This window comes from Geotrypetes seraphini, chromosome 3 (genome assembly GCF_902459505.1).
Source record: "Geotrypetes seraphini chromosome 3, aGeoSer1.1, whole genome shotgun sequence".
NCBI lineage: Eukaryota > Metazoa > Chordata > Amphibia > Gymnophiona > Dermophiidae > Geotrypetes > Geotrypetes seraphini.
In genome coordinates this window covers 341,549,009-342,680,048 of record NC_047086.1, presented here as the reverse complement: position 1 = coordinate 342,680,048, position 1,131,040 = coordinate 341,549,009, and the positions used below count along the sequence as shown (strand labels likewise).

The following is a 1,131,040-nucleotide window of genomic DNA, read 5'->3' as shown; positions in this document are numbered from 1 at the left end:
AGGATGTTTTCAAAGGTAGGTGACGTTATTGGAGCTCTGGCGCAGGCGCTTGAAAGTGTGCTACAATTTTAAGAGTACTGGATGTACCCGCGGTGCCTGTGCGTGAGTTCCCATATCCTTGTCCTGCGGTAGCTGTCATTTCTTTTGTTTCCAACGGAGTAAAAAAGCCCTGCACAGACACATACATTCTTTTTTTTTTCCCCTCAAAAAACAGGAAAAAGGAAGATTCGTGTGTCAGTCCGATTCTGGGCCTAATCCATTCTGGGAGGCCCGGGTCACTAGTCTCCCCAAACCTGATGGAGGGAGAAGTTCCAGCAGCAGTGCCTGCTATCTGGCACCTCAAAGTGCTCCAGCCTACCTTACGGTAGTTACTCCTGGTACCTACCAGAAGCAGAAGAAGAATGCAGGGCTTGTGAGACCCTGTCTGATGACTGAACTGTGTTACTTGAGTGCCTTCTCACTGCTTCTAGCAGAGCTTACTGGCACAGGAAAGACAGTGAACAGTGCAACTCAAGGAGCTTAATCAGGGACTGCCGGGTGATCAAACCTGCACAGAGCAAGAAGTGCACAGCACGGCTCAAGGGGCTAAATCAGTCACTACCAGGTAATCATACCTGCACAGAGAAAGAAGTGCACAGAACTGTTCAAGCAGCTTAATCAAACACGGGCAGGAGATCATGCCTGGGAACTCCCATGCTGCCTCATCATACACACGTCCCTCATCGGTAAAGCCACCTTTTGGAGAGCCACAGAAGAGAATTGAAAAGTGAAACTACACCTCTCCCTCCAGGCCTGCATCAGTGTCCTCTCAGTTTTCTTCTTCATCCATGCGCTATAAGCATTGCTATGCTGGAACCAGATCACCATCCCTTCAGTTGATGTCCTTCCTGAGGCACACCTCCACAATGGGGTCACTAGTGCCTCGATACTTGACACAGCTGTACCGATGGTACCTATGCAAGTGTATGTGCTGGCACCATCTCTTCATGAACAGCATCTTCAGCTGTTGCTATCTGAATTCTTGCAGGCATGCAGAGTTCTAGCCCCTACCTCAAAAACCTCAGCTGCAGAACTTCCGAGCACCGCATGGAATCTCCAGTAAAATGCTAATCTCAGACCTCCAGACATCAAGGAGCATCGCCCTGCCCCGATGCATATCTCTGGTGCACTTCATGGGCATTCAGCATAGACGCTGATGGGCAATGACCATCAATGGCATCTGCTGTTGGCCCACATGACCAGTGTCCAGCATCATGTTCATGGCATGGTGCTTCATCGAGGAGCGCACCTCTCAACATTCTTCTTATCAACGATCGCCTTGGCGATCTCAACGCTCTCCTTGATGTCCCTCTCAAAGGCATGCTTCACCGAGGCCTATATTCAAGGGATATGACTCAGTTTGTCTCCGCTTCTCCTGCATTTACCCTTGCCTCTCAATTGCTGAGATTTCGGACCTTCCTTCAGGCTGACGGTCACCCCTAGAAAGCCTGTCCTTCACTCCCAATTACCATGGATTCTGCAGCCAAGCGTCAAACACCACCTTATAAAGGAGACTTTGTTTTTAAAAGCTGGGCTTCCACATTTGATGCCCCAGTGGCACCTCGTAAGTAGGATGCTCTTTATCACATCCAGTGCTGCCCAGGGTTCGATAGACCACAGTTACAACATCAGTCTTTGGTCATGGAGTCTGCTCTAAAGAGAACTCACACCAATGCCCACCCACCTCCCTCGGAAGGCAGAACTCCCAAGCACCAAGAAGGAGTGGTCTTAGGTGCCTGGGCCAATCAGAGCCTTAGGCCTCTCTCAGTGCATCTCAGGATGTACTAAGAAGGGGAAGGCCCGACATTTTGAAGAGGTGGACGTGCTGGCAGGAAGGAGTGGGCATCTTCCAATCTTCTGAACAAGATACAGGGGGGTCAGGGCGTGAAGGGTAAGGGTATGGGGGTGGGTCAGGGTGTGGGGGAGCACGGGTGGCTGAGGCAGTCTTCATGGGAGGGGGGTCTGGGTGTTCACTGAGGCAGGAGGAAGTGAACATCTCCTGCTGATATTCATGGGGTGGGGGGAAGGGTTGGTTTCGGGGGGGTCCAGGTGGCCTGCCAATATTTTTGTTTTGTTTTTTGTTTGTGGGCCATCAGGAGGAGGGCTGGCATGACTTTACCTTTTGCAATGATACTACCTTGAATTCCAACATTGATAACCTTCTATCAGTATGGAATGACTCTACTCTTACACTTTTAAATAAATTTGCTCCTTTACAAACTCAGCATATCTCCCATCATACCATATGGATCCATTGTTTTCCCCGGAGTTACTACTAATTAAAAAACAACTCCACTCATTGGAGCAGAAATGGAGGCATAGTAAATCTGTCCTTGACTTAAATAATTATAAGGAACATGCATCCTATTATAAATCGAAAATAGTTAAGGCAAAATCTCTCTACTATTCTAAAAAGATTTCTACGGCAAAAAACACATCGACACTATACAAGATTGTAAGTTCGCTGACCACAGATCACCAAAACCATTCTGATTCCTTACAACTCCCTTCAGCACTATCTTTGGCAGATAATTTCACAAATAAAATCCAAAAAATCTGTGCCTCACATCAACCATTTACTCAAACAATCTCTTCTACCTATACTAAATCAGATTCTCAACCCTCTTACTTATCACTTTCAAAGTGTTCTAATTTCAGAATTCCTACACGTCCCGAGATCCAGGGAATCATTAACTCGATGAATATAAAAGGTTCCAGTACAGATGTCATCCCTCCATTTATTCTCAAATGATACTTTGCAATCTTTGGACCATCCTAGTTTCCACTGCTGTAATCACAAGTTCTGTACCAAAACTTTGGAAAGAAGCCATTATTCACCCAATCATCAAAAACTTTAAAGTTAGTGCTGCTGATAACGCAAACTATCGCCCAATTTCCAATATTCCCTTCCTAGCCAAAATTACGGTCTTTAATCAAATTTCTGACTTTGTGGAATCCACCAACGCTTTGCACCCTAACCAAACCGTATTCAGAAAACATCATTCCACTGAACTTTCCCTCATTGGTCTTCTTACTAATATCACTTGGATCATTATAACTCAGTCATTTTCATGTCTTTAGATTTGTCCTTGGCTTTTGACACAATCGATCACCACTTACTCATTCATCGATTACAGGAAATAGGAATATCAGACCAAATATTAAACTGGTTTAGCTCATATTTTAAAGATCGTTCTTCAAAAGTAGCATTTAATGGCTCCTTTTCTGAATCTTACTCCCTCAGGGATCAATTCTTTCTCACCTCCTTTTTAATATTTTCCTTGCCCCACTGATTACCCTTAGACAGTCAATTGGCTTCACTATCTATGCCTATGCTGATGATATCCAACTAATTCATCCCATTAACTTGGATAACCTCGAAAACATCTCCAATATCAATCAAAAGCTGGAAAAAATAGATGAATGGCTTAACACTAATATGTTATCACTTAACATCAATAAAACCAAAGCTATGGTTTTTCCAATTAAGAAAGGGTCTTCTTTGATCTTCCCATTTAAATTTAATTCTGTTCCAGTACAATTAGTCAAATCAATCAAACTTTTAGGAATTACTCTAGATGAGAACCTCAACTTTCACGACCATATAAACACAGTAGTTCGAAAATGTTTTTATCACCTCCGGATGATTCGTTCTCTAGCTAACCTCCTTGATGATTTTATAGCAACAAGGTTAGAGGCCAATCTATGTCTGCCAGTGGGTCTCTAGAGTATACCCCCCTAGACCAGACTGGACACAAATTGGACAATAGGCCACTATGAACACTAGGCACATCTTGTCTGGATTTTCTCTAACCTTCATTACAAATCAATAGGATTTGTCAGTTCTAATGCCCTAAAATGGATTTCTAATCTTTTCTGATTCTCTTCAGCGACCACAGCACATGTATTCTCATATCAATATTTTATATTTTATCCCATATTTGTATATCTGGTTTTGTATACAATTTTATCCAAATTTATTTATCACAAACTTTTCTTACTTGCTCAGGAAAATGTGGCCTTATCTTCTCAATCAATCCCTGACTAGTGAATCCTTTGAACAAGAGTAAGAAAGTTTAGTGATTGTTTATTTATTTATTTCATGTTTACCCATATTAACAAATACCTGTCCATTTTTAATAGACTGCCACACCCCAGCTCACTTGAGCCAAAGGGCCATGTCCTTACTGAGAGCCTGGCGCGGCCACAATTTACATAACAATTAGAGGCTGCTACAAACCATGGAAAAGACTGCAATTTATCGTTTTGAGCATCGATAGATGCAATACTTTGTCGTTAAACCTGTTAAACTGGTTTAGTGACTATCATTAAATGCATGGTGAGTTTTTTGTGCATCTGGCCGTATCCTGACAAGATTAAGAGTCATTGTCTGTGAATTTCAAGTGGAAGATATTTATATTGTTATACCCCAGCCTCTTTGATTGCTGTCAATATATAAATACTGTTCTTGGAGATTAGAGGTACGAGTCAGTAGTTAACTCTGCTGCACCAATCCAGCCTCTTTTGTTAGCCTCTGATTGGGCACTTACTGTAACTTCCTTTGTTTCAGGCTTTCAATGGTCTGAAAACAGAGGGGGCCAGGTTCTTTCTTAGTGGAGTTTAAATAATACTTGTTATAGTTCTTAAGTTCAGCAAAATTAATCATATCATGCTATACAATAGTTGAAGAATAAGACCAGCGCTAAGCAGATTTTTATTATCTAAATCTTGAAAATGGCAAGGACAGATCAAGATCAAGTATGCATATGTTATCATTTATTTATTTATTTGAATTTTATATCCCATCCTCCCAGAAGCACTCAGAATGGGTTACATAATAAATAAAACATCACAGGTATAGTAATGTAGAGCATGACAGTACATTTTAGATCATGATATGATAGGACAATACATAATAGTGCTCAAAAGTAGGAATGAGGGAGTGGGAGTGTGTGGTGCACTGCAGTGGTTAGAACTACAGCCTTGTGGGTTCAAATCCCGCACTGCTCCTTTTGACCCTGGGCAAGACACTAAATCCCTATTGCCCCAGGTACATTAGATAGAGTGGGAGTCCGCTGGGACAGTTAGGGAATAATGCTTGAGTACTTGAATAATTTGTAATTCGCAAAAAATTGTAGGATATGTGGAATATAAATTATTTTTAAAAAAGCATGGCATTAATAGGATATTGCATTACATTGATGTTTTCTATCCTACCAATACCTTTCAATTCTAGGCGGTTTACAACAAAAAATTAGCATGGGCATTCCCAGGGAGATTACAAGGTTGATAGCTATAGTATGTGTCGGGATCTGGGAATGGTTGATACTGTTTGGTTAGATCAGTGGTTCCCAAACCTGTCCTGGGGGACCCCCAGCCAGTCAGGTTTTCAAGATATCCCTAATGAATATACATGAGAGAGATTTGCATGCCTGTCACTTCCATTATATGCAAATCTCTCTCATGCATATTCATTAGGGATATCTTGAAAACCTGACAGGTTTGGGAACCACTGGGTTAGATCATTTGACAAATTTCTTGAATAGTATGGTTTTCAGTTCTTTCCTGAATGTTTTGTAGTTGGGCGTCGTGGTCAGCAGATTTGAGAGATGGTGGTCTATTTTTCCTGCTCTGGTGGCTAGTAGACAGTCATATATTTTTTTGCTTTGCATGCTTTTGATTGAGGGGGGGGTTAAAGTGTGCTTGAGTTCTCCTTGGTCTGGATGTGTTTTTCCAGATTAGACGGTTGTTCAGATAGCTGGATATGACAGGATGAGACCCCCATACAGCATGGGATGGTGATGTTATGAGTCTGGTATGAATTACGGTAACTAATAGAGCTTGATAGTATATTATAGTGCCTGACAGTATGAAGCGTGATAAGGTAGTACATAACAGAGCATAGCAGTGCATTATGATGCATGACAGTGCATGGTATGGCAACAGAACATATAAGAGCATTATACATATGCCCTGAGTTTATCTTGTTGAGCAGACTGGATGGACCATGCAGGTCTTTATCTGCCATCATCTACTATGTTACAGTTGTCCAATTGAACAGAGATCTAGTTCTAATGTCCAAACTAATTATGCTGACAACAGTTTTGGGTGATTGCTGGATTGGAGTTTTGTGAGTTCTGAGCCTGTTTGCTTGTGCTTTTACAACTTGCACAGAATGTACCTACCTGCATTGTCACAGGCAAGAATTACTATGAATACTCCTGCCATGTCTAAGCAGTACTCATGTCCTGTCTCTTAGGGGTCCTTTTCCTAAGCTGTGTTAGACACTAATGAAAGCTGAACATACAAATAGTATAAAAATAAGTTGACTGCTTCAGCAGCGAAGAAATTATGTTTTGAATACCATTTAATATATGCAATAACTGGGTGGTAAGGCGATATTCTTGGGGTTCACCCCTTGTTTTTGCCTTCATGTCTCTGAGCATATATATTTTTTGACACATTTTTTGACTTTGTGTGAAGAAAGTACTATTATTATGAGAACAATTGAATATCTTAAAGGAGAGTGATTTTGCTTGCTTTTGAGGGGCAGGCATTTTTGAATGAGTTACCCCAGATACAGCAATCCCTGGAAGTTTACCGGGGAAAAATTAAACAGGGTAAAATCAAAAAATTCCACTGGGACTCAAACGATTATGCTGTGGGCAGGGTATAGCTAGATGCACAAACAGGATACTTCAGCACAAGGGGGGAAACCAGAGGCCACCTTATTGATTGGGGTGCCTACCTCTAGTGACTCTGGGAGTGCATCCAAATGATCCAGCTCACCACATTTTTTCAGGGGAGCTCAGGGGGGCTGACGCTGTGGACGAGGCAACCAGCGTCCCCCATCATACAACAGCATGCAGAACTTGTCCAGACCCAACACCAGGCAGTGGAATCAGGAGACTTATTCGTGATTAACATCTCAGGTCAGGAATTGTCCCATGCTCAAACTGAAGTTCTCCAAAAAGGACTATCTTTTGTCCCCACAACTAAATTGGACAGATTTACCATCCACCGAGATATTGCTACAATGGTTCACAATCTGCAGGTTAAGCTATATTTTGCCTCCAACCCTGTCCCCAGATGATATTCTGTTTAGAGGTCCATCGCGTTGGGTTCCCCCTGGTGCAATGTTTAGTCATATTAAAATCTTTAGAGACATAGTTCTCGGGGAAATAGATCAGTTAAGTAAAGTTCAGGGTTCTCCCCTCTGTCCCAACTGAACTTGGGAGCAATTTCAAGCTATTCAAACTCTTAGAAATGATTCCCATTTGGTCATAAAACCTGCGGATAAGGGTGGGGCGGTGGTGGTATAGACTAGGGACCAGTATCTCTCTCAGGTTCATAGTCATATATTTAACATCAACCATTATGATAAACTTGCAGATGATCCTGGTAATCAGATTCAAGGGGAAATTAAATCCATGATGCAACTGGTTCTGGACACTCAACAAATCACTAAATATGAGGCTAGGTTCCTCACCCAGAATCACAGTCGTACCCCCAGGTTCTATACTGTCCCCAAAATTCACAAATCTGTGGTCAATCCTCCGGGATGTCCTATTGTCTCTCTTAGAGGTACTGTGCTAGAACCTCTGTCTAAATTTATTGATTATATTTTGGAACCTGAGGTGATGAAGGCTAAATCCTATGTTAAGGATACCACTCACTTTTTGCGGATTATCCAACAAATCACGGTGTAATCTACAGATTTGCTGGTAACTATGGACTTGGAAGCTCTTTACAGTAATATTCCTCAATGTGAAACCCTGGACATAATTGACAGTACTCTTCAAACAACATGCATCTCTCATAGAGCATCTAAACAATTTCTCCTTCAACTAGCTCAGCTGGTACTGCAAAAGAATTATTTTGAATTTGAGGGTGAATTTTTTTATTTTTTCTCCAGAAACACGGAGTGGCTATGGGGACGGCTATGGACCCTAGTGTGACCAACCTTTATGTCGCTCATTTTGAGGACTGTCATTTATATATCTCTCCCTGGATGACCCATATTCGTTTATGGGTCAGATACATCGACTATGTATTCCTAATATGGAGTTCCACAGAGCAAGTTTTATTTGAGTTTCAGGATTGGCTGAATTCTCTGAACCCTCATCTCAAGTTTACCATGTCTTTTCATATGCAGTCTATCACTTATCTTGACACCCGTGTCACTAAACAAGACACGGGGCTAGCAACTATGGTATTCCGTAAGGACACCGATCGGAACACATATCTTCATTTTTCCAGCTGTCATCCTACTAAATTGAAGCAGGCTCTTTCCATCAGTCAGTTTTTGAGGCTCACTAGGATTTGCATGTCCACTACTGAATTTAAGAGACAGGCCAGTGCTATCTGGCACTATTTTGCACAAAGGGGGTACCCTGAATGGGTTATTAAACAAGCCTACACTCGTGCAAAATATGCTAACCCTAGTCTGTTGTTAAAACCGACCATCAGGCCTCCTATGGACATACAGGTTTGTGTCCTTACTTATTCAGACCATGCTGTGGAGGTGGCCAATGTCATCAAAAAATTTTGGGGCATTTTGGCCATGCATGATGTTTTTAAGGAAGGTCCATGCATTGATTTTTCTAGACCTAAGAACTTGTCTAACATGCTTACTTTTTCTGCAGCTCCTCAAACCCATAACCAACTTGTGGGCCACGGTCCATGTGGCGCGTGCCAGATGTGCGCTATGTCTCTACAATTAGACTGCTGGACTCACCCTCTCGTCTGAGAGCTCATGCTACTTGTGTGTCAGCCTGGGTGATATATATTATTATCTGTCCCTACCAAAAAATCTATGTAGGGCATACAAGCAGACAGATTAGGACTCGGCTAGTGGAGCATAGAAATACACTGAACACTGTTACCCTGACTGCCCTGATGGCGAGTCACTGCTTAGAGATTCAACATGTGTTCACCCAGTTACGCTGGTGTGTGATTGAACAAATTCCTTTACATTTTCAGGGTGATAGAGGTGCCAGGATCCAATTGAGCAACAGCCACACACTGCATGGGAGAAGGCAATGGCAAACCACTCCTGTATCCTGCTGTGAAACATCACAGGGTGGGCTCCTCACTGTGTTTGCTACCATGAGTCAGTGGTATGATTCATTCATCTAGGGTTACCAGATTTTCCAAAGAGAAAATCCAGATCCATGGGCCTACCCCATTCTAGTCAGGCACACCTTGTTCTGCCCCCAGGCCCACCCACCCCACACAAGCAACATCAGACACAATGACATCACACACAGGCACAAATGCTGTCCCAACATCACTCATTGCCAGAAGCTTTTTGGATATTTGAGTTGCAGGCTGTGAAGCCTCTGGGGCTCAATGATATGATAGAATGGAACTATCATTTGACCTCAGTTTCTTTCTGCTGTGATTTTGCATGGGGGGCGGTGCTTTGCTTGTGCTTTTTCTCCAGGTTTTTTCCTCCCTGTTAGGGTATGCACCTGTGAATGCTGTGGTAAGTTTTAACATGATAGCTGTGTCTCCTGTTCCTCCCCTTTTTGCCTTGCCTGCCCGGAATCACTCTGATCTACAGTTGTGTTGGCCTGTTCGCTTCCTGAGGAAGGGGCTATTGCCCTGAAACCCCGCTGGGTTGAGCCATGTTGAAAGAGGACTGCACCTTAACTATGGTCTTTGACTGAGAAAAAGTTGGACTCTCCGTGTTACTATTTGACCACAGCACCTTCATTCAGCTAAGTAATTGGAGGGACAAGTGACTAACTTTTTATCTTCTGTTCAGGTCTGTGGGTTTGGCATTCCGGCCATTGCAGGACAGTGAACTTTTTGTCTTCCACCTATATATATATATTTATTTATTTATTTATTTATTTATTGCACATTGTTTGCACTTAACTTACACTTTAAAGCTCCCAGGAACACCCAGATGATGGTGTGCGGCTGGCGGGAGTAGTAATTTCTGCTCTGTGTTTGCTGGCTTTGCTATTCTAAGCACCAGAGCTGCTCTTTCAAGCTTTCAAACTCACTCTGAGGGTGCTCCTCATTTAAAAATTTAGATTTGAGGTTTATATATATATATCAATGTAGGATCAATGTGCCTTTCTTGTACTATTATATGTATGTATATATAATAGTACAAGAAAGGCACATTGATCCTACAAACATAAATAAGCAACTATTTTAACCCTCTCACCCAATAATCAAGAAAAACAAACACATAGAATCAGTCAATAACTTTCCCATTTTAAGATTGCAATGCAAATCCCCCTCCCCCCCTGGATGTGTATATTAAAAGGGCCATAAAATAAAATCAGTTGTCAGTCCTTACAGAGGTTTATATTTTTTTTTCTGGTGTGGAGTCTAGGGAGTCAACTTTCCTGCAATGCCCTAGGGCACGCCCAACTTATATTTGATGTCTTTCAAGGATTTTTGTCTTGGGATTTTTGCTGTATGCATGGTATGGAAGACACCAGTTTGGTGTAAGTGGGAGGGGAGGTGCTAGAGGATGAAAGAGGACTATTGGAGAGCACTTCCTTTGCATGTCTTCCTTAACAAGGTAAATCTAGTTGCAGACAGATTGCTATTCTTAACTTGGGCATAAGATGTCACTGTTGTCTCATTAAAAAAAAAATTTAACATGAGCCTGAGTGTGTAAATTATAACACTTGCCTTGGGTAGTATCTGATGATTTTATTCCATAACTCCTAACTAAAACCCAGCATAGAACAGGGGCTGGTAGAAAATGTTTGTCTTTAGTCATAGCTTAGTTTGCTGTAGGCAAGGAGCTGACTGTTTCTGTCTCTAAAAATAAAGCTTTAGCAAACAAGTTGTGGATGTTTTTATCTGGCTGATCTAAAGCATTTATTTATTTATTTTTAAAATGTTATAGCCCCTTACATCCACGGTTCTGAGTGGGTTAGCTTTTGAGTATCAAACTTCATCAGAATTGTGTCCAAAAGAACTGAAGGATTAATGCCCCTGCCTTCCCCCCTCCTCTCCTCCCTGCCCTCTTCGGCCACCAGCACTGGCTCCAAGTGTAGAGGAGGCTGTAGATGGGGTTGTGAACCCTCTGGTTTGTCCTTGGGCTTGTTCTCATCTTCAGGGCACTGCTGCTCCCCAGTTTTTGGAGGTCCTCTTCCTCTTGTACTTTTTTCTCTACTTCCTCCTCCACACTTTCTTCCTCGTCCTCTTCCTAATCCAGATCCATCAAGGCTGTAGGAGGAAGCAACTCTAATTATTCTCAGGGATAGGGTATATGGCACATTTTACCAGCATGTGGATTGGATATAACCCTTGTTCTGAGACCCTAGCCTTCTATCTTCTTGTGCCTCATTCCTTTCATTTCCACCACCTACCAGGGTCTCCCCTGTGTCTCTATAGTATTTGGAGTCCAGCCTTGGCTGTCATTCAAAGGTGCCTACATATACCAGCATAGCTTGTTGGGGGTCTATCTATTTAGTTTATGATTTGGGAGTATGGTATGCTTGATCTCTTTGAGGTTATGCCACATCAGTGTTGTATGACCTAGCCTGTTAGTTGATGTCATGAGGGTGGGGGCAGCCTTAAACTATGGCCATTGCAATGTGCTTCCTAATGCTGGAGATGGTGTGTCCCACACTGACGCCATATGAACTATGTGTGGGCAGTACGGCCGCACAGGGCACAAGAAAGGTAGGGGCTCTAAAACTGAGTCCTGTCCATTGCCTTTCCTGCTTGTGGGTAAGATGGGAGCTCAAGGGGATGTGTCACACGGGGCACATTTCCAGCTCGGGACAGTGCTGGAGCAAAGTATTACTTCACCGCACTAGTCTCCCGCCAACACCACTCTACTGGGAATACATTGAATAAAGACTGTGTGTTATTATATATGGCCTGTTTCTTTTCTATTTTCCATGAGTTCTTTTATCCTTTGTGTATATGCCATACAATGCTAATCTGTGATGATATAGCTGGCAGGATTCTCTCATGTTCTAATATGTAGGATTGTCATCAAGGGATTTCAGATTGCAGGTCAGAAGCGGGAGATGGGACCTAAGACAGTTTTAGGGAGCATAAAGTGGGCTTGAATACTCAGAAGGGGGCTTCAATTGTCACCAGACCCTAACCCCTGATTATCATGAGGCACTTTTATACTTCTACCAGCTTCCAGAAACCCTTGCACTGCTCTATACAATTATTTTCCTTTCTGGAAGTTTCTGGTGTCATGCTGGTGCCTTTCCTGACAGGTACAGGAAATACTAGGGTTCAGCAAGTGGCCACAGTTAGAATGGGCCTCAGGGATATTGTTGCTGACACAAGAATGAATTAGGAAACAGCAATAAGAATTCAGACAACCTTAAACTGCTGAATTTTTAATGATGTTACTTGTATATATTGTGTGAGGTGGCCCACATGCACATGGATTCCCTGGTCATTGTTCTATAGCTAAATAGCCTGAGCTGCTTCAGTAGGCACTCTGTCAGCAGACATGAGGTATATTCCCTTGTAAATCGCTTAGAACTGTTTATGGTATGGCGGTATCTATAATAATAAAATGCTAGCCGCGCATGCGCACTCTCGCCGCGTGTTCCCTGAGATCTGATCTGTCGCGCTGTGCTGGTGAGAGTGCGCATGTGCGTACTACGTCACCAGCCGACGATCGCCTCCACAAGCCCGCTCCCAGCCAGCTGACGATCGACTCCACAAGCCGGGACTGGGGCACAAAGAGTGCCTCCTGCCCCCACCCCCTCTCCGGGATGAACTGAGAAATGGAGCAGGGCCGCCCTCCGCGACAGACCAGAGGAGTCCGAGTCCTTTGCCCCCCCCCCCCCCCAATTCCCTTTCCACGGACCCGACTACGAACCTGGCGATTCAAGCAGCGTGTGCAGCAGTCTTCACACACTGCTTCGGGCCCTTCTACTGCCCTGATTTGCTCTGCAGCGTCTCTGATGATGTCATCAGGGACGTGCCAGAGTAAATCAGGGCAGTAGAAGAACCCAAAGCAGCGTGTTTAGATTGCTGCACACGTTGCTGGAATCACCAGGTTCGTAGTCGGGCCCGAGTAAAGAACAAATGGCAGAGACCGGGCCTGTACTGACTCCCGTGGACAGGGGGAGCAAGAAGAGGTGCTGATGGACAGGGGGGGGGAAATGAAAGGAGGCCTACTGCTGGACAGGGGGAGTAGGAAGAGGTGCTGATGGACAAGGGATGGGGAAAAATGAAAGGAGGCCTACTGCTGGACAGAGGGAGCAGGAAGAGGTGCTGATGGACGGGGTGGGGGGGAAGGAAGGGAGGCCTACTGCTGGACAGGGGGAGCAGGAAGAGGTGCTGATGGACAGGGGGAGGGGACAAGGAAGGGAGGCCTACTGCTGGACAGGGGGGAGCAGGAAGAGGTGCTGATGGAAGGGGGGGGAAAGGAAGGGAGACCTACTGCTGGACAGGGGGAGCAGGAAGAGGTGCTGATGGAAGGGGGGGAAAGGAAGGGAGGCCTACTGCTGGGGGAGCAAGAAGAGGTGCTGATGGACAGGGGGGAGGTAAAACAAAGGGAGAAGGGCTGCTGCTGGATAAGGGGAGCAGTGAAGGGGTGGTGGTGGACACAGGGGAGGTAAAAAGAAGGGAGAATGGACAGGGGGAACACTCAAGCCAAAAGAAAGAAAGACAGAAATACAGAAAGCGGCTAAGGAGACAGAGAGAGAAAGAAATAAAGACAGACACACACATATATTCTAGCACCCGTTAATGTAACGGGCTATAAAGCTAGTATAAAAATAAAGTTATTATTATTCAACAGAAAGTTAAACCTTAGCATACCCAATGCACACACAGGCAAGTCCTTATAATTTTCTGAAGTATATTTTATTGAGCAAATAAAGTTGATTTACTCACAATTGGTGAATCTTTGAGATGTTGTAGCTGGAGGAGAAGTAGATTTGAAGAAGGAAGGGAGGGCAAAGATGAAAAGGTTAGGCAGGAAGGTGCTCCAGGTTTCAGGATTGAAAGGCTGAATTCTTGCATATGGTTGGATAGCTTAAGATAAAAACCCTGGTGCTTTTTTGCTGGGGATGCAGCCATATGTTTAAGATGAAGCCATAAGTGTGACTGGGGTTGGGACAAAAGAATCTCAGGGAGAAACACCCAAGAAGTGCCCAGAGGTTGTGGGGGCAGAGAGGAGAGGCTAATAGAGACAGAGCTTGGCAACAGGTTAACATAGAGCAGACTAGGAAGTGCAGCAGTAAAACAAACTCAAGCTTAGATGAGAGGGAGAGGGTTGTAGGAGAAAGACCACTAGAAAAGAAGCATGTACAGTAAGCAGGAGTGGCTGCAGTAAGTATGAAACCACATTTCCCACAATGCTTTGCTCACTCACTAAGGCTGCATCATAAAGTCCCATGGAAAGAGAGAATACATTAAACATACTGTATCTTAGGGCTGTACTATAAACTAGTGCAAGGCTGCTGGGGGGCAGAACAGTAATCGCCAGGAGGAACCGTCTATGTGCTGCACATATCTAGATGTTTACTGCTGCAATTGGAGTCTGTATGGATAGTAGCATCATAGGCACTAAAAGGCTAAAGAACAGTACAAAAACCCTACATCAAGGAGCACTAGTTCACAAAAAGTAGGGATAGACCATGGGCACCAGCAAAAAAGAGGTGCTAGAGGTAAAACCAAAAACATTGTAAGTACAAAAAAACACACCCAATTCCAGCAAGGATTCAAATAGAGCAAAAGAGAGCCAACAGATCCATATTTTGGCACAAAGTTCTTGCCTCAGGGGTCACAATCTCTGTGTTCTATAGCATTAAAAATAATGTAATTCTGAACACCTTGGTAGTTGCTGTAATTGATTAACAAATCATTACTTGAGTCCAGTGCACAGGTTTCACTTCCAAAGGTAATATAACACATCATAGGCATACTTTCAGGACATTCTTGTTTTCTACAAATGCCATAGATGCATTTTGTGAGATCCAACATCAGGCTTTTAAGATGTCTTCTTGAGAGGCAGAGATACATCAAATTTGTTATACTGTATGCTTACACTTAACCCTGGTATTGTAAAATATGTCGCTGGTTCAGCAAGTTTTCATTAAAATGTCTGTTTTCCCACATTCATGACTTATCTAAAATGGCATTGAAAATGTTCAACTCCCCTGAACCAACACATAAACCTCTAAGTTTGGTGGGCAGGTTACAAAAAAATATGTGACCAAATATTCAGAATGATTTAATGAGGCAGGAGAAGCTTCTCCCAGTTAAATCATACTGAGTTGGCCGACTGCCATCATTCAGTGGTACTTAACCAGGCCGTGCTGTTGAATTTGGCTCTAACCACTCTGGCATAATCTGGGCAATGTTGGCACCAGTGATATTGAGCACGAGTGCCCCGATACCTAACCAGGCAGATAGGATGCTTGGCTGAATATTGATCTAAATATATATATTCAACAAGGCTAACTAAATAAGAGGTGGGTTTTTTTGTTTGTTTTTTTTAAAAAAAGGACTGTTCAGTTTACAAATAGGAAAATAGAGTTGGGGGTTCTAGAGACATTGAGACCGCGCACAAATGAGGTTTAATTAAGCCCATCAACCCCAAACGTAGCTGCATGCAAAGAATTGTCATTGCTTGGATGAATGAAGTCCTAGGAATGCAAAATCTTTTTTTTTTTATTATTAGTAATCAACATTTGCAAACATATCCTCTCAAACGGTTCAGCAGAATGACAGTTGGCCTGATTCATATTAAGATTTTTGCCTATGGGGTAAAAGTGTTTAAGAATATTACATGAAGAATAATTGGGATCGTCAGAATGGGAGATAAGTATTCAGATCACAAAGAGATTTTGCAACAAAGCAAATAGATTCAGGAAGTTACAAAAATTAAACCATAGTAACCAGTAGCAGTTGCATATCATTATTGCAGTGGCGTAACAAGGGGAGGGGGGGGGCGGTCTGCCCCAGGTGCACGCCCCAAGGGAGTGCACAGCTGGCCACTCTCCCTATTCTGCCGCTGCTCCGTCAAACCACCGCATCCCAGCACCGGCTCCCCCGCAGAGTCACTCCTTAACCCGGCCAGCAACTGTGTGGTAGGTGGAGGCAAAAGGTGAGGCGGGCTGGTGGGCAGGGAAAAAGTGCAGGGCCCACAAAACTTCACCTCCGGCGTCAATTCTAACGTCGAAGAGGAAGTTCTGGGCCAGCCAATCGCTGTCTGGCTGGCCTGGAACTTCCTCCCCATTAGAACTGACACCAGATGGTGAAGTCTTGTGGGCCCGTCGCTTGTAAGTGCCAGGCCTTGCTCGGGGAAGGAGCAGGGAGAAATTGGCTGCTGGCTTGGGGGTGGGGGTAGGGAAAGAATCGGGGAAGTGGAGAAATCGGCACAATGGCTTTGTGGGGGCTAGGGGGAGAGAGAAAGAAAGGCAGAAATAAAGAGGGGGACGAGGGGGGAGAGAGAAAGAAAGGCAGAAATAGGGGGGCCAGGGGGAGAGAGAAAGAAAGGCAGAAAGAAAGAGGGGGGCCAGGGGGAGAGAGAAAGAAAGGCAGAAAGAAAGAAATATTGACTTTACAGAAGAAGGACCAGAAACTCATGAAATCACCAGACAAAAAGGTAGGAAAATGATTTTATTTTCAATTTAGTGATCAGAATGTGTCCATTTTGAGACTTTATATCTGCTGTCTATATTTTGCACTATGGCCCCTTTAACTAAACTGCAATAGCGGTTTTTAGCACAGGGAGCCTATGGCGTGGAGAGCAGCGCGGGGCATTCAACACAGCTCCCTGCACTGAAAACCACTATCACGGTTTAGTAAAAAGGGCGGGGGTATTTGTCTATTTTTGTATAGTTGTTACTGAGGTGACATTGCATAGAGTCATCTGCCTTGACCTCTTTGAAACCCCCCCCCCCCCCGAATATAAATGGTAATTAACATTTTCTCTGCGTACAGTGTGGTTTGTGTTTTTTAAAAATTTTATTCTTGGTAGATCGTTTTGACTTAATCATTTTAAAAGTAGCTCCCAAGCCCAAAAAGTGTGGGCATCCCTGCTGTCCGTCCCAGCTTGTGCTCCCTCTGGCAGTTGTTTCACTTCTGGCCGGCTCCCCTGCTCAAAGCCGCAGGTGTCGGCTCCTCATGCAATCCATGGCTGCGTCGGAAGCGTTCATGACGTCAGAGAGAAGGCTTCCAACGCAGCCGCAGATCGTGTGAGGTGTAGACGCCCACTGCTTTGAGCAGGGGAACTGGCCAGACATGCTGGGCAGGGAAGAGATGTTGCTGCTGGGCTGGGACTCCGGTCCTCGTGTGCCGGAATCCAGTCGGGTTTTCAGGATTTCCTCAATGAATATACATTGAAAGCAGTGCATGCAAATAGATCTCATGCATATTCATTGGGGAAATCCTGAAAACCTGACTGGATTCCGGCACTCGAGGACCGGAGTTGCCCAGCCCTGCTCTATACCTTTATTGACTGCTACTCCCAAAGGGATTTTTAAGTCACAGTTCAACAGTGACAAGTATAACATAAGAACATAAGAACATAAGAAGTTGCCTCCGCTGAGGCAGACCAGAGGTCCATCTCGCCCAGCGGTTCGCTCCCGCGGCGGCCCATCAGGCCCATTGCCTGAGCAATGGTCCCAGACTATCCCTATAACCTACCGCTACTCCTATCTGTACCCCTCAATTCCTTTATCCTCTAGGAACCTATCCAAACCTTCTTTGAAGCCTTGTAACGTGCTCCGGCCTATCACAGCCTCCGGGAGCGCGTTCCATGTGTCCACCACCCTCTGGGTGAAAAAGAACTTTCTGGCATTTGTTTTAAACCTGTCTCCTTTTAATTTTTCCGAGTGCCCCCTTGTACTTGTGGTTCCCCGTAATCTGAAAAATCTGTCCCTGTCTACTTTTTCTATACCCTTCAGGATCTTGAAGGTTTCTATCATGTCTCCTCTAAGTCTCCGCTTTTCCAGGGAGAACAGCCCCAGCTTTTTCAGTCTGTCAGTATATGAGAGGTTTTCCATACCTCTTATCAGTTTAGTTGCTCTTCTCTGGACTCCCTCAAGTACCGCCATGTCCTTTTTGAGGTATGGCGACCAATATTGGACACAGTACTCCAGATGCGGTCGCACCATTGCACGATACAGTGGCAGGATGACCTCCTTTGTCCTGGTCGTGATACCCTTCTTAATGATACCCAACATTTTGTTTGCTTTTCTTGAGGCTGTGGCGCACTGTGCCGACGCCTTTAAAGACGTGTCCACCATCACTCCCAGGTCTCTTTCAAGGTTACTTACCCCTAGCAGTGATCCTCCCATTTTGTAGCTGAACATCGGGTTCTTTTTCCCTACATGCATGACCTTGCATTTCCCTACATTAAAGTTCATTTGCCATTTTTTGGCCCATTCTTCTAGCGTCGTTAGGTCCCTTTGCAGATCTTCGCAGTCTTCCATGGTTTCAACCCTGCGGTAGAGTTTGGTGTCATCCGCAAATTTAATAACTTCGCAATTTGTTCCCGCCTCCAGGTCATTAATAAATATATTGAACAGGAGCGGTCCCAGCACCGACCCCTGCGGAACTCCGCTCGTGACCCCATGCCAGTCTGAGTAATGGCCCTTCACTCCAACCCTCTGTTTCCTGTCTGCCAGCCAGTTTTTGATCCATCGGTGGACCTCCCCTTGCACCCCGTGTCTCCACAGTTTTTTAAGCAATCTTTCATGCGGTACCTTGTCAAAGGCTTTTTGAAAGTCAAGGTAAATGATGTCAATGGATTCCCCCCTATCCACCTGTCTATTTACTCCCTCAAAGAAGTACAATAAGTTTGTGAGGCATGACCTACCCTTGCAGAAGCCGTGCTGGCTCGACTTTAGCTGTCCATTGTTTTCTATGTGTTCACAGATTCTGTCCTTAATCAGTGCTTCCATCATTTTTCCCGGGACCGAGGTCAAGCTCACCGGCCTGTAGTTCCCTGGGTCCCCCCTTGAACCCTTCTTGAAGATGGGTGTGACATTTGCAATTTTCCAATCCTCCGGGATCTCTCCAGTCTTTAAGGATAGGTTACATATTTGGCGAAGTGGCTCTGCTATTACGTTCCTTAGTTCCTTGAGTACCCTTGGGTGAATGCCGTCCGGACCTGGCGATTTGTCGCTCTTTAGTCTGTCTATCTGCCTGAGGACATCCTCTTGGCTTACCTCTAGTTGGACCAGCTTTTCATCCCGATCCCCATTTACGATGTCCTCCGGTTCCGGAATATTGGATGTATCCTCCCTCGTGAAGACTGACGTGAAGAACTTATTTAACCTGTCTGCTATCTCTTTTTCCTCTTTTACCACTCCTTTTTTGTCTCCATCATCCAATGGCCCCACTTCTTCCCTTGCCGGTTGCTTCCCCTTCACATATCTGAAGAACGATTTGAAGTTTGTTGCTTCCCCCGCCAGTCTCTCCTCATATTCCCTTTTAGCTTTTTTAACCACACGGTGACACTTCCTTTGGTGTTCTTTGTGTTCCATTTGGTTGTCCTTTGTTTGGTCCTTTTTCCATTTTTTGAACGATGTTTTCTTGTCACTTATCGCCTTTTTTCACTGCAGTTGTTATCCACGCTGGGTTTTTTGTTCGGTTTTTTTTGCACCCCTTCCTGAATCTGGGGATGTACAGGTTCTGTGCCTCTTGCACCGTGCCCTTGAGTAGGGACCAGGCTTTTTCTACAGACTCCATCTTCCTTTCACTACCATTGAGTTTCTTTCCCACCAGTTTCCTCATGCCATCATAATTCCCTTTTTTGAAGTTGAGTGCTGTCGCTGTGGATCTTTTCACCTTTGATGGTCCAATTTCCAGCTTGCACTGGATCATGTTGTGATCGCTGTTTCCTAGGGGTTCTAGCACCGCCACCTCCTTTGCAGGTCCCCCTAGCCCATTGAGGATTAGGTCGAGAGTTGCATCCCCCCGTGTTGGTTCCGTGACCAGCTGTTCCATGAAACAGTCCCTCGTGGTTTCCAGGAATTTGGTCTCCCTTGTGCAGTTTGAGTGTCCAATACTCCAGTCTATCCCAGGGTAGTTGAAGTCTCCCATCACCATCACGCTTCCGCTTTTGCATATCTGCCTCAGCTCAGCCTCCAGGTCCTGGTCGAGTGCTTCCGTTTGTCCAGGTGGGCGATAGTACAGGCCCAATTTTATGTCTGCTCCAGCTCCTCCAGGTAGCTTAATCCATAGTGATTCCAAGTCGTCCGCCCTTACTGTTGTTTCTATCCTGGTTGAAGGTATGGAGTCCTTTATATAAAGCGCTATTCCTCCACCCTTCTTGTGTGTCCTGTCCCTCCTGTAGAGTTTGTACCCTGGTATGGCCACATCCCATTTGTTGTCGTCAGTCCACCACGTTTCTGTGACTCCTATTATGTCCAGGTCCTTTGTATTGGCTATGACTTCTAGTTCTCCCATTTTGGCTCTTAGGCTCCTAGCATTAGTGTATAGGCAATTTAAGTCCTGGTTGTTTGCCTTTTCCGCTGGTTTTCCTCGTGGTTTGTATCAGGCTTTAACTTGCTGACCTCTATGAGTAAATGTACTTCAAAGTGACTCCTAAGTACTTAGCATCACATGAGCCATGTTAGGTTTTAATTTCATCTACATCACCATGCTACATTTCTGTGATGTTTCCCGAGTGAAGCATAAGAAAAACTTCAAGGTGAAGCAAACCTGGAAAACAACATGCTCTAAGGAAGCAGCATTCAGATTCATTTATTTATTTATTTATTTATTTAATTAATTTGCATTTATTTACCACCTTTTTGAAGATATTCAACCACATTAACGACACTGGAAGAGTGGGCCAAAAAGTGGCAAATGAGCTTTAACATAGGGAAATGCAAGGTCATGCATGTAGGGAAAAAGAACCCGATGTTTAGCTACAAAATGGGGGGATCACTGCTAGGGGTAAGTAACCTTGAAAGAGACCTGGGAGTGATGGTAGACACAACATTGAAGGCGTCGGCACAGTGTGCCACAGCCTCAAGGAAAGCAAACAAAATGTTGGGTATCATTAAGAAGGGTATCACGGGTCGCTAGTGCTGTTTAGCACTGTTTCCATCGGGACAGGCAGTCCCGCTGCTGCCCGACTTTTCCCATCTGAGAGGGTCCTTGAGAGATCCTTTAAACAGCGGTCCAGCCGCCGAGGGAGCCTGTCGCTAGTGCTGTTTAGCACTGTTTCCATCGGGACAGGCAGTCCCGCTGCTGCCCGACTTTTCCCAGCTGAGAGGGTCCTTGAGAGATCCTTTAAACAGCGGTCCAGCCGCCGAGGGAGCCTGTCGCTAGTGCTGTTTAGCACTGTTTCCATCGGGACAGGCAGTCCCGCTGCTGCCCGACTTTTCCCAGCTGAGAGGGTCCTTGAGAGATCCTTTAAACAGCGGTCCAGCCGCGGTACGCGGCCCGCGGTTGCGAGTCCCGGGTCGTGAGCTGAAGGGGCGTGGCTAAAGGGGCTAGCCCCTTTTGAGCCCCTTCGGAGCCTAAGAGGAGCAGGGAGCAGGACTACCGATTCTTCAGCATGGGCAAGAGGAAAGCTAAAGCAATACCATCTGCTGCAACAACAGGCCCGATGGATCGCCATCTTGTGGTTCCTATCTTGCCTCCTGTTGAGGAACAGGTAACTTTTAATATTCAAGCTGTCTCCTTATCTTCTGGGGAACCAACACCACCTCCTCAACCATCATATTCCTCACGGTTAGAAGAATTTCCTTCCCCTTTCAAGGAAGGAATAATTTCTTCTTCCCCTCAATCATTGTCATTATCTGGTCTGGAGGTTTCAGGACAGTCCCTGGGGCAAACTAAAGAACTAACCCCAGTGCAGATGATTACTGGGCAAAGCTCGGATGTTCTCCCCAGGGATAAAGTGATCACTCTAAATGATGTAACTGTGAAAATTAAAGAACAAAATTGGAGAAACAGCTGTAAAGGTTGAAAAGTTAGATCAGGCAGTAGGTAATTTACAAGCTAGTGCTGTTTCTAATATAAAGGATAGTATGATGTTACATGCTAAATTAGAGAAAATGGAAAATGCTATTAGAGTTAAGAATCTCCGTTTGTTAAATTTTCCTACCACACATTACCTTTCTTCAATGGAACTCTTGAAAATGTATTTGAGGGAGATATTACATTATAATAAAGTGGAGACCTTTGAGGTCGATAATTTATATTACATTTCAAGAGATTCCAAAGAAAAGGTAGAGGAAGGTGGAATGGATAGAATAGTATCACCTGAGAGTTTGAATGTATCACAGTTTTTGGAGTCATCTAAGGACATAATTGAGAAACGAGCAACTCTTCTCGTGACCTTCAAGACAGAGCTTGAGAAACAAGATATTTTGAAATTATATTTCCTGAAAAAGCAAGAGATGTTTTGTGGTCAAAGGGTGATAATTTTTCCAGATGTCTCTAGACAAACCCAGTTTAAGAGGAAACAGTTCCTTCAGCTAAAGCCAAAGGTTTTGGCAGTCGGAGCTACTTTCTTTTTAAAATTTCCATGTAAATGCCTGATTTCATATGGAAATGATAAATATGTGTTTTTTGATCCAGCCCAGGTGGAAGATTTTATTAAAGATAAACCTTTGTTGAAAGTTTAATTCCTTATATTTAGTTCATTTTTGGAGGATGATGTATAATACATATAATAGCCATTTGCCTGTTCCTAGATGGTAGACAGAAAGATTTGCTTTGATGTTTTATTTGTACTGGCGATCAGCTTTAATGTGGACTAGGATACGGTTGAATTAGTTTCCTTATATATTATGTTTAATTCCTGCTTGGGAATTTACATTTTGTATTTTTTTTGTGTTCATTCATGTATGTTTGTTACAAAGATATTGTAATGAATAATCCAATAAATAAAGAATTCAAAAAAAAAAAGAAGGGTATCACGACCAGGACGAAGGAAATCATCCTGCCACTGTATCGTGCAATGGTGCGCCCGCATCTGGAATACTGTGTCCAGTACTGGTCGCCGTACCTCAAGAAGGACATGGCAGTACTTGAGGGAGTCCAGAGAAGAGCAACTAAACTGATAAAGGGTATGGAAAACCTCTCATATACTGACAGACTGAAAAAGCTGGGGCTGTTTTCCCTGGAAAAGCGGAGACTTAGAGGAGACATGATAGAAACCTTCAAGATCCTGAAGGGTATAGAAAAGATAGACAGGGACAGATTTTTCAGATTATGGGGAACCACAAGTACAAGGGGGCACTCAGAGAAATTAAAAGGGGACAGGTTTAGAACCAACGCTAGGAAGTTCTTTTTCACCCAGAGGGTGGTGGATACATGGAACGCGCTTCCGGAGGCTGTGATAGGCCGGAGCACTTTACAGGGCTTCAAAGAAGGTTTGGATAGGTTCCTAGAGGATAAAGGAATTGAGGGGTACAGATAGGAGGTGGGTCATAGGGATAGTCAGGGACCACTGCTCAGGCAATAGGCCTGATGGGCCACCGCAGGAGCGGACCGCTGGGCGAGATGGACCTCTGGTCTGCCTCAGCGGAGGCAACTTCTTATGTTCTTAATCTGAATGTAGGCAATAAAGGGGCAATTGTTTAAACTGGCGCCTCCGTCTGGTTGCCCCAAGGCTATGCATTTAGAGCCAAGATTCTGTTACAGAATGCCATATTGTCACACATATAAGCTGCACCCTAAATATAAGCTGTGGATGTTCTACCTTCATGTAAATGTACCTATGTATTAGCTGCTGCTCAGATCAAGTTCTCTGAGAGCCTTGGAGATCAGAAATGAGAGTTTAAAATTTAGTCCTGTATTGTACTAGGAGCCAGTGAAGATTTTCCATAAAAGGTGGGATGTGAGTATGTCAGATATAATCTATGAGTCCTCCTGTGGCATTCTTAGTTAAGTGAAGCTGGTGCAAACTCTTGGAAAAGAGACGGCTGAGGGGAGATATGATTGAAGTCTACAAAATCCTGAGTGGAGTAGAACGGGTACAAGTGGATCGATTTTTCACTCTGTCAAAAATTACAAAGACTAGGGGACACTCGATGAAGTTACAGGGAAATACTTTAAAAACAAATAGGAGGAAATTTTTTTTCACTCAGAGAATAGTTAACTCTGGAATGAATTGCCAGAGGATGTGGTAAGAGCGAATAGCGTAGCTGTTTTTAAGAAAGGTTTGGACAAGTTCCTGGAGGAAAAGTCCATAGTTTGTTATTGAGGGGGGAAGCCACTGCTTGCCTTGTATTGGTAGCATGGAATATTGCTACACCTTGGGTTTTGGCCAGGTACTAGTGATCTGGATTGGCCACTGTGAGAATGGGCTACTGGGCTTGATGGACCATTGGTCTGACCCACTAAGGCAGGGGTGTCAAAGTCCCTCCTCGAGGGCTGCAATCCAGTCGGGTTTTCAGGAGGATTTCCCCAATGAATATGCATGAGATCTATTTGCCTGCACTGCTTTCATTGTATGCTAATAGATATCATGCATATTCATTGGAAAAATCCTGAAAACCTGACTGGATTGCAGCCCTTGAGGAGGGACTTTGACGCCCCTGCACTAAGGCTATTCTTATGTTTTTTGTAGTCATAACAATGTGGAGTTCTTTACAGTAATCCAGGCTTGATGTTATCATAGCATGAACCACTATGAAAAGGCTTGTCTTCTCAATGTATGGTAAGATAATGCAGTTGTCACAGATAATGGAGGCAACTCCTGAAGGTTGCTTGGATTTGGGGGATCAGTGTTAAGTGCTGAGTTCAGCCGCACACCATGGTTCCTAATTTTTGAGTTAAGGGGGACATTATAGCTAGCTTTCAAAAGGGATTTTGATGTTGGGTATGTGACCTCTTATATTAGGGATCCACAGAGGTTCTGTTTAACTTTACTTCAGACAAAGTTTGTTGTTTTTAATCCATTCTTTAATTGCTGTTAATTTATTCAGTGCTGTAGATCAGTGGTTCCCAACCCTGTCCTGGAGGACCACCAGGCCAGTCGGGTTTTCAGGATAGCCCTAATGAATATGCATAAGAGAGATCTACGTATAATGGAGGTGCCAGGTATGCAAATCTGCTCCAAGCATATTCATTAGGGCTATCTTGAAAACCCGACTGGCCTGGTGGTCCTCCAGGACAGGGTTGGGAACCACTGCTGTAGATGGATATGAGTGGGACATGTCCTTGGTAGAACTAAGCATCCATTGACTGAATCAGGTTGGCTACTGCTAGTAGTTTGAGGTAGAGCTTGAACAAAATAGGCAATAGTATGGATCCTTGTGGTACCCTGAAAGTCAGTGCCCACGATGGGGATGAGATACTGCCAAACAGTATTGACTCTTGTCTAGCTATAGGACCTGAACCAGATAAGTACTGTGCTACTGATACTTGTATTTCCTAGTCTAGCAGTACTTACACCAAGGCAAATCCCCTGTCTATTTTTCTGTGAGGATTGTCTAACAGGAATACAAGGACATTTTCTGTCCTATAACCGGGTTTGAATCCAGATTGACACAGATCTAACCACTGAGCTGAATGTGGACTATTTGCTCTTTAAGTTTTCCTAGAAATGGGATGTTACATACTGGCTGGTAATTTTGAGCTTGTCATGTTAAGATTATTATTCTTTAGCTTAGCACACACCACTATCCTTTTCAATGATGGTAATTGCCCATTAGAGAGGCATTTACAATTTTTGTGACCCCCTTTATGAGGTTCTTGTTTGCCAGGTGTACCATCTTTGAGCAGGGAACAAGGGAGCAGGTAGTTGGTTGAAGACCTTTCAGTATTTTGTCTAGGCACTCCTCTGTTATTGGCTTAAGAGTCCCATATATATGTGTAGGGTTACCAGACATCTGGGAAAACCCAGACATGTCCTCTTTTTAGAGTACTGTCTGGGTGCCCGGATGGACTTTCCAAAACCCTGTAGTTTGTCCGGGTTTTGGAAAGCCCCGACCCCCTGGCCGTTTCTGGAGGGCCTCTAAGCCTGCGTGGATGACATCATGCTCAGACTCTCCAGATGCGGCCCAGAGGTCAGAAAACAAAGGCAAGGCTTTGCAGGGATGGGGATGGAGGCAGAATGGGGCAGGGGTATGTGTTTGGGTTTCTTCGGACAAAAATCTGGTAACCCTATATATGTGTAAAGAGAGGGCCAGATTGTGTGCTGCCAGTTAATTGACAGTGAACAGGGTAAAACTGCCTGTAGATTCTGGAGAAGATTTTCCATTTTTTGGGCAAAGTATGCAGCAAAATCACTCAAGTTCATTTCAGCCTGCTTTATAAGCATACACTCTGTCCATCTAGATGTGCAACAAAGGTGGTAATGAAAAGTGTACTACAATTAACCTAAAATCTGCTTAACCCTGAAAGGCAAATAACAAGAAATATTCAGGTTATCCTGATGGCAACCATTCTAAGAGGAAATATCCAGCAAAATAGAAAGATATTTGATATGGACTGAAAAATAATATTTGCAAACAGGAGTAGTAATCATGATTGAAGCATGATGACATCATGACGCAGCAGAGGGAAGCCCTGGCGGGCAGGCCAGGAGCAGCCTGTTCACCATTTGTTTCTGCCTGCTGGCCTATGCCATCACTGCTGCTGCTTTAGGAGGCCCAAAAGTTGAGGTCTCATGGTGGGGGTGTTGATCAGGAAGTGCTGCACAGAGGGAAGGGAGGGATGGAAAACTGTAAAAATTACAGGAGAAAAAAAAAAATCTGAAGTTCTGCATGAGTACCTATGTTGCTTTTCACTAGCTTTGTTCCAGTTATGTAGTTTAATTTAGGGTGCTAACAAACTGGGTAACACAATAATAATGGGGGATTTCAACTATCCCAATATTGACTGAGTGAATGTAACATCAGGGCATGCTAGGGAGATAAAATGCCTTGATGAAATCAAGAACTACTCTTATATCATTCTATGGTATGGCCGCACCTCAAATACTGTGGGCAGTTCTAGTTGCCATCTCTTAAAAAAGATATAGCAGAATTAGAAACGGTACAAAGAAGGGATACAAAAATGATAAATGGGATGGGACGACTTCCTTATGAGGAAAGGCTAAAGCAGCTAGGGCTCTTCAGCTTGGAGAAGAGGTGGCTCAGGGGTGATATGATAGAGCAGTGTTCTTCAACCTTCTGACACCTATAAAAGAATTATTTTGCGGAACAGCGGTTGAAGAACACTGCACAAAATTACACAAAGCACACTGTATGCTTATCAACATTCATTCCTACCAGAAAACAGATAACCCCTATGCAAATATGGGACCAAAAACTAAAAGTACTAATATATACAAACAAAATCCTAAGATTCAAGACTTTATATGCAGTACAAGCCCCAGAGAAAAAGATACAAATGCATTTCTTCCTGAACAGTGCAAAATACAGACAACAGATGTAAATCAATCACTAAATTCAAAACTAAAATCATTTCCTCTACCTTTGTTGTCTCCCTCCCTCCATAATGTGCCTTAACTTCTGGCCTGCTCCTGCCTGGCCGTTTTATGCCACCCCCTGGTGTTATCTTCAGGCCAGCTCCCTCTTCCTCACTGACACAGTGCACAAAGCTGCGGGCAGTGGCTCCTCGCATGCCTTGTGCCTCATCTGGAAGCCTTCCCTCTGACGTTCGATGATGACGTTTGATGAAGAGCACTGTCTCATGCCCTGATGCATGTGCTAGCCCTGAGGACCGGCAGGAAATTTCTGTGGACTGGCACCGGTCCACGCACCACTGAATAGAGGTCTGTAAAATAATGAATGGAGTGGAAAGGGTAGAAGTGAATCGCTTGTTCACTCTTTCTAAAAATACTAGGACTAGGGGGCATTTATTAGACTCTAGAATTTGTTGCCAGAGGATATGGTGAAATCAGTTTGCTTAGTGGGGTTTAAAAAATGTTTGGATAATTTCCTAAAAGAGAAGTCCATAGGCCATTATTGAGATGGCTGGGGGAAATTTGCTGCTTATTTCTAGGATAAGCAGCATAAAATCTGTTTACTACTTGGGATCTAGCTAGGTTGGCCACTGTTGGAAACAGGATACTGGGCTTGATGGACTTTCAGTCTGTCCCAGTATGGCAATTCTTATGTAGAAGTGAAAATATCACATCCTTTTATTGTTATTTCATATAATAGCCAGGAGATGGCACTACTGTACTTGACTAGACTGGATTATTTTAAATTAAACTACCTGTACTTGCCTTTCTGAACCTGAGCCCAAAACAAGTTCCAAACAATTTTTTAGCTCCTTGCTCCAAAGATATTACAATATAAGGGTTCCTTTTACAAAGCCACAGAAGTGATTCCAATGTGACAAATACGACACAGCCCATTCAATTCCTATGGACTTTGTCGCAGTTGCTGTGCTGGGAATCATTATTACGGCTTTGAAAAAGGGGCCCTAAGTTTGCACCTTAAGTAAACCTGTCCAAGGCCTCTCTAAGAGAGAGGTGAGATTTGAACCCCTACCTGCTAATTAGCCCTGCTCTCTCACTCTGGGCTGCTCCGTCCCTCATTACTACACTTTTAGAAATACATTCTGATATTCCTTTAGTAGAGCCCTGAAATTGTGCTAGGCTGTTAGGGCTCCCTTTGCTTTGCATTCCAGGTTACTTAGCTGGCGGCAGTTCGCCTATTATTCTTGACTTTTCTCCAAGATAATATTACGTTTGAGGAATGCTGAATCATCTTTGTCAGCACTCAGGACAATACCAGCTTTGATTTTAAAACAGATGGATAAAACATGACATATGCTTAGGCAGCTCACAAATATATTTCATACATTCACAAAAAGACACTCAAGCTTTAATTGCATATATTTCTAAGCGTACAGTACATTCTTGTTATCTGTGTGTTCCATATTCACAAATTTGTGTGGAGGGGCATTTTCGATAGTGCATCTAAGTCTGACTTTGGACATATCCCTCAAGATGTCCAAAAGTCGGAGCAGGGAAACATCCTTTTTTGAAACCGCTAGACGTCCAAATTTCTTTTTTGAAAAGGATCTATTTGGACACTTTGGCCCCTAAGGACATTAACTTTTTGGGCCATTTTCAAATACAAAAAACATCCATGTTCAAAATGTCCAAGTCAAGCCCATTTGGATGTGAGATAAGCCAGCATCTTAATGGGCTGGTCATGTAGACATCCCACCAGAGCAATGAGGCACCTTAGGGGACACTGCTGTGAACATCACATAAAGGGTGCCAGTTGTGCATCTCATCATAACCCCCTTATAATTTATGGAGAGTCCTCCAAAACTCCTCCCAAACCTACTACTTGAATACGCACCTGTCTACCACCCCAATAGCCCTAATGGCTGCAGGTGCCACCTATATGGCAGTATACTAGGGTTTGGTGGGCTCACCCTTTCCACCATAAATGTAGTGGTTAGAATGGCTTATGGGCCTAGGTCTGCCTCTCTATGGTTCACTAGCCCATTCAACAGGCTTCTTAAGACATCTATGTGATGCTCTACTAGGCTTTCCCATACCACCATGTACTGTTTCATTTACATCTTTGGGAGGTGGTAAGGGGGTCAGTGAACACTGGGGGAGTATGGGGGGCATAATTTCATTTCTCAAGTGGTCATCTGGTCAGTTTGGATACCTTATTGGCCCTTATTTGCTTTTAAAACAGGTCTAACTCTGAATATCTAAATGATGCCCTGGACATCATGAAAAAGGTTTGATTATCCCTACAAGACATCCAAGTGCTAAGCCCACCCAAATCCCACCCAAAACAGATCTCTTACTTGCCCCCTTAACATTTAGACATTGTGGAAGGTTAATGTCTGGGCAAGTCACCTAACACTCTATTGCCCCAGGTATGTTAGTCAGATTGTGAGCCCTCTGGGACAGATAGGGAGAAATATTTAAGTACCTGAAGGTAAACCATGTGAGGCTATAAGTGGTATATAAATACTAAAAAATAAAATAAATAAAATGTCTTAAAAAAGTAGTTTTCAAAATCGGCACTTGAATGTTGTGGCCATTAAAATGTCCAAATGCTGATTTATGTCATTTTTGGATGTTTTTCTCTATTGAAAATGAGCCCCTTCACGCTATTCACAGGGCATTTTCACTTATTCACACAAAACAGAGTAACGTATTTGCACTGTTCACGGGCATTTTTGCTTGTTCACAATCGTGCAGAATGTGTTCCCATGAGAATACAGATATTTGTAGAGCTATACATGAGTTTTGTTACACCAAAAAGTTGTTTTTTGTACAGTTGTCCTAACTCCCTTTTTCCATAGGATCAATGGTTCCATATTTGCGTTTTCAATATTCATATGGTTTTATAGGAATCTAACCCCAGCGAATTGCAAGCACATGCTGTGTACATTGCTTACATGTACTAGTACCCTTCTCCTTTCTCTCTCTCCTTCTCCCTTCCACCTGCCTTTTTTGTACTACTCTGGCACCAGTAATTAAGTCAGTAAACCTTGTATGGCATTGGGGTCTCTCATCATGTATGTCCCACCTACACAGAAAATAGGAACTTACATCAGAGTAGGTGGGACGCACCTGAAGAGAGAGACAGACACTGGCACTAGGTGACTGACTTAATTGCTGGTGCCACTGCCTACTTTTACCCAGCCAAAAGCATGCTCGTCATCAATCTCTATGCATAGTTTTAGTTAGGGAAGGACTGTACAATATTCCTAAACATACCCACAATAAAACAGGCAGCAGAGGGCACTGAAAAATTATCAGCAGACTTAACATATAATAATTTTAATTTGGCACCTTGCAATTTCTCATCAGTGGAATTATCAGTACTGCAATATAAGCTGTCATTTGTTCCTACTAATAAATATGATTTGTTCTAATGCATGTGTTCATTTGCACACATATTTTTTAGACAACTTAGACTTCACATCTTTGGTGAATTATCCAAAACTCCTGTTTTGAAATCAAAATCTACCAGGGTTCATCTCAGACCAACTGATCCAAGAATAGAGATTTCTGAACTTCTGATATTACAGGATTTGAATTAGTATGACGATATTAAAAAAATGACCCTTCAATCGTAACCAAACTTGCAGATAAGGGTGGAGGGGGGGTGGATCAATCAGCATATGCAAAGAAAGTATTATGTCAATTAACAGATACAGAATGTCATACTATTTTGAATACTGATCCTACTGTGGAAATGCAATGAATTCGTAATGACATTCTGTCACAAGCTTTGCATAATGGTGTCATCCCCCAGAGAGAACTTCATTCATTTCAGCAGCCAAATCCTGATATGCCTATTTACTTGATTCCTAAAATCCCCAAATCATTGCCTCCTGGTAGACCCATTGTATCTGCCTAGTACTGATTCAGTTTTTGAGCCGATATCTCAATACATTGATTCATTTCTTAAACCACAGGTCCCCCAAATTAAATCCTATATATGAGACATTATTTTCATATGGTTAAGCTTCTCTCTACATGTGCTGCACCTGATTACTTTAGATGTAAAAGTCCTGTATACTAATATACCTCAAATGTGGACTGTTAATGTGATCACTATGGTATTAATGCACAAGGGGCTTCCTGAATGCCAGATTATTTACCAATTGATGGATGTATCATCAGCAAAAATATTGCTCTGCTTCAGTACAAATAATCCACCCTATATTCAAAGCACTTTGAACTACCCGGAGAGGCTCCTGGCTGTTTAAATCGCTTGTCTGTGGCTAACCATGAATATTCAGTGGCATTTAAATGGTTAGTGCTGCTGAGAATTCAAGGTTAGCGCCTGAGCTGAAATCAACTAACTTGTGGGCGCTCCAGGGGCGGAATTGGCACTTATGTGTTAACTGCTTCAATTGAGATGCATAAATAGCAATTCTCTCATTAAACCATTGAAATTATGCAGTTAAGGGATGAATACTGCACATACGTTTTAGCAGCCAACATACAACTGTATATTCACTGATGGTGCTCGGACACGGATCAATATTGAATATATGGACATAAAAGTGCTGACTGTTAAAACATAGAAACATGATGGCAGATAAAGGCCAAATGGCCCATCTAGTCTGCCCATCTGCAGTAACCATTATCTCTTTCTCATAGATAACATAGAAACATGATGGCAGATAAAAGCCAAATGGTTAACCCAACCCTCCTCCCCTTTTTTACAAAACCACTGCACCCAACACTCATAGAGTTCCTATGAGCATCGGGAGCAGTGCAGATCATTCAGCGTGCCAGCCTGCACTAAAAAACGCTTTCACAGTTTTGTAAAAGGGGGGATAAATATCAACCCCAGTATTTACAAGCTACAGACAGCAATGGGCAATACTATGTATCTGTCTATAGCTTGCCTCTATATAGCGTGCATAGCACCTATTTTTTTGAAGGCCGCCTAAATTTTTAGAGGCGCCTTGTTACTGCATCCCGCTTTCTTGATAGGTGCCTAGGTTTCAATCAGTGCTGATTAAAAAACTTAATTAAGCTTGTTATTCAATTTAGATAGGCACCTATCTAGTTGGGCGCCCCCGAAATAGGTGCCTAACTTTAGGTGCTGGTTACAGAATTTGGGCCTACGTGTACAGCCCTCGATGGGGAATGCCCCAGCTTTGTTGGTTGGGCAGAGAATTTTTCAGCAATATTTGTAACCAGAGCAAGGTTGTCCTTTTGGTTTCACACTGGAAAATATTAAACTATTCCATCCCAGATCAATAGTTTGCTATTTTTTATACTGTTACACTTCCACAGGGAGGATATGTCTAATTTTTATTTTTTGCTGGAAGGAACAACGTTGGATATTCAAGTAGAATACTATTTCTCCCTTCAGCTTAAATAATAAGATTGAATGGAATGTTTTTTTTTATGAATCCTCTTGCTAGAATTCCATTACATGTTTATTCTCACCATTGGTATATGTGGTGATGCACATAGTTGTCGTGTGGTTAGATCTATTCAATCATCAGGAGATCAATCGCGTTTTACACAGTGACATTTTCTGGCAGTTGAATCGACAGTGTAAGCCTGTTTAGTAACTACCCCTTTGCCATTATATAAGCTTATTTTTGATTAATTTTTGTTTTTTTAAAAATAATTTTATGCAAATTTTAATCTATTTTTTAACCCGACATTTCTTATGTTACATTATACTGCAGTTTATTATGAAAGCGATTGCAAGGTAATATGGCATCGTACTGAATCTTCAAGTGTGTACTCCTTGAGGCAGCTCTCTTGGTAGGGTGAAGCATGGGCCATGTAGGAGTACTTTTACACTCAATATGCATACAGTATTTGACATCATATTATTTTAGCAAATTGAAATGGATGCTCTTGGACATAAAGATAAGTGCATACCAGTCCTTTTTTCTCTATTATTTTATGAATATTTAAAGAGTGCTATTTTTGGCTGCTATAATTACATTTTGGAGTTTTTCCATGCTGCTGGCATGGAAAAACATAGCTGGTCAGCCCATTATAGGGCGTTGCAATAAAGCCCATCTGAGTGCATAGTTTTCTCCATTTTTAAATCTTAAGTGTTATGCAAAGTTGTTGTTTCCTGGGTCTTGTTTCTACACTGCATTACGTAATAAGAGGGGATTGAATGTAGCACTGACCATAGCTGGAGCATGAAGGAGAGAAATGATTGATGGAGATATTTGGAAATAAAAGGATCTTTCGGATAGCAGAAGAACTTGAACGTTTTTTCTTTCTCTCCTCATACCTTAATGAAAGCAAACAAAGAAATAAATATTCAAAAATACTTATGAGGTTAACGGCTGTGCTGCTGTCCACATAAGTGTGTGTTTAATCAAAATCAAGTCATTTTCTATGTATAACTTTGGCCATTTTATCTCTCCCCCCAACCCCCCCTTAAAAAAAAAACAACAAACCCAGGCAAACATACGCATATAGAAAAGAGGAATATTTGAGGGTGTGCAAAAAACAAAACCAAACCTAGGGTAATTCTATAAAGGGGTGTGAACAGGTCCACTTTGGGGTATTTATATTTATTTATTTTCGTATTTATAGACCACTTATAGCCTAAGTGGTTTACATTAAGGTACTCAAGTATTTCTCCCTATCCGTTCCAGTGGACTCACAATCTGACTAATGTACCTGGGGCAATAAAGTGTTAAGTGACTTCCCCAGGATCACAAGGAGCAGTGCTGGGCTTGAACCTGCAACCTCAGGGTGCTGAGGCTGCAACCCTAACCACTAGGCCACTCCTCCATAGAAATAATTATATCATTTATGCACAGAAATGACCCTCACAAGATACCAACTAGTTGAAAAGTACACAGCATGACATGATAGCATATTTAATAACCTATCAGATTATTAATTATATTGCTTTGAATCCTTCCAGTTAGAGAATTTCTGTTAGAAAATAAGAAAGCATAACTGGATTTTAATCTTTGGTACAGGACTGTATAAATAGTGGTTAGCAATGGCTCCTTGTAATGTGACCTAACTTTTTTGTGAATGTGATTATATTTGTAATATTACTAACTTTATGTTTTTCCTCGCTTCAATTATATGACACAATAAAATTTATATGAAGGTCAAAAGCACTTATCCAGATTACAACACATAAGAATGGCCTTACTGGGTCAGACCAATGGTCCATTTAGCCCCAGTGTACTGTTTCTACAGTGGCCAATCCAGGTCACAAGTACCTGACAGAAGCCCAAATAGTATCAACATTCCACACCACTGATCCCAGGGCAAGCAGTGGCTTCTGCCATGTCTCCCTCAATAGCAGACTATGGACTTTTACTCCAGGAACATCTACATTAACCTTTGTTACCACATCCTCCGGCAATGAGTTCTAGAGTTTAACTAATCTTTGAGTGAAAAATATTTCCTCCTATTGGTTTTAAAAGTATTTCTCTGTAACTTCATTGAGTCATTGAGTGTCCCCAAGTCTTTGCAATCTTTGATAGAGTAAAACATTGATTCATTTGGACCTGTTCTAAACGTCTTAGGATTTTGTAGACTTCATTCATATCTCCCCTCAGTCATCTCTTCCAAGTTGAAGAGTCCTAACCTTTTGTCTTTCCTCATGCAAGAGGAGTTCCATCTCCTTTATCATATTGGTTGCTCTTCATTGAACCTTTTTTTATTTATCGGTGATAATGGGCAACAATTTGGATTTGTGTATGCATCTTGCTGAGCACTATCTAGTATAATTAAACCCTAAGCATGCATGCGCACTCCTACCTGCGTGTTCCGTGATCCGTGATCCGCATGTGCGCTTAGGGTTCTATTACCTTGGGAGAAAAAACGGCACCACACTCGCGGAACCCCAAGGATGTTCTGAGCGAAGTTATTTTTAAGTTCTAAGCCGCAGTGGCTGCTCCTCTCAAGAGCCCCACCTGAGTCAGAGAAGTCTTCCGACGCAGGCAGGGATCGCCGAGCCACCGCAACAGCTTTAAACTTAAAAATACCTCCGGCACAGAACTAAACGGTCGGCGAAAGAAGTTGGGAGTGTAAATATATAAGTTAAATCCCTAGTGCATGAGGCTGCCTGAAAAGATAATAGTCGTTCCTGAAATTTCTTGTATTTACATCCTTTCACAAAAGGGAAAGAAAATAATGAATGAGTTATGATGTTTAGAATTTGTGATAATAAAAGATTCCATAAGATACTCAGGAATTGCGCCTGTTAGTACCTTAAAACAAATACAGCCCAGCTTAAATTTAACCCGTGCCTCAACTGGAAGCCAAGGCCTATCAATATCTTTCCCATCTCAGCACTATGTCCCAGATTCTATAAATGGTGCCTAAGGTTAGGTGCCTTTTAGGTGCCTAACTTAATTAGCAAAATACCCTTAATAGTCTCAATATTGGGGGGGGGGGGAAATCAATTGGGCGATAGGCATCTATCTGATTCTATAAAACATATGCGCCTATCGCATGGTACTTAGAAGCACTTAATGCCTAAGTGGGCATTTATATGGGCAGAGTGCACCACTAAGCATGATTCTCCCAAAACTTAGATGCCTGAAAGATAGGCCTTTAAAACCCTTGCCTACCTTTCCGGCTCCTAAGTTTTTATATAAGCACCGCTAGGCATGATTCTGTAAAAAGTGCCTAAGCACGACTGACACATGGCCGTTGCTATTTTTCTAGGCACCAGCCAATTTAGGCGCCATTTACAGAATCCGGACATATGTGAATCACTAGTGTGATGCTGCTGCTACTACTACTATACTCTCAATGGGAAGACAGGTCCTCAGGGTTGTCCAGAGTGGATATTCACAGCTGCGGACACTTTATCAATTGAAACCAATGCTTCTTCCATACGACTTTCGTTCGGTGGCACAGGCATTGATTTTGACTCGTCTAGATTAATGTAATATGTTTTTTTGGGGGCTAGCTGAGATTAATGTAAGGCATTGCAGCAACTGATGAATTCCACTGCGAGGCTGATCTTGGGGATCTCACTTAGAGAATATATTACCCCTGTGCTGAAACAGCTGCACTGGCTTCCAGTGGCTCAAAGGGTTTGTTATAAAATATTATCAGAAATTGTATCCTCCACAAACAATTGTGTCTTCAGCATCTTAAACATGGTAAGGGAAGAGGCATGGAGGAACAGAGTTCTCTAGGAGGTGTATAAGGAGAGAGAAGAGAGGAGAGCTATTGAGGGGCAACAGAATGAACACTTGTAGGTCTGCAATAGCTGCTTGAACTGTATAGGGAGACAGGGAGAAAGATAGGGATAGGGAGACAAGGAGAAAGAAAGACACACAGAAAGACAAGGAGACAGAACAGGAACACAGGGAGACAGAAAGAAAGAAAAAAAAAAAAAAAAGAAAGAAAGACAGACAGGGAGACAGAAAAGCTAGGGACCTCCCTCCACTTCAAAATCACTGAGCTCTGGAACAACCTTACCTCCCCTCTTCGGAACTTGAGCTCTCTCCAAGTTTTCCGCAAACATCTGAAAACCTGGCTTTTCTCAAAAAATGTAAGTCTCCCTCCAACTTAGGAATCAAGGAAACTCTTATATCTTGGCATCCCAAGTCCTCTAAATTTTCTTCACACTTCTACCTCTAACCCTCTGTTGTAGTTCCTTCCTATTTCTCCTACTGTAAACCGTGTCGAGCTCTATGAATGTGGAGATGATGCGGTATACAAACCTAAGGATTAGATTAGATTAGATTAGACTTCCCTGTGGAAGGTGTACCAGCTGAGGAGGAATCTGGGGTCTGAGGGTACTATGAGATTGACTTCCATGAAAGAGAAAACTGTTCGGTATGCTAAATCTAGAACAACAATGCTGTCCGTGGTGGGGGTAAAATTATGGAATTCCCTCCCTGGAATTCTGAGGACTTGTTCCGACCTTTTACAGTTTAGAAAGATGTTGAAGACACAACTATGTGGAGGCTTTCTTTTGAAATTTTGCTAGTAAGTATATTTGAAAAGAAATCTGAATGCATTTATTGCACCTTATTAAGTGGTGATAGATAATATGTAAATTTGTTTTTGATGTAAGTTAAGTGATTAAATTATGTGATTATGATGTAACTGAACGCATTTTGTAATTATACTATCCTTGAATTATTTTGAATGTTTTAACTGTTAACCGCTTAGTTATAGGTGGTCTAGAAATTTTAGAAATAATAAATAAATAATTATTTCTATATCACTACTAGCCATATGCAGTGCTGTACAGAGTTACGAAGAAGACAGTTCTTGCTTGAATGAGCTTACAATGTAAACATACAAGACAAACAAATAGGATGCCATGGATACAATTAAGGGGAATGGTTAATTGCTGGCTAGGTTGGTGGGCAGTGGGGAGTAGGGTTATGAATTGAAGACTATATCAAAAAGGTGGGTTTTCAGTCTGCTTTTATTTATTTCTAAGATTTCTAGACTGCCTAAAACTAAGTGGTTAACAATTGAAAACCATTCATAATAATTCATGGACAATACATTTACAAAATGCATTCATGTTACATTGCAATTACATAGTAATATTATCCTCCTTAAATAATGACAAACTCAAAAAAGTTACACAGTAGCCACCTCATTAAATAAAATGCAACAATCACGGCTTAAAATTCTCAATAAATCTGGCTCCCAAATAGTTTTTTTAAAAAAATCCTCCACAAACAATTGTGTCTTTAGCATCTTAAACATGGTAAGGAAAGAGGCGTGGAGGAACAGAGTTCTCTAGGAGGTGTATAAGGAGAGAGAAGAGAGGAGAGCTATTGAAGGACAACAGAATGAACACTTGTAGGTCAGCAATAGCAGCTTGAACTGTATAGGGAGACAGGGAGAAAGATAGGGATAGGGAGACAGGGAGAAAGAAAGACACAGAAAGACAGGGAGACAGAAAGAAAGAAAGACAGACAGGGAGGCAGAAAGACAGGGAGACAGAAAAAAAGAAAGACAGACAGACAGAAAGAAAGGGGGCAGGGAGACAAAATGAAAGACAGACAGACAGAAAGAAAGAAAGGGGGCAGGGAGACAGAAGAAAGACATTCAGAAAGAAAGAAGGGGCAGGGAGAGAGAAAGAAAGGGGAGAGGGCAGGGAGAGAGGAAGAAAAAGGGGAGGGAATGGAATGTGGCAGGTGGCAGGGAGCAGGCAGGGAGAGAGAAAGAAAAAGTTGGACTTATGGAAGGATAGAGATGTTGGTTGGGGAATAGAATGAGGTCTGGAGAAAAGGAAGCATGCAGGAGGCAGAAAGAAGGGAAGAAGTATTGGATGCACAGTCAGAAGAAAGTGCAACTAGAGACTCATGAAATCTCCAGACAACAAAGGTAGTAAAAATGATTTTATTTTCAATTTAGTGATCAAAATATGTCCGTTTTGAGAATTTATACTTGCTGTTTATATTTTGTACTATGGCTCCCTTTTACTAAACCGCAGTAGCGTTTTTAGCGTAGGGGGCCTATGAGCATCGGGAGCAGCGTGGGGCATTTAGCGCAGCTCCCTGCACTAAAAATCGCTATAGCGGTTTAGTAAAAGGTGTTACTGAGGTGACATTGCATATTTTTAAAGTCATCTGCCTTGACCTCTTTGAACCCCCCCCCACCCAAATATAAATGATAATTAACATTTTCTCTGTGTACAGTGTGCTTTGTGTTTTTTTAAAATTTTATTGTTGGTAGATCATTTTGACTTGGTCATTTTAAAAGTATCTTGCAAGCCAAAAAAGTGTGGGCACCCCTGGTGTAGAGAGAGAAAAGGTCCTATGAGAGAACCCTGGAGTACGCCAACCACTAGCGGAATATCAGCAGAAGAGGACTCGCCAACACATATAGTAAAGGTGCGATGGGAGAGGTAGGAAGCAAACCAGGAGAGGATAGATTTGCAGAATCCAAACAAGGACAGCGTATCAAGGAGTAAGTTGTGATTGTGTTGAAGGGGCCCTATCCAGTCTGCTTGTCAGATAACTTATGCGTATTTGGATAACTTAGAACAGATGGACGTTATCCAGGTAAATTATCTGACTAGCAGAGTGAATATTGCCACTATCCGAAAAGTAACAGTGCTGACTGCATTATCCAGATATTCTGTGCTGGCCACTATCCGATAGGGGCTCTCAGTCTCTACAAATGTTTTGACTGTTGCAGCCAGCATGAAAAAAAATGTTTACAGTAGCTGAATATGAGTAGCAAAATCAGCATCTATATGTACATTGCTACTCTTTTTAAAAGCATGTTTCTCACTAAATGGTTATTGCTCTCCTGTATGTTCTTAGCCATATTTTACAAAAGGTTGCACATTCATAAGAACATAAGAATTGCCACTGCTGGGTCAAACCAGTGGTCCTTCATGCCCAGCAATCCGCTCACACGGCAGCCCCCAGGTCAAAGACCAGTGCTCTAAATGAGTCCAGCCACACCTGCATACATTCCAGTTTAGCAGGAACTTGTCCAACTTTGTCTTGAATCCCTGGAGGATGTTTCCCCCTATAACAGACTCCGGAAGAGCGTTCAAGTTTTCTACCACTCTCTGGGTGATGAACTTCCTTACGTTTGTACGGAATCTATCCCCTTTCAACTTTAGTGAACCTTCTGTAAAATATATGGGAAACTGTGAATGCTTGGGCTTTGACATCCCATTTTCTGCACAGAGGCCCCAAGCAAAACTGGGCGTCAGGTGTAGTGACTGTATGTATCAGACAGATCAAAGAGTTATGCTTGCGTAGCTGCAAAATCATAAAACACATTTGTGTCAAAAACAAAATCTACTGCTGCAACCTAAGACAAGAGAATAAAAGATGATTAACTGAAGGGAATTCTGCTTTTGGACAGTTTCCTCTTTTACCTGCTCCTTCTACCTTCTCTCTTTAAATTATTAAATCTAGGCTTCACAGCCCATCAATAAAACCTCTGGACTAAAAGTTTCTGAAATATGTCATAATTCATTGCTTTGCTCTGACAGATTTATAATTCCATTTTCTGACATGAAAGCAGTGAATTATTACTTTTCTACAAGTGCTGTTCGTGCTCACTGACAGAGCTTGGATTTTGGGGCCCCCACGTAAAGCTGAATGAATGATCAGAATAAGCAACACACACATTTTAGTCGGCATCTGGAAGTGTCTCTCCAGTGACATATCTCATTGTCTTGTTTTCATTGTTTCTCCTGACTCAGCCCATCTGACATGCCGGAATCCAGAGGAGACAGGGCAGAAACTGGGGAGGGTGCTAGTGTTTCCTTCAGCTTCAGGCAAGCTTAGGGCCTCTTGCAACATGGAAGCTTAGGGCAATTGCTCAGGTTTTGCCCCTTCAGTGTTAGCCCTGCTGAAAACCAATCATTACTTTTCACTCCCAGATTTGCCAAGTCTCCCATAGTAAGCAAAAGACTCCTACTTTGGCAGGTCTTCACCCTCGCTCCCACTGGGGAAGGCTAAATTCCCACTAGTAGGGATCCATTGGAGGACAGCTGTTCCGTTTACTGTTAGGGATGTGAGCAGGCAGAACATTTACAGATCCTTGTTTAATTTTTCCAAAATTGTCCTGATTTTTAGGTTGTTTTTTTTGTTGTTGTTGGTTTCACAAATTAATTTAAATAAAACAAAGTTTAAAGTATGATAGAGGTGTTTATTATTACCATGGTTAAAAAATGTAAATTTGTACTGGAGTGTGTGTGTGTGTGTGTGTGTGGGGGGGGGGGGGATGGGGTACTGGGAGCCTCCAGAGTGCACTGTGGGTGTTTGCTGCAATTTTTATGGTAGTCGCGCGTCCTCACAATCCATGGCCAGTGATCTCAGTTTGGCATACAGGAGCTTGGAGAAACTTTTTTTTTAGCTCTGGTGCACTAAATGGAGCAAATGTTTTTTGTGGTACATATAACTGAAATTATAAAACTGCCAAGCCAACAAAAAAATAAATGTGAGAGTTCTTTATTTAAAGTTCTTTAAGCTATGTATGGGTAATTGTAAAAACGGCAAAACTAAAGTAGATAGAATAGAATTGCTAATCAATGCAATGGATGTGCTTGTTTTGGAGTGCAAATTAACTCAAAAAGTGGCTTGATCATCGACAAGCAAACATGCATTTCATCATCCACCATCTGCAGTCGTTCTCTTTTTTTTTAATTGAATTTCTGTCAGAGCTGAAAATCCAAGTTCGTAACGATAAGAAGATCTAAACCAGGGGTGTCCAACCTGCGGCCCAAGGGCCTCATGTGGCCCCGTGAAGTATTTTGTGTGGCCCCAGTTGAGGGCGATGCAGTGTTTTCCTCTGCTGCCCTCGGGTGTTTAACGTCTTGCCGACTTCCTCCTCTGTCTTGCTGCAGCGTTTGCACAGCCCCAGAAAATTTTTTTTCGGCCAATGTGGCCCAGGAAAACCAAAAGGTTGGACACCCCTGTTCTAAACAGTATCAAAGCCTTGATTGCTCTGTTGCTCAAATTAGGATATTGACTGCATAAAAAATAAAACTAAAATTACTTGCTGTTAGTTTTCAAGGACCAATCACGTCAAAGAATGAAGCTTGTCTGGACAGTTGTATCCTTATGCAAACAGACGCTCATAACATTGACAGACTCTTGCAAACATGACATACTTGTCATCTATTCTAGTGTATACCTATGAAAGGAATTTTTTAAAACAAAATAAAAATTCTGGAATCTCTCATGGCACACCCAAAATCTCTTTGGGGCACACAGTTTGAGAGATACTGGCATGGAACAAAGTCCCAAGCAGTGCCAAAACCTGGACCAGCCAGAAAATGTTGCTAAGTTCATGCAAGGTGTCATGAGTGTGCAATGATGGCATAGAGTGTGCAGTGATGTCATAAGTGACATCATTTACCATGTGCAATAGTGGGAAGGCTGAGAATTAGCCAGGGTTTGGGAAGAGCAGCAAATCTGGGTTTTGGGTCCTGGGAGAGCCGATGTATGTATTATTGGTGCCACGGGGCAGAGTAAGGGGCCAGTAATAATGGCGTTAGGCAGCCGCGATTACATCTGAGATTGCTTAATCATGCATGTCTGATCTCGGAAGGTTGAGAAATTTGCTCAGAGGGATGCTGGGAGATTTACAAGGACTAATGAGAGCCCATGGGTGCAATTTTTCATGCATGAGCAGGAGGGTGTGTGGAGACCTGCACTGACACCTGCTAAGAATACTTACAGTATTTGGAGGGTGAGTAGACAAGTGCAGGATTTATTTTTGTATGTGCTCCTGATCACGTACCTTGTTATAAGAACATAAGAACATAAGAAGTTGCCTCCGCTGGGTCAGACCAGGGGTCCATCGCGCCCAGCAGTCCGCTCCTGCGGCGGCCCATCAGGTCCATGACCTGTAAGTGATCCTTTGACTAAAACCTTTCAATCCTCATTATTCTTCTACCCTTTTATGAACCTATCTCTACCTTTATCTATATCCCTCAATCCCCATATCCTTCAGGAACTTGTGCAATCCCTCTTTGAATCCCCTTAAGGTACTCTGTCCTATCACAGCCTCCGGAAGCGCATTCCAAGTGTCCACCACCCTCTGAGTGAAGAAAAATTTCCTAGCATTGGTTCTAAACCTGTCCCCTTTCAATTTCTCCGAGTGCCCCCTTGTTCTTGTAGTTCCCAATGAATGATGTTCTTTTCTATCAATTGAATAGAGTTCTTTTTCTTTTCTTTCATCATTTTAATTATTGTAAACCGCTTTGTCCCTTTGCTGGTGTAAACTTTATAGCAAGTCTAATAAATAATACTTATAACTTTTTAAAAATACAAAGTCATTTTTTTGAGGCATGATAAGGTATTCATTTGTGCTCTGACCCTGTTTGGGCTGTTTTGTATAAAAAATGCTGGACACTGTTAGTCTCCCGTTTTGGGGCTTGGGGGTCTAAGAAAGATAGGATTTTTATATAAACCAGGCTAGCACAGGATTTAAAGCATTTAGAAGCAAAAATAAGGGTTTAATGTATTTATTTTAATTAACAGGATGTAATGGAATGTAACTGGGTTTGAATACAGTTGTAAGCTGAGCTGTGATTGGCTGCACAAGTCCAAAAAGAAACCTCACAGAAATACAGTGGAGGAGAGCAATGGACTCAGCAGAAGTGTTGCTGAAGTACTACTGTGTGAATGAGAGCTTGACTGGTTTAAGAGAAAATATTTGCCTCTGAAGGAGAGTGTTTGAAGTGACATAATAAATTCTGAAGTGTTTGTATGAAATACTTTTGAGGAGAAATTTAAAGATTTTGCCTGAGGTAAGAAATTCTCTGAGGAAAATATCCGATTTAAGATAATTTTGAAATTCTTTTAAGAGGGAAAAATATAATTTAGGGCTCCCTTTTACAAAACTGTGGTAGAGGTTTCTACCACGGGCCAGTGAGGTAAATGCTCCGATGCTCATAGGAATTCTATGAGTGTCTGAGCATTTACCTCGCTGGCCCACTGTAGAAACCTCTATCGTTGCTTTATAAAAGTCAGCATTAATAAAAATCTGAACTTTTGTATTAATTTCAGTCCAGGAAACAATTCCTTTAACCCTTTCAGGACCAAGGGACATATTTGTCCCATAACTTTAAAATCCTATAAATTTTGATTGGGATAGTCTACAGTTCTAAATTTGATATGTACGGATTCCATATGATACTGCCTTTATGTAAACAAACTGGTTCCGACATTCATTCATTAGCGTCGTTGCCAGATTGATGAGAAGATTCACTTGCCACACTGTCCATAAGCCAGAAGTTTGATTTTTTTTTAAAAAAATAATGATATTTCACAAAAAAAATCAATTTTTTGGCATCTGCAAGCCCTTTTTACCATAAAAATGTCGTCAAAACCACAAAAATTAGCCTACGATCCTTATGGTCCTGAAAGGGTTAAGAGGAAAGCTGTCTGAGAGCTTCTGGTGATCTTAAGAGCTCAAAGAGAGGTCCAGGAGAATAAAATAATCTCACAGTCGTTCACTTCAGTGGCTTTTCTGTCAGATACCCTTAAGTAAGGGGTTTTAAGCTAATTTTTCTCAAAAAGAAGTGGAGTATGCGCAGGGCAGGATTAATTAGTCGAGGGCCTATAGGCACACAAGTACACTAGGCCCCCTGCCCCGCCCCACCCCACCATGTGCCCAGGTTGAAACAGGAAGCTGCGTCAGAGAGAAGCTTTGGGAAAGAAGCACCACTTGCACAATTACAGTTCCTGTTGCCTTTCTTACCCGCGTTGCTTGCTTGTCTTACTTTCCATCGATTGGGGGGGGGGGCACGTTGCCGATCGATGCTGGAGGGGCCCATCGCCGTTTGGAAAAAACAATGTTGATGCCCTCCTTCATCGGGCCCCCCAGACCATTTTGGGCCCTAGGCACATGCCTACTAGGCCTATTGGTTAATCCTGCCCTGAGTGTGCGATGAGAGTTTCTGAAGAATTCCTGTGTAACCAGAAGAATCCTGTGCTGCCAGAGACACCATACCTCTCCTTTAGTGAGATTAAGAACAGAAAAGTTTTAGTATATTAAGGAAACTAGACAGAATTTTGGAATCAGAATTTTATTTCATTAGTCAGTGTCTTTTTTTACAGTGCAGGTAGCCTGTGTCAGGCAGGCATACAAAATAGTTTGCATCAAAGAAAACACCCAGCAATTTCACAAAGACAAAGGAAAACTAAAACAAAAAAAAGAGGCATTGTGGAATTGATGATCTTTTTGTAAAAGGTGTATTGATAATTGAAGTCCAGCATGTCATGAACTTAACAAATTGAAAGCTCTCTGGCAATGCAGACAAAATGTGGATCCAATGATCAAAGTTCATCAAACAATGCAAGTAAAGTCGGTGAATAACCGGACCCAAAGTCCAGTATAAAATAAGTTCAGCAGGTGAAAAGTTCTTCAGGCAATACAAATAAATTCTATAAATGATGTAGACCCAACACGGTCCATGTTTCAGCTATGATAGCCTTCCTCGGGGGTCCAAATTTTAAACACCATTAACTTAATTAAAAGTCATGAGCTTAATTTGAAAACAGGGCCCAGATACTAAACATATGCCTGAATACGTTACTGCTCAGTGCTCTCCAAAGCTTGTACAGGAATAATGGTTGATAGCTAAAATAGCTCTCACTACCACTGGCTGAATATTGATCCTGACCTGCATGTTATATTTTTTCCTTTTATTGGCTCAGTTCTGCCCTCCTTTGAGATCAAATTAATTTTTGCAGATTCAGCTCCAACCCTATTCTTGTGTAGAATCAGTCTTCCTCTGAAGTTGTCTTCCCTTTCAAGGGAGTGCATTTGACTTAGTTGATATAGGCTATGTTCTCCCACAGAGTTTAAAGAATATTCCTAGGGAAGTTGGTTTTCAACATCCAGGGTTAAGCTTGTGTTTCCTTTAGGGAAAGTTTATTTGATACTCAGGATCCTGAAAGATGTTGGGATCTCTCCTTAAAAGTATCATCACTTCAAAGTTTCCACAGATCTTTCATTTCAAATGTTCATTGAATTGTGTACACAGTTGTATCTTTCTCTGGCTGTGAATTTTTTCTGAGTAATGTTCACCTGGTTTTCACTGACAGGGTGGGAAAGCCTCAAGTTGTCTGCCAGGTACTGCTTATAAGCAACAGGTCCACAAGCATTGCTCTGTTTATCTGATTTCTTCTAAGTATTATTCAATTGGTTCTTACTATCCTGACCTCTCACTCTAGATCTGAGGATTGTCAGCAGCTTATAATATTATCAGCCTGGACTCTGTATTCATTAAGTAAAACTTCTTTAATAGAAACTTTAAAAAACAAAAAACAAAAAATAAACTCACAGTTCAGTTGCTCTTAAGGATTCTTGCCTTTTACACTCTATGGTTAGGAGTGTATTATACATACTCTGTGGAGGATAATATTGTCCTTCAGAACTTTATTCGATACTCAGGATCCAGTGAGCTGGCTATTGTATGTTAAAATGTACAGCGCTGCATATGCCTTTTTAGCACCATAGAAATAATAAATAGTAGTAGTAGTAGCAGGCCACTAAGCTGAATTTAGACTAGCAGATTCAAAGGAAAAGCCAAATGGGGCACAATACAATATTTTCTCTTTAGCCATGTGCTAACTAACATGGAGTCTGAACAGAATACACAACAAAAGCAGGCAAGAAGGAGGGGAGTATCAACCCAGCAAGCATATAGCAATGCACACTGGGAGCTTGAGCTAAAGAAAGAAAAATTGGGAGACCCAATGATCCACAGTGAAAACAATCCACCAATGAAAACAAAAACTGTGGATACAGATGTTCTGGAGATAATTTATTAAACACTGAAATATAAAACCATGAAAATTCAATTTAAAAAGTACAATGATAAAAAAAACAGTGATAAAAATCCAACCGGACCCTACACGGTCCGTGTTTTGGCGAACACGCCTTCCTCAGGGGTCCAATGGTTTGCAAACTCACATATAAAGAATTGAACTGAAAACAGTCTATTGTCTTTAAACCTGTGAGGAAAGAACACCACAGACAAGCTGAAGTAGCAAAAAAAATGCTAACGCAAACCATTGGATCCCTAAGGAAGGCGTGTTCGCCGAAACACGGACCGTGTAGGGTCCGGTTAGATTTTTATCACTGTATTTTTTATCATTGTACTTTTTAAATTGAATTTTCATGGTTTTATATGTCAGTGTTTAATAAATTATCTCCAGAACATCTGTATCCACAGCTTGAGCTAAAGAAACATACACCGTTTACATACATTCATGGAAGCAATCTGCTTCCATGAATGTGGGGGGCAGGCAGAGCAGCTGGCTATGTCTGCCATATTAACTTTTACCCTGATATTCAATGATGGTGGCTGGATAAGGCCCTGGCATTCAATAACTGGGATTGCCACAGAGTGCAGGAGGTAGCTGTGCTGCCTCCCTTGGTCTCAATGCGGACCCTATGGGCTCCTTTTACTAAGCCGCGTTAGGGCATTAACGCGCGGAATAGCACGTGCTAAATTGCCGCGCACGCTAGACGCTAATGCCAGCATTGAGCAGGCATTAGTTCTAGCCACGTAGCGCGGGTTTAGCGCGCGTTAAAATGCTGCGTGCGCTAAAAACACTAACGCAGCTTAGTAAAAGGAGCCCTATGTGTTTTGTTTTCCAGCCTAAAATAAAAGAAGCCCTTATCTTAAACTTCTGTAAACTAAAGAGGGCTGTCTTCTAATCCCATCTATAAAATAAAGAGAGAATAGAAGATGAAAAATATTTGAGGGAGACCTTTTTGCCTATGATTAAAAGATAGGAAGCTAAGAACATGGAAGAGAGTATGAATTGCTACCCTTATTTTACTGAGGCTTTTCCTACCCATTGAAGTGACTGATTTGAATCAGGTTGGCTGAAGAAGACAGTGGTTTGTATATATTTATTCTGATGTGTTTGATGTGTTTTACCACTGGCCCCTTTGTTTATAAAATAACGAGAGCTGTCATCTTACCCCTTCTGTAAATTAAAGAAGAACCTCATATTTTCCCTTCTGTGATAGAACAAAGCTCCTTGGCCATTAGAACCCCAAATTTGTCTCTTTCCAGAGAGCTGTCACAGGGCTCAGTCTTTCCCAGATCTGCGTTGAAAGTTCACTCATTGTTATAAAACCCTACCTCCTTAAGAAGTCTATAGTAAGCATTCTTTCCAAATCAATTGTCACAATGCACCTATGGTTTCCTACCTTCCAAGGATGGCTTCTCAGACATAAAGGGGTTTGATGAATGAATGAAAGGACAGACATGCTCTTGGAGAATTAATCGCATTTCATTTGGGTTGCTTTTGAACAAGTCTCTTTAGTGCTGGAAGATTTAGAAAAAAGGAATAGAGAAAACAAAATTCACATTTTTGAATGTAGGCTTTTTCATGCACTACTTCCTGAATGAAAATCACTTCCATTCTCTCCACATGAACACTGACCATATTCTCTGCAAGGTGCCTAAAGTCATATAGTACAGCTGATAAAAGCCTTTCACCCTTGTTAATAAGGACTCAGAATAGCAAGTCATTCCTGATCAAGTTTAATTAATGTTTTAATGGAAAAGTGTGATTAGGTGTCCAGCGCAATTAAAACAGTTTGAAGCTTTTCTAAGAGTGCCCACAGATACATACACCAGAACAAATGAACAGATAACACAAGGTTCAAACACGAGAGTGTCTGTCACTGGACTGGCCTAGTTAGTGTCTGTTTCAGGCACAACTCATAGGAAAAGTGAAAAAACAAAGAAACCATGAAAAATCTGTTTATTCAACAAAAAGCCTGCTATCTTTTGAAGCTTTTAGTAAAGTTCCAGAAACTGACCTCACAAAGATCATGTCAAGCAATATTTCCGCTAAGCTGTGTGGGTTGTTCAGCTGTATTGCTTCCGGGTGGGGGGAAGGGAGGGGAGGGGAGGGTGTATGTGTATCAATATTGTAGTTTCAATTGCTAGCAATGTTGCCAGATACTTTTTTATAATCCTGCCCAATAACCTTGAAAAAGCAGCCCCAAAACAGCCCAATGTATGAGGAGGCGATGAAAAGTTCTCAGCCCAACTGACTTCAGTTGGGACAGTTTCCACAAAGTAGCGTCCGAACATACTCACAGAACATACAAAACAAAATTCACAGTCACAAAAAACAACCCTTTCTAATCAGATTCAAATTGCTTCACAGATATGGAAATTCCTTAATACTCAACTGAGGGGAACGGACTGTAGCATACCTACGGTATGTGACATACGGGGCCGATCATTTGTAAACCCCCCTTTCCCAATATAAAAAGGGATCGGAGAAGCACCCCCCTAGGAGCTGAACTGGGGGTGGGCTACCTGCCCTGCCCCTCCCTCCCCCTTTGAATGTCACTGCCTGTGGAAGGGGATTTTGATCTCCAAAAGTTAGTAAAAAATGTATCAAAATTAGTCCAATAAAAAGATCACCTTATTTCCATTTTCTATTTATAAATGTTTATCGATACAGCTACAATACTACTTTATTCTAAAGCAACAAAAAACCCCACCTTTTTTCTACCTTTTGTCATCTCTGGTTTCTGCTTTCCTCATCTCTTCACTATCAATTCCATCCAGCGTTTGCCCTCTTTCTCTGTCCCTTCCATTTTTCTCTTCCCATCTTCTTTCCTTCCCTCCTTTCCACCCCATGGTCTGACATCTGCTTCCCTTCCCCCTGGGAATCTCTCTCCTCTCTTCCTTCCATCTCTCCCTCTATGCTCTGGCATCTCCTTTTCTTCCTTTCCTTCCCTCCCTTCCTTCCTGATGGTCTGGCATCTGTATCTTTCCCTTCCCTCCCCCATGCCCTGGCATCTCTTTCTGCTATCCTTCCCTTCCATCTTCCCTCCCCATCCATGATCTGGTATCTCCTCTCTTTCTTTTCCCTCCCTTCCTCTTTTCTCCCTAGTCTGGCATCTCTGTCACCTTCCTTTCCCTCATGCCTTGGCATCTTTTCCTCCCCCTCCATCGTTTGGCATCTCCTTTTCTTCCTTTCCTATCTGTGTACCTGAGGGCTTATACTCACTCGGGAGCTTTAATCATCTGCTCCATCACTTCTAGTTTAAAGCCCTCTTCAGTAGATTAGCCAGCCTGCCAGCAAAGCCACTTTTTCCCTTCTTTGATAGATGCACACCATCCTTCCCTACCATCTACCCCCCCCCCACCCCACGCAACTAAACCCCCACTGACCCTCCCATCTTTCCCTCCCATCCAAACTCTGCCGACTGCAAGACCAACATAGTGGACATACTTCCCTCCAAATGGCAGCACTCTAAACAGGCTGCTTCAAGGCCTTCTCCCGCCAGGTCCTTCCATGTGCCGCATTGCTGATGACATCATCAGTGATGCAGCAGAGGGAATGCCCCTGCGGGAGAAGGCTACAAAGCAGCCTGTTTAGTGTGCTGCAGTTTGGAGGGAGTTATGTCCACTATGTCGGTCTCACGGTAGGAGAGAGAGATGAAAAGATGGGAGGGTCAGCAGGGGTTTGGCTGTTCAGCAGGGGCAGGGCGGGGCAAGCACTGCTGCTGGTGAATCCAGGGACGATATAGTTAGGGCTTATTTTGGGGTAGGGCTTACATTAAGACCTACTCCGAAAATTATGCTAGGGCTTATTTTCAGGGTAGGTCTTATTTTCGGGGAAACACGGTAGGTAGGTCTTATAAAGCAACAGCCACCCCAGTGATTGTTGCGGTTGTCCAGATCTTGCTGTATCTGAGTAAGTGGAATTAATATTTCAGCTTTCATGCTGTGGTTTTCTTCAGGGAATGCTGAAAGGTCTGCAGTTTTTCTGTTTGGCTGGGTTTTGAGGAGGGTGGTTTCCTCAAGGAAGCAGGAGATTTCAGTGGGAAATTGAGGCAGCAAAGTCTGTTGTTCTACTTACTCAGACACGGCACAACTTGGACAACCGCAATCCTCTATAATAAAATCCTAAGTGCGCAAGCGCACTTAGGATGGCGTGTTCCCTGACAGCATGCTGTGTCCCTCCATGCCGAATTCCATTTTCGATCACGGAGGCAGGGAACACACCGGCGACTCCCCCCTCCCGCCCTCACTCACTGTAAGGCCCGCTGGGAGAGCACGCGGGCCTCCCTGCACTCCAGCTCCTCCAGGCATCGCCTTCCACTGAAGCGCCAGACCTCTCCATATCAACCAGAGAGCACTGTAAGGCCCGCTACCACTACTCTTCTGTCTGCCCTCCTCTTCAAAGCAGCCTGCTAAGGATCGTGGCCGGCTGTAGCGAACCTCGCAGGCCGCTGTGCACCTCAGTAGCATGTTCCCTCTGAATACAGGATCACGTCAGAGGGAACATGTTACCCACGTGGAGAGTGGCCTGCAAGGTTCGCTATAGCTGGCCGCGATCCTCCACAGGCTGTTTTGGAGAGGAGGGCAGATGCGAACGAAAAGGAAGCTGGATGCTGGACAGGGGGAGCAGGGAAGAGGTGCTGCTGGACAGGGGGGGAAGGTAACAGGAAGGGAGGCCTACTGCTGGATAGGGGGAGCAGGGAAGAGGTACTGTTAGACGGGGAAGGTAAAACGAAGGGAGAAGGGCTGCTGCTGCACAGGGGGAGCAGGGAAGGGGTATTGCTGGACACGGGGGAGGTAAAAGTAAGGGATAAGGTCTACTGCTGGACAGGGGGAGCAGGGAAGGGGTGCTGCTGGACAGGGGGGAGACATAAAACGAAGGGAGAAGGGCTGCTGCTGCACAGGGGAAGCAGGGAAGGGGTGCTGCTGGACATGGGGGAGGTAACAGGAAGAGAGAATGGCTACTGCTGGACAGGGGGAGCAGACAAGGGGTGGTGGTAGACTGCCGAGGAAAGAGAGAGACAGAAAGAAAGAAAGAAAGAAAGAAAGAGGGACAGACAGAAAGCGGCCAAGGAGAGAGAAAGAGAAAGAAAGAAAGACAGACACACATATCTATTCTAGCACCCGTTTAAAGACTAGTAAATAAATAATTCCAGCCACAGAAGCTTAAGTGAACATTCACCCCCCCCTTGTGTTGAAAGTACTTCATTGGCATCTTCTCATTGCTAAAGCAAATTTAAAATAGTAACACCTATTTTCAAAAACATTGTGAGGCCACGGTACTCTTTATCTGAGGTATAAGTTAATTTGCACACATTCTTAGGTCAAGTCAACAAACTCATTTACATCTCCATTTAATTAGGCTTTGGAAACATTCTAATAGCAGGTGAAGAGCATTTTCAATTGCTGGCCTTACATTGTTGAATCGGAATCCTTTGCCCTTTGAGGGAGAAAGTTAATTACTGTATCAGAGATTCAGAAACCCCTGGTTTGAACCCCTGGTTATTTTCTCTGTCCTGATAATTTGCTTTTATGAAATGTTAGCTGCTGACCTATATCTGGAGCTGTTTTATGGGGGTTTTAATGTTTTATGTTTATTTTAACTGAACTATTTATATTTTAATAATTTCATAGCCTTTGGATTTGATTTTTGTGGCCATTTTCTAAGAACGCTGCTGTGCAGAAGTCTATGACCTTTGTTCCTTCTTCCTCTCCCTGTTCAAAATTTGTAAAGTTCAAAGTTTGTGAAATGGCTGTTCATGCTGGACCTTTCCAATACATGGACTTATATCTTATGTATTTTCAAACAGAAAATCTCAACATATTTCCTGTTTAAAAATTCATGTGAGATGGGCGTCCATTTGGGATGTTCTGATATGGATGTTCTTTTTAAAATGCCCCTCCACATGTACCTATGTGCTAGTAAACATCAATGCATGCAAAAGTGCTAATCTCACCTCCATTCCACCCCCCCATCTGCTATGTTTTCCTAATGGTTACTTCTATACATGTATACTGTTGAACGCCCCAGACTAGGCATGCTCCTAGCACACCCCTACAGCATCCTGCTGGGGTAGGCCAGCCATATCAGAGATTCTCTTAGCCTGCTGTTCTTAAAACAATACGTCATTATTTAATCCCAGGTGATCGAAAGCAACAAGGAGTTCTTATCTTCTCACCAAAAATACTTGCATTCAACCTCCCTCCCCCTCAATCCACAAAGCCACTGAAAGGGGCCACTGTAGAGAAGCGATCCCAGACACAGATGCAACAGACTAGACTTCCACAAAAGAATCAGAACCATCCACAAAACACACCACGTGGAGCCAGTCCTTGGACACAGGAGTTAAGAATGCAATAAACTTTATTTCAAAATATGAAAGCAGGCACTGAACCTCAGACCCAACACGTGTTTTGGCAATATGAGCCTTCCTCAAGGGTCCTGTCTCTCCTACAGCCGCTGAGAATCGTGCCTTGAATGTTTTTGTTTTGTATAACATCCGAGCCGTGTCAGTGGACAGATGAACAACTGGAAACAAACTCACTAACTGCATCAATGTTCTTTCATGATAAAGTGTCCATTCGTGATAAGATGACTTTCCAGTGATTAATTAAAATAACGTTGTCATGCTTGCAATGGATTCTCTGAAATCAGCTATATTTTTCAACAACAACAAGATAAGTACTTCTTGGGAAACATTTTAAATGTTTTAAGTTTGCATTAAGAACTGCAAAGATAATTCCAGAATTAGCAGGTTTTGAGTACTGTTTGAATCATTGTGTACATGATTTATGGAAGGACAGGAACAGTAAAGCGCAATGATGGCTCCTAAACTATTGTGGTCAGTGGAGGTACTGAGCACTTTACAGTTAATAGTATTTATTAAGTATTTATTTATTACTAAATTTATCACACAGTTACAGGCCAAATGTGGTAAATGTAGCAGAGTAGTGATATGGAAAAACAAAATTAATATATATGCAAGCAGCATTAGTATTAGGTGGAGAGTTAAATTTGAATGCCTATTATCATAAGTTATAGTTCCCAGTATATTTTCTTTATAGACTTATGTCATGGTATTAATTATTGTATTTCATCTCATGCAAAAATGATTCATAACCAAGGGCTTATATGACAGTTCCGATGAATGTGGAATCTCTGCAAAGTGGGGTTGCTTTGAGGGATGAGGGGATGGAGCAGTGCATGTTGGGATTGCTGATGGACATTTTCTATTCAGCACCATGACCACCATCCCTCTCATCAAAAGTAGGATGTTGGCTAGTCTAAATGTCATAAGAGTTATTCCCACAATTCACTAATATTGACTGAGATGGGAAGTGTATAAAATAAACTGATTATCAATCCAGTACACGAACATGTATATTTCTTCTGCGTGGCTTACATACGGTCTTGAAAAATAAAATCCCATTTCATTCGAATTTGCTGGGTCATTAGTTGTAATACAATTTCTCATGACTCGCTCACCAGCATCTGCAAGTCTTTTACCTTCTCTAATTAGGCTGAATAGCTCATCTGCGTGTTTTGGAGATTTTTCTTTCGGGAACGGTCCTCAAAATATCAGCACATGTTTCCATGAAATGAATGGCTTCTCTTTCTCACTTGTCATTGGAAATTATTTAAGAACTTTCTAATGAAATGCATCTGTCACTTTGAAAGATAAAACACCAGCCTGCCAGAATGGCTATTATAGGAAATAGCAGAATTAAATTAGATAATGACAACCCTCAGCATCTTCTACTGCAATTTTGATATAATAATGCATTACGAAAGATGCCCACATCTGCAGAACTATACTAGAACATTGGGGAATGGTGGGAAATTTGTTTATTATGCTTGCATTGATATATTTTAGGGAGAGATATTTTGTCTCAATTCCCCATCAACACCTTCAAGTATTTGTACTTATTTGGATATAATTGGATAAGTAGGCCTGTCTGATATCTCATTATTCACAATTTCTGTTGCTGGGGTGCTATAGGATGATCCAAAATGGCCACTCTCAGTCACCAGTTGTGATCTAGGTCTGAGTGTGTTCAATTTTATCTGTTTATGTTTGGTTAGGAGTCCTGGATATTTTCATATGTGAGAAAGGCAGAATGTAATATTAGTTTTCATTACACCCATGTGAGAGTTGATTGATTCCGTTGCTGTCCATATTCAAAGGAGTTGTCTGAATAATTTTGAAGTTAGCTGGACAAAACCAGACATTTAAATTTACTGTCTATTCACCGGCAACTTTTTCTACAGGCAAATTGTTATTCAGACAAAATTTATAGAGCCAAAAAAGTCAGGACTGTAGCCTTTGCTGGTGTGTGATTCAACTTTGAGCAGTCAGCACTGACCTGCCAGTTACCTGAGTATCTCAGGCCAGTGATGTATCTAGTTTTTGCACGGGAAGGGGTAAAACGCGGACCTAAACCCGTACGGCCTTAAAAATCTGAGGTCCGTGTCGGTCCGTGTCCGTGGCGCTTGTAGTTTCTGTCGCTGACAGACCTTGATTGAGATTTTAGCACTGACGGATCCGTCTCAGCATAGGGAGGGAAAAGTGTTAGGATCCGTCAGCGCTAAAAATCTCTTCGAGGTCTGTCAGAGCCAGAGACTAGTGCTGGAATTTGGAGACTTCTTTTCCATAACGCACATCCAAAACCTATGTCCCCGCTCTCTTGGCTTCTGCTCTGCAGCTCCAGCATTAGTCTCTGGCTCTGACAGACCTCGAAGAGATTTTTAGCGCTGACGGATCCTAACACTTTTCCCTCCCTATGCTGAGACGGATCCGTCAGTGCTAAAATCTCAATCAAGGTCTGTCAGCGACAGAAACTACAAGCGCCACGGACACGGACCGACATGGACCTCAAATTTTTAAGGCCGTACGGGTTTAGATCCGCCAGGTCCGTCAGGTCCGCGTTTTACCCCTTCCCTTTTTGCACATCCCTCTGACCAATCTCAACAATATTGCCAACCTGCACCCTTCACTTCATATCAAAGGACTTACCAGCAACAGTTTTTCCAATAGTATTATCCTAGGCAACGCTTTAATCCCTACAATAGATTTAACCCTCAGCATTCGCAATCCTCAACCTATACTCAAAAACAAAGCCTTCCAACACTCAGGAAATTTTTTTTCACTCAGAGAATAGTTAAGCTCTGGAACGCATTGCCAGAGGTTGTGGTAAGAGTCGATAGCGTAGCTGGTTTTAAGAAGGGTTCAGACAATTTCCTGGAGGAAAAGTCCATAGTCTGTTATTGAGAAAGACACAGGGGAAGCCACTGCTTGCACTGGATCGGTATATGGAATGTTGCTACTCTTTGGATTTTGGCCAGGTACTAGTGACCTGGATTGGCCACTGTGGCTTGATGGACCTTTGGTCTGACCCAGTATGGCTATTCTTATGTTCTTATTCTTTCTCTAATACCTTAAGAAGAGTCTCCATATTATCCAATTGTTTCTTTTTTTCCTTATTCCAAAATATAACAGTATAATCAGCAACCAAAACATTAGGTCAGCAAACCACAAAATTGCAGCACAGAAATTACACATCCCAAGACAATATGTTATCATTTGAGCATATCCTCGCCTTTTTATTTTCTCTTCTCCTCCTTTATTCACTCATATATCCATTCATACCGGTGCCAATTCCTCAACCTGGACCCATACTTAATTACTTCCACACACTCTCTTCCACCTAAAAAACCTGGCCCCCCATGCAAAAGTATGCCCCAGCATATGCTGTAACAGTACCCTTCTCTTTCCAAATACTATAAATTGCTGAAATTCTTCTTTGAATGTAGTATGTCAACCAATTAGCACCTTTTCTCTGATTTACAGTATAGCTGCCAATGAAGGCAATTTGTAGGACTTTTCAGTGGCTCCTCGTAAATAAATTACATACTCTACTTTAGCTATCTTTTTGCTCAGCAGGTCACATATAAATATCTTTGAATATTCATGACCCTCTTTTTAATGAACTCTGCGTGATAATTGCTTAACATAAGTTCTTGTATAATCTGTAGTTCACTGGGCACTATTAATCTATTGGCTCCCAAGATAATTGCTAAATCCCCATTCCCCAAAGAAAAAAAACCCCTAACCTTCTGATGAATTTGTACAGCTTCTGAAAAATAAAACAGATATTTTCATATCAGTGATACAATACAAACTCAGAAGCTCTTCATATCCCTGGCTATAAGCAATCATTTCACTGGCTACATGCAATCATTTCACATATGCTGTTTCCCATGGCAAATTAACAGCCATGCTTTTCCATGACTGAATGCCAGTAGACAGTCAAAATGCCAGTGGGCCCAGTGTGTACGAGTACATCAGCTAGCATCCTCACTTGCTTGCATTGACTTCAAAGATGATGCTAAACTGGATTGTTCTGTATTGTGAGCCCCTTATCCTAGGTTTTTCTTGCCAGAGGCTCAGGCATAGATTATTTGAGATAATTCACTTTGGGCTGATTAAGTTTGTACAACACATCTCTGAATTATGTATGAACAGGTGCCCTCTAAGGGCTCAGATTCAGAAGTTAATAATGTTTTACAGCTCATTTGTTGAGTTTGGCAAGGAACAGCCACCATATGCTGTATTTAAAAAGAAAGAGATTCAAAGGCCGTATGGGTCATGAGAAGGTCCTACAAGCTCTCTTTGTTAAAGTGTCTTTCTTGGAGCTAGAAACTGCAGCATCAGTTTCATTACAGTGTTTGATAGCCTTACCATTGCTTTCCAAATCTTAATTTTTTGGAGAACGGTCTGGAATGTAATTCTGCCACATCTTTTCAAACTCCAAGCAGCTTCAGTCCCTCCCTTTCAGGTAATCTATAGGCAGGTAGAGAAAATATTTCTTCACACAATGTGTAATTAAACTCTGGAATTCGTTGCCGGAGAATATGGTGAAATCAGTTAGCTTAGCAGGGTTTTAAAAAAAAACAAACAAACAAAAAAAAAACAGCCTTGGATAATTTCCTAAAAGATAAGTCCATAGGCCATTATTGAGATGGCTTGGGGAAAATCCACTGCTTATTCCGAGGATAAGCAGCATAAAATCTGTTTTACTACTTGGGATCTAACTAGGTACTTGGGACCTGGGTTGGTCACTGTTGGAGACAAGATACTGGGCTTGATGGGCATTCAGTCTGTCCCAGTATAGAAAATTAGAAGAAACACATGTAACTTACAATATTCTGTATATTATGCTCCTGAGAGAGCCTTTCCCATGTCCCACCCATGCATATGCATTTTATATCTTATGGGTGTACGTATATGCTCCATCAATGCTTCATCCAAATGTCTGCACATCACCAAAGAATGTAGCATTGATTTAACACTTGTATTTTGTACACCAGTCAGTAATTTATAAGATGCCATTAATATATATAGATTTAGTTAGTTAGTTAGTTATCAAATTCGTTTTCTATCCCGTTGTCCCCAAAGAGCTCAGAACGGGTTACAGGTTGAACATACATAATTTCAGTACAAGTTTGCAAAACAAAGTTTTTTTCTAACCTGACACATACTAGGGGTCTAATATTAATATACATAATATGCCGTTTACTGGTTCCGATTTGCCATAGTTATCCTCACACTGCAAGACTTTCAGTACAGGGTAACTAAATATTGCCAAATAGGCACATAGTTTACAAAATAAAGGGATCCTGTTACTAAACTTTGAAAAGTGTTTAGCAGTCGCTTACCACAGTTTAAAATGGTGTACCACTGAACTTGAACAAGTGTCCTACTGTAAGTTTGAAATCAGTGCTCACCGCACTTAAAAATTATTTAAATTTATGCATGGAGAGGGTGTGTCTGTGGGCAGAGAGTAGGCATTTCTGTGCTAATTCTGCACGAACTGATTAGCACAGGATCACCATGTGAACCCATGCTGCCTTCAAAATAGGTGCCGGTAAGCGCAAATGTGGTAATTTATTTTACTGCACACTATACAAGGGAGACTTCAATTAGCTAAGGTGGTATACAAAACAGCTCTCATTAATCACCTTCCAAATGACTAAATTGTAAATACAGAAAAAATAACAATCAAAATCAAAACACTTTAAACATGCTTTTTAGTGAATGCTCAGACCCACAACTATAACTGTAGTGAAAATTCACGGAGTCAGCTGTGTTGGAGACCATCATCGCGGTTTCACCGTCTCCACCACCAATTACCACAGAACAAACGTTCTATCAATTTCCAATTGGAAAGTAGCGGTATGTATGCTGGACGAAGGAGTCCTGTATCCCGTGTCCTTTCCTGAAGAAGCCAACTGGTGAAACCTAGGTTGGGGAGTCGGTGAAAATGTACCAGCTATTGTGATCTAAGAATGTACCTGGAGCAGCTGTGTGTCAGCAGTGTTACCACCATATATACCAGATAAGTTTCAAAATTTATTTCCAATTGATTGTTTATTGGAATTTGATAGAACGTTTGTTCTGTGGTAATTGGTGGTAGAGACAGTGAACACGCGATGATGGTCTCCAACACAGCTGACTCCGTGAATTTTCACTAGAATTATAGTTGTAGGTCTGAGTGTTCACTAAAAAGCATGTTTAAAGTTTTTTGATTTTGATTGTTATTATTTAAAATTTACTTTACCGACCATGTGTTAATGGCAATATCAGTTCATGGTCATGCTTGCAATAAGGGACTCATAATCAAAACTTAAATACGTCTAAAAACCCGCCCAAGTTGGCACTTGGACGATCTAAAAGACAGGTCGTCCAAGTGCTGATAATCGAAACAGCTTTTTAGACGTATCCAGGGACTTTTTAGGCCTCTGAATCCCACTGTGCCCCTAGAGATGAAAGGGGAGTTTTTTGAGGAGTGGTTAGGGAAGGATGTGGGTCGACCTAGATTTAGACGTCCTGAATGTTTGACGAGACTGCCTTGTGGAACTTAAACATTGTGAGTTAGAGTAGACGACGTAAAGACTGGTATAAATGCCCAAAAGGTATCCAAGTGACTAGATAACTACTGCAGGGACAAGGTAAAGACCCCTTTCCCCCCACCCTTGTTCACTGACCCTGTCACACCCCCATAAAGTTCAGAATAAAAGCCTCCAGAACATCAGCATCTGACATAGGAAAACCTGGTAGAGTTGCACAGAGGTGACTTAAGTAGTCTGGGGGGTGGGCTAGTGAAGCGTAGAGAGGAGGACCCAGGCCCATAAGCCACTCTAACCACTGCACTCATGGTGGAAAATGTGAGCTCACCAAAAAACCCCAAACCCTACTCTGTTGCCATATAGGTGCCACCTGCGGCCATAAGTGCTATTGGTGGCCAGTCCATCACAATGCTGGCCCCTCACACGTCCAAATGGTCTTGTTCTGGACATTTCAGTCTTGAATGAATTTTTGATCAAGAATGTGGTATGAAGATAGACGTAGTTGCTTTCTGGACAATCAAATGCCTGAAAGTATAGATAAGACGATTTACAGAAAAAAAAAATTTTAGACGTATTTTTTGAGAATGGACATTATGCCGCTGCCGACTTTGGGCAACTAGCACCCTACATCCAAATAGGACTTAGACGTTTCTTTTGATTATGCCCCTCCCCACATTTTAATTGCTGTGATAAAAATGCCTTAGTGCACAGGAAAAACCCAGATAAGGGTGCACTACTGTCAGTTTTAACCACAGCTTAGTAAAAAGGACTCCAAAGTGTGCACTCCCTTATTGAATTATCTCCAAAAGGCAGAAAAATCATATTTTTAAAAAATCAGGTTCCAAGCATAATTTACAAAAAACCAAAATCAATAATTTGAAAATTAAAAAAAAAAACCAGCAGCTGAGGAAAAATACTTATAATGACTATGTTTCAACTTCTTGTCTGTCTCTTAATACACAGTGGATATTTCTGAGTAGGAGGCTGCTAGCTTGGGGAAGCAATAGAAGAGGTTTGCACTCAATATGAACAGATCAAATAAGCACAGAAGCTGTTTTATAGAAATTTGTTTTATGTTCAGATAAGTAGTGAGTGATTTTCCTTGTATAACAAAAACAGAATTAAGAAAATTGCCCTGGAGACAGGCAGTATGTCGAGGTTGGCCACAATGGACATTTTTTCAAGATTGTTTTTTTAACTTTTGCATAGCCATTGATTTTTTTTAATTTTTTTTTTTAATTACTCTTGAGACTTTACTTTTGATGATTTTTTTTTGGTCTGGCTTTTGTATTCTACAGCATGGAATGAATAAAGCTAACATGAATGAAATTTAAATCAGTTCTTTTGAAAAGAAAATAAGGTATTTTAAAATTATTTTATGATGGGTGTAGGACGTGTATAAATGGAAAACCTGCTCGGTATTTTAAAGAATGCAATTCAAAAGCCTGGGCTGGTTCAGGCTGTTATGCAAACAATTACTGCGATGCCCCCTTGTGTGGTAATGGTGGTGGTGATGAAGCAGAGTGCCTAAGTGCTAGCCACAAGCTCAAAGGCTCCGCAATGGATTTCTTTTATAGAACAGTGCACAAGAAAGGGTCAAGGCAACTAAGGAGCCCATGAGCTTTGGCTGATAGGTAACATGTTACATTACGTTTTGCTACCCGTGTTTTCCCCGAAAATAAGACTGTGTCTTATATTAATTTGGGGTCCAAAAAATGCATTAGGGCTTATTTCCGGGGGATGTCATTTTTTTTTTTCATGTACAACAATCATTTCTTCCCTTCTTCTCCTCTACCCCAATTCATCTGACGGCAACCATTCAGGGAACGGCACGGGGTCAGGCTGGAACGTGAAAAGCTCACTCCTGCCATGTGCACCGCTGGCCGCAAGATATGAGGAGGCAGCTGTCCAGTGAGGGAGGGCAGGTGAACAGAAAGCTCGCTCCTGCCGATACACCGCTGGACCACCAGAATTGTTAAAAGGTACCGGGGATAGGGGGCTGTGCCTGTCTGCCTGCTTACCTTCCTACCCCTAGACCTGCCCTGTACCCTGTACTACTAGACCACCAGATGGAGGACAGGGTACAGAGCCTGGCAGGGAGAGGGGCTGCCTGCATAACCTGGTAGAGCAGTTAGGGAAAGTGGCTGGCTGCAGAGCTTGGTAGGAAAGGGGGCTTGGTTCAGAACCTGGCAGGGAAGGGGGGCTAGGTGCAGAGCCTGGTATATTTTATTAAATATATTAGTACCCAATTTGGATCAGGATGTTTTTTTTCTTGGTTTTCCTCCTCTAAACCTAGGTGTATGTTATGGTCAGGTGCATCTTATAGTGCAAAAAAATACGGTAATTCACAGATATCTTTTTCATATAGACTTGCCCAAGAAGCAGTACTGGAATTTGATCGTACAACCTCAGAGTGTTGAGGTAGCAGCTCTAATACTGAGCCACTGCTCACTATCTCTCTCTTCCTGATAAAGTAGACAAAACGTATACATATGTGTGCAGCTAGGTGCCAGTTCTGGAGGCTGTTTAGTGCCACCAATATGTTTTATTATCTCTCAACAATTGGTTTGTAATGAGAACATATTACAATGAACTCTCCCAACCCCAAAAAATAAAAATGTGCTCTGCTGCCTGCCCTCCCTCCCTGAACATTGGGCTGCTCATCCATCCCCCTCCCCCTTCCAGGTATTAAACCACATGTCAATTCAAAAGCTGCTCGTGCCAGCATCAGCTCTCCCTTTAACGTCATTTCTGGGTCCTGCACCTAGGAAGTGATGTCAGAGGGAGAGCCAACGAGGGCATAGGCAGCAAATCGGTGATGCTGCTTGTGCCGAGGAAGTTAGAGAGGTACAGGGAAAGGGAAGGGGGGCATGCACACAACCTGGGGTGCAAGGAAGAAGGGGGCAGAGAAGAGGATGGGAGAGGGGCCCCACCACCCTGGGCATCTCTCACCTTCGCCATGCCACATTTTTACTCAGATGTTAAGGGGCTTCTACTACCACCCTATCAGAAGCTAGTATCACTTTCACACTAGGAGGGCAGCATATGTTATACTCAAATTTTATGGGGAATGTCCTGTGCCATAGAGGTGAAGGCATGAGGAAGGTTGTTATGCTTTATGAAGAATATCATGCACCTGGCACTCATCCTGCCCCTTTTAATTATTTCCCCTTAATGTGGCCTATAGGGGAATCCTTTGTATGTACCTGGTTGTATTAACATTTAAGAAAAAAAAAAAAGAGCAACAAAGGACATGTCATGTTCAAAAATGTAGTTGACACTGCATGACCATATCTTATTTCCATGTTTCCCTCTTCTCTAGCTCAAGCAGCAGTAGAAGCATCCCCTGAACTGGGCACCGGGGCTAGTACCATCCAGCCTGAAGAGGCCGAGGAAGAGGATGCAAGGGAGAAAAAGGAAGATGAGGACCCCATCCAACCCCTGTCACCTTCCGCCCCTCCTGTCTCTGCCCCTGTCCCCATCCAACCCTTTTCTCCCCACTCTGCTGCCCCTCCAGTCGTTGCCCCTGCCCGACCCAGTTCACCTTCTGCTCTTCCCGTCATTGCCTTTGCCCCCATCCAACCCCCTTCCCCTCTGCCTCAGGAGCAGCATGACCTGCCTCAGGAGGGGCATTTATCACCTGGGCTACAGCAGGCTGGCCTCCTGCATCCTCCTGTTTATTTCCTACCTCTCCAACACACAAAGCTGAGGATCCGATGGATCCAGGGAGAGGTGCAACTGCTGGTGCAGGTGTACCTGTCCCTGAAATCCATGATGTATTGGAGAGCATGGGGGCCATCGAGGAGGCCATTTTGGGCCCACTACGGGTATTGGAAGGGTGTGTGGACAGGGTAGAGAATGCCCTAGGGAACTGTTCTGATGACCAGGGCATGCTCCATCAAAAGAGCCTGACCCCTCCCAATGCCCTTAGTCTGACCCCCTCCTGAGGCAGCTCCAGCTGCTCTTGGGAGCACCCTCCCCCTCCCAATTTTGGAAAAAAAAAAAGTTGCAATTTTATTTTTTTAAAATATTGTATGTTATTATAGAGATTTTTTTAAAAAGTTTTATTTTCTAAAGTTAAGAATTTTAAAATTAAAAAAAGGTTTTGAATTGGTTTATAGGTCTCCTGTGTGGTTTTCTCTGGCTGCCCATGTGTAACAACTTCAGTTTAGTTGACAGAGTGGAAGGGAGATAGGGGTCAGGATGTGCTGCTGAAGTATGTGTAACTGTCACTACATTACTGCATCACAAACAAAGCAACCCCAAGAAGCAAACATATCTCTTCCAACAAAGTAAAAAAACAAAAGATAAACAGAAATAGGTAAGACAAGTGTCACTCCACCAATCACAGAAAGGCTGTTTGAGGAAGCCAAATGTTAAAGAAAACATGAATGTGCATTGAAGATTTGGCCTTCCTCACAAATCCTTTCTGCCATTGAAGGGCTGCTGTCTCTGCTGTATGTTTTGACCAATTGTTTGTGTGACTGCATATCTACTGAGTTTGGTTGTCACCCTGCATGGCTTTGAACCACAGCAACAACGTCAGTGATGGTTGCAGTACAAATGCAGTAGCTGCAGACAAGGCAGGATTAATTCGTCGAGGGCCCCTAGGCACACAAGTCCACTGGGCCCCCTGCCACACCACGCCCCCTGTCACGCCCCCATTTATTTACCCATTTTCTTCTTTACTTCTTTATTTCCACTTTATTTCTTTTATTTTAAAATTCAAAACATGACCATACCAGTGCCAGTGTACAGTTTTTCTTCTATGCAACCTCCAAACATCTCTGACCAAATCCACCCTTCCTTCCTAGAGGAAGAGATCTTCAGCTAGCAGGGCTTTGGGAAACCCACCAATTTATATTTTGCATTTGGGTAGGAGGCATGTGGCATGGCAGAAAGAAAATTCAGTGCCCACCATTTTATTGGCCTAATGCATTTCTCAATTAGCTTTCTGAGATTAAAACATCTTTCTTCAGGTCAGTAAACTATACTGCTGTTACAGTATCCCTGTCCTGACCTGAGGAAAGGAGTTATGGTCTCTGAATTAGTAAAAAAAAAAAAATGTATTAAAATTAGTCCAATAAACAGGTTTACCTTATTTCCATTTATTTATTTATTAAAAATGTATATACCGCATATAACTATGCGGTTTCCATATCACATGCATAAAATATTGTTTCCCTACGATTATCACATATAACAGACATGTCTAAACAACATCATTAATCATCCCTGTTATAAACAGGGATAGCCCAAAAAATCTATGGCAATAATTTTAATGTCTGTCTCTTTCCAGTCCTAGCACTCGTATGTCATCCTTATCATATGGAACTGGATATTAAAAAGTCTTATTTTTTATGAGAAAGCCTCAGCCCCACCACTCCACCGCTATGTTACTTCATACCTGCGGGAAGAATTACATGGCACTTCATCATTGGCTGCCCATACACACTATTTTATTTCTTCCATAAGTTGATAGTCTTATATTTTATATATATTTTTTTATTCCTTTCTTTATATATACGTAAAATTATGTGTGTACTTAACTTTTATATCAGCCAAAACCTGGGAGTCTGACTAGAGTCAGATGACATGAGCGACCTAGGGAGACCCTTGATACAGCACATTTGGTGCGAAACATGTCATGTCGGGTCAGACTCCCAGGTTTTGGCTGATATAAAAGTTAAGTACACACATAATTTTACTTATATATAAAGAAAGGAATAAAAAAATATATATAAAATATAAGACTATCAACTTATGGAAGAAATAAAATGATGAATAAATAATGATGAAGTGTCATGTAATTCTTCCCGCAGGTATGAAGTAACATAGCGGTGGAGTGGTGGGGCTGAGGCTTTTTCATAAAAAATAAGACTTTTTAATATCCAGTTCCATATGATAAGGATGACATACGAGTGCTAGGACTGAAAATAAACAGGGATAGAGCACAAATTCAATCAATTCAGAAATACAATTAAACTTTAAATCATACATTGGTGTAAAAAAAAAATTCTAAAAGGCAATTATCAACTGAAATATACCTTAGCATAAGAAGGCATTGGCAAATAATTGAATTTTCAGCATTTTCTTAAAATTCATCCTCCCCACACAAAACCTCAGGATACCAGGCAAGGCATTCCATAGTTGTACGCCAGCCACAGATATCATTGATGCTCCGATTCTAGAATGTATAGTTGACATTCTACCCTCCAAACTCAATTTCATCCCTTTTACATATCTAAGCTCTCTATTAATAAATGATTATTAACACAGCTACAATGATACTTTATCCTAAAGCAAAAATAAATAAATAAAACAAATAGACATTTTTTTCTACCTTTCTTGTCTGGTTTCTGCTTTCCTCATCTTCTCATCATTCTCTTCCATCCATCATCAGCCCTCTCCATCCAGTGTCCGTCCTCTCCTTCTTCCATATGGCATCTTCCCTCTTTCTATTTCCCTTCAATAAACTGTCTATCCTGTGCCCCTTCTTTCCTTTGTACATGATTCATCTCAGCTCCACCCTTGTCTCCATTTTTCTGGTCTGGCATCTCTATCTCCTTCCCTTCCCTTCCCCCATGCCCTAGCATCTCTCTCCTCTCCTTCTCTTCTATCTCTGCCTGTCCCTCCATGGTCTGGTATCTCCTTTTCTTCATGTGCAATACATCTCCCCTCTTACTTGCTCCCTCTCTTTGCAGACTTTCTCCCTTCCATCCATGTGCATTTCCCCTCTCCCTGTCCTCCTATCCATATGCAGAATTTTCCCCTTCTCCCCATTTCTCTCTCTCTTTTTACCCCACCTAGCATCTTCCCCATCTCTCTTACACCCTCCCCCCGACACCCAATTTTGGGTAGCCAGAAATCCAAGTGGGTGAGCATAAGAACAAAACCAAATTGCAAGTACTAAGGAAGTATCAATTGAATTCTAGAGTACACAATTACTTCCTGAATTATTCCTTGGTAAACTTAGCCGTGCCTCAGAGACTGAATCATCTAGCAAATATTATTATATTGCATCTCATCAGTCAAGCTCTCATTCATTGGCAACTGGCAGGTGTTTACATTTTTGATAACTTATTTAAATATTCTTTTTTACTTTTTCAACAAGTTTTTTTAAGAAATAAATATGAAAATTATTAATAAGATAGTGCACAACTTTAAAGCACTTATCTTTAAGTAGTCAGCACTGGTTCCCAACGGGGCCACCGTTTCACCCGATGTGGCTTCCTCAAGGGAAAATAAGCAGTGCCTGAAATAAACAGTTAAATTTGTTACATTTATTCCTTCCTTACATTGTTGCAGAAATCTTTAAGCATACTTAAATGAAACATTTAGATGAAATTTAATGAAGCAACTTACGGAACCAGATTCTCTTATGTCCTCCGTGTAAAAGGGGTTTTGAAAATGGCGACCGGCTGAAAGAACGCTCAGGTTTTTAATTAGTGTAGCACCGCTCCCGGTGCTTACGTACATACGTATAAAAACGTAAAAAACGTCATGTTTTTTTCGGAACCATGTGACCCAAGGAGATCCAATCAGCCGGACCAATCAGCAAGCAAGGCTTTCATCTGTGTACGTGCTGAGCTCACTGCTCAGCATGGCTATTTCCCGCCGCGACGCCGGACTTGTAAGCTGCATGCCTGAAAAAGAAATCATCCTGGCCTGGGTCGGTGTCATACTCCGGAACTTCTACCTCTTCCAGCAGCCCTCTCCCTTCTACCTGCTTCCGGCCACACCCCCTGCTCCGCTGCTCTCTTCGGCAACTCAGCAGCAGCGATCGACACAAGCTTCTGATGTCGGGGCCTACCCTTTGCGAGTCCCGCTTGTTTCAACTTCCTTTTCCCACAAAGGCGGGACTCGTAGAGGGAAGGCCTCGATGTCGGCAGCTTGTCTTGATCACCGCTGCTGACGAGTTGCTGAAGAGAGCCGCGGAGCAGGGGGGTGTTGCCAGGTGCAGGTAGAAGGGAGAGGGCCAGATGCAGGACTCGTGGGTGAGGGAGGAGAAGAGAGAGAGAGAGAGGGGAGGGAAACAAAAGGAAATATTTCATACTGGGCTGGGCCGGAGTGGAGGGAGGGTGGAAAGATTCTGACTACAGGGTGCAGTAACAAAGGAAAAGGGGGAAAGCTGAAAATGGAGATAGTGACACAAAGAAGAGAAAGAGTAAGCAGGACCTACTGAATAAGGATACAGATACAGAGGGGACATGAAGAGGAGGTGAAATAGAGACATAGAAGTAATGCTGAAAAAGTGTGTGTGGGGGGGAGATAAAGACATTGAAAGGGCAAATGGTGAACATGGGGTAAAGACAAGGACAGAGACAAATGAAGATTCTGAAAAAGTGGTGAGATAGGGATATAGGTGAGATGAACACAAAGAAGGGTAATGCTGGACAATAGGTGGAATGGTAATTCTGACAGACACAGAAGGGAAATGCTGGATCAAGGAGAGATGGGGCTTAGGCTGGATGGAATGAGGAGAAATGCCTTGTTGGCCCGGAACTTCCTCTCCTACGTCAGAATTGACGTCAGGGAGCGGAATGCTGGTCAGTGCGACGCTTCTACAGGGAAAGCTTGGGACAGCGGTGGCTTGGGGGCTGTTCCCCGATGGCGGTGGCAGCAAACCGAGTGGCTTGGGGGAGGGCACGGAGAAAGAAAGAAAGGGGGCAGACAGGGAGACAGAAAGAAGGGGGAACAGGGAGACAGAAAGAAAAAGTTGGGGGAGAGAATGAGGTCTGGAGGAGAGGAAACATACAGGAGGCTGAAAGAAAGGAAGAAAGATTGGATGCACAGTCAGAAGAAAGTGCAACCAGAGACTCATGAAATCACCAAACAGCAAAGGTAGGAAAAATGATTTTATTTTCAATTTAGTGATCAAAATGTGTCTGTTTTGAGAATTTATATCTGCTGTCTATATTTTGCACTATGGCTCCCTTTTACTAAACCGCAATATCGTTTTTTAGCGCAGGGAGCCTATGAGCATTGAGAGCAGCGCGAGGCATTCAGCGTAACTCCCTGTGCTAAAACCTACTATTGTGGTTTAGTAAAAAGGGAGGGGGTTGTGACAGGGAAGCTCCTGTCACAGTGAAAACTACTGCCAAAACTCCCCAGAATGCAGCACAGGGCTCTGTAAAACCCGGCATGGAGCCAGGACAGCTGGCTCAGCCAAAAGAATGCAAGCCCAGGCAGGTTCCAGCACAGCTGAAGAGCCAATTAAGGAAGGCTATGAAAACCACTAATTTCCCCTATCACTCCTTTCCAGAGGTCAGGGAGAAACCTGAGACCAATATAGAGAGGGGTGGAGTCAGACCCAGGAGATTGCCTTATAGGCAGAGTCAGTTTACAGACGGGGGAAAGCAGGAGAGGAGGAAGCAAGAGAGAGAAGAGCAGGAAAGCTGGAGGAAGAGAGAGAATGAGGACACAGCTGTCTCTGATGAGAGCAGCCAAACTACTCCAGGAGTTTCCAGGTCACAGAGGGTGCCTGAATCCCAGCATGAGCGTATGGCAGGAAGCCAGCACCTAGGGAAAGGTGGCACAGCACTTGGGAGGTACAGTGACTGGCAACTTAAACCCCAGAGAGAAAGGCTGAGAAATTATCCCCAGGGAAAGGCTGCAGGTATTTTGGCAGACTTGCAGAGAGGGGGATGGGCAGCACAACCTGAGAAAAGTAAGGAAACTTTGAGCCAAGGTTCCCATGAGGGTGAATGGGAAATGTGCAGTGTCCTGAGTAGTGATATGAGTGAAGAGGACATGGACCTGGGGGAATACAATATGTGAGAGTCCTCAGCTAAGCTCCTGAAGAACGTTCCCTCATTGTATGTGTTTCACCCGACAGCCAGAGCAGTGCTGGCAAAGCTAATGAGGTGAGAACAACGTGTTAAGCAGATAAAGAGAGCTGAGAGGAGAAAAGGCTTGACGCAAGCCGTGCTCAGCTAGAGAAGCTAAAAGGTGTTAAAGGTCCAGAGAGATCAATAAATCCCAGTGGGGAATACAAGCCAAGGAAGGCAATGAATTGATAATATTTTGATGTAATAATAATTTTTGCTGTTGATAAGGAGGTGCAATCCAGCTCCTCAGTAAAACACCTGAACTGGAATATCATAGTGTGCAGGAGGCACCTAAAGGACTGTAACCAACCAAGGTGAATGTTTTTCTTTTTGCTTATGTTTTCTTTTCTGTATACTTTGGGACTGTAATAAACCTGGTACTATTTTCCAAGGAATCCGGTATCCGGGTTTTCCTTTCACTACCATATAAAAGGCATACTAAAAATCTTACTTGTGGTCCAGGCCGTAGTTTCCCACCTACTCGGGGACGGGCCCGGCCACAGGGTGTATTTGTCTATTTTTGTATTTTGTTACCGAGGTGACATTGCATAGAGTCATCTGCCGTGACCTCTTTGAAAAAACCCGGAATATGAATAATTAACATTTTCTCTGCCTTTCATTGTGCTTTGTGTTTTTTTTAAATTTTATTGTTGGTAGATCATTTTGACTTAGTCATTATAAAGTAGCTCGCAAGCCCATAAAGTGTGGGCACCCCTGCTATTACTCTGGGGCACCAGACCTCCCTCACGGCACACACATGGCAAATGGAAGAAAGAGGAGAATTTTTGGTCGTAGGGAGGAAGGTACAGAATGTGATAGGGAAGAAAAAGATGAGAGTGAGAAATGTGGCAAGGGAACAATGGGACAGATTGAAAGGGATGCAAGAGGGAGGAATATTGGACAGTGGTGAAGGGAATGGAGGGAGAGATGTGGCATAGTGTTGGAGAGGGGTGATAGAAGGAGAAATGTTGGGCATGGGGCTGGTGGGCAGGCACGAAAGATGAGAAAGAGATAAATGCTGGACCATGGTAGGGGGAACCAATGGACAGCAACAGAAGAATTTACAGAAGATGGGAAAGCGGAAACAAGAAACTGGGACCAACTTTATGGAAAAATAAGTCTCCAGACAACGAATGTAAAAAACGGAATTCATTGACTAAAATATGTTAGCTTTGGGAAATGTATATGGCAGATGTCTTTGTTTTGTGTTCAAAAGAAAAGGAAATGCATTTCTAGTTTTATTTCTACAGTGTTGAAGTACTTGTTGACCCTTGCTGTGACTGGTGGGGATCCCCAAGCACCGCCAGCAGAGGACCTCCTCTAGAGATGGCCAGAACTCCCCTCCACCAAGCGCAGCAGTCGCTGGCAGCATCCATGAGCCACTGAGGTGCCAGCATCTGTGACTCAGGGACGCTACTGCTGCCTGCCAAACTTGGCAAAAGGGACCCCCGGCCAACTACAAAGGAAGTCCTCAGCTGACAGTTTGTGGGTTCTCATCAGCTGAGTATTTATATTTTATATTTACATTAGAGGTTCTGGTAGAAACCCATTTACAAAGTATGTATTCTTCCCAATTAATATTTCCAAATTAATAAAGTCTCTTTGCTTATTTGTAAATGGGTCTCTACCAGAGCCTTTAATTCAGTAGCATAATTAAATAAAATAACTATTTCTGAAGTTTATAGGGAAGGATGGTGACGGAGGGGATTCCTCGCGGGGACGGGTGGGGACGGAGGGGATTCCTCACGGGGATGGGTGGGGACGGAGGGATTCCTCACGGGGACGGGTGGGGACGGAGGGATTCCTCACGGGTGGGGACGGGTGGGATTTTGGCAGGGACGGGTGGGGATGGGTGGGATTTCTGTCCCCGCGCAACTCTCTACCTCAGACTCCCCTTTCCTAACTTACAACAGAACAGCGCATGCTGTTCCATTCACTGGGTTGTCTTGTCAATCATTGGTCCACCTCCTCCTCCAATTACATATTAAATATGCATACAGTCCAATATAAAACATCAAAAAACACAAACAAACCAGGAACTTATCTTTGATTGATACTCCTGATCAAACTGCTTGTGCAGGGGCAGAAGGTGGCAGGGATTGGATGGGGGCAGCAGCCTCATCTTCCTCTACCTCCCCTGTCGGCTCAAGCAGTTTGATCAGGAGTAAGATAAGTTCCTGGTTTGTGTTTTTTGATGTTTTATATTTGACTGTATGCATATTTAATATGTAATTGGAGGAGGTGGTGGACCAATGATTGTTGTGAGTTGGGAAAGGGGAATCTGAGGCCTTTTTACCCTCCAAAAGAGGATATCACATAGTAGGTGTGAGATATATTCAGTCAGCACATTTTTTGAACATGAGTATTAAGCTGGTGAAAGGATGACTTTTTGAGATTTTATGGAAGGATTATACACCTGCTCCACTTTTTGGGTGTTTATCTTTTGATGACATTTTAGTGGAGTATTTTGCCCTTTTTTATGGAGCCATTTGGCAGAACCTAAACAAGTCTGCCATAAGCTGAGCAAGGTGCAGCCTTGGTAGTAGTGATCATCAGGGAGTTCCTCAAAATTTCTGGGCCAGCCATGTCTAATACCAGCTGTAGCAGGATACATATTTCACCTCAGACAAATTTTTTTACCAATCAGGCATGTACAACACATTATGTTAGTGAAATAAGAAGAGAAACACTACTCACAGTGGCTGTGGCTCAGAGCAAGTGGACTTGTTTGATGCAGTGGCGTACCTAGCATATATGACACCTGGGGCCCATCATTTTTTTTACACCCCCCCATCTGTAGGAAAAACATGATTTTTAGTAACAAGCCACACATCACACAAGAGTGTACCTAGGAAAAGGCAGCATCTTACATACTGTAGTGAGCAGTACATCAATACACCCATTGTAAAACTAAACAAGCCAGACTAGTACAGATCAATCCTGCAGTCAATCCTAACAGAAAACCATGTCTTTCGAACACACAGAACACAGAAAAAAACATTGCCTAGTATGGAATATGTAATCACAAACTAACCCCTCCCCCTTTTACAAAACTGTAGTGTGGTTTTTAGCCATGGTGGTAACAGCTCAGACTCTTATATAATTCTGAGCATCAGAGCTGTTACCACCATGGCTGGTGCTAAAAAATGCACTACAATTTTGTAAAAGGGGGGATAAAATAGAAATACATAGACAAAGGTTAAATTGAACCACCAAGAAGCTGGACTCTGCATACAATACAACACCACAGAAACAGTGATGCATCTCCCCTAAAGCAAAAAATTTAATAAATAGAATTTTTTTTCTATCTTGTCTTCTCTAGTTTCTGCTTTCCTCATCTTCTTATCACTCTCTTCCTTTCATCCACTGTCTACCCTCTCTCTGCCCCTTCTATATGGCATTTTCTCTCCTTCTATTCCCATTCCAGAAACTTTATGCCTCCCCCTTCCATCTCTCCTTCACCCCCATTAGTCTGGCATCCATCTTCTTCCCTTCCCTCCTCCAATGGTCTGGTATATCTCTTCTCTCCCCTTCTTCCCTTCCCTCTCCCACACCCCCCATGGTCTGGCATTTCACTCTCTCCTCTCCCTTCCCCCCACTTCCATCAGCATCTGCCCCATTTCTTTCCCTCCAACCCAATTCCATCTAGTATCATTCCCCCTTTCTCTCCTTCCACCACCCTTCCTTACCACCCTGAACCCCTTTCTCTCCCTCCACCACTATTTTTCTATGCTCCTCTCTCCCTTCAAACCAGCAAGGTCCCGCGATGACTGCTTCTGCTGCCTCTGCTCCGGAAGACGTAAGTGATGTCGGAGGGGATGTGCCAGCAGACGCAGGGAGTTGCGGCAAGGTCCTACAATGACTGTGAATGCTGGTCCACCCCCCTCTGACGTCACTTACATCTTCCAGAGCAAAGCCGGCAGACGCAATCATCGCGGGACCTTCCTGCACTTCAGCGCGGCTGCCGACTCTGCTTTGGAATAAGTAAGTTAGCTGCGCTGAGGTTAAGGTGCCGTTTAGAGCAGCACGGGAAGTTCCGGACCCGGCCAGCTGTGCACCCCCCTAGGGTTGGCACCCGGGATGGTCCGCACCCCCCGCCCCATTCTTGGTACGCCATTGGTTTGATGCACAATCTTGACATCATTGGAAAGTGACTGAACATAACCATCTATGGAACCTGCAGTAATTACCGTTGTCCATATAAAAGTTTAGCACCACTCACTATCTGGATAACTCGGACACTGAATTTACAGAAAAGATTAAATACTGCAGCCAGTAGTTAAAAAATGCTAGACAATGTATGAGCATTGACCTATTTGTTTTTAGTTCTCGTTAAGACCTATAAATACTTGAAATGAGAATTATTAAAAATTATACCTCTTTAGACAGAAGAGGTTTCCTAACAAATGGAATTTATCCCTACAAAATGTAACATATGACTGGTAAAAGCTTCATATTGTGTGTAAGTGTCCATTAACATCTAACATTTAAAATATAGCAAATAAGAATGCAACAGCATGGAGTAAGAATCCAGCCAAAATGCTCCTCTGGCGATAGGACGCTGTATACAAATGAGACCTTTATGTTGTTTGCATATAGCTGCTTTTTGCCCACAATCCCTCCAGAAGAACACTTTAAAGGCCATCCATTGCAGTCAGTATTTTTAACTGCAGAAGGAAATTTTCTGACAAAAAGTAAGCTTTTCAATGGAGCCAGCACTTTGCAGCAAACAGTTCTGCCTGGCACTTTTCCACTCGTTTATGTTCAGAGATGTGTAACAGTCTTGTTAAACCCACTTACCCTATGTTCAAGCACACTCCCAATTGGAAGACAAAAAATGTATAGTGCTACAAATGTGAGTAATTACACCACAACATGAAACACTAATTAGAATCAGATTGCTACTCATCAATTCCATTTAAACAGCAATATAACAGTGCATTTTCCTAGTGCCATTAACACACACACGTACAGTTATTTTTCTGTTTACATGCCTGAAACAGTCAGAAAGACTGAAATACAGCCTTGGATGCTGCTCTACAATTAATACACTTTTAAAAGAATAGAATTTGTGTTAACAGCTACAAAACCTTTTGTAATGGCTTTTAGTCTGTCTTTTTAGTAAGAAAGTTTTTGTAAACACTGTTAAAGTCAGGTATACAGGCAGTTCCCGAGTTACAGACGCCCAATTTAAGTACGACTAGTGCTTAAGAATGCAGTTGTAGCTTCATTTCACTGAGCAGTATTTCCAGTGGCATAGACTCCTACACTTCTCCTGTAGCAGATTCAGGAGTGACGTATAGCCACATCAAAGAACAATGTGTGGTTGTGCATGCTGTACCTTAGAGGGAACACTTGTACATAAGAACATAAGGATTGCCGCTGCTGGGTCAGACCAGTGGTCCATCGTGCCCAGCAGTCCGCTCCCGCGGCGGCCCCCAGGTCAAAGACCAGCGCCTTAACCGAGACTAGCCCTACCTGCGTATGTTTGCGTTCAGCAGGAACTTGTCTAACTTTGTCTTGAATCCCTGGAGGGTGTTTTCCCCTATAACAGCCTCTGGAAGAGCATTCCAGTTTTCCACCACTCTCTGGGTGAAAAAGAACTTCCTTATGTTTGTACGGAATCTATCCCCTTTCAACTTTAGAGAGTGCCCTCTCGTTCTCCCTACCTTCATTATCTTGAAGGTTTCAATCATGTCCCCTCTCAGTCTCCTCTTTTCAAGGGAGAAGAGGCCCAGTTTCTCTACTCTCTCACTGTATTGTAGGGACAGTTGACCCTTTTGTCAGCTGGGAGCAGAGGTAAGCAGCAAGAATCTTCAAATCTACAAGTTCTGAGTTACATCCAAATCCGACTTAAGAACAGCTTAAAAACATAACTCGTTATTAACGCAGGGACTGACTGTACTCAGAACTTAAATCTGGCATATTTTTTTTCATTCAGCTACCAATAACTATATGCAATAATTTCAGCATACCAAAAACCAAGAGCCCGATCTAAAATTGGTATTCCCCTGCAGAGTCAAAACAGAATTTTGTTGAAGGGTTTAATTATACTACACACAGTTTTTTATCAAAACAATTTGCTTTCCAATTCTTCAAAGCTTCAGCCAGTTTCAAACTGTTTTGATTCAGAAACAGGGATAGGGATAACATGAAGCCTATGAAACTTCACAAGGGGAAAGATCTTGCCAAATGATTGTGATTATGATTATTGAGAGCTTCTATAGCGCTACTAATGACTGGGGAATCAGTTCAGAGTGGTCTACATGAGCCTCCGCAAAGTCGCTACACTACGTGAGCTTCTGTAGAGATGTTACCATAAGGAGTTGTGAGGTGTTACAGTATATGGGCTCTATACTGAAATACACAGAGCTCGGTGGTGGTGTTACAGAGTTATTAATACTGTTATGGTTATGCCATAATCCATCATCCTACTTATATGCACATGTTTATAACAAATCAGTTGTCCTTTTTCTAAGGTGCACTAGCGTTTTTAGCGCGCGCTAACCACGCACTAAATGAAAAATACTAATGCAAGTTCTATGGAGACGTTAGCGTTTAGCGCATGCGGCATTGTAGCGCATGCTAAGTGCACGCTAAAACCGCTAGCGCACCTTAGTAAAAGGAGCCCTAAGTTTATTATTGCAGCTATATACACTATACGCTTTTTTTTTTTTTTTACATATTAAAAAAAAAATTATTCTCCTTAATCCAAAATGGATTACAACAAACACACATATCTTATATAAACAATTCTAAAAAAAAAAACAACAACATAGGCATTACAAACTACTGTAAGAACTGCCAATATACAAACAATATACAAACAATTTAGTTTAGGTTCAAGTGTTTTGATACTGCAATTGGACCTGAGTAGTGCATTTGATCTGGTTGATCATGAACTACGATTGACCTTTTTGGAGTCTATAGGAATTACTGGAAATGTTCAGAAATGGTTTAAAAGTTTATTGCAAAGTAGATATGTTAAGGGATCTCCACTCTCGCCTACAATCTTTAACATCTACATGATCTCCCTGGCCAACTTGTTACAAAAATGGAAACTTGGGGCTCCTTTTATGATGACGCGTTAGCGGCTTTAGCGAGCGTGACTTTTAATCGCACGCTAACCCTTGCACTAGCCAAAAAAACTACCGCCTGCTCAAGAGGAGGCGATGGGGCTAGCGCGGCCGGCAGTTTAGCGTGCACTATTACGCGCGTTAAACCGCTAATGCGTCTTCGTAAAAGGAGCCCTTAGGGTTTTTTATTTATGCAGACTGCATTACCATATTGTTACCCATGACATTGTTTAACGTGGACATAAAAGCTCAGATTACAGTCATTTTGACTGAGATAAAATGTTGGATGTGTAGATTTAACCTTGAACTTAATGCTGAAAAAACAAAGTTTTTTCTTGCTAGTCCAAATGACATTATTTCAGACAAACAAGTTTTAATTAATAACCAAATTTTTTATATCGGCCCCTCTATTAGGATTTTGGGGGTTACACTAGACCGTCGATTAGCAGTTGAAGAGCATACGGACATCATGATAAAGAAATGTTTTCAGACCCTTTGAAAATTACAAACTATTAAAAGATATTTTGATTTTGCTTCTTTTAGACTTTTGGTACAATCGTTAATTTTATCAATTCTTGACTATTATAATATTATCTATTTGGCATTTTATAAGAAAAATTTTAAACGTATTCGTTTAATACAAAATGCATAAATGCGTGTAATTTTTGGTCTGAAGAAGTATGATGATATCAGTCCTTTTTATCAGCAACTACATTAGTTGCCATTTGAAGCACATATTCTTTTTAAATTTAGTTGTCTCTGTTTTAAATCTCTATTCGGTCTGTCTCCAGGTTACTTAGGGCTCCTTTTACTAAGCTGCGGTAGCGTTTTTAGCGCACGCTGCAGATTTAGCGTGTGCTAACTCCCGCGCTATGCGGAAAAACTAACGCCAGCTCAATGGAGGTGTTAGCGTCTAGCGCGCGTGACATTGTAGCGCGCGCTAAGCATGCACTAAAACCACTAGCACAGCTTAGTAAAAGGAGCCCTTAGCCTCCCAATTTACCTGTTATAGATCATTAAAAAAATAATAATAATAATAATAATAACTTTATTCTTGTATACCGCATTACCATGGAAGTTCTATGCGGTTAACAGAAGAAGAGACTGTACATTTACAGCGATGTTACAATTTCGTTAAGGTTAGATTTACATTTTGGACGATACAAATTCGGTCAGGTTACCTTTACATTTTTTTGGCAATAAATATGCTGTGAAGTTATTTTGGCAGTTAGGTTATATGTTCAGAACGGTTACAATTGCTATAGTTAGATACAGCAGCGTTACAGATTGCAGTGTTGCATGAGGTAATGATTTTACCCGTAATGATTTTATGTTCATGTATCCCTCTATTAAGGCCTTTCGATTCAAGAGATTTTTAAATAAGACATTTGCTTTTCAATTAGGAAAACTGAATTCTTGGCTGAGTCCTTTGATCTTTCAAATGTTTTCGCATACTGTTTTTAGAAGGATTTAAAAAACATATTTGTTTGATAAATTTATTACATTATTTTTCTTAACTTTAATTTTACCATATTTAATATGTATATTTCACTGATTGTCCAGTTCTTCTTTGTGAACCACCTGGATCTTCTGTGGGTGGGTGGTACACAAGAATAAAGTTATTATTATTATTATTATTAATATATCACAGTTCACATCACCGTCTTCATAAACTGTTAGCTGCAAAAAATCCTTTACACAGTAAAGAACCAAATCCTCACCTTTTCCCATTGATCCGGGACATAGTCCTCAATGAGTCCTTAGTTCATATACTGTATCTTTATTAACCATTTCTTAATTGAACATTTTTGATAAGAAGGCCCTGGTAAGATGGGTGATGCAGTAGATATGGCTTATCTGTGTTTTAGTAAAGGCTTTGACCTATATCTGATAAAACTACATCTTGGGCACTGTGTCAAGTCTTGGAGACCACATCTACCTTGAGAAAATGGATAGAGTTCACAATAGGATCACCAAATGGTGCATGACCTATACCAGGGATCCCCACACTTGGTCCTTCTGGACCATAAACCAGATTGATTTCATGAGTTCCATAATGAGCAAACAGGAAAAAGAAGAACACCTCACCTTAAGGAAACAGCAGATCAAAAGGCAGAAAAGGCAAGAGGAGGAGTCCTTTCAGCCAAAGCAATCTTTATTCAAGAATGTCCCAAAAGGTTTCAGCAAGTTAAACAACGCCTTCCTTAGGGGCCACTGCTATAAGCACAACGAAGAGAATGCTTGCAGTGTTTGAATCTGACAAATGCCATAGTTTGTTGTTGAGTCATGAACAAGTTTAAGGTATGCACTGTATCTGCATAAAATGGAGGTGCTTGCAGGTACCCTAGCAGAAGTTTTTTGACTCTGAAAAAAAAAAGCTATGGATATATATATATTTTTCAAGGATGAAATGAAATACAGAACAAGCATGGGCAGTTTAAAGGCAAATTGAGGAACAGAGGGTGGAAAGGCATAACAGGGCTTCTTGGTATACCTCTGCCTTAAAGGACTTTACAGAGGCTTGAAATGAATACACATGAAACATGAAGGCAGATTAAGGCCAAATGGCCCATCCATTCTGCCTATCCATAGCATCCACTATCTTCTCCTCTCCCTATGAGACCCCATATGCCTGTCCCATGCTTTCTTGAACTCAGACACAGTCTGTACCCCACCACCTCTACCGTGAGACTATTCCATGCATCTACCACCCTTTTGTCAAAACGTATTTCCTTAGATTACTCCTGCGCCTATCACCTCTTAACTTCATCCTAAGCCCTCTCACTCTGGAGCTTTCTTTAAAGTGAAAGAGATTTGCCTCATGCACATTTAGTATTTAAACTTCTCTCACAAGAAAAATAATATAATGACAAAAAAATCCAATCTCAAAAAATATATCAATGTTATTAGCCTAATGGTGAAGATACCCATTGAAGTACATTTACTAAGAGTGGAGAAAAAGCCTCAACTGCATTAAAAAATGCTTTCAATATTAGATGGCAACCCAGCGGGTTATAAGCCAGTCAAATTCTGTCTCATAGGCAATGTGCTTCAGTGGGTATCTTCACCACTAGGCTAATAACATTGATATATTTTTTGAGATTTAAACTTCTCTATCATATCTCCCCTCTCCCCTCCAAAGTATATATTTTCAAATTTTTAAGGCTGTCCCCATACGTCTTATGATTAAGAGCACCATCTTGTTTATATCTTTTTGAAGGTGCGGTCTCCAGAATTTTATACAATATTCTAAATGAGGTCTCATCAGAGTCTTATACAGGGGCATCAATACCTCCTTTATTCCTACTGGTCATACCTCCTCTATGCACTTTATCATCCTTCTAGCTTTTGCCATTGCCTTTTCAACCTGTTTGACCACCTTTAAATCATCACATACAATCACACCCAAGTCCAGCTCTTCTTTCATGCACAGAGGTTCTTTACCCGCTAAACTGTACCATTTCATCAGGTTTTGGCAACCAAAATACATAACCTTGCATTTCTTGGCTACGTTCTAAGCTGAATATAGTTTTTCCATGAAGTTTTCAAGTTTCAAGTTTTATTTAAAAATTGATTAATCGCTTAATCATACTTCTAAGCGATGAACATAACTAAAACGTTTTACAACATTCAGGGAGTACAATATGTAAAGCATAGACTTGACGTACAGAACTAACTGTGCCAATGGGAAAGGTGTGTGTGGGGTGTGTGTATGAGAAATACAATTTAAGATAGGAAAGAAGACAAATAGAGGAAAGACAAAAGGAGGAGTATGGAGAAGCGGAAAAAGAAGAGGAGAGAATAGCGAATGGAATGTAAAAGCCATGCATTCATCAGTAACAACCAAGATAACACTGAGGTAATAAATCGTGATCTTCTGAAAGTGACCCCCAGTGTTTCAAAAAGACAGTTCAGTCACCAGAACTGCGGCCTGACAGGGACTAACTACTTCATCAGCCCCCTAGAGCAAAGTCCTATGCTTTCTAAACTCAAGTGCCAAATTGCATGTAGGTAGACCAGGAGGGCCAACAAATGGATTTCTTACTTACCTTACTCAAATTGATATTTGTTTTACTGAATTGTTGCTCATCCTGGAATGTATTAATTAGAAGAAACGTTTAGTAGGTTTTATTCCGCTTTCGCTTTTGGGTTATCAGTTTCAAACTATGATTTATTCTTAAACAATATCTCTAAGCACTGTGTCCCCCTCTCCCACCGGCGCAACTGAAGAACTTATATTTTGCATGGTTATATATACATCAGATTTTATTAGATTTTATTGTTTTAATTATTAAAGAAAGTAGTTTCTGATTCTCTATCTGAAAGTCAGTAGGAAGGGGTGATGAAAAGTCCTCAGCCCAACCAACCAACCAACTTCCTAAATTCTAAGCATTATTTTGCCACTGTAGCTGAAAAGTATGTTATCTTATTTCGTTAAGTGCCAAGTTGCAGAAATGAAATTCTAAGTTTTTTGGTTGGTTGTTTTTTGGGGTTTTTTTTTTTTTTGGGGGGGGGGAGGTTACATTGTTTCAGATCATTGATTGAAATATATTCATGTCATTCTCTTCTTGGTTGGGCTGAGAACTTTTCAGCACCCCCCCCCCTCCTCGTATGAAATCTTATTTCAATCCTAGGCAGTTTTAAGGCCGCGTTTTACCCCTTCGGCCCTTCCCCTCTCATTGTGCTTCTCTCCTCCAAGAAGTAATGAATTCGTATACATAGGGTTTCCTTAATATCTGTCTTCATTAATATCTCAGCATCACCCGGTTAGGAAAGGCGAGAGATGCAAATTCCAGTACAGGGGGGTCTGTCATTTATTTTTTTTTCATTTTTTCTGTTTATTACCTTGAAACCCCCAATCCTTGAGCTCTGGACTCGCTTGTACGTGAAATGGAGCAAACCCCATCGTAAAACAGATTCTTTTTCTGAATGAAGGTCTCGAATTCCTCCCTCTCCCGTTGGTAATTAAATGACAGCATCTGTCGGAAAACGCTCATTGGCTGGCAGTACCCAGCAGAGGACCGACCGCGGACTCCCGAAGGGGAAGGCGGGGGAGGCACGACTGATGCCCCACCCGGTTGAGCTATCCCTGCCGGCGGTGTTTCGGGAAAAGTCCCACCTCCCACTCCGCCTCCTCAGCAGCCTAGGAAATATCTTTAAAAGGGTGCAGAAACACGAGAGAGATCGAAATCTCAGCCGTAGCCCTGGCAGGGGTGGGGGGGAACCCTCGGCTCAAAGCCCGAGTCTTGTCGGCTTCCTGACCTGAAAGACCTACACACCACACCTAAAAGGCAACTCTGGCGCCCCAGGATCCACTTTGCCACGATTTGCGAGGCGCTTTTACACCTCGGTTTCTTTTTTTTTTTTTTGCTGTAGTTCTGGCGGCACCGCATCCACTTTGTACCCAAAGGTGGAGCCGGGATTTTTTTTTTTTTTTTTTTTGGCCTGACCTATTTTTTCCTTGGCGCGCTCCACATTTCATTCGCAGTCCTCAATTTTGGAGTTATTTCAGTACTCTCGCCCTTAGCGTGCAGCAGGAACTGGAGCAGCTCTAGTACTTCTTCCCCGGTGGTTCTCTCTCTCTTTCTCCCTTTTCATTTCAATGCGAGCAGTTTGGAAAAGTTGCTGAAACTGACAAAACAAAAGAGCGTTTGAAGGACGACTTTCCTCCAAACGCAGAAAAAACCAAAACTTCCGAACAGAAAGGAGAGTTATGTTTGATTTTCAGGTTACCCATCTCTAGAATCTGTAAAGGACAAAGACTTTGAAGTTGCAGACGGGTTCCTCTCTGCAATCACCTAGATTTGCTATTATTATTAAAGGAGTCTCCGGGTTTCCGACCATGAGGGCTCCCGGATCCTTGGCTCTCCAGCTCGCGACTCTGCTCCTCCTCTGCTCTCAGGCTCTGCAGGAGACTCTACTCTCCACCACAGACCCCAGGCCGAGGAAGCCCGCTGCATTCCGGCAGCAGGAGCCCTACTCCGCCCGGCTGAAGAGGAAGAATTTGGCCGTGGACTTCTCGGTGCCGTCCACTTTCCGCAGCTCCCTGCGGCACCTGCTGAGGGACCCGGAAAGCCGAAGCAGCTGTCACTTGGCCATGGACTGCCCGCCCCTGCTGGCGGCCGTGTCTCACCCTGAACCTCAGCCTTTGCCCCAAACGCTGAACGCCCGCACGGCGCTGTCCAAGGTGCTGAACTCCACGCCCGGGAGTTCTCCAGAGGGGGCTGAGCGGCTGGCGCCGTCCGAAAAGCTGACTAGCCGGCCGGTGCTGTCCGAGGTGCTGAACCACGGCTCGCCTAGCAATCCCCGCAGGTCCAGGCAGCTGGTGCTGGAGTTGGGCGAGGATACGGTCCTGCAGGGCTGCGGCGTGCAGCAGCCAGGGGAGTTGCTGGCCTTCAACCTGAGCGAGCTGTTTAGCGGGTGGCTGCGCTCCAGGGAAGGGAGGCTTCGGATCAGGCTCATGCCTCGCAGAACTCTCTCTTTCCCGGGAAAGGAGGAAAGTTTGGCAGCCGCCATTAGGGCGTCGGATCCTCGCCTGGTCTTTCTTCTGTCTGAAAAGGGTGAGCTAATTACTCGTTGCATAGTTTTCTATGGTTTGCGCTCTAATCCAGCCATATTTATAGTCTGTGTCCGAACTTCCTCTAATGCCTAATTTGCATTTCTTCTTTGTCATTGCAATTTTGTGCAGAGGTTTCCCCTTTTAATCTCAGCTCCAGAAAGTTGCACAGTTTAGCAAGACAAAGTGCAGCAGCCTGGTCAAAAGCAACTACTTTTTTAATAGCAACCATTAATACCAAGCGGTTTTAGTCAATGATATTCACTTTTTGTCACTAACATTATTTTTGAAAGGAACCCTTTTACAGTGTTCATTGACTTTTAAAACTGAAATCCGACTTCTAAAATAGCGAATTGACAAGTAAGAAAAACCAGAGATTAAAACCGGCTTTAAACAATAGATTTAGGGTCGCTTATGGTTTTCTCTGCTGTATCCCTCTGGCACTGATTCCTGCTCTCAGTATGTCCTACTGGTGGTTTGACACAATGGCATATAACATGCCACTAAATAAATCCATTAGAATGCTGCTTCAGAATGTAATTGACTCCCTCCCACTTTTTCTCTGACTCAAGGTGCTCATTGGCAAAGAAAAAAATGGCTCCACAGTTAAATCACAAATGAATCATTAAAGCATTGTTGTGATTCGCATCCTTGGGTTATGAATTGTTATGCCACTGGCTGATCAGTTACTGGTTACTATACTTCTTAAATAGTAAAGTAGTTAACTTTGGAAGACAAAAAAAATCCATTTCTTATATATGCTTTCTGTATGGCTGTAGAGGATATACTTTCCAAACGAACAGTCAAATGTGGTTCACATGGCATGTGGTAGGTAGGTTTACTACAGAAAGCAGCCTATCTGGGCATGAAATCATCAGAAAACTATATTTATTAAAATACTAGTACAGAACCTACAAAACAACCTAATCTGCTGTAAGAGGTGGAACTGTGCTGGGCAGTGATGACTGCTAGTGGTAGTCTTGCAGTACTACTGCTAGGGGGCATTCTTCCATGTAACTGGAGCGGTTCATAGTCATTTGCGCACAAGACAATTGCACGCAGACAAATGCACGCGGTCAGATATGCACAAGTCTTTATAGCGCAAGACAATAGCGTGCAGGACTTTATAGCACAAGACAATAGCATGCAAGTCATTATAGCATAAGACAATAGCATGCAGGACTGAATAGTGGAAGACAATAATGTGCAAGTCATTATAGTGCAAGACAATAGCGTGCATGACTTTATAGCGCAAGACAATAGCGTGCAAGTCATTATAATGCAAGATAATAACATGCAGAACTGTATAGCGCAAGACAATAGCGCACAAGTCATTATAGAGCAAGACAATAGCATGCAGGACTTTATAGCACAAGACAATAGCACGCAGGTCTGTATAGTGTAAGACAATAGTGTACAAGTCATTATAGTGCAAGACAATAGCGTGCATGACTTTATAGCGCAAGCCAATAGCGTGCAAGTCATTATAGTGCAAGATAATAGCATGCAGGATTGTATAGCACAAGACAATAGCGTGCAGGACTTTATAGCGCAAGACAATAGCATGCAAGTCATTATAGCATAAGACAATAGCATGCAGGACTGTATAGTGGAAGACAATAATGTGCAAGTCATTATAGCGCAAGACAATAGCGTGCATGACTTTATAGCGCAAGACAATAGCGCACAAGTCATTATAGTGCAAGATAATAGCATGCAGGATTGTATAGCACAAGACAATAGTGCGCAAGTCATTATAGAGCAAGACAATAGTGTGCAGGACTTTATAGCGCAAGACAATAGCACGCAGGACTGTATGGTGCAAGACAGTAGTGCACAGGACTTTATACTATATTGTCCGCGCGCTTTTGTCTTGCACGCATTTGACTTGCCACCAACTGGAGCACATTAGGCAGCGTTAGCAAGAGCACAGCAGAGTGCTGAAACACGAGAGCAGCAAAACTGTAGAAGTTTCTACAGTGACAAGGTCTAAAGTTATCCAAATGGGGGGGGGGGGGAGGAAAGAAGATTTTTTTTCTTGTTTTGTTTTTGTATTTGGTGACAAATACGCCACTGGAATCAAGAGAACATTTAGAGCAGCAAACAACAGCAGCTTGGAAATGATACAGCAGGGGGCTGCGAACACTGATGGTGTTCAGTCCTTCCACCACTACTCACCTGGAAAGTCAGGAAATCTCAGCAGGAGGAGGAGGTTTATGCTAATGAAGACAAACTCTGATGCCAGCTATGAATAATGTGCTTTCACAATGTTTCCTGCTTCTAGGCATGCTGGTCAAAGGACAGGAAAGGATGACCTTAACAAGCTCAGTGATAGTGTCAAAACCTGTAATCATTCCCATTCACCTCCCTCCATATTTCTGGAGAAAATAAACAGTGTTAAAAGCCCACAAAGGTACCTCACTTATGCACTGCACCCCACCGCCAACAGTTTGCAAAATTCAGAGGGAACTTATGCATGTAGTGGAAAAGCCTAATGAATTCCTAATTTCTGTTATTTTGTTGTACATACATTGAGATCTTGTGTGCTCTTTCCCAAATATGGGGCTGGGGGGGGGGGATGAAAAGTTCTCAGCCCAACCAACCAACTTCCTAAATTCTGAGTATTATTTGTAGTTGAAAAGTGTGTTATTTTATTAAGTGCCAATTTGCAGAAATGAGATTCTGTGTTTTGACATTGTTTCAAATCATCGATTGAACCGTGTCCTTGTCATTCTCTTCTTGGTTGGGTTGTGAACTTTTCAGCATCCCTTCATATGGTCTCTATTATCATATGGTCTCTATTAGTTGGTTTAAGCCCTACATCCTCATTTAATTTCTGTTAGACGCTTAGCAAAAACCTAAATAGAAGATTACCTACCACGTGACTTGAATGCTGTGGGTTCACTAGAATATCAGCCCTGATCTATAACTTGCTGTATTTTGGTTCCTATGCAAAGCAAAAATATTAAGTGGAACTAAGAATCTGGAATTGTGATCAAAGCTCAACAAGTAATTCCAAAATGTGACCTTTTCAAACCTGTCTCAAAACTCTGCCACAATTTTCTCTATTTCAGGAAAGCAGACATTGAATGAGGTACTATTCTTTAGCAGAACTATAGAAGATATACAGTTCAGGTCTCTATATTCCCAGGAATCTGTGTACACAGTGTCAGACCTTTCAAGTATGCGTCGTGTTCTCCACAAACAGTACTTCATAACATATTCATTTATAATTTTTACTTATTCATTGGTCTTCAGAAGTGCCAGTAAGAACATAAGAAGTTGCCTCCACTGGGTCAGACCAGAGGTCCATCTCGACCAGCGGCCCACTCCCACGGCGGCCCACCAGGTCCTTGACCTGTGAAGTGAATTCTTGACCTTTATAATCTACCTCTACTTCTCTAACCTACCTCTGCTGCTATCTGTACCCCTCAATCCCTTTATCCTTTAGGTACCTATCCAAACCTTCCTTAAGCCCCTTTACTGTGCTCTCGCCTATTACAACCTCCGGAAGAGCATTCCATGCGTCCACCACCCTCTGGGTAAAAAAGAACTTCCTAACATTGGTTCTAAACCTGTCCCCTTTCAATTTCTCCGAGTGACCCCTGGTGCTCGTGGCTCCTCGCAATTCGAAGAATCTGACCTTATCCACCTTCTCTATGCCCTTCAGGATCTTGCCCTTCAGTATTAGCCAATTGGTTTGAGTAGCCAAATACTATGTGGCACTAGCCTCCTCATCAGACCATTAGTGCTTCTATACTTCAGTGCTTGAGTAAATAAATAAATAATCTTTCAACTTATCTTTTTTTTCTGCATTTTCTGAGTTTTCCCTTTGTCATTAGTTATGTGACAAAATTTCCAATGATCGGGATGGTGTGGAGCTAAAGCAAAAGGGGGGGACTTTTTCTTGATACAGCCTTCGGGCGAAACATGTCGGAATGACAAGTCCCTTCCCAATAACTATTGACAAAGGGAAAACTCAGAAAATGCAGAAAAAAAAGATAAGTTGAAAAATTATTTATTTATTTACTCAAGCACTGAAGTATAGAAGCACTAAAGCACTTTATATAAAACATAACAGTCTGATGAAGAGGCTAATGCCACATAGTATTTGGCCACCCAAACCAATTGGCTAATACTGGCACTTCTGAAGATCAATGAATAAGTAAAAATTATAAATGAATATGTTATGAAGTACTGTTTGTGGAGAACACGAGTGACAGCATAACAGTACAAAGGACTGCTGTATACATTACTTATTCAGTAGACCTTTCAAGTATGCACAAGTTTTAGCTTCACCTGAAGTGGAGCCAGATCTAAAGATAACAAAGTAACCATGGGACCAATAACCCAAACTGCCCCCTTGTTGCAAACTCTGGGTATATATGTACTTGATAATCAAAAGCCAAATTGGTGTAGGCTTTTACTTAATTATTACCCTCAGAAACATTATATACACCTGCTTCTTCTGGGTATAATATTATCTTCAAAAAATGCCCATGTAGCTTTGATGTCCAAAACTATGCATCTGTCTTTGACGTCTCCCTGTTCTCCCTCCCTCCCCCCCACAATATCACCTCTTTGCTCAGAGGGTAAATGTGTTCATGTTGCTGAACAATGTTTACTCTGTGATATGCTGACAGGTTGGGTAATAATCAAAGCCCCAGCATCCATGAGTACAATATTGTTGTTGTTTTTCCTGTGGAAAGTGCTTTGATTATTGGCATTTGCATTTTTTCAGCATCTACCTATTACTCCTGTGTGAACCAAACAGATGCAGCGCTTGTACATCTCCATGCTCTCAAATACTGCAGGCTAGCAGCCCTGTAATCTATAATAATAAAATGCTAAGCGCGCATGCGCACTCTTACCGCGTGTTCCCTGATCCCTGATCTGTAGTTCAGAGGTCGGCAGGAGTGCACATACGCGACACAAGGACTCTTCCTCCTGAGCCCCAGACACGCTGACCGCCTTCGGTCCCGTGGGTCTCTCAAGCAGTGGCGGTGGCAGGGAGGGCGGAAACATTAATGCGGCTGTCGGCTTCAGGCACGTGCGGTGGCTGTCAGCGCCTGCAGGCCACGGCAGCTTGAGGCGGCTGTGGTGGAGGGCAGACGTGAACGGAGGTAAGGGGTGCTGCTGGACAGGGGAAGAGGTGCTGATGGACAGGGGGGCACAAAAAGGAAGGGAGGCCTACTGCTGGACAGGGGGAGCAGGAAAGAGGTGCTGATGGACAGGGGGGAGGTAAAACAAAGAGAGAAGGGCTGCTGCTGGATAAGGGGAGCAGTGAAGGGGTGATGGTGGACAATGGGGAGGTAAAAAGAAGGGAGAATGGACGGGGGAGCAGGCAAGGGGTGGTGGTGGACAGCCAAGGAAAAAGAAGGACAGAAAGAAAGAAAGCTGCTAAGGAGAGAGAGAGAAAGAAATAAAGACAGATAGACACACATATATTCTAGCATCCGTTAATATAACGGGCTATAAGACTAGAAAACCTATAAATGTCCACAGCGGCATGATTCCAGTTGAACTAGATGAGTACAAGAGACTTGATTTTAGAATTTTCAAGCTGTATCCTTAGCCCCTGTCTTCCAACTATGATGAAGTCCCTATGTTTTCCACACTAGAGAATTTGTCCCCATCCTTGCAGGAACTCAATTTTCCCGCCCCGCCCCCATGAGTTTTGTCGCTGTTCCTGTCCCTGCCCCATTCCTGTAAGCTCTGCCTTAACCACACAAGCCTCGAACACTTAGGGCTCCTTATGCGAAGGTGCGCTAGGGCTTTAATGTACGGAATAGCGCGCGCTACTTTGCCCCGCGCGCTAGACCTTAATGCCAGCATTGAGCTGGCATTAGTTCTAGAAGCATAGCACATGGTGTAGCGTGCGGTAATTTCTTTTTTTTATTTATTTGTTTATTATTTTAACAATTTAGACAAGAAAATAAACTTCTTGTACAGAAAATGAATAAGATATGGATTCCAATATCAGAACAACAAAATTTTTAAAGTAAAATGATCAACTTAATCAATCTTTAAAGTCCCGTAATAGAGTGATCCAAAATTCAAATGAGTGAATCAATATAAAAAGAAAGGAAATAACATATCCTGTTGAAGAAAAGCAGACAACTTTCAGTGAGTACAGGAAAAAATTATTTTCTCTTATTCAATTGCAGTTGTTATCGCATTTCCCCCCTCAAGACGTTTCATGGTTAGAAATCCCGACAGCTGAGAGGGTTCAAAGAATATATAGTTAGAAGATTTATATTTTACTAAACATTTACATGGATATCGTAAAAGAAAAGTTGCACCCATTGCAATTACTCCTGGTTTTAACAACAGAAATTGTTTTCTTCGCTTCTGAGTTTCTTTTGTCACGTCTGGAAATATTTGGATTTTTTGACCTAGAAATTCCTTGTGTCTGTTCTTGAAGAATAGTTTTAATATCCAGTTTTTATCTGGCAGCAATACTACATTGGCCAACAATGTAGCTGGTCTTACTAATTCTTTCAATGAAGTATCCAGCATAGTTGTTAAGTCCATCTGTTGCTCCTGATCCTGATCTTGTTGTTGCCTGGATTGCTGCCTTTCCTGATTTTCCATTGGAAGATAATAGATCTTTGAAAATGGAGGAAAAATTTCTTCTGAGACATCAAGTATATCCTGAAAATATTTTTTTAACATTTCTTTAGCTGAGATTGAGGATATTTTGGGAAAATTTAAAATTCTAAGATTATTAGCTCTGCTATTATTCTCCAAAATTTCCATCTTCCTTCTCAGATTCAGATTGTCTCTGATTATAGTGGACTGAATCTTATTAACTTCCAAGAAATCATTTTCAATTTTTTCAATTTTTGTATTAATTGCAATATTATCCTGTTTCAAAGTTTTTATATCCTCATTTTGTTCCTGGAATTTCTGTTCTAGGACTTTAATTTGGGGTGACAAAGTTTGACCCAGAGTCACAACTAAATCCCATAGCGAGTCCAGGGTAACATTAATGGGTTTAGTAATTGTAAAGATACTTGCAGCCTTTGAATCCTGTCCAGCTGTTCCGATTCCCTCCTGAACGCCTTGTTCCTCTTGCTCCACCGATGGATCCCCCGCAGACAAGCTCTCATCCAGTGCCAAACTCAAGATAGCCACCTCAGGCAGACTGTCCTTCCGTGGAGAGCTGGCACTCTGCGGTTGTGGAGGCGGGGTCCTAGCGTCTGGGCTCAGCGTGGATTCCAGCCCAGGGAGACACACGGCGGCTTCACTCAATGCCCGTGGCTCCAGCGGGCGACTCCCAGTCGCGAAAGATTCCTGTTGAAGGCGCCTCAGAAAATCATCAATCGTTGCCTGTGAGGGAGTCTCCAAGTGCCGCGAGGCTCCAGCAGCGCTTTTCCCTCTCCTTTTCGGCATTGCTGTGCTTCGGTATGCAAAACACGGTTCTCTGAGAGCGTCTCTCTCACTGACTGTTGTCCGCGGCCATCTTGGATCAGCCGCATGCGGTAATTTCTTACGTGTGCTAAAAATGCTAGCACACCTTAGTGAAAGGAGCCCTTAGGATTTTAAAGTGTTTGAGGCTTGTACAGATGAAGCCCGAGCTTGCAGGAATGGGGCAGGGACAGAAAAAGAACTCGCCGGGATGGGACGGGAAAATGAGTTCCCACGGAGACGGGGAAAAATTTGTCCCCATGTCATTCTCTATTCCACACATCTCTCTCTCTCTTTCTATATATAAATATATCTATATCTGTTCAAAACACCTTTCTTTCCATTACTTTTTCGCACATACACAGATTCATTCATATTAGCATTCATTCATTCATTGTAGGTGTCTATAAAACAGTTCAAAGCCCGTATTTCCTGTGAATATTCACAAGTGGTGCACTGTGCCTTTCACATACTTTTTTTTTTTTTAATGTGTGTTTGCTTTTGAATGGAAAGTTTTCTTTTAGCTTTTCTCCAGTACTTGCAGTGAAGATGCATTCTAGCTGGTCCCAAGATGCTCATTTATGTCGAAATAGTTTATGTTTATACATGGTGGTTAATGTATTTAAAACCCCAGAGGAGATGAGGTAAATACATTGTGAATTGCTAGCAGAACCTTGAATGGAAATACATTGTTTAAATATTTAAATATGGAAATTGGCTACAATAAATTTCTTATTAATGTATCAATAACATTGTCAAAGCTTCTTAAATGGAAACTAACGTCATTTTTATAAAACTTTACTGTAAATGACTCCTATAAATTCTTAAATCCAAATTTCTAAGGTTCTTCTATGCTGTTCATCTTTTCCACCTTCATACTTAAACACTACATACACTGTTTCGCCTTAAGACCTCAGAACCACCACTCCTCCGTCCCACTCTAGGTGTTGTTTCATGGGGAGATTCATGTGGTAACTCCTAGATTAGTTTTTCATGATTTTATTCAATTTGTATAACTTCTTATTTTTAAAATTTTTTTTGTATTTTTACTTATCTTTAGTAATGGCTTCTTTATCTCTTCACTAAATTAAGCAGTTGGACCCGACATGTTTCACCAAAATTTCATCAGGGATCCACTCTAAAAAAGATCATATCATGGTAATTAAAAAACTCGTCAATATACCCCATTACTCGAAAGCTTTAACTTCAACCCATCTTAACAATCTCCTCCTTACCATGACTGATATCATCCAACCTACTCATTCACTTCTATTTGTAAGATGGCGACAGCGTTTTAAGGCTCATTATTTATAGCGTTACTACTGAAAGACCAACCCCTTCTGGGTAAACCCATTTTCAGAAGAGCCTGTCTCCTGCCCCAAGGACGCAAGCTCTCAAATCTACGTGCTGACACAACTAAACAGCTGAGATTGCCCCGATCCTATTGGAGGAATCAGAACATGGAAGCCCACTCAATTTCGGCGTTTAATCCAGACGGCTCAACCGTGTCGAGTCTATGGATCCACCTCTGTTCTTTAATATTTAACTCTCTTTCCATATTACCTCCCACCCTCCCATCTTGCTGTAAATTATCTGTTACTCTCCATCTCAATTTAGATACCGTATGCTTCAAACGTATCATATGTTGAACTATCGGAGCTTGAATGTATGCATTATTAATTTGAGACTTATGCTCGTTCAAACGGATCTTAATCAGGCGGCTAGTCCTCCCTATATAGATGAGATTACAGGGGCATATAATCGCATAAATCACCCATTTACAATTACAGTCAGTATTGCATCTAGAAGCGATTACTGTATGTTTCCCCGGTACTTCCCATTGTCCACCCTCTATTGTTATATCACACCACTGGCATTCCCCACATTTTAAATGTTGGCCTCGGTCAGTCCTATTGATGTAATGGAATTTTTTAAAATTTTATATCTGCCCAATCGTTTTACCTTTAGTGAAGACTATCATCGGGAACTGACTAAGCCCTGCATGTAATTCTAATACATGCCAGTGGCTTCTCATTAACTGTACTAAGTTTTTAGTTGCCTCCGAGAATGGAAGTACACATATCAGTCTCTCCTGCTCACTTTGATCTTTTACTTTATCTCTAATCAATAACTCTCTTTGAGCATACCTAGCCCTCAGGTACGCTTGCTTGATCGCTCGTTTAGGATACCCCCTCACTAAAAATCTTTCATCTAATACGCGGGCCTGCTGTTTAAACTCTTCAAGTTCAGAACAATTTCTCCTAATCCTCAGGTATTGACTGATAGGCAATCCAAACTTTAATTTAAAAGGATGATGACTAGAAAAATGCAAGAGGGTGTTACGGGCCATTGGCTTCCTATATACTGTTGTAGAAAAACCCTCGGGAGTCTTTAATACAGTCAAGTCCAAAAATTAAATCCGCTGTTGATTATATGTGAGAGTTAATTTAATCTGGACATCCACAGAATTCAAGTAACCCACAAAAGTTTTCAATTCCTCTTGAGATCCTTTCCACAGAAAGAAAATATCATCAAGAAACCTAACCCACAAAGGCACTTTATCAAATTGCATTGTTGTATTTTTCAAGCAAACTCAGGGGGTAGCCATGGGAGCAACTTTAGCTCCCTCGGTAGCCTCTTTATATATGTCAAAATTTGAAGAGCAATATGTGTATACAACAACGCAATTTGATAAAGTGCCTTTGTGGGTTAGGTTTCTTGATGATATCTTCTTTCTGTGGAAAGGGGGATTAGAATCATCACTCAATCCCTCTGAGTCCGCCGACGAGCTATCGAAGGCTACCTTTTTCTTTTGTACAGTGTAATTTAGTCTCTTATTCCATGTATAGACTCTGTCTAATTGATAATCCTTTTCATCTCGCTTTAATTTTTTCACCTTAGTTTGTCTAATCCCCTCTCGAAAACTCTTGATGGCTTTTTGCAATTCCTCCCTTTGCTTCAAATATTCCTCTTGTACATACGATGATTGTAATTCTGCCTCCATTTCTCCCACCTTACCACAAAGTTCTTTTTCCGTGGTTTCAATTAATAGTATCATTAAGTCCCGGGAGCAACGATTGAGAATAGCTGTCCATTTATCCATGAATGTTCTATCTGATGTAATCATTCGTGGCTCTTTAATAATTCTCAATCCCCTCGGGATCATGACTTTTTTCAAATACTGCACTAGGGTACTGCTATGCAGTTCAGCACGAACTGCTCGTTTTAAAGTAGCTTCCAATTCTATCCAAGAGGACCGCACTGCAATCTGTTTGTCATCATCCATGTTTGGTTCCTATAAGTTCTTGCCATAGGACAGTGATCTTCACAAATTTTTAAGTCAGGGCCACTTTGTATCTAATAAGTTTCAAGTTTAATAAAAATTTGTATACTGCCTATTAGTCTTCTAAGCGGATTGTACATAAGCTGAAGGAGGGCTGCCATATACTGTACATTCCCATGTGAAGTCACGACACTACTGACCATGTGTCACAATGCTATCTACCCCACCAGCCCAGCTTCAGACTTATTGGACATAACCTGAAGACATTTCCAAATGTCAATTGCTTTTACACCTAAGCAGCAACGGGACCAACCCACCAAAAACCCACAGTCCCGGTCCTGCAAAAATATGAGCTCCACCCTCCCTGCAGTTCGCTAGGAAAATCAACTGCTTTTACACCTAAGCAGCAGCAGGACCAGCCACCACTACCAAGAGCCCTTTGCCCCGATCCAGCCAGGCATGTGAGCTCCTCCCTCTGCAGTCCATTGGAGAGATCAATCTACCTGCTTTTAAATATCAGCAACAGTGGGAAATCAACTGCTTTTACACCTCAGCAGCAGCGGAACTATCCGCAACTACCAAGAGCACACAGACCCGATCCAACCAAGAGTGTGAGCTCCACCTCCCCCTGCAGTCCACTAGGAAGATCAACTGTTTTTTACACCTAAGCAGCAACAGGACCAGCCACCACTACCGAGAGCCCTTTGCCCTGATCCAGCCAAACAAGTAAGCTCTTCCCCCAGCATTCCGTTGGAAAAATCAATATGCTTGCTTTTAAATATTATCAGAAGTAGGAGATCAACTGCTTTTACACCTAAGCAGCACCAAGACCAGCCGCCACTATCGAGAGCTTTTGTCCCAATCCAGCCAGACGTGTATGCTCTTCACCATACAATTTGTTGGAGAGATCAATCTGCCTGCTTTTAAATATCAGCAGCATTGGGAAAACAACTGCTTTTACACCTAAGCAGCAGCGGGTCCATCCGCAACCACCAAGAACCCACAGACCCGAACCTGCCAGGAATGTGAGATCCGCCCCCCCTACAATTCGATAAGAAGATCAACTGTTTTTACACCTAAGCAGCAATAGGACCAGCCGCCACTACCGGGAACCCTTTGCCACGATCCAGCCAGACATATAAGATCTTCCCCCAGCATTCCATTGGATAGATCAATCTACCTGCTTTTAAATATCAGCAGCAGTGGGAGAACAACTGCTTTTACACCTAAGCAGCATTGGGACTAACCGCAACTACCAAGAGCCCATAGACCAGATCATGACAGGAGTGTGAGCTCCACACCTCCTGCAGTCCGCTAGGAAGATCAACTGCTTTAACACCTAAGTAGCAGCAAGACCAGCTGCCTATAATAGGAGCCCTTGCCCCGATCCAACCAGGCATGTGAGCTCCTCCCCCTATATCCCGTTTAAGAGATCAATCTACCTGCTTTAAATATCAGCAGCAGTAGAAAAACAACTGCTTTTACATACAAGCAGCAGCGAGACCTACCGCAACCACCAAGAACCCACAGACCCGATCCTGCCAGGAGTGTGAACTCCTCCCCCTGCAGTCCATTGGAGAGATCAATCTGCCTGCTTTTAAATATCAGCAGCAGTGGAGATCAACTGCTTTTACACCTAAGCAGCAACGAGACCAGCCACAACCACCGAGAGCAAACAGACCCGATCCTACCAAGAGTGTGAACTCTTCCCCCCATGCAATCCGCTAAGAAGATCGACTGTCGGCTCCGGGCGGCTTTCCCGCAGAGGAGAGAATCCTGCATTCACCGTGGGCCTCATCTGGGGCAGCCTCCTTGGAGCGGCTGGGGCACGGGCAGTGTGTCTGGGAGGGAATGCATGGATGGGAGAACATCGCAGGGGAGGAGACATAGGCATCCTGGGACTGTCTGCCAAGTCTCTTCCCTGAAGAAGCCCTTTCTGGAAACGTCAATCGCTCCTCCTAAACTTACTTGCTCCACTTCATCACTGACGCTGAAACCGTGGATTGAAGACAAAGTTTTATTTTATTTTTCTTTCCAGCTTATGATTTATCTTTAATCTTATCTATTGTTTTGCCTTTTGTCATTGTTTTGTTCTATTTCTATCATTTAAATTTCTCCAGAATTCTACTGTTCAACGGCTCCCCCTTCTGCTTCTATTCCTTTCTCTCCTCTCTTCTACCTTCCAAAGTATTTAGATCAATGCTGTCTTGTTAAAATGTTTATTTTATTTTTATTTTTCTTCTAACTCTACTTTTCACTTCTCTATTACCCTCCAGGTACTTTAGTTAGATTGTGAGCCTTCGGGACAGTAAGGGAATTTTTCAAGTACCTTTCTTATTTCTAATCTTAATGTATATTTTCTGTAAACCGCTTAGAACCTAACGGATGTAGCGGTATATAAGAAATAAATTACATTACAAATTACATTACATTCTCTTCACCTATTGAGAAATGACACTTCCTCCCATCCACCTTCCTCTTTCTATCTTGAAGTGGGTTAGAGGCAGACAGAAGCATAGAAAAAAAAAGCCAGAATGATGAGGCCCCCCCCCCCCAGAAGTCTCCTTGGACTGCCACTGGCCACCAGGCCTTGCATTGAAGAACAGTGCCATAGGAGGTAGTCATATTGCAAACAACTGTTTTAAAATAAATTTTTTGCATTTATAGAATATAGGGGGGTCATTTAAAAAGATGCAGGAAAAAGTGGCTTTAGCGCAACCTTATGAGGGGCATTTCTCCATGCTAAAGCCATTTCTTCCTGCAGCTGGAAAATGGCCATCTGCCAATGTTGCCATTTAAAAGATTAGCATGTGAGCCCTTGTGTGTTAGGTGCCATTGACTCGTGTTTGAGTCCTAGCGACGTGATGAATTACAGATCTAAAGAGAAATTAGGGTTGTGCTAGTCTGGTAAGGTCCTCCAGCATCATCTCCAAGGTTGTTTTCAACATGTCCAGCCATCTGAATACAGGTCGCCCTTTTTGCCTTGTTCCTTCAGTCTTCCCAAACATGATGTCCTTCTCCCTTGATATCTCTCTTCTGACAGTGTGATCAAAACAAGACAGTCATAACTTCATCATTTGGGATATAGTCAGTTTGATCTGCTCCAGAATCGATTTGTTAGTTCTTCTGGCAGTCCACAACACATGTAAAATCCTTCTCCAGACCAAACCAAAGCGTGAGCCCTTGCTTCCATTTATTTTGTGAATGATAAGGATTCACACACTAATCTCATGCCAATATGCTGAAGCACTAACTGATTAGCGTAGAAACACACACTCTCCACCCCCCAGATGCACCTCCACTGCTAAAAAATTTAAGATTTTTCTTTAGCCCGTGGTGTGCACATGCATGGTGCAGGATTACTGTGGGACACCTCAGCATGTCACATGGTAAGACATTTTAAACTGTGATAAGCATGTGCTAGCACTTACTATGGCTTAATAAAAGGACCTCTTTATCTGCAGCAGGGCCCTTGTGAATAAAATGGGTCCTGTGGTAGATAACATGTGCTAATCTTTAGTAAAAGGCCCCTATATTTTGCAAAGTGGTGCTTAGAATAGTGTTATGACAATTGAAACTAGACATTATGATGTCACTTGTGATAATGAGGTATACGAGTGGAGCATAAGGATAGCTGATAGAAAAACGGTCAGGAAAAAATCTGTACATTACAAAGCAGCTACTCTTCCTTACCTGAAAGTAGATATCAAGAGATTTTGAGGAGGAGATGAAGGACTGCACTTGAAAGTTAAGAAAATCTCCACTGGATAAAGGAAATAGGAGTGGGTCTCAACTCTGTTTATGCAAGGTAGGTAGAGGCTGTTGCAGTAATCTAAGGTACTAAGTATGAGGGATTGTACAATGAGTTTGTAGTGTTCTTTGGTAAGGAAATAAGAAAAATTCCTTACCAAAGAACACTACAAACTCATTGTACAATCCCTCATACTTAGTACCTTAGATTACTGCAACAGCCTCTACCTACCTTGCCCAAACAACATGATAAAACAACTGCAGACCGTTCAAAACACAGCCATCAGACTCACCACAGTTGAAGTGGACTTAGCCCAGATATACTATCAGATCGACAAACTTAAAAGTGACAAATCACCTGGACCGGATGAAATTCACCCGAGAGTCTTGAAGGAATTGAAGATTGAAATTGGAGAGTTATTGCAAAAACTTGCAAACCTGTCAATCAGAACTGGTCAGATACCAGACGACTGGAGGAAAGCGAACGTCACGCCAATTTTCAAAAAAGGATCGAGAGGAGAACCGGGCAACTATAGACCTGTGAGTCTTACGTCTGTCCCCGGCAAGATGATTGAATCACTGATCAAGGATAGCATAGTTCAGCACTTGGACACACACGACTTGATGAAACCCAGTCAACATGGATTCAGGAAAGGGAAATCGTGTCTGACGAATTTACTCCAATTCTTTGAGACCGTGAACGAGCAAATTGATAGTGGAAAGCCGGTGGACATAATATACTTGGACTTCCAGAAAGCATTTGACAAAGTTCCACACGAAAGACTTCTCAGGAAGCTACAAAGCCATGGCATAGAGGGAGATATACAAAGATGGATAGGCAAATGGCTGGAAAACCGAAAGCAGAGAGTGGGCATAAATGGGAAGTTCTCCGACTGGGAGAGAGTGACTAGTGGTGTGCCCCAGGGCTCGGTACTTGGGCCGATCCTTTTTAATATTTATATCAATGACCTGGAAAACGGAACATCCAGTGAGATCATCAAGTTTGCAGACGACACAAAACTCTGCCGGGCAATCAGATCGCAGGAGGACAGTGAGGAACTCCAGAGCGATTTGTGTCGGTTAGAAAAATGGGCGGAGAAATGGCAGATGAAGTTCAACGTGGAGAAATGCAAGGTAATGCATTTAGGCAGTAAAAATAAGGAATACGAGTACAGAATGTCAGGTGCAACTCTGGGGAAAAGTGAACAAGAAAGAGATCTGGGTGTACTGATAGATAGGACCCTGAAGCCGTCGGCACAATGCGTGGCAGCGGCAAATAAGGCAAATAGAATGTTGGGCATGATAAAGAAAGGAATCTCGAGTAGATCGGAGAAAGTTATAATGCCGCTTTATAGGGCAATGGTCAGACCCCACTTGGAATACTGCATCCAACATTGGTCTCCCTACCTAAAGAAGGATATAAAACTGCTGGAGAGGGTGCAGAGACGAGCAACTAAACTAGTGAAGGGTATGGAGAAACTGGAATATGAGGATCGACTTAAAACACTGGGATTGTTCTCCCTTGAGAAAAGGAGACTGCGTGGGGATATGATCGAGACCTTCAAAATACTGAAAGGAATTGACAAAATAGAGCAGAGAAGATTATTTACAATGTCCAATTTGACACGGACAAGAGGACATGAAATGAAGCTAAGGGGGGGCAAGTTCAGGACCAATGTCAGGAAGTTCTGCTTCACACAGAGAGTGGTTGACATCTGGAATACTCTCCCAGGGGAGATTATTGCGGAATCGACAGTCCTAGGTTTCAAAAGCAAACTAGATGCATATCTCCTTGAGATAGGCATATAAAGATATGGTTGGCTATAAAATAAGCCAGGCGAATACCTAGCAGGGCCTCCGCGTGTGCGGATCGCCGGACTTGATGGACCGAAGGTCTGATCCGGAGATGGCGCTTCTTATGTTCTTATGTTCTTATGTACACTCTTAGAAAATTTGACCACATCACTCCCGCCTATGTAGACTCTCACTGGCTTCCAATAAAAGCAAGAACTCAATTCAAATTCTATTGTCTTCTATTTAAAGTAACCCATGGCACTGCCCCCAGCTACTTAAGCAACCGCCTTCACCGCTACGACTCACCCAGATCAAGGAGAACTCAGAACCTATTCACCTTCCCCCCCATAATGGTACCAGACGTAAGAAACTTTACGACAGCCTTCTGGCGACACAGGCAGCGAAAATTGACCCCACCATCACCAAACTGATGATGAAAACAACAGACATCAAAGTGTTTCGAAAAGAAATCAAAACAGTCCTATTCAAAAAACACGTCCTCACTCACTAATCTCCTCCCACTCGTACATGCTTTCTCCCCTGCGAATAGCACATCAGTCATTCCCTTGAACCTCACCTTCCAAAAAAAAAAAAAATAATAAATGCTAGGTAATCTTCTTCTATTACCTGAACATATTGTTTTTCTCCACTGTATTCTATAACTACTTGAATCTTTATATGTAACTTCTCAACCATATTATATAATGTACAAGAATCACTGTTATATAATTTTCTCGGTAATGTCCGATATCTTCTAATTTGTAATCCGCTTAGAACCGCAAGGCACAAGCGGAATAGAAATCACTAATGTAATGTAATGTAATTTCTGGGGGAGTGAGTGGGAAAAAAAGAGATTTGTTCATGTCCTAGAGGTTTTCATTATAGCAAAGTATTTGTAATGTTTATCTGAGGCAGGAGCAGAGGGTTAGGATCCAATGAAGGCAAGGAAAGTATTCCCATGACTAACCTAGATGCTGACAGTGTGTGTGACCTGGCAAACAGTTGGGATTGAGGGTGGTGGTGCTTTTGGTGGTGGTTGTGAAAAGTGCACTCCACAAATAAAGCTATTCACTTACCTTTACATGAAGTTTGTCTGAATCAATTGTTGCCTCGCACGGACCCCCTCCTGGAATGTACTCTGGTCATCTCTGTGGGGGGATTGCGGGGACTCATCCTCTGCATCCACTGGCTGCTGTATATGTGGCTGTAGGGGTTCTGGGAAGGGCTGCCTTTTCTGGAGGGCTACGTTGTGGAGCATGCAGCAGACCATAAATATCTGACCCACCTTCTCGGATCAATAGATGAGATCTCTCCCTCCCCCCAAATGGTCGAGACATAAGAACCTGCTCTTCAGCTGTGCGAAGATCATTTAATGATGGACCTGGTGCTCCTCTGTCACCTATTGTCCTCTTCTGTGGCATTTTGTGGGTGAATGATGGGGGGGGGGGTTCATTAGCCAGGCTCATTGTGGATAGCCTCTGTCACCTATGAGAGGGAAGCAAAGAGAGAGGGAGAGACAGGGGGGGGGGAGAATGTCAGCTCCAGTTGACCCATAGAAAGGCAAAATTGTTGGAATCTGGCAGGGAGGATTTGGGGGAATGGTAGAGTTGGTCTGCCCCTGTGTTGCTTACCTAGCAGCCAATCATGGTTGAACTCCCCTCAGTTGTTCTCCTGTAGATTCCAGAATGCTATAAGATGTAAGCATTTTGGGTAGAGCCAGAGTATCAGGCACACACATCCACTATTTCCCCCTGGGCATTGCACACAACTTGCATGTTCTTTGAACAGAATGTTTTCCTATTTCTGTAGGTGGCCTCGTCCACCCGGAGAGAGGGGGGTAGGTTTGAGTGCAATTTGTATAAGGTCCATGATGCTTATGACCGAGGGGAAGAGGGCAATGCTGTAGAACTCACCAATGCTGCTCTGTAGGAGATGAGGTGGGGAAGATGATGAAGTCATGGGTGTGGGTGAGGAAGGCTTGTAGGAACTGGGTGAGGCAGTTTGAGATGGCAGGCTGAGTGATTCCTATGTTAGCTGCTAGGACAGACTGGAATCTCCCGGTGCCTAGGAATGCGAGAGAAATGATGACCTTGAGGTTGATGGATATGAGGTTACTCCTCTGTGTGCGTGCCTGCAGGAGGGGTTTCAGCTGCTGACACAGATCTTGTATAATGGTCCTGTCGAAGCAGTATCTATCTATGCATTTCTGGTCTGTGAAGTCTAGGAAGCAGGAGTAAGCCCTGAGGACTCTCCTTTGGGGGCATCTGCTGCAGGGCCCTCCCTGATCTCTCTCTTCCTCTCCCAGAAGCACTTCAGCCACCACCAGTGCATTCATTCCATCCATGATCCACCACCATAGGTGCAGTCCACTATCCCCATTAACAACCACCACCTACCAAAGGTTGTGCTCCCCTCCCTGACAGACAACCCCCAGACACTCACACATAGCCTGCAACATATACTCCTGCCTCCAAAATTTTGATATTTAAACATCAGGGTCAGTGTTGACGTCAAACATTGACTTGAATATTCAGTAAACCCAGATTCTAGTGCCAAATATCTGGGTATAAAGTGGCTGCTGGAAGTGATCGATATATTGCTAATATTCAGCACAGGTACTCAGATAATTATCCAGATAACAGCAAGATAACTGTCATAATTTATCTGGGTACCGGTGCTGAATTTCAGTGGCACCCAAATAATTTCTGACTCCACATTTGCTCTGCGCCTGGACTGCCCTACCTGAATAGTGCCAAAGTGGACAGTAAAGGTTTTCAGTAGCTGTTGAAAATTAGTGGCTGGTCCTGGTGGAACAGGACTTATGAGGTAAGAGCTGCCCCTACTTGGATAAATCCCGCTAAATAATGGACCTGAAGTGGTTAAAGCAGTAGATTGTGAACTAGAGAACCCAAAGTTGAAATCCCACATCTCCCACTGCTACTTTGTTTGGACAAGTCACTTAATCATCTATTGTTTAACTTAGGATTAGATTTACTAACTTGGGTTCATGTGTTAATGGACGTTATTACACTTTTACATGCTTTAATGAGAGTTAAAGCATTCTACTTACTGTAATACCCTTTATTGTCAATGTGGCCTATTTACTGAACTCGCTTTAACTGTACTAATGCACATTAGATGAAAATTAATGCTCGTAAGTCTAACCCATAGGCTGTAAATCCTCTTGGATAGCTAACTAGATACCTGATTGTAACTTGCCTTGAGTACAGGCTCAGAAAGATGAATATTCAAACCCAAATTCAGCCCATGGCATATTTCAATTATTTGGTTCCAAGTATAATATTTTGCATTGTTTTATATTGTACTAATATGCCCTGATCAGTGTTGCAAAGAAATACTATATTTAGTTTTTTTTGTTTTAGGTATATCTCCCACTTATGCAATTTACAGAATACAGTAAGTTACCCATGTTCTTGCTGCTTTTATGCAATTGTAGTTATGCCAGAGCTATGGCTGATGCAGCTGTGGGTGATATTGTAAATTTTAGGCATTCCAAAGCTAAGTTCTGCAATATTCTATAACTAGTTTTTTAGCCCGTTTCTTTAATGGGTGCTAGAATAGATGTGTAGACTTAGGCATTTTTTTCTTTCTTTCTGTATGTCTGTCTTTCTTTCTCTCTTCCTGCCTCCTTTCTTTCTTTCTGACTCTCTCTCCATCTTTCTTTCTTTCTATCTCTCTCCCTGCCCGCTGTCTGTCTTTCTTTCTGTCTCTCCCCCTGTCCAGTAGTATCCCTTCCCTGCTCCCCCTGTCTAGCAGTAGCCCTTCTCCCTTCCTTTTACCTCCCCTCTGTCCAGCAGCACCCCTTCCCTGTTCCCCCTGTCCAGCAGTAGCCTTTCTCCCTTCCTTTTACCTCCCCCCTGTCCAGAAACACCATTTCCCTGCTCCCCCTGTCCAGTAGTAGCGCTTCTCCCTTACTTTTACCTCCCCCTGTCCAGCAGCACCCCTTCCCTGCTCCCCCTGTCCAGAAGTAGCCCTTCTCCTTTACTTTTACCTCCCCCCTGTCCAGTAGTACCCCTTCTCCCTTCCCTACTCCCCCTGTCCAGCATCCGCTAGCCCGGGCATTATCAAAGTGGGCCGGCCTAGCAAATGCCCCACAACTGCTGCCACTGCTGGTCCGGAGGTGAGAAGAAGAGGTGTCCCAGCAGCGGTAGCGTAGTCAGAAGGCAGAAAGTCAGGAGATTGGGAAAGGAAATCAGCTGAGGCATGCGCAGCACAGAAGCATGGAGCACGGCGCACGCAGGCACAGAAATTGAAGTGCGTACGCGCGCTAAGGGATTTAATATAGTGGATGGAATCCAGGCACCTAGATGCCATTATAGCGCAGACTCTCATTGCGTGACATCGAGATACCTGAATGGAGGCACCTGGTTATAGAATTGCCCCCTAAATGCATATCCCTGGGATGATATCAAAATCACCAGATTGCAGAATTAATATTTTGTTGTGATTTAGTGCCACTCTAGTATTTGGAGATATATTGTCAACAAAGCAAAACTCGTAATCCTTTTGACACTGCAAATAACCTTCATGCTGGAGATGTTTATGCTAAAGCTCAGAAAGATGAGATTTAATTAGTCTGAGAGAAAGTTCCTGCCTGGGTGAACAAAGAATGGAAACTGACAAAACAGGAAAGAGACTTAGGAACAATTGCCTCAGAGAACCTGAAAGCTGCCAGTCACATATTAAAATGGCAGGGAAAGTGTTTTATGTTTAGATATAGTATAGTTGTCAGCAGCAGGAAAAAGGAGGTAATATTGTCTTCTGTAGGTCCCTTGTGGCATATCTGGCAATGCATGATGATTTATTGTGGTAGTTGAATAAAAGAACATACGAGTTGCTTTACTGGGACAGACCGAAGGTCCATCAAGCCCAGTATCCTGTTTCCAACAGTGCCAATCCAGGTCCCAAGTACCTAGCTAGATCCCAAGTAGTGAAACAGATTTTATGATGCTTAACCTAGAAATAAGTAGTGGATTTTCTTAAGTTCATCTTAATAATGGCTTATGAGCTTCTCTTTTAGGAAGTTATCCAAACCTTTTTTAAACTCTGCTAAGCTAACTGCTTTCACTACATTCTCTGGCAATGAATTTCAGAGTTTAGTTACACATTAAGGCCCAAATTCTCTACATGGCACCAATAAAGTGGCCACCAATCGCATGTCAATCACGCAACAGCGCTGTATGCAGAATTGCCAGGGGTTTCCAGGCCTACATTTCTGGCACTTGGTCTATCATGAATCAAGCCTACGTAGGTGCTTTAGATTTCCCAATGCACTTCCAGCATTAGCCATGCCCACACTGACATTAGATGGCCTAAAGCACCTACAGAGGCATGATTCCGGCACTGACTTTTTAGGCACCGGCAGGTGCTTTAACTTTATCAGTTTTTGCTATTTTAAATGGCATTTCTTAATTAACATAGGCACCGGTAGGGCACCTGCCAGAGCCCAAGTATAGGTGCCATTTGTAGGATTTCCCCCAAGTGAAGAAATATTTTCTCCAGTTTGTTTTAAATTTATTACTTAGTAGCTTCAGTGCATGCCTTCTAGTCCTAGTATTTTTGGAAAAAGTAAGCAAGTGATTCACATCTACCCGTTCTACTCCACTTAGAATTTTATAGACCTCTATCCTGTCTCCCCCAAGCCATCTCTTCTCCAGGCTGAGGAGCCCTAGCCGCTTTAGCTTTTCCTCATATGGAAGGCGACCCATCCCTTTTATCATTTTTATCGCTACAAAGTACAAAATGGCCTGAACTGGGATTGTGTGAAGGGGCCCTGAAGTAAACAACAATCCTGGCTATCTGGCGTGTCAAAGCAGCTCCTGATTGGTGTAGCCTGACTTTAGTACCAGGAAGAGGTGGTCGGAAAATACTGAGAATGATTTTCAGCACCCGCCGGCACCCCAGCTGCCCTCTCCTGCCTCTCCTGCCTTCGATCAGCTCCTAAACTGCATTTGCAGTTTTTTTTTCATTCGCAGGGGTTCCTGGAACGGAGCCCCCACAAATTTCCCGGGAGTACTGTATACTATTACAAAAATGTATACTAAAACAGACCACCCATTTGGTACATGTTAAATGTAATCTAGACCAACATATGAATATGCATGAGCTAGATTTGCATGCACTGCCTCGGCTGCATGCAAATTACACTCATGAATATTGATTGTGAATATCATGAAAACTCGATGGGACTAGGTTGGGAATGGCTGCTCTAGAACCTAAGGAAGGGAGGAAATACAGCCCATGCAGGCCTTGGAGAGTTGCACTAAGAGATCATCTCAGAAGAGATAAAGATTCAATTAATAGTAAATCAGTATAGCAACGTACTCATAGTTAATTTTTGCCACCTTTTGGAATAATTCATCCAAGATAGCATGCAGCAAGCGCAACTGGACATAAGCAATGTATAATTATAATAATACTATACCCATAATAAAACATTTAAATAACAGCATGATACACATAACAGCAGGGTTAACACTTAGAAATAGGAAAGTGGTTTGATTTACAAATCAGCAGATCCTGGTTCAGTGGTGTCAAAGGTTGCACTATGCATTGAATAATGAGGTTTTTGCAAATGACCTCTTATGAAAACTGAGGCAATCAGAAGTTTCTTTCAAGAAACTATTACTTAAGTTGTTTCTTCTTCACATCTTCTATTTAAAGAGTGCATGGTAAATAGGAAAGGATCAGTTGCATTCTTTCTGCATCCCCTAATTCAGTTTCTGTGTGCATTTAAGGAGATTCATTTGGAAGATGTTGAGTTACTATGGAGATCTTTGAGCCTTATAATATCTATTTGACCTTTATTCTGCTTATACTGTGAAGCTGCTAGAAGATGGTTGGGTTCTTTCAGTACAATAAATATATGTGCTTCTCATAGGGAGGGACTCAAGCCAAATTATTTGGCAGTCAAACTTCTGTTAAAAAAGAAGCAAATCTCAATCCAAAACCAGCACCAGTTCTCAAACTGTGGGTTCTGGGCTGACAGGATCATGAACATGGGGTTGCTCTTCCTGTCTCTGAACCTACACTATGATCTATATACAGGGTGCCCATAAAAACACTCCTTAATTTTAAATGGTTACAAAACCAAAATTTACTGGAATATTCTTTCACCTCTGAGGCTACAGTTTCATCAACTCATAAAGTTTCATATGGTATCTATGGATTACATGAAAAATTTCAAAATTATGCTAAATGACCTAATGATGCTGGTGTGCTGCAGGGGTGCCATTATCCTTGGGAGCAGTGTGATGCAGCTTATAAGGGGGAAAGTGCAAGCGATTGTGTAAGATCTTGCTAACCGTGCTTTTTGGGACTTGTATTTGCTGTTATCTTATTTATAAACATATTCCAATAAGTTTTGATTTTGTAACCATTTAAAATCAAGGAGTGTTTTTGTGGGCACCCTGCATAATAGTGGAGGTCAATATAAGGCCTGTGACCCAGGAAGTGATGTCAGAAGGGAGCTGAGGCCGGCGTGAGCAGCAGGTAGAAGAGGCTGCTTTTACCAGCGAACATTTCAAGGAGGATGTGGAGAGGTGCCAGCACCCCTGCCAAGACAGTGCCCGGCGTGGTCTACACGCCCCGCCCCGCCCCCTCACTAAGCCACTGGCCATATTCACGGGAAAGCAAAAGTTAAAATGAAATGATCCACTATTTGCGTAGTGAGGTTTGCAATAGCAAAATCCTGTTCCCAGTTTTGCCGTTTCATTTGGTTTACAGAGGAATTATCATTTGCATTTCCCTTCCACTTTAACTTTTAACTCTAAGCATCAGATATAACTAGGTCAAAGTAGTAAACAGACAGACAGACAGATAGGGGGCCAGGGAGAGACACAGACAGAAAGAATGCCAGAGAGACAGACAGAAAGACAGCAGCCAAGGAGAGAGAGAAAGAAAGACAGACAGACAGACACAGACAGAAAGCGGCCAAGGAGAGAGAGAAAGAAAGAAAGACAGACAGACACATCTATTCTAGCACTCGTTAATGTAATGGGCTTAAAGACTAGTTTACATATAATAGAAGAAGAAAACAATATTAACACTCAGTAACAAATGTTATTCTGTACTTGACATGTAAAAATAACAAAACTTTTACTTTAGTACAGTAATTACTTTACATCTGCTTAGTTACTTTGCAACACTGGCCATCAGATGTGATCATCCCCAGGCCCCTTCCTTCTTTTGTGCACAGAAATACTTGAACCCCTATATTGTAGTGCTCCCTTGGTGTTTTGCGTCCAAATGCAAAACCATGTATTTGTTAGCATTAAATTGTAGCTGCCAAATTCTAAACCATTCCTTAAGCTTTGCTAGATCCATCCTAATGTTTCCTATACCTACCTGTCTAGATTTTGGTACTGTCTGCAAAGAGACCAACTCTTCCTGATAGCCTTTCTACAATATTGCTTACTAAAATTTGGAAAATAGCCCAACCAAAGACAAATGACTGTTATACACCACTGATAATGCCCTTTTTCTCATAGTGAATTCATGGATTTATTTATACTGCTTCAAGTATCTGAATATCCTTATCCTATTCCCTCGGCCATCTGTATTCTTTTCTCTTTCTGCTGCAGATGATTTTAATGATAGCTAATAGATTACCAATCATAAATCTGAAATTTCATTTTGGAATTACTTTATTCATATGAGGTGTATACTATCTATTCAAAATGATTTTTTTGCTCTTTTATTTGTCAATTTGACCTATTACATCTTCCAGGTTCTCTGAGATTTGTTGCAGTTCCTCTGGACAATCAGAATTTTAGGCCATTCTCAGTGCATACCAGTTGGCCCATGGGAGGTGCTTTAGGCTCCTGGGCCAGAATGCACCAGGAAAGGGGCCCACCATTTTGGAAGAGGTGGGTCTGTTGGCCGGGGGGGGGGGGGGTTGATCATCCCTCTTTTCCTGCCATCTCCTAAATGGCAGGGGGTTTAAGAGGTGTCAGGGGGGATATTGGGGTGTAACAGTGTCAGGGTCAGGGTGTGTTGGGAAATGTCGGGTGAGTGTCAGGTGGGTGTTGGGGAATGTCGGCTGAGTGTCGAGTGGTGCTGGGGTGTGTTGGGGAGTGTTGGGGAATGTCGGGGAGGTGTTGGGAAGTGTGGGTGGGTGTTGGGGAAAGTCAGGTGAGTGCAGAGGGGTGTTAGGTGTGCTGAGAAGTGTCAGGTGGGTGTTGGGGAGTATTGAAGAGTGTCAAGTGGGTGTTGGGGAATGTTGGGTGGGTGTTGGGAAATGTTGGAGAATGTCAGGTGGGTGTTGGGGAGTGTCCGGAATTCAGGGAATCAATGGGGGCCGGTGACAGGAAGGAGTGGTCATCCCTTCTGCCAATTGGAGAAGGGTCAGGTGTGTCAGTGGTTCAGGGGATTGACAAGGTTGACGGCAGAAGGTAGTGGGCATCCCTCTTGCCGCAGACAGTATTGGGAAGTTCGGGGTGGCGGCGGGAGGGAGTGAGCATCCCTCCTGCTATGGATAGTGTTGGGTGGGGATTCAGGGGTGGCGGTGGGAGGGAGTGGGCATCCCTCCTGCTGGCCGACTTCATGAGGACCAAGTTCCCTGCCACAGCTGCTCAGCTGATCACGGCAGTGAGATTTCTTTGCTGTGATCAGTATAACAGCCACATCTATTTGAAACGTAGACCAGCTTTTTGTTGGCCTACATTTCAGGTACCTATTGCAGCCCTAGGGAGACACGTAGGGTTGCTTAAGCTCGCATAAGGCCACTTCTGGGCAAAACTATGCCAATGCTCAGCCCTGGGTGAGCTTAAGCGCCCCTATGCGTCTCCATCAACCGTGACAGACACCTACAGTGTAGGCGGCCTGCCTCGGGGTGTTGTTTTTTGTTTTTTTTAACGTGCATCCCGATTGGCTAGTTAGCAGTGGATGCCTGCCACCACCTACAGTCGGGATGTCGTTTATAGAATTTGGCCCGTACTGTATAGAAACACATTGCTCATTTCACAGTTCTGTAATTTCTCATCAGTGGTGTGTTATCCATATCTAGGTCTGTTCCAGATCTTAGAACCTCAGGTTACCAAACAGTCAAATTTGTGACATCTAAGTACCTGTGTTTAATAGAAACATAGGAACATAGAAGATGACAGCAGAAAAGGGCTACAGCCCATCAAGTCTGCCCACTCTGCTTACCCACCCCCTGTCTATGCCCTAATGACCCAATTTCCTTATCTTGACCCTCGTAGGGATCCCACATGGGTATCCCATTTATTCTTAAAGTCTGGCACGCTGTCTGCCTCGATCACCTGCACTGGAAGCTTGTTCCAATGATCAACCACTCTCTCTGTGAAGAAATACTTTCTGGTGTCGCCATGAAATTTTCCGCCCCTGAGTTTGAGCGGGTGCCCTCTTGTGGCCGAGGGTCCCTTGAGAAAGAAAATATCATCTTCCACTTCGACACGTCCCGTGAGGTACTTAATTGTTTCGATCATGTCTCCCCTCTTCCTATGTTCCTCAAGAGTGTAGAGCTGCAATTTGTTCAGTCTCTCTTCGTACGAGAGACCCTTGAGCCCCGAGATCATCCTGGTGGCCGTCCAATTCTGCGCACATCTTTACTGTAATGTGGCCTCCAGAATTGCACACAGTACTCCAGATGAGGTCTCACCATGGCCCTGTACAATGGCATTATGACTTCAGGCTTTCGGCTGACGAAACTTCTATTGATACAACCCAATATCTGCCTTGCCTTAGATGAAGCCTTCTCCACTTGATTGGCAGTTTTCATGTCTGCACTGATGATTACTCCTAAATCTCGTTCTGCTGAAGTCCTAGTTAAAGTTTCTCCGTTCAAGAATTACGTCCTGCATGGATTTCCGCTTCCAAGGTGCATGACCTTACATTTCTTAGCATTGAAGCCTAGCTGCCAGGTTGAGGACCAACTTTCCAATGTAAGCAGGTCCTGCGCCATATAATTCTGTAAACTGCATTCACTTACTATATTACATAGTTTGGCGTCATCGGCGAATAGTGTTATTTTACCTTGAAGCCCTTGAGTCAGATCCCCTATGAATATGTTGAAAAGGAGTGGACCCAGGACCGAGCCCTGCGGCACTCCACTGGTCACCTCCGATGTTTTAGAGAGGGTACCATTAACCACCACCCTCTGAAGTCTGCCACTCAGCCAATCATTGACCCATGCAGTTAGTGTCTCTCCTAACCCCATCGATTCCATCTTGCTTAGCAGCCTGCGGTGTTGGACACTGTCAAAAGCTTTCCTGAAGTCCAGGTACACGACGTCCAAAGACTCTCCCAAGTCCAACTTTCTTGTTACCCAGTCAAAGAAGCTGATGAGATTGGATTGGCAGGACCTACCCTTGGTGAATCCATGCTGACTGGGATCCCGAAGATTCCCTTCATTCAAGATCGTGTCCAATTTGCTTTTAATTAGTGTTTCCATGAGTTTGCACACTATTGATGTGAGACTCACCGGTCTATAATTCGCAGCCTCTGCCCTGCAACCCTTTTTATGCAGAGGAACGACATTAGCTAATTTCCAGTCCAGGGGAACTTTCCCCTTACTTAGGGAGAGATTGAATAGCTCAGCCAACGGTTTCGCCAGGACATCGCTCAATTCTCTGAGCATTCTTGGGTGCAAATTGTCTGGTCCCATGGCTTTGTTCACCTTGAGTCTTGCCAGTTCACTGTAAACTTCACCTGGTGTGAACTCAAAATTCTGAAACGGGTCTTCTGTGCTTTGTGTTGCCTTCAACTGGGGACCGTGTCCCGGTGCCTCACAGGTGAAGACTGAGCAGAAGTATTCATTCAGTAGTTCGGCTTTATCGGAATCTGCTTCCACGTAACTTCTAAGGCGTACTATCCCGCCTGTGTTCCTTTTTCTGTCACTAATATACCTGAAGTAGGATTTGTCCCCCTTTTTAATGTTTTTTGCCAGAATTTCTTCCACTCGAAGTTTTGCCTCCCTAAATGCCATTTTGACCGCTGTAGACCTGGTCCTATATTCTACTTTTGCCTCTCTTTTCTCCGTGCGCTTGTAGGAGAGAAACGCTTTTTTCTTCTCCTTAATGAGGTGCGAGATCTCCGCGGTGAACCATTGGGGTTTATTGTTTCTTTGTCGTTTATTTACTGATTTTATGAAGCGGCTAGTTGCTTCATGTATGGTTGATTTCAGTGTTAACCACTTAGCTTCTACATCATCGGTCTCCGCTTGGTCCTGCAGCGTCTGATGGACGAAATCTCCCATGCGTGCGAAGTCTGTGCCCCGGAAATTGAGTACCTTTGTTTTCGTGTTTGATCTAGGGAAGCCTTTCCTAAGGTTGAACCATACTATATTGTGATCGCTGGAGGCTAGCGTATCTCCTACTGAGACCTCTGAAACGCTTTCCCCGTTGGTGAGTACCAGGTCGAGGATCGCCTGGGCCCTAGTGGGCTCCGTTACCATTTGTTTGAGACGTGCTCCCTTTATGGAGGTTAAGAGCCTCCTGCTACCGCTGGTTGTCGCTGAAAATGAGTTCCAGTCTGCATCAGGCATATTGAAGTCCCCTAGCAGTACAGCTTCTCCTCGTAGAGTGATATTCTCTATGTCTTCAATTAATTCTGCGTCCATGTCTTCCAGTTGTCTTGGGGGTCTGTAAACCACACCTAGATACAGGCATTTTTCTCTGCCTCTTGCCAGGTTTACCCAGAGGGACTCCCCGGTGTACTTGACATCTGTGATCCTGGTGGTTTTGATGTCCTCTTTAATGTATAGAGCTACCCCCCCTCCTAACCTGCCCTCTCTGTCCTGACGAAGTAGATTGTAGCCCGGTATAGCCATATCCCACCCATGTGAGTCCGTGAACCAAGTTTCAGATATTGCCACCACATCTAGGTCGGCATTCGTTATTTCAGCCTCCAATTCTAGAATTTTGTTACCTAAACTGTGTGCATTGACATACATGGCCCTCCATATCTTGTGTTTGCTAAGTCCCTGTGAGGCGTATCCTACCCGAGTCGGTGTGACTCCCAAAGAACTGTTTGCAATGTGGGTACTTACCTTGGACATGGAAGCGGAGTTTCGACTCACCTCATCAGGATAATTCCTTTCTGCACTAATATGTGAATGGGTACCCTCCCCCAACTTACCTAGTTTAAAGCCCTGTGAAGCAGGCGGGCTAGTCGGTGTCCAAAGACGTTCTTACCCCTACTGGTCAGATGGAGTCCGTCTGGTCCCTGAAGTCCTTGTAGCGCTTCCCCATGGTTTAGGAATCCGAAGTTCATATCCCGGCACCATCCCTGTAGCCACTCGTTCGTCCTCAGGATACGTTCATCTCTGGCTCTTCCCTTGCCTCTAACTGGGAGGATCGATGAGAAAACCACCTGCGCTCCTGTCTGCTTCAGCCTCTCACCCAGTGCTCCAAAGTCTCTGGTGATGGTCTCCGGTGTGTTCCTGGCAATGTCGTTGGTTCCTAGGTGGACAAGAAGTATAGGAAAGTGGTCTCGGGGCGTGAGTAGCCTATCCAGAGTGGCGGTGACATCTCGTATCCTGGCTCCAGGCAGACAGCAGACCTCCCTAGATTGCATATCTGGTCTGCAAATTGGTCCCTCGGTGCCCCTCAGCATGGAATCCCCGATGACTATTACTCTGCGCTTCTTTGGGGGGAGCCGGTCAGTTGTCCCTGGAGATGGAGCTGGGTGTTGGGCCTGCTCCTGTTCCTGCTCCTGTTCCTCATCGGCAGTTCCTTCCTGAAGAATCTGGAATCTGTTCCGCAGGACGAGTTGAGGGGTTGATGTATAGCTGCCCTGTTTGTAAGAAGAAGGAGAAGATGAAGAGATTGAAAAGGGGGGGGGGGACTCCTATGTTTGCCGTGGAGGAGGTGTAAGTTGCTGTAGGTCCTTTTTTGGAGGAGAACAGCATATGTGAATGAACAATGTATTTTATTCATGTCTTTGGATTTTGCTCACACTTTTTTAGTGTAGCTCAAATCAGCATGTCTACATTTAGGCAGTCCATGTACCTTGGTCCCCCGATATTCAAAACTACAGTATTTAACTGGCCAGGAACAGCTCCTGGCCAGTTAAATAGCATATTGGCATCTAGCCACTGATATTGAGCTGATGATACCTGGCTATTTCCTGCTAACCGGCTATATCGCAAGACATAGACAGCTAGGCGCAGATATTCAGTGTCAAACCAGCTGTGTTCAGTAGTCAAAATAGGTCACATAAATATCAGGCTTATCTTTGAATGCTAAGCACTTGGCCCAGTTAGCACCGAGTATTGACTTAACCGGCTAAGATACATGGACAAAAGTGAAACTGGATATTCAATGCCAGTTGCCGGAAATGACCTGGCACTTACGGTAATATCCTGGGTCAATGCCGACTCTGAGACTTATGCGGGCTGCTCCCTGTGTGCTGAATATCGACCTCCAGGTCAACGGCAGCCACAGATGTGTGCACTAGGCCATGATTCTATAAAAGGCACCTACAGTTAGGTGCTTAGATGAGGGAGCCTAACTTAATTTTTTCAAATTGGCACTAATAATTGAAGTGCCAGTAAAATAACCAATTAAAAAATTAATTAGCCAGTAGGCACCTACCACTGATATAGCCATCTACCGACACCTATTGACAAGTAGAAACGGTTAGGGGCAGATTCAGGGTACAGTTTGGGCATGGACTCTTAGGCACCGATATTCTAGGCCAAGAAAACCCTGGCTTAATATACTGGCACCTAAATTGTTCATACCTACCGGTGCCTAAGTTGATTTAGGCAATTCTACAAATGGTGCCTAACTTTGACATGTGGTATGTGCCGTTTTCCCTCGGCATCTACCGAGTTAGGCGTAGTTTATAGAATCTGGTCCCTAATATGTCACTTTAGTGCATAACTTACAGCAGTGTTTCCCAAGTCATTCCTGGAGAACCCCCTTGCCAGTCAGGTTTTCAGGATATCCACAATGAATATGCATGAAATTGATTTGCATGCATTGCCTCTATTATATCAAATCTCTTTCATGCATATTCATCATGGATATCCTGAAAACCTGACTGGCAAGGAGGTACTCCAGGACTGAATTGGGAAACATTGACCTACAGTATTTGTATTCTGTAAGTTGCATAACAATATGTTGGTCCTGCTTATGCCCCGCCCATGCTCTTCCCCTGAGAACACCCTCCTGTATTTATGTGCTAAGTTGCATGCGTCATTTATAGCAGGGGTCCTCAAATCCAGTCCTCAAGGTCTACAACCCAGCCTGGTTTTCAGGATTTCCACAATGAATAAGAATGAGATCTATTTGTATGGAATGCAGAGAATGCAAATAGATCTCATACATATTCATTGTGGAAATCCTGAAAATTAGGCTGGATTTGAGGACCCTTAATTTATAGAATAGTGCTGAGCATTCAGCTAGCGCTTTCACGCATAAGTATGCATTTACCCTGTAAGTGATACTAGTCTATAAATTTACATGCGGAATCAGCATTTACATTTAGATGCCATGTTATAGAATAAAGGGAGATGAGATTCTTGAATTATTGTATGGCACGGGGAAAAATCATAGCAGAGTGAGAATAAACATGCAAAATTACAACACAGTATTCAGACTTGGCTTGGATACAAGCTGGCAGCAACGAGCTTTAAAAATTAGGTGCCTGGCTCCAAGAGGGCTGAGGCAACCAGCTGCAGCAGAAAAGTGCTCTGTCCAATTGGTCTGCAGTTGAGGAAAAGCCTCAGTGCCAACTCAGCCCACACCATTATCATCCTCAATTTTATCTAGACCACTCAAAGAATGCCCAAGGCAGGTTAAGCAACGTCATAAAAGCATTTCAGCAATAAGAATGTGCTTTATTAAAAATATTAAATAAAAAATGCATAATAATCAGAATGATAATAAAATCCAGTCAGAATCAATATGAGCTTAAAGTGGCACAATGCTTAAAAGTAGTTTGCAAAAAACAACTGGAAGCAGTGCTTATCCAAAATACAATACAGAATGCATACAAATTATTTTTAAAAAGTCAAGATATCCATGGAGAGACTCATAGGTCCTTAAAATACAAATGGAATCCTTGGTTTGTAAGTAGGTTTTAATCCCTGCCTGCGATTCTTTTAATAGGATCGGTTCAACAGATGCTATGGTGGATCACTTGAAGGGAGAATAAAAACCAGACTACTTTTAAGTTTTGATGAAGCTTTAGAGACCCCACTATTTATTCTCCTTACTAATGGATCAGTTCTCAAAGAAATCATAAGAACATATGACTAACCTTACTGGGTCAGACCAATGGTCTATCTAGCTCAGCAGCCCGCCCTCATAGTGGCCAATCCAGGACACTAGTAGCTGGCAACCCCCCCCCAAAATAGCAACATTCAATGCTAACGAACCCAGTAGTCTGGCCAATCCAGGCCACTAGTACCTGGCAACCCCCCCCCCCCAAAAAAAAAAAATAGTAATATTTAATGCTACTGTCCCCAGTAGCCCGTTCTCATAGTGGACAATCCAGGTCCCTACTACCTGGCCAAAACCCAAAAAGTAGCAACATTCCATGCTACTGATCCAGGGCAAGCAGTTGTTTCTCCCATGTCTGTTTCAATAACAGACTATGGACTTTTCCTCCAGGGGATCTATTGGTATCAACCTCTCTTCCATTGTGAGGGACACACCTGCTCACATCTGTGTCACACTGAACGCTAGAAGCACTGGTAAAAATAGAATTGCAACTGAAGGTGTTCCTTTTGCTAGGGTTACAAGCCTCAGATGGTGGAGCTGTGTAATCACTTCGGATTCTCTTGTAGAGGTGATTTTTTGCCTGCTCCTTTTTTTAACATCACTGGCTTGAACCCGCCCTACCACTCACTAAGTTTATATATTTATATTGTTATCTTTATTGAATTACATTTTCATCCAACTTTTCGTCCAAGTCCAAAACACCTAGAACAAGCCCTGTTGGATGTGGGAGGGGTCTGCAAAGTGATGGACTGCACACCTAGACATGGCACCTAAATAGTGGGGTACCTTACAGGACACTGCTGTGAACTTCACAAAAAGGGTGCCATGTGTTCTCCTCCCTACAGCTCCCTTATAGGTTACGATGAGCCCCCCCCCAAACCACCTCCAGAATCCCCTAGACCCACTTATCTACCACCCCAATAGCCTTTATGGCTGCAGGAGCCACTTATATGCCAGTACAAAAGGGTTTTGGGGGTGTATAGGGGAGTGCACATGTTTAAGTGTCAATGCAGTGGCTTATGGGCATGGGTCCTCCTTTCTATGAGTCCCTAACCCACCCCAAGACGACTTAAGCTGCCTCTGTGCTGGACGACTAGGCTTTCCTATGCCAGGCGGCCAGGTGATGATGGTCTGGAGGCTGAATTTTAAAGATGTGATTAATATTTTTAAGGGGGGGGGTCAGTGATCACTGGGGTAACATAGAAAAGTGACAGCAGAAAAGGGCCAAGGCCCATCAAGTCTGCCCACTCTATTGACCCACCCACCCTCCTAACTACCCTGTGAGAGATCACACTCTGATGTCCCATTCCCTCTTAGAGATCCAACATGAGCATCCCATTTGTTCTTAAAATCTGGCACGCTACTGGCCTTGATAATCTGTGCTGGAAGCTCATTCCAATTGCCAACCACTCTTTCGGTGAAGAAGTACTTCCTGGTATCGCCATGAAACTTCCCGCCCTTTATTTTCAGCGGGTGCCCTCTTGTGGCCGAAGGTGTGTGGGGGTCTGTGTTATGTGTTATGTGTTTTCAGTGCTTATCTGGTGACTTTAGGTGGGTTTTTGTGTTTTACATGGTCTAAGTCACAACGTCCAAGTTCTGTCGATCGTGGGCTGTACGACTAAGTCTAAGCCGGCCCATGTCCCGCCCAACTCCCACCCTTGACACTCTTCCTGAAACGCCCCGTTTAGCTTTGGTCGTTCAGCGGCACTATGAAGACCTAGGTCGTTTAGAAATACGTCCAAAACCCGTTTTTATTATCGGCACTTGGACGTATTTGGGAAATGTTCGTCCAAGTGCCGACTTAGGCTGGTTTTTGGATGTTTTTCTATTTCGATTATGAGCCCCATAGTGTCAGCATTAGACAAGCCTAATACCTCCTTAAGATACTTCCAAAAAGTATCTCAGGAGATATCAGATGTGTCACCGGGAAATTAATCAAGCGCAAGTTCCTTGCCCTTGCAACATTTTCCATCTCTTCTATTTTTAAATGAATATTATATGAATATTTTGTTGACAATGCTGAAAAGGAATGCAAGTTAAGGAGCTGCTTTTCAGCTGACACCATCCTCTGATCTAAATTTCTAATATTAGAGTCCATGTTCCTCAATTTCTCAACTACTTCATTAGAGAAAGTTTGAACCTGACCTGTAACTGACTTCAACATACTCTCCATTTGTGAATTTAATAACCATAAGTCTCTCAAAGTAAATTCCTGTGGTATCTCCTGCTGATCCTCAGACATACCTACAAAGTTAATAGATTGTGGTATTTTAACAAAGGAAATATCTAAAGTAAGCTGGGAAGCAGGGACTTCCAAAGAAGTCAATTTAGGACTGCCTTCTGATCCTAAAACCCTAGAATTTTCTGGAAGAAGAGGTGGGGGAATAATCAGTTCTATTAATCTGTGGTCTCACTAAGTCAGAGGATTCATTGACCCAGATGCTACTAGGGTGGAAACAAGAGATTTCCCCTTATGTTTACCTATTGCACTATAAAAATAACCAAAATAATTTAAAGAGTAAACTTATCTCTTATTCCTAAAGAATCTCTAGCTCCTCGTGGCTCCCAAGGGGCATAACATGCCTCTTAGGAAATGCCCCTTTGGCCATGCCCTGTGGCTGCGTGCCACTGTAGCGTGCGCTTCTTCACTCAGTGAGTGAGGCCCCTGGTGTTGGGTAGGTAGCTATAACAGTGCCTGATGTCCCTTGGCACTTTGTAAAGAGGAGAAACCATTCAAAAGCTGTAGATTAGGAAATCAGACCACAGGACAACGGAACAGGAACCAACGTTCTCTGTTGTCAGTGCCACAGTATGAAATGCTTCCTCTATGTGGTGCATTTTAAAATTTATTTTGAGCTTAATAAAGCAAAAATAAAAGCACCATAAACCTATTTATTGGAAACGTCCAAAGCCCGCCTAAGTCCTGTCCACTTAACTCACACTTATCGATCGCCCAAACCATCTCAAAAGTAGACCTGCTTTTCAATCACTTACAATAAGCAATAGCTCAAAAATATGCTAGTTGCACTAGAGACATCCACATTGAAGCCTAATCCATGTCACACCTATGCCACGCCCACACCATACCCACATCTACTTTTTAGGTGCAGCATTTTCCGATGGACGTCCAGAAATTATGGACGTCTATTTGTAGAATCATGTCCAGCATTTGGACATCTAAGTATCAATTAATGCTTGTTAAACTCATTAATTGGCCTTATTATCCACTTTATTTGGACGCCTAAGCTGGTGGACGTCCACATCGTGGACACCTACAGTTAAGCGTCCTTTACAGAATCTGCCCCAAAGATTCCGTGGGACAGGCTAGTGGGATCTCTTAGGGAGAGGAGGAAATAGTGGATGCTATGGAAGGACGGACTGGACGAACCATTTGGCCTTTATCTGCCATCATATTTCTATGTTTCTATGTTTATGAGCATAGTTTCAACATATTCGATTGTAAAGACAGGTTGTATTTCTTATGGGCTATAAGAAATTAAAATGGATTATATCTGGAGTTTCTGTGAGATGGATTTTTGGGTGGGTCTTTATGTGTATGATGGCATTCCTTTCTCTATTTGAACTTATTGTAATGTTGCAAACTGCTTATATTCTCTGTAAAGTGATATGGCTGTATATTGAACAAATAAAACCTGTATGAGGGGCCACTAAAAAGTTCTTAGCCCAACCAACAAAGTTGGGGCAGTCTCCATCAAGGACTGTACACTTAGGGCTCCTTTTACTAAGCTGCGTTAGCGGCTTTAGCGCGCGCGACTTTTAATCTCACGCTAACCCCCGTGCTAGTCGATAAACTACCGCCTGCTCAAGAGGAGGCAGTAGCAGCTAGCGTGGCTGGCAGTTTAGCGCGTGCTATTACATACGTTAAACCACTACCGCAGCTTCGTAAAAGGAGCCCTTAGTCAAGTGATTTCCCACTTTTTCATTCCGTTGGAAAAATATGGAACTTTCCAGCAGCATCTCGTAAGAATGTGACTCGTTCAATTCAGGTCACATTAACATATTCAAATAATTGAATTATGGTTTGACAAGCCATGAATCTAAAAAGTAATTGTGAGAAGGACTTACATTGGAATATTAAATACTTGATTTCTCATAGGGATTCTTCATTTTGTGTTTCTGACCAATTTTTTTTTCTTCTAATTCTGTTCTTAAAATATACAGATGTCTCAGAACAGATGACCTTGCATGGATAAAATCATTTATGAGTGGACTAAATTGTAGTCAAACTGTGTATATATTTCCACTTTCTTCCTGTTCAGTTGGAACTGGCCTCTATTGCACTACAGTGCCATGGATATTCATGGTAGAGTAGAACGCATAACTCTTTGACGTTGTTAACTGATATAGCAGGATTTAAAAAGCAATTGAAAGTTCTGCTTTTCACAAAGGCTTTGGATCAATACCTTAAATTGTTATGGATATTTGGACTGTAGAAATGACTTGATTAGCAGGGTTTTCTTATATTCGTTTTCATTTTGTTTTTGTATATTTACAGTTTTATGTTTTAACATTTTGTGTTATTATGGTGTTAGCTGAGTATGATTGATTTGGTTTTGGGTTATGTATTGCTGTTACTCAGTTATCCAGGATATCTGGTCTGAATATCGATGGTACCTGGCCCATGGAGGGTGGGTAGAGTTGGCCTTTTTACCCTTGGGGGATGGGAGAGATGGAGGGGTTCAGAAGGGGGATCTTTGTACTTCTGGGGGGAGAAGAAGGGAGGAAGATGGCAGCACTTTAGACCAGGACCTGAAAATTAACTGGGCGCCAGTTGATATTACATTACATTTCATTATATTACATTAGGGATTTCTATTCCGCCATTATTTTGCAGTTCAAGGCGGATTACAAAAGAATTATCCAAGATGTATTACAAGAATTTACAAAAAAAAAATAAAAAATTGGTCATTTTCAAAAAGAGTGAGAAATGGGTAAGGTTATTTGTTTGGGGTAGTTGGCTTTAGTGAGAGGTGGAGTTTGAGACTTGCGGTATTATTTCTTTTTTCAGAGTTTTCTTGAAGAGTATGGTCTTTATTTCTTTTCTAAAAGTCTTGTAGTCGAGGGATGCCGTTAGTAGATTGGCGATTTGGTTGTCTAGTTTGGCTGCTTAAGTGGCTAGGAGGCCATCATATAGTTTTTTCTGTTTGACCTCCTTAATTGGGGGGTATGAGATTGGGGTGTGAGTTTTCCTATGTCTGGTTGTAGTGTTGTGGATGAGGCGGTTATTCAAGTAGTTTGGACTGTCTCCGTATAAAGTCTTAAATAGTAGGCAGTAGAATTTAAATTGTATTCTTGCTGGGATCGGAAGCCAGTGCGATTGGAGATTTGCTTCTGTAATGTGAACATGTTTCTTTAATGAGTAGATGAGTCTTAGTGCTGTATTTTGGATAGTTTGTAGTTGTTTTGTTATGGTTGTAGGGCATGGGAGGTAGAGGATATTACAGTAGTCAAGTAGGCCTAGTTATTGCATTACTAGCCTATGGTAATTTAAACTAAACTGCATTATGGCAACATAACACATATTATCTATGTTTAACATTTGTTAAGGGACAAATATTATGTGTTATTGTCTTAACATAAATGTAAGAGGGTATTAAAATGGATGGAGCATGAGAGGGACATGGGCAAGGCTATGGCTTACACATGTAAATTACAGAATACTGTAAGTTACACATGCCCTTGTTGCATTTCGATGCCTGCAAAATTGCCAGGTCTACTGATGGTGTAACTGGGAGCATGTAAATATAAGTTGCCAATGCTGGGTTATGCTAATATTCTACTACAGAATCCGGGCACTTAAGATTTGCCATACTGGGACAGACCGAAGGTCCAGCAAGTCCAGTATCCTGTTTCCAACAGTAGTCAACCCAGGTCCCAAGTACCTAGCTAGGTCCCAAGTAGCATAAGAACATAAGAATAGCCTTACTGGGTCAGTCCAATGGTCCATCAAGCTGCTTATCCTAGGAATAAGCAGTGGATGTCTCCATGCCATCTCAATAATTGCCTATGGACTTCTCTTTTAGGAAATTATCCAAACCTTTTTTAAACCCTGCTAAGCGAATTGATTTCATCACATTCTCTGGCAACGAATTTCAGAGTTTAATTACATGCTGTGTGAAGAAATATTTTCTCTGGTTTGTTTTAAATGTACTACTTAGTAGCTTCATTTATTTTCCTCTAGTCCTAATATTTCTCTCACTGTGTGGCAACAGGGCACTTAAAAGGAAGCACACACTTCCAAACTTGTCCCTCTTTGGGCCGGATTCAGTAAATGGTGTACAAAATTAGGCACTGGAAAGATCAGCGGTGTGCTAAGCTTGTGTTCTATGAAGGGCGCTCCACTAAGCACCCTTTATAGAACAGCACTTAGCGCAATTCCCACACTCAGTTTTGGATGCGAGGACTTATGCCTGCTCAAATCTGGTGTAAATCCTGGCATGCAAGTTGGGTGTGCCACCCAGGAATTCTATAACACTGTTCCTAAATTTATGGAATGCCACTGACCCCTCCATTCCCCTCCTATGACCACACAGCCTTTTGGTTTGCACATGAGATGCTTTGGGCACACACATTGGTGTAGCGAGGATGGGAAGTGCTCATGGCAGTGGTAACCCCCTGTACCGTCCTCTCCTTTCCCCTGATCCTTCTATAGCATCCCTCCCCCCCCCGCTCTTTCTGCACCCCCATGCCACACTCCCTTCCCACCCACATACATCTTTAAATCTTCACCAGCATGAGCATCTTCTCCGGCCTGCTGTTTGCGCTGGCATTGGCTTTCCCTCTGGCATCACTTCCTGGCCCCGTGACCCGGAAGTGATATCAAAGAGAGCCAGACCAGCACAAGCAGGGGCAAATAGGTGCCAGTGCCCCAGCAAGACAGCGCCTGGGGTTGTCTCCCCACAACCCCCCCACACTATGCCATTAGACACACAGAATTTTTATAGAATAACCAAATTAACCCCAATTAAAACTTATGATTAAAGCTCATTAATTAATTTGCATGTGCATCTGCCCTGTGTGTCCAAATATAGGCGACCTATATAGAATTCAGGGGTTGATATATACATGAGAAGATTAAAAAAGGACTAAATAAGCCTGAGCTGCAGAAACAGTTGCAGTTGGCTGCCATGATTTTCAGATGATACCACTTTGGAGGAAAAAAAAATCTATTCTGAACTTTGAAGGCAGTTTCAGAGGATGAGCCGTTAGCTTAGTTGCTTAACAGATTTTCTTTAACACCGTAATACCCATCAGTGTCTGCTCTGTTGCTTCTTTCCTTGAGCAATGAGTCTTTGCAGACATTAGGGCTTACATTTCAACTTCTTATCCATTCCCATCTGGCTTCTGGATTGGCAACTCGTTGGAGGTATTAGGAAAGAATTAAAGCAGAGTACAAGAAGCGCCAGCCATTCCCTCGCCTTCTTGAAGACTGATAAGAGGAGATCAGGATTAGCTGATCGGGGAAAGATGAATCAGAACTGACTGTGCTTTCTTCTCCTCCTGACTGCCCTCTGACTCTTCTTTTCAGTCAAAATGGCCACAGTACGGAATAGGATGCAATAAAGGGGACATGCTAATCTATTTTGCTAAAATGTTATGATTGCATTGGATGAGTTCCAAGAACTGTTATCTGCTATGTATGTCTGTTGCAGTTTTAATATTGCTCACAATCAAATCAAAGCAATCTACATGTTGCCTGAATGAGCTATCAACACCCACCTCCACCAACACCCGGTAACCAAAACGGGAGGGCTTTCATAGAGCTCCAGTCAGTGAATAGGGTCCATTACTTAGAACACCAATCAGGTACTTGCCTCAAGAAAAATAAAGCAACCTATTGCCAGGCTATATAATAATTTAAAAAAAAACCATTGCAATGCAGTTTATATGCAGCAACAATTGTAGTGGTTTAATTATGTAGCTTGGGTCTCTTATGTAAAGCATATGAACTCCTGACTGAATCCTGGATCAGCATGATGTTAAATATTGTGATATGCAAGGTATGCCTGCTAGGGCTGTTCCTAATAGAAATTCCACTGTTAGAGCAGAGGGTGCTCAAGCTGCTCTATGTAATCCACAAGATATCCTTTTGCCTACTATTACTCCTGTGTCCAGCAGAGGGAGTGCAAGTGCCAGAAGGCAGATTTCCCTTCCCCCATCTAGGAAGGGAAAGGAAGTCAGGATATCCGGCACACCTGAGCGTTTGGGGCGTGGTCCCCAGCTCCTAAACCTCAGGTCTGCATGGCTGGAGGGGGGGAGAAGGAAGCAGGCAGCGAAAGCAAGCAGTCGCAAAGCTCAGGGCTGAGAGCTCTGCAAAACTATGCTGTTCCTGAGCAGATGGAGCTGGTAGAGGCTGGGGCAGAGGCACCTGAAAATCCTTGCGAAGAGTTTCAAGATATGGAACTGGATTTTGAACCGGAGTCTTTCACTGAGGTACCTGCCAGCACACAGCCCATGGAAGTCTGCTAGCCAAAGGCAAGTGACTAATACTTTGACTATGGATTACAAATGTACAAGTTTTTGTTTTAAAGCCTATTTTTGAGCAAGTCTGCCTGTGTTTGTTTGAAGGTGACTAGGGGTTTGCCCACGTTAAATGTGGAGGGATAGAGGGCCATATCTTGGCAATATTCCAGCACGTGGAGCACACCACCTTCCCCAGCACTACTGCGGCTGGAAGAATCAGTGCTGTTGCACTGGTTGAAACAGAAGTCTTTTTGGTAAAGACTATGGACTTAGGCTGAGACTATATTTGAATGTACAGAGAACCTTTCTTGTTTGGAAGTCTTGCTACAAAGAAAAAGAACCCTTTTTGCTGAGATTTAAGGTTTCTAGTTTTGGAGTTTTGAAACCTCTTTTCTTTTTGAGGAATATTACACTGCACTAGAACTGTTAAGCTTATTTAATCCTGATATTCAAGGACTTACCTATTGGTGGCTATTACCTGACAAAGTTTAGTTTCCTTGATTACTTTATGTTGAAGACTGGTGGCAAGTTGATATGTAAAGCATCCATTTTTGTTTTGGAAATTGCACAATTAAATGCAGCCCAGTTTTTTTGGTTTTCTTATTTACCGACTTTGCAGTGTGGTTTTTTTTTCTTGCTGTTTGGCGAATCCCTGACTTATTTATCCCTGTGTTGCTAGCCGCAGCTCACAGGAGCCAAAACTTCTGTGTCCCAGCGGCTCGGGACCCATTGCCCTGACCCCGCTGGTGACAATATAAAAAGAGATTCTGAAAAAAAAACAACAAACCAAAACCAAAGAAGCTGCAAGGCGCTCAAACACCAAGGAACAAACAGAAAAAGCAAGAGCCACCACATTTATTTTGGTGCTATAAACTGCACTGTGGTAAGAAACCCCTCTCCCCATAGACCTGACCCTACAAAAGAAATTCTGATTCTGATGTTCTCTCAGTAACAGTCAAGGAATAAAAGGAACCAAACCTCTATGAGAATAGTCAAAAATTCACCAAAAGTGGAGTTTGAACTAGTGGCGTAATAAAGGGGGGAGGGATAGGGGGTGGCTCACCCTGGGCGCCGTCTTGGTGGGGGCACCAGCACCTCCCCACCCCCCATGCCATGCTTGCGCCCTCCCTTCCCATACCCCATACCTCTTTAAATTTTCACCAGCGCAAGCAACTTCTCAGGCCTGCTGCTCACGCCAGCCTGGCTCCCCTCTGAAATCACTTCTGGGTCGCGGGGCTGCTCACACTGGCAAAGATTTAACAAAGTACAGTGGGGGAGAAGGACATGAGAGTGGCATGAGGGGGGGCAGAGAGGAGGGCGCCGTTGCCCCAGGTGCCTCCTACTCTTGTTACGCCATTGTCTCAACAGTAGTTCAACCGGGAAGTGAAGGAAACCGAGTCATAACTTATTACATTACATTACAGATTTCTATTCCGCCATTACCTTTCGGTTCAAAGCGGATTACAAAAAGAGTTATGGAAGAAAGGGTTACAACGTTAGATCAGAGAAGGTTTCCAAGAGAGGGAAAAGTAGGATCTGGGGTTAGGGAGGGGATGGTAAGAGGGGGGTTAAGCTTTATCATGGTATTAAGCTTTATTAAGGGATTTCTTGTAGAGTATAGTTTTTATTTCCTTTCTGAACATCTTGCAGTCTGGGGTTGTTGTCAATAGGTTGGAGACTTGGTTGTCTATCTTCGCTGCCTGAGTGGCCAGTAGTCCGTTGTATAGTTTTTTCCGCTTTACTTCTTTGATTGGGGGGTAAGTGAATGGGGTGTGTGTTTTTCTATGCCTGGTAGAGGTGGTTTATTAATAGAAAAGAAGTCCCAGTAGGAGTGCCACCTCTTGCTTTTGGAGATCAGGGGAGCAGCTCACTTGCTTCTAGATTTAGGGAGAAGAGGAAGGGCCCAAACAGACAGTGTACTTCGAATGGCAGCAGAGGAGTGAATATGGGCAATAGCACTGGATACCTTTTCTGGTTAACTGAAGTACTCGTGTTGCAGTATTTAGTTTAGAGTGAGTTATCAACATGGGCTACTTTGAAGATGTGTTATTTTACCACAGATCCAATTTTATTCAATAAAACCTAGTCACCATAACTGAGTTAACAGTAAAATATTACGTCTTAATGGTAGCCCACCTTGATAACTTCCCCCCTTATCTGTTCCAGAAAGGTTTTTAAAATTATGTCCAAGAGTTTTGATTTCTGTACCTCAGCGTAGTTCTTGACTCCTCTACCAGAGCCCAGCAAAAGGGTATTTTGAAAAAGTACTGGGGATGGGAAGTAGTGTTTTTGTAGTTGTATCCGGATAAAAGGCTGGCAATGAATATTCAGCTGCACTACATGGATATCCTTACAGACAGTGTCAGGACTTTTGGTCATTGTTATTTTGGTAATGGCATTTCATCACCACTGTCAAAGCGTGGAACTTGTGGCAACAACAATTATGGCCATGCTGGAATCCAAAAATCCTTGCCACTGTCCTGCCCCACCCCAACACACTGACCTCTGCACTTGGGAAAAGGGTTCACAATTGCTCGCTGCTGTATTGGGTGTTCTTGAGCAGAAAGGAAATGTGGGCTGCCCCAAGTGGTGCCTGTGAGAAAAGATGGCTTTTCAGGAAGCCCAGGCCCACCCACTTTGAGCTCAGACCCACCCAATAGCAACACATCTATGAGGTTAGAGAGGGAGAGATGACATCTTCTGCCCACCCAACTGGGGTCCTGGCTTGCCCAAAATTGGGCATATGGCTACACCCCTGGGGAAACGGATCCAGGGACAGAAGGGAGTGAGGGAGAGATATTGGATAACTGAGGGAGGGAAGAGGGAGAAGGGACAGGAAGATATTGGGGGAAATGGAAGGGACAAGGAGATATCAGGCTACAAGGGTGCGGAGGAGAGCAGGTGTTTTGCTAGAAGGGTGGAGGGAGGAAGACACTAGAAATGGTGGAACTACATGAGATTGGCCAAGGAGAGGTGGCAAGGAAACAAATAAGAAGAGGATAGTGATGACAAGGGATAGAAATATGATATTGGGAGTTGATTAAAGATGAAAGAGAATGGAAGGCTGGGGGAAGGAGTGAGATGGGGAATTGGAGAGCTAGTGGGTGAGAGAAGGAGATGGAATTTGATAAGTAGCTGAAAAGTAAAAAAGGAGAAGGATGAGAAAGAGGGTGAAATTTTAGTGAACAGAGAGGCAGTAAAGAAAGAGGTACAGTAGGTGTTGTGAGGGAACAGAACGGGAGAGGAGAAAAGACAAATGGACAACAGGTGCTTGAAGGAGAATTAGCATATTCCCAGCACAAAGATCCCCTGGTCTTATTACTCCAGCCAAACTTCACTGCAATGCCCCTGACTGATAAATTCACTATAATTATGAAACAGTTTTCAGTCTCAGCTGTTGCCAAAATAAAATATTGGCAGCTCTTTTTTTCTTGAATTTAATTCTGTATTAAATGCTGTAGAAATGACTAACATGCCATGAATATCATTTTGACAATTATAGGTGAGGAAGTGAGAGTAAAGCTAAAGATCATGTAAGGTTTATGTTTTGTTGCTGGTGATGAAAATGAGATGATTAACTTGGTCTTGCAGGTTTTTTTTCTTGCCATCATAGTCTATCTTTGATTCTATGGGCTCCTTTTACAAAGGTGCGTTAGGACCTTAACGCGCGGAATAGCATGCGCTAAATTGCCGCATGCGCTAGACCTTAACACCAGCATTGAGCTGGTGTTATTCTAGAAGCGTACCGTGCAGTTTAGCGCGTGGTAATTTTCTGCGTGCGCTAAAAATGCTAGCGCACCTTAGGAAAAAGAGCCCTATGATTCTTCTTAAACAAAATGGTGATTAAATAGAAACATAGAAACATAGAAATAGACGGCAGATAAGGGCCACGGCCCATCCAGTCTGCCCACCTCAATGACCCTCCCCTACCTTTCTCTGTGAAGAGAACCCACATGTCGATCCCATTTTGTCTTAAAATCGGGCACGCTGCTGGCCTCAATCACCTGAAGTGGAAGGCCATTCCAGCGATCCACCACTCTCTCGGTGAAAAAGTACTTTCTGGTGTCACCATGCAGCTTACCTCCCCTGAGTTTCCATGGATGCCCTCTTGTAGCCGTGGGACCTTTGAAAAAGAAGATATCTTCTTCCACCTCGATACGGCCCGTGAGATATTTGAACGTCTCGATCATGTCTCCCCTCTCTCTGCGTTCCTCGAGAGAGTATAGCCGCAACCTATCCAGCCGTTCCTCGTACGGGAGGTCCTTGAGTCCTGAGACCATCCGGGTGGCCATTCGCTGGACCGACTCCAGTCTCAGCACATCTTTGCGGTAATGAGGCCTCCAGAATTGCACACAGTATTCCAGATGGGGTCTCACCATGGATCTATACAATGGCATAATGACTTCAGGCTTATGATTGACGAAACCCCTACGTATACACCCTATGATTTGTCTAGCCTTAGATGAAGCCTGTTCCACTTGATTGGCAGTCTTCATATCTTCACTGATGATCACCCCTAAGTGATCAATTTCTTGTGTAGATTGGAACAAGGCTTACGCAATGAGTAGAAGAACCTTAATTTTGCTGTTAGTGTGACATTGTGCTGTTCAGGACCTAATCTGAATGTTAGCCTAACTGATGATTCAGGGTCTACCCAGAGAGTTAGCCAAAGGCCCCTGGAAGATACTTAGGGGCAGCTCTGAATCCTGGTGATCTCAGTGTAGGTAGACAGGATATTTTCTTACCTGACTGGGGACCAGATGCACTAAAGTCTCCAATCATCTAATGATCGTCACTAAACCAGTTTGACTGGTTTAGCGACTGATTGAATTTGCTGACCCAATGCACAAAATGGCTCACCGCATGATTTTCAATGCGGTTGTACATTCTCCAATTCTGGTATGCAAATGAGATCATTAATATTAAAACCAGCCATCCGATCGATGGCCAACATTGCATGCCAGTATCGAATTGGTACTACCGCCCTGGAAAAAAATGACAGGTCTAGTAGACCTGTCGGTAACTGTGTCAACAGGTCTGCCTATTCACCAAGTAGACAGCTGAGGGATGCCCAGTTCCTCCTGCTCGCAGGCCCGCCACTCCAAAATGGTGGACCTTCCCCTTCCCAGTGCATCCTGGGATGTTCAGGGAGGGACCTAAGTCATTGATTGGCTCAGACATATAAGGCCCCTCCCAGGGGAATCTCCGCACAAATCATTTACACAAACTTGTTGGACCATCAATTGCTGTTCCAGAATCGGCCAAAATATTGGCCCACAGCGACCTGCATGGTCTTAGCGATCATGTTTTGTGCATCTAGCTCTGTATTAGTTGGCTTGCTGAAATTAGAAACCAGACAAGCTATCTCTGAAAAGTGGGCCATCAAAGGAATACATAGCTCCTTGTCAATCAGGAGACATCAGATCAAACAATCCAAATTATGATACAGGAAAGTGCTAGAAAAAAATAAATCAAGTATATAAACACACACAGACAGACTATCTCTTTGATTCTCTTTTGGACACACACACATACAGTATACACACAGCACATGCCCATTAAGATAGACAGACAGACAAACAGACACACGCATACACACTAGTCCAAGACAGCATAAACCAGCACTTAGACGTCTTACTAATCAAAACATCCAAGTGGGAATTTTCAAAACAGACTTTCTAGACATCTTTTTGGTTGTTTTGTCTCCAGTGCGTCCATATCTTAAGGGGGCGTGTTAAGAGGTGTGTTTTGGGTGGGCTTAGGACTTGGTGTACATGTGGGTACAGTAAGTTTTCAGTGGGTTCTGGAGAGATCACCATACAATATAAGCAAGTTATAGGGACATCTGTACCTGAGACTTTTAATATAGCATTCACTATAGTACTTTAGGATATTAATACAATCTACCATTTTATCCACCCTTGATTATTTTAACATCGATTACTTGGGGTCATGTAAGAAAATACCCACAGACTGCATCTAATACAGAATGCAGCAGTACAGTTGATTTTTGGTTTGAAAAAATATGACCACATGAGTCCATTTTACTTACAACTTCACTGGTTACCTTTTGAGGCCAGAGTCATTTTTAAGTTCGGTTGCATTTGCTTTAAAGTGTTGTTCGGCTTAACTCCAGCTTACCTATCCTCTCAATTTAAATTATACATGTCAAGTAAAAATACAAGAAATTCTTGCATGGTTACGTACCCCATGACAAAAGCTTGCCGTTTCAAGAGTTCATTGGAAAAGACTAGAAAAATGAATTCCTGGATGAGTCCTTTGATTATTCAAACACAGTCTTATTATCTATTTAGAAAGTTGATGAAAACCTACTTTTTGAAAGATTTGTACACTGATCTTGGTCTTGTATTTTTATCACTGAATTGTCACAGTCCTCTTGATGTTAATCGCCCAGAACTACTGGTTGGGCGGTATACAAAAAATAAATTATTATTATTATTATTACTTCGATACTCAACTGTCTGAACAGTTTGTTAAGAATGCAGGCTGCCTGGATGTTGGGAAAGTTTGCTTTTATGCGTTTTTCATGTGGATGTCTTTATATTTAGGAATGGCCAAAAAAGATAGACGTACTAAGGGCCAAAACGTCTAGATAGGTTATTCTAAAAAATAAAAAGATATACACCTTGCAGTTTGGAAAATGAACATTTTCTCTGCTGGATTTCTGGATGTCTTTCCCAAAACGTCCAAACACGGACTTAGACATCCTATTGAAAATGCCTATCCACTTCTATATAAAATACCTTTTTTTACACCACACCCACTTATTGTCTTATTGTGCTACAACCCCACTGTCTCTGAAAAGTGGACCCGGAACCAAGAAGATAAAGGAACCTCTTAGAGCAATACAAAAGACAAAGATCACAAGAGCCTTGCAGATAAATTAATGAATGCTTTTTTTTTTTTGGTTTAAAATGTATATGCATTGTGCAAGGATTTCTGATGAAGGGAGATCAATTAAGGCTCCAGGTATTGAATATACGAGTGGATACATTTTTAATGGCCCTCTAGGTTAATAAGCTGGAGTTAGTAAATAAATCAATGGACTCCAAGTTCTCAATTTAGAATGCATATGATATATGTCTAATGCACTGGGGCTAACAGCCTTACTTAAAGAAATGTATTTCTGTTTTCAAAACAAAAGTAAAATCATTCCACATATATTCCAGTGAGGGAAGAAATTTAAAAGGGAAACTCCATCAATTGCAATGAGTTTGGATGTTATGGCAAGTTTTATGGTTGAAGCCATTTAAAGAATATAAAAATGCAATGAAAGACGCAAAAAAGATATTTCTAGTATCACAAAACTTTAAAAAGCTATTTTTTTGTAGCATACAAATTGTTGCACTGTGCTCCCTTATTTCACGATTTGTCTGTGTTAAAATCCAACTGCCATATAAATTGGCCATTTTCTTTAAAAGAAAAATAGTGCATATTTAATTATTTACTAGATTTGTCTACACCCTCCTGCCACTGGATTTGGAACATTAATACCGGCAGGTGTCTAACTCCGCATGTCAGTTGCCACTGTGGCCACAATGCCCACTTGCTCATTAGAGGGCTGACTGGAATCTTTTCATATCCATTTAGGGATATGAAAAGATTCCAGGCAGCCCTCTAATGGGCAAGTGGGCAATGTGGCCACAGTGGCAACTGACATGCGGAGTTAGAACACCTTGTTCCAAATCTCAACAAGGTGACACAGCCAGTTTTGATGCCAGCCCAGCATGGCTGATTAAGCATTGGTTGGCATTTAATAAAGTGGTTGCAGACACTACAGGATGCAGAGATTTGGTTACTGGTGGGAATTTGTAAAGGAGATCATGTTATGCCTTTATTTATTAGATATCATTGGCTTCCAATTGAATTTAGGGTAACGTTTCAAATTCTAACATTTACTACTACTACTGCTATTTATTATTTCTAAAGTGCTGAAAGGTGTACGCCGCGCTGTACATTTTAACATACAATAGACGGTCCCTGCTCAGAAGAGCTTACAATCTAATTTAGACAGGATATTTAGGGGTTGGGGAGATTATGGTAGAGGAAATGATTCAGTGGGTATAGGTATCTGACAACAGTGAGTGGGAGTTAGTAGTTGATAACAGATTCAAAAAAGTGAGCTTTTAGCTTGGATTTGAACGCTGCTAGGGAGGGAGCACAATGTATTGATTCAGGTAGCCTGTTCCAGGCATACGGCGCCGCAAGAAAGAACGGAGTCTGGCATTGGCAGTGGAAGAGAAGGGTACAGACAAGAGGGGCTTGCCCGACGAATGGAGATCACAGGGAGGAGCATAGGGGGAGAAGAGTGAATAGAGATATGGGGGGGGGGGCTTCAAAGCGAACACACTTGTAAGTTAGCAAGAGGAGTTTAAACTGTATTTGGAGATGGACGGGGAGCCAATGAAGCGATTTGAGGATAGGGGTAACGTGAGAATAGCAGCTATGTCACAAGGCATTTTATGATAAGATTCCTCCTTTTATGGCAACCCAAGATCTGTTCTTATATTCTGGAGAAAGCCTTACACTCCTCGTAAACATACAGACTTGTAGTCCTTGCCTCCTCACCTAGTATCGACTCCAGAAAATGCTCTCTTTTGATATGATCCCAAGCTACTGAATCGACTTCCTTCTGATATCTGGGCAGAAGTGTCTTACAAGAATTGTAAGGTTAAATTAAAAACTATTTTTCCATGAAAACATTTGGGCAATAGATCTTGATTCTGGGTTATCTTGCAGGCTTCTTGATGAGATTTTTGTGTGAATGGGCTTTTGAGTGTCTGTTTGCTTTCCTATAATTTATGGACTTCTTTTCAACTTTATTTAATGTGTGTTGCAAACCACTTAGACCTTCCTGATAGCACAGTACAGTGCCCTTGGGATGGGTCCCAAAGTGACGGGCTGGGTCAGGAACTGATTAAGTGGAAGATGACAGAGGGTAGTGGTCAATGGCGATCGCTCCGAGGAAAGGGATGTTACCAGTGGTATGCCTTAAGGTTCTGTTCTTGGGCCTGTTCTTTTTAACATTTTTATAAGCGATATTGCTGAAGGGCTGTCAGGTAAGATGTGCCTCTTTGCAGATAATACCAAAATCTTCAATAGAGTGGGGGTAAATGGACAATACTTGGACTGGAAGAGCGTCACCATTGGGGTGCCGCAGGGCTCGGTGCTTGGACCCGTGCTCTTCAATATCTTTATAAATAATCTGGACATAGGTACAACGAGCGAGGTGATTAAATTTGCAGACGATACAAAGTTATTCAGATTAGTGAAGACGCAGGGGGATTGCGAAGATCTGCAACATGACATAATCAGGCTCGAGGAATGGGCATAGACATGTAAAGTGATGCATGTTGGTAACAAAAATCTCATTCACGAATACAGGATGTCCGGGGTGGTACTTGGAGAGGCCTCCCAGGAAAGAGACTTGGGAGTTCTGATCGACAAGTCAATGAAGCCATCCGCGCAATGTGTGGTGGCGGTGAAAAGAGTGAACAGAATGCTATGAATGATAAAGAAGGGGATCACGAACAGATTGGAGAAGGTTATCATGCCGCTGTACCGGGCCATGGTGCGCCCTCACCTGGAGTACTGCATCCAGTACTGGTCGCCGTACATGAAGAAGGACCCGGTACTACTCGAAAGGGTCCAGAGAAGAGCGACTAAAATGGTTAGGGGGCTGGAGGAGTTGCCGTACAGCGAAAAATTAGAGAAACTGGGCATCTTATCCCTCGAGCAGAGGAGATTGAGAGGGGACATGATAGAAACATTCAAAATACCGAAAGGAATAGACTTAGTAGATAAGGACAGGTTATTCACCCTCTCCAAGGTAGGGAGAATGAAAGGGCACTCTCTAAAGTTGAAAGGGGTAGATTCCGTACGAACGTAAGGAAGTTCTTCTTCACCCAGAGAGTGGTAGAAAACTGGAACGCTCTTCCGTAGTCTGTCATAGGGGAAAACACACTCCAGGGATTCAAGACAAAGTTAGACAAGTTCCTGGTGAACCAGAACGTATGCAGGTAGGGCTAGTCTCAGTTAGGGCACTGGTCTTTGACCAGAGGGCTGCCACGTGAGCAGACCGCTGGTCTGACTCAGCAGCGGCAATTCTTATGTTCTTATGTTCACCCCGGATGATATGACTAACATGAAGAAAGACCTAGTAAAGCTTGAACAATGGTCTAAAATTTGGCAGCTAAAATTTAATGCTAAGAAATGCAAGGTCATGCATTTGGGCTGCAAAAATCCAAAGGAACAGTAGTTTAGGGGTAAAGAACTTATATGCATGACAGAAAAGAGGGACTTGGGTGTGATTGTATGTTCTGATCTTAAGGTGGCCAAACAGGTTGAAAAGATGATAGCGAAAGCTAGAAGGATGCTAGGGTACATAGGAAGAGGTATTACCAGTAGGAAAAAGGAGGTATTGATGCCCCTGTATAAGACTCTGGTGAGACCTCATTTAGAATATTGTGTACAATTCTTGAGACCGCACCTTCAAAAAGATATTTAAAAAAAAAGGATGGAGTCAGTCCAGAGGAAGGCTACTAAAATGGTGTGTGGTCTTCGTCATAAGGCATATGGGGACAGACTTAGAGATCTCAATATGTATACTTTAGAGCAGAGGTCTCAAACTCGCGGCCCGCCAGGTACTATTTTGAGGCCCTCGGTATGTTTTTCATAATCACAAAAGTAAAATAAAACAGTTTCTTGATCAAATGTCTCTTTAGCTATAAATTACAATATTATTATTAAGACTTCGCCAAAAGGAAAGATTTATAAACTATAAAGAGTTTTACCTCATGCAAAATTGTCATTTCTTTAATAAGATATTAACTATTTTTTCTGAGGCCCTCCACCTACAAATCCAAAATGTGGCCCTGCAAAGGATTTGAGTTTGAGACCACTGCTTTAGAGGAAAGCAGAAGAGGGGAGATATGATAGAGATGTTTAAATACTTATGTGGCATAAATGTGCATGGGTCGAGTCTCTTTCATTTGAAAAGAAGGTCTGGAATAAGAGGGCATAGGATGAAGTTAAGAGGTGATAGGCTCAGGAGTAATCTAAGGAAATACTTTTTACCGAAAGGGTGGTAGATGCGAGCAACAGTCTCCTGGAAGAAGTGGTGAAGACAGAGACTGTGTCTGAATTCAAGAAGGCATGGGATAGGCAGAGGAAGAGATTAGAGAATGGCACAGGGACAAATTTTTACCTGTCCCCACTGGAACTCAGTTTCCCTGTCCTGTCCCCGTGAGTTCTGTCGCTGTCCATGTCCCTGCCCCATTTTGTGTAATCTCTGCCTTAAGTGCACAAGCCTTAAACACTTATGATTTTAAAGTGTCTGAGGCTTGTGTAGATGAGGACAGAGCTTGCAGGAATGGGGCAGGGACAGGAAAAGAATTCACGTGTCATTCTCTAGAGGAGATAATAGTTACTGCGGATGGGCAGACTAGATGGGCCATTTGGCCTTTATCTGCCATCATGTTTCTATGTTTCTAATATCTTTTAATGTTGTTCATGGCACCTACCATCTTTTAAATCTTTTTTTTATTTCTTATTTTTGAAAACAAATGTTATGTTTTAAATGAATATGCTTGTTTAGCTCTTAATTTTGTTATAATCCTATGGGATATTTTTAGATTTTTGTTTTTGTTGCATATTTTTACTTTGTGGTTTATATATATATTTTATATGTTTTTATGTTGTAGACTTCAGATTTATTGTCTCCTGATGAAGGCAATGTTTATTACCGAAACTTGAATCCTAGTCGGGTTTCACTTAATAAAAGTGTTTACTCTGAAGAAAAAAAGGTTTATTTTATTAAGGGCTCCTTTTACAAAGGTGCGCTACATGTTTTAGCGTGCACTAAATATTAGCGTGCGCTAACCATGCGCTAAATGCTAACGCGTGCATATTAGCCTGTGGACACGTTAGCAGTTAGCGCACATATATTTAGCGCACGCTAAACACGCGCTAAAACACATAGTGCACCTTAGTAAAACAAGGAGTAAGTCTTGAAGTAAAGGCTGCTTTGTTTACCTCATTAGAATGACTGAGACAGCATTGTATGTTCCAAAAACAGACAATATTTGTTTATTGTTAGTATAAAAACTTACAGCAGCAAAGGTAATGTAATGTAATGTAATTTATTTCTTATATACCGCTACATCCGTTAGGTTCTAAGCGGTTTGAAGAAAATATACATTAAGATTATAAATGAGAAGTAAGAAGGTACTTAAAAATTCCCTTACTGTCCCGAAGGCTCACAATCTAACTAAAGTACCTGGAAATTAATAAAGAAGAGAAAATAAAGATGGTTGAAAAAAGAAAAATTCTATGTGAATTTATAGGATGGAAATTAAACTGACAGTGAAGAACTGTATGAAAAATACATATGGAATGCAGTTAGAGAGGGTAGGTATACAAAGGTATAGCAGAAAAATATATTGTCAGTTCAGAATATGCAATGGAGAGAAGAACTTGCACCCATATGTTTAGCAGGGGGCTAGCAGTTTCCTGTAGCATAAGTAAGTGAATCTCTCTGGCCCTATCTGTGATGCACGTGTTTTTTTTATACAGAGAAAATCTTTCTTTGTTCCAAAAAGTACATCCCCGAATTCTGGTCATGTGACTCCCTATTGGTACAAAAAATGTATACCTAACTATTCCTCCTCAGTCCACGCCTCTCTCACTCCCCCCCCCCCCCCACCCCCACGAGAGGAGCCCGAGCAGTCCAGAAACAGAGAATTCTTCATGAACTTTCTTCCTCCAGCTCTGAAATCCTTATCACTTTGCAGATGCTAATTAGTGGTTTTACAATTCTCTGCATCTTCAGGATGGCATCCTTGTATGCTGAAAGTTGGCAAAGGTGACCTTTCAACAATCCAGCTGCTTGGTTCCCATAACTCGGTTCAGAGACATGGAGCAAATGTTTTGGTACCAAATTCTCTCATCTCGCTACACCCACATTGTCCTGAAGGGATCCTTGCTCATTATAAATGTTTTTATGGCTTTCCAGGGTGCCTGGCTTATGAAGTCATATAGCACTGATAACAGTTCAGCAGAACCTTGGAGAAATATCCTCCCAGCAGGGAATGGAGACAAAAACTTTGTAGCAGAGGTCAGCTGGGTTAGCATTGCAAAGGATACATGTGGTCACAGACAGCAAGGTACAGGCTGGGCCTGGCTAAGGGAAAATATAGGTCTGTAGTGTCCAGCATACACAAGTGCTTCATAAGCCAGGCACCCTGGAAAGCTTGCTCAGCTTTAAACTGAGAGGAAGGGGAAAGCCGACAGTCAACCAGGTGTTGATGATTCGGAAGACAGTATCCCAAAAGGATACTGAGTGGGGAAAGTGCAGGGAAGACACCAACAACGTCAAACAAGCAACGGAATACCGGCGGAGCCAGACAAATCAGGAAAGGGATAGGAGGAATCTACTACATGGGGAAGTCAATAAGGGGTGAGAAGAAGAAAATGAACGTAATGAAGAAAAACACCACGTCCCACAGGAGGAAGACAAGAGAGACAATAAACAAAAGTCTGCAGAACGAGAAGGGGACGGAAAGGATAATGAATCGCAAGGGAAACCAACAAGAAAACAATTCCATCGAGACTTAAACTGTATGTACACTAATGCAAGAAGCCTGATGAACAAAATGGGGGAACTAGAAACCAGGGCCAAAGATGAGAACCTAGACATCATAGCAATCACGGAAACATGGTGGAACGAGGACAACAAATGGGACACAGCACTACCAGGGTACAAGCTCTACCGAAGAGACAGGACACATCAGAAAGGAGGAGGTATAGCACTTTACGTAACGGATACAATTCAATCGATCGGAGTGGACACACCAACAATTAATGGCCAACTGGAATCAATATGGGTTAAAATACCAGGAAGAAAGGGAACCGAGATAAAGATGGGGCTGTACTACCGCCCGCCCGGCAAACAGAAGCAATAGATGAAGAACTGAGAGCTGAGTTGAGGCGAGAATGTAAAAACGCAAACACCATAGTTATGGGAAATTTCAACTACCCAGGGATAGACTGGAGCCATGGAGTTTCCAATTGTTCAAAGGAATTGAAGTTCCTAGAGGCTGTAGGGGACTGCTACAACGAGAGGGGCAGCTATTCTGGATTTAATCCTCAATGGGCTGAGAGGACCTGCCCAAGAAGTGGAAGTAGCGGGACCTTTAGGGAACAGTGACCACAACACGATCCAATTCAAAGTAGAACTAAGAAAGGGGAGGAGAACCACTGTAACAACGTTCAACTTCAGGAAAGGGAATTATGATGCCATGAGACACATGGTAAAGAGAAAACTCAAGAACAGCTCCAGAAAGGCACTGACGGTGGACCAAGCCTGGACCTTATTTAAGGACACGGTGAACGAGGCGCAAAGCCGGTATATACCCAGATTTAGAAAAGGGGGCAGAAAGAATCAAGCAAACGACCCAGCATGGTTAACAAAAGAAGTTAAGAAGGTGGTAGGAGATAAGAAAAAATCCTTCAGGACATGGAAAAAGGATAAAACTGAGGAAAATTGGAAAGAGCACAGGAAGCACTAAAAAGAATGTCACCGCGTAGTCAGAACAGCAAAGAGAGAATATGAAGAGAAACTTGCAAAGGAGGCAAGGAACTTTAAACCTTTCTTTCGATATGTGAAAGGGAAACAGCCAGCGAGGGAGGAGGTGGGACCCCTGGATGAGGGAGATAGGAAAGGAGTGGTAAAGGAGGAAAAGGAAGTGGCGGACAGATTAAACACATTCTTCTCGTCAGTCTTCACGAAAGAGGACACATCCAACGTTCCGGAACCGGAAAAATTCTTCAAGGGGGACCAAGAGGAAAAATTATCGTGCATGGAGGTAAGCCTCGAAGATGTACTCAAACAAATAGATAGGCTAAAAACTGACAAATCGCCGGGCCCGGACGGAATTCACCCAAGAATACTAAAAGAACTTAGAAACGAAATAGCGGAGTTACTGCAGCAGATTTGTAACCTATCCCTGAAAACAGGGGTAATACCGGAAGACTGGAGAATAGCAAATGTTACACCTATCTTCAAGAAGGGAACCAGAGGCGACCCGGGGAATTATAGACCAGTCAGCTTGACCTCAGTTCCGGGGAAGATGGCCGAATCATTGATCAAGAACAGTATCAGTGAGCACATAGAAAAAAATAAGCTGATGAGAACAAGCCAGCATGGTTTCTATACTGGAAGATCTTGCCAAACAAACCTGTTGCACTTCTTCGAGGGGATAAGCAGACATTTGGACAAAGGTGACCCCATAGATATAGTATACCTAGACTTCCAGAAAGCCTTCGACAAGGTACCTCATGAGCGCCTTCTAAGGAAACTGTGGAACCACGGGGTGGAAGGGGACATACACAGATGGATCAAAAACTGACTGGCAAACAGGAAACAGAGGGTAGGAGTAAAGGGACACTATTCTGACTGGAAAAGGGTCACAAGTGGCATCCCACAAGGGTCAGTGCTGGGACCGCTGCTATTCAATATATTTATTAATGACTTGGAAACAGGGACAAAGTGTGAAGTTATAAAATTTGCGGATGACACAAAACTCTCCGGTAAGGTTAGATCTGTAGAGGAATGTAAAAAACTCCAAAGGGACCTGGACAAACTGAGTGAGTGGGCAGATAAATGGCAGATGAGTTTTAATGTGGAGAAATGTAAAGTTATGCACATAGGGAAAAGAAACCTGATGTACAACTACACGATGGGGGGGATGACATTGGGAAAAGGCAACCTAGAAAAGGACTTGGGGATTTTGGTGGATAAAACAATGAAACTGGCAGCACAATGCGCAGCGGCCTCAAAAAAGGTGAACAGAATGTTGGGCATTATCAAAAAAGGTATCACTACCAGAACCAAGGAAGTTATCCTCCCGCTGTATAGGGCAATGGTGCGACCGCATCTGGAGTACTGCATCCAGTACTGGTCGCCGTACCTAAAGAAAGATTTGGCGATACTCGAGAGGGTCCAGAGAAGAGCTACAAAAATGATAAAGGGCATGGAAAACCTCTCGTATGCTGAGAGGCTGGAGAAGCTGGGGCTTTTTTCCCGGGAAAAGCGGAGACTTAGAGGGGATATGATAGAAACTTATAAGATCATGAAGGGTATAGTGAAGGTAGAGAGAGACAGATTCTTCAGACTGGCGGGGGCAACAAAAACTAGAGGACACACAAAAAAATTGAAGGGAAATAGGTTCAGAACAAATGCTAGGAAGTTCTTCTTCACCCAGAGGGTGGTGGACACCTGGAATGCGCTTCCAGAGGGGGTAGTTGAGCAGAGTACGGTTTTGGGTTTCAAAAAGGGATTGGACGAGTTCCTAAAGGCTAAGGGAATCCAGGGGTACAATTAGAGGGTTACTATACAAGACAAAATGCTCTTGAGTAATAGATCACTACAGGTCATTGACCTGGGGGGCCGCCGCGGGAGCGGACTGCTGGGCATGATGGACCTATGGTCTGACTCGGCAGAGGCAATGCTTATGTGCTTACATTCAAGAAAGATTGTCTGTTTCTTTGACCTTATTCTCTGACCTGAAGAAAGAAGCATTGGCTTTCAAAATTTATACAAAAGTGCATTAAGTTGGTCCAGTAGAAAAGCAGGTTATGTTTTTGGGGTTTTTTTAATATTTTTTTTTGGGGGGGTGATGTTTATTAATCTTTATTCCCTTGCAAAAGCACACAAAACCTATGCAGTTGTTGATCCACTGCGGAAGGAACACATGTTCTCGTGAATCACTGCAAGCTTCAGTTTTCAGAGAATGTATGGTAATAACTATTTTCTCTTTCTGAAAGTGGATGTAACTCTACATGCTTCTCTGCTAGACATCTGGGCAGTACTTCGACCTATTTTTTTTTAATTCAATTTTCTATACCATTCTCCCAGGGGAGCTCAGAATGGTTTACATGAATTTATTCAGGTACTCAAGCATTTTGCCTCTCTGTCCTGGTGGGCTCACAATTTACCTAATGGCAAGGAGGGGGGATTATGGTAAATGACTTGCCCAGGGTAACAAGGAGCAGCGTGGGTGCTGAGGCTGTAGCTTTAACCACTGCACCACGCTCTCCACCTAGCTGAATGTCCATTGAGTCAAGTAGGTTGAATGATATCTTTTGATGTTCACAATTGTCCCCACAGTAACATAATAAATGATGGCAGATAAAGACCTGAACGATCCATCCAGTCTGCCCATTAGTTATACTCATTAAAAATACTTGATTAAATTAACTTGTCTCTTTTCTTTGATATTTCTGGGCCATAGACTGCAAAGTCCACCCGGTACTGTCTAGGATCCAACTGCTGGAGTTTCTGTCCAAGCTCACTCCAGCTTATCCAACTATCCCGTTGTTTGCAGGATACCCACCGTAAAGTCTGGCCAGTAGCGTCCTCATGTTCCAAGTTAGTGGAGTTCCCAATGGTGCCCTCCCCAGCCCATGTTGTCATCACTAGAACATTTGAAACATTTCAGCTTTCAAGACAGATAGATAAAAACCACAATCATGTTTTATATTAATGCCCCCAACCTCCTACAGAATGAGCTGGTGCCAGAGTTTCAGTAGCGGAGAGGAGATAGTGAGCTGCGGAAAATACTACAGGCACTGGTGAGCTTCTACGCTATGATCTTACCTGCTAATTTTTTCATGACCTCAGGTAACAATCTTTCCATGTTTGATATGACTGTGACCCGGGGCAGGGCAGACCATTGGGACAATAGGGCAGCACTTGAGGGTCTACAGCAGTAGGGGATCCACTCTTCCCTAGCTTCATCTAGTTTAATTATTTTTGATAGATGGTTAGGGGCCCATACTACTACTACTATTTATCATTTTTATAGCGCTGGAAGACTATAACATGTAATAGATGATCCCTGCTCTGAAGAGCTTACAATTTAATATGGATAGACAGACAAGAAATGTAGGGATTGGAGAGTTTCTTGCAGAAAGAGTAATAAGATGGACATAGGTATCTTACAGTGAGTGGGAGTTAGGAGTTGAAAGCAGCCTCAAAAAAGTCTTCCTTGGGGGATGATGGAATGTTGCTGAACTCCAAAGTTTTATCATGCTCCTGCTGCGGACTTCCTCTCAGTACTTCCATCATCCCCCGAGGAAGGTTTGTTTAGTCTGAAACGCTTTTGACAAAGGAGAGCGTCGGGCGTATAATGAAATATTCGCCAATGTTGGAGTTGGCAAATGGCCATCTAAGATAAGCGTTGCTGTTTCTTCTTTGCAATTTAGGTGTTGTGTTTGGCACTAAAGATCAATATACAACTTAAACTAGACACTAAGTTTACAAGTAAGGGTGGGAAGGAGGTTTGACGTAAATGATTATATGGCACTCTACAAATCCAGGATAAGGACTTGAAATAACATAAATGTTATAAGAGGTTCTATGTACTGAATTCTTGCCTCTATATCAGTGGTTCCCAAACCTGTCCTGGGGGACCCCCCAGCCAGTCAGGTTTTCAAGATATCCCTAATGAATATGCATGAGAGAGATTTGCATACCTGAACTTCCATTATATGCAAATCTCTCTCATGCATATTCATTAGGGATATCTTGAAAACCTGACTGGCTGGGGGGTCCCCCAGGACAGGTTTGGGAACCACTGCTCTATATGAAACTTCAACCTCCTAGTTAATATACTATTCGGAAGAGTATTTTGAAGAGTTGGGCTGCTGTACGAACAGCTTGAGTAGGATGTTATTCATGTTGCATTGATATACATATTAGCTGATCACATTAGTTTGTGAAAACATTTTTCTTGAATAATTGATATTTTATTATCCATAGGAAGCCCCTTTTTTCCTATTAAAACCCCAAATAGTAGCAGCATTCCATGCCTGTCTCAACAGCAGACTATGGACTTTTCTTTCAGGAACTTGTCCTAATTTTTTTTTTTTTTTAAACCAGCTACATTAACTGTTCTTATCACATCCTCTGGCAATGCGTTCCAGAGCTTAACTAGTCTCTGAGTGAAAAAATATTTCCTCCTATTGGTTTTAAAAGTATTACTCTAACTTCACCGAGTGTTCAACTGCTGAAGTTGCCATCCAAGCTCACTCCAGCCTATCCAACCACCTCATGTTTTCAGGATATCTACTGTAAAGTCTGGCCAGTAACGTCCTCATGTTCCAAGTTAGTGGATGTAGATTTCATCCTATAAACAGAAGTATCAGGAATTGGGTTGGGGCAGTTTTGAGTCAAGGGCTGGCAGAACAATACCCGGTACTGAATCTCAGCCAGAAACTCTCTAAGACTGAGCAACAATATTGCACTACTGTGAAAGAGTGCCTGGGAGTAAAATGGGCAGTTGATGCCCTCCAATATTATCTCATGGGTAGACAATGTACACTAGTAACCGACCATGTGCCTTTAAAATGGCTCAGTCAAATGAAAAATAGTAACCCTAGGTTGATGTGCTGGTATCTAACACTCCAGGTTAGAGAATGACATGGTGACAAAATTCATCACCGTTCCTGTCCCCGCGGATAACCGCGGGAAATAATCCCTTGTCATTTTCTAGTGTCTATTTCAACCTCAGTCCTTTTACACCAGCATTCTTCAGAGCAAAGCTTGCGGGTCGGTGGTTGTGCCCAATTATACTCTGATTCTTCCCTCTCTCCTTAAAGAATGACATGAAGATGGTTTCCCGCGGTTATCCGCGGGAACGGTGATGAATTTTGTCACTGTGTCATTCTCTACTCCAGGTCTACAATTTTAGGATTATACATAGGGCAGGAAAAGCACATGCCAATGATGACCTTTTATCCCAGGAGGTGAACCGAATAAGGTTGAGCTGAGGGGGAGAGTGTATGACGGGGTATATGTTCCGTCACTGGAAATAAAGAAACCAGAAAGGAAGTCTCTTTGGGTGAACCAATATAAAAAGACAGCCTGAGTTTAGGTTTGACTGCGGGTTCCATGGTGGGACTGAGACTTATTTGTATATTTATTTGCCTACAATGGAAGTGACTATTCTGAAAGGAAAATCACAACACTGGAAAATTTTAAGTCTAGCCTTAAACCATTTCTTTTTAAAGATGCCTTTGCTGTATGATCGTCCTTCTAAGGATGGTTTAATTTAACATTAGTCCATACCTTCCTGCTCACTCAGCCATTGTGGCTGGACCTTTCAGTTCCATGCCATTCTGTTTTTCCCTTTAATTGTTCTTTCCTATAAAATCAATTGTAGTCCTTCCCCGATTCTCTTGTGTCATCATCTACCAATAGCATTCCAAACACTCAAGCATTCAATGTCCTCTTGAGATAGTCAGGATAAAGCCTGTGATGCTGTTCAGCTCCTTGCAGTGGCTTTGAGCGACTTTAGGATGGGCTTTAAACAATTTTCTAAAAATTATTTTCTGATCAAGAACAATCAAATTCATGGGAAAAATCTCAATTCACACAGTTTTCACATTTTTAGGTTTTTCTGGACAACCCTATTGCCTTATATAAAATAATTGTTTATATTCATAAAAACTAACCCCCTCCCCCCTTTTACCAAACCACAGCATGGTGATTAGTGTTGGCCGCAGTGGTAACAGTTCTGACACTCATAGAATTCTTATGAGCGTCAAAGCTGTTAGCGCCGCGGCCGGTGCTAAAGTCCGCGTTACGGTTTTGTAAAACGGGATAAATTTAGATCCATAAAAAATTTGAATGCGGAAATAAAATGACACACACGTACAAAAACAAAAACAAAAAACCCCAAACATGCAGCACGGCCCCGACGTGGTCACCAGCAGTGGATTGATGCCGGCGTCGGAGGATCTCCTGTGGCCTGCCCTCTCTCCCCCTCTCCTAGGCAGACTTGCACTCCTGCAGCTGCGTTGTTGGACACATCGAAGGGAAACTGAACTTCACTTCAGAGGTCTGCCATCGGTGGCACCTGGCCTTGCCCATCCGGTGACTGGTATCATGGTGGTCTTCAATGGCGTGGTTCCTGGTCCTGCTTCTTTTGTGGCGGCTGGTTGACCTGGTTCTGCAGACTGAACTTACTATCAAGCCGCCTCAGAGACTTTTCTATGTCTTAAATTCGTTTTATTTTATTTTTAATTATTTTTAATCTTCTTTCATTATTTCTATTTCTTTGATTTTTGATCTTGGAAATGTATTACATATTTTAATTTTAATCAGGTACTTTAACTAGATTGTGAGCTTTCGGGACAGATAGGGTAGTTTTTCTCAAGTAATTAATTTCATTTTTAGTTTGATACATTGTAAACTGCTTAAGTCAGTAAAATGCAGAGCGGTACAGTGTTCTCCCGGTCATTTGCGGTCCCAGTCATTCACAGTATTTTCCGACTGCAAATGACCGGGCAGGAGAGGGCAGCCAGAGCGCCGGTGAGTGAAGGAAATCACTCGCGGTATGCTCTGACTGCCTCTTCCTGCACTAAAGTCGGGCCTCACCAATCAGGAGCTGCCTGTCAAAGTAGCTCCTGATTGGTGAGGCCCGACTTTAGTGCAGGAAGAGGCGGTTGGAGCATACCGTGAGCGATTTCCTTCACTCGCCGGCGCTCCAGCTGTTTTCTCTTGCCTCTCCGGCTGCCCTCTCTTGTCTCCCCCACTGAAAACCATATTCGCGGTTTTTCAAGATTTGCGGGGGTTCCTAGAACGGAACCCCTGTGAATATCGGGGGAGTACTGTATATGAAATCTTAAATAAACATATACATAAATAAGTAAGCACCTCTCTATTAGGAAGTAGTTATTGCTGGGATCTCTGACTAATGTCAGCAGTTTGTGTGATGCTCCTTGGAAAGCATCAGGTCACTGACAAGAACCCACTGCCGTTTGATTTTCTGCACCTTAGGCTCTCTTCCTGACCTCCATGGGCACAGTGTATACTCAAAGATTCACCGTGACTGGTGTTTTTTTATGCTGAGACCCTGTCCTAGACAGACAGCTCAAATGCTTATATTCAGAAATAAATAGTATAACACCAACCGTGCCTTAACGCAGTGATGAAAGTTTATCTTTTTGTTGCTGCCGCTCTGCCTATCCTTGGCCTGCTGTAGCCGCCAATAGTAGTTGTTTTCTGTCTTTAACAAGCACGCAGTGGTGGCAGTCAGAGCCAGCCAAGAATAGGCGACCGCAAACAGACAAACTCCAGTGCAGGACAGCTTGAATGAGAGAGGAGAGATGTCGTTGCCCTTTGCATAACACCTCTTGGTTTTTACAGTCCCCGACACAGCTCTTGTAAGGGTGAAATATGTTCACGTCGGGCTTTTAACTATTTATGTATTTATAGTTTTATGTGGTGAATAAATTATTATATTGGAACTTTGGAGTTTTTACTCTGATCTACTGTCAGATACAAACCATATATGACATCGCTTGGAAAGCCTGTAGAGGCGGGAAAATAGAGGTGTGGAAACACTTTTTCTTAAAATTAACTTTCAAAATTTGTACTTCGTTACTAAATACTAAAGTACAACTTTAATGTAATGGGTTACAAGTAAAAGTACTTGAAATTCTATTTAAGAACTGTAACAAAGTAACTGTACTTAGGACTCCTTTTACAAAGCCGCACTAGCGGTTTTAACGCACGCACCGGATTAGCGCGCGCTAGCCGGAAATCTACCGCCTGCTCCAAAGGAGGCGGTAGTGGCTAGCGTGGGCGGCAATTTAGTGTGTGCTATTCCGCATGTTATGGCCCTAGCGCGGCTTTGTAAAAGGAGCCCTTAGTTACTACCCATCTTGGAGGAATCATTTGTTTCAGAAGGGAGGAGGGAGAGGGGGATGTTGGTATACTGAGAGATTCCTTTTTTTTTTTTATAGTTCTCTTGGTTAGAATACAGCAGCTTCAGCTCTCCTTTCAATCAAATTAAAAAATATTATAGTCGTCAAAGCATCTGTTAGTGCAGCGAGCTGATTCATTAGCTGCTGTGCTCGTTTCACTGTTCTACATTTTCAGCGGTTCCAGATAGAAAAGGTAATTTACAAGAGATTAGAAAAGGCCATCCAGAAATGATTGCTATCACTTCTTAGGTGATTTGGTACTCACTTTGCTCACCCGTTCCATAGATCTCTGTCTGTATCTATACATTTCTCCCTTTCTCAGCTTCACTTTTCCACTTAAGAAGTCATGTCCTTGGGGAATTACCTACTCGTACAGTGGAGAGCTAAAAAGAGAAAATTGGAGAAAAAGCTAGAACAATATGAAGCGTGTGATATAAATTGCACCTTATAAATACAAATAAGATGGTGTTTTAAACAACAATATGCTATTGATAATTTTGAAGGATAAAAATATAAAAGATAAACATTGAAATAATTAAAGAACCTGTGACGATGTCTGCTTGAGTATGTTAAGTTACTGCACGGCATTCGGAGGTTAGAAGAAACCGAGATTCTATAACTCCCAGGTGATATGCTTTGTCTCTTTTGATCTCAGCGTTCTGCAGAGTGTTGAAGTTATTGTAATAATCTTTAGTAGCCACAAAGGATTTGACTTGTTTGAATTGTGTGCAGCAGGGCACAACGAGAGCAGATTGATCTCGCAGAGTTATGGATATGTGTTAGACTTGAGTTCCGATATTTGCATTTATGATTTTACTAGGAAAGAACTGAAAACTATACTTTTCAAAAAATTTGGCAAATGAGATAACTAAAAACCTTATTACCCCTCCCCCCCCCCCCCCCCCCCCCCAAGATCCCATCGCTCATGCTAGTCTTCAATTCTGTAAGCTCCCTGGGAATGCCCAGGCCAACTCTTTTTGTAAACCGCCTAGAACTGAAAGGTATTGGCGGGATAGAAAACACTAATGCAATGTAACATTTATAACAAGGGATTTAGTAGGTGAGCTAAACCAAGGGTGACCAACCTTGGCCCTCGCCAAGTCAGGTTTTCAGAATTTCCACAATGAATATGCATGAGATCTATTTGCATATGATGCAGGTAATGCTTGCAAATAGTCTAATGCAGTGCCCAACCCTGTCCTGGAGGACCACCAGCCAGTCGGGTTTTCAGGATAACCCTAATGAATATGCATGGAGCAGATTTGCATGCCTGCCATCTCCATTATATGCAAATCTCTCTCATGCATAGTCATTAGGGTTATCCTGAAAACCCGACTGGCTGGTGGTCCTCCAGGACAGGGTTGGGAACCACTGGTCTAATGCATATTCATTGGAGAAATCCTGAAACCCTGACTAGGTTGAGGCTCTTAAAGACTGAGATTGGAAACTCCTGAGCTAAATATTAATGCAATATGTATCCTTAAACAAGGTTAATGTCCTCAGTGCTTGTAACTGAATAATGTCACATCTTTCCTAGAGTCACCAATAATATTTGCTACTTCTCCTTTTGATTTCTGTATTGATGTAAAGAAATTTAAGTTCTGTATCACTACCATCTTTCCGAAATCTATTCTTCAGAATTATACACAGAGAGAATCCTTCATAGAAACATAGAAACATGATGGCAGATAAAGGCCAAATGGTCCATTTAGTCTGCCCATCCGCAATAACCATTATCTCTTTCTCTCTCTGAGAGATCCCACATGCCTATTCCTGGCCCTTTTGAATTCAGACAAAGTCTCTGTTTCCACCACCTCTTCCGAGAGACTGTTCCACGTATCTACCACCCTTTCTGTAAAAAAGTATTTCCTCAGATTACTCCGGAGCCTATCACCTCTTAACTTCATCCTATGCCCTCTCATTGCAGAGTTTCCTTTCAAATGAAAGAGACTCGACTCATGCACATTTATATTACTTAGGTATTTAAACATCTCTATCATATCTCCCCTCAACCGCCTTTCCTCCAAAGTATACAGATTGAGATCTTTAAGTCTGTCCCCATACTTTGTAATATTTTGAGGTTGAAGCAGCAAGTTATTGTGAACCCACAAACAAGAGGTAAAAGCAGACAGCAGCAGTCACATGACCTCTAGGGTGCATGTACTAATTATTTGGGACTAATTCTGCCGACTGCTGTCAGTATTTTAAAAAATGCTGATTACCGTGAGCTGAATATTACCCCCAAATGTACCTAGTTCTGAAAAATGGAAATACGAGATATGTTATTTCCTCTCCGCTTATTTTCCCTGTGGGTATGCAGTGGTTATCTGCAGGCATTCTTTTTTTTAAACTTTCCATAAGTGCAATACAAGATTAAAAAAAGAAACATTTCATCACGCGCTAACCCCCGCGCTATCCCCCGCGCTCAATGCAGGCGTTAGCAGCTAGCATGGCAGGAGGTTTAACGCACGGTATAACACGCGTTAAACCCCTATAGCAGCTTGTTAAAAGGACCCCTTAATAGCTATCAAGAACTTATTCAAATCAAATACCCCACCCCCCAAAATCCCCATCAATTATCTTTGATTATAAGAAACAAAAATTATCCCCACCCCCCCCATCCCCATTCTGGATGTGTATGATTAATGGGAAAAAGTAATATTCATTCTTTATAATATTTTGTTAATGGCTCCCAAACATCCATAAATTTCTTAAAATGCCCCTGTTGAATAGCTATAGCACGCTCCATTTTAAAGATGTGGCATAAAGAATACCACCAGAAACTATAGCTCAGCCGATCCCAATGTTTCCAATTTTTTTGTAATATGCTGTATGGCAACCCCTGTCATAATAAGCAGTAATTTATTATTATTAGAAGATATTTGGCTCTTCGCTCTCATTGATGTACCGAATAAAACAGTATCATACGATAATGCCACCGGATTATCCACTAAATTATTTACTTGATTCCAAATGGATTTCCAAAAACTATGTATTAATGGACAATAGAATAGCAAATGATCTAATGTCCCAGCTTCCAAGATGACAATTCCTGCATCTATTAGACTTAGAGCTATCTAACTTTTATAAATGTACTGGGGTCTATAATGCTCTATGTAACAAGAAAAACCAAGTTTGTCTCATAGATGCTGACATCGTACACCTCATCCTCCAAGTCCAAATTTGTGGCCATTGAGATGCAGTAATCTGATGCTTTATCTCAACGCTCCAAATGTCACGAAGACCAGTTTTTGGTTTCTTATTCAAAAATCCAGATATTAATTTATACCACTGAGTGGCCTGGTGACCCTGGAAGTCCACTTGAAAGCACAGGAACGGCAAACTATATTGAGTTTTGAGATTTTTCCAGTCAGGGAACCCCTCCTGAATGGCCTGCTTCAACTGCAACCATCTAAAGCTTTGTGTTTTATTAAAACCAAATTTATGCTGCAATCGTGAAAAATCCAGCAGTTTACCATCCAATATGACATCTTCCAAAGTACGTATACTTGCCTGCATCCAATGCTTCCAGATGATCTTAAACCCGCCAATTTGAATCTTGGAGTTCAGCCAAAGTGATTGACAATTTGATTTATGAATTGGAATAGGTGTTAAATTATCAATAAATTTTAATGTCTTCCAAGTATCCATTAAAATTCTATTATCTTTATACAACCTAGGCATTTTGAGACTCAAAATATGACAAAGTCTCAAAGGAGACATGAGTTGCCATTCCAGCCACAACCAATCTGGAAGATTTTCCATGAGCTCCGGGAGGATCCAGTATATAACTTGACGCATAATATAGGATTGATGATACCTATAAAAATTAGAAAAATTTACCCCACCCTCCGCAATTGGTTTTTGTAAAGATTCTAAAGCAATTCTCACTGCTTTGCCCAGCCAAATAAATTTAGTTAAAACACTATTTAATTTCTTATAAAATGACCCTGAAAAATAAACTGGCAACATACCCATTTGGTAACAAACCACAGGCAAAATCATCATTTTGACTGTTTGGACTCTCCCCCACCAAGACCTTTATCAATAAAGATTTTTCATTTACCTTCATCGTCTCTTCCAATGTTTTATGAATCCAAATACCTAAATATTTAATACCTTCCATAGAAAGGGGAATGAATCAAATAAACCTTTTTGACAGTGAACATTTAACGGAAGAACTTCTGATTTGCTCCAGGCATTCTTTTAACCATAGAAAGGAATGGAGTGGGAGGGGGAGGAAGAAAGTGCTGGGAGCAATTTAAAACAGGATTTATATTGAGATTTTTGACATAGTTCCACATAGACAACTGAAATAAAATGAGTGCTCAAAGTAAGTGACTGAGTTAGAAACTAGTTACTGTAAGTGCGTGCAGACAGAGGGTAGTGATAAATGGAGTTCACGCTGAGGATAAAGATGTTATCAGTGGTGTGAGGCAGGCACTAGTCCTTGGACCGGCTCTTCTTAACATCTTTGTGAATGATATTGTGGAAGGGCTGTCTTGTATGATTTGCCTCTTTGTAGATAATACCAAACTCTGTAAAGGGTATGTTCTCCAGAGAGCGTAGAAAGCATGAGGAGGGTTCTAGCAATGCTTGAAGAATGGTCCAGAAATTGTCAACTAATATTCAATGCTAAAAAATGTAGGGCCATGAACTTGGGCTACAAAATCTCAAAGGAATGGCCAGTGGTGTAGCGAGGGTGAGAGGCGCCCCTCCCCCTCCCTCTTCTCTGCCCCACCCCCTCTTCTCCTTCCCCTCTCCCTCCTGCCAAGCGCATGCCTTCCTTTCTTTCCCCCATACCTATGTAACATTTCTGGCGCAAGCAGCAACCCCAACCTGCTGTTCGTGTGAGCATCAGCTCTTCCTCTGACATCACTTCCTAGGCACATGTCCAGGAAGTGACATCAGAGGAAGAGCCTACGCTCATGTGAGCAGCAGGTTGAGGGTTACTGCTCATGCTGTGAACATTAAAGGGTAAGAGGGAAGGAAAGGGGTCCATGTGTGGTAGTGGAGGGGCAGGGAAGGAGTGGGGGTACCCCCACCATGACAGCACCCAGGGTGGACCGTCCCCCCCCCTTACTATGCCACTGGGAGCGGTATAGTACAAAGGATGAAATACTTCTGTGCATGAAAGATCAGCAGGATTTGGGGACACTTACCTTTCCTGAAGGTACACTTCTCTAAACAGCGCCATCATGTGACTGACACACGATCAGCAGCTGCTGACAATGGCACTATTTATAAAATCCATTCCTCAGTGCCTTTTTAACCACATCAAATATAAATAGACCCTCACCAAATATAAAATAAGTAACCATAAACTAAAAATTGAAATATATAGGCAAAAATTAAACTGAACACCCAGGAATCCAGACAGCATACAGGTCAATAGCAGAGAAATAGAAACGGTCATGCATGTCTCACTGTACTGTGCAAAACACTCATTCAAAGATAGCAGATATAAATTTCAAAAACTGATATTTCCATTCACTAAAGGGGTCTTTTACAAAGCTGCGCTGCTGAGAAGCGCATATTACATGCCGAACCGCCTGCTCTATTCCTATGCGTGGCTTGGCATTTAGTAGGCGCTGCTCAACAGCGCAGCTTTGTAAAAGACCCCCCATATTAAAAATTAATAAAAACAAACAATAGAAAATAAGTAGATTTTTTTAATTGGACTAATTTACTACATTTTTGATTACCTATAATAGATAGAATCCTGATCTGAGGAACAAGATTTTGTCCTCTGAAAGCTAGTCAAAAAAATGTATTTAGCTGAATAAAAAGGTATCACCAAATTTTCCATTTTTTATTTTAATTTATTAAACTTTAAGTGGACTGGGGGCGCTAGAGAGCGCTGAACGTGATGGACGCGTGTTGAAAGAGCTCCAGCGTTCCAGATACTTTATCTCAAGATAAACATCTTTAAAATTGAAACAAATTGTTTAATTTCACGAATATTACCACCTTACTGAACATGGCTTCTAGTAAGCCTAACAAACGTAAGTCTGTCGATCCAGTTTCGCCGCTTAAAACCGCTGCCGCCAAAACGGACGAAGTGTCCACGGCCTCCTTGATGGAGGAGCTCCTCTCTATTAGAGAATTGATTCTCGACACCCGACACGATATCTCCGAAATGAGGGCGGATGTGTCCAACATAAAAGAAGAACTTATAACGATTAAGCAGCGCACTGAACTACTCGAGACCAAATCGGCTGCTGCCGACGACTCTATAAAATTTTTGAAAAAACAAACCTTGCGTATCACGCACCTGGAACAGGCCCTGGAAGACGCCGGAAATAAAGCAAGGAGGAACAATTTCCGTTTACTTGGTCTCCAGGAGGGCCGTGAAGCTTGTGATATAACCGATTTTCTGGCTGCCATGCTCCCTCGGGTACTTAAAATAAATGAAGATATAAAACTGGAATTCGACACTGCCTATCGAGTCCCACATCATGCGGCACGAAATACTCGCTACCCGAGGCCCATAATAATATCCATGCTGCGCCATCGCCACGTGCAACTGATCATGCAAAAGGCGAAACTACACTCACCTATAATGTTCGAGGGGAACAAACTCCTGATAGTACCTGATCTAACTAAGGAGACAGCAAAGAAGAGAAAATTACTTCTATCATACCGTGCGAAGTTGACAGCTATGGGGGCAAAATGCGGAATGCTGTACCCTGCTCGGCTGCGAGTGACTCACCTTAATGTTACTAAAGACTACACAAACCCTGCAGATCTGGCGGACTACATTGAAAATCTTCAGCCTACTCCTATAGATAAAACCTGAACTAGTTGCAGTGGAGATCCTCTACTTCTTACTGGTTAATAATACTGATAAGGTGGAATAGTCATAAATGAAAATTTTATTTCAACTGTTCACTTGTTCTTGTTAATATGTTTATCATATTGCTCTCAGATATTGCTGGTTTTTTTCGATACTGTGTTCTCCTTTCCGGCTCTCTAACCCGGAGACTGTTGTTTCCTATGTTTCTAATGTTCCTTTCACTTGCAGGTGCTCTGTTTAATATAAGACAGATGGTTTTCTATTCATTATATATGCTTTTCTTAATTCCATTTATTGCTTCTAATATCATTCCTCCTACCCATAAGTCTCTCTTCATCTCCATTATCCAATATTGGGTTAATAGTTTTCATGTATGCCTAGTACTATGCTTACTTAATTGTCTTTACTTGATTGAATATGCCTGCTTCCCTTACATTATAAAATGTAAAGTCAGCTATAACTGCTGTAGCCTAACAGTACTGAGCATTGATACCTTGTCTGACCAGATGTTTTATTGTGACATTTGCATAACTATGGTTTTACTTAATACATGATTAGTTCAATATATGTCTTTAACATGTTTATCCCTTAATGTTAAGGGATTGAATAATATCATCAAACGAAAAAAGATTATGACTTACGTAGACCAATATTGTCCTGATGTACTCATGCTCCAGGAAACCCACTTAAATAGTCTGGACTCTGATAAATGTAAAGCAAAATGGTCTTATCCACCTATTTCCTCCTCAGTCATGTCAGGGAAGAAAAATGGAGTATTGACATTACCGTATTTTCACGTAGATAACGCGCACCCGTGTAAAACGCGCACACGGGTATAGCGCGCGGAAAGCACAAATTTATGTACAGAAATTTTTATATACCGCGCACACCCGTATACCGCGCATGCTGGCCGACTCTCCTTTCGCCCACCCCGACTCTCTTCTGGCCACCCCGACTCCCCAACTCCCCGACAATATCGGGCCAGGAGGGAGCCCAAACCCTCCTGGCCACGGCGACCCCTACCCCCACCCCGCACTACATTAAGGCAGGAGGGAACCCAGGCCCTCCTGCCCTCGACGCAAACCCCCCTCCCCCCAACGACCCCCCCCCAAATAACCTCCGACCGCCCCCCCAGCCGACCCGCGACCCCCCTGGCTGACCCCCACGACACCCCCACCCCCTTCCCCGTACCTTTGTGTAGTTGGCCGGACAGACGGGAGCCAAACCCGCCTGTCCGACAGGCAGCCAACGACGGAATGAGGCCGGATTGGCCCATCCGTCCCAAAGCTCCGCCTATTGGTGGGGCCTAAGGCGCTTGGGCCAATCAGAATAGGCCCGGGAGCCTTAGGTCCCTCCTGGGGGCGAGGCCTGAGGCACATGGGCCCAACCTGACTATGTGCCCAAGGCCCCGCCCCCAGGAGGGACCTAAGGCTCCAGGGCCTATTCTGATTGGCCCAGGCGCCTTAGGCTCCACCAGTAGGCGGAGCTTTGGGACGGATGGGCCAATCCAGCCTCATTCCGTCGTTGGCTGCCTGCCGGACAGGCGGGTTTAGCTCCCGTCTGTCCGGCCAACTACACAAAGGTACGGGGAAGGGGGGTGGGGGTGTCATGGGGGTCTGCCAAGGGGGGTCGCGGGTCGGCTGGGGGTGCGGTCGGAGGTTCTTTGGGGGGGCGGTCGTTGGGGGAGGGGGGTTGCGTCGAGGGCAGGAGGGCCTGGGATCCCTCCTGCCCGTAATGTAGTGTGGGGTGGGGGTAGGGGGTCGCCGTGGCCAAGAGGGTTTGGGCTCCCTCCTGGCCCGATATTGTCGGGGAGTTGGGGAGTCGGCGGGGCAAGAGGGCTTGGGCTCCCTTTTACCCCGATCGTGTCGGGGGGCGCCGCCGTTGGCAGGGGCAAGAGGGCTTGAGCTCCCTCTTGCCCCGATCGTGTCGGGGGTGCCGCGGTTGACTGGGGCAAAAGAGCTTGAGCTCCCTCTTGCCCCGATCGTGTCAGGGAGTCGGCAGGGCAAGAGGACTTGACGTTAGAGAAAGGGCGAACCGCCGGAAGAGGAAGCAGCAGGACACCGGTAGGAGCTTCTACATGATGGGGGGGGTCGGGAGACTGTGGGGGTGCGAGCGGTCCTTCAGGGTGGGGGTGCGGGTGCGGGTGGGAGTGCGTGCAAGCGGTCCTTCCGGGTGGGGGTGCGTCGGGGGGGGGGGAACTATGTAAAAAAAATTTTATATAGCGCGCTCACGCGTATACCGCGCAAGGCTATGCACGGTTTGTAAAAACACGTATAACGCGCACGTTATATGCGTGAAAATACGGTAATCCGGAATCGTTCTGATATAAGAATATTATCTCACTCATCAGACACAAATGGAAGATGGACCGCTACCATTATATCTATTGGCACAATTTCACTGCTTCTCCTCAACATTTATGCACCTAATATAGACGACCCGGCATTTTTCGATATGATTGCAGACTTGATACTTTCCTATGGTAATGTTCCCTGTATTATAGCTGGAGATTTCAACATTCCCATGGATCCTTCAAAAGATAGAAAATCAAGAGTATCCTACAAGAAAACCAAAGCGTGGCATAATCTCCATAATCTTATGTTCTAACTAAAACTAATAGACCCTTGGAGACTAATGCACAGAGATGATGTACAATTCACTTTTTACTCTCCGCCACATTCAACTTATTCAAGAATCGATTATTTTTTGGTTAGTTTTGGTCTCACTGCTCAGCTGGATAAGACAGAAATACAACCCATCTCGGTTTCAGATCATGCTTCCATCCTACTTACTATCAAAGATATTGGCTTACCTGCTAGTCGTACCTTGTGGAGGTTTAACTCTATACTATTGACAGACTCGACTTTTATGGAATTGATTTCACAACGTATACAAGAATTTTTCAAGCTGAATCTGCCTTCAGACACATCATGGCATACTACGTGGGATGCTTTTAAAGCATACATCCGAGGAGAAATAATTGCTTTTCAATCAAGAAAAAAGAAAAAACATAAATTGGAACTGCTTTCTTTTGAAAATAAAATCTTAGAAGCTGAAAAAGAACATCTCACAGATCTTTCGGATATTACAAAACTGAATACATTACGACAACTGAGATATGCATATAATCTTTATCTCAGCTCATCTGCTGCAAAAGAAATTTTCCTATCAGCGGCTCATTATTACTCTGAAATGAATAAAAGTGGTCACCATCTAGCTACTTTTCTGAAAATCAAATCTGAAAAAACCACTATACCAGCTATTAATGATTTCAATGATGTTACCATAATTAACGATGTGGATATTTGCTCACACTTTCTTTCCTATTACAAGGAACTCTACTCTTCGGAACATCCTGACCAACATCTCTTCCAACCATTTCTTCAAGTTCTCCCTCATCCTACAATTAGTGATATGGATGAAAAATTACTGACGGCTCCCATATCACAAAGTCAACTAACAGAGGCCCTCCTCTCCATGGCTAAATGCAAATCTCCGGGCCCAGATGGGCTAACCGTGGAATTTTACATAGCGTTTCAAGTTGACATTTTACCCTTTCTATCTAGCTACTTACAACACATTGCACTACAAGGCATTGCCCATGGCTCAATCACAGAGGCTCTCATCATTGTGCTTTTGAAACCAGGGAAAAATCCTTTACTTGTCCAAAACTATAGGCCTCTTTCATTAATCAACGTTGATGCCAAATTATACGCCAAAATCCTTGCCTCCAGGCTCAATAGAGTGCTACCTAAACTCATACATAGAGATCAGAATGGATTTATGTGTGGACGACTATCTTCAGATAATACCAGACTTTTCACACATCTTGTTTTGCAAGCACAACAAACGCCATCTCCAATGATCGCCACAGCCTTGGATGCGGAAAAGGCTTTTGATCGCATAGAGTGGTCATTCCTCTTTCATGTAATGCGATGGTTTGGTTTCTCAGAACGCTTTATCACAATGGTTTCGACACTATACTCTAACCCGTCTACCAGAATGAGAGTAAATGGCATACTATCAGAACCCTTCTATCCGAAGAGAGGAACCAGACAAGGATGCCCACTCTCACCACTACTGTTTAATATAGCTCTTGAACCTTTACTAATTGCATTTCATCATAACAATGAAATAAAGGGTTTCCATATGGGTGATCTCTCTGTAAAAGCACTAGCGTATGCTGATGATGTCTTATTATATTCTACTCTAAATTCTTTGTCAGCTATTCTATCCACTATAAAATCTTATGCTGGTATCTCAGGATATAAACTCAATTTAAACAAGACTGAAGTGATGCCTCTTAATGGATTTCCATGCAGTGATGTTGTTGCCAAGCATCACCTCCAATACTCTCCAAATAACATCAAATACCTGGAAATAATCTTTAGCGCATCTTTAGAGGAAATAAGAGACTATAATTTCTATAGGGCATCCGTTGAAAATCAGGGGCGGGAAACTACGAGGTGACACCAGGAAATTCTTTTTCACTGAAAGAGTGGTTGATCGCTGGAATAGTCTTCCACTACAGGTGATTGAGGCCAGCAGCGTGCCTGATTTTAAGGCCAAATGGGATCGGCACATGGGATCTATTCACAGGGCAAAGGTAGGGGAGGGACATTAAGGTGGGCAGACTAGATGGGCCGTGGGCCCTTATCTGCCGTCTATTTCTATATTTCTATGTTTCTATGTTAATATTAACCGCATAATGGATATCATAAAATCTTTATCTGCTCAATGGTCTCCACTACGCCTCTCATGGTGGGGAAGACTGGACTCTATTAAGATGACGTTGGCTCCCAAAATCACTTACATATTATCAATGATACCTTTCCTTCTACCTCCAAAGACTTACCAGAAAATAGAGAGTTTGCTCTCTAAATACCTTTGGAATAACAAACCTCCTCACATATCTCTGAAAAAGCTCAAATGCACCAAAGAAAATGGAGGCATAAATTTCCCTAGCATGTATGACTATCATGTTGCTTTTCTGGCCAGACAGGGGTCCCAATGGTTACACTGTTCTCAGACTGACGATATTCCTACTTGGCTCAAGCTTGAACATACACTATATGATGAACAATTTCTACGCTTCTCAGCTCTCTCTTCTCTTAAAACCAACCATCCTACGGATCATATCTTTCGTTCAACAAAGGAAGCTCTATTATTGATTGTCTCATTTGTTCAGATCCCATGGCATACTACCACTAACATATCAATTTGGAATAATCCTCAGATCAAAATTCAAGGATTACATATAGAATGGAAATCATGGATTAAAGTGGGTATCTGGTCAATTATGCACTTATTATTCAATGACCAACTGATGGATTTTGCGACATTATCATCGGCATATCATATTCCTAATACTCAAGCATATAAATGGATGCAATTACGGCATTGTCTCTCTGCATACATGAAACACACCCAATTGACAGCTGACTTTCCCTCTTTGTTACAATACTCCACTGCCTTCCATATGCTGAGGGGAGAAGCTTCAGCATGGTATAAACTCATTAAAAAAATTAAATTTCCACCACCTGTCCACTTATATGATATCTGGTCGTCTGATTTACATATATCTCTTTCCCTAACTGATTGGGAACAACTATGGCTTACGTCTTTCAGAACATTGAAAGCCACCTCAATCAAACAAATGATTCTCTTTCTATATCACAAAGCTTTTTGGACCCCAAACAAACTATCAAAATTGCCGACTGTTAATACTAATGTTTGTTGGTCATGTAAAACCGCAATAGGCACTTTTGCCCATATGTTTTATGATTGTTCCCTTCTGCAACCTTTTTGGGCAGATGTATGGTCAACCATATGCTCTTTATTATACATCACCACTGATTTGTCTTTGCCGCTCATTTTATTTGGTACCAACCTACCTGTCTCTCTCGATAAGGGTGAAATCAGGCTCTTATTGATTGCATTGAAAACGATATTGTCACACTGGAAGGACTTCTCTCTCCTTCATGTTAATGAATGGTGGAATACTGTATGTCTTTATGCTAGATATGAAAAAGTAGCTGCTGAAAAGTTGAACTCCCTTTCTTCCTTCAACTCTATATGGTCTAGTGTTTTGGAGGATAATTAATTTATTTCATTTCACTGTTATCAATATGTTATACAATTTTGTGACTTGGTCTTATGGATCCTCTGTCTTAGTCTACATCATTTTGTACACCTGCAAGATGCATGTTCTTGTTATCTTTGTTCTTCTGTACTTTAATATGAAAACAATAAAAACTTATTGAACTAAACTTTAAGTGGACTAATCTCATCACCAGAATTTTTCACTTTAAATTAAAAATAAAATTCTTTTTTTTTTTTTACCTTTGTTATCTGACCATTTAATTTTTCAAATTGTGTAGCTCCCAATCTCTGGTTCTTCTTTTCCTGTTTTTTTTTTTAAATCTCTCCAGGGTCTCCAGTTTGTTCTTCTCTCTCTTACAGTATTCTTTACTTTCTCCACACATCCATCATCTCTGACACTGATCTTTTTTTTCCAGCTTTCTTCTTCTTTTTTTAAATATCTTTATTTATTTTTATATTAAAATCAGTGCATACAGATATTCATACAATTTACATGAAAAACAACACTATCATCTTTCAATAATATTCATGAAAACCATTTTCACCCCCCTCCCCCCCAATCTCAATGTAATAAGTAAACCATACAGTATTATGTCCATATATATGATCAATCCCAATATACAAAGCCCCCCCCCCCCCCCCCCGGATGTGCAACTGATAACCAAAAATAAGGGAATAATGAACTATTCAAGTAGAATCAATGAAATTAGTCAATGGGCCCCATGCCAGATTGAACCACTTATTATTGCTTTTTTGATCAGAAAATGTCTTCTCTTATTGGTAACATAAGTATAACAAATTCCACCAAAAGGTGAAATTCAGTCAGTCATAAGTTTTCCAATTTTTTGTAATCATTTGGATGGCTACCCCAGTCATTATGCCCAATAACCTGTTTTTATGTCTGTCCACTGGAGATTTTGGAAATAACAGCATCCCACATAACACCACTTCATATGATAACGGAACCATAGTCTCTAGAATCAGATTAATATGTCCCCAAATAGATCTCCAGAAGTTAAGTATCAAAGGACAATAGAATAATAAATGATCCAGTGTTCCTATATCCAGATGACAATGCCAGCATCTATTAGATTTTGAACAATCTAATTTCTGTAAATGAACAGGGGTCCAAAAACTTCTATGCAACAAAAAAACCCATGTTTGTCTCATAGATGCTGACACTGTACACCTCATTCTCCAAGACCAAATCCGTGGCCATTGAGACACAGAAATCTGCTGCTTAATCTCAATGCTCCAGATATCTCTCAAACTTGTTTTTGTTTCTTATTCATATAACCAGATATTAATTTGTACCACTGGGTGGCCTAATGCCCTAGGAAATCTGTCTGGAAGAATAGGACCGGCAAGCTATACTGATTTTTTAGATTTTGCCAATCAGGGAACCCCTTCTGAATGGCTTGCTTCAACTGCAACCATTTATAAATTTGAGATTTTGAAATACTGAATGATTGTTGCAGTCGTGAAAAATCAAGCATTTTCCCATTAGATATCACATCATCTGGCATACGTATACCTGCTTGCAACCAATGCTTCCAGAGGATCTTAGACTCGCCAATTTGAATCTTGGAGTTCAACCATAATGATTGACATGTGGACTTTTCTACTATTAAGTTGTTAATAAATTTTAAAGTGCGCCATGTGGCAAATAAGATACCATTATCCTTATAAATTCTGGGTAATTTGATACTCACCATATGACATAATCTTAATGCGGACATAAGTTGCCATTCTAGAAATAACCAATCGGGGAGATGTTCCATAAGCTCAGGAAGGATCCAATACATACCCTGACGCAGTATATAGGCCTGATGGTACCTATAAAAATTTGGGAAATTGAGGAGTGGCTTGACAAAGATGGCCGCTAATACCTGAAGCTAAGTTGCCATGGAGGTTCCTGAGCGCTGCCATTTACCTTTTCAATGGTTAAACGCAAATCCAAGCTCCGGGTGTTCCCAGACGAATCTTCGGCAACAGGGGGCCCGATGGACGCCTTTTTTCAGCACGGGATATGAACGAATGAGCCGGAGTCTTCCTTGGCTGTGAGAGGCACGCAAGCTGAAGCGTTAGCACTCTTCTTCGAGGCAACATCTCTATCTCTGAAGGAGCGGAGTCCTCCAAGTCATCCTGGGGCGTTAGAGCAGCAGTTGGAGGAAAGAGCATCCCAGGGTGTTCTCTCTCCTGACCAGCTGAGTGCGGGAGTCGACTCAGCAGGAGGAGTTATGAAGCAAATTCAGCCAGCAGAGCACTCAGAGGAATTGAAACAGCGGATCCCCCAGGATTTCCTTAAATTGAATCCATCTCCTGCTGAGGTTCCAGGTACTTTAATTCCATCAGAGGGTCTGGGTTTTGAACTTACACCGATGCAGAGGCCCAATGTCTTTAATATGGAAACACTTTGGGAAGCAATATCTAATATGTAGTTTTCTTTGAGGACTCAAATGCAGCAACTTACAGCGCGTTATACTACTGTTGTGTCAGAAAATTTGGAGTTGAAAAATAGACTGTCTAGCCTGGACATGAGACCAGGGTAAAAACTGTGGATCCCAGGCCTTGGTATGGATAAGGGATAGCGGAAACCTTAATTTTAAGGTGGAAATGTTGGAGAACATGACCAGAAGATGTCATCTTCGGATTACAAACTTTCCAAAACTACCACTTATTCCAGTGCAAGATACATTTAAGAAATACTTGAAAGAAGTTTTGAAAGTTCCTGAAACCTCTTATCCGCCTCTCACAAAAATGTACTATTTACCGACTAGATCTACAACTCAGAAACCAAACCAGCAGAACCTATCTGCTGATAGTTTGAATTTGACAAATTTCCTAGAGAGGTCTGATAATGAGGTGCCGGCAACTGCTACGCTGCTTATACGATTTACAATTGATTCAGACAGGGAATGGATGCTTAAGTTGTTCTTTAAGTTTAAGGATATACCATTTATGTCAAAATTAGTGAGAATGTATCCAGACGTGTCACGATTAACCCAAAAGAGAAGAAAACAGTTGCTCATTTTGAGACCTAGGGTATTGCAGTTGGGTGGGACATTCATGCTCAGATACCCCTGTAAATGTGTGATGGTCTATGAAGGGAATAGATATGGGTTTTTTGAGCCCCAGCAGTTGATAAAATTTATTTCCTCTAAAGAGCAAGTTTAGCTTAGTATTCTTGAGGGATTCTCTATTTCAAGTCAGCTTAATTAAGTAAGGTTCTTAAGCCCAATCAGTTACCATTTTTATTTTCCTTTATATTGTTTGAATAGGAATTTCAGTGAATGCATAGCCTTCTCCCCCTTTAATTAAGGTTTAACTATACAACCAGTATACTTGATTTCTGCATTTAATTTTGTACCCTTGAATTAATGGAAAAGTGTTTTCTTATATTATGTTTTTTTAAATGTAAATTTTCTTTTACATATCTCTCGTTATTCAAAGATGTTATAATTGGTATTGTATTATTCTATTGCTACTTGTTTTGACTTATATTTTGTCAAAAGGAGAAAATTAAAAAATAAAGATTAAAAAAAATATGGGAAATTTACCCCACCTGCTGCAATTGGTTTTTGTAGAGATACTAAAGCTATTCTAGCAGTTTTACCCAGCCTTGAGTGAACCCTCAAAGGCATTTTTTTTTTGTTTGTTTGTTTCATTTTATTGGTTGGGCAGGCTCAAAAGTTCTGCCAGCCTAGCCAATCAAATTAAAACAAAAGACCTTTGAGGATTCACTCCTGGCTCTGAATCCCTGATGCTTCTGTGCTGGAGAATGGCAGTACGCTAGAGAGGAGGTACCAAAATTATGTGCTGGCCTCTGATTGGTCAGCCATCAGCATGAGGTAATTCAGTGTCAGGAGGAAATACCTTAATGGCACGATGCCTAGGACTGCATTGACTGGCATGGAAGAGGAGCCAGGTGTGAGCAGCTGCACAGAAGTAAGGAGAGGAGCGAGCAGTGTGGAGTGAGCAGTCCAGTCAGAGATTGGAGAAAATCCCCCCGATGGTACAGAAGAACCAGGAGGTAAGAAGGAGCTGGAGCAGCAGCGTGGAGTCTTCATTAGTGGTCAGGGTCTTCACTGACTCCATCTATGTGTATGCCCATCTGTTAAATATGCACATAATGATAATTACAGAATAGTGTGTAGGTGAAAGTTTGGCATTTAGAAATACAATTTTCTCTGTTGTCGCGTCCTCCCTTTGGAATGCAATGCCATCGAACCTTCGTTCTGAAAATTCCTTAAACAAGTTAAAAACACTCCTTAAGACATTCCTCTTTAAAGACGCTTATCAAAATTCCAATTGAGTCCTCAAATAAAAAAGGGAAAATAAAAACGCTTCCAGGAAACGATACCCCATTTTTTCCTCTTGTTTTATTCTTCCCCTCCTCCCCTCATTTTATTTTCATTTATATAATGTAATTTAAAAACTTTCCCTTCCCTTTTCTTCCTTTTTGTCTCATACCCTTCGTAACAAGTCTTTGTTTCGACCTTATCACCCCTATTTTCATTTGGATTTTTTATTTTATCTCTTTTTTATATATAACTTTTTTATAATTTTTTATTTTTTATTATTGTAAACCAACCAGATACTTGGGATGGTCGGTATATCAAAATATTAATAAACTTGAACTTGAAACTTGAACACAAAAGCACATATTTATTTTAAACCATTTTTATTCTGCATAAACCCTATGCAGATTACAATAAAACATTCATTAAAGAATCCCAATATCAGTACAAAAATAAAACAAACATCGTCCCTTATCATCTAATTTCACACTCTGTACCACCATAAAGTACTTCCATAGCCACGACGCAGGCACCAGTAGGCGCCCACATTTTGTAAATACTTTCCTTTTTATTTTAAATTGCATTTTGCATTTAAGATATGTGCCGGTAGGGCATCTACTGGCACCTAACCTAAGGCGCCGTTTATACAATATGGGGCTCATAATAAAAAAAAAAGTCTAAAAAGTGGCCTAAATGGGTACTTGGATGATCAAAAAGCCTGATCGTCCAAGTACCCATAACCAAAGCTGGTTTTAGACGTATCTAAAACCAGCTTAGGCCTTTCCCCTACCTCTAAACGCATAAAGCGAAAAGAGGCATTTTTAGAGGCGGGGAAAATGTGGGTGGTGGGTGGGAGGTGGGCCGACCTACACCTAGGCATACTGCAGGTATAACCAAAAGTTTAGGCAGGTTGCCTAGTCGGCACTTATACATTTTGACTTAGACCAAGTCAAAACAAGTATAAGTGCTGAAAAAGGGGCCGCTGAGCTGATCGCTGCAGCTCAGCGGCCCCAGAAACCTGCCTACCACCTACTGCAACTATCGCTGCAGGAAAGAGGGCTCATCTCTCCTGCCGCGATAGTGATCGCCCACCCCCCCTCTGAACCACAGCACTTCGGGGTGAGCATCGCGGCAGGGCATCTCTCCTGCAGCGATCAGCCCTCCACCTCGACTACGATCGGGCAGGAGGTAACCCAAGCCCTCCTTCCCGACAACACCCCCTCCTCGACTACAATCAGGCAGGAGGGAGCCCAAGCCCTCCTGCCCAGTGGCACCACCCTTCAACTACAATGGGGCAGGAGGGTGCCCAACCCCTCCTGCCCAGGAGAACCCCCTACCCCCCACCCCCACTAATATATGGGCAGAAGGGATCTCAGGCCCTCCTGCCCTCGACGCACCCCCTTCCCACAATCGCTCCCCGAACCCCCAATAGGCCCCCCTGCCGATCCATGAGACACTCCTGCTGACCCCTCGACTCCTGTAAACGATGTCTAGATGGATGGGTGCCAAGCTCGTCCGTCCGGCAGGCCAGCCATCCCACGAATGGCTGGCTTTTTTAAGCATTCAAATCTAATTTAAGAAGAGATGTGACTGTTAGCCAGTCATCCAGTTCTGCTGTAGAGGAAGATAACTAAGAACTGATTGGTAATATTGGGCAAAACATGAAGCAATTTATCTAGGATGAGATAACAGATGATTTCTCATATTAGGGATAATAATAGTAATCTTAAATTGCCACAATAGAAGTCAAATTTATTAGCATGTTCATTAAAAACATACCCCCTCCTTTACAAAGCCGTGCTAGCATTTTTAGCGCCGGCTGCAGAGGTAACTACCTGGACGCTCATAAGAATTCTATGAGCGTCAGAGGTATTATCGCAGTGGTTGGCGCTAAAAACGTTAGCACGGCTTTGTAAAGGAAGGGGATGGCTTTATACACTGAAGCGTGCATGTTATGATGCTAATTTCCACAGAATTTAATTCTGCCTGAGTATTAGCAAGCACTTTCTCAATATCTGCTTAGTATGAGTAATATTATGCAAATTCTTTAAACATCTCAGATTGGTATTCAGAAGATCAGCTTTAGCTTGAGGCAATTATATGTCCCTGCAATGCTGCCTTAATGACATTCCATAATAAAAAGAGCAATATGGATGGTGTGGCACTGAATTTCCAGGCATTTTTCAATTGCTCTGAAAATTTGTGATCTTTTACTGGAGTTCTGTTCATAGGCCAAGATGAGCTCCAGAGTATAAAAACTATAGCCTTATGCCCCTGGATATAAAGACCGCCAATCAACTTTGTAATATTTTTGTTTGTCATGTATTATATGCCAATTTCTGAGATCTATCTGTAGAAATCAGTAAAAAATCATCTGCCAAGCATTCAATTTAAGTACACCAAAAATGTATGAAACAAAATTCCTTTTGTAATTATAAACATTAACAGAGGATTTGAAAGACTGAGATCACACCCTATATATCCTGGTTTAGCAGCGAGATTATTCCACAAACACTTTTGGAGGCATTGCCCCCCTAGCCCTTATCTAACCCCCCCCCCCCACTCCCAATATATCTCATGAAATAAATACGGTCTAAGTGCAATCAGTGAGAAAAGATTTAAAACCATGTTAATACTGCATGGGACAGCCCTATGTCATGATCAAGTAAGACAAACACAGCCAATAAGTCTAGTGAAATTGCCTTTGGCGTCTGTCAAGAATGAAAGTGAGAACTGTTTCTGTGCTACTTGAGGATCAAAACCCCAACTGTTATAATTTTTGGTGGAACTCTTTATGTCATATCTATAAAATGGAAAGATTTATTGCAACGCAGCGAGGATATTTCAGGAAATTTCAGGATGTGTGGAAACCATTTACAAAATATTGTATGGATTAGTAGGCATTGTTTCCCCTAATTTATTAGTTTAATTGTGAAGGAGGGGGATATTTTAATATTACATATTATATAAGATAATGGAATATATGGTAGGGAGGGATGGGGAGGGGGGAGGGATAAGAGTTTTTGTAAGATACCAATGATAGTTTTTAAGTGATGTATTTATTGTTAATGTGATTGAACATATATAACACTTATTGTAATTTTGAAAATGAATAAAGATTTATTAAAAAAAAAAAAAAAACCCAACTGAAGGGTGTGAAGAACAAGCTTCTTCTCAACAAATTAGTTAAGCTGTATAAAACATTGTTGACCATACTGGATATAAAACATAGACCGGAGGTGAGACAGTACCAAGCAGGTAAAAGAGGGTCTAAGGATGGCTTTTTTCAAAATTGGAAGCATGATCCCAGTTTTCTAGGCGTCAGCTAGATTACCCGGCTCAAGACTACAACTGACCATAGTTAGGAGAAAAAGGATTAAACCAAGGTTAGAAAGTTTCATTCATTGAGAGGGCAGGGGATCTAAAGCACAAAAAGTTGGACACATGAATGCGATAGTATTTGAGAGAAATGTGAGCATCTTCAGTTGAAAGGTAGTCTACAGGGAGGAAAAAATATCATTGGTAGCAAAGGTCAAAGACTGACCTCTCTTTGACATAGTCGACAGTTTTGGAGAGGCAAAAGGCCTGTGCAATGTGTTGTGGTGGAGAATCAGGAATTCCACTGTTTCTTCTGCAGGTGAAGCCAGGCGGGTGGAAAGAGATTCAGTGAAGACTGGAGGGAGTACATGGAAGAGATAATGAGAGAGACTAAGCTGAAGAGTATGGGAGAGAGAGAAAATGGATGAGGACTAGAGGAGAGAAAGCAAGACTGAGTGAAGGCTGTAGAGGGGACTACACAATCTCATATTTTTGCATTATTTGATGAAACATGCGGCAAAATATGATGATGTGTGTTTTCGCCCTCTGAATGATACAAAATATGTGATGTGACCCCCAATACAAAAAGGTTGGACAAACCTGTTTTATTCTTATCTATTGTTAATGAAGTTCAACTTAAATATGTTCCTTTAGCCCTGCTGTTTTAGACATCTTTTTGATGGCCCTGTAAGATCAGGAGTAAGTGGGGATCACTTTTGCTCCTGTTAGACCCAAAGGATGGGGATAAGGGAGTGGGGTCTACCCTGAGAGCATTCATCATTAGGGGAAGGAATTGGAAGGAGTTTTTTTTTGGGGGGGGCAGGATCAGATGTGTTGGGGGGTGTGTGTGAGGGTTCCAGATGGGATGGAGGGGTGTGCTGTCCGGGAGTTAAGGAAGAATCTGAATGCTTTGGGAGTTGGGGATCAGAAGGCAAGCAAGGGTGATTGGGGCATATCCATGCTGAAGGGGGGTAGGGGGAAGATTAAGGAAGGAGAAACTTCTGCAGCATCAGGGTCACCATAGTGAGTGGGAAGAGTGATTTTAGAAAGCTGATCTCATGCACATGTGATGGAGTTTTAAACTTTTTCCTCATATACAGTTTCTTTTCAAGACAGGCAAATGAAGAACACCTCGCCTTGGGAACAGACCAAACAACAGAAGGCAATGGAGACGTCCTTTTAACCAATGATAAAGGGCTCCTTTCACTAAGGTGCGCTAGCGTTTTTAGCGTACCCAGGAAATTACCGTGCGCTATACTTCTAGAACTAACGCCAGCTCAATGCTATTCTGCGCATTAAAGCCCTAGCGCACCTTAGAAAAAGGAGCCCAAAGAATTGATTCAAAAATATGATCACAACAAGGATCCTAGTTTCAGCGTGTGCACTTTCTTTTCAAATCACTGCTTCTTCTGGATGGGGGGGAGGGAGAGGGGGGAAGGAGCCATCAACATGCAGTCCTGTTCCTATTTTACAAGTGACTGCATTTAGCAGAGCCTTTTGTAAAACAATATGGGAGTTTCTCCCATCCTAACCTGTTCGTCGAAATTCCCTTGTCCACATCCCATGTAAAATCTGCCTCCATGTGTAGTTCCAGGGGTGAATGATGACTGTCATCACCACAACTCTGCGTTGGTGAAGAACAAAAAGATCCTAATGCATAGGCAATTAAATGAATTTAACAAATAAAACCTCAAATGGCGTTTGTTGTTAAACGCTTCATTTTATTGTCCCTCTCCTTTAAAAAGCCGTGCTAGCGTTTTTAGCGCTGGCCGCCGCAGTAACAGCTCCGACGCTCATAGAATTCCTATGGGCGTCGGAGCTGTTACTGCCACGGCCGGCGCTAAAAACGCTAGCACGGCTTTGTAAAGGAGGGAGGTTTATTTGTTGTTTTTTGAAAATCTACTATAGTTCTAGCTGTTTCACAGTCCTGTGAGTAAATGAAATATTCAGATCATGTGGGTCCCGCATACCCTGTCTTACAACTCCCTTGAGCACAGATGCATTGGCGAAAGGAACACAGGCTTTTCTTTGGTTTAGAGAAGGATGCCTCCAGGTCAGGAACAGAGTAGGTAAAATACTGCCACTTCACTGCAAAACAATATACGCTAGTGGCAGATGCCATGTTATTAAAGAATCACTTTGAGCGACATGGCTTTATTTATAACGGGGGGTTTTTGTACAGAGAGAATCGCTGTAACAATTACAGGAAACATTTCCTACTGAAAAATAAGATCCTAGCAATACTGATTCCTGATGCATTTCAACAAGTTGCCATTTCTATGGGATTGTAGTAAACAGAGCACAGAGCTTCCCAGCAATGTACTGGGTGTTTCCTCTGGACAGCAGGATTAATAAGGCACACAAGTGGGTGATATCTAGGTGTACCAGATTTTACTTTCATAAAATCCAGACCCCCCTAGACCCCAGGTCCGCCCAGTTCCACCCATACCCGCCCTGTTACACTCCAGTCCCACCCCTAATCCCACTGCCTGCTTTCGTTGAGCAGGAGGGCATCCGCGCAAGTGCAGAGGTGACATCATCGCATGGCATCCACGCATGCGTGGATGCCCTCCTGCCCGATGCAATTTCAAGGAAGCTTTTCAAAACCTGGATATAGTGCCGAGTTTTGAAAAGCCGTCCGGACCCCCTGACATGTCCAGGGAAATCCGGACGTCTGGTAGCCCTGGTGACATCAGCTGACAGAGCCTGGACAAAACTACTCCTGGAGGTCATAACTTTAGCGTAAAGTTCTGAGCATGTGTGACCCTTACTGCAGTTACAGTTACTTTATTTGATATACCGCAATTATTAATAAACCTGTTAAACCAAAGCGGTTTTGCAATGAAAAGGGTTAAAAATGATAAAATCAATAAGGGCAATCAGGATAAATCAACCATTACATTGTAGGCTATGTGGAACTTTGTGATGGTGGAACTGGGTATATGGTTCATACATTACTAACATAGAAACATAGAAATAGACGGCAGATAAGGGCCAGGCCCATCTAGTCTGCCCACCCCAATGACCCTCCCCTACCTTTCTCTGTGAATAGATCCCACGTGTCTATCCCATTTGGCCTTAAAATCAGGCACGCTGCTGGCCTCAATAACCTGAAGTGGAAGACTATTTCAGCGATCTAGCACCCTTTCAGTGAAAAAGAATTTCCTAGTGTCCCCGTGCAGTTTCCCGCCCCTGATTTTCCACTGATGCCCCCTTGTTGCCGCGGGACCCTTGAAAAAGAAGATATTTTCTTCCACCTTGATGCAGCCCGTGAGATACTTGAATGTCTCGATCATGTCACCCCTCTCTCTGCGTTCCTCGAGTGAGTACAGCTGCAACTTATCCAGCCATTCCTCGTACGGGAGATCCTTGAGTCCCGAGACCATCCGGGTGGCCATTCTCTGGACCGACTCCAGTTTCAGCACATCCTTACGGTAATACGGCCTCCAGAATTGCACACAGTATTCCAGGTGGGGCCTCACCATGGATCTATACAATGGCATAATGACTTCAGGCTTACGGCTGACGAAACTCCTGCGTATGCAACCTATGATTTACCTTGCCTTGGATGAAGCTTGCTCACTTGATTGGCAGTCTTCATGTTCTCACTGACGATCACCCCTAAGTCTCGTTCTGCTTCAGTTCTTGTTAGGATCTCGCCATTAAGAGTGTAAGTCTTGCATGGATTTTGGCTGCCCAGGTGCATAACTTTGCATTTTTTGGCATTGCAGCTGAGTTGCCAGGACCTAGACCAGCGCTCCAGTAGGAGTAGGTCATTCATCAAGTTATCGGACATTGAATTTATGTCTGTTGTGCTTTTGCCCACTACATTGCTTAGTTTGGCGTCATCAGCGAATAATGTTATTTTACCTCAAAGCCCTTCTGCCAAGTCTCTTATAAAGATGTTGAATAGGATCAGGCCCATGACCAAGCCCTGCGGCACTCCACTGATTACCTCCGTCATTTCGGAGGGGGTGCCGTTCACCACTACCCTCTGAAGCCTACCTCCAAGCCAGTTCCCAACCCATTTCGTCAATGTGTCGCCCAATCCTATAGAACTCATCTTGCTCAGCAACCTGCGGTGTGGTACGCTATCGAATGCTTTACTGAAGTCCAGGTATACGATGTCCAGGGACTCCCCAACATCCAGCTTCCTCGTCACCCAGTCAAAGAAGCTGATCAGGTTGGATTGGCAGGATCTCCCCTTAGTAAATCCATGTTGACGGGGATCCCGTAGATTCTCCTCGTTCAGGATCGTATCCAATTGGCGTTTGATTAGAGTTTCCATTAGTTTGCACAATATTGATGTGAGACTCACTGGTCTGTAGTTTGCTGTCTCCATCTTGGAGCCTTTCTTGTAGAGTGGAATGATGTTAGCCGTCTTCCAGTCCAACGGGACTTTACCCGTACTAAGGGAGAGATTGAAGAGCGCGGATAGCGGTTCCGCCAAGACATCACACAACTCCCTGAGCACCCTGGGGTGTAGGTTGTCAGGCCCCATTGCCTTGTTAACCTTAAGCTTTGACAGCTCGCAGTAGACACCGCTGGGCGTAAACTCGAAATTACTAAACGGGTCATCTGCATCAACCCTTGTCTGTAGCTGAGGGCCGAGTCCTGGCGCCTCGCGGGTGAAGACTGAGCAGAAGTATTCATTTAACAGTTGGGCTTTTTCCGAGTCCGCTTCTACATAGTCTCCGTCTGGTTTCCTAAGACGTACTATCCCGCATGAGTTCTTATTTCTGTCACTGATATACCTGAAGAAGGATTTATCTCCTTTCTGGATGTTCTTCGCTAAAGACTCCTCCATGCGGAATTTGGCCTCCCTAACTGCTGTTTTGACGGCTTTTGACTTGGCCAGATAGACTTCCCTAGAATCCTGTTTCCCTGATTGTTTGTAAGAGATGAATGCTTTTTTCTTCTCCTTGATGAGGTCCAAAATCTCCGCAGAGAACCACTGTGGCTTATTGTTCCTTCGCCGTTTACTTACTGATTTAACAGCGGTTTGTTGCTTCTTGTATGGTGGCTTTCAAAGTCGACCACATTTCTTCCACGTTATCGATTTCTGCTTGGCTTTGTAGTGTCTGGTGAACGAAGTCTCCCATTTCTTTGAAGTTTGTGTCCTTGAATTTGAGGACCTTGGTCAGTGTGGTAGATTTAGTGAAACCTTTCCTGAGATTGAACCATACTATGTTGTGGTCACTGGAGGCCAATGTGTCGCCCACCGAGACCTCTGTGACACCTTCTCCATTGGTAAGTATCAGGTCCAGTATTGCCTGATCCCTTGTTGGTTCCAACACCAGTTGCCTGAGTCTTGCTCCCTTCTTAGAGTTTAAAAGCTTCCTGCTGCTGCTGGAAGCAGAGGAAAGCGTGTCCCAATCCACATCAGGCATGTTGAAGTCACCTAACAATACTGTGCCCACGCAAAGTGATATTCTCTATATCTCCGATTAATTCCATATCTAGGTCATCCTGTTGTCTTGGGGGTCTGTATATTACGCCAAGATACAGGCATTTGTCCTTCCCTCTGGCCAAATTTACCCAAAGGGATTCCCCAGTGTAGTGGACATCTGTGATTCTGGTGACCTTAATGTCATCTTTAGTATATAATGCTACACCTCCTCCCATTTTGCACTCCCTGTCCCGATGAAGCAAGTTGTAACCCGGTATGACCATGTCCCACCCATGGGAATCCGTGAGCCAGGTCTCAGATATTGCCACCACATCCAGGTCGGCATTCCTCATTTCTGTTTCTAATTCCAGGATCTTGTTTCCCAGACTGTGAGCATTTACGTACATAGCCCTCCATGTTGTATGTTTGTTATGTCTCAGTGGGGATGTTCCCGCTTGAGCTACTTGGACACCTTTAGCATTATTCGCATGTTTTGTACTTTCCCTAGACCCAGAGTTACAACGTGCACCTATTCCGGACCCCCCAGACCCAGAACTACAGTGTGTTCCTATCCCAGACTCGGAAATGTGTGTACCCTGTGGGGGTATTCCCGCTTGGGCTACTTGAACTCCTTTAGTACAATTTTCAATGTGTGTTCTCTCGCTGGACCCAGAATTACAATGTGTACTCCCTCTAGACCCAGAATTATAATGTGTACTCCCCTTAGACCGGGGGTCGGCAACCTGCGGCTCCAGAGCCGCATGCGGCTCTTTTCCTCCTTTGCTGCGGCTCCGGTAGTGTGTCACGCAGGCATGTAGCTTACAAGTCCGGCGTCGCGGCGGGAAATAGCCATGCTGAGCAGTGAGCTCAGCACATACACAGATGAAAGCCTTGCTTGCTGATTGGTCCGGCGGCCCCGCCCCGCCGTGCCGCCGGACCAATCAGCAAGCAAGGCTTTCATCTGTGTAGTGCTGAGCTCACTGCTCAGCATGGCTATTTCCCGCCGCGACGCTGGACTTGTAAGGTGCCTGAAAAAGAAATCATCCTGGCCGGGGTCGGTGTCATGCTCCGGAGATCTACAGCCTTCCTATCTCCCTCTCCCTTCTACCTGCTTCTGGCCACATCCCCTGCTCCGTGGCTCTCTTCGGCAACTCAGCAGCAGCGATCGACACAAGCTTCTGACGTCGGGGCCTACCCTCTGCGAGTCCCGCTTGTTTCAACTTCCTTTTTCCACAAAGGCGGGACTCGTAGAGGGAAGGCCTCGATGTCGGTAGCTTGTCTTGATCACTGCTGCTGACGAGTTGCTGAAGAGAGCCGCGGAGCAGGGGGGTGTTGCCAGGTGCAGGTAGAAGGGAGAGGGCCAGATGCAGGACTCGTGGGTGAGGGAGGAGAAGAGAGAGGGGAGGGAAACAAAAGGAAATATTTCATACTGGGCTGGGCCGGAGTGGAGGGAGGGTGGAAAGATTCTGGCTACAGGGTGTAGTAACAAAGGAAAAGGGGGGAAAGCTGAAAATGGAGATAGTGACACAAAGAAGAGAAAGGGTAAGCAGGACCTACTGAATAAGGATAGAGATACAGAGGGGACATGAAGAGAAGGTGAAATAGAGACATAGAAGTAATGCTGAAAAAGTGTGTGGGGGGAGATAAAGACATTGAAAGGGCAAATGGTGAACATGGCGTAAAGATAAGGACAGAGACAAATGAAGATTCTGAAAAAGTGGTGAGATAGGGATATAGGTGAGATGGACACAAAGAAGGGTGATGCTGGAAAATAGGTGGAATGGTAATTCTGACAGACACAGAAGGGAAATGCTGGATCAAGGAGAGATGGGGCTCAGGCTGGATGGAATGAGGAGAAATGCCTTGTTGGCCTGGAACTTCCTCTCCTACGTCAGAATTGACGTCAGGGAGCGGAATGCTGGTCAGCGCAACACTTCTGCAGGGAAAGCTTGGGACGGCGGTGGCTTGGGGGCTGTTCCCCGATTGCGGTGGCAGCAAACCAAGTGGCTTGGGGGACGGCACGGAGACAGAAAGAAGGGGGAACAGGGAGACAGAAAGAAAAAGTTGGGGGAGAGAATGAGGTCTGGAGGAGAGGAAACATACAGGAGGCTGAAAGAAAGGAATAAAGATTGGATGCACAGTCAGAAGAAGAAAGTGCAACCAGAGACTCATGAAATCACCAAATAGCAAAGGTAGGAAAAATGATTTTATTTTCAATTTAGTGATCCTGTATATAGCATTAAGATAAGAAACAATATATGCAGTGTTAGATTTGTTTTATAATGGTTTTGCGGCTCCAAGTTTTTTTTTCTTTTCGAAAATGGGTCCAAGTGGCTCTTTATGTCTTAAAGGTTGCAGACCCCTGCCTTAGACCCAGAATTACAATGTGACCCAGAATTATAATGTGTGCCAACCCTAGACTCGAAAGTGTGTATACTCTCCCCTGACCCAGATCGGTGTTTACTTACCTTAGTCTCAAAAAAGTATTGGCAGCTTAGCTTGCCAGGTAGGTTGTTTGTGCCCGAACCCTCCCCCAACTTACCCAGTTTAAAGCCCTGTGTAGTAGGCGGGCTAGATGGTGTCCAAGGACATTCTTCCCTCTTCTGGTCAGGTGTAACCCGTCTGGTCCCTGTAGTCCATGCAATGCCTCTCCATGATGCAAGAACCCAAAGTTCATCTCCTTGCACCATCCCTGCAGCCAGTCGTTTGCCCTCTGGATGCGATCCTCTCTGGCACTGCCCTTGCCCCTTACTGGGAGGATCGAGGAGAAGACCACCTGCGCATCCATCCTCCTCAGCCCCAGCACTCTGGGGTTGTGGGTTCAAATCCCACTCTGCTCCTTGGGCAAATTTGTTTTTTTCTTGAACCAAACCTGTAGTGTGGTATTTGGTTTACAAGTCACTTAATCCCTCAGTGCCCCAGGTACATTAGATAGAGTATGAGGCTGCCGGGGCAGATAGGGAAAAATGCTTGAGTACATGAATAATTTGTAATCCGCATAGAAATGTAGGATATGTGGAATATAAATGAATGAATTTTACTAAATCTCCTTGCTGACGTGACAGCTACTAGGAAAAACAAACCATGACAAAACAAGCAATTTTTTTTTTAGTTTTTAGTTGATTTACAAATATAAAATCAAGGTTTTAGTAAAAGACACACATATTTTAAGACTAACGATATACGAAACAGGAGGAGAACAAGTTGAACTACAATGCTTTAAGAGAAAAGAGAACATAGAGTTAGAACAATAGGATAGGGAATTGTTGCCCACTTAATTTTCATTTAAAGGATATTAGCTCACTGAGGAATATTTGAGTTCTATAGAGTTCGAGCTGCTCAATTGAAAACGTCATTGAAGAGACAGCTTTTTAAAAGACCTTTAAACTTATTAAGCGATTTTTTCTTCCCTGACATGCATTGGAAGGGAGTTCCAAGTTTGTGGTGCTGTAACGGAAAAAATTTTGGCTATATAGAGAAGGAAAGATTTACAATATATTATGAGGAGGAACAAAATCAAGTTTCAAGTTTCTTTATTATTTATATACCGTCTATCAAAACAAGTGTCTAAACGGTGTACAATATAAAAAAGATTGCATAAACAATTAAAATAGGTAAATAAAAGCAATATTTTATCAGATATTAAAAATCCTAGACGAATTCAGATTAGCGTACATGGAACAAAAGGTAAGTAGGGGAGGGAAAGGTTGTTTAAAATACATCGAAGTAAAATTAATTTTTAAAAAAAGGATGGTAAATGGGGAGTGGCAAGACATTAGGATGGGAATCACTTCAGAAGAAGCATTTGATGTTTCAAAGCTTCACAAGAATTAAAGGTTTGAGAAGCGGAAGCTGATACTAAAGAATAAAGGCATCTTTAAAGAGGAAAGTTTTAAGTTTGGCTTTAAATTTTTCAAGTGAGTTCTCTAATCGAACATCTAATGGGAGGGCATTCCACAGAGAGAGGGCGGTGACTGAAAAAATGGATTTGCAAGTAGTATCGTAAAATAATTCCCGTATTGATGGTATGGAAAGTAGGTTTTGATTATTAGATCGGAGGGCCCTGGATGATGAGTATGGGATCAAAAGTTTATTTATGAATGCTGGTTGCATATGAAAAGAAATTGTTTTCTCGATCCTCTACAAACTTGACACGAAACAAATCACCTTGGTCATTCTTAGATTTATATGTTCGTTCTGCTCTATAGACACTTCTGCCTCTCTCTCTCTCTCTCTATTTCTCTTTCTCTCTCTCTTCCTTTATCTTTCTCTCTCTTTCTCTTATCCCTCCTGTTTCTCTGTCTTTTTCTGTTCCTTTTCTAAGCAGTTCCAGATACTCTGGATCCTTTTCATTAATCTAGTTTTATTCAAACGATTGTAGATACGAATATTTGATACATGATTTTTATTATGATTCTATGTGTTTGAGCTGCTTTCTGTTTATAATTCTTATAATATTCAATAAAATTATTGAACTAAAAAAAAAAAAAAAAAAAATGAATGCTGGTTGGTTAGAGTGTTTTGTCTTAAAAGTGAGGAGGAGTATTTTATAGGTAAGGCAATGAGTGATAGATAGCCAATGAAAGACAACAAAAGGTAAAAGGGAATAGAAAAAACATATTAGCAAGAAGGGGGGAGGGGTAGAGAAAGTAGGTCTCCTCAACTACTCATTGGTTCTAAGTGATCTTTTTACTAAACTGCTTACCACAGTTTAAAAGAGCTTACCATGCACATGCAAACTGCACCCTAATAAATATTTTATGTTTTCCCATTAAGGGGGCATGATTGGGGGGTGAAGAGTGGTGGTTTCTACACTAATCAGTTAATGCAGGATTAGCATGTGAGCCCATACCACTTACGAAATAGGTGTCGGTAAATGTTTTAATGGCCACATGCTAATGGCAACATTAGTGCATATCCACTTATAAACACAATCTTCCCAGTTATTACTTGGAATGTAATGGACCTCAGCAACTACCCTCAGAAGATGGCCAGAACTGAGATTTTAGTTTGTCAGAAGTCCATGTTTTATCTATGCCAGTACGCTTGATTTTTGATTTAGAAATCAGGTCATATTACATCTTACTGTAGAGCAGTGGTTCCCAACCCTGTCCTGGAGGAACACCAGGCCAATTGGGTTTTCAGGCTAGCCCTAATGAATATGCATGAAGCAAATTTGCATGCCTATCACTTCCATCATATGCAAATCTCTCTCATGCATATTCATTAGGGCTAGCCTGAAAACCTGATTGGCCTGGTGTTCCTCCAGGACAGGGTTGGGAATCACTGCTGTAGAGAACTCCCATTCGAGGCCTGTGTATTGTTTAAATTTGGGACCCTTTGTTACAAAGGGCTCCTTTTACTAAGGTGCACTAGTGGTTTTAAACGCTAACGCCTCCATAGAGCTTGCGTTAGTATTTTTCATTTAGCGTGTGGTTTGCGCATGCTAATCTTGAGCGCGTGCTAAAAACGCTAGCGCACCTTAGTAAAAGGAACCCAAAGTCTTATATGGGCAGGTACCTGAGTACTTACTAGAATAGTTCACCTTGTTCAAAGTGAATCGTCCATTATGTACTACATCTCTATTTGTTTTCCCTCCCGTTCAAAGTTGTACGCATAAGAAGATTTTCCAGTGCCTGTTTGCCTATCAGGCAGCTAGTTGGGATAAGGAGTTGCATACTTTGTTCACAAGGTCTTGCTCATTCATCCACTTCAGAAAATTATTAAAGTCGTCTCTATTTGTATGATTTTTAGAAAATTAAAAAGGGCTTTATGATTATGACTGGGATTTATGACTGGGTTGTCCAGTTTCTTACTCTTTGTGAACCGCATCGATCCATGAGGTTTTGCGGTCTAGAAATGAAATGTAATGCAATGACTTTTTTCTTCATGAGATCTTAAAAGTAGAATCAAATGCTCATCTTAAGTCTTGCATAAAATAGATTGGGACTCCTGACATGATACCACGTTTCGCCTGTTGGCTGTTTCAAGGCATACCCCCTTAAATACACTCGCCGTCTATCTCATAATGATCTCTCCCCCAACTGTTACAGGTCAGCAGGATTGAGTTAGGCACCGCAAGTGGGTGACTTCCAAGACTGGTCCTAGGAACAACAAACAAAGTCAAGATTGGCCGTCCTGTGCTTAGGCCTGCTCCAAACAATAATATGTAATGAAAGAATAATGAAAGGTCTAGATAGCTGCCTTGCGGATGGTATTTAGTGGGAGAGACTTCAGGAGAGCTACTGTGGTTGCAGTAGGTCTAATCTGATGAGATTGACTTTGGATCTGAGAAGAATAGCTGCTTATTTATAGCAGAATTGTATAATCTAGCTCAATGTTTTTCAACCTTTTTATACCTATGGACCAGCAGAAATAAAAAAAATGATTCTATGGACCTCATCTGGAAGCTTTCCCTCTGACGTTGCTTCTGGTTCAGGCGCAGGACGTGCGTAGAGTCACTGCCCATGGCTTTGTGCACTGAATCAGTTAGGAAGAGGGAGCTGGCTCGAAGATAACGCCACATCGATCACACCGTGGACCGGCGGTTGAAAACCACTGTTTTGGGCACTGGTCCATGCACCGGTGGTTGAAGAACATTGATATAGCTAGTTTGCTAGATTTCTTTTTACAACTAGCATACCAGTTCTGTTTTGGATCAAAGGAAACAAAACAGTTTTAATGGTACAGTTCTTTCTAAGAAGCGGGTGGGGGAGCCTACTGACAATCTAGTGCTTCCCACCTCCGGACAGAAGATGAGAAGCACTATTGCCTCATTTATGTAGAAAGGCAGAATAGCTTAGGTAAAAACTTGGGATGTGGCCAAAGGATGACGTTGTGATGGTGGACGAACCACTACTAATGGAAGTGTTTGGTGCAGTGGTTAGAACTACAGCCCCAGCACCCTGGGATTGTGGGTTCAAATCCTGCACTGCTCCTTGTGACCCTGGACAAGTCACTTAATCCCCCAGTGCCCCTGGTACATTAGATGGTGGGCGCCATTTTGAGAAAAAGTTTTGAGCCACGGTGAAAGTTCTGTTCCGCACTGTTTTCACATTTCCCCTGACGAAGCCGATAAGGTGAAACGGCGGCCCCGTGGGGTTTCAACGGCAGTGCTCTTGACCACAGTCAATAAGCTAAGTCCTGTTAAAAATTTATGCGCTATCGTTTTGAATTTTCTATTTATTTCTAAAATATTTAAAAATTAAAAATTTTAAAAAATTATAATTATGTATGAAGTCTGAGCCAATTTTGACCTGCTATCACATCTAGCAGCATACTGCCTGAACTTAAGGTCTCTGAGGCTTGCCTTCATGCTTACAAAGGTGCTAGTATAGAGTATGATCCCGCCGGGACAGATAGGGAAAAATGCTTGAGTACCTGAATAATTTGTAATCCACATAGAATTGTAACTTATGTGAATTATATATAATGAATGAATTTTACTAAACCTCGCTGACGTGACAGCTACTAGGAAAAAAGCACTTTCCAAATTAGGAATTTGAGAGATGCTATTTCTAGAGGTTCAAACGACGACCTCGTGAGTGAAGTGAGGTCTAAATTCAGTTCAGGAGCTTCTGTAACAGAGGCTTATATGAAATATGGCTTTCATAAAGCATGCAACCAGCTGAGATTATGATTCATACATTGGACATGCAACGAATGAGACGCCAACGCTCTGAGAAGTCCTTTGTTACCAGCTGAAAGGAGCAGACATTAACAACAATTTCAATCATAGACAGATTTACCATGCACGAAAAGCAGAGATGGCAGAGGCAAAAGTTAGTTTTCATATTTCTGATTTTATTAATGAAAAGGAATTTACATGCTTATTTACAGTCCCTCAAAGAGAGGGTTTAGCAAATACGCCGACCTGCAGCAGAAAACAGCATGTGATTTTATACCAGTGGTTCATAACTTGGGTTCGACCGAACCCCAGGGGTTCGGTGAGTCAGTCTCGCGGGTTCGGCGGAGGTCAAAACATACCTCCGACTCATATAGCGCTTCGGTCACGTTCAATCATCTATCAGTTATTCAGTGATTTTGATCAAGACTGATCATGTACTCGGTTTATTGATCTATCAATCTGTAACTAACGCCTTATATACATCAATCAATTCCTGATCAAAATTTGTGATTTAACTGATAGATGATTGAACGTGACCGAAGCACTTATGATTCGTGATGATACGCTTGTCCATAATTGGCTGCAGGTGATCACGCAACATCGCTGTGCTGCAGGGGATTTGATGCGCACAGTAGTCGAATTGTAACTGTTGTGATGGTACGTCATGTGATACCTATCTTAATATTTTAATCCCTTACTAACTATGTCGAGCAAAATACGAAAGTGGTCGGACGAATATGTACAATATGGATTCACATGTATAACGGAATGTGATGGGAGTCAGCGTCCTAATTGCATGATTTGCAATGCCAAGTTGAGTAATTCTAGTCTAGCTCCGGCAAAACTAAGGGAACACTTCCTTAAGCTGCATGGAGATGGAAAACACAAGAACACAACGCTCGCTGAATTCAAGGTGAAGAGAGCAAGATTCGATGAAAAGGCTACTCTGCCTGTTCTCGGCTTTGTACCCATCAACAAACCGATCCTCACAGCATCGTACGAAGTTACTTACCTGATCGCAAAGCAGGGCAAACCACACACCATTGGTGAACACTCATAAAACCAGCTGTGTTGAAGATGGCGAATATCATGCTGGGAAAAGCGGCTGAAGTTCAGTTATCTGAAATTCCTCTTTCAAATGACATCATCAGCAACAGAATAGAGGACATGAGCAAAGACATCTTGGCTCAAGAAGTTGCAGATCTGATTTCAAGCCCGGCAAAATTCAGCCTTCAACTCGATGAGACCACAGACGTTTCCAATCTAAGCCAGCTTGCAGTATTCGTGCGCTATGTGAAAGACGACGTGATAAAGGAAGATTTTTTATTTTGTAAGCCTCTTACAACAACAACTAAGGCAACTGATGTGAAGAAACTTGTGGATGACTTCTTCAAAGACAACAATCTTTCATGGGATATGGTTTCTGCAGTTTGTTCGGACGGAGCTCCAGCCATGCTCGGAAGAAAGTCCGGTTTTGGTGCGCTAGTGAATGCCGATGCACCACACATCATTGTTACACATTGCATTCTGCACAGGCATGCGTTGGCAACAAAAACCTTGCCTCCAAAACTGGCAGAAGTTTTAAAAATTGTTGTGGAATGCGTGAACTATGTGCGAAATAATGCTCTGAAGCATCGCATCTTCAAGGAGCTATGTAAAGAAATGGGATCTGAATTCAAGGTACTTCTGTACCATTCTAACGTTTGGTGGTTATCCCGGAGACAGGTGCTGAATCGTGTTTTTGCCATGCGTGTGGAATTAGCTCTGTTTTTGCAAGAGCAGTAACATTGTCATGCAGATTGCTTCAAAAATTCTGAGTTCATTCTCATTTTAGCGTACATGGCTGATATCTTTGCAGCTCTCAATCATCTCAATAAGCAGATGCAGGGTGGTGGAGTCAACATCATCGAAGCGGAAGAAAACCTGAAAGCTTTTCAAAAAAAGCTACCATTATGGAAACGACGAACAGAAAACGATAACTTCGCAAACTTTCCCCTGCTAGACAACTGTGTAAGTAAGATCGAAGATGTATCTGGAATCGGAGACATTTCTGTACCCGTGGAACTGAAGCAAACTATTGCCATGCACTTAGATGAGCTTGCAAAGTCTCTCGACGGATACTTCCCTACAAGAGAGTCATATCCAGTATGGGTGAGACAGCCGTTCACGTTTAGTGTTGAGACAACAGATGTCAATGATGAATACCTCGATGAAATCATTGAAATTCAGCAGAGCCAGGTTCAACAGCAACTCTTCAGAACAACAACGCTCTCAACGTTTTGGTGTCAACAATTGGTAACGTACCCTGTTATTGCTAAGAAAGCTCTGGAAATTTTCATACCATTTGTTATAACATATCTTTGCGATTAATCCTTTTCGAGGATGCTGGACATAAAAACGAAGAAAAGGAACAGACTTTGTTGCGAAAATGACATGAGAGTGGCACTTGCCAAGGTAAAGCCGCGCATTTCTGAACTGGTCTCTGAGAGGCAACAGCAGAAGTCACACTGATTTGCAGTAAATTTCATTATTATTCGAAATATAGGAGAACTTTTTTGTTTTCAAAATTGATATTATTTTTTCCCTCACTGTATACCTATGTTTTGAATTTGTAAAAATCATATTTTATTTTTCCAATAAAGAAGGGTTCGGTGAACACGCATATGAAACTGGTGGGGTTCAGTACCTCCAACAAGGTTAAGAACCACTGTTTTATACAGTGTCAGATTGACTGGTCTGTTAAATAAGAAGTCCTCAATACAAGCCATAACATTGAAATAAAAACACGTCCCATTTTGAAAGCAGCCACGGACTGAGCAAATGTAATGGTGGTCATTTCATTAAAGGCTGCTTTGTCCACCGCGTCATAAGAACATTCTGCACAGCTCTCGCTGGTTTCAGATGAACGCGCTGCAATTTCTGCAATGGACTCTTTCTGCTGTAACCAATTCATCACCAGCTAAACTTGCTGACATTTGTGACCTGAGGCGGAGCACGTGTTTAACAGTTACTATAGGTGTTGTCTGGAGATAAACAATTCTGTGATATTACGCTGCAGAAGAGGTGTGACAGTAAGCAGTTTTGACTGTATTTAATGCATGGGCATTTATTCTCAAGCACGTGCAAATGCATGCAAATTCGTTTCTGATGTGAATTTAGGAGAATTTCTGCTCATATGTCAGACACATAAGCGCCTCTTTCCTCTCTCAATGCAGGAGATCTGATATAAAAGCATCTTCATTGCAGCGGAATATAGTCACTATGGAGGTAATTCTATAACAGGATAGCTCCACTTAGCAGGATCCTATTCCGTAATGAAACCTAGGCGCTTATTATAGAGTACACATGAAATATGATATCTGCGACATGGTATACCAGCTCTGTGGCTGGTATAAGTGGAAGCATTTAAATGTGGAAGGGATGTACAGTACATAACGTATAATATTCCGTAAATTATGTTCCTAAATGGGAGCTCTGCCCATATCCCAACCATACACCCCTCCCTCTTATGTATGCACCATTTGCAAACATAGAAAATGATGTCAGATATAGGTCATAAGGGGTAAAGGGGTTGGAACTTGATATATACTGCTTTTTCTGCAGTTTACATATTTTAGGCAGGTACTTATTTTGTACCTGGGGCAGTGAAGTGTTAAGTGACTTGCCCAAAGTTATAAGGAACTGCAGCAGGAATCAAATTCGCAGCCTCAAGGGGCTAAGGCAACTGCAGTTTCCACGAGGCCCCTCTAGTCTGTCCATCCATATTATCTGCTATCTCCTCCTCTCCCTAAGAGATCCCACATGCCTGTCCCATGCTTTCTTGAATTCAGACACAGGTCTCACCTCCGCCAAGAGGTTGTTCTAGGCATTCATTTAGCCCAGTGGTCCCAAACTCAAACCCTTTGCAGGGCCACATTTTGGATTTGTAGGTGGAGGGCCTCAGAAAAAATAGTTAATGTCTTATTAAAGAAATGACAATTTTGCATGAGGTAAAACTTTATAGTTTAGAAATCTTTCTTTTTGGCTAAGTCTTAATAATAATATTGTAATTTATAGCCAAAGAGACATATGATCAAGAAACTGTTTTACTTTTGTGATTATGATAAACATACTGAGGGCCTCAAAATAGTACCTGGAGGACCGCTTGTGGCCCTCTGGGCTGTAAGTTTGAGACCACTGATTTAGCCTGTCCTCCCACAGCAGCCCAGAACAGGTTACAAAAGTATATTCACAGTATAGACAGGATGGACTTGAGTGAAAAGTACATACTTAGCAATCATAGCTTAGTTGATATTGCAGCTCTCACAGTATAGATATAACATAACATACAGGTAATACATCTTTTACGTTGCAGGAGAGTACATGGATGATGGTCAGCGTTTGGTTCTCCTGTGGGTCGCACAGATAAGTTTACTGGGAATAATATTTGAATTTTTGTATGTGGTGTGGTGAATTTTTGTTTGGTTATGCTTGGAGCATTTGATAGGATTGGAGACTATTTAAGTTATATTTTGGTGGCATTTTGAGTTACTGTGGGAGTCTATTTCCTTAGATTATTTTTGAGTCTATCCCCCTTCAGCTTCGCCTTAAGCCCTCTCATTCCAGAGCTTCCTTTCAGTCGCAAGAGACCTGCCTCCTATGCTGTACATTTATGTCACAGGGATATTTAAGTGTCTCAATCATATCTAACATGACTATTTATGTTTTGCCTCAAAACGGGACAGGACCCTCCCAACGGACCCTCCTCCAGATCCTCCCTCCCCCACCACAGACCTCGTTAAATAGAATGCAAAATATAGACAGCAGAATTATAAATTCTCAAAACTGACACATTTTGATTGCTAAATTGAAAATAAACCATTTTTCCTACCTTTGTTGTCTGGTGATTTCATGAATCTCTGGTTGCACTTCCTTCTGACTGTGCATCCTTTCTTTCTTTCCCTCTCCATGCCCCCTTTCTTTCTTTGTCTTTCTTTTTCTCTCCCTGTCCTTTCTTTCTTTCTGTCTTTCTCTCTCCCTGCTCCCTTTCTGTCTGTCTGTCTGTCTTTCTCTCTCCTTGCCCCCCCAACCACCACCGCCAATTTCTCCAAGCCGCCGCAGCAACAGATCAGATGCGTGCAGCGGTGACTGCATAAGCCTCCCCCCCCCCCCCCAAGACATCAATTCTGACATCGGAGCGGAAGTTCTGGGCCAGCCAGGCAGTGATTGGCTGGCCTGGAACTTCCTCTACGATGTCAGAATTGATGAGGGGAGGGGGGAAAGGCTTATTCAGTCACGGCTGCATGCACCTGATCTGTTGCTGTGTTGGAGAAATCCTGGACTCTGTGATCGCCTGTCCCATTGTCCCCACACACAGCTCTTTCTGAAAATGGGACATTTCAGCATCCCTAAGCTATGCGTGGGGACAACGGGAAAGGCGATTTACAAATGAGACGGTCCTGTTCAAAACAGGATGTATGGCCACATTAATCATATCTCTTCTCTTTCATCTTTCTTTCAAAGTATACATGCACATATTGAGGTCTATAAGTTTGTCTCTGTATGCTTAGTGATGAAGACCACTGGCCATTTTAGTAGCCACTTTTCCCTTGCAACCTCTTTCCTTGCATCCCTCCCTTCCCTACCTCACCTTCTTTGATGTATCTCCCCTCCCCCCCTTTTCTTTGTCTCTTCATTTTTTTTCTTAGCTGCATTATCTGTAGCCTCTGCTCTCTTCTTCTCGATATGCGTCTCAGAAAGGAAATTTCAACTGTGTAGTAATTCATCTGAGAGAGATTCTGGACATTTTGCCAAACCCCAAAACCACACATTTTAAAATGGGTTCTACTTTTCTCAGACTGAGTTCTGCAATCTTTAATTATTGTCATTTATCATTACACTAATGCTACAGTATCTCTGGTTCTGAGACGGCACATAAAAGCCTTCCACGGCATTTTATCTGTTTCATTATATTAGTACAGCCACCCAGCACTGACCTGCTCTTTCACAGGGATTTCTCTGTATATACCATTGAATATGTGTCTCTTAACCTGCTGTTTTCTTTAGTAGACGATGGCTTCTATTGATGTTTCAGTGACCTCACTTAAGACATCTGCTATCAACTAAAACATCCTGCTATTGCTTTTGAGGTTGTATCTGTTAGGAAGTCTCCACTGCATCTGACACTCATGTTACAGCTAGAGAGATCATATAAGGGAAGGGGTAAAACACGGACCTGACGGACCTCGTGGATCTAAATCCGCAATGCCTTAAAACTCTGAGGTCTGTGTCCGTGCCACTTGTAGTTTCTGTCTCTGACAGACCTCGATGAGATTTTAGCGCTGACGGATCCTTCTCAGCATAGGGAGGGAAAAGTATTAGGATCCGTCCGCGCTAAAATCTCATCGAGGTCTTGAGGCCCGCGTTTTACCCCTTCTCCAAGAAAGGCAGAGCAGAGGGGTACATCAAGCAATTCAGAGGAAGGAAAGCAGCCGAGGCTCTGCCTCATGCCTACGATCCTCGGACTGAACCCCGGCAGCACCCAGCAATATTTGGAGACTTCTTTTCCATAACGCACGTCTGAAACCTTTGTCCCCGCTCTCTTGGCTTCTGCTCTGCCGCTCCAGCACTAGTCTCTGGCTCTGACAGACCTCGATGAGATTTTAGCGCTGATGAATCCTAATACTTTTCCGTCAGCGCTAAAATCTCATCGAGGTCTGTCAGAGACAGAAACTACACGGACCTCAGATTTTTAAGGCCGTGCGGGTTTAGATCCGTGAGGTCCGCGTTTTACCCCTTCCCATCATATAATACTTTTGTTGACTCACTCCGCAGCTTTTGTTTTATTTGACACGTTTGCAGGTACTACGGACTTCTACAGTCTTAAGACAGATCAGGATAGGCTGGAAATAGCTTTGAACCTGACTGAAGCACAGGGCAATGTGGCCAATGCCTGACGGACTTCTGTGGTTTGTGTCCCAACTATTGCAAGACTGATCAGGAACAAGCATGCATATTTTATACCACATTCATATCATCCTAGTACAGGTCTTGCCTATCTCAAGAGGGGGTGGGGGTCATCTTACACATTCAAGATCCAAGTTATTTGAATTCATTAATTATACCATATATTCAGACTTTGGGGAACCACAAGTACAAGGGGGCACTCGGAGAAATTGAAAGGGGATAGATTTAGAACAAATGCTAGGAAGTTCTTCTTTACTCAGAGGGTGGTGGACACATGGAACGTGCTCCTGGAGGTTGTGATAGGGCAGAGCACGCTTCGGGGTTCAAGGAAGGTTTAGATAAATTCCTGAAGGATAAGGGGATTGAGGGGTACAGATAGAAGTTGAGATGGGTTATAGGAAAAGTCATGGACCACCTAACAGGTCATGGACCTGATGGGCCGCCGCGGGTGCGGACTGCTGGGCGCGATGGACCTCTGGTCTGACCCAGCGGAGGCAACTTCTTATGTTCTTATTCCTACTCGTGTATTGTGATTGTTACACCAATTATCTGCGACTGGAGTCTGATTTTACAGCTTTTAAAAGGCTACTTAAATGGTACTTTTTTTCGCAAGCTTTTGGAAAAGATATATTGAGTAATGATTATATTTAGTTGCTGATGCTTCAGCAGATGATGAATGTCACCTATAAATAAGGGTTTTGCACTGTTTTTTAGGTCACTTTGTATGAATGTTTTAGGTCTTTCCTTTTATGTTGTTCCTTTTTCTTTTAAAATTTCTTGTGTTTTTGTAAACCGCTTGGAACTGTTAGAATTGGGAGCGGCACGTAGTCTAATATCTTTTTGCGCTTTAAAGGATTATTGAAACCCTTGACATTTAAGGATACTATTTTCAACATCGTGAGTGCAAAAATCTGTAAAGTAGGTTATAAATGTACAATGTAAGCACCACCGCTAAAATAAGGGCTCCTTTTACAAAGCCGTGCTAGCGGTTTTATCGCACGCACCGGATTAGCGCGTGCTATAGCACGCTCTAGCCGGAAATCTACCGCCCGCTCAAAAGGAGGCGGTAGTGGCTAGCGCACGTGGAAATTTTAGCGCGCGCTATTCCGCGCGTTAAGGCCCTAGCGCGGCTTTGTAAAAGGAGACCTAAGTATTGAATGTACTGTGGGGGGCTTTCAAAATGTACACTAAGCATGTGTATTTGCTGCTTGCACCATAGGTTTTGCTATGTTTGTTGTGGCTTTTTGAAAATTTAATAAAACATGTTTGAATTTTAAAAAAGAAGCAGGAGCGGCATATCAAATTTCAGGTGTGCCGCGAGATGCTGGGAAGGAGGAGAGGCCTCTCCTTCTCTCCACGTGTCTTCCCTTCCAGCACCACCCCCCCCCTACTGGCGGCTCTGGGCCTGTCTGGAGGGCCTTTGCACGTACGCAGATGTCGATGTGATGATCGATGTCCGTGCGCTTCCGGATGCCTCGAGCCATGGCAACTACGTTTAGTGTGCCGCGGCTCAACAAAGCTTGCGTGACACTGTTATAGAGGAAGTTAGCAAGTAAAATGAATAATTACTAGATGGTTGGTTCAGCATTGCCTTGATGACGAGTGTGGCTGCTGGGCAGACTAGATGGTCCACGCAGGCCTTTATCTGCCATCATTTACTATGTTACTATGGAGCAGATGATGGATATATGTGTAGTCTTGCATAGTCCATGGACAGTTTGCCACAATAATGAAAACAAAACAATGCAGGTAATTTGGCTCCTGCCTTTTCTGTAGGAAACATTGCAGCCATTATTATCGTGGGGGCAGTAGGCATTTTTTAATACCAGCTGCCATGGCTGAATTAAATCTGGATCAGTGGTGGAGTAAGGGAGGGGGGCGGGTGGGGGGTGGGACAGTCCGTCCCGAGCGCTATGTTGGTGGGGGAGCTGGCAGGAGAGGGCAGCTGGAGAGGCAGGAGAGGGCAGCTGGAGTGCCGGTGGGTGAAGAAAATCACTCGCGATCTGCTCCGATCGCCTCTTCCTGTAGTAGACAGGCTACACCAATCAGGAGCTGCTTTGACACACAGCTCCTGATTGGTGTAGTCTGATTTTACTACAGGAAGAGGTAGTCGGAGCAGATTGCGAATGAGCGAGTCTGTGATTCGCGAACCACGAATTCTAGGGGGAACACTGTAGTATTATCTGGCCATAACCCCTGATTAACACTCCATACCCATAAATATGCCAAAATACCAGCATCTGATACCTGGATATGTAGCTTTGATTATATTGGCTGGAATGTGCAGATGAGGACAGAGCTTGCAGGGATGGGGCAGAAACAGAACTTATAGGAATGAGACAGAGATGGAGATAGATCCCGCGAGGACGGGGACCAATTTGTCCCCGTGTCATTTTCTACAGTGAAGCTGCAGAATCTTAGCAATTATTTCCTAAATTTTCTTTGAAAATGACTTGACAAAACATAGCATATGTGCTAAGGCAGGGCTGCCCAAGTCCGGTCCTCGAGATCTACTGGCAGGCCAGGTTTTCAGGATATCCACAGTGAACATGAATGGGAGAGATTTGCATACCAAGAAGGCAGTGCAGGCAAATCTCTCTCATGCATATTCATTGTGGATATCCTGAAAACCTGGCCTGCCAGTAGATCTCGAGGACCGGACTTGGGCAGCCCTGTGCTAAGGTATCTATGCCTGCAATAAATTCATAATGAATGCGACTGCCCGCAGCTAAGCACTGGCCAACACTCATTTTGGTGCCTCAAATATTAGACCTGTTTCTGGGTATATGTGACCTGCTGATTCCAAAAATGGCACCAGTTTTCTCCTATCATCGCTAGTTTTTGAGATACAGAACATATGCCATATACCACTCTTCACTTTGCTCGCCCATTTAAAAAAATCAGGATTTTTTTTGTGTATTTTATTTTTTATTATCAAAAATATAAAAATACAAAAGATCAATCAGGCAATACATATGCAACAAAAGAACATAAGTTCCCCCTTCCCCCTAATAATCAACCTCCGAAACATAATCCCTAAAACTCCTGTGGAGCCCTTACTGAGAATTATTCATTCAAAAAAAAAAAATCAGGATATTTTAATGTAGTGCTTAAATTAATATCTTTTAAGCATGAAGAAAACATATTAAAAATTAAAAGAAAAGTGTATAACATGAAAATCTACTTATTTCATACCAAAAGCACAAGTTTATGATACAAACTTTCCAGTCATTCGACACACAAGAAGCTCCTTTTGTACAACTTCCAAGAGTGGGATCTGCAGGACAATCCCACATAAGATCCCAACAGTAGTCTGCCATCATGTGTGCATCCCATCTTCCTTGGTATCTGGCTTCCATTGTTTTTATGTCCTGATGAAATCTTTCAGCTTGCTCTTCGTTTAAGTCACCAAGGTTGTCTGGAAAGTGATCCAAGGGCTAGATTCATAAAGGGCACGGATCGGATCCGATTCGTGAGGGATCCGATCCATGTCCGGGGGGCTGATTCATGTAGATGGTCTGTGCATTCTTAAGAGCAGCAACCTTTTTTTAAACTTTCAGTTGTTTTTATTTTTTCTTCGCGAGCCCGTGGTTTTAACCCGTTTTAAATCTACGGGTTAAAACCATGGGTTCGTAGTGCGGGGGGAAGGGCAGGAGAGAAGAGGAGATTCGTGGCAGCCAGGAGATCGGGGCTGAGAGCAGAGAAGTAGGGCAGAGAGCTGGACGGTAGAAGGCAGGGCAGTTGGAAAGGACCTCAGCAACTGGTCCTCAGCAGTCGCATATTTTTGGATCAGCCAGCCCAGTCGGTGTTGCTTTTTTATTTTAGTGAATCGCTTCCTGCCTGCATTTGAATGCCGTTCCCCCTCATTTGCATGCGCGGATCGGAGGATGATCGGGACAGAGGTTAGTGAATCGGGTCGGAGGGAAATCAGGTTGTAAAGGGGTCACTAAATGTGGTTGGAAGTTGATCGGTGGGCTTAGTGAATCTAGCCCCAAGTGACTGTGCAGATAATGGACTTTAACATTCATGTTACAGTCAAGCCTGTTGAAATGAAAGAGCATATCCTCTACTAATTGTGCGTAGTTGTCTGCCTTCTTGTTGCCAAGAAAGTTTTTCACAACAAGAACAAATGAAGACCAGGCACATGATTTGATTTCATTCATTGATGCTATGAAATGTGGGTAATTTATAAGTTGTCTGATCTGTGGACCATCGAAAAGTAATGTAGTCTGACTCTAAGGAAACCATGTTTACCATCCATAGGAACTGAACGGGCTTTGGTGCATTTACAATGGCTGCATGGCTACTGTGGCTTTGTCAAAAGGGGTCCAAACCTTCACAAGAGAGTGAATGTCCATTCATTAGTGCACATTCAGCTTGCTAACATGGCTTAAAAATTAGTATACATTCTTAGGTGCCATCGACTCATGCTCGAGACCTAGTGACGATTAATTACAGATTTAAAAAGAAATTGGTTTTATGCTAGTCCTGTAAGGTCATCTACCTATTAGAATGCATTACAAAATTTAATATGTAATAAAAACTGTTTATTAAAATGAACATACAAAACTAACCAAAAAATATACAGAAGTCCTAGAAAAGAGGCACACAAACTGAAGAGAAACCAGAATTTATTTTCCCTGTGCACATCTCTACTGCACACACTGAATGTTGTTCCAAACTAGAAACGAAGGGATCAATATATTCAAAAGGATTTATCAGGGTAGCATTTAGCCTTGGTTTTGGACAGACATATCACTAAAAATGTAACCCGTTCTGAGCTCTTTGTGGATGATAGAAAACAAAAATAAATAAATAAATAAAATCATATTACCACTTTGGGAAATTTTCTCATCTCTGGAAACTTTCCTGTTTGAACCAGAAGATAGTACAGTGCTCCCCTGCAAATTCGCGGTCGGCAGTTCGCGGTCCCAGTCGTTTGCGGTATTTTCCGACCGTGAATGACCGGGCAGGAGAGGGCAGCCATAGCGCCAGCGAGTGAAAGAAATCACTCGCTGTTTGCTCCGACCGCCTCTTCCTGTTCTAAAGTCGGGCCTTACCAATCAGGAGCTGCGTGCACTACATCAACCGTGCATGTGCACCTTTATCCACATGTTTATTCACATGTGTTTTGGCCTCTGTGTCAGGTCATCTACTGGATCCTTCCACTATAAAGACATTTTATTTATGGGACCTTTTATTTATGTGGTTTTATATGTATAGTATACTTTGCGTTCATAAGAAGAAAGATTGTTTGTCTCAAGTTGACATGGTCTATCCCACTCCCCACTTGTTTTTCTTTCGTTTGATTTTACGTGGGGTTTCTGTTCCCTCTCTTTTGTTCTACACCCACATTGCAAAGCAGGGTGTGAGGACTCAGAAGGAAAGAGTGAATTGAGCCTGTGACCAGTCAGGCTCCGTGCCTGCCTTGGTCCCTGTGATTTCCTTAGTGTCCACCGGGGGAGCCAGAGAGAAGCCCAGGTGAGAGCAGGCTCAGTCAGAGCAGGGTGTGGCTCCTCCCATGAAAAGCCAGTACATTGTAGTTTGCACTTGACAGGAGAGGTGAGAGGGAAGTCATGGGTCTCTTCCCTAGTAGAACATTGCTGGCAAGCTAGGGTAATGTTGTAGACCTGGGTGTGGAAGAGGCTGGATCCACACCACCATTTGCAACACAAACCAGTTTGTGTGTGGAAGAGCTGCAAGGAAAGCCAAGAGGATTGGCAACCATTTTCAAAGCCTGAGCTGCAAACTGTGAGTTTTTTAATTGTTATTTTGGGCTGAGGTTGTGTTTTTTGTCAGCCTGAGACATTGACTGTGGGAACTGTGAGGTTTTGTTTCTGAACTGTTTTGATTCTCTGCATCTTTGTTAAGAAGCTGGGAGTGCTTTTTTGGGGGGGAAGTTTGCCACCACCAGAGAGGGATATTGAAAGCTGTTTTGTGCTTTTTGTAAGGCAAACTTTAGACACTCCCCTAGACCCAGCAGTGCTAAAAGATAAACTGGAGGCTTTGCTGTGTAAGACTGTTTGAGTGTTTGGTGAAACATGGCAGGGAACTGAACTCTTGCAACTTGCTAAGGAGCAGGCTTTGGAAGCCTTGTTGCAAGAAGCTCTGTGGAGAATAAATCACAGAGCAGATTATTGACTTTGGTGAGGAGGAATCCTGAACTCTCCCAGAGTTTTTCCCTTTGGAGTTTTTCTTTTGTGTTTTGAAAGTTACATTTGATTTTTGTGGGATTTTGCCATTCTGACAATTAAATTTTCTTTTGGAACTGAACCTGGAAATGTGTGCATTGGTTCTGGTTTTTTCTTTGTTTTACTCATATTAATACAGTGTCTGCAGGGTGACTCCATACTGGGTCACACGCCGGTGCAGTTTTAGCTGTAACCATTAGGGGCACTGAGGAGTCCCGTTGCAAGGCTCGAGTGCCGGTTACAAGCCGCAGGTGTCGTGGGCACTGTCAATGCTTCTACTCCCAGCGTCAGACCCTGGAGGAAAAGTCATCACTGGGTCTGCTGCTTTTACTGAAATACACACATTACAGTTTGCTTGCTAATACTTGATTTCTTTTTCTTGTATTGTGGCCTGTGCAAGAACTCTGTTTTCATGTTGATGCTACTAATATACTCTGAAAGTAAATATTTGCCATACCCTCTTTGTCTCAGAGGTACTGGTGGTTAATAACTGGAAGTATTGACATGCTCTTTCATGTTTGGAATAGACTTCAGACTCGGGGCTCCTTTTACAAAAGTGCGCTAAGCGTTTTATCGCGTATTAAAAATTAGCGTGCGCTAAATGCTAACGTGTGCATGTTAGTCTATGGATGCATTAGTGGTTAGTGCGCATGCATATTTAATGCGCGCTAAAACATGTAGCGCATCTTAGTAAAACAAGGGGTCAGTTTTTGCAAGTTCACTCGGGTCCTAAAATGCTACTGCAAAAGAGAAGTGAAAATTGTTTTATGTTTCTTAGGTAAGCGCATCATGGTCAATATTCATCATTAATGGTTCATAATCTAAAGCGTGTGAGGACAAAGGCGCGCCGACAACTGAGGGCAGGACTTTATCGCGCCGAAGAAAAACCGTATTTTAAAGGGCTCCGACGGGGGTGTTGGTGGGGAACCCCCTCACTTTACTTAATAGAGATCGCGCTGGCGTTGTGGGGAGCTTGGGGGGTTGTAATCCCCCTCATTATACTGGAAACTTAACTTTTTCCGTTTTTTTAGGGAAAAAGTTAAGTTTTCAGTATAATGTGTCCCGCAAACTTTTTTTTTTTTTTTTAAACCCGCGGCACACTAAATTCAGGGCAGCGGCTGAAGGGCACCAGGAAGTGTGTGGATGTCGATTTGATGATGTCTCTCAAGTGTATTTAAAATTTCTTATACCGCTCAATCAGACTTCTGAGCGGTGTACAATAAAAATAGAGTTGCAATGTTAGAGCTTGAGAATAAATCAACAGGGGATGTTAGAAAAACGAAAAACTCTGACTAAAGACAAACGAGAAGAGAAGAAAAAAGGGAAAGAAATACAATACATTGAGAAAAGAGAACAAATAAGGGATAAACAATAGGAAGGGAGATTTCTTTAAAAAAAAAAAAAAAAAAGACAAAGTATTAGCCCTTATAAGGGCAGTTAAGTGGCATGTGTGATGTCGTCGCATCGATATGCGCGGAGGCCCTCCAGACGGGGCTCCGAGCCTACAATTACTACGCTGGTGGTGGGGGTGCTGGAGGAGGAGAGAAGGAGAGAGGAGAGGTGCCTATAACAGTCAGCCAGCACCAGTGCCTCTCCTCCTCGCTGGCATCTTGCAGCACACCCGGAATCTCACCACGGCACACTAGCGTGCCGCAGCACACATAGTTTACAATATACTGCCTTAATTGGTGACGGCAAAATTTGAAAGCCCGCCCCAGGAATACTTCCGATCTAGTAAAAGGTGCCAATTTTTTTTTTTTTTTTAAATCGATAAATTTACCAGTTTTATCTGAGCAAATCTGTTGAAAACCAAATCCTAGTTCGCTGTAGAGTTAAATGGATCGTATGCAAATAACTTTATCCACTGTAGCTTGCCTGCTGGACAGTGGTATCCATCAGATGCCTTTCCCCTACCCCGTAGCAGAAAATTTAGATACCATGTTAGACTTGCCTCCATATATTTTCATGGACAAGCTGGGAGAATAGGACAAATTCTGTCCGACCGATATTCAGCCAGTGGTGATCCATGTTTTTAAAATGTTGACCATGGCTGGCTAAACTAGCTCCAGATATTCAGTGCTAGGCTGTGCCCAGGGACATAGTTCTGAATATCTGCAGCTAATTTGCCTAATGCTGGCTGCCAAGATTTATGCGGGTCCCAGCCAAATATTTACTGGGACCCATATAACTTTTAAAAAGTTATTTGAGCCACTCTGATTTCCCTCCTTCCATCCCCCCTCCACCAGCCCATGATGATCGAAATCACCTCTCATTCCCCTGGAGCAACCATCCAACTCCCTGAACTCTTGTCTCAGTAGGCTCCCCAGGCCTACCTGATTTTCTTGGTACACAAGTACCACAAGCTGCCTCGGAAGGGTGCGACAGCCATTTTCTGAAGGTAGCAACAAGGGGCAGGAAAGAGTGGGCTTTGCTTCTGTCCCCACCACCTCCTGCTGGACCACTAGGGATGTCGGGTAGGCCTGGAGGAAGGCCTGCCAAAACAGGGAGATCCGGGGGGGGGGGGGCAGAAGTTCATTCTGGGGGAGGGTGGGGAGGTTGACTCTTGCAGGCTGGGGGAAGGGCATGGAAGGAGATGGCCAGAGGAGGTTCAGAGAGTCTCAAAGAGTTTCTATCTGTGGGGTTGGGGTGTTGCTTTTGATTGTGGAGGACATCAGAGTCCGTGGTTGTTGGTTGAAATTGTAAACCTTGTTTTCTACTATTGTTATATCTGCTGTTGTCACTGCTTAATAAAAAAGATATAAATATATAAAAAGTTATGCAGGTCTTGGTAGGTATTCATTTCCAATACCAGCATAACTACCTGTTCCTCCCCAGTGCAGCCCCTGACTTGTCCACTTTCAACATGGGTGGCCAGAGACAATATTTAGTGGTTCAGTGCTACTGAATACCAGTGGCTGGGTCTTTCACCGTGGGCTGGAGCCTCTCCTGCTTTCTCAAATTGCTCCTAATATTTGGTCCTCTGTTTTTATTGATTCGCCTTTCCATCGCTTACTAAACTCATCAACTGCAAATGTGCACCTTAAAGTTTAGAGAGAAAATCTGAAAGAGAAATAGTTCATCTTAGGGGAGGAAAACTAATAGTGCTATTTCTATAAAAAGTATCATCATTATGACTCAGCTTCACTTTCAGTGATTTGGGATCATATGTTCAGCTCTTATCTGCAATTCTGTTCACTGAAAACTCAGGGAACACAAAAGCAGGGGGAAAATAAGCTTCTGCAAAACTCCCTTCATGTTATCAATGAAATTGCTCCAATATTAAATGTAAAAAGGCAGGTGCAGCCATCTGGCCAACTTTGATATTCAGCATATTTTGTGTCGCTTTTCTTCTCTTGACGGTCTTTAATGGTGTTGATACTGGGAGGAGATTTCCCTTGGAGTTCACTCGTCCAGAGGGATTGCTCATAGTTATCACAGGCTAATGAATTTGAAGTAGAATAAAAATAAATACAGTTACTGGGTAGATGACGATTTAGATTGTTGATGATGGATTTTGCAATGTTAAACTTCAGTAATAGGATATACCATATATACTCGAATGTAAACCGAGCCAAATATAAACTAAGGTAACCTTCCCCCCACCCCAATAAAGGAGGAAATAAGTTTGACTTGAATATAAACCGGTGGAGGGGGGAGAGGGTCTAATATTCAAATGCAGTGCCCTGCCAGGCTCTGCACTCAGCCCCCTCATCCCTCCCCTGCCCTGCTAGGCTCTGCACACAGCCCTTCTCCCTCCTTGCCCTGCCAGACTCTGCCCCCTCCCTCATCCCCTCACGTGCCCTGCCGGTCTCTGTACCCATTCCCACTCCTTCCCGTCCTGCCAGGTTCTGTACTCTGTCTCCCCTCCCTCCTGATGCCTTACAGGCCTCTACCAGGTCTGCCATAAGACCTGGTAGTCCAGTGGTGGGCTGGGACAAGAGAGATCCCTCCCATCTCCTGCCCCAGCCAACTGTAACAATTTTTATCTTATGTTCTTATGACTAAAAGCTAAGATTTTTGGGACCAAAAATTGGAGTCTTGACTTATAGTCAGATTAGAAGAGTTTCTGCGTCTCACACCATTTCCTCTTCCCCTTTCCCTTCCCGTTCATCCCATCTCCCCCCCCCCCCCAGTGATTGGCACATTGTAGGCCTCCAGAGCACATCTACAGATGTGTAGAATGTCTATGTAGATGCATAGTAATGCTTAAGCACAACCAAGGCGGGGCATTGGCGTGGCCTTGGGCGGGCTTAAGTATCACTATGTGTCTACATAGACACAAGACAGACACCTTACATTGGTGTCTTGCAAACTTTCCAGCCAGCGGCACACTAAACCCAGTGTCCCAGCCGGAAGGCACCTGGAAGTGCGCTGTCGTCAATGTGATGACTTCACTTGCATGCATGAGGTCATCAGGTCGACGTCCACGCCTGCGCAGAGGTCCATCTGGCCATGACCCGCTTCAGTAGCGGGATCCGGGAGGAGGGGAGGTGCTGGTGTGAATGACTGTCCTCCTCACCAGTGTGTCGCGGCACGCCTGATATCTCAGGAGGCACACTGGTATGCTGCGGCACACAGTTTGCGATACACTGCCCTTACATTTAGGCCTGCAAAACGCTGGCCTACATTTTGTGCATCTGACCGGGACTGTAGACGCAATTCTCTTTTGGATGCCAACGTGTTATTGGCATGCGATCGGCAGCTGCCGATGTCAGTGTCCAAAAGAGAATCAGGCCCTATATATGTAATAACTCTGCGCCCTGCCCAGATTCTGCCTATGGGTCCCTTTTACAGAATCGCAATAGTGAATCCCATGTGGCAAATGCGACACAGCTGCCCAAATCTACTGGCAGGCCAGGTTTTCAGGATATCCACAATGAATATGTATGAGAGAGATTTGCCTGCACTGCCTTCTTGGTATGCAAATCTCTCTCATGCATGTTCATTGTGGATATCCTGAAAACCTGGCCTGGCAGTAGATCTCGAGAACTGGACTTGGGCAGCCCTGCTGTAAACTGTGTGTCAAGTTAGGATAAAGCTTCTACTGGAAAACTTGCACTGTAAGGATAACTATGGCAAATTGTAATCTGTAAACTGTATATTACGTACGTATATTAGTATTAGACTCTAGTATGTGTCAGGTTAGAATAAAAACGTATATTGTAAACTTGTACTGAAATCATGGCAAATCCAACGCAAATCGTAACCTGTTAACTGTATATTATGTTTGTTTAACCTGTAACCCATTCTGAGCTCTTTGGAGACAGCGGGATAGAAAATGAATTAAATAAATAAGATTAATGTTGAAAACTCTCTTGTGTTGGATATGTAAGAGCGAAAAATGAACGTTGGATCAAATGCTTTTTCATTGTCCATTAGTAGATGCTTTTTGGCAACAGATTTGGAGTCGTGCTCAAATTTTTGTTATTTGTGAATATACCCTTAACATATGCAGGAGCTATATTTAACCTATTTGACACTTCTATAGATATAAGTAAGAATAATATAAGATTAATAGCGATATTGACAGCTGTGGCCGTTCAGTCTATTTTAAGAACAAAAACAAAAAAAAACAAAACAAAACAAAACAAAAAAAACCCACACAATCTAAAATTAATTAATTAATTAAATAAATAAATAATAATAACTTTTTGTAAATGGCAGGTAGAACTAGAAGCAGCAAGACTTCAATCAAAACAGGCAGTGTAGTCACAGGAAGTACCCAGGGGATGGCTATGGTTCGAGTACAGATGGGGGAGGAACCAGAACGGAGGGCAGAGGTCTCTGTACAGACCGAGGCCATCCCCTCAAAGACGTCTACAGTCTCAACACAGACGGAAGTAATGGATCAGCCGGACAAAGACCTTCTGCTAGAGCTGAGGAGCCTGAGAGAGGAGGTTCAGCGCCTAAGGAGCATCCGAGACGACGAAACCTTCATCGATGGAGTCATCCAGGAGCTATCTCAGATCGCGGATCAGAACCAGGAACCTGACAGGACCACCCTGGGAACACCCAAAGCATCCAAACCCGCAAATTTGAGACCAACTGCTGGAATGCAAGAAGTAGCTGGTGACGCTGACTCCTGGCAGCTGGTGACTTCCTCCACAGGGAAACGCAGAGGACCTAATTCTGTCTCTCTCTCTCACATACAGGGCAGCTCTACATCGACACCACAAATCATCCTTAAGAACAGATACCAGCTGCTACAGGAGGGTCCTGACAACGAGGTACAGGAAGATGTTCAGCAGATGGTTCCAGAGTCAACAGTTCGACCCACCCCTAAGAAGCGTAGAGTGGTGGTCATCGGGGATTCGCTGCTAAGGGGCACCGAGGGACCAATTTGTAGGCCGGACCTGGAATCAAGAGAGGTCTGCTGTTTGCCAGGGGCCAGGATCCGGGATGTAACCGCTTGCCTTGACAGACTCATCAGGCCCCGAGATCACTTCCCCATGATCCTCATCCACGTCGGGACCAACGAAACCGCCAGGAGCACCGCGAACAGCTTACCTGAAGACTTCAGGGCCCTGGGTGAGAAGCTGAGGAGAATGGATGCGCAGGTGGTCTTCTTCTCGATCCTCCTGGTAAGGGGCAAGGGCAGTGCCAGGGAGGATCGCATCCAGAGGGCTAACGACTGGCTGCAAGGATGGTGCAGGGAGATGAATTTCGGATTCCTGCACCATGGAGATGCATTGCAGGGACTACCGGGACAAGACGGGTTACACCTGACCAGAAGAGGGAAGAACGTCCTTGGACACCGTCTAGCCCGCCTACTTCACAGGGCTTTAAACTAGGTAAGTTGGGGGCACAAATTACCTACCTGGTGTGCTAAACTGTCAATACTTTTTTGAGGCTGGGATAAGTAGTATACACACTTTCGAGTCTAGGGAAGGTTCACATTACAATTCGGGGTCACATTGTAATTCAGGATCTAGGAGGACTACACATTGCAATTCTGGGTCCAGGGAGTGTACACACTGTAATTCCGGGACTAAGGGCAGTACACATTGTAATCCTGGGTTCAGCAGGAGTATACACATTGCAAATTTTGTGAAAGGAGTTCAAGTAGCCCATGCAGGAACTCCCCCACAGGATACACACATTTCCGTTTTTGAGATAGGTACACACTGTAGCTCTGGGTCTGGGGAGTCCGGGTCAGGTACAAGATATAGCTCTGGGTCTAGAGAGAATACCAAATATGCGAATAATGCTAAAAGTGTCCAAGTAACTCAAACAGGAATATCCCCACTAAGACACAATAAAAACACAACATGGAAGGCTATGTACGTTAACACACACACAGTAAGGGAATTTTTCAAGTACCTTTCTTATTTCTAATCTTAATGTATATTTTCTGTAAACCGCTTAGAACCTAACGGATGTAGCGGTATATAAGAAATAAATTACATTACATTACATTACATTACATTACATTACATTACATTACTTGGGAAACAAGATACTGGAGCTGGAAACAGAAATAAGGAATGCCGACCTGGATGTGGTGGCAATATCTGAGACCTGGCTCACAGATTCACACTGGTGGGACATGGTCATACCAGGTTGCAACCTGCTTCGCCGGGACAGGGAGGGTAGATTGGGAGGTAGTGTTGCATTATATACAAAGGATGACATTAAGGTCACAAGGATCACAGATGTCCAATACACTGGGGAATCCCTTTGGGTTAATTTGGCCAGAGGGAAGGACAAATGCCTGTATCTTGGCGTTATTTACAGACCCCCAAGACAACAGGATGACCTGGATATGGAATTGATTGGAGATATAGAGAATATCACCTTGCGTGGGGACACGGTATTGTTAGGTGACTTCAACATGCCTGATGTGGATTGGGGCACACTTACCGCTGCTTCCGGCAGCAGCAGGAGGCTATTAAACTCTTTGAAGGGAGCACGTCTCAGGCAATTGGTGTTGGACCCAACAAGGGATCAGGCAATACTGGACCTGTTGCTTACCAATGGTGAAAGTGTCACAGAGGTCTCGGTGGGAGACACATTGGCCTCAAGCGACCATAACATGATATGGTTCAATCTTGGGAAAGGCTTCACTAAACCTGCCACACTGACCAAGGTCCTCAAATTCAAGGACACAAACTTCCAAGAGATGAGTGACTTGTTCACCAGATGCTACAAAGCCAAGCAGAAACCGATAGTGTGGATGAAATGTGGTCGACTCTGAAAGCCACCATACAGGAAGCGACAAACCGTTATGTTAAGCTAGTAAGTAAACGCCGTAGAAACAATAAACCACAGTGGTTCACTGCGGAGATCTCAGACCTCATCAAAGAAAAGAAAAAAGCATTCATCTCTTACAAACAATCAAGGGAACAGGACTCCAGGGCAGAATACCTGACCAAGTCAAAAGCCGTCAAAACAGCAGTCAGGGAGGCTAAATTCAACATGGAGGAATCTCTAGCAAAGAACATCCAGAAGGGAGATAAATCATTCTTCAGGTATATCAGTGACAGAAGTAAAAACTCAGGGGGAATAGTACGTCTAAGGAAACCAGACGGAGACTATGTGGAAAAGGACTCAGAAAAAGCCCAACTGTTAAATGAATACTTCTGCTCTGTCTTCACCCGAGAAGCTCCGGGGCATGGCCCTCAGTTACAGACAAGGGCTGACTCAGTTGACCCATTTAGCGATTTCAAATTTACGCCCAACAGTGTCCATGTTGAGCTGTCCAAGCTCAAGGTTTACAAGGCAATGGGACCGGACAACCTGCACCCCAGGGTACTCAGGGAGTTGAGTGATGTCTTGGCGGAGCCGCTGTCGGCGCTCTTTAACCTCTCCCTTAGTTCAGGTAGCGTCCCGTTGGACTGGAGCAAGGCTAACGTCATTCCACTCCACAAGAAAGGCTCCAAGACAGAAGCGGCAAACTACAGACCAGTGAGTCTCACATCAATAGTGAGCAAACTAATGGAAACTCTTATCAAACACCAATTAGATACGATCCTGAATGAAGAGAACCTACGGGATCCCCGTCAACATGGATTTACTAAGGGGAGATCCTGCCAATCCAACTTGATCAGCTTCTTTGACTGGGTGACGGGGAAGCTAGATGTTGGAGAGTCCCTGGACATCATATACCTGGACTTTAGCAAAGCATTCGATAGCGTGCCTCATCGCAGGTTACTAAGCAAGATGAGTTCCATAGGATTGGGCGACACATTGACAAAGTGGGTTGGGAACTGGCTTGGAGGTAGGGTTCAAAGGGTAATGGTGAATGGCACCCCCTCTGAAATGAAGGAGATGATCAGTGGAGTGCCCCAGGGCTCTGTCTTGGGCCCGATACTGTTCAATATCTTTATAAGAGACTTGGCAGAAGAGCTCCGAGGTAAGATAACATTATTTGCCGATGACGCCAAACTAAGCAATGTAGTGGGCAAAAGCACAATAGATAAAAATTCAATGTCCGACAATATGATGCATGACCTACTCTTACTAGAGAGCTGGTCTAAGACATGGCAGCTCAGCTTCAATGCCAAAAAATGCAAAGTTATGCACCTGGGTACCCAGAATCCATGCAGGACTTATACCCTTAATGGCGAGATCCTAACAAGAACGGTTGCAGAACGAGACTTAGGGGTGATCGTCAGTGAGGACATGAAGGCTGCCAATCAAGTGGAGCAAGCTTTTCCAAGGCAAGACAAATCATAGGTTGCATACGCAGGGGTTTCGTCAGCCGTAAGCCTGAAGTCATTATGCCTTTGTATAGATCCATGGTGAGACCGCACCTGGAATACTGTGTGCAATTCTGGAGGCCACATTACCGTAAGGATGTGCTGAGGCTGGAATCGGTCCAGAGAATGGCCACCCGGATGGTCTCGGGACTGAAGGATCTCCCGTACGAAGAACGGTTAGATAAATTACAGCTATACTCGCTCGAGGAGCGCAGAGAGAGGGGAGACATGATCGAGACGTTCAAGTATCTCACGGGCCGCATCGAGGTAGAAGAAGATATCTTCTTTTTCAGGGGTCCCACGGCAACAAGAGGACACCCGTGGAAAATCAGAGGCGGGAAACTGCACGGTGACACCAGGAAGTTCTTTTTCACCGAAAGGGTGGTCGATCGCTGGAATGGTCTTCCACTTCAGGTGATTGAGGCCAGCAGCGTGCCTGATTTTAAGGCCAAATGGGATCGACACGTGGGTTCTATTCGCAAAGTAAAGGCAGGGGAGGGTCATTAGGGTGGGCAGACTGGATGGGCCGTGGCCCTTATCTGCCGTCGATTTCTATGTTTCTATGACTCATCTTCATTGTCATTTCAATTCTGGTGGAATTCAGTTGGTTTAGTTGGAAAGTATGAATCTTCAGTAATGGAAAAAAAGGGGTAAAAAAGCAAAATTTGACAAAGTATAGTTGCCTATTAAAAAATATGTGGCAGGTAATAAGGTTTGTATGGCATGGATGATTGGGTATGAATGTGGATGTGTTGGTATGTAAGATGTGGGTGAAAGGGTGGGATGGTTATGTTTAGGATACAAGTGTATTCCTTGTTTATGTTCAGAATATTATATTATAAGAAATGTTTTGAGATATATATTCTTCTGTCTAGATCATGGGTGTCCAACCTTTTGGCTTCCCTGGGCCGCAGTGGCTGAAAAAAATGTTTCTGAGGCCTTACAAACGCGCAAACGCTGCAGCATGACAGAGGAGGCGCTGCAGCATGACAGAGGAGGGAGTTGGCAAGACGGTAAACAACCAGGGACAGCAGAGGAAAGCACTGCATTGTCCTCAACCGGGGCCGCACAAAATACTTCACGGGGCCGCAGGTTGGACACCCCTGGTCTAGATGTTATGTTGTGAAAAACTTTTCAATAAAAATCTTTGAACTAAAAAAATAAAATAAATAAATATAGATCAGCACTTAATTGCCAGTGCTTGCCCTGGGATTGGTAGCATGGACTATCGCTAGTATTTGTGTTTCTGCCAGGTACTTGAGACTTGGAACGGCCACTCTGGAAACAAGATACTGGGCCAGAAGGATCATTGATCTGACCCAGTATGACTATTCTTATGTTCTTATGTATTTGCACAATTTGAACATAAGAATAGCCTTACTGGATCGTACCAATGGTCCATCAAGCCCAGTAACCCGTTCTCACGGTGCCCAATCCAGGTTACTAGTACCTGGCCAAAACCCAAGGAGTAGCAACATTCCAGAATCCCAAAGAATAACAAAAGATTCTAGAATCCCAAACAGATATTCCATGCTACTGATCCAGGGCAAGCAGTGGCTTCCCCCATGTCCTTCTCAATAACAGGCTATGGACTTTTCCTCCAGGAACTTGTCTAAACCTTTCTTAAAATCAGCTATGCTATCTGCTCTTACCACATCCTCTGGCAACGTGTTCCAGAGTGAAAAAAAATTTCCTCCAATTGATTTTAAAAGTATTTCCCTGTAACTTCGAGTATCCCCTAGTCTTTGTAATTTTTGACAGAGTGAAAAATCGATCCACTTGTACCTGTTCTACTCCACTCAGGATTTTGTAGACTTAAGAGTATAAGAACATAAGAATTGCTACTGTTGGGTCAGACCAGTGGTCCATTGTGCCCAGCAGTCCGCTCCCGCGGTGGCCCTTTGGTAAAGGACCAGAGCCCTAACTGAGACTAGCCTTAACTGCGTACGTTCTGGTCTAGCAGGAACTTGTCTAACTTTGTCTTGAATCCCTGGAGGGTGTTTTCCCCTATGACAGCCTCCGCAAGAGCATTCCAGTTTTCCACTACTCTGGGTGAAGAACTTCCTTATGTTTGTACGGAATCTATCCCTTTTTAACTTTAGAGAGTGCCCTCTCGTTCTCCCTACCTTGGAGAGGGTGAACAACCTGTCTTTCTCTACTAAGTCTATTCCCTTCATTATCTTGAACGTTCAATCATGTCTCCTCTTTTCAAGGGAGAACAGACACAGTTTCTCTAATCTCTCGCTGTACGACAACTCCTCCAGCCCCTTAACCATTTTAGTCGCTCTTCTCTGAACCCTTTCGAGTAGTACCGTGTCCTTCTTCAAGTACGGCGACCAGTGCTGGATGCAGTATTCCAAATGGGGTCGCACAATGGCCCGGTACAGCGGCATGATAACCTTCTCCAATCTGTTTGCCCTTTTCGCCGCTGCCGCACATTGCATGGACGGCTTCATTGACTTGTTGACCAGTACTCCCAAGTCTCTTTCCTGGGGGGGGGGGTCTCTTTTCCAAGCTGAAAAGCTCTAACTGTTTTAGTATTTTCTCATATGACATCTTGGTAAATGTCAGCCCTGCCTATGTCCCACCCTTGCTCTTCTCCTGTGAACTCCCCTTCACCTGACAATTACACATAAGTCATTTTAGCATGTAATACCAGTTAGTCACATTACTGCCATTTACATTATTTCTAGCCAACTCTCTAACTACTTGGAGAAATTCTCCATGCTATTGTCATTCCAACATGGATTTAGACCAAACCTTAGCACAGAAACTCTCCAAAGATTCAAAACTTATAGGCGCTAAACAAATGTGCAGTATTGCTACAATTTGATTTGTCGGCTGCGTCCGATGTCGTCCATCATATCTTCATCTGTATGCTATCAGATATAGGTTTAAATCCAGCAGTTTTGAGTTGGTTTAGTAAATTCCTGTCACTGCGATCCTATGAGGTATATCTGGAGGGTGAGACGTCCGCTTCATGGAGACCTAGCTGTGGGGTGCCAGATGATACCCCTCTGTCACCGATCTTGTTCAACATCTATATGACCTCACTGAAAATTTTTTGTCTCACAGCTGCAGAGACTATATTCACTTAAGCAGACAATATTTTTATTGTATTGGAAGTCGACCACGATCTCGGCAATCTGGTTTCAAGTATAGACTGTTGCATTTCTAAACTTCAAATGTGGGTGCTGTCCATTCAAATGAAATCGAACGCTGCTAAAACTAAATTGCTTTGGGTTGGGCCAAGATTGGAAGAACTCCCTACCTCTGTTATACTGAAAACAGGTATCTCACTTCATATAGATTTCTCTTCCAGAGTTCTGGGTATTATCCTAGATTCATCACTTACATTTCATGAACAGATCGAGTTCAAGTTTATTAATATTTGATTAATCGCTTAATCAGTATGCTAAGCGATGTACAGAATCATAAATTAACAATAGAAGTACAAATATTTAACAAAAAAACAAATAGTACATATTTAACGACAAGACAAACTTAAAATGGGAGGGGGGGAAGTTACAAGCTTTTCATTAAGAAGAAAGAACAAAAAAGGAGAGGAACAAAAGGGGACGGGGGGATTTAAAATCTAAGTATAAAAAAGCAAATCTAAAATTTAGATATTAAAAGCGTCTTTAAAAAGATGGGTCTTTAGACTTTTTTTTAAAGGAGGTGGGGTCTTTTTCATTTTTAATATATTGTGGTAGAGAGTTCCACCATTGAGGGCCCATTACTGAAAACATATCAGATCTTCTTGTACCAATTATTTTCAGGGATGGTATATTTAAAAGATTCTGGGAGGAAGATCTAAGAGGTCGCGTGGAGTTATGGGGGTATTAACATACTGGCTATAAATTGAGGTTCTTTATAGATTAGAGTTTTAAATGTTAAAAATATGACCTTAAAGAAGATGCGATGACTAACGGGAAGCCAGTGTGATTCAATCAAGAGTGTTAGTCATCGCATCTTCTTTAAGGTCATGTTTTTAACATTTAAAACTCTAATCTATAAAGAACCTCAATTTATAGCCAGTATGTTAATACCCCCATAACTCCACGCAACCTCTTAGATCTTCCTCCCAGAATCTTTTAAATATACCATCCCTGAAAATAATTGGTACAAGAAGATCTGATATGTTTTCAGTAATGGGCCCTCAATGGTGGAGTTCTGTTACTGTGCCTCTCCCTTCACCCACCCCCCCACCCAATTGGTCTGGCACCCATCTTCTTCCCTCCGCTCCCCCATAGTCTGGCATCTGTCTTCTCCCCACTTTGTCTTCCACATTTCCCTTCAGGGTCTGTTCCTCTCCACCCTCCTTCAATGTCTGTTCTATTCCTTTCCACTACCAGCCTTCCCTCCCTCCTTCACCATCTGTTCCTTTCTACCACCCTTCAGCTCCTCTCATGTGGCCTATCTACCTCCCTCCTTCTTACTTTCGTGGCATGTTACAATGTAATTTGTGCAAGCCGCTGGAGCCTGCGAGCTTGGTCCCCAAACAATCTCGCTTCTGTGTTCCTATTTTCCCCATTTCTAATATCTCCCCTATGTATCTGGCATTGCCCACCCCCCGTGTCCATATACCATCCCCATGGCATGTATGTCCCCTTTATGTCTCTGTCCCTATGCCCCCATGCACATAATTTCCTCTCTGTTTCTGTTACCTTCCTGTGTCCAGATTTCCCCTGTCTTCCTCTTCCACACTAATGAGTCTCTTCTCTTCAACCCCATCTAGCTTCTTTCCCTCTTTCTTCCCCCCCTGCTTCCAGCATCTGGCTCACCTGCCTGTCCTCCCCTTTCTTTGCTGCTGTGGGTTTCTTTCTCTCCCTCTTCATCCCCTTGGCCCAGAATCTCTTTCCCGCCCACTCCCTCCTTCCTAGTGTGAGCTGGGAACACGCACGATTGCGCGGTCCAGCAGCCCCCTCCCGCCTGATTGCAGCGTTCAATCAACTCCCTCCCTCCACCTCACCTTAGATGCAGAGTTTGCCAGCTTTCTTTTTTGCCCAGCCGCATGCATTCAAAAAGCCGCGCACATGCGGCTGTTTTATTGTTCAATCTTCTCCTCTGACGCAACCGGAAACTGGAAGTTGCAGCAGAGGAGAAGATTGAATAACTTGAGCAGCTGCGCATGCGCGGCTATTTGAAAGCATGCAGCTGGGCGAAAAAGAAAGCTGGCGAACTCTGCATCTAAGGTGAGGTGGAGGGAGGGAGATGGCGGAACGCTACGATCGGGTGGGTGGGGGATGCTGGACCGCATGATCCTTGATTTGCCTCACTGCGGAGACAAGTCCATTCACCGCTCCACGGGGTGGTGAATGACCTTGTCCCCGCCCTACAGCGACCACTATTTTTTCTTTCCCCATTTCGGCGGGTTAGCCGCGGGTAACAATCTCTACTACGTATGCTAAGAAAAGTTAGATCATTATTCCATCAAGAACATTTCTCAGTGTTGTTACAGTCCACTGTGCTTGCCCAGTTGGACTATTGTAACTCTGTTTATTTAGGCGTCAAGCAGGGCAGTCTACAATGACTGCGGTTAATATAAAACATGGCAGCTAAACTTATTTTTGGGAAAAGAAAGTACGATCATGTTTCTCCTCTGCTGAGAAAGCTTCACTGGCTCCCTGTTCGTTTTAGGATCCAATTTAAATGTGCATGTGTTATATTCAAGCTTCTCTATGGAATATTTGATCCTTTGGTCCCCTTACATTGGAATACCTTTAGATCCTGCTACTCGAGGAATACACAGAGTTATAAGCTATTGTTCCCCTCTTTTAGGGGAATTAAATCTGCCGGGAAGCATAGCCAATCATTTGCTTTCAAGCTGATAGAGACTTGGAACAGGCTTCCTGACTCTATTAGACTGATCGGTCAGCTATAACAATTTCGTAAAGTTCTAAAAACCTTGCTGTTTGCACAATATCTAAATGGTTTACCTATAGAATCAACGAATTGATAGTACTACAACATTTCAATCTTCCATCTTTCTGTCCTTATGTACTTCTGGTCTTTAATTACTTGTGAACTGAATCGAGTTCCGATGGGAGATGACCCGGTATATAAATCGAAGACTAGATTAGATTAGATGTGTAAATGCACATTTATATGCTTGAATTATGGTATTCTTTTAATGTGGGTGAGAAAACTTTTATAGCTTTAAAGCAGTGGTTCCCAAACCTGTCCTGGAGGACCCCCAGGCCAGTCGGGTTTTCAGGATAGCCCTAATGAATATGCATGGAGCAGATTTGCATGCCTGGCACTTCCATTATATGCAGATCGCTCTCATGCATATTCATTAGGGTTATCCTGAAAACCCGACTGGCCTGGGGGTCCTCCAGGACAGGTTTGGGAACCACTGCTTTAAACAAACATTGCCAGTTATCTGCACATCCGGCTCATTCTATACAACTTTGTTATAATGAATCTATCACTTTACAGGGTTCAGAAGCCCTCAGAAGTGGCTTACTTACGGGAAATGTTTAACCAATAAGGATTTTCATATCGCCGCAAGCTTCCTCATCAGCTTCAGTTTTATACTTTTTATTTTCACTTTGGATTTTTTTTCAATATAATTTTAAAACCTGTATTAAATCTACTTGTTTTAAATTGCGATTTATACAGGCTCGTTGCCAAACTCTATGCCGACATGCATGTTTCGCTATCTGCATCAGGGTTTATCTGCAACGATAAAACCCATGTATATTTTGTCTCAAACAAAAACCTTAAGAGGCTCATTACTGTTTCAATACATATTAAACACTTACTTGACTATCACCATAGTTCCTTGCTTGCATATGTTTGGCAATATGGCACTGGTTTAACACCTCAACTGCCCTCCTTTTAAATATGACCTCACTACATATGAATACAGTGATCTAAGCTGACTGCTGTTATGTAAGGGCAGTGTTAACTCTATCCGGGCACTTAGAAGGTACCAGTATGAATATTAGTCAGTTCTAGATAAGTCTCGGCGGCCAGACATGCAAGTATAATCTTCAATACTGAATAAAGTATAATCTTCAATACTGAATATCATGGCATAAAAGGCTGGATATTTAAAAAAAAAGTCACCAAAAAATTAGTTGCCGACGGGTGTGATAATTGGTCACGCCATTAAAAAAGCAATTAAAAACTTGATTTTTTAATAAAATTAGGTGCCGCTAGGCAGTCTTCAGGACTGGTGCTTGGGTCATGATGTCTAGTGGCATCTAGTGATACCTAGCGATGTCAAAGCTTTGAAACTGTCCTAAATTTGGCCGATTAGCTAAGAGGGTACTAGCACTGAATTTTGGATAGCACCCACAATAAAAAAAAATATCCTGTGCTCCTCTTGATCCCTTCACAGGGCTAGAACCCCCCACCCACACACCCCTCCCTGCAAGGTAGGACCTCCCTCCCACTGCGATGCCAGTACTCCCTCCTACCTCCCCTCCCCCTCAGGATAAACTTCCCTCAGACCTATCAGAAGTCCTTGGCGGTCCATTGGTGTGATAGGTGACAGGAGCAAAGTCCAGTCACTCCTGCTCCTAGCAGCTGGTTCTCCAAAATGGCTAAACAAGTATATAAGGCGGTAGTATATATTTTTATAAGGCTAAATATCAAAGAAGCTTCAAACCATATAGCCTCAATTAGAATTAGTATATATTCTTTTATGACCTCAGCAGTACAAACTGTGAGAGAGTTTTCATTCACAGTATAATTTGCACTAAAGTCTTCATCGGTCAGAATTTTCTATCAAATCTTATTTATTTAATTTATTCATTTTTATTTATTTTTCAAAATAAGTTAGAAAAAATACTCATCTCTTTATCAGAGCATAGCAGGGGTTCTTCACCTACATAGGCTATGTTTCGCCACATAAGGCTTTATCAAGGTAATCCCCTGATAGAGAAGAGAGATATATCGTAGTTATTATCTTAAAGCATATACTCCACGGTTCTTATCAACAACTCCTAGGGGTATCATTTCTAGCCCATATAAAGTAGTTGAAAATAAAAAGTAAAGGTTATATCTTAGAATAATAGCTTGTTAAATACCTTTGTTATGCCGATTCCACATGTACTGCCATCGTTATAGTTTGGTTTAGGCAGAACAACATGGCCGCGGCGTTTTTTATACAAAATAGAAGCGTCATGATCTCATATTTACGTACCCTATCAGCATCCAGAATCAGCCCTGAGATTATTTAAACTAATGTCATCCATTCTACTTCCGCATTTAAACCATTAGGTTTGACAGTATTTAATGTATAAATCATTCTTTGTTCCTTGAAGTTCAGACGTTCAGTATAATTTCCTCCCTCCCACCCTATATCAATATGGTCAATAATTCTCCATTTTAAATCGGTGATTTTATGTTTCTGAGTTTGCCAGTGTTGTACAAGAGGTGCTTCAAGACTCCCGGTATTTATTTTAGATTTATGTTCGGTAAGTCTTATCATAATTTTCCGACTTGTTCTACCTGTACACCAAGTCGCACGGGCATTGAATCGCATAGATTACATGAGTACTAGTGCAAGAAGTGTCTACCTTAGATTTAAAAGTTTTATTAGTACCTGGGTGAGTCCATTCAGGGCCCACTAGCGCTTGAGCACACCATTGGCACTGCCCACAGGCTTCATGAGTAAACTGTTGGTCAGTATCAGTAGCTTTATTTTTATCCTCAAATTTGTATAGGGACAAAAATTCCCCTATAGTTTGTCCTCTTTTATACGATACAGTAGGGTGTTCATCAAAGCAAGAGTGGAGCTGAACTATTGGCCAATGCAGTTTTAAAGTTTGAAAAAATCTACTACTGAGATCATTAAAAGGAAGCACACATATCAGAGTTTCATTTACCTCGTTAGCTATTTTTTCTTTAATCAAAAGAGATCTTTGCGCATATTTAGCACGAAGGTATGCTTTCTTAATAGATTTTTTAGGGTAGTGTCTTTCATAAAACCTCTGAGACATTATGTTAGCCTGTTTATTAAATTCTTCATGATCTGAGCAGATCCGTCGTATCCTCAGAAACTGACTCGCAGGTATATTGAATTTCAAAAAATATGGATGATAACTTGCAAAATGCAAAAAATTATTCCGTTCAACATCTTTTCTGTATAAAGTAGTTCTAATGGATTGATCTTTCATTATCATCAGGTCCAGATACGCAATCCTATTAGGGTGGGCTGTCATAGTGAAAGTAAGATGTGGGTCCAAAGTATTAATCCATCCAAGGAAATTTTCTAAATCTTCATACGATCCGCCCCAAAAGAACAAAATGTCATCCAAGTATCGTTTCCACAGTTTAACATTATGGAAATATATTGATGAATAGATATAGTCCACTTCAAACTTGGAGACATATAAATTAGCTACAGAGGGGGCCATGGTCGCCCCCATCGCAACCCCTTGAGTTTGGTAATAGTAATCACCATGATACCAAAAATAATTAGATTTAACTACAAGAGTAGCAAGTTTCATAAGCCAGTCTTTTTTAAATCTACCCAGATCTCTATTATTTAGAGTTTCCTCTACTATCAGTAACGCAGCAGTTTGGGGAATTTGAGTATATAAAGAAGTAATGTCAAGCGTCAATAGATACGTAATTTCAGGAGCATTAGTTATTGTATCTAGAATTCTCAGCAGATGAGCTGAGTCTTTTAGGTAGGAGGAAGCTTTCTGTACCTCTGACCTCAAAAAATAATCTACAAATTTAGATAGCGGTTCTAAGATAGAGTGTCTTGTAGAAACAATTGGGCGTCCTGGAGGTTTAGATAGATCTTTATGGACTTTAGGGAGAAGATATAGCTTCGGAGTAGAGGGATAGGATTCAATAAGAAACTGAGCTTCTTTCTTCGTAATCATTTTTCTTTCCAAGCCTTCCTCCAAAATGGCTGCCACAACCTCTAGCGACAGCTTCATGGTACTAGGGCAATTATCCCAGATTTTCAGTGCTGGCGCCCGGTGCCCATGGCCCAGCACTGAATTGTCGACAAGTCAACATTTTAAAAAAGGCTGATCGCCGCCAGATGAATATTGGCCGGTTAGTTATTTGACAAATATTTACTGCAATTTGATGTTATCAGTTTAGTATATAGTTGGTTGTTGTAATATCTGGATTACACAATTCTATTTTAGTGATTCTCCATGTTTAATGTAAACCAATCTGAGCCGTGCTGTTAAAATGGTATTTAAAAACTATGGGCTCCTTTTACAAAGCCACGGTAAAGATTTCTACCACGGGCTGGCAAGGTAAATGCTACGATGCTCATAGGAATTCTATAAATATCAGAGTATTTACCTTGCTAGCCTGCGATAGAAATCTTTACCGTGGCTTTGTAAAAGCCAGCGTATGTTTATTATTATTATTATTAGCCCCCTTTTATCAAGTTTTTTTTTATTGCATGCCACTGCAATAAAATATCTTAAAGCTCAAAGAATTCCTACATGTGTCGGAACTTTTACCACAGCAGTCGGTGATTTAAAAAAACCCTAACACAGATTGATAAAAGGGGCCCTAGTGTTTTATGTGCATATCTTGAGCCAAAGTATAGGCACCATCTTTCTAGAATTATCATTCATGCATTATTTACTGTATTTGAAGTGATCCGTTTAAAGCAGGAACAGTGCTTAGTATATCTGGCCACATTGGCAAAAAAATGTCAGCATTCGTACTTTTTTCCAACAAAAGAAAAAAAAGTGTGTGAACTTTTTTTGTTTGTTTTTAAGTTTTATGGCAATTAATATGCTAGCATCCTTAAGGCTTAGGGAAAATGGGAATTTTCCAAAGCAAAGGGCAAGGCTGACATAGGCCGATGAAAACTGTCCAAGCTTATTACTTGGATTAATCATAGAACTGTTATGGGGTGCTTTTATGGGAGTTGCAATTACTCCCGAGACTTAAAACAGTATTTCTCCTCATTTCTTAGGTATTGCGAACATTTTCTGTTGCTTCCAGCACTGAGTGGTAAACATAAACATGTTAATATTGCATGAGGCTGAATGGCCATATGAGTTTCAGCTATGAAACGGACATTGCAAATACTCAAAAAAAATTTTTCTTGTTCTTATATAATCTTATCAAGTGAATGACCTACAGTCAGTGATATAGTAAGGAGGGGGGAGGGGAGTAGTCCGCCCCAGTCGCTGTCTGGTGAGGGCATAGGCACCCATTCTCCTTCCCCATCCTCCCCCCACTGCCCTGTGTGCATGCTGCTTTCCTTCCCCGTACCTCTGTAACATTCCTGGCACGAACAGCAATCCTCAAGCTGCTGCTGCTGAGCCAGCATCGGCTCTTCCTCTAACATCCCTTCCTGGACCTGCACCTAAGAAGTAACGTTAGAGGAAGCGCCGACGCTGGTGTGACAGCAGCTTGAGGGTTATTGCTCGGGCCAAGAACATTACAGAGGTGCGGGGGGAAAGGAAGCGGTGCACACGTGCAGTGGCGTACCTAGGGTATGTGTCACCCGGGGCCCATCATTTTTTGACACCCCCCCTATGTAAAAAAATATTTTTTGTAATGACCATGAAACAGAATAAATGGTCAGAATAGAAACAGGCAGTGAAAATTTTCTTATATTCCAAACATAACATAACATAAATTATGTCTGAATTGTCATGACATCAGAAGTACATATGGAGTAGTTGCAGGTGATGCTTGGGACAGTTCTGATTGTGTTAGTTCAGTTTTATGTGTTTTTTGAATAGAAGGGTTTTTATTTCTTTTTGAAGGTTTTGCAGTCTGTGGTCGATGTCAATTGGTTGTAGAGTTGGGGGTCGAGTGTTGCAGCTCGAATGGCTAGGAGGTTGTCGAACAGTTTTTTTCTTTTGACATTTTTGGTTGGAGGGTGTGTGAATGGTGCGTGAGTTCTCCTATGTCTGTTTGAAGTGGATTGAATTATTTAGCTGAAGAAATTAGTTACCCCCTCATCCCACACACATTAATTCTCTTCCATTTTTGTTCCCATTATAAAAAACACTGATAAGTTCCCAGAAAAAAAATACATTAAAATAAGAAGTGAAAACAAAGGCCCCTACAGATGAGAACATAACATAAGAATAGCCTAACTGGATCAGACCAATGGTCCATCATGCCCAGTAGCCCATTCTCATGGTAGCCAATCCAGGATACTAATACCTGGTCAAAACCCAAAGAGTAGCAACATTCCATGCTACCGATCCAGGGCAAGCAGACACTTCCCCCATGTCTTAATAACAGATTATGGACTTTTCCTCCAGGAATTTGTCCAAATCTTTCTTAAAACCAGTTACACTATCTGCTTTTACCATAACTTCTGGCCACTTCATTTTTAAGTTTAGATCTTTCCTTTCAAACAGAGACCTTGCTAGATGTCAAATACAGCACAAGGTAACTTCACATGGACTTAGCTGTGCAGGAAATGTGAATCTCCTCATACACCCACCATATAGTGCAAAAATGTGCAAAGATCTGTTTTTTTTTTTCTTTCGATCACTACATAGCCTAATGCCACACAAGCAGCGCTGTTACAAACATATTCTGTAGGTCAATGCTAAGGATAACAAAGTTTCCTTCCTTGGACCAGAAGGAGATACTGATAAACCACTGGAAGAGATCCCAACACAACACCCAAAGACCCACTCAGTGTGTGAACCAGTTGAGTGGAGTGGACTAACTGGGGGGTGGAAATGGGCCCGGAGTTTGCTCAGCAGAATTTCCCAGACCACCTCTTCCTCTCAACACATTGACACGCTGCCACCATCACCACAGGGAACACCTCACTGGGTAGGCCAGCTATGCTATAAACTTTATAAAACACATTATTATATTTTCTTATAAAGCACATATTTTAACTGAACTCTCTGACATCCTCAGCCTTTCCATTCACAAAAATAGAAGGAAGAAAAGTTCCCATTTCCTGCTGTCTCATGTCCCCGGCCTATACAATATTTTTTTTCTGCAGACCCTTCAAAAGTCTGACCAAATCCTCGTTTCACTTGCATTATAAAGTACTGAGGATGCCATCTTTCCCCAATCCCAGGTCCTAAAGTCTAAGTCAGTAGCGCAAACTAATGCTGCCAGATACAGGAAAAAAAATTTTGATTCGATTCAGCCCTATTGAATTGGTTTTTCAATTCGATTTTCCTGCCCAGTTGGGTGATTTTTTTCAAAACTCCTGGTGGGTTTTATAGCTTTTTCACCCCCTTTGGCTTCTCCTAACCACACTGGCGCTGTGGTGTAAATAAAATAAAGAAACAAAAAGGACTTTTCCTCTCTCTGTTAAATCCTAGCTCACGTTTGCAGTCCAACACCAGCTCTGACAGGATACACATTTCAAATCTGACATATTATAATCACAAAACAGAAAATAAAATTAATTTTTCTACCTTTTGTTGTCTGGTTATATTTCAAATCTTGTTGGTCCAAGGCTCTGGTTTTCTTCTGATAACTTGCTTGCCAGGGTCTCCTTCTTTCTGCATGCTAACCATCCATCTGCCAACTCTGTCCTCCCTTTCCATTTCCCTTCCCTTCCCAGGAAGTCTGGTATCTTTCCTTTTTTTCATCTCCCTCCACAGATCTACCTTTTCTTAAATACCCTTTCATCCGGCATCTCTCCCTCCTTCCCCACCACCCCAGAGTCTACCATCTCTCCCTTTCTTTTCCTAATTACCCTCCTATCCAGTATCTCTATCCCTCCTCCACACCATCCTTTGTGTCCAATTTCTCTCCCTTTCTGTTCCTTCCCTCCCTAAATCCCATGGTCCATCATCTCTCTCTCTCTCCTCTATTTTCAGACCCATTATTTCTTTCCCCCCCCCAAAGTTTGGCATATGCACGTCTCTTTGAACACCCCCTTCCCTCCGTGTACTTCTAAATCATGGTCCCCCCCCAAAGGCCTGTCCCCCCTTAAAGGTCTGCCTGTCCCCCCTTAAAGGTCTGCCTATCCCCCCTTGAAGGCCTGCACCCCCCTTGAAGGCCTGTCCCATCCCCTTGTAGGCCTGTCCCCCCCTTGAAGGCCTGCACCCCCCCGAAGGCCTGTCCCCCACTTGAAGGCCTGTCCCACCCCCTTGTAGCTTCTCCCCCCCCTTGTAGGCCTGTCCCCCCCTTGAAGGCCTGCCTGCCTGCCTTTCCCCCCCTTGAAGGCCTGTCCCCCCTTGAAGGCCTGCACCCCCTTGAAGGCCTGCACCCCCCCCCCCGAAGGCCTGCACTCCTTTGAAGGTCTGCACCCCCCCCGAAGGCCTGTCCCCCCCTTGAAGGCCTGTCCCCCCCCTTGAAGGCCTGCCTGCCTGCCTTTCCCCCCCTTGAAGGCCTGCACCCCCCCTTGAAGGCCTGCACCCCCCCTTGAAGGCCTGCACCCCCCCTTGAAGGCCTGCACTCCCTTGAAGGTCTGCACCCCCTTGAAGTCCTGTCCCACCCCCTTGTAGGCCTGCCTGCCTTTCCCCCCTTGAAGGCCTGCACCCCCTTGAAGGTCTGCACCCCCCCAAAGGCCTACACCCCCCCTGAAGGCCTGCCTGCCCCCCCCGAAGGCCTGTCCCCCCTTGTAGGCCTGCCTGCCTGTCACCCCCTCCCCCTTGAAAGCCTGCCTGCCTGCCCGCCCACCCCACCCTGAAGGCCTGATGCCCCGACCCACCCCGAAGGACCGCTCGCCCCCCTGGCCTCCTTGCACCACCTATGAAGCAACCGCAGCAGGATCGCGAAGTCAGCGTCAGCGATCCCTGCGCTGCTTCCTGCACCACGGTCCCGCCCCTCCTCTGACGTCAGAGGAGGGGTGGGATCGCGGCGCAGGAAGCAGCGCCTAAGCAGCGCAGGGATCGCTGACGCTGACTTCGCGATCCTGCTGCGGGCTGCTTCACAGGTGGTGCAGGAAGGTCAGTGGGGCGAGCGGTCCTTCAGGGGTGGGGGGGGACTGAACAGCAAGGCCGGGAGCACCCCCTTAGGGCTGGCACCCGGGGCACACCGCCCCCCGCCCCCCCCCTTGGTACGCCACTGCACACGTGGCAGGAGGAGATGGGGAAGGAGTGTGTGGAGGTGGGGGGGAACAGAGATGAGGGTGGGGGAAGTGGTGACACTGCCCCGATCGCCTCTCACCCTCGCTGCACCACTCCCTTTAGTGCAATTATCCACAAGATGTTTCTCCAAGAAAATATTACCTTAGGCCCCATTTTATGAAACCGCGTTAGGCTTTTTCGTTGTTGGCTGCGGCAGTATTAGCTCTGACTCTCATAGGAATTCTATAAGCAGAGCTTTTTCCACTGTGGCTGGTGTGTGTGTGTGGGGGGGAGGGGGGTTAGAAGGCCCTTTTTACAAAACCGCACTAAAATGTGGCCTGTGCTATTATTAGCACGTGGGTTTCCTGCCACTTTTAGCTTAGCTATAAAATGCCCACATTTTCCATTTCTGCATTATCGCCATGTGCTAATCTTTCCATTAGCATATTGCCATTAGCGAGTGAGCTCTTAACTACACCTATTTTCTAGGCGTTAAGGGTTTATGCACTAATCGGTTAGAACACAGTGATGTAGCTGCGCTATCTGACACTGGGCAACCAACTCTCTGCCCCCAAACATGCCCCCAGCACACCGATGCTAAAACTGCCGCAGGACGCCCGAGCATGCTTCACCAAAGTGGATTTTAACTGTGGTAAGCGAACATTAGTACTTAGCATAGCTTAGTAAAGAAAAAACAGAAACCTTACATTGAGATATATATATATATTTTTTTTTAATTGCAAAATTATTGCAAGTAATAACACTTGTTACAGAAAAACAGATAGGAATAATCTTCATCAAAGGAAAATATCTTTTCAAAATTAATTAAATCTTCCTTAGACTACAAATTTAGAAGAGAGGCCCAATAACTAGGAGAAGAATAAAGACAAAAATTATAAGCAAAGGCTTCTCACTTGACAATCTGTTCCAATTAAACATTTAACTATCTTTCATTTCCCTAGAGAGATTCTTAAGATCTAAAAAAGATCTCAAGTGATCTAGAAGAATACGTACTTATTACCAAGATAACGCACCATACATATTGTCACAAGCCCGACTCCCGTTTCAGCCTTGTGCCAGTTAGGAGTCCCAGAAATTGCCTGGTGAAACTGGTTAGAGCTGACCAGTATGTCCCTGCAGGGCAGGACCAGGACCAAAAAGCTCAGGCTGAATTCAGGCAGGACTTAGTGCATAGCCCTGAGAAAACCAGTTTGGTCCCTTTTTAAAACCCCTATCTTTGAAATTGCTGACCAAACAGGTTGGAAGGCAGCCTCAGCTGCAGAAAGCCCTTCCCCCACATAGGGCTGGGCATGGCACGGCAGCTCTCCAGCATTTAGAGAGCTGGCTGTCTCAGAGGAAGGAGCAGCCTAGGGAAGCTCTCATGTTGAAAGAGCCTCCACTTCTTCAAGAGCCAGCAGATGTGGAAATGCTGAACCCAGAGACAGAAGAAGAAGTCCAGATAAACCAGGAACCAGAGGAGATAGACTAGAGTGCTCTGCCAGAGTTTGTGCTTCCTGGGGAAATGGAAGTAAGCTAATTGGATTGTGTGCTTGTTTTTGAAAAGTTTTCTTTTTCTGGATTTTTGGGGGGTTTGGCTGTTTTGCTGCTGGGACAATTATTTAGCTGCTGTTATGTTTTGGAAAAAGTCACTGCTGAAGAAGTGAATTTTCTGTGTTTGCTAGAAGAAGGAAGTTTGCTAGTAATTTATTCTGGTTGTTTGGAAGTTTTTTGTTTTTTTTTTGAGCCAAGATGGCCGCTGCAAGCTGAGGCTTGGCTGCAGTGAGGCAGCACTAGCAGTGTCCTTCTTAGAGTTGAAAAACCCTGAAGGTTGGGGCAGGATCTTCCCAACATCTATGTGGTGGGATTTGAGGGTTAATTTTGCTCTTTTGTCTTGACAAGGAGCCGATTTGGCAAGTCCACCAACTTTCTGCTCCTGAACTCTGGGGAGAAGGGGAAGATCTGCAACATTGCAAAGTGATGATTTGTTTTTTTTGGGATTAAAGAATACTGGAAACTGAATTGAGTTTTATTCTATTGCTGCCACAATGAAGTAGGACTTATCTGGGACATAAGTTGAACACTTTGAGTATTAATCAGACCAAGCTGATGAGTACAACATTATTTTGCTTCCAGTTATTGTTGCTGTTATTTTTGGACTTTTGCTTTTTCTTGTATTCTGTTTGGCTCTGACTGGATGCCAAATAAATTTAAGTTCATTCTTTTTGATACTTATCTGTGTGGTGCCATTCTAGGGGGTGTATGGTATTAAATATTTTTCTAAGAATGCCGGGGCTTTATTTGTGAGTACAATATACATGGATATTTATTTGAGCTACAATATACATGGATATACTAACATGAAAGAGCCCCCACACCCCCAACCTCTTCACTTCTCTTACTGAAAGAAATTCTCTTCTTTTATCTTGTGTCACTTTCATAACATCTGGATATATCCAAACTTCTTGCCCACAAAACAACTTTTGAGAGTTACGAAAATATAATTTAATTGTTTCATTAGTTTCTGAGCAAGATTTAAACGCAATAATCAAAGTTGCTCTTTCCAGCTCATCTGTTAGTGAAATCTCCAACACATTAGAAATATCTTCCAATGGATTAATTTCTTTTTCAGCTTGAAAGGGATTTCTACTCAAATCCAGTCTTACATTGATTCTTGACTGTAGCATCGCATCAGACACCAGAAAGAAACCAAGGTCACACTCTGTGGATGAGCATTTTTCAGGATCAGAGCTCTGCATCAATGGCCTTATCAGATATTAAGAAGACATTTTGAAACAATCCAGGAATATAAGACTTTTGATAAAATACCTTGACACCAACAAGATAGGAAACCCATATCTTTTCTAAATCCTATCGCATTATAAATCACAAAATTGCACTGCTTTGTTACCTTCAGATCACCCATCTATCTTTCCTTTGCTGTCCTTCCCTACCCCCACCTTTTCCTTTGAGTTTGTCATTGAAATGCTTTTGTGTTTCACGTATATATTCTGATATTTGTCATCAAGTTTCAAGTTTAATAGTTTCTTTGATTTGTTTGCATAATCCAATTTCAATGCAATTTACATCAGTTAGAAATCCAATAAAATAATATAATCCACATACATGACATACACTGCTAATTGACAATAGAACATTAGGAGGGGAGGTAGCTTAATTACAATAAAAAAATAAAAATAAAACCAGAAATAAAATCGGGTATAGGTTTAGGACACATGGGTTGGGAAACAAATACCCACATATTTCTATGACCTCCTTATCCTAACCTAAAGTATAGTAAGACTAGTCTATTAAAAAGCGTCTTTAAATAGCCAACTCTTTAGGAGACTTTTAAATTTGTTCAATAGTTTTTTTTTCTCTTAGGTTAAGTGGGAGTAAGTTCCAGATTTGGGGAGCTGAAACAGAAAAAATCATGTCTCTCCTAGAGTATATAACTTTTAAAGAAGGGACTGTTAGTAGGGCTTTGTCTTCTGATCTTAAAGATTTTAAGGGGGTGTATGGTATTAAATATCTTTCTAAAGAATGCCGGGGCTTTATTTGTGAGTATTTTATGAGTAAGTAGTGCTATTTTATAAGTAATTCTATGATTTACTGGTAGCCAGTGTTTTTCCTTTAAAAGTGGTGTTATCGCTCTAACTGTTCTCGCCTAAGGAACCCGATTCTGGTTTTTCAAAACTAGTAAACAAATGTACTAAATTAGTCCAATAAAAATATATCTTATTTCTTTTTCTTTTTTTTTTCTTGTCTTTATATTTATTTGAAATTCAACACCTGGACCCATGGTCAGCGCTGATGTCGGATGGAAGGCTTTGCATCAGTCACATAACTGACGCAAAGCCCTCCGAAGTCAGCGCTGACATCGGGGAAGACTTCCGGTCGGCTACATGCTGCAGGGCAGGCAGGAAATATAAGACATCAGGGCAGGTAGGAAAAGAAGACGAGCTTCACGGCTTGAGTTGCATTGATCCCCGCGGGATCCCCAAGACCATGAGGGGGGTCCCCATGGGATCCCCGTGACCCGAGGCGGCGTCCCCACGGGATCCCTGCGACCCGAAGGGGGAACCCGCGGGATTCCCGTCATCCCCGTTCCCGTGCAGCTCTTTAGTTTATGGCTTTAAATAGTAGGCAGTAGAATTTGAAGAGTACTCTCGCTTGAACTGGGAGCTAGTGTGTTTCAAGGTAAGCCTCTGTGATATGGTCGTATTTCTTCAGCAAGTAGATAAGTCTTAGGGCTGTGTCTTGTATTGTTTGAAGTTGTTTTATCATGTTTGCTGGGCATGGGAGATATAGTATGTTGCAGTAGTCTATTAGTCCTAGGACTAGGGATTGTACCACGAGTTGAAATTGTTTTCTGTCGAATTTTCGAACTTGCCTTAGGTTTCTCATAACTGCAAATTATTATTTTTTTAATTGTTTTGTTGATTTGTGGCTGCATGGTACAGCGTCTGTCTATCAGCACTCCCAGGAGTTTTAAAGTGGGTTGAATGTGGTATGAGATAGTTTATGACTAGGTTTGTTATGGTTGTGGTTTTGCTGTTTTCTAGTAGAATGAAGTTTGTTTTGTCAGGATTTAGTTTTAGTTTGTGTAAATTGTAGTATTGAGCTAATAATCCACAGTTCATAGGGTAATGTATTTCAAAGTCATGCACCCTCTACCTATTGAGTCTTATCTGTGTACAAGTCGGAACATCCAACGGTAGTTTATTAGAAGTTCTCAAATTGTGATTTGGCCAATATACTGTTCCCCACCCTTTTATCAAACCGCACTGTTGAGCTGCCCATTCTATTCCTATTGGTGGCTTGGCATTTAGCTCATTCTGCTTGGCACGCAGCTTGACAAAAGGAGGGGTCTGAGAGCAGCTGCAAGTTCTTTTTTTAGTTCATTAATTTTATTGAATATTATAAGTAATATACAGAAAGCAGTTCAAATACATAAAAATTGAATAAGAAATAGTGATGTAGAAACAAAAGAAACCATAATTGCTGTTATTTGCATATAGTAGATTAGTAAGAAGAATTCAGAGTATTTGAAACTGCTAAGAAAAGAAATAGAAAGGATAGAAAAGCAGAGAAGATGAATTGAAATAAAAAAGAAAAAAGAGAGATAAAGAAAGAGAGAGAGGCAGAAGTGTCTACAAGGCAGAATGAACATATGAATCTAAGAATGACCAAGGTGATTTATTTCGCACCAAATTTGTAGATAAACGAGATATCGTGTTCTTTTCATATGCATATGATTCGAATTTGTGGTACATGCTTAAGGAGTTCCACCAAAAGGTGTAGTCTAGTAGTGTGGGTGACTTCCAATTTTTCAAAATGTGCATAAGAGCTGTCACAATCATGGTGTCAATAAGTTTAGGAGGACAGTTTGATAGTGCGAAACAAGGGTGTTGAGAACGAAGGATTATAATGTCTATGGAAATAGCTTCTGAACATTTGGTAATAGATTTTATGGTGTCCCAGATACGAGTCCAAAAGGAATGAACCATAGTGCAGTGAAGAAGCATGTGATCAAGAGTTCCAGGCTCTTTCAAACAGTTCCAACAGGTAGGGTCTTGTTTCAGTTTCGCTTTCCACATTCGAAATGGAGTCCATACTGCATTCCACATAACAAAGAACATTGATTGCGAAACTCTTGAGGATAATAGAGGGCGATTTGTAGATGACCAGAAGAGTTCCCAATCTATTTCAGAAAGCGTGGTCTTTAGGATAGAGCCCCAATGGTTCATGGATTGAGGTGTAAAGGTGAAGGTGTGATCTCTTAAGATGCTATAAAAAAGAGATATCGCCCTACCTTTCAGTAAAGCCAAAGTAGACCAGTGACGAATAGTTTGTTGAGAGGTCATAAAGTCAGGGCGCATTTGTACATTAGCTAGTATTTCAGTAAGCGTAAGCCATTGGGGATATATAGAGGATGGGAGTGAGTTTACAGAACAAAAAGTATCAAATGGGATAAATGAAGTGGAGGAGATCAATTGATGAACAAACCACACCCCTGCCCGTTGCCACCTCTTCCATGAAAGGGATCTACCCTTATTTTGAATTTTAGAATTATTCCAAAGGGACATAAGTGGGCCTTCAGCAACAGAGATCTCAGCCGCTGCATCTAATAGTTGAAAAGCATGTTGCGTTGCACTCAACAAAGAATATTTTCTCAAGTGTCTAGGTATCGACACTGTAAGGAAGCAAGAGATGTGTAGTGGTGCACATAAAAAGCATTCCATTTCAAACCATGCTGGTTTATCCTGTGGATATGAGTCAACAATCCAGTGAGCTCCGTATTTGGCTAAGGAGGCGATGTAGTAATAATAAAAATCAGGTAAATTTAAGCCACCATTAATCTTAGAGGCCTTCAGCTTGGCGAGAGCAATACGAGATTTTTTCTTGTTCCAAATAAATTCAGTAATTTTCATATTAAGCCAATGAAAGAATGATTTATGGCAGAGAAGGGGAAGCATAGATAGAGTATAATTAATTTGTGGGGCTAAGGTCATTTTAATAGAGGCTATTCTACCCCACCAGGACAAATAAAGCGGGGACCAACGAGATGTAGTACTTGAAACTAAGTTTTTGATTTTAGATATATTGAGATCCTGAGCAAGTAATGGGTCTTTATGTATTAAAATCCCTAAATATTTTACAGCTCCCTGTGACCATGGAAAAGGAAAATGAGCTAGATCTGAGGAGGAAATGTGATCATTTAGCGGAAAAATCTCTGATTTCTCCCAATTAACAGAATATCCAGATATTTGAGAGTATTGAGATACGATGTGGATAAAATGAGGTAAAGAGATAAGAGGATTTTTTAGAAAGAGAAGAATATCGTCAGCGTAAGCTGCTAGTTTAATCTCTCGATTGGACGACGGAATACCTTTAATTAAGGAACATTGTCTGATAGCTGTCAATAGAGGTTCCAATGCTAAATCAAATAATAATGGTGAAAGAGGACAGCCTTGACGGGTACCTCTATGGAGGGAAAATCTATTAGAGAGAGAGTTGTTAATCAAGATACGAGCCGTGGGTTGTCTGTATAATGTTTCTATCCAATCTGTAAAGAAAGAACCAAAGTTGTACCATTTCAGAACTCGGAATAAGAAAGGCCACTCCACTCGGTCAAAGGCCTTCTCGGCATCAATGGCTAGACCAATCACTGGATCCGACATTGATTTGGCGTGAGCATTGATATGATGAAATAAACGAAGATTATCCCCAATGTATCTATATTTGATGAATCCAGTTTGATCTCCATGTACGAGAGATGGGATCACTGTGGTGAGTCTTAGTGCAAGTAATTTAGCCATAATTTTGTAATCCAAATTAAGAAGAGAGATAGGACGAAAATTTTTAACCAGAGTAGCATCTTTGTCTGGCTTGGGAATAACTACAATCGTGGCCTCAGCGAAATTAAATTGTTTGTCCGGAGTGGAGTGAAGGAAATCATAATATGCAAGGAGTTGAGGAGTCAATAGGGTTCGAAAACATTTGAAAAACTCATTTGTAAAGCCATCCGGGCCCGGAGCTTTCCCGGTGGGTAGAGAGGTTATAGCATTTTCAATCTCAGATATAGTTATAGGAGCATCCAGTTTTGCTTTAATAGATTCCGATATAGTTGGATGAGCTAGTGAGGATAGAAATGAGTCTAAATCCATTTCAGAGGCTGGAAAATCAGATTGATATAAGGTAGTATAAAATTTTTCAAATTGGGAAGAAATCAGAGATCTGGTTCTGGCTAATTGTCCTGATGAATCTTGAACAGCTGAGATGTGCAAGCGTTTTGATTTAGTTTTGAGATATCTAGCCAAAGGGCGACCCATAAGATTATCTCCCATATAGTGACCAGAGTTGGAAATGAAAATGTCACGACGGGCCGTACATGAGATTAGAGTATTGTATTCATATTTTAAGTTTTGAATACGTTGGAGCATGGATTGATCTTGTAGATGGTTGGACATATGTTGTAGTTCTAAATTTTTAATAGAGGTTTCCAGTTCTTTTTCTTTTTGGATGGATTGTTTTTTTTTCCAGGAAGCAAGTTTGATCAATTCACCTCTGAGAGAAGCTTTGTAAGCTTCCCAAATAATAGAAGGACAAATTTCTGGATCTTTGGTGTTGATTTCAAAAAATTCCGTAGTAAAAGATTTGATTTTTTCTACTATTACCTCATCTAAAAGCAGAGTATTGTTAAGTCGCCAAGAGGGAGATTCTTTATGTGGGGCAGAAATAGATAAATGTAATGAAATAGCTGCATGATCTGTAAGAGTTATTGGGTGTATGAAAGTATTTGTCACGTCTTGAATGAGAGAGGAGGAGAGAAGGAAGAAATCAATTCTCGAGTAGGTATTATGTGGTGGTGAAAAGTGTGAATATTCTCTACCTTTGGGATACAGTAAACGCCATGGATCTACAAGAGAAAAGGCTTCTTTTAAAGCATGTAGAGCTGCAAAAGATTTAGATTTTGAGGGTTTGCAAGAGGATGATCGATCTATATAGATATCTTGAATTTGATTAAAATCTCCGCCCAATATTCGAGAACAAGAGTCATATTCAACTAACGCCAGCTGAAGGTCTTTGAAAAAATCCGGATGATCCAAAACAGGAGCGTAAATATTAAGGAACACAAAATCCACGGAGTGCAACGCAGCATGTACCAGACACCACCTTCCATCAGAGTCTGTTTTAACAGAGTGAATGATAGGGGATAGTTTATCACTGAAAAGTATTGATATTCCATTTTTCTTTCTCTGAGTCGCAGGGGAATACAAATGAGTGGAATATCCCTTCAAATCAAATTTAGAAGCGGCAGCAGGTGGGAGATGGGTTTCCTGTAAATAGATCACATCGGGATGTTTATTTAACATGTAATTAGTTATCTTCTTCCTTTTAATAGGATGATTCAAACCATTCACATTAAAAGAGATGATATGTAAATCAGCCATAGTCTATTGTATACGATGGTAAGACATAGTAATTATCACCTTTATAATGAAACAACAAATGGTAAAACCAGGATACCAGGTAGACACTACTGCCAGAAGGAATAAAAAGAAAGAAAGAAAGCATAAGAATAAGAGCAAGTATACTATTAGTGACAGCATATTGTAAGGTCAGAAAATAGAGAGACCTTACTATTATGTATAAGATAGTACAGTTTAAGGGTGCTCCTGTGAGCATGGAGAAACAACTCATATAGAACAACTTACTTAACTCCACACCCGTTCAATTTAAGGAAATTTAAAAGTGGTGTGCTTATTCACAAAAACAATGAATTATATATTCATACAGGTTATAACAAGAGAGAACACAAAGGCAAATCGTGATATCAAGAGTTCAGCGTATCAGTGCATTTTCAAAGAGTCTAGGAATGCAGCCAGCTCCTCAGGATCAGTGTATGATGTAGTGCGATTATTGTAGGTTACTTTCATCCTGGCTGGGTACATAAGACCAGCTGCAAGTTCTAAAGGCACCTCATTATTCAAAGCCTAGTAAATGAATGAAAGCACCTTTAAACTGAATTCAACAAGGTATTGAGAGCCAGTATAGCTCTTTTTAAGAAGAGTACCATATGACTTGAATGTGGAAGTCCAAAGTAGAGAGTTGAGCGGGGACAGAAATCCCGCCCATCCCCGTAAGAATCTCCTCTGTCCTCTTCCCATCCCTGTGAAGAATCTCTTCTGTCCCCGCCCGTCCCACCCCCCCCCCCATAAAAGTTACCTGTCCCCATAAAAAGCAGCAATTACTTCTGATAGTTTTGATTTTTTTAAAGTCTTACCCCCTCTTCTATAAAGCTGCGCTAATGGCTGCCACGCAGCAACAGCCCTGAAGCCCTTTAAATCTCTATGGGCTTCGGGCCGTTACCACACGGCAACTGCTAGCGTGGCTTTGTAGAAGAGGGGGTTAGTTTATTTAAACCAACAATAAAATACAATATAAACAAATAGTGAACAGAAATGAGAGATGCATACATCACCGGAAAGAATTAGAATAGACATTAGGTCATATGAATGTAGGTTCGACCATTTCTTGTTAAAAAGAAATAAGAGTTGGATTTTTTTGGCAATATAAAATTTATATCTGTAGAGCAAACAAATCTGGTTCCACCATCTGGTATAGGTAACTTTTGAGAGATCCTTCCAAGATCCACAAATGGTTTGTAATGCAGCAATGAGTAAAGAATCAAACAATACAGCATCAAAATAATTTAAAGCAGAATTGAGAGGAACACTTTTTAGGACAAGAAAAAATGTACCAAAACTTAACTGGAAACCCCAAAACAAGCTCAGCAAGTACTTCATTTGGTGTCGTAACATGAGAGGGGACTGGGCCTCCCACTTTGAGCTTAGCCCCCCTCAAAATGAACATGTCCCTTGCTGTAGCTGGTGGGACATTGTTTTTCTATCATCTTGGTTCCAGTTTCTGCTTTTGTCTATCTTCTACTACCGTAATTCTCTTTCAAGGCCTCGGGAACCCCGGTTCCATCCCCGAGGGGATCCCCGCGGGAGTCCCCTAAGCCTGGAGGGATCCCTTCAGGAGTCCCGCAATCCCCGTTCCCGTGCAGACCTCTAGTCCAAAGGCAGGGAGGCATTTATTCATTAGGTTAGTATTCGACTCAGTAATAATATTAGAAAATTTTTCTTCACTCTTAACACAAGACTTGTGGACCCTCTTTGGTAAGCCAAGTCTTCATAGCTTGGAAAGTTGAGGCAGAGTTTTAAGAAGACTGAAAACTCACCTCTTGACTGTAATTGCCATTAGTTCTAACATTACAGGTCTTGCGAGACTAGTATATTGCACATGAAGCCACTTTTAGTTTGCTTATATTTTTTTCCCTTCAGGACAACTGAATTACCTTCATGTCTCTCCAGACCCCTTGAAATAATTACCATTGACTTAACTGACACTTTAATTGTATTTTCATTGTTGCTAGAAACCAGCTGATTCAAATAGCACTAACATTGCTTTCCTATTCAGCTGCTGTGCTGAGGCTAAAAATTTCTCTATTTAAAGAGTTAGGTTTCTGGACTTTTATTTAACAGTGAAGGATACTATACACATAGATGTGTTTAAAGCTAATTCCAGACGATGTTCCTATAGTATAATGGCACTGTTATTATCACAAATGACTTTGCAAATAATTTAATGATTTTCTGTCCCTGGACCCATAACACGTATAAAACAATGCTCCATAGAATTGATTACTGTAATTCTTTATATCTGGTGCTCCCTCAGGTTAGCGCAAAGAGGCTTCGATTGATTTAAAATGTAGCAGGAAAGCAATGGGCTGGAAAATGCAAGTATGATCATGTGACCACTCTTTAAAGAAAGTATTAACTTCTGGGTGCAGCTAGAATTCTTTTTACTGAAAATTTTCACAAAATAGCAGTAACTTAGAACTCAAATGAATCAGGCTGCATTCACAATATACAAAGTACATAATCTAAATCATCTTCACTGATGCCCACAAAAACGCTCCTTGATTTTAAATGGTTACAAAGCCAAACTTTATTGGAATATTCTTGCACCTTTGAGGCTACAGTTTCATCAACTCAAAGTTTCATATGGTATTTGTAGATTACATACATTCGATGTGTGCCCCACCTGTTACTCGCCAAACATCGATGTGATAATTGAGCTCGGACCACTCTCCAAAGCATATCCGGCATGATTGCATTTATAGCTTCAGTGATGCGTTCCTGTAGATCAGGGGTGTCAAAGTCCCTCCTCGAGGGCCGCAATCCAGTCGGGTTTTCAGGATTTCCCCAATGAATATGCATGAGATCTATTTGCATACAATGAAAGCAGTGCATGCAAATAGATCTCATGCATATTCATTGGGGAAATCCTGAAAACCCGACTGGATTGCGGCCCTCGAGGAGGGACTTTGACACCTGTGCTGTAGATCATCCATAGTTGCGGGTAGTGGAAGTACGTACACTGTCTTTCACATACCCCCAAAGGAAAAAGTCATAGGCAATGTCTAATGATATCAGGGGCCACTTGATGAAACCTGCCACGTGAGGAACACACGGTCATTTTGTTGTGTTGCATTGTCTGAAGGTTGTAACTTCTGCACCAATTGCAGCTTATAAGGGTGATAGTGCAAGCGATTTAAAGTGATCAATAATATAATCAAGTATAAGGCCAAACAATGTCTTTTAACAGGTACAACCTAACGTGATGATAATCTTGCCTCAACTAGGAGCCAGTGCAGCTTCTGTTAGAATTTAGTTACATGATCAAATTTTTTCAAATTGAAAATCAACCGAACAGTCATTTGGAATTTTAAAATCTCAACAATATAGGTGGTTGCAGTTGAAGCAGGCTATTCAGAGTGGGTTCCCTGAATGGAAAAATTTAAAAAAACATATTTTAGCCTGCAAATCCTTTGCTACCAAACTGATTTAGCAGGTCATCAGGCTGCTCAGTGGTACAAATTGATTTCTGGATTTTTGAATCAAAAGCCAAAAAATAGACATCTGGAGCATCGAGATTTCTGTGTCTCGTTGGCCACGAATTTGGACTTGGAGATTGAAATGTACAGCGTCGGCATCTATGAGACAAACATGGTTATTTTTGTTACATAGGATTTTCTGGACCCCAGTTCAATTAAATAAAATAGATAGTTCTAAGTCTAATAAGATGCTGGCATTGTCATAGGGACTTTGGATCATCTGTTGTATTTTTGTCCGTTTATATTAATATATTGGAAGTCAATTTGGGGACAAATAAATTTAGTACTAGATTCAAATGGTCCAATGTCATATGAGGCTATAATTTGTGGAACAATTTTACATGTGAAACCCACTCTAGAAAATATAACATAAGAAGTTTCAAGTTAAGTTTCAAGTTTATTTATTCATTTGATGAATCGCCTATTAAAATTGCTAGGCGATGTACATAATCCTAGTAGAGAATAAAACATAGAAACTAACATTAACAATATAATTACATAAAATACAAACATGAGGTGGGAAGGAAATAATTAAAAGTTACAATCTTAAATTTGGTAGAAAAGGTAAAAAACAAAAGGTAAGGGGTTGTAAAACCAAAGCACAGTTTAAGAGGGATCTCTAAAATAAGTAAAAGTTTCAGATATTAAAAGCGTCATTAAATAAATACGTTTTTAAAAGTTTTTTAAATGTTACGATATCATTTTCAGTTCTAATATATTGAGGGAGGGCGTTCCACCATTGTGGTCCCATCACTGTGAACATGTCTGATCTCCTTGTTCCTATGATTTTCAAAGAGGGTACTGAAAGCAGATTTTGAGCAGATGATCGGAGTGGACGTTGCGTATTGTGTGGGATTAAAGATCTAGAAATAAATTGTGGTTCATTAGATGCTAATGTTTTGAAAATAAGTAACATAAGCAATGCCTCCACTGGGTCAGACCTGAGGTCCATCGTGCCCAGCAGTCCGCTCATGCGGCAGCCCAACAGGTCCAGGACCTGTGCAGTAATCCTCAATCTATACCCCTCTATCCCTTTTTCCAGCAGGAAATTATCCAATCCTTTCTTGAACCCCAGTACTGTACTCTGCCCTATTACACCCTCTGGAAGTGCATTCCAGGTGTCCACCACACGTTGGGTAAAGAAAAACTTCCTAGTATTCGTTTTGAATCTGTCCCCTTTCAACTTTTCTGAATGCCCTCTTGTTCTCTTATTTTTCGAAAGTTTGAAGAATCTGTCCCTCTTTACTCTCTCTATGCCCTTCATGATCTTATAAGTCTCTATCATATCCCCTCTAAGTCTCCTCTTCTCCAGGGAAAAGAATCCCAGTTTCTCCAATCTCCCAGCATATGAAAGGTTTTCCATACCGTTTATCAGACGTGTTGTTCTCCTCTGAACCCTCTCGAGTAACGCCATATCCTTCTTAAGGTACGTCGACCAATATTGGACGCACCATCGCCCAATACAACGGCAGGATAACTTCTTTCGTTCTGATAGTAATACCCTTCTTGATTATACCTAGCATTCTATTCACTCTCTTAGCAGCCGCTGCGCACTGTGTCGTCAGCTTCATTGTCATGTCCACCATTACCCCCAAGTCCTTTTCTTGGGTACTCTCCTTCAATAACATCCCTCCCATCGTATAGCTGTACCTCGGGTTTCTGCGTCCCACATGTTGAACTTCATCTGCCATCACGTCGCCCATTCCCCTAGTTTGTTCAAGTCCTTTGCAATTCTTCGGAGTCCTATTTAGTCCGAGCTCCACTAAATAGATTGATGTCGTCCGCAAATTTTATTATCTCACACTTCGTCCCTGTTTCTAGATCATTTATAAATATATTAAACCGCAGCTGCCCAACCACCGAGCCCTGCGGGACACCACCCAAGCACCATCTGCGGGACACCATCCTCCAGTAAGAGTAGTGGCCTTTCACTCCTACCCTTTGTTTCCTACCCGCCAACCAGTTTCTGATCTATCTATGTACGTCTCCTTCCACCCCTTGGTTCTTCAGTTTCCGAAGTAGGCATTCATGGGGTACCTTGTCAAAGGCTTTTTGGAAATCTAGATATATGATGTGTATGGGGTCTTCTCTGTCCATCCGTTTGTTAATTCCTTCGAAGAAGTGCAATAAGTTCGTTAGGCATGATCTCCCCTTGCAGAAACCATGTTGGCTGGTTATCAGAAGTTTGTTTCTTTCAAAATGTTCATCAATGTTGTCTTTTATCAGTGCTTCCGCCATTTTCCCCGGAGTCGTCTATTTATGATCCTAACAGGGATAGCCATTCAATTGATTACAAGTAATTGGAAAAACCATGATAGAATTAATTATACATTTTGGTGGGTAAATGTGTGTACTACATACAGATACGAACAAATTAATGCAGAATGTAGGGGTTTTAGTGAGGTATTTAATAAAATTTGGAGCCCATTAACTAAATTTGTAAAAACATAATAATGTATTTTCATCATATCTCTTCTTTTCTTTGGTGTATTTATCTTTACACATCCAGGGGGGATTGGAGGGAGGGGAATAAATATTGACAGTGATATTTGGGCAACTTTATTCTTTATTTGTATTGTATATTAGGATATATTATGATATTATTATATGCAGGAAAATGAAATTATTGAATGATATTTGTTACCTGTATAGATAATAGTGTATTATGTGGAATATCTCTTGTTATTTCATTTGTATGACACTGTTTTTGATTAAAAATCAATAAAGAATTAAAAAAAAAAAAAAAAAAAAAAGAAAATCAACCAAACAGCTGTGTTCTGAATGATCTGCAACCTTTTGATATTCTTTTTACTGGAGGCTAGATAAATGATGTTACAATAATCCAGGGAACTCAAAATCAATGATTGTACCAGTAATCTAAATGAGGAAGGATCAAAATATGCCCTAATCGATTGCAATTTCCATAGCATAAAATCAGTTTTCCTAACTAGTGCATTCATTTGAGCAGCGTGTGATAGATTTCAGTCTAAATAAACGCCTAAAGTTATTTCTAACTGGCATAATAGAGTATGTAATGCTGTCCAACTTAGTAACAAGCCACACGTCACACATGAGTACCTAGGAAAAGGCAGCATCTTACATATGCAGTGAGCAGTACAACATCATTGTGAAACTAAACAACCCAAACTAGTACCGATCAATCCTACACTGTCAATCCTAACAGAAAACCATGTCTTTCAAACATACAGAACACAGAAAATACCTTCGCCTAGTATGGAATATGTCATCACAAACTAACCCCTCCCCCTTTTACAAAACTGTAGTGTGGATTTTAGCCACGGTGGTAACAGCTCTGATGCTCATAGAATTCTGAGCATCAGAGCTGCTACCACCACGGCTGGTGCTAAAAAACACTCCACAATTTTGTAAAAGCTGGGATAAAATAGAAATACATAGACAAAGGTTAAATTGAACCAGCAAGAAGCTGGACTCTGCATACAATGCAACACCACAGAAACAGTGACACATGTCTCCTAAAGCAATAAATAAATGGAAAATTTTTGTTCTACCTTTGTCTTCTCTGGTTTCTGCTTTCCTCATCTTCTTGTTACTGTCTTCTTTCCATCCACTGTCTGCCATCTCTCTGCCCCTCCCTATATGGCATCTTCTCTCCTTCCAGAAACTGTATGCCTCCCCCTTCCATCTCCTTTCATCCCCATTGGTCTGGCATCTCTCTCCTCTCCTTCCCTCTCCCACACCTCTCTTCTGAAATCCCTTTCTTCCCTCATTTTTCTTTTCAATTTATTTTCTGCATCCATCTAGATTACGTTCTTACTACCCTCTCATCAATTTCCTTTTTTACTGTCTACCTACAGCTCGCCACCTCTTTCCCTCACCCCCTCCAGCATTTCCCTCTTTCCCTCACCCCCTCCAGTATTTCCCTAACTCGGTCCTTTTCCCCCTTCATCTGCTCTCTTCTCTCTCCCCTTTCTCCCCACTTCCATTATCTGACCCCTTCTCTCAATCTCTCCATCCATCACAGGCCCATCTTTCTCCCTTCCTCACCTTTCTGATTTTGGCAACAAGATATGCAACCCCCCCTGCAATGACACTTAAGATCGGCAACAGGCCTCCTTCTACCCCCCTGGCATCAACAGAACTTCAGATCGGCAACGTGGTGCTCAGTCAAAAGCGGAAACAGGAAGCTGAGTCAGAGGGAAGCTTTTGACGTGAGCACTAGAGAATGACACAGGGAAAAAAATCTGTCCCCGTCACTGCACCGTCCTCTTCACCGCCCCGTCACCGTCTCTGCAGCATCCATACAAGCCTCAATACTGCAATATTTAGCTTATTCCTTCCTTATAAATCAAAGTTCTGGCTGCTAAACTGGAGAAAGATGTTCAGCTGGCAGGGCTTTGTTTATAAATTTTTATCAACACAACTAATATACTACTTTATCCTGAAACAAAAAAAAAAAAAGAAATATAATTTTTTTTCTACCTTTTGTTGCCTGGCTTCTGCTTTCCTCATGTTCTCATTCAATTCCTTCCATCCACTATCTCTTTTCTCTCTGTGTCTTCCATTTGCTCTGTTACTGTGCCTCTCCCTTTCTCCCCCCTTCCAAATTGGTCTGACACCCATCTTCTTCCGTCCACTCCCCCCATAGTCTGGCATCTCTGTCTTCTTCCCTGCCAGCGTCCTTCTCCCCACTCTCTCTTCCCCATGTCCTGTCAGCGTGCTTATACCCCCTCTGTTTTATCCATTTCCCTTAAGCGTCTTTTCCTATCCACTTCACCTTTCCTCCCTTTCTCCCTCCCTGCACCTTACCTTCGTGGCGTTTCCCTCCCCCCTTGCCCGCCCATCCGACAACAGGCCCGGTCTGACAAACCTCCCTGCCCTGTGGCCGTGAGTCTAAATTACCTTCTTACAGCAGCCGGAGCATTGTAGTTGAATATGGCTGCCATAAAGGTCATCTCTGATGCAACTTCCGGTTGCGTCAGAGATGACCTTTACGGCAGCCACACGCAGCCTCAATGCTCCAGCTGTTGTAAGAAGGTAATTTAGACTCGCGGCCACAGGGCAGGGAGGTTTGTCGCACCGGGCCTGTTGTCGGTCGTTGGGCGGGCGGTGGGGGGGGGAAAGCGCCACGAAGGTAAGGGGACCTGGCCGGCTATGCACCCCCCTAAGGCTGCATCCGGGTGGACCGCCCCCGCCCCCCTGCCCCTCCCCCCTCCCCCCTTGGTACGCCACTGTGTGCTTTACAAGTGGGTTGGGTTAAGACTTAAACATAGCTTCAAAAAAAGTGGGCTTTCAACAAGGATTTGAACACTGCCAGAGACTGACCCTGACATATTGAGTCAGGCAGTTTGTTCTAGACATACGGTACAGCAAAATAAAAGTGATGGAGTCGGGAGTTGGCAGTAGAGGCGAAGGGTACAGACCCGACGAATGGAGTTCCCAGGATGGGGTAGAGAGAAAAATAAGGGAGGAGAGATACTGAGGAGCAGCAGAGTGAATACACTTATAGGTCATTAAGAGGAGTTTGAACTGAATGCGAAAATGGACAGGGGGGTCGGTGAGGTGATTGAGGAGAGGGGTAATGTGAGCATAACGACACTGGCAGAATACGAGGCATGCAGCAGAATTTTGAACAGATTAAAGGGGACAGAGATGGCTTAGCAGAAGACCTGTAAGAAGTAAGTTGTTCAGTCTTGGCCATGTTTAATTTTAAGTGATGACGAGACATCCAGGTAGCAATGCCAGACAGGCAGAGACTTGGGCCTAGATTCCTGTAGAAGTTTGAGGTGTAGAGAGGTAGATTTGCAGGTTGTCAGCATAGAGGTGACACTGGAAGCTATGGGAGGAGATTACATCACCAAGGGAAAAAGTATAAATGGAGAAAAGGAGAGGTTACAGGACAGAGCCCTGAGATACACCAGCTGATAACAGAATGGCAGCAGAGGAGGATCCTCCAGAGTTTGTGCTAAAAGTCTGATGGGAAAGATATAAAGAAAACCATGAGCTAAGAGAGCCCTGAAACCCAAGTGAGACAGTGTATTGATGAGTAGGCGGTGATCTACAGTGTCAAAAGCCTTAGATAGATCAAGGAGGATGACCATGACGTAGATGTCTTTGAATTGACTAAAACAGGTCATTGGAGACTCTAGCAAGGGTAGTATCTGGAGAATGAAGAGAGTCAAAGCCTAATTGAAGCAGATTGAGGATAGCTTGAGATGAAAGAAAGCACGTAGGTTGAATAAGAAGGGGAAGTGGGAGACGGAGTGATAGTTGGAAGGGCAGGTATAGACCAGTGAGGGGTTTTTGAGTAGCGGCATAACTATAGTATGTTTGAAGGCCTTGGGCACAGTCACAGTAGGTTGAGGATATGGAAGATGGAGAGGGATGCAGTACAAGAGATGGTAATCAGTAGATGGGTGGGGATGGGATCAGAGGAACAGGTAGTAAGTATGGAGGAGGAAAGAAAATGTACAGTTTCCTTCTCAGTGATTTCAGAGAATGAAAAAAAGGTGGCAGGGGTTGACAGAGGGTCAGTAGAGCAGGGAGAGGTGGAGACGATTTGATCAAGAACACAAGGTTAATCTTGTGAACCTTGTTGTGAATATTCAGCCATAGTCTGGGGAGAAAGAGAAGGAGGGGTTGGAGGAGAGGGCACTTTGAGTAGAGAGTTGAGTTTGGCAAAGAGATAGTGAGGGTTGAATCCAAGAGAATTTAAATGGGTATAGTAGTTTTGTTTCACAAGTAAAAGGGCAGATTGGAAAGAGGTCAACAAGAATTTGAAATCACAAAGTCTGCATGAGTGTGTGATTTCAGTCAGTGACATTCCATAGATCAAGCACAGGAGCGTAAATAGCCGATCATAGAGGTCAGTTTGGACTGGGGTTTGGCACACCTTACAGAACATGAAATTGGAGGAGTGAAGATATCAAGAGCAGAAAAGAGAACAGTGTTATACGAAGAGACTGCTTCAATGGCAGACTTACATAGTGTAGTGTTTAGAAGAGGGGGGGAGACATTGGTAGAGAAACTACACAGGTCAATAGACTGAAGATTCCTGAAAGTACTGGTGAGGTTTGGTCACATTGTGAAGGTTATGAGATGATAGTTCGAGAAGGGATGAATTGAGGTAGAGAAATTGGCAATTGAGCAGTTGGAGAAGAGGACAAGATCAAGGCAGTGGCCATTCTGGTGTGTGGGAGTAGTGGAACACAGCTGAAGATTGAATGAGGATATTAGAGCAAGAAACTTTGAGATATAGAAGTCGGAGGCAGTGGCGTAGTAAGGGGTGTGGGGGTGGTCCACTCTGGGCATCTTCTTGGTGAGGGTGCAGGCACCCATCCTTCTTTCCACCCCCGTTCCTTCCCTCCTTACCTCTGTAATGTTCCTGGCATGAACAGCAACCTTCAAGCTGCTGTCGCACCAGCTTTGGCTCTTTCTTTGCCATCACTTTCTGGACCCACACCTAGGAAGTGACATCAGAGGAAGAGCCAACGCTGGCACAACAGCAGCTTGGGGGTTGCTGCTCATGCCAGGAATGTTACAGAAGTACGGAGGAAAGGAAGTGGTGCGCTCATGGCTTGAGGGGGTGGGGAAGGAGCGTGTGGAGGTGGGAGGGCAGAGGAGAGGGCGGGGAGGGGTGCCACCACCCTGAGCTCCTCTCACCATCGCTACACCACTGGTCAGAGATGTAATTAGCATGAATGTTAAAATTGCTAAGAATGAAGGAAGGAGATGAAGGTTAGAGAAAGACAGAGCCAGGAGTCAAGGTCAGTGAGAAAGGAAGATAGGGATTTATCAGGGGTTTGATAAATGACCACTATTCAGAGAGACAGAAGCGAATAGAAGGATGGAGTAGACTTCAAAGGAGAAGCAATGAGACTGAGGTAGGAGAAAAGGTTGAAATCTACAGAATAGAAGCATGAGAAACAGCCCAGCCCCTCCTCTGCGACCAACTGGGTAAGGTATATGGGAGAAAAGGCAACCTACATGACATAGGGCAATGACTGAAACAGAATCTTCAGGGTAGAGCCAGATCACAGTTAGTGCAAGTGGGTGGAAAGAATGAGAGATAAAGAGGTTGTGGACATAAGCAAACTTGTTGGAGATAGAATGGGCATTGCATGTGGGGCATTGCATGAGTGGGCATTGCATGTGGTGCATTGCATGTAGAGAAGAAGGGGAGAGGAGGGGAACGGAAATAGGATTGCAGATGTAGTTGTGTGATCTGCATGAGTAGGTCGAGATTTAATCAGGAGGGTCAGTATTGGGGTTGATGTCCCCAGCAGTGAGCAAAAGGAGGAGCAGAAGAGTATGGAGAAGAGCAGGAGAGGTGTGATGATGGTGATGCAGGTGAGATGCAGTCCGATAGGATGGGGAAGGTCGAATGAGAGGGAGAAACTGTTGAAGCCTTAGAGTTGTGAAGAAGGTAGGGCGAAAAGGGTGGTTTTCAATAACCGCCCCAGAATTATGGAATTCAATGCCAAGCCATTTAAGGGAAGAATCCAACTTAAAAATTTTTTGTTTAGGGACGTGTTTGAATTATAACTTTTTTTTCCCTTTGCTAATTGGTCCAGCACAACCAGGACCCCCCTCTCCTATTGTACTTTACCTCCTCGTCTCCTTTTCCTATACACTATTGTATTTCTCCCCGGAAACCTTATGTTCCACCTTATAAGTTTGATGTTGCAATGTCATTGTTTATTGTCTTTGAATTTAAATGCATATTCCCCATTTTATAAAAATTTTTAGACCTGTACGCCGCTTAGAAGTGTGATAAATGGGATAATAAATTTTAATAGAAACTTGATGGTGAGGTGGTGAATTCAAAAAGTGTTCAATGTGGACTTGAGGAATGCGGTGTTTGGGGGGGTAGAGGTTTGCATCTATATCACTGTTTTGCCTTTTAAAAATAAGCATACCATAGATGCCCTTTTCAAGTTGTTTACAAGAGCTCTGTTATAAATATTCCCTCTAAGGCTATAAACAAAATTCAGCCTTAGAGGAAATTTTAGAGGGATATGACAGTTCAAGGTTGCAACAATAAACATTTATTCTTTCCCAGTGTGTCAGCCCTGCTAGTGTAGCATTCTCGAAGCAATTCCCATGATGGATAAGGTTAAATTTAATTTTTCTCTTTATCCTGCAGGTCACATAGGCAAACACGACTTTGTCAGAAATGAAGATTAGATTAATCATTTTGGTCTCCCATTGTTTCCGTGCAGATTTACAATGTTTGTTATATATTCTGTCTCTTCCAGTTGCATTTTGTTGTCCCTTTCCAGCATTTCAGGGACTCTGACACACTATGCACACTTATATACATTGTGATAGGAAAAAAGCTCCATTCAGCTATACTATTTATGGCCTCTGGAGGGTCAATATCATAAATATACCCAAACAGTTACTATTATTAAAGCTGATATTTATGAGACAACAAAAAAGAGAGATTCCGAACAAACCACAGAAAGAGCATGCAGGACTCATAACTGGTGGTCCATTAATGCTCTCAAGTCTGCCCACAAAACTCATTACCTAAATAGATATGCATCTTGTATTCACCTGCAAGAAATGTCAGACCAAAAATATATGTACTTCATCTTAAGATTAGTAAGAGTCTGGGCCAGAGTGCTTCTGTGCAGTTCCTATGACGTCCTATGGGAACTATTTTGATACTGTTAAATCGTTTTTATGTTTTGGGGAAAATATGAAATCTAGCTAGAACAAACCCTTTTCTTCAAGTCAAAAAGAACATTAAAGACAATTCAACTCTAGAAGTTTTCTTCTATCTTTAAATGGTAGCTACATTTCCCATGTAAAAGCCACTTTTAAAGAGCAGTGCTGGTGGTGGTGACGAAAAATGCTTTTGTCTTCTCCATACTTTTTCATATGAAGGGGCGCAAAGTGGACACGAGAAAGCTCTGATGGCCACCAAAAGATTTCAGGCTTAGACAGTACATGTAATTGTTAATACTAATTCTGATTCTACAGCATTTCAGACAATACATGCACTTTGCAGGGACACAAACTCTCCTCTCTGATGTTTATTCTGCAAAGAAGTTCACAGTGTTTCATTTCCTCAGGTTTCCATACTTTTGTGAACGTGACTGTTTCCCAGGTCTGTCTTACAGACAATACAGGCACTCTGCAAGGGGCATTAACCCTCCTCTCTGATATTTATTCTGCAAAGAAGCTCATAGTGGTTTCCATTTCCTTGGATCTCACATTTTACTGGATCCTTGGATCTCACATTTCACTGGGTTCCTTGACTCTGATCCCTCTAAGCTGAGAGGGAGTCCTCTACCTAGAGTCCTGCAAGTGGGGGGTGCTATTTCACTGTCACATTTTCAATGCTGAGGGACATACACACTTTTCAGGAATCCAGGTAACCTGTCTGTCCCTAGTGATTGAAAACATGCTATTGAAACAACACCCCCTACTGGCAGCAATGCAGTTGGGAGGACTCCCTTTCAGCTTAGAGGGAACATTATCTCTCGAGCTTTGTGATACCGCTGCACTGCAGTACATGTGTTAGTACATGATCAAGAAGCTTGGTACGGTGACCCAAGACCGGAAGCAGAGCATAGAAGGAAACCTGGCTGAGTAGCATAGCAGCGAGTGGCTGAAATGTTGAACATTTTGAGTGTGTATGTGAAAGATGGAATGGTCCCTGGAGCACACTGAATAATAATGGGGGTAGTAGTATAAGATGATCTACCACAGTAGGGCTACCAGATGTCCAGACGGCTTTTCAAAACCCAGCACTTTGGGTTTTGCAAAAGCTGCCAGCTCAGGATCGCATCAGAAGGACATCTGTGCATGCACAGATGCAATGCGGTGATGTCACACGCATGAGCGCATGTGTGTGACATCATAGTGTCTCATCTGCGCATGCACAGATGCCCTCCTGGCGCAGCTCTTGAGCACAAGAAGAGGTTGGGGGCAGGGCTGGGGCAGCATGGGGCCTGACTTAGGAGGAAGAGGGATGGGTGGAACTGGGTGGGGCTATGGGTCCGGATTTTACAAACGTAAAATCTGGTATCCCTGCACCACAGGCTACATGAACATTGTCATTTACATACCAATTATGTATGTAAGTTAAGTATACATGGGTGGAGCATTAGTGAAGTTCAAATTTAATTCTTTAACTTATAGAATACTATGAATTACTTGTGTATCTGCAGCACTTAGGCGCCTAATGCTTATAGCATGTTTATAAATGGTTAGGCGAGTTTTCTATTAAGGAAAATAGGTGGCTATGTTTCTACCAGGCACACTCTTCTACTTAATTTTGGTGCCCAATATTGAATTTTACTCCTCAAGTGTAATGGAAGAGATAAAGCAGGGCTTAATTTGTAGGCAAAAAAAGGAAGTGGAACTGTGGAGCCAGGGAAGGGGGCAGGTGGGCTAGAGGCAGCAGCAACAGGAAATGAGGGACTGAATTAGGAAGTAAAGTGACTGTTCTCTGCTCTGCTCCATGCTCACTCCATCCCCCTCCTGCTCCCTGCAGGACTGCAGAAAGGGAGGCAATGGAGCAAACATTCCTGCTCCTCTGGAGTCTTCTGAAAAAAAGTGCTGGAACTGGATTCCAGGCTGCTCCCTCAGAAATGAAGCCCTTGATAAAAGAGAACCAGGAATGGAAGAGACTGCTGCTATGCCCCTGCCTGGGTCTTCTCTCTTCTTCCTCATGACCTCTTCCTAGGTTACTACCTTCTTCTACCTCTTCTTCACCCAGAGAGTGGTGGAAAACTGGAACGCTCTTCCGGAGGCTGTTATAGGGGAAAACACCCTCCAGGGATTCAAGACAAATTTAGACAAGTTCCTGCTAAACCAGAACCGTATGCAGGTAAGGCTAGACTCGGGGCACTGGTCTTTGACCTAAGGGCCGCCGCGGGAGTGGACTGCTGGGCATGATGGACCACTGGTCTGACCCAGCAACGACAATTCTTATGTTCTTATCCAAATAAAGAGAGTCACTGGAGATGTCAAATACAACCAAGTGGTCAGAGATCCTTTATTAGCAGTTTGTATCAAGGATAAAAAAAACAAGTAAAATGCCCAAATGCGGAGTCCCAACTAGGATCCGAGTTTCGGCGATAACATTGCCTTCCTCAGGGACAATTGTAAACTGAAATGACATATTGGCATTAAAATTAAACAACATTTGAGCAATAAAGATACGGATAAAATACAAAATGATACACATTCAAATACAATATAAATAACATAAATTAAAAATTATTATAAGTAAAAAAACTTTTGAATGAAATGGAATACTGTTACCATTGGATCTTTACGAACATTGGATAAAACATGAGGATTAAATAAATCACATATGTACACTTGGGTTAATGTATTTCATTACTTCATGAAAATCATCGCCTACCTAAAAGGTAAGTTGTTAGCTGAAATGACATATTTACATAGGATTTGAATCTTTGCAGCAAAAACATAAAAAAAATCTCCTAGTAAGAACACATTTCATATACAAAACTAATAAATCAATACTCATGAATGAAAAATGAGAACTCAAAAATTAAAATAATGTGGAATGCTGTGACCATTGGGTCTTGGCAAACATGAAAAATTAATAAACAATGGGGCTAATAATCAAAAAAACAAAAACAAAAAACAAACGTCTAAAAAGTGGCCTAAATGGGTACTTGGACGATCAAAAAGCCTGATCGTCCAAGTACCCATAATCAAAGCTGGTTTTAGACGTATCTAAAACCAACTTAGGCCTTTCCCATGCCTCTAAACGCACATAGAGAAAAGAGGCGTTTTTAGAGGTGGGGAAAGGGCGGGGGGTGGGTGGGAGGTGGGCCGATCTAGACCTAGGCGTACAACAGGTATAACCAAAAATTTTGACAGATTGCTTAGTTGGCACTTATACATTTTGACTTAACCCCCCTCCCTTTACAAAACCATGGCAGCGGCTGCCATGTGACAAATAATATGATGCCCATTAAATCCCTATTGGCATTGGGGTGATTATTGCAGCAGCAGGTGCTACCATGGCTTTGTTAAAGGAGCCCTTAATTAGTAAATTGGCTTCAATTATGAGCTTTAATAAGCTCATAATTGCAAAAAATAAAAAGGAAGTCCATAGGCCATTATTGAGATAGCTTGAGGATATCCATTGCTTATTCTTCGGATAAGCAGCATAAAATCTGTTTTACTACTTTGGATCTAGCTAGGTATTTGGAACCTGGGTTGGCCACTTTTAGAAACAATCAAGCCATTGTGACATCGGTGAAGAAGCTGGCATGGCTTCTAGCGGCACCTAATGCCATAGTAGGCGTGTTTATGGGCAGAGAAGGACTTAGATGCCACAAGGCGCGATTCTCTAAAGCACAGTTAAGAGAAGTGGGAAAGGGGTGAGATGCTTTGCCAGGTGGGATCTTTATTCGAAATGCCGCCAATTATCACAAAACTCAACACTGACAGTGTTTCGACGCCAAGAGGTGCCTTCCTCAGGAGTCTTCAATAGCAGTGTAATAATGATTATATTCCTCGAAAGGACTTAAGCATCTATAATGTAGGCCTTTAAAACCCTGGCCTACATTACAGGCGCGATTCTGTAAAAGTCTCCCAACCATGATTGACATGCGATAGTGCCTACTTTATAGGCGCCTATCTTTGTAGACACCATCTACAGAATTTTCCCCTAAGTTTATAGAATAGCACTTAAGTGCAGTTATTCTCATAACTACAAACTGGTACCAATTAGCAACAATTAATGCCACTCAAGGGCTAATATGTGTCCTTAAGGCGAATTGGTGCCTAATCTAACAATTAAGTTGTGTGCAACTTTATAGAATTGTGGAGAGTGCTTTGTATCTGTTATAGTGTGTGGCAGATTGGAGAAGCATATTGTGAGGGAGATAAACATCTGTTCTCTTCCTGAGCTACTGACTTCGTGACTGACTCTTGCACAGTGCGCATCTTTTGTCCAGTTCGAGATTTTGGCAATATCACTGGACTTACTCTGGGTCCTGAGAAAGGGATAATAAAATGAGGTTGATTATTCATTACGCTGCCTGAAATGGGTTTACAGGACCTCTGAACCTCCTTTTAGCATAAGATTTGATTATTGTTAGCACTCTATCCATCGAATCTATGCAGGAAATTGTTTTAATTCCCCAAAGAGGTTGAAATGAGCCCATACAGTACAATGACTAAAACACAATATATTATTCCTGGAACAGATCAGACTAAACCCTTATTGTCGAGGGAGCTTTTAGACAGAAGGAACAGAAGATGCTGATCTAATGAAGAACAATTGTTTAACTAGGCTTCCCCAGACAGCTACCTGTTTTGTTTTAAATTTTGGTTTGGTTTTGTTTGCAGGAGATCAAACACTCAGTGGATCCATAGTGTAGGGGCATAGAGAAGTAACTGGATTTCTAGAAGAGTCGTGGATTTGATATACCACCTTTTCTGGTACAACCAAAGCAGTTTATGAGTATTATATGCAGATATTTTCTCTTTTTGTAGTAGGCACAACAATCTAAGTTTTGTATCTGGGGCCATGGAGGGTTAACTGATTTGCCCAGAGTTACAAGGAGCTTCAGTGGGAAATAACCCAGTTCTCAGGCCACTGCACTAACCATTAGGCTACTCTCACTCTGAGTGTGTCCCTGAAACCTATTTAACTTATTTATAAACGATATGAAAATTGGAACGACGAGTGTGGTGATTAAATTTGCAGATGACACTAAACTGTTCAAAGTTGTTAAAATGCATGCAGATTGTGAAAAATTGCAGGCAGACCTTAGGAAATTGGAAGATTGGGCATCCGCGTGACAGATGAAATTTATTGTGGACAAATGCAAAGTGATCCACATTGGGAAGAATAATCCAAATCGTAGCTACCGGATGCTAGGGTCCACCTTGGGGGGGTCAGTGCTCAAGAAAAAGATCTGGGTGTCATTGTAGACAATTTGATGAAACCATCCGCCCAATGTGTGGCATCGGCCAAAAAAGCAAACAAGATGCTAGAAATTATTAAGGGATGGTTAACAAGACTACGAATGTTTTAAGGCCCCTGTATCGCTCCATGGTACAACCTCACCTGGAGTACTGTTTTCAATTCTGGTCTCCTTATCTCAAGAAAGAAAAAGCAGCATTAGAAAAGATTCAAAGAAGAGCGACCAAGATGATAAAGGTGATGGAACTCCTCTCGTATGAGGAAAGACTAAAAAGTTTCAGCTTGGAAAAGAAACGGCTGAGGGGAAATATGATTGAAGTCTACAAAATCCTGAGTGGAGTAGAACGTGTACAAGTGGATTGTTTTTTTTTTTTGTTGTTTTTTTTCTTTTCACTCCATCAAAATTACCAAGACTAGGGGACACTCGATGAAGTTATAGGGAAATACTTTTAAAACCAATAGGAGGAAATATTTTTTCACTCAGAGAATAGTTAAGTTCTGGAATGTATTGCCAGAGGTTGTGGTAACAGCAGATAGCGTAGCTGGTTTTAAGAAAGGTTTGGCCAATTTCCCGGAGGAAAAGTCCATAGTCTGAGACTTGCTACTCCTTGGGTTTTGGCCAGGTACTAGGGATCTGGATTGGCCACCTTGAGAACGAGCTACTGGCTTGATGGACCGTTGGTCTGACCCAATAAGGCTATTCTTATGTTTTTAACATAAGAACATAAGAATTGCCGCTGCTGGGTCAGACCAGTGGTCCATCATGCCCAGCAGCCCGCTCACGTGGCAGCCCTTAGGTCAAAGACCAGTGCCCTAACTGAGACTAGCCTTGCCTGCGTATGTTCTGGTTCAGCAGGAACTTGTCTAACTTTGTCTTGAATCCCTAGAGGGTGATTTCCCCTATAACAGCCTCCGGAAGAGCGTTCCAGTTTTCTACCACTCTCTGGGTGAAGAACTTCCTTACGTTTGTACAGAATCTATCCCCTTTAACTTTAGAGAGTGCCCTTTCGTTCTCTCTACCTTGGAGAGGGTGAACAACCTGTGTTTATCTACTAAGTCTATTCCCTTCATTATCTTGAATTTTTGATCATGTCCCCTCTCAGTCTCCTCTTATCAAGGGAGAAGAGGCCCAGTTTCTCTAATCTCTCACTGTACGGCAACTCCTCCAGCCTCTTAACCATTTTAGTCGCTCTTCTCTGGACCCTTCAAGCATGCGTGGGTATGACGTGTTGACTTCACATGCATGCACGCATGTGTGTGGCATCACCCCATCACATCTGTGCATGCACAGATGCCCTCCAGACGCGGCCCCAAGATCAAAGCTTTTCAAAACTCTGCCAGGTTTTGAAAAGCCATTTGGACAACTGGACAGGCCTCTAAAAAGAGGGCATATCTGGGTAAATCTGGATGTCTGGTAACCCTAGGTGACACATGAGGTCCATAGAGTAGAGGAGCAGCCTAGTGGTTAGAGCAAGTGCCACTGCAGCTCCTTGTGACCTGGGTCAGTCACTTAACACTTTGTTACTCCAGGAGCAAAATAAGTTCCTGTTTAAGAAATATGTAAACTATTTTTTACTGTAACCACACAGAGAAAAAGCCAAATATAGTCCCAACCCCCTTTACTTTTGCATCAAGCATGCAAGTTGCAAAATGATCCTCGCATCCAGCAGCCAACCAGCTATCTGGTCTTTTTTTGTGGATTGGCCTATATATGTTCTTATTTAATTTATTTATTTAAAATATTTATACCCTGCCAAGATCCTAAGTGGCTTACAAAATCAATGATCTTTTATTATTTTGCAACTTTTTGAAGTGCATAATAATTTATCAGTGATAGGTTCTCAGATATTTCCATGTCCTTATTGTGATATAAATACATGCAGCAGTTTCTAAAAAAAAAAAAAAAAAAAAAATTTCAATCTTCGGCATCTCCGTAACATGTGATCTTTATTTGCTGAGAAGCATTTTTCTGCTTTGAGTCGGGCACTTATCCTGTCCCATTCAGATTACTGCTAAATTATAGTGTTCTATTTCTGTTCAGTTGATTACAAAACTTCAACTACTCCAAAATGTTGCTGCTAAAATGATTTTTTTTTGCCTTAAAAAATTTGATAAGGCAACACCCTCAAAGTCCCCCTTATGATGTTTTCCTTCCCCCATCCTATCAGAGATTTGTAGTTCTACCCCCACCCTATCAGAGATTTGTAGTTCTACCCCCACCCTATCAGAGATTTGTAGTTCTTCCCCCACCCTATCAGAGATTTGTAGTTCTTCCCCCACCCTATCAGAAATTTGTAGTTCTTCCCCCACCCTATCAGAGTTTGTAGTTCTTCCCCCACCCTATCAGAGATTTGTAGTTCTTCCCCCACCCTATCAGAGATTTGTAGTTCCTCCCCCACCCTATCAGAGATTTGTAGTTCTACCCCTACCCTATCAGAGATTTGTAGTTCTTACCTACCCTATCAGAGATTTGTAGTTCTTCCCCCACCCTATCAGAGATTTGTAGTTCTACCCCCACATCCTCACTTTCATATCAGTATTTTAGCTAGACAATCCCATTTCCCTCCAGTTAGATTGTAAGCTGATTAGAAGGCCAGTCCTCAAAGTGAGATAGTAAGACCATAATAAACTTGGAAACTTGACACTTGAGGCTCCTTTTACAAAGCCACGCTAGGGCCTTAACACGCGGAATAGCGCACGCTAAACTGCCACGCACGCTAGCCGCTACCGCCTCCTTTTGAGCGGGCAGTAGACTTTCAGCTAGTGCGCGCCATAGCACGCGCTAATCCGGTGCGTGCGCTAAAACGCTTAGCGCACCTTCGTAAAAGGAGCCCTTGGTATTTGTGATGGCCTCTAAGCAGGTACAAAAGTCAGCAGGAAAAATTTTGAAATGTATTCAGCCTTTGGTAACCAGAGCTTTGTAAAACGCAAGTTTTTATTTTTTTAAATGCCTAGTGCCTTGAGCATAATTAGCCTGGATATTCAATGCTGGGCCATGTCTGGGTACTGGTATTGAACATCTAGGGCAGTTAATAAATCCCAATAAATAAATCTCCACATTCTGTGGCAACATAAAAGTCACTAATAAAGTTGCTCTGTACGACTCATCAGCATTTGAGAGCTCTAATAAAGCTGTTGCATCCAAACTTTCTGGTTATAATCTTTCTCTAGGTCCATGGTCCATACCCCTGTCATTAATTTTCACAAGTAAATAATGAACTTTGCATATTGTGAGGTGGTGGGGGGGGCAGCTCTTCAGATATTTTATTTCAGTAATATTTCTTTAAAAGTTCCCACAGTGCCACACTCGGAACATGGGAAAAGTTCAGAAAGCATATATTTAAACTACGTCGATTATTCTCTACTTGATCTAGTTGAAATGCACCAAGTTCTTGCTTTTAATCGGTTCTATTTGAACTTTTTTTTTAACTACTTCTAAGTTTTGTTCAACCATTACACTGTGTAATAGAGGTTTGGGGCATGAATTGTAGTGGATGACCTTAATTTTTCAGTATAACCCTCTGATTTTTGGCAAAAGAGCGTTATAATGCAAAAATGAACATTTTTGCTATATTTTCTAATGCTTGGAGTAAATGTTATAACAATCTCTGATATATTAAAACAGTTTGCCTCAAATTAGATATTTAAGCTAAAATATTAATTTTAATGATGTAATAATGTGCTATATAATTAAATTATTATGGGTGAGGAGGCGGAGCTGGAATGTGTAGTTCTCCGTAGCCTATTGCATCATCAGCAATGTGCTGTATTGAATCATCAGCAATTTTCCAGCTTCATCAACATCAGAGCTGTTACCACTGCAGCTGGCGCTAAAAATCATGCTATACTCCACCCTCTGTATTCGCAGTTTCAGTGTTCGCGGTTTCAAATATTTGCAGTTTTTTTGAGCCCCCCCCCCCCTCCTAGTAAATTGCTCAGAGGCAGCCTGCATCAACCAGAACAGGCCCCGAGACTTGGATCGGGGCGATTGGAGGAGGAGGGGGTGATCGGAGGTGAGCAGCCTTCCCAGGAGCACAGCCCTCAGCCGTGGTCGCAGCTCTGATGGCAACTTTGTGCTTCGTGCTGCATGCCGACTGCCTGGCTGTGCACGGACCTTACCTGGTGGTCCAGCAGTGACGTGGGGCAGAAGCGATCTTCCTACATCCTGCCCCGTGCAGAGCCATCATCAAAAATGACTGCTGTGATTTCCCGTTGTCTCACGAGAAGACTACAGCGGGAACTCGCAGCAGCCATTTTCAATGACGGCTCTGCACAGGGCAGGAGTGTAGGAAGATCGCTCCTGCCATGCGTCACCGCTGGACTACCAGGTAAGGTCTGTGCATGGCCAGGGAGGGAGGCGGGGGTGGGTCAGTCGGCCCAAAAGTTATTCGCAAATTTTCCATATTCACGGGCCGGCTCTGCCCCTAACTCCCGTAAATACGAAGGGAGGAGTATACTTTTTTGTTAGGCAGTCCCATAAAATTTAAGCTGGCAGGACCCTTTCCTGCCCATTTAAATCCCTTTCAATATCAGGTGATAGGTGCCTAATTATGGCTAAAATTTTGTCAAACTTTGGGTACCTAGGTCAGGTCCTCAGCGACCTTTGAAAATTAACCTCCACATCACCAATTATCCATCTCTCAGCTCCTCTCACGAGTTAATTATTTCTATGTTCTTCCTTTACACCAGTATATTTCAGCCTGAGATAAAGGCATAGCACTTTTTTCCTCTAATTATTGTTTCAACAAGACCTTTCAATAGGTGCCATGTTTGTTCAAAGACCTCACAGATCTAAACTACTGAATAAGAATACATTTGATGAAGATTACAGACTCTCATTTGAAGCCAGAGTGATGTTGATATTTCCTTTGCTGCATTATTGAAGATGATCGGTTCTTACAGAAGGCTTAATCGACTGGGTAATTTCTTATGACAGTATCATCGATCGATATGTACGACCTTCGATATTTCTTGAAAGAATGAGCATGAAAAACCTTAAGTGATTGGTGTTGCAGGTAATTAGAATGTCTATGGCCTGAATATTACTGGAAGGATAAAGAGGCCTAGTAACCCTGAGAAAATGTTGAGAATATAATCGTCCTCAAAAGTGATGTTTAAAACTGATTGTGGGTGCTAAGCTCCTGCTTGCCAAGTTAAAAGGTCTTATATTTATGCAATCAAGGAGAATGTAATCCTTTGCAGAGCACTTCAGCTGCTAAATCAAAGATGTATGGTAATAATTACCACCTTTTGCTCCTAATAGTTATTAAACTTTAATACAAATATTATGTAAACCTTTTTTATACATAGCATTAAAAAGTACAGTAAAAAAAAAAAAAAAATCGGTTCAAGTTTTGTTTTAGTAATGCTTATGAAATGGTGAGTAATAGTAGAGTTTTACTTTTATTTAATGTGAGATGTGGGATGGTATGTTGTTCATGATCACCTTCCAGTCTGAAGCAAAAGATTACATGCTTGTCCACACACTGAGTTCTGTCCTTTCTCCATCTCTTTCTTTCTTGTTCACAGTAGCCACTTCACTCCCCTTGCTCAGACTTTCTCCATTCTCCCTCTTGCTCATTCATAAGAATTAGCAGACCAAAGGTCCAGCTAGCCCAGTAACCAGCCCCTCTCCCTCACCTCCTCCCTCTTTGATCACATCTCCCTCCTGTCTCTCCCCTCTTTCATCTAGGCTTCTGTCTTCCTCCATCTGTACAGTTCCCCCCCCCTCTCTTCCATCCATATCTTCCTCTTGTCTGTCTCCCCTTCCATCCATTGTCAGCCACATCTCTTGTCTTCCCCACACACACTTTCACTTCCCCCTTTATCATCTCCCATCTTTGTCTCTTCTTCACACCATCTGCCATCTTTATCTCCCCTCTCCCATCCAGGATCTGCCCTTTGTCACCCCATCCCCTTCTATAAAGCATTGCATTTGCCCCCTCTCTCCCTTTCCGTCAGTATCTCCTATTATCTCCCCCCCCTTTCTATACAGCATCAGCTCCCTCTCTCTTTCCATCCAGTGTCTTTCTCTCACTTCCTCCCTCTTTCATCCAGATCTCTTGTCTTCCTCCATCTATACAGCTTCTTTCTCCTCTCTCGCTCCCCTTCCATCCATATCTTCCTCTTGTCTGTCTCCCCTTCCATCCAGTGTCAGCCACCTCTCTTGTCTCCCTCCCCCCCGCTCTACTTTCACTTCCCCCCTTCATCATCTCCCATCTTTGTCTCTTCTTCACACCATCTGCCATCTTTATCTCCCCTCTTCCATCCAGGATCTGCCCTTTGTCACCCCATCCCCTTCCATAAAGCATTGCATTTACCTCCTCTCTCCCTTTCCATCAGTATCTCCTATTATCTCCCCCCCCCTTTTCATACAGCATCAGCTCCCTCTCGCTTTCCATCCAGTATCTTCCTCTCTCTCACCTCTTCCCCCTTTCATCAGATCTCCCTCCTGTCTCTTCCCCACCTGACACCCGGCTGCTGCTGCTGCTTCTTGTGCCATGCATCAAGAGCAGCACTTCTCCTCCTACCTCCCATGGCTCCCCCAACCACTGCTGTAGCTTCTCTAAATGAGCAGCAACAGTGACAAAACTGCCTACCTCACTCTCCTGCGGGGCCCCAATTGCAGCCTCAGTCCTTCATCATCCTCTTCCGGTTCTGGGTAAAAGCCAGCAGCTGATTTATTGAGGCTGTGAGTGTGGCCGGCATGAGAGCGAGGCAGCTGGTTTTGCCACTGCTGTTGCTAGAGTAGAGAAGCGGCAGGGAGGGAGGTGGGGAAGCACTGCTCCTGCTGCATGGCAGTTTTAAAATGCTGCTTGGGGGGTCTTCAAAAGAGGTGTGAGGGGAAGTTTGAGTCAGACAGTGAAAGTAAGGAAAAGAAATGAATGGTTCAGTAATGAAGAGGATGACAGGGGTGCTACAGAGTAATAGTGGGCATAAGTGATAGTGGCAGAAATTGCTACAGAGTGATAGTGGGCATAAGTGATATTGTCACAAACCATATATCATCTCTTTTTACAAAACCAATAATTAATTATAACAAATGTGTGTTTATTGAACTATGCCCTAAGATTCAAGCTGAAATTTGAAATGCAGGAAACGTCCAGATACTTGAACAGAACACTTGCCTTCCAAGCAGGCCAACTGAACGATTGGTTGGGTAACATTATCACGCACTCATGTTCCTACCTAAGTTTCAGAAAACTTATAAAAACAAACTTGTTTAACCAATTCGTAACCAAGTCCTCTTAAGCCTTACCTCTCCATCTCTAACTGAATTGTTCCCAGGATCTCTCATACCTCACCTCTGCATCATGCTCTCCTGTATTCTGATGATCTTATATTGTACCGATATTCGCTGATTGTCCAGCTCTTCTTTGTTGTAAACCACCTCAAACTACCAGGCTTTGGCAGTATATAAGAATAAAATTATTATTATTATTATCTTGTCGAAAATGCCCCTCTATGACTTAAACACTTCCAGTTGCTAAAACCAAAACTTTTTTTTTTTAATTCTTTATTCATTTTTATAACTTACATCAAGTGCATCAAAGAGTAACATCATTTTGACTTAAAAACATCACTTGAAATTCTACAATTCTTCATATTAATTAGAATTATGCCTTTCCCTCCCATCCCTTCAATATCACATAACACATATACCATATAATAAAGTCCCCCCTCCCCCATCCCATTCTTTCATTTGTATAAATCGGAGAAAATAATACCTATTCATTGCTATAATTGGTTAATGGCCCCCACACATCTTGAAATTTATTAAAAGTCCCTTTCTGAATAGCTAATGTTCTTTCCATTTTATAAATGACACACTGAGTTCCACCAGAAACTGTAGTTTAATCTATTCCAATTTTTCCAGTTACATGTTGTTTGTTGTATGGCGACTCCTATTAAAATAAGTAAGAGCTTATTATTTTTGAAAGATATTTTGCTCTTAACCCTCATAGACATGCCAAATAATACTGTATCATATGACAATGCCACATGATTTTCTAACAAACTATTAATTTGGCTCCAAATTGATTTCCAAAAAGCCAAAATAAATGGACAATAGAACAATAAATGATCTAAAGTCCCTTCTTCAAGATGACAATGCCAACACCTATCAGACTTAGAGCAATCTATTTATTAAAATAATAAATACAAATCAAAATAAGCAACAGAATAAAAAGAACAATCATATATACGAGGGGGTGCTGAAAGTTCTCAGTCCAGAACCAGTATGTGTCAGATAAGGATAACTTGTATCATACACTGTAACTTTCTGTGTGTCAAATTTAGGTATAACCCATGTGCCTAAAGCCACGCTCAACATTAAGGTAAGCAAGGGGGGTGTCCGGGGTTAGGGGGTATCCATTCTGGGGGTCAGGGGGGGCTTCGCAGGGGTTCACGGGGAGGGTGCGCCTTCGGCAGAAGAGCTTGGGATCCCTCCTGTTGGTTCGTGATTTTGTTGGGGGGGATCGTGATCATTGCAGTGGGGGGGTGGACCAGTTATAGGATTCTGTAACCGGTATTGTTTTTTGACAGATGCCGGTTTCAGAATCCTGCTTTTAGGTGAAGGACTGGCCCTTCTTCGCCTAAAAGGTCTGGGTTTGGGCATTTGGGACTTGGGTGATGTTTTGGTAGGGAATGTGGTGTAGGGATAGACACAGTGGCAGTCTGGGCCAGTAGATTGCTGAACATGCAAGTAGGCCATTCTCAAAAAAAACCCTCAATTTAGATTTTTTTTTTTTTTAGAATGGATATTTCTCTGCTGCCAACTTCAGCATCTACTGACTTAGGTCAAAAGGGACTTAGATGTTTTATAAAATTATTCTCCTCCACGCATAATTTTGCTACTATAGATGAAAAGAGTTATTTTATCTTACAAAGCGCAAATTTGCAGAATCGTAATGCTATATTTTGACATTGTTTCAGAACATTTATTGAACCACATTAACAAAAAGTATGGAGTTTTCAAAGGTGGAATTCCAAGCCATCATGAAGTTCCTATTCCTTCAGAAGAAAGCACCAAAGGAAATCCATGAATGTATGATGCAAACGTTGAGTGACAAATGCCCATCATACTCCACAGTGAAGGAGTGGTGTGCAAACTTTCAGCGTGGATATTTCCAGACCAAAGATACAACAATGTCTGGGAGGTCTCAAACTGTGTCAGCTCCTGAAATTGTTGACCATGTCAGTGACCTGATTTTGGCAGATCAGCGAATATCGGCTAAAACAATTGCTGAGACACTACAGATATTCAGGGAAAGTGCTGGGCATATAATCCATGAGCAGATGGGTATTCAGAAGCTGTCAGCCAAGTGGGTGCCCAAATATTTGAATGCTAACGAAAAACAATGTCGAGTGGACACTTCCAAGTTGATTTTGCAGCATTTTCAGCAAACTGATGCCAACCTTTTGAAATAACTTGATGAAACATGATTATACCACTATGATCCTGAGCCAAAACATAACATAACATAAAACTCACTTGTATACCACAAAGACCATTAAGTTCTATGCGGTTCACAAAGACTAGTAATACAAATGAATAGACGTCCGATTTCTAACTTCCAAAGTGTTCCCTGAAAAGATATGTTTTCAAGGCACGTCGAAATTGTTGATATGAAGTTGGGAGTGTAAATATATAAGTTAAATCCCTAGTTCATGAGGCTGCCTGAAAAGATAAGTCGTTCCTGAAATTTCTTATATTTACATCCTTTCACAAAAGGGAAAGAAAACAATGATATTTAGAATTTGTGATAATAAAAGATTCCATAAGATACTCAGGAATTGAGCCTGTTAGTGCCTTAAAACAAATACAGCTCATCTTAAATTTAACCTATGCCTCAACTGGAAGCCAATGCAGTCGACGATAAAAATCAGTTACATGGTCATACTTCTTTAAATTGAAAATCAGTCTAACTGCTGCATTCTGAATTATGCGTAGTCTATGAAGGTTTTTCTGAGTACCTACAAGATGAATAATATTACAATAGTCCAGCTGACTAAGGACAAGTGATTGAATCAACAAACAAAAGGAGTTAATATCAAAATATGCTCTGATTGTTCTTAATTTCCATAGAATATAAAAACCCTTTCGAACCAATGAATCGACCTGATTTTTCATTGTAACGATACGGTCTAGAACTACGCCAAGTATCTTAATAATTGAGTGAATGCTATAAATTGTATTATTTAAGACAATAGATATAACATCTTCATTTAAATTTGGTGATGCATAGAAAACAACAGTCCATGCAATGGTGGCACTCAGGTTCTCCATGGCCAAGGAAATTCAAGACCCGAAAATCAGCAGGAACGGTCACAGCCACAGTGTTTTGGGATTAGGAAGGTGCTGTAATAACTGACTATCTTCCAAGGCAGGGGTAGGGAACTCCGGTCCTCGAGAGCCGTATTCCAATCAGGTTTTCAGGATTTCCCCAATGAATATGCATTGAAAGCAGTGCATGCAAATAGATCTCATGCATATTCATTGGGGAAATCCTGAAAACCCAACTGGAATACGGCTCTCGAGGACCGAAGTTTCCTACCCCTGTTCCAAGGGGTCAAACAGTTAATACAGAATATTACTGTAACTTGCTGTGCTGATTAAAGGAGGTATTGAAAGAAAAAAGGAGAGGGAAGCTGAGGAAAGGAGCTCACAAGGCTGGCAAAACGATGGTTGTTTTGACACACTTAGGGTTTCAGTGCATAGACCATCCACCCTACTCACCAGATCTTGCTCCATTTGATTTTTTTTTTTCTGTTTCAGTGGCCAGACATCAGAGTATTTTTTGGAAAGGTTACATAAAATTCAGACGCGATGTGCCAAATGTGTTGAACTTGGGGGTGAATATGTGGAATAACTTTTAAGTTTCATGGCTCCACATCATTCCCTTCTTGGTTAGGCTGAGAACTTTTCAGCACCCCCTCATCGCAAAACTTTGCCACTTGCTTAAGCATGTCAGTATCTTGTCTGTGTATGTTACCCTGTGAATCAATAAGAGTTTGAATTTTTGAGCTATTCGACAGAGGAGCTAGAAGTCTGCCAGCTAAAAAGAGACTGGCTCCAGCCATGGCTAAGACGTGTAATGCTGAGTTGGTGTGCCACCTAGGCGTTCACCTAGTGCATGCCCTGAGCAGTGGGAACCTAATACATAAACCAATTTATTTATTGTCAGAGTTGCAATAATCCAGGAGGCTGAATAAGCAGAATTTTAAAATACTCCACTCAATAACCCAGTCAACTCCTTATAATTTGTTATGAACCAATGATTTACTTAAGCTTTTAAAGTCACTTATAATGGTAGCAGTGGCAGAGCCAATAATAGCAGGTGATATTTACAAAGTCTTTACAATGCATATTTTTCCCATAAGTGATGTACGTAACTCCATATCTCACAAGTCCTTTCACAGAGAGTGGTTGCTATTAAACACAGTTCTTCTCTTTACTCTTGCTGCGGGAGCAGACTGGATGATTAATGTCACTGATTGCATTCAACTTACCGTTCTCAAGACCTGTGACAAATGAGATGTTCCTGAACCATAAATGTTATGGTCAAAATGCCTTGATGGAATGTATAGTGTTTGCCCAGTCTCTTCTCCTTTGCGTAAGAGTGGAAGAGTAGCCTAATGGTTAGTGTGATGGCCTAAGACCCAAGGCAACCAGGTTTGATTCCCACTGCAGCTCTCGTGACTCTGGGCAAGTCACTTAGTCCTTCGTTTCCCCAGGTACAAAATAAATACCTGACTGTAATATGTAAACTGCTTTTATTGTAATCATAGAAAAGTGGTATGACAAATTCCATCCTCCTTTCTGTGGTTACAATCGAAGGAGAAGTAGACAGGCAGAGTGGTGTTGAACAGGGGCATCTTCTGATCTTTCCATAAAGGTGCAGAAACTGGAATAACATAGGAGGGTCTATGAGGGAGGAACTGGTGGCAGATGAAACCTCCTCTGAGAATAATGAAATACCGTGTTAAGTTCCAGATCCTCCTTGACCTTCCAGCCAATGTTTTAGCAATACAGGTCCCAGGAATTGGAGCCTGCATGCTATGTCACCCATACGGTCGATGTCTGCATATGGCCGTTTGGCTGAGGATGGGCTGGGGCTGGGATGGTGTAGATGGGCTGGAGCAGTGGTCTCAAACTCAAACCCTTTACAGGGCCACATTTTGGATTTGTAGGTACTTGGAGGGCCTCAGAAAAAAAAATAGTTAATGTCTTATTAAAGAAATGACAATTTTGCATGAGGTAAAACTCTTTATTTTATTTAATTCAATTTCTATCCCATCCTCCCAGTAGCTCAGAATGGGTTACAAGGTTTATAGTTTATAAATCTTTTCTTTTGGCTAAGTCCTAATAATAATATTGTAATTTATTTTTGCTTTTGTGATTATGATAAACATACTGAGGGCCTCAAAATAGTACCTGGCGGGCCGCATGTGGTCCCTGGGCCGCTGGTTTGAAACCACTGCGCTGGAGTGAGCTTTGACGGAGACTTCAGTAGTTGGAACCTAAGCACAATACCGGGCAGAGCTTTGGATTCTTGCCCAGAAATAGCTAAGAAGAAAATAATCTGGGCATAAGCAGTGAAACTGAAGCACACAGAAAGCAAAGCCTATAAAGTTTTTGGGTTGTTAGAAGGTGAGGGCCCCCTGCATCCCTTCTTTTAGATATTCAGTAACCTGTACTTTTAAGTGTGATCACTGCATGATCAGATATTAAGACTGGGCTTATATCAGCCTCTTAGGCATGTGGAATTAGATCTGTAGAAATTAAAAAATAATCAATATATGTATAGGTTCCACCTGTCCTGTAGGATGAGTTAATCACTGCTGCTTGTGATCTTGGGTAAGTCATTTAATCCTCTGTTGCCTCGGATACAAAATTACTACTACTACTATTTAATACTTCTATTGCGTTGAAAGGCGTACACAGCGCTGTACATTTTGACATTAAACAGACAGTCCTTGCTAAGAAGAGCTTACAATCTAACTTGGACAGACAGACATGACATAGAATGTAAGTCTTCTAGGGACAGGAAATTAACCACGGTATCTGAAGATAACTCACCTTCAACTACTACTGAAAAAGGTGTGAGCTAAATCCAAAATAAATAAACAAAATAACAAAAGGATCTACCAGACACCCCCCCCTCAGCATGCAAATATTGGATGGCATCCAATATTCTGGTCTTTTCACAGTGGCAATTTAAAAAATCAGTCCTAACTAGGTCTAAGGGCCTGTTCAGATCTCCTCCTGCAATCGTTAGAGCAGCTCCCTCATCCAAAAGCATTTGCAGAACATCCTGATTTGGCATGTATAAATTGAGGAGTATTTTCTGTTGAAAAGAGAATGAGACCCAAACCCAATGGCCCTTCATATCTGACACCTATGAGAACACTTGAATGTGAGGGTTTTTCTATCGTGCATCCAGCTGGATAATAATATTCAGCTGGCAGCAATTAGCATTTTTTTAAAATCCTGACCCCTGCGAGCAGAATTAGGCCCCAATATTCAATGCCAGGCCATGTCTGGGCACCAGCATTGAATATCTGGAGCCATCTTAGCATGTCTGACTGTCAGATCTTATGAGGATTCTACAGCTGGGACACTTAGGCAGGCTCTGGCTGAATATCAGCTGGGCCCCGCATAAAGGAAAGCAAGCCTCTAGGGTTATCAGACATATCTTCTTTTTAGAGAACTGTCCAGGCTCCTATATGAACTTTCCAAACCCAGTATTTGTCCTGGTTTTGGAAAACCCTGACGAGCTCCGGGTGCATTTAGAGAGCCTCCGAGCATGTGCAGATGACGTCGCATCCGTGCATGCGCCAGGCCCTCCAGACGCAGCTGGAGCTCGTCTGGAAGAAGAAAGGAGGCTTTGTGGGGGCTGGGCTGGAGGCAGAACTGGGTGGGGCTGGAGGCAGAATGGGGCAGGGTCAGGTGGCCAGGATTTCCCATAGAAAAATATGGTAACCCTACACGCCCTCCCCTTTAATTCTGATCCCTCCCTCTCGATTGTGATCCCTTTTTTACCTTCCCACAAAGAGAATTAGATTCTCTGAGAACTCACTCACAGCACCACCACCTAAAGGTCCCCCAGTCCTACCGTTAAGATCCATGGTGGTCTAAAGATCGAGTGGCCAGAAGTGATGCCCACTCCTCCCTGTCCATCTCAGCTCCAGTCTCAAAATGGCCACCATGACCTCCAGCAGCAGTTTTGTGGTACTAGCACTACTACTGTGAGACTGCTGCTAGTTCTCTTTAGAGGGGAAAGGGATTAGGGGGAACCATTCGGGAGGGGGAAGAAGGAGGGGTTTTTGGAATCAAGACATGTGGGGGATCAGAGATTGCTTCAAGCTGTACCAGTTTCTATTTAGTGCTGGTACCCAACTGAAGAAAGACATGTTTGCTTTATATGCGGTCCTATCTGCCCAGTTAGCTACCGACATCAGCACTGAATATTATCAGTGTCCGGATAATTGTAGGCTCTACTCAGACTCCGCCCCTGTAATGACCCTCTTCTGCCCACATTTAAGATAGCCAGTTAATGCTGATATTCAGTGACACTACCTGGTTATGTATTGCTGAATGGCAGCTGTCAACTGACCAGGAGCCTCTCCGACTCGGTTAAATCGCTTTGAATATTAACCCGAAATTATTTTTCTTTTGCTTAGACCAGTGAGAAAGCTGTATCAATAACTCTTATCTTTGACCCTCAAATTTTCATTGAAGGGCAAATGTATTTCCTGGAATATCACTCAGGATTTACTTGTGTTTAATGGGATGATTAAAACCTTTAACATTTCAGTTCCGCGGAACCATGGTTAATCTCTACATCGTGGAAAATTTTTTTTAGTGATCATTCTGATCGATGTGTTCGGTGAATGACTCAATCCCGATCTTTCTGCAATTCTTTCCTTCCTTGTTTCTGTCTTCAGTCCCTTCTCCCCAGAGGACATGCTTCAGTGGCTCTATGAATCTTCATTATTTCAAGGTATAACCTTAGCAATTCTCGAGGGCCAGCCATCTCTCTTACCTCTCCAGACCCGAGTGCATTGCTTGCAAGGCATAACCAGGTTCCATCAGCCCTAACAGACCTGGCTGCCAGTGCCATTGCATGCAGTACTATGGACCGAATCATAGGGTTGTCTTTATTTATTTAAACATTTGTAACCCGCATTTCCAACAATTCTAAGAGGGTAACAGTATCTCATACATAATAAAAAATAAAGCATACAATAAAATTCACAAAACAAAATACCCTCTTCAAGATAAAAGGTTCACAAACAAACCCACCATCCCCATTAAAGATCAGACACACAGGAAAGAGCCTCACAAATACTTCCATGTTAAAATGCAGTCGTAAACCTGTTCCCTATGAATGGTGTATTTAAACTGTTTTAGACTATAACAATTGGGAAGAAATAATTCACATGTCTGATAGATCTCTGTTTTCCTTGGTTTCTCAAGTCCGAGACTTATTTTGGAGGTATAAAGAATTATTTGTGCAGCTTTTCCATAATTCACTGTTAAAATTATATGCTTGGCTGTCATTTTATGCTTCAGACCATAGTGTAAAGCAGGGGTGTCAAAACTCAATCACATAAGGGGCCGAAATCTAAAACATAGGCTGAGTCGCGGGCCAAATTTTTTATTGAGATACTTAGGGGTCCTTTTATTAAGGTACGCTAACCGATTTAGCACGCGCTAAATGCGCACCTTAATAAAAGTACCCCTTAATCTTAGTAGACGTATAGGGTTACAACCTCTCCAACCCCACGCTGGCTCTGTGATATAACAAATAAAAAAGACTTTTCCTCTTTTCTGCACTAATTCATACCTATTTCAAATCATTCATATTTCTGTGCAGCTCTCCCAATAATGTATTTTCTACATAATTTTCTCCGAATTTTTTATTTATTTTTAAATCAAAGCTTAAATGTCACAAACAGTGAGTCTCGTAAATCAAGCCCTGCCGTCTTTTACGTTTAATATATGTATGGGGAAGGCCAAAATAAATTGGCAAAACTTCTTAAGAAAGGATGCATAGCAAGGAAAATTAGATTTATAATTATTCAGGCACAGTCAGCCAGGAGATACCCCCCTGTAAAGCACCCGTGCCCAGTTTGCTTCATTTTCCAACGAGGACCAACAGGGAGGTGTGAGACTGTCACAAGACACATTTATTCGCACAAACTAGCTGCTGCCACTGAAAGGAGATAAGGCAGTGCATCCTGATACGGGACAGCCTCAAGGTCCCTCATTGGCTGTGCTAAATTATTTTCTCTTTTAAATTGCCACTACTTTGGGAAGCCAATGGGCCGTGCAGAGTGCGCGGGGGACGGGCAGCTTACGCCAATGAGGGCAGTAGGTTGGGAGCTTTCCTTTCTCCTGGGCTCGTTGGCTTCAAGCGCCTCCGCCTCCCCCCATCTCTTTCACCAGCCCGCCGCCCGGGGAGATGGGCTGCGGCTGCTCCACGGCCGCCACCGGCACCTCCAGGGGAGGTAAGTCAAGGGATCACTCACTTCCTGGAGAGAACCTGCCCCTTGCCCTCTCCCAGCCCCGATCGGCAGCTCCCGGGTTTGCCTTTCCCGTTGCCTCCAGCTCTTTCGCTTGATTCCCGATCTGATCTTCCGGGCACAGTGGATCTGCAGCTGATGCGGCATTTGTACCGGTGGGCCAGCTTAAGTTCAAAGTTGGAATTGTCTGGTGGGCCAAATTTTATTACACCACGAGCCAGATTTAGCCCGCAGGCCAGAGTTTGACATGTCTGGTGTAAAGTAACTATGTTGGCATCTTCTACATTTAGAGTTATCAGCTGGATGAAAGTGTGATTATTTCCCAGTAGTGATCTGCCAGAATTACATTTCTTAATAAATAGGAAACACAAAACCAGAAATTCATAGCCTGTGCAAATACACTGAAATCATTATAATCAGATATGTGGTGTATATCAAAGAGGGCCCCTAAATTTCCAACAACATTGGAATAATCTATTCACATAGAACTCCTTTTATTAAACGGCAGTTTTTTCTGGAAATTTCAGGATGTGTGGGAGCCATTTACAAAGTATTGTACCGATTAGATGACATTTTATTTTATTTTTTTTCCCCATAAATTTACAAGTTTGATTGTGAGGGGGGGAGGGGAGGGTAAATTTATTGTTACATATTGTATAAGGTATTGATTATATGATGATTATTAAGTGTTATATTTATTGTTAATTTGTTTGGATATATTGTTACACTTATTGTAAATTTGAAAATGAATAAAGAATTAAAAAAAAAAAAAAAAGGCGCTAGAGATTTTTAGTGCGGGCCAGCGAGGTAAATGCTCATAGAAATCCTATGAGCGTTAGAGCATTTACCTCATTGGCCTGCACTAAAAAAACCTCGTGCGCCATTTAGGGCTCCTTTTACTAAGGTGTGCTAGCGTTTTTAGCGCACGCAGCAGATTATTGTGCGCTAACACCACGCTACGTGGCTAGAAATAATGCCAGCTCAATGCTGGCGTTGGCATCTAGCATGTGCTGCATTGTAGCATGCACTATTCTGCGCGTTAATGCCCTAACGCAGCTTAGTAAAAGGAGCCCTTAGTAAGTTATCAGATATCCCCAACTTTTGGGGTTTCATCCCAAATTTGAGGACTTGTCCCAGACTGCTCAGCCTTCCAAATTAAATCATCCCCAAATATTTAACTATGCTTAAAAAAAAAAGAAAGGTATCTGGTTTCTTGTTGCTGTGTCATTGTGTTGCTAGACAATAAATTAAACCCAATCAACACTGATAAGAGAAGACACACTGTCTTAATTTCCAATAATTTTATTTTGATAGAACAAACATGGAACTTGCTGTAGCTATTTGGAATTAAGGAAGCTGTACAGAGTCTGGGTCTAAACAGGAATACTGAAACTTTCTGAAGATATTTCAGATGAATATGCTGCTAATTAAAGGAGCGATTGATTTCAAAATCGATGTTCTGCACTCTTCATTGAACAGTTGATTCCCTTTATACTTAACTAGTTTTATAGCCTGTTACATTAACGGGTGCTAGAATATATGTGTGTGTGTCTGTCTTTATTTCTTTCTCTCTCTCTCCTTAGCCGCTTTCTTTCTTTCTGTCTTTCTTTTTCCTTGGCTGTCCATCACCACCCCTTGCCTGCTCCCCCTGTCCATTGTCCCTTCCTTTTACCTCCCCTGTGTCCACCACCACCCCTTCACTGCTCTCCTTATGCAGCAGCAGCCCTTCTCCCTTTGTTTTACCTCCCCCCAGCCCAGCAGCACCTCTTTCCTTCTCCCCCTGTCCAATATTAGACCTCCGTTCCTTTTTCTTCACCCCCCCGTCCATCAGCACCTCTTTCCTTCTCCCCCTGTCCAGCAGTAGGCATCCCTTCCTTTTTCTCCCCCCCCTCCTCCTTCTTATCCCTATGATACACTTACCTTGCTCTGCCCCTGATCAGAGTTTCCCGACAGCTGCCCAGTTGCATCCATTGGAAAAGTTCCCTCTGCCGCATCCCGCACCCCTCCTGACGCGACTCCCGCTGTCTTTCTTTCCGTCTGTCTCTGTCCCTGGCTCCCTTTGTCTGTCCGTCTTTCTGTGTATCTCGCTGCCCCTGTGTCTTTCTTCTTTTCTTTCTGTCTCCCTTCCTCCCTCTGTCTGTCTGTCTGAAGCAGCATTCCCTCCCCCTTGGGTCCCGGGCAGCGGAAAGTTGCTGGGCTCCTCGGTGGGAGCGCTGAGCGGTCTCCCAGACCCCCCCTCCCCCCCCGCTGGAGGAATGGAGATCGGCGCCTAGCTGCGGTCCCGGCTTGTGGAGGCGATCGGCGGCTGGTGACGTATAAGCGTGCATGCGAACTCCTGCGACCACAGACCAATTGATCACGGAAGCACGCAAATAGGAGTGCGCATGCGCGGCTAGCCTTTTATTATATAGGATAAACTTTAAATTTCTGTTTTATATTCAAATATTTTTCACATTTCAAAGTTCAAACTTTCAATAACTTCTCTAATCAATGCACTTATCTGAGTGCTGTTTATAGATGCTGGATGTGGACTGACTTCACCAGACATGTGTCGACTATCCAGTTGCCTCAAGGATGCCCCCTAAAGAGTATACATGATATTTTTACTTTTTTTCACCCTTTAAATACAAAAGTACATAATCCTCAATGATTTTCATAAATATTTATAATATCCTTTGTCTCTTACCTAGTAGCAATGCTGAATTAACATTTCTCAGCACTTCCTGTATGTCAAGATGGCTGCAGCACCTTTGAAACAACTTTATGTAGACTACATTGTTAATAACACCATAGATTCACGGTCTGCTTAAAGAAAGAATTTCAGGTTTCTCATAGAAGGATTGCTCACTCAATTTCTAAATCCAAACCATGTGGAACTACTGTATTTAATTTAAATATACAATATTGTTCTCTGTAATTTAGTATCCTTTCATGATTGCCTCCCTCTCACCCTATCACAACCTGGTCTGTTATTCTCCATTTAATATCACTGATTATGGTGTTTCTCCTGCCAATGATGTACTAGAGGTGTCTTTTGGGACCCAGCGTTAATTTTTGACTTGTGCTTATTCAACTGAATATTTATTGCCCTGTTACTAGGTCCAATATATATCAAATCACATGGGCTCAAAATTGCGTATACTATTTGTTTGCTTTTACATGTGGTATTATATTTTGATTGCATTTTTCTCTCTCTCCTTGGTCCTATCCATTCATAACTCTCTATTGTATTGTCACACCGTTGGCAAGCTCCTCATCGTGTGTGTGTATGTGGATATTCCTCCCCCTTACAGTTATATCTGTATTTTGTAATTATATCTCCTAAATTTTTATCCCTGGGGTGTTGTTATCAGTAAGTGCATTGATTTGAAAGTTATTGAAAGATTTGAAAGTTTGAATGCTGAAATGTGAAAAATATGTGAATACAAAACAGAAATTTAAAGTTTGTTAAGTAGAAAGGGGTTTGGCTGGTCAAAGAAGAGTGCAGATTTTGAAATCAATCGTTGGTACAATAACAATTTGGAAAGCACATCTGAAGACACAGCTTAAATGGCTTATAAATACACTAGTATTTTAGCCCGTTACATTAACGGGTGCTAGAATATGTCTGTCTGTCTGTCTTTATTTCCGTCTCTCTCTCTCTGTCCTGCTGTCTTTCTTTCTGTCTGTCTCTGTCCCTGGCCCCCTTTGTCTGTCTGTCTTTCTGTGTCTCTCCCTGTCCCTGTGTCTTTCTTCTTTTCTTTCTGTCTCCCTTCCTCCCACTGGTGTTAGAATATATGTCTGTGTTTCTTTCTGTTTCTCTCCATACTCTCATTCATCTTGTCATCTCCCTTTTGACCTCATACAAATGGCTCACCACTTTCCCTCTCTCCACTGGTCAGGCTATATCTCCCTGTCCCTTTCTCTTCATCCCCTAGCATCTTCTTATCCCAGCTCTCTGCCCTCCCATGGATTATTATTTCCTCCATTTTCTGTTGTTCTTCTTCCTTCCCCCCCTTGATGCTGAACAATAAGATGGAGGGAAAAAAGAGATGCTGCACTTCTCTCCCCTTTCCACCCCCAGACCTAACATTTCTCCCTCCCTTCCATCCCTAGGTCCAACTTCCCTCCCCCAGATCCACCATCTCTCCCCAATAGTCCTCCCTTCAAGTATCTCTTTCCCCAGATCCAGCTTATCTCCCTTCAGACCATTACCTACCATCTCTCTCTCTCCTCTGTTCCTGGCTCCATAAGCTGTCCCCCATGCCCAGTCTGGCACTTCTTTTAATACTCTCCCCCTTTGTACTTTTATAGAAATAAAAAAAAAGTTAGTTCAGGGAATTTCCTCGGCCCAGCATGTTCTCCCTCTTCTCTCCATTCCATTCTGATATTGCCTTCACCTTCTGTCTTGCTGAAAAATCCGCTGGCCTCAGCTGTGATTCAGGAAAATTGGCGTGGCTCCCCTTCCTGCTTTCAATCTGCCGTGGTTCTCCCCCCCTCCCCCCCGGTGGAATGTTTCTGAATCTCTGCCGAGGCTGATGTATTTTTCAGCAAAACAGAAGGCGAGGGCGACATCAGACCGGTCCCTTTCTTCCTATCTCCTTCCCTATTTCCCTGTGCAGCAGCCGCAGCATTCCCTCTCCCTCCATTAACCGCGGGAGGAGTCTGCACGGACCTAAAAGCCCGAGCCCCCAGCAGTGTAACTTCCCGGTGGCTCTTCTCACGATCGCCGCCTTCTCCGTCGCAGGAGCGGCTCGTGAGAGGAGCCGCTGCAGCGTCTTTGAAGTTGAAAAAAACTTCGATCCTTCTCCGTGCTCGGCCGCGGCGGGCTACAGCTGCCTCCCCTCCCCAGCTCCCCTCCCCAGCTTCCCTCCTCCCCTCCCAGCAGCATCTCTCCTTCTCCCTCCCTCCAGGTCCAGTAGCAGCTGTCCCTTTTTTCCCCTTGCCCAGCAGCATCTCCTTCTCCCTCTCCAGGTCCAGTAGCAGCTGTCCCTTTTTCCACTTGCCCAGCAGCTTCCCAGACTCCTTTCCCTCCTCCCCTCCCAGCAGCATCTCTCCTTCTCCCTCTCCCTCTTTAGGTCCAGTAGCAGCTGTCCCTTTTTTTTCACCATGCCCAGCAGCTTTCTCCCCTCCCAGCAACTCTCCTTAATTGCCAGCGCTGCGATTCAGTAAGGCAGCCTCGGGTCCTTTGTTGGGTCGCACCGCCTCTGAGGAAAGCGGAAGTTGCATCAGAGGCGGCCCGACTCAGCAAAAGCTCCAAGGCTTCCTTCCTGAATCGCTGCACTTGTAAGGAGAGCCGCTGGGAGGGAAGAAAGCACTGTCTGAGGCTCCCCACTATCTCTCCGGCCCTGCGCAACTACAGCTCCTCGATCTTGCCGGTCCTGTGCGGACAGGCAAGAAATTGAAGATGTTGATTTTGCCGGTCCTGCGCAGACCGGCAGGAATTTTCTGCGGACCGGCACCGGTCTGTGGACCGGCGGTTGAAGAACTGTGTCTTAAGATATCATCTCACATGGCAGGAACTCCTGACTATAAGAAAGTGCCTGTAGCTCAGTAGTTAAAAGCATTACTTTCATTTTCCAAAGGTCATGGATTCAAGTCCCAAGTATAGTCAGATACCACAGCACAGATGGGATGGGAAAAAATTTGTTTCAATATCATTCTCTAATGTGAAGTCAAATCTCAAGTTTCACCAGTATTTTAGAACAGAATCTGCCAAAATAGAACCTGTTCTAAAATACAGGGAAAATAGGCATTTATGCACTGGGTATTTGCAGCATAAACATCTATTTTAGAAAAATAAACATGCTGTATATATTTGAATATAATCTGAGATTTTGGGGCCAAAAAAATGGCCCCAAAATGGGGGGGGGGGTGCCTCAGTTTATATTTGCTAACCCCATCTCGCACCCACCATGGGCCTCCAGTAATGCACTGTTGGTCTAGTGGCGCGGGGAGACGGAGCTTACCAATGTGGAATAACATCAAGGGCTTTCCACATTTGTAAAGTTCACATTCCCAACTTCTTGGTAGGTTGTTTTTTTTACAATCTTTTAGGTCTGCACATTTTTGTCACCTCCACATTGCACTTTGGTCAGTTCTCTGCTACATAGTGGTTCATTCATGGTCTTTTTTTGTGTGTCTTTTTTTATATGGTATTGAATTTGTACAGATCTAACATTCTTCACGTAAGTTCTTCAATTGCACATTTTCATAATAGTCTACCTCGCCTCTCCACTTGCACAGTCACTGCGCTCTACTCACGCGCATTCCCCATGCACTGTCACTGCGTTAAATACACCAACAGACATCATTGTCTTCACTTGATCATCATATCAGTCCTCTATTTACACCATAGGATCCCTGAGGAAGGCATGTTTTGCTGAAACATAGCCCATGTTGGGAGGAGTGTGTGGCATAGTGGTTGGTACTATGGCCTCAGCACCCTGGGGTTGTGGGTTCAAACCCTGTCCTTCTCCTTGTGACCCTGGGCAAGTCACTCAGTCCTCCATAGCCCCAGGTACATTTGATAGATTGTGAGCCTACCGGGACAGATAGGGAAAATGCTTGAGTACCTGATTGTAAAAACTGCTTAGATAACCTTGATAGGTGGTATATAAAAACCTAATAATAAACTTCTATCACAAATGTGGATTTTGTATTTTAAAAGGATTTGTTGAATAAAATCAGTGCCAAGAACATTGTATTTCCACAGCTTTGTTTGTTTAGATCAGTGGTTCCCAAACCTGTCCTGGGGGACCCCCAGCCAGTCAGGTTTTCAAGATATCCCTAATGAATATGCATGAGATAGATTTGCATATAATGGAAGTGACAGGTATGCAAATCTCTCTCATGCATATTCATTAGGGATATCTTGAAAACCTGACTGGCTGGGGGTCCCCCCAGGACAGGTTTGGGAACCACTGGTTTAGACTGTCCTTTTTTCTCCTGTGGAAATCTGGGTCATCTTCTTTTGGTCTTAATCCTACAGTATATGTTATGTCTGTCTGTCCAAATTAGATTGTAAGCTCTTCTGAGAAGGGACCATCTATTAAATGTCAAAATTACAGTGCTGTATATGTCTTTCAGCGCTACATAAGTGATAAACAGTAATAGTAGTAATAATGTGCCATCACCTAAACATTTAACTCTGTGACCTTAGAAACTGGGTATTCTCTCAATGTTGTCACAGTGCCCATTTTGGCTTTTGGGGAGAAAAATAAAATCACAGGTGCCTTAAGGGGGCAACCTCCCTAATCCCTCCAGTGGATTGCTGCTCACTGTCAGCGAATCTTAAACATGGCTGGTACCAGGTGTAACTGCTGACTTTTGCTTTTGTCCCTTCTGAAATGGGGACTAGATGCCTATGAACTTCCCCCATCCGTGTCCCATCCAAAACATCCAGACCATGACCCCATTCCATTTTCACTTTCTTTTCATTCGTGCATATTCCAGCTTTGAAAAATGGGGACTTAGAAGTTTATGCAGTTAAATATTTAAGCGCTAGCATATGCACATATTAACTACAGGGTTAGTAAAATGAGGACCTTAAGTAATGGCAGCTGCTACTTAAACCCTTGAGGTTTTTACCATATGTGATATGATGCAGAATATGGTTGATATCATTCAGCAGGGTGGTGTTTTTTTTCTTTCTTCTTCTTTAAACAAACTAATAGAGAGCTTGGCTTATTCAAGTTCATCCTACATTAAATTTCTGAGGCACTGCTTCTGTAGGAATGAAATATAGCATCAAAGAAAAACTGCTCATGGCAAAACTATGATCGAACCAAGGCACCAGGAGAACCTGGTTCACAACTCTTGCATGCGTTAGCTCCTGGAATAAAAATATTAGATTTAGATGATTGCTTAATTTATATGTGAGAACCCGAACCATCTGCTGAAAGCTTAAATTATCCCTGAACTTAATAACCATCTTATATTCTCCTTCTAATGAGTAATTTTCTAGAATGTTGAAGTCACCTAAAATAATTGACCTTAGGTATTGAATTGAAAAAAGTAGAAATCAGATCAAGTAGTGCAGATAGGCTAATCATTGTATCATTTGTTCTGCTAGCACAATCATCAAATTGCATGTTCCATTAACGCCAACAGCAAACATTCCACTGGTGAATGCCTTTAATTTGCACCGAACCTATGTGCACGGAGGACTAAAAGATAAAAGCTGTCCTACTTCCCCCCCCCCCCCAGTACTGAACCTTTGTGCAGGTAAGACTGAAAGATAAGAGCTGTCTTACTGCTCACATTCCCCCCTCCCCTCCCCCTCAGTACTGAACCTATGTGCACGGAAGACTGAAAGATAAGAACTGTCCTGCGGCTAAATTCCCCCCCCCCCCCACACACACACACTTTAACAGTTTTGCCTTAGTTAAGCACTCATACCCTGGACTAATTTGCTGCAGCATGTCAGAATCTGTTTTCAGTGATAACAACACTTCATTCATGCTCTACAATCCTATCACTTAGTAAGAACTTTTCTTACTAACACCTCGCTCGCACATGGATAAACCCAATTGTGAGCAGAATAAGGCATCTTTGTCTAGGTTTGCGATATGACTTAACTGATACACAAAAATACTATGGAAGTATGAGAATGCACATCGCTTATGTCATAGGTGCCAGTAATTGGTTGTTACGAGCGAATGTGGGTGCTTTTTAATAAGATAATAATAATAACAGCTTATATACCGCAATAACGTGAAGTTCTATGCGGTTTACAAAGATTAAGCAAAGGTACAAATTGATTGACTTTAAGAGGGGAGGAAGAAAGAGGGTTAATAGGACAGGAAATCCTTTTTTGAGGAGAGAGTGATCAATAGAACAAGTTAATCGCTATAGAGGGGAGAGAGAGAAGAGAGGATCAGTTGTCTAGATACTTTAGGAACAGGTGTGTTTTCAGACGTTTCCTAAATTCCTCATAAGTAGTGGGCGAAAGCAATTGTTCTAGGTCTTTACCCCATGATGCTGCTTGGTGCGAGAGAAGATGCTCATGCGAGAGAAGATAGTGCCTCATACAACCAGGGGGTGCTGAAAAGTTCTTAGTCCAACTGAGAATGATGTGGATATGGTTCAATCAATGATCTGAAACAATGTCAAAACATGTAATTTTATTTCTGCAAATTGGCACTTAACGAAATTGGCACTCTTTTCAGCTACAGTGGCAAAATAATACTCAGAATTTAGGAAGTTGGTTGGTTGGGCTGAGAACTTTTCAGCACACCTTGTATGTAATACAAGTGAGCCAAGTATAAGAAATCAAGCCATTGTGACATCACTGATGAGGTTGGCTGTTATTGGTGGAGTGAGGCATTATGACATCACAATCTCAGCTCTGGTTACCAGATACTGAAATTCTTCACGCTATGAGAGGTTGCTGAAAATTTCTCAACCCAACCAAGAAGAGAATGACATGGATATGGTTCAGTCAATCGACCTGAGCACCCCTTTTGCTCCTTGATCATCCAAAGGTCCCATGGATTCACTCACACTTTTTCTGCTACTGATGTACCTAAATAGTTACTATGAGTTTTTGTCTCTTTGGCTAGTTTCTCTTCATATTCTTTTTTTAGCGTTCTTTATCAATGCTTTGAATCTAACTTGCCAATGCTTATGTCTCTTCTTATTTTCTTCATTTGGATCTTTTGTCCAATCTTTAAAGAATGTTTTTTTTGGCTCTAACAGCCTCTTTCACTTCACCTTTTAACCATACCGGCTCTCGCTTTCTCTTCTTTCCACCTTTGTTAATACATGGAATATATCTGGTCAGGGCTTCCACAGTGGTATTTTTAAACAGTTTACAGTCCTAACCTTTGCCACCAATCCTTTTAGCTTCATTTTAACCATTTTCCTCATTTTATCATAGTCACACTTTTAAAAATTAAATGCCGCTACAGTAGATTTCTTTAGTGACATCACTCCAGATATCAGCTCATATTTGATCACATTATGATCACTGGTTCCCAGTAGCCCCAACACTGTTACCAGGGGGATTACGAAGATCTGCAACGCGACATAATCAGGCTTGAGGAATGGGCATCGACATGACAGATGAGGTTCAATGTGGACAAGTGTAAAGTGATATATGTCAGTAACAAAAATCTCATGCATGAATACAGGATGTCCAGGGCGATACTTTGAGAAACTTCCCAGGAAAGAGACTTGGGAGTTCTGATCAACAAGTCGATGAAGCCGTCTGCGCAATGTGCGGTGGCAGTGAAAAGGGCAAACAGAATGCTAGGAATGATAAAGAAGGGGATCATGAACAGATCGGAGAAGGTTATCATGACGCTGTACCGGGCCATGGTGCGCCCTCTCCTGGAGTACTGCATCCAGCACTGGTCACTGTACATGAAGAAGGACACGGTACTACTCGAAAGGGTCCAGAGAAGAGCAATGAAGATGGTTAAGGGGTTGGAAGAGCTGCCGTACAGTGAAAGATTAGAGAAACTGGGCCTCTTCTCCCTCAAACAGAGGAGATTGAGAGGGGACATGATCGAAACATTCAAGGTACTAAAGGGGATAGACTTAGTAGATAAGAACAGATTGTTCACCCTCTACAAGGCTAAGAGAACGAGAGGGCACTCTTTAAAGTTGAAAGGGGATAGATTCCGTTCAAATGTAAGCAGGTTCTTCTTCACCCAGAAAGTGGTAGAAGACTGGAATGCTCTTCCGGAGTATATCATAGAGGAAAATACCCTCCAGGGATTCAAGGCAAAGTTAGACAAGTTCCCGCTAAATAAGGGCATACGCTGGTAAGGCTAGTCTCAGTAGGGCGCTGGTCTTTGACCGGAGGGCTGTTGTGTGAGCGGACTGCTGGGCATAATGGACCACTGGTCTGACCCAGCAGCAGCAACTCTTATGTTCTTATGTCCCGTACTGTGCCCTGCATTCCACTAAGGACCAAATCTAAAATAGCTCCCCCCTCTGGTCAGTTCCTGGTCCAGTTTGCTATTCCTTAAGGGCTCACCATACAATGTAAGGGTAGTGGTGTAGTAATGGGGGGGGAGCGGTCCTCCCAGATGCCGTCTTGCTCGGTTCGCTGGCACAGCTCCTCCTCTCTGCCCTCCTACCCGTGCTGCACGTGTGCCCCTTCCTCCTCTCTGCCCTCCTTCCCACTCCTCCCCCTGCTGCGCGTGTGCCCCTTCCCTTCCCTGTACCTTTTTAACTTCGGCACAAGCAGCCACCCACTTGCTGCCTGCATCAGCTTCTGACATCACTTCTGGGACCCGCACCTAGGAAGTGACGTCAGAGAGAGCGCCAAAGCGGGCGGCAAGTTGGTGGCTGCTCGTGCTGAAGTTACAAAGGTACGGGGAAAGGACATGCATGCGTGATGGGGGGCAGTCATATGAAAAATGCCCTTCCATGTTACTATAATTACTTGTGGAACAGAGGACATTCGCCACACTTTATTTATTTTAAATATTTAAATACCACTTATAGCCTAAGTGGTTTGCATTCAGGTTCTCAAGCATTTTTCCCTATCTGTCTCAGTGGGCTCACGTTCTATCTAATGTGCCTGGGACAATGAGGGATTAAGTGACTTTTCCTAGGGTCACAAGGAGCAGCATGGGATTTAAACTCACAACCTTCCTCAAAAGGAGGGAAATCCGGACGTCTGATCACCTTACATATGGTCTTTATCTACCTTCATTTTTCTCCATTTCTATATGCACATTTCTGGCTTTGCAGCACTTTTACAAGGCCAGTTGCTATACTGTCAGGAAATATGGATTTTTGGCACCTAATCTGTTCGACTCATCACTGACCCCATTGCCAAGAAAGGCTGAAACCAGGGAAAAAGCAACGATGATGATCTGTCACAATTGCATCTATATATTAAGCGCTGTGAGCAAGAATAGGATAAGGCTGAGGCTTATGACCTCTCTGTGAATTTCTCATGACTCCGGTTTTCCAGATAATGGGACTTTTCAGATAATAGGTCTTTAGATAAAAGGAGCTACTTTAGTAGGTGTGTGAAAGAGCTATTTAGTTAATGCTTTGTGGAGTAAGTAATACATAGCATAGTATTCAACTATCTCATTGTATTAAGATGTTAAAAGTATTAAAGACACTTATTTTCCCATCATCATTTCTTCAATCTTTTCATTTTAATTTAGCTTAAGTAACCATAGAATTCTGGGTACTTGTAGCACTATAAAAATGTATATCTAATAAATCAGATTGAGATATTTCCTACTAATGGATTCAATTATTCAAGTGATAATATCCATTGAAAGGAAATCATAAGAAAACTGACTGCTGAGTGTCATGGAGAATCATTGTGGAGTTTAGTCTTTCAAAAATGGGGCCATTTTAAAGGCACTTTCTGTTACACCATTTTTTTCTGAAGTTGCATCCAACTTCAGTCACTAAAAGTTAGGGATCAAAAAACTGGGTGTTAAACTAGTATTCTCTTACAGCAGAGTTGGAGATCAAATCTGTTACAAAATATTAGCAGAAGTCTGCAATTACATAATTGGTCTTTTGTATCCTTCAGTGAGATTATTAAAACAGAAATAAATATCATAATGCAATATTTGTATTCCACGCAACTAGGTGCTAGAATTATCTTCATTCATTAGAAATGAACAGTGCTATTTCAAATTTAGGAAACATTTGAAAGCATTTTTGTTTAATAAGGGCTCCTTTTTACTAAGCCGTGCCATTTACTGAATAGTTTTTAGTACAGATTTCTGTGCCCAGCTTTTGGCCTGCTAAAACCTGGCATAAATCCTGGTGTGCAATTCTATAACACTGTGTCCGAATCTTGTGAACACCCCTGACCCGCCCATGCTTAAGCCATGGCCACACCTCCTTTTCTATTGCTTGCATTCCAACTTAGGCACCCATTGTTATAGAATAGTATGCAGCCAGTTCTATCCTCTATAATAAAACCCTAAGCGCGCATGCGCACTTACAACAGCGTGATCCCTGCCTCTGTGATTTGTGCCTCCGTGGCTGTGTTTGATTTGTGGCGCACACGGCACTTTGCGGCGCAAGAGGCAGTTTGAGCGGCAGTTTGTCTCCTGCGGTGTGGCGGCGGTGATAGGTGGTGGCGAGGGCAACGGCAGGAGGGTGTCCTTCAGCCTGGACGAGGCAGACAGGGTGCGGGTAGTGTGAGGCGTCCGGCTGTCAGAAGACGTGTTTAGTCGAATGAATGAGTCCTCCCATGCTGGTAAGAATTACACAATGTAAAGGAAGCGGAAAAATGCTGCTACTGCTGCACAGGGAAGTGGAGGGGGAGAGGGAAAGGATGTGCTGGGGGCAGGCAGCAATATTGGTTGCTTTGGGGGGGAGACAGAAGGGGGCCACGGAGAGACAGGCAGGCATGGCGCAACAGAAAGAGACAGGCAGGCAGGGGGCCAGGGAGAGAGACAAACAGAAAGAATGACAAATAGACAGGGGGCCAGAGCGACAGACAGAGAACGACCATAGAGAGAGACAAAGAAAAAAAAAACAGAGAGACAGCAGCCAAAGAGAGAGAGAGAGAGAAAGAAAGAATGACAGACAGACAGGGGGCCAGAGAGACAGACAGAAAAACAGACAGCGGCCAAGGAAAGAGAGACAAAGAAAAAGGACAGACAGAAAGATAGCAGCCAAGGAGAGAGACAGAAGGAAGGACAGACAGACTGCAGTCAAGGAGAGAGAGAGAGAAAGAAAGAAAAAATGACAGACACAGCGGCCAAGGAGAGAGACAGAAAGAAAGAAAGAAACAAAGACAGACAGACAGCATCCAAGGAGAGAGAGAGACAGAAAGAAAACACTACTGCTGGTCAGGGGGAGCAGGCAAGGGGTGGTGGTGGACAGCCAAAGAGAGAGAGAGAGACAGAAATACAGACAGACAGAAAGTGGCAAAGAAGAGAGAGAGAAAGAAACACACACATCTATTCTAGCACCGTTAATGTAACGGGCTTAAAGACTAGCTAATTGGCAAAAACTGCAGTGGTGATGTACAAGATACCATGTCTTTAATGGACAATCGTAAAAAGATAAAGTCAGAAAGCAGTTTGCATCCAAAAGGATTGATGAACCCGGACCCGACACCGTCCGTGTTTCAAAGAAACACTCCTTCCTCAAGGGTCCTAAATGGTATCATATACAGGAAACCTGATGGATAACAACTAGAATCAGTGGTAAACAGCCGAACAAACTGTGAGAGCTCCTATGTGGTGCAGGACAACAGCATTTAGGACCCCTGAGGAAGGAGTGTTTCTTCAAAACACGGACCTTGTCGGGTCCGGGTTCATCAATCCTTTTGGATGCAAACTGTTGTATGACTATATTTATCTTTTTACGATTGTGATGTACAAGATACCAAGTCTTTAATGAACAATCGTAAAAAGATAAATATAGCCATACAACAGTTTGCATCCAAAAGGATTGATGAACCCGGACCCGACAAGGTCCATGTTTCAAAGAAACACTTTTTCCTCAGGGGTCCTAAATGCTGTTGTCCTGCACCACATAGGAGCTCTCACAGTTTGTTCGGCTGTTTACCGCTGATTCCAGTTGTTATCCATCAGGTTTCCTGTATATGATACCATTTAGGACCCTTGAGGAAGGAATGTTTCTTTGAAACACGGACCATGTCGGGTCTGGGTTCATCAATCCTTTTGGATGCAAACTGCTTTCTGACTATTTATCTTTTTACGATTGTTCATTAAAGACATGGTATCTTGTACATCACCACTGCAATTTTTGCCTTTGTCTTTCGACTTGATATTTTTTAGTTGAAATCTGTTTTTACTAACAAGAAAGAACCATAAACAGGCAAGGGCAAAATGTCAGGCAATAAAGTTTGAGTTTTATAAGAAAGATAAACCCCCCCCCCCCCCCCCGAGAGGATTAGACTCTGATGTCCTCCCCCCCCCCCCCCCACCTCCAGTCCAAGAGCAAAGAAGTGACCAAGGTCAGACAGGTGGGGTAGAATACAATTGCAATTTGTTCAAAATGCAACTATGACTCCTATTTGTCTTTACCAATATTTAAAAGGGATTAATAGTATATTGCATGTAGATACAGTATGTAACGGGAAAAACTATATGATGGCCTCCTAGCCACTCAAGCAGCTAAACTAAACAACCAAATCTCCAATCTACCGATAGCGTCCCCAGACTACAAAACATTTAGAAAAGAAATAAAGACCATACTTTTCAAGAAATCCCTGAAAAAGACTTAACACCACAAGTTTCATTCCTTCTTCTCACTAAATCCCCAACCCCAAAACAACCAGCTCTACTCTTTATTCTCCTTGAAAATGACCAGATATCTTTTTGTAATTCATCTTCGAGAACGCTTTTGTAATCCGCCTTGAACCGCAAGGTAATGGCGGAATAGAAATCTCTAATGTTTGCCTACTTAATCAGAGAGAGAAATGGGTTAGGAGATCATATTTGTGAGGGTGGGGGGGGGGGGTGCATTCGTTCCTATCATACCTCAAAATATGTGTGTGTGGTGTCAGATTTTTTTAAAAACTAGAATACAGCCTTTAACTCCCTACCTTTTCTCTTGTCTTTTAAAGCTCATACCACAAAGAAGGTTTCTGTGGTCAGACGTCAGTGCAGTGAGATCTTTATGTTTATTGAAAATTTCTATACCGCTTGCAATGACTGGGCTGTCACTTCAAAACGGTTTACAAAATAACATCCAAAATTAGGTACAGTTTCAGTTTAATACAATAAATGGCCATAGATCATAGGTCAGATACAATACCTTAGATCAGTGGTCTTCCACTAATTTTTAAGCAAGGGATGTTTTGGGTCCAAAAAGGCTGAAAAAGAGCTCACAAATATCTTCCTACTTGGGGCCATGACACCAATAATGCTTCACAACATTCATTCTACTAGAATACTTGGCCTTGGTCACATGTGCAGAACACGGATAAACCCTATGCAAATACAGGACCACAGACCAAAAGTCCTAATATACACAAACAAAACCCTAAAATGCCAGACTTTGCATGCAGTACAACACCAGAGAAATAGAAAGAAATGTATTTCTTTCTGAATAATGCAAAATATAGATAAGAGATGTAAATTCTCAAAACTGACAAATTTAAATCACTAAATTGAAAATAAAATAATTTTTTCTACCTTTATTGTCTGGTGATTTTATTTTTTGAATCATCTTTTCCCAGTCTCTGGTTGTACTTCCTTCTGTCTGTGCTCTTAACTCTATTTCAAGGGCCTTCTTAACCATTTGCTGGTTTTCTCTCCTTCGCTTTCTGTCCAACATTCATCTTTGGCATTAACTTTTAACATTCATCTTTCTTCTATTTTTCTGCTTCCTTCTCAAATCTATCTACTTTTCCATGTCATCCTTTCCCATCTATCCATGTGCACTATCTCCTCCCTCTTTCTGCCCTTCCCCTCCACGTATGTGTGCCATCTCCTCCCTCTTTCTTCTCCCCTATTCCCATCTATCTATAAACAGCATTTTTCCATCTCTCTTCCCTTCCCCACTCCTCCCATCCCTGTGCACCATGTCTCCTCTTCCTCTTCATCCTTGTGTACCATCTCCACCCTCTCTTTCCTTCTCCCATGGTCTGATATCTGCCTTCCTTCTTTCCTCTCCTATGGTCTAGGATCTTTCTCCTCTCCTTTCCACAGTCTGGCATCTCTCTCCCCTCCTTCCCTTCATTCCTCCCCTTTTTGTGGTCTGGTATCTCTCTGTGTTTCCCTTCCCTACCTTAGTCTGGAATCTCTCCCTCCTCCTTCCCTTCCCTGGTCTGGCATCTCTCTCTCCTTTCCTCCCCCATCCAGTGGTCTGACATCTCTCTACTTCCCCCCTTTCTGTGGTCTGGTATCTCTTTCTCCTTCTTTTCCCCCTCCCGTGGTCTGGCAGTGGACAAGGCAGTGACATAAGAGTGGTGCACAGAATACCCAAAGCTTAACTCACAGACATATAAAGCAAATGGGTCAACCAGCAGGGAATGCTTAACCAAAATAATAGGCTTTCAAGGCTGTTGTAAATTTTTAAATTAAGTTTGCAAATATATGTCAGGAGACAGACAGTTCCAATGTAATGGGGCCAAAATGCTATAAGCACGAATCCTTGTTTAATCAAGAAAAACGACAGAATAACAAGGGGATTATATTTGGAAGAAAAAAACAATCATAGAGGTGTATAAATGTTAAGAGAACTGTTACTTAACATTCACAAACCTGGAAACCCTAGCAAACTAATCATATCCTAGAGAAAATATCTGGACTTATAGAGGTGATTCTTAAACCCCTTGTATACAAGACAAAAAAAAACCTTTATACAAGACCCTACTGACATTTCGAACAAATTCAAAAATATCAGGCAGCTACCATCTGCCACTCTTGTGGTAACAATGGAGGCAGAATCATTGTACATTATATTTTTTTCCTTTGTTCATACATGTCCAGGGTGGAGAGGGGGGGGGGGGGGGAGGGAATATTTTATGATTTATTATGCTTAAGTACAATTGTTGGATATAAGGGGGAGGGATACTTGATGAGAGTTAACTTTGATGGTATATTAAGTGATGTTAAAGTATAAAATGATTGTATCTTATGTTACACTTGAAAGTTTTAAACAAGAGTAAAGATTTAATTAAAAAAAACAAAAAAGAATCATTGTACAGCAATATTCCTCATGCAGACAGCATGAGTGCATGGGACCACCAATACACATCAGAAACGATTGCAAATTAATCAAATTCATCCTAACCCACAACTACTTCCATAAGAACATAAGAAGTTGCCTCCGCTGAGGCAGACCAGAGGTCCATCCTGCCCAGTGGTCCACTCCCGCGGTGGCCCATCAGGCCCACTGCCTGAACAGTGGTCCCAGACTAATTAATTTTTTTTTTTTAACTTACCTCTAATCCTAACCCTAAACCTACCTCCACTTCATTAATGTTATCTTTCTGCAAATAATGGACAATGCTTTAAACACCAGGATGGCACTACAATATGGCAACCTTTTCATGACTGAACTGGAAGAGAGGTTTTTGAATACATGTCCGAATGAACCCTTTATTTCTGCAGTGCTTCTTTAATCTCATCCGGAAGATATAGGGCTCCTTTTTACAACGGTACGCTAGTGGTTTTAGCGCACGCTACCTGAAAAACTACCGCCTGCTCAAGAGGAGGCGATATCAGCTAGCATGCGTGGCATTTTAGCACGCACTATTCCACGTGTTAAGGCCCTAACACACCTTTGTAAAAGGAGCCCAAAGTCTGTACTTTATATATTACTGGGATATTGATGCCATTTTTCTGATTTAGACTGAGAAGAGACTCTCCAAATATTTCACAATTCTTTTTATCCACCCTGTCCCTCAATCAAATTCAAAATTGTGTACGCCACAGAAAAAAGTTAACTTTCTAAATACAATGGTTTCCATCAACAATGGATTTATGCAAACATCGATATACAAAAAATGCACCTATCTCCACAGATCACACTTCACATACAAAAAAGTCTGTTATAGAAAGCCAAGTCACACAATACCATTGTATATGCTGTGGCCCAAGAGAATGAAAAACACCTCAAAATCCTGAATGAATCCTTCAAACAGAAAGTCTATAACCCCAAAACGATATCTAGAAATATTAGCTCTTCACTTAAAAACCCAGGGAAAACCCATTGCAATATCATACAAAAAAAAAAAAGAGGCAACCTCAGAGGGAGTCCCCCTTGTAGTTACAGATGATCCAGAGCTGAAGAAACAGAAAAACCATAAAAAAAATACAGCCATTGGTCCAGGATGTTGAATTACTGAAAGAGATATTCCTAGCTCTACCAATGCAGGCCTTCCGACAACCACCAAATTTGAAGCAAAAAAGATAACGCCTAACAAAGATCTGGGATTCCTACCACATTATAAACCATAAAATTATACTGCTTTGTCACTTTCTAATCACTCATCCATCTCTTCCTGTTTCTTTCCCCCATGAGACTGTCATTGAAATGCTTTTGTGTTCCACTTATACTGTATTCTGATATGTGTCATCTTTTGCTCATACCATTGTGACATGAGGAAGAAAGCTAGTCGAAAATATATTAAGTTAGACCAATAGAAAGGAATCATTTTCTTTTTTATTTCGCTTTATTATATCACTTGAAGGGGAGGAAGGCATATGCCTGTCTATGGGCTTCTTTTACCAGGCTGTCATAGAAGTTTCTACTGCAGGACAATGAGGTAATTGCTCCAACGTTTATAGGAATTCTATGAGCAATGGAGAATTTACCTCACCGGCCCATGGTAGAAACCGCTACTGCAGCTTTGTAAATCAGATTATGTGAGGGAAAAATATCACTCTAACTTATTTGGAAATTGGTGTCCTGGATTGAAGCTGTATTGTTAGGTTTAGTTGTCTGGGGGGGGGGGGGGGGTTCCCTAAGAGATAAAAGCCAGACTGAGTGAGCACCAGAGCATAAGAGGAATCAAGCAGTTAACCAAATGTGATAGATCACTTCGTTCCTATTAAAATCATAGGCAATAAAAACCCCTTTATTGTCTTTTCTTAATATTCGTAATATTATTTTTCTCATCAGTGTTATTTTTCTTATTCTTCGGTATTATTTTTCTTCTTATTTATTATTATCAAACACCATAAACTTCTATCCTGTTAGTGGCTCCATGCAGTTAAATAAGTGTTAAGCAATCATGCAGTTTGTATAGATCATATATCGCACTAACTTCTGCTTCAAGACGTAGCACTGAATCTAAAACCAGCAGTTCAGCCGTGCCTGTAGACACTTTCCTCCTATCTTTACAAAAAAAAGACACTTCTCTTATTTTACAAGGTTATATGGCTCCAGTTCTGAGGCTTTTTTTTACCCCATTAAAGTAGTATGGAACAATAAATAAGAGTGCGCCTTAAGTCATTAACGGGTCATTCGCTAGGGGGTGTGTTTAATTGGTCACCATATAAAATCTTAAACACAATTATGCATACTTTAAATATTATTCATGCTTCCATTGGTAACCAATGAGTCTTTGATAAACGCTAATAGCCTTTCAAATTTCATGGCAGCGTACAGCAATCTCACCACTGTATTTTGCAAAGTCTGCTATTTTTTCAATAAAGTATATGAGCAACCCGCATTTAACACATTGCAATAATCCCAACTGACTAATATTAGCGCTTGTACAATTAGTTTAAACTGATCGTCCAAGTCACCTCATACATACAGTAGAAAGATTTTTCTTTTTTGACAGAGCAGCAAAATGATTTTCGAATGACATATTACAAGCCAATATAATGCCTAATACTTGTATTGAAATCGGGAGTGACAACAACAGACCAGAAAAAAATTATTTGATATATTAATAGCATTAACAATCTAAATGATTTTATCTAATTGGAAGTCAGCTAACTTACTCAACACCACGTTTTGGAGTGCCACTGTTATGTTTTTTAACCCATTAATATGAATATTTGGTGACTTCCAGCTTGCCTATCAGATCTAAAATTGAAAAGATTTGGTTACCCTTGGTTGATGGCTTTGTTTGACTCCAACTATACTTGTCATATATCTTGTCATAGTCTTGTCATAGAGAATCATCTTTTATTACACTTGTCATGTAATTGCTTCTTTTCTACAAAATATGTTCTGACATTGCTGCAGAGATGTGGTTTATGGATGCAATATTTTACCTTAATGTTGCTCTGTTCTAAGGTTTCTGTATAGTGCTCCCCCCGTGAATTTGCGGTCCGTGATTCACGGTCATTCACGATATTTTCTGACCGCGAATGACTGGGCAGGAAGAGGTGGTCGGAGCATACCGCGAGTGATTTTCTTCACTCGCCAGCACTCTGGCTACCCTCTCCTGCCTCTCCGGCTGCCCTCTCCTGTGTCCCCTGCTAAAAACCGTATTCGCGGTTTTTCAACATTCACGGGGGTTCCTGGAATGGAACCCCCACGAATATCGGGAAAATACTGTATATGTTGGAGATCATGATTTTTCGTGCTGGCTTATGCCTCTACATGACAGTTTTTCTTTGGTTACAAATACCAATGTATTCATTTATATATTTGATATCTGACCTGTTATTTCTTTTACTGTTTGTATGGTTTTATGAAAACTTCAATAAAAAAGTTTTAAAAATGAAAATCAGGAGTGACAAAAGAACCAGACATAAAGAACAAAAGGAAAAACTTGTTAAGATAGTTAAGAGAATCTGGGTAGCGGTAAGCACAGTGTAGACCAGGGGTGGGCAACTCCGGTCCTCGAGGGCCGGAATCCAGTCGGGTTTTCAGGATTTCCCCAATGAATATGCATGAGATCTATTTGCATGCACTGCTTTAATGCATATTCATTGGGGAAATCCTGAAAACCCGACTGGATTCTGGCCCTCGAGGACCAGAGTTGCCCACCCCTGGTGTAGACCCCCAAAGAACTGTTGTATTGGCTCTCCTTATGTATGATCGCTGATTAGGTGCACCTTTTACTCCCTTCTTCCTCTACCATGTTTTTCTACTGCTAAATTGTCTATTTCCTTGAACTGGGAATTCAGCAAATCCTCTAGCCTTTGGTATATAAGGTTTGGGTTTGAATCTTGGAATCCCATATAAGGTTATGGATTTGAATCACATTAGTAGCCTAAGTATTCCTTTGGTAAGAGGGAAAGGGACTTGGACTTGTATACCAACATTTTGTAGTTATACAACCACACAGGTCCTTCAAGCATTTCCCCTATCTGTCCTGGTGGGCTCACAAGCTATCTTAATTTACCTGAGGCAGAGGAGGATTAAGTGACTTGCTCAGGGTCACAAGGAACAATCCGGGGTGTGAGCCCACAACCTCGGGGTGCTGAGGCTGTAGCTCTAACCACTACACCACATTCTCCAATGATTTTTGGTTGTAGTTTACTCATTTCTATTTGCTGTAGCCAAGAAATCAATTTCTGACCAGGATGAAATAAGGCTTTAATTACATCTTCTGGCCTTTCCTTAAAAAAAAGAAAGATGCACTGCACTTAGCAAAAAAAAAATCTAAGTTATCTACTTGAATTACTCTGCCTAAGCACATTACAAAGTAGCTTACCTTTTTTTTTTTTCCCTGCAATGCAGAAGATACAGCAGAGGAATCAGCAACCCAAGAAATATTATTAAGAGCACAAAGCCATATTCTTTCATAGCTAAAACACAAAGAAAATAATAGAGAATATTACCTGACTGTCAGTTGTGCCTCTTAGAACACTCTCCCTTCTTTTACAAAACCGTAGCAGGGTTTTTAGCGCTGGTCACTGCGGTAACAGCTCTGATGTGGTTCATAGACATAATTGCGGAAGACAAAGGCGCGTGCCGACAACTGAGCGCAAGGACGGAGGCACGCGCCAAAGAAAATTACTGTTTTTAGGGGCTCCGACGGGGGTTTTTGTTGGGAGCCCCCCACTTTACTTAATACAGATCGCGGCGGCGTTGTGGGGGGGTTGGGGGGATTGTAACCCCCCACATTTTACTGGAAACTTTACTTTTTCCCTAAAAACAGGGAAAAAGTGAAGTTTTCAGTAAATTGTGGGGGGGTTACAACCCCCAAAACCCCCCACAATGCCCCCACAACGCGGCGCAATCTGTATTAAGTAAAGTGGGGGGGTTCCCCCACGCCCCCCGTCAGAGCCCCTAAAAAACAGTAATTTTCTTCGACGCGCGCCTCCGCGCTTGCGCTCAATTGTCTGCGCGCGCCTTTGTCCCGGCGCGCTTTTGACCTGACACCCTCCGATGCTCATAGAAATTCTGTGAATGTCGGAGCTGTTACTGCCGCTGCTGGCACTAAAAACTGCACTACAGTTTTGTAAAAAGGGAAGGGTATTATGTTAGTCAACATGTGTGCTTAAATGATCATTTTATCATTTAAATAGCAGCATTACAAGTGCATATTGCACAGATGTGCATTCAGACAGCTGAGATTTCAAGGGAGTGTGGTGATATGAATTGGACAAGGCAAAAATCAACACGTGTATTCCCCATTTTACAAAGGAAAGACATGCTTTTGAGAAAAAATGTCCTTGTTGGATTTGATACCAGTTCAAAGGCATGCGTAGAATTTTAAAATGTGCCCTTTTTCAGCCAAGCTTTACATGAGACATTGAGGTCCAGATTCTCTATATGGTGCCGATAATGATGACCACCTAAAAAGCGGCCGCCTTTTGTTTGTCAATCACGTGACGGCGCCATATAGAGAATCGCATCTCCGGGAAAAATAGGCACCGGAAATGTAGGCCAGGGCTTTCCAGGCCTACATTTCTGGCACCTGTCTTTGTTGTGAAATGCACCTACTTAAGCGCTTTAGACTGCCTAATGCGACTTCCAGCGTTAGCCACTCCCACAGTGGCGTTAGGCAGCCTAAAGTGCCTAAGGAGGCACGATTTGGTGCCAATTCTCAGTTAAAAACATTGTTTAAATGGCTTTTTTGTTGTTGTTGTTTTTTTTTTTTTTTACTGAGCTTGAGCACTTAAAAACTTGGCGCTGGTTAGAGAATCCGGGCCTAAGGGCGTACTTGTCTTTAATCCCCCGCTGAATATTTCCACCTATGAAATGAAGAAAAATAAAAATTGTGGTCTTACTACTTAACTGGCTGCACTTATCTGTTTAACAGTTGACAGCTAGATATGGAAGTGGCACCACTTCCACATGGAAGCTGATAGGTTTTTGTCACTTATTTTTTCCACATGTATATTTGTTGAAGTGACTGCTCCTGCTGGGTGTGCCAGCAATTACAGAGGCACACATGATCAGCAGAGTCTTTTTTAAATACCATCGAAGATGAGCATGTCCTGACCTGAATGCAAGAATTTCAGTCTCAATATTCTATGTAACATGACCCTTCGTGTATCAAAATTTCTGTCAGACAATAAAACATTATAGTATAGTTCTAAGGAATATAAATAATTAGGACACACTTAGGGAATCATTTTCTAAAGGTCACTTAAAGGTAGGAGCTAAAATGCTATATAAGAACATAAAGACTAGTCAAACTGGGTCAGGCCATAAGTCTATCTATCCCAGTGACCTGTTTCCACAGTGGCCAGTCCAGGTCACAAGTACCTGGTATCGATCCCAGGGCAAGAACTGGCTTCCCCCATGTCTGTCTCAATAGCAGACTATGAACTTTTATTCAAGGAAATTTTCCAAACATTTCATAAAATCATCTATGTTAACCACTGTTGCCACAACCTCTGGCAACGTGTTCCAGAGCTTAACTATTCTCTTGAGTGAATTTTTTTTTCCTCCTGTTGGTTTTAAAAGTGTTCCCTTGTGACTCCCATCGAGTGTCCCCTAATCTTGTAATTTTTGATGGAGTATAAAATCGATCTACATGTACCCGTTCTACACCACTCAGGATTTTGTAGACTTCAATCTTGTCTCCCCTCAGCTATCTGTTTCCCAATTTGAAGAGTCCCAACCTCTTTAGTCTTTCTTCATATGAAAGGAGTTTTATCCCCTTTATCATTTTGGGCACTAAGCACAAATTCTAGATTGACAATTATGTGCATAATTGCTGTTCAGTGCTTAGCTTACCGTATTTTCACGCAGATAACGCACACCCGTGTATAACGCGCACCCGTGTATAACGCGCACACGGGTATAGCGCGCAGAAAACACGATTTTATGTATAAAAACTTTTGTATACCGCGCTCACGGGTATAACGCGCATGCAGCCCGACTGTCCTTTCGCCCGCCCCGACTCTCCTCTGGCCACCCCGACTCTCCTTTCGCCCTCCCCGACTCCCCCGGAGTTTTCTCAGCAGAATTTCCCAGACCACCTCTTCCTCTCAACACATTGACACGCTAGTGGGTTTATTTTATAGCTTTTTCACTCCCTTCGGTCTGCCTGTCCCCCTTGAAGTCCTGTCCCCCCTTGAAGGTCTGCCTGTCCCCCTTGAAGGTCTGTCCCCCCTTGAAGGTCTGCCTGTCCCCCTTGAAGGTCTGTTCCCATCCTGAAAGCCTGATGCCCCCCCCCCCGACGTCCGATACATCCACCCCCCCCCCGGCAGGACCACTCGCACCCCCACCCCAAAGGACCGCCGACTCCCCGACAATATCGGGCCAGAAGGGAGCCCAAACCCTCCTGGCCACGGCGACCCCCTACCCCCACCCCGCACTACATTACGGGCAGGAGGGATCCCAGGCCCTCCTGCCCTCGACACAAACCCCCCTCCCTCCAACGACCGCCCCCCCCAAGAACCTCCGACCGCCCCCCAGCCGACCCGCGACCCCCCTGGCCGACCCCCACGACACCCCCACCCCCCTTCCCCGTACCTTTGGTAGTTGGCCGGACAGACGGGAGCCAAACCCGCCTGTCCGGCAGGCAGCCCACGACGGAATGAGGCCGGATTGGCCCATCCGTCCCAAAGCTCCGCCTACTGGTGGGGCCTAAGGCGCGTGGGCCAATCAGAATAGGCCCTGGAGCCTTAGGTCCCACCTGGGGGCGTGGCCTGAGGCACATGGGCCCAACCCGACCATGTGCCTCAGGCCGCGCCCCCAGTTGGGACCTAAGGCTCCAGGGCCTATTCTGATTGGCCCACGCGCCTTAGGCCCCACCAGTAGGCGGAGCTTTGGGACGGATGGGCCAATCCGGCCTCATTCCGTCGTTGGCTGCCTGCCGGACAGGCGGGTTGGCTCCCGTCTGTCCGGCCAACTACCAAAGGTACGGGGAAGGGGGGTGGGGGTGTCGTGGGGGTCGGCCAGGGGGTCGCGGGTCGGCTTGGGGGGGCGGTCGGAGGTTCTTGGGGGGGGCGGTCGTTGGAGGGAGGGGGGTTTGCGTCGAGGGCAGGAGGGCCTGGGATCCCTCCTGCCCGTAATGTAGTGCGGGGGGGGGGGTAGGGGGTCGCCGTGGCCAGGAGGGTTTGGGCTCCCTCCTGGCCCGATATTGTCGGGGAGTTGGGGAGTCGGCCGGGCAAGAGGGCTTGGGCTCCCTCTTGCTCCGATCGTGGATGCGGGTGCGGGTGGGAGCGCGTGCGAGCGGTCGTTCGGGGTGGGGGTGCGAGCGGTCCTGCTGGGGGGGGGTGAATCGGGCGTCGGGCGGGGTGGGAACTATGTAGAAAAACTTTTGTATACCGCGCTCACGCGTATAACGCGTGAGGGGTATGCGCGGTAGGTAAAAATGCGTATAACGCACGCGTTATATGCGTGAAAATACGGTAGTTGTGAGCACTTACGGCATCTCAGAAGCAGGTATAAATGCTTGTGTGTAACTGCCAGTATTCTATAATTTTAGCGCATAAAGGCTGGGTCTGTCCCTGACCTGCCTATGCTTCTCCCATGTCCACACCCCCTTTGCAGTTAGAAATTTGTATACAAAGATTATAGAATACTGACTAAGGGCTAGATGCACCAAAGCCTCAGTTCATCTAACGATCATCACTAAACTGGTTTGACTGGTTTAGCGACCATTCATATTTGCCAACCCGATGCTTTAAACAGGCTTACCACATGGTTTTCTGTGTGGTCCTACATTTTCCAATTCTGACATACAAATTAGGTCATTAATATTAAAACCAGGCATCCAATTGATGCCTTAAACTTGAATGCCAGAATTGGGTCAGTAGGACAAGCTGACAGGTTGGTCTGCAAGTTTGTTTTTTTTTCTATGGGCACAGATGCTATATATATGTAACACACACACACAATATCATGCACATAAAAAAATATGCCATGCTACCCCCCCCCCCCCCCATGATGGCCCTTCATGATGATTCTCCCCCCCGGAACTGTGAATCCCCCCATGCCAGCCAAAATAATCAGGAAGGATGTCCCCTCCCTCCTGCCACCACAGACCTCCCCCCCACCAGCCAAAATTGACAGGAGGGATGCCCATTTCCTCCTGCCTACTGTGAACCCCCCCTGCACTGACACACCCTGCAAGGCCTCCCTCAAATCAACCCCTCCCCTCCCCTACTCCCCTTGCTACAAAAAAATCAGCAGTAGGGAATGTGATACAATAAGCTTGTTGGGAGATAAAGAAATGCAGTGGGAGCCAGGGGACTAAAACATAAGGAATGGATGTGGTATTAGTTTGAATGTGTACTAGAGTGAGAAACACTGAAGAGCAGTTTCAGTTTCCATAAGATTTACTGTGGGGGAAGGGAATCTTTAACTCTGTCCCCTTCTACTTAACAAGCATGGCTGCAGCAGTAATAATGCCTAAAGATAAAGCCCTAATCTTCATTGAAGCTCAGCAAGGGGTTTTGTTTAATGTGAGGGATACAGCAAGGCAGGATTGCCTTCTCTCTGTGTCCAGGCAATTCCAGTAAAGGACTTGGTTTTCAGTTCTGTAGCAAGATTAGGATAGCTTTAGTGCAAAGGCAAAATGCTATAATCATGATTCAAGCTTGATTAGCAAAGCCTATAAGGAACTGTCTGAACAGCACCAGTCAAGTTTCAAGTTTATTAAAATATTTGATTTGATCGCAAAATCCAAATCCAATGCGATTTACATTTAGTTAAAAATTAAGTTAAAAAAAACAAACATAACAAGACAATTGGAACTATTTTAACAAAACAAAACATGTGAAAAAGGAAGTAAAAAAAAATTAAAGGATTAAATACAATTCAGAAACAAATAAAAAGGGGTAGGTAATAAAACAGGAGGTTGGAGAAGGTTACCCACTTAATTTTCGCTTACCAGTCCATAAAGTTTGGCAGAAAGCCACCATTTTTGATGGAACTAAGACTCATGGGAGTTGTAGTCATGTTGCTAAATTGAAAGTGGAATCAGGAGGAAAGTAATCCTGTGTCTGCATTACAGACTGTGATTGTAGCAACTTGCTTTTCATTTGTGACAAGAAAGTTTGTCTTCTGAGACTGCTTTAAATAAATCGGTGCATGGTGGAAGCACTGGATTGAAATTGGTTACACTTGCTCCAACATCCCAGAGTATGGGGAAATAAATGTCTTTAAATTTTGTGCATGCGTGCTTTGTTTTTTTTTCCTTTTGAGTTTGCAACAATAATAAACTTTATTTTTGTATACCGCCATACCAATGAGTTTACATCAAGAAAAGCTGGACAATCAGCGAATCTTATAAATGTACTACATGACATATCATACATTCAATACTAAAATAATTAAGATATGAATTTATTAAACAAGTAGGTTTTCAGTATTTTTCTAAAAGCATGGTAATATTGAGCTTGAGGAATTAAGGTACTCCACTAGGTGTTCATTTTACTAGCCTGGAATGCTAAAGTTTGATCAAAAAAATCTTGTATAACGACAAGCTTTAGGTGATGGAAATGCAAACCAGTATGATTTGTGTGTATTCACGTTTGTTCTATGAAATTCAAAATGAGAAACAAGATAAGCTGGAGCTAAACTGAATAATATTTCAAAGCAGATGCAACAAAATTTGAATAAAACTCTTGCATCAAATGGTAGCCAGTGAAGCTGTCTATAATAAGAGCTAACATGATCATGTTTTTTCAAACTGAAGATCAAATGAACCGCTGAGTTTTGTATTATTCTTAATCTGTTAAGAAGTTTTTTTATGAGATCCCAAATAAATTATCTTACAATAGTCCAAGACAGACAGGACTGAAGACTGAACCAATAGCTTAAATGACTCTAAATCAAAATATTTTTTAATCGTATGCAATTTCCAAAGGACAGAAAAACATTTCTTTATCATTAAATCTGTTTGAACTTCTAAGGTAAGATAATGATCTAACACAACACCCAATATTTTCATAATATTAGATATCCAGTAAACTACTCGGCTGGGGGCAGTGCTGAGGATTAGGGTCCAGCTACCTGCTGTCCCTACTGCCCGCCACATCATGGAAATAACCGGGCACTGGTCTGAATATTGTCCAGTGCCTGATTAAACTTCAGGAAGCAACAGAAGAGTTCATGCTGCCTCACCTTCTGATACTCTCTTCCTTCTCCAGCCCCCCCCCCCCAAAATAGCATACTCCCCATATAATTCTCTCATCTTCCACCCAGAACTACAGCACCCCATTTCCCATCCCAATTCCCCCTCCCATCTCCCCGAAGAAAGACCACAGCAGGACCAAGCCCTACCTCCAGCTCCATAGGCCCCCGCCATGCCTGTGTTGATGGTCCTTGGTGGTTTAGTATGGTAAATGGGTAGGAGCAATGTCCACTTGCTCCTACCCAGCATGGCAGCCTATTCAAAATGGCTGCTGTGGTCTCTACTGGCAGCCTCATGGTACTGCCCATTTCCCCACTAGACCACCAGGGACCATCAATGTAGGTCCAGGGGGATCTGTAGGGTTTGGGAAGTGGGGGAATTTGGGAAGGGTAGGTGCTGTATTTCAGTAGAGCGGGAGGGGGATCAGAAGGGGGATATAATGTTCTGGAGGGGTGGGAGGGAGGATTTAAACAGGGGTTCCAGACACCTTATGCACGTCCTAGTTGAATATTATCTAGGACCCATATAGGCACCTGCGGCCAGCACAGCTTAAATTAGCCCCGGATATTCAATGCCAGTGGGCATGGCCTGGCATTGAATATCTTGGGCTAATTATGCCTGCAATGGTCCGTTTAAAATGCTGACCATTGCAGGCTGAATATCGACTTGCTTGTTTTAAAATGCTGTGGACATCTTGCAACACTCTGGAAACAATAAGACTTAATGGTTGCATCATATAGATTCCTGGACTGCAAATTTGAAATTCTGCTTTCTGTTCAAGCCTTAGGTATCTTTTTTTTCTATCCCTAGTGTTTCAATTTAATGAACTGTTACTAATACTACCACTGTTCCAACAAGGCCTAGTTTTAGACATGCTGGGGTCCAGAACAAAAATTAAGAAGGGGGCTCCTGATCCCTTCTCCTCTCTGCATACTCTCCCCGATATCCCCACCTCCCATTACTACCACACGTAAAATAACTTTAAATGACTTCTTTACACACAAAACACAGACAGACCTTTATCAAATAAAGAACAAGGGATCAGAAATAGAAATTGAACTTAGAACCTCCCAAAATTAAATTCATGAAGTATTACAACCCTTCTCCCCGAAAAGTGTCAAGAAAAGTGTGGAATAACTTTTAAGTTTCATGGCTCTACATCATTCTCTTCTTAGTTGGGTTGAGAACTTTTCTGTGGCCCCTCGTACAGCTCACAATTTCTTCTTGGACCAACTAATTAAACTAATTAAATATTAACTTTAGCATATTGGGATTAACTATACCCATCAAATTCTCAATTAGGTAAACTAGCCAATATATTTCAAAGGAATTTTTGTAACATGTCTAGAGTCACCAAAATTCCCAGCTAATGAAATTGATCAATTAAGTCACCATCTGTATTTATTTTGCCTTGACTAAAAATAGCTGGTAAAAAAAGTATGGCTGAGAATGAATTTTAGGGGCTATAAGACTAGGCAGGCGACACATTGGAATATATAGATGTATTGGTGGGTTGAAGATACTGTACATTTGGTTTTAGATTTAGCTCATATCTTTTCAGAGGTACCCTAAGTTGAGTGTAGATTGCATCTTCATTCAGATCAAATTGAACAAGCTGATCCACCCTTGGTTTTGCCCTACTGCATGAGGTTACAGCTTTGGTCTCCTTAAGAAAAGTAGTACTCGTAACTCCATGTAGTCAGGGAAACAAAACTAGGACTGAATCAGTGGGTGGTGTTAGAAACCAGCTACCCCTATTGCTCCAGAGTATTCTGTTGCCCCATAATAAAGACTGAATGACCTTGCCATTGGACTTGAATAACTAATTTGCATCCTAATTTGCATAAGATTCAAGTGGTAGAGAAAAGTGGTGATTTGTAAAGAAAAGAGACTCCTAGAACCTTAAACTGGACTCCTGATAGGGAGAGGAGCTCTGGCTTGGATCTGGGGGACATTTTGAGGGGGGTCAAGAGGTACCTCACCCTGAACTGACAGGGGGGGGTTCTTTAATGGACTCCCAGCAGAAAGAAGCATAGCTAGAGTTCCTGGAAACAGGAGTGCCTGGGTGACTCTTGAGGGGAAGAAAGCAGGCCTAGTGCCTAACCTTCGGTAAACACTCGACCTATTCCCCAATAGGCAGTGAATGGACACTTGGCCTATGCCTGGTAGGTGGTGGGTGGAGACACGGCCTAGCCCTTTGGGTAGGCAGTGCCAGGATCGTAACAGTTACCAGGGCTATTTTGTCAAGAGCTATGTTGTCCAGGCTATTTTGTTGGGGTGCCCTCATAAATATACATGATCTTAACTTGTATGCACTGCTTAGTTTTGTTTTGTTTTGTGAATTATGTCATGCATATTCCTTATATGTAGGTGTCCTCAAAAGCAGTCCAATCTGCGGCCATCAATGACGGGAACTGGACAGCCCTGTTTTAGAAGTGCCCAACAACTGTTGCTACTTTATTATCCAATGTGCTCTGAACACACTGATCCAGACCTGGTTTTCATAAATCACATTCCACAGCAATTGATATTATTATTGCACAAATGGTTCTGTTAAGCACTGGGGCTAGTATAATCTGTCATAATAATGAATTGTCTGGCCATTCCTGGTACACAGTGTAACTTATTTTGTGTGGGTGAATCATCTTCTTTAACAGGAGTCATAAACTTTTGCAGCGTCTCTTGCAAAACTTACTTAAGCAGTCATCCATCGCCTTCAGTTGCACTGATTAATTTGTTCGCCATATTCCTTCCCCAGTATTTCATTATCTAACAGATGTTGTGATTTAAGTGCAGTGACGATCTCACTTTTGTTTCATGATGACCCCATCAAGAGCTTTCAATAATTCATTTTGCCAGCAGAAGCCTGGTTATTAACAAAGATAGATAGCATTTTTAAAAAATTCTGGAGAAAAGGGATAAAAACTGATAACTAATTATCTGAATTACCTCTCCAGATTGCCTGAGTGCAGCACTGAATATTATATTTTTTCTTGTATTTTTACAGTTCAAGAATAAGAAGAATACAATCTGCAAACATGGAGCCAGAATTAAAATTAGTGTAACTAGAGGACTCGGGTCATCTTAAAAGATAGCACAGGATTACCAATAATTGGGGGGGAGGGGGAGCAAAATATATCAAAATCCCTTGGTCTGGGTCAGACCAATGGCCCATCAAGCCCAGTAGCCTGTTCTCATGGTGACCAATTCAGGTCACTAGTACCTGGCAAAAACCCAATACAATAATACAAAATATAAAAAAGTGACCGTTAAAAACCTGCTATCTCACATAGGCACAGTCCAAAAGGAAGAGGACTTGGCCTAATCACAGATTTATCTGCTTAGCAGAGTTTTCCTGAATAAAACCAGAATGGTATTGTGGAACAAGAAATGTTCAGAGATGGAAATGGAATGGTTTCTCTATGAAGAAAAGCTATACATGTCATTTATGTATTTAGATGCTCTATTTTTACTTGGTATTTTTTAAAAAATGTATTATATTGATGCCACAAAGATTTTACTATATTGATTGGGAGGGATTGTAATTGTTTAGTTGAGTAATTGTCTAATTTATCACTTTCCTAATGAGCTTAGGTTTAAGGAAGGTCTATATTAGGGACTTTGTATTGTATTTATGTTACTATGCTATACAGTATATACATGTATTTTACATATAAACTGGGGACAGGCTTAGAGACTTTAATATGTATACTCTGGAGGAAAGATGGGAGAGAGGGGATATGTTAGAGACATTTAAATATTTCTGTGGCATTAATGTATGGGAAGTGAGTCTTTTTCAAATGAAGGAAAACTCCGGAAGGAGAGGGCATAGGATGAAGTTAAGAGGTGATAGGCTCAGGAGTAAAGGGTAGAACATGCATGGAATAGTCTCCTGGTAGAGGTGGTGGACATGAAGACAGTATCTGAATTCAAGATAATATGGGACAGGCATGTGGGATCTTTTAAGACGAAGGGAGATAGCGGATGTTGTGGATGGATAGACTGATCCACCCCAGGCACCATTTGGCCTTCTGTCATGTTTCTATGTTTCTCTGTTTCGTGTCCCCATTTTCTAGAATAAGGCAGTATATAGGCATAAAAATTAGATATGAGCTTTGGTAAATTGATTTCTACTTCTTATTTTAACTTCAGGAAACTGTTAAAAACCTATCTTTTTAAGAAAAACCTTTAGCAACTGAACTGTCATATCCCTGCGTATGGGCAATAATAATAATAATAATAACTTTATTCTTCTATACCGCCACAATCTTGCAACTTCTAGGCGGTTTACAATCAAGAGTGCTGGACATTCAGCGAAATACAATAAGTAGATATTCAGAGGAAATACAGAAATCGGAGACCTCAGGAGGCAATAGTATAGAAATACAATTTGCTGAGCGAAAATGTAATATGTACATTATAGTAGGTAATGTCTGACAGGACCTGTTGGGGATAAATAGCAACGTAAAGTTACGATAAGATGAAGATAACAGATTATATTTATAACAGTGCTGTAAGTTCAGGTGGAATCTTCTATATTTGTACTCTGCACAGAACTGCAAGGTTGTAGCAGTATACAAGATTCGTTCAACTACCACACAAAATGGAGTAACTAAGGGGGTGATTTACTAAGGTGTATTAAGCATTAATTTTTGGGATTCCATATAGGTCATCCAAAGATGGGTGCACAAATCTGGGCACAGATCCCAGATTTGCGCATAAACTAATTAGTTAATGAGCACTTAGCAATCAATATTTGCTGTTAATTGGAAGTTATTTGGGTGCACACATGGATCAGCCCTGTGCCCTATTCTATAAAATGTACCCCTAAAGAGGCCATGGCTCAGTGGTGATCCACAAAATTAGGTGCAATGTTATATACAGTAATAGGGTCATTTAAGCGCACAACTGTCATTAATTGTGTGCCAAATCCCTTATACTGGTCACATATCAAGTTTCAAGTTTATTAAAAATTTCTTATACCACCTAATGAGGCTTCTAGGTGGTGTACAATACTAATAATACATATAAAGATACAATAAAACCAAGTTAAAATTAACAAAACTTGACGATACTAGGGAAGTTGTTCAATGAACATCTTGACTAACAAGCCCTACACCAAATTTAAGGAGAAGGGCAAGAACTACGATATTTGCAAAAAAAGGACATAAAAGGGAAGAACGAAATCCAAGATGGTGTCAAGCTAGACGCACTGAGGAACCGCTCTGAAGAATTTCTCTTCTAATTAACTACGTTTGCAGTGAATTCCTTTTTTCTCCTTACCTGATGCCAAAGTGGAGAGGTTGGAGTGCCTCTGGCACCTTGCGGCACACCGATATCCCTGTCGTATGCAATATTGAAGAGCTCTTCAGGCGGATGCAAGGAGCTCTCTCGGCGTCGGAGAACAGCCCGCTGAGGATCCAAGGAATGAGCAAGACCGTGGCAGTTTCTCTTGGGCTAGAAACAACTCTAAGCCCCGACATAAGGGCGCCACCCCCACAGCCTCAGACTTCTAGTTCTCCAAGGGCATGGAAACCCCGGAGGTTGGGGTTTTTCACTCTCCTGAGGCATGCAGTACATCAGAGAATTAGGTATTAGGAGCTCATGTTAGTGTGAGCCCTATTGAAGTGTCTGGGACAATTTCAATGTCAGATGGTGGACTGAGCCAACAGGGACAACGACAAGAAGTACAACAGTCAGAGAGCACTATTTCACTACTCAACCTTTAATTTAATTGGAAAAACCTTCAGAGGTAACCCTGGATTCACTATGGGATCTTATGGCCGGCCTAGTGAAGACCATAAGCCCTAATTTTCAGCTAATTGAAGTGAAATTGCTTGAACATACTAAAGAGTGATATGAAAAGTGAAATGAATGCCTCTAATTCCTCTGTTCAGAAACTTGAACAGGAAATAAAGACTTCCAGACAATTACAGGAAAATTTAATGAAAGACAATATTAGTCTTAGGAGAAAGGTGGAAAATTTGGAAAATAAATCCAGATAGAACAACTTAAGACTGATCAATTTCCCTAGGTTAATGTTGGTAACAACCTAGGGAAATGTTTAAGAAGTACCTTCTTGAAGTTTTGGGGGTTTCAGAAGACTTGTTACCCCCCTTTTCAAGAGTGTATTATCTACCTGATAAAAATCAATCTCAAAAAAGGTCCTCAGACCCAGAATTATTGAATGTATTGGAGCTATTGGAGAAATCAGATAAAGAGGCAGCAGTGTCAACTACTTTGATTATATTTGCAGCTCTTTCTATTGATAAATTCTGCTTGCTAAAACTTTTCTTTAAAAAATAGACAGAAAGAATTTATGGGATTTAAAATACAGATGTTCCCTGATCTTTCACGGAAGATCCAAAAGCGTCGCCGTGAATTTCTCTTGATGAAATCTGGGGTTGTAGTTCTTTAGGTGCCACATTTTACTTACGGCATCCTTGTAAGTGTATAGTGCATCACTGCACTGTTAAATATGTTTTCTTTGAGCCTACCCAGTTGACTTCTTTTTTAGCATTATCCCGTTTGGAAGTAGAAAAATCTTAAGCCCTAAGGATTAAATAATTTAACTCCTATACTCAGCCTTATAGCCATTATCATGTATTAGAATGTACATTTAGTTCATTTTTTCTTCTTATTTCTCGCCAATTGTAACATCTTGGATCTTATAATTGAGGACTTGAGCATAATTAGCTAAGATTTATTCTTATGTTATTGTATGAATTTCTTGATGTATATATAGTAGCCAATCTTGCTTTCTGTACAAGTTATTCTTGGTTGTTTGATTTGAAAATCAATAAATTAAAAAAAAAAAAAAAAAAGGGAAGAATGATAGGGAGGGAAAAAACCAGAAGAGACCTAATTTGTCCTTAAAAGGGCAGTTGTTATCTGAGAGCATCCTGGAACAGAAAAGTTTTTAGATTGGAATTGAATTGATCTAAAGCAGATATTGCCCGCAGGTAATTAGGCATGGAATTCCATAGGGTGGGTGCTATAATGGCAAAATTGTTAGCTCTCATGGTGTTAATTAGCCTTAGAGATGATATAGTAAGAAGATTCTGTGACACAGAGCAAAGAGCTATTAATGTGCTGTAAGGAATAAGGAGTCTGTCAATAAATTCAGGCTGGTTACTATGACGGATTTTAAAGGTAAGAAGTAGGATCTTGTAGCTGATTCTATGTTTGGGTAACCAATGTGATTTGTACACTGGCCATTCCAAAAACACAAAAGTCACCACTAAACCAGATGAATATCTTGATGTCAAACTCTCTATTAATAACTGGACTGCATCAACAATTAGCTAATTCTGAAATCCTTAGTTTATCAATTTAAAAAAAAATATTTTAGAGCCTTCAGAAGCGGCATTCCAACATGAAAACTCTCTGAGTACATGCTTCTTCATCTGCTCAATTTTTACTCTTCTTCATAATTCCTTAATATCGTAATTCTTTTATTTAGTCTTTTATATTTAAATGATGACTTAAGTTGGCGTTTTCCCTTAGTTCAAACCGCCACCAACATGCATGTTTCACCTAATGTCTTCTGTATCGGGGCACGGTTTTAAACATTTGCTCTCTATTTACGTTTCGTCTCCAACATGGCTGCTCTGTATTAGTTGTGTGCCAGCATTTACACCAGGTTTCAGCAGGCGTAAGCGCTAGACCCAAAGTTAGGCATGAGATCCATGCTAAGGTCGTATTCTGTAAAATGCACTCTGTGCAGAGTGCCATTTGCAGAATACCAGTTTAGTGGATCTTCATGGCACCTGTGGCATACTAAAGGGGAACGGGGGAGGGGGCAGTCTGCCCCAGGCGCCATCTTGGTAAGGGTGCCAGCACTCATCCTCCTCTCTATCCCCCACTCCTTCCCGCTCCTCTCCCTGCCTTCATTCCCCCCCCAATACCTCTAGCTCTTCACTGCCGCGAACAGCAACTCTAACCTGCTGCTTGCGCCAGCATCAGCTCACCCTCTGACGCCACTTCTGGGTCCCACGCCTAGGACGTGATATCAGAGGGAGAGCCGACGCCAACACGGGCAGCAAGTTGGTGATGCTGCTTGCACCGGGAAAAGTTAAAGAGGAATGGAGGAAGGGAAGGGGCGTGTGCGCATGCGGCAGGGGGAGGGGGAGGAGAGGAGGTGGAGAAGAGGGTGGGGGGGGTAGGTGCCACCACCCAGGGTGCCTATCTCCCTCACTATGCCACTGCACGGCACCTATCTTTGGGCGCCTAACTCCCCCTCCCCCCCTTTTTATTACGCTGTGCTAGAGGTTTTTAGCACAGTTTTTAGCTCTGACGCTCCTAGGAATTCTATGAGCATTGGAGCATTTACCGCGTTGGCCTACGCTAAAAACCTCTAGCGCAGTTTGATAAAAGGGGCCCTTTGTTAAGCACTACCACACAAACGCACCAACTGTCACCATGGTGGTTTAGCTGTTAATGCGCGCTAATTTCTGTGTAAAGTGTTTTTCTTGATAGGAGGTGGAGAATGGGAATGGATGTAATGTAATGTAATGTAATTTATTTCTTATATACCGCTACATCCGTTAGGTTCTAAGCGGTTTACAGAAAATATACATTAAGATTAGAAATAAGAAAGGTACTTGAAAAATTCCCTTACTGTCCCGAAGGCTCACAATCTAACTAAAGTACCTGGAGGGTAATAGAGAAGTGAAAAGTAGAGTTAGAGGAAAAATAAAAATAAAATAAACATTTTAACAAGACAGCATTGATCTAAATACTTTGGAAGGTAGAAGAGAGGAGAGAAAGGAATAGAAGCAGAAGGGGGAGCCGTTGAACAGTAGAATTCTGGAGAAATTTAAATGATAGAAATAGAACAAAACAAAGACAAAAGTCAAAACAATAGATAAGATTAAAGATAAATCATAAGCTGGAAAGAAAAATAAAATAAAACTTTGTCTTCAATCCACGGTAGCATATTGCAGTTGGCACAGGAAACATACAGTGTGCTGTCAATTAAATATTAATGCATGGTAATAAACGTTTCAGCATGGAAATTACAGAGGACATGTTGGGCACACTTCCAACAATTAGCACACAGCCTCTGCTTTTAAGACACCTTAAGTTTTGGTGTTAAGGGGACCAGCTGTGAAGGTCAAAAGTGGATTTCCCCATCAAAAATGAGAGAACTCAGAATTTCACCAATAATAGTAAATTTACCCCTCCTCCACTTCCCCTTTTCTGACACCGCGCTAGCATTTTTTATCACCGGCCATTGTGATAAAAGCTCTGACGCTCATAGAATTCCTATGATCGTCGGAACTTTTAACGCTACAGCAGGCAATAAAAAAATGCTAACATGGTATCATAAAAGGGGGGGTAATTTTTCTCTCTCTTTTTGTTTGGGTATACATAAATACCTAATAAATCTGGGTAAATACAAGTTTAAGTATACTTGTATATAGATACTTAGCAAATCAAAATGAATACAAAGTGAATATTCCAAGGAAGCAAAACAAAAATGAATACAGCAGCTGTCTCTGTTCGGTCCCTGGCTTGCTTGGAAATTCTTTCGTTCTGTCTCTTTCTTATACCCTGTCTCTCTGCTTACTACGAAACAGTCTCTATTTTTTGCCCTTTAGCTGCAGTGGAGAGTTTACAATTTACAGCCCTTCACCCTGTCCACATTCTATCATTAACCTTTTTTATGATTCGTATGCTGTTGCCAACTTTACTGCAGTTATCTTACCTCTGAGCTAGATTACAAAGTCTGTGAGCTTTGACCTGCTGCAATGGTCAAACCCTCATTAACTTTTTCCAAGACTGTTTCTCACATGACATGAGACATTGGAGCAAGTTAGGGTTATCAGATGTTCTGGAACTAAAATCCAGACGCATGTCCCTGCTCCCCCAGTCCCACCCAGTTCTGCCCATCCTTGCCCAGTTCCACATGAGTCATGCTCCATTCTGCCTCCCAGCCCCCCTCAACCTGGTCACTTGTTGGGAGGGCAATGGTGTGATGCGATGATGTCACTATGCATGCACATTTGCACGTGATGTCACCGCATTGCATCCGTGCATGTGCAGATGTCGTCCCGACGTCGCTCCTAGCTGGAAGATTTTCAAAACCCGGACAAAGTGCCGGGTTTTGAAAAGCCGTCCGGACGTGTCCTCTAAAAGGAGGACATGTCCGGGGAAATCCGGACATCTGGTAACCCTAGAGCAAGGACCGTATATACTTGAATATAAGTCCATCCGAATATAAATTGAGAACCCCTTCCCCCCCCAAAATGAGGAAAAATTGTTGACTCGAATATGTCGGGCAGCTTAATATTAAAGTGCCCTGCCCTGTCAGGCTCTGCACCCAGCACCCTTCCCTTCTTCCCCTGTCAAGCTCTGCACCCGGCACCCTTCCTTCCCTCCCTCCTTCCCCTGTCAAGCTCTGCACCCTTCCTTCCCTCCCTCCCTCCCCTGTCAAGCTCTGCACCCGGCACCCTTCCTTCCTTCCCTCCCCTGTCAAGCTCTGCACCCGGCACCCTTCCTTCCCTCCCTCCCTCCCCCCCCTGTCAGGCACTACACCCAGCTCCCTTCCTGTCAGGCATTGCACCCAGCACCCTTCCTTCCTTTCCTACTGCCCTCCCTGCCTTAGGCTCATACCTCTACTGCCGATCCCCAGTGGAGGTGTAGTGGGCAGGAACGAACTTTCCAAGTTCATGCCCCGCTGTAAACAGGCTTCTGTGAATGTGTTCGGCCGCTGTCACTGAGTAGCACGAGCAGGCCTGAGATTTGGCGCTGCTGTTCAGTGCTGAGCGGCTTCCTTAATGGCTCCCGCGAATTCTCGTGAGAATTTGCGGGAGCTATTAAGGAAGCCGTTCAGCACTGAGCAGCAGCGCCAAATCATACGCCTGCTCGTGCTTCTCAGCAGCCGAAGACACTCATGGAAGCCTGTTAACAGGGGGACAGGAACTTGGAAAGTTCGCTCCTGCCCACCGAACCTCCAATGGGGATCGGCAATAGAGGTATGAGGTTAGGACAGGGAGGGCAGCAGGGTGCACAGCTTTGCGGCAGCCCGCAATAATTTTGGAAAGGGGTGTATTGGCTTGAATATAAACCAGGACCCCCATTTTCGGGCCAAATTTTTGGCCCCAAAATCCTGGTTTATATGGTATACATCCCGGTTTATATGGTATATATATGTGTAAATACATATGATACATATGTGTACAAGAATTAGTATACCAGGATATGTTAACAGAAATCTTGGTATCAGAGAACAGTTGCAGTGGCACCAGGATTTACCTTACTCCATTTAAAGAGTTGTTCTAGCTTTTCTGAATCAAAACCCTGCCTGCAATGGAATACAGCTAGGAATGGTTTTGTTTGTGCTGATGTCCTAGAGGCAGGGCTTTTATTGAGGAGGTACTCAGGTGTACTGGTTTTCCGTTGCATGGTCCCCATGTATTAATAAAAGAGCTCAGGGTTCTGCACACTCAGGGCCTGATTCTATAAATGATGCCTAACCGCGCCTAACTTGTAGGTGCCAGTGATCAAGGTTGTCAATCAACCACTAGGCTCTGCTTATAGAATCACATGTAGTGGTGCCTAGGCATGCTTAGGCATCGCCAGTTATCCTAGAGGTAGGCACCAGGCACCGGGGTTAAAAACGGGTTCTGTTCTTTAAACTGTTCATATGTTGAATTTGTATGTACCTGGTATCCTGTACGGTACAGTCTATAAAAACATTAAACATGTCCCAAATTCATGCTCCCTTCCCTCCATTCTGAGTCCCAAGTTCATGCCTCCTCCCTCCTTCCTTCCATCCTTTGTCTGAAATTTCCTCCCTTCCATCTGTGTCTCAGTGTGAACATAAGAATAGCCTTACTGGGTCAGACTAATGGTCCATCAAGCCCAGTAGCCCATTCTCTTGGTGGCCAATCCAAATCACTAGTACCTGGCCAAAACCCAAGGTGTAGCAATATTCCATGCTACCAATACAGGGCAAGCAGTGGCTTCCCCCATGACTTTCTCAATAACAGACTATGGACTTTTCCTCCAGGAACTTGTCCAAACCTTTCTTAAAACCAGCTACGCTATCCGCTCTTACCACATCCTCTGGCAACGCATTCCAGAGCTTAACTATTCTCTGAGTGAAAAAAAATTTCCTCCTATTGGTATTGAAAGTATTTCCCTGTAACTTCATCGAGTGTTCCTTAGTCTTTATAATTTTTGACGGAGTGAAAAATCAATCCACTTGTACCCATTCTACTCCACTCAGGATTTTGTAGACTTCAATCATATCTCCCCTCAGCTGTCTCTTTTCCAAGTTGAAGAGGCCTAACTGTTTTAGTCTTTCCTCATACGAGAGGAGTTCCATCCCCTTTACCATCTTGGTCATTCTTCTTTGAACCTTTTCTAGCGCCACTATATCTTTCTTTAGATAAGGAGACCAGAATTGAATGCAATACTCCAGATGAGGTCGCACCATAGAGTGATACAGGGGCATTATGACATTCTTAGTCTTGTTAACCATCCCTTTTTTAATAATTCCTAGCATCCTCTCTTCCTCCCTTCTGTGTCCCAATGCGTCCCTTGTTCTCCTTCTCACTTGCCTCCTTCCCACAGGTGTTACCTCCTCTGGCTGGCTCCCTCCACCCTGCCTTACTTCTCTTTAAGCTACAGCCCATAGCTGACCCAGCAGAGAGGGCACGTGGGCACAGTTTTGTGAAGAGAAGTAGGACAGGGAGAAGGGAGCTGGCCAGAGGAGGTAACACCCAAGGGAGGGACTCAAGTGAGGAGGACATGGCGCATTGGGGCAGGAAGGGAGGAAGAGGGTTGCGTTGGCACATGAAGGGAGAAGCAGGACCCCGGTTCTTAAGTATGAGTCCGATGTAAGTCGGGAGTTCTTAAACTGGAGACTGCCTAGCATTGATACCTAACAACGCCTAACTCTATCAAGTATATTCTCCTCCCCTTAACCACTCCTACTTTTCAGGTAGGTGTCATTAGGCATTGGAGGGCACCGCAACTTGGGCATCACTAGGCGTCATGCAGATATCTATACACAGCCTAAAATATTAATTTTAAAAATTGTTTTTAATGAGATTTTAATCGTGTGGTAAATTACCACACCCTTTAACCCATTAAAAAACAATTAAGCTGTGTGCAAATTTTAGTTAGGCATTGCTAGGTGTCCGTAATTACGGTGCCTAAGATAAGTACCGTGTATAGAATCAGGCCCTCAGTGCTGCCTCTTCATGGATTCAGTGGCAGGGCTTGGCTTCTGTGGGGTGGGTCCCTCCGTGATCACCCCACTTCTGAACAATGGTCTGGTATTAAAGCACCAACACCTTTTTTGCTAGAAAAAAAAACATACCGCCTAGAGGCATCATGTAAACTGCCTACATAAACAATTTTTTCTAAAGCATCTACACCTAAGCTAATAAGAATACTGTTTCTTATTGACGTATTTCTTGTTTAGAGCTCTGAGTCATTGTCATAGATATATAGTCTTGAAAAGCTAGCCAGTGCCATGTTACAAGCTGTTGTTTTGATAACCGTCAATGTTTTTCCTCTCAGTAAGACAATGTTTTCTCTCCAGGAATTAATATAAAAATAGTACATTTTTCTTTCCTTAAGGGCACAATAATTCCTGAATGAAGAAGAATGTTTGGTAGAATGCCTCTAATTTGCTTTCCCAAGCTGTTCCCTGTTGTTAGCTGACATGGTTGTGGGTATAAAAGCATCAGAGGAATCAGACAAAAATCAAAGAGAGTAGGTGGGCAATATCTTCCAGTTTTTCCACTGTAGAGCCTCCAACACTTGGGCCAAATGAATTGACAGATCAAATCCACATATCATGCATGCGTTGAAAGATCTGGGGTCAAGAGGCTTGGGTCATTTCCAGATTTCGTAAGCTAAAAATTCTACAGTAACTAAGGGCCTCTTCTATTAAACTGCGCTAGCAGGTTTTAGCGCGGGGAGCCACGCTGAATGGTCCACGCTGCTCCCGATGCTCAAAGAGTTCCTATGAGCGTCGGGAGCAGTGTGGGCCATTCAGCGCAGCTCTCTGCGCTAAAAACTGCTAGCGCAGTTTAATAGAAGAGGGGGTAAATGTGGAAAAGTTCTCTTTAACAGCAGGATATGTATTGGCCTGCTTATCCTCTGTCTCCCCACCCCCAAACCACCCCCTCACCAATAACCAAACCACACTCTGCTTGTGGATTAATAGCCGCAGCTCTGTTTATTAACAAACAATTAATTTAACACACTCATATAATAAAACAGTTTCCTGAGCTACACATTAAACCATTACCAATCATATTCGGCCCCTGACCCTGCCATGCCAGCAAGGGTCTGGGGGGTGGCATGTCCCAACATGCCCCTTTAACCAGAGACACCAGAACCCGGGCACGGCTTCCTGATGAGCCCCACCATAGAGTAGCTCGGGATAACCGCAAACCCAACCTCGGCAACCTACCGAACCATAAAAAAGAGGTGGGAGGGTGGGCAGGAAAAGTCACCTCGGAGGACCCAGGAAGACGCCGGGTCCTCCGAGGTCCCGGCTTTATAGTCTCTGCTGACCGTTGCACCGAGCCTCACCTATCAGGAGGCCGCCCCGTAGCGGGAAAAACTTTCCCACCGCTAAGCTGCCTCCTGTCCCTCCTACACCCGCCTACTTGCGAAGTGTACTCGTCTCCATAGGAGGCAACGCGGGCCCTCCATCCCCACATTACAGCCGCCCATCGAGACGATGGCTCTCGGGCTCTCCTTTCTTTTGAAACAAAAATAAGAATATCCTAATTATGTTCTAACAGGTAATAATAATGTGTTTTATTAAAATTTGATTTGATCACTTATTTGATCCTTTTCTAAGGGAAATACAAGATAAATTTAAAAAACCAAAAAGAGTCATACAACTTTAAAAATTATTCTCACTAAACTATTTTAGACAATACGAGTACGTATACTAACTGGTATATAAGGGCAGCGGGGTAGAACTACAATTTGTATAAAGAAAAGATTAAAGATAAAGATAACATATATGGGAAGCAAAATAAGGATAGGGGAGGGAAAATGTAAAGAAAGAAATAGAGATTTTTTTTTTTTTTGAGGATATCTTCAATAGATCGTCTAGAAATAAGAGATGCACAAGGCCATTGTGATAACAGCACCTGCTAATGCAGCTCTGCCTTTTCTCTGGTGATATGGATCATTTTTACAGGGGGGCACAGAGAGAGCCACTGCCTAGCGCTGGCGTTGGTAGCCTGAAGCTGAGTGCAAAATGAGTTTGATACTGCTGACACCCTCGTTGGTCTCAACAAAGATGCTAAGGACAGAAAGGGCACCGAATCTGAATTATCTGCAGGTCCCTGAGAAATGACCTGATGAGGGTTGGGCACAATAGCAGAACAGCTTTTGTAACTTTCACATTCTTCAGTGAATTAATTAAATCTGTTCTCTATGTGGTTAGGTTGTTATAATTTGGTCTTGCATATGGCCATCAGCGTAATATCCATTTTGGTTTATTATGAATCACTTACCATTAGCAGCAGTTACTGTCTAATCATGTTGAATTACATACGAACATAAATCGATTATTTTTTAACCGTTACCTGGTTATTTTTTTTCTTTTAATTTTCCTTTAATTTTTTTCTTTTTTTTTTAAAACAGCTATTATAAACCCCCCTTTTTGTTCTTCCCTTTTATGTTTTTTCTTCTCTTCTATCAAAAATTGTAACTATTCCCTTCTTAACCACACATGTCTTGTATGTCTTACCCACAAAATTATCTTATACTTATGCCTACACTCAGTTTGTTAAGTGTGTTAAATTTTAACTAACAACAAATTTGTTTTTATGTCACCATTAACATTGTACTTGTTTAATTTATTAATATATGTTATTATTATTGTACATCGCCTAGCAATTTAAATAGGCGATTCATCAAGAATAAATAAACTTGAACTTGAACTTGAACGCAATACTGGGTCAGACCAAACATCCCTGAAGTCCTGTATCCTAACTCTGACGATGGCCAATCCAAATCACAAATGCCTTGCGTAATCCCAATCAGCAGTGGCTTTTTCGAATCTACATAGCTAGTGGTTTGTGCAATTTTCTTCCAGAAACTTGTCCAAACTCTTCTAAAACCAAACCAGGATAAATGATTTCACCACATCCTATAGCAACAAATGCTATGGTTTAAGTGTGCATTGAGTTAAAAATTATTTCCTTTGGTTGTTTTAAAAGTGCCACCTATTAGCTGCAAGAAGTGTCTGCTGGTTCTAGTATTATTTTATTGGGTAAATAACTCCTCCCTATTTATTTAATTTGCGATACTGTTCTCCCAAGGGAGCTCAGAATGGTTTACATTAATTTATTCAGGTACTCAAGCATTTTTTCCTGTCTGTTCAAGTGGGCTCACAATCTATCTAATCTACCTGGGTCAATGGGGGGATTAAGTGATTTGCCCATGGTCACAAGGAGCAGTGTGGGCTTGAACCCACAACCTCAGGGTGCTGAGGCTGTAGCTTTAACCACTGCACCACACTCTTCCCCTATTAACCTTGTCCCCACCACCCATGGTTCTATGGGCATCCTTTATGCCTCCTCTCAGCAGTGTATTTTCCAAATTGAAGAAACCGCAACCTTTTTAGCCTTTCCTTGTAGGGAAGCTATTCCATCCTGTTTTTGATATAGCCTTCAATCCATAACCCTACTCCCTGCTGCCCACCAACCCAGCCATCAGATTAACCGTTCCCCTTAACTGTATCCATGGCATCCTGTTTTTCTGTTTTGTCTGTTTAGATTGTAAGCTCTTTTGAGCAGGGACTGTCTTCTTTGTGACTTTGTACAGCGCTGCGTGCATCTGGTAGTGATATAGAAATAATTCATAGTAGTAGTGTGAAGAGTTTCAGTCTGGGAAGCAGAGCTGAGATTGATGTCATAATGCCTCATTCCACCAATGCCTAAGAGCCAGCCTCATCAGTGATGTCACAATGGCTTGATTGTCCTGTATTCCGCTTTGCCCTCCAACCTATCCAGCAGATTAACAGTACCCCTTAACTATATCCATGACATCCTGTTTGTCTGTCTTGTTTGTCTAGGTTGTAAACTCTTTGTGCAGGGACTTTCTTCTTCTTTGTGACTCTGTGCAGCACTGCATACGTCTGGTAGCACTATAGAAATAATTAATAGTAGTAGCAGTAGTAGTATCAAGGTTTCAAGGTTTTATTAAAATTTGATTTAATCGCTTATCTAATTTCTAAGCGAGTTTACAATCTATATAAAAAAGAGCATGAACATAATAAAAATGCCATTAACAATACCATTAATACGTACAAAAAGAAAGCAATTACAAAGAAACATCAACTAATAATTGGCATATTAAAAAAGGGATAAATGAGACAGACAGATGGGAGACAAAAGGAAATAGGGTTAGAAATGCAATTTGGATAGGAATGAAAGGCAAATAAGGGGAAAAAAAAACAAAACCCAAAAGGAAAGGGCTCGTTGCTGCTTAATTCCTTAAGGGAATTAAGGATACTGTAAAATTTAAATCAAATGTTAAAAGCTTCTTTAAATAAATGACTCTTGAGTAGACTTTTGAAATGTTCAAGATTTAGCTTCTTCTCTAACAAGAGCTAGTAGGGTATTCCAAAGTTGAGGGGCTACGACTGAGAAAATGTTGTGCCTTTTGGTTCCTATTGTATGAAGGGAGGGGACCGTCAGCAATTGGTTTCCCTTCTTTTTGAAATAAGGGTACTCTCAAGGTAGAGTCATATAATGAATCTATGTTTAGTTTTCCTTTCTTCATGTAATTCCTTATATTTCTTATTTTTGACTACCACCGCACATCTCGTAAAGTGGGGTATAATGGAAGCAAGAAATATTGCAGTGTAAGTGTTGAGGGAGAATTGGAGGTCATTACTCGGATGGAGAAATTGACAGATATTCTGCATCAAAGATTTAGCAAAGGTGCCGAAGAGTGGACCAAATTAAAGACGTATTGGCCAGGGATGGAGGAGGGGAAAGAGGCAGGAAAGGGGAAGGAGGATGGGGTGGAAATTCTAATCAAGGGGATGGACTTGTGAATGGTTATTACATGTTATAGACAACCGCTATGTTGGAAATTAAAAATTATAAAGAAATAAAAATGTTAAAAAAATCACATAATTTAGATATCCTGTCCCCTAATCTTGAGAGGTTCCCCTGCAGTTCCTTCCAATTGGCTGGTGATTTATAGGATCATTTACTTAGAGTTAGCAGGCACTAATGCAATTCTAGTGTTTTATCTGCCTCAGGACAATAGATTCTGTAGCAGTTAACACACTATCGTGGTATTAGCTTATGCTAACCCTTAGTAAACAACCTCTTACTACTTTGTCTAATTCTGTGTCATCGGCATATTTGATCCCCTCACTAAATGATCTCTCTCCTGGTCATTTATAAAGATCTTAAAACCACCAATCTCAGGGCATATACCTGGGCTATTCCACTATACCGTTCTCCATTGAGACCTATTCTCTGTTTCCAATCTTTTTTGTCATTTGCTAATACACAATTGGAAACTGACTTATCCCATGAGTTTGTTGGGTTTTTTTTTTTTTAACGTTCTGATGAATCTCTCATGAGGGACTATGCCAAATGCCTTCTGAAAACCCATTAGTGGCTGAGCTCCAAGAATCACAGATCAGTGGTTAAGCACCTAACAAGGCTACAGATAAATGTTTTGTTATTTATTCATTCAAACTTTGGATTTAATAGATTGGATTTCAGATATATTTCAACCATATAATGGAAATCAGTGTTCTGCCACTGATCCTAATATATTATGCAAGATTTGTTAGCAGTATTCTATCATCATCATGTTCATTTTGAGTGTATGATTCTTCATGTAATATTTCTTGATTTCCCCATTGAATTCCCTAAGAAAAGCAATGCTATAAATTCTAGCATGCACTGGCGTAGATTCAAGACTGGATCAATCCAGTCTTGCAAGTCTAGTTCCAGTTCTTAACCTTACCCATTCAGAGCAACTTTTCTGCAAATTTATTTTAGAAGTCTTGGAGAGGGGAGGTTTTTTTTATCATTAAGGGGGCAATTTTCAGACTATTTGTACTTGTTATCCATAGACATTGCCACAGTTTTCAAAGCAAAAGCTGGTGCTTACTTCCACATGGAAACATGCATCAGGTACAACTTTCCTGCAGACAACTTTTCTTGTACTTTCTACAAGTATTTAATATTAAACATCTTAAACCCCACTATTTAGGTGCCATGTCTGGGTGCTCAGTCCATCACTTTGCAGACCCCTTCCACTAGGCGTTTTTGACTTGGACGAAAAGTTGGACGAAAATGTGGTATAACAATGGACAATTTAGCGACTTGGATGATCAGATCGGCAGGACGTATACTTAGATGATTTTCAAAACGAAAAAAAATTTGGACGTATTTTTCAAAAACGTGTCCTAAGCTGTTTTTTTACTTTGGATGACTTGTGACTTAGACGAAAACGGACTTAGAAGTTCCTTTCGATTATGCCCCTCCACAAGTGGTATATAAATGCTTAAATAAATAAATAAAATAAATAATGCAGGACACTGCTGTGAACTTCACAAAAAGGGTACCATGTCTTCATCTCACTACAGCTCCCTTATAAGTCATGGTGAGCCCCCAAACCACCGCCAGAATCCCCTAGACCCACTTATGTACCACCCTAATAGCCCTTGTGGTTGAAGGAGCCACTTATATGCCAGTACAAAAGGGTTTTGGGGGTATATACAAGAGTGCACATGTTTCAATATCAATGCAGTGATTACAGGGGCTTATGGGCAAGGGTCCTCCTCTCCATTGATCCCTAACCCACCCCCAAGATGGTTTAAGACGCCTCTGTGCAGCACGACTAGACTTTCCTATGCCAGGCTGCCAGGTGATGAAAATTGTACCTCTAGAACATCAAGTTGTGATTAATATTTTTAGGGGGGTGTTGGTGATCACTGGGGTATTGTGTGGGGGTCTGTAGTTTGTGTCTGCAGTGCTTATCTGGTGACTTTAGGTAGGTTTTTGTGACTTAGACCATGTTTTAAATGGTCTAAGTCACAACGTCCAACTTCCATCTATACTGTGCTATATAACTTTCGGTTATACATACAGTATGACTAAGTCTAAGCCTGCCCATGTCCCGCCCAAATCCCGCCCTCGACACTCCTCCTGAAACGCCCCGTTTAGCTATGGTCGTTCAGCGGCACTGTGAAGGCCTAGGTCATTTTAAAATATGTCCAAAACCCAGTTTTATTATCGGCACTTGGACGTTTTTAAGAACATAAGAACTGCCATCTCCGGATCAGACCCATGGTCCATCGAGTCCGGCGATCCGCACACGCGGAGGCCCAGTCAGGTATACACCTGATGTAGTTTTAGTCACCCATATCCCTCTATGCCTCTCGTAAGGAGATGTGCATCTAATTTGCCTTTGAATCCTAGCACGGTGGATTCCTTAATAACCTCCTTTGGGAGAGCATTCCAGGCATCTACCACTCGCTGCGTGATGCAGAACTTCATAATGATGATCATCCAAGTGCCGACTTAGGCCAGTTTTTGGACGTTTTTCTCTTTCGATTATGAGCCCCATAGTCTAAGTGGTTTACATTCAAGTACTCGAGCGTTTTTGCCTATCTGTCCTGGCAGGCTCACACTCTATCTAATGTACCTGGGGCAATGGGGGATTAAGTGACTTCTTTGAAAGGATCAACAACATCCTTTACTAGGTAGTTAAGGAACAGGGCAGTGGAGAAAGAAGAGAGATTATGGTACCAGCTATTTTCAGAAAAGTTTTGCTGGCTATAGCCCATTCTCATACCCTCACGGGACATCTGGCAGAAGCAGGAAGAATAATCCAAGTTGTAGTTACCTCATACTAGGGTTCACTTTAGGAGTCAGCAACCAAGAAAAAGATTTGGGTATTACTGTACTTAGACACTACACTAAAATCTTCTGCTCCAGTGTGTGGCTGTGACAAAAAACAAACAAACAGGGCGCTAGGAATTGTTAGGAAAGGGATGGTAAATAAGACTGAGAATATTATAATATCTCTATATCTCTCCATGGTGCACCCTCACCTTGAGTATTGCTAATGGTTCTGGTCACCATATCTCAAAAACAATATAGCAGAATTAGATTATCGCTGAAAAATAGCTGGAAAGCGATGACCACAAATGCTCGCAGTCTAAGCAACAAAGTTCATGATCTGCAAGCCCTGATATTAGAGGCAGATCTAGATATTGTTGCTATCACAGAGACATGGTTCAGTGAATCACATGGATGGGATGCAAACATACCGGGATATAATCTTTTTAGGAAGGACAGAGATGGTCATAAAGGTGGAGGAGTAGCTCTCTATGTAAAGATCAATATCCAAGCGACCGAAATGCAAGGGACCTGGGGAGAGGAAGAAGCGATATGGATTGCTCTGAAAAGAGAAGATGGAACTTCTATTTATGTGGGTGTAGTCTACAGACCTCCGACTCAATCGCAGCAAATTGATAAGGATCTGATTGTGGATATCCAAAAGTTTGGAAGGAAAGAGGAGGTTCTGCTGTTGGGAGATTTCAACCTGCCGGATGCGGACTGGAATGTTCCGTCTGCGGAATCGGAAAGAAGTAGGGAGATTGTGGATGCCTTTCAGAGGCTCTGCTCAGACAAATGGTGACGGAACCCACAAGGGAAAAAGCGATATTGGATATGGTCCTCACAAATGGAGAGAGTATCTCTAATGTTCGAGTGGGTGCTCACCTGGGTAGTAGCGATCATCAAACGGTTTGGTTTCATATAACGGCTAAAGTGGAGAGTGGCCGCACGATACTTAAAGTCCTAGATTTCAAACGTACGGACTTTAATGCAATGGGAAAGTACCTGAAGAAAGAGCTGTTAGGATGGGAGGACATAAGAGAAGTGGAAAGACAGTGGTCTAAGCTGAAAGGAGCGATAAAAATGGCTACGGACCTTTATGTGAAGAAAATCAATAAAAACAAGAGAAAAAGGAAGCCGATATGGTTCTCCAACCTAGTGGCTGAGAAAATAAAGGCGAAAGAGTTGGCGTTCATGAAATATAAAAAAAACCCAAGAAGAGGAGAGCAGAAAGGACTACAGGGTGAAACTGAAAGAAGCCAAGAGAGAGATACGTTTGGCGAAGGCACAGGCGGAAGAACAAATGGCTAAAAATGTAAAAAAGGGAGATAAAAATTTTTCAGATATATTAGTGAAAGGAGGAAGATAAAAAATGGAATTGCTAGGCTAAAAGATGCTGGGAACAAATATGTGGAGAGTGATGAGGAGAAAGCAAATGTGCTAAACAAATACTTCTGTTCTGTGTTCACAGAAGAAAATCCTGGAGAAGGACCGAGATTGTCTGGCAAAGTTACACGAGAAAATGGAGTAGATTCTGCGCCGTTCACAGAGGAGGGTGTTTATTAGCAAATTGAAAAACTGAAGGTGGACAAAGCGATGGGACCAGACGGGATCCATCCCAGGATAATAAGGGAGCTCAGAGAGGTTCTGGCAAGTCCTATTAAAGACTTGTTCAACAAATCTCTGGAGACGGGAGTGATTCCTGGGGATTGGAGGAGAGCGGATGTGGTCCCTATTCATAAAAGTGGTCACAGGGATGAAGCAGGAAACTACAGGCCGGTGAGCCTCACTTCAGTTGTTGGAAAAATAATGGAAGTGTTGCTGAAAGAAAGGATAGTGTATTTCCTTAAATCTAATGGGTTACAGGATCCGAGGCAACATGGCTTTACAAAAGGTAAATCGTGCCAAACGAACCTGATTGAATTTTGATTGGGTGACCAGAGAGCTGGATCGAGGACATATGCTAGATGTAATTTACTTAGATTTCAGCAAAGCCTTTGATACAGTTACTCATAGGAGGCTGTTGAACAAACTTGAAGGGCTGAAGTTAGGACCCAAAGTGTTGAACTGGGTCAGAAACTGGCTGTCGGACAGACGCCAGAGGGTGGTGGTTAATGGAAGTCGCTCGAAGGAAGGAAAGGTGACTAGTGGAGTCCCTCAGGGTTCGGTGCTGGGGCCAATCCTGTTCAATATGTATGTAAGTGACATTGCTGAAGGGTTAGAAGGAAAAGTGTGCCTTTTTGCAGATGATACCAAGATTTGTAACAGAGTAGACACCGAAGAGGGAGTGGAAAATATGAAAAAGGATCTGCAAAAGTTAGAGGAATGGTCTAATGCCTGGCAACTAAAATTCAATGCAAAGAAATGCAGAGTAATGCATTTGGGGATTAATAATAGGAAGGAACCGTATATGCTGGGAGGAGAGAAGCTGATATGCACGGACGGGGAGAGGGACCTTGGGGTGATAGTGTCCGAAGATCTAAAGGCAAAAAAACAGTGTGACAAGGCAGTGGCTGCTGCCAGAAGGATTCTGGGCTGTATAAAGAGAGGCGTAGTCAGTAGAAGGAAGAAGGTGTTGATGCCCCTGTACAGGTCATTGGTGAGGCCCCACTTGGAGTATTGTGTTCAGTTTTGGAGACCGTATCTGGTGAAAGACGTAAGAAGACTTGAGGCGGTCCAGAGGAGGGCGACGAAAATGATAGAAGGCTTGCGCCAGAAGATGTATGAGGAGAGACTGGAAGCCCTGAATATGTATACCCTAGAGGAAAGGAGAGACAGGGGAGATATGATTCAGACGTTCAAATACTTAAAGGGTATTAACGTAGAACAAAATCTTTTCCAGAGAAAGGAAAATGGTAAAACCAGAGGACATAATTTGAGGTTGAGGGGTGGTAGATTCAGGGGCAATGTTAGGAAATTCTACTTTACGGAGAGGGTGGTGGATGCCTGGAATGCGCTCCCGAGAGAGGTGGTGGAGAGTAAAACTGTGACTGAGTTCAAAGAAGCGTGGGATGAACACAGAAGATTTAGAATCAGAAAATAATATTAAATATTGAACTAGGCTAGTTACTGGGCAGACTTGTACGGTCTGTGTCTGTGTATGGCCGTTTGGTGGAGGATGGGCAGGGTAGGGCTTCATTGGCTGGGAGGGTGTAGATGGGCTGGAGTAAGTCTTAACAGAGATTTCGGCAGTTGGAACCCAAGCATAGTACCGGGTAAAGCTTTGGATTCTCGCCCAGAAATAGCTAAGAAGAAAAAAAAAAAAAAAAAATTTAAATTGAATCAGGTTGGGCAGACTGGATGGACCATTTGGGTCTTTATCTGCCGTCATCTACTATGTTACTATGTTAGAAAATATTCAAAGAGTGACCAGAATAATAAAGGGAATGGGACTCCTTTTGTATGAGGAAAGGCTAAAGAGGTTAGTGCTCTTCAGCTTGGAAAAGAGACGACTGTGGGGGAGGGGAATGAGGTCTACAAAATCCTGAGTGGTAGAACAGTTAAAGAACCAATTTTTCACCCTTTAAAAACTGTACAAAAAACAGGGGACACTCAATGAAATTACAGGGGAATACTTTTAAAACAAATAGGAGGAAATGTTTTTTAACTCGTAGCTAAGCTCTGGAACTCATTGCCAGATGTGGTTATACCAGTTAGTGTAGCTGAGTTTAAGAAAGGTTTAGACCAGGGGTCACCAAAATCCCTCCTTGAGGGCCGAATCCAGTCAGGTTTTCAGGTTTTCCCCAATGAATATGCATTGAAAGCAGTGCATGCACATAGATCTCATGCATATTCATTGGGGAAATCCTGAAAACCCTACTGGATTGCGGCCCTCAAGGAGGGACTTTGGGACCCCTGGTTTAGACAATCTCTTGAAGGAAAAGCCCATAGCGTGCTATTGAGACAGTTGTGGGGGAAGCCATTGGTTGCCCTGGGATCAATACTATTTGGGTTTCAGCCAGGTACTGTGACCTAGATTGGCCATTGTTGGAAACAGGAAACTGGACTAGATGGAACATTGGCCTGACCCATAATGGCCATTTTTTTGTTCTTAAGTTAGATTGTAAGCTCTTTAGAGCAGGGACCGTCTCTTGCATGTCCAATGTACAGCGCTGCATAGTCCTGGTAGCACTAGAGAAATAATAAATTGTTGTTCTTGTTTGAAAGCTGGCTGTGAAAGTTCTTTTGGCGATTCAAACAGGACTTGCATCGGACTTTTGTGATGCTTCAGCATTATCATGCAACATGAAACAACACAATAGTAACAGATGTGAGAAAAGTACTCATCAGGCTACAGGATTAATGAGTGACTATCAAGGAGTACCATGACGCCCAACTACAAAACATTCAGGAAAGAATTGAAAACTATGCTGTTCAAGAAATTTGTTAAATGATCTAACTAAACCTTATTGACCCTTCCCCAGATCCCGATGCATATTCTATCTATCAACCTTGTAATCTCCCTAGATATGCCCAGGTCAATTCTTTTTGTAAACTGCCTAGAACTGAAAGGTATTGGCGGGATAGAAGACACCAATGTAATATAATGTAATATAGTGCTGCCATGTCTATCTTAGTAATAATGATCACTATAGGGTAGCATTAGAGTAGATAGCAGTAGAATAACATAACAGTACACTTGTATACCGTAACTACCTTGAAGTTCTGTGCAGTTTACAGAATTTAGAGAGAAACTGTGCATTCATAGAGGAATTATAATTCAACTATTTAAACATTTTTCTTAAAGAGATACGTTTTTAACAATTTTCTAAAATTTAAATAGGAGTTAGGACTTGAGACCAACTTACTAAAACTCTTATACCAAAGGGATGCCTGATAGGCCAAAATTCTGTTAAAAAATTGCTTGTAAACCACCAGAGAAATGTTGAAACGTTACATGACGGAAGTCTTAGAAATTTCTGAGGAATTACTACCGCCTTTTACTCAGGTATACTATCTACCTATTAAAAGAGAAGAACAAGCGAAAGGAAAGTGATCAACAGCAGCTTAATATCTCAAGGACGTTGGAACTTTTGGACAGGGAAATAGCAACACCAGCAACATTACTTCTTATAGTAGCTTTGGCACCAGATAAAAATTGGTTATTAAGACTTTTTTTTCAAAAATAATTTCTTGGGTATAAAATTCAAATGTTTCCAGATCTGGCACGAGACACATGTTGACGTGATTTTTTTGATCTTAAAGCCAGGTGTTATTGCTCTTGGGGAAACTTTCTTTCTTCATCACCCAGCTGACGGCCTTCCTGTCAGTGGCCCCCCTGAAAAGAGGGGAGATATGAGTTCTCTTAAAGTATAAGATATCTTTACTCAGCTAATTGATGTACATCGCTTAGAACATGGAATAGGCGATTTTTCAAATCTTATAATAAACTTGGAAACTAATTGTATTATTTGCCCTTTCTTATTTAGTTTTTCTTATTAATAAATACTCGCCGATTCCACTTCTTGGATTCCATTTTGAGGACTTGAGTTGAAGTTATGCTAACATGGATTATATCTTTTTGATTTGTATTGTATTTTTATTTTTGGCTTAGCTTTATCTTTCTGTACAAGTGGATACTTGATTATATATTGAAATATTTGATACATAAAATAAAATAAAAAAATGAATAATAATCACTAGTAAAGACAACCCTTTACTGAGGGGAAAACAAAAAGTCTAGCTTCTCGAACAAAGCGCCTTCTATTTACAAAGTTAAAATGATCAAGAATATAGGTGGGTATTAATCCGTACAGTGTCTTACAGCAGATGCAACCACATTTGAATAATAATCTTGTTTCGATTTGCAACCAGCGTGGCTTCTGATAATAAACCGAGACATGATCAAATCACTTCAGCTAGGGAGAAAACAGATCTGTGGTACTGTATTAGAACTACAGTGATTGGGTAGATGCAAACTCATCATCATGGTACATGAGTTTAGAACACGAAAGAAGCACCAACCATTGCTGAAGCTCATGATCTATTATTGGAACTAAAATAACTTGGAATCGCTCTGCACTGCTAAAGGACAGTGGGATGGTGCAGAAACAATGTCCTTGCAAAGGTGTCTGAACAATTAGGCATTATGCCCTTGGCTTTCTGTGTTCTGCTTTCTAAGAAGCCTGCGGCAATGCTGGGTAAAGCTTTTATCTGCACGCACATTAGAGTCCTTTTACTAACGTGTCAAAACAGTCTGCGGCTTTGAAAATGACACATCACAATAACCGACAGCTTATGATCTTAATGTATCTCATCTGCTTAATAGCTAATCATTCGCACCAGCCTCGTATCAGATGATCTCCCTTTAATGGACGTCATTACATCAATAAATTATGCATTTCCTAGAAAAGAGCCTTCTAAATTATAATGCATTCAGTAAGTCTATATTTACTTGTGTAACTAGCCAAGCTGATTAGATTAAAAAGTATTGGAGTTCTTCAAAAGCAGTCACAGAGAGAAACTAGCTCTGTCTAAGAAACCAATTCTAAATTGTCCAGGACCCCTTTACCTAGGAAACTGTATTGTATTGCATTTATTATATTTGATATACCGCTTGTACATGAGTATTACGCGGGTTACAAAACTAAGGGCTCCTTTTACTAAGGAATAACGCGTGCTAAATTGCCACGCACGCTAGACCTTTACGCCAGCATTGAGCTGGCATTATTCTAGAAGCGTAGTGTGCGGCGTAGCGCACCTTCGTAAAAGGAGCCCTAAACGCGTTAGGCACTTTGGACTGCACGCTCTTTCCCCGAACGAGCTCACAATCTAAACTAAAGCACCTGAGAGAAAAAGAACATCGTTCATATATTCAAAGATAAGAATAGAAAGATGAGAGGGGTTTTGAAAAGCTTCCCCGAAATTGTGTCGGGCAGGAGGGCATCCACACATGCGCCGATGCCACGTGATGATGTCACGCACCTGCATGCGTGCGTGTGACATCATCGCATAGCATCTGCAGATGCCCTCCTGCCCGATGAGCAGCGGTGGGCGTGTCTGGGGCAGGGCAAGGGATTGGGGGGTGGGACTGGGGCGTAGGGATTGGGGCAAGGGATTGGGGGGGCAAGAGTGGGGCGAACTGAGTGGGCCTGGGGGCAGGTCTAGGGGATCCAGATTTTACTAAAGTAAAATCTGGTAACCCTAACTATATCGGAACAGGGGGCATCCAGATGTGGGAAGGCTGTGTTCATTTACATGGCCAGGAGGGTGAGGGGAGAGGGAGAAATTTAGGCATGACAACAATACAGACAAAACTCCTGATATTCAGTGCTCTTTAACAGGCCAGGAAAGGCTCCTGGCTAGTTAAATAGCATTTGACCAGCTAATCACTAATGTTCAGCAGGAGATAGCAAGATATCTCTGCTGAATATTAGCAGTTAGTTGGTAAAACTTGGTTGGCTATATTTTAAGCACTGACCGGTCAAGTTTAGCAACCAAATTGGGCTATGCAGAAAGTATGTCTGTCTTTGGTCGCTATCCTAGCCGGCCAGTGCTTAAAAAATTGACTTAACCACCTAAGATTAAGCCAGCCTTAAATAGACCAGATATTCAACACTGAGTCCTAGAAAGGGCCCAGCAATGTATATCAGGGTCAGCATCAACTGCAGGAGTTAACTAAGCTGCCTTCTCGTGGTCTGAATACCAGCCCCAATGATTCCAACTTTGTGAAAGCCTTCTCTATAATTGGACAGCTTGACAGTGATGATGAAGATGCAAGTGACGAATTAAACAGCACTACTTCTAATGCAGATGATACCGACAACACTGATAGTAATGCATTCTTGGCTGTAAGGAAGTCAAATGCTTCCGGCAGAGATCTTCTTGATCAATACTTGCAGATCCAGTCAAAAGGCAGTCTGGCCTGATTTGAAGGAACTTTTTTTTTTTTTTTTATCAGACTGAACAATCCATTTCCTGCTAGTGCACTTGAGCACCTTTTTAGCTGTGCTGGATTAATGTCTCACAAGCACACTCATGTGAATGACAGTCATTTTCAAAATATAGTTTTACTATAAGCAAAGTGGTTGGGCTAAAAATGTTAACAATAGTTGCATGCATTGTAGTTGCAGTACAGTCAAACCTCAGTTTGCGAGTGTTTTGCAAAATGAGCAAAACATTCTCGCAAATCTTGTCTCACAAACTGAGCTTTGACTCGATTTGCAAGCACCCCCCAGAACCGGCATCGCCCCCCCCCCCCCCCCCCCACTTGCGAATGCCACCCCACCCCCCGCGCGCAAACCGGCACCGCCTGCCTGAACAGCATTCAGCTTTACCCCATCTGGCATCGGCACGCAGCCCACAGGACGTGCCGGTGCGGGTGAAAGAAATTCCTGCCTCTTGCCTGGGCCTTGAGCATCTGCGCATGCTCAAGGCCTTCTGGTTCTCGCTCTCTCCGAGATTCTCGGGTGTGGGTGAAAATGTATCAAGCGAGTTTCCCTTACTTCCTATGGGGAAACTCGTTTGATATACGAGTAATTTGGTTTATGAGCATGCTTCTGGAACGAATTATGCTCGTAAACCAAGGTTCCACTGTATTTTTACTTTTTACTCAAAAAATATTAGGTGTTAACTTTTTTTTATTTTCACTTAAGTAAATTTTTTGTTGTGTTTCTTCATTATACTTTTAAGTTTACTGAAGTATTAAAATATACTTGTACGTTATTTTTACTTTTTCTTAAATACTTTGACCAGCACTGCTGTTGAGTAGGCTATTGAGCAGACAGTAAACTAGCCAACTCGTATTTATGTATCCCCTCCTTTACAAAGCCATTCTAGTGTTTTTAGTGCCGGCTGCGGAGGTGACAGCTCGGATGCTCATAGGAATTCTGTGAGCATCGGAGCTGTTACTGCAGTGACCGGCACTAGAAGGACATCATTACCCTTGTCCATCAGTTTCCAGCAGTCGTCAATGATGTCAAGAAGGACGGTTTCAGTACTGTGGAATTTCCTGTATCCTGACTGGAAGGTGGACAAGGTTACAAGCAGACATACATGATAGCGGTTAGCGACAATGTATTAGTCAGGTAATTTTTATATTGACAAGTAAAGAATAATAATCCAGGCAATGTCTCTGTTTCCTTCCTTAATAATTATGTATTTCTGTTTATGGGTTTGCATACATTAATTTTATGTTGGAAAACACAAACAAGCAGGGGACAGCATATTTATTTATTTATTTATTTGGTTTTATATCCTGCCCTCCCGGGGGAGCTCAGAATGGGTTACAAATTTACATAACATATTAAAGTGTTGGCAAACTAACCGCTAGCCAGATTTTACAAGATTTAGTGACTCTCGGCATGACAAATCATCGATTTGTTTCTACTGTACTTTTCAACATTTTTTTGTGACATATGTTCTTTCCCCTTTCTACCATGGACCCCTGATGAAGGTTGTCCGAAACACGGACCGTGTTGGGTCCCTTGTTTGGTAAAAAGGTTTTTAATATATTTGGTTGTCACAATAAATTTTGCCTACATCGTTGTACATTTCTGAAGTTTTGGTTTGTTTGTTCCTGGCAAACTAACCGCTATCATGTACTCGTATGTCTGCTTGTAACCTTGTTGCAAACCTCTTGTATGTATGTAAATTGTAACCCATTCTGGGCTCTTTTGGGAGGGTGGGCTAGAAATTTGAATGAATGAATGAATAAATATAAATGGGCTTAATTGCCTGATCCGGTCTATGATTCAGCGAGGAACTATAAAGAAAAAATTCTAACTCCAGAACCATCAATCCTTTAATCTCCTGTCTAGTACAGAGAGTATCTAAGAAAAAGATAGAGCCATTATCAGGGCTTGTGAATTATGATGTATTTTTCTATTGGTGATGAAAGTTTTACAAAGCTTTCTTTCAACCTAACTGTAAATAGTACCTCCATGCTGTAACATACTTGGTTACGTGAGAAAAATATTTTAAAGGAAGAAAGATGAGGGAGACAGTGTGCAGAGCAGTGAAATTGCAGAGAAGTGTGGATTTAAAAAAAAAAAGTGATGTGCTTTTTCCTTTGATTTTTAGCAGTAGTAAAGGAAGTAATATTAGCTAGCAAGGAAGGAGATGAAAGAACCCAAAGATTACAATGATTCCAACACAATTATAATTTCATTTTATTATTATTACAAGTTGTCAAAATTTTTCTCGGTATCCAAGATCCTTAAGCAAAAAGGTGAAATGACAAATGATATACCAGAATAGAGAACACATTGCAGAAAATGAAATTGAATGTTGAAGATCTATGAAACTTAAAAACGATTAATCCTAGAGTACAGATGGGAATTTGCACAGGGGGTGCTTATCATTCTGCATGCTCCACTTTTGCACTCTCAGGAGAAAAATTAAATGGTGGGAGATTTTTTTTATTTTTTTATCTTTATTCATTTTTAAAACTTTCAACAAGTGTGACATAAGTTACAATCATTTTATACTTTAACATCACTAACTCACATGAAATATCACCCTCCCTTATACCCAACAATTGTTCTTAAGCATAAGAAATCATAAAATATTCACTCCCCCCCTCCCCACCCTGGACGTGTAATGAACAAAGGGAGAAAAATAATATTCATTCTGTACAATATTTTGTTAATGGCTCCCAAACATCCCTAAATTTCTTAAAATGCCCCTGCTGTATAGCTATTACCAGTTCCATTTTAAAAGATTTGGCTTAACAAATTCCACCAAAAATTATAATTCAGCCGATCCCAATTTTTCCAATTTTTCATAATTTGCTGTATGGCAACCCCTGTCATGATAAGCAAAAGTTTATTATTATTATTAGAAGAGATTTGACTCTTGGCTCTCATGGAAATACCAAATAACACAGTGTAATATGATAATGCCGGGATAATGTTAAAGTATAAAATGATTGTATCTTATGTTACACCAGATTTTCTAGTAGATTATTCACTTGGCTCCAAATGGAATTTCCAAAAACTAAGGGGTCCTTTTATAAAGCTGTGGTGGGGGTTTAAAGCGCGCCTGCCGCACTAGCCGCTAACACCTGCATTGAGCAGGTGTTAGTTTTTTAGCCGCCCGCGGGGATTAGTGCTTGATGAAATGTCTGATGGGCTAACCCCGCTAGCGCGGCTTGATAAAAGTTGCCCTAAGTATCAATGGACAATAGAATAGTAAATGAGCTAATGTCCCAGCTTTGAGATGACAGTGCCAGCATCTATTAGACTTAGAGCCATCTAATTTCTGTAAACGAACTGGGGTCCAAACTGCTCTATGTAACAAACAAAAAAAAAAACAAGTTTGTCTCGTAGATGCCGACGCTGTACATCTCATCCTCCAAGCCCAAATTCGTGGCCATTGAGACACAGTAATTTGATGCTTTATCTCAATGTTCCAAATGTCACTAACACTAACAAAAAATTTTTTTAAAAACCCCAAAACTAATAAAAGGGTCCCTGTTATTAAACCTTAGTATGCGCTAACAGACATGAGTTACTGTATTTTCACGCATATAACACACGCTTTATACACGATTTTACAAACCGTGCATAACCATGAGCGTTATATGCGTGAGTGCGTTTTACAACTTTTTTTTTACATAGTTCCCCCCTCCTCACCCCGCAGGACCGCTCGCACCCCCACCCCAAAGGACCGCTCGCACTCGCACCCCCACCCCGAAAGACCGCTCGCACCCCCACAGCCTCCCCACCCCCCCCCATTATGGAGAAGCTCCTACCGTTGTCTTGCTGCTTCCTCTGCCAGCGGTCCCGGCCCTTCTGTGAGCCCTGCGTCTGCGCTGCTTCCTCTTCTGGTGGTCCCGCCCTTTCTCTGGGGGACCACCGGAAGAGGAAGCAGCGCAGACACAGGGCTCACAGAAGGGCTGGGACCGCCGGCAGAGGAAGCAGCAGGACAACGGTAGGAGCTTCTCCATGATGGGGGGGTGGGGAGGCTGTGGGGGTGCGAGGCGGTCCTTCGGGGTGGGGGTGCGGGTTTAGGTGCGAGTGCGAGCGGTCCTTCGGGGTAGGGGGTGCGAGTGGTCCTGCGGGGGGGGTGAATCGGACGTCGGGGGGGGGCATCAGGCTTTCAGGGTGGGGACAGGACTTCAAGGGGGAGAGGAGAGTCGGGGCGAGCGAAAGGAGAGTCGGGGTGGCCAGAAGAGAGTCGGGGCGGACGAAAGGAGAGTCGGGCGGCGACGGGAGAGTCGGGGCGGCATACACGGTATGCGGGTGTGCGCGGTATATAAAAATTTCTTTACATAAATTACAGTTTCACGTGCGCTATACCCGTGTGCGCGTTTTACACGGGTGCACGGTATATGAGTGAAAATACGGTAAGTGCCAAATGGCCCATAGGTATAAAATAAGACATGCAGTATTTAACACAGGTTAACATAAAAACATAAAAATTGCCATACTAGAACAAACTTAAAGGTCCATCAAGCCCAGGATCCTGTTTCCAACAGTGCCCAATCCAGGGCACAAGTACCTGGCAAGATCCCATGAAAAAAAACATATTTTATGCTGCTTATCCTAGGAATAAGCAATGGATTTCATAATGTCCACCTTAATAATGGCTTAAGGCAGAGGTGTCCAAAGTCCCTCCTCGAGGGCCGAATCCAGTCGGGTTTTTGGGATTTCCCCAATGAATATGCATTGAAAGCAGTACATGCACATAGATCTCATGCATATTCATTGGGGGAAATCCCGAAAACCCGACTGGATTCGGCCCTCGAGGAGGGATTTTGGACACCCCTGGCTTAAGGCTTTCTTTTTTAAGAAATTATCCAAACCTTTTTTTAAACCCTGCTAAGCTAACTACTTACATCATATTCTACAGCAAAGAATTCCAGAGATTAATTACATGTTGAGTAAAGAAATATTTTCTCTGGTTTGTTTTAAATCTATTACTTAGTAGTTTCATTGCATGCCCCCTAGTCCTAGTATTTTTGGAAAGAGTAAACAAGCAGTTCACATCTGCTCTTTCCACTCCACCCAGTATTTTATAGACCTCTATCATATCTCCCCTGAGCCATCTCTTCTCTAGACTAAAGAGCCCTAGCCATCTCTTTTATCATTTTCATTGCCCTTCTCTGTACCTTTTCTAATTCCACTATACTGTATATTTTTTTAGCTGCGGCGACCAGAACTGCACACAGTACTCAATGTGTGGCCATAGAGTGATAAAAATGCATGATATCCAATTTCATCTTTATTTTCCATTCCAGATTAAGCTTTTGTAAAAGGACCCATTGGTTACATACACATCTGTTCAAAAATGAGTTTAGTAGATGAAAGCAGATTATAATACATTTTAAAATTTTGCTAATGCATGTGAAAATCTTGTTGGCGTCTAACATGGAAATGTATACATATACAGCAAAGGGACAGGAAGTGGGTGAAGAGGAGAGGTTAGAACTGTGATTAGGCTCATCCAGTGTTAATATAACCAATGATGTCCATTAACATTATCACCTGATTTTATCACAGAAAAATAATTATACCTCCAGAATTATAATGAAGTGCTTCTATTTTAGGATATGTGCATTAGAATGCATTATTTTTTCACATGATTCTGATCATGTTCCCACTGAGGCTCCAACCACATTGAGCACAAGCTAAAATTCACAGTTAACCTAGGCCAGTGGTAGGCAATTCCAGTCCTCGAGAGCTGGAGCCAGGTCAGGTTTTCAGGATATCCACAATAAATATGCATGAAATAGATTTGCATCTCAAGGAGGCAGTGCATGCAAATCCATCTCATCCACATTCATGGTGGATATCCTGAAAACCTGACCTGGCTCCTGCTCTCGAGGACCGGAATTGCCTACCCCTGACCTAGGCGGTTCACAAGCAACATACATAATACAATAAACGTATCAACAGTGGCGTAGTAAGGTGGGGGGCTGGGGGCAGTCCGCCCCAGGCGCAGTCTTCCCTTATGCTGGCGTCTGCATCAGCACTCTCTCTGATGTCTCTTCTGAGATGCTGATGCCGATGCGGTCAGCGACTTTGTGCTGGAGAAGTTAAAAAAAGTATAAGGAAAGGAAAAGGGGCGCATGGGCATGGAGGGCAGGTAAGAGGGCAGGGAGGGGCCTTTTGGGTCAGTCTGTTAAACATGGATACAAGCATTTGTCAAATACATTAAGTATTGCGTTCTTTTCATTTGAAGGGTTCGGTGTCCCGGAATCCTCTGCCAGTCTCTATCCTGCTTATTCTGTGTTGTCCACCTGGAACATGACATGGATAATGAAAGAGTCCTCTTCATTCCTTGGACCCAGAGGGTCAAGCATTGGTAAGTGATTGCCATTTTATTATTATAAAGATCCATTTTTAACATATATTTACCATCAATTTTTAACATATATTTACCATTTGTCTTTTTGCTGCAATTTAACTAAACTGAGAAACAGGATTTTTTTTTGGTCTTGAAAGAACTCATGACAACCAGAGCAAAGAATGATTAAGAAAAATAATGAATGCTTGCTATACATTTTGCAAAGCATTCCCTTTTATGCAAATATGAGAATAGAAGCTCACATAATGAGTAAAGCCCCTAAGTAAAACCGTTACATGAGGTTACATAGGTTACATGAGGAACCTTGGTGTCCACTAGCAGGACTGGGTTACAACACTCCAAGAGGATAATTTTATAAGCGGGTCCCTAATTTAAGAAGGCAATGAATATTTATGAAATAAATGTGCATATCACAGAGACCCATTATGGGAACAATGAAGGGCGCCAAGATTCAGTGTGCTAAACACTAAGGCCCCGATTCTATAAACAGTGCTTAAGTCATAGATGCTGAGGAACATGGCGCCTAGTGCCTGTCAATCTTCAGCTAGGCGCTGTTTATACAATTACACCTAGTGACGCCACCAGTAGGCACCCATTTATGCCAGGGTTTTCTTGGACTAAATACTGGCACCTAAGTTAGGCGTCTACCAACGCCTAAGTCCACTTTAGGCACCTACATGCAAAACACACCCAAGATCTGTCCACGATCTGCCCCTAATCACACATACTTTCTGGTAGACATCTATGTAAACCAAAAAAGAAGTGTGGAAGGGGCACAGTCAATCAACTTCAGGGACAATCAATTTATTAAATCTATATAGATAACTGATACATATATAACATCTACATTTAGCAGCGAAGCCTTTCAGCTTAGGCGGAAGCCCACAGCGTTCTACAAATTTGCACTTTAAAGTATCGCGTCAGGCAGCAGCAGGCCCCTAACAGGATGTCAAGAGTGTTCCTTTTTGGTTTAATTATTTGTATTCTGGCGCCATCTACTGGACTTCATTTATACACCCCTGAAGAAGGCGTCTTTAGCCGAAACATGGACCCTGTTGGGGGTCCAGCACGAAAAAGGATTGAAAGATTCCTCGTTATGCCTGCATTGTTTTATCTAGATGTTATATATGTATCAGTTATCGATATAGTTTGAATAAATTGATTGTTACTGAAGTTGACTGTGTCCCTTCCCCACTTCTGTTATGGTTTACATCTTCACCCATGGGGTTGCGAGTTTCCTTTGTATTGTGGGATACAGACATCTATGTAAGACACTTGTGGATAACTATAGGAGATAAAAATGGCTAGCTTGAAACTGGGAGGTGTGTCTATGACAGGGGTGTCCAATGTCGGTCCTCGAGGGCCGCAGTCCAGTCGGATTTTCAGGATTTCCCCAATGAATATACATGAGGTCTATTTGCATGCACTGCTTTCATTGTATGCTAATAGATCTCATGCATATTCATTGGGGAAATCCTGAAAACCCGACTGGATTGCGGCCCTCGAGGACCGACATTGGACACCCCTGGTCTATGAGGACTAGAGTCGAGGTAAACATCTGAGTAGGAATTTATGGTTATCTGCTATTTTGCCCACTGCATTCTATAGAAACTGCCCTTGCTAAAATCTCCAATGACCTGCTCCTAGCCAGATCCAAAGGCCTCTATTCTATGCCCATCCTTCTCGATCTATCTGCTGCTTTTGACACTGTTGACCACAATCTACTTCTTGATACGCTATCCTCAATTGGATTTCAGGGCTCTGTTCTTTCTTGGTGTTCGTCTTATCTCGCCCGTTGCACTTTTAGTGGGTGCAGTGGTGGATCCTCCTCCTCTGCTATCCCACTATCAGTCAGTGTACCTCAAGGTTCTGTCTTGCCAAGTTTCCAAGTTTTATTTAAAATGTGATATACTGCTTAAAAAAGTTGTCTAAGTGGTGTACAGAATCATAATATAAAATTTTAAAATCATTGGGGAGACATAATTAAGACAAAACAGTCGTAAAACACATTGGAACAGGAGGGATAGGGGGGATAGGAAAGAAGAATGATAAAGGTCAACACAATCAGTGGGGAGAATGCTCTTTGGTATTGGATTACATATCATAAGCGTCCTTGAATAGGAATGTTTTTAAATTTGCTTTGAATTGATCAGTGTGTGTCTCTTCCTGAAGGTGCAGAGGTAGAGAGTTCCAAAGTGTAGGGGCAGTGACTGAGAAGAACCTCTTTTTGGTGGTATCATAGAAGAGATAGCGTAGAGAAGGAATATTTAGATGTTAGTTACTGGACTGGAGAGTTCTAGAAGGGTTACCAGATTTTTCTGAAAGAAAATCTGGACCCATGGCCATGCCCCAGGCCCGCCCTGTTCCGCCTCATTCTACCTGTGTCACATCCTGTTCTGCCCCCATCCCTGCCCCCAGATGTCATCTGTGCATGCACGGACTTGATGCAATGATGTCACGCATGCATGGATGCCCCTTCCCGACACGATTTTGGCAGGAAGCTTTTGAAAACCCGGACAAAGTGTCAAAAAGGAGGACATGTCTGGGGAAATCAGGACATTTGGTAACCCTAGTCTTGAGACCTCTTCTTTTTTACATCTATACTCATTCCCTCAGTCCTCTGATCTCTTCTCATGGTTTTCAGTATCACCTCTATGTTGACAACTCCCAGATCTACCTCTCTACACAAGAAAGTTCTGCAGGAATCCAGGCCCAAGTCTCAGCCTGCCTGTCTGACATTGCTGTCTAGATGTCTCACTACCATTTAAAACTGAATATGGCCAAGACTGAGCGTTTTATGTTTCCACCTAAACCCACATCTCCATACCACACCATACCATACCATATTGTTTCTTATACCCCGCAATTTTCTACTAGGAATCAATGCGGCTTACATAAGATTAATAAGGTTTACAGCAGAGCATCATGAGTCATATAGAATGGAATTTAGGTCCTGAGTTATGGTAAGAATACATACATTTTTAGTGCCTTCCTAAATTGGAGGTAGGAAGGAATCTGGCATAGATAGGTCGGGAGGCAGTGCCAAGTTCTGGGGCCTTGGAAATCGAAGAGTTATTTCCTCCAGACTTAGCATGGAGAGAGAAGTAGTAGCATACAGTGTTGTTCCAGTCAGGATTTTTTCCTAATTATTTTTTTATTTACAGCAGGAGAGAGTGGGCATCTCTCCTGTTGCCGGGGAGTGGGGGAGGGGGGGTTGTCGCAGCCAGGATGTTAGGGAAGGGGTGTTATGATGCAACGGAGAGAATGAGCATCTCCTCCGCTGCATCACAACACAGGGGCAGCAGGAGAGTGTGTTTTTGTTTTTTACAGGTCTTTTCTGTGCATGTGCCCATCAGTGATGGGCACATGCAAATGCAGGAAACTTTTGCTGCTGTCCGGTGATCTTATTTGCATATGCGATTATTTTTTTTATTTTTTTTTTTTTTAAAGAATGTCTCAGGTTTTTCGATTCGGTATCAAAACAGCAGCCTTAGCAGACCGTTGCTTTGAAAATCCTGGCCTTAGTTCTTTAATTTCTATCGATTATTATATTATCGACTTTCCTTTCTTTCCCCCTGATTTATTATTTTTACCCTGCACAGATGTTTTTCAATGGGTGGCATAACACGCTTTTATTAAACTTGAAAACCTCTTACTTGAGCTCTTAACAACATTCATTTAAAAATCTCACACAAGAAACCAAACATTTCCGAGTGCCCATCCAAACTGCCTCATCATTTTTCACTTCTCCTTCCAGTCTGATGAATAGTTAAAGCTACATAATAGGAAGTTATCAATACAGAAGACAGAATTTGAAACAAAGCCTTTTCTTGTAGAGAAAATCTGACACGTTTGCTATTCAAGTTGAAACTATAAAAGGTTTAAAGATAACGGGCAATAAATGAAACAGTGAAATACATACAATGCAGTGTGATGTTTTCTACCCAGAGCAAATTCTGATGCATCTCAGCAGTTCAATAACGAGGAATGAGGCCCTGGACAGTTTCTTGGTAATCTTGTAGGAGAATTTGCCTCAGGCCAATGCGCTCACCACGGGTGTTCATTTGCTCAGAATCAACTACAACAGAGTAGTCCACGTACTGAAAAAAGAAGACAAGGCTGTGCACCTCATTAACTGGGTTATATCTGAACTTGTGGAGATTTTTCTGTGATGGTTGTGCTTCAGCATTACGGATTTTTTTTTTTTTTTTTAGAGCATTAACGATAGTGCACCAATGCATTAGAACTAGGGTTACCAGACGTCCAGATTTACCCGGACATGTCGTCTTTTTAGGGGACAAGTCCGGGCGTCCGGGTGGCTTTTCAAAACCTGGCACTTTGTCCACGTTTGAAAAGCTTCCGCCTCGGGACCACGTCGGGAGGGCTGTCTGCGCATGCGTGGATGCAACGCGGTGATGTCATCACCTTGCATCTGCGCATGCATGGATGCCCTCCCGATGCGGTCCCGAGGACAAAACCAGACTGAGGGGGCGAGGCTGGGGCGTAACAGGGCGTGACTTGGGTGAGTGGGGGCTGGGCTGGGTGGAACTGGGAGGGTCTGGGAGCGGGGCTATGGGTCTGGATTTTACAACAGTAAAATCTGGTAACCCTAATGACGAGAACCCTAGGTAGCATACTGAGGTTTTTTGTATTTTTTTAAATATCTTTATTAGCAATTGCGAAGTGAACATACAACCAGTAGTGAAGAGAGCACTAAGATTGTTAAAATGCATGCGGATTGAAAAAATTGCAGGCGGACCTTAGGAAATTGGAAGACCAGGCGTCCAAGTAGCAGATGAAATTTAATGTGGACAAATGCAAAGTGAGGCACATTGGGAAGAATAACCTGAATCACAGTTACTGGATGCTAGGGTCCACCTTGGGGGTTAGCGCCCAAGAAAAGGATCTGGGTGCCATTGTAGACAATACAATGAAATCTTCTGCCCAATGTGCAGCGGCGGCGAAAAAAGCAAATAAGATTCTAGGAATTATTAAAAAAAAGGGATGGTTAACAAGACTAAGAATGTTATAATGCTCCTTGGTGGGACCTCATCTGCAGTATTGCGTTTAATTCTGGTCTCCTTATCTCAAGAAAGATATAGCGGCGCTAGAAAAGGTTCAAAGAAGAGCAACCAAGATGGTAAAGCAGATGGAACTCCTCTCGTATGTGGAAAGACAAAAAAGTTTAGGGCTCTTCAGCTTGGAAAAGAGACGGCTGAGGGGAGATATGATTGAAGTCTACAAAATCCTGATTGGAGTAAAATCGGTACAAGTGGATTGATTTTTCACTCCGTCAAAAATTATAAGAACTAGGGGACACGCAATGAAGTTACAGGGAAATGCAATACTCCCCCGATATTCGCGGGGGTTCCGTTCCATGAACTCCCGCGCGTCTTGAAAAACTGCGAATACGGTTTTTCATGGGGGAGACTGAAGAGGGCAGCGGGAGAGCAACCGGAGCACCGCGAGTGCAGGAAATCACTCGCGGTATGCTCCAACCGCCTCTTCCTGCACTAAGTTGGGCCTTATCCAATCAGGAGCTGCGTGTCAAAGCAGCTCCTGATTGGATAAGGCTCGACTTAGTGCAGGAAGAGGCAGTTGGAGCATACTGCGAGTGATTTCCTGCACTCGCGGCGCTCCGGCTGCTCTCTCCTGCCTCTCCCGCGGCCCTCTCCTTGTCGGCGGTTCGCGGTCGGAAAATACCGCGAAAGACCGGGACTGCAATCTGCCGAACGCAAACGACTGGGGAAACACTGTACTTTTAAAAACAATTGGAGGAATTTTTTTTTTTTTTTCACTCAGAGAATAGTTAAGCTCTGGAACATGTTGCCAGAGGACGCAGTAAGAGTGGATAGCATAGCTGGTTTTGAGAAAGGTTTGAATAAGTTCCTGGAGGAAAAGTTCATAGTCTGTTATTGAGAAAGACATGGGAAAGCCACTGCTTGCCCTGCATCGGTAGCATGGAATATGGCTACACCTTGGGTTTTGGCCAGGTACTGGTGACCTGAATTGACCACCGTGGGAACGGGCTACTGGGCTTGATGGACCATTAGTCTGATTCATTAAGGCTATTCTTATGTTCTTAACCTATTCTGCATCTAAAGCAGTGAATTGCAAACTGTGTGCCGCATGAAATTCCATGTGTGCCACCAGACGCCAGGGAGGAGGCGAGGTGCCAGTGCCAGCAAGAGGCGCATCCTGTAGGCAGTCAGCCAACACCGGCACCTCTTCTCCTCCCTGGCGTCTCTCCTCCTCCCCCACTGGCATCTCGGGGCCCTGTTTGGAGGCATCCACGCATGTACGGATGTCAACGTGATGATCTCACTTCCAGATGCCCTCGAGCCGCCGGCTCGCAAAGTTTGTGAGACACTGATCTAAAGGATGACAGGCAGGTGAATCAGGGCCTTAATGTACCATTGCGCCATACTTGAGCTATTTAAAAGACTATCAATACTGTGCAAAAGTACTAGTTAGCATGACTCAAGCTGTGACATGGAATGCCTCGTCCACAGACAGTCGTAGAAGATCTAGTTAATAACGTGTAAAATACAGTGAGTACGATATTAAAATATATCACTTCTTCATGTATGTATTGCTTTTGTTTCCAACTTAAAAGCTCAGTGTTCAGAGTGGAAGAGTGGCCTAATGGTTAATGCAGTGGACTGAGAACCTCAGAGCTTCCAAGGGGAGGGGGGGGGGGGGCAAAATTTTCATTGAGAAATTTAGGGCACGCCCCAACCCTGCCCTTAGCTCCCCACAGCTCCAGCCAGCCACTGACACACTGCTGATGGCAGCCTGTGCCATCCCCTTATGTCACCTGCCCCTAATTTGGCCCAGACCTGCTGACAGCTCCACCCAGTCCCGGCACATTCCAATGGCAACCTGTGGCAGAAGCAGTTGCTTCCCTTTCCAGCAGCACCAGCAGACCCCTGAATAAAATGTCATCTCCTGCTGCCCTGGGACCAGTCCCACAGCTCTTATCGCGAGACTGATCTTTGCAGTAGCAGGAGATGATGTTTCAATAAGGCATCTCCTGCTACCTCTGGAAGGAGAAGCTGCTCAGCAAGAGATCCTGGCTCCCCAGCGGGAATGCAGGAGATAGCCCACAAAAGTGAGAGATTTGGCAGGTCTAGAACCTGGGGAGCTAGCTTCAATTACCAAGGCAGCTCTTTGTGACTCTAGGAAAGTCACTTATCCCTCCATTGCCCCAGCTACAAAATCACAGGGGGTCCTTTACTAAGTTGCGCTAATGAATTAGTATGCATTAAGTGCCATGCAGTCCATTGATGTATAATGGTTGCGTGGCATCTAGCATGCTAATTCCTTAGTGAAAGAATTCCTTATATTCTCCATTCCTAGTAGGCTCACAAAACACTAGCCAGTGGTGTAGCGAGGGTAGGAGGCACTCGAGGCGGTGGTGCCCCCGCACCATCTTCTCACTCCTTCCGCACCAATCCCTCCCGCGCCCTCCTCCTTCTATGCCACACTTGTGCCCTCCCTCCCACCCCATACCTCTTTAAATCTTCGCCAGTGCGAGTAGCTTCTCCAGCCTGCTGCTCGTGCCGGCTTTCCCCCTGAGGTCACTTCCATGACCCGTAAGTGATTTCAGAGGGAGCCAGACCAGCAGGCTAGAGTAGTTACATATGCTGGCGAAGATTTTAAAGAGGTATGGGGCAGAGAGAGAAGGGCACGAGCATGGCATGAAGGAGCGGAGAGGTGCCGGTGCCCTCTCCAAGATGGCACCCAGGGCGGTCTGCCCCACTGCTCCTCCCTCCCTTTCTATACCACCGACACCAGCATATAATAAATGTAAACTGATTTGGCTGTACTACAGAAAGGTGATAACATCTAATAAAAGCAGAATAAAATACAAGGCAGAGAGGAATGCGACAAGTACCGAGTCTTCTAGGTGGCTCCTGAATAAGGCACATAGGGAGGTTACACAAGAGAGAGTACTAAACCAGAATACTGCAGCCAAACTGATCTTCTCAAAACGCAAGTCTGACCATGCCTCCCCACTCCTTGCCAAACTTCATTGGCTCCCAATAATCTCCAGAATCCATTTCAAATGTTCCTGCCTGGCTTTCAAGATCATTCACGGAATCCTGCCTCCTCTTATCCCACTGTCTTTCAACTCCTCCAGTCCCGACTCCTCCAGAACTGCCCAAAGGCTTAAACTAGCCTTCCCCTCTCCACGCGGCATCCACTATGCAGGCAAACTGGGAAAATCCCTTCTCTTCAAAATCACAGGTCTTTGGAACGACCTCACCACCCCGCTGCGGAACCTGAGCTCCCTTCAGTTATTCCGCAAACAACTGAAAACCTGGCTTTTCAGCAAATTGTAGCTCTATCCTTCCCCCCTTCTACACATAAGTTCATGTAATCCTTTTTCTTCTTCTCTACCCACTATTTTAAGTTCTTGTAAACCGTGTCGAGCTCCATTCTCATGGAGATGATGCGGTATATAAATTTAAGGTTTAGATTAGATTAGATTAGATTAGAGTGAAAGGATGTAGCAGTGGTAGCACCCAAGAGCGGTTCAGCTGTATATTGGTTAGGAGGGATGTGCCATTTGAAACTAAATGGGGCATTTTAATGAAATTTCCTCAATTTTGGTTTATTTCATTTAAATTAAGCAAAAACAAAAAAGCAAAATAATAATAGCATTTGTTTTTATTCTTTTTTTTTTGTTTGTTTCAAACTGGAGGAGTAAGAGCTGTCAGCTCAAAGACCCCTGTTCGCACCCCCACTCCCCCCCCCCACTACTTTTGCAACTGTGAAAAAAAAATACTAACAACATTTAAACAAGTGAACATAGCATGTAAAGCATGGTTCATGAATTAGGAACATAAGAATGCCATACTGGGTCAGACCAATGATCCATCTAGCCCAGTATCCTATTTCCACAGTGGACAATCCAGGTCACAAGTAACTGGCAGAAACCCAAATAGCAGCAACATTCCATGCTTCCGATCCCAGGGCAAGCATTGGCTACCCCCGTGTCTGTCTCAATTGCAGACTATGGACTTTTCCTCCAGGAACTTGTCCAACCCTTTTATATACCCATCTACGTTAACCACGGTTAGCACATCCTCTGGCAATGGATTTCCGAGCTGAACTACTCTTTGAGTGAAAAAATATTTCCTCCTATTGGTTTTAAAGGTATTTTCTTGTAACTTCATTGAGTGTCCCCTAGTTTTTACAGTTTTAGAAAGAGTGAAAAGTCTATTCACTTTTATCAGTTCTACATCACTTAGGATTTTGTAGACTTCAATCATAGTCAGTGATGTTGTGAGGGTAGGAGGTTCCTGGGGCAATGGCGCCTCCGACCCTCTTTGGTGCCCTTCCCCACCCCCGCTCCCTCCTGCCAAGCATATGCGTCTTCCCTCCCCCCCCCTCCCAGTATCTCTTTAACTCTTCACTCACACTGGCCTCGGCTCTCCCTCTGATATCACTTCATGGCTGTTTTTTTCTCACATCAAGCTGCTTAGGAAACCATGAGTTGCTTAGCATGAGAGAGAAATGCTGACAATGGTTTGGTCAGGCAGCAGTTTATGAGAGCTTCTGTCCCTGAGAGAAGCAGAGAGGGCTGCAGAAATCAAGCGGTCCTTGTCAGGGTCTCTGAACTGCTGGGAAGACAAAACACTTTCTCTCTGACATCAAGGCTACTTAATTTCTTTTTGGCGACATGGATAGAAACTGAAGCTGATGCTGCCACAATCTTCTTCCAATTTCCTGTTCCAAGGATGGGCAACCTATGATTTATCTCTGATATCCAGTAATTTATTAGCTGCTGAACAAAGACATATTGTCGTTTGTTTACTGCAAAGTAGTAGATTTATGTTGCTAATGTTCCATGTTACCAGTGGCTTAGTAAGGGGAGAGGGGGTGGTCCGCCCCAGGTGCTGTCTTGGTGGGGTCGCCGGCACCGGTCCTCCTTTCCGACACCCCCCCTTGCTGCACACGTATGCAGATGGCACCTATTTGGCAGTACAGTAGGGTTTTGGGGGGTGCACATTTTCCAGCATGAATGGTGTGGTTAGAGTGGCTTATGGGCCTGGGTCCTCCCCTCTATGGTTCATTAGTCCATCCCCAGACTACTTAAGCCACCTCTGTGCAGCTCTACTAGGCTTTCCTATGCCAGGTGCTGATATTCTGGAGACAGGAATGTACATTTTTATTCTGATTGTTATGGCAGTGTGAGGGGGGTCAGTGATCACTGGGGTAGTGTGTGGGGGTCTATACTTTGTCCCTGCAGTAGTTATCTGGTCACTTTGTATACCTTCTGGGCACTTAGACCTGTTTTTTCAATCGCCTAAGTCACAACGTATAAGTTCCGTCTAGGAAGTCTCGTTAAATTTTCAATTATCGCTGCAGGATAACTAAGTCTAGGTGAGCCCACATCCCGCCTTCCTCCTGCCTTAACCACTGTCACCACACTGCAGTCCCGGACCGGGACTCTATAGCACTCCATGTGGTTGGACAAAGAAATAACACCAGCGTGTGACCCGGCCTGGAGTCACCCTGCAGGATTGGACTGACACAGAAAATGGGAACTAAAAATCAAAATTACACAGATGTTGCTTAAGTAAAAGGTATTTCAATTTTACTTCTCAAAACATATAGGTCAGAATCAATTCAATAATGTTCAATGCAAAAAATTCATATAAAGTAAAATTCAAAAGAAAGAAAATCAAACAATTCAGTCAAAGTTCAGACTTTCTCTTTCTCTTATACTCAGACAGAAACTGCACCTGAGGCCTGGCTCTCATCAGAGCCTGCACTCCAAGCAGGGTGGTTTTTGGAAAACCTCAATTTAGTTCTCTGCACTGTTTCACCAATTCACAGACTCTCAAAGTCAAGCCTCCATCAGCATTTATGGCACTGCTGGGAAAAGGAGAGAGTCTAAGATTTGCCTTGCAACAGCCTTTCAAACGGCCTTCAAAATTCCCTCCCTGGGTGACTGCAAACCTCTCCCTCAAACAGACTCTCTCAGCTTTATAAAGCACAACAAAACAAAAATGCAGGGTTCAAAAAGAAAAACAGTTCAAACCAAAACTCACTGTTCTTAGCTTAATGCTTGCAGCTGGTGGTTAAGCCTACTTCCATGGCTTCAGGTAAGCTCTACACCTCCTCTGGCAAAGATTCCTGTACTTCCATCGGCGTCTCCTCCACAGGCGAGGAAACATGCAGAGCTTCACCAGCTTCTTCCAACTCCATAGGTGTACACCTATTACCTCTGCTTGGCCCAGGGAGGTCAACAGAGAAGAAAGGCCTTAACCTTCTCCCTATCCTGCCTGCCTGTCTGTTCTCAACTGCTGGCTTTTCTATCCTAGGGATACACCCTAATCTAGCTGAGTCAGCAGGGAACTGAGTAGCTCTTGGGCTCCTCTGGGGGTGACCTAAATACTGACGGCCTGTCTGTTTCTTAGGAATTTCCGGCTCCCCCTGGTGGTTAGCCGGGCAATCAACATGATCAGAGCTAGGGCAGACCTTGCAAACCCCCTTCCTGGATTTCTTATTCACTTTCGTGACTGCCTTTACTGGAACTTTGGCAGGCCCGATGCCTGGCTGGTCACACCACGCCTTCAAAAACACCCCCTTTTTTACTCTGGGCGTACAGCAGCAGGGAAAAGGCCTAAGCTGCTTTTAGATACATCTAAGACTTGTTTCAATTATTGGTACTTGGACAACCTTTCTTTTTGATTGGCCAAATGCCGATTTAGGCGGATTTTTAGACGTATTTCCGTTTCGATTATGAACCTCTTAGCATTATTATTATTGCTTAGTATAAGTATTATTGCTTTGATGTTTTCTGTATTTGGGTTGTAATATTCAATAAAAATTTAATTTAAAAATATTCTCTCCATGCTGTCAATTATGATGTATCATTTGTACCCTGCTGAGAATTATCATTTCTCTTCTATATGTGCCAAGCACCCTTTTTATATCGCCTTCTCTTCTGATTCCTTCAACCCTTCTTCTTTTATTCTTGTTCCTTTCTCTTTCCTGCATTTTCTTTCTGCTGCTTTCAGTTCTTGACTTGTAATCTCTTTATTTTTCTTCTTTCTCATCTTTTTCCTCTATTTTCTTCTTCTTTTCTTTCTTATTATCCCCCTATTTATCTCCATTTTCTATGTCCTTATTCCTCTTTCTTCACATCTTACATTAACTGCTTCTGTTCACTTTTCTTTGCATGGCTTTTTCTTATGTTCTTTGCCATTTTTCTCTTTCCACATACCACAAACTAAAAGAACATAAGTTGTCTCTTCTTTCACTGTTCCTATTCTCAGGTTACAAACTTAGAATATGAGCTTCATTCCCAACTTGTCAAGACATGTACCGTATTTTCACTCATATACCGCGCACCCGTGTAAAACACGCACACGGATATACCGCGCGGGGAACACAAATTTATGTAATAAAATGTTAATATAGCGCGCACACGCGTATACCGCGCATGCTAAAACCTCCTCCCGCCTACTCCGAACTGGCATCCTCCCCCCGCTCGCGTCACCCCCCCTCCCCCTCTGATCCGAGATAATCTGATCCGGCATTCCCCCTGAGAACCGGCATCCTCCCCCCCCCCGCTCGCGTCACCCCCCCTCCTCCGCAATCCTACATCCCCCCCAGTACTGCAAATACAATTCTTACCCGATTGGGCACCGGCACCAGCACCAATGCACAGCATGTGCCAGTGCCAGTGCCTGAAGATCCTCCCTTGTTGGGCTGGGCTGGGCTGGGCCGGGCGGTGCGAGAGAGATCCTCCTTCTTCCTCTGCCGGGCTGGACTAGGCTTTGAGCATGCAAGATTATCTCGGAGAGAGCGAAACCAGAAGGCTTTGAGCATGCGCAAATGCTCAAAGCCTAGTCCAGTCCGGCAGAGGAAGAAGGAGGATCTCTCTCGCACCGCCCGGCCCAGCCCAGCCCAGCCCAAACCAACGAGGGAGGATCTTCGGGCACTGGCACATGCTGTGCATTGATGCTGGTGCCGGTGCCGGTGCCCAATCGGGTAAGAGTTGTATTTGCGGTGTTGGGGGGGGATGTAGGATCGCGGGGGAGGGGGGTGACGTGAGGGGGGAGGATGCCAGTTCGCAGGGGGAATGCCGGATCAGAATGTAAAAAAAAAATTTTTAAACGCGCTCACACGTATAATGCGCATGGTTATGCACGGTTTGTAAAATCATGCATAACGCGCGCGTTATATGCGTGAAAATACGGTACATTCATATTTGTGCCTATTCTTCTGTGGCTTCTTTTATGTTTTTATTTTCTTGGGGGAGCAGGAAAAAAGGGAAGCATTTTCATGGCAAAATACTATTAATTTTCATGTACTTTTCTTCAAACTTAAAAATACCATCCCCTCCTTTTCTCTCCATACATGACAGACCTGGAGAGTATTTATTGGTTATATAGCTTCAAGAATAACACTGTGCTTTCGTATCGAATCAGTCATTTCCTGGAGTAGAGAAATATGGAAATTAGAATCATGGTTTATGTTTTTCAGGTGGTGGCTTGTGACAGTTGTTATAATTGATTGATAAGAAAGTACTGCGCCCCCCCCCCTTTTTGTTTTAGATTTTTTTTCTCTCATTTCACTAGACAAAGAAACAGCTGTCACAGATTTAATTGATTTAGTTCCCATTGTTAATATAGGAATATCTCAGGCAGTAATTACATACAATCAGACAGCTTATTCCTACTTATTAGAATAAATAAATAAGAATTTTATTACTACTTAGAATTTTATTATTATGAGGGGGTGCTGAAAGGGCCTACTTACATACCTGGAGGGACAGAGGGGCCTTAGGGGGCAGGAGCACAGCCCCCTCATTCCTGCCCCCTTATAGCAGCCTTTCAAAATGGCCACTGCAACCTCTTGTGGTACTTCCTTGCCCAGTGGTGATCAATGTGTAAAAACATGCTGACGACTGCCAGCTGAATATCAGGGGAACTCCCTCCATTCATCTGTATTAAATCCAGCAATGACCATTACCTGGTTGGTTCCCTCACCAGTAGTTTAAACCAGTGGTTCTCAATCCTGTCCTAGAGGACCATCATCCAATCAGGTTTTCAGGACAGCACTATTGAATATGCAAGGGGCAGGTCTGCATGCCTGTCACCTCCATTATATACAAATTTCTCTCATGAATATTCATTAGGGCTATCTCAAAAACCTGACTGGCTGGTGGTCCTCCAGGACAGGGCTGGGAACCACTGGTCCAAACAAAGCCCCTTGCAGGGAATCCACTATCTTTCTACTTCTTTCCAGATTTGCAGATGGGTCACTCCAATCCATAGCTGGTGGACTGAAGTCACGCCATTTACAGAATTTCCCCCATAGAGTATCTGATCACTATTCACTGCAAACTGCTTAGATATACAGGATGGGGCATGGAAAAGTAGCCTGACTCTAATACCGCAGCATCACTGTTGAAGAGATGCAAGCAGTATCATCCAACATGATCCAAGGTACCCAAAAGTGCATGGACACGAATGGGGACCGCTTTCACCATCTGTTGTAACTTATGGGTAAGTGAATAAAAACAACCCACTTGCTTGTTCATCTTGTCATACTATCTTCAGAGGTGGGCTACTTTATTGTGGCAACAAACCAAAGCCAAGGAAAAAACCAGGGTTCAACTGTCTGCAGTAAAAAACAATCCAGAACAAACAAACCAAAAACTACAGACTTTGTAAAGTCTGCCTGCATCGTGTACAAAGTCTGCAGTTTTTGGTTTGTTTGTTCTACTTTATTGTGGCCCACCCTGTATACCAGAGATCTCAAAGTCCCTCCTTGAGGGCCGCAATCCAGTTGAGTTTTCAGGATTTCCCCAATGAATATGCATTGAAAGCAGTGCATGCACATAGATCTCATGCATATTCATTGGGGAAATCCTGAAAACCCGACTGGATTGCGGCCCTCAAGGAGGGACTTTGAGACCCCTGCTGTATACCAATCGCATTCATATTTCACAAGCACCAATTTACAGAATTGTCTTTTTATAGGAAAGAATTCAAGAAACGGTGCCGAAAAATTGCAGCTGAAACAAAATTGAGCACTAAGATCTATTCTATAAAGGGAGCTTGCCCATTATAGAATAGCATTTGGCGAGGATTTGGCACCTAAACTTTGGATGCCGTATTTATGCCTGCTGAAAGCAGGTGTAAATTCTGGTGCTCAACTTAGGCACGCAAGAGATGAATTCCGTAAATCTGCACATGACTTTTTGGAACACCCCGACAAGCCCTTGGTCACACCCCTTTTTCAAATATGCACTTTTGAAGTTAGGCATTGTGCTTTATAGAATAGCGCACAGCAAGATGCATGCGTAGATATATAAGACTGACAATTAACAATAATTGATTGTTAGCACACTATTATTGATGTTTCTGATTTCATTAGTCAATCTATTTGCACACTTAAATTTGGATGCAGATATTTGAGCATGTAGGGTTACCAGACGTCTGGGAAAACCTGGACATGTCCTCTTTTTGGAGGACTGTATGGGTGCCCAGAGGGATTTCCAAAACCTTTTCCTCTCTTTATAATCAGAGGTCCCCAAAGTCCCTTCTTGAGGGCTGAATCCAGTTGGGTTTTCAGGATTTCCCCAATGAATATGCATGAGATCTATGTGCATGCACTGCTTTCAATGCATATTCATTGGGGAAATCCTGAAAACCCGACTGGATTCGGCCCTCAAGGAGGGACTTTGAGAACCCCTGCTTTATATAGTAATATAGTAAATTACGGCATAGATATGATTTGTAGGCGACTGTTCAAACAAACCCTTTGAAGCTTGCAGAAACTAATTCACATCTAATTCAGGTCAGCAGCACTGGTTTCTTTTTTTTTTCTTTTTTTTTCAAATTCTTTACTCGTTTTAAAAGCCAACACAAAGTGCAACAGATTAACCAACAATTGGTACAAAAAAACAGCACTCATTACAATCAAATAATAAGATAAGTACTTATCCCCCCTCCTCCCTCCTACCCACCCTTCCTGGATGTGCCTAACACTCATTTGGAAATCAAAGAGTAATATTGATGATCAATTCATGCAAAATTTTGTTAATGGATCCCAAACCTATAGTGTCTCAATTGTAATTAGTTCATATGTTCAAACTTATAAACTTGACATAAGGTTTCCCATCAAAAGTTATAATATATTTATTCTATCCCATTTTTTCCAGTTTTTCTTGATTAGCTGCATAGCAACTCCTGTCATGATAAGAAGTAATCTATTCTTATTTATATTTATTGAACTCTTGGGCATTAATAGTGTTCCAAACAACACTACGTCATATGACAATGACAGTGAGACTTCCAATATGATATTAATTTGACCCCAAATAGACCTCCAAAATTTAAGTATCAAGGGACAATAGAACAATAGATGATCCAGTGTCCCGATATCAAGATGACAATGCCAGCATCTATTAGAATTAGAACTATCTAACTTTTGCAATCGAACAGAGGTCCAGAAAATTCTATATAATAGAAAAAACCAAGTTTGTCTGATGGATGCTGATGCCGTACATTTCATCCTCCAAGTCCAAATCCATGGCCATTGAGTAGAAATTTGCACTTCAAGATTAGCAGCACTGGTTTATGACTTTCTGTGAGGGAATCTGTGGGACCGTTGGATGATCAAGGAGCAAAAGGGGCATTCAGGGAGGATAAGGCCATAGCAGAGAGACAATATGGTACTGAAGTAAACATGTTTGCAAAAATGACAGGTTGGAAGCATAAAAAACATTGCGACATATATTATGTACAATTTGAAAAGACCAATTTTGCTTATTTCAGAGTAGCATAAAAATACTATGGAACAATTTGCAGTGGCATTGTTACAATGTTTGTAGAACTTCTTAAGAAATTACCCAAGAACACAGTAATCAGTTGGCTAGCTTATGATTCATGCTACAATGCATAATATTTAAGGGATGAGGTTACAGAAAATCTCACATCACATGGTTTGTTCAAAGTTCTTTCTAAAAATAGGGACTTTAAATGAAGTCACAGCGAGTGTATTGTTCTAAGCAGTCTTTCTAAACACAAATTTTCTTGATACATAACAGTGTACAAAATGCAGCAATCAGACTTCTAAAGAACCTTCATGCCCACGACCCTGTCTCCCAGGCTCTATCATCAGCCCAGTGGCTACCCATAGCCAAACGCCGTGTCTTTAAGGTTGCGTACAAATCCCTGTACAACATAACGGCAGATTACATGTCCACTAAGCTTCTTCCATTACATGACCACTCCGCACTCAGGAGGAAACACGCCTGGTCCTGCCCTTCAACTACAGAATGCCATACAGATAAATATTCAAATAAATACAGACCTTCTATGCTGTTTAATGGGGTCTGGTGTCAAGGCAGCCATCTTGGAAATTCTCTTTGAGTTATGTTACTATTGTAGCTCAAAGACCACTTTGGGACTATCCCAGAAACCATGGATCTGATATTTATTTAAAGCATTTATAATCCGCTTGGTGCCAAAGTGGCTCACAATTCAATATACATAGCTTTAGACTCATTCAATTTACGACAACACATAAATTGCAGCGGACAAAGGCAGAGGCCAAAATGAATGGTACAATCATCTTAAGAATGTAACACAATCATTCTAGAAATACATAGAGTTAGATGATAAAGCTTGTGCAAAGGGATAAGTTTTGAACAGTTTTCTAAATTGTACCAAGTTTCAAGTTTATTAAAAATTTGATATACCACCTTATCATTTATTTCAAGGTGGTTATACATTTTAAAATAGGGTAAAAACAAATAATACAATTATACATAACTTTAACAAAATAAATATACAAGATTAGACAAAACAATGACATACACAATTAGACAAACGGGTACGAGTGGAAAAAAGGGGAGAACTACAATGATTAAAGAAAAGTAAGATATATAAAGGTATAAACAAAAGGGCGGGATTAAAAACAAGTAAGCCCAATACGAGTAATAATAATAATAACTTTATTCTTGTATACCGCCATACCCAGTGAGTTTTAGGCGGTTCACATTAGTTAAACATGGATTACATGCAGTTAAGAGTTGGTTGAACAGATTTACATTAATTAAATATAGTTACGTGCATCGTTACATGCGGTTCACATTAATTAAACATAGTTACATGCAGTTAAGTAATAGTTGAACAGAGTTGCGTGGAGTTAGGTGTTGAAATGAGCAGGGATGCAGGCAGGGGAGGAGATAAGATTGGGGAGAAGGAAAAGGTGGGTCGGGGGGAGGAGGAGGGGTGAGATAGAGGGGGGAGGGGGATCTATGAGGAGGGGGGCCATTAAGTGTCGTGGCTTTGGAAGAGGAGTGTTTTGAGTAGTTTTCTAAAGCTGAGGTAGGTTGGAGCCTCGAGGATTAATTGGGCTATCCATGGGTTTAGCTTGGCAGCCTGGAAGGCGAGGGTTTTGTCGAAGAATTTATTGGAGTGACAGAGTTTTAGGGAGGGGAAAGCAAATAACTGGATTCTGCGGGGGTTCTTGTTTCTGTTATTCAGGATGAAGTGTGGGTTGATGTAGTTTGGGGTTAGGCTGAATACTGTTTTGTAGCAGAAACAAGCGAATTTAAATAGGACTCTGGATTCCAATGGCAGCCAATGAAGTTTGTGGTAGAATCCTTAAAAGAACATTTACACTTGAAAGGCATCTTTGAAAAGGAATGTTTTTAGAAAAGATTTAAATTTTTCAAGATTGGTTATCTCTTTTAGAGCATTTGGTGCCAAATTCCAGAGGGTTGGGACAACTACTGAAAAGATAGTGTTTCTTCTAGTGTTACTATGGTTCAAGGTTGGGATTGCTAATAAATTTTGCTCTGAGGAACGAAGAAAACGTGATGTAGCATATGGTACCCACAAAACCTCAAGGTGCCAGTCATGGCATTCCATAGGGCTGGCCCAGCAGTAGAGAAATAGGATTTTTTAGTTCGCACATATCGGCCTTAAGCATTTTAAGGTAAGCACCCACAGTGGTGCTTGACACTATACATATTTTTAACATCATTATCCATTTAACTAGCACCATTTACAGTACTATCAACCACACTAGCCACTACCGATTTAAATTTATGGCTTCTCTCCAAAAGGTCTGATTTTAAATGAATAACCTATAGGCTGATGCTCAGAACTCCTGCGCTGTTCTCTACCGTGCCAGAGAATACCATGGGGAACAGCGCAGAAGAATAACTTCCCAATGTTCAACACTAATAGCGCGCAAAGCGGTGCTATTCAATACGAGGGGCCGCTGACAGTGATGGCCACCCCCGAGACAGCATTGCATCTAGAGAGACAGGAAGGATGCCCACTCCCTCCTGCTACAGCAACCATCTGGACTCTCCCCTTGGCACTCCCCCACAGTACCCCAACACTCTCCTCAGCTTACACAAAGATCCCCCTCTCATCACCCCACCAACAAGACCCCACCAAACAGCCCTGGTGGGCTGGGGGTATCAGCTCAGGGGCACACCCAGCTCAAACACCCCCAGCCCCTTCCCCATATCTCGATGTTGAAGCCGGCAAGAGAGATGCCCACTCCCTCTTGCCAGCAGGCCCACCTCTTCAGAATGGCTAGGAAAATGGAAAGTTTCGAAAACCAATTTAGGAAAAACAATCTGAGACTCCTTAATTTTCCTAAATATCCCTTAATTTCACCAATGGAGATGGCAAGGAAGTACTTTAAAGAAATTTTGCTTATTCCTACAGAAAGTTTTCCACCTATAGTCAGAGCTAATTATTTTCAAATAAAGAAACCTGTGGAAGTGTCTACTCCAAATGAGATTCAAGGGGCAAATAAAGAGGACATTAACTTAACAACTTTTCTGGAAAACTCTTTAGAGGCTATAATGGAAAGGAAAACCTTGTTAGTAACTCTTGCTTTGGAAAGTGATAGAGAATACGTATTACGTCTGTACTTTCGTCAAATAAATGATCAGTTTTTAGGTTCTAATGTGCAAATTTTTCCAGACATGTCTTTAAGATCTCTGATCCCCAGTATTATATGTGGTCTTGATATTACCTCAATCTTTGCAACACATATAGTATTTATCAAGACGCCTCAGCCCCACCTGGGGCTGAGGCGTCTTGATAAATACTATATGTGTTGCAAAGATTGAGGTAATATCCAGACCACATATAATATTGGGGATTTAAGGTTTATTGGTGTTGGCTGGATGAAGATAATTATTAAGGCCAATATTAATAGGTGCTTTAAGATCTCTGAGGCATAGGAAGGAGTTCTTGGCATTGAGGCCAAGAGTCCTAGCCCTGGGAGCAAATTTTTTGTTGAAATTCCCCGTAAAATGTTTTGTTTCCTTTCAGAATAAGAGTTATCTAGTTTTTGAACCTAAACAACTGTTGGGATTTATAGAATCAAAAGAGCAAGTAGTGTCCGTAGTTGATAATGTATAACTTGTCATGAATGGCTGTAGCGCTGCAGACAAGTGCCGCTTCACAAGAACACAAGAATTGCCGCTGCTGGGTCAGACCAGCTGGGTTCATCGTGCCCAGCAGTTTGCTCACGCGACGGCCCTCTGGTCAAAGACCAGTGCCCTAACTGAGACTAGCCTTACCTGCATATGTTCCGGTTCAGCAGGAACTTGTCTAACTTTGTCTTAAATCCCTGGAGAGTGTTTTCCCCTATAACAGCCTCCGGAAGAGCGTTCCAGCTTTCTACCACTCTCTGGGTGAAGAACTTCCTTACATTTGTACGGAATCTATCCCCTTTCAAATTTAGAGAGTGCCTTCTAGTTCTCCCTACCTTAGAGAGGGTGAACAACCTGTCCTTATCTATTGTCTATCCCCTTCAGTACCTTGAATGTTTCGATCATGTCCCCTCTCAATCTCCTCTGTTCGAGGGAGAAGAGGCCCAGTTTCTCTAATCTTTCGCTGTACGGCAGCTCCTCCAACCCCTTAACCATCTTAGTCGCTCTTCTCTGGACCCTTTCGAGTAGTACCGTGTCCTCCTTCATGTACGGCGACCAGTGCTGGACGCAGTACTCCAGGTGAGGGCGCTCCATGGCCCGGTACAGCGGCATGATAACCTTCTCTGGTCTATTCGTGATCCCCTTCTTTATCATTCCTAGCATTCTGTTGAATAAGATTTGTTTCATTTATTAATATTTTTTTATAATCTCTCTCTATATATATGGTGGACTAAATAGATTGAATTAAAGCAATAACCTAAATCACTGAGTTAAGTGGAATTGGATTTATACATTTTCTGTTAATAATGTTTGTAAATCTGTATACAAGTATTTGAATTGCTTGTTTCAATTGATAAATTGAATAAATAAAAAGTTTAAAAAAAGGAGGTGCCCTAGGCCAATCTGAGTCTTAGGCTCCTCCCCAGAAAGGGCCTAAGACTCCGAATGGCCTGGGTACCTAAGGCCCCTCCCATAAGAGGGACCTTAGTACCCAGGCCAATTTGCATTTTAGGCCCCTCCCCATGGGGTCAGAAGTAAAATCTGGTAATCCTATATATGACGGCTTAAAATAAACCTATAAGTGAGCTCTGCATTTGCATCCTGCTGTCAAAGGCAAAAATCTGATCCTTAGTATTTAGGTTTCTGCCCTGTGAGCACAGACTTTTACTTTGCAGGTTTGTCATAGAGAAGCTTTCTTTAAAATGCCTGCAATGGACTAGTACTGTTGGCAAACGGGGCTAAAGTAGTCAATGAGGGAGAAAGCATAAGCCCTCAGGGGCAGGGAAATATTATGGACATTCATTAAACTCACCTTCAGCTCAAGTCTAGAAACGGAAATAATGAAATATACAACATAAATCCAGAGTGGAGCAAAGCATGTCTGTAGAGATCAGGCAGGTCATAAGAGCAGCAGATTGCTAGAAACCAGATGTCTCTTCACATTCAATCAAAGAAGCACTGTTGCAGAGAAACTCCTCCACAGTTGTTAAGAGGCTCATTTGACAAGCCTCTCACTGTGTAATTGGTAGCCACTGCTTACACATGTTGAACTCTGGGATGCAGAGATAGTCAAGGGAGCATAGCAGGGGCATGGATGGAGTGTACCTGATTCCTTTTTTTAGGGGGTTGTACCTGCCTCACAGTGCAGGTTACTTTTTCTTTTCCTTTTAGATTTTGGGAATTGTGTCTTATGTTTTTGCAGTAGTATCTGACATATAGTGCAAGTAACTTTCCCCTGCCTTTATTTTGAGATTTATACCTGCCATAGAATGCAGGTTACTTTTTTTGTGACTTTGTTTTTGGGATTTATACCTACTGTGCAGGTATTTTTTTTGTGTGCATTTTTTAATGAAGTTATATCTGACACACAGTGCAGGTTACTTTCCCCTGATTTTATTTTGAGAATTATTCTTGCCTGTGAGGAAGTGGATGGTAAAGGAATGAGCACTTCCTCACTGAGGGCAAGGGGTTGCTAATCTGCCACAGCAAGTCCTGAGTCGGAGGGGTGGGGCTCGGAGGGAATTAAGCTTAAATGCTCTGAGAGAGCATAGTTGCCAAGTCCGCAGTTTTCTTATCCAATTGGGCTGCTTCGAGACAGTAGTTGTGGGGAATTTTCAGTAGCTGCGGGTTGCGTTTTTTTTAGGCTGGTTTTAGATTTTTGTGCTGTAATTTGGATTGCATCATGGCTCGGCATTCAGCAAATCAGCACATAGTGCTGCAGGCCATGTGATGAGTATCCTACCAATGACGGCCCTTGTCCGCCCTCTCCCCACAGCCAATCATAATCGGAGCCTAGCCTTCTCCTGGGCTGAGCCCTATCTCTAACGCTGTTGCGCAAGCAGTAAGTTCTCCCCTTCCCGTTTCCCCAGCCTGTTCTATAACCAGTGTGCTTAAATCTTCCTGTAAGATGAATGCTTCCTGGGTTCAAGTTTTGGGAACCGGATTCTATCTCCTAAAAAACAGCAAAAGTGAAGGAAGTGAAAAGATAGAACAACCAGCCTAAAAATGATTCCTTCCCCAAGGTTTCATTAAGGCTCACTGTTGGGCGGATTCTGCATCTGTCTGGTTTCAGTCTCTCTTTTTTGGGACTATGAGTGGTTCTTCTTGTCGGTCAAGGCGACTCCGGTTCCTTATGAGCAAAAGGCAATGTTAAGCAGCGGAGAAGAGACCCAAGTACTTCCTTGTCCACCAGGGGAAATAATGTCAGTGTTCTCAGCCCATCCAACAAAGTTGGGGGCCATCTTCATCGAGAGCTATACACTTGGGCTCTTTTTACTAAGGTGCGCTAGCATTTTAAATGGGCGCTACATTGCCTCGCGTGCTAACCCCCACGCTACGCGCCAAAAACTAACGCCAGCTCAATGGTGACGTTAGCGTCTAGCGCGTGTGGCAGTTTAGCGCGCGCTCAGCATGTGCTAAAACCGCTAGCGCAGCTTAGTAAAAAGAGCCCTTAGTCTGAGTTCAGGGGTGTAGTGAAGGTGGCGCCCCTCCCCCACTCCTTCAACATCCCTGCTGCCACGTCTGCACGCCCCCCTTTCCCTTCCTCTATACCTCTTTAACTTTCCTGGTGTGAACAGCATCACCAATTTGCTGCCTGCGTTGGCTCTCCCTCTGCCATCACTTCTTAGGCACAGGCCCCAGAAGTGACGTCAGAGGGAGAGCCAATGCGAGCAGCAGGTTGGAGTTGCTGCTTGTGCCGGCAAAGAGCTAGAGGTACAGTGGGGGGAGGGGAAGTGAGGGCATGCTGTGACAATTCCAGCACCGCAGCTGGCTTCTCACAGGCTCAAGGCAGGTAAAGTAGGAACTTAGTGGTTAAAAAGTCTCACCAGGGGTTTGGCCCTGGTTTGCAAAGAGGTGAGTCTGCCTATCCGAGTTCGGGCATGCCAGGATCTAGCCACTGGCAAAGTAAACCCTTGCACCCTTTGAAATAGCCTAGACACAAACACACATCTCCTTCTGGAGTGTTAGGGAAAGCTCAGGCATATTTTCCTTGGAATAAAACGAGTAGTAATTTTCGGACTGGCCTGAAGGGGAGCCAGAGAGAGACTTGGCCCATTCCAGCAGTACCTAGGTGTTGGCAGGGTTTCTCTCGAGATAAAAAGGAGCTCCTTACTGAGCAGAGGGAGAAGGGGAGGAGATAGCAAACAGACCAGTCTTTGAAGAGAGGTGCACAGGAACCTGAGAACTTGCCTGATGATGGAGCCCAGCTGAACCCTAGTGAGGGTTGGGAAATGCTCGAGCTGGAGGAGGATATCCACAGGCCGGAACTGGAGCTGGTTAATAGAACAGGGGTGCCCACACTTTTTGGGCTTGCGAGCTACTTTTAAAATGACCAAGTCAAAATGATCTACCAACAATAATAAAAAAACAAAAAAAACCCACAAAGCACACTGAAAGGCAGAGAAAATGTTAATTATCAATCATATTCCAGGGGTTTTTCAAAGAAATCAAAGCAGATGACTCTATGCAATGTCACCTCAGTAACAATCATACAAAACCAGGCAAAAATACCCCCTCCCTTTTTACTAAACCGCGATAGCAATTTTTAGCACAGGGAGCTGCGCTGAATGCCCCGCACTGCTCTCAACGCTCATAGGTTCCCTGCACTAAAAACTGCTATTGCAGTTTAGTAAAAGGAAGCCATAGTACAAAATATAGACAGCAGATATAAATTCTCAAAACGGACACATTTTGATCACTAAATTGAAAATAAAATCATTTTTCCTACCTTTGTTGTCTGATGATTTCATGAGTCTCTGGTTGCACTTTCTTCTTCTGACTGTGCATCCAATATTTCTTCCCTTCTTTCAGCCTCCTGTATGCTTCCTCTCCTCCAAACCTCATTCTCCCCCCAACTTTTTCTTTCTTTCTCCCTGCCCCCTTCTTTCTTTCTGTCTCCCTATTCCCCCTTTCTTTCTGTTTCCCTTCTTTCTGTCTCCCTGCCTGCTCCCTTTCTTTCTTTCTCCCTGCCCTCCCCCAAGCCACTAGGTTTACTACAGCTGCCATCGGGGAGCAGGCCCCTAAGCCACTAGGTTTGCTGCCGCCGCCATCAGGGAACAGGCCCCCAAGCCACCGCCGCCCCAAGCTCTCTCTGCAGAAGCGTCGCGCTGACCAGCATTCCGCTCCCTGATGTCAATTCTGATGTGGGAGAGGCGGTTCTGGACCAGCCCAGCAGCGATTGGCTGGCCCAGAACTTCCTCTCTGATATCAGAATTGATGTCGGGGAGAAGAATGCTGGTCGGTCCCATACTTCTGCAGGGAGAGCTTGGGGCAGCAGTGGGGGACGTCGGGGAGAAGAAGGCTGATTGGCCCAGTAGATCGGGACAGCAACACGAGTCTATCACGGAGCCCGGGAAGGGCTCTGCAATCGATTTGTGTTGCCTTCCCGATCTACCGGTTGATCGCAATCAATGTATTGGGCACCCCTGCTGTAGAAGGTATGGAAATAGCAGAGGATTTTATCTCTGAGAATGAGCTTCCAGAACAAATTAAGGTCTACACAATGCTCAGTCTAGTCCAGCTGTCTAAAGGTTGCTTTGTTGTTTTTTTTAGAAGTTTAAACCAGGAAGTGAACTGTGTTTTTTCCAGCAACCATAGGACTGTGGTGATTAAGGAATCAAGAACTGTTTGAACTGGGGTCATATTGGAACAAAAATTTAGCTACCACGATCAAATAAGTTCACTTGTGAGAACATGTTTTTATAGGTTAAGGTTGATCAGATCATTATCCGCATTTCTTGATGAATCATCGCTGAATATTCTAATACATTCGTTAGTCATATCAAAGATTGACTACTGCAATGCCCTGTACAAGGGATCTACCTTCAAAGAAATACGTAGACTGCAAATTCTTCAAAATACTGCAATAAAAATAATCACTAAAAAGAAAAAATTTGATCATGTAACTCCCCTTTTAAAAGAAAAGCATTGGTTACCTGTTGTAAACCACAGAATTACATATAAAATAGCATTACTCACACATAAAATACTAATTAATAAAGCTCCTGCATTCTTAGAAAGATTTCTAATTCCTTATACTCCCACAAAATCTTTAAGATCCGAAGAAAAATCTTTACTAGTAGTCCCTTTGCTAAAATTTGTTTATTCAAGGAGGGATGCGATTTTTTTCTGTTACAGCCCCTCAAATTTGGAACTAGCTCCCGATCAATATAAGAGAAGAAAAATTACTTAGTAAGTTTAAAAGTCTTCTAAAAAGCTGACTTTTTAAGGATGCTTTTAACTGAATCATTTAAATTCTATTATATTAGGATATTTTATAGTTGACTAGTAGTGCTGGTAAGCGAAAATTAAGTGGGTAACCTTCCCCAACCTCTTATTTTATTACCTATCCCTTTTTATTTGTTTACGAATTGTATTTAATCCTTCAATTTTCCCCCCTCCTTTTTTGCCATGTATTGTTTTGTTAAAATAGTTCTAATTGTCTTGTTTTGTTTGGTTTTTTTAAACCTAATTTTTAACTAAATGTAAATTGCATTGGATTTGGATTTTGCGATCAAATCAAATATTTTAAATAAACCTGAAACTGGGCAAGAAGCCTATTCTTTTTGCTGCAAAAGTTTCTTTTTGTTGTTTATTTTGTCTCTCCATTTTGAGAACTGGAAGGAACAATGAAATAAGCTTATGGGACATTATTGTGAACTAATTTTGGATTATTTGTTTTCTTTCCTCATCAGAAGCAACTGCAACTTAGTTTTCTTTATCTGCCTGAGAGTTTGGGGGAAAAGCCTTGAAACAGCTGTGGCTTTACCCAGCCAAGGCATGGCAACTCTCCTGCTGTGAAAAGTACTGCTGTGGTTGTATGCTTAAAGCATTTTGTTTTATTGAGAGTTTGTAGTTACCAGTTGCTTATTGTTTTGGTTTTTTTTGTGTTTTGTCTTTTTGTGCTTTATTTTTCTGGAAAATATTTTGCTTTGTCTTAAAAGACCTGGACAATAAATCATTATTTTTGCATTCAAGCCATTTTGACTCAAGTTAACATAAGAAGTGCCATCTCCGGAACAGACCCTAGGTCCATCAAGTCCGGCGATCCGCACACGCGGAGGCCCCGCCAGGTGTACCCTGGCATAGTTTTAGACCCCCATATCACTCTAAGCTTCTCGTAAGGAGATGTGTGTCTAGCTTACCCTTACCCATGTCACTTTATGCCACTCATAAGGAGATGCACATCTAACTTACCCTTAAATCCTAGAATGGGGGATTCCGCAATTATCTCTTCTGGGAGAGCATTCCAGGTGTCCACCACTTGTTGCGTGAAGCAGAACTTCCTGATATTTGTCCTGAACTTGTCCCCCCTTAGCTTCTGTCCATGTCCTCTTGTCCGTGTCACATTAGACATTGTAAATAAATTTTTTTTTCCTGCTCTATTTTGTCGATTCCTTTCAGTATTTTGAAAGTCTCGATCATATCCCCTCGCAGTCTCCTCTTCTCGAGGGAGAACAATCCCATTCTCTTGAGTCGTTCCTCGTATTCCAAGTTCTCCATGCCCTTTATTAGCTTCGTTGCTCTTCTCTGCACCCTCCTGTGTGCTGGGTGTCATCCCTGTCCAGTTCTGTGGGGTTTTTCTGAGCCAAGTACCCCCTGTAGGGCTATCCCATATTGAAAGCACACCTCAGCAAGATTTATGCTGCCTAGCCAGGTGGGCCGCAACTGTTCCGCAGACTCCAGCTAGCAACAATGCACACGGTTGGGTGAAGGATGAGTGCCAGTGCCCCCACCAAGACGGCACATGGGGCAAACCGTCCCTCCCCCCATTTACTTCACCACTGAGCGAGTTTCCACTTTTTCTGTTCTGTCAGAAAAGTACTGAACAAAAAAAGCGGATACTCACTGGACTAAGTGTTTAGCCTTCGATGGAGACTGCCCCCATTTTATCGGTTGAGCTGAGAACTTTTCAGCATCCCCTCATACATTGGGCTGTTTTGGGGCTGCTTTTTCAAGGTACTTGGGCGGGATTATAAAAAAAAAACTATCTGGCAACACTGTGAGAGAGTGTAGAACCAGTGAGATCCCAAAGCAAGAAGCTTCCCAGGGTGAGACCCCGAGGCAGGAAATCTCTGGAACAGGTGGTCCTGAGGGCAAAAAACCTCCCAGCTTGTCTTGTTGGCAAGACCTAGAGAAAAGTCTGAGGAAGTAGAGTAGCCTTCAGTAGATAAGAGGTTCCAGTAAGGTAGAATTTCTTTAGAACCTAAGACACTCTGAGAAGTGACTGGTTTAACCTGTGACAGCTGTGTCTGGGACATTCTACAGGGGCCATGATTAAGGAGGGAAAACAGTATATAATGAAGTGTGAAACCTGTTTGAGAGTGCAGAACCTGTGAAGAAACAAGCCTGTGTATTTTTAACTTTTTGTGCAGAATCTTAAATAATGTTTCCTTTTGACCTTCCATTATTTGCATTTTATGAGGAGTCCAGTCCTTCCGGCCACTCATGTGATCGCACTGCCATACAGTGGAGGTTACTTTCCTTTGCTGTGGAGGTTGTACACGTGACCCCCCTGAAAATTTTCAGTGGGTCACTGAAATAGAGATGAGTCCAAGGGGACAGAGAAGCCCTGTGGGAGGAAAGGGAAGTCCTTCCAGAGTAGTGGGAGGGGGACCATATTAAAGGAGAGTGAGGGAGATGTTCCTAGCTTTTGGTTGATCCTTTCTCCTGCCAAAGCCCAGTCACTGAGGGGAAACTCCTGGAGAGATTTGGGAGAGAACTGAAAAGAAAACTGAAGAATACAAATAAGGGTGAATTGGAAGTAATGGGGTGAGGGTGAGGGAGTCTTTTTTATATGAAACCTAAGAGGCTCATAAGCGAAACAAAAATATGTCTAAAACCCCACCTAAATCGGTACATGGATGACCTAAAAGACAGGTCATAAAAGTGCCGATAAACGAAACTGGTTTTAGACATATCTAAAAGCAGCTTAAGTCTTTTCACTGCTGCTGTGTGCCCAGAGTGAAATGGGGCATTTTTCAAGGAGTGGTTAGGGCGGGAGGTAGGCAGGATATGGGCCAACCTAAACTTAGTCATCCTGCAGCAATAGTCAAAAGTTTAACGAGACTGCTTAGACGGAACTTATACATTGTGACTTAGATGATATAAAACAGGTCTAAGTGCCCATAAGGTATCCAAAGTGACCAGATAACCAATAAAGACACAACAAACTACAACCCCTCCCCCCCACACCCCTCCAGTGATCACTGACTGCCACCCCCACCTCCATAAAAATCAGAATAAAAATGTACATACCTGCCTCCAGAACATCATCGCCTGGCATAGGAAAGCCTAGTAGAGCTGCACAAAGGTGGCTTAAGTAGTCTGGAGGGTGGGCTAGTGAACCATAGAGAGGAGGACTCTGGCCCATAAGACACTCTAACCACTGCATTCATGGTGAAAAATGTAAGTCCATCCAGAAAAAACCAAACCGTACTGTACTGCCATATATGTGCCACCTGTAGCCATAAGGGCTTTTGGGGTGGTAGACAGGTAGGTATAGTAGGTTTTGGGGGGGCTCACCATGACCTATAAGGGAGTTGTGGTGAGATGTTTATGTGACACCCTTTTTGTAAAGTTCACAGAAGTGCCCTGTAAGGTGCCCCACTACTCTGTTGCCATGTCTGGGTGGCCAATCCATCACTTTGCTAGTCCCTCCCACGTCCAAAAGGTCTTTTTCTAGGCGTTTGGGACTTGGACAATTTTTTGGATGAAAATGTGGTATAAAGATAGACGACTTAGAGGTCTGGACAATCAAACGGCTGGACGTAGGAGTAGACGATTCTCAAAAAAAAAAATTTTTGGACACATTTTTCGAGACGACTAACTTATTTTGGACGACTAACCTTAGGCCCAAAATGGCTGTTCTGCCATAAAGTTTAATAAACATTCCAGTTGTTTTCACTTACATGATGGACTGAGCTGTCTTTCATTTGAGATGGAGAGCAAGAGTTCGAGCATCGTGAGTGAGACCCCAGAATTTGCTGATATTATGATATGATTAATTTATAAAATATTTATAAAATATAGGATTGTTGCCTGAATCAAGATGTGATTAATTATTGCTGGATTTAGAAGTATAAAATGTGGCTTGAAACACTGAGAAACTCCAGTGAACACAAAAGGATGGCTGGGTGTAGCCCGGTGTCTATTCAGAACTTTTCTCTGTATAATGTCTACCATAAAAGAAAGTACAGCAGTGATAACTACCCCAGTCTGCATGGACGCTTAGTACAATTTAATCAAATAAGCTACAACAGCTATTTCCCCATCCACCCCAGCATTATGAATCAGATTCTATAAATGGTGCCTATATTAGGAGCTGCTAGGCGCCCTAATCACAGACACCTAGCGATGCCTAACTAAAATTTACGCACAACTTAATTTTTAATGGGTTAAATGGCATAGTAATTAACCAAGCTATTAAAAATCAATTTATGCAACTTACCGCTTTAAATTTAAATTTACCAATTTGCACCTGGATATCCCAAGCAGTGCCTAGCAACACCTAAGCTGAGGCACCCTCTGAGGCCTAACGATGCCTACCTGAAAAGCAGGCATGGTTAGGGGTGGAGAATAGGCGTGGTTGACTTAGGTGTCGCTAGGCCTACGAGTCAGGTAGCCAGTAAATTAAGCCTCTAGGATGCCTAACAATGCCTAAGTATGGCTAGGTGCCACTAAGCATGATTCTGTAAGTGGCACCTAGCGGTTGATTGACAACTGCCGACGAGGTTAGGAGCCGTTTATAGAATCAGGCCGAGATCCTGGTGAACTGAGCTTAGTTCCTGCCGCTGGTCCTTGTGACCTTGGGCAAGTCACCTACCCTCCATGGCTCCGGGTACAAAACTTAGATTGTGAGCCCCCCAGGGACAGAAGAAGTACCTGCAAAGAATGTGTACAGCACTGTGTATGTCTAGTAGCACTATAGAAATGATTAGTAGGAGTACTAGTAGTACTATGTGGATAGTGCTAATGGAAGATATTCAGTGGCATTACACTTCCCCCTCCCCATTCATGGTTCCTACACTCGCGGTTTCATATAATTGCGATTTTTTTCTGGGGAGGGGGAAAATTAAAAAAACAGTCTTCATGTACAAAAAATCCATCTTTTTTTCCTCCCTGCCGCATTCCCAGCCTTACCTGGTGGTCTAATGGGCTCTCGGGGCAGGAGCGATCTTCCTATACTCCTGCCCCGTGCAGATCGCCATGAGGAAATGGCTGCTGGGAGTTCCCATAGTCTCTCGAGACTACGTCAGGAACTCCCTACAGCCATTTCCTGATGGCGATCTGCACAGGGCAGGAGCGTAGGAAGATCGTTCCTGCCCCGAAAGCCCTCTAGACCATCAGGTAAGGCCGGGAAGGCGGCAGGGAGGTGGGGGTGGGTCAGAGCCGGATAATCACGTTTTTTTGGCATTCGCGGTCCGGCTCTGCCCGTATCTCCCACAAATGATGAGGGAGAAGTGTATCTCAGTAATGCTGTTGAAAATCAGCAGTTGGCCCCAGTGAGCAGCACTTATCCTAGTAGAATCCAGAACAGCAATTCCTAAAGGTTTACTAAATATGTAATAGGAGATATTCTAAACCACTTACGCGGTCAGCTGTGTCACTGTGTCATAAGTACTTTTTAAATAAAACTAAAATTTTTTATCATTTTTTATCATTTTTTAATCATTTTAATTACTAGTGTTTGGGCAATGAAAAAATATATGTTCAGAGGTACAATTCAGCAGCTGAATGCATAAGTTGTCCATCTAAGTGGCCATGTGTAAATAGCTGGTCTATCTTTAAATGCGATAACATAACATAACATAGGCAGAGGAATGCCCAAGTCCCTGCACAATTTCCGCCCCAGACCCAACCCCCATAATAGTACTAATTGTAATACCATTTTTTCCATTCATTTTTCATATATACACACAATATGGTTAACCACAAAATTAAACTAGACTAAGCACACTGTATGCTTTTCAACATTCATTCCTACCAGAACACAGATAACCCCTATGCAAATACGGGACCACAAACTAAAAGTACTAATATATACAAATGAAACCATAAGATGCAAGTCTCTGCATGCAATACAACCCCAGAGAAATAGAAACAAATGCATTTCTTCCAGAATAGTTCAAAATATAGACTGCAGATGTAAATTCTCAAAACTGACACAATTTCAATCCTTAAATTGAAAATAAAATAATTTCCCCTACCTTTGCTGTGTGGTGATTTTGTTTTTCAAACCATCTTTTCCCAGTCTCTGGCTGCACTTCCTTCTGTCTGTCCTCTTAACTGTGTATCCAGGGCCACCTTATCCATTTACTGTTTTTCTCTCCTTCACTTTCTGCCATACATCCATCTTTAACATTAACTTTTAACATTCAACTTTCTTCCATTTTTCTGCTTTCTTATCAAAATCTACATTTCTATGTCTTCCCATGTCTATCCATGTGTATCATCTCCTCCCTATTTCTTCTCCCCTATTCCCATCTATCCATAAGAAGCATTTTGTCTTATCTCTTCACTGCTGCACCCATTGCTGCTCACCATCTCCTCCCTCTGTCTCCCCTTCCCTTCCATCCTTGTGCACCATCTCATCACTCTCCCATGGTCAGATATCTCTGTCTTCCCCTTTCCCCTTTCATATGGTTTGGCATCTTACTTCTCTCCTTCCCATAGCCTGGAATCTCTATCTGGTCTGGCATCTTTCTCTCCTTCCTTCCCTCTTCCCAAAGTCTAACATCTCTCTCCTTCCCTCTTTTCCTTTCTGCTGTCTTGCATCTCTCTCTCCCCTCCTTCCCTTTCATTCCATGGTCTGGCATCTCTCTCTCTCTCTCCCCCATCCCAGTGGTCTGACAGCTCTCCCTTCTTTGAGTCATCTCTCCTCCCTCCCAGTGTAACATTTCTCCATCCCTCCTCTCCACCACTATCATGTCTAACAATTCTCCCTCTTTCTGCCTTTTCCCTTGTATGCCATCTCTCTTTCCCTCCTACTCCACACACCTATGTCCAAGAAATTTCTTTTTCTCTTCCCTCATCACCAGCATCTCTCTTTCCCTCCCTTCCTAACCCCCAGCCCATGCAGCCTCTGTCCTTCCCAAACCTCTCCCAGCCCTTGCAGCATCAGTCCTTGCTTTCCCAACCCCTCTCTCCCCGCAGCCCATGCAGCATGTCCTTCCCTCATTCCCAACCTCAGCCTTCTCCTCTCAGCTGGATCCTATGGTATAACCTGTCCCCAGTTCCCGACTCCCAGCCTACCACCTCCCTGCCGCTGAAATTTAAAATCTTCGGGCAGCCAATGGCATAACAAAGCCAGCCTCCTGCCATCGACCTGCCCCGGGAGTGTTCTTTCTGCAGCACTTCTTCTTCCTGTGTAGGTAGGACGTTGCAGAAAGAACACTTCCTGGGCAGGCCGACGGCAGGAGGCTGGCCTCGTTGCACCATTGGCTGCCCGAAGATTTTAAATTTCAGCAGAGAGTAGGTAGGGAAGTCAGGAGAGCCATACTTCGATTGGCAATGTTTAGGGAGGCCCCTTTGCCCCCCCCCCCTCCTGTTCTGAAGCCTATATGACATAACATAAATCTTTATATACCACAAAAGCCTTTTGGTTCAAGGTAGGTAACTGTCCATTTAAAGTTAATCATGTATTTTCAAAATGGCACTTACACCTTTTTCTACTGCTGAAAATACTTTAAAAACTTTAAATAGATGTCATATCTGTTTAATGCTAGACAGTGGCCTCATCACTGAATATTGACCTTATAGTCCTATATGTAGAAAAAATCAGAACTCTGTCAGTTATTGTGCTTTGAATTTCTTTTATTTCATGGTCTCTCAGCTCTGATGCAGTTGATTAGATGTGTCAATCTTTATTTGCTTTATACTATTGCAGCTGGGTTATTTGTCCTGTGGTCTCGCAGTCCTGGGAATCAGTTTGGACAGATGTAGACAACTTTCCCTATTTCCTTAGCAGGGGAACCAGCATTTGGCAAGATTTAAACAATTTATTACAATCTTTTTCTCTCTCTCTCTCTTACTTCATGTTTCTGACTAAAACAAAAATATCACAAGTTAGGTGTCTTTAGCATTTCATTGAGATTTTTACAATTCTACATACTATTGCCTATCTTCTCCATTTCCAATGTAACCACCCATTTCTCCCAGATGCTGGGAAGGGGCACACAAAGTATTTTATTTGTTAGGACCAGAGCTGGGACCATCTTATCAGCTGGCGTCCCACAGTAAGCATGCACCAGACTTCCTCTCTCTCTTGCTCTCTCTCTCTCTCTCTATGCATACCACACCACACCAGAATTCAAAGTCCAAACACAAAATCCAACTTTACTTCTCCTTTGTGACATAGGCAGAGGTACATCTCTTTAACGGTGAAGTTTCTTGGTGGACACAGTCCAAACTATATACACTCCTCTTCCACGGCACAATTATATTTTATTTCCCTGGGTCAGTTGGTGGGATTTCACCAGAGACCCATCTCTCCTAAAACAGTTTTCACTGGTCAGTTGGTGTGCTCTGACCAAAAGACAACTCTCCCGCCCAAATCCAGATCCTAAATCTCCTCTGGAGTGAGGTTACAATGACTAAGACCACCTTCCAGGAAATCCAAGAACTGGCTTGTCTTCTCAATATTTTTTCTTAGGATTCTGGAAGCTTCTGGAACTACTGCTCTGAGTCCCTAGCCGTTCCCAGAAGTGCCTGCCTGTCTGCACATAGTCTGTGGTAGAGAATGACATCCCTGTGGGATCTTTCTATCCCCCTTCCTTCGTGCTGTTGCTGTCACCTGGAAAATTATAAAGGTGTGGGGGAAGGGAGCACAGGCATGGCATGGCACTTACCCTTGCTACACCACTGCTCCAAATGCCAAACTGTACAGATCTAGCTGCTAAGGCTGCCCTTCATATACCAGTCCACAACCTACAGCACTGATACTTTTAAAACTACTAACCTTACAAGTCCTGGGAAATAGATGCACCCCCATACCTCCTTTCTTCAGTGCGTACTATTTGCTCAGGGCTACACCAGCTTCTGCCTCCTTCATTCCTCCGCTTAGCTCCCAGTCTCCCTTTTCTCTTGTGATATTTCACTTCTGCTCCAGGCAAAATGTGTGGATTATTTTTCTTTAGCTCCAGGCAAAACATTAGTCACACTCTATCTGTAATTGCCTTCCTAGTTGGAGAAAACTGCCGTCAATGGAGTCAGATCCCTGCCCAGCAGCTTTCCCGACCAGATCCCCTATCCTAACTTTGTTCATACTGCTTGTTATCATAATAAACCATTCCCAAGCATTATAGCCACTCTGTTTCTTCATACAGAAATTTGGAAGGGGGACCACATCATTCATAGTACAGCAAGAGATAAAGTTTTAGAGCAGTAGTCTTCACTAATTTTTAAGTCAGGGCCACTTGTCATTCAAATAAGCTGAAGGAGAGCCACCAAATATCTTCCCATGTGGAGCCACGACACTTCTAACCAGAGAGTATCAATGACATCCATCACTTCTAGCCTGCTTTAAAATTTTTCACTGGGTGTGGACATTTCCAAATGCATTTTCTTCTATTGAGAAATATCCTTCAAGCATGCAGTTTCTCCTTCCAACTATATTCCCTTTTCTGACCTAAGCTTGGATAGAGATGCAGAGAGTAGTGAGAAAAAAAGCCACAATGACAATGTGAGCAGCTCCAGAGATATCCAGGGCCTGTCATTGGCCCCCAGGCCTTGCATTGGAGAACATTGTTCTAAAGTGAGCTGCTTCCTGATCTCTCTACTGCAGAAAATTGTTGTAGTGCTAAACTGGCAAAACTTTTTCTTGATTTGTATAATAGATAAGCTTCACACTTAGAGGTCCCATTTGTCAATTCATTAACCCCCAGATTCTATATCTCTTATTTAAGTGCCACCAACTTCTGCTCAAGGCCTAGTGACTAAAATGAAATTGGTTTTATGCTAATCCGGTAAGGTCCTGCAACGTCGTGTCCAGGCATCTGATTGCAGACTGCCCTCTTCACCTGGTTCCTTCGATCTTCCCAAACATGATGTCCTTCTCCAATGATCTTTCTCTTCTGACAGTAGGACCAAAAAAAGACAGTCGTAACATCATCATTTGGGCTTCTAGTGACATAGCCAGTTTGATCTCTTCCAGAATTGATTTGTTCTTCTAGTGGTCCACAGCACACATACAATCCTTCTCTAACACCACAGCTCAAATGAGTCACCACAGCTCAAATGAGTCAATCTTCTTTCTGTCATGTTTCTGTAGTGTCCAGCTTTTGCATCCGTAATTGAGAAAATGAGTGCGTGCACAAGTTTGATCTTTGTTTGCAGTGTTATTTCCTTGCCTTTGAATACTTTGCCGAGAGCCTTCATTGAAGAATGACTAAGTGCTATTCTGCAGAGTATTTCTTCCCTGCTAGTTGTATCTTTGTTTACAAAAGAGCCCAGAAGACTGAAATCCTTTACAACTTCTATTCTATCGCCTTCAAGCTCAAAATCGTCATCATTTTCCATGTTCATGAACTTCATCTTGTTTATGTTCTGTTCTAATTCCAATTTATTACTTTCAGCTTTGACTTTTCTCAGTAGATACAGCATGTCTTTGAGTGTTGTATCATCTGCATAGTGCAGGCTGTTTATATTTTGGCCACCAACTTTGAAACCAACACTCTCTTCTTCCAAATTTGCTTTTCTGAAGATGGCTTCGCTGTAGAGGTTGAACAGGTAAGGTGACAAGATGCATCCTTGCCTGATGCAACATTTTATTGGAAACCAATCAGTGTTGCCATATTCTCCTCTCATTGCAGCTTCTTGATTTTTGTTGAGGCTCTTTATCAGCTGAGTTATGTGCTTTGGTATTCTATATAGGTCAACCAAATGTACGTGCCTAGGGCAGATGTGCACACAAATTAATGTTAATGAGGTGTCAGCAATCAGTTGATGTTAATTGTCACTAATTTAGATTTGCATGTGTCTCCTCTGCCTGCACGCTGTTCTATAACACTGTGCACCTAAATTGACTTCCTTACAGCCCAAAAGGGGGCATGGCCATAGGAGGGGCATGAGCAGGTCAGGGAATTCCAACAATTTTGGTACAGTCTTACAGAATACCAGGGTTACACGCCCAACTTGCATGTCAAAATTTCCTAAGATCTGGAGGACTTAACTAAGTGGCTCAAGGAAACTTCCCAGAAGAGTGATTTGTCTGCCACTGAGAATGAGAACCCAAGTGATTGGAGTCTTGCCCGGTCACAGGGTTTAATTGGCCAAGCTTGTTGCTAGGCTATTGCTTATGGAGTCAGGAACCTTGGCTGTCCCGAGTGAACTGGGACAGCCATTAGGGGGAACTCCAAGTGATTTTGATAGCGAAACAAGCCCTGTTGGGCATCAAAGGTTAGGGAGCAAATCTATTTTGACACTAGCTGGAGGCTGCAGAAAGGAGCTAGTGTCCTCTAGGGACACCCTTATACTGGAGGTGCACAGAGCTGCAGTGTGGAGACACAAACTACAGAGTGGAAAGTGAAGGCAGCCTGCCTGTCACCAACACACAGCTGAAATCAACTAACCTGTGAAGTGGAGTTTTCCTCTCAGCCACAACCTCACTGGCCAGCAGTTGGATTGGAAACACAAGCAGCTGGTTGGGGACATGATGACTCCACTGCACACTTCTCTGATGTGAAATTTGCATAAATGTCAGGAAAGTGTATAATTGAAAAGGGCAGCTTTGCAAAGCCACTTTGCAAAGTTTTATTTGTATGGGAAAGAGCACAAAGCACTCATTTTGGAAGGGGTTTTTTTTTCTAGAGAAAGCACAAATTTGTGAAATAAATTCACACTTTAGTGTGTCAGCCTCAAAGGTTGTATCATAAGGAGAACCTGGTTTATCATATTGCAGGCTTCTAGAAGTATAACTTTGATCACAGATGCAATATCTATGGTTAGAGCAAAGCTTAACCCAGTCCATCAGTCCAGACCAGGTGAAGTTTGGCAGTCCCACTTAAACACTATCACGTTGACTGAAGTTAACAGCAAGGAAAATAATTTTTTTAATATACTTTACTGATTTTCAGCTCTGAAACCAGTAACTGGGACAAGTTTATATGCTGAGCTTCATTGTCTGGTAGAATGTATGTGTTACCCATAAATATAGATCTTTTGTAGCTGTAAATTTTCAATTGCATTTTGTCCTGTTTATCAAAGGCTTTATCTCAAAATAAGCAATGTATATGAGCCAGCTGAACATTATGGGGTTCATTTTCAAAAAATACAGATATGATGGGCATTCTTGTTAGAGCAGCAAGCTGGTCACAGGAGTAGGCTAGCGGTCAGCATTGAACTGTAGAGAAGGGAACACAGGGCCATATTTTAGATTTGATCTTTAGTGGAATGCAAGGCATAGTACAGGAGTTAACTGTGTTGGGTCCACTGGGAAACAGTGATCATAATGTGATAAATTCAAACTGATACCGGGAGTGACGTTGAAAAAAAAACCTACTGTGGAGGCATTAATTTTCTTTTTTTTTTTAAATTCTTTATTCATTTTTAAAACTATTTTTAAAACTGTGCACAAGAGATGATGCATTTACATAAAATATTAACCTTACAGCACAATAAACTTAATAGAAATAATGACAAGACTTATTTCCCCCACCCCTTTTTCCAATTGAACAACAATTCATAAAAATACCTATAAATAACCTATCTATAGCTTTTAATCAGTGCCAAAACATATCCCCCTCCCCGGATGCGTTAATTTTTGAAAGGATGACTATGATAAAATAAGGAAAATTGTTAAAAAGAAGCTAAAAGGATCAGTTGCAAAGGTTAAGACTGTAAACCAGGTATGGATATTATTTAAAAATACCATTGTAGAAGTCCAGACCAGATGTATTCCATGTATCAACAAAGGTGGAAAAAAGAGGAAACGAGAGCCGGCATGGTTAAAAGGGAAACATATGTCAATCTTAAGGATGTGAAAAATTTGCAGCCATAACCATTCAGGGGATTCAATGAGAGAAAAAGGCATCAAGAACAAAACTTTCTGATAAGGAAACAACTGTAATTTAAAAACACTGAAGATATTGCTTCACTGTTAAAAAGCCATTAAAGATAAACAAGGGAGAGGGACTTATATACTGTCTTTTTGTAGCCACACAACCACATTCAAAGTGGTTTACATACAAGTACTCATGCTTTTCCCTATCTGTCCCAGTGGGCTCACAATCTATCTAATGTATCTGCATCTAAAAATTTGCTATCTGTTCCATCGCTGAAGTTTATCAATACAATGAGGTCTACCATTTTTTCTGTCAGCACGCCATCTCTTTGGAATAATATTCCTGTCCACTTACAGGAACAATCAAATCTTAACCATTTTAAAATGAAACTAAAACATTTCTTTTTCTTGATGTTTTCGAGACCTAAATGCCCTTTTTAGGGCTACGTAGTTTTAATCTATTTTTTGTTACCCTCCCTTTTGTCCTTTCCCTATATGTTCTCTTTCTTACTTGATAAATTGTAGTTCTATCCTTCTTCCCTTTTTTGTTCCTGTTTGTTTTTGTATTGTTTTAAAATGTTTTGAATTATGGCTATTGTTTTAAAGGATGTATAGTTACCCCATATATGTTTTTTAACATAATGTTCACCGCCTAGAAGGCCGATTGGGCGGTTTATAAAATTTTTGAAGAAACTTGATGTACCAGGGGCAGTGGAAGATTAAGTGACTTTCCCAGGGTCACAGGAAGTGGTGTGGGGTTTGAACCCACAATCTCAGTGTGCTGGGCTCTAACCACTGCGCCACACTCTCCTCCATCAATAGCCACCATAAGAAAATATCTGGATTGCTCAGTAATTTTGTTCTTTATAATAGTCTCTACTGTTTTGTTCTGAACTTCCTGATTCATTCCCCAGCCAACCACTTCAAACTAAATCCAATCAAATGAGTTTAAGAAGAAGGACGGGAAACTGCATTCTATTTTACTTTTTTTTTATATTGTGGAAGGCAAAGAGATTGTATAAACCTCCTACCCAGTTGGACTATAAAGCAAATTTAGATTCTCTGATCCAGACAGAAAAAAAAACCAGGGGAAAGGGAAAAGGTCAACATTGGTTTAAAAAGAAACACCAAAACAACATTGTACTTCTACAGAACTGCCCCCAAACAGGACATTTAATTATCCATAAAAACATTTAACATCTGAGCAACTTCTCCATAAATGCCGTAACTCCCACAACGAAGGCCAAGAAAAAATAGTTTCACATATTAAAATGGTCATGAGAAGGACTAATGATGTCCCAATATGGCTGAATGTGAGATGGATGAGGCAGTGAAAGCCAAAAGGGCATCTTGTGGAATGGAAAGAGGAATGAGCACATGCAACGGCAAGTCAGTTGTAAAAAATGTAATAAGGCAAGTTAAAGGAGACCTTGAAAAGAAACTTTCCGTAGAGCAGTGTATCACAAATTGCATGCTCTGAGTATGCTGTGAGATGCCAGCAAGGAGGAAAGGCGCCGGTGCCAGCTGACTACCTACAGAACATGCACGTGACTTTATCATGTCGTGCCCGTGCATGCCCAGAGGCCCTCCAGCCATGGCCCTGAGCTTAGTGTGCCGCAGCTTGAAAAAGTTTGTGACACACTGCTGTAAAGGCACAAACCAATATTAATAACCTCCTGCCCTAATATTTGGCCACTGGAAGTCACTGTTTTTATAAACACTGATCATTAAGGGGCTGATTTGTGATGTTTAGGCACTGGCACAGAATATCGCTGGCCCCCCAGATAACTTCAGTCTGGCCCATTCATATTTCGAGCCCCCAGATCTCAGATATCATCTTTGTTGCTGGGGTTCTTTTTGTTGCTGTTCCTTTTCTTTGGTCTCAGGTCAATTTCTCAGAGGCAGTAGGGATATAGTATAATAAGGCAACAGATGGATGTAGGTTGAAGAAAAGGTATTTTCTATAGAAATATACATTATAAATGTACAGCACTTAGAGCAGCTTATCACAGGGCTGCTTCTGTGTATATGTGTGTTACAATGTCTTCCTGTCCCTCTAATTCAGTGTGTGTGTAAGTGAATAGGCACCTTTCCTTCTGTAGGTGGCTGAGGTGGGGTATGGGTGGGTGGAATGGCAGTCCGAGCATGAATGTCTATAGGTATGAATATGAGTGTGTGCTGAATGTCCTGTGTTGTAACCCTCTTTGTGTTTATATATCTGAATTATTTCTTCCAGCACCTTCCTGTGTCATAATTTGGTTTGTTTGATCTGAAGTCTCCTGACTACCCAAGACATGTGAATTCTTTTGAAGGCCCAGGGAAATTCAATAATGTTAAATTACATGTGCAAGCAGAATTTTCTAAAGCTTCCATCTGTATATGTGCCAGCAAATTGTCCTTGGTAATAATAATAATAATAATAATTTATTTATATGCCACCTTACCGGGGAGGTTCTAAGTGGCTCGCAGCATAAGAAAAACAATACATACATACATTTTCAATAAAAATCACAATAAAATTCAATAAAAGGCAGTACATACATTTCAATAAAATTGATCAGAATAAAAGGTACAGAAACATTTCAGTAAAATGGATCAAGATGAAAAGGCAAACCATGCAAGTAAGAAACATGAAAATAAAATGCAAACATGGTTGAAATAGGAGAAAAGGTAAAACCATTACGATGTCAGCTGCATGTAGTGGCTGCATAGACTGTCTTAAGAATCAAAATTATTCACAAAGGCCCAGATTCTCTAAACTGTGCTTTTTTTTTTTATAGGCACCACTAGGCATCCAAGCTCAGTGGAAAACCCCTATTTAAATAGGATTTTCAAGGTGCCTAAGAAAATGGTGCCAGAATCATACCTCTACAGGTGTTTTATGGCGCCTAATTAGGGTTGCCAGATTTCCTCTTTGAAAAAAGAGGATGCCTAGCCCCGCCCCATTCCATCCCCAGTCCTGTCCCATTCTGCCTCTGGCTCTGCCCCATTCCTACCCCAGCCCCCCCCCCCCCCACATGAATCTCCCCGAGCTTGAAGGCCGCATTTGGAAGCCTTCGCACATGAGCAGATGTTGACGCAATGACATCACACGAATGTGTGTGTGTGTATGACATCATCACGGTAACAGCCGCACATGCACAAAGGCTTCCAGATGCAGCCTCCAAGCTCAGGACTTCCAAACCTGGGACAAACTGTCAGGTTTTGGAAGTCCTCTGGGCGCACAATCCTTTAAAAATAGGACATTTGCCCAGATGTCTAATAACCCTATGCCTAATGCCACTGTAGGCATGGCTAACACCAGAAGTTGCATTAGGTGCTGTAAATCGCCTACAGAGCTGCGATTCGTATTAAAGGTAAGCACCAGAAATGTACACATGGAAAACTCTGGCCTACATTTACAGTGCCTACCTTTACTGGAGTCATGATTCTTTAAACGGTGCTGTCACATGATTGACACACAATCCAGGTCAAAATGTTCAAGAAACCTAATAAGCCTGTCATGCAAACTGAAAAAAACACCATGAACACCTTCTTTCACATCAAGCAGCATTGTGGGGTAAAGACCTAGATCAACTGTTTTCGCCCACTACTTATGAGGAATTCAGAAAACGTCTAAAAACTCAACTGTTCCTAAAGTATCTAGACAACTGACCCACTCATCTTCTTTCTCCTCCATAGTGATTCCTCTGTCCTATTAATCTCTTTCTCCTCAACAACGCATTTCCGGTTCTATTAACTCTCCTCTTCCCCCCTCTTAAATTCAATCAATTTGTACCTCGCTTAATCTATTGTAAACCGCATAGAACTTAACGGTATTTCGGTATATAAACTGTTATTATTATTATTATTATCTTCAGAGAAATTAGTCAATTGAAGCAAATTATTTTGCAAAACTTTCTAAATTCTCGATACTGTCACCCAACCACCTTTCAAGGAAATATCATCTGAGGAACTAGAAGCAGATGGCTCAGAGACTAAATTCACTAGTTGAGGTGTCTAAGATAATCTTAATAGGATCAAGCACAGGTAAAATATATTTTGTCAATAAAACCCAGGAACTGGAAGACGTTTCCTTGGAAGACATTGTTCTGTCTGGACCTGCATTATTTCCATCTCCTAAATTACAGCAGGTCAGGTGTGGGGCTGGAGTTCACAAAGATAAGGAGATGGCAGAAAGAGATTATTCACTTAGGTATATTTTCTGTATAGAGTACCCACCTTTAGGGCTCCTTTTACGAAAGTGCGCTAGCGTTTTTAACGCACACACAAGATTAGCACGCGCTATAGCGCAAGCTAGCTGAAAAACTACCACCTGCTTAAAAGGAGGTAGTGGTGGCTAGCGCACGGCATTTTTAGCGCGTGCTAAAACCGTTAGTGCACCTTTGTAAAAGGAGCCCTTAAACACCAGAAAATTGCATGCTAAGAGGATATTCTATAACGAAAAGTACCGTATATACTCAAATATAAACCAAGATTTTTGGGGCCAAAAAAATGGCCCTAAAATGGGGGTCTCAGTTTATATTTGGGTCAGCCCTGACCCATCCACCTCCCAAACATATTTGCATGTCTTTGCCAGGCTTGCCATGAGACCTTTAGTATCCCTGGTGGTCCAGCAGTGAATCACGGCAGAAGCGACCTTCCTTCGCTCCTGCCTGTGCAGAGCCGCTAGCTAAATGTTCTCTTATCTCTCCTTATACTCTCCCTGGGAACTCTGTTCATCAGGTAAGTCTCTCTCTACTGCCAACTCCAGACTCCGTCCCTTCTACCTTGGTGCGCCAGATATCTGAAACAAACTGCCTGGCTATATACATCAGGCTCCATCTCTAGCAGTATTCAAATCGAGACTCAATGTCCACTTCTATGAAGATGCTTTCAATTCCAAACTCCAACTTCTAAGCACCAATATCTGTCTTATCATTTTTTCTGTAATTTTCCCACCTGAGCACAGTGTATTGATGTGCCTTCTTGTCCAGTTTGTTTGTCTTGACAAGATTGTAAGCTCTTTTGAGCAGGGACTGTCTCTTCTGTGTTTTGATATACAGAGCTGTGTATGTCTAGTAGCACTATAGAAATGATTATTATTAGTAGTAGTAATATTTATTTACTCCTCACAGTTTTTATTAGAAATTTAGTTATTACAAGAAGGAAAAACTTAAACATTCAATTAAAAAAGCAAAATGTTAGCACAAATATGAGAACGTGATCAAAAGTTCTCAGAACAGTCAAGAAGAGAATGGACATGGTAATGTCCAGATCTCTTATAATTTGTAATCCGCCTAGAACCGCAAGGCACAGGCGGAATAGAAATCACTAATGTAATGTAATGTAATGTACATGGATATGTTTCAATTAATGATCTGAAACAATGTCAAAAAACATAGAATTTTGGGCTCCTTTTACGAAGCCATGTTAGCGGTTTTAGCGCAGGCAGCTTTTTAGCGCGTGCTAAACCCGCGCTACGTGGCTAGAACTAACGCCAGCTCAATGCTGTTACGTGCGTTAAACCGCTAACGCGGCTTCGTAAAAGGAGCCCCTTGTTTCTGCAAATTGACGCCTAACGAAATAAGATAACACTCTTTTCAGCTACAGTGGCAAAATAATGCTCAGAATTTAAGGAAGACGGTTGGGCGGAGAACTTTTCAGCGCTCCCTCGTAATTTTATGTTTTTCTTTTTAGTAGAACCAAGCGCTCCTTTTACTAAGCTGCGATAGTGTTTTTAGCGCACGCGGGATTTTAGCATGCACGAAACCCATGCTGCACGGCTAGAACTAACGCCAGCTCAATGCTGGCGTTAAGCTCTAGTGCGCGTGGCACTCCGTGTGCTAAAACCGCTAACACAGCTTAGTAAAAGGAGCCCTAAGTCCTTGCATATTAGGAAAATACAGAAAAGTTATAAGGAAATCAGAGATAATGAAAGAGACTCTTACACTCCCACTTAATCCAATCAGAGAAGGAAAACAAATTGTTTAGCAAAAAAAAAAAATAGAATCCAGTACCTCACACTAATAGTCTCCTGGTGATTAGTCAAAAAACAGAGAAGCTGCTAAAGTTCAATGAAACAATTTTTTTCAGAAAAGCAGTTTTACATTAGCCCATCTAATTAAGAGGGAAAACGCATTCAGAACACCCTCCTGCAATTATCTATCCTGAAATGTCCTCCTACGAGCTTGCATTTCTCTTGTCATGTCACAGAATGTTGAGCCTATTGCCCCAGAAATATTCTATCCTGTCTGTCCATATTTATGTACTATGTTAATAAAACTTGTACTAAAAGATTTTCAACATGCACCTGGCTAAACATTCTGCATGCAAGCTAAAAATAACCTTCAGTAGCATAACTTCCATTCTGTTCTGGACGTTAATACAGAATACAGTGTAGCATCCACATTAACTACTTCAAAACCCCTCTTCAATCTCACCTTACGTGAAAAGCCAATTAGCATAGATCGAAACATTTAAGTACCTCACGGGACGTGTCGAAGTGGAAGATTATATTTTCTTTCTCAAGGGACCCTCGGCCACAAGAGGGCACCCGCTCAAACTCAGGGGCGGAAAATTTCATGGCGACACCAGAAAGTATTTCTTCACAGAGAGAGTGGTTGATCATTGGAACAAGCTTCCAGTGCAGGTGATCGAGGCAGACAGCGTGCCAGACTTTAAGAATAAATGGGATACCCATGTGGGATCCCTATGAGGGTCAAAATAAGGAAATTGGGTCATTAGGGCATAGACAGGGGGTGGGCAAGCAGAGTGGGCAGACTTGATGGGCTATAGCCCTTTTCTGCCATCATCTTCTATGTTTCTATGTTATTCCATCTTTTCTGGCCTTCCCTACCCAACACATAGAATGAAGGGGACATACGAGTGCTCTGAAGAAACTGTTCCTTCCCCAGAGCAAATATGAAGGGGGCCACATGCTTTGAATGTTGTGATATATCTTCCTAGTATCTTCCCTGTCTCTTGACATAGACAGGGGAAGAACCATATGCCCAGATACCCCTTATGCTGTCCTGATATAGTGGAGTATCCACGTTTGCCAACCCACTCTCCCACTCTTCCTGAAGGAGCAGTAAGCCTTGATTTCAAGCTCCCAGCTACCACATTAAAAAGTCTCGTTCCCATGGCAGCTTCATCTTATGAGGTCTTTTTTTTTTTTTAGTAAATCTTTGATTTTCAAAACTTATAAAAAGTGTAACAATTATAAACACAATAATAACAAATAACAACACTTAGGGCTCCTTTTACGAAGGCGCGTTAGGGCCTTAATGCGCAGAATAGCACGTACTAAAATGCTGCGCGCTAGCCGCTACCGCCTCCTCTTGAGCAAGTGGTAGTTTTTTGGCTAGTGCGCATTAATCCGGTGCATGCGCTAAAAACGCTAGCGCACCATTGTAAAAGGAGCCCTTAAATTCGTGCAAACGTCTGAAACAAATTACCCCCTCCCTACCTGGATGTGTATAAAAATCTAATAAATCCAGGAACTAAGGATTTAATATTTCTATTGCTTGACAAATACCTCCAATGGACTCCAAATCTCTCTGAACCTTTTATTATTTCCAGATTGTTCCGCTATCATCCTTTCATATCTATAGTATAAATACAATGTTTCCCACCAAAAAGAAAAATTCAACCTATCCCAATTTCTCTAATTTCTAGTTATTAATTGCATGGCCACCCCAGTCATAATAAGAAGTATGTTTTGATGTTTTTCAATTGGACTATTAAGTTTCAACAATGTCCCAAATAAAACCACGTCCTAAGACATTGGAATAGAGACACCTAATACCATATTAATTTTGGCCCAAATTGACTTCCAAAAATTAAGTATTAACGGACAATAAAATAGCAGATGGTCCAATGTCCCTACTTCAAGTTGACAATGCCAGCATCTAGTAGACTTTAAATTATCCAACTTTTGTAAACGAACAGGGGTCCAAAATATTCTATGTAACAAAAAGAACCAAGTTTGTCTCATAGATGCTGATGCTGTATATCTTATTCTCCAAATCCAAATCTGTGGCCATTGCGTAGCAGAAATATGCTGCTTTGCTTCTATACTCCAAATGTCTCTTAAGCTTGTTTTAGGTTTTTTCGCCAAAATTCAGATATTAATTTATATCACTTGGTGGCCTGATGCCCTTGAAAATCTGCTTGATGCCCTTGGAAATCTGTCAAGGATCCCCCTGTAAAATATTTTTTAAAACTTCAGTTTATCTTAACACTTTAGATGTGCTCAAACCAAACTCCTAACCCTCTCCTACTCCTAATACTAACACATATTCGTGCTTACCAGAGCCGTTGTGTCCTCTACCTTACTCCAAGCTTTTTTGCAAGATGGCGGAGGCTTGCTTAACTGACCTTTTTATAGTATTTCCTCAAACAGCTGACTCCCCGCACACTCCAAAGGAGGGGCTAAATCAACGTGGCCCATTCGACCTCAGAATTGAGGCCGTTTGGAGCCACCGTATCTAACCTGAAGATTTTTAAAATATTTTACAGGGGGATCCTTGATAAAGCAAATCTTTTGTGAAACATGTCGGATCATGAAGCCCAGTAGCGGGAGAATACAATGAATTTAAGTTAAGTACATAATTTAAGTACATAAGTTAAGTACATAAGTTAAGTACATAATAAGTGACTGCAATTGGCCCTAAAAGCAGGACATTATTGTGCTGAAGTGTATATGGGCATTTTCTCTGAGGTCTCTTTTTTTTTCTCCACAAATTTTTATGAGGTGTAGTCATCTTAACTTGAGGATCTTTACTATATTTTCCTTTGGGGGGGTCATCTATGTGCCATTAGGAACTACGAGGAAGCTGCTGCCTTTAAATACCACAGTATTTCTAGCTTTTGAAAAATTTTGGAACCACTGGATATACCATCACCACCCTTTTTTTTTACAAAACCGTAGCATGGTTTTTAGCACTGGCCATGGTGGTAACAGCACTAAAAAATGCATTACAGTTTTGTACAAGGGGCGGGGGTAGTTTACAGTAATGCTTGATTGGCTTTTAATTTAACTGCTCTCATTACTATGTATAGCGATTCATGGATGTTTCAACTTGCATCTCCGTTACTACGCATTTCTTCTTCATTCTTCTTGTGTTCTATCATTTGTTTCAAAATAAAATGTATTTGGGAAATAAATGTTCTGCTGTCAAACCGGGCTTTGCTTGTGAAAGCAATACAGAATAGAATTAAATTTTGCAATACTTAGAAGCTGAAATATTCATCTGCCCAATATATTTCATTTTATTTTAAAAAAAAAAAAAAAGAAAAACTTTCACATTGATGGTATCTGCAACCTTTTGGACTAGATTCTATATAGGACACCCGATCTCAGAAGCCGCCTAAGTGCCTTTTGAGAATCACACACGGGAGTTCTATATAGAATCACATCTGTCCTCACGGACAGGCACCTAAGCCTAACACCACGATTCTCTAACCAGCATCCATGTCACAGGCACAGGTTAGAGAATCAGGTTGCCGCTGAACTGATCACGGCAAGCGAATCTTCCTGCTATGATAAGTTTAACAGCTAGGAACCCATCCCCCCTCCCCCACAAAGACTACTGGCAGGTGGAATGTCCAGTCCTTCCTGCCGGAATCCCTGAAGCTGCCCCCACCCACAAATGTCCACAGCAGGAGGAGTGCCCAATTGCTCCTGCTGCCATCACCCCAAGACATCCCCTGGTAGGAGGGATGCCCAGTCCCTTCTGCTGGAACCTCCCCCCACCCCCTCGAGACATCCCCCAGCAGCAGTCCCACCTGCCAGAACCTCCCCTGAGACATCGAAGGCAGGAGGGATGCCCAATCCTTCCTGCTGGAAACCCCCACCCCCTCTGAGACACCGGCACCCTGACCCCCAAGTGCCTTATTGAGTTGGCCAGCTGAAGGGATGCTTCCTCCCTCCAGCCAGCAGGCCTGCCTCCACTGAATTGGAGTGGCCTAAGGGATCTGACCAATCGGAATGTTAGGCCACTCACAGTGCATCCCAGAATGCACTGTGAGAAAGGCCTAATATTCTGGTTGGCCCAGGTGCCTGAGGCCTAAGTTTTCTGAGATCAGGCATCCTATACAGAATCTGGCCCTTTGTGTCCAAGCCATAATTGCCTCATTAAGGCCCCCTTTTACAAATCTATGGTAGAGGTTTCTACCATGGGCCACCGAGGTAAATGCTCTGATGCCCATAGGAATTCTGTGAATATCAGAGCATTTATCTCACTAGCCTGCAGTAGAAATCTACCCTTGGCTTTGTAAAAGCCAGCATAAGTAAATTTGTCCTGCAGTGGATATTATGAAGGCTCACTTTACCCTATACTGTTTGTCTGTTCTTTGCTTTTATAGACTTCTACTGTAATTTTGAATCTCCCTGTGAACTGGAATATTCCCCTCTGCAAAAAGATAACAGACCTTGGCAGGTAGTGGGCACTGATGAACTTTTACAGAGGAATGTCTTGCATGGACCAAAGAAAGATTACTCTGAGAATTCAACTGCAGGTAAGAGGAAATGTTACATGACATATTCAGTTGCACTGTTTGGTAGTATTTTTTTTATTGTTCTAGCAGCAGCATTTTGTACTGTTGGTCTTTCAGTACAATTAGAACATGGCCTCAATAGTCAAAGGGACTATAAATCTATTTGCAGTACTATTATTCATCACCAGACCTGTCTTTGTAATAATAATCCTTTAATGTAGGGCATAGTTGATGGTTCCCTTTGGTATCTGAAATAACTGTGCTGTTGAGCTGACAATATTGGGAATGGATTAAGCTTCTCTGTCCTGGGAATTGCTGTGAGAACATCTAAACCTCAGATGACTTCAGCAGACATTAAGGGGCCCTTTTACTAAAGCTTAGTTCATGCTAATGGACGCTGGTGTGTACTAAATTCTGCATGTCCTATTTTATACCTTTGGTACATTATTGTGTTTTTATTAAAAGGTTCCCTAAATCCAGGTATTAAAACTGGATTATGTAAAACAGCACAAAGCTTGTAGTCAAGGAGAGTGCTAGGACCAGATGGTTTACCCTTTGTGTCCTTTAATAGCATGTGGTTGTTATGAGTGTTTGTACGCCTTGTACTTTATACATATTGCTATTATATTTTCAAATTTCTTTATTTGTGATGATTATAATGTTAAGGTATTAATTTTTTTTTTTTAATTTTAGAACAAATCCAAAATAGTAAACAGAAAGAGCATTATAGATAAATAGATATACATTACTGCAAGAAATACGCAAGTGAAATTTAACACCTGTCATAAAGTCCACATTAATAAGTTTAAGTTTAAGTTTATTAGGATTTTATATACCGCCTATCAAGGTTTTCTAAGCGGTTTTACAATCAGGTACTCAAGCATTTTCCCTATCTGTCCCGGTGGGCTCACAATCTATCTAACGTACCTGGGGCTATGGAGGATTAAGTGACTTGCCCAGGATCACAAGGAGCAGCGCTGGATTTGAACCCACAACCCCAGGGTGCTGAGGCTGTAGCTTCAACCACCGCACCACACACTCCTCAATGAGAATATAATGAAAATTATAAAGCAGAACGAAATAGTTCAGCAAAGTGTTCTAAACGAGTGACGCGCAACTAGAAGCAAACCATCAACAGAAGTGGTAAAAAAATGCCTCAAATACACAGAGCAGCTTTCACATTAATAGTGTATACATGCTGCAACTTAACATCATTGGCAAAAAAAAATCTCCACATGTTGACCAAACTTTGGGTTCCTTTTACTAATTGACGCTAGAGGTTTTTAGTGCAGGCTGGTGAGGTAAAATGCTCCAATGCTCACAGAATTCGTATGAGCGCTGGAGCATTTACGTTGCCGGCCTGCGCTAGAAACCTCTAGCACTGTTTAGTAAAACCCAGCGCTTGTCTCAAAGTAAAGCAAACTGTTGTTGTGCATGCAGTACTTATGTTTTCCCGTGTAGAGAATGACATGGGGATGAATTTTTCCCTGTCCTCGCAGGAATGCAATTTCCCCGTCCCATCACAGTGAGTTTTGTTGCTGTCCCTGTCCCATTCCTGTAGGCTCTGTCATAATTGCACAAGCCTCGAACATTTATGATTTTAAAATGTTTGCAGCTTGTGCAGATGAGGATAGACCTTACAGGAATGGGATAGGGACAGGAAAATAACTTGCGGGGACGGGACAGGAAAATGAGTTCCCGCAGGGATGGGGAAAAATTTGTCCCCGTGTCATTCTCTATTACCATGTAGGTCCTATTCAGATGTTCTTTTCATCCCAGATCACTTCTCTAACAACTTGCCAACACAACAAAGTCAGGCTCCTATAAAAGCACACCCAACAAGGTTCCTTGCTTTGCCGGCCATAGCCGACTGCTTCAAGGGTAATTGCAAAAACATGTCGGTATGTTTTTTGTAATTATCCCCTGTCACTAGAAAGAACCAACCTACACGTAGTACAAGTCTAGTATTTTGAAAAAAAAGACTTTACGTTTAACTTACAAATAATCCATCTTAAATAATAAAGGTGTTGTCGATCTCATTATGTTAAACTGTGATACTAAAGCCTTTAAAACATCACCTTAGTACCAGTGGTGTAGTAAGGGGGTGCAAACCACCCCAGGCACCAAGTTGGTGGGAGTGCTGGCACCTCTCCAACCCCACCATGCCACACCACCCCACTCACACCATCCCTCCCCCCACTCTGTACCTCCGTATTATTTTCACTAGCGTGAGCAACTTCTGCCTGTTGCTCATGCCAGCCTGGTTCCCCTCCAAATCTCTTCCGGGCCACGGGGCCAGGAAGTAACATCAGAGGGAAATCCAAGGCTGGCGCAATTTGCATGCTTGCAGAAGCCACTCGCACTGGCGAAGATTAAGAGGTAGGGGGGGAGGGAGAGCGCAAGTGTGAAATCGGGGGCAGGAAGGAGTGGGGCCACAGAGAGGAGGGCTGGGGGGGGCACTGCTTCGGGCACCTCCTACCCTTACTACGCCACTGCTTAGTACTAAGCAAAGTTAAAAATAAGAGCCTGGTTTATTCGGCAGTGGTAGGCGCCCAAGCTCAGTAAAAATGCCATTTAAACAATGTTTTAAATTGAGTTTCAAAGCACCTAAAAATTCATGCCTCCATTGATGCTTTAGGCCACCAAACACCACTGTAGGCATGGCTAATGCCAGAAGAGGTGTTAAGTGGCCTAAAGCACCTAAGAGGGTGCAATTCACACCAGTGGCGTAATAAAGAGGCTGCAGGGGGGCCGTCCGCCCCTGGCATGGTCTTCCTTGGGGCACTGACACCCCTCCTCCTCTCTGCCCCCCTTCCCACTCCTCCGCCTGCCACATGCACGCGCCCATGCCCCATCTCTGTACCTTTTTAACTGTGGCGTGAGCAGCGATAAATTTGCTGCTCACGTCGGCTTCGGCGCTTTCTCTGACATCACTTCCAGGAGGAAGTGACATCAGAGAGAGCACCAAAGCCGATGCGAACAGTAAGTTTGTCACTTGCAACAAAGTTTAAAAGGTACAGGGAATGGGGTGCACATGGCAGACGCCTCTCTAACCCCCCCCCCCCCCCTTTTACAAACCTGTTTTTAGCACCAGCCGCAGCACTAATGGCTCTGATGCTCATAGGAATTCTATGAGCATCGAAGCTGTTACCGCCATGGCTGGTGCTAAAAACAGGTTTGTAAAAGGGGGGTTAGAGAGGCGTCTGTTCGCTAGAGATCCCCTTACAAATGGTGGGAAAAAGAACACATGCTCAGTATACAAATTTATATTGCTTCTGTTATGTCAATCACACCACATCAACAGCATGGGCGAAAACAGAAACACATCATGCATATTCACTACGGTATGAAAGCAAGCACTATAATCATAAAAAGGGAACCAAATCGAATAAAATAAATCACAGATAATTAAAGTGCAAAAATATATATTTTTTTTTTTTAAAGGGAGAGTAGTTTAAAGAACATATGGAGAAAAAATATGTATAAATGAAAAATACTTGAATAGTCCTATGAGGAAAATAGAACAAATTTGAAGAAAAACATATTTTTATCTCTACATGAACTCCATAGTTCCACAGCACATTCAATAGCATTAATATGACCCTTCCCCCCCCCTTCATACTGTTAGCGCTGCCATTGGGGGGTTGTCCGTGGACTTATATTAAACAGTTGTGGAAAATGATAAGTATCCTTTTAATGAGTAAATTAAAAAAAATTAATCTGTTAGTTATGATAGGATAATATGAAGGTTACATTTTTATCTCTTGTATTTAGCCAATCATAAAAATCATTCAAAGTGATTTGATCATATCGCCACAAAATGCTTAAAAGGATGGTCTTTAAGGTAATTTTTTTCAAAATTGGCTATATATAAGTTGGCTACATTAGGAGCTATGGCTGCACCCATGGCTGTTCCCTTTATCTATTCTATATATATATAAAACCGGATGTATGTATGTATGTGCCAGCATAACTCCGAAACACATGGACAAATTTCAACCAAACTTGGTATACATATCAATTACTATCTGGGAAAAAATACTGTGGGGGTGGGAAGGGGGTGACTTGTAAAGAATCATCAAAAAAAGACAGATATTGCTTTGACCAATGGTGTGAAGCTTGCAGAATGATGTCACATAGTCAGAATGACAGTACAGTCAACAGTATATAAGGAAGTGCAGCTGTGGTGTGGTGAAGCCTAAACCGAAACTGAAAACTGAAAATTTGTGTGATGTTAATCCTCAAGTGAATGTAAACCAAAACCCAAGGGAAGTTAGATCCAGGCAACGCCGCAAACAACTTCAACTAGAGGCATGGGGAAGGGATGGGGGCACGCACGTGGATGGGAGGAATGGGAAGAGGCGGGGGGCAGAGAGGAAGTGCCAGCTTTGGGAATCATGTCACACAGTCATGTAACAGTATATAAAGAAGTGCAGCTGTGGTGTAGTGTGGTGAAGTCTAAACAGAAAGTGAAAACTGAAAATTTGTGTGATATTAATCCTCAAGTGAATGTTCCTCAAGGGAATTTATATCTGTGTAACGCTGGGTGATCGGCTAGTTTGTTGATTAAAAAAAATGCCTTCAAAATCATAATACTTATTGGTCAAAGCAATCGTACCAAAGGCTAAAATGAGGTAATTTGGTATCTTTCTATCACACTCTTTTCCAACCAAAGTATTTTCTACAATCATAAGTGCTTTTGCTTAGGGAATATTAGTATATAGAAAGTCTATATCAAGAGTGACCAGCAGGATCTCAAATAAGTCTCCATCAAATTCTTCCAGGACATTGATCATATGGGTAGAATCCCATATATAAGATTCAATTTTGGGAACATAGAGGCATAGAAAATAAACAACAAAGATTCAAAGAGGCTCTAAAACTGACCCATTCGCTAATACTATGGGGCTCATAATCGAAATGGAAATACATCTAAAAACCCGCTCAAGTCAGCATTTGAATGACCTAAAAGACAGGTCATCCAAGTGCCGATAATCGAAAAGGCTTTTTAGACATATCCAGGGATATTTTAGGCCTCTGAATTCTGCTGTACATCCAGAGATGAAAGGGGCGTTTTTGGAGGAGTGGTGAGAACGGGATTTGGGCGGGACGAGGGCCGACCTTAGTTGTTCTGCAGGGATAATCGAAAGTTTTACGAGGCTGCCTAGACAGAACTTATACGTTATGATTTAGGCGATCTAAAATCAGGTCTAAGTGCCCAAAAGGTATTCAAAGTGACTAGATAATTACCGCAGAGACAAAGTAAAGACCCCCATTCACATCCCCCATGTTTACTGACCCCGTTGCACCCCCACAAAGCTCAGAATAAAAATGTACATACCTGCTTCCGGAACATCAACACCTTTCCATAGGTAAGCCTAGTAGAGCTGCACAGAGATGGCTTAAGTAGTCTGTGTGTGTGTGTGGGGGGGGGGGGGGCTAGTGAAACAGAGAGGAGGGCCCAGGCCCATAAATTACTCTAACCATTACATCAATGGTAGAACATGAGAGCTTCCCAAAACCCTATTGTATTGCCATATAGGTGGCACTTGCAGCCATAAGGGCTATTGGGGTTGTAGACAAGTGTGTATAGTGAGTTTTGGGGACTCACCATGACCTATAAGGGAGTTATGGTGAGATGTTTATCTGGCACCCTTTTTGTGAAGTTCACATTGTGCCCTGTAAGGTGCCTCACTTCTCTGCTGTCATGTCTGGGTGGCCAGTCCATCATAATGCTGGCCCCTCCCATGCCCAAAAGGACTTGTTCTGGATATTTGGGACTTGGACAAAATTTTGGTCTTGCATGTGGTATAAAGACAGATGTAGTGACGGTCTGGATGATCAAATGCCTGGACATACAGATAGACGATATTTGAAAAAAGTATAATTTAGATGTACATTTCGAAAATTGACATTTTGCCGCTGCCAACTTTGGGCAACTAGTGTCCTATGTCCAAATCGGACTTAGACATATTTTTTGATTATGCCGCTCCACGGGTCTGCCTGGTGGATTATTTAGAGACTTGTGTATCAGGAAATATAGTGTAGGTGTTAGTAGATATTTTACAATTTAAAAATCCTTTTCTTTTGAGGTCAAAAAACCAGTCCCAAAGGCATCAACCAGTTCTGTTATCTCTTCCTGTAGAATGCATGTGGAATTTTTATCTAAGGGAATATACCGTATTTTTCGCTCCATAAGACACACTTTTTTCCCCATAAAAAGTGGGTGGAAAAAAGAGTGTGTCTTATGAAGTGAATGCAAACCCCCCCTACTTTCTACTTTCTGCCAGGCGATTTCTATCATCAATCCTCCGATGCTTACCAGGTTGAGGGCTGAGCATTATGGGGGTTGTGCGTCAATGGAGGAGACTCAGCTTAGTGGAGGAGATGAGCAGGTAGTGATGAGAGGGAGGTAAAGATGCTGCGCTCGCCACCACCAAGCGTGAGCTCCGCCCTTTCCACTCCGGGTGTCGTGTTCAGTGAGGGCCTGCCTCCAACCTCCATTCCAGGAAGGAGTAAAAGGATGAGCGCTAGGTGCCCAGACATAACACCTTGCAGTTTGTTCAGTGCGCTCCATCCCACCCCTTTTCCTATAGCAAGAGGTGGTGGAGGGGGAAGTAGCATCGGCAGCAGAGATGGCCACATGCGTGGGGGCGGAGCTGTACACCTCTAAATAATCACGGCCCCACCGGCCCTACAGCGTAAGGAGAGTCCTTTTGGCTCTGTTCTCCTGCTGTGTGGTTGCCTGCTTCAGCTCGTTGGCTTCTGCCCGATTGTAGCATTGTTTCCTCGCTGCTGGTATCGCCTCCTGCTCGGAGTCAACACAAAAGAACCGAAACCAGAGCTCCTGGCGAATTGGTTCCATTGGGAGCAGTTGACTGTTTCACCCTGCAGCTGTTTCTTTGCCAGCAATGGCAGTCTTGACTCTGCTCCCTCTCTTTAGGAGCCTGGAGTCTATGGGGCCCAACATTGGGAGATCTTCTGTGGCCAGCCTGCCCTCCTGTCTTCTAAGATTGAATGACTGTAACTCTCTATTATACCTCCCTCTCAGGTATTTTGCTTTTCTACCTGTTGTTTTTTTATTTTATCTTTCATTTAATATATAGTTTGTACTACTACTTCTTAGACACTCTAGCTATATTGTAATCCCAATTTACCTAAGTGCCTTCTACTTCATGCAAATTGTTTTTTACTTATTACCATTGTTAAAATTCTCTTTTTCTTCTTGTTGTACTTATATTTTTATAACCGCATCGAACCGAAAGGAATTTTGCGGTATATAAAGTTTTCTGTTAAAAGTGATGATTGATGGAGGGTGGCTGGGATGGAATTTAAAGGTGCTGGGTATATATTAGTATACAATTTGGGTTTTTTTCTTGATTTCCTCCTCTAAATCTAGGGTGCGTCTTATGGAGTGAAAAATATGTTAATATTCTCAATCATTCAACTTTTTCTTTTTTTGCTTATATAATCTATTTCACCACCCTTATCAGCAGATTTTATCACAATTCTATAATCTTATGATAAAGAACATATGGCTTAATATTCCTCCAGTGGTAAGATTAAAATCTCTGCCTCTTTTCTTTATTCAAGGGATTTAAGATCATGCGCTACACATTTATTAAATGTTTCAGCCAGTGCATCTCTATTGCAAGGTGGCATCCATCAAGAACAGTGGTCTCAAACTCGTGGCCCGGGGGCCACATGCAGCCCGCCAGGTACTATTTTGAGGCCCTCGGTATGTTTATCATAATCACAAAAGTAAAATAAAACAGTTTCTTGATCATATGTCTTTAGCTATAAATGACAATATTATTATTAAGACTTAGCCAAAAGGAAAGATTTATAAACTATAAAGAGTTTTACCTCATGCAAAGTTGTCATTTCTTTAATAAGACATTAACTATTTTTTTCTGAGGCCCTCCAAATACCTACTAATCCAAAATATGGCCCTGCAAAGGGTTTGAGTTTGAGACCACTGATCTAGAAGTATTCTTCACCACAGATCTGGAGCCTGGCTTGTTTTAGAAAAGAATTTCATAATTTGTAGTTTACTTGAAAAGTAAAATAAATCCACCCAGGTTTGAAAAGCATTGTATTTGCTAGTTGGGACAAAGCTAAGACCTTTTTGTAAAATTCTATTCTATGAGTTCATCAATATCAAATCAGTTAAATTAAAACTGGAATATCTACTTTCAGCTGTCCCTTCTCATTTGGAACCTTTCCCTGTTCTGGTTCCATAAGCAATTTGTACAGCCTCTTTCTCTGTTCCTTCCTCTCCAGGGCTTGTCCTCTTGGTGATAGATATTGTTGTATACTATTTTGTGGGGAATGTCCTTGTTCCAAAATTTCTCTATAAAAACAGGTGAAGTATTTATTATTTGGGGTTAGTACTCTATTATGCTCATCTTGTCTATCCATGGGACTACTCAAAAGGGAAGTATCTAAATCCTCTGATTTACTTCTAACTCTCTTCCGTCTGTATTATTCAGGGTCAAAGGCACTCTGTTGATTATGATTACTCTGCTGGTTATTTTCTGCTATATCTTTGCTTACATTTTTTTTTCTTCAATTTTCTTTTAGCCAAAACAATGACCAATCAGGAACTTCCTTAGACTTAGCCCTAAGCAAGCTCCTGATTGCCTCAGGCCCCTCCCAAGGGAGGAGCCCGAGGCGCCTAAGCCAATCAGGGCCTTAGGCCCCCTCCCCATTCATCACATGATGCACCAGGGCAGGGCCTAAGGCCCACCTCTGTTTGGAGGAGACTGGAGAAGCAGGAGGGACTAAGCATCCCTCCTGCTCCCAACTTTACAACTGGTTTTGCGATCGTCGTTACAGGATCAGTAGGTTTAGTAAATCTAGCCCTAAAACATTTGTTCCAAAGTGTGTGGCGCAGTGGTTAGAGTCACTGCCTCAGCACCTTGAGGTTGTGAGTTCAAATCCCATGCTGTTCCTTGTGTCCCTGGGCAAGTCACTCAATCCCCCATTGCCCCAGGTACATTAGATAGAGTGTGAGCCCACCAGAAGAGATAGGTAAAAATGCTTGAGTACTTGAATGTAAACCACTTAGGCTATAAGTAGTATATAAATAAAAATATAATTCAATATAATTGAAAAGAATAAATATGTCTCACTTTTGGATATATGGACTGTGATATCTAGAACAGAGACTTGGTTGAGAAATACTCTTTCTCAGCTGTGTGATTTCACTCAGCAAATTGTTGCTAAATTAACTTAAATAGACTCAGAAAATACAGGAGATTGGTACAAGATACCCACAGGTGGTTTCACAGGTGGCCACATTACAAAGTGCCATCACTTCAACAATTAAAGTCAGTTTATATATTCATAGACCTTTACATAAGTTGGAAAATATGTTGAAAGCCAGAAAATTAAGGTTTTGACTTTTCCTTATCATAGGTTACTGCAGGCCTGCACAACTTCGGCCCTCGCCAGGCCAGGTTTTCAGGATTTCCCCAATGAATATGCATACATGAACTGCTTTCAATGCATATTCATTGGGGAAATCCCGAAAACCCGACTGGATTCGTCCCTCGAGGACCGGAGTTGTGCAGACCTGGGTTACTGGCACCTCAGTTTCTCTTAAAGAAATATCTAAAGGAAATTCTAAGTACTGATGAGGTTGATAATACCAACACTGGGTTTTACTAAACTGCAGAAGAGCTTCTTACCGCCAGCCAGTGAGGTAAATGCTCTGATGCTCATAGGAATTGAATGTTGGAGCATTTATCTCACTGGCGTGCATTAAGGAGAGAGAAGAATCAGAGTGTGAATGGGAGCAACCACTGACGCTCAAGCCTTGCATTAAAGAATGCTGGTGTTGAAGAACAGAGGTTGAGATAGACACTAAAGAATGGCACAGGATGGTTAGAACATAAGACCATAAGCGTTGCCATACTGCGACAGACCGAAGGTCCATCAAGCCCAGTATCCTGTTTCCAGCCGTGGTTAACCCAGGTCGTAAGTACCTGGCAGAAACTCAAAGAGTAGCAACATTCCAGAGCTGATATTATGATGTCATAATGCCTTATTCTACCAATGCCTAAAAGCCAACCTCATCAGTGATGTCACAATGGCTTCATTACCCTATACATGGCTCACCTAAGAATCAGAGTATGAATGGGTACAGCCACTGACCCTAAAGCCTTGCACTGAAGCATGCTGGTGTAGAAGGACTGAGGTTGAGATAAAGAATGACATGGGGACAATGACAAAGTTTGTCACTGTGTCATTCTCTAATTAGATCTTCTGCAGTTTAGTAAAAAGAGCCCTAAGTTTCTAAATTTGTTACTAGGTTTATTTTCCAAAAGCTCTGATTGAGGCTGAGAAGGAGAAAGGCTTATTGAACTTAACTGATGTTTTTTTTGGAAACTTCTCAGAACCTTGATATAAGAGCCACTCTAATAGTTGCCCTTGAATCTGAAAAAGATTAAGATTATGAAAAGGTATTTCCTTAAGGAAGGTAAGAATTTTTTTGTGCTCAGACGATCCTTGTCTTTCTAGACATTTCAAGGAATTCTCAGATGATGAGGAAGCAATTTTTAGCTTTCAAATCTCGAATATTATCCTTAGAAGCAATATTTTTTCTTCATTTTCCTTGTTATTTTATGATTACTGGTACTTATAATGGGTAAAAATTTGTTTTTATATTAGAAATGTTTCTGTTGGATAAAGAAAAAGATTCTAGTGGTAGTTAGGTCTAGAATATATGGATTGATATCAATCTAAGTTGTTTTAGGATTTTACTTATTTCTTTAATAATCTCACTGCTGTTCAATAATGTGAAATGGTTATTTTCCTATATACGAGTGTATTAAACATCCAAAATAAAGATTACAATAAATAAAAAATTGTCTTTATCACCTATTGGCAGCTATGAAATCTCTCTCATATATTGAAATGTGTTTGACCACAGTGGTCCATGCCATGATAACATCACAACTAGGCTATTGCAGTGCCCTGTACACTGGTCAAACCAAAAGGTTTGCATTAGCTCCAACTAATTCAGAATGATACAGCATGACTGAGAGAAGGCTGCATGTTGCATGCAGCATGACCACATCACACCCTTCCTGCATAAATGGCATTGGTTTCCAGTACCTTACAGAGCTAAATTTAAAATAGAGAGTTGCGAGGGGACAGAAATTCCACCCGTCCCCGCGAGGAATCCCTCCGTCCCCACCCGTCCCCGTGAGAAATCCCCTCTGTCCCCACCTGTCCCCGTGAGGAATCCCCTCTGTCCCTATAAACTTCAGAAATAGTTATTTCATTTAATTATGCTACTGAATTAAAGGTTCTGGTAGAGACCCATTTACAAATATGCAAAGACACTTTATTAATTTGGAAATATTAATCGGAAAGAATACATACTTTGTAAACGGGTTTCTACCAGAGCCTCTAAATTAAATATACAATATAAATAAATACTCAGCTGATGAAAACCCCCAAGCTGTCAGCTGAGGACTTCCTTTGCAGTTGGCCAGGGGTCCCTTTTGCCAAGCTTGGCAGGCAGCAGTAGCGTCCCTGAGTCACAGATGCTGGCACCTCAGTGGCTCATGGATGTTGCCAGCGGCTGCTGTGCTTGGTGGAGGGGAGTTCTGGCCGTCTCTAGAGGAGGTCCTCTGCTGGCGGTGCTTGGGGTCCCCCACCAGTCACAGCAAGGGTCAGCAAGTACTTCAACACTGTAGAAATAAAACCTTTTGCATTTCCTTTTCTTTTGAACACAATACAAAGACATCTGCTATATACATTTCCCAAAGCTAACATATTGAATCCTCCCACCTTTGTTCCAGGTCTTTCTGTCTGTCTCACTCTCTTTGTCACTCTCCCCAGGGCCTGGCATCTCTCTCTCCTCAGTTCAGTGTGTTTCCCCTCTCTATCCCTTCTAGTCCAGCATCTGCTCTGTCTTCCCCCTCCCTTTTGGTTCAAGTCTGCATTCCAGCCCCTCCTCAAGGTCCTTTTCTGTCTCTCTCTCCTCTCTCCCCCCCTGTCCAGATCCAGTGTCTCTATGGGTTTACAGTCAGCTAAACTCTAGGTTAAGTGGGATATTCAGCATTTAACAGACTATGGTGAATGGCATAAAGGAAGGATTGAGTTTTAAGCACAGTTTCATTGACTTTGGCAAATTAAATCTTGAATATCAGTCCTTTACTAGCCAAATGCTCACTCCAGCCACAGAATGTCCCCAATATACCCGGTTTTCAGTGACCCGGAGCCATTTAGGGACAGTGAAATTGCTTTGAATATCCCCCCCTGAGACAATCACCTCTTTGGTGCTTACAACGAGCTTTGGAAATGCTTAAAATCACCAAACTTAGCCCTGAAACATAAACACCCTAGGATTTAAAAGCTTATTTTCCTCTTAAAGCGTGCAGTAAGGCAGCTCCTCCATGCCTAGGCCCAGTGAACCGTCTCTATCCCTGACCACCTTGCGACCTGGATTATATTGCTTCCAACCGCTGGAATGGAAACAGATCTGGGACTAGAGCTTTGGTATCCCTGAGAGGTAATAAGCCCCTCCCCAAGCCCACGCTCCTCCGCAGTGTTTCCATCCTCAGAGGAGGCGGGGCACGGCAGATGGAAGGCTGCGGGGCGGCCGCTGGTGGATTGTTTACAATTGCTGCCGGCGACCCACAACAAGTTTGGAGCACTGCAGGGGAGGTGAGAAGAGGAAGAGAGGGCTGGAAAAGTGAGAGGAGAGAGGGAAGTGATAAATGCAGGCTCCAAGGCGCCGGGAAGAGAGTGAAAGTGCAGAGCCTGTGCTTGAGAGGAGGGCTCTGCACCGGCTGAGCTGGCGGGGGGACAGCTGGGCGCTCACTTAAATTAGCTGGGCGGAGCGCCCAGCTAAAAGGCGCTAGGGAGAACACTGCCCTATGAAGCAATATGTAAGGACATTTTCAAATGGATAGAAATCAGACTAGGAAAAATCTAGACTTAAGTTTCATATTGGATATGCTGGGGGTCTCTTGTTTTCCCTACCTGAAAAACACAGCATTTCTCAAAGTAAAAGGCAAGAGATTTGGGTGCTAGTAAATCTTCACATTTGGTAGGCCACTTGGTTTGTGGGCTATACTCATGTATCTTTGTTGTGCTGACAAGATATTGGCATAAGATACATAAAATATAATTCTGTTTGAAAATGTTTTATAGGGATCAAGCTGCTTCACTGCTCATCTTCCATTTCCTGCCTGCCCTGCCATAGCAGACATAGCCGACCAGAAGTCTTCCGTAAGCCCTCCCTCCGATGTCAGCGCTGACATCGGGGAAGACTTCCGGTCGGCTATGTGTGCTGCGGCAGGGCAGGCAGGAAATGGAAGGCAAGCCTCTCGGCAGGGCAGGTAGGAAAATCAGACGAGCCTCGCGGTTTGAGTTGTATTGATCCCCATGGGATCCCCGCAACCCTAGGGGGCATCCCCACGGGATCCCCGTGACCCGAAGGGGGAACCCGTGGGATCCCCGTCATCCCCGTTCCCATGCAGCTCTCTAATTTAAAACTGATTTTCAAGCTCCTCAAACAAAATGAGCCAGAATGCTTCAAGAATAAGACATCTGAGGTCCTCCCAAAGAGCATCATTATCTGTACATAAGAACATAAGAACATAAGAAGTTGCCTCCGCTGAGGCAGACCAGAGGTCCATCTCGCCCAGCGGTCCGCTCCCGCGGCGGCCCATCAGGCCCATTGCCTGAGCAATGGTCCCAGACTATCCCTATAACCTACCGCTACTCTTATCTGTACCCCTCAATTCCTTTATCCTCTAGGAACCTATCCAAACCTTCTTTGAAGCCTTGTAACGTGCTCCGGCCTATCACAGCCTCCGGAAGCGCGTTCCATGTGTCCACCACTCTCTGGGTGAAAAAGAACTTTCTGGCATTTGTTTTAAACCTGTCTCCTTTTACATTCATCAAAAGAAATTGTATGATGTGATACCCGCCAATCAGTGGCGTAGCAAGGGTGAGAGGCACTCGGGGTGGTGGGGCCACTCCCCCACCCCATCCCCTCTCTCCCTGCCCCCTCCTACCACGTGTGCGTGCTCCTTCCCTTCCCCTATACCAATCTGCTGCTTGCGCCAACATTGGCTCTTCCTCTGACTTCACTTCCTAGTCACGGGTCCAGGAAGTGATGTCAGAGGAAGAGCCGATGCTGGCACTAGCAGCAGGTTGGGGTTGCTGCTCGTGCCGGGAACATTAAAGAGATATAAGGGAAGGGAATGGGTGTGCACATATGGGGGGGTGGAGTCAGGGAAGGAGCAGGTGGGGGCAAAGAGGAGGATGGATGCTGGCGCCCTCACCAAAACGGCAAACGTTAAATAGGTATGAGAGAAGGGGAGCACGCATGTGAGAGTGGTGGGAGGCATGGATGGGGAAGAGAGGACGACAGGTGCCCCCAGCAAGACGACACTCAAGGTGGACCGTTCTTCCCCTTACTACGCCACTGCCACAAATGAGCCTTCTCAGGAGTAGCTCCCACAATCTGGAATTTACTTCTAGAGGGGCTATGTTTAACTCAAGACTACAGGTGAAAGTATGGCTCTTTTCCCAAGCCTTTAATACATAGGGTGACTGACTCTACACTCATTCTGCACCTGGACTGGCTTGCTACACACACTGTAACTTAAATCAGTGCCTTATATCTTGTTGAGCTCTACAAAATAGCTTGCCTTGAGTTTAATCACCTATTTTGTTTCCAAACAGACTCTGTACCACCCATCTTGTCCCCATCTACATATCTGCACATGGTCCCCATCGTTATATGATAAGCTGTACTATAGAAAAGCATTAGCAACATATCTATGTTATTTGAATGTTCTAATGTGAGATTATTAGGTGTTTGATAAGTATTATGCTGACATTGTATTATATCTCAGCTATAAATTTCAGTGCTGTTAAATATGTATATTTTTTATACTGTTTCATGATGTCTTATTTTCAATTTGCTGATTTTGAGCTTACCTCATTTGTCGTATTTATGTTTGGTCATTTTACTTTTGTTATACTATTAACAAAATTGTAAGTTTTATATTGAACTGAACCTGCTGTACACCACCTTGAGTGAATCACTTCATAAAGGTGGTTACTATATCCCAATAAATAAATAAATATATTTTTCACTTGAATGTATATCTGGTCATTAGAGTTACATAATTAATTTAGACTGAAAACAAGAAATCATTTCAGACACAAAAGTAAGTGAAAATTTAAAAACATTTAGGGATCAATATTGAAAGTCATTTAAGCAGGCAGGAGAGGCTGCTTGCCTGCTTAAATCATGCTCAGTGCCAATATTCATCAGCACTTTACCAGGCAAAGTTGTTGAGAGTCCAGCAGGTGCCAGTGTGATATTCAGTGTGCAGTGGTGCTAAACAAGAAAACAGAATGGTAGGAAAGGGATGGTAAATAACACCAAGAATATTATAATACTTCTTTATTGCTTCATGCTGTGGCCTAACCTTGAGTACTGCATTCAGTTCTGGTTGCTGTATCTCAAGAAAGACACAGCAGAATTAGAAAAGGTTCAAAGTTATACTTTTTGGTGGGTGAACGTGTGCACCACATACAGATATGAAAGAATGAATGCAGTGTAGGGGATTTAGTGATGTATTTAATAAAGTTTGGATCCCATTGACTAAATTTGTAAAATTATAATAATTTATATTTATCTTATCTTTCCTTTGTTTATTTACCTTTACACATCCATGGGGGGTGGGGGATTGGAGGGAAGGGAATAAATATTGATGGGGACATCTTGGTAACTTTATTCTTCATTTATATTATATATTATGTAATTATTAGATGAAGGATTACTTAAAATCTTGAAAGATATATATGTTACTTGTACAGATATTAGTGTAATGTATGTAATACCTATTGTTTTGATCATTTGTATGACATTGTTTTAGATTAAAAATCAATAAAGATTTTTAAAAAAAGAAGAAAAGGTTCAAAGAAGAATGATCAAAATGATTAAGGAGTTGGAACTCCTCTCACACGTATGAGGACGGGTTTAAGAGGCTAGAACTCTTTGGCTTGGAAAAGTGAAAGCTGAAGGGGAATATGAGGTCTACAAAATCCTAAGTGGTGTGGAATGAGTAAAAGTGAATCTTTTTTTTTTTTTTTTTACTCTTTCAAAAACTATAAAAACTAGGAGACACTCAATGAAGCTACATGGAAATACCTTTAAAACAAATAGGAGGAAATATTGTTCCACTCAATGAATAGTTAAGTTCTGGAGTTCTTTGCCAGAGTATGTGGTAATGGTGGTTAGCACTGCTGGGTTTAAAAAAAAAAAAAAGTTTGGACAAATTCTTGAAAGAAAAATCTTAGTCTACTATTCAGACAGACATGGGAGAACCTTTACCTGCTCTGGGATCGATAGCATGCAATGTTGCTGCTGTTTAAGCGTCTGCCAGGTACTTGTGACCAGGATTGGCCACTGTTGGAAACAGAATACTGGGTTTGATGGGCCATTGGTCTGACCCAGTATGCTTATTCTTATGTTTTTATTCTTGCATAGCTAAATGGGCTGATAGCAATTCTGTTTTTGTCTGGTCAGCTATCCAGGTACCAGCCCTAAATACTGACCAGTGCCCAGGCAGCAGCCTGAAGGTTTCTGGTGCTAGTACTGCGAGGCTGCTGCTGGAGGTTACAACAGCCATTTTGAGACCAGAGCCTTTCAGGTAGGAGCAAGTGAGCAATTCTCCTACCCTTAGGACCTCTAGACAACTAGGACTATCAAAGGTAGGACTAGAGGGATCTTAGTTAGGAGCTCTTCAAGTGTTTGGTGGAGGGGAAGAGGAAGGAGGTAAATTTAGGGCAGTTTTAAAAATAATGGATGACACTAATGTGCTTTGATTTGCAGAGATTTTACTTGAATGAAACTCCAGATTCTAGAAACAGAAAGAACAACATTTCAACTCATGGCCTCTTCATAAAGATAAGCGAGTGACTTATTTGTTTATCTTTATTCTTGAAATTCAGTGGCCCTATCCATTTAGGTAGGATCCCTGAATATGAGTTCATGAACTTAAACGTACAATTTATCTATTACACAAGTTTGACGTGGTTTGCCTTTGGACGAATGTAGGCTAGTTATTTTGCTGCCCTAAATTTACCTGGAAAGTGGAGTGAATATCACTGCTTTCCATGCTCCAGCCATGCCCCCATCCACATACCATCCACACACCATTTGGATACTGTCAGGGTGGTTTGCACTGATTTTCAGTGACACTGGTCATATACAGGGATCCATCCTTTCTTCCAGCAGTGACTAATCCTTGTCACAGATACCTGACAAGATCCTAAAAGAGTAAATAGACTCCATGTGCTTATCACAGGATTTAGGAAGTGGATTTTTCCCTTGTACACCTAGTTTTGCTGTGATATAAATATGTGATAAGCTAGAATCCTTATGCAAAGCTTTCAGATAGGGTGTTTTTCACTGATGATTATGCATGTTTTATTTGTATCCACTTTGGTATAGTGCTGCTATCCAGATAAATGCTGAATATTGACCTTCAGAAGTGATTTGGAGGTATAAAAATATAGAGTACAGCAGATTTGTTTAGCAGTTTAAAGGAGGTTCCACAAAATGTCCCATGGGAGACCACTCAAAACTGGAAAAGTGCCCTAAAATTTCGGTATCATAGAAACAAAACCAGTACACCACTGCTTATATGCTCAAATCACACTTGTTCCTCAGAATGCCACACAAAGAAATAGTGTGGTAGCCGTCCTCACTGGAACTTTTTATGATGTGATATTTTGAACAAGTGTGCAGCTCTTTACATTTTAAGTTATAATAATTTATGGATAATAATTTATAAAGTATCAGTGCTAATATATAAAACATACTAAACGATTTCAAGTTATTCAATGTATGATAGTGACTTAGCTTTCAACTGGGTCTGCCTCATTTCCTACCGACGCGTTTCAAATTTTTCTTCAGGGTCGGGGATATAGAGAGCAGAACTATCCGGGGTTATAGCTAAACGCTACTCCTCAATAATACTCGCCGCCGCTGATACTTTATAAATGATTATCATAAATTATTATAACTTAAAATGTAAATAGCTGCACACTTGTTCAAAATATCACATCATAAAAAGTTCCAGTGAGGACGGCTACAACACTATTTCTTTGTGTGGCATTCTGAGGAACAAGTGTGATTTGAGCATATAAACAGTGGTGTACTGGTTTTGTTTCCATGGGAGACCAGACATTACTGAATTTCCAGCACTTCCCAGATTCATATTTGTATAGTAAATACAGTGAGTACCACCATATGTGGCCATTAAGATTTCCTTTCAAACAATCCTTAATAGTATAAACTTTTTTAAAAAAAATAAGTGCTTTGGAAAGGAATGGGGAATATCACAGCGCCTCTGTATCAGTCTTGTAAAAAAGATAGAACTGGACAAGAGGTAGAGAAGGGCGACAGAAATGATAAAGGGGACGGCACGGTTTTCTGAAGAAATGCTATAATTTCCATCTGCAAGGGAATTTTTTTTTGGGGGGGGTGTTTTGAAAGATGGTATTCCGCTGTAGGTAGGCTGGAATCACTTTTGGGAGGGTCATACATCTACACAAAGCTATCTTTCCAACCCCTGTATCGGCGTAAATAAGTACGTAAGCATTGCTGTACTGGGACAAACATAGAAACATAGAAATAGACGGCAGATAAGGGCCACGGCCCATCAAGTCTGCCCACTCCAATGACCCTCCCTATCTATCTTTGCGGATAGATCCCACATGTTTGTCCCATTTGGCCTTAAAATCTGGCACGCTTCTGGCCTCAATAACCTGAAGTGGAAGACTATTCCAGCGATCAACCACCCTTTCGGTGAAGAAGAACTTCCTAGTGTCACCGTGCAGTTTCCCGCCCCTGATTTTCCACTGATGCCCCCTTGTTGCCGCGGGACCCTTGAAAAAGAAGATATCCTCTTCCACCTTGATGCGACCTGTGAGGTACTTGAATGTCTCGATCATATCTCCCCTCTCTCTACGTTCCTTGAGTGAGTAGAGCTGCAACTTCCCTAACCGCTCCTCGTATGGGAGCTCCTTGAGTCCCGAGACCATCCTGGTGGCCATTCTCTGGACCGATTCCAGTCTCAGCACATCCTTGCGGTAATGTGGCTTCCAAAATTGCACACAGTACTCCAGGTGCGGTCTCACCATGGATCTATACAGTGGCATAATGACTTCAGGTTTACGGCTGACGAAACTCCTGCGTATGCAACCCATGATTTGCCTTGCTTTGGATGAAGCTTGCTCAACTTGATTTGCAGACTTCATGTCTTCCCTGACAATCACCCCTAAGTCTCTTTCTGCTTCAGTTTTTGTCAAGATCTCGCCATTTAGGGTGTAAATCTTGCATGGATTTCGGCTTCCCAGGTGCATGACTTTGCATTTTTTGGCATTGAAACTGAGTTGCCAGGACCTAGACCAGTGCTCCAGTAGAAGTAGGTCATGCATCATATCATCTGCCATTGAATTATTGTCTGTTGTGCTCTTGTTCACTACATTGCTTAGCTTGGCATCATCGGCGAATAATGTTATTCTTCCTCGGAGCCCTTCTGTCAAGTCTCTTATGTAGATGTTGAACAAGATCGGGCCCAGGACTGAGCCCTGTGGCACTCCACTTATCACCTCTGACATTTCGGAGGGGGTGCCATTCACCACTACCCTCTGAAGCCTACCTCCAAGCCAGTTCCCAACCCAATTTGTCAATATGTTGCCCAAACCTAAAGAACTCATCTTGCTTAGCAACCTGCGGTGTGGTACGCTATCAAATGCTTTGCTGAAATCCAGGTAGACGATGTCCAGGGACTTACCAGCATCCAGCTTCCTCGTCACCCAGTCAAAGAAGCTGATCAGGTTGGATTGGCAGGATCTCCCCTTAGTAAATCCATGTTGGCGGGGATCCCGTAGTTTCTCCTCGTCCATGATTCTATCCAATTGGTGTTTGATTAGGGTTTCCATTAGTTTGCTCACTATCGATGTGAGACTCACTGGTCTGTAATTTGCCATCTCCATCTTGGAGCCTTTCTTGTGGAGTGGGATGACGTTAGCTGTCTTCCAGTCCATCGGGACGTTACCTGTACTAAGGGAGAGATTGAAGAGCGCGGATAGCGGTTCCGCTAGGACATCACCCAACTCCCTGAGCAGTTAAGTCCTGTATCATAAGAACATAAGAATAGTCTTACTGGGGCAGACCAATGGTCCATCAAGCCCAGTAGCCCATTCTCACGATGGCCAATCTAGGTCACTAGTACCTGGCCAAAACCCAAGGAGTAGCAACATTTCATGCCACTGATCCAGGGCAAGCAGTTGCTTCCCCCATGTCTTTCTCAATAACAGACTATGGACTTTTCCTCCAGGAACTTGTCCAAACCTTTCTTAAAACCAGCTACGCTATCCGCTCTTACCATATCCTCTGGCAACGCATTCCAGAACTTAACTATTCTCCGAGTGAAAAATTGGTTTTCCTCCAATTGGTTTTAAAAGTATTTCCCTGTAACTTCATCGAGTGTCCCCTAGTCTTTGTAATTTTTGACTGAGTGAAAAATCAATCCACTTGTACCCGTTCTACTCCACTCAAGATTATGTATACTTAAATCATATCTCCCCTCAGCCGTCTCTTTTCCAAGCTGAAGAGCCCTAACCGTTTTAGTCTTTCCTCATATGAAAGGAGTTCCATCCCCTTTATCATCTTGGTCGCTCTTCTTTGAACCTTTTCTAGTGCCACTATTTCTTTCTTGAGATAAGGAGACCAGAACTGAACGCAATACTCCAGAGGAGGTCGCACCATGGAGCGATACAAGGGCATTATAACATTCTTAGTCTTGTTAACCATCCCTTTTTTAATAATTCCCAGCACCCTGTTTGTTTTTTTGGCCGCCGCTACACATTGGGCGGAAGGTTTCATCGTATTGTCTACAATGATACCCAAATCCTTTTCTTGGACGGATCCCTGCATATGCCTAATGTGCCCAGGCCCAGGGGTCCAAAGGTCTTGGGTGGGGGTGGGGGAGGGGTCTTTCTCATTGTCATGGCATGCTTTGTGTAGCACCGCAGAAAATAGGACAAAAGGCTTCAAGAAAGCATGGAGCAATTTTTTTTAAATAAACCCAACATTTAAGTAGAGCATACTGAATAAACTTTCAAAATGAGTATATATAAAAACTAAAGAATAGTCAAAAAAGACTAAAGAATGCCTAAAATCATTCATGCATGAATATACTTGAATCTAATAATAAAACAGGAAAACAATAGCAGGCAGTAATATTTTAATCATGGATCAACTTTATGCAGTTATACTATACATCATTATAAATATAGCAATCCAAAATGTGCAGAGCATCATTATTCATGTACTGTACTGATCTAAACTTAGACTAGTGTACAAAAATAACAATGGTGACAAGTGACAAATTGCATTTATACTGTGGCATTTTTAGTGTAGAACAGCACGTGAATAAAGTAATTTACCAATGAACACAGTGTTCCAACCAAAAAGTCAATCCAACGGGCTTTGCAGAGCAACCCACCTGTACAGTTCAATGGTTGTGGTTTTTTGGGGAATGTGATAAATCTATATATATATAAAATCGGATGTATCTCTGTGTGTGTGTGTTCCAGCATAACTCTTAAACGTATGGACAGATTTCAACCAAAGTTGGTATACATATGACTTACTATCTGGGAAAAAATACTGTGGGGGTGGGAAGGGGGTGACATGTAAAAATTATCAAAAACAACAGATATTAGTGTCTAACCCATAGTTTTCAGGCTTGCTGAGATGAATACTGACACTCCCAATGCTGTTTAAGTTCAAATTCAGCCCCATAGAGAGGGACATTCTTGCTGCTAAAAATGAAGATGTCCACGAAATAAACGATCAAATACTTACCGTTTTACCAAACGTAATCACTGAATACAAATCTATCGATACCGGAAGATTGGGATACATAAATATCCGGGCAACGCCGGGTGATCAGCGAGTCTATTTATAAACTCTGTTGAAACCCTGGTTTATCATTTATTAGTGCTTGTGTCAGTATCCTATAGCACTAACAGTAATTTGACCAAGCAACATACAGTGGTACCTTGGATTACGAGCATAATCCGTTCCAGGAGCATGCTCGTAATCCAAAATGCTCGTTCATCAAAGCGAGTTTCGCACATGCTCAAGGCCCAGCACCGGAGGCAGATTTTCGGGCACCGGCACAGCACAGCACAGGATATGCTGGTGCAGGTGCGGAGCCTACATCAAAGTAAGAAGAGGGGTTGGGGGGACCTCAGGTCACGGCGGGGGGGTGCCCGATGGCGGCGGGGGGGTGCCGGATTGCGGGGGGGAGGGTGCCGGTTCGCAGGGGGGGGGCGCTCGCAAATCGAGGTGCGCTCGGTTTACGAGGCACCAAGTTTGCAAATGTTTTGCTCGTCTTGCAAAACACTCGCAAACCGGTGCACTCGTAAACCGAGGTACCACTGTATTTTCTTTTCTTCTATCAACCAATGTCTAGGTAGACTACATTTATTCTTTGTGCAACCTACTTCCGCTTACGTCATTTACATCTTTTGTCATTAACATTTTATCAATTGTTGTCGATACTGTTATTTTTAAATGACTCGCAAACCTTTAAGTGGTGTGCAGATTCTGTCCCGTATATGATGAATAGTAAAACTACGTAGTTGGCAGTTGCAGCTGGAGAGGAGGAGGTGAAGTGCTATGTGTTGGGCCAGGGGCCTACAAACTTGTGATCCATCCTTGCTTCCAGCAGTGACTAATCCTTGTCACAGATACCTAGCAAGATCCTGTTTTACAAAGCTGCACTGACGGCTGCCATGCGACAATAGCCCTGAAGCCCATAGAGATTTAAAGGGCTTCGGGGCTGTCACAGGATTTAGGAAGTGGATTTTTCCCTTGTACACCTTAATGTCTGCAATTGATAGGTTTTGCTGTGATATAAATATGTGATAAGCTAGAATCCTCATGCAAAGCTTTCAGATAGGGTATTTTTCACTGATGATTATGTATGTTTTATTTGAATCCACTTTGGTATAAATGGGGTATAAATATTTTAAATACAAATAAATAACAGTACAGTATATGGATTTTTATTTAAGGAACTTGGCGAAGCCTTTTTTTAAATCCTGCTATGCAAACTGCTTGTACCACATTCACTAGCAATGAATTCCAGAGCTTAAAAATATATTGTTGCTTATTTTCAAAGCAGATGGAGACCTCAAAATGCCTAAAAAAAGTCCACCTGCTAAAACGTCCAAAACTGATTCTGTAAAGTCAGAATTTGGATCTTTCACACTGCAGTTCATCCAAATAGCAAGGTGACGTGTTGGTGTATTTTCAGCGAGAAGGGCCCAAAAGTAGGACATCCAATAGCAATTTTTGAATGCGAAGAGATATCTGTGTGTAAAAAGGACATTTTTATCTAGGTCTTTTTCAGTCATGTTCAAGTTACAAAAAGGTGCTCTGATTGAGCAACTGACCACTGGAGGTATTAAGGAATGGCTCCTCATTCATCCCCAGTAGTTGCTGGTCCCCTCTTCCCCTGAAAAAAACAGAAAGGAAAACTAGGCTCTCTGTCAGTTGCAGGTATTATGGCCATTCTGAATAAGTGCTCCAGCCAATCAGGGGTGTGGCCTAGTGGTTAGTGCAATGGACTATAACTCAGGGGATCCTATCAACTTTTTTTTCCTGGAACAAAAAAATACCTACTATATCCAAAGATATAAGACACTTGCAAGCCTGAAGGTTATTGAAGTCTGTTTCTGAAGGGATCACATTTGCAAAAAATAAATAAAAGCTACAGTGGGCTTGAGCCTGTGTCTCTTGGTTTGTAATCCACTGCACTAACTAGGCTACACCTCTGTTCTACAAAGACATGAGCAAGACCATTTTTATAAGAATGCTGCCAGACAGATAGTGTAGCCCTAGAGCTTGTCTCGATGGGTGCAGAGTAACACGGGGCTGGGAGGCCCGTGTGTTGCCCGTTGGGACAAGTTAGGATGAGAGGTAGTTAGGTAGGATAAGGCAGGAAAGTCTTCGCGCCAAGAGTCCGCAAGGGGATTGGCGCAGGACTGTAAGAGACGGCGTGGGGGCAAGGCTATAAAGCCAGGACTTTGGAGGACTCGTCTCCTTCCAGGTCCTCCAGGGCGGCTTTATCCCACCCGCCCGCCCGTGTTTTGGGGCTTGTGATGGTAGCTCAGGAGGGCAGATCTCCTGAGCTACTGCGTGCTGAGGCTCATCCGGCGATGAGCGGTGTGCCGGCTGGGCGCCGTGCCTTGGGGTCAGGTGACCCGGTTAAAGGGGCATGTGGTTATGCCACCCCTCAGACTCTTGCTGTATGTGGTGGGGTCGAGGGCAATATCCTGCAATGTACACCTAGCAGCTGGGAGGAGCTTGTCGATGTTGTTCCTTTATGAATAAGTTAATTGATATTAATATATTCAATGTTAAATAATTTGTTATGGATGTTCAATAATAGAGCTGCGGCTATTTTTCCATATTGGAGTGTGTGTTGAATTATTAGTTAGTGGGTAATGAGTAAAGGGAGGGTGTGGTTGAGGGCGGCAATAGGGCCTAACCAGATTCCGCTGTTAATTGCTGTACCTTGTTTGTTTGTTTATTTATTTAATTCATTTTCTATACCATCCTCCCTAAAGTGCCCAGGATGGGTATACAATTAACAGGTTACAATTTTCCATAGTTACAGGTACAAGTTTTTATCCTAACTCGACACATACCTAATACCAAGATCCATAACTAAACTAAACTAAACCTTGGGTTTATATACCGCACCATCTCCACGAATGCGGAGCTCGGCACGGTTTACAGGAAGAAGGATGAGAGAGGAACTACAGTGGAGAGATTAAAGAGTTAGGTGTAAAGGGGGAAGGTGAGAGGCCTAAGAGGGGGGAAGTGTTACAGTTTTGAGAATAGCCAGGTTTTTAGGTGTTTGCGGAAGAGTTGGAGGGAGCTTGAGGTTCGGAGTGGGGAGGTGAGGTTATTCCAGATCTCAGTGATTCTAAAGGGGAGGGATGACCCAAGTTTGCCTGCATGGAAAATACCTTTTATGGAAGGGAAGGATAGTTTAAAAATTTGGGAGGATCTGGAGGAAGTAGGGGTTGGGGAGTTCCAGGATAGAGGGATAACGGCAGGAAGGATGCCATGTAGGATCTTGTAGGCCAGACACGCACATTTGAAGTGGATCCTGGGGATTACTGGGAGCCAATGGAGCTTAGACAGGAGTGGTGAGACGTGATCAAATTTGCTTTTCGCGAAAACAAGCTTAGCTGCGGCGTTCTGAATCCGCTGAAGTCTGTGGAGGCTTTCTTGGTTAGGCTGAGGTAGATAGAATTGCAATAATCCAATCTGGAGAGGATGATGGATTGTACTAGGACTGCGAAGTGTTTTTGGTGAAAATAGGGTCTGACTTTCCTTAGCATGTGAAGGCTGAAGAAGCATTTCTTTACCAGGGATTGGAGATGTTCGTTGAAGGATAGAGAAGAGTCTAAGGTGACACCCAGAACTTTGCTTGAGAACTCGAGCTGTAATGGGGGGCCGGAGGACAATGGGATGGAGGAAGGTAGATGGTCTAATTTTGGGCCGAGCCAAAGGAGTTTTGTTTTGGATTCGTTTAGTTTCATATGCATTGTGAATGCCCAGGATTGGAGGTTCTTTATGCATGAGGATATGTTCATGGAGAGGTTAGTGAGGTTCGAGTCGGTCTCAAGGAGGACGAGGATGTCATCAGCGTAAGTGTAAAGAGTTTCAAGGGGGGATAGTTGGAGTAGTTTCAGGGAGGACATGTAAATGTTAAAGAGGATTGGGGAGAGGGGTGAGCCTTGTGGGACTCCTTCCCTTGCGGTGGCTGGAGCCGAAGAAGGGCTGAGCAGGAAAGATGGCAGTTTTTCAGATTTGAAGAATGGCTCAGCAAGGGCTGTTGGGGGCGGAGTTGGTCTCCCACGACGGCCAATTCCTTCCCTTGCGGTGGCTGGAGCCGAAGAAGGGCTGAGCAGGAAAGATGGTAGTTTTTCAGATTTGAAGAAACGGCTCAGCAAGGGTTGTTGGGGGCAGAGTTGGTCTCCCACGCTGGCCAACTCCTTCCCTTGCGGTGGCTGGAGCCAAAGAAGGGCTGAGCAGGAAAGATGGCAGTTTTTCAGATTTGAAGAAAGGCTCAGCAAGGGCTGTTGGGGGCGGAGTTGGTCTCCCACGCCGGCCAACTCCTTCCCTTGCGGTGGCTGGAGCCGAAGAAGGGTTGAGCAGGAAAGATGGCAGTTTTTCAGATTTGAAGAACGGTTCAGTAAGGGCTGTTGGGGGCAGAGTTGGTCTCCCACGCCGGCCAACTCCTTCCCTTGCGGTGGCTGGAGCCGAAGAAGGGCTGAGCATACAGTTTACAGGTTAAATTAGTCATAGTTAACAGTGCAAGATTTTTCAGTACAAGTTTTTATCCTAGCGCGACACATATCGAGGATTCTGTATCTATATACATTTCTTTAGAACATAAGAACATAAGAATTACTGCTGCTGGGTCAGACCAGTGGTCCATCATGCCCATGCGGCGGCCCTCTGATCAAAGAGACTAGCCCTACCGGTTCAGCAGGAACTTGTCTAACTTTGTCTTGAATCCCTAGAGGGTGTTTTCCCCTATGACAGACTCCGGAAGAGCGTTCCAGTTTTCTACCACTCTCTGGGTGAAGAAGAACTTCCTTACATTTGTACGGAATCTATCCCCTTTCAATTTTAGAGAATGCCCTCTCGTTCTCCCTACCTTTGTAATCTATCGGTCATGGGCAGATGAGTTAGGTGAACAGATATGCTTTTATTGCTTTCCTAAAGTTGAGGAGTCCTTCAAGGGATCTAATCTGCAGGGGTAGATTCCAGTGGCTTGGTATGAAGTGACAGTTGAAGGGCACGGCCAGGGGAGGTGTTTTGAGGTGTATTTCGGCCTGGGATCAAAGGGACCTGTTTGGCATGTACAGAGGAAGCTTGGTCATCACATAGCCCGGTGCCTTGTCATGCAAGGATTTCAACACTAGCATCAGGCCCTTGAAGACACAATGTTTGGCCACGGGCAGCCAGCGAGCCGAAGACAGAGCCTGGGAGGCAGGGTCACGGGGATGGAGGTTTTTTTCTGGAAGTCTGATTGCCGCGTTTTATACACGCTGGAGATGTCGTATTCCCTTTATCATTTAAAAGTTTCAATTTGTAAAATCATTGTTCAGGATGAGTAAGGACATCCTCACATATTTTCAAACAAAAAATCTGGTCGTCTTTCATGTTTTGAAAATCGCTGTGAGATGGGTGTTTTGGGAGTGGTTGGTTTTTTTTGTGTTTTTAATTTATTTATAGATTTTCAAATATACATAATCAATTTTTAACTTGTACAGAAAGCAAGATTCAAGAAATAAAGAAGAACCACCCATAAGAAAATTATACAAATTCAAAGAATAAATTAATCCTAACTTAAATCTAGCTCAAGTCCTCTTGCAGGGTCCAAAATTGAGTTAAATGTATTTAAAGCAATTTATTAGGAAAAAAATAGCAGTTATAGGTTAGTCTGTGTTAAGGGCTTTCATCTAACCTTCATTGAGTATTCTCCAGCCTCAACAGTGACAGGAATGTTGTCAGTTGTGAAGGCTCAAAGAAAACAAATTTATGTGATTTATAATGAATGATATATTTACAGGGGTATCGAAGAAAAAAGGTAGCACCCAAGGCTGTAATGCCAGGTCTTAACAAAAGAAATTCTTTCCTACGCCTCTGTGTGTCCCTGGCCAAATCGGGAAACATTTGAACTTTCAAACTTAAAAATTCTTTATGCTTATTTTAAAAGTATAATTTCAAAAGCCACGTTTTGTCTAGGGTAAGGGCGACTGAAAGAAGCAAAGTAGCCGGAGTGGCTACTTCCCTATCAGAAGTCTCTAATAAGGCTGATATGTCCAATGGAGCTTGGATCACTTCTTGTAAATTCTTTTGGTCCTTAACAGGAAGATAATAAACCTGTGTAAGTGGTGGAATAGAAGACTCAGGAATTTCCAATATTTCCGTTAAATAATGATTCAGCATTTCCCTAGGAGTTGTAGCAATCCTGGGAAAATTAATTAATCTAAGATTATTGCTTCTTGATAGGTTTTCAAGTGATTCAAGTTTTCTTCTTAAGTTCGTATTATCCTTAATTAGTGTCTCCTGGATTAATTTTGAAGATTTAATGTCTTGTTGTTGATTTTCTACTTGTGATTTAAAGTAACAAGTAATTTTTTTCAATTCAGAGATATCTTTATCATGCTCTTTAAGTCTCTCTTCTATCTGATGAAATTGAAAAGCTATAGTTTTAGGAATATTAGCTAGCAAGTCCCATAGGGCGTCCAAAGTTACTTCCTGGGGCTTGTGAAGTTGAGGAAATTGTAAATGTGTAATTTTATGCTCACCCACTGGCAAGTCTTCCCGTTGCTGTCCTGGCTGGGCTAAACCAGCCCCCATAGCTGTTGAAAAAAACTGGGAGCCCGAATCTCCATTCCCTGCGTTGATCTCCACTGCCTCCAGAGGAGGAAGCACTCTGGCTCCTGGAACCTCCCCCTCCCTCGGGGAACTGGTAGTCTGGGGATGCGGGGGCTGTGCTCACATATCAGGGCTAAAGGTCATCTCAAGCCCCAAGGAGGACTGCTGCGTGCCACTTCCTTGCAGCGTCTCCAGCAGGGGCTGCCTCTGACACTATTGGAGAGCCCTGCATGCACCGGATAAGCTCCTGGATGTTGCCGACCACGGGAATCCCAGAGCGCCGCGAGGCCACAGCGACGCTTCTCCATCTCCGCTTCGGCATTTTAAAGATAGGTAATTATATTAAAGTGCCGGTAAAGTAAATACTAAGAGGAGAGTCTCTGGAGCAAACGCATAGCAGGCCTATTCTGTCGCCATCTTGGATCCCATTGGATGTTTTTTTTTTAACGTTATAAGCAGGACATCCCAATTCTGACTCAGACGCTCTTTTGAAAATACCGTGGAATGGTACCTTACAAAATAGCCACAGAAAACAGCAAGAACTAATGGCAGTAACTTTTGAAAAAGGGTTCTGTGTCAAGCAAGAAAAGTTGCTCAGCCAATACAATTTTTCTTCATATCAATGAGATTAATTACAAAAACATTGGCTAATTCCTGACTTCTTGGCTTTTTGTATATTGTCTTCAGACACTTTCCTATGGCTTTAAACCCTTGCTGCATGTGCTGTGCAGCAGAGGCAGCTGACCTCTGTTGACATCAGCGCTTGATCCTCTTCGGTCCATTTACATTAACAGCTGCACAGCATGTGCATTCATTCATCCAAGCACAATATGCGGCTTGCCTCCTATCAAGGGACTCTTACTGGCTCTGGTCTGCTTAGTGAAGCACTTTTTATCTATATGTAGTACCATAATTGAATATTATGTTTCCTTGCACCCTCCTCTCCAGCCCATCACTGAGCATCACATTGAATTGGTAGATATAAATTTTGGGGCAGGGGAGGGGAGGTGAGATCACCAATATTTTTAAGAAAGAGATTTTCGCTCTTCTTAAAACTGTTTCCCATCATATTTTAGTTATTAAGGAGCTAGAGATGCAGGGACACTCCGCCCCCCCCCCCCACCCCCTTCCAGCATGAAATACAGAGGCTGTTGCTATCCATTATACATTGCAATCTGAAGGAATTTTCGGAACACTGTCAGTCCCACTGCAAAATACTGTCCCAAGTGCTTAGTCCATGCCCAGCATGTTAAAAGTATATGTGAAGGAGCAAGGAAAGGAACAAAAGAATAGCCTTACTGGGTCAGATCAATGGTCCATCAAGCCCAGTAACCCATTCTCAAGGTGGCCAATCCAGGTCGCTAATACCTGGCCAAGGGGTAGCAATATTCCATGCTACCGATCCAGGGGCAAGCAGTGGCTTCCCCCATGTCTGTCTCAATAACAGACTATGGACTTTTCCTCCAGGAACTTGTCCAAACTTATCTTAAAACCAGTTACGTTATCCGCTCTTACCACAACCTCTGTCTATGCGTTCCAGAGCTTAATTCTGTTATGCATCCATTCCTTGTCACAAGGTGAGGCAGTTCGCTTGTACTTTTCTTTAAATTTTACGCTTACAGGCAACCAGGAGAAACTTTGTGGGCCTCATTCTCTAAAGCAGTGTTTCTCAACTCGGTCCTGGAGTACCCCCTTGCCAGTCAGGTTTTCAGGATATCCACGCTGAATTTACATAAACTTGATTAGCATATACTGCCTCCATTATAGGCAAATGTCTTTCATGCACATTCATTGTGGATATCTTGAAAACCTGACTGGCAAGAGGGTACTCCAGGACCAAGTTGAGAAACACTGCTCTAAAAGACGCCGATCTCGGCAGCCGCCTAAGAAGTGGCTGCCGATCGCGTGTCAATCGCATATCGGCATCCTTTAGAGAATCGCATCTTTTTTTTTTCCCTAACAGACGCCTTAAATGTAAGTCAACATTTTACAGGCTTACATTTAAGGCGCCTGTCATGCACCTATAGAAACACATAGGGACACTTACGGATGCCCAAGGTGTAGAAACCATGCCCACACTGGACTTGGGCATCAGTAGGCATGCCTAAATGCCTCCGAATGGTTAAAAATAAACCCCCCAAAACATGCATCCTGATTGGCTAGTGAGATGGCAGTAGGATGTCTACCACTGCCTACAATCAGGATACCATTTGTAGAATCAGCCCCTGGGTGCATAAGTTAGATTGGCAGATAGGGAAAATACTTAAGAGCATCTGGTTACTATTCAATATATTGTAAAACCTCTTTGGGTGAATCTCTTCATGAAAAGGCATTAATAAAGCCAAATAAATAAATGACTAGTGCTGGTTTACAAACATATTTGCAGTGGTTTTCATGGCCCTAGGGAATGATGCTAACACTTCTTAAACTGATAAGTAAGGCATTTTCAAAAGGGATGAAACATAGCCCGTTCCCAGCAGAAGTCTGCTTTAAGGTTTTAATAGCACATATCACAGTTTAAAAAAAGTTCAGGAAGATACAACACAGAAAAAAAATTCCTCAAGTACAACTGTTAGCAAAATTCATCAATGTCAAATACAGTAGACTCTCTGTTAACTGGAACTCAAGCAATCAGAACTCTCAAGCAACTAGCAAAAAAAAAAAAAAAAAATCAAAAAAATACTGTAATACTTTAAATAAAAATGAAAATAAATTCAATTAGGAGAATAATCCAAATGTGGCTCACCGACATAACAGCATTCACAGCGGGTTTGGATTATTCTCCTAAGTGGGCGTCCCCTTCTGAAGAAGTCAAAATCAGCGAAACTCGAGTTGAGAGGAGTCCTTGAGTCTCTGTGTTGTATGCCCAATAGGATGTCAATGTCCAGGTGGCAAGGCAAGCCGTGAAATGGAAGAACCGCAAGTCACAGAGGCACAATGAGGGTGAGAGGTATCTAGGGGCGGTAGTACCCTTCCACCTCCCTTTTCTCTTTCCCCCCACCCCCACCCCACTGTCACACGCACGCACCGTTTCCCTTACCCCGTACCTCTGTAATGTTTCTGGCACGAGCAGCAACCTCCAACTTGCTGTCATACCTGCATGGGCTCTCCCTCTGATGTCACTTACTAGGCACGGGTCCAGGAAGTGATGTCAGAAGAAGAGTAACAGCAGGTTAGGGGGTTGCTGTTCGCTGCTAGGAACATTACAGAGGTACAGGGAAGGGAAGCGGAGCGCGTGGCAGTGGGAGGGGGCAAAGAGGAGGATTGGTGCCATGCCCCTATCAAGATGGCTCCTGGGGCGGACCGCACCCTTCTTACTATGCCACTGGCCAGTCACACTATGAAGATAAGTATGAGATGGTAATAAAAAGATTGTAGAAATGTGACAAGGCAAGGGCAGTTGGGACATTGATGAGGCTATGATGGTCCCATGGTAACCCTTGCCTATCCTATGGCATTTTGGTTATGGGTCTGAGCACATCACATTTTTTAAAAAATTATTTTTTCATAATATAATTTTGAATGAGGAGCTGACTTATCTCAAAGTGGACCTGCGTTTTTGGGTGAAAGTTTTTACATACAAGCCGCGATTTTCAAGTGTACTCCTAGTGTGAATGATAATGAATATGCATGAGGCAGTTTTGCATGCCTGCCGCCTTTATTATATACAAATCTGCCTCATGCATATTCATTAGGGTTATCTTGAAAACCCCACTGGCTGGGGGTCCCCCCAGGACAGGTTTAAGAACCACTGGTCTATACCTTTGCCACACTTCAGAGGTCTAAAGCTATATCTATAAATGCTGTACATATGTGTGTTGATGCCTATATGTATATAATTTGTTTCTATAGAAATCATAAAAGATTCTCCTGCTGTAGCTCCCTTCTTCCCTTCCACAGTTTAGATGAATAAATTGGCTCATAAAACTCACCAATCCAGCCTACCTGCTGTTTAAATAGCCACATTTGCAGATATAGATCAGTTACCCAGGTAAATTGTAATTTCAGGAAGCTGTTGTCTAAACATGTATTTGATCAGGGGCATGTTGTTGGTGGAGAGTGGATGGATCTAAAAAATTATGGCCCCCTTTTGCAAGGCCACAGTAACAATTCCCGTACAGCAAATACAACACAGCCCGTTCAGTTCCTATGAGCTGTGTCGCATTTGCTGCACCAGGACTCACTGCCATGACATTGTAAAAGGGGCCCTATATGTATATTTTCATATGAAATGGGAATTCACGATGTCTAAGGATTTCCCCATCAGCTTTTGCACCTTCTCCAAACCTGGTACAATTATAATAAAAATGCTCATTTTGGGAGGAGCTAACATGAGGGACTAAGAGGGTTACTATCCTGAATTCCTCATGTTTTATTTTTGCATTTCATTGCCTAATTGACACTAATTATATGCATAGTTTTCTAAAATGGGGCTTCTGTACATGGAACTTATATGTGGACATTAAGAAATTGCCACATCCATATATAAATGGCAGCACCTATATGAGGAAATGGCTGAGTGCTGTTATTCTGTGAGATTTCTGTTCCCATTTTGCATGCTAGCAAATTCACCTCTATTTCCTGGTGTCCAAGTATGCATTATACAGAACTCTAATTGATCAGGAGAGTCTTTTGTAAAATACTGGGGGATCTGTGAACATCCCAACCTGGATGTTCCAATTCCATCCGTGATGTGCTATGCAAAATGGGACTTCACGTGTCGTAGCAATTTTTTTTAATGTTTCTACTTAGAGGTACAATGCCTTAAAACAGTTGACAACAGAGAAATGACTCACTTTTTCTTCTGCACTTGGAGAAATCAGCAAATGGCAAGGGAATTAATTATCTATTACCAGCTTCAGAAAGGTTCTCTAAGATATCACACCTTAGAGTTGGTGAAGTACACACACCTGACCTCTCTTTGTTTACAAGGGTTGAGGTTTATCAGCTGCTCAGTAAAAGTCCAGATGGAGATTAAAATGCCTCACTGATGCCAAGGTCAGAATCTTAAATCCATCATCCTCTCCAGGGTCTTCCTGCTAACAAACAAATGCTGAGGAAAAAGTTCCAATCACAGTTCTTTTTGAGTTGGCCAGCTGGAATCCAATCTTTGGAATGAAAGACACAGTTTATCTCAGAGATGATGATCAAACCTGCCCCACTGCTTGATTCCAAGTTCCTTATCAAGAATCACATTTTGACTTTGTTTATGCTTTTTTAGAAAATTGATACTTCTTGTAAACAAAACTTGATAAAACAATTACTTGCATAGCAAGCCAAAATTTTGCCCTGTGTGGCACACCACCTAGTGTCCCTACCTCACCCACTGCACAGCTACCACTATAGGGAAAATGGGGAATGACTGGGTTTTTGGGGGGAGGAGGGGAGGTTTACCCCATATCTCATGCTCCCTGTATAGCTGGATTGCTCCCTCAGCTCTCGGGATGGCCCTGATTCAAATCGGCAAGATTAACATTGATCTACCTAGTTTCTTCATGCTGTGCACTGCTGGGTGGAGGAGCTGGGTTTGATTCCTGGGTCAAGGCTTTCCTTCTGTAGGTTGGTCTGAGCTAGACTTGATATGCAGGTATTGAGTTGTTTACAAGCCCTGGCACAGGAAGAGGAAAATGGAATCAATACCTAATGGTTCGTTAGGACCCAGGGTTTTGTGGCTTCTGGCTGAGGACTGCAGCTCAGGTACTCTGACTGGCCTAAGAGAACTAGGAACAGAGATAAATCATAGAATAATCCCTGGGTGGTTGTGAATTAAGGTTCATGACAGAGGCCACCTCAGACTGAACTAATAGCCCCCAAAAGCAGAATGAAACTGCTGAGACAAATTTTAAAAACAGTACATGATGTAAGCTAGTCACATTTCAAATTAATTGCACATCTGGATTTCCTATAATATTCTGTCTTGCCTTTGCATTTGAACGTGATCTGTTTTTCTCTGGATAAGTTCAGCATGCTAAGGCTTCCTTTGCAATAAGCACACAGTTATCCTGCATAACACTCGGAGGCATCTCTTGTCAAATTAGGTTTGCCGGAAACACTGGTCCTTTTCAAGTATTGTGAAAGATTCAGACTCGCATGTTTTCACAGCTATTTGCATGTCAGACTAAGTTTTGAATTTTCTGAGTTCAGCAGCTTGTTTTTGTATTGTGTCAGAGTTTACACCGAACGTCGTGACATCAGTCTGAGCTCATACTTAGCAATCTGTGATTGGGCAGGACATTCTAACGAAAGAAAACATGTAAGCTCTCGTTTTGCAAATTAGAGCCGAGGAGAAAATTTACTATCATTGATAAATCTGCTAAAGGTTTCTTTGTTTGTTTTACAGATGCAAACTTTTGACACATCTATTACAAAACAGTTCTGTAATCCTACCTAGCACTTAAGTCTGTGCGCGCAAATTTGGTACATGTCCAAATTGTACATGCAATTTAATTGCGTAATGAGCCAATTTGTGCTAATAATTGGATGCTGGTATTACATTACATTACATTACATTAGGGATTTCTATTCCGCCATTACCTTGCGGTTCAAGGCGGATTACAAAAGGTTAATTAAAAAAGTAGAGTTACAATGATTAGCTAGAGAGGTAAGTTGTAGATCTTATAAACATTTAACGTGTTGTTGTGGGTGAGGTGGTTTGTAAAAGAATTAATAGGTGGTCACAGTGGAGGTTCTTTTGTTATTATTAGTGCGGTAATGGGTAGATCTAATGTCAGTTTTAGAGTTACTAGGAGGTCGTGATGTTATTGCTGCTTCAGGAATTTCTTGAAAAGTATGGTTTTTATTTCTTTTCTGAACGTCCTATAGTCTGGGGTGGTCATCAGAAGGTTGGAGATCTGGTTGTCCAGTCTTGCGGCTCGAGTGGCTAGGAGGCCGTCGTGTAGTTTTGTTCTTTTGACTTCCTTGATTGGGGGGGGTATGAATGGGGAGTGCGTTTTTCTGTGTCTGGTAGTGGGTGCTTGGATGAGGCGATTGTTCAAGTATGATGGGCTGTCTCCGTGTAGGGTTTTAAATAATATGCAGTAGAATTTGAATTGGATTCTTTCTTGGATTGGAAGCCAATGTGAGTTGATGAAGGCTTCAGTGATGTGATCATGTTTTCTCAATGAATAGATGAGTCTCAAAGCTGTATTTTGGATTGTTTGGAGTTGTCTAATCGTTGTTGCAGGGCAAGGAAGGAAGAGGATGTTGCAGTAGTCCAATATACCTAGTATTAGGGATTGCACTATAAGTTGGAATTGTGTTCTTTCAAAGAATTTTCGGACTTGTCTCAGATTTCTCATGATTGCGAATGATTTCTGAATTGTTTTATTTATTTGCGGTTGCATAGTGCCGCGTCTGTCTATGGTCATGCCAAGTAGTTTTATGGTGGTTTGGATGGGGTATTTGATTGCGTTTATATCTAGGTTGATTGTGGTTTGGACCTTGTCATTTTCGAGAAGGATGAATTTGGTTTTGTCTTGGTTGAGTTTAAGTTTGTGGTTTTTCATCCAGGTTGTGACTGTTTCAAGTGTTTGGTGAAGTTTGTCTGTCATGGTAGGTTTAGAATGATCGTATGGGATGAGGATGGTGATGTCATCGGCATAACTATATTAGGTGCCATCAACACATGCTCGAGTCCTAGCGACTTGATGAATTGCAGATCTAAAAAGAAATCGATTTTCTGCTAGTCCAGAAAGGTCCTCAAGAGTTATCCCCATGGTTGTTTTCAACATGTCCAACCATCTTCGCCTGGTTCCTTCAATCTTCCCAAACATGATGTCCTTCTCCAGTGATATCTCTTCTGTTGGTGTGACCAAAATAAGACAGTCATAACTTCATTTGTGCTTCGAGTGACATAGCTGGTTTGACCTCTTCCAGAATTGATTTGTTAGTTCTTCTGGTGGTCCATGGCACACCTATAATTCTTCTCCAACACCAAAGCTCAAATGAGTCAATCTTCTTTCTGTCTTGTTTTTGTGGTGTCCAGCTTTCGCATCCGTAATTGACCACTGAAAAAATGAGTGCTTGGATAAGTCTGATCTTCGTTCGGAGTGTTACTTCTTTGTCTTTGAATACTTTGTCGAGAGCTTCATTGAAGAGCGACCAAGTGCTAGTCTGAGGAGTATTTCCTCCCTGCTAGTTGCTTCTTTGTTTACCAAAGAGCCCAGGAGATTGAAATCCTGAAAGGATTCGACAAAATGGAGCAGGAAAAGCAGTTATTTACAATGTCCAATGTGACACGGACAAGAGGACATAGACTGAAGCTGAGGGGGGACAGGTCCAGGACGAATATCAGGAAGTTCTGTTTCACGCAGCGAGTGGTGAACACCTGGAATGCTCTCCCAGAGGAAGTAATTTCAGAATCCACCGTTCTAGGATTTAAGGGTAAACTAGATGCACATCTCCTTAAGAGTAGCATAGAGTGATACGGGTAAGGGTAAATTAGATGCGCATCTCCCTTGAGAAGCATACAGTGATATGGGGACTAAAACTATGCCAGGGTACACCGGGCAGGGCCTCCGCGTGTGCGGATCACCGGACTTGATGGACCCAGGGTCTGATCCGGAGATGGCAATTCTTATGTTCTTATGTTCTTATGTACAACTTCTATTTTATTGCCTTCAAGCTCAAAATCTTCATCATTTTCCATGTTCATGATCTTCGTCTTGTTTATGTTCAGTTCTACCAATCAATTATCGGTGCTAATTGGCAATAATTGGAATTTATATGCACATCTTTTTATTGTAACTACTCTATAAAGATGCGCATATCAATTTCCCATATGGATCCAAAAAGGGGCATGGGCGGGCGATGGGCATTTCTAGGATTTGCACGCAGTGTTATAGAATTCAGATGAGCCAGCTTAATTTAGGCGTGGAGATTTATACCAGGGTTCAGTTGGTGAAAATACTTGCACCCAAGATTGGGTAGGGAGCCTGACACTAAGCGCTATTCTATGCGCAGCAGTCAACTTGGAGCACTGTTTATGTAATAGTCCTTAGAATGTTTTTTGTTTTTTTTACACCCAAATTGGGTACTATTTATAGAATTGAGTCCCACATATGAAATGCTAGGAATGCTCATTTGTATACCCTTTGTCATGTTAAACACTCTTAAGAACAGTGGTGTAGTAAGGGGGAGGGGCAGGGCATACCACTCCAGGTTCCATCTTGGAGGGAGTGCCAGCACCTCTTCTCCTCTTTGCCCCCTGTACCTCTTTAACTGTTCGCTGGCTCGAGCAACATCTCCGACCTATTGCTCGCGCCGGCTTTGACTCTTCCTCTAAAGTCACTTCCTGACCAGGAAGTGACATCAGAGGGAGAGTCGAGGCCTGCTTGGGCAGCAGGTTGGAGATGCTGTTTATGTCAGCGAAGAATTAGAAGTAAAGGGGAAGGTAAGGTGTATGTGTGTATCAGGGGGCGGGGAAGGAGCAGAGGCAGAAAACTTTGATTCAAATTGCTGTTCCTCTATCCATTTTTAAAGGTGACCCTAATACCATATGGAACAGGGGTAAGCCAGTCTGTATATAAGAGCAATGGAGAAACCTGTGTTTGTGCTATTAATAAAATTGGAAAAAAAAAAAGGTGGAAACAAAGCCAAGGGTCCTTGCTTCACCTTGTGAGGCATGAATCACACACTGTCAGTCAACGAGAAAGGCTGCTCTGACTGACTACAGCTCACGATGGTAACTAATATTCTATTTTTAAAATGCTGGTCCGTACAATCAGAATCTGTCATAACCAGCAAGACGCAGTGATTCAAGAGTCACATCTGGCCATGTTTAATGTTATTTCCACACTGCTGCTGATCCGACACGATCCACATGGAGGAACTTTGAAATAAAAAATTAACTAATGGGGAGGGGGGGGGGGAGAGGGCGAGGGGGAGGGCACAAAGTATAGCAACTATTCATAAACAGGAACGGAATTATCTGGATTCACCATTACGGAGAACTCAACAGCTGTTCACCGCACGGCTGCACTGAATTAATACATATTTTGTTAGGACAGTTTGACAGCTTTGCTATGGATGTAACATCTTTCCCTTCTGAATAATAACTCCCAGTGCTGTATTTAAGTAACAGCCTCAGACAGAAATTACAGATGAACAGAATTAATCTGAATTAGGAACGTTTGCATTCACTTCTATTTCTTCCTTTTTTTTTTGCACAGATATGAAGTCTACATTCTGTTCTAACAAATACCCTAATTATGGAGGAGTGGCCTAGTAGTTAGAGCAGCTGCCTCGAGACCCTGAGGTTGTGAGTTCAATTCCCACTGCAGTTCCTTGTGACTCCGAGCAGGTCACGCAACACTTCATTGTCCCATCTAAACTGCTTTGATTGTCTAAACCACATAGCAAAAGCAGTATATCAAGTCCCATCCCTCTTATAATTGCCCTTCACTAGCACTTAGAGCCAGAGGCTCACTGGAGCATAGAATCTTACACAACCACATTTGCAGAACGGATTAGCCCAGGTGGGTTCCTTTCTTGTCAAAGCCTGCCACTTTCAGTGTTAAATAAGACTAGTGTGGCTGGCCACTGGGGTATCCCCAGCTTCCGTCATTACCACAAAGGCTGCTTTAATCTCACCTCTGATTGGTAAGATATCTGAAAAATTGGGCACACAGGGACATGATTAAGTGCCGATCCTGGGTTTAATGTTGACTTAGTTTCACCTTCTGTCTCACTGGCTTGTGCCAGCTTGTTTAGCTACAGTTGCTTAATACCTGTGCTCCTGTTCACTGCTAAGGTCTACTTCATTTTAGAAAGACTTTAAAGCTGAAGGAAAAGGATCTCTGAAATTAATGCCAAAGATCATTCCAGTCTCAAAGGAAGGGGATTTTGTTCATCGATCCTGAAAAACCTTCAAAATAATTGAATTGTTGATTCACAAATTGCAATCTTTTTTAAATTTTAATACTCTTAATATTTTTATTCATATAATTTTTACGATACTAATATGTCCCCAAATAAAGTGCAAATGCTCTATTTTAAATTCATGTGCAATAAAGGTAAATAAAAGGGCACTTAGCTTCTGTGAAGCATACAGATTACTTTTGTTCTTTAATCTTTACAGTCACACGATTCCTCAATCGTGTGATTTATTATGCCTTAGACTTCAGCACTAACAGGATAATTTGTGTCTATCTCCCTGGATTTTCAGTAGCACTATCCAGTTACGTGCCACTGAAAATCCAAAGCATACCTGATCAGTGGGAGATAACCAAGAAAAAGCCTCTCTCCCACTGAATATCGGCCCATTAAATTATAAAATCTCCAGGAACAAGGTTAATCTCTGCAGTGTCTGAATACAACTCAGCTTGAGCTACTGCTGACAAGGCGTGAGCAAAATCCAAAATGGCTGTGATTAAAATCAAGATGACCTATGAAAATCAGCCTTTTGGAAGCATCTGAGAAGTAGGCTAGTAGGTTTCCACATTTAGAGGTAGTCAGCTAGCAGCAGTGAGCGTTTTACTAGCCACAGTGCCTTTATGCCACCAACATTCAATGCGGGGCAGTCTGATTTGGCTGTTTAACTTAAGCAGTTAAATGCTGAACATTGGAACTTAACCACATAAGCGCCAACTGTACCCCTGGACCAGTGGTGTAGCGAGGGTGGGAGGCACCTGGGGTGGTGGCACCCGGTATTATCATGCTGAACTCCCCCCCCACACACACACACACTCTCTTCCCCTCCACTTGAGTGCTCTCCTATGTACCTCTTGAAATGTTACACTGGTGCAAACAACATCTTCCACTTCCTACTCGTGCCAGCCTCAGCTCCATTCTGATATCACTTCCTGGTCCTGCAACCAGGAAGTGACATCATAAGGGAGCTGAGGCCATCGCGAGCAGCAGGTGGAAGATGCTGATCGCACCAGCAGAACATTTCAAGAGGTAAGCAGGGGGCAAAGAGGAGAAGATGTACTTCTGCCCCTGTCCCCTTTACTATGCCACTGTCCTGGACCACCTACAGCATACCTGGCTTTCACTGCGGACCTCACAGCATACCCTGAAGAAAGCCACAGCATGATGGCTGAAACATCGGTTCTACCTATTCAGATGCGGCGAGACCCAGACAACAGCAACAATCATGGTACCAGCCGCGGAAGCCTAAGAACATTTTACTTCTTCCCCCATTTCCATTTTCTCCTTTCTATGTTTGCTTTTAATTTAATTTAAACTGCCCAGATGATATTTCCAATGTGTGGTATATAAAGAAATTATAAACCTAAACTTGAAACGAAGGGTAGAGCCTATTGTGAAAGGATAGGAAAGAGCAACAGCATGAGTATTTGAAGGGGAAAACTACAATTGAGCCAGATCTGGTGCATGCCTGTTTTCACACTAATATGATTAATTTAGCTCCTGAAGCAGTTATTTGGTGAAATTTTTTCAAGTCAAGGCTCAGTGTTCAAAAACCTTCCACTCTTGTACAATAAAGGTAGGGGTTTTGTATTATTTTGGACTTCTGCAGTCTTTTTGAAATCTGTTCACCATTTCCTTTGGGCAGGAAAGAGATCAAGAGGTGATGGAGGATAATTCTATAAAGGAATGCCTATATTTAAGCACAAAGAACATGTTTATTTGGAGCTCATTCTAAAAAATAAAGTAGGCACCTACTTTCCCTTATATGAGGAGGTGCTGAAAAGTTCTCAGCCAGCCAAGAAGAAAATGTCATGCATATGGTTCAATCAATAATCTGAAATAATGTCAAAAACATAGAATTTTGTTTCTGCAAATTGGCACTTAAATGAAATAAGATGACACTCTTTTCAGCTACAATGGCAAAATAATGTTCAGAATTTAGGAAGTTGGTTGATTGAGCTGAGAACTTTAGGGCACTCCCTCATAGCATATTATCATGGAAAGGCAAATGCTTACATATATTCTAGGTGTGGTCCTTTACACCAGCCACCTAGATTGCTAAAAAAAAAAAAAAATGCACATAAATTATTTATTCAATTTTCTATACTGTTCTTACAGGGGAGCTCAGAATGGTTTACATGAATTTATTCAGGTACTTAAACATTTTACCCTGTCTGTCCCTACGGGCTCACAATCTATCTAATGTATTTGGGGCAATGGAGGGTTTAAGTGACTTGCCCAGGGTCACAAGGAGCATCATGGGCTTGAACCCACAACCTCAGGATGCTAACGCTGTAGCATTAACCACTGTGTCACACTTCATGCATTCTATAACTACTAAATGTGTAGCCTGGACTGGATCCATCTGAATACCACTCATGCAATAATTTACATGAGGTTTTTTTGTTTGTTTGTTCTTTTAGTAAGCTAGGCATGAGCATTTGCATCAGCTCTTTGGCTAGTGTAAGTGGCTGCACCCAATATACACACATTTGCCCTGTTAGACTAACATTCTATAAAGGAAAGTATGTGCCTACTTATCTTTGTAGAACAGGTTCTAAATAGGTGCTTCGCCATAAAATCACCCTCACAGGGGATAATACTATAACTGGGCACCTCCATTTAACCTCCTTTAGGCCAAGAGGTAGGATCCTATTCAGTAATAGAATCTAGGAGCATCCCTTCTGGGTTTTTTTGTGATTGCCAATACCTTTCAATAGCTTGTGTTTCTATGCTATTTAAGAGGATGTTATTTTGTCATGTGGCGAGTGTGTCTGGTTCTGTGGTTAGAGCTACAGCCTCAGCACCCTGAGGTTTAGGGTCCATGCTGCTCCTTGTGACCCTGAGCAAGTCACTTAATCCCCCTATTGCCCCAGGTACATTAGAGTGTAAGCCTACCAGGACAGATAGGGACAAATGCTTGAGTACCTGAATGTAAACCACGTGGAGGGGCATAATCGAAAGGGACATCTAAGTCCATTTATGTCCATCTCGCAAGTCGTCCAAAGTAAAAAAAACAGCTTAAGACACTCACCCAGATCAAGGAGAACTCAGTACCTATTCACTTTCCCCCCTCATAACGGAACCCGACGTAAGAAACTTTACGACAGCCTTCTAGCGACACAGGCAGCGAAAATTGACCCCACCATCACCAAACTAATGATCAAAACAACAGACATCAAAGTGTTTTGAAAAGAAATCAAAACAGTTCTATTCAAAAAACACATCCTTACTTACTAATCTCCTCCCACTCGTACATGCTTTCTCCCCCGTGAATAACATACTAGTCAATCCCTCGAACCATACCTACCAAAAAATATCCAGACCGCTAAATAAGCATCTACCACATGTATCCAATAAACTTATCCCTTCAATGTTAGGTAATCCCGAAAATATTGTTATTCTCCACTGTATCCTGTAAGTACTTGAATCTTTACTATGTAATTCCATCGGATAAATTCAGATATCCTCTAATTTGTAATTCTCAACTGTATCATGTAATGTACATGAATCTTTGTTATATAATTCTCTCGGTAATGTCCAGATATTTTCTAATTTGTAATCTGCTTAGAACCGCAAGGCACAAGCAGAATAGAAATCACTAATGTAATGTAATTTTCAAAAATACGTCCAACTTTTTTTTCGTTTCGAAAATCGTCCTGCCGATCTGATCATCCAAGCCACTAAATCGTCCATCTGTATACCACATTTTCGTCCAACTTTTCGTCCAAGTCCAAAATGCCTAGAACATTGAATGTTGTGAACTTCACAAAAAGGGTGCCATGTCTTCTCCTCACTACAGCTCCCTTATAGGTTACGGTGAGCCCCTCAAACCACCTCCTGAATCCCCTAAACCCACTTATCTACTACCCTAATAGCCCTTATGGCTGCAGGAGCCACTTATAATAATAATAATTTTATTCTTGTATACCTCCAAAGCTATAGTAGTTTAAGGCGGTTTACAACGAAGAAGAGCTGAACAATCAATGAATGTAGGTACAATGTAAAGTCATCAAAATACAGGTAAGCAGCATACAGAGGTAAGGCATAAGAGATCATGAGAAACAATTCGGTTAGAGTTGATGAGGCTTAAGAGGTCTTAGGTTACAAATTGGTTAAACAAGTTTGTTTTTACTAATTTTCTGAAACTTAGGTACATTGAGGAGTGCGAGATAATATTGCCCAGCCATTCATTCAGTTGATCTGCTTGGAAAGCAAGTGTTCTGTTCATGTATCTTTTGTAATGGCAGGCCTTTAGTATTGGATGGTTAAACAGATGTACTCTGCGTGTTGGTCTGGATGAGCATCTAAGTTAAAATAGGGAACCAAGTACATGGAGGCTGAACCAAGAATGGATTTGAAACAGAGACAGGCAAATTTGAACAGCACTCTTGCTTCAAGGGGCAGCCAGTGGAGTTTTTGGTAATAGGGCATGTGTTCCATTTTTTTAACCCGAAAATCAATCAGATTGCCACATTTTGAATGGGTTTTTTTTAAATACCCCAAATAAATGATGTTACAGTAGTCGAGTATGCTTAGAATGGAGGATTGCACCAGTAAGCGGAATGAGATTGCATCGAAGTACTTTTTGATGGTTCTTAGTTTCCATAATGTTGAGAAGCCTTTTCTGACCAGTGAATCAGTATGTGCTTCAAGGGTAAGGTAGCAGTCCAGGGTCACTCCCAGAATTTTTATGAAATCTGTAAAAGGAAAGACTTGACCATTCAAGGAAATTGATGAATCTTTGATTTTGTCGTTCGGACTAGCCAGGAAGAATTTGTTTTTTTCTGAATTGAGTTTCAATTTGAATTCGGCTATCCATAGTTTGATTTGCTTTAAGATAGATGCCAGGTGATTCTTCGTCTCGGGAGTTAGGTTTGTTAGGGGAAAGACTATGGTGATGTCGTCAGCATAGATGTAAAATTTGATTTTTAAACTTTGCAATAGATTCCCCACTGCGGCCAGGTAAATATTGAACAGTGTGAGGGATGGGGGGAGCCCTGCGGGACTCCACACGAGTTTACCCAGCTGAAGGAATGAGTATTGTCACTGTAAACTTGGTATGATCATTTACTCAAAAAACCCTGGAACCATTTTAACACATTACCAGAGAGACCAATTGACTCCAAACTGTCCAAAAGAATAGCATGATCAACTAAATCGAAGGCATTACTTAAATCAAATTGCAGGACTAGTGCACTTGAGCCCTGGCTAAATAAGCTGTGGAGGGAATCTAGCAGAGAGGCAATAACAGTTTCAGTGCTATGCCCGGGACGAAAGCCTTGACTGGCTGTCATTTAGTATGCTGAATTTATCAAGATAGATTACTAAATCCTGGTTGACCAGACCTTCCATCAGCTTTACAAAGAAGGGAATGCTCGCGAAGGGTCTGTAATTTGATGTCAGCTTGACAGATTCTTTGGGATCGGTGTGATCAGGATCTGGCCTAGGACTTCAAGAAATGTACCCAACAGAAGAAGGGAAGAGAGCCAAGTGTGTAACTTGGCTTTGAAGGAGACCGGGGCAACTTTCATAACATTTGGTGGGCAACAGTCTAATTTGCAGTAGGAATCAGCGTATTTTGAGTAAAACTTGCAGAATTGTTGCCAGGTAGGGGTGGTAAAATTGTTCCAGATCATATCTGCCCTGGGTTCGTCTTTGAGTTGAGCAACTGGGTAGTTCAAATGGTTGGTTGTGACGACCGATAGGATGGATATCAGGTTGGAGATTTTGTTGTTGAAAAACTCAGCCAGGGCATTGGCCGAGGGTGGGGAGTCTAAGGTGGGACGGGTTAAAGTCTGAATGTCATAAAGATTGTTGACTATTTTGAAAAGATTTTTGATGTTGGTGTTTGGAGAACCGATTTTTTTGTGTGTAAAAGTTAGTGCATTTAGATATTATAAGTTTTTTATACTCTTTTAATTTTGTTCTCCAATTCACTCTCTCTTTACTATCTCCAGATTTCAGCCATTGTCTTTCAAGTTTTTGTAACTTCTGTTTCACCGTTCCTAGTTCAGCGTCAAACCAGCCATCCGAATTTTTGTTTCTTATTTTCCTTGATTTTATGGGGGCCATTTTGTTTAGGATCTGTGTGCTTGAGTTGGTCCAGGAGTCTACCGTAAATGAGTCGGGGTCTGGGTTGGAAGAGATGTCATAGTGTGATCTGAATTCCACGGGATTTACCAACCCTCTAGTTGGTATTTTCTTATTCATTTTTGCCATCTTGGGATTGGATGGGGGACGTATTGTTTGCCATCTAAGTTGGAAATTGCATAGTCGGTGGTCTGACCATAAGGAATCAGTCCAAGTGGCTTGATCCCAGAGAATCTTGGGATAGACTAGTTCTTTGGAGGAGAAGGTTACTAGGTCTAGTTGATGACCTTTATGATGGGTCTTTTCTGGGTTTGGCACAAAGAAGTCTAGAGAAGTGATGAAGGATAGTAAATCTTTAGGGTCACTCTGTTTTATCTGTTCTAGGTGAATGTTCATATCACCAGTCAATAGGTTGTAGGGACCTGTAATTGAGTTTGTGAGGAGGAATTTGGAGAAGATGTCTTTAGCGGTGGTCCATTTCATAGGAAGGATGTAATATAGCATGATAATTAAGCCATCGTCTAACTGGTCTGACTGGAGTTTACAGGAAAAAATTTTGAGATCCGTTGAGTATTTCGAGGCTAAGATGGTGGACTCGAATAAATCTCTTGCTATGATGACTAGACCTCCCTCTCGTCCCCTGGTTCTGGGTTGAGACATATTTTTAAACCCAGGTGGAAGACACTCACAAATTATGATGTCATTATCGAAGATCAACCATATTTCAGTTAAAAGAACAAAGTCGGGGTTGGTCTCCTCTAGCCAATCTTTAACCAGCTGTGATTTGTTCCTGATAGATCGGATATTTAAGTAGAAACTTGAACCTTTTGGTGGAGGGGGGTGTCAGCAGGTACCGAGTAGGAAACTTTCCTCAACGATCGGTGTTTTTTACTGTAGGGTCTCTTTGGTTTACGTGAGGGGGGAACAACTGGGATTTGAAAAGGGCCCCATTCAGAGCAGTCATGAATGAAATGATGGGCGGACCTGTGGGGTTCTGGGTTGGTATATGCCAGTACAAAAGGGTTTTGGGGGTGTATAGGGGAGTGCACATGTTTAAGTATCAATGCAGTGATTACAGGGGCTTATGGGCATGGGTCCTCCTCTCTATGGGTCCATAACCCACCCCCAAGACGACTTAACCTGCCTCTGTGCTGGACGACTAGGCTTTCCTATGCCAGGCGGCCAGGTGATGATGGTCTGGAGGCGGAATTTTAAAGATGTGATTAATATTTTTATGGGGGTGGGGGGGGGTCGGTGATCACTGAGGTAGTGTGTGAGGGTCTGTGTTATGTGTTTTCAGTGCTTATATGATGAGTTTAGGTGGGTTTTTGTGACTTAGACCATGTTTTACAACGTCCAAGTTCTGTCTAGGCTCTGTTGTAAAACTTTCGGTTATATATGCTATACGATTAAGTCTAAGCCGGCTCACATCCCGCCCTCGACACTCCTCCCAAAATGCCCCGTTTAGCTTTGGTCGTTCAGCGGCACTAAAAAGACCTAGGTCGTTTAGAAATATGTCCAAATCCCGTTTTTAGTATCGACACTTGGACATTTTTGAGAAATGTTTGTCCAAGTGCTGACTTAGGCCAGTTTTTGGACGTATTTCTCTTTTGATTATGAGCCCCTTAGCTTATAAGTGGTTATATAAATAAAATATTTCTCTTCTATCCTCTATTTGGGGTTTTTTTTAGTGCTAATATTCTACATATTTAAGTGCCCTGTTATAGAATGAAGTGGTATATAGGAATCATTCCACTAAAATTTAAATCCAAATGTATAGATGCATCAGGAACATCCAGATTAAAGAATAGTCTCCCTCCTTTACTAATGCATAGCAGGTTTTAGTGGCGGCAGCGGCGGTAACTGTTCTGACGCTCATAGAATTCCTATGAGCGTCGGAGTAGTTGCCGCCACTGTCGACGCTAAAAAAACCCGCTCTACGCGTTAGCAAAGGAGGGGGAGTATTTGATGATGCAGCTTGAATTAAGAGTGAAAGGCAATCGGCATCAAGAGATACTGGGCAATTGGAATAGTATTTCATGGGGAAGGTGATTTTTCTCTGTTAGAGCCGAACAGTGCTCTGTGTTACGGTATAATCAGACATGTAATTAAGGTATTAATCAGTGGCGTACCAAGGGGGGGCGGGAGGGGCGGTCCGCCCCGGGTGCCAGCCCTGAGGGGGTGCTCCCAGCCTTGCCGTTCAGTCCCCCCCACCCCCGAAGGACCGCCCCCCCCACTGACCTTCCTATACCACCTGTGAAGCAGCCCGCAGCAGGATTGCGGTCCCGCCCCTCCTCTGACGTCAGAGGAGGGGCGGGACCGCGGCGCAGGAAGCAGCGCCTAAGCAGCGCAGGGATAGCTGACGTCGCGATCCTGCTGCGGCTACTTCATAGGTGGTGCAGGAAGGTCAGTGGGGCGAGCGGTCCTTCGGGGTGGTGGGGGGGGGACTGAACGGCAAGGCCGGGAGCATAGGTAGTGCTGCTTCATAGGTGGTGCGGGGAGGCCAGGGGGGCGAGCATTCCTTCGGGGTGGGGCGGGCAGGCAGGCAAGCAGGCTTTCAAGGGGGAGGGGGGGTGACAGGCAGGCAGGCAGGCCTTCAAGGGGGGACAGGCCTTCAAGGGGGGGCAGGCAAGCCTTCAAGGGGGGAGGCAGGCCTTCAAGGGGGGGACAGGCCTTTGGGGGGGTGCAGGCCTTCAAGGGGGTGCAGGCCTTTGGGGGGGTGCAGGCCTTCAGGGGGGGTGCAGGCCTTCGGGGGGTGCAGGACTTCGGGGGGTGCAGACCTTCAAGGGGGTGCAGGCCTTCAAGGGGGGGGACAGGCCATCAAGGGGGGGACAGCCCTTCAAGGGGGGGACAGGCAGGCAGCCCTTCAAGGGGGGGACAGGCCTACAAGGGGGGGGACAGGCCTACAAGGGGGGACAGGCCGGCAGCCCTTCAAGGGGGGGACAGGCCTACAAGGGGGGGACAGGCCTTCAAGGGGGGGAACAGGCCTTCAAGGGGGGGACAGGCAGGCAGGCCTACAAGGGGGTGGGACAGGCCTTCAAGGGGGGGACTTGCCTTCGGGGGGTGCAGACCTTCAAGGGGGGGGGACAGGCAGGCAGGCCTTCAAGGGGGGGACAGGCCTACAAGGGGGGGACAGGCAAGCAGGCCTTCAAGGGGGAGGACAGGCCTACAAGGGGGAGGGACAGGCCTTCAAGGGAGGGACAGGCCTACAAGGGGATGGGACAGGCCTTCAAGGGGGGTGCAGGCCTTCAAGGGGGGACAGGCAGACCTTTAAGGGGGGACAGGCCTTTGGGGGGGACCCTGGTTTAGAAGTACCACGGAGGGAAGGGGGTGTTCAAAGAGACGTGCATATGCCAAACTTTGGGGGGGGGGGAGGAAGAAATAATGGGTCTGAAAATAGAGGAGAGAGAGAGAGATGATGGACCATGGGATTTAGGGAGGGAAGGAACAGAAAGGGAGAGAAATTGGACACAAGGGATGGTGTGGAGGAGGGATAGAGATACTGGATAGGAGGGTAATTGGGAAAAGAAAGGGAGAGATGGTGGACTTTGGGGTGGTGGGGAAGGAGGGAGAGATGCCGGATGAAAAGGTAGTTAAGAAAAGGTGGATCTGTGGAGGGAGATGAAAAAAAGGAAAGATACCAGACTTCCTGGGGAGGGAAGGGAAATGGAAAGGGATGACAGAGTTGGCAGATGGATGGTTAGCACGCAGAAAGAAGGAGACCCTGGCAAGTAAGTTATCAGAAGAAAACCAGAGCCTTGGACCAACAAGATTTGAAATATAACCAGACAACAAAAGGTAGAAAAATTAATTTTATTTTCTGTTTTGTGATTATAATATGTCAGATTTGAAATGTGTATCCTGCCAGAGCTGGTGTTGGACTGCAAACGTGAGCTAGGATTTAACAGAGAGAGGAAAAGTCCTTTTTGTTTCTTTATTTTATTTACACCACAGCGCCAGTGTGGTTAGGAGAAGCCAAAGGGGGTGAAAAAGCTATAAAACCCACCAGGAGTTTTGAAAAAAAATCACCCAACTGGGCAGGAAAATCAAATTGAAAAACCAATTCAATAGGCTGAATCGAATCGAAATTTTTTTTCCTGAATCTGGCAGCATTAGTTTGCGCTACTGTCTTAGACTTTAGGACCTGGGATTGGGGAGAGATGGCATCCTCAGTACTTTATAATGCAAGTGAAACGAGGATTTGGTCAGACTTTTGAAGGGTCTGCAGAAAAAAAATATTGTATAGGCCGGGGACATGAGACAGCAGGAAATGGGAATTTTTCTTCCTTCTATTTTTGTGAATGGAAAGGCTGAGGATGTCAGAGAGTTCAGTTAAAATATGTGCTTTATAAGAAAATATAATAATGTGTTTTATAAAGTTTATAGCATAGCTGGCCTACCCAGTGAGGTGTTCCTAGTGGTGGTGGTGGCAGCGTGTCAATGTGTTGAGAGGAAGAGGTGATCTGGGAAATTCTGCTGAGCAAACTCCGGGCCCATTTCCACCCCCCAGTTAGGCCACTCCACTCAACTGGTTCACACACTGAGTGGGTCTTTGGGTGTTGTTTTGGGATCTCTTCCATTGGTTTATCAGTATCTCCTTCTGGTCCAAGGAAGGAAACTTTGTTATCTTTAGCATTGACCTACAGAATATGTTTGTAACAGCGCTGCTTGTGTGGCATTAGGCTATGTAGTGATCGAAAGAAAAAAACAGACCTTTGCACATTTTTGCACTATATGGTGGGTGTATGAGGAGATTCACATTTCCTGCACAGCTAAGTCCATGTGAAGTTACCTTGTGCTGTATTTGACATCTAGCAAGGTCTCTGTTTGAAATGAAAGATCTAAACTTAAAAATGAAGTGGCCAGAAGTTATGGTAAAAGCAGATAGTGTAGCTGGTTTTAAGAAAGATTTGGACAAATTCCTGGAGGAAAAGTCCATAATCTGTTATTAAGACATGGGGGAAGTGTCTGCTTGCCCTGGATCAGTAGCATGGAATGTTGCTACTCTTTGGGTTTTGACCAGGTATTAGTATCCTGGATTGGCTACCATGAGAATGGGCTACTGGGCATGATGGACCATTGGTCTGACCCAGTTAGGCTATTCTTATGTTATGTTCTCATCTGTAGGAGCCTTTGTTTTCACTTCTTATTTTAATGTATTTTTTTTCTGGGAACTTATCAGTGTTTTTTATAATGGGAACAAAAATGGAAGAGAATTAATGTGTGTGGGATGAGGGGGTAACTAATTTCTTCAGCTAAATAATTCAATCCACTTCAAACAGACATAGGAGAACTCACGCACCATTCACACACCCTCCAACCAAAAACGTCAAAAGGAAAAAAACTGTTCGACAACCTCCTAGCCATTCGAGCTGCAACACTCGACCCCCAACTCTACAACCAATTGACATCGACCACAGACTGCAAAACCTTCAAAAAGAAATAAAAACCCTTCTATTCAAAAAACACATAAAACCGAACTAACACAATCAGAACTGTCCCTAGCATCACCTGCAACTACTCCATATGTACTTCTGATGTCATGACAATTCAGACATAATTTATGTTATGTTATGTTTGGAATATAAGAAAATTTTCACTGCCTGTTTCTATTCTGACCATTTATTCCGTTTCATGGTCATTACAAAAAATATTTTTTTACATGGGGGGGGGGTGTCAAAAAATGATGGGCCCCGGGTGCCACATACCCTAGGTACGCCACTGGTATTAATATTTGAGATTAAAAGAAGCAATTATTTCTCTTGGTGACTGTGATCCACCAGTGCTTTCCTGGAGTTGTTTGTCAGCTAGAGGAGACAACCACTGTGATGTTCCATTTCTAGATGGGAGACTTCGACTCTGAGGTGAGGCATTAACATGACAGCTTGCTTATTATATATGTACGAGGTAATCCCTTCCTACCCTTGTGCTTCCATCCTTACTGTTTCTGTAACAAACGGATCTGACCGAGCATTCCTTTTTTCCATCCATTCTTCTCCCCAATACTGCCTTACCTAAATAAATTCAACAACAACAGAAAAAAGGGTGGTTGAGGTACTATGGCAGCCTCTTTGTCTTAATAGAAACCAACACATAAGAAAGCAGAAAAATACAATAATAACCAAACGCACTTCCGCTTGTCACCAAAAACAAAACAGGTACACAAACACTAATACAGGGGCACTGCAACAAGTGCTCAGAGGAAAAGAGAAACCAATAAAATGAAAACTAAGAGGAAAATGCCTCCGATCCCAGTGGCAGGTATAGCAAAGTAAACCTCATAGGCATAAAAAAACCTCCTCATATGCAAATTAAATTGGTGCTCTGTGCAATGCAAGTAAATCCACTGAAATTTCAAAGATTATCAAATAGCAAGCTAATCTGCGTGATATATTTAATGAAGAATAATACTCTCAGCAAGGCATTCACTTCTCACTAAAACTTAAAAAAAAATAGAAGTCAACAAATCAGTTATAGATGTTACCTTTATATCAAATTATTCATGTTTTGCTAGCTTTCTAGAGCTGCACTTATTTCATCAAGTTCAAAGCAAAAGGAAGATGTCTAGACGTGGGGGAGAATAGGAACGCAGAAGGGAGATGCTGGACATAGGGACATACAGGAGTGATACTGGACACGGAATAGGGATGAATGGTGGTGATGAAGGCAGGGAGATGGGCACAGAGGAAATATTAGAAAGGGAAATATAGGAGACACAGAGAAGGGAGATGCTGAACACAGGGGAAAATACATACACAGAGATGGATGGGGAGCATGGAGAAAGAAGAAATGTCAAATGGTCAGGAGACCCTAGCGAGTGAGTTAAGAGAAAACAGAAGAAATCAGAAACCTGAGCCTGAGACCAACATGATTTGAAGAATAAAATAATGAGACATCAAAGGGTAGAAAAATATTTTTTATTTTCTATTTTGTGATTAGAATATATCAAATTTGAAAGTGTATCCTGCGAGAGCTGGTGATAGACATAACACAACCACATAGCACACTATCAGGATGTACTTTCTCCAGCTTCCAGCAGACAGGGTTCTCTCTGTCCAGGGAGCCCTTGTTGCCCTAGTTGCATTCCCCTAACACCATTCTTGCCATGTGTAATCTTTGTTTTGCACAATATAGGAGGAAATGGATTCTTCTATTTCTTTGGTGTTTACTACATGCAAGGTGTGACTTCTTAGAATTTTGGTTTAAATTTCTGTATGTTATCACAAGCCCGACTCCCGTACCAGCCTTGTGCCAGTTAGGAGACGCAGAAACAACCCTTTTAAGCTGGTTAGGGCTGAGCAGGGTATCTCTGCAGGGCAGAATCAGGAATATAGAGATCAGGCTGAGCCCCAACCAAACTCAAGTCACAGAATACTGCCTGCACTACATTCCACAAAGCACAGACAGGGAAAACAGGGTTATGCCCCTTTAAGGGAATCCATTTTGAAATTGCTAGCAAAACAGGCTGAGAGGCAGTCAGAGCTGAGCAGTGACCATCCCCCACGCAGGGCTGGGTGTGGTTCTGCAGCATTTAGATGCTTGGAAACCACAGTCAGAGAGGCAGTCCAGGGAAGCTCCTATGCTAGAGGAGCCTCCGCAGTCCCAACAGCCAGAGGATGTGGAAATGCACATACCCGAGGAAGGAGTTGAACTTCTAGAGGATAATTTGCCAGAGGCCATGGAATGGAATGCCCTGCCTGAGCCTGAGGAGATGGAAGTGAGTTAAACTGCCCTCTGTGCTCCTACTTCTAATACTACTATTTAACACATCTATAGCACTGAAGGACATACACAGTGCTGTACATTTTGACAGTCCCTGCTTGAAAGAGTTTACAATCTAACTTGGTCAACTAGACATGACCTAGAGGGTTGGGGGTTGAGCATGGGGCATTGACGCCATTTGTGAAAGCTTCAGGTTTGAAAATAATTCTACATGCAAAATGACACCAGCGCAAGGTTTTAAAATTATAACCAGGATTTATTGAATTATTGGTTCTATTTTCCCATTATTAGATCAAAAGAATAGCATAATTGCTTATGTTGCGCTCATGGGAGATCATCATCGTGGCCAAAGACTGGCCTTCTCACAATGGTCTCGTTTTTCTATCTCATTACAGTCTATTATATAACTTTTGGTTTAGTGACATCATCAAGTTTGACGACCAATAACATTTCTCTGGGTGGTCTTAAAGTTTAAACAAAGAAACATTCTTCCATGTTTAAAAGTTATACAAAGTTTTCAGAAAATTACTTTTGATTTCTGAATTAACATTATAACATTCAAGAGAATCTATAATTATTAACATGGTGCTGATAAATTCTCAACCTCTCCCTAAATTGACAGTAACTTTAGTCTGGAAGAGGAAAGCTGACAGCTTCATGTTACACACAGTGATAAGCATGGGCTTCCAATGCCCCCCTTTTCCCTATTCTTGAGACTGACTCTAATCACTTCCAGATGTTGTGCTCAAGATTTTTTCTTAGTGTTTCTGCTTATAAACAATTTATATAAACCATTTATATTTCCACAATCATATCACCACATATTACATTCAGGGGCCCCAAACATTCATAATTTCATTCATATCTTGGCCATTCATACTTCATACATTTTATATCTCAGTTTGGAATATGGAATCTGATATGCTTTTCCTAACTAGCCTGAGCACATCTGTTTTCAATTAGAACCACGAGGCTAAAGGCGGGAAGCTGAACAAAGAACAGAAACTATTCACTGGCACAAGATGCTGGCCTAAGACAGGACAGTTATAGCACATACAAAGAACCTAAAATGGATTCCATGTAATCCTGATTTCCACCATGATTTGGCTCAACAGCAAAGTACATACACAGATATTATTATGCTTTCCCTTATATTAATCCTTAGTATATTTTTTCTTCTGGCCTTAGCTAAATTATATTTAAATGTTTTATTCACCTGTTTTTCCGTACGCTTCTATTTGGGCGCGGTCCTTAACTAACACAGATGTTTGTCTAACTAGAATTACCCAGAATCATACGAAAAACTGGCGCTACAAAAATACTGCACTATCATGCTTCTGACATCCATTGCATCGTACCATAAACAGCACGCTAGCCACGACTCATTCCCCTCTTGGATATTACTGAATTTATGAAGTAATATTCATAATTGAGCTCGTGGTCTTATCTGTGGCGCTGGGGTTTACTCTGGGTACGGTTTTTCTTATGGATCAGTGTGTGTCTGTGCAAGTATATTCTTTTAAATGCCAATTAGATAGCAAAAGCCAGAAAAATGTACTACCTAGGCCTGCAACGGCAGGTGCCTAGAAGATCTTACCCAAAGCTTACTTGAATTCTCTAGTGAGAATGCAAGCAAATCCCATCCACTATTCTAGATAAAACCCATTCAAGTGTACATTTATGTAAGTTGCTGTCTAAACCATATCATATAGGAAACTTACCATTCCAGTGATAGTTAGACAGTCTGTTCTAGGTGCAAGTACAGTCCTAGAGCAGAGACTAACCTAGTGTCTGTTGTTTTATTCATAGAGGTATTCATGAAACGCCAGTACTTTTGAAGTTTAAAAGTCAGAAAATTTAGAGAAAATATAGTTAAAGAAAAATAGAACCCTAGATTTCTCTAAGATAAAGTGAACCTCAGTATTACCTAATTTAATTAGTCCCTATGCTCAAAAGTGTTATGTTATAAAATCTTGGAATTATATCAATAAAGTGTAAAATAATGCACAGTGTTAAGAAAACCCAAATATATGCTTAATATGGAAATGTACTCATGTGCAGATAATGCATGCACATCAGATATAAGTTTTCTTTTTCTGTGTGTGTTGCAGGAACTCATTTCTCAAATTTAAATTAAAATCATTAAAAGGACTGATGATATCAGCTGTTAAACCCAATTAAACAATATTGCGGCACTGTGTTACAGCTTAGAAGCTGCCACTGTGTATAGAAATACAGTCATATGAAATAAAATTTAAAATACAGGATAAACAAAATATTTTCTGAGAACAATGATAAAGAAAATACAGTTATTAATACAATATCAGAATAAGTCTATGAAATTATGCAAAAGCATAATTAAAGTTCAGAAGCCTAATTCAAATGAAGTGATTTAAAGTAACATGGTTTAAGATAAAGTCTGTTTTTTCATTCAAAATTTTTTATATGAGTCCAGAAATGTCTTTTGCAAATAGTTTTAGCAACTTGTAAGGTCGGAGTCTCTAAATTAATTTCAGTGAAATTTAAATCATGGCTTTAAAAAGTTCATGCTGCAACGTTTTCATAATTCAAGCTTGGCTTTTCTGTAACTATGGAACTGCTTTTCTTTACACCCGTACTGGTACAACTAAAAGGTAAGCACAGCTCATTAGTTGAAGACAAAGGAACACTGAAATTCCCGCCGAAAATTCAGCATCGGAATTTTTTCTCTGTGTTCTCCACAGCTCTAGTGGTGGAATGTGGTACTGCTGATCAGTGTAAATCCTGGAAGGAAAGCACATGTTCATTAACAAAAGAACAAAGAAAAAAGAAACACATGGCGTTATCCCCTCTGCAAAATTCTTGTATTGCAGAGTCTTCTGTGTAGAATTGTTGAAAAGATTCAAAGAAGGTTCTTAACTGAAACACAAAACATACAGATTAAATAGACTTTTTCAGGGTCCTGTAGTACCAAAATATGGCCACAGGAAAATTTAAACATGCAGACACATTCTCTACATGTTAAAATTAGACTTTCTTTTTTTCTAACATCAGGGAATTATTCTCAATTTCATATTCTTTATTAGGTTCCTATCCTGAAGAGCTTACTTGTAAAAAGTAAGCAAAATTTCAATTCCGAATTCATCCACTTACATAAAAGTTTATTATAATTGTTCTTTTCCCGTTAACCAAGGTAGCAAGCCCTTTTTTTCACATTTATTTCAATTTTCAAAAAAATATAGGTACTTAACCTCTATTTTTCTTAATCTTTTTATTTTAAACTTCCCAGTTTAATTTTAAAATGCATTTAAATTTAATTACTCCCTAATCATACATTTTGGACAATGCACAAGTTTAAAAATACTTTATAAACCATGCAGGGGCACAAAAATTCATATTCAAAATTAATTTGAACCCTGAGATAAAAATATAAAGGCAGGGATTTTATTTTTCCCTTATGCACACTTGCCTGCTTTTAAGCATGGTATCTGTTTTTTGGAATAAATCTTTTTCTTTTCCACAAAATTATCCTTTCACTGTTGAATACAATTCCCAAGTCCAGCAGAATTCTTTTCTTTTCTCCCATCTTCCCTATCGAACTCCTCCATATCAGATCCCTTACAATCAGGTCATAATTCATAGCACATCCTTCCTTAACACGTCTCACAAAACTTTCTTCCACATTCTTGTACGTTCGTTCTACAGACTATCTCCCTGCTTTGAAATCGCCAGACATTTAACTTTCTTTTCCTTTTCACTTAACCATCTCGTTTAAAAATCATTAACAGTTCTGTTCTTCCAACATTCTGATAACCTTTTTTAAAATATAAAGGAACAAGGGAAAAATTCAAGCTACATAACGTCTTTTTTTTTTTTCTAGAATGCATCTTGTACAGAGCCCTTAGGCTACAAACAGCTTCTGAAACTCTCCCAAAGTACCTCCATTGTTCTTAACAGCACAGATCTACACTACAAAAACAACATACACAAACTTTCCGGAACTCTAAACAGCATGCTGGTAAAGTTTTATCAGAGAGAGACCACATTGAATCCTGATAATAAGCAAATACCTGTTGGAAAATCTGTAGCCCTGAGACAAAGGACTCCATTGCTGCTCTATTCCTCCCCCTCTTTCCTCACGTGATAGCTCTGTGGAAGGCATCGAGGAAAAAGGTGGGGGTGAAAATCCCCCATTTGCAGCCCGCTCTTTCAAACAAAAGAACAGCAAAGAACGATAGGACTTCTTGTAAGATACCATTAACTTTTCTTTTCTTTTTCCAGAGACAAGAGAAACAGTTAGGGCAGAGCAAAAGAGACAGAACTGGAGTTTAGAAAGACAAAGCTGAGAAACACAATTTCTTTTTTCTTTTCAAAGTAGTTACTTCAGATAGGCACTGAAAATGCAGAGGGAGACAAAGAAGAAGGGGGGGTGCCCTCAGCCCGTTTTTTCAAACAAAGAGACGGGTGAGGGAAACTTTTCAAAGTCAGATTAAAACAGACAGTTTTCTTTTTCACAGAGAGAAAGAGTTAGTTCAGAGACAAAGCTTAGACACAGTAACTTCTGTTATCAGACAAGCAAAAACTTACGTTCACAGAGGAGACCTGCTTAATTTTTTCTTTCAGACAGGCACTGCTCAGTTTAAAAGCCAGATGGAAAAATGCCAGCACTGCAAGGTTTTTTCTTTCTTTTCACAACATTCTTTCTGTGTTACTTTTATTTCTAATTTTTTTCTTTTTCTTTTTCCATTAATATTTAATTTCCACTAACTTTATACAATTATGTACAGATATATACAAGCAGCATGCTCAAATAATTTTTTTTATTATTATTTTTAATTAATTTTTTTTTTTTTTTTTTTAATTTTTTTCTTTAAACAGGCGTAATACTCACAATTTTTCAGTTTTCCGGTCCCGTTTTATCTCTAATTTCCGCCATATTCCTGCGCAGCCAGTCAACCTGTGACTACCTTTTGTTACACAACCATGCGAAATCTCTAAAGTTCCTAGAGCTTCTATGAATAACCTATAAGCTTTTTCAAGGCGTCAAATTAGTTAGTTAGTTCCCGGGTTTCGCCACCAATTGAGCATGGGGCATTGACGCCATTTGTGAAAGCTTCAGGTTTGAAAATAATTCTACATGCAAAATGACACCAGCGCAAGGTTTTAAAATTATAACCAGGATTTATTGAATTATTGGTTCTATTTTCCCATTATTAGATCAAAAGAATAGCATAATTGCTTACGTTGCGCTCATGGGAGATCATCATCGTGGCCAAAGACTGGCCTTCTCACAATGGTCTCGTTTTTCTATCTCATTACAGTCTATTATATAACTTTTGGTTTAGTGACATCATCAAGTTTGACGACCAATAACATTTCTCTGGGTGGTCTTAAAGTTTAAACAAAGAAACATTCTTCCATGTTTAAAAGTTATACAAAGTTTTCAGAAAATTACTTTTGATTTCTGAATTAACATTATAACATTCAAGAGAATCTATAATTATTAACATGGTGCTGATAAATTCTCAACCTCTCCCTAAATTGACAGTAACTTTAGTCTGGAAGAGGAAAGCTGACAGCTTCATGTTACACACAGTGATAAGCATGGGCTTCCAATGCCCCCCTTTTCCCTATTCTTGAGACTGACTCTAATCACTTCCAGATGTTGTGCTCAAGATTTTTTCTTAGTGTTTCTGCTTATAAACAATTTATATAAACCATTTATATTTCCACAATCATATCACCACATATTACATTCAGGGGCCCCAAACATTCATAATTTCATTCATATCTTGGCCATTCATACTTCATACATTTTATATCTCAGTTTGGAATATGGAATCTGATATGCTTTTCCTAACTAGCCTGAGCACATCTGTTTTCAATTAGAACCACGAGGCTAAAGGCGGGAAGCTGAACAAAGAACAGAAACTATTCACTGGCACAAGATGCTGGCCTAAGACAGGACAGTTATAGCACATACAAAGAACCTAAAATGGATTCCATGTAATCCTGATTTCCACCATGATTTGGCTCAACAGCAAAGTACATACACAGATATTATTATGCTTTCCCTTATATTAATCCTTAGTATATTTTTTCTTCTGGCCTTAGCTAAATTATATTTAAATGTTTTATTCACCTGTTTTTCCGTACGCTTCTATTTGGGCGCGGTCCTTAACTAACACAGATGTTTGTCTAACTAGAATTACCCAGAATCATACGAAAAACTGGCGCTACAAAAATACTGCACTATCATGCTTCTGACATCCATTGCATCGTACCATAAACAGCACGCTAGCCACGACTCAGGGTGCAGAGCCAAAGGTGAGAAGGGTTAGAAGTTGAAAGCAGTCTCAAAAAGGTGAGCTTTTAACTTGGGCTTGAACACTTCCTTAGAGATTTAGGCAGTTTTTTCCAGGCATAAGGCGCAGCAAGACAGAAAGAACGGAGTCTGTAGTTGGCAGAGGAAGAGAAGAGCACAGATAGGAGGGATTTACCCATTGAGTAGAGCTCGTGGAGGTAAATATAGGGAAAGAGAAGTAAAGAGATATAATGAGGGGCAGTTGAGTGAATGCATTTGTAGGATGAGTTTGAATTGTATTCAGAAACAGATGAGAAGCCAATTAAGTGACTTTAGGAGAGGGGTAATGTGAGTATAGTGGCTCTCATGAAATATGAGTTATGCTGCCAAATTCTGGATGGACTGAAGGGGAGAAAGATGGCAGAGTGGAAGACCTGAGAGCAGCGAGTTTAAGTAATGTAAGCATGAGATGATGAGGGTGTGGATAAGGGTTTTGGTATGTGCTCAGAGAGGAAAGGTCAGATTCTGTTAATATTATGGAGGAAGAAGTGGCATGTTTTAGCAATATGTTGTATCTGGGTGGAGAAGGAGAGAAAGGAGTCAAAGATGACCCTAAGATTGTGAGCAGACAAGACAGGGAAGATGAGAGTGTTGTCTAACATTCAGAAATTTACTGTTACTTTTTGCTTACATGTTTTACACATTTGCAGTGATTGTGAGATGAGTCCTTTTTCTAGGGTCAAGTCCCTAGAAGGGCTCATTGTTTCTGAGCATATGTTATATGATCATCATAAGATTGATATCACATTACATTTTATGAGTGAGTTTGTAACAAGAGATCAGTTATGTGGGTACTGCCAATATGCAGTGCTGGTATCCACATAGCTAAGTAGGCAAATTTAGGATTGTTTTTAATCAGTCAAAAATTCACCCATTTAGCTATGCCAGTGTCAGCACTGAATATCTGAAAAGTACCAGCATAACTTCCAGGTCCCAGTCTGAGAGTGCCAGTCCCCCTTCCTTCCTTCCAGCCCCACTCCTAAGCACATCAAGATCTCCTTTCCACTGCCCCCAAAGCACATCAAGACCCATTTCCCTCCCTCTCACCCTCTCTCCATTTGCCCTTGATGCACATCAAAATCACCTTTCTTTCCCAGCCCACTCGCCCTGAAACACATAAAAAACTTCCCTCCCCCCATCCAGGATCATACTCCCTCTACCCCCAGGATCTTGGTGGACTCACCTACCTGTTTCCTGATGGAAGCTGGAGCAATGTACACTTGACTAGTGGCAACCATAAGAATATAAGAAACGCCTTCACCGGATCAGACCCTAGGTCCATCTATTCCGGCGACCCGCACATGCGGAGACCAAGCCAGGTGCTCCCAGATGGAGACCCTGATTACCCGTATCCCTCAATGTGATTTGCAAAGAGGTGTGCATCCAAATTACACTTGAAACTCAGAATGGTAATCTCCGTCACCACCTCCTCTGGGAGAGCATTCCAAGCGTCCACCACTCGCTGTGTGAAACAGAACTTCCTGACATTTGTCCTGAGCCTGTTGCCCCTCAGCTTCAGTCCATGACCTCTTGTCCGTGTCACATTTGACAATGTGAATAACGATGTTTCTTGCTCTATTTTGTCGAATCCTTTTAGTATTTTAAAAGTCTCTATCATATCCCCTCGCAGTCTCCTCTTTTTGAGGGTGAACAGTCCCAGTTTTCCGAGGCGTTCTTTGTAGCTCAAATTTTCCATACCTTTTACTAGCTTTGTGGCTCACCTCTGCACCCTTTCCAGCAGGGTTATATCCTTTTTTAGGTATAGAGACCAGTGTTGGACATAGTACTCCAAGTGTGGTCTGACCATTGCTCTGTAAAGCGGCATTATAACGGCCGCCGATCTACTCGTGATCCCCTTCTTTATCATGCCCAACATTCTGTTTGCTTTCTTTGCCGCTGCTGCGCATTGAGTTCTATATCAAAACGGTTTACAAAATGATTACAAGGAGGCAGCCACACCAGGCAGGATTGGGTGTGCATTGCTACTGCCCATTTCCTTACTAGACCACCAGGTAACAGGCAGGTAAACCTGCCATGATCTGTTCCAGGGGAGTTGGAAGGGGGGGGGGAATCAATGGTGGGTGGTCTTGATGTGCTTCAGTGGGGTGAGAGAGAGAGGGGAGAAGAGATCAGGAGTGGGCAGGATCATAAGTTCTAGTAGCCTGTGCAGTTTGACTTAGCACCGTATATTCAGTGCATGGCCCTGCACTCAGTATCCGGGGCTAATTTATCTGGTGACAGACAGTGTTTTAAAAACCACTGACAGACTTATCATCCAACTTGGGTCTTATTTTCTCTGTGGACATGTTTACCTTCCTGGTATAATGATCTCTATTTTTATACTTTCTTCTTTTTTAAAATATAGTAGGTTTCTAAACAAATTTAAGATGTTATCTTACTTTTCCAACAGATCTAGTCTCACCTTTGAAACAAGGCTGTTACCCATATAGAGCTTTATCTGTTTATCACCACCCTCTTTGAAAGTTTTGCCGCTGTCTATGCATTCCACCATTCCATTGGCCCATCAAACTGCTTGGTGGCTTTCAGATGACCTTATATGATCACTTTCAAATCTCTCCCCTGTTTCCTGTCAATTAGTACTTCTCCCCCTGTTGTAAACTTCTTCTTTGGGTTTCAGCTCCCCAAATACAACCGCAATTTTGTTTCCTGTAAAAACCGCAATTTTGTTTGCTAAATCTTATCGTTTTCACAGGTGTTTTTATAACACCTCCTCATTCCAAAGGATTATTCAAGATAGTGTACAATTTAATAAAACTAGTCCAATGATTCATTTTGGAAAACCAGAGAGGCTTGCCAGAATCAGCCATTGCAACTAACATTGTACTGCAGGGCTGGTCTTAACCACCTCTCAAATCTCTTTAGCCCAAACCTCCCTTCTTCTGCTCCTTCAAGGGGCATTTAAGAAAAGAAAACCAGTTTGCTGACAACCTCTATAGCAAAGCCAACATGTTTTTTGGGTGTGGTTTTTTTTTTTTTTATATATAGTCCAGAATTAATTTTAGTGGAGCAGGTGGTAAAGGTAGTGTGTTCCTATTAATGGTGGTCAAAAATTAGATGGGAAGGTTTGGCTGTAGCTGAAACTCGTCATCTTTGTTCTGAAATATATCTTGTCCATGCAAAGCCAAGCATCTCTACGCACAGCAAAACACGTATCCCTTTCTGATGCTGGTGATAACAATGGGCATCCTCAGCTTTACCAGTGATCATGTTTGATTTTTCAATTTAATTAATCTCATGATTTAATTCAGTTCCCTTGCCCAGATCTGGTTAGCCTCACAAGCAGGCAGCATGCTGCAGCTTTCACAGTTAATTTTTGCTAAACACATTAAAACTAGTCTGTTCTAGTACACCTGGGACCTGGACTATTATCCCAGATCTCTTTCTTGTAAAAGTTCCCCTTTTTGTGTAAGGTCATTAAGGAAAATATGAACATATCTCTACTGTATGGCCCTGGTTAATTTACCTCGACGTTCTCAAAATCTACATTTTAGAGGGATGCACTGCAAGAAAGAAAATTTGATGCCTTAAATAAAATTGCAAACTTGCTTTATTTCTTGTCAGGTAAGAGTGATTCCAGTTCTTGTTTTACCTCAGCTGCATACATGAACTTGTAGTTGTGTTTTTCCAAAGAACACAATTTCATTTGTGTATGTGGTGGACTAAACCCATGATTGAATTAGCCAGACCATCGGGAACAGAACCAGTTAGAAGCCCGTGTTTTGAAGCTGCAATCTATAATAATAAAACGCTAAGCGCGCATGCGCACTCCTACCTGTGTGATCCGTGATCCATAGGTCCGTGGCCGGCAGGAGTGCAAATGCGCGCTTACAACGGCCCCACACTCACGGACCCCAAGGTAATTTTGTGCGGTCTGGCCAGCTCCCGTACACTCCACGCCCAAAGTTTAATTTTAAGTTCAAAGCCGTGGCGGCAGCTCCTCTCATGAGCCGCACCTGCGTCGTTGAAGGCTTCTGATGCAGGCGGGGATCGTGAGAGGAGCCGTGGCGGCACCTTTAAACTTAAAATAACTCCGGCAAGGGACTAAGGGAGCCGGCCAGACCAAGGGAAGGGAAGGGGGGAGGAGGAAATTCTGCTGCACAGGGATGTGGAAGGGGAGGGAAATACTGTTGTTGCTGCTGCTGCTGCACAGGAAAGTGTGGGGGGGAGGGAAATGCTGCTGCACGGGGAAATGGAGGGGGAGGGAATGCTGCTGTGGCTGCTGCACAGGGAAGTGGCGGGGAGGGGGGGAGGGAAATGCTGCTGCTGCATAGGGGGCAAGTAGAGAGACAGATAGAAAGAAAGAAAGACAGACAGATAGCGGGAGGGAGGGAGAAAGAGAGAAAGATAGACAGCGGGAGGGAGACAAAGAAAGGAAGAAAGGGACAAGGAGAGAGACAGACAGAAAGAAAGACAGCAGGAGGGAGACAGACAGAAAGAAAGAGACAGGGGTAGGGAGAGAGACAGAAAGAAAGACAGACATATATTCTAGCACCCGTTAATGTAACGTGCTTAAAGACTAGTATAATATAAGATTGCCTGTTTCTTGGCTTTTTAAATGGTTTTAATCTGATTCTTAGATTTCCTGCATTTTAAACACTAAGGCCCCCTTTTATCAAGCTGGGATTCGCCCCTTGTTTTTTGCCTTCAAGTCTCTGGGCATATACTTTAGCTTCATCTTTCAGTTTGAGTCAGCAAATACATGGTTACCTCTTTAAAGTTAATGTTTTAATAGAGGATTGACTTATATTACAGTATAAGATGAAAAAATTCAACATCCGAAGCAGTGCCAGCTCCAGAAAATGGGCCCCTACAAGATCCAAAGCACACATGCATCTTCACCAGACTTCAACAGCAAGGATCTTATTTGCTTACTTTGGAGTCCTTTTATTAGGCTGTGTTAGGCACTAATGCACGACTAATGCAACTTAAAATGGCATACGTCAAGATGCACTCAGGCATCCTGCAGCAATTGAACAACCTGTACGTGAGAATCTATCTGTCTGTACCATGTTTGTCCATTACTATGTATGTACAATTGTAATCCATTCTGGGCTCTTTTGGGAGGACGGGATAGAAAATCAAAAAAATAAATAAATAATTGACAAATTTGTGTGCACTGATTCATGCACTAAAATACACGTGTATATTTTTAAGGGGGGGGTGTGAAAGGGAGCAGAGAGTGGACATACCTGAACAGTTGAAAACGTATTTATTCGTTAAAGCTTTTTATTAGTTTTGATGATGAATGCATTTTTATAGTTTGTATTGTGCAAACCTTTTATTAGCGTTATGCTAGTTTTTATTGAATGTGTTTTTGAGATTCTGGAAGAACAGGGCAGGATGATGTTTAGTCTCATATTATGTCTGAGTATATTTTGTTGATGCATATTTTTATTGGGAAGACATTTTTAAAATAAATAAACAGTGCAAATAAAACTTGAAAACTTTCCGCTTAGACAATTTAAGCGGTATATCAAATCTCAAATAAAACTTGCATCCACTTTAGCATAGGAATACCATGTGAGCCCTTACTGCCTTCAAAATGGGAGGCAGTAACGGCTCATACAGTAACATTTTTTTTAATGGCTGTACACTAGTGGTATAAACCAAGTCAAAGGGTGAAACAAACCTTAGTCACCCCTTAGTGCCCTGGAATACTCATAAGTTTTACCCCGATCCTCAGCGACACCACTTGGAGCTCAAAACAATCTCATTGCTCCAAGCTTTACGTGTCAAATCGTCACTGGATCGTTTATATTGCGATATTTATATTTTTCAAATTTTTCAAATTTTTCTTAACTTTTGTATATTCTATATGTGTAAAACTTCAATATTCACATTTTAAGATAATTTTAAGCATATCACTTAGCTTAGTCATGTGGTCTTTGGCAGGGGCCCTGCCAAAGACCACATGACTAAGCTAAGTGATATGCTTAAAATTATCTTAAAATGTGAATATTGAAGTTTTACACATATAGAATATACAAAAGTTAAGAAAAATTTGAAAAATATAAATATCGCAATATAAACGATCCAGTGACGATTTGACACGTAAAGCTTGGAGCAATGAGATTGTTTTGAGCTCCAAGTGGTGTCGCTGAGGATCGGGGTAAAACTTATGAGTATTTCAGGGCACTAAGGGGTGACTAAGGTTTGTTTCACCCTTTGACTTGGTTTATATTGATTGTATACCCTTGGTGAAAAGTTAAGCTAGTGCTATTATAATGTACACTAGTGGTAACACGATTTACTATATATATATATATATATATATATATATATATATATATATGGATTAATCCCCATATGGATTAATCTCCATATGGATTAATCCCCTGCCAAAGACCACATGACTAAGCTAAGTGATATGCTTAAAATTATCTTAAAATGTGAATATTGAAGTTAAACACATAGAATATACAAAAGTTAAGAAAAATTTGAAAAATATAAATATCGCAATATAAACGATCCAGTGACGATTTGACACGTAAAGCTTGGAGCAATGAGATTGTTTTGAGCTCCAAGTGGTGTCGCTGAGGATCGGGGTAAAACTTATGAGTATTCCAGGGCACTAAGGGGTGACTAAGGTTTGTTTCACCCTTTGACTTGGTTTATATTGATTGTATACCCTTGGTGAAAAGTTAAGCTAGTGCTATTATAGTGTACACTAGTGGTAACACGATTTACTATATATATATATATATATATATATATATATATATATATACATACACACACATACAGTCTTGATTCAACCTTTAATTCCTTGTTAAAGAAAAACATATCTGCATTAGGATGGAAAGACTTTAAGGGCTCCATAAATAACCATGGGTTGCCTATTGTTTAGAGCAGGTGTAGGGAACTCCGGTCCTCGAGAGCCGTATTCCAGTCAGGTTTTCAGGATTTCCCCAATGAATATGCATTGAAAGCAGTGCATGCAAATAGATCTCATGCATATTCACTGGGGAAATCCTGAAAACCCGACTGGAATATGGCTCTCGAGGACTGGAGTTCCCTACCCCTGGTTTAGAGCAAACTATCACCAGTCATAAAAACCTCCTATTCACTTCTTTACCCTTCCATTTACAAATACCGCTGTGGCTGGCGATAAAAAATCCTGACAAGGCTTCGTAAAAGGGGGGGGGGGGTGTTATTTTAATATTTTTCTATTTTCTTAATCTCTGTTTTAATTGTTTATTAACTCTTTATTTCCATGCGGCAACTTAACTGAATCGGCTGATGCTTGACAGAGCTCGCCCGTTTCACCATGTGCTTCTTCGGGAGTTGCCTCTTCAATTGCCCCTGTGCTGAATGCAATAAATAAAAGAATATTAAACATTTATATTCAAAATCAGTTACTGACTCAGCCTAGCAGCCTGCCTGCAAGTAACTCTGCTGGTCAATTTACTTTTAACTTTTCAAAACGGTATCCCTCTTTATTGAAAAAAACTATCGTCTCTCTACCCATCAGAAAGCAGAGTCCAAAACCAACTCTACTGTTGGAGGATACCACTAACAGCCATCTTTACTGCAAGATTTACAAAAAGGCTTGCCCCTCTATATTTGCATTTAGACCCTTCAGATGCAAACTCTGTAGCTTTAAAATCGGGGACTGAATTTTTCCATTAACTAAGTAGTGGTTCTATCCAATCTCCACCTCCAGACTACCCCAAACCTAGCTGGTTTGCATATGGCCAGTTAGAGCTGACATTCAACTGCACAACCCAGTTAATAATAGCGGCTAGCTAGCTCGGAGGGTTTTAACCTCTATTGCCTATTGATTATTGACCCTTTTGAGTATAAAGTTATACACTAAACCCTAGAGTTACCAGATTTCCTCATTAATAAAAGAGGACAGGTGGCCCCACCCCATTCTGCCCCCCCCACCCCCCTCATGAACTTTGTCTCTTCTTTCCCGAGCTTGGACCCACATCTGGAGGGCCTCTGAGCATATGTGGAAATCCGTCCGGGCACCCGGACAGTCCTCTAAAAAAGAGAGCATGTCCCGGTTTTCCCGGACATCTGGTGACCCTACTCAACCCTAGTTAATTTTGAAAGAGGCCTGTTAGCTCTCAAAGTTAGGTGCTTAAATCCTTTGACTACTGGGTCCTAAGGCCCTAATTCTATAAATGGTGCCTCAGTCCTAGGTGCTGTTAGGCACAATTGCCAATCACTTGCTAGGCACCGTTTATAGAACCGTGCCTAGCGGTGCCTAAGCATTCTTAAGCACTGGTAGCTATTGAATCCTCGGACGTTCTGGCTTTTAGGCCAGGGTTTTCTTGGCCTAAATGAGTGTTCCCAAGGTCAATCCACGCCCAAACTTCCACTTTGAATCTGCCCCGAACCCTCCCCTAACTATGTCTACTTGCTGGTAGGCAGCTCAGTGAAGATGCCTACCTTGAAGTGGTAGGTGCCTACCGGCTAATTAATTTTTAAAAATCGTTAATTTGCTTTTAATGGAGCTTTGAATTGCCAGCGCTGATTAAGCTAATTAAAAAAATTTAAGTTAGGCACCTAGATTGGCTAAGCACGCAAATCTAGGTGCCTAATTTTAGGCATCTTTTATAGAATCAGGGCCTAAGTTTATATCACACTTTGGCCTGACCCAAATGCCTTCCCTTTTCCCAATGCATAACTTCGGTTGTTTTGCAAATAAAGAGGCAGAATCTCTTATCAGGAATTTAAAAAAAAACAAAACCCACTACGGACAACAACAGCATTAAGAAAAACCCATATGCAGCTGGTGTAGCTAAGAACTGCATACCGCTAAGTGGTTTTGAATATCAACCTCGCTGCTCCTGCTTTACATCTACCAGTAGGATGCCTGGTAAAGACCAAGAGAGCAGCATCCCTGATTGCTTAGATTCGTAATGTGCAGAAAATTAGGAAGAGCTTTCAAAAAGCTGTGTCATCAAACACTAATTAAAAACTAGAATGGATAAAAAAAAGTATGCAAATGATAGATAATGACTGTACTCGGTTCACCTCCAGTGTTTGGAATCTGTTCTCGGAAAACAGTAGCAGGGATTTGGGCTTTGCCAAAGAGCAATTGTCATAAAAGACTTTGTTCTGGGGTTATTCACGGCAAATGAACACCTGTTTGGCACAGTTTGGAAACAAGAAAGGTGCAAGTGTGAGAGCCACTGTGCATATACAGTACCATTAATACTCTCTACTCTGTCAAGTGTATGCCTCTTATTTTGCTGCAGCTCAAGCAAGAGTGACTTTTTTTGGATATTCCTTTATTTCCTTTAGAAGGAGATATATAAGTGACATAAACATCCATTTTAGACAAATAACTGAAATAGAAATGGGTAAAATAGGCACATAGGTCTCGATATTCAGACCATTGGAGGCAGCCCTGCTCCCTCTCACGGTCGGCAGTGATTCTGGGTATTCACTGGTAAAGCACACCGGTAACAGAGGAGTGCCAGGGGGGGCACCCCATGAGTATGGGAGTGTTTCCCTAGGGGCTGCTGAGGTGGCAGAGGCATGTTGGGACCCCGTCAGAGTCTGGGGAGAGTTTTGTGGCCTAGTAAGGTCTTAATTCATATAGGTACGTACACAGCCAGCATGCACGTGCAGGGAAACAGTGAGGGAGCCCGGGCTGAAAGAGAAAAATCTTGGATGTCAGGAGGCACGAATTTAGCATCTCCTAATTGGCTGAGCCCCAGCAACTGAGGGTGATGGGCTAGGAGTAAAAGTAGCTGCTCTCGAGCACAAGATGGCAGAGTAGGAGGGCAGACACAGCTCTAATGGATATTCAGTTGTTTTTTTCCTTATGGACTGTGCATTCACTAATCCAGTGATTCCCAACCCTGTCCTGGAGGAACACCAGGCCAATCGGGTTTTCAGGCTAGCCCTAATGAATATGCATGAGAGAGATTTGCATATGATGGAAGTGATAGGCATGTAAATTTGCTTCATGCATATTCATTAGGGCTAGCCTGAAAACCCAATTGGCCTGGTGTTCCTCCAGGACAGGGTTGGGAACCACTGCACTAATCCAACTGAGTCTCTACAGTACCCTTATATTGCTACAAAGAAAAAGTAATCAATATCCTCCTGCATATATTCCCATGACTAAAATTTAGGTGTGCCATTTACACAAATTAAAACCTGATGTAAATGCCTGTGCCTAACTTAGGCACAGATCAGGCATATTCAATAACAGTGCAGCATCTTATAGGCTCACCCATGACCTTCCCCTGGCTACACCCCCTTTTGAGATCCACACGGTAGAATTTACACACATAGGTGGGAAGCAGGCAGCGTGTTTACTTCACACATGCTCCAAAGAACAGTCCAACAGAGGACAAACCCACACATTCAGCAAAGCAAAAAAAGCCCACAAAGTAGTGATGGGACAATGCACTTTCCGCAATGTGACATGAGCCAAAGGAAACTATGTGACTCCTAATGGAGGCGTATTTTACACCAAAACAAAGTGCCGTGTCGAGTCAAGTTCTCTGTGAATGGCTATAATAAACTTTTTATACATATTTTCCTTTGGCTCATTTCACATTGTGGAAATTCCATTGTCCCATCCCCACTTTCTGTTTTTGGAGGGGGGTTTTAAACGTCACATATGTTGCCATTGCCCTGAAGAGTTACAGCAGCGCTGCTGGGAAGAACGGTAAAGCAAGCACCGGATCTCACTGCAGGGTGGAAGGGGAGGGAACTCCGGATAAGAACATAAGAACATAAGCAGTGCCTCCGCTGGGTCAGACCAGAGGTCCATCGTGCCCAGCAGTCCGCACACGCGGTGGCCCAACAGGTCCAGGACCTGGACTGTAATCCTCTATCTATACCCCTCTATCCCCTTTTCCAACAGGAAATTGTCCAATCCTTTCTTGAACCCCAGTACCGTACTCTGCCCTATTACATCCTCTGGAAGCGCATTCCAGGTGTCCACCACACGTTGGGTAAAGAAGAACTTCCTAGCATTCGTTCTGAATCTGTCCCCTTTCAACTTTTCCGAGTGCCCTCTTGTTCTTTTATTATTCGAAAGTTTGAAGAATCTGTCCCTCTCCACTCTCTCTATGCCCTTCATGATCTTGTAAGTCTCTATCATATCCCCTCTAAGTCTCCTCTTCTCCAGGGAAAAGAGTCCCAGTTTTTCTAATCTCTCAGCGTATGAAAGGCTTTCTATCCCTTTTATTAGACGTGTCGCTCTTCTCTGAACCCTCTCGAGTAACGCCATATCTTTCTTAAGGTACGGCGACCAATATTGGACGCAGTACTCCAGATGAGGACGCACCATCGCCCGATACAACGGCAGGATAACTTCTTTTGTTCTGGTTGTAATACCCTTCTTGATTATTCCTAGCATTCTATTCGCCTTCTTAGCGGCCGCTGCGCACTGTGCCGTCGGCTTCATTGTCATGTCCACCATTACCCCCAAGTCCCTTTCTTGGTACTCTCCTTCAATAATATCCCTCCCATCGTATAGCTGCACCTTGGGTTTCTGCTACCCACATGTAGTACTTTACATTTCTCAACGTTGAACTTCATCTGCCATCTCGTCGCCCATTCCCCTAGTTTGTTCAAGTCTCTTTGCAATTCTTCGCAGTCCTCTTTAGTCCGAGCTCCACTAAATAGTTTTGTGTCGTCCGCAAATTTTATTATCTCACACTTCGTCCCTGTTTCTAGATCATTTATGAATATATTAAATAGCAACGGCCCAAGCACCGAGCCCTGCGGGACACCACTCGTGACCCTCCTCCAGTCCGAGTAGTGGCCCTTCACTCCCACCCTCTGTTTCCTACCCGATAACCAGTTTCTGATCCATCTATGTACATCTCCTTCCACCCCATGGTTCTTCAGTTTTTGAAGTAGGCGTTCGTGGGGTACTTTGTCAAAGGCTTTTTGGAAGTCTAGATATATGATGTCTATGGGGTCACCTCTGTCCATCCGTTTGTTAATTCCTTCGAAGAAGTGCAATAAGTTAGTTAGGCACGATCTCCCCTTGCTGAAACCATGTTGACTGGTTGTCAGAAGTTTGTTTCTTTCAAAATGTTCATCAATGTTGTCTTTTATAAGTGCTTCCACCATTTTACCTGGAACTGAGGTCAGACTCACCGGTCTGTAGTTGCCCGGGTCACCTCTTGATCCCTTTTTAAAGATGGGCGTAACATTGGCTATCTTCCAGTCCTCTGGGATCACGCCTGTTTTCAGGGATAGATTGCAAATTTGCTGCAGTAGTTCCGCTATCTCCTCCTTTATTTCCTTCAGAACCCTAGGATGGATTCCGTCCGGACCCGGGGATTTGTCAGTTTTTAGTTTTTCTAGCTGCCTGCGTACGTCTTCCAGGCTCACTTCCATGTGCACAAGCTGCTGTAGGGTTACCAGATGCCCGGTTTTCCAAGACAAAAGTAGCAAAATAAAAAAGCTGCACGGATTCCCAACAGAGTCCTTAAATAGAGGACATGTCCAGGGATACCCTATTTTAACTCATCTTGGGATTTAGTTCATACCTTTTTCAGTTCTAGGTCAAGGTGCATTTCATTCAGATACATCAGATATTTTAGTGTTCCCGGAGAGCTTACAATCTAACTTTGTAACTGAGGCAATGGAGGGTTAAGTGACCTGTCTCATGGAGCTGCATCGGGATTTGAATTCTGCTTCACTGGTTTCTCAGTCTACTCCTCTATTCCTTTGGCAAGCCAAAAAATTAAATTTCAAATCCAAATTCATGGTTGGAGGAGAGACCGGGTGCATATAGAGGCTCATTTGTTACCTTCAAATTATGCTGTGGTTTCAGTTCAAATTACTGTATACTCTGCCATGGCCTGGTTGATTAATGCAAAATTGGATTGACTCAACGGTCAGCAAATTTTAGAGCCATTATCAGATTCCTTGTGGGAGACACCAGTCTTCATGCTGACGAAAGCAAATGAGGGTACAGGATTTGCAGTGAATATTAATGCTCCATTAACAAAACACTGAAACAGCATTTACCGGTAGATTCCTTTCCCAGTGATGTGTCATCTCTTGGCTTCATTGTTAAGAAGGAAATGTTTTTTCTAAATTGGACCTGGTTCAGATAAATGAACTCTGCAGCTGATATTCAAAGAGTACTGCACATAAGAGGGTTTCCCCACTAAAGTGATAGCACTTTAACATCAGTCTTTTTTCTAGAATTTTCCATAGTGTCCTGGAATGGCTTAAGTTGTCCATTATTTTAGGAGTGTTTCTCAACAAATTATACCATTCCTGAAGCACAGTACACTGAGCTGAGAATTTTGACACTGAGCCAAACTTTTAAGTTCTATGGTCATGAGTTACCATACTCCAATGAGCAGGTATTCAAAATGATTTCTGCCACCTAGGTGGGAATATTCAGCAGCATTTAGCCAGAGAGTGCCGCTCAATATCCTCAAAGACTGCCCAACTAAAAGGTCAGCCCTGAACAAAACAAACCCCACACTGTCCAAGGGCATAGACAACTGCACATGTATGTTAAAAAATTGGTGTGGGGAGGGGGTGTAATACACATGCGCTGTTTCTGTTTATCTTGCCTATTTGTGTGGCTTGGTTTCTCCTTCCTTGTGGAAAGGTGGTTTGTATTGGTCTTTGTGTATGCATTTTCCTTGCCATCCTCAATAAAAATTATTTGGAAAAAAAAGGTTAGTAGGTCAAGGGGTGCTGGGATTGGTACTGGGGACGAGGAGGACACCCATATAACTATTTTTCCTTGTAAAATCCATCCTGATTCCCTTCCTGGCCTCTATAATATGTCCTCCCCCTTTCACAGGCAGTGGTGCTCTGTTCCCCCCATAAGCCCCTCCCCTTGCTTTCCCACTTTCCCAATGTCTAGGTAGGCCCTCCCAGATCTATCTGTCTCCCTGGTGGTCCAGTTGAATGTTGTTAGGGGCAGGAGCATAGCCCACTCACTCCTGCCCCTTGCATCTTCATTTCAAAATGGCTGCTGAGTCCTCTTGCAGCAGCAAGTGGTATATCATGTAGTACCACGAGCTGTTGTGACTGGCTGTGGAAGCCATTTTGAAATGGAGTCACAAGGGGCAAGAGCAAGGGGGCTGCGCTTCTGTCCCTAGACATTGGTGGGTGGGGAATGAGAACAGAGCGTCATGGTCTGGAGGAACGGAATATTAAAGAGTCCAAGAAGGGGATTGGAAGGGTTATTTCAAGGAAAAAAATTATGTGAGTGCTAGCCTGATATTTAATCATGGCCCATATAATTCTTATGCAGCCATGGCTGAATATTGGCCAGGCCTAAGAGGCATCTACCACAACACTGCGACTCACTTATGACTGTCAAAATTTAACCTAAACAGACAATCACCACTCAGACCATACTCCACAATCCAAAGGAGATTCTGACTCCACTTCCTCAATATGAGTCAGTGGTATTGGAAATCTTCATTATTCCCCACATTTGGAAAGTGTCAAATTTATATTTTTTAAAATTATTTTTCTTATATAAATAGTTTTATCCAAAAGTTTTATAACTTAATTAGTTTTAAATGTAGATTTAAAGGTGATCACTTATCTTAAATCCTTATCGGTTCCCCTTCCCGACGCGTTTCAGACTCTTTTTCAAGGTCGGGGGAACGAGAGATAAGGGTTATCCTAAACCATAATTTTACTGCCACTGGCATCAAAGAAAAAAAAAAATAAATAAATAAATAAAAGACCTTGAAAAAGAGTCCGAAAAGCGTCGGGAAGGGGAACCGATAAGGATTTAAGATAAGTGATGCACCTTTAAATCTACATTTAAAACTAATTAAGTTATAAAACTTTTGGATAAAACTATTTATATAAGAAAAATAATTTTAAAAAATATAAATTTGACACTTTCCAAATGTGGGGAATAATGAAGATTTCCAATACCGCTGACTCATATTGAGGAAGTGGAGTCAGAATCCCCTTTGGATTGTGGAGTATGGTCTGAGTGGTGATTGTCTGTTCAGGCCTAAGAGGGGCATTCAATAATTTTTTTTTTATCTCAGAAGGAAAGAAAAGAGTTTTCAAAATATTTTTGTTTTATTTTTCAGTATAGTCCCCTGATATCTCCATACACTTTAACCTGAAAATAATTCTTCTGTTTGACCTTCAAACCAGGATGTCACAGCTTCCATGACATCTTTATCACTTGAAAACCGCCCTCCACAGAGAAATTTCTTCAAAACTCGGAACAGAAAATAATCCAAGGGAGCCAGGGTGGATGGTTCAGCTGTTGAAATCCACATTCTCAGATGGCAGCCTGTGACTGTCGTGACATATCGTACACTGGCTTATTGTCATGAAGAAGCTGCACACTTGCTGTGAGTTTTCCTCATCTTTTCTCCTTGATTGTTTCCCTCAAAACGATCATTGGGCTGGCGTAACTCTCCCCGGTTATGGTTGTCTTGTGTGGCATGAACTCCAGAAGCAAACATCCTTCGTCATTCCAGAAGATAGTTAACATGACTTTGCCTACAGATGTTTCTGTCTTGAATTTTTTGGGGTGGAGGATGACTTGTGTTTCCACTGTATTGACTCCATTTTGGACTCAGGATCTTTGTGATAAGACCCAAGTCTCTCATCTCCAGTCACTAAACAATGAAAAAAATTCACTTTGTCTTCACAGAGCATCTCCAAGTTCTCCTAAAAGCATGGGAGCCTCATGGTGTAAGCCAGGGGTGTCCAACCTGCGGCCCGAGGGCCGCATGCGGCCCTGTGAAGTATTTTGTGCGGCCCCGGTCAAGGGCGATGCAGTGTTTTCCTTTGCTGCCCCCGGGTGTTTACCATCTTACCGGCTCCCTCCTCTGTCTTGCTGCAGTGTTTGTGCGGCCCCAGAAACATTTTTTTTGGCCAGTGCGGCCCAGGGAAGCAAAAGGTTGGACACCCCTTGTGTAAGCATTCTTGGAACCCATCTTGCACTAACCATAGACATGCTCAACTTTTCATAAATTATTTTCCAAATTGTATCTGCCGAAATGCCCATTTCTTCAGCTATTCGGGAAACCTGTCTGTCTGACAAAATTAAATCCTTGACTTTCTTGCACATTTCTGTGACAGTTGCTTCCACAGGCTGTCCAGTGTAAGGGTCATCTTCAGTGGACTCTCTACCCCATACTAACTGCTTGTTCCGAAATTTTACTTTGTAAGATGATGGGGCAGTCATGCGTTCATGGATCTCCTTTGACCTTTTCCCTTCTTTTGTAAGAAATTTTATCACAGAATGGTGCTCTAAATCTAGCAGTTTCTTACTTGATTTGCACGAGGACTCTCCTGACATCCTGTCTCTTGGAATGTTAGACTTGCACTGCAAGTGTGCATGAGTAACCTTGAGACATGTCACAACATGAACAGACTTGTTTAAATACACTTGCTACTTTCTGTCATAATCAGGTAGATAAATTATTGAATACCCCCTCATACATACACCCTGACACCCAGCCCACCCACATTTAGCCTCCAATATTCAGTGCCAGTGCCTGGACATGGCCTGGAACTGAATATCAGGGGCTAATTTGGCTAGCAATCAAAAAAACACTGACAGTCACTTGGTGAATATCGGGGGGAGGTTAATTTTTGCTCCTGGGCAAGTTTTTCTTTATTTTCGCTTTTAGGCTTCTTTATCGATAGATTGCATCTAACTTGCCACTTTTTATGTTGCTTCTTATTTTCTTCATTCAGATTCTCTTTCCATTTCTTGAAGGATATTCTTTTTGGCTCTAATAGCCCCTTTCACTTCACTTTTATCTAGGGTTGCCCCTTTTTGAAAATCTGGACTCCCTAGCCCCGCCCCCATGCCCACCTAGTTACACCCACTCATGCACTAATCCCGCCTCCCAGCCCGCCCTAGCCACGTCCCCCGCTGTCTGCTCTTGTCAGGGAGGGATGAAGTCTGCACATGCGCGGACTTCCTCCCTGCCCGACACAGCTTTTCAAAACCCGGACAAAGTGCCGGGTTTTGAAAAGCCATCCGGACCCCCGGACATGTCCTCAATAGGATGACATGTCCGGGGAAATCCGGACGTCTGATAACCTACCTTTATCTATATGCTAGCTATCGTTTACTATTCTTTCCATGAAGGCATTGGTTTTTCAAGACCCCCCCCCCTCCCACTACTCAAAAAATCTACCCTTTGAGATCTAACACTGATTGCGGCTCTAGCAATGTGATCTCTTTGTTGATGTACCAATGTAATCTTATAAATGTGAGCCAAACCTCAAGATTTCTTAAAACTCAGCTGATTGAACATAGTAACATGATGGCAGATAAAGGCCAAAGGGCTCATCTAGTCTGCCCATCTGCAGTAACCATTATCTCTTCTACTCTCTAAGAGATCACACGTGCCTATCTCACACCTTCTTGAATTCAAACACAGTCTCTGTCTCCACCACTTTTTCCGGGAAACTGTTCCACGCATCTATCACCCTTTCTGTTAAAAAGTATTTCCCTAGGTTACTCATGAGCCTATCACCTCTTCATCCTATGCCCTCTCATTCCAGAGCTTCCTTTCAAATGAAAGAGACTCAACTCATATACATTTACGCCATGTAGGTATTTAAACGTCTCTATCATATCTCCCCTCTCCCGCCTTTCCTCTAAAGTATACATATTGAGATCTCTAAGTCTGTCCCCATACACCTTAGGACGAAGACCACACACCATTTTAGTAGCCTTCGTCTGGACCGACTCCATCCTTTTTATATCTTTTTGAAGGTGCGGCTTCCAGAATTGTACATAATATTCTAAAAGAGGTCTCATCAGAATCTTATACAGGGGCATCAATACCTCCTTTTTCCTTCTGGTCATACCTCTTCCTATGCACCCTAGCATCCTTCTAGCTTTCGCCATCACCCTTTCAACCCATTTAGCCACCTTAAGATCATTACATACAATCACACCCAAGTCCCACTCTTCTGTTGTGCACATAAATTTTTTTCCCGCACACAACGGTAACATTCCTTCGGGTTTTTGCAGCCCAAATGCATTTCTTAGCATTAAATTTTAGCTGCCAAATTTCAGACCATTCTTGCCATGACATGGCAAATGAGGTTCAACATGGATAAGTGTAATGTGATGCATGTCGGTAACAAAAATCTTATACACGAATACAGGATGTCCGGAGCGGTACTTGGAGAAACCCCCAAGTACTTGTACTGGTCGACAAGTTGATGAAACTGTCTGCGCAATGCGCAGTTGCAGCAAAAAGGGCGAACAGAATGCTAGGAATGATTAAGAAGGGGACCACGAACAGATCAGAGAAGGTTATCATGCCAATGTACTGGGCCTTGGTACGCCCACACCTGGAATACTGCGTCCAGCACTGGTCGCTGTACATGAAGATGGACACGGTACTACTCAAAAGGGTCCGATTAAAATGGTAAAGGGGCTAGAGGAGTTGCCTTACAGCCAGAGATTAGAGAAACTGGGCCTCTTCTCCCTTGAGAGGGAACATGATCGAAACATTCAAAATAATGAAGGAAATAGACTTAGTAGATAAAGACAGATTGTTCACTCTCTCCAAGGTAGGGAGAACGAGAGGGCACTCTCTAAAGTTAAAAGGGGATAGATTCCGTACAAACGTAAGGAAGTTCTTCTTCACCCAGAGAGTGGTGGAAAACTGGAATGCTCTTCCGGAGGCAGTTATAGGGGAAAACACCCTCCAGAAATTCAAGACAAAGTTAGACAATTTCCTGCTGAACCGGAGCATACACAGGTAGGGCTGCTCTCAGTTAGGGCACTGGTCTTTGACCTGGGGGCCGCCACGGGAGCGGACTGCTGGGCGCGATGGACCACTGGTCTGACCCAGCAGCGGCAATTCTTATGTTCACTGTTCACACCATCCAGGGTGTCTACTCTATTACAGATTTTAGTATCATCCCCAGAGAGGCAAATCTTACCTGACAGCCCTTCAGCAATATCGCTTATAAAATTGTTAAAAAGAACAGAACCTTGAGGCACACCACTAATAACATCCCTTTCCTCAGAGTGATCTCCATTGATCGTTACCCTCTATCATCTTCCACTCAACATCGGCACTGCATATCCACACACAAAGCATTAGAACCTTTTGTGGATCACTGTTGTGAAAAAGTCATCAGCTCTCTTCCTTTAAATGTGTGGTAATTAAAAAAACTTACTATGCAGGAACGCCAGAGAGATATACGGCAGTGATTGCAACAAGAACAGCGCTGGATTTTTGATTTGCAGACTGTGGCACTCATATGGTTTAAATTTCACAGTGGATTAGAGAGTGTTCTTCTGATGGATGTAGAGGCTGATATCAGATATCATTTGATGATTGGCTTGTTGTACTGATGTGATTGTTGGTGTCTTTTGCACAACCGCTAAATTGGAGGCAGCCATACTATATATGAACTCTGTTTATCCCCCCAAAGACACAGATAACGAAACAGGGTACTTCTGTTGGGATTGTAGTGCAAGCAAGAAGAGATGGCAGAAGAAGGTCTGCTATATTAGATAAGTCTCTTTTTTAAAATGTAATCTTGGACTGTATTGCTCTTGCTTATCTAATTATTTTTGGAAACTTTGCATAAGTTTCCCCCTGGTTGGAGAGGATTGAGTAGAAGTATTGATATAATATTTGGAGTATTTTTGACCTATGATTAAAGCATGCCTGCATTAATAACAGCTTTGTCTGTAAGTAGCAGTGCTTCTTTTTGATTGAGGTCTTTTTGCTCCACTCATATTTTGTGTGGCAGTGTTTTCAGCTTTTCTTTTTTTTCCTCTCAAATAGTGGAAGTGAATGGATTAGTTTGTTTGCTTGATTGATTCTGCTCTTCATTCTTACCTTCTACTTTCCACAGGCCAACTTTTCCAGCCCCAAGCAGCCATAATATCATATTATATTAATTAATTTATTTGATTATTTAGGATTTATTATTTGCATTTATAAAGAGATTCACACTAGAGAATGACACGGGGACAAATTTTTCCCCGTCCCGTCCCAGCCCCATTCTTATAAGCTCAGCCTTAACCATACAGACCTCGAGCACTTATGATTTTAATGTGTTTGAGGCTTGTGCAGATGAGGACAGAGCTTGCAGGAATGGGGCAGGAAAAGAACTCACCGGGACGGGAAAATGAGTTCCCGTGAAGACAGGGAAAATTTTGTCCCCGTGTCATTCTCTAATTCACATTTGGCAGTGGGCAGCAGGTACAGCTTGACAAAAGACTTACAATTTTGTTAACAGCATAGCAATAATAAGATTACCACATATAAGCACAACTACAATCAAAGTGGAGTTACATTGCTTACAATATAGCACCATGGCATTGGTAAATATGCTTTGATACGTGAAGCTTTTTCATTTTGGGGGCATACAATCATATAATCAAATTTATAGCAAGATATTCCAGCAGTCTAGCAGCATATATGCAGATTGATTTTTCATCTCCCTCTTGTTTTTATTTTCATTGTATTTTGAATTTTTATCCCGTTTTTATTTTCTCCGTAATATTCCTTTTTATTTGAACTTTGATTTCCACATGGATTTGCAAGCAAAGCTGGAAAGAAAGACATACTTTTTCCACTTATGTTTATGTTTCAAAAATTCTTCTAGGCCAAGTGCTTTCATTCAGCTCTACTTTACTCTATATTCAGTTTCTCCCTCATCGCATGCAAATACTCACAGACTTTCCCATTTCTTCAAGTGGGTGAGATCAGCAACATGCCCTTAATTGGGCCTGTTGGAGTTTAGACCTTTTTTTCTGCAGAGACTCATCTATCATTCATGCAAAGGGCCTAGTGAGATGTGTAACATGACCTATTGCATGAGTAATATGTTTAAAAATAGAGCACTTTCATTTATGTTTGCTGACAATTCCTTTCGACTGGAATAAATTGTTCACCTATGTGGGTGTAATACTATTAACATTAAAGTAAATGGGTTTAAAAGGAAAAATACTCCCAGACGAAGGTAGAGCACACGTTTTGTTGTTATGTTTTTTGTCTTTTTATTGCCTATTGGTATGAGTACCTCTATAGCAGGGGTCTCAAAGTCCCTTCTTGAGGGCCGCAATCCAGTCAGGTTTTCAGGATTTCCCCAATGAATATGCATGAGATCTATTTGCATGCACTGCTTTCAATGCATATTCATTGGGGAAATCCTAAAAACCCGACTGGAATATGGCTCTCGAGGACCGGAGTTCCCTACCCCTGATCTAAGGAGAGAGCTCCTAGCCGTAGCCCAGGGATCTCAAAGTCCCTCCTTGAGGGCCGCAATCCAGTCAGGTTTTCAGGATTTCCCCAATGAATATGCATGAGATCTATGTGCATGCACTGCTTTCAATGCATATTCATTGGGGAAATCCTGAAAACCCGACTGGATTGCGGCTCTCAAGGAGGGACTTTGAGATCCCTGCCTCTATAGTGAGCACTCCAGTATGAAACATGGAGGCTGATACTGAGAGCTATTTAAGCAGGCAAGAGAGGTTCTGGCCTGTTTAAATCACTCATCAATGCCCAACCAATGATATTCAGTGGCCCTAAGCCTGGTAGTTAGGATTATCAGATGTCTGGGAAAACCTGGAGGGACTTCCAAAACCCAGCAGTTTACCGCACATGCACGTGATGTCATCACATTGACCTCCTCACTTGCGCGGAGGTCCTCCATATGCTGCCCCGATGCTACGGAGGTTCATGTGGGGTGTGGCTAGGGGATAGAACAGGGCAGGGTTGAAGGCAGAATGGGGCACGGCCATGCATCCAGGATTTTAACTAACAAAATCTGGTAACCCTACGGGTAGTGCCTCTGAATATCATATCTGACCAGCCTCCCAAAATGTAGGATAGTCAGGGGCGAGCTAGGGGGCAGTGCTGAGGAGAAGTCAGCGCTTATACAGATTTCCTTGATATTCAGCAGAGACCCACATAAGCTAAGCAGGTGAAATTAGGACAGCCTCAGAACCTTAGCTTATGTATGCCCCTGGGCTGGGACCCCCCAACAATAACCCATCTCCCTCAGCCTGTGTCAAAACCTCCCTCCACCTCCACCCTCAGCCTAGGTAGGTCCCCCGGGCCTCTTGCTGGTGCCTCTATAAATTGTCTGCCATGACCTCTTGCATAAGCCCAGCCTACATAAGCTCCAAGTAGCTAGGATGCCTAGAATTATTCCCTGATATTCAGTGCCAGTGCTACCATGGGCAGTTCAGACTCCTCTTACTAACTCAAAAGTGTATTCACTCTGTAGCTCCTCGATATCTCTCCTCTCTCAGGCTCCGTCTCTGGTGGTATTCAAATCCAGGCTGAAAGCCTACTTTTTCAAAGCTGTGTTTAAGTCTTAATCCTGCCAACTTCTAAACAACCAGATTTGTTTGTCATTACCTCTGTAGTCATCTACCCTCTCTACCTCTTCATCCCTTTGTATTTCCCTAAATGAGCAGCAGCTACTGATTTACCATTTTTGTCCAGTGTGTCTGTCATAATTAGATTGTAAGCTCTTTTGAGCATGCACTATCTCTTGCGTGTTTAATGTACAGAGTTCTGTCCATCTGGTAGCGCTATAAAAAATAATAAATAGTAGCAGTATATTTCTATTTTTAATTTGTAGTTAATTATATATTGTGTGACATGGTTTTCAGTTAGCATTAACTGTGCAGGATGGATCTGTACTAATCTGGCTTCTTTAGTTTTCTAGTAGGCTTATTGATTTTCTAATATCCATTTCAGTGTTTGGTCCTTGCCTGACTCATGGATGTTACTGCTATTATAGTATGGTAACATTGTTCTTCCCGACTGACCCTCCCCACTCGCCCTCTAAAGCAGGAGCGGCAGGCCAGCAAAAGGCAGCGCTGCTGCTCCTGCTTTAGAGGGTGAGTAGGGAGGGTGAGTCAATGAATCGGGAGGCCGATTTTTTGGCGGGGTAAATCGATTCAAATCGGTTCACCCAAAATGAATCGGTGAATCGATTCGAATTGTGAATCGGTCAGCACTACTGCATACACCCTTTGTGGATTAAGATTATTGTTTTAAAGTTATTTGGACACTTATTAAACTACAAACTGGTACATCCGATCTTTTGTTCCACAATCTTTTTGTTGTTTTGCTGCTTCATTTCCTTTGTGGAAACTTTTGCTGCTATTTGGATTTGGTTGTTTTCTCTTCGGAAATCTATTGACACATATTTAACAGATCTTATTCAATTTTACAGTGAGTCCATGAAATATAACTATTGATATTTCTGTGACTAAAGTGCTGGACCAAAGATTAACAATGGTGCCAGAACATGATCTTATTTTCTATTGCCAAAAACAAATAGTGCAGTGTCTCAAGTGAGCAGCTCCCTTTCTTCTTTCAATCTTTTATTGCTCTTGATGTACTAATACTTAAATAGGCCAATGGGCTAACTGTTGGGGGACAGGGAAAGGAAGGGTAGCAAGGGGAGGTTATGAAATAAGGAAAAACTCCCACTCTTCTCTTGAAGACTAATAAATCACAATTTGTTGCTTGACAGTAAAGTTCTATTTTGTTGTAAACTGCAAACTCAATTGACAGTAAAATTAATAGCTTTGCACGTATACAAAGTAGTAACTATTTCTGCAGCACGGAAAGAAAAACGTTCCTTTGAAGATGCTTAAATATTTTTCTATGCTTCCATCAAATGGGTTATGTGCATACAGTGATGTCTACTTCGCTTTAAAGAGATTGTAGAATCTCTTTATCTAAATAAAGCTATAGCCTCGGCATCCTGAGATTGTGGATTCAAACCCATACTGCTCCTTGTGACCCTAGTCAAGTCAGTCTATCTCCTCCATTGCCCCAGGTACATTAGATCAGTGGTCTCAAACTCAAACCCTTTGCGGGGCCACATTTTGGATTTGTAGGTACTTGGAGGGCTGCAGAAAAAATAGTTAATGTCTTATTAAAGAAATGACAATTTTGCATGAGGTAAAACTCTTTATAGTTTATAAAACTTTCCTTTAACAGTTAAAAGGAAAGATATATAAACTATAAAGAGTTTTACCTTATGCAAAATTGTCATTTCTTTAATAAGACATTAACTATTTTTTCTGCGGCCCTCCAAGTACTCTATTTTTTTCTGCAGCACTCACATTTAAAGTTCAATATCTTTTCTTTCTCAAAACGGACACATTTCAATCACTAAATTGAAAATAAAATCATTTTCCTACCTTTGTTTGGTAATTTCATCATTCTCTGGTTGCACTTTTTTCTTCTGACTGTGCATCCAATACTTCTTCCCTTCTTTCAGCCTCCTGTATGCTTCCTCTCCTCCAGACCTCATTCCCTCCCCCAACTTTTTCTTTCTTTCTCTGTCTGTCTTTCTCTGATTCCGTGCCCCATTTTTTGCTTTTTTTTTCTGGCTCCCTGTCCCCACCCCACCTTCTTTCTTTCTTTCTTCCTTCCTTCCTGCCTGCCCTCCCCCATGCCATCGCTGCCGCGGAATAGGCTGCTGCCGCTGCCACTATCGGGAACAGGCAGAGATCTCCCTACTTCTCTTCTGCACCGGGCGACCAACTCTCGCCGCCCGACGTCAATTCTAACGTTAGAAAGGACGTAACGGGCAGCCAGGCAGCGATTGGCTAGCCAGAACGTCCTCTCTACGTCAGAATTGACGTCGGGCCGCGAGAGTTGGTCGGCCCCACAGGGAAGAGAAGCAGGGAGATCAAAGAACACGGTGCTGGCCTGATCCCCGATGGCAGCAGTGGGAAGGGAAGCTGGTTCGGCACTCTAGGGAGAACAGTGGACTGCCCCCCCTTTGGTACGCCACTGGAGCAGCAGCGTGTCTGGCCGGCTCGTTCGTTCAAAGCCACGGGTGGCGGCTCCTTGCGAGATCCGTGCCTAAGTCTGAAGCCTCTCTGATGTTGTGACATCAGAGAGGCTTCCGATGCAGGAGTGGATAGTGCAAGGAGCCGCCAACCCGCGGCTTTGAACGAACGAGCCGGCTGCTGCTCCAAAAAGAAGAGAATGATGCCTCCAGACTGCGGGCCGCAAATAAAACCTGGAGAGCCACATGCAGCCCGTGGGCCGCGTGTTTGAGACCGCTGCATTAGATAGATTGTGAGCCCTCTGGGACAGACAGGAAACAATGCTTGAGTACCTGAATAAAATTTGTGTAAACTGTTCTGAGCTCCTTTGGGAGAACGATATAGAAATTGAATAAATAACCCCTTGACACTTTAAATCAGTGATCATCATTAATTTTTAAGCTTGGGCAACACAGTCCACATAGTGAAACAATAAGGACCTGATTTTATGAATGTTGCCTAGAGACTGACATACCTCCACTCCGAGGCCTCCTAAAGCAGCAGGGGTGGGAGTTACTGAATTGAAGAGTCCGATTTTTTTTAAGCAAATCAGGTAGCACTAGTGTCAGGGATGGAGTCAGGGAGTGCCGGGGACATTCGGGGGGGGGGGGGGGGAGGGGGGATGTCGATCTTAACTAGGGCTTATTTTTGGGATAGGCCTTATATTAGGAGCATCTTTAAAAATTATGCTAGGGCTTATTTTTGGGATAGATCTTACTTTTGGGGAAACAGGGTATTTACAGAATTGCATCTACTGGCACCTAAACACAGCTAGGCACCAGTAGGCTTGAGTGCTGCAGGCGCCTGCAATGTAAGCATGGGTTTTCATTGCCTACATTGTAGGCGTCTAGTGGTGCCTAAGCCTTTTCATGCCTACACTCCGCCCCCTAACCACGCCTACTTAGGCATTAGGTGCTGCTAGGTACAGGCAGGTGTCTATCGGTGCAGGCACAGGTAGGCATCCTAAGTTCCGCGTGGAACTCAAATGAATTTTAATTATATATATATATATTTTTTTTTTTTAAGAGTTTTTAATGGCATGATCCAATGATCATGCCAATTAAGCTCATTAAAAAATTAAATTTCACATGAAACTTTTTTTTTATAAATTCTTTATTCATTTTTAAACTTTCAATAAGTGAGTAGAAATACAGTCCTATATACTTTAATATCACTTATTAATCAAGCAAATATTAAATCATAAAATAATCCCTTCCTCCCTTCCCCCCATATAAACATCCTAGTTTCATATACCTTAAAATTGAACCCACCCTCCTCCCACCCTATATTTCAATAATTAAAAGGGGAAGAAATAAATTATTAGTTATAATTCATCTTTACAATAATTTGTTAATGGCTCCCAAACATCATTAAATTTTTATAACGTCCCTGCTGAATAGTTAATATTCTTTCCATTTTAAAGATATGGCACAGTGAATTCCACCAGAAATTATAACTTAATCTATCATAGTTTTTCCAATTTATCGTAATTTGTTGAATGGCAACTCCTGTCATTATGAGTAAAAGTTTATTGTTTTTAGAGGATATATGGCTCTTTGCCCTCATTGATGTACCAAATAATATTGTATCATATGAAAGCACGACCGGGTTTTCAAGTAAATTATTAACTTGACTCCAAATATCTTTCCAAAAATTATGTATTAGAGGACAAAAAAACAATAAATGATCCAATGTACCAGCTTCAAGATGACAGTGCCAACATCTATTAGATTTAGAACGATCTAACTTTTGTAAACGCACCGGGGTCCAGAATGCTCTATGGAACAGAAAATACCAAGTTTATCTCATAGATGCCGACACTGTACATCTCACCCTCCAAGACCAAATTTGTGGCCATTGAGAAACAGTAATTTGATGCTTAATCTCAATGCTCTAAATATCCCGAAGGCCATTTTTTGGTTTTTTACACATGAAACTTAACGGGCAGTGCCATTTGTCTAGGCGCTTAGCGGCACCTAACCTAGACACCATATACGTAATATGGCCCTAAATGTATTACTTTTCATAATGAAAACGTGCAAGCTGATAGTCAAAGCTATTTAATTGGCCAAAAATGGCTCTCAGCCAGCTAAATCACCTGTTTGGGGCTAACCACAAATTTTCAGCAGCACTTAACCAACTGGTGCTGCTGAAAATAACCAATTGGCGCCAAAGTGAAAATAGGCTATTTGGGGGGGGGCGGGCTTTGGAGGGTGGAGTTAGCACAGGCAAGGTCATCGCATAAATAGCAGCACATAAGTCAGCCTTACCTACAAGGGGGTGCTGAAAAGTTCTCAGCCCAACCAGCCCACTTCCTAAATTCTGAGCATTATTTTGTCACTGTGGCTACAAAGGGTGTGATCTTATTTCATTATGTGCGAATCAGCAGACACAAAATTCTATGTTTTGACATTGTTTCAGATCACTGACTGAGCCGTATCCACGTCATTCTCTTCTTGGCTAGGCTGAGAACTTTTCAGCGCTGCAAATCCAAAATTTGAATGCTGGTGACCAAACATGGCCCAGCATTGAATTACCAGGTTTAATACCAGCGGCAGTAAGCAAAATGCTAATTGCGGCTGGCTGAATATCATAAGAATATAAGAACATAAGAATTACTGCTGCTAGGTCAGACCAATGGTCCATCGTGCACAGCAGTCCATTCCCGCGGCAGTCCTTAGGTCAAAGACCAGTGCCCTAACTGAGTCTAGTCTTACCTGCGTACGTTCTGGTTCAGAAGGAACTTGTCTTACTTTGTCTTGAATCCCTGGAGGGTGTTTTCCCCTACAACAGCCTCCGGAAGAGCATTCCAGTTTTATACCACTCTCTGGGCGAGAAAGAACTTCCTTATGTTTATACGGAATCTATCCCCTTTTAACTTTAGAGAGTGCCCTCTCGTTCTCTCTACCTTGGAGAGAGTGAACAACCTGTCTTTATCTACTAAGTCTATTTCCTTCATTATCATGAATGTTTCGATCATGTCCCCTCTCAGTCTCCTCTTTTCACTGGTAATGCAATAGTATCCTATAACCTCTTCATAAACTCAGGGAAACAAGCTTCTTAAAAACTTTGAACCCAAAATATGATGCAACCCCCCCCCCATAAACAGAAGATGAGTAAATTAAACATTATTAAATCCAGCCCTTTGTCTAAATCAGTAGTTCTTAACCCTGTCCTGGAGGTCCACCAGCCAGTTGGGTTTTGGGATAGCTCTAATGAATATGCATGAGAGAGATTTGCATATAATGGAGGTGACAGGCATGCAAATCTACTCCATGCATAATCATTAGGGCTATCCTGAAAACCTGACTGGCTGGTGGTCCTCCAAGGACAGGGTTGGGAACCACTGGTCTAAATGACAATGATTGTGTGTACAGAGACTGTTTATTTCTCTATACACCAGTGGAAACGGTTATTTATTAGGTATATTATTGTTGAAGTCTACTGTTTTGATAGACGCAGGTTTGGAAAACAGTGAAAGAGTACAGCGGCATAAAGCTTATGACTATTCTGCCATTTGTAGAAATTATAAACTAAATAGCAGCTGAAATGAAGATGTTCAGACACACTTGAAAGGGTTGTTTTCCAATGACCTGAATAGTTTTGTTACCTTTTAAAATAAATCTATGCTGTCTTCTCCCACAGAGGAGATTTCCTACTGAGAAAAACTCATCAGCTAACACCTGTTGTTTCTATGTGCAAGCACGTCCACTGCTCCAGCCTGCTGAGGTGTCTTTTTGTTAATTTAACATAAAGTAGTTTTAAAGCTATCGTAGTGGCATTAGATAACATGATGGTGATGATAGCTATCACAGACATTATCATGCTTCTGTTCCATAACAGACGACTAGGCACAGCTAGTTCTCAATGGTCTCCTTATCTCAAAAAAGATATAGCAGCACTAGAAAAGATTCAAAGAAGGGCGACCAAGATGATAAAGGGGATGGAACTCCTCTCATATGAGGAAAGACTGAAAAAGGATAGGGCTCCTCAGCTTGAAAAAGAGACAGCTGAGGGAAGATATGATCGAAGTCTACAAAATCCTGAGTGGAGTAGAACGAGTACAAGTGGATCGATTTTTTGCTGCATCACAATTTTCAAAGACTTGGGGACACTCGATGAAGTTACAGGGAAATTCTTCCCATGCTTCAGGCACCAGGCAGCTCCAAATAACTGTGGATCACCAGGTCTTCGAGGCCAATGGATCGTCATCTTCGGCCCCTGACCCTACCATCGCTGGAAGAAAAGGTAACTTTATTTCTCAGTCAGTCTCCCTGTCCTCTGGAGAACTGTCACCTCCTCCACAACCTATTGTAAACATTGCAGGGAAAGCAGGAACTGCCTCCAAAGATGGGGCAACAACGTCTTCAGAACAATTGATTGAAGTAACTAAAAGTAAGGATCCTTCTACTTATTCTGTGGTACAAGGAGCACAATCATTGACTCCTGTCCAGATGGTACTAGAGTCAAATAGTATTGTGCTACCTAAAGATAGGGTAATTACTTTAAATGGTGCCTGGTTGATGGTAAAAAAGATTGAGTCCTCATTATAAGATACTGTGCAGAAATTGTGTCAGTTTTCATCAGATATAACTTTAAAAGTGAATGAGCATGAAACTCAAATGTCTTTACTGGGGGCAGGCATTCTCCGCAGCCACCCACCACTTACAGAGCTGGAGAGGGGTCTTTCTGACCTCATTAAAAGACCTGGTGAGCCACGGTTGTTTGGAACTGACTGATGCCTGAAGCCGATGGTGCCTGAAGACCCCTCTCCAGCTCAATAAACAGCAGGGGGCTGCTGAGGTCTAGGCAAAGATAGACAGGCTGAAATGTAGGCCAGGGTTTTCCAGGCCTACATTTCAGCTGACTATCTTGGTGTGATTCACAGCTGGGTAACCGCTTTAGATCGCCTAATGCCACTTTGAGCATTGTTCACACCTATTTTGGGGTTCCATGGCCTAAAACAGCTACCTAGCCACGATTCCAGTGGCCGTTTCAGCTATCTATTATTTAGGCGTTGGTAGGTGCTTCAACCCTCAAAAAACAAAAGGAATTGACCCCAAAATATCCACAAAGAAGAAAATCCAGAGAAAACAAAAAAAACTCTGTTGAGTGACGATGTTCCTATATGGACTTTATTTGAAAGTGTCAGAGTTCCAAAGGTACACTGAAATCATCCACATAAAATAAATTCATCCACATAAAAATAATTTCATCCACATAAAAGCCTTAAAGGACCTAGGCTTTTATGTGGATAAAATTATTTTTATGTGGATGAATTTATTTTATGTGGATGATTTCAGTGTACCTTTGGAACTTTGACACTTTCAAATAAAGTCCATTTAGGAACATCGTCACTCCACAGAGTTTTTTTAAGTACTTCAACCCTGCCATTTTTGACTGCATTTTTTAGTTGCTTAGGCATCAGCAGGGTGCCTTCCAATGCCTACATTTTAGGCACTGGTCATAGAATTCCTCCTTAATGTTTGTTTTTAAGATGCTTTATGGTCAGGCTGTATCCTATTGTCAGATTATGCTCTCACTTTATCTAGCTCCAAGGAAATTGATATCCTACAGGAAATTAGATTAAATATCCCTTCTGACAAGAATTGTCGAAAACCCATATCCAGATAGAGATCTTTGATTGAGAGTGGCCCCAATTTGTGGAACAAGATACCACATAATATCCAGGATATTAAATATTATCATGCCTTTTGGAAGGCAGTTAAGGGCTTTTTCTTTATATTGGTCAAATAAGTAGATATGGTTTGGGATTTGATATATATAGGCTGATGTTTTACTGCTGTAATGGTCATGTTTGATTGTTCTGTTCCTTAACGTCTTTTGTAAATCTGCCTTGAGCTTTTGGTAAAGCGGAATAAATATGTTCATATTAGATTAGATTAGCCCCACCACACCTTAAACTCCACCACCAATTGAGTCACTGACTGCCTATGCTTGGCTGTTATCTAAGCTTCCCTTCCTTTGTTTAATTTTATATATAACTAGCTGTGTTGCCCGTATTTTTAGTTATCCCAATCTTCCTGTATCGATAGACTTGTATTCAGTGATTATGCCTGGTAAAACGGGAAGTATTTGACAATTACGTTTAGTTTCAAATTCCCTTGGGTTTTGGTTTACATTCACTTGAGGATTAACAACACACAAATTTTCAGTTTTCACTTTATGTTTAGGCTTCACCACACCACACCTGTACTTCCTTATATACTGTTGAATGACTGTGTGACATCATTCCCGAAGCTTCACACAATTGGTCAAAGCAGCTCCATCTATATAAAACACAAGTCACCCCCTTCCCCAGTATTTTTTCCCAGATAGTAAGTCATATGGACCAAGTTTGGTTGAAATCTCTCCATGTGTTTCAGAGTTATGCTGGAACATACATACACACTTACATCCAATTTTATATATTTAGATTTATTTCCTCATTCTAACAAACTCAAAATATATGGAAAAACCTTAGAAAGTTGTTTATGTTTTAGAATTGATGATAAACCCTTTTGCAGAAATATATATTTCAGAGTAGTGAGCTGTGACCCTAGTTGACTCTTCACTTGTTGCCAGATTGGTTATGGCTCAGCTGAACTGTAATTTTAGGTCTTGTTCAAACCCTGAAGTTTTCTTGTTTCTCCACCTAAAGAAAATGCTGCACTGTGCAGTTACCACTGAATTAAATATTCTCTTGCTGTGCATTAAAACTTTATAAATCTCTGAAAGGTAACACAATGATCAGTAAGTGATGGCCCCTTCTTTTTTCATTTAACAGAGGACATTAATCATTTGACCATTTGAAAGACTCTAGGGCTCTTAGGCTGTCATCTTCACACAAGGCTCCTCTGATTCACCCTGCTGTTCTAGGTGACAATAAATCTGCCTCTGCTTATTTGATTTCACGGAAAGCCCTCATCACCTTGCTGAAGAATCTGAGAACATTGCTGAAAAAACTCAGCTAGCCAGAAAATTAGTTTCAGCTTTTCCTGTTGTATTTGATTTATATACTATCTAGGGCTTCAAAGTAAAAAAGTGTAATGCTTGGGGAACGAACACTGAGTCTTATACCCACCGTTATGTTGACATGAGCTACTTAAACATGATTCATACAGACAAGTTGGCCCTTAAAAGATGGTTTTCAAAAAGGATTTGAAGAATACCCTGCTTACCTTAGGCCATAGGAAATTCTTACGAAGCAGGCAAAACCCGGTTTATATCTCTAAGGTCATAACTGATTCATAATTAATTCATTTCATTGGATGGATTACATCAGTAAAAATTAGGGCTGCTGGAAAACTGTAGAAAGAAAATCACTTTTGGTACTAGAATATTACTATGCTATTACTTCTTCAGGGCTAGGTAGTTAAAATGAATTATAACTTTAGCAGTGGCAGCTAAATATATAGGTTCCCTACCCATGAATTTTCATTAGAACTGTCCGGATACTACCGCAGAAAATTTCCTCTTAATGGTCCGGCACTATATAAGTGCCTCTGATAGAAGCTATAAAACCTTGACCCTTTCCTGAGTTAGTTCATCTCCCCAGCACTTCCCCCCCCCCCCCTGGCCAACTGGAAGAAAGGCAAAGATGGCTCAGAAAGGGAAACAGCTTCAGGAGAGGGGAAGGGGAGGAAAGGGCCAAACCAGGAAGTACAGGAGGAAAGTTTAAGAGGAAGAGCCAGGATCAGAACCAAGGGTCCCAAAGTGAAGGAAGGACGTGGAGGATCAGGAGAGAACTGGAACTTTGTCCCAACTGAGGTAGGAACCCGCTGAACTGAAGTTTTTCTTTGGTTACACAGGAATAAGTAAAAAGGCTGCACCTTAAACTCTGGACTGACTAAACTAAACTGAGAAGGGCAGTGTATTTTGGAGAAAGAAGCTACTTTCTGTGTGGGGAGACCTATGAGGAAAACAGACCCCCCTAATTTTGTGTAAATAAAAGCCTAGTCTCCTACCTCCCAAGACTGTGTGTTAGCATTTATGTGATCAGGCTACGGTTGTTACAGTGCCACATACACATGCGTATCAGCAGAATACCAGCATACAGGTGTGAATGTGTACACATATATAAGTAAATGTCAAAACCCAGACCACTTTTCCCTCTAAGCTGAACGGAAGTCCTCTACCTACAGTCCTGCCAGTGAGTGGTGCTGGTTCACTTCCACATTTTCAATAATGAGGGACAGTTAAGCTCTCAAGGACTCCAGGGAACCTGCCTCCACCTTGCAATGGCATAGTGAGGTAGGAAGTGCCTGGGGCAATGGCACTCCCCTCTCTCATCTCCGGCCTCCACACTGTATGAGTGCCTTCCCTTCCCTCAACCCCCCCTCCCCCTGTTATCTCATTAAGTCTTTTCCATTGCAAGCAGTATCTTCAACCTGCTGCCTGCGCCAGCCTCGGATCTCCCTCTGATGTCACTTCAGAAGGAGAGCCAAGGCTGTTGCGAGCAGCAGGTTGGAAATACTGCTCGCACCATCAAAGAGCCAAAGAGGTACAGGGGTGGAGAGGAGGAGGAGAGGTGCTAGTGCTCCGACCAAGATGGCGCTCGCGGTAGTCTGCCCTCTGCCCCCTACCATGCCACTGCCCCATTGTGACTGAAGGCATAATATTGAAGTGCCACCCCACCTCCCCATTGGCAGTAATGCAGTTAGAAAATTCTCCTTCAGCTTCAGTGACCCAGACTAAACGCTATTTTGTAAGTATGTATGAGTATATATCTTTGATAGCATATGGATTACAAGAGGACATATACTTGTTTGAGTGGAGCATGGGTGGGGCATACTTACTTATGTAACTTATAAAATGCTATAAGTTATGTGTCTATCTCCAAAACTAGTCATGAGCTCAGCCCAAGGATCCATCTAGCTCAGTATTCTGTTTCTAACAGTGGCAAAGCCAAGTTACATGGCAGAGTCCCCCAAAAATACAATAGCAAGAGTCCATTCTACCTAGCCTAAGGGATAAGCAGTGGCTTTCCCCAGAGAGATTCCCTTGCTACAATCAGCTCAGCGGCAATGCGATTCTCTAACCGGCGCCTGTGACATGGACACTGGTTAGATAATCATGGTAGTTAGATGGGCTAAGGTGTCTGTCCGTGAGGACAGATGCAATTCTATATAAGACACCTGTGTGCGATTCTCAATGACCGCTTAGGCGGCTTTTGAGACCGGGGTCCTATACAGAATCTGGGCCAAAATGTGTATCTGAATTCAAGAAAGCTTGGGATCAGTACGTTGGATCTCTAAAAGAGAAAAGGGGATAGTATTATGACAAATTGTAACCTGTTAACTGTATATTATGTATGTTAACCTATAACCCGTTTTGAGTGCTTTGGGAAAAATGGGATAGAAAGCGCATTAAATAGATGACATGATTAGGCAGATTAGACAGGCCATATGATCTTTATCTGCCTTCATTTTTCCATGTTACTTTGGTACATTGTGTGGCTAAGTACTTTGAAAAGGAGCCCCATAGCCAAACAACATTTATGTCAGCCTCTGTCAAAGCTGCTTTAAAGTTAGAGCCTCATCTGATTGTATTTTATTTATTTATTGGGAGTTGTTAACTACCTTTATGAAGAGATTCACCCGTGGCGGTGTTCAGTAGATAGAGCTTGACATACAATTTACCATTTTGTTAAAGCATAACAATAGTGAAATAACCAAACGTGAGCAAATTCTGTTACTAGGACTCAGTTCGATACAAATATAAACATTAAACAGAAAAATAGAACAACTATGTAATAAAAACATGATAAATAGAGGCAGAATACAAATCATAACAGGCAGCATTCATATAATAGATATGATATTCACAGTGTCGCACAATACAAATTAAATAACTTAATAAGCACGCAGTAGAACATTTAAATAACATATAATCCAGAAGTTATAAAAAATTTAATTTAATTTGGGATTCATAACTAAAATCGCCAGGCTGCTGACTATTAAGGCCATGGTATCCTTATAATGCAATTTAATTTGACATTTATATTCCATTAAGCCAGATAACCACAATCGGATCACAATATGGAAACATACGCATTACAAAAAATCAAGAAAATATAACAAAATATCAAATAATGTAATTTAGAGATTGAGCATCCTTTGCACATGTGTTAAATGAGTTATCATTACATTTTCCATCTCCTTACTACTCCCATTTAAAGCATTGTCTGGTCCATATGATCAAATTCTGATCAGAATTATAGTGCAATAATTTGATCTACTGTCAACACTTATAATCCTGAGATAAAATGAACTTCTTGGTATCTCTGTAACAAAGTCCAGATACCAACAAAAAACCAGAACCATAGCCATGTGGGGAGTATTCAAATCCAGGCCCAAAACTCACTTCTTTGAAGCTGCTTTCAATTCCAAACTCTGACCTGCCTGCTAAGCACCAATATCTGTCTTATCATTCCTGCTGTAATTCCCCCATATAAGTTCTTTTCAGCAGAAACTGTCTCTTCTATGTTTTGATGCATAGCGCTGCTTATTGTCTGGTAGCGATATAGAAATTATAAGTGGTAGTATTTATGACTTCATTAATTTCATTAAAATGAATAAAAAAGAAAGGGGGGGGGGTGGGGTTTGTGTTCAAACATCAGGATAATCAGCCTACAATATAATACCAGAACAGTAAAACAGAATTACAAGCTGAAATTAGCCATGTACAGTGAGATAATAGAAGCAGCCTGGAAGAGCCATAGTCTGCTTCAATTCAATACAAATTGAACTTTATTAGTTTCATGGGCATAGCATCTGTGCGCTCATTTCAACCAATCTGTGCACTATTAGGAAAGCAATTTAGCAAGGTCTCCTGCCAATTTTGCTTCTAAACCAATAATGGATTTTATTTAAAGCAGCTTGCAACAAATATTTAGATATAAATTTATCTGGAGGTTGAAATAAGATTGTTAAGATCCCGATTTCTGTTGCAACTGTACTGCCAATGTGTTACCAATAGTATTGCTCATCTCCTGCAAAATTTAATCTTGGAGGGTATGATTTTAAAACTCTGTCTTTAAATGTTGTCATTTGCTGGGTCCTTGGGTGGAAGAACTGAAGCCCTTGTGAGAATCAGTGTCTCACCCTGCAAACACAGACGAAGGAAGATTTTTTTTCCAGGAGAGAATGAGAGCTCATTAGCTGGTGAGCTGAGACTTTAACAGCTGCACCTGACATAACTAGGGTTACCAAATGTCCAGAAAAACCTGGACCTGTCCTCTTCTAGATGGCTGTCTGGATGCCTGGATAGATTGAAAAACCCAGCAGTTTGTCTGGGTTTTGGAAGACCCCGAGCTCGGAGATGTCTGGAGGGCCTCTGAGCATGCGCACATGTGTGTGATGTCATCGCACATGCACGGAGGCCCTTCAGATGCAGCCCCAAGCTCGGGGAATAAGTGACAAGGTTTGCGCGGGGGCAGTGCTGTGGGCGGAACAGGGCATGCCTGGGGCAGAATGGGACAGGGCCACGTGTTCTCTCTTTTTAATGAGGACATCCGGAAACCCTAGACATAATGTGAAAAAAAATCCTGCAAATTCTAGAAACATATCTGAAAGCTCGAAAGATCTCTGGAAAGAAACGTCATGTAATTGTGTATTCTGCTGTTGCAGGTCTTCATTGTTGCTGAAGCAGACTACGTATGAGTGTGGAATGAAACAACCTCATTCTACGTATTTTTTTTTTTTTGTTGCATCTTGTGTAGGATTGCAGGATTTCCTCTGAAAAAAGAGGACACCTGGCTCCGCCCCATTCTTCTCCAGTCCCTCCCCCACACGAACCTCCCCAAGCTCAAAGGCTGCATTTGGAAGCCTTCATGCATGTGCGGACATTGTTGCAATGATGTCACACGCATGCGCATTGACACAATGATGTTACACACATGCGCGTGTGTATATGACATCATGGTGACGGCCACACATGCGCAAAGGCTTCCAGATGCAGCCTCTGAGCTCGGGATTCCCAAAACCTGGACAAACTGCCGGGTTTTGGAAATCCCTCTGAGCGTCCGGACAGTCCTCTAAAAAGAGGACATGTCCGGGTTTTCCTGGACGTATGGTAACCCTAATCTTGTGCCTTCTCTAAATAGAATGAGAGTCATTTGAAACATCACATATTGTGGGTGTTCTGATTTTGAGAGTACAGACTGCCCTGCCATAGACACAAGAAGTCACGCAAATGGTAGAATTCTAGTCATTTACATGGGTGACTACTTGAACGTGTTAAAGACTTCATTCTAAGACTTCTGGAGGTGAGGCGTGGCCTAGTGGTAGAGCTGCTGCCCCAGCACCTTGAGGTTGCAGGATCAAATTCCAGCGCTGCTCCTTGTGACCCTGGACCAGACATTTAATTCTCCATTGCCCTGGGTACAAAATAAGTACCTGCTCGTATATTTGTAAACCACTTTGAATGTGTAACCACAAAAAGGCCATATAAAAGTCCCATTCCCTTTCCCCCCTTAAAGACCTCTTATAGAATACCAACTAGTAGAAAAGTATGCACCATCATTTTTGATGGTGTCTACTGTGCCTTTAGGCAGGTGCATAGGAGGAGATGAATACAACCTACAGGTGGCACACACATAAGTCATAGAATACTGTACTATAATTTGCATGCATTCTATCACACAGATAGCCATGGGCATGGTGTAAATGTTCACACCATACATTTTCACATGTTCTTGGCCAATTGTATTATTATTCTACAAAGAAAAGTAGGTTCTTACTTTTCTTTATAAAGTAATTCTGAACTCAGTGCCGTAGCCAGCATATTGGTAGATACTCTGTTTTTTTTAATTTTTAAATCTTAAGCTTTCAAGACTAATACAAAGTGCAGGAAATTATACAAACATTAATAATCAAAATAAGCACTTATATTCAATCAATAACAATGCAGAAAAAAATACCCCTCTCCCTCCCAATACATTCAATCAAAGAATAAACAAAAGAGATATCCCCCTCTCCCATCCCGTCCTGGATGTACATGGAAATAAACAAAAATTAAAGACAAAAGTCAACTATAATGAAGTAAAAGACGTCAATGGGCCTTTAAATAAATTGCTATATCCCAACCTATGAGCATTCATTTTCTCATGCCTATAGCTTAAACATAAATTCACCCACCAAAATGGAAAATTAAGGCGATCATAATTTTTCCAATTGCGAGTTACCATTTGCATGGCTATCCCTGTCATAATTAGGAAAAGCCGGCATTTATAGCGGTCCATGGGGGGCTTAATATGCAGTAATGTTCCACATATGTATGTTCCAGTAATGTTCCTTATATGTCAATGGAATTGTTGATTCCAATATTAGATTAATCTGTCCCCATATTGACTTCCAAAAGTTGAGTATTAGCGGACAATAGAACAACAAATGATCCAATGTCCCAATGTCTAGATGACAGTGCCAGCATCTATTAGATTTAGAACTGTCTAACTTTTGCAAACGAACTGGGGTTCAAAAATCCTATGCAACAAGAAAAACCAGGTTTGTCTCATAGATGCTGACGCTGTACATCTCATCCTCCAAGTCCAAATTCGTGGCCATTGAGATGCTTCAAATATCTCTAAGACTAATTTTTGGGGTTTTATTCAAGAATTCAGATATTAATTTATACCACCAGGTGGCCTGATATTCTGTTCTAAAATCCCCCTCTTTGGGACTTGAAAGGAAATCCCTTCCTCTCTCCCCCCCACCCCCCACCCCCTCCAGTCAAAGTGTCCACCCTGGAGATTTGGATAATTTTCTAAAACAGAAATCCGTCGGCCATTATTGAGATGGCTTGAGGAAATCCACTGCTTATTCCTAGGACAAGCAGCATAAAATTTGTTTTACTACTTGGGATTTAACTAGGAACATGGGACATGGGTTGACTACTGTTGGAAACAGGATACTGGGCTTCATGGACCTTTGGTCTGTCCTACTATGGTTATTATGTAGGGGTCTATGCCATTGAGCATAACAGAGAGAGCACTAGAGAAAATATATATTTTTTCTGAAGCTATTTTGTATTACTTAGGGCTAGATTCAGTAAAGAGTGCCATAAAGTAAGCACTGGGAAAAATTTACACGTGGCGCTATTCTATAAAGAGCACTCCAGACTGAGCAGCCTTTATAGAATAGCGCTTAATGCAGGCCTGTCCAATTCCGGTTCTCAAGGGCCAAATCCAGTTGGATTTCCAGGATTTTCCCAGTGTATATGCATAAGATCTATTTGCCTGCACTGCTTCCATTGTATGCATATTGATCTCATGCATTTTTATTGGGGAAATCCTGAAAACCTGGCCTGGCGAGGGCCAAAGTTATGCAGGCCTGGCTTAATGCATATTCCAGCACCCAACATTGGGCATGAGGATTTACACCAACTGCAATCTGGTATAAATCTTGTCATGCAGTGGGACCCCCGCCCCAAATTCTATAACATTGTGTGTGATTCTTTGGAATGCCCTTTGACCTGCCCATGCTGGGTTGTATACAAGGAGATTCTGGTGCAAATCTTTATAAAATTGTACATAGCCAGATCCATGTGCAGATGCAAATTAGAGATAATTAACACCCATAATTGATTAAGAGCCAATTATTGTTAATGGCTCATAAACTAATTTATTTTTTCACAGATTTAAGAAGCATGTACAATTTTGGGCACCCAAATTTCTGTGCCATTTATAAAATCCAGTGGATAGTAACTTTTTATAACTGAAACCCCTGATATGTAAAAGTTCTTCAAAAAGAATTGGACTTTTATGTTAAAACTAGGACTCAAAAATTAACACATTAATAACATGATTAACACGTTAATTGTTTAACTCGGTGTTCTTCCACCATCGTGATCCACCTCCTCTATGACACAGCTTCCTATTTCCGGTTCAGAAGGCCATGACAGAGGAAGAATGCTGAGGAGGCCCGGGCACCAATTGAGAATGGCTGGCATGCTGGGGATGCCCTTAAATTTTAAAAGATGAAGCAGGAGGGACTTTGGACCATAGGAGAAGACGGGAAGGACTTCCTCAGTGCCCAACCAGTGCTTAAGAACCGTTGCCATGCCAGAAATGCCCTTAAATTTTAAAAGGTGAGGTGGGGGCCTTTGGACTGGAGGAAAGAAGGGAAGGGCTTTCTGCCTGCGGGGGCCCCCTGGAGCTGCCTTGCTCGACCTCCCCTTAAATAGAAATGCAAAAACCCAGGGGCGGTGGAGAGTGTGAGATGCTGAATGGGAGGGCTGTTGGGAAGAGAAAGGGAGAGATGGTGGACCTGGGGAGTGGCGGGGAGGTAAGGAGGAAGAATAAGAAGGGAGAGATGCTGGATGGGTGCTGTGAGCACGGACGCTGCACTAAAGTCAAGGAATGAGATGATTAGAAAGAAAATCAGCAGACAACAAAGGTAAGATAAATGATTTTATTTTTAGTTTAGTAATTGAAATAATTTAGTAATTGGAATATGTCAATTTTGAGTTTGCTATTTCTATATTAGACTGTACATGGAACGCTTTGTAATTGTGATTAATCGTGCGATTAAAAAATTTAATCGATATACAGCCCACGTATAAAAGATTGACTATTAGAGTTATGTTGCCGTTCTGAATGAAGCCATGGTTGGACCCTACAGACTTCTAGTTTTCATTAGCAGATGCTCAAAACCCAGCAGATCTATGGCATTACACTAGAAATGGAAATGGGCAGATGTTTCTATGTACTATTATATTATATCATGCACAACTTAATTTCACACCCATGGGTGAGTTTATGTTAATACACATAAAGTACATTGAGGATGGTGCATGCCCATAATTAGGTGCCTAATTGGAGCTTATTCTATAAAGGAAAGTAGACACCTACCTTCCTTTATAATGAATACTGGTGTAACTGGGTGTACAGTATCTATAATAATAAAACTCTAGAGCGTGCATGCGCAGTCAAAAGTCCGTGAGTCCTGGTGGCGTGAGGTGTGCTTCTGTGCCAGTCCTCAGGGCGTCTGCGCTAGCTGGAGGCACATGTGCCAGCGACTCCACCCTCCCGCTGCCGGTCCTCTTCAAAGCGGCCTGCTGAAGTTCGCCAGCCACTGTAGCGAACCTTGCAGGCCGCTCTCCACCTTCCCGATGCAATGCAAGAAACAAGAGGATTGGTGAAGAAAACTATAAGAAAAAAAAGCAAATCCTGGTAGGCGAAGGCGGGACAGAGGCTACGATCGGTAGCGGCTGCTGCTACTCCTCCAGCCGCCTAGCTCCTCTCCGTCGGCCCAGGCCAGCAGCCCCCTCCGCCCCATCCTCTCTGCTCCGGTGGCCCGCGCAGGAGAAGGAGCGGATAAAGCAAGAAAACTATAAAAAAGCAAATCCAGGTAGGCGAAGGCGGGACGGAGGCTGCGATCGGCAGCGGCTGCTGCTACTCCTCCAGCCACCTAGCTCCTCTGCGCCGGCCCCGGCCGGCAGCCCCCTCCGCCTCGTCCTCTCTGCTTCGGTGGTCCGCGCAGGAGAAGGAGCGGATGAAGCAAGATCACAGCACGAGAGAGACCATGCAAAGGGAAATGCAAGGGGGTTGAAAAAGCGAAAGGTGGGACGGGAAAGGGAGGGGGAGGAAGCCTAAAATGAAAAAAAAAAAAAAAACTTTATACAGGAAGAGGAGTCTCTAGCACCCGTTAATGTAACGGGTACACACATAAATACCTAGGAATTTGCTAGTAAATATTCAAAACAATTGAACTGGCAAGAAACAGCCACTGATCAGTTAATTCACCATTCAGGTCTATCTGCTAATTTTCAGCGGCATGTAACCAGTTATCTCTGCCAAAAATTAGCAGTTAGCGCTGAAGTCAGTGGTTCCCAAACCTGGTTCTGGAAGCACCCCAGCCAGTCAGGTTTTCAGGATATCCACAATGCTTGCAAATCTGTATGAATGCCTTTTGACAAGTACCCCGTGGTACTCCTGAGGCCACACTGGCACCAATATCCAGATCCTGCCTGGGGATGCCGATGGCTCAGACAATCTGGTGTGAGATACCAATGATCCACGTTTTCCTTAACATCAAAGTCAATTGCAATGTTGCCAAAAGAGATTTCCATAGCTTCCCACTCAGGGCTAGATACACTAAAGCCTGCAATCGTCTACCAATCGATGCTAAACTGGTTTGACTGGTTTAGCGACCGATGGTTTTGCCACCCCGATGCTCTAAAAACGGCTTACTGTGCGGTTTTTCATTTGGTCCGGGACCGGCGTTAGGTGAAGGCAAACAGGACACAGCCCTGGGCCCCATGGCTCCAGGGGGCCTCGAGGTCCAGACATCTCTTCCCCTTGGCAGGCCATCTCCTTCATGGCGCTTTTAAAACTCAAAGTTTTCTCTCTAAGAGGGGCCAGTATGTTCTCACTAGTTGCACGTGGCTGCCCCAAAGCTTCTCCTCTGGTGCGATCTGCCCTGGCAGAGAAGGGGTTCCCTGATTGGCGCAATTTAAGAATTTTTTAAAGACATTTGACTGAAGGGAAGGGAAGAGGATAATTTTATAAAGGTATTTTCACACTTGTACTACAGTATGCATGCATGAATTGCAGCTTATAGAGTTACCCCACATGTACAGGTATGCACATAACAAGAATACATGTTAACAAAACTACTACCAGTTTCCAGAAATCTGTGTCAGAGCTTAAGGAATGTCCACTTTGGCAGCCCACACAGCATCTGAGACAGCTGCAGTCTGATTCATCATATACAGTTGTACTACCTTGCCCCACAGCATAGGGAACACTTATGCTGTTCTACGGTTACTTTATGGCATTTTATTATCTGTGTTTTAGTTCTGAAGCCGAGACTTTGGGGGAGGGGCTATTCTTCACTGGGATCCTAGACAGCAGCACTTCTTCTCCAGTAACATAACAGTAGTGATGCAGAGCAGAGGTTTCCTTGTTTTTACTTTTCACACACTGATTTCTCCATCTTATCTTTCATACAGAGGTGACGCTCTTGATTATCTTTTGCCGTTCTTAAAAATGAAACTCAAAATCATATTTCACAAATCAGGGAAACAAGAAAAAGAAGTGATGCTGCCATACCAAGTGGGGAAAAAAGAGAATAAAGAAAACAAAAACACTGTGGAGAAGGTGATGTTCAAGATGCAGGCTTTATTGAAAGTACAGTCAGATAATCCACATGACAAGGTACCTAGGACCCAAGATGTTGGGGACTATGGACCCAACACGGTCCGTGTTTCGACAAAAACTGTCTTCCTCAGGGGTCCCTGAAGGTCCTAATTCAAAAAACACGTGGATCAAATACTAAAACCAGTCCTGGCCGAAAACTCTGCGCGGTTGAGAAGTCCTCAATAGCGGGAGAAAGAAGAAAAAGAGGTTGATGCTGCCTTACCAAGTGGGGAAATAAAGAGAATAAAGCAATGACTACAGGTTTATTTGCATTCTGTCTGTCCCAGTTCCAGGGAGTGCTAATAATTTTAGAATTGATATCCATCCGCATTATTGTTGAGTTATTTTTCCAGTTCACCTCTCTGTTTGGAAGAAATCAGAACACAACTAGCCAGGATAGTTGGCCATCTGTTTTTAGGTCATGTTGCATTTGCAGATGCATTGCAAACCCTTGTTTTGATTTCATTTTTTTCCATTCCCTTATGTTAATCTGTCTTCCTCTGCATATCTTTCCTTCTGCATTTCGTTTCGCTTCCATATGCCTGTACTATGGAAATGTGAAAAGAATAGCTCTTCTCTTAATTCTGCTACTGTGCAAAGTGCTGTTTAGGCCTAGCCATAAGGCTCTGAGATGAGGCTTGAGGAAGGGGAGAAGTCTGGAGCAGAGTTGACAGTGGATCATCTTTTGTGTCCCGTGACCCATGTGACCCATCACACCTTTGACCCATGGTGCATTTTCCTGGTTCCCGATGCAGTGTCAGCAGATAAGGCTACAATTGACGAACATAGGCCTCTTGCTAACTGACACTGCATTGTTAACTGCCAAACTAGATCTAATTGCGACAGCAATGGTGCAAGTTCTCTTCTTGTTTTATTTTTATTATTATTTATTTTTTGTAATGATTACTGTAGGCAATTTCCATTCATTCATAAATGGAAGACAGACACACATCGCAATTATAATGGTCTTAGTACTACTACATGCGAGTTGTGTGTCGTGCGACTATGGCTGCAATAACAAAGACTATTACATGTTCAAATGCGCGCTTGACAAATGTGCGCAGACAATTCCGCCCCGTCAAATGCATGCATGACTAACTCTGCAATCAATTGACTGTGTGCATTTGTCGGTCACAAGTACCTGGAATAAGAACATAAGAATATCCTTACTGGGTCAGACCAATGGTCTTTCAAGCCCAGTAGCCCATCCTCATGGTGGCCAGTCCCAGTCACCAGTACCTGACAAAACCCCAAAGAGTAGCAACATTCCATTCAGAATCCTAAAGAATAGCAAGGTTCCGGAATTCCAAAGAGTATCAACATTCCATGCTACCGATCCAGAGCAAGCAGTGGCTTTCCTCATGTCTTTCTCAATAACAGACTATGGACTTTTCCTCCAGGAAATTGTCCAAACTTTTCTTAAAAGCAGCTATGCTATCCGCCTCTGGCAACGTGTTCCTGAGCTTAACTATTCTCTGAGTGAAAAAAAATGTCCTCCTATTGGTTTTCTGGCCCCTGATGCAGCTGATTTTGGTGAAACATGGCCCTATCGGGCACTTCTGTTTGAATCCTGGGAGTTTATTTAATAAAGACAATATTTCTTAATATGGTCTGCTACTTTTCTGTTTTTCACATTGAATCTAATGGACTGCTTGCCTTATTTCTTTCTTGCTCCCAATCACAAGTAAATCACTCTACATATCCTTACATATGTCTTACTTCTATCTTGGTACCTTCCTTTCACTTCTGTTCTTTTCTGGTAATATATAATATATTGTTAGTATATCTATGTACATGAATAAGAATAAATCAAGTCTGCTCACATTACCAGAGAAAATCTGTATTTTGTACAAAGTGAACCTGACAGCTGAAATTGACTCCTGCAGGCCTAGAGCCATTATCATTATATTAAAGTGCCTTTGAAAGTTGGAAAATTGTTTTAAACAGAAGTAAACTGTTTGGAGTTTTTTTTCTGTTGTACTGAGGTTGACTTACATCATGTTTCCTGATATTCCAAAGGCTGAAGTCAGCCAGCCAATAGGGATTTCAGTTTAACTTGCTCTTTGGAGAGATTTTGGGGTACAAAATTGATTCTTTTACTGGAAGGCAAAGCCACCCTCTGTAGAGTGATCACTTTTTGGCACTTAGGGGTCCTTTTATCAAGCTGCGGTAGGGGTTTAATGCGCGTAATATCGCCTGCCACGCTAGCCACTAACGCCTGCATTGAGCAGGCGTTAGTTTTTTAGCCGACCACGGGGGTTAGCGCGTGATGAAATGTCCGACGAGCTAACCCCGCTAGAGCGGCTTGATGAAAGGACTCCTAAATCTCTAACACAACACTACCGTCAGGAAAGCTGGCATTAGTGATTAACAGCAGATAATGAGAATACGGGCTCCTTTTACTAAGCTGCGATAGCGTTTTTAGCGCACGCAGGATTTTAGCGCACGCTAAACCCGCGCTACGCGGCTAGAACTAACGCCAGCTCAATGCTGAAATTAAGGTCTAGCGCGCGTGGCAATTCAGCATGCGCTAAAACCGCTATCGCAGCTTAGTAAAAGGAGCCCTAAGTTAAAGATCCCTGATGCAGAACACGAAACAGGGCACCTCATCGGACCAAGGCTACACAGACCACTTCTATTAAAGATAAGTGATTTATTGCAAAATACATTATATTGAAGAGTGAATGAACAACGGCATTTATAATATTTTATCGTTTGTTTTGAGGATATTAACACATTGTTTTTGGAAGTACTTGATTGTGTTTATTTAACACAGGAGTGAGCAGGCTGTGGACAGCAGTTTGTCACTATGGCAACGCTAGTACACATTGTCTTAAAGTTGGCTGCGTTAAGTCATTGGGCCTTTCCTTTTTAAAAATTAAAATAGAAAAAGCAAATTTGTTGTTAGTTCTTTCCCATTAAAGAGAGTTTTCATAGGATTATGTACTGAGCAATAGCAACATACTGTAAGTCTCTCCACTACCAGGCTTAATATGAAATGCAAAACTTGAAGAAGAAGAAAAAAAAAAAAAAAAGGCCTAACTCAAAATATTCCAACCATATAACAATTTTTGTATGAAAGTTGCTTCTTTGTCATTTACAACTACCACCAAGGTTTTGGGAGTCGTTATAGATAATACCTTGCCCCATCACACTCATATCTCGAAAGTAGTTTCATCCTCTTATTTTGCTCTCTGTCAAATTTGTTCTATTTCTTCAGCCCGACTATCTTCGCATTCTCATTCACTCTTTAGTACTATCAAAACTCGAATAATGTAATTCCATTCTTATTGGCTTTCCTAACTATCAGTTAAATTGGTCACAATAAGTGCAAAATACTATGGTTAGACTGTTTTATCATCATTCTAAATATGATCATGTTACACCTCTTGAAATCAGAGCAAATTCTTCCTATTTTTTATCATATCTCATTTAGGCCCTCTTCTATCAAGCTGTGTAAGGTGATTTTTTTTTTGTTTTTTAATCACAACCCACTGCGATAAAAGCTCTGACATACATAGGAATTCTATGAGTTTTGGAGCTTTTACCGCAGCGTAATGCAATAAAAAAAAATCTTAAGCAGCGTGATAAAAGGGGACCGCGAAATTCCGTCCACGCGAAATTCCGTCCGCCTTGAAGGGGACCCGGCTTCGAGTGTTGGTGTGTCCAGCTCTCCTTCACGCATGCACTGCTTGTTGGCGGGAGGCGCTGGCGACACCCGGGCCTCACCTGCTGCCCATTCCGGGGTTTTCCTCGGCTGCCAGCTGTCCAACAGATTTGAGCTTGCGGACCGCTACAGAGGCTGGGGATTCTCTTGTCGCTGCAGCTGGGGCTGCTAGTGGTGTTTCTGTAGCGGTGGGTCAAGTTTGGCTTCGGTGCTGCGTTTGATACAATACAATAGCCCTTCTTTTCAGATTTTGTCTAGTGGGCTCCCCTCTTTCTTTTATCTGGTTCAATATTCTCCACAAAGAGCTCTTCAATCATCACAACACTTGCAGTATGTTCCTTCCTTCAGGCAGCTTTTCCTGGACACCCATAGAAATTCTTCTTTTTCAGTTTTGGCTCCTACTCTCTGGAAATCTCTTCCTTCTTATCTTTGTATTGAAAGATCATTTCTAACATTTAAAGCCCAGCTAAGGCGTATTACTTTTCTCAGGTGTTCTCCTCATAACTGAGCGAGTTCACTACTGAACCAGAATTCATTCTCATTTTTATTGCTTATGAACTTCTCATTGAATTAAAAAATATTTTATCCATTTTCCTTATATTGCTTTCCTTCCCCTTTATTTTTCCTGCCTATGATTTTATTGTAATCCTTCCCTATCTCTCTTTCCTTTTATTTCTGGTCCTATCTGTTACGTTACTGTTTCCCCCTCCTGTTTTGACCCCCCCTCCCATCTGCTTAGGGTCAGATTCTATAAATGGCATCCCGATTGTAGGCAGCGGTAGACATCCTACTGTGGTCTAACCCAGTGTTCTTCAACCTTTTTACACCTATGGACCGGCGGAAATAAAATAATTATTTTGTGGACCGGCAAACTAATAAGACTGAAATTTTTTAAAACCCCATTGCCGCCCCCATCTCCGTGAGCTCGGTCCCGTTAACCATCTGATCCCATCCGCACAAGCCTCAAATAGTTATGATTTTATATTGAACATATTTTATTAAAGTATAAAAAAAAACCAATATTCTGTACAATTGTCATTTTATAAATATAAATAATACAGAGCAAGGATCAACAAAACTCCCGTCTCCCCTCCCCTTCACATATATCCCCTCTACTATCAAGAAAACTGAATAAGCCAAATTATTACAGAATGCTACACAAATATCATACTAACAGAATACCGCAGTCACACATGGCAGGAATGGTGTTAGGGGAGTGGAACTAGGGCAACTGCCTCCTGGTCAGAGAGAGCCCTAAGCCAACTGGAAGCTAAAGACGCACTGCCTGGGCTTTGCACTCCCCAGTTATGTCTAACATCAGCTCTAGCAGGATACATATTTAAAATCTGATATATTCTAATCACAAGATAGAAATAAAATTATTTTTTTCTACCTTTTGTCGTCTCTGGTTTCTGCTTTCATCTTCTTTTCACTCTCTTCCATCCAGCGTCTTCCCTCTGTCTCTTCAATCCAGCATCTGCCTCTTCCATCCACTGTCTGCCATCTATCCCTCCCCCTTCCATATGGTATCTGCATTCTTTCTATGCCCCTCTCTCCTACACCAGATCTAGCATCTTTGTCCCTCTTTCCTTATTTTTCATCTGACCTCCCTTCCCAGCATCAATCTCTTTCTACTTTGTCATTCCTCTGTCTCTCCCCTTTCTCTCATCTGATCTCTCCATTCCATCCTGACTCCTTCCCCTCCTCTAATCTCCCTGCCAGCTGTTTCCTTCCAATGTTCCTCATCCCCTGTCCAGCAGTACCTTCTCCCTTTCTGCCTCCCATTATCCAACAGTAATTCTCGTCCCATCCCCTTCTCCCCTGTCAGCAGTATCCCCTTCTCCTCCCTTGTCCAGGAGTACCCCTTCTCCCTTTCCTCCTCCCCTTATCCAACAGTAATTCTCCTCCCTTCCCTTTTCCTTCTCCCCTGTCAGCAGTAGCCCCTTCCCCTCCCTTGTCCAGCAGTACCCCTTCTCCCTTTCCTCCTCCCCTTATCCAACAGTAATTCTCGAACCTTCCCTTTCCCTTCTCCCCTGTCAGCAGTAGCCCCTTCCCCTCCCTTGTCCAGGAGCACCCCTACTCCCTTCCCTCCTTCCCTCTCCAGCAAATGTTTCCTCTGTGTAGGCTAGCGGCAGCTCTGTGTGCTTTTAACTTCGGCACACAGCTGCCCCTAAGCAGTATTTTAGCCGCGGTTTCATGAGGCAGCCTCGGGGCCTTTGGTAGGCCGGCCCACATCGCATCATCGAAATGGGCCGGCCTACCAAAGGCCCCGAGGCTGCCTTATGAAACCGCGGCTAAAAACTGCTTAGGGGCAGCTGTGTGCCGAAGTTAAAAGCACACAAAGCTGTCCCTGCTTGTCTGGGGGCTGTGAGACACGCGGCAGGAGTAGGAAGTGAAAGGCAGGAGTGCCGGCATAGCGACGGCAACAGGAAGTTGCACATCAGCTGACGCCGGCACTTTTTGCTGTGGCGGGAACCCGAATCCTTTGCGGACCGGCAACATTTTTTTGCGGACCGGCACCAGTCCGCGGACCAGCGGTTGAAGAACTGTGGTCTAACCAACCAATAAGGACACACATTAAAAAAAACCAAAAATACTCAAGGCAGGCTGCCAAAACTGTAAAGTCTGTCGCAGGTTCAGGGAGATGCATTGGAACACTTAAGCTCGCCCAAGGCTGGGTGTGGGCGTGACTTCACCCAGAAGTAGCCTTGGTCAAGCTTAAGCGGCCCTAGGCATCTCCGTAGTGTCGCCAAAGACACCTGAATTGTAGGCCAGCAAAATGCTGGCATACATTTCAAATAGTTGAAGCTGCTGAGCTGAGCTGATCATGACAAGGGAATCGCCCTGCCGTGATCAGCTGAGCGGCTGCAGCAGGGAATCCCCCCTAAGACTGTCCACGGCAGGAGGGAAGCCAAATCCCTCCTGCCGCCATCTCCGAAACAACCCCTCAACCGCGATAGGCAGGAGGAATGTCCACTCACTCCTGCCAGCAAGCCCCCTGAACCCATGACCTCCCAGTATTCGATACCACCACCTCAACACTCCCCAATCATCTGGCTACAATCTATTTCACTGGAAATCAGTCATCACAAATTCAAGTAAAAAAGGGTATTGCTCTGCACAACCCCCATTCAGATTTCCTATTACAAAGCATAACCTGTCTAGAACCAGCATTGGATTGCTTCAGTTTCCTTCAGCTTCTTATCAATTATAATAGAGAATAATAAGATTTGGGGCAGGCGTTTCCTGTCCACTAATGTCCTGTGAAAAGAAGAGCTGATGATTTGATGGGGTATCAACTGTCTGCGAATGCCCTTTTCCACTAGTCATCACTACATCTGTAATCTGTTTAACAGCCTGAGTTATCTACGTTAACTTTCATAAATCTCCCGTGACTTTCTTTCCCTCTCTTGCGATTTAGTAAATCATCAATAACTTGCAGAGGAAAAATATGTATCCCAGCATTTTTTATTTCCTTCCATTAATGGAATGATTGGAACTCACCATATTGTGCAATCATGTGGTACAATTGCCAGCTCTACCTCAACAGAGAAACACAAAGGTGTCCTTTAAAATAATGACCTGTTTGTGTTCAATTGCATTTTAGTAGTGTGATTTACTGTTTTCCCTTGGCCAGTAATAACATGCCTCCGCACTGTGTCTGTCTTGATCTGTGTGTGAAACATTACACTGTTGAGTGCACGTAACCTTCCTCACCATAGTAATCTGCTGAGGCATGCAACACTTCAGTTTGAAACTTAAATCGATGATTTACAAAAGAATTTGCTTGTATAACTAAACAATTTGCTGAAAAAAAGAGGTCTGAGCATTGGAGCCACTCATGACCGTGCACTGGGAAGTGGAGAACTAATCCTCCAGCTTCAACTCTTTAATAGCATCTGCTATAAAATGGTGGACAGAGACTGACTTTAATAGCCAGCGGATCAAAGAGTCATCCCCCTGGTCAAGTGCCAGAGAGACATCTTGGCTGCCGGACCCAAACAGGGAACTGGATTTTTCCAGGACTGTCTCCGAGCCTTGAGATAAAAAGGGCGTGGGGTCTGATCTCCAATCCTGCTAGTCTGGCTCTGAGTGGTCGCTGGAGCTGGAGGCCGGCTTGCTTATCTGAAGAGAAATCAAAGAAAGCGAAGATGTTGCCTGGACTAATGGTAGTGCGCTTTCAGGCTGCACTGCATGACTTGGCCCCATTACAAATACTCTCAAAATGAGATTTACGAATTTTGGGGAGAAGCCTTGTGCAGGGGAGATAAATGACCCTTTCAGAACCTCCAACAGGGCTTTCATGCATTCCACGGACTCCATGCATCTGCGCTTCACGTCTTCATGAACTTCGGGCTCTGGATGGGATGTTCTACCCATTTCCCAGACCCACAGCGGTTCCCTAACCCTGAAGGACATGGATGGGACTAAGCTTGAAGCTCCTGCCCTTCCCTTTGCATGCGTTGTGATACACATCATGTGGGTGCTCCTCTGCCAGCCATCTGACACAAACTTCATATGAAATGGTGTTAACACACCCTGAGGAGTCCATCCCTGTTGAATTGTATAAAAATTAAGGGGTTTTGAGACATATAGAGGCTTCAGAAAATATTTTTTTTTAATCCAAGATGGCCACCACCAGAAAAATCGCACCAAAAACAGCCCATCGAGAGATTTTTTGAAAAATAAAAATGCAGATAAATGGGTTTTGGAGGTGGGGGGGGGGGGGGGGGGCCTGAGTCCTGACCTTAGAAATCCTCATAAATGAGGATTTTGGACACCAACTCCCCCAGAATTTTCCCATAGGAAATTATGGAGCTGTACTTACAGTTCTGTGAAAATGCCTGCCAGTCAGCTTTCCCTGCAGTTAGAAAAAATGGAAAGGACTTTCTGCCTTAGAAACTTCAAATAATGACTCTAAACCAGCAAATCTTTGGTCTGTCAGTCGAACCGACCCCGTCCGAGACCTCCACCACCACAGAACCTCAAAGTGCAATGGGAGGGGGGGGCAAAATATATAGCTGTCTCTCTTATACCCTGAGGGTTCTAACTCAGGGCGCCCACAGCCTGTGCTCAAGCCTCTGAAAAATTCACGGGAATAGACCCTGAGCCCTGAAGCCCTGAAGTAGCACATAGCAGACTGGCTCTACAGGTTCACCTGAAGGTTTGCCCTGCAAACTGTAGGCCAGATCTGTGGGGAACCTGCGTACTTTACCAGGCAGAAAATCCCCAAATATATGGTCTCAGGGCATTAAGGCCTCAGAAAAATCCCCCAAAACAACTTATAATTGAAAATAAGAAAAACTAAGCAGAACAGATGAGAAACACCGCTTCACAGTTCACTTGCAGAAGGAAAAACTGGAGGGGACACTACATGCCACTGGCAATATGGGAGGTGCTGAAAGTTGTGAGTAACACACTTCTGCAAAACCCGGTTCACGGGAATTAATTGATCACTTACCGTATGCACTCCTGAGTAGATATAACAGAAAGGAATGGAGAAACTAGTTGCTGGTGTTTGAAGTGTCCAGAAGAGTGGTACCTTGAAACACCAGAGACAGAGAAAGAGCCTGGGGTTTCCATCTGGAATCCTACAGCAGTAGCCAGGAAGTGTAGATTTAAGGAGAAGGACTCTCCTTCATTAATTCTTGCCTATCAATATCGTTACTCAAAAATAATGCTGGTTGATCTGAAGGTCTCCATTGGCCATCATGCTTTTTTTTTTTAAACTTACAATTGGATGTACATTTTTGCTCTGAAATATGCTATGGGTATAAAGTACATGCAGTCATTTGCACCTAATTATCTTCAGATAGAATTTTATCAGAAGGTAGGTTCAAGCTAAAAAAACAAACAAACAAACAAACCAAAACACACCATAACGAACTTTAGCTGTTTTTAACAACTAATCCAGAAATGTGTTTTGCTCATATGCAAATGTTAATTTTAAAAAAACCTCTTAGTAGTGGGCTGGTGTTTGTTAGGACTAACCTTTCAATCGCTTCCATGGGCTGCTACACTGGCATGAGATTAAGTATTATGATGGCACTGAAAAGAGTATGGGGCTGCAAGCCAGGTTTTTCTCATCAAAAATCAGATTTGTTTATCATCTGCTGGAGGGGGATGTCTTCAGCTGGTCAACCACAGCAAAGGTATGCCACTGCTGGGTGGGGCTGATTCCAAAGTGGATGGACCCTTCCCAACTAAACTAAACTAAAACTAAATTAAACCTTAGGTTTGTATACCGCACCATCTCCACAAGTGTAGAGCTGGGCCTAATCCAAGGAATACCACAAAAGATTTACTACATGGTTTTATTGATTAGTTTCCATGTCTTGCCCTCACCCAGGTCCTCCCATTCCCCCTGCCTTGTAGCATCCTCCTCTGTCTCTCTCCTCCTGCCCCACAGCACCCCTAGTGGTTAGTGCAGTGGCTTGGAGAACTGGGTTTAATTCCCTCTGCAACTCCTTGTGACTCTGGTCAAGTCACTTAACCCACCATTGTTCCAGATACAAAATAAGTACCTGTATGTAATGTGTAAATTGCTTTGATTTTATCCACAGAAAGGTGGTATATCAAGCCCCATCCTTCCAACTTCTGTCTTTCTCCCTCTGCTCCTACTGTGCAGCATCCCCCCTTTCAGTCTCTTCCTCTCTCTTCCCATACCCTGCAGCAATCCTTCCATGTTTTTCTCCTCTTCTCTCTCCCTGTTCTGCAGCATCCCCCCTCTGTCTCTTTCTATTACCCGTAGCATCCCTAGGATTACCATACATCCAGGAAAACTCGGCCATGTCTTCTTTTTAGAAGATGGGGTTTTTAAATTGTGGAGTCTGTTTGGGTTTAGCAGGGATAGCTTACAAAGGATCCAGTGGCTCTTCCCCCCCCCCCCCCCCTTACCTTCTCGGTGCTGAAATTCTATTTTCTTCAGGCTGCTGGCAGTTCAGCAACATGAGCTAGTTGCTGGCAGCCTGCCCCACAAGCCACCTCTTTGCAGTGACTTCCTGTTCCTATGGAGACGGAACCTGCAGAGAGGTGACTTCTTGGTTGGGCTGAGAACTTTTACTGTGTTGCATTTGAGATCCCAGCTTTGGAGGTTCACTTTGCCCTCTAATAAATCTCTATAGAAGTACCAGGTTGTTTCTGGAAAGTGCATTTGGTTTATTTCTTTGTCAAGTGAACATTCTGATTAAGGAAGATAATTTAATTCTATTTATTGCCTAGAATTATCCTTGAGTTACTCTCCTGGGATTTAAATCAATTGTAACATTAATATCAATACTAAACATATAAAAACGGAGGAAGAAACGCCAGAACAAAAAGAAAAAGCCCATGGACAAATCACTGTGGAAGCAGATTAGAACCAAAATGAGATGCTCTGTGAGAAAAAGAAATATTTTTGACTCTGTCAACCCTACAGGAGAAAAAAGCAACAGGGTTTTTCTGCAGAAAAGTGGGAGAGTGTGTGTGTGTTGGTAAAACAGGATTTATGAAGGGACCAGAGAATTTCTTGTCACTGGAATTATCATGGCTGTTCTTTCTTTGGACTCTACAAATTCTCTTTTTGTTACTGAATTAAAGATCATGAAGGAGCTGATGTGCAAAGCATTACCACAGCTTTAACCCAATTTTATCATGGGTTTTACTTGCTGAGAAATGCTTATATGGTTTCAGCGTGGATTAACTCATGTGGAAACCACTACTGTAAACCACATTAAAATACATATTAATGCAGTCATTAGGTATTCCGGGGCCATACATTGTGCCAGGAAAACTTGCTTAAGATCTGGGACAGCATAGGTATGGTTGGCTTGGGGGTCTAGTGATATTCCTTCCATCTCCAACCTGGCCACCTTGCCATGGACTGTTTCCTGCACAGACCCTTGCAGCTCTCCCTGACCCTACCCAAACATCTCCCCTTCCTGTCCCCAATTTAAAAATTTCCTAGTGGCTCTCCCTGATTGTTTTCTGGCCTGGCCCCTTCTCCCTTCCTCCACAGATATTTTAAAAAGTCTAATGGTCTCCATGGCTCCCTCCCTCCCACACCAATTTCCAGGTAGTCTTCTCCTTCCCTTCCCAGTCCCTCAAAAAATCAGTGGCAGTCTAGTGGGCTCCTACCTATCCTGGAACACCAAGCTGAGGCTCCCCTCCCCACCGACCCCATACCTTGAATGAGACAGGAGTGATGCCCACTAGCTCTTTCCTCTAGTGCCATCATCTTTAAAATGATGGCACCCACCCTATGTGGTGCATCCTGGATGCACTGGGAAGAGCCTAACATATAAGGGAATTTCTCCTTTATATGGTAGACAGGCCCTGCCCAAAGTGTCCTAGAATGCACTGAGTGGGGCAGGATGCCGCCATGGAGAAGATGATGGCACTGGAGGCAAGCATGAGCGGGCATGGCTCCTGCTTTGTTTGAGATATGGGATCATGGGGCTAGGCTTAAGGTCATGGGGTGGTTGGGAGCTCTACTAGATTACCAGGGGGTTTTTGGAGGGAGGACTAAGGGGAGAGAGGAGGATCAATTAGGGTTACCAGATTTTACTTTAGTAAAATTTGGATCTCTAGACCTTGCCCCCAGGCCCGCCAGGTTTTGAAAAGCCATCCATTTCTCAAAAAGAAGGACATGTCTGGGGAAATCCGGATGTCTGGTAACCCTATGATTATCAAGGAATTTCAATGTGGGAGACTGGGGGCCAGGGGACCACTAGTCCTCCAAAGCATTTTTTTTTAAATATTAGAAGGAGAGGGGGGATCAGGTATGGGGGTGGGGTGGATGCCACTAGACACCATGGATATGTTTTGGGAGTTGAGAAGGGGTGTGTGTCACATTTTACATTTTTATGGTGCTAATTTTGCAATATAGTGAAGACTCTACTGCGAAGCTTTGTACATAGGCCCCCAAAACAGTATGCGCCATGTCCAGCTAAACTTCCCTGCTACACATCTGGGTGAATATAGGACTGCTACGAGAGTATATTTCAGTAGTGAGAGGAACAAGGAGGAGAGGAAAGGGAAGATGCTTATGCAGTGACCTCTAAGGTTTTGCATTGTAAGCACAGCAGAAGCCTCTGTGCAAATATCAACAAATTTTCATTAAAAACCGGAGCCATCAGCTGAGATCAATCTCAGGAATTCCCTGCCAGATCAGCAGTAGCACTTTACTTTAGACTCTTTTTCCTATTCTATGTCCCTGGGCAAAGGAATTTTAGTAAATCAAAACTTTAAGGTGCCTTTGCAAATCAAAGCTGATATAATATTGTATGTAGAAGCCAAGGAAAAGTAGTAGGGTCTAGTAGTCATTTTTCATTAGCAAGAGTCTTTCCCCACCTCAGCAATAAGTCTTCTAATTCTGATACCAATACTGATGGTAACAAAAAGTGACCTTTTAGGCCACCTGGCTTGTACTACAGGATTTTTTTTTTTTTAATTTGATGTGATCATTTTAATGTTTTCCATAATTAAATTATACTGCCTTTCTATGTTAATAAATTGTGATGTATGCTCTAGTTTTGGGCAAGATGTCTACAATCCCAGCAGAAAAAATGTCCATTTTCAAAACTGCCAGACGTCTATCTTTTATTTTTGAAAATGATCTATGTATAAGTTTTGGTCCTTAGGACGTCTATCATTTTTGGCCATTTTCAAAAATAAAAACGTCCACATGAAAAATGCACAAAAGCAAGTTTTGTAGATGTACCCAGCTACCTTGTCTGATCGCGGCAGAGGAATCTCCTTCAGCTGAGCCAATTTCAGGAATTCCTGTTGACTCAGCTGATGGGGATTCCCCCTGCCAGGATCAGCTGAGTCACAAAGTCCTACACCCCTCCCCCTGACATCCCCCAACATCCCCGGACTCCTCCCCCACATCCCCCAACATTCCCCTACATTTCTGGACCCCCCTGCATCCCAAGATGCATTGGATGGGGGGAACGCATGTCATTCTCAGCATGCAGCTCTGTGGTCAGGAGGGAGTGGGCTTCCCTCCTGCTGATTTGTCATTGCAAGGTATGGGGGTCCAGGGATGTGGGAGCGGGGGCCAGAAATGTTGGGGGAATGCGGAGGTGTTAGAGGAGGGGTATAGGGCTCTGTGGCTCAGCTGATCCTGGCAGGGGGAATCCCCATCAACTGAGCTGGCAGGAATCCTCAAAACCAGCTCAGCTGATAACAAGCCCTCAATGTGTTGTTCCCCCGCCCCAATCTCTGGGTAGTGGGAGGGGATGGTGACCTCTGGGTGGAGTAAGGGGGGTCATGCCAAATCCTCCAGTGGTCATCTTGTCGGTTTGGTCACCTTTGGGACACTTAGACCTGTATTACTTTGGTCTAAGTCCCAGCTTGTAAGTTATACCTAGGATGTCCTGGAAAAGTTTGATTATTGCTTCAGGATGTCCAGGTGGAAGCCCACCCAATTCCAGCCCATAACACACCTCCAAACACGCCCCTTTGAGCTCTAGAGGCACAGCAGCTTAGAAGTTTGTTTTTATTATCGGTACTTGGATGTCCCTGCTATTGGGACGTCCAAGTGCCAACTTAGGCAGGTTTTTTGGCTGTTTTAATCAGGCTCGAGGAATGGGCATTGACATGGCAGATGAAGTTCAACGTGGATAAGTGTAAAGTGATGCATGTCGGTAACAAAAATCTCAGGCATGAATACAGGATGTCCGGGGCAGTACTTGGAGAGAGCTCCCAGGAAAGGGACCTGTGAGTTCTGATCTACAAGTCATTGAAGCCGCCTGCACAATGTGCGGCAGCAGCAAAAAGGGTGAACAGAATGCTAGGAATGATAAAGAAGGGCATCACGAACAGATCGGAGAAGGTTATCATACCGCTGTACCGGGCTATGGTGCGCCTTCACCTGGAGTACTGCGTACAGCACTGGTCACCGTACATGAAGAAGGACATGGTATTACTCGAGAGGGTCCAGAGAAGAGCAACCAAGATGGTTAAGGGGTTGGAGGAGCTGCCATACAACGAAAGATTGGAGAAACTGGGCCTCTTCTCCCTCGAACAGAGGAGATTGAGAGGGGACATGATCGAAACATTCAAGGTACTGAAGGGGATAGACTTAGTAGATAAGGACAGATTGTTCCCCCTCTCCAAGGTAAGGAGAACAAGAGGGCACTCTCTAAAGTTGAAAGGGGATAGATTCCGGACGAATGTAAGGAAGTTCTTCTTCACCCAGAGAGTGGTGGAAAACTGAAATGCTCTTCCAGAGTCTGTCTTAGGGGAGAGCACCCTCCAGGGATTTAAAACAGGGTTGAACAGGTTCCTACTGAACAAGAAGTGCGCTGGTAGGGCTAGTCTCAGTTAGGTTATTGGTCTTTGACCTGGGGGCTGATGCATGAGCGGACTGCTGGACACGATAGATCACTGGTCTGACCCAGCAGCGGCAATTCTTATGTTCTTATGTTGACTATGCCCCTCAAAAGATTAATGTCTTTCTGGCCATCTAGAAGCAAAATAATTCTCTGAAAATTAGAGAGAATAGGACCAAATTTGGCATGGAGGGAAACCAGTAAAATGACATATCAAGTTTGAAAATGTGCAATATTTGACTGATGAATCCAAAGAAATAAGCTCCCCAAAAATGGCCCAACGTATTTCTATGGGAGAAGCAGTTCCAGGTTTTGTAGCATAGTAACTTTGATACCCTGAAAAATAGCAGTTAGGGAATTGGTTCTTTCATACTATCCCTCCCCTCTTCTCTACTTTTCTAATCAGAAATACATACAGAGCCAACAAACACACAATGCATGCATGCAGTTACACACACACACACTTACATACAGATGCACAGACAAAGACACATTAATAGACATACATACAAGCGCATATACACACAAAGAGATTGGAAATAATTATACTAGGCATGCTTTGCATGTCTTCCCTACAATGTGCACCTCCACCCCCCTCAGTGATGCCACATCTAGTACAAAATTCAATATATGGCACCAAAAAAATTGAGTGCTAAGCGCTGTTTATAGAATAGCACTTAGCCTAACATTTAGATGTGAGGATTTAGACCAACTAAAACCTGGTGTAAATCCCTGAGACTAAATTAGGCACAGATTAGTCATATTCTGTAACAGTATGTTCAGATTCTTGGAACATCCATTTCCCACCCATTGGCAACCTACCAGCCCCACCCCTTTTCAGATGCACGCACTACAATTTAGACATGCATCTTTATAGAATATGCCTAGCATAAATTCTAATTGTTGCTAATTAGTGCTGATAATTGATTACTAGCATCCAATTATTGGCACTAATTGGTTTATTATTCAATTAGGTTGCATGTGAAATTTGGGCATGCACCCAAATTATTTTCACATACAAGTTTGAGTGCCATATATAGAATCTGGAGGGGGGGAGGGGGGTTTAGCATTATATTCATTGCTTGTTATAAATTCTACGGAAACTGCCAACTAGTGGTGGAGAAGCATGGTCACCACCTGTTGCCATGAGACAGTAGCAAGTTGTGATTAAATAGTAAAATCCTTTGATATCTGTTCATAATTACACCTAATGTTATCTCAACTGATTTCATTTTATTATTCTCTCCAACTGACTGAATGTTTGCCTGAAAGAAAATGCGAGAGTAGCCAAAGTCATGCACAGAGACAATACACACACAATGAACAGTTGGAAAGAGTTCCATGAGCCCATGCTCTGCATGCTTTCCTCGCTTGTAATTTTTCAGGTTTTGATTATTATCAAATTTCAATCATAGTTGTTTATAATTCCCCAATATTGCTCCGCTTGATGCTGCCCACTCTGTTTGTGGTTGGCATCCAGTTTATTTCATTATTGCTGGAAAAGTTGTAGATCAAGAGAATTCTATTCACAGAGATTTTCAGCTCTGTTCTTCAGTTAATGAAAGATATTTGAAATTCCAGGGATTATTTATAATTAGCATTTTTCATTCTAAAACCCCCAAGAGTTTTATTAGAATCATATAAGAACTTGAACAAGACTAAAAAATGGTATAATCTTTCTGTTTATAAGACTTTCAAAACAGCTACAAGCTGTGTTTTGAACTGTCCCCCACAGGGCAGGAGAAAATTGCAACCCAGATACCGTAAGTTCCTAACAGCAGAAGACCTAAGAGGACAAAACAAACCTTGTTTCTGTGGTGGCATTATCAGCTCTAGAGAGAGCACTACCACTGCACAGCAAACTTTCTTGATGCTGAGCAAACAGTCTGTACAAGGTCTTCAGCACCATAATTACAGTTCATAAACTAGAATGTATAGAAATCTATTAACTAATAAGCAATAACATTCGCTTATACCCAAGCATACTACCATATGTTATTTACGTGTGCATAAACATTTTTATCAATGTCCTTAAAGATAATGCTAATGAGAATGCAAATGAGAGACCTCAACCACATTTATTGTATACTAATATTGGATGAACATTCAAGTGACCATCCAGCTAACTTTGGGAGTTAATTGGGAACACCCCCATCCCTTATTAACAGATTCATTTTTATCTGACTAGCTCAATGTCTGCCACAATTTGACTGGTTAAAACTGGAGGAGTGAAGGCTATGCCATGGGTATGCATTTTAAAGGGTGTGATAGTGTGACTTGGCCTCAAAAAACACACCAGAGGGCAGTGTAAGATCAAAAGGGAAAACTTTATTAATATATGCAAAGGTTCAATGTACATAAGGGTTAATATGTAGAGATTCAATACTCTTCATGGAAGTCCCTCAAACAATCTCATCTTCATTAGTCTGCCTTTGACATGGCTGTTCTCTTCCATATGCAAGGCCTGATTCTGAATAGGATGCCTGGTATCAGTAGCCGCCTGAGCGGTTTTTGAGAATCACATACGGGTGTCCTAGAAAGAATCATGTCTATCCTAATGGACAGATGCCTAACCCTGCCTAACCGGTGTCCATGTCACAGGCGCCATATAAATAATTGTGTTGCCTCTGAGGTGATCACAGCAAGGGAATCTTCCTGCTGCAATCAACTGAGTGGCAGCAGCAGGGAACCCCCAAACTCCACTACAAGTTGGCCAGCAGGAGGGATGCCTACATCAAGGAGACCTGCTTCCTTTAGGGAACACAATTCTTCCTCAGCTCAACACTGACATTCCTGTCGATGAATACCTCAAAGCACTCTTTGACACTCTCCTCAGTGCAATACTCAGCATACTCCTCCATGCTCACTTCGATGCTCACCTCAACGTTCACCCTGATGATCTCCATCGCCGAGGCATGACATCAAGGGACCTGGTCACGTGTTTTAGAAAGGTTTTAACAGACAGGTTTTAACAGGTTTAACAGGTTTTAACAGACAGGTTTTAACAGGTTTTAACAGTGTTTTAGCAGAGCCCAGAAGGAAGACTAGAAGTGCCTGGGGACAGATGTATGATGGGTTTTAACTGCTCAGCCCGATCACATGATCATACATTCTCACATTCTGTCTCTTTCTCTCACACTAGCAGTATCTCAGCCTCTCTCTCTCTCACTCTAACTCTCTCAAACTCTTTTTGTATTAACTCCTCTGTCCACCTCTAAACAACTCTCCTCTCTCCACAAACAAACTCCTTACTACACCTATAAAGAATCGTCATTCCATGTGCAGGGCTATATATAGATGTGCAGGATCTCAGGAACGTCCTCTTACTACTGAAGTAGTGTTTGGACATCAATGGAGACATTTCTAATTTTAACGTCTTGCGAGTTGTATAATCAAAACTCTTAAGATGTCTACCTTAGACATCTTAGGGGGCCATATAATCAAAAAGTCTTGGACATCCAATAGCATGGGGTTTAGATGATGATCTTTCAGATGATCGGCTACTTCATTTTCAAAATATCCTCTTATTCTTGGATATCTTTTCAATTATGTTTTCTACTTTTGGACGTCCAACTTTGGATGTCTTGATTCAGACTTAGATGTCCTATCGAAAATGGCCTTCCACAAATCTAAATCTGAGAGGAAAGAATTCCAATTGTCAAAGGAAAGAAAAGAAAACAAATTGAAGGAAAAGATAATAAAAGTAATAGTACCACTAATATATTACTGGCAACATATCACTAGTAATATATGACTTTTAAAAGTAACAAATAAGCAATGTTTGTTAAGTTACTTTCCATGTGAAATATAAAACAGTCACAAGTTTCATTAGGAAATAGGAATATGGTACAATTACTAGTCTAGGTAGGTTACTGTAAAAAAATAATGTATTATTTGTAAAAGTAATATATTACTTAGTAATATATTATTCCCAATTCTGCCTCTTGGAAATTGTCTCCCTTGCTGCTTGATTACTCTACTTAAAGTATACAAAGGGAGTGGGCCTCCTAGTTTAGAGAAGGGGCTCTCAACCCAGTCCTAAAGACATATCTAGCCAGTCAGAATTTCTGGTTACCCAGAATGAATATGCATGAGATTAATAAGTATGCACTGCTGCCATTGTATGCAAATCTATCTCATGCATATTCATTAACTTGAGTCAAAATGGGGGAGTGTTTGAGTCTGTGTGTTGCATGTTAAATAGGGTATTAATGTCCAGGTGGCAAGGCAAGCCATGAAATAGAAGAACTACCAGTTATACCATAAAGATAAGTATATTTTTATATATATGTATATATATATATATATATGTATATATATATTTATATTTTTATATATATATATATATATATATATATATATATACTAGTCTTTAAGCCCGTTACATTAACGGGTGCTAGAATATATATTTGTCTGTCTTTCTTTATTTCTGTCTCTCTCCCTGCCCCTGTCTCCTTCTTTTCTTTCTGTCTCCCTCCCTCCCACTATCTGTCTCTCTCCCTGCCCCCTATGCAGCAGCATTTCTCTCCCCCCTCCACTTCCCTGTGCAGTAGCTACATCAGCATTCCTTCCCCCTCCATTTCCCTGTGCTGCAGCATTTCCCTCCCAACCTGTGCAGCATTTTCCTCTCCCCCCCTCCCCCACTTCCCTGTGGTCTCTCTGTCTGTGTTTGTTTTGGTGTTTGTCTCTTTGCCTGCTGTATATGTGTTTGTTTTTTTTCTGTGTGTGTTTGTGTGTTGGTTGGCAGGTTAACTTGCGTCCCAGTAGCGGTAGCTGGTTGGGGCTGGAGACCCGTTGTTGAGGGGTTGGTATTATCAAATCAGTGGTGATACTGTGAGGGCCCAGTTCTAGATTGCCTTTCACTACCATCCCAGCGAAACACAACTGGTGGGTCAACTGTTGTGGAGAGAATAACCGGTCCCGGGGAACCGGCGGAGGAAGCAGCCGAGAGCTACCCGCAGCCGCCATCCAGGATCTTCCCTCACATACACCTATCACCAGCCGACAGGGAGCTGAGGATGAGCATCACTGCCGTAAAAGCGCCAAAGCTCATAGGAATTCTATGAGTATCGGAGCTTTTACCACAGTGGCCTGCAATAAACCCCAACACAACTTGATAAAAGGGGCTTTAGATTTGTGATGATAAGAAAAGGATGGACGCAATTTTTTGTTATACTTTGCTTTAAAATAGGTAAAATGCATTACTCTTCACCCCCTTGATATAAAATAGGCTGTCAGATTCAAGCAGCTAGCCAGGTTTACCAATATGCCTTAGGGGCTATGAGAAAAAAACCCAAAAACCAAAAACAGGTAGGTTTCATACAAAACAAAAGTGTTGCATCGGCCCAATAAATTTAAGCAGATTTCTCCTGTAAAAAACAGCTCTGCTGAGAGTGACATACTTTTCAATAGCATGTGTGGGGGAACTGCAGGTAGTATTAAAGGTCAGATATAGAGAGGCCCATCAAGCCCTGTGAAAAACAGGTCAACATCAACCATGCTGTCCTATTTTTTGAATGCCAAGCGTATTACCTTCCCTTTCTCTCCATGGATTAGGCAGGCTCATGTTAATCAAAGCCGAGGATGAGCGTCCGGACCTCCGAGCAGCCCCCGGAACCGCCCGGCAGCTCTGACCTGGCCGATGTTACTCCAGCCCGGCAGCTTCCTGGGTGCGAAGCTGCCGTGCGCCCTAAGGCAGCTTCTGAACGCGGCGCTGCCCTCCTGGCATTGTCGGTCGAAGTTGAACCGCTGGGGGCAGATAACTGAGCCGTCCGCGGACGGACTGTGCAAGGCGGCGGCTACACGGATCACTGGGGACTGCTGGAGCTGGAGCTGCCATGCGAGCTGACGGAGGGGGTAGCGGCGGTTGGGCAGTGGTGCTGCTGCTGGTGTAAGAGCTGGTGACAGGTCAAAAGCGCGCGCTGACAAAGGCGCGCTGAGTCAGAGCTTCGTGCTGGTCTGCGTCTTCCCTCCTGTCTGCCGGCAAGACCGCAAGAGAGGAGCCTGCACGGACCGAACAGGCCGAGCCCCGACCAGTTTAAACGCTCCGGCGGCTCCTCTCACGATCGCCGCCTTCTCCGACCTTTACCGGATCCTTTGAAAGCAGCGCTAGGTGGAGAGCAGGGAGGCTGTTGTGAGGTAATAAGCGTGCATGCGCACTCGTGCCGCCACACCCCGACAGAAAAGGAATCAGGGAACACGTGGCACGAGTGCGCATGCGCGCTTAGCATATTATTATTCAAGATATATATAAGAGATGATGATAAAAATATATTGCAAAAGTGTGACAAGACAAGGGTGATTGGGACATTGATGTGGCTATGATGGTCCCGTGGTAACTCTTGCCTATCCTGTGGCATTTTGGTTATGGGTCAGAGCACATGTTTTTGTTTTTTTTTAAAAAAATTTATTTTTTCTAAAATATTTTTAATGAGGATGTGGAAAGTTTTCATACACAAGCAGCGATTTTCAAGTGTACTCCTAGTGTGAATAGTAAAGCATATTCTTTGTGGACATCCTGAAAACTTGACTGGCTAGGTGTGTCCCAAGGATTGAGTTGAGAACAGCTGCTCTAGAGTTTTCAAGAAAGTGGAATAAAAAATTGCTTTGCACAATGAAACCTTTTTGGTTTACTTCAAATAAAAAGAGTGGTCTCTGTTTGTCTTTACAGGTCATTTTCTCTTCTTGAACACATCAGAAATGACAAACACCGTGGTGATAAGCCCTTGGCTCATAAGCAACAGTGAACACTGTACTTTGGAGGTCGCTGTGTATATACATCAGCCTGGCAACTATGTTGCACGAGTCCTACTGGCCAACAAAACTAGCTATGAAATCCTGCCAGTCCTGGGTCAGCAGATAAATGGGTGAGTTACTTTTCTGAAACGGAACACTGTTTGAGATACAGGACTTATCAAGACAGTGCATGCTTTGTTTCACGTTCATGCCATTCAGTGTCTGGTTTTATAATTTGTTTCAAGGCTTCAATTGATGTCATATGTTTACAACTTAGCCCTACTTCCTGTTTTAACATGGCAGAAATGTGAATTACAGACTTGGACTTTTGTCTGTTGGTTCTATTCAGGCACAGCTAGGATAGGTCTTATTAGTGATACCATAAGCTGTATCTATCTACTACATTTCAACAGATATTGTGCTCATAGGGATTTCTTGCATTTGAGAAGATATCTTCTGATAGATTCCTATATGTTAGGTGTATTTGGGATATGTTAGATAAAAGTAATACTTTCTATTAAAATTACCCTGATACAGTGTGACTTTGCATTGACTATACTTTAAAGGTATCTGCTTATAGAATATTGTATGAACTCCTGTGGAGTTCCCATTTTCAGAGGCGAAGGGGCCTAACAGATAGGGGAGGGGGTCTGTGATTGTGAGTAGGGTTTGGAGGGGGCAGCTTGTTTTTAACTGTGGCCAGCCCCTTTAAGATGCAATCTGGGAGTCAGTAGCCTGCAATACTGTATTGACTCCAGTTGCTCTTTCAGGAAATGAAGGTGTGGTAAGTGCCCAAATTTTACTGCACCTTGATAACTCCTTCCCTACAAGTCCTTTTGTATTTGATCCTCCTAATGTCAATGTTTTCTGCTCCTCTGGAATCCTAATGATTGCTATAAGTCTGTGGCATAGCCATAGGTGGGACAGCATGGGTAGGGATGCCAGATTTTCCAGTCAGAAAATCCGGACCCCTAGACCTGCTTTCAGGCCCACCCCAGGCCTGCCCAGTTCCACCCATCCCCGCCCTGTAATGCCCTAATCCCACCCCCAGTCCTGCCCTAGCCCCCCCCCCCCCCCCCCATTGCCTGCTCTTGTCAGGCAGGGAGGAAATCCGTGCCTGATGTGATTTGAGGAGGCTTTTCAAAACCCGGCTAAAGTGCCGGGTAACGTCTGATAACTCTAAGCATGGGCCCACCCAGTGGCAGCATCCTTATGAATAGCTGGTGGGGAACCCCCAAGCCCCGTCAGCTAAAAACTTCTGAAACCTCTCCCTCCCACCTACCCAATTCACACTACTCCTGCCAGCTCCACAGCCTTCCTTCTGATGTACTCTATGCGGAAACAGGAAGTTGGATTAGAAGGAAGGCTGAGGAGCCAACATGAGCAGGGTGAATCAGTTACGCTGCTTGCTGCTGGCAAAGATCAGATCTCTAAAAGGTGTGTGGCTGTGGCATGGGTGGGGGTGGGGGTGCTGGATCACACACTCGGGAGAGGACAAGATCTGCCCACCCAACATGGGTCCAGGCCCACCCAAAATTGGGTGTCTGGCTATGCCCCTGCTTTAAGTATCCTAATTGGAGTGGGAGGAGGTGGAAATTAGGGGGGGAGGAGAATAGTTATGTTAAAGAATGGCCATAGGTATAGGGAGGGGGGAATTTTATTATTACATGTTTTATATGATGATGGAATATAAGGGTGGGTGGGATGGGAAAGGGGAAGGGATATGTTTTTATGTAATTTATCAATGATTGTTTGTAAGTGAGGTAGTAAATGTTAATCTGAATGAATATTTTTAACACTTAATGTAATTTTGAAAATGAATAAAGAATATTAAAAAAAAAAAAGAATGGCTGTACTATTTTCAAATGCATTATAATGCCTAACTTCACCATTGTTTGATGTCCCTATGCAGCAATGAAAAAGATTTGAAATAAATACCCTAATGGTGAGATCAAACTAGAAAAACATTTAAAAAAAAAAATCATCAAACTGCCATGTTTCCCCCAAAATAATACCTACCCCAAAAATAAGCCCTAGTTAAATCGATCCCCGAAGCCCCTTCCGAATGTCCCCAACACTCCCTGATTCCATCCCTGACAATAGTGCTGCCCGATTCACTTGCGACAGTGCTTTCTCCCCCTCCCCCATGTGCAGTATCTTTCCTCCTCTCTCACCCATCCCCTAGCGCAGCATCTTTCCATCCCTCCCTCCCATCCCCCTGTGCAGCAGAACTCCACTGACCTTTTCACCCATCCCCTTGTGCAACATCTTTCCATCCGTCCCCCCGCACAGTGGAACCCCACTGACCCTCCCACCATGAGACTGACCTACCTCCGCTCCAAACAGCAATGGTGGCAGCACTCTGAACAGACAGCACTCTTTTTCGTTGCCTTTTCCGCCGGGGCCTTCCCTCTGCCGCATCACTGATGATGTCATCGGTGATGCAGCACGGGGAAGGCCACAAAGCAGCCTGTTCAAAGTGCTGCTGTTGTCGCTGTTTGGAGCGGAGATACGTCGGTCTTGCGGTGAGAAGGTCGGCGGAGTTCTGCTGCATTGGGGGATGGGAGGGAGGATGGAAAAATGCTGCACAGAGGGATGGGTGGGAGGGTCAGTGAAATTTTGCTGCACGTGGAGATGGGAGGGAGGGATGGAAAGATACTGCGCAAGGGGATGGGTGAGAGGGGAGGAAAGATGCTGCTTGGGGGGGGGGGGAGAACTGAGGTGGAGGAGAGGAAGGAAGAGATGATCGTTGTACATGAAAAAATAAAACATCCCCAAAAATAAACCTGAGTGCATTTTTTGGACCCAAAATTAATATGACACTGTCTTATTTTCGGGTAAACACGGTATTAAAAATTTTTGTAATTTTGTGAAGACACTTTAGGTGATACTCTTCCTGATCTACACAGCAAGTACAACCCAAACCACAGAAAGTAACCTGTACTGCACTGCAGGTACAACCATACCACCCTTCCTGGTCAGACTCAATGGGCCACATCAGTCTCTCTGTAGTCATTACTACAGTTCTTGGTGGTTGAGTCATCTGTCCTCATGGCTCTTCATATTTTTTATAATGTGTTATTAGTAATATAATTACGTACAATAATGACAGGATGGTGCTTTATAGTCTTCAGCTCTGTAACACCGCATGTTACTATGACCTAATAATGGATAACAAGAGAAGCTTGGGAGTTGAAATCAACACTTTCATTGGACAGCAGCAATAGGGCATTTCATTTGAGTTTTCTGTACAAGTCACAGCTGGTACATTTTATGTCCTTCTTAAGAACTACTATTTACATCTCAATTACGGGCTGCACTTATTTATTGCTTCCATTGTTCTTTTCAGACCTCATGTATATTTATAACAGCAAGATTAAAGTTATTGCAGGATCCTAGTGCTTAATTAGCTGCAGAGAAACCATTCCTTAGTCTTAATGTTAATTAATTGGGGGAGTGGATGCTTGGAATGGCTTAAAGATAAGAATGGTTTACAATCAGAGGATCAGAGTTCAGGGAGGAATATGTCACTGTGTTTATACTGGTGATAGTTTTCACCAGTTTGGGTGGAGCAGGGCGAAGGGGGGGCTATATTTCTAATTTTGGCCCTTCAGTTTTCTCCATTTTCTGTGGGTGTTCAGCTCATTTAAAACTGACCTCTAATTGGGGAACTTTTTCTTGAGCCTTAATTTCAAACTACCTCGATCATTGACCTTTCAGATGGGTGAGGGGTGGGAGTAGGGCTTCTATTAGAACCATTTGGTCCAAGCCTCACAAAAAAAGGGGCTTCCAACACAAAATTGTTGTGGCCAGTAGATTTTTTTTTTTCCTTAATTATAAACCAGTTTGAACACTTCTACAGCTAATATTCTGCATCTGTTTCTATATCTTTTTTTTTTTTTCATTAACCCTCCCCTTTTAGGAAAACGTAGCGTGAATTTTAGCTCAGGCTTCGGCGGTAACAGCTCCAGTTTTCTTAGGATTCCTATATGAGTCAGAGCTGCTACCTCCGCGGCCAGCACTAAAAAAACGCGCTAGTTATATAAAATTTGGACTGGGCATCTTTGACTGTTTGAAAAGCCTAGCCTATAGTATATACTCCATCCATATATATATATATATATATATATATATATATATTTTATTTATTTTTTTTTTAATCTCCCCCCAGCATTTAGGAGGCTTAACACAGAATCCTTGGTCAACAGCCACCGATTATGGCTCCCTCTCATCACCATTATGCATGCACCCTTGAGTCTAGTGAACAGGCCTCACTGTTATGCAAGTCCAGGATCTCCCTCCCCTCCTAAAGCTCTGAACACTGCATCTTCGGTATCTGTAGTCTCGGACAGCTTGGAGGGAATGGGGGTTAGGGACAAAAGACACATTTATACAGTGCACAGCAAATATTTTACATTATCAATACCTCTACATAAAAGAGATATACCGAGAGGTTTTGGAAAAATTATTCTGTATGTGAATACTGTAATCTCCATGCTGTGAGTTTGCAATGTTGTGTTTTTTTTTCAAAACTGTCTACCGTTTTATGTCTTGCAGTGGGGTGCAGCATGAGTGGAAATCTGGTTTCTCCTGCCCTTAAAGCTAGACAATTCCTGTAGTGAGGGACCGCCTCATCCCCTTCATTTCTTCATTTTAAACCTCTATCCCTCTCATTTCACCACTCCCTCTCCTGTCTGTCTATACTTCTGATGACCTTCTCCTGCCTTCTATTGTTTCTTTCCTCACTATCTCCCCTCTTTCTTCTCTCTCTCCCTGTCCCCCTCTCAGTCACACCTTTCTACAGTCTATTATTTCTTTTTCTCACCTGATGATCAGAATAGGTAGTCACTACATGGGCTTTGGGGTTTCAGGGTAGTTGCAAGACATGCTGGAGCCTAGGGTAGAATTTGTGAAAAGGCACCAAAGTCTACCAGCAGCCTGTGGCTAATTTACATTCTAGTGCAAAAGACATATGAGTCTTGAACCAGTGGGTTATTCGCCTTCACTCACCAGTTTGTGTAGAAGGTGTTATGTACATTTTTCGACTCTGCCTCTCCTATCTCTGCACTGTGCTCTGCTCCTCAGTTTTCTCCTCTTACATGCATGTTGAAGGTGTCTTTCTGTTCTGCTCAGTTTGTTATTTTGGGGCTTTTTGGTCTCATTTTCAGAGGCATATAGGTGCTACAGAGGTCCCCAGTTTCCCTGGGGCAGCTCTGCCTGGATGAAGACATAGACTCTCACAGTCAGAAGTCTGTAGCTGGGAGGGCAACTCCTTTTTTCAGGCCTCCTACGTAGCCATCCTGCATCAACACTTTTTCGTGGCTCGGGAATCGTTCCCCTGGTAGCAAAGCTCACTCCTGGTCTTTATGTGAGCTTGAGTACAGGCTGTGTGGCATCTGTGTTGCTCCTGAGGACTTTATTGGTTGCTGGCTACATTCCCCCCACCCCAAAAAAACTCATGGGTAGCTGTGGGAGTCTGGGGTCACAGACATTTAATACTGGTAGCCTGAAGAATCAAGCATCTGGGATTATTTTTACACTAGTCTTTAAGCCCGTTACATTAACGGGTGCTAAACTAGATGTGTGTGTCCAGTTATTGTCATCTATGTTCACCTCTTTTATTTAAATGTCTATCATTGTATATTTTTGTTTCTCCTATTTTTTAAATTTTATTGTTAACCAGCCAGACATTTGTTTGATGGTCGGTATATTAAAAACTAATAAACTTGGAAACTTGTGTGTCTTTCTTTCTTTCTCTCTCTCCTTGGCCACTTTCTGTCTGTCTGTCTTTCTTTCTCTCTCTTTCCTCGGCTTTCAACCACCACCCCTTCCCTGCTCCCCCTGTCCAACAGCAGTCCTTCTCCCTTCATTTTACCTCCCCTCCCCCCCCCCCATCCAGCAGCACCACTTCCCTGCTCCCCCTGTTCAGCAGCAGACCTTCTCCCTTTGTTTAACCTCCCCCCCTGTGAAGCAGCACCCCTTTCCTGCTCCCCCGTGCCCAGCAGCACCCCTTCCAGCAGGGAATTTTTACCAGGATGGGACACCTCGCAGCACCCGCACAGCACCCTCCAGCCATTCTTCTAGGTGCCAGTTATCAGGAGTAAAACTGCCACCACCGCTCAAATGACTGCAAATGCCGACAGCTGTCACAAGCTGGCGCACGAGCCATAAATAGAATATGGCCACGGAAGGACACAGCACGCTATCAGGGATCACAGTCTTCTAAGTGTGCATGCGTGCTTAGGGTTTTATTATAGAGGATGCTTGTCTGAAGCAGGAGTCTTTATCATCTGACAGCTGCTCTTTCAGTTGAAGCAGGCACTGCAGCAGCAGAACTGTGAATAGGGAAGGGGTAAAACGCGGACCTCGCGGATCTAAACCGGCACGGCCTTAAAAATTCTTCCGTCATTCAGCTGACAACTGCGGTTTCAAATTTCATCATTGCAAGACCGGCTTTTCTACCACTATAGCTGCTATTGAGATGCCGGCAAGGAAATTTAATATTGCTCACCTCATCCTGGACTTGAACCCGTACTGTTAGTCTCATAAACAGCTGCACTAACCTCTACACTATGTTCTTAGCTCATAAAATTGTACGTTTTATAACTTATATTTTCTGTACAGGTTATCAGTCTCTCACTCCTGCCACCTGTCAGGATCCATTTGCTAATTTGTCTAAAAAAAAACCAAAACCAGAAGCCCACTCTTTTCTTATTCTTTTACCTATTCTCAATAAAATTTCGGAAAAGTGTGCTTTCCCCGGTCTTGAACCCAGCCCATCGGGGTCCCAGTCAGCTGCCTTAACCCCTAGGCTAGAGCCTAGATTGAGTAGTTGCAAAAAAATTTCAATCTTTTAGTCTCTGCATATCTTATGGCCCTTTAACTCCCACGGACCTCCATTACAGCTTGACTCTGACGGACCCTAATGCTATGAAGGGTCTAAAAGGGAGGATCCGTGATGTAAAACATAAGTTTTTCAATGCAGGGGAGAAAAGTGTGCTTTCCCCCGGTCTTGAACCCAGCCCATCGGGGTCCCAGTCAGCTGCCTTAACCCCTAGGCTAGAGCCTAGCTTGAGTAGTTGCAAAAAAATTTCAATCTTTTAGTCTCTGCATATCTTATGGCCCTTTAACTCCCACGGACCTCCATTACAGCTTGACTCTGACGGACCCTAATGCTGAGAAGGGTCTAAAAGGGAGGATCCGTGATGTAAAACATAAGTTTTTCAATGCAGGGGAGAAAAGTGTACTTTACCCTGGTCTTGAACCCAGCCCATCGGGGTCCCAGTCAGCTGCCTTAACCCCTAGGCTAAAGCCTAGCTTGAGCAGTTGCAAAAAAATTTCAATCTTTTAGTCTCTGCATATATTATGGCCCTTTAACTCCCACGGACATCCATTACAGCTTGACTCTGACGGACCCTAATGCTGAGAAGGGTCTAAAAGGGAGGATCCGTGATGTAAAACATAAGTTTTTCAATGCAGGGGAGAAAAGTGTACTTTACCCTGGTCTTGAACCCAGCCCATCGGGGTCCCAGTCAGCTGCCTTAACCCCTAGGCTAGAGCCTAGCTTGAGTAGTTGCAAAAAAATTTCAATCTTTTAGTCTCTGCATATCTTATGGCCCTTTAACTCCCACGGACCTCCATTACAGTTTGACTCTGACGGACCCTAATGCTATGAAGGGTCTAAAAGGGAGGATCCGTGATGTAAAACATAAGTTTTTCAATGCTGGGGAGAAAAGTGTACTTTCCCCTGGTCTTGAACCCAGCCCATCGGGGTCGCAGTCAGCTGCCTTAACCCCTAGGCTAAAGCCTAGCTTGAGTAGTTGCAAAAAAATTTCAATCTTTTAGTCTCTGCATATCTTTTGGCCCTTTAAATCCCACGGACCTCCATTACAGCTTGACTCTGACGGACCCTAATGCTATGAAGGGTCTAAAAGGGAGGATCCGTGATGTAAAACATAAGTTTTTCAATGCTGGGGAGAAAAGTGTACTTTCCCCTGGTCTTGAACCCAGCCCATCGGGGTCGCAGTCAGCTGCCTTAACCCCTAGGCTAAAGCCTAGCTTGAGTAGTTGCAAAAAAATTTCAATCTTTTAGTCTCTGCATATCTTTTGGCCCTTTAACTCCCACGGACCTCCATTACAGCTTGACTCTGACGGACCCTAATGCTGAGAAGGGTCTAAAAGGGAGGATCCGTGATGTTAAACATAAGTTTTTCAATGCAGGGGAGAAAAGTGTACTTTACCCTGGTCTTGAACCCAGCCCATCGGGGTCCCAGTCAGCTGCCTTAACCCCTAGGCTAGAGCCTAGCTTGAGTAGTTGCAAAAAAATTTCAATCTTTTAGTCTCTGCATATCTTATGGCCCTTTAACTCCCACGGATCTCCATTACAGCTTGACTCTGACGGACCTAATGCTGAGAAGGGTCTAAAAGGGAGGATCCGTGATGTTAAACATAAGTTTTTCAATGCAGGGGAGAAAAGTGTGCTTTCCCCCCCGGTCTTGAACCCAGCCCATCGGGGTCCCAGTCAGCTGCCTTAACCCCTAGGCTAGAGCCTAGCTTGAGTAGTTGCAAAAAAATTTCAATCTTTTAGTCTCTGCATATCTTATGGCCCTTTAACTCCCACGGACCTCCATTACAGCTTGACTCTGACTGACCCTAATGCTGAGAAGGGTCTAAAAGGGAGGATCCGTGATGTTAAACATAAGTTTTTCAATGCTGGGGAGAAAAGTGTACTTTCCCCCGGTCTTGAACCCAGCCCATCGGGGTCGCAGTCAGCTGCCTTAACCCCTAGGCTAAAGCCTAGCTTGAGTAGTTGCAAAAAAATTTCAATCTTTTAGTCTCTGCATATCTTTTGGCCCTTTAACTCCCACGGACCTCCATTACAGCTTGACTCTGACGGACCCTAATGCTGAGAAGGGTCTAAAAGGGAGGATCCGTGATGTTAAACATAAGTTTTTCAATGCAGGGGAGAAAAGTGTACTTTACCCTGGTCTTGAACCCAGCCCATCGGGGTCCCAGTCAGCTGCCTTAACCCCTAGGCTAGAGCCTAGCTTGAGTAGTTGCAAAAAAATTTCAATCTTTTAGTCTCTGCATATCTTATGGCCCTTTAACTCCCACAGACCTCCATTACAGCTTGACTCTGACGGACCCTAATGCTATGAAGGGTCTAAAAGGGAGGATCCGTGATGTAAAACATAAGTTTTTCAATGCAGGGGAGAAAAGTGTACTTTACCCTGGTCTTGAACCCAGCCCATCGGGGTCCCAGTCAGCTGCTCTAACCCCTAGGCTAGAAGCCTAGCTTTAGCAGTTGCAAAAAAACTTATATCTTTTAGTCTCTGCATATCTTATGGCCCTTTAACTACCACATACAGCTTGACTCTGACGGACCCTAATGCTGGGAGGGGAATAAAAGGGAGGATCCATAAAAAAAAAGCCCGAGAGCTTGTCTCGATGGGCGGCTCTAACGCGGAGCTGGGAGGCCCGTGGAGCCGTCCGTCGGGAAAATGTTAGGAAGGGGGGTTAGGCAGGCAGGGAAGCTAAATTGAAGGGAGGAGGTCTTTCCTGCCGTGGGAGGGACCTCCTAAAGGGTCGAGTCAGGGCAGCAGGATAGGGTGGGGAGGAGGTATATAAGCAGGGCTCTCGGAGGACCGTAACGGTTTCCGTTCCTCCGAGGCTGCTTTTGTTTGGTCGGCTGTTCGCGGAGTCCTGTGGCCTGCCACGTGGCCATTTTCGTTTTCGGGCGACCGGACGGCGGAGGGTGTCGGCGGCAAGTGTCGGGTCGGGAGGATGGCGCGTGCACCCACCTCCGATGCTGCTGATCTCGCGGAGCTGTCCCTGTTAGCTGGAGACTCGCTGGATGAAGAGGACCGGGAGCCGGTGAGTGCTTCTGCTTGGGAGGGGGCCGATCTTTACCTCCTCGGCGCTCGCATTCGGCTGCTCGAACGGCGATAGCGCTGGAGGTAGGGGGGGAGGTGCTGTCTGCTCTTGGCTGTGCGGGGTTGGCCCGCAGGGGCAGAAGCAGGCTGCAGGGAGGCCGTGGGAGGGGTAGAGACGTTCCTCGAGCAGGCTGTGTGCCTGTGGAGCCTTCAGCAGCTGCTCCTGATGGAGCTGGGAGGTCTTCTGCTGCTGGGAGTGTGCCTTCTATTGAAGTGCCTGTAGCAGCTCCGGGTGGTTCAAGGGGTGTGTGGGCTGGGTTCGGGCCTGGCCAGCAGGGTGGACCAGCGTATTCCTCTGGGGTGAGGGGTGAGGTTGGGGTGGATACCCCCGTGCTTCCCTCCACGTCCGGGTTGGGTCGTGGGTCACCGGCGGCCTCTTGGTGGCCTCCGTGGACGTTTGGGCCTTGGGGTTCTCCTTGGGGATCCGGCCCCTGGGCTATGGGTCCTCCTGCTTTCCCTGGAGCGGTTCCATCGCCGTCTTTGGGCCCTGGCGCCTCTTTTGGGGGCGGGACTCAGAGGTTGGAAGGGGGGGGAGATCAGCTGGTGGGGGCTTGGCCCCCAGGGTTAACTTCTCCTCATACTGTGCAGGTTGCTGGCCCCTGTGTGGATTTTTTCCCCCAGGATCCCGCCGCTGGACTTGAGCGCTTCATGGAGCCTTGTTCTGCCGGAGTTTCGACCGGAGGTCAGATGGAAGCCCCGCGGACCGGAGTTGAGGAGCCAGTGCAGGCGAGCCAGAGCCCTGTTATGGTGGTTGCTTCGGAGGGCGCCACTCCTGGAGTGGCAGGTGCAGGATGCGGACCTGGAGGAGTCAGGAACACGAGGAACATGGCATTCGAGGCTGGGGTTGGGGACCAGGGGGGGAAGTGGAAAGAGAAAAAGAAGGGTAGGAGGGGCCATAGGAGTAGGACTTCTTCTTCGTCCTCTTCGTCTTCTTTAACCTCCTCTTTATCTTCGACGTCGTCTTCCTCGGCAGGGTCACCTCGGCGGGGGTCGGGTAAGAAGCCAGCGCAGGAGGGGGGATAATCGGGGGGCTCCGGCTCTCGTAGCACTGTCGGAACTGTGGGAGAAGGTTCCGCGGTCTCTACGTCGTAAGATCCGGAAGTGTACATCTGTTGACGTTTTTCGGCTTCTGGAGGGCAGAGTGCGTGGGCGGAAGAAGAAGAGTAAGAAGGAGGGGGGAAGCAAAAGGTGGGCTTGGTGTCGCGCAATGTCGTGAATTGGACACGTGCATTTTTGAGGTTGGCAAGTGTCTGGGGGCGGGAGCGCCCTCAGGACTACGGCCTTTTGCTGGCCTATGCTGATTCCATTCTTGATGCTTATCAGCGGTTCGGCGGGTGGTCGTGGCTCAACTACGATGAAGCGTTCCGCGACAAGATGGAGGAAAACTGTTACATGTCCTGGGGTACGCAGGACATCAATCTGTGGCTCACTCACATGTCGAAACCTGCGGGGTCGGGATTGAGTTCGTCAGGGAAGCCGGGGTCTCAAGTCTCTGGGGGGGTTCGTTCCTTTTGTCCCATTGGGGGCCCGGGGGCTGTGGGGGGTCCTGGCCTTTGCTGGCAGTTCAATAAATCTTCCTGTTCCTTTACGGACTGTCGTTTCCGTCACGCCTGCTCCTTGTGCGGGCAAGGGCACTCAGCGCTCAAGTGCCCCAAGAAGGGAGCTGGGCCACCTCCCACCCTGGCTAAGTGAGGTCGGGGTGCAGGGGTTGCCCACCCCGGTCTGGGTGGGTGCCATGAGGCCTTGGTTGGACCTCTACAGTGACGTGCGGGCCACTGCGACGCTTGTCCGGGGATTTAGTGAAGGTTTTGTTATTCCATATTCACTTCCTTTGGCTAATGTGCAGGCGTCCAACGCTTCTTCGGTGTCTCAGTTGCAGATGGAGGTGCGACGTAAGTTGTGTGAAGAACTTGATCAGGCGCGAATTGAGGGGCCCTTTCAGGAGCGCCCGTTCCCTGTGATGGTATTGTCCCCTCTGGCGATTATCCCTAAGAAAGAGCCGGGCAAATATCGCCTGATCCATAATTTGTCCAGGCCCGTTGGGCGCTCGGTGAATGATGGTATTCCTCGCGATCTTTGCTCTGTCCACTATGCCTCCTTCGACAGTGCCTTACACCTCGTTCGACAGGCGGGCGGTTGTGCTTTGCTGGCTAAAGTGGATATCAAGTCAGCCTTTAGGTTATTGCCGGTTCATCCGTCTTCGTATCCTCTGCTGGGGTTTTGGTTCGAGGGTGCCTTTTACTTTGATCGCTGTCTGCCGATGGGTTGTTCCGTATCTTGCGCATTTTTGAGTTGTTCAGCTCCTTTCTGCATTGGGTTACTGTTCGTCGAGCGGGGAGGGTTTCGGTGGTTCACTATCTGGATGATTTTCTTTTCGTTGGTGGGGCGGGTTCTGGTGATTGTAGTCTGTTGAAATCTACTTTCGAAGCCATGGCTGCTGAATTTGGGGTGCCGTTGTCTGCTGATAAATCTGAGGGGCCCACTACTTGTCTCACTTTCTTGGGGATCGAGATTGACTCGGTGGCTATGGTGACTCGGCTCCCGTCGGGTAAAGTGCGACAGTTGTTAGCTTTGATTTCGCTTGTTCGGGACACCCATAAACCTACTCTGAGGGTGGTTCAATCTTTGTTGGGGTCCCTTAATTTTGCCTGTCGGGTACTGCCTATGGGCCGTGCCTTTTCTCGTCGTCTGGCGGTTGCGACGTCGGGTATACGTGATCGTAGACACTTCGTACGGATTACAGCGGGGATTCGAGCGGATTTGCATATGTGGTCTTTATTCTTATCCCAGTTTAATGGGTCGCTCCCGATTCAGCTTCCTGACGTCTCTACCGTGGATCTCAAGCTGCAATCAGATGCTGCTGGCAGTGCGGGTTTTGGTCTTTATTGTCAGGGGGACTGGTGCGTGGCAGCGTGGCCTGAGGGTTGGCGTCAGGCAGGTATTACTTGCAATATGACCTTGCTGGAATTTTTCCCCTTGCTGGTGGCGTGTGAGTTGTGGCCGGAGAAGTTACGGAATCGGCGTGTTGTTTTCTGGTGTGACAACATGGGGGTGGTGGAGGTGGTGAACCGGCAAGCAGTGAAATGCTTGAAGGTGAACGCGGTGATGCGGGAACTTATCTTGCGCTGTTTGTATCTTAATTTATACATTCGGGCTCGCCACGTCCCCGGGGTTCAGAACAGGATTGCTGATGCCCTTTCTCGATTTCAATTTTTGCAGTTCCGGCAGCTGGTGCCGACAGCGAAGACGGATGGGTCGCCGATGCCAGAGCGCTTGTGGAACCTGGTGGTGAGCGGATCTGGAGCCTGTTGCAGCAGTCCGTAGCTCCTGCTACTTGGACTCGGTACAATTGAGGTTTTGTCACAGTGTTCAACTTTCTGCGTCCGCGGGGTTGGGTCCCCGGCCCTGTCACTGAGGTCTTGTTAGCGGACTTCTTAGCTGATTCCCTGGCTGCGGGCTGTTCCCGTAGTGCAGCGGCGGGTCATCTGGCAGGCTTTGCTTTCTTTTGTAGGGCCTTCGTGTGGTACTGCCCAGTGACAGGATTTTTGCCGCGCAGGATGCTGGCGGCCTGGGATCGGGTGGCTCCGCGGTTGCCGGATTCCCGGTTGCCTATCACGCATGCATTGTTATCTCGCATCTTAGGGTTTTGCCTGGGATTGCGCATTCGGGCTTTGAAGCTTGTTTATTTAGGGTGGCTTTTTCCTTGGCGTTCTTTGGGGCTTTACGAGTGGGTGAGTTGCTTGTTCACCCGTCCGACTTACGGGGCATGCATAGTCAGGTGCTCATGGCTGGGGATACAGTGCGGTTATTCATTGCCCGGTCTAAGTCAGATCAGCTGGGCAGGGGGCGCACAATAGTATTGCACTGAGTGGAGGGCTGTACTTCGTGCCCCGTCCAATCTCTGGCTGCCTATATGGCGGTTCGACCTACTTCGGACTTGGCATTGTTGATACATGCCGACGGCACTCAACTTACTCGTTTCCAATTTCTGACAGTTTTGCATCGGGCACTGGGTCATTGCGGCGTTGAGCCGATGCGCTTCGGCACGTACTCCTTTCGCATAGGGGCTGCTACCATTGCCTTCGAGGCGGGGATGCCTGCGGAGGTTATTCGACAGTTGGGTCGTTGGTCCTCGGAGGCCTATCGTGGCTACATCCATTCATCGGGAGCTGGGCGGGGGAGTTCTTCGTCTGGTCAGTCGAGTGGGTAAGGGTGCTCCTGAGCCGGTAGGGGGGTCCAGGGAAGCTTGGTGGAGTGGCCAGTTTGGGGGAGGGGCTGTTTGCTTTTGGGGTCAGTTGGGTGGGTTCCCTGCATGGCCTCCTGTTACTAACTTTTAGGGTGTCGGTGGACGTTGGCTTGACTGCTGGGCTTTGCTTTACAGGTGCCGCTCGACGTGTTCTGTCGGTTTGGATCGTCGGGCACTCCTTCGTCTATTGGGCTGGGGAGCGTGCTGTGGTCCGACCATGTGTCAGCACTTGGGCCTTCGTCTACGTGGAGTCTATGTCTCTTGGTGGGGGCAGCGGGGTATGCGTTGGCACCAGCTGCTCCCTTTTCTGGATGATCTTCGTCGTCGTGCCCGGCGTCCGGATCTTTTACTTTTTCACCTTGGGGGCAACGATGTTGATTCACTTAGTAGAAAATTTTTAATTGATATGGTCATAGGAGATCTTGGGATGATTCAGGGTTGGTTTCCTGGTGCTCGGCTCGTTTGGTCCGACATTATTCCGTGACCGAAGTGGTTGGTGTCTCGTAGATGGACCAGGGGGCTTATCAAAGTGAATCGACAAATTGGGAGGTGGGTGGAAGCTCGGGGTGGGGTGCAGATGAGGCATGCTTGGGTTGATGTATCTTGTTCAGGGTTGTTCTACAGGGATCAGGTACATTTGTCGGACATCGGGTGGGATCTCTTGCTCGATGATTTTGCTTCTTGTTGTGAACACGTGTTGGACCTCTAGCCGCAGCTCTGTTCATTGTTGGGGGGGGGGCCTGTAACGAGTTTCAGGCCTGTGGCGGTATCCCGAGCTACTGGCGGCTTGTCTCATCATGGGATGAGTGGTGGGCTGGCTGGGAGCCGTGCCTGGTGGGTCTGATGACCCTGGACAAGGGGGCATGTGGGGTCATGCCACCCCTCGGACCCTTGCTTAGATGGCAGGGTCGGGGGCCATTTTCATCTAAGTTGGTAGCTTGGGATCAGGGTCACAATGTGTGGGTTTAATCAGATAAACTGTTATTTAATGCTGTTTGTATATGTTGTTTACTATATGTAAATGTTATTTAAATATGTTTATTTTACAATAAACAGGGCTGCGGCCAGGTTTCTCCACTCAGGTATACGCTTATTTTTTGGGGGGGGGGGTTGGATTGGGATTTGAAGGTAAGGATGGGTATGCCTCAGGGAAGCGGGCCTCTCCAGCTTCCGCTGTTGGTAAAACATAAGGTTTTCAATGCTGGGGAGAAAAGTGTGCTTTCCCCAAACCCAGCCCATCGGGGTGCTAGTCAGCTGCCCTAACCCCTAGGCTACAAGTCTAACTTTAAGAGCTGCAAAAAGTTTCACTCTTTTAGTCTCTGCATTAACAGCGGAAGCTGGAGTGGCCCGCTTTCTTAATGCTAACATCTTCCTGCCCATCAAACCCTTAACCAAACCCCAAGAAGACACGTAAACCTGCGTGGAGAAACCTTGTCGCAGCCCTGTTTATTGAAAATTAACATATTTGAATAACATTTTACATATTATAAATAACATTACAAACAACATTAAATAACAGTTTATCCATTAAACCCGCACAATGGTATCACCATTGCGACCCAGATCCCGAGCTACTGACTCAGATGTAAATGGCCCCCGACTCTGCCATCTAAGCAAGGGTCCGAGGGGTGGCATGTCCCCCACATGCTCCATTGTCCAGGTTCATCCGACCAACCAGGCACGGCTCCCAACCGGCCCACCGCTCATCCCCATGATGACACCAGCCGCCAGTAGCTCGGGATACCGCCACAAGCCTGTAAACCGTTACAGGCACCCCCAATGAACAGAGCTGCGGCTAAGGATCCAACACACGCTCGCAACAGGTAGCAAAATCATCGAGCAAGAGATCCCACACGATGTCAGAAAGGTGCACCTGATCACGGTAAAACAAACCCGAACAAAAAACATCAATCCAGGAATGCCGGATCTGTACCCCGCCCCGAGCTTCCACCCACCGGCCAATCTGCCTATTCACCTTAGTAAGCCCCCTGGTCTATCTACGAGACACCAGCCACTTCGGACGCGGAATAATGTCGGACCAGACTAGCCGGGCACCCGGAAACCAACCCTGAATTACCCCCAGGTCACCAATAACCATATAAATTAAATGTTTTCCGCTAAGCGAATCAACATCGTTGCCTCCGAGGTGAAAAAGCAATAGATCAGGACGCCGAGCACGATGCCGCAGATCCTCCAGAAGGGGGAGCAGCTGGTGCCAACGCATGCCCCGCTGACCCCACCAAGAGATGTAGACTCCGTGAGGACGGAGACCCAAGTGCTGACCACCCGGTCGTACCACTGAACGCTCCCCGGCTCAATGGACAAAGGAGTGCCCAATGATCCAAACCGACAGGACACGTTGTGCTGCACCTGAAAAGCAAAACTCAGCAGTCAAGCCAACGTCCCCCAGAACCCAAAAGGTTAGTAACAGAAGCCATGAAGTGAACCCGCCCATACCCCTGAAAGGCAAACACTACTACCCAGTACTCAACCTCCCTCAAACCGCCCCAGCCTCCCCGACCAGCACAGCAGCACCCACTAACCCAATCCACCAGGCTGAGAATCCCCCGGTATGGAATCAGTCAGACGAATGTAGCCGCGATAAGCCCCAGACGACCATCTACCCAACCTTTGAATGGCCCCAGCAGGTACCCCAGCCTCAAATGCACTAGTAGCAGCCCCAATGCGAAAAGAGTGCGTGCCGAAACGCGCCGGCTCAGCACCGCACCGACCCAGAGCCCGACGCAAAACTGCCAGGAATTGGTAACGAGTGAGACGGATGCCATCCGCATGCAGCAACAACGCCACGTCTGAGCTAGGTCGGATCGCCATATAGGCTTCCAGCGACTTGGCCGGGCATGAAGCACAGCCCATCACTCAGCTTAAGACCAATGTGCGCCCCCTGCACAGCTGATCCGACTTAGACCTGGCAATGAACAAACGCACCATATCCCCGGCCACGCGCACCTGACTGCACAGGAGACCACGCAAGCCCAGGGTGTCAGCCGGGTGAACAAGCAGCTCACCCACTCGCAGTGCCCCAAAGAACACCTGCTTCGAAGCTAGAACTCGCCACAACAGGCAACACCACGATGAGACGAGATAACAACGCATGCGTGATTGGCAACCGAGCATCCTGCAACTGTGGAGCCACCCAACCCCAGGCCACCAACATCCTGCGGTGCAGAAATCCCAACGCCGGGCAGAACCACCCGAAGGCCCTACAAAAGAAAGCAAAGCCCGCCAGGTGACCCGGCGCCGCACTACGGGAATAACCCTCCAACTGAGAACCCGCTAAGAAGTCAGCTAACAAGACCTCCGGGACAGGGCCAGGGACCCAGCCCCGCGTATGCAGAAATTGAAATACAGTCACGAAGCCTCGATTGTACTGAGTCCAAGTGGCAGGCACTACCGACCACTGCAACATGCTCCAGATCCGCTCACCAACAGGCCCCATAAATGTTCTGGCATCGGCGACTCCTCCTTCTTCGCTGATGGCGCCAGCTGGCAAAACTGCAAGAACTGAAAACGAGAAAGCGCATCAGCAAGCCTGTTCTGAACCCCAGGGACGTGCCGAGCCCGAATATACAAATTAAGGTGCAAACAGCGCAAGACCAGTTCCAGCATTACCACATTCACCTGCAAACACTTTGCAGCCTGCCTGTTCACTACCTCGACCACCCCCATGTTGTCACACCAGAAAACGACTCGCCGATTCTGCAACTTTTCAGTCCACAACTCACACGCGACTAGCAAGGGGAAAAGCTCCAGCAGGGTCAAATTGCGAGTAATACCTGCCCGCCGCCAGCTCTCAGGCCATGCCGCCGCGCACCAGTCCCCTTGACAATAGAGTCCGAAACCTACACCCCCAGCCGCATCCGATTGCAGCTCTAGATCCAAGTTAGAGGCATCAGGGAACTGAATGGGGAGCGATCCGTTGAATTGGGCTAAGAAGAGAGACCACATATGCAAATCCGCCCGAATCCCTGCAGTAATCCGGACAAAGTGTCGTCGATCCCGAACACCTGACGTCGCCGCCGCTAAATGACGCAAAAAAAGCCCGACCCATAGGCAAAACCCGACAGGCAAAGTTAAGGGACCCCAACAAAGACTGCACGACCCGCAGAGTAGATTTATGGGCACCCCGAACCAGAGAAATCAAGGCTAACAACTGTCGCACCTTAGCCTGTGGCAGCCGAATCACCATTGCAACCGAGTCAGTCTCGATCCCCAAGAAGGTGAGGCAAGAAGTGGGCCCTTCCGATTTATTAGCGGACAATGGCACCCCGAATTCGGCAGCCATCGCTTCGAAGGTAGATTTCAGCAGACCGCAATCGCCGGAGCCCGCCCCCCCCCCCCCCCCCCGACGAACAGAAAATCATCTAGATAGTGAACAACCGAGTCCCTCCCTGCACTTCGGACCGTAACCCAGTGAAGAAAGGAGCTGAACAACTCAAAAAATGCACAGGAGATGGAACAACCCATTGGCAGACAGCGGTCAAAATAAAAGTCATCCTCAAACCGAAAGCCCAGCAACGGATAGGAAGAAGGATGAACTGGCAACAACCGAAAGGCTGACTCGACGTCCACCTTGGCCAATAAAGCCCGACATCCCGCAATTCACACCAGATGCAAAGCACTGTCGAAGGAAGCGTAGCGGACAGAACAGAGATCGCGAGGAATTCACAGATCGACCTACGGGCCTAGACAGGTTATGAATCAGGCAAAATTTCCCTGGCTCCTTCTTAGGAATGATTGCCAGAGGGGACAACACCATCACCGGGAATGGACGTTCCAGAAAAGGGCCCGCAACCCGCGCATGTGCAAGTTCCTCACGCAACTTACGCCGCACCTCCACCCGCAACTGAGAAACCGAGGAAGCATTGGAAACCTGCACAGTAGCCAAGGGAAGTGAACATGGAATAACAAAACCGTCGCTAAATCCACCCGCCAGAATCGCAGCCGACCTCCCATCCCTGTAGAGGTCCAACCAAGGCCTCATGGCACCCACTTGGACCGGAGTGGGCAATCCCGGCACCCCGACCTCACTTGGCCGGGGCAGGGGGCGCTCCAGCTCCCTTCTTGGGGCACTTGAGAGCCGAGAGGCCCTGTCCACACAAGGAGCAGGCATGACGGAAGCGACAGTCCGTAAAAGAACAGGAGGACTTATTGAACTGCCAGCAGAGACCGGGCCCCCCCCCCGGCCCCCGGGCCCCCCCGGGGGACGAAAGGAACGAACCCCCCCCGGCGACCGGAAGCCCCGTCTTACCCGCAACACTAGGGACGGACACCCCCAGGTTTTGCCATATGGGTGAGCCACAGATTAATGTCCTGCATACCCCAAGACATGTGCCGGTTCTTCTCCATCTTGTCACGGATCGCTTCATCGTAGTTGAGCCAGGCTCAACCACCGAACCGCTGATAACCATCGAGGATGGAATCCGCGTACGCCAACAAAAGGCCGTAGTCCTGGGGGCGCTCCCGTCCCCAAACACTGGCTAAACGCAAAAATGCCCGTGACCAATTCACAACATTACGAAACACAAAACCCACTTTAGGCTTCCCCCCTCCTTCTTACTCTTCTTCTTCCGACCTCGCACTCTGCCTTCCAAAAGCTGAAAAATATCAACACACGAACACCTCCTAATCTTGCGGCGAAGAGACCGCAGAACCTTCTCCCACAGCTCTGACAGCGCCACAAGAGCCGGGGGCCCCCGATCAGCCCCTTCCTGTACTGAGCTCTCACCCGTCCCCCGCCGAGGTGACCCTGACAAGGAAGACGACGTCGAAGAGGAAGAAGAGATTAAATAAGACGAAGAGGACGAAGAAGAATCCCTACTCCGTCGGCCTTTCCTACCTTTTCCCTTACTCTTCCTCCTCCTACCCTTACCAACAACCCCAGCCTCTAACGCCATGTTACCCGTGGTCAGGATTCCAGCTGATCTGCCTCCTCCACCTGCTGCTCCTCCTGTCGCCTTCCGCAGCAACCACCGTAGCAGGATTCCGACGGGCCGCCCTTGCGTGCTCCTGGACTCCAGTCCGCAGGGCAGCATCCAGTCCCTCGGCACACACTCCAGCTGCAGAAGTCCCAGCGACACACCCACGTTCAGCAGCGGAAGCCTGGGGGAAAAAATCAAGACAGGGGCCAGCAGCCTGCACAGTAGAAGGATACGTTAACCCTGAGGGCCAACCCCCCACCCGCTGGTCTCCCACCCCCTCAAACCCCCGAGGGATACCCCCGATGGAAACGCCCGGGCCCCAAGGCAGCGGCGGGACAGCTCCATGGACTGGAGGCAGAACTACAGCCCAGGGACCAGGACCCCAAGGAGTCCCCCAAGGACCCTGCGCCCAAGGTGACCACCAGCTGGCCGCGCTGCCAGGCAGCCCAGGACCCGTCCCAGAGGTAGAGGGCAACACCGGATCTCCAAGGAACCACCCCCGAGGACTCCACTCCCCAGCGAGGAAGGAGCCGTTCCATCCTGCCGGCTAGACCCCAAACCAGCACCAACACTCCCCACCCCAGCCCGATCAGCCACAGGCACACAAGCAGGAAGAAGACCAGCATCTGACACACCCACAACTCCAGCAGCAGTCAGAAGGAAATGCCCTTCCTGCCTACCCCCTGCTCGGGAAGCACCACGGCTCCTCCCCCGCACACCCGGTAGTCCGCTGCGGCCCCTGCGGGCTGACCCCTCACTGCCAGCAACAGATCACACCTCCTCCACAACCTCGAGCGCAATCGCAGTTTGGGCAGCCGAACGCAAGCGCCGAGGAAGCAGCGAGTGTCCCCCCCGTGCAGTCCTACTCACCGGTGTCGGCTCGTCCTCATCAAGTGAATCGCCGGCCAACAGGGACAGCTCCGGGTCAAAAGGTGCACGCTCCATAGCAGAGGGGCAAACCACGAGGCTCCGCACGAACCCGACGCCGCAAAAGTTGTCTCAGAGGACCTGAAACCGTTAAGGTCCTCCGAGAGCCCTCCTTATATACATCTCCCATCCCACCCCACGACCGCGACTTTTACCCTATCAGAGGCCAATCCCTCAGCGGGAAGGCCTCTACCCTCCCGATCAAAACTTTTATTCCTACCTTAACCCCCCCCCCCCCTTCACTAAACCCTACCCGACGGATGGCCCCGCGGGACTCACAGCTCTGCGTTAGAGCCGTCCATCGAGACTAGCTCTCGGACTTTTTAATCTTATGGCTCCTTCACTCCTGCCGCCAGTCAGGATACGTCTATTAAATTATCCAAGCAAAATCCCTAATTAGCAGATCACTGATGAGACAGTGTTAGAGAAACAAACAATGGAGAGCAGAGCAAATTAGTAAACTAGGGTTGATGGTTCACTTTTCACAGCAACTACTTTCACTCTTCAGTTGCCATAAGCATGAGTGAATTCAACAGTTTAAATTTACTTAAAAACCAGAAGTCTCAATCCATTATTCTTTTTCAGGAGCCATATGGTAACCTTACTTCTGAGAAGCTAACAGTGGAATCTGGATAGGCCCGCTTCCTATATATCTCAAACCCTTACCCCTCCCCTACATTCTCCCACAAAAACTCAACACAAATTATGGTGAAAAAATAGCCGCAGCCCTGTTTATTGGTCATAACAGTTTGTTAAATAACATATCAACGTATAAACAGCATAAACATTATAACACAAAATTATTTCGAGCTACTGTAAAACAAGTTATGCCCCCGACCCCGCCATGAAGCAAGGATCTGTCGCCCACATGCCCCATTAACCCGGGTCACCTGACCCACCAAGCACGGCTCCCAGCCGGCCCACCGCTCATCCCATGATGAGCCCAGCCAGTAGCTCGAGATACCACCATAGGGCCTGTAAACCCTTACAGCCCCCCCCCCCCACAATGAACAGAGCTGTGACTAAGACAGCGCCCAACGCTCACAACCCGACGAGAAATCATCCAACAGCAAATCCCAGCCCACGTCAGACAAATGTACCCGATCCCTCGCAAACAAACCCAAACAGGACACATTCACCCATTCATGTCGTAGTTGCACCCCCCCTAGACTCCACCCAGCGCCCAACCTGACGGTTAACCTTGCACAAACCCCTGGTCCATCTCCGGGACTCCAGCCGGCGTGGTCGGGGAATAATGTCCGATCACAGCAGCGTTGTGCCAGGGAACCATTCCAAAACTATCCTAAGATCACCCAGAATAGAGTCAATCAGGTGCTTCCCCGTCTGGGAATCCACGTCGTTACCACCCAAATGCAGCAGCAGGACATCCGGACAACGAGGGCGACGATGGAAGTCAGCCAGCAACGGTAACAGCTGATGCCATCGCATGCCCCGCTGACCCCACCAGGACACGCGAATGCCCAAGTGCTGCAGACCCAGGTGCTGACCCCCAGGCTGGATCACGGCACGCTCTCCCGCCCAGTGGACGAAGGAGTGCCCGACAATCCACACCGTACGCTGTCGCCGCACCGCATCTGCAAGGCAAACCCAGCAATCAAACCCAGCCCAATTGGAAAAACAAAACCCCAGTTAGTAAAGTGTCAGTCCTGAGCATGCACCAACCAGCTATAGCCACACACTCCCCCAGAACCAAGGTACCCATCTGTGGAAACCAGAACTGATCAGCCCAACCTAGGTCCCTCCCCGATCCAAACCCCGTGCCACCCCGTAAGGCCGAATGTAACTCCTGTAACTTCCCGAGGACCAATGGCCCAACTGTTGAATCCCTTCACACAGCACCCCAGCCAGAAAGGCGCAAGTGGCAACTCCAATCCGAAATGAATGAGTACCATATCGCGCCGGGTCTTCACCACATTGGCGCAAAACTAGACGCAGCACGGCTAAGAACTGATAATGTGTAAGGGGCCTGCCATCCTCATGCAACAACAAGGCCAACCCCAACGGGGGACGAACCGCCATATAGGCATACAGAGCCGTAACCGGGCAAGTAACACAGCCCACTATCTTATGCAAAACCACCGTACGGCCCCTGCTCAGCTGGTCCGTCTTGGATCTGGCAAGATATAAACTAACGGAGCTGTCACCACACTGCACGTGCCACAATAAGAGGCCATGCGCACCTGCAGAATCAGCTGGATGCACTAGTAGCTCCCCGATGCAGAAGGCTCCGAAAAACGCTAGCGAAAAAGCAGCAGTAAACAGCAGCTCCTCGTATCGGGACCGAGCCACCACCGGCAACTCCGCGAGCAACCTCACCAACAAGTCATGAGATATTGTCCGCCGGGCGGCGGGTTGCTGTGGCGCAATCCGAGCCATAGCCGCCAGAAGTCTACGCACCAGGAAACCCAAAGACGGGCAACGCCACCCCAAGGCCTTGGAGAAGAATGCAAAACCAGCTAAGTGGCCAGCCACAACTCCCCGCGACAAACCCCCACGATGTGAAACCAGTACAAATTCTGCCAGCAGGGTCTCAGATACTGGTCCCGGGGTCCAACCCCAGGAAGACAGAGAAGCGGACAATCGACGGAATCCAGCATTGTAGCGAGTCCAGGTGGTAGGAGCCACCGACTGTCTCAGCAAGTCCCAGAGCCCTTCTCGACCAGGCTCCATAAATGATCCGGCATCTGCAACCCCCGGAGCTGCGCGTCTGGAGCCAGCCAACGAAACTGTGAAAAGTTAAAGCGAGAAAGAGCATCAGCAATACAGTTGCGACTCCCTGGCCTAGCCCTAATGTACAAATTGAGCCGCAGACAACGCAGAACAATCTCACGCATCAACTGATTAACATTTAGCGGCATGCCGATTAATGACCTCCACAACCCCCTTATTATCACACCTAAATACTACGCGCTTATTACACAGCCGAGCAGGCCAAAGTTCGCAGGCGACCAGTAGCAGGAAAGCTCCAAGAGAGTCACATTACGCGCAACACCACTCCGCTGCCAGGCAACAGGCCACGGCGCTGCACACCAGTCCCCCTGGCAGTAAAGGCCGAAACCGAGGCCACCGGCCTCATCCGAGTAGAGTTCCAAATCCAGGTTAGACAACTCGGGCTGCTGTATCGGAAGCGTTCCATTAAACCGCGTAAGGAACACGATCCACATCCTGAGATCCGCCCGAATACCAGCAGAAATACGCACGAAATTACGACGATCACGAACAAGCGAAGTGGCAGCAGCAAGCCGTCAAGCAAAAGCCCGTCCCATAGGCAGTACCCGACAAGCGAAGTTAAGAGACCCCAGCAGCGATTGAACTTCTCTGAGGGTAGCCTTGCGGGACTCAGCCATCCGAGAAATCTGTAACAACAGGAGTCTCACCTTACCCAGCAGCAACCTGGTGACCATTGCTACAGTATCGATCTCTATACCCAGAAAAGTAAGCACCGTAGTTGGACCTTCTGATTTATCCGCCGCAAAAGGAATTCCGGATTCAGCGACCACGCGTTCAAATGATGCTTTCAAGCGGGAACACACCGCAGACCCCACCACTCCCACGAAGAGAAAGTCGTCCAGATAGTGCACAACCAAATCCGCCCGCGCTATGCGGACCGTAACCCAGTGCAAGAACGTACTAAACATCTCGAAGTAAGCGCAAGAAATGGAGCAGCCCATCGGTAAACAACGATCGTAATAGAACTCACCCTCGAATCGAAAACCAAGCAGCGGGTAAGAGGAGGGATGGACGGGCAAAAGCCGGAAGGCAGACTCAATGTCCACCTTCGCCAATAGAGCACCATGCCCAGCCTGCACAACAAGACGCTGCGCACAATCAAATGACGAATAACGAACTACACACAGGTCACGAGGGATGCCCTCGTTGACAGAGTGGCCCAAAGGCCAGGACAGATTGTGAATCAAACAGAACTTACCAGGGTCTTTCTTGGGAATAATTGCCAACGGGGAGACCATCATAACCAAGAAAGGCTGCTTCTGAAAAGGCCCCGCAATACGTCCAAGCCCAATCTCCTTCTGCAATTTTGATCGAACCACCTCCCTTAGGCTAGTCACTGAGGATGCATTGGGAACCCGCACCGGAGCCACCGGTTTCTCGTACGGGATGACAAAACCCTCACCAAAATCCTTCTCCAACAGTACTGCTGCCCTCCGATCACCATAACAGCTCAACCACGGCCGGAGGGCCCCCGCCTTAATCGGGGTGGGCACCGCAGAGGAACCCACCTCATTTTTCCGGCCCCGAGGGCAAGACCGCTCTTTATTTAGGGCATTTAATCGCTGAGTGACCCTGCCCACACAGAGAACAGGCATGCCGGAATCTACAATCCGGAAATGGGCACGTCGCTTTGTTGAATTTCCAGCAGAGGTCATTCCCTCCCCCAGAACCCTGACCCGGTTGCCCTGCACCGGAGCGAAAGGAACGACTCACACCCATTGATCCCTATTGCATCAATCGTACCGCACCACCTGCAGCAGCGCCCCCTAGCCTAGCCATATGCGTTAACCACAAATTGATATCTTGGGTACCCCAAGACATGTGCCTGTTTTTTTCAATCTTATCTCGAAAAGCCTCATCATAGTTGAGCCAGGCCCAACCACCGAAGCGCTGATAAGCATCGAGCACAGAATCAACGTACGCCAAAAGCAGGCCATAGTCCTGAGGACGAGCCTGGCCCCAGAAGCTAGCAAGCCGAAGAAACGCCCGCGTCCAGTTGACCATATTACGGGAGACCTGACCCGATTTAACCTTACCCTCCTCCTTCTTACCCTTCTTTTTACTCCTACGCACTGCCCTCTAAGAGCCGAAAAACATCAATGCACGCTCGATTCCTAATTTTACGACGCAACCCTCTAGGTACCTTCTCCCAAAGCTCGGTGAGCGCCATCAATGCCGGAGCTCCCCTATCCTGGCTCTCCTGCCCCGCCTGCTCACCCAACGCCCTCGTCCGAGATTGGGAGGAAGACGAAGAAGAAGTGGAGGTTAAAGAAGAAGAAGACGAAGAAGAGGAGGAAGCCCTAGCCCTCTGCTTGCGCTTGCACTTACTCCTCCCCTTCCCCATACCCTGTTCTCCACACTCAGCAGCCTCTAAGGCCATGTTACCCATGTCCTATGCTCCTCCGGCGATGATTGGTCCGCTCGACTCTCCAGCGGCGCCATCCGCAGCAGCCACCGTGTGTGGACCCCGCTGTCCGGACATCGCAGACAAGATTCCTCCGCCAGTAGCGCCATTCGCAGCAACCACACGACCAAGGCCACTCCGCCCGAGCTCCGCTGTCCGAACTCCTCCGGAACTCAGCACTTCCTCTGGGGGAAAGGTGGCCACGGCCTCTCGTCTCACCGAAGAACCAGCGAAGGCCTGTGAAGAAAAATCCAAACAAGGACCAGACAACTGCACAGCACCAGCAGGATGAACCCCAAAGGGACCCCCAGAACCCCCAACTCCCCCGAGGGCACACCAATCTGCAGGACCACCACTGCGACCAGCCCCACGGCCCCAAGCGGATACATGTTCAGACAGGCCAGCACCCCAGCACCTGCCCCGCGGTCGGCAATACACGCCCCGACGCTGCCACAGCACCACCCTGACCAGAACCACCGGATCCAATCCCCCCTACGGGCCCTCCCACCGGACCTCGCGACTTCCACGCTACCTCCTCCCGCCTCCAACGCGATCGATTCCCGGGCGACCGCACGAGAACGCTTTGGCGGCAGGGAATGCTCCCGGTCCGGCGCGGTACTCACCAGCTCCTCCTCCTCGTCGAAGGAGCTACCGGCCGCGAAGGAGAGCTCGGCCACACCGCCACCGGTTCACGAACCCAACTCCATGCTGCTAAAGGCACTTCGGAGGACCAGGAACGCCCTTAGTCCTCCGAAGCCCGACTTATAAACCCTCCCCCCTCCCGAGGCTCTCCGCAGCCGCGACTACCCAATGGCAGGTCTTCCCAACGGCGGGAAGACCTGCCGAACAATCTCCTGCCTCCTGCTCCCCCCAGCATCCCCGCGTCTCTGACGGGCTACCACGCGGGCCTCCCAGCTACACGTTATGTACGCCCGTCGAGACGAGCTCTCGGGCTGCCTATAACCAATGCAGAGACTAAAAGATTGAAAATGTTTGTAGCTGCTCAAGCTAGGCTTCTAGCCTAGGGGTTAAGGCAGCTGACTGGGACCCCGATGGGCTGGGTTCAAAACCAGGGGAAAGTACACTTTTCTCCCCAGCATTGAAAAACTTATGTTTTACATCACGGATCCTCCCTTTTAGACCCTTCATAGCATTAGGGTCCGTCAGAGTCAAGCTGTAATGGAGGTCCGTGGGAGTTAAAGGGCCATAAGATATGCAGAGACTAAAAGAGTGAAATTTTTTGCAACTGCTCAAGCTAGGCTTCTAGCCTAGGGGTTAAGGCAGCTGACTGGGACCCCGATGGGCTGGGTTCAAGACCAGGGGAAAGTACACTTTTCTCCCCAGCATTGAAAAACTTATGTTTTACATCACGGATCCTCCCTTTTAGACCCTTCATAGCATTAGGGTCCGTCAGAGTCAAACTGTAATGGAGGTCCGTGGGAGTTAAAGGGCCATAAGATATGCAGAGACTAAAAGATTGAAATTTTTTTGCAACTACTCAAGCTAGGCTCTAGCCTAGGGGTTAAGGCAGCTGACTGGGACCCCGATGGGCTGGGTTCAAGACCAGGGTAAAGTACACTTTTCTCCCCAGCATTGAAAAACTTATGTTTTACATCACGGATCCTCCCTTTTAGACCCTTCATAGCATTAGGGTCCGTCAGAGTCAAGCTGTAATGGAGGTCCGTGGGAGTTAAAGGGCCATAAGATATGCAGAGACTAAAAGATTGAAATTTTTTTGCAACTACTCAAGCTAGGCTCTAGCCTAGGGGTTAAGGCAGCTGACAGGGACCCCGATGGGCTGGGTTCAAGACCAGGGTAAAGTACACTTTTCTCCCCTGCATTGAAAAACTTATGTTTAACATCACGGATCCTCCCTTTTAGACCCTTCTCAGCATTAGGTCCGTCAGAGTCAAGCTGTAATGGAGGTCCGTGGGAGTTAAAGGGCCATAAGATATGCAGAGACTAAAAGATTGAAATTTTTTTGCAACTACTCAAGCTAGGCTCTAGCCTAGGGGTTAAGGCAGCTGACAGGGACCCCGATGGGCTGGGTTCAAGACCGGGGAAAGCACACTTTTCTGCAATTTTATTGAGAATAGGTAAAAGAATAAGAAAAGAGTGTGCTTCTGGTTTTGGTTTTGTTTAGATAAATTAGCAAATGGATCCTGACAGGTGGCAGGAGTGAGAGACTGATAACCTCTACAGAAAATATAAGTTATAAAACGTACAATTTTATGAGCTAAGAACATAGTGTAGTGGTTAGTGCAGCTGTTTATGAGAGTAATGATACGGGTTCAAGTCCAGGATGAGAAGAGCAATATTAAATTTCCTTGCCGGCGTCTCAATTGCAGCTATAGTGGTAGAAAAGCCGTCCCTGCAATCGTGAAATTTGAAACCGCAGTTGTCAACTGAATGACCGGAAGAATTTTTAAGGTCGTGCCGGTTTAGATCCGCGAGGTCCGTAAGGTCCGCGAGGTCCGCGTTTTACCCCTTCCCCTGTGAATATTGCCTATTATAGTCTATGGGAGACATCGGGGGAGGTCAGTAATTGGTGCAAGTTGTCCAATTGCTGCAAAAATTGGGTTAGATCATCAGTTTTCGGAAAAGCCACCTGAACCCAATGCAATCCCTAGAGAACTTGGGGATCTGCTTTGACACAGTGAAAGGCCATGTCTTTCTTCCAAGGCTATGCAAACTGAAGTTATAATGGCAGATTCTGGGAATCCTGTTCCCATGGCTTGACACTATCTTTAGGTACTGGGGTTGATGGTAGTGACCATAGAGGTCATTCCTTGGGTGAAAGCTCATCTTCACCCCCTTCAGGACATGCTGTTGATCTCTGCAGATGGATTCCCTCCAGATGCCATTGGCCTGGAAGGTGGGAGCAAATCAAAGTTTGTGTTGCTGAATCCAGCTGGAGTCATTGTTGAAAGGCTTGACTCTCCGCATCTCCTCATGGGTGATCCTAACAACAGATACCAATATTTATAGCTGGGGGGGGGGGGGTCATTGCGAGGTTATCCAGCTCAGGGCCGCTGGTCACCCTCTCAAAATAAATTGTCCATCAACATATTGGTGCTATGGGCCAATCTTTTAGTGTTGCTAATCATTGGAGACCACACCCTGGAAGGCAAGGCGGTCATGGTCTCCTCGGACAATGCCACAGCTGTGGCTTATGACAGTAGACACGAGGGGAACCAAGAATGCCTCACTGAGAATGGAGGCTCAGTTGTTATTTTGTTGGACTGAAGTCCATCTGCAAGCACTATTAGAAGCACATGCAGTGGCAGTGGGCAATGTGCAGGCCGGCTATTTCAGCCAGCAAACCCTAGATCTAGGGGAGTAGTCGCTTTCCTAGAAGGCCTTTGACAGCATTGCACTTCATTGTGGGCATCCGACATTCAATCTGATGGCATTGAGTCCCACGAGAAGGGCGGCAGCCATTCAGGGAGTGGTACAGGACTGGTCAGGAGCTCGAAAAGCTCGCTCCTGCTGGGTGTACTGCTGGCCACGCGATCTGAGGAAGCCATCCAGGGAGGGGCTCAAATTGGAGTAGGCAGGGAGGGAAGGGGGCTGGGTGCAGAACCTGGCAGGAAGGGGGGCTGAATGCAGAGCCTGACAGGGAATGGAACTTGAATATTAAGCCCCCATCTTATATTCGAGTCAACCATTTTTCTTCCTTTTGGGGGGAGGAATGGGAGGTCTCGACTTATATTTGGATCAACTTATATTCGAGTATATAGAGTATATTGTTATATTATTTATAATTATTAATTTAGATTTATTAATTGCCTTTTTCATAAATAGATTCACCCAAAGCAGTTTACAATACACTCTTAAGTATTTTCCCTATCTGTCCCAGAAGGCTCACACTCTAACTGTGGTACCTGGGGCAATGGCGGTTTAAGTGACTTGTCCAGACTACGGAAAGCTGGCTGAGATTGAACTCACAACCTCAGGGTGCTGAGGTAACAGCTCTAACCACTAGATTGAAGCAGTTGGGTATAGGGCGGTGTTCTTCAATGCAAGACCTAGAGGCAAATGGCAGCTTTTAGAGACCTCTGAAATGGCCCTTACCACCTCTCTACCCAAGCTTGCTACAGAAAGGGGGGAAGGGAATGTGGGGAAGTGACACATGCTTCAAGATAAATAATTTTTCAATAGACAAAGAGAATGTATTTGGAAATGCCCACCATCTTAAGGATACCCCCAATGAAAATTCTGAAGGTGGGCTGGTGGGATGGATGTTATTGACACTCACTCATCAGCAATGTTATAGCCCCACATGGGAAGGTATTTGACGGCTCTTCTTCAGCTCATTTGGATCCAAAGTGGCGCTGACTTAAAATTAGTGAAAACCACTGATTTAAAGGGTTGGGTGCAGGACTGGTGAATGGATGTTTTTGAATAGACAGAGATGATGATTGTGGGAAGGAGAGGAGAGGAGAGCTCGCTGGAGTTTGTTTGTATTGGGGAGGTGGAATTGCTTGAGAAAAAAGAGATGAAATTGTTGGGGGTGGTTCTTGATTCTCAGCTTACCATGAAGGATGAATTGTGAGAGTGATCCTCCTTTCTGCAATTATGTTTGTTATACAGATTAAAGCTGACGTTGACTTTGAGGGGTTTTAGGAGTGTTTGAACAGGGTATGGTGTTATGAAAAATAGATTATTGCAAACTCTTTATGTGGGGATTACTAGCTATTGAACTTCCAATGCCTCCTCCTGAGGTATTATTGTATAAAGTGACTATACTTCCAATGTTACAAAGACTAAAGTTACAGGGAAATACTAAAAAAAAAAAAAAAAATAGAATGAAATATTTATTCACTCAGAGAATAGTTAAGCTCTGGAATGCTTTGCCAGAAGATGTGATAACAGCGGTTAATGTAGATGGGTTTAAAAAAGGTTTGGACAAGTTCCTGGAGGAAAAGTACATTGCCTGCTATTTAGACAGACATGGGGGAAGCCAATGCTTGCCCTGGGATCAATAGCAATGAAAGACTAAAAAGGTTAGGGCTCTTCAGCTTGGAAAAGAGACGACTGAAGTCTACAAAATCCTGAGTGGAGTAGAACGGGTACAAGTGGATCGATTTTTCACTCCGTCAAAAATGACAAGGACTAGGGTACACTCAAAGTTACAGGAAAATACTTTTAAAACCAATTGGAGGAAATATTTTTTTCACTCAGAGAATTGTTAAGCTCTGGAACACATTGCCAGAGCTTGTGGTAAGAGCGGAAAGAAGGGTTTGGACAATTTCCTGGAGGAAAAGTCCATAGTCTGTTATTGAGAAAGACATGGGGGAAGCCACTGCTTGCCTTGGATCAGAAGCATGGAATATTGCTACTCTTTGGGTTTTTGTCAGGTACTAGGGGCCTGGATTGGCCACCGTGAGGATGGGCTACTGGTCTTGATGGACCACTGGTCTGACCCAGTAAAGCTAGTCTTATGTTCTTATGCCAGGTACTTGTGACCTGGGTTGAACACTGTGGAAACAGGACATTGGGCTAGATAGACCATTGATCTGACCCAGTATGGCTATTCTTACAAATCTTTGTCAGATATGTAAGAAAAGGTTTTATTTATGAACGGGTACACAAAAAAATCCACAAAACTGTAGAAAGGTTCTAATAGGGAACTGTAACCTCACCCAATGTGCCTCCCCGGGGGAGAGGTAAATCTTTTATGTGTTTTAGGTAAAGTGTACAATACTGGACATTGTCGTGTTTTATTCAACTACTTGAATTCTCCTTATTTTAATTGTAAATCTCTTAAAATTTTATGTAAAGCAATCAATCAAATTTTAATAAACTTGATATTGAAATTCATGCACAGTGAGAAAACCAGCATCCAACTCTTATTATGTAATTTCCTTAATCTCAATTTTGAAACAGATGGTGGGATCTCCCTCCAGCTTCACATAATTACCTTTATTGCTTAGATGGCATAATATTTTGATCTCTAAATTGTACTACAATTGCCTCTCCTTTGTCTGCTTTGCAAACAACAATGTCAAAATGTTGCTGCAAGTTTCTCAAAGCACTTTGTTCACCCTGGGTCAAATTTGATTGTCTCCTAAAAGGATTATTTTCCACTTTCAGCAAATCTTGCAGCACCAATTCCTTAAAAGTTTGTAGCAAGGGATTCCAACAATGCTGATGGTGTCCACACAGAGTGGGTTGAAATGTTGAAACATCATTAACCTGCAAGGTCTCTTTACCAAAAAATAAATGTCTTAAATGCATAATCCTCAAAAACATTCAATATTAACACAAGCTTTAAAGGTTCATATATATATATATATATATATATTTTTTTTTATATATATATAATTTTGAATACATTACAATATCCAATAATTCGAAAGGAAAAAAGGAAAAAATCTCACAAAACAATACATAATCAATTCATACATACATAATTCCTTTTAAGCCCACATTATGGGGAAACATGTTACTATTTCTGATCAAAGAAATTTACAAGAAAAGTTTAAAGGATAATAATTCTCCTCCGTTCGTTCTAAACGGCCTTGAATCATTCCTTACTGATTGGGATACTAATGTCTCGTCTTTTTTCTCAGCAAGTGAAACAAACTTATTTCTGTTCTCTCGCAACTAAAAATTGTTGTAATTGTATGGGGGTCCCAAAAGACATACTCAATATCTTTCAACTTAACTAAACATTTACAAGGAAATTTCAGGTAGAAAGATGCCTCTAGGGCCAAAACTCTAACCTTCAACTTCAGAAATTCTTTCCTTCAAGGTTCATATTTTTGAGTACCAACATCTGTTGTTCATCTGAAAATAATCTATACAAGGAGAGATTAATCACCACCCATTCTCTCGCTTTTCCTGTTGTCATGTCTGTAATCTGGTTTCTACTCCCTTTTGAAATATCCTGTCTACCTCTTAAACGTCTACCTCTTCCTAAAAACATCTGCCAATAGAAATAAAAAGTCATTTTCCCCTCATGTTCCCTCATAAAAGAAACTAAACTCAAGATTGCTTTGAATGATTTCAGAAACTGAAAAAATGTCACTCTTGGTTGAACTTTTTACATTTCATGATGAGTGAATGCTAAAGACTGCAGGACCCGAGCATCACCCTTTCGATTATGTAAGAAAAGGTAGAGAAAAAATATGTGGATTGGCCTAAATGAATTGGGTCCCTGCTAGGAAATCAAGGCCATTATTTGTAACACAATGAACCATGATCTAAAATTTGAAATAGGAGTGTGTGGAATTAACTGGAATTTCAAGAATACTAACCCATGCTTTGTGCATTTTCCCAGCATGCTGAGTATTTGAGAGTCCATCAGAATATCTGAAGTATTAACAAGTCAGTAAAATCACTGCTATTGTCTAATATAGCTCTGGTGGCACGCCAGTGGCATAGAAGAGAAGATTAAATTATTTTCCTTGTTGTATGAGCAGGACAGAGGACAAAGTGATCATAACCCTGAAAGTAGAGACAAAACTAATGGAAATTCACAGTAGCACATTCTCTCCACCCCTACCCCCCAACCCACACCCACACACCAAAAGGACATTGCAATGCAAAATGTCTGGGATCTCTCATATACACAGACTTGCTGTCAAGGTGCATTAGAAGGTAAGAGCAAACTTTTTTGTTATAGAAGCCTATGTAATAAAGATTAGCAAATATGCTAAGGCCATTTAGCACACCTGTCAAATAGCAGGCTATACCCAAAGACCCCACTAAGCACACTAAAAAGGGTCATCTGTGGGTATATGTCAAATTAGCACATACTACACAAGTACATGAAAAAAGTCAAATGCAAATTAGGTTTTAGGGGAATGTTCAGGAGATAGCACGATGCTGTATGATATTCTCCATGTACTATTTTGTGCACACTTAAAATGCTCAGGGTGCATGTTAAATATTAACATGCCTGCAGAACCAATATGCTAATATTTAATACCGAATGAAGACCCTGCCCTGAGGGTCTACCCCAGTGGCTCTCAAGCTGTGTGCCCCAAAGAGATTCCGGGTGTGCCATGAGAGATTCCAGAATTTTACTTTGTTAAAAAATTCCCTTCATAAGTATACGCTAGAATAGATGAAAGGGACATGTACGTCGCGTATGCAAGAGCCTGTCAATGTTATGAGCGTCTGTGTGTGTAAGGATACAACTGTCCAGATAATCATCATTCTTTGACATGATTGGTACTTGAAAACTAACAGCAAGTAAGTTTATTTTTATTTTTTTATGCAGTAGTTATCCTAACTTGAGCAATAAAGAATCAAGGCTTTGTTTCCATTTGGATCTTCTTATCTTTGCAAACTTGGATTTTCAGTTCTGACAGAAATTAAATTGGAAAAAAAGAGAATGACTGTTAATGGATGATGAAATGCGTATTTGCTTGTCAACTATCGCGCTGCATTTTGAGTTAATTTGCACTGAAAAACAATCACATCCATCGCATTGATTAGCGATTCTATTCTATTTACTTTAGTTTCACTGTTGTTACAATTACCTAGGATGCAGCGCGGGGCCAGGCTGGATGCCAAAAAGATTGCTCCTGCCCTGCACTGCTGGCCGCGAGATTGGAGGAGGCAGGTATTTAAGGGGGATTTAAAAAGGTACAGGGGAGATGTCTTTAGATAGGCCACCCCAATTAAGCAAGCCACACCGAGTATTCATGTTCGTAAAATCAATGTATAGGCCGCAGCCTATACATGGGGAAATACAATATAATGTGCCATGAAAAACATGTGCTCTGATTAGTGTGCTGGAGCTAAAAAAATTTGAAAGACACTGGTCTATCCTGAAACCATTCTTTCTCTATCTCAAATATGCTCTACCAGAAAGATCAAGACTCTATCATGTCATATTCCCCCCCCCCCCCCAACATGACAAAATAACGAAGGTGCTGCAGCTGTGATCTAATCATCTATCACTCTCTGCCTGCTGAGATCGAGTCCTTCCATCCCAAATTTTACCTTCTTCCTTCACTCTTCTAAAAATGCCAGAGAAAGATGATCTAACAACTTTGAAAAACCATATCATCAGCAAAATATAATTATCTCACTAGTTATTCCCCTCTCTAGATCACTGATAAATATGTTAAAAAGAAGCACTCTTGGCACAGACCCCTGGGAAACCCCCATCTAATTTTACATATGAATTCAGATAAAGGCTGACAAGTAATATGGCCATTTATTTTTTCATTTTGGAGTAAACAAAGGTAGATTATGGAGAATTAGTTTTGTAAAGGCCTGGCCAATATCTGTATATGTGTCTGAGCTAGTACAAAACCCAAAGGGGAAATTGTTTCCCATGTATACAGTAGCAGTAATTTTCACTGTGCTATTGGCAGTTGCGACAACATGGCATACTGACCCATGTGCTAGCTATCAAAGCCAGCCACTCCTTTGTCCAACCACGTCACAGCCCTCTTCCTCCCACTCCTGTGTAAAGCAGCTAACATGAGATTTTTACCACAAAGGCTGCTTTTTTTTTAGCACAGAAGACAGTAGCATAGGTCTGTGCTACTATCTACCATGTGTTAACCCTGCGTTAGCTACTTAACCCATGCCTGACATCTTCTCATATCAGCACATGAACACATGTCAATTCCAATGGGTATAAAGGCTGATATCATCCAATTCATTTTAAATAAAGCTGACTATGAAGCATCTCTGTCATTTCTCATTTATTCTTTGAAGTAGTTAGGAAGCAAGGTAAAGAAGCAGAGAATGAAAGGAAGGAGCTTTGGGCTCTCTGTGCATGCTCAAGACTACCTACAAAATTGCTATCAGTATGCTAATGGAAACTTCGAATTCCCCTTGATTGTTCAGAGTCTGGATAATGAGCTGTGACAGAAAAATGAATTTTTTGACAGGTACGCTTTGTTTGGGTTTTATATTTTTTTTTATTTTCATAACAGCCTGGTGAAGGGTGATTTATGCAACATGGCAAATATCCCAAGCAACATACCGAGAAAAGAAAAAGAATGATAAATTAGGGTTTCCTGATTAATTTTCATTTTATTTTCTTCTTCATACATGCTTAAGCCTAAAAGTTACTTTGGTTTGTTTAATAGTACTGAATTCAGTATATGCAATGACAATAAGCAGAAGCAATCAAGCTCTTGTCGTGAGACTAAGGGCTTCTTTTACAAAGGTGCGCTAGCGTTTTTAGTGCACGCACGGGATTAGCGCGCGCTATAGCGTGCACAACCCAAAAAACTACCACCTGCTCAAGAGGAGGCAGTAGCGGCTATGGTTTTGACTTTTTATTATTTGGATAAATATCTAGCCAGCAATGGTGTGCATTTTGCTTACCATCACTAGTGTTATATCCAGATATTCAATGTCGAGCCATATCTGGGCTTTGGTATTGAATATCCAGATTATGTGATGCCGGCTAACACATAGCTAGTTAAATTGATATGCAGAATTGAACCAGGCATGGGTTGCTGCATATAGATAGAACTCTGCTTTATAGGTCTTATTTATGCAGTTATTCTGGCCAGTTAAGTGCTGACTCCACCCCTAGAGTGCTCCCCAAATCATCAGTTTTCATTTAGATCAGGGGTGTCCAACCTTTTGGCTTCCCTGGGCCGCACTGGCCGGAAAAAAATGTTTCTGGGACCGCGCAAATGCTGCAGCAAGACAGAGGAGGGAGCCGGCAAGACGATAAACACCTGGGGGCAGTAGAGGAAAACACTGCTTCGCCCTCGACCGGGGCCGCACAAAATATTTCACGGGGCCGCAGGTTGGACACCCCTGATTTAGATGCTAATCGCTAATTTTCAGCAACAGCTATTGGAAAAGGTACAGAGAAGAGTAACGAAAATTATTGGATTGGATTTATTATTTGATTTACCGCTATTGCCATAAGTATTTAGTGGTTTACAATATAAAGACGTGTTAAAAATACAATACATCACTTTACAAAATCTGTTAAAAAAACAATAAAAGAATAAAACAGTAGTTCAAATGAACAGAATCAAATCAATCTTTACTAAATCCCATAGTAACACTTTGCTTCCATAATATTGCTGAAATAATTCTGTTTTCAACAGCTTAAAAATGATAAATTTGACAAACCATCAAAGAATTTGTCAAACAAAGAATTCTATAACGCAGGACCTACATAAGAAAAAGCTCTGCTTCTCATGAGAGACAATTTTATGATATGCAAACCTGGCAATGAAAGCAGCTCTTTGTTAGAATGATGCCGGGATCTCTGTTTTCTATATCTTATCATCTTATTTGCCAAATACAGTGGAGATCATCTTCTAGAGTATTGGGTGGTGTTTTAGATTCTTCTCTCTCTTTTCAATGCCAGGTAAATAATCTTACCAAAAAATGTTTCTTTGGTCTTCGCAAGCTGAGAAAAGTTCATCATTAGTTCCATCAAGATCATTTTGTAGTATTGGTTCAAACCATTATCGTGGCACAGCTGGATTACTGTAATTCCATGTATGTGGGATTAGTAAAAGGAAACAAGAAATAGAGGCAATTGATTCAAAATGCTGCAACCCAACTGATTTTTGGAAAGAAAATATGTGATCACATGTCACCTCAGTTGAGGAAATTACATTGGCTTCCGTTTCAATTGGGAGTTCAATTTAAATGTGCCTATATAGTCTTTAAATTTTTACATGGACTATTTATTCCTTTGATGTCTTTATCTCTAAACACCATGAGATCTTCAGGCACGAAAACAATTCATATGTGTAAGCTCTCTTTTCCATCATTAAGAGAAATCAAGTCCATTAATAAAATTTCACACTCCTTTCAATATTTACTAACTGCAATATGGAATGGACTACCTACTCAAATTAGATCATGTTTATCTTTTCAGATCTTTCTCAAAACCTTTAAACCACCGGGGAGGGGCCTAGGGCCTGATTGGCCCAGGTGCCTAAGGCCCCACCAATAGGCGGAGCCTTAGGCACATGAGCCAACCTAAGATTCCGGTTTGCCCAGGTGCCTAAGGCCCATCCTATGGGCAGAGCCTTAGGTACCTGGGCCAATCAGGTCCTAGGCCCCGCCCCATTGCATCCTACAATGCACTGGGAAGAGGCAGGCCCACCATTCAGACGAAAGCGGGCCTGCCGGATGGAAGGAGAGAGGACCCGGCCATCCAGCCATCAAATAAAGGTTGGAGTCCAGTGGGGAGATGTTGGGAGTCTGGGGGGGATAGGAGGGGGTTCGGGGGTGGCCTAGGTAGTGCAGCAGGGGGGTGGGGGATGTCCAGCAGGAAGGACTGGGCATCCCTCATACCAGTGGAGAGCGCTTCGGGGAGTGCAGTGTCCGGCAGGAGGGACTGGGCATCCTTCCTGCCAGTGAAAGCGCTTTGAGGGGGCTGGCAGGAGGGACTGGGCATCCCTCCTGCTGGTGAAGAGCACTTCAAGGGGGGGGGCATCCCTCCTGCCAGTGAAGAGTGTTTCGGGGGGGTTGTTCCTGCAGGAGAGATTGGGCATCTCTCCTGCCATGATGTGTCAGTGGGGTCACAGCGGATGGCAGCAGGAGAGTTTGGGCATCTCCCTTGCCACGATCGTTGTGGGGGAGTGGGGACGGGACAGTTCCACAATTCTCTAAGCGGCGTTGTTTATGACAGATGCCGGTTAGAGAATCGTGCTTTTAGGCAAATGCCTGGCCCCTCCTTCGCCTAAAAGGTCTTGTTTTGGGCATTTGGGACTTGGGCGATTTTTTGATCGGAAATGTGTTGTAAGTATACACGTAGTTGTGATCTGGGTGATTAAACTGCTGAACGTACAGGTAGGCCTTTCTAACAAAAACCCCCCCCCACACACACATTTTGGACATTTATTTCGAGAATGGATATTTCCCCGCTGCCTACTTTGTACATCTAGGGCCATAGGCCAAAAGGGATACTTAGACGTTGTTTCTAATGCCCCCTCAACGTTTTCAAACGAATCCAAAAAAATAAACTGGTAAATGTTTGGATTCATTGAACCTGCCAAATTAAAGTCACCCAAAATTACAAGCTTGCTCAATTGAATTGCTACCTGAAAAATTATTTCCAATAATGCATTAAAACTAGAACATCCTACATTTGGTGGCATATAAGTCAATAAAACAGAAAAACTTAGGGCTCGTTTTACAAAGCCGCGCTAGGGCCTTAACGCGCGGAATAGCGCACGCTAAATTGCCGCACGCTCTAGCCACCACCACCTCCTTTTGAGCAGGCAGTAGATTTCCAGCTAGCGCGCGCTATAGCGCGCACAAATCCGGTGCGTGCGATAAAACCGCTAGCGCAGCTTTGTGAAAAGAGCCTTTAATTTATCTGAGGAATCAACAAACATTCTACTGGCAAGATTTCCTCCAAATGCTTCTGGTGAAACATGCATTTGTTTTTGAATAGAAAAGATAAACCCTGCCCTTTCTTGAATTCTCATGACTGAAAGAACCCCATTATATTTTGAAGGTCATAATTCATGAGATGTTTTGGAAGCCAAATCTCTGTCAAACTAATAATAAAATCAAGGTTGTTATCCAAAATCCAGTCATGTAAATAACATAAAAGGGACGACCTCTATGAGGAAAGGCTAAAGCGACTAAGACTCTTCAAATTGGAGAAGAGATAGCTCGGGGATGATACGATAGAGGCCTATAAAATACTGAGTGGAGTGGAAAGGGTAGATGTGGATCGCTTGTTTACTCTTTCCAAAAATATTGTGACTAGGGGACATACAATGAAGCTACTAAGTAGTAGATTTAAAGCAAACTGGAGAAAATATTTCTTCACACAACATGTAATTAAACTCTGGAATTTGTTGCCGGAAAATGTGGTGAAATCAGTTAGCTTAAAAGGGTTTTAAAAGTTTTGGATAATTTCCTAATAGAGAAATCCTTAGGCCTTTATTGAGATGGCTTTGGGGAAATCCACTACTTATTCCTAGGATAAGTGGCATAAAAATCTGTTTTATTATATTGGATCTTGCTTTGGACTTGGGATCTGCATTGGGCACTTTTGGAAACAAGATACTGTGCTTGACGGACCTGTAATCTGTCCCAGTTTGGCAATTCTTATGTTCTTAGAATAGTGCTGCCCGATTCAGGAAAAAAAATTTTGATTCGATTCGATTCAGCCTATTGAATTAGTTTTTCGATTCGATTCGATTCAATTTTCCTTCCCAGTTAGGTGTTTTTTTCAAACATCCTGGTAGGTTTATTTTACAGCCTCTTCACCCTCTTTGCCTTCTCCTAACCACACTGGCGCTGTGGTGTAAACAAAATCAACAAACAAAAAAGACTTTTCCTCTCTCTGTTAAATCCTAGTTCACGTTTGCGGTCTAACACCAGCTCTGGCAAGATACACATTTCAAATCTGACAAATTGTAATCACAAAACAGAAAATAAAATTATTTTTCCTACCTTTTGTTGTCTGGTCATTATTCAAATCTTGTTGGTCCCAGGCTCTGGTTGTCTTCTGATAACTTGCTTGCCAGAGTCTCCTTCTTTCTTCTTTCTCCGTGCTAACCATCTACCTGCCATCTCTGTCCTCTGGCATCTTTCCTTTTTTTCGTCCCCCTCCCCAGATCCACCTTTTCTTAAATACCTTTTCATCCAGCATCTCTCCCTCCTTCCCCACCACCCCAGGGTCCACTAGCTCTCCCTTTCTTTCCTCAACTACCCTCCTATCCAGTATCTCTGTCCCCCCTCCACACCATCCCTTGTGTCCAATTTCTCTCCCTTTCTGTTCCTTCCCTCCCTAAATCCCATTGTCCATCATCTCTCTTCTTCTCCTCTATTTTTAGACCCATTATTTCTTCCCCCCAAAGCCAAGCATATGCATGTCTCTTTGAACCCCCCTTCCCTCCCTCCGTGTACTTCTACACCAGGGCCCCCTCCCTTGAAGGTCTGGCCCCCCCCTGAAGACCTGCACCCCACATCTGAAGGCCTGCCTCCCATCCCTGAAGGTCTGCCTGTCCCCCCTGAAGGTCTCTTTCCCCGTTGAAGGCCTGTCTCCCCCCTTGAAGGCCTGTCCCCCCCCTTGAAGGCCTGTCTCCCCTTTTAAAGACTTGTCCCCCCTTTGACGTCAGAGGAGGGGTGGGACTGCGGCAGAGGAAACAGCTCCGAAGCTGTTTGCAGACATCGCTAACGCTGAGATCTTCTGTGCAGGCTACTCTTCAAAGGTAAACAGGTGCAGGGAAACCAGAAGCCACTTCACGACTGACCATCACCCCTCGCCCTCTAAAGCAGGTGTGGTAGCGGCTGGCCAACAAGAGCAGTGCTGCCGCTCCTGCTTTAGGGGGGGAGGGGGGAGGGTCATCCGAATCGGGAAGCCGATTTTTTGTTATTTTAAATCAATTCGAATCGATTCACCAAAAGTGAATCAGTGAACCGATTCGAATCGTGAATCGGGCAGTACTACTTAGGAATAGAAAATAAAAAAGGTTTTTTCTATCTTTTGATACTTTTCCAGTAAAGTCTTTGACCCAAAATTGTCTTGAGCATCCTAAAAGTACAATCAGTGAACCATATCTTTGGGGGCAGGGTGGGAGTCATACATGCAAATTTATCTCATGCATATTCATTGCGGGTCTCCTGAAAACCCAATTGGCCAAGGGTCCTTCAGGACAGGTTTAGGAACCACTACCCTACACTATTCATATCCTTTCAACACCCACCCCCACCCCCATCACCTCTTGTTAAACTACTTGTGCGTCTCTCTTCCTCCTGTTTATAGTTCCACTTGGGAGCAAAGAGAGCTGTGCAATTTTTAATGGAGTTGAATTTAGGCAGTATATAGAAGGGTATTGGAGTAAGGGGAAGGAAAAAGAGAGTGCAACATCTTTTTCCTGCCTCCTATCTTTTTTTTTTTTTATAAATCTTTATTAATTTTTAAAACTCACAATAAGTGTAGCATAAAATACAATCATTTCAGATATCTGATCGGGACTGTAGACACAATTCTGTTTTGGATGTCAATGTGATTGACACTCGATCAGCAGCCATCAATGTTGGCATCCAAAAGAGAATCAGGCCCTGTGTGTTCAGGCTGTGATTTTTCCCTTCTTTTTTTTAAGTCCCTTACCTCAGGTTTGGAGGATGCATTTTTACATTTTGAGAATTTTTTCATTTGAATTTTGCAAATACCATTTCCCTCACTAAGGCTTACAGGAATGTTATGCCTTAGTGAGGAAATTACCTTAATGCCTTAACAGGAAAATGTCTAAGGTAACTTACTGCCTCTTTTACGAAGCTGCATTAGCGGCTGCGGCAACAGCCCCGAAGCCCTTTAAATCTCTATGGGCTTCAGGGCCGTTAGCGCAGGGCAGCTGCTAACTGTAAACAGGGCAGCTGTAAAAGAGGCTATTAGGATTTGACAATGATATTAAAAATTGTTCATATTCCAACATGTCCCCTAGGACCATGAAGCTCTGAAGACTTGGGACTAGATTCTACAAACGGCACTGATATCGGTGGGCACCTAAAAAAACAGCCGCTGATTGCGTATCAGCCATGCATTGGTGCCATTTGTAGAATCGCAGCTTCATGAAAGGTAGGCACCAGAAATGTAGGACAGGGTTTTCAAGGCCTACATTTCTGGCACCTACCTTTCACGTGAATCGCGGCTACGGAGGCACTTTATGATGCCTAACACCACTTCCAGCATTAGCCACGTCTACAGTGGCGTTAGGAGCCATAAAGTGCCTCCATAGCAGCACCTACATTTTTTCCTTAACCAGTTTTATTTTTCACAACGGCATTTTGCACTTAAGTTAGGCACCAGTAGGGCACCTACCGGCATCTAACCTAGGCCTTAGGCTCCAGAACATCTTCCTGCTTTTCAGAAGTTTGATATCATCATCAATATCTAGATCCAAGCACTCAACATTAAATGCATCAACACTAAGGTCGATTGCTTCACTTACAAAACCATGGGCATCAAGGATAGCTTCCTCCACTTTGGAATTAATTTCCAGATTAGGAAGATGGGTTAAGTATTTGGGTGAGAGCGCTCATTCCGAGCATCAGGTTCTGGCATTGAGGTTTGATGGCCAAATGAACCCACTGCATCAAATGGTGACATCATGAAGGCTCAGGATGGATATTCTGTTAATGCCAATGACATATTTCCAATTTACCTATTTGCTCAAGTTGAACATCTTTGGTAACATAGAAGGATATACTATCTATTGTAATTATTGTAGAGAGTACATGAAAAAAGGCCTAGATCAGGGGTGTCCAACCTGCGGCCCCGTGAAATTTTGTGCGGCCCCGGTCGAGAGCGATGTAGTGTTTTCCTCTGCCACCCCCGGGTGTTTACCGGCTTGCTGGCTCCCTTCTCTGTCTTGCTGCATCGTTTTTGCGGCTCCAGAAACATTTTTTGGGGCCAGTGCGGCCCAGGGAAGCCAAAAGGTTGGATACCCCTGGCCTAGATAAAATAGTTCAAGATATTTTTACTCAGGTTAGGCCTGAGCTGGCACTATTTTGTAGAGCAGAAATTAGCAATGGCACCCAGCCATAGGGCATAGTAATCAATATGAGCTACTGTTAAGATAAGTTATTTTAGCAATGAGACCTAGGCTCTCTTTTACAAAGGTGCGCTAAGTGTTTTAGTGTGTGATTAGCGTGCGCTAAATCGACGCACACGCTCACCGCTAACACGTCCATAGGATAACATGCATGCATTAGCGTTTAGCGCACACTAATATTTAGCATGTGCTAAAAAGCATAGCGTACCTTTGTAAAAGAGGGGACTAGTGTAATTACTAATAACAGGAGTTAACAGTTAAATAACCAATCTCAAAGGTAGTCCATGTTGATAGCTTCCTCCTTCAGTCTGCCACTCGCAATAGCGTCACCAGCAGAGCAGGAAGAACTGAGAAGAAAATTAGGAGAGACGTCTCCCCTCCCCCCGAGACATTTTTCTTTTTGGTGGGGGGTGGGAGGATGGGAGAGTTGTGGCATGGGTAGTCCTTATGTTTAAAAATAAAACAAACCAAAAAAATAAAACATGACTTTAATTTGGTTTAAAATGTCCCACTTTATTAAAAACCAAAAAGACAACCCTATTTTGCTATTCCGCGATATGCTGGCAACTCACATAGCCGCTCAGGAAGAGAATGGATACTCTTTGTCTCTTCTCTTTCCCGGTGACATTCCTTCCTGGTCTTTTTAGACATTTAAGATGTTGGGTACATGCTTAGCCCATAACAGCCTATGGTCCCAGGAAAGATTAGCTAGTTTAAACTTTAGAACATGTAATAGCCTCAGCATTTAGAAAAATCCAGCCACTTACGGCCTCTTCTACGAAACTGCGCTAGCAGTGTCTAGCGCAGGGAGCCACGCTGAATGGTCCGCACTGCTCCCGACGCTCATAGGAACTCAATCAGCATCAGGAGCAGCGCGGGCCATTCAGCACGGCTCCCTGTGCTAAAAACTGCTAGCATGGTTTCGTAGAAGAGGGGGTTAAATGAGGAACCCAAGATATGGAATGACCTCCTTCTCCACCTGCGACAACCTTGCACATAACTACATCTTAAGGAAAAGGCTAAAGACTCACTTTTTCTCCTTGAACTTATAAAATAAACTCAGCATTCTATCCACCTAACTTTCATTCAGTGTACATGTCCTCAGATCGTTAATCTTATTGTAAACCACATTGAATCCTAGTCGAAACTTGTAGTATAGAAGAAAAATGTATGGTGTGGCTTTAAGTCAAATAATTTATTTACCAACTCACACCTCCATCCCATTTTTGCTCTGTTGTGTACATACTGGATGTTCATTACAACATCTTAATGTACAATGACTTGCCCCCAGAATGGGGGCTTAAAATATTTTGAGCATATGATCCCTACAGGTATCAGAGGTTGCTTATACTGCTGTTGCTTCTAAACATATGGAGTATTCTGTATTAAGCTATTTGAATGCATGCTGATTTGATTAAAAAGCACTTAAAATGAGCCAGATTTGGGGTTGATGCGATGGGCCCATCTGTCATCCTGTGCTTACCACCGTGGTGCCTGGTGAAACATACTGGAATTGCAGTTTGGCACAAATCTCCCACCTTTCCTCAGAGCTGATTGATTCCCTGTATGCCACAGGAATTAAAATTTCCTGGTGTGAGCATTTTAATCTTGTTTCTTGCAGCTCAAACGGCCCCACACCAACATCCTTTACATTAGGTTTAACATTAATTCCCTAATCAAAAGTCACATCCTGGTCTACTCACAGTACAGTAAAGTGTTCAATTTCCTTGAAAAAGAATTTGACTATTAAAGGAGAGCACCATCACATCAGTCTCTAAAGTGGGTTTATGATACCTATAGTGTGATTTATACCTCTCTAAAAGTATTAGAGGATATTCTTTTTCTCCCGCCACCTCTAATCTATATCAGACTGTGATTCAGATTCACAGTGCTTTATTGGCATGACAAGTTTACACGTGTTTGCCAACGTAATCTATTACAATGATTAAAATAAAAAGTGAAAATTGTTTGCATTGTTGTCATAAACTCTAAGATACAGGGGGAAACAAGGACAGTTCCCAGGTTCTGGTTCTGGTTGTGGTCTATATTATCTAGAAGCCAGCCCTAAAACGTAGGAGCCAGCACTTAGATTCCCCACTCCAATCCACACTCGGGGCTCCTTTTACAAAGCCGCACTAGCGGTTTTAGCGCGTGCTAGCCGAAATCTACCACCTGCTCAAAAGGAGGCGGTAGTGGCTAGCACTCCTGGCAATTTAGCCTGCACTATTCCGCTCGTTAAGGCCCTTGCGCAGCTTTGTAAAAGGAGCCGTCAATGTTGTCCGTGGCAAAATTCAAGTTTCAAGTTTATTCAAATCTTGATGTACCGCTCATCAAATGTCTGAGCAGTTTACATTAAAAATAAGTAAATACATTTTAAAAAGTCAAATACAAGGATTTCCAAAAAGACAATCAACAAGATACATAAGGTATATGGGTGAGAAATACAATACGGGCTCATAATCAAAACACTTAAACACGTCTAAAAACCTGCCCAAGTTGGCACTTGACGACCTAAAAGACAGATCATCCAAGTGCCGATAATCAAACTGACTTTCTGGACGTGTCACAGGACTTTTTATGTCTCTGAATGCCGCTGTATGCTCAGAGCTGAAAGGAGCATATTTGGAGGAGTGGTTAGGGCAGTATGTGGGAGGGATGTGGGCCGACCTAGACTTAATCATCCTGCAGGGATAATCAAATATTTTACTAGACATCCTGGACAAAGCTTAAACATTGTGAGTTAACCGATGTGAAAACAGGTATAAGTGCCAAAAAAGTATCCAAAGTGACCAAATAACCACTGCAGAGACAAAGTAAAAGACCCACACACACTCCCCAATTGTTCACTTGCCCCCCTCACACCCCCACAAAGATCAGAATAAAAAAGTACATACCTGCCTCTAGAATATCAGCACCTGATATAGGAAAACCTAGTAGAGCTGCACACAGGTGTCTTAAATAGTCTGGCGGGTGAGCTAGAGAGGAGGACCAGGCCCATAAGCCACTCTAACCACTACATTTATGGTGGTAGATGTGCGCCCACCAAACCCCCCCAACCCTATTTACCACCATATAGGTGCCACCTGCAGCTATAACAGCTATTGGGGTATAATTGGTACTTTGGGGGGGGCTCACCATAACCTATAAGGGAGTTCTGGTGAGATGTTTATCTGGCACCCTTTATGTGAAGTTCACAGCAGTGCCCTGTAAGGTGCCCCACTGCTCTGTTGTCATATCTGGGTGGCCAGTCTGTTACAAAATTGGCCCCTCCCACATCCAAATAGTCTTGTTCTGGGCGTTTGGGACTTGGCAAAATTTTGGTCAAAAATATGGAATAAAGATAGATGTCCTGGGGATCTAGAAGAACAATAGCCTGGACGTCCAGATAGATGTTTTTGGTTGTTTTTTTTTTTAAATATTCCAGAAGTATTTTTCAAAAATGAGCATTTTCCCACTACCAACTTTGGGTGTCTAGTACCATACGTCCGAATTAGACTTAGACATATGTTTTGATTATGCCCCTCTGAGATCTTAAGTAGCTCCTTTTAGAATCTGATTTACCAAGGCTCTTTTCCCAAGTGTGGAGTATGAAGAATAATTTTCTCCTATATCAGATTTTCCTAGAGGCCTGGAGATGAAGCTTCTCCCCTACATAAGAACAAGCCACACCCACTACTCTCCTTGCAAGTGATGACAAAGTAGGAAGATTATTACATTCACTCATGGAAAGTTCTATTACACGTAAGTATTCATACAAACAGGGTAGGGCAAGGTAGAAGGAGCTTGTACTCTTCATATAGAGAATGAGGTACCAGCTAATAAAGATGCCATGATTCGGAGGGGTAGTGAGTCTCTTTGGGAAAGCAGCCATGACTTCATGTTGTTCTGAAGGGTTGATTTACTATTTCTATCACTTGAATAGTGCTACTAAATTACACAGCTCGGTACAGAAATCCATAAGAAATGGTCCCAGTTCTGTGGAATTCATATCAACATATAAAGAACAAATATGAGGTGTGTGGACATGCATTTATTATTATTATATTAAAAAATGGTTAAATTCAAGAAGGCTATGATTAAGAAAACCCAGTGTTTAAGATTTAAAGTCAACTTCAAAAAGGGAGCATTTAGGCAAGATTCCTCGATGATCACAGAGGGGATACTCAGGAAACCTTTTGCAGGCTCGAAATTGCTGTCAAGGGATGTTAAGCTGTAATGGAAGGGTTTATAAATAGTACCACTGGCTTGAGAAATTAAATGACCTCAAGATCAATTCTGGTAAATAATGCAGTTCGGCTTCTTTGTACACACATGTGGATCATTAAGTTTCATTAAAATTTGTTATACTGCCTAATCAAACTTCAAGGCAGTTTACAAAGGTAAAATACGCACAAAATACATAAAATACAAACTCAAATGAACAGGGTACAATATCATAATAATAATACACCTACGCAACAGAGACAATAGAGAAGAGGAAAACTGACTCCCATATTCTACTCTTTATTTTTCATACATGAGGAAAGGAGGAGGGGAGGGGAGAGGTTTGAAGTCAGGAGACAAGATACCACTTAGGTTCTCTACAATGTCATTGAGTTTTCCATAGGTGTAGTTTGCCTGCTTACTTTGGTGATGGGGGGAAGGGAGGCTCAAAGGGTAAAGAAGTTATATTGGCTGTAGGTGGGGACAAATTCAGCATTTGCACACATGACATTTGATGGGAGCATTGAAATGTCTTGAAACATAGATATGATGGTATATAAGCCTTGATAAACCAATGGCGTAGCCACAGGGGGGCTTTGAGGACCTGGGCTCACTCCCCATCTTTGGGCTCAGGCCCCATCCAAAATTGCAGCGCTGTGGATGAATGGCTGGCAGAGATGCCCAAGCCCCTCCAGCTGAAGAGAGGCTGAGAGCCCACCCATGCTGCCTCAGCAGCGAGGAAGCTGGTGGGGTGCTTCAGCCACAGATGCCAGCACTTCCATGCATGCTCAGTTCTGAGCTCAGGTATAAGCAAGAGGGGTTGGGGGAGGGAAGATCTGAGAGAAAGTCCTTGCCTCCCCCCAGTCTACTCTTGAGCTGCCCCATATTTGTACTTCTTAGTGGTGCAGTAAAGGGGGGGGCATGGGGAAGGAGCAGAGGGACAAAGAAGAGAACACAGGGGGTGCCACTGCCCTAGGCACCTCCTACCCTCGCTATGCCACTAGTACTTCTGGTTATGCTCCTGCCATAAACCCCATCTGATACGACCTGTCGGCTTCATTTTGCAATGCTAGGGGCATTGATGTCTCAGCAGAGGATTTCTTATAAGGGCACAGCCTTTCATCCTTAAAGGAGGTTAATGATTTAAATCTAACTCAGTATAACTACTGATTATTACTACCAATGTTTTATCTCAAAGACCCTGTCTTATCCATTTATCTTTATTAGCAGACAGTAGATTTAAAGAAGCAAGGTTCATCTACTGCAAGACTTTCCAAACTGTGGGTCATGATCACAAAATTCTCATTTGAGGTTATGACTACATCTGCAAGAAATGGAGAAAAAAAAACCCACATCAGTGCCGATATTCAGACCATGGGCTGATTCCCACGGGTAGCACTGAGCCTGAATATTCAATGCCGAGAAATTTCCAGTGACCGGTATTGAATATCCAGCTTATTTTTGGCAGCTATAAACTTAGCTGGATCAATCGATATTCAGAGCTGCCAGCTAAGGGCTCCTTTTACGGTGACGGGATAATCGCGCACCAGACACCAGCGCGACGAAAATCCAGCGCTGACAATTCAGCGCAAGAAAGAAGCGCGCCGCCGAAAAACTTATTTTTAAAGAGCTCTGATGGGGGGTGTGGGGGGGAACCCCCCCCTTTAATGCATAGTGTTTGCGCCACCGTTGGGGGTGGGGGATGCAACCCCCCCACATTATAGAAAACACAGAACTTTTCCTGAAAAAATTTGGAAAATGTTCCATTTTCTCTATAATGGAGGGTTCCAACCCCCCAATCCGTCCCCCCCCCCAACAGCAGCGTGAACACTATGCATTAAAGTGGGGGGGGGGTGGGGGGGGGGGGGGTTCCCCCCCACACCCCTGTCGGAGATCTTTAAAAATAAGTTTTTCGGTGGCGCGCTTCTTTCTTGCGCTGAATTGTCAGAGCGCTGGTGTCTTGCGCGCCACTGACTATGAACCCTTTTTACAAAGGTGCGCTAGCGGTTTAACGTGCGTAATAGCGTGCGCTAAACCGCCGGATGCGCTAGCCGCTACCGCCTCTTGAGCAGGCAGTAGTTTTTGGCCAGCGAGGAGAGTTAGCGCATGATGAAAAGGTACGCGCGTTAACCCCTCTAGCGCGCCTTTGTAAAAGGAGCCCTAAGTTTATAGTGGCCAAAGATAAACCAGCTATTTACGTGGCCCGATCTGGCTGATAACCTTAGCTGGCTAGCACTTTAGATTTTGTGGATAGCCTTCCAATCATTCACTGTTTCTCCCTTCTCTCTCCACTTTCATTCAGTGTTGCTCCTTTCCATCTAGAATCTCTTCTGTCTTCTCACCCCCCTTAACCACTACAGCCATCCAGGATCTCCTCAGTATCTCTCTTTCTCTCTCTCGCTCACGTCCCTACGATCTAACATCTTCTCTATTTCTTCCCCATCTAACATGCCCATTTGTCTCTCATCCCTCAGCATTACCCTGTATGTCTCCGCTCCAATCCAGCATCATCTCTCTCTCACGCAATACTCTTATCCCACTCTTTTTTTCTTTCCCCCATCATGCTGCATGGTCCCATCTCTCTTCCCCTCACGACATAGCCGGCTAGCTGCTAGCCACTAAACCCTAATATTAGCACCTCTCTTGTACTGAATATTAGTGCTTAGCAGGTTAAGCGCTATTTTACCAGCCAGGAGCTGTTCTTGGCCAGTTAAATAGTGCTGAATATCGGGCAGACAGAGTTGACACTGCAGTAGGCCATGCTTTTCGCCTGTGCTGCTCTCCTGCCCACCTCTACCCCTTCCATCTCTCAGTGTGTCTAGCGCAGTAAGGAGCTCAGGAGCGTGAAGTTCTGGAACAGCTTTTGCTGACCATCACTAAGTCTAACCACCATTGCTAAAAATAGTTCCCCTCATCGCCTCTGTGAGTGATTATTGCTTCAAATACTAGCCCTGTCTCCTGTACTTCTGTATTTATCACTGCTTCCAGCCCAGGACCAGTTTTAGATATTGTGAGGCCCAGGGCAAAAATTAATAAGAGGTCCCCCGATCCCCTCTTCCCATGCTGCTATATTTTCCATCAGAGGACACAAGTCACTGTTTCTCTTTCTGTGGTGTTACAGTATCTGGCTTCTTAAGGGTTCCAACTATGATACTACTTTATCCTATATTAAAAATAAAATACCTTTTTTTCTATCTGTGTAGTCTGTTCATTTAATTTTTCTAATTGCATTGATTCCAGTCTCTGGTTTCTTTCTTCCTCTGTCTTCTCTTAACTCTGTCTTGCCAGGGTTTACAGTCCATTTGCATTTTTCTGTCTTCTCCTGTCTTCTTCACTTCCTCCATCATATCTATCTCCAGCATTGATCTTTTCCTTTCAATTTCTTCCATTTATTTTCTGCCTCTCTGTCCAGATTTCATTATTACTACTCAGTCTTCAATTTCCTTCTTTTTACTGCACCTACCTAGAGGTCTCCATCTCTTTCCCTTACCCTTCCTCATATTTCTGAGATTTTCATTAACTGTGCCCTCTCCTATTTCATTCAGAGTCTTCTCCCTCTACTCCTCTCTCTCCCTTCCATTCACTGTTTCTCCCTTCTCTCTCCACTTTCATTCAAGGTTGCCTCCTTTCCTCCTTTCCATCCAGAATCTCACCCCCCTTCTCCACTATAGCCATCCAGGATCTCCTTAGTCTCTCTCTTATGTCCCCACAATCCAACATCTTCTCTCTTTCTTCCCCATCTAACATACCTGTTTGTCTCTCATCTCCCAGCATTACCCTCTCTGTCTCCCTCCCATTCAATATCATCCCCCTCCCTCCAATACTCCTGTCCCACTCTTTTTTATTTCCCCCATCATGCTGCATGGTTCCATCTCTCTTCCCCTCACCCTACTATTGTCCCGTTCTATCTGTCACCCGTGCTGCAGTGCCCTAACTTACTGCCAGCTTCTCACCCTTCCCAGCCTGTCCCTCACCTGCTCTCCCTCCCATTACCTCTGCATGCAAGCAAAACTAACCCATGCTGCAGGGCCCTAATGCTGTGCATGCTGCTTATGGCTTCCTTTCTCTTCCTTGTGACTTAACTTCCTATTTGGTGGAGGGAAGAGTAGTGAAGCAGGAAGTGGCACACACAGCAGGGGTTAGATTTGCTTGCATGCTGCCAAGGTGGCGGAAGAGAGAGGGCAGCAAGTGAGTGACAGGGAGGGAAACTCACCAGCTATGGGGCCCCGCCCCAATCCAGCCCCAGCCTTCCTTCTCTCACATCTGTACAAATCACTGCCTTCAACCCAGCCTTCTCCTCCTCACCTCTGTGCTGATTACTGACTCTAGCCTCGGACTATCCTCCCTCATCTCTACACAAATCACTGCCTGTAACTTCAACTTTCCCTCTCTCACCTCTGTGTTGATCACTCCCTCCAGCCCCAGGCTTCCCTCCCTCACCTCTATGCCAAAACACCTCCAGCCTGGCCTTCCCCCTCTCACCAGGCCCTCTCCTTCATCTTCTTGCCATGTCCCCTAACCCTTAACAATAAGTAGACTAGAGCTACAAATTGAGGAAAAGGGGGTGATGACTGATGGCACTCCTGTTGCCCTCCTCTTCCTTCTGTTGATTAAGCAAAAATGAAATCTGAAAAGAGGACTGGAAGAGGAAGCAAGGGGGCAGTGAAAGAGACAGGAGTGATTTAGAGGCAGGAGAAGAAGAGCATGAGAAAGTGAGCTGGGGAAGGGGTGTTCAGAGATGGACGAGACGCAGTAGGAAGTAAAAGGGTGAGCTAAGGGATGAAAGAGCTAGGCAGGGAGTGAATAAGCCTGCAGGTTTTCAGGCTGAGTATATCTGGGAATGAGAAAGGATAAGCCTAACAAGGGAGACAGAAGAGATGAGCGAGGGAGGGACAGAGAATAGACGAGTCTCAGTAGGAAGAAGTAGGTATGAAAGGGAGAAGATCAAGCCTGTGGTGGTGGTTGAGAGACAGGGAATTTGTCAGGGGAGGAGAGAGAGAAGGAAATTCATGAGTGGATGAGCCTGTAGAAGTGAACCTGGCGGTATGACACAGTTGAAAGCTAAGTGGGAACTTCTTTCTCTCTTTTGCCATTGAAAATTAGTTGAGCACTTGAACAGTATGTCTTTTTCAAGCTCTTTTTCAAAATAAGTCATACACAGTGATGGGCGGTGGGTTTGGCTATAGGAGCTAATGCTCTTGGTCAAATTTCACAATTCTGAGTGTATGTGAACACTTTACTTATTTTATAAGTCAGATATATATTTTGCTTATTTTCATACTGAGAAGTCTTATACAGTAATTCTTTGACTTCTTTGCCCTTTAAGCTACGATTACACACACACTCTACTATATTCAGTGTGACTTGATTTGAGAGAGAAGACATATTTCAGTGGGGGCGAGGGGATACATTTTCTGTGGTGGGACAGTGAGAAAGAAGAGATAAGACGGGGGCAAGGAAGGCAATGAGCCTGAGAGAGAGAGAGAGAAAAAAAAAGAAAGAACAAAGGAGTCGTATGAGTCTAAGAACAGACTGCATGGCAGAACGGAAGGGAAATGGCGACACACACTGAACTTGTTACCATGAAGTTAAACATCCCTCCTCTACATACATGCCCACCCCAGCCCCCGCCTAAAAAGATGTAGGCTGAAGTAATGGCTCAGTAGCTGCCCTGCAGAATGGGCTGGAGAAGCTTTGTTACACATTTTCTCAGGCATCAAAATTAATTACTGTAAAGAGCTTTTCATACTTCTGTGTTAATGATCTATAAGGAACACAGTGAAATGTGCTGCTTACAATGCTTGAGCAATAATTTGATTACCATCACAGGTTATGCAAATTTTTGACGGATACCATGAGGTCACATCAGAAAAAAAAAAAAAAAGTTTGGGAAGCACCAGTGTACTGTCTGAAGCACTGATGATATTACGAGTAATAATAATTTCCACAGCCATCTTCATGCAACAATAGAAACGCGTAGTTTCATTCCATTTTGGTTCATTTTATATTAACATATGCTACTTTAACATGCTAATCCACTAAAATATGACAGCACCATTTACTAAGGTCTCCTTTTACTAAGGTGCACTAGGGCTTTAACGCGTGGAATAGCGCGCTCTAGACCTTAATGCCAGCATTGAGCTGGCGTTAGTTCTAGAAGCGTAGCACGCGGTAATTTCCTGCGTGCGCTAAAAACACTTTTTCCATTGCAAATGCAAGCAGTGTCTCACTTCTGGCTCACCACACAATTGATTCCCACGTACTCACCTTTATAGGACCCCAGGGACCCCTGAAGAAGACTTTTTGTCGAAACGCGGACCGTGTTGGGTCCTGTATCCCTAGCGGACTAGGTCCTCTAAGGCTCTTATGTGGATGATTTATTTTTATGTGGATGATTTCAGTGTACCTTGGAACTTTGACACTTTCAAATAAAGTCCATTTAGGAACATCGTCACTCCACAGAGCTTTTTTTTGGTTTTCGCTAAAAACGCTAGCGCACCTTAGTAAAAGAAGCCCTAAGATTTATTAGCTTGTTAATGTGGACATTAGTGCACGCCAACAGTGGATCACTGCATTAACAACTAGGAGGTATGCAGGCAAGTAATTGCATTTTGTTTAGTTTCCTATGTTGTTTACAGACTTTTTTTCATTTTTTAAAATATTTTTTATTCATTCTGTTCTTATATAGTTTCATTTTGCTTTTATGAATTTTAATTTTTTAAGAGCTGGAGGTGACTGTCAGGAAAGAGTGTGCAGTCTTTGTGTATAGTGTGCACTCTTTTTGAAAGAACGCACACAGTTAACAATATTGCTCCCATGATGACCTAATGGGAAAAACTAAACTAAACCTTAAGTTTGTATACCGCATCATCTCCATAAAGATAGAGCTCGACACGGTTTACAGGTAATTCAATAAATGAGGGAAGGACATAATAAGAAATTAGAGGTTATGAAGAAGATAGCTAGCTTTACATTTTAAATAAATAGCTTTACGTTTTGGAGAAAAGCCAGTTTTCAGATGCTTTCGGAATAACTGGAATGAGCCTGGGTTCCGCAGCGGGGCAGTGAATTTGAAGAAAAGGGATTTCCCTAATTTACCTGCATACATGATGCCTTTTAAGGAGAATGTGAAAGAGAAAGGAAGAGAGAGAGAGAAAAGAGAGAGGAAGAGAGAGAAACAAAAGAAGAAGAGAGAGAGAATAAAAAAGAGAGAGGAAGAGAGAGAAAGAAAAGAGAAGAGAGAGAAAGAAAAGAGAAGAGAGAGAGGAAAAGAGAGGAAGAGAGAGAGAAAAAAAAAGAGAGGAAGAGAGAGAAAAAAAAGAGAAGAAGAAAGAGAAAAAAAGAGGAAGAGAGAGAAAAGAGAGAGAGGAAGAGAAACTAAACTAAACTAAACTAAACCTTAAGTTTGTATACCGCATCATCTCCATAAAGATAGAGCTCAGCACGGTTTACAGGTAATTCAATAAATGAGGGAAGGACATAATAAGAAATTAGAGGTTATGAAGAGGATAGCTAGCTTTACATTTTAAATAAATAGCTTTACGTTTTGGAGAAAAGCCAGGTTTTCAGATGCTTTCGGAATAATTGGAATGAGCCTAGGTTCCGCAGTGGGGCAGGGAGGTTATTCCAAAACTCAGTGAATTTGAAGAAAAGGGATTTCCCTAATTCAGTGTTTTTCAACCGCTGTTCCGTGGCACACTAGTGTGCCGCGAGATGTTGCCTGGTGTGCCGTACGGTCAGGGCCGCCATCAGGGCAGTACCACCAGTCCTGCATTCAGGGGCCCGGAGCTGACAGGGGCCTGGGCTCCCCCAGGGTCCTAGGCCACAGTCTAGGGAGAGGGGCGGTCCGCCCCACGTGGACAGGAGAGAGCTGGACGGGGGACCCGCGGAGTTCAATACATCTCGAGCCGCGAGGCTCGTCTTCTGTTCCTGCCTGCCCTGCAGCTAACATATAGCCGATCGCAAGCGTTCCCCGATGTCAGCGCTGACGTCGGAGGGAGGGCTTAAGCAAAGCCTGCCCTCCGACGTCAGCGCTGACGTCGGAGAATACTTCCGTTCGGCTATTTGTGCGCGGCAGGGCAGGCAGGAAGCAGAAGACAAGCCTCGCGGCTTGAGCTTCGTTTTGCTGAGAAAGTTGCAAAGATGGGCTGGGAGGCAAACACGGAACACAAAAGGGGGGAGGGAGTGCGTTTTGGACACAAGGCATGAACTTGGGAGAGAGGAAGGGAGGGAAAGAGATGCTGAGGTGGGGGAGGGAATGGGTTTTTGGACACAGAAGGCATGGACTTGGGAGAGAGGAAGGGAGGGAAAGAGATGCTGAGGTGGGGGAGGGAATGCGTTTTTGGACACAGAAGAAATGGACTTGGGAGAGAGGAAGGGAGGGAAAGAGATGCTGAGGTGGGGGAGGGAATGAGTGTTTGGACACAGAAGGCATGGACTTTGGAGAGAGGAAGGGAGGGAAAGAGATGGTTGTGTACACGGGGAATAGAAGAAAGGAGAATTTTTGGTCATAGGGAGGGAGTGAAGTACAGATAGTGGCATACCAGGGTGGGGGGGGGGCGGTCTGCCCCACCCCGGGTTTACGTCCCAAGGGGGTGCACAGCTGGCCACCCTCCAGTGTTGTCCCTAGGCCGGCAAACTGCAGCTCTTTAGCCACTTGAGTGCCACCGCCGCCATCGGGAACAGGCCGGCGCCAAGTTCTCCCTGCTTTTCCCTGTGGGGCTGGCCAACTCTCGCCACTCGCGTCAATTCTGACTTCGGAGAGGACGTTCTGGGCCAGCCAATCGCTGCCTGGCTGGCCTAGAACGTCCTCTCCGACGTTAGAATTGACGACGGGTGGCGAGAGTTGGTCGGCCCCGCAGGGAAGAGAAGCAGGGAGAACTTGGCGCCGGCCTGTTCCCGATGGCGGCGGTGGCACTCAAGTGAATTACTTTATATATAGTCAATATAGGCACAGAGTTAAATTTTTTAACATTTTGTAATGGTGGTATGCCTCGTGATTTTTTTCATGAAACAAGTGTGCCTTTGTCCAAAAAAGGTTGAAAAACACTGCCCTAATTTACCTGCATACATGATACCTTTTAACGAGGGGAAAGATAGTTTGAGTTTGTGGGCGGATCTGGTAGTGTCAGGACTCGAAGAATTCCAGGATAGTGGGATTAGGGAAGGAAGAATGCCATGTAGGATCTTGAAAATTAGGCAGGTACAGTTAAAGTGAATCCTAGAAATCACCAGAAGCTAGTGAAGTTTTGACAGAAGCGGGGAAACATGATAGAATTTGCTTCTTGCGAAGATCAACCTAGCCACAGTGTTCTGGATCCGCTGAAGTCTCATGAACCATGAAAATAATGAGCATAAACAACACATAAAATTTTTCAGGTTGCACACATCTAGGAATAAATTCTATATATATGGGGCCCATAAAAGCATTGCTGCAAAAAGCGCTATTCTATAAGCCACATTTAAAGTTAGGTGCATTTAATGGAATAGTACTCATGCCTAGGAAACGTGACTAATTATAAGCATGGCCATTTATGTCAATGAAAACATTGTACAAATTTAGGCACAGAGGCCCTAATTCTGTAATTATGAGGGCTCGTCAAAATATTTCCTCACTTTTATATTTTCGCGCTCAACCAAAAACATTCTTTTCTGATGGCATTAAGAAGTTTATTTATTTATTTAAAAAATTTATGAATCACTTAAATCTAAGCAATGTACAAAACATGTACATCCACAATTTCAAGCACAAACATTAGAAAATGCAATAAACAAATGTCAATCTTCCTCACACATTTCCTTAATACAGAATTCTTTAAATCTGAAACAAATAATAACCACAGGGAAAGGCATCCACAAACCAGTGATGTACACAGGGTATGTAACACCCGGGGCCCATCATTTTTTACCCCCCCCCCCCTCCCCACTCCAGCCTATCATTTTTTGACACACACACCCCCCCGGACCATCATTTTTTTTACACACACACACACACACACACACCCGCCCATGGTATGCCACTGCTACGATTCGAAAAAGGCTAAGAAGTCGGCTGGAGCGGTAAAAGTGTCCTTTAAGGAACACCCTCCTGATCTGGCTCTATCCCACACCCTTCATGACGCCACCGGACAGAGTTCTCAGCCATTGGTTGACCTTTCCTGGGTCCCTAGGGCATGCATCCAGGGTCGTCTGCCCCCCACACCCTCCCCCACACCCTTGGTATGCCACAGCCAAAAACAATTGTGTTTTTAACATTTTCTTAAAAGACATACAATCTTTGCATAATCTCATTATACCTGGAATTCTTACCGGCAAGTGAGAAAATAGATATTCTAGATTTAACAGAACGAATCCCTTTTTCTTTTAAACTGATGAGCAACATCCCTCCCTCAGATCTCAAACATCTTGTGTGTTGATAAGATTTCCAACAAGCTTTGAAAGCAAGTTGGAGAAGAGGAGTACAATATTTGATGAATGACCGACAGAGCTTTATAGCAAATTCTCTGTCGAACAGGTAACCAGTGGAGAGCTTTTAAGACTGGAGTAGGACACTAGAAAAAAAATGTACCGCAAAAAAGAGTGGTTATGCTGAAAAGTGATGTAATTTGCATTTGAGATATTTAATAGTGTTTAAAAAATAAAAGTGCTGAAACATTTTGAAAATCCCTTGTACATACCTAATTTAAATGAACACCCCTGATCTGCCCATTCCCTGCCCATTTCTATGCTGCCTTTTTTGGCTCTTATGTAAAATTAGACACAGTTCCTATGCCTAAATTTATATGGATAACCCTTAATTGATTCTAATTAACACTTAACAATTGCTTTTTCAAGTGCCAATTACGAGGAGGTGCTGAAAAGTGCTCAGCTCAACCAACCAACTTCCTAAATTCTGAGCGTTATTTTGCCACTGTAGCTGAAAAGAGTGCTGTCTTATTTCATTAAATGCCAATTTGCAGAAACAAAATTCTATGTTTTTGACATTGTTTCAGATCATTGATTGAACCATACCCACGCCATTCTCTTGGTTGGGCCGAGAACTTTCAGCAACCCCTCGTATCAGTGCTAGTTAGCTTGTTGATCAGTTGCGTAAGTGACCAAAATTGCACGCACAATTTTTGGAACTCTTCATAGAATTACAGGGTTAGTGTCTAACCTGATCAGTCAAATCAGGACCAATACCAAGGGTGCTCAGTTTATTTATAATTCTGTCAAGAGCCTTGATGATATCCAATCTCAGTAAAGAATAAAATACTCCAGTTCAATTAATTATTTACTTATCTCTATCAAGGTAGACCTTTAGCTCTGGGGCTTGAAATTCTACTTATAAAGAATGGCTCTATGCAGCTTCTTTGTTTGCGCTTGGCTTTGGATCTCTCCTTTGGAGTTACTATTTTTTGTCGTCTTTATTAAATCCATGAGTGTCTTTTTTCTCTGCTTGAAGTCTGAGTAGGGGGCGTACATGGGGGTGGATATCTGTTTGGTTTTGGTTTTCTCTAGTAGTAATGCAATTGATTGCCAGTTATCTCCTTCAGGATCCAAGAGTGGGGCTGGTTCCTTTGTTCCTGTAAATCGCTTTTGGATTGTCTGTTGGAATTGCATTCGATCTGTAAACTATGAGAATTGTTTTTAAACTTACTTGCTTTCTCCCTGAAACTTGTGTGGGCAGATCTGGGATTTCCTTTTATAATTATTATTTTTTAAAAAATTGTCAATTGATGTTTTTTTTAATGCGTGCTATCAAATGATCGTTATGATGCCAGTTTAATAAGCTGTTATTGCTGGTTTATAGTTGGGGTATCCAACTATCAGTAGGATTTGAACTGATGACCTTCAGAGGATGGAAGAAGTGCATTAGTCACAGCTGTTTGTTTTTTTTAAAGTCAGGGGGTTCCTACTATTAGAAGGTTCCTAACATGTGAAGGTCAAAAAAGTTTACCTGGAAAGGGCAGTGTGCTGATAAAAATGCCAAAGTTCACCATCCATATACTCTCTTTTCAGAGCAAACAAGAACCTGAAAACAAAGCGCTGGAGATGAGGGATTTGAACCCTTGACTTTCAGACAATGAAAGCAATGCTTTCAAGCACTGATATAGAGCTGCTTTTTTTCAGATATCTGTGATATCATACCTGAGGAGATTAGACCTTAGCTGATCCAAGAGCAAATAATAAGCTATGGGAGATGAGGGATTTGAACCCATGACCTTCAAAGAATGGAAGAAGTACCTTTACATGCTGAGCCACAGGTGCTGATGAAAATGGCGAAGCTGACCATCCATATACTCTCTTAATAGACTCTCTCAAATAGAACGCCCCCCGCCCCCCCAATCCACATACAAACCTTGCATTTATTTCTTCCTCTTAGTTAAGAGAATTGGGTCTTTTTATAACCTTGAAAATTAAACCAGTAGAAGAGAACTTTATCTGCCTTCATGTTTATGACATCACAACTGTGAGCTAGAGCTGTGCTGTCACAAGGACTCATCTGATTGGTTGTTTTCATTTTCATATACTAGAGATGGGCTGATATTTCAAACAAATGACAGTTGACCGAAAGGTGCGCCCTTTTACATTTTTCATGCAGATATTTTTCAATCTAAGATGGGGTTAGCTACTTTTGTGTAATCCTAAACCGCTAGTAGAATCTTTGAGATTGGCTAAATCCTATAAGTATCCTTAACTAGCTGCCATTGAAACTCTGCAGCTGCTTCATTTTTTTTTCTTAGATTGTATTTTCCTCCTTGGTTCACAAAATATAGTGGATGAGAGTTTATCAGTTAGAGAATGACACGGTGACAAAATTCATCACCGTCCCTGTCCCCGCGGATAACCGCAGGAAATAATCTCATGTCATTTTCTAGTGTCTATTTCAACCTCAGTCCTTCTACACCAGCATTCTTCAAAGCAAAGCTTGAGGGTCAGTGGTTGTGGCCATTCATATTCTGATTCTTCCCTCTCTCCTTAAAGAATAACATGAAGATGGTTTCCAGTAGTTATCCATGGGGGCGGGAACAGTGATGAATATTGTCACCGTGTCATTCTCTATTATCAGTGATACTTCCTTGCATGTGTTGACATTTTCTGGATGCTTTGGGGCTCATAATCAAAACATCCAAAAAGCGCTTTAGTCAACATGGGCGTTTTTCCCGCCAAAACATCCAAGTGCCAATTTCCTGAACGTCTAGCAGGATATTTCACCTGCTATGCATCCAGAGAGTAAAGGGGCATGTTGGGGGTGTGTGATAGGAGCAGGCTTTGGGCAGCTTTAGATTCGGACGTCCTGCTGCTATAATCAAATGTTTTGCAGGATGTCCTGGATGGAACTTAGACGTTTCAGGCTAGACCTGTTTTAAAAGCGTCTAAGTGCCAAAAACGTGCCCATACTGACCAGATAAACACTGGGGTCTAGTGAGTAGACTAGTGAACTATAGATGGGAGGACCCAGACCCATAAGCCACTCTACCCACATTTATGGTGAAAAGTTTGAGCCCACCAACACCCACCATAATCCTACTCTACTGCCATATAAATACCACCTGTAGCTATAAGAGCTATTGCCAGGTAGCTAGGTGGGTATAGTGGGTTTTGAGGGAGTTTCTTTTTTTGGGGGGGGCTCATTACAACTTTTAAGGGGGTTATGGTGAGATGAATATGTGTCACCCTTTATGTGACATTCAAAGCAGTGTCTTCTAAGATGCCCCACTGCTCTGTTGGCATGTCTAATAACAATAATAATAATATAACAGTTTATACACCGCAAGATCATGAAGTTCTATGCGGTTTACAATGATTAAAAATGCTACAAATTGAGTAGAACTAACAAAGTTAAAAGCTAGTGACTAACGGCTCTATAGATCAGTTATTGTGGAATAAGATTGTACAAATCAGCTACCTAAGTACTTCAGGAACAGATGTTTTTAGGTGTTTTCTAAATTCCCCTTAAGTAGTAAGCCAGTCCATCAGAATGCAGAATCCTCCCATGTCCAAAATGTAGTTCATTTGGACGTTTCCAACTTGAATGATTTTGGGGTTGAAAATGGTGTATAACTTTGGGCATTCTGGTGGTCTAGACGTCTAAGTAGACAATTTAAAATATATATATACAGCGGTTCAGGTTTTGGAAGTGGCCTTTTCTTGTGCTTCCAATTTGAATATTTTGTTTGAAACATCCAAATTGTACTCGGACGTTTGTTTTGAAAATGCCCCCGCCATGTCTTATTTCTTTTTCATTCAGGGTGTTATAAGTACAAAATGGAAAAAAAGACAAAAATGTCCAGGCTTTCATCAATACCCTTGTTGTGCAAGAATGTAAAACAGCATTAGGACTGCGGTACCTACAAAAATAAACTATTGTATCAGTGTGTTAAAATATGCTCAGAGACCCGGAAACTGTGCGAGACGTTTATCTCACATTTAAAGCCTTACCGACCAATCATTGCATATTTTGAATTTTATTTGAAAAATAACGTGCAGTCAGAATCATCAAAATAAACTAAAAAAGTGCAACTTATCTTAAATGTATCCTGCACCTAACCTTGTGCATGAGCACTCATGCCTGCCAAATTGAGTACAGTACTCCCCCGATATTCGCAGGGGTTCCATTCCAGAAACCCCCGCGAATCTTGAAAAACCACAAATACGGTTTTTCATGGGGGAGACTGGAGAGGGCAGCGGGAGAAGCAGGAGAGAGCAGCCGAAGCGCCAGCGAGTGCAGGAAATCACTCGCGGTATGCTCCGACCACCTTTTCCTGCACTAAGTCGGGCCTTACCAATGAGGAGCTGCGTGTCAAAGCAGCTCCTGATTGGATAAGGCCCGACAGTGCAGGAAGAGGTGGTGGGAGTATACCGCGAGTGATTTCCTGCACTCGCCGGTGCTCCAGCTGCTCTCTCCTGCCTCTCCCGCTGCCCTCTCCTTGTCAGCGATTCGCAGTGGGAAAATATCGCAAATGACCGGGACCACGAACTGCCAACCGCAAACGACTGGGGGAACACTGTATTCTGTAACATTGCACCTATTTTCTTGGAATGCCCTCGACCATCCATAGCCCTCCGATTCCCCTCCCTCCCTTTTTGAGGTGCACACTATGAAATTTAGGTGTTCATATTATAAAATAGGGCAGAAATTATATCAAGCCAGACTAGACTATAATCTATTACTTAGTAGAAAGGCAGACCATGCAATTTTCATGCAGAAAGCTAATTATTACTGTGATAGTAACAAGGCAGGAAGTGTATTGGCAAGATACCTGAAAATTCAGGAAGAAAGACTTAACATATCAGTGATTGTGGCGCAAGATGGTCAAACAACATCGGATCCTGGAAAAATCCCTCAGTCCTTCCAAAAGTTCTACGAAGGGCTCTATACATCTGAGATTTCTAATTTAGATACTTCAACGTTCTTATCTGATGTGTCGCATCCCACCCTTACCAAAGAGTACAATGTTGTATTGTCCTCGAATATCACAGCTGATAACATTCGGGTGGTTTTGAAAAAGATAGCTTACATCTGAATTTTACTCAGCATTTCAGGATCTCTTGATCCCACTTTCATATTGTATTTTCGAAATTTAATAACATTTTTTATGAACTTTAAAAAAAACAAAATAGGGCAGATGTGCACACTACTACTATTTATCATTTCTATAGTGCTGAAAGGCATATGCAGCACTGTACATTTAACATACAATAGACGGTCCATGCTCAGAAGAGTTTACAATCTAATTTGGACAGACAGACAGGATATCTTGGGGTTGGAGAGATTCTTGTAGAGGAAATGATACATTGAGTATAGGTATCTGCAGTGGCGTACCAAGGGGGGGGCGGGGGGGGCGGTGCGCCCAGGGTGCCAGCCCTGAGGGGGTGCTCCCGGCCTTGACGTTCAGTCCCCCCCCACCCCCGAAGGACCACTCGCCCCACTGACCTTCCTGCACCACCTGTGAAGCAGCCCGCAGTAGGATCGCGATGTCAGCGATCCCGGAGCTGCTTGGGCGCTGCTTCCTGCGCCGCGGTCCCGCCCCTCCTCTGACGTCAGAGGAGGGGTGGGACCGCGGTGCAGGAAGCAGCGCCTAAGCAGCGCAGGTTTCGCTGACGTCGCGATCCTGCTGCGGCTGCTTCATAGGTGGTGCGGGGAGGCCAGGGGGGCGAGCGGTCCTTCGGGGTGGGTTGGGTGGGCAGGCAGGCAGGCTTTCAAGGGGGAGGGGGATGACAGGCAGGCAGGAAGGCCTTGAAAGAGGGGACAGGCCTTCAAGGGGGGGACAGGCCTTCGGGGGGGTGTGCAGACCTTCAAGGGGTGCAGGCCTACAAGGGGGAGGGACAGGCCTTCAAGGGGGGGAGGGCAGGCCTTCAAGGGGGTGGGACAGGCCTTCAAGGGGGGGACAGGCCTTCGGAGGGGGTGCAGGCCTTCAAGGGGGGACAGGCAGGCAGGCCTTCAAGGGGGGACAGGCCTACAAGGGGGGGACAAGCTACAAGGGGGTGGGACAGGCCTTCAAGGGGGGGACAGGCTTTCAGGGGGTGCAGGCTTTCGGGGGGGTGCAGGCCTTCGGGGGGGTGCAGGCCTTCAAGGGGGTGCAGGCCTTCAAGGGGGGGACAGGCCTTCAAGGGGGGGACAGGCAGGCAGGCCTTCAAGGGGGGACAGGCCTACAAGGGTGGGACAAGCTACAAGGGGGTGGGACAGGCCTTCAAGGGGGGGACAGGACTTCGGGAGGGTGCAGGCCTTCAAGGGGGGGACAGGCAGGCATGCCTTCAAGGGGGGGACAGGCCTACAAGGGGGGGACAGGCCTTCAAGGGGGGACAGGCAGACCTTTAAGGGGGGACAGGCCTTTGGGGGGGACCCTGGTTTAGAAGTACACGGAGGGAAGGGGGTGTTCAAAGAGACATGCATATGCCAAACTTTGGGGGGGGGAAGAAATAATGGGTCTGAAAATAGAGGAGAGGGAGAGAGATGATGGACCATGGGATTTAGGGAGGGAAGAAACAGAAAGGGAGAGAAATTGGACACAAGGGATGGTATGGAGGAGGGATAGAGATACTGGATAGGAGAGTAATTAGGAAAAGAAAGGGAGAGTTGGTGGACTCTGGGGTGGTGGGGAAGGATGGAGAGATGCTGGATGAAAGGGTAATTAAGAAAAGGTGGATCTGTGGAGGGAGATGAAAAAAAGGAAAGATACCAGACTTCCTGGGAAGGGAAGGGAAATGGAAAGGGAGGACAGAGTTGGCAGATGGATGGTTAGCATGCAGAAAGAAGGAGACCCTGGCAAGCAAGTTATCAGAAGAAAACCAGAGCCTTGGACCAACAAGATTTGAAATATAACCAGACAACAAAAGGTAGAAAAATTAATTTTATTTTCTGTTTTGTGATTATAATATGTCAGATTTGAAATGTGTATCCTGCCAGAGCTGGTGTTGGACTGCAAACGTGAGCTAGGATTTAACAGAGAGAGGAAAAGTCCTTTTTGTTTCTTTATTTTATTTACACCACAGCGCCAGTGTGGTTAGGAGAAGCCAAAGGGGGTGAAAAAGCTATAAAACCCACCGGGAGTTTTGAAAACAATCACCCAACTGGGCAGGAAAATCGAATTGAAAAACCGATTCAATAGGCTGAATCGAATCGAAATTTTTTTTACTGAATCTGGCAGCATTAGTTTGCGCTTCTGTCTTAGACTTTAGGATCTGGGATTGGGGAGAGATGGCATCCTCAGTACTTTATAATGCAAGTGAAACGAGGATTTGGTCAGACTTTTGAAGGGTCTGCAGAAAAAAAATATTGTATAGGCCGGGGACATGAGACAACAGGAAATGGGAACTTTTCTTCCTTCTATTTTTATGAATGGAAAGGCTGAGGATGTCAGAGAGTTCAGTTAAAATATGTGCTTTATATGAAAATATAATAATGTGTTTTATAAAGTTTATAGCATAGCTGGCCTACCCAGTGAGGTGTTCCTAGTGGTGATGGTGGCAGCGTGTCAATGTGTTGAGAGGAAGAGGTGGTCTGGGAAATTCTGCTGAGCAAACTCCGGGTCCATTTCCACCCCCCCAGTTAGTCCACTCCACTCAACTGGTTCACACACTGAGTGGGTCTTTGGGTGTTGTTTTGGGATCTCTTCCAGTGGTTTATCAGTATCTCTTTCTGGTCCAAGGAAGGAAACTTTGTTATCCTTAGCATTGACCTACAGAATATGTTTGTAACAGCGCTGCTTGTGTGGCATTAGGCTATGTAGTGATCGAAAGAAAAAAACAGACCTTTGTACATTTTTGCACTATATGGTGGGTGTATGAGGAGATTCACATTTCCTGCACAGCTAAGTCCATGTGAAGTTACCTTGTGCTGTATTTGACATCTAGCAAGGTCTCTGTTTGAAAGGAAAGATCTAAACTTAAAAATGAAGTGGCCAGAAGTTATGGTAAAAGCAGATAGTGTAGCTGGTTTTAAGAAAGATTTGGACAAATTCCTGGAGGAAAAGTCCATAATCTGTTATTAAGACATGGGGGAAGTGTCTGCTTGCCCTGGATCGGTAGCATGGAATGTTGCTACTCTTTGGGTTTTGACCAGGTATTAGTGTCCTGGATTGGCTACCATGATAATGGGCTACTGGGCATGATGGACCATTGGTCTGACCCAGTTAGGCTATTCTTATGTTATGTTCTCATCTGTAGGGGCCTTTGTTTTCACTTCTTATTTTAATGTATTTTTTTTCTGGGAACTTATCAGTGTTTTTTATAATGGGAACAAAAATGGAAGAGAATTAATGTGTGTGGGATGAGGGGGTAACTAATTTCTTCAGCTAAATAATTCAATCCACTTCAAACAGACATAGGAGAACTCACGCACCATTCACACACCCTCCAACCAAAAACGTCAAAAGAAAAAAACTGTTCGACAACCTCTTAGCCATTCGAGCTGCAACACTCGACCCCCAACTCTACAACCTATTGACCTTGACCACAGACTACAAAACCTTCAATAAAGAAATAAAAACCCTTCTATTCAAAAAACACATAAAACCGAACTAACACAATCAGAACTGTCCCAAGCATCACCTGCAACTACTCCATATGTACTTCTGATGTCATGACAATTCAGACATAATTTATGTTATGTTATGTTTGGAATATAAGAAAATTTTCACTGCCTGTTTCTATTCTGACCATTTATTCCGTTTCATGGTCATTACAAAAAATATTTTTTTACATGGGGGGGGGTGTCAAAAAATGATGGGCCCCGGGTGCCACATACTCTAGGTACGCCACTGGGTATCTGACAGCAGTGAGTGGGAGTTAAGAGTTGAAAGCAGTTTCAAAAAAGTGGGCTTTTAGGTTGGATTTGAATACTGCTAGAGATGGAGCATGATGTATTGATTCAGGCAACCTGTTTCAGACATACAGCACGACAAGAAAGAAGGGATGGAGTCTAGAGTTGGCAGTGGAGGAGAAGGGTACAGATAAGAGGGGCTTACCTGATGAACAGAGTTCACAGGGGGGAGCATAAGAGGAGATAAATGAAGAGATATATTGGGGGGCTACTGTAAGTCAGTAAGAGGAGTTTGAACAGTATTCGGAAATGGATGGAGAGCCAATGAAGCAACTTGAGGAGAGGGGTAATCCTATATAATAAAACCCTAGCCGCGCATGCGCACTCCTATCTGCGTGCTTCCATGATCTGTAGGTCTGTGGCCGTAGGAGTGCGCATGCGCGAGTCCCCAACCTTACTTCCCAGCACCTACCACTCGCCAGCAGGACTGGACGCCAGTGCTGGACTCCCTGCTCTCCGTGTTGGCTCCTCTCACGAGCCGCACCAGCGTCGGAGAAGGCTTCCGACACTGGCGGGGATCGAAAGGAGCCGCGGTGAAAAAACACTCCATCACCAAAACACTCCAGCCGCGAAGGGATGCTGTGGTCCCGACTCCAAACCTGCGACTCCAGCAGCGTGTGCAGCACTCTACACACGCTGCTACGGGGCCTTCTACTACCCTGATTTACTCTAGCACGTCCCTGATGACATCATCAGAGACGCAGCAGAGCAAATCAGGGCAGTAGAAGGCCCCGAAGCAGCGTGTGTAGAGTGCTGCACACGCTGCTGGAGTCGCAGGTTTGTCGGGACCACGGGAAGGGAAAGGGGGGGTGGAAAGTGACTAAGGGAGCCGGCCAGACTATTGCTGCTTGCGCTGCGATTGTTAATGAGGGAAGGGACGGGGATGGAGCAGGAGGCAGAGAGGCGGATGGGGCTGGCGCTCCCATCAAGACGATGCCCGGGGCAGACTCATCCTACTGCCTCCCACTTACTATGCCATATGTGCATTCTCATGATGGAGTCGGGTTGAGGGAAAATCTTTTAAAATCACATTAAAAAAACACACACATAAGGACAGAGGGCTACAGAGCCAGATTAAAGGAGACAGACAGACATACAGTGGCCAAGGAGAGAGAGAGAGAGAAACAGAAAGAAAGAAAGACAGACAGACACACAAATCTATTCTAGCACCCGTTAATATAGCGGGGCTTAAAGACTAGTGTGAGAATAATGGCTTTCATGGAATGAGTCGTGCAGCAGCATTTTGAACGGATTGAAGAGGTGGGAGATGGATGCGTGGGAGGCCTGAGAGAAGTACATTGCAGTAGTCTAAGCATGGATAGGGGTTTTGCTAGTGTGTTCAGAGAGGAGAGGCCGGATTTTGATAATATTACAGAGGAGGAAGCAAAAGGTTTTGGTGGTTTGTTGAATCTGAACAGAGAAGTAGAGAGAGAGGAGCCAAAGATCACACTGAGGTTGTGAGCTGACGAGACAGGGAGGAGGAGAGTGTTATCCATAGAAATAGAAAATGGTGAGAAGAGGGTAGGAGTTTAGGTGAAAAGATAAGGAGTTCAGTTTTAGCCATATTCAATTTGAAATGGCAGTGAGACATCCAAGTGGCAATGTCGGACAGGCAGGCTGAGATTCAGGCCTGAGTTCCTGTAGAGATATCTGGTGTGGAGAGTCATTGGCATAGAGGTGATATTGAAAACCATGGGAGAAAATCAGTGTACAGAAAGAGCGGGTATATACAGAAAAGAGGAAAAGGCCCAGGATGGAGCCTTGAGGTACACCGATAGACAGTGAGATGGTAGCGGAGCAGGATCCACCATAACATACACTGAAAGTACGATAGGAGAGATAGGAAGAAAACCAGGAGAGAACAGAACCCTGGAAACCCAGTGAGGACAGCGTGTTGAGAAGGAGGTGGTAATCAACAGTGTCAAAGGCAGCAGACAGATTGAGAAGGATGAGGATAGAGTAGAGGCCATTGGATTTGGCCAGGAACAGGTCATTAGAGATTTTAGCAAGGGCAGTTTCTGTAGAATGGAGAGGATGAAAGCCCAATTGAAGCAGGTCAAGATTATCATGAGAAGAAAGGAAATCCAGGCAACAGCGGTGAACAGCACGTTTGAGTAGTTTGGATAGGAAGGGAAGGAGGGAGATGGGGCAGTAGTTGGAGGAGGATGTGGGGGTCTAGTGAGGGTTTTTTGAGGAGGGGTGTAACTATGACATGTTTGAAGACATCAGGAACTGTAGCAGTGGAGAGCGAAAGGTTGAAGATGTGACAGAGGGGAGCGATTACAGTGGGAGTGATGGCTCCGAATAGGCAGGTAGGAATCAGATCAGAGGAACAGGCAGTGGGTTTGGAGGAGGAGAGAAGGTGAGCAGTTTCCTCTTCTGTGACTTCAGAAAAGGAGGAAAGGGTAGTAGGGGTTGTTGAAGGGAGGCTGTCAGAGTAGACAGCCAGAAGAGGTGGTGGGGGTGGTGACATGATTGAAAATTCAAGGTAGATCTTTGTGAATCTTATCATGGAAGAATTCTGCCATCATCTGGAGGGAAAGTGAGGAGGGGATAGGAGGTGGGGCACTTTGTGTAGAGAGAGTTGAGTGTGGTAAAAAGACAGCAAGGGTTGGCACTATGACAGTTAGTTAAATGGTTGTTAAATGGCAAGCAAGAGAGTAGATTGGAAGGAAATCAGCAAGAATTTGAAATGTATGAAGTTGGCATGTGTGCGGGATTTAAGCCAAAGGTGTTTAGCAGCTCGGGCAGTAATGGATTTTGAGGGTCAACCAGGGCTGGGGTTTGGCATGTTTTACAGGATATGAAATGGGAGGAGCAAGAGTATCAATAAAAGAAGAGAGAATGGAGTTATAGGAGATGACAGCTTTATTGATAGACTTGTTTGACATAGTAGTAGAAAGGACGGATGAGAGTGCTAGAGAGCGTGTCAGGGTCAATAGCCTGAAGGTTCCTAAATGTATGGATAGTGATTGGTCGGGTTTGGGGGTGGGGGATGGTGATGAGTTGTGAAGGTTAACAGCTGATGGTCAGAGATGGTAAGATTGGAGGTGCAGAATTCGGTGATAGAGTTGGCATGGGGGGCAGCTATAGGCCCTGGTGCTGGTTCATCAGGGAGGGCTGTCATTGGCGGGGTGTGTGCTTTTTTTTTTAATGGGGCAGATATTTTGCATGTGTAACATATCCACAGCATCTATGTCCATTAAAATAGTCCCGGTAAGACAGGTAAGCGACTGGTCTTGAGCAGTTGCTTCTTTTTAATCACTTTTTTTTTGTGCATTGTCAAGCGATATTAGTGCATTAATCACTTGGATAGTTTGCATGGGGTTTTAATATTAAAGAGCTAATTTGCTTGGCTGGATCAGAAAATGGGTAATCGAGGGGGAAAGACACGGTGAGCCATTTTGTGCATCAGGCAGTCAAAACTGGTCTAGTGATAATCACTGACTTTAGTGCATCTAGCTCTGTGTCGTTTTGCTTTAATTATTTTGGCAAATTCTAGGAATTGCAGTATAATTAACCATAGAGTTTACCTCATTTTTGAATAATTTGATTATCCCAGTCACAGTGTATAAATATAAAAACTCTTTAATCTGCATTAATTCTCCAGTCTTTTCAATGCAAACCCACCGACAGAGACCAGTCTTAGTAGGTTGAAGGCGCTCTTAAATCAGATAATTACCAGGGTCATGCTTCAGTCTTTCCTTAAATTTGATCCTGATTAGTTAGAGAAGTTATCCAACGTTATCCTGCTGAGAACTGGATAGACAGATTAAATTTCTGCATAAATGCTGTTTCACTTTGTGACATAAAGACTCTCGTATCTGTTCAACCTACGTTTGAGTTAATGGAGCTCTGTTATATTTTTCTTGCCTATGTATGTTGCCCTTGGAAATGATAAAGACTGTTTGCACACACATAAAAAAAGACTGTCTCGAGTCTCAAACTCCAAGGTGCTTCTCCCATCGTACCATGTACTGTTGCACTTTATATTGCCTATCGTATAATGCTACCAAGTCACCTCCGGTGGTATAATGTATAGCCTCCACTGTGCAAGATCCCACCGTACTATATACTATGTCTGACCATGCATGTTTTGTCATACTGTCACCTTTTTCTCTTTCACTCTACTATACTATTCATTGTATCTTTCACACTATATCTACCATGCTATGAATTCTCATGCTCTGTCTGTCATAGGATGTTTGCCATCCCATGTCTACCGCACTAGGTTCTATCATGTTACATGTCATACTAGGTCAGCCACACTTGTAAAACGATGTTTACCATGCTATGTTTTGCCTTACTAGGCCCATCGTGTTATTTCTCACCATACCATGTTTTTCTCTTGTCATGTTATGTTTTACTATGCTTTGTTAATTAGGCTTTACCATCTATATATATAAAATCGGAGGTATGTATGTGTGTATGTATGTGCCGCGATCACGCAAAAATGGCTTGACCGATTTGAACGAAACTTGGTATGCAGATCCCTCACTACCTGGGGTGATATGTTCTGGGGGTCTCGCGGCCCACCTGCACACGTGGGCGGAGCTACAAACAGGAAATCTGATTTCACCCATTCATGTCAATGGAAAAAATGTAAAAAGCTGCCAACGCAAAAACGGCTTGCCCGATTTCAACGAAACTTGGTATGCAGATCCCTCACTACCTGGGGTGATATGTTCTGGGGGTCTCGCGGCCAACCTGCACACGTGGGCGGAGCTACAAACAGAAAATCAGATTTCACCCATTCATGTCAATGGAAAAAATGTAAAAAGCTGCCAACGCAAAAACAGCTTGCCCGATTTGAACGAAACTTGGTATGCAGATTCCTCACTACCTGGGGTGATATGTTCTGGGGGTCTCGCGGCCAACCTGCACACGTGGGCGGAGCTACAAACAGAAAATCTGATTTCACCCATTCATGTCAATGGAAAAAATGTAAAAAGCTGCCAACGCAAAAACAGCTTGCCCGATTTGAACGAAACTTGGTATGCAGATTCCTCACTACCTGGGGTGATATGTTCTGGGGGTCTCGCGGCCAACCTGCACACGTGGGCGGAGCTACAAACAGAAAATCTGATTTCACCCATTCATGTCAATGGAAAAAATGTAAAAAGCTGTCAACGCAAAAACAGCTTGCCCGATTTGAACGAAACTTGGTATGCAGATCCCTCACTACCTGGGGTGATATGTTCTGGGGGTCTCGTGGCCCACCTGCACACGTGGGCGGAGCTACAAACAGAAAATCAAATTTCACCCATTCATGTCAATGGAAAAAATGTAAAAAGCTGCCAACGCAAAAACGGCTTGCCCGATTTGAACGAAACTTGCAACACATCTTCCTTTTCAGTTTAAGAGATTGCAAATTCCAGTGAGACTTGCATTCTCTATCACAATCAACAAATCACAGGGACAGACTATTACATACTGTGGAGTGGATTTAAGATCCCCCTGTTTTTCCCATGGACAACTCTATGTTGCTTGCTCAAGGGTGGGTTCACCCAAGAATTTATATGTTCTTGCTCCTGGAGGTGAAACTAAAAATGTTGTTTATAATCAAGTTTTGTGTTAGTTGTATTGTATTCATTTTGTCAAATATTTCACATTATTATTTGAATATTGTACTTTTTATAAAGCTGTAAAAAAATAATTTCATTCACCACTATAAAGTATCTTTATTTGAATCCATTTACAGTGTTATTGCTATAATTAAATACCCGTGCAACGCCGGGGCATCAGCTAGTCTTTAATAATATCCTGCCATGTAACATTTGTCATCACTTTGTATAAATACACTTTAATGTGTATGTAAACTTATAACCTATTCTGAGCTCTCCTGGGAGGATGAAATATAAAACCAAATAAAATCGTAAATATCTATTTTACATATCTTGTCTGTGTGTTTCTCCGTGATTGTTGTGTTCTCAGTCTCAGCTTTGCTTTCATTTTATCTTGTCACAATTCCTACTCCTGGGATAAAGTCTAAGAAGTGGTTGTCTTATGGGAGCAGCTACAACAGCAGAAATGAAAGGCGATATTTTTTTCCCCTACTTTTCAAGTGCAGAGAAGCAGAAGGAGAGCAGTGGAGAGAGCTCTACAGAGCTCACTTCTTGTTATCACAGGCAGGAGACAAGTAGCTGCAGTGCTTCAAAATCTGTAAAATCTTTGTTCCTGTAATAGGTCAAGTTAGAATAGCTTTTGTAAAGATCTGCTTGAAGGCATGAAAGAAAGGATTTGGATTTAACTTACACCTTTTTTTTTCAGTCGTAGCTCAAGGCATTTTCCTGTCTCTGGAGGGCTTGTATTTTGAGACCATGGAGGGTTAATTGACTTGCCCAGGATCTCAAGGAGCAGCAGTGGAAAGTTTTAAGGAGTTTGCCTCATACCTAATGTGACCATATGTCCCATTTTGAACGGGACCGTCCCGTTTTTAGATTGCCTGTCCTGTTGTCCCCATGCACAGCTTTGGGACGCTGAAATGTCCCAATTTCAGAAAGAGCACCCCGAAGCTGTGCATGGGGACAACGGAACAGGCGATCGCGGAGCCCGGGATTCTTTTGGGTGGATGAGAGGGAGAGCCCTGCTTCCCCAACGCCGATGCAGCAACAGATCAGATGCGTGCAGCGAATGCACAAGCCTCCCCCTCCCCCCTGTCAATTCTGACATCAGAGAGGAAGTGTCGGGGGGGGGAGTGGGGGAGGCCTTTGCAGCCGTTGCACACACCTGGCCTGTTGCTGCATCGACAGCTTGGAGAAATCAGCGGCGGCAGTAGCTGTGGGAGGACAGGGAGAGAGAAAGAAAGACAGATAGTAAGAAAGAAAGAAAGGATGCACAATCAGAAGGAAGTGCAACCAGAGACTCATGAAATCACCAGACAACATAGGTAGGAAAAATTATTTTATTTTCAATTTAGTGATCAAAATGTGTCAGTTTTGAGAATTTATATCTGATGTCTATATTTTGCACTATATTTAATAGGTTCCGGGGGGGGGAGGGGAGGGGAGGGGAGATCCTGTGCCATTTTGTAGATAAAAATAAATGGTCACGTTACTCATAGCGCTATACCATAGGCTACAGATCTGATCCATGATTAGGGTTACCGTATGGCTTCAGAAAAAGGAGGACGGATTGAGACATTTGGGTTTTACTTCCATTGAGAGCAATGTAAGCTTTTTATTATCAGGGACTGCCTCTTACATGCTAAATGTACAGCACTGAGTATGTCTGGCAGTGCTATGGAAATGATAAATAGTATTAGAGGGTTTTTTTTTTCCTAGTTTCATGGTGAGTTTTTGTTGCCTCCTGTGGCTTGGTTGCCTTGTTAATTGCGCCTTCTTGTATGACCTTTCTGTATTGCTTCGGTGCATTGCTCCTCAATAAACATATACATATATATATATATTTTTTTTTTTAATCTTTATTGAATTTCCAAACATTGGCAATGCATTACAGATAATATAACATTAAAAATTTGAATAAAATGCATCTTAATATACAAATAAAAAAGAAAATAACCATTTCCCCCCCTTTCTCTTATTATAACATGTTAAGTCATATTAATTATTACCAATATTATACATATATCGTTTAATTTCTCAATATATCCCTCCCTCCCCACCCTGGATGTGTAAGGAGATCTGCGAAAGAAAAACAATCATTATATTATTCTTATTGTTTGTTAACAAATGCAGTCAATGGGCTCCATATTTTATTAAATATATTACTAAAACCTAAGCATTCTGCATTTATTCTTTCACATTTATACACACTCGCCCACCAGAATGAGTAATTAAGTCTGTCATGACATTTCCAGTTTTTCATGATCATTTGTACTGCTATTGCTGTCAAGATCAATAGAAGACGACTTTTGTATTTATCCAACAGAGGCTTAATCTGCAATAACGTCCCAAAAATTATAGCTTCATATGATAAAAGAATAGATGATTCTAATATAAGGTTGATTTGTCCCCAAATTGACCTCCAGAAATTAAGTATCATTGGACAAAAATACAACAGATGATCCAACATCCCTATATTAATATGACAATGCCAGCATCTATTAGATTTTGAACTATCAAGTTTTTGTAATCGAACTGGGGTCCAAAAATTCCTATGCAACAAAAATAACCATGTTTGTCTCATAGATGCTGATGCTGTACATTTTAGCCTCCAAGATCAAATTCGTGTCCATCGAGATGCAGAAATATACTGCTTTATCTCGATGCTCCAAATGTCCCTAAGACTATTTTTTGGCTTCTTATTCAAAAATTCAGAAATTAATTTATACCACTGGGCGGCCTGATGTCCTACTAAATCCGTGTGGTAGCAAAGGATCTGCAAGCCATAATAAGTTTTTAAATTTTTCCATTCAGGGAACCCACTCTGAATAGCCTGCTTTAACTGCAACCACCTATATTGCTCAGACTTTAAAATACCAAATGATTGTTGCAGTTGTAAAAAATCAAGCAGTTTTCCATTAGATATAACATCATCTAATTTCAAATGTTTGCGGAAAACTTGGAGGGAGCTCAAGTTCTGAAGAGGGGAGGTAAGGTTGTTCCAGAGCTCAGTGATTTTGAAGTGGAGGGAGGTCCCTAGCTTTCCTGTGTGGGATATGCCTTTTAGTGAGGGGAAGGATAGTTTTAATTTGTGGGAGGATCTGGTGGTATTAGGGTTTGAGGAATTCCAAGAAAGAGGGATAAGGGGAGGGAGGATACCATGTAGGATTTTGAAAGCTAAACAAGCGCATTTATAGTGGACCCTGGCGATAATCGGAAGCCAGTGGAGCTTGGCCAGGAGCGGGGAGATATGGTCAAATTTACTTTTAGCAAAGATGAGCTTGGCCGCGGCATTCTGAATTCGTTGGAGTCTGTGGAGGTTTTTCTTAGTTAGGCTTAAGTAGATAGAGTTGCAATAGTCCAATCTGGAAAGGATGATAGATTGGACAAGGAGGGTAAAATGTTTTTGATGGAAGCAGAATCTAATTTTCCTCAGTATGTGAAGGTTGAAAAAGCATTTTTTTACCAAGGATTGGAGGTGGTCATTGAAGGACAATGTGGAATCGATGATGACGCCCAAGACCTTGCTCGAGAACTCAAGCTGCAGAGAGGAGCCAGAGGGTAGTGGGATGGAGGTGGGTAGGTGGTCTAGTTTTGGGCCGAGCCAGAGAAGTCTTGTTTTGGACTCATTCAATTTCATTTGCACAGTGTGGACCCAGGATTGTAGGTTCATTATACAAGAGTATATGTTCTTAGACAGGTCGGTGAGGTTCAAATCGGTCTCGAGGAGGATGAGGATGTTGTCTGCATAAGTGTAAATTGTTTCAAGGGGGGATAGGTGGAGAAGTTTTAGGGAGGACATATAGATGTTGAAAAGGATAGGAGATAGTGGAGAGCCTTGCGGGATTCCACAATTCGGTATCCAGGGGGAGGATGAGGTGCCATTGATGTTAACAATGTAAGAACGAGAGCGGAGGAATTTAGAGAACCAATCTAGGACTGTGGAGTTGATGCCTATCTCAGAGAGTTGGTAAACAAGAATATCATGGTGGACAACGTCGAAAGCAGCGGAAAGGTCGAATTGTAGGAGGACAGCGAACTTGTTTCGAGAGTGAAGTTGTTGAACCCTTGAAATCAGGGAAGACAATAGGGATTTGGTGCTGAAGTTAGGATGAAAGCTGTATTGATAGGGTAGAAGAATAGAGAATCTCTCTAAGTATGATGAGAGTTGGGTAGAAATGATGGACTCTAGCATCTTGGTTAGGAGAGGAATATTTGCATATTACATTGCTTTCTGTTCAAAGGAATTTCCAAAAGAGCTTTAGAGTTTTCAACTGGCTTCTGCTAATTCAGCAGGTTGTTTACCACATAACAGCCTGTCTGTTAGCCTCAGCTTTATAATATAGTAAATGTCCAGAACAGTTCTTTCCCTGCTCAGCGACAGTAGTTCAAAGAAACTGTTCAAAAGAAATATAGCACCAAAACGTAAGTCTTTATAAACAGCAGTGAGATACTCTGCCCTTGCAGAATAGCTCCAGTGCACAGCTGCTTGCCAGCATTTTTAATTAGCTATTGCAACCTGCCTGAGCTCCAGCTAGCAAAGGTCTCTCACTGGAGAAAAAGCAAAGAGTTCACAAAACTCTGCACAGCTCAGAGTCTGTCACAATAATGTCCAGACTTTCTTTGGAACAAACTTCATGGAAGAAAAACAAAAAGGCAAAACACAGTCCTTCCCGGGGTTTAAGCCACCCAGGTCGGTAGCTCTAAACACAGTTCTAGCCACAGTCATTAATCACAGCAAACTCACGTTTGTACCAGTTAATGTCCATTGCCTCTTCACCCCCACTGGGGCTAAGTCCTGCTTCCTGGAAGTCCATACACTCAATCGGTTCAGGCTGAAAAGTGTCTACCTCCATCTCACAGACATCCTGGTTCAGCTCCTGCAGCTCTGAAGAGAGATGCCCTTTCTCATCCACCATCCCCCCTCTCGCAGCAGCCGGTTGGCTTTTAGGGCTAGATTCACAAAGCAAACCGATCGTGTACCGATCGGTTTGCGACCCCTTTGCGACCAGATTTCCTTCCTGAACTATTCACTAACCTCTCCTGCGCTCCGCTTCAAATCCGTGCATGCAAATGAGGAGAAATGCATGCAAAGTAGACAGGGATGCAATTCACCAACCAAATTTTTAAAACCGACTGGGCTGGCCGATCAACCCAAGAAGCGTCTGCTGGGGACCAGTCGAAAACGTCTTTTCGACTCTCCAGCTCCATAGAAACCCTGCTCTCTGCACACCTTGCTCTCTTCTGCCCCGAATCTCTCCTGCCTGCCGCCCCGATGCTCTTCCCCGGATCTCTCCTGCCTGCTCTGACCTGAATTGCCGCATCTCCTCCATGCTCTTCCCTGATCTCTCCTGCCTGCTCACCCTGAATCACCGCCCTGCTCATCCCCGGTTTTCTCCTGCCTGCCGCCCTGAATCTCTCCTGCCCTTCCCCGCACTGCGAGCTTGTGGTTTTAACCCATGGGTTTAAGCGGCTTAAAATCACGGGCTCGCTGGGCTAAAAAGTTTTTAAAAGTTGCATCTCGGACTGGTCTAGACGCATGCGCAGACCATCTACAGATGGTCTGCGCATGTGTCGGGATTGCACACCAGCGATCCGTGCCAGCAGATGGGGCGTTCCTCCGATCGCCCCAATCTGCATATTCAACTTTGAAGAATTCATCGGACTTGCCTTTAGTACGCTCCAAACCCCACCCTCTCAGCTGGGCATGGGGGAAAGGTGCTAACTCTCTGGCTGATTGTCTCAGCTTAGCAGCAGGGAGCTTTTTCTGACCCTTTCCTAATGGAATAGGGAGATAATCATGCTTTACCTCCCTATCAGAATTAGATCCCCGTTTACAGGGAGACAAAGGGCTAGATTCATGAACCTGCCCGATCGGGTCCAATCCGGGCAGGTCCGATGGATTCTTCAACATCCAATATGCAGATGGGGGCGATCGGAGGAACGCCCCCATATGCCGGAAAGATCGCTGGTGTGCAATCCCGACGCATGTGTAGACCATCTGTAGATGGTCTGCGCATGCCTGTCCAAAATTTAGCTAGGAATATTAAAAAAGGGGATAAATCCTTTTTCAGGTATGTTAGTGATAGAAAAAGGAACAGACAGGATAGTGCGCCTGAGAAAACCCGATGGTAACTTTGCAGAATCAGACTCCGATAAAGCCGAACTACTTAACAAATACTTCTGCTCAGTCTTTACCTGTGAGGCGCCGAGATCCGGAACACAGCTGCAAACAAGGGAGAGCTCAGAAGACCCGTTCAGGAATTTTGAATTTTCCACCAGCAGCATCTACCAAGAATTGTCGAGGCTCAAAGTGAATAAAGCCATGGGACCGGATAAATTGCACCCCAGAGTGCTTAGGGAATTGACACACTTTTCAATCTTTCTCTGAGCAAAGGAAAAGTTACATTAGACTGGAAAACAGCTAACATCATTCCGCTCCACAAAAAGGGATGCAGATCAGAGACTGCAAATTACAAACCGGTAAGTCTCACGTCAATAGTGTGTAAACTTATGGAAACATTGATTAAACACAAATTAGATACGGTTCTGGACGATGAGAGACTGATTTACCACATGGATTTACAAAGGGAAGGTCCTGCCAATCCAATCTAATCAGCTTCTTTGACTGGGTAACAAAAAAACTAGATAAGAGTAAGTCCCTGGATGTAGTGTATCTGGGCTTCAGTAAAGCTTTTTTGATAGTGTCCCACACCATAGATTATTGAACAAGATGAGCTCACTGGGACTAGGAGAAACATTAACTGCATGGGTTAAAGACTGGCTGAGTGGCAGACTTCAAAGGGTAGTGGTAAACGGTACTCCCGGAGGTGCTCAGTGGAGTACCGCAGGGCTCGGTCCTGGGTCCAATCCTATTTAATATCTTCGTACGAGATCTGCCTCAGGGACTTCAGGGTAAAATTGCATTATTTGACAATGACGCTAAATTATGCAATGAAGTGGGCGGAGGTACCGTACCTGACAATATGACACAGGACCTACTTTTACTGGAGAAATGGCAGCTGAGCTTTAATGCCAAGAAGTGTAAAATTATGCACCTTGATAGCGGAAACCCTTGCAGAACCTACACTCTGAACGATGAGACCTTAACTAGAACTGCTACAGAACGGGACCTGGGAGTAATCATTAGTGAAGATATGAAGGCTAGCGATCAAGTGGAGAAAGCTTCATCCAAGACTAGACAAATGCTGGGTTGCATCCGGAGAAGTTTCGTCAGCCGAAAGCCTAAAGTGGTGATGCCGCTTTACAGATCCATGGTGAGACCACTTCTGGAATACTGTCTTCAGTTTTGGAGGCCACATTATCGAAAGGATGTGCTGAGAATGGAGTCGGTTCAGAGATTGGCACTAGGATGGTCTCAGGACTCAAGGATCTCCCATATGAAGAACGTCTAGGTAGGCTGCAGCTATACTCTCTCGAGGAAAGCAGAGAGAGGGGAGACATGATAGAGACATTCAAATATGTTACTGGCCGTATGGCGATGGATGAAGACATCTTTTTCCTTACAGGACCTACGACGACAAGAGGGCATCTGCTAAAAATCAGGTGTGGGAGATTTCATGGGGACATTAGGAAGTATTTCTTCACCGAAAGGGTGGTTGATCATTGGAATAATCTTCCACTTCAGGTAGTAAAGGCCAGCAACGTGCTCGATTTTAAGAATAAATGGGATAAACATGTGGGGTCACTTCAAGGAAGTGCTTAGGGGGGTGGGTTATTTGAGTGGGCAGACTTGTTGGGCCGTCGGCCCTTTTCTGCCGTCATGCTCTATGTTTCTATGAGCCGATATTTCTTTTCTCTCTGACGCTGTGGAAGTGTAGTGACTGTTCTAAACAAGTGAGGTCTTGCAATATGAGCACAAACAGTATACATGCCTCACGTCATCACAACTGAGCCGATGGTTCTTCTCTCTCTGACGCTGCAGGAGTGTAGTGACTGTTCTAAACGAGCGAGGTCTTGCAATACGAGTACATAAAGTATTTTGTATTAAAGTTTTTGAGTTGTGGAACGAATTGTCTGTGTTTCCGTTATTTCCTATGGGGAAATTCGCTTTGATATACGAGTGCTTTGGATTAAAGCGTGCTTCTGGAACAAATTATGCTCGCAAACCAAGGTTTGACTGTACATACAATCAGTTTGCAAGTGTAAAAGCTTCAGGTGTGCCTTTCTGGGAATGACTAAAAGCGTGTTTTTCAGGCAGTTGTGCTATTGTAATTTAGTACTCTTTAGGGCTACCACATTTTGGACCACAAAACCCCTGACACATGGCCCCCACCTCCGACCCTACTCTGTTCCACCCCAGCCTGTCCCATTCCACCCCCAGCCCTGCCACCACAAAATCTTCTCCTTTCTTTCCTGATGAGCTCTAGCCGCATCTGGAGGGCCAGGAGCATGCACGGATGTGTGTGATGTCATCCGCGCATTCTCATAGACCTTCCAGATGTGGCCGAGGCTTGTTGGGGCTTTTCAAAACATGGACAAACTGCCGGGTTTTGGAAAGTCCATCCGGGCACCTGGACAATCCTCTAAAAGGAGGACATGTCCGGGTTTTCCTGGACATCTGGTAACCCTAGTACTAGGGCATTTCTTCAACTGCCGTGCATGGACTACAAGTTGCTCATAATTCCATCATTTGGGCACTGTTTGATGTAGCAAAATGTGATCATGTTGTATTACGCTTAAAATGGAATATACTGTAGAGTGCAATATATACTGTTTTTATTAATCTATTTGAGTATATATCAACAGGCACCAAGATCTTTGATTGTGTTTCACCATATGTCCTCCTTCAAAAGTTACGTTCTGCAGGTCACTGCGGCTTCTTTATTCCAATGCAGAAAGAGCTAAGTTTGCAGGCAACTAGGTGTTTTCTCGTGCGCAGGCCCTGTAGAATGGAATAAACGTCCGGCTTATGCATCCTTGTTATCTTTCCAGTTTTGGTGGAATTCAGTGTGTTTAGTTGGGAAATATGAGGCGGTCATAATGGAGAAGAGAGGTAAAGGGGCCAAATTTAGATCATTATGGGTGCCCTTACAAGAGTTTGCAGATAATAGTTGAATTATAGTGAAAGAATGGAGATGTATGCATGTATATATGGATAAATGTTGGTTTTTCACCCTCTGCAAATGGGATGAGGGGTGGGGGGGGGAGGGAGAGAGTTTCAAGGATTTCATCTTTTAATATCCTAAGCTTTGTGTTAATAGTGTTATGAGCAATTTGTTTAATATGTTTCTCTTGCTTTATTGTGTGTTAGAAACTTAGAAACATGAGGCAGATAAAGGCCAAATGGCCCATCTGGTTTGCCCATCCAGAGTAGCCATTATCTCTTTCTCTCTCTGAGAGATCCCATGTGCCTATCCCAGGCCCTCTTGAATGCATACACAGTCTCTGTTTTCATCACCTCTTACGGGAGACTGTTCCATACATCTACCACCCTTTCTGTTAAAAAGTATTTCCTTAGATTACTCCAGAGCTTATCATCTCTTAACTTCATCCCATGCCCTCTCATTGCAGAGTTTCCTTTCAAATTAAAGAGACACGACTCACGCGCATTTACATTACATAGGTCAGGGGTCCCCAAAGTCCCTCCTTGAGGGCCGAATCCAGTTGGGTTTTCAGGATTTCCCCAATGAATATGCATGAGATCTATGTGCATGCACTGCTTTCAATGCATATTCATTGGGGAAATCCTGAAAACCCGACTGGATTCGGCCCTCAAGGAGGGACTTTGGGGACCCCTGACATAGGTATTTAAACGTCTCTATCATATCTCCCCTCTCCCAACTATCCTCCAAAGTATACAGATTGAGATCTTTGGGATAGATTCACTACGCAAACCTATCGTGTACCAATCGGTTTGCGACCCCTGTGCGATCCGATTTCCCTCCGACCTGATTCACTAACGTATTTAGCAATCCCATCCCGATCTATGCATGCAAATGAGGGAAATGGCATGCAAATTTGGGAGGGCAGCGATTCACTAAACTTTTTCCCCTACATACTGACTGGCTGGCTGATCAAGAACAAGCGACTGGTGAGGACCAGTCGCTTGTGTAAAAACTCCTCTGCCCCAACTCTTCTCTCTCTGGCTCCCCTGACTCACCTGCTCTCTGCTGCCCTTCCCCACAGTGCGAGCCCATGGTTTTAAAGTGGGGCTGCTGATATTTTGCATATGTAAAAAAAAAATTTTTACAACCTTTTAAGCCGGCAGAAGCCCTGACAGCAGTGACAGGAGGCTTCTTCTCCTGTCACTACTGTCGGGGCTCTAGTGATCCTTGCAGTCGATTGGGGTCGTGCCTCAAATCGCCACCATTTGCAGGCAGATGGTTGGTGAATTGGTTGGCCTGCCTCCAATCGCACACGGATCGGAGGGTTAGTGAATCTAGCCCTTTAAGTCTGTCCCCTTACGCCTTATCACGAAGACGACACAGCATTTTAGTAGCCTTCCTCTGGAACGACTCCATCCTTTTTATATGTTACTATATAAAATTTCAGTAAAATTTTGGAACTGAAAAAATACAAAATAATGTCTGGCTTATAAGGCAACAAGGGGATTTATGTATTTTTAAAAAATATTGCTGAAACAGCACTTATTTTGTAAAAGGAGACATGGACATTATGGTCCAGGTACAATGCGTATTGCTGTTTTAATTTTATATGCATGCTTGTTTAATTTTATTATGTATGTGATTTTGTAATCCGCCTTGTTAAAGGCGGGCTATAAATAAAAAACTATAAACTATATAATGCACACATTAAAAACAAATGTGTGAAACAAACTGAACAAATCACTGAATAAATTGGGAAAATCCTAAAACGAACTGAATTTTTTTCAGCCATGCAGATCCCTAAGACTCAGGGAGCCCTTCAAGAGCATTGAAGTTATTGAGAGAAGGAAAACAGCATAAAGTGTTAGAGATCAGTAACAAATGGGTCCGGTGACTTCTAAGCACTTTTATAATGGCCAGGTTGAAAATTGGTGCCAACTACACTCGACATTGCACAGCTGGTACTAAAAGACAAGAGCAGATAGAAAATTTCTAGTGAAGAGAAAGAAAAAGACAGGTTGTAAGTACTCCTGGGATTTCAAGCAGAGTCAGAGAAGGCAAGAGGGAGAAAATCAATCGGCACAGATCCAGCAGATGGACAGAGAATTTGTGAAAGAAAACAGGATTAGTGCAGTTGCTGCAAAAAAGTATCTAGGTGTCGTCGTTAAGAATACGTTGAAACCCTCAGCTCAGTGTGCATCGGCGGTTAAGAAAGCAAATAGAATTTTAGGAATTATCAGGAAAGGAATGGAAAACAAAGATGACGATGTTATTATGCCCTTATATCACTCCATGGTGCGGCCGCACCTGGAATACTATGTGCAATATTCGTCACATCATCTCATAAGAGATTTAGCAGAATTAGAAAAGGTACAGAGAAGAGTGATGAAAATGATAAAAGGGGTGGGGGTGACTTCCCTATGAGGAAAAGCTAAAGCAGTTAGGGCTCTATGACTAGGGGGCATGCAATGAAGCTACTGAGTAGTAGATTTAAAACAAACCAGAGAAAATATTTGTTCACTCAACATGCAATTAAACTCTGGAGTTCATTGCCAGAGAATTTGTTGAAAGGTTTGGATTTTTTTTTTTTTTAACAAAAGTCCATGAGCAATAATTAAGATGGACTTGGGGGAAATCCAGTGATTATTCCTAGGATAACCAGCATAAGTGTTACTCCATGGGATCTTGCAGGTACTTGTGACCTGGGTAGGCCACAGTTGGAAACAAGATACTGGGCTTGATGGGTCTTCAGTCATTCCCTGTAGAGCAACTCTTATGTTCTTATGACAAAGGTTGTTTTCAGTATGTCTCTTCCTTTTCTGGACTTGCACTCACAGACTCAACAGGTGGACTCAAGAAGGAAGCACGACGCTAGCCTATCTTGCACAGCGATTCTCAGCACTCTCGTTGTAAAGCCAACAGTGCACATTTCATACTGCTGGAACGGTGCAAAAAATTAGCTCTCCAATGCTCAAAAGAAATGATATTCAAATTATATGCATACTGTAAAATTAAAAGCATGGGGGAGGACCATGCATGGCGAATGAACAGAAGAGTTTTGCAGTTTACGAATGCTGAGGAAGGTTAGATCTCTTTTCCATCAACATTATTTTTCTGTCTTGGTCCAATTAATTATACTATCTCGGCTAGATTATTGTAATGCCATTTATCTTGGCATCACAAAGATCTGCCTCCAAAGACTACAATTGATTCAGAATACCGCTGCGAAGTTGATTTATGGAAAAAGCAAATTCGACCACATGACTCCATTGCTTTTGAGTCTCCATTGGCTCCTGGTTTATCTCAGAATCCAGTTAAAATGTTTTTGTATTATTTTCAAATTTTGATATGGTATTTTTGTTCCTCTTGTTCCTCTTCTATGGAATGTTTATAGATTTTCATATGCGAGAGGCACTCAACGATTTAAAGTTTCCCTCCCTTCTAGGAAAGGAACTCAAGGAGTCAAGAATTTTAGCCTTTCTCTGGCTTTTAAATTTCCCCAATTACGGAATAAACTTCCTCTAATTTTGAGGTGTCCCAGCTCTTTCCAATCTTTCCGTAAATCTTTAAAAACTTTCTTATTTGCTGTATTTTAGCTTATTTTTTTAACTTATTGTTAACCGCATCGAGCTTCCTCTGGTTGAAGACCCGGTATATAAAGTTAAGTTTTAGTTTAGTGTAGTTTACTTTAGTAAACACAGCTCTTCTGTGCATGTCGGGCAAACCCAACTGTAAAATACACATCGGCACTGCTCTTCTGTACCTTTAAATTTAAGCTTTTCTTTTCTTTTTTTTTTTTTAACTCGGAAGGCTTATATTTAAGCACAGAAATCAGGTACCAATGCATTCTTTCACTTTCGGGTTTGATCGGACTCACATACATTTCTTTCTCAGTACCGGGCTTTTTTACTGCTTCCAAAAGAAATCAAAACCAGCAGATTTTAAAGTAGAAATTAAAAGAAATCTGCTTTTCAAATCCCCAGCCACCAGCTCCAAGCTGGCATTATTTTTCCAGTGGTACGAGCAGGATTTGTGTGCTGTTCTCAAAGGCATGGCAAATGGCACCATTAACATATGTTTAACTGCATTTAAATATGACTTCCAGCCATCTATGGCATGCACATTGTTTCCTGTAGTAAAGCACTCTGAGCATTTTGTGCAGTTGCGTAGGAAGGGGGTGGGTGGACAGACAGCCCCAGGCATTGTCTTGGGGAAGGGGGCGCCAGTACCTCTCCACCCTTCCCACGCCATGCTTATGCCCTCCCTTCCCTGCCCCACCATGCCTCTTTAAAATCTTCACCAGCGCGAACAACAACTCTAGCCTGCTGCTTGCGCTGGCCTGGCTCCCTCTGAAACCACTTCTAGGTCACTGGGCCAGGAATTGACATCAGAGGTAAAGTCAGCGTGAACAGCAGGTCGGAGAAGCTACTCATGCTGCCGAAGATTTAAAGAGGTACCGGGATGGAAACGGAGGGCACGAGGACCGTGTGGAAGGAGCGGGGGAGGGGGGTAGATAAGAGGGCACACTGGGTTGGTACGGAAGGAGCAGGGAGCAGAAAGGAGGGCATGGGGGTGCCACCCCCATGGCACCTCCTATCCTTGCTACGCCACTGATTCTGCGCAAATTAAAATGTGATTTCTACACCAACTGGCCTTACCGCCGGTGGTAGGTTTGAGAATTGGCCTGCAGGTACCCAGGATAGTTGCTCTGCTTGCCCAACCTTTGGGATGGCCCTGTCTGGGACAAACCTGCAGCTGAACATGAAGAAAGGGGCAGATGCATTAGGGGAAAGGATAAGCATGAATGGAAGATGTTAAGTACTGACAGAGAAGTGCACCGCCTTTGGGACTCTTAAGAGATGTGTGTGAATGTACGTATGCATTAAAAGATCTAAGAACATAAGCCGCTTCTGGATCAGACCAGTGGTCCATCGTGCCCAGCAGTCCGCTCCTGCGGCGGCCCGTAGGTCAAAGACCAGTGCCCTAACTGAGACAAGCCCTACCTGCGTACGTTCTGGTTCAGCAGGACCTTGTCTAACTTTGTCTTGAATCCCTGGAGGGTGTTTTTCCCTATATCAGCCTCCGGAAGAGCGTTCCAGTTTTCCACCACTCAAATGTATTCAATTAACAGGAAAAAATATCCTTTAACTGACAAAAAATTCAGACCTGAACCAAAAATATTTTAGGTAGACATCCTTAAAGAAGTACTTGGACAAAGTAGTGTCAGAATATCCCTGCTTCACACTGTCTTCGTTATATTTCTGAATACTGGGCACTTCTGTTTGAGATTTCTGTATCAACAGTGACAGTGTCCTCCAAGAGCTTATGCTTTTCATAGGGGTGATCCTTAGCTTATGAAAGCTTAAAGGTGATCATCTCCAATGTTTCTTCTATTGTCCATCTTGATTTCTTTGGCCTTTTTGATGCTGTGTAAGCTCTTCTGTGATTCATCAACATTAATTTAATTTATTTATTTAGCAAGTGGAATTTTGGAAACCTTCTCACAAAACAGAGAAAAAAACCACAAAGCTACCTTTTTTTTTTTTTTTTTTTTCAAAGTTACAGTAATGAACCAGGACAGGCTATCAATACCTGCTTGATATGCTTGATTACACTACCCAGTATCCTTGAACTGTTTCACTGAAAAAAAAATCTGCTCCACTAAAAGCACAAGAATTGTTAAAAATATTTTGCCAAGCAGGCTTTCCCCAAGAGCTACTCACCAATCGAGGAACGAACTTCCCTTCCTGAACTTTAGAAGAGGTATTTCAGATGTTTGGAATTAAACACCTGAGAACAGCCATGTATCATTCGCAGACTGATGGCCTGGTGGAGCACTTTAACCAAACATGAATCCGCATAATGAAGAAGTGCCTTGGAGAAGGCAGTGTTGAATAGAATAAAGCAGTACCATACATTCTGTTTACATACCATGGAGTCCCACAAACCTCCCTGAGATTCTTCCTTTTCAAGTTAATGTTCAGAAGACAACCCCAAAACATCCTAAATGTGGTAAGAGAAAACTGGACTAAGCCAGAAGACACAGCAGCCTCAGTACTGGAATATGTGCAAACCCTCAGAAAAAAAACTTAGAAAACATAAGAGAAAAGGCCCAGGAGAATCTAGAGAGTGCCTAGAAGCAACACAAAACTTATTATAACAAGAAAGCAAAAGAAGGAATCTTCAAGCCACAGGACAAAGTCCTGTTAATGATGCCCATCTTAAATAATAAACTGTTGGCCCTGTGGAAGGGGCCCTTTATGATTGTGAAGAGATTGGGTTCGGTGACATACCAAGTGAATTTGGGGAAAGGAAGAAGCCAAGTACCACGTCAACCTACTGAAAGTCTGGGTTGGCCGTGAAGGACTAGCAGGCAAGATGATCAAGGAAGAATACACAAACTTATGACCCGAAGTCAAATTCTTACAAAAGCAACAACAGGTAAAGAATGGAGAGATACTACCTTCATCTCAAATGAAAAAAACTATACCTGCTGGTTAACCTGGAGGATTTGGATTTCAGCTTTCTACCTAAGAGCCTAAATTTGGCTTCCAGAGCCTTCCTCCTACATTTTCCTATGTCACTGCTCCTCCCCAGCACTATCTAAAATTCTGGTCATACTAGGATATAACTTACTCCGTCGCAACAGAGAAGGCAAACCAGGAGGAGGGGTAGCTCTGTACATAAGAGAAGACATCAAAGTTACTAAAATCACAGACATCAAGAATACGGGAGAATCCCTCTGGGTGAACCTTGCCAGGGGCAATAACAAATGCCTGTATCTTGGTGTTGTATACAGACCACCAAAACAAAAGGAGGATGCAGACGATGAACTAATGGAGGATATTGAGTCCATCACACTGCGTGGAGATACAGTGCTGATGGGAGACTTCAATATGCCCGATGTGGACTAGAACAAACCAGCGGCTACAACCAGCAGCAGCAAGAGGCTGCTAGCCTCCATGCGAGGAGCACGCCTCAAGCAGATGGTATTAGAACCCACCAGGGGTCAGGCAATCCTGGACCTAGTGCTCACCAACAGAGACAGTGTCACAGAGGTATCGGTGGGAGACATCTTGGTCTCCAGCTACCACAACATGGTGTGGTTTCACCTCAAGAAAGGAACCACTAGGTCAAATACATCGACTAAGGTCCTAAATTTTAAAGGAACTAACTTTCAGGGCATGGGGGACTATGTCTACAAAGTGCTGCAAAACCAAAGCACGACGGACAGTGTAGAGGTTTTATGGTCAGCTCTGAAATCTACCATACAAGAAGCAACCAACATATACATAAAAACCGTGAGCAAACGACGCAGAAAAAATAGACCACAGTGGTTCTCCATGGAGATCTCAGAACTAGTAAAGCAAAAGAAAAAAGCCTTTGTTACCTACAAACTATCACAATGACTGGAAGCTAAAGAAACTTATCTGGCGAAATCTAGAAAATTTTAAACGCAAGTCAGAGAGGCCAAACTCTGGATGGAAGAAAACATAGCTAGGCAGGTAAAGAAAGAGAAGAAATCCTCTTTCAAATACGTTAGCGACAGGAAGAAGAACACAAGTGGTATTGGGCGCCTAAAGAAACCTGAAGGCAACTTTACAGACTCGGACGCCGACAAAGCAGAACTACTCAATAACTACTTCTGCTCAGTCTTCACCTGCGAAGCGCCAGGATCCAGTCCCCAGCTACAGACAAAGGGGAGCTTGGAGGACCCATTCCGGGACATGAAATTTACGGCGTGCGACGTCTACCACGAGCTAGCAAAACTAAAAGTAAACAAAGCTATGGGCCCAGATAATCTACACCCTAGAGTACTTCGAGAATTGAGAGATGTTCTGGCAGAACCGTTAGCCGAGCTCTTCAATCTTTCCCTAAGCAAGGGAAGAGTGCCCCTGGACTGGAAAACTGCAAATGTTATCCTGCTCCACAAAAAGGGATGCAGATCAGAGGCTGAAAATTATAAACCGGTGAGTCTCACATCAATAGTGAGTAAATTCATGGAAACGTTGATTAAAAACAGATTGGACACGATTTTGGATGATGAAAGATTAAGGGATCCCCACCAGCATAGCTTTACGAAGGGAAGGTCTTGTCAATCCAATCTGATAAGCTTCTTTGACTGGGTACAAAAAAACTGGAAGGGGGTGAGTCCCTGGATATCGTTTATTTAGACTTCAGTAAGGCTTTTGAAAGTGCCCCACACCGTAGGTTATTGAACAAGATGAACTCGTTAGAACTAGGAGAAACACTGACAGCATGGGTAAAAGACTGGCTTAGCGGAAGACTTCAAAGGGTAATGGTAAATGGTATTCCCTCAAAAACGTCGAAAGTGACCAGTGGAGTGCCACAGGGCTCGGTCTTGGGCCCGATGCTATTTAATATCTTTGTAAGGGATCTGACTCAGGGACTTTCGAGGCAAAATTACATTATTTGCCGATGACGCTAAACTATGCAACATTGTGGGCAGGGCAACAGAACCTGACAGCGCAACCAGGCCCGACACTATGGAGCAGGACCTACTTTTACTGGAACAATGGTCCAGTACTTGGCAACTGAACTTTAATGCCAAAAAATGTAAAGTAATACATCTTGGAAGCGGAAATCCATGCAGAACATACACCTTGAACGGTGAAAACTTAACAAGAACTGCTGCAGAAAGGGACTTGGGAGTACTCATCCGGGATGATATGAAGGCTGCCAATCAGGTGGAGAAAGCTTCAGCAAAGGCTAGACATATGCTGGGTTGCATCAGAAGGAGCTTTATCAGCTGAAAGCCTGAAGTCATACTGCCGTTATACAAATCCATGGTGAGACCTCACCTCAAGTACTGTGTTCAGTTTTGGAGGCCACATTATCAAAAGGATGTGAAGAGAATGGAGTCGATCCAGAGAATGGCCGCTAGAATGGTCTCAGGACTTAAAGACATCCCATATGAAGAACATCTCACCAGATTGCGCTTATATTCTCTCGAGGAGTACAGAGAAAGGTGAGACATGATAGAAACATTCAAATACATCACGGGCCACATTGAAGTGGAGGAAGAAATCTTTTTTCTTAAGGGTCCCATGGCGACAAGAGGGCATCCGCTAAAACTTAAGGGGGGAAGATTTCATGGTGACACCAGGAAATACTTCTTCACCGAAAGGGTGATTGATTGATGGAATGGTCTTCCACGCCAGGTGGTCAAGGCCAGTAGCGTGCTCGACTTCAAGAGTCAATGGGACAAACAGGTGGGGTTGCTACAGAGTTATGCTTAAAAGATGGATTCTCAAGGGAGGGAGGGTTCTTGAGTGGGCAGACTTGTTGGGCCGCCAGCCCTTTTCTGCTGTCATACTCTATGTTTCTATGTATCTAAGTGATGCATGAGGTCCGCCACCTTCGCACCAGGTAAGCAAGTGACCAGGCCTACCAATCACCCAGCTATCTACACATAGGGGTTCTTTTACAAAGCCGCGCTAGGGCCTTAACGCATGGAATAGCGCGCACTAAATTGCCGCACATGCTAGATGTGCTCCTTTTGAGCAGGCGATAGATTTCCAGCTAGCACGCGCTAATCCGGAGCGTGCGATAAAACCGCTAGCGTGGCTTTCTAAAAGGAGCCCTTAGTCCAGTGATTTTCCACTTTTTTCATTCTGTATTTTTCTAACAGAATGAAAAAGTGGAAGATTACTGGACTAAGTGTATAGCCCTCGATGGAGACTGCCCCAATTTTGTTGGTTGGGCTGAAAACTTTTCAGCGGCCCCTCATAGTGCTTCTCGGTGCAACACAGTCTATTATCAAGAGATTCCAAACACTACAAAACACTGCTGTCCGCCCTGCTAACCCATTCCAGTATCATTGATCACATGACCCTTCTGTTAAGACAATACTATTAGCTCCCAATTATATACCACATTCAATTCAAAACCCTATTCCTAGCTTTTAAGGCCTTCTTTCAGGGCTACTCAGAATCTCACTCATTTTTGATCATTCCATATTCCCCTGCCCAGGTTCTCAGATCTCTCATTCTATAGTACTTCCTGGACCATGCTTACCACTAGAGTCCACTCGGGATTCCATGTTCTTTTTTTGTAGCTCCTTCACTTTGGAACAGAATGTCCTTCATACTATGTGCTGAGAGATCCCTTCGGAAGTTTAAATCTGGTTCTTTGAGCTTGCTTTTTCTCTCATAGTTCTGTCTCTGGTGGTTCCCATCCTCCTGTGAGTCTGGTTGTATGTTCTCATGATTTGATTGGTTCGTCCTTTCCTGTCACTTTGATGGAGTTCTTTTCTATCTTTTGATTTTAGCCTGTAAACAGTTCAGTTCTGCTAGTGCCGTACAGTAAATTGTGAATGAATAAATAAATAATAAAATGTATAATTTTCCTATGAGAACTAGGCGTAAGATCCACAATGCAAAGTATCATGTACCTTAGAGCTAGGAGGAGAGTTTGAATATTGCACTCTGTATTTTGTGTACTGGAGACATCTGCTGAAAATATTTTTAAAACAAAAAGTTATTAATATTAGACAATAATTCTAAATGTGAATACTGTCCATACACCAGGGCACCCATTCAGTTGACCATCATACAAATCAAACCAATTACTCAAATCTGGAAGGAATTTTTTTTTCAGGTACAAGTTTAAAATTGTACATAAGATTTAAGTGTGTAGAGTGCGTGGTGCAGTGGTTAAAGCTACAGTCTCAGCACCCTGCGGCTGTGGGTTCAAGACCATGCTGCTCCTTGTGGCCATAGGCAAGTCACTTAATCCCCCCCCCCCCATTGCCCCAGATTAGGGGTACCAGACGTCTGGATTTACCCGGACATGCCCTCTTTTTAGAGGACTGTCCGGATAGCTTTTCAAAACCTGGCACTTTGGATTTTGAAAAGCTTTGAGGTCAGGGCTGCATCTAGAGGGCAATCTGCGCATGCGTGGATGCAATGCAGTGATGTCACATGCATGCGTGTGATGTCATTGTGTCACACCTGCACATACTCAGAGGCCCTCCAAATGCAGCTCCGAGCTTGAGGAGAAGAGGTTTGGGGGCAGGGCTGGGGCGGAATGGCGGCGGGGCCACATGTCCAGATTTTCGGTTATAAAGTCTGGTAACCCTACCCTACATTAGATTGTGAGCCTGCTGGGACAGACAGGGAAAAATGCTTGAGTCCCTGAATAAATTCATGTAAACCGTTCTGAGCTCCCTTGGGAGAACAGTATAGAAAACTGAATAAATACAGGGTGCCCACAAAAACACTCCTTGATTTTAAATGGTTACAAAATCAAAACTTATTGGAATAGGTTTATAAATAAGATGACATCAAATATAAGTCCCAAAAAGCACGGTTAGCAAGATCTTACACAATCGCTTGCACTATCACCCTTATAAGTTGCAATTGGTGCAGAAGTTACAACCTTCAGACCATGCTACGCGACAAAATGGCCAGGTGGCCCTCAAGATCACCAAACATTACTGTTTGTGACTTTTTCCTTTAGGGGTACGTGAAAGACAGAGGGCCTCTTTTACAAAAGCGCGCTAAGTGTTTTACTGCAGATTTAGCGTGCGCTGAATCAACGCATGCGCTAACCGCTAACGCGTCCATAGGATAACATGCATGCGTGTGTTTAGCGTGCGATATTTACCGCGCGCTAAAAAGCATAGTGCACCTTTGTAAAAGAGGGGGGAGAGTGTACGTACTTCCACTACCTGCAACGATGGATGGTCTGCAGGAACACATCACTGAAGCTATAAATGCGATCACGCCGGACACGCTTCGGAGAGTCTGGTCCGAGTTCGATTATCACATCGATGTTTGGTGAGTAACAGGTGGGGTACACATCGAATGTATGTAATCAACAAATACCATATGAAACTTTATGAATTGATGAAACTGTAGCCTCAAAGGTGAAATAATATTCTAATAAATTTTGGTTTTGTAGCCATTTAAAATCAAGGAGTGTTTTTGTGGGCACCCTGTATATAAAATTAATGAGGATATGAAAGCAATTAGCATACTATTAAAAAGTGTTGGCATTGATAGATTAATAATTCTATTTAAAATGCATTTTTTCTCACTCACTGTAATTAAATTCTGCTCCCCGAATAATCACATTGGTCCTAAAGTTTAACATAAATAATCAAATCAATGTGTTTCCCTCTTTCAATGCATTACAGTATATAGCACTTCAGATTAAAATCAACGTCATTATTCAATCTCTAAGGCAACTCTTTTATCATCACCGCTAATCCTTCCCTTTCCTTCCTTAAATCTTATTACATGTATTTTAGGTCACATTAAATTACGTTAAAGAACAAATGAAGTAGTGTAAACATCAATTAAATTTGTATTAAATTATTTCTTATGCTTCTACTAATTAATTATCTAAATGTGACACATTCTACTTCTTCAATTGAAATATACACCTGTTCAGTTAATCATAATACGTGTAAATAATATCCCTCTTTTCTATGAGCGAGTTAAATACAAAGATCCGCATGGAACTTGCTGGGTCTAAACAGCATGGATTCTGGATGAAAGATCCTCTTATTAGAGGTCTGATCACCTACGTCATACAGTGGTTCTATATTGAATTGAATATGGTAATTGCACACTTCCCTCGGAAGTTTTTTGCCAATGATGTGGGTGGAGGAGGTTTGAGCATTTATGCCCTACCTAAATAAAAACCTGAGGCTTTTTCTTCCGTGGAGATAGTGCTCTCAAACCAGTTAGTGGAATATTTATACTGTTTATTTATTATTTATTATCCACTTTCACCAGATTAAGTATAGTATTATCTATATTAGAAGAGTCATTTGTAGATTCACTCTCATACAATCAAATGGAAAGAGATCTTAGGCCACAACAGGAGGAAGTCGAATTTCTTCTCCTTGTCTTCTCAGATTGGCTGCCTTCAATCAAAACTCACCTCAACCCCCTTGATCACAAGCCAAATTGCCAGTGACAATCCATGCCTCTCTAAGACCATCACAGAACCCACCATCTGACCCCATCAACCCTCAAATACCCCCCTCCCCCGCACCAAGATTATGCATCACACCCCACCTCTTCAGATATGTTCTCCAGGTTTTTTTAAATTTTAGGAAAATATCCTCTTTTTCATTTATGAGCCTATGAGTAGTACTCTCAAAAATCCTACAATAAATCAAAAATAGAATAAACTATATAAAACAACCAGATATCCAAAAAAAGGTTTATCAAAAGAATGATAAAATGCTACATTGAAAAAAAAGGATATCAGAAATCCACGCCAAAAGATCATGCAATCTCTTAAAGGCTTTTATGTGGATGGGGGTTTCATTCATTGATCCAAAAATCTTCCATTTTAATTGTGCATTATTTTAGCAATAAAAAAATATTTCCACTCTTTTGTACTTTTCAATATTTTTCTATTTGTTTTCAATTTAAATTAATTAAATCCCTTCAGAGAATGTGTAAATTTCTCGAACTGAGAGAAATTTACACATTCTCTGAAGGGATTTAATTAATTTAAATTGAAAATACATAGAAAAATACCCATAACCCACCGATGACAATAAACTACTATAACTATTACACAGGGCCCTAGAGCATCAATAAACCTACTATTGGGAGAGCAGAATAAGAACTAAGCTTGCCAGAAAGACTGGCTACAGTCAGAGTCTCATGATGCAGAATAGCTCCTCCTGAAAGACATGTTCTCCAAACCACGGGACAGTGGTTTGAGGCTGGCTTATGTTTGGCAGCTATTAACAATGCCACTTTGGGGGGATGACAAATTTAATGACACTGGAACAAAAAACCTTGAAATTTTTGTTATTTTCTGCTATTGTTTTCGGGTGTAAAATTATTTTAAATGCTATTCCATTGTTATTTCAAAGAAATGCACATACCGCTTGGTAACCTTAAAAAGACAACAGTTTTGCATGGTTCTACCGTTTTAATTCATCCTTGGCAGAAATAGCCAGGCTGATGTGTTCAGCAATTCTCCTAGGTTCCAGTACTGCTGCATCTTTGGGACAGGCTGACATTAATCAAAAGGAAAGATCAGGCACACCAAAAGAAACACATTTCATGTTCTAAGATTTGAAAAGATCACCTAGAAATGAGATGCGCACCCCCCTCCCCTCTCTTTCCTGTGGCACCATTCTTTTGGAAAAGGATGCGCTGTTTCTATTGAATGCCAGCAATGACAGAGATGCACTGTGCTCACAAATTTTGCCATTCTAACATAAAGAACATTATGAAAACTTATTTATGCAGGGCTTTCTTATGTTCTTATGTTGCAGGGCTTCAAAAAAGGTTTAGATAGGTTCCTAGAGGATAAAGGGATTGAGGGGTACAAATAGGAGTTGAGCTAGGTTATAGGAATAGTCAGGGACCACTGCACAGGTGATAGGCCTGAGGGGCCACCGTGGGAGCGGACCGCTGGGCGGGATGGACCTCTGGTCTGACCCAGCGGAGGCAAATTCTTATGTTCTTAAAAAATCGTTTTACTCTTGTAGCTAAATGAAAATTGCTCCCTTTTCTCCTCCCCCACCCCCAAGTGGCTAAGAGAGGGATTCATCAACCATTGTTAGGGCTTTCATGTGGTCCTTAGAGCCTTAATGTGCATTAAGGGAATTATTGTGTGCTAAATGCTAAAAAACCCATTTTATATCTATGGGCTTTAAGTGTGTGTTAATTCCTTTATGGTGAGTTACAGCCCTGAAGCCTGTGTGAATATCCTAATGTTGCTTGATGAGTTCTCTCCTGAACATCTTGCCTGTTTGTTCTATAGCATGCATTGAGAGGTGACATTCTCGAAGGTATGCTTAGGACGGAGGAATAAAAGTAGGGTTACCATATTTGTGAAGACAAAAAAAAAAATAACAGTAAAGGAACAGAATTTTGCCATTTAATACAAGATGCAACTATAGGTTATTCCCTTAGCACATATTAGTAACTATCCCTCAACATGAACATTTTACTAATCCATGTGTCTTCTTTTGAGTTCACTGAGCATACTGTGCCTTTAACCTTTCCCTGGAATCCATAATAATGGTACTGTTCTTCCACTCATTGGCTTTCAGATACTTACAGTCCCAATGCCTCAGGCGAATGCCATAATTAAAATGACTGTTCAGGCTACCAGAGCTTTTTATTCATTCAGCTATCAAATGCTGATGGGTCTGTCTGTTCCAAGCTTTTTGTGCAGATGGAATTTGCAAAGAGAACCAGATGTTGCATGCTTTTTTTCTGGGGGAATATGACCTTGGTCTGAAATGCATTCTTGTATTCTGTTTTCGCTCCGGCCTAAAAAGGATGTCTGTCTATACTGTTCACTGAGCGTACTTGATGCCATATACTCAGGCAGAGACAAAATGCAGAGGTCATTTTTTAGCTTAGAGATTCATATAACTAAACGCATATAAACAGTGATTTGAGAACAGGTTCTACTTATATGTAAATGAGGTTTGGGCAGGTCTTCAGTGCATGAGATTGGAAGCTTCTCTTGTAAGTTAGCATAACTAAAAACATGCAGAGCTCCTCACTGTGGCAACATGTGTAACCCCTTCTGCCCATATCTTTATCAAGTGAGTTATTTTAATAAAAATCATTTGTTTTGTTGGTGGGTTGAGACAATTGGGTTCCTGTGACAGGGTGAAGTTCCTGTCACAGGCCAGCAGAGGGAGTATCAGCAGTGGAAAAGGAGCTCATTTGCATACAAGAGCTGCAAAGGCACCTTATAGAATCATGCTATGTGCCAGTGCGTCCCATAACTTTTAGGTGCATCCATCTAGGCCAAGGAAAAACAAACCTAACATTAGAACCTAACTCTATAAATCCTTGCGCCTAACTTGTGCGTGCATTGGGCATATTTTATAACTGTGCATAAATTCAAGGAACACCTATGATCTTCTCCTGGCCACGCCCCCTTTTCATATTCATGCACTAGAACTGGCGTGCAGCACAATGGGCTAGATTCACTAACCTTCCAATCCGTGTCCGATCCGTGTGCGATTAGAGGCAGACCGACCAATTCACCAACCATCTTCATGCAAATGGAGGTGATCGGAGGCACGCCCCCAACAGACTGCACGGATCGGATTGAGCCCTGACAGTAGTGACAGGAGAAGGGAGAAGGTGAGGGCGAGGGCCCTGCCGGTCGGGGGAGGTGGGGTGTGAGTGCCGTGCTGATCGAGGGGTGTCGGTTGGTTGCAGGAGGGAGAGTTGGCATCCCTCCTGCCATATTCGCTCGGGATGGGGGGTCAGCATCGGGAATGTTTTGGGTTTTTTTTTTTGAAGTGCCAGTGGTAGGAGGGATTGGCATCCTTCCTGCTTTTTTCTTCGAATGGGGTTCGTTTTCTTTGGGGAGGGGCGCGTTTGGGGGGAAGGCACATTTGTTTGACAGGCCTGCCTGTCTTGTATTCATTTTTTTATTGGGCAGATATTTTGCGTGTGTAACACACGCAAAATATCTGTGCCATGGAAAAAAATTAATGGGGTTGGAGGGAATGGGGTTGGAGGGAAATCTGGTCGCAAAGGGCTCTCAAACCGATCGGTGCATGATCGGTTTGTTGTGTGAATCTAGCCCAATGTAGAATACCGAGTTGTGTGTGCAATTTTTAATTAGTGACAATTAGTGTCAATTACAAGGTGTTAATTACTAATTATTAGTGCCTATTAGGCTTGTTAATTAAGCTGTGCACCCCAGTTTATGTGCACAACATAAGGCATCATGTACAGAATTTGGGGTTTTGTAAATAGTGCATGCTCTTTGCAAAAAGCGTTACCTACATTGGCAAATTAGGGAAGTCTCTACTTTTCAAAATTACTGAGTTGTGGAATAATTTTCCTGTTCAACTGCGCAATCTGGGCTCCTTCCAACCATTTTGAAAACATCTGAAAACTTGGCTATTTTCAAAGTTGTAAATTCCGCTCCTCTCCATACTACTCCAAATCCACATTCTATTTGTTCTCTTTTCTAATGTCTTGTAAACCGTGCCGCTCTCTACTGTTATAGAGAAGATGCGGTATATAAGCCTAAGGTTTAGTTTAGTTTAGATTCTTTTGAAAGATTGTATGCTGCTTCCAGTGGCATAATAAGGGGGTTGCGGGGGGGGGGTCTTCCTAAAGGTGCAGCACCCCTCCTCCTCTCCACCCCCACTCCTCTCGTTGCTACGCGTATGTACTTCTTGCTTTCCCCTGTGCCTTTTTTACTTCCCCGGCATGAGATTGCTGCCCGTGTCGGCATTGGTGCTCTCTCTGATGTCACTTCCGGGACCCACACCTAGGAAGGGGGTATGGAAGAGGGCAGGGGAGGGGGCGCCACTGGCCCGGGCACTGCTGACACTTACTACACCACTGGCTGTTTCCAAAAGAGCATACAGTGCTTATGACATTTTTCTCATAATGAAAAGATACCCCCCCCTTAAAAACAAAACAAACATTCCCATAAACAATATGGGAATTGATAGAAAATGACATTTTTTGAGCTGCAAATCTCTTGGCTTGTTTTACATACACATCTATGCTGTTCATAATGTACAGAATACAGTGAATTCCTAAGCCCTCTTCCATCTTGTCCCTGGGAATATCTACTTTCAGTATGGGTAAATGAATGTACTTACAGGAATCAAATAGTTATGTTGGTTGTCTCAGTAACTTTTCTATAGACATACACTATAGTTTGTTATTCAAAGGGGAGGAGAAGAATGGACAACATCACTCTAAGTTAAAGCTAAGTGATGTTCCATTAATTTTAAAGCATTTAAAATAAGATAAAAAGAAAAAAACAAATGTGTTACTAAAAGGTGGACCGATGAAGAGATTTATGGCCAGGGGTATGTACCCTTATGGTGGTTTCAAGTTTCAAGTTTATTAGGATTTTATATACCGCCTATCAAGGTTATCTAAGCGGTTTTTACAATCAGGTACTCAAGCATTTTCCAAATCTGTCCCGGTGGGCTCACAATCTATCTAACGTACCTGGGGCTATGGAGGATTAAGTGACTTGCCCAGGGTCACAAGAAGCAGCGCAGGGTTTGAACCCACAACCCCAGGGTGCTGAGGCTGTAGATCCAACCACTGCGCCACACACTCTGAAAGTCCATACAATTGAATAACAAACTATAGTGTATGTCTATAGAAAAGTTACTGAGACAACCAACATAACTATTTGATTATATTGAAGTCACAACTGAGGCTCTTCTTGTATGATGTACCTACAGGAAGACAGTTTTGGAAAGAAGCTTATTTCTACACATAAAATTTGTTTTATCTGCTGAAATGTCTTTGAAAATGAGCATGTACCCACCTCCAAAATGTCAAATGCAAATTGGACTTTAGTAGATTCATTGTATTTTGGCTCTCCTCCACCTGGGTTTGCCCCTTTACAGTTATCTGTAATCTTACCTCATCCATCCTTCAGGAGTCCTCCAGATAATTACTAATGGCTCTGGGATGACTTGTGCCTGCTCTTTAAGTACTCTCATGCATATCTTTAGGGACTGATAATTTGAAAGCATGTAATTATTTAAATACTCTTTAACTTGTTCTGTCCCTCTTCTTATCTGAATTTCTACTCCCTGCCACTGTTGCCAGAAGTCTGAGTTATTTTCATTGCAGTCTACCTAATCCTTTCAGACTGGAATTTTTTTAAATATTGTATTATTAGCCTTCCATCTGCATTCAGTTTAGGAACTATTTCACTCTTTAATCTATTTACAGAAATTTTTCTTTTGCCCTAGGCTTACCTAGCTGGCTAATTATATCACACAGAGGGCCATTTTCAAAAGGAAATCTAAGTCCAACTTTGGACTTTTCCCACAAACCACCCAAAATAGGAGATGGAGAAGCGGTCATTTTCGAGTAGGCCGTCCATATTTTTTTCTTCTTCAAAAAATCATCTATTTGGATGTCTTGGCCGTCAACACTTAGCCGCCAGAATGTTTAATCGGGAATTTAGAAAAAGAAAGTGTTAATTTCCCGAAGCTGATTCTTAAGTTTCAAAAGTATCACTACAAAGAGAACTTTTCGGGGTTCCTTTAAATCTATCTATATTTGGTACCCTCTAGCAGTGCCCTCTAAGGTGCCCCACTTCTCTATTGGCATGTCTGTTTGGCCAGTTCATTACAATGCTGATTCCTCCCAAGCCTAAATGGTCTAGATTTGGATGTTTCTACATTGGATGTTTCTGTGGTACCCTTGCAAGATGCATGCATCAGTTGCTGAACAATGCTGACTGCGCATACAGCAGTTCCACTCATAAGTGTAAACATACTCATATAAGCGCTAATGTTCTGTAATTTTAGTGCAGAAATTATGTTTACATTTAGGTAATAAAGTTATAGAATAGGGGGGCTATAAGCATATGACCTGTTACAATAGTATTATATAAAGGAAAGTCAGCATCTACCTTCCTTTATAGCATATGGACACCAGTTGAAAGAGCTGCCCTCTAAATGCCTGTGACGCGATTCCATGTGTACAGTTCCGTAGACTGAATATGCAACTCGTGCCGATTTCAGTAAAGAGAAGTGAAGAAAGCTGCAACTCTGCATAATGTGCTGACTCATACGAAGAGCTGACCTCGGCTTTTTAGCTAGTAGGGAACACTAGTTCATGCAGCTTCACAAGACCATTCTCCCAAATATTGCCAGTGAAGGTGCCAAAATCTTGATAAGAATCCATAGTAGAAAGAGAAATCTAGCAGACACACAGTAAAAGAGTGAACGGTGGCAGGTAAAGATCAACATGGCCCATCTAATTTGTCTAGTTCAAATTACTTAAGAAATGAAACAAGACAAAGGAACTTTGGTGTCCTTATTATTTAAAGACCTGAACACTGGAATTCTCCACCTACCTCAGCTCCAAGAAGCAGTTTGGCCAACTGTCCATGGAGGCATTGTAGCGAGCGAGTATAATGGTACTGCCTGCAAGGTTAATTTAGTGCAATCAGACCTTCTGGCTGTAGTTTTTCCTCTGAGATCTCAAGAGTATCCAAATATCTACCAAATCATAATGCAATGGCATGAATCTGGATAGCAGATGTAGCTACCTAAATTATTTAAAGACCTGAACAGAGGAATTCTCCACCTACCTCAGCTCCAAGAAGCAGTTTGGCCAACTGTCCATGGAGGCATTGTAGCGAGCGAGTATAATGGTACTGCCTGCAAGGTTAATTTAGTGCAATCAGACCTTCTGGCTGTAGTTTTTCCTCTGAGATCTCAAGAGTATCCAAATATCTACCAAATCATAATGCAATGGCATGAATCTGGATAGCAGATGTAGCTACCTAAATAATACTTAAATAAGTGCCACTCTTTGAGTTAGCAGCTTCATTCAGATAATGCCACTGAAAATTTCTACAGACTGCACTAGCGCTATCCAGATAGTTTTGAGATGGTCCGGGAGCAGTGCTGGCAGTTACCTGGAGACTGACAGTATTCACTGTTGGTATCCAGATAACTAAGAAGAGCAAAAAAGCTGGGTGATGGCCCTGAGCATCATTGTTATGTGCATAATTTGCATAACTCTCAGAACTGCCCGCTTTAATGTTGGTGGATACATGGATATTGGCAATGTTATAACTTAACCACAGTGGCTGGTGTTTGAAACAAGCATTGTCCACTGTGGATGGAGATGGAGTTTTTTTGACAGATAAGATACTTTTGCAAACTTAGCAATCTGTTAGCAAGGGATTTCTGCTTTATCATTTTTTTTTCTGGTGACTTTTTCTCCACCTAATTTTGATTTTGGGGTTCTTTTACTAAGTTGTGGTAAGCTTACTGCAGCTTTTGCATTTTGCAACAATTTTGGCATTGTCATGCACGTTCACATGCTATAGAATAGATTTTATTTTTGTAGTGCTTGGAGCAGGTCATGAGTGGCATGTTCTGTGCTAATTGGTTAGAACAGCTACATTACCACACGCTGATTACCCTATGAAATAGCTGGCAGTAGGAGCTCATTCACTAATGGCCATGTGCTGATGGGATAATTAGCATGGGGCCATCAATTTAAAAAAAAGAAAAACTGGCCATTTTACCCAAGCTGTAAAAATGGTCTTTGTTCAAAGGAATGGCCCACCTAAGGGTATGCTAAGACTGCTTTTTCTGCACTTTGGTTAAAGGGCCTCTTATTTTGGTATGGAAACTTAGCAGCATATAATCACTTTTCCAGTAATTTATAGTTTGGAAATTTTGATACCATGGATTCCTGTTACATTTAATCTTGAATATTGGGCTACACATTTCTAGATGAATTATAATCTGACTGGTAAAAATTATTTGTGGAGAAATGAGGGCAGAAGTATAATTTATAGAAAGTAATGTCTATTTGTAGTGTGCTCTATTGGAAATAATAAAACAGGTTTGGCTTTTGCTGGGGGGGGGGGGGAAGAGGGATGAGTTGAGTATTTTTAAGCATCCAGATTGAATTGGTCTATGTTCAAGTTTAATGTTCTCATTGTTGTACAAAGTCTACTCTGATAAACACAAGAGTACTGGCAGTGATTTATTATTTTTACGTCCTGTTCCAAAGGCAGGAACAGAGATCTTGGTGCTCAGTTGTACTAGAAAATGGTCTGATAATGCAGTGGTATTAGGAACAGCTAGTCAAAATACTAGAAGGTGACCACACCTACTTGACAATACAGCTAAAGTAAATTTCAATGCCTTAGTACTGTATTTATTATTTAATTTTTATTTATATTCTGCATATCCTACAATTCTATGTGGATACAAATTATTCAGGTATTCAAGTATTTTTCCTTATCTGTCCCGGTGGGCTCACACTCTATCTAATATACCTGGGGCATTGGGGGATTAAGTGACTTGCCCAGGGTCATAAGGAGCAGTGTGGGATTTGAACCCACAATCTCAGGGTGCAGAGGCTGTAGCTTTTAACCACTGCCCCACACACTCCCCAATATACCACACTAATAAATAATGGACTCAATACCTTGAAATAGGCAGCCATGTTAAAAATGAACACAATTACCCTCTTTTTAATACCCTATAATAAAGATATTAACATCATTTAAGCTAATGCACGAATTGAACACCCCCCTTCGCTATGAGTAGATAAGAAAGAGCTTACTGGGTACATACATAATGTGACCATACATACTGTTTTCAACAGGACCGTCCCATTTTTAGATCCCCCGTCCCATTGAACCCACACACAGCTTCAGGACGCCGAAATGTCCCGTTTTCAGAGAGAGCATCCCGAAGCTGTGCGTGGGGATAACAGGAGAGGTGATCGTGGACTCTGGGTTCTCTCCCTGCTTCCCCACGTTCAACGTAGCAACAGGGCCAGGCCAGGCGAGTGCAGCGACTGCACAAAAGGCTGGCCCACAAGCCTTCTTCCCGACGTCAATTCTGACGTTGGAGAGGAAGTTCCGGGCCAGCCAGGCAGCGATTGGCTGGCCTGGAACTTCCTCTCCGACGTCAGAATTGATGTCGGGGGAAGGCTTGTGGGCCGGCCGTTGTGCAGTCGCTGCACTTGCCTGGCCTGGCCCTGTTGCTGCGTCCGCAGAGGCGGTGGGGAAGCAGGGAGAAATCTGAAGCGGCAGTGGTGGCGTGGGGGAAGGCAGGGAGAAAGAAAGAAAGAAAAAGTTAAGGTGGTGTGATGGCAGTGGCTTGGTGGGGCAGAGAAAGATAAAGAAAGAAGGGGGCAGGGAGAGAGAAAGCTTTCTGGAAACAATATATGACTGAGGTTAGAGAATGACAATAAGACAAGAAAATTAGAACCCACTGCATTTTCCCTAAAACCACAATGACCGAACCCCTTATTAAAATCTAAACACACAGTCAAGAAGAAATCTTCTTTTTGGTATCAGTCACTACTAAATCTTTGTAAGCTTGTTTAATACTGGTGGTTTGTACAAAGGCACTAGTGGAACTGGTGATACTGGCATTGTTGTTAATACCTGATTTTTAAACACAAAGATTTTTATTCTTTCAAACAGCCAGAGGAAAACGAGTAGAATGCTGACATACTGAATCCAGGCAAACTTAGGGCTCCTTTTACTAAGGTGTGCTAGCATTTTTAGTGCGCGCGCGCTAACCACATGCTAAATGAAAAATACTAACGCAAGCTCTATAGAGGTGTTAGCATTTAGCGTGCGCAGCATTGTAGCGAGCGCTAAAACTGCTAGCGCACCTTAGAAAAAGGAGCCCTTAATCGTCTCCCAGAAACCTAGCTGGTATGAAATAACTTCCACTGGGTATCGAATGACAGTATCAATTACAAATGAAAGAGAAAGAAGGGGGGGGGGGCAGGGAGAAAGAAAGGATGCACAGTTAGAAGGAAGTGCAACCAAAGACTCACCAGACAACAAAGTTAGGAAAAATGATTTTATTTTCAATTTAGTGATCAAAATGTGTCAGTTTTGAGACTTTGGGCTCCTTTTACTAAGCTGCGCTAGCGTTTTTAGCGCACGCTAACCCCACGCTACACAAAAAATACTAACGCCAGCTCTATGGAAGTGTTAGTGTGTAGCGTGCACAGCAATGTAGCATGCGCTAAGTGCATGCTAAAACCACTAGTGCAGCTTAGTAAAAGGAGCCCTTATATCTGCTGTCTATATTTTGCACTATAGTTGTCTATTTTTCTATAGTTGTTACTAAGGTGACATTGCATATTTTAAAGTCATCTGTCTTGACCTCTTTGAAAAAACCTGAATGTAAATGATAATTAACATTTTCTCTGCATACAGTGTGCTTTGTGGGTGTTTTTTTTTATTTTATGGTTACCATTCCGAATTAAAAAGATATTGTGTGTACATGAAAAATGAAAGGAAGAAATTGGGGGGCGGGGCTAGGGTAGGATTGGGGGCGGGACTAAAAATTAGTAGATGTCCCGTTGTGATGAAAAAAATAAATGGTCATGTTATACATACAGTAAATGCATGGAGTTGTTTTCTATCATCAATTTATCTGAATATCTAGAGCTACATTGAACAAGAAGCAAATAAGTTTGTGCTCTGTTTTACCAAGTACTAGAAGCAGACTGTCTTGTTTCATAGCATCAGCAGTGGTCAGATCCCACATTATTTATCTAGGTCAAATTTAACTGCAATAACACATTTTTTTCTATTATGTAAATCTATATGCATATTATTACATTGACAGATGTTTACTGTTGCAAGCGAGAACGAGACCCACACTTCAACATCTGTTCAGTCATCTCCACTGAGCTGGGGACCAGTGTTGGGAGTGTTTCCCATTGTAGTAATAACAATTTGGATTCAACTTGTACCTTTCATTTCAACATTATCCCTAGGCACATTGCAAATTGATACTTCAAATATGCAATGTACCGTCTCCATGGTATAAAGCTAATGCCAATCTCAATGTTAGCTTTCAGAAATTTATATGAATGAATGGACATGGAAATATGATGACAGATAAAGGTCAAAAGGCCCATCCAGTCTGCCCATCTGCAGCATCCACTATCTCCTTCTCTCCCTAAGAGATCCCAAGTGCCTGTCCCATGCTTTCTTAAATTCAGACACAGTCTTTGGGTAGGATTCTGTATAAGATGCCCATCTCAGAAGCCGCCTAAGTAGCTTTTGAGAATCGCACACGGGCATCCTATATATAATCGCATCTGTCCTCACGGACAGACACATAAGCCCACCTAACACCACGATTCTCTAACCGGTGCCCATGTCACAGATGCCCGTTAGAGAATCGTGTTGCTGCTGAAGGGAAGGGAATCTCCCTGCCAAGATCAGTTTAGCAGCAGGGCCCCCCGTCCCCCATGTGAAGACTACCAGCAGGAGGGATGCCCAGTCCCTCCTGCCAGAACCCCCACCCCCTAAGCCCACGTGGATCCCCCAAGTACCACCTCCACTGAATGGTGGGCCTGCCCCTTCCCAGTACATAGTGGGATGCACCAGGGAGGGACCTAAGGCCCTGATTGCAGGGGATGCACTGGGAGTGGCCTAATATTCCGATTGGTCAGATCCCTTAGGCCACTCCCATGGCATGGATGGGCAGACTGGAAAGGCTGTATAATATTTATTTGCCTTCATTTTTCTTAATTTCTATATTTCTATTGATTATATTAAAGAAGCATATCAAATAAAAATGACCTATGATCAACCCTTCCATATATAACTCTAATTATTAGAGCATTTGAGCATCATCTTTTAGGTTGATAACTTAATAAAATGTAGGGTGCTCACAGTGCATGACTAAAAATTATATAATATTAAATATAAAAGCTACACGGAAGTGCAAATGAATAATAGAGGGCTTGATTCACCAGGTTTCATGAGCAAAAAGAATTTACCAAATCAAAACATGGTGCCCATCATGACATGTAACCTACTTCATGCATAGGGGGATAATTTTATAAACTTGTTTCCATGGGTATACCTGGTTTTACCCACAGATAAGGATTTTTATAAGTTATTACGGTATACAAATAAAATTTTATGTTATGTTATCAAGTAGGCCAAAGCAGAAAATATTCACATTTAATTTATGCCGGCTCCGAACAGGTATAAATTTACATAGGTACATGTATCTGCAGTATCCAAAGTATACGCAAGTATTTGTTTCTTCCATTCAAACCAGGTGTTCCTCTGCCACCCAGTAACAGAACTGTTCCTGATCCCAAACAGTGATCCCTAAACAGTGCAATTTTTTGGGTCATCCAAACAAACTACCCTGGTTAGCATAATTCTCTCTGCCCACTTACCTCCTTCCCCCCTATACCCCCTCCCTCCATGTCAGGATAGGGGCTTTCAAAGGGGATGGTTAGAGGGTGGGAGAGAAAAGGAAGGAATACAGAAAGGGAATAGGGAAAGAGTGGGGTTATGGGGGTGAATGATACTCTTGTAACACTGATAGAATGAAGTCTTTTAATGTTCATGTTTGTACTGGACTGATATACTTGAAACTGTGTTTTATATTTATATCCTAATTATATACATGGCATTCAAATTATTTCCATGTGCCCTATTTAAGCATTCAATCTAATTGACAAATGAGCCAATATGCTGGTAATTGGATGCTAATAGACATAGAAACATGATGGCAAATAAAGGCCAAATGGCCCATCTAGTCTGCCCATTCGCAGTAACCATTATCTTTTCACTCTCTAAGAGATCCCACGTGCCTATCCCATGTCTTCTTGAATTCAGACACAGTCTCTGTCTCCACCACCTCTTCCACACGTCTACTACACGTCTGTTAAAAAAATATTTCCTTAGATTGCTCCTGAGCCAATCACCTCTTAACTTCATCCTATGCCCTCCCATTCCAGAGCTTCTTTCAAATGAAAGAGACTCGACTCATGCACGTTTACGTCATGAAGGTATTTAAACATCTCTATCATATCTTCCCTCTCCCACCTTTCCTCCAAAGTATACAGATTGAGATCTTTAAGTCTGTCCCCATATGCCTTGGGATGTGGCTGTACTAAGACAAGTGTTCCTTCAATCACTTTCTGTTGAAAGGTCTTTAAGTGGAAAATGATCTTCATGACATAGAGATTTTGTAAATGATCTATAAGATATAGAGATTTTTCAATTTATGAATTATGACATAGGGCTCCTTTTACTATGGTGCGCTAGCGGTTTTAGTGCACGCTTAGCACACGCTACAATGCCGCTCGTGCTAAACGCTAACACCTCCATAGAGCTTGCATTAGTATTTTTCGTTTAGTGCATGGTTAGCATGCATGCTAAAAACGCTAGCACACTTTAGTAAAAGGAGCCCATAGTAATTGATATCTGAAATATTAGTTTGAATCAGAATCAATACTGTTACATGAAAGATTGAACTTTTACATTAGCCAAGATTTGGTGTATGTTGAATGTTAATTGTACTAACGAACAGGGGTCCAGAAAATTCTATATAACAGAAAAAACCAAGTCTGTCTCATAGATGCTGACGCTGTACATCTACAAAAGTTAGATAGTTCTAAGTCTAATAGATGCTGGCACTGTCATCTGGATATAGGGACACTGAATCATCTGATGTTCTATTGTCCCTTGATACTTAAATTTTGGAGATCCATATGGGGTCAAATCAATATGATATTGGAAGTCCCATTATCATTGTCGTATGATATAGAGTTGTTTGGAACATTATTAATGCCCAAGAGTCCAATCAATGCAAATAAGAATAGATTGCTTCTCATCATGACAGGAGTTGCTATGCAGCTAATTACGAAAAACTGGAAAAATTGGGAGAGAATAAATTATAACTTTTGGTGGGAAGCCTTGTGTCAAGTTTATAAGTTTGAACGTATGAATTTGATATAATTGGGACACTATAATAAATTCAAAGAAATTTGGGATCCATTAACAAAATTTTGTGCAACTTGATTATTAGTATTACCCTTTGATTTCTGATTTAATGTTATACACATCCGGGAAGGGAGGGGGGAAGGAGGGGGGTGATATGACTACTAATTTTATCATTTGATGGTAATGAGTGCTGTTTATTGTATCAGTTTGTTTATCTGTTGCACTTTGAATTGGCTTTTTAAAAATAATAAAGAATATTTTTTTAAAAAAGAATGTTAATTGTACTGCACTAATGGTATTCATGACAGTGGGATTTATTATTGAGAGTTTAATTTTCAATTGAATATCACATTATTGCTTGTTGTACATACACACACACACACAAGAGGTTTTTTAGAATCTATGATTGAAATCTGAAACCTATGTCTCGTATTCATTTCCTTGTACAATTAGTTCTGAGCAGGTTTCTGAGATTCTTTTTCCTCTCTTTAGAGAAGGTATTTCTTGAGATATTGGACACAACATTTACTGAGAAAAGAAACCATTTATATTTAAGCTGCAATCTTTAAGTCTGTCCCCATATGCCTTATCATGAAGACCATGTACCATTTTAGCAGCCTTCCTCTGGACCGACTCCATCCTTTTTATATCTTTTTGAAGGTGCGGTCTCCAGAATTATACATAATATTCTAAATGAGGTCTCACCAGAGTCTTATACAGGGGCATCAATACCTCCTTTTTCCTACTGGCCCTACCTCTCCCTATGCATCCTTCTAGCTTTCGCCATCACCTTTTCAACCTATTTAGCCACCTTAATATCATCACATACAATCACACTCAAGTCCCGCTCTTCTGCTGAATATTTTACATTGGTGTGATGTACAGGCCCCCTTCACAGATAGAAGAAGTGGTCAGAGATTTAATAGCAGACATTCAGAATATATCTAAAAAAGGGGAAGTTTTACTAATAGATGATTTTAACATGCCAGATGTTGATTGGGGTATCCCGGGGTCTTCTAGAAGTAGGGAGATCTTGGATTTTCTACAAAGAGAACTGTTCCAGCAGTTGGTAATGGAAACCACAAGGGAAGAGATCATACTGGACTTAGGGCTAGATTCACTAAGCCCACCAATCAAGTCTCGACCACTTTGCGACCACTTAGCGACCCGATTTCCCTCCGACCCGATTCACTAACCTCGTGGCCAATCATCCTCCAATCCAATCTGATCCGCACATGCAAATGAAGGGAAATGGCATGTAATGTAGGCAGCCAGCAATTCACTAACAAAAAACTGGAACACCGAGTGGGCTGGCTGATCAACAAAAAAGCGACTGCTGGAGTCCAGTCGCTCATGCATTTCCGACTGCATCTCCTGCTCTCTGCCTCGACTTTCCTGCTCTCTGCCCCGACTTTCCTGCTCTCTGCCCCGATTGCCGCTCTGCTTCAGCCCCGATCTGCCCTGACTCTCCTGCTCTCTCTGCCCCAACTCTTCTGCTCTCTCTGCCCCGACTTTCCTGCTCTCTGCCCCGATCGCCGCTCTGCTTCAGCCCTGATCTGCCCTGACTCTCCTGCTCTCTCTGCCCCGACTTTCCTGCTCTCTGCCCCGATCGCTGCCCTGCTTCTGCCCCGACTCTCCTGGTTTTCTCCCGCAGTGCAAGCCCGTGGTTTTAACCCGTGGATTTAAAGTGAGTTAAAAACCATGGGCTCACTATAAAAAGTAAAAAAGTAAAGTTAAAAAAAAAAAAGGTTGCTGCTCTATAAAGCATGCACAGACCATGCGCTTGCGTCAGGATCGCTATTCAGCGATCTGTGCAGTTGGTTGGGAGCATGATTCCAAACGTCCTCATTTGCATGAGGACACTTCGTGAATCAGATCCGTGGGTTTACAAACGGGGAAAGTGTTTCTGATGTCATAGTGGGAGATCATCTGGCATCCAGTGATCACTTTGTGGTACAGTTTAATATTAAGATGAGTATAGACAGGGCTCATTCGAAAGCAAAGGTTCTAGACTTTAAAAATAAACTTACTTTGTTCAGATGGGGGATTACTTAAAGGAATTGTTATCTGGATGGGAATGTCTGGAATCTAATCTAATCTAATCTAAACCTTAGGTTTGTATACCGCATCATCTCTACATTCGTAAAGCTCGACACGGTTAACAAGAGTTAGGGTAGAAAGGAACTCCAGTGGAGGGAAGAGGCAAAATGAAGAGAAAATTTAGAGGACTAGAATAACCAGAGAGGGAGGAGGAGTTACATTTTTGAGAATAACCAGGTTTTCAGATGTTTACAGAAGAGTTGGAGGGAGCTCAGATTCCTAAGAGGGGAGGTAAGGTTGTTCCAGAGCTGAGTGATTCTGAAACGGAGGGAAAAACCTAGTTTTCCTACAAGTGAAAAGCCTTTTAGAGAGGGAAAGGAAAGTTTCAGTTTTTGGGTGGATCTGGCAGAATTGGGGTTAGAAGAGTTCCAAGAAAGAGGAATGAAGGGAGGGAGAATACTTTGTAGGATCTTGAAAGTGAGGCAGGCACATTTGAAGTGGACTCTGGAGATAATCAGAAGCCAGTGGAGCTTGGATAAAAGCGGTGAGACGTGGTCGAATTTGCTGTTTGCGAAGATAAGCTTAGCAGCGGTATTCTGAATCCACTGGAGTCTTTGAAGGTTTTTCTTTGTTAGGCTAAGGTAGATAGAGTTGCAGTAGTCCAGTCTGGAAAGGATGGTGGATTGGACAAGGACGGCAAAGTGTTTTTGATGGAATGTCTGGAAGGAGTAGAAATGCAGTGGGCAAAACTGAAAAGACTAATTGTAAGAGTGACAAACCTTTTTGTGAATTAAGTAAGTAAGAGGAAAAGAAGGATGCTTTGATTCTCAACAGTAGTAGCTGAAAAGGTAAGGAATAAGAGGTTAGCTTTCATAAACTATAAAAAATCGCAGAAAGAGAAAGACAGGCAAAAATATCTAGAAAAGTTAAGAGAGGCTGGTTGTGTAGTCAGGAAAGCAAAGATGCAAATGGAAGAAAAATAGTCGACACGGTAAAACGAGGGGGCAAGACATTTTTTAGATATATTAGTGATAGGAAGAAGTGCAAAAGTGTCTTTGTGAGACTCAAAGGTGAAGGGGAGAAATATGTAGAAGCTGATAAAGAAAAGGCCGAATTGCTTAACAAATGTTTCTTTTCTGTGTTCACGGCTGAAGCACAGGGAGTGGGACTGCAGAAAACAAACATGAATAGGGATGCAGGAGTGGTAGACCCTGATTGATTTTCAAATGGTGTGTTCGTGAGGAGCTAGCTAAAATAAAGGTAGACAAAGCAATGGGGCCGGATAGTGTAGTCAGGCATCCCACAGTAATTTTGGTATTGGTGTGTGTTTCCTATGCAATAATAAATATAATTTATTTCTGGGGGTGGATAGTAAGGCATCTTTTGCACCAACCAATTAGTGAGTGGTATGCCTTTACCACCTACAAAATAGGTGGTGGTAAGGGCTCATGTGCTAATAAGGAAATTAGTGCATGGCCATTAATAGAAAAAATGGGGCCATTTTACCACCACACTAATCGTAGCTTCAGCACACAGGAAAGACCAGCTCTGGGGATAGCACTGGCCACTTTAGCCCAGCGTAGTAAAATGCTTCCTTCATGAGGTCATTTTATAAAGTCGCGAAGGCACCCATACCCTCTTTATAATATAGCCCCACAAAAGGCACCTAATTGGACCCAACTTAGCAAATTTTTTAAAGCTGGTTTAAATTTGTGTACAAGCATTTGCATGCATTAGGGGCTGGTTCTGGGTGGAATCCTCTTTTCTATAGGAACACAGACACTGATGTTGCCTTAAAATAAGCACCTTTTTTTGTACTTTACCTGTTATAAAATTACCCTCTTAATTTTTTAAAATTTTATTTTGATGGCTAAAAGGGTGGTCAATATGCCAGTAAAATTGAAATGCTGGCCACATCACTTTTTGTCTTCATCTGTCACCTCCTCATGTAGGAGCAATGAGCTCATAACATTTCATCATATAAACAAGTGTTCAGTATATTTAAAGTATCAGTTATTTATTTCACAATTTCAGTGAAGTTTCACAATCATGAATTATTGCCTTGTCAATGACACTTTCACAATAAATCCACTGAAAAGTGTCAAAAGCTGTGACTCAGAATCGCTGATGTTTCAGTGGTTGCCTGCTTTGGGAGAAAAGTTTCAATATGTAATCCTTCTTTTTATAAAGTGGGCTGGGCAGCTGCCCTGTCACTGCCCGCATAGTGGGATAAAGTTGACACAGATAATTTATTTATTGAGGACCAAGGCCAGGATCAAGATTGGCCAGAGAGGCTAAGCAAGCTTAGCTCCTTGGAAATAAAGTAGTCCATACCATGTTTTATCTTGAACCAAATACAACTGTACTATTGCATTGACGAAGCAACTCCAAAAACAGTTTACATATGGCCAACTATTTACGAGAGGGTCCTGAAAGGTTCTCAGCCCAACCAAGAAGAGAATTACATGGATATGGTTCAATCAGTGATCCGAAACAATGTCAAAATACAGATTTGTGTTTCTATGAATTGGCACTTAATGAAATATGGTAACGCTCTTTTCAGCTGCAGTGGTAAAATAACACAAAGAATTTAGGAAGTTGGTTGGTTGGGCGGAGAACATTTCAGCACCCCTTGTATGTAATAAAAGTGAGCCAAGTATAGGAAATCAAGCCATTGTGACATCACTGATGAGGTTGGCTCTTATTGGTGGAGTGAGGCATTATGACATCACAATCTCAGCTCTGGTTACCAGATACTGAAACTCTTTACAGTAGGAGGGGGTGCTGAAAGGTTCTCAGCCCAGCCAAGAAGAGAATTACACGGATATGGTTCAATCAATGATCCGAAACAATGTCAAAATACAGATTTTTGTTTCTGTAAATTGGCACTTAATGAAATAAGGTAACGCTCTTTTCAGCTACAGTGGTAAAATAACACATAGAATTTAGGAAGTTGGTTGGTTGGGCTGAGAATTTTTCAGCACCTCCTCATATACCAGGTTTCCTTCTTCTCTCCAGCACAGAAATACTTTTAAAATATATAAGACTGTTCCCATAGTTACAGATGTTACAGTTCAGTAAAATAATACCTTCATGGAAAATACACAGCTAGCAATTATGTTAACGCTCAATAATCAGAAGTAAAGGATCTGCTACCCATATTTAGCTTAGCTGGCATAGTGAATGAAAATCCACCTCTGCCCTCGAAATAACCAGTCCCTTGACTGGTAAAGAGATATAGCCTGAAAGCAAATGCACTGCTCAAACAAATCTCTCTCCCTTTCCTTTGGGTTTCTCTGGGGTGCAGTGGTTCCCCACACCACCACGCAATATCAGGCAGCAACTTTGCTAGTTCTGGTTTGGTCCCAGGAGCTCCTGGATTCTTATTCCAAAAACAAGTGCTTTTGTTCGCCCTCCCATGGTGATATAGGCAGGCTGATTCTTAAAACTGCAAAACAGTGGCAGGCTTGGCAGGAAAATAAAAATAGGGGCTCTCTCTGTAAGACAAAAGGTCGGAGACAGGAGAGTACCAAAGACAATTTTTGTCAGGCAAAGTAGGAGCTTAAATTACTTTGAGGTGTTCACTTCTGCCACCTGGAACACCCCTCAAGCACAAGCCCCTCCTTCACTTCCACAGGCTTCAGGAGGTTTCCAGGTGAAGGAAGCACAGGTAAAAAAACAGGGTAAAAGTTCACAAAAAAGGCAACCTAGTAGTTCTAGGGTTGCTTTTAAAAATGGGAACAAAATAAAGGTACCAATTCCAGGTAACCTGCTTTCATTGGATGAGTACCTATGACAGACAGGCACAAAGGCACAGTGAAAAAAAATTAGGAACATCAGGGATAAATTCATACATTTATTATGCTGAATTTATCCCAATGTTACAAGTAATTTTAGAAAATAATACATCCTAAATTATAAATAAACAAAATATTGATCAGGGGCATTACATTCTCTTTATCTACAGTCATGAGTGCATGTTTTGCATTTGGTTTTTTTATATTTGTAGTTCTAACATGTATTCAAAGCTTCTATGACCTCCTGACTGTATTAACACCCTGTGTTCTGATAGGTAAGTATCTGCATGTGACCCTCTCTCTCCAATCACTGAAATCCTGGCAAATGCTTCATTCAGTGGCCTTAGGCGATATGTACCTAGTTTTAGGCACTGATCAAATTACTCTCTTCCTTGCCCTCCAGCCAAATATGCAAACTTTTCCTTAGCCTAACAACTTTCCCTGTGATCCCTACCATAAGAACATAAGAATTGCCATACTTGGAACAGACCGAAGGTCCATCAAGCCCAGTATCCTGTTTCCAATAGTGGCCAACCCAGGTCCGAAATACCTAGCTAAATCCCAAGTAGTAAAACAGATTTTATGCTGCTTATCCTAGGAATAAGCAGTGGATTTCCCCAAGCCATCTCAATCATGGCCTATGGACTTCTCTTTTAGGAAATTATCCAAGCCTTTTTAAAAAAAAACCTTGCTAAGCTAACTGATTTCACCACATTCTCTGGCAACGAATTCCAGACTTTAACTACACATTGTATACAGAATTATTTTCTCCAGTTTTCTCCGAGACCCAGAAACCTGCAACAAGCACTACTACTTCAGTGTTCTTCAATGTAAGGCCTGGGGGCCAATGGCTGCTCCCTGAAACCTCTTTGATGGCCCTCATTGGTTTTCTGTTTTTCTGGTGTTCTTTTTCTGCTACTCTGCCTCTCTATTCAGGCTGAGGACAGAAAGGGAAAATAGTAGATGTGGGGAGGAGTGCATGTTTGAAGGCCATAGCATTTCTGAACAGACAAAAGAGAATTAATTTGGAAATGCTCACAACCATTTAGGGTACACCCCAATGAAGTCTGAAGGTGGGCTGATGGGATTGGATGTCACCGACACTGGTCAGCAGAGTCATAACCCTGCATGGGAAGGTATTTGGTAGTTCTTCTGCTCATGTGGCTCCAGCTTAAAAATTAATGAAGACCATTGTACTACTTAGTAGAGAATGACACGGTGGTTGTTACCTGCGGCTAGCCATGGGTAACCCGCTGAAACGTGGAGAAAAAAAGTGGTCGCCACAGGTACTGGGACAAGGCCATTCACTGCCCCATGGAGCGGTGAATGGCCTTGTCTCCGCAGTTAAGTAAGGGAATGCACGCGGCCACCAATCATCCGGTCCAGCAGCTCCCTCCCTCCTTCCAATCGCCGTCGTCTGGGCATCTCCCTCCCTCTCTCCCTTCCTCATACCTTCTCTGGCGATTTTCATTTTTCTTGTCTCCGAGCAGCACGAGCCTTCAAACAAGTCACGTGCAGCTGCTTAAAACTACTTCTCTGATTCAACCAGAAACAGGAAGTTGTGTCAGAGGAGAATTTTCAGACAACCACATGTGACTTGATGAAAGGCTTGGGCAGCTCAGAGACAAAAAAATGAAAATCACCGGCAAAGGTGAGGGGAAGGGATGAGGGAGATGCCCGGACTGCTGCGATCAGGAGGGAGGTAGGGGGCTGCTTGACCATACGAGGGAGCTGAAGGGAAGTAGAGAGTGAGGGGGATGGGAGAGAGGAACAGACGCTGAAGTGAAATGGTTAGGAAAGAGTGGACAGTAGACGATACATGGAAATGGGTAGGGGAACACACTGGAAGGATGTGGAGAGAAAGGGAAGAGAGGAGCAGATGCTACATATTAGTAGGTAGAAGAGAGAGGGGAGAAGATGCTGAAGGAAAGTGGGGAGAGAGTGGAACAGACGCTGATGGGAAGTGGGGAGGAGAGAGAGAGGGGAGCACATACTGGATGGAAGGAGGGGATAAAAGAAAAAGGGCACATGCTGGATTGGGAGACAGATACCAGATCTGAGGAAAGAGATGCTAAAAACCACCTGGGGAGAGCAGTAAAGATGGAAGGGAAGAAGGCAGAGATGCCAAACTATGGTGGGGGGAGCAGATTGAAGAAGATGGGTGCCAGACCAATGGTGTGGGGAGACAGGGTGGAGGGAGAGATGGAAGGGAGAAACACAGTAACAGAGCAGATACCATATGGAAGAGGCAGAGAGAAGGCAGACAGTGGATGGAAGGAATAGAATGACGAGAAGATGAGGAAAGCAGAAACCAGACAACAAAGGTAGAAACAAATTTATATTCCTTTTGGGTTTTTTTTTGCTTCAGGATAAAGTAGTATATTAGTTGTGTTGATAAACATTTATAAACAAAGCCCTGCCAGATGAAGATCTCTTCCTCTATTTCGGCAGCCAGAACTTTGATTTATAAAATGACAATTGTACAGAATATTGTTTCTTTTTATACTTTAATAAAATAAGTTCACTATAAAACTATTTGAGGCTTGTGCGGATGGGATCAGATGGTTTGCGGGGATGGGACAGGGACTGACTCACGGGGACAGGACAGGGATGGGGACCGAGCTCACAGGGATGGGGCTGAGCCAGTGGAGACAGGGCAGAGACAGGGACAAATGTTTTCCTTGTGACATTCTCTACTACTTAGTAGCTTCATTGCATGCCCCCTAGCCTAGTATTTTTGGAAAGAGTGAATAAGTGATTCACATCTACCCTTTCCACTCCACTCAGATCTCTATAATATCTCCCCGAGCCATCTCTTCTCCAAGCTCAAGAGCCCTAGCCACTTTAGCCTCATAGAGAAGTCATCCCAAACCTTTTATCATTTTTGTTGCCCTTCTCTGTACTTTTTCTAATTCTGCTATATCTTTTATCCCAGGACAAGCAGGCAGCATATTCTCAACATGTGGGTGATGTCACCGACGGAGCCCCATAGCGGAAGTTTTTGCAAGCAGACTTGCTTGAAGACCTTCAAGCTTGCGATTGGCCTGCACATGTGCGCGTGCCCCTCCCGCCCGACCTAGGGCATGCGTCTCCTCAGCGTGGTCTCAGTTCTATGTTTTCCGTGGAGCCAGAAGCACTGCTCCCTTGCTACGCGCGATCTCGTTGTCCCTCTTGCACCACGGCTTTCTTTGTTATTTTCGTTTAAGTCACTGTGCTCGCGTCTTTGTTAATTCTTCTTTTCTTTCATGTCTTTTTGACCGGGTCTCCGGTCTTGCTCTGGCCGCTTAGCCTCATGAGGCTGCGGCCATCTTTTTTCTTATGTCCAGGCCTTGCACCGGGTTCAAGAATTGCACTAATTGCAACCAGGTTATCTCCATCACCAATCCTCATCATTGGTGTGTGGAGTGCCTGGGTGCGGAGCACCGCGCTAAGTCGTGTCCGCTTTGTGTGACTCTGCAACCGCGGGCTCTTCGTTGGAGGGTGGCCAAGATGGATCCTGAGGGACAGGCCTCGAGCTCGGTCTTGGCACCAATGTTAGGTGCTTCAGCCTCGAATTCCTCAGCCTCGAAGTCCCCTTCGTCCTCCAAGACTCCGGCTTCGGCTCCTCCGGCCTCAGGTAAGTCTCCTCTTTCCTCCTCAGGTGTGCCGGCAAAGAAGCCTACCTCTGAGTCTCATGCGAGTGCCGTCTCGTCGGCATCTTCAAGACATCATTCTAAGCATGCCTCCTCATGTGGGGAATACTCTTCCTCGAGGTCGCCCCAGAAGGAGCGCATTGCTGCACCTGTGACCCAACATCCTTTGGTCTCGGTGCCCATGTTCGAGGACATGCTTAAGGCTATCCTTACATCACAGCTTTCCTCGGTGGTGAGCCAACTGGTCCCGACCTCGACGTCTCTGACCTTGGTCTCGACCTAGCCCCGGTCTGACCAGCCTGAGCGTCCTTCTCTTGTGTCTAGGGGCCGTGCCCGCAAGACTCGCAGAGTTCCCTCAAGCGATGCTTCGTCTCCGGACTCTGGGCCTGTGACTTTCCGGGGACCCATGACAGGGGCCCGCTTTTCACCCACTACTTTGCCGAGGTTTGCCCCTTCTAAAAAGCTGCGGTCTTCTCCGCCCCTTCAGGGCAGGTCTCCAACCGCGAAACCTTCCAGGCACACCCTTGTCCTCGAGTGGGACTCTACTGTGCATTCTTCAAATCCAGTGGAGGAGGTTTCATTTGCCCTGTCTTCTCCAAGGCTTCACAAGATGGTCCCTCGGACTCCGGGGTCCTCCCCGACCCACCTTTTGCGGGGTCGTTCCAGACGCCTCCGAGGCGATTTAGCTGAGTCTCCTTGATCTCCCATTCTCAGGACTCCGAGGCTCCGGCATGCTATTCAAGGGAAATTTCTCCCTCTTTCACTGCTGCCCCCAGATCTCGCTTGAGGTCTCCTCAGGAGGATGAGTCTTCTTCTTGAAACTCCTCCTTCACTCGTTTCATTTCTGACATGGGCAGGGCCTTGAATGTGGACCTCCAGTCTGAGTCCCGTTATACACAGGAATTCTTGACGGAAATGGATGTTGCTCATCCGCCCCGTGAGGCACTGCGCTTGCCATTGCACCAGGTACTCCGGCAAACATTTCTCCGGAACCTGGAGACCCCTTATGCGATCCCGGCTATTCCCTCCAAATTGGAGTCCCGTTACCGGACGATCCCGGTCAAGGGGTTCGAAAGTTCTCAGCTTTCTCACCAATCCTTGGTGGTTGAATCTTCCTTGAAGAAATCCAATCTCTCGAAGGTATACACAGCCGTCCCTCTAGGCCAGGAGGGCCGTACGATGGACAAGTTTGGTCGCCACCTTTATCAAAACTCAATGATGGCGAACCGTGTCCTCAACTATAACTTTATCTTCACGTCCTATCTGCAGTTCTGTGTGGAAGCCCTCCATTCATTCCGGGCAGACGTGCTGGATTCTCATCGTCAGGAGTTTCGTCTCCTAGAGGAGAATCTCTCCCAGCTTCGCCTCTATGTGTTTTGGGCGGCCTATGATGCCTTCAAGTTGTCCTCTTCAAGTCCCCTGCCCCCAGACCTTCCTCCAAGAGTTTCCTTCTGCCTGGTCTCAGCTGCCTCTCCTGCTGCAGGAAGCTCAGGCCCTTCTTCGCCTTCGGGCGGTCGAGGAGGTTCCTCTGGACCAGTGGCATATTGGATTTTATTCCCTGTACTTTCTGGTACCCAAGAAGACGGGGGATCTGCATCCGATCCTGGACCTCCGTGCTCTGAACAAGTTTCTGGTCAGGGAACGGTTCAGAATGCTCACCCTTCCTACCTTGTACCCCCTCTTGGACGAGGGGGACTGGCTGTGCTCATTGGACCTCAAGGAGGCATACACCCACATTCCAATACACCTGGCCTCTCGCCGGTATCTGAGATTCCGGGTGGGGGATCTCCACCTCCAATATCGTGTTCTTCCCTTCGGCCTGGCGGCCTCTCCGAAGGTTTTCACAAAATGTCTAGTTGTGGTAGCTGCGGCCCTTTTTCGTTTATGCCAGAGGTGGCACATCTGTCCTCGGCCCCGGCTCCTGATGGTCCTCCTAGGTCACATGGCCTCTAAGGTTCACGTGACTCCTTTTGCCAGATTTCACCTCCGTATTCCACAATGGACTCTTACGTCCCAATGGCACCAGGATCGAGATCCTGTCTCTCGACTCATTGTCGTGACTCCTTTGTTGAAGAAGTTTCTCCGTTGGTGGATGCTCTCTTCCAATCTTTCCAGAGGTTTTCTGTTTCATGCCCCCCTCCTCCGCAGAAGGTCCTCACAATGGACTCGTCGACATATGCTTGGGGGGCTCATCTGGATGGTCTTCGCAATCAGGGTCTTTGGTCCAGTGCCGACCGCCTTTGTCACATCAATCTGCTGGAGCTTCGAGCAATTTTCCTCACCCTGAAGGCTTTTTGTCACCTGCTTCGCGACCGAGTGGTGCTGATCCGCACGGACAACCAGGTCGCCATGTATTATATCAACAAACAAGGGGGCACGGGGTCCCTGTCCCTGTACCAAGAGGCAATGCAGCTCTGGGATTGGGCCATCCGCCGCAACATATTCCTTCGAGCGGTCTACATTCAGGGCCAGCACAATTGTCTGGCGGACAGGTTGAGTCGTCTTCTGCAGCCTCACGAGTGGACCATCCATTCCTTGACCCTGCATCAAGTGTTTGCTCGTTGGGGGACTCCGGACGTTGATCTGTTCACATCCCCCCTCAATCACAAGTAGCCCCGCTTCTGCTCCAGGGTTTACTCCCCTCTCAGACTCGAGGCGGATGCTTTTCTGCTGGACTGGACGAACCTGTTTCTGTATGGACTGGACGAACCTGTATGCGTTCCCTCCATTCCCTCTGATTCTGAAGACTCTCGTCGGGCTCAAGTCCACAAGTGCCATCATGATTCTGATAGCTCCTCAGTGGCCCCGACAGCCGTGGTTCTCCCTTCTGTTGCAACTCAGTTCCAGGGAACCTCTTCTTCTGCCTGTTTTTCCTTCTCTGCTTACACAGAGTCGAGGTTCTCTACTTCATCCCAACCTTCAGTCTCTGCACTTAACGGCTTGGTTTCTCGAGACTTAATGTCCTCGTTCCAGTTCTCACAGCCTGTGCTGGACATCCTGGAGGCGTCTCGGAAGGATCCACTCGCCAATGTTACCATCAGAAGTGGACCCTCTTTTCTTCTTGGTGTGCTACTCGAAAGCAGGAGCCGCTGTCTGCCTCCGGACTAAAGTCCTCTTCGGTTTGAGTCCACCTTAGTGCCATTGCTGCTTTTCATCAGCTGATCTCTGTTGATTCTGTGGTTCCCCTCTTCATGAAAGGCCTTTTCCACGTTCATCTGCCCCTTAAACCTCCTCCGGTGGTTTGAGATCTTAACGTGGTCCTTACTCGCTTGATGAAACCCCCGTTCGAGCCGCTAGCACGGGCTCACTTGAAGTTTCTTACTTGGAAGGTTGTGTTTCTTATTGCTCTCACTTCTGCCCTTCGGGTCAGTGAGCTTCAAGCCTTGGTTGCAGACCCACCTTTCACTGTCTTCCATCATGATTAGGTGGTTCTCCGTACCCATCCTAAGTTCTTGCCTAAGGTTGTTTCTGAGTTTCACATTAACCAATCCATTGTTCTTCCTGTGTTTTTTCCGAAGGCCCATTCTCACCCTAGAGAAGTGGCTTTGCATTCTCTTGACTGTAAGCGTGCGCTGGCCTTCTACTTGAAGCACACCACTCCTCATCGTTCTGCTCTCCAGCTGTTCCTCTCTTTCGATCCAAATCGCTTGGGTCACTCTTTCTAAGCGGACCATTTCTAACTGGTTGGCCGCTTGTATCTCTTTCTGTTACGCTCAGGCTGGTGTCTCCCTGCCGGGTCGAGTCCCAGGCCACAAGGTCAGAGCGATGGTGGCGTCTGTTGCTTTCCTCCACTTAACTTCGCTTGAGGAAATCTGTAAGGCTGCTACTTGATCCTCAGTTCATATGTTTACCTCGCACTACTGTCTGGATACTTTCTCTAGGCGTGATGGCCATTTTGGCCAGTCCGTTTTGCAAAATCTGTTCTCCTAAATTGCCAACTCTCCCTCCATCCCATTCTGGTTAGCTTGGAGGTCTCCCACATGTTGAGAATATGCTGCCTGCTTGTCCTGGGATAAAGCACAGTTACTTACCGTAACAGGTGTTATCCAGGGACAGCAGGCAGATATTCTCGCAACCCACCCACCTCCCCGTGGTTGGCTTCTTTGCTTGCTATCTGAACTGAGGCCACGCTGAGGAGACGCACGCCCTAGGTCGGGCGGGAGGGGCACGCACGCATGCGCGGGCCATTCGCAAGCTTGAAAGTCTTCAAGCAAGTCTGCTTTCGAAAACATCCGCTAGGGGGCTCCGTCGGTGACGTCACCCACATGTCCCTGGATAACAACTGTTACGGTAAGTAACTGTGCTTTTTGATATATGGTGACCAATTTATGCGTTACAAGTCTTAAATTTGAAGTCCTAAATCAATTAAAAATATGCAAGGTGATAGAGCATAAAATTCTGAACACGTCCGTATATAATATGCAGCAGTAGGCATTAGAAATATTTCTGTGATCTAGCAAGAAAGACGGAACAATGTATTACTCAGAGGTGATGCAAAACTTTTCACGGCTCTTGTATGTTAAGGAAACCAGAGAAAGGAAAGAGATGCAGGAAAACATAAAACCTCTGTTTTAGTGGGATTCGGCATCAGAAAATGAATACATATCCAGGATAGCATCCCTGGCAGGACAGAGTGTTTGTGTGCCGTTGGCAAAGAATTTGTAAGAAGTCTTGAAGGAAGAAACCAGATATGAAGATTCTGAGTGTAGATGGATTCAAGCAAACAAAAACAGTGGTTCTATGACTAAACCCTGTGAAACGTCGGTAGAGTGTGTACAATGAGTAGTATCATGGTTGTTATCAATTCAAACGGTGAAAAAATAATGAGAATGGAAAACTCAGGATTGGGCATGCTAGGAATACCCAGTGATGGAAGTTGCTAGAGGAATGTGGTAAATGCTATATTTTTAAAAACTTTTAAGCAATTCAGAGGGATAAAGATATATGAATATGCAAGAGATGAGGTGGCCAGATGATTAAGCAAAAGGAAAAGGACTAATTCAAAAGTTTGAAAGGCTGTCATCAGATTGAAAGGGGTTAGTGACGTTAGAAGATAGCAGGTGATTCAGCTCTGTATAGTGCTTGTTCCAGAATTAAAGAGAGAAAAATAAAATCCAGAAGGTTGATAGAGGTGATGGTTTGAAATGATATCAAAGTCAAGCAAAAGGATTTAGCACTGGTGTTAGTAAAGAGGGAAACAAAGAAAGATAGAATTAAAGGAATAGAACATGTCCTCAATGTGGTTGTATGCATTGTGACCGCTATTCGCCATTCATGCCGTCTGCTCATGTATTCACGCACTTCCGACCTTAGAAAAAAAGCTTTGTTTCCTTTCACTTTGTGGTTTTGACTTTGCTTCCATAAATGGTCACCAAGCGTCAAGAGAGTGAATTGCATTGGTTGCCTAAGGATGCTCGGGTGTTGTTTAAGTTGGGCTGTTTCTGTTATAAGGCTATTTATGGTATAGCTCCTTTTTACCTGGTCAACAGATTTTTCTCTGGCTTCATATAAACACAGTAAAGAATTCATCCTTTGTTTAATTTTCCATTCTTGTAGGAGTAAAAAACTTCTTAATCATACTTTGTCATCTCAGGCAGCTCTTCATGACAATGAATTTCGAATATTACTGCTCACAACCCCGTTCTTACAGACATTTTAGAAAACAATTGAAGACCTATCTTTTTTCTAAATATTGACTAACTAACCATCTTATTTAATATAATATGCTTACTTTTATAATCTTTTGTAAACCGCATTGAACTTCTGGTTATGCAGTTAATAAGCACAATATTATGTTATGTTATGTTACAAGCATAAGAGAGCGAGTTAAAAGTACCTGCATGTACAATTCCAAAGAGATTGGCCACCAAGCGTTAAGACAAAGAGTTATAATCATGTGCAGGTGCAGCTCCAAAGAGAAAGAAGTATGTCATGTGGCTGAGTGACAAAATATATGTTTTAGATGGGCTTTATTCTGGCAAATCTGTTTCTGCTGTCAGCCGTGAGTTCAATATAAATGAATCCATAATCCGATCCATCCGGCAAAAAGAGGAAGATATTCACCAGTCTGTCCCCAAAGCTGCACCGGAAAGTTCCAAAGCAACATCTGTGGTTCAATGGAAAAGATGGAGAAACAGATAAATTTGTAGATAATGCAGATGGTGAATGAGTAAAAATGTACATTGGACAGCATTGTTGTCAGGATGAAAGACAGAGACATTTACAAACATGTCTCCCAAGGGCAGAAAAAACCTGAAACCCTTTTTTACGAGTTCAGTTTGGCTAGCGCATTTTAAAAAGTGATACGTGCTAAAAAAAAAAAAAAATGTAAGCCTTTCCAGAAGGGCAGGTTCAGTTGACAACGAAGCTACCGAGGCATTTAAAACGTACCTGCTAAGTGTATTGGAAGAAAAGGGGTATGTGCCAGAGGAGATCTTCAATGTGGACGACACTGACTTGTTTTACAGACAGGGAAATGGACATATATAATGAAAATGGCAGCAAAGCCCCAGGATTCAAGGTATTTAAAGACTTCACCACCCTGCTGCTGTGCAGCAATGCCAAGGGTGATTTCAAATGCAAGCCTTTTATAGTCTACACAGCCCAAAATCTTCATGCATTTAAGAACCTGAACTGCAACTGAGATGGCACCGCAAAGCTTCTACAGATATTGTCATTCTGGAGCCGCATGCCTGTCTCTCTCCGGAGGTTGACGTATCAGAAGTCGACCTGTCAGCCTTGACTCATGCGCCAGAGATTGATCAGGCTGAGGTCAAACTACCAGCATCAACATCTTCTACTGCCTTTCTGGAGCTGCAAGCCTCTCCCTCTCCAGTGATTGCTGTGACTGAAGTTCACCTCGAGTGATATAGTACAGTACACTATACTGTCTACCTCTACAGTATTTCTGTCAAGCAATGTTTTCATAATGATAGTATGCAAAAAAACAAGAAAAAATTGCAGACGATATGTACACAATGCAGGCTGTATTTATTATATCAGATATTAATACCGCTAATACCACCTTTTTACAAACCACGGGACCCGACACGGTCTGTGTTTTGGTAAACATGCCCTCCTCAGGGGTCCATGGTTGATAAGGTTTTAAGACAAACCACAATTTAAATTGATAATGAACAAAAGCCTACGTATACAGTGATCACTAGCCGACAGTTCCAGTGCAAAATGGATACCGGTATAATAAATACAGCCTGCATTGTGTACATATCGTCTGCAGTTTTTTTTCTTGTTTTTTTGCACACTACCATTATGAAAACATTGCTTGACAGAAATACTGTACAGGTAGACAGTATACTGTACTGTCTTCTTGTTGCTTCTGTACTGCAGTCTTTGTTGGATTTCTCTTTTGCTGTTTGCATAATGGTAGTGTACCATCTTTTTATATATGTCCGTTTCCCAGTTCTGCACTGTAGCATCCTATAGTACCTCTGAACTATTTTGTCCTAATGGTGAGCACACTAAGGATCCCTTTTAAAAAGCCCAAGTGTGTCCCAGTGCAGCTAATGCACCAAAGTCCATTCAGTTCCTATGGGCTTTGGTGCATTTGTCACAGGAGAGGTATCAAAAGTGACCAGATAACCACTGCAAAACCCAGTAAAGACCTCCACATACTCCCCTCCCCCCCCCCCCAATGTTCACTGACCCTGTTACACTCCCGCAAAGATCGGAATAAAAATGTACATACCTGTCTCCGGAACATAAGCACCTGGCATAGGAAAGCCTAGCAGAGCTGCACAGAGGTGGCTTAAGTAGTCTGGGGGGTGGGCTAGTGAACCATAGAGAGGAGGACACAGGTCCATAAGCCACTCTAACTACTACATTAATGGTGAAAAATGTGAGCCCACCCAAAAAACCACTGTAATGCCATATAAGTTCCACTTGCAGCCATAAGGGCTATTGGGGTTGTACACGAGTAGGTATAGTAGGTTTTGGGGGTGTTTTGGGGGGCTCACAATGACCTGCAAGGGAGTTGTGAGATGTTTATGTGGCACCCTTTTTGTAAAGTTCACAGCAGTGCCCTGTAGGGTGCCCTACTACTCTGTTGCCATGTCTGGGTGGACAATCAATCACTTTACTGGCCCCTCCCATGTCCAAAAGCTCCTGTTCTAGGCGTTTGGGACTTGGATGAATTTTTGGATGAGAATGCATAAAGATAGATGACCTGGTGGTCTGGACGATCAAACAGCTGGACGTACAGATAGACGATTCTTGAAAAAAAAATATATTTTGGATGTATTGTCCGAGAATGGACTTTGGATGCTGCCGGCTATGGGCAACTAGCGCACTAGGCCCAAAATGGACTTAGACGTTTCTTTTGATTATGCCCCTCCACTTATCCCAAAACAATCATAATGCCTATAATTCTCAATAGTTAGGAATGGGAAGAACGAAGATCAGAAAAATCAAACCATCTACTTCAAGTGCCACTGACAAAAGTTTTGCAAAACTTTGCTAACTCTTGAATGCTCAGAGTTTCAGCAAACATAAATTCGATTATCTTCTCCTCTTTCTTAACTCTTTAAAGTGAAACAAGAAAACTCAGGTGAGAATGTAATTTACCATCTCTGTAATGATGCTTTGAAAAAAATCCACATCGGAACACGCGTGGAACAGATGAAGACAATCACTTAGCAAATTCAGAGCCAAACTGATATGTGCACTATCATTCCATTCGAAATATAAAGTCTGCCAAAGTGGACTCTTGTCCTTACAATCTCATGCCTCAACAAATTGGATAGACTATAAAGTACCATCAGCCTTTGTCATTTTTATGAAACCTTAATGCTATCCGGTTTTCAGTTTAAAAAAAATATATATTCTCTTACCTCAGGCACTCTCCAGTCTTTCATTTTTCAGATTTTGATCAGAGAAGCTGAATGGTAAATGAGAAAAAGACATCTATTCTGAATTTTCCTTTTCACGGTGCATGGAGAACCTGATTCACCAAAGTTCCTCTTCAAGTCTGTGTCTAGGGGAAAAGGCCTTGAGAAATCAAGCCCTTAATTGTTCCTCATAAAATGGGGCTTCTCTTGCTCGCCTATGTCCAACTTAATTATCTTATTTTTTTCAGTTTCTGTGGTGTTCATTTAGGTTCTTTCTCTGCAACTCTTTTTTAGCAGTCCATTGTGCTGATTTATCAAAATGATCTTTCTGTAAGGATTATTATATGAAGCCATAGAAACAGCACTTTTTGTTTTTTTAATGATTGCTTTGTCTGGGGGAAATGCACTGGGATTATAATCTAATCTAATTTCCATTTTACATCCCGGATCATTCCAGCAAGGACTCGAGCCAGTTAACAAAGATGTAAAAGAATATAATATAAAACAATAATGAAGGTAATAGAAAAATTTTCAATAAATTAGATCAGTCCTCAGTTAAGATAGAGAAAGAGAGCATGGTTACTGCGGATGGGCAGACTAGATGGGCCATTTGGTCTTTAACTGCCGTCATGTTTCTATGTTTCTATATATTTTGTCCTTGCTTTTCTGCTACATAGTTTAGTATTTAGTGTGAGAAGTGCATTGTACCCATTAATTATTGGCCATAGGCACAGATCGAATACAATAAGTCTAAAAAGTGGCCTAAATGGGTAACTGGACGATCAAAAAGCCTGATCGTCAAAGTATCCATAATCAAAGCTGGTTTTAGACGTATCTAAAACCATCTTAGGCCTTTCCCCTGCCTCTAAACACATAGAGCGAAAAGAGGCGTTTTTAGAGGAGGGGAAAGGGCGGGAGGTGGGCCGACCTAGATATAGGCGTACAGCAGGTATAACCAAAAGTTTAGGCAGGTTGCTTAGTCAACACTTATACGTTCTGACCTAGACCAAGTCAAAACAGGTATAAGTGCTGAAAAAGGGGCCGCTGAGCTGATGGCGGCTGGCACGATTAGCTCAGCGGCCCGGCAACCTACCCACCCCCCACCACAACAATCAGGGCAGGAGAGATGCCTCATCTCCCCAGCCGCAATAGCGATACCACCAAGTGCCACCAAACGAGGCACTTGGGATCGCTAAAGCAGCAGGAGAGATGATCCATCTCTCCTGCTGCAATCCACCCCTCCCCCCGATCCGATCGGGCCAAGAGAGAGCTCAAGCTCTCCTGGTCCCACTGACAACGATCGGGCCAGGAGAGAGCCCAAGCCCTCCTGGCCACGTGACCCCCCTACAAGATTGGGCAGGAGGGAGCCCAACCCCTCCTGCCCAGGCGAACACCCTATCCCCCACCCCAGACACCCCCACCCCCGTACCTGAAAAACGTTGGCCGTACAGACGGGTCCCAAGCCCGTCTGTCCAGCAGGCCAACCATCCCTTGAATCGGCCCAACTGGAATCGGCCCAGTAGCCTTAGGCCCCTCTTCTATATAGAAGGCATGATTTTTATTAATAATCCACACATTTTCTACGCACAGGAGTGTGCCTAGGAAAAGGCAGCATCTTACATACTGCAGTGAGTAGCAGAACATCAATACACCCAGTAGCATAGCGAGGGTGAGAGGCGCCTGGGGCAGTGGGACCCTTCCCCTGTTCCCCCACCCCCTACCCCAGCTCCTTCCCTTCCCACATACCTCTTTTTTTTTAAGTTCAAACAAAGTTTTATTAGGTTTTAAACAACAAAAATCATAGGTACAAGGTGCAAAATGTGAAATTGCAAAATATTATCAACTCTTTAACTTTCTCTGCACAACTAAACAAGTAGGATAATTACTACATAAAAAATAAAAATACAGTTACTTGCCATTAGTTTTCAAGGACCAATCACGTCAAAGAATGATGCTTGTAATAGACTGACCACACAGACGTACCAACAGAGCAGTGGGACACCTTAGAAGGCGCTGCTATGAACTTCACATAAAGGATACCAGGTTTACATCTCACCATAACCCCCTTGCAACTTTTTCAACAGAACAGAAGAAGATAAATGTTTTTAAAACAATATTTCAGGAATAAAAATTCTCAGTTTTGTTGTCAACCCATCCGGATCTTTCCAGATGTGGCTAAGTCCACACAACTGCATCACAAGGAATTTTTGATACTGTCCTTGGGAGGTAATTTTTTTTCTTCGATTTCATTGCAAATGTGTAATAACTTTATATTCTAATAGATATATGTACTTTGATCCTTCTCAGCTTGAGAAATTGTTGATTGAAAAAGAAGTTTCTGTTGTGAGGTACGGGGTTAGAAGGACAGATTAAATATAGGATGAAGATTTGGTTTGAAAGAAAGATCGGGTCTATATTAATTGTTTGTTGTTAATAAAAATTATTGTTGCCTCTTCCCGCTGATGTGGACTATGTATTTCATTTACTTTATTTCATATTAAATATGTAATTAAATAATGATCAATTTTTTTAAAAAAAGTAACCCCATCTCCAGAATGTCAAGGGACATGTCAGGCTATAGATTTAACTTTCTTGGGTTTTAATGGTGCAAGATAATCTCTGCTGCAAATAATATGAAATTAATTTTAAAAATGTCATTCACACAACAGCAATGGACTTCTTCCTTCAGCATACTCAGGTTCTGAAAATCTCTCAGCTCAGACACCAAATTAGGAAACCAAGTTGGTTCTCTAGGCAAATCTCAATATTTTACCACCTCGGCAGAACATAATGAAATATATTATTGTAAAAGTGTATATTCTTGTACAGGAAATATCAAAACAAATATGAAATAGCTGCAACTCTTGGCATAACTTTATGGTACCATGGAACATACGCAATAATTTCAACTTCTTAACATTTTATGTACTCTCACTTATACAAATACCGCCACCTGTTGGACAGTAGAGGTTACAGTAATTCATTAAAAAGACATTATTTTCATGATTATGCAGTATGATGCAGTCACACTGAATATACAGTCCGTTCTTGTTATTCGCACATTCACAATGCATGATTTTGCCTATCTGCAGTTGCATCAATTGCAACCAATATTCCCCATTCACGCCTCTGTGTTCATGTATTCACGGACCAGTGCTTTTTAAAAAAAAAAACCCAGCTTTTTTGAATTCATTTTCACATTGCAGTCAGGCTTTGCTTCCAGATATGGCCCCCAAAGCATCCAGAGAGTGAATTAAAGTGCTTTCCCATGCAGGCACCTAACCCTATTTCCCCCAATAGGATCCACTGTTCACTTTCCATGGTTTTGAGGCACGTGTACTGCTGGAACCTAACCTTTATTTTTCCATAGACTCAACATTTCGTTATTTACAATTTCATGGTTTGCGAACATTTTCTGGAAACGTACTGCCATAAATAATGAGAACAAACTGTAACAATGACTAAAGATAGGTGCTGGGATAATGTAAGCTATAAGCAAATTCTATAATGGCAGTTGCATTTCTTTATATCTCTCTGAAAGATTTTACAACAAAGTATTTTGGCAAAAGACGTCTTCATAATATAGAGGAGCATTTTGCAAAGTATGTCCCAGTCAACACAACACAAATGGATAGCCATCTCACATGTATTTTACAACAGGTATACTGCCTGCTCTGAAATACAGTACATGTGAGATTGCCATCCATGTGCTGGAAACATCCAACATGAACATCCAAACTGAAATGTCCAAATTATGAACGGGGCAGAACAAGGGATATGGATGCCTTTGTGGTAGCAGAAGAACGTCCATTTTATAATCTGTTCCAATTTATCACAGAGTACACATTGTAAATCAAACACATGAATTATATTTTCATAACTTAATTTTGGGTGACGCGCTTAGACCAACCACCCCAATGCTCAATAGGTTCGAGCAATGGTGCCTCACGGGACCATCATAGCACTCAAATAGTTCCAAACCGCCTAATAATAGATAACAATTTTTTTTTAAACCACTTATCTTTTTTTTTTGTTGTTGACGGCAGTGTTACTTCACTTTCTGCCACCTCTTGCTTTTCTCCTGTGTGCTGTTAAAACATGCTACACTTCCCTGTTAGGTAACCCCCCAATTTTATAATCCAGCCATATTCATAAAGGAATAACCATGTGGAGGAATAGCTTAATGGTTAAATCAGCTAGAAATCCAGAGGTTGCCAGTTTAAGGGCTCCTTTTAATTGTCCCGGTGGGCTCCCACTCTATCTAATGTACCCGGGGCAATGGGGATTAAGCGACTTGCCCAGGGTCACCGGGAATGTGCTAGCCGGCTTTTTAAAAAAAAAAACCAGAAATTCAATGCCGAAGCCTGCACAGGGGCCAGCATTGAATGTCCAGTTTTAGCACCAGCAGTGGACAAAATTGCTGCCCACCACCAGCCGAATATTGACCAAACTAGGTACCATAAGGATCTCTTCTGACCCCAACACTATTAATATTTTTCTTGCTGTATTATTGGTGAATCTAGCGGTGGCAGTGGGCCGAAAAGACGGGGGATCTTTCCTGCCCCTGTAGAGACCACTACACCACACGGTTTTTCTTAAGGTAGTTCTGAGGAGGACAGGCCTGTTCCTCATTACCACGGCCTTGGCTCCCATTCCTGCAGCAATAGAGCGGAACGGTCTACCAATACCATGGTAATTCTGGGTAATAGCCCAACACGGTCCCCTTTACTGTGGTGATTACTGTGGTAGTGCTTACCATGTCACGCTCCTGGGGAAATTCTGTAAAAAGGCCTGAAATCCCTTCCCGCAGCATACAGGGGCTCAGCAAGGGACAGGAAAAAAGAGTGAGTAGAGGTGCTGCTTCTTATGGATGCACTGAATTTTGCACAGCAAGTTCAAAATTCTGTGTATTCTGTGGGCATGGAGAATTCTGAGCAAATTCTCCTGTTCAGGCCCACTGGCCCACCAATAGAACCCAAGGGTATGTCCTGGGAGTAGTCAAGGGGTAATGGGCAGAGTCACCTCGGGGGGGGGGGAGGGGGTAAAGTTTGTGGATGGGAGCAGGATATGTGATGTCACGGGGACTGAAAAGATTGCGTGTTGACCAGCTGCACTGATGGCTCAGCTGCACTTCATGCCACATCTTGAAGTGGCATTAAGTTCGATTGCACTATTGGCAGCTAGCACATAGTACTACTTCATGCACAAGCTGTCACTGCTGGCCACTCCTCTGCATCACCCCGGTCACACCCACACACTGCTTATTCCAGCATTAAGCAGCTAGTATGGGGTTTTTACCACTCTGGCTGTAAGACCCACATGTAGCTTTGTATCATAGCTTAGTGTAAAGGGCCCCATATTGTCTGCAACATTTCCTCAAAACTAAATATTGATTATTGAGAGCTTCTAAACTGCTACTAATGACTGGGGAGTCAATTCAGAGCGGTCTAAATGAGCCTCTGCAAAAGTGCTACATTACTGAGCTTTTGTAAAGGTGTTATGATAGAGATGTTGCCATAAGGAGGGTTCATAGACAATGGCACGAAAGACAAAGGCGCGCGCCGACAACTGAGCGCAAGACAGAGGCGCGCGCCGAAGAAAATTACAGTTTTTAGGGGCTCCGACGGGGGGTTTTGTTGGGGAACCCCCCCCACTTTATTTAATAGACATCGCGCCGGCGATTTGGGGGGTTGTAACCCTCCACATTTTACTGTAAACTTAATTTTTTCCCTAAAAACAGGGAAAAAGTTAAGTTTTCAGTAAAATGTGGGGGGTTACAACCCTCCACACCCCCCACAACGCCCCCACAACGTGGCGCGATGTCTATTAAGTAAAGTGGTGGGGTTCCCCCTCATGCCCCCCCGTCGGAGAACTAAAAACAGTAATTTTGAGCGGCACACGCCTCCGCGCTGCGCTCAATTGTCTGGGCACGCCTTTGTCCCAGCACGCTTTTGACCTGACACCCATAAGGAGTTGTGAGATTTTACAATGCATGGGCTCTGTACTGAAATACACAGAGCTCTGTGGTGGTGTTACAGAGTTATTAATACCGGCATGATTATGCTATACTCCATCATCCTACTTATATGCATATGGCTAGATCAAATCAATTTTTCTATGTATATACACATGTAATACTATGGAATATTATTGAATTTAATAATTTAATTAGCACACGCAACATACCCAGAAAAGGAACCCAAGCAGTGTACAATCATAAAACTATGTAAAACAATAAGATGAATTAAAAAAAAAGATACAGTAGGCTTCAAGCCTGGATGTGAATGATCCTTCCCCCATCAGAGAATTCACCTCAACTCCTACAAGAATCCAGAGTGGTAGAGAAATGAAACCCAGTTAGCCCTCCCATCTAAGATGCAGACCCAGGAAACATGTTATATGTATTTACAATACTAGCAACAAAGATGGGATGATTTATCTATCTTTATGACATTCATTACATGACAATAAATAAATGTATAATGCCCTCTTATTAAATTTAAATCAATTATTTATTAAACACTATGGGGCTCATAACACTGCACAACAATTTTTTGGTTAAGTCTTGATTCCTGAAAAGTTTTTGGTGATTATGACAGGTACCAACTTGGTATGCTCAAATATGGTTTTGGTTTTACTGCATCACGTAAGAACTATGAGAAATAGACATTTTTATGTTTACTGACAATAAAATATATAGTCAAGTTTACGTTTCGCACAAGCGACTAAATGAAACAGAATTAAAAGTGTTTTGCTCCCGAGTTTCTTTTATATTCAGTGTCTGGTGCATCACGTTGTAGCATCCAACAATAGTCGGCAAGCATTGACGGATTCCAATTGCCCTGGTATCGTTTCTCCATCGTAGCTATGTCTTGATGAAACCTTTCACCGTGCTCGTCACTCACAGCACCGAGATTTGCGGGGAAGAAGTCCAAGTGTGAATGGAGGAAATGAATCTTGAGTGACATATTGCACTTCATTCTCTTGTATGCTTTGAGAAGTTTGTCTACCAGCTGAATGTAGTTTGGGGCTCTGTAATTGCCCAGAAAATTGTCAACAACGTCTTTCAAGGCTTTCCAGCCAATTTTTTCCGGCCCAACTAACAGATCTTCAAATCGCTTGTCACTCATAACATGTCTGATCTGGGGGCCAACAAAAATACCCTCTTTGATCTTGGCATCAGTTATTCTTGGGAACATCTGTCTTAAATAACGAAAACCTTCCCCTTCCTTGTTCATTGCTTTCACAAAATTCTTCATGAGTCCCAGTTTAATGTGAAGAGGAGGCAAAAATATCTTTGTCGGGTCAACAAGCGATTCATGTGCTACATTTTTCTGTCCTGGAACTAACTTTTTACGGAGTGGCCAGTTCTTTCTAGAATAGTGCGACTCTCTGTCTCGGCTGTCCCATTCGCAGATGAAACAGCAGTACTTTGTATAGCCAAGCTGCAGTCCTAGTAACAGAGCAACGACTTTGAGGTCTCCACAGATATTCCAGTTATACCTGGTATACTGGACATACTTTAGTAACATTTCCATATTCTCATATGTTTCTTTCATATGTGCTGCATAGCCAACAGGTACTGAAGGATTAACGTTGCCATTGTGCAACAGAACAGCTTTCAGGCTTAACATTGACGAATCAATGAAAAGACGCCACTCTTCCGGGTTGTGATCACAACCAAAGACCGAGAACAATCCTTCAATGTCACAACAGAAACAGAGACTGTCGACTTGTGCAAAAAATTTGGTTATATCATGATGCCGGTCTCGAAACACAGAAATTTTCGTACCTGGTGATAGCAAACACCATTCCTGCAGTCTCGAACCTAGCAGCTCAGCTTTTGCTTTTGACAGACCCAAATCTCTGACCAAATCGTTCAATTCGGACTGTGTTATCAGATGTGGATCGCCTGATGAGGATGGTTCAAAATCCGGGTCAATGTCACTGTTAGAACCCTGCACTGCAGTTTCTTCATCTGGTTCGTCTAAGGTCCAATCCTCTGGTGGTTTCGGAACTGGAAGACTGTCATCATGTGGCATGGGTCTCATTGCTGAAGGCAGATTAGGATATTCAATTGACTTCTTGTTTTTGGCAGAGAAACCAGACACATTAGTCAAACAGAAATAACAGTCCGTCACATGGTCTTTCTGTTCTCGCCATATCATCGGAACAGCAAATGGCATCGTCTTTCGAGTACCTCTGAGCCAGGCTCTCAGACTAACAGCACATGTCGCACAGCAAATGTGAGGCGCCCATTGCTTGTCTTGATCACCTATTTTGCAGCCAAAATACAGATGATAGGCTTTCTTTACAAGGGCAGTCATCGAACGTCTCTGAGGCGTAAGTGTATATTCCCCACAGATATAGCAGAATGTGTCGCGGCTGTTACGACACCGACGAGACATATTGCCCGACACCAAAACGTCTATAGCATCAAGCTTACTTACTGTTATATTGCTACAGCTACTATACTACTATACTTTACTATACTGATACTATATACACACACGGACTATCTATATTAACCAAATGAGCAGGATCGGTGTATGGAAGCCACCATTATAGCATGGTGAGACAGCGCAAGCTCGTTCAGACCTGCCCAGACATGCCCAGGATGTCATCTTCCATAAAACAGCTTCCAACCTGGCTAGATTTTATGCATGGACATACCCAGGCGGCACAAACCGTTGTTGATAAGACACTTATGGGAGAAAAAATTGTTTGCATCCAAATATAAGAAAAAATCACGACAAAATTGAAGATTTCTCTGAAATGGTACGTGATGGGTAATTTTTGATGTAATATTCATGATCAGCACCCAAAATTCTATAAGAAACACCCAGCAGTGTTCAGGAAGCAAAAACTTTGTTGTGCAGTGTAATCGAAAGAGAAAAACGTCCAAAATCCGGCCTAAGTCGGCACTTGGATGAACATTTCTCAAAAACGTCCTAGTGCCGATAATAAAAACGGGTTTTGGACATATTTCTAAACAACCTAGGGCTTCATAGTGCCGCTGAACGACCAAAGCTAAACGGGGCGTTTCGGGAGGAGTGTCGAGGGTGGGAGTTGGGCAGGATGTGGGCCGGCTTAGACTTTGTCGTACAGCATGTATAACCGAAAGTTTTACAACAGAGCCTAGATGGAACTTGGACGTTGTGACTTAGACCATGGTCTAAGTCACAAAAACCCACCTAAAGTCACCAGATAAGCACTGCAAACACATAATACAGACCCCCACCCACTACCCTAGTGATCACCAAACCCCCCACCACCATAAAAATTTTAATCATAACTTTAAAATTCAGCCTCCAGACCATCATCACCTGGCTGCCTGACATAGGAAAGCCTAGTCGTCCAGCCCAGAGGCAGCTTAAGTCGTCTTGAGGGTGGGTTAGGGACTTATGGAGAGGAGGACCCATGCCCATAAGCCCCTGTAATCACTGCATTGATACTTAAACATGTGCACTCCCCTATAAACCCCCAAAACCCTTTTGTACTGGCATATAAGTGGCTCCTGCAGCCATAAGGGCTATTGGGGTGGTAGATAAGTGGGTCTAGGGGATGCTGGAGGTGGTTTGGGGGGCTCACCATAACCTATAAAGGAGCTGTAGGGAGGAGAAGACATGGCACCCTTTTTGTGAAGTTCACAGCAGTTCCCTGTAAGGTACCCCACTATTTAGGTGGCATGTCTGGGTGTTGAGTCCATCACTTTGCAGACCCCTCCCACGTCCAACAGGGCTTGTTCTAGGCGTTTTTGACTTGGACGAAAAGTTGGATGGAAATGTGGTATAAAGATGGACGATTTAGCGGCTTGGATGATCAGATCGACAGGATGTATAATTAGACGATTTTCGAAACAAAAAAATTTTGGACGTATTTTTCGAAAATGTGTTCTAGGCTGTTTTTTTATTTTGGACAACTTGCGACTTAGACGCAAACGGACTTAGATGCCCCTTTCAATTATGCCCCTCTGAGCACTTTATTTTGAACTGGGACTTGGCTGCACTTAACAAGAAATGTAATCCAGACAAAAGAAATTTCTGAGTGGTAAGACTACAATGAACTGTGAAAACTGAGTAATTCAAGGACTAAAAAAACTTTTTTCTGTTAGTCTTACAGAAACAAGACTCTCTTCAACAGACTGAGGAGAAATTAAATGAGATTGATGGCAGGTCTGAGATAGCAGCCATTTATAAGTATACACAACACTTTAATTAGCACTTTATGAATGTAATGATGTTATGTGTATTATGTATATGGTGAAATTTTAAATAAGTGAGTGTTTAATAAATTATTGATTTAAATTTAATAAGAGGGCATTCTATATTATTGTCATATTTATTTACAAGCCTGCCCAAATAGCTGCTCTCCTCAGCCTAGTCTGATGGCAAAATGGACAAATCTGGATATTTTGAAGTATATGAGGTAGGTTTGAATAGCACAGAGTTGGGGCGGGGCTTTTTATTTCCATCGAACATATATGTAATGTCCAATTTTTATGTATGTTTTTATGTAAACTGTGTAGGTATTATGCGGTATGCAAATTTTTTTTAATAAAAATAAAATTATTTTATAGAACAAAGCGTCTGGTTGGAATTGTTTGCCCTCTGCTTATGGCCATCATGAATTCTTATATATTGTTTTTAAAGTCTGTAATTGACTCCACACTGTCCTACGTACCCCAAATATCCAGTCTTTGGAAAAAAAAACGATCTACAGCCTAAAGCAGCTAAGACTGATCAGACCATATTTCTACACCAGCCACTTTGCAATCTTGGTTCAAAGGCTGGTCCTAACTCAACTTGACTACTGTAACTCTTTTTATGTGGACTTAGCCTCCACCCAAATGCACACACTCCAACTGGTCCAGAACACTGCAATCGAGCTGATATTTGGCTTTAAAAAAAAAAAAAAAAAATTTGACCATGTCTCTGCACACTACTACATGTTCACTGGCTGCCCATAAAGCCCTGAATCATATTCAAGCTTTCATGCATGGTATGCACCGTGCACGAGGCCAGAGCTCATAACCTACCTATTTTCCTCTTCCTTCTTCGCCTCAACCAGGATAAACTACTCCCACCAGCTGATCATACCTTCATCCAAGGAGTGAAGTACAAGCGAATCTTCAATATCCCGTTCACTTCGTTACCACAAGAACAGAACCAAACTATCTCTACTGCTGGAAAAGGCTGAGAACTTACCTATTTGACTAATTCCTCCCAACTTGAGTCTCTGCACTCTCTACTTTGTAACATGTTATATCTCTCCCTCTAAAACAGTATTGCTTTTCTTTTTTTTATTTATTTATTCAATTTTATAACTTCACAAGAAAATACATCAACATTATTGCTTTTCTTCTCTGTATTGTAAATATTTCCCCATGCTGCTATATGGGCCTCTTAATTTGTAAATCGCCTTGAACTTGTACTGGAAACCTGCGGTCAATAAGCCCTGATTAGATTAGAGTATGATTAGATTGCCTTATGATAATTAGGGTTACCATATGGCTCCAGAAAAAGGAGGACAGATTAAGACATCCGAGTTTTACTTTCAATGAAAGCAATGGATGTAAGGAGGACAGATTGAGACATCTGGGTTTTACTTCCATTGAAAGCAATGGAAGTAAAACCTGGATGTCTCCATCCATCTTCCTTTTTCTGGAGCCATATACCGTATTTCCCGTGTATGGGATGCGGCCTAGTTATATGGGGCAGCCTATGCAACGATTGTAAATCATCCCCTCCGGCAGCTTTCAACAAGTCTCAAATCTTAAAACGCGCCGTGAAGGTAAGGGGGAGGGAGGGTGATAGATATATTCGGGTAGGTAGGAAGGAGGGCGGTGACTGCGCACGTTCCCTCCTTTAACTGCAGGGACAAGGCCATTTACCACTCCACGGGGTGGTGGATGGCCTTGTCCCCGTACCTGCGGTGAGCACCTTTCCCCTCCACCATTTTGGTGGGTTAGCCGCGGGTAACATCCACCGTGTCATTCTCTATTGCAGTCCTCTTCTTCCTGGCCAGCTTTGGAATGATGGTATGTTAAGAAAAGGGAGCAGGAGAGAAGAAAAAAATTATCACAAGAGACAGACAGTGACATAATAAGCTCAAATTAAGGGACTCCAACTGACAACTTTGAAAAGGGCCCCCAGAGCAGGGGAGGGGGTGTTCAGCTCAGGAGATATGGAAGCACACATCCCTCTTCCCCACCTGACACACTGCAGGTTGTGCTTGAGGCAAAATGTATGTGACTGAAGTCAACAGGGGTACCTTTTTTCAGTCTCAGGTTCTAGATCAGTGTCTCGCACATTTTGTGAAACGTGGTGGCCGCGACTCGAGGGCATCCGGAGGTGCGTGGACGATGCAATGATGTCATATGAATGCGTGATGTCATCACCTCGATGTCCACGCATGCGCAAAGGGTCCAGAGCTGCCAGTGGGGGGTGCTGGAAGGGAAGAGGTGCTCCGCGAGAGGTTCGTCCTGTAGGCAGTCAGACGGCGCCTCTCCTCCTCCCCGGCGTCTTGCAGCACTCCTAGAATCTTGGGCGGCACATAGTTTGCGATACACTGTTCTAGATAAAATTGAAATAATCAGCTCTCCCCTAAAGTAGCTGAATAGTAGTATTAGACATTAAATGAACTAGCTGCAGGCGCCTTTATTCTCAAACACGTAGGTTTCAGAATTCAAATGAGAGCTCATTAGGCAATAAATTAGTCAAGCCTGCTCTTTGAGATTCATGAAGCTGCTGAGAACTCAGGTACTTATCAACCTTTTATTTGCTAAGGAAACTAGGAACACTAATTAGGTCCTCCGTTGAATTAGCCATGATCGAAAAATACCACTTGTCTCTGACTTGAAGTTTATGACAAGTGTTAAAAACTGTCTTTAAATCTATTTTATTATATAATCATGTTGAATGCATTTGAAGCCTGAATACATGCATTTGATACTCTGAGCATGCATATTTTTACCCAAATTGCTTTCAAATGTTGATATTACACAATAACAATTGTCATCCTAAGAAGCTGCACAAGGGTCAGTAAAAGCAGGATATATCTGCTTTCTCTTTTCTCTTGGCTGCCTTGAATGCTCCACTCTGCTTTTTTTTTTTTTTATTGACATTTCAAACTTTTATAATGTATATAATTGAAAGAATCAGAAAAACTATATGAAAATACATTATTGTCATCACAATTATTACCTTAAACAATTTTCCGCCCCTTCTTATCCTTGTTATAAACAATAATATGATATTTTATATTATACTATCTATTTTTTATAATGAAGTTGGTCTCACTGCTTTCACTTAATGACCCTCTATCTTGTCAATGTTTCCTTCAAGAAGCAGCGATATTACACCATATGAGTCTGAAAGCCCTGAATACTTCTGGTAGTGCTAAACAAATGATTACTGTAATGAATGTAGAGTCTGAGGGACAGATTATCAAAACTAAAATCTGCCTTTAACGTGCTTGCCCAACCGGTTCTAGCCAGTTTAGCATGCATGTATTTTAGCGGCGGATTATCAAAACAGCTTACTATAGTCTTTAGCGGCCCATCTTTTTTTTTTTTTTTTTAACTGTGAAGTTTTGAGAATCTAGCCCTGAGAGTGAAACTCTGAGAACAGGCTACTGGTGGGAGAGATTCCTGAGGCTGGAACTGGGGGAGGGGGAAGAGGGCAGGAGCTGTAAGGGAGAGAGTTCTACCTAAATCAATGAACAAGTGCTAGTACTGAAAGGAATGTGAATATGGTTTTATTGTGGTAGTGCTTGCTAGGTACAGATACCACTGATCTAAAATAACCAGATAACATAGTTGATTATATTTTAGCAGCTTTCAGCCAGCCCAATTTAACCAGCTGTCTTCCTCAATATACAGTGAGTATCGCTTTTTATTGCTGTCAGGGGCTGCATCTATATCATCCATGCGTAATCATGTTGGGTCTGCTAAGCATTATCCTCTTTGTATAAAGGGGGAACTTTTTGGCATGCTGTGGTTTACTTCCTGAAAGACATTTGTCTCCAGGTAACCTGAAAGAGCAGCTTGTAGTAAGAGCATGTGCATGTTGGAGGCCTACTTTACCCAGCACAGGAAGTTGTGGTGTTTTAAGGAGAATCAGAATAGAAGATGTTTATCTCAAGTCAGCATGACAGTATTACTGTGAACAGTGGCATTACAATGTAAGAGCCAGCCTGTAGTTATGCTGAGTTGGTTTTTTTTTTCTTTATTCCCTAAATAAATTTAAAACAAATCTCAAAACATTTCTTTTTAAAGATGCCTATCATTAAGTGAAAAAAAAAGCTTTTAAGAAGCGACATCCCCATCTCCCTCTCGTTACTCCCTATCCCTCTACCCTTCCTTTTTATTTTTATTTACTCATTGTAATTAAAACTTCCCTATCCTCTAGTACCTTTCGTCTCTAATAAGTCTTAATTTGTCATAGTTTTAGTTTTACCCTCTTCTTATTTTATTTCACTTAAATTTTATTAGATACATGGGATGGTCAGTATATCAAGCCATAAATAAACTTGAAACTTGATTAGAAATTTGTATACAAGATAAAAGATACAACACTCTGAAAACTAACACAACCTGAAACAGAACTTAAGATAAGAGAGTCTACCACATGGGTTCTTCGCGGAGACTAAAAGAACCCAACAGAAACAGATCAATATCCACTCCCCCCTCCCCAGTCCCATTCCGTTCCTCCCCCTTCCCCCCAAAAGCACCCCAATGTCAAAAATTCAAAAGAGCACTTCGGGCTCCATGGGACAAGCTATCCCAAACAGAAGTCCAAATGGCCTGGAATTTTCTCTAACGGCCAGACCACAATTCTTAACATCCAAATACTCACACACTTCTCCCTCAATATTTGCGGGGGTTAGGAGCAGAGCCGGCCCGCGAATATTGAAAATTCGCGAATAACATTTTAGCCAGCTCTGAACCACCCCCGCCTTCCCGGACCTTACCTGGTGGGCTAACAGGCTTTCGGGGCAGGAGCGATCTTCCTACGCTCCTGCCTTGTGCAGATCACTCATACAAAATGGCTGTGGGGAGTTCCCGGCATAGTCTCGAGAGACTACGGGAACTCTCGAGACTACGATGGGAACTCCCCACAGCCATTTTATATGAGTGATCTGCATGGGGCAGGAGCGTAGGAAGATTGCTCCTGCCCCAAAAGCCCGCTAGACCACCAGGTAAGGTCTGGGGAAGACCAGCATGCAGCATTTCTTTTCTTTTCTCCCTCCCCCCCAAAAAAATAAATCATGAATAACCGAATCTGCGGATACTGAAACCGCAGATTCGGAGGGAGAAGTGTACTTTTTAACAAGGTAAATAGTTCATTTTTCCACATAGTAATGGTAGTTACCTCTGCCTGCTGCCACAGTAAAAGTATGCATTTCCTAGCCAACAAAGAAGCTTTTTGCAGTAACAAAGAATTACCCTCACTGACGTGATATATGTGAGTCTGTCAAGTTAGGCCACTACCCTTACACCAGCTCTGGCAGTAGACCTCCAACTGGCTCCATATGCTGCAAACAGTGGAAAATAGTAAAGAGGGGGAGGTGAGGGGGAGGTCCGCCCCGGGCACCATCTTCCTCAGGATGCTGGCACCTCTCCTCCTCTCTGCCCCCCTTCCCAATCCTTCCCCTGTTGAACGTGCACCCCTTGAGTGTGAGCAGCCACCAACTTACTGCCCACATCGGCTTCGGCGCCATCTCTGACGTCACTTCCAGGACCCACACCTACAAAGTGATGTCAGAGAGGGCGCCAAAGCCAACGCGGGCAGGAAGTTGGTGGCTGTTCACGCCCAAGTGAAAAAGGTACGGGGAAGCGGCGCATGTGTGCGGTGGGGGTGGGGAAGAGGGCGGTGGAGGAGCACCACCGCCCCAGGCACCGTTCATTCTCGTTACGCCACTGGCTACAAACCTGACAACACACACTACTGCATCATCACCATTCGAGACCTGTCAGTAGACATGGTGGGAGCCTGTCTCATGGCTGCTGATCACCATATACCATATTTGTCGGCGTATCGGACCAGCAGCTTATAAGACGCACCCCCTTATTTATATACAGTTTTAAGAAAAAAATAATAATTTTCTACATTTTTTCATGAATTTCCATAATGATTTACTATACAAATTTTATAGTTATTTATGTCTGCAAAAAACACTGTAGTTAGGTACCTTTTAATCTTCATCCTCAAAACCTAGAAACAACATGACGCATGTGTAAAGTGCATACTTGTGAGACCTCGCAGCGTCTGAGAGAGAGCAAAAACAGAGTGACAGTATATTAATATAAACCAGAAGTTTTAGACTAACTGAAATTTCAACTCATAATTTTGATTACCGGCGCATAAGACGCACCCCATATTTTAAGTGTATTTTGAGGGGGAAAAAAAGCGTGTCCTCTATGCCAGCAAATACGGTATATAATTTGTTCCTGAACTGAGAGCATTTTCTAAAGCTGATAGGCCATCACACCCTTTCTTTCTCTCTCTCTCCTCCCAACCTTCTCTCCCCCCCCCCCACGCAGGTGCCCCTCTCTTTCCTTCCAATCTCCTCTCCTGCTGTTTCTGCTGCTCTACTTTCCATAATGCTTCTCCAGCTCTCTTCCTCCCTCCCTCCCTCTCTCCCTCCATCCCTGATGTTTCTCCAGCCCTCTCCCTGATGTTTCTCCAGCCCCCTTCATGCTGCTTCTTGAATCCTCCATCCCCCCTCCATGTTATTTCTCCAGCACCCCTCCCTCCCTCCATGCTGTTTCTCCAGCCCTCCTCCAACACTGCTTCAGTTTACGACCCCTTTAGCTCCCAACTCCCCTACCTACCTCCTCCCCGAGCCTGGCTGCTGTAATTGAATCTTCTGGCAGTTGGCAGCAGCACTGAAGTAAGCCTGCTACCGCTAGCCTGCCTCATTAGCCATGTCTTTGAAAGTCCCGCCTACACAAGAACAGGAAGGTGCTGCAGAGAGGCGGCTTCCAGGGCAGGAAGGCGGTAGCAGGCTTACTTCATTGCTACTGCCGGCTGCCCAATGATTAAAGTACAGCAGTTGGGCCCAGGAAGGTGGTAGGTGGGGGAGTTGGGAGAGCCAACTAAACCTGGACAGACTCCCCCATTTTTTAAAAACCATCCGGGCACCTGGACAGTCCTCGAAAAAGAGGCATGTCTGGGTTTTCCCAGAAATCTGGTAACCCTAGCCTAGAAGACATATTTTATTCTCTCCCATCTTAGAAGTGAAATAAATGCTGATGTCTTAACAGACTGACTTTAGGATTGCTGACACACATACCTTTGTGTGCTGGTTATGCCACATAAAACATTCATGTCTCCTGTAGTTGAGAACAGGCAGGCTGATTCTGTTCTGAAAATATTTGTAAAATTGAGATTTCCTATCTTGGATGATTCCAGCAGCATTTTTCTCACATATCAGTTTTTCCACATGTTTACCACCATAGGACTTTTCAGGGACCCCTGAAGAAGACTATCTTGTCGAAACGTAGACCGTGCTGGCTCCTACGCTTTCAGCGGACTAGTTCCTATAGGTTTTTTATGTGGATCATTTTATTTTTATGTGGATTGCTTTATTGTACTTTTGGAACTTTGACATAATAAAGTCCATTTCAGGAATACTGTATTGTCACTCCACAGTGTTCTTTTTGGTTTCTTCTGGATTTTTTCTCTGTGGATATCTTAGGGTCAATTTTCTTTGGGTTTTGTCAATTTTGGTTTCTACATCCTTTATAAAATGGGACTGTAAATGAGTGCACTTGTAATTAAATTAATGGAGGGGGAATTCTCAGGGAATATTGTCTTTGCTCACAACACTATGCTGGTAGTTTCCCTGAGGTGATAGTCTATCTAAATGATACTAAAAGCTTATAATAACCATGGACTAACACCAAATGTTTAGCACACTCTGTCTAATACATCTTTAAATATAAGAAAGTGGCGGTAGTCTCGGTCTGGCAACTCTCTTCAGGCCTCAGTCACATACCTGAGGCATAGCATAGCCAGCGGGCCTCAGGAACCACCAGCATAGAGTCCCCTCTTAGAGAGTCTTTGCCAGGAACCATTAACCCTCTTGGGAATTCATTTTTATACTCTTTTGGACTCAGGTCCTATCTGGGAAGATGAAGCTTTCCATGCCTCTTGTTCTCACCTCTTGACCTGAACATCTCCAGAAACATCCTCGACTTTACTTCAAGGAAATTCCAGGAACCTTGGCTCCTCGCTGGTGACCCCCAGAATGTTTGGGCACCAAGTAGTCTAAAAGGACCAGCATGCCCCAGATTAGGCTCCAAGCTGGAACATGTAATGATAAGTCTCAGTTGTATCAGTTCAGTGTTTCACTGATAAGACACTGAAGGAGCAGAAGTAGGCCAGAGGTTTTTCCCTGTTTCAGGCACAGATCTGAATTAGCAGGTGAAATGTATTCAGCTTTTGTGCAAGCTTTAACCCTTTCAGGGGGCAGTTTTATAAGGAGTTGTCTAGTCTTTGGCCCTAAAAATGTGTGGAAATGCCAGTATGTTAGTCATCTATGTGTGTATATGACCTCATATAAAATACCCTTTGGCAGGGAAGTATGCACCTATGTTTCATAGCGCATACTTTCACTGTGGGTGTGCACAGGGGTAGAGTCTGTTCTTATAAACAGATTACAAAATCCCTTCAATTATGAACTTATATTTACAGCAGGCATGGAGCATGTGGCAGTGCTAATGCCCGTAAGACTTGTAACCGGCACTAAAGACTTCCAGCGGGACTCCACAGTGCCCCTAGTAGTTACAGATAAAATTGCACCGGCATGTGACCCAGTATGGAGTCACCTTGCAGACACTGCATTAATTTGAGTTAAACAAACAATAACCAGAACCAATACACAAAGCTCTAGGGTTGGTTCTCCAAAAGAAAATTTAATTGTCAGAATGGCCAAAATTCAAAACAAATAATGCAACTTGCAAAACCCAAAGAAAAAAAATACCCAGGAAAACTCTGGGCAAAGTTCAGGATTTTCTCCTCACCAAGATCAGTACTCTGCTGTGTGATTCTGCTCTCCACAGAGCTTCTTTTCAAAAAGGCTTCCAAAGCCTACTCCTTAGCAGCTTGCAAAAGAGTTCAGCTCTCTGCTATGCTGCACCAAACACTCAAAACAGGTTTTTTTTAATAGCAAAGCCTCCAGCATATCTTTCAACACTGCTGGGAATAGGGGAATGCCTCAAGTTTGCCTTCCACAAGCACAACAGCTTTCAAAAAATCCCGCCCAGTTGTTGGCAAACTTCTCCCCACTAAAAAGGCACTCTCAGCTTCATTAAACAAAAAATGCAAAGAATCAAATAGTGCAGCAACCAAAATCTCATAGTTCAAACAGTCCATAAAACTGGCAGGAAAACAAAACCACGTCAGCCAAAATAGAAAACACAAAACTCAAGCTTTGAAAAGGCTTGCAAAGCCTCTTGCCTTTCCTTGCAGCTTCAACACACACACAGGTTTGTGTGGCTGCTAATGGTGGTGTGGATCCAGCCTCTTCCACACCCAGGTCTAAGGCATTACCCTAGCTTTAGCCAGCACTGCTCTACTTGGGAAGAGGCCCATGACTTCCCTCTCACCTCCTCTCCCAGGAGCAAACTACTGGCCTTTCATGGGGGAGGAGCCATGCCCTGCTCTAACTGAGCCTGCTCTCCCACCTGGGCTTCTCTCTGGCTCCCCCGGTGGACACTAAGGAAATCACAGGGACCAAGGCAGGCATGGAGTCTGACTGGTCACAGCAGTGGCATACCAAGGGGGGGGGGGGGGCGGTCCGCCCCAGGTGCCAGCCCTGAGAGGGTGTTCCCGGCCTTGCCGCTCAGTCCCCCCCCCCCACGCCCGAAGGACCGCTCGCCCCACTGACCTTCCAGCACACCTATGAAGCAGCCCGCAGCAGGATCGCGACGTCAGCAATCCCTGAGCTGCTTGGGCGCTGCTTCCAGTGCCGCAGTCCCGCCCCTCCTCTGACGTCAGAGGAGAGGGCGGGACCGCGGCGCAGGAAGCCGCTCCTAAGCAGCGCAGGGCTAGCTGACGTCGCGATCCTGCTGCGGCTGCTTCATAGGTAGTGCGGGGAGGCCAGGGGGGCGAACGGTCCTTCGGGGTGGGTCGGGGCATCAGGCCTTCAGGGTGGGGCGGGCGGGCAGGCAGGCAGGCAGGCCTTCAAGGGGGAGGGGGGTGACAGGCAGGCAGGCCTTCAAGGGGGGGTTGCAGGCCTTCGGGGGGGTGCAGACCTTCAAGGGGGGGACAGGCCTTCAAGGGGGGACAGGCAGGCAGGCCTTCAAGGGGGGGACAGGCCTACAAGGGGGGGGACAGGCCTACAAGGGGGTGGGACAGGCCTTCAAGGGGGGGACAGGCCTTCAGGGGAGGTGCAGGCCTTCGGGGGGTGCCGACCTTCAAGGGGGTGCAGGCCTTCAAGGGGGGGACAGGCAGGCAGGCCTTCAAGTGGGGGGACAGGCCTTCAAGGGAGGACAGGCAGGCAGGCCTTCAGGGGGGGACAGGCCTTCAAGGGGGGGACAGGCCTTCAGGGGTGCAGGCCTTCGGGGGGGTGCAGACCTTCAAGGGGGGGGACAGGCCTTCAAGGGGGGGACAGGCCTACAAGGGGGTGGGACAGGCCTACAAGGGGGGTGCAGGCCTTCAAGGGGGACAGGCAGACCTTTAAGGGGGGACAGGCCTTTGGGGGGGACCCTGGTTTAGAAGTACACAGAGGGAAGGGGGTGTTCAAAGAGACGTGCATATGCCAAACTTTGGGGGGGGAAAGAAATAATGGGTCTGAAAATAGAGGAGAGGGAGAGAGATGATGGACCATGGGATTTAGGGAGGGAAGGAACAGAAAGGGAGAGAAATTGGACACAAGGGATGGTGTGGAGGAGGGATAGAGATACTGGATAGAAGGGTAATTGGGAAAAGAAAGGGAGAGATGGTGGACTCTGGGGTGGTGGGGAAAGAGGGAGAAATGCTGGATGAAAGGGTAGTTAAGAAAAGATGGATCTGTGGAGGGAGATGAAAAAAAGGAAAGATACCAGACTTCCTGGGGAGGGAAGGGAAATGGAAAGGGAGGACAGAGTTGGCAGATGGACGGTTAGCATGCAGAAAGGAGACCCTGGCAAGCAAGTTATCGGAAGAAAACCAGAGCCTTGGACCAACAAGATTTGAAATATAACCAGACAACAAAAGGTAGAAAAATTAATTTTATTTTCTGTTTTGTGATTATAATATGTCAGATTTGAAATGTGTATCCTGCCAGAGCTGGTGTTGGACTGCAAACGTGAGCTAGGATTTAACAGAGAGAGGAAAAGTCCTTTTTGTTTCTTTATTTTATTTACACCATAGCGCCAGTGTGGTTAGGAGAAGCCAAAGGGGGTGAAAAAGCTATAAAACCCACCAGGAGTTTTGAAAAAAATCACCCAACTGGGCAGGAAAATTGAATTGAAAAACCAAGTCAATAGGCTGAATCGAATCGAAATTTTTTTTTCCTGAATCTGGCAGCATTAGTTTGTGCTACTGACTTAGACTTTAGGACCTGGGATTTATAATGCAAGTGAAACGAGGATTTGGTCAGACTTTTGAAGGGTCTGCAGAAAAAAAATATTGTATAGGCCGGGGACATGAGACAGCAGGAAATGGGAACTTTTCTTCCTTCTATTTTTGTGAATGGAAAGGCTGAGGATGTCAGAGAGTTCAGTTAAAATATGTGCTTTATAAGAAAATATAATAATGTGTTTTATAAAGTTTATAGCATAGCTGGCCTACCCAGTGAGGTGTTCCTAGTGGTGGTGGTGGCAGCGTGTCAATGTGTTGAGAGGAAGAGGTGGTCTGGGAAATTCTGCTGAGCAAACTCCGGGCCCATTTCCACCCCCCAGTTAGTCCACTCCACTCAACTGGTTCACACACTGAGTGGGTCTTTGGGTGTTGTTTTGGAATCTCTTCCAGTGGTTTATCAGTATCTCCTTCTGGTCCAAGGAAGGAAACTTTGTTATCCTTAGCATTGACCTACAGAATATGTTTGTACAACACTGCTTGTGTGGCATTAGGCTATGTAGTGATCGAAAGAAATAAACAGACCTTTGCACATTTTTGCACTATATGGTGGGTGTATGAGGAGATTCACATTTCCTGCACAGCTAAGTCCATGTGAAGTTACCTTTTGCTGTATTTGACATCTAGCAAGGTCTCTGTTTGAAAGGAAAGATCTAAACTTAAAAATGAAGTGGCCAGAAGTTATGGTAAAAGCAGATAGTGTAGCTGGTTTTAAGAAAGATTTGGACAAATTTCTGGAGTAAAAGTCCATAATCTGTTATTAAGACATGGGGGAAGTGTCTGCTTGCCCTGGATCGGTAGCATGGAATGTTGCTACTCTTTGGGTTTTGACCAGGTATTACCGTAGTGTCCTGGATTGGCTACCATGAGAATGGGCTACTGGGCATGATGGACCATTGGTCTGACCCAGTTAGGCTATTCTTATGTTATGTTCTCATCTGTAGGGGCCTTTGTTTTCACTTTTTATTTTAATGTATTTTTTTTCTGGGAACTTATCAATGTTTTTTTATAATGGAAGAGAATTAATGTGTGTGGGATGAGGGGGTAACTAATTTCTTCAGCTAAATAATTCAATCCACTTCAAACAGACATAGGAGAACTCACGCACCATTCACACACCCTCCAACCAAAAACGTCAAAAGAAAAAAACTGTTCGACAACCTCCTAGCCATTCGAGCTGCAACACTCGACCCCCAACTCTACAACCAATTGACATCGACCATAGACTGCAAAACCTTCAAAAAAAAATAAAAACCTTTCTATTCAAAAAACACATAAAACCGAACTAACACAATCAGAACTGTCCCAAACATCACCTGCAACTACTCCATATGTACTTCTGATGTCATGACAATTCAGACATAATTTATGTTATGTTATGTTTGGAATATAAGAAAATTTTCACTGCCTGTTCTATTCTGACCATTTATTACGTTTCATGGTCATTACAAAAAATATTTTTTTCCATTGGGGGGGGAGGGGGTCAAAAAATGATGGGCCCCGGGTGCCACATACCCTAGGTACGCCACTGGGTCACAGACTACGTGCTTTTTCACAGCTACGCATCATCTTGACTTTATAAAATTGGCTAAAATAGACATCTAACAATGTATGTCAACTAGGCCTGACTTTGTAAAATTACCCCTCATACCCCAAAATTCTAAATATGGTGTCTAAAAATTTGGCACCGAACAAACCATCATTTAGCGCAATTCTATAAAAGGTACCCACTGTATATAGAATAATGCTTAGCGGCTGTATGCGGCATAACATTAAGGCCCTCCCATTTGGGCCAAGGAAAACCAGGCCTAAATACCTGCACCTAAGTTGTGTGTGGATCAGGCATATTCTATAACAATGCACCTAACTTTTAGGCATGCCCACGATCTGCCTATGCTCCTCCTCTGGCCATGTCCCCTTTTCAGATTTACGCACTACATGCGATACACACCACTTTATAGACTGCGCCTACACAGTTGTGTGCATACCTTTTAATGACTGCTAATTAGCATCAGTTATTAGTGTTAATTGCAAATTATCAGCATCGATTGGCTTGCTGAACAATTAAGTTGCATGCGCAAACTGGCAAAATGCACCGATTTGCACATGCAACTTAATGTGCACTAAACACACATGGGCAGTGGTGTAGTTAGGGTAAGTGGCACCTGGGGTGCTGGTGCCCAACCCTCTTCACCCCCCTGCCATGCGCCCCCCCCACTTCCGTTCCCCATACCTTTTTAATTTTCCAGGCGAGAACAACAGCACGAACTGGCTGCCCGCATCTTGTCGGCTATCTCTCTGAATCACTTCCTAGGCCCAGGCCCGGAAGTGATGTCAGAGACAGGTGACACCGATGCAGGCAACAAGTTCATAATACTGCTCGCACAGGAAAAATTAAAAAGGTACGAGGGAAGGATAGAACAGGGCAGGATCGGGAAAAAGGGGGTGGGGAGGAGGATAGGTGCCTGCACCCAGGGCGGACACCCCCCGCACCCCCATTACTACACCAGTGCACAAGGGAACACAGAAATTACATTACATTATTGACTTTTATTCCACCATTACCTTGCGGTTCAAGGCAGATTACAAAAGATGTTATCTGGACAATTCCAGAAGAGTTACATAGTTGAGCGGGTTATTTGGGGGGATTGAAATGCTTCCTGTGGAGTTAGTTTGTCTTGATGGATTTCTTGAATAGCAGGGTTTTTATTTCTTTTCTGAAAGTTTTGTAGACTGGCGTCATGATCAGTAGATTGGATAGTTGGTGGTCAAGTTTCGCTGCCTGCGTGGCCAGTAGGCCATCGTACATTTTTTTACGTTTTACGTCTCTGATTGGAGGGGCCTAGTTGTGGCAGTTTGGATAAGCCTAGTTGTGGCAGTTTGGATAAGGCAGTTGTTCAAGTAGGCTGGGCTGTCTCCTTGAATAACCGCCTTATCCAAACTGCCACAACCAGGCTAAGGAGAGCCCAGACACCATTCACGCACCCTTTAATCAGAGACGTCAAATGCAAAAAAAGTACGATGGCCTACTGTTTGAATGAATGAATGAATGAAAAAAATAAACCTGCAGAAAAAAAAATCCTGAACTAAAAAGAAAAAAGATGACTGGTATGCATTACTCCTAAAACAGCACAGACAGAAAAGTACCTGTAATCCACTGTTAAAGCAGCTGGGTTCTTTGTTCCAAGCCCTTTGTCAGTGACACTGATATGCCGAAGGCTGCTGTTAGAGATGATGCTTTGGAAGGTGTCTTTGTTGTAAATGTGCCTGTTTGCTTACCATTCCTCTCCTGTGTTCTCTTTTTCTCTCGACCATTGTGTGAAACCAGATGGGCCCTACTGCGAGGGAAAGTTGGACGCATGGAGGGACCTTTTCAGGTCTCACTGGAACACGTTGCTGGTGGGAATGGAAGCATAGCTGCCGTTGACTCTTTCACGCTTAAAAACTGCTCCAAAGGTACTGAACTATAGGATTTTTGTTTAGTTTGGGTTTTGTTTCTTTTTTTTTATTTTTTGCATTCTGACGCAGGGATAAAGGCTTGGACAGAGTGTGGCACCATGGTTAGAGCTTCAGTCTCAGCACCCTGAGGTTATAGGTGATCCTGGGCGAGTCACTTAGGGCTCCTTTACGAAGGCGCATTAGGGCCTTAACGTGCGGAATAGTGTTTCAAGTTTCAAGTTTCAAGTTTATTAACTTTTTAATATACCGACCATCACCAAGTGATGCCGCGCACGCTAGCCGCTGCGCCTCCTCTTGAGCAGGCGGTAGTTTTTCGGCTAGCACATGGTATAGCGTGCACTAATCCAGTGCGTGTGTTAAAAACACTAGCGCACCTTTGTAAAAGGAGCCCTTAATCCTCCACTGCTCCAGGTACATTAGATAGACTATGAGCCTGCCGGGACAAATAGGGAAAATGCTTGAGTACCTGATTTGTAACTGAGCTCCTTTGGGAGGATGGGCTAAAAAATTAAATGAATGAATGAATTTTATAAGTGACTTGAGCATGTAGAACAGTGTTTGAAACATGCAAATGGACACTTAGAAAATTGCCCTGGCATACACAGCAGGCTTAGAAAACTATAGTACATAAGAACATAAGAACATAAGCAGTGCCTCTGCCGGGTCAGACCACAGGTCCATCCTGCCCAGCAGTCCGCTCCCGCGGCGGCCCAAACAGGTCAAGACCTGTCTGAATCATCAGAAGGGGCTCCCTTGCCACCTTGGTTTCCCATTTAAGTCCTGCCTTCCTATCGAAGTCCTAGCCCTCCGGTCTTGCACATGCACGACCTGGTTGGTTTGTACTCATTACCTGGGTAACTTCCTATACTTGTGTTACATCCCAGCTCCTCCCTCAGTATCCCACGATCCCTTTATCCCTCAGGAATCCATCCAATCCCTTTTTGAATCCTTGTACCGTACTCTGCCTGATCACTTCTTCCGGTAGCGCATTCCAAGTGTCCACTACCCTTTGGGTGAAAAAGAACTTCCTTGCATTTGTTTTGAACCTGTCTCCCTTCAGTTTCTCCGAATGCCCCCTCGTACTTGCTTTCCCCTTCAGTCTGAAGAATCTGTCCCTATCCACCCTCTCTATGCCCCTCATGATCTTGAAGGTCTCTATCATATCTCCCCTGAGCCTCCTTTTTTCCAGAGAGAAGAGCCCCAGCCTATCCAACCTCTCGGCGTATGGGCAGTGTTCCAGCCCTCTTACCATTTTCGTTGCTCTCCTTTGGACTCTCTCAAGTACCGCCATGTCCTTCTTGAGGTGCGGCGACCAATATTGAACGCAGTATTCTAGATGTGGACGCACCATCGCTCGATACAATGGCATGATGACTTCCCGTGATCTGGATACTATGCCCTTCTTTATGATTCCCAGCATCCTGTTGGCTTTTTTAGAGGCTGCTGCGCACTGTGCAGATGGCTTCAGTGATGCATCTACCAGCACACCCAAGTCTCTCTCGAGTCTGCTGTCTCCCAACAATACCCCCCCCAATTTGTAGTTGAACAATGGGTTCTTTTTCCCTATATGCATGACCTTGCATTTGTCCACGTTGAAGCGCATTTGCCATTTGTTTGCCCAGTCTTCCAGCTTGTCCAGGTCCCTTTGCATGTCCTCACACTCCTCCCTGGTCCTAACTCTGCCGCACAGTTTGGTATCGTCTGCAAATTTTATAACCTCACATTTTGCCTCCTTTTCCAGGTCATTGATGAATATGTTAAAGAGTAAAGGCCCTAGCACCGATCCCTGTGGCACACCGCTCGTGACTCCCCGCCAGTCAGAATATTGACCTTTTACTCCAACCCTCTGCAGTCTACCCGACAACCAGTGCTTGATCCATCTGTGCACATCCCCTCCCACCCCGTGGTTCCACAGCTTCTTAAGCAGCCTTTCATGTGGCACCTTGTCGAAAGCCTTTTGAAAGTCGAGGTAAATGATGTCTATGGGCTCCCCATTGTCCACCCGACTGCTTATTCCCTCAAAGAAGTACAGAAGGTTCGTTAGGCACGACCTTCCCTTACAGAATCCATGCTGGCTTGTTCTCAGTAGGCCATTCCTCTCGATGTGCTCGCAAATGTCGTCCTTGATCATAGCTTCCACCATCTTCCCTATAATTGAAGTCAGGCTCACCGGCCTGTAGTTCCCGGGGTCACCCCTCGATCCCTTCTTGAAGATGGGTGTGACATTTGCCAATTTCCAGTCCTCTGGTACCTCACCAGTTTTCAAGGATAGGTTGCAAACATGTTGGATTGTGCCCGCTATTTCCTGTCTTAGTTCTTTTAGAACCCTTGGGTGGATCCCGTCCGGGCCTGGTGATTTGCCACATTTTAACCTGTCTATCTGTTTGAGGACATCCTCCCTACTTACCTCTATGTGCTCTAATTTTTCGGCCTGTTCCCCACTCATGAGCTCCTCTGAGTCTGGTATATTAGATGTGTCTTCGCTCGTGAAGACTGACGAGAAGAACGTGTTCAACCTCTCAGCTACCTCTTTTTCCTCCTTAATCACTCCCTTCCTGTCCCCATCGTCCAACGGCCCTACCTCCTCTCTCGCTGGTCGTTTCCCCTTAACGTAACTGAAGAATGCCTTGAAGTTTTTCGCCTCCCTGGCCAGCCCCTCTTCGTACTTCCCCTTTGCTAGTCTAACCTCCCGGTGGCATTCCTTTTGGCATTTCCTATGCGCCTGATGATTATCCTCTGTTGGGTCCTTTTTCCATCTCCGGAAAGATACTTTTTTGTCTTTTATCGCCCTCTTTACTTCTATTGACATCCAAACCGGGTCCTTTGATCGTTTGTTCTTGCAGCCTTTCCTGAAATTGGGGACATACATTCTCTGTGCTTCCTGCAGGGTGTCCCTGAATAGGGTCCAGGCGCTTCCCACAGTCTCCATCCTAGAGATTTTTTTGAGCTTCCTCCCCACCATTTCCCTCATAGCAACATAGTTCCCTTTCTTGAAGTTCAGCGCAGTTGTTGCGGTCCTCCTAACTATGGGTGTCCCTCTTTCTAATGTGAATTTGATCGTGTTGTGGTCACTGTTGCCTAGTGGTGCTCCCACTTCTACCTCTCTTGCAGGCCCCCCTAATCCGTTTAGGATGAGGTCAAGAGTAGTACCCCCTCGCGTCGGTTCTTTGACTAGTTGCTCCATGAAGCAGTCCTTCACAGTTTCTACAAATCCTGTCTCCCTAGTGCAGTTGGAGTGACCCGTACTCCAGTCAATCCCTGGGTAGTTGAAGTCCCCCATCACTGTTACACTTCCAGTCCTGCACTCCTGTCTCAATTCTGCTTCCAAGTCGTGTCCGACTCCCTCTGGCGTACCAGGTGGTCGATAGTACAGCCCCAGTTTTATGCCCGCACCCTTGTTTCCCGGTAATTTGACCCACAGCGATTCTAGCCCCTCTGCCTTCGTTGCCATATCCATCCCGACCGAGTGAATAGAGTCCTTTATATATAGTGCTATGCCTCCCCCCTTTTTGTGGGTCCTGTCCCTCCTATAGAGCTTGTACCCTGGCAGCGCTACATCCCATTGATTTTCCTCTGTCCACCAGGTTTCTACAATTCCAATTATATCCAGGTCCTCCCCCTTGGCCACGACTTCTAGTTCACCCATCTTGGCCGTGAGGCTTCTTGCATTTGCGTATAAGCATCGCAGGTCCCGTAGTTTTTCTTCCACCTCTGCATTTACCTGGGCCACTTGCCCTTGGATTTCTGGCAGTTTTCCCGCTCTCTGTGTTTCTGCTTTGCCCTCAGCCTTTACCTTCTTTGCTTTCAGCTTCCCCACATTCCTGCCACCCCACTTCCCCGCTTTTCCTCTGGAATTTCTAGTCCTACCGGCCCCCTCCTGGGCTATCATCCCTTGCGCCTCTGTTTGATCCCCCTCGCCTTGTGGTACCTCTATATTACCCTCGGCTTTCGCCCTTATGCCACCCAGTCCTCCTGTGTCCACAAGCCCCTTAGTCTTCTCCCAGCAAGCTCCCATTACCTGATGTTTCCCTCGCTGTCTGATTTGGAGATCTTCCGGTCCCTCTGTTTCCTCCCTGCAGTCAGCCCGTTCAGCATCTGTTCTGGATACTGTTGTCCGAAGCGTCAACATCAGATCAGCTGTCGGCTTTCCCCCTCTCCTCAGTTTAAAGCCCTCTCGATCTCCTTCCTCAAATTGGTTGCCAGTAGTCTGGTTCCCGCTGTGCTCAGGTGCAGGCCGTCCCGCCGGTAGAGCTTGCTCTTTCCCCAGAAGGACGTCCAGTTCCTCACGAAGCGGAAGCCCTCCTCCTGGCACCATCTCCTCAACCATGCATTCACAGCTTGGAGGTCTGCCTGCCTCTTTGCATCTGCTCTCGGCACAGGCAGGATCTCCGAGAATGCTATCCTCCGAGTGCTCCGCTTCAGCTTTTGTCCCAGGACCCTGAACTGGTCAGTCAGTGCGTCCATGCTGAAGTGCCTCCGGCTCACATCGTTTGTTCCGACGTGGATTATTACCGCAGTCTCCTCTGTCTCTGCTCCGTCCAGGATCCTCTCGATCCTGTCAGTGATGTCTCGTGTCTTGGCCCCTGGGAGACAAGTCACTAGCCGGTCCTCCCTTCCTCCAGCCACGTGACTGTCTACCTCTCTCAAGATCGAGTCTCCCACCACAATAGCAGACTTCCCTTTCCTCAGCAACCTCCTCTGCCTCAGGTCCGTGTCCTCGGTGTAGTGTGGTGTCTCTCCCTCGGGGTCCTGGTGAGTCGCGGTCTCCTCCTCTTGCGTTGTCCCTCCGCTAGGTCCTTCCCCGGTGTCGCCTTGTGGATCCTGGGTCTCGTCTACCGACATCCGTCTGTGCTGCTGCTGATCCCGTTCCTCCACCGTCCTATAGGCCTCCTCAATGAATCTCTCGAGGTCCCTCACCTGGTCCACAAAGATGCCTGCTCCATCTGTGTTCTGGGTAGACCAGCTCGTCTCCTCTGTGGTGCGCAGTTCCTCCAGTCCTTCTAGTTCCTGGACCCTGACCCTCAATCTGCCGACCTCCATCCTCAGGCTTTCCAGTTCCTGACACCGACTGCATATGTACTCCCGCCTTCCCAAAGGGAGGTAGTCGTACATATTGCACTCTGTGCAGTATACCGGAAAGTACCTCTGGGATCCTGGGTCCTCCATCGCTCTTGTGAAGTGCTGGTGTGCTCCTGCTGTGGGTAAGAGAGAGAGAAAAGAGAAAAAGAGGAAAGAGAAAGAGAAAAGGAAAAAAGAAGAAAAGGAAAAAAGAAGAGAAGGAAGTGAATTACTTGACGTTTCTGGCTCCCTCGCAAGGCTCCTTCGCAAAGGCGCTCTCGCTAAGGCGAGCGCCTTTGCCGCTCGCCTTCGCCGCGCGCCGAACAGCTGCGCGCTGTTGGCTCCTCCCCTTTTATGGGTGGAGTTAGTCTGGTGACGTCGGGGGGTAGGCGGAGCTAACTCTCGCCTCTTCCCCTCTCCGTGTACCGTCTGCCTCTCTCCCGGTCTGCTCTGCTACTTTGGAGTTCCTTTCTCCGCTCTACTCGCCGCCCTCTCTGTCCTCTCTCCGCTTCACTGCCTCCTCCGCTCTGCCTCCACTCACTCCTCCGCTGCCTGCTCCTTCCTCTCTCGCCCTGCTAGCCCTCTCACCGGTTCATTCTCCTCCCTGCACCGGCCTCTCTGTCTCCTCCGCTCTGCCCTCTGCTAGCGCTCTCCTCTAGCCGCACGTAGCCACGTGCTTGCCAGGCTCAGCTCACCCTGCAACTCCTTGGCTGGCCCAGCGCTGTGGATTCCTTCGTTGGCTCCTCCCCTTTTATGGGTGGAGTTAGTCTGGTGACGTCGGGGGGTAGGCGGAGCTAACTCTCGCCTCTTCCCCTCTCCGTGTACCGTCTGCCTCTCTCCCGGTCTGCTCTGCTACTTTGGAGTTCCTTTCTCCGCTCTACTCGCCGCCCTCTCTGTCCTCTCTCCGCTTCACTGCCTCCTCCGCTCTGCCTCCACTCACTCCTCCGCTGCCTGCTCCTTCCTCTCTCGCCCTGCTAGCCCTCTCACCGGTTCGTTCTCCTCCCTGCACCGGCCTCTCTGTCTCCTCCGCTCTGCCCTCTGCTAGCGCTCTCCTCTAGCCGCACGTAGCCACGTGCTTGCCAGGCTCAGCTCACCCTGCAACTCCTAGCTCTAGCATACCAATGGTGGAGTGGTGAGGGAAGTCTGCCCGAGGGCAGGCAGTGTGGGTGGGGATGCGTGGAGCAGTCGCAGGGCCACAATCTGCTTGTGTGCAGTTATCGGCTCCACTGGCCCCTGCCTCTGACATCAATATCCTGTTCAAGGACAGGGGACCTGCAGAGTCAATAGCTGCAGCCCCGCGACCACTCCATGCACACATCCCACCACTGCCTGGCGGAGGTGGTGTTCCACCCTTGGTGGCTGCCAAGCCAGGTACACCACTGCATATAAGCATTCCCAATGAGTACATTCATCATGAGTACAATGGGGGTGGAATCACACGTATGCTTCCATGTTATAAAATCCAGGCATATGAGCCAATTCCTGCCACCACATACATGCACAAAGTTATTTCAGCTTCACAGCAGGTGAAACTTTGTGCCACAAGCGTATAGCCTCATGGGGCGTCTTAAATAGGAAAGCATGGGTGTCAATCTGCCTTTCCCTGTGCCTTGTTATAAAATTGCCCTCTAAGTGGTGGCTGATTTCAGTTGTTTCTAATGTGTTGATACAGTACTTTAAAAGTTAATTAACAAGAGACTATTAAATATTATTAAGTACAGTTCAAGCAGACTATTGTGTAATATGCTTTGCTAGCAAATGATAATTACATTAAAACCTTAATGGAGACCTTTTGTTTTATTTATTGTGAGGCTGTTAATTAGCAAAAGACTACTAAATATTAGTGAATCTTGTTTAACAGCTTATTGTTATTCAATTAACTTTAAACACTAATTTACTAAATGCCAATATGTGTACTTAGATAAGCCTAATTTGAAACAATGATCTTCGTATGTGGGCATGTCTGTACGAGGAGGTGCTGAAAAGTTCTGAGCCCAACCGACTTCCTAAATTCTGTAGCTAAAAAGAGTGTTATTTTATTTTGCAAAGTGCCAATTTGCTGTGTTTTGACATTGTTTCAAATCATTGGATTGAACCATGTCATCGTAAAGTGTGGAATTTTCAAGTGTGGAACTCCAAATTCCTGCAGAAAAAACCTCCAAAGGAAATCTATGAATGTATGATGCAAAAATTAAGGGATCTTTTTACAAAGGTACGTTAGGGCCTTAACACGTGGATTAGCGCGCGCTAGACGCCATCACCTCCTCTCGAGCAGGTGGTAGTTTTTTCATCCGGTGCATGCGCTCAAAACACTAGCGCAGGCTGCTTAGAAGATAAGGCCGAGATGGAGGGAAGGAAGGAACGGTGGGCTAAATCTTGAAGGTGAGATCGGGAAGAAGAAGGGGGAAAACATGCAGGCCATCGGGGGGGGGGGGGAGGGGCGGCAGCAGTGGGTCCTGGCATAGAAGTACATGGAGGGAGGGAAGGAGGGGTACAAACAGGCATGCATATGCCGGACTGAGGGTGGGGGGAGGGGAAGAAATAATGGATCTAACGCAGAGGAGAGGAAGACAGATGGTGGACAATAGGATGGAGGAAGGGAAGGAGCAAAAAGAGAAAGAACTTGGACACAAGGGATGGTGTGGAGGGGGAGATAGGGATACTGGATAGGAGGGCAGTTGGGAAGAGAAAGGGAGAGATGCTGGACCCTAGGGTGTTGGGGACGGAAGAAGAAATGCTGGATGAAAGGGTTGTTGAGAAAAGGAGAGATGGTGGATCTGGGAATGGTGGGGGTCCATCACTGCAGCTGCGGGGATGAAGATAAAAAAAGGAAAGATGCCAGACCTCCGGGGTAGGGAAGGGAAACGGAAGAGGAGGACAGAGATGGAAGATGGATGGTTAGCACAGAGAATGAAGAAAACGACAAATGGGCAGGAGACCCTGGCAAGCAAGTTATCAGAAGACAACCAGAGCCTGGGACCAACATGATTTGAATAATGACCAGACAACAAAAGGTAGAAAAAAATCATTTTATTTTCTGTTTTGTGATTACAATATGTCAGGTTTGAAATGTGTATCCTGCCAGAGCTGGTCTTAGAAAGCAAGCGTGAACTAGGACCCCTAAGAATCTTAATAAAATTTTGGTCCACGACTTAGCCTATATTTTAGATTTCGGCCCCTTATGTGAGTGAGTTTGACACCCCTGGCTTAGAGGGAATAGTGATTGTCAGACTGTTGTAGTTCATCTTGTGTGCTTGTTTTAATAAGAAAAGAAATAAACTTAACCCACATTAGAACTTAACACGTGCAACGATTATACACATGCTAATTCACAGGTTTGTGAATGTTAAATCATTTTGTGCTCACTGAATTTTGTTAAGGAGCACAGTAGTGAACTGAATGAGCATCAGTGAATACACATCCCTTGTACTAGAATCCAATCTTCCAAGGTGACATTTGCTCCTGAGTCAAACTGGAAACTGCAGGAGCTCAGTCTTCTGAATGTTTTCATCTGTCACTATAACCCTTCATTCTGAATGGTCATAAAAGTGCCACATTGAAGGGTTTCATGTTTGTCCCGAAGCAGGGAGGAGAATATATTGGCTGTGTTACTTATTTCTTTCACGGTATGAATGTTGGCAGAGGATATGCAGACCTCTGCTTTCGCCACTACTGAGGTCATTTTCTAAGGATATAATTTACCTAAGTGAACATTTGGAAGCCTCTCTCTTCTCTAACCCTTTTGTCGTGGATCACATTTGCAGCAGAAATCCTGTCCCAATGTTTCTTTAAAAACCTATGCTTGGAAGAATCAGAGTCACTGTGTGCCTTGAAACGTCATTAACTTTATAATGCATTGTCACGTGCTGGACCCTTTCCTAATTCAATTTATTGTCAGATTGGAGCAGATAATTTGTCAGACATTTTCTTTAGTTTCACTCAAGTTCAAGTTCAATTGTATTTTGATACACTGCAAACGATATCGAAGAAGTTTACAAAATTGATCAATTGGGGGTAACTAAAACACACACATACACAAATATGACAGAGACTTGGAGACTGAGAGGACGAGATGAGGAAAGCACAAAATGGAAGAGCTACAGTTTCATGGAAGAGAGTAATAAGACAAATAGAATATGGGAGAAAATGGGAAGTAATGCAGACAGTCAATAAAGGTGGGGATACTTCCTCTTGAGATCTTTATTCATAAACACATTAAAAGGGACTCAACAGAACCGGTGTTTCAGCGCTTTCTTCAGTAGTCAAAATTTGCAATACTGTGACTTACACAGATTGCCCAATCTCCTAAAGACTCTACATCAGGGGTGTCAAAGTCCCTCCTTGAGGGCCGCAATCCAGTCGGGTTTTCCCCAATGAATATACATGAGATCTATTAGCATACCATGAAAGCAGTGCATGCAAATAGATCTCATGCATATTCATTGGGGAAATCCTAAAAACCCAACAGGATTGTGGCCCTCGAGGAGAGACTTTGACACCTCTGCTCTACATCGACTGATTTAGGTGCATGTATAGTATTTTTGTATACAGAGCTTCTCTGCATTGTTTTGGCCAATCAGGGACTTCTTTAAGTTCCTCCCTAAAGAAATCCCTGATTAGGGTTGCCAGATTTTCCTTTCGGAAAATCCAGACCCCCTAGCCCGACACCCAGGCTCATCTAGTTCCGTCCACCCCCCACCCTTAAGCCCACTCTAGCCCCACCCCCGCTGCCTGCTCTTGTCGGGCAGGGATGACGTTTGCACAAATGCGTGATGATGTCAAGCAATTGTGTGCGCATGATATCATCGCATGACGGCCACGCAAGCACAGACATTCTCCCTGCCTGACACAGCTTTTCAAAACCCAAAGTGCCAGGTTTTGAAAAGCCATCCGGACCCCTGGATATGTCCTCAAAAGGAGGACATGTCCGGGGAAATCCAGATATCTGGTAACCCTATCCCTAATTAGCTCAGGCACCTCAGGTCCCTCTCAAGTGAGGAGCCCGAGGCGCCTGAACCAATCATGGCTTTAGGCCTTCCCCTTGCATCACATGATGTACTAAGAGGGGCCTAAGGCCCGCATTGATGATGGCGGCTGGCAGAGGAGCAGGAGGGATTGATTGAGCACCCTTCCTGCTCTCGACTTAAAGGTATGGGAGGGTGGCTAGGGAGGCGATGGTAGGAGGGAGTGGGCATTCCTCCTGCCATACTTAGGTTTGGCGCGGAGGGGCGTCTGGTGGCAGGAGAGAGTGGGCATCTCTCCTGCCATATTCACGCAGGGGGGAGCCTTGGGGGGAGCATCTGGTGGCAGGAGGGAGTGGGTATCCTTCCTGCCATTTTTGGGGGTTTGGGGAGGGAGGGAGGGCCCTTTGTCGGGGGAGAGCACTGTCAGGAGGCGCTTTTTTTTCTCTTTTTTTATTGGGCAGATATTTTGCCTGTGTAATACATGCAAAATATCTGTGCCATTGCAAAGAAAAAAAAAAAAATAACAAAACAGGCAGACCTGCTGGTAACACAATTACCGACAGGTCTACAGCAGTTGGGTTTTAGGATCGTAAAACCCAATGCAAAATAGCCAAGCATATGTAAGTGAATTAATCACTTGGCTATTTTGCATGGGGTTTTACTAATTTGCACGGCCGGATTGGAAAATGGGCAGTCCAGAGGAAAAGCACGCGGTGGGCCATTATGTGAATCGGATCGGTTAGCAGCGATCGTTGCTAAACCTGTGAAAACAGGTTTAGCGACGATCGCTGACTTTAGTGAATCTGGGCCATAGTGCACAAATGCAAGGGGGGCATGAACCTGGGAGGGCCTGGGTGGGTTAGGGTCATGTCTAGCACTTATGCACACAGATTATAGAATATTATCAGTTACATGCCTAATTAACAGCAGTTAGGCACTTGCATTTATACCAGCCATTGATCTAACATAAGTGCTCAAACCTGAAGGTAGGCATGTAACTGTGGACTTCTGCGAGCATTCTACAGCAGCAATTACAAACACAATTGGCAAACTAAAATTCTCACTAAGCACACATCATCCCAGCTCCTAACCTTAGGCTACCTGTAGAGAACTGTTCCTGTAAAGCAGTGTCTCGCACACTTTCCGGCCGGCAGCACACTAAACCCAATGCCCCGGGTGGAAGGCACCAAGAAGTGCACGGTCATCAATGTGATGATGCCACGCGCATGGGTGACATCAATGCATGGAGGCACATCTGGTCGCGACCCACTTTGGTGGAGGGATCAGGGAGGAGGGGAGGTGCGGGGAGAAGAGGAGAGACACTGTCGAGGAGAAGAGTCAACCGCACTGGCTGACTGCCTATAGGACTTGCCTCTCGCTTTGAGAAGCACATTCTGTAGGCAGTCTGCCGGCGCGGATGACTCTTCTCCTCGCCAGTGTGTCGCGGAACACCTGAAATCTCAGGAGGCATACTGGTGTGCAGCAGCATACAGTTTATGATACACGGCTGTAAAGTCTGTACTACTCTGGAAAATAATTGTTTTAAAATCGAGCAAAAGTAAGCACATGTAAAAATTAGGTGCATTGTAGGACTGCACCCATATTTACATGATATGTGTAGGCTTTCCCTGGGATGCTCTATGAAAGAAGCTGGGCTAGAATTGAGATCTTGGCTTGTATTTATGAGTGTAGACATGTGGAGTGTGGCATGGTCATTAAAACTACAGCCTCAGCACCCTGAGGTTGTGGATTCAAACCCACACTGCTCCTTATGACCCTGGGCAAGTCACTTAATCCCTCCATTGTCCTAGGTACATTAGGTAAATTGTGAGCCCACCTGGACAGACAGGGAAAAATGCTTGAGTATCTGAATAAGTTTATGCAAACCATTCTGAGCTTTCCTGGGAGAAAAGTATAGAAAATTGAATAAATAAATAATTCTGTAATGGGGTGTTTATTTGGAGCCTCTCCTGTGAAAAATAGGCACATACTTTTCTTTATAGAATACTAGCATGGTAGGACAAAAACATGCCTATATTTTAGACACGAGCACATATTCCAGTCATAGAGTTGGTGTGCACATTAAATGATGTTATAAATTAATCTAAGAAAATGTGCATGCACCCACTTGCATAGTTCATGCAACTGAACATTGGCGCATAGTTATAGAATCACACCTAACTGGAACATAAGAACTGTCATATTAGGACAGACCACAGGTCCATCAAGCCCAGTATCCTATTTCCAACAGTGGCCAGCCCAGGTTCAATGTACCTAGCTAGATCCCAAGTAGTAAAATGGATTTTATGCCATCTCAATAATGGCCTATGGACTTCTCTTTAGAAATTATCCAAGCCTTTTTTAAACCCTGCTAAGCTAATTAGTGGATGAACAATCTAACGCTTGGTGAATTCTACTTCACAATGATAGGAAGAGCTGTCATTGAAGGATCAAAAAGCAACATCGCTATGAATGCTTGGCCGCCACAAGACAGTTATCCCTGTGGTAACTTTTCTTACACCTCCTGCTTAAAACCCAAAAAGTCAGAAGGATTATGAGGCTCCACTATCATGGTCTGTATTCACACATAGGCTCAGATTGACAGCTATCTTAATTGGCTTAATTGACACTGATAATTGAAAATGCCATTAAAAAAACAATATAAAAACCATTAAAAAATTAATTAGCTGGTAGGCACCTACCACTTCAAGGAAGATGTCTACTCTGAGGTTCCTTCAGCAAGAGGGGCGTTGTTAGGGTCAGATTCTGGGTGGGTTTGGGGCAGATTTTCAGTGTAGTTTGACTTACACACCAGTTGGCACATAACTTAGGAATGTTCATTAAGGCCAAGAAAACCCTGGCCTAAATGGGAGTGCAATTAAAGTTTCAATGCCTATTGGCACCTAAGATCGCTAGGTGAGATTCTATTCATGGTGCCTAGTGGATGATTGGTAATTGTGTTCAATGGTGCCTAGGAGTTAGGCACCATTTCTAGGATCAGGGCCATAATGCTCAATATTCAGTACTATTTAACCAGCCAGGAGCCTGCATATACATTGAAGATGGAAGTGACATACAAACTATGCCATTTACTTCTGCCATCACCCAAAAGAACAAATTGGGAATGTACCAGACGTAAAGCTTTTTTTATCTGACGCCAAGTTTTTGAAACCAACTTCCTAATAATATTCGTCTTGAACTGAACTTTAAAACATTCAAGACATTATTAAAGACTTATTTTTTCACTCTGCCTTTGGGTCAGACATTCCTCAACATGAGCATATTTATTAAGAAGGTATCAAAATATTTCTTACAGAGTGTTTTTTGTTTTTTTTTTAGAAGGTATGCCCCTTTTATCTTTTTCTTTTTTTTTCTCCTCTTGTATGATTGCATAGGTCTTTCCTATATGTTATGGAGTTTCTTTCTGGGGGGGGGGTTGTTGAACATATGTTTAAATTGTTAGCCACAGGAAACTATTTTAAGCTTCTGCCGGATATGAAGTTTTAATAAACAAACATAATGGATAACAAGCACCATGAAGCAAAATAACATAGATGCACAGTAGTTTCTTCAGTGCATGTACCCATTACACATGCCTCCCCCTTCCCCCCCCAACAATCTTTCCTTCCCTCATACAGAATCAAACTAATATTCCTACTCCAACAGTCCCAGATTAAAGTGGCATATCACAATCAGCCTATAAATGTTATATTACTATTCTAATTTCTGCACCACTTGTGTCCGATTCGGAAGACGACTCTGCTTCCAATAGCTAGCCAGCACCACCCTCGCCACTGTGATTCCCACCAAGAGCAAAATATCATTTCCATCATCCAATCCCAGAATTCATCAGTTCCACAAAGCAGTGTCCATAGTGGGCTCTCTCTCTTCCCAGAACATGTGCGAGAACGTGGAAAACACCTGTCCACAGAAAGGTACTGTACAAACTGGGCTTGATTTTATAAGTGGACACCTGGGTGGAATGCCTAAAAAGCATAAGAAAAGAGAGACACAAAAATTACAGAACATAGATTCAGACTACCCAATATTCAGCCGTATTTAGCATGCTGGAAACAACTCCCAGATGGGTAAATATCACCAAGCTGGCTAATTGCCATTAAGCAGTAGGAGATGGTCAGTTATAGAAACATAGAAACATGATGGCAGATAAAGGCCAAAAGGCCCTTCTAGTCTGCCCATCCGCAGTAGCCATTATCTCTTCCTCTCTCCAAGAGATCCCACGTGCCTATCCCATACCTTCTTGAATTCAGATTCAGTCTCTGTCTCCGCCACTTCTTCTGGGAGACTGTTCCACACATCTACCACCCTTTCTGTAAAAAGTATTTCCTCAGATTACTCCGGAGCCTATCACCTCTTAACTTCATCCTATGCCCTCTCATTCCAGAGTTTCCTTTCAAATGAACGAGACTCGACTCATGCGCATTTATGACACGTAGGTATTTAAATGTCTCTATCATATCTCCCCTCTCCCGCCTTTTCTTTAAAGTATACATATTGTGATCTTTAAGTCTGTCCCCATATGCCTTAAGACGAAGACCACATACCTTTTAGTAGCCTTCCTCTGGACCGACTCCACCCTTTTTATATCTTTTTGAAGGTGCGGTCTCCAGAATTGTACATAATATTCTAATCACCAGAGTCTTATACAGGGGCATCAATACCTCCTTTTTCCTACTGGCCCTACCTCTCCCTATGCACCCTAGCATCCTTCTAGCTTTCGCCGTCACTTTTTCAACCTGTTTGGCCACCTTAAGATCATCACATACTATCACACCCAAATCGCGCTCTTCTGTCGTGCACATAAGTTCTTCACCTAATCTGTACCATTCCTTCGGGTTATCTCTAACTGAATACCCCAGTCAATGGGTTCACCGCTGACCATGGGAGATAGCCAGGCTGCCTTACACAGTCTGAATATCAGTTCCAGAGGGTTCAATTATACTTCTATCACAATCACAAATAGAAAATAAAAGTTCAATGAGTGTAGAACCGCATCAAATTTAGTAGCAAAATAATAGATTGTTACTGTGCTGGCTGGTTTTAATCTGTGGTAGCCATTAGTATGGACCAGGGATCTCAAAGTCCCTCCTTGAGGGCTGCAATCCAGTCGGATTTTCAGGATTTCCCCAATGAATATGCATTGAAAGCAATGCATGCACATAGATCTCATGCATATTCATTGGGGAAATCCTGAAAACCCGACTGGATTGCGGCCCTCAAGGAGGGACTTTGAGACCCCTGGTATGGACCTATGCTAGATGCTTAATGCAGCTTAATATACATCCCCAATGTGTTTACTGGATTTCAATTAAAGCTACTTATTTTTAATTGTTTGATTGGATTCATATACTGTTAATGCATATTTCAATGGCAATTTTGGGATGTTCTCTTAAATTAGCATTGAGAATAAGATTTTAAAAAAAGAAAATTAGCTAAAAGTTCATGGGTGAAAGATGCTTGTGGATGCCGCCACTGTACCTGTAAACAAGCAGCTTATACGTAGGGCAGGGATTAAAAAGCACAGGCAAACTAGGCATGTGCCTAGGGCTCAAATGTTTACGAGGGGCTCTTTGAAATGTGCTAATCGAATAGCTCCCAAAGTATATTTTTGCCCTGTGTCAGCTGCTGGCAGAAAGAATAGCTGCAGGTGAACAACCTTTGTCCACAGAGATCAGTCTGTTCTCCCTCTCTCTCTTTAATGTCCTCTGGTCAGCAGGAGGAATCGGAGATCAGGGCTTCTTTAATTCTTGTTTCCTCGTCTGCTGGTCATCTTCTGCAGTCAGAACCAAGGAGCGCCCCCTATTTGTTGGAGATTTAAAATCTATGTATATTTCAAAGGGGGGGGCCCAACATGCTTGTTTGCCTCGGGTTCCCTAGCGAGTTAACCCTGCCCTGCTTTTAAGAGGGGTTTTCTTTTTCTGTTGAGAATGTTCATGTATATAGCCAAGTGCATAACCTTAAAATGAGACCACAATATATATCCCTAAAATAGGCCCTCCTTTACAAAGCTGCGCTAGCGTTTTAAGTACCGACCACGGCGGTATGACCTCCAACGCTCATAGGAATTATATGAGCTTTGGAGTTCTTACCGCCACAGCCGGCACCAAAAACTCTAGCATGGCTTTGCAAAGGAGGGGGGATAATGAGAAAAGTGGGGAGACGGGAGGGGGAGTTATATACAGTGGTACCTCGGTTTACGAGTGCACCGGTTTGCGAGTGTTTTGCAAGAACTCTCACATCGAACGTGAACTCTCAAGGCCCAGCACAGGAAGCAGATCTTCAGGCACCGGCACCACGCACAGGACATGCTGGTGCCGGTGCCGCTGCAGAGGCTACAGAAAAGTAAGAAGAGGGTTCGGGTGGGTTGGGGGGGACCTCAGGTCGCGGCAGGGGGGTGCCCGATGGTGGCAAGGGGGTGCCGGATCGCGGGGGGGGGGGGGAGGGTGCCGGTTTGCGGGGGGGGGCCTTCGGGGGGAGCAATGCCGGTTCTCGGGGGGGGGGGGGGGCCGCGCTGCTGGCCTCGGGGGGGGGAAGGTGGGGGGTGGAAACATATCAAAGCAAGTTTCCCTTACTTCCTATGGGGAAACTTGCTTTGATATACGAGCATTTTGGATTACGAGCATGCTCCTGGAACGGATTATGCTCGTAATCCAAGGTACCACTGTATATGAAACTGGCCATTGACATTCCAGCTAGCAATGTTGATCTAGATGCCATGTTTGAAGACTATTTTTTGATGAAGAATATTCAGGTGTTGCAGAGTTAGGGTTCTAATCTAGTCCTGTGTGGGAACCCATTTGGCAGAGGAAAGCAGAAGCCACTGGTGTCCACCAGAGTGAATTTTCATGTAACTGGTGTCTTTCTTTAAGAACTAGCCCTCTATCTTCTCGGATGGGTTCTTTGTTAGAACACATATTGTGTGGTCCCTGTTGCACATCTAATAAAGTCCAAAAATATTCTTTCGAAAAAATATATAAGATGAATCGAGGAGAGACAAATGACTAAAGTAAATAATTAGTGTGGTCCTCAGTAATCACAACTCTAGAATGGGGAACCAACCCCTAAGTAGAGTTGACACAATTTAAAACTGAAATGGGTAAAGTATGTGATACATCCCCGGTCCTCTCATAAAGTGAAAATACGTGAAATACGTGGAAGGTGAAAATGAAAATTATGAATAAAGTCACATAAGGCTCTTTTCTATACACATATAAAAGCATCCAGAATCCTGCATTTAAAACTGCAAAGTTGGAACAAAAATAATTGAAAAAAGACACAGTACTTATCTTGTATGAATGTCTCAAAAAGGCGTGCTCATTTTTAGTTCAACGGCGCTCCGTTTCAGGCGGACAAAACCCCCCTTCCTTGGGAACCACGGCATTGCAAGAAGTCTAAGGTAAGTTACCAGCAGCAAATGGCAAATTGAAAACGTAAAATAAAAGATAATTGGTAATGCTCTAATCTAATTCCCTCCCACAATTTAATAACTTTCTCCAAAAAGCAAATTTCTTTAACCAAAATTTACAAAGGTTTTATCATTATCTAATAAGTTTCTGACACAGGAAAGTTTCTGAGTTGCCAAAAGTCTCTTCTCAATTCATCTTATATATTTGTTCGAAAGAATATTTTTGGACCTTGTATTTTTTTCTTTGTGGGTTTTGTATTTTTTGAAGCGCATCTAATAAAAGCATGTAATGACTTAAGGCCTGGCAATATCTATATATAATCCAAACCAAATAGAATTTAAATAAATATTATATAAAATAACATAATTAATTGTGGGCTCAGTGACCTGAATATCCAAATATGCCAGAGAGGGGCTAAAAGATGTTCAACTCCTTACATCATTGCACTAGCCCTCACTGTCTCCATTATGGATTTATATCTTGGAAAATACATATATATTATGTCATGCTGGAAGAAACCCTGCAGTGCTCTAAACCAGTGTTTTTCAACCTTTTTACACCCGTGGACCGGCAGAAATAAAAGAATTATTTTGTGGACCGGCAAACTACTAGGACTAAAATTTAAAAAACCCATTTCCGCCCCATCTCCGTGAGCTCGGTCCCCGCAAACCATCTGATCCCATCCGCACAAGCCTCAGTTATGATTTTATATTGAATGTATTTTATTAAAGTATAAAAAGAAACAATATTCTGTACAATTGTCATTTTATAAATTCAAATAATACAGAGCAAGGACCAACAAAACCTCGTCTCCCCTCCCCATCACATATAATAATAATAATAATAATAATAATAATAATAATAATAATTTATTGTTTATATACCACGAAAGCCAAGTTAGTTCGAGGCGGTTTACAATAAAGAAGAGCTGGACATACAGCGAAAAAAACAATGAAGTCTTTGAGTACAATTCAGTGCAATGCAAAATAGAAGAGCTGGAACATAAAGCGAAAAAACAGAAGCAAGAAGGCTTTGAGTGCATGACTGTTTGTATAGAGTAAGGTAACATTGTAGGGACGGTTTGCAATAAAAGTGAGTCAATAGGGAGCAGGTCATACAGTGTGGGGTAAGTAGTGAAGGCTTTGGGAGATTTTGGTCAAAAGGAAATAGGTCGAGGAGATTTACAAAGAAGGGTAGGTCATACAGTGTGGGAAAGCAGTGAAGACTTTAGGCATTACTGGTCAAGAATCGGTTGAACAGCTTGGTTTTGATTAGTTTTCTGAAGTTGAGGTAGGATGAGGAGTGCATGATGGTGCTGCTTAGCCAGTCATTCTGTAGGCTTGCTTGGAAGGCCAGCATTCTGTCAAGGAATCTTTTGTATCGGCAGGTTTTTATTGTAGGGTGGCTGAACATGCGTATTCTGCGTGTAGGCCTGGTGGAGCAGTCTAGTTTGAAGTGGGAGACCAGGTACAGAGAGGCCAAACCGAGAGTGGATTTGAAACAGAGACAAGCAAATTTGAACAATACTCTTGCCTCCAGGGGCAACCAGTGGAGTTTTTGGTAGTAGGGGGTTATGTGGTCCCATTTCTTTAGGCCGAAAATCAGTCGCACAGCTGAGTTTTGTATGATTCGGAGTTTTTGAATGGTTTTCTTGAGCAACCCCAGATAAATAATATTGCAATAGTCAAGTAGGTTTAGGATGGAGGATTGCACCAGTAAGCGGAATGATGTTGAGTCGAAGTATTTTCTGATGGTTCTAAGTTTCCATAGTGTCGAGAAGCCCTTTCTGATTAAAAGCTCTGAATGCGTATCTAGGGTGAGATAGCGGTCCAGTGTCACTCCTAGGATTTTTATGGTATCGACAATAGGGAAGTTCTGTCCATTGAGGGTTATTGTAGTATCTTTGATTTTGTCATTTGGGCTAGCCTTGAAGAATTTAGTTTTTTCGGGGTTGAGCTTCAGTTTGAACTCTGTCATCCATGTTTCAATTTGTTTTAGAATTAGTGCTAGATGAACCTTCGTCTCTGGGATCAGGCTTGTTAGAGGCAGGAGTATGATGATATCATCGGCGTAGATGTAGAATTTGATTTTTGCTTTTTGCAATAGATTTGCCAGTGGGGCAAGGTAAATGTTGAACAGAGTGGGGGATAGGGGGGAACCCTGTGGGACACCGCATGGGTTAACCCAGCTGGAGGATTGGATATTGTCGCTATAGACTCGGTACGTTCGTTTACTCAAGAAGCCTCGGAACCATTTTAGTACTTTGCCTGAGAGACCAATAGTCTCCAAGCAGTCAATTAGGATGGTGTGATCGACTAAGTCAAAGGCGCTGCTTAAGTCTAGTTGAAGGATTAGTGCATTGGAGCCTTGGCTGAATAGGCTCAGGAGGGAGTCCAGTAATGAGGCAATAACCGTTTCCGTGCTGAACCCGGATCGAAAGCCTGATTGGTTGTCGTGAAGAATGTTGAATTTGTCCAGGTAAGATACTAAGTCCTGGTTTACCAGGCCTTCCAACAGCTTTACAAAGAAGGGAATGTTTGCGATGGGCCTGTAGTTGGATGTCTGCTTGATGGATTCCTTGGGGTTTTTTACAATAGGTGTGATCAGTATGTGACCTAACTCCTCGGGAAATGTACCCGACAGTAATAGGGAGGAGAGCCAATCGTATAGCGAGGCTTTGAAGGGGACTGGAGCAGCTTTCATGACGTTTGATGGGCAGCTGTCTAGTCTGCAGTATGAATCGACGTATTTTGAGAAGAGTTTGTTGAAGCGATTCCAGGTAGGGATAGAGAAGTTGTTCCAGTACATGTCTACTCTGGGATCGTTTGTGTGTTTGGCGACAGGATAGTTCAGATGGTTGGATGTGAAGGGTGGTAGGTTGGATCTTAAGACATTGATTTTGTTGTTAAAGAATTCAGCCAGAGCGTCTGCTGAGGGAGGGGAGTCTGTGGTGTGGCGTGAAAAGGCCTGTATATCATATAGATTGTTAACTAGTTTAAATAGGTTCTTGGTGTTGGTGTTGGGGTAGTCTATTTTTTTGCGTAGAAGTTTGTGCGTTTTGTAGTTATGAGATTTGTGTATTCTTTCAGTTTTAGTCTCCAATTTGTTCTATCTATGTTGTCGCCAGATTTCAGCCATTGTCTTTCCAGTTTTCGTAGTTCTCGTTTCACTGCTCCTAGCTCGACGTCGAACCAGCAATCTAGGTTTTGGTTTCTTGTTCTTCTTAGTTTGATGGGGGCCATCTTGTTAAGAATCTGCGTGCTTGTGTTGGTCCAGGTGTCTATAGAGGGGGAATGTGAGTCTGGTGAGATATCGTAATGTGACCAGAATTCAGTTGGGTTTACCAGGCCTCTGGTGGCAACCATTTTCCTAATCCTTTTTTCCTCCAGGGGTTTGGCTGGGGAACGTTTGGTTTGCCAGTTGAATTGGAAATTGCACAGACAGTGGTCCAACCATAGGGAGTCGGTCCAAGTGGTTTGGTGCCAGAGCATTTTGGGATGGGCTTGGGTTTTAGGAGAAAAGGTAACTAGATCTAGTTGGTGTCCTTTTTGGTGAGTTCTTTCAGGGGGTGGCACAAGGAAGTCGAGAGAAGTGATAAAAGAGAGTAATTCTTTGGTGTCAGCCTGCTCTGCCTGCTCTAAGTGGATGTTCAGGTCTTCAGCCAGTAGGTTGTAGGGGTTAGCAGTTGAGTTTGTGAGAAGGAATTCGAAGAGGGTGTCCTTGGCCTTGGGCCATTTCTTGGGAGGAATGTAAAATAGCGTGATGATTAAGGCCTCTTCTAATTTGTCTGACAAGAGTTTGCAGGAGAGGATTTCCATGTCCACTGAGGAATTTGTAGCTATGATGGTGGATTTGTACGTATCTTTTAGAATGATGGCTAATCCTCCCCCTCTTCCCCAGCTTCTATAAAGAAAACGGAACAAGCCAAATTATTACAGAATGCTACACAGAAATATCATGCTAACAGAATACTGCAATCACATTTGACAGGAATAGTTTTAGGGGAATGCAACTAGGGCTACTGCCCCCTAGTCAGAAAGCGCCCTAAGCCAGCTGGAAGCTAAAGAAGCACTGCCTGGGCTTTGCAGTCCCCAGTTATGGCTAACACCAGCTCTAGCAGGATATATATTTCAAATCAGATATATTCTAATCACAAAATAGAAATAAAATTATTTTTTTCTACCTTTTGTCGTCTCTGGTTTCTGCTTTCATCTTCTTTTCACTCTCTTTCTTCCAGCGTCTGCCCCTTCCATCCACTGTTTGCCCTTTCCCCCTTCTATCCAGCCTGTGCTCCCTCTCTCCTTTTTACATGATTCATTCCAGCTTCAGTGCTCTCTTCATTTTTATCTCTCCTACACCAGATCTACCATTGTTGTCCCTCTCTGCTTATTTTTTTGCTGACCCCTTCCTATCATCAATCTCTCTACTTTCTCATGCCTGTCTCTCCCCTTCCCCTCCTCTAATCTCCCTGCCAGCCGTTTCCTTCCTTTTTTCATTCTCCCTTCCCTCCTCCTCCTGTCCAGCAGTAACTCTCTTCCCTTCCTCCCCTCCCAGCAGCATCTCTCCTTCTTCCTCTCGAGTAGCAGCTGTCCCTTTTTTTCCCTTGCCCAGCAGCTTCCCTTCAGGTCCAGTAGCAGATATCCCTTTTTTTCCCTTGCCCAGCAGCTTCCCAGACTCCTTTACCTCCTCCCCTCCCAGCAGCATCTCTTCTTCTCCCTCTCCAGTAGAAGCTGTCCCTTTTTTTTCCTTGCCCAGCAGCTTCCCTTCAGGTCCAGTAGCAGCTGTCCCTTTTTTTCCCTTGCCCAGCAGCTTCCCTTCAGGTCCAGTAGCAGCTGTCCCTTTTTTTCCCTTGCCCAGCAGCTTCCCTTCAGGTCCAGTAGCAGCTGTCCCTTTTTTTCCCTTGCCCAGCAGCTTCCCTTCAGGTCCAATAGCAGCTATTCCCTTTTTTTCCCTTGCCCAGCAGCTTCCCAGACTCCTTTCCCTCCTCCCCTCCCAGCAGCATCTCTTCTTCTCCCTCTCCAGTAGCAGCTGTCCCTTTTTTCCCTTGCCCAGCAGCTTCCCTTCAGGTCCAGTAGCAGCTATCCCTTTTTTCCCTTGCCGAGCAGCTTCCCAGACTCCTTTCCCTCCTCCCCTCCCAGCAGCATCTCTTCTTCTCCCTCGCCAGTAGCAGCTGTCCCTTTTTTAACCTTGACCAGCAGCTTCCCAGACTCCAATAGTGGCTTTCTCCCCTCTGCAGCTCTTCTTTACTTCCCAGCACAGCGATTCAGGAAGGCAGCCTCGGGTCCTTTGTTGGATCGCGCCACCTCTGAGGAAAGAGAAAGTTGCATCATTAGAGGCAGCCGCGACTCAGCAAAAGCCCCGAGGTTGCCTTCGTGAATCGCTGTGCTGGGAAGTAAAGGAGAGCTGCAGAGAGGGGAGAAAGCCACTGTCGGAGGCTCCCCAAGATCTCTCCGGCCCAGCGCAGACTTCAGCTGTTGATTTTGCCGGCCCTGCGCAGACCGGCAGGAAATTGAATTGAGTCAATATCGCCGGCCCTGCGCAGACCGGCAAAAATTTCCTGCGGATCGGCGGTTGAAGAACAGTGCTCTAAACTATCCCTAAATCCACTCCTAGAAGCAGGCAGGTTAGGGAAACTGCCCTGCATAATTTATCCCCAGTGAAAGGCAACCCAAAAGGGACCCAATTACACTTGCCTAGTTCTAGTATAGGGAATGCTAAAAGCAAAGAACTACAAGTACCAGCATGTACCAACCAGGTGATTTCAAAACCCACAAAGGAATTAGCTCCTGCAATCAGCTCTGCTGAGGGCAGGGTTAGTCAGCAGGGAAGCTACACAGGCTCATTAGCAAAGCACCAGAGAACCCCAGGTATTTCTAGGGGCAATCATCCCCATGCTAGAGAAAAAGGTGTGGTCTCTAGGCCAAGAAGATAGCCACAAATTTACAGCATTCCTGAATCCTTGAGGAGAAGCAGACCTGTGCAAACCCAGATTCAAAAGGTAGGGACCAGCACTTCCCAAAACAAGCAGGTAAAAAATCTCAGAACTAAAGCCTCTAATCATGTTTCTGAAGATATTGAATATGATGAGGAAATGCCAGAAGAAATGTTAGTAGGGGATATTGAAATGGAGCCTGAGGAATTAGACATGTTTGAAGGCATGGTCACAGAATAACGTTTGGGGGAAGTAAAAGCTGTCTTATGATAATGTGGTGTTGCCTCATAAAACAAAGTAACAAAGAAATTAAGAATTACTTCTTCTGATTAACTAAGGGTAACCAAACAGTTAAGAAGCCCATGCTTAGGGTGAGAGGGCTCATTACAACCTGAGAATTGCTCCAGAGGCAATCTGTTTGAAGTGCTATATTTTTTTTCTTGAACTGTAAAGTGAATAATCATGGTGGGCTAACAGGCTGTTTAACCACCAATGAGAGTTTTTTTTGTTTATATGTTTGAATTGCACTACAATATAAAGCCAGAAAATAAAGGCATCTTAAAATTCACACTAAACACCTGTACTGGAGCTTTCTATTTTGATGCAGACACCCCTCTACCCTCTATGCCTCATTCAGCCACTCGGCTGAGGCTTGGATGACCCAGGTCAGGGCTTGGGCTACTCCAGTCCAGGTCTTACCCGGTCACAATATATATAATAAAAGATTACTTAGCTCAGTAGATCTTGTAAGTTCATATGAGTTCTTATGATTTCCAAGCCAGGGTCACAAATACTGTTACAGGAAGTGCAATGGCATTCTTAATCAACTGGCATCAAAAACTCTGTGTGCTCCCAAATCACCAAAATCAACAGTCCTAAACCAAAATCAAAAACTCAAAAATAATAAATTACTCCAAATTCTTCATTCACATAGCCCATGTAAAAAAAATAAATCCACACATTGCTTCCTCGATACAGATCATGTTTCAAGAAATTCTTTTTCAAGAGGAAGATAACGCGGGTGGAGAGCAGAGACAACACACTACCAAATCCGAGTATTTTTAAGTTTTGGATTTTGTTTTTAGACTATTGATATTGTACACTTTTTTTTTTTTTTTGGTTTTGAGATTTGGGAGCACACAGATTTTTGATGCCAGTTGATCAAGAATGCCATTAAATGTCCTGTATTTGTGACCCCCGACTTGGAAATCATAAGAACTCATATGAACTTACAAGATCTACTGAACTAAGTAACCTTTTATTATATATATATTCCAAGTTATGAATCCATAATGGAGGCAGGGAGGGCTGGTGCAATGATGTAAGCAGTTGAACCTCTTTTAGCCCCTCACTGGCATATTTGGATGTTCACGTCACTGAGCACACAATTAATTATTTAATTATGTTATTTTATAAAGATATTTATTTAAATTATCTTTGGTTTGGATTGAGTTTTCTTTGAGAATTTGTTTGTTTTTTCTCTCGCCTGTATTTGCTTTTTGTACTACCTATAGTATATATAAACCCAATGAGTCCATCTGCTGCTCAGAAATGGTTAGGTCAAGACAACCTTGGTGGAAGGTAGCTGAATGCGTCTTGATTACTTTATAGCCTTGTTCATTTACCATCCTAAAGCAGAATCCCAGTTATTGAATTAAAAGTAAATTAAATGTGGTATTTTTAAATTTAGTTTTTCTATTGTTGTGATCTTATCTAGTGGATTGACTGGAATAAAAAAATATTCCTTAGCTATGTTACTCTATATTAGCTTTCATTCCATTGTAACTAATGTTTAATAACATCTAGGTATAATTTATTTGTTTGTCCTCCCTTTATAGGATCAATGCAGCACAAATAGTTTTAGCCATTAGCCTTCAAGCATAAATTTTTAGAATATGTATGTACATACTAGGGATGTGGACTCGTTTGAAGCGTTTCCTATGTTGTTTCATGTTTCTGGCAAATGAAAATAAGCAGAAAATAAATAGTTGAAAGGGGACAGATTCAAAATAAATGCTAGAAAGTTCTTCTTTACCCAACGTGTGGTGGACACCTGGAATGCGCTTCCAGAGGATGTAATAGGGCAGAGTACGGTATTGGGGTTTAAGAAAGGATTGAACAATTTCCTGCTGGAAAGGGGGATAGAAGGATATAAATAGAGGATCACTGCACAGGTTCTGGACCTGTTGGTCCGCCGTGTGAGCGGACTGCTGGGCACAATGGACCTCGGGTCTGACCCAGCGGAGGCATTGTTTATGTTCTTATCCAAAAAGTGCCACCCAAGGTGATATTGTAAATCACCCTTTATACCTTGTGACTAAGGTGAATGAATCAGTTTATATGGCCCTCAGAGATGCCACCAGGGATCAATATGATCATATCCCTTGGCTTTACACACCCTATCGTCATCGGGTCAATATCAAATGTGAAAATGATGTAAACATTTTTTTTCTTTCTTTTTTCTTTTTGCTTTTACTAATTTTACTCGTGTGTGTTAAACTCTCTTTGCTAATTTTAAAACAATAAATATGGCTAATGAGTTTAAGGTCGATACTTAGCTTCACCAGGATGGTTAGTAGCTGTTGGTAAGGGATACATATGCCAACATGTTTCACCCCTAAAAAGGGGGTTTCTTCAGGGCTATTATCCCTTTTGTGTTAATTTTACACGGCTGGCCACCCGATCTAAGTTTCACTAAGATCGGGTGGCCAGCCGTGTAAAATTAACACAAAAGGGATAATAGCCCTGAAGAAACCCCCTTTTTAGGGGTGAAACATGTTGGCATATGTATCCCTTACCAACAGCTACTAACCATCCCGGTGAAGCTAAGTATCGACCTTAAACTCATTAGCCATATTTATTGTTTTAAAATTAGCAAAGAGAGTTTAACACACACGAGTAAAATTAGTAAAAGCAAAAAGAAAAAAGAAAGAAAAAAAATGTTTACATCATTTTCACATTTGATATTGACCCGATGACGATAGGGTGTGTAAAGCCAAGGGATATGATCATATTGATCCCTGGTGGCATCTCTGAGGGCCATATAAACTGATTCATTCACCTTAGTCACAAGGTATAAAGGGTGATTTACAATATCACCTTGGGTGGCATAATTAATAACACCTTGCAAGAGAACACTGTTCAAGCCTATTGTTCTGAACTTATCCAAAAAGTAGCACAAAGAGGCAGATGGATGTTTTACTAGCCCAAACATCCAAATTACTATTTTCGAAATCCATTTTTAAGACACTTTCTATGCAGGATGTCTTGCAGTGTGTCTATTTATTTATTTATTTTAGAATTTATAGACCACTTAAGCCTAAAGGGCTCATAATCGAAAGAGAAAAACGTCCAAAAACTGGCCTAAGTTGGCACTTGGATGATCATAAACGAAAGACGTCCAAGTGCCGATAATCAAACCGGGTCTTGAACATATTTCTAAACGACCTAGGCCTTCATAGTGCCGCTAAACGACCATAGCTAAACAGGGCGTTTCAGGAGGAGTGTCAAGGGCGGGATGTGGGCCGGCGTAGACTTAGTCGTACTGCATGTATAACCAAAAGTTATACAGCACAGGATTGACGGAACTTGGACATTGTGAATTAGACCATTTAAAACATGGTCTAAGTCACAAAAACCCACCTAAAGTCACCAGATAAGCACTGCAAACACATAATACAGACCCCCCCACACACACACACACTACCCCAGTGATCACTGACACTCCCCCAACCCCATAAAAATTGTAATCACACCTTTAAAATTCAGCCTCCAATCCATCATCACCTGGCATAGGAAAGCCTATTCGTCCAGCACAGAGGTGGCTTAAACCATCTTGGGGGTGGGTTAGGGACCCATAGAGAGGTAGACCCATGCTCATAAGCCCCTGTAATCACTGCATTGATATTGAAACATGTGCATTTCCCTATATACCCCAAAACTCTTTTTTACTAGCATATAAGTGACTCCTGCAGCCATAAGGGCTATTGGGGTGGTAGATAAGTGGATCTAGGGGATTCTGGAGGTGGTTTGGGGGGCTCACCTTGACCTATAAGGGAGCTGTAGTGAGATGAAGACATGGCACCCTTTTTGTGAAGTTCACATCAGTGCCCTGTAAGGTACTCCACTATTTAGGTGCCATGTCTGTGTGTTCAGTCCATCACTTTCAGGGCTTGTTCTAGGCGTTTTTGACTTGGATGAAAATGTGGTATAAAGATGGACAATTTAGCAGCTTGGACGATCAGATCGGCAGGACGTATAATTAGACGATTTTCGAAACGAAAAAAAATTTGGGCGTATTTTTTTGAAAATGTGTCCTAAGCTATTTTTTACTTTGGACGACTTGGATGAAAACGGACTTAGACGTTCCTTTCGATTATGCCCCCTCTAAGTGGTTTATATTCAGGTATTCGAGTATTTCTTCCTATCTGTCCCCGTTGGCTCACAATCTGACTAATGTACTTGGGACAATGGAGTGTTTGTGACTTGCCCTGGGTCACAAGGAGCAGCGCTGGGCTTGGGCTTGAACCTGCAACCTTAGGATGCTGAGGTTACAACCAGGAATGAGTCCCCCTTACTTTCCCGGCGGTCACTGACCCTCTCCCAACCACACAAAAATGTGAAAGAAACAGTACATGTTTTGTATAACAGCTGCAAATTGGTCTCTGGAGTAGCCTAGTGGTCAGTATAGTAGACTATAGAGAAGGGGACCCAGGCTCATATCCCACTGTAACTAGTACAGTTGTGGTGGAAAGTGTGAGCCCTCCAAATCCCACCAAAAACGTATGAGTATCTTATCTAGGTGACACTTCATATTGTTGTTGTGTACATTTTGGGTACAGTATGTTTTTGGTGGGTGTTTGAAGGCTTCTGATATAATATATGGGGGTAATGGTAAGATGTATACTTGGGACCTTTTATGTGTAGTCCAGTGCAATGTCCCCTAGGGTGCCCCATCGCTCTGCATCGATGTCTGTGTAGTCAGTATACTAAGAAAGTTGGCACCCCATGTTAATGTCTTGTGTAATTTCCCCTTGGATGTTTTTATTTCCAAAAATAGTCCTAAAAGATAGATGCAATGAGCTCAAAACATCTAGCAAATGGCCTTTTTTTGAAACAAAAAATTTGATTTTTTTTTTTTCTGGTTTGAAAATGGCCATTTTCTCTACTAGATTTTTGGATATTTTTCCCAAAACATCCAAAATCAAAAACGGAACGTTCAAAGATAGTGAAGGGAATAGACTTAGTAGATAAAGACAGGTTGTTTACCCTCTCCAAGGTAGAGGGAACGAGAGGGCACTCTCTAAAGTTTAAAAGGGGATAGATTTTGGACAAACATAAGGAAGTTCTTCACCCAGAGAGTGGTAGAAAACTGGAATGCTCTTCCGGAGGCTGTTGTAGGGGAAAACACCCTCCAGGGATTCAAGACAAAGTTAGACAAGTTCCTGCTGAACCAGAACGTACGCAGGTAAGGCTAGACTCAGTTAGGGCACTGGTCTTTGACCTAAGGGCTGCCGCGAGAGCAAACTGCTGGGCACGATGGACCACTGGTCTGACCCAGCAGCGGCATTTCTTATGTTCTTATGAAAAATATGCTAACCCATTGTTTTGTGTACTTTCAATAGTGTGCACACTTCTGGAAATGTGTGGTATGCAGTCAGGATTTTCAGGGGATTCAGGAAGCAGCTCTACAGTCCTGCTTTTTTGTTTGTTTGTTTACTTTTTGCTTGCTGCAATTTGATTTGCTGAGCAGGTAGCCTGGGGATTCACCCAACCCCCTGAAGGCCCTGACAGTACTGTACTGAATTTGACTCAGTGGCGTAGTAAGGGGGAGCGAGGGGAGAGGTCTGCCGTCATGGGGCACTGGCACCTGTTCTCCTCTCTGACCCCCCCCGCTCCTTCCCCCCCCCCAATATTGTACATGCACGCCCATTCCCTTCCCCCAAACTTCTTTAACATTCCAGGTACGAGCAGCAACCCCCAATCTGCTGCTCGCACCAGCATCGGCTCTTCCTCCGTCACTTCCTGGACCCTTGCCTAGGAAGCGACGCTAGAGGAAGAGCCAACGCTAGATCATAAGTCCTCCACTGACAGGCAAATACGTCAATGTGCTTGATAAGCCATTACTTCAATGTACTTGATCTGCCATCGAAAAAGGCATGAGTTAGATCCCAAATCCTCTTTCCATCCTTCATATAAGTAGTAACTGAATTTCATAAGGTAGTCGGCGTTTGTTGCAGACAGATTTACCATATAAGTGTGACAGAAATATTACAAGTTTGTTTTTAGTTGCTGTTTTCTGACTGCTGAATTTGCCATAGGACAGCCACCAAATTAATCTCAAGATGACATAGCTAAGAAAATAGTCCTCTCAGTTTGAAACTCTGTAGAAAAAGGCAGAGATACTCATATTTTTGGGTCAAAAAACCTCAGGGTACTTTTTTCTTTACAGCCTTGCTTACTGTAAAAATGATGAAATGTAGAAATGGCAGTCTGGCTAAATTATTCTTTTATAGCCAATTTAGGTATTAAAACATATTGGATTTTTTTTTTTTTTGACCATGTAACAACCATCATTCTCCCTTATAGTGCTGGAGGAATCTCTGTGGGCCTTGACAGTGCAGTACAAATGTAATACAATTCTGAAATAATTTACCAGTGCTCACTTTCTTACTTTGCATTGAATTCGATTATGCTCACAAGGGGGAGAAAGCTCTTGGTTTACAAAAATTGTAGGCATCATTTTATGAGACGTGAGTATATTATTTCAATTGCCACATACTTCCAAAACAGGGCTGGAGTCAAACTCGGCGTAGTCTTTGCTGCTGAAGGAAATATTAGATGGTCTGCCTTTAAGAGAGCCTAGAGCAGGGGTGTCAAAGTCCCTCCTCGAGGGCCGCAATCCAGTTGGGTTTTCAGGATTTCCCCAATGAATATGCATGAGATCTATTTGCATGCACTGCCTCCCATTGTATGCAAATGGATCTCATGCATATTCATTGGGGAAATCCTGGATTGCGGCCCTCGAGGAGGGACTTTGACACCCCTGGCCTAGAGTCTATATCGCTTCAAAAGCAGCCGAAAATGCTGAACATGTTTTCCTCTTTGTGAAGGTAAAAGCAGGGCTGTGGAGTCGGTAGATAAATGTTCCGACTCTGACTCCTCAGTTTTTTGTACTTCAGACTCCGACTCCAGGTACCCAAAATTTCCTCCGACTCCGACTCCACAGCACTGGTTAATTTTCAGATCGTTAAAATGGAATGTCAAGTTGAGAGAAATGAGCATTTTCGACACCACCTTCTTTTTGCTTTTAATCAAGTTTCTAAGGCCGCAGAAGCTGCTCGCAACATTTGTGCTGTGTATATAGTGGGTGCTATAGCTGAAAGAATCGCTCGTGATTGGTATGTCAAGTTCAAAAATGGAGTCGGTAGATAAATGTTCCGACTCCGACTCCTCAGTTTTTTGTACTTCTGACTCCGACTCCAGGTACCCGAAACTTCCTCCGACTCCGAATCCACAGCCCTGGGTAAAAGGCCTAAAGGCCTCTTCCACTCCTCCCCTGCCATGTGCGAGCCCCTTCCATCCCGGTACGTTTTTAACTTCAGTGCGAGCAGCCACGAACTTGCTATTCGTGTCGGCTTCGGCACTCTCTGACATCAATTCTGGGACCCGCGCCTAGGAAATGAGCAGCAAATTTGTGGCTGCTCGTACCGAAGGTAAAAAGGGATGGGGAAGAGGTGCACGCGGCAGGGAGGGTGGGGAAGTGGGTGGGAGAGGGGCACCACCTCCACTATGCCACTGGGTAGGCACCTAGTCCAAGACGCGGTTAGGGGGGGTTGTTTTTCTTGCAGGCGTCTGTTTTGGTCATAGATGCACTTATTTAGGCCAAGAAAACCCTGACATAAATAGGGTGCACCTAAAGTTAGGACCAATGCCTAAGCCCACTTTAGGCGCCATTAAGCGCAGTTCTATAAAGCACACTTGGCACCCACACTACTCGCACTAACTTTTAGGTGCCATTTATAGAATTTCCCCATAGGCAGTCATGTGGCAATTTTTTTAATGGCTTCATGCTAATGGGAACATTAGCATGTGGCCAGCAGTTTGCTCCCGCGGCAGCACTTAGGTCAAAGACCATTGCCCTAATTGAGACTAGCCTTACCTGTGTACGTTCTAGTTCAGCAGGAACTTGTCTAACTTTGTCTTGAATCCCTGGAGGGTGTTTTCCCTTATAACAGCCTCCGGAGGAGCGTTCCAATTTTCTACCACTCTCTGGGTGAAGAACTTCCTTACATTTGTCTGAAATCTATCCCCTTTTAAACTTTAGAGAGTGCCCTCTCGTTCCCTCTACCTTGGAGAGGGTAAACAACCTGCCTTTATCTACTAAATCTATTCCCTTCATTATCTTGAATGTTCTGGTTTATATGACTTAGAAAAAATTATCCACCTAACCGAGATTGTAGTCAAGACCTCTTTAAAAACAACACATACCACTGTGCATACCAAACCACAACCAAGCCAACAAATCAGATTTTTAGTACATCCACAATAAATAACTATGAAAAAGATTTTTTTAAAATATTTTTTAACATTAAAAACAGGGTCACCTGCTGACTTTGATTATTTCAAAACAGACAGATTCAGGCAGATTTTACTCCACCACGTCAGTGCCAGCCAATTCACTAGGCAATTGCCAAGGGCAGCAGAAATTTGGGAGCAGCAGCACAGATCCAGCACACCAGAGCTTTCTGCTACTTCTCTCGCTACATCCAGTTCTTCCTCCCAGGCCATTTAGAAGATTAAAGAAGCTCAGTGCCTCGGGGAGGGGGCATCAGTGGCAAGTCCAGCAGTGAGAAGGGAAAGATGGAGATGCTGAATGTGGCATGGGAGTGGAGGAGATGAGAAGCTAGCCAACTGGAACGGGGCTAGAGCAGAAGGGGTAATGCTGGTCATCTGCGGTGGAGGTGGGGTAGAGAAAGGAAGGAGAGATGCTCAGCTTTGGAGGTGGCACATCTTAAGGTTCAACAACAGAGGTAGGGGGCTGCACAGCTGAAGGTTTGCCTAGGGCTGGCCCTGCCTAGGCTTATAGCTCTGCCTTGATTATGGATATCAGAACCATTTTCCAGGAATGTGGGACCTGTCCTGAAAAGTGCCCGAGCCAGTTGGTCACCCAGCATATACTTAGCTCCTGCTCTCTTAAAACAAGTTTACAACCTGTCTCTTATTCCCTTTAGAAAGGTTTACAACCCCTCTTTTACTTGGCAGGTTCCTCTTGTAAGATCAGTTTACACTGAGGCAAAAATTGAGTATTCTGTCAAAGCTATTCTCCTTCTCACTTCATGAGTCCATGCTTCTTGGTAGCATTAGAGTAATTATTCTAATCGCTGTGGCACACAGCAATCAACAAGAGCCGTATTATAATTACTGATGTGGAACTGTAGTGTGTTCCAAGAAAATTAATTTACTGAAAGTGTCAAAACTTCCAAGTGTCTGCTTTTGACTCTCTTGCATCCTCTTGTGGTCATAACCATGTTGCTCCATTCAATTTTTTGTCCTAATAAAAATATGTTCAGATTTCACAGAGAAAGTGAGTGTGAGTAATGTATTGAATATACAGTTTTGATATGTGTGATTTTAGAGCAATTATCACCAAATGCGTGGCTTAAATTAAAATTAATTGGGCGGTAGGCACCTAATGCTTTTTAGGTAGATGCCTAGTCCTAGGCAACTACCAAAAATCAGACGCGATTAGAAATGGATCATGGGCATGCTTTGCATATAGAAGCCTGTTGTGGACTTAGGCACCGGTGTTAAGGCAAGGAAAACACCAGCATAAATAGGATGCGCCTAAGATTCAGATGCCTATCAGTTAAGTCCACTTTAGGTGCAACTAGGCTTGTTTCTATAAACTAGTGTCTCAACTGTGTGCCCCGGCACAGTGGTGTGCCCCAAAGAGATTACAGAATTTTTCTTTATTTTTAAAAATTCCCTTCATAAATATACACTAGAATAGATGACATGTACATCACGTACGCAAGAGTCTGTCAATGTTATGAGCGTCTGTGTGCATAAGGATACAACTGCCCAGACAAACATCATTCTTTGACATGATTGGTCCTTGAAAACTAATGGCAAGTAATTTTATTTTTTAGACAGTAGTTATCCTAACTTGAGCAGCAAAGCAATGAAGGCTTTGCTACCGTTTGAATCGCCTTATATTTGCGAATTTGGATTTTCAGCTCTGACAGAAATTAAATTTTTTTAAAAAAGAACAACTGCAGATGGTGGATGATGAAATATGTGCTTGCTTGTCTATCAAGCCACTTTTGAGCTAATTTGCACTCAAAAACATGCCCATCTATCGCATTGTTTAGCAATTCTATTTTCACCGTTGTTACAATTACCCATACACGTTTAAAAAAACTGTAAATAAATAACTCTCAAATTTACTTTTTGTTAGTTTTGCAGTTTTATAATTTCAATTATGGTGTACCAGAGCTAAAAATGTTTGGAGACACTGCCATAAACAGTGCCTAACTTAAGATTGACATGCGCTAAGCACTGTAGGGCAAATTCTATAAATGGTGTCCTGATTTTAGGCGGTCTACCGCTGTCTAACCGCTAATCGGGACACATGTTTTTTTTTTTAAAAAAAACCAAAAACATCCCGAGACAGGCCGCCTACATTGTAGGCGCCTCCTTGAGTCTAAGGAGGCGCGTAGGGCCGCCTAGTCTTGCCTAAGACTAGGCGTGGGCATTGTTTTACCCGAAAGTGGGCTTGGACGGCCCTAGGTGCCTCCCTAGGTCCGCGATAGCCACCTGAAATGCATTTCAATTAGATGTGGCCGCTGAACCGATTGCGGCAAAGGAATCTCACTGCCGCAATCAGTTTAACGGCCGTGGCAGGGAACCCGTATCCCTCCTGCTCGCCATCTTCAGGGAGGGGGGAACAGGTTCCCTGCTGCGGGGGCTAAACTAATCGCAGCAGGAAGATTCCCTTGCTATGATCAGTTCAGCGGCAACACAATTCTCTAACCATCGCCTGTAAAATGGGCACCAGTTAGAGTCATGGTGGTTAGGCGGCTTAGGTCGATTTTGTATAGGCTGCCTATGTGTGATTCTCAAAAGGTGCTTAGGTGGCTTCTGAGACCAGGTGCGCTATACAGAATCCGGGCCTGTATTCCTAGGCACCTATAATTTAGAACAGGGCCCCTAATGCCTGCATGGGGCTCTGAAAAAAATAAATACTGTAGATTGTGATTCTTGCCATTTTTAGCTAGAAGGAGACTTTTAAATGCACTTTTACTTCCTCAGAAAAATATTGGTACCAAAATGAGAGTGCTTTAATGATTTTCTTTATTTACTATAACTAAACGTTTATAGAGAGCTATAAGGTGATGTTCAAAATAGCCTTAATTTAAGAAGCAAATGTGGATATTTAAACTGAATACTGTGGAGCCTCAAGGGCTGAACAAAGAAACTGAAGGGATGATGTTGGTCTAATCCTTTGTAGTAAAGATTAGCTGAGTCAGTCATATGGTCCTAGCATTTGTCAGCTGATATTTAAACGCCATGGCCATCTTTTTACTCTTTTCAAGTGTCTGAATACTTGAGTGGGTGAGACTTGCTATGCACAAGGATTGAATCAAACTAGAAAAATTTATATCAATCTATTGTTACTTTATCCATAGCGGGAGTGCACTTTGAAACAGCCTTTTCGGCAAAACATGGATTCGTGATGGGGAGGGAATGTTACTGCCGACACAAATCCATTCTGGGCCCGCCTCTTCAAAAAAAAACGTCTTATTTCGTGTTTAGGCTCTTCTCAGTGCATCGCAGAATGCACCAGCCAGGGCACCACCATTTTGAAGAGAGGAGCCTGGACACAGGAGGGAGGGATCCCTACTCTGTTCTACCACTTCAGAAAGGCACAGGATGGAGGGTAAGGGTGCTTAGCTTGAGTCCCAGCTGCACACACCCACCTCCGGGGAAGGAGAGGGAGCAAGACGGGAGCTGGAGCAAAGAGGGCTGTCGAGTTGCAGGGGCCTAGCCTGTCCAAGCTCAGCCACTAGACCGCTAGGGATAATGTGCTTGGGCTTGAGGGAGGTCAGGGGGTCCACTACACCACCAGGGATATTAATTTGTTTTGGCGGGGGGCGGGGGGGTTGGGTTGGTTATATTGGAGTGATTTATTTATGTAAAGCACATACTGTAGATGCTACGCAAAGTGCAGTAGATCAAGACTGAACAAAAACGTGAATCTTGAATTATTGCATTTGATTACATATTTCTTCCAATGAGATCAATTGACGATTGAATCGCCCTAATCAGAGTCATGTTACATGGGCTTGTTGTGCTACCGGGGTTTGTGCGCATCTGAGAAGCTGAAAGATGTGCCACCGGTAGTTTCACTACCAGCAGGGCCTCCCAAGGCAGAAAGATTTCAGCAGAGATGTCAGACTTAACGATATGCAACCCATCTGAGCAGCAGCAGGTGGGCACTGTTGGAAGCAGAGGATCACGTTTGATGTGACAATGGCAACAGCATCAAATTTCTATTGTGTAGAAGAAAGGCCTGGCAATCTATTCTGCCATGAAAACTTGAAGTTCATCAAGTCGCTTGGACTCGAACACAAGTCGATGGCACCTAACATAACAATAAGAGAAAAGGTATGCTTATGATACATATATGGAACAGTTTGTTATGTGCCTGATAGTCAAACCATCACATAACTGGTTAAGTTAGGGGCAAGCTGGGAGTGAAGCATGAGTAGAATGCCTACTTAGCTGCTTGGCAGCAATTTTCAGTCTGCTAACCAGCTAGGTAACCTGATTTTCCCACCCCTTTTACTAAGCCACGGTAGAGGTTTCTACCATGGCCTGAGGCGCTAAATACTCCGACACTCATCCAAGTTTCCATGTTTATTTTACATTTTAATATACCGACCATCATCGTGTATTTGATCGGTTTACAAAGCTTAAAAGTGGTGATAAAATTAAAAGGTTGTACATGGAATAGATGAAAACATGGGACGTACACAGGTTTGGGAGAAGAGGGGGAGGGAAGGTTGTAATTACATCATTAAATAAAAATAAATGAGGGACGGAGGAGGGAGGAAAAGACACCCGGAGAAGGGGGGGGGGGGGGTCGCTTCTTAAAAGCGGTTCCTTTTTGTATGCTGAAGTGCTATTGGGGTATGGTCAAACGCTATGGTATACGTCTTGAAATAAGAAAGTTTTTAGTTTAGTTTTAAATTTATCAAAGGAATTTTCTTGGCGAAGGTGAGATGGCATAGCATTCCAGAGGGTTTGGGCATCGGAGCATTTAGCTCCCCAGGATGTGATAGTAAAAGAGGGCCTTTATAGACTAAAGTTAACCAAGCACTGGTCTGAATATCAACCAGTGCCCAGTTAAATTCCAGGTGACCATTGACATCCAGATGGTCAATGCTGGGAGCCACACATTCCCTAATTTTGAATATCTGGGGTCAGCTCAGCCAGAGGCTTACCACTGTGGGCTGAATATCAGGCCGAAGAGGTCTAATTCTGTTTGTCTAAGATATTTGGGTCCTCTCTAAAGCTGTTATAAAACATAGATTAAAACTAAGTTTATTCACCCAATACAATGCATATCTTTTGTGGTTAAATTTTTTTAAGGTCTCCAAAATGGGGATGAATTAAGTCCAAAGCCACAATAAGCAGAAATTTAAACTACCATCCTAGCAATTATACTAGTTTATTAATGCACAAATTACACTAGTATATTCTCCCTAATTATGTGGAGGGTAAGTTGACACTGCTGTTCCATGCCAGTTTTGTTCAGTGTATAAGCTGTTCCTGGGCTTTTTGAGTTACAACTCATTAATTCTTATTGAGCAGCTGCAGGGATTTAAATATGTGGCAGCTTCATCATTTTACAAATAAGAATATATACAATGATGTAGTCTGATGACATAGGCGGACAGACTGCACAAGCAGAGGTGACTGCTTTGTATGCAGAAGTGTCTCATTGCTTTCTAGATCACACAGTAACGGCACAGATTTGTACAAACTGAAAGGATTCACACTGCCACTGTAGTATTTCATGATGACTTCTGAGTTTGGATATTGGATTTTGTACAAAGTGGTAATTGGCAAAGTTTTCTATTCTGTGGGAGAGAGAACCTTGGGGCCTGGAGCTACTTACCGTATTTTCTCATATATACACCACAACTGTTTTATAATCTGCACCTGTACATAACCTGCAGGTTAGCACACTTTTGGTTTGTTAATTGTTGCATAGCCTGCACCTTTCCAGTATTTTGAAGATCAAATAAAAATAACCATTTAAAAAATATATTGACCAGTGTCATGAGGACAAATTAATTTTGTTTCCTTTCCATTGTCTTAAGAACATAAGAATTGCCACTGCTGAGTCAGACCAGTGGTCCATCGTGGCCAGCAGTCCGCTATCGCAGCAGTCCTTAGGTCAAAGACCAGTGCCCTAACTGAGTCTAGCCTTACCTGCGTACGTTCTGATTCAGCAGGAATTTGTCTAACTTTGTCTTGAATCCCTGGAGGGTGTTTTCCCCTATAACAGCCTCCGGAAGAGCGTTCCAGTTTTCCACCACTCTCTGGATAAAGAAGAACTTCCTTATGTTTGTATGGAATCTATCCCCTTTTAACTTTAGAGAGTGCCCTCTCGTTCTCTCTACCTTGGAGAGGGTGAACAACCTGTCTTTATCTACTAAGTCTATTCTCTTCATTATCTTAAATGTTTCGATCATGTCCCCTCTCAGTCTCCTCTTTACAAGGGAGAATAGGCCCAGTTTCTCTTAATCTCTCACTGTACGGCAACTCCTCCAGCCTCTTAGTCATTTTAGTCGCTCTTCTCTGGACCCTTTCGAGTAGTACTGTGTCCTTCTTCATGCATGGTGACCAGTGCTGAATGCAATATTCCAGGTGGGGGCGTACCATGGCCCGGTACAAAGGCATGATTTTGCTAAAGTGTTGTGAATTCAGAAATAGATCAACTTGAAACATGTAAATATGTGTTGGAGTTTTTTGGGTTTGTGTTAGATTTTATTTTTTTATTTGTTTAAAACATCATTCTGTCATGTAAAAGTTTGTGTTGCCCACACTCATATATAACCCATGACATGCCCCTTCAAAATGTAAAATCATGCATTACCCATGGGGTATATATAAGAAAATATGGTATATCATCTTGGATGAGAGGGGAATTTGTGGCATGGAGTCCTTTGTTGAATCCTAGGGAAGACAAATGGAGAATGACACAGGGACAGAATTTGTCCCAATCCCTATCACCGCAGTTTATGGCAGGAAACCATCCCCATGCCATTCTTTAAGGAGAGAGAGAAGAATCAAAGTATGAATGGGTACAGCCATTGGCCCTCAAGCTTTGCATTGAAGAATGCTGGTGTAGAAAGACTAAGGGCCTCTTCTATTAAACTGCGCTAGCAGTTTCTAGTGCGGGGAGCCGCGCTCCTCCCGATGCTCAGAGTTTCTATGAGCGTTGGGAGCAGCGCGGGCCATTCAGCGCGGCTCTCTGCGCTAAAAACTGCTAGCGCAGTTTAATAGAAGAGGGGGTAATGTTGTGATAGATACTAAAGAATGACACAGGATAGTTTCCCGCGGTTATCCACGGGAATGGGGACAAATTCTGTCCCCGTGTCATTCTCTTTTTCAGGGTCTTTGGGAGATGGGTGTCAAAGACACCCCCCCCCATGCAAAACTTGTATTTTAGACATTTTGAGGAAAATAAGTTTGAAAACAGGATGGTATATTCAGTAAATGGCTTGGAAAATGTTCCTTTTCTACTATTTTGTTTGTTGCTCATCCACTGAGAATAGTGAAGTTTCTGGAATCCAGTTGATTACAGGACACAACATGGTTTAACTAGAAGCCGGTCTTATCAGACAAATGTGATCAGTTTCTTTGACTGGGTCGGAGTGCAAAGCCTTTTGACAGTGTTCCACACAGGCATCTAATACACTGAGTGTCCTTGGGATGGGCCCCAAAGTGACGGACTGGGTCAGTAATTGGTTGAGTGGAAGGTGACCGAGGGTAACGGTCAATGGAGATCACTTTGAGGTTGCTGAAGGGCTATCTGGTAAGATTTATCTTTTTGTGGATGATACCAAAATCTGCAATAGAGTAGGCGTCCCTGATGGTGTGGAAAACATGAGGCAGGACCCAGTGAAGCTGGAGGAATGGTATGAAATTTGGCAGCCAAGATTTAATGTCAAAAAATGCAAGGTCATATATGTGGGCCACAGAAACCAGAGGGAGTGATAGAGTTTAGCCTGCAGCTGACCCCAAAACCTTCCTTTTGCCACATTCTGCCCAGGCAGAAATAGGAAGTTGTGTCGGAGCGGGCCACAGCATGGCAGAGAGAAGGCTTCTGGGTCCGTTGCAGGCAGTGAGTAGGAATTGCTGACACTGCCAAGTTGTGAAAAGAATCTTGATCTGGGAAAGCGGGAGATGCAGAGCTTCTTCCCATGGAGGCATAAGGTGTGCACCGTTGCTTAGTGAACCTGAGCCCATATTAGGTAGCCCCAAGCCTACGCAGGCTCACCCTTGGGCCTTATGCTCTGTTTATAAGGAAAACTGTTGAATTCAAAATGTACTTCCTACTTTTTTGAAGGAAGCCTTTTAAATATTACAGCATAGGGGTTACAATACACATACAGTAAATCCAGCCCTGATTAGGGTTGCCAGATTTTCTTTTCATAAAATCCGGACCCCCCTAGTTCCGCCCATCTCTGCCCTAATCCTGCCCCCAAGCCCACCATAGCCCCGCCCCCACTGCCTGTTCTTCTCAGGCAGGGACACTATGGGATGACAGCACAAAGCCGTGTGGTCCCCGGACATGTCCTCAAAAGGAAATCTGGATATCTGGTAACCCTAGCCCTGATGAGCTGTGGACAGCTTTTAATGCAGCAGCCATGTTGAAAGGTCACTTGGATACACAAAGTCAGAGGCGTGAAGAAAGTACAAGAGTTTTATTCACAGCATGCCGGGACTCTAGTGCAGTTAATAGCCTGCCTACTAGAGTGTCAGAAACAGGAAATACATGGACTTTTATGCCCTTTTCGCAAACTAATATATGCAAAAACTACAATTTTCATTTGTTACTTCTATAACTTTCTACAATTATTATTGGTCCTAAGCTAGCACTTATGATAGGTTCAGGGGTACAACTTATAGTCCTAAAGGAAACTAGCTCATTTCTCTGCTTATCTAAATCTTACAGGTCTAAATGCTACATGTACAGAAGGGCAGGGCACATCATGGCTCAAACTCTTATCTATTCAGCTTACAATGTGGTAAGGCAGGGACATACATTTCAGGCAGATGCAGTCAATAGATTATACACTGTTTTCAGCTATGTAGGCCAGAGCAATATTTTAAACAACAGTTAACTATTTCATGACCCTACAATGTGATAGGACTCAGCCAAGTGCTCCTGAGGAAGTCCAGCTGCATGAGTGATTTAACTTCATGAGGTGAGTGGGAGCAACAAGGGGCATATCAGCTTCACTACTGAGAAGTCCACTCTGTGGTGCAAAGGCCCAAGCCCCAGTGTATCCCAAACACATGAAGAGCAGGATTTTGAGAATTTTGAAAGTGTGTTTGCCTGTGAAGAGTTTTATGATCTTACTATGCAATTTAGCAGCAACACAATGCTTTTAGCTTGATTTGAGATGGTTATTGAATGGGGAGTTTTGTGGGGGTTTTTTAAACTTTTTTTTTATGTACTTTTCCCAGAGAGGTGGTATTTTGAGAGAGGGTTTTGGATTGTATAGTCAATGGCAGAACATCTATGGTTGTAATACAAGTACTAAAGATAATGTGATTTTTTTTTTTTTGCGGCAGGAAGGGACAGGAAGTAATCGCCTGTCCCGTTGTCCCCGAGCACAGCTTCGGGACGCTGTCCCTGAAAACGGGACATTTCGGCGTCCCGAAGCTGTCTGTGGGGACAACGGGACAGGTGGTCTGAAAACGGGACCGTCCCGTTCAAAACGGGACGTATGGTCACCTTAACTAAAGAGGTTTTGTGATATTTTGAGATAGTGTATCCTGTAGTGTCTTCTTGAGATAGAGAAAAAGGGTATCCATTGAAGGACTGCAGAAGGGAGGAACTGATGGGGACCAGAAGAGTGTTCCTCAGAGACCTATAGAAAGGCCAGAGGAGTCGCTGAGAAGACTGCCATGATGTTTGAGCAGGAAATAATTGTTTGTGTATGGCACTTACTACTTTTTACTTTTCCTACCTTTTGTTTGGAGATGCCTCATTTTTTAGATACATTGAATGAAAGTGATTTTACGAAAAATGTCCCTGGAGTGGCTTTGAGTATTTTTTTTGTTGGTGGTGGTGGTTAAGCCATTGAGGCCGAGGCCGTGACCTTCCCAATACCCCCAGCCTTCTAGATCTCCCATGTTTGAGATTGTACCAGTTCTTTATTTACTCTCTAGCAAGACCATAACCCTCACTTCACCAAAAGAAGGTGGTGTGTGTATATATATATATATATATATATATATATATATATATATATATATATATATATATATATATATATACACACAAACAAATGAATGAATGAATGGATGAATAAACCAATGGAAAGATATCCATTGAGCTAGAACAGCTCCAGCCTGAGACCAGCCACGTTCCTGTGAATTATTTCTCCTGTCACAGATGAAAAACATATTTAAAAAGAAAGAGGTTTTATATCTATCCACTAGTAAAAGCTTCTAAATTGATCTCTATTTTGCCTTGGCATTTTACTTAATTTTTTCTGGTGTGTTTAATCGGTATTCTTATCTTCTAAAATAAATTATAGCCAGAAACACTGGACACAAGAGGACTAGTTGCATAAAACCATTCTTTCTTTTGAAATAAAATGAAAACATAAAATTTGGCTTCAGGGGAGTTCAAACTTATAAACCCAGGTGCAGAAAATCCTTCTTACTTATAATTGCATTGTTCGCTTGTGGCAGGAAGTATATTATTTCTCGCCTGTACTTATCCAAATCAATGCCCCAAGCCAGAATCCTTCTAGTTTAATTATACACGACCTGGTGCCGCTGCCTGCAGGTTATGTATGGCTATGTTTTTTTCTCACTCCCTTTCTTATGTAGGGGAGGTCTGTCAGGGCTTGTTGGGAAGGCTTGTTCCCTGTGTGATACTACAAGTTCCAATTAGAACCTCTTAAATCGCGCTTGTCTCTATTACAAGTGAGATTCTTGTTTCCAAAATTTGCTGTCATTCACAACGATGTGCTACCACAGGCTTATAGTGTCTCACAAGAAACAGGGAGATTGGATTATGTTTAGACTAATTCATTTGTTTCTTGCAGTCACCTCCATCTATCATATTGTTCTACCAGATTTCAACTATTTCCTTTGTTTTGGCTACTGCGCAAAAAAACAATTATTTGGAATGTGAAGAGACTGCCAGGCAGACTTTTAGGGCCGGATTCTGTATAGGACACCCAGTCTCAGAAGCTGGCTAAATGGGTGTCCTTTAGAGAATCGCGTCCATTTCACAGGCGCCACTTAGAAAATTGGGTTGTCATCGAGCTTATCACAGCAAGAGATCTCCCTGCTGCAATAAATTTAGAAGTGATTGATTTATATTCCCCTTTGAGTGTTTGTGAGCAATAAATTTAACGGCAACCCATTCCCCCTCTGCCCCCCCACCGAAGACTACCAGCAGGAGGGTTGCCCAGTCCCTCCTGCCAGAACCTCCCCCCCCCCCCCCCGTATATCGTCGACAGGAGGGATGCCTAGTCCCTCTTGCCAGAACTCCACCAACCCCCTGAACATCACGGGCATCCCCCCACCAGACCCCCCTGGACCCCTCCAGCCACCCTGGAACTCCCCCTATCTTAAAACATTGGCCGGCTGGAGATATCCTTCCTACCTCCAGCTGGCTGGCACACCTTCCCAAGAATGGCAGACCTGTCCCTTCCTGGTGCATCACACACACACACACACAATCTTTTTTTGTTGTTTTTTTTCAAGAAAACAAAATCATAGGCAGTGAACTAATAGACTGATCTTTAAAACACACACATTCATATAAAATGTCTCTGCTTTTAGCATATACAATGTAATACTCATGCTATATGAGAATGCAGGCAGCAGGAGAGACAGCCTATTCAACCAATCAAATTCAGAGTAGTGCCATCAGGGCTTTCGGGGGGCTGGGTGAATCTCCAGCCAGCCATGCTCTTTTTGTTTGTTTGTTTACTTTTTGCTGATGCAATTTGATTGGCAGCCTGTTCAGCCAAACTGCAACAAGCAAAATGTAAACAAAACACAATTTTAAAAAACATAGCTGCAGGGCTGGGTATTCACTAAAGGCCCTGACCACATACCACTGGCAATAAGTGTGGTTTGATGGGTGTGAGAGATTATCAGTTTGAGGGGCCAGGGATATAATGAGTGACCTCTGTTATTGTACTGTCTTTGATCCTTTTCCCTTATGTCAGCTGATTATGTGGTGTAGTAGTTTTGCCAGGGTTCAGTACTTACTGTTGGTTTTTGTGGTGATTGTGTATATTTTATTTTCCATCAGCTGCAGCAATGAACAATGTGTGAGTGTGTGGGAGAATGTATCCTTTGGAACTGATGGGTACTGGTGGATATATGTCTTCTCCATTCCACCGATCCTTCCCATGTCATCTTTGTTTGAGTTCCTGGGGGTTGCAGGTACAGAAAAGAGGTGGGTGATTCACATATATAGGACATGGAGGTTGTAAGATTGCTGTGTGGAGAATACTTACATTGACTCTGAGGCACTGTCTCAAGTGCCAGATGAGGGCTGGGTTCTCCTGGTGCACCCGCCTATACCAGCACCTCAATGACTCTAGATTCCTGTGGACCCCGAAGTGCCTTCAAGACACAAGTTGGTGGAGAATGGAGTCAGGTGATTGGCCTTCTTGGCATACATGATTGTTAATTATGGCATGCTATGCAATGCTCAACATATGGCCTTAGACAAGTAGCAACAGGCTGCTTGCCGGGAGGGCTGGAGGCTGACAAAACAAAATTTTTTTGTAGCATCCCCTAGTAAAATCACTCATGAACCTTCTATTAAAAGTCATTCAACATCTTACAAAATTCACCCTAAGATTAAAATATTAGGAATCGTTTTAGACCAACATCTCACGATGAAAAGTCAGATAGAAGCTGTTGTACGTAAAAGTTATTTTACTTTATGGAGATTGCGAACAATTAGGCCTTACTTTGAATTTTCTGCTTTTAAGCTACTGATTCAATCACTTTTACTGAGTCTCCTTGATTACTGTAATATTGTTTAGTTATCAGTCACTAAGAAAGTTATCAAGACTATCATTAATTCAAAACACAGCAGTTAGACTGAAAAAATACGATCATGCAATGCCGTTTTACTATGAACTTCATTGGTTGCCTATGGAGGCTTGGATCTTGTTCAAGCTGGGCTGTTTTTGTTATAAGGTTCTTTATGGCTCAGCCCCAAGCTATCTGACTGATAGCTTCATTATAGCCATACATAAAATAGTAGAAAAACACATACTTTGTTTAATTTCCCACCCGTAAAAGGTTGTAAAAGTAAGAAATTCCTTAATCATGTTCTAGCATTCCAGGCAGCTTCTCATGAACAGGAATTTCATTCATTGCTGCTTTCCGCTGATTCAACAAACAATCCTTCAGCTGGGTTAACTCATGTGGAGTCCCGCAGAGTTTACCCCTATCCCCTACACTGTTTAACATTTATCTAACCTCATTGGGTAATCTACTGCAAAGCTTAAAAGTCAAATTTTACATCTATGCTGACGACATCTCTATAGTTTTTTCCCTAACAAACCTTACTTCTGAGACGAAGAACCATCTGGCATCTATTTTAAAGCAAATTGAACGATGGATGGCCAAATACAAATTGAAACTCAACCCAGAAAAAACCAAATTCTTCCTGGCGAGTCCGAACAACAAATTCAAAGATTCTTCAGTTTCTTTGAATGGACAAGACTTTCTTATTGTCAATTCCATAAAAATTCTGGGAGTGACTCTGGACCGTTACCTTACTCTAGATGCACACACGGAGCTATTGGTTAGAAAAGGCTTCTCGACATTATGGAAACTAAGAACCATCAGAAAGTACTTTGATGCAACTTCATTCCGTTTACTGGTGCAATCCTCCATTCTAAGCATACTCGACTACTGCAACATCATTTATTTGGAGTCTTTCAAGAAAACCATTCAAAGACTCTGAATTATTTAAAATTCAGCAGAACGATTGATTTTTGGTATTAAAAAAATGGGATCACATAACCCCCTATTATCAAAAACTTCATTGTCTGTCCCTGGAGGCACGAGTTCTGTTCAAATTTGCCTGTCTTTGTTTCAAATCTATTCTTGGTTCGGCCCCCACTTACTTGGTCTCTCATTTCAACTTCGGTTGTTCCATTAGGCCGACATGCAGAGTTCACATATTTACCCACCCAACAATAAAAGCCTGCCGATATAAAAGATACCTGGACAGAACACTTGCTTTCAAGCAGGTCATCTGAACAATTGGCTGGGTAACATTATTATGCACTCCTCATCCTATCTAAGTTTTAGAAAACTAGTAAAAACAAACTTGTACAACAAATTTGTATCCTAAGAACTCTTAAAGCCCTATCTCTTTATTCTCTAACCAATTTGTAACCAAGAACTCTCAAGCCTTCTCAGCACTCTGTTCATGTATTCGATGACTTTAAAGTGTGCCTATTTTTGCTGATTGTCCAGCTCTTCTTATTGTAAACCGCCTTGAACTATTACAGCTTTGGCGGTATATAAGAATAAAATTATTATTATTATTCTTACAAACATTTTAGGAAAAAGTTGAAAACCTATTTTTTTCCTTAAATATTTGACTAATCCATTCTTCTATGTAATATGTTATAATTAATAATTTTTTTGTAAACCGCATAGAACTTTTGGTAATGCGGTTAACAAGCACATTGTAATGTAATGTAATGACATCATGAGGGCCTCTCATATTAAGAAGCCATAGGTGTTATGTGGGCCCCCTGACAGTTCCTAAGAAGCGCAGGCTGCCTGTTTCTAGGGCTTAGATAGAGGCGGCCATTGGCTGTTCAGAACTCTGCTGCACGCCTCATATTCCGCCAGAGTTGCAGTGCCCACATTAGCCCCTCCTCAAGTCACTTCATTGGCTCCCTATCTATTTCCACATACAGTTCAAACTCCTCTTAATGACCTACAAGTGTATTTGTTCCTTAGTCCTCAATATCTCTCCTCTCTTTCCCCACACTCCCTGCCCCCAGGCACTCCACTCATTGGGTAAGTCTCTCTTATTTGTACCCTTCTCCTCTATGGCTTACTCCAGACTCCATACCTTCTACTGTGCTGCGCTGTATGCCTGGAACAAACTGACTGACTCTGTACATCAAGCTCCATCTAGCAGTATTCAAATCCAGACTCCAAGCTCACTTCTTTGGAGCTGCTTTCAATTCCAAATTCTAAACTCCAAGCCACCTGTCTTATCATTCCCTCTGTATTTCTCCCACCTGAGCACTGTATATATATATATATGCACCTTCTAGTCCAGTTTGTCTGTCATGACTAGATTGAAAGCACTTTTGAGCAGGGACTGTCTCTTCTATGTTTTGATGTACAGTGCTGCATATGTCTAGTAGCGCTGTAGAAATAAGTAGCAATAGTGCTCACCTCTGGAGGGTGCTCCTGATGAACCACAAGACCCTCAGGAAGTCAGAAAGGTGCCTCCACTCGTGGAAGTCAGAAGGGGGCCCCCTATAATGGAGGAACAGCTCCACAAGAGATTTTTGTCTCCCACGGGGAGTAATTAGGCTCCTACCTTTCCCCCATCATACATTCTGTCACTCGCACACTCTGGGGGCCACTCTCTCTCTCACACTCTGTCTCTTACACTCTCTCTAGCTGTCACTCTCTTAGTCTCTCTCACTCTCTTTTTTTTTCATCTACACTAACTCTCTTCTCTCCACCCCCAAACTCCTCACTACACCCACAAAGAAAAGTAATTCCACCTGTACGGCTATAGATGTGCAGGACATCGGGAACATCCTATTACTACCACGGTGACATTTTGACATCATCAGGGACATTTTCTGGGACAATTAATGTGGCATCTACTTTAGACATCTTACAGGTCATATAATCAAAGCACTTGGACGTCTAGTAAAATGGCTTATGACAATTTTTCAGATCCTTATCTGGTTGATTTTCGAAATGTCTTATTCTTCCTGGATGTTTTTTTGTTTATTGCCACTACTCTTTGGATGTTCAGTTCTGGACATCTGGGGGTCAGACTTAGACATCCTATCGAAAATGCCCCTCTATGTTGCCAACTCTGAGTCTATAAAGGCTGCACAAATTTGGGCACCCAAAATAGGGCGCGCATTCCAGGTTGGCACCCAAAATAATTAGTTGATGGGCTCCAATAATTAAACTTAATTACTAGAGCTAGCAAGCACTTAATTGGCACTAATTATGATTTGGACGTCAATCTGGCTACATGCTAGCCCAGGGGTAGGCAATTCTGGTCCTCGAGAGCCGGAGCCAGGTCAGGTTTTCAGGATATCCACAATAAATATGCATGAGATTTGCATCTCAAGGAGGCAGTGCATGCAAATCCATCTTGTACATATTCATTGTGGATATCCTGAAAACCTGACCTGGCTCCGGCTCTCGAGGATCAGAATTGCCTACCCCTGGGCTAACCTGTAACAATGGGTGCCTCAATTAGATAGCGTGCAATTCAAAAGAGGGTGTGGCCATGGGCAAATCAAGGGCCTTCAAAAAAGATGAGCGCAGTGTTATAAAGGGGGGGGTCTGCACCCAATTTGTGCACTTCTTGCATCCAAAGTTGAGTACAGAATTCAACACTCAATGCTACTCTATAAAGAGCACTCATCTGGGAACATCCTTTATAGACTACTGTTGAGTGCTGAATTTTAGCAGCATTTACGAGAAGATGCTGAAAGGTTCTCGGTCCAACCAACCAACTTCCTAAATTCTGAGCGTTATTTTGCCACTGTAGCTGAAAAGAGTGTTATTTTATTTCATTAACGGCCTCTTTTACAAAACCGCGTTAGCGGCTGCCGCATGGCAACAGCCCCGAAGCCCTTTAAATCTCTATGGGCTTCGGGACCATTAGCGCAGAGCAGCCGATAGCGCGGCTTTGTAAAAGAGGCCATAAGTGTCAATTTGTAGAAATTAAATTCTACGTTTTGACATTGTTTCAGATCATTGAATGAACCATAGCCACATAATTCTCTTCTTGGTTGGGCTGCGACCTGTTCAGCTCCCCCTTGAATATAATCTGGTCCTAACATTCTGCATACCAAGATTTCAACATATTGTCCACATGTTTAATGTGATCTTTTTCTTGGGTGGTGGCTCCTAATATAGAATCTAGCATCAAGTAACTATGATTTGGATTATTCTTCCCTCAGTTCGTCTCTGCATTTGTCCACATTAGATTTCATCTGCCATTTGGATGCCCAGTCTTCCAATTTCCCATAATCTGCATGTGATTTATCGATGTTGAATAGTTTTGTATCATCTGCAAATTTACCCTCTCCTTTACTAACACGTAGCCTGGGTTTTAGCACCAGCTGCGTCGGTAACTGCTTCGACGCTCATAGGAATGCTATGAGCATCAGAGCAGTTACCGCCGCTGCCGGCACTAAAATCCGCTCTATGCGTTAGTAAAAGAGGGGGTTAATTATCTCATTGGGGTTCTCTGTTTCCCATAGGTCCCAAACACGTGTACCTCTAGTACTAAATCCTGCATCCTATTAAGGACAGTAAAAGAAAAGTTATATTTTTCTTTTATATTCTTTCTTCCCCAGTGAAAGTTGGAAAGAATTAAACTAAAAAAGGTCTGACTGTTTGTCTGTCTTTCTGTCTGTATGTTTATCTCTACTGTAGCCAAAATAAAACTTGGCATGAGGGAAATTTTGGTAAAAAGACAAATGAGTTTGAAAATGGGCCAAATTGGACTGGAGGTTCCATAGAAATGGCCCAATGCATTTCCATGGGTGGGATTCTGGCTTCTAACACAGAAACATTAACGTAATAGAATGAATTTGGCATATATCCCACAGCAACTTATTTTAACATGCAGTATAGTAGTATAAAGCAAGTTACTGACCTTTAATACTAGTTAAGGGGAAATTAACATCTGTTAGGGCTGTAATGCACAGTCATAACTATCCCCTTCAGTTTCACTTCATTCTTCATAATCCATTTGGCAGCTGGAGCTAAACTGATATGTAAATAAGAAAGATTGGGGCAGGCTGGGAATTATAGTCTCAGATTAATGCCTCTGATGGAAAGGAAGTGTAGCCAGGAGTAAACTCCTGAGGGAAAGGAAGAGGTGTGTTCAGAAGCTACTGGAAAAGAAGAGGGCAACTAAAAGGGCAGTCTGCAGAGGAGCAAAAGTGAGAGACAGCTGCGTTCCCAAGAGTGCCAGGGAATTGCCCTGCCTTTGAAGCTATGGGCATGGTGTTGGCCTAGAACTATTATAATGCCTGAATAAAGGACTTTGGATTTTAAGAAGCTGTTGGCTTTCTTTAAAGAAACATGCCCGTGACTGAAATGTAACTCCTTTGCCTCAGCTCTGGGAAATGGTCAGTGTGAGGATTCCAAAGCTAATAGAAATCCTCTTCCCTGTCTCTCTTCTCTACCCTTGGAAAACAAATGGCAGAAAAGGGGCAGAAGTATTGCTAGGTAGCAGAGAAGTACTAAACCAGGTGGTAAAGAAGTTGGAGCCACCTGCTGGGCTTTAACAGAATGAGCCCCTGTATGAAAGCCTGAAGGCTGGGAGACTTAGTGGGGGAGTAGTGTCTTGTAAAGCTGTGTAAGAATGCTGGTTGTGAAAGCAACAGAGGAGATGTATGGGTAGAATGTTGAGGGCCAGAGCAGGAGTACTGCAGAGTTAACTGGTCTGTGTTTTTCTGTCTAATAAAACCATGATAAAGAACTGTATTAACTGAACTATCAGCATATTCATAAGGACTACTTTGTTGGCGAGTGTGGATGTTAAGGAAGAAACTCCAGGAAGTGAGCTAAACCTTGTCTTAGAGACTCTGCCCATGACAGTGCATTAGGGGCTGGTCTATAAGGTAGCACATAACTGCAAGGGGGGGGGGGGCATAAATGTGGATGGAGTATGCACAGGCCACGGGCATGTTACCAAACAATGTGCACAACTTATGAATTACTATCAGATGTGCGCAGTGATTGGTGCACCTAGGCATGCTTACCTACATCATCCATCGACCTGGCAAAACGGACCATGTGTAACTTGGTGCACCAAAGTAGATTTGTGCTAGTATTCTATAACAATTAAGGCATTTCTAAGTGTCTGTGAGGCCCATAATCAAAAAAACATAGAGTTCCAAAAAGCATCCTAAATCAGCCCTTGATCATCCTAAATGTCAGGACGTCCAAGTGCCAATGATCAAAACCGTCTTTGTATGTCTAGCGAGGTGTTCAGCCTCTGTACGTTCAGAGCACGAGATGGGCATGGTAGAGGCATGTAATGGGTGGGCTTTAGGTGGTCTCAAAGGTGAGTTAAACATGGACGTCTTGCAGCGATAATCAAACATTATGCAAGACATCCTAGACAGAATTTATGTTTGGAACTAGACCTGTTTTAGAAGGGTCTAAGTGCCACAAAGGTGCCCAAACTGACCAGATGATCACTGCATGTATCAAAGTAAGATACCTCCACACTCCCCCCAAGGCTCACTGACTCCATCATACCCACAAAGATCAGAATACAAATGTACATATCTGTCTCCAGAACATCAGCACCTGGTATAGGAAAGCCTAGTAGAGCTGCACACAAGTGTCTTAAATAACCTGGAGGGTGAACTAGTGAACCATAGAGAGAAGTAGTAAGTCCCGTAAGCCACTCTAACCACTACATTCATGGTGCGAAATGTGAGCTCACCAAAAAACCCCGAAACCCTACTCTACTGCCATATAAGTGCCATATAGCCTTAAGGGCTATTCGGGTTGTAGACAGGTAAGTATAGTACAGTGAGTTTGGGGGGGGGGCTCGCCATAACTTATATGGGAGTTCTGGTGAGATGTTTATCTAGCATCCTTTATGTGAAATTCACAGCAGTGCCTTCTAAGGTGCCTCACTGCTCTGTTACCATATCTGGGTGGCCAATCCATTACGGGACTGGCCCCTCCCATGTTCAAATAGTCTTATGGTCATTTGGGACTTGGATGAATTTTTGGTCAAAAATATAGTATAAAGATTGTGGTGTTCTGAAGTATTTGAAGGCGCCGGATTTCTTTCTGAGTAATACTTTGGTGTAGTGAGTTACAGTAGTCAAGGTGAGAGGCATAAATAGCCTAGCTCAGCAACAAAGCGCTCTTGCACACAGATGAGTCTTAAGCAGTCGCCTAAATGGTTCAACATTCATAAATAGATGTACTTGTCCTGGCAATAAATTCCATAATCTGGCTCCTCCTATTGAGAAAAATACCTGACTTGTTGACCCATAATGTGCTGAGTCCACCAACAATTGCACTGCTGTCTCTGACCTTAATGGTCTCTTTGGTATCTACACTAGAGTGTTGCGAGGGGACAGAAATCCCACCAATCCCCGCCCGCACCCGCCAGGATCCTCTCCGTCCCCGTCAGGATCTTCTCCATCCTCACCCATCCCCGCAAGGAATTACCTCCATCCCCACCCGTCCCCATAAAACACAGCAATTACTTCTGACAGGATCATCAATTCCACAGTTTCTTTTGTGTTTGCGCTGCTGTTTTCCTTGTGGAATCTCTTTGGTGGAACCCTTTTTCTGTTTTCTGTTCAGATAATTAACTTATAAACCCCCTCTTTTACTAAGGCTGACGTGTCTATTATATTATATGGAAGAAGCCTTCTTCCAAACCCTTCCATCCCCGTGGGAGTCCCGTTGGCTAGAGGGGGGGTCCCGCGGGACCCCCGCGATCCCCATTCCCGTGCAGACCTCTAATCTACACTGCTAATGCTGTTTTCAAATACTGTATTGATTTATTTAATTTGGTTTTTATCCCATTGTCCCCAAAGAGCTTAGGTTAAACATACTGTACATAGTATACAGTTAACAGGTTTCGATTTACACTGGATCTGCCATAATTTCAGTACACGTTTACGATACAAGTGTTTTTTTTGTTTGCTTTTTCCTTTGTCATCTTTATTCAGTTCCAGATATACAACAATTCAAAACACAGTTTAGACGTATAAGCAGAAAACAGAAACAAATCTAATAAGTGACAGAACAATGCAACTCTGAAGGGAACTGCATAACAAAAAGTTTTTCATCTTATAATAAAAACCCCCTTCTCTCCCCCCACACATCCCCCTACCAACCCTCCCTCCTCCATGTCAGGTGGGCTGTGATGTAAAAGGGCACTAGGTACCAACTAGAGAATGATACGGTGACAAAATTCATCACCGTCCCCGTCCCCGCAGATAACCGCAGGAAATAATCCCATGTCTATTTCAGTGTCTATTTCAGCCTCAGTCCTTCTACACCAGCATTCTTCAAAGCAAAGCTTGAGGGTCAGTGGTTGTGCCCAATGTTCATACTCTGATTTTTATGTGAGCCAAGGATAATGAAGCCATTGTGACATCACTGATGTGATTGGCTCTTAGGCACTGGTGGAAAGAGGCATTATGACATCACAATATCTGCTCTGGATACCAGAGACTGTTATTCTGTAGTGTCTATCTCAACCTCAGTCCTTCTACACCAGCATTCTTCAAAGCAAAGCTTGTGGGTCAGTGGTTGTGGCCATTCACACTCTGATTCTTCCCTCTCTCCTTAAAGAATGACATGAAGATGGTTTCCCGCGGTTATCCGCGGGGACGGGAACGGTGACAAAATTCATGTATTATTGTTTGAATATTTTTCTCTATTGCTAATGTCCCGTTCAAAACGGGACCATATGTCCTGTTTTGAACGGGACCATCCCGTTTTTAGGTAGCTTGTCCTGTTGTCCCCAAGCACATCTTTGGGACTCCAAAATGTCCCGTTTTCAGGGGCCCGTTGAAGAAACTAGTACCGTAGTGAATAAAGCCCCCATCCCCCCGGTACCTCTTTTAAATCCCAGAGGCCGCCTCCTGTCCTGATATCTTCTGGCAGTGGTAGAGCTGCGCACCTGCCTGGTCCCGCGCTGCTCACTGAATGGCTGCTGTCAGTTCTTGCGAGTCCCGCGAGAACTGACGGCAGCCATTCAGTGAGCGGCCCAGGCAGGCGCACGAAAAGCTCACGCCTGCCTTGTGTGCCGCTCAGCCACTGCTAGAAGACATCAACTAGAAGACATCAGGACAGGAGGCAGTCACCGGGATTAAAAAAAGGTATCAGGGGGGTCCGGTCCAGTCCCGTTTTTTGAGGAAAAAAATAAATGGTCACGTTATCTATTGCCTTTATTAAGACTGATCTTGTTGTATACTCCCTTGGGTGAATTTCATCTGAAGAATTTGTGATCTGAAGAAGGTATTGCCTTCAAAAGCTAATGAAAAATGTATTTAGTCCAACAAGAGGTATCTTATTTCTTTTCTTTGTTTTATTCTATTTATTCTCTTCAAGAAGGTACTAAATAAATCCAAATAAATAAATGTTTGTATATGTATTTGTTATACATATACAGGTCAATATTCAGCCAGCAGCATTCAGCATTTTTTTTTTTTTAACGCTGACCGTTGCTGGCTAAATTAGCTCTGGATATTCAGTGTCAGGCCACTGATACTGCAGGCACTGATACTGAATATCCAGGGCTAAGTGCATTCGTACTGGTTACTGGAGAATATGCAGGTAGGTCATGGTCAAAATTCAGCCGGGGCCCACATAAGACACTTATGTGGACCCCAACTAAATATTGGCTGGGACCTGCATAACTTTTAAGTGTTTTGCAGCCTCTCTGATTCCCCCTTCCCATCCCCTTCCTCCTGAAATGTCCCTAATACTACCAATAATAATTTCTATAGCACCACCAATGGTGTGTGATAAGGGCTTTCAGGGGATTCAGTGAATCCCCAGCTCTACAGTCCTGCTTTTTTTGTTTATTTTGATGCAGTTTGATTTGTTGAGCAGGCAGCCTGCTCAACTGGTCAAAGTGCATCAAGTAAAAGGTAAACAAACAAACAAAAGCAAAACAACCCAAGGCTCCAGGGCTGGGGGGGATTCATCCAACCCCCTGAAGGCCCTCATAGTATTGATCTGAATTTGATTGGTTGAGCAGTTTCTGCCTTGTGGCTGCTCAACCAATCAAATTCAGAGCAGTGCCCTCAGGGCCTTCAAGGAGTTGGGTGAATCCCTAAAGACCACTGAGCTCTACTAGAAGTATGCAGTGCTCTACACATATGCAGGTACTTTTTCTGTCTGTAGTGGGTGCACAATCTAAGTTTTGTACATTGAGCAAACCCCTCATCAACAGTAATACATCTGACCCAACCTCCCTTCATCACCATAGGCCCAATTAACATCTCTGGTGGTCTGTTGGGAGTGTTGGCAGGAGCAAACCCCACTTGCTTCTGCCTCTAGTGGCTCTTTCATCAAAACGACTGCTGTGATCTTCTCTAGGGGCAGCCTCACAGTGCCACCCAAGTTTACAAGTCTCACACAAAGTCTTTCTACTGGTAGGTTAATATGTTTTAAATGTTTAATCCATCAGTATAAATGCAGTTTTCTTTAGAAAATACAGGTAATTGATATACAAATGGAAAAGTTTATTAAAGTTGATGAGTTAAATCAGGGCTTTCTGCCTGGTGACAGATCATGATTTCAACTGCTGATTCAGAATTGCCTTGATTTGAATCTGTCTGCCCTTGCTTTTTCCACCTAGTCATTTCTCTGGCAGAGACAAGCTGAACCTTACAGAGTGGTAAATTGATTTCTTTTGTCAATTAAACCTGTGCTTAGGGCACTTTTGTTTCTCAATTTGAGGGAAGTGTTGTTCCCCCCAGACATCTGAAGCTGTCAAATAATGACAGGAAAAAAAAACCTGATTGTAAGGAGCTGGGAATCGGAGCTCTGAATCAAATAACAGCACAATGGCACTGGATCTGTCTGTAAATTTAGAAAGGTACTTCCTTATGCCTTTGTATATCCACCTATGGCATAATGGATAATAATACAGTAATTGGTATTCCTGTAAAACTCTTAAGTTCTCTTTTTCACCCTCCCCTCCCCTCTCTCCCCCCCCCCACCACACACATGCTCTCGTTCCCTGCTTAGAAATAAGAATTCCATATTTATATCATGAGGATATACGTAAATCCCTGCCAGATCTACAGAATAAGGAAGAGGCACTTTGGATCAATTTGGAAAGAGAGAATAGTAAATATATTTACATTGGTGTGATATGCAAGCCTCCTTCACAGATGGAAAAAGTGGACAGAGATTTAATAGTAGACATTCAAAATATATCTAAAAAAGGGGACATTTTACTAATAGGTGATTTTAACATGCCAGATGTTGATTGGGGCATCCCTATTGCAGGGTCTTCTAGAAGTAGGGAGATCCTGGGTTCTCTTCAAGAACTGTTCCAGTAGTTGGTAATGGAACCCATGCGGGATGGGGTCATACTGGACTTAGTGCTTACAAACAGGGAAAGTGTTTCTGATGTTATAGTGGGTGATCATCTGACATCCAGTGATCACTGCATGGTACGGTTTAATATTAAGATGGGTATAGAGAGGGCTCATTCAAAAGTAAAGCTTCTAGACTTAAAAATAAACGAACTTTGTCTTGGATGGGGGATTATGTCAAGGAATTGTTTGGATGGGACCGTCTGGAAGAAGTAAAAATGTAATGTGCAAAATTGAAAGGAATTATTGTACAGGCGATAGACCTTTTTGTGAGGTAAGTAAGTAAAAGTAAGAGGAAAAGAAGGATGCTTTGGTTCTCAACAGTAGTAGCTGAGAAGGTAAGGAATAAGAGGTTAGCTTTCATAACCTACAAAAGATCACAGAAAGAGGAAGACCAGCAAAAATATCTGGAAATGTTAAGAGAGGCTGGTCGAATAGTCAGGAAAGCAAAGATACAAATGGAAATAAAAATAGCTGACATGGTAAAATGAGGAGACAAGACATGTTTAGATATATCAGTGATAGAAAGAAGTGCAAAAGTGGTCTTGTGAGACTTAAAGGTGAAGGAGAGAAACATGTAGAAGCTGATAAAGAAAAGGCTGAATTGCTTAATGTTTCTAGTCTGTGTTCACAGCTGAAGCGCTGAGAGCAGGACTGCAGAAGACAAACGCGAATGGGGATGGAGGAGTGAGTAGATTCTGATTCAGAGGGTTGTGTTCATGAGAAGTACAGCATTGTGTACATCTGGTAGCACTATAGAAATAATTAGTAGATAAATTAAAGGTAGGCAAAGCAATGGGGCCGATAAATATTACTGACGACTGGAATTTTTGAAGTTTTACAAACGATCATCTCTTGGACAGATACGTTTAATAGTGTGTAGCATTGTAGCATTGGGTCTCCTGAAGCAGAATTTTCGAAACAGGGCCGCGTTGAGATCCCCAAGAGCCCTTACAACTACAAACTTTAAAGTTGGTACAGATAAGTGAATGGTATCATCGTTCCAAGCAAGAGTTGTGCATAATTGTTTTGAACTTTTTAGTCAATTTAACAGAGTTTATTTACACAATACTAGTTTTTACCAGTGGTCAGAAAGTGATGTTCTACAAAGCAAATGCAATGATTGGACGGTAAACTCTTGCCTCAAGGGGAGGTATCCACCTCCCTTTCAGAGTTTCACTTTTCTGAGCGTTTTTAGGAGTCATTTGCTCTCTCCCCACTGGTATTTAATACTATTACAGTCAGTCTCTCATTCATCAATATAACTCCTTTTCTGACTGGTATTTATATTGAGTCCCTGTACGCCTTTCTAACGGGGCTATATATAGTAGGCAGTAGACAGTCAGCCGGCATCAGCACATCTCCTCCTCCCTAGTGTGTGTAACTAACCAAAATATATTTCACTTTCTTGCAAAGATTAATGAATCATGGAGAAGAGAATAATTTTTAAAAAGAACTCTGGTACCAAACATTCTGCAAGAAATCAATAATGCACGCTAAATCTGTTAGCGCACCTTAGTAAAATGACCCCATAGAAAGGCAAGCTTTTAAAAAAAATTATTTTCTTTCATTTCAGCTGTCATGCTGGTATGAGTAATATTATTTAGCAGCTTCCTTGGCACAATTCCAGATAGTGGTGGCATCTAAATATTGTATTTTGCATGAAAGATGATACTCCATTACGCCCTCTATGAAAACACATGCAGAGAGTTTGTTTATTTATCTAAAATACAGTAAGTGGATTCTCTGAGTCACATTTGGAATAAAGAATAGGATGTGAATATTTTTATTTGCAGAAAAGGAAAGCTATTTTTCTGCCAATAATTTTTCAGATTCTCAAATTGGGCAATTTGAGCTTCAAACCATTATAGGTAATCTCCAGTAGTCATTTGCCAGCTCTTTCTTGAATGTTCATTTCTATGTAATGACTTCTGTTCTACTAAAGACCATGCAGATTGTTAGAACATTTATAGAAAATTTGCTATTCTTACAAAGTAGAGTGGAGACTACTTTTTCCTAATGTTTATCGAGCTAAAAAGTCAACTGGTATAATGATACTTTTCAAAATGATCAGTCTGGAATTGCTGAAACTGGAAGATCATTTTATTTTCATTTCTAGGTCAGGCATTAGGCTAGGCCTTAGGTTAATACACTTTGTGGAGGCTCTCTACAGTATATGGCAATACAAGCATCTAAGCCCTGCTCTCTGAAGACAGACAGGTATTGTATGAGAGATTCAGTGAATGTGTCTCTCTGTCCTGCCAAAAGAGTGCGCTGAAAAAAATAAGATGCTGTCAAAACAAGCACATCTAAGTGGTACTGTTGAACATGCTACTTACAAGTGTGTCGGCAAAATGTATTAGTTGCATGTAAGGGCCCCAACATGGTGGAATACCCCTACCAAAGGAATTAAAGTTAGAAAAGGACACCAGAATTCAAGAAGAGAAGTGCAGAAAGGACTACTGGGTGAAACTGAAAGAAGCCAAGAGAGATGCGTCTGGCGAAAGCGCAGGCGAAGAGCAAATGGCTAAAAATGTGAAAAAAGGAGACAAACATTTTTTTTTCAGATATATTAGTGAAAAGAGGAAGATGAGAAATAGAATTGCTAAACTAAAAGATGCTGGGAACTGATATGTAGAGAGTGATGAGGAAAAAGCAAATGTGCTAAATAAAATACTTCTGCTCTGTGTTCATGGAAGAAAATCCTGGAGAAGGACCGAGATTGTCTTACAAAGTTACATGGGAAAATGGAGTAGATTCAGCGCCGTTCACAGAGGAAAGTGTTTATGAACAACTTGAAAAACTGAAGGTGGACAAAGTGATGGGACCAGATGGAATCCATTCCAGGATACTGAGGGAGCTCAGAGAGTCTCTGGTGGATCCTATTGAAGACTTGTTTAATAAATCTCTGGAGACGGGAGTGGTTCCTGGGGATTGGAGAAGAGCAGATGTGGTCCCTATTCACAAAAGTGGTCGCAGAGATGAAGTGGGAAACTACCAGGCTGGTAAGCCTCACTTCAGTTGTTGGAAAAATAATGGAAGCATTGCTTAAAGAGGATAGTGAACTTCCTAGAATCTAATGGGTTACAGGATCCGAAGCAACATGGCTTTACTAAAGGTAAATTGTGCCAAACGAACCTGATTGAATTTTTTGATTGGATGACCAGAGAATTGGATCATGGACATATGCTAGATGTCATTTACTTAGATTTCAGCAAAGCCTTTGACATGGTTCCTCACAGGAGGCTCTTGAAAAAACTTGAAGGGCTGAAGTTAGGACGCAAAGTGGTGAACTGGATTAGAAACTGGTTGTCGGACAGATGCCAGAGGGTGGTGGTTAATAGGAAGGAAAGGTGAGTAGTGAAGTCCCTCAGGGTACGGTGCTGGGGCCGATCCTGTTCAATATGTTTGAGCGACATTGCTGAAGGGTTAGAAGAAAAGTTTGCGGATGATACCAAGATTTGTAACAAAGTAGACACAGAGGAGGGAGTGGAAAACATGAAAAAGGATCTGCAAAAGATAGTGGAATGGTCTAGTATCTAGCAACTAAAATTCAATGCAGAGTAATGCATTTGGGGATTAATAATCGGAAGGAACCATATATGCTGGGAGGCGAGAGGCTGGTATGCATGGATGGGGAGAGGGACCTTGGGATGATAGTGTCCAAAGATCTAAAGGTGAAAAACCAATGCGACAAGGTGGTGGCTGCTGCCAGAAGGATGCTGGGCTGTATAAAGAGAGGCATAACCAGTTGAAGAAAGAAGGTGTTGATGCCCCTGTACAGGTCATTGGTGAGACCGCACTTGGAGTATTGTGTTCAGTTTTGGAGACTGTATCAGGCGAAGGACATAAGAAGACTTGAAGCGGTCCAGAGAAGGGCGACGGAAATGATAGGAGGTTTGCGCCAGAAGACGTATGAGGAGACAGTGAAAGCCCTGAAAATATATACCCTAGAGGAAAGGAGGGACAGGGGAGATATGATTCAGATGTTCAAATACTTGAAGTGTATTAAAGTAGAACAAAATCTTTTCCAGAGAAAGCAAAATGGTAAAACCAGAGGTGGTAGATTCAAGAGCAATGTTCGAGAATTCTACTTTACGGAGAGGGTGATGGATGCCTGGAATGTGCTCCCGAGAGAGGTGGTGGAGAGGAAAACGGTGCTAGAGTTCAAAGAAGCGTGGGATGAACACAGAGGATCAAGAATCAGAAAATAGTAAATATTGAACTAAGGCCAGTACTGGGCAGACTTGCACGGTATGTGTCTGTTTATGGCCTTTTGGTTGAGGATGGGCTGGGGGAGGGCTTCAATGGCTGGGAGGGTGTAGATGGGCTGGAGTGTGATTTGACGGAGACTTCGGCAGTTGGAACCCAAGCACAGTACCGGGTAGAGCTTTGGATTCTTGCCCAGAAACAGCTAACAAGAAAAAATTTAAAAAATTTAAATTGAATGAGGTTGGGCAGACTGGATGGACCATTTGGGTCGTTATCTGCCATCATCTACTAGGTTACTATGTATTTTCAATTATCTTTACATAAATGCAAACCCTTCTCTGACCCCAGCCCCAGAAATGCCTTCATGCGGGACACTGGTCTAAGTCATACTGTCTAAAACTGTTCCTTCTAAAGCACAGGTGTCAAACTCAAGGCCCGCGGTCCAAATCCGGCCCGCTTGGCTGTTTTATGTGGCTCACGGTCAGAGGCCCCCGGTGTATCTTGTGGCCAGCTCCCTCCTTCTCACAGCCTCAATGTGCACGAAGCTGCGTGCAGCGACTCCTCACATGTCCCGCGCCTCATCCAGAAGCATTCCCTCTGACGTTGCAAGAGAAGGCTTCCAGTTCATGCGCAGAACTCGCGAGGGGCTACTGCACGCGGCTTCATGCACACTGCAGCTGTGAGGAGGAGGGAGCCAGCCACAAGATAATACCTGGGGTATTGGACCACGGGCCGCATAAAATGGCCAGAAAGTAAGACACCCACCGGAGGGACGCCCAGCATGGAGAGAGGGAGACAACAAAGGTTGGGGGGGAATGATTTTATTTTCAATTTAGTGATTGAATTGTATCAATTTTGAGAATTTTTTTAAATAGATCTTTATTCATTTTAAAACTTACAATAAGTGTGACAGTAAGTTAAAACATTTGAACATTAAATATATCACTTAATATTCAGCAATAATTCAAATCACATAACATTATCTCCCTCCCACCCCACCCATTCATAACAAATATAAAATATAAATACCATATGATAAGATGTTTCCATATCATTCCTATATATTTAGATGATATATTAAAAATTACCCTCCCCCCTCCCTAAATATTGAACTTATAAATTTAAGGGATAAATTGCATCTATTCATTACAGTATTTTGTTAACGGCTCCCACACATCTTGAAATTTCCTTAAATGCCCCTGCTGTATAGCTATTAGTCTTTCCATTTTATATATATGACATAACAAGTTCCACCGAAATTTATAATTCAGTCTACTCCAGTTCTTCCAATTATATGTAATTTGTTGTATGGCAACCCCTATCATTATAAGCAAAAGCTTATTATTCGAAGATATCTGGCTCTTTGCCCTAATTGACATGCCAAATAATATAGTATTTTGAGAATTTTAATCTGCTGTCTATATTTTGCACTGCTCAGGAAGAAATACATTTGTTTCTTTTTCTCTGGGGGTTGTATTGTCTGGGGGTTGTACTGCATGCAGATGCAGAGTCTTGAATCTTAGGGTTTCGTTTGTATATATTAGTACTTTTAGTTTTTGGTCCTGTATTTGCATAGGGCTTATCTGTGTTCTGGTAGGAATGAATGTTGAGAAGCATACAGTGTGCTTTGTGTAGTTTAATTTTGTGGTTAACAATTATGTGTTGTTAATAAGATTATATTGTGTGTGTATATATGGGAAAAAAATTGTGTTACAATTAGTACTATTATGGGGGTGGGATCTGGGGCGAAGACTGGGTGGGGTCTGACCCGTGATTTAGCCTGTGTTTTGGATTTTGGCTCCTTAATGTGATTGAGTTTGACACCCCTATTCTAAAGTGAGTGTGAGTCTTCCATCTACAGTCCTTCCAGTTGGGGGGGTGGGGGCGGGGGGTGCTGTTTCATTATCACATTTTCCATAGTGAGGGATAGGCATAATATTGATGCACCACCCCGTATGGGTAGAAATTCAATTGGAGTACACCTGCTCAGCTTGGAGGGAAAAATGCAACCTATAATTGTGCTTTGGTGTGTTTTTTTTTTTGTTTTCTAAAATGAGAATACCTATGCAGGATGGGATATCAACATAACAGAGTTATAAATACCATCAAGAATGATTAGAAATTTAAGTACCAAAAAAAGCTGGGTTTTCTGGTATTTTTTTATTCCTCTTTAAACAAATACATGCCTGTCAGCGTTCCGAATCCTTTCACGCATCATAAAGAAAGGGCAAGACAATGGAATGCAGAGTTAAGATACGAACTTTAAAGTAGAAACAGCTCAGAAATGAAGCCATTGTTATAATTACCGTCTTAGATGTTGTTCGTCTATAGATGGAATAAGCAGTGATCTTTTCTTTTCTTTCTAGGCTCTTCTTTTGACTCTAAAATGGTCCTCCAGGGTTCATTCAGCTGCAGGAATGGAACAGCTATCAAACTAGGACATATGTGTGATTTCTTCCAAGACTGCTCAGAAGGAGAGGATGAAGACTATGTGTGCCGTGAGTAATCATGTGTTAAAATATAACAGCTCTTTCATTTCCTTCCTTTCTAATAGAAAAGACTAGACAATCTATTCAAGATGAGCTGACAGCAGGAACTGTGGCAATTCCCTAGATATAGAAAGAAGGGAGCATAAGAGAACACAGGGGTTTGCTTTTTTTAGGTAAAAAATCTTTTTAAAATGTCATTTCATTTAAAAAGATATTCTTGGGGGGCGCTAGCGAGCCTTGGAGAAGATGGCAGCTTGAATTTGAGCTCCGGCTGAACACTGCTCTTGAATCGTGAATACACACACTCTCTGTCATCATTACTAGCTGTAAATCTTACCGTGTGCTTAGGGATTCTCTCCTGTATTCCTATCCCACGATGTCAGCGACCAAAGGGGGTAAGCGTACCAAAGTCGATCCACTTTCCCCTGTTAAATCGCAGGCCTCTAAGCCTGATGATGTGCCTATGTCTACTCTTTTGGAGGAGCTTCATGCTCTTAAAGACATGCTTTCTGAGACCAATGCGGGTATTGAGGATATAAAACAAGATATGTCGGTGATGAAAACGGACATACTACATTTCCGCACCCGTGTAGAATCTCTGGAGACCAAACAACGCGCCACAGACGAAAACATCAAAGATCTGCAGCGCCATTTTAAGCGCGTGGCGATACTTGAGAAAGAGCTTGACGAGGCGAATGACCGGGCCCGCAAACGAAACTTCCGAATTCTGGGCTTAGCGGAGGGTCGGGAAGGCCAAAACCTGATCAAATTCCTACAAGATCATCTTCCTGCCTTGCTTGATATAACTTTCACTCAGCCCCTTGAAATTGAATCTGCCCACCGGATCAGCTCGCAGCGTGTGCCCCGCGAAAATTTTCCTCGCCCGATAATTGTGAGCCTCCTACGTTTCAGCAACACAATTGAAATCATGCAAAAGGCGAAGATGAAGGCGCCGCTGAAATTTGAAGGCAAGAATCTTATGTTCGTTCCTGACCTTAGCAAAAACTCGGCGCGGCTACGAAAACAACTGCTTGAGTATCGACCCAGACTCAAATCTCTTAATGCCCGATTTGGGATGTTTTACCCTGCTCGAATGCATGTCACAATCAACAATCGCACCAAGGATTTCACTGATCCCAATCAACTTGCTGACTTCTTGGAAACCATCTCTCCTAGTGCAATTGATGCTACTTGAACTTTTATTTACATGAATAATTGATGTTTTTCCTTTATCTGATTGTCATTGACCTTTTTTAAGTACACTTCTCACTTCTGATATTTTCCTTGTCCTTCTCCTTTGTGGACTGTCCTTCCAGTACAGTGCACCCTTTTCATGTACTCGCTATTTGACTCCTTTTTTCTGTATGAAGAGAGCTGCATTTATCTTTTATTTTCTGTGTACTTGTCATGTTCTTTCATTCTCTGGTGACACTTTCATCAGTCTATGGCTTTGCTCTAGCCTATTCTAAATGCTTATTGCTTTCTTCTTTTCCTCTACAATTTTTATCTTTAGCTTGAACCTAATGTTTTATGCTTTTCCCTTTTTGATATCTGCTTTCTCCCTTACTAAATATACAGGATGTATAGATTCTGCAGTCTTATTTCTGTTTCTCTCTCTACATTGACTGCAATGTTATTCTTTTAATTGACACAATTGGTCTTGATAGATGTGTATTGGTGGTTATGTTACTGGTACAGTGTTCAGTTATGGCTCGTTCTGGCTTGTTGTTTTTTCCTTCTCTCTCACCCGTTTTCTTTACTCCTTTGATCAATGGGTTTGCCTTGGTCTTGGGAGTATATTATATATAGAAATGCCAAGTATCTTTGTATACTCTTACACAGTAATTGCATTAAGTACTCATTTATGCTGTTATGTCTTTCAAATGTGTTTCTCTTAACGTAAAAGGTTTGAATAACCCCTTAAAAAAACCCAAAATACTTCAATATTTGAACCAGTTACATCCTGATGCTGTTCTTTTACAAGAAACGCACCTTGATGCTTCAGAATCTTCCAAATTCCTTTGTAACTGGGCCCTGCCTCCTATTTTTTCACCTGCTCAAGATAAAAGAAATGGTGTCTTAATTCTGATAAGGAGGCATCCAGATCTCATGATAACGGATCAAGCCTGTGACACTGAAGGTCGTTGGGCCAGAGTAACTATATCTCATCGTCAATCTTCTTTGACTATATATAATATATACGGTCCCAATAAAGATTGTCCTGCATTTTTTCATGAGCTGGCAGACTCCATCACCTCTGTAGATGCATCATCAATTCTCATTGGAGGTGACTTTAATCTTACTTTAGACCCGGCAATAGATAGGCAGTCATCTGCCTCACACAAACCAACTAAGGCCTGGTCTGCGCTGCTGGATGTTATTCAACATTTAAACCTATGTGATCCATGGAGAATCTCTCATCCAACTAAACGTCTCTTCACTTTTTTTTCATCACCACATTCATCTTTTTCACGAATTGATTTTTTTTTTAACATCTGCCTCCTTACTTTCTAGTGTGACCCACACTGGCATTCATTCCATATTAGTGTCAGACCACGCTTTGATAACCATTGAACTGAATTTATGGAACTTAACCACTCCTAGACCATGTTGGAGATTTGATTCTTCACTATTGACAGACACTGAGTTTGTGAATTACCTCACACCCCTGATACGTGAATTCATTGAGTTCAATCAAGTAGATCAAACATCTTGGACTAATAACATTAGCATTCGCATTCCCGTCACCTGCAACTGAAAGCTAATCACCATCAATCAATAATCACACAACTCAGTTTTATTGGAATAAATATTTGGCCGCAGCTTTATTATCTATCTGAATATTATCTTCACTTACAATGCAATCTGTGTCCAAAAACCAACAAACCCCCAATGCATATTTCACACACCCCAAGGGAGCTATTCGGTGTCGAAACTAGCTCCAGTTAAGTCTTTAAATTTATAACATTCCCCCAAACGGCCCACGGTGACGCAAGGCCATGCTTCCCCTCCCCTCCCCCCAAACATGACCCACGGTGACGCAAGGTCATGCTTCCCCTCCCCCCAAACATGATCCACGGTGACGCAAGGTCATGCTTCCCCTCGCAGCGGTATCGCATACGAGTGTCACATTTATTTATTTATTAACTGCTCATCTCCCAGATCCAACTGGGCCAAACCCCATTTTCCGCCCCACCCAAAGCTGCGACCACCTCCCCCCCAACCCCATAAGCTCCACCAAACCCACTCAAGTCGACATATGACATGTAAACCCCCCACCCCACCCCACAACACTGACACAAAACATAACATCAGCACAAATGGGAGGGAGGGAGGGATAATCTTTTCCTGAAGAGACTACTCTACTGTTCCCCTTTCCTCACAGAATTCACTCCAGAGTGCCACAACATCCAACCAATCACGTGACTGCTCCACCCCATCACCTTAGCAACCTCCCTAATCATTTTTCTTTCTTACAAGCTCTATTAACCCTTTCTTACCTCCTCTTATAAAATTGTCAATCCTTATTCTACAGACCCTTGATAACACCTCATATATTCCCCTCACTATCTGTCCCCCCTCCCATTTTACCCACACCATCATTCAATAAATATTACCAGCCGGTGACATCAGCTCAGCTAATGTTATATCACACCAGATGAATCTGGTGTTCTTCTTAACATTAGCATTCGCATTCCCGTCACCTGCAACTGAAAGCTAATCACCATCAATCAATAATCACACAACTCAGTTTTATTGGAATAAATATTTGGCCGCAGCTTTATTATCTATCTGAATATTATCTTCACTTACAATGCAATCTGTGTCCAAAAACCAACAAACCCCCAATGCATATTTCACACACCCCAAGGGAGCTATTCGGTGTCGAAACTAGCTCCAGTTAAGTCTTTAAATTTATAACATTCCCCCAAACGGCCCACGGTGACGCAAGGCCATGCTTCCCCTCCCCTCCCCCCCAAACATGACCCACGGTGACGCAAGGTCATGCTTCCCCTCCCCCCAAACATGATCCACGGTGACGCAAGGTCATGCTTCCCCTCGCAGCGGTATCGCATACGAGTGTCACATTTATTTATTTATTAACTGCTCATCTCCCAGATCCAACTGGGCCAAACCCCATTTTCCGCCACAAGCGGTGACAGCCTCGAGCTTGTCACCGCTCCCCCCACCACATAAGCTGCGGCCAACAGCTTTAAAACAAGTCTCCAATAAAATAGGCCAAACCTATGCCTGAAAGGTTGACAGCATCAGGACAATAATGTCCATGGAAAATAGCTGCAACAAACTCATGAGAAACCACTCTAAACCCCCACATGCTATCCATAACTCCAAAAGCTTAGTATTAAACCCACTCAATAGCAACCATGTCCCAATCCTCCTTACACACTCAATAGAGGACCAAACAAAACAAAAAGGGGTGGGGGCATTAGGGAAAACACAGACAGCAGACAACAGATCCTGCCTCAGGGGCAGTATGAAATCCTCTCCCTTTGCTGAACAAATGTCACAACCCATCAAAAGAATCATAAGGGAAGCAGAATAGAAGATTAGGAAACTGTCTTTGCTGGAAAAGGATTAGCAAGGGTCACTCCCAACAAATGCTCCACATACCTAACCATAAAATCTATAGTCCATGCCCCACTGGACTCAGAAACAGCTAAGAAAATCCTCACCAGCCCAATAGAATGGTAAACAAGATATTGCACATTCCCGTTACTCCACACACACACGTATAAAAGAATCAAAATTCCTGATCCTTCCAAGAAGGTGACCGGGGAATAGGCAATTGCATTTAACCTGCAGTCAACCCAACATCTCCAGACAGCTACCCCATGAACACAATAGCAGGTCGAGAAGGTGCCAGTTTACCCACTCGATAATCTGCCCAGTGCTGCAAAAAGGCTAATCGCCAGAGCATCACTACAAATCATGAAGTGCACACATTAGGCAATACTGCAAACAAATGTCACTAAACCCTCATACAAAAAACAAACAAACAAGTAAACCCTGCACATGGACACCAGATCACACGCACCCACAACCAATTTCATAACTTCCATAAAATCCCCACACCAGCAAATGTCAAGTGAACCATCTTCTAAAATCATCCTACAAACAAACAATACAGTACTAATAGAACATGCGGCTGCTCCATATGAGAAAGGAGCAATGCACCTCTGGCACCCAAAATTGCAGAAAATGAGTCAAACAAAGCAGTTTGGCTCTCAGCACCTATCCAGTGCCTTGCAGTTCCTCCAGTCTGAGGACACAAACAAAGCCACTTAGAAAAAACATAAGGACAGATAAAGACCAAAATACCCAGCCAGTATACCCCTCCACAGTAACAATTAACTCCTCTCTCCCAGAGAGTCCATGTGCCTATCCAAAGCCGTCCTGAATTCAGAAACTATTTCATGCATCTACTACTCCTACACCTACTGGAATTCCAAAACTATTTCATGCATCTACCTCACCTTCTATAACAATGTAGCGCCATACCGTACTGCAGAGCCCAGCACTGCTGCACTGCATCCCCTGCTCTCTTACTTTGGATTTGCTGTCAAATAAAAGGGAAGTCATCTCATGTATAGTTAGGCCACATAGGTATCACTGCACAACAAAGTTTTTGCTTCCTGAACACTGCTGGGTGTTTCTTATAGAATTTTGGGTGCTGATCATGAATATTACATCAAAAATTACCCATCACGTACCATTTCAGAGAAATCTTCAATTTTGTCGTGATTTTTTCTTATATTTGGATGCAAACAATTTTTTCTCCCATAAGTGTCTTATCAACAACGGTTTGTGCCGCCTGGGTATGTCCATGCATAAAATCTAGCCAGGTTGGAAGCTGTTTTATGGAAGATGACATCCTGGGCATGTCTGGGCAGGTCTGAACGAGCTTGCGCTGTCTCACCATGCTATAATGGTGGCTTCCATACACCGATCCTGCTCATTTGGTTAATATAGATAGTCCGTGTGTGTATATAGTATCAGTATAGTAAAGTATAGTAGTATAGTAGCTGTAGCAATATAACAGTAAGTAAGCTTGATGCTATAGACGTTTTGGTGTCGGGCAATATGTCTCGTCGGTGTCGTAACAGCCGCGACACATTCTGCTATATCTGTGGGGAATATACACTTACGCCTCAGAGACGTTCGATGACTGCCCTTGTAAAGAAAGCCTATCATCTGTATTTTGGCTGCAAAATAGGTGATCAAGACAAGCAATGGGCGCCTCACATTTGCTGTGCGACATGTGCTGTTAGTCTGAGAGCCTGGCTCAGAGGTACTCGAAAGACGATGCCATTTGCTGTTCCGATGATATGGCGAGAACAGAAAGACCATGTGACGGACTGTTATTTCTGTTTGACTAATGTGTCTGGTTTCTCTGCCAAAAACAAGAAGTCAATTGAATATCCTAATCTGCCTTCAGCAATGAGACCCATGCCACATGATGACAGTCTTCCAGTTCCGAAACCACCAGAGGATTGGACCTTAGACGAACCAGATGAAGAAACTGCAGTGCAGGGTTCTAACAATGACATTGACCCGGATTTTGAACCATCCTCATCAGGCGATCCACATCTGATAACACAGTCCGAATTGAACGATTTGGTCAGAGATTTGGGTCTGTCAAAAGCAAAAGCTGAGCTGCTAGGTTCGAGACTGCAGGAATGGTGTTTGCTATCACCAGGTACGAAAATTTCTGTGTTTCGAGACCGGCATCATGATATAACCAAATTTTTTGCACAAGTCGACAGTCTCTGTTTCTGTTGTGACATTGAAGGATTGTTCTCGGTCTTTGGTTGTGATCACAACCCGGAAGAGTGGCGTCTTTTCATTGATTCGTCAATGTTAAGCCTGAAAGCTGTTCTGTTGCACAATGGCAACGTTTATCCTTCAGTACCTGTTGGCTATGCAGCACATATGAAAGAAACATATGAGAATATGGAAATGTTACTAAAGTATGTCCAGTATACCAGGTATAACTGGAATATCTGTGGAGACCTCAAAGTCGTTGCTCTGTTACTAGGACTGCAGCTTGGCTATACAAAGTACTGCTGTTTCATCTGCGAATGGGACAGCCGAGACAGAGAGTCGCACTATTCTAGAAAGAACTGGCCACTCCGTAAAAAGTTAGTTCCAGGACAGAAAAATGTAGCACATGAATCGCTTGTTGACCCGACAAAGATATTTTTGCCTCCTCTTCACATTAAACTGGGACTCATGAAGAATTTTGTGAAAGCAATGAACAAGGAAGGGGAAGGTTTTCGTTATTTAAGACAGATGTTCCCAAGAATAACTGATGCCAAGATCAAAGAGGGTATTTTTGTTGGCCCCCAGATCAGACATGTTATGAGTGACAAGCGATTTGAAGATCTGTTAGTTGGGCCGGAAAAAATTGGCTGGAAAGCCTTGAAAGACGTTGTTGACAATTTTCTGGGCAATTACAGAGCCCCAAACTACATTCAGCTGGTAGACAAACTTCTCAAAGCATACAAGAGAATGAAGTGCAATATGTCACTCAAGATTCATTTCCTCCATTCACACTTGGACTTCTTCCCCGCAAATCTCGGTGCTGTGAGTGACGAGCACGGTGAAAGGTTTCATCAAGACATAGCTACGATGGAGAAACGATACCAGGGCAATTGGAATCCGTCAATGCTTGCCGACTATTGTTGGATGCTACAACGTGATGCACCAGACACTGAATATAAAAGAAACTCGGGAGCAAAACACTTTTAATTCTGTTTCATTTAGTCGCTTGTGCGAAACGTAAACTTGACTATATATTTTATTGTCAGTAAACATAAAAATGTCTATTTCTCATAGTTCTTACGTGATGCAGTAAAACCAAAACCATATTTGAGCATACCAAGTTGGTACCTGTCATAATCACCAAAAACTTTTCAGGAATCAAGACTTAACCAAAAAATTGTTGTGCAGTGTATTTAAACATCACTATTATCTCCCTTCTCATGCTCCTCCTCAAAGTATACAGATGGAGATCATGAACTCAGTTCCCATATGCCTATAGGACATAGACCATCAACCCTTGTAGTAGCCTTCCTTTGAACTGAACTTAAATGTACACAAAATTCACAAGGAGGTCTCACCAAAATTTGTAGAGGGGCAGCAAACTTCCATTGTCCTGCTGGCCATACTGATTCCCATGCATCCAAACATCTGTCTAGCTTTTGCTAGCACTGTTACAACCTGGTTGCCTCCTGAAGCTCATCACATACAATCACACCAAACCCGCACTCCTCATTCGTACACCAAGGTCTTCACCCTTTAATCGCACCATTCCCTTGTGGTTTAGCAATGCAAATGCATGACCTGGCATTTCTAAACATGAAATCTGAGCTGCACAATATGAAGCCATTCTACAACTTAAGCCCATCCTCGTTAGGCACACCATCAGGACTGTCTGGTCCATTACTGCTTTGGCCTCCTACAACAATCCCACTTACATAATTGTGAAAAGAACAAGCCCAATAACAAACCTTCAAACACACTACCGATAAGATCCTCCCTTGGCATAACCATCTCCTGGGACCACAACCCACTGACACCTTACTGACCAACTAGTTTCTGCCCCAGACCACCAGTGGAGCCCTCCATACCGAGAACACTGAATACGATATGCCTATGAAAATGGTAAAATGACTAAAATCAAAATACACCATATTCACCACGCTCCCCTTATCTAATGCCAAGATCACCCAAAGAAAGTAAGCAGATTTGTCGATCCAAATCTGTCTCTAGTGAATCCCCAAGCTCTGTTGTAAAAGTGTTTCTATTGAGATACTCACCAATAAGTCAAACTTACCGGTCTGTATATCCCTAGTGCTGCCTTTTCTCCATTTGTTGTGGAGGGAAACCATATTCTCCCTGCTCTATTCATGCATTACCCACTCCCTACTCTACAGAAGCAGTGAGAAGGTAGTCAGCAGAGTCACCAGAACTACCCCCAAATTCTTGCAGTACCCTTGGATGTACCAGCCATTCCCCTCGTGGTATCCACCCGTAGTTCTAACGAACCCTCACAAACCCAAGCCACTGAAAATCAATCAGGGTTTTTTACACCTCCTGCCCCAGTCACATGAGGTGTTTGTACACCCTCCCCCCCAAACACTTCAGCTGTGAACCCAGAACAGAAAATATTAGTGAAGAAGTCATCTATCTCTTTACCATCTGCTACTTATTGGCCTCTTGTACCCTTGGGTTCCACAATGCCACTTTTGCATGTCTTCCTATCCCTAATAAATCCAAAAATGTCTTGTCCCCCATCATTATCGTGGCAGCTATTTATCCTTCCATCTCTATCTTTACTTTCCAGACTACTCGACCAACCCCCTCCCCCCCTTAACTCTATCCAATAGTGCTTCTGATGCCTTGCACCTTATAAGAACAGAAGAATTGTGATACTGGGACAGACCAAAAGTCCATCAAGAACAGTATCCTGTTTCCAACAGTGGCCAACCAAGGACCCAAGAACCTAGTGAGATCCTATAATCCAAATTCTATGCCCTAGTAATAAAACAGAAATTATGCTGCCTATCATAGGAATAAGCAGAGGATTTCCCCAAGCCATCTCAATAAGGCCTTTTCGGTTAGGAAAGTACCCAAACCTTTTTTAAACCCCGCTAAGCTAAGTGATTTCACCTCATTCTCCAGCAATGAATTCCATAGATTAATCACATGTTGTGTGAAGACATATTTATCTGGTTTGTTATAAATCTACTACTTAATAGATTCATTGCACACCCCCTAGTCCTAGTATTTTTGGAAAGAGTGAACCAGCGATTCACATCAGCCCTTTTCACTGCACTCCACTCAGTATTTCCTATACATGACATACACAATAGGTTGTTACCCTTACAATAACTTTGTTTAGGTTTGCTCACCACTTACCTAGATGATTCCCCACTAACACCATAAAAACTTTTACCCTTTAATTTCTCCAGCACAAATAAACCAAACCCTCAACTTTACTACAATGAACCCTCTCCCTTTCCACAGAGACAGACACCAAGAAATCTATTTCCCCCTAACACACACACCACACACCCAGAAAAACACCACAAGTACATAATATGAATGTAGCTTAAACACCAAGAACAGGTCATCTCCAGCTGAGCTAACAAATCAGGACAGCTGACACCATGCTGAATCACCACAGAAAGAATGGCAGACACAGGAAGATCCAAGAGACCCAGAAAGGCCATAGCACAAAAGGAAAATTAGGAAGATGGCCCCTATTGACACTTCAAACAAAATTTTTAAATCACAATACTGTGAATGCTGATGCCATACAGTCATGCAGCCGCTGAGCACATAACTATTGCAATGGCAGCTGCCAGTGCTCCTAAGCTCCCAGACACGGGAACACCAAATCCGCGAAGGCCGCAAATCCACAACTCTGCCTAGCTGTAAAAACAAACACCTGAATGCAGCATTGGCACTTCCCAACTCCCTCCTTCTAACACCAGAATTTAGAGTCAAAGCCTCAAACCTATCTAGAAGTGCCCTACCATGTGGCACACAGACCAGCCAGTCACTACCCTCGTGAACTAAAGACCAACCACCTGCCAGTTCCTCCAAACTAGCCTACTAAGAAACAACCTGGCAAAATTACACCTCAACAGAAAGACCTCTCTGTGTCACAAAAAATAACCCCAACAGGTAAGTCCCTCTCTGACACACTGTACATTAGGGAGCAAACACCTTATACATCCCATCTCCCTCACAGCCAACCCACTCTGCCCACAGTCATGCAGACAACTCACCAAATGGCAGCCCAGCGCTAACTACTGCTCCACACAGGGGACTGTTGTGCTGCCAGGCTGTTAAACCTCCACAGAAGAGCCCAAACTGCTCCTCTCCATTGCAGTCTCTGCTTAATCAGGCAACAAATCCAGCACCTGACAGACAAATAGCCTGTCCTGACTAAAACACAGACACAGAGAAGGTTAACAAGGCAAAAATTATCTTACTCAAAATAAACCAAACTTCCTAACATTAAAATCACAATGAAAAAGAATATTTTTAGTAAGAATTAATATACTCTGAAGAGAATAATCTTTTCCTGAAGAGACTACTCTACTGTTCCCCTTTCCTCACAGAATTCACTCCAGAGTGCCACAACATCCAACCAATCACGTGACTGCTCCACCCCATCACCTTAGCAACCTCCCTAATCATTTTTCTTTCTTACAAGCTCTATTAACCCTTTCTTACCTCCTCTTATAAAATTGTCAATCCTTATTCTACAGACCCTTGATAACACCTCATATATTCCCCTCACTATCTGTCCCCCCTCCCATTTTACCCACACCATCATTCAATAAATATTACCAGCCGGTGACATCAGCTCAGCTAATGTTATATCACACCAGATGAATCTGGTGTTCTTCTTTATTGGGATACTCTCAAGGCATACCTGCGAGGCTTGATAATTTCCTACAAGGCCAGGAAAAATAAAGAATCTGCTTTGCTTCGTTCCACGTTGGAAGCACAGATTGCATCCCTTGAAGCTCTTTTCATCAGCGACTCTTTAAATACTGCATTATTTAACCAGCTTGCGAACTGTAGACTCCGTTATAATGCTTTACTAGCAGACACTGCAGGGAAGACCTTATTCATGAAAAATTCGACTTACTATGCTGAACATGACAACTCTGGACATATGTTAGCCAACTACTTGAAATCTCAAAAGGAACGTTCCTTTATCACCTCCATAAAATCGAACAATGGAGAAGTTCTTACTTCCAAAATGGACATATTGACGAGATTTCACGACTTTTATGACAAATTGTATACTTCACAGTCTCCTGCACCAAATAAGATTGAGGACTTTCTTCAATCCGTCTCTTGTCCTTCTCTTGATGCTGTAGATAACGAACTCTTCTGTAACCAAATATCTGAGGCTGATATCGTTGATGCGCTGGAATCCATGGCTAAAGGAAAAACGCCTGGCCCGGATGGATTTCCGGTAGAGTTTTATGTCACCTTTCAGTCTCTCCTTACTCCTTTACTTAGAGGTCTCTACACTCATTTGATTCAATCTCAAGACATTAAAGGAACCTTTACTGAAGCAGTGATAGTAGTGTTGCCCAAAGCTGGTAAAGATCGACAACAAGTACATAATTATCGTCCTTTGTCTATGATCAACGTAGACGCCAAACTTTATGCAAAAATTCTTGTAGGACGGCTACAGAAAATTTTACCTAAGTTGATTTCTGTCGAACAAACTGGATTTATGCAGGGTCGGCTATCACATGATAACACGAGATTATTTTTTTCATGTACTACATCGGGTGGCTTCTTTGGACTCACCATACCTGTCTTTGGGCCTTGACGCAGAAAAGGCCTTTGACAGGGTAGAGTGGCCTTTCCTGTTCTGTACCCTGAGAAGATTTGGATTTTCTGAACCTGCTATTAACATGATAAGAGTACTGTATGCTTCACCAACTACTCGAATCCTCATTAATAACCATCTCTCGTCTCCTTTCTACCCGAGTCGTGGTACTCGACAGGAGTGCCCCTTGTCACCACTGCTCTTTAACATCGCGCTAGAGCCTCTACTATTATCCTTCAAGCAGAATCCTACAATCAAAGGAATAAACTTGGATCACATCATTGTAAAATATTCGGCTTACGCGGATGACATCTTGATGTACACCTCCCCTGACTCTCTTTCTCATATTCTGGATACCATATCTGCATATGCACGTGTTTCTGGCTACAAGCTTAATCAAACCAAATCTGAAATTCTCCCTCTTAATCACCCAGAAGTTAAATATGACCTGCTTCACTTCAATTTTCAATGGGCTGACACGCAATTGAAATATCTGGGAATTTATTTTGCCTCAACTATTGAAGAAACTCTTTCTATAAATGCTATTAAACTACAGGACATGGTTAAAGATCTTTTATTCCGCTGGTCTCCACTACGCCTCACATGGTGGGGTCGTTTAAGCACTATTAAAATGATGGTGGCGCCCAAGATCATATACTTTTTATATATGATCCCCATTCTTTTTCCTGTCACTGTCTACAACTCATTAGAGCGTTCTCTTGCTGCTTTTTTATGGAACTCTAAACCACCGAGGATAGCGCTGACCAAATTGAAGGCTGATAGGGACTCTGGTGGTGTCAACTTTCCGGATCTTCGTTCTTATCATGCTGCCTTCCTTCTACAACAAGTTTCTTATTGGTATGTGGAGGATACGTCTGCTTATTCTCCTTTATGGTATGAATGGGAGCTAAATTTTTTTAAGAAGCAGTCTCTTCAATATCTGCCTTTTCAATATCTACCTAATACTATATGCCCCATTTATCATTGTGCCAAAACAAATGTGGTTTTGCTTGAGAAATGTTTGGAGCACCCCTGGACCTCTACTTTGAGCTCCCCAATTTGGAACAACCCGGCTTTTAAGATTCAAGGAGCATGTATTCACTGGACTGATTGGCAAAATTATGGTATATGGTCTATCAATGATCTTCGTGATAATAACAACTGGTTATCTTTTGCTCAATTACAAAAGTCCTTTGTAGTACCTGATTCTCAGCATTATCGATGGATACAATTGATACACTGTATATCTTCCGCAATAAGAGGTTCTCCGCTCTCAAATGATCTTCCTAGCCTTTTGTCATTGTTCTCTAAACTACATGCTATTAAAGGCTGTGCTTCAAAATGGTATAAACTATTGCAATCAGATTCTTTCGCTAGGCCGATTGGCACTGAGCAAACCTGGGAATATGATCTACAACTCCCACCTCTACTAGACACATGGAGAAGTATTTGGTCTACATCTTTACGTTCTTCTTGCTCATCTTCATTAAAGCAAACCATATACTTTGTGCTTCATAGAGCGATATGGACCCCACATAAACTGGCTCACTTCAAACCCTCTGAACCTGGCCTCTGTTGGTCCTGCTCAAAAGAGCATGGTACCTTTTTGCATCAGCTTTTTTCCTGCTCGCTTATTACTCCTTTTTGGCACTCTATTGGGAAAAAAATTTGTGTTGTCTTTAGCATCAATGTCTCTCTCACTCCTGCCCTAGTACTTCTTGGTACTCATGCTCTTGATTGTGAGTTACATGATGATGATAAGAAACTCTTTACTCTCATGCTACAATTAGCTATAAAGCTAGTTTTGCAAAATTGGAAAAATTTATCTCTGGTTACCTATACGATGTGGTGGAATATGTTGTGTGTTACAGCGAAATATGAAAGAGCTGCTGCCATTAAGAAAAAGTCATTACATTCATTTGAGAGACAATGGCGGCTATTACTGGATTTTTCCTTATCACCCTTTACTTGAGTTATGCTCTTCTGTACATTCTCCTTGGGGTTTTTCAATCAATGAACATGTTGCTTCTGATTTGTCTTATATTATGGCCTGTATAACATTCTTATTTCCTACTGTGTACTGTAATGGACATTGCATTTCTATATATTTTTCACCTTGTTGTCAATTGTTATTTTTTTTATGAAATACTAATAAAACTTATTGAACTTAAAAAAAAAAGATATTCTTATCCCACTTTTCTCCAATTGAATTCAAGATGGGTTAGAAAAAACAAACAAGCACAAGAATGTATAGTTATTCTTATCCTATTTAACAATAGATTCCTATCACCAAAATCCGTAGATGCCCTGTCCCACTTTTTTTTTCTTTTGTTGCTCCTTTTAACAATCGTAGCTGCTGTATTCTTGAATTATATGCAATCTGATCAGTTACTTTACCTTAGGCCCTTATAGACCAGTTTACAATGGACCAAATTTGATGGAAACACTGCATTTACTACTCGCTTTAAATCTGTCCCGGACACAAGAAATATTAGTCTTAACCAATAAAAAGTCTTGACTGTCAAAATTCAAATGGGAGTCAATTTCCACCCTAGATTATGAACATTATCGTGCAATTGTAGCTTCAGGACTTGAATCTTCAGACCCTTCTGTAGTTTTTGAACCTTTTGATTCCCATACCAAAGTATTTGAGTCTTTTCTGGATTCAGTATTTTCAATATAACATCTAAATCCAAGTTTAGACATTTTGCAGAACACGCACAAAAATGCAGTACCAAACATGTCTATTTTCAAAACTGCAAAACATCTGTCTTGTTTTTTCTAAAATGGATGTGTTTGTGCTCTGTATAGGACGCCTGTTTCTGCAGCCACCTAAGAAGCAGCTGCCCTAAGGGACAGATGACTAACCCCACCTAACCAGCCCGATTCTCTAACTGACGCCCATGTCACATGCACTGGTTAGAGCAGGGGTCTCCAAAGTCCCTCCTCGAGGGCCGAATCCAGTCAGGTTTTCGGGATTTCCCCAATGAATATGCATGAGATCTATATGCATGTACTGCATTCAATGGGGAAATCCCGAAAACCTGACTGGATTCGGCTCTCGAGGAGGGACTTTGGAGACCCCTGGGTTAGAGAATCATGCTTGATCCCTTCCCATCTGCTGATCACAGCAAAGGAATATCCCTGCCACAATCAGCTGAGCGGATGTAGCAGGTAACCCCCAACGCACACCCCTTCACACAAATTTAACCAGCAGGAGAGAAGCCCAATTCCTTCTGCCGCCACCCCCGACACTCCTCAACACACACACCCGATACTCACTCGACATTCCCTAACATCCACCTGACATTTCTCAACACACCCTAATAAATCTCTCATTCTCTCATATCCCAACATCCCCACTGACATTCTGGAATACCTTAGATTCCAATTGGCCCATCCGTGGAAGGCCCCTCCCATGGGAGAGGCCTTTGGTATCTGGCAAATCGGAATCTTAGGCCTCTCCCAGTGCATCCCAGAATGCACTGGGAAGGAAGCTTAAGTCTCCAATTGGCCCAGACACCTAAGACTTCTCCTATAGGAGGGGCCTTAGGCACTTGGGCCAATCAGAGCCTTAGGCCTCTCCCTGGTGCATCCCAGAATGCACCGGGAAGGAGAAGGCCCACCATTTTGGAAGAGGTAGGCCTGCAGACAGGAGGGAGTGGGCATCCTTCTTGCCAGCCATCTCCTAAAGGTACGGGGGGGGGGGTCAGGAGGAATCGGAATGAGTTGGGAAATGTCAGGTGAGTGTTGAGGGGTGTTGGGGAGTGCCTGGTAGGTGTTGGGGAATGTCGGGTGTCTGGGGGTGTTGGGAGTATGTTGGGGAGTGTTGGAGAATGTCGGGTGAGTGTCAGGTGGGTGTTGGGGAGTGTCTGGGGTTTGGGGGATTGACAGGGCTGACAGCAGGAGGGAGTGAGCATCCCTTCTGCCAATTGGATGAGTATGTGGGGTGTCAGGAGTATTGGAGGTTCAGAGGATCGACAGGGTCAGCAACATGAGGGAGTGGGAAACCCTCTTGCTGCAGAAAGTGGCGTGGGGTTTTAAGAGTGGCAGCAGGAGGAAGTGGACATCCCTCCTGCCACAGATAGTGTCAGGTGGGAGTTTAGGGGTGGTGATGCAAAAGAGAGGGCATCCCTTCTACTAGCCAAATTCATGGGGGACAAGTTCCCTGCCGCGGCAGTGAGATTTCTTTACAGTTATCAGCATATGTAGGCCAGCTTTTTGTTGGCCTACATTTCAGGCGCCTATCATGGCCCTAGGGCAGCAGTAGGCAATTCCAGTCCTCGAGAGCCATAGGCAGGTCAGGTTTTTGGGATATCCACAATGAATATGTATGAGATGGATTTGCATGCACTGCCTCCTTGAGATGTAAATCTATCTCATGCATATTCATTATGGATATCCTGAAAACCTGACCTGCCTATGGCTCTCAAGGACCGGAATTGCCTACCCCTGCCCTAGGGAGACGCCTAGGGCCATTTAAACTCGCCCAAGGCCATTTCTGGGCAAAATCATGCCCAGCCTTAGGCGAGCTTAAGCATCCCTAGGTGCCTCCCTGTACCCGTGTCAGATGCCTGTAGTGTAGGCAGACTGCCTCCGCTTTCTTTTTTTAGAAAACTTGCATCTAGTTTGTCTGGTTAGACAACTGTAGGACGCCTATCGCTGCCTACAATCGATACGCTGTTTATAGAATTTGCCCTTGTGCGTCTTTTTGAACCATTTTTTAAACATTCATTACTCAAAAAAAAACAACACATGGAATAAGCCATTGATATATAGCATTCTTAGTAGGCTGGTCACAAAGACATCCCAGCAGTGGGGCACCTTAGGGGGCACTGAAGAGAACCTTGCATAAAAAATCCCAGGTACACATCTCACCATAACGCCTTATATTGTATGGTAAGACCTCCAAAACCTACCTAAAACCCAATGTACCCAACTGTATACCACAACAATAACCCTTATTCCTGCAGGTGACACCTATACATGGGTACAGTGGGATTAGGGTGAGGTTTGAAAGGTTCACAAATTCCACCGTAAATGTAGTGATAGGAGTGCCATATGGACCTGGGTCCCCATCTCTATGGTTCACTACATGTATGACGTGACTAAAGTACAGTGGAGTTTAATGGCTTGACTGCTTATGATCTAACAGACCCCGTGGAATGTAATTTGGAGAATATAATCTGTCGGTCTGTTTAAGATGAAGAAAGACTTGACAATTATCACATCTGGAGTCTGAAAGTATTGGACATTTTTGGATTGTAATGCAATTTATTTTGTAAATTATGTGTGGCGGGCTCTTGTGGGTTCATGTTGTGATATGTATTGTGGGATGAAAAGACTTACTTTATGACATGTGGTGATTTATTTATGTGGAATTTTTTTTATTAAAAAATAAATGTGACTAATGAAAACTTATATATGTAATAGCTTCTCTAAGATGTGGTAATAAATATACATGAGGCAGATTTGCATATAATAGAGGTGCTGGGCATGCAAATCTGCCTCATGCTTATTCATTAGGAATATCTTGAAAACCAAACTGGCTGGGGGTCCCCCAGAACAGGTTTAAGAACTACCACATTAGATAAGGATGCATGTGAACAGCAGATGTTTTGAGGTTTTCTGGAGGAAAGAAGACATGTTGGAAATATAAACCAATAAAGTCTGATCAGATTTTAACAGCAAAAAAACCCACTATTCGAAGTTTGTTTTAATGGATATATTACTGAAAGATTTATCAAGCATTCATTGTAGGGAGTGTGTGACCTAAATTTTTGTGTATCAGTTTTCAAGTTTTACTCCAAAACATTGAACTTTCACATATCTTTTTCAAATATTGGATTTTCACATAGAAAGGGATCATGTGATCATGAATCATAGTAGTGTCCTCACTAATAAATATGTACCATTTACAAAGACATGTTTTTGAAGGAAGGAGATGTGATATGCTCCTTGGTAAGAACGCTTCTTTCTGGTATTGCTGAAGGGGAATGTGTCTGAATAGAATAAGGTATGAAATAAGGGGAATCTGCACCTAACTTAGGGCTCCTTTCACAAAGCCACGTTAGGCTTTTTATCGCTGGCCGCGGCGGTATTAGCTCTGACGCTCAAAAGTTCCTAACGCAGCTTTGTGAAAGGGGGGTATTAGCTTGAGGATTTGGCACAAATGGCCACACCTAAAGTTAGGCACGGTTCCCTGATATAAGAACTATTCAATAACCTGCACCTGACTTTGGGGTCCTTTTTATTAAGCTGCGCTAACTGATTTAGCGCGTGCTAAAGATTAGCATGTGCTAAATGCATCCATTACATTCTATGAGCGCCTTAGCATTTAGTGCGTGCTAAATTGGTTAGCGCACCTTAATAAAAGGACCCCTTTAAGTGCAATTTATAGAATAAGCTGAGCGTGGATTGTTTGGTTTGTTTTTTTTTGGGGGGGGGGATTGTTTTGTTTTTTGTTTTTTCAGTGCCGATTTTATTTATTTTTTTTTTTAGGTGCCATATATAGAATTTATCTCTTGGTGTCCACCTTCATAGTGTCACACATAAAGAGGATTACCCTATCACACTCATCAAATGATTCTGATTATTTGCAATTTTTTGAGGATTATTTGGCAACCATGTTTGACACACTTTTCCCGGTTCATAGTCTAAAGCGCGCGAGGACAAAGGCGCGCCGACAACTGAGCGCAGGACTTCATCGCGCCAAAGAAAAAAACGTATTTTAAAGGGCTCCGACGGGGGATGTTGGTGGGGGACCCCCCACACCCACACTTTACTTAATAGAGATCGCGCTGGCGTTGTGGGGGGCTTGGGGGGTTGTAACCCCCCTCATTATACTGGAAACTTAACTTTTTCCCTGTTTTTTAGGGAAAAAGTTTTCAGTATAATGTGGGGGGTTGCACCCCCCCAACATGGCAGCGTGAGGCAGCGCGATCCCTATTAAGTAGAGTGGGGGGGTTCCCCCTCACCCCCCCCCGTCAGAGCCCTTTAAAATACGGGTTTTCTTCAGTGCGATTAAGCTCTGCGCTCAGTTGTCCGCGCGCCTTTGTCCTCGCGTGCTTTTGACCCGTCACCCACTTTTCCCCAGTGCTTGGCTTTTTCAGAAGTTTTTGGTCTCAAAGTTATAAACAATAGCAGATCTAGTGTATTTGAGTCCGGCCTTCTGGTAATCCTTCTAGGCATTACTGGTGTATGAAAAATAAGAATGGAGAAAAACAGTTCCTACCCTTTCATCAGGGTGTTCCTTGTCAATTTCTGGGAGACCAATCCAGCTACTGAATAACCAGCTATTTTAGTAATTCAAAAGTCCTTTCATCCTTCCTTTCCAGACATCAGTGATATGGCCCGATATAGTTTGCAAATGCACACATAGATGAGACAAATAACATAAAATCAGTAACAACAAATAAATTTAATACATTAAAAAAAAAAGACCTCCATCTCTTACAAAGATAATTTTATTCTGCAAAATAGGATTCAACCTCTGTAGAACATGTTGAAAGGGCAGGATCTATGTTAGTCAATTTTCCTATAGTGCTGATGGTTTCAGCAATGGCATGTTTGAAATATTTGTGTTTGAAGTGCTAAACCTTCAGCAGTCTTTCGCCAAAGCTCATTATTGACATTTTTTTATAAAGATGTCAAGAAAAAACAGTCATGGGAGTCGCAACAATCCTTGAATATTTTGGATTTAATTTGTTTTCTAGCTTTTTCATATTCAAAACCTGCTAATGATAATCTTAGTATTTGAGCATGAGGTTTTTCAAATAGACAAAAGGTCAGTGGGGTTTTTTAATCCATTTAACTTTAAGCAGATTGTCAGCAAGGCTATTATGCTGAAAATACCGACTTAAAATTTAAAGGCGGTAATTTTATAGCAGGTCGTCCAGTTGTGAAGACGCAATTTGTGAATGGATTGATTCTAGTTCTTGGCGCATCTCACGTGATAGTGCCTTATGATTTTTTATCGTTTCTTTGAGCAAATCATGGCCTTCCGATTTATCCAGTGAAGGAGAGGCCAATTTCAGTCTTTTATAAGCAAGATGGAGTTTCGATGTTTGGGTTTTTTTAAGCCATAAGTGAAAAAGAGAAGTTGGAAGAAAAACGCTGCAGAATAAGAGCGTTAGTTCTGAATTGGGGTGAGATAGATCGTCGATATTTTAAGCAGGAAGAGGGTGCTCACAACTCAAGCAGCCACCATGCTTGAGCATCAACCAGAAGTCCAGGGCCACATAAGAATCTATATGAGGAAGCGCCTACAAGTATGTCAGCCCAGGTGTCAAGACATCTGCCTTTTACCTGAAGAATATGGATGGCAGCTCACTCTGCTTTCCTTTTCTTTGAACAGAAGGGTGTTGCCATTGAGTATCATTTACCCCCCTCTTTTACAAAGATGCGCTAAGCTTTTTAGCGTGCGCTAAATATTATCTTGCGCTAAACGCGTACTAAATGCTAACGCATGCATGTTATCCTATGGACACGTTAGCAGTTAGCGCATGTGTTAACTTAGCGTGCGCTAAATCCGCACTGAAACGTTTAGGGCGCCTTTGTAAAAGAGGGCCTTGGGTTATTTTCTCTCCTAGGGCTGGGATTTCCGCACTGAGGAGCGGCAGCATTGCCTTGAATCTCGCATGCATTACAGCACAAGCAGTGACCCGGGAAGGGGTAAAACACGGACCTCACAGACCTGACGGACCTCGCGGATCTAAACCCGCACGTCCTTAAAAATCTGAGGTCCATGCTACTTGTAGTTAGTTTGTGGTTCTGACAGACCTCAGTGACAATTTAGCGCTGACGGATCCGTCTCAGCATAGGGAGGGGAAAGTATTAGGATCCGTCAGCGCTAAAATGTCACCGAGGTCTGTCAGAGCCAGAGACTAGTGCTAGGGCTGGAGCGGCTCCAAAACGAATCCTTTAAACTGGTTTCCTGAAGCCCCAGTAAATCGGCTCTGACAGACCTCGGTGACATTGTAGCGCTGACGGATCCTAATACTTTCCCCTCCCTATGCTGAGACGGATCCGTCAGCGCTAAATTGTCACCGAGGTCTGTCAGAGCCAGAAACTAACTACAAGTAGCACGGACCTCAGATTTTTAAGGACGTGCGGGTTTAGATCCGCGAGGTCCGTCAGGTCCGCGTTTTACCCCTTCCCCAGTGTCCCTCATTTATCGGACCAAAGGTTGTATAGCTGCCCACACTAGGCTTTTCTGGAAAATCCATACAACTATCTATAACTATTCTAACACAGTGTTGCCTCTTAGAGGAATATTCAGGTTTTCAAGGCTGTTATACTGGATATGTATGAGATAGATATACATACAGTGTGTATCCATTGTCCTTTGCATGTTCATTATGGATATCCTGACTAGTTTCTAAGACAGGACTAGGTAAATCATTTTATAGATAAACTGAGCAAAAAAAAAAAAAAATCATTATTTATAAATACATTTTCTGACAAATGTTATTTGCCATATATGTGTGTCTTGGCTAGGTTAAAGCAGGGACTGTCTTAATATCTGAACAGTACTGTGAACATATAAGATTGTTATTGAAATAAGGGATAGAAGTTCATAAATGAATGAAGAACAGCTTTAAAACGCTATCGTACAATCATTTTCCAGGACTCGATGAATAATGATGATTTTGTAGATGCCTAGAGAAAACCAAAACAAAACAAAAACTCTGTGGAGTGACGATGTTCCTAAATGGACTTTATTTGAAAGTGTTAAAGTTCCAAAGGTACACTGAAATCATCCACATAAAATAATTCCAGCCACATAAAAGTAAATCATCCACATAAGAGCCTTAAAGGACCTAGTCCGATAGGGATACAGGACCCAACGTGGTCCACGTTTTGACAAAAAGTCTTCCTCAGGGGTCCCTGGGGGTCCTATAAAGGTGAGTACGTGGGAAACAATTGTGTGGTGAGCCGGAAGTGAGACACTGCTTGCAGATGCCTAAACAGAAAACGCATATCTATTATCTGACTGACAGACCTATTTCTTCTGTTTTCACGAAGGTATCATCTTTGGTAATGTTCTGCAACGGAGGCTGTTTAATATGACTCTGAGTCATGCCCTCCACTGGCAAGGAAATAGTCATCTGGGATCTCCTGTTAGAGAGCCGTGTCATGTAGCTAGAGGAATAAGTGAGGGCTTTATTGCTTGTTTGTTTAATGTATCCCTGTTTGCAGTGCTGCCTTTCTCGAGGACCAGCATCAGATGTTTTCCAAGGGCTCTGTAATGTTAACAGTTGTCCTGCTGGCAAAATGAGTCTGAGTCAGAAGAAATAGGATTACACATGTTATGTTTGGGGGCGTTTAGAATATGTTACTGTATATGATGTGCTTGAACAGAGGCCCTAGATAGTTCAGTGACGTGTATGGTTAAGTGCAAGACACAGACCTAAGCTGAACCTTACTAAAAGCAGATGCAGTATCATCCTACCATGGAGCATGGAAGAATCGTAAAACTACAAACTTATATTAACAGTGACGCTCTGGCCAGTGGAAACATTAATAAAGTATGGAATAGTGTAATATCATAAGCATAGTTTGCTGGGGAAAGGGATAGGGCGGTCAAATTAACAGGGGAAAGTGTGGACTTTTCCCTCTTCTGCTGCGGTTGGTATGGATTTCTTGGTGGTGGGGGAAGGGTATGGTAAACTTTCTCTGCTGTTTGTTTAGTTTATTATGGACCTGACATACCACCCTTCTGGTATTGATGCACAAAAAAGCTTGCATGCAAATGATTTGAGCGGAGGTTCGTCATAATCCCTGTCTGATCCCACTGATGAATCAGTGAGAGTGACTCTCATACATGCGCAGAGCCGGCAGGGGAAGGAAGCCTGAACAGCTGAGAGACAGGGGAAGCCCTGAAGCAGGCTCCTGCTACTCAGCTGTTCAGGGCAGGAAACTTTTCTTTTTTCTTTTTTAATGGACACAGATGTTGGCCATGTGTTACACATGCACAATATCTGTCTCATTAAAAAAAGAAAAAAAAATCCCCCTTCCCCACCCCCAGCCAATGATGGCCCTCCTCGCTATCCCCCTAACAAATCAGCACCAGGGACTGACCTCCCCGTCTAAGGCCCATCCCAAGGGAAGCCAGTCAGGGCCTTAGGCCCCTCCCCATACATCACATGATGCACCGGGGAGGGAAAGGTCACCATTTTGGATTGATTGGAGTCTTTTCAGGAGATAATTAGATAGACCACTGTAAATGGAGTTTTAATAGTCAAAGTGGGATGTAACAAGTGCATAGAGCACTGTTGCACAGGTCATCATATAAGAAATTACAGATAGATCTGATATAAGCCAAGGCCATTAGAAAGATCTGGTGACTGATGAGATTTTCTGTGGAAATTAAGCTCAGCTTTGAGGGTGACTCCCAGATATTTAAAAGATTATACAAAATTTAGAGGCACCCCTCTAAGTAGGGGTACAAGGAAAGGGCTCGAGGGATGCCCAGTAATCCATGCAGTGAAAGTTTTGGATAGGCTAACAAGAACATGACGTTTCTTCAGCCAAGTACCCATGGCATCAAGGTAGGATTGAAGAACAGATAAGTCTGGATCCTACGGGTCTATCAAGGATAGAAAGAGAATTTCATTTGCATAAATGTAGGCCTTATCACCTAACTCCTAAATCCGGGTTGCTAGAGGGCTCAGGAAAATATTAAATAGAAAAAGGGAGAACACTTCAAGTCATTGGGAAAGGATCAAATGAGGCATCAAGTAGTCTGATAGTAAAAGATCATCCTTAAAGAAAAGAAGAGATCCAATGAAGTACCATATATATGATGCCAAGTCTACAGTAACAGTGAATGATCTATGAAGTCAAAGGTTGAACTGAGGGCCAGAGACACTACCAGTATTGTATCTCCATGGGCAATGGCAGAATGGAAATCCATTAAATAGTGAAGCTCTATAGTCTCAGTTCTGTGTCTAGTCCTGAAGCCTGATTATCACAGAGGTAAAATATTGGAATTTTCAACATGAGACAGAAGTTGGGAGTTCACGATTTTCTCAGTAAGCTTGGCAACTATTGGAAAAATAGAAATCAGACTTTTTTTGTTTAAGGACTGGGCATACTGCTGCAATTTTCTACATCCCCAAAATATCCCCTTAGTAGCTACCAACCTGCATGTCCTGTTCTATGTGGCTTCTTTCCTGGCATCACGAGATTATTTAGGGAATTCCTTTGTAAGGTAAACAAATTTGATATTTTGGATATACTCTTTATAAATTGTCATCCTCCCAAGTTCATATCTTGTGTCCATACAAGACTTATTCTGCAGATAATTCTTAGTTCTGTAGATAATTCTTAATTCAAATTCACTCTGTATTTCACCAAATCTTAGCAGTACCACTCGCAACAGCTCACAATCTCTTTGCTGCCTATGCTTTAATACACCTCATCATCACTGGTCTATCATTTGCTGAAAATTTTCGAAAAGTGTGTCCAACATTTTATTAGCTCCAAGTTGCTGCTCATCTTATTCATTAGATAGTATAATATTTTGACTTAAAGCTTGGCTTTAATCCAAAGTTTCACCATCCAAGTTGGTAAGAAGATTCTTAGCAGACGTGAATCATGTTTCGTCTCTCCAAGCATCTCTAGCTTCTTATAAAGGCAACTTAGGCATCGGTGTGGCTTAATACAATAAGCTCATACAGCAACTCCCAGTAGTTCACAAAAGCTTTCACATATGTGTAGATGTGCCATGAAGGTATAAAAGTGTGTATGTGCCTGGCACGTTCCCATATATTAAAAAAATGCATTTGCATCACAATCCTGTTTCACCTTTACCCCAGTCTATACCCCTTGCACAGTCTGTGTCTGTATATGGTCGTTTGGTTGAGGATGGGCTGGGGAGGGCTTTAATGTCTGGAATAGTGTAGATGGGCTGGAGTGAGCTCTGACAGAAGCTTCAGTAGTTTGAACCTAAGCACAGTACCGGGCAGAGCTTTGGATTCTTGCCCATAAATAGCTAAGAAGAAAAAATAAATAAAAATTGTAGATTGAATCAGGTTGGGCAGACTGGATGGACCATTCGGGTCTTTATCTGCCATCATCTACTGTGTTACCATACTAAGTTATAAGGGACATTCAATAATTTATCTACCTCAGTAGGAACAAAGAGTTTTCAAAAAAAATTGTTTTATTGCTCAATATAGCCTGCTGATAGCTTCATCTACTTTATCCACTTTTCCTAAAATGACTATAACCCCTTTGAAAAGAATTCTTCTGTTTGATCTTCAAACCAGGACGTCACAGTTTCCTTGATGTCTTTATCACTTGAAAACTGCTATCCATGGAGAGATTTCTTCAAAATTTGGAACATAAAATAATCTGAGGGAGCCAGGTTAGCACTGTAGGGTGGATGGTTCAGCAGCTGAAATCCACATTCTTAGATGTCAGCCTGTGATTGTCATTGTGTTGGTGTAACTCTCTCCAGTTATGGTTGTCTGGTTGTCTTCTGTAGCATGTACTCCAGAAGCAAAAGTCCTTCATCATCCCTAAGACAATTGCCATGACTTTGCCTGCAGATTTTTCTGTCTTGAACATTTTGGGGGTGGGGATGACTTGTGCTTCCACTGCATTGACTCCATTTTAGTCTCAGAATCTCTGTCTCATCTCCAGTCACGAAACGATGAAAAACAAATTACTTGGTCTTCACGGAGCATTCCAAGTTCTTCTGACAGCACTGGAGCCTCATGGCCTTCTGACATAACATCAGCATTCTTAGAACATAAGAATAGCCATCTCCGGATCAGACCCTGGGTCCATCAAGTCCGGTGAACCTATCTTGCACTAACTTTAGACATGCTCAACTTTTCATGAATTATTTTCCAAACTGTGCCTGCCGAGATGCCCATTTCTTCAGCTGGGCAGGAAACCTTAATTCGTCTGACAAAATGAAATAAGAACATAAGATTTGCCTCCGCTGGGTCAGACCAGAGGTCCATCGTGCCCAGCCATCCGCTCCCGCGGCAGCCCATCAGGTCCATGACCTGTATGTGATTCTTTATATCCTTCAATCCCTTTTATCCTTCCTTATCTATATCCTTCTGACTGTACCCTCCTTTATCCTATATCTTCCCTATCTATATCCGTCAATAACTTTTTCTTTCAAGAATTTATCCAATTTCTCTTTGAAACCCTGTAAAGTACTCTGTCCTATCACACCCTCCGGAAGCGCATTCCAGGTATCCACCACCCTCTGAGTGAAGAAGTACTTCCTAGCATTGGTTCTAAACCTGTCCCCTTTTAGTTTCTCCGAGTGCCCTCTTGTCCTTGTAGTTCCCCATAGGCTGAATCTGTCCCTCTCAACTTTCTTGCACATTTCTGCGGAAGTTGCTTCTACAGGCCATCTAGTTTGAGAGTCATCTTCAATGGACTCTCTACCCCACTTAAACTACTTGCTCCAAAATTTTACTTTGTAGGATGATTGGGCAGACTCGCCATAAACTGCATTCATGCGTTCATTGATCTCCTATGGCTTTTTCCCTTCTTTTGTGAGAAATTGTATCACTGAATGGTGCTCCAAATCTAGCAATTTCTTGATTTGCTCAAGGACTCTCCTGAAATCCTGTCTCTTGGAATGTTAAATTTGCACTGAGCCACAACTGTGCATGAATAACCTTGAGACATGTCACAACATGCACAGGCTTGGTTCAACACGCTTGCTACTTTTTTTTCATACTCTTGAAAATAAATGATTGAATGCCCCTTGTGTGTATCTTGGGCAATGGAGGGTTAAGTAACTTGCCCAGAGTCTTAAGGAGCTGCAGTAAGAATCAAACCCAGTTCCCCAGATCCTCAGGCTAGTGCATTAACCATTAGGCTACTCCTTCACTCACTTTTATGTATTACTGAAAACGGTGTGAGCTTAATCCATAATAATAATAATCCATTCCAGTGTATAGAGAACAAATATCAAAGGATACATCACCAATTTTCTTTCAGGAGGTACCTCTCAATATTTCACACTTGTAAATACTACCTTTGGTATCCTTTTTACTTTGTCTGTGTGAGAGTGACTGATGGTAAATTCTATGAACTAAAGAGTCACAGGGTTACTAGTCCCCCCCCTTCCTGCAGCCTCACATTGACAATTCACCTTCTTCTCTCTCCCTTCTGATGATCATTCACATGAGAAAATGTATCAATCATTTTATTAATCATATATACTGTATTTCTGGAATCTTTACCCAAAGTGTTGTTAAAAAATAGTATCAGACATAATAAAAAAACAGGTTTCCATGGTTTCACTAAACAAGTGAAAAATCAGAAAAGCAAAACATAATTAAAGCCATGATTCCTGCTGGGTAGCCTTTAGGGAACATCGGTTAGTGGATGGTACAGGACGTTAACTTAAACAACGAGACTGTGTGCCTGCAAGTACAGGGTTAGTCAAAATGGAAACCACTTTTATCATTTTTGTATCACTTTTATCTATTTGTTCTATTTTCAAAGCAAACATTCTTTAAGAGTCCTTTTGAAACCCTCCTAAAAGTCTCTTCAAACTGCACTTAAAAGACTGTAAACAGTCAAAGGCATCTTCTCCCAGCTACTTTCCTTCAATATTCCCTCCAGGGAATCTACTTATTCTGAAACAAAACAAAAACATAAGCTTAAAAGCCCTTGAAGTTCAGGCTCTTCTTCATCAGCCTGTAGGGCAGGACTGGTGTAGGAGTTCAGCTAACTTGCTTTGGTTATACATAAAGAATAAACCAGTCTGAGTCATCCAGGTCAGTAAACAGACGTGTGGATTCATATGTGCAAAAGACCATGGGCTCCTTTTACTAAGGTGCGCTAGCGTTTATAGCGCGCGCTGCAGATTAGCGTGCACTGCCCCCGCGCTACATGTAAAAACTAATGCCAGCTCAAGGGTGGCATTAGCGTCTAGTGCACACGGCAATGCAGCGTACACTAAAACTGCTAGCGCAGCTTAGTGGAAGGAGCCCCATGTTTAGAAAAGGCTTAACAAATGTGGAAACTTTTTTTCTAGCAAAGCCAAAGAGACATATGTAGTAGGGACCACAAACAACTGGAACAGCCATTTTAGAAAAACTAAAATGTGGCATCACATGACAGTTTTCACATGTAAATACTACATACATGCATAATTGCTTATCTTCCTACTTATACATGTGAAGCCACTTAGGGCCGGATTCTGTAACCAGCACCCAAGTCGGTAGCTGCCTTAAAAGCGGCCACCGATCGCCTGTCAATCATTCGAGGACACTGGTTACAGAATCGTTCCTATTCAGTCAAGATATGTAGTTGAAATATAGGCCCAGAAAACCCAGGCCTACATTTCAGCTGCTTATCTTTGCCATTAGACTGCATCTCTCATCAGCTGAGTGACAGAGACTCCCTAAAGCTGCAATTCTGTAACCGGCGCCCATGTGGGATTGCCTGTCAGTTATTCTAGGGTGCCAGTTACAGAATTGTGGCTTTGGGGAGTCCCTGCCGCTCAGCTGATGAAGGGGGTATTCCCCTTCTGTGATCAGCTGAATGGCCGTGGCAGGGAACTCCCAAACCCTACCACAAGTTGGTCGGCAGGAGGGATGCCCACGCCCTCCCACCTCCATCCCCAAACTACACACACTGTCCGTGGAAGAAGGGATGCCCACTCTATCCTGCTGTTACCCCCCAGCTATAACATCCCCTGCAGAATGGATGCCCACTCTCTCCTGCTGGCACCCCCCCTCCCCCCCATTATCATCCTCAGTAGGAGGGATGCCCACTCCCCCCTGCTGGCAACCCCCTCCCCCGCTAACATTCCTGGCAGGAGGGATGGGTAGTGCAGTCAATATTGAGATTTTTTAGCTCGTTAGGGTGATAACGATGAGGCAAAGTAGCTTGCATTGATTACAAAAGCTGTTGTGGATAAGCGTCAAGCTGAGGATGATTTGCAAATCTAGAGAACATTTTTGAGGACATTTAATGGGGTGAGTGTAATGCAGACACCATGGCTTACAAACCAATATTTGGAATTGATTACATATGCTTCAGGTGAATGCGATTGTGGCATTTATTTTAAGGATGTTTGATGTGTGGCAGCATAGCCTGAGAGGTAAAGGTCATTGGGTTGGTGTGGGAATATTGTTCCCTGTGCTGATGGCAATTTTAATACATGCTGGCCCATACACATGCATGTTAGCATTTCAGTAAGCTTCCAATTGGCTTTAAAACTTAGGAATCGCACTAATCCACATATCCATCACCGTGAATAATGTGTGACAGAAATCAAATGGGCAACCCTATTATAAAAGTAAGGGGATGAATGAGTCATACTTCCATAAGTAAAAGAATGATTAAAAGGCTCCGATAGCTCAGTGAACAATCAGTGGCCCAATCAGATTGCTAAATTAAACTGACATCAAAGATGTGTCTAAATAAAGCTATGTTAAAAAAACACCACCGCCATCATGTCAAAGCACTGATGAGACTCGATGACAGTACGAGGTGCTAAATAGTAAGCAATAACTTAATAATTAACTGAAGACTTTAATGCTATGAAGTTGGTTTTTTATTGGAGAAAGATGTAATAATAAATATGTTTTGATAAGCAGGGGATGGCCTTGATACAGCCCAAGGGGCAAAACATGTCGGCAGGACTCCCTAGCCGACAGTCATAACTAAGAGCCGCAAGTTAAAGATAATAGTAAAAAGATTTATAAAATTAAAAGCAAAATATTACTAAATGGATCAATGACGATCTAAGAAGTCTTTCCTTACGAAGTTCTGAAGGATTACTGCATCACTATCCAGTGATCCATGAATGTTTGAATAATACTGCTAAATGATTACTCAGGATCATAATGAGTGTTAGTATTTCAGAACACACAAAAAAAACCAACTCTGCACAAATAACCAGAAAAAAAGAGCAGAGATGACCAGAGTGACAGAAACCACTATGCAGTAGTGATCCAGCAAAAACTATATTTATTAGAAATCCAGCACGTACGAGGGTGGTTTGAAAAGTTTGGTAAAAAAAGCAAATTGAACCACGCAACCACATAATCTCCACTTAGTCCAGCGAGTTTTCAGTTTTTTTCATAAGCTATTTTTCCTACGATATGAAAAAAAACTGGAAACTCGCTGTACTAAGGGCTCCTTTTACTAAGGTGTGCTAGCGTTTTTAGCGTGCACTGCATTGCTGCACGCGCTAACCCTGCGCTAGGCGCCAAGAACTAACGCCAGCTAGTGCAGCTTAGTATAAGGAGCCCTTAAGTGTATAGCCCTCGATGGAGATCACGTTGTTTGACCTTCTTTTTTTTACCAAACTTTTCAAACCACCCTTGTACATTACATTCTAGAAAAGAGTCTGACACGGGCCGTGTTTTGGCATGTCTGCTGCATCAGGATTCGAACACCATCCAAATGTACATGTATAAATAAAATCTAGTTCAATGATATGAATAACAAATGTTAAAAAGGCCAATCAAAGGGGGGAGGGAGTTTTCATTGTGAGCTACTGTTAAGACGGGTTATTTTACCACAAACAAAAGGAATTGACCCCAAAATATCCACAAAGAAGAAAATCCAGAGAGAACCAAAAAAACTCTGTGGAGTGACGATGTTCTTAAATGGACTTTATTTGAAAGTACCAAAGTTCCAAAGGTACACTAAAATCATCCACATAAAATAATTCCATCCACATAAAAGTAAATCATCCACATAAGAGCCTTAAAGGACCTAGTCCGCTAGGGATACAGGACCCAACACGGTCCGCGTTTCGACAAAAAGTCTTCTTCAGGGGTCCCTGGGGGTCCTATAAAAGTGAGTACGTGGGAAACAATTGTGTGGTGAGCCGGAAGTGAGACACTGCTTGCATACCACAAGTCATGCTATTTTAGCACAGAATGCCATTTTATGCTCTGAGGCCCTGTGTTAAGATAGCACAATTTTGTGGTATAATTTCCTGTCTTAACAATAGCTCACATTTATAACTTCTCCCTAAATGCTGATAGTCAATCTTAACCAGTGCGACGATTGTACTGAAGAATAATCAGAAAAGAACCAATGAATGGAAAGACTGAACTGTGAATAACCTACAAACAAGTTATATAAATGGGCAAAAAACCAATGGCTAGGCGAAGAGCCAAAGGAAGTGAAAAATTGCGTATGTGGCTGTGTTATCAAGTGATGAGTTGATAGCTAGCTTACTATGAGTCACTTGTTTGTTGCTAGTATTAAATATGCTGAAAAGTCCCAAAGAAGCTGAGAGCATCTTCCCTGATTGTCTCCAAGCTTTCACTGACAGGACTTTCCTAGCTGATGAGAAAGGCCTGAGATGTCAGTTTGGTGATGTACAGTGTTCTGTATCATGTTAATTAATCTGTTGATTCTTTGTATGAATAAATGTAGCTATTTATATTACTTTATGAGTGCTTCTTTCCATGCTATTACTTAAACAGAGCCATAAAAGAATATCCTAGAACAACCAGTTAAGTTAAATTGGTCTAAGATAGGACTGCTACTTGTGCAGCCCTATTTGTCTGGCTAATTTAACTGATTAAAGGCTGAATATTGGCACTAACTGCTCCTTCAAAGTGCCCACTGAATAGCTGGTTTGGCTTAGGCGGCTAGTGCTAATATTCAGCTGCACTATCCACTAAAGTTAAGACATCCGTGAAAACCCAGACATATCCTTTTTTTAGAGGACTGTCCGGGTCTTGGAAGTCCCCAACCTCAGGGCTGCGTCTGGAGGACGTCTGCGCATGCACGGATATTGTGATAGTCATATGCATAAGCACATGTGTGTGATATCATACGTGTGACAACCACACATGCGCAGACACGGTCCCGAGCTCAGGAAGGTTTGTGTGGAGGCGGGGCTGGAGGCAGAATGGGCAGGATCAGGTGTCCTCTTTTTTCATAGAGGAAATCTGGCAACCCTACTATCCACTTAAATCACTTTGAATAGTGAGCCCCCCAAAAAATTTCACTAAACTCCTAGAGGGAGAGATGTTGGAACTTGGGAGAAGAGCAGATGGAAGATCCCAAACCACATGCTTGATAAAACAGAGATAGCACTTTCCAACTTGTGCCACTCTGCAATGGCACCTATGACAATGCCCCTGAATCCCACTTGAATGGCCTTTTATATTTGATAGTACACTTCTCCCTCCGTATTTGCTATGATAGGAGATTAACAAACCTGTGAATACAGAAAAACTGCGAATAACTTTTTCATATGTTTGCTGTTTTCTATTAAAAACCATCGTTAATATGGTGAAAACGCAAATAACATGGTGGGAGACCTGGCCTGTTCCTGAAGGAGAGGCAAAACACGGTGAAGAAAGTGCTGGGAATCAGCAATTTTCTCTGTAAATGCTTGGAATCGGCGATTTCTCTATGCAAGCTGATGTAATTTGTGGGGGGAGGAGCCAGCAAGCTGAAAACCATGAATAATCGAAACCACGATTACTGAAACTGCGAATATGGAGGGAGAAGTGTAGAAAGCTCCCCAATCTCCAAAGCAGTGACAACAAAATTTGACACTGAGTGGAGTTTGGGGACCACTGTTCAAGTAGGATTTGCTAGTACTTCAAAAGTATAGCTGCTTCAGATAAGTGGCCTTGTATTAATAATCAGACTTTTTTGAGACTATTTCAGGCTTCAGTGGTGTCTACATGTTGTTTTGTGGTTCCTTTCTGCATGTGTAACTGAGGGAATAGATTTAGTAGATAGAAACAGGTTGTTCACCCTCTCCAAGGTAGAGAAAACAAGAGGGCACTCTCTAAAGTTAAAAGGGGATAGATTCCGTACAAACATAAGGAAGTTCTTCACCCAGAGTGGTTGAAAACTGGAACGCTCTTCCGGAGGCTGTTATAGGGGAAAACACCCTCCAGGGATTCAAGACAAAATTAGACAAGTTCCTGCTGAACCAGAACATATGCAGATAAGGCTAGTTTCAGTTAGGGCACATGTCTTTGACCTAAGGGCCACCATGGGAGTGGACTGCTGGGCATTATGGACCACTGGTCTGACCCAGCAGCAGCAATTCTTATGTTCTTATGCTCACACGTAGTGTCTATGTAGGAATCTGTATCAGTACAGCTTGTTCTAGTTTCCTGGTAGTAGGCGTATTAGCCTGGTGCAGCGAAAGTGGGAGGCATCCGGGGTGGTGACACCCCTCGTGCCCTCTTCTCCACCCCCTGGCTCCTTCCCCACTCCACCCACCTTCCCCTTGCCTGTTTAGCTTTCCCAGTGTGAACAGCATCTCCAACTTCCTGTCCACACTGGTATTGGCTCTCCCTCTGATGTCATTTCCGAGTCGTGCGACCCAGAAGTAACCACAGAGGGGAGAGCCGAAGTCGACATGAGCAGCAGGTGGATCTGCTGCTCGCTCCAGCGAACAGCTAGAGGTTCGGTTGGGGGGGGGAAGTGAAGGTGCACGCACAGCAGGAGAGGGGTGGTAAGAATCGGGGGGAGGGGGCGGAGAGGTGCTGGGCCCCCACCAAGACAGCACCTGAGATGGTTTACCCCCCCCCACACCCCTTACTACACAACTACATATTAGTGTTCTAGGGACCAGTGTAATATTTATAGCACTGTTTTTTTCATAAGTGAGATAGGACTGTTATGATTTGGTATGTTTGCTATATAGATTTTGAATGTCTTTTTTTACTAGGGTTACCAGATTTACTCTTTAAAAAAACAGAGGACAGCTGGCTCCACCCCAGTCTGCCCCCAACACCACCCATTCTGCCCCAGCCACGCCCCCACATGAACCTCGTGTCTCCTTTCCCGAGCTCAGGGCCACATCTGGAGGTCCTCTGCACTTGCGTGGACGTCAACATTATAATAATAATAATAATTTATTTCTTATATACCGCTATACCGTGAAGTTTGAAGCGGTTTATGACATCATACACACATCTGCATGCATGTGATGTCATCATGCCGGCGTCCGCAAATGCGCAGAGGTCCTCCAGATGGGCCCCGAGCTTGGGGCCTTCCAAAACCCGGACAAACTGCTGGGTTTTGGAAGTCCCTCCAGGCACCCGGACAGTCCTCTAAAAGGAGGACATGTCTGAGTTTTCCCGGACATCTGGTAACTCTATTTTTACAGAGTTTTGTGTTAGTTTGTAAAGCGTCTGGTCCTATCTGATAGCAGGCCTTTGTCACCCCAAAATAAAAATGCTCAAGACTGAAAGTCTCCACATCCTTTATAATCGCCACACAAAGAAAACCTCGTCTGATTTAATCAATGTCTGGCAATGGAAGGAGCATTGCATTTGCTGTTCCTAAGGTGATAAGTCACAATTTGAATTTTTTTTGAATGGCGTGTTGCAAGTGTGATAGCTATATTGTTGGGGAATGCGGAGTTTGTGACACAGAACTGGAGATGCAGAATTTATATAAAAATTGTGTCCAATCCTACAGAAAATCCAGACTTACGCCACACAGCACAATTTATTGAATGATGCTATCAATTATAATGGCAATTTTACCTGGTGGCTGAAACTATCTGGAGGGGGGGGGGGAGTTCTTAATCCACAGAAGCTAACTTAAAAAATGCCCCTCTATTACTACCCCAAATATTTCTGCCTAGAGGCACCACTGTGCCTATCAATGTGTGTTATCATTAAGATGTATTATTTTACCACTAATACATGGGTAGGATTTTGGGGGTTTGTTTTTTTTTTATTTATTTATATACCACTTATGATAAAGTACCTGAATGTAAAACCACTTAGGATATATTTCCCTATCTGTTCCGGCAGGCTCAAACTCTATCTAGTGTACCAGGGGCAATGGGAGAGAGAGTAGAGAGGGACAGATTCTTCAAAATTTCAAAAAATATAAGAACAAGAGGGCATTCGGAAAAACTGAAAGGGGACAGATTCAAAACAAATGCTAGGAAGTTCTTCTTTACCCAGCGTGTGGTGGACACCTGGAATGCGCCCAGGGTCACAAGGAGCAGTGAGAGATTTGAACCCACAACCTCAGGGTGCTGAGGCTTTAGCTCTAATCATTGTGCCACACACTCCCCTTTTTTAGTTTGGTTTTGAGTTGTTTTTGGCTTAGGTAAATAGTATACAAAACAATATCATATCAATCAATCAAGTAACTGAAGTTATTTAGTGAACACTCAGACCCACAGCTGAGGTCTCAGTGAAAAATTCACGGAGCAGCTGTTAAAGAGACCATCATCGTTGTTCACAGTCTCACCCTCCATACAACAGCTAAATAACTGCACAAAGATGGTAAAACAAAACCAACTTAGCTTTGAATGGAGTGGGTAATCGATATAGCTGCTCCGGGTTCCTTTTTATTCAAGTGACTGCATTCTATACAATTGCCGACCCCCCTACCCAGGTTTCGCCAACTGGCTTCTTCAGGAGGGGTACTATGAATGTAAAACAACCACATTAACACTAAAACACTTCAGTTACCACTACTATAATTGTGATTATTGTGTAAAATTATAGTAGTGGTAACTGAAGTGTTTTAGTGTTAATGTGGTTGTTTTACATTCATAGTACCCCTCCTGAAGAAGCCAGTTGGCGAAACCTGGGTAGGGGGGTCGGCAATTGTATAGAATGCAGTCACTTGAATAAAAAGGAACCCGGAGCAGCTATATCGATTACCCACTCCATTCAAAGCTAAGTTGGTTTTGTTTTACCATCTTTGTGCAGTTATTTAGCTGTTGTATGGAGGGTGAGACTGTGAACAACGATGATGGTCTCTTTAACAGCTGCTCCGTGAATTTTTCACTGAGACCTCAGCTGTGGGTCTGAGTGTTCACTAAATAACTTCAGTTACTTGATTGATTGATATGATATTGTTTTGAATAACAAAGTGAGTTAGTAGAACATATTTAAGTATATCACTTTGGATAATTAAATTCCCTTGAGGTATAAGATATTAGGTAAATAGTAGCAGACGTCAGCATGGGACCACTGAGTTCATGAATGTTCACAGGACCTGTCCCCTCTTCTTGTGTGGGTTCTTGTGGGGACCCTGTAAGAAATGCTGCTACAGCTGCCATCACCACTGCTGCTGCTGTGATATATAAAGGGAAAAGAAAAAGATAAGAGAGATAAGGGCTATGATATTTTCTTTCCATCATTATCTGGGGTTACTTGATTTTTACAACATTAAAGAGGGAACAAATTGAATAAAGGTACGGGAAGCACTGCTGTAAACTAGAGAAATGTCATGGGGACAAATTTGGCCTCATCCCCGCAGAATCTGTCTCTGTTCCTGTCCTGTCCCTGTGAGTTCCATCCTTGGTCTGTCTCATCCCTACAAGCTCTGGCCTCACCGGGGCTTGTGCAGATGAGAACAGAGCTTTCGGGGATGGGATGGGAATAAAAATAGATCCTGCAGGGATGAGGACAAATTTGTCCCCCTGTCATTTTCTACTAAACGTACACATCACCTGTTGTGGCTGTGCTTTTTATCTCATGGGATTCAGCACAACTACTCGTGAAAAAAAAAAAAAAAAATCAATAAAACACTGAAATTTAGAATACAGGATCAAGCTGCAGTTGTTAGAAATGAAAAGCAAGACTTATGCCCCTGCCAGATATTTCATGGCACATAGTAACAGTGATCTTCACAGCGGTTGGTTTTATTGAACTGACAAAGCTGTTTTGGATATGAGAAAGGGGAGATAGATGGAAGAAATTACTTCAGAGGGAATTCTGATGGACAGTTAATTTAGGGCTCCTTTTGCTAAGGTGCGCTAGCGTTTTTAGAACACGCACAAAATGACTGCACGCTACACTGCGCGGTATGCTTCTAGAATAACGCCAGCTCAGTGCTGACGTTAAGGTCTAACGCACGCGGCAATTTAGATAAGCATGTAAGAACATAAGCAATGCCTCTGCTGGGTCAGACCTGAGGTCCATCTTGACCAGCAGCCCGCTCACGCGGCGGCCCAACAGGTTCAGGACCTGTGCAGTGATCCTCTATTTATACCCTTCTATTCCCCTTTCCAGCAGGAAATTGTCCAATCCTTTCCTAAACCCCAATACCGTACTCTGCCCTATTACGTCCTCTGGAAGCGCATTCCAGGTGTCCACCACACGCTGGGTAAAGAAGAACTTCCTAGCATTTGTTTTGAATCTGTCCCCTTTCAGTTTTTCCGAATGCCCTCTTGTTCTTATATTTTTTGAAATTTTGAAGAATCTGTCCCTCTCTACTCTCTCTATGCCCCTCATGATCTTATAAGTCTCTATCGTGTTAGCTCGAGAACAGAAGTGAGTTTTCTTTTTCTTTTTTTTTGCCTTTAAGATTCATTACTGAGAAAATGGTAGGATGTCAAAGTTCCATATAGTAGGGAATGATTAGGATTCATATGAATTCAACCCATTTCTTTGTTTTCCTTTATATATGTGGTAGAAAAGCAGCATGTCTCCCCAATATTGTGGGCTTGAAAAGGATTATTTTGTGTCATATATGTATTCAAAAATTTTGTATAAGAAACCTTTTTCTTTGATATCATCTCCAATCTCTCAGCGTATGAAAGGTTTTCCATCCCTTTTATCAGACGTGTCGCTCTCCTCTGAACCCTCTCGAGTAACGCCATATTCTTCTTAAGGTACGGCGACCAATATTGGATGCAGTATTACAGATGCGGGCGCACCATCGCCCGATACAGCGGCAGGATAACTTCTTTCATCCTGGTTGTAATACCCTCATTGATTATACCTAGCATTCTATTCGCTCTCTTAGCAGCCGCTGCGCATTGTGCCGTCGGCTTCATTGTCATGTCCACCATTACCTCCAAGTCCCTTTCTTGGGTACACTCGTTCATTAACATCCCTCCCATTGTATAGTTGTACCTCGGGTTTCTGCTTCCCAGATGCAATACTTTACATTTCTCAACGTTGAACTTCATCTGCCATCTTGTTGCCCATTCCCCTAGTTTGCTCAAGTCCCTTTGCAATTCTTTGCAGTCCTCTTTAGTCCGAGCTCCACTAAATAGTTTGGTGTCATCCGCAAATTTTATTATCTCACACTTCGTCCCTGTTTCTAGATCATTTATGAATATATTAAATAGCAGCGGCCCGAGCACCAAGCCCTGCGAAACACCACTCGTGACCCTCCTCCAGTCTGAGTAGTGGCCCTTCACCCCTACCCTCTGTTTCCTACCCGCCAACCAGATTCTGATCCATCTATGTACGTCTCCGTCCACCCCATGGTTCTTCAGTTTCCAGAGTAGACATGTCAAAGGCTTTTTGGAAATCCAGGTATATGATGTTTATGGGGTCTCCTCTGTCCATCTGTTTGTTAATTCCTTCGAAGAAGTGCAATAAGTTAGTTAGGCATAAGTAGTATAATGGGTACACCTCATGTCAAACTGATTGACAGGTGAGATAAGATAAGGATCGACCAATCAGCGTTCACTTCCGGGTTAAGCCCCGCCCATTGTCCCGCCTTAGTCTCCGCCCATAGCCCCGCCCCCACCCATGGCCACGCCCTAGTCTCCGCCCATGGCCCCGCCCCTCCCATAGGAATGAATGGTGGTAGCCCCGCCCATGGCCACACCCCCCACCCATGGCCCCACCCCACCCTTCACCTAAGCCCCGCCCCTCCCATAGGAATGAATGGTGGTAGCCCCGCCCATGGCCACACACCCCGCCCATGGCCCCACCCCTCGAGCCCCGCCCCCACCCCTGTCCCCACCCCTCAAGCCACGCCCCCACCCATGACCCGCCCCCTCAAGCCCCGCCCCCGGAAATGCACTTTTGATGACATCACCGGAAATGGGGGCGTGTTTAACCCCGAAAATACGCTTTCTGATGACATCACCGGAAATGGGAGTGCCTGCCCCCTACCGGAAATGCGCTTTTCTGATGACATAGGCGGAAATTGGGTAAATGACGCGGCGGAAATGCGCTTTTCTGAACACGTAGGCGGAAGTAGGGTAAATGACGCGGCGGAAATGCGCTTTTCTGAACACGTAGGCGGAAGTAGGGAAACAGACTCGGTCAAAACACCCACCCAGAAAAGAAGCGTCTTTATTTTAACAGTTTTTAGTTAAAAGACAGGGTTTAAGAGCTCACAGATAGAGCAGAGCACAAAACAAAAGGCATTCACAAAATCTTTCCTGCTTTTTAAAACAGAGTAGGGGCAGAAACAAACGAGAAAAAAAAAAAAAAAGTTGCATTTGCTTTTAACACCCTTTTCAGTAGGAATTCTGAGCTAATGGTTAATGGGTCAGCTCCCCTATTGTCATGGTAACAGCTGATAAGACCCTTGCAACACCCCTCCCCCTGATAAAACCAAGGGGAGAGATGCGGAAGTGTGTTTAAACATGTCTGAACTTGTCCCGGCCCCTACTGTTGTCTTAACAATCTGAAAAAAAAAAAAACACAAGGCAAAAGTCTTTATTGAAGCAAATTTATTATGATCCACACGCGGCAGGAAGCTATGGAGGCATTAACCCTCTACTTCAAGCGGCTAAAAAGAGTGATATAACAGTTCGGAGAAAAGATGTGGTGGATTGGGTCACCGGTCAAAACGCATACAATTTACACAGACCGGCTAGAATCCATTTTAAAAGAAATAAAACAACAGACAGTGGCAAAGTGACTTAGTCAACATGTCAGCCTTTGCCCCCCTTATAACAACGGTTACAAATACATCTTAACGGTAATAGATAACCTGTCAAAATATGCACGGGTCGTTTCTTTAAAAACAAAAACCGGTCGTGAAGTTACCGAAGCCTTTGAAACAATATTTAATTTAGGGCGTACATCTGAAAAACTTCAAACAGACAAGGGTAAAGAATTTTGTGACCCATAATGATGTTAAAGCAGCTGTAGTGGAAAGATTTAACAGGACTTTAAAATCCATAATACCTTTACTTACCAAGACGTCCTACAGGCTATGGTGTACATCCGTATGGGCACGCGTTTCCGGTTGCCGCGCGGCGGTACACGTACGGCACAAAGGAAACATAAGTTTAACCCCCACCCTGACAGGTAACACCCCCGGAAATACGCTTTCTGGTGACATCACAGGAAAAGGGAGTGCCTGCCCCCGACAGGAAATGCGCTTTTCTGATGACATAGGCGGAAATTGGGTAAAGGAAGCGACGGATATGCGCTTTTCTGAACACGTAGGCGGAAACAGACTTAGTCAAAACCCCCCCCCCCCACCCAGAAAAGAAGCGTCTTTATTTTAACAGTTTTTAGTTAAAAGACAGGGTTTAAGAGCTCACAGATAGAGCAGATCACAAAACAAAAGCAGATGTCACCTAACAGAGCTCTGTTAAAAAGGCAAAAGTCTTTATTGAAGCAAATTTATTATGATCCACACGCGGCAGGAAGCTATGGAGGCATTAACCCTCTACTTCAAGCGGCTAAAAAGAGTGATATAACAGTCCGGAGAAAAGATGTGGTGGATTGGGTCACCGGTCAAAACGCATACAATTTACACAGACCGGCTAGAATCCATTTTAAAAGAAATAAAACAATTGTGTCAGAAGTTGACAGACAGTGGCAAAGTGACTTAGTCGACATGTCAGCCTTTGCCCCTTATAACAACGGTTACAAATACATCTTAACGGTAATAGATATCCTGTCAAAATATGCATGGGTCGTTTCTTTAAAAACAAAAACCGGTCGTGAAGTTACCGAAGCCTTTGAAACAATATTTAATTTAGGGCGTACACCTGAAAAACTTCAAACAGACGAGGGTAAAGAATTTTTAAATAAGTCTCTGAAGAATTTATTAAAACAAAAAGGTGTTAGCCATTTTGTGACCCATAATGATGTTAAAGCAGCTGTGGTGGAAAGATTTAACAGGACTTTAAAATCCAAAATGTGGAGATATTTTACAGCCCATAATACCTTTACTTACCAAGACGTCCTACAGGCTATAGTGCACAGCTATAATTATAGTTTTCACAGAACGATACAGGCGAGGCCTGTAGATGTGACACCCTCAAACTCTTTGCAGATTTGGAAAACAGTCTACGGCAGTAACATCAAATGCGATCCCACCGAGGATCTCTTAATGAAAGGAGACCATGTAAGGCTATCAAAACTTAAAGGAAGATTTCAGAAAGGTTACGAACAAACATGGACGGATGAAATATTTATAATAATAGATGTTTTAAACAGGGGTCAGAGAACAATATACAAGATACAGGATTACGATAGCGAAGCTATACAAGGTTCTTTTTATCCTGAAGAATTACTAAAAGTCAAACCTCTAGAGGACAGAATATACCATATCGAAAAGGTTCTAAAGGTAAAAAAGAACCTTGTATAGCTTCGCTATCGTAATCCTGTATCTTGTATATTGTTCTCTGACCCCTGTTTAAAACATCTATTATTATAAATATTTCATCCGTCCATGTTTGTTCGTAACCTTTCTGAAATCTTCCTTTAAGTTTTGATAGCCTTACATGGTCTCCTTTCATTAAGAGATCCTCGGTGGGATCGCATTTGATGTTACTGCTGTAGACTGTTTTCCAAATCTGCAAAGAGTTTGAGGGTGTCACATCTACAGGCCTCGCCTGTATCGTTCTGTGAAAACTATAATTATAGCTGTGCACTATAGCCTGTAGGACGTCTTGGTAAGTAAAGGTATTATGGGCTGTAAAATATCTCCACATTTTGGATTTTAAAGTCCTGTTAAATCTTTCCACCACAGCTGCTTTAACATCATTATGGGTCACAAAATGGCTAACACCTTTTTGTTTTAATAAATTCTTCAGAGACTTATTTAAAAATTCTTTACCCTCGTCTGTTTGAAGTTTTTCAGGTGTACGCCCTAAATTAAATATTGTTTCAAAGGCTTCGGTAACTTCACGACCGGTTTTTGTTTTTAAAGAAACGACCCATGCATATTTTGACAGGATATCTATTACCGTTAAGATGTATTTGTAACCGTTGTTATAAGGGGCAAAGGCTGACATGTCGACTAAGTCACTTTGCCACTGTCTGTCAACTTCTGACACAATTGTTTTATTTCTTTTAAAATGGATTCTAGCCGGTCTGTGTAAATTGTATGCGTTTTGACCGGTGACCCAATCCACCACATCTTTTCTCCGGACTGTTATATCACTCTTTTTAGCCGCTTGAAGTAGAGGGTTAATGCCTCCATAGCTTCCTGCCGCGTGTGGATCATAATAAATTTGCTTCAATAAAGACTTTTGCCTTTTTAACAGAGCTCTGTTAGGTGACATCTGCTTTTGTTTTGTGATCTGCTCTATCTGTGAGCTCTTAAACCCTGTCTTTTAACTAAAAACTGTTAAAATAAAGACGCTTCTTTTCTGGGTGGGGGGGGGGTTTTTTTGACTAAGTCTGTTTCCGCCTACGTGTTCAGAAAAGCGCATATCCGTCGCTTCCTTTACCCAATTTCCGCCTATGTCATCAGAAAAGCGCATTTCCTGTCGGGGGCAGGCACTCCCTTTTCCTGTGATGTCACCAGAAAGCGTATTTCCGGGGGTGTTACCTGTCAGGGTGGGGGTTAAACTTATGTTTCCTTTGTGCCGTACGTGTACCGCCGCGCGGCAACCGGAAACGCGTGCCCATACGGATGTACACCATAGCCTGTAGGACGTCTTGGTAAGTAAAGGTATTATGGATTTTAAAGTCCTGTTAAATCTTTCCACTACAGCTGCTTTAACATCATTATGGGTCACAAAATTCTTTACCCTTGTCTGTTTGAAGTTTTTCAGATGTACGCCCTAAATTAAATATTGTTTCAAAGGCTTCGGTAACTTCACGACCGGTTTTTGTTTTTAAAGAAACGACCCGTGCATATTTTGACAGGTTATCTATTACCGTTAAGATGTATTTGTAACCGTTGTTATAAGGGGGGCAAAGGCTGACATGTTGACTAAGTCACTTTGCCACTGTCTGTTGTTTTATTTCTTTTAAAATGGATTCTAGCCGGTCTGTGTAAATTGTATGCGTTTTGACCGGTGACCCAATCCACCACATCTTTTCTCCGAACTGTTATATCACTCTTTTTAGCCGCTTGAAGTAGAGGGTTAATGCCTCCATAGCTTCCTGCCGCGTGTGGATCATAATAAATTTGCTTCAATAAAGACTTTTGCCTTGTGTTTTTTTTTTTTTTTCAGATTGTTAAGACAACAGTAGGGGCCGGGACAAGTTCAGACATGTTTAAACACACTTCCGCATCTCTCCCCTTGGTTTTATCAGGGGGAGGGGTGTTGCAAGGGTCTTATCAGCTGTTACCATGACAATAGGGGAGCTGACCCATTAACCATTAGCTCAGAATTCCTACTGAAAAGGGTGTTAAAAGCAAATGCAACTTTTTTTTTTTTTTTTCTCGTTTGTTTCTGCCCCTACTCTGTTTTAAAAAGCAGGAAAGATTTTGTGAATGCCTTTTGTTTTGTGCTCTGCTCTATCTGTGAGCTCTTAAACCCTGTCTTTTAACTAAAAACTGTTAAAATAAAGACGCTTCTTTTCTGGGTGGGTGTTTTGACCGAGTCTGTTTCCCTACTTCCGCCTACGTGTTCAGAAAAGCGCATTTCCGCCGCGTCATTTACCCTACTTCCGCCTACGTGTTCAGAAAAGCGCATTTCCGCCGCGTCATTTACCCAATTTCCGCCTATGTCATCAGAAAAGCGCATTTCCGGTAGGGGGCAGGCACTCCCATTTCCGGTGATGTCATCAGAAAGCGTATTTTCGGGGTTAAACACGCCCCCATTTCCGGTGATGTCATCAAAAGTGCATTTCCGGGGGCGGGGCTTGAGGGGGCGGGTCATGGGTGGGGGCGTGGCTTGAGGGGTGGGGACAGGGGTGGGGGCGGGGCTCGAGGGGTGGGGCCATGGGCGGGGTGTGTGGCCATGGGCGGGGCTACCACCATTCATTCCTATGGGAGGGGCGGGGCTTAGGTGAAGGGTGGGGTGGGGCCATGGGTGGGGGTGTGGCCATGGGCGGGGCTACCACCATTCATTCCTATGGGAGGGGCGGGGCCATGGGCGGAGACTAGGGCGGGACAATGGGCGGGGCTTAACCCGGAAGTGAACGCTGATTGGTCGATCCTTATCTTATCTCACCTGTCAATCAGTTTGACATGAGGTGTACCCATTATACTACTGGCATATCTCCCCCTGAAGAAACCATGTTGGCTTGTTTTCAGAAGTTTGTTTCTTTCCAAATGTTCATCGATGTTTTCTTTTATCAGTGCTTCCGCCATTTTCCCCGGAACCGAGGTGAGACTCACCGGTCTGTAGTTTCCCGGGTCACCTCTTGATCCCTTTTTAAAGATGGGCGTGACGTTGGCTATCTTCCAATCCTCCGGAATCACTCCTGTTTTCAGGGATAGGTTGCAAATTTGCTGCAGTAGTTCCGCTATCTCCTCCTTTAATTCTTTCAGAACCCTTGGATGGATTCCGTCCAGACCCGGGGATTTGTCAGTTTTTAGTTTTTCTATCTGCCTGCGCACATCTTCAAGGCTCACTTCTATGGATGTTAATTTTTCTGCTTGATTTCCATTGAAGAATTGCTCAGGTTCCGGTATGTTGGTCGTGTCTTTGTTCGTAAATACAGACGAAAAGAACATGTTAAGTCTTTCCGTGACTTCTTTCTCCTCCTTCACTACTCCTTTCCTGTCTCCGTCGTCCAGCGGTCCCACCTCCTCCCTAGCCAGCTGTTTCCCTTTAACGTATCTGAAGAACAGTTTGAAATTATGTGCCTCCCTGGCTAGTCTCTCTTCATACTCTCTTTTGGCTTTTCGAACCACATGGTGACATTCTTTTTGATACTTCCTGTGCTCTTTCCAGTTCTCCTCAGTTTTGTCCTTTTTCCATTTACTGAATGAATTTTTCTTAATGCCTATCGCTTCCTTCACTATTTTAGTGATCCATACCGTATCTTTTGTTCGACTCTTTTTGCACTCCTTTCTGAATCTGGGGATGTACAGATTTTGCACCTCGCTCACCGTGTCCTTGAAAAAAGACCAGGCATGTTCTACCATTTGGCATTTCTTGGAAGTGTTCCTAAGTTTCTTCCTTACCATTCTTCATAGTTTCCTTTCCTGAAGTTGAAAGTTGTCACTATGGCTCTCTTTCCTTTCGGTATTCCTACTTCAACTTTGAACTTGATCATATTATGATCGCTGTTTCCCAATGGTTCCACTACTTCCACTTCCTTTGCAGGTCCCTTTAACCCATTTAGGATTAGATCCAGAGTGGCATTTCCTCTTGTCGGTTCTCTAACAAGCTGCTCCATGAAGCAATCTTGTGTACTCTCCAGGAATTCTGTCTCCCTAGCTCATCTTGAGCTTCCAAGACTCCAGTCTATCCCGGGGTAGTTGAAGTCTCCCATAATAACTGTGTAACCGCTTTTGCATTCTCACTTCATCTCAGCTTCCATTTCATTATCGATATCTCCGGTTTGCCTGGGTGGACGATAGTATAGGCCCATCTTTATTTCATGTCCTTTCCTACCCGGTATTTTAACCCATAGCGATTCCAGCTTGTTGGTCGTCTCCGCTGTGTCTATTCTTGTCGATTGTATGCTTTCTTTTATGTATAGGGCTATTCCACTTCCTTTCTGTCCTGACCTGTCCTGGTGACAGAGCTTGTACCCCGGCAGCGCTGTATCCCATTTACTTTCCTCATTCCACCATGTTTCAGAGATTCCAACGATGTCTATGTCCTCTGCACTAGCCACGGCTTCTAGTTCCCCCATTTTGTTTCTTAGGCTCCTTGCATTAGTATATATGCAATTTAGATCCTGGCATTTTGTTGTCTTCATTTCCTCTCCCTGTGCTTCAGTCTTTAGTGTCTTCTCTTTTGCTACAATCTTTCTAACCTCCTCTTCTGGGTTAGTTGAATCCTGTAATTCGTCCCTTGTTTCTTCCCAGCCTTTTTTCCCCTTAGTATAGTGCTTCTATATTGTTTGAAAGGATTATTGGAATCAATATTGCTGTACCATATCGATTAACACTAAAGATTCATTTGTCCATAGCAGTACTGTGATATAAAAGCATAAGGGCTGCTTTACCAAACTGCTCACAAAACTCAATGGCATATCAATACTTCTTTAACCTAAGTCAATTCACAAGTGCATCAAACAAATACAATTGGACTTAGGCTATATAGAAAAAGTCCCATTATCTGTTTAATGTATATTAAAGGAAGCCTCAGCCCCACCACTCCACCACTGTGTTAATTTCTCATTGCGGGAAGAATTGCGTGGCAACTCATCATTGGCTGCCTATATGCATTTTTTATTTTCAAAAATCATTCACGTTTGTTTTATCTCAATGGTTCTAATATCATCCAATAAATATTTATTATTTATAACAAGCCAGTGTACTTAGCTTAATCATTCAGCCAACGTCTGGGAGTTAGACTTATTTCTTCCCGCAATGAGAAATTAACACAGAGGTGGAGTGGTGGTCTGAGGCTTCCTTTAATATACATTAAACAGATAATGGGACTTTTTCTATATAGCCTAAGTCCAATTGTATTTGTTTGATGCACTTACCAAACTGCTCTACATTACTGCATGTTAATTTGTGTTTACATATTATTAATGTGCTTTCATAAATAGGTCCCATTTGCTTTAACCTTTTCCTATTGTGTGTCCCGAATTCCAAAAATGTCATTGCCATCGTGGATAAACAGTCTGTATGGACTAATAAAGAGCCAGGAACACAAAATATTTGAATTTACAGACTTATGACTTATTTACATTATGTTTACAATAGCCATAAATAATTATAATAATAATAAATAGGATCTGTGTTAAAAACGCAACTAAAACAGCATGATTTGGTGGTAAAATGACATGTCTTAAAGGTAGCTCAGGTTGATAACTATGCCCCACACTCTTTTAAACACAAAGAAGGCAGTAAGGCCTTTGATCATTTTTCCTCAGTTATTTTACTCTAGGGTTCATAATACAATTGTACTTTAAATATTGTGTGGTTGCTGCTCTAGGTCATGGTAGCTATTTTGCTGCAGCCTCGGACATAGGCAGGAGCAAGTGAGCATTGCTCCTACTCATTTACCACTGGATTACTAGGAATTCTTCATAGTAGGCCCAGGTAGGGTTACTCTATTTGTGAAGAGAAAAAAAGAGAACACATGACCCTGCCCACATCACCCATAGCCCTGCCAACGCTCCACCTATTTACTTAGTACCCCTTAAAATCATCTGTATCCTTTTAGTGCTTCTCTCCCTCTCCCTCTCTCTTTCTCTCTCTCTCTCTCTGCCCCTCTCTCTCTCTGCCTCTCTCTCTCTCTCTGCCCCTCTCACTCTCTCTCTCTTTCTCTCTCTCTCTCTCTCTTTCTCTTTTCTCTCTTTCTCTTTCTCTCTCTCTCTCTTTCTTTCTCTTTCTCTCTCTTTTCTCTCTCTCTCTCTCTCTTTCATTGATTCAACTCAGATTGCCTGATATTGGTTCTAATGTAGAGTGGTGTTTTAATTTTTAATACTTTATTTTTGTGCACACACACATATATATGCTCTTTGTATTTTATTGAACTTTGAGACTGAGAAATATTCTCTGGTTTTAAGAGTCACCTAGTCAAACGCTTACCTGGAGTTCTGGATATCCTGGAACAAAGTTGGTATTAAGCTGAAAGGCATGACATGTTTTTCTTGAGGTTTGAATATTATCTCTAACTATAATGATGTAATCAATGTAAATTTGATCACATGTGAATGGTAAATTAGCTTTGCTATTCATTTATATTTAAATTTAATTTTTACCTTGTTTAAACAACATCTGTTAACGGTTGTTGGACATACCTATGTAGTTTTCTTTCACACTCAATTCTTATTGTTTTTTTTAAGTTGCAACAAATAAATGCAAATATTTAAATGTTTAACCTGTGTTAGTGTTACTTGAAGGGGAAACCTATTGAAATATTTGACCGTGATTATAACAACTCATATGTTTAATTGTAATAATTAAATTGTAGTGTATTTGCATCACATCACCACTAGGGGGTTTTACACATATCTCCACAACTGTGATGGTAAAGCAGACACATCCGGACTTTACCCTCCCTCTGAAGTCTTCTGTCTGATTCTTTAACTCTAGGATCCCTCCTTTGCCCCCCCCCCCCTCCCCAATACACACACACCTGTACAGAGAGTTTTCTTCCCTACTCTCATTCCAGAGTCTTTGGAGAGGGAGGGGGGAGATAATTATGATTAATACCATGGATGGCCTCTTTAATTTTTCCTGAGGAACTTGAGAAATATACCAGAATGTGTCTTTCTTTCTAGCACAAAGAAAAACTAAGATACACACACCGACAACATCTAGCCAGCAAGGCTCAGCTAATTAAGAGGGGTTGAATGGGTGTTCCTTCTGTGAGATGTAAGCACTGAACTGTGAAAGGTTATCAGCATAAAGAGAATGCTGTAATAAACAGGCCTCTCAGTCTTTTATGTAAAAAACTGCTTCTTTTCTCAGGAATCTTTCATATCTGTAAATACTATGGGGCTCATAATCAAAACAAAAATACATCTAAAAACCGGCCTAAGTTGACACTTGGACGATCAGTAAGACAAGTCGTTCAAGTGCCGATAATTGAACCGGGTTTTAGACATGTCTAAAAATGATTTGGCCTTTTCAGTGCTGCTGTGCACCCAGAACTAAAAGGGACGTTTTAGGAGGAGTGGTGAGGGCGGGATTTGGGCGGGACATAGGCCAACCTCGACTTAGTCATACTGCAAGTATTACCGAAAGTTTAACAAGGCTGCCTAGTTGGAACTTATACGTAGCAATTTAGGCAATTGAAAACCAGGTCTAAGTGCCCAGAAATTATCCAAAGTGACCAGATAACCACTGTAGAAATGTGGTACAGACCCTCACACACTCTCCCAGTGATCACAGACACACACACCCCCATCGCCATAAAAATCATAATAAAAACTTTACATATCTGCCTTTAGAACATCAGCACCTGGCATAGGAAAGCCTAGGAGAGCAGCACAGAGGTGTCTTAAGTAGTCTGGGAGTGGGCTAGTGAACCATAGAGAGGAGGACCCAGGCCCATAAGCCACTAACCACTACATTCATGTTGAAAAATTTGCACCCCCAAAAACCCTACTGTACTGCCATACAGGTGGCACCTGCAGCTATAAGGGCTATTTTGTTGGTAGACAGGTGGCTATAGTAGGTTTTGGGGATGTTTGGAGGGCTCACCATGACTTATAAGGGAGTTGTGGTGAGATGTTTATATGGCACCCTTTTTGTGAAGTTCGCAGCAGTGCCCTGTAAGGTGCCCCACTACTGTGTTGCCATGTCTGGGTGTCCAGTCCATCACTTTGCTGGCCCCTTCCATGTCCAAAAGGTCTTGTTCTAGGGCATTTTTGACTTGGATGATTTTTTGGACGAGAATGGGATATAAAGATAGATGACTTAGCGGTCTGGATGATCAAACGGCTGGATGTATACTTAAACGATTTTCGGAAAAAAAATATTTTGGACGTATTTTCTGGGAATGGACTTTAGACACTGCTGACTTTGGGCGACTAGCAACTCAAACCCAAAACAGACTTAGACGTTTCTTTTGATTTTGCCCCTCCACATGTTTAAAGTTGTTATATATAAATAATTGTTACTCTCTTACTAGGGCCCAACTGGCCTACCTCCCTACAATTTCTCAACCTCTTATTGCTGTGTCTGTCTTTTTCACTCTGTGTTTTCCTTTCCTGATAAAATAAACCTCATGATGGGCCCTAGGAAGGTCAAATGAGCCATCTGTGCCCTAGAAAAGATAGGCATAGGCACATACCCACATTTATCACTCAATTCCTTTCCAATTAAAGTGCCTGGTTTAACTTTTGTGAGCAACATACAAGAATTGTCATCTTTTTTTTATTGATCATTCCTCTGCATATAATTCATTCCCTTCCAGTTAAAAAGCTAATCTGGGTTCTGATATTTCCAAGGGAAGTGACACCAACCAGATGTAAAAAGGCAACTTGAAAGAAATTCACTGAAACAAAAGTTTATTGCCTGACAAAGTCATAGTAGCTAATAAATATGCATTTCCCTATTCAGCCTATAGTATAGAATAACCTATAAGAAATCAGCCTACAGTTCGGTGGATGAACTTTGTCCTATCTTGCTAGCAGAGATTATTTCTTGCTTGCCAGTGGCACAAACTCTGGTTCTTCTTACAGTATTCTTGTGTGTGTGTGTGTATATTTTTGGGTTGGGTCCTGTTTTGTACCTGAGATAGGTATGCAGTATGTCAGAATTAGAGAATGACACGGGGACAAATTTTTCCCCACAGGAACTCAATTTTCCCGCCCCGTCCCCGCGGGTTTTGTGGGGCAGGGACAGGAAAAGAACTTGCCGGGACAAGAAAATGAGTTCCCGTGGGGACGGGGAAAAATTTGTCCCCATGTCATTCTTTAGTCAGAATACTTCAGGGCCCTCCTTTTGTGGATGTTGGGGATAGTCTGAGTGCTCACAACGTAGGATAGGGATTTTTTTTTTTTTTTTTTTTTTTTGCTTTTCATCCAGCATTTTCCTGCTGCTGTTTTGTACTTATAGTTCGATCAGAACCAGAACTGTGATCTGGTGCCATGAGATGTCATTCACAATTACCCCACAACAGAAAAGAGAAACAACCCCACGCAGCAATTATTGACTACAGAAAAAGAGTGGGGAAGGGACACGATAAACCAGCTGTGAGAAAAACCGCTTTATGTACAAAAAAAATTATTATATAGACAGTATATATCAAGACCTAGCAAAAAGTCCTTAGATCAGGATATAAAGGGGTAATACGTTCTATGCGTGAGATTCCCAAGATCAACCTCGCAGCAGAATTCATCAATTGCTGCAACGCTTTATATCTAGTTTTAATCATATGTTGGTAAAGTTTGCAACAGACATGATTTTCCTTCTCTTTGACTTGATGAGTTGGAGCAAGGAGTGGTCTAAGAGGCTAAACTTGTCAAACGGTCAATGTATTCTTCATAGTTATTTTTCATAATTATCTTAATTTTATTTCTTTTGGTAACTTCTCAGATTTTTTTCACTATATGTCTTTTCTTCTGTAGGAGACCTTCCTATTGGCTTCCACTGTTCATTTGAAGACGGAGATTGTGGTTGGACACAGGGTTCACCTGCCTCAAATGTTTCCCACTGGCAAAGAGCAATCCCTGAATACAACCCACTGCGCTTTTCAGCAGGTAGGGAGTGAGATTTGCATATGGGAGGATAGAAATAGAGGAGAAAACAAGGGGAAGAGTTGGTTTAAAAGTCATCAATGCATAACAAGTGTAATCTTACACTTTATTTTAATAATTTTAGTAATAGAAGAACATTGACTAAAGCAGGTATGGTGTAGACGCAAGGTCCCTTCATCAACACAATAAAAACAGAATACTATGCTCTTTGTCTTTACCTAGGATATGCTTTGATACTGAATACCAGCAATTCTGTTGCTGTCGAAACATCTGTAGCAACCAGTACCGTCTTCTCAGCTCCACTCAAGAGTTCAACCTGCCAGGCAAGTCTTGCTATTTCCCTTTTTCCTCTCCAAAGTCTACCCAGCAGCGTGATACTTCCCGAATAAACCAATACAAACTTTCCCCCTCACCTATGCGGGAACCACTCTTTAAAGAATGGCCATGATCAGCAATCGTTCTTTCAAACAGTGATTCTGTTAGTCTGGGCCAAAACATGAGTTACTGTGGCCATTTTTCCAATCTTTTTGAAATTTTCCAATATAAACAACAATATCATGTGCCAAGTCTTTGGAGGACTGGATAATGCAAAATAAATTGCTACAGTATTATAAAACATTTGAAGGCCCATTTGAGATAGAATGTAGAAATTGGAATTGATACATCCAGGAAAGAATGTATGCAATTCTGAAAGTATTTTAGAATCAGGATCTGCTTGCACAGAGACAGTTTTAAAATACATGCAGGAATCGACATTTACGCCCCAGTTGTATGTGGCAGGAGCATCCATTTTACAAAGATAAACGTTGATAACACCAACAGAAGAAACATATCTACATAAATGTCTATGTGTCAGCACTTACCAATGTAAGTGGGTATTTGAGAACCTACCACTACTACTTATCACTTATATAGCGCTGAAAGACTTACACAGCACTGTACATTTTGGCATTTATAGATGGTCCCTGCTCAGAAGAGCTTACAATCTAACTTGGACAGACAGACATGACATATAGGGTTGGGGATGCAGAACCCAACGTGAGAGCAGTAAGGAGTCAAAAGCACTCTCAAAGAGGTGGGATTTTAACTGGACCTTGAACACTGCCAGAGAAGGTGCCTGCTGTAGGGATTTGGGCAGCTTGTTCCAGCACCAAGACAGAAAGGATGGAGTCTGAATTTGGCAGCTGAAGAGAAAGGCACAAAAAGGAGGGACTTATCAGCTGAGCAGTTGAGTGTTGACACAAAGATGTATGTGTCTGTATCTGTGGTTTATGTAAACCTAATGGCTAATACGGTGGCCTGAGTTCTTGGGGAAACTGAGTTCCATTCCCACTGCAGCTCCTTGTGACTCTGGGCATGTCACTTAACCCTCGCCCAGAGTCATAAGGAGCTGCAGTGGGAATGGAAGTCACTTACCCTCCATTGCTTCAGTTACAAAAAGCACCTTATTTTGTGAGTCCACTAGGGACATAGAGTACCTGTATATAGTGTATACAGCACTGTGTAGGTGGTAAACCTAAGTATCTAAATGCTGCCAGTTAAATACAGAACCTATAATCATTTGCCACACTTGATTTGGTGAAGATAAACACTGGGGAATTAATTTATTTATTCAGTTTTATATACTGTTTTCCCAAGGGAGCTCAGAACAGTTTACATGAATTTATTCAGGTACTCAAGCATTTTTTCTGTGGACTTACAATCTATCTAATATACCTGGGCCAATAGGGGGGGGGGGGATTAAGTGACTTATCCAGGGTCACAATATAGCAGCATGGGTTTGAACCCACAACCAGTGGCGTACCTAGCATATGTGACACCCGGGGCCCATCATCTTTTGACACCCCCCATCTATATGAAAAATATGATTTTTAGTAACAATCCACATATCGCACAAGAGTGTACCTAGGAAAAGGCAGCATCTTAAACACTGCAGTGAGCACTAGAACACCAACACATACATTGTAAAACTAAACAAGTCAGATCCCACACAATCAATTGATCCTGCAGTCAATGCCAACCCTCGCCCAATATGGAATAATCACAAACTAAAAATAGAAATATGTAGACAAAAGTTAAACTGATCCGCCAAGAAACCAGACTCTGCATACAATGCAACACCACAACACCACAAAAACAGTAGCACATGTCCTCTAATACTGTGCAAAATATAAAGACAGTAGATGTAAATTTGAAAAAATTGATACATAACAATCACCATTTTACAAATTAACAAATAAAAATAAAACAAATAATGAGAAATATGAAAATACCATTTGATTAGACTAATCCCCGTAAGCTCAGTCCCCATCCCCGCAAACCACCTGATTCCACCCACACAAGCCTTGAATTGTTTTATATTGAACTTATTATATTAAAGTATAAAAAAAAACAATATTCTGTACAATTGTCAATTTATAAATCAGGGTCTTCTCCCCACTCTCTCTTCCCCATTTTCCTTCAGCGTCCTCAGCCCACTCTCTCTCTACTTTCCTCCAGCACACACACATAAAAACAAGCAAGTAATTTTATATCATTTTCATTCTATTCATTCATAGAAATTAAAGTCTAAATAATGCCAGTCACATAACAAAACATAATTTTGCAAAAATAATTCCCTGCACAGTCAAGCCTGCAAGGATTACTAGATGTCTTTCAGCAGCTCCCCTCCCTCCCTCCCCCTTACCTTTGTGGCCAAGTCAAAATGATCTACCAACAATAAAATTTTAAAAACACAAAGCACACTGTACGCAGAGAAAATGTTAATTATTATTTATATTCTGTGGGTTTTCAAAGAGGCCAAGGCAGATGACTTTATGCAATGTCACCTCAGTAACAACTATACAAAAATAAACAAATATACCCCCTCCCTTTTTACTAAACCGCAATAGTGGTTTTTAGCGCAGGGAGCTGCGCTGAATGCCCCACGCTGCTCTCGACGCTCATAGGCTCCCTGCGCTAAAAACCACTATTGCGGTTTATTAAAAGGGGGCCATAGTGCAAAATATAGACAGCATATATTAATTCTCAGAATGGACACATTTTGATCACTAAATTGAAAATAAAATAATTTTTCCTACCTTTGTTTGGTAATTTCATCAGTCTCTGGTTGCACTTTATTCTTCTGACTGTGCATCCAATATTTCTTCCCTTCTTTCAGCCTCCTGTATGCTTCCTCTCCTCCAGACCTCATTCCCTCCCCCAACTTTTTCTTTGTTTTATCCTGTCCCCTTCTTTTTTCTCTCTCCACGCCTCCTTTTTCTGTATGTCTGTCTTTCTCTCTCTCTCTCTCTGTGCCCCATTTCTTTCTTTCACCCTGCCCCCTTCTTTCTTTCTCTCTCCATGCCCCCTTTCTTTCTGTATGTCTGTCTCTCTCTCTCTCCGTGCCCCATTTCTTTCTTTCATCCTGCCCCCTTCTTTCTTTCTCTCTCCATGCCCTTTCTTTCTCTATCTGTCTTTCTCTCTCTCCATGCCCCATTTCTTTCTTTTACTCTGCCCCCTTCTTTCTTTCTCTCTCCATGCCTCCTTTCTTTCTGTATGTCTGTCTTTCTCTCTCTCTCTCGCCGTGCTCCATTTCTTTCTTTCACCCTGCCCCATTTTTTTTCTTTCTTTCTTTGTTTCACCCTGCCCCCTTTCTTTTTCCCTGCCCTCCCCCATGCCACCGCCTTTGGGAAACATGCTGCCCCCACCGCCACCGGGGAAAAGCTGCCACTGCCGCCATCGGGAACAGGCTGGCGCTGAGTTCTCCCTCCCTGCTTTTCTTCCCTGTGGGGCCGACCAACTCTTGCCGCCCAACGTCAATTCTAATGTCGGAGAAGACATTCTGGGCCAGCCAGGCAGCGATTGGCTGGCCCAGAACATCCTCTCTAACGTCAGAATTGATGTCGGGCGGCGAGAGTTGGTCGGCCCCGCGGGGAAGTAAAGCAGGGAGGGAGACCTCGGCGCCGGCTTGTTCCCGATGGCAGCAGTGGCAGCCTATTCCCCGGTGGATGGCCAGTTGTGCACCCTCTTGGGGTGTGCACCCGGGGCGGACCGCCCTCCCAGTCCCCCCCACTTGGTATGCCACTGCCCACAACCGTAGGGTGCTGAGGCTGTAGCTTTAACGACTGCACCACACTCTCGCCCTAATCACACCTGTGGAATACTGCCAGAAGTGAGCACTTCTGTAAAATCTAGACATTCTTAGAAGCAGATGTAAATCCCAACACTGCTCCTGTATTGCCAAGAGAGATATGCACTAGAGTTCTATCACAGGTTCCTCTAAGTCGGGTAACCTAAAGGCACATCCAAAAAGGTACAATGAATGTTTAACTACAGTACTCCCCCCAAAATTCACTGGGGTTCCATTCCAGGAACCCCGTGCGAATTTTGAAAAACCACGAATACGGTTTTTAGGCAGGGGAGACAGAAGAGGGCAGCTGGAGAGGCAGGAGAGGGCAACCGGAGTGTCGGTGAATGAAGGAAATCACTCGCTGTATGCTCTGACCGCCTCTTCCTGTACTAAAAGTCGGGCCTCCTGATTGGTAAGGCCTGACTTTAGTACAGGAAGAGGCGGTCGGAGCATACAGCGAGTGATTTCCTTCACTCGCCGGCACTCCGGCTGCCCTCTCCTGCCTCTACAACTGCCCTCTTCTGCCTCCCCTGCCCGGTCATTCGTGGTCGGAAAATACTGCAAATGACCGGAACAGTGAATTTGCGGGGGAGCACTGTACTGCTGTAACTGTAGCACGTGGAGGGTAATTTTCTAACCTAGAGAGCAATTTTATAAGTGTGTCTATATTTAGGAATTTAAATGATGCCTTTGTAGTGCCTATTCTAAAGAAAAATAGGTGTTTCCTTTCCTTGTTAGTGTAACAGGTAAAATATGCATATACAATTTAGGTGCAAACACTTATACCAGCACAGAGCACATGTAAATACCCTCACCTAAATAAATAAAAAAAGGAATGAATGAATGATAGTATCCTCTAATTTGTGTGTGTAGCTGTGTGCGCTGCAGACAGTCTACCCAGACTCTGCCCATGTGTATACTGTGACAGTTCTAGGACTTGTCAGGCTATGAAAGGGTGTGTTTCTTTAAGAAGGGGATGGAACTACAGGTTAACGTAGCTAGTTTTAGGAAAGGTTTGGACAATTACCTGGAGAAAAAGTCCTTTTTCCTACTGGCCATACCTCTCCCTAAGCACCCTAGTATCCTTCTAGCTTTCACCATCACCTTCTCAACCTGTTTGGCCACCTGGTCCGCTCCTCTTTCATGCACAAAAGTTCTTCACCCCCTAAACTGTACCGTTCTCTCGGGTTTTTGCAGCCCAAATGCATGACCTTGCATTTCTTAGCATTAAATCATGGCTGCCATATTTTAGACCGTTCTTCAAGCTTCACTAGGTCCTTCCTTGTGTTGTTCACACCATCAGGGGTGTTTACTTTATTGCAGATTTTGGTATCATCCACAAAGAGGCAAATCTTACCTGATAGCCCTTCTACAATATTGCTTACAAAAAAGTTAAAAAGAACAGAGCCAAGAACCGAGCCTTGAGGCACACCACTGGTAATATCCCTTTCCTCAGAGAGATTTCCATTGACCACTACCTTCTGTTGCCTTCCACTCAACCAGTTTCTGACCTAGTTTGTCACTTTGGGGCCCATGCTGAGGGCATTCATTGTATTTATCAGATGCCTGTGTGGAACACTGTCAAAGGCTTTGCTAAAATCTAAATAACATCACATCTAACGCACTCCCTCTATCCAATTCTCTGGTCACCCAGTCAAAGAAATTGATCAGATTTGTCTGACAAGACCCAACTCTAGTGAATCCATGTTGCCTCAGATCCTGTAATTCACAGGATTCCAGAAATGTCACTATATATATGTATCCTAAAAGATGAATGTTGAAAGCCACACCTCCAATCAAGCACATTTAGGATTTGTGAAACAGTTGCTACTGAGCAGCAAACCACTGGAAGGATTAGGGAGTTGTCCTTTAATCGCCTAATGATTTTTCTTCCCTTCCCCAAATCCAAACTAACAAGGGAAACTGGTCATTGTGACAGCTTCGATATAACTGGTTATGTTTCTAAGACTGCAAAAATAACTGGTTAGGAGCTGGTGTAAATGTACATGACTGAAGTATATGTGTAGGTATTTCATAACTTATGCTTGTGTTTTGTGGCTCCACTCATTCTCCTTCCCACTTGTCATATAAAAGTATGCATCATGTTGTCACTTTGTGTATTTTTACATGTGGGGGTAATTCTGTAGGTGGCCTGTTATGAGGTCTGACAATTAAGTTCATGAACTTGACACCATGCGCATATGTTGGCAGCACTGTACAAACAGCTCAGTAACGTTTCATAACCTTGGTATATCAGTCTCACACAGCTATGTTTGTATCAACGTATGGCGGTATCTAGCTGAGCGGTGTTCATTATTGTTATTGTATGTTTTTGTGTGCCGTCGCAAGAATGTCGGAGCTTGAATTAGAGCAACGAACAAACACATTGTATTTCTTGTTAAACTTGGCAAAAGTGGAGGTAAAATCAGGGACATGTTAGTCCAAGTTTATGAAGAAAATGGCAGTGTACAAATGGATTAAACGTTTTTCTGAGGGGAGAGAAAGCGTCACTGATGAAGAAAGGTCAGGGCGGCCAGTAACGAGATGAACTGATGAAAACATTGCAAACATTCATCAAATTGTGCGTCAAAATTATCGGCTGACTGTGAGAAGCGTAGCAGACCAAGTAAACATCGACAGAGAAACAGGAAAATCTTGATACGAGAAAGGTGTGTGCAAAAATGGTCCTTCATGGCTTTTGTATCATGACAATGCACCAGCTCACACGGCACTGTCTGTGAGGGAGTTTTTAACCAGCAAAAATAAATAACTGTATTGGAACACCCTCCCTACTCGCCTGTTCTAGCCCCCAATGACTTTTTCTTTACCCGAAGGTAAAGGAATTATTGAAAGGAAGACATTTTGATGACATTCTGGACATCAAGGGTAATACGATGACGGCTCTGATGGCCATTCCAGTAAAAGAGTTCCAAAATTTCTTTGAAAGGTGGACTAGGCGCTGGTGTCAATTCATAGCTTCCCAAGGGGAGCACTTCGAAGGTGACCGTAGTGATATTCGGCCATGAGGTATGTAGCACTTTTTCCAGGATGAGTTCACACACTTAATTGTCAAACTTTGTACATGTGCAATAGGATTTGCATATGAAAAAGCCATTATCAAATTGACCCATATCACTAAGTAGAACACTATTATTTTAAAGAATTGTGAAAATTCTTTACCACTTAGTTTAGCTGAATAATACCCTTTAATTTTATATACTGCGCCAAATAGGCGCTCAAATGGAAGTTAAGCACCCAAGGGTGAAATGGCAGTTAGGTATATTTGCAAGGGGGAGGGCGTTTGCATGTATTTCCCCTCCTCTCCCCACTCCCAGACTTTACCCTGTCTCTTTCCCCTCACCTGGCTTCAGCTGCAGAACAAACAATGGGCTTCCTGCTCTCTCTTGAAGTCTGAGCTGCATGGTGCTGGAAGTTCAGATTGGCCTCATGGTTTCAAGTCCTGTGGTTGGCAGTGAGCCCAAATATTCAGTGCCGGGCTGTTTCTGCTGACCAGCATTTAAATATCTGGGGTGGGGAGGGGGGGGGGGTTGTCCAGCTATAACTTAACCAGTTAAGTCAATATTCCTTGCTAACCATTTAAGTTATAACAGGCAGAGAGAGATCTGCTGTTTAGGTGGTCCAGATTGCCTGCTAAACTTGGCCAGTCAGCACTGAATATTGCCTGTTACCACAGGATAAGTATAACCAGTTGGTTTTTAGCGGCTACTTGCAAATGTTCAGCAGAGATAGCTGGTTATCTTGCACTGCGTAGTCACGGTTAACTGGTTAAACGCTATTTAACCAATCTGAGGCCATTTCCTTTGGTTCCAGCAGAAAACCAACATGAAAATGACAGTGGAAATGTCAGAAAAATAACATGAAACTGACGAGAGAAATATCAAAGACATTTTCCATGTCATTTCAAATGAACGTATATATCCCTAGTGTATATACATAAAGGATAGCATTTGAAATCTCCAGTTTATTTGGTAGCTTTGTTGCAGAGATGTGAGGCAGATCATCTTTTACTTGCCACCTCTTTGCGAGATTTGCTTGCAAATTACAAGACAAAATGCTTTCAGTTATGCAGCTGTTCATTTCTGGAATTTGCTTACCATGGGAAGTAGAAACTCATTCCAATTTTCTAACCCTTCATAGGAAAGCTAAAACCTGAATTTTTTGGTGATGTATTTTGCCTCTTTGGGTGGGGTAAGAGTAGGAGAGAAGGAAGATAGAGGGCTGTATGGAAAACTGGCATTCAAAGGGTGGCTGAAGGGTCAGAGGGAGCATCTGTAATTTTGTAGATAGAATATGATGATGTTTGGTTTTTTTAATAATTTATATTCCACATAGCCTACAATTCTATGTGGATTACAAATTATTCAAGTATTAAAGCATTATTCCCTAACTGTCCCGGCGGGCTCCCACTCTTTCTAATGTACCTGGGGCAATGGGGATTAAGGGCTCCTTTTACTAAGGTGCGCTAGCATTTTTAGCACGCACTAACCACGCGCTAAATACTAACGCAAAAAATACTAATGCTCTATGGAGGCATTAGCATTTAGCGCGTGCGGGGTTGTGCGCTAAAACCACTAGCGCACCTTAGTAAAAGGAGCCCTAAGTGACTTGCCCAGGGTCACAAGGAGCAGTGCAGGATTCGAACCCACAACCTCAGGGTGCCAAGGCTGTAGCTCTAACCACTGCACTACACACTCCCGCATTTTGTCATTTATTGTCTGTTTTCTATTTCAATTGTAAATCACCTTGATGCCACCTTGAGGCAGTTGTTCAGTTTTAATAAATGTTTGATTTCCCTCAACTGGCGTCACATCCCATTAGTTTTCTGGCTTGCAAGGCACAAAAAGGGACAAATTAGTGACAAAAACTCAGTTTTTCTGAGCATCAGCCAGGAATATTTTCACCCAAGAGAATAACCTATTCGTACAGTTCCTCCCTGTTTGAGGAGTTAAAACTAGAACTGTTTCTATTGTAGAACATTTGCCAGAAAAATCCCTCAATGCTAAACAAAAGTAAAGAACATCAAGTCTACAAACTATTTTTTGGAAGACCAATTGGAAGTTTACCTAAGGGAAACCTGGTGGCATGCTTGCTAGAGCCTGTTGAATGTATTCCTGTAATTTTTAATGCCACAGAACCAGTAGCATTACTGATTTAGGGTGGGCCTGAGAGCAAAGAGGGTGGGGCAAAAGTTTCCTCTCCACCCCCCAACTAAAGCAAACCCTAATTTAATTTCTGCTCCCTCCCTGGTGCTCCCATGGTAAGCGTCATACGTGTATTGGTGGGGATTCCCAAGCCCCATCAGCTGAAGACCTCCTCTCCGCCAAAATGTTTATGTGTTGGGTGGCTGTTTTGTGTGAGTGTGAAAACTGAGCATGCTTGAGGGAGGGGGTGGCCTGCGGCCTGTAACGATGGTGGCTCTGGAACAATGACGGTGGCCGTCCAACATGTAAAATCTTTCGGCGGGGAGGTGGTCTTTAGCTGATGGGATTTGGAATCCCTGCCTGCCACATTACAGAAGATGAAATTTTGAGCAGATCTGAACCCAAACTAGATGGGCCCTGGCCCACCTGGGCCCAGTTGTGGCTATGCCACTACACTGAACTTCTTAATGAGCTCTAAACACTTTAACTGTAGAACTTATTTCTCTTTTTAGAGAACCTTGCTTCTATTCTAATCATGCACTTTATATACTGCTCTAAACACTAGGTCAGGGGTAGGCAATTCCGGTCCTCGAGAGCTGGAGCCAGGTCAGGTTTTCAGGATCTCCACAATGAATATGTATGAGATGGATTTGCATGCACTGCCTCCTTGAGATGCAAATCTATCTCATGCATATTTATTGTGGATATCCTGAAAGCCTGACCTGGCTCCGGCTCTCGAGGACCGGAATTGCTTACCCCTGCACTAGGTTTATTATTGGTTTGAATTCAATAAAGGCTGTTTACAGTAAAACAATGATAAACATCAACTCCTGGATTCTATTCACCTAACTATGGGTGCACTTCTGAGATACACATGCAAATAAAATTAGATAATGAGCTCTGAATCATCAATAACTGTGTGCTAACAACCAATTATTGATGTTAATTGGCACTCATTAAAATTTGAACACACATCTGGATGCATGGTATTCTCAAAGGCAGGGAACCTAACTCCCATGGCATGTACATCAAAAGGGGGCACGGCCATGGGCATTTCTGAATGCTGCCTAATCACACCTCATTTGGGTGCCGGCCTTAACATCACGTTTCAGCAGGCATAAGTCCGGGGCACATACATCAGGCATAGGAGGCACACTAAGCACTATTCTATATAAGTATGACAGATTGAGGGATTTTCCCTCTCTGGAACTGCTATTAAGCCACAGCAGAGGGCTATTAAGCACAGCAGAGGGCATTGTGCATTTGGGAAAGACTACAGGTCCCAGAGGGCCTTGCATTCCACGGCTCAGTGCTGAGTCAGAGGGATGGGACTCGGGCTTGAGCCAGTTGGGGGAGGTTCCAAAAAGAGCGATCCCAGAGAAAAGAGGTCCTGAGCAGAGGCAGCATTTGGATGAAGCAAGCCAAACCTTATTTCACTGTATCACAAACTGTGCGCCTCCCGAGACTCTAGGTGTGCTGCGAGATGCCGGGGAGGAGGAGAAGCGCCGGCTGACTGCTTACAGGATGTGCCTCTTGCGGCGAAAGGCACATCCTGTAGGCAGTCAGCCAGCGCTAGTGCCTATCCTCTCTGCACCTCTTCCCTTCCAGCACCCCCCCAATGGCGGAGAGACTTCACACATGCAGCGAATGTCGACGTGATGACAGCACGCATACATGTGACATCGTTGAATCGACGTTGGCGCACTTCCAGATGCCCTCGAGCTGCAGCCACCACGTTTAGTGTGCCGCGGTTTCACAGAGCTTGCAAGACACTGCCTTATTTGTAATGTACGAGGCAAAGTTAAGAAATAAAAAGCATTTACTCGTATGCTAGTGACCTCTACGGGAAATCCAGGCCAACCTGCCATACCAGGCAGTCTATTACAATAAGGGATGTGCTCTTTGTAGAATAGCGCTTAATGGTGCCATTTATTAAAAGTCCTCCTTTATCTCCTTGACCATTTTTATCAGGTAGTATAATTAAAAATCCTGCATACACAACATCCATAATTATAGTTACAGGACAGAATTGAGCACCAAGCTGTTACCAGACCATATTTTATTCTGGTACAACTGAGCACCATGATCTCTGCTTCTGCTATTGGAAAAGGATATAAAAATAATAAATCACTGCCAGTACGCTTGTATTTATCAGAGTACACTTTGTACAACAATGAGAACAGTAAACTTGAACATAGACCAATTCAATCTGGATCCTTAAAAGTACTCCACTCATCCTTCCCTCCCCCCCCCCCCCCCAAGTAAAAGCAAACCTGTTTTACTAGTCCCAATACAGCACACTACAAATAGGCATTACTTTCTATAAACTATCCTTTGGCCCCCATTTCTCCACAAATAATTATTACTGGTCAGATTACAATTCATCTAGAAATGTGCAGCCCAATATTCAAGATTAACACCACCATTTTTTTTTTTTTAACTAAACCACGGTAGAGGTTTTTACTGCGACCCAGACTGCTAAATGATCTGATGATCATAGAATTCCTGTGAGCGTCAGAGCATTTAGTGTCCCGGACTGTTCTTATGCTATAATGGAATCTCAGCGCCCAGATGCTGCTCTAGAATTCTCGCTCAGCTCACTGCGTCTGGATGCCTAACCTTGGCGCCCAATTATAAAATTAAGCGCAACCACATCCACCAGCTAGTGTAAATACTTGAATCTATATGTTAAAAATACATGCAAAACTTAGGGCTCCTTTTATCGAGCCGCGCTAGCGGTTTAACGCACATAATAGCGCACGCTAAACCACCGGACGCGCTAGCCGCTACTGCCTCCTGTCACAAACCCCCTTGCAGTCCAGGGCTGGCGTGTGACAAACACACGGATTCGGGCGCGTCCCCTTCAACTAGGGGTACCTTCAGGATTTTTAGGCGGTCCCAGACAACGGTCTAGGCCCCTCGAGATATAGGGTAAGCACAAGGTTTCACCATATCACCAAGCAAACGAGTTCTTTAGGTTTATTCTGACCTCCAGGTCAAAAGATATGCAACAGCAAAACAATATCACTTTGCAGGTCATTGAACAAAAATAGTAAATTGGCAAAAATCAAACTTACAGTACATTTTCAAGCAGACAAGAACTCAGTAGGCAAAAATCGTCACAGCACACTCTTTTAGCAAGTCAGCTTTTCTCACAGCTCCTACGTGCAGGCACAAATCACACAGCTGAGACGGTTAATCTAATTAGCTCCCTGCAACGGGAGTCACAGTAACTTTCCTACAGTTCCAACAGCACTTTAAACAGTTCAGCCTGCATCTGGTTCACAAACTTGTCTTTGAATGCATAACTTGATTCAGACTTCAGGCAAGTATTATTCTCCAACTTCCTATGCTTATACAGCTCAATATATATATCCCCTTCTTCAGGTTTAACTTGGGCAGCAGAGAGAGAAAAAAAAAACGATATGCAAAAAGAAAACACAAAGCACAAACAGTTTCCCTGTTGCTGCATTCTTTCATTCAGAATTCCATACCTTCTAACTGGCCTTCTACCCTAGGGCCAGCTATTTCTATCTCCATGCCTTCTACCTGGTCTGGCACTGGATAGTTTGAAGGGGTTAAGACTTCCTCCAAATCCTGCATGGGATAATCCAGCACGTTTTCCTCTGCTGCCCTGTTCCACAGCTCCTCTCCTGCCTTGGGCTGTGGGAGTGACTCGCCCTCGTCACTCGCTCCTCCCTCCTGTTTGTCTCTGCCTGCTTTTAAACAGACCAGAGCCAATCCCCTTCAGCCTGTAGCGGGGGATGGGTTTTGGCTCAACAGCAGTTTTCCTCTGCCTGGGGTTTTCAACTGCAGCTACTTTCCTTGTGGCTTCTTTAGCTGTTCTAAAGCCCGGAAGCTGCTGTTGCCAACCTGCCTGCCTCTGTTCCAGCTCACTATCACTTTGATTATAGGGGCAAGGGAGGTCAGCCTCAAGTTGAGCGCCAGAATCAATCTGGTCCATTCTTCTGCACTTAATCCTATCAGGGACTGGACTAGTGCTGGTGCTGGGTTTGTCACATTCCCCCACCCTTAAAGGATGACCCTCACTTGTACCCGGAGGAGTCCCTATATTCTCAGGCATACGTGACAGAATATTTACATTCAATGGCGTTTCCTATTTTTGTTTCTTTTATCAGAAGGGCTCGGACTAGGGCCTGTATCACAAAAGTCATCAGGCCACCGTAACACTGGGACCTCGTTTGGCTCACACACATCTACGCCCTTTGTGCACTCCAACCCCTCTAAACTGAATACCCTGTGGGCTAAAGCTGCTACTGCCTCCGATATTTCACCCATACTACCCTCCTTTGTATGTTCCAGTTGAGCCTGTAAATCTTCCAACACTTCTTCCACTCGGTTCAACTGAGATTTATACTGGCCTAGCTGGGTTTCAAATATTTGATTTTGCTTTACCCATTTACCTGTTTCACCTTCCTTGTCTTTCCATTTTCCTGCCCAACCTTCCATAAACTTTTTAAACTCAGTCTGCTGTCGCTGATTTCCTGCGACCTGCTCTCCTACTTGGGCAAGTTGCTTGGTCAATTCCTCTAGAGCTTTATTAAAGGACCCTATCTTTTGTTGATTTCGTTCTTCAAGTTCCTGCTGTATTTCTTTACCCTGATCCTCTTTATCCTTTGTCAGAGCTCTTATCTGTGCTTGTAATTCCTCCATCTCCTTCCTCCATTCGGCCCCCTCACTGTGTTCCCCCTTGTGTGAGTCCCCAGGAACCGGGAAGGTTGCCGGAGTATGTTTCCGAATTCTGTATTTGGATGGTTTCTGTCCCCTTACTTTCCACTTGTGTAGGTATCTTATCCTGGTCAGTCAATCGTTCGTGTGTACTAGGCTGTGTGTTCCCCGATGACCCAAAGCCTTTCATACCCCTCTTAGTCTCAGGGAAGTAAACCCATCTCTCCAGTCTTGCCACCCATATACGTTCACACACTATCTGGGCAATGCAATCTCCAGGCTGTACTTGGAAGGGTACAGACCCGTGATTTACCAATAGGACCGCTACATTACCCCGAAAATCAGGGTCGATTACTCCTGCTGCTACATCAACCGAAGCTTTCCACGCTAAGCCTGAGCGGGGCGCGATTCTTAAATACGAGCCTGGTGGCGGAGACAACTGTAAATCAGTATTTACCAGGGCTCTCCCCTTAGCGGGAATCAGTTGTTCCTGTGCGGCATAAAGATCATACCCTGCCGCCTTTCCATACGCTCGTGTAGGGGCCTTTGCTTTCTCAGACAAGGGCACCCACCTTATTGTGGGCTGCCAGCCTCTCCCACCATTTCTCGCTCGCCAGTCCCCTGCTCTTCTGGCCCTCCTGGATTGGAACTGACATTGTTTAGCCCATGCTCCCAATACTAGTCCACCCTTAATCCGGGTCTCTTCCCCCCTCCTGCTTCCAGTCGAGGTCTTGCAATCACCCCTAACCTTGGTTCTGAGCCAATCCTGCCCCAGGATCAAGGCATGAGGTATATTCTGAGCAATGGCTACCTTTAACTCAATCAGTTCTCCCCCAATTCTCAAGTTCACCCGCTGACGGGGATACTCCCTCATATCCCCATGCACACACCACACCTTCACAGTATCCACCCCTTTTTCACTGGGGCTGGCACCCCTAATTTGATGCCATAATTTCTGTGCCATAACACTCTGTTCTGCCCCCGTATCAACCAGGGCAGACACTGTCCTGCCTTCCACTCGTACTTTCTGAAAATATTCCCCGTGACTAGTTCTCCTTACCTCACAGGCAATAGTAAAGTCCCTTCTTTCCCTGCATTCCCTTTGACGGTGTCCTTTTCCCCCACACCTGAAGCAAACGATGGGAGCTGGGTTAAAGGGTTTCTGTACTCGCTTCTGAGGGTTCCTGGGTGGTATGTTATTATTAGTAGGGGCCTGGAGTGTAGTGTCCCTCTGGAACTGTGTCTGGGGTCTATAACTTGGGCCTGGTTTCTCGGGAAGTCCCTGGGCATCCAGATAGGCTTCTGCCACAGATAGTGACTGTGTCAGATCCTGGCATCCCTGTTTCTGGATCCACCCCTTTATGTTCTGGGGCAGAGCCTCTAGGAATTGTTCCCTGACTAACTCAGCGAACATAGCTCGTGGGTCTGCCAAGAAAGGCTGTAACCATCTCTCCGCAGCTTTCGTTAGGCGTTGTAACAGTGCCTTAGGTCTCTCTTTTACCTTTAACTGGAGAGCACGAAAGGTTTGCCTGTAATACTCTCTTGTATATCCCAGAAAATCTAGGATATGTGCTTTCACAGCTGGGTAACTACTGGCCTGATCCGCAGCAATGGTCTGAAAAGCCGCAAGGGTCTCGCCAGACAAACATGGCAGAAGGCGAACCGCCCACTGCTCTGGAGGCCAACCTGCTGCAGCAGCAACCCTCTCAAAAGAGTTTAAAAAATCATCTGGGGCATCCTGTGTTGTTATTTTGTTCAAATTCAATAAACCTAGAGAGTTTTGCCCTACCACAGGTAGATTACCCCCAGTCCCCAATACCGGTATATGCATCTGTCCACCAGTCGTAGGCTTCAATAGCTGCGCCATTAATTGAGACTGCTGCTCCATGGCTCGCATAAAGTCACTGTGATGACGTTCACTAGCCTCCTGGCTTGCTTGCCATAGTCCGTGGCTAGTCTCCAGGACCTTCTTTAAGTCCTCATTCTGCCTCTGACGTTCTCCCGCAACCACTGCTAACGCCGCCGGCTCCATGCTGACTCTGTAAAAAATGAAAAAACACACGCTCCAAGTGCGATACCACACAGTTCTTTCTCCCCGAAACTATCTTCACCAGCCCCTCTGTTGTATATGCTTACCAGAGGTACTGATGCATCATCGCCTGCGTGCTCATTACAGGGTGCACCACCCTTCTTCAGAGACCTATTGGTCCCCCTTTTGTTCCTCGCCAGCTCAGGATGATGGCCTTGACCCCCGGTCTGCTATCCACCCTTCCTGCAGCCGCCAAACTCCAGACACTGGAACCGATATCCTTGGAATGTTCAAGCCGCTTCCATTCACCAGCATTTATAATCCTGGTTCCGATGAACCAAACAATAGTAGAGAGTAAAAAAAAAAAAAAAAAATTTTCCACCTATGCACTCCCCAATCTTCACCTGAAGAGGTAACAGACCGCACTCCTGATACCAAACTGTCACAAACCCCCTTGCAGTCCAGGGTTGGCGTGTGACAAACACACGGATTCGGGCGCGTCCCCTTCAACTAGGGGTACCTTCAGGATTTTTAGGCGGTCCCAGACAACGGTCTAGGCCCCTCGAGATATAGGGTAAGCACAAGGTTTCACCATATCACCAAGCAAACGAGTTCTTTAGGTTTATTCTGACCTCCAGGTCAAAAGATATGCAACAGCAAAACAATATCACTTTGCAGGTCATTGAACAAAAATAGTAAATTGGCAAAAATCAAACTTACAGTACATTTTCAAGCAGACAAGAACTCAGTAGGCAAAAATTGTCACAGCACACTCTGTTAGCAAGTCAGCTTTTCTCACAGCTCCTACGTGCAGGCACAAATCACACAGCTGAGACGGTTAATCTAATTAGCTCCCTGCAACGGGAGTCACAGTAACTTTCCTACAGTTCCAACAGCACTTTAAACATCTGGTTCACAAACTTGTCTTTGAATGCATAACTTGATTCAGACTTCAGGCAAGTATTATTCTCCAACTTCCTATGCTTATACAGCTCAATATATATATCCCCTTCTTCAGGTTTAACTTGGGCAGCAGAGAGAGAAAAAAAAAAACGATATGCAAAAAGAAAACACAAAGCACAAACAGTTTCCCTGTTGCTGCATTCTTTCATTCAGAATTCCATACCTTCTAACTGGCCTTCTACCCTAGGGCCAGCTATTTCTATCTCCATGCCTTCTACCTGGTCTGGCACTGGATAGTTTGAAGGGGTTAAGACTTCCTCCAAATCCTGCATGGGATAATCCAGCACGTTTTCCTCTGCTGCCCTGTTCCACAGCTCCTCTCCTGCCTTGGGCTGTGGGAGTGACTCGCCCTCGTCACTCGCTCCTCCCTCCTGTTTGTCTCTGCCTGCTTTTAAACAGACCAGAGCCAATCCCCTTCAGCCTGTAGCGGGGGATGGGTTTTGGCTCAACAGCAGTTTTCTTCTGCCTGGGGTTTTCAACTGCAGCTACTTTCCTTGTGGCTTCTTTAGCTGTTCTAAAGCCCGGAAGCTGCTGTTGCCAACCTGCCTGCCTCTGTTCCAGCTCACTATCACTTTGATTATAGGGGCAAGGGAGTTCAGCCTCAAGTTGAGCGCCAGAATCAATCTGGTCCATTCTTCTGCACTTAATCCTATCAGGGACTGGACTAGTGCTGGTGCTGGGTTTGTCACACTCCTCTTGAGCCGGCAGTAGCTTTTGGCTAGCGCGGGGGTTAACGCGTGATGAAAAGTCACACGCGTTAACCCCGCTAGCGCAGCTTGATAAAAGGAGCCCTTAGAGCATTTTATGGCATGCCTGTAAGCAAGAGTTCATGTCCCAACCAAACACACTGCCATGTCTATGCCCACTTGTCAAATCTGGAACATATTCACACTAGGTGGGATTTTGGCATGTATTTCTCCTTCCCCTTCCTATTGTTTTTGACCTTAATTGTCTTTCTTTTTATTAATCAGATTGTATTTAAGAACATAAGAACATAAGCAGTGCCTCTGCCGGGTCAGACCACAGGTCCATCCTGCCCAGCAGTCCGCTCCCGCGGTGGCCCAAACAGGTCACGACCTGTCTGTATCACCAGAAGGGGCTCCCTTGCCACCTTGGTTTCTCATTTAAGTCCTGTCTTCCTATCGAAGTCCTAACCCTCCGGTCTTGCACATGCACGACCTGGTTTGGTTTCTATACTCATTACCTGGTTAGCTTTCTATACTTGTGTTACATCCCAGCTCCTCCCTCAGTATCCCATGATCCCTTTATCCTTCAGGAATCCGTCCAATCCCTGTTTGAATCCCTGTACCGTACTCTGCCTGATCACTTCCTCCGGTAGCGCATTCCAAGTGTCCACGACCCTTTGGGTGAAAAAAAACTTCCTTGCATTTGTTTTGAACCTATCTCCCTTCAGTTTCTCCGAATGCCCCCTCGTACCTGTTGTCCCCCTCAATCTGAAGAATCTGTCCCTATCCACCCTCTCTATGCCCCTCATGATCTTGAAGGTCTCTATCATATCTCCCCTGAGCCTCCTTTTTTCCAGAGAGAAGAGCCCCAGCCTATCCAACCTCTCGGCGTATGGGCAGTGTTCCAGCCCTTTTACCATTTTCGTTGCTCTCCTTTGGACTCTCTCAAGTACCGCCATGTCCTTCTTGAAGTGCGGCGACCAATACTGAACGCAATACTCCAGATGTGGACGCACCATCGCTCGATACAATGGCATGATGACTTCCCGTGTTCTGGTTGTTATGCCCTTCTTTATGATGCCCAGCATCCTGTTGCCTTTTTTCGAGGCTGCTGCGCACTGTGCAGATGGCTTCAGTGATGCATCCACCAGCACACCCAAGTCTCTCTCAAGTCTGCTGTCTCCCAACAATACCCCCCCCAATTTGTAGTTGAACAATGGGTTCTTTTTCCCTATATGCATGACCTTGCATTTGTCCACGTTAAAGCGCATTTGCCATTTGTTTGCCCAGTCTTCTAGCTTGTCCAGGTCTCTTTGTAGGTCCTCACACTCCTCCCTGGTCCTAACTCTGCCGCACAGTTTGGTATCGTCTTCAAATTTTATAACCTCGCACTTTGCCTCCTTTTCCAGGTCATTGTGTTTTATTATGTTTGTAAAGTTGGTTTTTATTATGTTTCGTAGATTTAGTCTTTTTGTTAGTTATGTTTGTCTCCCCTAACTTAGTAATTTTATCAATTTGTTCATCACTTAGAATTTGGAATAGGCGATTAATCAAATTTTATAATAAACTTGAAACATGACAGTCTAAATATTTATGCTCATAATCAGTGCGTAAATGATAGCACCTACTTCATAGAATTACCTCTTGAGACCCAAAGTTATGCGTATATGTCAGCACTTGTAGCCGATGTAGGCCTAATTGGTGCCGATAATTGGCAATTAATACCTTCTAATTGACACTAATTAGAGTTAATTGAAGCTTGCACGCGCAACTTGGTAGGCGCATAGCACAACGTGTCGTGCGTCATGTCCAGTGCGTGTATCTTAAAGTGGGTGTGGTTACTGGCAGATCGTTGGCTTTTTCCGAGTTATACACAAGTTTTTGACTTATGCACTTTTGTGTGCACACCTTAGGTCCAGGTATTTAGACCAAGAAAAACCTTGCACCTAAAAGTTATGATGCATAGCGGTGCTTAGGCGGCGTAAGCATGATTTTATACAGTGCAAATAACGTTTACAGAATCACGCTTAGTGTCGCACTAGTTGGCACCAATTTTTTAGGCAATATATAGAATCGGGCCCTAAGAGCACGGTTCTATAACGGAATGCCTATTTAGAACCTATTCTGTAATGTAAAGTAGGTATCTACCTTCCTTTGGAGAATACAAGCATAACCAGGTATGCACTACCTACATATTTGCTTAGGAATGTACCCTGACCCAGCCACAGAGCCGGTATAAATGACTGCGCCTAGATTTGGAAGACATACCTATAACTTATAGTGAAAGGTCACTTGGATACACAAAGTCAGAGGCGTGAAGAAAATACAAGTTTTATTCACAGCATGCCGGGACTCTAGTGCAGTTAATAGCCTGCCTACTAGAGTGTCAGAAACAGGAAATACACGGACTTTTATGCCCTTTTCGCAAACTAATATATGCAAAAACTACAATTTTCATTTGTTACTTCTATAACTTTCTACAATTTTTATTGGTCCTAAGCCAGCACTTATGATAGGCTCAGGGATACAACTTATAGTCCTATAGGAAACTAGCTCATTTCTCTGCTTATCTAAATCTTACAGGTCTAAAGGCTACATGTACAGAAGGGCAGGGCACATCATGGCTCAAACTCTTATCTATTCAGCTTACAATGTGGTAGGGCAAGGACATACATTTCAGGCAGATGCAGTCAATAGATTATACACTGTTTTTAGCTATGTAGGCCAGAGCAATATTTTAAACAACAGTTAACTATTTCATGACCCTACATTTTGACCCTACATTCCCCCCTTTCAGGCTGGCGTACCTAAGGAGCCAAGCCTGACAAAATAAAGTTAGGGGTCAGGAAAGTCGGGGTCCCCAGTGGGTAAGGGACGATACTGGGAGAGGGCCAATGCAGCAGTGGAACGTTTGACAACAGAGTCCATAGTTCAGTGGAGCAGCTTTATGGCTATGGGGACCATACAGGGCAGGCAGCAAAGGAGCAGAGAAGACAGGGCAGCAACCAGCAAGATGATATTCAGTGCTGAACCAGAGGGCAACCAGGAGCTGAAGGTACCAGAGATCCAGTCTGCAGTAAGGTCACGCCAGGTCTGGTCAGGAACATGAGCCAGTTTGGTGATACGATCCACATCGTTCTCAATCACTTTACTCAAGTTCAAGGCAGCAGTTGGAGAGGTTGAATTTATCACAGGCACAGCAGCTAGTAAATAGTCCAAAGCTAGACGATTCTGATAAATAGCAGTGCGCATTTTAGCATTCGCTCTGCCAATGGTACTCAAAGCTCGGGAGGTCTCATTGGTTATCAGTTCAAGTACAGCTTATAGACAAATAATGCAGTTCAGCATATAGATTGGGGTCCGATAGCCCCAGGTGTCATCCTCGGTCCATGTGGCAGGTCCATAAGCAGCAATGATCCGTTCTGCAGGCCAGTCATCACCCCATTCACCTATTTTAAGGGAATTGGTGGAAGTAGACTGCTTTTGGCGACCTCTGGTGTTGAATACAGGGGCTCCCAGGTGTTCACCATCGGCCAGCGGTAACAGGAAGAAGCTGGGACGGATCATGCAAAGCACACATGTACCAGTCCATTAAGCAGGCAACCAAGAGTAGGCAAACGGATCACAGAGCCAATATCAACTATCAGGAGCTGACCATAATTCATAGGAAGTTCCATTAAGCAGTGTCTGAAGGGCTGAAGACAGTGGGAAGCAACAATGGAGGTTCACAAGGCCCATCGTGAAGGTCGTGGACCTGACGTAAAAGTGAGGGTCTGTGAAGTCAGGTTTAACATGTCCAGCTGCATTGCCTCCCATAGCCACTGTTCTCCCATACCAGTCCCTCCTCATACAAAATAATTGCTAACATTAAGAGTCTGACCTATAGTTTCAGCAAACTATATAAACAGATTTCTAGTGATTACAGGATATTAGTATCTACTTTCATAATTTCATAAAACTGGGGAAACACCACAGAGTGATAGACAGGAGCACATGAGTGGGATACAATTCGGACATATACATCAGTACCTGAGTCTCACCTTTTACCATCAATATACAATGCCATGCAGTCTCTGGCCTTCTGGACTTGGACATTGGCATTCCAGTTATATGGGTCAGTGATAGTGAAAACCATGGGATTACAGTAGCCTGTAGTACACAAGGGGCCGGAGCTAGGACCTATAGTAAGGGAGGCAGACGGGGTATTCTTTCTCATAAAGGACAGGCTCCACCATTAGTGAAGGTTTCCTCATAGGGGCAGTTCTTAAAGGCATCAGGTTATACAGACCTATATACTTAGCACATTTGGTATAATAACGCTGTCAATCTAGGGAGCCACACAAAACTGAATTAGGGGTAGTACCATGACCTTGAGAAACATCAAATAGCACACATGTATCACAATACAAAGACACCGGGTGAGTGGGGTCTACAATAAGAGCCTAGTTGATAAGTGGACCCTCAACATTATAAATGCAGATTTCCGCCCACTTTTAAACTTCATCACCAGTAGGTTGGAAACAGAAAATACCCTCAAATGTTTGACACTGTACTTAACTCCTTCATGCAAACAAACATCAGGCAAAGGGACTGCACTTGTTAAGTACAAAATACAGAAGAAAGAAACATAAGTGAGGGCAACACAAATATCATATCTATATATACTAACATAGGAAGCTCATTTTTCTTTCAGGCACAACTTAGAAAACTTCAAACAGTTATACTCAAGACACTTGCTAAAGGCAGTGTGAACCACAGGCAGTCAATTAAACTCAAACACTTATAAAGAATTATATTCAGAACACCTGCTAAGTACAGTGGTAAATATTCAGAACTTTTGAGGTCTTAGAAAGCTTCAGCTGAAGATCCGTGTTGTAGTGGAACCAAGTTTCATGTCCGGACACCTTTGACAACTGTAAGAGAAGAAATTAGGACAGTAAAAGGACCTATCCACCTAAGTTTCAGGGGGTCTGACTTCCAAGTTTTAGCCATACTGTATTTACAGGGACATACCCATGGACTTGTGTAGCTATCCCTTTCCAGGACCCATTTGTGGAGCTCTTAAAGGGCTTTAGCTAAAGACTGGACCTGACTCTGGAGGATATCTGATCCCAGAGTAGCAAAGGAACCAGGATCTGGGTTCACAATGGGTGGTTGCCGGCCGGACATGAGCTCAAATGGGGCTTAGATGGGATGCATCTAATCTGAAAAAGAACAGAAGGCAGCAGGACAGGCCAGGACAGATTAGTTTATTCAATTCATTTTGTGAGAAGGGTCTTAAGAGTTCTGTTTATTCTTTCGACCTGACCAGAGCTCTCAGGATGGTAAGCAGCATATAATTTCTATTCAATTTGGAGGGCCTGAGCAATTTGTTGGACAACATCGGCAATGAAAGCAGGGCCATTGTCACTGCCTATAAAAACAAGGAGATCAAGGCACGGAATTATTCAGGAGGTGTTTGGTTACGTCTCTGGCGCGTTCAGTGCAAGTAAGGAAGGCTTTGACCCATCTAGTCAGGGTGTCTGTGAAGACTAGGAAGTGACTGAGGGAACGGAAATGGGCATGTGGGTAAAATCTACAGACAGAACCTGCATCGGATATGTTCCAATAGGTTGGTATCCAAGAGGTGGCAGTCATCTGATTGGGAATTTTATTCTAGAACCGACAACACACTGTCGGACCATATTCCGGACTAGCTGATCAAGGTGATTGATAAAGAAATGTCTCTTGAGAGTCAATTTTAATAGCGGGTTCTCCAGAGTGTGCCAGATCATGGCATCTTTTGACAATCGTGAGGGCCAGGTGTTGAGGAATAACTATGAGGGTGCTGTGCTTGCGTTTGAAGTATCAGTGTGTGTGTGTGGGTCTGGATTGGCACTTGAATTGGCGCATTTTGTATCCACCCCCCTTTCAGGACAGACTGGCCCAAAATAATGCATGCCCAAGTCTGTTCCTGAGAAGCGTACTGGGGTGTAAGGGAATCCAGAAAAGGAATGATTGTATACAGAGGGGCCGAAAGAGGGGGCAGAGACTGGCAGCTCGGGCTGTGCGGTTGGCAAGGGCATTGCCACGAGAGACAAGGTCCATCACGCGTCTGTAAGCATGGCAGTGCATAACAGAAACACATGAGGGTAGTTGTACGGCCTCAAGAAGGTCAAGAATGAGGGGAGCATGATGGATCAGGCGGCCGGAGGCTGTAATGAAACCTCGATGTTTCCAGATGGCCCTATGGGAATGCAAGTTAAGGAAAGCATATTTGGAGTCAGTATATATATATTGCAAGACTGAGAGGCAGAGTGGCGCAGGGCAAAAGTGAGGGCATACAGCTCAGCTTCTTGGGCAGAAGGGCCAGAAGGCAGGGGCCTGAGTCAGAAGTTTTTGGAGGCAGCGAAAAGACCGCTCCTGAAGTTGGGTCCAGACAAAAGGGGCTGAGTCAGCGCCTTTGGTGGAATCATACAGAGGACGAGCAATAGTAGAGAAATCAGGGATCCAGATGGGACAGTATCCTGCAATACTGAGAAAGGTGCTCAGAGCCTTACAGTTATCAGGGACAGGGAGACTACAGACAGCCTAGACCTCGGTGTAGGAAGGGACCTGGTACCCTTGGAGATTTGAAAGCCAAGGTAGGTGACACGAGGAAGGCATACTTGAAATCAATGTAAATATGGTCACAGGAAAATTTAAAAGGCAGACCCACTATCTGAAAGACAGATAAATAATAATAATAACAGTTTATATACCGCAATACCGTGAAGAGCTATGTGGTTTACAAAAGATTAGAGAAGGTACAAAATAATTGAACTTAAGATGTGCACTAACACATAAGAATTGTTCTCAATCCCTATTCTATATCAGGTTCCTACCCCAAAGAGCTGACTTATAAAATTAAGCTAAATGCAGTTCTGGATCCACCCACTAAGCAGGGTAGTCTGACACAAGCGCTCTCTAAAGCAGCAGTCCCTTCACTATCAGCTGACTGGCAAAAATATTTACTTCAATACAAAAGCATTCCTAAAAATTACATTGTTATACCTAAACTTACATTTTTTATAAACAGAAATACAAAACAAAGATTGGAATATACAGTAAAACTTTGGATTGCAAATAACTTGGTTTGCAAGTGTTCTATAAGACAAGCAATGATTAAATTTTAACTTGCTATACCAGCAACGTCTTGCAATACACGTACATACAGTATAGAAGCATCACATTTTCACAACTGAGCCAATGGTTCCTCTCTATATGACGCTGCAGGAATGCAGTAACTGTTCCAAACGAGCAAGGGCTTGCAATACAAGTATGTATATTTTTGTACACTAGTGCCCTGGAATACAAGCATACTTCTGGAACAAATTATGTCCCAAACCAAAGTTTTACTGTACTCACAAGTTTAAACATTGTTCATTTTTATTTATTTTTTTGTTACAATCAACATGGGTCTCAGTAGAGACTTACTCCCCCTTCCTACAGAATTTCACAAAGGAGAGAGAGAAGTGCATAAAGATCAAAGAGATCAAATTACAGATGTAGTCCTTTTCAGAATTTTTAAATTTAGACAAATAACTACTAAATTTGGACAAAGAACTTCTTTTTAGCATGGAATATAAGTTCCAGAAATCATATTTTTCGTTTATATGCATTTCTGAATATGCATATACATTTTATAACATAGCCAAAAACTTCAAATGCAAAACCACTTATCTGTTTCAGGAGAAACCACATTGGAAGTGCTACACACTTCATGGCCCTTATCAGCACAAAAGGAAAAGTACTCTCCTCTCATGCTGTGAACAACTGACAGTTTAAACTTCACTGATACATTTGAACAGACAGAACTCATAAAAAAACCCGGGATACTGCAGGACTTGGGAATCAGATGAAGGGAAGAATTTGGCAAGGTCTGAAGCAAGGACGGTGAAGGATTTTCCAATTGGAATGCAAAATAGGCTGACTGGAAGAGGAACCGACAGCAAACGAATGCATAAAAACCTGACGAGTTATGTCCTCTTCCAGGGAGCCAGAGGGGGCCAGCCCACACCAAATATCGGCCATTCTAACTGGCACAGACAAATAAGGGTTGATTTGTTAAGTATAATCAAAGACAAATTCCTTTTTTAAAATTAGCTAACATATCAAGGGATCCCCACAGGTAGACAGACATCCCCCCATTGTGCAATGGAGGACAAAAACACTTCCCTGAATTCCTGGCCCCGCCCGTCTCCGGACTAGGGAAACGCAGTACTAACAGGTCCACACTCGCTTCGTCCTCAAGGACGTCTCAGACACTCTCAAACACACAAAACACAACAGATTTCAGTTCAGTTACTCAACCAGAAAATAACAGTTCCTAGAATCCCTTTCCCACAACTTTTCAGCGACAGATCACGTGGCTTACTAGGCAGGAGACGAGAGACAGGATAGGGATGATCAATCCCCACTTACCAGATAGTGGCCACTCCAGGTACAGATACAGATACAGATACAGATTCTTGTACTTTAAACTGAGACTAGATAAGTCAGTTGAAGCGGTCCAACGTCCTGAGGTCTGCCAACCCCCCAAAAGGAAGGCAGCCGGCTAAGCAGACATATCAGCCGTAGGACCAGAAACAAGTGACCAATCGAGTAACAAGTGGTCAAGAGACCTTCAAGTCCCTGTTCAGGCGCCAAATGAAAGGTCACTTGGATACACAAAGTCAGAGGCGTGAAGAAAATACAAGTTTTATTCACAGCATGCCGGGACTCTAGTGCAGTTAATAGCCTGCCTACTAGAGTGTCAGAAACAGGAAATACATGGACTTTTATGCCCTTTTCGCAAACTAATATATGCAAAAACTACAATTTTCATTTGTTACTTCTATAACTTTCTACAATTATTATTGGTCCTAAGCCAGCACTTATGATAGGCTCAGGGATACAACTTATAGTCCTATAGGAAACTAGCTCATTTCTCTGCTTATCTAAATCTTACAGGTCTAAAGGCTACATGTACAGAAGGGCAGGGCACATCATGGCTCAAACTCTTATCTATTCAGCTTACAATGTGGTAGGGCAAGGACATACATTTCAGGCAGATGCAGTCAATAGATTATACACTGTTTTTAGCTATGTAGGCCAGAGCAATATTTTAAACAACAGTTAACTATTTCATGACCCTACATTTTGACCCTACAATAGTACTGGTGATATTATAGAAAAAGAAAAGACAGGTTGCGAGCTGGCGAGACAGGGAAGATGAGTGTTAGCCACAAAAATAGAGAATATGGAAAGGGGAGAAGTGGGTTTAGGGGGGAAAAATAAGCTCAGTCTTGGCCATGTTCAGCTTTAGATGATGGTGGTGAGACATCCAGGCAGCAGTGTCAGACAGGCAGGTTGAGACTTGGACCAGGATTCCTGCTGAAATTTCTGTTGTAGAAGGGTAGATCTGGGAGTCATCAGCATGAAGATGATACTGAAAACCATGGATGGAGATCAGAACACCAAGGGAAGAAGTATAGATGGAGAGAAAAAGAGGATGAACCAGAGCATAACTAAAAGTGCGATGGGAGAGAGAAGAAAACCAAGAAAGAACAGAGCCCTTAAATCCAAGTGAGGACAGCATATCACCAGAATCTGTCCCTTCCTTTCTGAGCACACTGCCAAAATCCTTATCCACACTCTTATCGCCTCTCGCCTAGATTACTGCAACTTGCCTATCATAGCTCTTCCACAAAACCTGTCTGTCTCTTGCCAGTCACATTAGCCCTCTCCTAAAAGTCACTGCATCAGCTCCTGATCTGTTTCCCCATACAGTTCAAACTCTTATTGACTTTCACTCTGAAGTATCTCTCTTCTCTTTTCTGTCCTTACACTCCCCCCTGGAACTCCATTATCAGATAAGTCTCTCTTATCTGTACCCTTCTTCTTAGAGTTACCAGACTTCTAGATTTACCCGAACATGTCGCATGCGCGATGTCATCGTGTTGCAACCGTGGATGCCCAACTGACTGATGAGAACAGGCTGAGGGGAACATGGCTGGGGGGCGTGGCTGGGTGGGCCTGGGGGGGCGGGGCTATGGGTCCAGATTTTATTTAACTAAAATCTGGTAACCTTACATCTTCTCCACTCTCCAGATTCCGATTTTCTATTTTGCTATACTATATGCCTGGAATAGGCTTCCAGAGTCAGTACGTCAAGCTCCGTCTCTGGCTGTAATTCAAATTTAGGCTAAACACCCACTTTTTTGAGGCTGCGTTTAACTCCTACTCACTTGTAGAGTAATCATGTCTGTTTTAATCATTCACACCATAAGCAATTCCCTAATCCCTTGTTTGTCTGCTTTGATTAGATTGCCGAACAGGGTCTGTCTCTTGCATGTTTAGTGCACAATGCTGCAAATGTCTAGTAGCACTATGGAAATGAACACCCATGCTATTAAAGAAATGCACGTGTTTATAGAATGGAGCATTGCTGGGTTTGTGGCACTTACACACCAAGGAGCATGCATGGGTGCCCATATTAAAGACATTTGTTTGCGAATTTGTTTCAGAATTCTCCCCTATGCCGTACACATTTTCAAGAGAACCAAACTCACTAGCTCATCGGTAGAAGCAATGAGTGCCAGAGAGGCGGCATTAAAAGGAGGCAAATGCAATTTCGAAGAAAACGGTTCCTACAGCTTAAGCCTAAAGGCTTGACTGTCTGAGCTACATTTTTTCTTACGCCCTCTTCTATTAAACTGCGCTAGCAGTTTTTAGTGCAGCGAGCTGCGCTGAATGGCCTGCGCTGCTCCCCCCTGCTCATAAATTTTCCCATGAGCGTCGGGAGCAGCGCGGGCCATTCAGCGCAGCTCTCTGCGCTACAAACTGCTAGCGCAGATTAACAGAAGAGGGGATTAGATTTCCATGTAAATATTTGGTATCTTATGGAAATGATAAATATATATTTGTGGATCCATTCCAGTTAGAGATGTTTCTTAAAGATAACTTTACTTGAGAAAGTTTTAGAAATTAATACAGTGGTTGATGATAGTAAGTGAGTTATCGAAAGAATTTCTATTTGCTTGTTTCGATGGTATATGAATAATTTCTAGCCTGTGAATTTTCTTGCATTTAGCTATGTATGTAACAAATGGAAATAATTTTTTTTTTAAAAAAGAGGGATAATGGATGATAGGATGGCAGCCTTAGAAAGAAATATTTGAGGAGGTAACAAATTAAACTAACCAAAGTTGCATTTCTGCACATCACACCTACCATATCATAGCCCTCCCCCACATTTAAATTAGATTCCAACAGTCTTTAATGCAAGAAGAAACCCCCCAGTCATCTTCAGCCATCCAGTAAATATGGCAAAGAATTTCAAAACAGGTTCCATAGAATAAGTTAGCCAATACCACTGCGAAGCCATTTTGTAGTATAGAGAATTAACAGCTTTGTTAATCTTGGAGGGAACTAAATTATTCACAACTAGTGATAGCTTCTATCGGTCCAAAATGAGAATTATCCAGAGTTTCTGGTCTCTTTTGTCCATCATCCTGACCATTGCTCCTCATGGTTCCTCTAATGTGCGCAAGAATGACATCGCAAATGAAGAAGGGATCCAGTTGGTCTCAAAACCATGTGCACAGCCCGATTTGTGGATAATTCATGCTGCAGTCACATACATTGTATCACAATCTGCCATGAATCCATGTGAAGGCATCCTAATACATTTTTTTCCATAATATTTCTATTTACTAGTCTCATGTGACTATTTGTACAGCAGTCCCAGCTCATCGGGTTCACTATACTCAGCAGCATTATCATTTCTCATGCAGAGCAAGTTCGATTACTGTTTATTAAAGCAATCATTATTCAATTTACATCGCATGGGTCTACAAACAACTGCACATTTTTAGTTATGTCCGAAGGAAATTGCTTTTGTCTACTCTACAGATATACTTGCAGCTTCCTGCTGGTGCCCATGTCTTGTTCCATAGAAAAGCTTAAATGACTTTCATATTTGGGGGAAGAGGGATAACTTATACAGAGCGATAGTTAAACCCTGAACAGAGGAGGGGGCAGAGGTCGCAAACTCAAACCCTCTGCAGGGCCACATTTTGGATTTGTAGGTACTTGGAGGGCCTCAGAAAAAATAGTTAATGTCTTATTAAAGAAATGACAATTTTGCATGAGGTAAAACTCTATAGTTTATAAATCTTTTGTTTTGGCTAAGTCTTAATAATAATGTAATTTATAGCTAAAGAGACATATGATCAAGAAACTGTTTTATTTTACTTTTGTGATTATGACAAACATACCGAGGGCCTCAAAATAGCACCTGGCGGGCCGCATGTGGCCCCCAGGCCGCGAGTTCCAGACCTCTGGCATAGAGAATGGGTAACCTGCATAGAGTGGCAGTTTCTACCCTAGTAGCAAAACAAAGAGAAAAAGGTTCCAACCTAAACTGCAGTAAAAAAACAACCGAGAGCAAACAAAACAAATCTGCAGTTTCTACCCTAGTCACATTACCGACCAGTTTATGTTTAAGTTAGCAAAAGTTATAAAGTTTTTGCAAAACTGGTACTAATACAGAAATATCAGAAGCATAAGAAAAAAACAACAACTCGTACCTGCAGCTGACAAAGCACACCCAAGGCAGCTCATACAACTATTAAAGAAAGGAGAATGAGGAGATCCCTGCAAGACTCCACAAGTTTAGAGCCAAGATATACTGTAGAAGACATTTCATTGTTTTAATTGCCTTATAATTTCTACTGCACAAAAAGCCTTTAAACCATTCAAAAACTACACCAGAAATGTCTTATGTTTAACTTGCTCAGTAATAACGAATAGTCTGCAATATCAAATGCTGGGGAGATACTGAATTACAGCAAAACCATCGGTTGACTCGGGTGTTTTTAAAATTTCAGTCACTAATGCAAGGAGTGATTCTGTACCTTAAGAATGTCTAAAACCAAAATAAACCTTGAATCAAAAGACGTGCTGTGTCAAAATTGTGCAAGCTGGCTTTGGGGTTTGCAATTTCTGTTTTGCCTTTTGTTCTGTCTCCAGTTTGTCATTTCTAATATCACAATGCAGTGAGGAATATTTTATAGAAATTCCTTATCGCTGCTTTTAGTTTGTCTGGCATTAAATCTATTTGAGTATTCTTAACTCTTTGGACCACGGACGTATATTAATCCTGGAGAGCCTTATGAGTTACAGGTAACATTGTACCTATTATTTATAGATGATTTGAAGTTTTCCATCTTCTGTGATCACCGCTGAGCAGAACAACTCCGAGCAGTGAAAAGTTTTATAGATGGAATAAGGATGACTTTTGGCGTAGGCAAATGTTTTTAGTTAACATTTTTTAAAGGAAACAGAGTCAAACAAAACATCTTGACCAGAAAGCGTACCTAGGAGTAAGAAGTTGCAACAATGCAGTACAAATGACAGAGAAAAGATGACGTGGAAAAATGAAAATGATATGGAAAAATGCTTTAACATAAGCATCGCCTTACTAGAAGAGACTGAACGTCCATCAAGCCCTTTTCAACAGTGATCAATCCAGGTCACAAGTACCTGGCAGGATCCCAAAAGAGGAAAAAGATTTTATGCTTCTTATTCCAGGAATTTACAATGGATCTTCACCAAGTCCACCTTATGGACTTTGCTTCCAAGAACTTGTCCAAACCTTTTTTTACCTTGCAATGATAATGGCTTTTATTACATTCTCTAGCAATGAATTCCAGAGCTTAATTATACATTGAGTGAAGATATGCCCCCTAGTCCTTGAACTATTGGAAAGAGTAAACAAGCAATTCATGTCTACCCATTTCACTCCATCCATTATTTTACAGACTACTATCATATCTTCCCTTAGCCATTTCTTCTCTAAGCAGAATAAGATACAAGCCATAAATCAGTTTGCAATACCCATACCAGAATTGTAGACTAACCCCATAAATATCCTGAAAAGTTGGATGTATGAAAGAGAAAACCCACAAGACTGTACATTCCAGGAGCCAAAAGGAAGAATGCACATTATAGAAAGTCTCCAAGCGTATGAGTACTTATCAGCATCAATGTATCTATAAGTAAATGTGCAAACCTGATGGAGAGTTAGGATCCTTGCATTCGTGTACATACATACTTGAGTTTGCGGCCTGTTACTTTCTTGCAATTCCTTCCCTCATGTGTCCCTTTCCGTCAGGATTTCTGTCTTGCCTATGATCCGGTGAGTCTTCCCCGCTATCTTCCTGCATGATATCCTCTGGGTATACCGGTTCCCAAACCATCGACTCTTGGTCGACTGTCGGCTTTCCCCTTCTTCCTAGTTTAAAACTTCCTAGTTTAAAACTTCTCAATTTCTCTCTTGATGTTGCTTTCAAGTAGCCTCGTTCCGTCTCCATTGATGTGGAGTCCATCCTTCTGAATAGCTTGCTCTTCCCCCCCAGAACATCGACCAGTTGCGCACGAAGTGGAATCCTTCTTCCTCACATCAGTGCCTCATCCATGCATTGACTGCTTGCAGCTCTGTTTGTCTCTTCTCATCGGCCCTGGGTACAGGCAGGATTGACTTCTGCTTTCCTCTCCTTCTTTCCTGCCTCCTGCTTGCCTGCCCAAGCCTGAACAGTAACAATATTACAGGCAGATGCAAGAAATAACAGCAACTCTTATAGTCATTTCTTTGTTCCTTCAGGACTCCTCTTCAGTTGGGACGCCTCATTTCTCTTTTCACTCTTGTGTACCATCAAATTTGGTTTACCCCCATATAGGAACACCACTGTAGTTTTTCCCTCCTTTTCTCCTTCTGAGAAATAGCAGTGGGCTGGTTCCCCATCTTCCCCATTCTGGCTATCACCATAGAGCAAGTGGCAAAGCCTCAGCAATCTTGTCACTTCCCACTATTTCTTTACTTCTGGCACTATAGCTGTGCTAACCAAAGTCCTTGATCCCTTCTGACTTAGAATATTGGCTAGAGTATCAGATCCAAAGACCCTTCCCCTAACTCTGTGCTATTATAGCCAGGGAAGCAGGAGCCAAAGACATATTCAAACAGAGCTAGAAGTTTTATACCAATCCCAATTTCCTTCCAAAAGTGATCTCCTCCTACCATTACTTTACTGGTTAGGAGAGCCCTCTCCTTTTTCAGGAAGTTGTGGGCTTATTCACAGTTTAAAGTGCAATATTCTACTAGAGACCTCTGCTATCCTCAATAGAGCAGAACCTAAGACCTAGTTGTAATCATTATATTGAACATTAGCAATGGTACTTCCCCACGGAAGTGGCCACAGTGGCTCAGTTCAAGGGGTTGGCCAGTGTTTCCAGGAGTCAGTAGAGTAGGATAGAACTGGATGTCTGGTCCTGTATTCCTACGTGAGCTTAAGAGCTGCAGTGGAAGTGTATTCCTAGTTTCTGTCTCTGTTTTTGTTTGAAAAGTGTCATAATTATTTTCATAGGAAGTAACAGGCACTGTGGGGGTGCTGCAGTGCTCCTGCTTAGACTGACATCAGTTTCCAGCCCGAGGAAATAACATTGAAGCTCGAGGGTTGCCAGTGGCAAATAAATCAGTACATTTGGATGAACCTGTGATAGAGGGCATTAATGAAGTGCCTATGAAAGCTCATCCTCCTGCAGGCCCTGAATAACTGTTTTCAGGCCTTTCCAAATATCTTCTATTTATTTTTTTTTTGGGGGGAGGGGGAGTTGGAGTTATATGCTTCAAATTCTTAGCTGCTTTCTGATTATTTTTTTTGCAAAAATCATCTATCTCTACGTCCAGGCGTTTGATCGCCCAGACCGCCACTAAGTCTATCTTTATACCACATTCTTAACCAAAAATTTGTCCCAGTCCCAAATGCCCAGAACAAAACATTTTGGACGTGGAAGGGGCTAGCATTGTAATGGACTGACCACCCAGACATGGCAACAGAGCAGTGTGGCACCTTAGACGGCACTGCTGTGAACTTCACAAAAAGGGTGCCAGATAAAACATCTCATCAGAACTCCCTTAAAGGTTATGGTAAGCCCCCAAAAACCCACTATACCCACCTGTCTACAACCAAAATTAGCCTTATGGCTGCAGGTGCCACCTATATGACAGTAAAGTGGAGTTTTGAGGGGTTTTGGTGGGCTCACATGTTCCACCATGAATGTATTGGTTAGAGTGGCTTATGGGCCTGGTCCTCCTCTCTATGGTTCACTAACCCATCCCCCAGACTACTTAAGCCACCTCTGTGCAGCTCTACTAGGCTTTCTTATGCCAGGTGCTGATGTTCCGGAGGCACACTTTTATTCTGAACTTTGTGGGGGTGCGATGCGGTCAGTGAACACATGGAGAGTGTGTGGAGGTCTTTACCTTTGTCTCTGCAGTGGTTATCTGGTCACTTTGGATACTTTTTGGACACTTATACTTGTCTTTACATACATCTAGGCAGTCTCATCAAATGTTCAATTATCCCTGCAGGACGACTAATCCCCCCTCTTCTACTAAACCGCACTAGCAATTTTAGCACGGGGAGCGTCGGGAGCAGCGCGGGCCAATCAGCACGGCTCCCCATGATAAAACTGCTAGCACGGTTTAGTAGAAGGGGGGGTAAGTCTAGGTTGGCCCACATCCTGCCCTAACCATGCCTCCAAAAATGCCTATTTCAGCTCTGGGCACACAGTGGTATTCAGAGGCCTAAAATGGCCCTGGATACGTCCAAAAACCTTTTCGATTAGGACGACCAAGTGCCAACTTGGCTGGGTTTATAGATGTATTTATGTTTTGATTATGAACCCCATAGTCAATAGAGCACAATGAAAGAGTTGGCGTGTAAGGAATGCCCAAAGATGATAAATATAAAGGTTCGTCAGAAAAGTAAACTTTATGAGTTAAAATGAAAATTTTGAACAAGATTTGATAAGTGACTGGAAGCCAGTGAAAACAGATGAATAATGGAGTAACATGATCATATTTTTCCACTTTCAGGAGTAATCTAGCAGCAGTATTATGTAAGGTTTGTAAGCACTGTATTTGTGATTTAGGTAAATCAGCATAAATGACATTCCAGTAAACGATACAAGAGATCATAGAAACATGATGGCAGATAAAGGCCCATCTAGTCTGCTCATCCGCAGTAACCATTATCTCTTCCTCTCTCTAAGAGATCCCATATGCCTATCCCTTGCTTTCTTGAATTCAATCACAGTCTCTGTCTCCACCACCTCTTTGGGAGACTGTTCCAAGCATCTGCCACCCTTTTCTGTAAAAAAGTATTTCCTTAGATTACTCCTGAGCCTATCACCTCTTAACTTCATCCTATGCCCTCTTATTCCAGAGCTTCCTTTTAAATGAAAGAGACACGATTCATGTGCAATTATGCCATGTAGGTATTTAAACATCGCTATCGTAGTGACAATTAAAGCAAAAATTCAAAAAAATGTCACTCACCAGCAGTGGGTTACCACAATAAGATCTAACATTAAGATATAAAACAGGTGGAGAAAAAGCCTCAAAATCTTATATCACGCAGCAATCTTTGATGATTTTCAGCTGGCGTTCTTATTGTCATTGGCAAAAAACTGACACCCGTAAGACAATGTTGAAAGATTTAAAGAGGGAAAAACCTACTACTGTGCACAGTAATAATTTTTTAAGTTTTCAAATCATTTTAATACTTTTTAATCATTTTTATAAATAGTTTATAAATTATCAAGCTTTAAACTATAAAAAGCTGAAAAAGGCAGAAGCAAACTACTTAGCTCTGGCGCCAGAGAACTCTTCTAGGAGGCAGCTGCTGTTATTCAATCCATTTCTTCTTTTTTTAAAAAAAGAAATTCTTTATTGAGTTTTAATCAAAAACAGTGTCATACAAATGAAAGAACAAAAGATATTCCACATATTACACTATTATCTATACAGGTAACATAAATATCATTAAATAATTTCATTTTCCTGCATATAATAATATCATAATATATCCTAATATACAATACAAATAAAGAATAAAGTTACCCAAATATCACTATCAATATTTATTCCCCTCCCTCCAACCCCCTACCCCCCATTTCTTCTTTTCAACAGCATTCCTCAGCCTTACGCAGTAAGCTCAAAAGGCTTTTTCTCCACCTGATTTATATCTTAATGTTAGACCTTATTGTGGTAACCCACTGCTGGTGAGTGACATTTTTTGAATTTTTGATTTAAACATCGCTATTATACCTCTCCTTTCCTGCCTTTCCTTCAAAGTATACATATTGAGATCTTTAAGTCTGTCCCCATGCGCCTTATGACGAAGACCATGCACCATTTTAGTAGCCTTCCTCTAGGCCGACTCCATCATTTTTATATCTTTTTGAAGGTACGGTCTCCAGAATTGTACACTATATTCTAAATATGGTCTCACCAGAGTCTTATACAAGGGCATCAATACCTCCTTTTTCCCACTGGCCATACCTCTCCCCATGTACCCTAGCTTTCACCGTCACCTTTTCAACCTATTTGGCCACCTTAAGATTATCACATACAATCACACCCAAGTCCTGATCTTCTGTCATGCACATAGGTTCTTCATCCCCTACTGTTCCTTCGGGTTTTTGCAGCCCAAATGCATGACCTTGCCTTTCTTAGCTTTGAATTTTAGCTGCCAAATTTCAAACCATTCTTTAAGCTTCAGTAGGTCTTTCTTCATGGCACACAGTGTGGAGAGATGGAAAATCCAAAAGGCTGCAGATATTGACAGGTAGGGAAGGTTGTGAATCCAGTTTTTTTACTACTTCAGATATTTGTTTTTAAATGAAAATTTTGCATCAAACCACATGCCTAGATATTTAAAAGATGAGACTGGCATAATAAGAATCTCCTGAAGATTAGGGATAATATTTGGCTATGGTAGAGGGCCTGGGATCCAGCTTGTTACTGTCTTATCTGGGTTCAAAAATATTTATGAAATACTAGCCAATCAGCAACACCTAATTACCACCTTTCTTGTGGTGGGAGGTCAACATTAAATGGTGATTTGGGAAAAATAAGATAGATATTATCTGCGTAGAAGAAACCTTTGATACCAAATGACTGGATAAGAATGCATGGGGACTAAAATAGATATTGAAAAAACAAAGGCGATACACCACATGTGAGAGAGTGAACACAAGAAATACCAGAACTAGTGTGAACAGTGAACAATCTATTACACAAGAAAGAAGAAAACCACTGAAGTACTGTCCCAGAGAGCCCGATATCTTCTAGCCATGAGAGACGTATCAAGTGATCCACCAAGTTGAATGCAACTGAGAGATCAAGAGATATCACAGTGCAATATCCCCTTTATCCAAAATATTTTGAAGGTCACAAAGAAGAAAGGTCATTACTGTTTCGTTACTGTGGTATTTATGGAAACCTGCTTGGTGAGGTGAAGAACTTTGGTCTTTTCAATAAAAACAAGAAGCTGTATATATACTAATTTCTTTAAAAGTTCAGATAGAAAACATAGATTGGAAACAGGATGATAACTGGAGGGAACAGATGCATCAAGAAGTTTAAGTGTAGGTCAAAAAACGATCTGCTTCTTACTTAGTACCAGGAGGAGGAAACCTTGAACATTCATTTCAACCATGCAGGTGGAAGATAATCCAATGAGAAAAAGGTAGGTCTGAGCATTACCACAATCTTATTGAGTTCTAAGTGCTAGAGAAGAGAAAGTGGATAAGGTAGCAGAAGGTATTAAAGTAACTGTGAAACCCCCCCCCCCCAAATGTAAAGAGCTCATGGGATAAATATGATATAGGGACAGATAAAAATGGAAAATATAATATATTATTACACTAGAATCCTTATTTTAGAAGCTCTTTTCATGTTTTGGATGCCAAAAAACTGGCATTTAGACACCCATATTTCATAGACATCCATAACCCAATTTTATATTGGCTTGAAGATACAGCTTCTGATTATTCTTTTTGGCGAAGCCGGATGATTACCCTTTTGATGTGGGAACGGAGAGATGTGTCGGACCTTTCTTCTCTCCCAGGCCGGGTCTTTCAACGCACTTGGGAACCCTTCTGGACAACTATGACCCCGCTGGCCGAAGCCGCTTGCTAAATTGTTGAATTTCTGTATTTTGTTTTCCTTTGTTTCACCTGGTTACCTGGTTAGAAATTTTCTCTGGCTGGGATGTACTTGGAAGGAGGACCCTGGGAGGGAGGGGGTTATTTATTTTGGGGTGGGTTGTGTTGGGTTAGGGGTTTTCTTATTTATAGGTACAGGTTTTGTTATTCAAAATGCTGAGCTTGCTTGTTATTGCTTGGTTTCTTATTACTTAGTTTTGTTGAGCTCAATAAATATATTTGAATATAAAACCAGGAAGTGGGCATCTACTTAGACCTGGTACTTTGCACATCCAGGTTACACAATGGTGCTCTGAGTATCTTTCCACTGAAGAAATCTGAGGCAACCCCGAGTGACTGCTGTCCCCCTCTCTCCCAATGTGAAACTAACAAGGAATACTGGGCTCTATGACAGCTTCAGGAACTATGTATATTTATGGTACTAAAATCTTTTAAAAATTAACTTACTAGACCTTTAATTAGAGTTGAAGATCTGCTTAGTGGATAGTGCAGCAACCTGGAAACTGAGGGTTATTTCCCAGTTTAGCTTGGGGGTGGGGTTAATTGTGAACCTTCCAGGACAGAAAAAATGCACATTGTACCTGAATGTATAAGAAATTTGCAAGCCTGAAGGCTGACCTAGGACCTATTGAAACAGTGTAAATTCAAGTACAGTAGGTATTTTTTCTGTTCCTGAAAGCTCATAATTAGAAAAAACAGTAGACGTGGGTCTTGAATCAAGTTCCCTTGGCTTATAGACCACTGCTTTACCCATTAGGCTACACCTGTGTTTGAAATTGGAAGTCTGTACAGTATGACCATTTTGTAACATGGATGTTACTATGCTGCCCCAAAGAAATCCATGATCTTCGTTTTGACACATTCAACATTAGGACATTTTAGTTTGTAGAATGGAAGCTCATGCTGGACATCAGTTTCTTATTTATTTTAGAGCAGGCTATTATGTCGGCAGATCCCATTCTATCAATTGGTGAGGAGAGAGAATCAAAGTACACACCATAGAAAGAAAAAGCGAAAAAGCACCTAGGATCTTCGCGTACAAGACAACCAAACTTCTTGGTACTGATGCTATGTTTCGGCATAACCACCGATGTCAGGGGTCAACCAATTTGTTTTCTTCACGTTTGGAATAAGGTCCAAAAAACACTCAATATGGAATGAGACCAATGTTGTACTGTAGTAAACAAGGATTTTTAGTCTTCTAATATATTTGATTAATTATTTTAATTAAATAATCTGATTGATTAACTAACCACCTTTATTACAAGGTTCACACAAGGCAATATACAGCAGATAAATCTGGCTGAAGTTGGTGGTTGTTTTTATTGGGGGAAGAAGGAGAGGAATTCAGCTGCTGTGGTGGAAGTGCAATGGTATTTGGTTGTACTGACTAAAACTTCATTTTTATGTGTTCCAAATGGATCCAAGCTTGGGTTTGCTCCACTGTACACAAGAACATATTATCAGTCTTTTCCTACACAAAATTGTAGAGATACGGGGATACAACTGGGATTGGCTTACACAGCCGAGGGTGATATGGTTCCAGTGGCAACACTAGCACAGATCCGAATCAACTCACCCCATCCCCGACAGCATACGAGGCATTTTCAGCTATCTTTCTTTCAGTACATTGTATCAGCAGGGTCCTGTGTAAGCATGCCCTACGTAAAAGTAATTTACTATGCTACCACATCACCACGGGCCTCCACAACATTTAGAAACTGTCAGATATTTTATAGATCAATTAGAATCACTGTTCATGCCCAAGCAAGAAGTAATTCTTCTTGGTAGAGAGGTGAGTGAATCAGCATTCAACTTGTGGCCATTCAGTCACGTCTGGATCTTTTCTCTAGGTCTGATTTTGCTTTTTATAAGCAACTTTAAGAGGGATTGCATTAAAAAAAAATAAATCGCAGTAGCTCTGTCAAAGAAGATTAATGGTATTCCTACTGAAAATTTAAAACTAAAAGCTGGCAGAAGAGAGGGCTGGTTAAGAGAAGTGTTACATGAACAGATATCATTAGAAGAGAAAGAGACAGTAGCATTTGTAAAAAGAAATATTTGGAGTGACAATAATGGGCAAGCCAAAGTGACATTTCTGCACATCATACCCCTCCTTCTCCTCACTTTTAAATTAGCAGAATACCGGTAAGTTGCTTGGTCTTCTATATACAGTATTTATTTGGATTTAGCTTACACCTTTTTCTGTAGTAGCTGAAGGCCTGTCACATTCAGGTACTGTGGGTATTTTCCTGTTTCCAGAGGTCTTACAGTATAAGTTTGTACCTGAGGCAATGGAGAGTTAGGTGACTTTTCCAGTATCATGAGAGCAGCAGTAGAATTTGAGCATGGTTTCTCTGGTTGTTATGCTGGTAGGGTTACCATATTTTGAGCAATAAAAACCCGGACACATGGCTCCGCCCTGTCCCACCTCCAGTCCCAGCCTTGCCCCATTCCGCCCTCGGCCCCGCCCCCCAAAAGCCTCCCCTCATCTTCCCCGACGAGCTCCAACCGTGTCTGGCGCGACTGGAGCATGCACAGATGTATGTGATGTCATCTGCACATGCTCAGAGGCCCTCCAGATGCGGCCGGAGCTCATTGGGGCTTTCCAAAACCCAGACAAACTGCTGGGTTTTAGAAAGTCAGTCCGGGCACCTCTAAAGTGAAGACATGTCCGGGTTTTCCTGGATGTCTGGTAACCCTATATGCTGGTGCTCTAGATACTAAGGGGCTCATAATCGAAACGGAAATACGTCTAAAACCCGGCCTAAATCAGCACTTAGACAATCAGTGAGACAAGTCATCCAAGTGCTGATAATCGAAACGGGTTTTAGACGTATCTAAAAACGACTTAGGCCTTCACAGTGCTGCAGTACGCCCGGAGCTAAAAGGGAAGAGTGTTGAGAGTGGGATTTGGGCGGGACATGGGCCGTCCTAGACTTAGTCGTATTGCATGTATAACCGAAAGTTTAACAACACTACCTAAATGGAACTTGGACGTTGTGACTTAGACCATCTAAAACCGGGTCTAAATCACAAGAAGGTATCCAAAGTGACCAGATAACCACTGCAGGGATAAAGTACAGACCCCTACACACTCCCCCAATGATCACTGACCCCCCCCCCCGCCATAAAATTTGTAATAAAAACATCACATATCTGCCTCCAGAACATCAGCACCTGGCAACCTGGCATAGGAAAGCCTAGTAGAGCTGCATAGAGGTGGCTTAAGTGGTCTGGGGTTGGGCTAGTGATCCATGGAAAGGAGGACTCAGGCCCATAAGCTATTCTAACCACTGCATGCATGGTGAAACATGTGCACCCCCCCAAAACCCTTTTGTACTACCATATAAGTGGCACCTGCAGCCATAAGGGCTATTGAGATTGTAGACGGGTGGGTCTAGTAGGTTCTTGTGGGTGTTTGGGGGGCTTCACCATGACCTATAAGGTTGTTTTTGTGAAGTTCACAGCAGTGCACTGTAAGGTACCCCACTACTCTGGTGCAATGTTTGGGTGTCCAATCCATCACTTTGTTGACCCCAGCCACGTCCAAAAGGTCTTTTTCTAGGCGTTTTTGACTTGGACGAATTTTTGGACGTAAATGGGATATAAAGATGGATGACTTAGCAGTCTGGACGATCAGAAGACTGGACGTACAGTTAGACGATTTACGAAAAAATATATATTTTTGATGTGTTTTTCGAAAATTGACATTTTCCATGTCCGACTTTGGGCGACTAGGAAACTAGAACAGGCTGTACTGTTAACAGATTCCTACAGACACTACACAGAATCCTTCACCTCAATCACACATGCAGTATCTACCTAGAGCTTTCCTATTCCCCATCCTCTTATTCTCATCTTTCACTAACTCCCTCTCCCCACTTATCATCCAGCATCTCCCCTCTTTCTCTCTTTCTTTTCTAGCCAACAACTCTTTCTGTGGGTGGCGGAACAGACGCAAAACACAACACGGATATTTGAAAATCAAATGTAGTGTGTTTTGTTTACCTGCCAGATAAGTACAATAACACAGTAAATGATGGCAGAAAACAGCCTGCATGATCCATCCAGTTTGCTCAAGATGGCCAGAGCCACATTCACCACTCCATGCAGGCCCCAGTCACCCATGTTCAAGTGCCAGTAGTGAAGTTTCCACTATGGCAACCATACAGGCAGCCAAACATGGGGATGATAAGCGATTATAGCCAAGACTCCATGTATTGCAGACAGTATTCAGTTTATCTGTCAAAATGCATTCTCATTCCTAAGCTATACAGAACCCACCCCTCACCCCCATACACCCACACCCACCCATGTACTCATAGTATATAATGATAAAATGATTTAACATACTAGACTTGTCAAAATTTCATCCGTCTCTTGCCTTTTTGTGGGATTCAGAGCGTAGAAATATGTCCAGCATCAGCCTCCGTTCCCACTTCTCCTGCCCAAGATAACACCTCAACAGCTTTGTTGCGTTTTCATCCTCTTTCTATGTAGGCGTCTCCTGTGTCTATCCCATGTACTGGACTTTTGAATTCGCTCAGTGTTTACTTCATTGGCTGCCTTTGGAGGCAAGAGTATTATTAAAATTTTCCTGTATCTGCTTTAAGCTGATATCGGGATTGTCTCCAGGTTACATTTTTCCTCATTTTGTGTTGCATAGACCATCAAGAGAAACTAGAAACTTCTACTTATTCGCTTATCCAAAAATTAATGAGTGTAGATATACGACCTTCTTAGATAGGACCCTAGCATTTCAAGCTGATAGGCAACAATCTTGGTTGGTAGATGTATTCAGCAAGCTATGTTATCCTATTGCAGTTTTTGGAAATTAATTAAAACCATTTTGTTTGATAAGTTTATTACTTAGTGAGTTTTATTATTGAAATTCTATTTTACAAATATTTGTATTTTTTACTGTATTATTGTATTTCGCTGATTGTCCAGCTCTTTTTAGTGTAAACCGCCTAGAACTTTTGGTTATGGCGGTATAAAAGAATAAAGTTATTATTATTATTTGAATTTACCACCTCGCGTTGCTGAACAACTAGAGGTACGGGGAAAGGGAAGGAGAGTGTGCAAGTGGCGAGGGGAGGGGTGGAATGAGGCGGAGAGACGAAGAGGAGGAGGAGGGGTGCCTGTGCCCCCACCAACATGGCACCCGGAGCAGACCACCCCCTCACCCCCTTTACTACGCCACTGTCCATGGCTGCTATCGATCATCATTGCAAGCCACTGAGAAACCTAATGAGCACTCCACGTAATGCACAGCACAACACTCCACATAATGAGCACTCCACGTAATGCACAGCACAGCACGGCAACGTGTTATTTCTTGTGCAAACTTTAACAGAAGGGTCTGAGCTGTCATAGGCTTACTTTCCTGTCAGTGCCCAAGTACTGATTAGCTCAGGCACTAACAAGAAAATAAAACCTTGACAGCTCAGAGCTTCCTCTGCAAATAAAAAAAAAAATGACCCCTGATCCCTCCCTCCATGCCTTCAATCTCCCCCAGCTGTCCATAACCCTCTCATCCCCCCCATGCCATGTTTTCCCCTCCAAGAAACCATGGTCTAGTAGGCTGGGACCCCCAGCACCCCTCCTACACCCCATACCTATTTTTTTGAAGTTCAGCAGGAGGGATGCCCACTTCCTCCTGCCAGCAGGCCCACATCATCAAAATGGCAGGCCTTCCCTTCCCAGTGCATCCTGGGATGCACCGGGGAAGGGCCTAAGGCCCCTCCCTCATAGCGACTGAGCCAGCAGGGGAAGCCCCAAACAGCTGAGCAGCAGTGGAAGCCCCAAAGCTGCCAGCAGTTTTTGGGAGTCCTGCGGCTGAATTGATTAAGGCAGGAGAGCAAGCACTAGGCACAGGTCCCTCCCCCCTTTTATGAGTGATTCTCTGCACAGATAGCATGCATATAATTTACATGCTATTGTGCTGAGCATCACCAGTAAAAAAAAAAAAAAAAGAAATCACTCTCACTATGGTATTTTTTTACCATGGTGTCATAGCGTCTGGGTCTCAATCTTTCTCTCACCAGCTCTCTCCTAAAAAGGGAAAGCTGTTTGAGCTATGTATGGGCCCAGCTTCAGGAGAGCAGATTGTCAGTGAGCATGGACTATATGAAAAACCTACGTTTCATTACTGTGCCAGGCTCTGCTTCAGGTAAAGAGACCCTGTCCATAACTGCAGGAGATTCAGAGTATGGTGAGAGTAAAGAGCCTGATATAGTAAAGACCAAGACCTTCACCATGGTTTATAGAAGGACTGCCACAGGACATTCAAGTGTCTGAAAGTGCTTGATTCAGTGAACTTGTTCAACTGTTATTGCTCTGAATGGTAGGGTATTTATCTTCTTTTTGTGTGTGTTTTTTTTTTTTTTTTTGTAGTTCCAAGCATCTTTGTTCATTGAGGGTTTGCTGATTGGAAACATTTCCATAGTGCTGGTTGAGAATGAGACTGGCAAGACAAAGAGCAGGAAGCTATGGCACTCAACCAGTGGTGAAGGCTTAGGAATCTGGCAGTGGATCGTGCTTCACCTCCCTGAAATCACAGACAGGTATGACTCTTTTTCCTTACTTCAATACCATGCTAATCTAGGAGCATAGTATGCCAGCAGGTTCCACATAGTCTAACACAAAACTGGCTCTTGTACACAAATGTCATAAGTATTCTGCTTATTTTCATTTGTCTAAAATCAAAACTATCACCTGACTAATTTGTAATCACTCATATAATAATAATATTGTAGCTGTTAGAAGATAAGATATAGTTGGGCCACCTAGTATCCTGAGCTGTCCCTACCTGCATAGAATATGTTCTAGCTGTCATCCATACACGCTTAGCAACCTACACTGTTCAAGCTGTGGCCATTGCACTTACCCCCACCCGTTGCACAAATACTTTATTACCGCTAGAAGCAGTACAGTTATCATGAGCTGAAGGGTATTGCTTCATTACTCTAGGTGGGACATATGGTAAGGCTGCCAACTAGATCCAGATTCACAGGACAGGAGTGATCCAGTCCTGGGTTTATCCTGGTGCATGCTAGTTTTGCTTTTCTTAGGGAATAGTATGGGAAAATCAGAACTACATGTCCCAGCATGCAATAGGGTAAAGCCAAGACTAGATCAACCCTGTCTGCGAATCTGGATCCAGTTGGCAGCCTTAGACTGCCTGCAACCCATCATAAAAAAACTTGGCACATATTCCCATCACCCTCTATCTAAAAATGTACAAAAGCCTTGTTCGGAACTTGAATTGTTCATGATGAAGTTCACTATCTGGGTATTGTGTGTGTTCATTATCTAGGTATTCCAGGGATCACAAAGTCCCTCCTTGAGGGCCGCAATCCAGTCGGGTTTTCAGGATTTCCCCAATGAATATGCATTGAAAGCAGTGCATGCACATAGATCTCATGCATATTCATTGGGGAAATCCTGAAAACCCGACTGGATTGTGGCCCTCAAGGAGGGACTTTGAGTCCCCTATGTTAGACCAATGCTTCTCTTTCAGATCTCAAGTGAAATCTTTTATATATTCCTCTGATTTTCATACAGTTGCATAAGCTTAAATAATGCCATTTGTGGGCTATTCCAATATTACGAGGTATCTATATAGGACTTTCTGAGAACATTCAAAAAAATCACTGCAGTTAATACAGAATACAACAGCTCGCATAATTGCTGATCTTACAAAATGTGATCATCTAGCTCCTATCTTGGTTAAGTTATATTGACAACCTTTTAAGTACCAGATACATTTCTACCTTTTTATATAACATTTAAACTATAACATTCTTTGTTTGCTGAAGGGTTGGAATACTAAGTTCAATTATATGAGTCTTCACATACTCTCTGATGTAACCAGAGAGATTTATTGAATGTTCCATTGCTGGACCAGTGGCATTTGGTCAGGGCCTTTAAAGGATTTAGGGAAGGCCCTGAGCATAGGTTGATGGCTCTTCCACCTTACCTCTGGCTGCAGGCTCCCAGTGGCTCTTCCTCCTTCCCTCCAGCTGAGCTGTAGACTGTGGGCTCCCTGCGGCTCTTCCTCCTTATGTGCCAATATTCAGAGTGTCTTGCTAGTATTAAGCCATCAAGGGATTTTCTACAGGTGCTGAATCCCTTGACAGCTCAAGGCTGACTATTCCTAGGGAGATTCAGTGCCTGGACAAAATGTCCTAAAGGTGTTTTGTTTTAATTTGATTGGTTGGGCTGGCAGAACTTCTGGGCCTGCCCAACCAATCAAATCAAAACAAAAAACACCTTTGAGGATTCCTTCCAGGCTCTGAATCCTCTATCAGCTCTCTCACAACCATCTATGACCCTTCTTGCCCCACCTCAGAACCTGGCCACAATTGTCTGAGTCAAAATGAATTAGGTTTTAGATACTGGTATATGGTTTGCTTGAAGAGTGTATATAATTAGTTGTTTAAAAGTGCTTTTTGTTTTGGAATTTTTGGAATTTATTAAAAAGTTTTATTAAAAAGAAAACAAAAGTGTGCAGTTACCCCTATGCACATACCGGTAAGTAGAATGAATGATGAAGGATATGTCTTCTTGCGTGCAGTCTAGAATTTTTAACCCTGGTAGTATGCTTATTGTTACAACGGGACTTTAATTACAAGGCCCCACATGATATTTTCATTATGCAAAGAAGAAAATGGTAATTTCTTTCAATAACGTATATCATTTCCATCTGCAATTTTGATTAAATTTCCACTCATTATCATTTGAAGCACAATACGGGTAAAGCCAATGACTGAAATATCTTGACTAATGAACATTTTGCAAGGCAACAATCAGCTTCCATAGCCCTAAATTAATAATGATATGGTGATGTGCCAGAATTAATTGAATTATGTACAAAATGCTCCAGGGTAAAAGTTTGATGTAGTAGTTGTAAGAAACTCCTTCAAGGTAGGTCCAGAAGGTCTCCCACTCACTAGGACAACTGAAAGTTGGATACACCTCATTAGTGAGATGCTTAAGCTTCTGATTAAGAGTAAATAGTAGTAACAGTCTAATGCCAATATTAATAATAATAATAACAACTTTATTTTGTATACCGCTATACCATAAGCAGTTCAGAACGGTTTACAGAGGAAGAGACTGTACACAGACAGCGATGTTACAGAAAATACTTTCAATTACATTAGTAAGCCGAGAATAGTTAGGTATATCCGGAAGTATGTCAGAGGTACAACAAGTATTTTAGAGATAAAACAGGCAGGAAGGAGTCGTAGAAATTAATCAAAGAGATAGGTTTTAATTGATTTCCTGAAGGATTTGTAGGAGGGTGAATTAGAAATGAGGGTGGTTAGACATTTATTCCATTTGCCTGCTTGGGAGGGGAAGGCAAACAGATAGGCATTACGTTGCAAGTGGTGCCTGTAAATACAAAATGGTGCGACAGGTAGATTGGGGATGAACCTGTTATGGTTTTGAAGCAGAGGCAGGCAAACTTGCCTCCATCGGTAACCAGTGTAGTTTTCTGTAGAATGGGCTTATATGATCTGACTTTTTGGGACCATAGATGAGATGGATGGCAGTATTTTGAATGATTCTCAGTGTTTGGTTTTCTTAAAGGATCCCAAGTATATGATATTGCAGTAATCTAAGGTGCTTAAGATTAGAGATTGAGCCAGCAATTGAAAAGAGAGGAAGTCAAAATAGTGTTTGATGATATGAAGTTTCCAGAGGGTGCAAAAAAATTTTTTAACCTGAGCATTAGTGTGGTCTTCAAAAGTCAGACATCGGTCCAGGATGACTCCAAGGATTTTGATGGTAGAATTGATTGGGTAAATTAACCCGTTTAATTTCAGAGGTATTCATTAGCTTGTGGTTAGGACTTGCCAGGAAAAGCTTGGTTTTTTCTGAGTTCAATTTTAGTTTGAATTGTGTAGTCCATTGTTCTATCTTAGTGAGAATAGATGAGGTGAATTGTTCTGTTTCTTGTGTCAGTGAGGTTATGGGAATGATAATTTTAATGTCCTACATATATGTATGATTTCAATTTTAAGTCAGATAACATATGACCCAATGATGCCATTTAGACGTTGAACAGAGAAGGAGAGAGAGGGGAGCCTTGTGGAACTCCGCAGGGATTACACCAAGATTGGGAAAAGGTTCCGTCGCTGTGGACCTGGTAAGTGCGGTTTTATAAGAAGCCTGTGAACCAGATTAGTACCTGTCCAGAAATGCCAATGGAATCGAGGCATCTGAGCAGAATGTCATGGTTTACAAGGTCAAAGGCACTGCTCAAGTCAAACTGAAGGACCAGTGCGCTTTTCCCCAGAGAAAACAGATGGAAGAGGTGATCAGTCAGCGACGCTAAGATAGTTTCCATACTGTAGTTTGTGCGAAATCCTGACAGAGTCGTGTAGAATGTTAAACTTCTTTAATTTTTTATGAGATCTAGGTTAACTAGACCTTCCATTAGTTTAAGGAAAAGAGGTATGTTGGCAATGGGTCTGTAGTTGGTTCCTTGGAGTTTTTGATAATAGGAGACACAAGAATGTGGCCTAGTTCCAACAAGAAGTAGCCAGTGGACAAGCAAAGAGAAACCCAGTTGAAAAGTTCAGCATTGAATGGGAAGAGGGCTGTTTTCATGATAGTTGTTGGACAGTTGTCTAGTAGGCAGCTGGATTTTGAATATTTAGAGTAGAGCAATGGATCATGCTTGATTATTCTCATATGTTTTCACTAAAAGTGAAAATAATGGTGGTAACACTAGGCCTTGGAAGAAGAAGCAGTGATCCTATCAATAATTCTGGGCCTCTTATAATAGAGGATGTTTAATGGTTTCTGAAAGCATCATTTATTGAACTTCTCAGAAGAATAAATATGTAGAATATCAGCATATAAACATATACAGTACATGGTGTCCAGAAAAAATGGGACCGCTTATAAAGGTTCAGAATATTTTACAATTCTTTAACCATCTAGTTTAGGGGAGCTTATGGTGCAGTGGTTAAAGCTACGGCCTCAGCACCCTGAGGTTATGGGTTTAAACCCATGTTATTTCTTGTGAGCCTAGGTAAGTCACTTAATCCCCCCATTGCCCCAGGTACATTAGATAGATTGTGAGCCCACCAGGACAGAAAGGGAAAAATGCTTGAGTACCTGAATAAATTCATGTAAATCGTTCTGAGCTTGAAAATTGAATAAATAAACAGTGTGAAAAGTTTCAGCCTCTGATAACCAGAGCTGATATTGTGACATCATAATGCCTCATTCCACCAATACCTAAGAGCCAACCTCATCAATGATGTCACAATGGCTTGACTGTCTTATACTTAGCTAAATTTTACTACATCTTGATTTCTAGAGTGGTGCAGTGATTAAGCTACAACCTCAGCAACCTGAGGTTGTGGGTTCAAACCCACACTGTTCCTTGTGACCCTGGGCAAGTCACTTAATCCTCCCATTGCCCTCGGTATATTAGATAGATTCTGAACCTACCAGGGAAAAATGCTTGAGTACCCAAATAAATTAATGTAAACCATTCTGAGCTCTCCTGGCTTATTTAAATCTTGACACATTCATGAAGTCTTCAGTGCCACTATTTTGCAAGCTCCAAGCACTAGAGCTCCATCCTGTTGAAAAATAAAGTACTCAGAAATGTCTCAAGTTTAGGCAGAGGTTTTTGGGTTATTTTGAAAAATGAGAGAGTCCAAAGGAGAGCAACGAAACTGGTAAGAGGGCTGGAACACTGCCCATACGCCGAGAGGTTGGATAGGCTGGGGCTCTTCTCTCTGGAAAAAAGGAGGCTCAGGGGAGATATGATAGAGACCTTCAAGATCATGAGGGGCATAGAGAGGGTGGATAGGGACAGATTCTTCAGGCTGAAGGGGACAACAGGTACGAGGGGGCATTCGGAGAAACTGAAGGGAGATAGGTTCAAAACAAAGGCAAGGAAGTTTTTTTTTCACCCAAAGGGTCGTGGACACTTGGAATGCGCTACCGGAGGAAGTGATCAGGCAGAGTACGGTACATGGATTCAAACAGGGATTGGACGGATTCCTGAGGGATAAAGGGATCGTGGGATACTGAGAGAGGTGCTAGGATGTAACACAGGTATAGAAAGCTAACCAGGTAATAAGTATAGAAACCCAACCAGGTCGTGCATGTGCAAGACCGGAGGGTGAGGACTTTGATGGGAAGATAAGACTCAATGGGAAACCAAGGTGGCAAGGGAGCCCCTTCTGGTGATTCAGACAGGTCGTGACCTGTTTGGGCCGCCGCGGGAGCGGACTGCTGGGCAGGATGGACCTACGGTCTGACCCGGCGGAGGCACTGCTTATGTTCTTATGTTCTTATGTTGGGGGTCCCATTTCTCCAGCCACCATGTATTTATTTAATTTTCTATACCATTCTCCCAGGGGAGCTCAGAATGGTTTACATGAATTTATTCAGGTACACAAGTATTTTTCCCTGTCTGTCCCAGTAAGCTCACAATCTATCTCATGTACCTGGGAGATTAAGGGCTCCTTTTACTAAGGTGCGCTAGCGGTTTTAGCGTGCGCTTAGCACGCATTACATTGCAGCACGTGCTACACGCTAACGCCTCCATAGAGCTTATGTTAGTATTTTTCATGTAGTGTGGGGTTAGTGTGTGCTAAAACGCTAGCGTACCTTAGTAAAAGGAGCCCTAAGTGACTCACCCAGGGTCACAAGGAGCAGCATGAGTTTGCACCCACAACCTCTGGGTACCGAGGCTTTATTTATTTACTTATTTTTAAAATTTCTATACCTCATGTTTATGTGAGATGGGAATCGGAGGGACGAGTAATGCTTTCTTTTTCACAAATTTTACAAGCTTTCCTGCATGAGTTTTCTAGATGCTTTTGATGTCCCTGGAACTGTTACTGGATCAGAAAGAGTTAAATTTCAGGGTTTTTCAAATACTGATTTCTTAATATTTGATGTATACCAGAAGAACATTAAAAGAGGTTAAAATAAAAAAAAATAAAATAAATTTCTATACCGTCTAGTTCAGGGGTCTCAAAGTCCCTCCTTCAGGATTTCCCCAATGAATATGCATGAGATGTGTGGGCATGCACTGCTTTCAATGCATATTCATTGGGGAGATCCTGCAAACCCGACTGGATTGAGGCCCTCAAGGAGGGATTTTGAGATCCTTAGTTCCTAGGCGGTTTACAGTATATCCACATACACAATACTTAAAAACGGTACAAAAGAGGGACAAAATCATCAAAAATTAAGGGCTTTTTTTTATCAAGCTGCGCTATCGGGGTTAACACGCATGACGTTTCATCACGTGTTAACCCCCGCGCTGGCCTAAAAACTACCACCTGCTCAAGGGAGGCGTTAGTGGCTAGCACGCCCGGCGGTTTAACGCACGCTATTACACACGTTAAACCACTAGCGCAACTTGATAAAAGGAGCCCTAAGTTCACAGTTAATCCTCAATCAAGACAAGTCAGACCCTATAAAAAAGCATTAACAAACAATTGTGTTCTGATGAATTTTCTGAAAGTTCCTCTATCAGCACATTTCTTTAGCTGCTCTACCATCGAATTCCATCATTTCACCCCAGCACAACAAAAAGTCATTGCACAGATTTCTACATATTTCGGATTAACATTGGCCTTTAACAAAGCAGAATTTTCAGAAGGGAACAATCTTTGGGGCTGATAAATGGTCTTCTTACTCTTGAAATACTCTGGAATTGTACCATACAAAAATTGATGACAGTCTTAATTTGTACTCTAAAAGCCAGTGCAGTTGCTGAAGCCAAGGTGTAATATGGGCATATTTTGATGTTCCTGACATCAGTCTGGCTGCAGCATTTTGTACCATTTGCAATGCTCTGTACCTTGTCTTAATCACTCCAAGATACAGGGTATTGCGGTTCATAGACAAAAGCGCGCGCTGACAAAGTCGCGCCAATAACCCAGCGCAGGCAACTGAGCGCAAGGCGGAAGCACGCCAAAGAAAAACAGTATTTTAAAGGGCTCCGACGGGGGGGTGTTGGTGGGGAACCCCCCCACCTTACTTAATAGAGATCGCGCCGGCGTTGTGGGGGGATTGGGGGTTTGTAACCCCCCTCATTTACTGGAAACTTAACTTTTTCCCTCTTTTTTAGGGAAAAAGTGAAGTTTTCAGTATAATGTGGGGGGTTATAATCCCCCAAACCCCCCACAACGCCGGCGCGATCTCTATTAAGTAAGGTGGGGGGGTTCCCCACCAACACACCCCCGTCGGAGCCCTTTAAAATACTGTTTTTCTTCAGCGCGCTTCCACCATGTGCTCAGTTGTCTGCGCTGGGTTGTCGGCGCGCGCTTTTGACCTGTCACCGGGTATTGCAATAGTCAAGCCTTGACAGAACCATTGCCTGCACTACAGTGCGGAAATCAAAGGATGCCAGCATCAATTTCACTCAGTACAATAGATGTATTTGTGCAAAACATGTCTGTACAGTCTTTGCCACTTGACAATTCATTGTAAGACCTGAATCAAGTCTAACTCCTAAAATTGTTATTGAGTTTCTCTTTGGAAGAACTGCATCCATTACCTTTAATTCCTTTGGCCACCTATCCTGATCTACTTCCCCTACCAACATCGCTTCTGTCTTATCGACATTCAGATTCAAACCTTGCTCTCCCATCCATTCAACAATGTGTTTCATATGATTATTCAGGGACCTTTTCTAATTCAGCTCCCCATACATATACTGTGAAAAAGGAAACAATATCGTCACATATATGTGATAATCAACCTGCAAGGATTGAAACAATTGACCCATAGTGGCCATGTAGATATTGAATAACAGCGCCGATAGCGCTGATCCCTGAGGAATTCCGCTCTTTACAACCTGATACTTTACATCCATTCCTAACCTGAAAGGAACGACCAATCAGATATGTAGAAAACCACTTCAACACTACACCATCCATTCCCAGATTTTGAAGACTCAACAGCAGTTTGTGAAGATCCACTGAATCAAAAGCTCCAGATAAATCTAATGATAGCCAGCTTTAACCAGTGCACCACACTCTCCCCCTCACATTTGTGCATAAATACCAATATACCACCTAAATACTATTCTGTAACTACACACGTATCTGTAATTTAATTTAATTTCATATTTATATCCCATTTAACCGCAAAGTTCGAAGCAAGTCACTATAAGAGATAATAAAATATCACAATAATTTATAAACAATCAATATGCACCTTAAATACTATACATTCTAAAATATAGTATCTAAGCCAAAACCAGTGATTTTGTAGGTGTTCCAGGATGGAGTAAAGTAAGCCATTAATAGGCCAGGATTACTACAGAAATAGGACCACATCAAGTATAGTCCCATCTTTATGAGAGTCTTCTTAGAGAGTTAAGTGCTAAATATTACACTTAACAAGCTATGTTTTTTCCAGCCACATATGCCTGAATATTTAATGCTGGTGCCCGGACATGGCCTAGCATTCAATATATCCAGGTTGTAGGATTGTGTGGTGCAATGGTTAGAGCCACAGCCTCGGCACCCTGAGGTTGTGAGTTCAAATTTTGCCCAGCTCCTTGTGATCCTGGGCAAGTCACTTAGGGCTCCTTTTGCAAAGGCGCGCTAGCGTTTTTAGCGCACACTAGCCGCTACTGCCTCCTTTTAAGCAGGCAGTAATTTTTTAGCTTTCGCACACTATAGCTAATCTTGTGCGTGCGCTAAAAACGCTAGTGCACCTTAGTAAAAGGAGCCCTTAATCCCCATTGCCTCAGGTACATTAGAGTGGGAACCCACCAGGACAGTTAGGGAAAACTGCTTGAGTACCTGAATAATTTGTAATCTGCATAGAATTGTAGGATATTGAAGGGGAAAAAAGCCAACCCAGCAGAGGTCAGCAAATTGCTGCGTGCCACCGGCTGAATATCGGGCCTTAAGGCCCAGATTCTATAAATTCAGGTTTCAAGTTTATTTAAAAATTTGATATACTGCCTTAATAAAATTCAATATAACTTCAAATGTGCAAATGGTCTGGATTCTACATTCATTTGTTGTGTCTTTTATCCATTGAAAAGACGCCTCAGCCCCACCATTCCTCCGCTGTATAGTTTTTTATACTGCGGGAAGCATAGTGTGGTGCTTCATCATTGGCTGTCTGTTTCAACCCTTATTTTATTATTTTTAATCTTTAATTTATTTTTAATTTTTAAGATATTAAATAATTTTATAAAATTCTTGCATGTGTCTTCATTTCAAACGTTTAAAGTGTGATAATACTTATCTCAGCCAAACCTGGGAGTCAGAACCGACATGTCACACTTTAAACGTTTGAAATGAAGACACATGCAAGAATTTTATAAAATTATTTAATAACTTAAAAATAAATTAAAGATTAAAAATAATAAAATAAGGGTTGAAACAGACAGCCAATGATGAAGCACCACACTATGCTTCCCGCAGTATAAAAAACTTTACAGCGGAGGAGTGGTGGGGCTGAGGCGTCTTTTCAATGGATAAAAGACACAACAAATGAATGTAGAATCCAGACCATTTGCACATTTGAAGTTATATTGGAGATTCAAAGGCTGGATTGAAATATTACTACTAAAACCGGCCACTTGGTTATTAGGCTTTAAGTTAATAAAATTCAAAGCAGTTTTACATAATATAAAAACAAACTATAATAAGAACATACATTAAAAACAAATTACAAACAATGCTAAAAAACAATCAAACGGACTGACAAACATTAACTTACCGATACATGATGGAGAAGGACAGAAATACAATTTGTATAAAGAGAAAGAGGGGGAAAAGGACCAAAACAAAAGGAAGGGGAACAAAATATAAATAGTCTAGAATAATGTAAAATAAGCTAAAATGATTAAAAAATGGCAAGGAGCAGATTTCCATTACCGTCCTTAGAAGGACTATTATACACCGAATGCGTCTTTAAAAAGAAAGGCCTTCAAGTTACTTTTAAATTTATCAAGGGATATAATTTCTCTTATATAATTTGGTGCTGAATTCCACATGGTGCTGTTTTCATCAGCCGCCTAAAGAAACAGCCACCGATTGCATGTCAGTCACGCAACGGCACCATTTATAGAATCGTGGCTTCCTGAGGTAGGAATCGAAAATATAGGCCAAAGTTTTAAAGGCCTACATTCCCAGCACCTACCTCTCACATGAATTGCGGCTATGAAGGCGCCTTATAACACCTAACGCCACTTCCAGCATTAGCCACGCCTACAGTAGTGTTAGATGTCGTAAAGCAGCTCTGTAGCTATGATGCAAGTGCCATTTTTTTGGCCCAGATAGGCGCTTACTCTTTTTTTTTAATGATATTGTTTTTAAAAGGCTTTTTCCACTTAAATTAGGTGTCGTTAGTGCGCCTACTGATCCCTAACATAAGGCACTGTTTATAGAATATGGCCCTAAATGCCTTGGTGAGTTTTGAATATTGGACTTATAAGTATTTTTCTTCTCTTTTTCCACAATGAGATTGATTGCTTTGTATATTTTTATAGTATAACTGCTATGCTTTATATTTACTTTGTACATATACAATCCGTACTCTCTTTGGAGGCTAAATTTCAGCTTAGATACCCTTGTAAATGTTTGATCCTTTTGGATCAACATTCATATATTTTTCATGACGCCTTTCAGTTATGGTTTCTCCTAGAGGGAAAAGGAGTACTTCCTTCCAGTGCCTCCACAGTGACGTAGGTCCTTAAAATAATATAGAAGATGTAACACTACACTAATGATTTTGGGCTCCTTTTACGAAGGCGCGGTAGCGGTTCAACGCGCGTAATAGGGAACGCTAAACCGCAGGCCGCGCTAGCCGCTACCACCTCCTCTTGAGCAGGCGGTAGTTTTTCGGCCAGCGCAGGGGTTAGCGCGTGATGAAAAGTCACGCACGTTAAACCCGCTAGCGCGGCTTCGTAAAAGGAGCCCTTTCTGTTTTTCCTTGTGAAATATCAAATCCCATGATAGAATGTGAATTGCTTCTCCCATATTGTGGGCTTTAACTGAGGGATTGGTAATTTTGTATTGAGTTTTATTTGTTTTTGTTTTAATTTTGTTTAACTTGTATGTAAAGTCTCTCATTTTCCTTATATATATATATATATACTGGTTTATGTATATCTATAAAAGAATAAATAAAGGAAATAAAAAAATTTTTTTAAAAATTGTAGTTAAAAAAAAAAAAAATGGGAAACAGTCCATTGGGAACAATTTTCAAAAGTACACAGGCACTTGTAAAATCCATGGATACTTGAAATCCAGGGTTTGGTGCCAGTTCTCAAAAGGAAAAAAAATGTGTGTACTTTTCCTTTGAAAACTGTTTAGGGCAGGGCCACATTATGGATTTGTAGGTTCTTGGAGGGCCTCAGAAAAAAAATAGTTAATGTCTTATTAAAGAAATGACAATTTTGCATGAGGTAAAACTCTATAGTTTATAAATCTTTCATTTTGGTTAAGTCTTAATAATAATATTGTAATTTATAGCTAAAGAGACATATGATCAAGAAACTGTTTTATTTTACTTTTGTGATTATGATAAGCATACCAAAGATCTCAAAATAATACCTGGCAGGCCGCCAGTTTGAGACCACTGGTTTAGGGTAATGGGCATCTGTGGGTATGTATGTGAGGAGACCTACACCTGCTTTTTATTCTACATGTGCTTTTTTTCCCCTCTCAAAATAAAGTTTATAGTTTTCAAAATGCAAAAACCATGTGCACTATTACCTTCCTGACCTAACCCTCCTGCTAAGGCCTTCTTCATGGGTAAAAATACATGACTTACTGACTCCAGAAAGAGTTGGCACTTTTGAGACAGCTAATTTACCCAGGAAATAACTTTTGAAAATTGCCATCCACATGACGAGGTCTGCAGTAAGTCAGAATCAGCAGGCTTGTATTTGCTGAGTTTCTGATTGCTCTAATTTGTCTGACAAAGACTAAAGCAATTATTGCCGTCATCCCTTCTGCAGCACACCTCGTCTGCTCTTCTGGCTGTTTATTTTAAATACAAAGCACTATAGCGTATATCAAGCACTCTAAAATCTGAAGACATTTTAATCGGCTTGTCTAGCCATTCATGAATGAGTGAAAGACTCTAACTGATCGTGTTCCAATATTTCTAGGGTTCATATTATACTCTGAGTAAACGGAGACAGGCACCGCCTGTGTGCACTGTGCACAGAATCGCCAATTACTGATTATTTCAATTATTTTCATTTTGCTCAGTCTGGTGGCTCTTTTGTGTGGGCATTTGAGTCCTCTCACTCTGTTCATTCAAAGGTTTTGTATCCTGTAGTTTCTACTCCTTGAAAGGAATTAAGAGCTAGCTCTGTCAGGCAGCGGAGTTTTATTGTGTGAAGAGCCAAGCCTCCTTTGTTTTCTCTACAAAGTACTTCACATACAGAGAAGAATTGCCTGATCCATGCCTCACATGATTTCCTTACTTGTGCGTTCCATATTCATGTATTTGTTGATTATAATACACAGTATGGCATAGTTTCAGTGCAGGGTATTAGCACACATTATAAAACCAGAAATCATTCCACTGGTAATAAAGTAAAATTTTAAAATATTGTTTTGTAAACATTTTTGACTGAATCCACTGTTTGTGGAGCGTTTTAAGTAGTAACACCTCAAAGAGGTACCTGGTACATGTCCTATTTCAGTTTTAAGCAAAAAAAAAAAAAAAAAAGCCCCAATAAAAAAGCCTGATAAAGTACTTAAAAGATGCAAAAAAAAAAAAAAAAATACAGGTAGGGTATGCCCTAGAGGGCATTACCAGCAGTTGAATTCTCCGATCTCCACACTAACAAAACTTAAAATTTAAATATTTAAAGTGGGAGCACCCTCAGATTGGGTTTGAAAGCTCTTAACAAAAGCAAAGCCAGCAAAAAATAAAGCAGTAAATACTGCTCAATGCTAACTGCACACCATCATTTGGGTGCTCCAGTGTGCATAATGTGTATTGATCAAATTAAAGTGGCAAATAAGTGCACAATCAACAAGTGGAGTAATAAAGTACCGTATTTTCACGCATATACCGCGCACCCGTGAAAAACGCGCACATGGGTATAGCGCACGGGAAACCTAAATTTATGTAAAGAAATTATTATATACCGCTCATGCTGCTCCATGAATTTAAATCTCCTTCTGCCGTTCCGACTCTCCTCTCGCCGCCCTGCCCTCTGCCCCGAGTCTCCTTTCACCGCCCCCCCCCCCCCCCCGACGTCCGATTCATCCCCCAGCGCCCCCCCCTGCACGGAGAAGCTGCCTACCATTGGTTCCCGATGCCAGTGAGCTCTGCTGCTTCCTCTGCCGGCGGTCCCGCCCTTTCTCTGATGTCAGAGAAGGGGCGGAACTGCAGCAGAGGAAGCAGCGCAGGGCTCAGAGAAGGGGCGGGACCGCCGGCAGAGGAAGCAGCAGGGCTCACTGGCATCGGGAACCAACGGTAGGCAGCTTCTCCTTGTGGGGGGGCGCTGGGGGATGAATCGAATCGGACATCGGGGGGGGAACTATGTAAAAAAAATTTGTACAACGCGCTCACGCATATAACGTGCATGGTTATATGCGTGAAAATACGGTAAACAGGAAATCAGCAGTCAAGTAATGCCCCGAATGCTTGAGCCCGCTGACCAGAGACAAATTTAAAAAAACAGTCAATAAAAACTCCTAGTACTTAGCTGAATCCACAGTCCTGTTATTGAGTAGTACCGGAGGTGGACCAGTCCTTTTGTTCACGGGCCAAAGAAGGTAAAGTCCCATTTATACACGGTTCAACCCAGTGGGGGTTTCAGGGCAAGGCCCCTTCTTCAGGAACCAAGCAGGATCAGATGTCACAGCCACAGATCAGTGAAATTCCGGGCAGGCAAGGCAGAGGGTGCACTGAGGGTGCTCCCACTTTAAATATTTAAATTTTGTTAGTGTGGAGATCGGGGAATTCAACTGCTGATTTTAACTATTTAAGTTTTAAAGCATTTTGATTCTGTCATACCTGACAGAGGCTGGGATTTCTCTTACTTTCTTTTTGTCTGATGCATTTTGAAATTTCCCAAGGACCCCCCCTCCCTTCACCCATTCCATTCAGTCAGCCAATAAAAACCCACATTTGGCACTGGGCCAAAATGGTGTTGGAAAGAAGCATCTGTTGGTCTGAAATAGAGAGGTACATAGGAATGGGGTTGGCAGGAATCCCATGGAATCCCTGAGAACCCCTTGGGGATCAATCCAAAAACGAGCTGTGAATCAATAGATGGAAATAAAATAGCAGCTGCTATTTCCCCCCCCCCCCCCCCATCTATTGATTCACAGCTCTTTTTGGATTGGTTTATATGATTTTTGGCTGTGGTGGGTTGTTCAAAGTGATTAACCCCTTGGGGATCCTCTACAGATCCGCAGGAATCCCATGGGGATGGTAGTATTTTCTGTGGAGTTCTAAGGAGGTGTACGAGCCTCTCAGTAACCTACCTATCTGCCCAGGCTCCTCCAAGACTTTCAAGTACCAACTCCTCTTCCACTGTTTCAGCACAGCTGCACTTGCTATGTCCTTTTTGAATTTCTGTTCAGAAGTTTGCAGGCAGTTCTTACATACTGCCTGGCTGACCTGGTAGCCTTCCTTCTGACACACTGCCTGAACACATCAGAGGGAAGACTTCCGGGTCAGCTGCTGGCATAGAAACATAGAAAGTGACGGCAGATAAGGGCCAAGGCCCATCAAGTCTGCCCACACCAATGACCCTACCCTACCTCCCTTTGCGAAGAGATCCCACCTTTCGATCCCATTTAGCTTTAAAATCAGGCACACTGCTGGCCTCAATCACCTGCATCGGAAGACCATTCCATCGATCCACCACCCTCTCGGTGAAGAAGTATTTCCTGGTGTCGCCATGCAATGTCCCTCCCCTGATTTTCCATGGATGCCCTCGTGTTGACGTGGGTTCCTTGAAGAAGAAGATATCCTCCCCCACCTCGATACGGCGCGTGAGGTACTTGAATGTCTCTATCATGTCCCCCCTCTCCCTGCGTTCCTCTAGGGAGTAGAGCTGCAATTTATTCAGCCGTTCCTCATACGGGAGATCCCTGAACCCCGTGACCATCCGTGTGGCCATTCGCTGGACCGATTCAAGTCTCAGCACATCTTTGCGGTAATATGGTCTCCAGAATTGTACACAGTATTCCAGATGGGGTCTCACCATGGACCTATATAATGGCATTATGACTTCGGGCTTACGGCTAACGAAACTCCTTCGTATGCAACCCATGATTTGTCTGGCTTTAGATGAAGCTTTCTCCACCTGAGTTGCAGTCTTCATGTCCTCACTGATGATCACCCCTAAGTCTCGTTCCGCTACAGTTCTCTCCAGGATCTCACCATTAAGAGTGTAAGTCTTACATGGATTTTTGTTGCCAAGGTGCATGACCTTGCATTTTTTGGCATTGAAGTTTAGTTGCCAGGTCCTGGACCAATTCTCCAGTAGGAGGAGGTCGTGTGCCATACTATCGGTCTTGGATTTGTTGTCAGGTCCTGTTGTGTTCTTGTCCACTATATTGCATAATTTGGTAGTGTATAGGAACCATCACCTGCAGACTTTTGAAGAGAAATGCATGTTAAAAGAAAAAGGAGAGAGAAATACTGCTTGGGCGGGGGAGAGAGGAGAATTGTTGGGGAGGGAAAGAGATGCTACAGGTAGGGGAGGGAAAAGAAAGGGAGACTTGGACATGGGTGTGGTGCTAGAGGAAAACAGATGTAGCACATGGGGAAAGGAAGAGAGAAGGAAAAATGTTGGGCATGGGAGGTGGAAGGGAGAGAGAGAGAGAGAGAGGAAAAAAAAGAGATGCTATACGGGGGGGGGATAGTGTGAATTGTTGGACATGGTGGTGGAGAGGAGGGAGAGAGAGATGCATAGAGTGAGAGAGATGAGAAATGTTGGATGTGGTAGTGAAGAGGGAAGAGTGGGACTGATCCTACATGGAGATGGAAAGTGATGAGAGATGGAGAAATGTTGGATGTGGCAATAGAGAGGATGGGAGACTTGCATCCTGGATTCAATATCTTTCTTTTCTTACTCTCTGTGCAGCAAGGGAGGAAGTGAGAGAGAGAGATGGTGGACAGTGAGAGAGAGCGAGACATATTGGACATGGGAATGGAGGAGAGAGGAAGAAATACTGTGCATGAGGGGAAGGGGAGAAAGAGGGAGACATTGGATCCAGGGGCAGAAAGGAGTAAGGATGCTGTACTATGGGGAGGGAGCAAGAAGATGGAGAAATGCTGGACTATGGTAGAAGGGACAGGAAAGAACAAAGAAGGGAAAGGAGGATGCTGGTGGGAGGGAGTAGAAGGGACAGGGAAGTTTCAGATTTCCAGGTAGAGAGGAGAGAAAAAGGGAGCACATGTGTACAGGAAGGGTGAAGGGAAGGAGAATCTGAGAATTGTAGCACCATGTGGCAGAGGTGGAGGGGAGGGGAAAGGTTGGCAGGAAAATGAAAGAGTGATTATTTGTGGGTAAAAATATGGTAATAGAGAGTAGACTGAAGTTGGAAGAGATCTGAAGAATGGTTGAGAGAAGATAGAAATTTGATAGGTAGCTGAGAAGGGAGAAAGAGGGTAAAATTTGAGTGGCTTGAGGGAGAAAAGAATGAAAGCAAGGAAAGAGCTAAATGGAAAGGTCAATATGTCAGAGGCAGTTGTAGAGGGGGAATGGAATAAGACAGGAGAGAGGAGAAAAGGCAAATAGCAGCCACTTGAAGAAGAATGTGCAGAAGACAGGAAAGCAACAAAGAGAAACTAGAACTAACTTGGATAGAAAAATAAATGGCCAGACAAAGGTAAAAAAAAATTATTTTTAATTTATTGACTGAAATATGTTAGGTTTGGGAAATGCGTATAGCAGATGTATTTGTATTGTGTTCAATAGAAAAGGAAATGCATTTCTGGTTTTATTTCTTTCTTTTTTTTTCCATGAAAGTTTTTATTAATTTTTTCAAAAATTGAACAAGAAAAAGAAAATTAAAACATACAGAAGCATTGGTCTGACCCAGTAAGGCTATTCTTATGTTCTAATACAGGTATACATATACACAGCTGTATGTTGTTAGCGTTTCCTAAATATTTAACTATGCAATCATCTTTTTTTCCATCCAAACAGGTTCAGTCTTCAAATCATCACTTCTTGGGAGAAAGAATCCAATGCGATTATTGCCCTGGACAATACATCTCTCAGCTTGGACTGCTATTTAACAAGTGAGGGAATTCTTCATTCTTTTTATTTTTTTTCCGCATGATACAATATTTTTCCAAAGCAACAAAATACATTATTGAATCAAAAGGCAAAGGCCACTTAATAATATCTTTCTTTTCCTAGATTCTGCAGAATATGAGCCAGGCCAACATTATTGACTCTGTTCCTTTTTTTTTTGGCCTTTGACTCTAACTTATTATTCCCCCTTCCCCCACCCCCAAAAGAAAAACCAAACAACTGCAGTAGTAGTTGTTTTTATAAAAGCGAGACGGTATCAGTATGGGCCACGGTTAAGATGTGTTGTTCTACAACTAACTTATGGTATTTTAGCACAGGTTCTATATTGGGGTTAACAGGAAGGGGACCAGTTATCAAAGTGGGCCATCATTAAGAGGGGTTACTTTACTATTAAACCCATGGTTAATAACTAGGGGCTGCTTTTACTAATCTGCGATAGCGTTTTTAGTGCGCGCTAAACCCACGCCACGCGGCTAGAGCTAACGCCAGCTCATTGCTGGCGTTAAGGTCTAGCACGCACGGCAATTCAGCGCGCGCTACAACTGCTATCACACTTAGTAAAAGGAGCCCTAGGTCTCATTGGTTAGTATAAAATGTGACCTGTGCTAAAATAAAATGAACTAGTGGTAAAACAACACATCGTGACTGTTGCCCACATTAATAAATCTTATTCTCCTTGTATTCTTTTGATGGCTATGGTTTGTGGGTCTGGAAAGTAATTTTAGACTGTCGACTTCTTGATCCTGCCCTATTTTACTTCAGTTTATTGAAGACCATGTGTACATTTTGCATCTGGCTGGTAAAGACTTCACTTTTTATTAATGCTGGCATTCAAACCTCATAAGGGGTCAATATTCCGACCATGGGAGGCAGCCAGGCTACCTCTCATAGCCAGTAGCGAACCTAGAATTTCAATGCCAGGGTGGTATCGAGCAACAAGCATTGAATTGACGATCTAAGTTCAGTTGTGGTGGACATAGCTGGCCAAGCCAATGTTCATTAGTTGACCACCTACGTAATAGCAGCCAAAGACAGACTGCAGGTCGATCTGGTCACATTGATTTAGTCAGTCAGCCAATGAATATTGGCACTGTCTAATTATGTTTATTCTATTCTATCTTTTCATCTTCTATACTGTAAAATTCCCTATAACAAGACAGGGATCAATAAGGTTTACAGAAAAATAGGATAATACTTCAAACCTCATGTTGTAACAACTCCCCATTTTACTAAGCCATTGTAGAGGTTTCTATCAGGGCTCGGAGCACTAAATGCTCTGATGCTCATAGGAATTCTTTGAGTGTCGGAGCAGCATTGGAGCATTTAGCGCTCTGGGCCACAAAAGAAATCACTACCACGGCTTTATAAAAGGAGGGAGGAAAGGTTTTTCATTTTTTCCAAAAAAACAATTAGGAATTACAGCCTCATAGATAAGGAGGAACAGTGATATAAATAAAAGCCCGGGATTGTAAGACGCCCAGAAGGAATGTCCATGGAGTGGGATAATAAGATTTTAATAAACTTAGAAACTTGGAAAGAAATGTCTTTGTACTTTGTACCCTTAAACGCAGGATATGACTGCATGTTGACATAAAAATATCTATCCTTATTCTGTCTAATAAAATTCGTAATCAGTGGTGCTAGTGCTTTAGCAGATCGACCATTAATTAATTTTAAAATGTGACAAACACATTTAAATTCGATCCTCATTTCCAGTGGTAGCCAATGAAGAGTTCTTAAAAGGGGGGAGACATGATCAAATTTTGTTTTACCAAAAATCAGGCATGCAGCTTTATTTTGTATTAGCTGTAATCTCTTCAAATATCCTCTACTTGTGCTACAATATACAGAATTACAGTAATCAAGTTGTGCTAAAATAATAGATTGAACTAAAATCAAAAAATGATGTTGATAGAATAGAGTGCAAACTAATTTTAAACTATGTAAACTCAGAAAACATTTCCTTATTAATCTGCTGAAGAAAGGATAAGGTAGAGCCTAAGTTAATTCCTAATACTCTTGAAGATTTGTGAACAAGTATAGTTTTGCCAGCTCCCAAAGAAGTATTAAGAGGACGACTAGCCCAATCGGGTCCAAACAACAACAGTTTTGTCTTTGAAGGATTTAATTTCATTTGAGCTTGGGAGGCCCAATATTGCACTGTGGAGATACACAAACAGATATTGGTGGAAAACCCATGGAAATCGGAACTTCTTGTTTATATCATCTGCATATGTGAACAAGGACTCTGCAGATACTAATGAAAGAATACTCAATGTTGTCATATGTACATTGAATAACAGGGAAAGCAAAAAGAGAATATGAAGAGAGACTGGCGGGGGAAGCAACAAACTTCAAATCGTTCTTCAGGTACGTCAAGGGGAAGCAACCAGCAAGGGAGGAAGTGGGACCCTTGGATGATGGAGACAGAAAGGGAGTGGTAAAAGAGGAAAAGGAGATAGCTGACAGGTTAAACGAGTTCTTCACGTCAGTCTTCACGAGAGAGGACACAACCAACATTCCAGAACCCAAGGAGATCGTAAAAGGAGATCAGGATGAAAACCTGGTCCAATTAGAGGTGAGCAAAGTGGATGTCCTTAGGCAGATAGACAGGCTAAAGAGCGACAAATCGCCAGGTCCGGACGGCATTCACCCAAGGGTACTCAAGGAACTAAGGAACGAAATAGCTGAGCCACTTCGACAAATATGCAACCTATCCTTAAAAACTGGAGAGATTCCGGAAGATAGCAAATGTCACGCCCATCTTCAAGAAAGACTCAAGGGGAGACCCAGGAAACTACAGGCCGGTGAGCTTGACCTCGGTCCCGGGAAAGATGATGGAAGCGCTGATTAAAGACTGCATCTGGGAACACATCGAAAACACTGGGCAGCTAAAGCCGAGCCAGCATGGCTTCTGCAAGGGCAGGTCATGCCTCACTAACTTATTATACTTCTTTGAGGGGGTAAGCAGCCAGGTGGATAAAGGGGAATCTATAGACATCATTTACCTTGACTTCCAAAAAGCCTTCGACAAGGTACCACATGAAAGACTGCTAAGGAAGCTATGGAACCACGGGGTGCAAGGGGAGGTCCACCGATGGATCAAAAACTGGCTGGCGGACAGGAAACAGAGGGTTGGAATAAAAGGCCATTACTCACACTGGCAATGGGTCACGAGCGGAGTTCCGCAGGGGTCGGTGCTGGGACCGCTCCTGTTCAATATATTTATCAATGACCTGGAGGCAGGAACAAAATGTGAGATTATTAAATTTGCAGATGACACTAAACTATACAGCAGGGTCAAAACCATGGAGGACTGCGAAGACCTCCAAAAAGATCTGACAACGCTGGAAGAGTGGGCCAAAAAGTGGCAAATGAGCTTCAACAAAATGGGGAAATGCAAGGTCATGCATGTAGGAAAAAAGAACCCGATGTTCACTTACAAAATGGGGGGATCACCGCTAGGGGTGAGTAACCTTGAAAGAGACCTGGGAGTGATGGTAGACACATCATTGAAGGCGTCAGCGCAGTGCGCCACAGCCTCAAGGAAGGCGAACAGAATGTTGGGCATCATTAGGAAGGGTATCACGACCAGGACGAAGGAAGTAATCCTGCCACTGTATCGTGCAATGGTGCGCCCGCACCTGGAGTACTGTGTCCAGTACTGGTCGCCGTACCTCAATAAGGACATGGCGGTACTTGAGAAAGTCCAGAGAAGAGCAACTAAGCTAATAAAGGGTAGGGAAGACCTCTCATATACTGACAGACTGAAGAAGTTGGGGCTTTTCTCCCTAGAAAAGCGGAGACTTAGAGGAGACATGATAGAAACCTTCAAGATCATGAAGGGCATAGAAAGAGTGGACAGGGACAGATTTTTCAAATTACGGGGAACCACAAGCACAAGGGGGCACTCAGAGAAATTGAAAGGGGAAAGGTTTAGAACAAACGCCAGGAAGTTCTTTTTCACTCAGAGGGTGGTGGATACATGGAACGCGCTACCGGAGGATGTGATAAGCAGAAGCACACTACAGGACTTCAAAGAGGGTCTTGACAGGTACCTGGAGGACAAAGGGATTGAGGGGTACAGATAGGAGTAGAGGTAGGTAATAGGGATAGGATTAGAGGATTAGAGGCAGTTACAAAATTAGTCATGGACACTGTTCAGGCAATTAGGCCTGATGGGCCACCGCGGGAGCGGACCGCTGGGCAGGATGGACCTCTGGTCTGACTCAGTGGAGGCAACTTCTTATGTTCTTATGATGACCCCTTGGGAACACCATAATCAGGTTTCCAAGCAGAGGATATTTTTCTACCAAAGTTAACCACATATGAACTTAGGGCTCCTTTTACTAAGCTGCGATAGTGTTTTTAGCGCACACAGGATTTTAGCACGCGCTAAAACTGCGCTACGTGGCTAGAACTAATGCCAGCTCAATGCTGGCGTTAAGGTCTAGCGCGCGCTAGAACTGCTATCGCAGCTTAGTAAAAGGAGCCCTTAATACCAAAAAATCTTTAAACCAATTAAAGACGTTTCTACCGATACCCAGTTGTGAAAGCAAATATATCAGTATTATATGATTCACTACATCAAACACAGCAGACAGATCCAATTGCAATAGTACAGTTGAGCATTTTCTACTAACGATGATTTGGATCTTAGATATAAGTGACACAAGCAATGTTTCTGTGCTATGACATGGCCTGAAACCCATGTTGATATGGGTGTAATATAGAAAATTTATCCAGAAACTGAGAGTTGTTTTGAAACAATAGATGCTAAAGTTTAGTTACAATAGCTGGTGCTGGGATATTCAGCTGGAGACAACTAGCTATCTCCTGCTGATTATCGGCAGTTAGCTGGCTTAGCACTATTTAGCTGACCAGGAATCATGCCCAGCTGGCCCTGAAAATTGGGTGGACACTGCTTTCATCACACCAGTAGCAGTTGTGTTTGATCTTCACAACCTACATTTATTTATTCAATTCTCTATACCAAGGGAGCTCAGAATGGTTTACATGAAATTATTCAGGTACTCAAGCATTTTCCCTGTTTTGTCCTGATGGGCTCACAATTTATCTAATGTACCTGGGGCAATGGGGGGATTAAGTGACCTGGGTCACAAGGAGCAGTGTGGGTTTGAACCCCCAACCTCAGGGTGCTGAAGCTGTAGCTTTAAACACTGCGCCACACACTCCCCACATACCAACTTGCTGGAGGTTGAATGTAGATTTGTTAGCGGAAGATACCGTTCGTACCAAAATGTAACAGGTTATACAAGAATTTTATTTATTTATTTATAAAATTTCTTAACCGCCTATAACTAAGCGGTTTACAACATAAAACATTCACAATGATTCAGAGAGCAACATATAACAGTACTTTCAGTACACACGTTTAACCCACTAAAAATAGCAGGGAACTACAGTAGGATTACATATCATCAGTCATTAATGAAGCAAGAGCATTATTCATAGTTCAGATTCCTCTTTAAACATCTCCCTTCCACATAGCATCAGAAGAAGGCATCTACATACAATTGAGTTTTTAGTATTTGCTTAAACTGTAATCGATCCGAACAGGTCCTCAGGATGCCAGGGAGGAGATCCATTGTTTTACTCCTGCCACGGACATCAGTGCTATTCTTGATTTTTCATACCGGACAGCATTCTCCTTCCTCAAAATTAATCTCGCTGTGCCTTCAGACCTTAAGCATATCCTCAGTTGGTATACCTCCCATAGAGTTTGAAAATTCAGAGGAACAAAACTATACAAACTCTGATGCACCACTGATAGAATCTTGAAGCAGATCCTTTGTGCCAACAATGATACAGAAGACCTGTCTCTTGTAACTCTATGGGAAGCTTATAAAGTTGTGCTTCGCAGTGAGATCATCACCTGTGTCACCTGAGATACGGCAGCTTAAGCTAGAACCATTCTGAAATTGGAAACTGAAATTACTGATTTAGAGTGCACCTACACGTCTATAATCAACCCTAACAGCTTATGCCAACCATAGAGATGGTGTAAGAGTGAACAGCTAATTGCGGCAGGGACAGTTTGTAAGTTACTCATGGAAGTAGAAAGTATGTCTATATCTCATCCATTCTTCTTCGCTCTGTATGCACCCTCCCCCCCCCCTTACAAATATGTACTATGTAAATTGCATGGGTATTTACAGGCAAGCTCTTGGGGAGAATATTGACATTTACACAAACAGGGATATTTTCATTAATGAGAATAATCATCAGAATGAAAATTGTTGGTCATTAGTTCACGAGAACTAGAGGTAAAAGTATCATTTTTTTTTTTAATAATGAAAACTGGATCATATAAAACTAGAAATTTTCGGTCATTTATGCTGTTAGTGTTCACCCCTCCTACCTGAGTTGGCAGGAATCCCAAGTCCTATCAGCTGAAGATGATGCCATAACACTGCTCTTCAATGCTGCAATCTGCTGCATTACTGCTGATGCCAGCAATCATACATTAAACTAAGCAAGTATCAGTGTCGGCGGAGGTCAGAGAGATGCAGCAGACTGCAAAGCTGAAGAGTAGCATTTTTAGTATCATCTTCAGCAGGCAGGGCTTGGGATCCCTGCCACCTACATGTTACAGCTAAGAATGCACCGCTGTTCAGTCCTGACCCTGAGTGGGTGGGCTCACCTGTAATGCCAAGGTGAAGAGCTACATTTTTTTTCAGTGTCATCGGGTGAGGTCTTGCTGATACAGCTTGAAATCCCCATTCTACCCAGGCCCACCCACGGCTACACATGGTCTTTGATAGTTACCAGTTTGGATCATTTGGAAGCACCCGTCACAGAAGGCATGTTCTTTCTGAAGTACACAGAAAAGCCAGCCAAGAAAACTACCTCTCAAATAAGAATTCACATACCTGTTCTCTAGACACCTATTTTAAATTCAGCCATAACCACGTTTTCTGGCAACAAAGTCTGTCAATGGTAGTTTTGCATGTACTGAAAAAACTTTTCTAAAAATACCCGGCCAAAAAGCAGAGTTTTCAGTGCCATCTGGAGAATAAAATGAGTCGGCCAAGTTATTTGTCAGATGTATGGGTGGAGGGGGGGAAATGGTGTGTGAGAATTATTCTAATACTGTTTTTGGCTATTGGTTTGGTTTTACACTGAAAAAAGCACTAAGTCAGTTGCATGTGATATTCTGAGGGCTGCTCTTGATATGTTTGTAACTGTGCTACTCAATGGCAACGGATTTGGACTTGGAAGATGAGATGTACAGCGTCAGCATCTATGAGGCAAACCTGGTTCTTTTTGTTACATAGAATTTTTTGGACCCCAGTTCGTTTACAAAAGTTGGATAGTTCTAAGTCTAATAGATGCTGGCATTGTCATTTTGAAGTAGGAACACTGGATCATTTGTTGTTTTATTGTCCCTTGATACTCAATTTTTGGAAATCAATATGGGGACAAATTAATATGATACTGGAAACATCGATTCCATTGTCCTACGATGTGGTCATACGTGGAACATTGTTGAAAGCTAAAAATCCATTATACAGGTTAAAAAGGCAGACTTCTTATAATTATGACAGGGGTTGCCATGCAAATGATCACCAGGAATTGGAAGAACTGGGACAAGCTAAATTTTTCCTTTTGGTGGGAAACTTTGGGCTCCTTTTACGAAGCTGCGTTAGCGTTTTAACGCGCGTAATAGCGCACGCTAATTTGCCGGCCGTGCTAGCCGCTACCGCCTCCTCTTGAGCAGGCGGTAGTTTTTTGGCTAGCGCGTGCTAAAAAGGTGCATGCGCTAAAGCCGCTAACACAGCTTCATAAAAGGAGCCCTTTGTGCCAATGTTATGGATATGAAAAAATGAATTTGGAAATATTGGGACATAATAAAATATTTAAAACAACATGGGGTCCATTAACGGAATTTGTTAAATCTGATTAATTGTATAAGCTTTTAATTCCTATTTGATCTTCACACACAACCAGGGAGGGGGGAGGGAGTTAGGGGGGGGGGAATATATTTTGTATTGTAGTATTTGATTGGATGTAAGTACTGTTCATTGCATTATTTGTATGTAAAATTTTTCCACTTTGTTTTCAAATTGAAAATCAATAAAGAATTACAAAAAAAAGTAACTGTCTGTTTTGCTCATAATAATATTTTTTTTAAAAACAATGAAATTATTGGTCATGAGTTTGTGAACTGAACAAGAGCTAAACCTCTGGGCCTACACTGAATAAAAACTATAATTAACGTGGACAGAATTAGAACAAAATAAGAATAAAAATTACATGTTTTTGCGCATGAGTAAAAACTAGAACTAAGGGAATCTTTTACTAAAGGTTAGCTCATGTTATCTGCCACGGGATCCATTTGATTGCTATGGGCCTTGCTGCAGATAACATGAGCTAATATTTAGTAAAAGACCCTCTGAATCTTTTTCTGAACTAAAATATCACGATTTACAAGTAAGTGCACACTTATACATGTTTACCATATATGTCAGTATTCTCTGCATTTATGCATGTAATGGGCTCATAAATGTAAGCACCCAATTTATAGACTTGCCCATATAACATAGATTCGTTTATAACACGGTCACATATCTTGGACCCCAACATCCATGTCATATGGGGTCTATAGTGTATTTAAAAACACTTGCATATATCACAACATAGCAAATGACAGCTGATTAAGAACTTGGTGGTCCATCCAGTCTGCCCAATAGTCACACTAATTTTTGAGGCAAAGTTAAACCATCAATCCAGTAATTATTCATTGTGGGGTCCTTTTACTAAAGTACGGTAGCCGATTTAGCGCATGCTAGTGCTGCCTGACTCAGGAAAAAAATTTCGATTCAATTCAGCCTAATGAATCAATTTTTCAATTTGATTCGATTTTCCTGCCCAATTGGATGTTTTTTTCAAACATCCTGATGGGTTTATTTTATCGCCTCTTCACCCACTCCACCCCCTTTGCCCTCTCCTATCCACACTGGCGCTGTGGTGTAAACAAAATAAATACAGAAAAAAGACTTTTTCCTGCTCTGTTAAATCCTAGCTCACGTTCGCAGTCTAATACCAGCTCTGGCAGGATACACATTTCAAATCTGACACATTGTAATCACAAAACAGAAAATAAAATTATTTTTTCTACCTTTTGTGGTCATTCAAATTTTTTTTGTCCCAGGCTCTGTGACAAACGTCTTCTGATAACTCGCTTGCCAGGATCTCTTGCCCATTTGTCGTTTTCTTCTTTCTCTGTGCTAACCATCCGTCTTCCATCTCTGTCCTCTCCTTCCGTTTCCCTTCCCTCCACGGGAGGTCTGGCATTTTTCCTTTTTTTCGTCTCTATTCCCATAGTTGCAGTAATGGACCCCACCATCCCCAGATCCACCAGCTCTCCCTTTCTCAACTACCCTTTCATCCAGTATCTCTCCCTCCTTCCCCACCTCCTTCCATCCTTCTCCCTTTCTATTTCTTTTTTTTAGCTCAATTTTTTTATTGAAAAATTTCTTTTTAACTGAACAAAGGCAAAACACAAATGTATGGGAACAAACATTCAAAGTATCAAAGGAGCATTATCTGAGCATATAAAACAGTAATCATAAGGTAATGATGGTGAGAAGGAAAAAGGAAAGAAAAGAGAGGGAGAGAACTGAAAAAGAAGAAAAAATGTTTAATATAAGCTGAGTGTGAGTTAAGGAATGGTCATGGAGTGAGAAGCAATATACCTATCAAGAAACGTCCAAGGAGATGGAGGAGGCACAGAGGGCAATAAAGATATTGAGCATTTTTCAGCAGCATATTGTTCATGCCTATTGTATAAACATACAGTATTCCACCAAAAGGTATAATTCAAGTGGGAGGCTGATTTCCAATTCTTCAGTATATGCATAATCGCAATGACCACCATTGCATCTATAAGTTTAGACGGACAGAGCGCGGAGACAAAACAGGGATGTTGTGAGCGAAGCATAATAATGTCAAAAGAGATAGCTTCTTGAGAATCTGTGATGGATTGGATAGTTTTCCAAATGTCATTCCAAAAAGGTCATATGCAAAGACAATGAAATAGCATGTGGTCCAGGGTACCTTCAGCGAGACGGCAGTGCCAACAGGTGGAGTCCGGACGCAAGCCTGCCTTCCACATGCGATGAGGGGTCCATATCGCTTGCCACATAACGAAGTACAAAGATTGAGCCACTCTAGCTGACAGAAGAGGGCAATTGGTCTTTGTCCAGTAGAGGTTCCAGTTGATATCCGAAATAGGAGATGACAGCAGGGAAGACCATCGTGTCATGTCATGGGGCGAGAACGTATGTTTAAAGTCTCGCAGGATCTTGTAGAAAAATGACACCGCTCCACCCTGTTGACAGACCAAATCACTCCAATGAAAAAGAGATACTTGTTGAGTTGAAGGAGTTAAAGAAGTTAGTAAGGAGTTGATGGTTGATGAGATATTCGCCCATTGAGATTGTGAATGCATCAAAGAAGGGAAATGAGAACAAAGGGTAACAAAAGGAATAATCTTAGAGTTACTGAGAAGTTGGTCAACGTACCAAATCCCAGCAGCTTGCCATTTTTTCCAGAAAAACATTTTACCTTTATGTTTCAGTTTCGAGTTATTCCAGAGACACATTCGAACACTTCTATTTAATGGATATTCCGACAATACATCCAGATGTCGTAATGCATGCTGCGTCGCACCTAGGAGTTCATATCTCCACAAGTGGATGGGTACAGACATTGAACAGAAGGTCTGAAGAGAGAATGGATGCGTTACCATTAATTCCATTTCCAACCAAGGGGGTGGATCATAAGGGTGTGGAATCTGGGACCAACGAGCCCCGTATTTGAGTTGAGAGGCTAGATAATATAAAGAAAAATTTGGTAGATTCAAGCCACCATTGACCTTTGAGGCTCTTAATTTGGTTAAGGCAATATGAGGTTTTTTGTTATCCCAAAGGAAGGAAGTCAAAGTCTTGTCTATCCATGAAAATAACGAGGATTTACAAAGAGCTGGTAGCATTGAGAGAATGTAAGAAATTCTGGGGGTCAGGTTCATTTTTATCGAGGCGAGACGGCCCCACCAGGACAAAAATAAGGGTGACCATTTGTTAAAGGTCTGTTGAATGAGTGTTTTGATCTTGGATATGTTGAGAGACATAATATGAGAGGGATCCTTATGTATTAGAATGCCTAAGTATTTGACAGCTTCAGTGGACCAGTGAAAGGGAAAATGGGAGAGATCTGATTGTGAGATCAAGTCATTTAAGGGAAAGATCTCAGACTTGTCCCAGTTTACTGAATATCCCAATATGGAGGAGTAGTTCTGAATGAGTTGAGTGAGAGCTGGAAGAGATGTAAGTGGGTTGCGAATGAATAAAAGGATATCATCGGCATAGGCTGCCAGTTTTAGTTGTCTGTGAATTGCAGGAATACCTTCAATTATATCTGATTGACGTATGGCAGAAAGGAGGGGTTCAAGAGCTAAGTCAAAGAGTAAGGGAGAAAGAGGACAGCCTTGTCGAGAGCCAAGATGTAAGGAGAATTTGTTCGAAAGAGTGTTATTAACCAGAATACGTGAGGAGGGTTGCCAATAGAGTGCTTTAATCCAATCAATGAAATACTCACCAAAGTTATACCATTGGAGGACTCGCAATAGGAAAGGCCATTCCACTCGATCGAAAGCTTTTTCAGCATCAATAGCCAGTCCGATCACGGGTTCCAACAAGGATTTAGCATGAGCATTAATATGATGAAAAAGTCTAAGATTATCCCCAATGTGACGGCATGGGATAAATCCAACTTGATCAGCGTGAACCAGTTCTGTGATGACATTGTTCAATCTAGTAGATAGGATTTTAGCCATAATTTTATAATCTAGATTCAAAAGGGATATGGGGCGATAGTTTTTTATCAGCATGGGGTCTCTGTCTGGTTTCGGGAATACCACAACAGTGGCTTCAGCAAAATTATATTGTTTATCCGGCGAGCGATGGATAAAATTGTAGTATGTCAGAAGGTGAGGGGCTAAGGAAGTGATAAATTTTGTATAGAATTCGTTGGTAAGCCCATCGGGGCCGGGGGCTTTATTACGCGCCAGACTGGATACCGCTAGGTGATTTCAGATAAGGATATGGGAGAATCTAATGTTGTCTTGGCAGCCATAGTTAACTGAGGATGATTAATATTATCTAAAAATGAATCAAAGTCAGGAGTGTGCGGTGGAAGATCGGATTTGTATAAGTTTGTATAAAATAGTTCAAATTGGGATGCGATATGTTCAGTGGAAGTAAGTAGTTGTCCTGAGGGAGAGTAGATAGAAGAGATATTGAGACGTTTGGATTTTGTTTTAAGATAGTTGGTGAGCGGTTTACCCATGACATTGTCGCCCATATAATGGCCCGAGTGCATCATGAAGAGGTCTTGTCTGGCTTTATAGGAAGTTATGGAATTGTATTCATATTTAAGTTTAAGTAATTGATGGTAAATGGATGGATCGTGTGAGTGGGAGTCCATGTGTTTGAGTTCTAATTGTTTGATTGAGGATTCTAACTGCTTTTCCTTTTGCACTGCAAGTTTCTTTTTCCAGGAGGAAAGTTTAATGAATTCACCCCTTAAGGTGGCTTTGTAGGCTTCCCATATAATGGAAGGGTTAACAGTTTCATCCCTGGTGTTAATGTCAAAGAATTCAGCAGTGAAGGAACTTATTTTCTCAACTATATCTTCATCGAATAAAAGGTGATTATTCAGCCTCCAGGAACGATTGTTTTGAGGGGGAGTAGAGGAGTGGTAGAACATGGAAACCGAGGCATGATCAGTTAAACTGATGGGATGTATGATAACATTGGTGAGGTGAGATGAGATTGTAGAAGACACAAGGAAGTAATCTATTCTCGTGTATGTGTTGTGTGATGGGGAGAAATGTGTGAATTCCTTACCCTTGGGATAAAGGAGCCTCCAGGGATCAATTAGATTAAAATTAGTTATGAGATTGTGAAGTTCTTGATGAGATCTAGAGGACGAAGGTGTGCAAGAGGATGATCTATCTAGAATGATATCCTGTATTTGATTAAAGTCACCGCCCATAATTATAGTGCATGAGGAAAATTCCATAAGAATGGATTGGATCTGTCTGTAAAATTCTGGGTGGTCCAGAACAGGGGCGTAGATATTCAAGAATACATAGTCTATAGAGTGTAAGGCAGCGTGTACCAGACACCACCTCCCCTCCGCATCAGTTCGTTGGGATTTTATAATAATGGGAACAGTATTCTTGAAAAAGATAGAAACACCATTCCTTTTTCTGTTTGGGGCTGGAGAAAAAATATGAGAGGAATACCCTAGGATAGACAGTTTGAGGGCTGATGCGGATGGGAGATGGATCTCCTGCAAGAAAATGACATCTGGATGTTTTACATTGATGTAATGAGTTATTTTTTTCCTTTTGATGGGGTGGTTCAACCCATTCACATTATAGGACATGATATGAAAGTCAGCCATTGCAAATTGTAAAAAGAGAAGAGTATATATGCATATAAGGCAGCCAGAAAGAGTGTAGGTTGTACAAGGTAACAGAGTCCAGGGAATATGAACCATTCCTTATGAGATGATGAAAAGAAAAGAGGGAGAGAGATAAAAAAAAGAAAGAGAACAAAAGGAGAGCTTCATAGCATATACATGGCATATTAACACAAAAATATGCACAGGTGTATAAGCAGTACAACAGTGTAAGGGTGAGCCTGTGTAGAAAAAACCTGGGAGAAATGAGCACACAGAGCATCAGAACACTTCTACAACACCAAAACTGAAAATCTATACTATACCCCTAGTACATAAGGCCAAATCAGGTCATAGCAGTAGGTATTGAGTCCAGGAAAGATTTCAGTTCTGCTGGATCCACATAAGAGGTGGTGCGGTTGTTGTATGTAACTTTCATACGGGCAGGATACATGAGGCCATATTTAGCCCCAATATCTTTCAGCTGTTGTCGAAAAGATAGAAATTCTTTGCATTTGAGAGCGGTGGTTTTTGCGAGGTCGGGCACAATAAAAAAATTTCCTGCCTTGATGTAGGAGCTGAGGACATGCTTTAGCGGCATTAATAAGTTGAAGAGCATGTTGATAACGCAAGATCTTCGCCACTATGGGCCTTGCGGAGGTGGAGTGTGCAGAAAGGCGCGAAGGAACACGATGTGCTCTTTCAATCTCCAGCAGGGTGGAGAAGGAGAGGCCCAGAGATTTAGGCAGGAAGTCAGTGAGGAAAGAAATCATGTTGGTTCCCTCTGAAGCCTCCGGGAGCCCAACGATATGGACATTGCAGCGTCTGCTGCGGTTCGAAAGATCCTCTATGTCACGTTGTAGAGAGGTGAGGAGTTTATCATGGTGGTCTATCATGGCGCTTTTTGTTACGAATGTCGCTGATTTTTCTTCTAAGGCGTCTACAAATTGGTCATTCAACGCTCCTATTTCAGCACGCAGGAGTTTGATTTCGTCCACCTGTTCTCGCATTACCCCTTTGAAGGCCCGCATTTCAGCTATCAGGGCATCCATTTGCGAAGTTTCTGAGTTCGCCGCCATTTTGTCGGGCGAAATGGGGTCCGTTTTCGGTCTTTTACCGCAGGGCAGTATCGGGGTCGAATCGCCTTTATTTGATTTTGGTGGTGACATTGAAAGAGAGCAAGTGTTCTCGAGGGCGATCCGATCAGCGAAAACGCGAAAGGTAAAGCAGGGAGTCTATGATTCAGTTAATTGGCGTTGTTGTGAAGGAGCCGCTACTCCATGCGTCCACTCCCTGTTCCGCGCAGGCTCCGCCCTCCCTTTCTATTTCTAACTACCCTCCTATCCAGTAACTCTACCCCCCTACACATCCCTTGTGTCAAACTTCTCTCCCTTTCTGTTCCTTCCCTCCCTAAATCCCATTGTCCACCATCTCAATCCCTCTCCTGTTTTTATTTCTTCTATCACCCCCATCTCCCCTGTCCATGAACTCTCCCAAGTTCATCTCTCCCTCCCCCTAGTCCATATTTCCCCCTCCACCAAGTTCATCTCTCCCATCCATCTTCTCCCCATCTCTCCTTCTCTAGTCCTCCAACTCCCCCAAGTCCATCTCCCCTCTGCCCCCATCTACATTTATTTTGATGATACAACATGTTGCCAGTAGCGGTAGTGATTTAGCGATCCTCTCCTGCTGCCATTTCTTGTGTCTTTTCTCCACTGCGGCCCGCCCTCATTGAAAACTTCCTGTTTCCACTTGGGCAGCCGCTGCTTTTGCCTGGCTGAGGAGGAGAGGAGAGGAGAAATACTTCCAGATGGAGAGGCGAAAGCCTTGCTACTGCCGATCTGCACGCAGAGACCCGTTCGGGCTTTCCCTCTGCCACCAGAGTCCTTGCTTTTGATATAACTTCCGGTTTCACAAAACCGGAAGTTACATTAAATAGAAGGACTCCGGTGGCAGAGGGAAAGCCCAAACGGGTCTCTAGCAAGGGGGCCAACGAATCGGTAAATTCGATTTTTTTTTTTTTTTTTTTGCCAAAACAAATCGATTTGAATTGATTTGCCTGAAGTAAATCGGTGAATCGATTCGAATCGTGAATCGGGCAGCACTAGCGCGTGCTAAATCAGCTACCACACCTTAGTAAAAGACCGAGACTATGTGCTACGTTCCACTATTAGATGTTATTCCCCTCTCCTATGAGATAGGCAAGACCTGTACTTTGGCTATATGAATGTGATAAAAGTATGCATTCTTGCTCCTGATTCATATTGCTGCACACAGGCTGTAGAAGTCCACCTGGCATCAGCCACACTGCTCCACCATGGATATGGTCCCTCTACACAAGTGGAAATAAGGAAGAAGTAGGGAACTACAGGCCGGCAAGTCTGACAAATCTGACCAATTTCTTTGACTGGGTGACCAGAAAATTAGATAGAGGTAGAGCGCTAGATGTGGTGAATTTAGATTTTAGCAAAGCCTTTGACAGTGTTCCACACAGGCATTTAATAAATAAACTGAGTGCCCTCGTTATGAGCTTCAAAGTGACGGACTGGGTCAGGAACTGGTTGAGTGGCAGGTGACAGAGGGTAGTAGTCAATGGAGAATGCTCTAAGGAAAGAGATGTTACTAGGGTGTTCCTCAAGATTCGGTTCTTGAGTCTGTTCTTTTTAACATTTTTGTAAGTGATATTACTGAAGGGCTGATTGGTAAGATTTGCCTCTTTGTGGATGATAACAAAATCTGCAATAGAGTAGACACCCCTGATGGTGTGGAAAACATGAGGAAGGACCTAGTGAAGCTTGAAGAATGGTCTGAAATTTGGCAGCTAAGATTTAATGCTAAAAAATACAAGGTCATGCATTTGGTCTGCAGAAACCCAAGGAAATAGTACAGTTTAAGGGGTGAAGAAATTTTATGAATGAAAGAGGAGCGGGACTTGGGTGTGATAGTATGTGATGATTTTAAGGTGGCCAAACACATTGAAACGGCGATAGCAAAAGCTAGAAGGATGCTTGGGTGCATAGGAAGAGGAATGGCCAGTAGGAATAAGGAGATATTGATTCACCTGTATAAGACTCTGGTGAGATCTCATTTAGAATATTGTGTACAATTCTGGATACCGCACTTTCAAAAAGATATAAACAAGATGGAGTTGGTCCAGAGGAAGGCAACTAAAATGGTTGATGGTCTACATCTTAAGGCATAAGGGGACAGACTTAAAGATATCAATATGTATACTTTGGTGGAAAGGCAAGAGAGGGGAGATATGATAGAGATATTTAACTAAAAAATTTGAAAAAATTTTATTAGCCAAGTGATGGTGACAACCACTGAAAAACCATTTACTTGAAGTGGAGCCTCAACCTCATTTAATATTTAGACAGCAACCCACTGGGTTTCTAGCCGTTCAAAGTATATATCATAGGCAAAAAACTCCACAAATATCAAAATGCAGTTTTCAAAATGGGATATACTCCCACCACTGAAAAAGAACAAGAAACAATGTTGAACTTATCTTCACATCATGATGTCAATCTCCCAAAATGTTGTGCTCTAACCCAGCATGCTGATCTTTCTGCTATAGTGTCCTCATCAGATTCACAGCGTTGTGGTGAATAAAAGCAGTTCTACTTTCCAACAAAGCTTTTGTTTCGCCAATGAGTGGCTGCGTCGGGGAAAATTTCCATAAAGCTCTCTCTCCAACTCCAACTGTTGGACGGCACTGTTGTAAAAGCGAGAAGTAAGGCAGCGTTTATACTTTTCCGTCCTGCTTCTGTTTACCACTTTTTTCCACTGTATATCTAAATTTATTTTTATAGCGTAACTTCGATACATATTTTATTACTTTCAGGGCTGAAGAGTCGGAAAGGATCATGAGCGACTGGTCTTCACCAATCACTCTTTTTTTGGATTGGTAAACCCGATCACTATTTCTTCTGCTGGAAGAAGCTATTTTGTACATCGATTGCTCACCTAATTTGCATGGCATTTTAATTCTAATCCCCTCATTTGCATGCTCAGATCAGAGAATGAGCGATTGCTCGGAGAAACTCACGGTCAGCGGTTTGTATCGGGTCGGGAAATCCGATCGATCGCACAACCAGTCAAACCGGTTTAGCGGCAATCGGTAGATGATCGGTAAGTTTAGTGCATCCCCTAGTTAGTATGGTTATTCCTATGTTCACTAATTGAATAAGCACTATTAAATATTTTTCCCTTTGTTTGGTTAGACAGAGTACAGATGTTCAGGAAGGGTTCATCATCTAAGGACTACAAACTCCTGAAGTTCATTATACATTACTATAATATAATCTGTTATCACAAACGGCAAAATTTGCCCCTAAGCAATGGGGCAGCAGTGTCTTTTCATTAATGGAATGATTACTTGTGATTAGTTTCTTTGTTTTACTTGTATTCTTGTCTTCTTTCAATTGTAGTCCAGAAAGCGTATTGGTATTTCTCTGGTTTCTCTTTTGTTTCCCTTTTCTTGGTCTATTTTTGTAAGATGAGAATTGTTTGTATCCTTGTTTTCTTGCATATAATATAAAGAAGGTTAATATAGAGAAGGTTTAAAATAGGGGTAGGGTGAAGACCTGTTATGCAAGACATTAATAGATAATCCAACTGAGAGAGAGAAAAATAATGAGGATAATGGGCATGGAAAACATATCAGGGGGAAATGAATATATGAGTAGAAACTTTATGGATGCAAGCTTGATTGTGCTCTAAACCACCCAAAACTGAGAAGAGAATGAGACGGGCTGGGTGTACCTTTTTTGGTGCTTCTTGGTGGGAAGGGAATTCTGCTAAGCTTGTATCAGAGATACTTCACCCCCAATCTGGAGAAAACATGGGTAAAAGGGGCATCCCCTCCTTCATCTGGTAATGTTTTCTTGAAGCTCTGCACATCCTTATTTATTTATTACACTTATAGCCCACATATCGGACATCTATGTGGATAACAACAATACAACTCAATAAATTAATAACCTCCAGTATATACTCTGGGGAAATACTCAAAACTTGACCCCTTATGTAGTCACCGTCCCCCTCAGAATGCAAGCCCTGATGAAATGATTTTCAAATCATGAATCGTCGGCTAATATTTGTGAGGAAGTCCTATTCGTGCTTGCATCATGCTGTGAAATTTCCACTTCAATCCTGAGGCAAAAGATAAGTGATGTTTACACTTTTTGAATTACAGTAAATGTTTAAGTCACATGAAGGGGTTATTTTCGCCTATGATAGAATGTTGGAGGGGAGCTAATGAGCTACTTAGGCTCCCTTCCATAGCTCCAGAGCACTGTTTGCCCTGCAGCTTCTGAGGTGTTTTTTCCCCTATATGTGTACATCTATTGAACTGAATACGTAGGACTGATTTTCAGTAACATAAGGGGTCAAGTTTTGAGTATTTCCCCAGTGTATATATACTGGAGATTATTAATTTTCTCCAGTTCCTCTTTATTTTTTGTTTTGATAACAATACATACATAATTAAAACAAAACCAAAATGTGACATACATCAACAAAGAGAACATGGCAGATTATTATAAAATAACAGCATAGAAAACAACCTTAAACCTATACCTTAAAATAATTAAAACCAAGCAAGTACAAAATTACAAACTGGCCTAATTTGAAAAGGCAAGTCGAAAAAAGTAGGCTTTCAGACTTTTTCGAAATGCCAGGAAATCAGAAATCAAACAGATGGAATCTGGAACCGAGTTCCACAGTAAAGGTTCAGCTACTTGGAATATACATGATCGATTTACAACTTTAGTGACAGAACGAATTGTGGGAACAACTAAGCTAAATCTGTCCTGTGATCTCAAAGAACAAGAGGGTATGTATGTATCTGCAGAAGAGAAGCAATCACCTACAGGTTTGAGCAGTGTGAGACTTAGAGCAGTGTTTCATCAGATACCCCATTAAAGGTGCAGAAATAGGCCAGGGATGAGTCCAAATGTTGTTCAGTTTGAGACATGCTTAGAAAAAATTTCCTCCAGGACAGAAGCCTGAAGGCCCTAAGGAGCTATCTAAAATACCAATGGAAATCTGACCCTGAGCATTAGGGTGGTCCATGGTAGTATGCAAAGAAACAAAAACACCTTGTCAAATCTTGTCTCCACAAAGCTTATTTTTATCTACTTAGTATGTCTTACTCATTTCTCAAATTTCAGCTTGATTTGACAATATTTAGAGGTCACCCCCAGCATGCACTGTTTGCTTGTGTGTTGTGTATGTAGGTGATTGTGCATAGTTAATTTGTATGGTGGTGTCTAGTTTGTGATCTGCAAGCACCTGAAAACTGGTTCTTTGAGAAGTCAGCAGCTATCAACTGCTAGACTGCCATGTGGACTGAATGTTCTTCGACTGGTCAATTTTCATCACTATGATGAAGGAAAACCTTTACCGGAAAGCTATAAGTTGGCGTGTGAGTCAGCGATGGCGGTATGGGATCAAGCCAATGGGAATTAGGGCTCCATACAATTATGTTGAACTGCTGTCTACTGTCAACACACATCCAAATAAAACTGTTGCAAATAAGGTGCTCACAGCCATTTCCAGGTATCTATGGTTTCTGTCCTAGCACCTAGCAGCACTTACCTTTTTTGATGAGAGAAGCACACCAGAAACAAAGCTACGAATGGTGCAAAACTTACAGCGTCCACCATTGCTAGACATTCCTTAACATGACATGCGTACAGATGAAATGGAACCTGTGACCTATGAAAGTCTTGTAACACAGAGAATACAGTCATTTTTTGATCTCTTGATTGAAGGAGGATCAACAAAACTGAAAATATTCCTGAAGAAACATCCCACAGAGTGGACTGATGATCCAGTTTTCAAGAAACTTTGGAATCGAGCATCCAAACTGACTGCTGCTGATGCACCAGAATGAGGGATAAGCTTCATTGAAAAATACGATACTTTGACAAAAGATGAAGAACAGAAGCAATTTGTTCTTCGGCTAGTACTGAAAGAAGTTTCCTTCTGCATCAAAGGCGGCTCTTATGTCATAGACAGTTGATTTGTCGAGTGCACATGAATTATAATATACTGTTAGGTTTAACATTAGTTTTCAAAAACAGCGAGGTGAGGAACCCCTAAACTTTGTTTTAAGTAAAATTTTGTGTGTTTTTCATTTTTATATAAAGTTATAAAATTAGCCTTGTGCACAAATTAAGTGTGTTAATTAATTTTTTTGGACCACCCTACTGAGCATGAACTAAACTTATTTATTTATATGATGAAAATAGCCATATTGAGATAACAAATTCTCCATTATTGTTATTTATCTATAAATTTCCCAAGAGAAGGAAACGTGTAAGGATGTCATTGAGGATAATAAGTTTTCACATCAGTTATGAACCCCCACCAGAAAGAAGACTAAACCTTGACCTTTTTTTATTTTTGCTTTGCGGTTCTAGTGATAATCAATGCCAGAACAACCTTTCACTCAAACTGCAGTCATCAATTAAGCAATCAAGTTTCAAGTTCATTTAAAATTTAATCAAACCTTCAAGGCGGTGTACAGATTTAAAAAATATACCAAAACAACATACCAGAATAAGTTACAGAACAATTAAAACCAAACTGGGAGAAGTAACAATTTTTTAGTAACGTGGACAAACGAAAATGAGGGAAGAAGGGTTGGAACTACAATTGGTAGAGAGAAAAAGAACATTTAAGGAAAAAACGAAAGGAAGGGAAACTAAAGATAAAAAGCCATTACCAAAAACTGGTTCGCTCTTAAAAGGGCAATTTAATTATCAAAAGCATCATGAAATAAAAATGTCTTTAACTTCGCCTTAAAGTTAGCAAGATTTGTTATTTCACGTAAGTGATTTGGAATACTGTTCCAAAGCGAAGGGGCACTGACAGAAAATATTATAGCCCTCATTGTGTTGATGTACTTCAGTGAGGGGATAGTAAGGAGGTTGTGAGCTGTGGATCTTAGAGTCCTAGTTTGATTGTATGGGATAAGTAAATTGTTAATGAATTCAGGTTGGTTGTTTGCTCTGGTTTTATAGGTAAGTATGTACAATGTACAAAATTGTAAAATTCTACACTTTCTGGTTGTAGTAGTGACCATTTGCTTCCCTTTTCTCTTTCCAGCCAATGAGGAGAATTCACCACACCACATGAATCCTTATGCCAGACACTTGATCATTAACAGAAGCAATGAGCAAAGGAATGAGAGTGAGCAAGAGCTACCAGACTCGCATCTCAGCACTGAGCCCAGCTTCCATGAGCCAGGTAGAGTGATGAGAAGAAGCTATAGCAGCTCAGCTCTAATTTTTCAGAGATGGGTCTAACAATCAGACTTGGCATGAAATCTCATTTCTTAGCAATTCCTGTTTTATCTGCCTTTCTACCGATGAGAACAAAATCTGTGGATACAGATGTTCTGGAGATAATTTATTAAACACTGACATATAAAACCATGAAAATTCAATTTAAAAAGTACAATGATAAAAAATACAGTGATAAAAATCCAACCGGACCCTACACGGTCTGTGTTTCGGTGAACACGCCTTCCTCAGGGGTCCAATGGTTTGCAACCTCACATATAAAGAATTGGACTGAAAACAGTCTATTGTCTTTAAACATGTGAGCAAAGAACACCGCAGACAAGCTGAAATAGCAAAAAAAAAATGCCTTTCTTACTTCAGCTCAACGTCATGTATTTATTTATCTGGATTTAGTTGAAGCTATTTTGTACTAGCTGAAGAAGAGTCACACTCAAGGAGACCCCCTTCCCTCGAGTATTACTATCTATGACTTTGGGCCTGATTCTCTATAGGCTGCCGATCTCAGCGGACACCTAAGAGGCGACCGCCGATCACGTGTCAATCGCATCTACATCACTGAACAGACGCCATAAATGCAGGCCAGCAGTTTGCAGGCCTACATTTAAGATGTCTGTCTTGCGCCTACAAAGACGCATAGGGATGCATACCCGAGGCCACTTCCTGATGAAACCACGCCCCACCTTGGGCGTGCTTAAGCATCCCTACGTAGATGCGCTACAGACACCTACAATCTAGGCGTCCTTCATCACACAGTTGTTGTTTTTTTTTAAACATGTGTCCCGATTGGCTGCCAGATGGCGATAGGATGCCTACCGGCGCTTGCAATCGGGACGCACATTTCAAGAATCAGGTCCTTTCTGTTATGTCACTGTAAAATAGCACATTATCCTACTATTTTACCACTCAAAAATTTACCACTGGATTAGAGCTATAGTTTCAGTACCCTGAGGTTTTGGTTCAAGCCCTGCATTGCTCATGCAACCCTGGACATTAGATAGGGAAAATGCTTGAAGTACCTGTATGTAAACTGCTTTGAGTGTAGTTGGTAAACTACAAAAAGGTGGTCTACAATTCCCAATCTCTTTCCCTATCTCAGCTTAGTGAAATTGCTGTCATTTTTTTTTTCATTACTGCAGCTAGGGATATTATGCATTCTTAGATGCAGCAAGGCAATGATTGCAGGCCCAGGTCAGGCCCACTTTTTTTTTTCAAGTGGCTGGTCTATGATAATAACAAACTTTCCCTCTCCCAATTCATTGTCAAAACTCCCCTCCATGGTCGAGCAATTCTGTAAGAGGGTGCCTGGTAGGAGCATATTCTGTACAGAGACAGGCACCTTTATAGAACACTAGCCTAACTAGGAGCCCCTTTTATAGGGTTACCAGATTTTCCGGAACTAAAATCTGGACCCATGGCCCCGCCCCCCAGGCCCGCCCAGTTATACCCAAGTCACACCCTGTTCTGCCCCAGCCCCTTCCCCTTCAACCTGTTCCCTTGTCGGGAGGGTATCTGCGCATGCGCTGTGACGTGATGACTTCACATGTATGTATGCATGCATGCATGTGACATCACTACATTGCATCTGTGCATGCGCAGATGTCATCCAGACGTTGCTCCTAGCTGGAAGCTTTTCAAAACCTGGACAAAGTGCCGGGTTTGAAAAGCTGTCCGGACACCCGGCCATGTCCTCTAAAAGGAGGCTATGTCCGCAGAAATCCGAATGTCTGGTAATCCTACCTTTTTATGAAGCCACGATTAGTGATTCTCCTGTGACAAATGCACCAAAGCCCATAGGAATTGGATGGGCTCCAGTGCATTTGCCGCTGGAGAATCACCACTACGGTTTTGTAAAATGGGCCTTAAGTTTATATGTGCCTAGAAGTTAGCTGCAAGCAATTATACCAACCAGTGTTGAATATCCAAGCATAACACCACCGGCGCCCAAAAAAAATCACTGACCACCACTTGCTGAATATTTACGAGGGGCATTCAAGAAAGGGTGAGATAAGTTCCTGCTGAACCAGAACATACGCAGGTAAGGCTATACTTAAATAGGACACTGGTCTTTGATCTAAGGGCCGCCGTGTGAGCGGACTGCTGGGCACGATGAACCATTGGTCTGACCCAGCAGTGGCGATTCTTATGTTCTTATCTACCTGAGTATGAAAAAGTAGCAAGCATGTTTCAAGGTTACTCACGCACAGTTGAGGCTCCGTGCCAGTCTAAAATTTCAAGAGACACAATGTCAGGAGAGTCCTTATGCGAATCAAGAAACCGCTAGATTTGGAGCACCATTCAGTGATAAAATTTCTCACAAAAGAAGGGAAAAAGCCAAAGGAGATCCATGAACACATGACTGCAGTTTATGGTGAGTCTGCCCCATCATCCTACAAAGTAAAATTTTGGAGCAAGCGGTTTAAGTGGGGTAGAGATGATGGAATTAACTTCTATAGAAATGTGCAGGAAAATCAAGGATTTTAATTTTGTCAGATAGACAAATTAAGGTTTCCCAAATAGCTGAAGAAATGGGCATCTCAGCAGGTACAGTTTAGAAAATAATTCATGAAAAGTTGGGCATGTCCAAGGTTAGTGCATAGAAAAGAAGAGGGAGGATGGAGATGGACTGACTTCCCTACACTATGCAAATAAAATCCTCACTTCTCATATTACAGTTAATAAAGCTGAAACATTTTCATTTGGCCTTATATATTAACCCTGTTCCCATCTGTTAATAAAAAAAAAAATACATATCATTCTCCTCCCTGTCTCATTTACTCTTTATTAAACTGAAACCTTGTGATTTATTGTCATCCTGAGGGTGATGCTCAAATAAGAGAAATCACACTTCCCAGTGATCATTTTCCACCATCCACTTCCACCTCATCACCCTCCTAAATGTCAGCACTACAGCCATTATAGCTATGAAATTTCACTTATGTCTTTAAAAAATGGTACATCACCCTCATCTGGCAATCAGCAGGAGGGAAGATCTTTAGCTCTGTGGAAGTTAATGTAGGTTTTGTTCATTTTCTGTCCATGCACACATCCAGGGGAGAGAAGAATCTGTGCTTTGGAGAGGTGGGAGAGAGGTTCAGGAAGTCCATTGCTCATCAGCACATCTAGATTATAGAAATGAATTTTGAAACAGAAAGGTTGCCTGCACTGATGCAATCATGCAGTTAGAGAGTTTCATTTAGCTTCTGTGTAGTTTATAAATTACTGTAGCTCAAATTTAATTGCAGTATGGGGCTCTAAATCGAAAGAGAAAAATGTCCAAAAACCGGCCTAAGTCGGCACTTGGACGAATATTGTCAAAATACGTCCAAGTGCCGATAATAAAAAACGGGTTTTGGACGTACTTAAACGACCTGGGCCTTCATAGCGCTGCTGAACAACCAGAGCTAAACGGGGCGTGTCAGGAGGAGTGTCGAGGGCGGGAGTTGGACGGGACGTGGGCCGGCTTAGACTTAGTCGTACTGCACAGGATCGACGGAACTTGGACGTTGTGACGTAGACCATTTAAAACATGGTCTAAGTCACAAAACCCCCCCTAAAGTGACCAGATAAGCACTGCAAACACATAATACAGACCCCCACACACTACCCCAGTGAATACCAACCCCCCCCCTAAAAATATTAATCACAACTTGAAAATTGTGCCTTCAGAACATCACCACCTGGCAACCTAGCATAGGAAAGCCTAGTTGTGCTGCCCAGAGGCGTCTTAAGCCGTCTTGGGGGTGGGTTAGGAACCTATGGAGAGGAGGACTCATGCCCATAAGCCCCTGTAATCACTGCATTGATATTGAAACGTGCACTCCCCTTTACACCCCCAAAACCCTTTTGTACTGGCATATTATGGCGTATAAAAGAATAAAATTATTATTATTATAAGTGGCTCCTGCAGCCATAAGGGCTATTGGGGTGGTAGATAAGTGGGTCTATGGGATTCTGGAGGTGGTTTGGGGGCCTCACCATGACCTATAAGGGAGCTGTAGTGAGATGATGACATGGCACCCTTTTTGTAAAGTTCATAGCAATGCCCTGTAAGGTACCCCACTATTTAGGTGCCATGTCTGGGTGTTAAGTCCATCACTTTGCAGACCCCTCCCATGTCCAACAGGGCTTGTTCTAGGCGTTTTTGACTTGGACGAAAAGTTGGACGAAAATGTGGTATAAAGCTGGATGATTTAGCGTCTTGAATGATCAGATTGGCCGGATGTATACTTAGACGATTTTCGAAATGAAAAAAAATTTGGACATATTTTTTGAAAATGTGTCCTAGGCTGTTTTTTACTTTGGACGACTTGCGACTTAGACGTTCCTTTCGATAAGCCCCTCCACATGTTTTGGGATGTAGTCATTATTATGCAAAGCAATAGCATTTAATAACATGCTCCTAAAAACTACACGTATACAATATATGATATCTGTTAACCCTTTATTTGGCATTGTTTCTCAAAAGCAACATGTATCTTCTATGGCTCTTATGGAAGATCTGCATCTCCAAATGCCTGTTACTTGGCACTGTTGCTCTTGTTCAACATCAACTTACGTAAAGCAGCTATTTCACTATCTGCCAATTAAAGGATTAAAGTCACAAAATCATTTTTAACAAAGACTGCTTAACTTACTGATGCCACTGCTTGCCATGTATCGTTAGCATGGAATATTGCTACTCCTTGGGTTTTGGCCAGGCACTAGTGACCTGCATTGGCCACTGTGAGAACGGGCTACTGGTCTTCATGGACCATTGGTCTGACCCAGTAAGGCTATTCTTATGTTCTTAATTGCTTGTTATCAGTGCCGATTAAGCTAAGCGCCTAACTTTAGGCATCTTTATGGAAACAGGGCTATAATGTGCACTTTTTTTAAGGAGTAGTTTGTGCATACGAGTAATATCAGAAAATAGCACTATCTACTGTATATGCAAATAGCAGAAGAAAAAATGCTCTCTGTCCCCCAGATTCTATAAAGTTAGGCATTTGGATTTGGTCAGAGTTTAAAAAAAATATTAAATATAAATTTTTTTTTTTCTTTTCTACCTTTGTTGTCTGAACAATTTATTTTTCTGATTGGGCTGGACCCAGTCTCTTCCTCTTTCCATGTGTCAAGTCTTCTAAATTATTTTCCAGGTGGGCTTTTTCCATTTCTTCGCTCTCCTATTGTCATTTTTCTTTCCTTCTCTACATTTGTCTGGCACTGATCTTTTCTTTTATGTTTCTTTTCCTGTGTTTCTTTCTCTTATCAGTCTGCAGTCTATAGTCATTTCACTTCTCATCTACCTACTGGCTTTTTCCATCTCCTTTTCATTCCCTCTCCTGCATTCCAGTTGCCCCTTTTGTCTCTCTCATCCCCAGTTTCCTAACTCTCCCCCTCCCACTTCATTTTTGTGTACTGACTCCACAGCCCTTCTCTGTACTCACCCTCTTAGCTCTCACCTACCTTCCATTGCTTCTTCTCACCCTATCAGTCCTAGCTCCATCCCTGTCTCTTCTTCCTTACCTTGCACAATCTTTTCAACCCCATTTCTACCCTTACTAAACCCCTTCAGAGACCTCTCCCTTTTCTCTCATACCCCTTCCCAGTTTCCCCATCCCTTTTCAATGCCTCTCATCCTCTCTCCAGTCTTCCAGGTCATTTACATTATATCTCAACTGTTCAGTACATACCATCCCCTCTTGTTGCCTCTTATCTCTTACAACCCCTCACTCATTTACTCCCAACCCATCAATATACCCCCACCCTTATCTAAAATTGCCAAGTTCTCACAATCCTCTCGAAACTCCCACTCCATTGTCCTATCCATAATTCCCTGCTCTGCTTCCTAGCATTTTCCCCATTTAATCACTAAGTCCAAGTCGTCATCTGCTCTGGCTGCTTTCCATGTGAATGGAAAGCCCACACAGCCCAAAAGCCCTAGCCAACTAGCTACAGCAAACGTATGAAAGAGTTCTGGCTACCCTAGCAAGTAAATTTAATTAGGAGAAATGTTGCAGCATTTAGCTTTACAACAGCCACTTAAGTTCTGTACTGTTACCAAAATAAGGGAATAGGAACCCTTTGTGTGCACTCCTGAAGCTGAGGAGAAAAGGATGAACGTGGCATAAATGTATATTTCCAGCAGAGTGCCCATGACCATCTATCATTTGTACAGGGACCTAGAACAGCTCCAGAAGCTGAGGAAACAAAACCCACTTCCAGCCATAAGTCTCCTCGGCACCACTTCATATCCAACCAGGACCAGGCCACCTAAAATGCTGTTTTGGAATCTCAGAATTATTGAGTTTCTCAGCACGCCTAACAAACACTGTAAGTGATAAGAGTTGAGATATATTATGACAGACTAAAGGTCTATCAAGTCCAGTATCCTGTTTCCGAGGTCACAAGTACCTGGCAAGATCCTTTGGTGCTTCTGACTGACCAGGGCTGTGACCATTTGACCATCTCAATTTGTTTAATTTCTTCTCCCCACTTCTATCTTAACCTATTATCTAAATTAGTTTCTCCCTTCGTCTCCTTTTGTTATTTTTTTTCTTAACTATTAGTACTTTGGGTGTGATTGTATCCTTCTTTCCTGTAAAACTTTTGGTGGTTCCTTTCATCCTATTATTACTATATTGTACATCGCTCAGTTCTGCACGGTCAGCTTGTGGCAGTATATCAAATGCGAATAAAGAATAAAAGAATAATTTACACATTATACCTGTTGGCTGAGTTTCATCCTTTGACAGATATTTGTTCATTCCTGCATGTCTTGTAAAAATTGTTCTATGTCAGCAGATCCTTTTCTAAAATATTACCAGAATTTTATATATTCCAACCTGGGCATATTAATTCAATTTCTACAGTCTAACTAAATTGGGGCTTTTAATTTTCAAAAATTTTAATTTTATTAGAAAAATTTCTAACTCATTTAGACCTAAGCGGTTTACAAAAATACAAACATAATCATGATCTAACATACAAACATTAAAATAATAAAACATAATGTATCTGACATTCATTTCAGGCAATAATGCAATCCAATCAAGTAGACGCTATCAGGAACAAAGTAGTTTTCAAAACCTTTTTGAATCTCTTTATATCAGGGTGCATTCGTAATAGTCCTGTCAAATTATTCCACAATGATACACCTGCCATCGAAATTGCAGATGTTCTATTATTTGCATATTGTACATGCTGCAGTCGATCTGTCATCAGTCATAAAGTTCCTTCTGATCTTAAGGATCTATTCAGATGATATAAACTCATCATCTGTGTCAAATACCAAAGAATCTTATAATGAATAACTTTGAAGACCAATAATAGAACTTTAAAGACAATACGGAATTTGACATGGAATGTTTGCATAAGCTTTATGTAAGGCCTCCTTGTTAGCATTCTTGGTTCCAGGACCAACCCGGAATCACTCAGGCCCTGAATGATTGGAACCTGGTGGAAGAAAGGCATTAGAAGATGGAATTTTCTGCCTTCCCCCCTCAGAAAATTCAAAAAGGCTGCTGTGATCAATCGTTAATAGCTGAAACTCCTAACAATTTGTTGAGCTGCAGTCTGATCTCATTATTCGATCGTTCCCAATACTTGATTTCATGTATCCACGGTTACATCCAATGTGACAGATATTCCCCATTTGCGCCACTGTGTTCACATATTGATGGGCCTGCTCTTAAAAATACAGCGTTCTTTGCTTTAGTTTTCACTTTGCGGTCTGGTGTTTCCTTCCAGATATGGCTCCCAAGTGTCCAGAGAGTGAATTACAAGCATCTACAGGTACTCCAAGTGCTGTCCCATGCAGAAACCTAACCCTATTTTCCCAATGGGATCCATTGTTCACATTCCACAGTTTTGAGATGCAACTTGTACTGCTGGATCCTAACCTCTATTTTCTTATAGACTCAGCATTTCGTTATTCGCAATTTTGCAGTTTGTGAACATTTTCAGGAATCGTATTACCATGAATAATGAGAACTGACTATATTTACAATTTATACTACATGAAAGCAGTAAGGCATTTGGTAATGAGAAGCATTTATGATAATGAACTTATTAAGCCTTCCAAGTAAATGGTGTTCAATAAGGAGATTATTAAACCATCTTTAAAGAGGGCTCTTTAACCCAATTAATCTCCTTGCCACTGTGCAACCTTAAACACATCTCCCTCATCCTTTATTAAGTCTTTTCATGGTCCCTTGCACCTTCATTGAATCTTCCCCCTTGTGAATCCCTAAAATTTTCCCCAAACCTTACCCTCATGCAGAAACACTCTGAATCAGTAGTTGTTAGATGTCCAACCTGGCTTTTCCAGTTCCTTTTGTTGGGCTCTGAGTGCCAATTGTGCTACCAGAAACCTCCACCTCTGTATCTCTACCAGGGCACCTTGCACTGATTTTGCTCTCAGGACCTCTACCTCCTATGAACTCCTAATGCCATTTAGACTCCTGAGTGCCTCTCATCTGCTGGGCATTGTGCTCTTAGTATGCCCCCAAAGGCCTTGTCCTGAGCTGCTTCCCAAAGGCCACTGCCCCAAGCTTTCTCACAAGGGCCATTCTGCCACTGTGCCCCAGAGGCCTTAGTGCTCTGATCTCCTCCCATGGTTTTTAGTATCAACTTTATGCTGATGACTCCCAGATATCTCTCTCTCTCTACTCCAGAAATTTCTACAGGGATCCAGGCCCAAAAGTCAGCCTGCCTGTCTGACATTGCTGCCTGGATGTATCACCACCATTTAAAACATAAGAACATAAGAATTGCCGCTGTAGGATCAGACCAGTGGTCCATCGTGCCCAGCAGTCCGCTCACGTGGCGGCCCTTGGTCAAAGACCAGCGCCCTAACTGAGACTAGCACTACCTGTGTACGTTCTGGTTCAGCAGGAACTTGTCTAACTTTGTCTTGAGTCCCTGGAGGGTGTTTTCCCCTACGACAGACTCCGGAAGAGCGTTCCAGTTTTCTACCACTCTCTGAGTGAAGAAGAACTTCTTTATGTTCGTATGGAATCTATTCCCTTTCAATTTTAGAGAGTGCCCTCTCGTTCTCCTTACCTTGGAGAGGGTGAACAACCTGTCCTTATCTACTAAGTCTATTCCCTTCAGTACCTTGAATGTTTTGATCATGTCCACTCTCGATATCCTCTGTTCGAGGGAGAAAAGGCCCAGTTTCTCTAATCTTTCACTGTAAGGCAACTCCTCTAGCCCTTTAACCATCTTAGTCGCTCTTCTCTGGACCCTTTCGAGTAGTACCGTGTCCTTCTTCATGTACGGCGACCAGTGCTGGACGCAGTACTCCAGGTGAGGGCGCACCATGGCCCAGTACAGCGTCATGATAACCTTCTCCAATCTGTTCGTGATCCCCTTCTTTATCATTCCTAGCATTCTGTTCACCCTTTTCGTCGCCGCCACATATTGCATGGACAGCTTCATCGACTTGTCTTTCCTGGGAGGTCTCTCCAAGTACCGCCCCGGACATCCTGTATTCATGCATGAAATTTTTTTTTTTACTTACATGCATCACTTTACACTTATCTATAGGCAAAACTGAGCTTCATATCTTTCCTCCTAAACCCATTCTCTATTTCTATGAATAACACTCATCTCAGCTCGCAAACTCAGGGTCATCTTTGACTCCTCACTCTCTTTCTCGGACACAAATCCAACAGACTTCTAAAACCTGTTTATAATATTGCCAAAATCTGACTTCCTTTATGAGCACACTACCAAAACTCTTATCACCGCTCGCCTAGATTGTTGCAAATTACTTCTTACAGGTCTTCCACTAAACCATCTCTTTCCCTGTCAATCTGTTCAAAATTCTACTGCATGACTTATAATGCTCCATTGTCACTATGCTCATATTGCCCATCTCCTTAAGTCATTTCATTTGCTCCCTATCTATTTCTGCATACTGTTCAAATTCCTCTTATTGGCTTATAAACGCATTCACTCTGCAGTTCATCAGTATCTCGCCTCTCTTATCTCTCCCTATACTCCTCCCTGGGAACTCTGTTCATCGAGTCTGTACCCTTCTCTACTGTCAATTCCTGACTCCGTCACTTCTACTTTGCCGTACCATATGCCTGGAACAGAATGCCTGAGTCAGTACGTCAAGCTCCATCTCTGGCAGTGTTCAAATCTAGGCTAAAATCCAACTTACGTAAGAACATATGAAACAGGAATGGTTATCTGAGGGGGCGGGGACAAATTCTGTCCCTTTGTCATTCTCTAAAGAGAACTAGAAGAGACTGCCAGGACAGAGAGGTACTAGAAAAGGAAATGCATGGAAATGCTAACACACCTGACAGAGAAACCTAGAAAAACTATGAAGGATTTGTAATGGGTGATTTGGGAAGAGTGATGAGGAAATCATTATTGTAGTCAATATGAAACAGTAGGCCTGCATGAATGAGGAGACAACAGGCACTGAAGAATGTATTTTATGAATTTAACAGTTGACAACAAAGAGAAGAAATAGAAGAAGTAGAAGTAGAAAGAGAAGAAGGCTGAGTGTGACCCCAGGATTACCAGCAGTCAAAGCAAGTGGGATAAAGTCAAAAGACATGAAATAGAATCAGTGGGTAAAAAATATAGAAACAGAGGGCCAGTCTCAAAGGATAAGGTAGTGAGAGAGACCACTAAAAGTCATGAAGAAAGTTGGGTCAATGTAACAGAAAAAAGGGTTGATAAAAAAGAGATCCAAATGTCATCTTTCAATCACATCACACTTATATTGAATAAACTTCATTGGTTCCCAGTACAATTTCACATTGGTTCAACTTGGGGCTGGTGTTGCTGGCTTCCTGATGTTTTCATCTCATTGCTGTTTAGCTACTCTTTGTTTCTGTATTGTTACACTTCTCCCTCCATATTCGTTGTGATAGGGGATTAACAGAACTGCAAATACAGAAAAACCGCGAATAACTTTTTCATATGTTGTTCGCTGTTTTCTATTAAAAACCATCGTGAATATGGTGAAACCGCGAATAACATGGTGGGAGACCTGGCCTGTTCCTGAAGGAGAGGCAAAACATGGTGAAGAAAGTGCTGGGAATCAGCGATTTTCTCTGTAAACACTTGGAATCAGCGATTTCTCTATGCAAGCTGATGTAATTTGGGGGGGAGGAGCCAGCAAGCTAAAAACCATGAATAATCAAAACCGCAAATACGGAGGGAGAAGTGTACTGTGTTTTATGATGCCATTGCTTGTAACTTGTTTCAAGTTGACTTAAATAAAGTTAAAATATATATATATAAGATTTTTAAAAACTGGTACATCAGGGGATATACGGTAAATTGCCCAGATACTTTAACAAAATTTTACACATACATCAACTTGGCTGCACATTGAAATCTGAAAGTCAAATGTTGTTGGATGTGGGAAGACATGAAGAGGTGCAAGTACATTATGCTGAAACAGCAAAATCCTCTTTTTCAGTGGCTGGCCCTGTCATGTAGAATAACATGCCTGGCAATTTATGTTTATGTAAGATTCTGAGGTTCAGGAAATTGTTAAAATCTTTTTTTTGTCCAAGCATTTACTTGAAAACAAGAACTCTGTGCACTCTCTGTATCACATTATGGGTGATGTAAATGTGGTACCTGTTTTATTGTTTGTGTTAATGATTATGAATGGTTTATTGTAAGCCGCCTAGGTTTTAGGTGGATAATAAATATTTAAAATAAATAAATGATTGATGAGCACACCACATGTGCTATTTACCTGTTGGAGATACTTGTCATATTTTTTAGCTTGTGTATCCAAATACCACAGTTGCTAAATTACCCCAGTTCTAGAAGATGATTTTTTGGTCATTCCTGGTTTGTGAATGTATGCTCCAGTGCATTGTGGTCCTGTTTTTTCCTTTCCCAGCACTATGAGTATCAAAATGCATCAGGAGATGGGTCTCCAAAAAGCCAATAGGTTGAAGCCTCCATCTAGAAACAGGGTCATAGCATCTGTGAGGAATTCTCCCATCTTCCAAGACAACAGCTGCAGTTGTTAAAAGCACTTCTTATTTTCCAGGTTCATGGCTATTCACTACTTGTGGTGCAAGTGGGTCTCACGGACCTAGTCAAAAGCTGTGTAATAATGCCTATGAGAAATCAAATGTCAGCATAGTTGTTGGAACTGGAACATTGCATGGAGTGCAGATGTGGAGAGTGCCGGAATCCAATAAATACAGGTAGAATTCATTTCTTGATGTAAAATAAAGGTGGTTATAAGGTTATCCTGCATGATTCAGAAGTTCTATACTGATGAGTTCTATGGCTATATTAATAATTGAAATAACAAAAATTCTTTCCTGTTTCTGATTCCTTTTGTTTTAAGATGATATACTACTTCATCATCATTGTATTTCATACTTTTCCGACTTAAGAACTTAAAGTGAGTTATAAATAGGCTTAGGTCTACATTTGGGCTGCAAAAACCAGAGGGAACGGTACAGTTTAAAGGGGTAAAGAACTTATGTGCACGACAGAAGAGCGGGACTTGGGTGTGATTGTATGTGATGATCTTAAGGTGGCCAAACAGGTTGAAAAAGTGATGGCGAAAGCTAGAAGGATGCTAAGTTGCTTAGGGAGAGGTATGGCCAGTAGGAAAAAAGGAGATATTGATGCCTCTGTATAAGACTCTGGTGAGACCATATTTAGAATATTGTGTACAATTCTGAAGGCCGCACCTTCAAAAAGATATAAAAAGAATGGAGTCGGTCCAGAGGAAGGCTACTAAAATGGTGTGTGGTCTTCGTGATAAGTCATATGGGGACAGACTTAAAGATCTCAATCTGTAGACTTTGGAGGAAACGCGGGAGATGGGAGATATGATAGAGTCATTTAAATACATACTTAATATAAATGTGTATGAGTCGAGTCTCTTTCATTTGAAAGGAAACTATGCCATGAGAGGGCATAGGATGAAGTTAAGAGGTGACAGGCTCCAGAGTAATCAGAGGAAATACTTTTTTACAGAAATGTTGTTCCGCAGGGGTCGGTACTCAGACCGCTGCTGTTCAATGTATTTATAAATGATCTAGAAACAGGGACGAAGTATGAAATAATAAAATTTGCAGATGACACCAAACTATTTAGTGGAGTTAGGACTAAAGAGGACTGTGAAGATTTACAAAGGGACCTGAACAAACTAGGAGAGTGGGCGAAAAGATGGCAGATGAAGTTTAATGTAGAGAAATGTAAAGTCTTGCATGTAGGAAACAGGAACCCGATGTACAGCTATACGATGGGAGGGCTGGTAATGGGTGAAAGTAGCCTAGAAAAGGACTTGGGGGTACTAGTGGACATGACAATGAAGCCGTCGGCACAGTGAGCAGCAGCCTCTAAGAAGGCGTACAGAATGCTAGGTATTATCAAGAAAGGTATTACAACCAGAACGAAAGAAGTTATCCTGCCGTTGTATCGGGCGATGGTGCGTCCGCATCTGGATTACTGCGTCCAATATTGGTCTCCGTACCTTAGGAAGGATATGAAGATACTCGATAGGGTTCAGGGGAGAGCGACGCGACTGATAAAAGGTATGGAAAACTTTTCATATGCTGAAAGATTAGAGAAACTGGGGCTCTTTTCCCTGGAAAAGCAGAGACTTAGAGGGACATGATAGAGACCTATAAGATCATGAAGGGCATAGAGAAAGTGGAGAGGGACAGATTTTTCACACTTTCGGAAACTACAAGAACAAGAGGGCATTCGGAAAAATTAAAAGGGGACATATTGAGACCCAATGCTTCTTCACCCAAAGGGTGGTGGGCACCTGGAATGTGCTTCCAGAGGGTGTGATAGGACAGTATTGGGTTTCAAGAAAGGATTACATAATTTCCTGAAGGAAAAGGGGATAGAAGGGTATAGAGAGGATTACTATACAGGTCCTGGACCTGATGGGCCGCCGGTCTGACCCAGCAGAGGCACTGCTTATGTTCTTATGATGCATAAAACAGTCTCCAGGAAGAGGTGGTGGAAACAGAGACTGTGTCTGAATTGAAGAGGGCCTGGGATCTCTCAGAGAGAGAAAGAGATAATGGTTATTGTGGATGGGCCATTTGGCCTTTATATGTCCGTCAAGCCCCTTCCCTTGTTTAAAAGCAGACTGAAAACCTACCTTTTTGATATAGCTTTCAATCTTTAACCCTACTCCTCTGCCCTCCAACCCAGTCAGCTGATTAACCGTTCCCCTTAACTGTATTCATGACATCTTGTTTGTCTGTCTTGCCTTTCGAGCAGGGACTATTTTCTTCTTCTTTGTGACTCTGTACAGCGCTGCGTGCTTCTGGCAGCGCTATAGAAATAATTAATAGTAGTAGTAGTTATGTTTCTATTTTATCCATTCAGTTGTGCCCAACCCTTGGATACTCTGTAGGCCAGACCTCACCATACTTCCTTGTTTTCCACAGCTTCTTTCAATTGCTTGATGTTCATTGTCATGTGTTTCTTCATGGCATCCGGCCAACGAGCCTTTGGTCTCCCCTGCTTCTTTTTACCACTGACCATTCCGAGTAGCACCTACTTTTCTAGTGAATTTGCCCTTATCACATGACCAAAATAGATCAGTTTCTGTCTGGGTTTGTATGATCAAGTAGTATTTCTAGTATTCCATTGGAAAACTGTTATAAGACCTACAATGCATTTCACAGCTAACTAACTATTATTCTTATCTATTTATCTAATTGGAAAATAGCCTCAGACTTAGAGCGTCTCCACCAATAGGTGTTATACTCCAATGTTATGGTCGCTCTTAGTTACAATCATTGGCTGTTTTAACCACCAGCCACATACTTAAATTTATTTATTTTTATTTACTTATTTCAACTTTTTATCTTGTTTTGTCTTTTTAAATATAGATTTTCTCTCTTCTTTTCCAAGCTTCTTGTAAAAATTTAAATATCTCTTTTCTTTCTCTTCCTTAAAAATATCAGCCTCTTAGGGCTCCTTTTACTAAGGTGTGCTAGCGTTTTTAGTGCACGCAGGAAATTACCGCTACACTTCTAGAACTAATACCAGCTCAATGCTGGCGTTAAGGTCTAGCACCCGCGCCAATGTAGCACGCGCTGTTCCGCACGTTAAAGCCCTAGCGCACCTTAGTAAAAGGAGCCCTTAGTATATTATCATTCTTTTTCTTATTGGGAAGGCTAATGTTAAAGTCCACTTTATCAACGTTCATTCAATTATTCAGGTCTTATAATAATTCATACGAGAAATACTTGCTGAAAAGACATGTATTCTAGACTTTAGATATCATCCAGATTTATCCATATCAGTACTTATCTGACAATTATGATGGGGAGGCTTAGCCTTCTCAAACCTCTTATACTGGGCACCAATGACTTCTGTGGTAAATAAATTAATGGAAATGCTTTTAAAACAGAGAAAAATGAAGTTTCTGGAATCCAGTGGATTACAGGACCTGAAGCAACATGGATTCACTACAGGCAGGCCTTGTCAAGCAAATCTGATCAATTTCTTTGATTGGATGACCAGAGAATTGGATAAAGAGAGTGCACTAGATGTGGTTTATTTAAATTTTAGCAAAGCTAAATAAACTGCCCTCGGTATGGGCCCCAAAGTGACGGACTGGGTCAAGAACTGGTTGATTGGAAGGTGACAGAGAGTATCAATGGTTCATTGGAATAAGTGGCATAGTAAGTGGGGGGGGGGGGGAGATCACCTCAGATGCCATCTTGGTGGGGATGCCAGCACCTCTCCGCTCCCCCACGCCACATTCCACCCTCCCTTCCCCGCCCCCTGTACCTCTTTAAATCTTTGCCAGCGTGAGTAACTACTCTGACCTGCTGCTCATGCCAGCCTGAGTCCCTTTGAAATCACTTCTGGGTCATTGGGCCAGGAAGTGACATCAGAGGGAAATTCAACCATGGCATGAGGCTGGAGAAGCTGCTCGTGCTGGCGAAGATTTAAACAGGTATGGTGGTGGGAAGGAAGGGCACGAGTGTGGCGTGTTGTGTGGGGAGGCAGAGAGGAGAGTGTGGGGGAGGCGCTACTGCCCTAGGTGCCTCCTACCCTTGCGATGCCACCGAATGGAGTACAACCAGGCATAGAGCATAGTTATGGTTAGCACAGGCTCTCTGGAATAAATTGCCACAAGACATTTGTAGTGATCTGAATGATAAGAAATTAGAATCAGTGCTGAAATGCCATTTATTTAAGAAAGCCTTTGAAGTTTAGACAAGTTAGCATGCCTACCAGAGCCTTTACAGATATGGAAGGATAGAGTGTGTATTTGTTAAAAATGGGAACAGGGTTTGGGGTCTCTTGAGAAAACATAAGGAGCCTATAATAATAATAATAATAATAACTTTATTTTTCTATACCGCCATAGTCAGGTGACTTCTAGGCGGTTTACATTGTAAGAAGGCTGGACATTCAGCGAATAACAAAAGGTCTTAATACAATACAATAAGTCTACTTACAATACCGAACAATGAGTCTCAATACAATACAATACAATACATTACTATGAGTCTAAATACAATACAATACAGTAAGTCTAAGTACAATACCATACAATGAGTCTAAATATTAAACAATAATCTAAAAGGGAAACTTACGTATTAATTGGAGTTCTATGGATAGTGAGTACCTGAATGCTTTGGTACTAACATATTAAGTGGAGTTCTATGGGTCGAGAATACCTGAATACATGAAAGGAGCTTCTTGAGAGAGAGAAAAGGCATTTACAGCGGGGAAGTCCTAGTGGGGGAGGGGACAGTTTTAGTCAATGAATTTGGCGAAGAGGGCGGTTTTGATCACTTTTCGGAATGCACTGTATGTCAGATTGGGTTCGTTTATGTAGTTTTTCAGCCAAACTTGCTGTCTGTTCGCTTGGAACTTAAAGGTTCTGTCCAGGTATGATTTGTATCTGCAGCCTGTAATCTTTGGGTATGCAAAGATGTTTTTGTTTCTGGTTGTACGGGTGGGGTTGTATAGGATGAAGTGAGATTGTAGGTAGGAGGGAGCTAGTCCCCAGGCTTGCCTGAAACAGGTGCAAGCAAATTTGAATAATATTCGAGCTTCTATTGGTAGCTAATGTAGCTTTTTATAGTAGGGGCTGATGTGGTCACTTTTTCTTAGTCCGAAAATTAGACGAACGGCGGTGTTTTGAATTAGTCTCAGTTTTTTTATTGTTTTTTGTGGGATACCCAGGTAGATGATGTTGCAGTAGTCCAGGATGGATAGAACATAAGAACATAAGAAGTTGCCTCCACTGGGTCAGACCAGAGGTCCATCCTGCCCAGCGGTCCGCTCCCGCGGCGGCCCATCAGGTCCGCGACCTGTGAAGTGGTTACTGATCATTTCTATAACCTACCTCAAGTTCTATCTGTACCCCTCTATCCCCTTATCCTCCAGGAACCTATCCAAACCCTTCTTGAAACCCTGTATAGAGTTCTGGCTTATCACCTCCTCCGGAAGCTTGTTCCATGTGTCCACCACCCTCTGGGTAAAAAAGAACTTCCTAGCATTTGTTCTAAACCTGTCCCCTTTCAATTTCTCCGAGTGACCCCTAGTGCTTGTGGCTCCCCACAGTTTGAAGAATCTGTTTTTATTCACTTTCTCTATGCCCTTTAGGATTTTGAAGGTTTCTATCATGTCCCCTCTAAGTCTCCTCTTCTCCAGAGAGAACAGCCCCAGCGTTTTTAACCTGTCAGCGTATGAGAAATTTTCCATACCTTTTATAAGTTTAGTCGCCCTCCTCTGCACTCCCTCGAGTACTGCCATATCCTTTTTGAGGTACGGCGACCAGTATTGAACACAGTACTCCAGGTGCGGGCGCACCATTGCGCGATACAGCGGCATGATGACTTCCTTCGTCCTGGTTGTGATACCCTTTTTGATGATGCCCAGCATTCTGTTTGCTTTTTTTGAGGCTGTCGCACACTGCGCCGATGGTTTCAGTGATGTGTCAACCATCACCCCCAGATCCCTTTCAAGGTTACTCACCCCTAGCCGTGTTCCCCCCATTTTGTAGCTGAACATCGGGTTCTTTTTCCCTACATGCATGACTTTGCATTTCTCTACGTTAAAACTCATTTGCCACTTATTTGCCCAGTCTACCAGTCTCGTTAGGTCCCTTTGCAGGTTTTCACAGTCTTCCGTGTTCCTAACCCTGCTGCAGAGTTTGGTGTCATCAGCAAATTTGATAACCTCACATTTTGTCCCGGTCTCCAGATCGTCAATAAATATATTAAACAATAGAGGTCCCAGCACTGACCCTTGTGGAACTCCGCTCGTGACCCATTGCCAGTCTGAATATTGGCCCTTTACTCCAACCCTCTGTTTCCTGCCTGCCAACCAGTGTTTGATCCATCGGTAGATATCCCCTTGCACCCCGTGGTTCCACAGCTTTTTTAATAGCCGTTCGTGAGGTACCTTGTCGAAGGCTTTTTGGAAGTCAAGGTAAATGATGTCTATGGATTCCCCCTTATCTATCTGGTTGTTTATTCCCTCGAAGAAGTACAGCAAGTTTGTGAGGCACGACCTTCCCTTGCAGAAGCCATGCTGGCTCGCCTTCAGTTGTCCATTTTTTTCTATGTGTTCGCAGATTGTGTCCTTTATCATTGCTTCCATCATCTTTCCCGGAACAGAGGTCAAGCTCACAGGCCTGTAGTTTCCCGGGTCACCCCTTGATCCCTTCTTAAAGATGGGCGTGACATTTGCTATTTTCCAGTCCTCTGGGATCTCCCCAGTTTTTAGGGAGAGGTTACATATTTGGCGAAGTGTCTCTGCTATTTCGTTTCTCAGTTCTTTTAGTACCCTTGGGTGGATGCCGTCCGGGCCTGGTGATTTGTCGCTTTTCAGTCTATCTATCTGTCTGAGGACATCCTCTTTGCTTACCTCTAGTTGTACCAGCTTTTCGTCGTGTTCCCCGTTTATAATCACCTCGGGTTCTGGGATATTGGATGTGTCCTCTCTGGTGAAGACCGACGAGAAGAATTTGTTTAACCTGTCAGCTATCTCTTTTTCCTCCTTTATCGCTCCTTTCCTGTCTCCGTCGTCCAGTGGTCCCACTTCCTCTCTGGCTGGTTGTTTCCCTTTGACATACCTGAAGAAGGGTTTGAAGTTTCTTGCTTCTCCTGCCAGTCTTTCCTCATATTCTCTCTTTGCTTTCCTGACCTCTCGATGGCATTCTTTCTGGTGCCTTTTGTGCTCTTCCTGGTTCTCCTTTGTTGGTTCCTTTTTCCATTTCTTGAAGGATGATTTCTTGTCGCTTATCGCCTTATTAACTGCAGTTGTTATCCATGCTGGGTTTCTAGTTCGATTTTTTTTGCACCCTTTCCTGAACCTTGGGACGCACAGGTCCTGTGCCTCGAGCACTGTGCCTTTAAGCAGTGTCCAGGCTTCCTTTACGGTTTTCAGCTTCCCTGAGCTGTAGCTGAGCTTTTTTCCTACCATTTTCCTCATGTCATTGTAGTTTCCTTTTCTGAAGTTGAGTGCTGTCGTTGTGGTTCTTTTCACCTTTGATGTTCCCATGTTTAATTTGTACTGGATCATGTTGTGATCGCTGTTCCCTAACGGTGCTAGTACCACCACTTCCTTTGCAGGTCCTTCTAGCCCGTTGAGGATTAGGTCTAGAGTGGCATCCCCTCGTGTTGGTTCGGTGACCAGCTGCTCCATGAAACAGTCTCTTATCACCTCTATGAATTTAGTTTCTCTCGTGCAATTTGAGTGCCCAGTGTCCCAATCTATTCCCGGATAGTTGAAATCCCCCATAACCACCACCCTTCCACTTTTGCACACCTGCCTCAGTTCGGCCTCCAGGTCTAGGTCGTTTGCTTCTGGCTGTCCTGGTGGGCGATAGTAAAGTCCCAATTTGATGTCAGCTCCTTCCCCTCCTGTTAGCTTAACCCATAGTGACTCCAGACTGTCTGCCCTTATTGTTGTTTCTGATCTGGATGAAGGAATGTAGTCCTTTATATACAGTGCTATTCCTCCCCCCTTTTTGTGCGCCCTGTCCCTCCTGTAGAGTTTGTACCCTGGCAGGGCCACATCCCATTTGTTGTCCTCTGTCCACCATGTCTCTGTGATTCCTATTATGTCTAGGTCCTTATTTCTGGCTATAACTTCTAGCTCCCCCATTTTAGTCCTTAGGCTCCTAGCGTTTGTATATAGGCACTTTAAGTCCCGGTTAGTTACCTTTTCTTTTGGGTTTACTCTTGATTTGATGCTCCTGCTGGTCTCCTCCTGTACCAGCAACCTGAATGATGTTGGATCAAAGTATTTTTTTATGGTCCTTAGTTTCCATAGCGTGAAAAAACATTTTTTCACTAGTGAGTTTGTGTGGTCAGTCATAGTTAGGTGTGTGTCTAGAGTGATACCGAGTATTTTTATGTTTTTGGATATTGGGTATTCGTGATTGTTTATTTTTATCGATGTTCTCGTAATTTTGTCATTTGGACTAGCCAGAAAGACTTTTGTTTTCTCTGCGTTTAGTTTCAGTTTGAAATTGGTGGTCCATTTATCGATTTCGATCATTATGTTTGAGAGGTTGTCTATAATTTCTTTTGTGATGTCGTTTAAGGGGATTAGAATGGATATGTCGTCTGCGTAAATGTAATGTATTAAGTTTAGTTTTTGTAAGAGGTGGCCTAAGGAGGCGATATAGCTATTGAAAAGGGTGGGCGATAGTGGGGAACCTTGAGGCACGCCTGACGGGTTTTTCCATGGTTTGGAGTAGTTTCCATTGCTGATTACTCGGTAGGATCTGTTTGTTAGGAACTCTTGGAACCATTTCTTTGCCTTTCCAGAAATTCCCATTACTTCAAGGCACAGTAGCATGATTTCATGGTCCACCAGGTTGAACGCGCTGCTGAGGTCTAATTGTAGAATCAGTGTGCTTTTGTCTTTGCTGAAGAGATCATAGAGTTGGTTCAGTAAGGAGGCTAAGACAGTTTCTGTGTTGTATCCTTTCCTGAATCCTGATTGGTGTTCACTAAGGATGTTAAATTTGTCCAGGTAGTTTACTAGTTGAAAGTTGACCAATCCTTCCTGTATCTTTGTGAAAAGGGGAATGCTTTCTGTGGGTCTGAAATTGGATGTCAGTGCTGAAGAGGTTTTCTGATCTTTAGGGATTGGAGTGATTAGTATGTGACCCATTTTTTTGTTTAATGTTCCGCTTGTAAGGGCGGTTGTTAGCCATGCGAATAGTTCCTTTTTAAATTCTGGAGGGGCAACTGTCATAATTTGGGGGGGATATGCGTCAAGTAGACAGTTAGATTTGGTGTACTTGTTGAATAAATTTAGGAACTGATGCCAGTTTGGGTATTCGAGGTGGTCCCATATCATAGAAACATAGAAAGGTGATGGCAGAAAAGGGCTATAGCCCACCAAGTCTGCCCACTCTACTGACCCGCCCTATCAAGTCTGAGTGTCTTACTAGGCCTCTGTAGGGATCCCACGTAGATGTCCCATTTATTCTTAAAGTCAAGCACGCTGTTGGCCTTGGCCACCTGCTCCGGAAGCTTATTCCAGTGCCCTACCACTCTTTCCGTGAAGAAATACTTCCTAATGTCACCCCTAAATTTCCCTCCTCTGAGTTTGAGCGGATGCCCTCTTGTGGCCGAGGGTCCCCTGAGTAGAAAGATGTCATCTTCTACCTCGACATGACCCGTGATGTATTTAAACGTTTCAATCATGTCTCCCCTCTCCCTGCGTTCCTCCAGAGTGTAGAGCTGCAGTTTGTTCAGTCTCTCCTCATACGAGAGACCCTTGAGCCCCGAAATATTCCTAGTGGCCATCCGTTGAACCGACTCGACTCTAAGCACATCTTTGCGGTAATGTGGCCTCCAGAACTGCACACAGTACTCCAGGTGAGGTCTTACCATGGTTCTGTACAGTGGCAATATGACCTCAGGTTTCCTGCTTACGAAACTTCTATTGATACATCCCATCATTTGTCTTGCCTTGGATGATGCTTTTTCCACCTGATTTGCAACCTTCATGTCTGCACTGATGATCACTCCCAAGTCTCGCTCAACTATCGTCCTGGTCAACGTTTCTCCATTTAAGGTGTAGGTTTTGCATGGATTCCTGCTACCGAGGTGCATGACTTTACATTTCTTGGCGTTGAAGCCCAGCTGCCATGTTGAGGACCAGTTCTCCAATGTAAGCAGGTCTTGCGTCATACAATCCTGCAAATCATTTTCCCTTACTATATTGCATATTTTGGCGTCATCGGCGAATAATGTTACTTTACCCTGTAGCCCTCGTGTCAAGTCCCCTATGAATATGTTAAAAAGGAGTGGACCCAGGACTGAGCCCTGCGGGACTCCGCTGGTCACTTCCGATGTTTCAGAGAAGGTGCCATTGACCACCACCCTTTGAAGTCTACTACTCAGCCAATCTTTGACCCAAGTAGTTAGCGTCTCACCTATCCCCATTGATTTCATCTTGCTTAAAAGCCTGTGGTGTGGGACACTGTCAAAAGCTTTACTAAAATCCAAGTATACTATGTCCAGAGACTCCCCGGAGTCCAGCTTCGTTGTTACCCAATCAAAGAAGCCGATGAGATTAGATTGACATGACCTACCCCTAGTGAATCCATGTTGATTGGGATCCCTCAGATTCCCATCCTCCAAGATCATGTCTAACTTGCGTTTAAGTAGTGTTTCCATGAGTTTACACACTATCGATGTGAGACTCACCGGTCTGTAATTCGCAACCCTTTTTGTGCAGAGGAACGACGTTAGCTGTTTTCCAGTCTAGTGGGACTCTCCCCATCCTTAGGGAAAGATTGAAGAGCATGGCTAATGGCTCTGCCAGGACTCCGCACAGCTCTCTGAGCACTCTTGGGTGCACTTTGTCTGGTCCCATGGCTTTGTTCACCTTGAGCCTTGCCAGTTCACTGTAAACGTCAGCCGGTGTGAACTCAAAGTACTGAAATGGGTCTTCCACGCTTGAATTTGATACCAGCTGAGGTCCGTGTCCAGGTGCCTCGCAGGTAAAGACTGAGCAGAAGTATTCATTCAGTAGTTTGGCTTTGTCAGAGTCTGCTTCTGCGTAATTCCCATCCGGGGTTCTAAGGCGTACTATTCCGCTGGTGTTCTTTTTCCTATCATTAATATACCTGAAGAAGGATTTGTCCCCTTTTTTAATGTTCTTTGCTAGGTTTTCTTCCACTCGTAGTTTGGCCTCCCTAACTGCTGTTTTGACCTCTGTAGACCTGGCCCTGTATTGACTGTTAGCTTCTCCTTTCCCCGTACGTTTGTATGAAAGAAATGCTCTTTTTTTCTCCTTGATGAGATACGAGATTTCATCCGTGAACCATTGAGGTTTCTTGTTTCTTTGTTGTTTATTTACCGATTTTATGTAACGGACAGTTGCCTCCTGTAGGGTCAGTTTCAGGATTGACCACATAGCTTCCACATTATCAGTTTCCTCCTGATCCTGTAGCGTTTGCTGGACGAAATCTCCCATGCGTGCGAAGTCCGCGCCCCGGAATTTGAGTACCCTCGTTTTTGTTTGTGATTTAGGGAAGCCCTTCCTAAGGTTGAACCATACCATGTTATGGTCACTGGAGGCTAGCGTTTCTCCCACCGAGACCTCCGAGACGCTTTCTCCGTTTGTAAGTACTAGATCTAGGATGGCCTGGGCCCTAGTGGGCTCATGTATCATTTGTTTAAGCCGTATTCCCTTCATGGACGATAATATCCTCCTGCTCCCACAAGTTGTTGCTGAGAGTGTATTCCAGTCTACATCAGGCATGTTGAAGTCCCCTAACAGAACAGCGTCCCCCCTTAAAGTGATATTCTCAATGTCTTCAATTAATTCTGCGTCCTTGTCCTCCGATTGTCTTGGAGGTCTGTATACCACCCCAAGGTATAAACATTTTTCTCTGCCTCTGGCCAGGTTTACCCAGATGGATTCCCCGGTGTACTTGACATCGGTGATCCTGGTTGTTTTGATGTTTTGATGTCTACTCTGGTGTCTTGGTCGTGGGGTTCGAGGTATTGAAGAGCATTTGTTGTGGTTGAGGGTAGAGTTGCTCTTAGTTCAGCGATTTTATTTTGAAAGAAGTTGGCTAGGGTTTGTGCCGATGGAGTGGGCTCGTTGTCCTTTTTCAGTATTTGAGTTGTGTCGGTTATTGTTTTTACTAGTTTGAATAATTCTTTGCTGTTTATTTTTGAAGTACCAATTTTTTTTGCATAATGCTTAGTGCGTTTTTCTTTGATCAGATTTTTGTATATTTTCATTTTTTGCTTCCAGCTTGTCTTGTCTGATTCATTGTTTGTTTTTTGCCAGATTCTCTCCAATTTTCTTAGTTCCTGTTTGGTGGTTAGTAGTTCACAGTCAAACCATTCATTTGGTGGTCTATTTTTCTTTTTGTATGTTTTATATGGTGCTATTTGGTCTAGGAGTTCTTTGCTGTAAGTTTCCAATCTTGTGGGGAAGTCCTGAATTTCATTGGTTATGGGCTGTAACTCGTAGTGGGTCCAGAATTCGGTTGGGTTAATAATGCCACGGCTGGTTATTGTGTTCGTGTTGACGTTTTTGTGTTTTTGTTGTGTATTCTGTTTTAGCCAGTGTAAATTGAACTTGCCAATGTAGTGGTCTGACCAGATGCATTTTTCCCAGGGTCCTGGGTAATATTGAATTTTAGGGTCTATTGTTTCTTTGTGGGAGAAGGTGATTAAGTCTAGTTTGTGTCCTTTATCATGGGTTATTTCTGCATCTGGATTAGGAAAGTCCAGTGACATTAGGAAGTTGGCGATTTCGATAAAGAGTTTAAAAAAACAGCAAAACTTGAGAGCAGTGAACAAGACAGGGGAAAGAATGGCCAGAGAGGATGATAATGTAGATAAGAGGGGTGGTGAACTAAAGAATAAACATCAGGAAGAAGAAGCATAATGGAGTCTTAGAGACAATTAAAAGAAGAAATGATATGAATTTGAGATAGCCAGAAAATGATAGTCAAATTGATATGGCCCCACAGCATGAACTTTCTGGCCAACTGGTCAAAGTAGTGACTGATGTCAAAGCTCTGGTGGATTACAGTTTCTTCTCCTGAAACAGATGGGAGAAATATGCAGATGAGACACTATCTTCCCAAATCTATTGAATGGCACAAGTGGCTCAGTAGCAGTCTGTGTAAATCATGGTGCACTTTGTCGACATTCTAGTGTTAATATAGGCAACCTATGTAACATGATTTTTGTTCCTGGGAAGTAAGTGTAATTTCCTAATTGCTCATGCTTAAAAATGTATAGAAAATATCTGTTAGTTCCATAAAACATTGCTGTTGTGACCAGGATAGTCAAATTTTGCAATTTACCTATTTAAAACATGAAAATACTGAATTTTCAACTTTTAAGAACATAATAACATAAGCAGTGCCTCTGCCGGGTCAGACCATAGGTCCATCCTGCCCAGCAGTCCGCTCCTGCGGCGGCCCAAACAGGTCACGACCTGTCCGAATCATCAGAAGGGGCTCCCTTGTCACCTTGGTTTCCCATTTAAGTCCTGCCTTCCTATCGAAGTCCTAGCCCTCCGGTCTTGCACATGCACGACCTGGTTGGTTTATACTCATTACCTGGTTAGCTTTCTATACTTGTGTTACATCCCAGTTCCTCCCTCAGTATCCCACGATCCCTTTATCCCTCAGGAATCCGTCCAATCCCTGTTTGAATCCCTGGACTGTACTCTGCCTGATCACTTCCTCCGGTAGCGCATTCCAAGTGTCCACGACCCTTTGGGTGAAAAAAAACTTCCTTGCATTTATTTTGAACCTATCTCCCTTCAGTTTCTCAGAGTGCCCCCTCGTATTTGCTGTCCCCTTCAGTCTGAAGAATCTGTCCCTATCCACCCTCTCTATGCCCCTCATGATCTTGAAGGTCTCTATCATATCTCCCCTCAGCCTCCTTTTCTCCAGAGAGAAGAGCCCCAGCCTATCCAGCCTCTCGGCGTATGAGCAGTGTTCCAGCCCTCTTACCATTCTCGTTGCTCTCCTTTGGACTCTCTCAAGTACCGCCATGTCCTTCTTGAGGTGCGGCGACCAATACTGAACGCAGTATTCCAGATGTGGACGCACCATCGCTCGATACAATGGCATGATGACTTCCCGTGTTCTGGTTGTTATGCCCTTCTTTATGATGCCCAGCATCCTGTTGGCTTTTTTCGAGGCTGCTGCGCACTGTGCAGATGGCTTCAGTGATGCATCCACCAGCACACCCAAGTCTCTCTCGAGTCTGCTGTCTCCCAACAATACCCCCCCAATTTGTAGTTGAACAACGGGTTCTTTTTCCCTATATGCATGACCTTGTATTTGTCCACGTTGAAGCGCATTTGCCATTTGTTTGCCCAGTCTTCCAGCTTGTCCAGGTCCCTTTGTAGGTCCTCACACTCCTCCCTGGTCCTAACTCTGCCGCACAGTTTGGTATCGTCTGCAAATTTTATAACCTCACACTTTGCCTCCTTTTCCAGGTCATTGATGAATATGTTAAAGAGTAACGGCCCCAGCACCGATCCCTGTGGCACACCGCTCGTGACTCCCCGCCAGTCAGAATATTGACCTTTACTCCGACCCTCTGCAGTCTACCCGACAACCAGTGCTTGATCCATCTGTGCACATCCCCTCCCACCCCGTGGTTCCACAGCTTCTTAAGTAGCCTTTCATGTGGCACCTTGTCGAAAGCCTTTTGAAAATCGAGGTAAATGATGTCTATGGGCTCCCCATTGTCCACCCGACTGCTTATTCCCTCAAAGAAATACAGAAGGTTCCTTAGGCACGACCTTCCCTTACAGAATCCATGCTGGCTTGTTCTCAGTAGGCCATTCCTCTCGATGTGCTCGTAAATGCCGTCCTTGATCATAGCTTCCACCATCTTCCCTATAATTGAAGTCAGGCTCACCGGCCTGTAGTTCCCGGGGTCACCCCTCGATCCCTTTTCATTCTTATAAAGTCATAAAAAGCAACATTTGACTCACAATTAACATGTATTTATATTAATTTATACAAGGATGACCACAGAAGATTTAGAAGTGAGTAGTTTTTTGAGATGTTTGATTACATTGTAAATCACTTGCATGAATCAGCCCTCAGATGTAATCTCCCATCATATTATATTGTCCTTGGTAGCAGCATTCGAAGTCCAGTACATCTTGGTGGAAGCACTCACCTTGCTCCTGTGAGTATGCTCCCATGTTCTCCTTGAATGTTTCAAGGTGAGCATCAAGGACATGGATTTTGAGAGACATCCTACAGCCCATTTACTGAAATTCTTCACCAGATTCTGAATCAGCTCCATATAGCTTTTAGCTTTGTGATTGCCCAAGAAGCCCCAAACCACTGTGACAAAGTTGTTCCAAGCCACTTTCTCCTTCCTAGTTAGCTTCTTGGGAAATTCCTTGTACTCCAGGATCTTCTTTATCTGTGGTCTGATGAAGACTCCAGCTTTGACCTTTGCCTCAGACAGATTAGGGAAGATGTCTTGAAGGTATTTGAAGGCTGTCGATTCCTTATCTAGAGCTCTGACACATTGTTTCATTAGGCCCAATTTGATGTGCAGTGGTGGCATCTGGGGGGTCCATCAGTAGTTCCTATTTGATGTTTCTCCCCACAGAGAACTGTCTGCTATGGCCAGTCCTGCCTTTGGTAGTGCGTCTTTGTGTCCTGTTTCCCAAAGGTAGAGATAGTGAGAAAACTTAGTAAAACCACCATGGAGACCCATTAGGAATGCCACCATATTGAAGTCTCCGATGACCTCCCAGCCATACTCATCATACTTCAAGGCGCCTAGTAAGGTTTTGATGCTGTTGTAATCCTCTAAGAGTTGCACCAAGTGAGCCAATGGAAGATACGGGTACTTGTGATAAGAGCGGATAGCATAACTGGTTTTAAGAAGGTTTTGGACAATTTCCTGGAGGAAAAGTCTATAGTCTGTTATTGAGAAAGATATGAATCGGTAGCATGGAATGTTGCTACTCTTTGGGTTTTGGCCAGGTACTAGTGACCTGGATTGGCCACTGTGAGAATGGGCTACTGGGTTTGATGGACCTTTGGTCTGACCCAGTAAGGCTATTCTATGTTCCTGTTTTGGAGCAGCATGGCTTTGATACTCCTTGATGAGCTGTCAAACCCGCCACTCTTTCAGGTTGCAGGCAATTCTAATTGCCTCAAACAGACTGGTCATATTGTGGCAGAAGCAGAGCCTTTATGATGGGTGAAGAAGGGGGAAAAAGCTTGGTGATGCTTCCTCTGATCTGTGATTTGCACACTATCATCCAACAAGTTCCACTGCTTGAGGCTAGATGTCAAAAGCTCATCACTGGACTTGGTGAAACCAAGATCTTTGATCAAATCATTGAGCTCTTTTTGGTTTGGATAGTTTGGGTTTCTCTCATCAGCTGCTCCACTGATATTGTAAACTGGATCTACAATGTCTCCCTCTTTCTCTCTGACTGGCTGCTCTTTTCTGAAGACAACTGGGGGAGTGGGTGTGGGATGCTGGGGTAGTGGGTGTGAGACAGCTGGAGGAGTGGGCAATGTGGCACTGGGGCAATGGATGAAGCAATGTCCAGATTTGTGATTGCAGATGCATTCTTGCCAGTTTGATGTTTGGAAGGATCCACCATGCAGAAGTAGCAGTTACTTGAGTGGCTGTCTTTTCTACTCTGTACCATCCTATAGAAGAACAAAATGAAATTGTGGTAATAAAAATGATAAATGCATTTCACCTATTACTAATGTGTATGAGATTCTTGCAATATTTTTCATATATAATATATTTTCAAATAACATTGAAATTTTTAAATTAAAATTAAACAGTCTAAGAATTTTATAGCAGAAAATCCCACTATCCTAATGAGAAGCAAAATTGTCTTACCTTCCAGAGTTTTTTGGTAGTGCTTGCATGTCAAGTGAGGTGCCCAAGGTTTGTCTTTATCCCCAAGAGGTATGCCAAAATATATCATAGATGCTTTTATGGAGTAATTTTTCCCTCTTGTCAGATAAAATGCAACTGCTGGATGTTTACAGCCTCTGGATGCCATCAGAAACAATGCAGATATGTTACCACTTAGACAGTTGGAACTGAACTAAGCTGGCGGGCTTAAGATCTTTATAGGTACACTGTACAGTACTACTATTTATTTTAATGGAGAGTTCTAGAAAGTTCTTGAAGTTACTCTAAGGGGCCCTTTTACTAAGGCCTTTGGCCAAAATTAGTGCAGCAGGTACCTACTGCCGATTTTGACCCTTTGTAACTCAGAAATGACCACAGGTCATAAAAGTGTGGTTCATTGGCGTACCTGCTGAGAAGCAGGTTTTCATCCACTTGCTTTGCAGTAACAGTGCATCTGAAAAGCCCTTACCACCTGCCTTTTTGCAGGCAGTAAAGGCTCCTGCGCTAACCGAGTGGTAAGAAGCAATGCATGCCTTTACCACAGCATGCCAGTGCATTCTGGGTATGCATGCCCACATAACATCCCTTCCTCCACCCATCTCCACTCACAGCTGCGGTAAGCCTTACCACTTGGTAAATCTTATTTTTCCACAGCTTAAAGTGTGGAGCACATGCAGTATTGTTTGCCACGCTGCCCTACTGAGCCTTAGTAAAAGGGCCCCTAAATTTACTCAATCTGGAATGTTCTGCAAAAAAGGGTAAATTTCAAAATATTAGTATCTTGATCAAAAAAGCAAAGTTTGAGGGGAATGATGGCCATTTTCTATACTTTTGCTGTGGCACAGGCAATTAAGAGAAAACACTTACGTATTACCCAGGAACAAAAAATAAAATTTTGTTACATAGTGTAATTAATGTGTTTTGCAGTTCAGGGTACTTATCTCAGTTTTGTTTTGTAGTCCATTAGGAGTGAGGCATATATAATTTTAAATAAGTGCTTGTGATAATGAATCAACAGCAATTAGTGCTCAAATTTATGCGATATGAACAAACAAGCAGAGAATATTAGCCATTTAATAGGTGTTAAGAACTGTTAAACAGATGGTATAGACTACAGTTTAGTATAATTTGTGCAGAATTTTTCAAAACATTATCAAATACTATAATTTGGCAACATGACATTAGGATTGTTGAAAATAATTTTATCATTACAGTGCTTGTATCCAGCTGGTAGAAAGGCACATTGTTGGGAACAGGTGATTTATTAGGGTTACCATATGGCTCCAGAAAAAGAGGACGGATTGAGATACCTGGGTTTTACATCTATAGAAAGCAATGAAAGTAAGGCCCAGATGTGTCACTCTGTCCTCCTTTTTCTGAAGCCATAAGGTAACCCTAGGATTTAGGCCAATGATCTGTTCCCTCTTCCTGCTAGAATAATGGCTAGGGATGTGTGCAGCAAAAAACATCTAATGAAATCTAGCACTGTGTTTCTCAACTCAGTCTTGGAGTACCCCCTTGCCAGTCAGGTTTTCAGTATATCCATAATGAATGTGCATAGCCATGATTTGCATACACTGCCTCCATTATATGCTAATTTCTTTCATGCATATTCTTGTGGCAAGGGGGTACTCCAGGACCGAGTTGAGAAAACCTGATCTAGCATAACTAGGTATATACTTGCCAGTTGTAGAGCTGGTGTAAATGCATGCACCTCGATTTGGGTTACCAGACGTCCAGGAAAACTGTGTTCAGTGAACATTTTATAAAATAGTATGCAAAGTTTGAACATACTCTCTTGAATATCTTTTCCCAGATCTAGACAATCTATACAAAACTAGGCTTGAGCTGTCCTATTCTACCACAAACACCATCTATAATAATAAAACCCTAGAGCGCGCATGCGCTGTTGAACGATCGTGAGTCCTGGTGGTGTGAGGTATGCTTCTGTGTCAGTCCTAACGGCGCCTGCACCAGCGACTCCTCCCTCCCGCTGCTGTTCCTCTTCAAAGCGCTCCGGGTCTTCTACTGGCCTAATTTCCTCTGCCGCGTCCCTGATGACCTCATCAGGGACACGGCAGAGGAAATTAGGCCAGTAGAAGACCCGAAGCAGCGTGTTTAGTGTGCCTGGGGCGCTGCTGGAGCTGCCAGGTTTGTCAGCCGTCTAGCAATGGGAGGGTCGGCTGGGAGGGTCAACGGGGGTTTCTGTTGTGCCGGGTAGGGTCAGCCGGGTAGGGTCAGCCGGGGGGGGGGGGGGAGTCGCAGCATGTTAGTGGTGTGCCTAAGGTCGGGGGGGAGAGGGGAGTTGCGGCATGTTAGTGGTGTGCCTAGGTTTGGCGCAGGAGGGAGTTTAAAAACATGCTGCTCAGGGGGATGGGAGGCAGGCAGGCAGACTGGCATCGGGAGGAGTGGGGTGGGGGATTTCAGTGGAAGGGGGATGGGAGGCAGGCAGGCTGGCATCGGAAGGGGGGTGGGGGGGGTTCAATGGAAGGCAGGCAGGCAGGATGGCATCGGGGGGTTTCCATGGAAACATGCTGCTCAGGGGGATGGGAGGCAGGCAGACTGGCATTGGGGTGGGGTGGGGGGTTCAGTGGAAGAGGGATGGGAGGCATGCAGGCTGGCATCGGAGGGGGGTGGGGGGGTTCAATGGAAGGCAGGCAGGCAGGATGGCATGGGGGGTGGTTTCCATGGCAACATGCTGCTCAGGGGGATGGGAGGCAGGCAGGGAGGCTGGCATAGGAGGGGGATGGGGGGTTTCATGGAAACATGCTGCAGGCAGGCAGGCAGACTGGCATCGGGGGGTTTCAATGGAAGGGGATGCAGGCAACGGAGAGGGTGGGGGGTTTCATTGGAAGGCAGGCAGGCAGGCTGGCATCGGGGGGGGTGGGGGGGGTTTCCATGGAAACATGCTGCTCAGGGGATGAGAGGCAGGCAGGCTGGAATTGGAGGGGGTGGGGGTTTCAATGGCAGGCAGGCAGGCAGGCTAGCATTGGGGGATGGCGTGGTTTCCATGGAAACATGCTGCTCAGGGGGGTGGGAGGCAGGCAGGCTGCCATCGGGGGGGTTCAATGGAAGGGGGATGGGAGGCAGGCAGGCAGGCTGGCATCGGAGGTGGGGTGAGGGGAGGAAGGAAGCACTGGGGGCACTAAGTACATAGAAAGGGGCACTGGGGGCAGTATGGACATAGGAAGGGGCACTAAGGACATAGTAAGGAGGCACTGAGGGCACTAAGGACACAGGGAGATTCACAGACAGAAAAAATGACAGACAGGCAACGTGCAAGGAGAGAGAGACAAAGAAAAAAAATACCCAGACTGACAGACATCTACTCTAGCACCCGTTAATGTAACGGGCTTAAAGACTAGTCACCATATAAATATGTCCCATGCATTTCTATTGTTCCAACATTTTCTAAATAACACTGGACATTTCATCTTACTAAAATGTTCAAGTGAAATAGGTTTCTTTCCCATTCTGAATATAATTCAGTGATGCAAAGTTTGTTTTTTTGTTTGTTTTAATTTTCCAGTTGTTTTTTTCCACATATTCCAAGTCAGAAGGACACTTGAGGAGGTAAATCACAAATTCACTATCCCAAGTTTGTGTTCTTTGATTTTTGTCTCATTTTCCATTACAAGAATAATAAAAGTCATCACCAGCCATTTCTGTAGTTTGAGCAATTTTGACACCTAAAATTGCTTCCATTTCTGCTTGTGAAGCAATGGGCTGTCTGATAATTCTCCGGACATTCAACCCTCAGCAATTTCCCTTTCAAAATGAATCCTTTCTGGTAAAAAAATAAAGATTGTCCTCAAAGAAAAAAACAGCTTTCGGTGTAGTTTATGATTATGGCATATGGCAATGTCTCAAAATAGAAACATAGAAACATAGAAAGTGACGGCAGAAAAGGGCCAAGGCCCATCAAGTCTGCCCACTCTATTGACCCACCTCCCTAGCTACCCTTGAGAGATCGCACTCTGATGACCCATCCCCTCTTAGAGATCTGACATGAGCATCCCATCTGTTCTTAAAATCTGGCACACTGCTGGCCTCAATCACCTGTACCGGAAGCTCATTCCAATTGTCAACCACTCTTTCGGTGAAGAAGTACTTCCTGGTGTCGCCATGAAACTTCCCGCCCTTTATTTTCAGCGGATGCCCCCTTGTGGCCGAGAGTCCTCTAAGAAAGAAAATATCATCTTCTATCTCGATGCGACCAGTGATATACTTAAACGTCTCAATCATGTCTCCCCTCTCTCTACGTTCTTCGAGAGAGTATAGCCGCAATTTGTTCAGCTTTTCTTTGTACGAGAGATCCTTGAGCCCCAAGACCAACCTGGTGGCCATTTGCTGAACCGACTCAACTCTCAGCACATCTTTACGGTAATGTGGCCTCCAGAATTGTATGCAGTACTCCAGATGTGGCCTCACCATGGTTCTGTACAATGGCATTATGACGTAAGAGACCATGGTGTATGTGGAAACAAAGTAGGATTTTTTTTTGGGGGGGGGGTCTCCTATTTATTTTTAAAATTTCTATCCTGCCTATAACTTAGGAGGGTTACAGATTTAAAACTCAAAATAAAATGTGCAAAAATAAACATAAGGGCAAATTCTATAAGAAGTGCCCAAAAGTTAGGCGCCTAATTAGGCACTATTCAGCGCGATTCAAGTAAAATTGGGTGCTGTTTAATGAATCACGCTGAGCGGAACCTATTTTGGAGGCACCCAAGAAATAGGCCAGCTCTAGGCACAACTAAGGGATCCTTTTACTAAGGTGCGTTAGGGCCTTAACGCGTGGAATAGCGTGCGCTAAATTGCCCCACGCACTCGACCTTAACGCCAGCATTGAGCTGGTGTTATTCTAGAAGCGTACCGCACGGTTTAGCGCATGGTAATTTTGTGCGTGCACTAAAAACGCTAGCGCACCTTAGTAAAAGGAGCCCTAAAAGTTAGACGCCTAGCTGAGCGCTTAAGCACACTTAAGAGCAGTGATTCTGCAACAAGGCGCCTAACACGTAGCCACGCCCACATCTAACATGCATAGCACCTATTTTTTTGAAGGCCACCTACATTTTTAGAGACGCCTTGTTACAGAATTGCGCTTTCTTGATAGGCACCTATGTTTCAATCAGTGCTGATTAAAAAGCTTAATTGAGCTTGTTATTCAATTTAGATAGATGCCTATCTAATTGGGCGCCTCCGAAATAGGTGCCTAACTTTAGGCGCTGGTTACAGAATTTGGGCCATAGTGCTAACATTTCAATAGCACACTTGGCTGGACAACTTAACACAGAATTGCGTTACCAACACCCTACAAATATACACGTAGCAGTCAGTAATACAGAGCTGCCTAACCCTGTCAATTATGCCATTTAATGCTGCAAAAATCAGATATTTAAAAACACCTGAGAAAACAGATGTGTTTTTAACAGCTTTTTAAATTGCACTATATTCTTACATAAATGCAGATATCCTGGCAAAGCATTCCACAGGACCGCATAAGGAGTGGAGGGGATATTCTCTGTTCTGCTTGAAATCTAATAATATCTGGGATTTTATGAATTGCCTATAAACATTCTCAAATCATCCTCATAGCCATTCAAAATGAAAAATTTTATCATCTGTACCAGGTAGAGATTTGATTTTTGAATATTCTCTGGAGCCAAAAATAAACTTCGCTATACTGTATAGTTAGCTGTGAAAATGTTTACAAGTTACATAGCTAGGCATTGCATTGGATTATAGTTGTCCCAAGGAAAAACCTAATTAGAAAATTAAAACCTAGAGTCTCTCTGGTCAATATTCATCTGGCAGCGGTCAGCATTTTTTCTTTAAACGCTGACCACAGTCGGCCAAATTTCCTAGATATGGTGGTGGGGTCAAGCCCCGGCCATGCACGCTCGGATCTAGTCCCCACAGAGGGCCAGTAAGGTGTGTAGGTTTCACCAAACAAACAGTCCTTCTCCTTTTTGCACTTTCAAAATCAAAAACTTTTATTTTGTTTGGCAATTCATTATACAGGGCCACTGGACGCAAAATCCCCTATCTGGGCTTTCATCTCAGTCCATATACTTCGCAAATACAGCAACCTTTGCAAATTTCCAACAGTTCAGGATTTCTGTTCTTTTCCAAATAAAAGAAAACAGCAAATTGGTTTTACAGCTTCAGCCCCTGGGCTATTGCCTTCTCTCAGTCCAAGCAGCCTTGGCAAATGGGGCTAAAATTTGCTTTGCTCAGCCTACAAACAACTCCAGGCTACTATGATCCACAGTCAAATTAAGGGACACTCTCTTGTGCCTAGCTCCAAAGAGCTCTCTCACCTTACTGCCCTGACTCTCTCTAACTGGGAAAGTAGGTATGGGAACAAGCTCCACCCAAATACAGACAAATGGACTCTGTACACCTCCCGTGTTCCCAATTACTCAGTGTCTCTGGACAGGGACAAACTTTGGTACTTGCACCAGCCTTGGTTTTAAACTTGGCTTCCCCTGCAATAATACTGGGCCTTACTCCCCCACTGCACCAAAACTCATTCACTCCCACCTGTCCCCACACTCAAGCAATCTCTATTTCAAATCCCTTCAGTTACAGGATCCTTGCTTCACTCCTAACCAGGAAGGTTTCTTATTTAAATGAGGTTTCTTCATCCATGCTCTCCTCATACATTCCTTCCCCTAGTTCACAACTATAATCCATGTCATATTCTACATTATCATTCTCAAACCCTTGTTCATTTATCTCCATAGGAGCTACTTCTATGCCATGCGGCTCCCTTCCCCCACTCTGTACAAGCTCTAATTTCTCACAGCCAGCCTGCTTGAACTTTTCCTCAGATACCTCCCACTCCCAAGCTAACCTTGCTCTGGGAAAATGACTCTTGCCTGGCCTGGGAGTAGCAGATGGCAGCCTTAATCGAGGCAGTGGCACTGGAAAGGAAACAGGGTTTTCAAATGTGCCTGGCAGATGCTTCTGTTGCTGCTCAGGCTCTTCCTGGGCTCTAGCCCTGTTTGATACACATCATCCCTGCTGACTCCACCCCTTTCTTTAACCCTCTGTAGGTCAGCTTGTAAAGTTGCAGGTTTAAAAGGAGTTTTTACTTCTGTAGTTTTGAATAAGGAATAATAGGGTAGATTAAGGGAATTCTGAGCTACTGCTGCATTCTGTCCTATTCTCTGCCTCTCTGATGTGTGAGCTGTCTGGTTGCCAGACCTTACAGTTTGCTTTCTGGTCCTAGGAATAGGCACTGGTTTGTCAGGAATAGGGTTAATCAGAGTCTCTGAATGAGAAAGGGTCCTGCCTGTCACAATATTCAATGCTGGGTCATATTCAGACTAGAGAGCCACATGGCAATGGGGATTATAGGAATACCACAGAACTTGCACAGTAGACGGGAATGGGTGAAATTTATGTCTTTGTGAAACTCTCCAATTCGGGTGCCGGCACTGAATATCCAGGCAGGCCATGATATCCACAAGTAATCCAAGTACAGCTGATATTCGGTGCCATAATCACATAGCTAACCAGTCAATGTTAGAACTGCTATTTAAGCAGTCCTATTTGCCCAGTCAGCTATGCCAGTACTGGCACTGAATAATGTCGATGTCTGCATAACTTCAGAAGAGCAAACCAAGTGAAAAAAGGACCAATGTTCCACAGTAATAAAGATAAATCCAAAGACACAAAAGGTGGAACAAAAAGTTCCTGGATGCTCAGGTAGCTTCTGGTGCAAAATGTTTATAATACCGAAGGGAAATGACACAATCCAAAACAAAACTTTCTGTATGAATTTCACAGCTCTGAGTTAAGATCGCTTATAGTTATCCAAATAGTCTTAACTCAGAGCTGTTCAGTCTGTCCCAATGAATAAATAAATGGTACAACTTAGACACGTATGTTTATGTTTATTAAAATTTGATATACTACCAAATCTTAACATAGATCTCAGCGGTTTACATCAATAAAATTACTAAATAAATAAATAAAAAGGAACGCCATAGAAGATAGGATAGCACACAAAGAACATTCAAACAATAATATATACAAATATTAATTACATTGTGCATTTAAGGAATGCCCGCTGAATTCTCAATAGATATGCCCCAGATGCCGACTGAAAGGAGTAAGTTTTTAACAGTGTCTTAAAAGCCTTGATATTTGCTTCAGACCTGGGGCTCCTTTTACTAAGCTGCGATAGTGGTTTTAGCGCGCGCAGAATTGCCATGCGCTAGATGCTGATGCCAGCATTGAGCTGGTGTTAGTTCTAGCGCAGGTTTAGTGCGCGCTAAAATTCTGCATGCTAAAAATGCTATCGCAGCTTAGTAAAAGGAGCCCCTAATATGCCTTGGGAGACTATTCCAAAGGTTAGGCACTAAATAAAGAAAGCTTTATTGTGAGTGGATTCCCATCTTGTTCTATTTACGGCAGGAAGTACCAATCTATTATCTTGCATCGATCTTAACATACGCACTGGAGAATAAGGAATTGTCAATGAGCTTAGTCAGGATCCATAGTATAAAATGCTTTATGAGTAAACACTAGTATCTTAAATTGATTGGTAGCCAATGGTAATGTTTATAGAGGGGAGTCATGTGATCATATTTATTTTTATGCCCTAGTAATTTTATATCAGTATTCTGCAGGATCTGTAATCGCCTGATGTTAAATTTAGTAAGACCTGAATAAACTGTATTACAGTAATCAAGTCTAGATATAAGTTTGTAACATGGGCAGCTACACATGAAAGTGGAACTTATACATGGAATCTGTAAAATTGTTGCTACCTCATGTTTGTGCCACAGCCATGGAAGGGATAGGGGTGTGTCAGGGGCGTTCACTAAAATGCATACAGTATAGTAGAATTTGGGGGATTCACACCTAATTTAGGCATGAGGATTTATATCAGGTTTCAGTTGGTATAAATCAGCGGTCTCAAACTCAAACCCTTTGCAGGGCCACATTTTGGATTTGTAGGTACTCGAAGGGCCGCAGCAAAAAATAGTAACTGAGACCCTTCCCCACCCTCCAAAATTACAGCTAAAAAAATAAAAAGACCCGCCGCTCTAATCCTCCTTTCCCCAAGATATAACTTCCCCTTTGGGGTAGGGAGGGCTTCAGGAGACTGTGACTTTATCTCCAGCAACAGAAGGCATACAGAATGGTGACCCAAGCCACCGCTACCTCAGCTTCCTCCACAGGGGTGTCGACTTTAGTAGCACCATCAGGAGAAGGGGGCATCATAGACGGTCACCCGGCAACTCTGCACCTCCACCGCGCACGCTGGAGGGGACCTGCTTGGCCTCAACTCACCGGTCTGCTGGGAAGCCGCAGCGTCTGCTCACGCATGCCTTCCGCCCAATCTTTTTCTTTTACTTCCCTCTAGGCATGAGCGCATGCGCACACCTGCTTGCAGTGCTCCACCTCAGTAGTTTGCCGTATGTGAGAGCACCACTGATTGGCAATGACAGCCAATCGTCCTGCCCACGCCCATGACCTCCCCAGCAGTGTGTAAGAAGGGCTGCTGAGTGGATTGTAAAAAAAAAACAAAAAACCCAGCCTTGAAACAAGAAGAAGAGGAAGTGGAAAATAGAGAAGAGTTCGTTGTAACGGAATGAATTAGAGCGAGAGCCCCAAAATAGTACCTGGCAGGCTGCATGTGGCCCGTGGACTGCGTGTTTGAGACCACTGGTAAAAATCCTCATGCTCAAGATTGAGTTTCAGAAAAGGGGGTAATATTTAGATAGCAATTGGCTAAACTAATTTGACTCTTGAGTAAGCTCTTAACCAGCAGCTGCATCCATACCAATATATTTTTCCTTTTTCATCAGGAATCTTATAGGTCTCTGCTTCATCACATAAGCAGAAGTCTTGAATATTTTGTCACTGAAGAGTACCCAGTTTGTTATGTGGATGCTCTGTTTGCATCTATTGCCGATTTCTGAGGGACTAGTGTGCTTTGTGTAGTTTAATTTTGTGGTTAACCATTATGTGTTATTAATAAGATTATATTGTGTGTCTATCTTTTTCTCTAAATGAAATGTGGAAAATGACAATTTGTTCAAAACAACAAAAATTCAAATGAACGGAGAACAAATTGATGCAACATGAATTCTTCGCAAGACCTCAAACACCTGAGACGCTACTTAGATTTCATTCATGTCCTTACTGGGGTGATGTGTTCATCATCGGTATTGTCTAGGCCAGAGTTATTACTCACAATATCAAAATCAACGAACTGTTGTATTATATATCAAAAAAACATTAAAGAAGAGCACTTAGCTACCCAGCCGTTTCACTCAGGGTTTCCTCAGGGGCTGTGTCTCTTCTTTTTTTCTTTTTTTTTCCAAATCTTTATTCATTTAAAAAACCAACATCAAGTGCAACATATTATTAAACAATTTACAAAATAAAGCAGCACTTAATTCCATCAATAGATATAACAAGTACATATCCCATCCCCCCACCCACCCTTTCATACAGTATAAAGACAAGAGTAATACAAATGACCAAGATAAGCAAATTACAATTGAAAAATAAATTAAGTACATATCCCCCCCACCACAACCACCACCACCAGCACCACCCACCCTTCCTGGATGTGTATAATCAACGGGTAAAACTAGTAATCAATCTTTATAAAATTTTGTCAATGGGTCCCAAACCTCCTTGAATTTCTTATAATGTCCCAATTGTATCGCACTCATACGTTCAAATTTATAAGTTTGGCACAAGGATTCCCACCAAAAACTATAGTTTAACCTGTCCCAATTTTTCAAAATAAGCTGTATGGCAACTCCCGTCATGATAAAAAGTAGTCTATTATTATGTGGAGTTATTGGACTCTTGGCCCTCAATAACATACCAAACAGCACTACATCATACGTCAATGCCAATAGAACTTCCAGTATTCTATTAATTTGACCCCAAATAGATCGACAAAAGTTAAGTATCAAGGGACAAAAGAAGAGCAGATGACAGTGCCAGCATTTATTTGACTTAGAACTATCTAATTTTTGTAATCGAACAGGGGTCCAAAAACTTCTAAGCAACAAAAAAACAACAACATGTTTGTCTCATAGATGCTGACGCTGTACATCTCATCCTCCAAGTCCAAATTCGTGGCCATTGAGATGCAGAAATCTGCTGCTTTATCTCAATGCGCCAAATGTCTTTAAGACTAGTTTTTGGTTTCTTATTCAAAAATTGAGATATTAATTTATACCACCTGGCTGCCTGATACTCCAGCAAATCTGTCTGTGTCTCTTCTATAAATTTACACCTCTGCTTTTCACTCTTCTAACACCAGACTGTGTCAGAAGAGCGAATTACTTACCCCTGATAAGCTAAAAAGCAGACACAGCCCCTGAGGAAACCCTGAGTGAAACGGCTGGATAGCCAACGGGCTTAAGCTAAGTGCTCTTCTTTAATGTTTCTTGATATATAATACACCAGTTCGTTGATTTTGATAACTCTGGCCTAGACAAGACCGATGATGAACACATCACCTGATTGTCTCGCGCTTTTTTGTCGTGTGTGTGAAAGTCTCACGCGCATTTGTCTTGCACAAATTTATGTTGCGTGTTATTGTTTTGCATGTATTTGTGTAGCGCGCATTTATCCTTTGTGCTTTTGTCTGTGTCCAAATGTCTGCGCGCATTTGTCTTACGTGCATTTGACTTGCCACTCATTACCCCAGTAAGGACACGAATGAAATCTAAGTAGTGTCTCGGGTGTTTGAGGTCGTGCAAAGAATTCATGTTGCATCAGTTTGTTCTCTGTTCATTTGTATATCTTTTTCTCTGTCAATCATTGCAGGCTCTCAGGCTATGGAGCTGCTGGTGGAAAGGGGGCTAAGAGTATCCTAAGGACCCATGGCACAGCAGTAATAGGGATCTTTGACCTTGAAAAGGATGACATCTTATATATCTTAGTTGGACAACAGGGAGAAGATGCCTGCCCACGTGTAAGTAAATGTAATTTATTCTCTACTATATGTCTGGAAAAAAGTTGGCATCCTCCCTTGTAGCAGGGCTCATGCTCGATATTTATAGTGAAAAGCAAAGTTAAGTTAAATCCCAACTCTCACCTTGTTCTTGCCCTGTCCTTGTTTTAAATAATAGTCAACTCCAGTCTGGTAAGTAAGATAGCTAACCTCATAAACTTTCAGAGAGCTTATAACTCGGTTAAGACCTCACTAAACATGTGGTTCACAAGTCTATTCCAAAGATGGTCTAGGCAAACCTTCAGCCATGCACACCCCACACCATAATCCTCAGCCCATGCAGAATCTGTCCTTCCCAACCCCCTCCCAGCCCATACAATATCAATCCTTTTTGCTTTCCCAACCCCGCCCCGCAGCCCGTTCGGCATCTGTCCTTCCCTCCTTCCCAATCCCTCAGCTGGACCTCTCCCCAGTTCCCGACTCCCCCACCTACAAACCTCCCCGCCACTGTAATTTAAAATCTTCGGGCAGCCCACAGTGCAACAAAGTGAGCCTCCCACCATCAGCCTGCCCTGGAAGTATTCTTTCTGCAGCACTTCCTCTTCCCACATAAGCAGGCCGCTGCAGAAAGAACACTTCTGAGGCAGGCCGACGGCGTGAGGCTTGCTTCGTTGTACCATGGGCTGCTCGAAAATTTTAAATTATAACAGCGGGGAGATGGTAGGTGGGAGAGTCGGGAGAGCCATACATCCGATTGCCAATTTTTGGGGAGTCCTTGACCCCTGTGGCCTCATCCGTTCTGACGCCTATACCCAGGTATACAGCTGAGGAATTTAGATACTCTTGGGATCCCATTTTCCAATTTGTAACTACTCCACTTGTCTTTCTTGCCCAGTTACTGCAGCAACAGTCCCCAGCCAGGGACCACAGACTACATTTCCATCCATAATGTGACTCTTGTGCACAATCAGTCCAGCCACTAGGTGTCATCATTGTGTAATTTCTGCATATCCCCAATCCTGGACCACCCATGGAGCAGAACCTAAGTTTAGGAAGCAAACCCATACCTTCTGCATAATAATCATTCAGTGAGCCCTTTTTCTACCAGTTAAACTTTGTTCAGCTGCTCAGGAAGTAAAGGTTTCAGGCACAATTAGATGTAGCAAGACTATAATCATAAAAAACGATTTTGATGCAGAGGGACAAGGAACAGCAGCGCACATGCTCTATAATGGAAACCTTTCACTTGGCCTTTCTTTTTGCAAGCTCACAAATGTTGAAAGCCACTTTCAGGCAGCTATTAGGCAAAATCTCTCTCTATTTTCTACCTTCAAATTTCTTTTTTTATAAAAGTAATTACTGTGTACTGTGTAGTCTTTGAAAAGTGCACATGGCAAATAATGTAGTAATATGCACCCTTTATCACTAACAAACTCCATATTTTGTTTAAATGGTTGTTTATCAAATTAATTAAACAGAGGCCCCCACAGCATCCTGATTCATATGAAGCAGCTGCTGCCTTCAACAGCGAAGGAGTGCAGTAGTAAAGTGATCAAGCCTGAAGGAGCAAGAGAAGACCAAGGTGGATGATGGATCCTAGAAACCTCTACAAGGATTCAGAAATCAGCAACAGAGTCACCTCTGGGGGGAAGGGGTAAAACGCAGGCCTTACGGATCTCGCAGATCTAAAACTGCACGTCCATAAAAATTTGAGGTCCGTGCATTGACAAGCCCGCCTTTTAGCTTGTTTTACACAGACCCTTTCCCTGCAGCTCAGGCCCCCGGCTCTGCCTTCCCTAATGGCTAAGGAGGGAGGAGGCGTACCGTGGCTTTTGCTAATTAGCCCAATCGGCCTGTCCTCCAGATCTCTCCCTCCGCACTGATTCCGAGAGCCCCCGCGATATGACACTGGATGGCAAATAGCTGGGTTGGGGGGGGGGGTTTAAAAATGTGTGCAAAGGTCTGCAGTGCATCCGACCTCGCGGACCTCACGGATCTGAACTGCACAATGCACATCCTTAAAAATCTGAGGTCTGTGCCACTTTTAGTCTCTGGCTCTGACAGACTTCTATGATATTTTAGTCGCTGATGGATCCTAATGCTTTTCTCTCCCTATGCTGAGACTAAAAGTGGCACAGACCTCAGGGCAAACGTTTTGCCGCTAGTCTCAGCATAGGGAGGGAAAAGCATTAGGATCCATCGGAGCTAAAATGTCATAGAGGTCTGTCAGAGCCAGAAACTATAAGTGGCACGGACCTCAGATTTTTAAGGACGTGCGGTTTTAGATCCATAAGGTCCGTGAGGTCCACGTTTTGCCCCTACCCGAACAGCACTGGAGGCAAGAAGGGGAAGGAAGGCAGGGAGGGACTTCGGAGGAGAGTCGGGGTGAGTAAACCCCCCCCCAAGAAACCAGACAGTAAACCCATGTGCAAACCATCTACAGGCAAAGTAGATGGTCTGCACAAGCGTGGGGATCGTTACCTAGCGATCCGTGTCCTCCGATCGCCTCCATTTGACTATTCTTCCTTCCTGAATTGATCATCCCTGCCCGGATCAGACATGGATTGATCACAATCCAGCAGTTTAGTGAATCGGGCCCTTAGAGAAGTATAAAACAAGCACTGTGGAGTAATTACACAGACCATAATTTAAAATGCATAAAGTGTACAAACATAGTCATTAAAATACATCTAGTCTAACAAAGTAAAAAACTACATGTAATGGAGCTTAAACACAAATATATCTAAAACCATTCTGAATTGATCAGAGGAAATAATCAAAGTGTGAATATTTAATCATACAGCATATAAAATTGAACATGGCAAAACAGCAAGTGAGGCTACCGATACAAACATATGGATCTGGAATGGCTGAGTTGCGCCCTACAACCCCTGTCCCCCACCCCTTATTCCCCAATCATCAAAGCACTCTATCCCCGACAATCCAAGTTTAACCAGCCTAGTAATTGCGACTACACACACAATAATCTACAGACACTTTATTGATTGTAAAAACCAGGCCGCAGCTTTGCATAAAGGAAAACAAACAATCAACAATTGTTTCAGCTCCCGAGCTACGAACATTGTGCAATTGACCAATGCAGAACTGTAGTCCCCTGACCCTGCCATGTCAGAAAGAGCCTAGGGGGTAGGCATGGACCTCCATGCCCCCATTCCAGGTCAACTGCCTAGAAGAATCTTCACTCACCAGAGCTCACTTCACCATAGCCACTCATCCCGATGAGTGTGGGGGTAGGCATGTACCTCCCTGCCCCCTTTTAAGGGTCATCTGACCCGAAGCGTAATCACTCGCTTCCGAATAACCAATCATCTTCTGATGATCCAAAACCTTGTAGCTCGGGATTACCGTAGCTGCCACATCCCCAAACACCACACCCCCTGAAACTCATCCACATACCCATGGGTGGGAGGGAGGGAGGGAAGGCCACCTCTGAGGAACAGGGAAAAAACCCTGGGCCTCGGAGGCATAAGTCCTTATACCCTCCTTCCATAATTCTTTGCTCCTCCCAGCCTGCCAATCCTCTGGCTCGCTGATTAGGAAGTTGAGTTTCCCTTGCGCCTCTAGCTGTCCCTGTTGGCTGACTACCCTAACTGCCCGCCTTACCAAGCTGCCTCTCCATGGGCGACCAACTCGGGCCATCCAGCCCATTGTTACAGCCGCCCATCGAGATAAGCTCTCGGGCTCTTTTAAACTGACTGGAGCAGGAAATAAACTATATCAGGCCAGGAACACAGAATACAAAATTCTAAAAATGACTACACAGGAAACGCTTATAGCAAACGGGGTATGGTGAGGGATCGGTAGCTTCATAATATGGTAAAGCGAGGTAAACACATACAGTTCATAGATGGAATGAGCGGTGATAAGAGAGTACAGATAAAACGGATGAACATAAGCTTTGGAAGTAATCACAGTAACGAACAGGGGGTAATCGTATTATGGTAGCGTAAGTGAGAAGACATGGAATAAAAATATAATAAAGGTAGAGAATCCATTGTTAAAAAATGGCGCCATATATATATACAGTCAAATTCATAAAAAGATAAAATAGAATGAATGATAAAAGTAGTTGTTAAAACATATGAAGGAAAATGAAAGGGGAAAGAGAGTGAAATGTTATTAAAAACAGAAGACTCGAAAAGTGGTCAGTTTTTTCAGGAGAAGGTGATGTAGATTTCAATTGTTTCACACTAGATCAGGGGTGTCCAACCTGCGGCCCCGTGAAGTATTTTGTGCGGCCCCGGTCGAGGGCGATGCAGTGTTTTCCTCTTCTGCCCCCGGGTGTTTACTGTCTTGCCGGCTCCCTCCTCTGTCTTGCTGCAGCGTTTGCGCGGCTCCAGAAACATTTTTTTCGGCCAACGCAGCCCTGGGAAGCCAAAAGGTTGGACACCCCTGCACTAGATGGTGAGGGGAGCTGAGAGTCACCTTTCCCTTTTTTCAAAGTTATAGGGAGATCGCAGCAGATTATGCACCAGAGTACAATAGCTAGAGCTTTAATTTTTAAACGAATATTGTGCTGAGCGTCAGGACCTCTCTCACTCAAGCAGCCATGCAGAATGAGGTCGCACTGGAAGTGAGTATTTTGTCAGTCAATATTATTGCCATATTTGGATTACTGGAATTCTATTTGCTATGGAGCATCTGAAAAGTTTGTTACTAGATTACAGTTGTTTCAAAATTCAGCTGCTAATCTATTCGGTTAGAAAATTTAAATTGGCTTCCTGTCTTTTGAGCAAATTGCATTGGCTTCTGATTAGATACAGGATTAAGTTTAAGGTATCATGTAAAGGTAATGCTTCAAAACAACTAACATCTATTTTATGTATTCCAGCTAATTTTGGCGGGAAGGGGTAAAACGCGGACCTCACGGATCTAAACCCGCACATCTTTAAAATCTGAGGTCCTTGCCACTTGTAGTTAGTTTCTGGCTCTGACAGACCTCGATGACAATTTAGCGCTGACGGATCCATCTCAGCTTAGGGAGGGAACAGTATTAGGATCCGTCAGCGCTAAAATGTCACCGAGGTCTGTCAGAGCCAGAGACTAAAAGTGGCGCGGCTACTTTGCTGGTAATAATTAAATGTTTATAGAGCCCGGACGAAGAGATTTTCTGCAAAAGTTCATTAAGGGGAATGGTTTTAGTCTCTGGCTCTGACAGACCTTGGTGACATTTTAGCGCTAATGGATCCTAATACTTTTCCCTCCCTATACTGAGACGGATCCGCCAGAGCTAAATTGTCATCCAGGTTTGACAAAGCCAGAAACTAACTACAAGGAGAAGGGGTAAAACGCGGACCTCACGGACCTGACGGACCTCGCGGATCTAAACCCGTACTGCCTTAAAAATCTGAGGTCCGTGTCAGTCCGTGTCCGTGCCGCTTGTAGTTTCTGTCGCTGACAGACCTTGATGAGATTTTTGCACTGACAGATCCATCTCAGCATAGGGAGGGAAAAGTGTTAGGATCCGCCAGCGCTAAAAATCTCTTCGAGGTCTGTCAGAGCCAGAGACTCGTGCTGGAGTTTGGAGACTTCTTTTCCATAAGCACGTCCAAAATCTATGTCCCCTCTCTCTTGGCTTCTGCTCTGCCGCTCCAGCACTAGTCTCTGGCTCTGACAGACCTCGAAGAGATTTTAGCACTGACGGATCCTAACTCTTTTCCCTCCCTATGCTGAGACGGATCCGTCAGTGCTAAAATCTCATCAAGGTCTATCAGCGACAGAAACTACAAGCGGCACCGACACGGACCGACACGGACCTCAGATTTTTAAGGCCGTACGGGTTTAGATTCGCGAGGTCCGTCAGGTCCGTGAGGTCCGCGTTTTACCCTTCCCAACTACAAGTGGCACAGACCTCAGATTTTTAAGGACATGCGGGTTTAGATCCGCAAGATCTGTCAGGTCCGCGTTTTACCCCTTCCCGTGCTGTTCTAATCCTGTGCACGGATCATCTTACTTTTAACTTTTTATAGTGAGCCCATGGTTTTAACCTGCTTTAAACCCTCAGGGGAAGGCCGGAGTAGAAGCAGGGCAGCGCTGTGCGGCAACTCATAACTCCAGAGTCAGGGAGGCAGAGAGCTGGTTTATTTCAGGGCTGCAGGGCTGGCAGGACATTTGGAAAGGAGGTGAGCGACTGGTCCCCAGCAGTCGCTTCTTATAGATTGGCCAGCCCAGATGGTGTTCAAGATTTTTGTTTAGTGAATCGCGTCCCTGCCTACTTTGCATGCCGTTTCCCCTCATTTGCATGCACGGATCGGAATCGGATCGGCACTGAGGTTAGTGAATCGGGTCGGAGGAAAATCGGGTCGCATAGGGGTTGCAAACCGGTCGGTACACAATCGGTTTGCTTAGTAAATCTAGCCCTTAATGCTGTATTTATAGCGAATCCTGCTTCTCCTTCATAAGAGGTCATTACTGTTCATTACTGTTCTAAACCATTCGCATAATTTATGTTATCTCTAAACAAACATTCCTTCTTGTTACACCTAATTAATATGAGTCATAGGTCTCTCTTTTCTCCTTTCACTTAGTTTTTAACTCCTTTCTCTTATGTAACATTTGCTCTATGACTCATTGAACTTGTATTGTTTATTTGCTCTTGTGGTTACTTTTATCTCTGAGTGTAGGCAAATCATTTATGCTATGTTCCACTATTAAGCTTTTGTTCTGCTTTTACCCTATGTTAGTACAGACCATATTTTATTACATTGGGCATATTTTTTCTCTGTGCTTTATCATCTAGTCAGGTAATTTTTAAGACACCGACTAATTCCTTTAATATTAATTTACAACGGGGTTGCACACTATGGGCTCCTTTTACAAAGGGGCGTTAGGGCCTTAACGCATGGAATAGCACGCACTAAAATGCCGCGCACGCTACCGCCTCCTCTTGAGCAGGTGGTAGTTTTTCGGGTAGTGCATGCTAAAAACGCTAGCACACCTTTGTAAAAGGAGGCCTATATATTTTGCGCACTGTAGTTTTTTTCCTCCAATGACATTGGTCACATTCTCTTCTCTAAAATATCCAATCATATTGCCCTATGACTAGTATTAAAATAGCTAGTTGGAATGTGAACGGTCTGAATCATCCTATTAAATGAAAAAAAATTCTCATCTTATGTCTCTCAGAGAAATATTGATATCCTTCTATTACAAGAAACACACCTGAACACATCTGATTATTCAGAATTAAAATGTGCTTGGGCTGAGACATACAGCCACTCATCTATGGACCATTCCTTCCCCAGGTCTTTTTCCAAAGCTTTCATATATGATATTTTTGTTTCTTTATCCTCATTTATAATTTTATATAACCAGGAAACACACCCTTTTACTACTGGTTCCCCTAACCCCTTTTCAAATTCGGATTTCTTTACTTACATTTGTTAAATCTTTTTCTCCCACCCATGGTAAGTATTTCAGATCCATAATACCCTCTCTCCCATCTAACATTGCTTGTTCTACTCTTACCCAAAGCTTAGATGGGGATGAATGCCATTCAACTATTGCTCTCATCTGTGCAGCTTTATAATAATTCTCCAGAGAAGGTAGACCTAGTCCTCCATCCACCTTAGACTTAAATATTGCCTGTCTTCCAACCCTTGGACGCTTTCCTCCCCATATAAATCTCAGTATCATATTATTCCATTTTTGGAAAAACTGTTTTGGAATTTCTATTGTTAGTACTTGGAATAGATAAAGAAACATAGGAAGAATCATCATCTTTACCACTTCCATATGCCCTAACCATGAGATGAACAACTTATTCCACCTTTCAGTTGCAACTTTCTCATTGTATAACCAAACTGAAATGGCCTCTGGAACCATCCACTCCAGAATCCTCCAAAGTTACTTTATTATATCAACTCGGTCAATCCCAGGGTCACACTGCCTCCCTGTTTTACAAAATTTAGACAGAGTTAAGAACATAAGAATTGCCACTGCTGAGTCAGACCAGTGGTTCATCATGCTCAGCAGTCCGCTCACGCGGCAGCCCTCTGGTCTAAGACCAGCACCCTAACTAAAACTAGCCCTCCCTATGCTATGCTTTTCCCTCCCTATGCTAGGATCTGTCGGAGTTAAATTGTCATAGAGCTCTGTCAGAGCCAGAGACTAAACGTGGCATGGACCTCAAAAGTGGCGCGGACCTCAGATTTTTTAAGGATATGACGTGCAGTTCAGATCCGTGAGGTCCACGAGGGAGCCGGGGGCCTGAGCTGAGCTGCAGGGAAAGCGAAGGCGGACTTGTCAATGCACGGACCTCGGATTTATAAGGACGTGCGGTTTTAGATCCACGAGGTCCGTAAGGTCCGTGAGGTCCGCGTTTTACCCCTTCCCTGCAGAATAGAACATACATAGTAACATAGTAGATGACGGCAGATAAAGACCCGAATGGTCCATCCAGTCTGCCCAACCTGATTCAATTTAAAAATTTTTTTTTTTTTTTTTTTTCTTCTTAGCTATTTCTGGGCGAGAATCCAAAGCTTTACCCGGTACTGTGCTTGGGTTCCAACTGCCGAAATCTCTGTTAAGACTTACTCCAGCCCATCTACACCCTCCCAGCCATTGAAGCCCTCCCCTGCCCATCCTCCTCCAAACGGCCATACACAGACACAGACCGTACAAGTCTGCCCAGTAACTGGCCTAGTTCAATCTTTAATATTATTTTCTGATTCTAAATCTTCTGTGTTCATCCCACGCTTCTTTGAACTCAGTCACAGTTTTACTCTCCACCACCTCTCTCGGGAGCGCATTCCAGGCATCCACCACCCTCTCCGTAAAGTAGAAGACAAGAAGCAGACCATATGAAGAAATGTGATTAGATTGTAAGATCTTCTGAGCAGGGACTGTCTTGGATGTTCTAATGTACAGCGCTGCATATGTCTAGCAGTGCTATAGAAATGATAAGAAGTAGTAATAAAAGTGGTTTTATAATTAATGCTCCCGGGAAACTGTGATGTGGCCGCATTTCGCCAGCAAGGTTGCTGCTTGTCTTCTATTTCACATTGGATCTAGTGCACTGGCTGCCTTATTTCCTTATATCAACAATGCATGCGTTAAAGAATGCATAGCCGAATCAAAGAAGTAGCAAATCGAATCCCAAATACTCAAAAGGGTCCATCACTTTCACAGGATAATCAAACAAAACAGGGGAAATACTATACCAGGTGTTATGCTGTTGGTTTTAATTTGTATCCGGCTGGCTGAATATGAGCCACTGGCATCTCTAATGCGAGGAACGAATTACATTATAAGATATCGGTTTTCATGAGTTGTCTTGGTTCATATTCTCAGAACATGCTGATAAATAGCTCCTCTTTACCTTTCAAACTCTAGTAAGGCTATCAGACAAACGTTTAGTGTGTAATAGTAAATTATTTCCGTTCTTAAATGCTAGCTGTGGGCAGGTTCATTCACTCTAAACATATTTGATTTATTTAGTCATAGCTTAATTATGCTCTGATTCAGCAAACAATTTCTCACGTTTTACACCCGAGGGAAAGCTCTGCGGTGACTCAGCCTGAGTGAAATTTTAGAATGATCATTGGAGTGTACATATTTCATAATTTCTCATGACTAATCATATCATTTTGCTTTGTAAATTTAATGTTTAAAAATGGATTTGCTGCATAAATAGAATTGGGTTAATGATATCTCTATGATAATGCAATGTTGTCAGCTCAATAGTGGTTACCAGTCAGAGTTGAATTAAATATATGGGATACCCATAGGGGATCGAAAGAGTGCTTCCTCAAACTGAAGGGTGCAGGGAAGGTGTCCACCACCCAGAAGTCATTAACATTAATTTAAATCCCGAGAGTTAGTCTCGACAGGCGACTTTAATGTGGAGCTGGTAGGCCCATGGGGTCGCCCATCGGTTAGGTGAGGGGGGGGTCGGTTGGGCAAAGGGCGGCAAGGTCCGCAGTGGGGGAGGTCTTTTCCGCTGTGGGATCGACATCATTGGGTAGGGCCGCAGCCGGAGGGAATTGTGAGTGGGGCTCTTGGAGGACCCTTAACGGTTTCCGGTCCTCCGAGGTAGCTTTCCCGCCCTCCCGGCCGCTATGTCATGGGGTGGGTGTTAGGAGCTAGGGTGGCGGTATCCCGAGCTACTGGCTACTGGGCTCATCAAGGGATGAGCAGTGGGCCGGCTGGGAGCGTGCCTGGTGGGTCAGATGACCCTGGACAATGGGGCATGTGGGGATATGCCACCCCTCAGACCCTTGCTTAGACGGCGGGGTCGGGGGCCAATTACTTCTGTTAAGGTAGCTCGGGATCAAGGTCACAATGGTGATACCATTGTGTTTGGGGAATTTGATAATGTGTTTGTTAATATTGTGACCAGCCAGGTATCCTCCCTGCCCCGGTCTCAGATAGGGAAAAAGTAAATGGAGCAGAAAAGAAATCCCGGAGAGGAATTGGGAAGGGACAGGTAGTTTCTGAGCTAAATAATGACATTGACCACCGGGGGAGCCCAAGAGGCCCTTGGAACACTGCCAGGGCTGACAAAGCAGGGTGTCGCCCTAAGGTATTTAAACCTGTCCCAGAGAACAGGCAGGGAAGCAAGCTAGGGAGGAGGTTTAATCCTTTTCTCCCTAGGGAGTCCTCTCAGCCAAGCAGGAGCAGCAAACCAGTTCCAATGGAGGTGTTGGAGGCAGGTCAGGCTGAGGAACCCATGTTGCCAGGAGAACAGCCCATGGAATTTGAAGAAGGTTTGGCAGAGTTTGCTCCTGAGGTTACTGAAGCCATGCAGGTGGACTTTGTTTCCACCCTCAAACAGTGAGTGGAGTTTGTTGGTGCTGGACTGTGTGGGGAACATTTTGTTTGCAAGCTAGGGAGTGATTTTTGGGGTGAGGTTTTGCTGATATCTTGGGAGGGAATTGAGAAAGTCAAATTAAGGACTTTTGTGTGCAAAACCTGTCACTCCCCTTTTCCTGGCAGTGAGTGAAACTGGCCAGAGGCTTGGAGGAACTTTGAAACACTTGTGCTGTGAGATAAGTGACTTGAACTGTTTGGTTTTTTTTTTGGTTTTTGAAACTGCCTGCTGTGGAGCAGTCAGTGCTAGGCCTGAGTTGGGCTGAAACCCTCAGACACAGCTGAGGTTACAACATTGCTGAATGCAAGGCAAGGACTTTATTGTATGCTGGGTTTTGCTTGCTTGGTTTGCTATTTTTCTTTTCTTTGTGCTGCTGTGTAGGACATTCTGATAAGCTTAGCAGCTATTTTGGAAAAGACTACTTACCTGGATACAAAAAGGAATAAAACAATATTATTTCTTTGAATGGTAATTGTGGGGACTTTGTTTTGTTTTGATTCCGGTTTGGAATCCGGTCCTGCAGGGTGGTTCCATTTCGGTCCTGCAGGGTGGTTCCATTTCGGGCCACACGTCAAAGTGCTATATTGGGGTTTCCACTGTAGGAGCTATAAAGTCCTGTTCTGCACTACAGTGGGCCACAATATGTATTTAAGATATGTTAAATGTTATAGAAATATGTTTATTTTACAATAAACAGGGCTGCGGCCAGGTTTCACCACACAGGTTTGAGTGTCTTCTTGGGAATGGCTAGAGGTATGTAGGGTGGGGAAGAAGTGTTCGCTTGGGGGAAGCGGACCGCTCCAGGTTCCGCTGTTAGAGGGGATAGACAGACTCTGCTCATCCATGCCAGATCCTTCCCTCACCTGATGCCACCTACCCCCCCCCCCTGGAATTACAGCAGCAACTCTCGCAAGAAACTTTAGTTCAGAGCCACAAGTCCCTCATATGCAAATAGATCTGAGGCAGCCTCCTCCCCCTGACACGCACACCATGGAAATACTGTGAAATATGCAATTACCACAGGGTCAGCCAGTGAGCCAGAGTGTGCATGTCCCTGCACTGAAACTCAGCATGTATTGCAACACTATAGAGAGGGCAACAGTAAAGAGAGAGCATGCTCAAGCCTCTATAGGGCCATCTGCACATACTCAGAGGGGGTTCCCCAAAGCCTTCCTCTGAGCTCTAAGAGAGCAAATCCGAATCAGGCTTGTCAGATGATGTCACCAAGATGTGGTTGAATTATTCTGCTGTCCACAGAGAACCCCTGTTACAGGTAAGTAACCTTGCTAAATTGTGTCGGAGCAGGGTGGGACACAGCAATGAACATCCATATTGGGTCTTCTAGGATTCTGATCCCTCACTTCCACCCCAACACCCCCAAACATCCAAGTCGTCCCCAGGACCATGACTTTGCATGTCCCTTGCAACAACTGTTATGGCTTCTATTTTTTTTATTTTTTTTTTTGGGGGGGGGGTAAAAAGGGTAAAATATATGTTGGGACACAAGATAAAGCAAAGTGCTTTTCTAACAAAGTCCAGTGATTCACAGCATTCTGCATTTGCTAGTTGTACCTCAGCACGGGAATGCAGAGCCTCATACACCTCCAAGTCCTATCTCTTTCATGTTTCACGTTAATGTGGGCCTTCGGGACTGAAAGTCTGCATTGACAAGATTCATCACCTGTCTCCCTTTGCAGACGCTGGTGCTGACCAAAATTGTGCTGTCCAGTAGCCCTTCACAATGTATGAGCAGTTTGCACCACACCTAGAATGTTTTTATAAAGCACGTAATCAAATTAAATAAATAAATATAATTTACTACTGGAAGGAACCTGAGGAAAGGCTTGCCGTGGCATTTATTTATTTATTGAGACTTATTAACCGCCTTTATGAAGAGATTCACCCAAGGCGGTGTACAGCAGATATAATTCATCATAAAACTTACAATTTTATTAACATAACAGTAGTAAAAATGCCAAATATACACTAAATTGCAATGAATGAGGTAGAATTAAAACCAGTAAACTGAAACTTAATAATAGGTCTACCATGAAACAGTTTCAAAAATATACTTAATAACAGCACTGAAATTCAAATAAGAGAGATATAATACATACTAAAAGGAGATGTAATACTTATGAAGCACAAATCAGAACATTCAAATAACATAGATATGATGCTAATGTTTTTCTACAATACAATTTATCCTATAGCTGACGTGTCAAAAGCAAATATTAGATCAGTGTTCTTCAACCACCGGTCCATGGACCAGTGCCGGTCCACAGAAATTTCCTGCCGGTCCACAGGGCCAGCACATGCATCAGGCCCAAAACAGTGTTCTTCAACCGCCGGTCCACGGTGCGATCGATGCGGCGTTCTCTTCGAGCCAGCTCCCTCTTCCTAACTGATTCAGTGCACAAAGTCATGGGCAGTGGCTCCTAAGGGCATCCTGCGCCTGAACTGGATGCCTTCTCTCTGACGTTGCAACGTCAGAGGGAAGGCTTCCAGATGAGGCACAGGACGTGCAAGGTGTAATTAGTACTATTATGGGGTCGTGGTCTGGGGTGGAGATTGTGTAGAGATGGGCGGGGTCTGGCCCACGACTTAGCCCAGTGTTCTTCAACCGCCGGTCCACGGACCGATGCCGGTCCACAGAATAATTCTTTTATTTCTGCCAGTCCATAGGTGTAAAAAGGTTGAAAAAACACTGTATTAGATGGTGACAAGATGGGTGGTACAGAGTGCTTTGGGATAAGCAGATGGGAGGCTAACCTCAAGACAAGTTATTTATACAGTTAAACAAGGTATAAGGAAATGATTTAGTTAGTGTGTGTGGCAAGCTTGTCCTGGTGCAGAATGAGTTTATAGTTAATCACCCTATGTATTAAAGGCTTGGGTGAAGAGCCAGGATTTCACCAGCTTCCTGAAGTAGAGGTGGTCTGGAGTTAGATGTAGCCACTCTGAGAGTAAATTCCAGAGCATGGGGGTCACTCCTGCGAAGGATTGCTGGCAGGTATCACATCATACAATTTCTTTTGATGAGGCTACAAAACAGTGATGCTCCTTGAGAGGACCTTAGAGGTCTCAATAGTGTTATTTAAGTATTCTGGCCCATTTTGTCTAAGGACCTTTATATACCCTAGTGCAGCGGTTCCCGACCCAGTCCTGGAGGACCACCAGCCAGTCAGGTTTTCGGGATAGCCCTACTGAATATGCATGAGAGAGAGTTGCATATAATGGGAGTAACAGGCATGTAAATCTGCCTCTTGCATATTCATTAGGGCTATTCTGAAAACCCGACTTGCTGGTGGTCTTCCAGGACAAGGTTGAGAACCACTGCCCTAGTGTGTTGGACAGGCCCCTTTTAATTCAGCAGGAGATAGATGGACTTCTCACAGTGCTGACAACATTTTCAGTTTCTGACACCATTATAGTGACTGTGAAAGTTACTGCTGTGATTGTAAAAGAGATACAATGATTTATGGCAGCTGTATAGCCTTTTTGCTTGACTTGAGTCATGACAATGACGGCAAGCACTGAATAGGATGACTGAATGTCTGATGAATGATGTCCAGAAAATGTTTGTGTTTGTCCTCTGGCAACACGTCTCTCTGAAAGAGCTAAAACTTTTCTTTCATCCCTGAGCCTAGTATTTAGAGCAGCAGCCTGAGAACCAGGCAAACCAAGGTTTAGATCTTGCTAATGCTCCTTCTGACCTTGGGCAAGTCACTTCAGTCTTCATCATCTTTAGTTACAAGAGCAGGGTCTCATTTTCTAATCTGTATTAATGTTTTAATTAATGCACAGCGCTGCATGGAAATAATAAATAGTAGTAGTAGGAATGTGAGTTATGTTCATAGGGGCCTATTTACTAACCAGGTTAGGTGCTTAACAAGGGTTTTAAGGTGCATTAATAAGAACATAAGAATTACCATACTGGGACAGCCCAAAGGTCCATCAAGCTCAGTATCCTGTTTCCAACAGTGGCCAACCCAGGTCCTAAGTACCTAGCAAGATCCCAAGTAGTAAAACAGATTATATGCTCCTTATCCTAGGAATAAGCAACGGATTTCCCAAAGCCATCTCAATAATGGCCTATGGACTTCTCTTTTAGGAAATTATCCAAACCTTTTTTAAACCTCGCTAAGCTAACTGATTTCACCACATCCTCAGTCAACGAATTCAAGAGTTTAATTACATGTTGTGTGAAGAAATATTTTCTCCAGTTTGTTTTAAATCTACTACTTAGTAGCTTCATCGCATGCCCCCTAGTCCTAGTAGTTTTCAGGATTTTCTTCTGTGAACACAGAGCAGAATTATTTGTTAGCTTTTTCCTCATCGGTCTCCACATAGCAGCTTGAAGCTTCTTTCAATCTCACAATTCCATTTTTGCCTTCCTCCCTTCACTAATATACTTGAAAAAAATTGTCACCCTTTTTTTTTTTTTTTTTATTTCTAGTCATTTGCTCTTCCACTTGCGCTTTTGCCAGACTTGTCTCTTTCTTGGCTTCTTTCAGTTTCATCTGGTATTCTGTTCTGTGCTTCTCATCATGAGTTTATCTTTTTGTATTTCCCAAATACCAACTTTTTTGCCTTTATTTTCTCCATCACTTCTTTGCAAAACCATATCAGTTTCCTTTTTCTCTTGCTTTTGTTTATTTTCCTCACATATAGGTTGGTGGCCGATTTTATTGCTCCTTTCTGCTTGGACCACTGTTTTTCCACTTCTCTTAAATCCTCCCATCCTATCAGCTCTTTCTTCAGGTACTCCCTCATTTTACTAAAGTCTGCACATTTGAAATCCAGGACTTTGAGTTTTGTGTGACTGCCCCCCCCCCTCCCCCTTTAGCTGTTATATCAAGCCAAACTGTGTGATGATCAGTACCATCCAGGTGGGCACCAACTTGGACACTAGATACACTTTCCCCATTTGTGAACACTAGATCTAGCATCGCTTCTTCCCTCGTGGGTTTCGTCACCATTTGCCTCAGAAGAGCATTTTGAAAGGCATCAACGATCTCTCTGCTTTTTTTTCCCGATTCTGCAGATGGAACTTTTAAATCCACATCTGGCAGGTTGAAATCACCCAACAGTATCACTTCCCCTCTCTTTCCCAACTTTTGGATATCTGCAACTAGATCTCTATCAGGTTGCTTGGATTGTGTCGGAGGTCTGTAGACAACTCCCAAGTAGATAGAAGAAACAATCTTCTCTTTTCAAAGCAATCCATATTGCTTTCTCCTTTCCCCAGGCTCTTTGCGTTTCATTCATTTAGATATTGTTCTTCACATAGAGAGCTACTCCTCCACCTTTTGGGCCATCCTTGTCCTTCCTAAAAAGATTATAGCCCAGTATGTTAGCATCTCATCCATGGGAATCACTGAACCATGTCTCTGTAGTAGCAACAACATCTAAATCTGCCTCTAACATCAGGGCCTGCAGATCATGAACTTTGTTGCTTAGACTTTGACCATTTGTTTTCATTGCTTTCCAGCTACCTTTCAGCGGCACTAACATTTTTGCCTAGTCTCAATTCCTATTCATTGTTAAGGAGTGAATTGCTAAGATTGTTATTTACATTGCTTTCTTTACTACTGTGACATCCTGTCTTTTGCTGGGGGTGGCCACCAGAAGTGATTTGCATCCTTATACCACCCCCACCTTCTAGAAGCATATTGCCTGAATTTCTCAGCAAGGATTCTGCTCATCATTACAATATATAGGGTTACCAGACATCTGCATTTTCCCGGACATGTCCTCCTTTTGAAAAGCTTCTGGCAATGAGCGACGTTAGGATGGCATTTGTGCATGCACGGATGCAGCACAGTGACGAAAATAGACCGTCATCTCTCAAATCTGCTGACCACGACACCCAACTACAAAACATTGAGGCAAGAACTGAAAACCATACTATTCAAGAAATTTGTCAAATGATCTAACCAAATCATATCGACCATTCCCAGATCCCGATGCATACTATAGCTATCAACCTTGTAATCTCTCTGGGAATGCCCAGGCTAATTTCTTGTTGTAAGCCACCTAGAACTGGAAGGTATTGGCGAGATAGAAGACATCAATATAATGTAATGTAATCATCAAATCACACTGGCGCATGCGTGAATGCCGTCTGACGTCACTCGTTGCTCATGCAGGTTGAGGGGGTGGGGAGGGGCATGGGAGCACAATGGGGAGTGGTCAGCCAGAACGGAGCATGCCCGTGAGCCCGAATTTTTCATCTGGAAAATCTGGTAACCCTAATAATATAGTCTCTTGTTTTTCCATGTATTTCCCCATCCTTCTATGTACCTACACCAAGCTTTGAGCCACCTATTTTTGATTTTCATCCTTGTGCTCTCCTTGAACGACCTGAACCACATCTAAGGGCCTGTTTTACAAAGCCATGCTAGCGGCTGCTGTGCGGTAACGGCCCCGAAGCCCATAGAGATTTAAAGGGCTTCGGGGCTGTTGCCACGCGGCTTTGTAAAACAGGCCCTAAGTTATTTGTGTGTGATATTCTGAGGGCTGTACTTGAATGTTTGCAATTATGTCTGTATTGCTCAGAATAAAAAAAATTCACTTCTTGCTTTATTTGTTGTGATTTTGTGAACTGAATAAGAACTAAAATTTTGGGGAGAGCAAGACTAAAATATCACTAGTATTGAGCTGGTGTATGGTTTTCTGTGTACAATGCAGAACCTAGCATGACTCACAAGTTGTTCTTTTATTGATGTTCTTTCAATCAGAATAAAAGAACCTACACTCACACTGTAGGCTTTAAAATGTTTATTTGCAATGCTTTAACCTCATAAAGCAGTGTTTCCCAACCCTGTCCTGGAGGACCACCAGCCAGTTGGGTTTTGGGGATAACCCTAATGAATATGCATGAGAGAGATTTTCATATAATGGAGGTGAAAGGCATGCAAATCTCCTCCATGCATATTCATTAGGGTTATCCTGAAAACCTGACTGGCTGGTGGTCCTCCAGGACAGGGTTGGGAACCACTGTCATAAAGGATAAATAGAGAACTGGATATCAAAGCTTCAATTTAGTTCCTTTCATTGGCCTCAGACCCACCACTCCACCGCCTAGCACGAACTTTTAGCGGAGAGAATACATGGCTCTTCATTATCGGCCCAGCAAATTATATTCTTCAGTTTAATCCTTACACATAGTTTAAATGTTATAATGAATTCAATAAGTTAATAATATTCAGTGAAAGCTCAAAAGACTTAGGTTGGCTTAGTACATGCAGCCCGGGAGGGAATGATGAAGAGCCTTGTAATTCTCCCCGCTAAAAGTTCTTGGGTCTGAGGCCAATGAAAGGAAGTAAATTGAAGCTTTGATATCCAGTTCTCTATTTATTATTTATAGTGTGTAAGTGTTCTGGATATAGTTTTTGAACTTAATCATCACTATCTTTAACCTCATAAAGGTGCATAAAATCATCTTTCTGTTTTGAGCGGGGAGATGCAGGGAAGAAAATTAAGACTGTGGGGACGGTGAGGGGATGGGGATGAATCTTTGTCCCCGCTCCACTCTCTAAGTTAGGGCACACCCAGTCCAGAAGCATCGGACAGTAGAAATGTCAGGAGAAGACAGCTGACGCTAGAATTGGTATATAGTTGTCAGTGGTCCAAAATAGAAGAAAACTCCAACAGAAGTTAGAACTGGAACATGGTGAAACAATCATGGATAATTAAGCAAGTATTACATACAGTTTATTTACTGAAAAATGCTTCTTAAGGAGTTTGACTATCATGCAGTCAAAATCTTAGAAAGATGTGGTAATATCCTTATATTCTTAAAGCTTATAGTGCAATGTATAGTAAAGAGGAAAATTTTCAAGCCAATTGAAATTGTGTTTCTACACACAGGACAGCTCCACGATACGAAGAGTGTGTGCCGGAGAGACTAATGAAATTGAAGAGGAAATTCAAGTTAATAGGAGTGTGGCTGAATGGGCTGGAGGAGGAGGTGGTGGTGGAGGCGCTACATATATATTTAAGGTAAGGAAGCGGAGCGACTGCACTCTCCATAACTGCTTATATGTCATTTCCTGAATTCCAGGACTCCGAAATGTTTGGGTACCACCCTGTTTCCTCGCTATTAAACATTCACCATAGCTGCTCAAACAAGGGCTCTCAGGGTTGCTGTAGATGCAATCTTCACAGGCTTTAAAGGCTTCCGTGCCTGCCTCAGCCCTGCCCAAGGATAGATTGAGGCATCAATCAAGGACAAAGTCATGGACCCCTGCTTGGCGTTGAGCACGGATTGGGATTGGGATTGGCATGGATCCATTCCGCGCATGCTTTGTCGTCGGCAGATAAGTTATCTCCTGGGTCAGAGCATCGACCCCTGCCTCAATGCTCTTCGATGCACAGTTGATGCTCCTTTTAACACACACCCCTGTTTCATCTAGAAAAGAGTATTTTGAGGAGTCTGATTCGGATATCTTCAATCACTCTTATGAGGATCTCCTAGACTTGTCAGCAGAAGAATCCTATGATTTACCATCTGATCCTTCTCCGTCTCAAAGGCATGTCTCTACCAGAAAGCATCTTTTACTGGCTTTGTGAGACAAATGAGTCCAGTTCTACCCATTAAAATGGAGACAGAGGAAGAACTCCATTCTGAGCTTTTTAACTTTGAATCACCTCCAAATGACTGTAAAAAAGTGCCTTTACATAAAGTCAAGAGAGATACTCTTTTTAAGAGCTGGGAAACCCCTCTATAAGTCCACATAGATCCTAAAAAAATTGTCACAATGTATAGAATACAAAAGTGTCCAGGATTTGAGAGAATAATTAGCTTATTGTGTCATGCTCACAAATTTGTTCAGCTATCACCCCTGTTCCATAAGCTCCATTGGCTCCCAATATGTTTACATATTATTTACAAAATTTTGACTCTTACACACAAGACGTATCAACTATCCTACCTTTCATATATGATTATCCCTTACATATCCCTACATGCTCTGTGTTCAGTTGATGCCAACCATCTAGTTCTTCCAGGGCCAAAATAGATACATTATGAATCGACAAGGAAGTTTGCATTTTTCTTCACTGCCCTCAAACTTTGGTATAATCTTCTATCACACAGCCACTTTTTTATAAAATTTAAGACGTTGCTGAAAACTTATATTTATTCAGACTTGCATTTGACCTCACAAATGCTTAACTTTTATGATCAGTCTATCCTCTTCATTCTATGACCTTGAAGGAGTATAAATGGAGAAAACAGTTGTGTGACTTCTCTCATGTATGAATGACAACTATGAATGTATGAATTTTTTCTGTCAAATTTTAATGGAATTCCTTTCTTTTAGTTGTATTTTTTATGTACACTGCTATGATCCATTTGCTGGAATAGGTGGTTAATCAAGAAATAATAAACCATAAACTTCAACATCATTCTCTAGTTGAGGAATTTGCATTAAAACTTTCATGCAGTTCAAAGTCTTATGCTCCGGCTCCTCCATGAAGGGAAGCCAGAACACTAGATTCCTTTGGGAAATACATTTTTCAATCATCTTTGCTAACAAATAGAATCTTGGATTACCAATTCTATACTTCCATTTATTTAAAATCTTCACAAGGGGGAATAGGATCTCATTCCTTTTGTATGGAAGCCATCAAAATTTGGACTTGGGCAACTGCTCATGGGATACTTCTCAGGATGGTTTACGTAGCAGGAAAAAAGAATGTTCTCACAGACAAGTTGAGTAGACTTCTTCAACCTTACAAACGGTCTCTCAGCATGACTGTCTTGCATCCAATTTTTGCTCAATGGGGAGCACCGCAGAAAAAAAAAAGACTTCCATAATTCTGTTCCAGACTCTTTGCCTATGACCACATGGCTTCGGACACCTTTCTTCTTCACTGGGAAAACCAAGACTGTGAATTAAAGAAAGCGTGGGACAGGCATATGGGATCTCTTAGAGAGAGGAGGAGATATGGTTCTTTTCCTGATGTAGATTGCATTCTCTGAAACCCAGCAATACTTCCAGCAATACTAGACTACCCAGCAATACTAGACTACCTTCTATATCTTTTCAACGCTGGTCAGTTAGAGTTCATCTCAGTGCTATCAGTGCATTCCACTCACATCTAGACAAAAAAAACCCAAAAACCCTAAGGCTGCAGATTTAGTGTTAATAATGCAATTAATGTGCTAAATATTTAATGCCAATTAAAAAAATTATTGTGATTAAAATGACTACCTTGTCTGCATCAGAACTCACTGCTTCTCCAGATCTGAAAGACCTCCTGTTCATGCTGCCGCTGGCTCTGCCTTACCCAGAAATAGGAAGTTACATCAAGGTTGTGTGCCAGCCCACAGTATACAGACTATGGCCACCTTAGTAGTTCATTTCTGTTCTACCTCTGTTGAGGACATCTGCAAAGCAGCTACTTGGTCTTCAGTGCATATGTTTACCTCCTCATTACTGTTTGGAACAAAACTCCAGAAGAGACAGTTGGTTTGAACAAGCAGTTCTGCCAAATCTTTTCCTGAACATCAACTTTCCCTCAGGCCCTGTTGAATTTCACCACGATCATGTTTATTCTTTGTATAACCTCTTCCAGAGTTGTGATCCTGGCAGTATGGGAGTCCCACGCATGAGAATATAATGCCTGCTTTTCCTGTAGCAGGTATGGCAGCTCAAGTGTAATGCAATCTTCTGACAGGTTGCTGTTGGGAGAAAAACTGGTAGAAGGAGAACCGGCATCTCTCCAGGCCTTAGTCTGAGATACCCAAGGTCTTTTTCCACCAGGGGAATCTAAAGATGTAAGAGGTGTTAGAGTTGGGCTGCTCATTTAGAGAGGGGAGCTAAGTCCTCTTCCCCAGAGGCCAAGGGAGGAAAAAGGGAGGGAGTGAGACCTTTTCCCTGAAGAGGGAGGCATGAAAGCTAAAACCTTAGCTTAATACTACAGTGTAGAAGGTGCCAGAAGAAATAGGATCATAAAGAAGGATCCCTCAGTTGAGAAGGAGAGTGAAGCTGCTAATATGTTTCACATCCCAGGAAGTGGGAAAAGAGTAGGAAAAAGAAGTGTGATAATCCAATGTAAGTCCCGGGTGCATTCTACCAACCTCAAGCAAAGAGGAGCCATGAGTAATTTGGATTTTAAGGAGAAATGTCCCTAAGGAAGGACTTGTCTTTTGAATGAAATAACTACACAGAGGAGAGAGAAGGAGAAGGACAGATAAGCAGGGACCATTCCAGGACCAACATACTACTTGCACTTAGAAGGCCTGGACATTTGGGTCACCAAGATACCCAGTGAATACAAAGCACTTATAAAGAGCAGGGGGAGTAAGCAGGGTATAGCACCCATCATAGTAAGGAGAATTCTAGACAAGAGATGCAAGAGAGCAGGGCAGCTGTCCTTTCTTCAACCCGGTTGGATTTTTATCACAGTATTTTTTATCATTGTACTTTTTTAATTGAATTTCATGGTTTTATATGTCAGTGTTTATTAAATTATCTCCAGAACATCTGTATCCATAGTTTTTGGTTTTATTTTCATTTATGGATGGCTTGCCTAAAACGTCCAACCTCAAACTTAGATGTCCTTTTGAAAATGCCCCTCTTAGTTCAGCAATTTTCCACTTTTTTTGTTCTGTCGGAAAAATAAACAAAGTGGAAAATCACTGGGCGTGGAGGGGCATCATAATTAAAAAAAAAATGTCTAAGTCCCCTTTTGGCTTAGGTCCTAAACCAGGGCTGCCCAAGTCCGGTCCTCGAGATCTACTGGCAGGCCAAGTTTTCAGGATATTCACAATGAATATGCATGAGAGAGATTTGCCTGCACTTCCTTCTTGGTATGCAAATCTCTCTCTCTCATGAATATTCATTGTGAATATCCTGAAATTTGGCCTGCCAGTAGATTTCGAGGACCGGACTTGGGCAGCCCTGCTACTGAAAGTAGAAGCAGGTAAAAAGCAATGTTACTTACCGTAACAGTTGTTATCCAGGGACAGCAGGCAGCTATTCTCACTAGTGGGTGATGTCATCAGACAGAGCCCCGGTACGGACGTCTCACAAGCACGTGTTGCTTGTAGAAACTTAAAAGTTTCTAGATGCCCGCACCGCGCATGCGCCGGTGCCTTCCCGCCCGGAGATCCGGGCGTGTCTCCTCAGTTCAGGTAGCTAGCCTGAGAAGCCAACCCAGGGGAGGTGGGTGGGACGTGAGAATAGCTGCCTGCTGTCCCTGGATAACAACTGTTACGGTAAGTAACATTGCTTTATCCCAGGACAAGCAGGCAGGTATTCTCACTAGTGGGTGACCTCCAAGCTAACCTCAGTGGGATGGAGGGGGAGTTGGCGACTTAAGAGAATAAATTTTTCAATACTGTTTGGCCAAACTGTCCATCCCGTCTGGAGAGAGTATCCAGACAATAATGTGAGGTGAATGTGTGAACCGAGGACCAGGTGGCAGCCTTACAAATTTCCTCGATTGGTGTTGATCTGAGGAATGCTACTGAGGCTGCCATTGCTCTGACCTTATGGGCTGTGACCTTACAAGGAAGTGATAATCCAGCCTGGGCATAGCAGAAAGAGATACAAGCCGCCATCCAATTAGAGATGGTGCGCTTTGATACGGGTCTTCCCAACTTATTAGGGTCGAAGGAGACAAAAAGTTGAGGAGTGGTTCTGTGTGGCTTGGTGCGATCCAGGTAGAAAGCCAGCGCACGTTTACAGTCTAGAGTGTGAAGGGCCGATTCTCCGTGGTGAGAATGGGGCTTAGGGAAGAATACTGGAAGTACAATGGATTGGTTGAGATGAAATTCTGAGACCACCTTAGGCAGGAATTTCGGGTGAGTGCAGAGGACCACCTTGTCATGATGGAATACTGTGAATGGTGGATCCGCCATCAGTGCCTGGAGTTCGCTGACTCTGCGAGCGGACGTAAGGGCTACCAGGAAAAGCACTTTCCAGGTGAGATACTTAAGAGGGGCCCTGTTGAGTGGTTCAAACGGGGGCTTCATGAGACAGGAAAGGACTACATTGAGGTCCCAAACTACTGGGGGTGGTTTGAGAGGAGGGTTAACATGGAAGAGTCCTTTCATAAATCTGGCGACCACCGGATGGGCCGAGAGGGGTTTCCCTTGTAGGGGCTGGTGGAACGCCGCAATAGCGCTCAGGTGGACTCGTATGGATGTAGACTTGAGCCCGGATTGAGATAGGTGTAGGAGATAGTCCAGCACGGAGGATAAGGAAGCTCGCTGAGGTTCCTTTGATTTAGAAACACACCATGAGGAGAATCTAGTCCATTTCTGGGAGTAGCATTGTCGAGTGGCGGGCTTCCTGGAAGCTTCCAAGACCTCCCTCACTTCTTGAGAGAAGTGGTGAGGGGTTACGTTGAGAGGAACCAAGCTGTCAGGTGGAGAGACTGCAGGTTGGGATGAAGCAGTGATCCTTGATGTTGAGTAAGTAGTGAAGGAAACACTGGAAGTGGTACTGGTTCCCTGCTGCTGAGTTGAAGTAGGAGGGAGAACCAAGGTTGTCTGGGCCACCGAGGAGCTATTAGGATCATGGTGGCCTGTTCGAGTTTCAGCTTGACCAGAGTCTTCTGGATCAGCGGGAATGGTGGGAACGCATATAGAAATCGTTTCCCCCAGTTCAGTAGAAAAGCATCTGCCTCGAGGCGATGAGGGGTGTAGATCCTGGAGCAAAACTGAGGCAGTTTGGAGTTGTGGGGAGCCGCAAAGAGGTCTATCTGAGGCGTCCCCCACTGTGTGAAGATTTGGTGAAGGGGGCTGGAATGGAGAGTCCATTCGTGCAGTTGTAGTAGACGACTCAGTTTGTCTGCTAAGACGTTCTCCCCCTGAATGTAGACTGCTCTGAGGAAGGCGTTGTGGCGCACCGCCCAGTCCCAGACTCGTAGAGCTTCCTGGCAAAGGAGGGCCGAGCCCGTGCCTCCTTGCTTGTTGATATAATACATGGCGGCCTGATTGTCTGTGCGAATGAGGATTACCATGTCGTGAAGTAGGTGTTGGAAAGCTTGGAGCGCATTGAAGATGGCTCTGAGTTCCAGTAGATTGATTTGGTGTAGTCTTTCCGCACTGGTCCAGAATCCTTGGGTGCGGAGACCATCCAGGTGGGCCCCCCATGCATAATTCGACGAATCGGTTGTGAGAACTTTCTGATGGGGGGGAGAGTGCATCAGCAAACCTCTGGATAGATTCGAAGAGGTCATCCACCAAAGTAGAGACTGCCGAAGAGCAGGTGTGACTAAGATGTGTTTGGATAGTGGATCGGACGTCTGATTCCACTGTGATGCCAGGGTCCACTGGGGGATCCTGAGATGGAGTCTGGCAAAGGGTGTCACATGTACTGTGGAGGCCATATGGCCCAGGAGCACCATCAGTTGTCTCGCCGGTAGGGTTTGGCGAGTAGACACCGACTGGCAGAGATGAAGAAGAGACTCCATGCGTTGCAGAGGCAGGAATGCTCGGAGTCGGGTGGTGTCCAGGACCGCTCCGATGAAGGGGAGGGACTGGGTGGGTTGTAGATGAGACTTGGAAAAGTTGATCTCGAAGCCCAAATTCTGGAGGAAGTAGGTTGTAGCCAAGGCCGCCGAAGTGACCTCTGGGGCTGACGGGGCCTTGATGAGCCAGTCGTCGAGGTATGGGAACACCTGTAGACCCCTGTCCCGGAGTGCCGCGGCCACTACCACCAGGCACTTTGTGAAGACTCTGGGGGACGAAGATAGGCCGAATGGTAGCACTCGATATTGTAGGTGCAGATTTCCCACCCGAAATCTGAGGAACTTTCGGGAGGCCGGGTGAATGGGGATGTGAGTGTAGGCCTCCTTGAGATCCAGGGAGCATAACCAGTCGTTCTGCTCGAGGAGGGGGTATAGAGAAGCCAAAGTCAACATGCGAAACTTCTCTTTGACCAGAAACTTGTTGAGGGCCCGAAGGTCTAAAATGGGTCGCAGGTCGCCCGTTTTCTTCGGGACGAGGAAGTACCGGGAGTAAAACCCTCGGTTCAATTGGTCTGACGGGACCGGCTCGACAGCCCGAAGCTGAAGTAAGGTTTGGACTTCCTGAAGAAGAAGGGCGGTCTGCGTCGAGCTTGAAGGATACTCTCTTGGAGGATGGTCCGGGGGGACCCGATGGAATTGAAGGGAGTATCCTTCTCTTATGATGGTAAGGACCCATAGGTCCGTGGTTATGGCCTCCCATCGATGGTAAAAAAGATGGAGGCGGCCCCCTATGGGAGAGGCTGAGTGCAGAACGGTGTCGGTTATGCTCCCGGGAGGGGAGTCAAAAGGGCTGGGGAGCCTTAGGTGCAGCCGGTGGCTGAGGTTTTTGCTGAGACTTCTGGGGAGGTTGTCTCTTCGCAGGTTGTCTCGCAGCAGGCGTTTGTCTGGGCATGTAACGCCGCTGGTAAATCAGGGGTGGCCTGGAAGGTCGATACTGTTGAGGTTTGGGTTTGGGCCGCAGGATGGATTGAAAAGATTTTTCATGATCCGACAGCTTCTTGGTAACAGTTTCGATAGACTCATCGAACAGGTCAGCTCCAGCACATGGTACGTTGGCGAGTCTGTCCTGGAGGTTGGGATCCATATCGATTGTACGGAGCCATGCCAGGCGACGCATGGCTACCGCGCTTGCGGCAGCACGTGCCGAGAGTTCGAATGCATCGAAGGAGGATTGCATCAGCTGGAGGCGTAATTGGGAGAGGGAGGCTACCACTTCCTCGAACTCGAATCGAGCTTGGTTGTCTATGAACGGAGTGAACTTGCGGAGCACCGGCAAGAAGAACTCCAGATAGGAAGAGAAAAAGAAATTGTAGTTCAGCACCCGTGACGCCATCATGGAGTTTTGATAGAATTTTCTACCAAATTTGTCCATCGTTCTCCCCTCTCGGCCCGGCGGTACAGAGGCGTAGACCTGGGAGGGATGAGAGCGTTTAAGAGAGGACTCGACCAGTAGGGATTGGTGGGAGAGTTGAGGGCCCTCAAACCCTTTATGGTGCACGATGCGGTATCGAGCATCGAGTTTGCTGGGAATCGCCGGTATGGAGTACGGTGTTTCGAAACACTGCATGAAGGTCTGATCCAGCAATTTATGCAGGGGGAGCCGAAGCGACTCCGTTGGAGGGTTAGGTAAATGCATGGTGTCCAGATACTCTTTGGAGTATCGGGAGCCCGTGTCAAGGGTCACATCCAGATCATCCGCCATTTGTCGGAGGAATGATGAGAAGGACAATTGATCCGCCAGCGTCGGTCTGTGGGACGGGCTGGAGGAGGAGGAGGCCTCCGGGTCCATGGACATCGGGGAGTGGCAAGGAGAATCGGGCACCGGTGTCTCCTCGTACTCCGGGCCCTCCGGAGGGGACACCTCTGATGAGGAGTATCCCCTACGTTGCAGTTTTTTTCTGCGGTGACACCTCCGAATGGCGTGAAGAGTGCCAGGATGAGTGTCTTGATCGGTGCCCGTCTCGGTGGCGGGACGGGGATCGGGATCGTCTGTGCATAGCATGGTCTCCCGAGGCCCCCAAGTGGTGGATAGGGCTGGAAGCGGTGGATCGCAACTGGGGTTGCGATGCGGATTCTTGCGATGCTACCCAAGTCTGGTAAGGAGTACGGAAGAACTCTTCCTGACTATGCCCAGGGCTTTGAGTATCGATCGGAGGTCTGGTCCCATGTTGGCGCGGAGGCGTAATGGGTTCTAATGGCGGCATATCGGTAAGCGAGGCTTGCCGCATGGGCATCGCCGCCCTCCCCCGTTCGTCCTCGTCGGTTTTCGAGGTCGAACGGCATGGAGGAGGGGGAGGGGGCGGACCGCCCCTTTGGACCGGTACCGGGAGGTCACCCTGTATGGCAGCGATGAGCCCGGGTCCGATGGTCTGCATGAGCTCAACGAATTGAGCTTCCAGCACGGACCGTAGCGAAGCCGATAAGGAGGGATCCGCACCGAAAGGGGGTCCTCCTGCACGGTCATCGCGCTCCTTCGAGGCCGAGTGCTTCTGCTTAGTAGCTTTCGGCACTTTGATGACCACTGGTGGCACTGTGGAAGGAAGAGGTACCTGAACCGAGGAGACCGGGGCAGGCACCGACGTCGAGCTCGTGGATGGTGTCGGGATGAACGATGCCGGTTTCACCACACTCGATGCAGGAGGGGTCGATACCGGTTTCGCCCGAACCGGGGAGGTATCAGATGAAGTGGAGGCTGAGGGATCCTTAGCTGCGTCCATCTTGAACATCGATTCCCACAATAGGCAACGCCGCTTGAATGAGCGTGCCGTAAGGGTAGAGCAAGGCCTGCACGATTTCGGAATGTGGTCAGGGCCCAAACACTGCAAACAGCGCCGGTGAGGGTCCGTGAGTGAAATCGCGCGTTGGCACTTGCTGCACTTTTTAAACCCGGTGATTGGCCGGGACATAGGCCGGAAAATCTCCGCCGCGAGGTCGAAGCCAGTGGGCCTGAGCCACGTGGCCGGCCCGTTCGACCCGCCGGAGGAAATAATCTTCTTTTTTTTTTTTTTTTTTTACTGAAAAAGAAAAGTACTGTTAACTGTAATTAAAAGAAAGCGAAAACGCGGACAAGGAAGGCAAATTTAACTGAATTCAGCTAGCGCATGATGAAGTTGAACTTCTCAGCTCCGCGGAAAGAAAAGAACTGAGGAGACACGCCCGGATCTCTGGGCGGGAAGGCACCGGCGCATGCGCGGTGCGGGCATCTAGAAACTTTTAAGTTTCTACAAGCAACACGTGCTTGTGAGACGTCCGTACCGGGGCTCTGTCTGATGACATCACCCACTAGTGAGAATACCTGCCTGCTTGTCCTGGGATAATGTCCATTCTCAAAAAAAACGTCCAAAAGAAGGTTTTTTTTGTGATAATGGCCTACCTCTACATTCAGCTGTTTAAATGCCCAGACCACCACTAGGTCTACACTAACAACATATAATCAACCAAAAAAAAGCCTAAATCCCAAATGCCCAACACAAGAGCTTTTAGGCGAAGGAGGTGCCAGTTCTTCGCCTAAAAGCTGCATTCTGTAAAAAGAACACCGGTTAAAGAATCCACACCCCCCAGCAACGATCGCGGCAGGAGATATATCCAATCTCTCATGCCGTGATCCACCCCCCCCATCGGATCAGGCATTAGGCAGGTGGGAGACCAGGCCCTCCTGCCCGGCAACTTCCCACCCTCCCGACACAATCGACGCAGGAGGCAGCCCAAGTCCTCCTGCCCAAACAACCCCTACCCTCCCCGAAACGATCGGGGCAGGAGGGAGCCCAAGCCTCCCTGACATGATCAGGGCAGGAGGGAGCCCAAGCTCTTCTGCCCCAGCGACCCCCCTACCCCCACTAAAATACGGGCAGGAGGGATCCCAGGCCCTCCTGCCCTAACGCAGCACCCCATGTCGAGCCCCCAGCACCCCCAATCAGCCCTCCTGAACACCCACTGACTCGCAAGACCCCCCCACTGACCCTGAGGCCACACACACCCCCATATCTGAAGAACGTTGGCCAGATGGACGGGTCCCAAGCCCACCCATCCAGCAGGCCCACCATCCTCAGAATGGCGGGCCTTAGGTCCTGATTTGCCCAGGCGCCTAAAGCCCGCCCACAGGTGGGGCCTGAGGCACCTGGGCCAACTGGAATAGGCCCAGTTGCCTTAGGCCTCTCTTGTGGGTGGGGCCTTAGCCACATGGGCTGGGAGATGCCCTGCCGCGATCCTCACCCCGAAGTGCCATGTTTCAGGGAGGTGGGCGATCGCAATCACGGCAGGAGAGATGAGCCATCTCTCCTGCCGCAATCATTGCGGTAGGGGGTAGGCAGGTTGCTGGGGCTGCTGAGTTGATCACGGCAGCCACGATCAGCTCAGCTGTCCATTTTTCGGCACTTATGCCTGTTTTGACTTGGTCTAAGTCAAAACGTATAAGTGCCAAGTAGGCAACCTGCATAAACCTTTGCTTATATCTGCTGTGCGGCTATGTCTAGGTCAGCCCACCTTCCGCCCCCTCCCCCATTTCTCCACCTCTAAAAACGCCTCTTTTCGCTCTATGCGTTTAGAAGCAGGGGAAAGGCCTAAGCCTGAAGTCATAATGCCATTATACATGGTGACACCTCATTTGGAATACTGTGTGCAATTCTGGAGGCCACACTACTGAAAAGATGTGCTGAGAATAGAGTCGGAGCAACGGATGACCACTAGGATGGTCTCGGGGCTCAAGGATCTGTCGTACGAGGAAAGGCTGAAAAATTTGCGGCTGTACTCACTCGAGGAACGTAGGGAGAGAAGAGGAGACATGATCGAGACGTTTAAGTATATTACCGGCCGTATCGAGATGGAAGAAGAGATTCTCTTTCTCAAAGGACCCTCAGCCACAAGAGGGTATCCGTTCAAACTCAGGGGCGGGAAATTTCATGGCGACACCAGGAGATATTTCTTCACCGAGAGAGTGGTTGATCCTTGGAACGAGCTCCCGGTGCAGGTGATCGAGGCAAACAGCGTGCAAGAATTTAAGAGCAAATGGGATGCCCATGTGGGATTCCTTAGAGGGTTAATCCAGGAGTAGGATCCCTAGAATAGTAGACTTGGGGGTGGGTCAGTAGAGTAGGCAGACCTGATGGGCTATGGCCCTTATCTGCCGTCATCTTCTATGTTTCTATGTTTCTAGATACGTCTAAAACCATCTTTGGTTATGGATACTTGGACAATCAGGCTTTTTGATCGTCCAAGTACCCATTTAGGCCACTTTTTAGATGGTTTTTTGTTTTGATTATGAGCCCCTAAGTGTATAGCCCTTGATGGAGACTGCCCCAACTTTGTTGACTAAGCTAACTTTTCAGCGGTCCCTTGTATTATACAGTGGCCTAGCTCACCCATATGATGTGGATGGCGGAGATCCCCAAGCTCCGCTATTTGTAATTTCCCAACAACTATCCTTCCCATGTACCTTTTAAATACAATACAAAACTACAGCGAGCAGTGATTCATACACACTGCTTACACCAGTCCCACAGCTTTCCCTCTGATACATTTCCTGTTTCCACATAGGCAGGAGTACCTCAGAAGGAAGGTTGTGGCCTGGGGCCAGCCTGAGTAGTGTGTATCAGTCGCTGCTGATAAAAATCTGATGTTTCAAAGGTAAGCAGGGGGTTGGGGCAGGAGCAGGAGATTGGGGTTTGAGAAACTGAATGGCCTGCAGGTGGGGCATGAGACCAAATTGATTGTGGGGTGGTGGCAGGGTTCATTTGCACACCCACAGTTGGGTGTCTGGCTACGCCCCTGGTATCATATAATCTTCTGGGTGTTAACTGCGGAATTTTGAGTTGTTGGTACATCTGCATTGCAAAAGTGATGCATGTGTTTGTTTAATAAACACAGGCTTTCGGGCCATCCTGATTTCTCTATTTGTTCAAATTGTTAGATGGAAAACGGAGAACCTGTTCCCTTGCTAATTGCCGCAGGAGGTGGAGGGAGAGCCTACAAAGTCAAGAAAAACATCCCATTTTTAGAGAGACTGGAAAATGATTTCTCAGTTCCAGGACTGAACGGGAAATCAGGAGCCGCAGGTACGGAAGGTTTGATAATCTCCCAGTAGCTGAAATGAGACTTGAACAAGGTAGGATTCAAAAAGACCTTTAAGATGAGACAACCTGGTCTGGGTTCAAGTCGAACCTTCTCCAAATCAAGAAATTCTGAGTTGGATTGGATTTATGAGTTAGAGTCTGTTCATTCCCTACATGATTTAATAAATTCTGGCTTCACACACGTTCCCAAATCTTATTACTAATATTAAGACTTAGGATCCTGATCTACTTAACAAGGGGCACGCAGCAATGTACAAGTTCATATAAAATATAGTCCTTTCTCCAAGGAACTTATAGTCAAATCAAGACACAGACAAATCAAATAGACTTCAAGAAATACATAAATGTCTGTCCTTTTTTTTGTATCTGTAGCTGATTATGGAGGCTATATTAGAAACATCTAGACATGTATATAGCAATACTTAAACATCTAGGGATTGATATTTAAAGCACCGTAACCAGCCAGAAATATCTCTGTGCTAATTAAAACAGTTGTTTGGGGCTAACTGGTCATATTCAATGGCACTTAACTGGAGAGCTCCACTGAAAATGCCCCCCCACCAGACACCAGAGAAACTCCCAGTAACACCATGGTGGGTGTTGAGATGTTTATTGAGAGGAGTCAGCTCTTGTCAGAAACCACGTGGGTTTTGTGGGGAGATGGGGGACAGCTATTGGTGATGTTTGGGGTAATATGGCTCTTAACTGGGGGTATAAGGGGTTTAGGGGTATGGTTGCTGTCAGTAGAGGCACAGAGGGTTCACAGGCTATTGTGCTAGTTTAGGGTGTAGAGGTATGATGATCCCTCCAGCCCCTTTTAGAAATTTCAGGCTAGACTTCAGGTCTGCTATCTTGTTACTACAGTCAGCAACCCACAATGTTTCTGACTGCAGCAGCACAAATAGAAGAGCGCTGGACACTTATTTTGCTTTTTTTTTTTTTTACTTGCTCCTGCTGAATGTGCTAGTACAAGTATACACATGTTACTTCACAGAGAGAATTGAGCACATCCTAATCTAGATGTTTGAATTCTCCCCTCTATAACCTATGCAAAATGGGCCTTCACATGTATTGGACCGGTTATTAGACTGTGCAATGTACACTTTCTAAGTTATGTTAAGGGAGTTATGTTGATAAATTTCATGTTGCATGGGAACCATATATGAGTGCTGTATGTTCTGAGTTAGTAAACAGCCTGGAAGTAGGAGGGAACATGTATGATGGGTGTATTTGCTGGCAAGATTATACTGGTGCTATGGAGAATTGGTAGTGTTAAAAATGTGAAAAATAAAGTTTACAAAATAAATAAAGAGACGATTTAAGATCAATGGCAAGGTGGTGTTTCAACATATATTCTAGCCCCAGAGGGCCTGATTCTATAAACCACACCTACATTGTTGGCGCCGCTCCATGCAATTGTCAATCAACCACTAGGCGTCCTTTATAGAATCACGCCTAGTAGCGCCCAGGCATGCCTAGGCATCGCTAGGCATCTTAGAGGTAGGTGCCAGTATATTGGGCTAGGTTTTACCAGGTCTAATTTACCAGTGCCTTACTCAGACACCTAGCGACGCCTAAGTCAACCTCACCTATTCTCCACCCCTAACCACACCTACTTTTCAGTTAGGCGTTTGTAGGTCGTCTCGACTTAGGCGTCACTAGGCACCGCCGTGAATTCAGCGCACAACTTTTAATTGATTTTGTTAAATTAAAGATCAATGGCGCGGTCAATTACCATGCCAATTAAGCTTGTCAATTCAATTTAGGTTGCATGCAGAATTTAGTTAGGCATCGCTAGGCAACCACGATTAGGATGCCTAGCAGGCCCTAACCTAGGCGCCATTTATAGAATCAGGCCCAGAGTGCTGTAACAATCACACCACATGTCTTCCTTGTATCCCGACATACACATCGGATTAGTCATGTGAAGGAACAGTATCCAAATTAATGTGAACTATCAAAGCATTTAGCTTCACTGCATAAGCAGGCACTTCAAAAGAATTTCTGCTTCTTTCCTTTCAAGCAAATTGGTGTTTGAAAAGGTATCATTCATTTGACATTGTAGAGGCATTTGAGAATGATTCAGATTCCTCTGCATTCACAGATTTTCCTTGTTAACACAGAGAATGTTTTTTTGTTTTTTTTTTTGCTGCAGGTGGCGGAGGGGGCTGGCGTGATAACACTTCCTACCAGTGGTCAGGAAAATCCTTGCTGGAGGGTTCCATTGGCGGAGAATCCTGCCCCCAGGCCATGAAGAAGTGGGGGTGGGAGACAAGAGGGGGTTTCGGAGGGGGTGGAGGGGGATGCTCCTCAGGTGGAGGAGGCGGAGGATACATAGGTAAACATGTTTCCTGTCTGAGGTATCAGTTATCCTCCTCTAGTTTGAATGTCCTTTACCAATTCTTGCTAACCATATGCTACTGTTGTACATGATTCCACTATGGTAGTCAATCAGTTTAGCATCAGTCTGGATGTCTTGAGTCACAAATGGTGTAATAGTCACCCAAGAGCCTTACTTCAATTACTTCCAGAGGATCTCAATATGTGTTGGATTAATAGCCACTATAGGTCAAGGTGAAGGCATCCTGCGCTTTCATAGTATTCAATTAATAATATTTTAGTGGCACTCCTAAACGTTGGCTAGTGAAAGGCCACTGCTTTTTTTTTTTTTAATCTAACAATCAAAAGAACGCCTGCAAGACTACTTTCATAAAATTAAGAGATTTTATGGAGTTCTGTAAATAAATAGCATAGAGTAATCAAGTTTCAAATTTATTTATAGCTTGATATACCAACCATCACAAGTATCTGGCTGGTTTACAGTAGTAGAAATTTAAAAAATATTTAAAATATTTAAAATTGCATAAGGAAAATAATAAATTGAAGAAAAAAAAATGGAGGGATTGAGGCCAAGACAAGGATATCATTGAGACAGGTAGGTGACGAGAGGAAGGAGGGGGAGAGGAGGATTTTTAATTACATTATGTAAATAAAAAAATAAATGAAGGAAAAAGGGGAGGGATAAAACAGGAGGGGGAGGGGAATGTCGCTTCATGAAAGTGTTTCTCTATTTATTAGTTTTTCCCTTTTTTCGGGTTCTCAATTGGAATTTAGATAGGCATCTTTGAATTCCTTTGTGGATGCACTTCACACTTGTTAATGATATTGTTATAATGTGCAGGTAAATGCAAACAAGGACTTTATAAATTGTACCATCAAAATAGATGTGGGTCTCTTAAGCTCTCAGACGCCTGCGTTAGCTTAATCATTATCTATAAGCCAACAAAAGCAGACATAGTGGTATCTTTCATCGAGCTATAAAGAGTTTTTTAGCGTTATAAGTATTTTACAAATTTTTTAAATTTTTAATATGCAAATAAAATTTCATGCATCGAGCTGGAAATGCATTGAAAAATCAAAACCGGCACTTAGCTTTTAAGTGATATTCGCCGGTGTAATCCTCTAATAATCACCCAACGGGCCCCGTTTCACCCAATATAGGGCTTCATCAGGGGTCGGATTACTGATCTAAAAAACATAAAAACAAATAATTAATATACAACCCTCTATCTTAACAATAACTAAAAAAGCTGTCGGGTACTTACCGAGCTGTTAAGGCTCGTTGTTTTGACTTGTAAAAATGGCGTTTGCAATGATACAACGCCACGCATGCGCTTTATATCACATTCACTACTGCGCATGTGTAGATCTTTAGATAAGATTTTTAGATAAGATTTTATTATTTAGATGTAAAAACATCAAAGCCTGACTCTATTATAATGATGTTCTTAAACTTAAAGGAGGACTTAAAAGAAGGAATTCCATTCTATAGCAGAATTTAGACCCTTAGGTTTCAACGTATCAAGACGGAAAATCCATCGAGATTCCTTCTGTAAAAGTTTTCTTTTTCTATCTCCACCTCTTGGATTCACCTTTTCTTTATCAATACAAAAGAAACGAAGATCAGAAAAACTATGGGATTTTAAATTACAATGTTCTACCAAGGGGGCATTTAGTCTCTGACATTTAAGACTGGATTTATGCTCTGAGATTCTTGTTTTGAAGGATCGAGTTGACATGCCTACATATAACAAATTGCATGGGCATATGATTACATAGATTATATAGTTGGAGTCACAAGTCAAGAAGTGTTTAATGTCATATTTTTTACCAGTTTGTGGATTTATGAAAGTTTTTTGTGTGATTGTAAGATGGCAAATACTGCAATGTCCACATTTATAAACCTTCAGGTAAGATTCTCAAGGATTGTTATAATGTGCTCCTTGTTGGAGCACTCACATTGTTGGCTTTGTATTTTTTCTCTACTTATAAAATCAATAAAACACTTTGAACAAAAAAAAAAAGAAAAAAAAAATGTTTTAAGGTGTGTTTTAAACTTGTTTAGAGAATTTTCAGAGCGGAGGTGTGGTGGCATTGTATTCCAGAGCGAAGGCGCAACAGCGGAAAATATAATGTTTCTAGTAATAATGTCATGTTGTAACAGAGAGAAATAATAGATGGACAAAAAGAAATGAACGTGTTCCTGGTGGTCTCTCACACGGAGCTCACAGGCTATTTGTCTCATCAGATACAAAAGGGTGTCATGGGCTAACTTTAAAGACAAATTATTGCAGTTTGATAGTATTAAAGAACAACACCAGTCATTTGATGCTGTATTCCATTTTCAACCAATGATATAGGAGGTTACGCAATTGTACATATGAGGGTTCTTCGCAAAGATTCCGCACTTTCATATTTTCGCGCTCAACCCAAAACATTCTTTTCTGATGGCATTAAGAAGTTAGTAGGACAATGGGAAAAATGTATTACAAAACAGGGTGTGTATGTAGAAAAAGTGATACAATTTGCTTTTGAGATATTTAATAAATAGAGTTTAAAAAATAAAAGTGCGGATTAGAAAATTAGGGTTACTAATTACCACGGAGATGCTTGATTGCTAATGATGCATTAATGCACTAGGGGTGGTCAACATCTTTTGAGGAAAGGTCACTGTGGCCTAGATTCGCTAACCTGGAGATCTGTGTCCGATCTGTGGGCGATTGGAGGCAGGCCGACTGATTCACCAACCATCTTCATGCAAATGGCGGTGATCGGAGGCATGCCCCCATCTGACAATACTGTAACGCTCCCCAGGCATGTGCAGACCATGTCCTTTGCCTGTAGATGGTCTGCGCATGCTTACCAGAGATGCCTGAGCGTGCGATGGGGTGGGGGGTGCCCCCGGGCAGAGCAGGGAGGATTTTTGAAATAGAAGTCCGTGCCGCCTCGACTCTCCCGCTCTCTGCCACCTTCCCTGCAATGCGAGCCCGTGGATTTAAAGTGGGGCTCAATGCGGCGTGTTCTGGATCACACTGTAGTGCAGCCATGATTTAAACCTGCGGGCTCGCACTGCAGGGAAGGCGGCAGAGATCCAGAGAGCAGGGGGAAGTTTGAATTTCAGGGCTGCAGGACCGAGAGTAGGGTGGAGATTTGGGGCAGAGAGCAGGACGGAGAGTCGGGGCAGAGTGCAGGGCGGCGAGAGGAACAACGAGGCTGAAAAGCAGGAGAAGTCAGCAGAGAGCAGGAAAGGTTGTGATCAACTGGTCTCCACCAGTCGTTTTATTTATTTATTTAGATTTTTATCCCGTCCTCCCAGTAACTCAGAACGGTTTACAAGTAAACATTCACAATGGAGTGAATTGGACATACAAGATTATACAGTAGATTTAAATACTTGGGGCATACGAGACTGTGCAGCAGTGTAAATATAGGGACCATACAGCAAATTAAGAACAGCAGTTTAAATATAAGTAGTTTAGTTTAGATACAAGTTATTTGAGTATAGGCTGAGAGTGGACTATACAGAAATTTAGGCAGAAGATTAGAATGGAGAAAGAAGGGTAGAGGTGGGGGTTGGGTGTAGACTGAGGGTGACCTTTAGTTGAAGAGGAGGGTCTTTACCATGTTCCGGAATGTCATTAGTGAGTTCTGTAGTCTGAGTTGAGGGGGAAGTTGGTTCCAGAGTTGGGGAATGAAGTGGCTGTAGGAGCGTTTGCGGGCGGTTTCTGAGAAAAGGGACCTTCCGGGGGGAATGCATAGGCGTATCTCCGTTTCTGAGCGGAGGGTGCGGGATCGGCCAGCCCAGTCGGTGTTGCTGAAAAAGTTTAGTGAATCGCGTCCTTCCTGCTTTGCATGCCGCTTACCCTCATTTGCAAGTGCAGATCGGAATTGGATCGGCCACGAGGTGAGTGAATTGGGTCGGGGTCGCAAATCGATCGGTTTGCTTAGCGACTCTAGCCCTGTGTCCATTCCTACTGATCAAACGAACCCAGACTGGACCTTTTAGTTGCACTTTGTAATCATATTAGCTGTTATTTTCTCACTTCTTCAGCTCCTTTGAGTTTCTGGTACAGAGTTGTGTAGAATAGAGTACACCTTGTTTCTGATCATATGTAAGTTATCAGGTTCGCTGTTTTCCTTTTAATCTACGGCACGATGGCACTACCAGGGAGGACAATTTTCAGTGCAACCTAGTTGCATTAAAATGGATTAGCACACCTAAATTACCCTATCTACAAAATGTTTTCAAAACCTTTCACACTTTTTACCAGATTGCAAGAGGGCAGTCCCAGGGGCCTGTTTAGGTCACTGGAGGAAAATAACGTTCATGTTTAAAAATGAAATACATTAGTGGTTCTCAAACCAGTCAGATTTTCAGGATATGTGCACCGAATGTGCATGAGAGAGATTTGCATGCCCGCTACCTATATTATGTAAATCTCTCATGAATATTCTTTAGGGATGTCCTGAAACCCAACTGGCTCGTGGTCCCACAGGACAGGTTTGAGAAGCACTGGCATATAGATTTTTGAAAGTACATGTGCTATTTGACTCCTCTGCCTCCCATCCAAAAAATGGCTTCTCTTTGAAAATTAGCATAAAGTATACATGTCAAACCCACCCATGTACTTTGCAGCTATAGCATTAATTTCACAATGTTTCTCTTACATAAAGCTGCTTGTACACACAGAAAAGGCCTTTTCTAAAATTGCATGGCTATTTACGCCAACATATGTAAGTACACTGCATGTAAGCTTTCCCAGGGACATAATTTGACTGTAGCCCATGTACACAGTTGCAATATTTTTTTATATCAGGTGTAAATATGTGCTTGGGCATTTTTGTTATTGGGGGTTTGATTCTAGTAACTTTTTTCCTAAAAGTACATCCCGTTGCTAAAATTGTTCATTTGTTACTTGGACCTAGGTATCATGTTATAAAAATACTCCTGGAGTGGGCTGTTTGAAAGTTGCCCCTGTAATAGATATTTGCTCTTTGAATTCTTTTCTGTGACTTGTAAATTCTGCAGAGAAAATTGGCAATCCAAAGATAATACTGGAATCGTCATGATCTTTATTGGAATTAGCAATTAGTTAGTACTCGTATACCTCTTAAACCCCAAAGCAAGAGTCATAGGATAATACTGAGGAAAATCACCAACTGACCACTACTGAGCTTATGTTCAGTTTGGGTTACCAAGTATATGTCATATGGTTTTTATACATAGTTTATGGAATAGTTTTAGAAAATGTTACTTGTGGGTACCTTATTTACAATATTCTGGACTATGCTACATGCAATGCTGTTCTGTTTACAAACAGGAATTAAAATGGGTAGGGCTATATACTAGATGCATGGAGGTTAGAGATGGCCAAAGTGTGACTGCCTACTTTTTGATAGGCGGCAGTCACACTTTGGCCAACCTCTGTCTTAGCATGAACTAAAAACATAAGAATTGATATACTGGGACAGATCGAAGGTCTATCAAACCCTGTTTCCAACAAATCCTGTTTCCAACAATGGTCAACCCAGGTCCCAAGTCCCTAGCTAGATCCCAAGTAGTAAAACAGATTTTATGCTGCTTAACCTAGGAATAAGCCGTGGATTTCCCCATTTCAATAATGGCCTATTGACTTCTCTTTTAGGAAATTATCCAAACCTTTTTTAAACCCTGCTATGCTAACTGATTTCACCATATTCCCTAGCAACAAATTCCAGACTTTAACTACACATTGTATGAGGAAATATTTTCTCCGGTTTGTTTTCAATTATTACTTAGTAGCTTCATCGTGTGTCCCCTAGTCCTAGTATTATTGGAAAGAGTAAATGAGCAATTCACATCTACCCTTTCCACTCCACTCATTATTTTATAGACCTCTGTCATATCACCCCAAAGCCATCTCTTCTCCAAGGTGAAAGAGCCCTAGCTGCTTTAGCCTTTCTTTATAGTGAAGTCTTCCCATTCCTGTTATCATTTTCATCGCCCTTCTCTGTACCTTTTCTAATTCTGCTACATATTTTTTGAGATACAGGAACCAGAATTGCATACAGTATTCGAGGTGCAGCCATACCATAGAGCGATACAAGGGCATTATAACATTTTCATCTTTGCTTTCCATTTCTTTCTGGATAATTCCTAACATTCTATTTGCTTTCTTAACCGCCGCCACATGTTGAGCTGAGGGTTTTAAGGTATCCTCAACTAGAGAATAACACGGTGACAAAATTCATCACCGTTCTCGTTCCCGCAGATAACCACAGGAAACCATCCCTATGTCATTCTTTAAGGAGAGAGGGAAGAATCAGAGTATGAATGGGCACAACTACTGACCCTCAAGCCTTGCATTGAAGAATGCTGGTGTAGAAGGACTGAGGTTAGGAAAGACATCAAAGAATGAGACGGGATGGTTTCCCATGGTTATCCACTGGGACAGGAACAGTGATGAATTTTGTCACCGTGTCATTCTCTCTCCTCAATGATGACACCTAAATTATTTTCCTGGGCAGTGAATCCTGGGCAGTGGAACCCTGCATCGCTAAGCTATAGTTCAAGTTCCTCTTTCCCACATGCATCGCTTTGCACTTGCTCACATGAAATGTCATCTGCCATTTTGAGGCCCAGTCTCACAAGATCATCTTGCAATTTTTCACAATCCTCTCGCAACAACTTTGTGTCTTCCCCGACCCTGAAGAAGCATATGAAATGCATCAGTGAGGGGGATGTGTTGACAACAAAACTAAGTTTTTCTTATATAATTACTTCTATTATATGGTAGAATAATCCTGATAATAATGATATAGTTCCTGATAATAAGTAGCAATAGTGCAAACGAGATCAATAAGGATTGCAGCTGCATTGAGTTATGCTACGCTAGTGCAGTCTGAAGATCCCAGTGATAACATAATTTGTCTCCAGTCTGAAGGGCATCCCAAACTCAGTAAGATTCCCCATACCTCCCAAGACTTTTCTCACCTGTAATTTAAAATATCCATAGTGATCTAGGGGGTCAAGCAGAACCAATCCCCAGTCACTCCTTCTCTGCCGGTGCTGGGAACCAAAATGGCACTGGTGATCCTTAGTTGTAGTCTTGCAGTGCTATTACTACAGGTCATCTTTCCATGTAAGGACTTCTTTTGCCCTTATATGAAAAGATAACCTCTAAGCAGTAGTCCTAAAAGACTGCTGCTAAGGGTCACCAGCACCATTTTGGATCTCAGGGCTGGCAGGGCAGGAGCGACTGGAGATCCTCTAGACCAGTGGTTCCCAACCCTGTCCTGGAGGACCACCAGGCCAGTCGGGTTTTCAGGATAGCCCTAATGAATATGCATGGAACAGATTTGCATGCCTGGCACCTCCATTACATGCAGATCTCTCTCATGCATATTCATTTGGACTATCCTGAAAACCTGACTGGCCTGGTGGTCCTCCAGGACAGGGTTGGGAACCACTGCTCTAGATCTCCATGGATAATTTATAGTATGAAGGAGGGTCATGAGGGGTGTGGGTGGAATACCTGGGGGCAAAATTGAGGGCACTATTGGAGGAGGCACTATTGGGGAAGACCATGAGGGGGTTTGGGTCTACACTATTACTACAGATATTGCCCCTTTTAGAAATGGCCCAGAAGCATTAGTCCATTACCATGGGAGTCAGCAACCAGCAGTACAGAGATACCACTTGTTGGTGCCACCTGTGGTAAATTAAGTTACGGTAAAAGCTCACCTTTTATTGCAACTTGATAACTTCCGCCCGTAAATCTGTAAGACAAGAGTGATCAACCTCAGTCCTTGAGGAGAGCAGCCCAGGCTTATTTTCAGTATTTTGCAATGAATAAGTTTGAGATGTATTTGCATGCAGTCCCTCAACTGAATGCAAATAGTTATCATGCATATTCACTCTGCAGATCCTGAAAACACAAGATTTTAGTGTCATACAACACTGCCGCAATATGATTTCCAGTTGGTTACTTAATACATAGTAGATGACGGCAGATAAAGACCCGAATGGTCCATCCAGTCTGCCCAACCTGATTCAATTTAAATTTTTTTATTTTGATTTTATTTTTTAAAATTTTTTTCTTAGCTATTTCTGGGCAAGAATCCAAAGCTTTACCCGGTACTGTGCTTGGGTTCCAACTGCCAAAATCTCTGTTAAGACTTACTCCAGCCCATCTACACCCTCCCAGCCATTGAAGCCCTCCCCTGCCCATCCTCCACCAAACAGCCATACACAGACACAGGCCGTGCAAGTCTGCCCAGTAACTGGCCTAGTTCAATCTTTAATATTATTTTCTGATTCTAAATCTTCTGTGTTCATCCCACGCTTCTTTGAACTCAGTCACAGTTTTACTCTCCACCACCTCTCTCGGGAGCGCATTCCAGGCATCCACCACCCTCTCCGTAAAGTAGAATTTCCTAACATTGCCCCTGAATCTACCACCCCTCAACCTCAAATTATGTCCTCTGGTTTTACAATTTTCCTTTCTCTGGAAAAGATTTTGTTCTACGTTAATACCCTTTAAGTATTTGAACGTCTGAATCATATCATATCTGAATCATCGTTTAATTTTAATCCTTGACAAAACAGTAGCTGTCTGGGTAACTGGCTCTTTGTCATCACCTGATATTTCTCCTGTTTTGCAAGGATCTCCTATTAAACTTGTTAGCTCTTTAAAATATTTAGGTGTTACAAATAGTAGTAGTAGTGTTTGGACAGATAGTGCACTTACATTTCGTCAGTTACCAGATCTTGTTTCTATTGACTTTGACTCGCATGTTCAGATCATCCATAGATCCATACATAGATATGGATTGCTGTGCTACTTTACTATATGCATTAACTTCTTCAAAGTTGAACTACTGTATTTATTTTTTAATATTTATATATCATTTATAGCCTAAGTGATTTACATTGAGGTATTCAAGCATTTTTTTCCCCATCTGTCCCAGTGGGCTCACACTCTATCTAATATACCTGGGGCAATTGGGGATTAAGTGACTTGCCCAGAGTCAGTGGTGTACCAAGGAGGGGGGGATGTCCGCCCCAGGTGCATGCTTCAAGGGGGTGCACAGCCGGCCGGGTCCAAAACCTCCCGCGCTGCTCAAAACGGCACTTCAGCGCGGCTGCCGTACATATTTCAGAGCAGAGTCGGCAGCCGCGATAACTACCGCTGCCTCTGCTCCGGAAGAGGTAAGTGACATCAGAGGGGGGTGGACCGGTAGCCGCAGTCATCGCAGGACCTTGCCGCAACTCCCTGCGTCTTCGGCCCAGCCCCCCTCCAATGTCACTTACCTCTTCCAGAGCAGAGGCAGCAGAAGTAGTCATCGCGGGACCTTGCTGATTTGGATGGAAAGGAGCATAGCAGGGTGGTGGAAGGAGAAAAAGGGGGTCAGAGTGGTATGGAAGGGTGGTGAAGGGAAAGAAAGGGGGTCAGGGAGGGTGGTAAGGAAGGATGTGAAGGGTGAGAAAGGGGGTCAGGGTGGTATGGAAGGATGTGGAGGATGAGAAAAGGGGGTCAGGGTGGTGAGAAAGGGGGTCAGGGTGGTAAGGAAGGGTGTGGAGGATGAGAAAGGGGGTCAGGGTGGTATGGAAGGGTGTGGAGGATGAGAAAGGGGGACAGGGTGGTATGGAAGGGTGATGAAGGGAGAGAAAGGGGGTCAGGGTGGTAAGGAAGGGTGGTAAAGGGTGAGAAAGGGGGTCAGGGTGGTAAGGAAGGATGGTGAAGGGAGAGAAAGAGGATCAGGGTGGTAAGGAAGGGTGTGGAGGGTGAGAAATGGGGTCAGGGTGGTATGGCAGCATGGTGGAGAGAAAGAGGCAGATGCTGATGGAATTGCAGGGAAAGGGGAAAGAAACATAAGAGGGAAGGATACTGCATGGAATTGAGTTGCTGGGAGAGAAAGGGGGCAGATGCTGATGGAAGTGGGGGGAAGGAAGAGGAGAGAGTGAAATGCCAGACCATGGGGGTATGGAAGAGGGAAGGGGAGGAGAGGAGAGAGATGCCAGACCATTGGAGGAGGGAAGGGAAGAAGATGGATGCCAGACCAATGGAGGTGAAGGGAGAGATGGAAAGGGGAGGCATAAATTTCTGGAAGGGGAATAGAAGGAGAGAAGATGCCATATAGAAGGGTCAGAGAAAGGGTAGACAGTGGATGAAAGGAAGAGAGTGACAAGAAGATGAAAACAGAAACCAGAGAAGACAAGGTAGAAAAAAAATATATTTATTTATTTATTTCTTTTTGCTTTAGGGGAAATGCATCGCTGTTTCTGTGATGTTGCATTGTATGCAGAGTCCAGCTTCTTGGTGCTTCAATTTAACCTTTGTCTACGTATTTTTATTCTATCTCCCCATTTACAAAACTGTAGAGCGTTTTTTAGAGTTGGCACCATGGCTAAAAACTACACTACAGTTTTGTAAAAGGGGGAGGGGTTAGTTTGTGATTACATACTAGGCGATTACTAGGTGATTACATACTAGGTTTTTCTGTGTTCTGTGTGTTCGAAAGACATGGTTTTCTGTTAGGATTGACTGTGTAGGATTGATCTGTACTAGTCTGGCTTGTTTAGTTTTACAGTGGGTGTATTGATGTCCTGCACACTGCAATATGTAAGATGCTGCCTTTTCCTAGGTACTCATGTGTGACGTGTGGATTGTTACTAAAAATCATGTTTTTCATATAGATGGGGAGGTGTCAAAAAATGATGGGCCCCAGGTGTCACATATGCTAGGTACGCCACTGCTCAGAGTCACAAGGAGCAGCATGAGATTTGAACCCGCAATCTCAGGGTGCCAAGGCTACAGTTCTAACCACTGCCCAACACACTTCCATATTGATTACAGTGGTCTTCCAGCATCCATTATTAAAAAATTGTAGTGTAACCAAAATACAGCTGTTAGACTATTAACCTTTGCATATCATTATGATCATGTCTCTCTGCTTCTTCAGGAACATCATTGGCTAGCTATTAAATATCATATTGTTCATAAAACATTGACTCTTACATTTAAAATGCTTCCATTGGGCATGACACATTATTTACTGTAGCTAATCTTATTGTTCCCTATCATCTTGCGCAATCTCTTAGATCTTTGGATTCATGTCATATATTACGTCCCATTATTAATTTAACCAAACTTAATTCTACCCGTCATTCTGTATTTTTCCCCATTGTACCATTTTTGTGGAACTCTCTACCTTTGGCAATCAGGTCCGAGACCTCGTATTTGAGGTACTGGGCACTTCTTAAGGCTCATCTTTTCACTCAAGCCTTTTCTGGAGATTCCTAGGGTATTTTAAGAACTATGATGGTTCAGCACACTTTTTATTTTGTTTTGTTTTCCTCTTTTTTGCTATCCTGGTTTTTTTATGGAGTTCCTTTCTTTTGTGTTTTAATTTTATTGTAAATTGCTTTGCTGGCTTCCAAGGGGCAGTATATAAATCTAATCTAATCCAGTATTTCTGAGTCGCACTATGCCTAATTAGGTTCAAGGCGACTTACAATATAAGGAATTATAGAATGTATAGCTACATTATATTATAGCAGCTCCAAGAGAACCAAGTTTTGAGCAGAGTAATGGGGAAGGAAGGAATTGAGGTTCAGTGACTGTACTGGTATAACACTTGAGTTAAGTATGGAATTTAGTGATACTAGGTATATTGAGTTAGTTGTCTATAGTATGTATGCTCTCAAAGAAGAGAGGTTTTAATTTTTTTCAGAATCTGTTGTAGAATGTTTCCATCCTAACATCATTCGGGAGGTTGTTCCAGGTCTTTGGGCCAAGATAAGTAAAAAGCAAGTCGAATATGTGTTTGTATTTAATTCATTTGAGAGATAGGATGAGTAGTTGAAGCGATTTCAGTTTTCTGGTTGACATTGGCAAGGAATTAATGAATATGTTTATGAGTAGCTGTGCTGTTTTTGCAAATAGAATTGAAACATTATAAAGGATAGTTTGAAGGTTATACGAGTTTTGACAGGTAGCCAATGTAAGTTCTTATAATAAGGCGAGATGGAGTCAAATTTTTTGAGTTTGAATATTAGTCTGATCACTGTGTTTTGTATCATCTGTAGTTTGTTCAGGAATGTGGAGTTTAGACCCACATAGAGGGAGTTGCAGTAATCCAACTGTGACAGTATAAGCATTTGTGTTAATACAGCAAAGTGGCGCTCTTGGGAAAAGGGTCTGATTAGTCTTAGTCTTCTCATAGAAGGTTTTCTTTCTTAAGTTGGATACTTGAGATTCATATTATAGGGTAAAATATAACTCCAAAGACCTTTTAATAAACATAAACAAGTCAATGGTGGTCCTCAAGGATCAAGTTTGGGTAGCTCTACTTTAAGACTTCACCTCCATTCCCTGCACACCTATTCTAATAAATTCTCCAAATAGCTTGGAGCATTGGCCAATCTTGAGCAAACTGAACGATGCATTATCAATCATTGATTTCTCCTGATCCTGCTTACAGTAGTTGCTTTCTGTTGTTCCTGTTGAATTATGCTTTCTTAAGGTATGTTCCCATTTTGCCTTAGGTGGCAGTGCTGCAGAGAACAATGACCCAGAAATGGATGGGAGGGATGGTGTGTCCTTCCTTAGTCAAGCCGGCATTTTGTACACTCCACCACTGCAAGGTATATGTAGCATTTTAGCCTTCCATTCATATTCAGGACAAAATGTGGATCAATAGGAGAGCAGTACACAGAATAATTGATTGTTTTTATCAGTGTTTCTCATCGTGTCTTTGGAAACATACCCCCCTCCCCCGACACTCTTCCTCTCTGTGCTCGGCCCCACATACCTCTTCCAATCTTCTCCAGTAGTGAGCATCCTCTCCTACCTACTGCTCATGCCAGCTTCAACTCTCCCTCTGACATCACTTCCAGGTCCTACAAGCAGGAAGTTACGTCAGAATGAAATCTGAGACCGGTGCGAGCAACAGGTAGGGAATGATGATGCTGGCAAAGATTTGAAGAGGTAGGTGGGTGGTGATACTGTGAGGAGTTGATGGGCCAGCGCCCCCAGGACTGAAAGCCAAGAATGAAACTCTGTCCACATGCTAAATAGTTCAGAACATTCCAGGCTCCATGGAAGTAGCATCAATAAAAGGAACATCTCAAAATTGTTGGTTTTCAGCTATATAACAGCAGAAATATCTTTGATACACTACCAACTTTAACAGTCAACCTTCATCTGTGCCTGGCTGCTTGCTATGTACTTGTTTCTAGGATTCATCTTTGTTTTTGTGGTTTGAACATAAGAATTGCCGCTGCTGAGTCAGACCAGTGGTCCATCGTGCCCAGCAGTCCGCTCACGCGGTGGGCCATAGCTCAAAAACCAGTGCCCTATTTGAGTCTAGCCTTACCTGCGTACGTTCTGGTTCAGCAGGAACTTATCTAACCTTTTCTTGAATCCCTGGAGGGTGCTTTCCCCTGTAACAGCCTCTGGAAGAGCATTCCAGATTTCTACCATTCTCTGGATGAAGAAGAACTTCCTTACGTTTGTACGGAATCTATCCCTTTTTAACTTTAGAGAGTGCCCTCTCATTCTCTCCACCTTGGAGAGGGTGAACAATCTCTCTTTCTCTACTAAGTCTATTCCCTTCAATATCTTGAATATTTGTTTTTAACTCTTCAATTTAGTGACAGAGAGCCATGGGGAACTGGAAATTAAACTGGAGCCAAACTGCAGTCACTGTGAAATGGATGAGTGTCATGTTGACCCAGAAACGCATGAAATCATTTGTCTTTGTGGGCATGGTACAATGCTGGCTGTCGATGGTGTCTCCTGCCTAGGTAAGGGCCTATGAAGGTGACCTGGGTGTGCATGATTAGGAATCAGGGTATTGTAACCTTTCCCTTGTTGCCCTACTAAAGATAGACTATAAAAAGAGTGACCTGATATCCTTTCTATTCCACTGATTTAGAGATATCAGCATTGAATGGAGGTCAGATAAAATCACAAAGAAACTGTTTATTCTATATGATTTTTAAAAACGCTCAGTGCATTTCAGCACATTCGTATTTGTTTGGGGGGGGTTTATTTGGAACTATTTTTCACAAAATAAAAGTATGATTTAAAGTTCAGAAAAAACATAGCTTAGTAACTATATGAGAAAGAATAAAATTAAAAAAAGAAACATTTTTGGGAGAATTATTCTATCGGTGGTAGTTGATGAAAACAACTTTTTCCTCTAAAATTTCATACAGTGATAGCTGGACAGTTTCACTGTAAAACGTGAGGTTGTTTGGTGAGGGGGCAAGTAAGGGACAGCGGGAGAACATTCCTCTGAGGAAATGTTTCAAATAATTTTTATTGTGTTTTATTTTACAAAGCAATCACTAATATAAAAGTTATAGGCACGTTATGATAACTTTAGAAATACGTATATACAATGGAGGATAATCTAACATTTAGTCGATTGAAAACACCTGTCTGAATGCCAACCAAATTATTTGGAGAATGCTGGCATTGACTGCCAGATCTGGCTATTCAATGTCAGCCAATAGTTGGATACCTGGCACTAAATGTCTGGATTTTATTGAAACACTGTAACTAGCATTAAAAAAAAAAAATTGCACGCAAAGAAAAAGTAGGGCATAAAAGATGATTCCACTCTCGGGTGTGATATCCAACAGGTTCAGTTTATTTCTGAGGAGCATTTTCGATAGAACATCTAAGTATGACTTTGTATGTTTCCCACAAGAAGTCCAAACGTCAGGATGGGGAAACATCCATTTTCAAAACCGCTAGATGTCTACATTATTTTTTTAAAATGACCTATTTAGACGTCTTGGTCCTTAGGACATCTAATTTTATTGTCCATTTTCGAATATAAAACGTCCAAGTTCAAAACATCCAAATCAAGATTTGGGAGGAACCAGCATCTTAATGGACTAGCCACACAGACATGCCAACAGAGCAGTGAGACAGCTGAGGGGTCACTGCTGTGAACGTCACATAAATGGTGCCAGGTACATTTTTCACCAGAACCCCCTCATAGTGTATGGTGAGCCCTCCAGAACTCTCCCCCAAACCTACTATGCCCACCTGTCTACCATCCCAATAGCCCTCATGGCTGCAGGTGTCACCTGTATGGCAGTACAGTAGATTTTGAGTGAGTTTTGGTGGGATCACACTTTCCATTATAAATTTAGTGGGGAACATAGGATATGGGCCTGGATCCCCCTCTCTATGGTTCATTACACCGCTCACGAGGCTACTACAGACACCTGCTTTCTGCTGTACTAGGATGTCCCATAATATCTGCAGCTGTCATAGAGGCTGGTATGGCCTGTTTCTTTCACATCTTTGGTAGGTGTAAGGGGATCAGTGACCACTGGAGGAGTGTGGAGGGACCATGCTTTCATCCATCTAGTGGTCATCTGGTTAGTTTTGGTACCTTTTTGGCTCTTAGATTCTTTGAAAACAAGTCTAGCTCCTGTTACCAACTGACCCTATATCAGAGCGTCCAGGGGGCTGGCTGGTGGCCAGATTAAAGCTATGAAAGCTCTTCTTAAGTGAAGGAGCTTTTGTGTTGCTCCTTAAGACACACTTTTTTCCCTACCAAAAGTGGGTGGAAATGTCTGTGTGTTTTATGAAGCGAATATAAAAAATTTTTAACCACCTCCCTTCCCCCCACCCCCCAGTACCTTTTTTAATTCTGGTGGTCCAGCGGTGTATCAACAGGAGCAAGCTTTCCATACTCCTGCTCCTCCCTTGCTGGACAGCTGCCTCCTCATATCTTATGGCCAGCGGTGCACAAGGCAGGAGTGAGCTTTTCGCGCTCCAGCCTGGCCCTTTGCCTCGCAGGACTCATGAGAACTGACGGCAGCCATTCAGGGAGCGGCATGGTGCTAGGGTATAGAATTGAATCCCAAGGTTTTGAATTCCTACCGCCCATACTGAATAGTTTCAGTAATTCTAAACCCTCCCCCTCCATGGGGCATAGACTGAGGCACATCAGCATATCTTGCACACTGCAGGAAAACAAAACACTTTATTTTCAAGCTTTAAACAAAACAGGGCAGTTTTATAATGCTAATCTTTCACTTGGCCAAAAGAACTTCCATGGGAATTTTTCCTTCCCCATTCTGAATGCTATCTTAATAATAATAATAGCTTTATTTATATCCCGTCATACCTTTTCAGTTCAAGATGGTATACAGTAAAGTAGAAATACAGTGTGGATATCGCAGGTATCAATACAAGTGAAGAGAACAGGGAGATTACAGCATAGGTTTAGAGGGGGGAGGGAAGAGGGTGGGTTGCACAGGTAGGAGGAGGTACATGTTGGGATTGTAGGTAGGCTGGATGGGTTTCGTAGGATCAGATAAACCTGTCGAATAAGTGGGTTTTCGGGGATTTTCTGAAGAATTGGTATGATGGAGAGTTCCATCAGGAAGAGTTTCCCTGGTGAGGACTACAAGGCACCTTCAGGAGCCTCAATCATCTCCACATCTGTATTCACAGGAAGGCTGATGCTCTCCCCTAAGTCCTCCACCTTGAAAACATTAGGCTTGCTTTAAGTTCCCTCTCAAGGGTGCAAGGTTTCCCTTATCTCTCCTAAAACTCAGCTATGGGTCTGGCTCTACTATTCAATTCTATGGGCTCAGATGTGGGGGGGAGTTCCCTTCCCCTCCCCTGGGAAACTGAAGCCCAAGGTTTGGTCTGGCAACTAACCTCTCTCCTGTTACTTTGGGAACCTTTACTTTTGCCCATCTAATTTCCCCCATGTGGATTTGGGATGCCCTGGCATCATCTGGGCAAGGAATACAGGTCCACTTCTGGATCTTGCCCTGCAATACCCTGCCCGTGACAATGCATGAATGATGCCTACATTGTAGGTGTCATTTGCCATATCAGTTTGGTTTTTTTTTTTAAATGTGCATCCCGATTGGTCCATTAGATGGTAGTAAGACGCCTACTTCCGCCTACAATCAGGACGCCATTTTTATAATCAGGACCTGAGACACCATCTCGGTGTATTATTATGTTGTGCTGTAATATCCTTTGAAGAAGATAAGACAGGTTGATAAACGGAATACATTATAATTGCCAGCCATATACTTTTTGCAGAAACATCTTCTTCCTATTGGACCTTCTGATAACCAGTGAAATTCTGCACATGTTAAGCTGTCATTTGATTGAGCCCAATGAGAAAACAGAGAGCAATCAATATGGAGAAAATGCAGGATAAAAAAAACAACAATACAATTTAAGGGTTATTTTTAGTACTGAGGCCATTCTCTTACTTTTCTTTTCCCCATTGCTAATTAAACATGCAGAGACAATCATGGCCATGCAGATTTTAAGATGAGCTATTCTGTTGAACTCTTGTATTAATAGAACAAATAATTTGCATCTTATCCTTAGACTGCATTCAGCTGGAAGGGACTCACTAAATGTATAAACATTCTTTTTTTTCCCTCTATTTTCCTCCAGTCTATCCAGTACCCAGTGTTCCTGAATCTCATCTTCCTCTTTCTTTGGTCATGTCCGTGGTGACTTCAGCACTTGTGGCAGCCCTTATTCTGGCCTTTTCGGGGATTATGTTTGGTGAGTGTTGGAATACGATAGGAAGCATTGCAGCATGATGATCTGTGCATTGGATTGATATGCACCGCAAGCATTGGATTATCTGTTTCTTATTTTCTAGGGATGCATTTGGTTCACTTGTGTACCTCCCAAAAATTTGTTAAATCAGTTTAACATACATTAATTTATAAATTAACACTTGCTAAGTGGATTAGCACCTGCTACCTGAATAAATGCTGCCAATCAAGATATCTATTTATATACCGTAAGTGGTTTATATTGAATAGTAATCAGGTACTCTAAGTACCGTATTTTTTGCTCTATAAGATGCACTTTTTTCCCCAAAAAATTGGTTGGAAATAAGGGTGCGTCTTATAGAGCTAATACCTGCCCCCCCCCCTCCCAGACCTTAATTCCTTTGGCAGTCCAGCACTGTAGGGCAGGAGCTTTCAGCCTTCTGCCCTTTCCTCCGGTTGACTCCCTCTATATAGACACCACTGTCTACAAGCTTACCCTCAGCGCCGCTCCACACCGGCACGGAGGAAGAGTTGCTGAAGCACGCCTCTTCAGCTTCCTGATTTCATCAATGGCGGGGGAAGGCAGCATAAAACCACCACAGCAGACAAAAAAAAAGTTTTCAGCTCCGGCGGCGCTGTAGAAAAGGGAAAAGTACCTCTGACGGTGCAGAGGTTAAATACTGCCATTGCCCTGCTTGAAACACGAGGACTCCCGTCAACATCGGGACTGGGAAAGAGCCAGCGAAGCAGCAACATCTCTCTTCAGGGCCCTTCCTCCGACTAACTCCCTCCTGCCCTTTTCTCCAGCTGACTCCCGCGGCGCAGGACAAGGCAGGAAGCAAAACGCTCGCACCTGCCTTCTGCACCACTTTGACTCTGACGAAGCATCTGACTCTGACGCAGCATCTGAGTGAATGCGGTGCAGAAAGCATGTGCAAGCATTTTGCTTCCTGCCTTGTCCTGCGCCACGGGAGTCAGCTGGAGGAAAGGGCAAGAGGGAGTCAGCCGGAGGAAGTGCCCTGCCGCTCGGGAGTCAGCTGGAAAAAAGGGCAGGAGGCTGAAAGCTTCTGCCCTAGAGCGCTGGACTGCGGGAGGAATTGAGGTAAAGGGGGGACCCTGCCTGCCTGCTTGCCTGTCTCGGTATGGGGGCCCTATTGGAGGGGCCCTGCTGGGGGGGCCCTGCCTGCCACTAGGCCTGCCTGCCTATCACCAGGCCACTAGGCCTGCCTGCCTGCTACTAAGCATGCTTGCCCTGTCCCTGCCCTGTGCCCTATCCCAGCCAGCCCTGTGCCCTGTCCCGGCTTACATTGTGCCTTGTCCCGGCTTACCATGTGCCCTGTCCTAGTCTTTCCTGTGCCCTGTCCCAGCCTACCACTAGACCACCAAAGGGGGGGGGGACAGAGTACAGAGTCTGTCAGGGAAGGGGGACAGAGTGCAGAGCCTGGCAAGGAGTGTGGGGCTGGGTGCAGAGCCTGGCAGAGAGAATTTGGTTGAATGTTTTTTTTTTCTTGTTTTCCTTCTCTAAATCTAGGGTGCGTCTTATGGTCAGGTGCATCTTATAGAGCGAAAAATATGGTACTTTCTTGGGGGCTCACAATTTAACTATGGTACCTGGAGCAATAGAGGGTTAAGTAACTTGCCCAGTGTCACAAGAAGCAACACTGGGATTGAACCAGCAACTCTAACCACTAGGCCACTCCTCTACTCTAGATCAGTGGTTCCTAAACATGTTCTGGGGGACCCCCAGCCAGTTGGGTTTTCAAGATATCCCTAATGAATATGCATGAGATATATTTGCATGCCTGTCTCCTCCATTATATGCAAAATTCTCTCATGCATATTCATGTGTGGGAATTTTAATTTATTAATTTGTAGCAAATATAGCTCTTTGTGTTTATAAAATAAAATGCATATTCATTAGGGATATCTTGAAAACCCGATTTGCTGGGGATCACTCAGGACAGGGTTGGGAACCACTGCTCTAGATAGTTCCTCTAAATATCCTTACAGACCACATCAGCACTATTCAGTGCATAGGCAGAGGCAGGGCGGTTCTTGAACTTAGCAGACTGAATATAGCCACTATTTTGATATCCAGATAACTTAGAGTAGAGAAAAAGCTGTGCTATGATATCTAGTTAAGTTATCTAGATAGCAAACTGAATACTGCCACTATCTGGATACGTTCCATTGCTGACCACCTTATCTTGATATCCAGTACCAGCCACTGTCTGGATAGAGGCAATGAATATCTGGATATTTTTGACCACTACAGCTGGTGTTTAAAGAAACTGCTGTCCAGGGTGGCTGAATATTGACTTGACGGTTTCCCTGGTCCATTTGTAGTGTACCGCCGGAAGCATCAGGAATTGCAGCCCATGCAGATGGAACTGCAGAGCCCTGACTACAAACTGAGCAAGCTGCGGACCTCCACAATTATGACTGACTACAACCCCAATTACTGCTTTGCAGGCAAGGTGACTTCCATCGGTGATCTCAAAGAGGTGCCCCGCAAAAACATCTCTCTTATCAGGTAAATCCATCTGTAACAATAGCAGATGTGTTTGGATGAGAAAGTGAGAGAGCCCATCTCCTTCTGCAAAGAATTCATAGCGTTAATTTTCAACAGGTCACTTTTTGCTTGCTAGTAACCTTTGGGTCCCCAGTGACAACCTGTTCCTTCCTTTGCCAGAAGGATATAGATTTAAGACAGTACTGCAAACTAGAAAATACTTAAAATACTTAAGATTACTATTCAATGTATTGTAAACCACTTTGGGTGAATCTCTTCATGAAAAAAGCACTTAAATCCAAATAAATAAAAAAATCAGGTGATATATGCACCACTGGGTAGAATAGGATGTCATCAGCGTAAGCATAAAATGATCTGCCAAATTCCTAAACAAGGGTCATCGGAGGACTAAGAAAAATACTGAAAAGCTTAGGTAAAAGTAAAGAACAATCCTCAAGTCCAAACTAAATCCCACTGAAGGGTATTTGAAAGAGATCATGGAGTAAAAGGGTCTCCATAACCTGCTTGGATAGGGATGATTCAATCCCAGGATATCTCAGTCCAATAAGTCATTTAAGATTTAAGAGTACCTTCACTGACCAAATTACCTCCACCTCCTTATTTGTGTAAACCAATTTTTATTGTATGATACATTCATTATTATTTTTTCACTTTTTCTTTTTATACACAGCAAATCACTTAAAGTATTGACAAGCCCGAAGGGGACCCGTTTCACCGCAAAACGCGGTTTTTTCAAGGGTTCTCAGGACACTTTATTTTGATATCCCGCCACACTTGAAGCTGCTTGTTGATTGATAAGGTCGAAGGCTCCTGACGGGTCTAATGAGATCAAAAAGGGCAATTTTCCCAGTGTCGAAGATGGGATATACTTTGCATAGAAGCACTGCAATGATGGTTTCAGTGCTATGGCCTTTATGAAAGCACGTATGTTTGATCAACAAATGAAGCTAACTGGTCAAAGACTAGAACATCTCATCTAAAAGTGCTTTTACCCAGTGATGTAGTAAGGGGGGGGTCCGCCTTGGGCACCATGTCGGTGGGGGCGCCAGCACCCCTCCCCCTCTCCACCCCCCTCCGCCTCTTCCCACTCATCCCCTCGTCACGTGCGCCCCCCTTCCCATGTACCTCTAGTTCACTGCCACAAGCAACAACTTCAACATGTTCCTCGTGACCGCATCAGCTCTCCCGATGATGTCACTTCTGGGTGTCGCGCATAGGAAGTGACGTCGGAGGGAGAGTCACCAGGGTCGCGAGGAGCACATCGAAGTTGTTACTCATGGCAGTGAACAACTAGAGGTATAAGGGAAGGGAAGGGGGGCGCACCTGTGGCAGGGGGGAGCAGAGAAGGAGCAGGAGGCAGAGACGAGGGCAGGGGAGGGGCGCCTCTCACCTTCGCTATGCCACCATTTTTATCTATATTGAGGGAAGGCAGTTTTCAGACCGTTTATGCACATGAATTGCTATTGAATCCACATCAATGTATTTGATAATCATCCATAGCAGTGAGGTAGCAATGGGTGAACCTGGATGAGTGCAGGTCCATCCATTCTTGCCTCAAGCCCACCCAGTCTAGTGAGGCCCCCAAAACACCTCAGCAGTGGCACTTCAACCCCTCTCTCCCTCTCCTCCAACCGAGCGAGGCCCGACATCTGCCCATCTTTTTCTGAGCTCCTCCCGATCTACCTCTGGGACGTCACTGGCAGCATTCCTTTAAGCAGCTCTGCAGGCTTCCCTCTACCATCTCCCGCTCTCAATGATGTCACTTCATGTTTCTTCACTGGCAGGGATGCAGTAGAGTGAAGTCCATGGCACTAAGAATTTCAGGATATATTTTTCTACTAATGACTGGGGAGTCAGTTAAGAGCAGTTTTCAAAGACATCTGTAACGGATATTAAAATACAGATTCAGATGGATTCCATAGTGATTGTTGTTGGCCTCCAAGTTGCATGGCTAGGGTACAATGTTTGCATTTGCATTAATACACAAGATTACAGTTAACCATTCTAATTAAATACATCACAATTAATATGATGAGATAAATATTTAAGCACTGGAGGTAACACATGCAGATCTATCTCATGCGTCTTCACTGAAGATATTCTAGAAACCTGACTAGTTGGGGTACTCCAGGACTGGTTTGTGAATCAATGTTTTTATGCATAAGGCCCATAAGGCAGGACTTTACAAATCCCATGCACCGTGACACATAGAAATTTGATCATGGCACCCTGAATTTTGCCTGCCTTGAATGTCCTTCTTGTGCCACTACTGGTGTTACAGAACAACTGCTTCCTGCATCAGCATAACTCATGCACTGACCGACTGCCTGTACAAGTCTTGCAAAACCTGAGACCATAGTAGCTATGGGCAGGGCAGGATTAACCAATAGGCCCAGTAGACATGTGCCTAGGGCCCAAAATGGTCAAGGGGACCCAATGAAGGAGGGCATCAACATTGTTTTTTCCAAACGGCGATGGGCCCCTCCAGCATCGATCAGCAACACGGGTCCCCCCGATCGGAAACGTGCCCCCCCCCCCCCCCGAACTGTAATTTTGCAAGCGGTGCTACTTGCCCAAAGCTTCCCTCTGATGCAGCTTCCTGTTTCCGCCTAGGCGCATGTTGGGGTGGGGCGGGGCAGTGGGTCCAGTGTACTTGTGTGCCTAGGGGCCCTCGATGAATTAATCCTGCCCTGGCTATTGGGCAGTAACAGATGGTATTAGAAGGTCACAATGGCAATGTTGCTTGAGACGGAAAGAGTATGGGATGGAGCAGGAGATAGTGGCATCAAAGTTATCAGAAACCCACAGCAGATAGCAACAGATCACAGTCAACAAGCAAAGGAGTAAGAGGAGGAGTCACTGGCTCAGACCAGCTAAGGTTGACTGTAGCCAGCTTGCTAGAGGACTGGATGTAGTGGTTTAAAAAGGAGAGAAGTGGTAAGGAAGAAGATGGAAGTTAAAGAGAGAAAGAGAGATTAGTAGAACAGTGGTGGGTGGATTACTTCCTAGGAGGTGATTTGATAGATGACAGGTTAGCTAGGGAAGGACAGAGAAAAGAGGTGAGAGAATTAGAGAGGCTGGATAAAGATAGGAATGAGGACTAAGGGAAAGGGAGAAACAGCTACACATTAAGAGCCTGATTTTAAGATTTTTTCTCTAATGGGCACAGAATGGGAAAACAGCCTTTGTAAATTAGGTCTTAAAGGATCTGCAGCAGACCAGGAGGAGGAACCTCAAAAATATATGAGCCAGCAGCCAGAGAGCTATCTAAACCTTCCCATGTGCTTCCCTGCTCCTTTCCTGATCTGACAAGGAAGTGTTGAGAAGGCTTTCAGCCACTGCCTCTTAAACTTTTGAACTGATACCTAGATCTAAAGAACATTTGCCACATCCTGCCATAAGACAGAACAGCAAATAAACTTTTATGAAGAATTACTGTACCATCTCATTAATCCATATCACAATGGCAACTGATCCAAAACAGCATTTAAAATAACCAACAACACATAATACAACTTCAATATCTACACATAAGGTCAACTATGTTATTATTCTGCCTCCCAACTGTTTTACCTCCGGAGTTGATTAACCATGAAATAAAATAAAAAAAGAAATATAGACTTTGTCTAGCAAATGCAGTGCCAGAGCATCATTGCAATCATAGGCAGCACGAGAGTGACTCAGACATTAAAGACAAATGCAGTGGCTCAGAATTAATCCAAGGATGCTTTATGAACCTTAGCCATCTGCCTTTTTATTATTCTCATTTTACAGTATAAGCTGTATAACAGCCATAGCAAAAATGGCAACAGTGAAAGTTTATAGCCCGGTTGTGATACACTCAGGACTGGAGTTACAAGCTTTTAATTAATTAATTAAATTCGTTTTCTATCCCGTTCTCCTCAAAAAGCTCAGTACGGGTTACAGGTTAACATACATAATATACAGTTAACAGGTTACAATGTGCCAAGTACAGTACAAGGTTTTTGATGCAAGTTTTATCCTATTGTTCGACACATAGTGTTTCCCCGAAAATAAGACAGTGTCTTATATTAATTTTAGGTCCAAAAAATGCATTAGGGCTTATTTTCGGGAGATGCCATTTGTTTTCATGTACAACAATCATCATTCCCTTCCTCCCCTCTACCCACCCCAATTCTTCCTGTTTCCTTTCTCACCCCCCCCCCTCCATGTGCAGCATCTTTCTATCCCTCCCTGCCATCCCCCTGTGCAGCAGTACCCCACCGACCCTCTCACTGTGAGACTTACATACCTCCGCTCTGAGGCCTCTAAAGACAGCAGCGTCGGCAGCGCTCAGTGATGCGGCAGAGGGAAGGCTCCAGTGGGGAAGGCCATGAAGCAGCCTGTTCAGAGCGCTGCTGCCACCGCTGCTTTAGGAGGCCTCGGAATGGAGGTATGTCAGATCTTACTGGGGTGGGGGTTGCTGAATCAAAGAGTCTGATTTTTTCGGCGAATCGGACAGGAATGGAGTCAGGGAGTACTGGGGACATCAGGGGGGCTTCAGGGGTTGATCTTAATTAGGGCTTATTTGGGGGTAGGGCTTATATTAGGAGCATCTTTAAAAATCGTGCTAGGGCTTATTTTTGGGATAGGGCTTATTTTCAGGGAAAAAGGATAGTGATCTAATACCAATATACATAGCAGAGTTTACTATGAGTTTGGAAGTTTTCTTATTTGGAGGTTGGGGGGTATCATGAGTTTGATATAATGCTTTTCTGTGGTTTACAAACAATATACAGGTGCTTTCTCTGTTCCTAGTGGGTTCACAATCTTAAGTTTGATTAAAATAAATGAATTGTTGACTGTGAACAGACACAAACCATTCCAAAACTGAGCTTTTGTAGATTCTTAGAGATACTTATACCAATTTGAGTCCGTTTATCTCAGTGGTCTAAAACTTGCGGCCCACCAGGTACTATTATGAGGCCCTCGGTATATTTATCATAATTACAAAAGTAAACTAAAACAGTTTCTTGATCATATGTCTCTTAGCTATAAATTACAATATTATTATTATGACTTAGCCAAAAGGAAAGATTTATAAACTATAAAAAGTTTTACCTCATGCAAAATTATCATTTCTTTAATAAAACATTGACTATTTTTTCTGAGGCCCTTCAAGTACCTGCAAAGGGTTTGAGTTTGAGACCATTGGTTTATCTTGAGATGGGTGGTTCTAGTTTGAATTTTGATAGTCATTTTTCTCATATTGTCAGTACATGTTTTTCTTACATATATCACCTTAGGAAAATTTGTCACTGCTTTTCTCAGTCTGATTTGGTAAAGGTAGCGTATGCTTATATTTGTCATGAATTGATTATTGTAATGCTTTGTTTCAGGGTTTACCATCAAAATGTTTGAAGTGACCGCAACAATAAAAATTACAATTATAAAAGCATTGTTAAAAGATAATAACATCTGTTTAAATAGTGTTGTATAGACTTTCAAAATATTTGAATATACTAACAAAAAGATTGATTATAGTAATTTAAGTAAAATACAATTAAAGTACACCTCAGTAGTACATAATTCCGCAATAGAGGTTTCTACTGTGGCCCAGGGCACTAAATGCTCTGACGACGCCCATAGGAATTCTTTGAGTGTCGGAGCAGCGTCGGAGAATTTAGCGCTTTGGGCCGTGATATAAATCTCTATCGCAGCTTGCTAAAAGGGAGGGATGGTTATTTCAGAAATATTTTTGATTAAAGTAGGAGGTATTTAAGATGTATTTAAAGGTTTGTAAATTTTTTTATATTGTGTTATCTTTTTATTGTAATCCGCTTAGAACTTTGTGGTTAAGCAGGATATAAATTAAATTAAATTCTTATGTAAGTCGCTCAAGACAGAAGCAGATTAGTTACTATTCCATCCATCAGTGTCACACTTACTGGATCTCATTTGTACCATTTTGCTGAAGACACAATTTAACACTGTGCAATAACTTTGAGTTTTGCTATATAACCCATCAAGCATGCAGAGACGAAATAAACATACCGCAGTTAACTTGCACCCAGAATCAGTCCCTGCAGGCTTTTTAGAACACACCAAGAGGTGGGAGCAGCCTTAATTAGATGGATTCACTGCCTTTTTGCTGAACTATGAAGTAACAAGTTTGCTTTTTAATTCAGGGGTCTTGGCCATGGAGCATTTGGCGAGGTATATGAAGGTCAAGTGTCAGCAAGCCTAAATGACCCCAATCCCTTGAAAGTGGCTGTGAAAGTAAGTATCAATAATTGGCTGTGTTAATACTATTACTCCAAAGCCTCAATTTGATTTATTCTTTCATATGTACTGTTCCCGAAAGCATGGCCTCCTAAATAAATTACAGTGGCAATTTAAGATAATGTTAAACTAATTAGGGTAAATATGATGAACTACTGTTCAACAAAGGAATTCCACCATAGGTCACTATGGAATTGTTACTCAGTAAGGGGCTCATAATCGAAAGAGAAATACAGTGGTACCTCGGTTTACGAGTGCACCGGTTTGCGAGTGTTGAGCAAAACATTTGCAAACTTGGTGCCTCGTAAACCGAGCGCGCCTCGATTTGCGAGCACTCCCCTACGAACCGGCACTCTCCCCCCCGCAATCCGGCACCCCCCCCCCGCCGCCATCGGGCACCCCCCTGCCGCGACCTGAGGTCCCCCCAACCCACCCGAACCCTCTTCTTACTTTGATGTAGCCTCCGCACCGGCACCAGCATGTCCTGTGCTGTGCTGTGCCGATGCCCGAAGATGTGCCTCCGGTGCTGGGCCTTGAGCATGTGCGCATGCTCAAGGCCTGAGAGTTCACGTCGAACGTTCAACGTTCAAAGCGAGTTTCCATTATTTCCTATGGGGAAACTTGTTTTGATAAACGAGCATTTTGGATTACAAGCATGCTCCTGGAACGGATTATGCTCGTAATCCAAGGTACCACTGTATGTCCAAAAACCAGCCTAAGTCGGCACTTGGACTAACATTTCTCAAAAACGTCCAAGTGCTGATACTAAAAACGGATTCTGGACGTATTTCTAAATGACCTAGGCCTTCATAGTGCCGCTGAACGACCAAAACTAAATGGGGCGTTTCGGGAGGAGTGTTGAGGGCGTGAGTTGGGCAGGACGTGGGACGGCTTAGACTAGTCGTACAGCATGTATAACCGAAAGTTATACAGCCCACAATCGACGGAACTTGGACGTTGTGACTTAGACCATGTAAAACATGGTCTAAGTCACAAAAACCCACCAAAAGTCACCAGTTAAGCACTGAAAACACATAACACAGACCCCCACACACTACCCCAGTGATCACTGACCCCCCCCCCCCCCCCCCCCCCCATAAAAATATTAATCACATCTTTAAAATTCAGCCTCCAGACCATCATCACCTGGCCGCCTGGCATAGGAAAGCCTAATCGTCCAGCACAGAGGCAGCTTAAGTCGTCTTGGGGGTGGGTTAGGGACCCATAGAGAGGAGGACCCATGCCCATAAGCCCCTGTAATCACTGCATTGATACTTAAACATGTGCACTCCCCTATACACCCCCAAAACCCTTTTGTACAGGCATATAAGTGGCTCCTGCAGCCATAAGGGCTATTGGGGTGGTAGATAAGAGGGTCTAGGGGATTCTGTAGGTGGTTTGGGGGGCTCACAGTAACCTATAAGGGAGCTGTAGGGAGGAGAAGACATGGCACTCTTTTTGTGAAGTTCACAGCAGTGCCCTGTAAGGTACCCCACTATTTAGGTGGCATGTCTGGGTGTGCAATCCATCACTTTGCAGACCCCACCCATGTCCAACAGGGCTTGTTCTAGGCGTTTTTGACTTGGATGAAAAGTTGGACGGAAATGTGGTATAAAGATGGACGATTTAGCGGCTTGGATGATCAGATCGACAGGATGTATAATTAGACAATTTTCGAAACAAAAAAAAAGTTGGATGTATTTTTTAAAAATGTGTCTTAAGCTGTTTTTTACTTTGGACGACTTGCGAGATGGACGTAAACGGACTTAGACATCCCTTTCGATTATGCCCCTCCATGGCTTTAGAATGCTGGAACTGTGATACTGAACAGGAGAGAAGCCAATGCACTAAGCAGCAGAGGGAAAGGCTCAGAAGGATACTTTTCAGCATCAATATTATTACTCATATATATTCATATATACTCAAATATAAACCTAGATTTTTGGGTCAAACAAATGGCTCAAAAATGGGGGTCTCAGTTTATATTCGAGTCTAGTACTGCCCGATTCGCCAATTCAAATCGATTCATCAATTCACTTTGGTGAATCAATTCGTTTTTAAACAAAATTGGGCTTGCTGATTCGTTCAGGTCTCCTAAATCAGGAGCGGCAGCTCTGCCTCTTGTGGTCCATCCACCGCCGCTGCTGCTCCTGCTTTAGAGATTAGGGGGGAGTGTCAGTCAGGAAGTGCTACATAGGCGCTCTTTGTAGTATCCTCTGGCTTCCCCCCTGGCCTCCCAGTCTCACCTTCAATTAATTAGAGCAGCCTGCAGAGGATCACCGGTGCTGTAGCAATCCTAGCAGGCTGCCGTCGTCCTCCGCAGCACATTCCCTCTGCTGCGATCCCGCCCCTGATATCAGAGGCCAGGGCAAGAGAGTTCTTCCTATGCTCTTTCACTACTCAAAATGGCTGATGCAAGTTTCTGCAGTGATTGCTATGTTTATTTACTGCCTTTTCATGAAGAGATTCACCCAATACATTAAATAGTAATCAGGTACTTTAAGTATTTTCCCTATCTGTCCCTGCAGGCTTATAATCTAACTGTGGTACCTGGTGCAATGGAGGGATTAAGTGACTTGTCCACAGTCACAAGAAGCAGGCTGGGATTCTCACATCCTCAGGGTGCTGAGGCAGAAGCGCTACTAGGCCACTCACTCCCACACTAACCTCGCAAGACTGACATGAGTTCAGTTTATATTCGAATCAATCATCTTTTCCCCTTTTTGTAGGGAAAAAGGTATATAAAGTATTCTGAGGGGAAAAAATAAGAAAACAAAAATTTCACAGAAAAAAAATTCCCTTCTTCAGATGTATTTACCCATTTGCCCCCTAATTCTCTAATCTTACAGGGAAATTCTATAAACAAGCTTCTTGTGGGGGGCGGGTTCCTTTATTTATAACATTTTAAATTTAATTATAAGAATAACTCTTGCTAAGGAAATACAGAAGTAAATCATAAGAAGAATAAAAACAACATGAAAAAAGATCACATCTTTCTTAGACCCCAAAAAGCTACACGTGTTTCATTGGCCCCAATTATCAGCAGTGCTGCATGTATGTGCACTAGGTACTATTAGATAAAGTACATAAGAACATTAGAATAGCCTTACTGGGTCAGACCAATGGTCCATCAAGCCCAGTAGCCCGTTCTCACGGTAGCCAATCCAGGTCCCCAGTACCTGGCCAAAACCCAAGGAGTAGCAATATTCCATGCTATCAAACCTTCCCCCATGTCTTTCTCAATAACAGACTATGGACTTTTCCTCCAGGAACTTGTCCAAAATCCTTCTTAAAACCAGCTGCACTACCCTCTCTTACCACAACCTCTGGCAAGCATTCCAGAGCATAATTATTCTCTGAGTGAAAAAATATTTCCTCCTATTGGTTTTAAAACTATTTCCCTGTAACTTCGAGTATCCCCTAGTCTTTGTAATTTTTGACGGAGTGAAAAATCGATCCACTTGTACCTGTTCTACTTCACTCAGGGTTTTGTAGACTTCAATCATATCTCCCCTCATCCATCTCTTTTCCAAGCTGAAGGGCCCTAACCTTTTTAGTCTTTCCTCATACGAAAGGAGTTCCATCCCCTTTTCCATCTTGGTCGCTCTTCTTTGAACCTTTTCTAGCGCCACTATATCTTTCTTGAGATAAGGAGACCAGAATTGAACGCAATACTCCTGGTGAGGTCGCACATAACTAGCACATAACTACAAGGGCACGTTGATCGGTGTCTGCGTTGATTGATGCACCTACACACACCCACTTACACCAGTCATTGGCCTGTCATGAATGATCACGCCTAACTTTAGGCATGCCAAAGCAGGTCTGCATTAGTATTATATAATGGCATGTGTGTCTCAGTGCTGTTATAAAACTAGTGATAATTGTGCCCTATTGAAGCACCTACTTCTCAGTGCCAAATTACAGAAATGCCCCCTTAGGGCCTAAATGTAAGTGCCTTTTGCACACTCGTATGGTAGAATCCTAACATTTACACACATAAATGTGACATTTAGACACACATGTGCTATGTGCGTAGACAGTGGTATTGTATAATATTAGTGCATAAGCCGTGCAAGGAGGCATTCACATGGTGAGGCGCATGGGCGGGGCATGGACATTTTAATTAATTATATGCTTAAGTTGTAGAATACTTTCATGTCTCCTAATTTCCCATTCTTGGATCTCACTGCTTGTTTGATTTCAGTACTGAAAGAAAATGTTATTTTATTTAATTATTCCTGCTTTTTTTATTATTACCTGCCTAATTTCTTTTGCTATTCAGATTATTTTGATTTGATGCAATTTTCAAAATTTCAATATACAGTATATAGAATACTTTCATGTACATTCTAAAGTGGCATATTTAGGCATGTGCACCTGTTCCTGTCATAAACATGGTGTACCTGGGCATTTATTTTATTTTTTTTATTTTATTATTTATATACCACTTATACTTTATCATATTTCCCTATCTGTCCCGGTGGGCTCAAACTCTATCTAGTGTACCTGGGGCAATGAGGGGGATTAAGTTTTATTTTATTTATTTATTTATTCAATTTTCTATACCGTTCTCCCAGGGGAGCTCAGAACGGTTTACATGAATTTATTCAGGTACTCAAGCATTTTTCCCTGTCTGTCCCGGTGGGCTCACAATCTATCTAGTGTACCTGGGGCTTGCATAGAGGGATTTGAACCCACACTCCCATGCTTAAATGTTGACATGCAAATGCTTTTGACCACACAAGTTGAATGAAAAATATAAACTTAATCACCAAAAATCATTCATCCAAAATTGTCAGTGAAAGGACCTAATATACAAGCATAACAGGGGTCCTTTTATTAAGGAGCACTAACTGATTTAGTGCACGCTAAAGGCTAAGATGCCCATAGGAATATAATGGATGTCGTAGCATTTAGTACGCACTAATCTGTAGTGCGCTCTAAATCGTTAGCATACCTTAATAAAAGGATACCCTTAATTAGGTGACTAACCAAGTAAATCGAGAAAAAGACCTCAGTGTCCCGAGAGATATAGATAAACTAGAACATAATTATTGCCGCTGCTGGGTCAGACCAGTGGTCCATCATGCCCAGCAGTCCGCTCACGCAGTGGCCCTCTGGTCAAAGACCAGCGCCCTAACTGAGACTAGCCCTACCTGCGTACGTCCGTGTTCAGCAGGAACTTATCTAGCGTCAAACATAAAGTTGACGCAGGGAACACATTCTTGGCCAAAAAAACTCCATTACCGGTTCTATTCTTTTAATCAAATCAATTCTTCAAATCAAATTCATTAACCCCCCTCTTTTACTAAGGCGTGCTAGCCAATTATGTGCACGCTAAATATTAGCGCGCACTAAACACTAATGCATCCATAGAATATAATGGACACGTTAGCATCTAACGAGCGCTAAATCGGCTAGCGGGCCTTAGTAAAAGGACCCCTAAGTAAGCAAAATTAACTTTTCGCTTATCTGCAAAGTGTCCAGTCTCTCAGTGGCAAAATGCAAAATAGCAGAAATTCAAGTTCTGGGGCTTGAGCACTATAGTTCAATCTTCTTTATATTTTCCACCGATCGTTCCCAGATACAGGCTCACTTCATCTGGGGGGAACCCTATGAAGTGAGCCTGGATTGGGGGGGAACCCTATGAAGTGAGCCTATATCTGGGAACAAGCGGTGAGCCTTTATCTGGGAGCAAGCGGTGGAAAATATAAAGAAGATTGAACTATAGTTCTCAAGCCCCGGAACTTGAATTTCTGTTATTTTGGCAATGTGTGTCCTTGATATAGCTGTGCATCAAAAGGACATTCTGAAGATGTATGTGCACAAAGTAGAGAGATAAACTGCTAAACCACACTATTTTTCCCACCTGTATTTCCAGACATTGCCTGAAGTATGCTCCGAACAAGATGAGCTGGACTTCCTCATGGAAGCTCTTATCATCAGGTACTGTATCAGAGATATAGACTTCTTTCTCCACAGGAGCGCTTCACCATTGCTTCTTAAATGAATGAGGGTGTTACAGAAAAACCCCATGATGTATGAGGAATTGTCACCTGTGATTTACAGTATTATATGGTGTCACATCTGGATTTCTCAGAAGGTCCATCCCTACAAAATGTTGCTTCATCTGTCTGGGCTGCAATTTGTTTTGTCAGTTGCAAAAGTTCCTTCCCTTTCCCTGCAGGAAGGATAATCTAATATACATAACTGCTTTATGCATGTATATATGGATCGCATAGTTGAGTGTAAAGGTTTAGGCACCTCTGGCTAAAGGCCCAGATACACTAAAGATAGCGACTCAATCGCTGTTGGCTGAATCTCTGGCTGATTTTCAAACAGTGTTTGATTCATTATCAAGTGAATAGGGGCATGCAAACTCAACGACTCAATTGCTCAGTGAGCGATTGAGTCGGTGCAGAGCCCTGATAGTAGTGACAGGAGAAGCAGCCCCCTGTCATTGCTGTCAGGGCTTCTGCTTTTTTTTTATGGGACAGATATTCTGCATGACTTAAACACATACCATCTGTCCCATTAAAAAAGCCCTCCCCCTGTGCTAACAGCCCGAACCCCAAAAAATGGCAGGAGGGATGCCCACTTCCTCCTGACACCCGACGCTCCCCCCACCGCGCTGAAAAATGTGGCAGGAGGGATGCCCACTCCCTCCTGCCATCGGCGCTCCCCCCACCACACTGAAAAATATGGCAGGAGGGATGCCCACTCCCTCCTGCCACCACAATACCCACTCCCCTCCCCTCATACCTTTCTTGTTGGGAGCAGGAGGAACCGTAAACACCTCCTGCTCCTCCACCCAGCTTGCTACGCCACTGGGCCTTAGGCCCCACCCCAGTGTACCATGTGATGCATAGGGAGGGGCCTAAGGCCCTGAATGACTTAGACACCTTATGCTCCTCCCTTGAAAACTAAAAATACTTAAATAATGGAAATCAGCATAGATAAATTAAATTAGCTCTTTCCAGCCTTCTCCCCACCATCTCCTCCTCTACCAGACAGAAGAAAAGCAATCTCAGGATAGAAAGAGATAGCATATTAGATATTATGTCATATATGGATATTTCTGACATTGCATGGTAGGAAAACGAAAAACGATTTCAGGATTCCCGTTGGCAGAGAAATTAAACAGCTTTGAATCTTTCTCCAAAAAAGGAAAGTACCCTTTGAAATTACCCCTCTGGTAAAGCGTAGCAATATTGTCATTCTAACTCAGGTTCTTATGTCTCTGCAGCAAATTCAACCACCAGAATATTGTGCGTTGCATTGGTGTGAGCCTGCAGACCCTGCCTCGCTTTATCTTGCTGGAGCTGATGGCTGGAGGGGACCTGAAATCCTTCCTTAGGGAGACACGGCCTAGACTGGTAAGATGAAGCCCTATGATGTCACTACACTCTGGGATCATTTGTAATGTAATATACATCTTGTAATCTGCAAACTCCCAACAAAAGGTTCAAAGCAAATTACAATATAAAGAACTATAAAACAAAGTCAGGGCTTCTGCTTTTTTTTTATGGGACAGATATTCTGCGTGACTTAAACTCTCACCATCTGCCCTAGGCACCTCCCTCCCTATGCCTCTGTATGGCATATCTAGTTGTTCAGAAGAAACAAAAAAAAACAAACAAACAACTGTGGAGTGATGATGTTCCTTAAATGGACTTTATTAAGAATGTCAAAGTTCCAAAGGTACAATAAAATCATCCACATAAAAATAAGGTAATCCACATAAAAACCTAAAGGACCTAGTCCACTAAGGACGAAGGACCCAACATGGTCCGCGTTTCGACAAAAAGTCTTCTTCAGGGGTCCCTGAGGGTCCTATAATGATGAATACGTGGAAAAGTTGATATGTGGAGAGCTGTTAGTGAGACGCTGCTTGCAACCAAAGTAAATAGGTTCTCTGCATATCAGCTTTTCCACATATTCATCATTATAGGACCCTCAGGATGATTTTATTGTACCTTTGGAACTTTGACATTCTTAATAAAGTCCATTTAAGGAACATTGTCACTCCACAGTTTGTTGGGTATTTTTGTTTGTTTCTTTTGGATTCTCTTCTCTGAGGATACTTTGGGGGTCAATTCTTTTCGGTTATATCTAGTTGTTCGCCAGGTCAGAAAATCTAAGCAATGTGACACAAACCAACGATATTTTCCTTTGCCTTCTCTCCCAGCACACCCTCTGCATCAAACAAATTAACTGCAATAGCTCGTACTTTTCAGTAGGCAGAGATGACTTTGGAGGCTTTCATGCCCCTGCTGGTGAGACTCAGAGTCAGATCACAATAAGCACTACGCCTTCTCAGCCCGCCTCCCTCCAATTTGTCCAGAGAGTGATAGCTATTACATGGCACAGTGAATCCTCACAACTCCTGGAGTCTCCTGAGCTGTCTCGTGCGCTGACATGAATTTGGCGTTTCAGCTGTATCGTTTGGAAGAATTATTCTAATAAATTGTCTTTGGCAGAAAAGTCCCTAATCTCTCAAACTCCAGTTTTGATTAAATAGTATGCAGGTAGTAACATAGAAACATAGAAGATGACGGCAGAAAAGGGCTACAGCCCATCAAGTCTGCCCACTCTGCTTACCCGCCCCCCTGTCTATGCCCTAATGACCCAATTTCCTTATCTTGACCCTCGTAGGGATCCCACATGGGTATCCCATTTATTCTTAAAGTCTGGCACGCTGTTTGCCTCGATCACCTGCACTGGAAGCTTGTTCCAATGATCAACCACTCTCTCTGTGAAGAAATACTTTCTGGTGTCGCCATGAAATTTTCCGCCCCTGAGTTTGAGCGGGTGCCCTCTTGTGGCCGAGGGTCCCTTGAGAAAGAAAATATCATCTTCCACTTCGACACGTCCCGTGAGGTACTTAAATGTTTCGATCATGTCTCCCCTCTCCCTACGTTCCTCGAGAGTGTAGAGCTGCAATTTGTTCAGTCTCTCTTCGTACGAGAGACCCTTGAACCCCGAGATCATCCTGGTGGCCGTCCGCTGAACCGATTCAATTCTGCGTACATCTTTACTGTAATGTGGCCTCCAGAATTGCACACAGTACTCCAGATGAGGTCTCACCATGGCCCTGTACAACAGCATTATGACTTCAGGCTTTCGGCTGACGAAACTTCTATTGATACAACCCAATATCTGGGTATATAGAATCTGCTGTGTATAATATTGACTCATAGCACATGGCTCCCCTATATTCATGAATATAAGCCAAATTATGAAGGTGGTCTGCAGCATTCTTGCATCTTTTGCTGGTTAGCTCACATTACAAAAAGAGTGAGCTACCACTGTAGTTCCTGCAGGGTACTAGGAAAGGCAAGCTCTCCATCAGGTCTAGAGAAAGAAACATTCTTACCCAACGCTGTAGGACTGGCTGTTATACGAGGGCAAATCAAAAATTAAAGGCAATTATTAAATTACACACTAACCGGAAAAGAGCTAGCGAAATGCATCATATGTACTCATACATTGCCTGTTGGGTAGTTTGTCCACACACAATGCAGTGGTCAGCCTTTAGTCACCATCGAAGAACAACATGCAGTAGTGCACTTTCTTTGGGCAGAGGGAGTGAAACTTGTGGAAATTCACTGTCAGATATTCACTCCGTATGGACATAGCACCATGAATCAGTGAAAGGTTCATGAGTGGGTAAAAAGGTTTAAAGCAGGAAGAAAGGTGTAACCAACGAAGGTCATTCTGGTCACCCATCATACAAGAGCACATTGACAGGGCGGATGCCTTGATTAGAGAAGGCCAACAGATAATGGCGTCTCAGTTGGTTGCAAATTTGGATATCGGCTAAGGATCTGCATTTGCCATAATGCACGATGACTTGGGATACAGGAAATTCTGCACACGATGGGGTCCCAAACAGCTGACTGATCTGCACAAGCAACAGCGTGTGGAGGTTGCGACCCAGTTCCTGAGACGGTATGAAGAAGATCCGAGTATTCTGGAGAGAATTGTCACAGGTGACGAGACATGGGTGCATCACTGTGACCCAGAGAGCAAAAGACAAAGCATGATGATGTAAAGTAGGGATCTCAAAGTCCCTCCTTGAGGGCTGCAATCCAGTCAGGTTTTCAGGATTTCCCCCAATGAACATGCATTGAAAGCAGTGCATGCACATAGATATCATGTATATTCATTGGGGAAATCCTGAAAACCCAACTGAATTGTGGCCCTCAAGGAGGGACTTTGAGACCCCTGATATAAAGGAAGTGGTACTCTCATCTCGTTGCAGGAATGCAGAAGCTAGTTGAATGATACAACAAATGCATCATTTTGCATGGAGACTATGTGGAAAAGTGATATGTTCAGTTGCTCACAGTTTCTTCTATTAATGCCGTTAAATATATTTTGCCTTTACTTTTACCCTCGTATCTTCTAAAGCCTGAGGTAGAGGAAAAATTAGGCTCCACAATTGCTCTGCAGCTGAACACATTTTTACCAAGAGAAGTTGACTTCCTCCAGTTCTTTTATTATATGCTAATGTATCCCTAGTCCCGCCTCGCAGCCAATCCACAGACTCCAGCCAGCTCCTCAGGTCAGTTACCTGTCGCCAGGGCTCACAAAAAGAATTATGATTTTCACACACAATCCTCATAGGTCATGCTGACCTCACCTCACAGCCTCTCTTGAGCTTGGGTGTAGGCCGGAGCCAGATAACCAGTAAACTGGAGGAGTTGTAATCCCGGATCTGAATCGCCACCCACTCAGATCAAGCATGGCTTCCTAACTGAAAGAAATCCAGCCCAGTCCAAAGTACAATTGAGCAAACCTTTTATTTAACTTGATTGCGGATTTCCAATTTAACTATATACAATTCACTCAGTGTTGGCAGTCATCAGGTTCAAGCAATCTTTTCAAGTGATCATGCAGTTATTTCTCTGTTTGTCCTCCCCCTTGGAACCAAAAAGAGGTCTCCCTCAGCAGACAGGGCAATGGCAGAAGAATAAAGATAACCAAGCCCATCTCTCTTTTCCCAAAATACTGTTTTCTCATTTTCAATTCTTTTCTCTCTGTCCTCCCCCAGGAACCAGTAGGAGTCCCTCTTAGTACACTGGGCTTTGGCGGGAGAATCGAGGTCAACTAAAAGCTAGGAATCTGTGTTCCACTATAATCTTCCCCCTCCCCTGAGGGAAAAGGGGCCTCCTACTCCTACCACTATGCATCCCTAACCATTTAATTTTGAACCTCAAATGGACTCCATACAGAATGTTCACTCAACCCTGTTCTGAAGTACTAACTCCTACTTCTTCCTGTGCAAGGAATACACGTTTGTCTGTAACTGGTATGTCCTTTACTGTGTATGTAATATTGTAATCCATTCTGTGCTAAATATTTGAATTTCAACTTAATCTCAGTGACTCTGAATAATCCACTGTCTCTGTCTTTATGGTAGAGGAATTTTTTTGGGGGGGTCACACTAATGAATGGTTTTCATTGATTTGCTAAACTGGGTCATTGACCAGACTAATCACTTTCTGCACATCCTAAGGCTACATCTAGAAGATCCATGGGGTCAATACTCAAAGCAATATAACCAGGCTGGCTATCTGCTGATATTCAAGAGTACATAACTGTATAGTGCCACTGGAAATCAACACTAACCAGCCATCCTAAATCCAAGTAGGAGAGGGGTGTTATAGGGGCTAGAGCAGCAATGGGCAAGAACAAGTGGGAATCACTCCTGCTCTATGGACTCCTAGACCACCAGGGATCTTAAAGCAGGGATGACTCAACCTATGAACTAGGTGAGGCCCTAGCCCAAGGATCTGGTGATAAAGGGCACTGAAATCCCAGTCCAGTCTATCTTCAAACTTATGTTCTTCAATACAAGGCTCAGGGGCCAATGGCAGCTCTTGGAGACCTCTGGACATCCTGTCTTTATTTCTGCTACTCTCTGGCTCTCTAAGTTCATGACAGAGAGGGGGAATTGGATGGGATGAATTACCACATACATGAAGGCAAGGCATTTCTCAGTAGGTGAAGAAAATGCATTTGGAAATGCCCACCTCCTAGGGATTTGCCCAATAAACAGTTTAAAGGTGAGTTGGCAAGATAAATGTCACTGACATACACTGGTCAGCAGTGTTGTAACCTCGCTTGAGAAGATACTTGGTGACTGTCTTTCAGATCATTGGATCCAAAGTGGTCCCAGCTTAAAAATTAGTGAAGATCACTGTTCTAGGATAGGTACTGGTCTGGGATTCTGGCACCCTTTTTCATCAGTGCCCTGAGCCAGTGACTCACCTGTTCCCGCAGGAGGGGGAGATTTGAGAGGGAGAGATACTCGATCACAGGAGGGGGAGGATAGAGTACTTTGAGCTGGCCCTTTGGCCCTGTCTTAAATGTAGGCCAAGGGTGGCCTATAGGAGTGTGTTGGGGATAGGTGGGGATCTTGCTGAGGAATCTAGTTTCTTCTGGGGGAAGGGGGAATCTGGTTCAAGGATGAGGGAGGGAAGAGATAACAGAATCAGGGGATGGGGATAGATTGCTTCCTTTTAGAAACAGAGATATCTTTTGTGAGTCCCAGTTTAATATTGTCAGAACCCATATAAGTTTCAGCAGCCAGCCCATGCCTACTTGGCCCCTGGATATTCAATGTTAGTGCTCAGACATATAGGGGCATTGAATATCAGGGCATTAATTGTGCCCGCAACAGTTGTACAAGTTAGCTTTCAAATAGGAGAAAAAGAGGAGGGAGGAAAGAAAGATATCTGGTAGAGGAGGAGAAACAGATGAAAAGAAACTGTGACTTGAATTCTGTATCATAGCCAATAAGGATGAATTGTATGACAGCACCAGGTTTCCTCTTTCATGTAGAACCACCCCTCCCCCCTGGGCATGCTGGACTTGCTGAACATAGCTCATGACATTGCATATGGTTGCCAGTATCTGGAAGAAAACCACTTTATTCACAGGTGAGTCCATGCTTCCTCATTGGGGGGGTTTATCTTTATTGATTTTTCAAACTTTGACAGTGCAAAACAATTAATTGAACATAAAATACTGCATAAAACGCACTATTAACTACACAAGTAATACATAAAACAATCATTTTCTCCTCCCAATTATTAATACAATAAGACATATGATGTGATTACAATATTATAATTTAGTAATTTTAATCCTCAAAATGCATTTCAATTAACTGTATTGCACTGTCAAAGTTTGAAGAAACCAAAAGAAACTCTGTGGAATGACGATGTTCCTTAATGGACTTTATTTGAAAATGTCAAAGTTCCAAAGGTACACTAAAATCATCCACATAAAATAAAATCATCCGCATAAAAGTAAAGTAATCCACATAAGAGCCTTAAAGGACCTAATCCGCTAGGGATGCAGGACCCAACACAGTCCACGTTTCGACAAAAAGTCTTCTTCAGGGGTCCTATAAATAATGAGGGGTACTTTAAGAATATATGTAAGTTATGAAAAGTAGTGACTGTCAAAGTTTGAAAATCAATAAAGATTAAAAAAAAAAAACAGGCAGACTAGATGGATCTCATACTCCTTACCAATTGTCACATTCTGTGTTCCATGCAACCCAGTATCTAATCTAGAGTTACTACTACACATTTCTATAGTGCCACTAGAAGTTTACAGGCTGTACACAAACATGTAAGAGACAGTCCCTGCTCTAAAGAGCTTACAAGCAGTTCAAGACAGGCAAACAGGACACAGGAGAGATCATGGGGAGTTACATTTATTTGGGGGATGATACATAGGTTTAGGAGTTAAAAGCAGCCTCAAAAAAGATGGGTGTTAGCCTGGATTTGAACATGAAACATGAGTAGGGTTACCAGATGTCCATGGAAACCCCGACATGTTTTCCTTTTAGAGGACTGTCCAGGTTCCCAGATGGACTTTCCAAAACCTGGCAGTTTGCCCAAGTTTTAGAAGGTCCGACAAGCTCCAGCCGCCTCTAGAGGGCCTCTGAGTATGCACAGATGACTTCACACACATCCACGCATGCTCAAGGCCCTCCAGACACGGCCGGAGCGCGTCGGGGAAGAAGAGAGGGCTTTGTAGGGGGCGTGGCTGGGGGGTGGAACTAGGTAGGGCCAGAGGCAGAACTGGGTGGGATTGGTGGCAGAATAGGGCATGGCCATGTGTCCAGGTTTTTTGCTTTTAAAATATGGTAACCCTATTCATGAGGACAAGTTTGATCTTAATTGTATGTATGTTAACCGCTCTGAAAGCTTTCTGAAAGGCAGGAAATCAAATGCTAATAAATTTTACACCCCAACATTCCATGCATTCCTTCGTCACTTTCAGTTCTGAGTAGCACAAGACACCAGCGCGCCGCGGGAAAACTTAGTTTTAAAGAGCTCCGAAGCGGAGTGTGAGTGGAGAAACCCCACACACATACACACACACACATTTTACTGCATATTGTTTGCGCTGCTGTTGGGAGGGGTTGGGGGGTTGGAACCCTCCATTATAGAGAAAACGGAACCTTTTTGATTTTGGGGGGGAAAAGTTCAGTTTTCTCTATAATGTGGGGGGTGCACCCCCAACCCCACCCCAACGGCAGCGCGAACAGTATGCAGTAAAGTGAGGGGGATCCCCCCCACACACACACACCCGTCGGAGCTCTTTAAAACTAAGTTTTCCCGCGGCGCACTTGTGTCTCGCACCAAATTGTCAGCGCTCGATTGTCGGCGTGCTGGTGTCTGGCGCGTGATTGTCCCGTCACCCTCATAGTTTATTGCTCCTGGTTTTGCATTCTTTTCCAGCTTTTGTCCTGGAGTCTGCAGCATGGACCTTGTAATGTAATGTAATGTAATTTATTTCTTATATACCGCTACATCCGTTAGGTTCTAAGCGGTTTACAGAAAATATACATTAAGATTAGAAATAAGAAAGGTACTTGAAAAATTCCCTTACTGTCCCGAAGGCTCACAATCTAACTAAAGTACCTGGAGGGTAATAGAGAAGTGAAAAGTAGAGTTAGAGGAAAAATAAAAATAAAATAAACATTTTAACAAGACAGCATTGATCTAATTACTTTGGAAGGTAGAAGAGAGGAGAGAAAGGAATAGAAGCAGAAGGGGGAGCCGTTGAACAGTAGAATTCTGGAGAAATTTAAATGATAGAAATAGAACAAAACAAAGACAAAAGGCAAAACAATAGATAAGATTAAAGATAAATCATAAGCTGGAAAGAAAAATAAAATAAAACTTTGTCTTCAATCCACGGTTTCAGCGTCAGTGATGAAGTGGAGCAAGTAAGTTTAGGAGGAGCGATTGACGTTTCCAGAAAGGGCTTCTTCAGGGAAGAGACTTGGCAGACAGTCCCTTGATGCATAATGCAACTCCAGTGAAATCCAGGATGGGAATGTCCAGGTTTTGATAGGACCAAGAGAGGTCCTTAAACCCTTCTCATCAGGCCTCCCTTGCCTCGTGGCCCAGCCAGGCTGTTACAATGGCAATACCAAATCCCACTACAGGAGATTTTCTCTTTATTTCTAGTTACAACACTCAGTTCACTTAGCAGAAGTCATGGAGGAACTGTGGAATTAAGCAATGATAAAGCATATGAAATAAACCGTGACCCAACAAATGCATGAAGGACAATCGCGCCCCGTCAAATGCGCGAAGGACAATGGCATGCTCCATACAGCGGATACTATTTTGTCTTTTGAGGTTTACAAAGCAATCCTCTTTTTGAGGGTGGGTGAACTTCCCCCCCCCCACACACACACACACACTTAAAATATTCACTTGCTATCTAGTGTTAGGGTAAGGTTTAGATGAGGATTATGGGAACCCTTTCCTCATCTACACCTTACCCTAGCACTAGCGCAATTGACAGCGCGCCATTGTCCTGCGTGTACTTGTCGGTGCATGCATTTGACGAGACGTGATTGATGGGGTGCAATTGACGGGGCGCGATTGTCCGCGCATTTGTTGGTGTACCGAAATGAACAAGAAGAAAAATATTTCTTGCTGTATGTTTGCAAAAAAAACCAAGACTGTCTTATTTTCAGGGATATTGCAGCCAGGAACTGCCTCCTTACTTGCCAGGGGCCTGGTAGAATGGCCAAAATTGGAGATTTTGGCATGGCCCGGGATATCTACAGGTAAGAAAATTGTGATGTGCTACACTCCTTGGATCCCAACAGCTCCTTTGAAATATCTACTATTAATACCAAACTTGAACAGATTCATCACTGGCTCGAACTAAATAGATTAGCCCTAAACATTGATAAAACAAACGTTATGCTATTTTCTTGGAAAGACAGTTGTACTCTTTCCTGTCCAATCACTATTAAAGGCATTTCTCTGAAACTAATTCATAAGATCAGGATCCTCGGAGTTATTTTTGATGAAAAACTAACTTACCATGATCATGTTAGTCATGTCGTGAAATCTACTTTTTTCAGGCTCCGTCAAATTCGTTCAATGACAAAATTTTTATGCCCAAAATCCTTGAATATATTGATACACTCTTTAGTTATTTCCAAGATCGATTACTGCAATGCCTTATTTAAAGGAATAGCTCAAAAAGAAATTAAACGTTTACAAATTATATAAAATGCCTCGATTAAACTTATCGAAAATGCTAAGAAATTCAATCATGTTACTTGAGAAAGCTCATTGGTTACCGGTTGCCTATCGAATAATGTATAAATTATGTTTGCTCACTCTCAAATCTATACTTTTCAAAATCCCAGCATTTATTTATAAAGTTTTAATTCCCTATAATACTTCGAGAGTATTACGGTCAACAGAACAACATTTATTGGTTGTGCCTTCTTTAAAAGTTATTAGTACACGACGTCATTCTATTTTCTCAGTTACGGCTCCCCTAGCTTGGAATGCCCTGCCAAATTTACCTAAGAGAAGAAAGAATTCTTGACAAATTTAAGAGCAAACTTAAGGGCTTCCTTTTTAAAGATGCTTTTAGTGATTAACTGAATTCTTTTCGTTTTTAATATTTTATATTAAATTTCTTCCCCTCTTCCCAATGTTATTTTACCTTAATCGTTTCTTTTATATTTAATTGTATTTCTCCCTATAACTTTCCCTTTATTTGATCATGTATGTTAAACAGTCTTGTTAGTTATGTTTAGTCATGTTATTTTATGTTATGTATTTTTACGATATTTTAAAATGTTTAATATTAATTTTATTAGTCATGTATGTTTCCCCTAACTTTGTAATTTTTATCTGTACATCGTTTAGAATCTGGAATAGGCGATTAATCAAATCTTATAATAAACTTGGAAACTCAGAAATGCTAGATTAGATTTTATTTTAGCTGTCCTATCAAAGGGGCAATTTGTAACCCCCCTCAGATTATTTGCTGATCTGCCAGTATTTTGTACCAGTGGTGGGCCCAGATATGCAGGGACCTACTCACTTTGTACTCAGTGGTGCACCTTGCTTTGGTGAGTGGGACCTCCCCAAGCCCTATAATCTGAAAACTCCAGGCATCTCTCTCTTCCCTCCCCTGCCTCCAGCCAACAATCCAGATTCATAGTCTCCCAAATCTCCCACCCTTCCCAACAGGAATTTACTTCTGAGGGAAGGCTCTAAATCCAGCACAAGCAGCTTGCTTTTGATGGCCTAGGGAAGTGAAGTTATAAATGTTACGCCAGGGGAAGGGAGGGTTGCAAGTCAAAGAGAAATGCCAGATCACCAGGGGAAAAGGGGAGGGGAGGAGAGGAGAGGAAGAGATGCCAGATTGTCAGTGGGATGAAGGGTGGAAGAGAGAACGAGAGATGCCAGATTGTCAGTGGGATGAAGAGTGGAAGAAAGAATGAGAGATGCTGTGGTGGGGGCTGAGAGAAAAGTTGGTGCCACTCACTTTAAGTTCAAACCTACCTAAAGTTCACTATCTAGCTACACTGCTTCTTTGTACCTGCAGATTTGCAAGCTAATTTTCAAAGCTTATTTTCCATTTGAAAATTAGATCTAGCGAGGGGTGGGGTGCTCTGTGGACTTTGTCCCTGCTTTTCACATAGTCAATTCCTACTCCCTTGGAGAGAATTTGTGATTTTGGATAAGAGGTCAAGCTTTTCCGAATAGGTTAGCTATGCCAGCTCGCAGAGCCATTTTTCAGTGTTTATCAAACTGATTTGTGACATTCTATGATATTACATCACTCTACCAAATAGACTCATGAGGCAGGCCTATTTGAGGCCGAAACACGATCGTGTTGATTCACGATACATCAATAAAAGACACTGAACACCAGAGTCTTCCTTTGCTGTTTGTTCTTCACTACAGCAGGTTTAGCACAGTTTTACTGTGGGGTAAGAAAGGGTTTCAGTGTAGATATTAACTCATGCAGAAACCCTGACCACCAAGTCCGGAGCAGTGTAGAAAGCTAGGTTGAAAGGAATGGGTATCTATTGGCACCCTCTCTAACTCCCAGCTTGATTATCCTTCCTCAGCTACCTTGCATCTGCCCCTCTGGTGGTTTAATGGCCCCCCTCCCTTGTCTCCCAGATGACCCAACATCCCCACAGTTCAAAACATTTTTCTGATAATCTAGTTGTCCCCTTCCTCCTCAACCTGACACTCTTACATACACTTCAAATATTTTCCCTAGTAACCTTCCTCCCCCTACACAGGACAACCTTTTCCTCCTATCGTTAAGACCTTGTCACGGCCTCCTCTTGTTCAAATAGGCCAATAAACACAGCTAGTATTTACTGGTGATTAAGTAGAGTGGGAGTATTTTATAAAGACAACATAGAAACCTTTGTTTCTTTACAAAATTGAATCACAAACCTGAAACAATCGTGAGTATACCTGGACTGTGTACATTCGCATGAAAACTATACAGTATAATTTCTGAGGTAATTTTTAAAATGCCCTACACCATGAGTAAAATAGGGTTTACCTTTGGAAAAAGTGTCCCATGTCAATCAACTCCCATGTCAATCAATGTTTTGTGGCTAGCATGCAACTTTATCAGCTTTAAGCTCTTTCAGGTCACTTAGAAACCATTTCCTCTGTCTCTACAATGTATATGTAGTTTGACATGAACTTCTTTTTCCCCAGGGCAAGCTATTACAGAAAAGGGGGGTGTGCGATGCTCCCAGTGAAGTGGATGCCTCCTGAGGCCTTCATGGAAGGGATCTTTACCTCTAAAACGGATACATGGTACAACTTTTTTGCCTATTATATACTACCTACTTCAAGCTGCAGAATAAATGTGACTGGGCTGATATTTATTTATTTGTATATTTAGCCTGTCCTCCCATAAGAGCCCAGAACTGGTTACAGGAGTACATACACAATAAGGATCAGATTCAAGACAAACAGCATGTAGTGTGGTAACAAGTAATACAATACCTGAGTTACAGTAGATGGATGGTATAGGTCAGGGACGACAAGATAAGTACTGTATGTGATTTGGCACAGACTATTGCAGTCCTGCTCATATTTTGGTTTTATTACGGATCAAAATGTTTGGCATAGCCAGGGTGTCTTTTTGGGTCACTGAGGCTGGGATCTTTAAGGAGGAGGGGGAGAGGGTTTTAAGCCACAGACAGCTGCAGGTAGATTTAACTCCAGGTATCAGTGCTAAGCCATATCCAGGCACCAGCTTTGAATAGCAACAACTTAGAAGTTATATGGAAGATGGCTGATACTTGGTGGTTGCACCTGCATAGATATCCAGACATTTTGGTTGATCCTATTTGCCAGCTTAACTATGTGAGTACCAGAACTGAATATGGCCAGGACCAGTATAACAGCTTGTTTCTCCCTGACTCCGCCTTTGGCCCAGGCCATGCCACAACAGAACTGATATAAAACAGCACTGCCCACTTACGTGCTGCTGAATATCACTGGTTGGCCCTCTCAGCATGATTTAAGTGGTCAGGACCCTCTTCTACCCACTTAAACCACAATGAATATCAACCCTTTATATGTCTGAAGAGGCATAAGTCTGTCAAAACCAGGAAGCAAATGCATACAGAATATGACAAGGTCTCTCCAGGAGAAAAAAACATTTCATGCAAGCAGCTTTTGACCAAGTACCCGGAAGCACAGCACCAGCTTCATCGGGTTTACAGATGAAAAGATCTTTACAGTAGCTCCACCGATTAACACACAGAGAGATAGCCTGTACCTGCCTTCAACAACACTGATGTGTGAGGTCAATGCCAAACGCCTACTACCCTCCCCACCCTACGACCCTCCCCACCTTCAGCCAATCAGTCATGGTCTCAGTCACAGCCTCAAAACTCAGATTCACAGATCTGTTCTTCATGAATCCTGGGGTTAAGATCAATGGCGCATACTATCAAGACATCCTTTTGATGCAGAAGCTGTTACCAGCGATCTGTCGCATGTCTGGAGACTACTTTATCTTCCAACAGGACAAAGCCCCAGCACATCGGGCAAAGGACACCATAGAATTGCTACATAGGGAGACCCCAGACTTCATTGGTCCAGACCTCTGGTCTGCAAATTCAACAGACCTAAACCCAGATGACTACCGGATCTAGGAGCTGATACAGGAATGCATCTACCAGACAGCAATATCTGACGTCGAAGAACTTTAACAGCGCCTCATCTCTTTTTGGGCTGAGCTGAAGTAGAGCGTCATTGACAAGTCCATAGATCAGTGGCGGCCAAGGCTGAGGGCATGCCTCAAACATCTGCTTAACTGACACATTACTTTTTGACTTTACATTTTTCTGCAAGATACGCCATAAGACTTTTTGATGTGTTTTTATTCAGTTCACAGTTCATTTTCACAAGGTAGTACTGTGGTGCGATGGGAAATATTTACATTTTACATCAACTTTTTTCAGGACACTGCACTAAATTTCATAAGAATCAGCTGAATACAGTGGAAGATAGAACAAAAAACATTTTTTTGGGGGGGTTAAGTTCACAGTATATATATATATATATATATGATTATTATCACCACTAGGGGTCATCCTAGTGGCTGCATCTAGTCTCAAAAGCAGGCAGAACTGCTCCTTCTCCCACAGCTCTCCCTAAGCCAGGGGTAGGCAATTCCGGTTCTCGAGAGCTGGAGCCAGGTCAGGTTTTCAGGATATCCATAATGAATATGTACGAGATGGATTTGCATGCACTGCCTCCTTGAGATGCAAATCTATCTCATGCATATTTATTGTGGATATCCTGAAAACCTGACCTGGCTCCAGCTCTCGAGGACCGGAATTGCCTACCCCTGCCCTAAGCCAACCCATCTAGTGCAGAACCTCTGATGATCACAATAGAAGAGCTGCTAGTGCTTAAAAAGATATTTTATTACGGAGAGTAGAACTTTTCAACTGAATAGACCCCTGAGGAAGGCATTTTTATTTTGTCGAAACATGGCATTTGTACATTATTTGTTTTTTTTAATCTTGTGGGTCACTTGTGACTGTATACTGTAATTCTTTGTGGATTGTTTTTAAGATTATTGTTTTTTAAATTAATTGAAAAACAAAAGCAAAAACTGAAGTGGTGATGTACAAGATGCCAAGATGGACAATCATTCTTTGTCATCCTGCCTTCAGGTCCTTTGGGGTGCTCCTGTGGGAGATATTCTCTCTTGGGTACATGCCTTACCCCACTAAAAGTAACCAAGAGGTCTTAGAGTTTGTAACGAGTGGAGGAAGGATGGATCCACCCAAGAACTGCCCTGGGCCAGTGTAAGTATGAAAATTTAGTTTTCAGCTCTTGAGCTGCAAAGTGATGTTACTTCTTCCTGAGGCGTCAAACCTCCCCCTGGAAAGTGACAAGAATATAGGATTCAGAATCAGGAGTAGATTTTCAGTGTTATCTAGCTGCCCAGCTATAGAGTTAGGAGACTAAATCTACCGTTTTGAAAAAATGTTGCTGCTGAGCAATTGCTTCATTTTACCAAGTAACTCGATTTCTGGGCTGTTCCGGGGCTTGATCAGGTCAGGAGTACTAGTGACAGAGCAAACTTTAGCTAACATTCAGCTCTAGTCAACTAAGGGCTCCTTTTACGAAGCCGCATTAGCGGTTTAACGCGCGTAATAGCGCGCGCTAACAGCTACCGCCTCCTCTTGGGCAGGCGGTAGTTTTTCAGCTACCACGGGGGTTAGCGTGTGATAAAAAGTCACATGCGATAAAGCTGCTAACGCGGCTTTGTAAAAGGAGCCCTAAGTTATCCCTGAGCACAATGATAACAGACTTTAAGTTTAAGAGGATAAAAATATTTGCCCAAGTTTATTTTATTTATTATAAATCTTATATTAGAGTCATCTATTCCTTTATCATATGAAGCCATTATTTGTGGTACGTTGTTACAGGTAAAGCCTGTGTTAGATAAATACAAAAGCCGTCTTTTATTTATCCTGACAACAATAACTATTCAAATGATCGCGAGAAACTGGAAATGTCATGACAGACTTAATTGCACATTCTGGTGGACAAGTGTGTGTAACACATACAAATATGAAAGAATGAATGCGGAATGCTTGGGTTTTAGAAATGCATTTAATAAAATATGGAGCCCGTTGACTGCATTTGTTAATACGCAATAATAGTAATGAATTTTTCTTTCTTAGATTTCCTTACACATCCAGGGGAGGGGGAAGGAGAGGGAAGGATATTTTGAGGAGTTAATTATTTGAGTATACTGCTATATAAATAATATGATTTAATGTATTCATAATTGAGAGGGGGTGGGGGAAATGGTTGTTTTTGCAATTCTATTTGTGTATTGTGGTGCATTTTATGTAATCTTCTAATGTTATATTATTTGTAATGCACTGTTAAAGTTTGAAAAACAATAAAGAATTCATTAAAAATTGGTATACTGTCTACACCTAGACGGTGTCCAATAAAACATGCATAGTAAATTAAAACAATAAACACTGTATCTGTGCCGCTTTCTACCTCCAAGTCTGCATAAGCCTCACACAAATGCTGCTACAAATAAATGAGTCTTCAACAATTGTTTGCATCGAACCCTATCGACACACATCCTGGCCCAGTAGTGAAATCCATAGTATAACCCCTGTGCTACACGGTTCATAGACAACGGCGCGAAAGACAAAAGCGCGCGCCGACAATTGAGCGCAGCGCTGAGGCGCGCGCCGCACAAAATTACAGTTTTTAGGGGCTCCGACGGGGGGGGTTTTGTTGGGGAACCCCCCCCACTTTACTTAATAGACATCGCGCCGCGTTGTGGGGGCGTTGTGGGAGGTTGTAACCCTCCACATTTTACTGTAAACTGAACTTTTTCCCTAAAAACAGGGAAAAAGTTAAGTTTTCAGTAAAATGTGGGGGGTTACAACCCCCCACAACGCCCCCACAACGCGGCGCGATGTCTATTAAGTAAAGTGGGGGGGGTTCCCCCCCCCACACCCCTGTTGGAGCCCTAAAAACAGTAATTTAGAGCGGCGTGCGCCTCCGCACTGCGCTCAATTGTCTGGGCGCGCCTTTGTCGCGGCGCGCTTTTGACCTGACACCGTGCTACACAGAGTAGCTGCTCTAGTTTCTGCATATCTTAGGCTTACATTACACTTCATTACCCTCTTAAAATATAGATAGCTAGCTAAGTGTTGGAAATTTGACAACCACTCACTAGTCATCTGTTTTCCTCCCGGTATTCAGCGTTATTAAACTAGTCAGCAATGGCCACTGATTCGTAAATGGCCTTTAACCGACTATCTGCAATTATTCAGCATGAGATAACAGGTTATCTCTGCTGAATATTCGCAGTTAGCACATGGCGGCTGACCAGATATATCGCATGATATAGCCAGTTAGCATCAATATTCAGTCCTGGGTTTAGCGGTTACATAGGACCGCATCAGTAACATTCCTATCTTTAACTGCTAGGAGCTTAACCAGTTCGCGCTGAGTACCGGCTTAACTGGTTAAGTTCTGGCAGCCAAAAATGAACGTGGAAATTCAGTGCCAGTCGCGAGATACGGCACAGCATTGGATTTCTGGGTTCAGCGTTGCCAGTGGGCTTAACCACATTGCCCACCGCCGGCGGAAAATCAGCCCCTTTGTGTTTTGGAAATCCTTCTAAAGTTAGCTGGTCATAACACAGCCCAGCTAATTTGACATTGTAAATTCATGAAGGTCACTATTAAGAAGTACTTATGTGGTGAACACTGGGTACTTCTTACTAAGGACCTTCCGCTTTGCCTTCTGTAGAATGCAGTTTTTATCACTATAGGGCCAAAATTTATGCAGCCGGCAGGGTGCTCCCTTATAGCAATATAAGTTATACAGAGAGTTGTGAAATTAAGCCATTTGCCATCTAACTTATATGGCTAACTCTGGCTAAAGATAGGAGGTATAGCTGTCCATTTAAACTTACATGTATGTATTCAGCTGACCACATTATGTATTTCAGTCTGCTGAATATATGCATAACTTTAAACAAATAACTTATTCACTATTGAATATCGACAATAGAATTTTTAAATGGAAAAAACCAAATCTGCATTAATTTGATGTTATAAATTTTGGTTTTCACAGTTTCTCCTCTTTAGTTATGAAAAGGAAATCAGGTGTACTGGGTAAACAATTTATTGAACTACATCTGTCACTGTTTGATTTTAGGTACCGTATCATGACCCAGTGCTGGCAGCACCAGCCAGAGGACAGACCTCATTTTGCCATTATACTGGAGCGGCTTGAGTATTGCACTCAGGTATAGTACTCACATACTGAATTATTATATTCTAATCTCAGAGTGTGATCATATCCAAAGCTGCCAAGGAAGCAAAGCAAGCAGACAAAGTGGTGGCCAGATCCAAAGAAATGCCAAGGGAAAAAGGTGATAATTAGGACCGCCTTTCAATAAAATTTTTTAATCACAGTTAATCTTGCTATTAGACCCTGCCGCCCCCTAGGTCCAACATTGCTCGCTCTCTCTGCGCCCCTTCCCCCTCCCCCCAGGTACAACATCACTCTCTCTCTCTCTCTCTCTCTCTGCTCCCTTGCTCTCTCCCTGGGTCCAACATCACGCTATCTCTGTTTCCCTACTCCCCTGCCCCAGGTCCAGCAATCTGCACTTTCTGCTCCAAACTGTGTGCACCCTTGCCCCCTCTGTACCTTCCAAGCAGCATCTATACATTACCTGCTTCAGATGCTCCCTCTGGCCCTTCCTGCCCCTCTCTGATGCAATTTCCTGTTTCTTCAGAGGCAGGCAGGCAGGATTGGTCAGAGGGGAACCTCTGTATTAGGTAGTATATATAAATGGTGCTGTGCTGCCCTTGCTGTCTAAGGAACTTGAAAGGCACGGGGGAGCCAGTGAGGGAGGGAAGAGCAAGATAATATTGATTAATTTTATTAGTTGTGATTTATTCTTTTAATTGTGACTAACAAATGACACGTTAATCACAGCCTTAACCATGGTTAGCTTGCAGCCCTACCAGTGGCGTACCTAGCACACCCGGGGCCCATCATTTTTTGGCACCTCCCCTCTTCTATATGAAAAACATGATTTTTAGTAATAATCCACATATCGCACAACAAGAGTGTATCTAGGAAAAGGCAGCACTGTAAAATTAAACAAGCCAAACTAATACAGATTGATCCTACACAGTCAGTGCTAACAGAGAAACATGTCTTTCATATACACAGAACACAGAAAATACCTTTGCCTAGTATGGAATATGTGTTCACAAGCTTACCCCCCCCCCCCATATTACTAACTGTAGTGCGTTTTTTAGCACTGGCCACGGCGATAACAGCTTCAATGCTCATAGAATTCCTGTGAGCGTTGGAGTTGCTACTGCCGCAGCTGGCACTAAAAACCGCGCTACACTTTTGTAAAAGGGGGGGGGGGGGTGATAAAATAGAAATATGTTAAGACAAAAGTAAAAGTGAACCACCAAGAAGCTGGACTCTGCAAATAATGCAACACCACAGAAACAGTGATGCATGTCCCCTAATATTATTCAAAATATAAAGATACCAGATGTAAATTTGAAAAAACAGAGAAATGGCAATCATCACTACAAATTAACAAATAACAACCCCCCCCCCCCCCTTTTTATGAAGCCGCATTAAAGTTTTTTAGTGCAGGCCACAGCGGTAAAAGCTCCGATGCTCTTATGAATTCTTTGAGCTTCGGAGCTTTTACCACCATGGCTGGCAATAAAAAACCTTAATGTGGCTTTATAACCTACCCCCTTTATGAAGCCACTTTAGGCTTTTTTATCGCTGGCCGTGGTAGTAAAAGCTCCAGCACTTATGAGCATTAGAGCTAATATCATCGTGGCTGGTGATAAAAAAGCCTAATGCGGCTTCATAAAAGAGGGTCAAAGTTGGGGGGGGGAATAAAGTAAAAATAGAAAATAAGATAATACCATTTTATTGGACTAATACATTTTTCAATTAGCTTTCAGAGGCCAATACCTCTTTTCTCAGGTCAGTAAAGTGTACTGCTGTTACGATATCTTGACCTGAGGAAGGGGGTTTTGGTCTCTGAATTAGTGAAAAATGTATTACAATTAGTCCAATAAAAGGACCTTATTTCCATTTTCTATTTATGTATAAATATTTATAAACACAGCTACAATACAACTTTAACCTAAAGCAAAAAAATTAATAGAAATTTTTTTTCTACCTTTGTTGTCTCTGGTTTCTGCTTTTCTCATCTTCTCATCGCTCTCTTCCTTCCATCCACTTTCTGCCCTCTCTCTGCCCTTTCTGTATGGCATCTTCTCTCCTTCTATGCCCTTTCCTGAAACTGTCAGCCTCCCCCATCCATCTTCTTCCCTTCCCTCCGCTCCTCCAATGGTCTGACATCTCTCTCCTCTCTGTCCCTCACCCTCAACCCCATCATCTGGCATTTTACTCTCTCCTCTCCCTTCTCTTTGCTTCCCTTGTCTTCCTTTTCAGTTTATTTTCTGTATGTGTCTAGATTAGATTCTTACTATCCAGTCCTCAATTTCCCTTTTCAATGTGTCTACCTACAGCTTGTCACCTCATTCTCTCACCCCCTCCAGTATTTCATTAATTCTATCTTCTTCCCCCATCCAGAATGTGCCCTTTTTTATTTATCCCCTCCTTCCATCATGTTCCCTTTCTCTACCCCTTCCATCCAGCATCTTCTCCTCCCTCTCTCCACTTCCATTCAGTGTCTGCTCCTCACTTTCTTTCTGCTTCTGATCCCCTCTTTCTCTCTCTTCTCCCTTCTTCCATCCAGCATAAGCTCCCCCTCTCCTCTCCCAACTAACATCCAGTATGCCCTTTCTCTCTTTCCATCCACCCCAATTCCATCAGCATCTGCCCCCTTTCTCTCCCTCCACTACCCTTCCATACCAGTCTTCTTCTCCCTTCTCTCACCCTCCACCCCAATGCCATTGAGTATCTTGTCCCCTCACCTTCCCACTACTGCTGTATGCTTCTTGAACCAGCAGCAGCAGCTATAAACTTAAATGCATTTATCGCAGGACCTTGCTGCATCTCCCCACGGCTGCCTTTTCTGCTCCTGAACAAGGAAATAGCATTGTTTGGGGTGGACCAGCAGCCACAGGGAGGTGCAGGAAGGTTCCGCGATGACTGAATTTAAAGTTTACTGTCACTGCTGCTGGAAAGCAGCAGCAACAGAGAAGGGAGGGAGGTTCCAAATCCGGTGCACTGGCTATGCACCCCCATAGAGCGTGCACCGAAGGTGGACTGCCCCCCTCCCCCCTTGGTACATCAGTGAGCCCTACTGATAATACCCTCTGTATCTCATCTGAAGCACTCTATCCACCTTTGAAAGGCAGGACAGCAGCAGTCCATAGAAAGACGACAGCAATCAGTAGTATCTGTATCTGTATAGATGCACTTAAATAAATTAAAGTCTGTTTATCCTGGAAAGAGCTGGAAATGGGGAATATGATGGAGATAGTAACTATGGCAAATCTAACCTGTAAACTGTCCATATGTGTCAAATTAGGATAAAACTTGTACTGTAAGGATAACTATGGCAAATCATAACTGGTAAACTGTGTAATGTATATTAATATCAGACCCCTAATATGTGCCAAGTTAGGATAAAAACCTGTATTGTAATCTTGTACTGAAATTATGTATGTTTAACCTGTAACCTTCTGAGCTCTCTGGAGACAACGGGACAGAAAATGAATTAAATAAATAAATGCATTCATAGTGCACAAGAAATAAAGATTTTTTAGGGAAAATGAAGCTCCAGTCTCCACAGCCACAGAAAGACAGCCCGGCTTCATATTACGAAGAGTAACTATTTTTTCACAGGAAGTGTGGTGAATGTATGGATTAGCATCCCAGTTGAGATGGTGGAGGCAGAAACGGTAACGGAACTGAGGAAACGCAGTTGTGTGAAGAAGTGAGGAGTGTGTGGCGCGGTGTTTGAAGCTACAGCCTCAGCACCCTGGGGTTGTGGGTTCAAATCCCGCACTGCTCCTTGTGACCCTGGGCAAGTCACTTAATCCTCCATAGCCCCAGCCCCAGGATAGATTGTGAGCCCACCCGGAACAGACAGGGAAAATGCTTGAGTACCTGATTGTAAAAACCGCTTAGATAATGCACATCAAGCAGCTCTATGGGGTAAAGACCTAGAACAACTCCTATCGCCCACCACTTACGAGGTATTCAGGAAACGCCTCAAAACTCACCTGTTCCTGAAATACCTAGACAGTTGACCCGTTCCTCTCTTTCCACTCTTTAACGGTTCTTTTGCCCTTTCCCCCTATTGTTCCCCCTTCCCTTAAGTTCTCTCAACTTGTACTTCACTAATCTTTTGTAAACCGCATAGAACTTAACGGAACTGCGGTATATAAACTGTTATTATTATTATTATTTTTATTATTATAGCCTTGATAGGCAGTATATAAAATCCTAATAAATTTGAAAGCCAGAGAATGGTTGAGGCCAGAAGCATTACATTAGAAAATAAACTAAGCAGCCTAGACATGCTTTATGGATCTTATCTGTCATTAGTTTCTATCACGAGCTGATATAGTAAATTATTTAACGCAGTAGGAGAGTCTTAAACCCTGTTAAATAGTGCTGGCCAGCTGGTTTTCAGAAACTACTAAGTAGTAAATTTAAAACAAACCAGAGAAAATACAAGGGTAGATCAAAAAGTAAGGGCAAAATGCTTGTACATTTAACGGCATTAATAGAAGAAACTGGGCCATTCAGACATATCACTTTTCCACATAGTCCCCCATATGAGAGGAGTCACATGTTGTATTATTCAACTAACTTCTGCATTCCTGCAGAGAAGAAGTTTTTCGGCTGCTCCCGAAACCAGGTGAGCACTGGTTCCTTTACTTCATCATGCTTTGTCTTATGCTGTCCAGTCACAGTGATGCACCCACGTCTCGTCACCGGTGACAGTTTTCTCCAGAATACTCGGATCTTCTTCGTACCGTCTCAGGAACTGAGTCGCAACCTCCACGCGCTATTGCTTCTGCAGATCAGTAAGCTGTGTGGGAACCCATCGTACGCAGACTTTCCTGTATCCCAAATCATCATGCATTATGGCAAATGCAGATCCATAGCTGATATCCAAATTTACGGCCAACCGACACACCGTTATGTGTCGGTGTTCTCTAATCAAGGCATCAACCCTGTCAATGTGCTCTTGTGCGCGCGATGTTGATGGGCAACCAGAATGACTTTCGTCATTTGCACTTGCCCGTCCCACTTTAAACTTTTTTACCCACTCATAAACCTTCCCTTGATTCATGGTTCTATGTCCATATTGAGTCAATATCCGATGGTGAATTTCCATAGGTTTCACTCCATCTGCCCAAAGACAGCATACTACACATTGGTCTTCAATGGTGCAATCTTGCAATGGAGTGTCCATGTTTCTGACCTCATGGCTGCCACATGACTAAAGACCGAGGGCTGCACTGTGTGTGGACGAACTATCCAACAGACAATGTACAAGTACATATGTTGCATTTTACTAGCTCTCTTACGGTTATTGCATAATTTAACAATTGCCTTTAATTTTTGATTTGCCCTTGTATTTTTTCACTCAACATGTAATTAAATACTAGAGTTCATTGCCAAAGACTGTGGTAAAAGCAATTAGCTCAGCAGGGTTTAAGAAAGGTTTGGATAATTTCCTAAAAGAAAAGTCCATAAGCCATTATTAAGATGGACTTGGGAAAATGCACTGCTTATTTCTAGGATAAGCAGCATAAAATCTGTTTGGGATCATGCCAAGTATTTGTGACCTGGATTGGCTCTTGTTGGAAACAGGATGCTGGGATTGACAGTCTGTCCCAGTATGGCAGCTCTTATGTTCAGCGGTATGTAACTAGACAGTGCCACTGAAAATCCAGGGAGACATTACAACACTATCTGGTTAGTGCCAGGGTTTTTCGTGGCAGAGTCTAAGCAGAGCCAACTACAAAACATTCAGGAAAGAACTGAAAACTATACTTTTCAAAAAACTGGTGAAATGAGCTAACTAAAACCTTATAAACTCTCTTCCAGATCCCATCGCTTATGCTAGTCTTCAATTCGTGTAAGCTCACTCTATCTATCAACTCTGTAAGCTCCCTGGGAATGCCCAGGCCAACTCTTTTTGTAAACCGCCTAGAACTGAAAGGGATTGGCGGGATAGAAAACACTAATGTAATGTATAGAAATGAGAAGTAATAGTACTAGTAGTAATAGTTATTGGCCGACACCTGTTAAATATTCCCCCTTCAAGTCAATTGAGGCACTGTCTCATCTCTCACCCTAAACACTCCTACTCCCCCCACCCCTGGCTTTCTCTCTCTGTTCCCTCCCTCCAGGCTCTCTCTTTCCCTCTGTTTCCGTTCCCCCAAGGCATCACCATTAGCTTTCCCCTTCCCTTCTCCCGCATCCCATGGCTCTTCGGTGGCAACTCCGGCTCACTAGAAATATTTTCAGCACCCAAGCACGTCAGATATGTGTAGATTATGGAGCACATTCTCTTTTACCTCTGATAAGTCAGGCTACAGAGTAGCTGAATGGTAAACGTATGAGACATTTACTTAGATTTGCTTCAGCTTTAAATATGAGTGAAGATAAAATGCATATGTAGTGATTATCCTAAGGCATGATCTTGTGAAGCTGAATTTGAGACACCTGAGGTATTATACGAACGTATTTGTGATTCATTCAATGTATGAAATGAATGTTTTGGAACTGTGCACAAATACACTGCATCACAGGACAGATAACATTGGCAGGGTCTACAGACATATTTAATCCTGTTTTTTCTTCTTTCCTTGATCATTTAAATGCAAACTACCATGAGTAATCCTTCGCTCTAAAGCAAATCTCATTTAGCCCCCAAAAAATATGTGCTGACTGATAATGTAACTAATAATAAACTCCAAAACAAATCCAGCGTTCGGAAATTCAGGGCAAGATTTTTCTCCTGCAGATTCTTGAAGCATTTTGTAATTTGTTGGCATGCAATGTTTGTTAATTTTTCAGAGAACGCTATATACTGTAATTGTCATTATTACAAAAATCAACAGGAAAGTCTGGAATGCTTAATATTTAGTTTTAGTTTTGGTGATTATTCACAATTAAAGCATAACAAATCATTTTAATGGTTCTGAAAGCCAACGGGTTCCATTAAGCTCATATCTCTACTGTCCCTTTATAGACTGAAAAGTCTAAAAATCATGTAGGAGCCTGCAAACAGCAGCATTATCTAGGTTTTTTTTCAGAGGGGAGATTGGGAGGGGTTGAGGGGAAGAGAGAGGGTTGCTCTAAAAGGGGATCGAACTCTCATATGAGGAAAGGCTTAAGAGGTTAGGGCTCTTCAGCTTGGAGAAAAGGCAGCTGATGGCAGATATGATTGAGGTCTACAAATTTATGAGTAGAATGTTGTTGATGTTAGGTGCGAGTCCTAGCGACTTGATGAATTAAAAAGAAATTGGTTTTGTGCTAGTCCGGAAAGGTCCTCCAGCGTCATCCCCATGGTTGTTTTCAACGTGTCCAGCCGTCTGAGTAGAATAGAATGGGTAAAATGAATCGTTTGTACTATTTGAAAGAATAAAGGCTAGAGGATACTCCATGATGGTCTTACCATTACAACAAATAGGAATAAATATTTTTCACTCAACAAATCACAAAATATTTTTCACTCAACAAATGGTAAAAGCAGTTAGTGTATCTGGATTAAAAAAAAGGTTTGAACAAGTTTCCTGGAAGAAAAGTCCATAGTCTGCTATTAAGGTAGACATGGAGAAGGCCATCTGTAGCATAAAATCTTGCTACATTTTGGCATTCTGCCAGGTACTTGTGATCTGGATTGGCCACTGTTAGAAGAAGGATAAAGGGCTAGGTGGACCTTCCAACTGATCCAGCAGTTAAGGTCTGTTTAACTTTTGGAAAGCCAAGTTTCTTAGGGTCAAAGGAACAAACATGCTGTCTCCAGCTAACCTGGAAGCCTCTCCTCTGCCACAGAGGCTTCCAGGTTAGCAGCAGGTAGTAAGTGGGAATTGTTGCAGATACCATGACCCGATGAAGCTGGCACCATTGCCGAAGGGGAATTCTACACGACTGTGCAAGTCTGTGGAAATTCAGCATTGTGCACAGAATTCCACCAGGAGTAATTCATTGAAACTAGGAATTAGTGTGAATGGACTAACCACCTAATAACTGCATGTGTGCATGCTTAACTTGCAAGTAGATAATCAGGTTTTATGGTACTAGCAGAATTTGAAAATATGTATTGATTCATTATCTTTCAGGACCCAGATGTAATCAACTCAGCTCTGCCTATAGACTATGGTCCTTCAGTAGAAGATAAAGAAAAAGTTCCCATGCGCCCGGAATACCCTAATGGAATTCCACCACTGTTAGTCATGCCTGATCAAAAAACCAAGACCAGAGGACAGTCCTTAACATCTCCACCTGCTTTACCATCTCCCAATCATGAAGAAGAACTTCCAGTGAAAGCTACAGCAACTGACCATCTGTCAGATACAAGCACTGGGTCAGTGGAGGAAAGGGGACATTTGAACTTGGCATACACTCAGTCAGACCCCCACAGCGAGCCCCACAAAAGTACAAGAAACAAGCCCACCAATCTCTGGAATCCGACCTATGGATCCTGGTTTGCAGAGAGACCAACTGTAAAGCACGATTCTCTGCTCGAGAAACCTCAGCCTGAGGAAGAGGCTCTGGAAAATGGGGCTAAGTGTAGTGTTCAGCAGGCTGTGACTGCCAGTCTGCCGGGGTCCTCTCTACTATTAGAGCCATCGTCACTGACTTCAAATGTTCAGGAAGTGCCTCTGTTCAAGCTCCGCCGCTTCCCTTGCGGGAACATCAATTATGGCTATCAGCAGAGAGGGTTACCTTTAGATCCTTCTGTTCCATCTTGTTCGAATGATTATCAAGACTATGTTCTTAGAATTAAGGGCAATGTAACCCCGCAGGACCCATAAAGCCTGCATTGCTCTTAATTTGATCTTTGGGAACAGAACTCTTCTCTGCTGAAGACTATGCCAGTATTAGAAAGGAAACCAAACAAAGCTAACTTTTTCATTATGTGCCAACGTGCTCTGAAATGACACATTTTTAAGTTGTATGTTTAAGCAGGTTAACTAGTCCTGGGGATTGTGAACATCTGTCATTTGAGTGCCCACACATGTAAGCTTTGTTTCCAGGAGAACCAAAACAAATATTCATGAGATTTTGTTTGCATAAGTCATGCTTAAATTTACATTTTTGGCTGTCCCAAGAACCAATAAATGGCAGAAGGGCTTGAAGCCCAGAGTTCACTATCCTTGAACTAGTTCACTAGCATCGGTGTCGGAACTTCTAATTGCAAGGCCCTGCGTTGCTCATACCCCTCTGCATGGGCTCTGTCCACTTTTGTGCGCTTCTTTTCAATTGTGAGCTCAGCTTAAGTGCAAAGTCAGAAGCTGTTCATGCAGCTTTCCACATTTAGGTCACAAGTGAATTGTGTACTGAAGCAGGCCTGATCCCAAACAGATCAGTAAGTTGTGTATGAAGATTTTGAAAAAAGGAAAATTGGAGGAGTAAAGAACTGTATTCATTCCTCTTGTTACAGCATTAGAAAAAGTAACAAAGTACAGTTAGTGAAAGACCAAAGAGATGTCATCATGCCCTTGGAGAAGCCAACGAATTCCTTCCTGAAGGTTACCAGCTAACCAGAAAGAGATGGCACATAAAATAGTTTTGCCCTTTTAAACTATCACTTGAAAACACTCTAAAATGAATAATACTTAGGTATTTGGGTATCCCCCCACCCTATCATACCTACACTCAAAAAAGTAGGACAAATCAGGAAGCATCATTCCCATGTTAACATTTCATCAAGCGTATATTATAATCCTTTATATTAAATCTGTAAAGCCCCAGAGCACTAAAATAATGCACATCAGTCTGCACTGGCGCAATTATGATTGCCTGAGATTAAACTGATATAATCCCCTTTCTAAAATTGGGATGGACAAGAGGGCACATCTGAGAGCTCTTAGGTCATTATGCAATCCATAGGACTCCAGGGTTTGGGAAGAGCGGAGGAGTGGCTTTAAAGGCCTTAGGGATACGGACATTTTTATGTGGCTTTTAAAAAACGCCAATAGAAAATCCAACGAAACTGCAGTAATATGTCAAACAGCAAGCAGCAAAGAAAACAGCAGAGATGATGCACAAGATACCAAGTCTTTAATCAGTAAACAGTTTGTATACGAAATATATGGTCCAATTGGGTTATACACCAGGACCCGACACAGTCCGTGTTTCAAAGAAACACTCCTTCAGGGGTCCTAGGGCTATAAAAACCACATTCTGGGGAACCATATGGTATGAAAAAAAGGCGATTTAGTAGACTAACAAGTCAGGTTAGCTCCTCCGCAGTACAATATAAAATGTGGTTTTTAATATCCCTAGGACCCCTGAGGAAGGAGTGTTTCTTCGAAACACGGACCATGTCGGGTCCCAGTGTATAACCCAATTGGACCATATATTTCGGATACAAACTGTTTACTGATTAAAGATTTGGTAGCTTGTGCATCATCTCTTGCAGTTTTCTTTGTTGTTTTAAAAAACACCAAACCAGATTGTGTTCTCTAAAAATAATCTGATTGATATTCAGCTGGCACGATGTTTAGTGCCACTGTCTGTGTGGGTAGTGTGGAGATAATGCCAGTATTATTTGTTTTTTTTAATAGTTTTTTTTTTTATTGATAAAGAAACAAAATTGTTATGGCTGTATTACAGTTTAGGGAATAATTCTATCTAGTATGCCAAAAGTTAGGTGCCTAACATTTGGCTCTCAAATGACTGTTAGCAGAAGTTAAGTGCCAAAACAGGTGAAATGGAAGTTAGATGTCTAAATGCACTTAAGCGCTATTCTATAACTTGGTGCCTAAGGGCTCCTTTTACGAAGCCGCGTTAGCGGCTTTTAATCACATGCTAACCCCCGCGCTAGCCGGAAAACTCCCGCCTGCTCAAGAGGAGGCGGTAGTGGCTAGCGTGGCCGGCAGTTTAGCGTGCCTTCGTAAAAGAAGCCCGAAGTGTTCTAGTGTGTACTGTAAGTGTTAAGGGAGCGTTCACATGGGAGGGTCCAGAAGAGGCTCTACAAATCCACAAACACACAGGCCAAGAAAAGAGCAGATCCCAATATCTAATTTAAAAGTCCTTTATTAATAAAATGACCTGACGTGGGCCCTGTTTTGCCCTAATAGGCTGCTTCAGGCATATACAACTGACCAGGCCAAACGTGGGCCCCATCAGGTCATTTTATTAATAGAGGACTTTTAAATTAGATATTTGGATCTGTTCTTTTTGTCTTTCACATGGGAGGGGCCCGGGAAGGGTATGTATGTCCCAACTTTTCCAGCACATGCTTTATGGATTACTGTAAAATTTAGGTATCTAATTAGTGACTTATGCTAGTATTGTATGATGCATTAGGCACACAAATATGCAGTTATAGTACAGTAACTTAGCACCTAGATTTTGGACAACTTAACTTTTAGAGCTCTTTATAGAATTGTTCCCTTACAGGCTGATGCTCAGAATTCATCTAGGCCTTAGGTTTGCATTGATTCTCTTTGTCTGTTTGAACAGCATAAATGGTTTTGTTTCTGTGTAATGCTACATATATATCTATCCATATTGGGGCAGATCAAAGGTCCATCAAATCCAGCATCCAATCTCAAACAGTGGCCAACCCATGTCCCAAGCACCTAACCAAATCCCAAGTAGTAAAACAGATTTTGTGCTTCTTAGCCTAGGATTTCCCAAGTCATCTCAATAATGGCCTATGGACTTCTCTTTTAGGAAATATCCAAACCTTTTTTAAACCCTGCTAAGCTAACTGATTTCACCACATTCTCTGGCAATGAATTCCAGAGTTTAATTACATGTTGTGTGAAGAAATATTTTCTCCGGCTTGTTTTAAATCTAATACTTAGTAGCTTCATTGCATGCCCTCTAGTCCTAGTATTTTTGGAAAGAGTAAACAAGTGATTCACATCTATCACTTCCACTCTACTTGGTATTTTATAGACCTCTATCATGCCTTCCCCAAGCTGTCTCTTCTCTGAGCTGAACTGCCCTAAGGCCCTAAAGAAGTCATCCCATCCCTTTTATCAGCGCAGGAGAATACCACAGGGAACAGCACCACAAAATAACTTCCAATTGGAAAATCCGGACCCTCTGCCCTGTAACGCTCATCCCCGCCCTCTAATGCTCTAATCCCAGTCCAGCCCAAGCTATGCCCCCGCTGCCTGCTCTTGTTGGGCAGGGAGGAAGTCCACGGATGCCATGCAATGATATCACGCATATGCACGCCTACACGTGACATCATCGCGTGACAACCACGCATGCACGGACTTCATCCATGCCCGACGCGATTTGAAGAGACTTTTCAAAACCCAGACAAAGTGCCGGGTTTTGAAAAGCCGTCCAGACCCCTCAGGCATATCCTCAACAGGAGGACATGTTCAGGGAAATCCGGACGTCTAGTAATTCTAATTTTGTCTCACAAAGATGTGATTGCTCTAGAGTTTAAAATAACAGCAAGATATTTTCCTTATTCTAACTGTTAAGAACTTTGAGCCAAATGGAATGTGGAAGGTCTCATCTTTTTAAAATTCATATCTAGCTCTCTGGAGAACAAAAAGAAAAATACGGTTTAGGCCCCCTTTTATCGCTGGCCACTGCGGTAAAAGCTCTGATGCTCATAGGAATTCTATGGAGCGTTGGAGCTTTTACCACAGCGGCTGGTGATAAAACACTCTAGCACGGCTTGATAAAAAGGGGCCTTAGTGAACAGCACAGCTGTTTCCTTTATTGCAGAACAAGCAATACCACAGAAATAGCTTATAGAAATTCTTGAAGTGTCTCTTATCAAAGTCAATTTGAAAAAAAGACTATAGCTGTGCTTCTTCCAAAAATGGGGTAGTTTTATAACTAGGCCTACATGTTAGGGGCATAGCTACAGATAGGCCGTGCCCCGCCCTCCATTCTGGAATCAGGTACACTAAGTCAAGGGCAGTGGCTCGGCCTAATAAGAGAGAACCAGTATAATCATGGGTGGACATTTGGTGGTGCCTATCCTCGTGTCACACCAAAAGTACCACTTATACTTTGATAAATATCCCTGTGAAAACTTATATGCTGATATTTACAACTGCTCTTGACCATGCACAAATTTGCAAATGTAGGCCTGATATTGAAAGCTATTTAAATCATTTGTCCAGGGCTAACCAGTAGAGAATGACACGGTGACAAAATTCATCACCGTCCCCGCGGATAACCGTGGGAAACCATCTTCATGTCATTCTTTAAGGAGAGAGGGAAGAATCAGAGTATAATTGGGCACAACCACTGACCCGCAAGCTTTGCTTTGAAGAATGCTAGTGTAGAAGGACTGAGGTTGAAATAGGCACTAGAAAATGACATGGGATTATTTCCCGCGGTTATCCGCGGGGACGGGAACGGTGATGAATTTTGTCACCATGTCATTCTCTACTAACCAGCATTTTCAGCAGCACTTAGGGCTCCTTTTACAAAGCTGTGATAGTGATTCTGCCGCAGCAAATGCACCGAAGTCCATTCAATTCCTATGGGCTTCAGTGCATTTGCCACAGGAGAATTGTTACCGCAGCTTTGTAAAAGGGGCCCTTAATCGGTTAGTGCCACTGAAAATGACTGTTTCGTGCTCAAGCTGCAACTGGCTATTTTGGAGGCATTCTAGAGCAGAGTCAGCACTCGGTCAGTTAGGGGCCAGTTTTCAGTGCTAAAGCAGCTAAGAAAACTGCATAAATAGGAGGGGCTGCTAAAAAGTTCTCAACCCAACCAAGAAAAGAATGATGTGGAGCCATGAAACTTAGAAGTTATTCCACCCTTTTCTTGACACTTTTCATTTCAATGATATGAAAAGAAACAAAATGTGTCAAAAAAAGTGTGGATTAACTTCTAAGTTTCATGGCTTCACAACATTCTCTTCTTGGTTTGGCTGAGAATTTTTCAGCGGCCCCTCGTAAGACCTTGTAAAATGCATTCCTATCTCTAGGCAGTTCATCATAGCAGGTTAAGTGCCAAATCTCCTGCTATTTCTGCTGAATATCTTCAATAGAGAGAAATTCCAACTCCTGGTCCAGTCCCTAGTCCTGGGACTTCTAGACTACTGCAACATCCTTTTCCTGCCATGTCCTGCAGGCATGATAAAACAATTACAGACCGCACAAAACAGCCCTCAGACTGATCTATTCACTAAGAAAATTCGATCACATCACCACTGCATACCTAGACACACACTGGCTCCCAATGCAAGTATGAATATTATTCAAATTTTACTGTCTACTATTCAAAGCCCTGAATGGCGCTACCCCTACCTACCTGACCAAGCGCCTTATCTGAAATTCAACCAGGCCAAGGAGAACTCAGGCACCATTTATTCACTCCCAATCAAAGACACACAGCACAAGAAGATGTACAACGATCTACTAGCAACTCAGGCAGCAAAATTTGACCACCACCTCGCCTCCTTACTACTACTACTACTATATTTATTATTTCTATAGCGCTACCAGACGCACGCATCACTGCACAGAGTCGCAAAGAGTAAGAACACAGTCCCTGCTTTAAAGAGCTTAAAATCTAAACAGGCAAGACAGACAAACAGGATGTCATGGATACAGTTAAGGGGAACGGTTAATCAGCTGACTGGATTTTAGGGCACAGGGGAGTACAGGACAATCAAGCCATTGTGACATCACTGATGAGATTGTCTCTTATTGGTGGAAGGAGGCATTATGACATCACAATCTCAGCTCTGCTTCCCAAAGACACACAGGATGTCATGGATACAGTTAAGGGGAACGGTCAATCAGCTGGTTGGGTTGGAGGGCAGAGGAGGAGGGTTAAGGATTGAAATCTATATCAAAAAGGTGGGTTTTCAGTCTGCTTTTAAACAAGGGAAGGGGCTTGACAAATTACAAAACCTTCCAAAGGGAAATAAAGTCCCTGCTATTCAGGAAATTTGTCAAGACAATCTAAGGCCATACCTTAATTATCCCTGATTCTGAATGTCACAGTCTTATAATTAGGGCTCGATTCTGTAAATCTCATGGAAATGTCCAGTTTACCTCTTTTGGAATCCGCCTAGAACTGCAAGGCTAAGGCGTTATAAAAGTTACTAATGTAATTGTAATACCCAGGTTGACTGCTCGAGCCCAGGATATTCGGTGCTTAGATAGGGATCAGCACTGGCTAATTCAAGTGGCAGTGGCCAGTATTTAAAGAAACCTTGGCTGAATACTGGTGGGGTTTTGTATGCTTTTTTTTTGTGCCCAGAACATTAAGAACATAAGAAATGCCGCTGCTGGGTCAGACCAGTGGTCCATCATGCCCAGCAGTCCGCTCATGTGGTGGCCCTTTTGGTCAAAGACCAGTGCCCTAACTGAGACTAGCCTTACCTGTGTGCGTTCTGGTTCAGCAGGAACTTGTCTAACTTTGTCTTGAATCCCTGGAGGGTGTTTTCCCCTATAACAGCCTCCAGAAGAGAATTCCAGTTTTCTACCACTCTCTGGGTGAAGAAGAACCTGCTTACATTTGTACTGAATCGATCCCCTTTCAACTTTAAAGAGTGCCCTCTCGTTCTCTCTACCTTGGAGAGGGTGAACAACCTGTCCTTATCTACTAAGTCTATCCCCTTCAGTACCTTGAATGTTTTTGATCATGTCCCCTCTCAATCTCCTCTGTTTGAGGGAGAAGAGGCCCAGTTTCTCTAATCTTTTACTGTAAGCTGCCATGCAGTTACCCACTGATTTTTCACAATCGCACAAGCAGAAAGGAAAGTTTGATGTTTCTAGAGTAATTTCTCTCCTCTTTGATTACTGCAAGAATAAAAGAAGCCTGCCTGAGCAGGAGATGCTTAATGTGCAAAGTGGATTAGCTGTCAGATTAAGCTCAGTGTAACTGTCATATTGTTTAATTCTGTTATCAAGATGTGTGGGGCGCTAAGTGGAAAATAAAATTAGATTATCTTTTTAGAGCAGCAGGAGTAACAATTCTACACAAGAGTAAAACTAAACACTGTTATAAGAAGAAAAAGTCATTTAAAAAGATAAAATTGGATTGACAGAGCTCTTTCAAGTCAATTTTATCAGCGGGGTAGAGAGTTCCGTAGAGATCCTCACTTGAAAATTATAAAATGACATTTTTACTTTGATGTAGAAATAAATTTGGAAATCAAGACTGCACAAAAAACAGAAAACCACGAGGGATCAAGTTTTAATTGTTCTGTATTTTTGTAATGAAATACAAAAAACTCTGTTGAACAATTCAAGTCAATAAATAAGATATGTGGTGAATTAACCTTATACATCAGTAACTAGCTTTTGAGAGTTATTCTTCCTTCATAAGAACATAAAAATAGCCTTACTGGGTCAGACCAGTAGCCCGTCCTCACGGTGGCCAATCTAGGTCACTAATACCTGGCAAAAACTCAAACAGTAGCAATATTCCATGCTATCAATCCAGGGCAAGTAGTGGCTTCCCCCATGTCTGTCTCAATAAAAGACTATGGACTTTTCCTCCAGGAACTTGTCCAAACCTTTCTTAAAACCAGCCATTCTTACCATAACTTCTGGCAATGATTTCCAGAGCTTAACAATTCTCTGAGTGAAAAAATATTTCCTCTTATTGGTTTTAAAAGTATTTCCCTGTTACTTCATTGAGCGTCCCCTAGGGCTCCTTTTACTAAGGTGTGCTAGTGTTTTTAGCGCGCGCTAAATCCACACTACGCTTCTAGAACTAATGCCAGCTCAATGCTGGCATTAAGGTCTAGCGCTCTATTCCATGCGTTAAAGCCCTAACGCACCTTTGTAAAAGGAGCCCTTAGTCTTTGTAATTTTGACAGAGTAAAAAATCGATCCACTTGTACCTGTTCTACATCACTCAGGATTTGGTAGACTTCGATCATATCTCCCCTCAGCTGTCTCCTTTCCAAGCTGAAGAGCCCTAACCTTTTTAGTCTTTCCTCATACAAGAGGAGTTCCATCCCCTTTACCATCTTGGTCGCTCTTCTTTGAACCTTTTCTAGTGCCACCATATCTTTCTTGAGATAAGGAGACCAGAATTGAACGCAATACTCCAGGTGAGGTTGCACCATGGAGCGATACAGAGCCATTATAACATTCTTAGTCTTGTTAACCATCTTTTTAAAAATAATACCTTGCGTCTTGTTTGCTTTTTGGCTGCCGCCACACATTGGGTGGAAGGTTTCATTGTATTGTCTACAATGACACCTAGATTTTTTCTTAGGCATTAACCTCCAGCATCTGGTAACTATGATTTGGGCTAGTCTTCCCAATGTGCATCACTTTGCATTTGTCCACATTAAATTTCATCTGCCATCTGGACGCCCAGTCTTCCAATTTCCTAAGATCTACCTGTAATTTTTCACAATCTACATGTGTTTTAACAATTTTGAACAGTTTAGTGTCATCTGCAAATTTAATCACCTCACCCATCGTTCCAATTTCCAGATCATTTATAAATAAGTTAAATAGCACCGGTTCCAGTACAGACTCCTGCGGCACTCCACTGTTTACTCTCCTCCACTGAGAAAAATGACCATTTAACCCTACCCTCTGTTTTCTATCTGAAAACCAATTCCTAATCCACAACTGAACTTTGCCTCCTATCGCATAACTCTTTAATTTTCTCAGGAGCCTCTCATGAGGAACTTTGTCAAAAGCTTTCTGAAAATCTAAATACATTATACCAAACAGCACACTTTTATCCACATGTTTATTTTACACCTTCAAAGAAGTCCAGCAAATTGGTGAGACAAGATCTCCCTCGGCTGAACCCATGCTGACTCTGTTCCATTAAATCATGTTTGTCTACGTGTTCCACAATTTTATTTTCTATATTTGTTTCCACTATTTTGCCCGGCACTGAAGTCAGGCTTACTGGTCTGTAATTTCCCAGATTTCCCCTGGAATCCTTCATCATCAGATTAATGCAGAGGATTATGACTCAAAAGCTACTCACAAATGGGTAAAGTCAGTTCAATAAAAATTTATCATCTACAAATTGTTTGTCTATTTCAATGAATTTAATAGAGTGAGCTACACTCATTGAGAAACTAATTAATGATTTTTTTATTAAATCCCCCCCCTACACAAAAGCGTGGCACAGTTTTTAGCACCAGCCACGGTGGTAACAGCTCCTACACTCATAGGAATTCTATGAGCGTCGGAGCTGTTATTGCCCCGGCAAGCACTAAAAACCATGCTAACCTTTTGTAAATGGGGTAATTAATTAAAGATAAAAGGACAAGCTTATTTATTTAACTCATTCATAACCCTCCTATCATAACATAACAATGGCCAGGATTCACTAACCTGCCAGATTGGGCCCGATCCGGGCAGGTCCGACTAATTCAGAAAACAAAAATATGCAGAGGGGGGGCGATCAGAGGAACGCCCCCATCTGCCTGCACGACTTGTGCATGCGCGATTGGTGCACATGCGCAGACCACGCAGACCTGTCCCAGCCACGACTTTTTTTTTTAACTTTAATCTTTTGCAGCCTTGGGTTTAACCTGCTTCGGGTTAAACCCATGGACTTGCACAGGCAGTCGTGGCAGACGTGCTCGGGGCAGTGCTGTTACTGACGGGGCAAACGTGTTCAGGGTAGTGCTGTTACATGCGGCAGCGGCAGCCCTCTTCCCTCCTTCCCTTCAGTGAGAGCCCGTGGGTTTAAAGCAGGGCTGCACTGCGGCGTGCAGCCCCGCTTTAAACCCGTAGGCTCGCACTGGAGGGAAGGCGGCAGAGCCAGGGGGAGCAGAGAGGACATGCCAGGCTGGCATTCGGGGCAGGCAAGCCCAGGGATGCAGGACCACGAGAGCTGGGGCAGGCAGATCAAGGCTGCAGGAGATCGGGGCTGACAGGGCAGGGAGCAGGACTTCAACAGAACAGGAGAGTCGGAAGGATGTTTTCGACTGCTCCCCAGCAGTCGCTTCTTCCATTGATCGGCCAGTCCTGTCCGATGTGAAATTTTGTCTAGTGAATCGGGTCGCTGTCCAATTTGCATGCACGGATTCAAAGCGGATCACAGAAGAGGTAAGGGAATCAGGCCGGAGGGAAATTTTGCTCGTTAAGGGGTCAAAAACCGATCAGTACATGATCGATTTGCTTAGTAAATCTAGCCCAATTTGCTTGTATACCAAAGCTACCTCTCAGTTCTGTGTGGATTACAGCGTAAAGATACTAGACATTCACAGTGAATTACAATCCATTAGTTAAAAAATTTACCAAACAAATATGTTTTTAATAATTTCCTAAATGCCAGATAGGTGTTGGAACTTAATATAAAATTACCCAGATGTTTATCCCATATACCGGCCTGATAAGATAGAATTCTGCCAAAGAATCGTTTGTAAACACATCCCTTAATAAATGGAAAGTCAAATATCCGTGAACCCCGTGTAGGGCGTTTTCTATGAACAAATTCAAAGTGGTCAAGAAAATAGCTAGGTAAAAGACCATGTAAAGACTTAAAACATATACAACCAAACTTACACAATATCCTCACCTCAATTGGCAGCCAGTGCAATTTTTGGTAATATTTTGTCCCATTGTCGAATTTATTCAGACTGAATATCAAACGAACAGTGGTATTTTGAATAACTTGCAACCTCTTGATGTTTTTCTTAGATTGACAAATAAAGGATGTTACAATAATCTAAAGTGCTTAAAATAAGTGACTGTACCAATAACCTAAAGGAGAAAAGGTCAAAATATGGCCTAATTGTTCAAAGCTTCCATAACAGAAAATAACACTTTCTAACAAGAGTGTTGATGTGAATATCAAATGATAAATTTCTATCAAAGCAGGTAGAAGTTAAATATTATATAATTAAAATATGGAAACAACAGCTGTCAATACTACAACTCAGTTCTTAATTCCATTGTCATTTTGCAAAAACAACTGTGTTTTCAGACACTTCCTACATTCACATATCGTCCAATACATGTGTCAGAGTAGCACACTGGTGCTAAAGAAAGCTGCCCCAGTTGGTGAGTTCCAGCTGATCTCAGAGAGAAAACTTGGTCAGAGGGACTTAAAACTAGTTTAAAATATTCAGGAGCTACACTATTCATAAATTGAGATTGAGGGGTGGTAGACAAGAGTAATACTAGGAAATTCTTTTTCATGGACAAGGAGGTGAATGCCTGGAATGCCCTACCGAGGAAGGTAGTGGAAAGGAAAGCGGTGACGGGATTCAAAAAAGTGTGGGATGAACATAGAGGATCTCTAATTAAAATATGAATGAGCAAATTTCACAGCCTGACTCTTGCGAAGGAGATGGTTTGGATAGGCTGGAGTGAGCTTCAATGGCAACTTCAGTAGTTGGAACCCAAGGACAGTACTGGGCGGATTTCTAAGGTCTATGGCCCAGAAATAACAAAGAAAAAAGACATTTTAATTTAATCATGAAACTATAATGCATGTAATTACAGGGCAGACTGGATGGACCATTCAGATCTGCTGTCATTCACTACATTATAAATTAGCATCAGTAACTTGGATTGGGCTCTAAACCACACAGAAAGCCAACGCAAAGCCTTTGGGGAACTGGGTTTGATTCCCACTGCAGCTCCTTGTGACTCTGGGCCTTCCATTACCCCAGGTACAAAATAAGTACCTATATATAATATGTAGACTGATTTGATTGTAGCCACATAAAGGTGGTATATCAAGTCTCCTCCCCCCCCCTCTTTATTGAACAAGAAACATGATCAGTTCTTTGTAACCCCACAATCAACTGCACTTCAGCTTGTTGCACACTTGTTGGGTGTCTCCATTGGCTCCCAGTTTATTTCAGAGTCCAGTTTAAATGTTTATGTATTATTTTTAAATTTTTATATGGTATTTTTGTTCCTCTTTTATGGAATGTTTATAGATTTTCATGTAAGAGGTACTCATCGATTTAAACTTTCCCTCCCTTCTAGGAAAGGAATTCAAGGAGTCAAAAATTTTAGCCTTTCTTTGGCTTTTAAATTTCCCCAATTTATGGAATGAACTTCCTTTAATTTTGATGTGTCCCAGCTCTTTACAATCTTTCGGTAAATCTTTAAAAACTTTTCTATTTACTAAACATTTTGAAAACTAATCCTCTTGTATTTTAGTTTATCTTTTAACTTATTGTTAACCGCGTCGAGCTTCCTCTGGTTGAAGACCCGGTATATAAAGTTAAGTTTTGTTTACATAGAGTAATAAAGTATGAGTTTACATGGTATATATACAATTGGGGTTTTTTTTCCTACAATTAAGACAGAAAAGTAATTTAGCACTGTGAACAAAGGGGGTTGATTTTTCAGCTTTAAATTGAGGGATAAGTTAGAAATGGCCGTGTTCCAAGTTGAAATCATTTCCTGTGCAACATACTCCCTAGTGCCTCTGCCATGCCTACTGTGTTGTGCCCACCACAGGAGAGATGAATGGGGAATTATTTTTGTACTTCAGTTTCCCTTATGCAGTCCTCAGGGCAGCCCTGGAAATGACTGTCAGTCATACTGTAAGAACATCTGATGTGCCGTGCTGAGTAAGACCAAAGATCAGTAGAACCCAGCATCCTATCCTCAGCATTGGCCAATCAGGTCACAAGAACTTGGCAGAATACCAAAGAGTAGATCTAGGAATAAGCTCATGGAGTGAATTTTCAGTTGATCTTCAAAAGGTTATTTGAGTAAAAATATGCCAGTCAGACATATAGATAATTTCAGCGACATCCTTTTAAAGACTACCTGACTTAGGACTATTTTAACTAAACCACGGTAGAGCTTTTTTACTGCGGTCTGGCAAGGTAAATGCTCTGACGCTCATTCAGTTCCTATGAATGTCAGAGCATTTACCTCAAAAACTTTTAGCTGACAAATAAGGGATTGCAATTGAGGACTTCTTTACCCAATTATTCGCTTTCCTTGTTCTATTAATAACTTTTTGTGAACCGGACTGAGCCCTTAAATGGGATGACCCAGTATACAAGACCAAGGATTGAATTGGATTGGATTGGACCTCACCGGCCCATGGTAACTTGTTCTACCACAGTTTAGTAAAAACCAGCATTGATTAGCTAAGCCATCAGTTGGCAACATTACATGGTTATATTTTTAGACCATAGTTGTAGCTACTCTAGCTGTGGATGCTCAATAAATATAATTAACCTATTATTAATCTTTTGATGAGAAAACACAAAACAAATTTTATGTTAATGTTTAGTGCTCAAAGACCACCAACACTAACCCCCTCCTCCTCTTTTAAAAAAACACATATTGTGTTTTTTGAACTGGCCCAACTTACAGCTTTCTTGACGCTGAAACGCCTGGAAAAAGAAGGAACAACAGTGGACTTGATCAATAGATCAAAAGGTCCTTAACCCAGACACTAGATACCTTTTTCTTGTATAGGATTTATTATTTGAATTTCCTTAATGTTCACTCATAAATTCTTGGATCCAATATGAGGACTTGAGACTGTTTGAATAGAGAATCTATTGTGAAAAATTATTTTTCTTTTTAAAAAATATGTATAATCAGACAATCTTTCTGTACAAAATGTTTGATTTTGTTAAAATGTAAAACTGATAAATAAAGTTAAAAAAATTTAAAAAATTAAAAAACATTTTTTTGCACCGGCTAGCGCGCTGAATTCTCTGTGCTGCTCCGACGCTCATAGAGTTACTATAAGCGTCAGGAGCAGTGCAGAGCACTAAGAGTGTTGGTTGGCGCTAAAAACTGCTTTTGCAGTTTTGTAAAAGAGGGGGGTAAAGGATTATGGTCTAATTCAGTGGTTCCCAACCCTGTCCTGGAGGACCACCACCAGCCACTCGGCATGGATGAGAGAGATTTGCATATAATGGAGGAGACAGGCATGCAAATCTGCTGCATGCATATTCATTAGGGATGTCCTGAAAACCTGATTGGCTGGTGGTCCTCCAGGACAGGGTTGGGAACCACTGGTCTAATTTACATGGGGTTTACTTTTATTCTGTGTTTATGGGGGGAAAAAAAGTTGTTAAAATAGAATCTTTATTTGTATCTGCTACACTAAAAACTTAAAACGGATGAGGAAATTGTAGCTGAGTAACTAAACTGCGCTTGAGGTAGGGGAGTAACCTAGTGCAGGGGTAGGGAACTCCGGTCCTTGAGAGCCGTATTCCAGTTGAGTTTTCAGGATTTCCCCAATGAATATGCATTGAAAGCAGTGCATGCAAATAGATCTCATGCATATTCATTGGGGAAATCCTGAAAACCCGACTGAAATACAGCTCTTGAGGACCGGAGCTCCCTACCCCTGACCTAGTGGCTAGTGCAGCAACCTGAAAACTTGGGGAACTGGGTTAAATACCCACTACAGCTCCTTGTGACCCTGGGCAAGTCACTTAACCCTCCTTTACCTCAGAAACAAAATGAGAGCCTGTGTATAATATGTAAACTGCTTTGATTGTAACTATAGAAAGGTGATATATATCAGTGGTTCCCAACCCTGTCCTAGAGGAACACCAGGCCAATTGGGTTTTCAGGCTAGCCCTAATGAATATGCATGAAGCAAATTTGCATAGCCTATCACTTCCATCATATGCAAATCTCTCTCATGCATATTCATTAGGGCTAGCCTGAAAATCATTCACTGTGATGCAAAACCAGTATTATTTATTTTAAAAATTTCTATCCCACTATCCCTGAGTGGGTAACAAATGATACATATGATATGTAGCAGTCCTGGATACCTTTAGAGCAGGGGTAGGGAACTCCGGTCCTCGAGAGCCGTATTCCAGTCGGGTTTTCAGGATTTCCCCAATGAATATGCATTGAAAGCAGTGCATGCAAATAGATCTCATGCATATTCATTGGGGAAATCCTGAAAACCCGACTGGAATACGGCTCTCGAGAACCGGAGTTCCCTACCCCTGCTTTAGAGAATTGCATAATGCACAGGTCTTAGTACTGCATAGCACCAACCTATCAGCTATATATGGGTTTACTTCTTAGGAACTATTGCCTATCTTCAACCCAAATGGACTTTAGGTCAAATTCCAAGAATTCCTACTAAAATGATATGCAAAACAGTTGGCTTTGATGTAATCTTTCTGTCCCGAAGTTGTACAGCATTGAATAAACTCTGTCATACTCCATACTCTATTTGTGCCTGTGATCCTTCCCAATAATAAACAGTCTTTTGGGATAAAGGGTTTTGTGTGTCAAACATACAGTCTCTCTTTTCTGGAATACACTTCCACAAAGATTTTTCCCAATACATATGATCTAGTGGTCCCCAACCCTGTCCTAGAGGACCACTACTATGCATGGGGCAGATCTGCACTGTTATCGTCTTCATTACATGCAAATCTCTTTCATGCATATTCATTAGGGCTATCCTGAAGACCTGACTTGGCTGGTGGTCCTCCAGGATAGGGTTGGGAACCACTGATTATACAGGACCTCCTCTAGTAGGTCCAACTCCTGAGTGGGGCATTTCCCTCTTTGTTCCTTCTGCTCAAAAAATCATGCTGCTCAAAAAATCATGCTGCTACTCTTCTCCTTAATTAAATAACAGGCAAACTTTGTCTCACACTGAAACACAAACACAGGGAGGCTTCACATAGGACACAAACTCCACTAGCTCCAAAAGCTAAGCCGTAAACACACAATGTCGTTCTTAGCATAACCACCACACACTTTCTAGGGTTCTCTCTCTGACTTACAGAAAGGCAGGAAGCAGTGGTGTAGTAATGGTAGGAGGCACCCAGGGGAGGGGGACGGTGCCCCCTCCCCCGTTCCCTCCTCTCTGCCCCCATGCTCCCACCACCACCACTACACTCACACCTTCCCCCATACCATGTTAAATCTTCACCAGAGCGAGCAGTTTCTCCAGCCTGCTGCTCATGCTGGCTTTCCCTCTGACGTCACTTCCTGGCCCCACAACCCGGAAGTGATTTCAGAGGGGAGCCAGGCTGGTGCAAGCAGCAGGCCTGAGAAGTTGCTTGCGCTGGCAAAGCTTTAAAGAGGTACAGGGGTGGGAGGGAGGGCACGAGCGTGGCATGGGAGGCAGAGAGGTGCCAGCACCCCCACCAAGATGGCGCCCAGGGCAGTCTGCCCTTCCCTTACTATGACACTGGCAGGAAGTACCTTTGCAGCCATCCCAGAAGAATGTAACCTCTCTGCTCTGATTCTTTAGGCAACCAAGGGGTCAAGTGCAGTTGAGACATGTAGACACAGACACACAAGATGTGTGGAACAAAATTGTTGGAATAAATAGTTCAGTAGCTATATTGAATGCAAATTAATGTATATGTGGAACTGGTCTTAGTGTGGCAAGCTTTTTCAGATGCTGAGTGAATGGATAGCAAGTCACCACATGTATTAAAGACTTAGGAGACGAGCCAGGCTTTCACCTGCTTCCTGAAATAGAGGTATGGTCCCTTCCTGGAGTGAGTTCTAGAATGTGGGGGCTACTCCTGAGAAAGCTCACTGGCGGGTATCACATTATGAAATTTCTTTTCATGAGGGTACAGATAGTGATGCTTCTTGAGAGGATTTGAGAGGCCTCAAAGGGCATAGAGAGCTAATTTTATTCTCTACGTACTCTGGCCCATTTTGTTTGAAGGCTTGTCTGTTGGAGAGGTACATTTCATCAGAACTTGCTGGTATACTTTTACAGAACTGAAAAGAAATTTTTAAGGCACTGGGAGCGATGGCAGAGGGAAACGTTTGTTCTGTATGCAGCAAGAGCTTGTTCTGCTTCAACCAAGAATAATAGCAAATGCAACAGAAACTAGAACAAAATCTTCAAGTCTCAAAATAGTACACAAATAGCCCAGTCTTAAGATATCTTTTTTCCAAAACCAGAAAATTGGATTTCATCTTCAACTGTGGTGACAGTGAATTCGACAGAAATGGAGATTTACAAGAAAGGGATCTATTTGAGTTAGAGGACGATTTGAAATCCTTCAGGGAAGGCAAAGTGAGCAAATATCAAATGATTCTGGTTCAAATGGAAGTTTCAGTAGAAACACACATTTGAATATAAATGTGAAAAATAATCTGGAGCCATAGCTCTCAGAATCCTTAAAATGAGAATACAAATTAATTAATTAAATATTCATGTATTCAAACTAAATGGGAATGTAATACGCATTTTCACACAAATCACAATATTACTTCTCAAGATATAAGAATAGCTTTCGATGACTTATTTTTCTCCTTTCTACTTTAAGAGTCTTCAGGCTTCAGTGGTGTCACTCAGAGCTGAATAAATTTTCATTACATTGAGGTTTACATACCCACCTCGTCATCAGCCTTTCATTTTACCCATTTGAACTTTTAAATTTTAACATCAAATCCCTCTAATGTCATCCAACACTAAGTAAAGACTATCGGCATAAACTTTTACAGAACGTTTTATTCATCAGCCAGGAGGAGTATGTCCAACAGGCTTCGCCAAAAAACTGCGTTTTCAAGGACTTCCCCTTTAGAGATCCATAGTACCTGTAGATTTGAGGGTGGCTAATGCTACGCTGATTTTTAGAAAGGGTTCTGGAGAGATCAAATTCATTCAAACTTATAGAAAATTGGGGGGAAAAAAAAGATTTTCTTTGCTATTTTCTATAAGTTTAATACACTCGCAAATACATTTCACAATACCTTGCCAGGTTTGAGACAAATGTAAAATGAATGTCATAATGTATTACCCAGTGGCGTACCTAGGGTATGTGGCACCCGGGGCCCATCATTTTTTTGACACCCCCCCCCCCCATGTAAAAAAATATTTTTTGTAATGACCATGAAACGGAATAAATGGTCAGAAGAGAAACAGGCAGTGAAAATTTTCTTATATTCCAAACATAACATAACATAAATTATGTCTGAATTGTCATGACATCAGAAGTACATATGGAGTAGTTGCAGGTGATGCTTGGGACAGTTCTGATTGTGTTAGTTCGGTTTTATGTGTTTTTTGAATAGAAGGGTTTTTATTTCTTTTTGAAGGTTTTGCAGTCTGTGGTCGATGTCAATTGGTTGTAGAGTTGGGGGTCAAGTGTTGCAGCTCGAATGGCTAGGAGGTTGTCGAACAGTTTTTTTCTTTTGACATTTTTGGTTGGAGGGTGTGTGAATGGTGCGTGAGTTCTCCTATGTCTGTTTGAAGTGGATTGAATTATTTAGCTGAAGAAATTAGTTACCCCCTCATCCCACACACATTAATTCTCTTCCATTTTTGTTCCCATTATAAAAAACACTGATAAGTTCCCAGAAAAAAAATACATTAAAATAAGAAGTGAAAACAAAGGCCCCTACAGATGAGAACATAACATAAGAATAGCCTAACTGGGTCAGACCAATGGTCCATCATGCCCAGTAGCCCATTCTCATGGTAGCCAATCCAGGACACTAATACCTGGTCAAAACCCAAAGAGTAGCAACATTCCATGCTACCGATCCAGGGCAAGCAGACACTTCCCCCATGTCTTAATAACAGATTATGGACTTTTCCTCCAGGAATTTGTCCAAATCTTTCTTAAAACCAGCTACACTATCTGCTTTTACCATAACTTCTGGCCACTTCATTTTTAAGTTTAGATCTTTCCTTTCAAACAGAGACCTTGCAAGATGTCAAATACAGCACAAGGTAACTTCACATGGACTTAGCTGTGCAGGAAATGTGAATCTCCTCATACACCCACCATATAGTGCAAAAATGTGCAAAGGTCTGTTTTTTTCTTTCGATCACTACATAGCCTAATGCCACACAAGCAGCGCTGTTACAAACATATTCTGTAGGTCAATGCTAAGGATAACAAAGTTTCCTTCCTTGGACCAGAAGGAGATACTGATAAACCACTGGAAGAGATCCTAAAACAACACCCAAAGACCCACTCAGTGTGTGAACCAGTTGAGTGGAGTGGACTAACTGGGGGGTGGAAATGGGCCCGGAGTTTGCTCAGCAGAATTTCCCAGACCACCTCTTCCTCTCAACACATTGACACGCTGCCACCATCACCACTAGGAACACCTCACTGGGTAGGCCAGCTATGCTATAAACTTTATAAAACACATTATTATATTTTCTTATAAAGCACATATTTTAACTGAACTCTCTGACATCCTCAGCCTTTCCATTCACAAAAATAGAAGGAAGAAAAGTTCCCATTTCCTGCTGTCTCATGTCCCCGGCCTATACAATATTTTTTTTCTGCAGACCCTTCAAAAGTCTGACCAAATCCTCATTTCACTTGCATTATAAAGTACTGAGGATGCCATCTCTCCCCAATCCCAGGTCCTAAAGTCTAAGACAGTAGCGCAAACTAATGCTGCCAGATACAGAAAAAAATTTCGATTCGATTCAGCCTATTGAATTGGTTTTTCAATTCGATTTTCCTGCCCAGTTGGGTGATTTTTTTCAAAACTCCTGGTGGGTTTTATAGCTTTTTCACTCTCTTTGGCTTCTCCTAACCACACTGGCGCTGTGGTGTAAATAAAATAAAGAAACAAAAAGGATATTTCCTCTCTCTGTTAAATCCTAGCTCACGTTTGCAGTCCAACACCAGCTCTGGAAGGATACACATTTCAAATCTGACATATTATAATCACAAAACAGAAAATAAAATTAATTTTTCTAACTTTTGTTGTCTGGTTATATTTCAAATCTTGTTGGTCCAAGGCTCTGGTTTTCTTCTGATAACTTGCTTGCCAGGGTCTCCTTCTTTCTGCATGCTAACCATCCATCTGCCAACTCTGTCCTCCCTTTCCATTTCCCTTCCCTTCCCAGGAAGTCTTGTATCTTTCCTTTTTTTCATCTCCCTCCACAGATCCACCTTTTCTTAACTACCCTTTCATCCGGCATCTCTCCCTCCTTCCCACCACCTCAGAGTCCACCATCTCTCCCTTTCTTTTCCTAATTACCCTCCTATCCAGTATCTCTATCCCTCCTCCACACCATCCCTTGTGTCCAATTTCTCTCCCTTTCTGTTCCTTCCCTCCCTAAATCCCATGGTCCATCATCTCTCTCCCTCTCCTCTATTTTCAGACCCATTATTTCTTCCCCCCCCAAAGTTTGGCATATGCACGTCTCTTTGAACACCCCCTTCCCTCCGTGTACTTCTAAACCAGGGTCCCCCCTAAAGGCCTGTCCCCCCTTAAAGGTCTGCCTGTCCCCCCCTTGAAGGCCTGCACCCCCCTTGAAGGCCTGTCCCACCCCCTTGTAGGCCAGTCCCCCCCTTGAAGGCCTGTCCCTCCCCCTTGAAGGCCTGCCTGCCTGTCCCCCCCTTGAAGGTCTGCACCCCCTTGAAGGCCTGCACCCCCTTGAAGGTCTGCACCCCCCGAAGGCCTGCACCCCCCCCTTGAAGGCCTGTCCCACCCCCTTGTAGCTTGTCCCCCCCTTGTAGGCCTGTCCCCCCTTGAAGGCCTGCCTGCCTGTCCCCCCCTTGAAGGCCTGTCCCCCCCTTGAAGGCCTGCACCCCCTTGAAGGTCTGCACTCCCCCCGAAGGCCTACACCCCCCTTGAAGGCCTGCACCCCCTTGAAGGTCTGCACCCCCCTCGAAGGCCTGTCCCTCCCTTGAAGGCCTGTCCCCCCCCCTTGTAGGCCTGTCCCCCCCCTTGTAGGCATGTCCCCCCCTTGAAGGTCTGCCTGCCTTTCCCCCCTTGAAGTCCTGTCCCCCCCTTGAAGGCCTGCACCCCCTTGAAGGTCTGCACCCCCCCAAAGGCCTACACCCCCCCAAAGGCCTGCACCCCCCCCGAAGGCCTGTCCCACCCCTTGTAGGTCTGTCACCCCTTGAAGGCCTGCCTGCCCCCCCTTGAAGGCCTGTCCCTCCCCCTTGAAGGCCTGCACCCCTTGAAGGTCTGCACACCCCCCCGAAGGCCTGCCTGCCTGCCTGTCACCCCCCTCCCCCTTGAAAGCCTGCCTGCCTGCCCGCCCGCCCCACCCTGAAGGCCTGATGTCCCGACCCACCCCGAAGGACCTCATCCCTCTGACGTCAGAGGAGGTGCGGGACCGCGGCGCAGGAAGCAGCGCCCAAGCAGCTCAGGGATCGCTGACGTCGCGATCCTGCTGCGGGCTGCTTCACAGGTGGTGCAGGAAGGTCAGTGGGGCGAGCGGTCCTTCGGGGGTGGGGGGGACTGAACGGCAAGGCCGGGAGCACCCCCTCAGGGCTGGCACCCGGGGCGCACCATCCCCCCCCCCCAGCCCCCCCTTGGTACGCCACTGGTATTACCTCAGTTTGGGTTAGGCCCTACTCTGGAATTTCTATTTTGAAGAGAGCGTATCTTCAGAATTTCTCTCTTTAACCCTTTAATTGGCAGATGGTGGAACAGCTGATTTATGTAGCTTGATATTGAACGAGAGCAACAGTGCCAAATAGCAGGCATTTGGAGATGCAAATCTCCCATAAGAGCCATAGAAGACACATGTTGCTTCTGAGCAACAGTGCTAAATAAAGGGTTAAACTGTGGACTTTGTCTTCTTTTGGAATCAGAAGGAAGCAAGCACAAGTCAGCGCTGGCTGTCTGCACTTAAATGTGAGCTTTTCAAGTGAAAACAATTTTTGAAATGCTTATATTTGAAGGTGCAGAAGAATGACACTGATGTGTGCTTCCAGTTCTGGTCTTGCTTGGGCATGCAGACAAGAGATGTGCTTACTGTGAAACTCTTGTGCATATAATTTGAATACCGGTCTTGTCAGTATTGGAGAGCTAGGTTTCTGTGCTGTTGGTTTTAACACCAGACCTTTGAGCATCAGTACTGGGAGAAATAACCTACCGTGTTGTTTCCCCCAAAATAAGACAGTGTCTTATATTCATTTGGGGCCCAAAAAATGCACTCTTATTTTCGGGTAGGACTTATTTTTTCATGTACATGATCATCTGTCCCTTCCTCTCCATCACCCCAATTCTTCCTTTATCCTTTCTCTCCCCCACATGTGCAACATCTTTCCTCCCTCTCACCCATCCCCTTACACCTTCCCTCTGCAGCATCTTTCTATCCCTCCAGCTGCCTGTGCAGCAGAACCCATGAGCACCCGCCCCCACCGCGCAGCCGAACCCCCGCTGACCCTCCATGCTTCCCTCCCATCCGACCCCGAGCCATAAATACCATCCTGCAGAGCAGCGTTGAGCCAGCAGCACTCTAAAACAGGCTGCTTTGCGGCCTTCTGTGTGCTGTGTTACTGATGACATCATCAGTGACGCAGCAGAGGGAATTCCCCAGCAAGAAGACTGCAAAACAGCCTGTTTAGAGTGCTGCTGGCCCGACACTGCTCTGCAGGAAGGCATTTATGGCTCACAGTCGGTGGGGTTTGGCTAGGGTTTATTTTCGGGGTAAGTCTTATTTTCAGGGAAACACGGTAGTGGTGAAAGGAGAGGGCCGAGTACCAGGGAAGCACAGTTCAAATCCCACTTCTCTCACTATTGCTCCTTGAGCAGGTCATTTAGTACTTCACAGTCCCAGGTATCAACTCGTATTGTAACTCCACTGGTCAAGGCAGTGGGTAATTAAGGGGGGGGGTTGAGGGAGCAGTTTGCCCCAGGTACCATGTTGGTGGGGGCACCATCACCCCTCCTCTCCACCCCACCTCTTCCCACTCCTTCCCTCACCACACACCTTCTCCCATACCTCTAGCTGTTCACCGACATGAGCAACAACATGTTCCTCACAACCATGTCAGCTCTCCTGCTGACATCACTTCCAGGTTCCACGCATAGGAAATGCTATCAGAGGGAGAGCCAACAGGCTCAGACATGGGGGAAGTCACTACTTGCCCTGGAGTGATAGCATAGAGGGTTGCTTCTACTGTATTAGGGTTTTTGCCAGGTACTAGTGATCTGGATTGGCTACCGTGAAGACAGGTTACTGGGCTAGATGGACCAATGGTCTGACCCAGTAAGGCTGTTCTTATGTTCTAAATTGGAGCCACAGAGTTCAGTCTTTCAGGAGCAATTGTGAAGGCAGTTCTCTGCAGATGAAGTGCACTCCTGCTGTCTGGTAAGTGCTCATTTATGACCATATAGATTTGTATGCACAACAGAATACTCATTTTCATCCATAAAGAGACTCAAAATTCCTCATCGTACAACAATGACCCACTAAAGACTCAATGCATTAGCCCTATTGTGTATGGCAATAGATATTATTCGGCAACTTAACTGTAATGAAATTATTGAAGAATTTGTGAGAGCAAAGAAGATGAAAGTCTAATCCTAGAGATAATAGTTCTATCAGAAAATAAATATTTGTAATATTTATTTTATGATAATTACTTTTTATTCCTCAAAATTTGCAGGACCAACATCCAATCTGGGGTGGGATGAGGGGCAAACGTTTCACTGCTTAGGACACCATGAAGTCTTAATGTGGCCCTGCAATTCAGCCCACCTCTGCACAGTGAAAACACTGCTCTTCCTAATAGGATAACAGCAATGGTTTAAAGCAGTGTTTCGCAGACTGTGTGCCGCAGCAGACTAGTGTGGCCTCCTGAGATTTCAGGTGTTGCTGCAGCATACTGGGGAGGAGGAGAGGCACCGACGCCAGCTGACTGCCTACAGATTGTGCCTCTCGCAATCAGGCGGCACCAGTTCCTTTCTTTCTCTCCGGCCCTCTTCTCTGCTGACACCCCCCATTGACGTCTCGGGGCTACATCTGAAGGGCTTTTGCGCATGCATGTGACATCATCACAGTGACACCCATGCACTTCCGGGTGCTTCGAGAAAGATTGCGGGAGCTATATTGGTAATACCTATTTCCCTTAACTGAATAAATAAAAAAAAAAGTATGATCAACAACATCGAATGCCGAGGAAAGATTTACCAAAATCATCAATAAGGATTTAAAATGATCCAGTGCTTACTGCCAATGTACTTAAGGGTTTTAATTGGTTCTAAAGAGAACAATAATTGGTTGCATCATTAAAAACCAATTAAAACCTAATCAAAACAAAAAATTAGGCAGCACAAGGCAGTCCTCCTGGACTGACACCTAGGTCCATGGTGTCTAGTGTCATCTAGTGATGTCAAAGCCCAGAAATGGGTGTGTTTAGGGGGTGACTTCAGTATTCCAGCTTAGACAATGCTAGCCATGATTCAAGGACCCTAGGCCCCAAAAACGTAGGCCTGTAAAATCATGGCCTACATTTCTGGTGCCTAGGATCCTTGGGAGCCGCAATTCTAGAAGCAGTGTGTTGGGAGGGGCCTGGGGCGCCTGAGCCAATCATGGACTTCCTTAGGGCTGAGCCTTAGGAAGTCCCTGATTGGCTACTGCTTTGACCAATCAGGGACTTCCTTAGGCTCAGCCCTAAGGAAGTCCCCGATTGGCTCAGGTGCCCCTGGCCCCTCCCAAGGTAGGAGCCTGAGCAAATCATGGCCTTAGGCCCCCGCCCCGTGCATCGCATTATGCGCCAGGGTGGGGCCTAAGGCCTCAGTCATCACTGGAGTCACTGGAGCAGGAGGGGTTGAGCATCCCTCCTCCTCCATTAAAGGTGCAGGGGGGGGGTGGCAAGGAGGCTTGGAATAGTAGGGGGTGTCCGGAGGGGGGGTGGCAGGAGGGATTTGGCATCCCTCCTGCAGTTTGTTTATGGGTGGGTGGGCCCGGCCGCATGACTTTTAATTTAGAAACAGGGAGGGAGCTGGGTCAGGCCGGTCCCGGCCAGACAAGATCATGGGGGTAACATGGCAGGAGAGAGTTGGCAACCCTCCTGCCTTTTGTGGGGCATCAGCCCGGGGGGGGGGGGGGTAGGGGGATCGCAACTTTTTTTAAAAAAAACTTTTTCTTTTTTTTTTACTTTTTTGACAGGCCTGCCTGTCTTTTTTATTCATTTTTTTTTTTTATGGGACAGATATTTTGCAAAATATCTGTGCCATGGAAAAAAATGAATAAAAAAAGACAGGCAAGTCTGTCAAAAAGCCTGCAGACCTGACGGTAACTCAGTTACCGACAGGTCTGCAGCAGTCGGGTTTGGCAATAGTAAAACCCGACCCAAAATAGCCAAGCAATTGTTAGTGAATCAATCGCTTGGCTATTTTGCATGGGGTTTTACTAATTTGCATGGGAGGATCACAAAAGGCTTTAGTGAATCGGGCCGGATGGAAAACTGGTCGTTAAGGGTTCGCAAACCGATCAATACATGATCGGTTTGCTTAGCGAATCTAGCCCTTAGAAAGCTTAAAGATCAAAGGCATCTCTAAAAGAAAGCATTTTAGATTACTTTTGAATCTATCTAGAAATCGCTCGTCTCTTAAATGATTAGGAAGAGAGTTCCAGGTTTGTGGAGCCATAACAGAAAAGACGTACTGCCGATATTCTGTAAAACATTTAATAGATTTATATCCTGCCTAAATCAGCTTAAAAAGAAGATTCCTTTAAGTAAAAGAGGCCAAAAGTATTGTTCTGTATAATTCAACACTTTATTTATGTTTCCAGAATCTGATGTTTGGTGCCACAAAAGATTATTGCAACAATATATTATAAATGGTATGAAGATATAAAACAGACCTGATACATATTTCAATCACTGTATCTTTGCACAATGTACATGATCTGTTTGTATCACCAAATTATAATACTGTTAATGTGTACAATGTTTTCCAAATTAAACAAAACAGGGAGTCAACAATGATTTCTCATTAAAATGAACCTGAAATTCAAAAAGATACCCTTTGGTACTTATACATGGCAGAAACAGACTAAATCACTCACTGAATACTGCAACCAAGGGATTCCGTTAATTTGTAGAAGCCAAATTTGGATCTATGCCCATATATTTCACACAGTCTAATAATATACAAAATAGAAAACCTTTTAAGAACATAAGGCATAGTACAGGAGTAAATTTACTTTGTCTAACTTTTTGAAAGAATTTTAGGCAGCTAAGCCTGAATGGAAATGAATATCTGAATCTCTATTAAAAGGAAACATATCTTTTGGACATCTATCAGTTTGTAATAGGACAAGTTTCCCTTCAAAATTTAACATTTTATCAGTTGGTAAAAATATTAATCGGATTAACCTTGCTGTACAAGTACAATTTAGGAAAAATAGCTCTAGTAAGATATCTAAAATAGCATGTATTTTTATATAATGCTGTGATTTCAGTTCAAAAATAGGTTAATTTCGCATAGAGGTCCTTTTATTAAGCTGTGACAAAAAGTGTCCCTAGCACACACTTATGTAGGCATTTTCTTGTGAGCTAAGGTAATTTTTACTACATCTGTAAAATGACTAATTTTCTAGCAGTTTTTATTTTTTTGTAATTAACTGTCATGCACTAATGTTGCTATTGGTAGGTGGCCATTTTGAAGATGGTAAGGGCTTATGTGGTACCTCTGTGCTAACCAGTTAGTACATGGAATGGACACACTATTTGGCTAGCACAAAAATACCCATTCTCCACACGACATGCCCCCACAAAAAGTTAGAAACCCTTTTTATCACACACATATTTTGGAGTTATAACAAGATGTTAGGAGTGTTACCACCTAACACAGATTAGTAAAAGGACCCCATTGTAAATGCATTCTTGCAGGTCAAAAGCCCTTCAAGATCCAATCAATGTGTACATAAAATTCTTTATTTTTACCAAATGTTTTGTTTCTGCTGCATTTTTTAAATCAGAATGCCTACAGTGAAACTGAAGTAATCTATGACACACTGATGATTAAATACTTGTACAAATGTTTGTATTCTTTTATGACACATGAAAAGCTAAATTACAGACTATTATGCACATGGTTTTATAATCGGGCACCTACATAAAAAGTCCAAGAAAGGCAGTAAATTTGTGCATCTACTTTAAACTAGTATGCGTTATCTTATGAAAATACATGTGCATATCATAACGACATCCTCCAAGAAAGCAAAGTTGCTTACCTGTAACAGGTGTTCTTCGTAGACAGCAGGGGAATGCAGCCACACTTGTAGATGAAGTCCACTGACAGCCTGTGTGCCAGAGTTCTCCCCTAGCTAGTTCAATTTTTTCTAAAAAAAACTTACTGAGCATGTGCAGGAGACCATACACCCACAGCCCCTCCCCTTAGCCTGGCAGTTTTGATCCTTGCCATAAAGAAAAGAAAAACGAGGGGAAAGAGGGCGGGCAAGTGTGGCTGCATTCCCCTGCTGTCTACGAAGAACACCTGTTACAGGTAAGCAACTTTGCTTTCTTGGAGGATGTCGTTATGATATGCACATGTATTTTATAAGATATGACATATTAGTGTAAAGTAAATGCTTTCTCCGTAGACAAACAGGGGAAATGCAGGCACATTTGCAGGTGAGTGCCAAGCTGAAAAACTAGGTACTGGGTGGAGGAAAAGAATTTATAGTGCGAACAGGTTTCTTAATACTGGTCAAATCGCATATCTAGAGCAAAATTCTGATGCAGACAGTAATGATTTGTGAATGTATGCACTGAGGACCAAGCCGTAGCTGTGCAAACATCTTGAATAGGAATAAAGTACAAGTTCGCTATTGAAGAAGCTGTAGCTCATACTTCAGGAGCACCAATAATACCAGCTGAAAAGTGTGGTTATGTGTAGCAAAAGTTGATGCATTTTGCTATCCAAGAAGCGAAAGCTCTTTTTGATGCTGGTTCTCCTTGGGTAACTGGGTTATAGGACATGAAGAGCTGATTTGGCTGCGTAAGGGAGCAATTGCTGTGAGATAACAGTCATACTCTCCTGCAGTCGAAGGTGTGTAAGTAGTCTGCTCTGCTGAAGAGGAGTGTGGAGGAGGAAAAAAAATGAAGGTAAAGTAATAGTCTGGTTGAGATGAAAGTCCATGACTACTTTAGGAAGACATTTTGGATGAGTCCGTCAATGGCCACAGATTTGGACTTGGAGTATGAGATGTACAGGGTCAGCATCTAGGAGACAAACCTGGTCCTTTTTGTTACATATAATTTTTTGGACCCCAGTTCATTTAAAAAAGTTGGACAGTTGACAGTCTAATAGATGCTGGCACTGTCATCTTGAAATAGGGACACTGGATCATTTCTTGTTCTATTATCCCTTGCTACTCAACTTTTGGAAATCAATATGAGGACAAATTAATTGGATACTGGAGTCTTCGATCCCGTTGTCCTATGAGGTGGTACTCTGTGGGACATTGTTGTCAACTAAACCTACATTAGAAAGATATAAAAGCAGACTTTTTATCATTATGACTGGGATAGCCATGCAAATGATTACTAAGAACTGGAAAAATTGGGACAGACTTAAATTTCTCCTTTTGGTGGGAAACTTTATGCTTATGTTATAAATATGAAAAAATGAATTCAGAAATATCGTGTCACAATAAACTGTTAGGAAAAAAATTCTAGAGATACAGAGAGTCTATGACCAGTCCTTGCAGTTCAGTTCACTAACTCTTCTGGCTGATGTCAAAGCAGTAAGAAAACTGTTTTCCAAGTGTGAAAAGAAAATGAAGCAGAACCCAATAGGTCAAAAGGGTTATGCATTAAATATCCAGTGCTAAATTCAGGTCCCATGTTGGTGAAGGATCACAAACTAGAGGATGAAGACTATTGAGGCCTTTGATAAAACGAGAAAACAGTGGATGTTGCGAAATTAGTTTAATATCCACATAGGTATGGAAAGCCGAGATAGCTGCTAGATAAAATCGGACTGAGTTACTGTAGATTTGAGGCCCAAATCTGACAAATGGAGAAGATATGATAAAACAATCGATTGGACAAATAATGGAATCCAGCTGGTGATTTTGTGACCAGATAGAAAAATGTGTCCACTTGGATTGGTAAGACTTCTAGCTGTAAGAAGTACAGTCCTTTTCATTTCCAGGCTGTCAAATTTAGTTGAAGTAACTGCATATCCTGTTGAGATAGTAGAGAGGAGTGGGTCCCTTGATGGAATTAGAGGAGCGGGTCCCTTGATGAAATTAGAGGAGCGGATACCAATCTGTCTGGGTCAACAGAGAACAATGAGGATGATGAAATCCGAATCTCTGGAGACTTTCTGAAGCACCTGGGAGATAAGGGGAAATGGCGGAAAGGCATAGAGGAGGCCGTGACCCTAACAAATGGAAAAAAACATCCCTTTCTACAGCTTGCGGAGCCAGTCAAAGGGAATAGAATATGCTGCATTTGGAATTGGATTGGGAAGCAAAGAGCTCCAGGATGGGTCAGAACTAGTGTTCTGCTCAGAGAGTCTGCAAGGATATTGTGTTCTCTTGGTATATATACCGCTTGTAGATGGATCCATAGAGTCAGAGCATAGGCCCACAGGTGGTAAGCTTCTCTGCAGCGAGAGTCAAAAATCTCCGAGTATGTTTATATAAAACAACGTGAGTTGATTGTCCATCTGAATAAGAATGTGTGCGTCATAAATCCAAGTGTAGAACTCCCAGAGCGCATAATACACTGCTTGCAGCTCGAGATGATTGATGTGTAGGGATTGCACACTTGCCAACTATTGGCTCTTGAATCTGCAATTGGACAAGATGAGCCCCCCAGCCCTAATAGAAGGCATCCGTCGGTTTCAACGAAAGAGGGCACAGAGGTTGAAAACAGGCAACCCTCCTGTAGGGATGGTGAAGAAAACTATCAGAGAAACATCCTTTGGCTCTTTAAAGAAAAAATCTCCTGGGAAGGCATCTGTTATAAGTAAATAAGTGAAAAACAACTCATAAGTAGCTTTGTAGGAATGCGAGCAACCAAAGTGTCCAATTAGAATTCAAGTACAAGATGTAAAATAATTGGATCTGGAACAAGAGTATGAGTGCTGAGACTCAGCATACCAATGTAAAAGCAAAGAGAAAAAATAAAGAGAGAGGTTTCCTGTGAGAAGATGAGACTGAGAAGGATCAAATCAAGGAAGTAAACCCCCCCAGAGGAGGCCCTTGAAGTAGGTTGGTATGGCAACATTGATTTTGACAACTGGAAACCAGAGGATGAACAGACAATGGCTTCTGGAAGTAGGTAAACAGAAGGAATGAAAGCTAATGTCACATATTGAAACTTGAGCAAATTGAAATTAATCCAGAAAGTTTGAAGCATGGCCTGCCAAAAGAAGTGCAAGGCAACATGAAAGAAAACCCAGAAAGTGTATGCCCTGTAAAGAAGGTCAAGGGAGAGAGAAAAAGGAAATCTGATTTAGCAGAAGAAAATACTGAAATGGATGAGGGAAACAACTGCTGTGGCCCACTGAACAGGCCAACCAATGAAAGGTTAAACTATCTAATAGCCATGGCAAGTTCTTGAGCTATGGGAAAAGCTGAAGAAAATAAAAATCTAACCTGTAGCTATGTGCTGAGGAACTGTTGTCCATCTCCAAACTGAAAGAGATTGAAGATGTGCATTGCAAGTCAATGCTGTTCAGAAAATTGAAAAGACAAAAAGCACAAGGAAAATGCGGGATATAAAATCCTAAGAGTACTAATAAATACATTATTTATGTGATTATGATTATGTGGACAGAGTTGCGGTAGTAATGACCACACCAAAAGTGACTGTAAGCAAATCTCTGATAAAAAAATAAGCAATAGAAAGGTAGATATCAATGGCAGCCACAAGAAATGCATGGCAAACTACAGAAAATATGAATAAATGCAGTAAATCCATATTATTCGTGCCTGAACGGAGAACAGACAGTGAAATACTGGATAATAGAAGAAATGAGAAAGATGGGTCACCCCTTTAAGAAGGCATGATGAACTGAAGTGAATCATGCCTAGAAGAAATCTGAAATCCAAACAGGTTGAAAATGGAAATCAGTAAAACCTGCTAAAATAATCAGAGGTTGGATGTTGAGAAATGAAAGCAGTGTATTGCTTGCTCTTGGCCTAGCTCCTACTGACACTCCCTTCTCCACCAGAATAATGGAAACTAGGTGGTAGGAGCTGAAGATGAAGAGTGTGCATAGTTGAGCTCCCCCTGCAGTGCTCACCACCAGTCCTGAGTAAGGGGAGTCATCTTGATGAGGGTCATTATCAACTACTTGACCGAAGGAAGTGAAATAAGAATGGCCAGGTTAACTCCCCTTCATAAGTCTTGACAGTGTGTAAGAGACCAAAGAAAGGTCTTACTTGATAGGGAGGAGGACCACGAAGCTGAAACTAGGCCCGTGGGAACTTCCTCAGTCGGTACTGTTCTACTGCTAAGTCAATGCTATTGTAGATAAATCACCTCCCCTGGCAGGCCAAGACAGGACTTGAGGGGAGGGAGCAGAATCTTCATCAGGGAGGACCTGTCACTTCTACTATGCTGCAGGATATCATATTGGTGTCAGATGCTTCCATAGATAAGAGGGAGGGCATCAGTCCAGAAACTGAAGACCTAGCTCAACCCAAGCTGTCCGCCACCATCACCGAAACAGGGTGTGAGAAGGCAGCTGCTCTATAAAGATACGTAAATAAATTCATTCCATCCACTTCGAGACACCATCATCTTCAGTGGTGTCACCCAAGTTAGAAGGAGATACTGCCAGTTGAGAAGTAGAACTCTGTGCCCAATATGACGCTACTGAAAGAGAATAGTGTTCCAGCGGCGGGAGTTTGGTATCCAGTCGGCTTCCCCAATTTTTACCAGTTGTTTCAGTATTTTTTATTTATTTAGAGATTAGCAGACGGGGTGTCCCAAGAGGAAGGTAGAAAACTCCCCCGCTTGGACCTTGGAAAAGATTTGCCCAGGTTTGAAAGCATTACCTAAAGAATTTGTTGACAAAACTGAAGTTCCCTGCTAGTGGTCAGGAGAGGCCAAGACTGAGCCTGTGGGAGCCTCCCTGAAGCCACTATATGGAAATCCATTTCTTGCCCCAACAGCAACGAAAGGAGTACAGCACTGTTCTGTTGCCGTTTTTTGGCACGCAGCATCAGGGTTAGTCGGCTTCCCTCCTCTTGCGGTGCTGAAACCAGGCCCTGGGAGGAGGGAGCAAGCGTCGTCGAGCGTGTCAGACATCTCTTCAACGCTGCGGCCTCAGAAGTGCTGGCACAGGAACCGTCGTCCACAGCAGCTGTCATGTCATAAAGTTCCCTCCTGGTACTAGCGCTTACCTGTTGAACACAAACTGAGCCATGGAGAGTAGAAAGTAGAAAGACACCAATGGTAAAATAAATAAGTATTTAACTTCATTGTCCTGTGATGTTGCTCCCAGTCACTTTTTTTTAAAAAAAACCATCTAAACTAATTGTAAAAGCAAAAACAGAAAGCAATTGTTTTGGTTTTTTTAAGTTAAAAGGAAATGTCCTTGTGAGAGGGGAGAGCTCAAGACCTGTCAGGAGCAGTAAAAGAAAAAAACTGCCAGGCTAAGGGGAGGGGCTATGGATATAAGGTTTCCTGCACATGCTCAGTAAGTTTTTTAAAATTTAACTAGCTAGGGGAGAGCTCTGACACACAGGCTCAATCAGTGGACTTCACCTACAAGTGTGCCTGCATTTCCCTTGTTTGTCTACGGCAGGGGTGTCAAATGTCGGCCCTCAATCCAGTTGGGTTTTCAGGATTTCCCCAATGAATATGCATGAGATCTATTTGCATACACTACTTTCATTGCATGCTAATGTATCTCATGCATATTCATTGGGGAAATCCTGAAAACCCAACTAGATTACGGCCCTTGAGGACCATTTGACACCCCTGGTCTACGGAGAACACCTACAAGCTAACCACTTAAAAGTGGGCATATACTTTCTGTGTATTACTTGTTCTGCCGCTCAATTTTATAAAAACCTTTTTTTGTGTGTAAAATAGATTTTATAAAATTAATTATACCCTCACACTTAAAGTTCAAAATTTCTCTGATTTATGCAGTACTGGATACTGTCACTATGTTTTTTAAGCAGTCAAATAACACATGTAATCATGTCTAATTCATGAAAACACTGCTCACAACACACTGAAAATTACACAACCTGACAAGTGTTGCTTCAAGGGGTTACAATATTATGTTTCTGTAAAAACATACCAATTTTACATTTTTAAAATCTAGAAACAAAGCTTGCTCTTTTTGTTTTGTGCACACACTTTCTTAGAGCTATTTTTTGGGGTGCACTTGCCTCTTTGTTGTTACCTAACTCGTGCACACTTACTGTTCTGAATGCCTGGCATTCAGCATGCACACTAGAAAACAGTATTGTGGATGGAGCAAAAATACATGTGTCCACTTTTTTTGCATTCTAAAAATACCAAATTATCAGAGGGCTAAACACTTCCACTGTAAATTTGAACGTGTTTACATTTTATTTCAATGTTAATTTGCCCTCCTTGTTTATCCAATTTTTGTTGCTCATTAGGAAATGTACATAAATAGGTGGTTATTTTAGAAATTCAATTCTTCTTTTGGATATCTGAAAAGATGTCTATATTTTATGGGCATCCAAATCCCAATTCTACATGCCAGGATATGGATAGTGTAATATATCTATACAGCAAGGGGGCATGGACCAGGTAGGCCCAAGAAGGGGTCAAAATATGGACCTCCAGATGGACGTTTAGTCTTGGTATGTAGCATGTCCACATTACAGAATGGTGGACTGTCCACTGGAGGGATTTAGGCTTAACACCTCCTTAGTCCCCTAGTGGATGCTTTCTCCCTTCCTCTGCCCTGAAAGTACAATAGAAAAAAAAGGCACTATGGGTATTTTTACAGTGCAGCATGTAAATGTGAGGAGCAGCCTAATAGTTAGTGCAGTGGACTGAGAAAGAACCAAGGGACTCAGGCTCAAACCCCATTTCAGCTCTCTGGTTATTAATGTTTTGTTTTTTTAAATTGTGAGCCCTCCAGGGACAGGAAAACACCTACAATACCTGAATATGACACCTGTAAGCCTGAAAGCTATTCAAGTGGTGTTCATCCAGGTACAGTAGGCATTTTTCTGTCCTTGCAGGGCTCACAATTTAAAAAAAGCTCCAAAAAAAACAACCCATTTGAAGTAGGATTTGAACCCGGGTCCCCTAATTCTCAACCCAATACTCTAATCATTAGGCTACCCCCACCCCCTGCACTTACATCCATTCAATTTAGAACAAGCTGTATCCTGTTCTAAAATACATGTGAGATGGGGGTGCATCTGTGTAATACTGACTTGGATGCTTTTTCTAAAAGTGCTTCTCACAGCATCTTCGATGGACCAGATTTTCAGATTATTCCAAACGTTTTAAAATTTGTTTGCAATAAAGTCATCTTGAATTATAGTTATTCTGTGAAAATCACATTTATCTAGGACTATATTTTTCAGAATTCCATTTGCCTACACAGGGTATTGTTTTAACAGGGTACCTGGGTCAAAGCTAAAAAAGCACCTATTTTATATGTAAATTCTTTTTATTATTATTATATGAAGCAGCAACAAAAACCAGACATTTAACAGACAATTAACACAGTTGTTGCATCTCATGAACATTCCAACCTCCAAATAACAGAAGTTTACATTTTAGTTCAATGGAATTATTGTAACCAATAAATTTAAGAAAAGTGGCCTTACTCTACTAACCACATTTTCCCCTTGCAACTTCCCTCCCCCTCCCAAGTCTTTTTGTCTCATCCCTTTTCCTCTTCAACCCACAAATCTCTATATTCCAGAGAATATAACTAAACCAAATAAGTGACCTTATAGTCAAGAGCCTTCATAACTGCAATTTATTCAGGATCAAACTGAGTTCTTGGGACCTGCAACTGAATATATGAGAGAAAACCAGATCATTAGTAAATGCTTCCTTCATTTGAAGCTAAAGTGCGCTTCCTTGGCTTAACAAAACATTAGCATATGAAATTAATTTCTCCATTGCTAACATAAATGAGCTTCAGGCTGCATCCATATCTGGAGCACAAACCTTTTCCCTACCAAAATAGTTTTCAATATTAGCAATTTCTTATCTTAGTATCATTCAAATGATCATTTACTATTAATTCTAAGGAAGATGTAATCTGAATTTCTAACAACTGACTTAAAGAACATTGCACCACCTTTTTCCAAAATAGTTGCATAACCTGACAAGACCAGATAGCATAAGCCAAGGTGCCCTCATTAAATTACACTTGATACACAATGAAGAGTCAACAAGTGTTGTTTTATATGCATGAGTTCGCGACCAGTAGGCCCCAATGAGTGATCCTATGATGACAATCTCTCAGGTCTGTCCATGAACTACAGAAGGGAGAGCCTTAATGGTACGTAGAACATCAAATGACCTCAGAGTGCAACCCAGCACTCTTTCCCAAGCTTGCTGTAGAGCAGGGTTGTCCAATGTCAGTCCTCAGGAGCCGCAATCCAGTTGAGTTTTCAGGATTTCCCCAATGAATTTGAATGAGATCTATTTGCATGAACTGCTTCCATTGTATGCAAATAGATCTCATAAGAACATAAGGATTGCCATACTGGGACAGACTGGAGGTCCATCAAGCCCAGTATCCTGTTTCCAACCGTGACCAACCCAGGTCCCAAGAACCTAGTTAGATCCCAAGTAGCATATTCATTGGGGAAATCCTGAAAACCCGACCTGGCGAGCACCAAGGTTGGACACTCCTGCTATAGAGTAAAGTCTTTCTGGTCCTGTAATATTTGCAGAGATTTATGTTAACCCAAAATTGTCAGGCGAACATCATGATCCACTAGAAACAGTTCTCTCAACTTATGACCTATAGGAATTTGAAGTTCAGATATACAGTAGTGTAAAAGTTGCTGATAAGCAAAATAAGTGCTCACTTCCCTTGGAGCTACCTGTTGTACCTCCGAAAGCATCTTAATTGAGCCATCCTCATAAAGAACATGTTCCACCAAGGTAAGTCTAACTTATTCCCAATGAACAAAAGCCCTATTATTCATTCCCAAGATGTAATTAGGGTTATCACTTATTGGCAATTGATTTGTAACTCCAGGGTCACTTTTCCACAGTTTAACCAAATCTGCCATACAATTCACCTCGATTTTACCAAACTTCTCCTCTTCAACTAAGATAGTAATAATGTAGATGAGACATGTAGTATAAAGTTAGGATGCCAAGGTTTCAAAAATCCACATTCATCCTCTAATGGTGAAGGAAGCATGCCATATTAGAAGTTCTTACATTTGGGAGGCCTAAACTTTCCCACCTGCCAACCTCCAGATATTGATGCGCCAATTTAAATCTTTTTTTCTTTCCCAACAAAAATGTCTTATTATATTATTCAGTTTTTAATATCTTTCTGCAATAAATACAGTGGAACCTTGGTTTACGAGCATAATTCATTCCAGAAGCATGCTCGTAAATCAAGTTACTCGCATATCAAAGCGAGTTTCCCCATAGGAATGAATGGAAACCCACTTTGATTCGTTCCACCAAACCCCCCCCCCCACCCGAGGCTACCGGCGCTGCTCCGTCACCCCCTCTCCCCCGCTCTAACCAGCATCGCACCTCCAAACCGGCATCGCAACCCCCCCCCCCCGCTAGAACCGCATCGCACCCCTGTGCTGAAAGCGGTATCCACCCACCCTTCCTCTCAAACACGCTCCTTACCCCTTCTGCTGGTTGTGAGAGTGAAAGCAAGCTCCCGCCTCTTGCCTGGGCTGGGCCTTGAACATCTGCGCATGCTCATGGCCTTCTGGCTCTCGTTCTCTCGAGAGAAGGGGTAAGGAGCGTGTTTGAGAGGAAGGGTGGGCAGATGCTGCTTTCAGCACGGGAGTGCGATGCGGTTCTCGTGGGGGGGGGATGCGATACCGGTTAGAGCGGGGGGGGGGGGAGGTGCTCGCATATCGGAACATGCTCGGTTTGCGAGGCAAAAGTTTGCTGAGTGTTTTACTCGTCTTGCAAAACACTCGCAAACCGGGTTACTTGCAAACCGAGGTTCCACTGTATATTGGAAGTGCCTGTAAATTATAAAGCCATTTGGGGAAAATAACTATCTATTAAAAACTAATTCTACAACTCAGTGATAAAGGCAAACAGCCAATTGTCTTTCGAGTAGTCTCTAAAAGGCATTAACATCTAAAGGTCCCAGAGATCTGGTATCAGAGCCATCTGTATGCCAAAATATTTAAAAGAAACCTTAGTGCAACATAATGGAAATTACCCCCCACCCCAAGCCTTTTTAATCCCATCCCATAGGCAAAGCGTCATATTTAGAAAAATTTAAGGTGAATCCCCCCAAATCCCCATATTTAACAAAGCTCTCAAAAAGTACCTATTTTATATAGGCAACATAGGCACCTACGAGTGCAATTTTACAAAAGCCATTTTCACTGTATAGTAGGAGGGATCTTCAAAAGGTTTCTGCACTTTTTAAATGCTATTTATTAAATTTCTCAAAAGCAAATTAGATCATTTTTCCACATAATCACCTTGTTTTGCGCTCATTTTTCCAGCGTCCTACTATGACACTCCTCTTATCACTTCTCCCACCCCAACCATTTCCCGCAAACATATGAAAGTGCAGAAACCTTTTGAAGAACCCTTGTAAATGCTTTACATGTGGTAAAAAGCTTGTAAAATTACCCCCAAACTGTTCAGTTCTCTCACCTGTGTAACTAATATTTTTGAAAATAGGACCATTGTATCTACCACAGGATTTTGTGCTGGATGTTTTATATAAAACAGATGTAGCAGAAAAATATATATTACTATGTTCTGGAACTGGAAAATTAGAGGCATTGTAATTACATTCAAACATGGGGAAATACAAGCTAAACTTACATTAATATTTTGACTGCCTGCTGGGTATGACCATGCGCATTCTGTTTACAAAGTAAATCTTGCAGTTTCACGGGCACAGACACATTCACATACTGTACTCTAAATACTACTGGTTATGTCACCTGAATTCTAGTTCTCTTCAGCTTTTCTCCCTTGAAAAAACTGTGCCGATAGAAGCCTGCAGCTTTAATAGGTAGCAATGGTAATGCCATAAGAAGGTAAGGAATAAAGATTTCAACAAATATAAAATGCATGAGATTTCAAAAGTGCTTTTTAAAAGTGCTGATATTTTCCGTGACCACGTTTTCTGTATTGTACTGTGGTAACAGTTAATAAGTGCATTTACAAGGAACCATAAAACCAAACCTTATATAATATTTCATTTATATATTTACAAGTCATCTTTTTTATTTAATTTCTCCTGTTTATTAGCCTTACTGTTGAAAAAATTGCTTATGAGTTCTGTGAAAATCTACAAGTGAAGCCTGTATACAAATGTTGTAGCACATTGTTTCTCGTTTCCTATCCCCATCTTCTCTTCCCTATTTCTGTGTGCTCTCACTTTAGTTTTTGCCTCAGGACTAAAGGAGGAATACGAGAGGCATCACGTATCACAAAGGACCTGAAAATCCAAATATTCCCACTGCAGATCGCTGGTCTTTCTTACTGCTAATGGAACGGCTATATTGCTATACAAACTAGGGGAACACACATTTCACCAGATCACAAAATCTTCTGTAGGAACATGCTATGCCCGCAGTTTAGTAGTAAATGTTTTATAAGCAAAATTCTTGAAAAAAAAAATAATAATGCGGAACACCACAGTAAGATGCATTTTCACACAGGAGAGCTGTAATATGACTTCTTGAGTTTACATACATTAAAATGTGTTTGTCAGTTATTACATGGATATTCTGAAATATTTGATACAGATTGCAAATGTGGTGGTTATAAATAAGATGAACACATTTTCATGCTAGCAGACCTCTGCTTAACGTACCATATCTACTTACACTATACTGTCTCATTGTTTGCAAGTTGTGTGTTCAGCAGATATCATCCACAAGTTTTGCACCATTAATTCCACGGTATGTTACTCTGCTTGGCCTAACTAAGACACCATAGTTTGGTTTACAAGTAAAATAACGCTTATCCTCCACTGATCCATCATTCTTCCCTTTAGAACAGCGGAGTTCCAGCCCCAGCCATATTCCTGATGCAAACTCAGTAGGGCCAATGTACCGGATAGTTGCCATTTCATTAGAACTCGTCAGGAGAACTTGAGAGCCTTCATGCAGTTTCACAGTCCCTTCTTTGCTGCTTGTTGCAGTACTGCTCCAGCTGCGATGCAGAATAGGGTTCTTGGATCTAAATAAGGAAAAACCTAGTTATTTATTTTCTACATTTATAACATACCCACAACTAAGCAATACAATCACAAAATCTTCAAATCCTCACATCACCATCACTAAAATGGCATGCTTTATGGTGGGGTTTGATGTTCCGTCTATGGGGACGTACATGTATGGGGAAAGACTTAGAGGTCTCAATATGTGTGCTTTTTTAGGAAAGGTGGGAGAAGGGAGATATGAAGTGATGTTGAAATACCTATGTGGCATAAATACGCATGACACAAATCTCTTTCAACTCCAGAGTGAGAAGAGATATAATGAAGTTAAGAGGTGATAAGCTCAGGAGTAATTAAAGGAAATACATTTTTACAGAAAGGGTGTGTTAGATGTGTGGAATAGTCTCCCAGTAGAGATGATGGAAACAAAGACTGTGTCTGAATTCAAGAAAGCATGGGACAGGCAAACAGGATTTCTTAGGGAGAAGAGGAGATAGTGGATGCTGCGGGTGAACAGACTTATTTATTCAATTTTCTATACCATTCTCCCAGGAGAGCTCAGAATGGTTTACATGAGTTTATTCAGGTACTCAAGATTTTTCCCTGTCTGTCCCTGCGGGCTCACAATCTATCTAATGTACCTGGGGCAATGAGGGGGGGATTAAGTGACTTGCCCAGGGTCACAAGGAGCAGTGTGGGTTTGAACCCACAACCCCAAGGTGCTGAGGCTGTAACTTTAACCACTGTGCCACACTCTCCCCCTTGATAGGCCATTTGGCCTTTATCTGCTGTCATGTTTCTATGTGATGAGGTGAAACCTTTTCTAGTATCTACAGCTAGGAAAAAAGTTTCTAATGCTGATAAATGTTCATTTTGGTAGCTTTTTAACTCAGATTTTAAACCCGTTACCTTCCAAAGGAGCTCCTTCTATTTATTTCTTTCTGTGAAGGAACCTCAGATGTTGTACTGTAGCTTCGCCTGAAACCTAAAAGATAAAATTATCAACTGACTAAGGTACATTATTTTCTTTTCAAATATTTCAGGCTAAACAGTACACATGTAAACTAACAAAGAAAATGTGTTTAATATAACCATATAAATTCTGAAGGATAAGTGTCAAAACAGAAGTATGGGCATACTGTTTGAAAATCTGCCAGTATCCTGACTAAGCAAGTATATGCTTACTATTTACATGTGTGCTCAATTATAAAATCATCTCCTATAGCAATGGGCCCCAACCCTACCTTGGAGGACCACAAGCGAGTTGGATTTTCAGGATAGCCCTAATGAATATGCATGAGAGAGATTTGAATATAATGTAAGTGACATGCATGCAAATCTGCACCATGCATATTTATTAGGGCTATCTCAAAAACCTGACTGGCCTGTGGACCTCCAGGACAGGGTTGGGAACCAGTGTAATATAGGATGTTTCTATTAATGTATATGGGGTATACTGTTATTGGAAGATTAGGTTCTCACTTTTGCTAATTTTCTCTCTTGTAAACAAGAATATCAGTCTTGACCAGTGGGTATTTACCCTCTTTTATTGCGAAGTCTGTAGAGAGCCTAATTTACATATTCTTCTGCTCCTCCTCCTCTCACTCTGGGCTGGGCTGGATTTCCTCAGTCTTTATCAAAGGAGTTAGTCAGCTCTAGAGTGGGTACAGAAAGAGAAAGAGAATGCAGGGATTCTCCTCAAGACAATATAAGTCTGTTCTGCTAAAAAAACCAAAACATCAAAACCTAGAATTAATTAAAAAATTTTGAAACGCATAACGAGGTGAAATGAAACTTATATGCAACCTGCATCAACAATCCGAAATATACTCAATTTGCAAATTTTTTCTTTACACTACTATAATAAAATTTCTTTACCTCCCTGACCATAAGGGACAGTGGAAGTAATCAAGACGTCTGATCCTCCAGACATGTCTGAGACAGAAAGCAAGCTAATGAACAGATGGGGTGGACATCAAGACTGATATTCCTGTTTACAAGAAAAAAGATTAGCAAATGTAAGAACCTAATCTTCCATTCTAGTGCAACAGGAATATCAGTCTTGACCAGCGGGACAAACCAAAGTAGTCCCCAGTGCCTAGGGAGGGACAAGTGAACCTACTGCCAGCACCACAGAACCAAACTCTGCATCCCTTTTGGCTGCTACATCCACCCTGTAAAACTTGGTAAAAGTGTGGAGGCAAGGCCACATGGCTGCCCTACAAATTGCTTCAGGCAAGATAGCTCTAGACTCCGCCCAGGATGATGCCACTCCTCTGGTGGAATGTGCCTTTACTCCCACAGGAGACTGTTTTCCATTCCCAATATAAGTCGAAGAAATTGCCAGACAAATCCACCTTGAAATAATTGCCCTCGATGCTGACCGTCTCCATCGTGCTGTACCCAGGAGCACTAAGAGATGATCTGACAGGTGAAACTCATTTGTCATCTCTAAACAGCGAAAACCTACTCTTCAGACATCCAGGCATTTCAGGATTTCTCGTCTTCCTTCTTTGTTCCAGAGGCCAAAAGGGCCGGGAGATGCACTTCTTGGTTTATGTAAAAACTAGAAACTACCTTCGGTAAGAAGGAAGGTACTGTTTGAAGCAAGACACTATCCAAAATCTTGAGGACAGAGCCTGCAATTTTGATGCCCTTCTGGTCAAAGTCATGGCCACTAAATACAGTCTTGACTGTTAAGTCCATGAGCAAGGCCTCCTCCAAGGGCTCAAATGGAGCCCGAGTTAGTGCCTGCAGGACAAGATTAAGATTCCATGACAGAAAAGGCTGGCGCATGGGAGGGCGAAGACGCAATACTCCCTTTAAAAGTCTGGACACATTTGGATGAGAAGCCAAATGTCTGTTCTATAAAGGAGGAAACACTCGCTATCTGTACCTTGAATCAACCCACTGCAAGGTCTTTATCAAGCCCTTCCTGAAGAAAGACTAAGACCATGGCAATTGGGGCCTTGGTCATATCTCTGTCTCTCTGACTTCACTAGCTCTGGAAACACTTCCAAGCTTTCATATATAGGCAAAGTGGACTGCTTCTTAGATCTTAGTAAGTCTTAGCAAGGTGGTTATCGCCAAATCCAAACAGACTTTGCACACCAAGGCTTTGTGCTCAAGAGCCAAGCTATAAGACCAAAGCGGTCTGGATCCTCCAGGGCAATGGGGCCTTGTGAGAGGAGTCTCGGATGATAGGGAAACCCGAGGCCCTTACCCCTATATATATGAACTAGGCCTGCGTACCATGGCTGTCTCAGCCAATCTGGGGCATCCAGAATTACTCACCCTTTGCGGGTCCTTATCCTTCAAAGGGCTCTTCCTATCATCAGTCACAGAGGAAACACTTACAGAAGTTCTGCTTGAGGCCAGGGCTGAACCAAAGCATCCAGGCTGTTGCTTCCTGGCTTGTATCTTTGACTGAAGAACTGAGTGGCCTTCTGCTTACTGGCTGATGTCATGAGATTGAACATCGGTCACTCCTACTGCTGAAAAATGCTGTTGAAGTCCTCCTGAAACAGAGACTACTCTCCAGGATCCAGTGTCTGGTGACTCAGAAAAGCTGCTTGCATGTGTCACAGAGAGCCAACAGATGGGCCTTGGTCCATCAGAACAGCATTTGAGCCTCCAATCTCAGAAGTGCACTCCTGGTGCTTCCCTGCCAGTTGATATAGACTACAGCTGTGGCATTATCTGAGAAAGCACAGACCACATTGCCGTCCAAGATGCTCTCCAATGCCTGAAGGGCTAACCTGCTTGCTCTCAGCTCCAAGCGGTTGATTGACAAATCCCCTGCAAGGGTGTCTACCAGCCTGAAGTAGCCGCCCTTGGTAATGCACTCCCCAGCCACAGAGGATGGCATCTATCGTCAAGATCTCCCATGTGGATATGTAAAGAGGCATTCAGTGGGATAGGGACTGGGGTTCCAGCCACCAGTCCAGGCTGTACAGAGCTGTTTTTGTCCAAGGCAGTACATATCCAGCAAATCTGACTGCAGGGACCACCAGGAGGGCAGCACCTCCTGTAGAGGGCATAAATGCGCTCTTGCCAAGGCTACTACATCTATCGTTGCCACATTGGACCCTGGCAACTGAAGTTAATGCCATGTTTTTGGAGCTGGCTTGTCCTTTACTGCGAGAATCTGACTCCCTCTGATCTATATCGAACAATATTCCCAGGCATTCCAAGGACTGTGTCAGAGCCAAGCCTTATCACCCAGCCTAGGCTCTGCAGAAGCTGGACCACTTAGGCCACTGCTGCTTTTCCCTCGGTCTCAGACATTACCCTTTATTAGCCAATCGTCCAGGTAAGAGTGCACCTGTATCCCCGCCTTGTGGAGGTGCACCGCTACCATGACCATTATCTTGTTGAAGGTGCGTGAGGCTGTAGCTAGTCCAAACAGAAGAGCAGAGAACTGGAGATGAAATGGAACCTCAAGAACTTTCTGTGAGCTGGGACAATGGGAATATGCAGATAAGCCTCTGTCAGATCTAGGGAGGCAAGGAATTTCCCCAGCGCCACTGATGCAATGACTGACTGGACAGTTTCCATGCAGAAGCGGGAGATCTTGAGGGCTGCATTGACTGACTTCAGATCCAGGATTGATCTCCAGTCGTCCAAGTCTCTTTTGGGCACGATAAAGTACATTGAGTATCTGCCCAAGCCCTATTTGCTGTCTGGTATGGCCTCTACAACTCCTAGATCTGTGAGCTTCTGTACTGTCACCAGAACTCCGGCTTCTTTGTCTGGCTTTCCCACAGGAGAATTTATGAAGAGATCCGGAAGGGGGTCGAAAGAATTCTAGCTTGTACCCCCTCCCGAATGACATTCAACATCTAGGAGTCTGAAGAAATCCACGTCCATGCATGCGAAAATTCCGTCAGCCTCTCCCCCACCCAAGGAGGGGAGGCTACAGGCCTGGCATCATTGCTGCTTTGGGGGGGCTCTAGTGGAAAGGAGATCTGGATGCCTGGGGATGTTTGGAGCTCCCAAACCTCTATCTCAGGCCTTGGAATGTCAAATGCTTGGAGCCACAAAAATTTTCCTGACTAGACCCTTGTGGTGCCCACAGTTTACTGTCCGATAAGAACTTTGGCTTACGATCCGCCACATTTTAACCCTCTTTAAACCTGCAGGTTAAAACCATGGGCTCACACTGCAGGGGGGGGGGGGAGGCAAGGAGAGTCAGGGCATAATCAGGGCAGAAGAACACTTTAGAAAAGGACATTTTAAGCATCCGACAAGGGAGACAGGCTCTGGGGAGAGGCAAAGAGGCAGGATTTCATGGTGGCAGAGAGCAGGAAAGGACAGTCGGGGCAGAGAGCAGGGCGGCATAGAGCAGGGCAGTCGGAAAGGGCCTGAGTGACTGGTCCTCAGCAGTCGCTTATTTTTTGATTGGCCAGTCCCTCATTTTTTTTAGTGAATTGCTGCCTGCCTATATTTGCATGCCGTTCCCCCTTATTTGCATGCGCAGATCAGGCATGGATCGGATCTGGAGTAAGGTTAGTGAATCAGGTTGGGGTCGCAAAGTGGTCGGGACTTGATCGGTAGGCTTAGTGAATCTAGCCCTTAATGTCCTTCATTTTGTAGTTCCATTGCCATGCCCTCTTCATCTTAGTGCAATATGAGCAGTAAAAGACCATGATTTGGCTCCAGCATTTCTAGTGGTATCTGTGATGGACATCTCTTATCTGCAGAACCATATTTTGAAGCTTCCTAGGCATACTAAACAACTAGTTTGCAAGTTCAGACTCATATTTAAGAGATTTTTTTTTTTACTTAAAGAGGGAGGATAATTCAAGGTGAATGAACAAAAAAAAGAAAAAGAAAAAAAAGAAAAGGAAACGTATCTTCAGCAAAAAGCAATCAAAAAACAAACCCAGAAAAAGAGATAGAGAGCATAAACCACAAACCTGGACAAAAATAGACTTGGAGACTAAAGAGGTAGTGGCTAAATAAGAAGTCCCGTGTATGCTTAGAAAATAGGTTTTTCTGGGCTCTATCCAGATTGGTGCCATTAGATAATATAACCCAGTTGTAGATTTGTCATGCCTCTTACCTGGAAAAGAATGATTCAATTTGCTTGCTGGAATTTCTGACAAGGAATCCAGAGAACCTGATATCCTAAAAGTCAGATAGTACAATGTATTAACAATTTACATACAGTTTAGGTAACCTGTCAAATTAACATATTCATTAATCGGGTAGTTCCTGCATATTTGGAAAATCTGCTAGTCCTAAAAAAAAAAAATCTAATCAGTGATACTAGTCCTCTGCTACCTGCTCCAGTTAAATTTAAAATATGTGACCATGTTCCCTACATCACTCTTGTAAATATACCACTTCAAGTTAAAAGTCAATGAAAAGATTGACAACTATCCCCAGGGAAATCTCCCTTCCTCCTGTCTAAAGTTAAAGTGATGATGTAGGCCATTAACCCCATTCCCTTCCCCAACAATCCTCCATCCCATCTGAAAGTAAAAGTGATGGCAGGATTAACTGCTACCCGTTATCCATCCTCTTGACCATCTCTCAACCCTTAAAACCCTCCCCCCAGCTGAGCTGAGCTGAGGAGAAAGATAGAACTTTACCACCTAAAGGGCATCTAAAGGGTTTGGGGCCTTCTGAAGGATATGGAGTCTTTGAGAAATAATCAATGAAGGGTGGGAGTGGGTATGGTGGTCCCTCTGCCTGCGGGAAAAAGCATTACCATCAAACTGTTGAGCCCTGTCCAACTTTTAGATTAGACTGGTGGAGATGGGAGTTTCACAGGATGGTTATTGGCCCCCATGCCACATTTTTATATTCCAGAGGAATATAGGATCATATAGGATATTCCAGAGGAATAGGATCATGGTGGCACAACAATTTTGCTCCCCTCTGCCTGACCTTACCAACCCCAAAATACCACACCCTCAGGCCTACCGAGGTACCTAGTGGTCCAGGGGGGTCTTTGTGGCAGGAGCGCGGCCCTTTCTCTGCTGCCTTCTAAAATAGCTATCATGACCTCTCGCAGCTACTCGTGGCATTTCCTGTAATACCACAAGCTGCAGCAAGAGGGTCACAGCAGCCATTTTAGAAGGCAGCCACGCTCCTGCCACAAAAACTCCCGCTGGACCACCACATACCTCAGTAGGCCCAGGAAGGAGGGGGGTGGAATCGTGGGGTTGGGAGGGAGATTAAAGGGTTAGGGACTGAAGACAGAAGAGAACCTTGGCTATGGGCAGGGGAGGGAGGGAGGAATGAGAGGTGCAGAGACCTGCGAGGAATTGGAGGGGAGAGAAGCTACACCTTACGACCTCTGTAAATCTTGGATCAAACATTTTGGATAAATTGGCTCTTTGTTGCAAAAAGGTTGCAGACCCCTGTGCTATGGCAATGCCTAGATTTGGCCAGTCAACTTGTGCAACTAGTGCTAGAAATTAATGATAGTCACCTGACTGCTGCTCCCCTAGAATTCAGCCTACTGAAGTTAGTCATCTTATACAAATTAGGGGAATAAATTCAGTTGCTTGACCTGATAAATCTAAGGTTTTGATCTAGCCAGCTAAATTTCTTTGAAAATTGGCCCTTATTATTATTGTTGGAGAATATTACTGTTGCAGAAAAATAGGGAAATGGCAGCATAGCAAAAGTGTCAATGTATTAAAAGGAAGTTATAAAAATACTTGAGCAAAGATACAAGTACTGAGAAAAACATATGAAAGGAGGAGAAAGAAACAAGAATAATGAGATGAGAATCAATGTCTCAGGACAAATATCTGACTGAAATATTTTTGGCATACTATATGAAAAAGCAGAGTAGATGTGAATCCTTATTTAGTTCCATTTATTTGAAATATTGTAAATATAAAATATTAAATCTACACAGTTTACAAAGTAAACCCTTTCCAAAAATAAGTGTCATCCTATGCGATGTGCAGCATGAAATGCACAGCAACATAGAATAGCTTGATAAAGAATTCAACTCCCAGGAGAAATGGGGAGGATTGTAAGGATACCTGTCCTACTGTCCTCAGAAAAATAAGTTACTTAAATGTAGCAGATGTTCTCCAAGGACAGCAGGCTGAATATTCTCAAAGATGGGTGATATCATCCAAAAGAGCCTGGCACAGAGTGTGCTATTATAAAAATATGCAGAAGCTTCTAGTAGCTCCATACCGCAGATATGCAGGTGCCTTCCACAGGCCCCTCAGTCTAAATATAGCTGAAAGAATACAACTCAAAGGGGAGGAGGGAGAGAATGTGAGAATATTTGGCCTGTCGTCTTCAGAAAATACCTGCTACAGTTAAATAAATTCCCATTTCTCTGAGGACAAGTAAGCCTTCTCACAGCTGGGAATCCCTATCTACCAGGCTCACTAAAAACAAGGCTAGGACAACAGGGACTTGAAACATCAAGTCATATTAGTAATTTACATGAGAAAAATAAATCTAACATGGAGCTGCAGCCTGGAACAGAACAGAGTAGAAGATGAGTCTTAGCAGGGTCGAGTTGGACTCTAAGACACCAAACAAATTCTGCAGGACTGCCTGACCAAACCGGCTGTCATGTCAGGAATTCTGTTCAAAACAGTAATGAGATGCGATTGCGAGAGTTGTGGGCAGATAGTCACATCACAGCTTTGAATATCTCCTCTATGGAGGCTGATCTAAAGTAGGCTATCAGTGTTGTCATGAATAAAATTATGAGCCTTGACATCACGCCTAAGACTCAGCCACTCCTGGGTATAAGAAAAGGAGATGCAATCTGCTAGCCAAATGGAGATTATGCATTTGCTAATGGCTACTCCCAACCGATTCGGGTCAAAACAAACAAAAAGCTGAGTGGACTGTCTATGGGCTTCAGTCCACTCCAGTTAGAAGGCTAAGGCTCACTGTGTCTCGTCAGGTAGAAACTCACTAGAGTCTTTTTTTTTCTCCCCCCCTAGAATGGAAGAGACCAACTGATTTTCCCATCAAAATTAAAATTTGTGGCCAACTGACTTGCCCTCCAAAATTCAAATTAATGACTAACGGACTTCCCTGTTCCCAATCAGATTAGTGGACCCACTATTTACAAAGACAAACTGCAAACCTCACAGCATACCCTGAAAAAAGCCACAGCATGATGGCTGAAATATCAGTTTCTACCTGACAAGACACAGAAAGACCCAGAAACCTACAAGCAGCTGATACCAGCTATGAAAACCCTGATAGAACATATAACCCAGCTTCATGGGGAGAAAATCTTTAAACTCACCAAAGGCTTTTCCACTCTGTAGGAAAAAAAGAGACCAACTGATTTCCCACCAAAGTTCAAATTGGTGACCAACAGACTGCCCTGTTCCCAATCAGGTCAGTGGACCCAATGTTTACAAAGACAAACTGCAGACCTCACAGCATACCCTGAAGAAAGTCAAGACGCAGTGAGACCCGGAAACCTACAGCAAGCACTTTGAGCTCTTTTGTGAATTTGTAAAACAAAGAGCACAGATGGGTCACGGTTGGGCTCCAAGCATCCCACACATCAACTGTGTGGGTCCATGCTAAATATCACCCGATTACATTGGTTGCATCTTTTGAAACCACTGGGAGTCTTCTGAGGCATGTCAAAAAGAGCAGCAGCTAAATCAAAAGGCACAATGATGAGGACAAAAAGGGGCTTACCTCAAATTGAGCTCGATGCTCCAGCCTGAGGGCCTCAGGGGGAGCTATAAAATAAAAACAAAGAAAACTTAAAAGTACAAGGGCGGGAAGAAAATAAAATTCTGTGAGGAACAAGGTAAAACACCCGCATGGGAAGGCCCAATATCTCGAAGAAAAATGGCACCGAGGAGATCACTGAACTCAGCCTCTTAGCTCTGCAGAAAAAATAAGATTGAAGGTCCGGTGCTCGCACATCAGGTGGGAGGGCACTTGTGCATGCATGGTGGGGCCACTACCAAAAGCCTCTTAAAGCTATAGAATAGTAGGTAGCATCCACACTGGGTTGCGTTGGGATGACTTTACCCAGATGCAAGGATACCACTGTCCTCCTGCTTTTTTCCTCAGAGAAATGTAATTCCACTCAGGAGAGGTTTCAATAATATCACGTCCTTCTTAGGAACAAAATTAATTGGAAAGCTGTCAATCACTAAGAACGTGTCTGCTTCTGATTTAAGATCCAATATCTCTCAAAATACACGGCTTTCATCTAGAAATCCCTGAATAAAGAGAAACTGGAGGAGACTCAAAATGCAGCCCAAAATTAAGGGACAAACAAATTCTTGAAAGTGCAAGACTGTTATAGCATCATATTTGAAGAAAAGAAATCATAAAGTACACTGATGATGATTTTGTATTTCTAACACCTATCTGTAGTATATATTCTGACATGTCCTGGGGTTGTTTTTTTTCCAATTGATTTCAAAGAAATAAACATTCTGAATAGTGTAGTATGAAAAGTAAATTGTTATTCATGAATAGAGGCCCCTACAAATTTAGCAAAACTATAGGTGTTAACAATATGAGATGGGATTAAAAACTTACTTTTGCACTCTAGATGGTGGAGCAAATATTCCATGTTTAGGACGACAAGTGAAATACTGAACACCTCCAACTGAACCATCATTTTTTCCATGAGGTTTATCAAGATCAACACCATACCAAAACCCTTCAAGACAAAAAAAAAACATAATAGATCTTAAATGTATTTTCCATTTTAAAGCCCCTTTTCTGACATGAGATGCTTTCAGTTTCTTACTAAAGGACAACTGGAAGATAAATACCACATCTGATTGATGAATTTGAGGGGACCTATGGATGCTCCCATGACACTGAGACTGTGAACAACAATCAGGTGAAACCAGATATGCTGTTCTCTGTTTGGTATCAAAGCTGTGTTGGAGTCTCCATCAGAAATGAACCATCTCATTCATTTTCTGACACCAGACACTTTCTATTCCCTATTAAAAGGACCACCAGGAAGAGTTTTGCCACCAAAAGAAGTAGCACAGGATAAGGTAGAGGCAAAGGGGCATGGCTCCTTGGTGGACCATCTGAGCAGGATGTATGTACTCTCTGAATAGACTGAATGTGGTATATATGAATTTTACATATGTAATGTAATCCAATTATTTTTGCAATGATGGTGGTGGTATGCTGGGAGAAAGAAAATGGAAGTGAGAAATAATTTTCAGGTGCAAGACTGACTCCCTTGTGTAAAGTAGGATCAATTGTTGACAAAGAGTCTTTACATTTAACATAAGCTAGGTTTGATCAATGCTCAATCATTAGGAATAAAGGTTTCAACTATGAATGATCTGCTTCTTGATAGGAATGTGGATTTGTGGAGGGCAAGTCTATAAAAGGCACCTCCTGGGAGACTATTCTATAAAAATAAATGTAGGTACTTAGGCCCGGATTCTCTAAATGCCACTTCCGGCGTTAGCCATACCTAAAGTGGCATTAGGCAATTCTGGCACCTTGAAATGGGATTCCCCTCTTAACTTAGGTGCCAGTAGGGCACCTGCCAGTGCCTAAGTTAAGGTACCATTTATAGAATTTCTCCCTTACAGCTTAACAGGTCAAATTTACATCTATATTCTAGGTGCAAGCACTTAGGCCAGTCAAAAGCTAGGGAATTTATTTTAAAAATTTCTACACCATTTTATATCAAAACGGTTTACAAAAATGGTTACATACATAAAATGTTAAAACAAATCAGGACAAGTAAAAACAGACAGAATTACTTGTTGCAACAATAAAGATCAATAAGAAAAATGCATCAACAAATAATTGTGTTTTTAACAGTTTTCTAAATGAACTCCTATCATTGCATTTCCAAATTTGGCCAACAAGGGTAGTCCATAATTTTACCCCTGAACCTAGATTGCTGAAAAACACATGAAAACTACTTTATTTGCACTCCACCCACATGTATGTCCACCAGCCCCATGCCCAACATTTCTCCTTCTATCACCCTTCTCCAGCACCATGCCACACCTCTCTCTCTCCATCACTATTTCCAACATAAGAACATAAGAACTGCCGCTGCTGGGTCAGCCCAGTGATCCATCATGCCCAGCAGTCCACTCACACGGTGGCCCTCTAGTCAAAGACCAGCACCCTACCTGAGACCAGCCCTATCTGCGCACGTTCTTCCCTCTTGCATCTGTCCCTCTGTTCCCTCTCCACCACCATATCCAACATTTATCTCTCTCATCTTTCTCTTCCCCATGTATCTCTTTCTCACTCCTCTCTCTCTCTATGCCCAACAATTTTCCTCTTTCTTCCTTTCCCCATGTGCACCATCTTTCCCTCTCACTTACACACTCATCCCTAACATACAGTTAGATGTATGGACGTCAGAGAAAGGGCGGGACCGCCGGAAGAGGAAGCAGCGCAGGGCTCAGAGAAGGGGCAGGACCGCCGGCAGAGGAAGCAGCTGGGCTCACTGGCATCCGGAAACAACGGTAGGCAGCTTCTCCATGCGGGAGGGGGAGGGGGGGAGGCTGTGGGGGTGCGAGCGGTCCTTCGGGGTGGGGGTGCGAGCGGTCCTTCGGGGTGATGAATCGGACGTCGGGGGGGGGGGGAACTATGTAAAAAAAAATTTGTACAACGCGCATGGTTATGCACGGTTTGTAAAATCATGTATAACACGCGCGTTATATGCATGAAAATACAGTACTATGATGTCATTAGCTTAGAAGCATAATAAAAAGGGACTCTGAGCTAGCCCCTGGCAGCGCCTCCTTCCTGACTCTAAGACTGCGTGTGTGTGTTTCCTGTGTGGTATTCCTACAATGGAGCATCTCCAAGTTCTCCTGGTAGCCCTGAAGTCTTGTGGCCTTCTGACATGGTGTCAGCATTCTTAGAACCCATCTTGAACTAATCTTGGACATGCCCTTCTTTTCATGAATTATTTTCCAAACTGTACCTGCCAAGATGCTTATTTCTTCAGCTATTCAGGAAATATTAATTCATGTGTCTGACAAAATTAAATCTTTGCACATTTCTGTAGAAGTTGTGTGTGTGTGTGTGTGGGGGGGGGGGTTGTGGGTGTGTGTGTGTGTATGTGTGTGGGGGGGGGTGTGGGGGGGGTGTTTGAGAATGGCCTGCCTGTACATTCAGCAGTTTAATCGCCCAGACCGCCACTACATGTATGTTTAGAACACATTCCTGACCAAAAAAACACCTCCAAGTCCCAAACGCCCAAAACAAGACCTTTTAGGTAAAGGAGGGGCCAGTCCTTCACCTAAAAGCATGATTTTCTAATCAGCGTCTTTCATAAACAATGCCAGTTAGAGCAGTGTTCTTCAACCTTTTTACACCCGTGGACCGGCAGAAAAAAAATAATTATTTTGTGGACCGGCAAACTACTAGGACTAAAATTTAAAAATCCCGTTTCCGCCCCATCTCCGCGAGCTCGGTCCCCACAAATCATCTGATCCCATCCACACAAGCCTCAGTTATGATTTTATATTGAATGTATTTTATTAAAGTATAAAAAGAAACAATATTCTGTAGAATTGTCATTTTATAAATACAAATAATTCAGAGCAAGGATCAACAAAACCCCTGTCTCCCCTCCCCTTCACATATATCCCCTCTACTATCAAGAAAACTGAACAAGCCAAATTATTACAGAATGCTACACAGAAATATCATGCTAACAGAATACTGAAGTAACACATGACAGGAATAGTTTTAGGGGAGTGCAACTAGGGCAACTGCCCCCTGGTCAGAGAGCGCCCTAAGCCAGCTGAAAGCTAAAGAAGCACTGCCTGGGTTTTGCAGTCCCCAGTTATGTCTAACACCAGCTCTAGCAGGATATATATTTCAAATCTGATATATTCTAATCACAAAATAGAAATAAAATTATTTTTTTCTACCTTTTGTCGTCTCTGGTTTCTGCTTTCAATCTTTTTTTCACTCTCTTCCTTCCAGCGTATGCCCTCTCTGTCTCTTCAATCCAGCATCTGCCCCTTCCATCCACTATCTGTCCTCTCCCCCTTCCATATGGTATCTGTCTTCTTTCTATGTCCCTCTCCCCTTTCCATCCAGCTTGTGCCCCTCTCTCCTATTTACATGATTCATTCCAGCTTCACTGCTCTCTTCATTTTTATCTCTCCTACACCAGATCTATCATCGTTGTCCCTCTGCTTATTTTTCTGCTGACCCCTTCTTATCATCAATCTCTCTACTTTCTCATGCCTGTGTCTCCCCTTCCCCTCCTCTAATCTCTCTGCCAGCTGTTTCCTTCCTTTTTTCATTCTCCCTTCCCTCCTCCTCCTGTCCAGCAGTAACTCTCTTCCCTTCCTCCCCTCCCAGCAGCATCTCTCCGTCTCCCTCTCCAGTAGCAGCTGTCCCTTTTTTTTCCTTGCCCAGCAGCTTCCCAGATTCCTTTCCCTCCTCCCCTCCCAGAAGCATCTCTCCTTCTCCCTCTCCAGTAGCAGCTGTACCTTTTTTCCCTTGCCCAGCAGCTTCCCAGATTCCTTTCCCTCCTCCCCTCCCAGAAGCATCTCTCCGTCTCCTTCTCCCTCTCCAGTAGCAGCTGTCCCTTTTTTCCCCTGCCCAGCAGCTTCCCAGACTGATAGTGGTTTTCTCCCCTCCCAGCAGCTCTTCTTACTTCCCAGCGCAGCGATTCACGAAGGCAGCCTCGGGTCCTTTGTTGGGTCGCGCCGCCTCTGAGGAAAGAGGAAGTTGCATCATCAGAGGCAGCTGCGACTCAGCAAAAGCCCCGAGGCTGCCTTCGTGAATCACTGCGCTGGGAAGTAAAGGAGAGCTGCAGAGAGGGGAGAAAGCCACTGTCGGAGGCTCCCCAAGATCTCTCCGGCCCAGCGCACGCTTCCGATGCTGATCTTGCCGGTCCTGCGCGGACCGGCAGGAAGTTCAAATGAGTCAATCTTGCCGGTCCTGCGCGGACCGGCAAAAATTTCCTGCGGACCGATACCAGTCCGCGGACCGGCGGTTGAAGAACTGTGAGTTAGAGAATCGTGGACACGTTCCCCCTCCCCAACAATTGTGGCAGGAGAGATGCCCAATCTCTCCTGCTACCACGACCCGCCCCTGCCAGACCCCCCCCTCTCCCCCCCCTCAAAACTGTCAGATCTTCATCGGCAGGAGAGATGCCCAGTCCCTCCTGCCAGACACCCCCCACCCATCTGGACTGCCTAGCCCACCACCAGGGTCCCCCCTCCACTCCTACCCAGACTCCCCTCTAACCTTTCCCTCGTACCTTTTTTTGATGGCAAAAGAGCTCACTGAGAAGTAGAGGAGAGTAAGGGAAAAAATTCGGAATGGATTCCTTCTGCAGATGGCTCACAGCCATGGGGAGAGAATCCAGATGTCTAGAATGACTCACCTATTGAACTGGAAATACCTATATTTAACTGATACAAAATTTAATTTTTAAACATGAAAATCTTGTCCACCTTACCTGGAGCAAAGCTTGTTTTTCCATAAAATCTCACTGTGCCAATTCTTTGCCCGACCACAAGTACTTTGTCTCCAACTTGAATATCTGTTTCATCAAAGTGAACATTTCCAACTGATGTAGCACGATTTTGAAGTCCTTTAGGTGAAGAGGAATTTCAGTAAATAGTTTTGGAGGGAATACTTTATGCATATACTGTATGTGACAATAATAATTTAACTTATGTATATGATTTTACCTAAAATTTACCTACAAATAGTAAATCTCTCTCATGCCAAATTAATTTTCTTTTTACTCTCATGACCAATTCACAGTCCTGATTCATTTCTGTATATTTCAGGGGCGTGTTTAAACCAAACTCATTGCCAAGCTCCAAGTGGCCTGAGGATGTGATACAGGCTCTCTCTCTAAAATTCCAGATTGCTACTTAAGTGTGTCCCTCCAATGACTTGGCCACTAGTTTACTCCTATAGCCTACACGGTGGCAGCATAAAGCACATTGGTGCCTTGAGCAGTCACCTGTATAGAAGCACACCTGCTGCAACTAACAATGAAAAAGCATTAGCTAAATCCAAATCCAGTGGTTCGGAATTAAAAAGTATTTCCTGTTAATTTATCTATACAATTCACATTCTAATTATACTGCAAAAGCAAAGTGAGCAAGTCACAACAGCATCATAGCCAAGTAATACAAAAGTTCTGCATGCATTCTTTAATCCATGAGTCAGCATCTGAACGACTCACAGTCTTTTTTTACTGTAAAGATATGGTGGGCCATATATTCTATATGCAATCATCTACTTTGTTAGATGGAAAAATAGTTACCAGATATTAATTTCTTAGTATATTAATATTTTTTCTTAAAAAGAAATTTACATGTTAAATAATCATCAACATGCTGTATGATATTTATAACAAATTTAAGATAATACAAACAAAGAAAAATAAAAATCCTGCAAAAATAAGAATACCTGTATTGCTCCTAAATGAATTAGCTACAGGTTTAAATGCTGTTCTCTTGTTACTGTTGTTTGTGTTTCGTTGATGGGGATGAACCTGTTGAGAGTGTTTGTTCTCTAATGAGGAGGTAGAGGAAGAACAGCTGGACTCAGGAACAGAACCTGAAACAAGAAAAGGGAGTATCTTCAAAAATAGTGGACAATCCATATTCAAAGGGAACAAAGATTGAATTAATAAGGAAACACAGTTCTAATAACTTAATAAAGGAGAAATTAGGTTCTTACCTACTAATTTTCTTTCTTTTAGATTCTTCAGACCGGTATAGATCTCTTACAGATGGGTTATATCTCATCATGACCAGCAGGTGGAGACCGAGACAAAACTTTGGAATAGTACTAATAGGTGACTCTCCCTAATTCCATCAGTCTGCCAAATAGTCAAGCAGAACTAAGAACTATAAACAGAAAACAAGACTCCGAACAAGAGTAACAACTAATATACATGAATGCTGTTGAAAAATGCAAAGGAGAGACCCCTGCAGCAAAATATCCCCACAGCTCGCAAACCAAGCCACAGCCACTGTTCTTAGATCACCCCGGCCCTAGAAAAATACTAGAACCCACAGAAAAAGCAAAATCTGCATGCGCAACATCCTCGAGAACAACACAACAGACAGGGTGGGGTTCTATACCAATCTGGAGAGTATAAAAGAAAGAAAATTAGCAGGTAAGAACCTAATTTCTCCTTCTTTAGCAAACTCTCCAGACCAGTATAGATCTCATACAGATGGGACGTATCAAAACAGTACCCATCAAGGGTGGGACCCCTGAAGGTACAACACCAGAACATGCTCACCGATACCACATCGCAATGCACCTGAACATCTACATGTTAATGTCTGACAAAGGAATGCAAGGAAAACCAAAATAAGCCTTATAAATATCCACTGGAGGCACCAGCGAAGACCCAAGATACTGCCTGACCCCAAGTGGAATGAGCTTTGAGAAAGTCTGGAACAGGCTTCTTCTGAATAAGATATGCGGAAGCAATAGTTTCCTTGATCCATCGCGCAATGGTAGCCTTGGAAGCGTCATCCCCCTTATGAGGACATAAGAGCGAAGAACCCGACAGACTCTAGCTTGCGCAACTGTTTCTGCTCTGAAGATCTCTCCTGGCTACCCAACACCGGGAGGATCACTGCCTGATTGACATGAAAAGGAGAAACTACCTTTGGCAACAGGCCGCAAACCAACCCGCTCCCCCAGCTATTTTGACATATATGCTGACAAGTATGCCTTAAAATAAAAATGCAGACTGCAAAATAGTTAACTCAATCACAAACAGAAGAAGCCTTAACATGCATAAACATATGAATTTAATTTCTTAATAAAAAAAATCGTTACCTTCTTTCTCAGTTGCAGCTTTTGCTACCTCCTCTGTGGGCACTAAGCGCATCATCTCACAACTACCATTTTTGGAGGATACTGTTAAACCTAAAAAAACAGAAATGAAAAATAAGGAGTGGCATATAAACAAATAGGTAAATCTTAATTTTTATTTCAAATATTTCACAGTACTGACTGAAAGTTACCTAGTTAGATACTTATGAATCAAGGAGTCAATCAACTAGATTCAATGGCTGTAAAAATGTCAACCCCAGATTTGCTAAATATGAGCACCTAATAAAATATTTAATAGTTGAAACCTAGGCAGTCCTAGGGGTGGTGACAGACCAGCGGAAGATGTTAACCTGTTATGGTTAGTTTTATGGCGATTTGGGGCCTTTAGGCTAAAGGGAAGTTAAACTGAACTTTGCTCCCTAGCTGTCCAGACTAGGCTCAAATTGTATTTTTAGGAGAAAATCTGTCAGCATTACTGATCCAAGCTAGTGTACCAAAGAGCATTGCAGCATAGAGCTGGACTTTTTACTCTAGGTGAGATCATGGGACAGAAGAATTGTGATGCATTAGATGACCTGAGTACAGCTGAGAACATGACAAACCAAGCACAATTATGCCTGCCCAGGAAGGTGGTCAGGCATAATTGATGGGCCTATCAATTCCTAGAATGGCTTCTGTATACTTAAACTGACTAAGCCTTTGCATCATAGGACCAATCCCCAAGACAAAATCCTCATTAAGCTGGATCAATCATAAAAAGTCAAGATCTATTACTTTCATGTTAGCCTCTCAGTCAATGTCAGGACATACCATTAATAACTATGGAGACAAATCATATATAACATGGGAATTCCTGGATATTAACCAGAGTGAAAGAGAGGGATTATAAGAATGAGAGTGAGAGTAAGTATGGAGAGTGAATGAGTTGGGAGTAAGTGGAAGAAGATGGTCTCCAGCCCAGCAGAGAAACTGAAAAGATGTACCTTGGAGAAACATGTCTCAGTGAAAGAGGTAAAAGGATCTCTCCCTGGATAGAGGTGTGAAATTTCTACTCAAATTGAGCTAATATCAGAAATGATGCTAGAGAAAAAAATTATGTTTTTAAATCAGGCTCTTTTTGGAGTACTACTGGCATGAAAGCAGCTAGAAAAGTCTATTAACCAAATAGGGGCTAAGCTAGAGTAAATATGTGGTATTGACTGTGTGGAAACACTAAACATAGCATCTTGCTGAGGCTCAGGGATTGTAAGCTTCTGCATATTTCTTTAATCGCATCGGTGACGTCACTTCTTCCATCATCTTCCTCTTCATTTGGTGCTATATACTTTAACCCTCCCATCTTTTTTTTCAAGTTTCTGGCATTTGTATACAAATTGTGTGTTCCCTGTATCTACAGGCTGCTTAGAAGTTTACAGAGATAATTTGCATCTTTTACTCTGCTTTCCCCTTAAACACTTCTGGCTTTCTCTCACCATTGTTGAAACCTCTCTATAGGGAGGACTTCCTTAAATGTCTTGTTTCAATAGTATCCTTCAATGATACTGCACACTGAACCATTTGCTCCTGTGTGACTATCAGCTCCCCTCTCCCTCTCCATTTTAGGTTACAAGCTGTTCTTATCTCCTTTTTAAATGTTAGTGCCAGCAGCCTGGTTCCATTCCACTAAAGGTGGAGTCAATTCTTTCATAATTGGTTCTCTCTTTCCCAGTATGTTGCCTAGTTCCTAACAAATCTGAATCTCTCATCCCTGCATCATCGTTTCAACCAGGCATTGAGACTTTAGAAATCTGACTTTAGAAATCCTGTGCATGGAATGGGAAGCATTTCCGAAAATGCTATGCTGGAGGATCTGGATTTCAGCTCTCTACGATAGTCCGTCACCAGCAAACTTTCCCACTGGGTCTGGTAGGAATCAAGCAGAGCTTCCCTTAGCAGCAAAGTCTTATATAAAGGAGATGCAGTAATTGAACCTTTTCCAAGACATCCTAGACGGAACTTAAGATGTTCGGAGCTACACCTCTTTTAGAAGTGTCTAAGTGCCACAAAGGGACCCAAACTGACCAGATGACCACTGGATACGTTAAGGTATGACCCCCCTCATCCCCCATTGCTCATTAACTCCCTCCCACTCCTCAAAAATCTGAATGAAAGAGTACATACCTGTCTCTAGAACAATAGCACTTGGTAAGGGAAAGTTCAGTAAAGTATCACACATGTGTCTTAAGTAACCTGGGGGATGGGCTAGTGGATGACCCAGGCCCATAAGCTACTCTGACAACTACATTTATAATGAAAATTGTGAGCCTACCAAAACCCTACTCTTGCCATGTAGACACCACCTATAGCCATGAGGGCTATTGGGGTGGTAGACAGGTGTGTCCAGTAGGTTTGGGGGGAGTTTTGGAGGGCTCAGCATAAATTATAAGAGGTATAAGTTGAGATGTACTTCTCGCACTCTTTATGTAAAGTTCACAGCAGTAGATTCTAAGGTGTCCAATTGCTCTGTCTTGTGGTCAGTCCATCACAATGATAAATGAGATATAAATTTAAGCATCCAAAGGGTTGGACATCCTGTCAGCCTAGACGTCCATGTAGACGACTTTCAAAAAAAATTATTTTTGGAGATCTAATGGTTTGGCTTTCGAAAATGGAGATTTCTGTGTTTCCAACTTTGGATGTTTAGCAAGACTTGGGGCTCCTTTTACTAAGCCGCGCTAGCGGTTTAATGCGCGTAATAGCGCATGCTAAACCACCGACCGCGCTAGCCACTACCGCCTCCTCTTGAGCAGGGGTTAGCGCGTGATGAAAAGTCACGCGCGTTAACCCCGCTAGCAAGGCTTAGTAAAAGGAGCCCTTAGTCATCCTTTTTGAAAATGGCCCTCCACAGGTCTAGGATAAAATAAAAAATTTGAAAGCCATATTGCTCTCAAGTAGATTATGTCAAGAAAATCAACAATCATGACAAAACGAAGCAAAGTAGAAAAATATTAATGTAAAAAAATAATAATAATAATAAGACAAGATGGTGGAAGCTATTTAGCTGAGTTCGGAGGCTTAGCGTTTTTCTTGATAACCATTAATAATTTGAAACTTGCTACATACCTTATCGATATGCCTCATACAAAGAGGAAGGGGAATGTGAGAGCGGCACAGTTACCGCTGCTCACGTCATCTCTGGCCCAACAGACGATTCAGCATTTTTTACAGCCGCTGAGTCCAGCCGATTCCTGGTTAACCCCGCGGCAGGAGAGTTCCGCGTTGGACTTGAGTGAGGGAGCACTCGAGTCTCTGGACCTTCTAACATCGTTATCTCCACCGCCTCTCTCTGCGCCTCCATGTCCAGCAGAAGTGCAGAGTTTGGACCCTGACCCCGAGGGAGAGGAGCAGGAGACCCCGGAGCAGGCAATGGGAGGAGATACTGCCCCAGCTGGATTGCTGGGTCGAAAGAACGCTTAAGGAGGAGGTTCAGCAAATATCCCAGCAGTAACACTGGAGATACTATTTGAGGCTATCAAGAAAGTCAATGTGAAGGTGGAGAAGACTGCCTCAGATATTGAGGTATTAGTTAAGAAAATGGATACCTTTTCAGACAGTTTGGTAAAGGTTAAGTAAGAATGTATGGAAAAGATACAAACTGAGTCAGCTTCCTTAAAATCCTCAATTACCACTATTATTAAAGAACAAAATTCTACAGCTCGTAAAATATAAATGATATAGATGTTAAATTGCCCAAGGATACCAGCAATATCACCGATTGAGATCTTTAAAAAAGTTCCTAGTAGAATGTTTGAATTTTCCGCAAGACCAGATCCCGCCCTTAAATAAAGCATACTTTTTACCTGTTTCAAAAAAAAAAAAAAACAACAACCCTCTGATGAACCAAGGGGTGAGAATTTGGCCTTTGATAAAGACTTGCAAAATCTTACGGCAATATTAGAGGATTCATCCACCGATGGTAAAGAAAGAGGAACTTTAATCATTAACTTTATCTTTGAACAAGATCTCAATTCTGTTATGAGGTTATTCTTTTAAAAAGTCTGGAATAATCTTTTGTGGTCAACGTTTATGGTTATATCATGATGTAACTAGAATAACCCAAGAAAGGCAAAAAATGTTTCCGAGTATGAGAGAAGAGACAAGGAAGCTAGGGGCTACTTTCTTGTTAGCCTATCCATGTAAATGTGTTATAAAATATATGGGTATAAAGTATGTGTTCTTTGCACCAGACCATCTACGATCTTTTTTAGATCTCAAGAGTTTATCTAGTGGTGGGAGTATAGCTCAGGAATAATACAGGGTTCCAGCGTTTAAGCCTTTTCTTTTTTTTTGCATATTATTCTAATTTTACTCCCAATAATTTCTGTGTTTTCTTTCCTCCTCTTTATTGGGGTCTAAGGAAGAGTCAAGTTTCATGATTTTTCATTTATATGTTCAATGCCTGATGATTTTAGTTCATGGTGATACAGTATTTAGTGGCACAAACCAGTTAAGTGCTGCTAAATATTGGCTAGGGCTCCTGCCCAGTTGAACCCTTTTGAATATTGAACCCTAAATAATTAAGTTTGCGTTGACTTTTCACTTTCTCCTTCAAATAAAAACAAAGAAAAATTCCAATACATATTTCCAATTAACAATTTTATGTTCTGCCTAATTTTTATGGAACTGAAAACTTAAGTTGTGCAGTCAATACATTTTCATTCTTACCAGTATTTACTTTTGAAGTTAAGCAAGTTACATCCATTTTCAGTGGCTTGACAGGTGTGGAAGAACGTGTAACTGCATTTCTGCTAGTCTTCATCAAATCTGATGCTTTGTTTATTTTGGAAAGAGGGGCAAAGATACCTGAAAGAAAATTTACAACAAAACTTGTTTGGAATGAGAAACTGCATAATTTACTCAATATTCTACCCTAAATTAGGTTCACAAGTGCTAATTTGTGACAATCCATCTGATAAAAGGTATGAGAATGGTTTGAAAAGTTCAGTTAAAAAAAAAAAAAAAGTTAAGCAAATATTTTTTTAAAATTTGACAAAACTTATTTTTCTGACCGGATGGAAAAACTGGATACTCACTGGACTAAGTGTACAGGCCGCGATGGAGACTGTTAAGAAATATAACTTTAAAAAATATATATCTAACTTGTATTTTTATCAAACTTTTCAAACCAACCACTATATTCAAAACTAACTTAACCCCCTCCCTCCCCTTTTTATGAAGCTGCTTTAGCATTTTTTGCAGTGGTAAAAGTTCTGATGCTCATAGGAATTCTACGAGCATCAGAGTTAATTCTGCTGTGGCTGGTGATAAAAAAGCCTAACACGGCTTCATAAAAGGGGGCTTAAATGTTAAACACATTATTTTGTTTTGTACCAGGGTCTAATATATCAAAATCAGCTATGCTAAAGGACTCAGACATACAGACAGAAAGTGTACTAATGCATACTAATGCGTGAATTTAGAGAGGTAGATGCTAATAAGATCAGGGGCATCCTGAAACAGAAAAATGACCTGTGCAACATGCCCTTAGTACTCCCATCCCATTCACTGTAGCATCCAAGCAGAGAAAGCAATGGAAAGGAGACATTAGGTTCTTACCTGCTAATTTTCTTTCTTTTAGACTCTCCAGACCGGTATAGCCTTCACTGATGGTAATAGCTCACCATGACCAGCAGGTGGAGACTGAGACCAAACTTTTGGTTATAGTACTTAATAGCTATCCCTCCCACTATCTAAGTCTGCCAAATAGCAAAGCAGAACTAAGAAAGGTAACTAGAAAAAAGTAACACTCCTAACAGGAGTACCAACTAATATACAGGAATGCTGTTGGAAAATGCATAGAACAGGCCCTTGCAGCTAAATGTTCCCACAGCTCGCCAGCTACGCCAGCCAAGCCACAGCCACTGTTCTTTGATCTCCCTAGCTCTAGAAAAATACTAGAACTCGCAGAAAAGGCAAAATCTTCACATGAAAAAAACCAGCAAGAACAAACGACAACAGACAGGGTGGGGTGCTATACTGATCTGGAGAGTCTAAAACAGGAGTAGGGAACTCTGTTCCTCGAGAGCCGTATTCCAGTCGGGTTTTCAGGATTTCCCCAATGAATATGCATTGAAAGCAGTGCATGCAAATAGATTTCATGCATATTCATTGGGGAAATCCTGAAAACCCGACTGGAATACGGCTCTCGAGGACCGGAGTTCCCTACCCCTGGTCTAAAAGAAAGAAAATTAGCAGATAAGATCCTAATTTCTCCTTCTTTGTCAACCTCTCCAGACCGGTACAGCCTTCACTGATGGGATGTATCAAAGCAGTACCCATCACAGATTGGACTCCCGAAGAGCCGACACCAGAACACGCTCACCAAACACCATGTCCCTACATGCCTGAACGTCCACATGGTAATGGCGAACAAAGGAATGCAGAGGAAGACCAAACCGCAGCCTTACAGATATCCACTGGTGGCACAAGAGAAGACTCAGCCCAAGAAGCTGACTGACCCCGTGGAATGAGCCTTGAGAAATTCCAGAACAGATTTCTTCTAAAGAAGATATGTGGAAGCGATAGCCTCCTTAATCCAGTGTGCAATGGTAGCCTTGGAAACACCATTCTCCTTATGAGGGCCCGCTAAGAGAACAAAGAGATGATCCAATTTTTAGAACTCCTGGGTCTGCTAAACATAAGAGCGAAGGACCCGGCAGACATCCAACTTGCGCAACTGCTTCTGCTCTGAAGAGCCCTCCCTACTTCCCAACACTGGGAGGACTACTGACTGATTGACATGAAAAGGCGAAACCACATTTGGCAGAAAAAAAGAACAGGCTGCAATACAACCCGTTCCCTAGAAAACTCCAGGAAGGGAGGCCTACAAGAGAAAGCCTGAAGCTCAGAACTGCGTCTCACAGAAGTAATAACCATCAAAAGACCGCTTTAAGAGTAAGGTCCTTCAATGAGCAGAAACCTAAGGGCTCAAAGGGAGGGCGCACAAGCACTGACAGGACCAGATTGAGATCCCAAGATGGAACCGAAGGTCACATCGGAGGCCGAAGCAATTTGGCCACCCTCAAAAAGCAAACCATGTCTGGCAGAGATGTCAACTGCCTACTTTGCAGCAACCCGCAATAAGCGGACAAGGCTGCAAGCTGAACCCAGAGAGAAGACTAGGCGAGGCCCCTGACCAGGCCATCCTGCAAGAACGCCAAGATGTAAGGCAAAGAGGCATGAAAGGAAACTACTTCCTGCACAGCACATCACTCCTCAAAACTATGCCACACACGCACATAAGCCCTAGAAGTGGAAAGTCTCCGGGACTCCAAGAGAGTGGAGATCACTTTATCTGAATATCCTTTCTTAACTAGGCATTCTCGCTCAAGAGTCAAGCAATAAGACAAAAGGGACCCGGATCAAACATTGGAAAGGGACCCCGAGTCAGAAGGTTGGGCTATCTGCCACAAGATGAACCAGATCCGCATACCAAGGGCACCGGGGCCAATCTGGGGCCACCAGAATCACACAGCCAGGGTGCCGAGTAATGCGAAGAACTACTCTGCCCGCCATCGGCCAAGGAGGAAACATGTACAGGAAGTCCACTATCAGCCAAGGCTGTACTAGAGCATCCAGCCCCTTGGCCTGAGTATCCCTGCGCTGACTGAAGAACCAGAGTGCTTTAGCACTGACACTCGTGGACATCGGGCCCATGACGGGCCCCAAGTCTACACAATCAACTCGACTGGATCTAGCGACTGTCGAATGAGGAAGTCCGCCTGGACATTATCCACTCCTGCTATGTGGGAAGCCAATATGTCCAGAAGATGCAACTCTATCCAGGCCATGAGCAGAGCCGCCTCCTATGCCACCAGACAACTCTTGGTTCCCCCTGATGATTGACATAGGCCACCGCAGTGGCATTGTCTGAGAGAACCCAAACAGACTTGTCCATCAACAAGGTCTGGAACGCTAGCAACACCAGTCAGATGGCTCTGGTCTCCAGAACATTGATCAACCAAGACGCCTCCTCCAGCAGACAACTGTCCTGAGCCGAGTGACCGAGACACTGAGCTTCCCAACCAAGGAGACTGACGTCCGTGATAAGAACCGTCCACTGTGGCTGATCCAGGTTCACTCCCTGCACCAAATTGGAAGACTGTAGCCACCAATGGAGACTGCAGCGAGCTAACCCCCGAAGAGGAACGGAAGAGTCCAAAACATGCACCTGGGGCAACCACCGCCGAAGCAGAGCATGCTGAAGCAGGCACATGTGAGCTTGGGCCCACCAAACCACGTCCAGGGAAGCGCCATCGACCCCAGAACCTGGAGAAAACCTTGAGCCCGGGGACATCAGGAAGCCATCAGAAGGCGAATCTGCGACTTGCCCACATGTGCCTCCGGCAGAAGACCTTCCCAAACCGATGTCGAAAAGAACCCCCAGGTACTCCAGGCACTGAGACGGAGCCAACCGGCTCTTGGACAGGTTGACTACCCATCCAAGCGACTGTAGGAACCCAACAACCCGAGCTGTAACCCAGGAACTCTCCTGAAACGACTTTCTCGGATCAACCAGTCGTCCAGATAGGGGTGAACCAGAATTCCCTCTTTGCACAAGGCTGCCGCCACAACCACCATAATCTCGGTGAACGTCTGAGGAGCCGTGGCCAGACCAAAGGAAAGCGCACAAAACTGATAGTGACAACCCCAGATTGTAAAGGGCAGGAACTGCTGATGGGAGGCCCAAATCGGAACATGAAAGTAGGCCTCCGTCAGATCGAGAGAGGTCAGAAATTCCCCTGGCTGGTCTCCATGTGAAAGGACGGAACTTGCAGAGCCCTGTTGACCCCCTTCAGATCCAAGTTGGGCCGAAAAGTCCCCTCTTTCTTGGGCACAATGAAGTAAATTGAATATCGGCCGGTGCCCCACTCCGACGGAGGCACGGGCACTATCACTTTGAGATCTAGCAAACTTTGAAGCATCTGACAAAAAGCTCACTTCTTCCAAGGAGAAGTGATAAAGTGATCTGGCAATGAGCGGGAAAATTCCAGAGTGTAACCGTCCCGAATTACCTCCAGGACCTCACTGATCTGATGTGATCTCGACCCACCCCTGGTAAAAACCTCACAAACAAGCACCCACCGGAACCAAGGGAGGTGCCAGTAAGGAGTCACTGGGCAGGCCAGGTGGCAGAAGGGCTGGCAGAGGAATCATGTCACACACACACACCCGACGGGCCCCCAGAAAGGGCTGCATGCACTGCAAGAAACGACCCCGGGACAACCCAGAGGCCGGAAAAGAAGCAGCCCCTCGACTCGGGCGATTATCTGTGGAACTCATGCAAACGCCCCCAAGCAATGCCACCCCATGCAGGCGGACGGGCACCGTCTTCAGACAGAAGGGGCACTTTAGAGTCTATCAATATCTAAACCAATTTGTCCAAATCCTCGCCAAACAAAAAACACCCCTGAAAAAGAAATTTTGTCAGCTTAGCCTTAGATGCCGCATCTGCCGATCAAGCACGAAGCCACAAGGTACAATGCACGGCTACCCCGAGGGACATGGACTTGGCCGATGTCCGCAACAAGCCACACAAGGAATGAGAGATAAGAGGCAGCCATCTCAATTTTCACCACCTCCTGATCCACCAAAGACCAGTCTTCAGACTCAAGGTCAAGGACACCCTCGGCCCACCGCAATATGGTATGAGCCACACGACCCCCACATATCGCCACCTAAACCCCTAAGGCAGAGACATCAAAATTCTGCTTAAGAAGAGCCCTCGATTGGCATCATATGCCACCTAGCAATAGCTGAGACCACTGTATCCACCATTGGCAACTTCAAGGTATCCTTATCTCCTCCAGGATGGGATACAGACTAGCCATGGAGTGCGCAAAACAAAAAGGCGCCTCTGGCATCTTCCACTGTGTCAGGACAATATCCCGAATATCCTGATGCATAGGAAACAAGCGGGATGCAGAGCAGATCCCCCAAAGCAGAGGGTTCACCACATGTGGAGTCTCCTTCATCTCCTCCTCAAAGTGCAACACCGAGACCTGAAGAATCAGCTCCTGGACCTCGTCCCGCTGAAAAATGCACACCACGGATGCATCCTCTCCAGCAGACAGAACCGCTAGGCACCGCTACCAGCATCCATCCCCCGAGAGGATCTTGGAGGTCTCCCAAAAGGTCCAGGTCCTCGTCTACAGAAAACTGCTCTTCAGATATAAAATCCTCGTCCCAAGACACCCATGGCCGCTTGGACGAGGGAAGAGGAAAAGGCGAGGACAAGACTGGTGCTGAGGGGGACCAAACCGGAGAGGACGTGGAGGGAACACCCCTCCCCCCACGAGACCCACGTGGCGGAAGCAGGTCCCCCGACCGCTTGAAAGTAAGCCTTGCACAAGGTTAAAAGAAAATCTGGGGGAAAACCCCCTGGCGGCCCAATGGGACTCACTGCCAAAGCAGAGGACCCATCAGAAACCTGTCCCTGTCTTTCCAACACAGGGAGGTCACCTGAGGCTACAGACAAAATGGAGGTGCTTCCTGCCAAAAACAGAGTGGATCCCGCCAAAATTGACACCTCTGAGGCAGCTGGGAAGTCTGAACTGTCCTAGCCGCTAAAACAGGCAAGCCGGCAGCAGTGAAAAGAGAATCCCCAGCAACCTCAGCGGTAAGGGAAACCTTATTTCCCTGACCATCGGCGGCTGGGGAAATCCCTGCATGGGCAGCGGGGGAGGCCCGGGCTTCCCCGCTGTCAGCTGCTGGCAAGCAAGGCACTCGCAAAGGGGAAGCCTGGACGTCGGCACCCAATGCCGATGAGGTTTCCCCTTCACAGCGGCCTGCACAGCGCTTACACAGGCCGGCCGTGAGTGCCTCGCATCTGGAGCACAGTGAGCACTTTCTCCTGGTAAGTGCTCATTGCGCAATACGCGATCTAGCTGAAAATAAAGAATGCCAGTTAACAAAAAATGCAATTACACAGCCCTGAAGGATCCCTTCAGACCAGCACTTCCTCAGGATTTTTTTTTCCCACAGAACAGACTCCGCTGGCTCTCAAAGCTATATGCTTTGCCTGTATTGGTGGCAAGTATACAGCTGAGGCACCTCTACAAAATTTTGCGGAGATGGAGGTAGGGGGGAGAGGGACTCAACACGAGACCCGTCAAGTGTGAAACCCCCGAGGTCGGACAAACCCCCAAACAGGGCCCCTCCAAGCTCAGTCCTGCCCCAGAACAGGAACAAGGAGCCTTAAACAAATTCCCACAGCTTTACCAATGGGAGACTGGCACAGCTCACCTACCACCTGCTTGGAGACTGAGAGAAAACTGTTAGATAGTGGGAGGGACAGCTATCAAGTACTATAACCAAAAATTTGGTCTCAGTCTCCACCTGCTGGTCATGGAGAGCTTTTACCTTCGGTGAAGGCTGTACTGGCATGGAGAGGTTGACAAAGGGTGCAATATTTTTTGTGTTCCAGCCTCCCTTGTGCTCTGTGCAGCCACACTCCCTACACATAGCTCATGCAAATACTGCCTGCAGTGCTTGCAATCAAACCTACAAGCTCATTTTTAAAGGGAATCTCTTCATGATCCTGAAGGGTAAGTGAATAGGTTGTTACGTGGGGGGATAGGGGGATGAAGACGTATAGAAGGGAGGATCCCATGATGAAGTAAAGGGCTTAGAGGTAGATGCACTAAAAACGGTCGTTAAGACCATGCAGGGTGCTGTGGGGTGATTTTTTGGCCAATTTCTAAACAGTGATCAATGTTCAAATGGCTTCCCAAGCAAATTAGTTTTTGTGAAGGGCAGTCGTAATCCCATCCGATCGCTCATTTAGAAACCAGCTCTCACATATGTGCAGAGCCGGTGTGAGGAAACCCTAACAGCTGAGCAGCAGGGGAAGCCCCAAAGCAGCCTCCTGCCACTAAGCTGGTCGGGGCTTTTTTCTTTTAATGGCACAGATGTTGTGCATGTGTTACACACGCACAATATCTGCCCCATAAAAAAGAGGGGAGTTGAGCTCCTCCCCCTCAATGACACCCAGAAGAAAAATAATGGCAGGAAGGATGCCCACTCCCTCCTGCTACCGCAATAACCCCCCCTCCCCCCAGGGTTAGGATTTCATTGATGTAAGTGTCCATGTCTAGCATAGTCAATAGATACCCACAAAATATTTATGCATTATTTTAGTGGCACTTCGGCCATTACTAGCTTAATCCTTTCTTGAGGGACGTCAGCATGCTTACTCACCACCCACAGGATGTTTGTTTTATTAGGATTAATTTTTAGTCAATAAGATCCAGGCTAGTTTCAATTGCTCCACAGATAAACTCCAGCTAAATGCTGCCAAAATTGAACTACTATGGATCAGAAAGAAGAAAACTAGTTTTACTTGCCCAACATTATCTTGGGACTCCACACTCTGGTCAGCAAAAGACCAAGTGCATAGTCTTGGGGTGATACTATCTCTCAAGTGGTCTCTGTCTCCTTCTACTACCTACGCCAGCTAAAAAGGATCAAACCGTATATCACTAAACCTGACCTAGCCCAACTTCTCTACGCCTATGTTCTCTCCAGAATGGACTATTGTAACTTCATCTTCAATGGAATCACCGCCAAAGAACTTCAACGCCTCCAGCGTGTCAAGAACTCTAAGATCTGCCTCCTACATGACCTGGACTACCATGATTCCAACTCTCCAAGCAGAAAATTGGCTACCAGTTAACAAATGCTGTTTTCAAAGTCTTCATGATGGCCTACAAGAGATTCCACCACATCACCCCTGCCTACATCACATCAAAACTACCTCAATACACTCCTGCCTGCCCTCTCCGCTCTGAGGCTGAGAAACAACTATGCATCCCTGCAGGAAGGTTCCTTCAAATGGAAACAGCACAAAGACACTCAAACAGCCACTGCATCCCCTGTCTTTGGAACCAATTGTCTGCCCAGATAAGATCACAAGACTCGCTGATGACCTTCCGAAAAACACTGAAGACTCACCTCTTCAAATGAACAGCCTCTTGGACCGCCTTCTCCTTGCTCCTAGCTCTCCCCCCTCCTCCTCCCTCTTTGCTCCCCCTCCACCCCTACGTCTCCCCTCATGTCTTTCTACGACCACCTATAAAACTTTGTCCTATAATTTTATTGTGAATGTCTACTGTAACCTGTTCCGAGCTCCCAGGAGAATGGGATAGAAATCTAAATAAATAAATAAAAAATAAAACAAATGCTTCCACATGACACCTGACTATGTAGCAAATAAACTCCCAATATACCACTCTCAGTGGTCCCTCTGTTCGCAACAGGAACTCAGACTTTCCAACCCTCCAGCAAACAGCCTTCACCGGGAGACAGCCTGAAAGTGATCACATTCCCATAGCTTGCCTAAATTATGGAATCAACTCCCTCTTGCCATTAAGGCAATTGATAACCTACTGACCTTCCGGAAAGCAGTAAAGACACTTCTTTTCATGGACCGTATCAATTCTGGTCTCAAACTTTGACAGACCTTGCTTCAATGTACCTTACTCAGAACACCTATGCCTGCCAACCAGTTCTTCTACCATTCACTGCAGATATGTTACTAAAGTACCCATTCGTGACTCTATGATTTATTTTCTTAGATTCTGCAAAGCATGTGTTCTTAGTCACATTCTCTATAAGTTGTAAGAAATTGATTCTATAGCTTTGTGTTTTGATCCTGTAGCATGTTATTGACTCTGTAATGTACGTATCTCTGTTCCTGAAAACTTTGTCTATGTATCCTTGTAACCCATTCTGGGCTCCTGGGGAGGACAGGCTATAAAAATAAATAAATAAATAAATAATGGTCACTGGGAAAAGAATGTTAATGACATCTACATAAGAGAAGTAGTTAAGTTTAGCAATCAAAGAACATATTGAAGTTCGTTCATGAAAGCATTGAAGATCAGAGAGATTGGAGAGACTTGAGGCATGCCACATACCATTTTCCAAGTTTCAAAATATTTTCCACTCAAACTGTAAATCGGCGGCCGCGTGGTGGAGGCAGGCAGAGCAAGCGGCTGAGGGCAGAAGGAGGAGACTGCAAGCAGCAGGAGAGCGGGGCCGGAGAGAAGCAGGAGGAGGCAGGAGACGGTGAGAGTGAAGAGCGGGTAGCGGCGAGAGTTAGCTCCGCCCACCCGCTCCGCGTCACCACCAACGTCAGCGCCCGGACTCCCCCTTAACCAGGAAGGGAGCCGCGGGCGAAGTAAATCGGCGGCCGCGTGGTGGAGGCAGGCAGAGCAAGCGGCTGAGGGCAGAAGGAGGAGACTGCAAGCAGCAGGAGAGCGGGGCCGGAGAGAAGCAGGAGGAGGCAGGAGACGGTGAGAGTGAAGAGCGGGTAGCGGCGAGAGTTAGCTCCGCCCACCCGCTCCGCGTCACCACCAACGTCAGCGCCCGGACTCCCCCTTAACCAGGGGGGGCCAACGGCGCACAGCCGTTCGGCGCGCGGCGAAGGCGAGCGGCAAAGGCGCTCGCCTTAGCGAGAGCGCCTTTGCGAAGGGCCTCAAGAAGGGCATCAAGAAAGGGCTATCAACTATAGCCGGACTCCCAACTTATAAGACTAGCTAACTAATAAATTGTCTTCAGTCTTTCTTTAGCATTCTACCAAGTCTTTAACTATCAATCTTACTTTCTATCTCACCAACAAGCTACTAAATCTTTCTCACTTAACAGGCAGACCTCACCAATCACTCTATTCCCAAACCACTTTAACAGGCAGACCTCAAGCACCTCTCCAGCACCTCTCCAGCACACTAACAAACAGACGTTCTTATCTGACAATTAACTAACTGTTAACTAACTAACTACTACTACTAACTAACTAACTACTCCATCCCTCAGACCAAGAACTAACTAACTACCTCTATCCCTCCCTCAACACTTACTGACCAACACCTAACAGCCCCCACCCTAACAAACATCCTAAAAAAAAATAAATAAATAAATAAATAAATAAAATTTTAAATTAAGAAATAATAACAATAAACCTTTGTAATGGCAGGTAGGACTAGAAGCAGCAAGACTTCAATCAAAACAGGCAGTTCAGTCACCGAGAGCATCCAGGGGATGGCTATGGTCCGAGTACAGATGGAAGGAGAACCAGGACGGAGGGCAGAGGTCTCTGTACTGACTGAGGCCATCCCCTCAAAGATGTCTACAGTCTCAACGCAGACAGAAGTAATGGATCAACCGGACGACAGCCTTTGGATGGAGCTAAAGAGCCTGAGAGAGGAGGTTCAGCGCTTAAGGAGCATTCGAGACGACGAGACCTTCATCGATGGAGTCATCCAGGAGCTGTCTCAGATCGCTGAACAGGAACCTGACAAGACCACCCTGGGAACACCCATAGCATCCAAAACGGCCACCTTGAGACAAACTACCGGAATGCAGGAAGTGGTTGGAGACGCTGACTCCTGGCAGTTGGTGACTTCCTCCACAAGAAAACGCAAAGGACCTAACTCTGTCTCTTTTTCCCCCATACAGGACAGATCAACATCGACACCTCATATCGCCCTGAGGAACAGATATCAGCTGCTACAGGAAGGTCCGGAGAAAGAGCTACAAGTAGTTGTTCAGCAGACGGTTCCAACTCCGGAATCAACAGTACAGCCCACCCCTAAGAAGCGCAGAGTGGTGGTCATCGGAGATTCGCTGCTGAGGGGCACCGAGGGACCAATCTGCAGACCAGACCTACAATCAAGAGAGGTCTGCTGTTTGCCAGGGGCCAGGATCCGGGATGTCACTGCTTGCATTGACAGACTCATCAAGCCCCGAGACCACTTCCCCATGGTTCTAATCCACGTCGGAACCAACGACACCGCAAGGAGCAGCCCGGACATCATACCTGAAGACTTCAGGGCCCTGGGGGAGAAGCTGAGGAGGATGGATGCGCAGGTAGTCTTCTCCTCGATTCTCCCAGTGAGGGGCAAGGGCAGAGCCAGAGAGGATCGAATACAGAGGGTGAACGACTGGCTGCGAGGATGGTGCAAGGAGATGAACTTCGGGTTTCTGCACCATGGAGAAGCATTGCAAGGACTACAGGGACACGACGGGCTACACCTAACCAGAAGAGGGAAGAATGTCCTTGGACACCGCCTAGCCCGCCTACTCCACAGGGCTTTAAACTAGGTAAGTCGGGGGAGGGTACAGGCACAAACAACATACCAGGCGAACTAAAATGCCAATACATTTTTGAGGCTGAGAAAAGTAGTCACCGAAATTCTGGGTCAGGGGTGAGTGCACACACTTTTGAGTCGGGAGTAGGGTCACATCATATTTATGGGTCACATTGTAATTCCGGGTCTAGGGGGAGTACACACTGTAGTTCTGGGTATATGGGGAGTACACATTGTGGTTCTGAGCCTCAGGAAAGCACAAATAACACAAACAATGTTAAAGGTGTTCAAATAGCTCAAGCAGGAATATCCCCACTGAGACGTAACAAAAATATAACATGGAGGGCTATGTACGTCAACGCACACAGTTTAGGAAACAAGATCCTGGAATTGGAAACAGAAATAAGGAATGCCGACCTGGATGTGGTGGCGATATCCGAAACCTGGCTCACAGACTCCCACGGGTGGGACATGGTCATACCGGGTTACAACTTGCTTCGCCGGGACAGAGAGGGTAGGATGGGAGGGGGTGTAGCATTATATACTAAAGATGACATTAAGGTCACGAGAATCTCAGATGTCCAGTATACTGGGGAATCCCTTTGGGTTAATTTGGCCAGAGGGAAGGACAAATGCTTGTATCTTGGCGTAATTTACAGACCCCCAAGACAACAGGATGACCTGGATATGGAAATAATCGAAGATATAGAAAATATCACCTTGCGTGGGGACACAGTATTGCTAGGTGACTTCAACATGCCTGATGTGGATTGGGTTACACTTACCTCTGCTTCCGGCAGCAGCAGGAGGCTATTAAACTCTATGAAAGGAGCAAGCCTCAGGCAACTGGTGTTGGAACCGACAAGGGATCAGGCAATACTGGACCTGATACTTACCAATGGAGAAAGTGTCACAGAGGTCTCGGTGGGTGACACATTGGCCTCCAGTGACCACAACATGGTATGGTTCAATATCAGGAAAGGTTTCACTAAATCTACTACACTAACCAAAGTTCTCAAATTCAAGGACACAAATTTCAAAGATATGGGAGACTTCGTTCACCAGGCGCTACAAAGCCAAGAAGAAACCGATAACGTGGAAGACATGTGGTCGACTTTGAAAGCAACCATACAAGAAGCAACAAACCGCTATGTAAAATCAGTAAGTAAACGGAGAAGGAACAATAAGCCACAGTGGTTTACTGCGGAGATCTCAGACCTGATCAAGGAGAAGAAAAAAGCATTCATCTCTTACAAACAATCAGGGAAGCAGGACTCTAGAGCAGACTACCTGACCAAATCAAAAGCCGTCAAAACAGCAGTCAGGGAGGCTAAATTCCTCATGGAGGAGTCTCTAGCAAAGAACATCCAGAAGGGAGATAAATCCTTCTTCAAGTATATCAGTGATAGAAGAAAAAACTCAGGCGGGATTGTACGTCTTAGGAATCCAGATGGAGACTATGTGGAAAAGGATTCGGAAAAAGCCCAACTATTAAATGAATATTTCTGCTCAGTCTTCACCCGAGAAGCGCCAGGGCTCGGCCCTCAGCTACAGACAAGGGTTGGCTCAGTTGACCCGTTTAGTAACTTTGAGTTTACGCCCAGCAGTGTCTACGGTGAGCTGTCAAAGCTCAAGGTTAACAAAGCAATGGGGCCGGACAACCTGCACCCCAGGGTGCTTAGGGAGCTGAGTGATGTCTTGGCGGAGCCACTGTCCACGCTCTTCAACCTCTCCCTTAGTACAGGCAGCGTCCCGTTGGACTGGAGGACGGCTAACGTCATTCCACTGCACAAGAAAGGCTCAAAGATGGAGACAGCAAACTACAGACCAGTGAGTCTAACATCGATAGTGAGCAAACTAATGGAAACTCTAATCAAACACCAATTAGATAAGATCCTGGATGAGGAGAATCTACGGGATCCCCGACAACATGGATTTACTAAGGGGAGATCCTGCCAATCCAACCTGAACAGCTTCTTTGATTGGGTGACAGGGAAGCTGGATATTGGGGAGTCCCTGGACATCGTGTACCTGGACTTTAGCAAAGCATTCGATAGCGTACCACACCGCAGGTTACTGAGCAAGATGAGTTCTATAGGATTAGGTAACACATTGACGAAATGGGTTGGGAGCTGGCTTGGAGGTAGGCTCCAAAGGGTTGTGGTGAACGGCACCCCCTCCGAAATGACGGAGGTGATTAGTGGAGTACCACAGGGCTCAGTCTTGGGCCCAATCCTATTCAACATCTTTATAAGAGACTTGGCAGAAGGGCTTCGAGGTAAAATAACATTATTCGCCGATGACGCCAAACTGAGTAATGTAGTGGGCAAATGCACAACAGACGAAGATTCAATGCCCGACAACATGATGCACGACCTACTCCTACTGGAGCGATGGTCTAGGACATGGCAACTCAACTTCAATGCCAAAAAATGCAAAGTTATGCACCTGGGCAGCCAGAATCCATGCAAGTCTTATACCCTTAATGGCGAGATCCTAGCAAAAACGGTAGCAGAACGAGACTTGGGGGTAATCGTCAGTGAGGACATGAAGTCTGCCAATCAAGTGGAGCAGGCTTCGTCCAAGGCAAGACAAATCATGGGCTGCATACGAAGGGGTTTCGTCAGTCGTAAGGCGGAAGTCATTATGCCATTGTATAGATCCATGGTGAGGCCCCACCTGGAATACTGTGTGCAATTCTGGAGGCCGCATTATCGCAAGGATGTGCTGAGACTGGAGTCGGTGCAAAGAATGGCCACCCGGATGGTCTCGGGACTCAAGGATCTACCATACGAAAAACGGCTTGACAAATTACAGCTATACTCGCTCGAGGAGCGCAGAGAGAGGGGAGACATGATTGAGACGTTCAAGTATCTTACGGGCCGCATCGAGGCGGAGGAAGATATCTTCTTTTTCAAGGGTCCCACGACAACAAGAGGGCATCCGTTGAAAATCAGGGGCGGGAAACTACGAGGTGACACCAGGAAATTCTTTTTCACTGAAAGAGTGGTTGATCGTTGGAATAGTCTTCCACTACAGGTGATTGAGGCCAGCAGCGTGCCTGATTTTAAGGCCAAATGGGATCGGCACATGGGATCTATTCACAGGGCAAAGGTAGGGGAGGGACATTAAGGTGGGCAGACTAGATGGGCCGTGGGCCCTTATCTGCCGTCTATTTCTATGTTCTATGTTCAGAAAGCTGGAGAACCATTTTAATACTGTATTATGAATCTCAAGTTTATCTAATATTTCAATAGTTTATCATGGTTTACTAAGTTAAAAGCTGCTGAGAAGTCTAGCTGCCATTACCATAATGGGGATTCCCTTATCAAGATTAGCTCTCAGGGAGGGGCTCAGTGCCAATAGAACAGTTTCAGTACTTTGATTTGAGTGAAATCCAGATTGTCTAGGGTTGGGATAGATATTCCTGTAGTTGTAGGCCTACCAAATAGCTCAACTGCCAAGCATTAGATGTTGGTATCCAGATCAGACACTCGGAGCCACACTTTTCTCCTCATGGAAATGGATAATACTAATGCTTGTGAGGTGATGTCAAAGGCATCAAAGACAGAACATGCCAAATACTTCCTTATTCCCAGATCATAGAAGATGTGCTAAAAATTATTTAATTAATCTTCGGGTATGAATTGTTTATAATGGCATAATTTCTGTACCAGAGATTTCATACAGTTATAACTATGTATTCTACTGGTTAACACTGTGTTCTAAAAAGTCTACACTTCTTCCTCCATATTCGCAGTTTCAGCACTCGCAGTTTCGCTTATTTGCGATTTTTCGCATGCTGACTCCTCCCCCCAAAATTACATCCTGAATGTTTCATTTTGAAACAACTTTCTGAGATAAAACAAAAATTTAAGTTTTAAAAAAGTTTTTCCTACAGAACTCTAGAATTGTGTTTTTGTTTTCACAATAGGCACTTTGTAGATAGATTGAATGACAAGAATTATGTAGAAATAAAGATTATACCATATTTTGGTGCACACTTAAAATACTGAACACCTCCAACACTTCCATCATTCTTTCCTTCTGGTTCATCCAGTTCTACACCAGCCCACTGTCCACTGGCAAATTTTGATGAGCCACAAAATCTTAATGTGCCAACCTAATGAAAAACAAAAAAAGAAATTTTGGATTAAAAAAAAGTTATGTCCTCATGGACAAGTATTATAAGTTACAAGTTTAGAAGTCATTTTTTATATTCACTTAAATCTCACTGAATTCTAAAATTTGAAATATACAGTATATTGAAATGGGATCCAAAAATGCTTCTCTGCCATGTCTTGCCCACTTCTGAAATAACTTTGTTTCCTCAACAGTAGGATACAGAAGAGATGACTTCTGGCTCAGACAGACAACCTATGCGAATCACTGTCACTACTGGTGACCTAGACAGAGGTAGACCCAGGGGGGAAAGGTGGTCATATATAGATGGAGTGCTAAACCCAGGGTCAGAGGGGAAGAAGAGAGAGAAGGAAAAATGTCAGCCTACATAAGACAGCAGGTTACCTCCAGTTAGCAACACTGCAGCATAAGAAAAAGGGCTGAGAATCCTCTGTATCCATAGCTGAGCTCTGTAACAACAGTTTGGCAGTGATTAATCACTGGACAGGAGGGAAATGGGGAGGGAAAAGGAGAGACATGTTAGACTAGGTGGAGGAGAGGGACGAAGATATGAGATAGAGAGATGTTGGACAGTGGCTTAGTGGGAGGGAGAGAGAGAGGAAAGATGTTGGTTCAGACAGAGGGGAGGGAGAGAGGAAGATTTACCAGATAATGGGAAGGGAAAGTGAAGGAAAAGGCGATTACAGATCATTCAAAATACCGCTGTTAAAATCATTAGCGGGGCAAAGAAATATGATGTCACCCCACTTTTAGTTGATGCTCATTGGCTACCAATCGAATACAGAATCAATTATAAAATTATACTTTTAACATTTACCACTAAAATGAATAACCAACCTGATTTCATTAACAGTCTTTTAATCCCTTATGTAACAACTAAATCCCTACGTTCCACTTCTCAAAATCTTTTAGTTATACCATCATTAAAATCAATAAATACTTTACGTACCAACAACTTTGCTGTCACTGCCCCTTCACTTTGGAATCTACTGCCTATAAATCTCCGCAACGAATTAGATATAAAACAATTTAAAATAGCATTAAAAACATTTCTATTCCGAGACGCCTTTTGTTAAATTGCCACTTTTCTTTCTTTTCCTTTTTTTTTCAATTTTTTTACCTAACCTATTGTTTTAGCCTTTATGACTTATCTATCCTATACTTATTGTAGTTCCTCCCCATCTGCCCTATTGTCGCAGTATGTTTTGAGTAAGTCATCTGTCTTCCCTGTTTTAATATGTTTAATTTGTTTTTATGTAATTTTATTATGTTAACCGCTTAGAAGTTGGATTAAGCGGTCAAACAAATTTTTAATAAACTTGAAACTTGAACTTGGAAAGAGAATGGGGATTGATTTACTGCCTTTCTTTGGTTACCTACAATCAAAGCAGTTTACATATTATGTTTAAATCATGTTTAATGAGCAATAAGAGTGATCAGAAATAAGCAGCAAACATTAAAGTACATACAGAGAAAAGCACAAGCAATGAATCAATCCAAAACTTGCTCAAATATTTTACAATAAAAGATCTTTTCCAACCCAAACCATCCACCCAACCAAAAAGAAACCCTACGAGAATGAGGTGTAGGATGAACAAGAAGCAAATAGATAATAAAGCAGAAAGTCAAAAGTTTAAAATAAGACTCCTTGCAGCTGGGGAAAGGGAATTCCAAAAGGCACTCCAGATACACAGAAATCTTTTTCCTGGTACTGAGTCCATATTCCATACTTGGGTGTGTTCCATTTTAATCATCTGAAGTCTCCATTGATGTATGGAAGGACCATTTGCATCCAGCCATTTGAGCAGGATAACCTTTTTTCCAAGGAGAACTCATGCTTTTGAAAGGCAGAATAACCTGATGGAGTGGGGGGATTGCATCAAAAAGGTATCAAATAAAATTTGAGGTTAAAGATTGACTCCACAGTGCCAAAGAGAGGAGATGGCACGAAGAAACAAGTTCCAAAAATGTGTACAGAGGGGCAAAGCCAGAACATATGTTTCAAAGCGGCATCTGGAGATTTGCATTTAGGGCAACAAGCAGTAGAGGCGATGCCCGATGTGTGCCCTCCAGGGTGAGATATGCTGACAGAGTGCAAACCTATACTGTAACTCCCAACAAGCAACACTATTAGTCACCTTTCGAATAGCAAGAACAAATGCCTTTAAAGTAGATTCAGAAAGTGGCATATTGAGGTCCACCTGCCAAGCACTTGCATACCTATGATAAGAATGCTCAGGAGACGTATCTTGAAGAGCTCCATGATGGTAAAAAAGAGATACTTTATTTTGTGCACTTAAAGTGAAAAGTGCAGTCAATTCTTCCTGAACATCTTCTGTCAAGTCTGTCCAAAGTAAGCTGGCTCAATGACTCAGGGGGGTTGAATAACTAGGATGCCAAAATGGTCAACGTGGAACATGATAAAAACAGGAAAATATGAAGAAAATACTGAAAAATAATTATGGGCAGGTACAAAATAAGACAGCAAAAGTTTGACATGCTAAAGAGAAAACTGAAAACATGAGTTATCTCCACAGAAAACAGAGAATTGATTGTCTTGTAAACTGACATCAAGCAGACAGGCAGGCACCGGCACATACACTGTATGGGCACAGTCTAAAGATTTAAAGTGACGGTGCACTTGGTTCCGTACTGGGTTCCATGGATGTCACTCACATATGAGAATATTATGTCATTGAAGAAAGAAATGTTCTTTTGTTTGTTTTTTAGTATCTTGGATCCAATATTGTGGACTATCACATTATCTTGGTTAGCAATTTTTGTTATTCCTTTATTCAAATACTGTATGTACATTGAATATATTTGAATTTAATAAATGTAAGGTTCCAGAGAAAAAAGAAAATCTCCTCAGAACATTTTATGTATTTTTATTTACATTCTGCCACAAACCCTACACATAGAACACACTATGTTTTCCAGTAACTATTTTTGAATATACATTTTGAAACTTGACATAATACAGCAACAAAAAAATACACTAAGCACTACACAACACATAGGAATTAGTTGTGATGTTTCAGTTTATTTACTATACCTTCTGTCCTGCAATGGCAACACGATCCCCCAGCTGCAAGACATCTGACATAAGCATGGCCTTGCCAGATATGTGATCATTGTTGGGAAGCATGGCCTTTGAAATATCATATGCTAGAGGAAATGCTTCTAGTAGTATCTGCTTGAGTTCTTTAGCAACTGCTGCTGCATCTGCCATTTCCAAAGGCATATCTACTGGATCAGGCACCACAGCAGCTGGAATCCGCCCTTTGTCATCCTACCATGAAATACATAAAGCAGTACAGAGATTAGGCTTAGAAGTGGAGTAGCAGCTAGTGGTTAGAGCACCAGGCTGGGCATCCAGGGGAGTCTGGTTCAAATCCCACTGCTACGCCTTGTGATCTTGGGCAAGTGACTTAACCCTCCATTGACTCAGATACATTGATTCCCCAGAACTTAACCCAATCGAGCATATTTGGGACCACCTGGATCAACAGGTTCGACTACTGAATCCACCACCATGCACACGTCAGCAACCATAGGACGTACTGCAGTTTACATGGTTCCAGATATCTCTAGCAACCATCCAGCATCTTACTGAGTCACTCCCACAGCATCTGGTTGCTGTCCATGCTGCCAGAGGTGGTTATCCTGGATATTAGCAGATGGTCATAATAATGTGACTCGACAGTGTATTTTGAGAACCAGTAGAGGTAGAAAAAGCACAGTTACTTACCGTAACAGGTGTTATCCAGGGACAGCAGGCAGATATTCTCTACATTGGGTGACGTAACCAACGGAGCCCCCTAGCGGACGTTTTCGCAAGCAGATTTGCTCAAAGACCTTCAGGCTTGCGATTGGCCCGCACATGCGCGCGTGCCCCTCCCGCCTTGCCTAGGGCATGCGTCTCCTCAGCGTGACCTCAGTTCAGATAGGAAGCAAAGAAGCCAACCACAGGGAGGTGGGTGGGTTGCGAGAATATCTGCCTGCTGTCCCTGGATAACTCCCGTTATGGTAAGTAACTGTGCTTTATTCCAGGACAAGCATGCAGCATATTCTCTACATGTGGGAGACCTCCAAGCTAACTAAAAAGGGAATGGAGGGAGAGTTGGCAAGTTTAGGAGAAAAGATTTTGCAAAATAGATTGGCCGAAATGGCTATCACGCCTGGAGAAAGCATCCAGACAGTAATGCGAGGTGAACGTATGAACCGAGGGCCAAGTGGCAGCCTTACAGATTTGCTCGATGGGAGTCGAGCAGAGGAAAGCAACCGACGACGCCATCGCTCGGACCTTGTGGCTTGTGACTTGACCTGGCAGGGAAAGACCAGCCTGAGCATAACAGAAAGAGATACAAGCGGCCAATCAGTTAGAAATGGTCCGCTTAGAAACAGAGCGACCCAAGTCATTGGGATCGAAAGAGAGGAACAGTTGGGGAGCTAAACGATAAGGAGCGGTGCGCTTCAAGTAGAAGGCCACTTACAATCAAGGGAATGCAGAGATACTTCTCCAGGGTGAGAATGGGGCTTTGGAAAAAACACAGGAAGAACAATGGGTTGGTTGATGTGAAAATCAGAAACAATCTTAGGCAAGAATTTAGGATGGGTACGGAGAACCACCTTATCATGATGGAAGACAGTGAAAGGCGGGTCCACCATCAAGGCTTGAAGCTCACTGACCCGACGGGCAGAAGTGAGAGCAATAAGAAACACAACTTTCCAAGTAAGATATTTCAAGTGAGCTCGCGCAAGCGGCTCGAACGGAGGTTTCATCAATTGAGCAAGGACCACGTTAAGATACCAAACCACTGGAGGAGGTTTAAGGGGCGGATGAACGTGGAAAAGACCTTTCATGAAGCGGGAAACCACAGGATGAACTGAGATAGGCTTCCGTCAATCGGCTGATGAAAAGCCGCAATGGCACTAAGGTGGACTCGAACCGAAGAGGACTTGAGCCCAGCGTCAGACAAGTGCAACAGATAATCCAGGACAGCAGACAAGGAGGCAGAGAGAGGCTCCAACTGTCGAGTAGCACACCAGGAAGAAAAACAGGTCCACTTCTGATGGTAACAGTGGCGAGTGGACTCCTTCCGAGACGCCTCCAGAACATCCAGCCCAGGCTGGGAAAACTGGAACGAGGGCATTAAGTCTCGAGGAACAAAGCTGTTAAGTGCAGAGACTGGAGGTTGGGATGAAGCAGAGAACCCCAACTCTGTGTAAGCAGAGAAGGAAAAATAGGTAGAGGAAGAGGCTCCCCGGCACTGAGTTGCAACAGAAAGGACAACCACGGCTGTTGGGGCCACTGAGGAGCTATTAGAATCATGGTGGTCCTCGTGGACTTGAGAGTGACGAGAGTCTTGAGAATCAGAGGAATGGAGAGAACGCATACAGGAACTCGTTCGTCCAATCCAGAAGGAAGGCATCTGCCTTGATCTTGAGAGGGGTGTAAATCCTGGAGCAGAAGCAGGGCAACTTGTGATTGAGGGGGGACGTGAACAGATCAACGTCCGGAGTCCCCCAACGAGCAAACACCTGACGCAGGGTCCCGGAGTGGAGCGACAACTCGTGAGGCTGCAACAGACGACTCAACTTGTCCGCCAGACAGTTCCGCTGGCCCTGAATGTAGACAGCTCGAAAGAATATGTTGCGGTGGATGGCCCAATCCCAGAGCCACACCGCCTCCAAGCACAGGAACCCGGACCCCGTGTCCCCCTGTTTGTTGATATAATACATGGCAACCTGGTTGTCCGTGCAAACCAGCACCACCCGGTCATGAAGCAGGTGACAAAAGGCCTTCAGAGGGAGGAAAATCGCTCGAAGCTCCAGAAGATTGATGTGACAAAGGCAGTCGGTACGGAACCAAAGACCCTGGGTGCGCAGACTGTCCAGATGAGCCCCCCAAGCATAGGTCGAAGAGTCCGTCGTGAGGACCATTTGAGGAGGAGGAGCCTGAAACAGAAAAACTCTGGAAAGATTTGAAGAGAGCATCCACCAACAGAGAGACCTCAACAAAGGAGTCACAATGCATCGAGAGAGAGGATCTCGATCCTGATTCCATTGGGACACCAGAGTCCATTGAGGAATACATAAGTGAAGTCTGGCAAAAGGAGTCACGTGAACCGTGGAGGCATGTGACCTAGGAGGACCATCATGAGACGAGCTGGCACCGAGGGCAGATGGGTCACCATTCGACACAAATGGATAAGGGCCTCCTGACAAGGCCGAGGCAAGAAGGAGCAGAGACGAACCGTGTCCAGGACCGCTCCAATGAACTCGAGAGACTGAGACGGGCAGAGGTGAGACTTGGGAAAGTTCACCTCGAAGTAGAGACTCTGAAGGAGCACGATGGTTTGATTCGTCGCTCGCAGGGCTTCATCGCGAGAGGACGCTTTGATTAACCAGTTGTCGAGGTAGGGAAACACCTGCAGGCCACGGATACGCAGGGCCACAGCTACCACAACCAGACATTTTGTGAAAACCGCCAGGTCGAAGGGAAAAACACGATACTTGAGATGGAGATCCCCCACCCGGAATCTCAAATACTGGTGAGAGGCCGGGTGTATCAGAATGTGTGTGTATGCCTCCTTGAGGTCCAGTGAGCACAGTCAGTCCCCCTCATCCAAGAGGGGATACAACGTGGGAAGGGTGAGCATTCTGAATCATTCCCGGACCAGAAACTTGTTCAGAGCATGGAGGTCCAGGATCGGACGTAGATCCCCTGTCTTTTTGGGTACCAGAAAGTACCGGGAATAAAATCCGAAGTTCCAATGATCCGAGGGAACCTCCTCGACTGCCCGAAGATGAAGCAAGGCACGAGCTTCCTGCAGAAGGAGAGGGAGCTGAGATTGAGCAGAAGAAAAATCTCTTGGAGGCATGTCCGGGGGTAAGTGACTGAAGTGGAGGGAGTACCCCTCCTGGATGATAGACAGCACCCAACTGTCGGTGGTAAGACTCTTCCACTGGGCATAGAAATGATGGAGATGACCCCCGATGGGGAAGGGGGAAGACTCCAGAAAGGGAGCCTGAAAGCTCGGACTGGAATTGTCAATAGAATGGCCCGGTCTTCGCCGGGGCCGGCAGCTGAATCTTAGGTTGACGTGGCTGCTGCTGCAGGGGCCGTTTTGCAGGAGGCCTCGAGACAGCAGGAGTGGATTTTTGTGGGTACCTCCAGAGAGGAATTTTATATTGTCAAACCAGAGGAGCCTTCAGCTTAAGTTTCACCAGAGACGCAAAGGACCGCTCGTGGACCGAGAGACGCTTCGTGGCATCTTCGATGGAATCATCGAAGAGCTCATGACCCACACACGGGAGATTAGCAAGGCGATCCTGCAGATTCAGATCCATGTCCACAATCCGGAGCCAAGCGAGGCGACACATGGTGATGGCAAAGACTGTAACTCCCAAGGACAATTCAAATGCGTCGTAAGAGGCCTGGAATATATACAGGCAGAGTTGGGAGAGGGTCTCCTCGAGGAGGCGAAACTCCCGACGCTGAGGCTCTGGAACGACCTCCAGGAACGAGCGGAGGACACTGACACAGAACCGGAGGTAGGAAGTGAAGAAGTTGTAATTAAGGACATGGTTCGCCATCATCAAATTCTGATAAAGGCAGAATTTGTCCATTGTGCAGCCCTCCCTGCCCGGAGGGACAGCAGCGTAAACCCTCGACAGGTTTGATTTCTTCAAGGAAGACTCAACCATCAAGGACTGGTGGGAAAGCTGAGCACTTTCAAACCCTTTTACCGGGACAGTCCGGTAACGGGACTCCAACTTAGAGGGAATAGCTGTAACAGCATACAATGATTCCAGGTTCTGGAGAAACGTCTGCCGGAGAAACTGATGCAACGGGAAGCGAAGCGCCTCACGAGGTGTATTGTCAACTCCCAATTCCACCAGGTATTCCTGAGTAAAGCGGGAGTCGGATTGAAGATCTAGGTTCAGAGCTCTGCCCATGTCAGAGATGAAACGAGAAAAGGAGGAGGTCCAAGAAGAAGACTCATCCTCCGGGGAAGACTCTGACCGAGATCAGGGTGCAGCCGAGAAAGAGGGAGAAACCTCCCTGGAATAGTAAGCAGGGGCCTCAGAGTTCCGTGAAAGGGAGACCGAAGAGGTTCGACTAAGGTGTGTAGGGGGCATCGAGGAACAGCCCCGTGCCAGATGGACCGGGGAAGACCCCCGGAGTCCGAGGAAACCGCTGGGAAAGCCTCAGAGAAGACGGGGTATAGGAAAATTCCCCAATCGGCTTCGAATGAGAACCTTGAGAAGCTGGTAAGCGCCTCGAAGGGGAACAGACACTAGAGTCCAATTCGAGGATAAGCGTGTGTCTAGAGGGTCTCGAGGTCGGAGACCTGCCCCAACAGGGCGGAGAAGACCGGGGTTTTTTAGAAGAGGCAAGCCTCGCTGCAGCAGCAGGGGACAATGTGGCCCCCGCCTGGATCCTCGAAAAATCACCGGTGACTCAGGGGAGGAAGACACGCTCGAGGGAACCAGACGGGTCTTACGAGTAAGGCCTCGAGAGACGAGAGGACGCTCAGGCTGGCCAGACCGCAATTGGGTTGAGACCGAGGTCAAAGGCGTCGAGGTCGGGACTAGTTGGCTTAACACCGAGGAAAACTGTGTGGTAATAATAGCCTTAAGCATGTCCTCAAACATAGGCACCGAGACCAAAGGTATGTGGGTCGGAGGTGCAGCAGTGCGCTCCTTCAGGGGTGACCTCGAAGAACAGTATTCCCTACGTAAGGAGGCACGCTTAGAGTGATGTTTCGAAGACGCCGACGAGGCGGCGCTGACATGAAACTCCGAGGAAGGCTTCTTTGCCGGCACACCTGAGGAGGAAAGTGGAGATTTACCCGAGGCCGGAGTAGCAGGAGGGGCCGAGGCCAGAGCCTTCGAGGCCGAGGCACCCAATGAGGGCACCGAGGCCGAGCTCGAGGCCTGTCCCGCAGGATCCATGGGGCCAAAGAGTTGGATAATCTTGGACACCCTCCGACGAAGAGCTTGCGGTTGCAAGGTCGCACAACGGGGACACGAATCAGCGCGGTGCTCTGCACCCAGGCACTCCACACACCAACGATGAGGATCGGTGATGGAGATAACCCGGTTGCACTTAGTGCAGTTTTCAAAGCCGGAACAAGGCCGGGACATAAGAAAAAAGAGAGCCGCTGCCCTGCGAGGCCAGGCGGCCAGAGGTCAAAATTATACGAACTGAAAATAAAGAAAATAAAAGATGCAAGCACAGCGACTCAAAGGAAACAAACCAAATAAGCCGCGGTGCAAGAGGGACAAAGAGAACGCACGAAGTAAGGGAGCAGTGCTTCTGGCTCCGTGGAAAACATTGAACTGAGGACACGCTGAGGAGACGCATGCCCTAGGCAGGGCAGGAGGGGCACGCGTGCATGCACGGGCCAATCGCAAGCCTGAAAGTCTTCGAGCAAGTCTGCTAGGGGGATTCGTCGGTGACGTCACCCACATGTAGAGAACATCCCATTCTTCTGCTTCATAAACAATATCTTGCCTATATTCTTACCCTTACAGTATGCTCTAATAGGAAGTTCCTTAAAAACTGTATGCAGTTGCAAAACTCAACAGTGAGACCAGATAAAGTGCACCAGATTGGAAGAGTGTTGAGAAAGATATAATACTGCATCAAAAATTTTCACAGGACAAAATCATGCTCACAAGTATGCTTTATGTATCACCAAAATTCAGATAACCTCCATTCAAAAATCTACTTCATTTCTCATGGATTTAGCAGCCTTTGTGATGAAACAAAATTATTTCTGGTTTGAGGGACTATTCTATCAGCAAATTCATAGTATGGCTATAGGGGCTACTCTGGCCCCTTTGGTGGCCAGTCTTTATATGACACACTTTGAAGAAAGCTTACTATATGGATCATATTTTTCATCTATTATGGAAATGCTTTTTAGATGACTTTTTTTTCATCTGGACAAGTACTGAAGGATCTTTGTGAAGTTTTATTCAATGGCTGACTTCTTTGGACCCTAATTTTTCAGCTACATATTAGCAATATATCAATTTTGGATATACATATTATGAAGTACAGTGGTGCCTCACACAACGAACTTAATCCGTTCCAGGAGCAAGTTTGTTATGTGAAACGTTCGTTGTGTGAAACGCGTTTTCCCATAACAATACATGTTAAAAAAAATAATTCGTTCTGTAGCATAAAATATGCTAAGATGACATAAAAAAAGATAAATTTTTGGTTATTATTTTTATTTAGATACATCTAAAAACATAATTGTTTTTTAAAACAACACACATTTTTTAAATTTAAAGACAGACTAAGTAGAGTCTAATTTTACAGTGAGAGGGCAGAGTCTCAGCGGCAAAAACTGGGACTTAACTGTTCATTTTTTTTTTTTTCTACCGTGTTTCCCCGATGATAAGGCAGGGCCATCAAATAAGACAGCCCCCCCTTTTTAGAAAAAAATGTAAAATAAGGCACCCCCCCCGCAAATAAGCCACCCACCGATACCTGCGCTTACCCGAATCGGGTGGTACGGTGGGTGACTCCGTGTGGTCCCTGGCACCCCCGACACGATCGGGGCAAGAGGGAGCGCAAGCCCTCTTGCCCCCCCCGACTCCCCGACACGATCGGGGCAAGAGGGAGCTCAAGCCCTCTTGCCCCCCCCCGACTCCCCGACACGATCGGGGCAAGAGGGAGCTCAAGCCCTCTTGCCCCCCCCAACTCCCCGACACGATCGGGGCAAAAGAAAGCTCAAGCACTCTTGCCCCCCCGACTCCCCGACACGATCGGGGCAAAAGGGAGCCCAAGCCCTCTTGCCCCGCCGATTCCCCAACTCCCCGACAATATCGGGCCAGGAGGGAGCCCAAGTCCTCCTGGCCACGGCGACCCCCTAACCCCACCCTGCACTACATTACGGGCAGGAGGGATCCCAGGCCCTCCTGCCCTCGACGCAAACCCCCCCTCCCCCCAACGACCGCCCCCCCCAAGAACCTCCGACCGCCCCCCCAGCCGACCCGCGACCCCCCTGGCCGACCCCCACGACACCCCCAACCCCCTTCCCCGTACCTTTCTGTAGTTGGCCGGACAGACGGGAGCCAAACCCGCCTGTCCGGCAGGCAGCCATCGACGGAATGAGGCCGGATTGGCCCATCCGTCCCAAAGCTCCGCCTACTGGTGGGGCCTAAGGCGCCTGGGCCAATCAGAATAGGCCCGGGAGCCTTAGGTCCCTCCTGGGGGCAGGGCCTGAGGCACATGGTCGGGTTGGGCCCATGTGCCTCAGGCCCCGCCCCCAGGAGGGACCTAAGGCTCCCGGGCCTATTCTGATTGGCCCAGGCGCCTTAGGCCCCACCAGTAGGCGGAGCTTTGGGACGGATGGGCCAATCCGGCCTCATTCCGTCGTTGGCTGCCTGCCGGACAGGCGGGTTTGGCTCCCGTCTGTCCGGCCAACTACAGAAAGGTACGGGGAAGGGGGTTGGGGGTGTCGTGGGGGTCGGCCAGGGGGGTCGCGGGTCGGCTGGGGGGGCGGTCGGAGGTTCTTGGGGGGGGCGGTCGTTGGGGGGAGGGGGGGTTTGCGTCGAGGGCAGGAGGGCCTGGGATCCCTCCTGCCCGTAATGTAGTGCAGGGTGGGGTTAGGGGGTCGCCGTGGCCAGGAGGACTTGGGCTCCCTCCTGGCCCGATATTGTGTGGGGAGTTGGGGAATCGGCGGGGCAAGAGGGCTTGGGCTCCTTTTTGCCCCGATCGTGTCGGGGAGTCGGGGGGGGCAAGAGGGAACCAGGCGGAGAGAGGGCAGTTAAGCGCAGTGCCTGCGCGGAAGGATGCAGCTCGGGCGACTTCGTTGTGTGAAACGAAGTTCGTTGTACGGATCAAGACATAAAGTTCGTTGTGCGCAGCGTTTGCTGTGCGAGGCGTCCGTTATGCGAGGCACCACTGTATGATGTTTTATCTCTACCATTTTGCTCCGTAAAAAGACGGATTGAAATAATTATCTCCAGTTCCATAGTTTTCATCTTTACAAAATTATGATGTACGTAGTCTCAAATAAGGCCAGTTTTGCAGATATGGTAATTATGTTCTTCATTGTCAGGAGGATTTAAATATCAATTGTAATCAAGGCTATCCGAACTCAGTGATATATAATGCATTGCACGATTTGCCCAGTGGAAATTATCGTCTATAATGTGGAAGAATCGGATGTTTTCTACCTCTATTTCTAAAGTGGTTTATGCCATAACTTGCCCATGTGATTATGCTTGAGACAGATTAAAGTTTCTTGAAATAAAAGCTGTAGCCCTCTTGAACTGGTTTGTGTGAATGAACCTTATAGTCTGCACTGCTAAACAAATTAGTTAACTGTATGACTTAATTTTTCCTTTTTTCTTGCTTTTAACATTATTTTTGCATTTACTGGAGACTGGCATATGACACAGCCACACAATGAATGAAACAAATTCATATCAACATTAAGGACTCCTTTTACAAAGGTGTGCTAGCCGCTACCGCCTCCTTTAAAGCAGGTGGTAATTTTTCGGCTAGCGCGCACTAATCTTGTGTGTGTGCTAAAAACGGAAGCGCACCTTTGTAAAAGGAGCCCTAAATGTCTCCTGCTACTAACTTCCGACTATAAAGATAAGTTCTTTTACTTATATTGACAAAAAGTGATAAAAATATTAAATACAGAAGACTGAGAAATAAATAACTGAATTGCTGAATATGCAAAACAGGTTGGATATTGAAATATTCTTTTTTTTTTTAATCTTTATTCCTTTTTATTTCTTTCAACAAGTGTACAGTATTATTACAATTAATTTACATAACACACTTGGCATTCTTAAACAATATTATTATACATGTTTTTATTCCCCCCCCACCTTCCACCCTTTTCCATATCAATAAAATATTCCTTCCAAATGTACATAAGTTCTTTTACTTATATTGACAAAAAGTGATAAAAATATTAAATATAGAAGACTGAGAAATAAATAACTGAATTGCTGAATATGCAAAACAGGTTGGATATTGAAATATTCTGATGGATCCAACACAAATTATTTGACTATTAAGAATAAGGGTGGAAACATTTTGTTTAGGATTATCATTTATTTCCCCTATAGTAAGTTTTGGTGCAGTTTGGGGAATATTTTTTTTTTAGAATAGAACCATACACTTTTTCATACTGTCAATAAATTAGTCACAGGCTCAAAACAAATTCCCTTTTCCATATTCCCTGTGAAAAGAATACACTTAAATATTGTATATTTTAGAGAGACCGAGCTTTGGGTTCACTTCTTTGATGATATATTTTACTAGTAGAAAAGTATGGAAGAAAGACCAAACGGAATTGGCCCCACTCCCAACCCCTGAGGTACTTCACTGTTACAGAGATTTGTTTCAGTCTGTCTGATTTATCAGCACTGAATACCATTTCTGGCACCAGTATCTCCCCCACATCTTCTTTGATGAAGACCGAAGCAAAGAATTAATTTAGGGCTCCTTTTATGAAGGTGCGCTAGCGTTTTTAGCGCACGCACTGGATTAGCGCGCGCTATAGCACGTACTAGCCGAAAAACTACCGCCTGCTCAAGGTAGCGGCTAGTGCGCACTATTCCGCGCATTAAGGCCCTAACGGCCTTCGTAAAATGAGCCCTTAATCTTTCTGCTATGGCCTTGTCTTCTTTGGGCCATCTAGTGGTCCAACTGATTCTTTTCCCAGCTTCTTGCTTTTAATATACCTAAAAAAAAAAGTTTTTACTACGTATTTTTGCCTCCATTGCAATCAAGGTCTCTCTTTGCCTTCTTTATCAGTGCCTTGTATTATGCTGTTTCCTATTATTTTCAGTTGGATCCTTCTTCAGCTTTCTGAAGGATTTTCTTTTAGCTCTAATAGCTTCCTTTACCTCACTTACCAACCAAGCCAACTGCCTTTTGTTCTTCTCCTCCTTTTTTAATACAATGAATATATCTAATACTCTTGAGCAATGGCAGTGGATCTGTGTTTCAGCTATAATCAAGAAACATAACAAACAGATCAATGCACACGATGACTGTGGGTTAACATTCCTGTTAATGACATGAGGAAAGAAAGATGAATGAATTATATACTTCTTAATGCTTTTAAAGACAACTTACCCTAAAAGCAGGATTGGCCCCATTTTCCAACAAGCATTTAACAGCTGCTGAACACAAGTTAGAAGCAGCAATATGTAGGGCTGTTCCAAAGTCAAAGTCACTGCATGTGGAATCCACATCTGAAAGTCAAATGTATTTTAGCATGATTTGTAAGAATTAACATTTTTCTTTTCATATTAAAAACCAGGATGAAGCCTGTAAGAAAGATTGATCATAGCAAGTATTATCCGCAAATATGGTCAGCCCAAGGAACTGGTGCTGTATGTACCGTATTTTCAAGCATATAACGCGCACGTTATACACGATTTTACAAACCGAGTATAACCATGTGCGTTATATGTGTGAGCGCGTTATACAAATTCTCAGATTCAGAATCTCGGAGAGAGCGAGACCAGAAGGCTTTGAGCATGCGCAAATGCTCAAAGCCCAGCACAGGGAAGAGGGAGGATCTCCCTCGCACCGCCCAGCCCAGCCCAGCTCAGCCCAGCCCAGGCGAGGGAGGATCTTCGGGCACTGGCACTGGTATGTCTTTGCATTGGTGCTGGTGCCCAATCGGGTAAGCGATGTCTTTGCGGTGCTGGGGGGGATGTAGGATCGCGGGGGAGGAAGGGTGACGTGAGCGGGGGGGGGGAGGATGCTGGTTCGCAGGCCAGAAGAGGGAGTAAGCGGGGGTGGCGGGAGGAGGTTATAGCAGCATGTGCGTGCTATATAGATTTTTTTTTACAGCAATGCTTTGTTCCCGCGCACTATACGTGTATGCGTGTTATACACGTATGCGCGTTATATGCGTGAAAATACGGTAAACCTTAAGTTGTGCTTCCCTTCCACCAAGCAATTCAAGTTACTATTACCACCACCTCCCCTGAAGTTCAATTAACTCCCCTTCCTTTCTCTACTCCAGCATCTCCTTCCCTCTTTTACCTGCCATGTCCAGCATCTCCCACCCTTCCCTTCTATGGCTTGCTTCTACATTTCTTTTGCTGCCAACATCACTCCTCAACCTTCACCCAGGTCATTAGTCTCCTGCAGCTCCAAAGGTTGCTGTTGACAGGCCTGCTGCATCTAGCCCCCTTTGACACAAATTTCCAGTTTGAAGGAGGGGAATGCAACAGCCCTCGAGCACATGCATGGGCTCAAAGTCCATCACTGCACTCACAGCAGATTTTCAAGTGATATCGACCTACCGCCTTGTTAACTTTCCCAGTGTTGTGCTGCAGCCCCAGCCCCCAAAAGAATCCTGCTACCCTAGGTGAACACCTAGTCTACCTATTGATAGGATGGACCCTCTCTGAAAACTCCAACAGTAAATTCAAAACAGAACACGCATAAAATGAGTAAACAAAAAAAAAACAAAACCCCACATACGGTATACACATATGCATGCACACAGAAGAAACTTAACTCCTAAAAATACACCAGAAACATTAAGTTTTTCAGAAAAAGCAAAAGTTACTTACTTGTAGCAGATGATCTCCAAGGCAAGCAGAACTAGTATTCTCACATGCGAGTCCCCAACAGAGCCCTGGTGTAGATGCTACCCAGCATTCATCTCTCTTTAAGAAAGGGGGTGGGGCTTGACATACCTCCTTACTGTAGTTACAATCAAATATGATTTCCATATCATTTACAGAAGGCCCGCACCATGCATACATGATTGACTTCTTCAGCTTTATGAAGTATTTTCTTTTAGATCTAATAGCTTCCTTCACCTCACTGGATTCATGTAGGACCATCATTCTGTTCCAACAGCATACAGATAAAAATGCAACTTCTAGAAGAGGTAGGAACATACATGCGAATACTAGTCATCCTGTGCTTGGAGAATACCTGCTACAGGCTCACCAAAAACAAAACCACGGCAAGTCCAAGCAGAATCAACAAACAAAAACAGATCTCTTGTGAAGGTGAAGGTGAAGCCTGGAACAGAAAAAAATGAATCTAGGAGGGTGGAGTTGGGTTTTAGAAACCAAAAAATTCTGCAAGACTTTCTGTCCAAGCCAGGTTTTTTTTGTTGGGTTTTTTTTTTTTTTTTTTTAAATAATTTTTATTGATAATGCAGCCAACATCAAAACAGGAAAACAGAAGTCACATCACAAAGAATAGACAATAACAGAACAAACTGTCCAGGGAGGATAACAGATATTGCATCGTATGCTGCTCAAAGATGTGAATGTGTGGACTGAAGACTATGTCACAGCCTTGCAAATATCTTCAATGAAAGCCGACGACATGCCCCTCCAGGGTCAGCCCAGCCTAGGCATAAGTGAAAGAGATGCAATCTGCTAACCAAATGGATAAAGTGGATTTACTGATGGCTGCCCCATCCTGTTCAGATCAAAAGAAACAAAAAGCTGGTTGGATTGTCTATAGGCTTTAGTCTACTCCAGTTAGGTAGCCAAGGCTCACTTGTAATTTAAGTTGGGTGGTATGCTTTCACCAGGGTATGAGACTGTGTCTGAATTCAAGAGGACCTGGGATAGGCACGTGGGATCTCTCAGAGAGAGAACGAGATAATGGTTACTGCGGATGAGCCAGTTGGACTTTATCTATGTTTCTATGGGAAAGAATATTGGTAGGATGATTGAATAGTTAAGAAGGAACTCTTGACACCACCTTAGAAAGGAAGCTAAGGTGAGTACAGCGACTTGAGGGAGCCTAAAGGACATCGAACATAACATCACAACAGAGTTGCCATACTGGGACAGACTGAAGGTCTATCAAGCCCAGTATCCTGTTTCCAACCCAGGTCAGACGTACTTGGCAAGATCCCAAATAGTAAAACAGATTTTATGCTGCTTATCCTAGAACATCCTGCCCCTTTCCCTTATGAATACTCCCTAATAGTCAGGACAACCTTAGGCACCACAGACCCACCCAAGGAGGAAGCGTCATGGGAGGGGTGGAGCAAGGACAGCTACCAGGAAGTATAAAAGGATAGGCCAGAGCTGGAATAAGGAGGCCCAGAGAAGGAATAAGTGGGTCCACAGCATATGCCTCCACTACCTATGTGTAGCTACCCTAACTTGGCTGAAGTAAGGCAAACCTTAACTTGGATAATTTGTGGGAATTCTGTTCTTGAGGCCTGGCTAAAGCCAGACTAGAATTTGCACAACTTAAGAGAGACTGTATAAACTACAACTTTTGGGCCTGCCAGTCACAGGCCTATCTAAAGATTTCTTCTGAATTTCAAGAGAGACTTTACCTTCATTTCCTGTATCTGTGAAGTAACAGACCAAAGGCTATGTGCCCATGCCAAAAGATGAAGGCAGAGAAGCTGAACTGTTCCAATGGCATCATCCTTTAAGGAGTGGTGCTGCCTGAGACTTCTAAGTGTGCTCATTGCAAAACAAGAATTAATATAAAAAATACCTCAAAGGGCTCATTGCAGTCAACTTCCAGCAAAGCAGGAAACTGCTGAGACCAATGCAAAGGTCTGGACAATTTCCTGGAGGACAAGTACATAGTTTGTTATTGAGAAAGATATGGGGGAAGCCACTGCTTGCCCTGGATTGGTAGCAAGGAATATTGCTACTCCTTGGGTTTTGGCCAGGTACTAGAGACCTGGATTGGCCATCACGAGAACAGGCTACTAGGCTTGATGGACCATTCGTCTGACCTAGTAAGGTTATTATTATGTTCTTATCTTGGCCCTACAGTTGTCGCAAACTGCTGCTTGAATCCTCAAGTGCAGAGAAGTTTTACTTTTCTGTCATGTAAGTCTAAACGTTTTTAGCCTACCTCTTTAAGAATTGAAGGCCATTCCCAGGAAGGGGTTATAACTTGCTCATCAACTTCCTGTCCCACTGGAGTAAGTCTGAACATCCTACTCCACAAACATCATCTCAAAGAATGTTCTATGCAAAAGGAAAAGCATTGAAAGGATGCCCCAGCCCTTGCAAACTGGAATCTTCCTCCAAGGATTCTTCCTGTACTGTAGTGGAGATATGAAGCATGGAAACCACCTGGTCAAAAAGGGAGGATACTTCCTAAAGAGCCATACCAATTAATAGTCACACTCTTCCTAAGGAGAGAGCTCTCTGAGTTCAGGAATGTCACTCCTGAGGATGAACTTTTCATTCTTAGTGTTATCCAAGACATTTTCAGAAGCAGCCAGAAGCTGGACTAGAGCACCTACAATCTCAGAACCCCCACTCAAGACCTTTGGACATTATGCTGTCCACATATCAATCTATGAGTACTCTGGAGCCTCCCTGTTAACCTGAAAAATCTGAGCCAAAAAGTGGCACTGACAGAACCAGCCCCTGACTACCAAAGAATGCCCTCACAAGGCATTCAATAAAGGTGAAACAAAACTGTGGCCTCAATTTGAGTACAGGGTGTCAGTGTCCTGGGCGGTTGGCCTCCATTCCCTTCAAACCCAGTACTTTAGTCACTAGCACTGCAGATAAGGAAAGATGGCTGCAGAACAGATTTGCCACCCATAGCCCCCTCAGTAGTATTTCCAAAGTCTCCAGGAACACAAAGTAGATTCTGGAGAAAATGGAAAAGTCAGTTAACTACTGTTACTGTTCTGCCAGCTCCCACAAGCACTGCAACACCTGCCACTGACCGCTGCCAATCTGTCTGCTAGGGAATAGCCATGGCACTACCCTGATGCTGCCCAGTCCTGTGCTTGACTCATGGGATAGAAAGCAATGTTCTGTTGTGGATTAGAAATTGGTTATTGGACAGAAAACAGGAAGTAGTACTAAAAAGATAATATATTTTATCAAATATTTTCCAGTAAATAGGGATGGTATGCTGAATCATAGGGCTATCTGCAGAAGATGTCAATCACAGATTTTCAACTCCTCCTCCTTCTCCACAATCTATGCTGCCCCCTTCAGTTCATACCAAAGCTGGTGACAGTCCTACAGAAGATAGGAGAAGAAGGAGGGATATGAGGAATTTCCCAAAATTAGGTGTCTGATCTGCTCAGAAGAAGTTAAAACAATCACTAAAGAAACAGTACAACCACTTCTTTAATTTTCTCTAAGCAGGAATTATGTGGACATTGGCTGTTCCTGCTGCTGGATAAAGTTCTGTAATTCCTCTGGATCATCAAAAGTAATTGTTTTATTATACAGCAAGGAAATTATCATAATTTTAAAAAGATTTGGGGGCCATTGATTACATATTCTAATGATCAGACACCTTAAACACCTTGTTATTATATAAGATATAGGTGGGGTGGGATTGGGAAATATGTTATTTAATTGATATATTATTAATGGATGGGGGGGTGGGAAGGGATTCTTTTATACTTTAATGATTATAAGTAAGATTGTCAAGTGATTTGTTTAAAATTTTTTTTTATTGTTTATTATACACTTGTTGTAAGATATGAAAATGAATAAAGATTTATAAAAGAAACAGTAATGTAGTCAAAACATTAATAAGCCTCTACGAGGAACAATGAATCCAAGAAAATACAAATGAAGCAAGAAACAAACAGCCTGAACATTTATTATGCTCAACCATTCCTCTCTTGTAATCCTATACACAATCTCTTCTGAATCCAATAGTCGGACAGTGAAATATTAGCTATGGAGCTGATCATTAAGAATGAGTCAGAAAGCAGGCACATCAGATAAATTGCTGGGCAGGGGGTTCAGCATACCATAGCAATCACAATCCTCACTTGTTTGTGTCATTTACAGGACGGCAAGAGATTCTTAAGGATATTTATATATTTTTACTTAGACACTAATATGGATTAATAGCATTACTTTAAGGAATACTGTTTTAGATTTTTAATGATATTTATATAACATGGAGTTGATTTTTACTCAAAAACTAATATGGATTAGTAGCACCATTTTGGAGAATACAGATTATTTATTTATTTTTTATTTTAAGTTTTGCACGAAGTAGGTGTTAATTGATCAGTTTTTTAACTTGATTAAATAGTCAAAAGGGAAGATTTTATAAATATTAGCCACTGTAAAATTTATTTACCCCCCCTCTTTTACAAAGCCGCGCTAGCGGCTGACGCACGGCAACAGCCCCGAAGCCCTTTAAATCTCTATGGGCTTCGGGGCCGTTACCGCGGCGGCCCGCGCTAAACGGCTTCATAAAAGGTTTGAAATGTGCATGTGCTTACCTCGTATGAGGTTTTGAGTTTGATTTAGTTTTAAGTTATTTATTTATTAAGTGTTAGTGATAACAATGAGATACATAAGATATTTACATGTGCTATTGACTGGTGTTTTATTAAAGGCACGGTATATATTAGTGATTTAGATTCGTGCATATTGTTAATGAACTGTGCATATGCAAAGGTTTTAAAAAGACGTAATGCAGAATGGCGGGCGTGCAGATTAACTCACAGGGCTTTAAACTAGGTAAGTCGGGGGAGGGTACCCATTCACATATTAGTGCAGAAAGGAATTATCCTGATGAGGTGAGTCGAAACTCCGCTTCCATGTCCAAGGTAAGTACCCACATTGCAAACAGTTCTTTGGGAGTCACACCGACTCGGGTAGGATACGCCTCACAGGGACTTAGCAAACACAAGATATGGAGGGCCATGTATGTCAATGCACACAGTTTAGGTAACAAAATTCTAGAATTGGAGGCTGAAATAAGGAATGCCGACCTAGATGTGGTGGCAATATCTGAAACTTGGTTCACGGACTCACATGGGTGGGATATGGCTATACCGGGCTACAATCTACTTCGTCAGGACAGAGAGGGCAGGTTAGGAGGGGGGGTAGCTCTATACATTAAAGAGGACATCAAAACCACCAGGATCACAGATGTCAAGTACACTGGGGAGTCCCTCTGGGTAAACCTGGCAAGAGGCAGAGAAAAATGCCTGTATCTAGGTGTGGTTTACAGACCCCCAAGACAACTGGAAGACATGGACGCAGAATTAATTGAAGACATAGAGAATATCACTCTACGAGGAGAAGCTGTACTGCTAGGGGACTTCAATATGCCCGATGCAGACTGGAACTCATTTTCAGCAACAACCAGCGGTAGCAGGAGGCTCTTAACCTCCATAAAGGGAGCACGTCTCAAACAAATGGTAACGGAGCCCACTAGGGCCCAGGCGATCCTCGACCTGGTACTCACCAACGGGGAAAGCGTTTCAGAGGTCTCAGTAGGAGATACGCTAGCCTCCAGTGACCACAATATAGTATGGTTCAACCTTAGGAAAGGCTTCCCTAGATCAAACACGAAAACAAAGGTACTCAATTTCCAGGGCACAGACTTCGCACGCATGGGAGATTTCGTCCATCAGACGCTGCAGGACCAAGCGGAGACCGATGATGTAGAAGCTAAGTGGTTAACACTGAAATCAACCATACATGAAGCAACTAGCCGCTTCATAAAATCAGTAAATAAACGACAAAGAAACAATAAACCCCAATGGTTCACCGTGGAGATCTCGCACCTCATTAAGGAGAAGAAAAAAACGTTTCTCTCCTACAAGCGCACGGAGAAAAGAGAGGCAAAAGTAGAATATAGGACCAGGTCTACAGCGATCAAAATGGTAGTTAGGGAGGCAAAACTTCGAGTGGAAGAAATTCTGGCAAAAAACATTAAAAAGGGGGACAAATCCTTCTTCAGGTATATTAGTGACAGAAAAAGGAACACAGGCGGGATAGTACGCCTTAGAAGACCGGACGGAAGTTACGTGGAAGCAGATTCCGATAAAGCCGAACTACTGAATGAATACTTCTGCTCAGTCTTCACCTGTGAGGCACCGGGACACGGTCCCCAGTTGAAGGCAACACAAAGCACAGAAGACCCGTTTCAGAATTTTGAGTTCACACCAGGTGAAGTTTACAGTGAACTGGCAAGACTCAAGGTGAACAAAGCCATGGGACCAGACAATTTGCACCCAAGAATGCTCAGAGAATTGAGCGATGTCCTGGCGAAACCGTTGGCTGAGCTATTCAATCTCTCCCTAAATAAGGGGAAAGTTCCCCTGGACTGGAAATTAGCTAATGTCGTTCCTCTGCATAAAAAGGGTTGCAGGGCAGAGGCTGCGAATTATAGACAGGTGAGTCTCACATCAATAGTGTGCAAACTCATGGAAACACTAATTAAAAGCAAATTGGACACGATCTTGAATGAAGGGAATCTTCGGGATCCCAGTCAGCATGGATTCACCAAGGGTAGGTCCTGCCAGTCCAATCTCATCAGCTTCTTTGACTGGGTAACAAGAAAGTTGGACTTGGGAGAGTCTTTGGACGTCGTGTACCTGGACTTCAGTAAAGCTTTTGACAGTGTCCCACACCGCAGGCTGCTAAGCAAGATGGAATCGATGGGGTTAGGAGAGACACTAACCGCATGGGTCAATGATTGGCTGAGTGGCAGACTTCAGAGGGTGGTGGTTAATGGTGCCCTCTCTAAAACATCAGAGGTGACCAGTGGAGTGCCGCAGGGCTCGGTCCTGGGTCCACTCCTTTTCAACATATTCATAGGGGATCTGACTCAAGGGCTTCAAGGTAAAATAACACTATTCGCTGATGACGCCAAACTATGTAATATAGTAAGTGAATGCAGTTTACAGAATTATATGGCGCAGGACCTGCTTACATTGGAAAGTTGGTCCTCAACCTGGCAGCTAGGCTTCAATGCTAAGAAATGTAAGGTCATGCACCTCGGAAGCGGAAATCCATGCAGGACGTACTTCTTGAACGGAGAAACTTTAACTAGGACTTCAGCAGAACGAGATTTAGGAGTAATCATCAGTGCAGACATGAAAACTGCCAATCAAGTGGAGAAGGCTTCATCTAAGGCAAGGCAGATATTGGGTTGTATCAATAGAAGTTTCGTCAGCCGAAAGCCTGAAGTCATAATGCCGTTGTACAGGGCCATGGTGAGACCTCATCTGGAGTACTGTGTGCAATTCTGGAGGCCACATTACAGTAAAGATGTGCGCAGAATTGAATCGGTTCAACGGACGGCCACCAGGATAATCTCGGGGCTCAAGGGTCTCTCTTACGAAGAGAGACTGAACAAATTGCAGCTCTACACTCTTGAGGAACGTAGGAAGAGGGGAGACATGATCGAAACATTTAAGTACCTCACGGGACGTGTCGAAGTGGAAGATGATATTTTCTTTCTCAAGGGACCCTCGGCCACAAGAGGGCACCCGCTCAAACTCAGGGGTGGAAAATTTCATGGCGACACCAGAAAGTATTTCTTCACAGAGAGAGTGGTTGATCATTGGAACAAGCTTCCAGTGCAGGTGATCGAGGCAGACAGCGTGCCAGACTTTAAGAATAAATGGGATACCCATGTGGGATCCCTACGAGGGTCAAGATAAGGAAATTGGGTCATTAGGGCATAGACAGGGGGTGGGTAAGCAGAGTGGGCAGACTTGATGGGCTGTAGCCCTTTTCTGCCGTCATCTTCTATGTTTCTATGTTCTATGTTTAAATGAGGAAGGACGCTGAATGAGGTGAGTACAAACGTAATTGAGTAAAGTTTATTTGGTATTGTTACCTTAACGTTAAGCAGAGTCTGAATGTAATTAAGTAATTTATTTGGGCTTGACAATTTTACTTTGAGTTTTATCATGGAGTCATGTTTATAATATATAAATTTTGAAAATATGCTCCACTGTAATTTGGCGTCTCAATGGTTTAAAGTTAAGAGAGCCCGGTGCAATAAGAGCTTAAAAATAATGAGTTTAAACAATGGTAGTTGTGGTAATTAAGTAATTGTGCGGTTTATTACCTCTAGAAACTGTCCCCTCAGAAAACATGCTGTTTAACTTTGGCACAGTTAAGAGAGCCCGATTTATGTTCCAGGGCATTTGAATCAGTTAGCAGTAGTTTGATAATCCAGCATTTATGAATTGTAAATGTTCTATTAACTATAATGAGTCAGTTATCTTTAGATTTAATTAATTGATATTTACCTGATTTTAAATGTTTTAGTCATTCATTTGATTATTTTTAAAATTTGTGATGTATTAAGTAATTTATAGTCTGATAGTGAGAATAGATGTATGAAATTTATTTTAGGTTATTTACATGGTAACAAAATAGATATTTATAATCATATTATATGAACTTTTAACAGCATGATATATTAGATAATTATGTTAATTAAATGAGATTATTCTGTTCAGTATTCGATCATTTGATTACGTTATATGTAATATGAATTAATAATTGATTATAAACTTTTAAGGAAGTTTTTAACACAGTCAATAAGGGTGTCAATATTGCAAATTATAATTGGTTTTTGAAAATAATGTGTTTTGTATTATGCAGAACTTCTTTGTGAATCCTTGAAAAAGCCCTTGTGGGCGAAATGGGTCCCGTCGGGTCATGCTAGGGACACTGCATTAAATGGATAAGTAAAAAATGAATTGCTGTTTAGTATTTATTTTTGAAAAGTAATAGTAAGAAATACAGCAACAGGCAAGCAAGCTGCATTTAAAGAGCAGGCAATCAGATCAGCCAAAGCTGGATGAATGGCTTTGTAAGCTCTCTTGCCATCCTATAAATGACCCAAACAAGCGAGGATTGTGATTGTTGTGGCTGTTTCTAGTTTGTCTCACTTTTTCATCTTCTGCATCCTTCAGGTTCAGCATACCATCCCTAATCTCTTCCCAGTGCAATAGGGATGGTATGCTGTACCATAAGGATGTACCTAAGCAGTCCCCAAACTCTAGGGTGGGATAGATGAGCCTGCTCGTAATACTGAGGACTCAAATGTGGCATCCTCCTGTGCTGCTATGTCCACTGTAGAATTTGCTGAAGATATGGAGGAGCAGGTTTCTGATCTACAAATCTCCTTGGGTGGAAGTGCCCATGCTTTCGCCCAAGTGGAGACCACTCCTCTTATCGAATGCGCTTTCAACGAGATAGGCAACAGTTTACCGCATATGGATGTATGTGGATGATATCATCCTATGAAACCATCTAAAGATGGTGGCCTTGTAAACAAGTCTGCCTCATCTCATCTGATTGGTTAACATGAAAAGATGATCTGAGAGATGAAATCTCCATGTAACTCAATAGGACCCTCTTGATGTCCAAATCATTTAAGGCCTTCTTGGACCCTGTGGGATGAAATGCTGGCAACCTAACTTCTTGGTTGATATGAAACGCTGAAATGACCTCCGGTGAGGAGGGAACCACTTCCGTGATCCTGAGGAACGGCACTATGCACAACAGTGCCTGCAATTCTGAAATTCTCCTGGCAGATGTAATGGCCACCAAGAAGACTGCTTTGACCAACAGATCCATGAGGGAGGCTTCCTGTAAAGGCTCATACAGAACCCTGCTGAATCCTTCTAAGACTATATTAAGATTCCAAGATTGAAATGGATCTTGAATCGGCGACTTTAGTCTCATGGCACGCTTCAAGAACATGACTATGTCTGGATGGACCACTAGTGAAGTTCTTTTCTCTCAGCCCCAGAAGCAAGAGAGCCCTGCTACTTCAACCTTAGGGATGCCACTGCCAATCCTTTGTCCAGGCCCTCAGAGGAATGCCAGTACAGTCTTTGGCTTTTGGCTATAAGGAGAGTAGCAATGACTAATTCTGAATATCCTTTTTAGATTAGCGCTGTGCTCTCCAGAGCCATGCAGTAAGATCAAAGCATCTCAGATCTTCTAGGGCAATCAGACCCTGCTAGAGCAAATCTAGATGCATCTGGAGTCTGAGACTTTGCTCCTTCTTTAGGCATATGAGATCCATGTACCACAGATGTCTGGGCCAATCTGGTGCTATAAGAACTACCATTCCTGGGTGATTTGATATTCGGCAGATCACCCAGCCTATCATGAGGTAGGGGGGGGAAAACATGTACAATAGCCCGGTCTCTACCATGGTTGAGAACTAGGGCATCTAGCCCCGCACTTTCAGGCTCACATCTTCAGCTGAAGGACTTAGTTGCTTTTTTGTTCTTTGCAGTCGCCATGAAATTGAATGTTGAATGACCCCGTCATCTCACAATGGCCTGGAACACTTTCAGGGACAATGGTACAGAGGGGGTTTGGGGGAGGCTTAGGAGTCAACTTTTCAAAATGATTGGGGTGCTCAAAAGTTCAGCTTCAGATTCTGCCCAAGCTCTGCCCCAGACCCTGCCCCCTTAATAGAGAAGGGGGGCCGAAAGTCAAAACAGACTGCAAGTCAAGTCAAAACTGCAGCAAGTCAAAACATAGTTTTCAAGACACCCTACTCTACCCCATCCCCGATTTCCCCCATAGACTGTCACAGCATGTACTCATGTGCTGGGGAAATGGTGTTGCAACCTGCTTCAGCTTCACACTGAGATCTTCGGGCTGCCAGTTGGACCTTGTCAAACTTATCTTCTACTCCCCTGGGCTGTGACACACGACACGGAAAAAAGGGAGCAGCAAAGCTGCACCCGGCACCGTGAGCGCCTCAAAGGACTGCTACTGATGCCCAACAGCCTTCACTCAAGCAAGTGTTGAGGGACCAGAACCCTGAGCTCCACAAATCTTCAGCTGGCTCTACAGGTAAAGCAGTTCCTTTATGTCATGCAAAAAATCCGTGAACAAGCCAAAAAACTGAAAGAGAGACTGCAAAATAATAAAGAAATAAACGGAGCAGATCAAAGAGACATCTTCATCCTCACCTGCAGAAAGAAGAACTGAAGGGAGCAGCAGATACTGTGGAGGAGGAGTTGAAAAGTTGTGATTGATATTATCTGCAGTATGTTTGTGACAACAGATTGATAACCCTATGGTTCCGCATACCATCTCTATTGCACTGGAAATGACCATTTTTCTCAGTGGAGGAGGGTGAACAGTGGAGTGCTGCAAGGATCTGTACTAGGACCAGTGCTATTTAATATATTTATAAATGATCTGGAAATTGGAATAAGTGAGATGATTAAATATGCAGATGACACTAAACTATTCAAAATTGTTAAAATATATGAGGACTGAAAAATTACAGGAAGACCTTAGGAAATTCAAAGACTGGGTATCCAAATGGCAGATGAAATTTAATATGGACAAATACAAATTAATGCATATTAGAAATAATCATCCAAATCAATTAGTCCACCTTAGGGGGCAGCACCCAAGAATAAGACCTAGGTGTCACTGTAGACAATATAATGAAACCTTCCACTCAATGTGCAGTGGATGGACAAAAAAAAAAAAAAAGCAAACAGGATGCTAGAATTATTAGGAAAAGGATGGTAAATAAGACCAAGAATGCTATAATGCCTCTGTATTGCTACATGATGTGATCTCAGCTTGAGTATTGTTTAATTCTGGTCATTATATCTCAAAAAAAATATAGCCAAATTAAAAAAAAAAAAAAAAAAAAAAAAAAAGGCGGCTCAAAAGAGCGACCAAAACAATAAAGAGGATGGAACTCCTATCGTATGAGGAATAGCTAAAGAGGTTAGGGTTTTGATCTTTGTACTTTTTGAAAGAGTAAAAAAAATCAATTCATTTTTACATGTTCTACACCAGTGTCTTTCAACCTTTTTCTGCCGTGGACCGGCAGAAATAAAAGAATTATTTTGTGGACCGGCAAACTATTAAGACCGAAATAAAAAAAACACATTTCCGCCCCGTCTACACAAGCTCGGTCCCCACAAACCATCTGATCCTATCCGCACAAGCCTCAGTTATGATTTTATATTGAACGTATTTTATTAAAGTATAAAAAGAAACAATATTCTGTACAATTGCCATTTTATAGATATAAATATACAGAGCAAGGACCAACAAAACCCCTGTCTCCCCTCCCCTTCACATATATCCCCTCTACTATCAAGAAAACTGAACAAGCCAAATTATTACAGAATGCTACACAGAAATATCATGCTAACAGAATACTGCAGTCACACATGACAGGAATAGTGTTAGGGGAATGCCCCCTGTCAGAGAAAGCCCTAAGCCAGCTGGAAGCTAAAGAAGTACTGCCTGGGCTTTGCAGTCCCCAGTTATGTCTCTAGCAGGATATATATATTTCAAATCTGATATATTCTAATGACAAAATAGAAATAAAATTGTTTTTTTCTACCTTTTGTGGTCTCTGCTTTCATCTTCTTTTCACTCTTTTCTTTCCAGCGTCTGCCCTGTCTCTTCAATCCAGCAACTGTCCGTTCCATCCACTGTCTGCTCTCTCCCCCTTCCATATGTATCTGACTTCTTTCTATGCCCCTCTCCATCCAGCCTGTGCCTTCTCTCTCCTTTTTATATCATTCATTCCAGCTTCACTGCTTTCTTCATTTTTATCTCTCCTACACCAGATCTAGCATCTTTATCCCTCTCTCATTTCTCTGCTGACCCCCTTTCCAGCATCAATCTCTCTCTACTTTTTCCTCTTTCTCTCCCCTTACCCTCATTTGATCTCTCCATTTCACCCTGACCCCCTTCCCCTCCTATAATCTCCCTGCCAGCTGTTTTCTTCCTTTTTTCCTTCTCCCTTCCCTCCTCCCCCCTATCCAACATAAACTCTCTTCCCATCCCTTTACCTCCTCCCCACCCAGTAGCATCTCTCCTTCTACTGCCCTCCTGGTCCAGTAGCAGCTCTCCCTTTATCCAGCAGCATCCCAGCCTCCAACAGTGGCTTCCTCTCCTTCCAGCAGCTCTCAGTACTTGCCTGCAGCAGTGATTTCCTTAGGCAGCCTTGGGTCCGTTGCCGCCTCTGAGGAAAGGGGAAGGTGCCAAAGTAAATAACTGTCCTGGTAAGTACGAGAGCTGCTGGGAGGGGAGACAGCCACTGTCGAAGGCTCCCCATGATCTTGCTCCTGCGTGCCCTGCACATTCGCACCCCCCCAAAGCCGGCAAAAACAATGTTGCACCGCAGGCCCTGCCGCCCAAGACGAGCCGGAGGCCCCTACCCGCCGCATCCTGCACGTGGGCAGACTCTCAGCACAGACGCTGCTGATGGCCCCAATCCACACGCTGAACCCCGCCCCCCTCCCCCCGCACGCTGACCATCTCCCTTCTACCTTCACCTTCCCCGTGGCCTTCTTCGGCGACTCGGCAGGGGCAGCGATCAAGACAGGCTGCCGATGTCGGGCATTCCCTCTCTGAGTCCCGCCTATTTTGATTCAACTTCCTGTTTCCGCATAGGTGAGACTCAGAGGGAATGCCCGATGTCTGCAGTCTGTCTTGATCGCCTGAGGCTGGGAGGAACAGGAAATTTAATGGCGTCAATCTCGCCGGCCCTGCACGGACCGGCAGGAATTTTCTGCGGGCTGACACTGGTCCACAGACCGGCGGTTGAAGAACAGTGTTATACACCAGTGTTCTTCAACCTTTTTACACCCGTGGACCGGCAGAAAAAAAAGAATTATTTTGTGGACCGGCAAACTACTAGGACTAAAATTTAAAAACCCCGTTTCCACCTCATCTCCGCGAGTCGGTCCCCATAAATCATCTGATTCCATCCACACAAGCCTCAGTTATGATTTTATATTGAATGTATTTTATTAAAGTATAAAAAGAAACAATATTCTGTACAATTGTCATTTTATAAATACAAATAATTCAGAGCAGGATCAACAAAACCCCTGTCTCCCCTCCCCTTCACATATATCCCCTCTACTATCAAGAAAACTGAACAAGCCGAATTATTACAGAATGTTACATAGAAATATCATGCTAACAGAATACTGCAGTCACACATGACAGGAATAGTTTTAGGGGAGTGCAACTAGGGCAACTGCCCCCTGGTCAGAGAGCACCCTAAGCCAGCTGGAAGCTAAAGAAGCACTGCCTGGGTTTTGCAGTCCCCAGTTATGTCTAACACCAGCTCTAGCAGGATATATATTTCAAATCTGATATATTCTAATCACAAAATAGAAATGAAATTATTTTTTTCTACCTTTTGTCGTCTCTAGTTTCTGCTTTCAATCTTCTTTTCACTCTCTTCCTTCCAGCGTCTGCCCTCTCTGTCTCTTCAATCCAGCATCTGCCCCTTCCATCCACTGTCTGTCCTCTCCCCCTTCCATATGGTATCTGTCTTCTTTCTATGCCCCTCTCCTTTCCATCCAGCTTGTGCCCCCTCTCTCCTTTTTACATGATTCATTCCAGCTTCACTGCTCTCTTCATTTTTATCTCTCCTATACCAGATCTATCATCGTTGTCCCTCTGCTTATTTTTCTGCTGACCCCTTCCTATCATCAATCTCTCTACTTTATCATGCCTATGTCTCCCCTTCCCCTCCTCTAATCTCTCTGCCAGCTGTTTCCTTCCTTTTTTTCATTCTCCCTTCCCTCCTCCTCCTGTCCAGCAGTAATTCTCTTCCCTCCCCTGCCAGAAGTATCTCTCCTTCTCCCACTCCAGTAGCAGCTATCCCTTTTTTTCCTTGCCCAGCAGCTTCCCAGATTCCTTTCCCTCCTCCCCTCCCAGAAGCATCTCTCCCTCTCCCTATCCAGTAGCAGCTGTCCCTTTTTTTCCCTTGCCCAGCAGCTTCCCAGATTCATTTCCCTTCTCTCCTCCCAGCAGCATCTCTCCTTCTCCCTCTCCAGTAGCAGCTGTCCCTTTTTTTCCTTGCCCAGCAGCTTCCCAGATTAATTTCCCTACTCCCCTCCCAGCAGCATCTCTCCTTCTCCCTCTCCAGTAGCAGCTGTCCCTTTTTTTCCCTGCCCAGCAGCTTCCAAGACTCTGATAGTGGTTTTCTCCCCTCCCAGCAGCTCTTCTTACTTCCCAGCACAGCGATTCACAAAGGCAGCCTTGGGTCCTTTGTTGGGTCGCGCCGCCTCTGAGGCATCATCAGAGGCAGCCGCGACTCAGCAAAAGCCCCGAGGCTGTCTTCGTGAATCGCTGCGCTGGGAAGTAAAGGAGAGCTGCAGAGAGGGGAGAAAGCCACTGTCGGAGGCTCCCCAAGATCTCTCTGGCCCAGCGCACGCTTCAGATGTTGATCTTGCCGGCCCTGCGCGGACCGGCAGGAAGTTGAAGTGAGTCAATCTTGCCGGCCCTGCACAGACCGGCAAAAATTTCCTGCGGACCGGCGGTTGAAGAACTGTGTTCTACACTACTCAGGATTTTGTAGACCTCAATTATATTCCCCTCAGTCAAGCGAAAGAGCCCTAACCTCTGGGATACAGAAGGAGGAGCCTAAGGCCCTAATTAGCTAAGACACCATAGGAAAAAAGCGAGATGCTGACTGGATCCCCCAAAACAGAGGGTTCACCACTTGAGGGGGCTCCTTTGCTTCTTCCTCAAAATGCAAAACTGAAGACACTTGGAGAATAAGCTCCTGCAGTTCTTCCCAGTGAAAAATATACACAACCGACACATCCTCGACAACCGGCATCTCCAAAAATCCTCCATCTAAATCATTTGCCCCTACCCCCACCCCAGAGTATCTTGGAGGTGCACCCCAAGATGCAAGTCCTCATCTGGCAAAACCGAATCAGCCATTAAAAGGTCCTCGTCCAAAGATGCCCGCAGCTGCTTGGATGATGGCTGAGGAGGCAGGACAGAAGTAGCTGTCACAGGAGACTGAACGGGGGGGGGGGGGGGGCAGCTGTAGAAGGCAAAGACCCCCGAGACAGATGCAGGACCTCCAACCACCTGTAAATAAGCCTTGTACATGGCTAAAACAAAATCAGGGCAAAAAAAAACAATGGCACCACTGTAGAATTCACTGTAGTTGCAGAAGTAACAGTTAAGACCTGTTCCCTGTCTATCTAAAACAGAAGGAAGGTTGCCTGAGGACACGGGCAAAATGGCGGAGCTTCCCGCCAAAATCGAAGGAAGGCCTGCTATAAAACTGTCTCCTATGATAATAAGCGGCAACGAGGCCTGACTAGATCCGAACCACAAGCCGCTGCTGCTAAAGCAGAAAGGGAATCCCTATCATCCTTGGCAGTCAAAGCTGCCGCATCTCCCTGACCACTGCCCCCTGCTGACGAGTGGTGCACGTGCAAAAGGGAACTCTGCACACCGGCACCCAAAGCAGGAGATCTACGCACAAAATCGCCGGACATTAGCAGCCGCCTCAGGCCCTTCTTTTTTTGTTTTTTTTGCAATCTCACAGCCCACAGCTGTAAAGATCAAGAGAGCAGACCGCACTGGCACTCTAAACTGTAGTCTGTGTCTGAAATATGACCAAGCATACAATTAAGGATCCTCTAAAGAAATAAAATGTGCGGAAGTAGGGAAAATGGGGGGAGGGACTTGACCTTTTTGAGTGTGGCACACCCGAGGTCGGCAGGAACCCCAAGAGGGTCCCCTAAGCTCTGTCCGGAGAGCAAAAAGGAAGAGAAAGGTCACTAATCAGATCCAATAGGCCCTAACTAACCAAAGGAAAGACTGTACAGGCTTACCACCTCCACCTGCTGGAGACTGAGAACAGACTGATTTGTAGATGGGACTGCACAGCCCACTTGTACTACTGCCAAAAGTCAATGTGTCTGTTTCCACCTCCTGGCAGAGGAAAGTAAACTCATCTGTTCTGAGCCGGTCTGGAGGGACGATAAAGAATTTGGATATTTTTTTTCTACAGCATTCTGCCAGGAGAAAAATACCTTTAAGACGAATAGGAGGAAATATGTTTTCACTCAGCGAATAGTTAAGCTCTGGAACTCATTGTTAGAGGATGTGGTTACAGTTGTTAGCTCAGCTGGGTTTAAGAAAGGATTGGAAAAGTTTCTGGAGGATACGTCCACAGTCTGCTATTGAGACCGACATGGGGGAAGCCACTACTTGCCATGAAATCGGTAGCATGGAATGTTGCTACTATCTGAGTTTCTGCCAGGTACCTGTGACCTGGACTGGCCACTATAGAAACAGGATATTGAGCAAGATGCATCATTGTTATGACCCAATATGGCTATTCTTATGTTCTTGTATCCCCAAAGCACCACAGGCCTCTCAGATTTCTTATTGCCTACATTTTTTTGGTAAATATTTATTACCCTAACGGTCTCCCAGCTGCTTTAAAGCTATACGGCCACCTTTTCTTTTCTCTGCTCCTGTTGCACCCAGAAGGTGGAAGATGGGGGAAACCCCAAAATGTACTCATCTCACCCGACAGCTACTTAATGAGACTACTGCCAAATGACTCACTGAACAAGGACCTGTAAGCTAAGGCTCAGGGTCAAGGAGAAAAAAAGGAAAAAACCTTAGGACTCAACCAATAAAAAGTTGATGAACTTAAAACCAAGAATTAAAAACATGGGCCACAGGACTTGGCCTCTAGGGTGCATGATGTGGACTGCACCCGGAGAATCAGAGTTATATGAAGAACAAATGCTGCACCATCTGCTGTAGCAGAGAAATACTTACAAGTCTCAAGCTGCACCACTCCTTATATCAGTGAAGTCACTAAACAGTTCAGTTTCTCTGCCTCTATTTGCTGGTATGGGCATGTAACCTTTAGATCGGACTAGTCAATAGGATGAAAAGGAAATTATTATTTATCATGTAAATAGCCATAAATTGTCCTCCAAGATCACAGGAACAGATAAATACCTATAAATCTAGTATATGGTAATGAGTAACCCAGTGGCGTAGTAGATAGCAATGAACACATTCATGTGTTGCAGCAAAAACTCTTTATTAATAATCCTGCATGACATCCATGTGGTATATTTTAAATCAGCCCAACAGATGTTAACAGTTGAATACCCATAAAATTCAAAGCTTTTAACTTCATAAATACCTTTAGGCTTTGACGCCTTCAAAAGAACTCCAATAAGCTCTGGAACATCAAAGTAGGCAGCATAATGTAATGCATTCATGTTAGTCCAGCGACTACGCAAACCAATATCAGCACCAAGTTCAATAAGTTTGGAGGCAAATTTGGAAGAAGTCTCAACATTACCTATTAAAAGAAAGCAGAAAGAAAGATTAGGTTCTTCTTTCAATAATCTTCTTTCTTGAAGATGTGTCTAGTAGTCTTGAACGTTAGGGTTATGCATCTGAACCCACAAGTTGCTTGCAGAATGATATCGCTCATCTTTCAACTCCACCTCTTTCCTAGTAGGCTTGCTCCTGCCCCTTCAGTTTGCACAAAAGCAGTATAACATTATACAAAATTATACAAAACTGCATGCAACCGGCACTAACATTTATGGAGTTAGTAGCTATCCATATGTCCTGCTAAGAAGCAGAAACTCAGACCTGATATCCCCTTTTTTTCCAACTTAGCTGAGAGAAAGAAATTCTTCTAATCTAATCTTTTATTTATGGATCACACTATATCTACATAGGTTCAAAGCGATTTACAAGTAAGAGAATACTTGTTTGAGCAGGGGAAACATACAATTGAAAGTCATATCAGGTTTACAATATACTATTATACAGACTGAACAAAGATTACAACATAGTAAGACACAAAGAGCAGCCAACTTTTTACAATTTGATTCGATATTGGGCACTGCTGAAATGGAACTGAAAGTTATGTTGTAGGCAAGCTGGATTACTGTAATCAGTTACAGACTAATGAGCATTAGGGCTGAGAGCTGAATTCATAGTCATTGGAGCTGTCCAATAGGCATTAACATGGTTGAGGTTGAAACTGGTTGCAGTAGAGGTATGAGAGTTCAAGAACAGTTTGAATTGCACGCCAACAGAATAAGTTCTTTTGAGACGCACAAGGAGGCATTGAGTAGCTTGAAACCTCACGAGTAACCTCCTTTTTTCTGTTTGCTGATATCTATTTTCGACTCCAAGCTACAGCAGTTTTTGTGAAAGTGTGTTTTCGTGATCGGCTATTTTTCATCATGTGCGAACTCAATCAGCAATGCTACAGCATGAAGTTCTATTTTAAATTGGGTAAGACCGCTACAGAAACTTATGAAATGTTGAAAGTGGCTTATGGGGAATATGTCATGTGTCGTGAAAGGTGTTTTGAATGGTATTCATGCTTCAAAAGTGGTTGTGAATCAGTGGAAGACGATTCGCAAACTAGAAGACCATCAACATCAACTGATGATGATGATCATGTTGATCAAGTGAGGGTTCTTGTGTGTGCTAATCAGCAATTAACTATTAGAGAATTGGCAGAGGAATGCACCATCTCCATTAGTTCATGCCACAATATTCTAACAAAGAAGTTGAGGAACCTTGATCCCCAGAACTAGAGCTTCAAATTGCCTTTTCAGAATCATGTTCACCTTGCGATCTTGAGCATCTTTCAGCATAAGACCCACCAGTGTATTTTGTGACCTGGACCAACGCCGTCCACCTTCAGCTGATCGAAAAGCTGCTGGAATTTAGTTGCTATGGGATAAAGCCTTGACATTGGCAATCCTCAAGGACCCCTCCGGGGTCTCCCACCGCTCTGTAACCAGGGCAGTAATGTCCAGATATGCCAGAGAAAAGGAGGTATGAGCGTTAGAGCACTCATGACTGTGCACTGTGAAGTGGAGTGTATAATTCTGGAGGCTGCACCTTCAAAACAATATAAGAAGGATGGAGTATGGCCAGAGGAAGGCTACTAAAATGGTGCATGGTCTTCGTCTTAAGGCGTATGGGGATAGACTTAAAGATCTCAATCTGTATACTTTGGAGGAAAAGCAGGAGAGGGGAGATATGATAGAGACATTTAAATACTTACATGATGTAAATGTGCATGAGTCGAGTCTCTTTCATGTGAATGGAAGCTCTGGAACAAAAGGGCTTAGGATGAAGTTAAGAGATGATAGGTTCAGGAGTAATCTAAGGAAATACTTTTTTACAAAAAAGGGTGGTAGTTGGGTGGAACAGTCTCCCGGTAGAGGTGGTGGAGACAGACACTGTGTCTAATTTCAAGAAAGCATGGGATAGGCACGTGGGATCTCAGAGAGAGGAAGAGATAATAGTTACTGTTGAAGGCTTGCTCTGTGGAACTACATTCTGGCTCAGCAGAACCTGCATCCTTTCTCAGGCAGAGAATCCCCAAGAAAGGGGTCTCAGGGCACTGCAGCCTCAGCAAAACAAACATAAAACCGAGAAAATGGGAAAAAAACAAAACAACTAAGCAGAGCAGAAACACCATTGCACAGTTCACTTTAAGAAGAGAAACTGGGCAAGGGCACTGGGCTCCACCTTTATGTGGGAGGTTTTCAAATGTGTAGGTACTGTATTTTCACTTCTGCAAATCCAGTTCATGGAAATGCATTGATCACCATATGTACGGACTCCAGCGTAAATGTAACAGATAAGTTTTGACAACAAAAAAAGGAACAGAAATCTTAGCAAGCCTTATTTACATGATATTCCTGCTAATTTTATGATACTCATGCTAGTATCATTCCAGATCACTTACATGGCAAGTCCCTTATTACACAGCATGCTACTTTTAGCACACACAAGGGATTCTTCCAGTAAGAGTATTGCATGACAGCTACAGAAGCTTACAAAGTTTTCTTCCATTTTAATATGAAAAATGTGCTTAGATTGCAACAAAACACACATCTGATCAGCTTTGCTAAGAACATAAGAATAACATGGTCCTGCCTGACAGAACAGACTATTCAGCTAACAAAGCATTTGTACACAGTTCTGGAAGTAAGTTCAAATGCAGGACCCAATAGAACCACATAATGCATACATGAGGATTATTGTATCCTGCTAGTCTTCATTATATACTTATAAAAGGGTAAAAAGGAACAGGCACAATGTAAAGAAATTTTTAAATTCAATCCCTTTAGATACATATTTTCAAACCTAAGGACCAAAAATGTTGCTCAATCCCAATTTCTATGCATATAGACACATACTTAAATCATTTATATTCACAACTAAAGAATGTTAGACTCAGATACCAGGAAGACACACTGATTTCATCTAACTATCCAAATTAGTTAAACCCATGAACCCCCAGATAACATAGCTATTAAAAATAGATAAAGTTTCTACTTACCAATGCCTTGGGCTCCAGATTTGCATGTGTAATGCAAAAGTGTCATGTCAGTCAGTCCATCCCTGTCATTCACATTGCACTCTCTCTTTAGAATCTGCAGTAAAATTAAGAGCATATTGTGGACTGGAAACAAAAAATGTTACTTTTAACAAAGAAATATTTTACACGGAAAGTTTGGGGCTAAATCAAGTTATTTACCTATAGCACATGTTCTCAATGGACATCAAGGCACAAGTTCTTTCAGAACAAGGGTTATGCCATCAAAGGGACAGAAACACTCCTTCTAGGTGGACTGAGAAGCTTTTGAGAAGACTTATTGCACATATGCACCATTTCCCTTCTTCCACTGTCATGCAGGATCACCTCAGTCTTAAACAACTCCATGGGGAAACGGAGGGCTGCTCTTTGAGAACACCTGCTACAGGTAAAGTACTGTATATGTATACTCGAATATAAAGAGATTTTTTTAAAAATACCAAGAAGGGGTAGGCCTCCCATTTTGAAGAGGCTCTGGAAGGGGTCTTAGGTGCCAGGGCCTTAGGCCCCTCCCAGGGATTCATGTGTGTGGGGGGGGGAGAGCTTGCTATCAGGGGGAGGGGCCCAACCCTACGACAGGAGGAAGTAGACATCTCTCTTGCAGATCTTCCAAAAAAAAAAAAAGTACCCTGATATCAGGGGTGTGGCGGGGGGGGGGGGGGGGCTTTTTTTCCATAGGCGCAACTGTTGTGTGAATGTTGTGCATGCACAATAGCTGTACCCATTTAAAAAAAAAAAACAAAAACACAGCCTCTGCTCTCCCTGCCTGCTGGTTCAGGCAGGAAAAGCAGTGGTTGCCTTTTAATTTTTTTGCAGGCAAGAGGCAGAGAAAGAGGCAGGCAAGAGGCAGAGAAAAATGCCTGTATCTAGGTGTGGTATACAGATCCCCAAGACAACTGGAAGACATGGACGCAGAATTAATTGAAGACATAGAGAATATCACTCTACGAGGAGAAGCTGTACTGCTAGGGGACTTCAATATGCCTGATGCAGACTGGAACTCATTTTCAGCGACAACCAGCGGTTGCAGGAGGCTCTTAACCTCCATAAAGGGAGCACGTCTCAAACAAATGGTAACGGAGCCCACTAGGGCCCAGGCGATCCTCGACCTGGTACTCACCAACGGGGAAAGCGTCTCAGAGGTCTCTGTAGGAGATACGCTAGGCTCCAGCGACCATAACATAGTATGATTCAACCTTAGGAAAGGCTTCCTTAAATCAAACACAAAAACAAAGGTACTCAATTTCCGGGGCACAGACTTCGCATGCATGGGAGATTTCATCCATCGGATGCTGCAGGACCAAGCGGAGACCGATGATGTAGAAGAATAGCGGAACATCTGAGCAGTATTCGCACTAACAAATCAGAAGCCCCTTTAACTGATCACTGGTATTCAGCTGGCCATTCTTTAAATGATCTCAAGTTCTGTGTAATCAGGCAATTTAAATTCAACAGACAGGGTGATATCTCTCATACTCTTTTATATCATGAACAACGTTTAATCTATACTTGGAAAACAGTAATTCCTAATGGTCTTAACAAAGAAATAGAATGGACCATTAGATAATTGTTAATTATCTGTTTCCCGTTATAAGCAATAATATGTCATTATGACGTTATATATCACGTGATTATTTGACGTTCTTATATACGTCGTACGTTGATTCAGCTCTCTATGTTGAGATTCTCTAGCGGCGTGTTCCCTCCATTAGGAGATCTGAAGGTAATTTACACTTTGAGTTTATACGACATTTTTTGTATAGGTTAGCCTTTTCATAACTGCATTATTTTATGTTTTTATTTGTCTATTTTTAGTTTTCATTTTTTTCCTCCTGATGACGCAATTCTTGGTGAAACACGATCGGTGTTGAGGAAATGTTGGACATTTTATCAAGTTTCAAGTTTATTTAGGTTTGATTAATCGCTTTATCTAAATTCAAAGCGATGTATATAATAAAATTACAATATAAAAAATTAATACATTAAAGAATGTTGACTAAACTGATGACAAATTTAACAATACTAGACACACATAGGAAAGAGAAGGGCTAGAAATTACAATATAATGTACAGATGGGGAAAACATTTAGGGAAGGTACATGAGGGAGGGGTAAGTCAGAGTCTTGGAATTATTTTATAATAAAATTATTGTTGATTTATGAAGGCATCATTAAATAAAAAAGTTTTTAGGTTACTTTTAAATTTTTCTAAATTGATTTCTTGTCTCAAGTGGTAGGGTAAAGAATTCCAGGTTTGGGGTGCAGTAACAGAAAAAATAAATTGGCGTCTTGTATTTATGATTTTAAGAGATGGGATTGTTAATAATTGTTGTTCTGTAGATCTTAGTGTTCTATTTGTTGTGTAAGGGATTAATAATTTATAAATAAAAGCCGGAGTTTTAAAAGAAAGAGATTTGAAAGTGAGCAAACTAAGTTTATATATGATTCTGTGGGCAACAGGAAGCCAATGGGCTTCCTTAAGGAGAGGAGTAACATGATCGAATTTTTTGGCTTTAAAGATGAGCTTAATCGAAGTATTTTGTATGATCTGTAAACGTTTGATTTCTTTTTGAGCTATGCCTTTAAAAAGTGCATTACAGTAATCAATCTTTGAGATAATGAGAGAGTGGATAAGAATATTAAGAGAATTATTGTTAAGGAATTGAGAAACAGAACGGATTTGTCGAAGCCTAAAGAAAGATGACTTAATGACATTGCTGATATGGTTATCCTTTCTCATTGAGGAGTTCTGGTTACACGGTGATTCTTGTTAAGTTCTAGCAGTTTTTTTTCGTTTTGGGGACTCACTTTTTTATTGTTACTGCTTCAAAACCAGCTACAGTAATATGGAGTAGTTCATTGCACGATTGCCAGCACCTGCAATAATTAAAAAGTATGCATACTTCTATTTTCATCTTGAGAAGACGTGCTGAATGATAGTGGACTCTATACCTTTCATTTGATAATCATCATCATCTGGATCCAGCTAAGTACTTTTTCACACTCTTTCACTTACATAAGTTAGCTTGAATAGTCCAGATTCAATAAGCTTTGAAGGGTTGGTAGGCAGGTGAGTGCAATGATGTAGTTACAATACATCTTTATTCTACAAACCTGCTGGTTTTGAATAAGATATCACACTGAGCACTCTAATTCAAATTTTATTGTACTTTATTTAATTAAGTAATATATGATTTAATTCACTTTATTTGTAACACTGAAATCAACCATACATGAAGCAACTAGGCGCTTCATAAAATCAGTAAATAAACGACAAAGAAACAATAAACCCCAATGGCTCACCGCGGAGATCTCGCACCTCATTAAGGAGAAGAAAAAAGCGTTTCTCTCCTACAAGCGCACGGAGAAAAGAGAGGCAAAGGTAGAATATAGGACCAGGCAGTTAGGGAGGCAAAACTTCGAGTGGAAGAAATTCTGGCAAAAAACATTAAAAAGGGGGACAAATCCTTCTTCAGGTATATTAGTGACAGAAAAAGGAACACAGGCGGGATAGTACGCCTTAGAAGACCGGACGGAAGTTACGTGGAAGCAGATTCCGATAAAGCCGAACTACTGAATGAATACTTCTGCTCAGTCTTCACCTGTGAGGCACCGGGACACGGTCCGCAGTTGAAGGCAACACAAAGCACAGAAGACCCGTTTCAGAATTTTGAGTTCACACCAGGTGAAGTTTACAGTGAACTGGCAAGACTCAAGGTGAACAAAGCCATGGGACCAGACAATTTGCACCCAAGAGTGCTCAGAGAATTGAGCGATGTCCTGGCGAAACCATTGGCTGAGCTATTCAATCTCTCCCTAAGTAAGGGGAAAGTTCCCCTGGACTGGAAATTAGCTAATGTCGTTCCTCTGCATAAAAAGGGTTGCAGGGCAGACGCTGCGAATTATAGACTGGTGAGTCTCACATCAATAGTGTGCAAACTCATGGAAACACTAATTAAAAGCAAATTGGACACGATCTTGAATAAAGGGAATCTTCGGGATCCCAGTCAGCATGGATTCACCAAGGGTAGGTCCTGCCAATCCAATCTCATCAGCTTCTTTGACTGGGTAACAGAAAGTTGGACTTGGGAGAGTCTTTGGACGTCGTGTACCTGGACTTCAGTAAAGCTTTTGACAGTGTCCCACACCGCAGGCTGCTAAGCAAGATGGAATCGATGGGGTTAGGAGAGACACTAACTGCATGAGTCAATGATTGGCTGAGTGGCAGACTTCAGAGGGTGGTGGTTAATGGTGCCCTCTCTAAAACATCGGAGGTGACCAGTGGAGTGCCGCAGGGCTCGGTCCTGGGTCCACTCCTTTTCAACATATTCATAGGGGATCAGACTCAAGGGCTTCAAGGTAAAATAACACTATTCGCCGATGACGCCAAACTATGTAATATAGTAAGTGAATGCAGTTTACAGAATTATATGGCGCAGGACCTGCTTACATTGGAAAGTTGGTCCTCAACCTGGCAGCTAGGCTTCAATGCTAAGAAATGTAAGGTCATGCACCTCGGAAGCGGAAATCCATGCAGGACGTACTTCTTGAACGGAGAAACTTTAACTAGGACTTCATCAGAACGAGATTTAGGAGTAATCATCAGTGCAGACATGAAAACTGCCAATCAAGTGGAGAAGGCTTCATCTAAGGCAAGGCAGATATTGGGTTGTATCAATAAAAGTTTCGTCAGCCGAAAGCCTGAAGTCATAATGCTGTTGTACAGGGCCATGGTGAAACCTCATCTGGAGTACTGTGTGCAATTCTGGAGGCCACATTACAGTAAAGATGTGTGCAGAATTGAATCGGTTCAGCGGACGGCCACCAGGATGATCTCGGGGCTCAAGGGTCTCTCGTATGAAGAGAGACTGAACAAATTGCAGCTCTACACTCTCGAGGAACGTAGGGAGAGGGGAGACTTGATTGAAACATTTAAGTACCTCACGGGATGTGTCAAAGTGGAAGATGATATTTTCTTTCTCAAGGGACCCTCGGCCACAAGAGGGCACCCACTCAAACTCAGGGGCGGAAAATTTCATGGAGACACCAGAAAGTATTTCTTCACAGAGAGAGTGGTTGATCATTGGAACAAGCTTCCAGTGCAGGTGATCGAGGTAGACAGCGTGCCAGACTTAAGAATAAATGGGATTCCCATGTGGGATCCCTACGAGGGTCAAGATAAGAAAATTGGGTCATTAGGGCATAGACAGGGGGTGGGTAAGCATAGTAGGCAGACTTGATGGGCTGTAGGCCTTTTCTGCCGTCATCTTCTATGTTTCTATGAGGAGCTGCGCTAGCAATTGCTCTTCTGAGGGAGAGAGAGGGGCTTGGTGCAGAACCTGGCAGGGCAGGAGAGAGGTGGAAGGGAGAGAGGAAGGAGGGATGGATGCAGAGCTTGGTAGGGCAGGGCATTTGGATATAAATCCCTGGTTTATATTAGAGTCAACCTTTTTTCCTCCTTTTATGGGGGAAAAAGGTCACCTTGGTTTATATTCGAGCATATATGGTACTACTACTAAGTAAGCAAGTTACAAAACAAAATGCTAATGACAACGGTACATATATAAATGTCAAAATATTCACTCAAAAATTTCTCTATTAGAAAAGTAATAAAAGGTATTCAAAGTGCTTGAGTCACCACTAAAATGTTCAGTAGTGTCACACAAAGAGGGAGGAAAAATGGGCATTAAGCAAAAAAAAAAAAAAAAAAAAAAAAAAAAAAAAGAGACAATTGATGTTTGTATAGCTAAGTGAGCCAATGAGTCAGAAACAGCAAGGTACTCTCACCAATCTGAAAACCCATTCCAGGGGAATTCTAGAACATAGCTGTTTACAGTTATGCGCTTATTACATATGCACTTACACCTAAAAATGCCAAAATTATTTAAATATAGGCTTAACTTACAAAGGATGTGTTTGCAAGGTGTAGTACACATGGGCAGAGCCTAAGAAGGACTCAAAGGGGCATAAATTTATAGAATACTGTATGCTACTCACATCTCCAACTTTTAGGCACCAACAATTACATCAAAGCTAACGCTGGTATAAATGCTAGTGCATAAATTACAGCCGCATACATTCCTTTATAGAACAGGCTTCTGCCAGGCACCTATTTACAAATAGGAGACTGACTATGTAGATACTATGTACCAGTGGGAAGAGAGCAAATGACTCCTAAAAACGCTCAGAGAAGTGAAACTCTGAAGGGGAGGTGGATACCTTCCCTTGGGGCAAGAGTTTACCGTCCAGTCATTGCATTTTACTTTACAGAACTTCACTTTCTAGCCACTGGTAAAATTGTGAACAGTTTAAATAATTTATAAATTGACAAAAAATTGTTCAAAAAATTATTATACAAAAAGACTCTTGCTCATTGGAAACTGTACACTTATCTGTGCAAGCTTTTTAAAGTTTGTGGTTGTACAGACCCCTAAGAGCCTGTACAACCACAAACTTTAAAAAGCTTGCACAGATAAGTGTACAGTTTCCAATGAGTAAGAGTCTTTTTGTATAATAATTTTTTGAACAATTTTTTGTCAATTTATAAATTATTTACCGTAAACTGTTCACAATTTTACCAGTGGCTAGAAAGTGAAGTTCTGTAAAGTAAAATGCAATGACTGGACGGTAAACTCTTGCCCCAAGGGAAGGTATCCACCTCCCCTTCAGAGTTTCACTTCTCTGAGCGTTTTTAGGAGTCATTTGCTCTCTTCCCACTGGTACATAGTATCTACATAGTCAGTCTCCTATTTATTATTTCATTCAATTTACTGACTAGTATTCACATATGAGTCCCTGTATGTTTTTCTAACGAGGCACCTATTTACAGCATCCTATCATTGACTTGCCCTATCCATAGAAGCATGATAGCAGATAAAGGCCAAATGGCCCATCCAGTCTGCCCATCCACAGTAACCATTATCTCTTCCTCTAAGAGATCCCACGTGCCTAACCCAGGCTTTCTTGAATTCAGACACAGTCTCTGTCTCCACTACCTCTTCCGGGAGATAGTTCCACTCATCCAACGTCCTTTCTGTAAAAAAGTATTTCCTTAGATTGCTCCTGAGCCTATCACCCCTTAACTTCATCCTATGCTCTCTCATGTCTTAATGTAGGCCTGTACAACTCAAAAATGATCCGGGGCCGAAACAAAGTCAGTAAATGTAGTGAGAGCCAAAGGTAGTGATCACGGCTCGAGGCACCCGGAAATGCATGTACGTTGCCGTGATAACATCACACGCATGTGTGACATCATCACTTTGAGATCTGCGTATGCACAGAGGCCTTCCAGACGGGCCCTGAGATGCCAATAGGGGGTGCCAGCAGGGAAGAGGGCAGGAGAGGAGAGGCACTGGCAGCAGCTGATTGCCTACAGCAGTGTTTCTCAACTACTTCGAGCTAAGTACCCCCAACCACAGACCTCCCAAGCTCTGCCCTAAACCCACCCAAGCTGTGCCCCAGATCCTGCCCCCTTTACTAATTGTAATGCAATTTTTTCCTTTCATTTTTCATATACAAACAGCAGATATAAATTCTCAAAACTGACACATTTTGATCACTAAATTGAAAATAAAATCATTTTTCCTACCTTTGTTGTCTGGTGATTTAATTAGTTTCTGGTTGGATTTCCTTCTGACTGTGCATCCAACATTTCTTTCACAATCCAGCCCCAGCCCCTTTGGGTCCAGTTCTCTATCTCTTTTCCCTCTGCTTACCCTCCCCAGATCCAGTGTCAGTTCTCCTTTATACCTACCACCACCTTTGTTCCAGGTCTCCCTCCTCTGTTATGATCTTCCATCTCTCTGTTCTTCCTCAGGGTCTCTCCCACTCTGTTACATCTCCCAAAGTCTACCAGCTGCCTCCTGTCTTTCTTCTGCTTACAACCCCCACCCCCCTCCAGCATTTGTTCTCCTTTCTTCCAGGTCTCTCTCTGCTTCTCTCTTTCTCCTTCCTTCCTCCCTCCCCGGCCAGAATCTTTCCACCTCTCTGCAGTCTCTCTCTCTCTTTTCCCTCTATACACCCCCAAGTCCAACATCTGCCCCCCTCTCTTCTGCCTCCCCTTTGTTTCAGGTTTCACCCTCTCTCTATCTTCCTTCTGCTAACATTTTGAGTCCTCCCACATTTGATCCAGGTCTTTCTGTCTCTCTCACTCTCTTTGTCTTCTCCCTCCCCGGGGCCTGGCATCTCTCTCTCCTTGGTTCAGGGTGTTTCCCCTCTCTACTTCCTCTAGTCCAGCATCTGTCCTATCTTTTCCTGTCTTCAAGTCTATTTTCCCGCCCCTCCTCAAGGTCCTTTTCTGTCTCTCTCTCCAGATCCAGCGACCCGCTGGGGCCCTCGCAACGGGCGGGGCCTTACCTCTGCTACTTCCCACACCCAGCGAGTCTGCCGCTAAGCTAATTTTTGTACCACACTGGTTGCTTCTTTTTAGTATCCATGTTTCATATCAAGTTACATACATTTTCCTGCATTTGCACTGTACTTTGCTGAATTTTAAGATGGCTTTTTACTATCTAGCTTTCATATTAAGTTACATTTTTTGTATGAAACGCCATTATGCTGCATTTAGTTTTTTCAGGATTTTTTGTAGCTTCTCCGACACCTTGCGCACAAATTAGGAAAGCAGTTTTTCCTTTTTGTTAATTGTCAAACAAGATAACGTGCATTACGACTGCTGCATGTATTTGACATCCTTACGTGATGACGTTGGTCCTTAAATGATGATGTTGGTTCATCAGCTGTTTTTAAAAAAAGGGATTCACGGCATTCTTTTCGCCATTAAAACTGGTATAAGTTGTTTACAGCTTCAAATGAATTCAATTTTTGGGCGAGTGCTCTCTGCAATAGCCATGATTTTTGGGTTTAAATTTACAACTTAGTTTTTGAAATATTTTCTTGTGTTTCAGAGACATCTCCACCTTTGAAATAATGTTTTGAACTAAGGTTTTGGTTCTCTGACGCAGGATCAAAACGAACCACATCAGAACCTGTGATTTAAGATAAGTCTGCCTTTTGAATCATTTTTATAAGAGAAAGTGATAATCTGTGGGTACACAGCTGAGTGAAGATTTCTGAATATCAACTGAAATATATTAAAAAAGCAATGATTGGGTGGTGAGGTGATAGTCTTGAGGTTTGCCCCTTGTTTTTGCCTCCATGTCTCTGAGCACTGGTTTCATTATAAGTTGATATGATATCTAATAAATATTATTGAATACACTAGAGTGATTTTGCATCAGATTTGCTAAGCTAATACGGCAACCTGCAGAGCAAACCTAGCAGGCTGCCGTTGGCTTCCGAAGCACATTCCCTCTGCTGCAGTCCCGCCCCTCCTCTGACATCAGGGGCGGGACCGCAGCAGAGTGAACGTGTGCGGAGACTCACAGCAGCCTGCTAGGTTCGCTCTGCAGGCTGCTGTAATTAGCTTGCTGGTCTTCGAAAGTGGCAGCGCCGCTTTTAAAGGTGAGACTAGGAGGGAGGAGCAGGAGAGCAGAGTAAGAGCCAGGCCACAGTGAGAGCCGTTTTGGGCTGCCTGCGGCCCGGGGGACGTATGTTGTGAAGGCTGTCTTAATGTATATTTACTGTGCAACAAAGATTTATTTATTTGCAAATAAAGACAACCACACAATAGTTATAAATTACAGATATATTATGTACTACATTAAACCTCTGTTTTATCTCCAGAGACTTTGATGTTCAAGTCTTATACCTGCTAGGATTCTAAATTACTGCCCATTAGCAACACTGACTGGCTGAACTCATCACACAAATACTAGGCTTCAGAGGAAGCCATGATCCCCATCCTCCCAAACTAACAATTGCTGCTTAAGTGAATGGCTTGCGAGGGGGTGGTACTAGTAAAAGCCATTTCCAATGTGGCAGCCTATAATCTAACAGGTAAGAATACAGGAAAATGTCTCAGATGTCTAAGAGCAAGCAATGGATATCTAAATTCATCGCTTACTTCATTTCCAATAACATCAATATTCTGTTGGACCTGTGGAACCCACTGTCTTAGAATAGCAAAAAGCTCAGAAACTGAAGTGTTTGGGTTGACGAGAATTTCCTGGCATGCTGCATCATTGGGGTCAAAGAAGGAGAACTCTGAAAAGGAAAGAAAAATTTTAAGTTATTTATATAATTTACCAAGGTGCTATTTATTAAAAAGATGAACATGCTTATACTGCTTCATAAATAAGTTCCTTATTCAATGTTCTTTACCATGGTAATACAATAAAAGTCTATTTAAGATCACCTAATAAATAGGACCAACCTGCCACAGTACCAAATTGCTGTCTGCCCACAAAGCTGCCTGCTCTCTGGTAAGATGAGTTTTAAGGGCATCTAGGATCACCCTGCCACCAAGATGATAAGCTGGAGCAATGGCCTCCTTAATGGAGCTGAAACAATGGCATCCTTAATGGAGATAAAACAATGGCCTCCTTAATGGAGATAAAACAATGGCCTCCTTCATAGAGCTGAAACAATGGCCTCCTTAATGGAGATGAAACAATGGCCTCCTTAATGGAGATGAAACCATGGCCTCCTTCATAGAGCTGAAACAATGGCCTCCTTAATGCTGTAAGCTGAAACACTGCCAGGTCCTTTCTCTGACTAGCATACATAACAAATCAACTATCCTGACCAAGGCACTAAATTGGCTCTCCAAGCCAATTTCCTACCCAAGGGAACCTGATCAAGACACTAGTCTGCAATCTCTTTAGTACTGGCATTCAAAGACACATAAGACCCTGCCTCAGGGGGGGAAAAAATAAAAGACTGAAGCACAAAACAGTCTGTAGACAGAATCAACCATATATCAACATCTGCTGCATACTCTGTAAAAAAAAAAAAAAACTGCAGTGAAACACTCTATGGTTGAACCACCACATTAGCAACCGAATTAGAGCTCTACCAAGTAGGAGCTAAGGCCTAATCACAATCAAAATTTCCAGAAGGGAATTGGAAAACATGCCAAAGAAAGCTATGCGATGAAACTGCAGTGTTAACGTAAATGCAAGATGTAGAAGCAAGCTATATTATGAACATCTATTCAAAGTACCGCACATAGAGCAAAAAGGCATCCGCCTAACAAAAGTGACAGTAATGCAATTTGTAAACACCTATGAAGAAATCCAAGCTGCTCTTCAAAAAAAGAAAAAATATTTCTGGCTCATAACAGGGCTAAAGTTAAACAAAGATTTAAATAAAATGAAAATCTAGATGGTCGTAGAAGATATGTACTTGAAACTATTAGGCTAAGCCATTTTGGAGCTGAGAAGAGAGGGTACAAGGAGGCTGAGAAGAGAAGCTTAATCTTAAAAGAAAGGCTCAAATGGGACCTAGAGGTTAAAGCCCAGTGAGGTTATGAAATTAAGATCAGGTGAGCTATGTGTTCAAAGACGCAATAGACTAGGTTAGGTGCAGATGTATTGCAAAACTGCAAACGATATCCCAGCTAGAAGAGCCAAATGCTTCTGGAAAAGCCAAACATGTTGGTGAACTGGAAAGCCAAACAACTGAATAGCTATAAGTCAGTTCCCTGGAACAGGAGCCATATCCAGCCCTGTGGTATAGCTTTCCTAGTAAGCTGTATTTATTTGTTTACTAGGAGTAATGTAAACATAGAAACATAGAAAAATGACGGCAGAAAAGGGCCAAAGCCCATCAAGTCTGCCCACTCTAGTGACCCTTTGCCTTGATTTTGCTCACCACCCCCTGCCTTTACATCATTAGAGATCCCACATGAATATCCCATTTATTTTTAAAATCTGCCACGCTGTTGGCCTCAATCACCTGTCGTGGGAGTTCGCTCCAATGATTGACCACCCTCTCGGTGAAGAAATACTTTCTGGAGTCACCATGAAATTTCCCTCCCCTGATTTTCAGTGGATGCCCTCTGGTGGGCGAAGGTCCTATAAGACAGAAGATATCCTCTTCCACCTCGATACGGCCTGTGATATATTTAAATGTCTCAATCATGTCCCCTCTCTCTCTTCAAGTGAGTACAGCTGCAATTTATTCAGCCTTACTTCTTACGGGAGATCCTTGAGCCCCGACACCATCCTGGTGGCCATCCACTGAACTGACTCAATTCTCAGCACATCTTTTCTCAGCACATCTTTCCGCTTTAAACAAACTAGCACCACTAAAAACAAAAAATAAAATATGCAGACCATCAGACAAATGGTTTGACGCCGAACTCCTACACCTAAAAAGACAATGCAGACAATTAGAAAAGACATGGAAAAAACAGAAACAAGACCACACCAAAACAGAATGGAGACACCAAATCAAACAATACAAAATCAAACTGAAGGAAAAAAGAACAGACTACTACTCCAAACTCATTGGCACCGATAAACCGGACACAAAAAAAACTTTTCAACCTTGTCAGAAATCTCACTGATACCAAACCCCACCTCGCCACCCTAGGAAACCAAACTCCACCAGCCTCCCAACTAGCGGACCATTTCAAACACAAAATCATCACAATCAGATCCACATTCAACAACTCTCGAAACATCTTAGAAGAGATACTAACAAAACCCACAAAAGACGAAGCCACTTCAGCAGATAGGATCTGGACCGACTTCCCAACGACACAATGGTCAGATCTAGACCGGCTGTACAAAAAATACAGCAAATCTTCATGTGATTTGAACAATTGTCCTCCTTATCTACTAGCTACAGCATCCACTAAATTCACAGCTGGTCTCACGCTATGGCTGCAAACCACCCTAAGGGAAGGTCAGTTCCCCCCGGAACTTGGCGAAATCATAATTACTCCCATACTAAAAGACCCCAAAGGCCCAATAGACAGCCCAACAAATTATAGACCAATCGCTTCTATACCTCTATACGTCAAACTCATAGAGGATCTAGTAGCACAATATCTCGCCAATTACCTAGAAGACCACCACATCCTATACCCTACTCAATCCGGATTCAGAACCAATCACAGTACTGAAACACTTCTGGTTTCCCTACTAGACATAGCCCGTCAGCACCTCAGCAAAGGAAATAAGTTACTAATCATCCAACTCGATCTTTCAGCAGCATTCGACTTAGTTGACCATTCCACACTACTCCAGATACTAGATGCCATAGGAATATCAGGTAATGTTCTCAACTGGTTCCAAGGATTCCTCAAAACAAGATCATACAGAGTCAAGTCAAATGATCTTCTATCCAACTCATGGTCAAATCCCTGCGGAGTTCCACAAGGATCCCCTCTATCGCCCATACTTTTCAACCTCTTCATAGCATCCCTAGGCACGGCCCTAGACGCCCTAAACATTACATCCTTCAGCTACGCGGATGATATAACCATCCTCCTCCCCTTCGACATTCAAGACCCCACCTCCAACAGACGCCTGAAAACAACATTGGAAACTGTAGAAAAATGGATGACGAACCACAAGTTAAAACTGAATGCGGAGAAAACCAAATTCCTACTACTAGAGAAGGAACAAAAACCATCCCTAACAGAACTAGATGTAAACACAATCAAATATCCAATACAGAATACTCTCAAAATTCTGGGAACACACCTAGACAGAGGCTGCACAATGCAAACACAAATACACAAAACCATAAAAAAAGCATTCTTCACCATGCGAAACCTAAGAAAAATAAGAAAATTATTTTCCAAAGAACACTTCAAGATCATTGTACAATCCCTCATACTCAGCTCCTTAGATTACTGCAACAGCCTCTACCTACCTTGCCCAAATACTATGATAAAACAACTACAGATCGTTCAGAACACAGCTATCAGACTCATCTACTCGCTCAGCAAATTCGACCACGTCACACCCGCCTATGTAGACTCTCACTGGCTTCCGATAAAAGCAAGAACTCAATTCAAACTCTACTGCTTACTTTTCAAAGTAACCCATGGTATGGCCCCCAATTACCTGAACAACCGTCTTTGCCGCTACCGACTACCCAGATCAAGAAGAACTCAGAATCTTTTCACCTTCCCCCCTCATAATGGTACCCGACTTAAGAAACTTTACGACAGCCTTTTAGCAACTCAGGCAGCGAAAATTGACCCCACCATCACCAAACTGATGATCAAAACAACAGACATCAAAGTGTTTCGGAAAGAAATCAAAACATTTCTTTTCAAAAAACACGTCCTTACTTAATATTCCCCTCCCCAATCACACATGCACTCTCCCCAGCAAATAACACACTAGTCATCCCCTTGAACCTCATTTACCAAAAATATCCAAACTCCTAAATAAGCATCTCCCTTAGGTATCCACTCAACTGATTCCTTCAAAGTTAGGTATCTTTCTTCAGTTGCCTATATTGTTTTCCCCACTGAACCTTGTAACTACTTGAACCCTGTCAAGCTATTCTATCGATAAATCCAGATATCTTATACTTGTATTTCTATACCACAACATGTAATTTACTTAAATCATTGTAATGTAATTCTCTCGGTAATGTCCTGATCTCTTTTAACTGTAATCCGCTTAGAACCGCAAGGCACAGGCGGAATAGAAATCACAAATGTAATGTAATGTGGTCTCCAAAATTGAACACAATATTCCAAATGAGGTCTCACCATGGATCTGTACAGTGGCATTATGACTTCTGGCATCCTGCTGCTAAAACCTCTACGGATGCAACCCATCATTTGCCTTGCCTTGGAGGAAGCCTTTTCCACTTGATTGGCAGATTTCATGTCATCACTAATGATTACTCCTAAATCCCGTTCTTCTGTGGTCCTAGCTAAGGTCTCACCATTTAACTTGTAAGTCCTGCACAGATTTCTTTTACCCAGGTGCATCACTTTACATTTTTTAGCATTGAAGTTGAGCTGCCAAGTCGATGACCATTGTTCCAATAGTAGTAGGTCCTGCGTCATACTGTCAGGCATAGTGCTTTTACCTACTATGTTGCACAGTTTGGCGGCGGCGGCGCCTCTTGAAGGAATTCACTTAAGATGGTTTATTTCACTAGAACTCTGCCAACTGCATTACATAGAGGGAGGACTCGGACAGAAGGAAGGCCTCAGAGCAGGCCTCTGAAGTCTGAAGAGTCTTCTTCGCAGTATGGTTGAGGCTCCTAAAGGTAAAATAGGAGCTGGGAAGAGGTGAGTTGGGGAGGACCCATGCACAATTTTTTTTTTTTTACTGCGGAGCAAGGGTTTTAACCTTTCACACAGGACGGTAAAAGGCCTTTCTCCCATTCCCAAAGTAAACTGGCTGCAATTTTTCACATTCCTGTGGACTTCCCACGGGAACCCATCCCTGTGACATTGAAGGGGGGGAAAAAAAGTTTAAAATGCCAGAAAATAACATAGCACATACTGTCTTCTAAAGAAGGCTTCAATGGACTGGAAAATGGCAGGGGGAGTGATAGGGAACTCAGAGACCTCCAAGATGTATCTCTGCTCCACTTTTATTATTTTTATTGTATTTTTAACAGGAGCTAATGTTAAACAAAGCAGTTCCATACGCAACTGAGACTTAGGTATAAATTGGGTCAGGAAAAAAAGTCCAAAGACACTCCAACTTGACAAATGCAGCAGAAAATAAAAACAAGCCAAAAAGGCTCCTCAAAAGCAAATGGAGCTCAGAAGAGAAAACCTCAAAAGAAATTACAGCTCAACTAAAAAATTATAAAAACTCAAGAGCAGTGGGAGGAAGGAGGGGGCTTTAAGAGAACCACATAAAGCCATCCACTTGAAAGGCTGAGCCTAGGTGCTGCCAAACTGAACACAAAACAAAGAGATTGCAGAGCCCTGCCAAACCAGAGATCAGGTATTCAAAGCCCCAGGGACTGGGGTACAAAAAGGACATCCTGAAACAAAAAGGAATCCCTCAGGGACAAGGTATAGGGAAAGAAGTGACTAGCCACCCACATTTGACACCCTGAGGGCACAGAGTGATCCTACAGAACCAACTAGCAGTCACTCTGTGAGAGAAGCAGAGAAATTAAGAGCCAAAATGGAATACAAATACTGTACTGCTGACCCCAGTAACATTTTGTTTCTTAACTAGGAATCCACAGACCTACCAAACCAATTGAGACTGCACAGACTTACACCTCTATTACTTATCTCTAACACATGCAGGGTAACTGAGAAATACAGACTCTCTAGGAGGAACTAACTGCACAACTAATATATAGGCTCCACCAGAATTCTATAGTTCTCAGTCTCTACCCACCTGCTAGTAAGAAGGTGGCAAGTCAAATATGCGCAAGACAAATGGGCAGACATTTGCGACCAATCACGCAACAGACAAATGTGTGTGAAACAATTACATGCAAGACAAATGTGTGCAACACAATTGCGTGCACGATATGAGCCAGTAAGAATGCATAGTCCATCCAGCTAGGCAGGTCTGGACTGAGGTGTACTAAGGAACCCCTAATGTTACAATCATTGTGAATTTTACTTTTGCAGTATGAGTGCAGGGCTTCTATTAAATTCTAAATTAAACATAAATAAAATATTTTAAGCTGTATTCACATTTAACCATTACTCAAATTTTAAGTTTCTGTAATTACCATAGTTCGAAGGCATTGGTGCTGCAGCAACTGAAAATGTAACTGGTCTATTTGAACCTGGGAATGAAAACTGGTATCTTCCACTAGGTATTTCTTCTGGGTCAGTTTCTGAAAAATCTTCTATGGTCATCTTCTAGACAACCACCTTAAAAAGAAAACAAAAAAAATCTATGAATCAGATTTAATTAAAGTCACAAAATGCATGCTAATATAAATTTCACCATACTAGCCTCACATTTTCTACTATATTAATCCACCTGGTATTTTTTTTTTTCATCATATTACTTTCTTTTCATGTTTTACTCCCAGCAATTCTTTCTGTTTTGCCAGAATATCTGGGAAACACAGAATTTTACTCTTCCTATGCTATCCTGAGGCAGGGCAAAAAATAATTTTATGTTACAGTAGATGAGAAACTTATGAATGAAATATAAACAGACAAAACCATGATCAAATATTGTCAACCTATAGGGGACCTCTTCTGCCTGGTCTTTCCCCATCCCCTCGCTACCTATCAGCAGGGTCTCTGGCGCTCGCTCGCTCTCTCTCTGCCTGCCAACATCCACGCACCCGACGGTCTAACAAAGTTCAGCTTTCCCGACAGCGATTCAGCCAGGCTTGTGGCAGCCACTCAAGGGACCTTCCATCTGTGCACCTCTCTCACACCGCAACGGAGATAAGGCCCCCAAAGTAGCTGGAAGAAGCCCGGCTGAATCGCTGCCGGGAAACCCGAACTCTCCCTAAGAGCGTCAGGTGCGTGCAGGGCCGCTTTTACCAATGGGCAGGTGTGTGGGGGGGGGGCATAAGGGGAACCCGTCCACCCATTGGTAGGTCTGGCCCGAATCGGCGCGCTCTCTTCTGCTGGTCGCTCCTCACCCCTCCCCCGCGCTCTTTCCTTACCTCTCATCCATTACTGGCAGCGATTAGTACGGGCTGCTTTCGGCGGCGTCAGAACCAACTCTCTGCTGGGCTCCCCCCCCCACTTGCCTGCTTTGACGCAACTTCCTGTTTCCGTAGGCGGAGCCTTGCTGAAAGAGTTGGTTCTGACGCTTCCGCTAATGGGGAAGGGGAAGGCTGCGGGGAGGAAAGGAGCCAAAAGGACCCCAAGTGAAAAATGAACGAAGAGCCCTGTTTTGGGATCTAGTTAGTGCAATACATACTCCTTTCCCCTAAACTACTAGTAATCATTTCTATAGCGCTACCAGATATGCGCAGCGCTTTACATCAAAACATTTTTGTTTATTTATTTCGCTTTCTACTCCATTTTTTCCCCCAAAGAGCTCAGAACGGGTTACAGATTTTAAACATACATAATATACAGTTATGCCATAATAACAGTACAAGTTTTTATCCTAACTTGACACATTCTAGGAAGTCTAATACCAATATACGGTACATAACGTGACCATTTATTTTTTTCCTCAAAACGGGACATTACTAATTTTTAGGTAATAACATTGCAAATATCTTTCTCTTTTTCTCTCCCTGCCCTACACCGCCGCCAATTTCTTCCTACTTCCCCAACGCAGCAACAGTCCAGGTGCGTGCAGCAACTTTACAAACAGTGGGGGCACAAGCCTCAGTTCTCCCCCCCCCCCATGTCAGTTATGACGTCAGAGAGGAAGTTCCTCTCCGACGTCAGAATTGACGTCGGGGGGGGGGGGGGAGGCTTGTGGGCTCGCCACTTGTAAAATCACATCTTGTTGTCCCCAAGCACAGCACCTTTTTTTGAAATTGTTACAGTGGGTTGCTCTCTGAAAACGGGACATTTCGGCGTCCTAAAGCAGTGCTTGGGGACAACAGCATAGGCTACCTAAAAACAGGATGGTCCCATTCAAAACGGGACGTATGGTCACGTTAAATATACATAGTATACAGTTTACAGGTTTAAATTCGCCATAGTTACAGTGCAAGATTTATCAGTACAAATTTTTATCCTAATGTGACACATACCTGGGATCTAGTGCCAATGAACATTTCTTTGTAATGCATCAGTTGTGGGCAGGGGAGTTCAGTGAAGAGGTTTGTTTTCATTGCTTTCCTAAAGTTGAGGAGTCCTTCAAGGGATCAGATATGCAGGGAGCAGCTAATTCCAGTGGCTCCCTATGAAGTGAGAGTAGGAACGTTGTTTGGCGGTTTGCAGTTGAAGGGGTTGTTTTGAGGTGCATTTCATTCTGGGAGCTGTAGGACCTGTTTAGCACGTATGGAAGACCTTGGTCGTCACATAGCCTGGCGCCATGTCGTGCAAGGATTTGAACGCTAGCATCAGACCCTCGAAGTCACAATGTTTGACTATGGGCAGGCAGTGAGCCACCAATAGAGCTTGAGAGACAGGATCGTGGGCGCAGAGGTTTTTTTAGAAGTTATGTAGGTATTTAAACATCTCTATCATAACTCCCCTTGCCCGCCTTTCCTCTAACTTACGCCTTATGACAAAGACCACTGACCATTTTAGTAGCCTTCCTCTGTACCGACTCCATCCTTTTTATATCTTTAAAGGTGTGGTCTCGAGAATTGTACACAATATTCTAAATGAGGTCTCATCAGTCTTATACAGGGGCATCAATACCTCCTTTTTCCTACTGGCCATACCTCTCCCTATGTACCTAGCAACCTTCTAGCTTTCGCCGTCACCTTTTCAACCTGTTTGGCCACCTTAAGATCATCACATACAATCACACCTAAGTCCCGCTCTTCTGTCGTACACACAAGTTCTTCACCCCCTAAAATGTACCGTTCCCTCGGGTTTTTGCAGCCCAAATGCATGAACTTGCATTTCTTAGCATTAAATTTTAACTACCAAATTTCAGACCATTCTTCAAGCTTCGCCAGGACTTTCTTCATGTTATTGACATCATCCGGGGTGTCTACTCTGTTGCAGATTTTGGTGTCATCCTCAAAGAGGCAAATCTTATCTGACAGCTCTTCAGTAATATTGTTTATGAAAATGTTAAAAAGAGCAAGTCCAAGAACAGAACCACTGGTTACATCCCTTTCCTCAGAGCGATCTCCATTGACCACTACCCTCTGTTGCCTTCCACTCAACCAGTTCCTGACCCAGCCCGTCACTTTGGGGCCCATCCCAAGGGCACTCAGTTTATTTATTAGACGCCTGTGTGGAATAATGTCAAAAGCTTTGCTAAAATCTAAATACATATCTATTTTCAGGCAATTTTGCTGTCAGTTTTTTATTTTCCTGCATGGCTTCAGTGCTCAGAGTAGAGAATGACGTGGTGGCTGTTACCCGAGGCTAGCCATGGGTAACCCACCGAAATGGTGGAGAGGGAAAAAGTGCTCACTGTGTGTATGGGGATAAGGCCATCCACCGCCCCGTTGAGCGGTTAATGGCCTTGTCCCCGCAGTTAAGGGAGGGAACGTGCGCGGCCCCCTCCCTCCTTCCTACCTACTAGCTGAATCTACCTCCTTCCCTCCCCCTTACCTTCGCGGCGCGTTAGTTTCCAGAGTAACTTGCTCAAGCCGCTGGAGCCTGCCTGCAGTCACGTGCGTCTTTGGGCAGACGCTTCTCCTCTGACGCAACTTCCAGTGGGGAGAAGATGCTGAAGGGAAAAAATAGGGAACACAGAGTGAGGAGAAGACGCTGAAGGGAATGGGGAACAGAGAGTGAGGAGAAGACGCTGGAAGGGAAGAAGACAGAGATGCCAGACTATGGGGGGAGTGGAGGGAAGAAGATGGATTCCAGACCAATTTGGGGGGGAGTGAAGGGAGAGACACAGTAACAGACAAATGGAAGACGCAAGAGGGATCCCTCCTGTTCAGGCCCACTGCGAGACCACCAGAGAATTTATAAAAGTTATGCAGGGGAGGCGGGTAGGAAGTAAAAGATTTTACAGGAGGCTGGAGGGATCCCTCCTGTCCCTGCCCACTTAAAGACCACCAGGGAATTCAAAATTTATGCAGTGGAGGTGAGAGGAAAGCAAAAGATTTTAGAGTCAGTAGGGACAGGAGGTGGGAGGGATTCCCCCTGTCCCGGCTCACCGCTGGACCATCAAGCCTTGCAGCAGGTCCGGCAGAGACCTGTAACAAGTCTTGGAGGGGGGTGCTAACCTGAATATAAGCTGAGACCCCCCAAATCTTGGCTTATCTTCGAGTATATAGGGTACTAAAATAAATAAATTGCCTCAGATTTTGTATTAATATTGCTTCACATTCTGTAGATAAATTGTTAAAAAAAATTTTATTTCCTGGTTCCATACCTTTCCCACATAATTGATCTGCATTAATTCACCACAGCCACTCTGAAAGGCCATATAAGTATACCTTCATATGCTGTATCACCTCAAAGACATAAGCACATAACTTTTCCCCTTTTTATCCTGTTATATGTACTGAGTTATTGTTCTTCTCTAAATAATTGCAAGACTCCACAAATAAAACAGGTGACTTGCTAGTCGAAGTCCTGTTAGCTTAATAAGCTTAAAATCCTGTTTTGCACTTGGCATCTGGTGAGATTAAAGAAAGGCACACAAGCTGCCTTAATCCACTATACTGAAATCCTGCATAACTTTCAAGCAGCTCAGTAGCAACACAGAAAATAATACCAACACATTGGTTCATATTCAGAAAAACGCATAGACATAAAAGTCGTTAGCAAGAATGGCTTTGAGCTTTAATGGCAGGAGGAAGAGGAAATTTGTGTCAAAACCTTATCTGAAAAATGGCTTACTGCCCAGCTGGGTGAAGTTCTAAGTTCTGGAGTTTTCATTTGGAAATATCAGAAGACGCAAATCATTATGGGTTGTTCACCTTCCCAGAGCAGTATCATTCACACTATTACAAAAAATGCACTATTACAAAAAAAGCATAAAGATCTCCTTCCTCCTCAACAGGAAAATGAAGATTCCCCTATTCCTTTGCCAGTTAAAAACTTGGACAGCTATGATGCTGAAGATGACTTCAACCGAGAAGCTGCTTGGCATAAGCAAGGTCTGCAAGAAAATAATCCGATAACTTTTGAGCAAAATAAAAATGTTGCCAAAACTAAGCATGTTCTTCTGAGGACTTCCTCTTTGCCTGATCTCTCCAAGGAGAAAAATGCTGAGAGATCAGCTACAAATGCAGAAATTGCAATGTCCAAGTTAATAAATTATCAGAAATACAATGCTGAGGACATACAGCTGCAAAAGCAAAGCTCAGCCGAATCTGAGCTGCCTTTATCCCGAGATGAGAGGAGTGAAAGTAACCAAAAGAAAAAACGGAGATCAAAGAAATTGGGAAAACGGGGACAGCATACCAAGCTCGGAGATAAAAGACGACTTATGTGCAATATAACAAAAAGGGTGGATTTTCCTGATCTCCTTGTAAAGGCACACCAGAGTGCATATGCCTTTCTGAAGCCTAATCTTTCCAAATATGAAGCTATTGTGTGTGTAGCAAATGAGGCAACACAGACTCAGCTAATATTGCAGCAGATGATCAACTTTCTAGCATTTCGCTTTGGTGAAATGAACCACCTTTTGCAAGAAATTGCAGATGATGGAGAAGATCTTCTGAAGGAGGTAGGAAAGAATCTTGCCTGGCCACTTAAAGAATGGGATTCAAAGGAGCAGCCAGATCTCTTGCAACAGTTACTGCAGTATACAATCAATAAAATGCAAGTTTTAAATGATGCAGTAGCTTTGTTAACCTCTAGCACACTGCGGGAAACATGCAGTTACCTAGAATCTGCTGTTAATAATTTACAGGAAAAACTGAAATCAAAACAGCAGCTTGACAATCATCTCCTTAGGATAATGAACTTGCTTGAAAGTTACACTGTGGGACACCATCAGTCCAACCCCCGTGATTTGACTCTTTACTCAGAAGACAGTGGAATTGGAATTGATAATGAATCTTTCAAAGAACTTTCTTTTTCTAAAACACCAAAACATTTTGAGGACATGTGTTACCCAGCTAAAAATGGTGATGAAATACCTACTTGCTCAAATGTGACACATATAAATACCGGTAATTCATCTATGCCTGCATGTTCTAGCTTGGCAAGCAGTTTTTCTCTTAATTCTCTGGATTCGCTTCCCATTTTTAATGACAGTTCCAAAGACTCTCAGTCAACAGATTCCACTGACGATAATGATTGCTACGAAGAAGATGGTGATAATGAAAGCTTATCCGAAATGTTGAAGATGGCTTTGCTTAGAAGGCCTATGACATCGCCTGCAAGAACTAGTGAATACAGGCCTTCTTCCAAAATGTTAGAGAATCCTAAAAATGAAGAAATGACACAGAAAATGAAGTATGCCATCAGTGAAAAAATCAAATTTGTTCCTGTTAAATTGGACAATAATACGTGGCCAGAAGAGGAACAGGGAAAAGGAACTTTGATAAGGTCAAGTTCGGTAAGTGGGTGTAGGAAAAGTACAGTTAAACCAAAAAGATCAAGGTCAGCAGAGTCTCTGAAAAGCCAAGCAGAAGACCCAACCCTCTTAGAACTTCAAAGAACCCAAAAAGAAATTGCTAAAAGATTAGAAAAACTGAACCTCATTAACAGAAAGAAGGATAGCAATGGTAAGCAAGAAAGCCTGAGACAAAGAGTTCCAGCCACCCTGCAAGGTACTGATCATGTTGCGCCAAGATTTTCTACCAATAAACTAAAAGCTTCACTGAATAAAAATTTCAATATTTTGCCTAATCAAGATAAGGTGATTTTAAGTAAATGTGAGCATAGCATTTTATATCAACCAGATGAAAAAGAAGTTAGAAAGTCTTTAACATCAATTTCACCTACCCAAGTGATAAGCACTTTAGAAAATGGCTGCATTTCTCCTCAACATTCGGTTAAAAAACTTATTGAAACTTTCAGTTCCATAGAAGTCTTGGCAAAACCAACAAATGTTAGATCCTTAGGACCTCTCAAATGTGTCAGAAAATTTGGAGTACCGGTTTTGCCTCCTACCATTCCTGTATGTAAACAGCTAGAACCTTTGAGTCGCAAGCCTGTCTCACCTGCACGGATCACAAACCATTCACAAACATGTACAAACCAGAACAAATTTTCAACTGCCTTTCAACCAGTAGGGCATACAGAGATTTCCTGGAATGAAAGCAATAAGAAAACAGCAGACAACTGGGAGAGCCTGCCACCACCTCCCCTTGAAATCTTGATGGATGATTCATTCAAGTTATATACAGAGGCTAAAAGTCAAAAAGACTCTGTGATTAGCATTGATACTAAGTCAGAAACTGTCAATATGGAGGCCCAAATACAGCCTGCTACTTCAAGTAAAATGTCAGCTTCTCAAAAGATGAAAGTCTCATTGAAAACTTTCGAACTGCTACCAAATAAAAATGTTACCAGTACCAATATAAATAAAATGCTTAGAAATTCCAGTCAGTACTCTAACCTAAGAAAACACTCATTAGAGCTGCATCGTGCTAACATTCATGTCAGTGTACAAGAAAATGTTGCAGCAATGCAGACGAGTCTTGAAATGGAGCAGGCTGCACATTTGTACAAGCAATCACATAAAATAATCCCACTTCCACATCCTGGAGATGTTCCAAAGATATGCAGTAGTGGAGAAAGAAAAGAATCTCGTGCAAAAGTAGCATTAGTGCAACATCAAAAGCAGAGTTCTCCAGCTTCACTCAGAAAAAATGATAAAATTCCATCAGGAGCCAGAAAAGGGTCCCCAACTAGAATGCATTCATCTATTCCTACTGAGAAAATGCTCACAAAGTCACCTGCAAATCAAAATCAAGCTCCTACACCTGTGCAGTCAAGATCTTCATCAATTCAAAGGCAAGCTAGTCCTCCAGTTAGCCCAAAGATCCAAAGCCCTCCTGCACAAAGGAAATTATGTAGTCCACCAGCTCAACAACAACAACAAACAATACCTAGCCCTCCATTAACAAGACGACAACAAAGTCCACCTACTCCATATAAGTTGACAAGTCCACCAACAAGTCGCAGAACTTCAAGCCCACCTCCATGTTCTGCCTCCTGTTCACTGCCTCTGTCTACATCTTTATCATGTGGAATACTACAAAATAGTGTGGATTCTAGTGATGAATTCCATTGTTCCTCAAAAATTATCAGTAATGCCCATTCAATATTTTGTCCAGCAATAACATCTTTATTTGAGGCCAAACCACCTTCTCCAACCAGCATTTACAATATGGAGGCTAATAATCAAAGCCAGAGTCCAGCATCCTCAGGGAGAAATAATTCTTCACTCAAGCAGAGTGGACACCAGCAGAAGAGGATGGTCTTGAGTGCTGCCAACCCCAAGCCTTATGTGAGGAGGTGCTATTCCGACCAAAGGACTGAGGCTAAACTTCAGCTTCCAGTCTCTGTTTATGCTTTGGCTAACAGTGAACCTGTGAAGTAAGTAATTTCAAATTCACAATACTGTATGCTTTGCTTTCTTTTTTAAATAGCTACCATGAAAATTAGCATAATGTTACTTGCATAATTAAACTCACTTTAGTCATAAGCTTGAAAAATTATACATTTATATTTATTCAATCCTTAGGTTAAATTATCTGATATTTAAACACAAAGCATAATATCATCTAGATATTTTCCTGTGAATTATGGAGAAGACTACTTTAATCATTAGCTTTGTATGGGAAATAGTGAGAATTGAGTTCATAGATTGAGTTCCTACAAAATCATGATTTCTTATTTGTAGGTATAAAAGGATATAGAAACATGATGGCAGATAAAGGCCAAATGCCCATCCAGTCTGCCCATCCACAGTAACCATTATCTCTTCCTCTCTCTAAGAGATCCTACATACCTACCCCAGGCTTTCTTGAATTCAGACAGTCTCTGTCTCCACCACCTCTTCTGGGAGACTGTTCCACGCATCTACCACCCTTTCTGTAAAAAAAGTATTTCCTAAGATTACTCCTGAGCATATTACCTCTTAACTTCATCCTATGCCCTCTCATTTTAGAGCTTCCTTTCAAATGAAAGAGACTCGACTCAATCACATTTATATTACGTAGGTATTTAAACATCTCTATCATATCTCCCCTCTCTCACCTTTCCTCCAAAGTATACAGATTGAAATCTTTAAGTCTGTACCCATATGCCTTATGACGAAGACCATGCACTATTTTAGTAGCCTTCCTGTGGACCAACTCCATCCTTTTTATATCTTTTTGAAGGTGCGGGCTCCAGAATTGTACACAATATTCTAAATGAGGTCCTCACCAGATTCTTATATAGGGGCATCAATACCTCCTTTTTCCTACTGGCCATACCTCTCCCTACGCACCTTAGCATCCTTCTAGCTCTCGCCGTCACCTTTTCAACCTGTTTGGCCACCTTAAGATTATCACATACAACCACACCCGAGTCCTGCTCTTCTGTCGTGCATGTAAGTTCTTCATCCCTAAACTGTACCGTTCTCTTGGGTTTTTGCAGTCCAAATGCATGACTTGCATTTCTTAGTATTAAATTTTAGCTGCCAAATTTCAGGCCATTCTTCAGACCAGGTCTTTCTTCATGTTATTATTCACAGCATCTGAGATGTCTCCTCTATTGCAGATTTTGATATTATCTGACAGCCCTTCAGCAATATCATTTATTAAAATGTTAAAAAGAACAAGCCCAAGAACAGAACCTTGAGGCACACTACTGGTAACATCCCTTTCCTCAGAGCAATTTCCATTGATCACTACTCTCAACCAGTTCTTGACCCTGCCCGTAACTTTGGGACCCATCCCAAGGGCACTCAGTTTATTCTGTGTGAATCACTGTCAAAGGCTTTGCTAAAATCTAAATACACCACATCTAGCATACTCCCTCTATCCAATTCTCTGGCCACCCAGTCAAAGAAATTGATCAGATTTGTCTGACAGGACCTACCTCTAGTGAATCCATGTTGCCTCCGGTCCTTTAATTTAGTGTTTCTCAACTTCTTCAAGCCAAGTACCCCCTAAGCTCAACAAATACCAACCGAGTAAACCCCCCCCCCCCCGCCCAAGCTCCACCCCAGACCCACACAAGCTCTGCCCCTGACCACACCCCCATAATAATAGTACTAATTGTAACACAATTTCTTCTATCCATTTTTCATATATACACAATATAATCTTATTAATACCTAATGGTAACCACAAAATTTAAAAAACACAGCACACTGTACACAGAAAAATGTTAATTATCATTTATATTCGTGGGGGTTTTTCCAAGAGGTCAAGGCAGATGACTTTAAAATATGCAATCAGTAACAACTATAGAAAAATTGACAAACATAGAGCAAAATATAGACAGCAGATATAAATTCACAAAACTGATACATTTTGATCACTGAATTGAAAATAAAATTATTTTTCCTACCTTTGATGTCTGGTGATTTCATGAGTCTCTGGTTGCATTTCCAATATTTCTTTCTTTTTGCCTCCTGCACGCTTCCTCTCCTCCAGACCCCATTCCCTTCCTCAACCAACATCTCTCTCTCTCTCCCTCCATGAGTCTAACTTTTTTTCCTTTCTCCTCCACCCCTATTGGCAATATGTCTCCCTCTCTCTCTCACTATCCATCTGTCTTGAGAGATCCAGGCATCTCTCCCACCCCCTCTACTGCCACATCCAATATTTCTCTCATCCCCCCGGATCATGTGCAGCATTTTTCACCACTGCCCACCAGCCCCATGCCCTTTTCTCCTTCTATCACTCCTCTCCATCACAATGCCACATTTCTCCCTCCATCACTATGTCCAACATTCCTCCCCTTTGCATCCCTCCCTGCCCGCTGCTGAAGCCGCTGCCGGGGATCCCTCCCTTCCTGCCTGACTGTCTGCCGGACCGCTACACCACCCTACACCCCCGAAGTTGACCCTGTTACTTCGTTGTAGCCAGACTCACTCCATCCTCCCTCAGCAGCAACTCCATGCTGGGACAGCGCATGCAGCGATTCACACGTTGCAACTGGCTAGCCCATAATCCTTCCCTCTGATGTCAATTCTGACATCAGAGAGAAGGTTCCAGGTCAGCTACACAGTGTGTGAGCCACTGTCTGCATCCCTGCATGGAGTGTTGCTGGGGGAGGAGGGAGCCAGTCAGGCTCCAACGAAGTAACGGTCAGCTTTGGGGGGGGTGCAATGGGCCGGCAGACAAGGAGGGAGGGATCCCCAGCAGCAGTTTCAGCTGCGGGCAGGGAGGGATCTCCACCGGCGACCAGGCCACATACCCCCAACAAGCGGCCCACGTACCTCGTGTTGAGAAACACTGCTTTAATTCACAAGATTCCAGAAACTTCACCATTCTCTGTTTTAAAAGTGTTTCCATTAATTTGCTTACCACAGAAGTCAGACTTACCGGCCTGTAATTCCCTACTTCTTCCTTCCACTTTTGTGGAGAGGCTACACAACCATCCTTCTTCAGTTCCACTCCTGACTCTAGAGACTCATTGAAAAGATCAGTCAGCTGAGCCACCAGAACTTCCCTAAATTCCTTCAGCACCCTCGGATGTACACCATCGCTTTGTCTACCTTTATTTTAGCTAGTTTGTAGATCACAGATGAATTTAACAAACCCGACACAGTCCATGTTTTGGCACATAGGCCTGCCTCAGGGGCACAGATAAAATCTATAGAAACGATCAGATTGATTGTATGATTCAGAGGACTTTTAATTGAACAAGAAATATAGAGCTTTGATTGTTTTAACACACTTTGCTTTATTAACTTGTTTAATACATAAGAGTATATCTTTTCAAGGTTGATGTGTACAGCCCCCTCTCCACTTTTCCTTTTTTCTGTTTGTTGTTCGTGCGTTTCCTTGTTTTTGTTTTGTAGAAGAGTAAACATGCCTTAATTTAAGCATTTTTTCTATTTTCAGTGCTGAAGGAGCTTCTCAGAAGGATGGTGAGGCACACTATAGCCAATGTTTAGCTGAGCTCAAGAGGTCCAGTCGATCAGCATTTCACCCTGAGTTGTGCATCGTGGGACAGGGGCTCCAAAAGGAGGAGTAACAGGGGAAAAAAAGAGAAGATTGAAGGCAGATAAAGACCATATAGCCTATCTTTGCTTCCCTATCCATGTCCTCCACTATCCCTTCCTTGGGAAGGGGTAAAACACAGACCTCACGTACCTGACGGACCTCGTGGATCTAAAACCGCACGTCCTTATAAATCTGAGGTCCGTGCCACTTGTAGTTAGTTTCTGGCTCTGACAGATCTTTATGACAATTTAGCGCTGACAGATCTGTCTCAGCATAGGGAGGGAAAAGTATTAGGATCCGTCAGCGCTAAAATGTCATAGAGGTCTGTCAGAGCCAGAGACTAGTGCTGGAGTGGCTCTAAAACGAATCCTTTAAACCGGTTTCCTGCAGCCCCAGTAAATTTAAAAATCTGAGGTCCGCGGCTCTGAAAGACCTCTATGACATTTTAGTGCTGCCGGATCCTAATATTTTTCCCTCCCGGATCCGCCAGCGCTAAATTGTCAAAGAGGTCTGTCAGAGCCGCGGACCTCAGATTTTTAAGGACGTGCGGTTTTAGATCCGCGAAGGCCGTCAGGTCCGTGAGGTCCGCGTTTTACCCCTTCCCCCCTTCTTCTCCCTTAGAGATCCAACGTACTTCTCCCAAGCTTTCTTAAATTCAAATATAGTTTTCATCTCTACTAGGAGGCCATTACACACATTCACTACCTTTTCAGTGAAAAAATATTTTCTAAGGTTACTTCTAAGTCTATCCTCTTTCTCCTTCATCCTATGCCCCCCTCATTCCAGATTTTCCTTTATTTATTTTAGGTGTTTACATACCACCTATCAAAGTTATTTAACTGGTTTACAATCAGGTACTTAAGAATTTTTCCTGTTTGTCCCAGTGGACTCACTATCTAATGTACCTGGGGCAGTGGAGGATTGAGTGACTTGCCCAGGGTCACAAGGAGCTGCGTGGAATTTGAACCCACAACCTCAGGGAGCTGAGGCTGTTGCTCTAACCACTCACCTCATGTGCATTTATGGCACATAGGTATTCTCACAAGAAAAATAATATAATAACAAAAAATCCAATCTCAAAAAATATATCTATGTTATTAGCCTAGTAGTGAAGATACCCACTGAAGCACATTTACAAATAGTGGAGAAAAAGCCTTAACTGCATTAAAAAATGCTTTCAATATCAGATGGCAACTCAGCGGGCTATAAGTCAGTCAAATTCTGTCTCATAGGCTAAAAAACTCCACCAAGTACAAAATGCTGTTTTCAAAAATGGGTTAACCCACACTACTGTGTACAAGAAAACAACAGTGGTGTGAGTTAACCCATTTTTGAAAATAGCATTTTGTACTTGGTGGAGTTTTTTTTGCCTATGAGACAGAATTTGACTGACTTATAGCCCGCTGAGTTGCCATCTGATATTGAAAGCATTTTTTAATGGCTTTTTCTCCACTATTTGTAAATGTGCTTCAGTGGGTATCTTCACTACTAGGCTAATAACATTGATATATTTTTTCAGATTTAAATATCTCTATCATATCTTCCCTCTCACCTTTCCTCCAAAGTATACATTTTGAAATCTTGAAGTTTGTCCCCATGACAAAGACCACTGACCATTTTAGTAGCTGTCCTCTGGAATGACTCCATCCTGTTTAGCATCCTTCTACCTTTCACTGTCACCTTTTTTATCCTTTTGGCCACCTTAAGATCATCACATACGATCACACTCAAGTCGGAAAACTAGCTTATGTGTGCATATTTGTTTGTCTCATTTCCACAGTTTCTGATTTTTTTACTTGCTTGGTAATTTGTCTTATGGTGCTAATCCACTGTCTGTCTAATAATAAGCTTTGAAATGTGATTTCCTGGAAATGTCCAGATACCTCTTATTGGAATCCGCCTAGAACTGAAAGGTTAAGGTGGAATAGAAGTCGATAAATTTGATGTAATGTTTGTGAGTCAGGCAATAGGACCACACAAAATTAACTGCACCTATTTGTTCCTTATTAGATACATAAAGGTCACCAATTATATAATCAGTTAAGCTCCTAAACTGAGGTGGAACTTTTTAATCTGGTGGTGTTTAAAGCTGCATTAATGTGGGTGCCATGCTGACCACTTCAGCCCAGATTTTCAGAAGAGTTGGGTTTTTTTGTCATTTTTGGCCTATGGGGATTGATATTAAGAGCAATTTAACTGGGCAGGAGCTTCTCCTGTCCATTTAAATCACACTGGGCAAGCCATCCTGGATTTTTAACAATTCTTAATCACACAGTCTTATTGAAATTCAGGAACTATACTGTAGATGTTCGTGATACTTCTTAATGGACTTCCTTGTACAGTAGAGGAGTAAGTAGCCTAATGGTTAGAGTGGTGGGCTGAGAGTCAGGGGACTCCAGTTCAAATCCCACTTCAGCTCTTCTGAGTCAGAAAAACACCTTCTGTACTTGAATGTATAAGAAGCCAGAAAGCCATTGGCGTGCATTCAGATACAGTTAGTTTTTCTGACACTAGGGGGCTCACAATAAAAAAAAAATCACAGAGCTGAAGTGGGATTTGAACTACGGTCCCCTGAAACTCAGCCTGCTACTCATAACATAGTAACATAGTAAATAATGGTAGATAAAGACCTTTAAGGTCCATCCAGTCTGCCCAACCGTACACGCTCTATAAATTAATGATTTTTCTGGGCCAGCATTTTTGCTGATCTAAATAACAAAGGTGTACAGGTAGAGGCTGAATACTGCTACTAATACATACAGAATTGCATACAGAATTGCATTTTAGAAACAACGTCCAACTCAGAATAACGATGTCCAGGTCAGTACGCCGTTGGTATTTTAGAACAGGATCTGCCGACATACAGCCTGTTCTACAATACGTGAGAAATGTGCTGATGACATCTAGCACGAGCATTCATTTTACAAACTGAAGCATAATTAATGACATGGGGACATCTTTGTCCCCGTCCCCGCAGGAACTCAATTTCCCCATCCTGTCCCTGTGAGTTTTGTTGCTGTCTCTGTCCCATTCCTGTAAGCTCTGCCTTAACCACACAAGCCTCAAACACTTATGATTTTAAAGTGTTTTGAGGTTTATGCAGATGAGGACAGAGCTTGCAGGAATGGGACAGGGACAGGAAAAGAACTCGCCGGGACGGGAAAATGAGTCCCTGCAGGGACGGGGACAAATTTGTCCCCATGTCATTATCTATGTTTCAGTTTGTAAAATGAATGCTCGTGCTGTATGTCGGCAGATCCTGTTCTAAAATACCAACGGCATACTGATCTGGACATCTTTATTCTGAGTTGGACGTTGTTTCGAAAATGTAATTCTGTATGTATTAGCAGCAGTATTCAGCCTCTGCCTGTACACCTATTTTATTTAGGCTATCAAAAATGCTGTCCTAATGCAGCAAAAATGACCTAATGCGGGACATGCTAAAGTAGTGATCTCAAACTCAAACCCTTTGCAGGGCCACATTTTGGATTTGTAGGTACTTGGAGGGCCTCAGAAAAAAAATAGTTAATGTCTTATTAAAGAAATGACACTTTTATAGTTTATAAATCTTTCCTTTTGGCCAAGTCTTAATAATAATATTGTAATTTATGGCTAAAGAGACATATGATCAAGAAACTCTTTTATTTTACTTTTGTGGTTATGATAAACATACCGAGGGCCTCAAAATAGTACCTGGCGGGCCGCAAGTTTGAGACCACTGGGCTAAAGCATTCCACATAATTATTTTTCTTAAATTTTTTTGAGGGGGCATGTCAGGGGCAGAGAGGGTGCATTCACGCACTCACTATGTTAGTGCATCTGCATTACCGCATACTAATTAGTTAGCACCTGGTTAACGCGGTAGCTCATACCGCCTACAAAATAGGCAGCAGTAAGTGATTTTATGGTAATTTTAAATTTCTAAAAATGGCTGCACACTAATGCTAACATTACCACATAGTCATATACAGTGTTGAAAAAATGAAAAATGGCCCTTTTTTACAGCTGCAGAAAAAATGGCCTAAGTACACAGGAAAGATCCATGTAAGGGGCACTAAGGCTTAGTAAGAGGACTCTATAGTTAGGTAGAGTCTGCCAGAAAGAATGGTACAAAGAAACCTGTTATAATGTATTGTGTGTTATAGGAATGCCCTATAGATAGAGTTCACAGGGTTCCCTGAGCTTCTAGGAAAATCTAGCTTGGATTCTCTCATAGGAGGGCAGGATTCATCCACTACTATATAAGACGGACATTGCTACAGGTCCCCAAAACATAAGTGTCTACTGAATATTTTTTCAGTCACAATAGGCAATGCTACAGATTCTAATGCAGTAACAGCATGTATGCACAGAAAGGGCAGAATAGGGGTTATATCATTTCTTTTTTTTACTTGTCATTGTTTCCAGAGGCATCTGCTTTCTTTCATTTGACTGTG

The 1,131,040-nt window shown here is 43.1% G+C and overlaps 3 protein-coding genes across 7 annotated transcripts; 2 read left to right on the top strand and 1 right to left on the bottom strand.

Annotated features, from left to right (window-relative positions):
* The first annotated feature begins 192,743 nt into the window (after positions 1 to 192,743).
* On the top strand, positions 192,744 to 985,360 carry ALK (ALK receptor tyrosine kinase). Of its 3 annotated transcripts, XM_033937960.1 has the most exons (29): positions 192,744 to 192,937; positions 325,768 to 325,890; positions 375,186 to 375,338; positions 499,442 to 499,637; positions 651,767 to 651,894; positions 714,496 to 714,627; positions 766,015 to 766,146; positions 766,366 to 766,466; positions 810,256 to 810,425; positions 828,011 to 828,105; positions 849,731 to 849,871; positions 861,944 to 862,103; positions 890,592 to 890,739; positions 909,425 to 909,556; positions 921,948 to 922,092; positions 924,266 to 924,448; positions 936,980 to 937,078; positions 938,087 to 938,239; positions 941,889 to 942,002; positions 944,345 to 944,531; positions 950,681 to 950,771; positions 956,659 to 956,723; positions 958,024 to 958,153; positions 963,627 to 963,724; positions 966,796 to 966,888; positions 969,821 to 969,922; positions 972,304 to 972,438; positions 975,338 to 975,428; positions 983,452 to 985,360. In XM_033937960.1, exons 2-29 carry the CDS (start codon positions 325,833 to 325,835, stop codon positions 984,145 to 984,147), a joined length of 4,128 nt encoding a protein of 1,375 aa, XP_033793851.1. In that variant the 5' UTR covers positions 192,744 to 192,937; positions 325,768 to 325,832; the 3' UTR covers positions 984,148 to 985,360. The 3 variants fall into 3 exon arrangements, with proteins under 3 accessions (XP_033793851.1, XP_033793852.1, XP_033793853.1); XM_033937961.1 differs by lacking the exon at positions 849,731 to 849,871; XM_033937962.1 differs by lacking the exons at positions 192,744 to 192,937; positions 325,768 to 325,890; positions 375,186 to 375,338; positions 499,442 to 499,637; positions 651,767 to 651,894 and adding an exon at positions 675,270 to 675,344.
* Positions 985,361 to 1,022,120: 36,760 nt separating this feature from the next.
* Positions 1,022,121 to 1,115,702, bottom strand: CLIP4 (CAP-Gly domain containing linker protein family member 4). 3 transcript variants are annotated; one of them, XM_033939162.1, is made up of 16 exons: positions 1,115,595 to 1,115,702; positions 1,114,695 to 1,114,839; positions 1,108,129 to 1,108,268; positions 1,098,133 to 1,098,226; positions 1,094,947 to 1,095,108; positions 1,075,366 to 1,075,484; positions 1,064,290 to 1,064,526; positions 1,061,079 to 1,061,214; positions 1,045,669 to 1,045,806; positions 1,040,968 to 1,041,057; positions 1,039,576 to 1,039,725; positions 1,038,608 to 1,038,742; positions 1,033,717 to 1,033,840; positions 1,029,266 to 1,029,330; positions 1,024,111 to 1,024,186; positions 1,022,121 to 1,023,221 (listed from the first exon to the last, which is right to left on the bottom strand). In XM_033939162.1, exons 2-16 carry the CDS (start codon positions 1,114,822 to 1,114,824, stop codon positions 1,022,900 to 1,022,902), a joined length of 2,118 nt encoding a protein of 705 aa, XP_033795053.1. In that variant the 5' UTR covers positions 1,114,825 to 1,114,839; positions 1,115,595 to 1,115,702; the 3' UTR covers positions 1,022,121 to 1,022,899. The 3 variants fall into 3 exon arrangements, with proteins under 3 accessions (XP_033795053.1, XP_033795054.1, XP_033795052.1); XM_033939163.1 differs by lacking the exon at positions 1,115,595 to 1,115,702 and adding an exon at positions 1,115,265 to 1,115,475; XM_033939161.1 differs by lacking the exon at positions 1,115,595 to 1,115,702 and adding an exon at positions 1,115,206 to 1,115,474.
* A 4,218-nt stretch (positions 1,115,703 to 1,119,920) lies between these two features.
* Positions 1,119,921 to 1,126,722, top strand: PCARE (photoreceptor cilium actin regulator). The gene is made up of 2 exons (XM_033935391.1): positions 1,119,921 to 1,123,035; positions 1,126,503 to 1,126,722. The coding sequence occupies exons 1-2, from the start codon at positions 1,119,971 to 1,119,973 to the stop codon at positions 1,126,633 to 1,126,635; spliced, it is 3,198 nt and encodes a 1,065-aa protein (XP_033791282.1). The 5' UTR covers positions 1,119,921 to 1,119,970; the 3' UTR covers positions 1,126,636 to 1,126,722.
* The last annotated feature ends 4,318 nt before the right edge of the window (positions 1,126,723 to 1,131,040 follow it).

Bases quoted from the DNA above. Each gene is read 5' to 3' on its own strand.
- CLIP4 (XM_033939162.1), bottom strand. From the start codon at position 1,114,824: ATGACCATAGAAGATTTTTCAGAAACTGACCCAGAAGAAATACCTAGT. The intron at 1,039,726-1,040,967 runs GTAACGATTTTT...TTCTTGTTTCAG, and splicing joins AGCTGCAACTGAGAAAGAAG to GTTCTGTTCCTGAGTCCAGC. The intron at 1,033,841-1,038,607 runs GTAAGGTGGACA...TTTGTCTTGAAG, and splicing joins AAAAACAAGCTTTGCTCCAG to GGTTTTGGTATGGTGTTGAT.
- PCARE (XM_033935391.1), top strand. From the start codon at position 1,119,971: ATGTGCAATATAACAAAAAGGGTGGATTTTCCTGATCTCCTTGTAAAG. The intron at 1,123,036-1,126,502 runs GTAAGTAATTTC...TTCTATTTTCAG, and splicing joins GCTAACAGTGAACCTGTGAA to TGCTGAAGGAGCTTCTCAGA.
- ALK (XM_033937960.1), top strand. From the start codon at position 325,833: ATGACATGGATAATGAAAGAGTCCTCTTCATTCCTTGGACCCAGAGGG. The intron at 924,449-936,979 runs GTAAACATGTTT...ATTTTGCCTTAG, and splicing joins AGGAGGCGGAGGATACATAG to GTGGCAGTGCTGCAGAGAAC. The intron at 956,724-958,023 runs GTACTGTATCAG...ATGTCTCTGCAG, and splicing joins ATGGAAGCTCTTATCATCAG to CAAATTCAACCACCAGAATA.